We start from the raw sequence: 1,136,128 nt of genomic DNA, 5'->3' as shown, positions 1-1,136,128 counted from the left end.
GTATCTTCTCTCCCATCACTTAAAGCACCATGACACATACTCTCTGAATTTGAACTTTTACATTTTATATATAAGTTATATCATACAATATTTGTCTTTCTATGCTTAGCTTATTTCACTTAATGTCTTTCAGTTCATCTAGGTTGTTGCAAATGACAGTAATTCCTTCTTGTTAAAGGCTAAATAGTGTGTTGAGTTATATATACAGACAGATTGGTCAATCACACTTGTGCTTTTTATTTTTTAGTACTGGGGATTGAATCCAGGGTCAGTCTTCCACTCAGCTATATCACACCAGCCACTTTTATTTATTCATCTTTATCCTTTTATTGGTATATTGTAATTACTTATCATAGAGAGATTCTAAGTGATACAAACATATATGTAAATATTATTTGGTGTATTTCCCTCCTTTTTATTTTTCATTTGTTTACTTAATTATTTTTTGTGGTACTGGGGGTGGAACCCAGGAGCTTTTTTACCTCCAGGCTATACTCCCAGACCTATTTTCACGTTATTTGGAAACAGGGTCTCACTGAGTTGCTGAGAGTCTATGTAGCTGAGGCTGGCCTCAAATCTGTGTGATCCTTCTGTCTCAGCCTCCCAAGCACTAGGATTACAAGCGTGCACCACCACGCCTGGCTTTATTTTTCATTATGAGACATGGTCTCTTCAAGTTGCCCAAGCTGGACTCAAACTTGCAATTCTCCCAGCTGAGACTTTTACCAGTATGTCTGGCTATATATCACATTTCTTTATCCATGTATCTATCAATGAATATTTGGGTTTCTATATGTTGAGTATTGTTAATAATGCTTCTGTGTAAATGGAAGTAAATAGTATCTTTTTTAAACAAATTTTTTATTGAACATAAATGGTATACATTTAAACTATATTTGGTGCCCTCCCCCCACCCCCATTTTCCCTTTCCCCCTCCCACCAATGGTTGTCCAGGTTAACCATGTCATATTCATAATTTTACACATATTCAGATGTAGAACCTCATTGATCAAGATCAGCCTTCCTCCTCTCCTATCTTTCCATTCAAACTTAGCTAGTATTTCCCCTCTATTATCTGGAGTCCCACTGGTATCCTCTGTGTTTCCTAGTTTGGGCATATTAGAGGAAACATATGTACCTTCTCCTTCTGTGCTTGGCTGATCTCACTTAACATAACGTTCTCCAGGGCTTTCCATCTTCTTGAAAATGATATAATTTTGTTCTTCTTTATGGCTGAATAGAATTCCATTGTGTGTATTTCCCACAGTTTTGCTATCCATTCATCTTTTGATGGTGGTCTGTCTGGGTTGGTTCCATATTTTGGCTATTACGAATTGTGCTGCTATGAACATAGGTATGCATATGTTGCTGTATTTCTCTGAATTCGACCCCTTTGGAAAGATACCCAGGAGTGGTAGAGCTGGATCATATGGTGGATCTTTTCCCACCTTTCTTAGGAATCGCCACACAGATCTCCATAGTGGCTGAACTAGTTTGCATTCCCACCAACAGTGTAAAAGAGTTCCTCTTTCCCCACATCCTTGCCAGCATTTGTTGTTATTTGATTTCTTTTTTTTTTTTTTTTTTTTTTTGCGGGTCTGGGGATGGAACTCAGGGCATTCTACCTCCGAGCTACACCCCCAGCCCTATTTTTTATTCTTTTATTTTGAAACCAGGTCTCACTGAGTTGCAGAGGGCCTCACTAAGTAGCTGAGGCTGTCCACGAACCGCGATCCTCCGGTCTCAGCCTCCCGAATGCTGGGATTACAAGCGTGCACCACCATGCCCGGCTACTAGATTCATCTTTTTACAAATGGTTAGCCAGTTCTCCCAGCACCATTTGTTGAAAAGGCTGTCTTTTCTCCAGCGTATGAGTTTGGCCCCTTTGTCAAAGATTAATTGACTAAAGATGTGTGGGTTTGTTTCTGTATCTTCTATTCTAATCCACTGGTCAGTATATCTGTTATTGTGCCAGTACCATGCTGTTTTTACTACTATTGCTCTATAGTATAGTTTGAAGTCTGGGATTGTACTGCCTCCTGCATGTTTCTTATTGGTGAGAATTGCTTTGGCTATTCTGGGTCTTTTCTTTCTCCATATAAAGTTTATGATTGATTTTTCTAGGTCTCCGAAGAATGTTGCTGGTATTTTAATGGGAATTGCATTGAATCTATAGATCAGTTTTGGCAGAATGGTAAATAGTATCTTTTGAACATGCTGATTTCCTGTCCTTTGGACATGAAACTGTTGAATCTAAAGGTAATTTTATTTTAATTCAATTGAGAAATTTCTTTTTTTTTTTTTTTTTTTGGTGGTACTGGGGTGGAACCCGAGGCTTTCTACCTCCGGGCTCTACTCCCAGACCTATTTTATATTTTATTTGGAAACAGGGTCTCACTAAGTTGCTGAGAGCCTCACTAAGTAGCTGAGGCTGGCTTCGAACCTGCGTGATCCTCCTGTCTCAGCCTCCCAAGCGCGGGGATTACAAGCGTGCGCCACCACGCCCGGCAATTGAGAAATTTCTATGCTGTTTTTCTTAATAACTATGTTTCTACCAATGGCTTACAGTTTTTTTTCTCCATGTTTTTTGCCAATTCTTATTACCTTATTTCACTTGGTATTATTCATTCTAACAGGTGTAAGGGTATATTGTGGTATTAATTTATACTTTTCTCAGTAATATTAAGCCTTTTAAAAATATTTGATGGCCATTTTATGTCTTTTGAAATGTCCATCAATATTTTGAACAGGTTGTTTTCTGACTGCTGAGTTCCTAATAGATGTTGGACTTCAACTTCTTATGAGAAATAAGATTTTTAGGTATTTCTACTATTCTGTAAGTCACTTTACTAAGTTAATTATTTTTACTTATTGTGCAGAGGCTTTTTATTTTTTTATTCAGTCCTAATTGTCTAGGTTTGCTTTTGTTGTCTGTGCTTTTTGAGGTCCTATTTTTTAAAAAATCATTTCCCAGAGTAATCTAAAGATTTATTTTCTCTTCTTTTATATTTAAGTAGTTAATCCATTTTGAGTTGATTTTTGTACGTGTATATCAGATATAGGTCTGATTTCATTCTCCAGCATGTGGACATCCAGTTTTCTAAAAACCATTTTTGGAAGAATTGCCCTTTATCTATTACATATTTGTGGCACATTTGTCAGGTCACTTAATTGCTAAGTAAATATCTGGGTTTATTTCTAGGTTCTGTGCTATCTTTCATTGTTGTATTTATTTTCATGCCAATATGATCCTATCTTTATTATAACTTTGTGGTATATATATATATATATTTTTTTTTTTGGTACTGGGGTTCCTGGAAGCCCTTCTACCTCTGGGCTACACTCCCAGACCTATTTTTGTACATTTTATTTGGAAAGAGGTTCTCTTAAGCCAGTACGGCTGGTTTCGAACCTGCGCGATCCTCCTGTCTCCGCCTTTTTGTTTGTTTGTTTGTTTGTTTGTTTGTTTGTTTGTTTGTTTTGGTGGTACTGGGGGTGGAACCCAGAGATTTTCTACCTCCGGACTATACTCCCAGACCTTTTTAATATTTTATTTGGAAACAGGGTTTCACTAAGTTGCTGGAAGCCTCACTGAATAGATAATGCTGGCTTCGAACTGTGCGATCCTGTCTCAGCATCCCAAGTGCAGGGATTACAAGTGTGCGCCACACGCCCGGCTTTTTGTGGTATTTTTTGAAGTCAGGGAGTGTGATGCCTCCAGCTTTGTTCTTGGTTAAGATTATTTTTGTATTTAGAATTTTCTGTGGTTATATGTACATATTAAGATTTTTTTTCTATACTTCATTTTGAGAGATCATTTCATAGGGTATGCTAGTCTAAATTGGTGGATTAATTTTATCTGTCAGTAATTTTAATATCTTATTCAACTCTTTTTGCATGGTTTCTGAGAAATTAGATGTAAATATTACAATTATACCATATTAAGGTACTTTTTCTTGGACTTTATTTTTGTGTAGTTGAAAACTAGCAAGTGGTGTTTTTTTGTTTGCTTGATGTTTATAGTTTTTTACAGTTATCTTGCTGGTATTTTCTGTGCTTCCTGGATCTGTGGTTTAGTGTCTGACAAGTGTGGGAATTCTTGATATTTAGTGTTTCTACTTTTTTTTCTGTTCCTTTTTTGCTTTCTTCCTTTTTTGTGTTTTAGTTACATATGTATTGAACCTTCTGCGCTTGTCTCATAATTCTTGGATTTCTGTCTATTTTGTTTTTGCTTCAGTCTTTTAATGCCTTCAGTTTTAAAGGTTTCTGTTGATGCGTCCTCAAGTTCAGATTTTTTCCTCAGGTATATCTAGTTTACTATTAATCCTATCAAAAACATTATTTTTGTTGTGCTGTTTTTAATCTCTGTCAAAAATTGTTTTTGTCCATTTTTAGTTCTCTTCATCTGTTTCTATTACCTTTCTGTTCATTTTATATTCTTGTATTATTTATTAGTGCCTCAGTATATAATTATTTTTTAAATTTCTTATTTGATAATGCCACATTACTTTCATGTTAGGTTCCTTTTTTTTTATCTTTAAGGATTTTATTTTGGCTAACTTTGATCTTAAAGTTGCAAGAAGCAGTCAGGCATGGTGGTATATGCCTATAACCCCAGTAGTTGGGAGGAAGGCTGAGACAAGAGGATCATAAGTTCGAGACTGTTCTCAACAACTTAGGCCGTCCACAACAAAAAGATAACCTAAGTTATCCTAAGTTGCAAGAAAATTTAAAGGATTCCCATATATACCCTTCACCCAGATTCTCAAAAACATAAAGACTGAAAGTTGCAGACATGGTAACACCCCTAAATTCTTCAAATGTATATCCTACAATCAAAGACCTTGTTTAATATGACCAAACCCACTGATTAATTACATTTCTATATAACTATTATCTAATACATAGACATATTTTTCAAGGTGGCCCAATAATTTTACAGAAACAAAAATTAACCACAACAATGAGCTTTCAGATCACACATTACATTCAGTTTAGCCTCCTTTAACCTGGAACTGGTCCTTAATATTCCTCTGTATTTCCTGATGCTGACAACTCGTATGTGGCCAACTGTACTGTAGAATGTTTCCTCATGATTAGATTTGGATTTTACATTTTGGTGGGAATTGGGCAGGAGGGGGATGTGCCCTTCTCAGCATATCCTGCAGAAGGAAGAACATGTCAGCAAGTGCCATCCCTGATGTTGAACTGTTTGGTTAGGTGGTGTGTGCCAGGTTTCTCCACTGAGAAGTTACTAGGTTTTTTTTGTAAGTGGTAAATATGTTGTAGGCAGAACTCTGAGAATATGCTTATCAAGATTGTATTTCTCGTTTAGTGTCCACTAATGATTCCTTTCTGAATCAGTTATTTCTATGGTTAAATATGGCTACATGATGATTTTTAAGTCCATTATTCTTTTTTATGTTTATTTATGGTCTTTGTATTGTAAGCTTTCTCTTCTTTTGTAAGTACCTGTTTGTTTGTTTTTTATTTTCGAACATAGTTATGGACCTGAGGATTCTTATTTTAATCAGTGGATAAAAATAAGTTGCTTGTGGCAGGCTGGCTCAATCGGGAATAATAAATCCAGCACTGAATATGGCCACTGAGTCCACTCGAGATCAAGTTTCTCAGAAAGATGTGCAAAGGATTCGGGTGCAGTTCTGCAGCCACTTATCTGCAGCGATTTTTTCCCTTTTATGAAATAAATTCCTTTAAGTTCCTGTTCACGGCGCTTAATGTGGAGATTCCTCTCTGGGAAAAAAATCTGAATTGATTGACATGGACAAAAGCCTCTTGTGTGACACCAGTGAGATTAATAGTTAAAAAAAAAAAAAGAAGAGAAGTGTAATCACCACAAATCAATAGTGAAGGACATGTAAACAAAGTAAAAAAAAACTAGTCCAGGCATTCAAGATTAGCTCCAATTAGCTCTGGATCCTGTGACCAAATCCAGCCCCCTGCCCTTGAGCCCCCTGCCCTTGCAGACAGGTGGCTCCAGAGGGCAAATTCCAGAAGACACAGGCACGCCCAGGGCTTGGAGAATATGGCCTCTCATGGAATCTCCTTTAACTTTTCAGAACTTTCCATTCCTAGGGTTTAGTCCATATGGCAGGCATGGGGAGATATGGCGATCCAGGGGGATGCAATAGAGGTCTCCCAGGTTTCGTCTGTATTGCCATCTAAAGTCTGAAAGCTTAAACAAGCTCACAACACAGTTGAGCAGATAAACACCAAAAAATAACATGAAGTTTTTAGATTTAGTTGTCAGATGTACTTCTCTAGCTGCTGAGCACTTTCCCTCAAACGATAGGCTTATTAGAAGCCTATTCCTCTTTTAATAATCCATTTTCCTATCACAAACCCTTTGCAACATCCTTTTCTTTTCTGATTACCCCGATTCTCTCTTTCCCACTTGGGACAATCTTAGGATAAGCTCTTCTTCATACAAAAATGCTTTCTTATTCTCACCATATTTCCTTTCTTTTACACTTACACATTTATTATATCTGCCCTTTGTTCTGACATATCCATTTCTTAGCCACGTGGCACCTCCCTGTCTTGGGCAGCGCACATACTGGGTGTAAAGGTCAAGAATCTTCCTAGCCTTCAGCTCTATTGTATTGGGCAGTATTAGCTGCTCATCAACTAGGCTGCTTTGATGTCACACACAAAGTTTATCTTCTCTGTATCTAGGCAGGATCACAAAGAGAGGGGGTAAACAGGCACCGGTTGCCTCCCTTACAAGTTTTTTAGGGCTAATGATTTCAGCTGACTCTTAGTTAATGTGTAGAATGAAGGTCAGAGATAGAGGGGAAATCTGAGTTTGTAATTACTGTGACTTGAATGCTACCACAGCATCTGAATTCTGACTAGATTTTATTACCTTTTGAGCAAAACTGAGGGCGTTTAGAGGCTTAGACACATTACTAGAAAATTTATCTTTCACGGACTCAGTTTCTCTCACAGTCCTGATCTTTTTTTTTTTTTTTTTTGGTGGTACTGGGGTTCCTGGAAGCTCTTCTACCTCCGGGCTACACTCCCAGACCTATTTTTTATACTTTTTTATTTGGAAACAGGGTCTCCTAAGCCAGTGCGCGTGGCTGGCTTCGAACCTGCGCGATCCTCCTGTCTCTGCCTCCCAAGCGCGGGGATTACAAGCGTGCGCCACGACACCCGGCGATCACAGTCCTGATCTTACATCACTGGAGCAATTCGTGTGGAAAGTTAAAAGATTCATTACCAAAAGAATAATAGTTATGAAAGAATATCTAAGAGTGGGGGAGTACTTTGACCAGAGACAACACTTCACCTCGGGGCTCCGCTTCCTTGAAGCTTTAGCCTATTTCCTGCGTGGGAATCACACGCAGATGCCAAGGAAAAGGAAGTAATCTCGGCAGTTGCTATCATTTTATTTGTGCTCAAATTTCCAAGTCTTGACTAGTGGGAAGCTGGCTTCTTTGCTCTTTTGATATGTCCTAGTCATTCTCTAAACACATTCTGACTTTCTGGCACCAAAAGATAAAACAGATACAAGTTGTACATACTCTGTTTTGGACTGGTGGTGTTTCTTAAGTGGAGGATAGAGGTCATTGCTCCTAGGACTTCCTCAGCAGAGAGTTGGGAAACAGAATTGTACATCTGCTTGCGTGTGTACACTAAAAGTATAACATTGAGTTCATATTGATATCTCCAAATTTTACTCAGAGCTTCAAAATCCAAGACCTTCTCCATTTCCATTTTTGTCACTCTCATTTTCATTGGTAGGTGTTAGTCATTTTTTGCTCCTGGGATAAAATATCTGGGAAAATTAACTTAAACGAAGAAAGGTTTATCTTGGCTGCATGTCTCAGAGGTCTGAATCTGTAATCTTTGGTACCATCCTATGGGTCTGTGGTGAGCCAGTGTCATGGCAGAGAGAGCTGAGCTGCTCATGTTGTAGCAGCCAGAAAGCAGAAAAAGAGGAAGCAGCTGGATATAAGGTATAGTCTCTAAGGGCACATTCCCAAGTAGCCCTTCCTTTTAACCTGGTTTCACCTACTACAGTTTTCACCACTTCCTGGTAATCCATTCAGCTACAAACCTCATGGATGAGGTTAGAGCTCTCAAGATCCAATCACTTCCTATGTGGTCCATCTCAGATCATGTTAGGTTCTGATGCTTTCTCTGCATCCTCAAATTGTGTTTCTTGCCTTTAATACACCTTGTACATTTTGCTGGTAAATACAGAGGAAGAAAAGTTTTTATAGTCTTATGATTAGGTCTCAGTGTTTTAGTGAGTCTGCTTCTGGTCTGTGAACTCCACATGTGATCCTTTTGTTAAATCTCTATCCTTAGATGAGACAGGATGAGAAGAAAGGGCTAGATTTTATTATTTCTTCTAGGACAGATAGATAGGCTTCAATAAAACCCCAGGAAGTTAGTCTTGGTCAACTAATTTCTCCTTGTTAAGAAGAGAATTCTCTATATGTATTTCATAATGGTTTCTATTCTGCTCCCACTGCTAGAAAAGGAAGGGATTTTTTTTTTTCTCTGAGCTTTACTGTGAGAACCTATTTGAACTCCTGGAAGTAAAGCTAAAGCATGTAACCTTCTACCCCAGAACCGAGTCCTCTTACAAGTTTTTTTTTTTTTTTTTTTTTTTTTTTTTGCAGGTTTGGGGATGGAATCCAGGGGCATTCCACCTCTGAGCCACACCCCCTGCCCCCCTGCTCTATTTTATTTTTATTTTCTTTTTTTATTTTTATTTTTTTGGCAGGTCTGGGGAAGGAACCCAGGGCCATTTGACCTCTGAGCTACACCCCCTACCCTATTTTTTATTATTTATTTTGAAACCGGTTCTCACTTGAGTTGCAAAGGGCCTCACTAAGGAGCTGAGGCTATCTGTGAACCGCGATCCTCCATCGAAGCCTCCCAAATGCTGGGATTACAAGTGTGCACCACCACAACCAGCTTCCTATTTTTTATTCTTTATTTTGAACTGGGTCTCACTGAGTTGCAGAGGGCCTCACTAAATAGCTTAGGCTGTTTGCGAACTGCGATTCTCTGATCTCAGTCTCCCTATTGCTGGGATTACAAGTGTGTGCCACCACGCCCAGCTTGTTTTATCTTTTCTGTTTGTTGTTCTGCAGTTGAGTTCTGTGTTGCCCAGGCTGGTCTCAAATTTCTGGGCTCAAAAGATCTCCTTGCCCTAGCCTTCCCAAGTAGCTGGACTATAGACAGGTGCCTTTGTGCCTGGCTTCCCACTTTTATATTTTAGTCTATGCTAGGATTCCAGCATTTCACCAATTATAGTTTCAGTTTTCTCTACCTGGCACTGATTCTCAAAGAAATTTCTGCTGTAGGAAATTTTGATTGTCTTTGTCAGCCTGTTTCTCTCTTCAATTTGGGAATGGTGGTTTACCTGTTATATGATTTCTCTTACACATCAGAGTTTGTTTAGCTTCTTACTTGTTAGGATATAATGTTAACTTCTTCTTTTTTTTTTTTTTTTGGTACTGGGGGTGGAACCCAGGGACCTTCTACCTCCAGGCTATACTCCCAGACCTATTTTATATTTTATTTGGAAAACAGAGTCTCACTAAGTTGTTGAGAACCTCACTAAGTGACTGAGGCTGGCTTCAAATTGTGCGATCTCAGCCTCCCAAGTACTCAGACTAGAAGTGTGAGCCACCACATTCAGCTTATAATGTGTTAATTTCTAAGCAGACAACACATTAAATATATTATTAATATGACTGCAATACAGATTATTAGGTCCTACTGTATATCTGCTAAATTAATCAGAAACTCTGGGACAGTAGGTCAGTAATCTTTTTCTTAACAGCCTTTAGTTTACTTTGATTTAGAGATTTTGTTGAAAAACAGATTACAGTGTCCCATTTTTAGGGTTTCTGAGTTAATAAACTAGAGTTGGAATTGTAATATTTTCATCATGTGTTGAACTTACTTATCTAAGGAATGGGGTAAAATGTCAGCCAAGCCTTTCTTACAGACTTGTGGGAGATTTAATGAGATGTCTTGTGAAAGCACTTTTGAAATTATATTGTGATATATTAATGTAAGGTTATATTATTTTATTATCTCTCAAATTAGCATATAGGGATGAGTCCTAAGATAAAAGGGAAGGGGAGATTAACACATTTTTGCAGATATAAACCTTGTTATTTAAATTCAAAATAACATTATTTGCCTTATAACATATAATTGAAGGAACAATGATGCAAGAATTATAGTGATGCTTAGATAACCTGGAATGGTACCAGTTTTGTTTCACTCCATCTGTCTTCCAAAGAGCACAAAATGTATTAATCTAATGGTTGAGCCCTACTACATCCATCAAATTGGAAGAGGTAAACTTTGGGATACATTTAGGAACCTCTTTTCCTTCTGTATAGGGTAATATGAAGGTGAGATTGTTATCCAATATTTATTTTTTTTAGAACAATGTAACTAGTGTTTAGCAGATGTTGAAGATGATTTGGATCCTGGGTAACATTTCAGAATTGTTGATTTAGACTTCTTATTCTCATTAGAAGGTAACCACCACTAACCACTGTTATATGTGGACTACTAATCTGCATACCCAATTGCTAATTGTGTGATTTTAAAAATATTTTATTGGTACATTATATTCATACATCATATTGGGGTAAAAAAAAAAACTTGTGTGTACATACATGCACACATCACTGATTTAACCCCTACCCAATTCCAACCCCATTTCCTCCTCATCCCTCCTTCCCTTGCTTTGCTTAGTGATTGACTTTGATATGTTTAAGTACATTGTGTGTTTTAGAAATTTTCCTCTTCCCCCTCCTTTCTCCTCCTTTAGGTTGTCTTGTTTGCTCCTCTATAGGATTTCCTTTTTCATGTAGAATTCCTCCTATGACCCATTTCTCCCTAGCTCTCACATATGAGGGAAAGCATCTGCTTTCTTATTTTTTGTGACTGACTAATCTCACTTAGCATAATGTCCTCCAGTTCCATTTCCCTGAAAATGATGTAATTGAGTTTCTTTTTTTAATGGCTGAGTAAAATTCCATTGTGTACATATCCCACAGTTTTGTAATCCATTCATCTGTTGATGGACATCTTGGCTGGTTCCATAGTTTGGCTATGGTGAATTGTGCAGCTAGGAACATAAATACACATGCATTACTTTGGTAGTTTAGTTTCATTTTATTTGGGTAGATACCCAGAATTAGTATTGCTGGATCAAATGGTAGATTTGTTCCCATTCTTCTGAGGATTCTCCATACTGTTTTCCAAAGTGGTTGCACTAATATGAAATCCCACCAACAATGTTTTAGAGTTCCCACTTCCCCACATCCTTGTCAGCATCTGTTGTTGATTGATTTTTTTAATGATTGCCATTCTAGTTGGAGTTAGGTGAAATCTCAGGGTAATTTGGATTTGCATTTCTCTGATTGCCAATGATGTTGAGCATTTTTTCATGCATTTATTGGCCATTTGAATTTCTTCCTTTGTGAAGTGTCTATTTAGTTTGCTTGCCCTTTTGTTAGAGAATTGAAATAGAAGGAACATATCTCAACATTATTAAGGCAATCTACAATAAGCCTACTGCCAACATCATATTAAATGGGGAAAAACTTCAAGACTTTCCCCTAAAAACAGGAATGAAACAAGGTTGTCCATTATCACCACTTCTCTTCAATATAGTATTAGAGAATCTAGCCAGAGCAATAAGGCAAGAAAAGGAAATCAAAGGAGTACAAATAGGAAAAGAAGAACTCAAACTTTCACTATTTTCAGATGACATGATACTATATTTAGAAAACCCAAAAAACTCAACCAAAAGCCTTATAGAACTGATCAACAAATTCAGCAAAGTATCTGGACACAAAATCAATCTTAAAAAATCAGAAGCTTTCCTGTTCACCAATCATAAATCCACTGAAAAAGAAATTTAGAAAACACTTCCACTGGCCAGGCATGGTGGCGCACGCTTGTAATCCCCGCGCTTGGGAGGCAGAGACAGGAGGATTGCGCAGATTCGAAGCCAGCTGCGTGCGCTGGCTTAGGAGATCCTGTTTCCAAATAAAAATATAAAAATGGGTCTGGGAGTGTAGCCCGGAGGTAGAAGGGCTTCCAGGAACCCCAGTACCACCAAAAAACAAACAAACAAAAAACAAACAAACAAAAAAAAAAAACACTTCCATTCAGGATCCCCCCCACACACAAAAAAAATACTTAGGAATAAACTTAACCAAGGAGGTAAAAGATCTCTACAAAGAAAATTATAAAACATTGAAAAAGAAATTGAAGAAGATCTTAGAAGGTGGAAGAATCTTCCATGTTCATGGATTGGCAGAATAAATATCATCAAAATGGCCATCCTTCCAAAAGTGTCTACAGATTTAACACAATGCCCATTAAACTACCAAGATCATTCCTCACAGACATAGAAAAATCAGTCCTTAAATTTGTCTGGAATAACATAAAGCCCAGAATAGCCAAAGTAGTTCTCAGCAACAAAAACCATGCAGGAGGAATCACAATACCTGACTTCAAACTATACTACAAACCCATTCTAATAAAAACAGCATGGTACTGGCACAAACACAGATACATAGACCAATGGAGCAGAATAGAAAACCCAGAAAAAAGTCCACACACTTTCAGCCAATTGATTTTTTACAAAGGGGCCAAAAACATACACTGGAGAAAAGATAGCCTCTTCAACAAATGGTGTTGGCAAAACTGGTTAACCATATGCAGAAAATTGGAAATTAATCCCACTTTCTCACTCTGCACAAAAGTCAATTTAAGATGAATCAAAGACTTGGAAATCAAACTAGAGACCTTGAAGCTCCTTGAAGATGGCATAGGTCCAACACTGCAACACATAGGCACAGATAAACACTTTCTCGCTGGGCGTGGTGTTGGACACTTTTAATCCCCGCGCTTGGGAGGCTGAGACAGGAGGATTGCACAGGTTCAAAGCCAGACTTAGCTACTGAGTGAGGCTCTCAGCAATTTAGTGAGACCCTGTTCCCAAATAAAATATAAAATAGGTCTGGGAGTATAGCCTGGAGGTAGAAATCTCTGGGTTCCACCCCCAGTACCACCAAACCAAACAAAACAAACAACAAAAAGAACACTTTCTCAACAAGTCCCCAAAGGCACAACAAATTAAAAGGTGAATCAATACATGGGATTGCATGAAACTGAAGAGCTTCTGTTCAGCAAAGGAAACTGTCAAGAACCTCAATTGAGAGACAACAGAATGGGAGAAGATTTTTGCCACCTACACCACTGATAGAGGACTAAAATCTAGAATATACATAGAACTCAAGAAACTCAACACTAAGAAAACAAAGCATCTAATTGTGTTTTTAATACCACCTCTAGAATGACAGACGTATATTCTTTCATATCTACTTAGAACCCAAATTCTGGTCAGATTACTGTGAGTCCTTTATGCCAAAGTTAAGTACTACCCCCATAAAAGCACAGCAAGTTAAAGCCAGATGTGGTTTTGGATGCTTGTTATTCCAGGACTTTGGAGGCTGAGACAGGAGATCACAGGTTCATGGCCAGTCTCAGCTACTTCCACAACCTAATGACACCTTGTTTCAAAATAAAGAATAAAAAACAAAAATAGGTCTGGGATGCAGTTCAGAGATAGAATGCTCCTGGGTTCAATCCCCAGTACTGCCACAAAACAAAACAAAACAAAACAAAACAAAACCTCAGCAAGTTTGTTTTCTTTTACTGATGCAGAATAAACAGATACTCCTTTTCTTTTCCTTCCTGTTAAATCTTCACAAACTTATAGAATGAAGATATACTCTCATGACATTATTTTGCTACAACTTAATTATCAGTGACATATTGTATAATGGTATAAGTCACACCTGACACACACATGTAAGACTAAATGTACAAATGGATTCTGGCCAAGCTGTATAAGATATATACTTGAGACCTATCATCTTTTTAGCAAACAGTTCAGGAATCTTAGAAGCTCTCAATCCAGAATGGATGTGGTTATGCTTGAAGCCATGCCCACAGCTCAGTTGCACCAGAGCATTAGAGTAAATTTTCAAAGAAAGTGCCCACAGGCATCAGGGGGGACATGGTTTGTTGGGGAAAGTTTACAACAGATTAGTTACTTTTCCAAGAAGAGTTCAGACATGACAACCGAAACAGATAGTATATCTGTCTCTCATGGTATATCAAGATAAAAATATGAAAAAGAGAAACAAAATAGAAATTCCCAAAGTAACCTCTTCCATATGCAATAAAATCATTTCTGGTAGGGTTGCCAAGACCATTTAATTTGAAAATTAAGTTTGTGCTATGGATTGTGTTGTAAAACTAAATATTTATATGAAAAATATAAAATTGGACCTTTATCTTACATCATGCGTAAAAATCAATTCAAAATGGATTAAAAACAAATATTACATCTATAGAAACTCTTAGAAGAAAACAGGGAGAAAACTTTATGACACTGGATTTGGGTATGTGTATTTGAATATCCTAACCAACATCTATAATTATACATTTACACCTTAAAACTGTACCTAGGAAACTCTTAGAAGAAAACGGAGAAAACTGGATTTGGGTATAAGTATTTGAATATGGTAACAAAGGAAGAAACAAACAAAAAATGGCAAATTGGACCTCAATAAAACTAACTTGTACATTGAAGGGCACTTTCAAAGGAGTGAAAAGGCAACTGACAGAATGGGAGAAAATATTTAGAATTCATGATATACCTTCCAATAAAATATTCTTAGATATTTTTAGTAAAAAATGAGCAAGCAGGGCATGGTAGCTTATACCTGTTAACCTAGTACTTGGGACACTGAGACAGGAGTTTCAAAAGTTCAGGGGCAGTCTCTACAAAGAAAATGATAAAATATTGAAAAAAGAAATCAAAGAAGATCTTAGAAGGTGGAAGGGTCTTCCACCTTCTAAGAAGTTCATGGATTGGCAGAATAAATATCATTAAAATGGCCAACTTAGACCCTCAGGAACATACAGAGATCCCTTTTCAAACTAAAAAATAAAAAGGTCTGGGGCTGTGGCTTAGAAGTAGAATGCCCTCCTAAGTTTAATCTCCAGTACGACATACACAAAAGAGAAAAAGAATTGAATAAACATTTAATGTATTCAGTTTGCTAGAGGCACAAATGGCCAAAAATTGCATATAAAGATAGTATCATTCATATTGTAGGAAATACACTAATCTAAATTTTAGTGAAACAACACCTTGTGTCCATCAAAACTGCTACTATAATTTAAAAATAAAACACAAGTGTTGGTAAAAATGCGAGGAAACCAGAAACTCTTGTGCACTATGAATAGGAATGTAAAAAAGAAAAATAATTTTGTTCCTCAAAAAGTAAAAATAAAATCAATGTAAAATTTAGCAAAACTTTTTTTCATTTATATATACTCAAAGAAGAAAAAGAATGATCTTAAAGAGTTATTTGTATGGTCAATAAGTGTAAGGAACTTCTTGATCATTAGTGTAAGGAACATAGGTCCAGTAATAATGGATAAATGAAAGATAATGTACATAATATGGAATATTAATTAGAATTAAGATGGGAGAACATTTTAATAAACACATGATATGTACTAAAGCATGAATGAACCTTGAGGACATTATGTTTGTTTTTTTTAATTAGTGCACTATTGTCTCACATCATAATATGGATCATGTTAACAATGGCATATAATCACACAGTACTTTGTCTCCTCCCTCTTCCCCTTTTTCTTTCCTCCCAATAATAAGTGTCCAGGTTAAGAATGTTATATTCACATGTATATATATACGTGTGTGTGTATGTATGTATGTGTGTGTGTATATATATACATATATTTATATATACATACATACACACACATATATATACATATACATACATATACATATGTATGTATATGCATATGTATGTGTATGTATATTTGCATGTAGTTTTTCCATTAATTAACCTCAGCCTTCTTCCTCTACCATTCTTTTCTGGTTTTGCTGAGATTTCTCCTTCATTATCTGGAGTCCCTCTTGTAACCACAATACTCTCTAGTGTGAGTATAGTAGAGAAAACATATGTCCCTTTTCTTTGGTTGGCTGATCTCACTTAACATCATGTTCTTCAGGTCTAAACCAATTTCTTACAAATGACATGATCTTTATTGTTGAGTAGATTCAATTGTGTGCATTTCCCATAATTTTGTAATCTTTTCATCAGTTGATGGAGACTTGGGTTGGTTCTAGATTTTGGCTATTACAAATTGTGCTGCTATAAATGTGGATATGCATATATTACTTTAGTTCTCTATTTCAACCTCTTTGGAATGATACTCAGTAGTTATATAGTCAGATTGTATGGTGGATCCATTCCCAGTAGTCTAGGGAATCTCCACACTGATCTCTATAGCTGTGAACTAGTTTGTCCTCCTGCTAAGAGTGTAAGAGAGTTTCTATGTTCCCACATCCTTGCCAGCATTTGTTATTTGACTTCTTTATGCTTGCCGCCCTGATAAGGGTTAGATGGAATCTGAGTAGTTTTAATTTAGTTTTAATTTTACCTATTTAGAAATAGGTAAAAGACTGAAATAACTAATGAATCTCCAAAGGTAACCAATCTTAGTTGTCTGTTGGATGGAAAATAATGTTTCTCTGGTTCTGGCATGTATTACCTTTACCTTTTTCTTCTTTATAGCTAATCTCTGAGTATTTTCTCTAGCGCTGGTTTTGAAGACATAAATTCCTTCAGTTCCTGTTTGTCATGGAAGCTTCTTATTTCCCCATCTAATTTGATAGATAGTTTTGCTGGGTAGGAAATTTTTGTTTGCAAGTTGTTTTCTTTCAGAGTTTGGAATATGTTATTCCAAGCCCTTCTGGCTTTCATGACTTGGTTTGGGAAGTCTGGAGTGACTCTAATTGGTTTGCCTCTGAATGTCACTTGGCCTTTTGTTTTTGTTGCCTTTAAGATTCTCTGCTTGGCTTCCACATTGGTCATTTTGACAATTATGTTATGTGGGAACCTCTTCTCTGATCCTGTCTAAAGGGAGTTCTATTAAGTTTCCTGGACATGTGTATTGACCTCTTGCTCTGTGTTTGGAAAATTTTCTATTATTTCTTTAAAGAGATTGTTGATCCCTTTGGTTTCACCTTCTTTTCCCTCCTCTATTCTGATTATTTTTAGGTTAGCTCTCTTAAAATGGGCCCATATTTCTTCAATGTCAGATTCCTGCTGTCTGATTTTTTTCTAAGTTATAAATTATGTGTTCATTTTTGGAGTGATCATCTTGTAGGACAAGATTCTATTCTCCATGTGGTCTAATTGATCATTTATACTTTGAATTGAGGCCTTTACCTCAATGATTGCACCCTTTATTTCTTTTAGACTCTCTCAAATGTCCTCTATTATTTCTACAGTTATATTCCTGATTTGATCTTCTGGAGATCTCTGAATTTCTGTGTTATCAAGTTCTGATAATATGGGGTTAGGGCCCATTTAATGTCTGTTCACTGTAGTAGATTTGGGGGCATGTTTCAATATATCTCATTTGCTTTTTAAGCTATTGTCATTTTTGGACCCACTTTTTGAGTGTTTACACTCCTCTTTTGCCTCTCACTGCTTTATGCTCAGGTGTTAGAGCTGTGGGTATCACTGTAAATGAGTTCCATGTAACGCATTTATGTGTTTTCCAGCCCTGTGCCTGCACCTCCCACCCTGTATTGCTAAAGAGTGTCCAATGTAATCTTGGAGTGACCCCCTGTCACCCTGTGCATGTACTGCACGTGGGCACTATGGGCCTTTCCTGTGTCTCTGTAGATTATAACCTAACCATTTCAGGGGTCGACTGCCAAATCTTATCCCACCATGGTTGCTGTGGCTGCTCTAGTCCATCTGCTGAGAAACACTATGACAGACTTTTGAATCTTTTTCTCCATCACTGAAGCATGGTGCTGGTGGCTTAAGATGTTGGAGTTCTGCTGAGAAACACTATGACAGACTTTTGAATCTTTTTCTCCATCACTGAAGCATGGTGCTGGTGGCTTAAGATGTTGGAGTTCTGCCACTGTTTACTTCACCTTAAGTTTTTTTATATATATATATATATATATATATATATATATATATATATATATATATATATATATATATATATATATATATATATATATATATATATACAGCCTCCCAGGTGCAGGGATTACAAGCGTGTGCCACCACGCCTGGCTCACCTTAAGTTTTAATACTTGATTCTACTTATATGAGATCCAAAAAGCAGACAGAGAATGATGATTTCTAGGACTAGTGGGAGTCCTAGGTGAAGGGAAAGTAACAATGATGAAAGAAATAATTCTGATTTTCTGAAACCTTTCAAAAATGTGAGAAAAAGACATATCACTTCAAGAATCTTGATCTTCAACTATAGTTCCCACTCCAAGATATAATCATTCTGTCAGAACTCAAGGCATGAAGAAAAGAAAATTATAACCTACAGTGAATCCCCCAAAAGATTTTCAGCCAATTTTTCTTAGAAGCCTAATGTCTATTGAGTAACATATTTTAAAAAACTGCAGCAAAATAACTGCTAACCAACCATACTATGTCTGGCAAAACTGTCCAAAAATGAAGGGAAATTGAGACATTTATAGATAAATGGAAGCTAGTGGAATCTATTACCATTACCATCTTCTCTGCCAGAAAGCCTAACAGGCATCCTTCAGGTTAAAATTAAAGGACACTAGAGAGCAAATCCATTTGAGAATATAAAACTGTTTGGTAAGGTAAATATATGAACATTTAGAAAACATATCATTCTAACTTTGGTTTGTAACTTTTGTTTTCAACATATTTTAAGAGACTAATTCATAAAATATTTAAGAAATAATTTACAAAGAAAATTTTGTGATAGCTAGATAAAAGAATTTTATAATCTACTAAGGTTAAGTTGGTATAAATGCAAAATCAAAATCAAAGTGTTAAAAATTAGTATATTAGACATAATTGTTGTGATATCCACAAAAATAATATTAGAATAAATGCACCAAAAAAAGGTTTGGGTTTTTGTTATTTTCTTTGCTGAAATCAAACTCCAACCTTGCATATCCTTGGCAGGGCCACTGATTATATTTCCAGCTCAATACTTCAGGAGAGAGAGAAAAAGAGAGAGTGCGGGTGGATGGGTGTAAATTTAAGTGTTTCACTGAAAGTAACTATGATTTAAACACAAAATATATTAATAAGGGAATTAGTGATAGATAAATAAATAAATGAAAAAGGGATAAAATGTAGAAAATATTCAGAAAAAATAGTAAATTATAAATTGACAGAAATAAGTCTCTCCTCAGTAATTTGACTTAAAACTTTCTAATCAAAAGTAGTTATTGGCAGCATAGATAAAATATGACCTAACCATATATTGTCTACAAAAGGCTTATACTTATTTACTAATATTTATTTATTTATTTATTGGTATTGGGGATTGTACCCAGGAATGTCCTAACTCTGAACTAGATCTCCAACCATATTTTTTTGTTTTTATTTTTGAAACAGGGTCTCTAGGATGCTGAGGGTCTTGCTAAATTACTGAGGCTGGTCTTGAACCTGCCATCCTTCTAATTTCAGGACCTCTCAAATACTGGGATTACAGATAAGTGCCACCTTGCTTGGCCTGAAACTCATTTTAGAATCTAAGAACCATTAATTAATTAATTAATTAATTAATTAATTAATTAATTAGTTTTGCAATACTAGGATTTAACTCAGGCCTATTTTTTATTCTTTATTTTGAAACAGGACTTTACTATATTTCTCCTCCTGACTCAGCTTCTCAAATACTGGGATTACAAGCCTGTACCTACACCAGGCAAGAAGGATTATGAACATGATGTGTCAGTTAAACATTAAAATAATATGGGCTAAATTTTAGATATAGTTTTTTTTTTTTGTGGTACTGGGTTCCTGGAAGCCCATCTGTCTCTGAGCTACACTCCCAGACCTATTTTTTATATTTTTGAAACAGGGTCTCCTAAGCCAGCACGGCTGGCTTCGAACCTGTGCGATCCTCCTGTCTCTGCCTCCCAAGCACGGGGATTACAAGCATGCGCCACCACGCCCTGCTAGATATAGTTTTTAATGAATAAAAAGACCGCAGTTTCTTAGAAGGCAGACTCATATAGTTAATCATGTCTTAATGATGTGTTGTTTCCACTAAATTTCTTAGGTGTGTTAAAATTGAATAAACAATGCCTAATTATAAATTTACAGATTTAAAATTTTTTTATTAGTGCATTATATTCATACATCATATTGGGGTAAAAGACTTGTGTGTACATACTTGTACACATCAATGATTTAACCCCTACCTAATTCCAACCCATTGCCTCCCCATCCCTCCTTCCTTTGCTTGGCTTAGTGGTTGAAATCAATTGTTTAAGTACATTGTGTGCTTTAGAAATGTTCCTCTTCCCCCCTTTTTTCTCCTCCTTTAGGTTGTCTTGTTTGCTCCTCTATAGGATTTCCAATTTCAACTAGAGTTCCTCCTGTGATCCATTTCTCCCTAGCTCTCACATATTAGGGAAAGCATCTGCTTTCTTATTTTTTTGTGACTGACTAATGTCACTTAGCATAATGTCCTCCAGTTCCATCCATTTTCCTGAAAATGATGTTTTTTTCAATGGCTGAGTAAAATTCCATTGTGTACATATCCCACAGTTTTGTAATCCATTCATCTGTTGATGGACATCTTGGCTGGTTCCATAGTTTGGCTATGGTGAATTGTGCAGCTATGAACATAAATACACATGCATTACTTTGGTAGTTTGGTTTCCTATCTGTTGGATAGATACCCAGAAGTGGTATTGCTGGATCAAATGGTAGATTTGTTCCCATTCTTCTGAGGATTCTCCATACTGTTTTCCAAAGTGGTTGCACTAATTTGCAATCCCACTAACAATGTCTTAGAGTTCCCACTTCTTCACATCCTCGCCAGCATTTGTTGTTGTTTGTGTTTTGAATGATTGCCATTCTAGTTGGAGTTAGGTAAAATCTCAGGGTAGTTTTGATTTGCATCTCTCTGATTGCTAGTGATGATGAGCATTTTTTCATGCATTTATTGGCCATTTGAATTTCTTCTTCTGTGAAGTGTATATTTAGTTCGTTTACCCATTTTGTTATTGGATGCTTTGTTTTCTTAGTGTTGCGTGTCTTCAATTCTCTGTATATTCTATATATTAGTCCTCTATTGGTGGTGTAGGTGGCAAAAATCTTTTCCCATTTTGTTGGCTCTTGGTTGAGGTTCTTGATAGTTTCCTTTGCTGAACAGAAGCTCTTCAGTTTCATGCAATCTTATGTATTCATTCTCCTTTTAATTTGTTGTGTCTTTGGGGTCTTGTTGAGGAAATGTTTGTCTGTGCCTATGTGTTGCAGTGTTGGACCTATGCCATCTTCAAGGAGCTTCAAGGTCTCTGGTTTGATTTCCAAGTCTTTGATTCATCTTAAATTGACTTTTGTGCAGGGTGAGAAAGTGGGATTAATTTCCAATTTTCTGCATATGGTTAACCAGTTTTGCCAACACCATTTGTTGAAGAGGCTATCTTTTCTCCAGTGTATGTTTTTGGCCCCTTTGTAAAAAATCAATTGGCTGAAAGTGTGTGGACTTTTTTCTGGGTTTTCTATTCTGCTCCATTGGTCTATGTATCTGTGTTTGTGCCAGTGCCATGCTGTTTTTATTAGAATGGGTTTGTAGTATAGTTTGAAGTCAGGTATTGTGATTCCTCCTGCATGGTTTTTGTTGCTGAGAACTACTTTGGCTATTCTGGGCTTTATGTTATTCCAGACAAATTTAAGGACTGATTTTTCTATGTCTGTGAGGAATGATCTTGGTAGTTTAATGGGCATTGCGTTAAATCTGTAGACACTTTTGGAAGGATGGCCATTTTGATGATATTTATTCTGCCAATCCATGAACATGGAAGATTATTCCATCTTCGAAGATCTTTGATTTCTATTTTCAGTGTTTTATAATTTTCTTTGTAGAGATCTTTTATCTCCTTGGTCAAGTTTATTCCTAAGTATTATTTTTTTATTGTGTGTGGGAGATCCTGAGCGGAAGTGTTTTCTAAATTTCTTTTTCAGTGGATTTATGGTTGGTGTACAGGAAAGCTTCTGATTTTTAAAGATTGATTTTGTGTTCAGACACTTTGCTGAATTTGTTGATCAGTTCAATAAGTCTTTTGGTTGAGTTTGTTGGGTTTTCTCAATATACTATCATGTCATCTGCAAATAATAAAAGTTTGAGTTCTTCTTTTCCTATTTGTACTCCTTTGATTACCTTTTCTTGCCTTATTGCCTTGGCTAGAGTCTCTAGTACTAAAATTTACAGATTAAAGTGGTAAAAATTGAAATAACTTTAAATATAATCAGATATTATTGCCATTCTCCATATTATAACATGTTTTACCATTGACCATAGGAATATCACTTAGAAAATCTCTTTAACATACAATGAGTAAACTATGAATGTTATAATGTAATTATATGTCCTAAAGTTATTTATAATAAATAATACTATACTTCTATAAAATTAACTTGATTTTCTACCATCAGTATTTTTTACCTGAGTTTATTTTTAATCTGAATTTTATTAGAGTAATTTAGTAGTTTGTTTTACATTTTGTGCCAATTCTAGGCCTTCATATGTTTGACCTACTCATTTCCAGTGAGCTTACTAATTTCTACTTTTTTTCTTTCTTAAATCTCTAAAGCACTTAAGAATAAGCCAATTATTAATTCAGCAATTCTCTGAATAAACCATGTGCAATGTCAGTTTTTAGAGAATTTAAATTTTTATGTGCTCCTTCTTTGATCTAGTATACTTATTTATGTCTCACAGTTGAAAAATATGTGAAGAAAACATTCTATTATTTGTGCTTTATCAAATATCTCTTGCAGATACCAGCAAAAGCCACGCTCTCTCGGCATCTGCATTTTCGCAGTTAATAGGCAATATCTCAAAGTGAGAAATAAGCCCCGAGAGAAGGTGTGCTCGCTGGTCAAAAGCATCTTTCCACTTCTAGATATTCTTGCATAACTATTATTCTTCTAGTATTCTTTTAACTCCCTATATGAATTGCTCCAGTGATGTAAAATTAGAACTATGAATGAAATTGAGTCCGTAAAAATGAATTCTCTAATAATTTGTCTAAACGTCCTTGGCTTTGCTCAATAGTAATGAAAAGACTGGCCAGAATTCAGGTACTGTGATAAGCACCCCAGCTGCAGCAATCACAAATGGCCTCCGACCTTCATCACTATCCATTAACTCTGACAAAGTAGCTCAGTTCAAAGTAACTGTTTACCCTTGAAATCCTGCCTAGAGACAGAGAAAAACCTTGTGTGTGACCTTAGAGCAATTTAATTGATAAACAACTTAGCTGCCCAAATACAATAGACCCAAAGAAAAAGACTGTTGACTGACCACATAGTTAGAAATGAATATGACTAAATAAAGGACAGATGTTCTAAATATATATGTATGAAGGAAAGGAAATACCGTAAGAGTAAGAATAGCATTTTTGCATGAAGAAGAGCTTATCATAAGAAAGTCCCAACTGGGAAAGGAAGGAATTAGAAAGTTAGAAGCAGGTTGCAGAGGGTTTGTGACAGAGAAATGGATTATTAAAGATGAGTAGGCTTTTAATAGGCTTGTTGTCTAAAGAAGAGTGCTTAGCAGTTAAGGAAATACATCTGACAATTAGAACTAAGAACCTTGTGGTGTTGTTTGTGGTATTTTGTCTGCCAAACTGTGTTGTGAGTATGCTTAAGCTTTCAGATTTAGAAGATAAGGTACCAACACCTGAAAAAACTCCATCACATCCACTTGAATCACCACATTTCCCCACACTTGCTATATGAACTGAGCCCAAAAAGATGGAAAAGTTACAGGAAAAGTTAAAGAAGATTCCCCGAGAAGCTCCCAAGCCTTGACTATTCTGGGAGGCTGCCACCTGGAACTGCTTATCTGCAAGACCTTGGAGAGGAACAGGAGTTAATTCTTCGAGGGCCAACAGCCAGTTGAAAGACACCCACCCTCCTTGTTCTCTTAACTTTACTGGTGAAGGGTATAAATTTCTTGGGGTTTTTGTAATAAAGTGTCATTGGCTCAAGAAGCCTTTGTCCATGTCAGATTCTTTCTAGGGAGCGCCGTCATTTAGGGACCTAAAGAAATTTAGTCCCTAAAGGGAAAGAATCGCTGCAGATAAGATTCTGCAGTACTTCACCTGCCTTTTGCCCCATCTTTCTGAGGATTTGACCAGGAGCGGACAATTAACGACCCGACTGAGCTTAGTCCGTGACAATCCCTTTTAATGTTAAAATATCCTTTTTAACATTAAAAATGTTCTTTTTCTTGAGCTTCACAAAGTGTACTAAATAAATCTGCTCTTGACAAATGTGATTATATTTTGCTTTGTTTTTAATTGAAAAGTTTTGTTGTGATAACATGTCACAGAAGAGAAGCTCTGATGGCTAACAAGTGCATAAAAAGTTGTTTAACATCAGTAGTCATAAAGGAAATGGGAGTTAAAACTATAATTTTAGTTTTATGCTCAACATTGAAATGCACGATTTATTTATCCATTAATTTTTGTGTGTGTGGTACCAGAAATTGAATCCAGGCTCAGTCTATCCCTGAGATCTATCCCAGCCCTATTTTTAATCATTTATTTTGAAACACAGTCTCACTAAATTGCAGAGGGATTCACTAGGTAGCTGAGGCTGACCACAAACCTGTGTTCCTCCTGTTCCTGCCTCCCTAGTATTAGGATTATAAGTCTGTGCCACCATGCCCAGCATATTTATTAATTTTGAGTTAGCATTTGTATGCAGTGAGTAGTATGTTAAGAAAATTTGTGTGTGTGTTTTGTTTTTTTGCTTATAGAAATTGAATTGTTTCAGCATCATCTGTTGTGGTGATAAGAAGTATACAGGCATCTGGTTGCACTGGCAATCTACACATATGATCACACCACTGGTCTCAGATCTTGGTTTTTTTAATTTATTTTTTATTGGTGCACTGTATTCATACATCATAGTGGGATACAAACTTTTGTAGACATAAATGCACACATCGCCCAGTCAGCCCCCACCCGATCCCCACCCCTTTCTCTCCCCATCCCTCCTTCCCATGCTTGGCTTAGTGGTTGACATCTAGTATTATAGCAATTTATCCAAAATTAAAAATGATAATCTCACATAACAGTTTCATTTGTCTGATACCAAGCTTTTGATGACTTAAAGATCACATTTTAATATTTCTTTTTGCTTTCTTTCTTACCAGAAAATATTTTTTCTATTTTTTTAAGTGAAACTATCATATATTTATATATTTATTTTTCAGAAAAAAATCTATCCTAATATGGAATATGCACTCTAGATACCCAAAATGATCTTGAAAAAGAACAAAGCTAGAAGATATATATTTTCTGATTTCAAACCATATAAAGCTACAATAATTGAAACAGTGTAGTACTGCTCTAAAGGCAGATATATAAACCATTGGAGTTAAATAAAAGCCTAGAGATAAATTCTTCCCTACATTGTCAAGTTATTTTTGACAAGGTTTCCGCGAACATTTGGTGGTAGAAATAATAATCTTTTAACTAAATATTGTTGAAAAATAATAATTACATGGAAAAGAATAAAATTGGACCCTTACCTAATCCCATATACAAATATTAACTCAAAATAGATAAAAGACCTAAATATAAATCTTAAGACTATAAACTTTTAGGAGAAAATCTGGGTCATAAAACCTCACAACATTGAAATTGGCAGTGATTTCTTGGATATGATTTCAATGGCACAGGCAACAGAAGAGTATACAAACTCCCTAAAAAATATAGCAGAAAATTTTCCAAACATAGAGCAAGAGGTTGATACACAGGTCCAGGAAACTTATAGAACTCCCTTTAGACAGGATCGGAGAAGAGGATCCCCATGCCACATCATTGTCAAAATGACCAATGTGGAAGCCAAGCAGAGAATCTTAAAGGCAACAAAAACAAAGGACCAAGTGATATTCAGAGGCAAACCAATTAGAATCACTCCAGACTTCCCAAACAAAGTCATGAGAGCCAGAAGGGCTTGGAGTAACATATTCCAAACTCTGAAAGAAAACAACTTCCAGCCAAAAATTTCCTACCCAGCAAAACTTTCTATCAAATTAGATGGAAAAATAAGAAGCTTCCATGACAAACAGAAACTGAAGGAATTTATGTCTTCAAAACCAGCGCTAGAGAAAATACTCAAAGAGATTAACTACAAAGAAGAAATAGGTAACACACACCAGAACCAGGGAAACAAGATTTTCCATCCAACAGACAACTAAGATTGGTTATCTGTGGAGATTCATTATTTATGTTAGTCTTTTACCTATCTCTAAATTGTATTGTTTGCCTTTATTGTTGTTAATTTTTAGGATTTCTAGTTGGAATATTAATATACCTTCAGATATAGTATTTGGAAATATTTTATCCTATTCTATTAGTAACTTTTAACTCTGTTTACATTGTCTTTGGATATACAATATTTTTTTATTTTTTAGATCTTGGTTTTTACATGGTTCTTGAGGACTTTATTTTCCCTCCATGAAGCAAATTTCACACATTTGCCACCTCTGTGTGCTATAAGATATTGTTTTAAGCATCATATAGGTTAAACATCTAATGTTTTTTGTTCAGCAAGATTTGATTATTTGTGAGTTTTTTATTTTTATCCTTTTCATCCTATTGAGTCATGTATCTTATTAAAACATGAATTATTTTAATTAGGACATAAAGCATGTGGTATCTACAAATTTAAGGAGAGCTTAAGAAAAGTACCATTTACCAAAGTATGTGCAAATTCTGGGGAAAGTAATAGGGCTAGTGTAGAACCCAAGGCTGAAACATTGATGAGTGCTCATCATTGTGGGGAAATGCACAATTACTTATGTGAAAAGTGAAATATTTGGAGACCACTTTTTCTTCATTTCTGGTGTTCTCACAAATATGGGCATATTGAGCTTCATTTCAGACCAACTGGGAAGCCATGGAAACTAGAGATAGTGGGCCTCATAATGAGAAAATATCTGCCTCCAAAGGCATTCTAAGATCCTCAAACTACCTCTCTTCCCTCCATGGAGCCTTTTCCAGTATTAATTTTTTAATCTTTTCATTTAGATCATCTTTTTTTAAAAATTTTTTATTGGTGCATTATATTCACACATCATAATGGGGTAAAAAAAACTTGGCCCATTTAGCCCCTACCCAATTCCCACCCCATTCCCTCCTCATCTCTCCTTTCCATGCTTGTCTCAGTGGTTTTGTGCTCCATTCTGAATCCCTGGAGGGCATGATAAACTTGGCCACTGAATATTTTAGACATTCTTTGTGCTGAAAGAACTGCTGAATTACATCCAAATGTTCCACAGCTTCTCACTTCAGCTCCTTCTTTACCTTTCCTCTCTGGAGCCTGATGCTGTGAGGCAAGATGGCACCTGCACAGCGTTTGCTGCCACAATACAGGCTGGTTTCTTTTCTGGTCTCTGGTTGTTCTTCTAGTCTTTTTCTTTGTCTCTTGTATTACAGTTTTTATTTCTTTGTTGATAGTGTTTTCTAGCTATGTAAAGTGCTGATTTTGTGGCAATAGAGATCGGGTGTTAGTAGGACTAGTAAATGCTGATTTTCTTGGTTTCCATCTTCTTGGAAGTCCTTTTCCATTATTAAAATAGAGCCTATTTTCTCTACCCTCAAGGTAGCTAATAGCATTTTAGGGCTATCAGCCCTTATAAAGTCTGTTTCTAAGCCAGGTGTAGTGAAACACTGTTGGGAGGGAAAGACAGGAGGATTGTGGTTTGTGGAAAGCCTCAGCTACTTAGTGAGGCCCTCCACAACTTAGTGAGACCCTGTTTCAATATAAATAATAAAAATAGGTGCTGAAAGAATATATAAAGAATAAAAATAGCTTGGGGGTAGAATGCCTCTGGGTTTCATCGCCAGTACCATAAAAAGCAAACAGCCTTTTTTTTTTTTTTAACTAGGATTTTTGAAAGTGAAAGAAGTCCAGCGCAGAAAACACCCAAGGCCAGCTGTCAGAGATAAGCAAGCAGGCAGACAAGCAAGCAAGAGCTTTATTAAGACAGCCCAGCTCCCTTTTCTATCAGGCAGCTGGAGATTTTTTGAAAATAGGAGGGGACTTCCGCTCACAGTGGAAGATCGCTTGAAGTACGGAGTGTTTATTGATTGGATGGCTCATACCCCATTGAGTGTGTTATCAGGGGACTGGTTGTTGGGCATCCTGTGGCCTCCTTTGATGGGCTATGAGGTAGCCAGCACAATTTGGGAGAGAAGCCGGAGAGGTGCCATCTTTGGTGTGACTGGGCTGCTTATTCTAACTTTCCTCCCTTTTTGGGTTTTTAGGGGCAGGGCATCAGATAATTGTTCTGACTACTTCCTGCTGAGAAGGGTCATCAATGGGAAGGGGCCAGAAGGAGTAGGGAAAGCAGCCCTCAAGTCCAGGCCATAAAAAGTAAATTTCATCAGGGCAAAAGTTGATGAATGTTCCCTGAAGATGCAGATCCCACAAAGACATGAGCCAGTCATCAGGATGGTAGATAGGAGGTATCATCCAGCTATCTCCAGGATGGCTTGTATCGTAAGTCTCCATCACAAAGGGATTCATCTCTGTATGCCGTCAGTCGTTCCTGGGAATTGGTATCTTCTGGGTTTAGAAGCTGGTAATTTCTAAGGAGAAGCTGGTTAAAAGTCTGATTAAATATTTTATTTACCTGGTTTTGTATGAGCTTAGTTATGCAGGGTAAGAACATGCAGGCAACAAATAGAATGTGGGCCCAGGATGGGCCATATTTAAGTAAGTATCAGGGACTGAAACCATGTGGAAAGGGGTGTTTTTTGAGATTCTTTTAATTTTAAGTTCATTAAGCCTGAGTATATTTTGTTCTACTATGCCTGATTCATTAACATAATAGCAACATTCTTCCCATAAGAAAATGCAGGTTCCACCTTTTTCAGCTGTCAAGAGATCAAGGGCCCTGTGGTTTTGAAGCATTACTTGGGCCAGGGATGTAACCTGTTTCTGTAATGCCAATAGTGATTTGGCAGTTGCTGTGAGGGCACTTTCAAGTCTATTGCCTAAATCATCAGTTGCCCATAAGGCATAGTGTAGAGTCCCTCCTGCTAGTCTGGTTCCAATGAGGGAGGAGGTTAAGGATACTCCAACCAGAATAGGGAGAAAAGCAGCCCTTTTTGTAAGCTTGGGTGGGGTAATCAGATATTGCAGTTTGGCTTAGCTGTAGAGAGTCAGTTGTGGGACTACCATGACCAGGAAACAGGGAGTTTTGGAGTTGGGATATATGACATTGCTGAGAGTCCCATTGCACCAGAAGAAATGGCCCGGTTGGGTATAACTGGGTCTGGCAAGAGTGATATTGTACTGACAAGTGGGATCTTGAGAGGAAGGTAATGTCACAAAAATGCAAACTCTATTTGGCTGGGTGATATTGTCTTCTTTGCATTTCCATAAGGGAATATTTTTGAGAAAAAGAAATAAATTAGTTTGAGAGGCAAAGGCAAACTGAGAGGTACTGCATTTATAGGTACTGCTGCCAACAAAGGCCAGTCTAGCAATGCACAAAGGAAACAGTTTGAGGGGCTCAGGGCAGGAGAGGTGAGATTTAGAACTGACAGTTTTGGTAATTAACTGAAACCACATATATGTAGAGGAAGACAGAGCAGAGTTAGAGACTTTTCAGAGAGAGAGTTAAGTATCACCAGAGCTGAATGTTGGATATCTGTGGAAACTTGTGAGATTTGGGTGCCAACCGATATATATTCAAGGAAAAAATAAAGTGAACCACAATGGGTAGAGGCATATCTGTTACAGTAAACCTTGGCTGTGACTCCAGAAGCCCATCTTGGATCCCATGGGTCAGGAATAGTATAGAGGTAGGTTTTAGTTTGGGGACTGAATTTAAAATTTCCCGATCCTAGTTGTCCTAGATAGGCATTATGGATTTTGCATGACCAGTATGGGAATCCACCATATACATTATCCCAATTTGGGTTGTGGTAAAAACTTTCAGTTTGGTCAAAAAGAAAACAAAGATAAGGGTGGGTAGCTTGATGGAATAGCTTAATGGTAGGAGAGAAAGCTAATTGCATACTATGAGAACATTCCATTAGGGGGCAATCAGCCTTTGTGGCTAGTTCAGTGACCATTGTATTGTTTTGGTATAGGTTTGCTGAACCTTGAATCTCCAAAGGGGAGGAAAAGGTTATGGGAAAGCATATGAAACTAGTAAATACAAAAAGGTAGTTATTCATTTTTGGGTATGGGAGCATCCAAACACAGTCGAGATATTTGGAGTTTTAGAGGATTATGGAGGGAGATAGTGGACATATAAGTTGGTTTATTATCCTGAGGTGTTTGGTGCTTTTTGTGATGCTGCTGAAGCAGGCAGTTAGATATGCTCTGGAGCCAGTGTGAGCCTAGAAATATGAATCCAGGCAGTATATTGACGATTATTTAATTTAAGTTTTTCAGCAGTTGAAGTACATAGAACTTCTTAAGCCAGGCCATCCCATTTAGGTTGTAAGGTAGGTTTATCTCCTGTTGTCCTATGGCTAAGGAGGAGATGGTGGGTGCCTGCTTGGGATCAGGGAGTAGCCAGTCTTGATATTTCCAAAGTTCTGATCTGAGATGGGATAAGAGAGGAAAGGCTATTTGTGAAGGAAGGACATTGGAATGGGGAGAAATTCCTGGGGGAAGTAAGGGATGGCTGAACATGATTTTAAAGTGTGATAAAAGGAAGGGTTTTTTTTTTTTTTTTGGTAGGGCCCAAATGCATAAAAATGCTAGGGGAAGTAATTTTATCCAATTTAAATGTGTTTCCTGAGACAGCTTTGTGAGGACTTCTTTGAGGGTGTGATTTGAATGTTCTACCTTTGCTGACACTTGAGGATGGTATGGGTAATGAAAATGCCAAGGCAGAGATAGAACTTGGGCTACAGATTGAGTTATTTGGGAAGTAAACTCAGGGCCATTATCAGATTGTAAAGAGGAAGGCATGCCAAAGCAGGGGATAATTTGAGAAGTTAGGAGATCAGAGACTGTAGAGGCCCTTTTATTGGAGGTTGGGAAGGCCTTGATCCTTCCTGAGAAGGTGTTGACAAAGACAAGAAGGTATTTGAATCTCTCAGCTCTGGGCATATTGGTAAAATCTACTTGCCAGTCAGCAGCTGGAGTATGTCCCCTTTCCTGGTGGGCCAGAAAGGCCTGAGGTTTAAGGGGAGTGGTTGGGTTTGTTTTTTGGCAGATAATACAATTGGATGTAACCTGATGAATTCTTTATCTTTAGGTGTGAGAAGGAAGAACGACTGCAGGAATAACTCAAGGCTTTGTGGGTTTGAATGAAATAAGGAATGTAGATATTATAAAAGATCAGAATGGGAATGGTTGGAATCAGAAAGGGAGTTCAAATTATTATGGGTTGGTGAGGGAATGTTATCAGCATTGTGTAATCACAGTATGAAGGGAAAAGGTTGATAAGTTTTTTGGGCTGCCTCCCACACTGCCTGGTCAGCCCTTGAATTTCCCTGGGTTACTGGAGATGAGTCAGTGTGATGAGACTTGCAGTGAACAGTACCTAACTGCTGTGGGAGAATAGAAGCTTGGAGGAGTTTGGCTATCAGTTTAGGATTAATAATGGCTGATCCCTTGGAATTGAGAAGACCATGTTCCTTCGAAATTGCAGCATGTGAAACTAAGATATGGTAAACATATTTGGAGTCTGTGTACAGGGTGAGAGTTTTCTGTGCCGCTAATGTACAGGCTCTGATAGCCGCCATTAGCTTGGCCTGTTGATTGGTGGTATTAACAGGAAGAGGATGGGCCTCAATTGTCTCAGTGGATGAGATTATGGCCTAACCTGCCTGCTGTATCCAATCCAGAAGGAATGAGCTCCCATCAATGAATGAAGTAAAATCAGGATCCGTTAATGCCTCACCCAAGATGGTTGAGGGGCAAGAGAGAAAGGGTTCTAAAACTTCACAGCAATTATGTGTGGGAGAAGGATGGTTAGTTGTGGCTTCCAGTAGCAAGGAGGCAGGATTTAGAGGTGGGCAGGCCTCAAAAGAAAGGGAGGGATTTTGAAGGAAGGAAACTAAGAAATAAGATTCTAGAGGGAGGTAGAGTCTGTAGGACTCTATAGGTGAGCAAGTCTCAAAGATGATGTGGAGATAAAATGGTTAAGGATATCCAAAAGTAAGTTTGTGAGCTTCCTTTTGTAGAAGGTGGCCTGCTGCCAGGGCATGAAGGCAAGGCACCCAACCCTTGACTGTGGAATCTAGTTGTTTGAATAGATATGGGACCAGGACAAAGGTGGGCCCATACTGTTGACCAAGAACTCTGAGACCCTGTCCTCCCCTTTCATTTATATAGAATAAACACTTTTGTTAGGCCTAGCAGGTGTAAAGCAGGAGCTAAAAGTAATGCTTTTTTGTAGGAGACAAAAAGCATGTAATGGGGAGGAGGCCAAGGGTTCATGAAGGGGGCCCTTGGCCAGATCGTATAAGTTTAAGACATTACAAATTTATTTGGCCCTGGGGTACTGTCCACTCCAGGTACAAAATAGGTCTCCATAGAAGAGAACTCTAGGAGACACAAAGAAAGCAGAGAACTAAGCCCTGTATAAAAAAAAAATCAATATTCTGCATGTCACCTCAAGAGCCACTCGGGCTTTCTCTTGCTGGTTAGAGGGCTGATGAAAGGGGCCTTGCTGAGCCTCGGGCATCTTCAGTCTTCTGTTTGAGGGCAGCCACAATGGGAACAGATGACCTCACTTCCTTTCAGTATTTTTCTCTTTACAGAGATGGCACAGCCCAGATGTAGATGGACTCCACTCAAGGCAGTCCTTGACACAATACTCAGGCACCTTTGTAATACTGGCAGGTACCAGGCCATTAGCCCCTTTCCCTCTCTGTACAAGAAGCCTTTGGTATCTCTGAAGGGGCAAAGACTTATTACCCAGTGCAGGGCTATTAAATGGGCTTGTCCCTGTGTCTGCATTTGTCTCCTCTGATGCTTAATAACCAGGCAATAGATTAAACCATCATTTTAACAAAATAAATCTTCAGAATGACATTACAATTTAAACATCTATTACAAGGAAGCCAATGGTAGTTATCTTAGCCTGAGGAAAATATAGTGTATTAATCTTTAGTGACAAGGAAGCCAATGGTAGTTGTTTTAGCCTGAAGAAAAAAAAGTGTGTTAATCTTTAGTGACAATTTTGAAAAATGTAACAAACTTAAAACTTTAAAAAATTTAAGCCACATGAACTAATATGTAATAAGAGTAAACTTTTATACATAGACAAAACAACAAAATCTTTTTCTGCATTTAAGCTGATAGCCAAGAGCTACAGCCAGTGTTGACCTTGGTCAGCAAAAAGTTGGCATTATCCCAGGTGAACTCCAAATGTTAAAAGACAAATACTGGAACTTCTAAAGTTTATGCCAAGTGAGGCTGTAGGCTTGGATTACATAACAGAATTTTCTGATATAGATATCAGGGTTGGAGGTGTAGGAGCCTAACTTGGTGTGAGTCTGGGACAGATCTGCCATGGAGAAGGGGATGTGAACTCTGATTATGCCCTCTGGCCCAGCGACCTCATGGGGAGGAGCCATGACTGAAGACCCGGGGGTGGCCAAGGGCTGAGAGTGAGATTAAGCATGAGATCTTGTTAATAGAGGACTAAAGCCTGGTTGGGGAGAGAGTTGAGGAAGAGGAGGGTAGAGACAAGGACGTGAAATTTGCCAGGGAGAGGTTTAAATTTGTGAAGGAGGAGGTGGAGTTTGAGAGAGCAGTTGGCTGAGAAAGAGATACTTGTGCTGAAGGCACATGCCTATAAGGGGTGGGGGGGTTATTCACTGGATCAAAGGCAGTAATGTCTGACTCAGGGAGAATATCAGAGGAAGGTTTTTTTAAAAAGGGAATTGCAGCAGATTTGCAGGCTAAAAGAACCTGCTGGGGAGTGCAGGAAGAACACAGATCCGGGTAAGAATGTAGATTTCCTTCCACCCTTTTGCACTCTCACAGTAATTAAATCATGGAGGAGAAGATGGTCAAGGGATCCCTCTGGTGGCCAATGTTTGTCATTGTCCAGAGAGTAATGAGGTCAATCCTGAGTGGAATATTTAATGAGAAGATTAGATTTATTGTCTGGAGTAAGAGACAGATGGCTTAAATTATTAAGTAGACACCTTAAATGGGCAGTATCCAAGATGGAAGAAGAGGCCCCCATGGTGAAAGGTTATGGAATGAAGGAGAGAGATGGTAAGAGAGAGGGAGCAGAGAGTTCTGGTGTTTGAGGGGGAGAGAGGGAGGGAGAATGGAAAGTCCCAGACTGGTAAAGGAATAAAGGACTAAAATGGGCATCCCCAGATGGCCGATTATTCTTGGAGCCCAGTAGGGTCAGAGTGGCTGGAGATGTTGTCAGGTTGTCACCCGAGAACACTGCCTAGGCCAGAGCTGGAAGTCATGGGACACCTAGCACCAGGATTTTCACATGGATGGTGTCTCAGAACGGTGTCAGAATGGACAGAATTTTTGGATGGGTGGCATCAGAATGGTGTGAGAATGGACAGTGTTAGGAAGGGGGAAAGAACCAAGAATGGAGAGAATAACAGGGCCAATTCTTCCTTCCTGTTATCCCATCATTAAAGGAAACAGTAGAGTATCATGGGCGTCCACCGTAGCCCTAAAGGCTGTGGTGGGGTGCAGTCTTCCCCCAAGTCTGGCATCAGGGTAGAGCCTGATACACTGCTATAGCCAGACTCAGGCAGATAGCCTAAGAGGGACTTACCCACATGGAGTGGAGTGACAGAGGTAGTCGAAATGGCCAGTGGTGGTGGATGCGGAAAGCAAGCACCCAAAAAGGAGGATGAGGATGGCCGGCCAGGGGAGAGCCAGGAGGAGGGAGTCCTCTAGCTAGAGGGGCCTCCCTCCCGGGTTTCAGCACCAATGAAAGTGAAAGTCCAGCACAGAAAAAACCCAAGGCCAGCCATTAGATAAGCAAGCAAGCAAGCAAGCAGGCAAGCAAGCAAGCAAGCAAGCAAGCAAGCAAGCAAGCAAGCAAGCGTTTTATTAAGACAGCCCAGCTCCCTTTTCTATCAGGCAACTGGGGATTTTTTGAAAATAGGAGGGGGCTTTTGCTCACAGTGGAAGATCACATGAAGTATGGGGTGTTTACTGATTGGGTGGTTCATACCCCTGTGAGTATGTTATCAGGGGACTGGTTGTTGGGCATCCCATGGCCCCCTTTGATGGGCTATGAGGTAGCTAGCACAATCTGGAAGAGAAGCCGGAGAGGTGACATCTTTGGTGTGAATGGGCTGCTTATCCTAACAATTTTAACTCGGGGACTCTCTACCTTTGAGCTACACTCCCATCTTCTTAATTTTTACGTTGAAATAGGGTATTGCTATCTAGCTGAGGGTCTCACTAAATTCATAAGCCTGGTCTTGAACCTGTCATTCTCCTATCTTGGCCTCCCAAATGCTGGGATTACATGTGTGCACCACCATATCTGGCCTAAAATCTGTTTCCTAATTCTGAGTGGAGCTTTTAGGAAGGTGCAGATGAATACCTGCCTCTCTTAGTGTGGCCTGTGGGGATTGGGAGTGCCATAAAATGATCTGTTTCAACTCCAGCCTAAAACCTTGATGGCTATTAGTCCCAGAGTTGACCACATTCAGGTGAGGTCTTCTATATGATGGCAAAAAGGTCTCCCACACACTCAGTAGATTGATTTCCACACTGGAAAAGGCCTCTAAGACACAGATGGAAGGAGACAAAAGCCTCGGTCCCATCTTCAGGACTTGACTGACTCACCCAAATGTTACAGGAGGCGGTGGTCCATAGGTAACAGAGGCCCAGAGACCAGATCAGGATGCAATAGGGTTATTATTCTTCAGTGAGGCTCATAGAGCAAGGTTCCAGGGATGAGTCCCAAGTTCAGGGCCTATCACTTTAACTTTATAGCCCTTTCAGTCTGACTGTTTATGAAAGAATTCTGATAAAAATAAGAAAGAGCCTGGGTATCTAACAGCTGATGATGGTCCCCTTCCTTGTCTGCTATTTGAGATTCCTAAAGAGATAGTTAAATGGGTATAAAGATATCAATCCATCACATTTGGAGGAGGTATTTATTTATTTATTTATTTATTTATTTATTTATTTATTTATTTATTTTGGTGGTACTGGAGAAGCCCTTCTACCTCCAGGCTACACTCCCAGACCTATTTTATATTTTATTTGGAAACAGTTTCTTAAGCCAGCCTGGGTGGCTTTGAACCTGTGCAATTCTTCTGTCTCCACCTCCCAAGTGCGGGGATTATAAGTGTGCACCACCATGCCCAGGTGGAGGAGGTTTTAGAGGAAAGGGTATTACCACAGCTATATCACTGCCTTCCAGATTTTAAAGAACAGATTGAGAAAAAGGAGAAACAGGCTGATTTAAATAAATTAATCAATTAACTACCCTGTTGCATTATATCACTTCTGTTCAGGGTGCAACAGCTCCTAAAGTCACTTTTTCTATTCAAGTTCCTTCATCCACTTCTCCTACAGAGGCTGCAAAAGGCCAAGGAAATTACTTTCAGTTTCCAATAGACACAGATTTGCACAAAACTTTGCTTGAGGAGGAGAAACAACTGAATGAATCTCAGGAAAATCCTTTTCACTTCCCTATTGTTCATCAGCAAGGAGCTCCTATTGTTCATCAGCAAGGATATGTTCAGGTTCAGCATGACAATATTTCTTAAAACTTATGGAAAGAAGCAGTTTGCTAATGACAACCTTTTGGTACCAGTGGTCTTAGAAACTTTGGCAAAACCTTTTAGGATCAGGACAGTATTTACAGTTTAAATCATGAAGTGAGAGGCTGAAAAAACTGTTCACTTAAAAGCTGGCTGGCAGATATTTGGTGCCACATTTGAACAGCTCACTGGTACTGGACCTTATGCTGGGCTGCAAGACCAGGCTGCTTATGGTGATGATGTTTTAGCACAAATAAGAATGGCTTGTTTATGGGCCTGGAAAATACTGGATGATTCTGGGAAAGTTACTAAGGCTTTTACTGAGATAATTTAGGGAACTAAAGAGCTCTTTGCTCAATTTATGTCATGCTTACATGAGGGAATTAAGAAACAAGTTACCATTGAGGAAGTGCAAGGAACTTTTCTTACCACTCTGGTTTATAAAAATGATAATGGGTATTATATTTGTGTGTGTCAAGACATAGACTATGGTGTGCACCAGGCTAGTCTTTAGCTATAGCTATCAAAGAAAGACTATCCCAATCAAAACTCAAATGTTACAATTGTGAAAAAGATGGTCATATGAAAGGAAATGCCTTAAAAATAAGACTGTTGCAGACCATTCTATCCAAAGTAAAAATAAAAAGTCCCTTACCTCAGGCTTTTGTAAGAGACATGGAAAAGGTCAACATTGGACTAATGAGTGCTACTCTGTAAGAGATAAGAAGGGGAAGTTTTTGCCTCTTCTAGGGGTGTTGGAAAACTGCTAAATAGGCTTAGCTTGGGGCCCTTAGAAAATGGGAGCCAGTAAGCAGTGGTGTTGCCCACCAACACAGTCAACCTTCCTCAGAATAACTGACCTTATGCATGTTACTAGTGGTAGTGCAGCTTTAGATATTTCTGCAGCCACTCTTTTGTTAACAAGTGGAATGGCATCAAACTAAAAAGTTTCTTCTCATCAAAGAAAATCATCAAGAGGAAGCCTATAGAATGGGAGAGCTTTGCCAGTCACCACTCTGATACAGGACTAATATCCAGAATATACAAAGAGCTCAAAAGACTCTACACTAGCAAAACAAATAATCCAATCAAGAAATGGGCAACTGAACTGAATAGACATTTTACAGAAGAAGAGATACAAATGGCCAATAGATACCTGAAAAAAAAGTTCAACATCTTTAGTTATCAGGGAGATGCAAATCAAAACTACACTGAGATTTCATCTAACCCCAATCAGAATGTCAAGCATAAAGAAATCAAATAACAATAAATGCTAGTGAGGATGTGGGCAAAGAGTAACTCTTTTACACTGTTGGTGTGAGTGCAAAGTAGTTCAGCCACGATGGATATCAGTGTAAAGATTCATTAGAAAACTGGGAATAGATCCCCATTTGATCTGGCTATACCACTCCTGGGTATCTTTCCAAGAAATTGAAATCAGTAAACTACAGCAACATATGCATACCCATGTTCATAGCAGCACAATTATATGGAACCAACCTAGGTCTCCATCAGCAGATGAATGGATTGCAAAATTATGGTAAGTATACATGATGGAATTCTACTCAACTATAAATAAGAACAAAATCATGTCATTCATAAGAAGATGGAAAGACCTGGAGAGCATTATGTTAAGTGAGATCAGACAAGCACAGAAAAAGAAGGGTCATATGTTTTCTCTAGAGGGATTCCAGATAATGGAGGGGAAACCTCAGCAAAGCTATAATGGAAGGGTAGGAGAGGTGTTACCGGCGGGGTTCAGTCCTGTGGGGGGCAAGTCCACTAGCGGTCGGGGGCCTCAGAAAGATGGGTCAAAAGGCAGGCGGCGTTCTGCAGATCCTTATCTGCAGCGGTTCCTTTCCCTCTATGAATTCCTCAAGTTTTTTAGTTACGACGTTTTGGAAAAGAAACCTGAAGTGGACAAAGGCTTCTTGAGCCAATGACACTTTATTATGAAAAACCCAAGAAATTTATACACTTCACCAGTAAAGTTAAGAGAAAGGGGGGCGGGTGTCTCTCAGCTGGCTGTTGGCCTTTGAAGAATTAACTTCTGTTTCTCTCCAAGGTCTTGCAGATAAGCAGCTCCAGGTGGCAGCCTCCCAGGATAGTCGAGGCTTGGGAGCTTCTCAGGGGAATCTTCTTTTAACCCTTCCTGGAACTTTTCATCTTTTGGGCTCAGTTCATATAACAAGTGTGGGGAGATTTGGTAATTCAGGTATTGGCATCTTATCTTCTGAATCTGAAAGCTTAAACATACTCACAACACAGTTTGGCAGACAAAATATCACAAACAACACCACAAGGTTCCCAGTTCCAATTGTCAGATGCATTTCCTTAACTGCTGAGCACTCTTTTTTAAACAACAAGCCTATTAAAAGAATACACTTATCTTTAATAATCCACTTCCCTGTCACAAACTCTCTGCAACCTGCTTCTAACTTTCTAATTCCTTTCTTTCCCAGTTGGGACTTTCTTATGATAAGCTCTTCCTCATGCAAAAATGCTCCTCCCACTCTTATGGTATTTCTTTTCCTTCATACATACATATATTTAGAATGTCTGTCCTTTATTCTGTCATATTCATTTCTAACTATGTGGCCATTTTTTCTGTCTCCTGGAGTGCTCACACTGAGGTAAAAGTTAACAGTCTTTTTCTTTGGGTCTATTGTATTTGGGCAGCTAAGTTGTTTCTTTAAGGTCACACACAAGGTTTTTCTCTGTCTCTTGGCAGGATTTGCCAGAGTTAACGATGAAGGTCGGAGGCCATTTGTGATTGCTGCAGCTGGGGTGCTTATCACAGTACCTGAATTCTGGCCAGTCTCTCATTATTGTTGAGCAGAGCCAAGGAAGTTTAAACAAATTATTAGAAAGTTTATCTCCACGGACTCAGTTTCTTTTTATAGTCCTAATTTCACATCACTGGAGCAATTCGTGTAGAAAGTTAAAAGAAATAATAGTGAAGGGTATCTAAAAGTGGGGGGTACTTTAGCCAGAGATGATACCTCCTTCTCGGGGCATCCTTGCCGATTAACTATGTGGAGTGGGGTCTCAACACATAGATGCCGAGGCAGCAGGATGTCTTGGCAGAGAGGTAGAAGGCTGAGGTTGATTAAGGGAGGAGCTACATTTGAATATGTGTAAAATATGAATGTAGTATGGTCAAGCTGGACACTCATTGTTGGGAGGAGGAAAGGAGACATGGGAGAGGGAGGGCACAAAGCATTGTCTGAATGTATGCCCTTTTCACTATATCTACATAAAAATAAAAAATAATAAATTCAGAAGATGGTATACAATGCATTAACTGACCAATGTATGTTACTAGTCGTAGTGTAGCTTTGGATATTCCTGCGAGCCACCCTTTTGTTTTAAATTCAGAAGATGGTATACTATGTATTGAGACAGGAATTAAAGGACCTTTACCCAGAGGGACAGTAGGGTTATTATTGGAATGAAGTAGTCTAACTTCAAAAGGAAATCTAGTGCATACTGGAGTGATTGAGAAGATTATGAGGGAGAAATATCAGTAATGAGGTCTACTCAGACTAGAGTTGAATTTTCACAAATGCAATGAATAGCTCAACTGTTGATATTACCATATATAAAGGGAAAAGCTGCACTTTTTAAGAGAGAGGGAGGATTTGGAAACACCGAAAACCAAGTGTTCTGACATGCTTTGATAAATGATCAGTGCCCTCAGATAAATGTAGAGTTCCAAGATGGCACAGTTATTAGAGGCTTAATTGATACAGGAGCAGATGTGTCAATAATAGCTCAGGATCAATGACCCTTGCACTGGCCATATCAAAAGGTTGAAGTCATTTTGTAGGCCTTGGTACTATGAATGGATTGTATTAGATTTCTCAGGAATTAAAATGTCAAGGACCAGAAGGGCAGCAAGCAAATTTAAAACCCTATTTAGAGCCAGGCATGGTGGCACACGCTTGTAATCCCAGTATTTGGGAGACTGAGACCATAGGATCATGGTTTGCAGACAGCCTCAGCTACTTAGTGAGGCCCTCTGCAACAGTGAGACCCTGTTTCAAAATGAAGAATAAATAAATAGGGCAGGGGATGTAGCTTGGAGGTCAAATGCCCCTGGGTTCCATCCCCAGACCTGCAAAAACAAAAAACAAAAACAAAAACAAACCTATTTATTTTCTGTTGCTATTACCCTATGGGGAAGAGATTTACTTCAGCAGTGGGGTGCTACATTATCTATATCATTTGTTTCAAAAGAAGCAAAACAACTAATGTTGAACATGGGATATAGTCCATTACAGCAGAAATCAAAACATGCACAAAATCTTTTAAGACTTGCAGGGGATTGAAGTGGTTTAGGATTTCTTAAAATAGAATCAAAAGTATCCTGGTGGCTGCTTTGTGCTTTGCCTTTCCTTTATTTTATTTATCATTATTATTATTATTTTATTGGTGCATTGTATTCATATATCATAGTGGGATTAAAAAAAAACTTGTGTAGACATACATGCACATATCCATCCAGTCATATTAGGGAGAGCTTCAAATTTCTTATTTTTTTTATGAATGACTAATCTCCTTTAGCATAATGTTCTTCAGTTCCATCTATTTCACTGTAAATGTGTAACTGTACTTTTCTCAATGGCTGTGTAAAATTCCATTGTGTACATATCCCATAGTTTGTAATTCATTCATCTGTTGATGAACACCTTGGCTGGTTCCATAGTTCGACAATTGCGAATTGTGTAGCTATGAACATAGATAAGCATGCATTCATTTGGTAGTTTGGTTTCCATTCTTTAAAGAAGATACCCAGAAGTGGTATTGCTGGGTCATATGGTAGGTTTGGTCTCATTCTTATGAGTATTATCCATGCAGTTATCTAAGTTTTAGCTTAAAGTCTGCTTTGTCAGGTATGAGAGTTGTTACCTTGCTTGCTTTTGTTCTTCATCAGTATGGAACACCTTTTTGGATTAATCCACATGACCAGTCTTTTCCTTTTTCTTGGAGAGTTTAGATCTTTGTTAATCATTTTTATTATTGGAAGATAATTTTTGTCTTCTGTTATTTTGTTTGACATTATGTTATTTGTCTTTCACTTAATTGCTTATCTGATAGAAATCATACGATCTTTTTATCTGATAATTTTTATTTTTTCCGTGTTTTATTTAAGTATTTTCTCTATTGATTGCATTTAATTTTTCTTATCTCAGAAAGTTTTTATTTGTCCATCAATTTTCAAAGACAAATTTGCAGCTGGGCATAGTGGTATATGCTTGTAGTTCCAGTACTTGGGAGGCTTAGCCAGAAAGGTCACATGTTTTTGACCAGCATCAGTTACTTATCAAGGTCTCTGCACTTATTGAGACTTACTCACATACATACATACATACATACATACATACATACATACATACATACATACATACATACTTACTTACATTTATTTATTTATTTATTTATTTATTTATTTATTTATTTATTTATTTATTTATGGTACTGGTGATGGAACACAGGGAATTTCTACCTTTGGGCTATACTCCCAGGCTTATTTTAGATTTTATTTGGTAACAGGATCACACTAAGTTGCTGAGAGGCTCACTAAGTAGTTGAGACTAGCTTCAAACCAGTGTGATCCTCCTACCTCAGCTTCCCAAGTACTGGGATTACAAGCATGAGCCATGATGCCTAGCTTGAGATCCTGTTTTAAAATAAAGAGTATACATAGGGTTGGTGTTGTAGCTCAGAGGTAGAATGCCCCTGAACTCAATCCCCAGTACCACACACACAAAAAGTCTCATATTTCTTAAATATTCTTATGTTGTTTTAATGTCTTCTCTGTATTGTTGACTGTGTTTTGGTTTTTAATGAACTGCCTTCTAAGAGTAAGACTATTTTCTATGTCATCTTGTCTGCCAGAGGTGGTTTCTATTGAGGTTTTTATTTTATTTATTGTCTCCTTCATTTAACTCAGGGTATCTTATTAATTCTGTAGGAGCACTATATTTATTTATTTATTTATATACTTATTTATTTATTTTGCTTTATCATAGGTCCTATGATGGAAATATGGATTTGCCTCAATTACTCTTTCTCACAGAATCAGGATTTTAGTTAGTGCCCCAGAGCCTCTTTAACAAAATATAGTTCTTAGTGCATCCAAGTAGTAGTCACTGGTTTGTTATAGACCTCCATGCTCTCCAGGACCAAATTAATCAGGGCCAGAAACTGGTCTTCAGAATCTGGGATCAGATGGATGACTTTCAGTGCCCCAGAGACATTAAATACTTTATTGTGCTTACTTCTTTTTTTATTGTTGTATTTTAGTCATGTATCTTACTGGGGTGCAAGTTGGGAGAGGCTCTGACCAGTTTTCATCTCTTACAAAGAATCAATCTTCCTGATGGTTGAGTTTCAAGTGTTGGAGCAAATAAAAAAAATGCTGCCTTACTCTATTCTGCCATCTTGGACCTCCCACATACCCAGGATTTAGCTTATTATGACTTTTTCTGTTACAGGTTTAAAATCTGAATTTAGAATTGTTTTCCAGCTTTTTAAAAAATGTTCTGGTCTTTTAATAAAGATTTTATTGAATTTGTACATTCTATTGGTTATTATAGAGATTTAAAAAATGTTAATCATCTTATCTCTGAATGTGGAGTGAGTTTACATTTTATTTTTAAAATTTCTCTATAAGTGGTTTGTAATTTTTCTGATGGAAGTATTTTTCTATTTGATTAAATTTATTCCTAGGCATTTTGGTGTAGCTAATGTAAATGTTATTCTGTACTGAGAGATGTCAATGGTAATAATTTTGAGTGTTGAATATATTTTATAATATTGCTGATTTTAATATTTACAGTAAGTTTGGGTTGTTTTTTGTCTTTTCTATGTAGATCATCTTCTATTCAAACATTGCCATTTAACTTTTGTGTTCTCATTTCAATTTCCTTTATTGCTTTTCCTTGGCTCCAATCCAGCTAAAAATTCCATTACCATATTGAACACAATGATAAAAATGAGCATTCTTGACTTGTTTAGATATTAGAATTTTTCTTCACTACTAAGTTAGCATTGACTCATTAAAATGAACGTTATTTTTTGTTTTGTGTTCCATCTACATTTTTGGTCACTTTTTTTTTTTTGTGGTACTGGGGCCTTCTACCTGGGGGCCTTCTACCTCCAGGCTATACTCCCAGACCTATATATTTTTATTTTTGGAAACAGGGTCTCTTAAGCCAGCATGACTGGCTTCAAACTTGCATGATCCTCCTGTCTTTGCCTCCCAAGCACGGGGATTACAAGTGTGCGCCACCACGCCTGGCTATACAATAATATTTTTATACACTCATCTGTGGGCAGAAACCTAGCTTGGTTGTTGTAAATTGCACTGCTATAAGCATCAAAATGCACATATCAATGTAATATAAATATTTATATCAATATAATAAAAAAGATTTTAACCATTTGGGGGAAGGTACCCAGGATTGGCGTAGCTGGATGATATAATGGCTTTATTGCTAGGTTTCTGAGGAGTCTCCATACAGATCTTCATAGTAGATGCAGTAATTCGCAATTCCACCAACAGTGTATAAATTTCCTATTTTGCAACATCCTTATCAGCATTTGTTGTATGACTTCCTGATGATTCCCATTCTATTTGGGACTGGATGAAATCTCAGTGTATTTTTTATTTTCATCTCTTTGAGTGCTAATTATGTTAAACATTTCTTTATATATTTGTTGGCCATTTGTATTTCATGCTTTGTAAAGTATCTATTTAGTTGATGTGCCCAGTTTTTGACTGAGTTATTGTTTTAGCATAAGCTTTATACATTCTGTATATATTTTAGATACTTAATCTCTATCAGACGAGTAGCTGACAAAGACTTTCCCATGTTTTGTTCATATTCTATTTAGTTCATTTCATATCATTCCATATATCTTGATTGTTCTGATCATAAGTTCTTCTCTATACTATTGACTGTGTAGTAAGTTTTAAATAATATGTCTTCTAAGAGTGTGACTCTATTTTTTATGTCATTGTGCCAACTTGATATGGTTTCTGTTGATGTCTTTATTTTATTTATTGTCTTCTTTTTTGTGTGTGGTACTGGGGGTAGAACCCAGAGGCTTTTCTACATCCAGGCTATATTTCCAGACCTATTTTATACTTTATTTGGAAACAGGGTCTCACTAAGTTGCTGAGAGCCTTACTTAGTAGCTAAGGCTGGCTTTGAACCTATGTGATTCTTCTGTCTCAGCTTCCCAAGTACTAGGATTACAAGTGTGCATCACCACACCTGGCTTATTGTCTTCTTAGTTTCACTTAATGCCCCTTTCTTTTCTTTTTTGTTCTTATTTTGTGTTTCAAATTCTGTAACATATACATATATAATATGATATGATACGATACGATATAATATAATATATATGTATATATATATGTTATTTTATATTATGTATACTTTCTCTGATTTAATATTTAAGATATTTGGTCATATTAAAATTAAAAATTTTGAATTCTTGTCATGGCATATTCTACAGCTGTATTGGTGATTTTCATCATTGTGAAGTTGTGGGAGTTTATAGTTTTTTCATTTTTTATTTTCATGTTTTCAGAATTATTAGGTTTATTCCTTTGTTGATTTTGCATTCTCTTCTTTTTTATGTGAGAGTCCTATATTCTTTTACTCTTTCTTAATAATAAGTTTATTCTAGAGTTATATATTTGCTTTAGTAAATCTGGTTTATGTAATCTGAATTTTAAGTTAATCCTCTAAAATATTTTCACATGAGCTGGCTCTGGTGGTGCACGCTTGTAATCCCAGCATTTGGGAGGCTGAGACCGGAGGATTGCAGTTTGCAGACAGCCTCAGCTACTACCTAGTGAGGCCCTCTGCAATTCAGTGAGACTCTGTTTCCAAATAAAGAATAAAACATAGGGTAGGGGGTGTAGCTTGGAGGTTGAATGCCACTGGGTTCCATCCCCAGACCTGCAATAAATAAATAAATAAATAAATAAATAAATAAATAAATAATCTTTTCACATGTTATAGTTTACAGTCACACCAGGCAAGCAGCCATCTCTAATTGGCTACAGGTTTCCATTCTCTCTGTTCCAATCTCAGGTGGAAGAGAAACTAATTTTTCAAGTCTGTGACCTGGCTGGTTGATGTTTAATGCACCAGCAACATCACCTCTGCTCTGTTGCTTACAATCAGATTAAATCTTGTGCCCTGCTTGCCTCCATCTTCTGTTGTTCATGGCCCAAGCTCAGTATGGCCACAGAGAACACATTCTGATCTTGCATTTATGCCGCTGAGGTCTCATGCTCCATAGATGCCACAGCTGTTCTTCTGGTTTTATACTTGTAAAACTCTGAAAGCCACTGGAACCTGTGCTCATGAGGAACAAACTCAGCCAGCTGAGAGATCCCAGACTTCAGCATGTTGTCTGAATCAATTTATCCTAAAAATATCATGGCTTTTAAGCTATCTAGAATCACTGAAAATTCTTCCAGACCTAGTCTTCTTACTATGGGGCCCAAATTTATCCAGGCAAGAAATTGTAATTTCTTTTTATTTTTTATTTTTTTTGTGGTGGTACTGGGGGTGGAACCCAGGGGCTTCCTACCTCTGAGCTATACTCCCAGACTTATTTTATACTTTATTTGGAAACTGGGTCTCACTAAGTGGCTGAGAGCCTCACTAAGTACCTGAGGCTGGCTTTGAACCTGTGTGTTCCTCCTGTATTAGCCTCTTGGGGATTACAAGCATGCACCACCATGTCCCACAATGTTGTAATATTATGAGTTTGGCGAATGGGTGGCAAAATAATTTATCTCCTGGGACACCACTGCTGCTTTGCAATTGCAATTAAATGAGACTTTTCTGACCAAGGTACTCATGTAGCTGAACACTGATTAACTATATTCTAGTCTTCTGAGCCTGTGGCATAGTTGTCTGAGTTATTTACCCCATCGACATCACTACTAACACGTCTTCAGTGATATGTGGAGACCCTGTCTTGTTTGGGCTTCAGACTGTAGGTACCACCATGTTTCTCCAAAAATTTCTTGTTAATTTCCATTTCTGCTGTGTCCAATTGAACCCAATTCATCTAGGGGTATTTTTTGTAAAGTCAGAAACTTATGTGACTTGCTGTTATCACAGAGTTTCTGATTTGATGCAGGCTTTCTCTTGGATATTTTGGAAATAGGGTCTTAATCAGCTCCATTGTGGCTACTCAGTTTTCTACAGAAAGGGTCTGGAATTTCTCAGTCCTCAGCAGTTCTACTGCCACCCCTTAAGTTCACTGAATGGTTTGGTGGCAGTAGAACTGCTGGGGACTGTATTCACTCATAAAATTCTGTAGGTTTTTGCTCCTGTGAAGTTAATCTGCAGCCATAGGAGTTTGCTATGTTTTTTGGCTGGGTGGTCTGAAGATTCAAGGTCTTGAGATATTTTAGCATGGAGAGAGTAATAGAATTGCTTTTTTGTGTTGGTTCTTTGCTGGCTCTAGAGTTCATTTCAGAGATGCTAGATTTGTGTACCTGCCAATTATGACTTTGTTATTTATTTACTGCTGAATCTCTACTCCATTTTATTTAAAATTGCTATAATTTATGGATAATAATTTGTCTTGTTTTTTTTTATTTTTTACCTCACATTTTAGTTTTAAAGCTGAGTATAATTTTTTAATGTGTAGTAACCTAATTAAGCCTTTGGTACATAGTAAGCATTTTTATTTTTATTTTTATTTTTAATTTTTTTTAATTTATTTTTTATTGGTGCAATGTATTCATACATCATAGTGGTATAAAGAAAATACTTTTGTAGACATACATGCACATATCGCCCAGTTAGCCCCTACCCAATCCCCACCCCATTCCCTCCCCATCCCTCCTTCCCATGCTTGGCTTAGTAGTTGACATCTAGTATTATAGCAATTTATACAATATTAACATTGATAATCTCACATAACAGTTTCATTTGTCTGGTACCAAACTCTTGATGACTTAAAGATAACATTTCAATATTTCTTTTTGCTTTCTTTCTTACCAGAGAATATTTTTTTCTTTTTTTTTTAGGTAAAACTATCATACATTTATTAATTTATTTTTCAGAAAAAATCTATCCTGATATGGAATATGGACTCTAGATACCCAAAACAATCTCAAAGAAGAACAAAGCTAGAAGATGTATATTTTCTGATTTCAAACCATATAAAGCTACAATAATTGAAACAGTGTAGTACTGTTCTAAAGGCAGATATATAAACCATTGGAGCTAAATAAAAGCCTAGAGATAAATTCTTCCAAACATTGACAAGTTATTTTTGACAAGGTTTCCATGAAGTTTTGGTGGAGGAAATACTAGTCTTTTAACCAAATATTGTTGAAAAATAATAATAAATGAAAAAGAATAAAATTGGACCGTTACCTAACACATATACAAATATTAACTCAAAATAGATAAAAGACCTAAATATAAATCTTAATACTATAAGCTTTTAGAAGAAAATCTGGGTTATAAAACCTCACAACATTGAAATTGGAAGTGATTTCTTGGATATGATTTCAATTGCACAGGCAACAAAAGGGTAAATAAACTCCCTAAAAAATAAAAAAAATATTGTATATCCAAAGACAATGTAAACAGAGTTAAAAGTATGACCCATTTCTCCCTAACTCTCACATATTAGGGAAAGCATCTGATTTCTTATTTTTTGTGCCTGACTAATCTCACTTAGCATAATGTCCTCCAGTTCCATCCATTTCCCTGAAAATGATGTAATTGAGTTTTTTTTGATGGCTGAGTAAAATTCCATTGTGTACATATCCCACAGTTTTGTAATCCATTCGTCTGTTGATGGACATCTTGGCTGGTTCCATAGTTTGGCTATGGTGAATTGTGCAGCTATGAACATAGATACACATGGATTAGTTTGGTAGTTTGGTTTCTTTTCTTTTGGGTAGATACCCAACAGTGGTATTGCTGGATCAAATGGTAGATTTGTTCCCATTCTTCTGAGGATTCTCCATACTGTTTTCCAAAGTGGTTGCACTAATTTGCAATCCCACCAACAATGTCTTAGAGTTCCCACTTCTCCACATCCTCGCCAGCATCTGTTGTTGTTCGTGTTTTGAATGATGGCCATTCTAGTTGGAGTTAGGTGAAATCTCAGGGTAGTTTTGATTTGCATCTCTCTGATTGCCAGTGATGTTGAGCATTTTTTCATGCATTTATTGGCCATTTGAATTTCTTCTTTTGTGAAGTGTCTATTTAGTTCATTTGCCCATTTTGTTATTGGATGTTTTGTTTTCTTAGTGTTGAGTTTCTTGAGTTCTCTGTATATTCTAGATATTAGTCCTCTATCAGTGGTGTAGGTGGCAAAAATCTTCTCCCATTCTGTTGGCTCTCGATTGAGATTCTTGATAGTTTCCTTTGCTGAACAGAAGCTCTTCAGTTTCATGCAATCCCATGTATTGATTCTCCTTTTAATTTGCTGTGCCTTTGGGGTCTTGTTGAGGAAATGTTTGTCTGTGCCTATGTGTTGTAGTGTTGGACCTATGCCCTCTTCAAGGAGCTTCAAAGTCTCTGGTTTAATTTCCAAGTCTTTGATCCATCGTGAGTTGACTTTTGTACAGGGTGAAAAAGTGGGATTAACATCCAATTTTCTGCATATGGTTAACCAGTTTTGCCAACACCATTTGTTGAAGAGGCTATCTTTTTTCCAGTGTATGTTTTTGGCCTCTTTGTCAAAAATCAATTGGCTGAAAGTGTGTGGACTTGTTTCTGGGTCTTCTATTCTGCTCCACTGGTCTATATATCTGTTCTTTTGCCAGTACCATGCTGTTTTTATTACAATGGCTTTGTAGTATAGTTTAAAGTCAGGTATTGTGATTCCTCCTGCATGGTTTTTGTTGCTGAGAACTACCTTGGCTATTCTGGGCTTTTTGTTATTCCAGATAAATTTAAGGACTGATTTTTCTATGTCTGTGAGGAATGATCTTGGTAGTTTAATGGGCATTGCATTAAATCTGTAGATCACTTTTGGGAGGATGGCCATTTTAATGATATTTATTCTGCCAATCCATGAACATGGAAGGTCTTTCCATCTTCTAAGATCTTCTTCGATTTCTTTTTTCAGTGTTTTATAATTTTCTTTGTAGAGATCTTTTACCTCCTTGGTCAAGTTTATTCCTAGGTATTTTATTTTTTTGTGGGAGATCCTGAGTGGAAGTGTTTTCTGAATTTCTTTTTCAGTGGATTTATGGTTGGTGTACAGGAAAGCTTCTGATTTTTTAAGATTGATTTTGTATCCAGATACTTTGCTGAATTTCTTGATCAGTTCTATAAGCCTTTTGGTTGAGTTTGTTGGGTTTTCTAAATATAGTATCATGTCATCTGCAAATAGTGAAAGCTTAAGTTCTTCTTTTCCTATTTGTACTCCTTTGATTTCCTTTTCTTGCCTTATTGCTCTGGCTAGAGTCTCTAGTACTATATTGAAGAGAAGTGGTGATAGTGGACATCCTTGTCTCGTTCCAGTTTTTAGGGGGAATTCTTGAAGTTTTTCCCCATTTAATATGATGTTGGCAGTGGGCTTATTGTAGATTGCCTTAATAATGTTGAGATATGTTCCTTCTATTCCAATTCTCTGCAGTGTTTTTATCATAAATGGATGTTGAATTTTATCAAATGCTTTTTCAGCATCTATTGAGATGATCATGTGGTTTTTGTCTTTGATTCTGTTTATATGATGAATTACATGGATTGATTTTCGTATATTGAACCAGCCTTGCATCCCTGGGATGAACCCTACCTGGTCATGGTGAATAATTTTCTTGATGTGGTTTTGAATGCGTGTTGCTAGTATTTTGTTTAATAGTTTTGCATCCAAGTTCATCAGAGATATAGGCCTGTAGTTTTCCTTCCTTGAACTGTCTTTATTCGGTTTGGGTATTAGTGTGATGTTGGCTTCATAGAATGTATTTGGGAGAGTCCCGGTTTTTTCTATTTCCCGAAATAGTTTGAGTAGTATTGGGATTAGTTCTCCTATAAAGGTTTTATAGAATTCACTTGGGAAACCATCTGGTCCTGGGCTTTTCTTTGATGGTAAGCTCTTTATTGCTATTTCAATCTCTTTGATTGTTATTGGTTGGTTTAAGTGTTCTATATCTTCTTGACTCAGTTTAGGAAGGTTGTATTTATCTAGGAAGTTGTCGATTTCCTCCAGATTTTCCATTTTGTTGGAGTATAGTTTTTCAAAGTAGTTTCTGATAATCCTCTGGATTTCTACGCTGTCAGTAGTAATGTCTCCTTTTTCATCCCTTATCTTCATAATTTGGGTTGATTCTCTCTTTTTCTTAGTTAGGTTGGCTAGTGGTTTATCAATCTTGTTAATTTTTTCAAGAAACCAGCTTTTGGTTTTGTTGATTTTCTGTATTGTTTTTTTATTCTCTATTTCGTTAATTTCTGCTCTAATTTTAATAATTTCCCGACTTCTGCTGGCTTTGGGGTTCAATTGTTCCTGCTTTTCAAGGGCTTTGAGGTGTGTCATAAGGCTATTTATTTGAGAATTTTCTGTTTTTCTTATGTGAGCACTCAGTGCTATAAATTTTCCTCTTAATACTGCCTTCAAAGTGTCCCAGAGGTTTTGATATGTTGTTTCTTTATTTTCATTTGTTTCTAGAAATTTCTTGATTTCACCTCTTACATCTTCTATGACCCATTCTTCATTCAGAAGTGTGGTGTTCAGTCTCCACATGTTTATGTTGTTTCTCTGGGTCTTCTTATAGTTGATTTCTAGTTTCATTCCATTATGGTCTGAAATGACACAGGGAAGTATGTAACATTTTTTAAATTTGCTATTGCTCATTTTGTGTCCCAGGATGTGATCTATTTTGGAGAAGGTTCCATGAGCAGCTGAGAAAAATGTAAACTCTGCTGTAGTTGGGTGAAATATTCTATATGTGTCCAACAGGTCCATTTGGTTAATGGTGTTCTTTAGTTCTGAGACATCTTTACTGACCCTTTGTCTGGACGATCGGTCTAGTATTGTGAGAGGTGTGTTGAAGTCTCCCAGTATTATTGTGTTGGGATTTATGTGTGACTTCATATCACAGAGAGTTTGATTTATGAAAGTAGCTGCCCCTATGTTTGGGGCATAGATGTTGATTATTGTTATTTCCTCTTGCTGGACTATTCCTTTTACCAGTAAGATGTGACCTTCTTTGTCTCTTCTAATAAGTTTGGGTTTGAAGTCTAACTTGTCTGATATCATAGTTGCTAATCCTGCTTGTCTTCGAGTGCCATTAGCATGGATTACCTTGCTCCAGCCCTTTACCTTGAGTTTGTTCCTATCTTTACTTGTAAGGTGTGTTTCTTGTAAGCAGCAGATGGATGGATTCTGGCTTTTAATCCATTTTGCCACTTTATGTCTTTTTATTGGGGAGTTGAGGCCGTTTACATTCAGTGTGATTATAGAGAGATAATTTTTAATTCCCAACATGTTAAGATCTTATTTCTGTTTAAGATACTGTTTATTCTTCTTTGCTTAGTTGTCAGCTGGATGGGAATTCTTGTTTCTTTGGTTCTGGCGTGTATTACCCATTTCCTCTTTGCAATTAATCTCCTTGAGTATTTTCTCTAGCGCTGGTTTTGAAGACATAAATTCCTTCAGTTGCTGTTTGTCATGGAAGCTTCTTATTTCCCCATCTAATTTGATGGATAGTTTTGCTGGGTAGGAAATTTTTGGCTGGAAGTTGTTTTCTTTCAGAGTTTGGAATATGTTACTCCAAGCCCTTCTGGCTCTCATAACTTGGTTTGGGAAGTCTGGAGTGATTCTAATTGGTTTGCCTCTGAATGTCACGTGGCCTTTTGTTTTTGTTGCCTTTAAGATTCTCTCCTTGGCTTCCACATTAGTCATTTTGACAATTATGTGGCGTGGGGATCCTCTTCTCTGATCCTGTCTAAAGGGAGTTCTATAAGTTTCCTGGACCTGTGTATCGACCTCTTGCTCTATGTTTGGAAAATTTTCTGCTATTACTTCCTTGAAGAGATTGTTGATCCCTTTGGTTTCACCTTCTTTTCCCTCCTCTATTCCAATTATTCTTAGGTTAGCTCTCTTGAAATGGGCCCATATTTCTTCAATGTCAGATTCCTGCTGTCGGGTTTTTTTTTCTAAATTAGAAACTATGCTTTCATTTTTAGAATGATCATCTTCAAGAAGCGAGATTCTATTCTCCATGTGGTCTAATCTGTTGTTTATACTTTGAATTGAGGCCTTTACTTCATTAATTGCATCCTTTATCTCTTTTTGACTCTCTCTAAATTCTTTTCGAAAGTCCTCTATTATTTCTAAAGTTATTTTCCTAATTTGATCTTCTAGAGATCTTTGGGTTTCTGTGTTATCGGATTCTGATGTTGTGGGGTTGTTGGCATTCACTGCTCCATTGTTATTTCTCTTTCCCATGATTTTGGAAATTTGTGCCTTCTCTGGGTTCTTCCCTGAGTCACTACGAGTTCACTTAAGATGCTCTGGATCTCGTGTCTGTGGTATCTCTGTCACCACTACTCCTTAACTGGGTTGTATCACAAAGTCTCAGACCCAGGGAGTCAATTAAGGCTGCTTAGACCGTGGGGAGTGCCAAGTTGGGCGTTCTCCAGTGGGGAGTTGTGACTATGGTATGATATCTCTGCCACTGCCACTCCCCCACTGGGCTGCACTGCTAAAATCTCCGACCCAGGGAGACTATCTGCGCGAGTCCCTGGGAGTGCAGAACTGGGATTTCTCCCCTAGGGGCCGCAATTTGACTCACGGTTATTGAGTGCACTGATGGAGCTGTAGTGAACTCGATGGATTTGCTGCTGCCGCCACTGGCAATTTGGCACCACTGCCACGCCCTCGGCCGTGATATGGCGTATTTCTTCTCTGGTTTTGAACTCCGCTCTGAGTCCTTGCCAGTTGTGCTGTGCCCGGCCCTTGGGAGTTTTAGATGTTCCCTGCACCAACAAAACTGCTGACTGCCGCCCGGCTGTTCAGCACCTGCTCACCTCGGCTCGCTGTCCACCCCTCCTCTCAGGCGCCTGGTGGCTGGTTGAGTGGATTGGTCTAGGGTCGTCAGGTGAACTCACCGCTGCCGCCAGCAGTAAGACACTGCTTCTGCGTCCTAGGCCGCGAGGCCAAAGTACCTCCTCTCTGGATTTGAGCTCTGTTTTGAGTCTCCCTCCTCTCTGGATTCTGGTGCTGCTAGGGGAGATGTAGGCCGCGCCGCTCCGGCCGCTCTGCGCCGCGGCTCTGGCTGCTCTGCACCGCGGGTCTGGCCACTCCGGCCGCTCCGGCCGTTCCGCGACGCGACTCTGGCTGCTCCGGCTGTTCTGGCCACTCCGCTCCGGCTGTTCTGGCCGCTCTGCTCGGCTGCTCTGGCCGCTCAGCTCAGCTGTTCTGGCCGCTCCGCTCCGACTGCTCCAGCCGCTCTACTCCGCGGCTCCGGCCACTCCGCGCCGCCGCTCCAGCCAATCCGGGCTGCGGCTCTGGCTGCTCCGGCTGTTCTGGCCACTCCGCTTGGCTGTTCTGGCCGCTCCGCTTGGCTGTTCTGGCCGCTCTGCTCGGCTGCTCTGAACCGTGGCTTCGGCTGCTCTGCACCGCGGGTCTGGTCACTCCAGCCGCTCTGGCGGTTCCACTACGCGGCAGGCCGCTCCACTCTGCGGCTCCCCCCAATCCGCGCTGCGGCTCTGGCCGCTCCGCGCCGCGCGGGCGCGGCACTTCGGGCTGGTTTTTCTCTGGTGTCTTGTTTTTCCAGCCCTTTTTCTCTGTCCCTTGTAGTTACCGTTTTTATTTTTTTGCTGGTGGTGTTTTCTGGCTCTGAAAGGCGCTGGTTTTGTGGTAGTAGAGTTGGATTGTTAGCAGGACTTGTAAGTGCCGCTTTCCTCCGTCGCCATCTTCCCGGAAGTCAGCCTAGTAAGCATTTTTAATTTGTGGATAATTTTTGGTGAAAAGAACTGTAAATATCTAAAAATAAAATCCTCTGGGACATCGTCTGTCAATGGGATAGCAATAGACACTATTAGTTCAGTGCCATTTCACCCCCCACTTTTTTGTTACAGGAGGTTGAATACAGAGGCATTATAACTCTGATTTACACCTGCATATGTTTTTTTTTTTTTTTTGAAACAGGGAGTTACCAATTTGCTGAACTTGGCTTGTAATGTTCTTGTTTAAGCCTCACAAGAGCTGGCATCATAGGCATGTACCATGATACCTGATTGAATTTGACTGTTTTATAGACTTTCTATAAGTGTTAATTTCAGTATTTGTACTTTTGTCTTTCAGATTCAACAGTGTTGTCATAAATGCCAGGATTTCCACCAGATGTAGTTTTGTAAACCTGTAATCTCAGTACTTTGGAGATTGAGTCAGGAGGAGAATAGACTTAAGGCAATCTCCAGAAACTTAGTGAGAATCTAAGCTCAATATTTGGGAGACTGAGATAGGAGAATCAATGATTTAAAGCCAAACTCAGAATTTTTGGGGATCATCACTATCCTAGTGAGAATCTGTTTTAAATTAAAATAAAAGCAATGGCTGGGGGTGTAGCTCATACTTTAAATTTTATTAGGTTCAATCCACAATATGAGGAGGAGGAGAAGGAGGAGGAGGAGGAGGAGAAGAAGAAGGAGGAGGAGGAGGAGGAAGAGGAGGAGGAGGAGGAGAATAACAACAACAACAAAAGAACAACAGCAACAACAACAACAACAACAACAACAACAACAACAACAGGAGAATCATATTCCTATAATATTGCTTACAATATCTATATTCATAAGATATATGCAATTAAAAGTATTTTACTTGAATAGCCTTAGAAAACTTACAAATGTTAGAAACTCATTTCAAAAAGACTTACTCTCAGTCAGACTTCAATTACCAATCATTGTCAGAACTACATTACATTTATTTTACTCCATCACAGGAATGCAAGATTTGATTGGTAAATGAAACCAAATTTAAAATTGGCTTAATGTTTTCTGAGAGTTAAGAGAAGAGTCTACCAATCCACCTTGCAAGTGTCTTCTATGGGAGTTCACACATTTAAGTCATTGACAAGCAAGTAAAAATATTTCTGTAGAATTTTGGGTGCCAAGTATAAATACATACTAGAGAATGTTAGGTGTATATTGTACAAATAAAATGTTTTAAAATAGTTTTATTAGTGCATTTATTTTTTATTTTTTATTTTTTGGTGGTACTGGGGTTTCTGGAAGCCCTTCTACCTCCAGGCTACACTCCCAGACCTATTTTTATATTTTTTTATTTGGAAACAGGGTCTCCTAAGCCAGCGCATGCGGCTGGCTTTGAACCTGCACAATCCTCCTGTCTCTGCCTCCCAAGTGCGGGGATTACAAGCATGTGCCACCATGCCCGGCTTATTAGTGCATTTAAATTGTACATTATAATTAGGTTCAGTGTGGTGCAAACAGACACACAGAGTAGTGGGTGAATTTCTCCCCACCTCCTACGCCACTAATTCTTCTGCATCCCATGAAACTGATAGCAAAACCAGTAATAATGCCTTTTTAGCATTCTACTGCTAAGCTACACACTCAGCCCTATTTTATTATTTTTTAAAAATTTGAAACAGTCTTGCTAAATTTTAGAGAGCCTCACTCAGTTTGTAAGGCTGACATTGGACCTGCAATTCTCTTGTCTCAGCCTCACAAGAAAAATACCTTTATGTAGAATATTTCCTAGGCCATTAAACTTTTTGCCTTAACTCAAGCTTTTATAAAGCTATAATGGGATTGATATGATAGAGTTTATTCAGACATATATTCCCATAGATTTTTCTCTTTAAAAACAAAAACATAAAAATAAAATTTTCACAGCCACATAAAACATCTTTTCTACATTTTTATATTGAAAATTAAAGTCAGCTGCATTATACCTCTGAGCTACACACCAGTACTTTTGTATTTCTTATTCTGAAACACAATCTCACTAAGTTCCTCCAGTCCTCCTGTTAGCCTTTCTAATAGTGAGACTAAAGATGTACAGCACTGTACCTGTCAGTTGTATGTTTTTTTAAGAAAAATCTATAATATTTAGCCACCATAAACATGGATAAAACTGATAATTCAGGGATATTGTAAACTTTGTATTAAACATGGAAAAATAGCCAGGCATGGTGGCACATGCTTGTAATCCCCATGCTTGGGAGGCAAAGACAGGAGGATTGTGCTGGTTCGAAGCCAGACCCGCTGGCTTAAAAGATCCTGTTTCAAAAAATAAAAGTATAAAATAGGTCTGGGAGTGTAGCACAGAGGTAGAAAGGCTTCTAGGAACTGCAGTACCACAAAAAACATAGAAAAATATTGATATTAATGTGGAAACATCACCATTAAGCAAATGGACCTGTTAGAAACATATAGAATATTTCATCCAACTATAGCAGAGTTCACATCTTTTTCAGCTGCTCATGGAACATTCTTCAAAATCGATCACATCCTGGGCCACATAGTGAGCAGTAGCAAATTTAAAAAATGTCTTTTCAGATCATAATGAAATGAAATTAGAAATCAACTATAAGAAGACCCAGAGAACCACATAAACATGTGTAGACTATACACAACACTTCTAAATGAGGAATGGGTCAGAAAAAGTAAGGGGTAAAATAAAGAAATTCCTAGAAACACAAACAAAAATAGAAATACAACATGTCAAAACCTCTGGGACAATTTAAAGGCAATTTTAAGTGAAAAATTCAGAGCATTGAGTGCTCACATAAGAAAAACAGAAAATTATCAAATAATGACCTAATGACACCCCTCAAAGCCCTTGAAAAACAGGGAACAATCTAAGCCCAAATCCAGTGGATGATAGAAAATTATTAAAATCAAAGTGAAATCAATGAAGTAGAGAATAAAAAAATACAGAAAATCAATATAACCAAATCTTATTCCTCAAAATATTAACAAGCTAGATAAACCCCTAGCCAACTTAACTAAAAAAAGAGAAAATCAACTCTAGTGATAAAGATAAAAAATGAAAAAGAAGATATCACTACTGACAGTATAGAAATTCAGAGTATTACCTGAAACTACTCTGAAAAACTATAGTCCAGCAAAATGAAAAATTTGGTTGAAATTGACAACTTTCTATATAAATACAACCTTCCTAAATTGAGGCAAGAAGATATAGAAAATTAAAAACAACCATTAGCAATCAAAGAAATTGAAACAGAAAAAAATAACTTACCATAAAAAAACCCAGGAGCAGATGGTTTCCTAAGAGAATTTTATAAGACCTTAATAGAATAATACCAAAACCAAATAAAGACAGCTTAAGGGAGGAAAAATACAGGCCTATATTTTTTATGAACTTGGATGCAACACTGCTAAACAAAATACTAGCAATATGCATTCAAAACCATATCAAGAAAATCATACACCATGACCAGGCAGGGTTCATTCCAGGGGTGCAAGGCTGGTTCAACATATGAAAATCAATCCATGTAATGTGTTGTATTAACAGAACCAAAGACAAAATCTCATGATCATTGCAATAGATGTTGAAAAATCATTTGATAAAATCCAATATCCATTTATGCTAAAAGCACTGTAGACAATTGGAATAGAAAGAACATACCTCAACATCATAAAGGAAATCTACAATAAGCCCACAGCCAACATCATATTAAATGTGAAAAAACTTTGAGAATCTCTCCTAAAAACAGGAACCATAAAAGAATGTCCATAATCACCAGTTCTCTTCAATATAGTACTTGAGACTTTAGCCAGAGCAATAAAGCAAGAAAGTGAAATCAAAGGAGCATAAATAGGAAAAAACTCAAACTTTCACTATTTGCAGATGACATGATACTATACTTAAAAGACCCAACAAACTTAATCAAAAGGTTTATAGAACTGATCAACAATTCAGCAAAGTGTCTCAATACAAAATCAATCTTTAAGAATCCCTTAAATTCATTTCAAACAACAAAATCCCAGAATAGCCAAAGTAGTTCTCATCAACAAAAACCATGCAAGAGGAATCAAATTATTTAACTTTATTACAAAGCCATTGTAATAAAAACAGTATGGTATTGGCACAAAACATATATAGACCAATGGAGCAGAATAGAAGACTCAGAAAAAAAAATCCACACACTTACAGCCAATTGATTTTTGACAAAATATCCAAAAATACACAATGGAAGAAAGATAGTTTGTTCAACAAATGTTGTTGGCAAAACTGGTAAACCATATGCAGAAAAATATAAATAAATCCCATTCTCTCACCCTGCATAAGAGTCATTTCAAGATGGATCAAAGACTTGGAAATTAGACCAGAGACCTTAATGCTCTTTGAAGAGGGCATAGTTTCAACATGGCAACACATAAGCACAGACAAAAACATTTTAAACAGGACCCCAAAGGCACAAGAAACTAAAAAGTGAATTAATATGTGGGATTGCAAGAAACTGAAGAGGTTCTGAACAGCAAAAGAAACTGTAAAGAACCTCAATCAAGAGCCAACAGAATGGAAAAATATTTTTGCTACCTACTCCTCCAATAGAGAACTAATATCTAAAATATACAGAGAAATCAAGAAACTCAGCACTAAGAAAACAACCCAATCAAAATAAGCAAGTGAGCCGGGCATGGTGGTGCATGTTTGTAATCCCTGCGCTCAGGAAGTGAAGACAGGAGGATTGTGCAGGTTCAAAGCCAGCCATGCTGGGGTTTTCAAAATGGCGACTGAGGGACACAGTACTCCTCAGTAGCTGAAGCAAATAAAACTTCAGATACTTAGAAAGCTGTGTCTTAATCAACAAAATAAATACATACCAGGAACCAAAACAAATCCTGGTACCTCGGGGGAACTCTGAACTTGAAGAAGAAGAAGAACATAGACCCGACACCGGACCAGCTGCAAATGCTGATCGGCGGCCGCGGGCTGCTTTCGCGGGCCCGCGGAGCTGCCTGCCGGATAGTCCCGCAGCAAGATAATCCGGGACTGAAAACAGCGAGCAGCTCCCACGTCAGAATTCTGTGTGCTCACCAGCGACTGGATCACAACAGCATAGAGACCCCCACGAATCCTGAACCAAGGAAGACAGGTACCTGCGGGCGCCCAGGGAAGCGCGGACCCTAGCGTGCGCTGCACTCCAACCCCTCAGCACGCCCAAGCCTCAGACCCGAGCACTCCCCTCTGCGCACCTTGTCTGCCCCCCGGTTCCCTGCTAGCAGTCATTGCCTGTCCCACTCTCTCCACTAAATTGGAGCCTACCTGGGTGTCTAGCCCCCCCGCCACCTTGCCAGAGACTGCCTTCAAGGCTGCAAAAGCCCTATGTAAACCGGAAATCTCCTTGGGGCACCCCCAGTTTCTACATCCCGTGGGAGGCAGAGACCATTACTGGGCACCACGCACTGGATCCTTGAGCACCTATCCTGCACTCCTGGCCCACCGCTGGGTGTTCCCACCCTCTTGCTAGCCAGAGGCTTAGTTCTAAGCGAGAACTCAGCTCAATACACCTTGGAAGAGCATACCAGCAGCAACAGACAGCTGCATCCACTCACTCCTGGGTCCAGTAAAAGCAGCACACCCAGCCTGCACCCTTGGAATAGGCAGAGCTCTGGCAGCAAGCGTGGGCACCCAGGAACCAGCACCCATTTGCCCAGGGTACATCTTGGGACCACACCGGCTAACCCAGCTGGAATTTCCAGAGACACAGGAAAATCCATCGGGCCACAATATCTACACAGGACCTCAGGGGGAGGTTCTAATTATACCTTGGTCATGCTCCACCCATGTTGTAGGGAAGCACAGGCTGGAGTCTAGGGTGGTGAGTGCAGAGGTGCTGACCACAGGTTAGAATTTCGCAGAACCTGTGAATTGTACAGAATCAAATAAAAGTGAAACCAGACATCCGGACACATAAACCTAAAGCAGCTAAAGGAGAGAAGGTGTCCAAACACCCAGAGTGACCTAAGAAGATAAAAAATAGAGTACAAAGAAAACTAAGAGACATTGGATGATATTCTGAAAGTTACCAAAGCAATCAGATACGCACATATTATATAGACCTGACCCCATATGCGTAAATAAGGAGGACTGTTTATTTTACTTTTAATGTGGATGTCTTGTTTTAAATTGCTTTTACAGTGCTTTTGTTTTGGTATGGTTATTGCTGTGTTATTTTTTTTTCTTTCAACCCACACTTCTCTTACTTTCACATGTTGTTTTTTATATATATATATTGGATAGTTTGCCGTATTTTTTTTATTTCACACAGCTGCTAGCTCCTTTTATTTTCTTCCTGTTCTTTTGTCCTCTTTCTTCCTCTTTCCTTCCTTTATTTTCATTCTCCTCCTTTGATTGGTCTTCCTCCCTTTTTCTAGGATTACATAATAGTCTTGGTATCTTGTGTGGATTTTTTTTCTATTCTTTTTTTATGTCTGTCTGCTCCTTCCATCACCCCTATTTACAAACCTTCCCACACTAACCCTACATACTTTTCTCCCCCAAAACTTTTCCACATAATATACCTCCTGGTCTAATACTCTAAGTATTTCTTACATTCATAATTACTCCATGAACGACAAGAGTCCTAGTAGTTAACTCTCTCTCATTCCTAGCAAGATTTCACCTTACCATACTTAAAGTCTTTCTCAACCTAAACATATACTCTACCTAATACGACTCCTTTACTAATCACCCCAGCTCCTCCCACATCACCCACCACCAACACTGGAAAGGCTCTGCTGACTAGCTGATACCCCAACTCCTAATATTAAGATTTGACTAAGCATAATACTCACGAACGATGGGTAGAAACCAGAGAAACAGGACAGAGAACGCTACAAATATGAGAACCAGGAATTATGAAGAGACAGCAGAAATCACGAATACTGACCTACTAGAAATGCAAGAAGGGGAGTTCAGAATCTTGTTGTTCAATATGATGAAAGGATTCAAAACAAGTATAGATGAGGTTAAAGGTGAATTAGAAACACTAAAAAAGAATCAGAAAGAGGTCTGGAATGAAATGAAAGAGGCAATAAGTGAAATGAAGACAGCAATTGAAAGAAACTCTGGAAGATTAGATGAAATGGAAAACAGAATATCAACATTAGAAGACAGTACATCCCAAACCGAAAACACAGTCAGCGATATACAGAAATCTTTACAGCAACAAAACCTAAACATCCAGCAATTATGGGATAATATGAAGCGCCCTAATCTACGGATAATAGGCATTGAGGAAGGGATAGAGGTACAGACCAAGGGCATCTGTAATATCTTCAAGGAAATAATCTCAGACAATTTTCCAAATATGGAAAGAGACTTCGATCTTCAAGTCCAGGAGGCATACAGAACTCCACTGAGACAAAACCAAAGAAAGACCACTCCACGCCACATAATAACCAAAATGACCAATATAGAGGCTAAGGAAGGAATCTTAAAAGCAGCGAGAACAAAAGGACGGGTGACATATAGAGGCAAAACAATAAGAATCACCCCAGACTATACAACCCAGGTTAGGAATGCTAGGAGAGACTGGTACGACGTGATTCAGACCCTGGAAGAAAATAACTTCCAGCCCAAACTAATCTATCCAGCAAAACTACTATTCAAGATCAATGGTGAATCCAAAATCTTTCACGATAAACAGAATCTCAAAAAATTCATGAATTCAAAGCCAACACTAGAGAAAATTCTTAAAGAAATAAACCATAAGGAAGAAAAAAGAAGCAGACTTCAGAATCAGAGAAGAGAGGAAGTTAATAAGTGGGCCACTTAAGTAAAGAAGAAAGATCACACCACCCAAGAGTAGACAGAACACAAAATGGCAGAAAACAAAAATCATATTTCAATAATATCTCTTAATGTCAAAGGACTTAACTCACCAATCAAAAGACATAGATTGGCAATGTGGATTAGGAAACATAATCCAAATATATGCTGTCTGCAAGAAACACACCTCACAGCCAAAGAAATCCACAGGCTGAAGGTGAAAGGATGGAAAAAGATATACCATGCCACCAGTGACCAAAAAAGAGCAGGGGTAGCAACCCTAATATCCAACAAAACAGACTTTAAACTAAAACACATCAAAAGAGACAAATCAGGGCACCTCCTTTTACTAAAAGGAACACTATACCAAGAAGATATAATGATAGTAAATATTTATGCCCCAAATATGGGTGCAACCACATTTGTAAAACAAACCCTTCTGGACATAAGATCCCAAGTAGACCCAAATACAATAATTCTGGGAGACTTTAATACGCCTCTCACACCACTGGATCGATCTTCAAGGCAAAAGATGAGTAAAGACGTTTTAAAACTAAAGGAAACCATAAACCAAATGGACCTAATAGACATTTTCAGAGTATTTCAACCAGGAACTACAGAATACACTTTCTTCTCAGCAGCCCATGGAACCTTCTCCAAAATTGATCACAACCTGGGACACAAAGAAAATACCAGCAAATTCAAAAAATGTAATATAATTCCTTGCATCTTTTCAGACCACAACGGAATAAAAGTAGAAATCAACAACAGGAAACTCGAAAGAAAGTATTCAAATTCATGGAGAATGAATGATACACTATTGAATGACGAATGGGTAAGAGCAGAAATTAGGGAAGAAATAAAGAAATTTATGGAAACAAATGAAAACAGAGACACAACCTACCAAAACCTATGGGACACCATGAAGGCAGTACTGAGAGGAAAGTTTATTGCATTGAGTGCCCACATAAAAAGGACGGAGAACCACCAAGTAAAGAACCTAATGACACAACTCAAGGATCTAGAAATTCTGCAACAGTCTATTCCCAAAGCCAGCAGAAGGCAAGAAATCATCAAAATTAGAGCAGAAATAAATGAAATAGAGAACAAAAAAACAATTCAGAGAATCAATAAAACAAAAAGTTGGTTCTTTGAAAAGATTAATAGAATTGATAAACCCCTGGCCAACCTCACCAAAAGAAAAAGAGAATCAACTCAAATTATCAAAATTAGAAATGAAAAAGGAGATATCACCACAGATAGTGAAGAAATTCAAAATATTATCAGAAACTACTTTAAAAATTTATACTCCAATAGACTTGAAAACCTGGAAGAAATTGATAGATTTCTAAGCACAGTTAACCTTCCTACACTTAGCCAAGAGGACATAGCAAGCCTAAACCAACCAATAACAACCAAAGAAATAGAAATGGCAATAAAAATTCTTCCACCAAAGAAAAGCCCAGGCCCAGATGGGTTCCCAGCTGAATTCTACAAAACCTTCAGTGAACAACTAATACCAATACTGCATAACATGTTCCGGGAAATTGAAAGAGATGGAACTCTTCCAAATTCCTTCTATGAGGCCAGTATCACATTAATCCCCAAACCAAATAAAGATACCTCAAGAAAGGAAAACTACAGACCAATATCCTTAATGAACATAGATGCAAAAATTCTAAACAAAATAATAGCTATACGCATTCAAAACTCTATCAAGAGAATAATACATCATGACCAAGTCGGTTTCATCCCAGAAAAACAAGGCTGGTTCAACATACGCAAATCAATACATGTTATTCACCACATAAATAGAACCAAGAACAAAAACCACATCATCATAGCAATAGATGCTGAAAAAGCATTCGACAAAATCCAACACCCATTTATGTTAAAAACACTGCAAAAAATTGGGATAGAAGGAAAGTACTTCAACATCATTAAGGCAATATACTGCAAACCCAAAGCCAACATTATATTGAATGGGGAAAAACTGCAAGAATTTCCGCTACAGTCAGGAACAAGACAAGGATGCCCACTTTCACCACTCCTTTTCAATATAGTCCTTGAGACTCTTGCAGCAGCAATCAGACAAGAGAAGGAAATCAAAGGAATTCGCATAGGAAGAGAGGAATTAAAATTATCCTTATTCGCAGATGACATGATCCTTTATCTGGAAGACCCAAAGAACTCAACCAAAAGACTTCTGGAGCTGATTGACAAATTCAGCAAAGTCGCAGGTTACAAAATCAACCTAAAGAAATCAGTGGCTTTTCTTTATGCCAACAACGAATCCACAATGAAAGAAATAAAAACAACAATTCCATTCACTATAACCTCAAAACCAATAAAATACCTAGGAATAAACCTAACCCAAGATGTAAAAGACCTCTACAACAAAAACTATAAAACATTAAAGAAAGAAATAGAAGAAGACCTTGGAAGATGGAAAGATCTCCCGTGCTCATGGATAGGCAGAATAAATATCATCAAAATGGCCATTCTGCCAAAACTGATCTATAGGTTCAATGCAATTCCCATTAAAATACCAGTGTCATTCTTCAGAGACCTAGAAAAATCAATCATGAATTTCATATGGAGAAAGAAAAGACCTAGAATAGCCAAAGCAATTCTCAATAACAAGAAACACGCAGGAGGCATTACAATCCCAGACTTCAAACTATACTATAGAGCAATAGTAGTAAAAACAGCATGGTACTGGCACAAAAACAGATATACTGACCAGTGGATTACAATAGAAGATACAGAAACAAACCCACACATCTTTAGTCAATTAATCTTTGACAAAGGGGCCAAACATATACGCTGGAGAAAAGACAGCCTTTTCAACAAGTGGTGCTGGGAGAACTGGCTAACCATTTGTAAAAAGATGAATCTAAACCCCTATATCTCACCAAACACAGGAATCAACTCAAGATGGATCAAAGACTTAGAAATTAGACCTGAGACTGTGAAGCTAGTAGAGGAAAGCATAGGTTCAACACTACAACATATTGGCACAGGCAGTAACTTTCTCAACAAAACCTCCAAAGCTCAGGAAATTAAAGCAAGAATAAACAAGTGGGATAACATCAAACTAAAAAGTTTCTTTAGGAAACTATCAATTACCTAAAGAGGAAGCCTACAGAATGGGAAAGGATCTTTACCAGCCACCATTCTGATAGGGGGCTAGTATCCAGAGTATACAAAGAGCTCAAAAGACTCTACACTAGCAAAACAAACAACCCAATCAAGAAATGGGCAAATGAACTAAATAGACACTTCACAAAAGAAGAGATACAAAGGGCTAATAGATACATGAAAAGATGTTCTTCATCACTGGCCATCAGGGAGATGCAAATCAAAACTACACTGAGATTCCATCTAACCCCAGTCAGAGTAGCAAGCATAAAGAAATCAAATAACAACAAATGCTGGCGAGGATGTGGGGAAAGAGGAACTCTTTTACACTGTTGGTGGGAATGCAAACTAGTTCAACCACAATGGAGATCTGTGTGGAGATTCCTAAGAAAGGTGGGAATAGATCCACCATATGATCCAGCTATACCACTCCTGGGTATCTTTCCAAAGGAGTTGAATTCAGAGAACTACAGCAACATATGCATACCTATGTTCATAGCAGCACAATTTGTAATAGCCAAAATATGGAACCAACCCAGATCATCATCAACAGATGAATGGATAGCAAAACTATGGGAAATACACACAATGGAATTCTATTCAGCCATAAAGAAGAACAAATTTATATCATTTGAAAGAAGATGGAAAGCCCTGGAGAACATTATGTTAAGTGAGATCAGCCAAGCACAGAAGAAGAAGATACATATGTTTCCTCTAATATGCCCAAACTAGGAAACACAAAGAATACCAGAGGGACTCCAGATATTGAAGGGGAAATACTAGCTAAGTTTGGATGGTAAGATAGGAGAGGAGGAAGGCCGGTCTTGATTAATAAGGGTCTACACTTGAACATGTGTAAAATTTTGAATAAGATATGGTTAACCTGGACAACCATTGGTGGGGGGGGGAGGGAAAATGGGGGCGGGGGGGAGGGCACCAAATATAGTGTAAATGTATACAATTTATGTTCAATAAAAAATTGTTATTAAAAAAAATGGGTTGTCGGGCGTGGTGGCACACACTTGTAATCCCCGCACTTGGGAGGCGGAGACAGGAGAATCGCGCAGGTTCCAAGCCAGGTTCGCACGCTGGCTTAAGAGACCCTGTTTCCAAAAATAAAAAAGTATATAATAGGTCTGGGAGTGTAGCCCGGAGGTAGAAGGGATTTCAGGAACCCCAGTACCACCAAAAAAAAAAAAAAAAAGGGTTGTGAATGAATCATCTTGTCATAGTTACTCACCCTCTGGCTTTCAGGATTTAAGCAAGTGGAATCAGTGTGGCAACTAAAAGAAGGACTTCCAAGGAAGAAATAAACTGTAATTGATCAGATGTGGAGAAATAGAAGCTCTAACACATTGTTGGTGGGATTGCAAGTTGATGCAACCACTTTGGAGAACAATATAGAAGATCCTCAGAAGAAGGAAAAGGAACTTACCTTATTATCCAGCAATACCACCTCTGGGTATCTACCAAAAAGAATTAAAACCAAAATACCAAACTAATGCATGAACAACCATGTTCATAGCTGCACAGTTCATCACTGCCAAACTGTGGAGCCAGCCAAGATGTCCTTCAAAGAATGAGTGGATTTCAAAACTATGGGATGTGTACACAATGGAATTTTGCCCAGCCATATAGGAGAACAAAATTATGGCATTTACAGTGAAGTGTCACACAAAATAAGAAATTAGATGCTTTTCCTAATGTGTGAAAACTAGGGAGAAATGGGTAACAGGAGGAATTCTAGATGAAGAAGGGACCCAATAGAGGAGCAATGAAGGTGACATATCTGAGGGGGTAAGAGGGAGAATAAGGGAAACTCTTTAAAGCACATGATGTACTTAAACATATCAAAGTCAATCAGGAAACCAAGTATGGGAAGAAGGGAGGGGGAGGGAGGGGTTAGAGATTGGGTAGGGGCTGATTGGGTGATTTGTGCATGTAAATCTCCGTAAGTTTTTTAACCCATTATGATGTATGACTACAATGCACCAATAGAAATTTATTAAAAAATAAAATTGAACTTAAAAAAAAAAGCCAGCCATGCTGGCTTAAGAGACCCTGTTTTCAAATAAAAAAGCATAAAAAATAGGTCTGGGAGTGTAGCCCAGAGGTAGAAGGGTTTCCAGAAACCCCAGTACCACAAAAAATAAAAATAAAAAAATAGGCAAGTGAATTAAATATACGCTTCAAAAAAGAAGAAATTCAAATGGCTAATAAATTCATAAAATATGCTTGACATCATTGGCAATCAGAGAGATGCAAATCAAAACTACCCTGAGATTTCTCCTAACTCCAACTAGAATGGCAATCATTCAAAACACAAACAACAACAAATGCTGACAAGGATGTGAGAAATGGAAACTCTAAAACATTGTTGATGGGATTGCAAGTTAGTGTAACTACTTTGGAAAACAGTATAGAGGATCCTCAGAAGAATGGGAACAAATCTACCATTTGATCCAGCAATACCACTTCTGGGTATCTACCCAAAAGATAGAAACCCAAACTACCAAACTAATGCATGTGTATCTATGTTCATAGCTACACAATTCACCATAGCCAAACTATGGAACCATCCAAGATGCCCATAAACAGATGAATGGATTACAAAACTGTAGGATATGTACACAATGGAATTTTACTCAGCTATAAAGAAAACACAATATCATTTACAGGGAAATAGACAGAAATGGAGGATATTATGCTAAGTGAGATTAGTCAATTACAAAAAAGAAGAAATTGAATGCTTTCCCTAATATGTGAAAACTAAGGAGAAATGGGTAACAGGAGAAACTCTAAATGAAAGAGGAGATTCTTTAGAGGGGCAAATAAGGTGACCTAACTGAGGGGATGATAGAAGGAAAGAGGGAAACTGTCTAAAGCTCACTATGTACTTAAACATACATATCAAATTCATTCACTAAGCCAAGCATGGGAAGAAGGGATGGGTAGTGAATGGGGAGGGGATTGTGTAAGGGGTAATTGGGTGATATGTGCATTTATGTCTACACAAGTCTTTCATTCCATTAAGTTTTATGACTACAATGCACAAATAAAAATGTTATTTTTAAAAAAATACTGATCAAATAATTTTTTTTCTATTCACATTAAGAAAATTAAGGTTTGTGTCCATGGCATATTGAGAAAAAACAAATCTCTAAGTCTTTTTGAACTGTTTCTGAAGTTTTTGTGTAGTAAGCTATAAAATACATAGCCCTAAATAATTTTTTTATTTTACATATGAATGGAATACCTATTTTCACTTCAAATACTTAAGATTTACTTAAAACATTTAAAATAATATTCAAGAAAAATTATATGACTTGGATATGGTGTAAATGCCTGTAACCCAAATACTAGAGGCTTAAAAAGGAAAGACATAATAAGTTCAAGGAAATCCTCAGAAAATTAATGATGCCATTAGCAACTTATAGAGATTTTATCTTATTTGAATTTTATTTTAATGGATAAGATAGTGAATGAGGGACACAGCTCAAGTCACGTGTGCTGACACTCAATATATATAGCCATGTGAACAGTGTCTGGACAAGAAAAACAGCAAAAAATTTAGGGCAACTAAAACAAAGCCAGAGAAAAAAAGAGGGGACAGAAAGAAACTTCCCTTATTCTTCTGGGGAGTGGATGCAGCTGTGGTGGCTGCAGTAGCACCATCTTGCCTAATCTCACTGAGACTGCAAGCACTGCAACCTCCAGAGATACACATCAAAAAGCTAATGACTCGATACAAAGTGGCTGTAGCTCATCAGAGTTATAAGCAGTCATCTCCTTACTGCCTGGTCTACAGAGATTCTACTGCTTAAACACCTACCAAGAGCCTGTGGTAGTGGTGGCAGAGTTCACCATATCCTCCAGAGACCCAGAGTGGTGCTCAACAACCAGTAAGCAAATTAACCATCCATTAAGAAGACCTCCCAGCTTGGCCACAAAGACTCCTGCAGCAAGTGAACAATTCACAAGGTCTAAGAATTTTCAGTTTACCCTGGTGAAGGTGTGGTTGAAGTCTTCTGACAGACAAAAAAGAGGAAAGGATTAGCTGACAGCCCCCAGGGCAAATTAGGCAAAAGGTCTTCAGTCTCCAGGGCATAATCCCCTATTTGCACCTTGGGGAATCACCAGAGACCATCCAATCATGGTAACCAGAGAGAAATCAGATGAACCCATTTTGAGGAAAATGTGGACCCCTACATATGTACTGAGTTTGAACCCAGCAGCATCCTCCCACCTAAATAGGGGCAAAATAATTCAGGCTGAGGGTCTGTGGAATGAAAGACCCTTATAATGGATCAGGTACCAGTGATATCAGATATCTGGAGAGAAAGAGAGAGAGAGAAGAGAGAGAGAGAAAGCAAGAGAGAGAGAGAGTGAGAGCAAGAGCGAGTGAATGAGAGAGAGAGAGACAGAGATACAGAGAGAGAGACAGAGAGACTGAGGGATGGGCTTTGTGGGAAGCTCAGAGACCCAGACTTGAAGTGAGAGATGAACCAGTAGCACTTGGCAAGTGAAACACTTGGCTGGTTCCTGGATGCCCACACTTACTGCCAGAGCTCTGCCTATTCCGAGAGTGCAGGCTGGGTGCGCTGCTAATACTGGACCCAAGTGTGAGTGGATGCAGCTGTCTATTGCTGCTGGTATGCTCTTCCAAGGTATATTGAGCTGTTTTCTCACTTAGAATTAAGCATCTGGCTACCAGGAGGGTGGGAACACCCAGCGGTGAGCCAGGGGTGCAGGGTAGGTGCTCAAGGGTCCAGTGTGCGGTGTCCAGCAATGGTCTCTGCCTCCCGTGGGACATAGAAGCTGGGGGTGCCTCAAGGAGATTTCCGGGTCACACAGGGCTTTCGCAGCCTGGAAGGCAGGCTCTGGCAAGGTGGCAGGGGCTAGACACACAAGCAGGCTCCAGTTTAGGGGTGGCAGTGGCACAGGCACTGACTACTAGCCGGGGACCGTGGTGCAGACAAGGTGCGCGAGGAGAGTGCTCGGTTCGGAGGCTTGGGCCCATGCTGGGGGGATGGGGCTGCACACACGCTAGGACCCCTACTTCCCTGGGCGCCCTCAGGTACCTGACTTGGTTCAGGATTCCGTGGGAGTCTCTATGCAGTTGTGATCCGGTCGCTGGTGAGCACACAGAATTCTGACGTGGGTGTTGCTCACTGCTTAAGATGAGGTCCTAAGTCCGTATTTAGTCCACAGTAATATTGGGCAGGCAGCTCCTCGGGCAGCTGCAAAAACAGCCTGTCTATCGGCGTTCCGATCAGCGTTCTAATTGTATCTGCAGCAGGTCCCGTGTCCGATCTTTGTTCTTCTTCTTCAAGTTCAGGGTTCCGCCAAGGTACCTGGATGTGTTTTGGTTCCTTAGATAAGAGACCCTCTCTCAATTGACCTTCTTCAGGAACATCTGTGTGCTTTGTGTAGCTGCTTTCTCCATGGACAAGCACCCTGCTCGGCACCCCCACAGTCTCATGCAGCCATGACTAAATTCCTGGGTCTGAGACTTTGTCATACAACCCAGTAAAGGAGAAGTGGTGACTGAGATTATCACAAACTCCAAATCCAGAGCACTCTAAGTGAAGTTGTGGTGACCTGGGGAAGAACCCAGAGAAGGCACAAACTTCTGAAATAATGGGAAAGATGAACAAAAATAGAGCAATGAATGCCCATAACCCCATAATATCAGAACCTGATAACAGAAATTCAGAGATCTCCAGAAGATCAAATTAGGAATATAACTGTAGAAATAATACAGAACTTTCTAAAAGAATTGAGAGAGTCTAAAAGAAATAAAGGACACAATCATTGAAGTAAAGGCATCAATTCAAACTATAAACAATTGATTATACAACATGAACAATAGAATCTCGCTCCTACAAGATGATCACTCCAAAAATGAACCCATAATTTATAACTTAGAAAAAAAAATCAGACAGCAGGAATCTGACATTGAGAAATATGGGCCTATTTTAAGGGAGCTAACCTAAGAATAATCGAAATAGAGGAGGGAAAAGAAGGTGAAACCAAAGGAATCAATAATCTCTTCAAAGAAATAATACCAGAAAAATTTCTAAACATAGAGCAAGAGGTTGATACAAAGGTCAGGAAACTTATAGAACTCCCTTTAGACAGGATCAGAGAAGTGGTTCCCCCCACCACATAATTTCAAAATGACTAATGTGGAAGCCAAGCAGAGAATCTTAAAGGCAACAAAAACAAAAGGCCACATGACATTCAGAGGCAAACCAAATATGTCACTCCAGACTTCCCAAACCAAGTCATGAAAGCCAAAAGGGTGTGGAGTAACATATTCCAAACTCTGAAAGAAAACAACTCCCAGACAAAAATTTTCTACCAACAAAACTATCCATCAAATTAGATGGGGAAATAAGAAGCTTCCATGACAAACAGAAACAGAAGGAATTTATGTCTTCAAAACCAGTGCTACAGAAAACACTCAAAGAGATTAGCTACAAAGAAGAAATAGGTAACACCAGAACCAGAGAAACAAGATTTTTCAGCCAGCAGACAACTAAGCAAAGAAAAATAAATAGTATTTCAAACAGAAATAAAATCTTAACATGTTAGGAATTAAAAGTTATCTCTCAATAATCACACTGAATGTAAATGGCCTCAATTCCCCAATAAAAAGACATAAAGTGGCAAAATGGATTAAAAACCAGAATCTATCCATCTGCTGCTTACAAGAAACACACCTTAAAAGTAAGAGAGTAACAAACTCAAGGTAAAAGGCTGGAGCAAGGTAATTCATTTTAAGCAGCCATCCAAACAAATGTGAAGTAGTATTTCACTATAGTTTTTATTTGTATTTTCTTAATGATTAGTTATATTATAATGATGAGTGATATTCATGTGTTTATTGGTCATATAAAAATCTTCAAAAATATATGATCCCATTCTATCAGTAACTTGTAATTCTGTTTATATTGTCTTTGGATGTACAATATTTTTCTATTTTTTATGAAGTTTGTTTATTCTTTTGTTGCCTGTGCTTTTGGAATCATATCCAATAAATCACTGCCTATTTTAATGTTGTATAGTATTATGACCCTGGTTTTCTTCTAAAAGTTTATAGCCTTATGATTTACATTTAGATCTTTTATCTATTTTGAGTTAATATTGTGATGTTAGGTATGGTGTTAATATGGTGTTAATATGGTATTAGGTAAGGACCCAATTTTATTCTTTTTCATGTAGTTATTATTTTCAACAATGTTTAGTGAAAAGATTATTATTTCCTTCACCAAATGTTTTTGGAAACCTCGTCAAAAATGACTTGACCATATATGGAAGGCAAAAAAAAAAAAAAAACATATCAAAGTTAATCAGGAAACCAAGCATGGAAAGGAGGGAGGGGGAGGAAATGATTGGAGATGGGTAGGGGCTGATTGGGTGATGTGTGCATGTATATCTCCACAAGTTTTTAATCCCATTAAGATGTATGACTACAATGCACCAATAAAAATTTATTAAAAACTAAAAACTAAAAAAAAAAAAGAAATACAAAAACACACTCACAACATTTCACAAAAAATAAAATATATAAATAAACTTAACAAAGAAAGTAAAAGACTTCTACAAAAGTTGTAAAACATTAAAAACATAAATTATAAGCCATAAAAGATGGAAAGATCTATGTTCTTGGATTGGCAAAACAAATATCATTAAAATGGCCATTCTTTTGTGAGTTATCTACAGTTTCAACATAATATCCAATAAATTACCAAATTCATTCCTCACAAACAGAAAAATTAGTCCTTAAATTCATTTGGAACAACAACAACAAAAAATTTAAAAATACAGAAATTCCAAAGTAGTTCTCACCAACAAGAACCATGTAGAATGTATCACAATACCTGGCTTCAAACAATACTACAAAGCCATAGCAGTAAAAATAGCAAGGTATTGTCATTGAACAGACACATAGACCAATGGAGCAGAATAGAAGTCTCAGAAACAAATCCACACACTTACAGCCAATTAAGTTTTGAGAAAGCCAATTGAGTTTTAACAAAGGGACCAAAAACATACACTGGAAAAAAATATAGCCTCTTCAAAAAATGGTGTTGGAAAAATTGGTCTGGTTAACCATATGCAGATAAATGTAAATAAACTCCACTTTTTCACCCTATGGGAAACAATTCAAAATGGATTAAAGACTTGAAAATTAAACCAGAAACCTTGCATCTTCTTAAAGAGGGCATAGTTCCAATACTTCAATACATAGGCACATGTAAAAACTTTCTCAAGCTGGGCATGGTGGCCCATGCTTGTAATTCTAGCATTCAGGAGGCTGAGACTGAAGGATTGTGGTTCACAGACAGCCTCAGCTACTTAGTGAGGCCCTCTGCAACTCAGTGAGATCCATTTTCAAAATAAATAATAAAAAAAATAGGGCAGAGGGTGTAGCTTGGAGGTCAAATGCCCCTGGGTTCCACCTCCAGATCCCCCCCCCAAAAAAACTTTCTCAAAATGACCCAAAGCCACAAAAAATTAAAAGGTGAATCAATATTTGGATTGCATTAAACTGCAAAACTTCTGTAAAGCAAAGGAAATTATCAAGAACCTCAACAGAGCCAATAGAATGAAAAAAAATTTTGGCCAACTACTATCCAAGTAGAGGATTAATATCTAGAATATACATAGAACTCAAGAAACTCAGCACTAAGAAAACAAATAATCCAATCAAAAAAGGGCAAGTAAACCAAATATACAATTTACAAAAGAGAAAATTTATATGGCCAGTAAATGTATAAAAAAGTTCAACATTATTTGTGATCAGAGAGATGCAAATCAAAACTACCCTGAGATTTTTCCAAACTCTAATTAGAATGGCAATCATCAAAAACACAAACAACTGCTAAGCAATTGAGGCTGTGGAGAGGAGAAAACTCTAAAACATTTTTGGTGGGATTTCAAATTAGTGCAACCACTTTGGAAAACATTATGGAGGATTCTTGGATGAATGGAAATAAACCTACATATTACCCAGAAATACCACTTCTATGTATCTACCTAAAAGAATAAAAATTAACAAACTAATGCTTGCATATTTATGTTCACATCTGTACAATTCACAGTTGCCTAACTATGGAGTCAGCCAAGATGTTTATCAACAGATAAGTGGATTACAAAGCTATGGAATATGTACACAATGAAATTTTACTCAGCCACAAAGAACAAAAAATTTTTTGCAGGAAAATGAGTAGAAATGGAAAGCATTATTCTAAGTGAGATTAGCCAGTCACAAGAAAAGAAAAGTTGGAAGTTCTTCCTAATACATGAAAGTTAGAAAGACAATAGGATATAGGAGGAACTCTAAAGAAAAAAAAAAAAAAAACCTTAGATGAGTAAAGAAGTCAACATGAGAGAAATAAAAGGGGAAAGAGGAATCACCCTAAAGCTCATCAGGTATATTTATAAACATATCAAAGTCAGTCACTAAGCCAAATTCAAAAAGAAAGGATGGGGGAGGGAATAGGGTAGGAATTGAGAAAGCGTTAAATGTTTGATGTGTGCTTGTATGTTTCTACTATTCTGTACCTTACAATGATGCAAATTACAATGTATATGGTTAACCAGGTTTGCCAACACCATTTGTTGAAGAGGCTCTTTTTTCCTGCGTGTTTTTTGTTTTCTTTGTCAAAAATCAATTGGCTTTAAATGTTGGATTTGCTTCTGAGTCTTCTATTCTGCTCTATTGGTCTATGTGTCTGTTTTTGTGCCAATAACATGCTGTTTTTATTACTATGGTTATAAAGTATAGTATAAAGTCATGTATTGTGATTTTTCCTGCATGGTTTTTGTTGCTGAGAACTATTTTGGCTATTATGGTTTATTGTTGTTCCAAATTATTTTAAGAAAAGACTTTTTATGTTTGTGAGAAATTACTTTGGAAATTTAATGGATATTAAATTCAATATTAGGTTATTTTGGAACAATGGCCATATTTATTCTGCCCATCTAAGAACAGGGAAGATATTTTCCTCTCCTAAGATCTTCTAGTTATTTTTTTTGTGTGTGTATGTGGTATTCTGGAAGCCCTTCTATCTCTGGGCTACACTCCCAGACCTATTTTATATTTTTGAAACAGGGTCTCTTAAGCCAGTGTGGCTGGCTTTGAACCTGCGCGATCCTCCTGTCTCTGCCTCCCAAGTGCAGGGATTACAAGCATGTGCCACCACACTCGGCTTCTAGTTGTTTTAAAAATGTTTTATAGTATTAGCTGTAGAGGCCTTTTGCTTTTTTGGTTAAGTTTATTCCCAAGTATTTTATTTTTTTGTGAGATATTGTGAGTGTGTTTTATATATATATTTTTAGTGGATTTATGATTGGCATATGGAAGAATTTCTAATTTTTTTTAAGTGGTACTTAGGTTCCTGGAAGCCCTTTACCTCCAGGCTACACTCCCAGACCTATTTTTTTATATTTTGAAACAGGGTCTCGTAAGCCAGTGTGACTGGCTTTGAGCCTGCGTGATCCTCCTGTCTCTGCCTCCCAAGTGCGGGGATTACAAGCGTGCGCCACCATGCCCATCCCGAGTTTCTAATTTTTTAAAGATTTATTTGTATCAGATACTTTGCTGAATTTGCTAATCAGTTTCATAAGGCTTTGACTGAGTTTGTTGGGTCTTCTAATTATAGTGTCATGTCATCTGTAAATAAGAATATTTTTAGTTCTTTTTCTGTTTGTACTCCTTTGATTTTATTCTCTTGCCTTATAGTTCTAGCTACAGTATCAAGTACTATATTTAAAAAGTGGTGATAATAAAAAAATTTCCATCTTCCCTCCGCTTATTCCCTGAGTTAGTTGCCTTATTTGCTCATCTATAGCACCTCCTTTATCTAGTATTCCTCCTATGCCTCATTTTCTCCCTAGCTTCCACATTTTAGATAAAACATTTGATTTATTATTTTTTGTGACTGACTAATCTCACTTAGAATAATGTTTCCAGCTCCACCCATTTCCCTGTAAATGATGTAATTGTATTTTTCTTTATGGCTAAGTAAAATTCCATGTGTAAATATCCTCTAGTTGTTTTATCCATTCATCTGTTGATGGACATCTCTGCTAGTTCCAAAGTTTGGCAATTGTGAATTGTGCAGCTATGAACATAGACACACATGCATTAGTTTAGTAATTTAGTTTCTTTTCTTTTGGGTAGATACACAGAAGTGGTATTGCTGGATCACATGGGAAGTTTATTCCTATTTTTCTGAGGAACCTTCATACTGTTTTCCAAAGTTGTTGCACTTATTTGCAATCTTCCCAACAAAGTTTTATAGTTCCCACATCTTCACTTCTTTGCCAGCATTTGTTTTTGTTTGGTTTTTTAATGATTGCAGTCTAGTTGGAGTTAGGTGAAATCTCAAAATAGTTTTGATTTGCATCTCTCTGATTGCTGGTGCTGTTGAGCATTTTTATGCATTTATTGACAACTTGAATTTCTCCGTTTGTGAAGTGTCTATTTAATTCACTTGCTAATTTTTTAATTTGTTTATTTGTATTCTTAGTTATGAGTTTCCTTCTTCTCAGTATATTCTAGCTATTAGTTCTCTATCCTAGGAGTAGTTGGCATAAATCTCCCATTCTATTGACTCACGGTTGAGATTCTAGATAGTTTACTTTGCTCTACAAAAGCTCTTGTTTAATGCAGTCCCATGTATTGATTCACCTTTTAGTTTTTTTGCTTTTGGGGTCTTGTTGAGAAATTTTTTATCTGTACCTATGTCTTTCAGTGTTGAATCTATGCCCTCTCAAAGAGCTTCAAGGTCTCTGGTCTAATTTCCAAGCCTTTGAGTAATCTTGAATTGACTCTTGTGCAGGTTGAGAAAATGAGATTATTTTCTGCATATGGTTAACCAGTTTTGCCAACACCATTTGTTTAAGAAGCTATCTTTTTTCAGTGTATGTTTTTTTTTCCCCTTTGTAAAAAATCAATTGGCTGTAAGTGTGTTGATTTATTTCTGAGCCTTCTTTTCTGCTCCAGTGGTCTATGCATCTGTTTTTGTGCCAGCACCAAACTGTTTCATTACTATGGCTTTGTAGTATAGTTTAAAGTCAGGTATTGTGATTCTTCCTGCATGGTTTTGTGGATGAGAATTACTTTGGCTATTCATGGTTTTTGTTTTCCAAATAAATTTAAGGACTCATTTTTCTATGTATGTGAGAGATGATATTGGAAATTTAATGGGTATTGCATTGAATCTGTAGATAATTTTTAGAAGGATAGCATGTTTGATGATATATATTCTGCATACCCATGAACATAGAAGATCTTTTCATCTTCTAAGGTCTACTTCAATTAATTTTTTCAATGTTTTTTTTTATTTTTTAAATTGGTGAACTGTAATCATATATCACACTGGAATACAAGACTTGAGAGGATATACAAGCACACATCATCCAATTAGCCCTCATCCACTCCCCATCCCATTCCCTCCCCCTCCCTCGATCCCTTGCTTGTTTGGTGATTAACTTTGATACATTTGTTTATGTACCTCCTGCATTTTAAAGAGGCTCCATCCTCCCCTATTCCATACCCTCTGATTGGTCATCTTAGTTGCTTCACTATAGGGCGTTTTCTATAGCTCAACCTCTTCCTGTTGCCCCTTTCCTCCTAGTTTTTGCTGATTAGGGGAAGCATCTGATTTTTATTTTCTGTGATATTTCTCTGTGCATGCCACATTGCAAGTATCGATTCCACTCTTGATGGCCCCAATAGTGGCCTGGCTACCTGGTGGACTGATCCAGACCTTGCTGGCTCAAGCAGCGGCCTTTCCTCATGGGAGGCTCTGATTCTGGTCTCGCTGGCCCCGACACCGCCTAACCCCTCAGCTGGCTCTGATCCCAGCCTCGGAGGCCCCAGTAGTGGCCTTGACTCACAGCAGGCTCCGATGTCAGCCATTGCCCCCAGCACCGGCCTAACCCCTTGGCAGGCTCCGATCCCAGTCTCAGAGGCCCCAGCACTGGCCTAGACTCACAGCAGGCTCCGATCCCGGCCTTGATGGCCCCAGCACTGGCCTAACCCCTTGGCAGGCTCTGATCCCAGCCTTGGAGGCCCCAGTAGCGACCTTGCCCCCTGTCAGGCTCCAATGCTGGCCGTTGGCCCCGGCATCAGCCTAACCTTTTGGCAGGCTCTTATCCTGGCCTCGGAGGCCCCAGAACTGGCCTTACCTCGTGGCAGGCTTCGATGACAGCCTCGCTGGCCCCAGCACTGGTCTAACCCCTCGGCAGGCTCCAATCTGGCCTCGGAGGCCTCAGTTGTGGCCTTCCCTAATGGAAGGCTCCAATGCCAGCTGCTGGTCCTGGCACTGGCCTAACCCCTCAGCAGGCTCCAATCCCAGCCTCAGAGGCCTCAGCACCAGCCTTGCCTCACGGTAGGCTCGATGCCAGCCATTGGCCCCAGCACTGGCCTAACACCTTGTCAGGCTCTTATCCTGGCCTCGGAGGCCGCAGCACCAGCCTTGCCTCACGCAGGCTCTGATGCTGGCTGCTGGCCCCAGCATTCACCAAGGGGTTACCCTTGGCAGGTTCCGATCCCAGCCTTGGAGGCCCCAGTAGCAGCCTTACCTCATGGCAGGCTTCAATGCTGGTCATTGGCCCCAGCACTGGCCTAAACCATTGGCAGCCTCTTATCCTGGCCTCGGAGGCCCCAGCACCAGCCTTGCCTCATGGCAGGCTCCGATGCCAGCCTCGCTGGCCCCAGCACCGGTCTAACCCCTTGGCAGGCTCCGATCCCAGCCTCAGAGGCCTCAGTAGTGGCCTTGCCTCACGGAAGGCTCCAATGCTGGCTGCTGGCCCCAGCATTGGCCTAACCCCTTGGCAGTCTCTGGTCCTGGCCTCGGAGGCCTAAGTAGCGGTCTTGCCTCATGGAAGGCTCTGATGCTGGCCTCGCTGACCCCAGCACTGGTCTAACCCCTCAGCAGGATCCAATCCTGGCCTCGGAGGCCTCAGTAGTGACCTTGCCTCACGGCATGCTCTGATGCCAGCCATTGGCCCCGGCACCAGCCTAACCCCTTGGCAGGCTCTTATCCTGGCCTCAGAGGCCCCAGAACCGGCCTTGCCTCATGTCAGACTTCGATGCTGGCCTCGCTGGCCCCTGCACAGGCCTAACCCCTTGGCAGGCTCTGATCCTGGCCTCGGAGGCCTCAGTAGCAGCCTTGCCTCACGGAAGGCTCCGATGCTGGCCGCTGGCCCCGGCACTGGCCTAACCCCTTGGCAGGCTCCAATCCAGGCCTCAGAGGCCCCAGGACTGGCCTTTCCTCATGGTGAGCTCCAATCCCGGCCATACTGGCCCTGCACCGGCCTAACCCCGCAGCAGGCTCCGATTCCGGCCTTGAAGACCCCAGCACCAGCCTTGCCTCATGGCAGGCTCCGATCCCAGCCTCACTGACCTCAGCATCGGCCTAATCCCTCGATAGGCTCTGTTCTCAGCCTCTCAGGCCCCAGTAGTGGCCTTGCCTCATGGCCTCAGCACCAGCCTAACCCCTTGGCAAGCTCCGATCCTGGCGTTGGAGGCTCCAGAACCAGCCTTGCCTCATGGCAGGCTCCAATCCAGCTTTGCTGTCTCCGTCACAGGCCTCACACCCCGGCAGGCTCCAATCTGAGCACCCTTTTCACCCAACCAATTGTCCCACATTCTTGAGGGTGCGTGGTGGTAGCATTCTGCCTCTGGGGTTATTATTTCAAAGGTTCCAGGTGTAATGCGTCAGATCTCTGCCTCCCCTGAGTACTGGCCACTGCCATTGCCACCTCCTCCACCATTTCAAATCTTTCCCAAGCTCTTTTTCCACTCTGAATGTTGTCCAGTGTTCCAAGGCATGCGTGACAGTAGCATTCATCATTTGGTGTAATTTCTGCTTCTCCTGAATACAAGTCTCCACCGCCATCGTGGAGACCGCTTTCAATACTGCCTTTCTCCTTGGTCTCTGATAAACTCTCTCCTTATAGGTGATGTCCAAGATTCTTAACAATATAGAGAAACAGCAGTCCTCCTTCATGGGGAATTTTTCCATAAGTTCCAGTGCATTTGGATAAGTTTTGTCTGCATCTCCAGTATCCTGGTATCCGCAACGGCCTTCTTAACCCCTCTCTGATATTATTCATTTTTCTTTTTCTTTTCCTTTTTTTTTTCTCAATAAGAGAAGACAGTATGTGTGATTTGAGGAGGTAGTGGGATCAGGCACTCAGTAGCACTGTGACCCAGCCCGGTTTCCCCATGGGTCCAGCGTGCTCCGCACTACTCCGTGTGGGGCCCAGAGTCCAGAGACCTGGGCCCCAGCTGGCGTGCCCCGTGCGGCCCCTGCCCGGGACCCAGGGTACTGGCCCGGTTTCTCCAGGGGTGTGGTGTGCTACGTGTGGTCTGGCCCAGGGCCCAGAGTCCCACAACCCAGGCCCCAGCTGGCATGCCCTTCAATGTTTAATAATTTTCCTTGTAGAGATCTTTTACTTTCTTAGTTAAGTTTATTCCTAAGTATTTTTTTGTGAAAAATCCTGAGTTGAAGTGTTTTTTGGACTTATTTTTCAATCAATTTGTGGTTGGATCTTCTGGTCACCCCCTCCCAAATGCTGGGATTACAATTGCTAGCCATCACTTCTGGCCTGGATTGTTTTTTTTTTAACAAGTAAAAATGATCTTTTTGTCTCTTTTAATAAGCCTTTGATTTTTAAGATGGATTTTGTATCCAGAAAATTTGTTAAATTTGTTGATTAGTTCTATAAGCCTTTTGGTTGAGTTTTTGGGGTCTTGTAAGTATAGTATCATGCCATCTGCAAATAGTAAAAATTTGAGTTTATTTCCAAATTGTACTCCTTTGATTTTTTTTTTTTTTGCCTTAATTCTCTGACTAGAGTCTCAAGTACTACATTGAAGAGAAGTGGTGATAATGAACATTCCTGTCTTGTTCCTGTTTTTAGGGAAAATTCTCAAAAATTTTCCCAATTTAATATGATATCAACTGTGAGCCTATTGTAGTTTGCCTTTATGATGTTGAGGTATGGTCTTTCTATTTCGATTCTCTGTAGTGCTTTAAGCATAAATGAATGTTTAATATTATCAAATGCTTTTTCAGCATCTATTGAAATGATCATGTAATTTTTGTCTTTGGTTCTGTTTATATGATGAATTACATGAATTGCCTTTTGTATGTTGAACCAGCCTTGCATCCCTGGATGAACCCTTACCTGTTCATGGTTTATGAATTTCTTGATGTGGTTTTGAATGCGTGTTGCTAGTATTTTGTTTAGTAGTTTTGCATCCACGTTTATCAAAGATATAGGCTTGTAGTTCTCCTCCTCCTCCTCCTCCTCCTCCTCCTCCTCCTCCTCCTCCTCCTCCTCCTCCTCCTCCTTCTTCTTCTTCTTCTTCTTCTTCTTCTTCTTCTTCTTCTTCTTCTTCTTCTTCTTCTTCTTCTTCTTCTTTCTTCTTTCTTCTTTGTGGTACTGGGATTCCTGGAAACCTTCTACCTCCAGGCTATACTCCCAGACCTATTTTTATACTTTTAAAATTTGGAAACAGGGTCTCTTAAGCCAGCATGGCTGGCTTCAAACCTGTGCGATCCTCCCAAGCTCGGGGATTACAAGCGTGCACTGCCATGTCTGGCATAGTTTTCCTTCTTGAGGTGTCTTTATTTGGTTTTGGTATTAATGTGATGATGGCTTCATAGAATCATAGAATGTTTTGGGAGAGTCCTTTTTTTTTTTTTTTTTTTACTATTTGTTTATTTCTGCCCTGATTTGAATAGTTTTCTGTCTTCTACTGGCGTTGGATTAGATTGTTTCTGTTTTTCAAGGGCTTTGAGGTATGCCATTAGGTTTTTTTTTTTTAATTTTATTTTATTGGTGCACTGTATTCATACATCATAGTGGGATACAAACTTTTGTATACATACATGCACACATCGCCCAGTCAGCCCCCACCGGATCCCCACCCCATTCTCTCCCCATCCCTCCTTCCCATGCTTGGCTTAGTGGTTGACATCTAGTATTATAGCAATTTATCCAAAATTAAAAATGATAATCTCACATAACAGTTTCATTTGTCTGATACCAAGCTTTTGATGATTTAAAGATAACATTTCAATATTTCTTTTTGCTTTCTTTCTTACCAGAGCATATTTTTTTCTGTTTTTTTTAGGTGAAACTATCATATATTTATATATTTATTTTTCAGAAAAAAAATCTATCCTAATATGGAATATGAATTTAGATTCCCAAAACGATCTTGAAAAAGAACAAAGCTAGAAGATATATATTTTCTGATTTCAAACCATATAAAGCTACAATAATTGAAACAGTGTAGTACTGTTCTAAAGGCAGATATATAAACCATTGGAGTTAAATAAAAGCCTAGAGCTAAATTTTTCCCTATATTGTCAAGTTATTTTTGACAAGGTTTCCACAAACATTTGGTGGTGGAAATAATAATCTTTTAACTAAATATTGTTGAAACATAATAATTACATGGAAAAGAATAAAATTGGACCCTTACCTAATCCCACATACAAGTATTAACTCAAAATAGATAAAAGACCTAAATATAAATCTTAAGACTATAAACTTTTAGAAGAAAATCTGGGTCATAAAACCTCACAACATTGAAATTGGCAGTGATTTCTTGGATATGATTTCAATGGCACAGGCAACAGAAGAATATACAAACTCCCTAAAAAATAAAAAAAAATATTGTATATCCAAAGACAATGTAAACAGAGTTAAAAGTTACTAACAGAATTGGATAAAATATTTCCAAATGCTATATCTGAAGGTATATTAATATTCCAACTAGAAATCCTAAAAATTAACAACAATAAAGGCAAACAATACAATTTAGAGATAGGTAAAAGACTAACATAAATAATGAATCTCCACAGATAACCAATCTTAGTTGTCTGTTGGATGGAAAATCTTGTTTCTCTGGTTCTGGTGTGTGTTACCTATTTCTTCTTTGTAGTTAATCTCTTTGAGTATTTTCTCTAGCGCTGGTTTTGAAGACATAAATTCCTTCAGTTTCTGTTTGTCATGGAAGCTTCTTATTTCTCCATCTAATTTGATAGAAAGTTTTGCTGGATAGGAAATTTTTGGCTGGAAGTTGTTTTCTTTCAGAGTTTGGAATATGTTACTCCAAGCCCTTCTGGCTCTCATGACTTGATTTGGGAAGTCTGGAGTGATTCTAATTGGTTTGCCTCTGAATGTCACTTGGCCCTTTGCTTTTGTTGCCTTTAATATTCTCTGCTTGGCTTCCACATTGGTCATTTTGACAATTATGTGGCGTGGGGATCCTCTTCTCCGATCCTGTCTAAAGGGAGTTCTATAAGTTTCCTGGATCTGTGTATCAATCTCTTGCTCTATATTTGGAAAATTTTCTGCTATTACTTCCTTGAAGAGATTGTTAATCCCTTTGGTTTCACTTTCTTTTCCCTCCTCTATTCCAATTATTCTTAGGTTAGCTCTCTTAAGAAGGGCCCATATTTCTTCAATGTCAGATTCCTGCTGTCGGATATTTTTTCCTAGATTACAAACTATGCATTCATTTTTGGAATGATCATCTTCTAAGAGCGAGATTCTGTTCTCCATGTGGTCTAATCAGTTGTTTGTGCTTTGAATTGAGGCCTTTACTTCATTAATTGCATCCTTTATCTCTTTTTGGCTCTCTCTGAGTTCTTTTCGAAGCACCTCTATTATTTCTACAGTTATTTTCCTGATTTGATCTTCTAGAAATCTCTGATTTTCAGTTTTATCGGGTTCTGATGTTGTGGGGTTGTGGGCATTTATTGCTCCAGTATTATTCCTCTTTCCCATGATTTCGGATGTTTGTGCCTTCTTTGGGTTCTTCCCTTGGGTCACTATGACTTCACTTAAGGTGTTCTGGATCTCGAATCAGTAGTATCTCAGACCCCACCACTCCTTTACTGGGTTTTATCACAGAGTCTCTGACCCAGAGAGTCGATAGAGGCTGTTTTAGACTGTGGGGGGGTGCCAGGTTGCAAGTTCTCCTATGGTGTGATATCTCTGCCACCGCCCCTCCCCCACTGGGTAAAGTCCCAGGGAGTACAGTACGGGGATTTCTCCTCTGTGGTCCGCAATTTGACTCACTGTTCTTGAGTACGCAGATGTAGCTGTACTGGCCTCGCTGAATTTGGTGCTGCTGCCACCGGTGGCAATATGGCGCTGCTGCTGCGGCTGTGGGGCTGGTGTTTTTCTTCTTGGTTTTGATTTCCACTCTGAAACCCTGCAGCGTGTGCTGAGCTCAGCAACTGGGAGCTTTAGATGCTCTCAGCGCGGAGAAATCCCGCCTGGCTGTTCCGCAGTGGCTCACCTCGGCTTGCTGTAGCTGTCCTGTGAATTCGCCAGTGCCGCCGGAAGTATGGCGCTGCTGCCGCGTCTGCCACATCCTCGGGTGTGAGGCCGGTTATCTTCTCTGTGGCTCTGTTCTCAGTCCGCTTTCTCTCTGGAGCCTGGTTATTTTTTGCTTCACTGGTGATGGTGTTTTCTGGCTATGAAAGGTGCTGATTTTGTGGTAATGGAGATTGGTTTTTAGCAGGGCTCTTAAGCCCCGCTTTTCTCAGTCACCATCTTCCAGGAAGTCCCTAAACATTTGTTTTAAATAGTGTTTGTTGTTCTTTGTTTAGTTATTTGCTGTAAGAAAATTATTCCTTTGTTCTGGCGTGTATTACTTATTTCTTCTTTGCAGTTAATCTCTTTGAGTATTTTCTGTAGTGCTTGTTTTAAAGATATAAATTCCCTCAGCTTCTGTTTGTTGTGGAAGCTTCTGTTTGTTGATTTCCCTGTCTAATTTGTGATAGTTTTTCTGGGTAGGAACTTTTGGCTGCAAGTTGTTTCTTTCAAAGTTTGGAATATGCTACCCCATGCCTATATTCAGTAGATAGGGCCTCTGTAGTCTCTTTCTGTACAGATACCATGTGCCACTGGAACCTTACCTACTGTAAGCTTCATTATTTTAGTCTTTCTGAGTCTATGCAGATGGTCAGTATCATTGGGGCTGGATCTAGTGTTAAGTACATCACCATCACTTTCTACTTCCTACAATTTGGAGTTTTGGTCTCTCCCAATCTCCATAGCTGGCAGATGCCTCTGAGATCAAACTCAATGTAAAAATCCTGCTGGTGTTTGAGCAGGAGGAACTGATGACTTACAATTCTGATGATATGCAGCTGCTTACTTCAGGTCCTTGGATGTTTTTCTGATTGTCCCTGGAGTCAGGTACAGTGGGGCAAGAGGGCAGCATCCTTGGCCATGGTGCAGGCAGGTTTGTTTACTGGTGTTGAGCTCTGCCCTGTATCCCTGGAGGGTGTGATATGCTCAGCCACTACTGCTGGAAGCTTTAGCCAGTCATTGTGCAGAAACAACTGATAGCTTACAATCCCAATGGTCTGCCAATGTTCACTTCAGCTCCTTGCTTGTTTTCCTTTTCATCTCTGGAGTCAGGTGCTGTGAGGCAAAATGGTGCTGCCTCAGTGAATGCCCCCACAAGGTGGGTGGGTTTCTTTATTTTTTCTGATTGGTCTTCTAAACCACTTTTTAAAAAGAGGCTGTTTTCATGGGATAAATATGGAGTGTCAGCAGTACTGAGGTGTGCTGCTTTCCTCAGTAGGCATCTTCCCAGAAGTCCTCAAATTATTTTTTATTATATATTATTTTTAGAGAGGTCATCTTCTAAGAATAAAATTTTATTCTCCATGTGGTCTAGTCTACTGTTAATAGTATGTGTTGATGCCTTCATTGCACCCTTCACTTCCTTCAAGGTTTCTTTATTTTTCCTGTTCAAGGTGTCAGATCCTTTTGCTTATTTGTTACTTTATATCTTTCTGGCTCTCTCTAAATTACTTTTGAAAGTCCTGTATTATTTCTTTTAATAGAGTTCTGATTTTTTCTTTTGGCTATCTCTGCAATTCTGTTTTGGTGGGTTTTATTATTGTGTAGTTGTGGGAGCTTCTTGCTTCTTGCTTCTTGCTCTTTGTTCTCATGATTTCAGTTTTCTTAATTTTGTATGAGTGTTGCTTTCTCACAAAGGCAATTTATGTCATAATCTGTGTTTGAGATTGAGTGATGAGGAAGGTGCTGAAGTTGTAAATGTAAAAATAGGGCAAAATAGCACATAGGATCAACTAAAATAGAAATAGCACATAAGGTCAACTAAAATAGAAATTTGAGTTCAGTAGGGTAATATATAAAAGATTTCCAGTCACCGGGGTAGAGTAGACAAGAGAATAAAACCCATAATTGGCCAGTAGAGATATCCACTGATAGAGTTATATTATTTCATCCTCACTCCTCTCTTCAGAACCTGTACTTTTTCTGGCTGGCTCCGGCAGTCAACCATGCTATATTTATACTTTACACAAACTCAATATGGCTCCTTCATAAAACAACCTCAGTCTTCTTCCTCTCCTACCCTTCCATTCTAGTTTTGATAAGATTTCCCCTCTACTGTATGGAGTCCCTCTGATATCCCTACTACTTCCTAGTTTGGGCATAATAGAGAAACATGTGTCCCTTCTCTTTCTGTGCTTGGCTGACCTCAATTAACATAATGTTCTCCAGGACTTTCCATCTTCTTGTGAATGACATGATTTTGTTCTTCTTTATAGCTGAGTAGAATTCCATTGTTTGTATTTTCCATAATTTTGCATTCCATTAATCTGTTGATGGAGACCTAGGTTGGTTCCATATTTTGGCTATTACAATTTGTGCTGCTATGAATATGGGAATGCATATGTTACTGTAGTTCTTGATTTCAAACAATTTGGACAAATACCCAGAAAAAGTAAAACTGGATCATCGTATCATCTCCATAACAGCTGAACTAGTTTGCACTCCCACTAAATGTGTAAAAGCGTTCCTCTTTACCCATTTTCTCACCAGTATTTGTTGTTATTTGATTTCTTTATGCTTGTCACTCTGATTGTGGTTAGATGGAATTTCAGCATAGTTTTTATTTACATATCCCTAATGGCTAATAATGTTGAACATCTTTTACTGTATCTATGACCATTTGTATCTCTTCTTTTGTGAAGTGTCTATTCAGTTAAGTTGCCCATTTCTTCACTGGGTTATTTGTTTTGCTAGTGTGGAGTCTTTTGAGCTCTTTGTATAGTCTGGATATTAGTCCTCTATCAAAGTGGTGGCTGGTAAAGATCTCCCATTCTGTAGGCTTTTTCTTTAGGTTCTTGGTGGTTTCCGTGTGTGTGTGTGTGTGTGTGTGTGTGTGTGTGTGTGTGTGTGTGTGTGTGTGTGTTACTGGGCATGGAACCCAGGGGCCTTCTATTTCCAGGCTACACTTCCAGACATATTTTATAATTTGTTTAGAAACAATCTCACTAAGTTGCTGAGAGCCTCACTAAGTAGCTGAGGCTGCCTTTGAACCTGTGAGATCGAGATCCTCCTGTCTCAGCCTCCCAAGCACTGGGATTACAAGCATGTGCTACCATGCCTGTCTGATGGTTTCCTTTGATGAGAAGAAACTTTTTAGTTTGATGCCATCCCACCTGTTTATTCTTGCTTTAATTTCCTGTGCTTTGAAGGTCTTGTTGAGAAAGTAACTGCCTGTGCCTATATATTAGAGTGTTGAGCCTATGCCCTCCTCTAATTTCTGGTCTAATTTCTGGTCTAATTTCTAAGTCTTTGATCAATCTCAAGTTGATTCCTGTGCATGGTGAGAGGTAAGGATATAGATGCATCTTTTAACAAATGGATAGCCAGTTCTCCCAGCAACATTTGCTGAAAAGGCTCTTTTCTCCAGCATATGAGTTTTGCCCCTTTGTCAAAGATCAATTGACTATAGGTGTGTGGGTTTGTTTCTGTATCTTCTATTCTGTTCCACTGATCAGTATGCCTGTTGTGCCAATACCATGCAGTTTTTACTACTATTGCACTATAGTTTGAAGTCTGGGATCATGATGCCTCCTGCCTGGTTTATATTGCTGAGGTTTGCTTTGGCTATTCTGGGTCTTTTCTTTCTCCATATGAAATTCATGGCTGTTTTTTCTAGGTCTATGAATAATGTTGTTGGTATTTTAATAGAAATTTTATTGAATTGATAGATCAGTTTTGGCAGAATGGCCATTTTGAAGATATTTATTCTGCCTATCCATGAGTAAGGGAGATCTTTCCATCTTTCTTTTTTTTTTTTTTAATTAATTTATTTTTTAAATTGGTGCATTGTAGTCATATATCAATCACATTGGAGTACAAGACTTGAGAGGATATACAAGCACACATCATCCAATTAGCCCTCCTCCAGCCCCCGTCCCATTCCCTCCCCCTCCCTCCATCCCACACTTCTTTGGTGATTTACTTTGATACATTTGTTTATGTACCTCCTGCATTTTAAAGAGGCTCCGTCCTCCAGTATTACATACCCTCTGATTGATCACATTAGTTGCTTCACTATAGGGCCCTTTCTATAGCTCAACCTCTTCCTGTTGCCCTTTTCCTCCTAGTTATTGCTGATTAAGAGAAGCGTCTGATTTATATTTTCTGTGATATTTCTCTGTGCATGCTGCGTTGCAAGTACCAATCCCACTCTTGATGGTCCCAGTAGTGGCCTGGCTACTCAGTGGACTGATCCAGACCTCGCTGGCTCACGCAGCGGCCTTGCCTCATGGGAGGACCCAGTTCTGGTCTCGCTGGCCCCTGAACCGGTCAAACCCCTAAGCTGGCTTTGGTCCCGACCTTGGAGGCCGCAGGAGTGAACTTGCCTAACGCCAGGCTCCGATGCTGGCCATTGGCCCCTGCACCGGTCTAACCCCTTGGCAGGATTCCAATCCCGGCCTCGGAGGCCCCAACACTGGTAATGCCTCACGACAGGCTCCGATGCCGGCCTCACTGGCCCCAGCACCGGCCTAACCTCTCGGCAGGCTCTTATCCTGGCCTCGGAGGCCCCAGTACCGGCCTTGCCTCAAGGCAGGCTCCGATGCCGGCCTCGCTGGCCCCAGCACCGGCCTAACCCCTCGGCATGCTCCGATCCTGGCCTCGGAGGCCCCAGGACTGGTCATGCCTCACAGCAGGCTCCGCTGCCGGCCTCGTTGGCCCCAGCACCGGCCTAACCTCTCGGCAAGCTCTTATCCTGGCCTCGGAGGCCCCAGTACCGGCCTAGCCTCAAGGCAGGCTCTGATGCCGGCCTCGCTGGCCCCAGCACCGGCCTAACCCCTCAGCAGGCTCTTATCCTGGCCTCGGAGGCCCCAGTACCGGCCTTGCCTCACGGCAGGCTCCGATGCCGGCCTCACTGGCCCCAGCAGCGGCCTAACCCCTCGGCAGGCTCCGATCCCGGCCTCAGAGGCCCCAGTACCGGCCTTGCCTCAAGGCAGGCTCCGATGCCGGCCTCGCTGGCCCCAGCACCGGCCTAACCCCTCGGCAGGCTCCGATCCCGGCCTCGGAGGCCCCAGCACTGGTCATGCCTCAAGGCAGGCTCCGATGCCGGCCTCGCTGGCCCCAGCACCGGCCTAACCCCTTGGCAGGCTCTTATCCTGGCCTCGGAGGCCCCAGTACTGGCCTTGCCTCACGGCAGGCTCCGATGCCGGCCTCGCTGGCCCCAGCACCGGCCTAACCCCTCGGCATGCTCCGATCCCGGCCTCGGAGGCCCCAGCACTGGTCATGCCTCACGGGAGGCTCCGCTGCCGGCCTCGTTGGCTCCAGCACCGGCCTAACCCCTCGGCAAGCTCTTATCCTGGCCTCGGAGGCCCCAGTACCGGCCTTGCCTCACGGCAGGCTCCGATGCCGGCCTCGCTGGCCCCAGCACCGGCCTAACCCCTCGGCAGGCTCTTGTCCTGGCCTCGGAGGCCCCAGTACCGGCCTTGCCTCACGGCAGGCTCCGATGCCGGCCTCGCTGGCCCCAGCAGCAGCCTAACCCCTCGGCAGGCTCCGATCCCAGCCTCGGAGGCCCCAGCACTGGTCATGCCTCAAGGCAGGCTCCGATGCCGGCCTCGCTGGCCCCAGCACCGGCCTAGCCCCTTGGCAGGCTCTTATCCTGGCCTCGGAGGCCCCAGTACTGGCCTTGCCTCACGGCAGGCTCCGATGCCAGCCTCACTGGCCCCAGCAGCGCCCTAACCCCTCGGCAGGCTCCGATCCCGGCCTCAGAGGCCCCAGTACCGGCCTTGCCTCAAGGCAGGCTCCGATGCCGGCCTCGCTGGCCCCAGCAGCGGCCTAACCCCTCGGCAGGCTCCGATCCCGGCCTCGGAGGCCCCAGCACTGGTCATGCCTCAAGGCAGGCTCCGATGCCGGCCTCGCTGGCCCCAGCACCGGCCTAACCCCTCGGCAGGCTCTTGTCCTGGCCTCGGAGGCCCCAGTACCAGCCTTGCCTCAAGGCAGGCTCCGATGCCAGCCTCGCTGGCCCCAGCACTGGCCTAACCCCTCAGCAGGCTCTTATCCTGGCCTCGGAGGCCCCAGCACTGGCCTAACCCCTCGGCAGGCTCTTATCCTGGCCTCGGAGGCCCAAGTACCGGCCTTGCCTCATGGCAGGCTCTGATGCCAGCCTCGCTGGCCCCAGCACCGGCCTAACCCCTCAGCAGGCTCCGGTCCCATCCTCGGGGGCCCCAACACTGGCCTTGCCTCACGGCAGGCTCCGATGCCGGCCTCGCTGGCCCCAGCACCGGCCTAACCCCTCAGCAGGCTCTTATCCTGGCCTCGGAGGCCCCAGTACCGGCCTTGCCTCACGGCAGGCTCCGATGCCAGCCTCACTGGCCCCAGCAGTGCCCTAACCCCTCGGCAGGCTCCGATCCCGGCCTCAGAGGCCCCAGTACCGGCCTTGCCTCAAGGCAGGCTCCGATGCCGGCCTCGCTGGCCCCAGCAGCGGCCTAACCCCTCAGCAGGCTCCGATCCCGGCCTCGGAGGCCCCAGCACTGGTCATGCCTCAAGGCAGGCTCCGATGCCGGCCTCGCTGGCCCCAGCACCGGCCTAACCCCTCGGCAGGCTCTTGTCCTGGCCTCGGAGGCCCCAGTACCGGCCTTGCCTCAAGGCAGGCTCCGATGCCGGCCTCGCTGGCCCCAGCACTGGCCTAACCCCTCAGCAGGCTCTTATCCTGGCCTCGGAGGCCCCAGCACTGGCCTAACCCCTCGGCAGGCTCTTATCCTGGCCTCGGAGGCCCAAGTACCGGCCTTGCCTCATGGCAGGCTCTGATGCCAGCCTCGCTGGCCCCAGCACCGGCCTAACCCCTCAGCAGGCTCCGGTCCCATCCTCGGGGGCCCCAACACTGGCCTTGCCTCACGGCAGGCTCCGATGCCGGCCTCGCTGACCCCAGCACCGGCCTAACCCCTCAGCGAGTTCCGGACCCGACCTCGGAGGCCCTAGCACAAGCCTTGCATCATGGCAGGCTCCAATGCCGGCCTCGCTGGCCCCAGCATCGGTCTAACCCCTCTGCAGGTTCCAATCCCAGCCACGGAGGCCTCAGTAGTGGCCCTGCCTCACAGCAAGCTCCGATGTCGGCCACTGGCCCCGGCGCCCGCCTAACCCCTCAGCAGGTTCCGATCACTGTCTCTGTGGTTAGTATTTCAAAGGTTCCAGTTGTAATGTATCAGATCTCTGCCTCCCCCGAATATTGGCCACTGGCATTGCCACTGCCTCCACCTTTTCAAATCCTTCCCAGGCTCTTTTTCCACTCTGAATGTTGTCCAGTGTTCCTAAGCATGCGTGATGGTAGCATTCGACATTTGGTGTAATTTCTCCAAAAAAATAAAGTTGGTAAGATCCGGTTTCTGCTTCTCCTGAATACAAGTCTCTACCACCATCGCGAAGAACTCTTTCAACACCGCATTTCTCCTTGGTCTCCGCTAAACTCTCTCCTTATATGTGATGTCTGAGATTCTTAACAATATAGAGAAATAGCAGTCCTCTTTCACGGCGAATTTTTCCATAAGTTCCAGTGCATTTAGATAAGTTTTGTCTGCATCTCCAGTGTCCTGGCATCCATAACGGCTTTCTTACCACCTCTCCGATATTTTTCTTTATCTTTTTCTGTTCTGGGCCCGGTTTCTCCAGGGGTCTGGCGTGCTACTCGCAGTTCGGCCGGGACCCAGAGTCCCGCGATCCAGGCCCCAGCTGGCGTGCCCTGTGCTTGACCCCCGCCCAGAACCCAGCGTCTTACTGGGCCTTGTTTCTCCAGGGGTCTGGCGTGCTACTCGCAGTTCGGCCTGGGGCCCAGAGTCCCGGGACCCGGGCCCCATCTGGCGTGCCCAGCCCGCGACCCCTGCCCAGAACCCAGTGTCTTACTGGGTCTGGTTTCTCCAGGGGTCTGGCGTGCTACGCGGAGTTCGGCAGGGGCCCAGAGTCCCGCGACCCGGGCCCCATCTGGCGTGCCCAGCCCGCGACCCCCACCCAGAACCCAGCGTCTTACTGGGTCCGGTTTCTCCAGGGGTCTGGCGTGCTACGCGCAGTTCGGCAGGGGCCCAGAGTCCCTCGACCCGGGCCCCATTAGGCGTGCCCCGCCCGCGACCCCCGCCCAGAACCCAGCGTCTTACTGGGCCTGGTTTCTCCAGGGGTCTGGCGTGCTACGCGCAGTTCGGCCTGGGGCCCAGGGTCCCGCGACCCAGGCCCCGGCTTTTGTGCGCCGCGCGCGACCCCTGCCCAGAACCCAGCGTCTTACTGGGCCTGGTTTCTCCAGGGATCTGGCGTGCTACTCGCAGTTCTGCCTGGGGCCCAGAGTCCCGCGACCCGGGCCCCATCTGGCGTGCCCAGCCCGCGACCCCAGCCCAGAACCCAGCGTCTTACTTGGCCTGGTTTCTCCAGGGGTCTGGCATGCTATGCACAGTTCGGTCTGGGGCCCAGAGTCCCGCGACCCGGGCCCCATCTGGCGTGCCCAGCCCGCGACCCCCGCCCAGAACCCAGCGTCTTACTGGGTCCGGTTTCTCCAGGGGTCTGGCGTGCTACGCGCAGTTCGGCAGGGGCCCAGAGTCCCTCGACCCGGGCCCCATTAGGCGTGCCCCGCCCGCGACCCCCGCCCAGAACCCAGCGTCTTACTGGGCCTGGTTTCTCCAGGGGTCTGGCGTGCTACGCGCAGTTCGGCCTGGGGCCCAGGGTCCCGCGACCCAGGCCCCGGCTTTTGTGCGCCGCGCGGACCCCTGCCCAGAACCCAGCGTCTTACTGGGCCTGGTTTCTCCAGGGATCTGGCGTGCTACTCGCAGTTCTGCCTGGGGCCCAGAGTCCCGCGACCCGGGCCCCATCTGGCGTGCCCAGCCCGCGACCCCAGCCCAGAACCCAGCGTCTTACTTGGCCTGGTTTCTCCAGGGGTCTGGCATGCTATGCGCAGTTCGGTCTGGGGCCCAGAGTCCCGCGACCCGGGCCCCATCTGGCGTGCCCAGCCCGCGACCCCCGCCCAGAACCCAGCGTCTTACTGGGTCTGGTTTCTCCAGGGGTCTGGCGTGCTACGCGCAGTTCGGCCGGGGCCAGATCTTTCCATCTTTCAAGGTCTTCTTCAATTACTTTCTTTAATGTTTTATAGTTTTCATTGTAAAGGTCTTTTCATCTTTGGTTTGGTTTATTCCTAGGTTTTTATTGGTTTTGAGGATATAGTGAATGAAATTGTTTTCTTTATTTCTTTCATTGTGGATTCACTGTTGGAATAAAGAAAAGTAACTGATTTCTTTAGATTGATTTTGTATCCTGCAACTTTGCTGAATTGGTTAATCAGCTTCAGTAGTCTTTTGGTTGAGTTCACTGGGTCTTATAAATAAAGGATTATGTCATCTGCAAATAAGAATGGTTTTCATTCTTCTCTTCCCATTTGAATTTCTTTGATTTACTTCTCTTGTATTATTGCTGAGGCAAGAGTCTCCAGTACTATATTGAAAAAGAGTTGTGATAATGGGCATCCTTGTCTTGTTCCTAATTTTAGAAAAAATTATTTCAGGTTTTCCCATTCAAAATGATGTTGATTTGGGGTTTATTGTATATTGCCTTAATTATGTTGTAATATGTTCCTTCTATTCCAATTTTCTGCAGTGTTTTTAACATGAATGTGAGTTGAATTCTGTCAAATGCTTTTTCATCATCTATTTTTATTATCATATGTTTTGTTCTCAGTTCTATTTATGTGGTGAATAACATGTATTGATTTGCATATGTTGAACGAGCTTTGCTTTTCTGGATGAAACTGAGTGGTTGTGCTTCACAATTCTCTTGTTATGGTTTTGAATGTGTTTACCTAGTATTTTGTTTAGAATTATTGCATCTATGTTCATCAAGGATATTAGTCTGTAATTTTCCTTTCTTGAGGTATCTTTATTTGGTATTAATGTGATACTGGCTTTGTAGAAGAAATTTGAGAGAATTTTATCTCTTTCAATTTCACATAACAATTTGTGAGTATTGATATAATTTCTTCACTGAGGGTTTTGTAAAATTCAGCTGGAAACCCATCAGGGCCTGAGTTTTTCTGTTATTGTTGTTGTTGGTACTGGGGTTTCTGGAAACCTTTCTACCTCTGGGTTACACTTCCAGACCTATTTTATATATATTTTTGGAAACAGAGTCTCTTAAGCTAGCGAGGCTGGCTTTGAACCTGCACAATCCTCCTGTCCCCGCCTCCCAAGTGTGGGGATTACAAGCATGTGCCACCATGCCTGGTGGACCTGGGCTTTTTTAATGGCAGAAATTTTATTGCTGTTTCTATTTATTTGCTTGCTATTGGTTATTTTAGGTTTTCTATGTCCTCTTGGTTCAGTTTAGGTAAGTTATATGTGCTTAGAAATATATCAATTTCTTCTGTTTTTCAGTCTATTGGAGTATAAATTTTGAAAGTAGCTTTTGAAAATCTTTTGAATTTCCTCATTGTCTGTGGTGATGTCTCCTTTTTCATTTCTGATTTTAATAATTTGAATTGATTCTCTCTTTCTTTTGCTTTGGTTGGCCAGGAGGTTTGTTAATCTTATTAATCTTTTCAAAGAACTAGCTTTTTGTTTTGTTGATTCTTTGAATTGATTTTTTTCTCTATCTTATTTATTTTTACTCTGATTTTAATAATTCTCTGCCTCCTGCTGGCTTTGTGATTAGACTGTTGCAGTCTTTCTAGGTTGTTGAGATGTGTTCTTAGATTTTTTACTTGGTGACTTTCTGTTCTTCTTATGTGAGCACTAAATGCTAAAAACTTTCCTCTTAACACTGCCTTTAAGTTTCCCATAAATTTTGATAAATTGTGTTGCTATTTTCATTTATTTCCAGGAATTTCTTTATTTCTCCCCTAATTACTAATCTTACCCACTTGTCATTCAATAGTGCATCATTTAATCTCCATATATTTAAATAGTTTCTTTTGGTCTTCCTGTTGTTGGTTTCTACTTTCATTCCTTTATAGTCTAAAAATATACAGGGAATTATATTTCATCTTTTGAATTACTAGTGTTTGTTTTGTGGCCCAGAATATGATCTATTTTGGAAAAGGTTTTGTGGGCTACTGAGAAGAATGTGTATTCTGCTGTTCCTGGTTGAAATATTTTGTATATGCCTATTATGTCCATCTTGTTTATAGTTTTCTTTAATTTTGAAGAGTCTTTACACTCATCTTTTGCCTTGTAGATGAATCTAGTGCTGAGAGAGGTGTGTTGAAGTCTCCCAATATTATTGTATTTGGGTCTATTTGAGATCTGATGTTCTGAAGGGTTTTTTTTTTTTTTTTTTTTTACAAATGTGGCTGCACCCATATTTGGGGCATAATCACTTATTATCATTATGTCTTTTTGGTGGATTTTTCCTTTTAGTAAAAGGAAGTGCCCTGCTTTGTATTTTCTGATGTGTTTTAGCTTAAAGTCTGATTGCTGTTGTTGGATATCAGCGCTGCTTCCCCTGCCCATTTTTGGTTTCAATAAGCATGATATATCTCTTTCCATTCTTTCACTTTCATTCTATGAATGTCTTTGGCTGTAGGTGAGTTTCTTGCAAACAGCATATATTTGGCTTATATTTTTTAATCCTCATTGCCAATCTAAGTCTTTTGATTGGTGAGTTAAGTTTTTTGACGTTCAGAGTTATTATTGAAATATGATTTTTTTCCCGACATTCTTGTGTTCTGTCTTCTGTTTAGTATCCTGTTATTTCTTCTTTGATGCTCAGCTGATCAGCTTCTTGTATTCTCTGGTTCTGTAAATTGCCTTTTTTTCTTCTTTATGGTTGATTTATTTAATTATTTTCTCTAGTGTTGGCTTTGAATTCATTAATTTTTTGAGATTCTGTTCATCTTGAACACTTTGTTTCTCTATCAATTTTGAATAATAATTTACTGTATATTGCAGTTTTGTTTGGAAGTTGTTTTCTTTCAGGGTCTGGATCACATCATACCAGTCTCTCCTGGCATTCGTGACTTGGGTTGTATAGTCTGGGGTGATTTTTATTGTTTTGCCCCTTATATATTCCCTGTCTTTTTGTTGTCACTGCTTTTAAGATTATTTCCTTGACCTCTATGTTGACCATTTTAATTATTACATGGTGTGGGGAGCTCCTTCTTTGATCTTGTCTTAATGGTTTTCTTTTTATTTATTTATTTATTTTTTTTTATAACAATTTTTTTATTGAACATAAATAGTATACATTTACACTATATTTGGTGCCCTCCCCCCCGCCCACATTTCCCCCACCACCACCAATGGTTGTCCAGGTTAAACATGTCTTATTCATAATTTTACACATGTTCAAGTGTAGACCCTTATTAATCGAGACCGGCCTTCCTCCTCTCCTATCTTACCATCCAAACTTAGCTAGTATTTCCCCTTCAATATCTGGAGTCCCTCTGGTATTCTTTGTGTTTCCTAGTTTGGGCATATTAGAGGAAACATATGTATCTTCTTCTTCTGTGCTTGGCTGATCTCACTTAACATAATGTTCTCCAGGGCTTTCCATCTTCTTTCAAATGATATAATTTTGTTCTTCTTTATGGCTGAATAGAATTCCATTGTGTGTATTTCCCATAGTTTTGCTATCCATTCATCTGTTGATGGTGATCTGGGTTGGTTCCATATTTTGGCTATTACAAATTGTGCTGCTATGAACATAGGTATGCATATGTTGCTGTAGTTCTCTGAATTCAACTCCTTTGGAAAGATACCCAGGAGTGGTATAGCTGGATCATATGGTGGATCTATTCCCACCTTTCTTAGGAATCTCCACACAGATCTCCATAGTGGTTGAACTAGTTTGCATTCCCAACAACAGTGTAAAAGAGTTCCTCTTTCCCCGCATCCTCGCCAGCATTTGTTGTTATTTGATTTCTTTATACTTGCTACTCTGACTGGGGTTAGATGGAATCTCAGTGTAGTTTTGATTTGCATCTCCCTGATGGCCAGTGATGAAGAACATCTTTTCATGTATCTATTAGCCCTTTGTATCTCTTCTTTTGTGAAGTGTCTATTTAGTTCATTTGCCCATTTCTTGATTGGGTTGTTTGTTTTGCTAGTGTAGAGTCTTTTGAGCTCTTTGTATACTCTGGATATTAGCCCCCTATCAGAATGGTGGCTGGTAAAGATCCTTTCCCATTCTGTAGGCTTCCTCTTTAGGTTATTGATAGTTTCCTTTGATGAGAAGAAACTTTTTAGTTTGATGTTATCCCACTTGTTTATTCTTGCTTTAATTTCCTGAGCTTTGGAGGTTTTGTTGAGAAAGTTACTGCCTGTGCCAATATGTTGTAGTGTTGAACCTATGCTTTCCTCTACTAGCTTCACAGTCTCAGGTCTAATTTCTAAGTCTTTGATCCATCTTGAGTTGATTCCTGTGTTTGGTGAGGTATAGGGGTTTAGATTCATCTTTTTACAAATGGTTAGCCAGTTCTCCCAGCACCACTTGTTGAAAAGGCTGTCTTTTCTCCAGCGTATGTTTGGCCCCTTTGTCAAAGATTAATTGACTAAAGATGTGTGGTTTTGTTTCTGTATCTTCTATTCTAATCCACTGGTCAGTATATCTGTTTTTGTGCCAGTACCATGCTGTTTTTACTACTATTGCTCTATAGTATAGTTTGAAGTCTGGGATTGTAATGCCTCCTGCGTGTTTCTTGTTATTGAGAATTGCTTTGGCTATTCTAGGTCTTTTCTTTCTCCATATGAAATTCATGATTGATTTTTCTAGGTCTCTGAAAAATGTCACTGGTATTTTAATGGGAATTGCATTGAACCTATAGATCAGTTTTGGCAGAATGGCCATTTTGATGATATTTATTCTGCCTATCCATGAGCACGGGAGATCTTTCCATCTTCCAAGGTCTTCTTCAATTTCTTTCTTTAATGTTTTATAGTTTTTGTTGTAGAGGTCTTTTACATCTTGGGTTAGGTTTATTCCTAGGTATTTTATTGGTTTTGAGGTTATAGTGAATGGAATTGTTGTTTTTATTTCTTTCATTGTGGATTCGTTGTTGGCATAAAGAAAAGCCACTGATTTCTTTAGGTTGATTTTGTAACCTGCGACTTTGCTGAATTTGTCAATCAGCTCCAGAAGTCTTTTGGTTGAGTTCTTTGGGTCTTCCAGATAAAGGATCATGTCATCTGCGAATAAGGATAATTTTAATTCCTCTCTTCCTATGTGAATTCCTTTGATTTCCTTCTCTTGTCTGATTGCTGCAGTAAGAGTCTCAAGGACTATATTGAAAAGGAGTGGTGAAAGTGGGCATCCTTGTCTTGTTCCTGACTGTAGCGGAAATTCTTGCAGTTTTTCCCCATTCAATATAATGTTGGCTTTGGGTTTGCAGTATATTGCCTTAATGATGTTGAAGTACTTTCCTTCTATCCCAATTTTTTGCAGTGTTTTTAACATAAATGGGTGTTGGATTTTGTCGAATGCTTTTTCAGCATCTATTGCTATGATGATGTGGTTTTTGTTCTTGGTTCTATTTATGTGGTGAATAACATGTATTGATTTGCGTATGTTGAACCAGCCTTGTTTTTCTGGGATGAAACCGACTTGGTCATGATGTATTATTCTCTTGATAGAGTTTTGAATGCGTATAGCTATTATTTTGTTTAGAATTTTTGCATCTATGTTCATTAAGGATATTGGTCTGTAGTTTTCCTTTCTTGAGGTATCTTTATTTGGTTTGGGGATTAATGTGATACTGGCCTCATAGAAGGAATTTGGAAGAGTTCCATCTCTTTCAATTTCCCGGAACATGTTATGCAGTATTGGTATTAGTTGTTCACTGAAGGTTTTGTAGAATTCAGCTGGGAACCCATCTGGGCCTGGGCTTTTCTTTGGTGGAAGAATTTTTATTGCCATTTCTATTTCTTTGGTTGTTATTGGTTGGTTTAGGCTTGCTATGTCCTCTTGGCTAAGTGTAGGAAGGTTAACTGTGCTTAGAAATCTATCAATTTCTTCCAGGTTTTCAAGTCTATTGGAGTATAAATTTTTAAAGTAGTTTCTGATAATATTTTGAATTTCTTCACTATCTGTGGTGATATCTCCTTTTTCATTTCTAATTTTGATAATTTGAGTTGATTCTCTTTTTCTTTTGGTTAGGTTGGCCAGGGGTTTATCAATTCTATTAATCTTTTCAAAGAACCAACTTTTTGTTTTATTGATTCTCTGAATTGTTTTTTTGTTCTCTATTTCATTTATTTCTGCTCTAATTTTGATGATTTCTTGCCTTTTGCTGGCTTTGGGAATAGACTGTTGCAGAATTTCTAGATCCTTGAGCTGTGTCATTATGTTCTTTACTTGGTGGTTCTCCGTCCTTTTTATGTGGGCACTCAATGCAATAAACTTTCGTCTTAGTACTGCCTTCATGGTGTCCCATAGGTTTTGGTAGGTTGTGTCTCTGTTTTCGTTTGTTTCCATAAATTTCTTTATTTCTTCCCTAATTTCTGCTCTTACCCATTCGTCATTCAATAGTGTATCATTCATTCTCCATGAATTTGAATACTTTCTTTCGAGTTTCCTGTTGTTGATTTCTACTTTTATTCCGTTGTGGTCTGAAAAGATGCAAGGAATTATATTACATTTTTTGAATTTGCTGGTATTTTCTTTGTGTCCCAGGTTGTGATCAATTTTGGAGAAGGTTCCATGGGCTGCTGAGAAGAAAGTGTATTCTGTAGTTCCTGGTTGAAATACTCTGAAAATGTCTATTAGGTCCATTTGGTTTATGGTTTCCCTTAGTTCTAAAACGTCTTTACTCATCTTTTGCCTTGAAGATCGATCCAGTGGTGTGAGAGGCGTATTAAAGTCTCCCAGAATTATTGTATTTGGGTCTACTTGGGATCTTATGTCCAGAAGGGTTTGTTTTACAAATGTGGTTGCACCCATATTTGGGGCATAAATATTTACTATCATTATATCTTCTTGGTATAGTGTTCCTTTTAGTAAAAGGAGGTGCCCTGATTTGTCTCTTTTGATGTGTTTTAGTTTAAAGTCTGTTTTGTTGGATATTAGGGTTGCTACCCCTGCTCTTTTTTGGTCACTGGTGGCATGGTATATCTTTTTCCATCCTTTCACCTTCAGCCTGTGGATTTCTTTGGCTGTGAGGTGTGTTTCTTGCAGACAGCATATATTTGGATTATGTTTCCTAATCCACATTGCCAATCTATGTCTTTTGATTGGTGAGTTAAGTCCTTTGACATTAAGAGATATTATTGAAATATGATTTTTGTTTTCTGCCATTTTGTGTTCTGTCTACTCTTGGGTGGTGTGATCTTTCTTCTTTACTTAAGTGGCCCACTTATTAACTTCCTCTCTTCTCTGATTCTGAAGTCTGCTTCTTTTTTCTTCCTTATGGTTTATTTCTTTAAGAATTTTCTCTAGTGTTGGCTTTGAATTCATGAATTTTTTGAGATTCTGTTTATCGTGAAAGATTTTGGATTCACCATTGATCTTGTATAGTAGTTTTGCTGGATAGATGAGCCTTGGTTGGAAGTTATTTTCTTCCAGGGTCTGAATCACGTCGTACCAGTCTCTCCTAGCATTCCTGACCTGGGTTGTATAGTCTGGGGTGATTCTTATTGTTTTGCCTCTATATGTCACCCGTCCTTTTGTTCTCGCTGCTTTTAAGATTCCTTCCTTAGCCTCTATATTGGTCATTTTGGTTATTATGTGGCGTGGAGTGGTCTTTCTTTGGTTTTGTCTCAGTGGAGTTCTGTATGCCTCCTGGACTTGAAGATCGAAGTCTCTTTCCATATTTGGAAAATTGTCTGAGATTATTTCCTTGAAGATATTACAGATGCCCTTGGTCTGTACCTCTATCCCTTCCTCAATGCCTATTATCCGTAGATTAGGGCGCTTCATATTATCCCATAATTGCTGGATGTTTAGGTTTTGTTGCTGTAAAGATTTCTGTATATCGCTGACTGTGTTTTCGGTTTGGGATGTACTGTCTTCTAATGTTGATATTCTGTTTTCCATTTCATCTAATCTTCCAGAGTTTCTTTCAATTGCTGTCTTCATTTCACTTATTGCCTCTTTCATTTCATTCCAGACCTCTTTCTGATTCTTTTTTAGTGTTTCTAATTCACCTTTAACCTCATCTATACTTGTTTTGAATCCTTTCATCATATTGAACAACAAGATTCTGAACTCCCCTTCTTGCATTTCTAGTAGGTCAGTATTCATGATTTCTGCTGTCTCTTCATAATTCCTGGTTCTCATATTTGTAGCGTTCTCTGTCCTGTTTCTCTGGTTTCTACCCATCGTTCGTGAGTATTATGCTTAGTCAAATCTTAATATTAGGAGTTGGGGTATCGGCTAGTCAGCAGAGCCTTTCCATTGTTGAGGGTGGGTGATGTGGGAGGAGCTGGGGTGATTAGTAAAGGAGTCGGATTAGGTAGAGGATATGTTTAGGTTGAGAAATACTTTGAGTATCGTAAGGTGAAATCTTGCTAGGAATGAGAGAGAGTTAACTACTAGGACTCTTGTCGTTCGTGGAGTAATTATGAATGTAAGAAATACTTAGAGTATTAGACCAGGAGGTATATTATGTGGAAAAGTTTTGGGGGAGAAAAGTATGTAGGGTTAGTGTGGGAAGGTTTGTAAATAGGGGTGATGGAAGGAGCAGACAGACACAAAAAAAGAATAGAAAAAAAAATCCACACAAGATACCAAGACTATTATGTAATCCTAGAAAAAGGGAGGAAGACCAATCAAAGGAGGAGAATGAAAATAAAGGAAGGAAAGAGGAAGAAAGAGGACAAAAGAACAAGAATAAAATAAAAGGAGCTAGCAGCTGTGTGAAATAAAAAAATAAGGCAAACTATCCAATATATATATAAAAAAAACAACATGTGAAAGTAAGAGAAGTATGGGTTGAAAGAAAAAAAAATAACACAGCAATAACCATATCAAAACAAAAGCACTGTAAAAGCAATATAAAACAAAACATCCACATTAAGAGTAAAATAAACAGTCCTCCTTATTTACGCATATGGGGTCAGGCCTATATAATATGTGCGTATGTGATTGCTTTAGTAATTTTCAGAATACCATCCAATGTCTCTTAGTTTTCTTTGTACTCTATTTTTTTTTATCTTCTTAGGTCACTCTGGGTGTTTGGATACCTTCTCTCCTTTAGCTGCTTTAGGTTATGTGTCCGGATGTCTGGTTTCACTTTTATTTGATTCTGTACAATTCACAGGTTCTGCGAAATTCTAACCTGTGGTCAGTACTTCTGCACTCACCACCCTAGACTCCAGCCTGTGCTTCCCTATGACACGGGTGGAGCATGACCAAGGTATAATTAGAACCTCCCCCTGAGGTCCTGTGCAGATATTGTGGCCCGATGGATTTTCCTGTGTCTCTGGAAATTCCAGCTGGGTTAGCCGGTGTGGTCCCAAGATGTACCCTGGGCAAATGGGTGCTGGTTCCTGGGTGCCCACGCTTGCTGCCAGAGCTCTGCCTATTCCAAGGGTGCAGGCTGGGTGAGCTGCTTTTACTGGACCCAGGAGTGAGTGGATGCAGCTGTCTGTTGCTGCTGGTATGCTCTTCCAAGGTGTATTGAGCTGAGTTCTTGCTTAGAATTAAGCCTCTGGCTAGCAGGAGGGTGGGAACACCCAGCGGTGGGCCAGGAGTGCAGGATAGGTGCTCAAGGATCCAGTGCGTGGTGCCCAGTAAAGGCCTCTGCCTCCCGCGGGACGTAGAAACTGGGGGTGCCCCAAGGAGATTTCCGGTTTACACAGGGCTTTCGCAGCCTTGAAAGCAGTCTCTGGCAAGGTGGCGGGGGGGCTAGACACCCAGGTAGGCTCCAATTTAGTGGAGAGAGTGGGACAGGCAATGACTGCTAGCAGGGAACCGGGGCGCAGACAAGGTGCACAGAGGGGAGTGCTCGGGTCTGAGGCTTGGGCGTGCTGGGGGGTTGGAGTGCAGCGCACACTAGGGTCCGCACTTCCCGTTGCCCGCAGGTACCTGTCTTCCTTGGTTCAGGATTCGTGGGAGTCTCTATGCTGTTGTGATCCAGTCGCTGGTGGGCACACAGAATTCTGATGTGGGAGCTGCTCGCTGTTTTCAGTCCCGGATTATCTTGCTGCGGGACTATCGGGGCTATCGGGCAGGCAGCTCCGCGGGCCTGCGAAGGCAGCCCGCGGCCACCGATCAGCGTTTGCAGCTGGTCCGGTGTCCGGGTCTATGTTCTTCTTCTTCTTCAAGTTCAGAGTTCCCCCGAGGTACCAGGATTTGTTTTGGTTCCTGGTATGTATTTATTTTGTTGATTAAGACACAGCTTTCTAAGTATCTGAAGTTTTATTTGCTTCAGCTACTGAGGAGTACTGTGTCCCTCAGTCGCCATTTTGAAAAGAAAGTCTTAATGGTTTTCTATATGTCTTCTGGACATGTAGGTCCAAGTCTCTTTCCATGTTTGAAAAATTCTCTGAAATTATTTCCCTGAAGAAATTATGAATGCCCTTTGTTTGTTCCTCTGTCCCCTCTTCAATGCCTTTTATCTGTAAATTATCTGTAATGTTTTATATTGCCCCATAGTTGATGGATGTTTAGGGTTGTTGCTGTAATGACTTCTGTATGCTGTTGACTGTGTTTTGGGTTTTGAACAACCTGTCTTCTAACAGTGGTATTCTACTGTCCATTTCATCAAATCTTCCAGAATTTCCTTCTATTGATGCCTTCATTTCATTTATTGACTTTTTTTTCTGATTCTCCTTTAGTGACTCCATTTCCTTTTTTATTTTCTGTACATTTGTTTTGAGGACTTTCATCATATTGTAGATGAGGATTCATAATTCCCCTTCTTGCATTTCTTGTAGGCCAATATTCATCATTTCCATTGTCTTTTCACTATTCCTAGTTCTCATATTTTCAAGGCTCTTAAGCTTGTTTTTCTGATGTCTTTGCATCTTTTGTGGATATTGTGTCTAATCCAATCTTAGTAATATGTTTTTGGAGGTATCAGCAGGTAAATAGTGCCTTTTCCATTGGTGAGGGTTGGGTAGTGGGGGAGGAGCTGTGGTAATGGGTACAGGATTTGAGTAAGGCAAAAGATATGATTAGGTAAATTAAAATTTTAAGTATATTAAGGTAGTATCTGGTTGTGAATGAGAGAATGTTAGATAGTAGGACTCTTGTAGTTAGTAGAGTAAGTATGAAGATATGAAATACCTTGAATATTAAACAGGGAGATGCAGTAAGGGGAAATGAAGTTTTGAGAGAAGGGAGTAGATAGGTCAGTGTGAATAATTTTGTAAAAGAATGAATGGAAGGAGCAAACAAACACGAATAAAAACAAGATACAAAGCTAACAATTACACATCAAAAACAAAAAAATAAATAAGAAAGAGAAGAGAAAAAATAAGTTAAAACTTAAAAAATAAAGGACAAAAATAAAAGAACTAGCAACAGTGTGAGACAACACAGCAAAAAAAGCCAAACCAAATATATATATATATATATATATATATATATATATATATATATATATATATATATATATATACATACATATCTCCAAATAAAAGAAAGAAAAATAAAACTGAACAAAAAAAGTTCTACTAATTTAGAAATATGGGACTGGGTTCATATAATATCTGTATGTCTGATCACTGTAGTAGATTCTGGAGTATATTCCAATGTCTCTTATTTGCTTTGTAACCTATTGTCAGCTTTTGAACTCAGTTTCAGCTTAAACCCCTCTCTTGCCTCTGACAGCTTTGTGTGGAGGGCATCTGATATAGAGTTGGCCTGATTCCTGTTACTCTGTGCAGGTACTGTGCCTTCAGCACCCTTTCCTGTGTCACAAGAGGTTCTACTGGGCTAGTGCACCTGGTCCCATGGCAGGTCCTGTGGCTTCTGTGTGTGCACATGTTTACCTGGCTTAGTCTCTAGAGGGCTCGCTGTGCCACTGGATCTGGTGGCTTCACTGGGCACACAAGATTTTCTGGTCCTGCTCTGGGTCTTCAGATGGCTCACTGAGCTTCTGGGTCCTGTGGTTTTTCAGGGCACACACAATTACCTAGTCCTGCTCCAGCTCTCTGGAGGGTTTGCTGTGCCACTGTGGGTGCTGCCTTTGGTAAGCACATGGGCTTTTGGTTCCGGTGCCACTCACCACTTAAGATGTTGCAGCTCTGTTGCTGATTTTAAGCACTTGGATTACTTTTCTGGAGTTCTTGGGGCTGCTGCATTGGTGTTGGTCAGAGCCTGGATTCATGGTGGTGCTGGAAGCCAGTCTGTAGCAGGTCTGTTGCATATTTGGGCTTTTTGCAGTGGTTCTTGCAGTTCAGAGTTATTGGATTTGTTCTGCTGTGGTTCCTGTTTCTGTTTTGGTTCATAAACTGTATGTATTTTGCTTGCCTAGATGCTGTCTTCTTGGCAGTTGAACTTTATTTGTTTCAGCTACTGAGATGTGCTGTGTTTTGCAGTCACCATTTGAATCTCTTGTGTTATATTTTTTATATTATTTATTGGTACACTGTATTCATACATCATAATGGGATAAAAAAAAGAAAAAAAGAAAAAACCTTTGTAGCCGGGCGTGGTGGCGCACGCTTGTAATCCCCGCGCTTGGGAGGCGAGACAGGAGGATCGCGCTGGTTCGGAGCCAGCCTCGCTGGCTTAAGAGACTCTGTTTTCACATAAAATGTTAAAAAATAAGAATTGGAGTGTAGCCCATGGGAGTGTATCTCGGAGGTAGAAGGGCTTCCAGGAACCCCAGTACCACCAAAAAACAAAACAAAACAAAACAAAAAAAAAAAAAACCTTTGTAGACATACATGCACACATCACCCAATTAGCCCCTACCCAATCCCCAACCCGTTCCCTCCCCATCCCTCCTTCCCATGCTTGGCTTAGTGGTTGACATCTAGTATTATAGCAATTTAGCCAAAATTAACAATGATAATCTCACATAACAGTTTCATTTGTCTGATACCAAGCTTTTGATGACTTAAAGATAACATTCCAATAGTTCTTTTTGCTTTCTTTCTTACCAGAGCATTTTTTTTCTTTTTTTAGGTGAAACTATCATACATTTATTTATTTATTTTTCAGAAACAAAACTATCCTAATGTGGAATATGGACTCTAGCTACCCAAAACAGATCTCGAAAAAGAACAAAGCTAGAAGATGTATATTTTCTGATTTCAAACCATATAAAGCTACAATAATTGAAACAGTGTAGTACTGCTATGAAGGCAGATATATAAACCATTAGAGTTAAATAAAAACCTAGAGATAAATTCTTCCCTATATTGTCAAGTTATTTTTGACAAGATTTCCATGAACATTTGGTGGAGGAAATAATAATCTTTTAACTAAATATTGTTGAAAAATAATAATTACATGAAAAAGAATAAAATTGGTCCCTTACCTAACACCATATACAAATATTAACTCAAAATAGATAAAAGACCTAAATATAAATCTTAATACTATAAACTTTTAGAACTTTTAGAAGAAAATATGGGTCATAAAACCTCACAACATTGAAATTGGCGGTGATTTCTTGGATATGATTTCAATGGTACAGGCAACAAAAGGGTAAACAAACTCCCTAAAAATTAAAAATATTGTATATCCAAAGACAATGTAAACAGAGTTAAAAGTTACTGATAGAATAGGATAAAATATTTCCAAATGCTATATCTGAAGGTATATTAATATTCCAACTAGAAGTCCTAAAATTAGCAACAATAAAAGCAAACAATACCCTTTAGAGATAGGTAAAAGACTAACATAAATAATGAATCTCCACAGATAACCAATCTTAGTTGTCTGTTGGATGGAAAATCTTGTTTCTCTGGTTCTGGTGTGTGTTACCTATTTCTTCTTTGTAGTTAATCTCTTTGAGTATTTTCTCTAGTGCTGGTTTTGAAGACATAAATTCCTTCAGTTTCTGTTTGTCATGGAAGCTTCTTATTTTTCCATCTAATTTGATAGAAAGGTTTGCTGGGTAGGAAATTTTTGGCTGGAAGTTGTTTTCTTTCAGAGTTTGGAATATGTTACTCCAAGCCCTTCTGGCTCTCATGACTTGGTTTGGGAAGTCTGGAGCGATTCTAATTGGTTTGCCTCTGAATGTCACTTGGTCCTTTGTTTTTGTTGCCTTTAATATTCTCTGCTTGGCTTCCACATTGGTCATTTTGACAATTATGTGGCATGGGGATCCTCTTCTTCGATCCTGTCTAAAGGAAGTTCTATAAGTTTCCTGGACCTGTGTATTGACCTCTTGCTCTATGTTGGAACATATTCTGCTATTACTTCCTTGAAGAGATTGTTGATCCCTTTGGTTTCACCATCTCTTCCATTCTCTATTCCAATTATTCTTAGGTTAGCTCTCTTAAAATGGGCCCATATTTCTTCAATGTCAGATTCCTGCTGTCAGATATTTTTTTTAGATTAGAAACTATGCATTCATTTTTGGAGTGATCATCTTCTAAGAGCGAGATTCTATTCTCCATGTGGTCTAATCGGTTGTTTGTACTTTGAATTGAGGACTTTACTTCATTAATTGCATCCTTTATCTCTTTTTGACTCTCTCTGAATTCTTTTTGAACCACCTCTATTATTTCTACAGTTATTTTCCTGATTTGATCTTCTAGAAATCTCTGGTTTTCTGTTTTATCGGGTTCTGATGTTGTGGGGTTATGGGCATTCATTGCTCCACTGTTATTCCTCTTTCCCATGATTTAAGAAGTTTGTGCCTTCTCTGGGGTCTTCCCTTGGGTCACTAAGATGTCACTTAAGGTGCTCTGGATCTCAAGTCTGTGGTATCTCAGTCCCCACTACTCCTTTACTAGGTTGTATCACAGAGTTTCAGACCCAGGGAGTCAATCTAGGCTACTTTAGACCCTGGGGGCTGCCTGGTTGGGTATTCTCTGATGGTGTGATATCTCTGCCACCGCCACTCCCCTACTAGGTCAAGTCCCTGGGAGTGCAGGACTGGGATTTCTTCTCTAGGGGCTGCAATTTGACTCACTGTTGTTAAGTGTGCTGATTGAGCTGTAGCGGACTCAGTGAATTCGCTGCTGCTTGTGCCACTGGTAATATGGCGCTGCTGCCATGCCCTCGGCCATTAGGCTGGCATATTTCTTCTCTGGTTTTGCACTCTGCTCTGAGTCCCTGCAGGGTCTGCTGAGTCCAGCCACTTGGAGCTTTAGACGCTCCCTGTGCTGAAGAATCTGCCGAATCCTGCCCAGCTGTTCCACAGCAGCTCACCTCGGCTTGCTGTCCGCCGCTCCTCTCTTGAGCCTGGTGGGCTGTTGATTGTGTTGGTCTGGAGCCATCCGGTGAACTTGCTGCTACCGTCAGCAGTAAGGCACTGCTGCTGCATCCTTGGCCGTGAGGCCGGCGTATCTCCTCTGTGGCTCTGAGCTCCGTTATGAGTTCCCCTCCTCTCTGGGGCCTGGTGCTGCAAGGGAGATGGTGCCCGCTGCCGTGTTATCCTTTTTTGAGTTATAGTTATTTTGAGTTATGTTGTAGCCTGATCATATCACATAGATTTGTGAGTGTGAGAGATAATTCTGAACAATTATTTGTTAAATTAAACCATTGATCCTGGAAGAGTTCTGTTTCTGCCTAGAAATGCTTTGTATCAGAGAAAACTTTGAAGAATATAATGGTTAGTTTTCTCCTCTGTATCTCATCTACCATCATAATTGGCTAATTTATCCTTGTTATTCACTTTGGGAGAGAAGACAAAAATTATCTCAACAAGATTTAAACATCTAGAAACCTTTATTGAGTGTCAGTTAAAAGCAAATGTAGGCAATATGGAGAAGCAATTCAGAAGACCTCATAATTTTGGAGTTACCTTCTAGGGCTGAATAAAAGGCAAAACCCAATCAAACTATGCAAGAGAATAGTGAGCACTATGAAGACCATAAAAAGAAGGCCAACTTCTAGACTGTGTTGGTTGCCATTTAGAAAGAGTGTTTGGAAAAGCTTTTTCAGAGGAGATGATCTTCAAAGTGAAGGTGAAAGAGAACCCAGAAGAAAGAGACAGTTGTGTGAAGTACTTTGGTGAAACAGCAGATGTCAGAGAGCAAGGAGAAAATGATAAAATGATAAGTAGAAAATTAGGTCAGAGATTCAGCAAAGGTGTAATACCACTGGCATTCAAGAAAAAAAAAGTTGATTATTTTCACTTCTCTGTGATTCTTGGGATTGAGCCCAGTGGATTTTTGCCTCTGAGCTCCACCCCAGTATATTTTATTTTTTTTGTTTTGAAAGAAGGTCTTGTTAAGGTGTCATTCATTACCTCAGACTTATGATTCACTTTTGTGAGTCTCTTAAATTTGGGATTATGTGCATGTGCTACTGTGCCAGTTATGACTTTAAAATTTAATTCCAGTGGTATGAGAGATTATTTTATTCTTAATTTTTTATCCAGTTTTTAGCTTTTTAAGTTAAGCAAGAAATGAAGAACACCTAATTTTCACCCTAGCCTTGGTTTTCTTGCTTATTCTTTCTGGTTTTTAGAAACACAAATGTGAGTTGGGCATGGTGATAAATATTTGTAACTCCAGTAGTTTTGAGGCTAGGACACAAGAATCACAGGTTTGTGGACAGTCTCAGCAATTTAGTAAGACTACCAGTAACTTATTTAAACTGTTCTTCAAATTAAATATAGTGGTGGTGGTTTAGCTCAGAGATAAAAAGCCTCTGAGTTCAACACACACACACACACACACACACACACACACACACACACACACACACACACTGTGCTTACTCTTGCCTAACATTAAAAAAAAAAAAACCTGTGTTTTCAAAGAAACTTTACTTTCATTAGGACAGATTTCTTTGTGGAATAAATAGTTTTCAAGAAGAAACTGGGACTTCCAGGAAGATGGCGACCGAGAAAAGTGGGGCTTAAGAGCCCCACTAACAACCAATCTCCATTACCACAAAATCAGCGCCTTTCATAGCCAGAAAACACCATCACCAGAGAAACAAAAAAATCACCAGGCTCCAGAGAGAAAGCGGACGGAGAACAGAGCTCAGAGCCACAGAGGAAATACACTGACCTCACGCCCGAGGATGCGGCAGCAGCACCATGCAGCTGGCGGCAGCGGGGAATTCACCAGACGGCCACAGCAAGCCGAGGTGAGCCGCTGCGGAACAGCCAGGCAGGATTTCTCGGCACACAGAGCATCTAAAGCTCCCAGTGGCAAGCCGGGCGTGGTGGCGCATGCTTGTAATCCCCGCGCTTGGGAGGCAGAGACAGGAGGATCGCGCAGGTTTGAAGCCAGCCGTGCTGGCGTAAGAGACCCTGTTTCAAAAATATAAAATAGGACTGGGAGTGTAGCCTGGAGGAAGAAGGGCTTCCAGGAACCCCAGTACCACCAAAATAAAAATAAAGCTCCCAGTGGCTGAGCTCAGCACACGCTGCAGGGACTCAGAGTGGAACTCAAAACCAGAGAAGAAAAAATACGCCAGCCTCATGGCTGAGGGCATAGCAGCGGCGCCATATTGCCACCGGTGGCAGCAGCAGTGAATTCACCAAGTCCAGTACAGCTACATCTGTGTACTCAAGAACAGTGAGTCAAATTGCAGGCCCCAGAGGAGAAATTCCAGTACTGTACTCCCTGGGACTTGATCTAGTGGGGGAGGGGCAGTGGCAGAGATATCACACCATAGGAGAATGTGCAACCTGGCACCCCCCATTGTCTAAAGCAGCCTCTATCGACTCCCAAGGTCGGAGACTCTGTGATACAACCCAGTAAAGGAGTAGTGGGGTCAGAGATACTACAGACTTGAGATCCAGAGCACCTTAAGTGAAGTCATAGTGACCCAAGGGAAGACCCCAGAGAAGACACAAACTTCCGAAATCATGGGAAAGAGGAATAACAGTGGAGCAATGAATGCCCATAACCCCACAACATTAGAACCCAATAAAACAGAAAATCAGAGATTTCTAGAAGATCAAATCAGGAAAATAACCGTAGAAATAATAGAGGTGCTTTGAAAAGAATTCAGAGAGAGCCAAAAAGAGATAAAGAATGCAATTAATGAAGTAAAGGCCTCAATTCAAAGCATGAATGACCGATTAGACCACATGGAGAACAGAATCTCACTCTTAGAAGATGATCATTCCAAAAATGGACGCATAGTTTCTAATCTAGAAAAAAATATCCGACAGCAGGAATCTGACATTGAAGAAATATGGGCCCATCTTAAGAGAGCTAACCTAAGAATAATTGGAATAGAGGAGGGAAAAGAAAGTGAAACCAAAGGGATCAACAATCTTTTCTAGGAAGTAATAGCAGAAAATTTTCCAAACATAGAGCAAGAGGTTGATACACAGGTCCAGGAAACTTATAGAACTCCCTTTAGACAGGATCAGAGAAGAGGATCCCCACGCCACATAATTGTCAAAATGACCAATGTGGAAGCCAAGCAGAGAATATTAAAGGCAACAAAAACAAAGGACCAAGTGACATTCAGAGGCAAACCAATTAGAATCACTCCAGACTTCCCAAACCAAGTTATGAGAGCCAGAAGGGCTTGGAGTAACATATTCCAAACTCTGAAAGAAAACAACTTCCAGCCAAAAATTTCCTACCCAGCAAACCTTTCTATCAAATTAGATGGAAAAATAAGAAGCTTCCATGACAAACAGAAACTGAAGGAATTTATGTCTTCAAAACCAGCACTAGAGAAAATACTCAAAGAGATTAACTACAAAGAAGAAATAGGTAACACACACCAGAACCAGAGAAACAAGATTTTCCATCCAACAGACAACTAAGATTGGTTATCTGTGGAGATTCATTATTTATGTTAGTCTTTTACCTATCTCTAAATTGTATTGTTTGCCTGTATTGTTGTTAATTTTTAGGATGTCTAGTTGGAATATTAATATACCTTCAGATATAGCATTTGGAAATATTTTATCCCATTTTATTAGTAACTTTTAACTCTGTTTTTATTGTCTTTGGATATACAATATTTTTTTTATTTTTTAGGGAGTTTGTATACTCTTCTGTTGCCTGTGGCATTGAAATCATATCCAAGAAATCACTGCCAATTTTAATGTTGTGAGGTTTTATGACCCAGATTTTCTTCTAAAAGTTTATAGTCCTAAGATTTATATTTAGGTCTTTTATCTATTTTGAGTTAATATTTGTATATGGTGTTAGGTAAGGGACCAATTTTATTCTTTTTCATGTAATTATTATTTTTCAACAATATTTAGTTAAAAGATTATTATTTCCACCACCAAATGTTCATGGGAACCTTGTCAAAATAACTTGACAATATAGGGAAGAATTTATCTCTAGGCTTTTATTTAACTCCAATTGTTTATATATCTGCCTTTAGAACAGTACTACACTGTTTCAATTATTGTAGCTTTATATGGTTTGAAATCAGAAAATATATATCTTCTAGCTTTGTTCTTTTTCAAGATCGTTTTGGGTATCTAGAGTGCATATTCCATATTAGGATAGATTTTTTTCTGAAAAATAAATATATAAATATATGATAGTTTCACCTAAAAAAATAGAAAAAAATTCTATGGTAAGAAAGAAAGCAAAAAGAAATATTGAAATGTTATCTTTAAGTCATCAAAAGCTTGGTATCAGACAAATGAAACTGTTATGTGAGATTATCATTTTTTATTTTGGATAAATTGCTATAATACTAGATGTCAACCACTAAGCCAAGCATGGGAAGGAGGGATGGGGAGAGAATGGGGTGGGGATCGGGTGGGGGCTGACTGGGCGAGGTGTGCATGTATGTCTACAAAAGTTTGTATCCCACTATGATGTATGAATACAGTGCACCAATAAAAAATAAAATAAAATAAATAAAAAAAGAAACTGCTTCTTCGCAATATATTTTTCCTAAAAAGAGTAAATGCTAATAATTATCAATGGTTTTTATTCCTAAGGACCAAAATAAAGACCTTCATAAGAATAAAATGTTAAACATGACATTTCTAATTCTACATTTAAATAAAACAATTGATAAATTATTTGAGGTTTTATTACTTAAAAATTGTTTCAGAGCCGGGCATGGTGGCGCACGCTTGTAATCCCCGCGCTTGGGAGACGGAGACAGGAGAATCGTGCATGTTCGAAGCCAGCCATGCACGCTGGCTTAGGAGACCCTGTTTCCAAATAAAAATGTAAAAATGGGTCTGGGAGTGTAGCCTGGAGGTAGAAGGACTTCCAGGAATTCCAGTACCACACACACACACAAAAAAAAAAATTGTTTCAGGCTTAGGGTGTAGCTTAGCATGTTGAAATATCTGAATTCAATTCCCAGTGCCAATAAACACCAAGAATATTTTGGGAGGGATAAAGATATATCTCAGTCGTAGAGTGCATGCTTAGCATATGCAAGGTCCTTGATTTTATTCCCAGCACCATACATTTTTTTTGTATAGCTACATTTTAGTGTTGATTTTATTTTAAGAAATTTAGGAATGACATATTTCTGAATATTGAAGATAATAGCCCCAGTCTTATCGTCTCCTAAGACTCCGACCCGCAGGGGCTTAGAGAACGACACAGACACCTCTTCAGCTGAAACATAAGTTCTTCTTTAATGGATCCTTAATATGTCTCAATATGTCTGACAATGTGTACAGCAAGCACAATATATATCAGCATTATAATCCCTCCCTCTATTCCCTACCAACCCCAAGCTTCCCACGGCTAGGGCATGCATATTTCTGACTCTCTCATAGACAGGCTGGTGGTAGCATGAGGTGCTGCGTCACTGATCATTCTGCAGGCACGTAGCATAGCACACTGCGCATGCTCAAGGAGACGTCCATCTTGTGAGTCTCATGACTTGGCTGCAAGCCTAGGCGCCATCTTGAGTCCACGCTGGCAACAAGCCTGGGTGCCATCTCGGTCCAGCCAAGTGGGCCCTGACATCTCCCCCTTTTTGTTTTATTAAAATAAGGCTCGGGATTGTGCCTGTCTTAGGTTGTCAACCCTCAAGGATCATTCTTACCTGTCATTGGGAGAACAATAGCATGATTGTTTTCCTGTCTTAGGTTGATATGATCCTGGGGACGATTTTACCCGTCACTGACTACCGATCCAGCATACTGAGCCAAACCTGAGGAGATGAGCCAACATCAAGGGCTGCCATAGCTTGCACCAATATGCACTGTTGTTGCAGTGTTTGTTGTCGAGTTTGCCTGATATATCCAATCAGGAAACAGCATGCTACCACCAGCAAGAATGCCCAGAATGCCATGCCACCCCAATCTTTTAAAAAACCCAATGTTCCATGTATAAAGTCCATCCATTGTTGTACTGTGGCGACTTCTACATGGGTAGAATTAATTGCAACGATGGACGCTCGAAGCTCAATCATGGTGTGTTCAAATTCACGGCTCCAAGTCCCTAGAAGCATCTTGCTTAATTGACGAGACAAATTGCCTGCATGGGAGAAATTTTGATACTGCACATACGTTATACATAATCCAGATAATTTATGAATACATGGTACCATGGCCATTTGCCCTAAAATGTCAACCTGTTCTTGTAACAGGTATACTCTTTGATTTACCATTAATATGCCAGCTTTAAGTTGTCCATTTATTTGAGCTTGCTGAGCCATGGCAGTAGCCACATGTGAAGATAAGGCATTCATAGTGGCTGCAGTATTTATAGATGTCACCAAAGCGGCAGCAGCTGTAACTGCCGCGGCCACAGAGGCCACAATTACAGCAATAAGGGCAGAAATTCCAAAATCTCTCTTTTTGCGTATCAGCAAAACTGGAAGGGAATTCACATCCACTCTTACTGGCCAAGGGACTGTTATAGGCAGTCACATTACTACTGCCCAAGGGTGCATAGAAGCATTCCAGCAGAAAGTTAGAAAACAGGTATCAATAAAACATCATAGACTATCATTAACCAAGGAACTATTAGAAACAAGCCAAAAAAATGGAGTAGTTACACAAACAGGAGTGGGTCCAAATGGGAATCGTGGTCCCATTGAACAATTTACTTTGACGCTATCCTCCAAAGTATCAGAAAAAATTTTTAGAATAGCTGCAATTTTTTACAGTTCCCCCTAAAATCATAGACATAGCTGTTATATCAGTACAGCCTCCTGCTATCCCACAGAGAAGCCAAATATTAAAGGGATTGGGCGGCTTATACTGTATAGGATTTTGATATGTATAATTATATCCTGCCCAAGTATGATTGTGCATAGTAGATATGCCTGGAGAAAAACTTAAATCATAGCCTGAAGAGGCCCAGACTACCTTGGAGTCTTGGCAATCAGTCCATTTAAATGGCCAGCTACGTGGGCAATAACATTTTGGAGCCCACCGCGGCTGCAAAGGAGCTGTTTTATTTTCAGGATGTCCATATCTAGAAAATGCTAAAGGAGCATATCCTTCTAAAACAGTAACATTTCCTATGGGACTGGAATCATTAAATGGCTGAAATTTTCCCATAGTCTGATTATATAACTGCACACATGGATTAGGACTATCATAGGTATCATTTAAAATTTCATTAGCATAAAAACATAAACTGCCACTTAAAGTTATATTGAAGAATGCATAAGGCCTAATTTCTTCATCAAAGGGAATCCAGGGCAAATTTAAGGAACTATTGGTCATAAAGAACTGAGGAAAAATGGTGGCAGTGGTGGATACAGGTAAAGGAAGAGGGAAGGCAGAAATAATTCCCCAAAGATCTTTTTAACCCATTCCAATGTGAAACATTACCAACAGAGTTAGCAATATTCATTTGTCGCTTGGCATCTTCCATTGGTTCCTGTACATGGCGCACCAATCTTTCAGGAACCCAAATTGGCGAGTCTTTGTCCTGTGGGAAAACACACACCGACCCTCGAGCCCACGTTAGCACTGGATCCGGACCATTCCATGCTCCTGTAAGGATATCTTTCCACATTGCTTGCCCTGCACAGCGCTCATGAGGCCTGTAATGTCTTTCTGCTGCCGTTCATCCATTGGCATCCAGCGTTAAAAAATTTAGAATAAATAATATAAGATTTAGTTTATCTTTTGGTGTGCTCCATTGAGCCCCTATTCCCCCTTTTTGTTTTATTAAAGCAGATTTAATAGTGGCATGGGCTCTTTCTACTATGCCTTGGCCCTGTGGCTTATATGGTAATCCATGATTTAATTGTATAGCCATTTGGGCACAAAAATGAGAAAATCTTTGAGAAACATAAGCAGGTCCATTATCAGTTTTAATTTGGTGAGGGATGCCCCAGGCAGCAAAAGCCTGCAGACAATGGGAAATTACATGTTGGGCCTTTTCTCCAGTATGAGCAGAGGCAAAGATGACTCCGGAACATGTATCCACAGAAACATGTACATATTTAAGAGAGCCAAACTCAAGAACATGCGTGACATCCATTTGCCATAGGTGAAGAGGTCGCAAACGTCAAGGATTTACTCCTGTAGTAGGCTGTGGCAGTAATGTCAAACAATTTTTGCATTGCAGTACAATGCGTCAAGCTTGTTCTTTACTGATTTTAAATTTTAGTCTCAGCGTTTGGGAATTTACATGAAATTTATTGTAAAATTCTTGAGCCTGTAACACTTTGTCTTCATTTGAAAAAATAACTACAGTTCGGGTATGAAAATCTGCAATAGCATTGCCTTCAGCAAGCAGTCCGGGAAGTCCTGAATGAGCTCGTATGTGGGTTGCATAGAAGGAACATTTTCGGTTCCAAATATATTGTTTTAACTTAGCCAATAATAAAAGAACAGTAGATTGTCCCTTAATATGTCCTACACATTCAAGGCTATTAAGTGCCTGTACCACATATAAGCTATCTGAAATTAAATTGAATGGAGTGAAATCATAGAGCATAAATACTTGAATCACTATCAAAATCTCTACTGCCTGTACTGATGAATGGGGAAAAAGAAAAGTTTGTGGATCTGAGCCTTCTTTGAATATCACTTCCATACCTCCTTTGGATCCATCTGTTAAAATATTTGATGCTCCAGCAATCGGTGCAGATTGAGTGATTTTAGGAAAAATAATAGGATGAGCCAAAACAAACCTGAGCCATGGATGTTGTGGATAATGATTATCGAATTGTCCTGTGGCCATTATATGGACAATGGCCCAGTCGGAATTGGTGGCAGCTAGAGTGGCAAGCTGTTCTTTAGTATATGGAGTGATGATAAGATCAGGCTGCATCCCAAATGCAGTCAGAGTTGCCTTTAGTGCCTTAATAATTATTTGTGCAACACAGGCTGGATACCATGGCAACACTTTTTTGGGAGAATGAGGGAGGTGTACCCACATTATGGGACCCTCTTGCCACAACACTCCAGTGGGTGTGAGATCTGTGGTAAGAATACATAAGAGCAGTTTTTTTCTGATAATCTATACGATCTACTTGTGCTTCAGATAATCTTTCCTCTAGAAGTTGAATACATGTTTGCGCCTCAGGTGTTAAAGATCGCGAAGAAAGTAAATCTGAATCCCCTTTTAGCAAATCAAACAAAGGTTTTAGGTCAGCATTACTAAGTCTGCAATATGGTCGAATCCAATTTATATCCCCTAAAAGTTTTTGGAAATCATTTAAAGTTTGTAAATTGTCCACCCTCAAGCTAACCTTAAGAGGACAAATAATGGTATCTTCTAATTTGGTGCCAAGGTATTGTTTAACATTTCCCTGTTGTATTTTTTTCTGGAGCTATAATTAAGTTCCATTGTTTAAGACATTGTATAGTTTTTATAAGCATTTCATCTAAAATTTCTGGGGTTTTAGCACATAATAAAATATCATTCATGTAATGACAAATCATGGAAGAGGCAAATTCTCTCCTAATAGATTGTAGGGCTTTATCTACATATATTTGGCACAACATGGGACTATTAGCCACACCCTGTGGTAGCACTGTCCATTCATATCTTTGATCCACCTGCATTAATGGACGGTATTGTAAAAGCAAATCGAGGGGTATCTGCAGGATGCAGTGGGATAGAGAAGAAACAGTCTTGGATGTCCAACACAACAGTGGGCCAATTGGCAGGGAGGGCTGATATGACTGGTAGCCCCAATTGCACTGGTCCCATGATCTCCATACTATTATTTACTGCTCAGAGATCATGTAACAATCTCCATTTACCTGATTTCTTTTTAATAACAAAAATAGGTGTATTCCATGGAGATGTGGAGGACTGTAAATGTCCTGCCAATAACTGCTCCTGTACCAGCTCGTGGGCTGCTGTAACTTTTTCTTTAGGAAGGGGCCACTGAGAGACCCACACTGGCACATCTGTTTTCCATTTAATCTTTAATTGTTCAGTGGCCCCATAGAAAAACCCAGTCCTCTTTTATCTTTGGGATTGTTTCTTCCCATCATGGGAACAGGGGACTTTCGACCTTGTTCAAATCGGCCAAGCCCAACTGTTCCTGAATAGCCTGCATTATGCATAAGTTGTTGACTTTGAGGGCTATACACAGATTCAGTAGTCAATTTTACTCCCATTTGTTGCAGTACATCTTGTCTCAACAAGGATACAGGAAGCTCCAGAACAAAAGGTTGGAATGTCCCTGAATGACCTTCTTGATCTGTCCAATTAAGGTGAACAGCACTGCAACTTGGACTATTTGCATATCCTAACCCCTTAAGTAATTGATCTGTCTGTTGTAATCCCCAATCTTTTGGCCATTCAGATAATCTAATGATACTACGGTCTGCACCTGAGTCCAAGAGACCCCAAAAAGAGACTCCCTGTATGGTGAGTTGACACATGGGACATGACCCCATATCCATAGTGAGCCATGCTCCAGGAGGACCTGTAGAACCAAAGCCCTTATCTTTTCTTGCCTGTCTTTGACTAGAAAAAAGAGAATGTTTACTAGGCAACAGAATTATCTGAGCAATGCGGTCCCCATCATTTATAACAGAAATCCCACGAGGGGAAGAAACTAATATTTTCACATTGCCCGTATAGTCCTGGTCAATAACTCCTGGATGCACCACTAGACCTGATAAGGTAGTGGAACTTTGGCCTAGAAGCAGTCCTACAGTATTAGAAGGAAGGGGTCCATGAAAATCTGAATCTACTTTTTGAACTCCCATTTCAGGGGTTAATATGAGCCGGGCGGTGGCACAGACGTCCAATCCTGCACTCCCTGGGGTTGCTCTCCGTATGGTAGGAGAGGCTGCTGAAATCGAGGCACCTGCCTCATCTGTGGTCCTGCATTCCCTATCTCCTGTTGAATTGCCCCATACATTTGAGGGCCCTGAGACACAGGGCCCCTCTGCCTGTTTTTTGGCCTAGCACTTGATTGCGGTGGGGGAAGAGGCTTTCCATCTACATCCCATCGAGATCTGTACTCTACAGCCCAATGATTGCCTTTTCTACATCGAGGACACAGATTGGGAATCCTCTGGGCTGGTCTAGAAGATGCTCCAGAATTAGTCTGTATACAATCTTTTTTAAAGTGTCCTGGTTGACCACATCGGAAACAATTCCCTGAACTGCCTCTCTGCTTTTGATTATAAGGCTTGCCCTGCAACCCAGCAACAATGGCAGCAGCTATGGCTTGTCCTTGTATGACAGAGTCAGTTATGTCTCTGCATACCTTGAGCCATATTTCTAGGCCCTTATTTTTATAGGAACGTATTGCATCCCGACAAGGCTTATTGGCTTGCTCATAGCTAGCTGTTTAATCAATGGCATGGCAGCGTCCACATCAGGGAAATCCCGAGAAGCTGTTTCCACAAGCCGTGATAAAAAATCAGCAAAAGGCTCATTGGGTCCTTGAGTAACTTTTGATAAACTGGCTCCTAAATTACCTGTTCCTGATAACATCTTCCATGCCCTTAATGCTGCTTGATTAATTTGCCCATACACTTGTTGTGGGTACCCATTTTGATTATTAGCAAATGGTCCCTGTCCCATTAACATATCCAAATTCCAAGCAGGTTGCCCTGTCTGAGCATTAACACAAAGATATTCATTGGCTAAAGGGAGAGACTGGAGAAAGTTAGCACATGCAAATGGACAGTTAAAGAAAAAAAAAAAAGAAAGAAAGAGATTCAAAATGGCGACTGCATGATGCAGCACATCTCAGTTGCTAAAACAAAGTTCAACTACTGAGAAGGCAGCATCTTAAAAAACAAAATAAATACACCACACAAACCAAAACAGAACCAGGAAGAAATTCAGTACTCTGAACTGCGAGATTCACTATAAAAATCCTAAGTGCATGAAAAACCTGCTGCAGATGCTGCCTGGCCACCTGCATCATCATGGCTGCCTGCACAACCATGAGTCCTGGCTCTGGCTGACACTGGTGCAGCAGCCAACCCCCAATTTAGAAAAATAATCTAAGAGCTTGAAAGAGGCCACAGAACTCCAACATTTTAAGCAGCAAGTGGCACCAGGCACCACGCTTCAGGGACACAGAAGATCCAAAAGCTGTGTGCTCACAAGAGATGACACCAGTCTTCAATGGCTCAGTGAGCCCTTCAGAGACCCAGAGCAGGGCAGCCAGGTAACCACTGGTGTTACTCAGTACTTGGCAAAACATTGCTGAAAGAAGCCAAGGGACACGGCGAGCTAGTCCAGTTAGAACTTTCAGAGACACAGGAAAGGTGCTCAAGTCACGGCATCTGCTATCTGCACAGGGTCACAGAAGGTCATTCCAAGACTACACTAGACACTCTGCCCCTTGCATGTAGGGAAGCACAGGTGCAGTGTGGGTAGGGAAGCTCAGGCCTGAGCCCAGGGTGGAGAGTGCAGAGGCCTAGGGCTGAGACAACAAGCTGGAAAATTACAGAATCCAGGACTTATTAAAAAACTCATTAACATGACACCTGATACTCTGACACCTAAACACAAAGCTGTCAGAGGTGAGAGAGGGGTGCAAACACCCATAGAGTGGGTTCAATAGAGTTTAGAGCAAATAAGAGACATATGGACATATTCCAGAATCTACCACAGTGATCAGACATACAGATATTATGCAGGCTGAGCCCTAAACTCATAAATTAGCATGACTGTTGCTTTTCCTTTTTTATTTGGGTGTTTTGTTTGTTTGTTTTGCTTTTTTATCTCACACTATTGCTAATTTTTTATTTTAATTTATTTTTTCTTTATTTTTTCTCTCTTTCTTATTTCTTTTTTCCTTTTGTCCTTAATATATAATGTTAGCATTTGTATCTTAATTTTTTATTTGTGTTTATTTGTTCCTTCCCCCATTTCTTTACAAAATTCCTCATTCCAGTCTATCTACTCTCTTCTCTCAAAACTTTTTCTCCCTTACTATATCTCCTTGAGTAATATTCAAGGTACTTCATATCTTCATACTTACTCTACTAACTACTATTTAACCTTCTCTCATTCTCAATCAGATACTACATTATTATATTTAAATTCTTACTCAACCTAATCATACCCTCTACCTTACCTGTTTCCTGTACCCATTAATACTGCTCTTCTCCCTTTACCCAAACTTCACCATTGAAAAAAGTGTGGCTTACATGCTCACACCTCTAAATTTCTACTACTAAGATTGAATTAGATATAATATACACAAAAGATTCCAAGACATCAGAAAAACAAGACTGAGAACCTTGAAAATATGAGAATTAGAAACAGTGAAAAAATAACAAAAACCACAAATACTGACCTATGAGAAATGCAAAAAGGAGAATTCTGAATCCTGATCTACAATATGATGAAAGACCTCAAAGCAAGTATACAAGAAAATGAAATAGGAAATGAAGACACTAAGAAACTATTGAAAGACCCCCACAGAGGGGAGACCTTCAATCAAGCCTTGGGATAAGCAACGTCCAAGTACACATGAGAGACTTTTCCTTGATGCAAAACGCAAAAGGTTTTTTAAGGAGCCAGTGCACTGGGGCCAACTCATATCTCACTCAAGAGCAGAGGAATTCAGCCCTGAGTGACTGGAACTGAGGGTATTTATAGGGAAAAGACCACTAGTTAGGAGGGGATTGGGCCAGATTGCATGCATTTACAGAAAATTACAGAATCATTTGAAAAGTACATTCTGTAGTCAAATGTTAGGTAAGATATTAGGTGTAGTCAGCAGGTTCCCGGCACAAGGCGCGCTGACCTGGTCAGTATAGATAAGATGCTAGGTGGGTTCCTGGGACAGGGTGGGCTTATTGCATATTTCTCATTCTCAAGCCTATACTTCTTTAGCTGCAGTAAAAAATATTTGTTAACTATTAGCTGATTGCTAGGGGCTTATAATTTTTCTCTAAAATGGAACCTTTCACTATCAGAAAGATGTCTGGAATGAAATGAAAGAATTAATAAATAAAATAAAGACAGCAATAGAAAGAAATTCTGGAAGATTAGAAGAAATGTAAAATAGAATATTAATATTAGAAGACAGTTTATTCAAAACCTAAAGCACAGTCAATAACATACAGAAGTCATTACAGCATCAAATCCTAAACAATCAACAACTATGGGACAATATAAAATGTCCTAAGTTTTATCCATAAGGATAAAAGGCATTGATTAAGGGATAGAGGTACAGACCAAGGGCATTTGTAATCTTTTCTGAGAAATAACTTCAGATAATTTTCCAAACATAAAAAGAGATTTGGACATACAGAACACCATAAGTCAAGTTCAAAGAAGGACTTCCCCATGCCATGAAATAATCAAAATGACCAACATACAGGCCAAGGAAAGAATATTTTTTTTGTTTTGATGGTACTGGGGGTGGAAGCCAGGGTTTTCTACCTCCAGGCTATCCTCCCAGACCTATTTAAGCCAACACTAAAAAAAATACTTAAAAATTAACCATAAAAAAGAAAAAGGAAGCAATTTTTAAAATCAGAGAAGAAATGAAGTTGATCAGTGAGGCATCTAAATAAAAAAGAAATAACAGGATACCAAACAGAAGTTAGAACACAAAATAACAGGAAACAAAAAACATACTTTAATAATGACTCTGAAGTCAAAAGACTTAACTCACCAATCAAAAGACATTGAAATGTTTTTGTCATTTTGTCTTTCCTTTTTCTATATCTTTCCATTATTTACCCTATATCACTCCACTACAATTTCTCCTCCTTTGTCTTGAGTTTCTCTTGTATTCCTATTTCTCTATAGTCTCCACATATGTGAAAAAAATTTGATCTTTTACTTTTTTGTGACTCACTAATGTCACCTAGAACAATTTTCTCTATTTTCTTCCAGATGGCATAATTTAGTTTTTTATGGCTGAGTGGAAGTACATTGTGTGAATATCTTATAATTTTATAATCTACTTATCTTTTTATGAACATTTTTGGCTAAGACCATAGTTTGGCAGTTAAGAATTGTGCATCTATATGCTTGTGATCCCAGCATTTGGGAGGCTGAGACAGGAGGATCGCAGTTCGAACCAGCCTCAGCTACTTAGTGAGGCCCTTTGCAACTCAGTGAGACCTGTTTCAAAATAAAGAATAAAATATAGGGCTGGAGTGTAGCTCAGAGGTAGAATGCCCCTTGGTTTCAACTCCAGTACTGCAAAAAAAATTGTGCAACTATAAACATATATATGCACGCATTACTATGGTTGTGTGATTTAAGTTCTATTGGTTTGATATCCAGGAGTTGTATAAATGGGTCTTATGATAGGTTTATTCCTGTTCTTATGAGCATCCTCCAAACTGTTTTCCAAAGTGCTTGAACTAAATTGCGATCCCACCAAAAATGTATCAGAGTTTCTATTTCTCCACATGCTCACCAGTATTTATTATTATTTGTGTTTTTATTGAGTGCCATTCTTATTGGGGTTAGGTAATCTTGATTTGTATATCTCTGATTGCTAATAATTTTGAACATTTTTATTTAGTGGCCATTTGTATTTCAGTTTTCTAAAATATTGTTGTATAGCGAGTGAGAATAACTGTCCATAGCCAATTGTTTGTCAGAAAAGCCACACTTTATTAACAGGTTCGAACCTGGACACAAGCATCTCTGCTCAGCAGATAATGACAAGGGCCCCGTCTTTTGTTAACCCTCTCCTTATATAACATCTTGTTACAAGGTCATTAGTCATTCTATCAGCCTGGACATTCTTGATATTTACAACTTGAAAAGCAACCATAAAGCACACAACTGACCTGGGAACAGGGTCCCTCTTCTTATGGTATGTTTGCCCAGATGTTGAGGAGTGAGATAACGGGGATGTGTGAGTCATGTTGTTGCTATCATTTTACCTTCCCCCAAGAACAGCCAGGGTTCCTTGCCCCATTTGTCTTTTTTTTTTTAATTGGTGCACTGTATTCATACATCATAGTGGGATACATACTTTTGTAGACATACATGCACACCTTGCCCAGTCAGCCCCCACCCGATCCCCACCCCATTCTCTCCCTATCCCTCCCTCCCATGCTTGGCTTAGTGATTGACATCTAGTATTATAGCAATTTATCAAAAATTAAAAATGATAATCTCACATAACAGTTTCATTTGTCTGATACCAAGCTTTTGATGACTTAAAGATAACATTTCAATATTTCTTTTTGCTTTCTTTCTTACCAGAGAATCTATTTTTTCTATTTTTTAGGTGAAACTATCATATATTTATATATTTATTTTTTCAGAAAAAAAATCTATCCTAATATGGAATATGGACTCTAGGTACCCACAACAATCTTGAAAAAGAACAAAGCTAGAAGATGTATATTTTCTGATTTCAAACCATATAAAGCTACAATAATTGAAACAGTGTAGTACTATTCTAAAGGCAGATATATAAACCATTGGAGTTAAATAAAAGCCTAGAGCTAAATTTTTCCTATATTGTCAAGTTATTTTTGACAAGGATTCCACGAACATTTGGTGGTGGGAATAATAATCTTTTAACTAAATATTGTTGAAAATAATAATTACATGGAAAAGAATAAAATTGGACCCTTACCTAATCCCATATACAAATATTAACTCAAAATAGATAATAGACCTAAATATAAATCTTAAGACTATAAACTTTTAGGAGAAAATCTGGGTCATTAAACCTCACATCATTGAAATTGGCAGTGATTTCTTGGTTATGATTTCAATGGCACAGGCAACAGAAGAGTATACAAACTCCCTAAAAAATAAAAAACATATTGTATATCCAAAGACAATGTAAACAGAGTTAACAGTTACTAATAGAATGGGATAAAATATTTCCAAATGCTATATCTGAAGGTATATTAATAGTCCAACTAGACATCCTAAAAATTAACAACAATAAAGGCAAACAATACCCTTTAGAGATAGGTAAAAGACTAACATAAATAATGAATCTCCACAGATAACCAATCTTAGTTGTCTGTTGGATGGAAAATCTTGTTTCTCTAGTTCTGATGTGTGTTACCTATTTCTTCCTTGTAGTTAATCTCTTTGAGTATTTTCTCTAGTGCTGGTTTTGAAGACATAAATTCCTTCAGTTTCTGTTTGTCATGGAAGCTTCTTATTTCTCCATCTAATTTGATAGAAAGTTTTGCTGGGTAGGAAATTTTTGGCTGGAAGTTGTTTTCTTTCAAAATTGGGAATATGTTACTCCAAGCCCTTCTGGCTCTCATAACTTGGTTTGGGAAGTCTGGAGTGATTCTAATTGGTTTGCCTCTGAATGTCACTTGGCCCTTTGTTTTTGTTGCCTTTAAGATTCTCTGCTTGGCTTCCACACTGGTCATTTTGACAATTATGTGGCATGGGGATCCTCTTCTCCGATCTGTCTAAAGGGAGTTCTATATGTTTCCTGGACCTGTGTATCAACCTCTTGCTCTATGTTGGAAAATTTTCTGCTATTACTTCCTTGAAGAGATTGTTGATCCCTTTGGTTTCACCATCTTTTCCATTCTCTATTCCAATTATTCTTAGGTTAGCTCTCTTAAAATGGGCCCATATTTCTTCAATATCAGATTCCTGCTGTCGGATATTTTTTCCTAGATTAGAAACTATGCGTTCATTTTTGGAATGATCATCTTCTAAGAGTGAGATTCTGTTCTCCATGTGTTCTAATCTGTTGTTTGTGCTTTGAATTGAGGCCTTTACTTCATTAATTGCATCCTTTATCTCTTTTTGGCTCTCTCTGAGTTCTTTTCGAAGCAACTCTATTATTTCTACAGTTATATTCCTGATTTGATCTTCTAGAAATCTCTGATTTTCTGTTTTATCGGGTTCTGATGTTGTGGGGTTGTGAGCATTCATTGCTCCAGTATTATTCCTCTTTCCCATGATTTCGGAAGTTTGTGCCTTCTCTGGGTTCTTCCTTTGGGTCACTATGACTTCACTTAAGGTGTTCTGGATCTCGAGTCAGTAGTATCTCAGACCCCATTACTCCTTTACTGGGTTGTATCACAGAGTCTTCAACCCAGAGAGTCGATAGAGGCTGCTTTAGACTGTGGGGGGTGCCAGGTTGCACTTTCTCCTATGGTGTGATATCACTGCCACTGCCCCTCTCCCACTGGGTCAAGTCCCAGTGAGTACAGTACTGGGATTTCTCCGCTGTGGTCCGCAATTTGACTCACTGTTCTTGAGTATGCAGATGTAGCTGTACTGAATTCGGTGAATTCGGTGCTGTTGCCGCCGGTGGCAATATGGCGCCGCTGCTATGCCCTCGGCTATGGGACTGGCATTTTTTTTTCTTGGTTTTGATTTCCACTCTGAATCCCTGCAGCGTGTGCTGAGCTCAGACACTGGGAGCTTTAGATGCCCTCTGTGCCGAGAACTCCCGCCTGGCTGTTCCGCAGCGGCTCCCCTTGGCTTGCTGTGGCCGTCCTGTAAATTCGCCGGTGCTGCTGGCAGTATGGTGCTGCTGCCGTGTCCTCGGGCATGAAGCCGCGTCCTCAGGCATGAGGATCTCCTCTGTGGCTCTGTTCTCAGTCCGCTTTCTCTCTGGAGCCTGGTGATTTTTTTTGTTTCTCTGGTGATGTTGTTTTCTGGCTTTGAAAGGCGCTGATTTTGTGGTAATGGAGATTTGTTGTTAGCAGGGCTCTTAAGCCCCACTTTTCTTGGTCGCCATCTTCCCGGAAGTCCCCATTTGTCTTTTTATCTGCCAATTAGATAGAGGAGATGAGGGAGAGCAGGCTTGGGAAGGTATACACTTTTTAAATTTATAACTCTTATGTTTAAATTGCCTGAGAAGCATAGATGTTCAGGGGTAGCAGGGGCTCACGGAAGAGGGTCTCTTATCTATGGAATGTTTGTTCAGACACAAGGGCAGTTGAGCTGGCTTTGGCTGGTGCTTGTTCTTTAACTGCCTTGGGAATTTTTCTAAAAGTTATTTCCCACCCTGTGCCTGGATTTAAATCTCAAAAGGAAGTCAAGCTAAAAATTTAAATTTAAGACTAAAATAAAACTTATAGAATCAAACTCTATTACAATATAATTTCTAAAAACACACTAAATTATTGATCTTACTAATGATTATAACAAATTTTGTATTAGCAAAACTTAAACTGAGCCTTAATATCTAACTTAAACAAAACATTTAAAACAAGGCACAACAATATCTATTTTATTTTCCCATTTTATGATTGGTTTATTTGCTTCTTTTTTTGGTGGTAAGTTTGTTGAAAAAGTGTTTATCTGTGCCTCTGTGTTGCAGTGTTGGACCTATGCCCTCTTCAGGGAGTTTCAAGGTCTCTGGTTTGATTTCCAAGTCTTTGATCCATCCTGAGTTGACTTTTGTGCAGGGAGAGAAAGTGGGATTAATTTCCAGTTTTCTGCAGATGGTTAACCAGTTTTGACAACACCATTTGTTGAACAGGTTATCTTTTTTTAAGTGTATGTTTTTGGCCCCTTTGTAAAAAACCAATTGGCCAAAAGTGTGTGGACTTGTTTCTGGGTCTTCTACTCTGCTCCATTGGTCTATGTATCTGTTTTTGTGCCAGTACCATGCTGTTTTTATTACAATGGCTTTGTAGTATAGTTTAAAGCCAGGTATTGTGATTTTTGTTGCCGAGAACTACTTTGGCTATTCTGGGCATTTTTTTATTCCAAATAAATTTAAGGACTAATTTTTCTATTACTGTGAGGAATGATCTTGGTAGTTTAATGGGCATTGTGATTCCTCCTGCATGTTTTTTGTTGCTGAGTACTACTTTGGTTATTCTGGGCTTTTTGTTATTCCAAATAAATTTAAGGACTGATTTGTCTATGTCTGTGAGGAATGATCTTGGTAATTTAATGGGCATTGCAATGAATCTGTAGATCACTTTTGGGAGGATGGCCATTTTAATATTTATTCTGCCAATCCATGAACATGAATGATCTCTTTCCATCTTTTAAGATCTTCTTTGATTTCTTTTTTCAATGTTTTATAATTTTCTTTGTAGAGACCTTTTACCTCCTTGGTTAAGTTTATTCCTAAGTATTTTACTTTTCTGTGGGAGATCCTGAGTGGAAGTGTTTTCTGAATTTCTTTTTCAGTGGATTTATGGTTGGTATACAAGGAAAGCTTCTAATATTTTAAAGTTGAGTTTTGTATCGAGACACTTTGCTGAATTTGTTGATCAGTTCTATAAGCCTTTTGGTTGAGTTTGTTGGGTTTTCTAAATATATTTTCATGTTATCTGCAAATATTGAAAGTTTGAGTTCTTCTTTTCCTATTTGTACTTCTTTGATTTCCTTTTTTTTGCCTTATAGCTCTGGCTAGAGTCTTTAGTACTATATTGAAGAGAAGTAGTGAAAATGGACATCCTTGTCTCATTCCTGTTTTTAGGGGGAATTCTTGAAGTTTTTCCCCATTTAATATGATGTTGGCGGTGGGCTTATTGTAGATTGCCTTTATGATGTTGAAATATGTTCCTTCTATTCCAATTCTGTGCAATGTTGTTTTTTTTTAATCATAAATGGATGTTGGATTTTATCAAATGCCTTTTCAATGTCTATTGAAATGATCATGTGATTTTTTATTTTGATTCTGTTTATATGGTGAATTACATGGATTGATTTTCATATGTTGAACCAGCCTTGCATCCCTGGAATGAACCCTACCTGGTCATGGTGTATGATTTTTTTGATATGATTTTAAATGCATGTTGCTAGTATTTTATTGAATAGTTTTGCATCCAAGTTCATCAGAGATATAGGCCTGTAGTTTTCCTTCCTTGAACTGTCTTCATTTGGTTTGGGTATTAGTGTGATGTTGGCTTCATAAAATGTATATGGGAGAGTTCTGGTTTTTTTCTATTTCATGAAATAGTTTGAGGAGTATTGGTATTAACTCTTTTATAAAGGTTTTATAGAATTCACTTGGGAAACCATCTGGTCCTGGGCTTTTCTTTGATGGTAAGCTCTTTATTGCTGTTTCAATCTCTTTGATTCTTATTGGTTGGTTTAAGAGTTCTATATCTTCTTGACTCAGTTTAGGAAGGTTGTATTTATCTAGGAAGTTGTCAATTTCTTCTGGATTTTCCATTTTGTTGGAGTATAGTTTTTCAAAGTAGATTCTGATAATACTCTGGATTTCTACACTGTCAGTAGTAATGTCTCCTTTTTCATCTCTATCTTTATAATTTAGGTTGATTCTCTCTCTCTTTTTTTTAGTTAGGTTGGCTAGTGGTTTATCTATTTTGTTAATTTTTTCAAGACACCAGCTTTTGGTTTTGTTGATTTTCTGTATTGTTTATTCTCTATATCATTAATTTCTGTTCAAATATTAATAATTTCATGTCTTCTACTGGCTTTGGGGTAAATTGTTCCTGTTTTTCAAGGGCTTAGGGGTGTGTCATTAGGTTATTTATTTGAAGATTTTCTGTTTTTCTTATGTGAGCACTTAGTGCTATAATTTTTCCTCTTAATACTGCCTTCAAAGTGTCCCAGAGGTTTTGATATGTTGTATCTTTAACTTCATTTGTTTCTAGAAATTTCTTTATTTCACCTCTTACAATTTCTATGAGCCATTCTTCATTCAGAAGTGTGGTATTCAGTCTCCACATGTTTATGTTGTTTCTCTGGGTCTTCTTATAGTTGATTTTTTTTTTTTTTGGTGGTATTGGGGTTTCTGGAAGCCCTTTTACCTCTGGGATACACTCCCAGACTTATTTTTTAAATATTATTATTTGGAAACAGGGTCTCTTAAGCCAGCGCTGCTGGCTTCGAACCTGCGTGATCCTCCTTTCTCCGCCTCCCACATGCGGGGATTACAAGCATGTGCCACCATGCCCAGCATCTTATAGTTGATTTCTAGTTTCATTACATTATGGTCTGAAATTACACAGGGAAGTATGTAACATTTTAAAAAATTTCTACTGTTCATTTTCTGTCCCAGGATGTGATATATTTTGGAGAAGTTTCCATGAGCAGCTGAGAAAAATGTAAACTCTACTGTTGTTGGGTGAAATATTCTATATGTGTCAAACAGGTCCATTTGATTAATGGTGTTCTTTAGTTCTGAGGCATCTTTACTGACCTTTTGTCTAGAAGATCAGTCTAATATTGTGAGAGGTGTGTTGAGGTCTCCCAGTATTATTGTTTTGGGATTTATGTGTGACATCATGTCACAAAGAGTTTATGAATATAGCTGCACCAATGTTTGGGGCATAGATGTTGATTATTGTTATTTCCTCTAGCTGAATTATTCTCTTTACCAGTAAAAATGACTTTCTTTGTCTCTTCTTGTAAGTTTGGGCTTGAAGTCTAACTTGTCTGATATCACAATTGCTACTCCTGCTTGTCTTTGAGTTCCGTTAGCATGGATTACCTTGCTCCCACCATTTACTTTGAGTTTGTTTCTATCTTGTAAGGTGTGTTTCTTGTAAGCAGCAGATAGATGGGTTCTGTTTTTTAATCCATTTTGCCACTTTATGTCTTTTTATTAGGGAGTTGAGGCCATTTACATTCAGTGTGATTATTGAGAGATAATTTTTAATTCCTTACTGTTTATTCTTCTTCGCTTAGTTGTCTGCTGGATGGAAAATCTTGTTTCTTTGTTTCTGCCATGTATTACATATTTCTTCTTTGTAGCTAATCTCCTTGAGTATTTTCTCTAGTGCTGGTTTTGAAGACATAAATTCCTTTCATTTCTGTTTGCCACGGAAGCTTCTTACTTCCCCATCTAATTTGTTAGATAGTTTTGCTGTGTAGAAAATTTTTGTCTGCAAGTTGTTTTCTTTCAGAGTTTGGAATATGTTACTCCATGCCCTTCTGGCTCTCATGACTTGGTTTGGGAAGTCTGGAGTGATTCTAATTGGTTTGCCTCTGAATGTCACTTGGCCTTTTTTTGGTTGTTGTTGCCTTTAAGATCCTTCCTTGGCTTCCACATTAGTTATTTTGACAGTTATGTGGCATGGGGATCCTCTTCTCTAATCCTGTCTAAAGGGAGTTCCATAAGTTTCCTGGATCTGTGTTTCAACCACTTGCTCTATATTTTGAAATTTTTCTGCTATTACTCTTTTGAAGAGATTATCGATCCCTTTAGTTTCACCTTCTTTTCCCTCCTCTATTCCAATTATTTTTAGTTTAGCTCTCTTAAAATGGGCCCATATTTCTTCAATGTCAAATTCCTACTGTCAGATTTTTTGTCTAAATTATAAACTATGGGGCTGCAGGGCCCTGGGCCCCCGGATGGGGGTCAAGCAGGGCATGCCTGCCCTCCGGAAAGGTTCAGGCTGGGTTGCAGGGCCCTGGGCCCCCGTGTGGAGGTTAAGGGGCATGCCTGGTCCCCGCAAAGACTGGACCAGACCCCAGGGCCCTAGGCCCCCGGGTGGGGATCAAGTGGGCATGCCTGCCCCCAGGAATGTTTGGGCCGGGTTGGGCTGCAAGGCTCTGGGCCCCCAGGTGGGGGTTGAGGGGGCACACCTGGCCCCCAGAAGAACCAGGCCAGGCCGCAGGGCCCTGGGCCACCTGGGCAGGGATTGAGCAGGGCATGCTTGGTCCCCAGAAGGACTGGGCCAGGCCTCAGTTTTCTGGGCCCCCTGGTGGGTTTCAAGCGGGGCACACCTGCCCCCTGGAAGGCCAAGGTGGGCCAGAAGGCCCTGGGCCCATGGGTGATGGTTGAGCAGGGCACACCTGCCCCCCAGGAGGTCTGGAGGTCCTGGCTGCAAGGCTCTGGGCCCCCGGGCCGGGGTCAAGGAGGGCACACCTGTCCCCCACCCCCCGGAAGGACAGGGGCCAGGCTGCAGGGCCCTGGGCCCCCAAGTGGGTGTCGAGTGGGGCACACCTATTCCTCCAAAAGGACCAGGGTGGGCCAGATGGCCCTGGGCTCATGGGTGGGGGTTGAGCAGGCCATGCCTGCCCCCTTCTGGTAGGTCTGTAGGTCCTGGCTGCAAGGCCCTGGGCCCTGGATGGGGATCGAGTGGGGCATGCCTGGCTCCCGGAAGGACTGGCCCAGGCCACAGGTCCCTGGGCCCCCAGGTGGGGATTAAGCGGGCACACCTGCCCCCAGGAAGGTTCAGCCAGGCCAGGCTGAAGGGTCCTGGGCCCCCGGGGCAGGAGTCGAGTGTGTTATGGATTGGGAGAATATGCTTTGAGGAAACTGTTCCCCGGGAACCCCTGAGAGTGTCCTGGACACACTTTCCCCAACCCATAACAAAAGCCAAAATGAACAAAAACAGAAAATTACCGTAGGTTCTTGTCCTAAGTTAAGAATAAATATGCATAGCTTGGACAGTTGCTGAAGATTTAAAGAAGTTTATTAGAAAGATAGAAATACAAAGGATAGGACAGTTCCATACCAGACTGGCTTGGATGGGTGACTCGAATGAATACACCAAAGGGATCACACATGGACCGGACTTTTTTATACGCATGACCTCCATCTTGTTTATGTAATTCTGATGTAGTGAATGTCCCTGTAAGGTACTTCCCCTTAACCCTGTAAGGTACCTCCCCCAGAAAGGTGTGGCAAGGTGTCTCCTTTCATGAAGGGCAAGGTCAAACCCTGCTCCATCCTCCCTAGATCATCATGTAGATCTGTCTTTAGATAAAGGCCTAGTTCTCCTCTCTTAAAATCTGTCTTTTGATAGATAAAGGCCTAGCTCTCCTCTATTGACTTGTTAATTACATTGAGCTAGGTTAATGTACATTGGAATAGCTGCCTGTCTTAGGCAGAAATCAAGTCCTTTCTTTACCCATGTCTGCTATCATTTTGACACAACTATTTTGAAATATGTCAATTATTTTCTTTTGAAATATATTAATAATCAGAGCTTTCCCAAATCTTCCTAGGCCGTTCCTAATACTGGTACATTTCCCCCTTTGTCTAGTAGCTTCCTGACACCTGTCAGGGCAAAGGTAGATACAGAAAATACATTTTGATATTTACAATTGTATAAACATTGTAACTGCATGAATGTACCCCTTAGCAAAGGAATAAAGACGTCAAATCAGTCATAAACTCCTTTGAGCTGTACATGGGCAAAGTTGGGGGGCCCCAGCTTTAGGGTAACATTCATGCATATAGTTGGATGGGGGAATCAGATGGGTCCATGCCATGTGAATTTATGATGATCCAAAGGGCCTCTATAAATGTTGATAGATGTCTGTCAGGTTCTGTCTGTTGGAAAGCTTAACCCTAGGAGACAACACTTATAATACAGATTAACCATGAAACCCAAAAGATAGCACTTAAATGAGAAATTAAAACTGTTTTGTTGACTTAAGCTGAAACACACAAAAGTGGGATGTATTAAGTTTATTTTGCACCATGTGAATCCAGAAATTAGTGCTGTGGAAACCTGAAATAGGCTTTGGAATAAAGATTTTAGATGATTTGATGAGTACTAGGTCACCTGGACAAAACAAAATTTTTTCTTTTCCTCTGACACTGTTTGAAGTTTACTTAAAACTTGCTGGTATGCTGACAATAGAATAACATTGTTATCTAGGACTATGTTCCAGTCAGATGCCAGTTTCCCTTGGCATGAGTGAAACCAAGCTACCAATCTTCACCTGTACATGTGTCTCTAGATTGCTTGCCTGGTGGACTTAACAAGCTTTTGGAATTAATTTCAAATTTCAAATCCCTGTATGATATGATTTAGTCTCCTGTAATATTTTTTTTTCAGTAAACAATCTTGAAGCCAGTTTTAAAGAACAGACTTTGGGGTCTCCTGATTTCATTGCGAAAAGTAATCCTCTATAGACTCTCTACATCTATCTTTTGTTGTTACATACAAGCAAATCCCAAAAAAAGCATACCATTTAATAATGTTGTTCATATACCAGCAATTAAAAAAAACCCATTTAAAAGACTTAACTGTTACTTTAAACCTTATGTAGTTAAGAACATTTTAAAGTATTGCATTTGGCATTTTCCTAACTCAATAAATGAACTCTAAATTACATGAAAAATTAAGACATTAGATAAATACCACTAGTACCTTAAAACCTTAATTTTGTAAAAGTAATAATATTAAAGACAATGTATATCTTATTTGACCACACACCTTAAAAACTGTATTGTAAATTACCACAGAAATCCACGACATCATAAAAGCATCCCTAGTGTCTTAAAACATTGATTTTTGTCAATAGAAGATAACCTTATTTAATCACCTCTCACAGGAGTCTAATTGGACAATTTTTCTGAAGTAACTATTTTAGGTAAGACTGATTGAGATTAATAAAAAACTTTGAGCAATAACTTTAGTGCAGCCAGCAAAAGAAAAAAAAATACTTTTGTTAGCAGAGGAACTGAATTCTCTGGTGTGGCTAAGAATGGGAGAACAGGGAAGGTCATTATGGATGCTGCAGGCTAAATCTTGAGTAAAGAGATGGCTCAGGGCTGGCCTGTTAAGCCCCCCCCCCCCCACCTTGGCTAAGCTTTTGGATCTTGGGCTGGGAAAGAAGGGCAACACCTTAGAACTGGCCTCTGAGATCTCACTGTGTGATTGCCTAAGGCTCTTTTAGTCAGCTCAGGTGGTGGTAATTTACTGGGAACCTAGGTCTGGGACCCCATTTCCCTTCAGAACTGGGGGTGCTCAGCCATTTAATGGTCCCCCTTTGCACCGTGAGCCAGGCCTCGGAGGGCCTATTTGGCCTTCTGGTTGAGAGCATTACTCCAGTGATGCCCTTGCTTTCCATCCTTAAGCATACTTGAGCCTAGGCTTCTGTGCTTAGCCAGAGTTCTTAAATGGCTTTTGTCCATCTCTCTTTCTTTTTTCAAGTCCCTACTAAACCAAATTGGCAGCCTGCAGTCTGAGGATGGCCTCCTGCTCTACCAGGTAAAGATTTAAGAATGCCAACACCTATTGCTTGAGTTGGTGATATCACTCTAAACTCAGCCCATAAAAGGAGAAAAACTACCGCATATGGACAGATTGTATTTTAAACTCTCCCACCTCACACTACCTTAGCCAAGGCTGCCACAATTGTCTCAACCCTGCAATCATTAAAGAAATCTGGTGGTCTCTGAAGTTAAAGAATAGCTGAAGATAAGCTACTTCAAACCTTCCTGGCTGGGCCACGTGTCTTTGTTCCCCAGTTCATACTGTAGCCATGCTTGGGTGCAGAAAAAAAACAAGAGCGTTCTTTAGCATTTGGGATCCAGCTTTTTCCTCCACTTTGGAGAACACATGTGAGTGGAGATATGACACTTCTGGATCCCTTGAGAGAGAAAGGGTGAGGTTTTAGTGGCCTGTCTGGGCAGGTCCCTCCACCTCCCCAGAGCTTACCACTCAAAAACCAATGGATTTGCCTAGCATTTAGGATATTACTCCCAAAGCCAGTGGTCCAGCTGGGAGTGTCTAGCATGGACCACATGGAGCAGTTTAGTGACAGCATTGTCCACCAGAAAGCCAGTGCAAGCTTGGAGTTAAAAGCCACCTCTCTCCTGCCTTGCAGCTGCTTTCACTATGCCTGTCCTTTCTCTCAATGAGGTTTTCTAGCTAAAAAGATTGCCATTTTCAACAAAATCTTATTAACTTGCTTCCCTGTAACTATTTCAATTTCTGAAAGGCCTAAGAATCCCAACCTGCCAGTGGCCAGGTGTGGCCTCCTACTCAGCTGCCTCCTCCCTGAGGGCTTTTCTTATGTAAATGGGGCTGTAGCTGCCTACTGAATGCCAGACAAGGACTCCTGGGTGGGCCATTCACCCAGCAGACCTTCCTGGTTGAAATTTTACTAGGTTTTTTTTTTCTTTTTAAGCTTTTGAAAAAGCTTACCCATTATGGCTTCCACTAGTTGCTTGTGACTATGACCTGCCATAGCGACCGATAGGGTGCATGTTGGCTGCAGTTGCTAATGGCCATGCTTCCTAGACCCTGCCACTAAAAACAAACTAGCTTATCTTCCAAGAACCTGTTTCTAACCACAAAAAAAAAACCCACTTACTAGCATTTGCTGGCTTGTGCCTCCTATTTGGGGAGCTTTCTCTGTCCATTTGTCCTCCTTTAGCGTATCTCCCTAGAACTTGTTTCCCATTGCTGGGGAAAAACTCACTGCTATTTAGAAATGGTTGCTGGCTAGCATCTCCTGTCCTGTTTGGGAATTTTTCTGGAGGTGGGCCATGGGCATTTCTCTTAGATTTAACCTTGTATAGGGCTTTTAAAAGTGTCCTATCTGTGATGTGGGCAGAATGGATGGGCACTCATTGGGCCTATCAAGCCCTATTTAAAGGGATTTCTTCCTGGAGGGGGTTTGACTACGGGCTAATTTCTTGGTTGGGAGTTCCCCACGAAGCAGAATTGCCTCCCAGATGCTGGACAATCACGGTCATTCCGGGGGAACTCCTTATCACTACAGAAAGGTACTACATACCTTTTGGGGTGCAGTGGTACTAGGACCACCAACGAGATGCCCTGGAACTAACTTTCAGAGATGCCATGATGTAAAGGCTGTTCTATGGTTGTTTTAAAGCTCACCAGCTCACCAGCTGGAGATAAAACTGCTGCTGTTCCCCACTGGCCTACTGGACAAAAAGTCCCGTGAAAATTACTGAGGCATGTGCTCCATGTTGCTCAGAGCAAAGCACCACACCACATGAAGGGTCTGAGAATCATCCACCACCCAAATAATGAAGGACTCACAAAGAGATGTAAAATGCAAGCAAGGTTTATTGTGCTGCAGCTCTGCCCTGGCCGAGCCGCAGTCCCTTAAGCAGGAGAGGGGGTGTGGTCGAGGTTCGACCCAGAGCTCACTCCAAGATCTAAATTTATAGCCCCAGGAGGGAGTGGTTACACATGTCAGAGCCTGCCAACCTTAGAATACAACCAATCAGATACAAGGACAAACAAGTACAACCAATAATTTTAAAACATGCATCCACATATATCAGAGCCTGCTAAAGACTGCTTATCTCCTTTATGGTATGTGCTCATTCCCTAGGGCTGCCTTCCCCACCCACCTTGGCTGGGTCAGGCTTATCTCTGCGCTGAGGAATCTGCCTGGAGAGCAGATTAGCATGGCCTTGTTCCCCAGGCCAGAGAGGGAGTGCTGATCGGCTCAGAGATATAGGGATAGGGCCCATGTTGTTTGCAGCTGTGGGGGAAGCTGTGGGGAGGACAAAGACCTTGGTTGGCAAGCTGGAGATTAGAGGCTTTGACCTGGTGTGTCCCCTACCCTTGTCCTTGAATCCTGCAACCTGGGCAGCTGGGCTAACGAATCTTCATTCTGTTTCCAATCCTACCTTACTTCTATATATTAACTCTATATTCTAATATCTTATTTCTAATCCTAATATGGGAGAAGACTTCTCTAGTTAACTTCTCATGCTGGGTGGGGAAAACACTTCTTCCAGCCTGCTTTCCAGCACCCCTACACACAGAGTGACATAGTGGGATGACCCAAAACAAAGTTAGCCTCGCATGGGCACCAATTATGTTACAGTTTGGGAAACTGTCCCCAGGGATCTTTGTTAGACTTCTGGGAATAATCTCCCCAAAACTGCCCAAAGAAACAAAAAAACAGAAAAACAGAAAAAGAGGAAAATATAGAAATATAGGAGATAGAAATACAGCCTCATGCCAAAATGGCATAGGGGGTGACTCAAAATGAATACACAAAAGGAATTACATGTGGACCGGGCTTTTTATGCCCATGACCTCCATCTTGTTTATGTAATTCTGATATAGTGAACATCCCTGTAAGGTATCTCCCCCAGCAAGGTGTGGCAAGGTGTCTTTCATGAAGGGCAAGGTCAAACCCTGCTCCATCCTCCCTAGATCATCATGTAGATCTGTCTTTAGATAAAGGCCTAGTTCTCCTCTCTTTTTTTATTGAAAGTAAATGCTATACATTTAATCTGTATTTGGTGCCCCCCCCTGCTCATTTACCTTCCCCCCTCCCAAAACTTAATACCCAGGCTAACCTTGCTATATTTGTACTTTTACACTTATTTGGAAATAGCCACTCATCAATGAAGTTCAGCCTCCTTCCTCTCTTAGTTTTACATTCAAACTTTGCTGAGATTTCCCTTCCATTATCTGGAATCCCTCTGGTATCCCCAATGCTCACTCATTTGGACATATTAGAGGAAACATATGTCCCTTCTCTTTCTGTGTTTGGCTGATCTCACTTAACATAATGCTTTCCAGCCCTTTCCATCTTCTTATGAAGACGTGATTTTGTTCTTCTTTTGAAGGGTCCAAGAATTTCCAACCAACCCAAATATCGAAGGACTCACAAGAGATGTAAGAATGCAAGCGAGGTTTATTGTCCCGGCTAGCCAGGGGTCGAGACCAAGACACTATGGCCGAGGTTCGACCCCTCCCCACTCCACGCTCTGAATTTTATAACCCTAGGAGGGAGTGGTTACACATGAGGGAGTGGTTACACAAGTCAGAGCCCGCCAACCTTAGAATACAACCAATCAGATACAAGGACAAACAAGTACAACCAATAATTTTAAAACATGCATCCACACACGTCAGAGCCTGCTCTGCCTTTCCCACCCACCTTGGCTGGGCCAGGCTTATCTCTGCACTGAAGAACAGATTATCTCTGCACTGGAGAGCAGATTAGCCTGGCCTTGTTTGCTGATCTAGCTCAGAGATATGGGGATGGGGTCCCATTTACAAAGACCTTGGCCGGCAAGCTGAAGATTAGAGGCTTTGACCTTGTGGGTCCCCTACCCTTGTCCTTGGATGGATCTTGATTTTATTTCCAATCCTACCCTACTTCTATCTTAACTATATTTTAATACCTTATTTCTAATCCTAATATGGGAGAAGACTTCTCTAGTTAACTTCTCATATAGGGGAGGAAAGCACTTCTTCCAGCCTGCTTTCCAGCACCCCTACATTTTCCCCCTTTTTCTCTTCAAACTGAGGAATCTTCCTCAGACTTACTGTTAGGCCCATCTAAGAGATCATAAAGATGTCTGAGGACCAAGAGTTGTACAGAGTTGATACGGTCCTTCACAAAAGCTATCAGTTTCAGAAAATACAATTTGACTATTACAAGTGTACAGACATTTAACATGAGCTAATTTCCCATCAATGTCACCCCATTATTATTACATACATACATGTAGCCATAGCAAAGGAATCAGGGTGACGACTCATCGAGTTGCTTTGAGCTGAACAGGGGCGATGTAAGGGGGCCCCCAACTTAGGGTACATATGTATGTAATTGACATGGGGAGATCAGATGGGTCCATGCGGTGTGTGTCTATGACCATCCAGAGGACTCCGATAGATGATCTTGTCAGGGTCTGTCTGTAACACCATCTGAAGTCTAAAAACTTCCAAGATATGAGAAATGAAATTTAAAATCATCCTAAGGGGAGATGTAAGTTTGATGTTGGAACCATGAAAATTTAGAAATTACGTCACATAACATTGTTATCTAGGACTATGTTCCAATCGGAAAAGATCTAAAGGCTTCCCTTGGCATGAGTGAAACCAAGCTGCCAATCTTCACCTGGACATGTGTCTCTAGATTGCTTGCTTGGTGGACTCAACAAGCTTTTGGAATTAGTTTCTAATTATTACAGACTTTGGGGTCTCCCAGTTTCATCACCAAAAGCAATCCTCTAGCCTTTCTATCCATAGTACATCCCTGCTGAACTCTAGCGCTTTTCTCTTGGGAATACACAAATGGTAGGCTTATTAGAAACCTACACCCTTTTAATAATCAATCTTCATCACATATGCAAACAAACATACCACAGACCCTCTGCAACTTAACACAAACCTTCTGCCAACTTGCTTTAACCCTCTTAATTTCCTGGTCCTTTCCCATTTGGGACAATCTTAGGATAAAACTTACAAACAAATTCCACCAATGCTTTACAACTTACTTTAACCTTCTGATCTTTCTATCCTGTTCCTTTCCCATTTTGGACAATCAGGATAAATCTTACAACATGCTTTCTTAGTCTCACAACATTTCCTTTCTCTGTATTTACCAACATAAAGAAATACATCTATAGTCTCTCTAGATATGTCTTTTGTTGTTACATACAAGCAAACCTAAAAAAAAATACCATTTAATAATGTTGTTCATATACCAGCAGTTAAAGAAACCCATTTACAAGACTTAAGTGTTACTTTCAACCTTATGAAGTTAAGAGCATTTTTCTTTCTAGTTAGGTGTAACTTCAGTGGATTGGAGAGATGTCGGACAGTCCACTCGTCGGTTGTTCTTCTTGCCTCACTGGGTTGTGCTTTCCTCACGTGGGAAAAGTGCACCCAAGGTCCAATACTGTCAACCTTCAAAGCAGTAGGGGTAGTGAACAAGACAACATAAGGTCCTTTCCACCGAGGTTCTAAAGTCTTTGACTGGTGTCTCTTGACCCAGACCATATCCCCTGGGACGATACCATGTTTTGGGTTCGGTTCTGTATTCTTTTCATAATAGGCCTGAATTAAGGGCCAAATTGTTTGCTGGACCCTGGACAGGGCCTGCAACATAGTTAGGTAATTTGAGGCCAGATTTTTCTCCCCTGGTGGTTGATGGGGGGAGGTGCTCCATACAAAATTTCGAAAGGAGTTAGGCCATGAATGTATGGAGAGTTCCGAACCCGAAAAATGGCTAGAGGGAGGAGTGTCACCCAGTCACCGCCAGTCTCTGTTACCAATTTAGTTAAGGTCTTCTTTAGAGTCTGATTCATCCTTTCTACCTGCCCAGAGCTTTGGGGGTTATACTCACAATGCAATTTCCAATCCAACCCCATTGCTTGGGCCAGTCCTTGGAGGACTTTACTAATGAAAGCCGGACTGTTATCAGATCCTATTGTCTCTGGGACCCCGTATCGGGGAATTATTTCTTCTAGTAAGGCTTTGGCTACCACCTGACTTGTTTCCCTTTTTGTAGGAAAAGCTTCTGCCCACCCAGAGAAAGTATCTACTAACACTAATAAATACCGATATCCAAACTTGCCAGGCTTTACCTCAGTGAAGTCCACCTCCCAACTCCGTCCTGGAGACCTTCCCGATACCCGAGTACCTGTATGCAGATTTTTCTGTAAAGCTGGCCTATCATGGTACAGCTCACACACTGTTTTACTACCTGCCGTGCGATGCTGTTTTGGTGGGGAAACCAGATCTGTGCTGCAGAAAACAAAGTCAATAATTTCTTCCAGCCCAAGTGGGAAGTTTGATGAAGATTGGTGAGAAGAAAGAGTCCTAATTCTTATGGCAAAATTAGCCTTTTTCACAGTCTCTTTGCCATTCGTTGGAATTTATAGGTCCATGAACTCGTAGGTGAGTTTTTATCCAATTCAAATCCTCTGAGGAGTAGTTTGGCTGTGGCGGCGATGTGGGCATTTCTGGTAGGGGCAGACTCATAGCGGCCACAGTGATGATGTTTCCTGGCTTTCTGCTGCCACTCTTCTGGCCTCTGCATCTGCTCGATTACTGATTGCTTCTGAGGTGTTGGCAGATTGATGTCCTGCAACGTGCAAGTTCTCTGCCTTCTGATGTGCAAAACCCCCATTCCCGGTAGATGGTGCCTTGCACATGTACAGTTCCAAACGCGTATCTGCTGTCAGTATACACGTTGACGCGTTTTCCCTCAGCCCGTTCAAAAGCCTTGGCTAGTGCTACCAGCTCAGCCTCTGGGGCTGACGTTCTGGGCGGTAAGGCACTGCTCCAGACCACCTCTTCTTGATTCACCACTGCTGCCCCCGCTCGCCGTTGTCCATTCTGTACGAAGCTGCTGCCATCCGTGTACCAGTTCAATGCAGTTAGGCAGTGGAACATCCTGCAGATCAGCTCGCACCTGAGAGACTTCAGACAGGATTTCTGCATAGTCATGAAGAGGCTGTTGCAGGTCCGATGCTGGCAGCAGGGTGGTTGGATTCAGAACCACTGAATCTGTGAAGGTAATCCTAGGCGAGTCTAATAACAGTCCCTGGTAATGAGTTAATCTGGCATTTGTCATCCATTTGCCTGGCGGCTGTCTTAGGACTCCCTCCATCGTATGGGGAGCTGTAATTTGCAGATTTTGCTCAAAAGTCAATTTATCTGCATCTTTGACAAGCACAGCTATGGCTGCAATGATGTGGAGGCACGGGGGCCATCCTGCCGCTACTGCATCCAGTCTTTTTGACAAATAGGCTACTGGCCTTTTCCACGTTCCTAGCCACTGGGTTAACACCCCTTTAGCTACCCCTTCTCTCTCGTCCACAAACAGAGTGTGGGGTTTCAGGGGATCAGGCAGGGCTAGAGCAGGCGCCTGCAACAGGGCTCTCTTAAGATGATCAAAGGCCTGTTGATGTTCCTCAGTCCATTGCCACCTTTTAGTCTGTTTGGTGGCCTCATAGAGGGGCCTAGCCACCTCTGCAAAATTTGTTATCCATAGTTGGCAAAACCCTGCAGAACCCAAGAATTCTCTCACCTTTCGAGCGGTGGTAGGCCTTGGAATATGAAGAATGGTCTTCATTTCATCAGTTAGCCATTGTACTCCATCCCTTAATTTGTACCCCAGGTTGGTGACAGTATGTTGGCAAATCTGTGCCTTTTTAGCACTGGCACAATACCCCAGGGTCCCCAACTCCTCAAGCAGCTGGCCTGTCGCTTCCAAGCATTCCTGTCTAGTGGCTGCCGCTAGCAGCAAATCATCAACATACTGTAGTAAAGTCACGTGAGGATGAGTCTGTCGGAAGTGCTCCAGATCCCGGCTAAGGGCCTCATTAAAAAGAGTTGGGGAATTCTTGAATCCCTGGGGAAGCCTGGTCCATGTTAATTGGCCTATCTTTCCCCCTTTTTCTTCTTGCCACTCAAAAGCAAACAATGGTTGGCTAACTTCAGCCAATCTTAAACTAAAATACGCATCCTTTAAATCGAGAGTTGTGTACCAAATTAGTGTTGGGGAAAGATGGCTTAAAATTGTGTAGGGATTAGGCACTGTTGGGTGTATGTCTTCAGTTCTTTCATTGATCTTTCTAAGATCCTGCACTGGCCGATAATCTGTTCCTCCTGGCTTTTTGACTGGGAGGAGAGGGGTGTTCCATGCCGAATGGCAGGGCCTGAGGACTCCAGCTCTCAACAGTCTATGGATATGAGGCGCTATCCCCCGTCGTGCTTCCTCAGGCATTGGATATTGTTTAACCCATATAGGTTGGGCAGTAGCTTTTAGCTCTACGACTACTGGAGCCACATGTTTGGCCAGTCCTATGCCTGTTATTTCAGCCCAGGCATTGGGGTAACGTTCTAGCCAAACAGTCATTTCCTCCTGGTCTTTTAATTCTTTTCTTTGCTCTTTAAATAAACGATGTTCATCATTCAGTGATACAGTCAATACATGTAATGGCTGTCCTTCTCCATCAGTAACTTTAATTCCTTCTGGTTCAAAGTGGATACGAGCATTTACTTTAGTAAGTAAATCTCTTTCCAATAATGGAGCTGGGCTTTCCGGAACCACCAGGAAAGAATGAGTGACCTGGTGTTTTCCTAAATTCTCTTGTTTGCTTAATTTCTTCCTGATATCGGGGGCTGCCTGGCTAATAAAAGAAAGTATAACAGCTGACCGGTGTGCCTCTGCCTTTGGGTCTATTGGGGTATACTGCCTATAAGCATCATACAAGCATTCTAAAAATGTGGCTGGGCTTTCTGTTTCCCCTTGAACAACAGCCTTTACCTTAGAGAAATTTGTAGGCTGTCTAGCAGCCGCCTGGAGACCGGTCATTAGAGTCTGGCGGTACACTCGGAGATGCTCCCTACCTCGTGCATCCCTGAAATCCCAATCTGGACGTGTGAGCGGAAAGGCATCATTGATTTCATTCTGAAGTGTGGTGGGTCTCCCATTTTCTCCGAGGACATTCTTTCTGGCCTCGTTGAGGATACGCTCCCTTTCTTCCATGGTGAAGAGCGTCTTTAGCAGCTGCTGGCAGTCATCCCAGGTTGGGCAATGGGTATGCATGATGGACTCTAATAATCCTATAAGATACTTAGGATCTTCAGAGAAAGGAGGATTTTGGGTTCTCACAGTTATAGAGATCACTGGAGGAGAAAGGCCAATATTGGTAATGTTGCTCCCCTTCTGGTCCCCCCGTCCTATAACACGAACTGGGAAGATTGGGACGTCTTTCTCTGGAGTTGAGGTAGGTTCCTGTTCTTCCTGTCTCTGAAGCCCTCTAGTCCTTGGTCTACGTCCTCTTTCTAGATTTTGCCCCCCAGTCGTCGAAGACACTGGCTTAACTGCAGCACTAGGTGCTTGGTCTGCCTGGATGGCTGCCCCAGCTACTTGGCCTGCTTGGGCATATGGAGGTGGCCTAACTGTCTCAAAATCTAGTAGAGGATATAGAGATGAACTTTCTGGAAGCAACAGGGCAGAAGACTTTTCTCCATAAGTATTAAAGACACCTGGGGGTCCCTTTTTCTCTTGGACTACCAATGCCGGAGTGCCGCCAGCTTGTACCAAAGGCCTAAGCCAGGAAGGGGGCTTCTGGACTTAATCCTCCCAAACTAAAATGTATGGAAACTGATCAGGATGGCCCTGGTCACCAGAACGAGTAATGACGGCCTTGTCCTTAGAAATTAGGTCTGGGAAAACGTTCCCTGTAGTTGCCACCCAATTCTCTGGTGTGGCTAAGAATGGTAGAATAGGGACGGTCATTCTGGACACTGCAGGCTAAATCTTGAGTAAAGAGATGGCTCAGGGCTGGCCTGTTAAGCCCTCCCCACCCTGGCTAAGCTTTTGGATCTAGGGTCGGGAAAGAAGGGCAACGCCTTAGAACTGGCCTCTGAGATCTCACTGCATGATCGCCTAAGGCTCTTTTAGTCAACTCAGGTGGTAGTAATTTACTGGGAACCTAGGTCTGGGGACCCTATTTCCCTTCGGAACTGGGGGCGTTCAGCCATTTAATGGTCCCCCTTTGCACTGTGATCCAGGCCTCGGAGGGCCTCTCTGGTCTCCTGGTTGAGAGCATTACTCCAGTGATGCCCTTGCTTTCCATCCTTAAGCAGACTTGAGCCTAGGCTTCTGTGCTCAGCCAGAGTTCTTACATGGCTTTTGTCCCTCTCTTTCCCCTTTCAAGTCCTTACTAAACCAAATTGGCAGCCTGCAGTCTGAGGATGGCCTCCCGCTCTACCAGGTAAGATTTAAGAATGCCAACACCTATCCAAACTATGGACACTTGGCCAAACAGAGAGTCAAACTTACCCTTCTTGATAGCCAGGCCCATTTCCCGAGCCTCCTTCTGTACCTCAGGAAAGTGGGAGAGGACGAGACCTTTGGGAGTTACGTGTGCTTGTCCCATTGTTAAAATTAAACAACTTATTCTATATTTTTCTCTTAAAACCACTTAATACTGTATTTACAAAGCTTTATAACCACAATCCTTCTTATTCTCAGCCGAGTGGGATGGGGGAGTTATAAGTCTAGGGGTATGATTTTAGAACTCTGGAGGCTAGTCCTTCATCCCGAATTGCTCCCCCCAATCCTTAAGGGCCACAGGTGGTGGGAAAACCACCTGGGCAATCGGTAGAAGTCCTTCACCTAGACCAGAGTCTGGGATGGGCTCTACAGATGTCGTTGCTCACCCCACCCAAAATCGGCTGTTTCCCTGGCCAGATACCTTAGAATAGCAATTAATGAATATTAAATGGATACCATGAAAACTTAAGCATGCAAATTACCACTATCATTAACAGAGCAATTTCTAAATTGAGAAGGATTATAATTAACCACTAATTATAATACATTTACTGGTACCAATACTCCAAAATATCATACAACAAAAACGACAAAATTGCAAATCCAATCACATATCCCAATTGTTTCCATTCACTCCACTTTCTTCAATCATATGGACCGGTCCTTTTCACACTCTCACACTCACCCAGTTAGGATCCTTGATGAGGCCGAATGGAGTCCACTTCACTGGTGGCAGATCAACTTCTTCGTTGGGCGCCAGGATTCCTTCTTTGCTCGAGCACAGAGGACACTGTTCCTCTCTCAAAACCTTCTTTGCTTGAGCATGGAGGACACTGTTCCTCTCTCAAAAAAAATTCTAAAACAGCTCTAACTCCCTTCTCATGAAGAAACTCAAGAATGGAGCTCCCCCTCTCACAGAGAGACTTCCACCGAGCGCTTCCTATTGGAGGTCACTGGTCTTACGTGCCATCGCACTGCCCCTGGGGTCTTCCTCCAACTTCCGACCCGGCGTCCCCGGCATCGGGGCCTGGGTGGTGCCTTCGGGCTAGGGGCCCTGGTCAGCACCACCACTGGAGGTCACAAGGGACTTTATACCCAAGCCTGGTCCTCCAGCCCAGGGGGTCACAAGGGCCTTACCACAGCATCCTGCCACCCGAGCCTTTTCCCCCGCCTGAGGCCGTCGCCTCCAGACTCGATCAAGGGTCACAAGGGCCTAACACAGCGTCCTGATGCCCAAGCCTTTTCCCTTGTCTCATCCCAGGACTTACAACGACGTCTCGTGGCCTGAGGGCCCCAAAATGAAACCTCTGCCCCTTGGTGCCGTTCGCTAAATGGGGAGGGGCTTATCCCGGACACACCCCCATATGAAGGGTCCAAGAATTTCCAACCAACCCAAATATCGAGGGACTCACAAGAGATGTAAGAATGCAAGCGAGGTTTATTGTCCCGGCTAGCCAGGGGTCGAGACCAAGACACTATGGCCGAGGTTCGACCCCTCCCCACTCCACGCTCTGAATTTTATATCCCTAGGAGGGAGTGGTTACACATGAGGGAGTGGTTACACAAGTCAGAGCCCGCCAACCTTAGAATACAACCAATCAGATACAAGGACAAGTACAACCAATAATTTTAAAACATGCATCCACACACGTCAGAGCCTGCTCTGCCTTTCCCACCCACCTTGGCTGGGCCAGGCTTATCTCTGCACTGAAGAACAGATTATCTCTGCACTGGAGAGCAGATTAGCCTGGCCTTGTTTGCTGATCTAGCTCAGAGATATGGGGATGGGGTCCCATTTACAAAGACCTTGGCCGGCAAGCTGAAGATTAGAGGCTTTGACCTTGTGGGTCCCCTACCCTTGTCCTTGGATGGATCTTGATTTTATTTCCAATCCTACCCTACTTCTATCTTAACTATATTTTAATACCTTATTTCTAATCCTAATATGGGAGAAGACTTCTCTAGTTAACTTCTCATATAGGGGAGGAAAGTACTTCTTCCAGCCTGCTTTCCAGCACCCCTACACTTTATAGCTAAATAGAATTTCATTGTGTGTATTTTCTATAACTTTGTAAACCATTCATCTGTTGATGGGGGCCTAGGTTGTTTCCAAATTTTGGCTATTACAAATTGTGCTGCTATGAACATAGGTATGCATATGTTGCTATAGTTCTCTGTTTTCAACCCATTTGGAAAAATATCCAGGAGTGGTAAAGCTGGATCGTAAGGCGGATCTATTCCCAGTTTTCTAAGGAATCTCCACACATATCTCCATAGTGGCTGAACTAGTTTGCACTCCCACCAACAATGTAAAAGAGTTCCTCTTTCCCCACATCCTCACCAGCATTTATTATTGTTTGATTTCTTTATGCTTGCCAATCTGATTGGGGTGAGATGGAATCTCAGTGTAGTTTTGATTTTCATCTCCCTGATGGCTAATGATGAAGAACATCTTTTCATGAATCTATTGGCCATTTGTATCTCTTCTTTTGTAAAGTGTCTATTCATTTCAGTTGCCCATTTCTTGATTGGATTGTTTGTTTTGCTAGTGCAGAGTCTTTTGGGCTCTTTGTATATTCTGGATATTAGCCCCCTATTGGAGTGGTGACTAGTAAAGATCTTCTCCCATTCTGTAGGCTTCCTCTTTAGGTTCTTGATGGTTTCCTTTGATGAGAAGAAACTTCTTACTTTGATGCTATCCCACTTGTTAATTCTTGCTTTAACTTCCTGAGCTTTGGAGGTTTTTTTTAGAAAGTTACTGCCTGTGCCTATATGTTGTAGTGATGAGCCTATGTTCTCCTCTAATAACTTCACAGTCTCTGGTCTGATTTCTAAGTCTGTGATCCATCTCAAGTTTATTCCTGTGCATGGTGAGATATAGGGGTTTAGTTCCATCTTTCTACAAATGGATCTGGTTCTCCCAGCACCATTTGTTGAAAAGGCTGTCTTTTCTTCAGCATATGAGTTTGACCCTTTGTCAAAGATTAATTGACTGTAGGTGTGTGGATTTGTTTCTGTATCTTCTATTCTGTTCCACTGTTCAGTTTACCTGTTATTGTGCCAGTACCATGCTGTTTTTACTACTATTGATCTATAGTATAGTTTGACGTCTGGGATTGTGATGCCTCCTGTGTGATTCTTGTTGCTGAGAATTGCTCTGGCTATTCTGGGACTTTTCTTTCTCCATATAAAGTTCATGATTGCTTTTTCTAGGTCTGTGAAGAATGTAGTTGATATTTTGATGGGAATTGCATTGAATCTATAAATAATTTTTGGCAGAAGGCCATTTTAATGATATTTATTCTGCCTATCCACGAGCATGGGAGGTCTTTCCATCTTCCAAGATCTTCTTCAATTTTTTTCTTTAATGTTTTATAGTTTGTGTTGTAGAGGTCTTTTACATCTTTGGTTAGGTTTATTCCTAGGTATTTTATTAAAGGTTTTGAGGTTATAGTGAATGGAATTGATTGTTTTATTTCTTTCATTGTGAATTTAAGTTGGTATAAAGAAAAGCCTCTGATTTCTTTAGGTTGATTTTGTATCCTGAAACTTTGCTGAATTTGTTAATTAACTCCAGAAGTCTTTTGCTTGAGTTCTTAGGGTCTTCTAGGTAAAGAATCATGTCATCTGCAAATAAGGATAATTTTAATTCCTCTCTTCTTATTTGAATTCCTTTGATTTCCTTCTCTTATTGCTGTGTCAAGAGTTTCAAGGACTATATTGAAGAGGAGTGGTGATAGTGGACATCCTTGTCTTGTTCCTTATTTTAGGGGAAATTCTTGCAGTTTTACCCCATTCAGTATAATGTTGGCTTTGGGTTTGTTGTATATTGCCTTAATGATGTTGAGGTATGTTCCTTTTATTCCAATTTTCTGTAGTGGTTTTATCATAAATGGGTGTTGGATTTTGTCGAAGGTTTTTTCAGCATCTATTGCTATGATGATGTGGTTTTTATTCTTGATCCTATTATGTGGTGGATTACATGTATGATTTGCATATGTTGAACCAACCTTGTTTTTCTGGGATGAAACCAACTTGGTCATGGTGTATTATTCTCTTGATATGGTTTTGAATGCATACGGCTAGTATTTTGTTTAAGATTTTTGCATCTATGTTCATTAAAGATATTGGTCTGTAGTTTTTCTTTCTTGAGGTATCTTTATTTGGCTTGGGGATTAATGTGATACTTGCCTCATAGAAGGAATTTGGGAGAGTTCCATTTCTTTCAATTTCCTGGAATAAGTTATGAAGTATTGGTATTAGTTCTTTACTGAAGGCTTTGTAGAATTCAGCTGGAAACCCATCTGGGCCTGGGCTTTTCTTTGATGGAAGAATTTTTATTGCCATTTCTATTTCATTGTTTGCTATTGGTTGGTTTAGGCTTGCTATGTCCTCTTGGTTCACTTTAGGTAGGTTAACTGTGTTTAGGAATCTATCAATTTCTTCCATGTTTTCTTGTCTCTTGGAGTATAAATTTTTAAAGTAGTTTCTGATAATCCTTTTAATTTCTTCACTATCTGTGGTGATGTCTCATTTTTCATTTCTGATTTTAGTAATTTGCATTGATTCTCTTTTTCTTTTGGTTAGGTTGGCCAAAGGTTTATCAATTCTATTAACCTTTTCAAAGAACCAACTTTTTGTTTTGTTGATTCTTTGAATTGTTTTTTGTTCTCTATTTCATTTATTTCTGCTCAAATTTTAATAATTTCCTGTCTTCTGCTGGCTTTGGGGTTGGACTGTTGCAGTCTTTTTAGGTCCTTGAGTTGTTCCAATAGTGTCTGAACTTGGTGATTCTGAGTCCTTCTTATGTGGGCACTCAATGCAATAAACTTTCCTCTTAATACTGCCTTCATAGTGTCCCAGAGATTTTGGTAAGTTGTGTCTCTGTTTTCATTTATTTCCAAAAATTTCTGTACTTCTTTTCTAATTTCTGCTCTTACCCATTCATCATTCAATAGTGTATCATTCAGTCTCCACGTATATGCATAGTTTCTTTTGAGTTTCCTGTTGTTGATTTCTGCTTTAATTCCATTATGGTCTGAAAAGATGCAAGGAATTATATTACATTTTTTTAAATTTGCTGGTGCTTTCTTTATGTATCAGGATGTGATCTATTTTGGAGAAGGTTCCATGGGCTGATGAGAAGAATGTGTATTCTGTAGTTTCTGGATGAAATGTCCTGTATATGTCTATTAGGTCCATTTGTTTTATAGTTTTCTTGAGTTCTAAAGAGTCTTTACTCAACTTTTGCCTTGAAGATCGATCCAGTGGTGTGAGAGGTGTATTGAAGTCTCCCAGAATTATTGTATTTGGGTCTATTTGAGATCTGATGTCCTGAAGGGTTTGTTTTACATATGTGGTAGCATTCGCATTTGGAGCATAAACGTTTACTATCATGATATCATCTTGGTGTATTGTTCCTTTTAATAAAAGGAAGTGCCCTGATTTGTCTCTTCTGATGTGTCTTAGTTTAAAGTCTGTTTTGTTGGATATCAGGATTGCTACCCCTGCCTTTTTTTGTTCTCCAGTAGCATGGCATATCTTTTTCCATCCTTTCACTTTCAGTCTGTGAGTGTCTTTGGCTGTTAGGTGAGTTTCTTGCAAACAGTATATATTTGGGTTGTTTTTTTTTTTTTTTTGATCCACATTACCAATCTATGTCTTTTGATTGTTGAGTTAAGTCCTCTGACGTTAGAGTTATTATTGAAATATGATTTTTGTTTTCTGTCATTTTGTGTTCTGTCATCTGTTTGGTAGCTTTTTTCTATCTTTCTTACTTAGAAGCTCCTCTGATCACTTTCCTTTCTTCTCTGGTTCTGAAGTCTGCTTCTTTTTTCTTCTTTATGATTTATTTCTTTAAGTATTTTCTCTAGTGTTGGCTTTGAATTCATAAATTTTTTGAGATTTTGTTTATCTTGAAACACTTTTATTTTGCCATCAATTTTGAATAGTAGTTTTGCTGGATAGAGTAGTTTTGGTTAGAAGTTATTTTCTTCCAAGGTCTGGATCACATCATACCAGTCTCTCCTGGCATTCATGACCTGGGTTGTATAGTCTGGGGTGATTCTTATTGTTTTGCCTCTGTATGTCACCCGACCTTTTGTTCTCACTGATTTTAAGATCTTTTCCTTGGCCTCTATGTTAGTCATTTTGACTATTATGTTGCGTGGAGAGGTTCTTCTTTGATCTTGTCTTAATGGTGTTCTGTATGTTTCTTGAACATGAAGATCTATCTCTTGTTCCATATTTGGGAAATTCTCCAAAATTATTTCTGTGAAGAGATTATGGATGCCCCTGGCCTCTCCCTTCTTCAGTGGCTTTTATCCATAACTTAGGGCATTTCATGTTGTCCCAAATTTGCTGTATGTTTAGGTTTTGATGCTGTAATGACTTCTGCATACTATTGACTGTGTTTCTGGTGTTGGATGAACTGTCTTCTAACAGTGATATTCTACTTTCCATTTTCTCTAATCTTCCAGAATTTCTTTTTATTGCTGAATTCATTTCATTTATTGACTCTTTCATTTCATTCCAAGCCTCTTTCTGAGACTTTTTTTTAGTATTTCTAACTCATCTCTCATCTCCTCTAAACTTGTTTTAAATCCTTTCATCATACTGTAGATCAAGATTCAGAACTCCCCTTCTTGCATTTCTTATAGGTCAGTATTAGGGATTTCTGTCATTTCTCTATTATTCCTAGTTCTCAAATTTTCAGAGTTCTCACGTCTGCTTTTCTGCTGTCTTCCCATCTTTAGTGGGTATTATTTTTAGCCCAGTCTTTTTATTAGGATTATAGAAAAGACTTATCCCCCCAGAAAAAAACAAAACAAAAAACTTATCTCCCCAGAAAACCAAAAACCAAAGCAAACCCAAAGACCCAAAAAGTAACACAAATAATACCAAACCACAATAGTAAAAAATAAAATATAAAAGGATAGAAAAATAGTAAAAAGAGAGAGAGAGAGAGAGAGAGAGAGAGAGAGAGAGAGAGAGAGAGAGAGAGATAGCAGTCCTACTATGTTGCCAATATATGGTGAATCTTGTATTTGCTTGGAGTGTCCCCTTGTTGCCCCATGCAGGTATTGCACCTTAAGCACTCTTCTTTGGACCCGGAGTTAAATTGGCCCACTTTGCACACACTGGCACTCACATATATCATACTTACTGTGTGCTCGCCGGGTCCATGGCTCCTCTAAATTCACGCTGGCAGTCCAATCTGTGGCTCTGAAGCTCTGGCAGCTCTCCCATATCCTGCTGACTTTTCGCTCCCGTGGTGAGCAGGTCCACTTCCTGGTCCTGGCGGATCTCCGGGCCTGTCTGCAGGGCCGCCTTTGTTGGGTGAACAGAGCCGCTCAGGAGCTCCAGATAGCTAGCAACTTCAGGAATTGGAACTCTCTGGTCACTTTCAGACTTTAGAGCTTCTCTGGAAATGTTAAAGACCCAAAAGTCTCGTTTGGGCCAGTGGCACTGAGCAGCGCTGAGGCCGATTGCGCCTGCGCCTGCCTTCCACCAGCAGCCGAGTCTTCAGCTCACTATTTGCTTTTTTAGTGTGTTGTGGTGAATCTTGCAGTTCAGTTGCTAGATTTTTTCTGCTGTACTCCCCAAGTCTGTTTTGGATCATATGTTTAATTTTTTTTTAATAAGACACTTCTGTCTCAGTAGTTTAATTTAATTTTCTTCCACTACTGAGGGACGCTGCGTCTCTCCATCGCCATCTTGGAAGGCCCCCCCTACAAACTAGTTCTCCTCTCTTAAGATCTGTCTTTTTAGATAGATAAAAGCTTAGCTCTCCTATATTGACTTGTTAATTACTTTGAGCTAGGTTAATTTACATTGGAATAGCTGCCTATTTTAGGTAGAAATCAAGTCCTTTCTTTACCCATGTCTGCCACCATTTTGACACAACTATTTTGTTTTTTTGTTTTGTTTTATTTTGTTTTCCACCTTTTCTTTTTTATTTTATTTATTTATATTGGTGCATTGTAATCATATATCACATTAGAATACAAGACTTGAGAGGATATACAAGCACACATCCAATTAGCACTCATCTACTCCCCATCCCATTCCCTCCCCCTCCCTCGATCCCATGCTTGTTTGGTGATTAACTTTGATACATTTGTTTACGTACCTCCTGAGTTTTAAAGAGGCTCCATCCTCCCCTATTTCATACCCTCTGATTGGTCACCTTAGTTGCTTCATTATAGGGCCCTTTTTATAACTCGACCTCTTCCTGTTGCCCCTTTCCTCCTAGTTATTGCTGATTAGGGGAAGCATCTGGTTTTATTTTCTGTGATATTTGTCTGTGCATGCCACGTTGCAATTACTGATCCCACTCTTGACGGCCCCAGTAGTGGCATGGCTACCCAGTGGACTTATCCAGACCTCGCTGGCTCAAGCAGCGGCCTTGCGTCACAGGAGGCCCCAATTCTTGCCTCACTGGCCCTCACACCATCCTAACCCCTTGGCTGACTCCAATCCCAGCCTCAGAGGCCGCAGCACTGGCCTTGCCTCATGGCAGGCTTCGATGCTGGTTGCTGGCCCTGTTAATCTGCATAATCCCTCAGCACGCTCCAATCCTGGCCTCGGAGGCCCCAGCACCGGCCTTGCCTCATGGCAGGCTCCAATCCCAGTTTCACTGGCCCTGGCACCAGCCTAACTCTTCAGCAGGCTCTGATCCTGACCTCAGAGGCCCCAGCACCAACCTTGCCGCACAGCAGGCTCCGATGCCGGCCGTTGCCCTGGCACCAGCCTAACCCCTTGGCAGACTCCGATCCTAGCCTTGGAGGCCCCAGTACCAGCCTTGCCTCATGGTAGGCTCCGATCCTGGCCTCGCTGGCCACAGCACCAGCCTTTCCTCAAAGCAGGCTCTGATCCTGGCCATTGGCCCCAGCACTGGCCTAACCTCTCAGCAGGCTCCGATCCTAGCCTCTGAGGCCCCAGCACCAGCCTTGCCTCAAGGCAGGCTCTGATTCTGGACTTGCTGGTCCTGGAACCGGCCTAACCCCTCGGCAAGCTCAGATTCCAGACTCAAAGGCCCTAGCATTGTCCTTGCCTCATGGCAGGCTCCGATCCCGGCCTCGCTGGCCCTAGCACTGGCCTAACCCCTCGGCAGCCTCTGATCCTGGCCTTGGAGGCTCCAGCACCAGCCTTGCTTCAATCCAAGCACCCTCTTCACCCAGCCATTTGTCCCACATTCTTGGGGGTGGGTGGTGGTAGCATTCTGCCACTGGGGTTATTACTTCAAAAGTTCCAGGTGTAATGTATCAGATCTCTGCCTCCCCTGAGTACTCAACACTGCCATTGCCACTGCCTCTACCATTTCAAATGTTTCCCAAGCTCTTTTTCCACTCTGAATGTTGTCCAGTGTTCCTAAGCATGCGCAATGGTAGCATTCAACGTTTGGTGTAATTTCTCCAAAAATAAGGTTGGTAGGATCAGGTTTCTGCCTCTCCTGAATACAAGTCTCCACCGCCATCGCAGAGACTGCTTCCAACACCACCTTTCTCCTAGGTCTTCGCTAAACTCTCTCCTTACAGGTGATGTCCAAGATTCTTAAGAATGTAGAGAAGAAGCAGTCCTCCTTCACAGGGAATTTTTCCAAAAGTTCTAGTTCATTTGGATAAATTTTGTCTGCATCCCCAGTAACCTGGCATCCGCCATGGCCTTCTTGACCCCTCTCCAATATATGTTTTTTCCTTTTCTTTTCCTTTTTTTTTTTTTAAAAAAAAAGAGAAGGCAGTGTGTGTGGTTTGAGGAGGTTGTGGGATCAGGCACTCAGTAGCACTGTGAACAGGTCCTGGTTTCTCCAGGGACCCAGTGTGTTCCGCACGACTCTGCCTGGGGCCCACCTGGGCCCTGGCTCTTCCAGGGGTCCAGCATGTCTCACCTAACCCCCACCCAGGGCCCCAGGGCCTTGCCTTCAGGCCCCGGTTTCTCCAGGGGTCTGGCGTGCTCCACGCGATCCAGCCCGGGGAGGATCCTGCGACCTGCCCCGGTTTCTCAGGGGATCCAGCGTGCCCTGCCTGACCCTCGCCCGGAACCCAGGGACTTGTGACCAGGCCCCAGTTTCTCTGGGTGTCTGGTGTGTTCCACGTGATCCCGCCCGGGGCCCAGAGTCCTGCATCCTGGGCCCCGGCTTTTCCACGGTACAGCATGCCCTGCCTGACCCCCGCCCATGGCCCAGGGCCTTGTGACCGAGCCCCGGTTTCTCCAGGGGTCTGGCATGCTCTGAACGATCCCTCCCAGGGCCCAGAGTCCTGCGACTTGGGCCCAGGCTCTTCTTGGCTTTGGTGTGCCACGCCTGACCCCCGCCCGGGGCCCCTTGACACAACTATTTTGAAATATATCCATTATTTTCTTTTGAAATACATTAATAATCAGAGCTTTCCCAAATCTTCCTAGGCTGTTCCCAATACTGGTACAGAGCGGGGCATGCCTTCTCCCAGGGAAGGTTTGGGCCGGGTCACAGGGCCTTGGGCTCCTGGGCGGGGGTTGAGTGGGGCATGCCTGGCCCCTGGAAGGATGGGGCGGGCCAGAAGGCTTTGAGCCCATGTGCTGGAGTCAAGCAGGGCACGTCTGCCCCCCAGTAGGTCTGGAGGTCCTGGCTGCAAGGCCCTGGGCCCCCGGGCATGGGTCGAGGAGGGTGCACCTGCCCCCCAAAGGACAGGGGCTGGGCTGCATTGCCCTGGGCCCCTGGGCGGGGGTCAAGCATGGCATGCCTGCTCCCCTGGAAGGACCAGGGAGGGCCGGAAGGCCCTGGGCCCATGGGCGGGGGTTGAGCATGGCATGCCTACCCCTGGAAGGGCCAGGTAGTCTGCAAGGCCCTGGGCCCACAGGCAGGGGTCGGGCAGGGCATGCCTGCCCCACCAGAAGGTCCTGAAGTCAGATGCAAGGCCCTGAGCCCTGGGTGGGGGTTGAGCGGGGCACACCTGCCCCCCTCCCCAAGGACCAGGGTTGGGCTGCAAGGCCATGGGCCCCTGGAGGGGTCCAGCGGGGCATGCCTGCCCCTGGAAGTTTCAGAGGTCCAGACCACAAGGCCCTGGGCCCTGGGTGGAGGTGGAGCGGGACACACCTGCCCCCCAGAAGGTCTGGAGGTCCAGGCCGCAAGGCTCTGGGCCCTGGGCGGGGGGTGGGTGGCCCGGACTTCCCCCGGGAAGGCATGGTGTCAGGCAGGAGGCCGAGCCCTAGTTCCGGGAAGCCCAGTACCAAACAGGAGACCTAACCACGGGGACAGAGGAACCCAGCTCTGCTGTGCTATACCAGGCCATGGTGTGCTTAGAACAGCAGAATCTGCTCTGCACGGTGAGACTGTTGAACTCTGGTTTTGGAAGAGAGGAAAGAAAAAAAATTCATTGCTACTGAGTGCCTGATATCCAGAACTTCCTCAAGCCACACACACTGTCTTCTCTTATTTAAAAAAAAAAGGAAAAGAAAAGAAAAATATTGGAGAGGAGTCAAGATGGCCGTGGCAGCAGCCAGTATACTGGAGATGCAGACAAAACATGTCCAACTGAACTAGAACTTTTGGAAAAAATACCCACGAAAGAGGACTGCTTCTTCTCTACATCCTTAAGAATCCTGGACATCACCTGTTAGGAGAGAGTTTAGCAGAGACCTAGGAGGAAGGCGGTGTGGGCAGCAGTGGCCACGATGGTGGTGGAGGCTTGTATTTGGGAGAGGCAGAGATTGGATCCAACCCACCTTGATCTTCTGAAGAAATTACCCCAAATGTGGAATGCTACTGCTGCACATGCTTAGGAATACTGGACAACATGCAGTGTGGGAAAATAGGTTGGGAAAGATTTGAAATGGTGGAGGCAGCACCAATGGCAGTGGCCAGTACTCAGGGGAGACAGAGTTCTGATGCAATTCACCTGGAACTTTTGAAGAAATAACCCCAGAGGCAGAATGCCACCATCATGCACCCTCAGGAAAGTGGGACAACCTGCTGAGTGAAGAGGGTGCTCAAATTGGAGCCTGCCGAGGGGTGAGGCTGGTGCTGGGGTGTCCAAGGCAGGGACCGGACCTGCCAAGGGGTTAGGCTGTTGCTGGGGCCTAGCCTACCGAGGCCAGGATTGGAGCCTGGCATGAGGCAAGGACAGTTTTGGAGCCTCCTAGGCTGGAATTGGAGCCTGCTGAGGGGAAATGCCAGTGCTGGGGCCAGCAAGGCTGAGATCGGAATCTGCTGTGAGGCAAGGCCAGTACTGGGGCCTCCAAGACCAGGATAGAAGCTGGCCGAGGGGTTAGGTAAGTGCCAGGGTCAGCAAGGCCAGGATCAGATCCTACCATGAGGCAAGGCCAGTGCTGGGGACTCCGAGGCTGGGATCGGAGCCTGCCAAGGGGTTAGGCTGGTGCTGAGACTAGCGAGGCCAGGATTGGAACCTGCCATGAGGAAAGGCCGGTGCTGGGGCCTTCAAGGTCTGGATTGGAGCCTACTGTTGGGTTAGGTCAGTTCCAGGGCCAACAAGGCTGGGATTGGAGCCTGCCACAAGACATGGCCAGTGCTGGGGCCTCCGACACTGGGATCGGAGCCTACTGAGGGGAAAGGCCAGTGCCAGGACCAACAAAGCTGGGATTGGAGCCTGCTGTGAGGCAAGGCCACTACTGAGGCCTCAAGGCCAGAATCAAAGCCTGCCCAGGGGTTGGGCTGGTGCCGGGGCCAGCAAGGCTGGGATCAGAGCCTGCCGTGAGGCAAGGCCAGTGCTGGGGCCTTCAGGTCTGAATTGGAGGCTGATGGGTTAGCCCAGTTCTGGGGCCAGCAAGGCTGGGATTGGAGCCTGCCATGAGGTAAGGCTGTTGCTGGGACCTCCGAGGCCAGGATCAGAGCCTGCCAAGAGGTAAGGCAAGTGCCAGGGCCAGCAAGGCTGGGATCGGAGCCTGCCATGAGACAAGGCCAGTGCTGGGGCCTTTGAGGTCTGGATTGGAGCCTGATGATGGGTTAGGCTGGTTCCAGGGCCAATGAGGCTGGGATTGGAGCCTGTCATTAGGCAAGGCCACTACTGGGGCCTCTGAGGTCGGGATTGGAGCCTGCCAAGGGGTAAGGCTGGTGCTGGGGCCAGCAAGGCCAGGATCAGAGACTGCCATGAGGAAAGGCTGGTGCTGGGGCCTTCAAGGTCGGGATTGGAGCCTGCTGATGGGTTAGGCTGGTGCCAGGGCCAGCGAGGCCAGGATTGGAGCCTGCCACAAGGCAAGGCCGGTGCTGGGGCCTCTGAGGCAGGATCAGAGCCCGCCGAGGAGTAAGGTCGGTTCTGGGGCCAGCAAGGCTGGGATCAGAGCCTACCATGAGGCAAGGCCAGTGCTGGGGCGTCAGAGGCTGGGATCGAAGACTGCCAAGGGGTTAGGCTGGTGCTGGGGCCAGTGGCTGACATTGGAGCCTGCTTTGAGCCAAGGCCACTACTGAGGCCTCCGAGGCCAGGATTATAGCCTGCCGAGGGTTTAGGCCAGTGCCAGGGCCAGCGAGTTCAGGAGCGGAGCCTGCCATGAAGCAAGGCCAGTATTGGGACCTCTGAGACCTGGATTGGAGCCTTCCCAGGAGTAAAGCTGGTGCCGGGGCCAGTGAGGCCAGGATCGGAGGCTGCAATGAGGCACAGCCACCACTAAGGCCTCTGAGGCCAGGATTTGAGCCTGCTGTGAGGCAAGGCTGGTGCTAGGGTCTTCGAGGTCTGGATTGGAGCCTGCCAATTGGTTAGGCTGGTTCTGGGGCTAGTGAGGCCAGGATTGGAGCCTTCCACAAGGCAAGGCCGGTGCTGGAGGCTCTGAGGCCAGGATGGAGCCTGCCGAGGGGTAAGGCCAGTGCCGGGGCCAGCGAGGCCAGGATCAGAGCCTTCCATGAGGCAAGGCCACTACTGAGGCCTCCAAGGCCAGGATTGGAACCTGCCATGAGGCAAGGCCAGTGCTGGGGCCTCCGAGGCCAGGATCAGAGCCTGCCAAGGGGTTAGGCCAGTGCCGGGGTCAACGAGGCTGGGATCGGAGCCAGCTGTGAGGAAAGGCCAGTGCTGGGTTCTCCAAGGCCGGGATCAGAGCCTGCTGAGGTGTTAGGCTGGTGCCAGGCCAGCAAGACCAGGATTGTAGCGTGCCATGCTGCAAGGCCAGTGCTGGGGCCTCCAAGGCTAGAATAGGAGCCTGTCAAGAGTTTAGGCCAGTGTTGGGGTCTCTGAGGCCAGGATAGGAGCCTGCCGAGGGGTTAGGCTGGTGCAAGGGTCAGCAAGGCTGAAATTGGAGCCTGCTGTGAGGCAAGGCCAGTGTTGGGGCTTCTGAGGCTGGGATCAGAGCCAGCTGAGGGGTTAAGCTGGTGCAGCGGCCAGCGAGACCAGGATCGGGACCTCCCATGAGGCAAGGCCAGTACTGGAGCCAGCGAGGCTGGGATCAGAGTCCTCCAGGTGGCCAGGCCTCTACTGGGGTTGTCAAGAGTGGGATCAGAACTTGCAATGTGGCATTCACAGAGAAATATCACAGAAAGTAAAAACCAGATGCTTCCCCTAGCTAGCAAAATCTACGAGGAAAGGGGTAACAGGAGGAGGTTGAGTTGCAGAAAAGGCCCTATAGAGAAGCAATTAAGGTGACCAGTCAGAGGGGATGGAATGGGGGAGGATGGAACCTCTTTAAAACTCAGGAGGTATGTAAACAAATGTTTCAAAGATAACCACCAATCAAACATGGTATTGAGGGAGGGGGAGGGAATAGGATGGGAATTGGATGAGGGCCAATTGGATGATGTGTGCTTGTATATCCTCTCAAATCTTGTATTCCAATGTCATGAATGATTACAACGTACCAATAAAAAATTTAAAAAAATGTTTCTTGTAAAATCAAAAAAATAAAATAAAATAAATAAATTATAAACTACATGTTCATTTTTGGAGTGATCATCTTCTAGGAGCAAGATTCTATTCTCCATATGGTGTAATTGATTATTTAAACTTTGAATTGAGGCCTTTACTTCAATGACTGCATCCTTTATTTCTTTTAGACTCTCTAAATTCTTTACGAAGGTTCTGTATTATTTCTACAGTTATATTCCTGATTTGATCTTCTGGAGATCTCTGAATTTCTGTGTTATCAGGTTCTGATGTTGTGGGGTTGTGGGCATTCATTGCTCCATTGTTATTCTTCTTTCCTATGATTTCAGAAGTTTGTGTCTTCTCTGGGTTCTTCCCTGGGTCACTATGATTTCACTTAGGGTGCTCTGGATCTCAGTCTGTGGTAATCCCAGTCACCACTACTCCTTTACTGGGTTGTATCGCAAAGTCTCAGACCCAGGGAGTTAATCAAGGCTGCACAAGACCATGGGGTGCCAGGCTGGGGGTTTTTCCCATGGGGAGCTGCAACTAGGGTGTGGTATATCTGCCACCACTACTCCTTTACTGGGTTGGCTGAAAAATCTCAGATCCAGGGAGATTATCAAAGCTGCCAAGTCCTGGAGGTGCAGCACTGGGATTTCTCCCTTAGGGGCTGCAATTTCACTCATGGTTGTTGAGGGTGCTGATCTGGAGCTATCGTCGACCCAGTGGACTTGCTGCCACCATTTGCAATATGGCGCTGCTGCCATGCCCTTGGCCATGATCCTAGCTTATTTCTTTTCTGATTTTGAGCTCTATTCTGAGTTCTGGAGGGCTTGCTGAATTTGGCCACTGGGAGTTTTAGACATTCTTTGTGCTGAAAAAAACTGCTGAATTACACCTGGATGATCTGTACCTGCTCACTTTAGCTCCTTGTTTACCTTTCCTCTCTGGAGCCTCGTGGGTTGTTGAGTGAGCCAATCTGGAGCTGTTGCAGGCGCACCACCACTGCTGGCTATACGGTGCTGCTGCTTTGCTTTTGGCTGTGAGGCTGGCATATTTCTTTTCTAGTTTTGAACTCTGTTCTGAGTCCCTTTCTTCTTTGGAGGTTGGTGCTGTGAGGGAAGATGGTGCCCGCATGTCTCTGCCGCCACAGCGTGGACTAGTTTCTTTTCTGGTTTCTGTTCTTGAGCCTTCTTTTTTTCTGTCCCTTGTATTTACAGTTTTTATTTCTCTGCTAATGGTGTTTTTGGGCTATGCAAAGCACTGATTTTGTGGCAATAGAGATTGTTAGTGGGACTTGTAAACACTGCTTTTTTCGGTTGCCATCTTCCCGGAATTCTCCCCCAATTAATTTGTTCTCCATATCTCTGTCATTCTTTTCTTTTCAGGTAGGCCAGCCATCCCAATTGTATATAATGTCAATGGAAGTGTTTTTTTCATTATTTCTCCCTCTCCACAACCTCCATGAGATCATATCATTTGCTGCAAAGGATAATACTGCACTAATCTGCAATCCCACCAATTGTGTATGTGAGTTTCTATTTCCCCACACTTTTGCCAGTATTTTTATTGGTTCACTTCTTGATTATTGCCATTCTAATTGGGATTAGATGAAATCTCAGTGTAGTTTTTTTTTTTTTTGCATCTCTCTGATTGTTAATGTTGACCATTTGTATTTATTCTTATAAATTTAGTTCGATAGTTCATTTCTTGATTTGGTTTCTTAGTGTTAAGTCTTTTAAGAACTTTGTATATTCTAGATATGAATCCTCTTATTAGAGAAGTATCTGGTAGAAATTTTCTTCCATTATTCTGTAGGCTGTCTCTTTAGACTCTTAATTGTTTCCTTGTTTATATGGTCCTCAGGATTGAAACCAGGTGCATTCTATTTCCAAGACTAATTTTTATTTTTTACTTGGAAACAGGGCCTCATTAAATTGCTGAGGTTAGCCTTCTCAAACCTAAAATTCTCCTATTTCAGCCTTCCACATACTGGGATTATAGATTTGCACCAACAAATGGAACACTTTGATAAACAAAATTTTTAGTTTAATGCCAATCCATTTATTAATTCTTGTTTTAACTTCCTGAGGTTTGAGGTCTTCTTAAGAAAGTTTCTGACTGTTTCTATATGTTTAAGAGCTGGACATATGCCCTCTCTAGTAATTTTTAAAACTCTAGGAAAATTTCAAGTCTTGAATTTTTGAGTTGACTCGTGTAAAGTGAGAAGCAGGGATTAATTTCACTTCTCTACAAATGAATAACCAGTTTTACCAATACTATTTGTTAAAGATACTTACATTTGTAACTCTGTTGTCTTGCATCCTCTTCTTCTATGTTTAAACATTTTTTGTTTACTTGTTATCTCTTTATAATAAGTTTTATGTTGTGTGTACATATTTGCCTCAACAAATCTGTCTCATATAATCAAACTTCTTGAGCAACTTTAATATATTTCCAAGACTGTCCACAAACAGTCTCTGATTGGCTGCAGGCCACTATACTCTCTGATTCCAAATTCATCAGGGCCAGAGGCTATGATATTATGTTCAGAGCCTGGGGTCTGTTGGTTGAGATTTAATGTGCCACAGACATCACTGAAGCTCTGCTGGCTGCCAAAATGTGAAACTCTGATGAGGAATGACCTCTCACACCTGTCGTCACTAGGCTTCCAAACTCAGCAGGGCCAGAGATTACTATGTTCTGAGCTAGTGGTCCAGTTGGTTAAGATTTTATGAACCAGAATATCACCAATGATTTGCTGGTTGCTATTATGTTGTGTACTTCAGTCATTGGCATTCATGATCACCAGGTGCAAACTCTGCTGGAAGTGAATATGTTGTGTTTCCAGCCTGTTAAGCTGAAATCACATGAGTCCCAGCTGGTCCCTGGAATACTTGCTTTCTGAGTCCAAACTTTAGAAGGAAGAAATTGTACTATTTTGATCCAATGGCCTGGGACACTGAGTTATTTAGCCTCAAAGATACCATTGCTCCTCTGGGTGTATTTAATCATGTAAGACCTTGTTGGTCTTGCCAATGATCTTGGCACCCAAAAATCATCTGGTGTATGTCTGTCACACCTTCCAAGCCTGTAGCATGGTTGGCAGAGTTATTTCACCCTGCAGAAATCAGTGATTGCTGGAGACCGTAGGGGTGTTCTAAACTTTGAACTCTAGGTCCTATTTTTCTAAGGGTCCTAAGTGACTTTGCTAATTAACATTTCTGATGTGTCTAACTTTAGTTCTCACCTTTACCAATATAAAAGTGATTTGAAAATGAACAGTCTCCATGTGTTTGTTCATTGCCATGAAAGTTCCTGTAACCATGAAGGCTCCCACTGGGATTGTTTATATACCCACAGTCTTGATAGGTGCTGCTCAGTTTTCTGCAGGAAGGGTCTATAGTTTCTCAGTATCTAGGCATTCAGCTGCAGCCACAGAAGTATATTTAGCAGTTTGGTTGGTTGGTCTGGAGATTCCAAGTGGTCTTTATGGAGTAGGCTGTAGCCACTAGAGTTTATGAAGAAAGGACCTGTTTATTTTAGTGCAGAGAGGTACAGCTGCAGCCCAAGAGCACACTGGGTGGTTTGGTTGGTGATCTGCAGAGTTGCCGTCTTGAGGCATGCAAACATTGAAAGAAGAAGGCAAGTGCTCTTGATGTTAGTTTTCTGCAACCACTGGCTTGACAAGATTTAGCTGAATCACCAAAATTATGCCTATCTTCATTCTTTTCTCACTAGATGAGGCATGTGGAGCTTTTTTTCCTGTCCTCTGCTCTCTGTGCTTCCTCCAATTCAACAATATCTATTCTGTCTTCTTTTGTGTTCTGGATGATTTTATTCAGTCTCCAAGAATCAATATTTTCACTGATTGAATTCTGAGTCTCACAGTAACTAAAATGTACTGTTTTTTCTATTATGCCACTTTAAATCTCCCTGAGTTTTTTTTTCTCAGAATTTCTTTGGATAATCTAGGTTTTCTGTTTTCCATATTAAATTAAAATTTTAAATTTAAAAACATCCTGTACAATGGTATTTTGATAGAAATTTCATTAAATATGTAGTTTGCTTAGTATGGAAATTATGAAAATATTTATTTTGCCTACACCAAACATGGGAAGTCTTTTATCATCTCCTTCCTTCTTCAATTTTGTCTTCAGTGCTCAATAATTTTGAATTTAGAGGATTTTTTTTTTACTTTCTTGATTATAAGCAGTTATAAACAGGTAGGCAGCAAAAGTTTCAGGACCCCATAAATCACAAAGTTAATGAAAATGAAATGAAAGGACAAGAGTCAGAGGGGTCTTTAATGACAAATCTGAGTGCCATTTCTTAGACTGCTATGTAATATAGGTTAGAATTATGGTTCCTGAGCCTGACCTTAGACTGGCCTTAAACAATGAGCCTATGTGCTGACCACAGACATTGTGCTCACATGTTTGTCCAAAACTACTGATTAAACCAACAATTTCAGGGATGTCTGACTAGTTCATAACTCACAGTGAACAGAAAATAAAAATAATCATACAGGACTGGATGCATGTAAGCAAAAAGGAGAGTAGGGAGAATGATGAAAAGAGACAAAAAGAATACAGAAACTCCTAGACCATTAGGTAGCTTTGGTGAACATCTCTTGGTTCTTCACCTCATGTATAAAGGCTTTCTTGCCTCTATATTTTTTTTAACTTAAGATAAAATTTTCATATTTTTACATGGGCCTTTCTATGGTTGAGACTGTTTATTCTTTGACTGCATGAGCCCAAGAATCCAGTAAAAAAAAGTCTACCATCAGAATAATTTTAGAGGCCGGGCTCGGGGAGAGCCCGCAGCGCCGCGAGCCGCGCAGCCATCATGAGGCCGGGCCCGCCATAGCGCCCCAGCCGGCGGGGCGGCCTGCCCCGCGCCGGCCCACCCGGCCCACCTGGCCTACCCGGCCGCGAGCGGCAGGCGCGGGCGGCCTTGCGGCCTGCAGGGTTGCGAGGGCTGCCTTGAAGTTGGGTTCAGAAGTGTAGAATTGGCAAAGTTACTGCCTGCGTCCGGCATCAGCAACAGCAGTTCGTGACTGGTGGCACCGGATAGAGTTGTGAATCCCCACATCAATGCACTGCCAATGATGAGGAAACTGAGGTCTTAGACTAGAACAGATGTCTTCTGATCAGTCCAGGACTCTTTTTGTCACATCATGCTGCTTGATGCTTGTCTTTATGGAACTCAGCAACATCATATACGAGGGTTATATCATGTGTTGTGACCTCATGGTTTAAGTGAGAATAAAGATGAGTATAAGCAGTGATGAGGTCAACTTCTTGGTATATAGATACTTGCAAGAGTCAGGATTTTCTCATTCAGCATTTACCTTTGGTATAGAAAGCCATATAAGTCAAAGTAATATAAAAGGTGCACTTGTCCCACCTGCTGCATTGATTTCTATCATCCAGAAAGGTCTACAGTATGTAGAGGCAGAAGTTAGTATTAATGAGGATGGTACCTTGTTTGATGGTCGACCCATAGAGTCTCTGTCCCTGATAGATGCCGTAATGCCTGATGTAGTACAAACAAGACAACAAGCTTATAGAGATAAGCTTGCTCAGCAGCAGGCAGCAGCTGCTGCAGCTGCTGCAGCTGCTGCTAACCAACAAGGATCTGCAAAAAATGGAGAAAACACAGCAAATGGAGAGGAGAATGGAGCACATACCATAGCAAATAATCATACTGATATGATGGAAGTGGATGGGGATGTTGAAATCCCTCCTAATAAAGCAGTCGTGTTACGGGGCCATGAATCTGAGGTTTTCATCTGTGCCTGGAACCCCGTTAGTGATCTTCTGGCATCAGGGTCTGGAGACTCAACAGCAAGAATATGGAATCTTAGTGAAAATAGCACTAGCGGCTCCACACAGTTAGTACTTAGACATTGTATACGAGAAGGAGGGCAAGATGTTCCAAGCAACAAGGATGTAACATCTCTAGATTGGAATAGTGAAGGTACACTTCTAGCAACTGGCTCATATGATAGATTTGCCAGAATATGGACTAAAGATGGTAATCTCGCTAGCACCTTAGGACAGCATAAAGGTCCTATATTTGCATTAAAATGGAATAAGAAAGGAAATTTCATCTTAAGTGCTGGAGTAGATAAGACTACAATTATTTGGGATGCACATACTAGTGAAGCCAAGCAACAGTTTCCTTTCATTCAGCACCAGCATTGGATGTTGAATGGCAGAGCAACAACACCTTTGCTTCTTGTAGTACAGATATGTGCATTCATGTCTGCAAATTAGGACAAGACAGACCTATTAAAATATTCCAGGGACATACGAATGAAGTAAATCTCAAAAAAGACCGGATTGCCAAGGAAGAAGGAGCCTGATACCAGGAAGACATTGTGCAGCTGGTAGGATCTCAATAAAACTTTTTCCAGTGGAAAAAAAAAAAAGAATAATTTTAGATATTTTGTTTTGTAATTTTATGGTTAGTTTTGTTTATTAGATTAATTATAATTACTGATTTAAAGATTTTGATATATACTATTTATATTTTTATTTTATTCTAGAAATTTTTGGATTTCTCTCATTTCTTTTCATGATTCAGCCCTTCTGCTAAAGGTTATTGCTCAATCTTTATATTTTTATGCAATTTCTATGTCTTTTATCTGGTTGAAAATGTCTAATATTATGCTGGGCATGGTGGCACATGCTTGTAATCCCTGCACTTGGGAGGTGGAGACAGGAGGATTGCGCAGGTTCGAAGTCAGCCACGCTGGCTTAAGAGACCCTGTTTCCAAAAATAAAATAGGTCTGGGAGTGTAGCCCAGAGGTAGAAGGGCTTCCAGGAACCCCAGTACCACAAAAAAAGTCTAATATTTTATTATGATCTGAAAAGATGTGAGGTCCTATAATTTTTTGGCATTTGTGAAAACTTACATTGTTATATAAAAATTGTTTATACTGTAAAAGATCTCATGAGAAGCCGAGGAAAATATAAACTGGGTTGTGGCTGGGTAAAATATTTTATAAATGCTGTTGCATCTATTTGACTTATAGTATTTTTAAGTCTGAGGAGTCTTTGCTGGGTTTTACTTGGATAATCTTTGTATTGATGAGAGGTATATCCAAGAATTATGGTATCATAGTCTATCTGAGTTCAAATGTCAAGGAGTATCTGTTTTATAAAATTGGGACAATGACATATATATATATGTGTATATATATATATATATATATATATATATATATATATATATATATATATACATTTTTACTATCATTACTCTTTCTTGTTGAATCACTCTCTTTACCAACATAAGGTTACTCTGTCTCTTCTAATAAGCTTTGACTTAAAAACTGCTTTATAGGATATGAGAATAATAGGTACTTCTGTTTGGCTTTCCTCTCCCTTTGTATAATATTTAATATTTTATCATTTATTTTTTAAATATTCTTGCTAATAGGTGAATTTCTTCTAAAATATATAGTTGTATATTGTTTTGAAATAACATATTGTATGATTGTATGTTTTGCATCTGTATCTTTTATAATTGGAGAGGTAAACCATATAAATTTAGTATTACTTTAGAAAGATGTCTATTATTTCTCTTTATTTTGATTTATTTTTTTTATTTAAATGTTTTACTAAAGATTAGTCTATGCAGGTGGTTAGTACCACTGGAGCTGAATTTAGTGTTAAATGCAGGTCTCCATGCTAAAGCTGCATCTCTTTCTGCCTGTTTAGGCAGCAAGTGCCAGTAGGCTCAGAACCAGTGTATATGAAGGAATTTGCATTCTTTACAGATAGGGCTGTATTGGTATGATTTTTCCCAGGTTGTCGCGACCCTAAGGCTCTGACCAGCAGAGCCTAGGGAAGAAACACACGAATGCCAACTTGCTGATGAAGCTACTTCCTCTTTATTCCCCGCAGCAGTTTCCTTATATACCATACCAAGCCTGTTCCCAAAATATCCATGAATCCCATTCCGCCCATGTCCATTCCATGCTCCCTAGAAGGTACCTCATAGGTGTACTGGCCTAACCACGAGGCATTACATCACAGTCCATGCATGAGGCGCATGATACTGACAACAGTGCATGTGCCAGCCAAGACCAACAGCGCATGCGCCAGCCAAGACCACCATCCTTGGCAGTCAGCCCGGGCGCCATCTTGGGATGACATGCCACACCCTGGCTTCCCACACCAGGTCAATATGATGGGTTGTCTGTGGTGATCTCTAGAAATCCTATGCCTTTTATTCTGGTTGGTTCTGGGGGCTATCTTCTAATCCATACCCCTGTTGTGAACAGTAGCAGATTCCACCCTCACCTTCACCAAGGTGAACTAAAAAGTCTCAGATTTGGCAAATATATTGCTTGCTGTTGAATCTCTGTGGCTGTGCTGGGCAGTCTCCTGCAGAGACAGCTGAGTGCCTCTCTGGATCTCAGAAGGACATGGAGAGTTCTGCCACCATTACTGCAGGTTGTAGCTGGGGTTCAAGCAACAGGAGGGGACCACTTACAATTCTAGTGAGCTGCATCCACTTACTTCACTTAAAGTCATTGGCTATTTTCCTGGATGTTTCTGGAGATTTCAGTGCCAGCAGTCATGTCACAGTTAGACAAGATGGCACTGCTGTTGGGGGCTAGAAGGGTACTTTCCTATCTTCTGTTTTGCCTTTAGCTTTGTGTCCATTGCCAATTATTATTATTATTATTATTATTATTATTATTATTATTATTATTACTTATTTTTTATAGTTTTACTTTTAGTTTTTAAAATTTCTTTTATTTTTATGTGGATCACATTGAAAATGGCATACATCCACACAGTACTTGGTACCCTTCCCCTCAGTCTTTTTCTTTTCTCCTCCCAACAATGACTGTTCATGTTGACTGTGCTACATTCACAGTTATACATATATTTGAATGTAGCTCCTCCATTTAATCAACTTCAGCCTTTTCCTATTCTATACTTCCTTTCTAGCTTTACTGAGGTTTCCCCTCAATTATCTGGTGTCCCTAATACTTCCTAGTTTGGACATGTTAGAAAAAACACATATTTCTTCTCTTTCTGTGCTTGGCTGATCTCACTTATCATAATATTCCCCAAGTCTTTCCATCTTCTTGAAAATGACATGATTTTTTTATTGCTGAGTAGAATTACATTGTGTGTAGTTACCATAATTTTGCAATCTATTGATCTGTTGATGAAGACCTACGTTGGTTCCATTATTGGCTATTACAAATTGCGCTATGAACATGGGTATGCATGTGTTACTGAAGTTCTCTGATTTCAACCCATTTGGACAAATGCCCAGGAGTAGTATAGCTGGATCATATGGTGGATCCATTCCCAGTTTTCTAAGGAATCTCCACACTGACCTTCATAGTTGCTGAACTAGTTTGCACTCCCACTAACAATGTAAAAGAGTTCCTCTTTCCTCACATCCTCAATAGCATTTGACTTTGTTATGCTTGCCACTCTGATTGGGGTTAGATAAAATCTCAGCATAGTTTTGATTCACATCTTCCTGATGGCTAATGATGTTGAACATTTTTTCAGGTTTCTGTTGGGCATTTGTATGTCTTTTTTGTGAAGTATTTATTCAATTCAGATTTTCATTTCTTGATTGGGTTGTCTGTTTTGCTAGTGTAGAGTCTTTAGAGCTTTTTGTATATTCTGGATATTAGCCCTCTATCAGAGTAATGGTTAGTAAAGACCTTCTCCCATTCTGTAGGACTTCTTAGGTTCTTGATGGTTTCCTCTGATGAGCAGAAACTTTTTAGTTTGATGCCATCCCAATTGCTTTAATTTCCTGTGCCTTGTTTAATTTCCTGTGTCTTATTGAGAAAGTTACTGCCTGTGCCTATATGTTGGAGTCTTGAGCCTATACCCTTCTCTAATAGTTTCACAGTCTCTGGTCTAATTTCTAAGTCTTTGATCCAGCTTGAGTTGATTCCTGTGCATGGTGAGAAGCAAGGATTTAGTTCAACAAATGAATAGTCAGTTCTTGTAGCAACATTTGCTGAAAAAGCTGTCTTTTCTCTCACATATGAGTTTGGCCCCTTTGCCAAAGATCATTTGACTATAAGTCTGTGGGTTTGTTTCTGTATCTTCTTTTCTGTTCCATTGGTCTGTATGCCTGTTGTTGTCCCAATACTATGCTTTTTTTTTTTTTTTACAACTATTGCCCTGTAGTATAATTTGAAGTCAGGAATTGTGGTGTGTCCTGCATGGTTCTCATTGTTTAGAATTGCATGGGTTATTTGGGGATTTTTCTTTCTCCATATAAAATTCATGACTAAATTTTCTAGGTCTATGAAAAATGTCTTTTAATAGAAATTGCATTGAATATGTAGGTCACTTTTGGCACAATGACAATTTTGATGATATTTATTCTCCCTATTCACAAGCAAGGGAGATCTTTCCATCTTCCAAGGTCTTCTTCAATTTTTAAAAATGTTTTATAGTTTTTACTGTAGAGGTCTTTTATGTCTTTGGTTAGGTTATTTCCTAGGTATTTTATTGTTTTGAGGTTATAGTGAATGGAATTGTTTTCTTTATTTCTTCATTGTGGGTTCATTGTTAGTATAAAGAAAAGCAAATAATTTCTTTAGATTGACTTTTTGTATCCTGCAACTTTGCTGATTTGCTTTATCTGCACCAGTAGTCTTTTGGTTGAGTTCTTTGGTTCCTCTAGATAGGGAATCATGTCCTCTGCAAACAAAAAAAATTTTTTGTGCTACTGGGGTTCCTGGAAACCCTTCTACCTTCAGGCTACACTCCCAGACCTATTTTATATTTTTATTTGGAAGCAGGGTCTCTTAAGCCAGTGAGCCTGGCTTCAAACCTGTGCAATCCTCCTGTCTCCACTTCCCAAGCATGGGGATTACACTGTGTGCCACCACACCTGGCAAACAAGGATAATTTTAATTTCTATTTTCCTCTTTGAATTCCTTTGATATCCTTCTCTTGTCTTATTGCTTTGGCAAGAGCCTTGAGGACTATCTTTGTCTTGTTCCTGAATTTAGAGAAAATTTTTGCTGTTTTTCCTCATTCAATATGATGTTGGCTTAATGATGTTAAAAGACATTTATTGTATTCCATTTTTCTGTATTTTTAACATGAATAGGTGTTGGATTCTATTAAATGCCTTTTAGCATCTATTTCTTTTGATTTACTAGATCAAGCTGTGAAGTATTGGCATTAGTTCTTCACTGAAGCTTTTTTAGAATTCAGCTGGAAACCCATCAGGGCCTGGGCTTTTCTTTGATGGCAGAATTTATATTGCTGTTTTTATTTCTTTGCTTGCTACTGGTTGGTCCTCTTGTTTCAAGTTAGGTAAGTTATACATTTGGGGCATAAACATTTATTATCATTATATCTTTGTGGTGAATTGTTTTTTTAATAAAAGGAAGTGCCTTTGTTTTTTCTGATGGGTTTTAGCTTAAAGTCTTACTTTGTTTTATATGAGTGTTGCTATTTCTGCCATTTTTGGTCTTCATTAGCATGATATTTCTTTTTCCATCATTTTGCTTTCAGCCTATGAATGTTTTGACTGTAAGGTGAGTTTCCTGCAGGCAACATATGTTTGAATTGTTTTTAAATCCACATTTTCAGTTCATGTCTTCTAATTGGTGAGTAAGTTCTTTGACATTCAGGGTTATTATTGAAATATGATTTTGTTTCCTGCCATTTTGTGTCTTATCTTATGTTTGATTTAATTTTACTTATACTTTGTTTAGTTGCCCTCCTGATCAACTTCATCTTTTCTCTGGTTCTAAATTTTTTCCCTTCTTTATGGTTTATTTTTTAAAACATTTTATCTAGCATTTGCTTTGTATTTGTGTTTTTATGATTCTGCTTATCTTTAAACACTTTTGTTTCTCCATCAAGTTTGAATAATAACCATGCTGAATATAGCAGTTTTGGTTGGAAGTTGTGTTTTTCTAGGCCCTAAATTACATTGCATCAGTCTCTCCTGGCATTCATGACTTTCATTGTAGACTCTGTGGTGTTTTTATTTTCCACTGTATGTCATCCATTCTTTTGTTTGCATGCTTTTACGATTTTTTCCTTAGATTCTTTGTTGGTCATCTTACATGGTGTGGGGAGGCCCTTCTTTCATCTTGTCTTAATGGTGTTCTGTATGTCTCCTGTACATGTATGTCTAAGTCTCTTTCCATTTTTGAAAAGTTCTCTGTTATTTCTCTAAAGAGATTATGAAGACCCTTGGTTTGTAACTCTATCCCTTCTTCAATGCTTTTTATCTATAAGTTAGGATGTTTCATATTGTTCCAAAATATTGGATTTGGGGTTTTGATGCTGTAGTGCCTTCTGTATGTTGTTGACTATGGTTTAGGTTTTGAATAACTGTCTTCTAACAGTAGTATTCTACTTTCCATTTCATTTAATCTTCCAGAATTTCTTTCTATTGCTGTCTTCATTTCATTTATTGACTATTTCATTTCAATCCAGACCTCTTTCAGATAATTTCTTAATGTCTCCATGTCCTCTTTCATTTTCTGTACACTTGCTGTGAGGCCTTTCATCATATTGAAGATCTGCATTCAGAATTCTCCTTCTTGCATTTCTTGTAGGACATTATTCTGTATTTCCTTTATTTCCTCACTCTTCCTAGTTCCCATTATTTAAGGATTCTTAGGTTTGTTTTTCTGATGTCTTGAAATCTTCTCTTTTGTGTGTAATTCTGTGGGGTAATCTGACTGATTCAACCTTAGCAGTAGGAATTGAGCAGTTTCAGCAGCTTCATGCATGGGTAAGCAGTCCTTTTTTCAATTGTAAGGGTTGGATAAGGGGGGAGGAGCTGGGGTGATGGGTACAGGAGTTGGATAAAGTAGAGGATATGATTAAGTTGAGTAAGGAATTAAGTATAATAAGATAGTATCTGTTTGAGAATGAGAGGTTAGATAGCAGGATTTTTGTAGTTAGTATTTAGGTATGGATATATGGAATAGCTTGGATACAAAACAAGGAGATAACAGTAAGGGAAAAAACAGTTTTGAGAGAAGAGTGTAGATAAGTTAGAACAAGAAAGTTTGTAAAAAATGGGAGCAAAGAAACATGCAGAAAGTAACGTAACAAATTACAAAGTTAACAATTATAAATCAAAGACAAAATACCAATCAAAAGAAAAAAGGTGCATAAGAAAAAAGAACAAAAAGAACTAACAACAATGTGAGACAAATAAAAATACATAAAAAACAGCAGTCCTGCTAATTTGCATATGTGGGTCCCAGGCTCATATAATGTCTGTATGTCTTTTCACTGTTGTAGATTCTGAAGTATATTTCAATGTCACTCATTTGCTTGGTAACCTATTGTCAGATTTTGTTCAATTTTATGTGTTTGTGCTCTGCACTCACTGGCTCTGGCTCTGTGCTCCCAGGCTAGGCTCTATAATCTGAGGCCTTGTGCTCTGTGCCTTCCTTCCCTGGGCCTGTGCCTCCCTACCAGCACCAGCATAAATCATCCTGTGTTGTCTTGGAGTGACCCCCTCTGCCCGGCACCAGCAGAGTGCATCCAGTGTAAATCTTGGAGTCTTGTGACCCTGTGTCTGCAAAACACATTGAGCACTATGCCTTTCCTGTATCTCTGGTTGTTCTAACTGGACTACCTCTGGGATGGGCTACCAGGTCTTAGCCTGCCATGGTCCCATGGCTGCTCTGGGTGATCTTCAATCTCTGTCAAGTAACAAGTAATGCAAGTGATTACCTTGCTGTCCTGTGGGCTGGGTTTCTGTAGGGCACAGTGCACCACTGTGGCAGAGGGCATTCAGTATAGTCTTGGAGTGACCCCCTCTGACCCTGTGAAGATACCATTCCTTGAGCACTATGCCTTTCCTGTGTCTCTGGATTATTTAAGTGGATTATGTCTGGGATGGGCTGTCAGGTTTTAGACCATCAGTTTCTCGCAGCTGCTCTGGGTGGTCTTCCCCCTTCACCAAGTAACAAGTAATGCAAGTAGTTACTGTGTTGTCCTGAAGGCTGGTCTCTTGAGGGCACAGTGTGCTGCTGTGGGTGCTGCCTCTAGTGAATGCACAGGCTTTTGGATCTTTTTCTGCATTCTTGAAGCATGGTACTGGTTGTTTACAATGTTTCAGCTCTGCAGCTGCTTTCTGCACTTCCAGTCCTTGGATGATATGTTGGGATTTCCTCAGATGGCAGTTCCAAGGCTGGAAATCAGCTTTTTTGTTTTGTTTGTTTGTTTGTTTTGAAGTACAATTTTTTAAATTATTTTTATGTACAGAAAACGATTGTGTACATTTAGCCCAGTTTGGTGGCAAGCTCTTTTGCCTTTGCCTTTTCCAGCTTGGCAATGCGAGCCACAGGACGTTGCCTCCCTAGTGATGGTGGATCTCATCTTATCTGTCATTGTAGTTGGTCCAGATAGCTTCCACCAGCTTGGCCAGGGCTCCTTTATCTTCCAACCGTGTGTGAAGACAACTGTGGTGCAAGTCTTCCTGTGTATGAGGCGCCCCAGCCTTGCCTTCCCCTTGATGATGCAGTAGGGGACCCCCATCTTGTGGCACAAGGCAGGCAGGAAGACAACCAGCTCGATGGAGTCCACGTCATGTGCGATCACCACCAGCTGGGCCTTCTTGTTCTCCACCAATGTGGTGACAGTGTTGATGCCTGCTGGAAGGACTGGTGGCCTCTTTGTGGGGACATCCCCTTTGCTGGCAGCTTTCTTCTCAGCCTGGGCCAACAGCCTCTGCTTCTTCTCCAGCTTCTTCTCGGGTCTGTACTTTTGGGCAAGCTTGAGCAGCTGGGTAGCTGGCAGTCCAAGGCCTGGGTGAACTGGTTAATTGCCGGAGGCACCTGAGCCACTTGTAGAGTATAGCCCTCTGTCGCTGCAGCCGGATGTAGTGGGGCCATTAGACAAAGCGGTGAGGTCCCTCTTGGGCTGGATGTCCTGTCCAATGCTGAAGTTCTTGGGCCTTTTCTCAAACAGCGGATTCACCACCTTCTTTGTCTCCTGCTTCTTCACAACTACAGGGGCCGGGGCCACCTTCTTCCCCTTGGCCTTCTTTCCTTTCAGCATCTTGGGAGGCTGGAGGAAAGAGTGGAAATCACAGTTTGAACCAGTGGATCACAATGGCACTGGCTGCCACACCAGGTCAGTTGTGTGCTCAGGATTTTTGCAGTGGATCTTAAATTCAGAGTACTGGATTTCCTTCTGCTGTGGTTTCCATCTGTGTTTTGCTTCATGGGTATCTTCTGGTGATTTTTTTTGTCAAGACACTGCCTTCTTGGTAGTTGAACTTTATTTGTTCCAGGTATTGAGATGTGCTGCATCCAGCAGTCACCATTTTGAATCTCTTCGTGTCCATTGTCTTCCAAGCTTCATTTTTGTTCAAATTTATGCTGGTTCTTTTTTTTTTTATGCTGGTTCTTTCTCTTGTCAAGACTTGTTTTCATTACTGTAAAGATCAAGTGTCAGCATGACTGAGATGTGCTGCTTCTCTTGGTTGCCATATTCCTGGAATGTAACTTAAGTTTTTAAAAAATAAGTTAAATTTGTTGGTGAAATCAAACACATCATTAAAATTACTAACATGATTCTTTTCTAAAATTCTTGCCAAGAAAAGATTGTATTGTTAGATGTTTTAAAGTATAATGATCATTTTAGTTTTTTCTTTACTTACACAAAAGATTAAAATGCTAACTATGCTTAACATCCTGGTCTTTATAGATAACCTAAAACAACCATTAAAATCAGTGACTTGTGAAACTGGGCATGGTGGCGCACGCTTGTAATCCCCGCACTTGGGAGGCAGAGACAGGGGGATCACGCAGGTTCGAAGCCAGCTGTGCTGGCTTACGAGACCCTGTTTCAAAATATAAAAAAATAGGTCTGGGAGTGTAGCCCGGAGGTACAAGGGCTTCTAGGAACCCCAGTACCACCAAAAAAATAAAAAAAATAAAAATAAAATAAAATCAGTGACTTGTGAAAATACCAATTATATAAGCTTTTATACAAAGTTTATAGTCTTAAAAACATAAACTGTAGTATGGATATGGTGGCATACACTTTTAACTCAGCTTTTGGAAGACTGAAGCAGGACTATTCTGGTTTATAGACAGCCTCAGATACCTAGTGAGGCCCTTTTCAAGTCAATGAGACCCTGTTTAAAAAACACGTAATAAAATTAGAAATAGAGGTGTAGCCTAATACTAATTATGTTTGTTAAAATTATAAACTTCAACTGCTAAATATAAAATATTCATGGTCTTTTTAACATCAGCAAAACAATATATTTGAGTCCATTAAAAGTGTCTTCATATATGTAAGAAACATTTTATAGTTGCATTCTTAGATGTGAATTAAACCTAAGTTACTAAACAAAAGTTAATAAAAGTTAAAATTCTGATTAATATGTGATTCTATATTTATGAGTAAAAACGTTTTAAGCCAAGTTTAAAAAACTACTATAAACACATTGTTTTATCTTGCCTAAATTATGTTATCTAAATTAAAAGATTTTAATTGTTTAAAACATCTAATTTTTTTAAGATATTAACATGTTCTGGTTTTTTTTATACTAGTTCAAAAACCAGCCCCAAAACCTAATTTTTTATTTTATATAAGACATCTTTTTATTTTCTTCATATTTAAAACTGTATGGTTTTTTGCTGTTAACTTTTAATAAAATTTAGCTTTATCAATATAAACCTTTTGTATTCGCTGCCTTCAAAACCTGTTCTACTGATTATTAACCTTCTCTAACTTAAGAAAAAACATTCCTCTGCTCAAAAATCACAATTGGCTACAGCCTTTCTTTGCCTCCAGCAATTTTGTAATCAGTCATTGAATATAGTGGCTAACTTAAAATATATAGTATGTACCTTACTAAAAATTAGAACAGCCTAAATTAAACAAAATTCTGACTTCCAATTTTAAAACTGTTGTTGCTTTACAAACTTTACTTGCATTAGGATATATTCTATCAGTATTAAGAATAATAAAAAAGAAGGGAGTCAAGAGTTGTATTTCAAAGCATAAATAGAATGCCATATACTCTTAATTTTTTTGGTTTGTGAAATCTATTAATTTTTTTAAAGCATTCATTGCAAGACCCTTTTCTAAAGTCCCTTACAAAGAGCCACATGATTTTCTTTACTTCTTTCATTGTGGATTCATTGTTGGGATATAGAAAAGCAACTGATTTCTTCATATTGATTTTGTATCCTGCAACTTTGCTGAATCAGTCAGCTTCAGTATTTTGGTTGAGTTCTTTGGGTCTTCTAGTTAAGGGACTATGTCATCTGCAAACAAAGATAATTTTAATTTCTCTTTTCCTTTTTGAATTCCTTTGATAGCCTTCTCTTGTCTTATTGCTGTGGCAAGAGTCTCAAGGACTATATTGGAAAGGAGTGGTGATAGGAATCCTTGTCTTGTTTCTGAATTTAGAGGAAATTCTTGCAGTTTTACCCCCATTCAATATGATGTTGGCATTAGGTTTGTTGTATATTGCCTTAATGATGTTAAAATATGTTTCTTCTATCCCAATTTTCTGCAGTGTTTTTATAATGAATGGGTGTTAGATTTTGTCAAATGCTTTTTCAGCATCTATTGATATGATCATGTGGTTTTTGTTTGCAGCTCTATTTCTGTGGTGAATAACATGTATTGATTTGCATATGTTCAACCAGCCTTGCTTAACTGGGATGAAACCAACTTGGTTCTGGTATACAATTCTCTTGATATGGTTTTGAATGTGTTTTGGCTTGTGTGTGTTGAACCAGCCTTGCTTTTCTGGGATGAAACCAACTTGGTCATGGTGTACAATTTTCTTGATATGGGTTTGAATTTGTATAGCTAGTAATTCGTTTAGAATTTTTGCATTTTTATCAAGGATTTTGGTCTGTAATTTTTCTTTCCTGAGGTATCTTTATTTGGTTTTGGGATTAATGTGATACTGGCCTCATAGAAGAAATTTGGGAGAATTCTATCTCTTTCAATTTCCCAAAACAAGTTGTAGAGTACTGAGATTAGTTCTTTACTGAGGGTTTTGTAGAGTTTGTAGGTGTGGGCTTTTCTTTGATGGCAGAATTTTTATTGCTATTTTTGTTTTTTTGCTTGCTATTAGTTGGTTTAGGCTTGCTGTGTCCTCTTAGTTCAATTTCTTCCTTGCTAATCTTGGAAAGAGTTTGTGCTAGTGTTCCTATATAACTGGACCACTTGTGCTGCTTGCCAAAGGAGCTGGAGCAATCAAACAACAAACCTGATTCCACAAATGAAGTATCTATTTAGTAGAAATTATGCTGATTCCCCAGACATCAGGTGTATCTTTATTCAACTTACATGTTATCATGCTGAGAAGTCAAATGGTAACCTAAGGAAGAATAAAACAGATTACCTAGTTTGTTCAGAACACTCTAACCAACAAAAGGATCTCCCTGCATGATAGAAAATCTGTTCACAAACTCACTGTTATCTCATTTATTTCCAAGGAACACAGCAAATTTTAAAAAAAATTGCATTTAATTTGGCCCAGAAACATGTCAATATGCATATTGGGTCCAGTAATCAATTTTCTTCTTTTTAAGACTATGACATGATGGGATGTTGACCTTTCTATTTTACTAATAATTTCTCATGAACTGAAGGAGCAGTGTTAACTCCTCAAAATGCCCTAGAGGACAAAAGAGTGGTTACTACTTAATGAGACTCTAGAGTTATTTTCTGAATTATTACCTCTTTTTCTATCTTACTACCTTCCACCCATTGTGTTCAGAATACATCTCAGAAATATTTATATTACCAGAGGTTGTCCTTTGACTCCACTAATCTAACCTTTATTTTGAAAGTCTTTGTAAATACTTCAACTTGCCTTCCCTATAATCCACCTAATGTTCTACCATAAAAAATGTATACTTTGGGGAAGGCTGACAAACTAGTCATTATTTTTGTCCACCCTGTCATAATTCTCACTCTAGGTATAAATTTATTGGTCTAAGTCTTAAACATAATTGAGGACCTTATGAACATTTAACCAGTAATCATCATCAGCTTAGCTTTTCTACCCCTAGCAATAATGCCATTTCATTGAGTAAAGGAGAATTTTCAGGCCTGTACAGCAAATTAATAAAACTGAATATATAGGACCCTGGCATTTTAAGGTTTGAATGCTTGTATTTCCATGATTTCCTAGAAGTGTCTCACATGGAAATTTTTCTCATTTTGCCAATTATCCCAGGACCTTTATGCATAAGATTAATAACTATTATGGAATGGTGTTCTTCATACTTATGTATTAGTCTTCAACTCTAACTATACCTTAAATGATACTAATGATACTTGGACTTTAAATATACTCATGAAATATATTCTTTTGCTTTACGCACCCCAGCATCACATAGACTAACATTACTACTTTAAGATATTTAAGAAAACAAATTCATCCAGGCATGGTGGTGCACGCTTGTAATCCCTGTGCTTGGGAGGCAGAGACAGGAGGATCACGCTGGTTCAAAGCCAGTCCTGCTGGCTTAAGAGACCCTGTTCCCCAAAATAAAAAAGTATAAAATAGGTCTGGGAGTGTAGCCCAGAGGTAGCAGGGCTTCCAGGAGCCCCAGTACCACCACCAAAAAAAAAGAAAAGAAAAAGAAAAAGAAAGAAAGAAAGAAAGAAAGAAAGAAAGAAAGAAAGAAAGAAAGAAAGAAAACAAATTCAAGGACAGTTTTCTGTAAACATCATACACCCTTGGCAAAGAAACTCAGGATTAAAAATTCTCAAAGACAAACTAAGCAAACTAAGACCTAAGTTATTCTGTGCCATTTTAATTGGCTGTTTGGTATCTGCCATAATGGTTGCATCACAGAACATGTTTCTGGAGCTTCTCTTGTTGAATCTATCCATACTTCTTATATAGTCAACCAAATTATGACCATTTTCACCAAGGATATGAATCATCAGAGACAGATTCAAGTACAGATTTTCTTTTCCCTTCAAGAAATGAAACATATTATGGTTGATCTAGGAAAATCTCCAGGTGATCCAGATAAATATATTGAGATGTTTCAGAAACTTACTCATGTCTTTGATCCTTCCTGGATAGATGTAAGATTAAAATGGTTCAAAAATCTTATAGCCAATGAAAGAAGGGCAGTCTTAGATGCTCCTGAAGAATTTGAAGATAAACCTTTTCAATTGATAAAAAAGAAAAACTTTCTCAGGAATAATTATAAATATACCAGACTGTGCTCCAAGCTGTCCCTACTGAATACCCAAGGCAGGATGCAGATAATCCTTTAGATGAGTGGAGACTAAAACATTTTCATATCTGTATATTGGAGGGCCTTAGAAGAAGCTGTTCTAAACCTATCAATTATAGTAAACTATTCTTACTCAGGGTAAAGATAAAAACTCTACAGCTCTTTGGAGAGGTTCAAATAGGCACTAATTAAACATACTCCTTTATCTCCAGATATCTTTGAAAAGTAATTTAGGAGGAGGCTCAAAAGCAAGGAGAGAGTAAGAAAGAAAGATACAGAGAAAGACAGAGACAGAGACAGAGAGACAGAGACAGAGACAGGCTGATGCCCTAGTATCTGTTCTTCAAGAAACTAATTTTTGTGCTATAGGCTCCAGGGGCTATAAGCTTCTAGCCTGCTCTAAGGGTAAGAAATATGGCCACTGCTCAAAGGATTGCCTTTGTAAACCAAGCCAACCAAGCAAGCTGCCCAGACTTTGTGTGAATTGCAAAGGAGAAGACTGAAAGGCAGGCTTTCCCAAGGGGTGAAGGCCCCAAGAAAAAGAGACAACCTGTCATTTGGTTCAAGAAATGGACTGACTGTTCCTGGGGCATCCTTCAAAGGATCCCACTAGAATAATCATGTCCACATAGAAGCTCTGGTTGACCCTAGCAATTGAAGGAAGATCTATTAATTTCTTTCTAGACATAGGAGCCACCTTTTCTGTCCTATTTAACATAGGCCTCTTGTTATCTCATAGTGTGACTGTTAATGGTGCTCAAAAAACTTGTCTCTAGGCATTTTCCCAGCTCCTAAGTTGCAATTGGGAACATATTTTTCATGCCTTTATAAATCATGCCTGGATGTCCTAGTCATTTGCTGGGCAGGGACATGCAAACCAGGAAGGGTACCACTATTAATATGATGCCAAAACAGATAATTTGTCTTCCCCTAGTGGTAACTGTAATTAATGCTAAAGTCTGAACATAACAGTGTTTCTCTTATTCAGATATGCCTTAAAGACTCTGCCTCCTTTTCGCACCAGAAACACTATCCTCTAAAACCAGAAGCAAGAAGGGATTTAAGGATCACAGATAATTTCCTTTCCTTTTGTATCTCTCTAATTTTATTCTCTTGCCTTCTTGCTCCAGCTAGACTTTTATATACTATGTTGAATAACAGTGGTGATTGTGCCCTTCCTTGTCTTGTTCCTGATTTTAACAGAAATTGCTTCAGGGTTTTTTTTTTTTTGGTTAGTATAAAATAGGTTTTGCTTTATCACAAATTGTCTTTATGATGTTGAGATAATTTTCTTCTGTGTCTTATTTCTTCAGTGTTTTTAGCATAGTATGATTTTGAATTTTGTTGAACACTTTTTTCTGCATATATTGAGATGATTATGTAGTTTTGTCTTTTGTTCTGTTTCTGTGACAAATTTTGCGTATTGACTTGTGTAGGCTGAACCATTCTTAAATCCCTGGTTTGAAACTTAATTAGTCAAGGTGAGAAACCTTTTTTATGTGTTCTTGAAATGAGTTGCTAGCATTTAATTAATAATTTTTATCTATATTTATTAATAAAATTGATCAAAAGTTTTATTTCAGGTATCATTATCTGCAGTAAGCATTAGAGCAATATGGACTTTGTATGGTGAATTAGATAATATTCCACTTCTACTTAATAAAATAATTTGAGAAGCATAAAATATAGCTCTTCCTTGATGCTGCTTAATTTGGCTGAGAATTAATTATAACTGGATTTTTTATTTCAAAGGATTTTTATTGGTGCATCAATGTCTGCATAATATTAGTATGATAAGGTTTTCCATATCCTCTTGGTTCAATTTAGGAATGTTGTAGTAATCTAGAAATTGGTCCATTTCTTCTATATTTTCTAATTTGTTGTATAAGTTTTCTTTTTTAAATTTATTTTTATTGATGCATTGTAAACATATATCACATTGGAATACAAAACTTGAGAGGATATACAAGCACACATCATCCAATTGGCCCTCATCCACTCCCCATCCCATTCCCTCCCCCTCCCTCAATCCCATGCTTGTTTGGTGATTAACTTTGATACATTTGTTTATGTACCTCCTGAGTTTTAAAGAGGCTCCATCCTCCCCTATTCCATACCCTCTGATTGGTCACCTTAATTGCTTCACTATAGGGCCCTTTCTATAACTCGACCTCTTCCTCTTGCCCCTTTCCTCCTAGTTATTGCTGATTAGGGGAAGGATCTGGTTTTTGTTTTCTGTGATATTTCTCTGTGCATGCCACATTGCAATTACTGATCCCACTCTTGACGGCCCCAGTAGTGGCCTGGCTACCTGGTGGACTGATCCAGACCTCGCTGGCTCAAGCAGCAGACTTATGGGAGGCCCTGATTCTGGCCTCGCTGGCCTCCACACCAGCCTAACCCCTCAGCTGGCTCCAAACCTGGCCTTGGTGGTCCCAGCACCAGCCTAGCCTCAAGGCAGGCTCCATCACAGCCTTGCTGACCCTGGAACTGGCCTAACCCCTTGACAGACTCCTATCCTGGCCTCAGAGACTCCAGCATGAGCCTTGCCTCAGAGCAAGTTCTGATCCCAGCCTTGCTGGCCCCGGTACTGGCCTAACCACTCAGAAGGCTCCAATCCCATCCATGGAGGGCCCAGTAGCGGCCTTGCCTCAAGGTAGGCTCCAATGCTGGCTGCTGGCCCCATCACCAGCCTACCCCATGGCAGGCTCTGGTCCCGGCCTCAGAGGCCCTAGCACCGGCCTTGCCTCATGGCAGGCTCCAATACCAGCCTCACTGGCCCCGGTAATGGCCTACCCTCTCAGCAGGCTCTGATCCCAGCCTGGGAGGCCATAGTAGAGGCCGTGCCTCATGGTAGGCTCTGATCCCAGCCTTGCTGGCCTCAGCATCAGCCTTACCCCTCAGCAGGCTCCAATCCAGGCATCGAGAGCCCCAGCACTGGCCTTGATTCACAGAAGACTCTGATCCTGGCCTAACTGGCCCTGGAATCAGCCAAACCCCTTGGCAGGCTCAGATCCTAGCCTCGGATGCTTCACTAATGGCCCTGCCTCAAGGCAGGCTCCAATGCTGGCCGCTGGCCCTGGCACCAGCCTAACCCCTTGGCAGGCTCCGATCCCGACTTCAGAGGCCCCAGTAGCAGCCTTGCTTCACAGCAAGCTCTGATCCTATCCTCTGAGGCCCCTTAACTGGCCTTGCCTCATGACAGGCTTCGATCCTGGCCTCGCTGGCCCCAACACCAGCCTAACCCTTCAGCAGGCTCTGATCCCGGCCTCACTGGCCCCAGCAGCAGCCTTGCCTCACAGCAGGCTCTAATCCCAGCCTCCCTGGCCCCAGCACCGGCCTTCCCCATGGCAGGCTCTGATCCCGGCCTCTGAGGCCCCAGCACTGGCCTTGCCTCAAGGCAGGCTCTGATCCTGGCCTTGCTGGCCCTGGAACCGGCCTAACCTCTCAGCAAGCTCAGATCCAGGACTTGAAGGCCCCAGCACCGGCCTTGACTCATGGCAGGTTCCGATCCCAACCTCTGAGGCCCCAGCACCGGCCTTGCCTCATGGCAGACTCGGATCCTGGCCTCGCTGGCCCCAGCACCAGCCTAACCCCTCGGCAGGCTCCAATCCCGGCCTTGGAGGCTCCAGCACTGGCCTTGCCTCACAGCAGACTCCAATCCCAGCTTTGATGTCTCCGTCGCAGGCCTCACCCCTCAGCAGGCTCCAATCCGAGCACCCTCTTCACCCAGCCATTTGTCCCACATTCTTGGGGGTGGGGGGCGGTAGCATTCTGCCACTGGAGTTATTACTTCAAAAGTTCCAGGTGTAATGTATCAGATCTCTTCCTCTCCTGCGTACTGGACACTGCCATTGCCACTGCCTCCACCATTTCATTTTTTTTAAATTTTTTATTGGTTCACTGTATTCATACATCATAGTGGGATACAAACTTTTGTAGACATACATGCACACATCGCCCAGTCAGCCCCCACCCGATCCCCACCCCATTCTCTCCCCATCCCTCCCTCCCATGCTTGGCTTAGTGGTTGACATCTAGTATTATAGCAATTTATCCAAAATTAAAAATGATAATCTCACATAACAGTTTAATTTGTCTGATACCAAGCTTTTGATGACTTAAAGATAACATTTCAATATTTCTTTTTACTTTCTTACCAGAGAATATTTTTTTCTATTTTTTTAGGTGAAACTATCATATATTTATATATTTATTTTTCAGGAAAAAAAATCTATCCTAATATAGAACATGGACTCTAGATACCCAAAACGATCTTGAAAAAGAACAAAGCTAGAAAATATATATTTTCTGATTTCAAACCATATAAAGCTACAATAATTGAAACAGTGTAGTACTATTCTAAAGGCAGATATATAAACCATTGGAGTTAAATAAAAGCCTAGAGATAAATTCTTCCCTATATTGTCAAGTTATTTTTGACAAGGTTTCCATGAACATTTGGTGGTGGAAATAATAATCTTTTAACTAAATATTGTTGAAAAATAATAATTACATGGAAAAGAATAAAATGGGAACCTTACCTAATCCCATATACAAATATTAACTCAAAATAGATAAAAGACCTAAATATAAATCTTAAGTTTATAAACTTTTAGGAGAAAATCTGGGTCATAAAACCTCACAACATTGAAATTGGCAGTGATTTCTTGGTTATGATTTCAATGGCACAGGCAACAGAAGAATATACAAACTCCCTAAAAAATAAAAAACATATTGTATATCCAAAGGCAATGTAAACAGAGTTAACAGTTACTAATAGAATGGGATAAAATATTTCCAAATGCTATATCTGAAGGTATATTAATAGTCCAACTAGACATCCTAAAAATTAACAACAATAAAGGCAAACAATACCCTTTAGAGATAGGTAAAAGACTAACATAAATAATGAATCTCCACAGATAACCAATCTTAGTTGTCTGTTGGATGGAAAATCTTGTTTCTCTAGTTCTGATGTGTGTTACCTATTTCTTCTTTGTAGTTAATCTCTTTGAGTATTTTCTCTAGTGCTTGTTTTGAAGACATAAATTCCTTCAGTTTCTGTTTGTCATGGAAGCTTCTTATTTCTCCATCTAATTTGATAGAAAGTTTTGCTGGATAGGAAATTTTTGGCTGGAAGTTGTTTTCTTTCAAAATTGGGAATATGTTACTCCAAGCCCTTCTGGCTCTCATAACTTGGTTTGGGAAGTCTGGAGTGATTCTAATTAGTTTGCCTCTGAATGTCACTTGGCCGTTTGCTTTTGTTGCCTTTAATATTCTCTGCTTGGCTTCCACATTGGTCATTTTGACAATGATGTGGCGTGGGGATCCTCTTCTCCGATCCTGTCTAAAGGGAGTTCTATAAGTTTCCTGGACCTGCGTATCAACCTCTTGCTCTATGTCTGGAAAATTTTCTGCTATTACTTCCTTGAAGAGATTGTTGATCCCTTTGGTTTCACTTTCTTTTCCCTCCTCTATTCCGATTATTCTTAGGTTAGCTCTCTTAAAATGGGCCCATATTTCTTCAATATCAGATTCCTGCTGTCGGATATTTTTTTCTAGATTAGAAACTATGCGTTCATTTTTGGAATGATCATCTTCTAAGAGCGAGATTCTGTTCTCCATGTGTTCTAATCGGTTGTTTGTGCTTTGAATTGAGGCCTTTACTTCATTAATTGCATCCCTTATCTCTTTTTGGCTCTCTCTGAGTTCTTTTCGAAGCACCTCTATTATTTCTACAGTTATTTTCCTGATTTAATCTTCTAGAAATCTCTGATTTTCAGTTTTATCGGGTTCTGATGTTGTGGGGTTGTGAGCATTCATTGCTCCAGTATTATTCCTCTTTCCCATGATTTCGGAAGTTTGTGCCTTCTCTGGGTTCTTCCCTTGGGTCACTATGACTTCACTTAAGGTGCTCTGGATCTTGAGTCAGTGGTATCTCAGACCCCACTACTCCTTTACTGGGTTGTATCACAGAGTCTCCGACCCAGAGAGTCGATAGAGGCTGCTTTAGACTGTGGGGGGTGCCAGGTTGCACGTTCTCTTATGGTGTGATATCACTGCCACCACCCCTCTCCCACTGGGTCAAGTCCCAGTGAGTACAGTACTGGGATTTCTCCTCTGTGGCCCACAATTTGACTCACTGTTCTTGAGTATGCAGATGTAGCTGTACTGAATTCGGTGAATTCGGTGCTGTTGCCGCCGGTGGCAATATGGCGCCGCTGCTACGCCCTCGGCTGTGGGGCTGGCGTTTTTTTTCTTGGTTTTGATTTCCACTCTGAATCCCTGCAGTGTGTGCTGAGCTCAGCCACTGGGAGCTTTAGGTGCTCTCTGCGCGGAGAAATCCCGCCTGGCTGTTCTGCAGCGGCTCCCCTCGGCTTGCTGTCTGCCTCCACCATTTCAAATGTTTCTCAAGCTCTTTTTCCACTCTGAATGTTGTCCAGTGTTCCTAAGCATGCACAACGGTAGCATTCAACGTTTGGTGTAATTTCTCCAAAAAATAAGGTTGGTAGGATAATATTTCTGCCTCTCCTGAATACAAGTCTCCACCACCATCGCAGATACTGCTTCCAACACCGCCTTTCTCCTAGGTCTCCGCTAAACTCTCTCCTTACAGGTGATGTCCAAGATTCTTAAGAAGGTAAAGAAGCAGTCCTCCTTCGTGGGGAATTTTTCCAAAAGTTCCAGTTCATTTGGATAAGTTTTGTCTGCATCCCCAGTAACCTGGCATCCGCCACGGCCTTCTTGACCCCTCTCCGATATTTTTTTTTCTTTTCCTTTTTTTTTTTTTAAAAAGGGAAGGCAGTGTGTGTGGTTTGAGGAGGTTGTGAGATCAGGCACTCAGTAGCACACTGTGACCCGGGCCCAGTTTCCCCGTGGGGTCCAGCGTGCCCCACACGACTCCACCTGGGGCCCAGGGCCTTGCGACTAGGCCCTGGTTTTTCCAGGGGTCTAGAGTATAAGTTTTCAAATTTGCTTTTGATTGTCATTTAGTTTTTTGCAGTATCTGTGGTAATAGCTCCCTTTGTATCTCCTATTTAATTAATTTGGGTTGTTTCTTTTCATTAAGTTAGCTACGGGTTTGTCATTATTGGGTTTTTTCCCCTCAAAAACCAACTTTTCATTTGACTGATTTCTTGTATTTTTTAAATTTATTTTTGCTTTTTAAATTATACTTGCCTTGTATTGAACATGGAGTTGATTTCTTCCTCTTTTTCAGGGTCTTAAAATGCATTATTAAGTTTTATGAATGGAGCCTTCCACTTTTTAAAAATGTGGGCACTGAATGCCATAATTTAAAAAAAAAAACTGCATTCAGAGTATCCCTTAGATTTTGGTATGCTGTATCTCTAGTTCAACTTGAATCAATAAAATCTTTATTTCTTTTCTTATTTTCTTTGTGATCCATTCCTCATTCAAAAGTCTGTTATTTAATCTTTATATGTGGATATTGCTCTTTCATATTTTCTTGCTATTGCTGTCTTCTCACTTTCTTGTTGTTATATTTTTGCGTTCTCCCCATTGTGGCCTGAGAAGATGCATGATACTGTGCCCGTGTTTGCAATTTACTCTTATTTTGTGGCATAGAATATAATCTGTTTTGTAGAAAGTTTTGAAAACGGCAAATAAGAATGTTTACTTGATTGTTGTTACTTGATTGTTGAACTATTCTGTAGATGACTGTTAGATTTATTTGGTTTACCATCTTAGATTTTTACAAATCTTCTGTCATGCTGATCTGTTTGATATGAAAACTTTTGTTTTAAAGTGCTTCAGTAGTATCATATTTGCTTTTATCTGTGCTTTAATAATAGGTTTAATTAGAGATTCCAATATTTGTTATATAAGTGCTTGCTATTACACTCTGGTCTTGTTATATTATTTCATATACCAATAGAAAGTGGCCTTCTTTGTCTCTGATAATATATGGCTTGAATTCTGCTTTATCAATTATATAAGCAGCACACATGCTTTTTTCTTGTTTCCATTGACATAGAATAATTTAACATACATTTACCTTTAATTAATGTGTATCTTTGCCTGTAAGGTGAGTTTCTTCAAACAACATATAGATTTTAATCCATTTTGCCAGTCTATGTCTTTTTTATATTTGTTTTTTGATTGAAGAGTTGAGATTATACTGCCAGTTCTACTTATTTATTCTTAGTTTGAAACAGGGTGTCATTGAATTGAAAAGGGCCTCACTATGTAGCTGAGGCTTGGCAAACCATGCTCCTCCTGTCTCAAATGCTGGGACTACAAGTGTGTGCCACCATGCCTGGCTCTAATGTAGAATTATGTTGTCTACAAATAGAGATAATTTGATATTCCCTATTTTTATCTCATTAATTTTCTTCACTTGCCCAATTTCTTTTACTAAAATCTTAAGTACTATATTGATAGCGGTCATCATAGTGAAAATTCTTGCTTGTTTCTTAATTTTAAATAGTTTTAGTTTGCCCTCATGTAGTTTAATATTGACTTTGAGTATATTACAATTTTCTTTTATGGTACTTTTGTAAGTTTTTTCTATCTCACATAAATGAGTATTGTTAGATTTTGTCAAATGCTTTTTCTGCATCAACTGAGATAAAAATTTGGGGTTATTTGTTCTGTATATGTTATAAATTTTTTTTCTTGGTCGCCATCTTCCCAGAAGTCCAGGTAACTTCTAAGTAATAAAAAATCCAACAAAAATATATAATCATAATAAGCATGTATGCCCCAAATGTGAGAACATCCACTTTCATAAAGCAAGTTTTTTAAAACATTAGGTCTCTAATAGACCCCATTACAATAATATTGGGAGGACTCTGGCAAACCGTTCACATTACTAGATTGGTTTTTCACATATAAGAGTAGTAAAAACTTTTAAAATCAAAGTGCACTATAAACCAGATGGGTATAATAAACATATAGAATATGTAAAAAAAATTCAGCTTATTGCACAATTTTATAATAAAGATGACTAGACCTAGGACTCTTACATAATGAAAGAAAATTGACTTAAACTATAGAGATAGAAATTTGAAACTTCTACAAACAATAAGAAATATTATGAATAAGTAAACAATGAGTGGTTACAACTTCACAATGGAAATCATCAATACAGTGGTTCATGGAATACCAAAAAGAGAATTTATAATTTTCATTACAGATGGGATCTAAGACCTTAGAAATGAAATCAGATAAAAAAAAATGAGTATCCAAAAAAAAATAAATGCTTTAAATAAGAATGAAAAAGATGTTTTCAAAAAAAAACACACAAAGAACATAAGAAATTAAGTAAAATGTTCAATAGAAACCATTGCGGGTGAATTAGACAACATGGAAACAGAGTCTCACTATAGGAAGACAGTTAATCAAATAGTAAACATACAGTGAACAATGTAGATGGGACAATTTATCAATGTGTCCAGAACATTAAAGGCCTCTTGCATAATATTAGTTTAAAAACTTAAAAATAATGGGCATAGAAAAGGGTATAGAGGCAAAAAGTGAATTAAAAAACCTATTCAGAGAAATTATAGAATTTACCAATCTCAAAAAATGACTTAGAAAACAATTCAGAAGCTTCATAGACAAGATCTAAGACCGTCTCTACATCATATAGTAATCAAAGTAATTGAGATAAAGAATCATAAATATGTTAAGAGCAAAGGCTGGGTGACATTCAGAGACAAAACAATAAGAATTACTTTAAACTTTTAAGGAAAGTTATGAAAACCAGAAGGGCTTGAAATGATGTACTCCAAACTCTGAAAGAAATCAACTTTTACTCAAAACTGCTTTGTGAGAACTTCCAGGAAGATGGCGACTGGGAAAAGCAGCATTTATGAGTCCTGCTAACACTCGATCTCTATTGCCACAAAATCAGCACTTTACATAGCCAGGAAACACTATCAATAGAGAAAAAAAACTATAAATATAATGGACAGATAAAAGGAAGACTAGAAAAACAACCAGAGAAGTGAAAAGAAACTGGCCCACCTTGCAGCAGTGGGAGCTGCACCAGCTCCATCGTGACTCACAGCACCAGGCTCCAGAGAAGAAAAGGTAAACCAGGAGCTGAAGGGAGCAGCTGCGGATCAGTCCGTTGTAATTCAGCAGTTCTTTCAGCGAAAGACCGTCTAAAACTTCCAGTGGACAAGCTCATCATGCCTTCCAGGGATTCAGAGCAAAGCTCAAAACCAGAAAGGAAATACACCAGCCTCATGGCTGAGGGCATGGCAGTGGCACCATATTGCCAGCAGATGTGGTGAGTTCACCATGACCATGAGAGCTCCAAACCAGTGCACAACAGAAACATAAATAAAATTGTGGCTCCTACAGGAGAAATCCCAGGGCTGCACACCCAGGGACTCCTGCAGCTTTGACAAACTCCCTCACTCTGAGATATTGCAGTTAAATCCAGTGAAGTTGTAGTGGTGGCAGAGTTACCACACCCTAGTCACAGCTTCCCATGGGAAAACACCCATCCCAGTGCCCCCAGGATCTCACGCAGCCTTGACTAACTCCCTGGGTCTGAGACTCTGCAATACAACCCAGTAAAGGAGTAGTGGCAGCTGAGATTGCTACAAACTCCAGAGATCCAGAGCACCATAAGTGAAGTCCTGGTGACCTGAAGAAGAACCCAGAGAAGCAACAAACTTCAGAAATCATGGGAAAGAGGAACAACAATGGAGCAATGAGCTCCCACAACCCCACAATATCAGAACCTGATAACAGAAATGCAGAGATCTCTAGAAGAGCAGATCAGGAATGTAACTGTAGAAATAAATACAGGACTTTAAAAAATAATTTTGAGAGAGTCTGAAAGAAATATAGGATGCATCATTGAAGTAAAGGCATCAATTCAAACTAATAAACAATTGATTAGACCACATGGAGAATAAAATCTCGCTCCTAGAAGATGATCACTCCAAAAACAAATGCATAGTTTGTAACAGAAAAACAATTCGACAGCACAAATTGGACACTGAAGAACTATGGGCCCATTTTAAGAGAGCTAAGCTAAGAATAATTTGCATAGAGGAGGGAAAAGAAGATGAAACCAAAGGGATCAACAATCTCTTCAAAGAAGCAATACCAGAATTTTTCCCAAACATAGAGCAGGAGGTTGTTACACAGGTTCAGGAAACTTATAGAACTCCTTTAGACAAAATCAGAGAAAAGGTTCCCCACACCACACGATAGTCAAAATGACCAATGGAGAAGCCAAGGAGAAAATTTTAAAGGCAAAAAAATCAAAAGACCAAGTGACATTCAGAGGCAAACCAATTAGAGTCACTCCAGACTTCCCAAACCAAGTCATGAAAGCCAGAAGGGCCTGGAGTAACATTTTCCAAACACTGAAAGAAAACAACTTCCAGCCAAAAATTTCCTACACAGCAGAAATATCTTTCAAATTAGATGGGGAAATAAGAAGTTTCCATGACAAACAGAAACTCAAGGAATTTATGTCTTCAAAACTAGCACTAGAGAAAATACTCAAAGAGATTAATTACAAATAAGACATAGTTAATACAAGCCAGAACCAGAGAAACAGGAATTTCCATCCAGCAGACAACTAAGCAAAGAAGAATAAACAGTATTGTAAACTCAAATAAAATCTTAGCATGTTAGGAATTAAAAATCTTATCTCAATAATCATACTGAATATAAATGGCCTCAGTGCAACAATAAAAAGACATAAAGTGGCAACATGGATTAAAAACAGAATCCATCTATCTGCTGCTTGCAAAAACACACCTTACAAGTAAAGATAGTAACAAACTCAAGGTAAAGGGCTGGAGCAAGGCAATCCATGCTAACAGATCTCGGAGGCAAGCAGGAGTAGCAACGATGATATCAGACAAGTTAGACTTCAAGCCCAAACTTATTAGAAGAGACAAAGAAGGTCATATTTTACTGGTAAGAGGAATAATCCAGCAAGAAGAAATAACAGTAATCAACATCTATGCCCCAAACATAGGTGCAGCTACTTTCATAAAACAAACTCTTTGTGACATTAAGTCACACATAAATCCCAATACAATAATAATGGGAGATTTCAGCAGCCCTCTCACACCATTAGACAGAACTTCTACACAAAAGGTCAGTAAAGATGCCTCAGACCTAAAAAACACCATTAATCAAATGGACCTTTTGGAGACATATAGAATATTTGACCCAACAACAACAGAGTTTCCATTTTTCTCAGCTGCTCATGGAACCTTCTCCAAAATGGATCACATCCGGAGACACAAAATGAGCACTAGAAAATTTTAAAAAATGTTACATACATAATGGAATGAAACTAGAAGTCAACTATAAGAAGACCCAGAGAAACAACACAAACATGTGGAGACTAAACACCGCACTTCTGAATGATAAATGGGTCATAAAAGATGTAAAAGGTGAAATCAAGAAATATCTAGAAACAAACAAAAATAGAGATGCAACATATCAAAACCTCTGGGACACTTTAAAGGCAGCATTAAGAGGAAAATTTATAGCGCTGAGTGCTCACATAAAAATCAGAAAATCTTCAAATAAGTGACCTAACAACACACCTCAAACCCCTTGAAAAACAGGAAGTCTAACCCCAAAGCCAGTAGAAGACAGAAATTTATTAAAATCAGAGCAGAAGTTAACCAAGTAGAGAATAAAAAATCAATACAGAAAATCAACAAAACCAATAGCCAACATAACGAGAGAGAGAGAGAGAGAGAGAGAGAGAGAGAGAGAGAGAGAGAGAGAGAGAGAGAGAGAGAATCAATCAACCCACATTATGAAGATAAGAGAAGGAAAAGGAGATATTACTACTGACAGTGTAGAAATCCAGAGGATTATTAGAAACTACTTTGAGAAAGGAAAATCTGGAGGGAATTGACAATTTTCTAGATAAATACAACCTTTTTACACTGAGTCAAGAAGATATTGAACACTTAAACCTACCAATAGCATTCAAAAAATTGAAACAGCAATAAAGAGCTTACCATCAAAGAAAAGTCCAGGACCAGAAAATTTGCCTAGTAAATTCTATAAAACTTTTATAAAAGAACCAACCCCAATACTCCTCAAACTATTTCATAAAATAGAAAAACGTGTGACTCTCCCAAATACATTCAATGAAACCGACGTCATAGAGGTAAAATACCTCTAAAATAAATGATAAAACTTAAAAAGTAATTGAAATTGAAGAAGACCTTAGGAGATGGAAAGATCTTCCATGATCATAGATAGGCAGAACAAATATTATCAAAATGGCCATACTTCCAAATGTGATCTACAGATTCAACACAATGCCTATTAAACTACCAAGATCATTCCTCACAATCAGAAAAATCGGTCCTTAAAACACGTGGAACAACAAAAGGCCCAGAATAGCCAAAGTAATTGTCAGAAAGAAACAGCATGCAGGAGGAATAAAAAAAAAAAAAACCCCTGACTTTATACTATAAAGCAATTGTAGCAAAAATACAGCATGGTACTGGCACAAAAACAGTTACATAGACCAATGGAGCAGAATAGAAGACCCAGAAACAAATTCACACACTTTCAGCCAATTGATTTTTGAGAAGGGGCCAAAAACATACACTGGAAAAAAGATAGCCTCTTTAACAAATGGTGTTGGCCAAACTGGTTAAATCGTATGCAGAAAAATGGAAATTAATCCCCCTTTATCACCCTGCACAAGAGTCCATTCAAGATGAATCAAAGACTTGGAAATTAGACCAGAGACCTTGAGGCTCCTTGAAGAGGGCATAGGTCCAACACTGCAACACATAGGCACAGATAAACACTTTCTCAACAAGACCCCAAAGGCACAACAAATTAAAAGGAGAATCAATTAATGAGATTGCATGAAACTGAAGAGCTTCTGTTCAGCAAAGGAAACTGTCAAGAACCTCTATCGAGAGCCAACAGAATGGGAAAAGATTTTTGCCACCTACTCCTCTGATAGAGGACTAATATCTAGAATATACAGAGAATTCAAGAAACTCAACACTAAGTAAACAAAGCATCCAATAACAAAATGGGCAAGTGAACTAAATAGACACTTCACAAAAGAAGAAATTCAAATGGCCAATAAATGCATGAAAAAATGCTCAACATCATTGGCAATCAGAGAGATGCAAATCAAAACGACCCTGAGATTTTACCTTACCCCAACTAGAATGCCAATCATTCAGAATACAAACAACAACAAATGCTGGCAAGGATGTGGAGTTGTGGGAACTCTAAAACATTGTTGGTGGGATTGAAAATTAGTGCAATCACTTTGGAAAACAGTACAGAGGATCCTCAGAAGAATGGGAACAAATCTACCATTCGATCCAGCAATACCACTTCTGGGTATCTACCCAAAAGAAAGCAAACCAAACTGCCAAACTAATTCATGTGTATCTATGTTCATAGCTGCACAATTCACCATAGCCAAACTATGGAACCAGCCGAGATGTCCATCAACAGTTGAATGGATTACAAAACTGTAGGATATGTATTTTACTCAGCCATTAAAAAAAAACTCAGTTACATAATTTTCAGAGAAATGAATGGAACTGGAGGACATTATGCTAAGGACATTATGCTAAGATTAGTCAGTCAGAAAAAAATAAGAAATTGGATGCTTTCCCTAATATGTGAAAGGTAAGGAGAAATGGGTCATAGAAGGAACTCTAGATGAAAAATTAAATCCTATAGAGGAGCAAACAAGATGACATAAATGAGGGGATGAGAGTGGGGAAGAAGGAAATTCTCTATAGCACACAATGTACTTAAACATATTGTAGTCAACCACTAAGCCAAGCATGGAGATGAGGGATGGGGGGGAGTGGGGTGGGAATTGGGTAGGGGCTAAATGGGCAATATGTACATATATGTCCACACATTTTTTTTACCCCAATATGATGTATGAATACAATGCACCAATAAAATAAAATTTAAAAAATAGACTGCTTTATAAATCAAAGTTTTCTTTCAAAATTAATAAAGAAATAAAAATCTTTCAAAACAAGTAGAAACTTAATGAATTTATAATTACCAAAGCAGTACTAAAGAAAAGACTTAAAATAGAACACAACATAAATAAAAAATAAACACCAAAAACAGAAAAAGGGTATATTGTACCAGAGGAACAAATAAAAAGCCCCATCAAACAGAAAATATAACAATACAACTCAAAATAGAAAATAAAAATATTTCTCAATAATGCCATTGAATACCAATGGTATTATTACTGAGGTAGTGACAACTACTTCAAGTAGAAGACTGGCAAAACAGATTAAAGAATGTAATTTAACTACTTACAGGCTAAATGTGAAAGTATGAAAAGATATTCTTTGCAAATACGGGGTAGCAATTTTTATATCTCAAAAAGTATAATTTAAGCCAAAATTTATAAGAACAAAGCAAGTCATTACATACTGATTAAAAAAAAAACACATAGCAAGAGGGTGAAATGATAGTAAACATTCTATGTCTGCCCACTTTACTTTTTAATTTTTTCAGGTGCATTTTAGTCATATGTCTTAGTGGAGTACAGTACATGCACACATCACCAAATTAGCCCCTACCCAATTTCTGCCCCATTTTCTCCCCCCTCACTGCTCATGTTTGATTGACTTTGATATGTTTGTTAATGTACATCATGTACATTAGAAAAATTTGCTTCCCCCCCACCAGCCCCTCTCAGATACATTGCCTTATTGTTGCCTTATTTGCTAATCTATACTATCTCCCTTTTTGTCTAGAATTACTCCTATGACCCATTTTCTTGTTAGCTTTCACATATTAGTGAAAGCATCTAATTTCTTATTTTTTGTGACTGAAGAAATCTCAGCATAATATTTACCAGCTCTATCTATTTCCCTGTAAATTATGTAAATTTTGTGGCTGAGCACAATTTTACTGTGTACATATTTTATATTTTTGTAATCTATTCATTTGTTGATGGACATCTTGGCTGGTTTCATAGTTTGGCAATTGTGAATTGTGCAGCTATGAACATAAATACACATGCATTGGTTTGGTAGTTTGGTTTCCATTATTTTGGGTAGATACCCAGAAGTGATATTGCTGGATCATCTGATAAGTTCATTCCCTTTTATTCTGAGAATTCTCATTACTCTTTTCCAAAATTGTTGCACTAATTTGCAATCCCACCAACAATGTTTTAAAGTTCTCCACATCTTTGCCAGCATTTGTTGTTGCTTGTGTTTCAAATGACTGCCATTCTAGTTGTAGTTAGGTAAAATCTTAGGGTAGTTTTGACTGCCTCTCTCTAATTGATAATAAAGTTGAGCATTGAATATTCATTGGTCATTTGAATTTCTTTTGTGAAGTGCCTATTTAATTCACTTATCCATTTTTGATTAGGTTATTTGTTTTCTTGATGCTGAGTTTCTTGAGTTCTCTGCATATTATAAATGTTAGTCCTCTATCAGAGGAATAGGTGGCAAAAATTTTCTATTCTGTTGGCTCTCAATTTGGGTTCTTGTGCTGTTTCTTGTGCTGTATAAAATCTTCAGTTTAATGCATTCCCATGTATTGCTTCATATTTTAGTTTCTTGTGCCTTTTGAATCTTATTGAGAAAGGCTTTATCTGTGCCTACGTGTTGCACTGTTGGACCTATGCCCTGTTCAAGAAGCTGCAATGTCTTTGGTCTAATTTCCAAGTCTTTGATTTATCTTGGATTGACTCTTGTGCAGGGTAAGAAAGTGGTGTTTATTTTTGTCCTCCATATGGTTAATCAGTTTTGCCAACACTATTTGTTCAGGCTGTCTTTTTTCCAGTGTGTTTTTGGCTCTTTGTCAAAAATAAAATGGCTCTAAGTGTGTGGGTTTGTTTCTAAGTCTTCCGTTCTGCTCCATTGGTCTATATATCGGTTTTTGTGCCAGTACCATGCTGTTTTTATTAGTATGGTTTGTAGTATAGTTTGAAGTCAGGAATTGTAATTCCTCTTGTATGATTTTATTGCTGAGAACTACTTTGGCTATTCTGAAATTTTGTTGTTTTAAATAAACTTAAGAACAGATTTTTTCTGTCTGTAAGAAATAACCTTGATAATTTAATGAGTACTGCATTGAATCTGTTGATCACTTTTGGAAGTATGGGTATTTATTTTTTATTCTGCCTATCCATGAACATGGAAAATCTTTCCATCTTCTAAGATCTTCTTCAATTTTTTTCAGTGTTTTGTAACTTAATTTGTAGAGGTCATTTACCTCCTTGGTTAAGTGTATTTAAGTATTTTTTTGTGGGATATCATGAATGTAAGTGTTTTCTGGATTTCTTTTTCAGTGGATTTATGGTTGGTGTACAGAAAAGCTTCTGATTTTTTAAGATTAATTTTTCTATCCATACACTTTGCTGATTTTTTTTTTATCAGTTCTATAAGCCTTTGGTTGAGTTTGTTGGGTCTTCTTAGTATCATGTCCTCTGCAAATAGTGAAAGTTTGATTTCTTCTTTTCCTATTTGTACTCCTTTGATTTTGTTTTCTTGCCTTATTGCTCTATCTAGAATCTAAAGTAGTATATTAAAAGAAGTGGTGATATGAACATTCTTGTCTTGTTTCTCTTGTTCAGGAAAATTCTTGTAGTCTTTTTCTTATTTAATATAATGCTGGCTGTGGGCTTATTGTAGATTGTTTTTATGGTTTTGAGGTATGTTTCTTCTATTCTAATTCTTGGCAGTGCTTTTTAGCATTAATGGATGTTGCATTTTTTTCAAATGCTTTTTTAGCATCCGTTGACATGATCGTGCAACTTTTTTGTTCTGTTGACATGACGAATTACATGAATTAATGCTCATGTTTTACCAGCCTTGCAGTTTTCTCCAGGAAGCCTGGTTCTCTGAGTTTTTCTCATTCTGTGTAGATGGCTTGTATCAATGGTCTGGATCTTTTGCTAAGCATAGGTCACCCTCCATGCTTTCCATTGATAGGGAGCCTGAATATTATTCTGCCTCTGTAGGTGGCAGATGCCTCTGGGAAAAAAGAGTCTCTGTTTTTCAAAGCTAGGGTGAGCTGGTATTACTTCTCTCTGTTCACCACAATTTGGTGGCCTGTGATGATCCTGGAGATTCTACTAGTTGAATCTAGTGTGACGTATAGGTCCTTCTTCACAAATTTTTACTGATGCAGAGTCTGAGTCTGTCTGAGCCTCTGCTATATCTAACAGCAGACTCTGCCCTTACCTTCACCAGGTTGAACCACAAAATCCCATACCCAGAGAGGTTTTTTTGGTAGTGGGAGACCCTGGGGGTGCTGAGCTGAACATTCTTTGGTGTGGATGGCAAATCCACTTATGGAGTTGTTGAGAACCACTCTGGATCTCTGGAGGGTGTGGTGAGCTCAGCCACACTGATTCAAGTTGTAGATAGTGTTTGGGCAGAAGGAACTCATGGCTTACAATTCTGATTGTCTGCAGCTACTTACTTTATTTCAAGTCACTGTTTTCCTGTGAGTCTTTGGAGTCAAGGAAGTGAGACAGGATGACATCACTGTGCCCCCCACAACTGCAGCTGTTGATGGCAGGTGGGGTTCTATTTTGCTCACTCACTCATTAGTCCTGTAGCTTTTTTTTTTTTTACTGCTGCTTTTTACTTATCATGTTCTATTTAAAGTTATGGTTTGGCCGGGCGTGGTGGCGCACACTTGTAATCCCAGCATTTGGGAGGCTGAAACCGGAGGATCGCGGTTCGCGGACAGCCTCAGCTACTTAGTGAGGCCCTCTGCAACTTAGTGAGACCCTGTTTCAAAATAAAGAATAAAAAAAATAGGGCAGGGGGTGTGGCTTAGAGGTCAAATGCCCCTGGGTTTCATCCCCAGACCCGCAAAAAAATAAATTAAATAAATAAAGTTATGGTGTGTTCTTGTTTTTGTAAAAATGCTGTTTTTAAAGCAATGGAGATCAGAGATATTTTCTGCTTTCCTTAGTCGCAATCTTTCTAGAAGTCTTGTCTGCACACTTTATCAAACAAACTCTTTATAGCCTTAAGAATGAGATATATGCCACTACATTAATACAGGAAAATGTCAACACAGTTTTCATAGCATTAATCTTACAAATAGAATATCAGTTAAGACTTCTCAGACCTAAAGAACAGTATAAGCCAATGAATCAATTAGACATACACAGAGTATTAAAATGACAATAATAGCATACTCATTTTTCTTGGATGTTTATTGAATCTTCATTAAAAAAAAACTCAATCTAGGCCACAAAACAAATGATAGCCAATTAAAAAATAATGAAGTTTCTTTCATATTTATAGACATTAATGGGATGAAAGTAAAAATAAACAATAAGATGACCAAGAGGAATTACAAATTTATAAAGATCAATGCTACTTTTCTACATTAAAGACTGGATCAAAAAAGGAATAAGATAAGGAAAAATGTATAATTAAAGCAGAGACAAAATATTTTGGGAGTCTTCGGGACATTTGTAAGCCATTTTAGGATGGATATTTCTAGCATTGAGTTTCCACCTTAGAAAAATAGAACAACAAATGCTGGAAAAGCTGTGGAGAAGTGGAAAGTCTAATACATTGTTGGTGAGATTGCAAATTAGTTCAACTACTTTGAAAAATGGAATGAAGGATTCTTAAAATGGGAATGAGCTGGACCTGGTGGTGCATGCTTGTAATCCCAGCATTTGGGAGACTGAGACAAGAGAATTGTGGTTTACTGAGCACCTCAGATGAAGCTTAGTGAAGCCCTTTTCAACTCAGTGAGACCCTGTTTCAAAATAAAGAATAAAAAATTGGACTGGGGGGTATCTCAGAAGTAAAATGCCCCTGGGTTCCATCCACAGTCTTGCAAAAAAAAAAAAGGAAAATGGAGGAGATGGAGGAGGAGGAGGAGTAGGAGGAGGAGGAGGAGGAGCAGGAGGAGGTGGAAGAGGAGGAGGAGGAGGAGATGATGAAGCAGAATTTGAACAAATCGGTGATCCATGTTTCATGTTCCTGGTATTTTTTTAAATTTCTGAGGTCTCTATTTTAATGATAGTAAAACTAACATGCTTTATGCATTTTCCTTCAGGAGTTTTCTAGAGATTACAATAATGACACATGTGGTTTGGAATCACAAACCTTATATTGAAATCCTGGTGGAAGCCTCCATGACCCCAAAATTATGGTACTTTGCATTCCTACACAAGTTGTGCCACATAGGTGATACTAGGGTCTGCCATCAAATTGAGAACTAACTATCCCTCTTGGTCCATGTCTATAGCAGCCTCTGAGTGACTGAAAAACTAAGCACAACAAAACAAGTTCTGGGAAAACTTAGAAACCTCTGTGGGAACAGAACAAGAAAGATCTCAAGGCCTCTTCAAAATGACTTTTTTCCAAAAAATTTTCACTTTTATATTCTTGTGCCTGAAATATTGTTATACAACATTTCAGTATTGTTGATTCCTGAAATGTTATCACAGAATTATTCCATGTTGTTTGTACAAATTACTAAACACCTTTTTAGTGATAATAATATCTTCAGCAATCACAAGTTTCCAGGTACAATTTTATATGGACTTTTCTGGCAAACTGAATGTAATAAATATCCTTTTTCTACTTTATTCTACAAATAATCACAGTAAACCTGGTTAAAGCTGCTAGAAATACCATGCCACCACCTAATTACTAGGTTTTCTTAATCTTTTGGCTACTAATTATTCCATTACCTTTAAGTTTAGCCTCACAGAAAGACTCAGGACATAGAAAATATGTAAATAAACTCTTTTATAAGGTCACATGAACAGCTTCTAGTCATTTCCAATAGAAACCTAATTTCTATCTAAAACTTAATGAACACAGACTTTACTATATATGTTTCTGTTAGCATTCTGATCTTCTGAGATTTCATCCATTGACCTTTATTTATAACATTTTAAGGCTTCAAGCCTGCATCTCAAAACCTTTCTAAACTCGTTCTGAAAACCAGTTCTAAAGGCTTCTAAACAATATATACTGGTATAGTCATAACACTGACTCCACTTCTGGTATCAATTTCTGTGTTAGTCAGCTTTTTGCTGCTATGACAAAAATACGTGATATGGACAACTAGAAGTGGAAAGATTTATTTAGATTTATTTTGGCTCACAGCTTCAGAGACCATATTCAGATGGTCCCAATACATATTGGCAAAAGAACATGACAGAAGAAAGCTGCTCAGCTTATGAAGATGAAAAGCAAAGATAGACAGAGGTCATAGTGTTACTTTGACAATTAAGATTATGATTGCTTTAACCTAGAATCATTTTCAGATTGGGTCCAATAAAATTAGCTTCCTTCCCTGCTTTGGGCACTAAAGTAGGGATGGAGAAGTATCCAGAGAGAACAAAAGACTTATCTTCAAGAATAACAGGCAAATAAATGATGATAGGTAGATAGATGATAGATCGATTTAGATAAAGTCAGTTATTTCAAAATATATAGTCATCATAGTGCTTCCAAAATCTTAATCCTTAGAGGCATAAATATAGCAGTTTCTCAAAAGTATGTTTGAATGTATCTGCATGTGCAATCAACTAATTTGCTGACTTAAATATAGTCCAGTGAAGCTGCTGTTTGCCTGTTAAACATATTATTATCCATAATGAAAGACTATAAGGTAATCACAATATACTGTCTTAAATATAAACATGGTTGTTAAAATTTCATGATAAAGATTTTTTTTGGCATACTCAACACATTTTTTTCTTTAAACATCTGATTGGTTGTTTCTAGAAGTCATGAATTATATAAATTGAGTTCAGACAAGTAAGAAATATAGGAGATTCAAAGCCCTTGAATTTCAGACAGAAACAAGTACATTCAAAGGTATGTGTTTTATTTGTAACGGTATCATTTTCTTACATTTATTTGTTTTTTATATTTAACAATTTGATGCTTAACAGGAAAATTTATTTATATTTATAACAATTTGTGCTGTAAACATTTACTTTTTTTTCTTGGTGGTACTGGGGTTCCTGGTAACCCTTGGACCTCCAGGCTACACTCCCAGACCTATTTTATACTTTTAAAATTTGGAAACAGGGTCTCTTAAGCAAGCGTGGCTGGCTTTGAACCTGCACAATCCTCTTGTCTCTGCCTCCCAAGCTGGGGGATTACAAGCATGCACCACCACACCGGGCTACTTTTTTTTTTTTTTTTTGTGGGTCTGGGGATGGAACCCAGGGACATTTCACCTCAAAACTACACCCCCTGCACTATTTTTTATTCTTTATTTTGAAACTGGGTCTCACTGAGTTGCAGAGGGCCTCACTATGTAGCTGAGGCTGTCCGCAAATGGCGATCCTCTGGTCTCAGCCTCCCAAATATTGGGATGACAAACGTGCACCACCACGCCCAGCTTAACATTTATGTTTTTGTCAGACAACAAATTAATCTTTTTCAACTTTTTACCTTATAATAAGTCAAAGTAGCCTGTAATTTTTATTTTTTCTGAAATTCAAAGGACTTCTTAGAACTAAAACACAACAAATATTTATCTTAATTATTAATTAAGTCAAAATAATAGTTTCAGGTAATGATCTGCTCCCTTAAAAAGCATTTGTTGCCTACATAAAATACTGACCAACTTTATACTAAAAGTATAAACTATATTTTTTCTCTTAAAAAAAATTCAACATTAAGTTAGGCATAGTGGCTCATGCTTGTAATCCATGCTCAGTACTTTGGAGGCTGAGAAAGGAGACTGTCAAGTTTGAGGTCAGCCCCAGCAACTTAGTATGACTTTGTTTTAAAAAAAATAAAGAATAAAAAATAAGACTAGGGGTGTAGCTTGAAAGTAGAATTCCCCTGGGTTAAATCCCCAGTATCTAAAAAAATTCAACATTAAAAATCAAATTTGGAATAAAAAAATATGTGTGTTTTTATATCAGCATTAATAAGTGCTATATTCATAATGCATAAAAACTTTGTTTTTTCTACTTAAAATTTTAATTATCAAAACATGCTTATAATAGGTTGGCTATGTTTTGCTTCACACATAAAATTTAACATCTAACAAAAGAAAGACTCCATTAAAAAAAGAGAAACATTTTTGGGGAGATTCATTTAAAATTCATTGAAAACTATGGAATATGAACTATATAGCTTACATACATTACTTGAGGGTATGCTAAAAATTCTACAATTTAGAGCATCTAGAAATAAATCTTAGATGGATATTAAAAAAATTTATACTCCTAATTCTAAAATTATAAAATACTTTTGTAGTATTAAATAAATACAGTGATAATATCCTGAGCTTTGGGGTTAACTCTATTTTTTTAATTATTATTTATAAATTATACATACCTTCTGTGGTTCTCAGTGACCATATAGTTTGGCCCAGGACAGAAAAAAATGTTAAACCTTACAATGAGAGACTATCCATTTCCTTTCATTTTTAAGTTTCTAACCTAAGTTTTTAAAAAAATTAATGCTACAATGATTCAAAGATAATAAAATGGACAAAAATCTTAAAATCACCTATAAATGAAGTCTTCTCACAAATGATGATTAGATCCTTTTGCAGAATAATCTTGATTATGTGTGTTTTATAGAGTACTAATTATGTTTATTTTTTAAAAGAGGTAAGAAAATTGGTTGTTAACTTACGTTTTAGACCATCAAGAAATGAGAACCTGGATTTTGTTTGCCTGCCTCCTGGGGGCAGCCTTCACTATGCCTGTGAGTAAAACAACTTTATATAAATATATATACTATTTAACAATTACAAATAAATAAATTTTTCTCATGCTTCCATCAATAATTTTGATTTAGTACAGCAGGAATGCAAGTTTCAACATTTAACAGTCTTCCCAACATTCTGTTGGAACAATTATCTTATAAATAACTGGTAGTAATATTACCAGATTAAAAATTCCTTTCCTGAACATTTTTCTGTTCTTAGAGGCTCCACTGGTGAAGCACACTGTTTAGTTTTAGTGTTATTTTCAGGTGTCCTGTCTTTATAAACATAAATGTGTTTTACATTCAAATATATAGAAAATGCAAAAGTCTGACCCCCTCTCTCTTGGTAAACTAGAAGTCAGTAATTTTTTAATGTCCTTTTCTCTTTTTTTATCCATAAGGCCAAGATTTTGTGCTCTGTCTTCCTAACATACATCATTGTGACAAGCCTTACTGTACTAAGGGATCTATGGATTGTAAATTCAGGGTTTTTTCACTCCACAACTCAACACCTGAACATTCATAGGGCTTAGATCAAGAGTATTGAAAATTCAGTTACCATACTAAAATAATTCAAGAGGAAAATGAATAAATCCTCACATAAAAATTAACATTTTTTATGTTTGGTACTAGAGACTGAACCCAGAGATATTCTACCTCTTAGCTACACCACCCAGCCCTATTTTATTTTTATTTTGAAAGTGTTTTGTTAAGTATTTGAGAGCCTCAATTTTCTGAGCTGATCTCAACCTGAAATTCTTCTGTCTCAACCTCCCAATTATTGAGATTACAGTCATGTGCTATTATTATTGGCAAAATGAACATCTTTAAAGAAAATAGAATAAAGATAAAAGGCCTATTTTTAAAGATTTTTTGCATGATGCTATCTCTCCAGGATTGCAGTGCTCTCCAGAATTCCAAAAGGCAGTCATCAGTTACTTTTCCTCCACTTTAGAAAAGACAAACAGTTCCACTTTAGATAAATTTTTGAGCCTTAAAATTTCTTTCAAAAATACATTGACAGGTGCTGGGCATGGTAGTGCATTTGTAATCCCAGCATTTGGGAGGCTAAGACTAAAGGATCGCTGTTTTTGGACAGCCTCAGCTACATAGCAAGACCCTTTGCAACTCAGTTAAACCCTGTTTCAAAATATAAAAAGACTAAGAACATAGGGCTGGGGATGTAAGTCAGAGGTAGAATGATGCTGGGTTCCACCCCCAGTACCACAAAAAATACATTGACAGGGTAATAAAGATTGGCCTAGCTCCATAGGTTAATTTCTTCATTGTCCAGAAGATTAAAAATTTTCTGTTGTACTACATCCATCTTGTCCTTATATGTATCAATAATTCCATCTAGTAATTCATTTCTGTCCACATGTTATTTACTTTGCTTTTCAGTTATAAGGAATATTTTCATCTTAGTCACCATTCTTGCCATTATAATCCAAAGGCTAATCATGCAATTTAGAGAAAGATTTGTTTGCTCATATTTAAAGATTTTGAAATTAGCCTATATGAGGCTGGGGACCATGGATCTCAATGCATGATAGCAAAAATCAGAGAGGAGAGTGAAAGGATTTTCTCTCATATTATAAAAGCCAAATTCAGTAATCAGAAAAGGAAGAATCAATATATAATCACCAAGGTTACAGCCCTTAAAGATCCAGCTTTTCCAGTAATATTCTACCAGACCATCATCCAAATAGATCCATTAAAAGAAATTTATTACAACCAAGCCTCACTTTCAGCATGGCCACCCATTTCTATGAGGGCTGGGGACATTTTGTTTTCAAACCATTACCATCTTTGATAGTAAAAATTTAATCATCATGTCTAAAAGGAACCAATTGCAAGCATTTTTTCTTTTTCTACTTTAAAATTGTGTAATAAGAGCGTATCACTCTTCCCAATATAAAATAAATTTTAACAAGTAAACTGGTGAGTAGTATATGGTAGAATTTCTAGGCAATATGAGTAGATGTAACTGTCTGAATATAACTGGTAAATTAATGTATATTGTTTTTTGCTTCTAGGTCTTTCACCACAGCCTTTACCCCAGGAAAATTGATAAACAGTTTCTATAACTCTTTTAAATAAGAAAGTTTCTCATAAACAGATAACATGTTTGGAGACACTAAAATTAGTCCTCAAATATATTCTGTGCTATTTAAATTTTTTAAAGTAACTTTAGTTTCTCTTAATGTGAACAATTGCATATTAAATTAATCTCTCTCTCTCTCTCTCTCTCTCTCTCTCTCTCTCTCTCTCTCTCTCTCTCTCTCTCTCTCTCTCTCTCTCTCTCCTTTCTCACATTATATAAAAGCTTCCACCTCATCCTGGGCACCCTGGTTATATAAACTTCAGCTATGAGGTAATTTTTCTATTTACTAATTTTGACCATTGGTTGAGTTAGCAAGGCCCTGATTTCTACAAATATTAGTATATTGATTCTTCAAGATGTTTTTTACATGGTCCTCACTTTTCCAATTTCAAACATCAGCTTTTCAGTTTAAGGCCCAACAAATTACTTCAAGACTACATTGTCCAAGTACCTTCTAACTCATACACTCTGACATAGTCTCTCCTCATAAATATAAGTATAAATTTATTCACCTTCCATTCAGGAAGGCTCCTGGTAGAACAGAAAGTGCTTGAACAGTTATGCTCTACTTTGACCCATAAAATATCTGGTTAGATATTATTTACGTTAGATGTCATTTAAGATCCTTTCTATATTAAAATTTTATAAACACAAGTTATTCACACTATGTGTGTCTCACATTAATTTTTCTGAAAAAATAGTGATTGAGAGATATATGAGAGACTACAAGAGTGATGGAAGGAATGAGTTCTGAAAATCAGATTTGAGATTATTGTAGCCCCATATTAACTATGTGTACTCAGATAAATTATTTTCTCTACATAATTTTGGTTTTCTTGTTAGAAAAGAAGAGATAATAATGACATTAAAAATATTGTTTGGAGCTAGGCGTGGTGGCTCATGCTTGTAATCCCCATGCTTGGGAGGCTAAGACCAGAGAATCAGGCAGGTTCAAAGCCAGCCGCAGCTACTTAGTAAGGCTCTCAGAAACTTAGCAAGAAAGATGCTGTTTCCAAATAAAATATAAAAGAGGGCTGAGAGTGTAGCCAGAAGTAGAAGGCCTCTGGGTTCCATTCAGTACCTCAAAAAAAAAAAAAACCAAAAACCCAAAACAAACAAATAAAATAATTTGGGGAGTAAAATAGTAGAAAAGTATTGTGTCATATAACAAGCAATGTTAATAATTTCTGTATTATTGTAGTATAGTTATACACTATGCTATTAAGTGAGATTAATCAAGTATATATAGTTTAGAAAGGGATAATTTTTTTTACTTTTCTTACAGGTTCATGTAACAACCATTGTGTCTGTTTACATGAGCTGAAGAAGAATATTAAAATTTGAGGCAAGATTTTTGTCAAACATTAAAAGATTGACCAATTAAACCCTCATTACTAGATGGTTCTAACTTCTTTTGTAATAATGTAAGAAAGTTTAAAGTAAATATTAGATTACATAATTTTGTGATTATTCATTTAATAAAGAGTATGCCCTCTAGAATTAAGTGAAATTATAACTTTTATAATCTGAGCCAGGTTTATGAACTCTTCAATGATTCATGATCTTATCTATAAGAGTGAGTATGATAATTCTTGCCTCAGAAAGCAAGAAAACATGAAAAATGTGTGCAATGGATTTAACACAGTGCCTGAAAAATAGGAAGTACCTAGTGAATGTTTTCCTTCATTTTTTATTGAATTGTCATTACCAATATAGTGACAAACTGGATTAGTGAGTTTATTTTTCATACTGTATTAGTTACTTTTATATGTTGGATAAAACTAGATATCAAATACATTCTAATATTTCTTTTCCTTAAGGTTCTTACTCCTTTGAAATGGTACCAGAGCATAAGGCAGCCGGTATGTAGATATTTTGTTTTTTATTTTCTTAAAATATTAAACAAATTTAAATTGTTTTACTAAGATATTATGTCTACTCAACATATGAGCACTAATTAAAATTTTTAGATTTCAAAAAGTTCATATCTATGTACACATAAATTCATGCAAAGCAAAGAATTATATTTATATGGTCATAATAACAAAGCAAACACTACTACTTCTTCAATTGGAAGTCAACTAAGCCAATGGTAAACCTGACTCTTTGTTTCTTACCAGTATCCCTCCTATGGTTACGAACCCATGGGTGGATGGCTGCACCACCAAATCATCCCCATGCTGTCTCAACAGCATACCCCGAGTCACACCCTTCAGCCTCATCACCACATCCCAGTGGTGTCAGCTCAACAGCCTGTGGTCCCCCAGCAACCAATGATGCCAGTTCCTGGCCACCACTCCATGACTCCAACCCAACACCACCAGCAGCACCACCAGCCAAAACTCCCTCCACCTGCCCAGCAGCCCTTCCAACAGCCCTTCCAGCCCCAGCCCATTCATCCACAGGTTCACCAGCCCATCCAGTCCCAGCCACCTCTGCACACCCTGCAGCCCCTGCCACCACAGCGACCTCTGCCTCCGCTGTTCCCCATACAGCCCATACACCCCATTTTTCCTGATTTGCCTCTGGAAGCTTGGCCAGCAACAGACAAGAACAAGCGGGAAGAAGTGGTGAGTATACTGTGAAACCACTAAAGAAAAATTTGGTAACCAGTTTGGCCCCACTTTCTAAGTTCTAACAACTCAGAGCCTAGAGTTGGAGAACTTATGAAATTGTGACTCTATTAGGATAAGTTGTGCATTATAATTTTAATTATAAAATTCATAAACTGGTACATATATCACATTTTTATTAAGGCACAGAGCCAACAATAAATTTTTTGAAATAAATTCTTTTTAAATTTCAAAGGTTTTAGTGACAACAAGCATGAATTACACTGAGACAAAAAGTATAATTTTCTGAGTAAGGAGATGTATATATCTGAAATGTATAAAAAATACATCAGAGATATAAAGTAATATTACTTATCTAAAGTATTATAGAATGGAAGAAGCTAAAATAACTCAATTTTTTTAGCTAAAATTTATTAATTGTTTTTTAAAGTTTTTTTTATATATATCAGCTCAAAACCTTGCATCGCAAGAACTTTTTCTTAGTGGGAAAGTTAACATGGCAGACCTTATGCCTGTGACCTCTCAGCTCTAAATATACAATTTTAATTAACTTTGCAATTTATAATTACAATTAATAAATTTTTACTGAGAAGCAGGTAGAGGTGATATAAAAATTACCTGGATAGAAAGCCACAAATCCCATATCTTATTTTTTACTTTGTCCTCTTAAAAAAAAATATATTATAGTGATTTATTCCAATTTATGGGAATTTGATTTTGTATGTTTAAAATGAAAAAAATTAACTGAAACAGATCATTTTAAGATTCTATATAAATATATGTGCTGTTATGATGTGAGACTATAGTGCACCAATAATAAAAATAGAGTAAAAGCCAGGACTGGTGGCTTAGTTTTGTAATCCCCGCGCTTTGGAGGCAGAGACAGGAGGATCACGCAAGTTCAAAGCCAGCCTAGGTGGCTTAAGAGACCCTGTTTCCAAATTAATATATATTATATATATAATATATATTATATATATTATATATATAATAGGTCTGGGAGTGTATCTCAGAGGTAGAAGGGTTTCCAGGAACCTCAGTACCACCAAAAGAATATATATAGAGAAAAAAACTAAATAATCATAGTACTATGCTATCAATAAAAATTTAATGTATAAAAAGTTATAATTATAAATATATAGGACAAGATATAAATACAGAAAAAATTAAAAAACATATCCTAGATTTCTCCATTTATTTTATTGCTCTAATATATACTTATACTCATTACATAAAAATATTTCTTTATTAATAATTAAAGCTCTAAACTTAATGCTATTTTAATATCCTTTCAGAGGATAAAATTGTGTAAAGATGACTTTGAATAGGTAGTTTGATTGCTTTAAGACAATATATAAATAAAAATAGAATATAAAAAATATATTTATATAGATACTTGTTTGTTTAAAATAAAGTAATTAGCTCATAGACTGGCATGTAATGACTATTTACTGAAAGTTATATTGTTAAGTAATAAATTTTTAATGTTTTGAGGTTGAGATTTTAATGGTTATTTAATATCTAATTAGAATGAGGTTATCAAAGAAACTTTAGAGATAATTGATTTCAACTTAAACTATAAGTTACTAAACGGTAGTAATTATTTTTGCAAAATTAAATCTAAATATATTATTTTACTTATCATTTTGTGGAAGTATTTATAAATTATTTTAATTATTCCTTTTCTTTTTTCAGGATTAAGGGATCAGAAATCATAAGAGATAGATATTTTATGTGCTTTCATGAATGAGACAGGAACAAAATTATTGTGTCTACAGTTTAGTAGTAAATTCTGTAACTAATAACACATGTCATTAAGAATCAATAAAATGATTTTAAAAGTATTCATGTAAATTTGTTTAATTAAACATTTCACATCCCTTGAGATAGCAATTTATAAGCTAGCAACATATAACATAGGCAAAACTGCATATGATGCATTCAAATAAAATATATAAATAAATCACTGCATGTTAATAAACCAAACTCAAAATGAAGTCTTAAATTAAGATTAATACTGATGACAAACATATTTATAAATCTGAACTGATATCTACATGACCTTTACATTAAAATTACATAACATTTCTTGGTGTACAAGTATATTATTTGGAAATATTATAGATATTAATTGAAAGGAACTGAAAAATATGCACAACAGTGTTTACTATTGTAAACTGTGGACCAGGCATGGTGGTGTACACTTGTAATTCCAGCTCTTGGGAGGTTGAGACAGGAGGATCACATAGGTTCGAAGCCAGCCTTAGCTACTGAGTGAGGCTCTCAGCAACTTACACCATTTCTAGATAAAAGTATAAAATAGGTCTGAGGTATAGCCCAGGGTAGAATAGCCCAGGGTAGAATATAGCCCAGGGTAGAATATAGCCCTTTTCAGGTAGAAAAGGTCCTGAGTTCCACCCCCAATACTACACACACAAAAAAAAATTATTGTTAACTATGAGACACCAGATATTTAATTTTTGCTTATTCTAATGTTAAAATGTTCTAGAAAATATTATAATTTTAAAAATTTATTAGTAAAAATGTAATAATTGTCAAGTATATGACAGACTAAATTTAAGAGACTGTATGCTCACAACATTCAAAAAATCATATATATGCAATACATATATGCACAAAAAATAAAGCTATAAAGAAAATATAAAAAGCCAAGTCTTTCATGGCTTTTAATTTTGTTTTATCAATAAATATTGCCTTTCTCAGTTACATTTGCTGATATCTTTTATTCTTGGTGGGTCAACTTCCAATAAATTCAATTAAAAAGCAGTTAATTTATGTCTGAATTTTAGAGGATTTTGACCAAAGATAAATAAAAGGAAAAGATTAATAGCCTTTCAGCAGAAACAAAAATCAACAGTACAACCCAAACAAAAAGAGAGGAGAGAAAAATTCTTTAAATTGAAAGAAAAGAAATTAGAAATACTGAAAAGTAAAATAGAGAAAATAGACAAATTCTCATCAAGATAGACTCACAAAAAATTTTTTAAGAAATTAACTAAGGAAAATTTACCAAGTGCTATATGTACTATATGTATGTAGGTCTCTATAATTCTAAACTTTACCATAATGTATGATTAACCATGTGCCAAGAAAAAATAATAAAATATATATCCTTTATATTATACTAATTTAAAATAAACATATTGCCAGGCATGGTGGTTCATGCTTGTAATCCCAGTGCTTGGGAATCTGAGACAGGAGGATCACACAGGTTTGAAGCCAGTCTCAACTACTTAGTGAGGCTCTCAGCAACTTAGTGAGACCCTGTTTTCAAATAAAATATAAGATGGGTCTAGGAATATAGCCCAGAGGTAGAAAAGCCCCTGGGTTCCACACCCCAGTACCACAAACTAAAAATATAAATAAATAAATAAATAAATAAGTATATTTACATACTAAAATTATTACTATCATTAAATGTTTTTAAACCATGTAAAAATAAAATTCATATTCCTATACAAAGAAATAAAAAAGAAAATAAATTATGCTGAAGGAGAACCAGATTCAGGTAAAACAGATAATTTTAGGTTAGATGCAAGAAAAAAAAAAGAGTAACTTTAATCAGTTACAACTTCAATTAACCAAATATATAATAAAACTAATTTTTATTTTTTGAATAAAGACACTAATAGTTTGCACACTTTTTTTTTTTTTGGTGGTACTCTGGTTCCTGGAAACCCTTCTACCTCCAGGTTACACTCCCAGACCTATTTTATACTTTTTTATTTGAAAACAGGGTCTCTGAAGCCAGCAAGGCTGGCTTTGAACCTGTGCAATCCTCCTGTCTCTGCCTCCCAAGCATGGGGATTAAAAGCCTGCGCCACCACGCCCAGCATTTGCACACATTTTTAAAACCAAAATTTTTATGTAGAATGGCAATAGAGCATGATATGTGAAAACAGAGAATTATACAAACTGATAATTATATTTTATATATGTATTATCAAACAATTAATCCCTAGTCGAACAATTAATCCCTAGCCTTTAGTAGCCTCATAGGGTAACAAGGGGTGGTATTGTAAGGTTTAAATAAGTTAAAGTTAAATAAATTGTAACACTTAAAATCATATTTTATCTGAGCATGGTGGTGCATGCTTGTAAACCCCTCGCTTGGGAAGCAAAGACAGGAGGATTGCGCAAATTCAAAGCCAGCCAAGGTGGCTTAAGAGACCCTGTTTCCAAATAAAATATAAAATAGGTCTGGTAGTGTAGCCTGGAGGTAGAAAGGTTTCCAGGAACCCCAGTATCACCAAAACAAAAAACAAAAAAATCATATTTTAAATACTAAATATTCCCAAACTTTGCTTAATATATTGAATGCCATGAATATAGGTAATTCCTAATATAGATAAAATATAGATAAAATATAGATAAAATATAGATTAAAAAGTATCTCTATATACTTTTTGGAAAAGACAATTTCTATCAATTAAGATTATAAAAACTATTTTTTATTTTGGGGCTGGGAATTGAACCAAAGAGCATTTTCCCTCTTAGCTATACCTGCAGACCTATTTTATTTTAAAACAGGATATTTTTAGGGTGATGAGAGTCACACTACTTTCTCAGGCTATGCTCAAACCTGTGATCCTTCAGTCTCAGTGAGTCTGCAGTAATTCTAATTAGTTTTCCTCTGGATGTCACGTTGTCTTTTTTTTTTTTTTTTGAAGATTTAAAGGATTTTATTAAAAAGATAGAAATAGCCGGGCGTGGTGGCGCACGCTTGTAATCCCCGCGCTTGGGAAGTGGAGACAGGAGGATCGCGCAGGTTCGAAGCCAGCCGCATGCGCTGGCTTAAGAGACCCTGTTTCCAAATAAAAATGTAAAAATAGGTCTGGGAGTGTAGCCCGGAGGTAGAAGGTCTTCCAGAAACCCCAGGACCACCAAAAAAAAAAAAAAGATAGAAATACAGAAGACAGTCACAGCACCATGCCTTTCAGGAGTGGTATGGGGGGGTGGGGGTTTGAACAAATTCATCGAAGTACAATACATGGAACAGACTTTTTATACACATGACATCCTCCATCTTGTTTCACATAATTCTGATTCTGACATAGTAAAAGGTCCTTGTAAAGCTCCTCCCCATACTTTTCCCACCAAGGTGTCTCCTTTCACAATGGTCGACCCCTTCCTCCCATCCTAGCTAGATTATCCAATTATGTAAACCTGTCTTTAGAATGAGGATGAGGAAGTCCTAGTTCCCCTCTCCTATTGACTTGCTAATTATCTTTAGCTAGGTTAATTTACATTAGATAGTTGCCTGCTTCTTGGCAGAAACTATGTCCTTTCACAGATCTGCCTCTCACCCAATTTTTGAAATATATTTTTTAATAATCAGAGCTTTCTCAAATCTTCCTAGCCATTCCCAATACTGGTACATTCCCCCCTCTGTCTAGTAACTTCCTGACACCTCTCAGGCCAAAGGTAAATAAAGAAAATACATTTTGACTTTTAGAATTCTTATTAACAGTTTAACATGAGCTCAGTCCCCATCTATTTTTCCCATTATCACTACATGCATGTACCCTTTAGCAAAGGAATAAGGATGCCAACTCAGTCATTAACTGTTTCTAGCTAAACAGGGACAAAGTGGAGGCCCCAGCTTTAGGGTAACATGCATGTAGGGTGCTGGTAAGGGAGTCAGATGGGTGAGTATGTATCTATGGCCATCCAAAAGGCTGTTTTTCTTTGGGTCTGCTCATACTACCATCTGACATCTGAAAGCTTCAAGCCTATGAGACAATACTTACAATACAGGTTAATCAAGACAACCTAAAAATAGCACTTAAATGAGAAGTTAAAACCTGTTTTGCTGAGTTAGGTTGAAACACACAAAAGTGGAAAGTATTTAGTTTATTTTGTGCCAAGTGAATCCAGAAATTACTACCTTGGAGACCTGAAATAGGCTTTTGGGGTAATTTGAATAAAGATTTTAGATGATTTCTTATATATTATATCATTAGGGTACTGTTTTTGAAGTTTAATGCACCTACAGATGCCTGTATCTAATCGAGTGGCTTGAGGCTAAATAATAGAAAAATTGGTATTAGAAGGCATCGACTGATCCATTAAATTTTTATTAAATCTTTTACCCGTATTACCAATCCTATGGGAGACCTATGATTTGTACAGCACTGTAATATTAAGGAATTTTCTATTGACCCTGTGTCACTGCTGTAGCTAAGAGGCTGAAAGATAAAATCCTTTAGGAATTGAACACATAACAATTGGAAAAAAGACCAAAAATGAACCATCTCATGGTTTAGTTAATCCAGTAAAAAGAGTATAATTAGGAAAAGTGAAAAAACACAAGTTTGAGCGCCTGTATAATTCTGTAACCTAATGGTTTTAACTCCATTGAAGACAAACTTAACCACATAATTTAGAAACTATGGGCCAAACATAAGTTTAAATAAAATGGCCTCCAGAGGTATAAATAAAGGTAGGCTTACTAAAAACCTACTTTCTTTTAATAACCCATCTTTATATGTAAACAAACATACCACAAACACTCTACAATTTGCTTTAACCCTCTGATTTCCCTAACTTGATCTTTTCTTTCATATTTGGGACAATCTTAGGATAAACTTTACAAAATGCTTTCTTAATCTCACAAAATTTCCTTTCTTTATGAAAAACTTTACACTGGCACTCTTTATATCTGTCTATTTTTCTTACATACAAGCTAATAAATAAATTTACCATTTTATAATGTTGCTTATATACCAGAAATTTTAAAACCCATTTAAAAGACTTAAGTGTTACTTTAAACCTTATGAAGTTAAGAGCATTCTAAAGCATTGCATTTTGCATTTCACCAATTTAATAATTGAATTATAGATTACCATGGAAAGTTTAAGACATTAGGTAAATATCACTATCATCTTAAAACCTTAATTTTGTTAGATTAACACAGAAATCCATGACATAAAATAAACTTCACTAGTGTCTTAAAACATTAATTCTACCAAAGAAGAAAATAACCTTATTTAATCACATCCCACAGGGGTCTAATTGGACAGCTTTTTTCAAAAGTTACCATTTTAGCTAAGACTGGTTGAAATAAGAAAAAACTTGAGCAATAACTTTAGTGATGCCAGCAAAAAGAAAAAAAAGTTAGTTTTCTGAGAGGAGCTGAAATAGCTAGTTTAACTGAGAATGGGAGAATTGGAGGTCACCCTGGAAACCACAGGCTATAGGCTAGATATGGGGGGAAAATTGTTTTGGGGCAGGCTTGATATGCCCCTCAATGTAGCTAAGCTTTTGGACATTGGGCCAGGAAAGGAGGGTAATGCCTTAAATCTGGCCTTCTGTCTGAGATCTCACTGTGATCACCTAAGGCTCTTAAGTCTTAACTCAGGTGATGGGAGTTGGGAGGAATCACTGGGAATCTAGGTCTGGGACCCCAGTTCCCTCCAGAAGTGGGGTTACCCAACCTGTTTAATGGTCCCCTTGCCCTGTGAGCCAGGCCTCAGAAGGGCCTTTTTGGCCTTGTGGTTGAGGGAATTTACACCAGAGATGCCCTTGCTCTCTCCATCCTTAAAACAGACTTGAGCCCAGGCATTTGTGGAATTTGTGTTCAGCCAGAATTCTTTTCTAGCATTTGCCCTCTGTCTTTCCCTTTTCAACTCCCTATTATTATAAACTGAATTGGCAGCCTGCAGTAGTGGAATTTGTCTAAGTTTTGCCTCCTCTGCTACTGGGTAAAGAATGAACTAAGAATGCCAGCACCTATTGTTTGAGTTAGTGATGTAGCTTTAAACTCAGCCCAGAAAAGAAAACTGCATATGGACAGACACTATTGTAGCCAAGGGTGCCACAAGTGTCTCAACCCTGAAATCCTTAAAGAAATATGGGTGGTCTCTGAGGTTAAAGAACACCTGAAGATAAGCTACTTCTATCCATCTTTCCTCTTTTTTACAAAATAGATCTAATTGCCAAATGGAATTATAATTTAGACTTCCCTGAGGGGGCCATGCGCCTCTGTCCCCCAGCACATACTGTGGCCATACTTGGGTGCAGAAAAAAAAATGAGATCTCTTTTCTTTAGCATTTTGGGATCAAGTTTTTCCAGTTTTGGAGAATAATGCAAGTGGAGATCCAGCTTCCACTTTGGATTGCTGGGACCCCATCTAAGAAAGAGAAAGGGTGTGATTGTAGAGTGCACAGAAGTTCACCCTCCTCCCTTGCACTACTACAAAACTGAGTAGCCCAGCCCAGGGCACCCAGCTGGGGTGCCTGTGTGCATGGAGCAGTGAGAGTGGCCTCACAGTCCACCAGAAAGACATTGCAGGCTCGAAGTTTAGCCACTCTCCCTCCTGCCCTGCCTGTCCCTTCTCCCCTGCCTGTCCCTTTTCTATCTCAATGAGGTTTTCTAGCTGAAAATATTGCCATTTTCAGAAAACCTTATTATTAATTTGCTTCCCTGAAAATAATCTCTAATTTTGGTGTGCCTAAGAATCCCAAGCTGCCAGGAGGTCAGGCTTGGCCTCCTTCTGAGCTTCCTTTCCTGAGGGCTTTCTTATGCAAATGGAGCTGTATCTGCCTGTTGAATCCCCACTTCATGTGGCATGCCTGACTGTTATCTGGCTGAAACTATTGACTAGGCTTTTTCTTGAGCTCCCCAAGAAGCTTACCCATTTAGGCTTCTAAATAGCTGCTGGGAGTTTGGGGCTGCTAGGGCCTGCAAACTGCCATAGTTTATAGACCCACAGGGTGCACATGGCTGTAGTTGCTAATGACAATACTTCCCAGACACTGCCACTAAAAAAAAGCTAGCTTATCTCCCTAGAACCTGTTTCCAACTACCGGGAAAAAAACTCACTACCATTTTAGCAATGGGTGCTGGCTGACATCTCCTGTTTGGGGAGCTTTCTGAAAAAGGCCATGAGCCTTTATAGATTTAACATTTTATAGGGCTGTTAAAAGAGTGTCCTATCTTTGATGTGGGCAGAATGGACAGGCACTCATTGGGCCTATCAAGCCTACACTACTTAAAGGGGAATTTTCCCCTCCCCTGGAGATTCTGCCATAGCTAGTCCATGGCAGGGGTGTCTCCATAGATCCAGAGAGCCCATTGGCACTGGCAATCCAGTCATCTGCCAGGATCTGGTCATGTTTTGGGGAAGGTTACTGACCTTCAAGATGCAGTGAATTCCAGGCCACCATCAGCAGGAGTTGCCTTTGGCTTGAAAGATAGTCCTGCATGGATGCCAAACTGTTACAGTTTTGATGCCTTTAAAAAGAGGGAAAGCTAGAGTTTGAGGAAATCACCACACCACAGAGTGACAATATGGAAAGACCCTAAACAAAGACAGCCCCACGTGGGTGCCAAACTGTTACAGTTTGAACTGTGACTGTTATCATCTGGGGGAACTGTTCCCAGGCACCTTTGTTATACCCCTGGGAGTAATTCCCCCCAAAATACAAAAACCACTGATTCTTGTCCTGAGCTATTAATAGATATACAATAGCCCAGAATCTTAATGAAGATTTAAAATAATTTATTTAAAAGGTAGAAATACAGAGGACAGTCATAGCCCCATGCCATTCAGGAGTGGCATGGGGGTGGGTTTGAATGAATTCACCTAAGTACAAAATATGGAACAGACTTTTTATACACATGACATCCTCCATATTGTTTCACATCTGTCTTTGGTTTTGTTGCCTTTAAGATTTCTCCTTGGCTTCTACATTGGTCATTTTGACTATTATGTGGCATGGAGAATCTTTTCTCTGATCTTGTCTAAAGGGGATTCTATTAGTTGCATGTACCTGTGTCAATCTCTTACTCAATGTTTGGAAATTTTTCTGCTATTACTTCTTTGAAAAGATTGTTGAACCCCTTAGTTTAATCTTCTTTTCCCTCCAATATGGCAAAAAAGCATAATATGCCAATAATTCTTAGGTTAGCTCTTTTAAAATGGCCCATATTTCTTCAATATCTAATACCTGCTGTTGAATTGTTTTTTCTATGTTATAAACTATTTATTCATTTTGTTTTTTTCTTTTAAAATGGATTTTATTTATTTATTTAATTATTTATTTTGATATGTCTCTTTTTGTCTTTTCTGGGGTTGTTTTGTTTTGTTTTGTTTTGTTTGTTTTTTTGGTGGTGGTACTGGGGTTCCTGGAAGCCCTTCTCCCTCTGGGCTACACTCCCAGACCTATTTTTATTTTTGGAAACAGGGTCTCTTAAGCCAGCAGGGCTGGCTTTGAACTTGTGATCCTCCGTCTCTACCTCCCAAGTGCGGGGATTACAAGCATGCGCCACCACGCCCGGCTCTGGGTCTTCTCCTTTTTTAAATTTTTTATTTATTTTTTATTGGTGCACTGTATTCTTACATCATAATGGGATAAAATACTTGTGTATACATACATGCACACATCACCCAGTCAGCCCCTACCCGATCCCCACCCCATTCCCTCCCCATCCCTCCTTCCCATGCTTGGCTTAGTGGTTGACATCTAATATTATAGCAATTTATCCAAAATTAACAATGGTAATCTCACATAACAGATTCATTTGTCTAATATCGAGCTTTTGATGACTTAGAGATAACATTTCAATATTTCTTTTTGTTTTCTTTCTTACCAGAGGATATTTGTTTCTTCTTTTTTAAGGTGAAACTACCATACATTTATTTATTTATTTTTCAGAAAAAAAAATCTATCCTAACATGCAATATGAACTCTAAATACCCAAAACAATCTCAAGAAGGAACAAAGCTAGAGGATGTACATTTTCTGATTTCAAACCTTATAAAGCTACAATAATTGAAACAGTGTAGTAGTGCTATAAAGGCAGATATATAAACCAGTGGAGTAACATAAAAAGCCTAGAAATAAATTCTTCCATATATGGTCAAGTTATTTTTGACAAGGTTTTCAAGAACATTTGGTGAAGAAAATCTTTTCACTAAATATTGTTGAAAAATAATAATTACATGAAAAAGAATAAAATTGGACACCATATACAAATATGGTTAGGTAATATATGGTTACCTAACACCATATACAAATATTAACTCAAAACAGATAAAATACCTAAATCTAAATCTTAAGACTATAATCTTTTAGAAGAAAACCTCGGTTGTAAAACTTCACAACATTGAAATTGGCAGTGATTTATTGGATATGATTTCAAAAGCACAGGCAACAAAAGAATAAACAAACTTCCTAATAATAAAAAAAACTGTACATCCAAAGACAATGTAAAAAGAGTTAAAAGTTACTGAAAGAATGGGATAAAATATTTCCAAATTAATATCTGAAGGTATATTAATATTCCAAATAGAAATCCTAAAAATTAGCAACACTAAAAGCAAACAATACAATTTAGAAATAGGTAAAAGACTAAAATAAATAATGAATCTTCAAAGATAACAAATCTTGTCTACTAAATGGAAAATCTTGTTTCTTTGGTTCTGGTGTGTATTACCTATTTCTTTGTAGTTAATATTTTTGAGTATTTTCTCTAGTACTGGTTTTGAAGACAAATTCCTTGAGTGTCTGTTTGTCATGGAAGCTTCTTATTTCCCCATCTAATTTGATAGATAGTTTTGCTGGGTAGGAAATTTTTGGCTGCAAGTTGTTTTCTTTCAGAGTTTGGAATATGTTATTCCATGCCCTCCTGGCTTTCATGACTTGGTTTGGGAAGTCTGGAGTGATTCTAATTGGTTGGCCTCTGAATGTCACTTGGCCTTTTGTTTTTGTTGCCTTCAAGATTCTCTTCTTGGCTTCCACATTGGTCATTTTAACAATTACGTGGCAGGGGGAACCTCTTCTCTGATCCTGTCTAAAGGGAGTTCTGTAAGTTTCCTGGATGTGTGTATTGACCTCTTGCTCTATGTTTGGAAAATTTTGTGCTATTATTTCTTTGATTCTATTCTCCATGTGATCTAATTGATTGTTTATACTTTGAATTGAGGCCTTTACCTCAATGATTGCATCCTTTATCTCTTTTAGACTCTCTCTAAATTCTTTTTGAAAGTCCTGTATTATTTCTACAGTTATGTTCCTGATTTGATCTTCTGGAGATCTCTGAGTTTCTGTGTTACCAGGTTCTGACAATATGGGGTTGTGGGCATTCATTGCTCTATTGTTGTTCCTCTTTCCTATGATTTCAGAATTTTGTGCCTTCCCTGGGTCACTACGACTTAAATTACGATGCTCTGGATCTTGTGTCTGGTAATCTCAGCTTCCACTATGCCTTTACTGGGTTGTATTGCAAAGTCTCAGACCCAGGGAGTAAATCGAGGCTGTGTGAGACCATGGGGGTGCAGGGCTGGGTGTTTTTCTATGGTGAGCTGCAACTAGGGTGTAGTGTCTCTGCCACCACTACTCCTTCCCTGGGTTGGATTGCAAAATCTCAGACCCAAGGAGATTATCAAAGCTGCACAAGTCTCTGGGAGTGCAGTACAGGGATTTCTCCTTTAGGGTCTGCAATTCCACTCATGGTTATTGTGCGTGCTGATCAAAAGCTATCGCGGGGCACAGTGAACTTGCTGTCACTGCTGGCAAAATGGTGCCACTGCCATGCCCTCAGCCGTGAGGCTGGCACTGCTGACAATATGGCACCACTGCCACGCCCTCACCCATGAGGCTAGCATATTTCTTTTCTGGTTTTGTGCTCCATTCTGAGTCCCTGGTAGGCATGATGAGCTCAGCCTCTGGGAGTTTTAGATGTTCTTTGCGCTGAACGAGCTGCTGAATTACACCCGAATGATCTGCAGCTGCTCACTTCAGCTCCTTGTTTACCTTTCCTTTCTGGAGCCTGGTCCTGTGAGGGAAGATGGTGCTGGCACGGCTCTGCAACCACATTGCGGGCTTGATTTCTGGTCTCTGGATGTTCTTTTTTTCCTCTGTCCCTTAGTTCTTACATTTTTTTATTTCTCTGTTGCTAGTGTTTTCTGGCTATTAAAAGTGCTGATTTTGAAGCAACAGAGATCGAGTTTTAGCAGGACTTGTAAATGCTGCTTTTCTCAGTTGCCATCTTCCTGGATGTCTCATTCATTTTTGGAGTGATCATCTTCTAGAATTGAGATTCCACTCTCCATGTGGTCTAATTTATTGTTTATTGTTTGAATAGATGCTTTTACTTCAATGATTGCATCCTTTATTTCTTTCTGGCTTTCTCTAAATTCTTTTTGGAATTCCTGTATTAATCCTATAGTTATATTCCTGATTTGACCCTCTGGAAATCTCTGCAGTTCTGTCTTATCAGGTTCTGTAAATGTGGAGTTGTGAGAGCTCATTGCTCCTTTGTTGTTCCTCCTTATCATGATTTCAGATGTTTGTCTCTGTTGATTTTGGTAAACTTTTCTCAGTGTTTAGGTGTCAGCTGGTATATCTGAGTGGAATTTGTATTGTAATCAATAGTGAAGTTTGAGGAATGAGGGGAGTGCAGGAGTAAATGGGAGAAAAAGGTAAAATCTCAGATAAAGTTGAATAGAATGAAAGTATAGAGCACTATATACTAGGGATTAGAGATAAAATAAATTAGTATTCTGGTAACTGATATAGAGTTTGTGGTGTAATGATATGGAATGGGTTTGATACAAGACAAGGAAGGGAGAGATAAAAAGCAGAAGCAAGATAGGAAAGGGATAGTGAGAAAAGAATTGGTAGGTACAAAGGAAGAATCTTGGGAGAAGGTTTGAAAATAGGTTAAAAATAAAAACAAAACAAAATCAAACAACAATAAAACCAACTAGGTATACACACTCATATACAAAAAAGCAAACAACAACAACAAACAAACAAAAAACAAAACAACCTCAACTACAAATTAATATAAGTCTACAACTAAATGTCTATTTAGCAGATAGGTCTGCTGCAGTCTCTCTCTGTGCAGATACCATGTCCCACCTGCCCCTTTCCTACTGTGGGTTTGGTTCTCTGAAATTTTCTCCATCTATGTAGATGGCTGATACCTTTTGGGCTGTGTTAAGTGTTAAGCACAGGTCACCTTCATACTTTCCACTGGTTTAGAGACTAGATTTCTCCCTGCCACCACTGGTGATGTATGCCTCTGAGACCTAACTCAATGTAGGAGTCTCTGTTCTCCACAGCTGGGGCTGCTCTGGTCCACATTCACCCCAGTTGGGAAGTCTGTGGTGATCCCTGAGCTCTTATTAGTTGGGTCTATCTAGAATTTTCTGCTGATCAAAGCCTGAATCAGAGCTTCTGTTATATCCAACAGCAGCCCCCTCCCACTTTCTCTGAGATGTATTGGGAAGTCAATGACCTAGGGTGTTTATTGGAGCTGTGCGAGTCCCTAGGGGCAAAGTGCTGAACAATCTCTTTTAGGATGCATATCACTTACACTATAGGTGATCACTGGGCTGGGACTCTGGGGTGTGTGGTGGGCTGGGCATCATGTCAGCATACCACAAGAGTGGCAGATTTCTATTTTGGTGCTGAGCTCTGTTCTGGTTGTCTGGGTGGCAATTTTAGCTCTGTGGAAGTTGTTGGAGGTCTTTGCCCAAGCTGACTTACAATCATGGGTCTGTCATTTCTCCCTTTAGATCCTTGTCTCTGGTGTGCAGTGCTGTGTGAGAAGGCTGTGCTTCCTGTGGTAACTGCTGCCCATGGAGCAGCCGGGGCTTATTTTCTTTGTTCTTCTTTTTTCTTTCTCTCTAGTCAATTTTTTTTCAGTCTCTTGTGTTTATTATTCTTATTCCTCTGCTAAAAGTAACATCTGGTTTTGTGGCACTGTTTTGGGGACAATGGCAGCGAAGTGTTAACAGGATTCATACATGCTACTGCCATCTTCCCTCTATCTATATAGCTACTATTTTGTTTATAATTTTTTTCAACTATGTTTGTCAAAGTTACTGGTCTGTAATTTTTTTGCAATATCTTTATCTGATTTTTGTATTAATGTGATACTGGCCTTATAAAAGGTGTTTAGAAGAATTTATCTCTTTATTTTCCAAAAAAAGTTGTAAAGTATTGAGATTAGTTCTCTGAATTTTTTGTAAAATTCAGCTGGAAATGCATCTGAGTCTTTGCTTTTCTTTGGTGACAGCATTTTTATTGTTGTTTCTATTTCTTTGCTTGCTATAGCTGTTGTTGAGTGAAACATTCTATATGTGTCCAACAGGCACATTTGATTAATGGTGTTCTTTAGGTCTGATGCATTTTTACTGATCTTTTGTCTGGAAGATCTGTCTAATGGTGTGAGAGAGGTATTGAAGTCTCCCAGTATTATTGTATTGGGATTTATGTGTGACTTAATGTCACAAAGAGTTTGTTTTATGAAAGTAGCTGCACCTATGTTTGGGACATAGATGTTGATTATAGTTATTTCCTCTTGCTCAATTGTTCCTTTTACCAGTAAAATATAACCTTCTTTGTCTCTTCTAATAAGTTTGGGCTTGAAGTCTAACTTGTCTAATATTGTTACTACTCCTGCTTGCCTTTGACTTCTGTTAGCATAGATTATCTTACTCAATCCCTTTACCTTAAGTTTGTTACTATCTTTACTTGTAAGGTGTGTTTCTTGCAAGTAGCAGATGTATGAATTCTGGTTTTTAATCCATTTTTCCACTTTATGTCTTTTTATTGGGGAGTTAAGGCCATTTACATTCAGTATGATTAGTGAGAGATAGTTTTTAATTCCCAACATGTTAAGATTTTATTTCAGTTTGAAATACTTTTTATTCTTCTTTACTTAGTTGTCTTCTTGATGGAAATTCTTGTTTCTCTGGTTCTGGTATGTGTTACCTATTTCTTTTTTGTAGTTTATCTCTTTGAGTATTTTCCCTAGCACTGGTTTTGAAGACATAAATTCCTTGAGTTTCTGTTTGTCATGGAAACTTCTTATTTCCCCATCTAATTTGAAAGATACTTTTGCTGGGTAGGAAATTTTTGGCTGCAAGTTGTTTTCTTTCAGAGTTTGGAATATGTTACTCCAAACCCCTCTGGCTTTCATGACTTGGTTTGGGAAGTCTGGAGTGATTCTAATTGGTTTGCCTCTGAATGTCACTTGGCCTTTTGTTTCATTGTCATTAAGATTCTCTCCTTGGCTTCTACATTGGTCATTTTGACTATTATGTGGCATGGGAAACCTTTTCTCTGATCTTGTCTAAGGGGGTTCTATAAGTTTCCTGAACCTGTGTATTGACCTCTTGCTCTATGCTTGGAAATTTTTCTGCTATTACTTCTTTGAAGAGATTATTGATCCTTTTGATTTCACCTTCTTTTCCCTCCTCTATTTTGATTATTCCTAGGTTATCTCTCTTAAAATGGGCCCATATTTCTTCAATGTCTAATTCCTGCTGTTGAATAGTTTTTTTCTAACTTAAAAGCTATGTATTCATTTGTAGATTTGAATAGATGCAGGTAATACTATTAATTTGCAGGTTTTTACTTTGTGGCCTCATATGATCTGTTTTGTAAAATGTACCATGGGCAGTTGAGAACAATGTGCACCCTGCTGTTTCTAGTTAAAATAATATGTAAATGTCTATTGAATCTGTTTGGTTTATAGTTTCCTTATTCCTGAGAATGTTTTACTCATCTTTCACCTTGAAGATCAATATAGTGGTATGAGTGGTGTGTTGAAATCTCACAATATCATTGCATTTGGGTCAATTTAAGACCTGATGTTCTGAAAAGCTTGATTTACAAATGTGGTGGTGTGTAAACATTTACCATCTTTATATCTTCTTGAATGATTGTTCCTTTTAATAATAAGTGCCTTACTTTGTCTTCTTTAATGCGTTTTAGTTTAATTTCTATTTTATTAGATATCAATGTTGCTACCCCTGCTTGTTTTCAGTCTCTATTGGTGTGACCTATCTTCTTCTGTACTTTCACTTTTATTCTATAAATATCTATGGTTTTGAGTATCTTTCAAGCAGCATATATTTGGTTTGTTTTTTAATCCACATTGACAGGCTATGTCTTTCATTGGTGAGTTAAGTCCTTTGGCATTCAGTGTTATTATTGAGGTATGATTTTTGTTTTCTGTCATTTTTGTTGTATATTCTATTTTATATGATGTTATTTCTTCTTAGTTGCCCCACTGATCAAATTAATCTCTTCTCTGGTTCTGAAATTTTCTTCTTTTCTCTTCTTTTTGGTTTATTTCTTTGAGTATTTTCTCTAGTGCTGGATATCAACACTGAAGACTGTGTCTACTATTATCCTACTATTGTTCTACCTGTAAATCATCAATGCTGAGTGGCCTTAAGATTCCTTCTGCCTGCTGCTATGGTGGTGTTGATGGGATTCAGGTGTTAAGTTCAGGTATTCTGTCTGTCCATACACTTATAAAGAGTCAGCTCAACAGTTTGGGCAGAATAGTTTTTGACTTATGCATTTTCAAAACCTCAGCTCTTTGCTAACTGAGAATCATTGAGGTCTTCAGCATTCATGGCATCTGCACCAACTTCAGAGTCCCCTTTTCTATTTCTGGACTTGGTTTGTTATATCTTCTTTCCCCTGCTTATGTGTACCTTATTATTTGCTAATTATTTAAAGTGCTCAAATGACATAATTTGTTGCTTATTATACTTCTTTGACTTAAGTTATTATAATTATCATTTTGTGTTCACTTTGGGAAGGACTTCCAATGCCCCTTGGAGATTTTCTCACTGACATATGCCTAAAATGCCAAAAATAGAGCTGCATAATTAAACGTTTGTTCTACTAAACTTTTTAATTGTTTGGTTCATTTTTTTTTTCTTCTATAGGCCTTTTTCTGCTCTTTTAAATGCAAATGTTCACATTTACTCTTTACAATTATACATTGGATGCATGTAATTTGCTTTTTATTTTTATTTTTATTTTTACATTCTTTTACAGGAGTTCACAGCAAAGAGTTGAGCCTCAGAGGAGATTAAAATTTTGAGTGATGCTGAAACTGTTATACTTGGAAAGCTTTTGGTTATTAAATGAATACATTTTGCATTGTGAAGTGACTATAAGATATATGGGGCCAGTGACAGATTGTACTAATTTGTAAACAAAATGCTCCATCCAGGGAAGGGGCTTGGTAGTAATCTCAGAAGTGAATAAATTTATCAATAAATGAATTTTGGTGATGGTCCAGACTTAGAGTGTGTGGATAGAATAAATTGGTCCCTGGGGCTGCAATCTTGGGGGTTATAGTCTCTTAACTGTGAGCAAATAAATTTTCTTTCCTATAAGATGTGGAGTCAATTATTTTGAATACAGCCATGAGAATACCAAAGAAGTTTTGTGTTTTATAATTTTCATTGTAGCCATCTTTTGCCTTCTTTGTTAAATTTGTCTCTAGATATTTTTATTTTTATTAAAATTCATTTCTAAACATTTTAGTGGACTTGTTATTGTTATATAGAAACTATATTAAACTTTACAAGTTAACTTTATATTCTTCCACTTTGCTAATTTTTTTAATCACATATTATAGTTCTTTTGAGGAAGGACACAGTAAAAGCCTTAGAAATATTGTCAGGAGTTTAGACTTAAGATTGGAAAGAGTAAGTGTTTCCCAGTTCCTCCCCTTAGTTGCCCACAAGCAAGCAAGCAGACACTTCCAAGAGATAAGAGAGCTATTCCTTAGGCAATCCAGAATCATGATTCAGGATAAATATTGTTTACATCTCTCTAATATAAACAGTTAAAAGACTGGAGAGATACTTAAGCTCCTTTCTAGGTATAATAAATTTTAAACTTACCCCTCCATTATCCAAAGTGAGAGACTAAAGGTATAAGAATCATGTGAGCCCTTTATTCAAGGCTCAGTTCTATGAGTTTGTCAATTGAGCCATTTGCAGTAAAAAAAAAAAAAAATCTGTCTCTGCCTTTGGCCTCTGGAAATCCTGTCTCAAGAATCTGGGAGAAAATGAAAAGGTGGAGATTGAGTCTTCTGTAACATTTTGGTTGAATTTTTTTAGTATTCTAAGTAAAGTACCACATCATTTTCAATGATACTATTATGTCTTTTCTATTATGTATCCCTTTAATTTTATTCTTTTCCCTTCTTACTCTGGCAAAACTTCAAGTACTATATTAAATAAAAATGGTCCTAGCATGCACCTTTATGTTGTTCTTGAGTTTTGTAAAAATACTTTTAATTTTTCTCTATCCAGTATGATGGTACATATCCCATTTTATGTTGAATTAAGTTTAATTATAAAATTTTTAGTGTTTTTAACATCAATTGGTGTAAGTTTTGTCTACTGCCTTCTCTGCATTGCTCTCAATAGATAAGGTAAAGATAAGAGCTAATGAAATGTATGAATATAATGCACCAATAAAAAATTAAAACAAAACAAAACTAATTTTGGTGGTGATGGCTAAATCAAAATATGAAGACAAAGAGGCCTCATAAAATCAGGATGACAGCCCTATAAGAGCCATGACACAAACAATGGTCCCCTTAATGTGTGGTATTGAAAGTTGCTCTGTTACTAACTTCAAATAAAAATAAAAGTCGGTCAGAGTCTGGGTGTTTTAAGGCACCCAAGCAGAAAGAAAAATACTTGGCATGTTACATTCCAGAACTCCCCTTTTACTCTATCTTTTTCTTGATGATTAACCTTTAGTAAAAATATAGAGATATTCTTTAGCTCTACAAATATATAAAAACAAATAAAGCCCTAAGACCTAGTGATAGCAAGGGCCTTATGCCTTGCTCTTAGATATTATACACAAGCTACACTGGTTGTAATAAGTGCCTTTGTTTTTTTTCTTATTTGAGGGGACCTGGTTTTGGCATAGAAAATGTAAAATCTGGGGGTGGGGGTGTTGTGTGTGGTACTGGGGTTTTGAACTACAGGGCTTTTCTACCTCCAGGCTATACTCCCAGATCTATTTTATACTTTATTTAAAAACAGGGTCTCACTAAGTTTCTGAGAGCCTCACTAAGTAGCTGAGGCTGACTTCAAACCTGTCTCAGCCTCTCAAGCACTAGGATTACAAGTGTGTGCAACCACACCTAGCTCCCAGCCCTATTTTTAATTCTTTATTTTAAAATAGTGTCTCATGGAGTTGAAAGGGGCCTCACTAAGTTTATCAGAGATATAGGCCTGTAGTTTTCCTTCCTTGAACTATCTTTATTTGTTTTGGGTGTTAGTGTGATGTTGACTTCATAGAATGTATTTGGAAGAGTCCCAATTTTTTCTATTTCACGAAATAGTTTCAGGAGTCTTGGGGTTAGCTCTTCTATAAAAGTTTTATAGAACTCACTAGGAAAACCTTGTAGTCCTGGGCTTTTCTTTGATGGTACGCTCTTTATTGCTGTTTCAGTCTCTCTATTATTGGTTGGTTTAAGTGTTTTATACCCTCTTGACTCAGTTTAGGAAGGTGTATTTATCTAGAAAATTGTCAATTTCCTACAGATTTTCCATTTTGTTGGAGTATAGTTTTTCAAAGTAGTTTCTGATAATCCTCTGGATTTCTACACTGTCAATAGTAATGTCTGCTTTTTCACCTCTTATCTTCATAATTAGGGTTCTCTCTTTTTTTTTTTTTTAGTTAGATTGGCTAGTAGTTTATCTATCTTGTTAGTTTTTATTTTTTAGAAACCAGCTTTTGGTTTTGTTGATTTTGTCTTTTTTTATTCTCTACTTTGTTAATTTCTGCTATAATTTTAATAATTTTCCATCTTCTACTAGCTTTGGGGTTCAATTGTTCCTGTTTTTCAAGGGCTTTAAGATGTGTCATTGGGTTATTTATTTGAAGATTTTCTGTTTTTCTTATGTGAGCACTCAGTGCTATAAATTATGCTATTAATATTGACTTCATAGTGTCCCAGAGGTTGTATCATTATTTTTGTTTATTTGTAGAAATTCTTTAATTTCACCTCTTAGTTCTTCTATGACCTATTCTTCATTCAGAAGTGTGGTGTTCAGTCTCCTATGTTTATGTGGTTTCTCTGAGTCTTTATATAGTTGATTTCTAGTTTTATTCCATATAGGTCTGAAAAGAAACAGGAAAGTATATAACATTTTTAAATTTCCTAGTACTCATTTTGTGTCCCGGGATGTGATCTATTTTGGAGAAGGTCTCGTGAGCAGCTGAGAAAAATGTAAACACTGCTGTAGTTGGGTAAAATATTCTACATGTGTCCTACAGTCCATTTGATGAATGGTGTTCTTTAGGTCTGAGGCATTTTTACTGACTTTTTGTCTGGAAGATCGATCTAATGTTGTGAGAAGTGTGTTGAGGTCTCCCAGTATTATTGAATTGGGATTTATGTGTGACTTAATGTAAAAAAGAGTTTCTTTTATTTTTTTATTTTTTTAACTTCCACTAGGACATTTTAAATTTTTTTTTATTGGTGCATTATATTCATACATCATATTGGGGTAAAAAAAAAGTTTTGTGTACATACATGTACACATCACTGATTTAACCCCTACCCAATTCCCACCCCATTCCCTCCCATATCTCCCTCCCTTGCTTGGCTTAGTGATTGACTTCGATATGTTTAAGTACATTGTGAGTTTTAAAGAATTTCCTCCCCCCCCCCTTTCTCTTCCTTTAGGTTGTCTTGTTTGCTCCTCTGCAGAATTTCCTTTTTCTTTTTTTTTTATTATAATTTTATTATTTTCTGGGGGTTAGTTTCTTGTTTCCTTCTCAAGATGGCTCCTGGATGGAGCATCCCAACACTTTGCTTAGAGATCATGTGGATTCTATTTCTTTTTTTTTCTTTTTTATTTATTTATTTTTTTAATTAATTTATTTTTTAAATTGGTGCATTGTAGTCATATATCAATCACATTGGAGTACAAGACTTGAGAGGATATACAAGCACACATCATCCAATTAGCCCTCCTCCAGTCCCCATCCCATTCCCTCCCCCTCCCTCCATCCCACACTTCTTTGGTGATTTACTTTGATACATTTGTTTATGTAACTCCTGCGTTTTAAAGAGGCTCCGTCCTCCAGTATTACATACCCTCTGATTGGTCACATTAGTTGCTTCACTATAGGGCCCTTTCTATAGCTCAACCTCTTCCTGTTGCCCTTTTCCTCCTAGTTATTGCTGATTAAGAGAAGCATCTGATTTATATTTTCTGCGATATTTCTCTGTGCATGCTGCATTGCAAGTACCAATCCCACTCTTGATGGTCCCAGTAGTGGCCTGGCTACTCAGTGGACTGATCCAGACCTCGCTGGCTCAAGCAGCGGCCTTGCCTCATGGGAGGCCCCAGTTCTGGTCTCGCTGGCCCCTGCACCGGTCTAACCCCTAAGCTGGCTTTGGTCCCGACCTTGGAGGCCGCAGGAGTGCACTTGCCTCACGCCAGGCTCCGATGCTGGCCATTGGCCCCTGCACCGGTCTAACCCCTTGGCAGGATTCCAGTCCCGGCCTCGGAGGCCCCAGCACCAGCCTAACCCCTCGGCAGGCTCCGATCCCGGCCTCGGAGGCCCCAGCACTGGTCATGCCTCAAGCAGGCTCTGATGCCGGCCTCGCTGGCCCCAGCACCGGCCTACCCCTCGGCAGGCTCTTATCCTGGCCTCAGAGGCCCCAGTACCGGCCTTGCCTCAAGGCAGGCTCCGATGCTGGCCTCGCTGGGCCCAGCACCGGCCTAACCCCTTGACAGGCTCCGATCACAGAATTAGAGGCCCCAGTACCGGCCTTGCCTCAAGGCATTCTCCGATGCCGGCCTAACTGGCCCCAGCACCGGCCTAACCCCTCGACAGGCTCTGATCCTGGCCTCGAAGGCCCCAACACTGGTAATGCCTCACGGCAGGCTCCAATGCCGGCCTCACTGGCCCCAGCACCGGCCTAACCCCTCGACAGGCTCTTATCCTGGCCTCAGAGGCCCCAGTACCGGCCTTGCCTCAAGGCAGGCTCCGATGCCGGCCTCACTGGCCCCAGCACTGGCATAACCGCTCGGCAGGCTCTTATCCTGGCCTCGGAGGCCCAAGTACCGGCCTTGCCTCAAGGCAGGCTCTGATGCCGGCCTCGCTGGCCCCAGCACCGGCCTAACCCCTTGGCAGGCTCCGATCCCGGATTTGGAGGCCCCAGCACTGGTCATGCATCAAGGCAGGCTCCGATGCCAGCCTCGCTGACCCCAGCACCGGCCTAACCCCTCGGCAGGCTCTTGTCCTGGCCTCGGAGGCCCCAGTACCGGCCTTGCCTCATGGCAGGCTCCGATGCCGGCCTCACTGGCCCCAGCACCGGCCTAACCCTTCGGCAGGCTCCGATCCCGGCCTCAAAGGCCCCAGTCCAGGCCTTGCCTCAAGGCAGGCTCCGATGCTGGCCTCGCTGGCCCCAGCACTGGCCTAAACCCTTGGTGGGCTCCGATCCTGGATTTGGAGGCCCCAGCACTGGTCATGCATCAAGGCAGGCTCCGATGCCGGCCTCGCTGGCCCCAGCACCGGCCTAACCCCTCGGCAGGCTCTTGTCCTGGCCTCGGAGGCCCCAGTACCAGCCTTGCCTCACGGCAGGCTCCGATGCCGGCCTCGCTGGCCCCAGCACCGCCTAACCCCTCGGCAGGCTCCGATCCCGGCCTCGGAGGCCCCAGCACTGGTCATGCCTCAAGGCAGGCTCCGATGCCGGCCTCGCTGGCCCCAGCACCGGCCTAACCCCTCGGCCGGCTCCAATCCCAGCCTTGGAGGCCCCAGCACTGGTCATGGCTCAAGGCAGGCTCCGATGCCAGCCTCACTGGCCCCAGCACCGGCCTAACCCCTCGGCAGGCTCTTATCCTGGCCTCGAGGCCCCAGTACCGGCCTTGCCTCAAGGCAGGCTCCGATGCCAGCCTCGCTGGCCCCAGCACCAGCCTAACCCCTCGGCAGGCTCCAATCCCGGCCTCGGAGGCCCCAGCACTGGTCATGCCTCACGGCAGGCTCCGATGCTGGCCTCGCTGGCCCCAGCACCGGCCTAACCCCTCGACAGGCTCTTATCCTGGCCTCGGAGGCCCCAGTACCGGCCTTGCCTCAAGGCAGGCTCCGATGCCGGCCTCGCTGGCCCCAGCACCGGCCTAAGCCCTCGGCAGGCCTCGATCCCGGCCTCGGAGGCCCCAGCACTGGTCATGACTCAAGGCAGACTCAGATGCCGGCCTCACCGGGCCCAGCACTGGCCTAACCCCTCGGCAGGCTCTTATCCTGGCCTCGGAGGCCCAAGAACCGGCCTTGCCTCATGGCAGGCTCTGATGCCAGCCTCGCTGGCCCCAGCATCGGCCTAACCCCTCAGCAGGCTCCGGTCCCATCCTCGGGGGCCCCAACACTGGCCTTGCCTCACGGCAGGCTCCAATGCCGGCCTCGCTGACCCCAGCACCGGCCTAACCCCTCAGCAAGTTCCGGACCCGACCTCGGAGGCCCTAGCACAAGCCTTGCATCATGGCAGGCTCCAATGCCGGCCTCGCTGGCCCCAGCATTGGTCTAACCCCTCTGCAGGTTCCAATCCCGGCCACGGAGGCCTCAGTAGTGGCCTTGCCTCACAGCAAGCTCCGATGTCGGCCACTGGCCCCGGCGCCTGCCTAACCCCTCAGCAGGTTCCGATCACTGTCTCTGTGGTTATTATTTCAAAGGTTCCAGTTGTAATGTATCAGATCTCTGCCTCCCCCGAATATTGGCCACTGGCATTGCCACTGCCTCCACCGTTTCAAATCCTTCCCAGGCTCTTTTTCCACTCTGAATGTTGTCCAGTGTTCCTAAGCATGCGTGATGGTAGCATTCGACATTTGGTGTAATTTCTCCAAAAAAATAAAGTTGGTAAGATCCGGTTTCTGCTTCTCCTAAATACAAGTCTCCACCATCATCGCGGAGAACTCTTTCAACACGGCATTTCTCCTTGGTCTCCGCTAAACTCTCTCCTTATATGTGATGTCTGAGATTCTTAACAATATAGAGAAATAGCAGTCCTCTTTCACGGCGAATTTTTCCATAAGTTCCAGTGCATTTAGATAAGTTTTGTCTGCATCTCCAGTGTCCTGGCATCGATAACGGCTTTCTTACCACCTCTCTGATATTTTTCTTTATCTTTTTCTGTTCTGGGCCCGGTTTCTCCAGGGGTCTGGCGTGCTACTCGCAGTTCGGCCTGGGGCCCAGAGTCCTGAGACCCGGGCCCCATCTGGCGTGCCCCGCCCGCGACCCCCGCCCAGAACCCAGCGTCTTACTGGGCCTGGTTTCTCCAGGGGTCTGGCGTGCTACGTGCAGTTCGGCCCAGGGCCCAGGGTCCCGCGACCCGGGCCCTGGCTTTTGTGCGCCGTGCGCGACCCCTGCCCAGAACCCAGCGTCTTACTGGGTCTGGTTTCTCCAGGGGTCTGGCATGCTACTCACAGTTCTGCCTGGGGCCCAGAGTCCCACGACCCGGGCCCCATCTGGCGTGCCCAGCCCGCGACCAACGCCCAGCCAGAATTTCCTTTTTCATCTAGAGTTCCTCCTATGACCCATTTCTCCTTAGATTTCACATATTAGGGAAAGCATCTGATTTCTTATTTTTTGTGACTGCCTAATATCACTTAGCATAATGTCCTTCAGTTCCATCCATTTCCCTGAAAATAATGTAATTGAGTTTTTTTTAATGGCTGAGTAAAATTCCATTGTGTACATATCCCACAGTTTTGTAATCCATTCATCTGTTGATGGACTTCTTGGCAGGTTCCATAGTTTGGCTATGGTGAATTGTGCAGCTATGAACATAGGTATACATGCATTAGTTTGGTAATTTGGTTTGCTTTCTTTTGGGTAGATACCCAGAAGTGGTATTGCTGGATCAAATGGTAGATTTGTTCCCATTCTTCTGAGGATTCTCCATACTGTTTTCCAAAGTGGTTGCACTAATTTGCAATCCCACCAACAATGTTTTAGAGTTCCTGCTTCTCCACATCCTCTCCAACATATGTTGTTGTTTGTGTTTTGAATGATTGCCATTTTAGTTGGAGTTAGGTAAAATCTCAGGGTCGTTTTGATTTGCATCTCTCTGATTGCCAATGATGTTGAGCATTTTTTCATGCATGTATTGGCCATCTGAATTTCTTCTTTTGTGAAGTATCTATTTAGTTCACTTCCCCATTTTGTTATTGGATGTTTCATTTTCTTAGTGTTGAATATCTTTAGTTCTCTGTATATTCTAGATATTAGTCCTCTATTGGTGGTGTAGGTGGCAAAAATCTTCTTCCAATTTGTTGGCTCTCAATTGAGGTTCTTGACAGTTTCTTTTGCTGAACAGAAGCTCTTCAGTTTCCTGCAATCCCACATATTGATTCACCTTTCACAAGTGTTTATCTGTGCCTATGTGTTGCAGTGTTGGACCTATGCCCTCTTCAAGAAGCTTCAAGATCTCTGGTTGGATTGCCAAGTCTTTGATCCATCTTGAATTGAATCTTATTCAGGGTGAGATAGTGGGATTAATTTCCAATTTTCTGCATATGGTTAACCTGTTTTGCCAACACCATTTGTTGAACAGGCTATATTTTTTCCAGTGTATGTTTTTGGCCCCTTTGTCAAAAATCAATTGGCTTGTTTCTGGGCCTTCTATTCTGCTCCATTGGTCTATGTATCTGTTTTTGTGCCAGTACCATGCTTTTTTTTTATTACAATGGCTTTGTAGTATAATTTAAAGTCAGGTGTTGTGATTCCTCCTGCATGGTTTTTGGTGCTAAGAACTACATTGGCTATTCTGGGCTTTTTGTTATGCCAAATAAATTTAAGGACTGATTTGTCTATGTCTGTGAGGAATGATACTGGTAGTTTAATGGGCATTGAGTTAAATCTGTAGATCACTTTTGGAAGGATGGCCATTTTAAGTGTGTGTGTGTGTGTGTGTGTGTGTGTGTGTGTGTGTGTGTGTGTGTTAGGTACTGGGGTTCCTGGAAGCCCTTCTTCCTCTGGGCTACACTCCCAGACCTATTTTATATTTTTGAAACAGGGTCTCTTAATCCAGCCTGGCTGGCTACGAACCTTCTGTCTCCACCTCCTGTCTCCACCTTCCAAGCATGGGGATTACAAGCATGTGCAACCATGCCCATTCAATTTAATATTTATTCTGCCAGTCAATGAACATGGAAGGTCTTTCCATCTTCTAAGATCTTCTATTTCTTTTTTCAATGTTTTATAGTTTTCTTTGTAGAGATCTTCTACCTTCTTGGTTAAGTTTATTCCTAAATATTTTTTGTGTGTGTGTGAGAAATCCTAAGTGGAAGTGTTTTTTGAATTTCCTTTTCAGTGGATTTATGCTTGGTGTATAAAAAAGCTTCTGATTTTTTAAGATTGATTTTGTATCCAGACACTTTGCTGAATTTGTTGATCAGTTCAATAAGCCTTTTGGTTGAGTTTGCTGGGTTTTCTAAATATAGTATCATGTCATCTAAAAATAGTGAAAGTTTGAGTTCTTCTTTTCCTATTTGTACTCCTTTGATTTCCTTTTCTTTTCTTATTGTTCTTGCCAGAGTTCTAGTACTATATTGAAGAGAAGTGGTGGTAATGACATCCTTGTCTCTTTCCAGTTTTTAGGGGAAATTCTTGAAGTTTTTCCTCATTTAATATGATGTTGGTAGTGGGCTTATTGTAGACTGCCTTTATGATGTTGAGATACATTTCTTCTATTCCAATTCTCTACAGTGTTTTTTATCATAAATGAAAGTTGGATTTTATCAAATGCTTTTTCAGCATTATTGAAATTATCATGTGATTTTTGTCTTTGATTCTGTTTATATGGTGAATTACATGGATATATTTTCATATGTTGTACCAGCCTTGCATCCCTGGGATGAACCCCACCTTGTCATAATATATGATTTTCTTTATGTGATTTTGAATGCCTGTTGCTAGTATTTTGTTTAATAGTTTTGCATCCAAGTTCATCAGAGGTATAGGCCTATAGTTTTCCTTTCTTGAACTGCCTTTATTGGGTTTGGGTATTAGTGTGTAGTTGGCTTCATAAATGTATTTGGGAGAGTCCCACCTTCTTCTATTTCATAAAATATTTTGAGGAGTTTGGGGTTATATCTTCTATAAAGGTTTTAAAGAATTCACTTGTAAACCACATGATTCTGTGCTTTTTTATGGTAGCTCTTTATTGCTGTTTCATACTCTTTGTTATTGGTTGGTTTAAATGTTTTATACCTTCTTGACTCAGTTTAGGAAGGTTGTATTTTTCTAGTAAGTTGTCAATTTCCTCCATATTTTCCATTTTGTTGGAGTACAGTTTTTCAAAGTAGTTTCTCATAATCCTCTGGATTTCTACACTGTCAGTTGTAATGTCTCCTTTTTCATCTCTTATCTTCATAATTTGGGTTGATTCTCTCTTTTTTTTAGTTAGGTTGGCTAGTGGTTTATCTATCTTGTTAATTTTTTCAAGAAACCAGCTTTTGGTTGTTGATTTTCTGTATTGTTTTTTATTCTCTATTTCATTAATTTCTGCTCTAATTTTAATAATTTTGTGTCTTCTACTGGATTTGAGGTTCTATTGTTCCTGCTTTTCAAGGGCTTTGAGATGTGTCATTAGGTTATTTATTTGAAGATTTTCTGTTTTTCTTATGTGAGCACTCAGTGCTATAAATTTTCCTCTTAACAATGCCTTCAAAGTGTCCCAGAGGTTTTGATATGTTGTATCTTTATTTTCATTTGTTTCTAGAAATTTCTTGATTTCACCTCTTACATCTTCTATGAGCCATTCTTCATTCAGAAGTGTGGTGTTCAGTCTCCACATGTTTATGTTGTTTCTCTGGGTCTTCTTACAGTTCATTTCTAGTTTCATTCCATTATGGTCTGAAATGACACAGGGAAGTATGTAACATTTTAAAAATTTGCTAGTGCTCATTTTGTGTCCCAGGATGTGATCTATTTTGGAGGTCTGATGAGCAGCTGAGAAAAATGTAAACTCTGCTGCTGTTGGGTGAAATATTCTATATGTGTCCAATAGGTCCATTTGATTAATGGTGTTCTTTAGTTCTGAGGCATCTTTACTGACCTTTTGCCCAGAAGATCATTCTAATGTTGTGAGAGGTGTTTTGAAGTCTCCCAATATTATTGTATTGGAGTTTATGTGTGACTTCATGTCACAAAGAGTTTGATTTATGAAAGTATCTGCCCCTATGTTTAGGGCATAGATGTTGATTATTGTTATTTCCTCTTGCTGTATTATTCCTTTTACCAGTAAAATATGACCTTCTTTGTCTCTTTTAATAAGTTTGGGTTTGAAGTCTAACTTGTCTGATATCATCGCTGCTACTCTTTTTGCCTTCGAGTTCCATTAGCATGGATTATCTTGCTCCAGCCCTTTACCTTGAGTTTATTCCTATCTTTACTTGTAAGGTGTGTTTCTTGTATGCAGCAGATAGATGGATTCTGGTTTTTAATTCATTTTACCACTTTATGTATTTTTATTGGGGAGTTGATGCCATTTACATTCAGTGTGATTATTGAGAGATAATTTTTAATTCCTAACATGTTAAGGTTTTATTTGTTAGAGATACTGTTTATTCTTCTTTGTTTAGTTGTCTGATGGATGATGATGGTTTGTTTAGTTGGTTCTGGTGTGTATTACCTATTTCTTCTTTGTAGTAATCTCCTTGAGCATTTTCTCTAGCGCTGGTTTTGAAGACAAATTCTTTGAGTGTCTGTTTGTCATAGAAGCTTCTTATTTCCCCATCTAATTTGATAGATAGTTTTGCTGGGTAAAAATTTTTGGCTGCAAGTTTTTTTCTTTCAGAGTTTGGAATATGTTACTCAAGCCCTTCTGGCTTTCATGACTTGGTTTGGGAAGTCTGGAGTGATTCTAATTGGTTTGCCTCTGAATGTCACGTGGCCTTTTGTTTTTGTTGCCTTTAAGATTCTCTGCTTGGCTTCCACATTGGTCATTTTGACAATTTTGTTATGTGGGGAACCTCTTCTCTGATCTCTGTCTAAAGAGAGTTCTATAAGTTTCCTGAACATGTGTATTGATCTCTTGTTCTATGTTTGGAAATTTTTCTGCTATTACTTTCTTGAATGATTATTGATCCTTTTGGTTTAACCTTCTTTTCCTTCCTCTATTCCAATTATTGCTAGGTTTGCTCTCTTATAATGGGCTGATATTTCTTCAATGTCAAATTCCTGCTGTTGGATTTTTTTTCCCTAAATTATAAACTATGCTCTAATTTATGGAGTGATCGTCCTCTAGGAGCGATATTCTATTCTCCATGTAATCTAATTATTGTTTATACTTTATATTAATGCCTTTACTTCAATGACTGAATCCTTTATCTCTTTTAGACTCTATCTGAATTATTTTGAAGGTCCTGTATATTTCTACAGTTATTTTTCTGATTTGATCTTCTAGAGATCTCTGAATTTCTGTGTTATCAGGTTCTGATTTGTGGGGTTGTGTGCATTCAATGCTCCATTGTTATTCCTCTTTCCCATGATTTCAGAAGTTTCTTCCTTCTCTCGGTCACTACAGAGTTTGTTTTATGAAAGTAGCTGCACCTATGTTTGGGGCATAAATGTTAATTATTGTTATTTCCTCTTGCTGGATTGTTCCTTTTACCAGTAAAATATAACCTTCTTTGTCTCTTCTAACAAGTTTGAGTTTGAAGTCTAACTTGTCTGATATCATAGTTGCTATGACTGCTTGCCTTCGAGTTCTGTTAACATGAATTACCTTCCTCCAGTCCTTTACCTTAAGTTTGTTACTACCTTTATTTGTAAGGTGTATTTCTTGCAAGCAGCAGATGAATAGATTCTGGTTTTTAATCCATTTTGCCACTTTATGTCTTTTTATTGGGGAATTGAGGCCATTTACATTCAGTATGATTATGGAGAGATGATATTTAATTATTAACAGGTTAAAATTTTATTTCTGTTTGAAATACTGTTTATTCTTCTTTTAGTTGTCAGCCTAATGGAAAAATCTTGTTTTTCTGGTTTTGGTGTTTGTTACCTATTTCTTTTTTGTAGTTAATCTCTTTGAGTATTTTCTCTAGCGCTGGTTTTGAACACATAAATTCCTTCAGTTTCTGTTTGTCTTGGAACCTTTTTATTTTCCGAACTAATTTGATTGATAGTTTTGCTGGGTAGGGAATTTTTGGCTGGAAGTTGTTTTCTTTCAGAGTTTGGAGTATGTTACTCCAGGCCCTTCTGGCTATCATGACTTGGTTTGGGAAGTCTGGAGTGATTCTAATTGGTTTGCCTCTGAATGTCACTGGCCTTTTATTTTTGTTACCTTTAAGATTCTCTCCTTGGCTTCTACATTGGTCATTTTGACAATTATGTGGCATGGTGAACCTTTTCTCTGATCTTGACTAAAGGGAGTTCCATAAGTTACCTGGATGCGTGTATCAACCTCTTGCTCTATGTTTGGAAATTATTCTATTACTTCTTTTAAGAGATTATTGATCCCTTTGGTTTAACCTTCTTTTCCCTCCTCTATTCCGATTATTCTTAGGTTATCTCTCTTAAAATGGGCCCATATTTCTCCACTGTCAAATTCCTACTGTTGAATTTTTTGTTCTTTTATAAATTATGCATTCTTTTTTGGAGTATTCATCTTCTAGGAGCAAGATTCTATTTTCCATGTGGTCTAATTGATTCTTTATATTTTCTTTTCTTTCTTTTTTTTTTGTGGTACTGGGGTTCCTGGAAGCCCTCTACCCCCAGGCTACACTCCCAGACCTATTTTTACATTTTTATTTGGAAACAGGGTCTCCTAAACCAGCACGCATGGCTGACTTTGAACCTGCACGATCCTCCTGTCTCTACCTCTCAAGCGTGGGGATTACAAGTGTGCGCCACCACGCCTGGCGATTTTTTATATTTTCAATGGATGATCTTACTTCAATAATTGCATTCCTTATTTCTTTTAGACTCTTTTTTTTTTTTTCGAAGATCCTATATTATTTCTACAGTTATATTCCTGATTTGATGTTGTGGAGATCTCTGAATGTCTGTGTTATCAGGTTCTGATATTGTGGGGTTGTGAGCATTCATTGCTCCATTGTTCTTCCTCTTTTTCATGATTTCAGAAGTTCCTGCCTTCTCTGGGTTCTTCCCTGGGTCACCACGACTTTACTTAGGGTGTTCTGGATCTCGAGTTTGTGGTAATCTCAGCCTCCACTACTTCTTTACTGGGTTGTATTGCAAAGTCTCAGACCCAGGGAGTTAATCAAGGCAGCACAAGACTGTGGGGGTGACTAGCTGGGTGTTTACCCATGGGGAGCTGTGACTAGGGTGTGGTGTCTCTGCCACTGCTACTCCTTCACTGGGTTGGATTGCAAAATCTCAGATTCAGGGAGATTATCAAAGCTGCACAAGTCCCTAGTGGTGCAGTGCTAAAATTTCTCCTTTAGGGGTCTCAATTTCACTTATGGTTGTTTTGCACACTGATCTGGAGTTCTCCCAGCATGGTGAACTCACCACTACTGCTCGCAATATGGCGCTGCTGCCATGCCCTCAGCCATGAGGCTGGCATATTTCTTTTCTGGTTTTGAGCTCTGTTCTGAGTCCCTGTAGGGTGTGATGAGCTTGGCCACTGGGAGTTTTGGATGTTCTTTGCACTGAAAGAACTGCTGAATTACACCTGAATGATACACAGCTGCTCACTTCATCTCCTTGTTTACTTTTCCTCTCTGGAGCCTAGTGCTGTAAGGCAAGATCCCAAGATTAGTTTTAATAAATATGGGTTTTGGAGTATACCTCACTTTGTTCCACTTGCTTTCCCTTCTACAAAATGTTGGAGAATGCATTTGAGGAAAGTTTGAGCTTTCAGCTTAAATTCCTGGGATCCTACCTAAAGGATAATGGTCGTGCTTAATGGATTTTCCTGGGGAGGTTTAACCCTCCTCAGCACACCCCAGCCTGAATTCTATAAAAATGAAGCTTACCCAAGAGCAAGTCTGGCCAAGCACCTCACTGTGGATCCTGAGCCCACTAAGTAAAAACCTCTTAAATGCATGAGGCTGAGCCTCCCAAACCTCTGCCTTTATTCATTCATCCATGCCTTTCTCTAGGTGGGGTCATTGTCTCCTATATCCCAGATATTTTTTTGTTACAAACACTGTAATTTTTAACCTTTACCAGTAGATGGTGAAAAGGGTCTAAGACTATACTCTTTTTCCTGAATGCTACACAGGGGCCATTGACAACCTATGCTCTAAGTAATAGAGGAATCCAGGACACAGAGTACAATGATCTCTGATGCTAGAAATTAAGGGAAAAGAGAACAGAAAAATAATCTGGTGACAGTAAGACCCTGTGTACCCCAGGATTACTCGAGCTGTGCATGGAGTAGGCAAGGTTACATGGCTACCATTGTCATAGCTTAGGATCTGAGCCTGAATATAACTGGACTATAGGAACTTGGGTATTTCCACAGCTACTGCCCCTCCCCAATTCCCAGAAGAGTTCAAGGTGCACACGCACAGGGCACAGTATGAAAGCACAGAAGTCGTTGCTTCCCCCATGTCCTAGAAGATGTAAAGATGCCCATAGGGCTCTATTTGCTTGCCAGTTTGAATGCTATGGACACTGTAATTGTTAATGGCAATGCTTGCAAGGCACAGCCATGAGCAGGAAGATATCACCTATTCTGAGCTGCCAGTGAGAAAGAAACATGCTGATATTTAACAAAAATCTCATGGATGGCATCCAATCTATTGCAGATCCCTATAGATGGACTATGGGGTTTTTTTTCCAGATTTAACTTTTTACAGAGCTTTGAAAATTACTGTCCCATCTTTGATGAGGCAGAATAGACAGGGACTCATTTGGGGGCCTCACAAGACAATAATGAAGCCTCAATAAGAACCAAGCACTGAAGCTATCGCATGGTGGCACATGCTTGTAATCTCCATGCTTGGGAGGCAGAGAAAGGAGAATCACACAGGATCTAAGCCAGCCATTCTGGCTTAAGAGACCCTGTTTCCAAATTTTTTTAAGTATAAAAATAGGTCTGGGAGCCCAGAGGTAGAAGGCTTTCCAGGAACCCCAGTACAACCAAAAAAAAAGAAGAAGAAGAACCAAGCACTGGTTTGGCTTCACTTTCATAGGCAATAGGCATAGGCAGCAAACATTGTAATTTTATGGGTCTACATGCCAGATTGTGACTGACCACAACTAAGTTGTTAGTAAGCATGAAGCAGGTTCAAAGCCCCATCTTGTCTAACCTGCACTATTGAAAAGGAAATTTCTTTCTGTATGGGATCTCATTGTAGAGTAGTTCCATTATTGGGGGAAGCCCACAAATCAGAATTGCCCATTAGGCACCAGACACTCAGTGGTTATCCAAGGAGGATTTTCCATTGTTTATAGGAAGATACTAACATTAAAGACGGTGCTAAACCACCATCAGATGTCACTGTTGATCTGTATTTGTCCTAAAGCTCCAAACACTATTATTAAGTTGATGCTCTTTTTTTGTGTGTGTGTGGTACTGGGGTTCGTGGAAACTCTTCTACCTCTGGGCTACACTCCAAGACCTATTTTATACTTTTTATTTGAAGACAGGGTCTCTTAAGCCAGCACGGCTGAGTTTGAACCTGCGCGATCCTCCTGTCTCTGCCTCCCAAGTGTGGGAATTACAAGTGTGTGCCACCATGCCCAGTGGAAGTTGATGCTCTTTTTGAACCACAAATCTAATAAAAACTGTTCCCAAGCCATAGGTTTATCTGGATATATAAGAGTGCTATGGTGGTAACAGCACAGTGGGCACTTTTTCTTGATTCAAATAGATATTTTTAATTAGTCTTTATTGCAAAGTAAGAAATAGAAGGAAAAAATAGCAGCATGCCATGTAGACACTCTGGAAAGCCTGAAAATGAAACTCCCTCCTCTTACATTGCAGCCCTTAAATACAGTTTTTACTGTTATTCTTTTTATTATCATTAACAACCCAACACAATAGCAACTCATTTTCTCAGGCAGGTGGTATTATCTTCTCCGTGGTCAGTGAACTCACTCACTAAATACAGACACCGATAACTATTTCTACCACTGCCATATTATTGCCTATCAATTATTAGTGCTTTCAAGTAACATATAGTGTTTATAGCCATCATTCCAGGACCATATTACAGAGAAAAAGGGGAGACAGAGGCATTAATTGCAGCCAATTGCAGTTGCAATTGCAATTGCAGCATGGCCCCCCAAAAAAAATGACAAGGAGAATAAGAAGGGGAGTTACAAATGGCATGTAATCTCTAAAAGCAAGATATAAGGCTTTTTCTATCTTTATGGCTTTAAGATGTACCAGGCAGAACTACTTGTGATCACAGAGTTTTGCATTGCATATGAATATATTAGAGTAATATATATGTTATGGTTTGAACTGTTGTGTTTTGGGGAACTGTTCCTGGGGATCTCTGTTGGGCTCCCAGTAACTATTCCTGTAAACTGTGGGTTCTTGTCCAGACTGAGAATAGATATGCACTAGTCCATACTCTTGTTGAAGATGTGTTTATTATTACAGAGATAAAAATACAGATTGTTGCTATGACTAGCTCAGTACTGGGCACAATAAATCTGGCACTGAGTCCGTTCGAGACCGAGTTTCTCAGAAAGGTGGGCAAAGGCTTCGGTTGTAGTTCTGCAGGGGTTAACTTCTGCAGCTATTCCCCTCCCTTAGCAAGTAACAGGTTCTTCAAGTCCCCGTAAGCATGGGGTCTCGTTCCCGGGGGCTTGGGAGAGAGGAATCTGAAGAAATGACGTGGACAACTGCCTCGTGTGCAGCTGACAAAGTTTTAATTCTCATAACTAGTATTATACCCTTATTCCCAGTATAATCACCAAAGAACAATAGTGCGGCATTAAGTGTAAACATGATAAACAGGATAAAAGAAGATCCATGGCATCACAGTTTAAGATTCATCTGAGACCTGGTAATTACAGTCAGCCCCCTTGGCCTTTTGTGATTTAATTCAGGTTTCTGGCCTCACAAGTGAACCCTAGGGGGCAAGGTCTGGAGTCCAGAAAGGAGTCCGCAAAGGCGGGGATCACACCCAAAGTCTGTTTTGGAGAAATTCAGTCTTCTAGGATCTCCTTTAATCTTTTCAGAGTCTTTTGTCCCTAGGGCTTAGTCCATGCCCTCCTCTGCCTGGCAAAATCCAGAGGGCTATGGTGAACATTTGTCTGGTCCTGTCTGCTCTGCCATCCCCTATAAGGCAATACTTATATTACAGTTAGTAGACAGGGTCAAAACATTATAACACAGGTGATTGGATTTCTATATCTTGAAGCCAGTTTTACTATCCTGCTGCTGAGTCACAAATGGTAGGTTTTTGTTAAGTCAAGGCTTTTGCATCTCTAAGATAGCAGATGGCCCAGATTCCAGAGACAATTTTACATCTCTTTGGAGAGTGGGGCAGAAGGTAGTTGCAACTTCCTCTGCTGGCAGAGAGGTGTTGGGAGCTAATCTTTAGATCAAAGGACCTGCTGCGGAAAGGCCAAGAGGAATTTTGCAGCCCCTGAATTCTGACTGCCCTTTATTACAGCTGGAACAATACAGAGAAAGTCTGAGGGCTTGGACATTTTACTAGAAAATTTATCTTTCATGGACTCAACTTCTTCCACAGTCCTAATTCTGGGGATCCTGTTTTACATCATTGGAGCTTATTAGTATAGAAATCTAAGAGCAAGGAGTAATTTTGCCAGAGATTATGCTTCCTTCTCGGGGCTTGCTTTCTTAAGCATTTTGCTGAGCATATGAGCATTTGTCATGCATGTATATGCCAAGAAAGGGCGGTGGCAGATTGTAACTGTTATGGCACCATTAGAAATAGGGGAAGATAGAGCTTAGAGTAAAGCACTATGCCACAAAGTGACATAGTGGAATGACCAGGGAAAAGTAACCAAAGATTCCTGAACACAGAGTATTCTTATAACCAGTCTTATGCCCCAACTAGATACACCCCCTCTGGGGCAGTGGGAGCAGCTCTGTCTTGGCACAAATCCCCATGCCTTTTGTTACACTCCAAAATGTGTTAAGTTACTTATCTGGAGTCTGGGACTTCACTACATCCTTTGAGGAAGTTTGCTTCTCTTAGAAATGTAAGAAGGCCATAGGCTTCTTGTTGCAGGTGAAATGTGCTTGGTGTTTGTGTGGGGAGAAGTAATTCCCCCACCACCACCACACAAACAGACAAACAAAAACCATGGATTATTGTCCTAAGCTAAGAATAAATATTCATCACTTGACAGCTGCTGAAGATTTAAAGAAGTTTATTAAAAAGATAGAAATATAGAGATAGTTACAGCCCTGTGCCAGAGCGGGGCACAGGGAGGCAATTTGAATGAAAATGCCATAGAACTACAGTTTACTAAGTTTTTTATCTCAACCAAGTCCATGGCAGGTCCTTTGGTCTGGAGATAATGCTACCCCTTATCTCCAGCCTCAGCTTTGCTTCTGCTATCTCAGCAGCCAGATTTGGGGCAGGAGGGGGGAGCATTCCTGTCTCCAAACACAGGCTTCTACCTTTTGTCTTATCCCCCAAGATGTGTGAAATTGTTTTAGAAATGTAAAGAAACCTTCTTTCCTGGCTCCAGCCTTCCTCTTTTACAAATGGAAATTACAAGTCTCTGCTAGCTAGCCCTGGCTTTCTTTAGTATAAAAGATATATTTTTAAAATTGGGCTTCTTTCCCACTACTGACACATTAATACATTTTGAAACCTCTTCCCAATACTAGTACAATTCTATTCTCTCACTCATTACACTTGGTGCCTGGAGATCTGCAGTCCTTTTCTTGAAGCTCCTGGCTTTGTTTTTTGTTTGTTTGTTTGTTTTGTTTTGTTTTGTTTTGTTTTTTGTTTTTTTTGTTTTTTGTTTTTTACTACCAAAGATATATTTTGAAAATTGAAAATGTTTCCCAATACTGGTACATTAATATATTTTGAAGCCTTTTCCCAATACTGGTACAGTCCCCCCTCTATCTAGTAACTTTCTGACACCTGTCAGGTCAAAGTTAAATGAAGAAAATACATTTTTATTTTTACAGTTTCTTATTAACAATTAACATGAGCTCAATCCCCATCAATTTTTTCCCTAATTTTACTACATGCATGTACCCATAGCAAAGGAATAAGGATGCTGACTCAGTCTACCTTCTTCAAGCTGAACAGGGATGATGTAGTGGGGCTCCAGCTTTAGCATACATGCATGCAGCTTTGTGTTGAGAGAGTCAGATGGGTGAGTGTCTCTATTGCTGTCCAAAGGGTTTCAATAAATGTTCATCTTTGGCTCCATTTGTAGCACTATCTGAAGTCTAAAAGCTTCAAGCCTATAAGAAACAAAACTTAAAATACAGTTTAGCAGGCATGGCCCCAAAAGCAAAATGACAAGGAGAATAAGAAGGGGAGTTACAAATGGCATGGGCCATGTTATCCATGATGAACTATATCCAAAAAAACACTTGTAATCCCGCACTTGGGTGGCAGAGACAGGAGGATTGCACAGGTTCAAAGCCAGCCTTGTGGGCTTAAGAGACCCTGCTTCAAAATAAAAATATAAAATTAGTCTGGAAGCATAATCTGGAGGTAGAAGGGTTCCAGGAACCCTAGTACCACCAAAAAAAAAAAACTTTATATTGTTGAATATGTGTTCATTGTTCCTTTGTGTATGATATTAAACTGGTTATCTTTTTTGAATTATCAGTGATGTTAAAACAACACATTCCAGGGAACTCTTGACACCCTATATGATGAAGCAAGAGCAAATAATTAATAGTTTCTCTGTTGTTTTGGGTTTTTTGTTTGTTTGTTTTGTTTTGTTAGAGTGTCTTGGCATACTTTGCCAAGTCCAGTATTGATAGCTGCTAAAGCCAAGGCTGAGTCAGTAACTGTCTTAGCGAATAAAAAGTTGAGTTGATTAATTCACATATAGGCATCTAACATTAATCCAGAGATGGCTACTAAAGTGAGAAATAACCCTGCAACAAGGCCTGGGGACCAAAGATGTAAATTATCATTACAATCAGATGATAAAGAAGAAAAAAAATGACTTGTAAATGAAGGGCCACTGGGGGAGTAGGTAAAATCATCCCGAGTTTGCCAACATAACAGCAGCCTTAGAAGCCTTTAGGGATGATGGAATAAGAAAAATTAAACAGAAAACTGATCAGCCTAAGGGTAGATGTAAGTCTGACACTGGGACCAGACTGTCTGTAGTATAATTACATTCTAGATTACATAGCATGGGTCCCACACACAGTCTCTCGGGACAATTACCAAGGTTGGAATGGTGTCTTCCATTGTTTGAACATTTCTATGAGAATTATAACCATAAAAAATCTAAAAAGAACTTTAAGTCAATATTTGTTTGTCTTTTGATATCCTATTCTGTTAGGCCTAAACCAATTAAATAAGAAGTTAAAACCTGTTTTGTTGACTTAAGATTTAAACATACAAAAGTGAAATGTAGCTAGTATATTTTGAGCCATGTAAATCCAGAAATTAGTACTGTGAAGACCTGAAATAGATTTGGGGGTGATTTGAATAAATATTTTAGATGATGTCATTAGTACCAGGTCACCTGGACAAAATAAAGGTTTTCCCTTTCCCTCTGGCACTGTTTGAAGTTTACTTAAACCTGCTGATAGTCTGTAAATACTTGAGATTCTGTATCTAGAAGCACTTTCCTCTTGGGAATATATAAGAGTTAGGCTTACTAAAAACCTACTGTCTTTTAACTAATAAAACCATCTTTATCACATATGCACACAAATATCTCACAAATACTTTATGATTTCCTTTAACCCTCTGATCTTCATTCTGGTCTTTCTTTCCCATGTTGGACAATCTTATGAAAAACCTTAATTTATACAAAATGTTTTCTTAATCTTACAAAATTTTCTTTCTTTTTATTTACCAACATTACACCCACAAACCTTTTACATTTGTCTCTTGGTTTTACATATGAGCCAAACCAAAAAAAAAAAAAAAAAAAAAACCAAAAATCATTTCACAATGCTGTTCATATACCACCAATTTAAAAACCATTTAAAAGACTTAAGTGTTACTTTAAGCCTTATGAAGTTAAAAACATTTTAAAGTATAACATTTTACATTTTTCCAACTTAATAATTTAATTATAGATTACCATAAAAAGTTAAGACATCAAGTAAACATCACCAGCACCTTAAAACATTAATTTTGAAAAAAGGAATAAAAACATAGACAATGCATACCATATGTAATCACATAATTCTATAACTGTATTATAGATTACCACAGAAAACCAGGACATCACATAAGTCTCACGAGTGTCTTAAAACATTAATTTTGTCAAAGAAAAAATAACTTTAAAAGCAATGCATATTGTATTTAATCACATCTCACAGAGCTCTAATTTCTATGACAATCTGGACAGCTTTTTGGGAGTTTACATTTTAGCTAAGACTGGTTGAGATTAAATTAAAAAAAAAAAAAAAGGACTTCCGGGAAGATGGCGACTGAGAAAAGCGGGGCTTAAGAGCCCCGCGAACAACCAATCTCCATTACCACAAAATCAGCGCCTTTCATAGCCAGAAAACACCATCACCAGAGAAACAAAAAATCACCAAGCTCCAGAGAGAAAGCAAACTGAGAACAGAGCTCAGAGCCACAAAGGAGATACATCGGCCTCATGCCTGATGACGCAGCAGCAGCGCTTTACTGCCAGCGGCAGCGGCGACTTCACCAGATGGCTACAGCAAGCCGAGGTGAGCTGCTGCAGAACAGCCAGGTGGGATTTCTCAGTGCAGGGAGCAACTAAAGCTCCCAGTAGCTGAGCTCAGCACACACTGCAAGGATTCAGAGTGGAAATCAAAACCAAGAAAAAAAACGCCAGCCCCACAGCCGAGGACGTAGCAGTGGCACTATATTGCCACCGGCGGCAGCAGCAGAGAATTCACCAAGTCCAGTACAGCTACATCTGTGTACTCAAGAACAGTGAGTCAAATTGCGGGCCACAAAGGAGAAATCCCAGTACTGTACTCACTGGGTCTTGACCCAGTGGGGGAGTGGCGGTGGCAGAGATATCACACCATAGGAGAACGTGCAACCTGGCACCCCCCACAGTCTAAAGCAGCCTCTATCGACTCTCTGGGTTGGAGACTCTGTGATACAACCCAGTAAAGGAGTAGTGGGGTCTGAGATACTAGAGACTCAAGATCCAGAACACCTTAAGTGAAGTCATAGTGACCCAAGGGAAGAACCCAGAGAAGGCACAAACTTCCGAAATCATGGGAAAGAGGAATAATACTGGAGCAATGAATGCCCACAACCCCACAACATCAGAACACGATAAAACTGAAAATCAGAGATTTCTAGAAGATCAAATCAGGAAAATAACTGCAGAAATAATAGAGGTGCTTCAAAAAGAACTCAGAGAGAGCCAAAAAGAGATAAAGGATGCAATTAATGAGGTAAAGGCCTCAATTCAAAGCACAAACAACTGATTAGACCACATGGAGAACAGAATCTCGCTCTTAGAAGATGATCATTCCAAAAATGGATGCATAGTTTCTAATCTAGAAAAAAATATCCGACAGCAGGAATCTGATATTGAAGAAATATGGGCCCATTTTAAGAGAGCTAACCTAAGAATAATTGGAATAGAGGAGGGAAAAGAAAGTGAAACCAAAGGGATCAACAATCTCTTCAAGGAAGTAATAGCAGAAAATTTTCCAAACATAGAGCAAGAGGTTGATACACAGGTCCAGGAAACTTATAGAACTCCCTTTAGACAGGATCAGAGAAGAGGATCCCCACGCCACATAATTGTCAAAATGACCAATGTGGAAGCCAAGCAGAGAATCTTAAAGGCAACAAAAACAAAGGGCCAAGTGACATTCAGAGGCAAACCAATTTGAATCACTCCAGACTTCCCAAACCAAGTTATGAGAGCCAGAAGGGCTTGGAGTAACATATTCCAAACTCTGAAAGAAAACAACTTCCAGCCAAAAATTTCCTACCCAGCAAAACTTTCTATCAAATTAGATGGAGAAATAAGAAGCTTCCATGACAAACAGAAACTGAAGGAATTTATGTCTTCAAAAAGAGCACTAGAGAAAATACTCAAAGAGATTAACTACAAAGAAGAAATAGGTAACACACCAGAACCAGAGAAACAAGATTTTCCATGCAACAGACAACTAAGATTGATTATCTGTGGAGATTCATTATTTATGTTAGTCTTTTACCTATCACTAAATTGTATTGTTTGCCATTATTGTTGTTAATTTTTAGGATTTCTAGTTGGAATATTAATATACCTTCAGATATAGCATTTGGAAATATTTTATCCAACTCTATTAGTAACTTTTAACTCTGTTTACATTGTCTTTGGATATACAATTTTTTTTTTAGGGAGTTTGTATACTCTTCTGTTGCCTGTGCCATTGAAATCATATCCAAGAAATCACTGCCAATTTCAATGTTGTGAGGTTTTATGACCCAGATTTTCTCCTAAAAGTTTATAGTCTTAAGATTTATATTTAGGTCTTTTATCTATTTTGAGTTAATATTTGTATATGGGATTAGGTAAGGGTCCAATTTTAGTCTTTTCCATGTAATTATTATTTTTCAACAATATTTAGTTAAAAGATTATTATTTCCACCACCAAATGTTCGTGGAAACCTTTTCAAAAATAATTTGACAATATAGGGAAGAATTTATCTCTAGGCTTTTATTTAACTCCAATGGTTTATATATCTGCCTTTAGAATAGTACTACACTGTTTCAATTATTGTAGCTTTATATGGTTTGATATCAGAAAATATATATCTTCTAGCTTTGTTCTTTTTCAAGATTGTTTTGGGTATCTAGAGTCCATATTCCATATTAGGATAGATTTTTTTTCTGAAAAATAAATAAATAAATGTATGATAGTTTCACCTAAAAAAAATAGAAAAAAATATTCTCTGGTAAGAAAGAAAGTAAAAAGAAATATTGAAATGTTATCTTTAAGTCATCAAAAGCTTGGTATCAGACAAATGAAACTGTTATGTGAGATTATCATTTTTTATTTTGGATAAATTGCTATAATACTAGATGTCAACCACTAAGCCAAGCATGGGAAAAAGGGATGGGGAGAGAATGGGGTGGGGATCGGGTGGGGGCTGACTGGGCGATGTGTGCATGTATGTCTACAAAAGTTTGTATCCCACTATGATGTATGAATACAGTGCACCAATAAAAAATAAATTTAAAAAAAAAAACTTTGCGCAATAATTTTACTACAGCCAGCAAAAGAGGGAAAAAAACAAACAGGTGGTTCCCTGACATTATATCTCCTTTTTAACAGAGGATCTGGAATCTCTAGTATAACTAAGAATGGTGGAATTGGAGGTCAACCCAGAAGAAGGCAGAATACTGAGTACAGAAATGTTGTATTGGCTGGCCATTTCTGCAGGCTCCCTTTATTAGGGAGCCTGCAGAAATGGCCCTTGAACTTATCACTGCGAACTTGGATCTGAGGACCCCAGGTCCCTCTGGACCTTCAGGAACCCAGACTTTTAATGGTTTCCCTTGCACTGTGAGCAGGGCCTTGGAGACCCTTTTTGTCCTGGTTGAGGGCATTTACACCAGAGATACCCTTTATCTCCACACTTAAAACAGACTTGAGCTCAGGCTTTTATGGGATTAGTGCTCAGCCAGAATTTTTTCATAACTTTTGCCTTCTGTTGACAGAGGACAGGGATGAAGCCTGAGGAACAAAAGGTTCTGAAAGAGTCAAAGAAGATTCTACAAAAGGCCAAATCCTCCAAAAACTCTGGGTGTGACTCCTGTCCTCTCTGGAATTTACCCTCTAAGGCCCACCAGTGAGAGCAGGAGGCTGATCTTAATCACAAGACCTATAATGTCTCATGAGGTCTTTTTGTCTTGCTTATGATTGTAAATTAGCAATTTACCCCCCCCATTGTGTTTTGGTATTTACTCTTTCCCATGAGGATTTTATAATTAACCTAACTGGAGGAGGGTATAAAAACCTAGCTTTAGAGAATAAATTTTGTCAGTTGCATGAAAAGAGGCAATTGTCCAGGTCCATCATTTCAGGTCTCTCGCTCCCAAGTCCCAGAGAGGAATCTCCACAAATGGTACTGCAAAACAGGGACTTAAAGGAGTTAATGTGAGAAGAGGGAGAGATCACTGCAGAAAGAGGTGAGCAGCCATTGGACACAAAGTAAAAATCCTTTTGTAAAGATAGTATATCATCTTTTAAAGCAATATAAGATGAAAATAACACAAGAGGAATTACCAAATTGCTATGAACTAGCAATCAAATATAATCATTGGCTTCTGGATAAAGGAACTCTAGATGAAGAAATATGGAATAGAATTTGAGAAAATATAATGAAGGCCTATAGGCAAGGGGAGAAAATTTCCCATCAGTGGTGGGTCACTTAGTCTTTAATTAGAATGCTTATCCAACAAATTGATGGCATGGTTTTTTATATGGAAAGTGAAACTGAAAATTTTCTTCATGTATATAAATTGTCAGAGGAAGATCTAGATCGTGCTAAAAAAATAGGAGATAATGTTTGCCTCAGAAATCCCAGGAAATGAAGTCAGAATGAGTGTCATGGCACCAGTCCTCGCTCCCCCTTTGGCCCCTGTGGCAAAAAACCATATACCTTTTAGAACAAAGAGCGGATCAGTTCTGCAGACTTATGTCTTTTAAATCTTGGGACTATCCTGCACACCTAGCTTTCACTTTTCCTGTCACTTTTAAACTGATCGGAGGGGTCTGAATAAAACATGCACACTCTATGGGCCTGTTTCTAATTACTGCATTGAATTCTTGCACTTTTGAGCTGAGAACTGGATCCCTTATGATTTCTGTACAGTAGCAAAGATGGTCCTTACAGGACAACAATATTTGCAATGGCAGATATGGCTTAATGAGGAGGCAAAACAAACTATGCATGATCAAATGGCTCGGGGAAATCCAGCCCTGTTGTCCTATGAGTTAACTCACTGGAGCTGGAGCTTGGTCAGATGTAAGAACTCAGGTCCAAAATGTACAACCACAGCAGCTGTATTGGATTCGAGAAGCCACTGTTATAGCTTGGCAAAAGAATTGAAACAGGAATGGGAGAGCCATTTACAAAAATCTTACAGGGACCCGCTGAAGAATATAGTTCTTTTAATTAGAAACTGCAGGATTCTATTTAAAAAACTAAAAAGAATGCAAATTTGTCAGAAATGTTGATTAGACAACTAGTTTTTAACATTAATGAAGATTGCCAAATGGCTATTTGGCCCATTAATGAAAGCAGGAATGATTTTGATTATATCAAAGCATGTCAACACATAGAAACAGTAAGACGTAATGCCCAGATAGAGACAATTGAAACAGAAAAGGATACAGAATATAAGTAAACAAAAGTGTTTTAATTATGGGAAGCCAGGATATATAAAAAAAATGTAGAGCTCCCCTACAAGTAAAGAAAGATGGACAGAAGAGAGGAAAACAGCCACACCCTAGAATATGTCCTAGGTATAAGAAAGGGAAATATTTAAATAAATAAATAAATAAATAAATAAATAAATAAATAAATAAATAATAAAGTAGATCTAAATTTGATAAAGACAAAAGCAAATTACAAAAAAAATCAGAAAAACTAATAGGGGGGGGGTGGGTGTTCTCTCAGCCCTGAGCAAAATGAGAGACAATTTTCTGAACAGGAGCTTAAAATAATAAAATCTTTTAAAAAATATGGCGATCAAAAAAAGACCACTCCTGTAACTTTGTCAAATATAATGACACTTACTGCAGCCAGGCAAGGAAGTGCTGCTATAGACTTACCAGCTCCTCATTCTCAACAATTATTTGTTATTAATAATTCTTATAAAATAAATCTTGAATAAGTGGACCTGATTCCAAAAAATGCTGTAGGGTTAATTCTTGGCTGCAGCAGCAATACCTTAAAGGGCCTCCTTGTCCATACTGGTGTGATTGATGAGGATTATACAGAAGTGATTTCTGTCATGATACCTGTTTCCAATAATATAGAGATAAAGGAGAATATCACTCAATTGCTAATTCTTTCCTATATCAAACCCAGTACCAAAAATAACAAAACACCACAAAATATAGTAAAATATAAAAACAAATTAATGTTTTATAGACCCTGGGAAAAAGAATTTTCAGCAAAGTACAAAAATTTGAAGCATTCCTTTCTTTAATTTTGTAATTCTTTACTGTGGAATAGCTCAAAATATCAGTTTTGTTCTAAGTAATAAAATTAATAATTGAACAAGGAAACATAATTTGGATTATAAAATTATTGCTTTAATAAAAATTCCTTGTTTGTGTTTTGAATGATTGACATTCTAGTTGGAGTTAGGTGAAATCTCAGGGTAGTTTTGATTTGCATCTCTCTGATTGCCAGTGATGTTGAGCATTTTTTCATGCATTTATTGGCCATTTGAATTTCTTCTTTTGTGAAGTATCTATTTAGTTCGCTTGCCCATTTTGTTATTGGATGCTTTGTTTTCTTAGAGTTGAGTTCTCTGTATATTCTAGATATTAGTCTTCTATTGGTGGTGTAGGTGGCAAAAATCTTCTCCCATTCTGTTGGCTCTTGATTGAGGTTCTTAATAGTTTCCTTTGCTGAACAGAATCTCTTCAGTTTCATGCAATCCCATGTATTGATTCTCCTTTTTTTTTTTCTTTCTTTCTTTTTTTTTTTTTTTTTTTTTTTTTTTTTGGTGGTACTGGGGTTCCTGGAAGCCCTTCTATCTCCGGGCTACACTCCCAGACCTATTTTTACTTTTTTTTTTTAAATTTGGAAACAGGGTCTCCTAAGCCAGTGCGCGTGGCTAGCTTCGAACCTGCGCGATCCTCCTGTCTCTGCCTCCCAAGTGCGGGGATTACAAGCATGCGCCACCACGCCCGGCTTGATTCTCCTTTTAATTTGTTGTGCCTTTGGGGTCTTGTTGAGGAAATGTTTATCTGTGCCTATGTGTTGCAGTGTTGAACCTATGCCCTCTATGCTAAGTGAGATTAGTCAGTCACAAAAAATAAGAAATCAGATGCTTTCCCTAATATGTGAGAGTTGGGGAGAAATGGGTCATAGGAGGAACTCTTGAAAAAGGAAATCCTATAGAGGAGCAAACAAGACAATCTAAAGAAGGAGAAAGAAGGGGGAAGAGGAAAATCGCTAAAACACACAATGTACTTAAACATATCAAAGTCAATCACTAAGCCAAGCAAGGGAAGGAGGGACGGGGAGGGAATGGGGTGGGAATTGGGTAGGGGTTAAATCAGTAATGTGTACATGTTTGTACACACAGGTTTTTTACCCCAATATGATGTTTGAATATAATGCACCAATAAAAAAAATTTAAAGGAAAAAAAAGAATGGAAAAAAATCCTTAAACTGTGAAAAAATAAGTAAAAAATAAATAATAAATAATAGAGAATGTTAATTAATCTAAAAAATATTATTAAGACTCTTCAACCCATGGGTGCATTGCAGCCAGGCATGCCTGCCCTACCCATGATACCAAAGATTCATAGATCATTATAATTGATTTAAAAGATTGCATCTTCTCAAAGATGGTCAAAGATTTGTTTCTATTCTTCCCTCTCTTGATAATGTTCAGCCTGTAAAATGACTTCAGTGGAGAGTACTACCTCTCTCCAACTATGTATCAATATTTTGCTGACACAGCCTCACAGCCTATCAGAAAGTTGTGCCCAAAGGCATACATGCTCCATTATATGGATGATGTTTTACTTGTTCACCCTAAAAAGGAAACCCTACTTAATCTTCTTTTTTTTTTTTTTTTTTTTTTTTTTTTTGGTGGTACTGGGGTTCCTGGAAGCCTGGAAGCCCTTCTTCCTCCGGGATACACTCCCAGACCTATTTTTATATTTTTGAAACAGGGTCTCTTACGCCAGCACGGCTGGCTTCGAACCTGCGCGATCCTCCTGTCTCTGCCTCCCAAGCGCGGGGATTACAAGCGTGCGCCACCGCGCCCGGCCCACTTAATCTTCTTAAAGAAACAGTTCAAGCCTTACAGGCTCAAGGTTTGAAAATCGCCCCAAAGAAAATTCAAACTATGCTTCCTCATGATTATCTAGGTTATATAGTGCAGAGGCAGACAGTGAAACCAAAGATTGCCCAAATAGACATCCCAGCTAATTGTACTCTAAATGACAGGCAAAAATTGTTAGGAGCTATTAATTGGATTCAACCCACTAGAATTCGAAATTGTACCCTACAACATCTTTTTCCACTTTAGAAGGAGACTCTTCCTTGGACAGCCTGCAAGTGCTCACCACACAAACAAAACAAGAGTTAAAATGAGAAAAGTAAATAATCTCCGAGGCGTGCATTCAACCATAAAAACCTAACAAAAAATAGGATTATTGATTATGGGCACTTCCAATAAACCTACAGAAATTATATTTCAGGAGAAGAAGCCATTAAAATGGGTGTGTACCCATCATAAGGGGTCAAAAACAATTATCCCTTACACTGACCATTTGTATGCAATAATTGTCTAAGATAGAAAAAGGATTATTTCTCCCTTTAAATATGATACCAAATATATTACTATATGATTTAAAAAGAAAACTGTCCATAATCTTCTGAAACTTTATACTTCCTTACAAATTGCTTTAGTTAATGTTTTTGATGATCCTCAGGGAAAATTGTAAAATTTCCGACTAGATGTAATGGGATTATAAATTCTATTGTTCTTTAACAACCTATTCCTAAAGCTCATTTTTTGTTTGTTTCTTTGTTTGTTTGTGTGGTAGTGGGGCTGCTGGAAGCCCTCCTACCTACCTCCGGGCTACACTCCCAGACCTATTTTATACTTTCTATTTGAAAACAGCGTCTCTTAAGACAGCGCAGCTGACTTTGAACCTGTGCAATCCTCCTGTCTCTGCCTCCCAAGCATGGGTATTACAAGTGTGTGCCACCACACCTGGCCGCACTTGTTAATTCTTGCTTTAATTTCCTGAGCTTTGGAGGTTTTGTTGAGAAAGTTCCTGCCTGTGCCAATATGTTGTAGTGTTGAGCCTATGCTCTCCTCTAATAACTTCACAGTCTCTGGTCTAATTTCTAAGTCTTCGATCCATCTCGAGTTGATTCCTGTGCATGGTGAGAGGTAAGGATTTAGTATCCTTTCTACAAATGGATAGCCAGTTCTCCCAGCCCCATTTGTTGAAAAGGCTATCTTTTCTCCAGCATATGAATTTGGCCCCTTTGTCAAAGATTAATTTACTAAAGCTGTGTGGATTTGTTTCTGTATCTTCTATTAAAATCCACTGGTCAGTATACCTGTTATTGTGCCAGTACCATGCTATTTTTACTGCTATTGCACTATAGTATAATTTGAAGTCTGGGATTGTGATGCCTCCTGCATGGTTCTTATTGCTGAGAATTGCTTTGGCTATTCTGGGTCTTTTCTTTCTCCATATACAGTTCATGATTGATTTTTCTAGGTCTATGAAGAATGTCGCTGGTATTTTAATGGGAATTGCTAAATTATCATTGTTTTAATATAAAATTTGTACAAATAGATTTTACAATATCAGATGATGATGAATAATATTCAAAATTACTACCAGAAAAAGATTTACTTGTTCCAATTTGATATTAAATTACTAAAATTTTATTGTTGATTTTATAATTTAACTAATAAAATGTACTTAGTAATAAAGGTGACATAAATTCTCACATGATACTCTCAACTGTAAATCCAGCTTTTATAAACTAAAAGTAGAATTTCCCTTTCTTTTTCTCAGTAGACCAGATTGTTATTTTTTTCATTGGTGCATTGTAGTCATACATCTTAAATGGGGTACCACCCACACATTACTCATTTAACCCTTACCCAATTCCCATTTCATATTCTCCACCCTTTCTCCTTCTCATGTTTGGCTTAGAGATTGCCTTTGATATGTTTGTGAATGTTCATCATGTACATTATAAAATTTCCCTCTTCTCCCTTTCCACCACTCAGTTTGGTAGCCTTATTTACCCATCTATGATTTATCTTTCCTCATCTAGAGCTCCTCCTATGACCCCTTTTCTTTCTAGCTTCCACATATTATGGAGAACATCGAATTGCTTACTTTTTGTGACTATTCTCACTTGTATAATTTTGGCCAATTTAATCTAGTTCCTTTTAAATAATGTAATTTTGTTCCTCTTTACAAAAAATTTTTGTGTACATATTCCATAGTTTTGTAATACATTTCACCTGTTGATGAAGATCTTGGCTGGTTTTATAGTTTGGCTATTGTGAATTGTGCAGCTGTGAACACAGATTTCATTGCATTACTATGGCACTTTGATAACCTTTTTTTTTTTGGTAGATCACCGATTTGTTCCAATTCTCCTTCATCTCCTCCTCCTCCTCCTCCTCCTCCTCCTCCTCCTACTCCTCCTCCTCCTCCATCTCCTCCATCTCCTCCATTTTCCTTTTTTTTGCAAGACTGTGGATGGAACCCAGGGGCATTTTACTTCTGAGATACCCCCCAGTCCAATTTTTTATTCTTTATTTTGAAACAGGGTCTCACTGAGTTGAAAAGGGCTTCACTAAGCTTCATCTGAGGTGCTCAGTAAACCACAATTCTCTTGTCTCAGTCTCCCAAATGCTGGGATTACAAGCATGCACCAACAGGTCCAGCTCATTCCCATTTTAAGAATCCTTCATTCTATTTTTCAAAGTAGTTGAACTAATTTGCAATCTCACCAACAATGTATTAGACTTTCCACTTCTCCACAGCTTTTCCAGCATTTGTTGTTCTATTTTTCTAAGGTGGAAACTCAATGCTAGAAATATCCATCCTAAAATGGCTTACAAATGTCCCAAAGACTCCCAAAATATTTTGTCTCTGCTTTAATTATACATTTTTCCTTATCTTATTCCTTTTTTGATCCAGTCTTTAATGTAGAAAAGTAGCATTGATCTTTATAAATTTGTAATTCCTCTTGGTCATCTTATTGTTTATTTTTACTTTCATCCCATTAATGTCTATAAATATGAAAGAAACTTCATTATTTTTTAATTGGCTATCATTTGTTTTGTGGCCTAGATTGAGTTTTTTTTTAATGAAGATTCAATAAACATCCAAGAAAAATGAGTATGCTATTATTGTCATTTTAATACTCTGTGTATGTCTAATTGATTCATTGGCTTATACTGTTCTTTAGGTCTGAGAAGTCTTAACTGATATTCTATTTGTAAGATTAATGCTATGAAAACTGTGTTGACATTTTCCTGTATTAATGTAGTGGCATATATCTCATTCTTAAGGCTATAAAGAGTTTGTTTGATAAAGTGTGCAGACAAGACTTCTAGAAAGATTGCGACTAAGGAAAGCAGAAAATATCTCTGATCTCCATTGCTTTAAAAACAGCATTTTTACAAAAACAAGAACACACCATAACTTTATTTATTTAATTTATTTTTTTGCGGGTCTGGGGATGAAACCCAGGGGCATTTGACCTCTAAGCCACACCCCCTGCCCTATTTTTTTTATTCTTTATTTTGAAACAGGGTCTCACTAAGTTGCAGAGGGCCTCACTAAGTAGCTGAGGCTGTCCGCGAACCGCGATCCTCCGGTTTCAGCCTCCCAAATGCTGGGATTACAAGTGTGCGCCACCACGCCCGGCCAAACCATAACTTTAAATAGAACATGATAAGTAAAAAGCAGCAGTAAAAAAAAAAAAAAGCTACAGGACTAATGAGTGAGTGAGCAAAATAGAACCCCACCTGCCATCAACAGCTGCAGTTGTGGGGGGCACAGTGATGTCATCCTGTCTCACTTCCTTGACTCCAAAGACTCACAGGAAAACAGTGACTTGAAATAAAGTAAGTAGCTGCAGACAATCAGAATTGTAAGCCATGAGTTCCTTCTGCCCAAACACTATCTACAACTTGAATCAGTGTGGCTGAGCTCACCACACCCTCCAGAGATCCAGAGTGGTTCTCAACAACTCCATAAGTGGATTTGCCATCCACACCAAAGAATGTTCAGCTCAGCACCCCCAGGGTCTCCCACTACCAAAAAAACCTCTCTGGGTATGGGATTTTGTGGTTCAACCTGGTGAAGGTAAGGGCAGAGTCTGCTGTTAGATATAGCAGAGGCTCAGACAGACTCAGACTCTGCATCAGTAAAAATTTGTGAAGAAGGACCTATACGTCACACTAGATTCAACTAGTAGAATCTCCAGGATCATCACAGGCCACCAAATTGTGGTGAACAGAGAGAAGTAATACCAGCTCACCCTAGCTTTGAAAAACAGAGACTCTTTTTTCCCAGAGGCATCTGCCACCTACAGAGGCAGAATAATATTCAGGCTCCCTATCAATGGAAAGCATGGAGGGTGACCTATGCTTAGCAAAAGATCCAGACCATTGATACAAGCCATCTACACAGAATGAGAAAAACTCAGAGAACCAGGCTTCCTGGAGAAAACTGCAAGGCTGGTAAAACATGAGCATTAATTCATGTAATTCGTCATGTCAACAGAACAAAAAAGTTGCACGATCATGTCAACGGATGCTAAAAAAGCATTTGAAAAAAATGCAACATCCATTAATGCTAAAAAGCACTGCCAAGAATTAGAATAGAAGAAACATACCTCAAAACCATAAAAACAATCTACAATAAGCCCACAGCCAGCATTATATTAAATAAGAAAAAGACTACAAGAATTTTCCTGAACAAGAGAAACAAGACAAGAATGTTCATATCACCACTTCTTTTAATATACTACTTTAGATTCTAGATAGAGCAATAAGGCAAGAAAACAAAATCAAAGGAGTACAAATAGGAAAAGAAGAAATCAAACTTTCACTATTTGCAGAGGACATGATACTAAGAAGACCCAACAAACTCAACCAAAGGCTTATAGAACTGATAAAAAAAAATCAGCAAAGTGTATGGATAGAAAAATTAATCTTAAAAAATCAGAAGCTTTTCTGTACACCAACCATAAATCCACTGAAAAAGAAATCCAGAAAACACTTACATTCATGATATCCCACAAAAAAATACTTAAATACACTTAACCAAGGAGGTAAATGACCTCTACAAATTAAGTTACAAAACACTGAAAAAAATTGAAGAAGATCTTAGAAGATGGAAAGATTTTCCATGTTCATGGATAGGCAGAATAAAAAATAAATACCCATACTTCCAAAAGTGATCAACAGATTCAATGCAGTACTCATTAAATTATCAAGGTTATTTCTTACAGACAGAAAAAATCTGTTCTTAAGTTTATTTAAAACAACAAAATTTCAGAATAGCCAAAGTAGTTCTCAGCAATAAAATCATACAAGAGGAATTACAATTCCTGACTTCAAACTATACTACAAACCATACTAATAAAAACAGCATGGTACTGGCACAAAAACCGATATATAGACCAATGGAGCAGAACGGAAGACTTAGAAACAAACCCACACACTTAGAGCCATTTTATTTTTGACAAAGAGCCAAAAACACACTGGAAAAAAGACAGCCTGAACAAATAGTGTTGGCAAAACTGATTAACCATATGGAGGACAAAAATAAACACCACTTTCTTACCCTGCACAAGAGTCAATCCAAGATAAATCAAAGACTTGGAAATTAGACCAAAGACATTGCAGCTTCTTGAACAGGGCATAGGTCCAACAGTGCAACACGTAGGCACAGATAAAGCCTTTCTCAATAAGATTCAAAAGGCACAAGAAACTAAAATATGAAGCAATACATGGGAATGCATTAAACTGAAGATTTTATACAGCACAAGAAACAGCACAAGAACCCAAATTGAGAGCCAACAGAATAGAAAATTTTTGCCACCTATTCCTCTGATAGAGGACTAACATTTATAATATGCAGAGAACTCAAGAAACTCAGCATCAAGAAAACAAATAACCTAATCAAAAATGGATAAGTGAATTAAATAGGCACTTCACAAAAGAAATTCAAATGACCAATGAATATTCAATGCTCAACTTTATTATCAATTAGAGAGAGGCAGTCAAAACTACCCTAAGATTTTACCTAACTACAACTAGAATGGCAGTCATTTGAAACACAAGCAACAACAAATGCTGGCAAAGATGTGGAGAACTTTAAAACATTGTTGGTGGGATTGCAAATTAGTGCAACAATTTTGGAAAAGAGTAATGAGAATTCTCAGAATAAAAGGGAATGAACTTATCAGATGATCCAGCAATATCACTTCTGGGTATCTACCCAAAATAATGGAAACCAAACTACCAAACCAATGCATGTGTATTTATGTTCATAGCTGCACAATTCACAATTGCCAAACTATGAAACCAGCCAAGATGTCCATCAACAAATGAATAGATTACAAAAATATAAAATATGTACACAGTAAAATTGTGCTCAGCCACAAAATTTACATAATTTACAGGGAAATAGATAGAGCTGGTAAATATTATGCTGAGATTTCTTCAGTCACAAAAAATAAGAAATTAGATGCTTTCACTAATATGTGAAAGCTAACAAGAAAATGGGTCATAGGAGTAATTCTAGACAAAAAGGGAGATAGTATAGATTAGCAAATAAGGCAACAATAAGGCAATGTATCTGAGAGGGGCTGGTGGGGGGGAAGCAAATTTTTCTAATGTACATGATGTACATTAACAAACATATCAAAGTCAATCAAACATGAGCAGTGAGGGGGGAGAAAATGGGGCAGAAATTGGGTAGGGGCTAATTTGGTGATGTGTGCATGTACTGTACTCCACTAAGACATATGACTAAAATGCACCTGAAAAAATTAAAAAGTAAAGTGGGCAGACATAGAATGTTTACTATCATTTCACCCTCTTGCTATGTGTTTTTTTTTTAATCAGTATGTAATGACTTGCTTTGTTCTTATAAATTTTGGCTTAAATTATACTTTTTGAGATATAAAAATTGCTACCCCGTATTTGCAAAGAATATCTTTTCATACTTTCACATTTAGCCTGTAAGTAGTTAAATTACATTCTTTAATCTGTTTTGCCAGTCTTCTACTTGAAGTAGTTGTCACTACCTCAGTAATAATACCATTGGTATTCAATGGCATTATTGAGAAATATTTTTATTTTCTATTTTGAGTTGTATTGTTATATTTTCTGTTTGATGGGGCTTTTTATTTGTTCCTCTGGTACAATATACCCTTTTTCTGTTTTTGGTGTTTATTTTTTATTTATGTTGTGTTCTATTTTAAGTCTTTTCTTTAGTACTGCTTTGGTAATTATAAATTCATTAAGTTTCTACTTGTTTTGAAAGATTTTTATTTCTTTATTAATTTTGAAAGAAAACTTTGATTTATAAAGCAGTCTATTTTTTAAATTTTATTTTATTGGTGCATTGTATTCATACATCATATTGGGGTAAAAAAAATGTGTGGACATATATGTACATATTGCCCATTTAGCCCCTACCCAATTCCCACCCCACTCCCCCCCATCCCTCATCTCCATGCTTGGCTTAGTGGTTGACTACAATATGTTTAAGTACATTGTGTGCTATAGAGAATTTCCTTCTTCCCCACTCTCATCCCCTCATTTATGTCATCTTGTTTGCTCCTCTATAGGATTTAATTTTTCATCTAGAGTTCCTTCTATGACCCATTTCTCCTTACCTTTCACATATTAGGGAAAGCATCCAATTTCTTATTTTTTTCTGACTGACTAATCTTAGCATAATGTCCTTAGCATAATGTCCTCCAGTTCCATTCATTTCTCTGAAAATTATGTAACTGAGTTTTTTTTTAATGGCTGAGTAAAATACATATCCTACAGTTTTGTAATCCATTCAACTGTTGATGGACATCTCGGCTGGTTCCATAGTTTGGCTATGGTGAATTGTGCAGCTATGAACATAGATACACATGAATTAGTTTGGCAGTTTGGTTTGCTTTCTTTTGGGTAGATACCCAGAAGTGGTATTGCTGGATCGAATGGTAGATTTGTTCCCATTCTTCTGAGGATCCTCTGTACTGTTTTCCAAAGTGATTGCACTAATTTTCAATCCCACCAACAATGTTTTAGAGTTCCCACAACTCCACATCCTTGCCAGCATTTGTTGTTGTTTGTATTCTGAATGATTGGCATTCTAGTTGGGGTAAGGTAAAATCTCAGGGTCGTTTTGATTTGCATCTCTCTGATTGCCAATGATGTTGAGCATTTTTTCATGCATTTATTGGCCATTTGAATTTCTTCTTTTGTGAAGTGTCTATTTAGTTCACTTGCCCATTTTGTTATTGGATGCTTTGTTTACTTAGTGTTGAGTTTCTTGAATTCTCTGTATATTCTAGATATTAGTCCTCTATCAGAGGAGTAGGTGGCAAAAATCTTTTCCCATTCTGTTGGCTCTCGATAGAGGTTCTTGACAGTTTCCTTTGCTGAACAGAAGCTCTTCAGTTTCATGCAATCTCATTAATTGATTCTCCTTTTAATTTGTTGTGCCTTTGGGGTCTTGTTGAGAAAGTGTTTATCTGTGCCTATGTGTTGCAGTGTTGGACCTATGCCCTCTTCAAGGAGCCTCAAGGTCTCTGGTCTAATTTCCAAGTCTTTGATTCATCTTGAATGGACTCTTGTGCAGGGTGATAAAGGGGGATTAATTTCCATTTTTCTGCATACGATTTAACCAGTTTGGCCAACACCATTTGTTAAAGAGGCTATCTTTTTTCCAGTGTATGTTTTTGGCCCCTTCTCAAAAATCAATTGGCTGAAAGTGTGTGAATTTGTTTCTGGGTCTTCTATTCTGCTCCATTGGTCTATGTAACTGTTTTTGTGCCAGTACCATGCTGTATTTTTGCTACAATTGCTTTATAGTATAAAGTCAGGGGTTTTTTTTTTTTTTATTCCTCCTGCATGCTGTTTCTTTCTGACAATTACTTTGGCTATTCTGGGCCTTTTGTTGTTCCACGTGTTTTAAGGACCGATTTTTCTGATTGTGAGGAATGATCTTGGTAGTTTAATAGGCATTGTGTTGAATCTGTAGATCACATTTGGAAGTATGGCCATTTTGATAATATTTGTTCTGCCTATCTATGATCATGGAAGATCTTTCCATCTCCTAAGGTCTTCTTCAATTTCAATTACTTTTTAAGTTTTATCATTTATTTTAGAGGTATTTTACCTCTATGACGTCGGTTTCATTGAATGTATTTGGGAGAGTCACACGTTTTTCTATTTTATGAAATAGTTTGAGGAGTATTGGGGTTGGTTCTTTTATAAAAGTTTTATAGAATTTACTAGGCAAATTTTCTGGTCCTGGACTTTTCTTTGATGGTAAGCTCTTTATTGCTGTTTCAATTTTTTGAATGCTATTGGTAGGTTTAAGTGTTCAATATCTTCTTGACTCAGTGTAAAAAGGTTGTATTTATCTAGAAAATTGTCAATTCCCTCCAGATTTTCCTTTCTCAAAGTAGTTTCTAATAATCCTCTGGATTTCTACACTGTCAGTAGTAATATCTCCTTTTCCTTCTCTTATCTTCATAATGTGGGTTGATTGATTCTCTCTCTCTCTCTCTCTCTCTCTCTCTCTCTCTCTCTCTCTCTCTCTCTCTCTCGTTATGTTGGCTATTGGTTTTGTTGATTTTCTGTATTGATTTTTTATTCTCTACTTGGTTAACTTCTGCTCTGATTTTAATAAATTTCTGTCTTCTACTGGCTTTGGGGTTAGACTTCCTGTTTTTCAAGGGGTTTGAGGTGTGTTGTTAGGTCACTTATTTGAAGATTTTCTGATTTTTATGTGAGCACTCAGCGCTATAAATTTTCCTCTTAATGCTGCCTTTAAAGTGTCCCAGAGGTTTTGATATGTTGCATCTCTATTTTTGTTTGTTTCTAGATATTTCTTGATTTCACCTTTTACATCTTTTATGACCCATTTATCATTCAGAAGTGCGGTGTTTAGTCTCCACATGTTTGTGTTGTTTCTCTGGGTCTTCTTATAGTTGACTTCTAGTTTCATTCCATTATGTATGTAACATTTTTTAAAATTTTCTAGTGCTCATTTTGTGTCTCCGGATGTGATCCATTTTGGAGAAGGTTCCATGAGCAGCTGAGAAAAATGGAAACTCTGTTGTTGTTGGGTCAAATATTCTATATGTCTCCAAAAGGTCCATTTGATTAATGGTGTTTTTTAGGTCTGAGGCATCTTTACTGACCTTTTGTGTAGAAGTTCTGTCTAATGGTGTGAGAGGGCTGCTGAAATCTCCCATTATTATTGTATTGGGATTTATGTGTGACTTAATGTCACAAAGAGTTTGTTTTATGAAAGTAGCTGCACCTATGTTTGGGGCATAGATGTTGATTACTGTTATTTCTTCTTGCTGGATTATTCCTCTTACCAGTAAAATATGACCTTCTTTGTCTCTTCTAATAAGTTTGGGCTTGAAGTCTAACTTGTCTGATATCATCGTTGCTACTCCTGCTTGCCTCCGAGATCTGTTAGCATGGATTGCCTTGCTCCAGCCCTTTACCTTGAGTTTGTTACTATCTTTACTTGTAAGGTGTGTTTTTGCAAGCAGCAGATAGATGGATTCTGTTTTTAATCCATGTTGCCACTTTATGTCTTTTTATTGTTGCACTGAGGCCATTTATATTCAGTATGATTATTGAGATAAGATTTTTAATTCCTAACATGCTAAGATTTTATTTGAGTTTACAATACTGTTTATTCTTCTTTGCTTAGTTGTCTGCTGGATGGAAATTCCTGTTTCTCTGGTTCTGGCTTGTATTAACTATGTCTTATTTGTAATTAATCTCTTTGAGTATTTTCTCTAGTGCTAGTTTTGAAGACATAAATTCCTTGAGTTTCTGTTTGTCATGGAAACTTCTTATTTCCCCATCTAATTTGAAAGATATTTCTGCTGTGTAGGAAATTTTTGGCTGGAAGTTGTTTTCTTTCAGTGTTTGGAAAATGTTACTCCAGGCCCTTCTGGCTTTCATGACTTGGTTTGGGAAGTCTGGAGTGACTCTAATTGGTTTGCCTCTGAATGTCACTTGGTCTTTTGATTTTTTTGCCTTTAAAATTTTCTCCTTGGCTTCTCCATTGGTCATTTTGACTATCGTGTGGTGTGGGGAACCTTTTCTCTGATTTTGTCTAAAGGAGTTCTATAAGTTTCCTGAACCTGTGTAACAACCTCCTGCTCTATGTTTGGGAAAAATTCTGGTATTGCTTCTTTGAAGAGATTGTTGATCCCTTTGGTTTCATCTTCTTTTCCCTCCTCTATGCAAATTATTCTTAGCTTAGCTCTCTTAAAATGGGCCCATAGTTCTTCAGTGTCCAATTTGTGCTGTCGAATTGTTTTTCTGTTACAAACTATGCATTTGTTTTTGGAGTGATCATCTTCTAGGAGCGAGATTTTATTCTCCATGTGGTCTAATCAATTGTTTATTAGTTTGAATTGATGCCTTTACTTCAATGATGCATCCTATATTTCTTTCAGACTCTCTCAAAATTATTTTTTAAAGTCCTGTATTTATTTCTACAGTTACATTCCTGATCTGCTCTTCTAGAGATCTCTGCATTTCTGTTATCAGGTTCTGATATTGTGGGGTTGTGGGAGCTCATTGCTCCATTGTTGTTCCTCTTTCCCATGATTTCTGAAGTTTGTTGCTTCTCTGGGTTCTTCTTCAGGTCACCAGGACTTCACTTATGGTGCTCTGGATCTCTGGAGTTTGTAGCAATCTCAGCTGCCACTACTCCTTTACTGGGTTGTATTGCAGAGTCTCAGACCCAGGGAGTTAGTCAAGGCTGCGTGAGATCCTGGGGGCACTGGGATGGGTGTTTTCCCATGGGAAGCTGTGACTAGGGTGTGGTAACTCTGCCACCACTACAACTTCACTGGATTTAACTGCAATATCTCAGAGTGAGGGAGTTTGTCAAAGCTGCAGGAGTCCCTGGGTTTGCAGCCCTGGGATTTCTCCTGTAGGAGCCACAATTTTATTTATGTTTCTGTTGTGCACTGGTTTGGAGCTCTCATGGTCATGGTGAACTCACCACATCTGCTGGCAATATGGTGCCACTGCCATGCCCTCAGCCATGAGGCTGGTGTATTTCCTTTCTGGTTTTGAGCTTTGCTCTGAATCCCTGGAAGGCATGATGAGCTTGTCCACTGGAAGTTTTAGACGGTCTTTCGCTGAAAGAACTGCTGAATTACAACGGACTGATCTGCAGCTGCTCCCTTCAGCTCCTGGTTTACCTTTTCTTCTCTGGAGCCTGGTGCTGTGAGTCACGATGGAGCTGGTGCAGCTCCCACTGCTGCAAGGTGGGCCAGTTTCTTTTCACTTCTCTGGTTGTTTTTCTAGTCTTCCTTTTATCTGTCCATTATATTTATAGTTTTTTTTTCTCTATTGATAGTGTTTCCTGGCTATGTAAAGTGCTGATTTTGTGGCAATAGAGATCGAGTGTTAGCAGGACTCATAAATGCTGCTTTTCCCAGTCGCCATCTTCCTGGAAGTTCTCACAAAGCAGTTTTGAGTAAAAGTTGATTTCTTTCAGAGTTTGGAGTACATCATTTCAAGCCCTTCTGGTTTTCATAACTTTCCTTAAAAGTTTAAAGTAATTCTTATTGTTTTGTCTCTGAATGTCACCCAGCCTTTGCTCTTAACATATTTATGATTCTTTATCTCAATTACTTTGATTACTATATGATGTAGAGACGGTCTTAGATCTTGTCTATGAAGCTTCTGAATTGTTTTCTAAGTCATTTTTTGAGACTGGTAAATTCTATAATTTCTCTGAATAGGTTTTTTAATTCACTTTTTGCCTCTATACCCTTTTCTATGCCCATTATTTTTAAGTTTTTAAACTAATATTATGCAAGAGGCCTTTAATGTTCTGGTCACATTGATAAATTGTCCCATCTACATTGTTCACTGTATGTTTACTATTTGATTAACTGTCTTCCTATAGTGAGACTCTGTTTCCATGTTGTCTAATTCACCCGCAATGGTTTCTATTGAACATTTTACTTAATTTCTTATGTTCTTTGTGTGATTTTTTTTTTGAAAACATCTTTTTCATTCTTATTTAAAGCATTGATTTTTTTTTGGATACTCATTTTTTTTATCTGATTTCATTTCTAAGGTCTTAGATCCCATCTGTAATGAAAATTATAAATTCTCTTTTTGGTATTCCCTGAACCACTGTATTGATGATTTCCATTGTGAAGTTGTAACCACTCATTGTTTACTTATTCATAATATTTCTTATTGTTTGTAGAAGTTTCAAATTTCTATCTCTATAGTTTAAGTCAATTTTCTTTCATTATGTAAGAGTCCTAGGTCTAGTCATCTTTATTATAAAATTGTGCAATAAGCTGAATTTTTTTTTACATATTCTATATGTTTATTATACCCATCTGGTTTATAGTGCACTTTGATTTTAAAAGTTTTTACTACTCTTATATGTGAAAAACCAATCTAGTAATGCGAACGGTTTGCCAGAGTCCTCCCAATATTATTGTAATGGGGTCTATTAGAGACCTAATGTTTTAAAAAACTTGCTTTATGAAAGTGGATGTTCTCACATTTGGGGCATACATGCTTATTATGATTATATATTTTTGTTGGATTTTTTATTACTTAGAAGTTACCTGGACTTCTGGGAAGATGGCGACCAAGAAAAGCAGCATTTACAAGTCCTGCTAAAACTCGATCTCTGTTGCCACAAAATCAGCACTTTTTGTAGCCGTAAAACACCATCAGCAGAGAAATAAAAAATGTAAACACAAGGGAACAAGAAAAAAAAGACTAGAAGAACAACCAGAGACCAGAAATCAAGGCAGCAATGTGGCAGCGGAGCCACACCGGCGCCATCTTCCCTCACAGCACCAGGCTCCAGAGAGGAAAGGTAAACAAGGAGCAGAAGTGAGCAGCTGCGGATCATTCAGGTGTAATTCAGCAGTTCTTTCAGCACAAAGAACGGCTAAAACTCCCAGTGGCCAATCTCATTGCACCTTCTAGGGACTCAGAATGGAGCTCAAAACCAGAAAAGAAATAACACTAGCCTCACGGCCGAGGGCGTGGCAGCAGCGCCATGTTGTCAGCAGTGACAGCGAGTTCACTGTGCCCTGCCACAGCTCCAGATCTGCACACACAATAACCGTGAGTGAAATTGCAACCCCTAAAGGAGAAATCTCTGTGCTGAACTCCCAGTGACATGCGCAGCTTTGATAATCTCCTTGGGTCGGATATTTTGCAGTCCAACCCAGTGAAGAAGTAGCAGTGGCAGAGATCCCACTCCCTAGTCACAGCTCCCCATTGGAAAATGCCCAGCCTTGTACCCCCATGGTCTTCCACAGCCTTGGTTAACTCCCTGGGTCTGAGACTTTGTGATACAACCCCGTAAAGGCGTAGTGGCAGCTGAGATTACCACAAACTTGAGACACAGATCACCCTAAGTGAAGTGGTAGTGACCCAGGGAAAGCACAAAAGTCTGAAATCATGTGAAAGAGGAACAACAATAGAGCAATGAATGCCCACAACCCCATAATATCAGAACCTGATAACACAGAAATTCAGAGATCTCCAGAAGATCAAATCGGGAATATAACTGTAGAAATAATACAGGACTTTCAAAAAGAATTTAGAGTCTAAAAGAAATAAAGGAAGCAATCATTGAGGTAAAGGCCCCAATTCAAAGTATAAACACTCGATTAGACCACATGGAGAATAGAATCTCGCTCCTAAAAGATGATCACTTAAAAAATGAATGCATAATTTATAACAGAAAAAAAAATCTGATATCGGGATCTGACATTGAAGAAATATGGGCCCATTTTAAGAGAGCTAACATAAGAATAATCAAAATAGAGGAGGGAAAAGAAGGTGAAACCCAAGGGATCCATAATCTCTTCAAAGAAATAATAGCAGAAAATTTTCCAATCATAGAGCAAGAGGTCGATACACATGTCCAGGAAACTTACAGAACTCCCTTTCGACAGCATCAGAGAAGAGGTTCCCCCGCCACATAATTGTCAAAATGACCACTGTGGAAGCCAAGCAGAGAATCTTAAAGGCAACAAAAACAAAGGGCCAAGTGACATTCAGAGGCAAACCAGTTAGAATCACTCCAGACTTCCCAAACCAAGTGATGAAAGCCAGAAGGGCTTGGAGTAACATATTCCAAACTCTGAAAGAAAACAGCTTTCAGCCAAAAATTTCCTACCCAGCAAAACTTCCTATCAAATTAGATGGGGAAATAAGAAGCTTCCATGACAAACAGACACTCAAGGAACTTATGTCTTCAAACCCAGTGCTAGGGAAAATACTCAAGGAGATTAACTACAAAGAAGAAATAGGTAATACCTATTCAGAACCAGAGAACAAGATTTTCCATCCAGCAGACAACTAAGCAAAGAAGAATATATTCATGTGTTTATAGGTTAAAAATTTTGGAGATTCATTAGTTATTTCAGTCTTTTACCTACTTTTAAATTGTATTTCTAAATTGTATTGTTTCCTTTATAGTTGCTAATTTTTAGGATTCCTCTTTGAAATATTAATATACATTCAGATATAACATTTGGAAATATTTTATCCCATTCTTTCAGTAACTTTTAACTCTGTTTACATTGTCTTAGGATGTACTGTACTTTTTTATTTTTTAGGAAGTTTGTTTATATTTTGTTACCTGTGCCTTTGAAATCAAAGCCAAGAAATCACAGCCAATTTCAATGTTGTGAAGTGTTATGACCCAGGTTTTTTTCCAAAAGTTTATAGTCTTAAGATTTACATTTAGGTCTTTTATCTATTTTGAGTTAATATTTGTATATGGTGTTAGGTAAGGGTCCAATTTTACTCTTTTTTGTGTAATTATTATTTTTCAACAATATTTAGTGAAAAGATTATTATTTCCTTCACCAAATGTTCTTGGAAACTTTGTCAAAAATAACTTGACCATATATGGAAGAGTTTATTTCTAGGCTTTTTATGTTACTCCACTGGTTTATATATCTGCCTTTATAGCGCTACTACACTGTTTCAATTATTGTAGCTTTATAAGGTTTGAAATCAGAAAATGTACATCCTCTAGCTTTGTTCTTTCTCGAGATTGTTTTGGGTATTTAGAGTTCATATTGCATGTTAGGATAGATTTTTTCTGGAAAAAAAATAAATGTACGATAGTTTTACCTTTAAAAAAAAAAGAAAAATATATCCTCTGGTAAGAAAGAAAGCAAAAGGAAATACTGAAATGTTATCTCTAAGTGATCAAAAGTTTGATATCAGACAATTGAATCTGTTATGTGAGATTATCATTGTTAATTTTGGATAAATTGCTATAATATTAGATGTCAACCACTAAGCCAAGCATGGGAAGGAGGGATGGGGAGGGAATGAGGTGGGGATTGGGTAGGGGCTAACTGGGCAATGTGTGCATGTATGTCTATACAAGTTTTTATCCCATTATGATGTATGAATACAGTGCACCGATAAAAATTTTAAAAAAGAAGTTACCTGCTTTGACTTTTCTAATAAGTTTTAGCTTAAAGTCCACTATCCTTGCTTTTGTGTCTCCATTTGAATAGTATATATTTTTATATTATTTGACCTTCAGCCTATAAATGTCTTTATCTGTAAGGTAAGTTTCTTGTAAGCAGATTATAGTTGGATTATGTTCTTTGGTATACACTGCCATATTATGCCTTTTAGTTGAAGAGTTTAGACCTTTGCCACTTAGTATTGTTATGGAGAATAATTTTTGCTTTCTGTAATATATAATTATAGTTTCTGTTTGATATAGTCTTATTTTTTCTTCACTAATTTGGCATAAAATGGAATTAACTTCTGTTTTTAGTATTTATTTTTCTTTTCTCCTTTGTGTTTTTATTACTTTATGTATTTTCTCCAGTGCTGACTTGGTAGTCACAAAGTCTTCTAGATTTAAAACATATCTTTGCTGCATATAGCAGACTTTACTCAGGATGTGGATTTTCTAATTAGGGGTAAAAATTTAGTACTTTTTTGATCTTGTCTTATTGACATTCTGGAATTTTTGTATGTAAATGTCCAACTTGTTTTCCAATATTATTTTTTCTTAAGAGATTTTTAATTCCCTTGGTTTACACTATAAAACTTCTTCCATTGTCTGTGGTAGCTCCACGAAGTTATTCTATAAATTACACTACAGAATTCTGGATACAGGTGTTTGTAAAACCCCCCTATCTGCTAGCCATCGGCACTTTGATAGATCAACAAAATAATGTGACATACTATGATTGTAGATTATATACCTGTGTTAATACATCTGTCAGCTTCAATAGATCTAAAGAAAGTCTTATGATTCTCAGAGAGAGATCATATATTTGGATACCTGTCACCTTAAGCTACCCCTGGGAGGAATTGTCTTTTGTTTTATGCTTTACATCAATATGTCCTCTGTAGGGGAAATGTTTTATAAAATGGATCATTTTAAGAATAGTAGGACTTATAGCTGTTGCCTCCATGGGAGCTGTTACAGACATGGTATTGCATAATTCTATCAAAAATGAAAAATGTGTAACTAATTGGCATAGTCAATCTCATACCTTGTGGAAACAACAAGCTACAGTAGATCAACAATTGTTAGATAAAGTAAATGAGTTTAGAGAAGCTCTTCAATGGATAGGGAATCAATTAGTAGAAACACAGTATCAACTATCTCTAAGATGTCATTGGAACATTAGTCAATTTTGTGTTACTAATTTAGAATACAATCAGACAAAATATACGTGGGACTCTTCATCAGCCTTTGGCCAGCATTTCTGGTAATAATTCCTTGGATATTACTGCATTGAAAAGAGGTATCAGAGAAACATTTGCTCATGTATTCTCTTCAGAATATGATAAATTTTTCAATGCTTTAAATAATATTATGACCAATAACCCTTTGTCAAATTTAGTAAAGACACCAGCTGGAATATTCCAATTGATAGTTATTAGGCTATGTCTTATGCTTGTACTTTCAGGACTCTGGTGGGTCTGGAGAGCCTTATCTGGATCAAAGTCCTCTAACCTCTCACTGCAACCACCTTTCAACTTAACAAAAGAGGGGGAAATGATGGAGGACATGGATGAAGCCTGAGGAACGAAAGATTCTGAAAGAGTTAAAGGAGATTCCACGAAAGGTTGAATCCTCCAAAAACTCTGGGTGTGACTCCTGTCCTCTCTGGAATTTGCCCTCTAAGGCCCACCAGTGAGAGCAGGGGGCTGATCTTAACTACAAGACCTATAATGTCTCACGAGGTCTTTTTGTCTTGCTTATGATTGTACCTTAGCAATTTACCCCCCATTGTGTTTTGGTATTTACTCTTTCCCATGAGGATTTTATAATTAACCTAACTGGAGGAGGGTATAAAAACCTAGCTTTAGAGAATAAATTTTGTCAGTTGCATGAAAAGAGGCAATTGTCCGGGTCCGTCATTTCAGGTCTTTCCCTCCCAAGCCCCAGAGAGGAATCTCCACACTCTGTCTCTCCCATTTCAAGTCACTATTATTATAAACTGAATTGGCAGCCTGCAGTAGTGATTTTAGATTACATTTATTTGACTCTGACATCAGAGTCAAATAAATGGGGAGTTTTTATTTATATCTGGTGTGAACTAAAAATTTGTCTGAGGATGGCCTCCCCTTCTACCAGGCAAAGAATTGAGCAACTTGCATGCCAGTACCTATAGTTTGAGTTAGTGAAAGAGCTTTAAGCTCAACTCATAAAAACTGCACATGGACAGATTGAACTTTGAACTCCCCTTCCCCACTTAGTATGGGGGACCAGTAGGCAGAGCCAGTTGGGGGCTAATCTGGTGGCACTAAGACCCTGAGGACCCCAGGCCACAGAAGCTGTACCTAGGATGATCCGGCTTTACTGTGGCTGGGCTTGAGTGCAGAAAAATATGAGAGCTTTTTCTTTAGTGTTTTGAGATCTAATTTTTCTCAATTTTGGAGAATGCATGTGAGTGGAGATCCAGCTTCCACTTTGGATTGCTGGGACCACATCCAAGAGAGAGGAGTGTGTGATTGAAGAGTGCACAGAAGCTCACCCTTCTTCCTTGCACTCCTATGAAACTGAGTGGCCCAGCCTGTGTGCATGGACACAGTGAGAGTGGCCTCACAGTCCACCAAAAGGGCATTGCAGGGGTGGAATTTTGCCACTCTTATCCCTCCCCCACCTCTAACCCTTTCCCCTGTGGGTCCCCCTCTCTATCTAAATGAGGTTCTCCCAAAGACAATATTGCCATTCTCAAAAATCTTATTAATTTGTCTCCCTGAAAATGTTCCACAACTTTGGTGAGACTAGGAATCCCAGGCTGACAAGAGGTTGAGAGTGGTTCCCTACTGAGCTTTTTCTTCCCTGAGGGCTTTCTTATACAAATGAAGCTATGTCTGCCTGCTGAATGCAATCCTGACAATGCCTAAAGGATGCAGTATCTTTCACCTAGCAGATGTGCCTTGCTGTTATCTAGTAGAGACTACTGGCTGGCTGGCTAGCTGGCTTTTTCCTAAAACAAATTCATTTTTACTTTATCTGGTAATCATTCAGAAGTTTATTGTCCAATCTACATGTATTCATGTAATTATTCTGGTTCTTGCTCTTGGTTTCTAGTTTTATTCTATTGAGACCTAAAAAAAAATCAGTCTTAATATTGTGTACTTGCTAATACATTCTATGTGGCCTGAATTATGGTTTATTTTTTAGAAAGTTTCATAAGTGGCTGAGTGTAAATTTGTCTATTGCTAAATAAATATTTTGTAGATATCTGGTAGGTCTATTTAGTTTAAAGTATGCTTAATTGCTAAAGAGTCTCTATTAAATTTCTTTTTGGAGATTACCTATCTATTGTTGAGGGAGATGTGTTAAATCCTCCCTGAATTTTGGGTTCCATCTGGGTCTTGATGCCAAGTAGTTTTATTATATAAGTAGATGCACTGACACTTGGAGCATAGATTACATACTTACTATCATATCTCTTATTTAATTATTCTACTTCTCAGTATTCAGTAACTGTCTTTGTGCTTTCTGAGAAGTTTTAAAATCCATTTTGTTAAAACTGAAAGTAGAGGACTTCCAGGAAGATGGCGATGGAGAAAAGCGGCACTTATGAGTCCCGCTAACAATCGATCTTTATTACCACAAAACCAGTGCCTTTCAGAGCCAGAAAACACCATCAGCAAAGAAATAAAAACTGTAAATACAAGGGACAGAGAAAAAGAGGGCTGGAAAAATGAGACATCAGAAAGAAACCAGCCTGCAGTGCCACGGCTGGAGCTGTGGCACGGAGCAGCCGGGGCCGCGGTGCGGAGTGGCACTAGCTACATTTACCCTCGCAGCACCAGGCTCCAGGGAAGAGGGAGACTCAGAACAGAGCTCAAATCCAGAGAGGAGGTATGCCAGCCTCACGGCCTAGGACACAGCAGCAGCGCCTTACCGCTGGCGGCAGTGGCGAGTTCACTGGATGGCTTCAGACCTATACACTCAACCAGCCATCAGGCTCCAGAGAGGAGGGGTGGACAGCGAGCCAAGGTTAGCAGTTGCTGAATGGCCAGGCAGCCGTCAGCAGTTTTTTCGGTGCAAGGAGCATCTAAAGCTCCCAGGGGCCAGGCTCAGCACACCCTGAAAGGACTCAGAGGGGAGCTCAAAACCAGAGTAGAATTACACCACCTTCATGGCCGAGGGTGCGGGAGCAGTGAGTTCATTGGACGGCCCCCAGACCAACGCACTCAACCAGCCACCAGGCTCTAGAGAGGAGGGGTGGATAGTGAGCTGAGGTGAACAGTTGCTGAGCAGCTGGGTGGCAGTAAGCAGATTTTTCAGCTCAAGGAACATCTAAAGCTCCCAAGGGCCAGGCTCAGCATACTCGGCAGGGACTCAGAGCGGAGCCCAAAACCAGAGAAGAAATACACCAGCCTCATGGCCGAGGGCGTGTCAACAGTGCCATATTGCCAGCGGCAGCAGCAGCGAATTCACCGAGTCCACTACAGCTCCATCAGCACACTCAAAAACCATGAGTCAAATTGCGGCCCCTAGAGGAGAAATCCCAGTACTGCATTCCCAGAGACTTGCGCAGATAATCTCCCTGGGTCGGAGATTTTAGCAGTCCAACCCAGTGGGGGAGTGGCGGGGGCAGAGATATCACACCATAATCACAACTCCCTGCTGGAGAACGCCCAACCTGGCATCCCCCAGGGTCCAAAGCAGCCTTGATTGACTCCCTGGGTCTGAGACTTTGCAATACAACCCAGTAAAGGAGTGATGGTGACTGAGATACCACAGAATCGAGATCTAGAGCACCTTAAGTGAACTTGTAGTGGCCCAGGGAAGAACCCAGAGAAGGCACAAACTTGCAAAATCATGGGGAAGAGAAATAACAATGGAGCAGTGAATGCCCACAACCCCACAACATCAGAACCTGATAACATAGAAGTCCAGAGATCTCTAGAAGATCAAATCAGAAAAATAACTCTAGAAATAATAGAGGACTTTCTAAAAGAATTCAGAGAGAGTCAAAAAGAGATAAAGGATGCAATCAATGAAATAAAGGCCACAATTCAAAGTATAAAAAACAGATTAGACCACGTGGAGAACAGAATCTCACTTCTTGAAGATGATCACTCCAAAAATGAACGCATATTTCTAATTTAGAAAAAAAAAATCCGACAGTAGGAATCTGACATTGAAGAAATATGGGCCCATTTTAAGAGAGCTAACATAAGAATAATCAAAATAGAGGAGGGAAAAGAAGGTGAAACCAAAGGGATCAATAATCTCTTCAAAGAAATAATAGCAGAAAAATTTCCAATCATAGAGCAAGAGGTCAATACACAGGTCCAGGAAACTTATAGAACTCCCTTTAGACAGGATCACAGAAAAGGATCCCCATGCCACATAATTGTCAAAATGACTAATGTGGAAGCCAAGCAGAGAATCTTAAAGGCAACAAAAACAAAAGGCCACGTGACATTCAGAGGCAAACCAATTATGTCACTCCAGACTTCCCAAACCAAGTCATGAAAGCCAAAAGGGTGTGGAGTAACATATTCCAAACTCTGAAAGAAAACAACTCCCAGCCAAAAATTTTCTACCAACAAAACTATCCATCAAATTAGATGGGGAAATAAGACGCTTCCATGACAAACAGAAACTGAAGGAATTTATGTCTTCAAAACCAGCACTAGAGAAAATACTCAAGGAGATTAACTGCAAAGAGGAAATGGGTAATACATGCCAGAAGCAAAGAAACAAGAGTTCCCATCCAGCAGACAACTAAGCAAAGAAGAATAAACAGCATCTCAAACAGAAATAAGATCTTAACATGTTGGGAATTAAAAATTATCTCTCTATAATCACACTGAATGTAAATGACCTCAACTCCCCAATAAAAAGACATAAAGTGGAAAAATGGATTAAAAGCCAGAATCCATCCATCTGCTGCTTACAAGAAACACACCTTACAAGTAAAGATAGGAACAAACTCAAGGTAAAGGGATGGAGCAAGGTAATCCATGCTAATGGTACTCGAAGACAAGCAGGATTAGCAACTATGATATCAGACAAGTTAGACTTCAAACCCAAAATTATTAGAAGAGACAAAGAAGGTCACATTTTACTGGTAAAAGGAATAGTCCAGCAAGAGGAAATAACAATAATCAACATCTATGCCCCAAACATAGTGGCAGCTACTTTCATAAATAAAACTCTTTGTGACATGAAGTCACACATAAATCCCAACACAATAATACTGGGAGACTTCAACACACCTCTCACAATACTAGACCGATCTTCCAGACAAAGGGTCAGTAAAGATGCCACAGAACTAAAGAACACCATTAGCCAAATGGACCTGTTGGACACATATAGAATATTTCACCCAACTACAGCGGAGTTTACATTTTTCTCAGCTGCTCACGGAACCTTCTCCAAAATAGATCACATCCTGGGACACAAAATGAGCACTAGCAAATTTTAAAAATGTTACATACTTCCCTGTGTCATTTCAGACCATATGGAATGAAACTAGAAATGAACTATAAGAAGACCCAGAGAAACAACATAAACATGTGGAGACTGAACACCACACTTCTGAATGAAGAATGGCTCATAGAAGATGTAAGAGGTGAAATCAAGAAATTTCTAGAAACAAATGAAAATAAAGATACAATATATCAAAACCTCTGGGACACTTTGAAGGCAGTATTAAGAGGAAACTTTATAACACTGAGCACTCACATAAGAAAAACAGAAAATCTTCAAATAAATAGCCTAACGACACACCTCAAAGCCCTTGAAAAGCAGGAACAATTGAACTCCAAAGCCAGCAGAAGATGGGAAATTATTAAAATTAGAGCAGAAATTAATGAAATAGAGCCGGGCGTGGTGGCGCACGCTTGTAATCCCCGCGCTTGGGAGGCGGAGACAGGAGGATCGCGCAGGTTGGAAGCCAGCCGTGCTGGCGTAAGAGACCCTGTTACAAAAATATAAAATAGGTCTGGGAGTGTAGCCTGGAGGAAGGAGGGCATCCAGGAACCCCAGTACCACCAAAAAAAAAAAGAAAGAAATTAATGAAATAGAGAATAAAAAATACAGAAAATCAACAAAACCAAAAGCTGGTTTCTTGAAAAAAAATTAACAAGATTGATAAACCACTAGCCAACCTAACGAAAAAAAAGAGACAGTCAACCCAAATTATGAAGATAAGAGATGAAAAAGGAGCCATTACTACTGACAGTGTAGAAATCCAGAGGATTATGAGAAACTACTTTGAAAAACTATACTCCAACAAAATGGAAAATATGGAGGAAATTGACAACTTCCTAGATAAATACAACCTTCCTAAACTGATTCAAGAATATATAGAACACTTAAACCAACCAATAACAATCAAAGATATTGAAACAGCAATAAAGTGCTTACCATCAAAGAAAATCCCAGGACCAGTTGGTTTCCCAAGTGAATTCTATAAAACATTTATAGAAGAGCTAATCCCAATACTACTCAAACTACATTACACTGAATGGGGGAAAACTGCAAAAATTCCCCCTACAATCAGGAACAAGACAAGGATGTCCACTATCACCACTCCTCTTCAATATAGTCCTTGAGACTCTTGCCACAGCAATAAGACAAGAGAAGGAAATAAAAGGAATTCTAATAGGAAGAGAGGAATTAAAATTATTCTTATTTGCAGATGACATGATCCTTTACCTAGAAGACCCTAAGAACTCAACCCAAAGACTTCTAGAGTTAATTAACAAATTCAGCAAAGTTGCAGGATACAAAATCAACCTAAATAAATCAGAGGCTTTTCTCTATGCCAACAATGAATCCACAATGAAAGAAATATAACAATCAATTCCATTCACTATAACCTCAAAACCAATAAAATACCTAGGAATAAACCTAACCAAAGATGTAAAAAACCTCTACAACAAAAACTATAAAATATTAAAGAAAAAAATTGAAGAAGACCTTGGAAGATGGAAAGACCTCCCATGCTCATGGAGAGGGAGAATAAATATCATCAAAATGGCCATTCTGCCAAAAATTATTTATAGATTCAATGCAATTTCCATCAAAATACCAGCTACATTCTTCACAGACCTAGAAAAAGCAATCATGAACTTTATATGGAGAAAAAAAGACCCAGAATAGCCAAAGCAATACTCAGCAATAAGAAACATGCAGGAGGCATCACAATCCCAGACTTCAAATAGTAGTAAAAACAGCATGGTACTGGCACAAAAACAGGTATACTGACCGGTGGATTAGAATAGAAGATACAGAAACAAACCCACACATCTTTAGTCAATTAATCTTTGACAAAGGGCCAAACACATATGCTGGAGAAAAGACAGCCTTTTCAACAAATGGTGCTGGGAGAACTGGCTATCCATTTGTAGAAAGATGGAACTAAACCCCTATATCTCACCATGCACAGGAATCAACTCGAGATGGGTCAAAGACTTAGAAATCAGACCAAATACTGTGAAGTTATTACAGGAGAACATAGGCTCATCACTACAACATATAGGCACAGGCAGTAGCTTTTTCAACAAAACCTCCAAAGCTCAGGAAATTAAAGCAAGAATCAACGAGTGGGATAGCATCAAAGTAAAAAGTTTCTTCTCATCAAAGGAAACCATCAAAAACTTAAAGAGAAAGCCTACAGAATGAGTGAAGATCTTTACCAGTCACCACTCCAATAGGGGGCTAATATCCAGAATATACAAAGAGCTCAAAAGACTGCACTAGCAAAACAAACAACCCAATCAAGAAATGGGCAACTGAAATGAATAGACACTTTACAAAAGAGGAGATACAAATGGCCAATAGATTCATGAAAAGATGTTCTTCATCATTAGCCATCAGGGAGATGCAAATCAAAACTACACTGAGATTCCATCTAACCCCAGTCAGATTGGCAAGCATAAAGAAATCAAACAATAATAAATGCTGGCGAGGATGTGGGGAAAGAGGAACTCTTTTACATTGTTGGTGGGAGTGCAAACTAGTTCAGCCACTATGGAGATATGTGTGGAGATTCCTTAGAAAACTGGGAATAGATCTGCCATATGATCCAGCTTTACCACTCCTGGGTATTTTTCCAAAGGGGTTGAAAACAGAGAACTACAGCCACATATGCATACCTATGTTCATAGCAGCACAATTTGTAATAGCCAAAATATGGAAACAACCTAGGCCCACATCAACAGATGAATGGTTTGCAAAGTTATGGGAAATACACACAATGGAATTATATTCAGCTATAAATAAGAACAAAATCACATCATTTGTAAGAAGATGGAAAGGGCTGGAAAGCATTGTGTTAAGTGAGATGAGACAAACACAGAAAGAGAAGGGAAATATGTTTCCTCTAATATGCCCAAACGAGTGAGCATTGGGGATACCAGAGGGACTCCAAATAATGGAAGGAAAATCTCAGCAAAGTTTGAATGGAAAACTAAGAGAGGAAGGAGGCTGAACTTGACTGATGAGCGGCTTTTTCCAAATAGGTGTAAAAGTATGAATATAGCAATGTTAGCCTGGGTATTAGTATTGGGAGGTGGGGAGGGAAACAAGGGAGGGATAGGGCACCAAATACAGATTAAATGTACAACATTTACTTTCAATAAAATAAATTTTTAAAAAATGTAAACACAAGGGACAGAGAAAAAGAAGACTAGAAGAACAACCAGAAACCAGAAAAGAAACCAGGCCACATTGAGGAGCCACACCAGAATCATCATGCCTCACAGCACCAGGCTCCAGAGAGGAAAGGTAAACAAGGAGCTGAAGTGAGCAGCTGTGGATCACTCAGATGTAATTCAGCAGTTCTTTCAGCACAAAGAATGTCTAAAACTCCCAGTGGCCAAGATTGTCATGCCTTCCAGGGACTCAGAATGGAGCTCAAAACCAGAAAAGAAACATGCCAGCCTCACAGCTGAGGGCATGGAAGTGGTGCCATATTGCCAGCAGTGGTGGCGAGTTCACCAAACCCACAACAGCTCCAGATCAGCACACAATAACTGTAAGTGAAATTGTGGCCCGCTACAGGAGAAATCCCAGCACTGCACCTCCACGGACTTGTGCACCTTTGATAATCTCCTTGGGTCTGAGATTTTACAGTCCAACCCAGTGAAAGAGTAGTGGTGACAAAGATACCACACCCTAGTGGCAGCTCCCCATGGGAAAATGCCAGTTTGGAACCCCCACAGTCTCCTGCAGCCTCAATTAATTCCCTGGCTCTGAGACTTTGTGATACAACCCAGTAAAGGAGTAGTGGCGACTGAGATTACCACAAACTCCAGATCCAGAGGACCCTAAGTAAAGTTGGGGTGACCTGGGGAAGAACCCAGAGAAGGAACAACCTTCGGAAATCATGGGAAAGAGGAACAACAACGGAGCAACGAATGCCCACAACCCCATAATATCAGAACCTGATAACACAGACATTCAGAGATCTCCAGAAGATCAAATCAGGAAAATAACTGTAGAAATCATACAGACTTTTGAAGAGAATTTAGAGAGAGTCTAAAAGAACTAAAGGAAGCAATTATTGAAGTAAAGGCATCAATTTAAACTATAAACAATCGATTAGATGACATGAAGAATAGAATCTCGCTCCTAGAAGATGATCACTTCAAAACCGAATGCCTAATTTATAACTTAGAAAAAAATTCAGACAGCAGGAATCTGACACTGAAGAAATATAGGCCCATTTTAAGAGAGCTAACATAAGAATAATTGGAATACAGGATGGAAAAGGAAGTGAAACCAAAGGGATCAATAATATCTTCAAAGAAATAATAGCAGAAAATTTTCCAAACATAGAGCAAGAAGTTGATACACAGGTCCAGGAAACTTATAGAACTCTCTTTAGACAGGATCAGAGAAAAGGATCCTCACATAACATAATTGTCAAAATGACCAATGTGGAAGCCAAGCAGAGAAAAACAAAGGGCCAAGTGACATTCAGATGGAAACCAATTAGAATCACTCCAGATTTCCCAAACCAAGTCATGAAAGCCAGAAGGGCTTGGAGTAACATATTCCAAACTCTAAAAGGAAACAACTTCCAACCAAAAATTTCCTACCCAGCAGAACTATCAAATTAGATGGGGAAATAAGAAGCTTCCATGACAAACAGGAACTGAAGAAATTTAGCCTTCAAAACCAGCGCTAGAGAATATACTCAAAGAGATTAACTACAAAGAAGAGATAGGTAATACACAACATCAAAACCAGAGAAACAAGATTTTCCATCCAGCAGACAACTAAGCAAAGAAGAGTAAACAGTATTTCAAACAGAAATAAAATCTTAACATATTAGGAATTTAAAGTTTTCTCTCAATAATCACACTGAATGTAATTGGCCTCAACTCCCCAATAAAAAGACATAAAGTGGCAAAATGGATTAAAAACCAGAACCCATCCATTTACTGCTTACAAGAAAAACACTTTACAAGTAAAGACAGTAAAAAACTCAAGGTAAAAGGCTGGAGCAAGGTAATTCATGCTAAGTAGCCATTCTAACAAATGTGAAGTAGTATTTTGCCATGACCTTGCCTCCTGTGGAGTCTGTGTGACCCTGCACACATGACGTGGCACAAGCTTCAAGGAAGCAGCCCTGAGGAAGAATGGTTCCTGGTCAGCGTAATCCCTGTTCTTGGATGTTCTTTCATAGCTATTGTCTTTTTGGTAATGATTCTATTAACTTTTCACAAACATGACTCTGGTAATGCAGGACGAGGTCCCAGAATCAAGACTGTAGGAACATGTGAAACTGATTCCGTGATAAGATAAAATTTCTGATATGTCTGAGCTCTCAGACACCCCCTGCCTTGGTCCAAGCTATAATAAAATTGGCTAGAGAAGAAAAAGGGGGGCTCCAGCACATTAGTGGATGCATTGCAACAGCAAGATATACTTCAGGAAAGCCCCAAAGAGAACTTAGTCATACAAAAAGCTTAAGCAGTTAGAAGAAAGAAGGAGGCTAAGGAGAAAAGGCCCACGCCTCCCACTATTATGACTAAGTTTGGTCCTGCTTACATTATGGGGAATTGGCTGTGGAAACCCCCTAGGGAGAAAGAAGCTAATTGGTACCATTTACTGGAGTTTACAAAGATAGGGGATAGATGGGTTAATATTGATGGTAAAAAGGTATCCTATTGTAAATTACTAGAGCAAGACCGGTTTGGTGTTTATTAACAAATGCCCAGAAGAAAAGCATAACAAAGCAATTAGAAGAGGAGGTGTTTACTTACTAGAAAAGGAGGCCATACAAAGCTCCCTGGTTACATTGGACTTGGTTTTTTACAATGTTTGAAAATAGAATGGAAAAAGATATTCGGATATATATAATGGAAAGGAGCTTATTACAATATATAAAAATATATAAAAAGAATTTTTAATAATAACTTCTAGTTATAGCTTTGACCTCTTCATACAGGAAAAATGTTGTCTAGCAGTTGATCAGCATGTGCTCCCAAGTTGAGACGTGTCAGACTATGTATAGAAATCATTGATCTAAAAAACAATAACTTGTATGTAAGCCAAAGTTATCCAATGATGTAATAAATTTCTTTATACTGGATATATTCCTTGCCCACTACCTTGCAAATTACACTCAGATATAACATCCTTGAGTTGTCTGTGTCTGTTTGTCACCCTCAGCCAAATCCTTGCCCACTTTCCAAGACCCCTGTCCCAATGGTCCCAGGGCTCCAGCTGAGCTGGTTCATTGCAGTATTTCACTACAGTTTTTACTTGTATTTCCTTAATCATTAGTTATATTATGATAATGAGTGATATACATGTGTTTATTCATCATATAAAAATCTTTGGAGAGTCATTATCTATTTTAGTCTTTTACTATTTCTACATTGTATTGTTTGCTTTTAGTGTTGCTAATTTTTAGGATTCCTATTTGGAATATTAATATACCTTCAGATACAGCATTTGGAAATATTTTATCCCATTCTATCAGTAACTTTTAATTCTGTTTACATTGTCTTTGGATGTACAATATTTTTCTATTTTTTATGAAGTTTGTTTACTCTTTTGTTGCCTGTGCCTTTGGAATCATATCCAAGAAATCACTGCCAATTTCGATTTGTGAAGTTTTATAACCCTGGTTTTCTTCTAAAAGTTTATAGTCTTAATATTTACCTTTAGGTCTTTTATCCATTTTGAGTTCATATTTATATATGGTGTTAGGTAAGGGGCCAATCTTATTCTTTTTCATGTAGTTATTATTTTTCAACAATATTTAGTAAAAAGATTATTTTTCCTTCACCAAAATGTTCTTAGAAACTTTGTCAAAAATAACTTGACCATATATGGAAGAAAAATAAACAAACATATCAAAGTTAATCAGGAAACCAAGAATGGGAAGGAAGGAGGGGGAGGGAAGAGTGAGGGGGTGGGGTAGGAGGTGATTGGGTGATGTATGCATGTATATCTCCACAAGTTTTTTATCCCAAGAAGATGTATGACTACAATGCACCAATAAAATTTATTTAACAATAAAAACCACATTAAGAAAAGTATATACCATGACCAAGTATAGTGTGGCATCCCCACAAAATCCAGAAAAATAATCCAAGTGACAGAGGACATGTACAAAGCCTGAGGAATAAAAGATTCCGAAGGAGTTAAAAGGGGGGCTGGCAAAAGATCAGACTCTCCCAAGACTCCAGATGGAACTCCAGTTCCCTCCAGAATTTATGCCCAAAGGTCCCCCAGTGAGAGCAGGAACTTATCTTAATTACATTTTTAGTAGTTCTTTACTAGGTCACTCAGCCTTCCCCCATGTTTGCTGGTTTTCTTTGTTGATTGTATCTTAGTGATTTATTGCCAAGACATCCTGCTGCCTCGGCATCTATGTGTTGAAGACCCCACTCCACATAGTAAAAATCGGCAAAAAGCCCCGAGAAAGAGGTATCGTCTCTGGCAAAAAATATCCCCCACTTTAGATATCCTTCATAACTATTATTCTCTTGGTATTCTTTTAACTCTCTACACGAATTGCTCTGATGATGTGAGATCAGAAATTGAGTCCGTGGAAATAAACGTCCTTGGCTTTGCTCAATAGTAAGGAAAAAACTGGCCAGAATTCAGATGCTGTGATAAGCACTCCAGCTGCAGCAATCACAAAGGGTCTCCAATCCTCACTCCTATCACTAGGTTAAGCTATTAACTCCGGTAACCGATAGCTCAGTTTAAGGAAACTTTGTTTACCCTTGAGATCCTGCCTAGAGACAGAGAAGATAAAATTTTGTGTGTGACTTCGAAGCAATTTAGTTGATGAACAACTTAGTTGCCAAAATACAATAGAGCCAAGGAGAAAGATTGTTGACCTTCACGCCCAGTGTGAGCGTTCCCCGAAACAGGGAGAATGCCGCATGGCTAGAAATGAAAATGACAAAATAAAGGACAGATATTCTAAATATATATGTATGAAGGAAAGGAAATACCGTAAGAGTAAGAAAGCACTTTTTCATGAAGAAGAGCTTATCATAAGAATGTCCCGACTGGGAAAGAAAGGAATTAGAAAGTTAGAAGCAGGTTGCAGAGAGTTTGTGATAAGGAAATGGATTATTAGAGACCAATAGGCCTTTAATAGGCTTTTTGTCTAAAAAAGAGTGTTCAGCAGTCAAGGAAATACATCTGACAACTAAATCCAAGAACTTCACAGTGTTATTTGTGGTGTCTTATTTGCCAAGCTGTGTTGTGAGTTTTTGTAAGCTTTCAGACTTCAGAAGGCAAAGCGGATGAGATCTGAGAGACTCCCATCGCATCTCCCTGGACCGCCACAGCTCCCCATGCTTGTCATATGGATATAGATGGAAACTTCAAAAAAGAAAGAAAAAGAAGATTCCATTAGAAGGCGTATTCTCCAAGCCCTGGGCCTTGGGCGTGCCTGTATTGCCTTTGGAATTTACCTTTGGACCTGCTGCTGCAATATCGGAAGAAAGATCCGGAGCTTATCTCCTAAATGCTGGACTAGTCATTTACTTTGTTTATATGTAATCCACTATTGTTTTGCTGTGATTGCCCCCCTTCCCTTTCTTTTTTCTCCTATTATTAATCTCACTGGTGAAGGGTATAAATTTCTCTGGGTTCCTGTAATAAATTGTCATTGGCTCAAGAAGCCTTTGTCCACCTCAGATTTCTTTCCCAAGCGTCGTACCCAAAAACTTAGGGAATTCATAGAGGGAAAGGAATCGCTGCAGATAAGTTTCTGCAGGACACCACCTGCCTTTTGCCCCATCTTTCTGAGGCTCCCGGTCGCGAGTGGACTTGCCCCCACAGGACTGAGCCAGTCGGTAACAATTTATAACACCTTCCCTTTCCCTAACATTCCCCATGGTATTTCAGTGTTTGCTTTTTCCAATGAGAACGTGATACTTAGCTGAAAAAGGAGTATAAAATATCTAGTTTTAAAGAATAAATTTGTCAGTTGCAGGAGAGGCAATTGACAATGTCCATCATTTCAAGTCTCTCCCTCCCATGTCCCAGAGAGGAATCTCCACATCAAGAGCTTGAAAGAGGGCACAGAGCTCCAATATCTTAAGCAATGAATGGCATCACGCTTCAGAAATGCATAAAAATATCCAAAAGTCCCTGAATTCACCAAAGCTGGCACCTATAGTGATGCAGAAAGCCCTACAGAGACCCAGAGCAGTGAAACCAGGAAACCACTTTCATTATTGGTATTCAGCAGAAGATCACCCAAAGAAGCCATAGGATCTAGCTAGCTAGTTTTGTTAAAACCTCCAGAGACACAGGAAATGTGCTCAAGGCATGGTACCTGCAGAAAATCACAGGGACTTGCTTCAAGGCTATACTGGCTGCCCTTTGCCCCTGTGGATAGGGAAGCACAGATGCAGAGCAGAGAGCCTGAGCCCAGAACTGAGAGCACAGAGTCCCAAAGGTGCAGACCACAGGCTGGAGAAACAGAGAACTCTTCACTTACACAGAACTCATTAACAGTGACACCCAACACCCTGACACATAACACAAAGCTAGCAGAGGTGAGAGAGGGGCACTAACACTCAGAGAGTGGGTTCAAAAGCTGATAACAGGATACAGAGCAAATAAGAGACATTGGAATATACTCCAGTGAATAGACATACAGATATTACACAGCCCTGGCCCTATATTTTTAAATTAATAGGTCTGTTATTATTGTCTTTTCTTTCTTTCCTTCTTTCTTCCTCTCTTTCTTTCTTTCCTTCTTTTCCTTGGTTTTTCTGTTTGTTGGTTGGTTGGTTGGTTGGTTTTGCTTTCTTTTTCTCTCACACTGTAGCTACTTCTTTTTATTCTGTTTTATTTTTGTCATTTATATTTTTTCTCTTTTTTATTTCTTTTTTTCTTTTGGTTGCTTTGTTTTGTTTGTTTTTAATATATAATTTTTAGCTTTTGTATCTTGTTTTGTTACTTTATTCATGTTTGTTTCCTTCTTTTCCCATTCCTTTTACAAACTTTATTACTCTAGCCTATCTACTCTCTTCTCTCAAAACTTTTCTTTTTCTCTTACTGCGTCTTCTTGTTAAATATGCAAGGTATTTCATATCTCCATATTTATATACTCTACTAGCTACAAGAGTCATACCATCTAACCTTGTCTCATTCTCAAGCAGCTATTACCTTATTATACTTAAACTCTTACTCAACCTAATCATATCCTCTACCTTATGTGACTCCTGTACCCATCACCCCAGCTTCTCCCCCATTACCCAACCCTCACCACTTTTTTTTAAAAAAGCACTGCTTACCTGTTGACACCTCTAATTTTTCTACTACTAAGATTGGATGAGACATAATACCCACAAAGGATGCCAACACGTCAGTAAAAACAAGCCTGAGAACCTTGAAATTATGAGAACTAGGAATGATGAAGAAATAACAGAAATCACAAATACTGACCTACAAGAAATACAAAAAAGAGAATTCCAAATCCTGATCTTCAATATGATGAAAGGCCTCAAAGCAAGTGTACAAGAAATGAAAGAGGAAATGGAGACATTAAGAAAGGATCAGAAAAAAGTCTGGAATGAAATGAAAGAGTCAGTGAAATAAAGAAAGCAATAGAATAAAATTCTGGAAGATTAGATGAAATGGAAAATAGAATGTCAATGTTACAAGACAGTTCATTATAACCCAAAAACACAGTCAACAGCATACAGAAGTCATTACAGCAACAAAACTTAAATATCCAACAATTATGAGACAATATGAAATTTCCTAACGTAGATAAAAGGCATTGAAGAAGAAATAGAGGTATGAACCAAGAGTATTCATAATCTCTTCAGAGAAATAAGTACAGAGAATTTTCCAAACATGGAAAGAGACTTGAACTTAGGCATTCAGAAGACATACAGAACACCATTAAGCCAGATCAAAGAAGGACCTCTGAATGTCATGTAATAATCAAAATGACCAATATATAGGCCAAAGAAAGCATTTTTAAAGCAAAAAAAAGGGTGACATATAGAGGCAAAACAATAAAAATAACCCCAGACTATACAAACCAGGTCATGCATGTACCAGTATTGGGAAGAGGCATCAAAATGTATTAATGTAGTGGTGTTGGGAAATATTTTCAATTTTCAAAATGTATCTCCAGTAGAAAAAAAAAATGCCAGAAGCTTCAGAAAAAGAACTGCAGAATTCCAAACACCAAAGTTGATTAGCAAGACAACAGAGATAGTCTCAGGGCCTTTTTCATTATAAAGATAGATAAGATTTCCCAAGGATGTAGAAGGATACCATAAACCTTTAGGAGATCTCAGACTTCTATAATCATTGGAGGATGCCAGAAGCCTTCCCAAAATACCACAATCTGATGATCAATTAACACATTTTGGGGTATAACAAAAGGCTTGTGGTCTATACCAGATACATACAAGAAGAAATCCCCATATCAAAAGACTGGACCCAGAGGGGGTAGATCTAGTTGGGTCAGAAGCTTATCTTTGAACACTTTTGTTTCAAAAACAAAAACAATTTTATTTTTGTTATAAAATACTCTGTATCTTGCCAGGCGTGGTGGTGCATGCTTGTACTCCCCGCGCTTGGGAGGCGGAGACAGGAGGATTGCACAGGTTCAAAGTCAGCCGTACTGGCTTAAGAGACCATGTTTCCAAATAAAAAGTATAAAATAGGTCTGGGAGTGTAGCCCAGAGGTAGAAGGGCTTCCAGGAACCCCAGTACCACCAAAAAAAAAAAATTCTGTATCCAGAAATTGTCAGTTACTTTGTTTTGGGCCACCCCCCTACACTAACCCAGGATATAGTATAGGTCTATAAACTATCTCCTATATGTCTATCTTTGTAATAATAAACTCATTTAAGTTTTCAGCAAGAGTTCAGAGTAGTGTTATATCTACTCCTAATTGTGGACAAGAACTCTCAGCTAAGGGAATAGTTTCCAGGAGCCTAAAAAAATCCCCAGAAACAGGTTCACCAAACAGTAACAATGAATGCCATGAGAGATAAGTAGGATGTGATCCAGACCCTGGAAGAAAACAACTTCAAACCAAAACTACAATATCCAGAAAAATTATTATTCAAAATTGATGGAGAAACAAAAGTGTTCAAAGATAAGCTGAATGTCAAAAAATTCAGGAATTCAAAGCCAACACTAGAGAAAATATTTAAGTAAATAAACCATAAAGGAGAAAAAAGAAGCAACTTTCAGAACCAGAGAAGAGGTGAAGCTATCAGCGAGGCATGTTGGTACAGGAGAAATAACAATATACCAAACACAAGATAGAACACAAAATGACAGGAAACATATTTCAATACTTAACTTACCAATCAAAAGACATGGACTAGCAATGGGGATTTAAGAACATAATCCAAATAAATGTTGTTTGCAAGAAACTCACCTTACAGCCAAAGACATTCATAGACTGAAAGTGAAAGGATGGAAAAAGATATATCATGCTAATGGAGACCAAAAATAGACAGGGGTAGAACACGGATATCCAACAAAACATATTTTAACCTAAAACTCATCAGAAGAGACAAAGCAAGGCACTTCCTTTTATTAAAAAGAACAGTCCTGCCGAGCGGTGGCACATGCTTGTAATTGTTACACTTGGGAGGTGGAAACAGGAGGATTGCGCAGGTTTGAAGCCAGCTGCACTGGCTAAAGAGAGGCTGTTTACAAATAAAAGTCTAAAATAGGTCTGATATCATAGCCCAGAGGTAAAAGGGTTTCCAGGAACCCCAGTACCACCAAAATAGATAGATGATAGATAGATAGATAGATAGATAGATAGATAGATAGATAGATAGATTTTATATATATATACATATATATACATATACATATACATATACATATACATATACATATACATATACATATACATATACATATACATATACATATACATATACATATACATATACATATACATATACATATATATATATATATATATATATATATATTACCACCAAAAAGATATAATAGTAAATGTTTATGCCCCAAATGTGGGTGCAGCAACATTTGTAAAACAAACCCTCCAGGCCATCAGATCTCAAATAGACCCAAATACAATAATATTGGGAGATTTCAACACATCTCTCACACCACTAGAATAATCTTCAAGACAAAAGATGAATAAAGACTCTTCAGAACTAAAGAAAACTATAAACCAAATAGACCTAATAGACATATAGCAGAATATTTCAACCAGGAACAACATAATACACATTCTTCTCAGCAGTCCATGGAACTTTCTCCAAAATATATCACATCCTGGGCCACAAAGCAAACATCAGCAAATTCAAAAGATGTAATATAATTCCCTGCATCTTTTCAGACCACAATGAAATGAAAGTAGAAATCAACAACTGGAAGACCAATATAAATCATTTAAATACATGGAGATTGAATGATACACTATTGAACAATGAGTGAGTAAGATCAGAAATAAGATGTAAATAAAAAATTTCTGGAATTAAATGAAAATAGAGACAAAACTTACCAAAATCTATGGGACACTTTGAAGATGGTGTTAAGAGGAGAGTTTATAAGCATTGAGTGCCTACATAAGAAGAACAGTTGCCAAGTAAACAACCTAATGACACAGCTCAAGGACTTAGAAAGACTACAACAGTCTAATCCCAAAGCCAGCAGAAGGCAGGAAATTATTAAAATCACAGCAGAAATAAAATAGAGAAAAAACATTTAAAAGAATCAACAAAACAAAAAGCTTGTTTTTTTGAAAAAACTAATAAGATTGAAAAACCCCTGGCCAACCTAACCAAAAAAGAGAATTAACTCAAATTATTAAAATTTATAAATAAAAAGGAGACATCACCACAGACAGCGGGGAAACTCAAAGGATTATCAGAAACTATTTTGAAAATTTATACTCCAATAGACTGGAAAACATGGAAGAAATAGACACATTTCTATGCATATATAGCCTATTTAAATTGAACCAAGAGGACATAGCAAGCCTAAACCAACCAATAGCAAGCAAAGAAATGGAAAGAGCACTAAACATTCAGCCATCAAAGAAAAGCCTGGGCCTTGATGTGTTTCCAGCTGAATTTTACAAAATCTTCAGTGAAGAACTAACCCCAATACTTTACAACTTCTTCTGGGAAATTGAAAGAAATGGAATTCTCCCAAGTTCCTTCTACAAGGCCAATATCACATTAATCTCAAAACCAAATAAAGATGTTTTAAGAAAGGAAAATTACAGACCAATATCTTTGATGAACATAGATGCAGAAATTCTAAACAAAATACTAGCTATATGCATTTAAAACCATATCAAGAGAATTGTGCATCCCCAACCAAATTGGTTTCATCCTAGAAAAGCAAGGCTGGTTCAACATAGGCAAATCAATACACGTTATTCACCACATAAGTAGAACTGAGAACAAAAACCAAATGATCATATCAATAGATACTGAAATAGCATTTGTCAAAATCCAACACCCATTTCTGTTAAAAAAAAAAAACACTGCAGAAAATTGGAATAGAAGAAATGCATTACAACATCATTAAGGCAATATACAATAAACCCAAAGCCAATATCATATTGAATGGTGAGAAATTGCAAGGGTTTCCTCTAAAATCAGAAACAGAACAAGTATGCCCACTATCACTGCTCCTTTTCAGTATAGTCCTCAAGACTCTTGCAACAGCAATAATACAACAGAAGGAAATCAAGTGAATTCAAATAGGAAGAGAGGATTTAAAACTATCCTTATTTGTAGATGACATGATCCTTTATCTAGAAGACCCAAAGAACTCAACCAAAAGACTACTGGATCTGATTACTCAATTCAGCAAAATTGCAGAATACATAATCAATCTGAATAAATCAGTTGCTTTTCTACATTCCAACAATGATTCCACAATGAAAGCAGTAAAGAAATAAAGAATTTCATTCACAATAACCTCAAAACCAATAAAATACCTAGAAATAAACCTAACCAAAAATGTAAAAATCCTCTACAATGAAAACTATAAGACATTTTCAAAGAAGAAATTGAAGAAGACCTTGGAAGATGGAAAGATCTCACTTGCTAATGTATAGGCAAAATAAGTATCAAAATGGCCATTATTGCCAAAAGTGATCTACAGATGCAATGCAATGTATATCAAAATACTAAAGACATTCTTCATAGACTTAAAAAAAAGCAGTCATAAATTTTATATGGAGAAAGGAAAGACCCAGAATAGCCAAAGCAATCCTCAACAATAAGAACCATGCAGGAGGCATCACAATCCCTGACTTCAAATTGTACTATAGATCAATAGTAGTAAAAACAGCATGATTTTGGCACAACAACAGGCATACTGACCAGTAGAACATAATAGAAGATACAGAAACAAACCCACACACCTTTACTCAATTAATCTTTGACAAAGGGGCCAAATTCATATACTGGTGAAAAGACATCCTTTTCAACAAATTGTGCTGGGAGAGCTGGCTTTTGTAGAAAGATGGAACTAAATTTTTACCTCTTACTGTGCACAGAAATCAACTTAGGATGAATCAAAGACTTAGAAATTACATCAGAAACTGTGAAGTTATTAAAAGAGGGCATAGGACCAACACTCCAACATATAGGCACAGGCAGTAACTTTCTCAACAAGATCTCCAAAGCACAGAAAATTAAAGCAAGAATTAACAATTGGAATGGTATCAAACTAAAAAGATTTTCCTCATCAAAGGAAACCATCAAGCGCTGGGTGTGGTGGTGCACGCTTGTAATCCCAGTGCTTGAGAGGCAGAGACAGGAGGATTTTGCAGGTTCGAAGACAGCCGCACTGTCTTAGGAGACCCTGTTTCCAAATAAAAATATAAAAAATAGGTCTGGGAGCATAGCCCGGAGGTAGAAGGGCTTCCAGGAACCCCAGTACCAAAAAAAAAAAAAAAGAAAGAAAGAAAAGAAAAGAAAACCATCAAGATCCTAGAGAGGAACCCTACAGAATGGGAGATCTTTACCAGTCACCACTCTGATAGAGGGCTAATATCTAGAATATACAAAGAGCTCAAAAGACTCTACACTAGCAAAATAAATAACCCAATCAAGAAATAAGTAACTAAACTGAATGGACACTTCACAAAAGAAGAGAAACAAATGGCCAAGAGATACATAAAAAGATGTTCAACATCATTACCCATCAGGGAGACACAAATCAAAACTATGCTGTGATTCCATCTAACCCCAGAGTGTCAAGCATAAAGAAATCAAATAACAAATGCTGGCAAGGATGTGGGGAAAGAGGAACTCTTACATTTTTTGGTGGAAGTGCAAACTAGTTCAGCTGGTATGGAGATCATGTGGAGATTCCTTAGAAAATTGGCATGCTGGGTGTGGTGGCACACACTTGTAATCCCAGCATTAGGGAGGCTGAGACTGGAGGATTGGGGTTTACAGACAGCCTCAGCTACGTAGTGAGGCCCTCTGCAACTCAGTGAGACCCAGTTTCAAAATAAAGAATAAAAAAATAGGGCAGGGGGTGTAGCTTGGAGGTTGAATGCCCCTAGGTTTCATCCCCAGACCTGAAAAAAAAATTGGCAATGGATTCACCATATGATTTAGCTCTACCACTCCTGATTATCTTTTCAAAGGGGTTGAAATCAGAAACACATGTATACCCATGTTTATGTCAGCACAATTCATAATAGCCAAAATATGAAACTAACCTAGGTCTCCATCAACAGATGAATGGATTGAAAAATTATGGGAAATACACACAATGGAATTCTACTCAGCTATAAGGAAAAACAAAATTATATCATTCATAGCTGGCCATGGTGGCGTGTGCTTATAATCCCCACACTTCGGAGGTGGAGACAGGAGGATTGCACAGGTTCAAAGCCAGCCTCGCTGGCTTAAGAGACCCTGTTTCCAAATAAAAATATAAAATAGGTCTGGGAGTGTAGTCCAGAAGTAGAAGGGTTTCCAGGAACCCCAGTACCACCAAAAAAAAAAAAAATTATGTAATTCACAAGAACATAAAGAGACCTGTAGACCATTATGTCAAGTGAGATTAGCCAAGCATGGAATGAGAAGGGACATATGTTTTGTTTTCTCTAATATGCCCAAATTATAGAGTATTAGGAATACCAGAGGGACTCCAGATAATAGAGTGAAAACCTCAGCAAAGCTAGAATGGAAGAATAGGAGACAAAGAAGGCTGAGGTTGATTAATAAAAAAAAAGCTACATCCAAATATATGTAAAAGTATGAATATAGCATGGTTAACCTGAACACTTATTGTTGGGAGAAGAGAAAGGCAAAACAGGGGGAGAGGTAAACAAGCACAGCCTGAATGTATGCCATTCCAATATGTTCTACATAAAAATATATAAAAAAAAGAAACCTCAAATTCTCACCCTGCACAAGATTCAATTCAATATGAATCAAATACTTGGAAATTAGACCAGGAAACTTGAGGCTCTTTTAACAGGTCACAGGTCTAACACTGCAACACATAGGCAGAGGTAATTTTTTTTTATTTCTACTCCCAAAGGCACAAAAAACTAAAAGGCAGATTAATATGTGGGGTTGCACTGAACTGAAGAGTTTCTGTACAGCAAATAAAACCATCAAGAATCTCAACTGAGAGCCAATAGAATGGGAGATTTTTACCACCTTCTCTTCCAATAGAGGACTAATAACTATAATATACAAAAAACTCAAGAAACTCAGCACTAAAAAAAACAAATAACCTAATCCAAAAATGGGCAAAGAAACTAAATATTTTTCAAAAGAAGAAATCCAAATGGCCAATAAATGCATGAAAAATGCTCAATGTCCTTAGCAATCAGAGATGCAAATAAAAAATACCCTGAAATTTTACCTAACTCCAACTAGAATGGCAATCATTCAAAACACAAACAGCAACAAATGCTGGCAAAAATGTGGGGAAGTGGAAATTCTAATACATTGTTTGTGGCATTGCAAATTAATGCAACCACTTTGGAAAACAGTATTGAAGATCCTCAGAAAAATGAGAATGAACTTACCATATGATCCAGAAATACCACTTCTGGGTATCTACCCAAAAGAATTAAAACAAAACTACCAAATGCATATCTATGTTCATAGCTGCACAATTCACAATTGCCAAACTATGGAACCAGCCAAGATGTCCATCAACAGATGAACTACAAACATTATTGAATATATACACAATGGAATTATACTAAGCCATAAAAAAACAAACTTACAACATTTACAAGGAAATTGATGTAACTGGAGGAAATTATGCTAAGTGAGATTAGTCAGGAACAAAAAATAAGAAACTGAATGTTCTCCCTAAGATATGAAAGCTAGGAAAGAAATGGGTCATAGGAGAAACTCTAGATGAAAAACAAGATACTAAATATGAGCACATAAGGTGACCTAACTCAGGGGCATGTTAAGGGAAAGAGGGAAATTTCCTAATGTACATGATGTACATTAACAAACACTCCAAAGTTAATCTCTAAACTAAACATGAGAAGAAGGGAGGAGAAAAAAATAAGGCAGGAATTGGGTAAGGGCTAATTGGGTGATGTATGCATGTATGTCTCCTTCTTCTTGTACTTTATTAAGATGTATAATTACAATGCACCAATAAATTTTAAAGGGGGGCTGAAATATATCTTGAAGGTGAAAGTTTCTGCATTCCATCTTCAATACCAAAAATAATAAAATAAATTAAAATAAAATAAAGCACATGTTTGTTATTTTTGCTAAGTTTTTAATTTAATTGAAATCATAATTTGGTTCTGACATTTAGTTCTTATTTTTTGTAATTATTTTTTGGGAATTTTTTCTAGTGCTTTTCTATAATAATATGGGAATGGTTATATAACTATTATATTCCCTGTTCTAAAGTAGAGCAAGCATTTTAAGGGTTAAACAAAAAATTTGCTTCCTGTCAACACGAGATAATACAATGTTACTGTGTTCTGTAACTGCCTTCTGGTGAATAGCCTTAAGGCTAGTTTTTAAGAAATTATCTCTCCCCAGGTGGTACATCTGATGAAGGGGTTTAAGTATATTTCACTGTAAGTTTTAGGGCAGCAATGTTCTAGTATCAGATGTAACCTACCATCCTTGATTGTCCATAATACCCCCAGCTGGTCAGCTTTAACACTCTTTTCTGAGTAATACTTAGACCTCACATTAGGTAATAATGACCCTTCCCGCAATATGAGACAAAGCATTGCTTAGCACAGGCAGGCCTTTTGGTCTGCCTTATCAGCCAAATTATTATCAGTCAAATTATTGGGTATCAGTCAAATTATTGGGTAGGGGCTGATTTGGTGATGTGTGCATATAGCTCCACAAGTTTTTTATCCCATTGAGATGTATAACTACAATGCATGAATAAAAATTTATTAAAAGAAAAAAACATGGTTTTTTACTACAAAAACCATGAAATTTTTTTATTTATTTATTTTAATTTTATCTGTATGTGGAACATATTGAAAATGTATACATTCAGACTGTTCTTGGTGCTCTCCACCCCCCCCCCAGGTTTCCTTTTCCCCCATCCCAACAATGAGTGTCCAAGTTAACCATGGAATATTCATACTTTTACATATATTCCAATGTAGTTACTCCATTAATCAACCTGTCTTTTTCCTCTCCTGTCTTTCCATTTGGGCTTTGCTGAGATTTCCTCTTGATTATCTGTAGTTCCCTAGTTTGGACATATTAGAGAAAACATATGTCCTTTCTCTTTCTGTGCCTAGCTGATCTCACTTAACAGATCTTTCCATCTTACAAATGACATAATTTTGTTCTTTATAGCTGAATATGATTCCATTATGTATATTTCCCATAATATTGCAATCCATTCATCTGTTGATGGAGACCTAAATTGGTTCCACATTCTGGCTATAATGAATTGTACTGCTATGAACATAGGTATGTATATGTTACTGTAGTTCTCTGATTTCAACCCCTTTGGAAAAATACTCAGGAGTGGTAGAGCTGGATCATATGGTGGATCTATTCCCTATTTTCTAAGGAATCTCCACACTGATCTCCATTGCAGCTGGACTAGTTTGTACTCCCACCAACAGTGTAAAAGAGTTTCTTTCCCCACATTCTCACCAGCATTTGTTGTTATTTGATTTCTTTATGCTTGCCACTCTGAATGAAGCTAATGGAATCTCAGTGTAGTTTTGATTTGCATCTCCCTGATGGCTAATGATGTTGAACATCTTTTCACATTCTATTTGTATCTCTTCTTTTGTGTAGTGTCTATTCAGCTCAGTTGCCCATTTCTTAATTGGGTTATTTGTTTTGCTATATAGAGTCTTTTAAGGTCTTTGTTTATTCTGAATATTAGCTCTCTGTCAGAGTGCTGTCTGGGAAATATCTTCTCACATTTTGTAGGCCTCCTCTTTAGGTTCTTGGTGGTTTCCTTTAATGAGAACAAACTTTTTAGTTCAATGCCATTCCACTTGTTAATTCTTGCTTTAATTTTCTGCACTCTGGAAGTCTTGTTGAGAAAGTTATTGTCTGTGCCTATATGTTGGAGTGTTGAGCATGTGCCCTCTTCTAATAACTTCACAGTCTCTGGCCTAATTTTTAAGTCTTTGATCCATCTTGAGTTTATCCTAAGTAAAGTTTATCCTAAGAAGGTCCAAAATAAAAAAGGGCAGAATATGATAATATCAGAAGACTAAAATCAAGTCACAGAAGGTTTTGGGTTTTTTTTTTCTTGTTGTTTTGTTTTGTTTGTGGTACTGGGGATGAAACCCAGGGGCATTCTACCTTTGAGCTACACCCCAGCCCTCTTTTTTATTCTTTATTTTTAAAACAGGGTCTCCCTGAGTTGCAAACATCCTCACTAAGTAGTTGAGGCTGGCTGTGAACCATGATCTTCCTGTCTCAGCCTCCCAAATGCTGGGATTACAAGTGTATGCCACCTGACAAGTCACGGAAGGTTTGAGCATGTCAAATAATGGATGTGTGAGGAAAAGCTTATGAAAGCAATATTGCACGTTATAAAAAAAGATGGTTACATTTAAAATTATTCAAAAAGTTTACACTGAGGTTATATTAAGATAATTTCTCATATTTTCTAAATTTTGTTTTTTATGATTAAATTTTTTTCTAAAATGAAAGTTAATGTCTTTGTAACTGTAATGCTTTATTTGTGCTTTTCAAATGTTAAAAATGTATAAATATTAGGCAAAACACCAATGAGTTTAGCTGTCTCAGTCCATCACAGCCACCTGAAGTCATCAGCCCTTGAGCCAATTTCTCCAGAGACAATACTAGACTGCTCACAAAAAATCTGAAAAGTTAAGCAAGCTGATTCTAAGGAGGACAATTTGTCCTGCTCCAGTCACATCCAGAAGCTGATATTATGTGTGCTGACAGAAGACTAAAGAATGCCTATCTCAAGATAAAAAAATTAAACTCTAAATTTTGTCATAAGTATTTTAAGCTTAACTCTTTTTAGCAATATTAACTTCAACACTTATGTGCTACCCAATTTTACTTTGAATTATTAATATGAAAGAAACACTTGGCAATCCCTATTAATGTATCTGAAATTATAAAACTTATTATTGTCAAATAGGATGCATGTCATATTATATCTTGCTGGAAAACCAGGAACAGTTCTCCCAGGCCAACAAATACTACTGACCTTGTCCCAAAGAAAAAAAGGGGGGAACTGTTGGGAGCATTGTTAGTCAAAAACTTTGAGGCCACCTCAATCTAGTTTGGAAGGGGCATAAACTGTTCACCCAAGTGGGAATTGCAGACAAGTTTCCAAGGACAAAATGGGACGAATAACCAAGAACCCTAACTGAAAAGCAAAGACCCTGATAATTTCCTTGTTTATTCATTTTTTCCATGATTCATCTGTGACTACATTGATGTTATTCCCTGACTCACCCCATGATTGCCTTGTTATTTCCTGTAATAAATAATTTTATAATGTTTTTGTTATAATCTTCAAAAAAAGCAAGATGTTATTAGAAGGACAGAGGAGGAAAAACATCTCTCTTCTTCCTGGCCTTCCCAGCTGCCATGTTGATGTTATTGTTATTCATATGAGAGCCTACTTTTCATCAATCAATATTAACACTGTCTGCTACATACCCCTTCTGTACAATCCTTGAAGGCCAAAAGAAGCTGGTCATCTTGATGGAGAGAAATGCAAAAAAGTTTATTTTTTAAGTTCAGAATTGAGTAACACTGAGTTTCAGCAGAAATCTATGTAATTAAGGTGTAAGGATTTGGTATCACAGGATGAAGAAGGACCACTGTCTCATTAATAAGCCTAAGATTGTGGACCAGACACCACTTATCTCTTTTTCTCATGACTATAATGGATATTTTAGAAGGACTGACATATTCTACTAATAAGCCTAAATTCAGCAATCAGTTTACAATAGGAAACAGTTCTTCTTTTACCTCAAACCTAAATGGATCTTGCTTTTGTTGGTGGGAAGGTGTACAGGTTCTTTAGCTTAATAAAACAGGTTTGGCAATTAGGACCCATCCCACTGTTTTACTGTCTGTCCACACTACAAATTGATGTTTATTTCCACTAAAAGGAAAGCACTCATGTGTCTCTGAAGTGATAATTAATTCCATTTTGGCTTTTGACAATACATCTCTTTCCAACAGAAAAGCTGGATACTCAAAAAAAAAAAACCCAGAAAAGTGAAAGTTACCCTAGAAGCAGGTTAGATCTTATGTTAAAAAAAGTTGAAGAGACTGGCCTGATATGCTTAAAACAGTTACTTTATAAAAGAAATTTTTACCATAAGAAAAGGGAAAACCAGAGAATATGGCATCTTTGTCCACAAGGAACAAGACCATTTGTGACCCCCATCATTAGGGCCACTCAATGGTCTTTCATCTTGATTTACATGGTGAGTGCTTAGAGAGGTGGCCCTAGGCTTCTCCCCTTGAGGGTTTGTATTTGAGAGCCCTTGTTAACTCCAGATCTGGGGGCTCTCAGACTTCCAGTGATCCTGTTTTTACTGTGGGCAGAGCATCTGAAGGCATTTGTGGCCTTGGGAACAATTCACATTTGAAATTTTCCAGCTTTCCACACATAAAACAGACTTGATCCTGGGTTCCCATTGAGTTGTTGATAGCATATATGGCAGCCAGTGCTGGAGCCAGCTGGCAAAAGTACGGGTTCTGAAGAGAGGAGTGAGAATTGAAGAAATCAAGCATGGGAGGGCTACTAGTCACTACTAGTACCAAGTTTATTCTCTCATGGCCCTTTTATAGTTTCTAGCTTTGGATTACACAGTAATACAAGAAAGACAAGTCCAATGTACATACATCACAGGCAAGTCAAACAATACCCTGTTACAACACAAACCTAATCTTATCTAGCAGACAGAAAAAGAGCATCAATTGTTCTGAGTGATCTGAATTGCATGACAACATACCTTGTTGACTCTGGGCTAAGGATAGTCAGAAGGACTCTTTTAAGTAAAGATGAGGGGAAAACCTTAATGGCTCCCCACAATGGCCAAGGACCTAGGGAAGACCTTAATGGCTCCCCAAAATGTCCAAGGACCTGGGGAAGACCTTAATGGCTCTCCACAATGGCCAAGGACCTGGGGAAGACCTTATTGGCTCTCCACAATGGCCAAGGACCTGGGGAAGACCTTAATGGCTCCCCACAATGGCCAAGGACATCAGAAGTACTCTTTTAAGTAAAGATAAGGGGAAGACCTTAATGGCTTCTCACAATGGCCAAGGACCTGGGGAAGACCTTAATGGCTCCCCACAATGGCCAAGGACTTGGGGAAGACCTTAATGGTTCCCCACAATGGCCAAGGACCTGGGGAAGACCTTAATGGCTTCTCACAATGGCCAAGGACCTGGGGAAGACCTTAATGGCTCCCCACAATGGCCCAGGACCTGGGGAAGACCTTAATGGCTCCCCACAATGGCCACGGACCTGGGGAAGACCTTAATGGCTCCCCACAATGGCCACGGACCTGGGGAAGACCTTAATGGCTCCCCACAATGGCCAAGGACCTGGGGAAGACCTTAATGGCTCCCCACAAGCCAGTCTTTCTTTGTTTCATTTTTCTTTATGTCTTTCCTTTTCCAACTCTTAATTATAATAGACATAGGGGATTATACCAGTAAATTTACAGTAAACTTTGCCAGATCTGACATAAGTTTCTAAAGTTTTCTCCTCATATTCAATGCAAATTGGGTGATAAATTGTGTCTGAGAGTTGCCTTCCTTTCCTTTTACCAATTCTGAAGTCAAATTGTAAAATTTATTATCTTAGTCTATCTAAGAAGTCCATTGAGGATTCATTTGGATTTTGAAGTATGACTGACAATAAGCCATAATTGGGAGGTTTGACTTTTGCCCCTCTCAGTCCCTCTTGAATACAACATATAAAGTGAGTCCTTTCCCAGTTTTATCTTTCCTCTTCAGGGTCCCATTTGGGTTTTTTAAATGGAATGGCCTATTAAACCATTAGAACCTGTCGATCTGTCCTCACTAAAAACTTGGGCATAACAGTAACTATCAACGACTTCCCTGGCTTTTTCATATACTCATATTTTTCCAATGAGGTCACGATCTGATATTGAAAATGTTTAACATTTCTCTTTGTGAGGTATATAAAAAGTTAAGTAACTCAAATCCCTTCACATATTGATGAGAATTAGTGGTGTAACTGCCAAGATTCTTTTTCATTTAAGCGCAACCAGTTTAAATGCCTATGAACAGATCCCTGGAGAAACCGGGCCCAGTAAGACGCTGGATTCTGGGCGGGGTCGCGCGCGGGGCACGTCAGATGGGGCCCGGGTCGCCGGACTCTGGGCCCCAGGCTGAACTGCGAGTAGCACGCCAGACCCCTGGAGAAACAAGGCCCAGTAAGACGCTGGGTTCTGGGCGGGGGTCGCGCGCAGGGCATGCCAGCTGGGGCCTGGGTCGCGGGACTCTGGGCCCCGGCTGAACTGCGCGTAGCATGCCAGACCCCTGGAGAAACCAGGCCCAGTAAGATGCTGGGTTCTGGGCGGGGGTCGCGCGTGGGGCACGCCAGCTGGGGCCCGGGTCGCGGGACTCTGGGCCCCAGGCCGAACTGCAAGTAGCACGCTAGACCCCTGGAGAAACTGGGCCCAGAACAGAAAAAGATAAAGAAAAATATCGGAGAGGAGGTAAGAAAGCCGTTATCGATGCAAGGACACTGGAGATGCAGACAAAACTTATCTAAATGCACTGGAACTTATGGAAAAATTCGCCGTGAAAGAGGACTGCTATTTCTCTATATTGTTAAGAATCTCAGACATCACCTGTAAGGAGAGAGTTTAGCGGAGACCAAGGAGAAATGCAGTGTTGAAAGAGTTCTCCGCAATGATGGTGGAGACTTGTATTCAGGAGAAGCAGAAACCGGATCTTATCAACTTTATTTTTTTGGAGAAATTACACCAAATGTCGAATGCTACCATCACGCATGCTTAGGAACACTGGACAACATTCAGAGTGGAAAAAGAGCCTGGGAAGGATTTGAAACGGTGGAGGCAGTGGCAATGCCAGTGGCCAATACTCAGGGGAGGCAGAGATCTGATACATTACAACTGGAACCTTTGAAATAATAACCACAGAGACAGTGATCGGAACCTGCTGAGGGGTTAGGCAGGTGCCGGGGCCAGTGGCTGACATCGGAGCTTGCTGTGAGGCAAGACCACTACTGAGGCCTCCGTGGCCAGGATTGGAACCTGCAGAGGGGTTAGACCGATGCTGGGGCCAGCGAGGCTGGCATTGGAGCCTGCCGTGAAGCAAGGCTTGTGCTAGGGTCTCCGAGGCCAGGATAAGAGCCTGCCGAGGGGTTAGGCCAGTGCTGGGGCCAGTGAGGCCGGCATCGGAGCCTGCCGTGAGGCATGACCAGTGCTGGGGTCTCCGAGGCCAGGATCGGAGCCTGCCGAGGGGTTAGGCCGGTGCTGGGGCCAGTGAGGCCGGCATCGGAGCCTGCCGTGAGGCAAGGCCGGTACTGGGGCCTCCGAGGCCAGGATAAGAGCCTGCTGAGGGGTTAGGCCGGTGCTGGGGCCAGCGAGGCCGGCATCGGAGTCTTCCATGAGGCATGACCAGTGCTGGGGCCTCCGAGGCCGGGATCGGAGCCTGCCGAGGGGTTAGGCCGGTGCTGGAGCCAGGGAGGCCGGCATCGGAGCCTGCCTTGAGGCAAGGCTGGTACTGGGGCCTCTGAGGCCAGGATAAGAGCCTGCCGAGGGGTTAGGCGGTGCTGGGGCCAGCGAGGCCAGCATCGGAGCCTGCCTTGAGGCAAGGCCAGTACTGGGGCCTCTGAGGCCAGGATAAGAGCCTGCCGAGGGGTTAGGCGGTGCTGGGGCCAGCGAGGCCAGCATCGGAGCCTGCCTTGAGGCATGACCAGTGCTGGGGCCTCCGAGGCCGGAATCGGAGCCTGCCGAGGGGTTAGGCCGGTGCTGGGGCCAGCGAGGCTGGCATCAGAGCCTGCCGTGAGGCAAGGCCGGTACTGGGGCCTCCGAGGCCAGGATAAGAGCCTGCTGAGGGGTTAGGCAGTGCTGGGGCCAGCGAGGCTGGCATCGGAGCCTGCCTTGAGGCATGACCAGTGCTAGGGCCTCCAAGGCCGGGATCGGAGCCTGCCGAGGGGTTAGGCCAGTGCCGGGGCCAGCGAGGCTGGCATCGGAGCCTGCCGTGAGGCAAGGCCGGTACTGGGGCCTCCGAGGCCAGGATAAGAGCCTGCCGAGGGGTTAGGCCGGTGCTGGGGCCAGCGAGGCCGGCATCGTAGCCTGCCATGAGGCATGACTAGTGCTGGGGTTTCCAAGGCCGGGATTGGAGCCTGCTGCGGGGTTAGGCCGGTGCTGGGGCCAGCGAGGCCGGCATCGGAGCCTGCCTTGAGGCAAGGCTGGTACTGGGGCCTCCGAGGCCAGGATAAGAGCCTGCCGAGGGGTTAGGAAGGTGCTGGGGCCAGCGAGGCCAGCATCGGAGCCTGCCGTGAAGTAAGGCCGATACTGTGGCCTCCTAGGCCAGGATAAGACCCTGCTGAGGGGTTAGGTCGGTGCTGGAGCCAGTGAGGCCGGCATTGCAGCCATGCCGTGAGGCATGGCCAGTGCTGGGACCTCCGAGGCCAGTATCGAAGCCGGCCGAGGGGTTAAGCCGGTGCTGGGGCCAGCGAGGCCAGCACCGGAGCCTGCCGTGAGGCAAGGCCGATACTGGGGCCTCCGAGCCCGGGATTGGAGCCTGCCAAGGGGTGAGGCCGATGCTTGGGCCAGCGAGGCCGGCATTGGAGCCTGCCATGAGACAAGGCCAGTGCTGAGGCCTCCGAGGCCGGGATTGGAGCCTGCCTTGAGGCAAGGCCGGTACTGGGGCCTCCTAGGTCAGGATAAGAGCCTGCTGAGGGGTTAGGCCAGTGCTGGAGCCAGTGAGGCTGGCATCGGAGCCTGCCGTGAGGCAAGGCCGGTACTGGGACATCCGAGGCCGGGATAAGAGCCTGTCGAGGGGTTAGGCCGGTGCTGGGGCCAGCGAGGCCGGCATCGGAGCCTGCCATGAGGCAAGGCCGGTACTGGGGCTTCCGAGGCCAGGATAACAACCTGCCGAAGGGCTAGACCGGTGCTGGGGCCAGCAAGGCCAGCATCGGAGCCTGCCGTGAGGCGAGGCCAGCATCGGAGCCTGCCATGAGACATGGCCAGTGCTGGGGCCCCCTAACCTGGGAACAGAACCTGCCGAGGGGTTAGGCCAGTGCTGGGGCCAATGAGGTCGGCATTGGAGCCTGCCGTGAGGCTAGGCTGGTGCTGGGGCCTCCGAGGCCGGGATTGGAATCCTGCCAAGGGGTTAGACCGGTGCAGGGGCCAATGGCCAGCATTGGAGCCTGGCGTGAGGCAAGTTCACTCCTGCGGCCTCCAAGGCCAGGACCAAAGCCAGCTTAGGGGTTAGACCGGTGCAGGGGCCAGCGAGACCAGAACTGGGGCCTCCCATGAGGCAAGGCCACTGCTTGAGCCAGCGAGGTCAGGATCAGTCCACTGAGTAGCCAGGCCACTACTGGGACCATCAAGAGTGGGATCGGTACTTGCAACGCAGCATGCACAGAGATATATCACAGAAAATATAAATCAGACGCTTCTCTTAATCAGCAATAACTAGGAGGAAAAGGGCAACAGGAAGAGGTTGAGCTATAGAAAGGGCCCTATAGTGAAGCAACTAATGTGACCAATCAGAGGGTATGTGATACTGGAGGACGGAGCCTCTTTAAAACGCAGGAGGTACATAAACAAATGTATCAAAGTAAATCACCAAAGAAGCGTGAGATGGAGGGAGGGGGAGGGAATGGGATGGGGGCTAGAGGAGGGCTAATTGGAAGATGTGTGCTTGTATATCCTCTCAAGTCTTGTACTCCAATGTGATTGATATATGACTACAATGCACCAATTTAAAAAATAAATTAATAAAAAAAGAAAAAAAGTACCTTAATAACAAAACAAAGCTAAGACAACACAAAAAACTAAAATTATAGTTTTTCTTATATAAACATATGAAAAAATTATCCATATAATATAAACAAGTCTTTATATGCTAGTCATTGTTGATACATATTTGTAAAAACTACAACCCTTATATATTTCTTTTAAGAAAATAAAATTTTGTAGCTTAAAAAAATGCCTATGAACAATTCTGAATCCAAAATTTTCTCCTCCCATTGCCACAAAAAAATATTTCTCTCTGTTCCCCTCGTACCAACACTTGACCTTTAGATTCTGCCTTAGCTATTGCAACCAGAATTGTCTCAACTTTTTCATTTTTTTAGTAAGTCTGAGTGGTCCTGAAGATAAAATGTATTGGATATATCTACTACATCAATCCTTTCACCCTACTTCCTACAAATCTAACGTGTTATAAAATAAAATAAACTGGTGTTATAAAATAAATCTAACTGGTGTTATATTTTATGCTTCCCTGGGATGACCAGATCTCTTTATTCCCCAGTGAATAATGTGGCCATGCTTGAGAGCAGAAGAAAATGAAAGCATTTTTTTAAGCCTGGGGGTTAAACTCATCCTAATGCTGAAGAATACATGCAATGAAGGCTTGGGCTTTTACTTCTGTTGTTTTTATTGCTGGGATCCCATCTAAAAGAAAGGAGAATTATGCTTAAAATATCACCCTCCTTCCTTGCCTATGATGAACTAGAGACTCAGCCAGAATCAAATCTGATTAAAGTCTTTTTTTATGGAAGAATGAAAAAAGCCTCACTGGCCATCCACCAGGTGGGATCCCATAAGCATAAAATTTTGTACCCTATACTTGCCCTAGTTTGTTCTCCCCTACTTGTTATCTCTTCTCTCTTTAGGTGGGATCCTACATGATGTTTTCTGTAACCCAAATATTATTGATATTTTCAATTAACAAAGCATTGTAATTTTAAAAATATTCTCATTAGCCATGGACAGATGGTGGCCATTAACACTAGGATCTCAAGTGTAGAAAGATCTTGTCTTTCATCTAATGCATGACTTGGGAAAATGTTGCATAAGTTAGATAAGAATAAAGGCCTAAGGCTAATAAAATAACATAAATAACCTTTCATGGGTACTCTTTCATTCTAATTTCTGCAGAGAGGAGTATTGATTGTTTGTGGAGATTATATTTTGCCATATGGTGAAGTGAAAGGGGCCCAGGGCCCAGAAAGCAGCAGTCTTAGTAATTACCATTGCTGAGTCTGCCTACAGAAAATACAGAAATTTCAGAGGGGGTGTGAAAAGTACAAATTGAAAAAATGAGTGTTTTCTTCAAGTTTGAGTTTCTACAGGGTTTTAAAAGAGAGTCTCATCTTTGACAAAGGCAGAATAAACAGACACTCATTTAGGCCTCATGAGACAATAATAGGTTGCCTCAGAACCTCAATTTTTAAAAAATTTAAAATTGTGATTCTAGTTTTTTCCCCCACTGACATAGCAATAGACTGCAAAGGCCTGAAAACCCCTGAAAGGCTTAAGTCCCAGATATTGTGGTCTGGCAGCAATAAAGCCTTCATAAACCTGGCAAAGGTCTAAAATCCCTTCTTGTCTTACACACTACTTAAAATGGCTAATTTCTTTCTATGGGTCTGACCATAGACTTTGATCATAAAAGCAACATAATATTGGTATATAAATACACATATTCATTTACAAACTATTTTTGTAGTGTGTTTGGTTTCCAGAATATAAAAGGAATTCCACAGCAAAATAGTAATAATCTGTTTTTAAAATAGATAAATTACCTATATAGACATTTTCCAAAAGAAACAAAAATGACATAAATGTATGGCAAAAATATTAAAATATCACTAATAAAAAATTCAAGTTAAAACCAAAATGCATTGCAAGAATATGTATAAGGGGTTATCTCATATATTGTTGGGGGCAATATAAGCTACTACAATTATTATGAGAAATGATATGAAGTTTCCTTAAATAAAAACTAGAAATAAAGCTATCATATATTTAAACAAAATTAAAAATCAATGTGGAAGAGCCACCTGCACTCACATGGTTATTGTGGCACTATTCACAATAACCAGGATAATGATCTCTCATGAGACTTAATTATGAATAAATGGACAAAGGAAATGTGATTTTTATTTTTGTGATTTTATTTGGAAACAGGGTCTCCTAAGCCAGCGCGCACGGCTGGCTTTGAACCTGCGCGATCCTCCTGTCTCTGCCTCCCAACTGCAGGAATTACAAGCGTGCACCACCATGCCCAGCGGAATGTGATATTTAGACTACATGTATATAATACATACACATGCCTCATTTATAAAATGGGATATTATTTGACTTCCATCAAAAAGTAAAAATCTGACAGTTTTAGAAATGTAGGTGAAACTGTAGGATATTACATTAAGTGAAATAAGCTACACACAGAAATATATAGTGAACATATTCACACTTATTGTGAAAATTAAAGTATTAATCTCAAAGTAAATGATCCAAGAGTAGTTAACAGATTATTAGAATGATGTGAAATGAAATGAAAAGAATATTACTAATAGATGGATATAAATGTTCAGATGAATAACATGAATAATTGCTAAAGTGCAATAGCACAAAAGAACAACTATAGTTGCCAATAACTATTATTCAAAATAGCTAATAATGAGAATTTTTAATGTTTACAACAAAAAGTATAATAAGTATTTGAGGTAATAATTCTGCTGACCTGATCATTATACTTTGTATATATTGCATATATTGAGTTATCAAGCTTCCCCCAAAATGTGCATACCTATTGTGCCAATTCTGATAAAAGAACATAAAAATGTAGAGCAACTTTTACTAAAAGTAAAGTGTAGGACCCACTGCAGCCAACTGCACCATCCTGTACCCCATTAAGATGCATAACTATAATGCACCAATAAATAAATAAAAATAAATAAATAAAATAAAAGTCAAATGTAATGGTTGTATGAGTCTTCCTTTAGATTTTGGGAGATATGGTAGAAAATTCTATAGTAAAGAATAAAATATAAGCCATTTCTCACTGAGTTTTTGAAAAGTTTGGTAACACCATTTTTTTTTTTTTGGTGGTACTGGGGTTCCTGGAAGCCCTTCTACCTCCGGGCTACACTCCCAGACCTATTTTTACATTTTTATCTGGAAACAGGGTCTCCTAATCCAGCGCGAGCGGCTGGCTTCGAACCTGCTCGATCCTCCTGTCTCCGCCTCCCAAGCACGGGGATTACAAGCGTGCACCACCACGCCCGGCGGTAACACCATTTTTTAATATTTTTTTCTTTCTTACTTTCATTCTCTTTTCTGTACTTAATAAAATTATATATAGTATGACTTCAAAATTGCTGGTTACTGAAAAGAAGAACATAACAAAGTTGAAATTTTTTCTGTCTGCTTTCTAGAAACATATATTGTCTCATTGCTTTTTTATTTTATTGGTGCATTGTAATCATACATACTCTTAGTGGAGTACAAGTAGAAAGAGACATACATGCACAAATCACTCATTTATTTTTTCCCCAATTCCCTCCCCATTCTGTCCCCCTTTTTTTCTTCTCATGTTTGGCTTAGTGATTGATTTTGATATGTTTGATATTATGTGCATTAGGGAATTTTTCTCCCCCCCCCCCACCATCTTAAGTTAGGTCACCTTATTTGCTCATCTGTAGTTTCCCCTTCTTCATCTAGAGTTCCATCTATGACCCACTTTTTCCATACCTTCCACATATTAGGGAGAGAATCCAGTTTCTTATTTTTTGTGACTGAATGTCTCCTTAATTCTTTAATTAAATTTTTAATTTCATCCATTTCTCTGTAAATGATGTCATTTTTCTTGTGCAGGATGAGAAAGTGGGACTTATTTCCATTTTTGGCACATGGTTAACCAGTTTTGCCAACACTATTGGTTGAATGAACTATCTTTTTTCCTGTGTATGTTTTTTCTCCTTTTTCAAAAATTAATTGGCTGTATATATGTGAATTTGTTTCTGAGCCTTCTATTCTGTTCCATTGGTCTATGTGTCTATTTTTCTGCCACTATCATTTGCTGTTTTATTCCTATGGCTTTGTAGAATAGTTTGAAGTCAGGTTTTGTGATTCCTCCTAAATGGTTCTTGTTGGTGAGAACTACTTTAGCTATTCTGCAGTTTTTGTTGTTTCAAATTAATTTAAGTACTGATTTTTTTATGTCAGTGAGAAATTACCTTGGTAACATAATGGGTATCACATTGAATAGTGATAAACTATAAAAAAGGTTTTGTTGTAGTGGATGAAACATAGCTGCCAATACCAAATTGTTTGAATAAAAGGCAGAAAGTTGAATCTCCTTGCAGTTTAAAACTAAGCTTTAATTACTAATACTAAGTTGTGGAGCATCAGCCTATAGTAGGTCATCAAATATTTCAGTCCATTTGAGACCAAAACTTTTAACAACCTAGATTACTTTAGAGCAATGTCAAAAAATGAGCTGAGTTTAAACTCTAAAGACAAATTCAAAAATGATTTAAAAATCAAGAGCCAATGCCAGGCATGGTGGCGCACACTTGTAATCCCCATGCTTGGGAGGCTGAGACAGAAGTATCGCACAGGTTCGAAGCCAGCCTCAGCTACTTAATGAGGCTCTCAGCAACTTAGTGAAACCCTGTTTCCAAATAAAATAGGTCTGGGAGTATAGCCCAGAGGTAGAAAGCCTCTGGGTTCCACACCCAGTACCACCAAAAAAAAAAAAAAAAAATCAAGAGCCAAGCATGGTGGTGTATGCTTGTAATCCCAGCATTTGGGAGGCTGAGACCAAAGAATCATGGTTCACAAACAGCCTCATCTACTTAGCACAGCCCTTCACAACTCAGTGAGACCATGTTTCAAAAAATAAAAGACTAAAAAACAGGGCTGAGAGTGCAGCTTAAAGGTACAATGCCCCTGTGTTCCAACACCAGTACCGCCAAAAAAAGAAAAGAAAGGAAAAGAAAAGCAAAGAAGATATGTGGAAGAAAACCAAAGTTTATGGATTTTTTTTCTTTTTTTTTTTTCTTTTCTTTTTTTTTTTTTTTTTTTTTTTTTTTTGCAGTTCTGGGGATGGAACCATTCGACCTTCAAGCTACATGTCCTATTTTTTATTCTTTATTTTGAAACCAGGTCTTGCTGAGTTGCAGAGGGCCTCAATAAGTACCTGATTCTGTCTGCAAACCGCAATCCTCCAGTCTCAGCTTCCCAAATGCTAAGATTACAAGCATGCAACACCATGCCTGGCTTGGCATTACATTTTTTAATAAATTTTTATTGGTGCATTGTAGTCATACATCTTAATGGGATGAAAAACTTGTGGAGATAAACATGAACACATCCCCTGATCAGCCCTTATGAAATCCCTAACCACTTTTCTCTCCCTCCCTCCTTCCCATTCTTGGTTTCCTGATTGACTTTCATATGTTTAAGTACATCATGTGCTTTAAAGAGTTTCCCTCTTCTCTTCTTCATCCAATCAGATAAGTCACCTTAACTGCTCCTCTATAGGATCCCTTCTTTATCTAGAGTTCCTCCTGTTACCTATTTTTCCCTAGCTTTCAAATATTAGGGAAAACATCTGATTTCTTTTTTTGTGTGAAATTTTATTGTAAATGCCATAATTTTTTTCTTCTTTATGGCTGGGCAAAATTTCATTGTGTAAATATCCTATAGTTTTGTAATCAACTCATCCATAGAAGGACATCTTGGCTGGTTCCATAGTTTGGCAATGGTGAATTGTGCAGCTATAAACATGGTTACTCATGAATTAGTTTTGGTTTTCATTCTTTTTGGTAGATACTCAGAGGTGGTATTGCTGGATCATATGGTAACTTAATATTCCTTCTTCTGAGGATCTTCCATATTGTTTTACAAAGTGGTTGCATTATTTTACAATCACACCAATAATGTATTGTAGCTTCTATTTCTTCACATAGTATCAATTAGTTTCTTTCTTCCTTGGAAGTCCTTCTTTTAATTTGCACACTGATACCCACTTACTGATATCCTGAAAGCCAGAAGGTGAATAACTTTGACAAGATGATCCACTCAAAACCAATTTTTTTAATAGAGGTCACTTGGATCTAAGAATCTGCTTGAGAAATGAGGTGAGAAGGCAGCAGCTTCTAGTGCTTTCTGGCCACATGGTTGCAGGGACCCACTGGCCCTTTGCTATGGACAGCCCCCAGTCCCAGCACCATATGCCATTGTATTTTTGAAGTGTTTGTGTAGTTATTAATTAATTTAAAATATTAACATATGGAGAAAGGGAAGATGGGAACTGAGTAAAACAGTGTCTATGAATATGGTTGACATTCGATTGCCATAGCTTCAAAAATATTGCCTTACATAGCCATAAAACACCATCAATAGAGAAATAAAAGCTTTAAATACAAAAGACAGAGAAAAAGAAGACTACAAGAACAACCAGAGAGCAGAAAAGAAACCTGCCTGCCTTGCGGTGGTGGGTGCTGCATCAATGACATCTTGCCTCACAGAACCAGAATACAGGGATGAAAATAAGAAGCTAAAGTGACAAGTTGCAGTCCAGTCAGTTGTAATTCAGCAGTTCTGTCAGCACAAAGACCAGCTAGAATTTCCAGTAGCCAGGCCATCATGCCCTCTAGAGACTCAGAGCAGAGCTCAAAACCAGAAAAGAAATACACCAGCCTCATGGCAGAGGGTGTGGCAGAGGAGCCAAACTGCCAGCAGCAGTGTTGAGTTCACCACACCCAGGAGAGCTCCAGCCCAGTGTGCATCACAGTCATAAGTGAAATTGTGGCCCCTAAAAGAGAAATCCCAGTGCTACACCCCCAGGAACTCACGGCTTTGATAATCTCCCTTGGTCTGAGATCCTGCAGTTCAACCCAGTGAAGTAGAGGTGGCAGAAATTACCACACCCTCGTCTCAGTTTCCCAAGGGAAAATTTCCTGCCCAGCACTCTCTGGATCTTGTGCAGCTGCGACCAACTTTCTGGTTTGCAATACAATCAAGAAAAGGGGGGAGTGGCAGCTGAGATTACCACACCCTCCAGAGATCCAGAGCACAATAAGTGAAGTCGTGGTGATCTACAGAAGAACCCAGAGAAGATAGGAGTGGGATCTGCTGTTGATCATATCAGAACCTCAGACAACTCGGGCTTTAATCCATGGAAAGTGTGGGGGGGAGTCTTATGCTTAACACTAAACCCAATGAGCAGGATCGCTGGGAACACCACAGACATCCCAATTATGAAGAGGGAGAGTCAGACTAGCCCAGCTCTAGCTGTGGAGAACAGAGACTCCTACTTGAGTTTGGTCTCAGAGGCATACACTACCAATAGAGGCATGGAGAGACCTACACTCCAAATCTGTGAAAAGTGTGACTGGTGACCTTCACTCAATATTAAATCCAGCCCCATTGATATCGACCATCTGCATAGACAGAGAAGACTCAGGGAACAGACTCACAGAGGAAAAGGTCCTGGTGGCACTCAGAATCTACACAGAGACTGCTAAAGAGTAATTTATTTGTAGAATCACATTAATTCATTACTGGAATTGTTTGGGTTGTTTCATTCTTTTTGTGTGTGTGACAGTGTATTCCTGATTTTTTTTTCTTTTTTGGGGGTTTGTGGGGGTTTTGTGTTTTTTATGTTTTGATTTTTGTTTTGTTTTTGTTTTTTTTTATCCCTCTTCCCAAATCCTCTCCCAAGCTTCTTCCCGTGTACATACCTACTCTCTCCTCTCTATCCCTTTTCTAACTTTTCTCTTTTTTATCACTCCCTTGTCTTATAGTAAATCCACTTCCTATCACTATACAAAAAACTCTACAATGGTTACTAGAATACTACTAAATTTGTACTATCTATAATCTCTAGTTCATACTACCTTACCAAACTCATATACTCATACTATTCGACCCTATCTGAGACTTTACCCTATTATTCCACTTAACTTTCACTTATCTCCTTAGTCAACCTTCACTGTTGAATACAATACAACTTGCCCTTAAATATACCAGCTGACACCTAGAGACTGAGATAAATCTGAGATAAAACAACAGGGACAAACTTCAGAAATAAAGAACACCATTAATCAAATGTACCTGTTGGAAAAATATAGAATATTTCACCAAACTACAGCAGAGCTCTTATTTTTCTCAGCTGCTCATGAAACTTTCTCCAAAATAGAAAATTCAGCAAAGTCTCTGAATACAAAATCAATATTAAAAAATCAGAAGCTTTTCTGTACACCAACCATAAATCCACTGAAAAAAATTCAGAAAACACTTTCAATCAGGATCTCCCACAAAAAAATAAAATAAAATACTTATTAATAAACTTAACCAAGGAAGTAAAAGATGTCTTCAAAGAAAACTATTAAAAATTTTTGAAAAAAGAAATTGAAGAACTTAGAAAATGGAAAGATCTGCCATGTTCATGGATAAGCAGAATAAATATCAAGATGGCCATTTTACCAAAAGTGATCTACAGATTCAACATAATGCCCATTAAACTACCAAAATCATTTCTCTCAGACATAGTAAAATCAGTCAGTCCTTAAATTCATTTGGAACAACAAAAATCCCAGAATAGCCAAAGTAGTTCTCAGCAACAAAAAACGTAGAGGAGAGCCGGGTGTGGAGGCGCACGCTTGTAATCCCCGCGCTTGGGAGGCAGAGACAGGAGGATCGCGCAGGTTCGAAGCCAGCCGCGCTGGCGTAATAGACCCTGTTTCAAAAATATAAAATAGGTCTGGGAGTGTATCCCGGAGGAAGAAGGGCTTCCAGGAACCCCAGTACCACCAAAAACAAAAAAAATAGAGGAGGAGAAATCACAATACCTGACTTTAACCAAATTACAAAGCCATTGTAATAAAAACAGCATAGTACTGGCACAAAAACAGATCTATAAACCAATGGAACATAGAAGACCCAGAAACAAGTCCACACACTTTCAGCCAATTGATTTTTTATAAAGGGGCCAAAAACATACACTGGAAAAAAGATAGCATGTTCAACAAATGATGTTGGTAAAACTGGTTAACCACATGCAGAAAAATGGAAAATAATCCCACTTTCTCACCATGCACAAGAGTCCATTCAAGATAAATCAGACTTAGGAAATTAGACCAGAGATCTAGAAGCTCCTTGAAGAAGGCATAGGTCCAACACTGCAACACACAGGCACAGATAAAAACTTTTTCAACAAGACTCCAAAGTCATAACAAACTAAAAGGTGATTAAATATGTGGAATTGCATGAAACTGAAGAACTTCTGTTCAGCAAAAAAACTGTCAAGAACCTCACTTGAGAGTCAACAGAATGGGAGGTTTTTGCCACCTACTTCTCCAATAGAGGACGAATATCTATCTAGTATACTGAGAATTCAAGAAACTCAACACTAAAAAAAAAAAAACCAATTCAATCAAAAAATGGGCAAGGGAACTAAATAGACACTTCACAAAAGAAGAAATTCAAATGGCAATAAATGCATGAAAAAAAAAAAAAGCTCAACATCATTGGCAATCAGAGAAATGCAAATCAAAACTACCCTGAGATTTCACCTTACCCCAGCTAGAATGGCAACCATTCAAATCACAAACAACAACAAATGCTGGCAAGGATTCAAAATCGGGAACTCTAAAACATTGTTGGTGGGATTGCAAATTAGTGCAACCACTTTGGAAAACAGTATGGAAACTAATCTACCATTTTATCCAGCAATACCACTTCTGGGTATCTACCCAAAAGAAAGGAAATAAAACTACCAAACTAATGATGTTTATCGATGTTCATAGCTGCACAATTCACCATAGCCAAACTATGGAACCAACCAAGATGTCCATCAAGAGATGAATGGATTATGCCAGGCATGGTGGCACATGCTTGTAATAACCGCGCTTGGGAGGCGGAGACAGGAGGATCACGTAGGTTCGAATCCAGCTGCGCTGGCTTAAGAGACCCTATTTCCAAATAAAAAAAAATATAAATAATAAGTCTGGGAGTGTATCCCCCCAGGTAGAAGGGTTTCCAGGAACTCCAGTACCACCAAAAAGAAAAAAAAAAAAATGAATGGATCACAAAACCATGGGATATGTACACAATGGAATTTTACTCAACCATTTAAAAAAAAACCCACAATTGCAGTATTTACAGGGAAATGGATGGAACTGGAGGACATTATGCTAAGAGAGATTATTCACGTACATAAAGTAAGAAATTGAATGCTTTCTCTAATAGGTGAAACCTAAAGTGAAATATAAGGAATTCTAGGTGAAAAAGGAGATCCTAATAGAGGAGCAAATAAAACAATCTAACTGTAGGGATTGGAGAGAGGAAAAAGGAAACTCTTTAAAGCACAAGATGTACTTAATCATATCATAGTCAACCACTAACCCGAGCATGAGAAGGAGAGATGGGGAGGAAGTGGGGACTTGGTGGGGGCTGGTTGGGTGCTGTGTGCATTATATCTACACTAGATTTTTTACCCCATTATGATGTATAAATACAATGCACCAATAAAAAATTTAAAAATAAAGTAAAATTAAAATGTAGTAAGATTATTTTATTGGTGCATTAAAATTACATATTATAGTGAAGTTTAATGTGATACAAAGATACATACATACGGCTCTTGGTGTACTCTCAATGCATGCTACCAAAATCAGTAGTATATTTATATATTGCCAAAGCATTGTTTGAATTTTTTCCTTCATTGATCTTTCTTTTTCTATACCCTTTACTTTCTAACCCTTTCCAGTATTCTTATTGTCTCTACATTTACCCAGTCTTTTGTTTTCTCTTTTTTCTATAGCTTCCACTTTTGAGAGAAAACATAAAACTCTTGACTTTTCAAGACTGATTGATCTCACTTTGCATAATATTCTCTAGTTTTATCCATTTTATTGCAAATAAAATAATTTTTTTCTTATAGCTAATTATAATGTTTTGTTTATACAGTCATCTGTTGACAAACACCTGGATTTTCATAATTTATATATTGTCAATTATGCTGCTATAAGCATGGATGCATATGTATTATAATAGTGTTGTTGATGCTGTGCTTTTATTGATGCATTATAGTCTTATATTGTTATATAAATTATGTTGACAGTAACATAAATGCACTCAGCACTGGTGCTCCCCTGCATCCCCATTTTCTCCCTTTTCAACACAAAATACTAAGATTGACATTGGCATATTTATATTTGCACACACATTCAATGGTAGTATTTTTCTTAATACAATTCAGTACTCTCCCTCCCATTTGCTTATACCACCTCCCTGACTCCACTGAGGTTTCTTCTCCATTATCTGGTATCCAAATTACTCCCTAAAATGTGCATATTAGAGAAAATATATGACCCTTCACTCTATAACAGTCTAATTTGACTTAATATATGTTCTCTAGTTCTCCCCATTCTTTTGCAAATTATATGACTTTGTTCTTCACTGCTGAGCAGAATTCCATTGTGTGTATTTCCCATAATTTTTAATTTAACTGATGGACATCTAGGGGAATTTCATAATTTGGTAACTGTGAATTGTAAGGCTATAAACATAATTATGCCTATATTACTCTAGTTCTCTGACTTCAGCCCCTTTAGAAAGATACCCAGAAGTGGTAACGCTGGTTCAAATGGTGAATTAATTCTCAGCTTTCAGAGAAATTTCCACACTAATCTTCATAACAGCTGAACTAGTTGCTGTTTTTCCACATCCTCACCAACATTTTTGTTATTTGACTTCTTAATGATTGCCATTCTGATTGGGGTTAGATAAAAATTTCAGTGTAGATTATATTTGCACCTTAATGATTGCTAATAATGTTGAACAATTTTTCATGTATCTAATAGCCATTTGTGTCTCTTCTTTTGTGAAGTGTTTATTTAATTCAGTTGCTAATTTGATTGGTTTTTTTTAGTGTGAAGTCTTTTAAGTTCTTTGAATATTCTAGACATTTTTCCTCTATCTGAATGATAGCTGACAAAAATATTCAATTTAATAGGTTTTCTCTTTAGAATCTTGATGGCTTCCTTTGATGATCAGAAGCTTTTAAGTTTAATGCTATTCCACTTATTAACTCTTGTTTTAGTTACCTGTGCTTTGGGTGCCTTGTTGAAAAAGATTCTATTTGTTCCTAGAATATTCCCTCCTCTATTAGCTTCACAGGTTCTGGTCTACCTTCAAAATTTTTTATCCATCTTAAGTTGAATTGAGTGCTGGGTGAGAGGATGGAATTTAATTCTACTTTTGAAAATTTTTTTCTTTTTGCGGGTCTGGGGATGGATCACAGAGCCATTTGACCTCCAAGCTACATTCCCTGCCCTATTTTTATTTTTTATTTTGAAATAGAGTCTCACTAAGTTGCAGAAGGCCTCACTAAGTAGCTGAGGCTGTCTGAGAACTGTGATCATTTGTTCTCAGCCTCCCAAATGCTGGGATTACAAGCATGCGCCACAACATCCAGATTTTTCTACAATTTGATAACCATTTTTTCCAACATTTGTTAAAAAGATTCTTTTCAAGCCGAGCATGGTGGCGCACCCTTGTAATCCCAGCATTCAGGAGGCTGAGACAGGAAGGATCACTGTTCGTGGATAGCCTCAGATAAAACTTAGTGAGGACCTGTGCAACTTAGTGAGACTCTGTTTCAAAATAAAGAATAAAAAATTAGGACTGGGAGTGTCACTGGGAGGTAGAATGCTCCTGGGTTCCATCCCTAGAACCACAAAAAAAAAAATTACCACAAAATCAGCACCTTTCATAGCCAGAAAACACCATCAGCAGAGAAACAAAAAATGTAAATACAAGGGACAGAGAAAAAGAGGGCTGAAAAAACGAGACACCAGGAAAAAACCAGACCGCAGTGCTGCAGCCAGAGCCATAGCACGGATGCTATCTTCCCTTGCAGCACCAGGCTCCAGAGAGGAGGGGGACTCAGAATGGAGCTCAGAGCCACAGAGGACATGGCAGCAGTGCCTTACTGCTGGCGGCAGTGGCGAGTTTACCAGATGGCACCAGACCAATGCACTCAACAGCCCACCAGGCTCCAGACAGGAGCGGTGGACAGCAAGCCGAGGTGAGCTGCTGCGGATCAGCTGAGAGGAATTCAGCAGATTTTTTTGTGCAGGGAGCGTCTAAAGCTCCCAGGGGCTGGGCTCAGCACACCCTGCAGGGAATCAGAGCAGAGCTCAAAACCAGAGAAGAAATACACCAGCCTCATGACCAAGGGCATGGCAGTGGTGCCATATTGCCACCGGCAGCAGCAGTAGCGAAATCACCGAGTCCACTACAGCTCCATCAGCGCACTCAACAACTGTGAGTCAAATTGTGGCCACTAGAGGAGAAATCCCAGTACTGCACTCCCAGGGACTTGACCCAGTGGGGGAGTGGCAGTGGCAGAGAAATCACACTATAGTCACAACTCCCCACAGAAAATGCCCAACCTGGCACCCCCCATGGTCTAAAGCAGCCTCAATTGACTCCCTGGGTCTGAGACTGCGATACAACCCAGTAAAGGAGTAGTGATGACTGAGATACCACAGACTCGAGATCCAGAGCACCTTAAGTGAAGTTGTAGTGACCCAAGGAAGAACCCAGAGAAGGCACAAACTTCTGAAATCATAGGAAAGAATAACAATGGAGAATAACAATGGAATAACAATGGAAAGCATGGGAAAGAATAACAATGGAATAACAACGGAGCAATGAATGCCCACAACTTCAGAACCTGATAAAACAGAAATTCAGAGATTTCTAGAAGATCATATCAGGAAAATAACTGTAGAAATAATAGAGGTGTTTCGAAAAGAATTCCAAGAGAGCCAAAAAGAGATAAAGGATGCAATTAATGAAGTAAAGGCCTCAATTCAAAGCACAAACAACCGATTAGACCACATGGAGAATAGAATCTTGCTCCTAGAAGATGATCACTCCAAAAATGAATGCATAGTTTCTAATTTAGAAAAAAAATTGACAGTAGGAATCTGACATTGAAGAAATATGGGCCCGTTTTAAGAGAACTAACCTAAGAATAATTGGACTAGAGGAAGGAAAAGAAGGTGAAACTAAAGGGATCAACAATCTCTTCAAGGAAGTAATAGCAGAACATTTTCCAAACATAGAGCAAGAAGTCGATACACAGGTCCAGGAAACTTATACAACTCCCTTTAGACAGTATCAGAGAAAAGGATCCCCACACCACATAATTGTCAAAATGACTAATGTGGAAGCCAAGCAGAGAATCTTAAAGGCAACAAAAACAAAGGGCCAAGTGACATTCAGAGGCAAACCAATTAGAATCACTCCAGACTTCCCAAACCAAGTCATGATAGCCAGAAGGGCCTGTGTCGGGGCCTGCTCAGCTAGACTGGGATGGGGCGGTGGCTCAAGATGGCGCCTAGGCATGTTGCCAAGTCACAAGGCTCACGAGGCTGGCGGTGCCCTGAGCCTGTGCAGTGTGCTCTATCAGGTGCCCTACGGATGATCAGTGACACAGTGCCTCGTGCTACCACCAGCCCACCTATGAGAGGGTTAGAAATGTGCATACCCTAGCTGTGGGAAGCTTGGGATTGGTGGGGTGATGAGGGAGGGGTTATGATACTGATATATATTTGCTAGCTGTGTGCATTAAAGGAAGGAAGCATCATCAACTGACTCGGCATTTGTATGTTCTTTCCCAGGGCTCTGCAGGATGGAGCCTTAGGGATGCGACAAGTGGTGCTGAACCCCGGGAACGCCGTGGGGTAAGTTCACAGGTAAGCGACGAAGGGACAGCGCTGTGTAGGTTCGCAGGATTTAGCGATGAAGTAGAAAGCTCACGGATTGTGACAAAGCAAGACTTATCATGGGGTCTAAGGTTACTACTGTGAAAGTCAAAGAGGCTCTCTATAAGAATCTTTTTAAGGGAGGAGTGAAAGTGAAAGCAGCCACCATCGAAATTTTTCTTAACACTGTTAAAACTGTAGCTCTGTGGTTTCTAGAGAAAGGATATGTTAACATTCCTCAGTGGGAGCATCTAGGCCATGATCTCCATAAGGCCGATGCCAAAGAGCCTCTGCCCCCAAGGATGCTGGCCATCTGGAATTCAGTTAAATCCTGCCTGGCTGATAAAACAGGGAGGTATCACCAAGTGCTGACCGAAGGCTCTAATGCATTAGAGGAAGTAAAAGAGGATATTTCAGGGCATGGCCAACAGGCAGGCCCTCAGAGGGACAAGGAGTACTCTGAAAGCAAGTCCTCTGAGGAGGAATGAGGGATATGGCCCATCCCACCAGAAAGAGACAAGGAGGAAGAAGCCCTGATAGAACAGTGACGCAGGCTCCAAGTGTCACATAACAGAAAAGAGGAACCCCCGGGCCTTCCGCTCTTACCCCTCCCTTGCCAGTTCCGCTGCCATATCATGCTGAAAAGGGGAAGTGTGGTAGATGGAAGAGGCCCAAGACCACCCCGTGGGCAGAAATCTTACCCACCCCAGGGGCATTTCCTGTGTTCCTTGACCAGAATCAGAAAAGGTATCATGAGCCTTTAGATGGGAAGATTGTACAAAGATTAAAAGAAGCTGTATCCATGTATGGAATGCAGGACTCATTTACCTTGTCACTGGTAGAATCCTTTGAAAGATACTCCATGACTCCAAATGATTGGATGAATTTGTGCAGGGCTGTACTGTCTGGTGGAATCTATCTTAATTGGAAGTCAGCCTATATAGAATATTGCTCTGATCAATCCCGTGTTAATGCTCAGGCAGGGCAACCAGCTTGGAATTTAGATATGCTAATGGGACAGGGACCATTTGCAAATAATCAAAATGGGTACCCACAGCAAGTGTATGGGCATATTAATCAAGCAGCATTAATGGTATGAAAGATGTTATCAGGGACAGGTAATTTAGGGGCCAGTTTGTCAAAAGTTACTCAAGGACGCAATGAGCCTTTTGCTGATTTTTTATCCCGGCTTGTGGAAACAGCTTCTTGGATTTTCCCTGATGTGGATGCTGCCATGCCATTGATTAAACAGCTAGCTTATGAGCAAGCCAATAAGCTCTGTCGGGATGCAATACGTCCCTATAAAAATAAGGGCCTAGAAATATGGCTCAATGTATGCAGAGACATTATTGACACTCAAGAATGGATGAACCTGATACAGGGGACAGTGGGCTTCTTAAGAGATTGGGGTGGCGTGGCATTCTGGGAATTTTTTGCTGGTGGTAGTATGCTGTGTCCTGGTTGGATATATCAGGCGTATTCGACAACAAACTGTGCAACAATAGCACATGCTGGTGCAAGCTCTGGCTGCCCTTGAAGCTGGCTCATCTCCTCACGTATGGCTAAATATGCTGGATCGGTAATCAAAGATGGGTATGATCATCCGCAGGATCATATCAACCAAAGACAGGGGAGTAATCATGCTATTGTTTTCCCGATGACAGGTAAGAATGATCCTTGAGGTTCGATAACCTAAGACAGGCACGGTCCTGAGTCTTAATTTTAATAAAACAAAAAGGGGGAGATGCTGGAACCCACTCGGCTAGACCGGGATAGGGCGGTGGCTAAAGATGGCACCTAGGCATGTTGCCAAGTCACAAGGCTCACGAGGCTGGCAGTGCCCTGAGCCTGTGCAGTGTGCTCTATCAGGTGCCCTACGGATGATCAGTGACACAGCGCCTCGTGCTACCACCAGCCCACCTATGAGAGGGTTAGAAATGTGCATGCCCTAGCTGTGGGAAGCTTGGGGTTGGTGGGGTGATGAGGGAGGGGTTATGATACTGATATATATTTGCTTGCTTGCTTGCTTGCTGTGCGCATTAAAGGAAGGAAGCATCATCAACAGACTCGGCGTTTGTATGTTCTTTCCCAAGGCTCTGCAGGATGAAGCCTTAGGGACGTGACAGGCCTGGAGTAACATATTCCAAACTCTGAAAGAAAACAACTTCCAGCCAAAAATTTCCTACCCAGCAAAACTTTCTATCAAATTAGATGGGGAAATAAGAAGCTTCCATGACAAACAGAAACTGAAGGAATTTGTCTTCAAAACCAGAGCTAGAGAAAGTACTCAAAGAGATTAACTGCAAAGAAGAAATAGGTAACACACACCAAAACCAGAGAAACAAGATTTTCCATCCAACAGACAACTAAGATTGGTTATCTTTGGAGATTCATTATATGTTAGTCTTTTACCTATTTCTAAATCGTATTTTTTGCCTTTATTGTTGCTAGTTTTTAGGATTTCTAGTTGGAATATTAATATACCTTCAGATATAGCATTTGGAAACATTTTATTCCATTCTATCAGTAACTTTTAACTCTGTTTACATTGTCTTTGGATATACAATTTTTTTTTAGGGAGTTTGTTTACCCTTCTGTTGCATGTGCCATTGAAATCATATCCAAGAAACCACTGCCAATTTCAGTGTTGTGAGGTTTTATGACCCAGATTTTCTTCTAAAATTTTATAGTATTAAGATTTATATTTAGGTCTTTTATCTATTTTGAGTTAATGTTTGTATATGGTGTTAGGTAAGGGTCCATTTTTATTCTTTTTCATGTAATTATTATTTTTCAACAATATTTAGTTAAAAGATTATTATTTCCTCCAACAAATGTTCGTGGAAACCTTGTCAAAAATAACTTGACAATATATGAAAGAATTTATCTCTAGGCTTTTATTTAACACCAATGGTTTATATATCTGCCTTTATAACAGTACTACAATGTTTCAATTATTATAGCTTCATAAGCTTTGAAATATACATCTTCTAGATTAGTTCTTTTTTGAGATTGTTTTGGGTATCTAGAGTCCATATTCCATATTAGGATAGATTTTTTTCTGAAAAATGAATAAATAAATGCATGATAGTTTCATCTAAAAAAAGAAAAAATATTCTCTGGTAAGAAAGAAAGCAAAAAGAAAAATTGAAATGTTATCTTTAAGCCATCAAAAGCTTGGTATCAGACAAATTAAACTGTTATGTGAGATTATCATTGTTAATTTTGGATAAATTGCTATAATACTAGATGTCAACCACTAAGCCAAGCATGGGAAGGAGGGATGAGGAGGGAACGGGGTGGGGATCCAGTAGAGGCTAACTGGGCTTTGTGTGCATATATGTCTACAAAAGTTTTTTTTTTTATCTCATTATGATGTATGTATACAGTGCACCAATAAAAAGAAATTTTTTTAAATGTTATTTTCTTTAACATATGTCTCAGGAACCTTTGTGAAAATCAGTTGGATATAATTGTGAACTTGTTTCTGTACTATATATTTTGTTCCATTAATATATGTGTCTGTTTTGTGCTAGTATTATGCTGTTTTTTATTACTATAGCTATGTATTGACATTTAAAGTCAGGAATTATGATGTCTCTTGTCTTCTTATTACTGAGAATTGTTTTGGCTATTCTGGCTCTTTTGTTTCTTTATATAAGATGTATGACTTTCTTTTCTGTATGAAAAATTACAATGGTATTTTGATAGAATGGTTATTTTATATTTTTTATTTTTATATTTTTATATTTTTTCATCATTTAAAAATCTTCAAATTCTTTGTTTATTTTTTTTATTGTAGAGGTATTTTCTCTCCTTGGTTAGGTTTAGTCTTGGATATTTTACTGTGAATAGAATTGTTTTCTGGAATTTCCTGAGGTTGATTTTGTATCCTACTGATGTGCTGAATTTGTTAATAAGTTCTAATAGTCTTTTGGTTGTTGGTGGTGGTTTTTTGTTTTGTTATGTTTTTCTAGATATGGGGTCTTGTCATTTGCAAATAAAAATAATTTTATTCTTTTTCTATTTGAATTTTTTTGATATCCTTCTTTTGTCTGCTTGCTCTGGCAAGAGTAGAAGCCAGGCATTGTGGTGCACATTTGTAATCCCAGTACTTGGAAGGCTGGTACAGAAAGATTACAAGTTTGAGGCCAGCCCTCAGCAAATTGGTGAGGAAAACCTCTGCAACTTAGTAAAACCCTGTTTCAAAATAAATAATAAAAAATAGGGATGAGGGTGTAACTTAGAGGTAGAATTCCCCTGGATTTAAAATACCACACACACACACACACACACACACACACACACACACACACAAAAGAGTCTCACGAACTATATTTTTTAGCCAAACATGGTGGCACATGCTTGTAATCCCAGCATTCAGAAGGCTAAGACTGGAAGATCACAGTTCACGGACAGCATCAGCTACTTAGTGAGGCCCTTCACAACTTAGCGAACCCCAGTTTCATAAATTAAAGATTTAAAAAAATAGGGCAGAGGGTGTAGCTCAAAGGTTGAATGCCCCTGACTTCCATCCCAAGACCTTCTAAAGCAAAATAAATAAATAAATAAATAAATAAATAAATAAATAAATAAATAAATAAATAAATAAATAAATAAATAAATGGTGATAGTGGACATTTTTGTCTTGTTTCTGATTTTAAAGAAAATTACTGAAGTTTTTTCTATTCAATATGATGTTGCCTTTGGGTTTATTGCATATTGCCTTAATAATGTTGAAATATGTTTTCTCTGTTCTGATTTCCTGTGGTGTTTTAACATGAATAAGTACTGAATTGTGTCAAATGCTTTTTCCGCCTTTATTGGGGCGATCATGAGATTTTTGTTCTTAGTTCTATTTATCTGATAAATAATACTTAGTGAGTAATACATGCTCTTTCCATGGGCAAAAGTATATTGATTTGCATATCAGCCTCACTTTTCTAGGATAAAATCAACTTGGTAAACATGTGCAACTTTCTTGACATGGTTTTAAATGTCCATGGCTCTTAATTTTTTAGAATTTTGCATCTATTTATCAATAAGACTTATCTATAATTTTATGGAGTTATCTTTATTTGGTTCATGTATTAATGCAATACCGGCCTCATAGGAGTTTGAAAAATTCCATCTCTTTCAATATCTTCAATTTTATAGAATAACTTGTGAAGAATTAGGTTTAGTTTTTTGTAAATATTTTTTATAGTTCAGCTGAAAATCCTCTGGACATGAGCTTTTCTGTGATGGTAGATATTTTATTGCTGTCTCTATCTTTTTTCTTACTGAAAGTCAGTTTAAGTTTTCTATGTTCTCCTTGGTTTTATTAGGTTAGTTGTATGTGTCTTGAAATCTGTTGCTTTCTTTCATATTTTATTGAAATATAAATTTTTAAATATTTTATGATGATCCTCTGAATTTCTTCACTGTCTGTGGTGGTGTCTTTTTTTATTTCTTATTTTAATAATTTGGTTTGAGTCTCTCTTTTTTTGGTTAGGTTGGCTATGAATTTGTCACTCATGTTAATCTTTCCAAAGAACAGCTGTTTAATTGTTTTGGGGTTTTTGTTGTTGTTATTGTTCTCAATTTCACTTATTTCTGCTCAGATTTTAATTATCATCTGCTTTGTACTAGCTTTGGGATTTAACAGTTTCTATTTTTCTAGGTCTTTGAAATGTGTCATTATGTTGTTTATTTGATGACTTCTTGTTTTTCTTATGTGGACACCCAGTGCTACAAATAGAGTGTTGCTGGCTTTCAGTCTCCACTTGAATAATTTTTCATACTTTCACCTTTAGTAAATGAATATTTTTGACTGTGAGTTTCTTGCAAGCAGAATATAGTTAGGTCATGTTTTTAGACTACATTGCCAGGCCATATATTTATTGGAAAGATAAAATCATTGACATTCACTTTTATTGTTGAGACACAATTTTTGTTTTCTGTCATTATGAGGTCTACTTTTTGTTTGATATGGTGAAATTTCACCTTTGCTTAGTTACCCACCTGGTGGTGTTTGCCTCTTCTCTCATTCTGGAATTTGCTTCTCTTTTTTCTTCTTTATGTTTTATTTCTTTAAGCATTTTATCTAGTTCTGGTTTGTTATTCATGAATTATTATTTAAGTTTCTGCTCATATTGAAATATTTTATTATGTTTCTATTCAGTTTTAGTAATATCTTTGTTGGATATAGAAGTCTATGTTGGGAGTTTTTTTCTTCTAGGTTTAGAAGTTTATCATAGTAGTCTTTCCTGGAATTTGTGACTTGTGTAAAAAGTTTAGAGTGATGTTATTGTATCACCACTAATTATTACACATTCTTTTGATTTTGTTGTTTTTAAAATTCTTTCCTTGGCCTTTTAGTTAGTCAATTTGATTACTACATAAATGAAGAGTTCTATCTTTGATCTAGTCTTAACAGTGTTCTGTATGTATTTTTCTATATTTTGGAAATTCTTTAAAATTATTTCTCTAAAGAGATTTCTGATAGCCTTGTTTTTTGCTTCTATACCTTCTTCAATGATGTTTATCCATAAGTTGGAACATTTCATTTTGTCCCATATTTCTTGGATGATTTGGTTGCATAGTTGTAATGTCTTCTGTATATTTTTTACCATGTTTTCAGTTTTTTTCTTGTAATTTTTTAATTAATTAATTTATTTTTTAAATTGGTGCATTGTAGTCATATATAAATCACATTGGAGTACAAGACTTGAGAGGATATACAAGCACACATCATTCAATTAGCCCTCCTCCAGCCCCCATCCCATTTCCTCCCCCTCCCTCCATCCCATGCTTCTTTGGTGATTAACTTTGATACATTTATGTACCTCCTGCGTTTTAAAGAGGCTCCGTCCTCCACTATTACATACGCTCTGATTGGTCACATTAGTTGCTTCACTATAGGGCCCTTTCTATAGCTCGACCTCTTCCTGTTGCCCCTTTCCTCCTAGTTATTGCTGATTAGGAGAAGCGTCTGATTTATATTTTCTGCAATATTTCTCTGTGCATGCTGCGTTGCAAGTACTGATCCCACTCTTGACGGCCCCAGTAGTGGCCTGGCTACTCAGTGGACTGATCCAGACCTCACTGGCTCAAGCAGCAGCCTTACCTCATGGGAGGCACCAGTTCTGGTCTCGCTGGCCCCCACACCAGCATAACCCCTCAGCTAGCTTTGATCCCAGCCTTGGAGGCCACAGGAGTGGCCTTACCTCATGGCAGGCTCCGAAGCTGGCCATTGGCCCCTGCACCAGCCTAAACCCTTGGCAGGATTCCGATCCCGGCCTCAGAGGGCCCAGCACCGGCCTAGCCTCACAGCAGGTTCCAATGCTGGCCACGCTGACCCCAGCACCGGCCTAACCCCTCAGCAGGCTCTTATCCTGGCCTCGGAGGCCCCAGCACCAGCCTTGCCTCATGGCAGGCTCCGATGCCAGCCTCGCTGGCCCCAGCATCGGTCTAACCCCTCGGCAGGCTCCAATCCCAGCCATGGAGACCTCAGTAGTGGCTTTGCCTCACGGCAAGCTCCGATGTTGGCCACTGACCCCAGCACCCACCTAACCCCTCAGCAGGCTCCGATCACTGTCTCTGGGGTTATTATTTCAAAGGTTCCAGGTGTAATGTATCAGATCTCTGCCTCCCCTGAGTACTGGCCACTGCCATTGCCACTGCCTCCACCATTTCAAATCCTTCCCAGGCTCTTTTTCCACTCTGAATGTTTTCCAGTGTTCCTAAGCATGTGTGATGGTAGCATTCGATATTTGGTGTAATTTCTCCAAAAAAAATAAGGTTGGTAGGATTTGGTTTCTGCTTCTCCTGAATACAAGTCTCCACCACCATCGCAGAGACCTCTTTCAACACCGCCTTTCTCCTTGGTCTCCGCTAAACTCTCTCCTTACAGGTGATGTCCAAGATTCTTAACAATATAGAGAAACAGCAGGCCTCCTTCACGGGGAATTTTTCCATAAGTTCCAGTGCATTTAGATAAGTTTTGTCTGCATCTCCAGTGTCCTGGCATCCATAATGGCTTTCTTACCTCCTCTCCAATATTTTTCTTTTTCTTTTTCGTTTCCTTTTTTTTTTTTTTAATAAGAGAAGACAGTATATGTGGTTTGAGGAGGTAGTGGGATCAGGCACTCAGTAGCACTATAATCCGGTCAGTTTCCCCATGGGTCCAGAGTGCTCCGCACTACTCCACCTGGGGCCCAGGGTCCCATGACCCAGGCACTGGCTGGAGTATCCTGTGCGACGCCCGCCCGGAACCCAGGGTACTATGCCTGGTTTCTCCAGGGGTCTGGCGTGCTATGTTCAGTCCAGGGCCCAGAGTCCCGCGACCCGGGCCCCAGCTGGCATGCCCCGCGGGACCCCCGCCCGGAACCCAGCATCTTACTGGGCCCGGTTTCTCCAGGGGTCTGGCGTGCTACGCAGTTCGGCCCAGGGCCCAGAGTCACGCGACCAGCCGGGCTGGCGTGCCCGGAACCCAGCATCTTACTGGGCCCGATTTCTCCAGCGGTCTCGCCATGTTTTCAGTTTTGAATGAATTTCTTCCAAATACCTTGTTTTTCATGTGGCCTAGCCTGCTAGAGTTTGTTTCTGTTTTGGTCTTTAATTCATTTATTATATACATGTTATGTAAATATATAACAAATATTTACACAATATATTTGGTGCATTGTAGTCACACATTTTAATGGGTTACAAGATAGTAGAGCCATACATGCACACATCACTCACTTAGCCCTTCCACAATTCTAACCCATTTCCTCCCCCTTCCTCCTTCTCATATTCAGTTTTGTGATTAAATTTGATATGTTCATAAATGTACATCATGTACATTAGGAAATTTTTCTCTTTTCCCTCCCACCCCTCTCAGTTAGGTTGCCTTATTTGTTCATCTTAGTTTCTCCTTCTTCATCTATAGTTCTTTCTTTGAGCCATTTTTTCCCTAGTTTTGGCATATTCAGGAGAGCATTGATTTCATTACTTTTTGTGATTTATCTCAGTTAGTGTAATGTTCTTCAGTTTCATTTATTTCACAGCAAATGACAAAATTTTGTTTTTCTTTATAGCTGAGTAAAATTCTATTGTATACATATCTCATAGTTAAGCCTCATTTTCCTCCCTCATTTTCTGTACATCTTTTTTTTGGGGGGGTTGTTTTTATTTTTGTTGGTTTTTTTTTGTTTTGGGGGGGTTTTTCTGGGAGGCAATACTGGGAATAGAACCCAGGGGAATTCTACCTCTTAGCTACACCTCCAGCCCTATTTTTTATTCTCTTTTATTTTGAAATGGAGTCTAAGTTATATAAGGTCTCATTAAGTAGCTGAGGTTGGCCTCCTGTCTCAGCCTCTCAAGTTCTGGTATTACAAGCATGCACCACCATAGCTGGCTTCTTGAGATCTTTCATCATATTGAAGATCAAAATTGGAAAATCTACTTGCATTTTTTGAAGATTAGTATTGGTGATCCTTCTTGTTGAGTTGTGGGAGTTTATTGTCTTTTTGGTGTTCCTCATTCTCATATTTTCAGAATTCTCAGACTTGTATTTCTGTTGTCTTGGTATCTTATTTCTCTTTGTATGTGAGCCCTGTGTTTATTTATTATCCCTTTATTATAAGGTCTATGCTGGGAGTATCTCTATCAAACTGACTCATAAAATCAAACTTTTAACCTTGCTTCCAGCACCTCTTTGACTAGATACAGTTTTTAGTGCAGGCAGACAGGAGTCTCTTATTGGCAGCAGGCTGCTGTGAACAAGGCCCAAACGTTGCAGGGCCAGATACTATGATGTTCTGTTCAGAGCCTGAAGCCTGCTATTGGGATGTAAGAGGTCCACAGACCCTACTGCTACTCTGCTGATTGTAAGCCAATGACACTGCAGAGTGCTGTCCTCTGACCTCTGGTAGCCAATGAGCTTAGGCTCAGCAAAGCAGCAATTTTTATGTTCTGAGTTTTTGGCCTGGCTTGTTGAGCTTGATAGCTACTGAGGCACTGCCCCTGATCTGCTTGTTATAATCACATGATGTACAAACTCTACTGGTGGACAGTATTGATTTCCCAGCCTGTAGCTGTGACCAAATAAAATTTGCCAGGCTCCTGGCCTCCTGGCCTCCAGAAATAGCCTAGCCAAGATGCTACATCTGCCACTCTTAAGACAAAAGCTCTGGCAAAGAGAGATTTTATAATTCTAAACCCAAGGATTGAGTGGTTTAGATTTTTGCCCCAGTGACACTAGTTCTGCTCCTGGTGGTTGCAATCATGTGAGACCTTGTTGGGTCTGGCATTAGTACTTGTAGCACACAAGCATGCCCATGTGCAAATTTATTGCTTTTCAATACTGCAATTAAGTGGACTGAGTTGTTTTCCCCAAGACCGCATAGTTGAGTGTTCTGTGATGATATTTGGAGACCCTACAATGGCTTGGCAAACTGTGGAGCATAGGTTCCTTGTGCCTAAATGCCTCTAGGGGCTGTCTCCTGATTCATGTTTCTGCTATGTCTGACAATAGCCCCACTCTCCTCTTCAGGGAAAATTTCCAATGTCTCAGACCCCCATAAGTCTATTTTCTGGCCATGCAAGTCCCTGTGGCCATGAAGAGCAGCTTCCCACTGGGACAGCTTGTTAACATAGGCTTATTAGCACTGCTCCAGGACCCTGCAGGAAGAAAAATTTCAGCCTCAGCCACAAGATTTGGTAGGTTGTCTGGGTATTGAGGGTTTTTTTTTTTTTAAGAAAGAAGCAAAATGCTGACTGCTTTTGATAATGATCTGTAAACACTGGCTTCATCTACTGTTTCTTTGCTTGAGGTCTTTGGGCATCTCAGTGCTGGTAGCTGCCAGCCCCAATGCAACCTGGTCAAATTAAAGTTGCCACCATCAGTCTCAGTTCACCAGGTGAGACATGTGTAGCTCTTTACAATCCTCTGTTTTCTCTTCTGGTTCTAATTTCATCATGTTTCAACTTTCATATTTTGTTGAGTGTTTTGCTGCTTTCCTTCCTTTGTCAAGAAACAACTTTCCCTGTAGTTGAGTTCTGAGTCTTAGAGCAACTAAAACACACTGTCTTTCTCTGTGTAGCACTCTTGTTAATAGTATTATAACTTTAATTATTTTGATAAAATACCAAGAAGTGGTAGTGCAAATTTTGGCATGTGGTATTTCCTGTCATCTTAGTAGTTGTGAGGCTGAGACAAGAGAATTACTGGTTTAAGGACAACCTCAGCAAGTAGTGAGATTCTCAGAAACCTACCAAGATCCTGTTTTAAAATAAAAATAAAATTGAACAAGGGCTATAGCTCAAAGGTAGAATTCCCCTAGATTCAATCCCCAGTAACACACACATGTTCACACACACACACACACACACACACACACACACACACAAACACACACACACACACACACACACACACACACACACACGTGGTATAGTTGGATAATAAGGCAGTTCCATTCCTAGTCTTCTGAGGAACCTCAATATTAATCTCCATAGTGAGTGTACTAATTTACAATCCAACTAAAACTGCCTGGTTTTTCTTTTCCCACATCTTCACCAGCATTTACTATTATGTTGTTGTTGTTGTTATTGTTGTTGTTGTTGTTGTTCTTGCTGCTGCTGCTGCTTGAAAAATCTATCTGAAGTTAGTTAAATCTGTGTCATTTTAATTTGCATTTCTCTGACTGCTAATGATATTGAACATTTTTACTCAAATTTTGGTGACCATTAATATTTCTTTTTCAAGAAATGTTTATTCAGTTTTGTTTTTGTTTTGTTTTGTGGAGATAGAACCCAAGGGCATTCTACTTCTGACCTATATGACTAGTCCTACATTTTCTTATTTTTTGCAGAACTAAGGATTGAATCCAGGGGCATTTACCTCCAAGCTACACCTCAACCCTATTTTTTATCCTTTATCTTAATATAGAGTCTCACTAAGTTGTGGAGGGCCTCACTAAGTAAGTGAACCTGGCTGCAAACCCAAAATTCTTTTATCTAAGCCTCTCAGCTACTTAGATTACAAGCATGCACTACCACACCCAGCTTTATTTTTATTTTGAAACTGGGTCTTGCTATGTTGATGAAAATCTTACTACTTGCTGAGGTTGTTCTCAAACCTAGACCTCCTATCTCAACCTCCCAACTATTGAAATTACATGTGTCATCACAGCCAGTATGTTTGTTCAGTTTAATTGACCATTTTCAATTGGAACTTTTGTTTTTAGTGTTAAATTTGAATTTTTAGATATTAGTTCTCTATCAGAAGATTAGCTGCCAAAGATTTTCTTCCATTCTCCAGACTTTTTTCTTCCATTCTATAGACTCTTGATGGTTTCTATCACTATACAAAAGTTTTTTAGTTTAATTTTGATTTATTTATTTGTTTTATTTTTATCTCTAGAGGTCTTATGAAAGTTTTTTTCTCATTACTATAAGAGAAACTCTGCAAATTCCTCTATGTTGAAAAATTGATCTTATGTTTTCTTTTAGTAATTTAAAAGTGTATGTTCTAATTTCTAAGTCTTTAATGCATCTTGAGTTGACTTTTGTGCAGGATGAGAAGAATCTATTTTTATTCTACACACATAAATAACCAGTTTTCCCAACACCATTAGTTAGAAAAACTTTCTTTTTGCTAGCATTTTTTGTTACAAATGTGCTAAAAATTTACTAACTTTAAATGTAAGGCTTTGTGTCTTTATCTTCTATTATGTTCCATTAGTCTGTGCATTTAATTTTATGACAATAGCATACTGTTTCTGTCAGTATAGCTCTCTCTTATAATTTGATACTGTAGTGCCCATTGTTTCTTATTGCACAAAACTGCTTTGGGTATTTTGCTTTCATATAAATTTGAAGATAATTTTTTTCTAGTTTTTTGAAAAACAAAACTGGGATTTTTTTTTTTTTTTTTTTTTTTTTTTTTTTGGTGGTACTGGGGTTTCTGGAAGCCCTTATACCTCTGAGCTATACTCCCACACCTATTCTTATATTTTTATTTGGAAACAGGGTCTCTTAAACAGTGAGGCTGGCTTCAAACCTGCGTGATCCTCCTGTCTCTGCCTCCCAATTGTGGAGATTAGAAGCATGTGCCACCACGCCTGGCTTCTTTAGTATAATTTTAATTGTAGTGGTATTTTACATCCTATTACTAGGTATTTGTGGTTATTATTGTTTTGTTTAATTTGTTTTATTTGTGGTTATTATTGTTTTGTTTAATTTGTTTTATTTTCCTCATGGATATGATAAATTTTTCTGAATTCTTCAGAGGTTGTAAAAATTTTGATTTTTATAAGTTTATTTTATATTATGCTACTTTGCTGGATTTATTATCCTTAGAAATATGATTGAGGTTTTTAAATTTTTAAGTGTAAAATCATATCATCAGCTAACACATAGGCACTGATAGAGAATTATTCAATAAAACTCTCGTGTCATAAAATATATCAGAAAACAAATAAATTGGATGGCATATAATTTTAAAGCTTCTACATAGCAAAGAAAACAGACTGAAAAGAGAGCCCACAAGATGGGGAAAATCTTTTCAGCTGCTCTAATAGAAGACTGATATCTAAAATATTTTTTAAAAGGTTAATTTTATTTACACCAATTAACAAACCAAGAAAAATAAATAATAAAACTAAATAGAAACTTTTTAAATGAAAAAATACAAATGGGCAGAAATATATGAAAAATATTTAACATCATTTGCAATCAGGAAAATGCAAAAAAAAACTATTCAGCTTCCTTTAAACTAAACTATAATTAGAATGACAATCATCAAAATTACAATCAATAGTAAGTAAACACTAAGAAAATATGGGAAAATAGAAACAAATATTTTTTGTGGAATTGAAAATTGTAGAACTATTATGGAGACTAGTATCAATATTGCTCAAGATGAGATATAAAGCCACCATATGCCTCTCACTGGTATCTTTCCAAAAGTATTAAAGTTAGAGTACTATAGTATAACTTGCACACCCATGTCTATAGCAGCACAATTGATAATCTAAATATAAAACCAACCTAGGTTTTCATAAACAGATAATGGATAAAGAAATGTAATACATTGACACAATGGAGTTTTCTCATCTGTAAAAGAAAAACTAAATAATGTAATTTGCAGAAAAAATTATAAAACTTGAGAAAATTAGGCTAAGTGAGAGAGCCAATCTCAACTTTCAGAGTTTTTTTTAATTTTTATTGGTGCATTATATTCATACATCATATTGGGGTAAAAAAAAAACTTGTATGTACATACATGTACACATCACTGATTTAACCCCTACCCAATTCCCACCCCATTTCCTCCCCATCCCTCCCTCCCTTGCTCCGTTTAGTGGTTGGCTTCGATATGTTTAAGTACATTGTGTGTTTTAGAGATTTTCCTCTTCCCCCTCCTTTCTCCTCCTTTAGGTTGTCTTGTTTGCTCCTCCATAGGATTTCCTTTTTCATCTAGAGTTCCTCCTATGACCCATTTCTCCCTAACTCTCACATATTAGGGAAAGCATCTGCTTTCTTATTTTTTGTGACTGACTAATCTCACTTAGCATAATGTCCTCCAGTTCCATCCATTTCACTGTAAATAATGTAATTGAGGGGTTTTTTTTGTTTTTTGTTTTGTTTTGTTTTGTTTTTGATGGCTGAGTAAAATTCCATTGTGTACATATCCCACAGTTTTGTAATCCATTCAACTGTTGATGGACATCTTGGCTGGTTCCATAGTTTGGCTATGGTGAATTTTGCAGCTATGAACATAGATACACATGCATTAGTTTGGTAGTTTGGTTTGTTTTCTTTTGGGTAGATACCCAACAGTGGTATTGCTGGATCAAATGGTAGATTTGTTCCCATTCTTCTGAGGATTCTCCATACTGTTTTCCAAAGTGGTTTCACTAATTTGCAATCCCACCAACAATGTCTTAGAGTTCCCACTTCTCCACATCCTCACCAGCATCTATTGTTGTTTGTGTTTTGAATGATTGCCATTCTAGTTGGAGTTAGGTGAAATCTCAGGGTAGTTTTGATTTGCATCTCTCTGATTGCCGGTGATATTGAGCATTTTTCATGCATTTATTGGCCATTTGAATTTCTTCTTTTGTGAGAGTTTTATGATTTCTCTCATATGTGAAAGCTAGAGAGAAAAAAGGGAAAAGGGGGAGTCTTTGGATAAAAGCAGAAAGAAAACAGTATAAGAGTAGAAGGAGATGCTGGAAGAAAATAGAAAGTAGGAGGTTTGAGAAAAGAAACATTAAATAATGGTATTTTTATATATAAAGATATTGCTGCCACTCATACATGTAAAGGAAGGAAGGGAAAAAATCACACAGTGGAATCTGAAGGGAAACACAAAAATGATGTATATGTAAATATGTCATTTTGAAACTCACTATATTGTATATTTACAAAGCACCTATAAAATTATCTTAATGGCTATTTCACAATTTTCTTTTCAGGCTTATGAGAATTTAGCTTTCACAATAAAATTTTTAAAAATTATTTTGCAGATTAAAACCATATATTCTATTGTATAAAACAGAAATTTTATGATGAGATATAGATTTATTATTATATAACTGAATAAACTGTTTACCAAAAGTTGTTTATATCAATACCTTAACACAAATGGTTTAATCTGCTTGCATAAAGTGAAGTTGAAAGTTTCACTAAAGATATTAAAAGACAAAAAGCATAATTTTGTTCTTTAATGCTATAAAAAATCTATTGTGTGTAGAATTCATTATTTTGTAATTTATCTGTTTAGATACCTAGTTTGATTCCATGTTTCAGTTACTGTGAGGTGTGCTGATATGTATATGTATATTACTGTAATTTTAAAAGGATATGGGTATATTACTATAATATTCTAATTTCAGTTTCTTTGAAAAGATACCTAGAAATGTTATAGCACAATCATAAGGTGGATCCATTCCAAATTTTCTGAAAAATATCTACATTAATCTCTATCATGGCTTTATTAATTTGCAATCCCACCAACATTATAAATAAGTTTCTATTTCCTTATATTCTTACCAGCATATTGTCATTTGAACTGTTTATTATTGCCATTCTAATTGGGGTTAGGTGGAATCTCAGTGTAGTTTTGGTTTGCATATCTCTGATTGCTAAGAATGCTAAATGTTTGAAATATTAATATTTCTTCTTTTGTGGAGTATATATACAGTTCAAGTGCCCATTTTTTGTTTTTAGTTTTTTTAGGTTTTTTATATATTATAGATATTGATATTGATCTCTCAGAAGAGTAGCTGAAAATATATTTTTTCTATTTTTAGGCTCTCTGGACAATTGATTTTTTTATGAACAGAAATTTCTTAGTTTAATGAAATCCCACTTTTTAATAATCATTTTAATTTCTTATGCCTTGGGAAGTCTCATTGAGAAGGTATCTACCTAGCCTATATTTTGGAGTATTGTACCTATACCCTTGAGGAGGGCATACATACAATAAATTCTCTATTCTAAATTTCATGTCTTTGATCCATCTTAAGTTGACTTTTGTGCCATGTAAAAGCAGTGATTTAATTTCATTTTTATACAATTGAAAATCAGTTTTCCCAACACCAATTGATGAAAGGGTTGTCAATGTATGTATTTGGCACCATTGTTGAGAATTAATTTTCTATGTATGTGGATTTGTTTCTGTTATCTTCTGTTCTATTGGTTTGTTTCTGTGTTATGCCAATACCACACTACTTTTATTACTATGGCTTCATAGTATAATTTTAAGTAAATTATTTTTATGTCGTCTGCATGGGTCATTTTGCTGAGAATTGCTTTTGCTATTCTCCATCTTTTGCTTTTCTATATGAAATTTATGATGGATTCTTGTACCTCTGTAAAGAATGACACTGACATTTTAATATAAATTGCATTTACTCTATAGATCACTTTTGGTATAATGACAATTTTATATTTATTCTGCCAATCCAATAGTATATGAGATTTTTTATTGTCTAAAACCTACAATTTCTTTTTTAGTGTTTTATAATTTTTATTGTAGAGGACTTTTACCTTCTTGGTCAAATTTATTTCTAGATATTTTGTTGTTTTCTATGTTATTATAAATGGAATTGTTTTCCAGATTATTTTTTCAGTAGATTCATAGTTGGCATATAGAAAAGCTTTTAGTTTAAGTAGATTGATTTTGTATTCTGCTACTTTGCTGAATTTGTTAACTCTAGGAGGCTTTGGTTAAATTGGGGGATATTCTAAGTACAGGGTTATGTCATCTACAAATAGAGATAATTCTGGATGTTCAGTTCAGTTGTTTTCTTTTAGGGTTTGGAGTACATCATATCAGCCTCTGCTAGCTTTTATAATTTAGGTTAAGAATTGTTTATTGATTTTTACTCTTTTGCCCCTAAATGTCACCAGTTCTTTTGCTTGCAGTGCATTTAAAATTCTTTCCTTGAAGTTAGTATTTTTTGGTTTTTGGTTTTTGGTTTTGGTAGTACTGGGGTAGAACCCACAGCCTTTCTACCTCCAGGCTATATTTCCAGACCTATTTTTATATTTTATTTGGAAATAGGGTCTCACTAAGTTTCTAAGAGCCTCACTAAGTAGCTGAGGCAGGCTTCGAACCTCCGTGATCCTCCTGTCTCAGCCTCCCAAGTGCTAGGATTACAAGCATATGCCACCACACCAGCAGAAGTTAGTAATTTTGATTATGTGACATGCAGAAATTCTTTTTTGATCTTGTCTTATTTGGATTTTTAATGTCTCACATATGTGGTATCCATCTCATTTTCCATATTTTGAAAATTCTCTATTATTTTTCTTAGTAGATTTTTGTGCTTCTATGCCTACTTCTATGCCTACCTTCTTCAATGCCTGCTATCTGTAAGTGAAGTCATTTATATTTCTTGAATATTCTTGTTGTTAGCATATTGTCTTCTCTATGTTGTTGACAGTGTTGTCAATTTTGAATGGTCAACCTTAAAAAAAAGTGAGACTGTATTTTTCATGTAGACTAATTTGCCTGTAGTGATTTCTACTAAGATATTTCTTTTGTTTATTGTCTTTTTTACTGCAGTCTGACTTTCTATTTGATTATTACATAAAGCATCAATCTTGCTATTGGTATAATATTTCATACCACTACTTTTTCTGATTTATTTCTAAGGTGTTTCTTTATATTTTCTGGCATTTTCTGCAACTCTGCATTGATAATCTTCATTGTTATTAAGTTGTGGGAATGTATTGATTCCTTATTAGTCTTTGTTCTAATGTTTTCAGAATTCTTAGGTTTGTATACCTGTTTTCTTGGAATTATCTTTATTTTTTGTGTAGGAGTCCTGTGTCTGTTTTTTGTTCCTTTATAAGTTCTATGCTGATGGAATATATTTCCCTAAAATAGTCTGACTCATATAATTAGACTTTTTAGTTAGTCCCTGGGTACTTCAACAGGATACAGTTCTGAGTGCAGGCAAGCAGCAGTTTCTGATTGGCTGAATGCCTCCATGTTCTCTGGTCTCAAGTTTAGTAGCACCAAAGCCTATGTCATTCCAAGACACAAGTCCAGCTGAGATTTAATGCCCCCAGTAATACCACTTTTGCTCTGCCAGTTGTGATTAATAAAAACAATTAGATTGTTGGCATTCAGTATCTGTGGTTGCTGGGTCCAAATTCAACAGGGGGAGATTATAAGGTGCTAAAGCCAGCATCCTAATTGATTAATATTTGATGCCCCAAATATACCACTGCTGTTCTGTTGGTGGCAATATTATAGAACCCTGTCAATTACTGCCACCTGTGAGCACCAGCAGAAAGTCTGTAGGCCAAGAGAATGTAGTATCTACATTCTGTAGCATGGATATATTTGGCTAATTGCCCTAGATTCACAAATGCTAGTCTACCAGCTAAGATCACCTGAAATCCTTCTGACCCCTTTTCCATGCTTGTGGGACCCAAACTCACCCAGGAAATAGACTTTACCACTCAGAGATTGGGGCATGAGTGTCTAGATTATTTAGTCCCAGTGCCATCACTATTCCTCTGGGCAGATGCAATTATCTAAAACCCTTTTTGCCACCTTTTTTTAGCACTCTGGCACCAAACATTGCTATGTAAGAGTTTGAGCATTCTGAATCTATGGAAAGTTTTGCTGAGTTGTTCACTCCATAATAACAACTTCTGACAATCCTGATCCTAAAGTGATTACTGGAGTCCCTGTAGGGGTGAAGAAAACTTTAGACCTTAAGTCCCTACTTGAGTGTCACTAGGAGATGCCTGTTAATTTATTTTTCTGCTGTGTTTAGCTGTAACTCCTACCCCCATCTCTATTGTAGAGGTTTGTTTATTCCTTGATAGTTTTAAGTTACATTTGTTGAAAAGGCATGACAAACATAATTAAGTAACATTTGGTTTTACTCTGCAGCCAACAAATCTGTAATTCTACCTTTAAGGTACATCCCCATCCAATTTATCTTTTATCTTGAAACAAAATCTAAGTTAAAAAGGGCCTAAGTTGCTGAGGCTGGCCATGAACTTTTAATCCTCCTATCTCAGCCTACCAAATACTAGGATCACAAGCATACACCATGTCTAGCTTAAATAACTTTTTTTTCCTTTTTTTGTGGGTTTGGGTATGGGACCAAGGGGCATTTGACCTCTGAGCTACATCACCTGCCCTATTTTTTATTCTTTATTTTGAAACTGGGTCTCACTGAGTTGCAGAGGGCCTCATAAGTAGCTGAGGCTGTCCACGAACCAAGATCCTCCGGTCTCAGCCTCCCTAATGCTGGGATTACAAGCATGCACCACCACACCCAGCTTAAATAACTTTTTTTCTAATTTATTTTTATTGGTGCATTGTAATCATATATCACATTGGAATACAAGACTTGAGAGGATATACAAGCACACATCATCCAATTAGCCCTCATCCACTCCCCATCCCATTAGCTCCCCCTCCGTCAATCACATGCTTGATTGGTGATTATCTTTGATACATTTGTTTATGTACCTCCTGAGTTTTAAAGAGGTTCCATCCCCCCCTATTCCATACCCTCTGATTGGTCACCTTAATTGCTTCACTATAGGTCCCTTTCTATAACTCGATCTCTTCCTGTTGCCCCTTTCCTCCTAGTTATTGCTGATTAGGGGAAGCATCTGGTTTTTATTTTCTGTGATATTTCTCTGTGCATTCCACGTTGCAAGTACCGATCCCATGCTTGTTGGCCCCAGTAGTGGCCAGGCTACCCAGTGGACTGATCAAGACCTCGCTGGCTCAAGCAGCGGCCTTGCCTCAGGGGAGGCCCTTATTCTGGCCTCACTGACCCCCACACAGGCCTAACCATTTGGCTGGCTCTGATCCCAGCCTCGGTGGCCCGAGCACCAGCCTAGCTTCAAGGCAGGCTCTGTCCCAGCCCTGCTGACCCTGGCACTGGACTAACTCCTCAACAGACTCCTCTCCTGGCCTCAGAGGCCCCAGCACTGGCCTTGCCTCATGGCAGGTTCTGATCCCAGCCTCCCTGGCCCCAGCACCGGCCTAACCCCTCGGCAGGCTCCGATCACAGCCTCAGAGACCCCAGCTCTGACCTTGCCTCACAGCAGACTTCGATCCTGCCTCGCTGGCCACGGCACTGGTCTAACCCCTTGGCAGGCTCCAATCCTGGCCTCGGAGGCCCCAGCACCGGTCTTGCCTCATAGCAGGCTCCGATCCTGGCCTCAGAGGCCCCAGCACCAGCCTTGCCTCACAGCAGGCTCTGATCTTGTACTTACTGGCCCCAGCAATGGCATAACCCCTTGGCAGGTTCTGATTCCGGCCTCAGAGGCCCCAATAGTGGCCTTGCTTCACGGCAGGCTCTGATGCCAGCCATTGGTACCGGCACCGGCCTAACCCCTTGGCAGGATCTGATCCTGGCCTCAAAGGCCCCAGCACCAGCCCTGCCTCACAGCAGGCTCCATATGCTGGCCGCTGGCCCTGTCATCAGCCTAACCCCTTGGCACGCTCCGATCCCAGCCTCGGAGGCCCCAGTAGTGGCCTTGCCTCATGGCAGGCTCCAATACCAGCTGTTGGCCCCAGCACCAGCCTAACCCCTCAGCAGGCTCCAATCCCGGCCTTGGTGGCCCCAGCACTGGCTTTGCCTCATGGCAGGCTCTGATCTTGTACTCACTGGCCCCAGAACCAGCCTAACCCCTCCGCAGGCTCCTATCCCAACCTCAGAGACCCCAGCACTGGCCTTGCCTCACAGCAGGCTCTGATCCTGGCCTCGCTGGCCCCCCTTGCTGGCCCAAGCACCAGCCTAATTCCTCAGCAGGCTCCAATCCCAGCCTCAGAGGCCTCAGTAGCAGCCTTGCCTCACAGAAGCCTCCGATGCAGGACTCGCTGGCCCCAGCACCGGCCTAACCCCTCGGCAGGCTCCAATCACGGCCTTGGAGGCCCCAGCACTGGCCTTACCTCACAGCAGGCTCCAATCCCACCCTCGCTGGCCTTAGCACCAGCCTAACCCCTTGGCAGGCTCCGATCCCAGCATCGGAGGCCCCAGCACTGGCCTTGCCTCATGGCGGGCTCTGATCCCATACTCACTGGCCCCAGCACTGGCCTAACCTCTTGGCAGGCTCCGATCCTGGCCTCAGAGGCCCCAGTAGTGGCCTTGCCTCACGGCAGGCTCCAATGCCAGCCATTGGCACCGGCACTGGCCTAACCCCTCAGCAGGCTTCAATCCTAGCCTTGGAGGCCCAAGCACAGGCTTTGCCTCATGGCAGGCTCCGATCCCAGCCTTGCTGGCCCCAGCACCAGCCTAACCCCTCAGCAGGCTCCGATCATGGCCTTGGAGGTCCCAGCACCAGCCTTGCCTCAAGGCAGGCTTCAATCCTGGCCTCACTGGCCCCAGCACCAGCCTAATCCCTCAGCAGGCTCCAATCCCAGCCTCGAAGGCCCCAGCACTGGCCTTGCCTCAAGGCAGGCTCTGATCCCAGCTTTGCTGTCTCTGTCGCCGGCCTCATCCCTTGGCAGGCTCCAATCCGAGCACCCTCTTTGCCCAGCCATTTGTTCCACTTTCTCGAGGGTGTGTGGTGGTAGCATTCTGCCTCTGGGGTTATTACTTCAAAGGTTCCAGGAGTAATGCATCAGATCTCTGCCTCCCCTGAGTACTGGCCACTGCCATTGCCACTGCCTCCACCAATTTAAATCTTTCCCAACCTCTTTTTCCACTCTGAATGTTGTCCAGTGTTCCTAAGCATGCGGAATGGTAGCATCCAATGTTTGGTGTAATTTCTCCAAAAAATAAGGTTGGTAAGATCCGATTTCTGCTTTTCCTGAATACAAGTCTCCACTGCCATCGTGGAGACCACTTCCAACACCACCTTTCTCCTAGGTCTCCACTAAACTCTCTCCTTAAGGTGATGTCCAAGATTCTTAAGAATATAGAGAAGCAGATCTCCTTCGCGGGGAATTTTTCCAAAAGTTCCAGTTCATTTGGATACGTTTTGTCTGCATCTCCAGTATCCTGGCATCCACCATGGCCTTCTTGACCCCTCTCCAATATTTTTCTTTTTTTCTTTTTCTTTTCCTTTTTTTTTTTTTAATAAAAGAAGACAGTATGTATGGTTTGAGGAGGTTGTGGGAACAGACACTCAGTAGCACTGTGACCCAGGCCCAGTTTCCTCTGTAGTCCAGCATGCTCTGCATGACTCTGCCTGGGGCCCAGAGTCCTTTGACCTGGGCCCCAACTCTTCCAGGGGTCTGGCATGCCCTGCCTAATCCCTGCCCAGGACCCAGGGCCTTACACCGGGCCCCAGTTTCTCCAGGGGTCTGGCATGCTCTGCTCACTCCCACCCGGCACCCAGAATTCTCTAAGTAACTTTTTTATACTTCATGTTCTTCATTTATAAAGTTATGTGTTCTCAAGCATCTCTTCCAAAACTACATTCCACAAGAAATACAGATATAATTTCAAGAATAAAAGAAAGTAAATTTGATATTCCTTAGAATCACCCACGTCTCTAAATTTATATTATCACCTCACTGGGGATTTGATTTCTTTTAAGTCTATTATTGCTTCATAATTTTTAAGGATATAAATTGATGATCTCTCTATGAGTTGTCAATCTGCATTTATTGCTTGAATATTTAATACAAAATGACTGTTGTTATTATTGATATTTATATATTTCTCTGTCATAGAACATGCTGCAATCTGAAAGGAGAAACTTTTTTTTTTTGAGGTACTGAGGATGGAACCTGGCAGCATTCTACCCTCAAGGTACACCCTTCCAGCCCTGTATTTTTATTCTTTATTTTGAAACAAATCCTCACTAAATTGAAGAGGCCTTCACTAAGTAGCTAAGGCTGGTTGCAAACCTGTGATCCTTCCTGTCTCAGCCTCCCAAGTACTGGGATTACAAACATGCCCCACCATGCCCATCTAAAGCCAGAATAAAACCTAAATAAGATATGAGACACAAGACATCAACATGAAGAGAAAAGAAAAAAGGAAAAAGAAGAAAATAAATTGAATAAAAGATGAAAGAGAATCTAAATATAGACTTAAAATCTTCACAAAACTTAACATAAATTTGATAATAGACTTAAATGTAATATACAAAATTATAACATTGGGAAAAACTCAAAATGTCCTCAGCTTTGGTGATAATAACAGCACTAAAAACATAATAAATAAAAGAAAAAATTTTAAGTTGAAGTTTCATCAACATTAAAAACTGGATAAGATAGTAGAATTTAACATACACATTAGAATGAGAAGATAAGCCACAAACTGAATAAATAATTTACAAAACAAGCCAGGCATGGTGGTGTACACTTTTAATCACAGCATTTGGGAAGCTGAGACAGGAGCATTGTGGTTCACAGACAGCCTCAGCTACTTAGTGATGCCCTCTGTAAATTAGTGAGAGCCTGTTTAAAAATAAAGAATAAAAAAAGGGCAGGGGGTGTAGCTCAGAGGTCAAATGCCCCTGGGTTCCATCCCTACACATGCAAAAAAATAATAATAATAATTTGCAAAACACATATGATATATACACAATTGTCCAAGATGAAAAAAGAAGACATAAAGACATAAACTTCAACAATAAGAAATAGAAAAATCTGATTAAAAGGTTTGAACAGACATCTCACCAAAGATATAATGGAAAAAAGCATATGAGAACCACATATTGAGATTAACATTTTGGACCAGCTTGGCTGTGCACACAGTACCAACTTAGGTGAAATTTGTCCACAAGTGAACAGACTTCCAAGGGACCTGATAAAATTGATGAGTGTGGGCTTTGATGTCTTCTCCATCTACCAGTAATCTTTAACCCTTTCTTCCTCTAGTTTGTCATATTGACAAGTTTTCTGTCCTCATTTATCTTGACCATTTGTCATTGATTAACAAATTGTCATTTGTTAGACCTTGTTTTTTAAGCATTTTTAATGATATCTTGTCTAAGCCTTCTATAAAGCTGAGCATAGTGTTACATGCTTTTAATCCCAGAAGTCAGGAAGCTGAGACAGAAGAAATGCAGATCATGGCTTGCAGCAGACTGACTCAATCGGAATGGCCATTGAAGTCTGCTTGAGATTGATTTATCTCAGAAAAATGGGCAAGGATTCGGGTGCCGTTCTGCAGCCACCTATTGCAGCGATTCTTTCCTTTCTATGAAATAAATTCTTTTAAGTTCCATTCAGGGCGCTTCAGGAAAGAATCTGACATGGACAAAAGCTTCTTGAGCAATTGACACTTTATTACAAGAACCCAGAAAATTTATATCCTTCACCAGTGAGATTAATAGTAGAAAAAAGAGAGGAGTTCAATCACTGCAAAACAATATTGAATGACATGTAAACAAAGTAGAAAAAACTAGTCCAGTATTCAAGAGATTAGCTCCGGATCTTCTCTGGATCTTGCAGCAGATCCAGCTGCCCTTGCAGACAGGCAGCTCCAAAGGGCAAATTCCAGAAGACAGAGGCATGCCCAGGGCTTGGAGAATATGGCCCTCTTATGGAATCTTCTTTAACTTCTCGTAACTTTCCATTCCTAGGGCTGAGTCCATATGGCAGGCATGGGGAGATATGGCGATCCAGGGGGATGTGATGGAGGTCTCCCCAGTTTCATCTGCATTACCTTCTAAAGTATGAAAGCTTAAGCAATCTCACAACACAATTTAGCAGGTAAACACCAAAAAATAACATGAAGTTTTTAGATTTAGTTGTCAAATGTACTTCCCTAGCTGCAGAGCACTTTTCCTCAAATGATAGGCTTATTAGAAGCCTATTTCTCTTTTAATAATCCATTTCCACACCACAATCCTTCTGCAACCTGCTTTTAATCTTTCTAATTCCTTTCTTTCCCATTTGGGACAATCTTAGGATAAGCTCTTTTTCATACAAAAATTCTTTCTTATTCTCACCATTTTCCCCTTCTTTCACACTTACACATTTAGTATATCTGTCCTTTGTTCTGACATATCCATTTCTTAGCCATGTGGTGCCTCCCTGTTTGGGAAGCGCACATACTAGGTGTAAAGGTCAAGAATCTTCCTAGCCTTCAGCTCTATTGTATTGGGCAGTATTAGCTGCTCATAAACTAGGCTGCTTTGATGTCACACACAAAGTTTATCTTCTCTGTATCTAGGCAGGATCACAAGGAGAGGGGTAAACAGAGGCACCAGGTTGCCTCCCTTTTAGGGCTTTTATTGTAAGTTAATGATTAGAATGAAGGCCAGAGATAGAGGGGAAATCTGTGTTTGTAATTACTGTGACTGAAATGCTTCCACTGCATCTGAATTCTAACTAGATTTTATTACCATTTGAGCAAAGATGAGGACGTTTAGAGGCTTAGACAAATTACCAGAAAGTTTATTTTCCACGGACTCAGTTTCTCTCACAGTCCTGATCTTACATCATGGGAGCAATTCGTGTGGAAAGTTAAAAGAATCATTACAAAAAAATAATAGTTATGAAAGAATATCTAAGAGTGGGAGAGTACTTTGGCCAGAGACAACACCTCCCCTCAGGGCTTTTGCTCATGTTGAGGCTCAGCCAATTAACTGCAAGGGAGACCATCACACAGGTGCCGAGGAGGAGGAGGTAATCCCGGCAATGGCTAGCTATTCAACAAAGCCATCTGCAACTTAGTGAGAACTTGTTTACAAATAAGAAAAAAAAAAACAAGGCTGGGGTGTGTGGCTTGGAGGTAGAATGCCCCTGGGTTAAATTTCAATACTGCACACAAAAAACACTTCTATAAAAGAAAAGCACTGGCTACAGGGAAATGGGAGATTCATACTATCTCCTCCTCCTGTCATCCCAAATATTAGATATAGTAATTCTCTCTAAATTATTATTTATGACTGAATTATTTTCATGCAAGAGACTTCTAGTCAGTAGCAGCTTTCTGAAACAGTTTAACATGACAATGATACAGAACAAGTAGTATCCACTACATGAAAATATGTGTAAAATATAAAGCATGAGATATTCTGATCACCTATTAAAATGGCTAAAATTTAAAACACATTTATAGCCGGGCGTGGTGGCACACGCTTGTAATTCCTGCACTTGGGAGGCAGACACAGGAGGATTATGCAGGTTCAAAGCCAGCCATGCTGGTTTAATAGACCCTGTTTCCAAATAAAAGAATATAAAGTAGATCTGGGAGTGCAGCCCTAAGGTAGAAGGGCTTCCAGCAACCCCAGTATCACCAAAAAAATAAAATAAAATAAAACACTGTTGGAACCAAGTCCTGGTTAGTTTATGGAACATCAAAACCTCTCATTCTTCACTAGAATGAACACAAAGTGGTATTTTGTAAAAGAATTTTGCAGCATTTTTGTAAAATACTGCAAAATTTTGTACAACATAATCTAGCAATTTCATTTCTTGGATTTTACCCAAATAAGTTAAAATTTTTCCTATACACAAAAAACAAAAATACAAATTTTCATAGAAGCATCATACAGAATTTCATAAAAGTGAAAGCAACCAAGAGTTATCCAGTGGATAAGTAAAACAAATAAGCTAGGAGGAGGGGAGAAAATGGTGACTATGGGACATAGCATATCTCAATAGCTATAACAAACAAAAACAAACTACTGAGAAGGCAACTTCTTGTCAGTATAAACAAAGCAGCAAAGATACTTAAGAAAAAAACACAAAAATGAAACCATGACAGAATAAAATTCAATAGTCAAAAGAGGAGAAACTGAAGACCCTGCACATGCAACTGACCTGGTTAACACTACTACTGCAAAGGGCCATGCCATCTTGGCTCACCCACCTGTGCCAGTTCTGTGGCCCCAAGAAATCTTCAGCAAGCCAAGAACTTGAGGTAAAGTAAGTGGTAGCAGCAGAACTTCAACATCTTAAGCAATCAGCACTATTACAGTTGGGGGGGACTGTTCCCGGGAACCCTTTTAGGCTCCCAGAAATTGTTCTCTGTAGACACAGGTTCTTGTTTAGAACTAGGATAGATATAACACTAGTTTGAACTCTTGCTGAAAATTTAAATGAGTTTCTTATTACAAAGATAGAAATATAGGAGATAGTTTACAGCCCTATACTATCCTGGGATACTATGGGGGGTGGCCAAAATGAAGTCACTGATGATTCCTGGACACAGAAAAAAAATTTTTTTTGCCATTTTTAAAATAACATTTATTGCTTAGATGGTTTGCTACAGAACAGCTTTCTTTTCATTTTGAATTTGGAAGTTCTATATAACTGAGTACAAAGAGGAACAAAAAGTACCAAAACCAAACTTGTGATTCTCTGTTCATGTGGCATAAACCATTTTTGTACATAACATGTAGCAACAGTTTTTAAGTTCCCTTTAGAAAAATATGAAATCTACATATTTATTATTGTTTCCTGTTTAATGCATGGGCTGAAATCACTAGGATCAACTTCCCTCTTGAAGAAAGAGAGGAGAGGAAACAGACGAACATACGATGAATCTGTCTGACGCCGGCTCGCCGCAGCTCCCTGAGGCTGTTGCTAACAGCCCCTTGGGCTTTGTGTCTGTTTTGTTCTCACAGCCAGATGTTTCATGTAGTGATTGAATCTCAGCATTGTGTCCAACACAATATTTTTAAAACCAATCTTCTGACCCAACTAGATCTCCAGTGCAGGTCCTTTGATGTGTAGGTGACCTGCTCTGTCTCCAGCACAGATCTCCACCCCTCTTGTTACACTCCAAAATGTGTTAAGTTGCTTATTTGAGAGTCTGGGATTCCCCCACATTCTTGAGGAAGTTCAACTCTCTTAGAAATGTAAAAAGGTCCTAGGCTTTTGGGCTCATATTCTCTTGCTAATTACCCTTCGTGCCTGGAAATCTGCAGCCCTTTCCTTGAAGCTCCTGGCTTTTTTTTTTCCTACCGAAGATATATTTTGAAAATTGAAAATGTTTCCCAATACACATACATTAATACATTTTGAAGCCTCTTCCCAATACTGATACAAGCACCTCACTTTAGAAACAAAAGAACAATCCAATAGTTTGTGTACTCACCAGAAACCCACACCTACAGCAACACACTGTGCCCTCCAGAGACCTGGAGCCCCCAGGACAGTAAGTTCATGGTTCCTCTCAGCAGTTTATTAAAAAGATAGAGCTTGGCATGGTGGCGCATGCTTGTAATCCCCGCACTTAGATAGTGCAGGTTTGAAGCCAGCCTCGCTGGCTTAAGAGACCCTGTTTCAAAAAAAAAAAAAGTATATATATGTATACATATATACACATACATACATACATACATACATACATACATACATACATACATACATATATATACAGTGTGTGTATGTATGTATATGTTATGTATATGTATATATGTATACATGTATATATGTATACATGTATATGTGTGTGTGTGTGTGTGTGTGTGTGTGTGTGTGTGTGTGTGTGTGTGTGTATTAGGTCTGGGAGTGTAGCCTGGAGGTAGAAGGATTTCTAGGAACTGCAGTACCAAAAAAAAAAAAATAGAAATATGGAAGACAGTTGCAGCCCCATGCCATTCAGGAATAGAATGAGGGGGTGGTTTGAACAAATTCACTGACAACTCCTGGACACAGAGTATTCTTATAGCCAGTCTTCTAACCCAACCATATCTGTCCCCTCTAGGGCCAGCCCTTTTGATGTGAAGGACTCCTTTCTGTCAGTCTGTCCTGTTTCTGGTACCGACCCCAAGCCTCTTGTTACACCCCAAAATGTGTTATTTGATAATTGAATTCTGGTATCTCTTGAAGGCTTATGGCATACTACAATGATTGTCAAAGTATGGAATCTCCTGAAGGTTTATGGCATCCTTCCACCGCCTTGGAAAATCTTATGATAAATGCCCTGGGACTATCTGTTGTCTTGCTCATCACCCTTGGTGCCTAGAATTCTGCAGCCCTTTCTTTGAAGCTCCTGGCTTCATTTACTACCACAGATATTTTAAAAATTGAAAATCATTCCCAATACTGGTACACCAAACATTGCAGGAAACACGAAAGTGGGGCTGCAAACTGACATTACTACTATAGGTTATTGCGCAAATGGTAAATCTTGAAACATGCTCAAAACCACTATAATGAGTAGAATTAAAACAACTGAAAGTATCCACACAGACCCAGGAGGTCTATAAAGGTCAAGTGAACTCTGTATGTGAATATTTGTAGGATTGTTATTGTTGTTGTTGTTGTTTATTTTGTTTTTGTTTTGTTTTGCTTTTGATTTGCTGTTATTTGATTCTATTCTCATTTACTGTCTAGTTTATTTCCCATTTATTTTACAAGCTTCATCCCTTTTTTTATTTTTGTTTTGGTACTGGATTTTAAACCCAGAAGCATTCTACCTCTGAGCTATAACACATGCCCTATTTTCTTTTTATTTTAAAAATGGATATCATATAAGTTTTGAAGTTGTTGGTAAGTTACTAAGGCTGGTCTCAAACCTGTGATTCTCCTGTCTCAGACTCCCATGTACTAGAATTACAGGGGTGCAGCACCACACTCAGCTGTAGAGATGTTTATTTTCATTTTTAAATTTTTTATTGGTCCATTGTAGTCATACATCTTAATGGATTACAAAATAATGAGCCATACATGCACAAATCACTTATTTAGCCCTTCTTCATTCCTACCTCATTCACTCCCCTTCCCTTTTCCTCATGTTTGGCTTGGTAATTGACTTTGATATGTTTCTGAAAGTACATCATGTATATTAGAAAATTTCTAAACTTCTAGAAGATGGCAACTGAGAAAAGTATTGTTTACAAGTCCTGCTAACACTAAATCTCTATTGCCACAAAATCAGCACTTTAAACAGCCAGAAAACACTATCAATAGAGAAATAAAAACTATAAATACAAGGGTCAGAGAAAAAGAAGACTAGAAAAACAACCAAACAGGAGAAAAGTAACCAGACCACCTTGTGGTGATGGGAGCTGCACCAGTGCCATCTTGCCTCACAGCACCAGGCTCCAGAGAGGAAAGGTAAATATGGAGCTGAGGTGAGCAGGTGCAGATCAATCAGTGGTAATCAGCAGTTCTTTCAACACAAAGACCATCTAAAACTTTCAGCAGACAAGCTCATTATGCTCTCCAGGGATTCTGAGCAGAGCTCAAAACCAGAAAGGAAATACACCAGTCACCAGCCTTATGGCCAAGGGCATAGCAGCAGCACCATATCACCAGCAGAGGCAGTGATTTACCATGCCCTTGAGAGCTTCAGACCAGTACACACCAAAAATGTAAGTGAAATTCCGGCTCCTAAAGGAGAAATCTCAGTGTTGACCCCCAAAGACTTCAGGACCTTGATAAACTCCCTAGGACTGAGATTTTGCAGTTAAACCTACTGAAGTTGTAGTGGTGGCAAGATACTACACCCTAGTCATAGCTTTCCTTAGGAAAACACCAAGCCTGATGCCCCCAGGGTCTCACACAGCCTCAACTAACTCCCTGGGTCTGAGACTTTGAGATACAACCCAGCAAAAAAGTAGAGGTACATCAGAGATCCAGAGGACCATAAGTGAATTTGTGATGACCCATAGAAGGCACAAACTTCAGGAATCATGGGAAAGAGGAAGAACAATGGAGCAATGAGCTCCCACAACACCACAATATCAGAACCTGATAACACAGAAATGAAGAGATATCCAGAAAATCAAATCAGGAATGTAACTCAAGAAATAATACAGGACATTTGGGGGGGGGGCAGAGAGAGTCTGAAAGCAATAAAGAATGTGATCATTGAAATAAAGGCATCAACTCAAACTCTAAACAATTGATTGGGCAATATTAAATAATAGAATCTCACTCATAGAAGATGATCACTTCAAAAACGAATGCATAGTTTATAATATAGAAAAAACAAATCAACAGCAGGAATTAGACACTGAAGAAATATGGGCCCATTTTAAGAGACTTAACCTAAGAATAATTGGCAAAGATGAGAGAAAAAAATGTGAAATCAAAGGGATAAACAATCTCTTCAAAGAAGTAATAGCAGAAAATTTTCCAAACATAGAGCAAGAGGTCAATACGCAGGTTCAGAAAACTTATAGAAGTTCTTCTAGACAAGATCACAGAAAATGTTCCCCATGCCACATAATAGTCAAAATGACTTTTGTAGAAGCCAAAAAGAAAAACTTAAAGGCAACAAAATCAAAAAGGCCAAGTGTCATTCAGAGGCAAACAAATTAGAATCACTCCAGACTTCCCAAACCAAGTCATGAAAGGGCCTGGAGTAACATATTCCAAATTCTGAAAGAAAACAACTTCCAGCAAAAAATTTCCTGCCCAGCAAAACTATCTATCAAATTAGATGGGAAAATAAAAAGCTTCCATGACAAAAAGAAACTGAAGAAATTTTATCTTCAAAAATAGCACTAGAAAAAAATCCTAAAAAGATATTAACTACAAAGAAGAAATAGATAATACACACCAGAACCAGAAAAATAAGATTTTCCATCCAGCAAACAACTAAGCAAAGAAGAATAAACAGTATTTCAAACAGAAATAAAACCTTAACATTTTAGGAATTAAAAATCATATCTCAATAACCACACTGAATGTAAATGGCCTCAACTCCCCAATAAAACCACATAAGGTGGCAACATGGATTAAAAACAGAATTCATCAGACTTCCAGGAAGATGGCGACTGAGAAAAGTGGGGCTTAAGAGCCCCGCTAACAACCAATCTCCATTACCACAAAATCAGTGCCTTTCATAGCCAGAAAACACCATCGCCAGAGAAACAAAAAAATCACCAGGCTCCAGAGAGAAAGCGGACTGAGAACAGAGCTCTGAGCCACAGAGGAGATACACCGGCCTCACTCTTAAGACCGCGGAGGCAGCGCCATACTGCCAGCGGCAGCGGCAAATTCACCGGATGGTTACAGCAAGCCAAGGTGAGCCGCTGCGGAACAGCCAGGCGGGATTTCTCGCCACAGGTAAAATCTAAAATCCCAGTGGCTGAGCTCAGCACACGCTGCAGGGATTCAGAGTGGAAATCAAAACCAAGAAGAAATACGCCAGCCTCATGGCCGAGGGCGTAGCAGCAGCGCCTTATTGCCACCAGCGGCAGCAGCAGAGAATTCACCAAGTCCAGTACAGCTACATCTGCGTACTCAAGAACAGTGAGTCAAATTGCAGGCCACAGAGGAGAAATCCCAGTACTGTACTCCCTGGGACTTGACCCAGTGGGGAAGTGGCGGTGGCAGAGATATCACACCATAGGAGAACGTGCAACCTGGCACCCCCACAGTCTAAAGCAGCCTCTATCGACTCTCTGGGTCGGAGACTCTGTGATACAACCCAGTAAAGGAGTAGTGGGGTCTGAGATACTACAGACTCGAGATCCAGAGCACCTTAAGTGAAGTCATAGTGACCCAAGGGAAGAACCCAGAGAAGGCACAAACTTCAGAAAGCATGGGAAAGAGGAATAATACTGGAGCAATGAATGCCCACAACCCCACAACATCAGAACACGATAAAACTGAAAATGAGAGATTTCTAGAAGATCAAATCAAAAAATAACTGTAGAAATAATAGAGGTTCTTCAAAAAGAACTCAGAGAGAGCCAAAAAGAGATAAAGGATGCAATTAATGAAGTAAAGGCCTCAATTCAAAGCACAAACAATTGATTAGACCACATGGAGAACAGAATCTCGCTCTTAGAAGATGATCATTCCAAAAATGGACGCATAGTTTCTAATCTAGAAAAAAATATCCGACAGCAGGAATCTGATATTGAAGAAATATGGGCCCTTCTTAAGAGAGCTAACCTAAGAATAGTTGGAATAGAGGAGGGAAAAGAAAGTGAAACCAAAGGGATCAACAATCTCTTCAAGGAAGTAATAGCAGAAAATTTTCCAAACATAGAGCAAGAGGTTGATACACAGGTCCAGGAAACATATAGAACTCCCTTTAGACAGGATCGGAGAAGAGGATCCCCACGCCACATAATTGTCAAAATGACCAATGTGGAAGCCAAGGAAGGATCTTAAAGGCAACAACAACAAAAAAAAGGCCAAGTGACATTCAGAGGCAAACCAATTAGAATCACTCCAGACTTCCCAAACCAAGTCATGAGAGCCAGAAGGGCTTGGAGTAACATATTCCAAACTCTGAAAGAAAACAACTTCCAGCCAAAAATTTCCTACCCAGCAAAACTTTCTATCAAATTAGATGGAGAAATAAGAAGCTTCCATGACAAACAGAAACTGAAGGAATTTATGTCTTCAAAAAGAGCACTAGAGAAAATACTCAAAGAGATTAACTACAAAGAAGAAATAGGTAACACACCAGAACCAGAGAAACAAGATTTTCCATCCAACAGACAACTAAGATTGGTTATCTGTGGAGATTCATTATTTATGTTAGTCTTTTACCTATCACTAAATTGTATTGTTTGCCATTATTGTTGTTAATTTTTAGGATTTCTAGTTGGAATATTAATATACCTTCAGATATAGCATTTGGAAATATTTTATCCCATTCTATCAGTAACTTTTAACTCTGTTTACATTGTCTTTGGATATACAATTTTTTTTTATTTTTTAGGGAGTTTGTATACTCTTCTGTTGCCTGTGCCATTGAAATCATATCCAAGAAATCACTGCCAATTTCAATGTTGTGAGGTTTTATGACCCAGATTTTCTCCTAAAAGTTTATAGTCTTAAGATTTATATTTAGGTCTTTTATCTATTTTGAGTTAATATTTGTATATGGGATTAGGTAAGGGTCCAATTTTATTCTTTTCCATGTAATTATTATTTTTCAACAATATTTAGTTAAAAGATTATTATTTCCACCACCAAATGTTCGTGGAAACCTTGTCAAAAATAACTTGACAATATAGGGAAGAATTTATCTCTAGGCTTTTATTTAACTCCAATGGTTTATATATCTGCCTTTAGAATAGTACTACACTGTTTCAATTATTGTAGCTTTATATGGTTTGAAATCAGAAAATATGTATCTTCTAGCTTTGTTCTTTTTCAAGATCGTTTTGGGTATCTAGAGTCCATTTTCCATATTAGGATAGATTTTTTTCCTGAAAAATAAATATGTAAATATATGATAGTTTCACCTAAAAAAATAGAAAAAAAATATTCTCTGGTAAGAAAGAAAGTAAAAAGAAATATTGAAATGTTATCTTTAAGTCATCAAAAGCTTGGTATCAGACAAATGAAACTGTTATGTGAGATTATCATTTTTAATTTGGATAAATTGCTATAATACTAGATGTCAACCACTAAGCCAAGCATGGGAGGGAGGGATGGGGAGAGAATGGGGTGGGGTTCGGGTGGGGGCTGACTGGGCGATGTGTGCATGTATGTCTACAAAAGTTTGTATCCCACTATGATGTATGATTACAGTGCACCAATAAAAAAAATAAAAAAATATTAAAAAAAAAAAACAGAATTCATCCATCTGCTGCTTGCAATAAACACAGCTTACAAGTAAAGATAGTAACACACTTAAGGTAAAGGGCTGCAGCATGGTAATTCATGCTAACAGAACTAAAAAAAAAAAAATCAGGAATAGCAACTATGATATTAGACAAGTTAGACTATAAGCACAAACTTATTACAAGAGACAAAGAAGGTCTTTTTTTACTGGTAAAGGGAACAATCTAGCAAGAGGAAATAACAATAATCAACATCTATGCCCCAAACATAGATGCAGCTACTTTCATAAAACAAACTCTTTGGACATTAAGTCACACATAAATCACAATACAATAATACAGGAAGATTTCAACAACCCTCTCACACCATTAGACAGATCTTCCAGAAAAAAGGTCAGTAAAGATGCCTCAGGCCTAAAAAACACCATTAATCAAATGTACCTGTTGGAAACATATAGAATATGTAGCCCAACTACAGCAGAGTTTATAGTTTTCTCAGCTGCTCACGGAACCTTCTCCAAAATAGATCACAACCTGGGCCACAAAATGAGCACAAGCAAATTAAAAAACTGTGACATACTGGAGCCAGGCATGGTGGCACACGCTTGTATTCCCCACTCTTGGGAGGTGGAGACAGGAGGATCATGCAGGCTCGAAGCCAGCCTTGTTGGCTTAAGGGACCCTGTTTTCAAATTTAAAAAAGGTATAAATGGAATGAAACTAGAAATCAATGATAAGAAGACCCAGGGCCAGGCGTGCTGGTGCATGCTTGTAATCCCTGCTCTTGGGAGGCAGAGACAGGAGGATCGCGCAGGTTCGAAGCCATCCATGTGTGCTGGCTTAGGAGACCTTATTTCCAAATAAAAATGTAAAAATAGGTCTGGGAGTGTAGCCCAGAGGTGGAAGGGCTTCCAGAAACCCCAGTACCACCAAAAAAAAAAAAAAGAAGACCCAGGAGGATCACACAGGTTTGAAGCTAGCCACACTGGCTTAAGAGACCCTGTTTCCAAATTTTAAAAAGGTATAAAAATAGTACCACCAAAAAAAAAAAAGAAAGAAAGAAAGAAAAGAAAAGAAAAACTATATTCCAACAAAATGGCATATCTGAAGGAAATTGACAACTTTCTAGATAAATACAACCTTCCTAAACTGAGTCAAGAAGATATAGAAAATTTAAACCAACCAGTGGCAATGAAAGAGCTTGAAACAGCAATAAAGAGCTTACCATCAAAGAAAAGCCCAGGACCAGATAGTTTTCCAAGTGAATTCTACAAAACCTTTATAGAAGAGTTAACCCCAATACTCCTCAAACTATTTCATGAAATAGAAAAAAATGGGACTCTCCCTAATACATTCTATGAATCTAACATCGCACTAATACCCAAACCAAATAAAGACAGTTCAATGAAGGAAAATTACAGGCCTATATCTCTGATGAACTTGGATGCAAAACTATTAAACAAAATACTAGCAACACACATTCAAAACTACATAAAGAAAATCATACACCATGACCAGGAGGGTTCATCCCAGGGATGCAAGCCTGGTTCAACCTACAAAAATCATTCCATATAATTCATCATATAAACAGAATCAAAGACAAAAATTACATGATTATTTCAATAGATGCTTAAAATCATTTGATAAAATTCAACACCCATTTATGATAAAAGCACTGCAGAGAATTAGAATAGAAAAAACATACCTCAATGTCATAAAGGCGATCTACAATAAGCCTACAGACAACATCATATTAAATGGGGAAAACTTCAAGAATTCCCCCTAAAAACAAGAACAAGACAATGATGTCCATTATCACCACTTCTCTTCAATATAGTATTGAAGACTCTAGCCAGAGCAATAAGGCAAGAAAAGGAAATCAAAGGAGTACAAAGAGGAAAATAAGAACTCAAACTTTTACTATTTGCAGATGACATAATACTATATTTAGAAAACCAACAAACTCAACAAAAAGATTCATAGAGCCGGGCGTGGTGGTGCATGCTTGTAATCCCCATGCTTGGAAGGCAGAGACAGGAGGATTGCACAGGTTTGAGGCCAGCCACGCTGGCTTAAGAGACTCTGTTTCCAAATTTAAAAAAATTAAAAAAATAAAAAAAGAAGGTAAAACGACCTCTACAAAGAAAATTATAAAACATTGAAAAAATAAATTGAAGATCATAGAATTGGAAAGATCTACCATGTTCATGGATAGGGAGAATAAATATCATTAAAATGGCCATATTTCCAAAGGTGATCTACAGATTTAATGCAATGCCCATTAAATTACCAAGATTGTTCCTCACAGATATAGAAAAATCAGTCCTTGAATTTATTTGGAAAAAAAAAAAAACCAGAATAGCCAAAGTAGTTCTCAACAATGAAAACCATGCAGGAAGAATCACAATACCTGACTTTAACCAAATTACAAAAGCTATTGTAATAAAAACAGCATGGTGCTGGCACAAAAACAGATACATAGGCCAATGGAGCAGAATAGAAGACTGCTGTAAGTGTATAGAAAAAAATCTACACACTTACAGCCAATTGGTATTTGACAAAAACATAGTGGAAAAAAGATAGCATGTTCAACAAATGATGTTGGCAAAACTGGTTAACCATATGCAGAAAAATGGAAATTAATCTCACTTTCTCACCCTGCACAAGAGTCAATTCAAGATGGATCAAAGACTTGGAAATCCAACCAGAGACCTTGAAGCTCTTTGAAGAGGGCATAGGTCCAACACTGCAACACATAGGCACAGATAAACACTTTCTCAACAAGACCCCAAAGGCACAACAAACTAAAAGGTGAATCAATACGTGAAATTGCATGAATTGAAGAACTTCTGTTCAACAAAGAAAACTGTCAAGAACCTCAACCAAGAGCCAACAGAATGGGAGAAAATTTTTGACACCTACTCCTTCGATAGAGGACTAATATCTAGAATATACAGAGAACTCAAGAAACTCAACACTAAAAAAAAAAAACATAATAAAAAAATGGGTAAGTGAATTAAAAAGTAGACACTTCACAAAAGAAGAAATTCAAATGTCCAATAAATAGATGAAAAAATGCTCAACATCATTGGCAATCAGAGTGATGCAAATCAAAACTACCCTGAGATTTCACCTTACCCCAACAGCAATCATTCAAAACACAATAACACATGCTGGCAAGGATGCAAAAAATTGGGAACTCTCAGACATTGTTGGTCAGACTGCAAATTAGTGCAACCACTTTGGAAAACAGTATGGAGGATCCTCAGAAGAATGATAACAAATCTACCATTACATCATTTTCAGGGAAATGGATGGAACTGGAGGACATTATGCTAAGCGACATTAGTCAGGTGCATAAAGTAAGAAACTGGATGCTTTCTCTAATAAGTGAAATGGGTCATAGAATGAACTCTAGATGAAAAAGGAAATCCTACAGATGAGCAAACAAGACCACCTAAATTAAGGGATGGAAGGGGAGAAGAAGTAAATTCTCTAAAGCACACAATGTACTTAAAAATATTGAAGTCAACCACTAAGCCAAGCATGGGAATGAGGGGTGGGGAGGGAATGAGGTGTGAATTAGGTAGGGGCTAAATGGATTAGGTGTACATATATGTCCACACAAGTTTTTTTTTTTTACCCCAATATGATGAATGAATACAATGCACCAATTAAAAATTTTTTTAAAAAGAAAAAAAAGAAAACTTCTCTCTTCTACCCTTCTATCCACTGAAATAGGTCACCTTAAATACTCACCTATAGTTTCTCCTTCATCTAGAGTTCTTCTTATGACCCACTTTCTCTCTAGCTTCTGCATATTATAAAGAGCATCTGATTTTTTACTTTTCCTGACTCCCTAATCTCACTTAGCATAATCTTTTCCAATTTCAAATTTTATTTGTGTATATATCCCATAGTTTTGTAATGCATTCGTGTGTGTGTGTGTGTGTGTGTGTGTGTGTGTGTGTGTGTGTGTGTGTGTGTGGTGGTACTGGGGTTTCTGGAAACCCTTCAGCCTCTGGGCTACACTCCCAGACACCTATTTTTTATATTTTTATTTGGAAGCAGGGTCTCTTAATCAGTGAGGCTGTCCTCGAACTTGCACGATCCTCCTGTCTCTGCCTCCAAAGCACGGGGATTACAAGTATGTACCACCACACCTGGCTGCATTAATCTTTTTATGGATATTTTGGCTTGTTTTATAGTTTAGCGATTGTGAATTGCATGGCTATGAACACATGTGCATGCATTAGTTTGGTAGTTTTGTTTCTATTTTGGGGATAGATATTCAGAAATGGTAGTGGTATAGAATAGAGATCGTAAGTAGATAGAAAGGAGACAGATAGGAAGAAAAAGTAAAATATAACTTTAATATAAGAACCTGGAGCTGAAGTGCTTTAGCCCCTAGATCACAAACCAGTTCTCTTTCCCAGGCCTGACTCTCCTAAGTTTCTGGAAAACCTAGATTCTAAAGTTAACTAAAAAAAAACTATAATTGCTCTGATATGATATCTTGAGAAACTTATAATTTATGACACTCCAGTTGCTCTGTCAATCAGCTAACCAGGACCCCAATCAACCTGAGGACCCTTAGGCTAATTAGACCATCAGACCAGGAAACACCTTGAATCTACTGGACTGAGATTATTTATCCTAAAACCTACCAGACTGAGCTTATCCTCACATACCTCTTCTAGCTCACCCCTCACAAAAGTCCCTCATAAAAAGAGAACCCAGAATTTCCCAATATGCCTTCCTTATCTTGAGGTGGCCTGCATTCTCTCATGAATGTATATTTCCTCCCTTTCCCCAAATAAATCTCTGTCCATGTCTGGCACATGCTGAAATTCTTTTTCATCACATTAGCCAAGAACCTGCAGATCCTGAGTTCCCAAGCTGAGGGCTCAAACTGACATCTTTGGGACCACAACAAGACAATAGGTCATTGGTAGACTGACAGAAAGGACAGACATAAAAATCTGACCCTAACCAAGATGATATCCAAGTTTTGTTTTGTTTTTCTTCAGAATAGTATAAATAAACACAATATATCAGCTTGATTTATTCTGAGGCAAGAGGAAAATGGAATGATATTTCTTATTTTGAAAGTTTCATGGCCTTATAAATGAACCCCAAATTATGGAGGTCTTGTAAAATTCTTTATGCACATGATCCCTATGAACAAAGTAAACATGAGCAAGATCAAATGGAGGATTCATTTTTAAGTGTTCCAAATAGGTCTCTTCCAGCCTCCACAGCTCCAACTGCAGAACCAGTAACATCCCCTGCAGCTTCTACTGAAGCTTCTGAGCAAAACTCTGCAGATTCTTCTGCTTCCTCTTCTCTAACAGCTTTCACCTCTACACCATCTTTATATCAGCCTATCTATCCTTCTCTACCAAAGGAACCCAGCCCTGCAGGTAATACAAGAAGCGGCACCTTTTAAAATCCAACTAAGACTAAGCCTTCTAATACTTGTCTGCTTCATGAAGTGGCAGATAAGGAGTGAAATATATTGAGTTACATGTTCCTTTTTCTATGGATGACTTGTCACAGTGTAAACAAAACTTAAGTCAATTTTCAGAAAACCATGATAGATTTATAGAAGAATTTCAGGCATTTGGCTATTGTATTTGATCTCACATAAACTTACCTCCAAGTAATTTTTTTATTTGCTGCAGTACTGAGGGAAAAGGTTATATACAGGAAGCAGAAATGCATATGGCAACAAGTTTATGCTTGAGATCATGAACACCTGATAAGGGAAGATGCAGTCCTTGATTAGAATTCGACTTGAGATTATCAAAGCCTTAACAAGGGCTTTTAATCTGGCAGTGGGAAAGAGGGCAAATATTCATACCGATTCAAAATATGCCTTCCTGGTTATCCATGCTCATGCAGCCATCTGGAAGGAAAAGGGGACTGCTTATATCATCGGGATCCCCCATTAAACATAAGTCCCAAATTCTAGACTTATGCGGGGCAGTCCAAAAACCCAAGCAAGTGGCTATCTTACATTGTCAGGCTCATCAGAAGGAAACAGATCTTGTTTCTCAGGGTAATAACTTAGCTGATGGAGCAGTACAAGAGGCTGCCAGCCAGCCATGTCAGACACTCTCTCCTGTCCTGTGGGAAGGGTCCCTGCTGCCTGATGTGAGACCAGTGTATTCCCAAGAGGAAAGCGCTAAAGCCCAGCAGCAAGGATGTAAGATGGATAGTAGGGGATGGTGGATTATGTCTGATAATAAACTCTGGGTACCCCAGAGCATGCAATGGAAGATACTTAAAACTCTCCATCAGATGCACCATTTGAGAAGGGATAATTCCTTAAAACAGGTTTTACAATTGTTTACCAGAGAAAAGTTACAAAAAACTATGAGTCGCATTGTATAGGAATGTGAAATTTGTCTTAGCGTTAACCCTAAAAATAACTTGTTAAGCCCACTGGGAAAACAATCGAGGGGCACATATATCCAGTTGAGGATTGGCAGCTTGATTTCACTCACATGCCTGGGAGTAAAAGGCATCGGGTGATGTTGGATTTAGTTGATACCTTTACAGGATGGATAGAAGGTTTTGCTTGTAAATCAGAAAAGGTTCAGGAAGTTGTAAGGGTATTACTCCAAGAAATTATTCCCCATTTTGGAGTTCCCCGCTCATTACAGAGTGATAATGGACCTGCATTCATATCGGAAGTCACCCAAGGTATCACGCAAGCTTTGGGAATAGATTTTAATTTGCACTGTGCCTGGCATCCCCTGTCCTCAGGAAAGGTAGAAAGGGCAAATGGGATTTTAAAGCAGCATCTTCTCAAACTAACCCAGGAGGTACAGACCCCTGGTGGCAATTACTTTCAATGGCCCTAATATGGATTCAGATTAAGCCTGGCCAATTAAGTCTCACCCCCTTTGAAAAGCTATATGGAAGCTTTCCTAACTCAAGATATAGTCTTAGATACAGAGTCTCAAATATTGACAGACTATGTTACCCTATTGGCAACATATCAACAAGTCTTAAGTAAACTCCAAACAGCACTGGAGGGAAAAGGGGACCCTTTGTTTTGTCCAGGAGACCTAGTACTAATCAAATCCATAGAAAGGAAAGACAGCCCCTGGATGGGCCCATATCCTGTGATCATTTCTACTCCCACTGCTATTAAGGTACCTGGCATTGATTCATGGATACATCATACCAGGGTTAAGAAGTGGACAGGAGAGTGCCCGCTGCCAGCCTCAGCTGTGACCTCTGAAGTTCCAGAGACCACTTGAGACTATTCCTGTGAGCCACTGGAGGGACTCAGACTTCTGTTCAAGAAGACTCTCCTGATAAGTAGTCTCAATTAAGAGGGACAATTTAGTATGTTCTTTCTCCCCAAGAATTCCATAGGTTTCTCCTGGACTTTACCCAAGAGCTCACTTTGTTTCCTCATGGTCCCTTAGATACTCCAGAACAACTCTTGCAGGTGCTCCATGAGGAGTGGCTCCAGGGTACTTTTCAGGAATATACAGATACTCAAATCTGTGTCTTTGCACTTTTCCTAATTATACTTGGTTTTTTTTTTTTTTTTGACTAATTGAACAATGAGGCAATTCATTTTTGGTATTTTTTCAATTGTTATGTGTTCACTCATGGAAGGATGCCATCTGATAGCCTCTACCTACAGCAGTGACACAGTAGCGATAAGAAATTCCATGATATTACACTGCAGGACGAATTGCACTTCTCCCATAGGACCAGTAATAGGGGTAAAAGATTCAAAAAAGATATTTTCTCATACAAATCAACAGTCCAGATTTTAAAATTTAATGGATCAATCAAAGCCTTCTAACACCAATTCTATTATTTTACCTCAAGCCACTATGCTAGATACTGGCACTTATAAGTGCATTAAAATCCAAAAACAGAGCCGGGCATGGTGGCACACGCTTGTAATCCCCGCGCTTGGGAGGCAGAGACAGGAGGATCACGCAGGTTTGAAGCCAGCCGGGTGCGCTGGCTTAGGAGACCCTGTTTCCAAATAAAAATGTAAAAATAGGTCTGGGAGTATAGCCCGGAAGTAGAATGGCTTCTAGAAACCCCAGTACCACCAAAATAAATAAATAAAATAAACTAAAATCCAAAAACAGTACCCTAATGATATACCATATAAGGAATCTTCTAAAATCTTTATCCAAATTACCCCAAAGCTGCTTGCAGGTCTCCACAGTATGAATTTCTGGGTTCAAATGGCACAAAATATACTAAACACATCCCACTTTGTATGTTTAAGCCAAAGTCAGCAAAGCAGGTTTTAACATCTCATTTAATTGGCTTAGGGCTGAGAAGGATATTAAAAGACAAACAAATCTTTTTTTTTTTTTTTTTTTTTTTGGTGGTACTGGGGTTCCTGGAAGCCCTTCTACCTCCGGGCTACACTCCCAGACCTATTTTTACATTTTTATTTGGAAACAGGGTCTCCTAAGCCAGCGCGCACAGCTGGCTTCGAACCTGCGCGATCCTCCTGTCTCTGCCTCCCAAGCGGGGGGATTACAAGCATGCGCCACCACGCCCGGCGACAAACAAATCTTAATGTTACATCATTTCTAAATTTTCATGGTTATAAGTCTAATAAGAATGTTCAGACAGTGGAAGATCCTATTCCAACCTCAGTAGTTGTCCCGGGAGATTGTTTGCATGTGGGACCTGTGCCATGTAATCTCGAATGTAATCATATGATAACCAGTCCTACTCCAAAATCAAACTTGCATCTCCCCTTTGGCTGGTCAGTGTTCTGCTTTAATTTTTCTTATTCTGTCATCCCTCAAGGCTTTCAAGGCTGTTGTTATATAGGCAAACTTGAGATGATTTTACCCACTCCACCAGTGCCCTCCCATGGACAAGTCACTTGGTCACTTCCTTCTTTACCCCCAGATTGTGATGACAAGCTCCATCTTTGGTCCACAGGCCTTGTTGCAAGGTTGTCAGTCACCTTATTAGCCATCCCTGGGTTAGTGTTAGGGGCATATATGCAATCAATAAACACACATGTTTATTCACTAAAACAATGATTCATCATTGGCTTTGGCAGCTATCAATACAGAACTGGGTGAAGTACGCCAAGCCACTCTAGAGAACAGAGCCACCATAGATTATTTGCTTTTACTTCAACATATAGGGTGTCAAGAATTCCCTGGAATGTGTTGTTTTAACATTATGGATAATTCAAAAAAGATAACCAGTCTAATAACAGACATGCAGAAAGAATTAACATGTATTCAACAACATAAAGGTTTGTTTGGATATGGTTCCTCATGGATGGCATGGCTCATGCCATTTATAACTCCCCTTCTCATCATCCTTGTCATTTTACTTTTTGGGCCATGTATACTAAATTGTATGGTAAATTTCATTTCTCATAGGCTGGAAGCTTTCAGACTTCAGATGGTACTACAGACAGACCCTGGCAAGATCATCTATTGAAGCCCTCTTCACACGCATGACATGAACCCATCTGATCTCCCCATGCCAATTACATACATATGTACCCTAAGCCATGGTCCCCTTACGTTGCCCCTGTTCAGCTCGAAGCAGCTTGATGAGTCATCGCCCTGATTCCTTTGCTATGGGTACATGTATGTATGTAATAATAATGGGTGACATTGATGGGAAATTAGCTCATGTTAAATGTATGTACACTTGTAAAAGTCAAATTGTATTTTCTGTACTTACCTTTGGCCTGACAGGTGTCAGGAAGTTACTAAACAGAGGAGGGAATGTACCAGTATTGGGAACAGCCTAGGAAGATTTGGGAAAGCTCTGATTATTAATATACTTCAAAAGAAAATAATTGATATATTTCAAAAATAGTTGTGTCAAAATGGCAGCAGACATGGGTAAAGAAAGGACTTGATTTCTGTCTAAAAGCAGGCAGCTATTCCAATGTAAATTAACCTAAATAATTAACAAGTCAATAGAGGAGAGCTAGGGCTTCCTCTTTCTAAAGACAGATCTACATGATGATCAAGGGAGGATGGGGCAGGGTTTGACCTTGCCCTTCAGGAAAGGAGATGCCTTGCCACACCTGGCTGGGGGTGGTACCTTTCAGGGTTAAGGGGAGGTAACTTACAGGTACATTCACTACATCAGAATTACGTGAACAAGATGAAGATCATGGGTATAAAAAGTCCAGTCCACGTGTGATCCCTTTGGTGTATTCATTCGAGTCACCCCTCCATGCCACTCTGGCATGCGGCTGTATTTTTATTTTCTGTATTTCTATCTTTTTAATAAACTTCTTTAAATCTTCAGCAACTGTCCAAGCTATGCATATTTATTCTTAGCTTAGGACAAGAACCTGCGGTTTTTCTGTTTGTGTGGTTGTGGTGGGGGAATTTCTTCTCCCCTCGCACACCAAACACATTTCACCGCAACAACAATACTGGCTAAAGGATAGTTATTTATCATTTATAATATTTATTTCAAAATATTCTCTGAGGCTAAAGACTGATCTAATACTTATTACCCCCAGAAACCATTAGTTGAATCTTAACATAATTAAACCTACCTTGTAGCCTGGCATGTTGGCACATGCTTGTAATCCCAATATTTGGAGTGTTACGATAGATTGCAGATTTAAAACCAGCCTTCGCAACATACTGAGGCTCACAGCAACTTAGTGAGATCCTGTTTAGAAAAAAAAAATAAAAATAGGTCTGGGGCATCAATTGAAGGTAGATGGCCCCAAGTTCCATCCCCATTAACACACACACACACACACACACACACACACACACACACACACACACACACACACTACTTTGTTTATGATTTTGTCAAATTCTAATTTTAGTGATTATATGTTAGAGCAAAAAAGTTACAGTAATAGAAAAATTAAAGCTATATTTTTTTTTCTATCTGGAAGTAACAGTGGCTATTTGAAATAAAATAGCAATTACTAATCACTCAGATTCAAAGCTATATTTAGCCTATCAATTTCAAGATTTTTAAAATTGTTTTAAGCCAGGTGTGGTGGTGCATGCTTATAATCCCAGCTTTTTGGAGGGTGAAACAGAAAGATCATAGTTCAAGGCCATCCTCAGCTACTTAGTGAGGCCCTTTTCAACTCCATGAGGCACTATTTCAAAATAAAGAATAAAAAATAGGGCTGGGAGCTGGGTGTGGTGGTGCACACTTGTAATCCCAGTGCTTGGGAGGCTGAGACCGGAGGATCGCGCAGGTTCAAAGCCAGCCTCAGCTACTCAGTGAGGCACTCAGCAACTTGGTGAGACCTTGTTTCCAAACAAAGTATAAAATAGCTCTGGGAGTATAGCCCAGAGGTAGAAAAGCCTCTGGGTTCCACACCCAGTAACACACACACACACACACACACACACACACACACACACACACACACACACACACACACACAACATAGGGCTGGGGTTGTAGCTCAGGGGTAGAATGCCCCTGGGTTCCATACCAAGTACCAAAAAAAATTGTTTTATAGTTTTTTCTTTTCTCCTTTTTTTCTTCTGCTATGTCTATCATCCTATCTTAACACTGCCACTTAGCTCAAATAATATGAACTACCCTATAAATATCTTGTAACACCAGAAACAATATTACTGGCAGAGGAGATTGTGGTTTGACTATCTCTGTGGTTTGATACTCTTAAATATATCTAACTGTTTTGCCTTTCCTCATACATTGGATGGCATATATATGAACTGATATAAAACTAATTAGCATTTACTATAGTCTTAGGCATGTTTAAAACACTTCATATTCACACCGGGTGTGGTGGCGCATGCTTGTAATCCTCACACTTGGGAAGCGAAAACAGGAGGATCACGCAGGTTCGAAGCCAGCTGTGCTGGCTTAAGAGACCCTGTTTCCAAATAAAATATAAAAAATATGTCTGGGAGTGTAGCACAGAGGTAGAAGGGCTTCCAGGAACCCCAGTACCACCAAAAAATAAAAAATAAATAAAACACTTCATATTTAATTAAAAATTAATATGGTCAATGCAGATAATTGGGGCCTGCAGTTCTGCTATATCCTTGGCTAGTGTGACTTAACATGAAAGGTATGTGATATTGCTTTCTTGGAATATTTATTGATAACTACCACTGGGAATGTTAGCCTGGACAAAGTTCACTTAATAATGGGATAATTTTTTCTTAATTTTTATCATTGTTTCTTAGGTTAGCTGCAATTTGGAACCTCATCTGAGGGGTAATGTGAATGTTCAGTATCAATTGTAAGTATGATTAGCATAAATTTATGCTTCGTTACAGTATGTATTATCTATTATTTTGACGTCTAGGGTTTTTAATAAATATGAATCTTTAAAAATATTTTTCAGCCAGGCATGGTGGTGGTGCATGCTTGTAATCTCAGCATTTGGGAGGCTGAGACGAGGGATTATATCGTTTGCAGACAGCCTCAGCTGTCGGGGCCCACTCGGCTAGACCGGGATAGGGCGGTGGCTCAAGATGGCGCGTAGGCATGTTGCCAAGTCACAAGGCTCACGAGGCTGGCAGTGCCCTGAGCCTGTGCAGTGTGCCCTATCAGGCACCCTACAGATGATCAGTGACTAGCGCCTCGTGCTATCACCAGCCCGCCTATGAGAGGGTTAGAAATGTGCATGCCCTAGCAATGGGAAGCTTGGGGTTGGTGGGGTGATGAGGGAGGGGTTATGAGACTGATATATATTTGCTTGCTTGCTTGCTGTGTGCATGAAAGGAAGGAAGCATCATCAACAGACTCGGCATTGTGTGTTCTTTCCCAGGGCTCTGCAGGACGGAGCCTTAAGGACGCGACACTCAGCTACATAGTGAGGCCCTCTGCAACTCATGAGACCCTCAAAATAAAGATTAAAAAATAAGACTGGGGATATAGTCCAGAGGTAGAATGCCTCTGGGTTCCATCCCCAGTACCACAAAAAAAAACAAAAAGGAAAAATATTTTTCAGATCCGGGCATGGTTGGCACAAGCTTGTAATCACAACACTTAGGAGACTGAGACAGGAGGATCAAGGTTCACGGACAGCCTCAGCTAATTAGTGAGGCCTTCTGCAAATTAGTGAGGCTCTGTTTCAAAATAAAAAATAAAAAATAGGGCTGATTGTGTAGCTCAGATGTAGAATGCCCCTGAGTTCCATCCCCAGTATCCTAGTATAGATAAAATATATATTTTTTCAAATGTAAGTATCAAGAGTTGATAAAATATCTAATTTTTATATATTTATATAGCTTTGAATATTTTTCAATTGTCATATTATTTGTATGACTTTAACAACTAAAATGTAAAGCTCACAAAGGGTACTTAGAATGGAGAATATAGAAGTAATCTTTTTTTTTTTTTTGTGGGTCTGGGGATGGAACCCAGGGGCATTTGACCTCTGAGCTACAGCCCCTGCCCTGTTCCTTTTATTCTTTATTTTGAAACCAGGTCTCACTGAGTTGCAGAGGGCCTCACTAAGTAGCTGAGGCTGTCCTCGAACCACGATCCTAGGGTCTCAGCCTCCGAATGCTGGGATTATAAGCTTGGGCCAACATGCCCGGCTTAGAAGTAAATCTTTAATCAATTACTGCTTTTAGTCTTTATTTTTGCCTGGATCATTCCATAGCAGATACATTAAATTAGCTATTACAATAAAAAATAGCAATTATAGCTTAGAAAGAACAAATTCTAACAATGAAAAACACTTTAATGGTCAACTGTTTGTTTGTTTGTTTGTTTGTTTGTTTGTTTGTTTGTTTGTTGGTTGGTTGGTTGGTTGGTTGGTTGGTACTGGGGATGGAACCCAGAGGCATTCTACCTCCGGACTATATCCCCATTCTTATTTTTTAATCTTTATTTTGAGAGTCTCATGAGTTGCAGAGGGCCTATGTAGCTGAGTGTCGCGTCCCTAAGGCTCCGTTCTGCAGAGCCCTGGAAAAATAGAGCTACACCCCCAGCCCTATTTTTTATTCTTTATTATGAAACAGGGTCTCACTGAGTTGCAAAGTGCCTCACTAAGTAGTTGAGGCTGCCCGCAGACCCTGATCCTCCTGTCTCAGCCTCCCAAATGCTGGGGTTACAAGCATGCACCAACACACCCAGCTTGATTCCCAACTATTTTTATTAAGATATCAGTTTTCATATACGAACTTGATTCATGCAAGAATTCATGCAAAACCTTTCAGAGAGTAAAAAGGAACTCCTGATTAAGTTTTGAATATAAGGAGCTTTCATACTCTAAGAGAACTCCCTAGATTAGCAAAACAGTTGGTGGTCCTAAAATAAATTAATAAAATGATTAACAATAGAGGGGTTTATATGCTTGAACATTACAGAAAGAGCATCCTTTGGTGTTTTTTTTTTTTTAATTTTCACTCATAGAGAAGAAGAATGCCAAGCAGCCCTTTCTCTTTTCAATGGACAATGGTATGCAGGAAGACAACTTCAATGAGAATTCTGCCCAGTGACACAGTGGAAAATGGCAATTTGTGGTAAAATATAATTTTTTCCTAGTTGGTTCCAATGTTACATAAAGGACATTTTTAGGGAAAAAATTGGAAAGGAGTGTATTCAACTCTGTTACTAGACATCACTTTTGCTTCACATATATCTGTATTGACCTTGTGCATGAAATGACTGATGTCACTGTGTACTGCTAATGGCCCTAGAGCTAGAATTCTAATTCTGAGACTTTAGAACTTTTTATAAAGTCTTACAACCTTATCAGTTTTAGTTTCTTACTACCTTATCATTAATCATCTTTCTGTCATCGGTGTTCCCACAAATATGTCTAACATCTCCTGTGTTACTTGAAATACATAATACTTTTTCATTAGATATTGTACTATAGGGTTAGTAGAGACAGCATGTCATAAAATGAGGAATCATTTTACTGATAATAGTCTGCAACTTTGACTTCCTAGCTAGTTTTTAATTTTCATCAGATAGTCTTAACTAAACTAATAAGCACTCTTGATGAGAAGAAACAAAGTTCTTAACATCATAGAGAAGCACTTTTCTTATTTTTACTTCTTTGGTTAATGTTCAATTGCTTAACATCTCTTCTTGAAAATATATTTAGTTTATAAACTCTGAATTAATTTAGCAACTTTGTTTTAATGGGTGCTGCCATTCTAAAAATATGTATTAGCCAGGAGTGGTGGCTCACACCTGTAATCCCCGCGCTTGGGAGACAGGAGGATGGCACAGGTTCGAAGCCAGCCTCGCTGGCTTAAGAGACCCCTGTTTCCAAATAAAAATATATAAAATAGGTCTGGGAGTGTAGCCCGGAGGTAGAAGGGCTTCCAGGAACCCCAATACCACTAAAAAAAAAAAAAAAAAAAAAAAAAAAAAAACCAACAAAAAAAATAAAACATTTATTAAATAAGAAGGAAAAGATTTTGGGAGAAAAACAAAAGATATTATTTTAACTAAAGTTTAGGGGCTTGTGGGATAAAAGGGACAAAATAGTTTTCTCCCTTGTCAGTTCCATGTGATTTTATCAAGGGACTTCTGATTGTAACATTGATTTCCTCAAAACAAGAGACTAATTCATTTTTTTATTTCTAAACTGCTTTGCCAAAGCAGTTTAAAATTTATACACAAAATTTATCTTTTATTTTTTAATTTAATTAACTTTTTTTTTTTGCGGGTCTGGGGATGGAACCCAGGGGCATTCAACCTCGGAGCTACACTCTCTGCCCTATTTTTTATTCTTTATTTTGAAACAGAATCTAACACTAACTTGCGGAGGGCCTCACTAAGTAGCTGAGGCTGTCCACGAACCATGATCCTCTGGGCTCAGCCTCCCGAATGCTAGGATGACAAGCGTGTGCCACCACACCCAGCTCAAATTTTATCTTTTTAAAATGTATACTTTATCAGGGAAAACCCAACAACTGCTGTGTGCATGTGTGTCACTATCACTATGAATTACTTTATGATATGAGATTAAAATGAACCAATAAGAGTATATATGTATATGTGGCATGGTGACACACACTTATAATCCCAGTTCTTGGGAGACTGAGACAAGCTAGCCTCAGCTACTTAGTGATGCCTTTTGTAACTTATTGAAATCCTATTTCAAAATAAAGAATAAAAAAAAAAATCAGGTCTGGAGGTGTATCTTGAAGAATGCCCCTGGGTTCAATCTCCAGCACCACCAAAAAAATTTATTTTATTATGTCATTTGAAACCTCCTTAAAGAAATAAACAACAGGAGATTATTCAAAAATATTTGAACTCTGGTCATGCAGAGTGGAAATGGATAAAGTACTATTTTCAGAATATAGAGTAGTAATTGTTCTTTCATTACTATGCAGGTTTATTTGAAAGACAAAAATGTTGTCTTTCAAATAAAGAAAAAAATATTGCAACTTTCTTCATGTGTTCAAAAATCCCAACAATGAATTTTGGGAAGCTAACAGAGATAACTACGTGTTTCCAGATCATATTGGTTCTTCCTTTGATAAGAACTCAGAGAGGAGGAAAAGGATCACATACTATGACAAATATTATGATAGGCTAAGGAGAAGCTGCTCTAGTCCAGACCATTTCTACAAAGAAATAGGGAGTCTGAGAGGAAGAGAAATAGTCACTAGAAGAAGAAATATCACAAACACATGACAAGGATTGTGAGAGGCACAGTTCACAATGAAGAAAGAAAAGGGGACTTAGTTGGAGCTACAGGAGCCACCAGAGAAGAAACCAGAGCTGGTCTAGATCCAAGAGTATTGTGTAGTAAACTATTAGAGGCTTAAATCCAACTGAATTTGTCCTTAAATGAGCTTATTGCTCAGAAGGGTTTGCAAGTCTGAACCCTACCTAGATGAATCCTATTTAAAATGACATTTTTCTCTGATATTTACAAATTGCTGTGTTTAGTATAGAAACATAATATGTATAAGACACAAAATGAAAATTCTATATATCCCTACTTCTTATTATAATTAATTATAATCAACATTGGAACATTTTGTTCTTTTTTTTTTCATTTTAGGGGAATATGAACATATTTTCTTCTACAAAGAAAAGACCACAGATATCTAGAGTTGAATTTGCTCCTTTTTTAATATGTTCTTTCATTAAGCCCCTATTTATTTCATAGTGCAGGTTTATCGATTTATTTATTTATTATTTATTTATTTATTTTTGGTGGTACTGGGGTAGAACCCAGAGGCTTTTTGCTCCAGACTACACTCCCAGACCTATTTTTATACTTTATTTGGAAACAGGGTCTCACTAAGTTGCTGAGAGCCTCACTAAGTAGCTGAGGCTGGCTTTGAACCTGTGCGATCCTCCTGTCTCAGCCTCCCAAGCGCAGGGATTACAAGCATGCGCCACCACTCCTGGCTATTTATCGATTTAATTAACATATGTCAACTGTTATGTTTTAAACATATCTAATTTTGCATTATTAATTCTGTGCTGAACAAGCAATCTTTTTTGGGTTGTGCCTCATGCTGATCAACCTCAATGGGGTCTGGGTAGGAAACTCTATAACCAGCAAGGAGGTCAGACTTGTGTCATGGGGCTGGACACTGCTTTAGCCTTGAAGCCCAGACTCCTCAGTCAGTTGCACTACTTTTGAGCTACTGACCTCCTTACATGAACTCACTTGGAGGGACATACAGCTGCCCCTAGACCAAACCCTAATTCCTTGGAAAGGGGGTAAGTTTATTAGGAAGCCAAGGAGACAGATGATTATTATTTATACTTTATGCTAGAAGGACCGAGAAAGGCTAAAATTAAACCCCTTAGTTATGGTGACACCCATACATGATGGCATAATCAACCCCCAATGATTTTTTCCTCTTTTTTCTTTTTTCTTTTTTCTTTTTTCTTTTGGTGGTACTGGGGTTCCTGGAAACCCTTCTATCTCTGGGCTATACTCTCAGACACCTATTTTTTATATTTTTATTTGGAAACATGGTCTCTTAACCCAGAGAGGCTGGCTTTGAACCTGCGCAATCCACCTATCTCCGCCTCCCAAGTACGGGGATTACAAGCATGTGCCCCCATTCCCAGCTCCCCCAATGAGTTTTTGGGAAAGACTTAAGGAAGCCATGGTTACATTTACAAACCTGACCCCAGAATCGATAAAAGGTGAGGTGATCCTTAGAAATAAATTTTTTACTCAGGAAAAAACTTCAAAAGATAGACTCTAAAAAATCACGTTGGATCAACTAATGCAGGCTGCCAATTCAATTTATTATAACAGAGATTTGGAAAGAGAAAAAGCATAGTAAATTGACATTATTTTGGGGTCTCTACTAAACCAAACAAAAAAGGTTGCTGAAACTCAGGGTTCTGATCAATGTATAATTTTGTATGCATTGCTTTGATAAAAAAATAACTATTTTTTTTACCTGAATACTCTGAAAATTTAGAGGTAATAATTAGACTGATAAAACACTCCTTAACAATCTTTAGGAAATTTCAAACCTTCTAAAAAAAGAGGACAAATTTTATTGGTCCAGATGTTGAGTATCCCATTATAGGAAATCATTAGGTCATATTTATATAGGAAATCATATAGGTCATCATTGTAGGAAAAACTAAATACAGCTATATTATGGCAACAAAAGGAAGTCAATAAGCAGCAATGCTGCAATTACCATAGCACAATTAACCCTGTAGTCATCAACAAGGGGAAGTCATAGAACGTGATCAGGGCGCTGGTCTCACATCACTGCTTGTTGTGACACTTAATGATGCTGGTGGGCATGGACTATTCCAGTAAATGCATCCCTGTTTATGGCCATGAATTGAAATGGGCAACAGGTAGCCCAAGGGGGTGCTCTGGGAGCAATAGCACAAGAGAGAACTAAAAGGATGTTTTTATTTCTCCTCAGTCTTTCAGATGACCAAGTCATCTAGCACTCCATTAAACCTAGTCTTTTCTATACCTGAGTTTGGTAGTATAGATTAAAAACAGGATAACCACCAAAAAGAAAACAGTTTAAACAGTGACACTATCTTGCAGCCAAATCTGTTTGTTTGTTTGTTTGTTTGTTTGTTTGTTTGTTTGTTTTCTTTGGTACTGGGGTTCCTGGAAGTTCTACCTCCAGGCTACACTCCCAGACCTATTTTTATATTTTTATTTGGAAACAGGGTCGCTTAAGCCAACGCGGCTGGCTTCAAACTTGCACGATCCTCCTGTCTCTGCCTCCCAAGCACAGGGATTACAAGCATGCGCCACCATGCCCGGCTGCCAAATCTGTTTTGCAAGAGGAAAAGTAAGGGATCAAAAGTTTGTATTAAAGCCAGGCATGGTGGCACATGCTTGCAATCCCAGCATTTGGAAGGCTGAGACAGGAGAATCACGGATAGTCTCAGCTACTACTTAGTGAGGCCCTTTACAACTCAGTGAGACCCTGTTTCAAATAAAGCATTAAAAATAGGGCTGGGTGTATACTTAGAGGTAGAATGCCCCTGGGTTTCATCCCCAGTACTGCAATAAATAAATAAATAAATAAATAAATAAATAAATAAATAAATAAATAAATGTATGTTTGTATTAAAGAGCAATCCAAACCTATACCAGCAATGGAAATCAGATATGGCCCTTCAGTTATTAACAGATTAATAACTGTCATACTACCTGAGACACTGAACACTGAAACTTAGCATAGAATGTAGGGCAGCATGAGAAAGTCATTAGACTCAGCAGACCACCCCTGCATTCTGTGCTGTTACAGCAAAGATAAAAGACTAAAAAGAGAGTTAAAGAAACAGCATAACTGGGCATGGTGGCACATGCCTGTAATCTCAATACTTGGGAGGCTGAGACAGGAGGCTGACAGGTTTGACAGCCTCAGCAAGTAGTGAGGCTGTCATCAACCTAGCAAGACCCTGTTTCCAAATAAGAAATAAAGTAGGCTTAGGGATGTGACTTGATGGTAGAGTGCTCCTGGTTTCAATCCCTAATACAGGAAAGAGAAAGGAAGAGAGAGAAAGTAAGGAAGAATGTAAGAATGCAATGCCTCAAGGCCCTTACTTGGTTGCGAATTAAGATGTTAAGAATAGGCTCTGTTGTAGAATGAAGACATTAGAACATAGAATTAGGAATATAGATATAAAACTAGTTTGCTCATCTCCTAATTGTTACGCGTTCTGCTATTAAGAATTGTTTTAACCATTGCAAGTTTTTGCTTCTCACTTCCCAGCTTGCTCACTCCTTACTTGTTGCTTATCTTACTATTAAGGATTATCCTCAAGAACTGTTTTAAATTGTTAAGAATTGTCTCTTCCTGTCTGGGAGAACAAAGAAAGTGCTTCCCGGAGGTTGAAAATGCCTGCATAACCCGATAAGCTAACATCTGGTTTTCACATTCAAACCTATACCTTAAGGTCAGCCATCTGGCTTTTTCATCCATACCTTGAGGTCAGCCCTGAGGTCAGCTATCTGGAGGTCAGCCCTGAGGTTAACCTATTATTTCTGCCACATACTTGTCCATTAGTAGACAGGCTGTGACAGCAAAACATCTGTTTTTCCCAGCCATGCTTAAAGGTTAATTTGGGGGCACATACACTGCACAAAGGAAATAACGGCTCTTTGACAGGGTATGATGCATATGCCCTAACGATGAACCTTAGTACCTGACAGGTCATGATATATGTACATGCCCTTTTGGGGCTATAAATGCAGGGATTGAAGGGGACTTGTGGTCGAAGCTCCAACCACTTGCTGGCTAAAGCCAAGCTCATGAAGGAGTTTCGACCCTGGTATACCATCTTTCAATAAAACTCTGCGTGTGCTTTACATCCTTTGGTAAGTTCTCCATTATTTGGGGAAGGGGTGACTCTCACACTCTAACAAGAAAAAAAGGTAAGTAGATAGATCATGCATCCCCTCACAGAAATCCTGTTAAAAAGCAGGCATATGAACCAGGCATGGTAATGCATGCTTGTAATCCCAGCATTTGAGAGGCTGAGACAGGGGGATCGCAATTCGCAGACAGCCTCAATTACTTAGGTTCTTTGAAACTCAGTGAGATCATATTTCAAAAAATAAAGAATAAAAAATAGGGCTGGGGTGTAAATCGGAGATAGAATGCCCCTGGGTTCCATCCTCAGTACTGCAAAAAAATTAAAAAAGAAGCAGGCATACAAAATAGGGACATCAGAACCTGCATTTACTTGGTGAGCAGAACAAGAGATGAAGGGTTCGAGAATCGCCCACCGACCCAAATATCGAAGGACTCACAAGAGATGTAAAATGCAAGCGAGGTTTATTGTGCTGCAGCACTGTCCCGGCTAGCCAGGGGTCGAGATTTGACCCAGGGCTCACTCCACAGTCTGGATTTATAGCCCCAGGAGGGATTGGTTACAACATCAGAGCCCGCCAAAAGTCTGAGCCCACCAACCTTAGAATACAACCAATCAGATACAAGGACAAACAAGTACAACCAATAATTTTAAAACATGCATCCACACACGTCAGAGCCTGCTAAAGACTGCTTATCTCCCTTATGGTATGTGTTCATTCCCTAGGGCTGCCTTTCCCACCCACCTTGGCTGGGCCAGGCTTATCTCTGCACTGAAGAATCAGCCTGGAAAGCAGATTAGCATGGCCTTGTTTACTGATCTGGCTCAGAGATATGGGGATGGGGCCCATGTTCAAAGACCTTGACCGGCAAGCTAGAGATTAGAGGCTTTGACCTGGTGGGTCCCCTGCCCTGGTTTTTGAATCCTGCAACCTGGGCAGCTGGGCTTACGGATCTTCATTCTGTTTCTAATTCTACCTTACTTCTATATCTTAACTCTATATTCTAATATCTTATTTCTAATCCTAATATGGGAGAAGACTTCTCTAGTTAACTTCTCATGTTGGGGGGGTGGGGAGCGCTTCTTCCAGCCTGCTTTCCAGCACCCCTACAGAGAGTGGGTAAAGACCTGTACACATGACAGGAATCAGAAACATAAGACAAGGAACTAAACACACATACATAGGACAGGAGATTTAAGGGAAAGGCTGTGTTCTGAGACAACATTCTATCACGTCTTCTCCCCCCTCCCTCTCTGCTTATATAAAAAATCTGCTTAAGCATTACAATTGAAGTTCCCCAGCTTTTATTTTTATACTGGTCAAGTAAAAGTACCCAGGGAATATACACCAATACCATAACACCATGATATAATTCTTTATTTATAAATAATTTCACACCATTTTCTAGAATGTAAATATCAAAGGAGATATATATATATATATAGATAGATATATATAGATATATATATAGATAGATAGATATAGATATATATAGATATATATAGATATATATAGATATATATAGATATATATATGTATATATATGAGCCACTTGTCCTTTTTTGTAGCTAATTTTAGAAAAGAATAACCAGAAATATTCTGCAAGCTTAAGCAATTTTTATTATTACTATAAGGGTAGAAAGAAGACAGAAATTATAAAGCACTACATCAGAGAAAGTGACATAGTGGAGTGCCCTGAATGTAAGACACTTAAGTTTTTGAATACCAAACAGTTTTTATAAAGATTATTATCTCCCATCTTTGTAAACCAGTAATCTTCCTGATGACAAGGTGTAGATCTGCCCATTAACTCCAGGGAAAGCCTTTTGATATGATTATGAAGCCTTTTTTTGTAGGCTTAGACCCACCCTGTGTCCAGTGCAGGCTCAAGCCTTTGTTACAGACCAAACTGTGTTACTTGATTATCAAAGTCACAGATCACATGGTCTCTACCTTCTTTGAGGAAGACCTGTACCATCCTCAGGCATCCTTGGGTAATTTTAGCCTGCCTGCTAAAATTTATTTATTATGTAAACTTGTCTTTAAAATACAAAGTTCCACTGGGCATGGTGGTGCACGTTTGTAATCCCTGAGCTTGGGCGGCTGAGACAGGAGGATGGCACAGGTTTGAAGTCAGCCTCAGCTACTTAGTGAGGCTCTCAGCAACTTAGTGAGATCCTGTTTCCAAATAAAATATAAAATAGGTCTGGGGGTATAGCCCAGAGGTAGAAAGTCCCTGGGTTCCACCCTCAGTAGCAATTAATTAATTAATTAATTAGTTAATTAATTAATTAATTACAAAGTTCCTGGGCTACAACTCTTTTGTGTTCTTGCTGTACTAGTCTTGGGAATGGCCTAGGAAGATTTGAGAAGGCTATGATTATTAATATATTTCAAAAATTGGTTGAGAGGCAAATCTGTGCAAGGACCTGGTTTCTGCCTAAAAAGCAGGCAAGTATTCCAATGTAAATTAACATAGCTAAAAGTAATTAACAAGTCAATAGGAGAGGAGAACTAGGCCTTTCTTTATCTAAAGACAGATCTACATGATAAGCTAGCTAAGATGGTAGGAGGGGTTGACCTTCATGAAAGGAGATACTTTGCCACACCTTGCTAGGAGAGGTACCTTACAGGGTAAGGGGAGGTACTTTACAGGGACGTTCATTATGTTAGAATTACGTAAACAAGATGGAGGTCATGGGTATAAAAATTCTAGTCCACGTGCTGTATCTTGGGAGTGGTGAGTTGGCGTGGGCCACCCTCCCCCCTCATGCCATTTTGGCATGGGGCTATAACTATTTTCTGTATTTCTATTTTTTGTATTTCCATCTTTTTAATAAACTTCTTTAAATCTTCAGCAACTGTCCAAGCTATGCATATTTATTCTTAGCTTAGGACAAGAACCTGCAGTTTTTCTGGTTTTGGCCATTTTGGGTTTTGTTATGGGTTGAAGGAAAGTGTGTCCTGGACCCTCGCAGAGGTTCCTGGGGAACAGTTTCCCCACAACCACATTCTCCCAAACTGTAACACTTGCTAATCACTTTTGGTGTCCAGAACTCTGCAGGATAACAGCTGCCTCCTCCTTTCTGCCTGAGTGTCTGCACCAAACCAAAGCTGTGAAAGGCCTCACTAAGTAGCTGAGGCTTCCATGAACCCCTGATCCTTCTATCTCAGACTCCCAAATGCTGGGATTACTAACATGCACCATCACACCCAACTTCAAAGGATATTTATGTTAGAGTATTCTCAAATGTTTTACCAAACAACTACAAAATATAAAGATCTATTATCAAGGCATAGATTTTGGCTGATTCTTACAAAATCAAATTATTTTAAACATTTCCAAATTAGGAAATTGTATGTTTTTTTGTAGATTTCCATTTATTATTGACTGTTTTTCTATATTTAATAGGTGTTGAGCCTTTTAAGAATATTTTTTGTACTCCCAGTATTTGGGAGGCTGAGACAGGAGGATCACGGTTTACGGACAGCCTCAGCTACTTAGTGAGGCCCTCTGCAACTCAGTAAGACCCTGTTTCAAAATAAAGAATAAAAAATTGGGCAGGGTGTTATGGTTTGGGAAACTGTCCCCAGGGATCTTTGTTAGACCCCTGGGAATAATTTCCCAAAAACTCCCCAAAGAAACAAAAAAATAAATAAAAAGATAAAAAGATAGAAATACAGAAGATACAGCCCCATGCCAGAATGGCATGGTGGGGGGTGGTCTGAGCTAATTCACCACCCCAAAGATACAGCACATGAACTGGACTTTTTATACCCATGACCTCCATCTTCTTTACGTAATTCTGACTAGTAAACATCCCTGTAAGGTACCTCCCCCAGCAAGGTGTGGCAAGGTGTCTCCTTTCACAAAGGTTGATCCCTCCTCCCATCTTAGCTAGCTTATCTAATAATGTAGATCTGTCTTTAGACAGAGAAAGTTCTAGTTCCCCTCTCCTATTGACTTGCTAATTACATTTAGCTGAGTCAATCTAAGTTTCAATAGCTGTTTGCTTCCTGACCATAGCTAAGCCTTTCTCTCTTTAGGTCTGCCATTCTGACACAATTATTTCTGAAATATATCTATTAGTAATCAGAGCTTTCTCAAATCTTCCTAAGCCATTCCCAATACTGTTATACAGGGGGTATAGCTCAAAGGTTAAGTGCCTCTGGGTTTCATCCTCAGACCCGCAAAAAAAAAAAAAAAATCTTTTTGCCTCTTTTTCACAATAAAATTAACTTTCTCAATTTAAAAATACTCATGTGTATAAAAAAAAAGTTTATCCTCTTCTAGATTACCTGTCTAATTTTAATTTGGAATTTTCTACTTTATTTGTTTGTTTGGTTGTTTTTGTTTTTGTTTTGTTATCCAAAGAACAGTTTACTTAAAGCTGACAAGATATAGGAAAAAAGAAAAAGGAAGAGCAACAAATAAAATAAAATTAAACAAAATAAAAATAAAACCAAAGAGGGCTGTGGAGAAAGATATTTCTTATACATTTTGTAATGGTTTGGGGATGAGGGTTACTGTCTGGGGGAACCGTCCCCAGGAATCTTTGTTAGACCCATGGAAATAATACCCCCAATATACCACAAAAAGATAAAATCACAGGTTCTTGTCCAGAGCAAAGGATAGATATGCAATAGCCCAGACTCTTGCTGAAGATTTAAAAGGAGTTTATTAAAAGATAGAAATACAGAAGACTGTAAAGTTACAGCCCCATGGCATTCAGGAGTGGCATGGGTAAGGGGGGTTTGAAGGAATTCACTGAAATACAAAACACAGAACAGACTTTTTATACACAACACCCTCCATCTTGTTTACATAATTCTGACATAGTAAAAGTCTCTGTAAGGTACCTCCCCTTACTTTCCCTGCCAAGGTGTCTCATTTCAGGAAGGTCATGGTCGAAGGACCCGCTCCTCCCATCCTAGCTAGATTATCCAATTATGTATACCTGTCTTTAGATTGAGGATGAGGAAGTCCTAGTTCCCCTCTCCTATTGACTTGCTAATTACCTTTAGCTAGGATAATTTACATTGAAATAGTTCCCTGCTTTTTTGGCAGGAACCAAGTCTTTTCACAGATTTACCCCTCACCCATATTTTTTTTCTTTTTGCAGGTCTGGGGATGGAACCCAGGGCATTCTACCTCTGAGCTACACCCTCTGCCCTATTTTTTATTCTTTATTTTGAAACTGGGTCTCACTGAGTTGCAAAGGGCCTCACTAAGTAGCTGAGGCTGTCTGTGAACCACGATCCTCGGGTCTCAGCCTCCCAAATGCTGGGATTACAAGTGTGCACCACCACATCCGGCTCCAATTTTTTAAATATATTAATAATCAGAGCTTTCTCAAATATTCCTAGGCCATTCCCAATACTGGTACACATTTCTCCTTGACCTCAATTGATTATTACATCCAAACCTTACAAAATAACATTTAAAGTTAGCACTTAGCCAGTGTTACTAGTTTTATTGTAAAAATGTAAGCTAAAAATTTAACATTTTAAAATTGTATATTAGCAGTGTGGTATTTAAGCTTTTTTCCCCAAGTTAGTACAAGTACAAACTGGTGGAAGAAATTTTATTTCCCCAAATAGGAATATGGATTCTATCAAAAATAATATAATCTTGACAAAAACATAAACATGGTGCTTAAAAAAGGATGGGGTGTGCCGGGTGTGGTGGGACACGCTTGTAATCCCAGTGCTTGGGAAGCAGAGACAGTAGGATCATGCAGGTTCAAAGCCAGCCTCAGCTGCTTAAGGAAGCTCTCAGCAACTCAGTGAGAACCTGTTTCCAAATAAAATATATATATATATAAAAAATAGGTCTGGGAGTCTACCTTAGAGGTAGAAAAGTATCAGTACCACCCCTAGTAAGATGAAAGGAAGAAGGAAAGAAAGAAAGAAAGAAAGAAAGAAAGAAAGAAAGAAAGAAAGAAAGAAAGAAAGAAAGAGAAAGGAAGGAAGGAAGAATGGATGGGTTGAGGTGAGATGTATGGAGTAGGCCAGAACAGTTTCCCTGTAAACAAGCTGTTGATCTCTTTGTTGTTGTCTTTGTTACAGTGGCACAGCAAAACAGTACCAGTTTGAGATGTAGCCACAGTTTCTCATACTTAGCTATTTTAGAAAAGAATAACCCAAACTCTTCTGCTATAAGCTTAAGCAATTTTATTATTATAAAGACAGAAAGGACAGAAATTAAAGCACTGCATGAAAGGAATAAATGCAGCGGAGTAACTTGAAAAGTTACTGAAATTTTAGATACAGAACAGTTTTTATGAAGAAACACACTTCATCTTGCTCAACCAATAATCTTCTGACCTAGGTGTGAGCCCACTTGTTAACTCCATGCAGGCCCTTTTTTATGATTATGGGGATTATGATTATGGGGATTGCTTGCTTGGCCAAAAGTTTTTCTGCCTTGATGCAGGTGTAGGCCTAGGTCTTTGTTAAGACCCAGCAATTAACAAAGTCAGGGGTCATGTGGTATCTGCCTCCTCTAGAAAGAGGCCTGTACCCTCCTCCTATATTCTTGAGGAATTCTAGCCTATCTTCTAGAAGTTATTTATTATGTAAATCTGTCTTTAAAATATTAAGGCCTTAGGTCCCAACTCTCGGTGTACATGCTAATTACTTTTAGTGAAGGAACTCTGCATTATAACAGCTGCCTGAGAGCCTGGCAGCAACCAGGCCCTGACTACTCTTTACATTTTGAAACTAATTTCCAATACACTAATATCAAAGTCATTTTCCAATACATTAATACCAAAGTCATTTTCCAATACTGGCACATCAATACTAAAGCTATTTTAAAAATACATTTTGAAGCCATTTCCCAATACTGATTCATTAATACCAAAGCTATTTTCAAATATATTTTGAAGCCATTTCACAGTTTTGGTGTTTGTTTTTGCTTTGTGTCACTGGGGATTGAACCCAGGGGCATTTGCCTCCAAGCTTCACCCCCTAGCAATATTGTTTATTCTTTATTTTGAAACAGGGTCTCACTAAGTGGTGGAGGGCTTCACCAAGAAGCTGAGGCAAGCCATGAACCTGTAATCTTCCTTTCTCAGCCTCCCAAGTGCTGGAATCACAATTATGCACCACCACAATTAGCTGGAGTAACAATCTTGAGAGGCAACATGGCATGTTAGAAAAAATAAGGGAGTAAGAACCAGGAGACCTGGATTTGAATCCTGGCCCTGCCTCTATTGTTTGTGCTAATCACTTTGGTGCTGGGAACTCTACAGGATTCCTTCTCTGCCTGAGTGCCTGTGCAACACCCAAACTCTGACTACTTTCGTATTCAAAGCACTTGAAGTCAATACATACTGAAATTAGTACCAAAGACATTTCCCAACACTGGCACAAGACTACTAGTTCTATCTGTCTATCTGTCCATTCATTCATTCCTTCACCCTTTCTCACACTCTCCCAGTCAATTACTTGGTTGTCAGGCTTGAGTATCAGGTAAGCTGTTTTCAAACCTGAAAATACCACTTAGATATAATCTGAAAGAAAAAAGTCATTATGTTGGGGTGAGTTTTTAGCTCAGGAACTCAGGGTCTTCAGGGTCCTTGGCTAACATGGTGGAAAAGAATTTTAGCACGTGCCAGTTAGAGACATAGAAGTTTACTGGGGAAAAGAGTCTACATATTCAAGAGAGAATACGGGCCCCTCAAGATGAGGAAGACATTTTGGGGAGTTCAGGGTTCTCTCCTTATAGGGGATTTTTTGTGAGGGGTGAGCTAGAGATGGTATGTGAGGATGACCTCAGTCCAGTGGTCCCAAGGCAGTTTATGGTGGGCAGGTGGTCTGGTCAGCCTTAGGGTGGATGAACTTAGTCCAGTAGTCCCGGGTGCTTCCTGATGGTCTGTGGTCTGGTCAGCCTTAGCGTGGATGATCTTGAGTTGATTGGGGTCCTCATTAGATGATTGATGGATAACCTGGGATATCCTAAATTATAGGTTTTCTCAGAGATATTGTTAACTCTAGGATCTATAGGTTTCCCAAGAATTTATGGTAGAGTCAGGCCTGGGAAAGAGAACTGGTTTGTGGACTAGAGGCTGAAGCACTTCAGCTCCAGGTTCTTATATCAGAGTTATATGTTTTTACTTTTCCTTCCTGTCTCCTTTCTACCTACTTATTATCTTTTAACCTATATCATTTCCACCACCACCACCTGAGACTTCGATCCCTTAATTTTAAGGTGTGCAGAAGGTCAAAGTTCTGACTACTATAGCTGCTTCGAGCTTATAAGGGTTGTTGTCCCTGCCTAGCCAGGGATCAAAAGTCTCTTCCCAACTGATCTAAAGGAGACATAGGAAGGTCAGGGTCTGCTGGTTGTAGAACCATTGCTCTTTGATATCCTGAAAGAGAAGGCAAGCACGTGCGAGATATTACCCCACAACAACAGTACATCGAATAACAGAGAAGTATTCCTATGCAAAGTATACTGGCTAAGGAAATGAGGACTTTTTTCCACCAAGATATTCCAGAAAACTCGGAGATTAGTAGGTCATTGAAACTTGAATCAGAATCAGACATATTGTTGATTTGGGAAAGGAGAACTTATAATGCAGAAGATATATTTTTAGAATTATCAGGAATATAGCCGGGCATGGTCGCGCACGCTTGTAATCCCCGCACTTGGGAGGCAGAGACAGGAGGATCACGCAGGTTCGAAGCCAGCTGTGTGTGCTGGCTTAGGAGACCCTGCTTCCAAATAAAAATGTAAAAATAGGTCTGGGAGTGTAGCCCGGAGATAGAAGGGCTTCCAGTAACCCCAGCACCACCAAAAAAAAAAAAAAAAAAATTATCAGGAATATAAACACAGCATTCTGCGATGGCCCAGCTCGGTCGGAGCACTTAGGGACCGTTGGGACAGGATTCTTGGAAGATGGGCAAGGATTCAGTTGTTTTCTGCAGCAGCTTTTTCTACAGTGATTTCTCCCCCTTATCAAATAAACTTCTTCAAGTCCCTGTTCATGGCGCTAAAATTGGAGATTCCTCTCTGGGACTTGGGAGGAAAAACCTGAAATGATGGACTTGGACAATTGCCTCTCTCATGCAACTGACAAAGTTTATTTCCAAAAACCAAGATTTGTACCCTTCTCCAGTGAAATTCCCAGTAGAAAAGTGTAAACACCAAAGAACAGTAGTGAGGCATAGAGTGAAAGACATGTAAATCATCAACCATAAACAAAACAAAAGTAGGGCCTGTGATGTCACAGGTCTTGTGATTAAGGTCAGCCCCTTGGTCTTGTGATTAAGATCAGCCCCCTGACCTTGCAGGTGGGTCTTAGGGGGCAAATTTCAGAAAGACAGGAGTTACACCCAGAGTTTTTGGAGAATTTGGCCTTTAGAATCTCCTTTAACCCTTTCAGAACCTTCTGTTCTTAGGTTTCAGAACCTTCTGTTCTTCTGTTCCTTAGGCTTTGCCCATGTCCTCCTCTGTCTAGTAACTTCTTTGAGCTGGACAGGAACAAAGTTGGGGGGGTCCCAGCTTTAGGGTAACATTCATGCATGTAGACACAGGTAAGTTGATTCCTGTAACTGTTCTCTGATAAATAACCTTGAAGCCAGTTTTAAAGAATTATCTCTCCCCAATGTATCTGATGGAGAGTTTTAAGCATCTTTCATTGCAGATTTTGGGGTCTCTAGATTCAATTGTCAGAAGTACCCCTCTAGCTTCTACTATCCATAGTGCACTCCTGATGTTGAGCATTTTAAAGCATTGCATTCTACATTTCCCTGATGGAGAACATGGAAGAAACCTGAGGAACGAAAGGTTCCGAAAGAGTTAAGACAGTTTGGCGAAAGGTCAAGCTTTCCGAGACTCTGGGTAACTTCTGGTCTTTCCGGAATTTCTCACCCCCAACCCACCGGTGAGAGCGGGAACTGGCTGCAATCATGCTCTTAATAATCTTTAACCAGGCCTCTTTGTTTCTTCTTGTTTTTTAATTTTCCCTCCATGATTGTATTCTGCAAGCATATGACGTATGTTCTATATCAATCATTCTGTATTGTGTTTGAGATTGTACCTTGATGTTTTTCTTTCTGTTGAAGTTGTGGTTTTGGTGCAGGGGAAAAAAGTATAAAAACTTAGTTCTAGAGAATAAAGTTGTCAGTGGTCTAAGAGACTACTGTCCATGTCTTCATTTCAGGTCTCTCCCTCCCAAGTCCCGGGGAAGAATCCCCACACGTGGCGCCCGCAATCAGGGACTTGAAGGAGCCCCCAAAGAGAAGAGGGAGGAGGCCGCTGCAGAAAGAGGTAAGCAGCTATGGGAAATCAAGTAAGTAAGAATACTTTTACAAAATTAGTACATTATCTTTTAAAGCAATATAAGATAAAGGTATCACAAGAAGAGTTGCAAAATTGTTATGATTTAGCCGCAGAATATAATCCTTGGCTTCCTGATGAAGGAACTTTAGATAAAGAAATATGGGACAGAGTTTGAAAAAAAATATTATGACAGCCTATTGGCAAGGGGAGAAAATCCTCCCTCAGTGTTGGGTCACTTAGTCTTTAATTAAAATGATCATTCAACAAATTGACGGCAAGGCGTTAGACATAGAGAGTGAAACTGAAAAATCACTTCAAGTATATGAATTGTCGAAGGAAGATTTAGATCGAGCCAAAAAACAAAAGGACATAATGTTTGCCTCCAAAAGGCCAGGAAAAGAAGTCGGAGTGAGTGTCTTGGCGCCCACGCCCGCCCCCCCTTCGGCCCCTGTGGCAGAAAGCATAAATCTTTTAGAGCACAGAACGAATCCAGTCTCTCCTAAACCTATCCTGCTCATTTAGCTTTTACCTTCCCTGTCACTTTTAACCCTCGTCCGCCGCAGCAAATTGAATGGAGAGGGCTTAAATTTGATACTATTTCTTCTTTCAAAAAGGCATGCATGCTTTATGGGCCTGTTTCTAATTACTGCATTGAATTCTTGTGCTCTTGGGCAGAGAACTGGATCCCTTATGATTTCTGTACAGTAGCAAAGATGGTCCTTATGGGACAGCAATATTCACAATGGCAAATGTGGCTCAGTGAGGAGGCAAAACAAATTATGCATGATCAATTGGCTCGGGGGAATCAGGCTCAGTTGTCTTATGAGTTACTCACTGGAACTGGGGCTTGGTCAGACCAAGCAACTCAGATCCAAAATGTACAACCGCAGCATATATATTGGATTTGAGAAGCTGCTATTTTGGCTTAGAAAAAAAATGATATAAGAACAGGAGAACCATTTACAAAAATTTTACAAGGACCCACCGAAGAGTATAGTTCCTTCATTGGGAGACTGCAGGATTCTATTCAGAAAACCATAAATAACGCGGAAATGTCAGAAATATTAACCAAGCAACTAGCTTTTGATAATGCTAATGAAGATTGTCAGGCCGCTATCCGGCCCATTAGAGAGGCCGGGAATGTTTTAGAGTATATGAAGACATGTCAAAATATAGGAACAGTGAAACATAAGGCACCAATAGCGGCAATCGAAACCAAGAGAATACAAGATATAGATAAGCGAAAGTGTTTTAATTGTGGAAGACCCGGACATATAAAGAAAGAATATAGAATCCCCTTACAAACAAATAACTACAGACAAAAGGGGGAGAAATCAACACTCCCTGGGATATGTCCTAGATGCAAGAAGGGGAGACATTGAAAAAGTGAATGTAAATCTAAATTTGATAAGAATGGAAATGAGTTACAAAAAAATCAAGGAAACTAATAAGGGGGTGTTCTCTCAGCCCCAAACAAAATGAGGGACAATTTTCTGAACAAAAACTCAAAAAATTAAAAGGACTTATGGAAAATATGACAAGTAAGAACAAGACCATTCCTATAACTTTACAAAATGTAATGACTCCTGCTACAGTCACTCAAGGAAGTGCTGCTATGTATTTACCAGCCCCTCATTCTCAATGATTCTTGGTTGTTAATAATCCTCATAAAATAGATTTTGAATATGTGGGCCCTATTCCAAAGAATACTGTGGGATTACTTCTTGGTCTCAGTGATAATATTTTGAAGGGCCTTCTGGTACATACTGGTGTAATTAATAAGGATTATACAGGGGTAATTTCCATCTTGATCCATGTCTCTGATAATGTGGAGATAAAAAAAAGGAGAATATCTTAATTGTTAATCCTTCCCTATTTTAAGTGTAACACTAAAAATAAGGGACAGATGAAAAAGTCAAAAAATATTGATATCATAGGGTTAACTGCTTTTTTACAAAAAAATAATAAACCTATTCTTACTATTACTATTAAGGGGTGGCCTTTCACAGGCATGCTAGATACTGGAGCAGACATATCTATTATAAAAACAGTTGAATGGCCAAAAGGATGGCCTAAACAAAAACCCCTACTACTTTAGTAGGTTTGGGAGCACAAGAGAGTGTATATCAAAGTAAGAAAATTTTATCTATTGAGACTGCTGACGGAATTAACATTTTGCTCCAGCCTTGTATTGTGGATTTAAATTCAAACAATGCCTCCTTATGACTATTTAGGTTATGTGGTGCAAAGACAAACAGTAAAACCCAAAGTTGCCCGCAGAAACAATCTGGCCAATTGTACTTTAAATAATATGCAAAAACTGTTAGGAGACATTAATTGGGTTCGACCCACTCTTGGAATTCCAAATTATGCCTTGCAACATCTTTTTGCCACCTTAGAAGGGGATCCTTCCTTAAATAGTCCACGGGTGCTTACTGCCCAGGCAAAACAAGAGCTAAAATTGGTAAAACAAAAAATTTCAGAGGCATTTGTTCAACAATATCAACCTGGCAAAAAAACAGGATTATTAATCATGAAAACTCCTAATACACCTACAAAAATTGTAGTCCAAAAAAACAAACCATTAAAATGGGTGTATACCCACCATAAGGAGTCAAAAACAATCACCCCTTATATTGAACATGTGTCTACGTTAATTGTTTTAGGTAGAAAAAGGATTATTTCTCTTTCTGGATATGATGCTGAATTTATTACTATGCCGTTTAACAAAGAAACCTTTCATAGTCTTCTTAATCTTTATACTTCATTACAAATTGCTTTGGCTGATGTTGTTGGTGATATTACTTTTCATTATCCTCAAGGAAAGTTATGGAATTTCATCACTAGATGTGATTGGGTTATTAATTCTGTTGTTGTCTCACAACCCATTTCTAAAGTTCCCACTTATTATATCAATGCTACTAAACAACATAAGGCTGCCATTTATGGTCCTAATTTAAAATTACAACTCCCAACCCCTTATCAATCTACACAAAAAAATGAATTGTTTGCTCTGATTGCATTGTTAGAAAGATGTTCTTGTGCTTTAAATGTGGTATCTGATTCAGCTTATGTACTTAATTTATTTCCTGGTATTGAAAACGCATATATCCCTGATGGCCCTGCACCTATTACACAACTTTTTCTCAGGCTCCAATGTTTAATCAGACGCCAATCTGAGCCTTTTTATGTTACCCATATTAGATCACACTCCAATCTCCCTGGCCCGTTAACACAAGGAAATGCTGGTGCTGATGCTCTTTTGGCAGCAGTTTTTTCCTCACCTCAGGAGGAACATACGTTTTTTCATTCAAATGCCAACAGGTTACATGTAGCATATAAAATTCCTTTTTCTCAAACAAAACAAATTACACGAAATTACCCTATATGCCGGCCTTTTCATTTAACTAAACAACCTACAGGTGTTAACCCTAGGGGCCTAAAACCTAATGATCTCTGACAGGTAAACTTTACTCATATTTCCTTACCTCTTTATTCCTTAGCCTTGATAATTATACTTATTCTTCTTTTATATGGGCAGTACCTACTAAAAATAAAACTTCCAAGACAACAAGACTGGCATTAGTAAACACTTTTGTGGTTATGGGAGTGCCTCTACAAATAAAAACAGATAATGGACCTGCTTTTACCTCTAAAGCATTTAAACAGTTTCTTACTAAATAAAATATTTCCCATGTTACTGGCGTCCCCTATAACCCCCAAGGTCAAGCCTTGGTTGAATGTGCTAATGCTATTATTAAGCTTCTTTCTAAACAAAAGAGGGGGAGTATGGACCCCAGAGAAGTTTTATATACAACTCTTTATACTTTAAACTATTTAAATTTTTAAAATTCTTCTGATATTACCAGAGCAGAGAAGCATTTCCATACAAAGAAGAAGCCATTATTACATCAGGCAGTTTGGGTTAAGGACCATAATAATGAATGGAAGCCAGGAAAATTATATTTCCTAGGCAGAGGTTATGCTCTTGTCTCCACAGAAAATGGCGAGCAATTCTGGATCCCCGAATAATAACTCCGGTGGAGAAAAAAAGATGAAAAACTTATGGTTCCAGCTTCACCAGACGCAGATATTGGAAAAGAAACCCTACCTGACATGGGTACAAATCAAGAACCTGAGTAAAAAGGTGAAGACTATAGTTAAAGAAGCTGGAGGACCGGTAACACCAGACAAGATGTTTTTTAGCAATAATTGCCATATTGTCCTGTGCTTCAGGGGTGAGAGATGACAACTACACATATTGGACTTAAAGCTTGTTGACTGGACGGACAGATAATGCACCACTAGTGCTCACCAACCATTCAGGAATAATGCCACCCCTTGGCCCTGGAAGAAAATGCCACTAAGCCATCCAGATGAAGAAGAAGAATTGATAAACTTCACATTGGGATATGAGACTTTACCTATTTGTTTTGGGGGAATTGACCTATGTCTTCCAATATTTCCCCAATGGTGGGGATACAATGTTAACAACGAGACTGGATTACACCTTAAATTTTTGCTGCTTTTTCTTTTTACTTAATGCTACTGATTTGATGGCTCCTCATCATATGAGTAATTACACCATTACTTCCTTAGCCCCCTTAGATTTGCCATGTAAAACAGTTTCTTAAAAAAAATTAATTAAAATTATGCTGTTACATTAAAATACATGTAAAGCAAAATTGGCCCAGATTGCTACTCATAAAAATTTCGCTTTTGTAGATTGGGGGCCATACGGGTATTTTACTGTTTGTGATGAAGAGCATAATGATAATGTTTATTATAATAAGAATACTGTATACTAAAATATTACTAAATCTAAATATCAAAGTAATGTTTCTTTCTGGCAACAAACCATATAATTTTTTAAAACAATGAAGATTTGGCTCCACCTAGACCTCGCATTGTGGCTGCTGGCCTTTTAGGGCCAGAACAATAACAACAACAACAAAAAAAAATTATTAAATAGATCATTTTATAAATAGTAGAATTTATAACCATTGTCTCTGTGGATGCTGTTACAGGTACGGCGTTACATAATTCTATCTAAAATACAAAATGTATAACTAATTAACATAATCATTCTCATATTTGTAAAAATAACAAGCTAAGATAGATAAACATTTTTTGGATAAGATAAATAAATTCAGAAAAGCTCTACAGTGGATAAAAAGTCAATTAGTAAAAACAGTATCGATTATCCTTGAGATGTCATTGGAACATTAGTCAATTTTGTGTCACTAATTTAAAATACAACCATACAAAATATAAGTAAAAACTCTATTCGTCAGCATTTAGCCAGCATCTCAAGTAACAACTCTTTGGATATTGATGCCTTAAAAAGAAAAATTAAGGAGACATTTGCTCATACACTTTCCTCTGAATATGATGATAAATTTTTAATGCTTTGGACAATATTATAAATAATAATTCTTTATCAAACTTGATAAAAACACCAGCTGGAATATTGCAATTGTTGCTTATAGGATTATGTTTCATGCTTAAAATTTTAGGATTCGGATGGGTCTGAAGAGCCTTGTCTGAATCATAGGCCTCTAACCTTGCTCTCACTGCAGCTGCCGTTCAACTTAATAAAAAGGGGGGAAATGATGGAGGACATGGAAGAAACCTGAGGAACGAAAGGTTCCAAAAGAGTTAAGACAGTTTGGCGAAAGGTCAAGCTTTCCGAGACTCTGGGTAACTTCTGGTCTTTCCGGAATTTCTCACCCCCAACCCACCGGTGAGAGCGGGAACTGGCTGCAATCATGCTCTTAATAATCTTTAACCAGGCCTCTTTATTTCTTCTTGTTTTTTAATTTTCCCTCCATGATTGTATTCTGCAAGCATATGACGTATGTTCTATATCAATCATTCTGTATTGTGTTTGAGATTGTACCTTGATGTTTTTCTTTCTGTTGAAGTTGTGGTTTTGGTGCAGGGGAAAAAAGTATAAAAACTTAGTTCTAGAGAATAAAGTTGTCAGTGGTCTAAGAGACTACTGTCCATGTCTTCATTTCAGGTCTCTCCCTCCCAAGTCCCGGGGAAGAATCCCCACATTTCCCCAATTTAATAACTGAATTATAAGACATTAGGTAAATATCATTAGCACCTTAAAATCTTAGTTCTGAAAAGGAATAAAATTCAAAAAACAATGTATATCACATATGATCACACATATGTAAATTAAAAATTTTATTATAAATTACCACAGAAAACCAAGACATCAGAGAAACATCACTAGTGTCTAAAACATTAATTTTGTCAAAGGAAAAAGAACTTTAAAAAGCAATGTATATTGTATTTAATCACATCTCATATAGGTCTAATAAAGAAATCTGGGTGGTCTCTGAAGTTAAAGAACTGCTGAAGATAAGCTATTTTAAACCTCCCTGATCTTGCTAACCAAGTACAATATTCTCCTAAAACAAGAAGCAAAAATGAGTGGTGGGTTTGCCTGCCATAGTAATTGGGAAAAGAAAAACTATTTGCCAATCAGGATGGGAAGGGGAAGTTAACTAAGAATAAAAATCCACATTGTGTTTTTACCAATTGACTTCCTATCTCCAGTAAATGGTACTGATTAGCTTTATTTTTTTTCTCCCTAGGGGGTTACCACAGCCTTTCCCAAATAATGTTCTTAAGCAGGCCTTCTAACTGCTTAAGCCTTTTGTATGACTAAGTTCTCTTTGGGGCTTTCCTAAAGTATATCTTGGTGTTGTAATATATCCACTAATATGCTGAAATCCCCTCTTTCTTCTCTAGCCAATTTTATTATAGCTTAGAGCAAGGCAAGGGGCATCTGAGAGCTCAAACATTTTTCCAGAAAATTTATCTTCCATGACTCAGTTTCTCCCACAGTCCTGATTTTACATCACCGGAGCAAGTTATGTGGAAAGTTAATAGAATCATTACCAAAAGAGCAATAGCTTATGAAAGAACATCTAAGAGCAAGGAGTAGTTTGACCAGGGACAACGCTCTCTCAGGGCTTTTCCTCCTTGAGGTTGTGCACATCATGCATGCAGGGTCACGCACACAGACTCCAAGGGAAGCAAAGCCGTGGCAGTTTTCTGCTTTAATAATTGCACAGGTTCCCCCCTGTACTGCAGTTAATATATCAAGGGCCATCCAATTTTGTAAGATGGCCTTTTTCATCATTTTTATTTCATCATTTATTAGTGAAAAGCTGTGTCATTTAGAGCCTTTTGTGTACTTACTAAAGGACTCTATATGCCAGATTACATCTTCAAGTCCAGCTGAGAGAAATAGAATAGAAGCTAAGTGATCATGCCAGTGGAAGACTGATTGTGTCCACCAACGTTGCCAGGCCTTGAGCTTTCCCTGTGTCTAAAGGGAGCCTTTGGGTATCTCTAAGGATGCAGGGGTCTATCGACCAATGCAAGATCAATTAATCGAGCTTGTTCTCCTGCCTGCATAAGCTTCTTCCTGTCCTTAATAGTTTCATTTACCTTCTCTCTGTTGTTGAAAACTCTGAAGGCCAAATTTAAAAGCTGATCAATGGGAGTTTGAGGTCCCATTTCCTGCTTTTGGAGTTTCTTTTTAATATCTAGTGCTGACTAACTGATAAAATGAGTTCCTAAAAATATCTGTCCCTCTTGTGAGTCTGGGTTAATTCGAGTATACCTTTGGAGGGCTTCAGTTAAACGTCCCAGAAACAAAGCAGAATTTTTATCCTTATGTTATTTCTCTGACTTATTCATACACCTCCTCATTCCTTCAGTTAGGCAGGTGATCATATGATTTCACCATTTACAATCATTGCTCTGGCTTTGATAATTCCAGTTAGGATTCTGATCAGGAACTGCGTCTTCCCCACAGGATGTTCATGATCTCGAGCATGAACCTCATTGCCATATGCCTTTGCTGCTGCCTGTATACAACTCTTTTCCTCAGGACTGCAGCAGGTAGAAAGAATTACTTGGAGGTCAGTCCATGTGAGATCAAATGAAAGAGCCAAGGCCTGAAATTATTCTATAGATCTATCAGGGTCTTCTGAAAATCGACCTAATTTCTGTTTACATTGTGATAGGTCATTCATAGAAAAAGGAACATGTACTCTTAATATATTTCTATTCCCATCTGCCACCTCCCAAAGCAGACAAATATTAGAAGGCTTAGGCTTAGTTGGATGGTAAAAGGTGCTGCTTCTTCTTATGCCTGAAGGGCTAGGTTCCTCTGGTAAAGGAGGGTAGATAGGTTGAAAAGGAAGTGGAGTGGAAGGAGAAGCTGTTGGTGAAGAAGGGGCAGAAGAACCCTCAGAGCTTTGACCGGAGGCTTCATCAGAAGCTGCTGGAGAAGTTGCTGATTCTGCAGCTGGCACTATGGAGGCTAGAGGAGATCTATTTGGAACACTTAAGAATGAATCCTCCAGTCTATCTTCCTCATCTTTACTCTGTTCAAAGGGGACATGAGCATAAAGAACTTTACAAGACCCCCATAATTTGGGGTTCATATATATAAGACCATGAACCCTTCAACATATGGAATATCATTCCACTTTTCCTCTTGCCTACAGAATAAATCAAGCTGATATATTGTGTTAAAATTCAGAGTCCCGTTTTTAGGCCATACTTCTCCTCCTGCTAATTTATACTGAGGCCAAGTTATATCATGAAGAAAAATTAGCCTCTTTGTTCTTAAGTCCATTCCTTTAAAATATTTCCAATTATGCAATATGTACCCAAGGGGTGAGTCCTCAGGGATAGAAACAGAATTACCCAAAATGTTGTAAGTTTGTGTGCTTCAAGGGTTTCCATGTACTATTCTGAAAGAAAAACAGAACAAAAACTTGGATATCATCTCAGTCAGGATCAGACCTTTTTTATGTCTGTCCTTGCCATCAATCTACCAATGACTAGGCATCCCTGCCATGGAGATACAGCCCAATTTTATCTACAATTTAGGAAATCAAGCATCCTTGAATTCTTAATATGCAGTTTTCAGGGTGCTTTTATCAGCCCCTACCAGGACCCTCCAAGCTTTCTTGGGGTCCTCAGAAACTATTCAACAACAACAAAAAAAAAACTTTCATGAAAATAATATTCCTGAGATCTCAAGCAACTTAAGTGCTCTTTAAAACTTATAAATTCACTTATAATCTCAGCATTTGGAAGGATGACACTGGAGGACCGCAGTTTGCAGACAGCCTCAGCTACTTAGTGAGGCCCTTTGCAACTCAGTGAGACCCGGTTTCAAAATAAATAATAAAAAATAGGGCAGGAGGTGTAGCTTGGAGGTCAAATGCCCCTGGGTTTTCATCCCCAGACTCGCAAAAAAAAAACTTATAAATTTATAACAATAATGACACATAGATACATATACATGCACACACACACTCATACATTTTCATAAAGACAGACCAAAAAAAATTTTTGCAGATCTTAAAAGGACTTAAGGACCTTCCTGGAAGGAACAAAATTAGGTAGATGGCAGTAAAAGATCACATCTAGTTCTTGAACAGGAGGGAAGAACACCTTTATCGTGAGGTCTGCTGTAACACAAAACACAAATTAAGCAGAACAGCTATAAAGCTATTATTACTTATTCAATGAGATAATATTAACAAAGGGTTAAGTCTCTAACAAAGACTTATTTTTTCAGTTGACTATATCTATCTTAAAGTGTACTGACTTATTTCCCATATATTAAGTACCAAACAGAATAATAATTATGTAAGTCAACATATTTAGTTAAGGCAAAATTCTCATAAGGTTACAAAGAGACATATTATACTTACAACAAAGGTTTGAGAGAGTCAAAGTTGGCCCTTAATGTGTATCTGATCAAGGTATGTGGTGTTTTGTGAAGGCAGCTCCCTTGACTTTCACATCAAGATCTGTAACCTTCCATGGTGTCTCAGACCGACCCCACAGAAGTGGGGGTGCTCAAAATGCTGGGAGACCAGACCCTTATATGCATTTTTCCAGATGAACAATTCCATGTTCCATCTGACCCAGGAACGAAGTATGTTTCCTAAAGGGGTTAGCCCTGTCTTTGGTGCTTTTCTAAATAAGCGCTCATTTCTAAGGGGAAGCAGGTTTGGCCAGAAAAAAAGAGAGAGAGAGAAGATCTTTACCCAAATCCCATAACTCCCTAACTTAAGCAAAGTTTACACATTAAACAGCAAAAGACAACAACAACAAAATAGGAGAATTCTACATATCCTACATAAGGACAGGCAAAAGAAAAAAGGGACCATTGAACTGCTCGGCTTTTGGGTTCAAAGACCCTTGCCAGGCCTCTAAGGACAGCGTCAGCTGCCACCCTTAATCTGCATGGTCCCATGCAAAAAGAGCAGGCTGAGTTTATGTTCTACTGGTCCGTGAAACTGAAGACAAAGGTTCTGCACATACACATACATACACAAACATACATACATACATACATACATACATACATACATACATACATACATACATACATACATACAAGAAATATTTAAAGAGGGGGTGCAAAACAACATTTTAGCAAACACACCAAAATCGTCTCTAAACTGTTGTCCCATCTGGGGTGCCAAAGATGTTGGGGTGAGTTCTTGGCTCAGGAACTCAGGGTCTGCAGGGTCCTTGGCTAACATGGTAGAAAAGAATTTCAGCATGCGCCAGTTAGAGACATAGAGGTTTTTGGGGGAAAAGGGGAGGAAATACACAGTCAAAAGAGAATGCGGGCCACCTCAAGATGAGGAAGGCATTTTGGGGAGTTCAGGATTCTCTTCTTATAGGCGACTTTCATAAGGGGTGGGCTAGAGAAGGTATGTGAGGATGAGCTCAGTCCAGTGGTCCCAAGGCGGTTTATAGTGGGTGACAGGTTGGGTCCCCTGTGCCGGGACCTTAGAAAAGGAGAGACTGCTGGACAATATCACTAGACAGGTAATATTGCAAGAGGGGTGGAGTTTCCACACATAATTCCGCCGGCAAGACGTAAACTTAAAAGGAAGGGCATTTCCCTTCCAGGTCGGAGGAGCTCGGAGGTCTTCAGAAGCAGTCCAGCTCTGATCCCCAGGAGAGACCACATTAAAATTCTTTTTCTTTTGGCGCACCGGTCTCTCTCGCCTTTTTTATTTGTGCCTAAAAACCTAACATCTGGTGCAAAAACCCGGGACATTTTATTTTAATTCAATTAAAAAAATATTTTTTTTTTTAAATTTCTTGCCGCTGCTGCTACGGCGTGCTCTGGGCGGGCTTGACAGAAACCTCCACCTGAATCCGCTGGTGTGCTTGAACCGCTCCCACCCCGCCCGCTGCTCCAGGACCGCCATCGCCTCCAGGACCACCGCTGCTGCATGCCTGCCCGGACCGTAAGCCTTCTTCCCCAGCCCCCAGCGCCGCGCTCTCCAGGAGAGCCAGCGGCCTTCTTCTGGGCCCCACACTCTGCTGAGAGCCAGCGGCCACCTTCTCCTGCCGCCCACGGGCTCTCCTCTGGAGAGTCAGCAGCCATCTTCTCCCGCCGTCCATGGGCTCTGTTTCTGAGAGGCGGCGGCCATCTTCTCCCACTGTCCATGGGTTCTCTTTCTGAGAGTCGGCGGCCACCTTCTCACACTGCCCACGGGCTCTCCTCTGGAGAGTTGGCAGCCATCTTTTCCCACCGTCCATGGGCTTTCTTTCTGAGAGTCGGCAGCCATCTTTTCCCGCTGTCCACGGGCTCTCTTTCTGAGAGTCAGTGGCCATCTTTTCCTGCCATTCACAAGCTCTCTTTCTGAGAGTCGGTGGCCATCTTCTCCTGCCGCCCACAGGCTCTCATCCAGAGAGTCTGCAGCCATCTTTTCCCGCCATCCATGGGCTCTCTTTCTGAGAGTTGGTTGGCCATCTTCTCCCACCGTCCACAGGCTCTCTTTCTGAGAGTCAACGGCCTTCTTCTCCCGCCACCAACGGACTCTCCTCTGGAGAGTCTGTCCCCCGCCACCCACGGGAGAATCAGTGGCCATCTTCTCCCACCCTCCGGCTCTGCTGAGAGCCTACAACCACCTTCCCAGCCCCACGCTCTGCTGAGAGCCAGTGGCCATCTTTCCGGCCTGGACACTGCTGAGAGCCAGTGGCCAGTTTTCCTGACACACACTCAGAGCCGGTGACCATCTCACCATCCTGCCAAGCCCAGAAGGCCATCTTAAACCTCATCCAGCCCTGATTCCACCCAACAGCTTCACAGCATGCCCTCCCGGCTCTGCAGCCTCTCAGCACTTCGGTTTCACTGGCTGATAGCACTACACTGTGGTAAGCTTCCCCTTCCTTGGACAAGCGGGTTCTGGCTCTTAGCCTTTTCCAGTCTTGGGCTCACAGCTGTTACAAAACCCAAATATTTGGGGCCCAAGTTCTCCGAGGGTAGCCAGGCTGCCCTTTGGTTGTGTAAAGGGAACAGAGACGTTTTTCTCTAACACAACCACACTGTTTCCAGATGTTAGGCAGGATCTTGGGACACCAAATTCCTGTTTTTGTCCTCACCCACTAACCAGTCATAGGGGGAAGCCAGTCATCTAAAATAGACTCCCAATCCGCACTAGGCCGTGTTCTTGTTAATCTCCAGACTCTAGGTTTATCCGGGGAACTGTGCCCCGAGTGGCTCATATTTTTCTGCACAAAAGTCTGGCTCACTTATGAATTGGGTAATGGTTCTCAGTGGCCTGAGATGGGTACGTTAGATCTGAAAATGTTAACTGATCTCAGTAACTTTTGCAAACAGGCAGGTAAATGGTCAGAAGTTCTGTACATACAGACTTTTCTATGCATGCGTTCTTGGCTTTCCCGTTCCACCCCTCCTGACTCTAATGCTCGAATTATGCTGGCTGGGGCTTCCCACCAGCCACAACTGCCATCTTGGTCACCATGTGGCAACTCACAGGCATCATGTGGTGGCCTTTCTGGGTCACAGGCCTGCTATTCTAACTCAATGTCCCCATTCTGTGATCACACATGGATGCCGGAATCTAACCCGGCCAAGTTTCAGGCCCCATTTCCTGATGACTCTGATCCACAAGACCTCTCCTTACCACCGCAGTCATCATCTTATTCTGGGGCAGCCTCCCATTCTAACCCACTCCTTTCTCCCCCACCTTTCTCCCTTAAGGGACCAACCCTTACCTTCCCATTGCATACCCCATAGGTCACCCTACCCATTCCAGAGACTTCCCACCTTCTCTCTTGGCCCCGCTTCATGAGGTGGCTGGTGCAGAGGGTGTGGCTGGTACAGAAGATGTGGTCTGGGTCCATGTTCCTTTTTCCCTTCCTGACCTTGCTCAATTTCAACAGAGACTAGGTTCTTTTTCTGCCAATCCCTCTGGTTTTATTAAGGAATTCCAACATATTGTACAAACATATGATTTAACTTGGCGGGATCTTCACATCATTTTAACCTCTTTAACTGCAGACAAATGAGATTATATTCTTAAGGCTACCAGGGAATGGGCCAATCAGGCTCACCTTACCAATCCACAGCTCCCTACCAGAACAGCTGCAGTTCCTTCTGAGGATCCCCACTGGGATTATGATGACAGGGGTGAGAGAATAAAAAAGAAATATCACATGAGGCTATGCCTTCAAGCAGAGCCCAGGGTAACTCTCCAGGTAGCAGGTAAGCCAATCTCCTCTTTAATGGATACAGAAGCTACCCACTCTGTCCTCCCTTCCTTCTCAGGATCTAGTTTCCCTTCACAAATTGAGGTTCAGGGGATTGATGGCATGTTCTCTTGCCCATGTACTACAGGCCCCCTTTTATGCCATTTAGAGACATTTATGGCTAACCATTCCTGATTATCCCTTCTTGTTGTACCCCCCGTTTAGGTAGAGACTTTTTAGCCAAAATTGGGGCTGAACTCTCATTTAATTTCCCCATGGCTTCCTGTAGTAAAAGTTTAATGGCTGCAGCTACACTTGATGACCAGAAAGCCAAACCTCCCCTTCCAATGTTTGGTTGACCTGCTTAATCATGCTTTCCCTTCAGATCTCCCTCTTTTGGCTTCCTATCCTCCTTACTTGTCGTTTCTCAGACACCTTCTTAAGGAACATGCTGAACAGTATCTTCCCTAACCCAGGACTGAAAAAGCAGCTCCACACCCAGCAATCAGGGCCATTCTTAAGCCAGGGGATCAAGTCCTCAAATCAATTCAACCAAAATATCTTCACCTATGGTGGACTAAGCCCTTCACAGTGATCCTCACTGTCAGGGCCAGCCCGACAGTGGCAGAGCTGAGCCAGAAGATAAGCACCAATGGCCCGATCACCACACGGAGCCGGGAGATTTGTCAAGCAAGATTTCATTTATTCTCTTTTAGGCAACCCAATTTAAAGCAAAAGGAAAGGGGGGATTTTCCAGTCAGGAAACTATTCTAATCTGTCAAACTAAAGGTAGCGGGGGCAAGGAGATGCCCCCTTGCATCTGTTTGGCAAGGTCTCATTGTTGCAGGTCTCATTGGAAGTTCCGGCCTTCGCTACATGTAGCCCATTCATTGACAGCGCGTTTCCCACTACATGTAGCCCATTCATTGACAGTGCGCTCGCAACATGTAGCCCATTCGTTGGAAGTTTTGTTTTGTTTGGTTTGGTTTGGTTTGGTTTGGTTTGGTTTGGTTTTTTTGTTTTTTTGTTTTTTTTAATTAATTTATTTTTTAAATTGGTGCATTGTAGTCATATATCAATCACATTGGAGTACAAGACTTGAGAGGATATATAAGCACACATCATCTAATTAGCCCTCCTCCAGCCCCCATCCCATTCCCTCCCCCTCCCTCCATCCCACACTTCTTTGGTGATTTATTTGATACATTTGTTTATGTACCTCCTGCGTTTTAAAGAGGCTCCGTCCTCCAGTATTACATACCCTCTGATTGGTCACATTAGTTGCTTCACTATAGGGCCCTTTCTATAGCTCAACCTCTTCCTGTTGCCCTTTTCCTCCTAGTTATTGCTGATTAAGAGAAGCGTCTGATTTATATTTTCTGTGATATTTCTCTGTGCATGCTGCGTTGCAAGTACCAATCCCACTCTTAATGGTCCCAGTAGTGGCCTGGCTACTCAGTGGACTGATCCAGACCTCGCTGGCTCAAGCAGCGGCCTTGCCTCATGGGAGGCCCCAGTTCTGGTCTCGCTGGCCCCTGAACCGGTCTAACCCCTAAGCTGGCTTTGGTCCCGACCTTGGAGGCCGCAGAGGTGAACTTGCCTCACGCCAGGCTCCGATGCTGGCCATTGGCCCCTGCACCGGCCTAACCCCTTGGCAGGATTCCAATCCCGGCCTCGGAGGCCCCAGCACCAGCCTAGCCTCATGGCAGGCTCCAATGCCGGCCTCATTGGCCCCAGAACCAGCCTAACCCCTCGGCAGGCTCCGATCCCGGCCTCGGAGGCCCCAGCACTGGTCATGCCTCAAGGCAGGCTCCGATGCCGGCCTCGCTGGCCCCAGCACCGGCCTAACCCCTCGGCAGGCTCTTATCCTGGCCTCAGAGGCCCCAGTACTGGCCTTGCCTCAAGGCAGGCTCCGATGCCAGCCTCGCTGGCCCCAGCACCGGCCTAACCACTTGGCAGGCACCGATCACGGATATGGAGGCCCCAGTACCGGCCTTGCCTCAAGGCAGGCTCCGATGCCGGCCTCACTGGCCCCAGCACCAGCCTAACCCCTCGGCAGGCTCCGATCCCGGCCTCGGAGGCCCCAACACTGGTAATGCCTCACGGCAGGCTCCGATGCCAGCCTCGCTGGCCCAGGCACCGGCCTAACCCCTCGGCAGGCTCTTATCCTGGCCTCAGAGGCACCAGTACCAGCGTTACCTCAAGGCAGGCTCCGATGCCGGCCTCACTGGCCCCAGCACTGGCCTAACCCCTCGGCAGGCTCCGATCCCGGCCTCGGAGGACCCAGCACTGGTCATGCCTCACGGCAGGCTCCGCTGTCAGCCTCGTTGGCCCCAGCACCGGCCTAACCCCTCGGCAGGCTCTTATCCTGGCCTCGGAGGCCCAAGTACCGGCCTTGCCTCACGGCAGGCTCCGATGCCCACCTCGCTGACCTCAGCACCGGCCTAACCCCTCGGCAGGTTCTTATCCTGGCCTCGAGGCCCCAGTACCGGCCTTGCCTAAAGGCAGGATCCGATGCCGGCCTCGCTGGCCCCAGCACCAGCCTAACCCCTCGGCAGGCTCTTATCCTGGCCTCGGAGGCCCCAGTACCGGCCTTGCCTCACGGCAGGCTCCGATGCCGGCCTCACTGGCCCCAGCAGCGGCCTAACCCCTCGGCAGGCTCCGATCCCGGCCTCAGAGGCCCCAGTACCGGCCTTGACTCAAGGCAGGCTTCGATGCCGGCCTCGCTGGCCCCAGCACCGGCCTAACCCCTTGGCAGGCTCCGATCCCGGATTTGGAGGCCCTAGCACTGGTCATGCATCAAGGCAGGCTCCGATGCCGGCCTCGCTGGCCCCAGCACCGGCCTAACCCCTTGGCAGGCTCCGATCCCGGATTTGGAGGCCCTAGCACTGGTCATGCATCAAGGCAGGCTCCGATGCCGGCCTCGCTGGCCCCAGCACCGGCCTAACCCCTCAGCAGGCTCTTGTCCTGGCCTTGGAGGCCCCAGTACCGGCCTTGCCTCACGGCAGGCTCCGATGCCGGCCTCGCTGGCCCCAGCACCGGCCTAACCCCTCGGCAGGCTCTTATCCTGGCCTCGAGGCCCCAGTACCGGCCTTGCCTCATGACAGGCTCCGATGCCGGCCTCGCTGGCCCCAGCACCGGCCTAACCCCTCGACAGGATCTTATCCTGGCCTCGGAGGCCCCAGTACTAGCCTTGTCTCACAGCAGACTCCGATACCGGCCTCACTGGCCCCAGCACCGGCCTAACCCCTCGGGAGGGTCCGATCCCGGCCTCAGAGGCCCCAGTACCGGCCTTGCCTCAAGGCAGGCTCCGATGCCGGCCTCGCTGGCCCCAGCACCAGCCTAACCCCTCGGCAGGCTCTTATCCTGGCCTCGGAGGCCCCAGTACCGGCCTTGCCTCACGGCAGGCTCCGATGCCCGCCTCGCTGACCTCAGCACCGGCCTAACCCCTCGGCAGGCTCTTGTCCTGGCCTCAGAGGCCCCAGTACCGGCCTTGCCTCACGGCAGGCTCCGATGCCCGCCTCGCTGACCTCAGCACCGGCCTAACCCCTCGGCAGGCTCTTATCCTGGCCTCAGAGGCCCCAGTACCAGCCTTGCCTCAAAGCAGGCTACGATGCCGGCCTCGCTGGCCCCAGCACCGGCCTAACCCCTCAGCAGGCTCTTATCCTGTCCTCGAGGCCCCAGTACTGGCCTTGCCTCAAGGCAGTCTCCGATGCCGGCCTCACTGGCCCCAGCACCGGCCTAACCCCTCGGCAGGCTCTTATCCTGGCCTCAGAGGCCCCAGTACCAGCCTTGCCTCAAGGCAGGCTACGATGCCGGCCTCGCTGGCCCCAGCACCGGACTAACCCCTGAGCAGGCTCTTATCCTGTCCTCGAGGCCCCAGTACTGACCTTGCCTCAAGGCAGGCTCCGATGCCGGCCTCGCTGGCCCCAGCACCGGCCTAACCCCTCGGCAGACTCTTATCCTGGCCTCGGAGGCCCCAGTACCGGCCTTGCCTCAGACAGGCTCCGATGCCGGCCTCACTGGCCCCAGCACCGGCCTAACCCCTTGGCAGGCTCCGATCCTGGCCTCGGAGGCCCCAGCACTGGTCATGCCTCAAGGAAGGCTCCGATGCCGGCCTCGCTGGCCCCAGCACCGGCCTAACCCCTCGGCAGTCTCTTATCCTGGCCTCGAGGCCCCAGTACCGGCCTTGCCTCAAGGCAGGCTCCGATGCCGGCCTCACTGGCCCCAGCAGCAGCCTAACCCCTCGGCAGGCTCCGATCCCGGCCTCGGAGGCCCCAGCACTGGTCATGCCTCACGGCAGGCTCCGATGCCGGCCTCGCTGGCCCCAGCACCAGCCTAACACCTCGACAGGCTCTTATCCTGGCCTCGGAGGCCCCAGTACCGGCCTTGCCTCAAGGCAGGCTCCGATGCCGGCCTCACTGGCCCCAGCACTGGCCTAAGCCCTTGGCAGGCTCCGATCCTGGCCTCGGAGGCCCCAGCACTGGTCATCACTCAAGGCAGGCTCCGATGCCGGCCTCACCGGCCCCAGCACCGGCCTAACCCCTCGGCAGGCTCTTATCCTGGCCTCGGAGGCCCAAGTACCGGCCTTGCCTCATGGCAGGCTCTGATGCCAGCCTCGCTGGCCCCATCACCGGCCTAACCCCTCAGCAGGCTCCGGTCCCGTCCTCGGGGGCCCCAACACTGGCCTTGCCTCACGGCAGGCTCCGATGCCGGCCTTGCTGGCCCCAGCACCGGCCTAACCCCTCAGCAAGTTCCGGACCCGACCTCGGAGGCCCTAGCACAAGCCTTGCATCATGGCAGGCTCCAATGCCGGCCTCGCTGGCCCCAGCATTGGTCTAACCCCTCTGCAGGTTCCAATCCCGGCCACGGAGGCCTCAGTAGTGGCCTTGCCTCACAGCAAGCTCCGATGTCGGCCACTGGCCCCGGCGCCTGCCTAACCCCTCAGCAGGCTCCGATCACTGTCTCTGTGGTTATTATTTCAAAGGTTCCAGTTGTAATGTATCAGATCTCTGCCTCCCCCGAATATTGGCCACTGGCATTGCCACTGCCTCCACCGTTTCAAATCCTTCCCAGGCTCTTTTTCCACTCTGAATGTTGTCCAGTGTTCCTAAGCATGCGTGATGGTAGCATTCGACATTTGGTGTAATTTCTCCAAAAAAGTAAAGTTGGTAAGATCCGGTTTCTGCTTCTCCTGAATACAAGTCTCCACCACCATCGCAGAGAACTCTTTCAACACCGCATTTCTCCTTGGTCTCCGCTAAACTCTCTCCTTATATGTGATGTCTGAGATTCTTAACAATATAGAGAAATAGCAGTCCTCTTTCACGGCGAATTTTTCCATAAGTTCCAGTGCATTTAGGTAAGTTTTGTCTGCATCTCCAGTGTCCTGGCATCGATAACGGCTTTCTTACCACCTCTCCGATATTTTTATTTATCTTTTTCTGTTCTGGGCCCGGTTTCTCCAGGGGTCTGGCGTGCTACTAGCAGTTCGGCCCGGGGCCCAGAGTCCCGCGACCCAGGCCCCAGCTGGCGTGCCCCGCCCGCGACCCCCGCCCAGAACCCAGCGTCTTACTGGGCCTGGTTTCTCCAGGGGTCTGGCGTGCTACGCGCAGTTCGGCCCAGGGCCCAGGGTCCCGCGACCCGGGCCCCGGCTTTTGTGCGCCGTGCGCGACCCCTGCCCAGAACCCAGCGTCTTACTGGGTCTGGTTTCTCCAGGGGTCTGGCGTGCTACTCGCAGTTCTGCCTGGGGCCCAGAGTCCCACGACCCAGGCCCCATCTGGCGTTCCCAGCCCGCGACCCCCGCCCAGAACCCAGCGTCTTACTGGGCCTGGTTTCTCCAGGGGTCTGGCGTGCTATGCGCAGTTCGGCCGGGACCCAGAGTCCTGCGACCCGGGCCCCAGCTGGCGTGTCCTGTGCTAGACCCCGGCCCAGAACCCAGCGTCTTACTGGGCCTGGTTTCTCCAGGGGTCTGGCGTGCTACTCGCAGTTCTGCCTGGGGCCCAGAGTCCCGCGACCCGGGCCCCATCTGGCGTGCCCCGCCAGAGACCCCCGCCCAGAACCCAGCGTCTTACTGGGCCTGGTTTCTCCAGGGGTCTGGCGTGCTACTCGCAGTTCTGCCTGGGGCCCAGAGTCCCGCGACCCGGGCCCCATCTGGCGTGCCCCGCCAGAGACCCCCGCCCAGAACCCAGCGTCTTACTGGGCCTGGTTTCTCCAGGGGTCTGGCGTGCTACTCGCAGTTCTGCCTGGGGCCCCTCGTTGGAAGTTTTGACAGGTGGCCAGCACACTTGGCGCTACCTGTCATCTGGTGGTTTGGCGCTACATGTAGCTAATTTATAGGAAGTTTTGTCAGGCAGTTCGAGCAGACCCCAACACCTCACCACACCTACTGCAGCCAAACTGCTGGGGGACCCCAACTGGCATCATCTTACCTGGCTAAAAAGGGTTCCATTACAACTGTCCCATGACAAATTCTTGCACGGTCTTGGGGCCTACTAAGCTTCATTTTTCTCAGCATAATTCCTTTTGATTTATTTTAACAGATCCACTTGTTCACATACTATGGTGTTCTCCCTCTTCGGATGCCATATGTCATAACTCCTCATCTGCTAAAGTCTCCCCGAGCACACATCACCAAGCTGTCCAGGGAAACCTCCGACTCACACCACAGCCATACTCCCACCTGCCCAGTTCTGAAGGACCCAACTTCTCCCAGCCGAGGGGCCCCCTTATGATGCCCCTTGACAGCAGGAAGTAGTTTAAGATCCGAATCTCTGCCCATTATCACCAAAAGGCCGGGATGACAGGTTGGGTCCCGCGTGGCGGGACCTTAGAAAAGGAGGAGACTGCTGGACAATATTGCAAGATGGGCGATATCGTGAGAGGGGCAGAGTTTCCATGCGTAACTCTGCCTGCAAGACATAAACTTAAAAGGAAGGGCATTTCCCTTCCAGCGTCGGCATAGCTCGGAGGTCTTCAGGAGTGGTCCAGCTCTGATCCCCAGGAGAGACCGCAATAAAATTCTTTTTCTTTTGGTGCACTGGTCTCTCTTGCCTTTTTTATTTGCACCTAAAAACCTAACATTGGGCAGGTGGTCTGGCAGTCTTAGGGTGGATGAACTCAGTCCAGTAGTCCCGAGGTGCTTCCTGATGGTCTGTGGTCTGGTCAGCCTTAGCATGGATGATCTTGGGTTGGTTGGGGTCCTCATTAGATGATTGATGGATAACCTGGGATATCCTAAATTATAGGTTTTCTCAGAGATATTGTTAACTCTAGGATCTATAGGTTTCCCAAGAATTTATGGTAGAGTCAGGCCTGGGAAAGAGAACTGGTTTGTGGACTAGAGGCAGAAGCAGTTCAGCTCCAGGTTCTTATATCAAAGTTGTATTTTTTTTTACTTTTCCTTCCTGTCTGTCTCCTCTCTACCTACTTATTTCTTCTATTCTACATCAATTACAGTTTATACAGACTCATAACTTCCCTTTCCTCAAACACAGTAGTCCCATTGCATTCTGCTATGAATCCTGATTCTACCAGATACTAGCTGACTGCCATAAGAAGGAATTTTCCCCTCCAAACCCACTTCATCTATACAATGGAAATAAAGTGTTTAACCCACAGAATTATTACTGCTTAGCTCAGCACTGGGCATGTAATAGGTGGTTCATAAATGTTGCTCTAGCAAGAGCCACAAAAGTTGTCCTCCATTTTCTATCTCTGACATATATCTACTTAACTGACCAAGTCCTAAAGACTGACTGCCTCTTGCATGGAACCTGTTATGGTTTTGAAGAAGATGTAATGGTTAGGAAAACTGTCCCCAGGGACCTTTTTTGACCCCTGGAAATAATTTCCCCCCAAAAAAAACACAAAAGCCACAAAAATCGTGGGTTCTTGTCCTGAGCTAAGGATAGATATGCAATAGCCTATACTTTTGCTGAAGATTTAAAGGAGTTTATTAAAAAGATAGAAATACAGAAAACAGTTACAGCCCCATGCTATTCATGAGTGGCATGAGGGGAGGGGGCTCGAACAAAATCACCAAAAAATCCCTGTATGCAGAATATTCTTATGGGCAGCCAAACCAGGTCTGCAGCAGGTCCTTTGATATGTAGATAGCTGTCCCACCCATCTCTATCCTAGGTGTCCTGCTCTGTCTCTGACCCAACAGATCTGCCCCCTCTGGGGCAGGGGGGCAGCTCTATCTCAGGCACAGACCCCCACACCTTTTGTTACACTCCAAAATGTGTTAAGTTGCTTATCCAGAATCTGGGATTTCCTCACATCCTGGAGGGAGTTTGCCTCTCTTCAGAAATGTAAAAAGACGCTAGGCTTCTTCTATTCCTTTGCTAATTTATGTCCATGGTGACATCAGCTGTCCTCTCCCCACAGCTCCTGGCTATCTTCACTACCAAAGATATATTTTAAAATTGGAAATTTTTCCAATACTGGTATATTAATACATTTTGAAACCTCTTCCCAATACTGGTACAGAACCCAGGGGCATTCTACCTACGAGGTACACCCCTAGCCCTATTTTTGCTTGTTTATTTTGAAACAAATTCTAAGTTGCTGAGATCCTCACTAAGCAAATGAGGCTGGCCAAGAACTCATATTTTCCTGTCTCAGCCTCCCAAGTACTGGGATTACAAGCATGTGCCACCACGCTCAGCAACTCTTGAATATTTTATTTATTATTATTATTATTATTATTATTATTATTATTATTATTATTATTAGTGGTACTGGGGTTCCTGGAAACCCTTCTACCTCTGGGCTACACTCCCAGACCTATTTTTTTACTTTCTATTTGGAAACAGGGTCTCTTGAGCCAGGCGAGGCTGGCTTTGAACCTGCACAATCCTCCTGTTTCTTCCTCCCAAGCTCAGGGATTACAAGCCTATGCCACCATGCCCAACTTTGAATTTTTAAAAACTTTTTTTTAGGGGAGGGGGGGTACTGGGGTTCCTAGAAACCCTTCTACCTCTGGGCTACACTCCCAGACCTATTTTTATATTTTTATTTGGAAACAAGGTCTCTTAAACCAGCGCAGCCTGCTTTGAACCTGCGCGATCCTCCTGTCTCCACCTCCCAAGCACAAGGATTACAAGCATGTGCCACTATGCCACCGGCTAAAACCTATTTTAATTGCAAAGAACAGTCTGATCAGACTAGAGAATAAAAATATTCTCTGCCCTTCCATCAATTCTCAGACTTAGGAAACAAAAGCAATTATACAGTCAAATTAAAATATTCTTAAAGTGCAACCCAGTCAATACATTTGTTTTTTACAATATGTTTTAGTGGGAGTTTTTTGTTGTTGTTGTTGTTGTTGTTGTTGTTGTTGTTGTTGTTGTTGTTGTTGTTGTTTGCAGTAAAATTAAAGTGAACACTATGAATATGTCTAATATTAAATCAATTGAAAAAATATAATGATTTGAGATGGAGCCATGGGTTCTTGTTCTAGTAACCTTAGAAAAGAATAGTTAAAACTCCATTGCTGTAAGCTTAAGCAATTTTTATTATTACAAAGGCAGAAAAAAGGGACAGAACAAAGCACTGTATTATAGAGGTGCAGTGGAGTGCCTTGTAGGTAAGACACTGAGGTTTTGAATATAGAACAGTTTTTATAAAGACTCATTATTCTCCATCTTGCCTAACCAATAGTCTTCTGACCCAACTAGGTGTGAGCCCACCCATTAACTCCGTACAAGCCCATTTTTTTTAATGATTATGGAGATCCTATCTCTGAGCCTTACAGACCCTAACAGCATTCCCACCAAGCAGTGGCATAGTACAGCACAACCAAATCTTGCCTGGCATCCAAAAGAAGTCACTACATGCTCCCAAACAGCTGGTTTGGATCAAGCAGTTCCAGTCGACCTCCTTGAGCCCTGCTGGCTAATTACCCTTGGTTCCTGGAATTCTTCAGGGTCTCTTCCCTGTCTGGTCTATCTCTAAGCTCTGCCTTTCTAATACCAAAGTAATCTTCAACCAGGTGTGGTGGCACATGCTTGTAATCCCCGTGCTTGGGAGGCAGAGACAGGAGGATCGTGCTGGTTCGGAGCCAGCCTCTCTGGCTTAAGAGACCCTGTTTCCAAATAAAAATATAAAAAATAGGTCTAGGAGTGTAGCCTGGAGGTAGAAGGCCTTCCAGGAACCCCAGTACCACCAAACAAACAAACAAACAAAGTAATCTTCAAATACATTTTGAAACCATTTCTTAATACCGGCTCATTAATACCAAAGCTATTTTCAAAAACATTTTGAAGCCATTTCCCAATAGCTGCACAGTCATGGTGAGATACATTGCTACAATTGTAGGAAATCATGAAAGTCTCACTGGTCTACTGAAGGCAGATATTCTTGGATACCCTTAAATTAACATAACATTGTTGGGTGTAAAATTTGGATAGTGAAGCAGGAATGGGGATGCATGCTAGTAATCCCAGTACTTGGGAGGCTGAGACAGGATGATTATAGTATTGTGGCCAGCCTCACAACATAGTGAGGGCCTACTCCTCCTGACTCAAAAATAAGAAATACATTGGGCCTTGTACATATGCTTGTAATCCCAGCATTCAAGAGGCAGAGACCAGAGGATATCAGTGTGCAGACAGCCTCAGCCACTTGCCCTTTGCAACTCAGTGAGAGCCTGTTTCAAAAAATAAAAAATAATAGATAGGGCTGGGGGTGTAGGTTGGAGGTAGAATGCCCCTGAGTTCCATCACCAGCACTGCAAAAAAGAAAGAAGAAAGAAAGTGCCGGAGTCAGCTGGCAAAAATACAGGTTCTGAAGAGAGAAGTGAGGATGAAAGAATAGAACTCTAAGAATTTAATTCAAATAATATTTAATTCTAAGATGGAAGGATCACCAGTCCACTCCAGGGTTGATATCTCTACTGGCCAATCATGGGGTTAATTCTCTTGTGGTATTTATAGTTTTTAGCTTCAGGTTATCCCAGAATATGAGAAAGACAAGTCCAAATTTTGGGCAGATCAAACAAAACCCTGGAGAAACACAAACAACACAAACCTAGTCTTAGCTCAGACAGAACAATAGCATCATTAGTCCTGAGAGAGTCTTAATTACTTTGAAACCTCCATGACCCCAAATCTTGTTGATTCTGGGTAGAAGGATACTCAGAGTATTCTTTTAGTAAAGACAAGGAGAAGACCTTAATGGCTCCCCACAAGAAAGAAAGAAGGAAAGAAAAAAAGAAAGAGAAAGAGAGGGGGGGGAGATATGCTTGGCTTGGTAGTACACACTTATAATTCCAGCATCTGGGAGACTGAGACAGGAGGATGGGGGTTCTCTGACAGCCTCAGTTACTTAAGCCCTTTGCAACTCAGTGAGAGCCTGTCTCAAAATAAAGAATAAAAAATAGGGCTGGGGGTATAGTTTGGAAGTAGAATGCCCCTGGGTTCCATCCCCAGTACCACAAAAATAAATAAATAAAAAACAAAAGAATGAAAACAGTAGGGCTTGGGTGTAGCTTGTAATCCCAGCATTCAAGAGGCAGAGACCAGAGAACAGCAGTGTGTGGATGTAGAATGTACCTGGTTTCAATCCCCAGTACTGCAAATGAAATGAAGTGAAGTGAAATGAAATGAAATGAATGAAATGAAATGAAATGAAAAAAATGAAATGAAAATAGGGCCTGGAGTGTAACTTGCCCCTGGGTAGAATGCCCCTGGGTTCAATTCTCAGTACAAAAAAAAAATTGGATGTGTAAGTTACAGAGGCACTGATCTGTGTCATAATTATTAACCATTTCAACATTTTTTATTGATACATAGAGGTGCTTGATGGCATACGTAGTGTCTGTAGTAATCAGACCCAGGATAGAGTCTTCCTATGAGTTGTATTTGGAGATGTTATCTGTGTCTGAACTGAAGGCAATGGGCTAGTAGCTTATTCCTTAGACAGGTGGTGCCTCTTTGTCTCTGGACAGTGCGCTTACTAAGTGCAGGGTCAGTAATCTGCCTGCCTTTGCCTCTATTGTACTGGGCAGTATTGGTTGCTCATCAACTAGGTGCTTTGAAGCTGCACACAAAGTTTACCTTTACTACACCCAGGCCAGGTCACAGAGGAGAGGAGGTAAAGAGAGGCACTGATTGCCTCTATATAGTTTTAGGGCTAAAGGCTTTGTAAGGTTTTTACTATAGGTTATTTATTAGAACCAAGAGCAAAGAGAGAGGGGGAACTCTGCAGTATAACAGCTGCCACTCCTCCCTGCCTGAGTGCCTGTGCAGCACCTAGGCTCTGACTACTTTTTACATTTTGGAAATTAATACCAAAGCAATTTCCAATACCAGAACATACATCATGTTCACTGAAATGTTTTCTTCATGAGACCTCTTTTTTCCTATCTCCCTTCCTCTATTAAACCCCCCTCTATTACTGCACTAGGGTTTCTCCTTGTCTAGAGTTTCTTTTGTATCTCAATTTTTCCCTAGCTTCCACACATAAAGAAAAACATATGACCAGTCTCCCCCCACGTGTGTGTGTGTGTGTGTGTGTGTGTGTGTGTGTGTGTGTGTGTGTGTGTGTGTGTTTTACTGGGAATTGAACCCAGAGGTATTCCTCTGAATTATACCCCCAACCTAATTTTATTTCTTATTTGGAAACAGGATCCCACTAGGTTGATGAGTGATGGGTTATGGGGCAAAGGTGTGATTTTTTCCACAGAACTTTCTTCCCAGGAAATTGAGGCTCTTACAAAAGTTAAACATTTTCTGGCGCTAATTGACTCCAAAATTTTAGATATGAAGCTAGGTCATTATAATGACATCTGATTATACTCATACCAATAGCTGGCATTTCAAGTATCTCCTGCCATTTGTAGATAATATTTTCAGGATGAATTTGAGGTAGAATAAAAGAAATAAAATGTTAGGTAGGAAGGAGCAAATTGGAAAGGAAAGGAAAATATAGTTTATAAGTCTAAAAAAAAAAAAACTTCATATCTTTAGTTTTAACAGAACTTGTTTACTCTTAGAAAAGAGGCCCAAACTTTTAATCACAGAATTAAAGTCAACCTCAACAATTTAGTGAGACTGTTTCAAAAAAAATAAAATAGGGCTCGGGGTGTAGCTCAGAGGCAAAATCCCCAGAAATTAAATCCCCAGTAACACACACACACACAAACACACACACACACACACACACACACACACACACACACACACACACAGATTTTAATCTTTCCAAGTAGGCTGAGAGATATGTTATGTTCTTATCAGTGTATAGGATGGAAGGTTTAGACAGATATGGAAGGGCTAGTGCAGAAGTGAGCATCACTATCTTTCCTTTTTTAGGTATCAAAGACAATCTTTATAACCTTTCAATTACTAGAAGAAAACATAGGGGTTTTTACCTTTTTAAAAAATTTTTAGAAAGGTTGCTTCCTACATGAACATGAAGTTACATCTCTGTTGCTTTTTATTTTTATTTTGTCATTTATGATTTTTCAATTTTGCACATTTATAGTACCTCAAAAAATTAATTTCTCAATTTTAATAGTTTGAGGGCTTTTTTTTTTTTTTGGTGGTACTGGGGTTCCTAGAAACCCTTCTACCCCTTGGCCACACTCCCAGACCTATTTTATATTTTTATTTGGAAACAGGGTCTCTTAAACAAGTGAGGCTGGCTTTGAACCAGCATGATCCTCCTGTCTCCCCCTCCCAAGTGCTGGGATTACGAGCCTGCGCCACCACGCCCGGCTTGAGGGTCGTACTAGGGATACAACCAAAAAACATTCTACCTCTGAGCTACATCCCAGCCCTGTTTTTATGTCTAATCTTTTTTTTTCTTTTTTTTCTTTTTTTTTTTGCGGTACTTGGGACAGAATCTAGGGGCATTCTACCTCCAAACAACACCCCCAGCCCTATTTTTTAATCTTTATTTTCAAACAGGGTCTAACTGAATTGCAAAGGGCCTAAGTAGCTGAGGCTGTTCATAAACCACAATCCTCCTGTCTCCAAAATGCTAGGATTATGAGCATGCACCATCACACCTGCTGAATCTTTTCTTCATGAAACCTCTTTTCTCCTACCTCCCTTCTTCTCTTTAACCTCCCTCAATTACTCCAATAAGGTTTCTACTCCTTGTCTAGAGTATCTTTTGTATCCTTATTTCTCCTTAGCTTCTACATATAAACAAAAACATATGACTATTCTGTGTGTGTGGGGGGGTATTAGTTACTGGATATTGAACACAGAGGTGTTCTACATCTGAGTTACACCTCCAGTCTAATTTATTTCTTATTTGGAGATAGGGTCCCACTAGGTTGAATAAAGTCTCACTAATTGCTGAGGCTATCCTCAAACCTGAGATCTTCCTGTCTTAGCCTCCCAAATACTAGGATTACAAGCATGCACTACAGTGCCTGGCCAACCCCAGCTCTGTATCTCCTCAATATGCAACTACAATTTTATTGCTTTTTGTTGATATTTTGTTTTTCATGAAACCCAGGGGCATTCTACCTCTGAGCTACACCCTCAGCCCTATTTCTTATTTTTTATTTTGAAACAGGGCCTCACTGAGTTACAAAGGGCATTTGTAGCTGAGGTTGGCCTCAAACCTGAGATCCTCCTGTCTCAGCCTCCCAAGAACTGGAATCACAAGGATGTGCCATCATGCCTGGCTCACTCTTATTGTTTTGATACTAACTTATAAAAAAAAACTGAGTACTGATCCCTCTATTCTACAATCTTGAGTTTCTATATGTTTGTGTGTATGTGTGTGTGTGTGTATATATACACACACACATATGTATATATGTAGAATATAATATATATGTAATATATATTCTCCTCATACATTATATACTAGGAATATTTATATTTATAATATATAAGAGAGTACCTGAACCGGTAACATTTATTGTCATTATCAAGTATTAATCAATATAAATAGTTATATGTGCTATACTTATACACAACTAGCAGTAAATTTCATTTGTTTATACCAGAATTATCAGCAACATATTTGTAATGCATTGTGCTATAATGATAAGACATTACTACAGGAATTGTTCAGCTTCATAATCTAATAGAACCTCTGTCACAAAATAAAATGTTGTTACATAATCATGACTGTGTGTGTGTGTGTGTGTGTGTGTGTGTGTGTGTGTCCCCTTACCATTTCTAGAAAACTAAAAGAAACTTATTATAGTAACTTCTTTTATACTACTCTTATACAACTTCTTTTGTTTTAGTATAAAACTGTTTTACGTCATGTAGTTCAATGGCCCCAATTGATAGCTAATGCTTCAAAAGGAAATTTGATTAAATAACAGCCCTAGTGACAAGTAAGATGCAGAACCAGAACTAGAACCAAAGTTTTTTTTAACATTGTCTGCCTATCTAAATAGACTTTCCTAGGATCCTATGCTAAGATAATGATTTATTGAAAGTACTCTCTTAGAGAGGTGAAAGTAGCAGGTTTGGTGAAATTTTAAAAGGTCGTAAAAAAAAGCCATAATAAAAGAATGTAGTGCTATAGAAAGCTGACCTTAAATCTTCCTGGTAAATTGTTTTTCTATATAAAATTTGTTTCTCAGAATTATTTTACAGGTGTGGAGTAGTTGGACAAAGTGTAGCTTTACCAGTTACTAAGATTTTATCCCTCTGCTACAAATACATTTTTTTTTATTTTACTCAGTGGCACTGGATCTAGATCTTTCCAAACCACATTTTTAATTTTCTTGTTGCCTTTGTTAGGCTTTTCCATGAACCATCTCTAGAAGGAGACTATAATACTAGAGCAGAAGGAAGAAAGTTGGCCATTATTTTTCCATATGAACTTTGTTTTTGTGTGTGCATTACTGGAAATGGAACCCAGGAGCATTCATTCTACCTCAAAGCTACACCTCCAGCCCTATTTTGTATTATTTATTTTGAAATAGGGTCTCACTGAGTTGCAAAGTAGTAGCTGAGGCTGTCCTTGAACCAAGATCCTCCTGTCTCAGCCTCCAAATGCTGGGATTACAATTTCCTTATGAATTTTGACCAACTTCCTATTTCTGTGGGAACAACATTTTTTTCACTCTAGCAATGACAATTCCTTCCCTAGACAATAGCTGAATCTATTTTGCAGTTTTTTTAGTACTCACAGAATCAGCATGATCACATTCTCATTCTCAAAAACATAAAACAACCAAGCAATGCACCTGCTCAGTAATCAAAATTTTCACTCACTATGGCCTATCTTTTGAGCATCAAACACTAATAGTTTCTTTTTTGGGGGGGAGGGGGGTAGTACTGGGGGTGGAACCCAGAGGCTTTCCACCTCCAGGCTATACTCCCAAACCTTTATTATATTTTATTTGGAAACAGGGTCACACTGAAAGGCTCTATTTAGAAAAAAAATCATAAGCCCCTAGCAGCTAGCTAATAGTTAAAACAGCCAGCTAATAGTTAAAAAGAAAAAGTATATTTTACTGCAGCTCACAGCTTAGGAATGTAAAATGTGCGATAAGCCCACCCCATCTTATCTATACTGTCTGGGCCAGAGCGCATTGACCCGGGAGCTTACTGACTGCACCTGGTATTATCTAACTCTTGACTACAGAATGTAATTTTCAAATGATTCTGTAATTTTCTGTAAACACATGCAATTTGGCCCAAAACCCCCTAATGGTCTTTTTCCTATAAATACCCTCAGTTTCAGCGGCTCGGGGCCGAACTCCTATTCGGGTCGGCCCCAGTGCACTGGCTCTTTAATAAACCCTCTTGCTTTTGCATCAAGGAGATTAAAAGTTTCTCGTGTGTTCTTGCTGTCGTCGCTTATCCCGAGGTTGATTGAGGGTCTCCCCTCGGCAGGGGTCTTACAACACTAAGTTGCTGAGAGCCTCACTAAGTAACTGAGGCTGGCTTCAAACCTGCACAATCCTCCTGTCTCAGCCTCCCAAGCGCGGGGATTACAAGCTTGTGCCACCACACCCAGCCAAACCCTAATAGTTTCAGCCACTTTTCTTTCTTTATTCAGTCTTATAAAAGCACCTTTAGTAGTTACTTCTTAAGTCTATTACCTATATGAAAACTTAAGAAATCAGTTTTTATCTTTTCAGGTCCTAGTTAAATTTTTTGTATGTAGTAAACTTGTATACAGAGTTTGTGAGAAATGAGAGACTCAAGAGCCCATGGGAAATGTGCCAACTGAAGCCTTTATTAGTTGGCCAGTGGCGGAGCCCTCAGTCTAAAATCAGACCAGAGGGGCACCCTGACTGGCCAGGGTAGGGGGCTTATAAGGGGTAGGCAAGCAGGTCACAGAAGCAGAATTCGCGGTTAGTATTACAGATTGGGGAGAATATGGTTTTAGGAAACTGTTCCCCAGGAACCCCTGTGAGGGTCCCGGACACACTTTCCCCCAACCCATAACAAAAGCCAAAAATGACCAAAAAACAGAAAATTACCATGGATTCTTGTCCTAAGCTAAGAATAAATATGCATAGCTTGGACAGTTGCTGAAGATTTAAAGAAGTTTATTAGAAAGATAGAAAATAGAAATACAGCCCCATGCCAAAATAGCATAGGGGGGTGACTCGAAATGAATACACCAAAGGGATCACACGTGAACCGGACTTTTATACCCATGACCTCCATCTTGTTCACGTAATCCTGACATAGTGAATGTCCCTGTAAGGTACCTCCCCTTAACCCTGAAAGGTACCTCCCCCAGCAAAGTGTGGCAAGGTGTCTCCTTTCATGAAGGGCAAGGTCAAACCCTGCTCCATCCTCCCTAGATCATCATGTAGATCTGTCTTTAGAGAAAGGCCTAGTTCTCCTCTCCTAAGGTCTGTCTTTACATAGAGACAGGCCTAGTTCTCCTCTCCTATTGACTGGTTAATTACTTTTAGCTATGTTAATTTACATTGGAATAGTTGCCTGCTTTTAGGCAGAAACCAAGTCCTTGCACAGATTTGCCCCTTACCCAATTTTTTAAATATATTAATAATCATAGCTTTCTCAAATCTTCCTAGGCCATTCCCAATACTGGTACAGTTAGGAGGTGTTGGGGGAAGGGTTATCACATAGGAATTTTAGGTAAAGATAAACCATGTTGGGGGAAGGAATTTAGGGTAGAGATAAATCATGTTGGGGGAAGGGGTGTCACACAGGAATTTTGTGTGTGTGTGTGTGGTACTGGGGGTGGAACCCAGAGCTTTCTACCTCCGGGCTACACTCCCAGACCTATTTTGTATTTTATTTGAAACAGGCTCTCACTAAGTTGCTGAGAGCCTCACTAAGTTGCTGAGGCTGGCTTCAGACCTGTGTGATCCTCCTGTCTCAGCCTCCCAAGTGCGGGGATTACAAGTGTGCGCCACCATGCCCGGCTAGGAATTTAAGGTAGAGATAAACCATGCTGGGGGTCCGGAGTAGTCTCCTCCCTGCTGGGAGTAGCATAGGCATTCCTAGAGGAGCGAGATTGAATTTTAGATAGTGCTGGCAACAGGAAGAGGGAGGGGAATTCAGTTACAAGAAAGTGTCTGGTGAGATCAACCCGAGTCTTCTCTGCTTCCACAAACTAATTTACTTCTTTTTTTTTTTTTTTTTTTTTTGGCGAGTCTGGGGATGAAACCCAGGGGCATTCAACCTCCAAGCTACACCCCTACCCTATTTATTATTCCTTATTTTGAAACCTGGTCTCACTGAGTTGTAGAGGACCTCACTAATTTGCTGAGGCTGTCCACAAACTGCGATCCTCTGGTTTCAGCCTCCCAAATACTGGGATTACAACTGTGCACCACCATGCCCAGCTTCTAATTTACTTTAAACTGTTTCTGTTCAAAGACAGGGGAAATTATTTCCTTGCTATTTTTGGCTTTCAAATAGATTGTAAAGCAGAATCCAGCCAATAGACTTGGAAAGAAGGTCTGGGTTGAAAGACCCTGTTAGATTTATTAGCTTTGTTAGGGTCTGTGGGGGTAAAGAAAACACAGCCTCACAGCAAGGAATAGGAAGAAAGCACAACCTGACAGCAGGGAATAGGCTTCATTTAGAAATAAAACCTGGATGGAGACATCTGACTGAAGAGAGACCCCACAAGAGTCAGAAAGCCCACCTTATAGGCTTTGTACCAGTATTGAGAATGGCCTAGGAAGATTTGAGAAAGCTATGATTATTAATATATTTCAAAAATTGGGTGAGGGGCAAATCTGTGCAAGGACTTGGTTTCTGCCTAAAAGCAGGCAACTTTTCCAATGTAAATTAACCTAGCTAAAGGTGATTAACAAGTCCATAGGAGAGGAGAACTAGGCCTTTCTCTATCTAAAGACAGATCTACATGTTGATCCAGGGAGGATGGAGCAGGGTTTGACCTTGCCCTTCATGAAAGGAGATACCTTGCCACACCTGGCTGGGGGAGGTACCTTACAGGGTTAAGGGGAGGTACCTTACAGGGACATTCACTACATCAGAATTACATAAACAAGATGGAGGTCATGGGTATAAAAAGTCTGGTCCATGTGTAATCCCTTTGGTGTATTCATTTGAGTCACCCTTACATGCCAGTCTGGTATGGAGCTGTACCTATCCGCTGTATTTCTATCTTTCTAATAAACTTCTTTAAATCTTCAGCAACTGTCCAAGCTATGCATATTTATTCTTAGCTTAGGACAAGAACCCACAGTTTTATTTCTGTTTTTGGTTGTTTTGGGTTTGGTTGTGGTTTGAGGGAAAGTGCGTTCGGGACTCTAACAGGAGTCCCTGGGAACAGTTTCCCCACAACCATACTCTCCCCCAGACCATAACAGGCTTGGGGGTTTTATGGGACAAGGAAGGGGTATAAAGGGTAATTGTGTAAGACAGCCTTTGGTGTGCTAGTGGCCAGGTCATCTTGGGGCAAAGCAATGGTTAGGGGGAGTTTCTCTTTCTTCCTTTGTTTTTGGCCCTCCTCTAGTATGATCTTATCTTGTTTGTTTGTTTGGTGTTTTCTTTTTCAGTACTGGAGATGGAACCTAGGAGCATTCTACTTCCCAGCTATACCCCCAGCCCTGTTTTGTATTTTTTTTTGGGGGGGGTGGTACTGGGGTTCCTGGAAACCCTTCTACTTCCAGGCTATACTCCCAGACCTATTTTATATTTTTATTTGGAAACAGGGTCTCTTAAGTCAGCGTGGCTGGCTCTGAACCTGCGGGAGTCTCCTGTCTTCGCCTCCCAAGCACAGGGATTACAAGCCTGTGCCACCACACCAGGCTGTATTCTTTATTTTGAAACAGGGTCTCACTGAGTTACAGAGGGCCTCACAAAGTAGCTGAGGCTATCTGTGAACCATGATCCTCCTGTCTCAGCCTCCCAAATACTGAGGTTACAAGCATGCACCACCATACTTGGCTTTCATATGATGCGGGGATTCTGGCTTTCTCATAATGCCCAGAACCTTCACAATAAAGTTGGCTCTAAAGAATAATTTCAGCCTAGTCAGCATAGTGGCACATGCTTATAACCCCAGTACTTGGAAGGCTAAGACAGGAGGATCTCAGGTTCTCTGCCAGTCTCAGGTAGTGAGGCCCTCTGCAACTTAGTGAGACTCTGTATACTCTGTTATACTCCAAGTATTGCTTGGAGGCAGAATGCCACTGGGTTTAATCTTCAGTATGGCAAAAAAAAAAACTGTTTGGTAGTGAGCTGGGTATAGTGATACATGCCTATAATTCCAGTATTGGGAGGTGGAGACAGGAGTCTCAGAGGTTCAAAGCTAGCCTCAGTAACTTAGTGAGGCTCTCAACAACTTAGACCCTGTTTCCAAATAAAAAATAAATAAGTCTGGGAAATAAAGCTTGGAGACAATGTTTCTGAGTTCAATTCCAGAACCAATAAAATAAAATAAAAAGTTCTCAAACATGTTGAGGAAAGAAGGGAGAAATAAATTTACATGCTATATTACTTACTTATATAAATCAAATCAGGTACAAATAATCTGTGATGACAAAGGTCAGAATAGTTGCTACCTCAGGTAGGGAGACAGTAATTAGAAAAGTAACTTTTTGAGTGCATAGCAGCTTTGTTTAGAAGACAAAAGTATTCTATTAGTCTTGCATTCCTTATATGAAGCCTTCTTAGTATGCCAGCAATAAAATAACCTAACAACTTTTTTTTTTTTTGGTGGTACTGGGGTTTCTGGAAGCCCTTCTACCTCTGGGCTACACTCCCAGACCTATTTTATATTTTTGAAAAAGGGTCTCTTAAGCCAGCATGGTTGGCTTCGAACCTGCCTGATCCTCCTGTCTCCACCTCCCAAGCACAGGGATTACAAGCGTGCTCATTACAAGCGTGTGCCACCACGCCGACGCAGCCAAACAACTCTTTATCTATGTTATCAGTGAGTAAATCTTTAAAGAAATATACCTGTCTCCCAACATACAAACTTGATTATGCCGTAACATTCAAGTAGCGGAATTCTTAAGCTCATTTTTCTTTAGCTATGAGCAAATTCTGCATGTGGACTATCTATGTTCTCCTTGATATCTATATGTTTCCCAAATTTTGACACCTATGTTTCATTCAGAAAATAGAGGGGATACTTACCTGGCAGGGTAAGGAAGGTGGTTTTCCCAGGGTGAGGCTTATCTATTGTACTCTGATGTGCTGACCCCTGCAATGTCCCCAAATGTGGGAAACTTGACTGCATAATTTGTAGTGGTGGGAAAAGGTGTTCACGCTTTCCTCTGTTAAAAAAAAAAAAAAAAAAAAAAGGCCAGGCGTGGTGGCGCACACTTGTAATCCCCGTGCTTGGGAGGCTGAGACGGGAAGATTATGCAGGTTGGAAGCCAGCCTCCACTGGCTTAAGAGACCCTGTTTCTAAATAAAATATAAAATAGGTCTGGGAGTGTAGCCGGGAGGTAGAAGGCCCCTGGATTCCATCCAGAGTACCACCAAAAATAAACAAACAAACAAACAAACAAATAAATAAATAAATAAATAAATAAAATGAAAGAAAATAGAGAGACCCTGAAAACAATACTCAATTTGCTTGTTCTGCCCTGAATATTGTTTAAGTACTTACTCTTTGTCCCAAAATATATTATGTTCTATTAAGATCCACTAAATTAGTAACAGGCTTAGCAACTTTTAAGAACAATAAAATCCCTTGCCCAACAGTGTTGTAAATTGAATTGGAGGTGATAATGTATATAGTAAAAACTGAAGTTTGATGTTTATAGAAGTATATTATATTTCAATAAAATATTTACCAAATATAAAGAAAAATAATTGGCTTATATCTAATCTCTCTAAAAAAGAATAGAAATAGGAGGCAGAAAAAGAGAATAATTTAGTTGACTGGGGGAAGTGTTACAGTGTGGGATAATATGATTTTGGGGAAACTGTCCCCGGGGACCCCTGTTAGGGTTCCAGACACAGTTTCCCTCAAAATACAAAAAACCCCAAAACAAAACTGTGGGTTCTTGTCCTGCGCTAAGGGTCAATATACATTAGCCCAGACTCTTGTTGAAGACTTAAAGAAGTTTGTTTAAAAGATAGAAATACAGGGCAGCAGCGCCTTACTACTGGCGGCAGCGGCGAGCTCACTGGACGGCTACGGCTACAGACCAACGCACTCAACAGCCCACCAGACTCCAGAGAGGAGCGGCGGACAGAAAGCCGAGGTGAGCCGCTGCAGAAGAGACTGGACACGAGCCGAGGTGAGCCGCTGCAGAAGAGCCCGGCGGGATTCGGCAGATTTTTTGGCACAGGGAGCATCTAAAGCTCCCAGTGGCTGGGCTCAGCACACGCTGCAGGGACTCAGAGCGGAGCTCAAAAACAGAAAAGAAATACGCCAGTCTCACAGCTGAGGGCGTAGCAGCGGCACCATATTGCCACCAGCGGCAGCGGCAGCAGCAGCGAATTCACCGTGTCCACTACAGCACCATCTGCATATTCAACAAAAGTGAGTCAAATTGCGGGTCCCAGAGGAAAAATCCCAGTACTGACTCCCAGGGACTTGACCCAGTGGGGGAGTGGTGGTGGCAGAGATATCACACCATAGGAGAACATGCAACCTGGCACCCCCCATAGTCTAAAGCAGTCTCTATTGACTCCCTGGGTCTGAGACTTTGCGATACAACCCAGTAAAGGAGTAGTGGTGACTGAGATACCACAGACTCGAGATCCAGAGCACTTTAAGTGAAATTGTAGTGACCCAAGGGAAGAACCCAGAGAAGGAACAAATTCCCGAAATCATGGGAAAGAGGAATAACAATGTAGCAATGAATGCCCACAATCCCACAACATCAGAACCCGGTAAAACAGAAATTCAGAGATTTCTAGAAGATCAAATCAGGAAAATGACTGTAGAAATAATAGAGGTGTTTAGAAAAGAATTCAGAGAGAGCCAAAAAGAGATAAAGGATGCAATTAATGAAGTAAAGGCCTCAATTCAAAGCACAAACAACCAATTAGACCACATAGAGAATAGAATCTCGCTCTTAGAAGATGAGCAATCCAAAAATGGATGCATAGTTTCTAATCTAGGAAAAAATATCCGACAGCAGGAATCTGATATTGAAGAAATATGGGCCCATTTTAAGAGAGCTAACCTAAGAATAATTGGAATAGAGGAGGGAAAAGAAAGTGAAACCAAAGGGATCAACAATCTCTTCAAGGAAGTAATAGCAGAACATTTTCCAAACATAGAGCAAGAGGTTGATACACAGGTCCAGGAAACTTATAGAACTCCCTTCAGACAGGATCGGAGAAGAGGATCCCCACGCCACATAATTGTCAAAATGACCAATGTGGAAGCCAAGCAGAGAATCTTAAAGGCAACAAAAACAAAGGGCCAAGTGACATTCAGAGGCAAACCAATTAGAATCACTCCAGACTTCCCAAACCAAGTCATGAGAGCCAGAAGGGCTTGGAGTAACATATTCTAAACTCTGAAAGAAAACAACTTCCAGCCAAAAATTTCCTACCCAGCAAAACTTTCTATCAAATTAGATGGGGAAATAAGAAGCTTCCATGACAAACAGAAACTGAAGGAATTTATGTCTTCAAAACCAGCACTAGAGAAAATACTCAAAGGGATTAACTACAAAGAAGAAATAGGTAACACACACCAGAACCAGAGAAACAAGATTTTCCATCCAACAGACAAACAAGATTAGTTATCTGTGGAGATTCATTATTTATGTTAGTCTTATACCTATCTCTAAATTGTATTGTTTGCTTTTATTGTTAATTTTTAGGATTTCTAGTTGGAATATTAATATACCTTCAGATATAGCATTTGGAAATATTTTATCCCATTCTATCAGTAACTTTTAACTCTGTTTACATTGTCTTTGGATATACAATATTTTATTTTTTAGGGAGTTTGTATACCCTTTTGTTGCCTGTGCCATTGAAATCATATCCAAGAAATCACTGCCAATTTCATTGTTGTGAGGTTTTATGACCCAGATTTTCTTCTAAAATTTTATAGTATTAAGATTTATATTTAGGTCTTTTATCTATTTTGAGTTAATATTTGTATATGGGATTAGGTAAGGGTCCAATTTTATTCTTTTTCATGTAGTTATTATTTTTCAACAATATTTAGTTAAAAGATTATTTCCTCCAACAAATGTTTGTGGAAACCTTGTCAAAAATAACTTGACAATATATGGAAGAATGTATCTCTAGGCTTTTATTTAACTCCAATGGTTTATATATCTGCCTTTAGAACAGTACTACACTATTTCAATTATTGTAGCTTTTTATGGTCTGAAATTAGAAAATATATATCTTATAGCTTTGTTCTTTTTTGAGATTGTTTTGGGTATCTAGAGTCCATATTACTAATTAGGATAGATTTTTTCCTGAAAAATAAATATATAAATATATGATAGTTTCACCTAAAAAAAAAAAAAGAAAAAATATTCTCTGGTAAGAAAGAAAGCAAAAAGCAATATTAAAATGTTATCTTTAAGTTATCAAAAGCTTGGTATCAGACAAATGAAACTGTTGTGTGAGATTATCATTTTTAATTTTGGATAAATTGCTATAATACTAGATGTCAACCACTAAGCCAAGCATGGGAAGGAGGAATGGAGAGGGAATGGGGTGGGGATCGGGTGGGGGCTGACTGGGCGATGTGTGCATGTATGTCTGCAAAAGTTTTTTGTATCCCACTATGATGTATGAATACAGTGCCCCAATAAAAAATTAAAAAAAAAAGATAGAAATACAGAAGACAGTTAAAGCCCCACACCATTCAGAAATGGCACAGGTGGGCCATTCGAGCGGATTCACCAACAATCCCTGTGTGCTGAGTGTTCTCATCCCAACCTAGTCCTTTGATATGTAGATATGCTGCCCTATCTCTAGCCCAGGTATCCCATCTGACCCCTCTGAGGCAGGGAGGGGCAGCTTTGTTTCCAGGCACAGACCCGCACAACTTTTGTTACACTCCCAAGATGTGTTAAGTTGCTTATCCAGAATCTGGGATATCGTCAGGGAACCTAGCCTCTCTTTAGAAATGTAAAAATGCCCTTTTTCCTGAGGAACTTTACCTCCCTTTAGAAATATAAAAAGGCCCTCTTGCCTGAAGCCCCTGGGTTTCTTTACTACCAAAGATATATTTTTTTTAATTGGAAATCTTTCTCAATACTGGTATATTAATACATTTTGAAACCTCTTCCCAATACTGGTACAGGAAAGTATAAAAAACACAAAATGTACTTTGATAGGAATTAGAAGACTATTTTTTTCACATATCATTTCTGAGATCTTGGGGAATTAATATTCTTTATAAATATTTTCTTTGTGGAAACTCCCAAAACATACTGATGAAAATATATGCCTTAAGGATTTTATAGGTTAATGACATTTAAACAACCCAACTGTACTAAACCTGTGTTAAACAATGTTATGAGAGTCCACAGTTTTGCTTTGAGCTCCTGCACTAGACTCAGTAGACCAGAATGGATCACTCATTTATTCAAATTGAAACTTTGATCTCAAAACAGACTTTTTTCCTGAAGAGATTCCAATGTACCTGAGTCAGAATATATAACAAGAAGCCCTCTCTGCTTTGTTAACAACAGCAAGGACAACAACACAGCTGATGTTAACCATCAGTTTTTTTCCTGTTTGTATTCTTACAAAAGCCTCCAGTTTTGCTAGTCCGTCATTTTATTGGGCCCAAACAGGGCCTCAGGAGGTTGATACAAAATTTCTTAAAGTAAAATCTCACATTTTATTTTATTTTATTTTTTTATTGTTTTGTGCTACTTGGGTTCCTGAAAACCCTTCTACCTCGGGGCTACACGCCCAGACCTATTTTTATGTTTTATGTGGAAACAGGGTCTGTTAAGCCATGACGGCTGGCTTCAAACCTGCGCGATCCTCCTGTCTCTGCCTCCCAAGCGTGGGGATTACAAGCATGTGCCACCACGCCCAGCAAAACCTCACAATTTAAAAGAGCCTGCCTAATTGATATGGTTTAACACTCCAAACTAACCTGACTAGTCTGTTGTGCCCAGGCCAATGTCGCAGGAACAGAGAAAGAAAGCAATCTGAAGTTGGAAGATCAGTTTAACTGTGGAAAAATCAGACTAGCCAGGCTAGGGACACAGACTAGCCAGGCTAGGGAGGAAGCCCAACACTCAGTCCAGAACTGCCACCAAGAGCTGAACTAACAAGGGTTTTTTTTTTAAAGGCCAAAGTCCTGCACAGGTGGCTGAGGGTAGGGGGGAGGCCCATTGTTATTGTCTGACAAGACTGCAACTTTGTCTGGAGTGGGGCTGGATATTCTAGGATGTAAGCAGGTTATTGGTCTATGCTTGTTACATCTAATACCCTCTATTGATGTTAGAGGGGCTCAGTGTTCCAGGATATTAACTAGGGTAAGCAGGATGTAATTTAACTCCCTGAAAAACTCAGGGGAAGCATTAAGCAATTTGGGCTTGGCTTTTGTTAGGGCATTACAATTCTCTCCACTTTGTGCACCTGCAGAAAGTATGTTTAGTCAGATGTTACTAGGTGGACACACAAATAAGGTACAATAAATACTAACAAACTAAATCTAGCAGCATATAAAAAAATTCTACATCATGAACAAGTAGGATTTATCCCAGGAATATAGATTTTAACATATGAAAATAAGTTAAGGAAAAAATAGGTAAAGGAACGAACCCCAAGGATGCACTTCCTACATCTTGCAGGAGATAACAGGCTTTCTTCTCATTGTTCAGGTAGGTTGATTGGACCATAGTAACATAAGCAATGACCTAAGGATGAGGTCTGGTTTAGTACAAGAATGGGTTGTGCCTAAACACTTGCATCATGGAATATCTCCAGGACCTGCAGATCAGTCAAGATCAGAAGTTTTGTGGGTTTTTTTTTTTTTTTGGTGGTACTAGGGGTGGAACCCAGGTGCTTTTCTATCTCAGGCCTATACTCCCAGACCTATTTTATTTGGCAACAGTGTCTCACTAAATTGCTGAGAGCCTCACTAAGTAGCTGAGGTTGGCTTCGAACCTGTGCGACCCTCCTGTCTAAGCCTCCCAAACCCAGGGATTACAAGATGCTCCCCACACCTGGCTTAAAGTCTTAAGATCTTTTGACTCTCCTCCACCTTTACTCTGTACCCTCCATTCTGGGAGAACATGAAGTCTGGTTATGTTTACTGAGTCCTAACAAAATGCAGTCTCTGGAAGAACCAGTCTTCTGTATTTATTGCGTTGTTATCAGCCCCTAAAATAGTTCTTTGGGACTGCAGTGTTTCAGTGACAGCACAGCTTCTAGCAGAGAATTCTTAGCTCTTCTAATTTCCCTGCTAAATTGGGTCTAAAGTACATGGGGAGTGGGGGAGGGGAGAGAGAACGGAAGGATTAGAACATGGGCTGGAGGCGGAGCCAAGACGAGCTAGGGAACAGAGAAAGGGGCGTGGCTTTTGCGGGTCCAGGTTTCTCAACTCGCTGAGTGGCGCTGGGGCTGATGGGAGTCCGAGCTAAGGTTGCTTCTGGTTGGACGGTTGTTTGTTATTTTGTATTTGTTTGTTTGGTTGGTTGATTTGAGGATCCGCCATATTGGAGAGGACAGGCACTGTCGGTTGCCGGAGGAGTCATCCCCTCTCCCGTACACCGCCCGTTCAGGGCTCTCTCAGGCTGAGCCCCTCCCAGGCTCACGCAGATATGAACGTTTAGAAAAGTTCGCGTGGCTTTTGCCTTCATCTGAGGCGGCCTTCTGAGCCTCCTTTGCTGGGAGGTAGGAGTGAATCCCAGAGAAGACATTAGGCCCAGAACAATTACTAAAGTAAAGCCATAGTTGAGGGAGGAGTCAGAGAAAGTGGCGCAGAAGAAACGCGCCACTCGGATCGGTTCGAGTTCATCTAGATCCCCGAAACCGGCGAGAGGAGAAAAGAGTTTTTTGTAAAGAGTGTTTCTGCCTGTTACCGAAGAAGTGGAGGTAGTGGCCACAGTCACCTTTGTGACGAAGTACACGGGGCCCAAAAACCGGTAACCAAGTTTGTTAATTGTCGCTCATCATGGTGTTGGGAGGCCTGGTGGTTCCGGGCTTTGCTCCCGTCACTTACTCCGCCGTTTTGGGGTTGTTTGCGTTTCTTCGCCAGTCAAGTCGAGGTTTCTCGGCTGAGAGGGCGTAAGAGACGCTGATGTTGGTTGATTTTGGATTGTAGGGGAAAATGGCGGTCCCTTGTCCTGGGGTTCTATTTCCTGTAGTGTCTGAAGTAGATTGAGTCTCCCAGCTAGGCAAGAAGCACTGTCTAGGTCTAAGGAATTGAGACAGTGCTAGGGACATACCGCCCCGGGATACCAGACTTGTACCACGGTCCTAGACACTAAACGCCAGTACTGAGGTGTAGTAATTCAAAGTACTAGCTAGTCCTCAAGCTACATATGGCTCTCAGATGGGACTTTTTGTGCACCTTCTGCAATAATGCGCAACTTCTCTGGCTCTTGGCGTAAGAGTATGAATCATATGCCTCTCCTTGTATCTTAGTGGTAGTGGTAAAACTTAATTTTTGGGGGTGAGGCATTAAATTTCATATAGAAGTATTTTCGTTATAACATGTTAATATAAAGGTAAGAAGCAGATGTATAATTTGAAGTTTGTGGAAACTAGAATTTATGTCCTTTTAAAATAGCATTTATATTAAGGATGTTACAGGATTCTATTATTTCACTGTGTAGTTTTTTTTTTTCTTAGTATTTGCTTAGAACATTTTGAAGTTTTATAGATGACATGCTGTAATTTCTAATTCTTTTTTGGGGGGAGGGTACTCGGGATGGAAACCAGGGGTCTTATACCCTCGACCTATTTTTGTATTTTTTATTTGGAAACAGTCTCTTAAACCAAGCTGAGGCTGGCTTCCAACGTGCGCGATCCTCCTGTCTCAGCCTCCCAAGTGCAGGGATTACAAGCCTGCGCCACCACGACTAGCTTGTCATTTCTAATTTTTTGTCAGAGAAGTCATTTTTTAAAACGATTTTTATTTCATTCATCGTCTAATCAATGTTTTTATCTTTTGAAAGGGCATAGCATGTATTTTCTCAAGTCAAAGCTTATTTAACTTGAGTTTTTTAAATTTTATTGTTCCAGTGTGTGAGAAGAATGAAAGCCTAAAGTATTTGCAGTTGGTGTTTCAAGGGTAAGCTCAAAATGTTTTTTTTATTTCACTGGCATTAAAATAGGATTGCTACATTTAATGTTTTTACTGCTTTTTTATGGAGTATTTACATGAATCTGTCATTTAATAGTTAAATATTGATAATTTCCTTTTTGTTGGTAGACCTTAATTGATATTCTAAACTTAGAAAACTTCATTAGGTGGTAATTAATAGCAAGAACATTATATTTGAGGGTACAGGTTCTAAAAGAAGTAAATTTTAAGAGACTATCAGATATTGAAACCTATTGGTTTTTGAAGTTCCTCATCTTGTCAATGAAATTGATAAAGATTTATCAGCTCTTTTTTCTTTTAGTATCTTGAAATGTATTTTCTTTTCCCTGTTAGTGGAGATTGAATCCAGAACATTCTACCTCTGAGCTATTCCCCCAACCCAATATTTTATTCATTATTTTGAAACTGGGCCTCACAGAGTTACAGAGGGCCAACTGAGGCTGGTGAATTATTTTTTTTTTTTCTTTTTTGCTGGTCTGGGAATGGAACCCAGAGGCAAATGACCTCCGATATACACCCCCTGCCCAATTTTTTTATTCTTTATTTTGAAACGGTCTTACTGAGTTGCAGAGAGCCTCACTAAGTAGCTGAGGCTGTCTCTGAACTGAGATCCTCAGGTCTCAGCCTCCCAAATGCTGGGATTACAAGCATGCGCCACCACGCCCAGCTTGAAATGCATTTTTCAATATCTTAAGACTTTGCTAGGCATGGTGGTTCACGCTTGTAATCCCCATGGTTGGGAGGCGGAGACAGGAGGATCACGCAGGTGCCAAGCCAGCCTTGCTGACTTAAGAGACCCTGTTTCCATAGGTCTGGGAGTGTAGCCCGAGGTAGAAGGGTTTCTAGGAACCCCAGTACCACCAAAAAAAAAAAAAAAAAAAAAAAGACTTTAAAAGAGTATCTCCTAATATTTCTTTTTTCCTATGGGGTACAGGGGATGAAACCCAGGAGCATTCTACCTCCAAGCACCACTTTCAGCCCTGTTTTTTGTTCTTTATTTTGAAACAGGGTCTCACTGAGTTACAAAGGGCCTAAGTAGCTAAACTGTAATCCTCCTGTCTTGGCCTCCCAAATGCAAGCATGGGCCACCAATCCTGTCAATAATTTCAATAATTCTTTGATAAGTTAATTAGAATGCATCTTACAGTTCTGAAAAGGGATCTATGTCATTAAATTTCCACCATTACTTTTTGATTAATTGCACAGATAAAAATTTTTGTTATTTATAAGATTAGTTTTTAAACTACTCTAGAAGATTTTTACATTTTAGCACTTTAATGTGGAAAACAGTCTTTTTTTAATCTTAAAGATAATTATTTTAAGCTGGGGATGGTAGTATATGATTGTATATGTCTACTTGGGAGGGTAAGACAGGAGGATCTCAGGTTTGAGGCCAGCCTCAGCAACTTAGGCTCAGCAGAAAGACCTATTTTCAAGTTTTAAAAGATAAATTAGGGCTGGGCATGGTGGCTCATATTTGTAATCCCAATACTTGGGAGGCCAAGCCTGGAGGATCACAGGTTCATGGTTAGCCTCAGCTTCCTGAGGCCCTTTACAACTTAGTGAGACCCTGTTACAAAATTTTAAAAAAGTAGAGGTTTCTGGGTTCAATACTCAGTATACAAAAAAAGAAATAAAAAATAATAAATAAATTGGACATGAGCTCAGAGATATGATACTCTTGGGCCTTTGGAGGGAACTGGGTATGGAACTAGATTCAAGCATAGTAAGCATACACTATTACTAAGCTATACTTTCAGAACTTTTATTTATTTTATTAATTTTTATGTGTGTGCTTTAAAGACTTAGTACTGTAAGATTTTTAGGTAATTAACTATGCAAATTACATATTTTGGTTACTGGATGAGTTCATATAAAGCCTTTTTGAGGTATAGCTTACATATAAGATAGTAAGTTTACAGAGTTCTGAAACTATCACCCAAACCAGTTATAGAATATATCCATCATTTGCAGTAATATCTTGTCTACTACCTTTTTCTTCATAAGTTTGCCATTTTGGTACCTAAATGGAAACACATATAGTCTGTTTCTAGCTTTTTCTACTTAGGTAATGCTTTTAAGACTCATTCGTGATACAGTTGTGGATCAATAGTGCATCTTTTTATGTAAAAATATTTTATTGTATAGATAACCATATATATATGTATATATGTAATATATTTATGTATGTACATATATTTTTTTGGTGGTACTGGGGTGGAAACCAGGGGCTTTTCTACCTCTGGGCTACACTCCCAGACCTATTTTATATTTTTTTTTTATTTGGAAACAGGGTCTCTTAAGCAAGCCAGCTGGCTCCGAACCAGCGCCATCCTCCTGTCTCCGCCTCCCAAGCGCGGGGATGACAAGCGTGCCCCACCACGCCCGGCTTTTTCTTTCTAATTTGAAAATAACAATTTGATTAAAAGAGGTGCAGATGATTTCAAATAAGACTTCATATTGCTTTATTTTTCAGTCAACAGTAAGAATTAGCAAAAGGGGCTACTGTTTTTGTAGATTATTAGTTCTCAAGCTTTTTCATTTAGAGATCTCTATCCACTGTGCAATTTTAAGGATCTCATTGAGCTTTAGTTTTCATGTATCAGGATTTAAAGGCCTTCCCATTTCCTTTTTTAAAAATGCAAAATCAGGCCAGCATTCAGAAGGCTGGGACAAGAGGATAGTGTTTCAGCTACTTAGGCCCTCTACAACTCAGGGAGACCTTGTTTCAAAATAAAGATTTAAAAAAAAAAGAACTCTGGGGATGTAGCTTGGAGGTAGAATGCCTCGCGTTCCATCAACAGTACTGGGGGGGAAAAAAAAGCAAAAATAATTGCATATTAACATTTGTGAAAAATAGCTTTTTTTTTTTTTTTTTTTGTAGGACTGGCATTAAAACCCAGGGGTCTGGCAATAAAACCCAGGGGTCTTTCACCATTGAGGACACCCCAGCTCTATTTATGTATCCTAGAATTTGAATCCAGGAACATTCTACTTCTGAGCCACATCTCAGCCCTGTTTTTTATTATTATTATTATTATTTTAATAGGGGTTTCCTGAGTAAGGCTGGCCTAAAACTTGCTGTCTCTTGTCTTAGCCTCTCATGTACTGAGATTACAGGTGTGAGCCTGGCTATTTTTAAACTTTTGAAACAGGGTCTTGCTAATTTGCTGAGGCTGGCCTTGAACTTTTATTTATCTTTCTAAGTACTGAGATTGTAGGTGTGTATCACCATAGCCTAATAATAACTATTTTTAAAGTAAAATATTGTTTTATGTTCTTTAGTAGCTAGTAGTTTTTAGAGCAATTGTAGATTTATAGAAATCCAGGTCTTTATCTCCTTCTCTCCCCAAAGTTTCTCCTGACTTATTTTTTGTATTTGTTTGGTATACTAGTTAATAAACTGTAGTGATATATAATTGATTTTTTTTTTGTTTGGTGGTGGTGGTACTGGGGTTCCTGGAAGCCCTTCTATCTCCAGACTACACTCTCAGACATATTTTATATTCTTATTTGGAAACAGGGGTCTCTTAAGCCAGCGCAGCTGGCTTCCAACCAGCGTGATTCTCTTGTCTCCGCCTCCCAAGCACGGGAAGCATGGGCCACCACCACGCTCGCATTAATTATCTTGATATTATGCTGATACATAATTGTTAACTAAAATTCAGGGTTTATACTAAGCTTCTTGCTTAGTGTTACACACATCATTGTATTGATAATGTTTTGTAAAAATTGGTATAGTATCCTACAAAATGGTTTCCTGGCTCTAAAATGTTCCATGTTCACCATATTCATCTTTCCTCCTGTAGCAATCAGTGACTTTTTTAAGTGTGTACACATGCACATGTGGTACTAGGGGTTGATCTCGGGCAGTCTACATTCCCAGCCCTCTTCTATTTTTATTTGAAAAAGGGTCTCACTGCTGGGTGTGGTGGCACATGCTTGTAATCCCAGTACTTGGGAGGCTGAGACTGGAAGATCAAGGTTCACTGCCAGCCTCAGCAACTTGTGAGGCCCACTGCAACTTAGTGAGACTCTGTTTCAAAATAAAGAATAAAGCTGGGCATGGTGGTGCATGCTTGTAATCCCAGCATTTAGGAGGCTGAGACCGGAGGATCGCGGTTCACGGACAGCCTCAGCTACTTAGGCTCTTTGCAACTCAATGAGACCCGGTTTCAAAATAAAGAATAAAAAATAGGGCAGGGGGTGTGTAGCTCGGAAGTTGAATGCGCCTAGGTTCCATCCCCAGACCTGCAAAAAAAAAAAAAAAAAAAAAAAGATAAAGAATTAAAAGAAAAACGAGGACTGGAATATCGTGAGATAGGATGCCCCTAAGTTCCATCCCCAGGTGGGAGACACTCCAGCAGGTCTATTATTTACCAACAATGCTCACTTTAGCTGTCACTGCAACCTAGACCAGGACCCTTCCATGCCTTCTGCCTTTGTAGGTGGTAGGGATTGAACCCGAGGGCATTCTACCCCCAGCCTTTTTTATATTTATTTTTTTTTATTTTTTTACAGTACTGGGGATGGAACCCAAGGACATTAATACCTCTGAGCTCCACCTTCAGCCCTACTTTTAGTCTTTGTACTTTTGAAACAGGGTCTTCATCGCAAAGGACCTTGCTAAGAAGCTGAGGCAGTCCAGAGGACACGATCCTCTGGTCTCAGCCATCCAAGTACTGGAATTACATACAGGTGTGTGCTTTTCCAGGACAGAGATATCTGGACAGACTCCAACAAGAAGCATTAAAAGAAAGAATGCTGGGTTAATAAATTGCCTCATTTGTAAAAACGTAAATGTACTGGGATTATAGACTTGTACTATATGCTTAGCTAATCACTAATTTTTTATTGTTTATGTTGTGACTGTTTTTATTGTTTATGTTGTGACTGTTTCCTTACTTTGCAATATGGCATTTAAAGTTTCTTTATGTCTTTTATGATCCAAGACATATGACCTGTTTTGTTGTTCTTTCAATTTGTTTGTTTGGTGCTGGGAACTAAACCTAGAGCCTCCTGCATGTTAGGTATGTGGACTGAAAGTCTTTTCCTTCTTCCCTCTCTCTCTGGCTTCATTTCTTTCCTTGTACTAGGGATTGATACTAGGGACATTCTACCTCTCTATACACCCCAGGTCACTTATGTATTTATTTATTTATTTACTGTGGCACTGGTGATAGAACATTCTACCCCTTAGCTATACCCCAGCCCTATTTTTATTTTTTATTTTGAAACAGGGTCTCACAAGGTTGATGAGAGGCTTACTACTTGCTGAGGTTCTCCTGCAACCTAAAATCCTCCTGCCTCAGTTTACCAAATACTGGATTATATGTAGGTGGGTGCCAACCAGCCTGGCCGCATTTTATTTTATTTATTTATTTTTTTTTTGGTAACAGTGTTTCACTAGGTTGCTTAAATCCTGGCTAAATTGCTGAGGCTGTCTTTGAACCTGTGATCCTCTTGTCAGCCTCTCAAATACTGGGATTGCAGGTGTGCACTATCATGTCTGGTTCTTTCATTTATCACTGAATAATATTTCATTCTTTGGATGACTTAGTTTACTTACTTATTGAAAGGACATGTTTCTTATTTGGGGCAGTTAGACATAAAGATGCTATCTATGTGCAAGATTTATGTGTACATAAGATTTGAACTCATTTTGGCAAATATCTAGACATATAATTGCTGGATTACACACTAATACTATGTAAGAAACCGCCAAGTTTTCTTCTAATGCAGTAGACTGCCATTTTGTATTTCTAGTATGTGAAGATTTTCCCACCAGAGGGAAAAGGCTAATTATTTGATATTCTGGATTTGGAGATTGATAGAACTTCTTTAAGGGAATTAAGATGTGAATAAAAAGAATTTGGAAGTTATCATTACCTCATTTTTAGATATGGAGGGAAGAGATAAGTCAAAGTTATTGAAGATTGTTTTGATCCATATAAGGGATTAAGTTCCTGGCTGCCAGAAACTACATTTTATCTATTTCATCAATTGATGGATAGTTAGCTTTTTAAAATACATTTTGGCTATTGTGAATAGTGAAATAACAATGGGAATACAGATATTTCTTTGAAATACTCTTTGATATATTTCTGCAGCAGCTTTTATTTAAAATCCATATTGTGGCCGGGCGTGGTGGCGCACGCTTGTAATCCCCGCGCTTGGGAGGCGGAGACAGGAGGATCATGCAGCTTCAAAGCCAGCCTCGCTGGCTTAAGAGACCCTTTTTCCAAATAAAAATATAAAAATTGGTCTGGGAGTTTAGCCCGGAAGTAGAAGGGTTTCCAGGAACCCTAGTACCACACACACACACACACACACACAAAAAAAAAAAAAAAAAAAAATCCATATTGTGTGATTAGGGTATATTAAGGCCTCCTTTTGTGGTTACTTTTTATGTGAAATTTGTTTTTCCATCTTTTTATTAATTTTTTTTTTTAGGGGGTCTGGGAATGGAACCCAGGGGCATTTGACCTCTGAGCCACATCCTCTGCCCTATTTTTATTCTTTATTTTGAAACACTAAGTTTCGGAGGGCCTCAATAAGTAGCTGAGGCTGTCCGTGAAGTGTGATCCTCTGGTTTCAGCCTCTCTAATGCTGGGATTACAAGCGTGTGCCACCACACCTGGCTTATATTTTTAAATTTAAAAGTGTATGGGTCCTTATTTATAATCTCTTGGCATAAGGCTCTTTTGTAGTTGTGGGCTAGTATTAGATCCTACTGTTAGAAATGATTTTCGGGAAGTTCCAAGTAAAAGCTCATGAAATTAAAAGTAATTCAGCAAGGCCATTTACTTCTGTGCAGAAGGATGCAAGCACACTGATTGAGCAAGTCTGCTCAGCCTTTTATCTCCTATATAGTCTGGTTAGCTAGTTTTTACTGGGCAGATTTTACCAGTACATCCAGATTGGAACACATAAGTACAAAACTTAGAAAATAGATACCTAAGCATAAAAATGGAAGTGTGCCAGTTCCTATGTGATCTTCTAATTTTAGTAGATTGTTTTTCTTTCTTACACTACTTTTTTATCCTATGGGTCATCTGTGTGTTTTGACAAGGGATTTTAATTCATTTATGTTTAAAGACTTTAGTGTATAGAGGAGCAATTAAGGTAACCTCTCTAAGCTGATGAGAGGGGGGAAGATGGAAACTCTTAAGCACATGATGTACTTGAACAAACATCAAAGTCAATCACCAAATCAAGCATGGGAACAAGGGAGGGGGAGGGAATAGGATGGGTATTGGATAGAGGATAATTGGGTGATGTGTACATGTATATCTCCACAATTTTTTTATTCCATTAAGATGTTTGACTACTGTGCACCAATACAAATATATTTTAAAAAAAGACTTTAGTGGCTATAAGAATATATTGTCATTTTGTTGCTTGCTTTCTGTATTAGTTGTGGTTTTGTTTCTTTTATTGCCTTAATATTCTTTCATTGCCTTCCTAATACTTTGATTTGTTTTTGTAGCAGTATGCATTGATTTCCTTTCCTGGGTGTGTGTGTGTATGTGTGTGTGTGTCTGTGTGTGTGTTTGTATGTTTTCTGTACTTTATGTATAAATTGCAACAAAATAGCTAGGCATGGTGGCACACACTTGTAATCCCAGTACTTGGGAGACTGAGACAAGAGGATTGTGAGTTCTAGGACAGCCTCGGTAAGTAGTGAGACTCTCACTAACCTAGCAAGACCCTGGTTAAAAATAAAATAATAAAATAGGGCTGCGAGTATAGCTTAGGTAAAATGCCCCTAGAGTATATGACACATGCAAAAATAATTTTAACAAAATATGTGTGAACTGAAAAGAATATGCTTCATTTCTATCCTTTCTCAAAACACATTTATGTGAAAAACTTTGCATGTATTTTCATAGAAATTGATTTCCAAAGCTGTTCATGACCATCCTGGGTTTTTTTGTTTGTTTGTTTGTTTTGCAGGTCTGAGGATGGAACCCAAGGACATATGACCTCCGAGCTATACCTGCTGTCCTATTTTTTAAATTTATTTTGAAACAGGGTCTCACTGAGTTGCAGAGCGCCTTACTAAGTAACTAAGGATGTCCGCGAACCATGATTCTCCCGTCTCAGCTTAATCCCCGCACTTGGGAGGCAGAGACAGGAGGATCGCGCAGGTTTGAAGCCAGCCGTGTGCACTGCCTTAGGAGACCCTGTTTTCCAAATAAAAATGTAAGAATAGGTCTGGGAGTGTAGCCCGGAGGTAGAAGGGCTTCCAGGAACCGCAGTACCACCAAAAAAAAAAAGAAAGAAAGAAAACAAAAGTGAATGGGGGCTCAGGTGATGTTACTGTATATGCTAAATTAGAATAATACTTTATTTTCAAAATCTAAAAGAGTTGTACCTTTCTTTTTTTCCTGCTTATAGGTTGTGAAATGTTCTCTGCAGGATGGTTTTTCCTTCAATTGGAGATTTTTAGGGCTGGTATATGCTGGCACTTTGTCTCCAATAAGTAGACTATAATTTCTTCTTTTAGGACAACTACATAAGCAGACAAAATATCAAAGATCTATTATTTGATGAGCATGACAGCCACAACTTGTGGCTCTCCAGTAGGAGGGAATGACAACCAGGGCCAGGCTCCTAATGGACAGTCTCAGCCTTCCTTCCAACAGAATCCGGTATGATTAATGTTTGTCTTGTTTTAGTTACTAAGAAATGTAAAACAAGCATGTTCTGAATAATTTGTTGTCATAAATATTATTTTAAGTTACACTTATAAAAATTAGCTATGGTTTTCAGTAACAGTTTTATGTTTGGAAATAGAGCTCTATTATAACTGGGTAAAAGCATAACACTTAACCTTAATATCTGGCTAAGTATTACTAAGCTTCTTAAATATTTGTAAAATTAACATAGATTTTAGTATCAAGAGTTTTTGTTAGCCTAGTTGGCAAAATTTATTTTTTCCTCTTCTCTGAAATAGAAATTTAAGAATGTGTGTAGTCAATGAAATACTGTTAAAGGTCTTAATAGAATTTCTTCCTTCGTTTTGGGGATTAAACAAGAATTCTACTTCCAAGCTATACTTATCTTTTGTTTTGAAACAGGGTCTCACTAAGTTGCAGAGGGCCTCATTTAAGTAGCTGAGGCTCGCTTTGAACCTGTAGTCTTCTTGTCTCAGGCTCCCAGGTACTGGGATTACAAGCTTGCACTGCTGTATCGGTTTTCCTTTTTTATTTCTGTTATGTGTGACTTACCTTTGCTTTTTAATGCCTAGGTTTTCTAATCAATTATGTTGACTTCTAAAAATAAAGGTTTTTAAACTTTTGGCTTTGATTTTTTTATTATGTATATATTTTATTTCTGTCTTTATCTTTTTTGGATTTGGTTTGCTGCTCTCTTTCTTTTTTTTTTTTTTTTTTTTTTTTGAGTACTGAGGATGGTACCCAGGGGTACCCTCCAAGCTACACCCTCAGCCTAATTTTTTTTATTCTTTATTTTGAAATAAGGTCTCACTGAGTTGCAAAGGGCCTAGCTGAGGATCTCTGCAAACTGAGATCCTCCTGTCTCAGCCTCCCAAATGTAGGGATTACAAACATGGACCACCATACCTGGCAGCTTTCAGCTTTTTTTATTCAAAACATGCATTTTTAAGTCTATAGCTTTTTTCAAACCATATCCTTTAATTTTATATGTCTATGTATTTGTCACTCATACTAATAAACCATATTTTCTAATTTAGGATTGGATTTCTAGTGTAAAAATATTTTAAGAAAGAAGTGGTTTCATTCAAGCAGTTAACCGTTTTTTAATTTATCTTTTTCATTGATTTGTAGCTTCTTATACTGTTGATAGAGAATATACTTTTATCACTACTCTTTCTACTGTGAATTTATTGAGGCTTGCTGTATGGTCTAGCATATATAATTAATTTCAGTTTCACGAGTCTGAAAATATATTACACTCTACACTCTTTTTTTTTTTTTTTCAGAACAGGGTATGAAACTCGGGCATTCTACTTTTGAGTTATACCCCCAGCCCTATTTTTTATTCTTTATTTGGAAACAGAGGCTCACAAAGTTGCAGAGGACTTCACAAGTTGCTGAGGGTGGCTAAGAACCTGCAATCCTCCTGTCTCAGCCCCCCAAATACTGGGATTACAAGCATGCCACCATATCCAGCTTTATTACACTCTATTATACATGGAGCTAACATTGCATTTATTGTATTTGTCACTTATTTCAAGTTTGCTGCTTATGCTTTTCAGAGAGAGACTGTGTGTGTGTCTCTGTGTGTCTGTGTGTGTTACTAGGGATGGAACCCAGGAACATTATACCTCTGAGCTATACCACCAGCTCTATTTTATTCTTTTTATTTTGAAACAGGGTCTCACTAAATTGCAGGGGGCCTACCTAAGTTGTTCAGGCTGGCTGCAAACCTGTGATCCTCCTGTCTCAGCCTCCCAAGTATTATAGGGATGGGACACCTATAATATATATGCCAAGCTTCATATATTTTTTAAAGTTTTGTTTTAACTCTTCTTGTTTGTTTTATTTTTAATTAATTCAAAGGTATATTAATCTCCACAGGTAAATGTGGACTTGCCCATTTCTCTATTTTATTGTCAAATGGGTATTATTTTGAACATAAAAAATGGATAGTTGAAAATAAAGCTGTTTTCTTGGCAATTAACTCATTAATATTTATGCAGATTATATTTTCTTGTGTTAAAAACAACTACATCACCTCTTTTTTTTTTTGGTGGGACTTAGAATGGAACCATGGGGCATTGTATCTCCGAGCTACACTCAGGGTCTCACTTAGTGGCCAGGGCTCACTAGTAGCTGAGGCTGTCAGCAAACCACGAACTTCTGGTCTCAGCCTACAGAATGATGGGATTACAAGTGTGTGCCACCACACCTGGCTTCCATTACCTTTTGGGGAGTAGAAATATTGTGTTAAATGTCTCCTCTCCCTTTTTTTTATGCATTCTTTACTTTTATTATTGCCTTTTTGTATGTTTGTCATTGTGAGGATTAAACCCAGGGGCATTCTACCTCTGAGCTATACTCCCAGCCTTATTTTTTATTCTTTATCTGAAACAGGGTCTCAATAAGTTGTGGAAGGCTTTATTATTAAGTAGCTGAGGCTGCAGTCCTTTTTTCTCCGCCTCCCATGGACTGCAATTATAAGCAGTAATCATACTTAGCTGTTATCTTTTTTTAATACTTCTGAATCCAAGTTATTTTAATTTTGATATTATAATTTCTTAACAGTTTTGATTTAAGAAAATTTAAGCCCCAAATACAAACATTTCCTTTATACCTGTGCTATAACACAATTTCCTTCATCAAAATGGAACATTGGTTAAGGGACAAACCGAAACATCATTATCCTCCTAACTATAGTTTGATCATAGTTCATTTTTGTTTATTATATATTTCTGTGGATTTTGTCAACTATATAATTGCATGTATACATAATTCTGTCCTTTTAAAATTCCTTTTAATCTCCTAGTTTCTGTCATAATCTTTTTACAGTTTTATAGTGTGCCTTTTTTTTTTTTTTTTTTTTTTTGGTGGTACTGGGGTTCCTGGAAGCTCTTGAACCTCTGGGCTACACTCCCAGACCTATTTTTACATTTTTATTTGGAAACAGGTCTCCTAAACCAGTGCGGCTGGCTTCGAACCTACGCGATCCTCCTATCTCTGCCTCCCAAGCGTGGGGATGACAAGCGTGCGCCACCACGCCCGGCTTAGTGTGGCTTTTTTCAGAACATAAAATGGCAGTCCTATGGGATATAGCCTTTATTTATTTCTTTATTTATTTATTTATCTATCTATCTATCTATCTATTTATTTATTTATTTATTTATTTATTTATTTATTTATTTATTTATTTTTGCAGGTCTGGAGATGAAACCCAGGGGCAGTTGACCTCCAAGCTACCCCCTGCCCTATATATATATTTTTTATTCTTTATTTTCAAACTCAGTCTGAGTTGCAGATGGCCTCACTAAGTAGCTGAGGCTGTCTGCGAACCATGATCCTCCAGTCTCAGCCTCCTGAATGCTGGGATTACAAGTGTGTGCCACCATGCCCGGTGGCATATAGCCTTTTAGATCAGCTTTTTTTTTTTTTTTTACTTAGGAATAAGCATTTGAGGTTCTTTTCATGGCTCATTGTTTAATAATGTTTTATAGTAGTACCACAGTTTATCCATTCACCCACTAAGTAACATTTTGGTAGCTTCCATATTATGCCAATTATGAATAATATTGTTAAAAAGATTTGTGTGTGAACATACGTTTTCAATTCATCTGAGCTATTGCTAAAGGGAATGATTGCTAGATCATATGCTAAAAGCACTAAATTATCAACTCTCTTGTCTGTGATATTAGCTATCCTAATATATGCAGTGATAACTTTATTGTTATTATTTGTGCTTCTCTAATAAAATGTTAAGCATATGCTAATGTAGTTATTTGTCATAGTTTTCTATCTCCTTTTGTGAGGTATTTCTTCTATTTTTGCTCTTTTCTTTCCCTCCCCCCATCCCTGTGTTTCTAGGGACTGAGCTATACTCTCAGCCCTATTTTTTATTCTTTATTTTGAAACAGGGTCTCACGAAGTTGTGAAGGGCCTCACAAAAAGCTGAGGCTGGCTCTCAAACTCTGAACCATGTGTCTCAGCCTCTCTATCAAGTACTGGGATTACAAATGTGTGTCATCTTGCCTGGATATTTTTTTTTTTTTTTTTTTTTTTTTTTTTTTTTGTACTGGGGCTGGAACCCTTTTACCTCCAGGCTACACTCCCAGACCTAATTTATATTTTTATTTGGAAACAGGGTCTCTTAAGCCAGCAAGGCTGGCTTTGAACCTGAGTGATCCTCCTGTCTCTACCTCTCAAGCTCGGGAGATTACAAGCATGCGCCACCACGCCCAGCTGGATCTGAATTTTAATCTTTCATCTTACTGTCTTAAGAGTTCTCTGTTAGCCAAGAAGATGTTGCATGTCTGTAATTCCAGCTACTTAGAGTTTCTGTAGGAGATTTATCATTTTATGTTTTACATTTAGGTTTATGGTACATTTCAGGTTACTTTTGTGATAATTAGGTCTCCTTTCTAGAATCATTTTATTTTATTTGGATGTCCTGTAATTTTAATACTTTCTTGAGAAGACAGTCTTCTCCATTGTATTACCTTATTCCTTTGTCAGTTGTCTTTTTTTGGTGTATGTATGTTTTGAATTTGCTTTTCTGTTCCTCAGCTCTTAATTATCTGTTTTTGTTGTTTTTTTTTTGTTAACCCCACAGTGTCTTGAACTTTGTTCTTTCCTATTAGTATTGTATGAGTTACTCTGGATCTCTATATAAATGTTATAGTCAGTTTGTGATATCCGCAAAATAATTTCCTGAAGTTTTGATTGGGACTATATTGAAATCAGATTTTTTTGTGTGTGTGTGTGGTACTGGGAATGGAACCAGGGGCATTCTACTTCCGAGCTGCACCCCCAGCCCTATTTTTTATTCTTTATTTTGAAACAGGGTCTCACTGAGTTAGAAAGGTCCTCACTAAGTAGCTGAGGCTGGCTGTGAACCATTATCCTTCTCTCTCAAAATACTAAGTCTTTCTATTCATGAACATGAAAATTTTTTACATTTTATTCAGCTCTTATTTGAATCCGTAATTAACAATTTTCCTAAACAAGTGCACATATGAACTCACTGGAATGTTCTAGGTTCCCTCATGTAGATCTTGTGCATATTTTGTTAAATACTTCAGTTTTTAGGTGGCAGTATAAACGACAATGTGTTTTAAGTTCCAATAGCTGCTTATGTAGAAACAGATTGGATTTTGTGTTTTAACCAAATATCCTATGTCCCATAATCATCTCTTTCTCCTCCTCTTGATAGGTTTGAGATTTGTTAAACAGTTTTTGTGCATCTATTGGTATGTTTATGTTTTTCTTTTTTAGTGTGTCTGTGTGATAAATTGACTTTTGACTGTTTAATCATTCCTACGCGCCTGAAATCAGTCCTACTTTGTTATATTTCATTGGAAATTTTTTTTGGAATTTGCACTTATGTATATGAGATATATAAAGCTAGTTTTTTAAATAGTATACTTGTTTTTTAGTGTTAAGATAATGCTGACTTCCTGAAGAACTATTCTACGAAGTATTCTTTTTGCTTCTATTTTCTGAAAGGTATTATGGAGAACTGAAATGGTTTCATCCTTAAATGTTAGGAAGAATTCACTAGTAAGTCCATATTGGCATTGCACATTCTGTTTTAGAAAATAACTATTCATTCACTTTATTTTATATTGGCTAATTCTTTAAATTATCTCTTTCTTTTGTGGATTTTGGCACATTTCTTTCAAAGACTTGCTTAAAGTCATAGTTTGCCGGGCGTGGTGGCGCACGCTTGTAATCCCCGCGCTTGGGAGGCAGAGACAGGAGGATCGCACAGGTTCGAAGCCAGCCACGTGTGCTGGCTTAGGAGACCCTGTTTCCAAATAAAAATGTAAAAATAGGTCTGGGAGTGTAGCCCGGAGGTAGAAGGGCTTCCAGGAACCTCAGTACCACCAAAAAAAAAAAAAGTCCATAGTGTTCTTTTATCATGCTTTACTGCCAATGGCATTTCTATTTGTTTGTTTGTTTGTGGCACTGGGGGTAGAACCTAGGGGCCTTCTACCTCCGGGCTACACTCCCAGACCTATTGATTGATTGATTGATTGATTGATTGATTGATTGGTACTGGGGTGGAACCCAGGGGTTTTCTACCTCTGGGCTATACTCCCAGACCTATTTTCTATTTTACTTGGAAACAAGGTCTCACTAAGTTGCTTTGAACCTGTGTGATCCTCCTGCCTCAGCCTCCCAAGCGCAGGGATTACAAGCATGCGCCACCACGCCCAGCACCCAGACCTATTTTTGATATTTTTTTAAGTTTGGAAACAGGGTCTCTTAAGCCAGCTGAGGCTGGCTTTAAACCTGCGCGATCCTCCTGTCTCAGCCTCCGAAGCACGGGGATGACAAGTGTGCACCACCATGCCTGCTAGCAATGTGTAATTCTGTGGTTAAGTCTTTTTTTTTTTTTTTTTTTTTTTTTGGTGGTACTGGGAGTAGAACCCAGAGGCTTTCTACCTCTGGACTATACTCCCAGACCTATTTTCTTCTTCTTTTTTTTTTTTTTTTTTTTTTTGGAAACAGGGTCTCAGTAAATTTCTGAGAGCCTCACTAAGTAGCTGAGCCTGGCTTCGAACCTGTGCGATCCTCCTGTCTCAGCCTCCCAATTGCTGGGATTACAAGCATGCACCATCACACCCGGCTAAGTATCAGTATTTTAGTAGCCTTTGTATTCATGAATTTCTAAAATTTCCCTCCCTGGGCTTTATACAATGTGTGTCATTGATGGCTCTAGGAAGATAGAATTAAGGATTTACCCCTTATGAAAGGCTGAATTTGGTTATTTCTCTTCATTCCAGGTCAGTTAGGTTCTGATCAGGCTTTAGTAGGTTAGGTCTCTTGAGAGCAGTTCTTATTTAAAAAAAAAAAAAGCTCTGGCATGTTTCTTTTTGTGTGTGGGGATGGGGTGGGGGGTACTGGGGTTCCTGGAAGCCCTTCTACCTCTGGGCTACACTCCCAGACCTATTTTATATTTTTGTTTGAAAACGGTCTCTTAAGCCAGCGCGGCTGGCTTTGAACTTGCGCAATCCTTCTGTCTTCGCCTCCCAAGTGCGAGGATTACAAGAGTACGTCACCATGCCCGGCTCTTCCCTTTTTTTTTTTTAATATGCTTTGAGAGTTATTAAGGAAGTTTCTACCTGGGCCTGTTTGTTGGAATGTTGGACCTTTTCCCTCTCTCTATTAGCTTCACAGTCTAACTTACATATCTTTAATCCATCTCAAGTTGACTCCTGTGCAGAGTGAGATGCAAGGATTTTGTTCCATTTCTCTACAGTACAACTGGATAACCAGTTTTCCCACCACCATTTGTTGAAAAGGTTTTTTTTTTCTTCTCTCTAATGTAGGTGTCTGGTACTTTATTAAAAATCACTTGGCTGTAAGTGTGTGGAATTCTGTATCTCTGCTTCCATTGTGTGTGTTGTGTGTGTGTCTATTTTTGTGCTGATATCATGCTGTTTTTATTAATATAGCTTTGAAGTATAATTTGAGGTCAAGAATTTGTGATGGATGCCTCCTCTTTTTTGGCATGCTCCTAATGGCTGCTTTTTATATCTCTCCTGGAAGCCCAAGAGAATTTTTGTCTTACCTTCGGTGTGAATAATGGTGGGACTTATGTAGTTAAAACTAACAAAATTATGTATATCCCTTTCTTGGGCACTCTCCTGAGGCATTTTTGTTTTTCTTTCTCAGAATTGGGGGTTGGACTCAGGGTCTTGTGCTTGCTAGGCAAGTGCTTTACCCTGAACTATTATCACCCATGGAAGTTTTAGATCTATTCAGTTTGTGATTTTTTTTTTCTTCATGACTCAATGTTGATGCAGTGTAGGTATTCATAAAAGTTTATTTTTTTCATGGAAGTTTTAGATCTATTCAGTTTGTGATTTTTTTTTTCTTCATGACTCAATGTTGATGCAGTGTAGGTATTCATAAAAGTTTATTTTTTTCATATAATTATTTAGTTGTCCAGCTTTTTAGGATATATATATATTTATTTATTTTATAACAATAAAGTACCATGAAATCTATCTAATATTATCCTTTTCTGATATTGAGGCTTATCTTTCTTGGTGAATCTAACCAAAAGCTTGACATACTCATTTTCAGGAACCAGATTTTGTCTTTGCTATTTTGCTCTGTTACTTTTCCAGTTCTCTGCACTTATCTAATTTCCCCTTTGGGAAAATTATTTGTTTGTTTTTTTTTTTTTTTACTTAATTTTTTATTTAAGTTTGAAAGTTAGGCAATATGTTAATAACTCTTACCCAATTCCTCTTCACACTGCCTTTGCTGCATTTATAGGTTTAGATAGGCTATTTTTGTTTTTAATCTTCCTATTGTCCTAATTTTGTGTAATTTTCTTCTGGTGTGTATATTAAAATTTGTCATTTAATTTTCACTAGTTTGAAGATTATCCTTTTTTTTCTGTTTATTTCTGCTTTCCTTACCTTGTGTTCTGAATAGATTGTGACTTCAGTGTAAGACCTCTCTCTCTCTCTCTCTTTTTTTTTTTTAATCTTTTTATCTTCTGTCTGGCTGTTCTACCAATGTTGAAAGTAGGGTATTGCCGGGTGTGGTACTGCACGCTTGTAATCTCAGCATTCAGGAGGCTGAGACAGGAGGATTTCAGTTTCATGACAGCCTCAGCTACTTAGTGAGGCCCTTTGCAATTCAGGGAGACCCTGTTTCAAAATAAAGAATAAAAATAAGACTTGGGGGTGTAGTTGGGAGGTAGATTGTCCCAGTTTCACCCCCGGTACCACACACACAAAAGAAATATGAAAGTAGGGTATTGAAAGCTTTTCACCAGTAATATAGAACACTTTCTCCTCAATGTGTCATTGTTTTCTACATATTTTTAGCAACTCTAAAATTTGGCGCATCTCTATTTATTTAATTATTTACCGGTCTGGGGATGGAACTCGGGGGCATTCGACTTCCAAGCTATACCCCCAGCCCTGTTTTTATTCTTTATTTTGAAACTGGGTCTCACTGAGTTGCAAAGGGCCTCACTAAGTAGCTGAGGCTGTCCACAAACCGCAATCCTCCTGTCTCAGCCTCCCAAATGCTGGGATTACAAGCCTGCACCACCACGTCGGATCTATTTATAATTAATATATTTTTGGTAAAAATTTCTCTACTTAAAACCCTTTTTTCTCCTCTGAGTTTTTATATTTGAGCTAATTGTCATTAACATTAACATGTTATATGTTATATGTTGTCAATCTTTTATTTGTTAATTTCTTGAGTTTTATTAGGTATTTTTATTGTTTGTTTATAAGTATTTATCTGATTTACTGTAATGCTTTCCCACTAAGTTACATTCAATTCAGAAAATTTTATATTTCTGAGTCTCCTTTTGGGGAATACAGTTGTACTCCCAGTTGGCAGGTGGCTTTACTTCACAAAGACTATTGAATCAGAGCTAGATAAGAGTTATTTTCTTTTTTGTCTTTCCTAATTTGGTATTCAGTAGATTGTCTTGTATGTTCTGTGTCCGTCTCCTTCCTGTGACTTCCAAATTCTGATTTTTTTGTGAGAGTGCTGAAGAACTTGGCACTCCTTTTAGATATTCTTATTTAGCTTTTGTCATTCCCCAACTGTAGCACTTGAACATTTAGAATGCTTGTTAATAAACTTTGCAGGATAACTTATTAAAGTTTTGCTGAATACTTACACCTCCTGTGACTTTCCACCTGGCTTTGACATGGATTTTGAGCTATTTCTAGGCCTGCTGTTCATATCTACTCTGGATATGTTTTACTAGAATTAAATCACTTTACCACAGCCATCTTATTTGTGTTTCTGGGGTATTTTTTCCTTATTCAGATAGCTCATTGCTATTTTTAAACAAGTGGTTCATTTTATTTACTTTTCTGTTCTAAGCAGGTTCAGTAGTTTGTTCCCAATTGTTTCATCTCACTTGGAGAAATCCAGATGCATACCTTTTTTTCTTAGTTTGCTTCTTAAATTTCTATTTGTTTGCCATGTGTGGTGGCACACACTTGTAAACCAAGCGCTTGGGAGGCTGAGACAGGAGGATGGCACAGGTTCAAAGCCAGCCTCGGCTACTTAGTGAGGCTCTCAGCAACTTAGTGAGACCCTGTTTCCAAAGAAAGTATAAAATAGGTATGGGAGTATAGCCCGGAGGTAGAAAAGCCCCTGGATTCCACCCCTAGTAACACACACACACACACACACACACACACACACACACACACACACACACACACTGTGTTTGATTGCACACAGTAAAAGTCACTTAAGTAATATTCAGTTATTAAAGTTAACAGATGCACAGAGAATTGTAACCTCCAATACAGTTATAATGTAGACTACAGAAGTTTCTGGTTTTTTATTATTACGGGGACTGAACCCAGTGGCATTCTATCTCTGAGCTCCAACCCCATTTCTTTTTTTCGGCGATACTGGGATGAAACCCAGGGGCTTTGTATCTCCTAACTATACCTCCAACCCCTATTTTTTAGTCTTTTTATTTCTTTGAAACAGAATCTCACTTTGTTGTAAAGGGTCTCACTAAATAGCTGAGGCTGTCCGCAAATCCCAGTTCTCTGGTCCTACCCTCCTGAATGCTGGGATTACACACACCTGGCTGTGTGTGTGTGTGTGTGTGTGTGTGTGTGTGTGTGTGTGTGTGTGTGTGTGTGTGTGTGTGTGGTGTTGCTGGGGATGGCTGTGTGTGTGTGTGTGTGTGTGTGTGTGTGTGGTGTTGCTGGGGATGGAACCCAGGGGCATTCTACCTCTGAACTACCCAACCCTAGTTTTTACTCTTAACTTTGAAACAGTCTCACTGAGTTGCAAAGGGACTCACTAAATAGCTGAGGCTGTCCTTGAACCGAGGTCCTCCTGTCTCAGCCTCCCAAATAATGGAATTATAAGCATGCACCACCATGCCTGCTCTGTATTTTTTATTTTGAAATAGGATCACAGTAAGTTTCGGAGCCTCATTAAGTACCTAAGGCTGGCCTCAAACCTGTGATCCTCCTGTCTCAAGACTCCCAAGTACTTGGATTACAAGCATGCACCACTATGCTTGGCTCCAAAATTTTGTTCTATTGACCATTTGTATTCAACTCATCTGTCCTCTGTTCCTGATATTTCTGATCTGTTTGTTTGGTTATCTATGTTACCTGTTGAAGTTTATTTGGGTGATTAAAAGAGTCAAGCCAGCTGGGTATTGTGTGGCACTCTTGTAATTGAGACCAGAGGATCAATGTTCACAGACAACCTCAACTACTTAGCAAGTCCCTTCACAACTCAGTGAAACCCTATTTTAAAAAAATTAAAAAGACTAAAACATCGGGCTGAGGGTGTAGGTATAATGCGCCTGGGTTCCATCTCTGGTACTGAAAAAAATATATAAATAAAAGACCCTATCAAAAAGCTCACTGAAAGAATAGCTTAAGTATAATTTAAATGCCTTTCAATTAAAATAAAACTTAAACCCAGATACTTTTACTGACTTTTTTTTTTTTTTTTTTTTTTGGTGTACCAGGGGTTGAACCTAGTGGCATTCTAATTCTTTGGAGAATACCCCAACCCTATTTTTAAAAATTCATTATTTTGAAACAGGTCTCACTAAGTTGTGGACAGCCTCACTAAGTTGCTCAGCTGGCCAAGAACCTACACTCCTCTCTGAGGTTCCCAAATACTGGTATTGCAGGTGTGCCTGGCTGTCACAAACTCTTTTCAAAATAAAAATAAAATAGGGCTGGGGTAAAATAGGACTCAGAGGTAGAATGCCCCTGCATTCAATTCCCCTCCCCCCCAAAAAATGACGTTTCTCAGGGTTTTTTTTTTTTTTTTTTGTGGTACTGGGGTTTCTGGAAGCCCTTCTACCTCCGGGCTACACTCCCAGACCTATTTTTACATTTTTTATATTTGGAAACAGGGTCTCCTAAGCCAACGCGCGCGGCTGGCTTCAAACCTGCGCGATCCTCCTGTCTCTGCCTCCCAAGCGCGGGGATTACAAGCGTGCGCCACCACGCCCGGTGTTTCTCAATTTTTTATTTATTTTTTTGGAGGGGTGGTACTGGGGTGGAACCCAGGGGCTTTCTACCTCCAGGCTATACTCCCAGTCCTTTTTTCTATTTTATTTGGAAACAGGGTCTCACCAAGTTGCTGAGAGCTTCACTAAGTAGCTGAGGCTGGCTTCGAACCCGTGCCATCCTCCTGTCTCAGCCTCCCATGCGCTGGGATTACAACCGTGCGCCACCACGCCCGGTTCTCAAAATAATTTTTAAAAGATTTGTTCAGCCCGGAATGGTGACGCACGCCTGTAATCCCCGCTCTTTGGAGGCAGAGACAGGAGGATCGCGCAGGTTCGAAACCAGCTGCACTGGCTTAAGAGACCCCGTTTCCAAATAAATAAATAAATAAATAAAAGTTATTTTTAAAAAGTTATAAAAGAAACCCGATTTGTTCAGTTGGGTGTTGTGGCACGCACCTACAATTCCAGACAGGATTGTAAGTTTGAGGCCAGCCTCAGCAATTTATAGTTAGGCCCTCTGCAATTTAGTGAAAAGTTTTTTTTTCTTTTTCCTGTGACTGGGTATGAACTCAGGGGCATTCTACCTCCAAGGTACACCATCAGTCTCATTTTTTAGTCTTTTTTATTTTTGAAACTGGGACTAACTGAGATGCGAAGGGCTTCACTAAGTACCTGAGGCTTCCTGAGAACTGCAATCCTCTGGTCTCTGCCTCCCGAATGCTGGGATTACAAGCATGCGCCACCACGCCTGGCTGAAGACTTTTTTTTTTGTGGGAGGGGGGTGGTACTGGGGTTCCTGAAAGCCCTTCTACCTCCGGGCTACACTCCCAGACCTATTTTATATATTTTTTAAAATTTGGAAACAGAGTCTCTTAAGCCAGTAAGGCTGGCTCGGAACCAGAGTCTCTTAAGCCAGCAAGGCTGGCTCCGATACTCCTGTCTCCGCCTCCCGAGCACAAGGATTACAAACGTGCGCCACCACGCCCAGCTCTAGCTGAAGACTTTTTAAAAATAAAACATGGCTGTGAACCCAGGCGTGGTGGCGCACACTTATAACCCCAGCATTCGGGAGGCTGAGACTGTAGGATCGGTTCACAGACAGCCTCACCTACTTAGTAAAGCCCTTCGCAACTCAGTGAGACCCTTTCAAAATAAAGAAAAAAAAATAGGGCTGGGGGTGTAGCTTGGAGGTCAAATGCTCCTGGGTTCCATCCCCAGACCCGCAAAAAAAAAAAAAAAAAAAGGCTGTGGATGTAGGTCAGAGGTAAAATTCTAGCTCTTGGGTTCAATCCCCAGTACTGCAGAGAAGAAAGATATGTTGCTTAAAATTGAGTATTTGGGCTGGTTGTGGTGGTGCAAGCATGTTAACTCCAGGGTTTGGGAGGCTGAGACAGGAGGATCGCACAGGTTCGAAGCCAGCCTCGGCTACTTAGTAAGGCTCTCAGCAACTACTGAGACCCTGTTTCCATATAAAGTATAAAATAGGTCTGGAAGTATAGCTCAGAGGTAGAATGCCCCTGGGTTCCATCCCCAGTACCGCCAAAAAAGAAAAAGAAAAAAAACTGAGTATTTTGCTTTCTATATATAACAAGGAAGTGTTAATTCTTGTAGCTATTGCTTTTTCTTTTGTGTTTCTGAAGGGGAACACAGAATGAACAAAATTGGGTCATAAAGAAATTTATAATCTATAAATACAATTTTTTTTTATGATACTGGGAATGAAACCCAGGGGCATTCTACCTTCAAGCTATGCCCCCAGCCATATTTTTATTCTTTATTTTGAAACAGGGTCATGCTGAGTTCTTTCTCAGCTTCCCAAATGCTGGGGTTGCCAGTGTGCACCACCACACCCGTCTAGTTAGGAAATTTTGTATAAAAATTTCTGTTTTTTATTAAGAAATATAGAATTTCATGAGGAAATTGTAATAAATCTATGAAAGCAGAAAATATATGACAATAGAATAGCCTTAACAAATATATAGTAAAACTTAGTGATAAGTAAACATAACTTGACTAACATAGTGGGAAACTGTAAAATAATTTTTTTATTTTAAAACTGGGAACCACCAGCCGGGTGTGGTGGCTCATGCTTGTAATCCCCACGCTTGGGAGGCTGAGACAGGAGGATTGCACAGGTTTGAAGCCAGCCTCAGCTACTTAGTGAGGCTCTCAGCAACTTAATGAGACCCTGTTTCCAAATAAAATATAAAATAGGTCTGGGAGTATAGCCTGGAAGTAGAAAGCCTCCAAAAAAAAAAAAAACTGGGAACCACCTTAGAGCCTCACACTTGATAGAATTGTTTATCCTATAAATTTAATCACCTTACTTTTAGGATATCTTTAGGGAGATATTTGAAGTTTATCTAAAATTTGTAACTAAGAATGCTAATCACAGCAGGGCGTGGTGGCCTGTGCTTGTAATCCCTGCGCTTGGGAGGGGGAGCCAGGAGGATCACACAGGTTTGAAGCCAGCTGCACTGACTTAAGAGACTCTGTTTCCAAATAAAAATATAAAAATAGGTCTGGGAGTGTAGCCCAGAGGTAGAAAGGCTTCCAGGAACCCCAGTACCACCAAAATAAATAAATAAATGAATAAATAAATAAATAGTATCTTCTATTTTTAATTTGGTTAAGTTATGCAGTATTGTATGGCCATGAATCTTCTTAATCAGGTGAGAAAATACTTCCATGACGATGAAAAGAGGTGGGGAAGAAGGCAGCACTGATACCCCAGTTTTATTATATATTTATAGAGAGATACTGGATGATTAAAAATAAATATTTATACTTAATCTGTGCTTATTTGAATTACTAGACATTATTATATATATTATAGAAATTAAATCTAGACTATTTAACTTTTAAGATTTCATCAACTGATTCTTCCAATGAGAATTCCCCAGCAGCTCCTCCAGATGAACAAGGTCAGGGTGATGCTCCACCACAACATGATGATGAGGAACCTGCATTTCCACATACTGACCTGGCAAAGTTGGATGACATGATCAACAGGTGCATTTATTTTTATTTGTTTTACATTCATTGTTAATGGAGGTACTGGAAAAACAATTATTATTAAATATGTATGGCGGCTAGTATTAAATAAGAAATAGTGGACAGCATTATCAAAGAGACTTAGCTGTCTTAAATAGTAAATGTTTGTTTGTTTGTTTGTTTGTTTGTTTGTTTGTTTGTTTGTTTTGGTGGTACTGGAGTTTCTACCCTCCTACCTCCGTGCTACACTCCCAGACCTATTTTTTATATTTTTATTTGGAAACAGGATCTCTTAAGCCAGCAAGACTGGCTTCAAACTTGCCTGATTACAAGTGTGGGGCCTGGGGATTACAAGTGTGGCAAGTGTGTGCCACCAGCCTGGCAATAGTTAATGTTTTAATTGTAGCCAGATATTTTGTAAAGTGTGTGTGTGGGGGGGTGAGAAATATTGGGATTGAACTCAGAAACATTTTACCTCTGAGCTACACAGTTGCCCCTCCCCCCAGTGATACTGGAGTTCCTGGAAACTCTTCTACCTCCAGGCTACACTCCCAGGCTTATTTTATATTTTTTTAATTTGGAAACGGGGTCTCTTAAGCCAGCACGGCTGGTTCGACCTGCTTGATCCTCTTGTCTCTGCTTCCCAAGCGTGGGGATTACAAGTGTGCACCACCAGCCTGGCCCTTTTTTTTTGAAACTATGTCTCACTAGGTTGGTGAAAGTCTCACTATTTGAGTCTGTCCTCAAACCTGCTATTCTCCTTTCTCAGCCTCCCAAATACTGAGATTACAAGCATGTACCACTACTACATGCAGACATTCCTATGAATTTGAAAATTTCAAAGCTAATAACAGTATGAATAAGATTTCAAACTAATTATGCTATATGATTCTTTACTGTATTTCTGGTGGGGGATGGTGGCATTTTTATCAGATTTATTATTGAAATATACTTAAATAAGTTTTCTGCATTACTTTCAGACATAAAGTATTCTTATAACAATAGGCTTAGAAATCTGTGGCTGAAAAATCTTAGAGTGGTAAATGTTTTGTGACAAATATTAAAACAAGCTTGTCACTTTTTTTTTTTTTTTTTTTTTTTTTTTTTTTTTGTGGTACTGGGGTTCCTAAAAACCCTTCTACTTCCGGGCTACACTTCCAGACCTATTTTTTATATATTTTTTTTATTTGGAAACAGGGTCTCTTAAGCCAGCAACACTGGCTTCAAACTTAAGCGATCTCTGCCGCAAGTTCGGGGATTACAAGCGTGCGCCACCACGCCTGGCTGTCACTCTGCTTCTTATTAGCAAAAGGACACTTACCCTCTACCAATACTCTTGCATTTCAGTGACAAGTGAATATTTTAGTTTTTTTCTTTATGACAGCTATTGTAGTGAACTTTGTCATTTCCATCTCTCATCTGACAGTGCCTTAAAAATACTATATGGAAGTAAAATGGAGTCTCTTAATTCCACAAAGCTTTTAAAAAAAAAAAAGTTTATGATAATGTAATATAATTAAATATTTTATAGTAACTTATTCATAGTGTTTGATTAATGTAAAACCAACAAACCATCTTAATATATTATAATAATTCATAGGGCTCGTTGGGTGGTTCCTGTTTTGCCAAAAGGGGAATTAGAAGTGCTTTTAGAAGCTGCTATTGATCTTAGTAAAAAAGGTACGTTATAGATGTTGTTTTCATAACAGTACTATTGTGTGCGCTTTGCTTTCCTATTAATGAAGTTATTTATTTCTAATCTGCAGTATGTCAATCTTCCTAGTAAGGTTTATTTAAATATATATACATACATGTACTGAGAGCAAGCTCTCAGAGAAACCTTTTAGAAATCTGAATTTAAATTTTATGCAGGGTTTTTTTGTTTGTTTGTTTTTTGTTTTTGTTTTTGTGGTACTGGGGTTCCTGGAAACCCTTCTACCTCCGGCTACACTCCCAGACCTATTTTATGTTTTTTAATTTGGAAGCAGGGTCTCTTAAGCCACCAAGGCTGGCTTCGAACCAGCGGGATCCTTCTGTCTTCGCCTCCCAAGTGCAGGGATTACAAGTGTGCACCACCGCAACTGGCTTTTACATAGATTTTAAACCTACCTACCTTCTCTCCTTCTTTCCCTTCCCTTTTCTCTTTCTTTCCTTCTTTCTTTTTTCCCTTCCTTCCCTTCTTTTCTCCTCTTTCCTTTTCTTTCTTGGTACCAGGATTGGAACTTAGGGACATTATACCTCTGAGCTATATACCCCAGCCCTCTTTTATAAGTTTTTTTATTTTTTGAAATAGGGTCTCATTGACTTGCAAAGGGCTCACTAAATACCTGAGGCTGTCCGCGAACTAGGATCCTCTGGTATCCACCTCCCAAATGCTGGGATTACAAGTGTGCCACCACGCCTGGCCCTTTATATTTTAAAAGGAGGATTTTTTGTTTGATCAGATTTTCAAAGTTACTGTTTGGCAATATTCAGAGTGTAAATTTGTTATGTGAATTAATATGCATTAAAGATATCTTAAAATATAAAGTGTGCTACATTGGGGGCTGTTGGGCTTTATATATAACTGGTGGGTTTTGTTTTTAAGGCATTTTAAAAATAATTTTCAAATACACCGGGCATGGTGGCGCATACTTGTAATCCCCGCACTTGGGAGGCAGAGACAGGAGGATTGCACAGGTTTGATGCCAGCCGCGCGCTGGCTTAGGAGACTCTGTTTCCAAATAAAAATGTAAAAATAGGTCTAGGAGTGTAGCCCGGAGGTAGAAGGGCTTCCAGGAACCCCAGTACCACCAAAAAAAAATTTTTTTTCAAATAATTAATCAAGAATTTTTTGAGCTAACCATTTGACTTCTGTAGGGTGCCAGTTAATCAAAGTACATGTGCTCATAGAGACATTTACTAGTATTACATGTGTATGTTTATAAATTATGTTTTGTTTCCTTTTTTAAACACAAAGATAGAGGTGGTAGTGCTTTGGTTTGTTTTCCAAATTTTTTTATTTTTTATATCTTTGGTGGTATTGTGGTTGGAAGCCAGGGGCTTTTCTACCTCTGTCTGGACTATACCACCAAAGTTATTTTATATTTTATTTGGAAACAGGGTCTCACTAAGTTGCTGAGAGCCTAACTAAGTAGCTGAGGCTGGCTTTGAACCTGTGCGATCCTCCTGTCTCAGCCTCCCAAGTGCTGGGATTACAAGTGTGCGCCACCACACTTTTTTTTTATTTTTAAAAGGTAACCAAAGAAAAAGATATAAAGAGAATGTGACATTTTACATATATTTATTCATTCATTCTCGTACTGTGGATTGATGCCAAGGGCATTCTACTTCTGAGCTGCACCCTCAGTCCTAATTTATTCTTTTTTTGAAACGGTCTCACTAAGTAACAGAGAGCCTCACAAAGAGCTAAGGCTGGCTGTGAACCTGTTATCCTCCTGTCTCAGCCTCACAAGTACTTGAGATTACAAGTATATGCCACCATGCTGGCTCAGGAATGTGACATTTTGCTATTGGTCAGAAGTAAAAGCTGTGTACTGAAATGTATTGTTAACAATTTTTATAATATTCTCTACTTATTAAAGAATCAAAGGCTAAAAGAAAGCCCAGTAGCATCTTTTATGTCTTTTAATAAGGACTTGAAATGGGTTGTCATGGGTATATTAACTAGCAGTGTCATTAGACAGATTTTTAATATCTTAGGTAATTTATAAAATCTGGATGTTGCCAAGTATTTTAACTTGCCTAATTATCACTCTTACAAAAATTGTGGCATATGATATTTTGCCAACTAGAAGTACTTTTTATACTCAGATTTCTATAGTTAGTTTGTATATGTATTCTCTAATTAAGCAAATGTGAAAGGCTTATGCTCTGTGCCCTAAATAGTACAAGATGAAAAAAAAACCTGTAAATGATTTCTGATTTAATAGTACTGAATTCAGTAGATGTATATAGTGTTTTCAGGACTTTTCTACTTTTGTGTGTGTGTGTTTGGTATCATGGTTATTGTTAAGGAGAATTTTTATTTGTTGAAGGAAAGTTTGGGGCATAAATAACTTAAAATATGTAGTAAAAATTAAAAAAAATTATTTTACCAATTTAATGTCTTTTTTTTAAGAGTAACAATTATTTTTAAATAAATGTACAAGTCTTGGATTTCTTTTTATGAACTTTTAATTGATGCATTAGTCTTACATCATAATTGAGTTTCTTAACTCAGGTAAAATTATAAAGAAAGAAATGCGTAAAAATTAAAATTATTTACTTAAATTTAAAATTAAAAATAGAGTCATTTTTTTTTTCTCTCTTTGGTACTAGGAATTGATAGGGGCATTCTGCCTCTAAACTACAGATTTTTTCATTTTTTATTTGAGACAGGGCCTTTGTAAGTTGCTAAGGGTCTTGCTAAATTGCTATGGCTATCCTGGAACCTGTGGTTTTTCTGTCTTACTCTCTTCAAGAACCACCATGCCCACCTAAGAGTCATCTCTTCCCCCAACCCCCCACCTTGTGGTACTGGGATAGAACCCAGGGGCATTCTATATTCTTTATTTTGAAACAGGGTCTCACTGAATTGCAAAGGGTGAGCCATGAGCCGCGATCCTCCAATCTCAGCCTCCCAAAGTGCTGGGATAACAAGCGTGTGCCTCCACACTCGGCTGAGTCATCTTTTAAACCTGTTGATTAATGAGTAATTTACTACTAAGGTGAGATTTTAATAATTGTAACTTATTGTTTATATAAAAATTGTTTATTTTGTTGTAAAACAATTGTAATAATTATCTTTTTGTGTGTGTATGTGGTACTGAGGATCAAACCTAAGAATGCTGTAACCTGAAATGTGTCCCAGCCCTGTTTGTTTGTTTATTTATTTATTTATTTATTTATTTATTTATTTATTTATTTATTTATTTATTTAGCGGGTCTGGGGATGGAATCCAGGAGCATTCAACCTCCAGGTTACACCCCCTGCACTATTTTTTATTCTTTATTTTGAAACTGGGTCTCACTGAGTTGCAGAGGCCTCGCTAAGTAGCTGAGGCTGTCCACGAACTGCAATCCTCTGGTCTCAGCCTCCCAAATGCTGGGATTACAAGCATACGCCACCACACCTGGCTTGTCCCAGCCCTTTAAATTTTTTATTTAATTTAATTATTTTAATTTCTTTTTATGGGAATTGAACTCGGGATTCTACCTCCAACCACACCCCCAGCCCTGTTTTATTTTGAAACAGTCTGGCGAAGTTACTGAGGATTTTACCAACTTGCTGAGGCCTGCCTCAAGCCTTTGATCCTCCTATCTTAGCCTACCAGGTATTGGGTTTATGTATGTACACCACCATGCCTGGCCATAATTTTAAAATTTGAAGCCAGGTCTCACTGAGTTGCCCAAGATTGGCCTTAAATTTATAATCCTCCTCCTTTATCTTCTGAGTTAGTGAGATCACAGGCATGTACCACTGAACCCATCTAAAATTTGTAACTCTTAAAAAAGTTTTGAGCTGGGCGTGGTGGCATACGCTTGTAATTCCCGCACTTGGGAGGCAGAGACAGGAGGATTGTGCAGGTTGGAAGCCAGCTGCACTGGTTTAAGAGACCCTGTTTCCAAATAAAAATATAAAATAGGCCTGGGAGTGTAGCTCGGAGGAAGAAGGGCTTCCAGGAACCCCAGGACCGCCAAAAAAAAAAAAAGTTTTGAACTATAGTTTACTGATTGAAAGGCTTTAAAACAGTTTCATTATCTGCAAGTAACTATTTGTATTGTTTTAAGCTCATTATTTTGATGCATTTTCTGTTATTCATGTTCTTTCATTTGAAGTGATTTTATACATTTCACTATTTCTGAAATTTAGTGAATGTATTCCATTTGGGTTCCTTCCACCCAGCTGGGGATAGAACCCAGGGGTAATCGACCTCCAAGCTATGCCCCTTGTCATTTATTTATTTATTTATTTAGTTAGTTAGTTATTTAGTTATTTAGTTATTTATTTATGTGGGTCTGGGGATGGAACCAAGGGGCATTTGACCTCTGAGCTACACTCCCAGCCCTATTTTTTTTTTTTTTAATTCTTTATTTTGAAACAGGGTCTCACTAAGTTACAGAGTGCCTCGCCAAGTAGCTAAGGCTGTTCGCAAACCGCGATCCTCTGGTCTCAGCCTTCTGAATGCTGGGATTATAAGTGTGTGCCACCATGCCTGGCTTTATTTTGATTCTATATTTAGAAACAGGGTTTCACTAAGTTGAGAGGGCCTCTCTGCCAACTGCGATCTGCAGGTCTCAGCCTCCCAAATGCTGGGATTACAAGTGTGTGCCACCATGCCCGACTCTGTGTGTGTGTGTGTGTTACTGAGGGTGGAAGCCAGGGGCTTTTCTACCCCTGGGCTATACTCCCAGACCTATTTTATACTTTATTTGGAAACAAAGTCTCACTAAGTTGCCGAGAGCCTCACTCAGTAGCTGAGGCTGGCTTTAAACTTGTGGGATCTCCTGTCTCAGCCTCCCAAGGGCGGGGATTACAAGTGTGCACCACCATGCCCTGCTCCATTTGTTTTTTTGAATCTTAACATGTTTTATGTTTTTAACCTCATATTTATTTCTAAAGTTACAATAATATTTTTGAATTGGAAACCATAACAGTTTCTAGCAATTTATTTTGTTTAGTTATATAATCGGCCAGGTAAGTGTTTTCTTACATTAGTTTCAATTTTTTTAATTTTCTTAGGCCTGGATGTTAAGAGTGAAGCATGTCAACGTTTTTTTCGAGATGGGCTAACAGTATCTTTCACTAAAATACTTATGGATGAGGCAGTGAGTGACTGGAAGTTTGAAATTCATGTAAGTCTTATATATGATTTTTGGCCCTGGGATTTCTCTGGTGATTCCTGTAGATTTGTCTTTGAGAAATATTTTTAATTTTTTTTTTTTTTTTTTTTTTTTTTTTTTTTTTTTGGTGGTACTGGGGTTCCTGGAAGCCCTTCTACCTCTGGGCTACACTACCAGACCCATTTTTATATTTTTATTTAAAAACAGGGTCTCCTAAGCCAGCGCGCACGACTGGCTTCGAACCTGTGCGATCCTCCTGTCTCCGCCTCCCAAGAGCGGGGATTACAAGCGTGCGCCACCACGCCCGGCTTTAAATTTTTTAAACCAATGAAATGTCTGTAGGAGAAAAATATATTTTATGAACATATAATAATTATAGAAAATCTATGGAACCCAGTTTCATTTGTAACCTTTTTTCAAGTAGCTTCTGAAATTAAGTATAAAAATTATGAAATAAAGCAAATATTCATTTATTTTCATTAGCATATTAGTTTGATCATAGTGTTAGAGATTTTTTTTTTTTCAGTACTAAAGATGGAACCTAGGGGAATTCTATCTCTAAGCTATACCCACAGCCTTATTTTTATTTTTTATTTTGATACAAGGTCTCACTGATTTGCAAAGGGTCTAACTAGCTGAAGTTGTCCGCGAACTGTGATCCTCCAGTCCCAGCCTCCCAAATGCTAGGATTACAAGTATGTGCCTCCATGCCTGGCTTTGTTAGTGAATTTTAAACGAATTCAGATTAATAGAAAGAAAAAGCCAGGTGTGGTGGCACATGCTTGTAATCTCAGGACTTGGGAGGGTGAGACAGGAGGATTGTGGGTTCGTGAGGGTTTCTCAGAGGTACCTCTCACAGTATATCTGAGTATAACTCAGAGGTAGAATGCCCCTGAGTTCAATTCTTAGTACAGAAAACAAAAAGGAAGAAACAGAAGAAAAGGAAAGATGAATAATATGAATAACTTTTTATGTTTGAAATTACAATGTTATCTTACAAATCATATCTTTTTCCCTTCCTACCACATAATAGAGGTGTATTTTTAACAATACTCATCGCTTAATGGAGCTTTGTGTGGCCAAGTTGTCCCAAGACTGGTTTCCACTTCTAGAACTTCTCGCCATGGCCTTAAATCCTAATTGCAAATTTCATATCTACAATGGTACACGGCTTTGTGAATCAGTTCCCTCAAGTGTTCAGCTGCCTGAAGATGAATTCTTTGCTCATTCTCCAGATCCACGATCCCCAAAAGTGTGTTGGTTTGTTCTTTTCAAAAATAAGTATTTTTTAAAACTTTTGCTATTTCCACTGACCATTAGTGATGCAAATTTCTCTTTTACATAAAAACAAATTAGTAAACATGGAACTTATTTTTATGTTTCTTTCTATTTAAGAACATTTAATACATACCGTTGATTCATTAACATTCATGGCCAATAACTATAACTCATACCTCTGGAAACCTAATTATGTATTATTAAAGCTTATTATGTTTTGTATTGAATATGCTTACTGGTTCCTAACCTTTTATTTCCAGTAGGAGCATTAATTCAGTATTTGCTAATTCATTGTCTACACTAACTTTAGAGACAATAACTACTACCTATAACAAACATTGTCTGTACTTATTACTCACTGTATTTCAGTATATGTTTGTGTGTATGCATGAACACATGCATGAACATTTTTAAACAGCAAAAAACATTTATTTACATACTGGTTTTAGTTGGTAAGACAAAAATTTTACTGTTTCCCTTTTATGATATACCATTAAGCAGTTCTTAAAATTTACTTGATAGCTGGGTGTGGTGACGCATGCTTGTAATCTCCACCCCTGGGAGGCAGAGACAGGAGGATCGCACAGGTTCGAAGCCAGCCTTGCTAGCTTAAGAGACCCTGTTTCCAAATTAAAAAACAAACAAACAATATATATATATATATATATATATATATATTTTTTTTTCCCCCCCCAGGAGTATAGCCCAAAGGTAGAAGGGTTTCAGGAACCCCAGTACCACCAAAAAAAAAAAAAAGATTACTTACCTGACTCAACATTTAGAAGTTGATCAACACTAAAATTCCCTTCTAAGAAGTCAAGTACTTTTTTTTTTTTTTTTTTTTTGTGGTACTTGGGGTGGAACCCAGAGGCTTTCTACCTCTGGGCTATACATCCAGACCTTTTTTATATTTTATTTGGAAACAGGGTCTCATTAAGTTGCTGAGAGCCTCACTAAGTAGCTGAGGCTGGCTTCGAACCCGTGCGATCCTCCTGTCTCAGCCTCCCAAGCACGGGATTACAAGCGTGTGCCACCATGCCCAGCAGGTAAGTAATCTTTTATTCTATCCTTACTTCAAATAAAAGTCTGCTTTATACTAGCAAAAATTGTATGTTCATTTTAAGGAAGCAGAGTAGAAAAACATAGAAACTATACATAAAAATAACTAAGAAAAACAGCTGTCAAGACCACTGAACTATTAGCAAGCAAGGTTTCCTGTTTTGCATATGTTCCTTTTACTGTCTGATTTGTAGTGTGTGTGTGTGTGTGTGTGTGTGTGTGTGTGTGTGTGTGTGTGTGTGTGTGTGTGTGTGTTTTACTAGGGGTGGAACCCAGAGATTTTCTATTCCAGCTATACTCCCAGGCCTCTTTTAAATCTTATGTGGAAACTGGGTCTCACTAAGTTGCTGAGAGCCTCACTAAGTAGCTGGTGCTGGCTTCAAACCTTGTGCAATCCTCCTGTCTCAGCCTCCCAAGCACGGGGAATACAAGCGTGTGCCACCATGCCCGGCTGTCTGAGTGACTTAATGTCACTTTTGTGGCTTTTTAATATCTTAGCCAATTTGAATATATTAAATTTTACTAACATACAAAAATTCAATAGAGAATGCCTCGCGTGGTGGCGCACGCTTGTAATCCCCATGCTTGGGAGGCAGAGACAGGAGGATTGCACAGGTTTGAAGCCAGCCTTGCTGGCTTAAGAGACCCTGTTTCCAAATAAAAAATATAAATATACTCCGGGAGTGTAGCCCGGAGGTAGAAGGGTTTCCAGGAACCCCAGTACCACCAAAAAAAAAAAAAAAAAAAATGGAGAAAGCAGAATATAGTTTACACATGCACATACACATCTAAATATAAGGATAAAGTAATACAGAATCCCTAAAAAAAAATCACAGAAAATTTCTAGGAACGAATTTTTTTCTTTCTAATCTGTATACCTCTCTCTTTGTTTTGGAACTTTATGACTTGCAGTGTCCAATTATATTGAATATACTTAGTGAAAAGCAGACATCCTTACTTATTCCTAATCTTAGAGAAAATACTTTTATTTTTACACTATTGAATATAGTGTTAATCTTTTCTTCCCCCTTAACTCCCCCCTGCCTGCCCACCTTTTATTCCTCCATCCATCTCTTTCTCCTTTCTCGATTGAACCGAGGGGCATTCTACCTCTGAGCTGTACTTCATTCCTTTTTATTTTGAAACGGTCTCATTAATTTGCTGAGGCTGACCTCAAACTTGCAATCCTCTACCAAGGTGCCGGATTACAGGTGTGCCACCATTCCCAGCCATTTTTTGTATGTCATTTTTTTTTTTTAACTTAGAATTGAATCAGAGACATTCTACCTCTGAGCTACATTCCCAGTTATCTTTTATTCTTTATTATGAAATAAGGCCTCACTAAGTTGTAGAGGGCCTCACTAGTAGCTGTGATCCTCCTGGCTCAGCCTCACAAGTACTGAGATTACAGGGCCAGCTATATGTCAATATTATGTTGAGGTTGTTTTCTGTTCTTATCTGTTGTATCTGAATGTTATCATTTGCTTACTGTCAGTTGAGATGATTATGTGGTTTTCTCCCCCTCATTTTTTTGGTGTGATATCACACTTATTGATAATTGTATATTAAAGTATGATTGTTTTCAGGAAAAAAATCCCCATTTAGGTGTATAAGCCTCGTAATATGCCTTTAATTTTGTTATAAGTATATTGCTAGAAATTGTATGTCAGTGTACATAAGAGATCACATTAGGGCCTAATCTGTATTTTTTTTATCATGTCTTCTGTAGCTTTGCTAGAGTAGAATAGAGCTTTGTAGTACATCAGGTTAGTAAACATTCAATTTTTTGAACATTCAGTTTTGGGGAAGAGAATGAGAAGAACTGTTGTTAATACTTTAAATGTATGGTAGAATTTAACAGTGAAGACTTCTGGTTCTGAAGTTTTCTTTCCTGAAAGGTTTTTAATTATGGATCAATCTCATATCTGGTTATGGGTCTTTTCAGACATGTTTCTACTCAGTCTAGATCTACTTTCAGAAGTTGCTCCTTTTATCTGGATTATCCAATTTTTTAGGATAACCATAAACCAATACAGTGGTTTATGGTCCTCTGTAATCATCCTTTTATTTCTGTAAAGTCTCTAGTCATCCCTCCATCTCTCCCTCCTTCTCTCCCTTACTTAGTTTTTGGTTCCTACCTCTGAACTTTATTTAATTATTTATTTAATTTTATTTACTTTATTTAATTAATTTATTTTATTTTGAAACAGAGTCTACCCGAGTTTTTAAGGCAGACCTTGAACCTTCTGTCTTTCCTTCCAATTACTGAGATTTTTAAGCATGAACCAAGTATGGGTTCATTTCAGGTATTACTGTGTAATTCATCTCTTTTTCTTGGTGAATCTAGTGAAGAGTTTAACAATTTTTTTTTCCCCAAAATCAAGTTTTGGCTGGGCATGATGGTGCATGCTTGTAATTCCTGCATTTGTAAGATCACAGTTCAAGGATAGCCTCAGCTGCTGCTTAGTGAGGCCCTTTGCAACACAGTTAGACCCTGTTTCAAAAAAAGGAATAAAATACAGGGTTAAGGGTATAGCTCAGAGATAGAATGAATGCCCCTGGGTTTCATCCCCACTACTGCGAAAAAAAAAAAAAATTATTGTACCGTCTTTACATTGCTTTTCTAGTCTTTACTCTCTTGCTTACCTCTTTCCTTTTTCTACCAGATTTGGGTTTTATTCTTCATGATATATTATTGATTTGAGATCTTTCTAAAAAAATGAGTGTTTTATAAGCTACATACTGCGGCCCAGGCCTTTAATCCTGATATTTGGGAGGTTGAGACACAAGGGTCACAGGTTAGAGGGCATGGTAACTTAGCAAAACCCTGTTTCAAAATAAGAAGTAAAATAGTGCTGGGGTCTGTAGGCGGGGGTGTAGGTTAGAAGTAGAATGTCCCTATATTCACTTTCCAGTTTCACAAAAAAAGAATAAGAAATAGAAGAAAGTGTGTGAAACACAGAACATTCCTTTTTGCTGAATTCTGTAAATTTTCTTCTTTCTAGGGACTAACACTGGTCTTTCTACCTCTGATCTACACATTCAGCCCAATTGTATTTTTATTTTTAAATAGGGTCTCTAGGTTGATGAGAGTCTTCAGTACTTATTAAAGCTATTCTCAAACTTGGTATTCCCTCCTGTTTCAGTCTCTTGCATGGCTGCATCCCATAAGTCTTGAATACTGTTCTTATTTTCTCTCAGATATCCTCATTTCTATGTGATGTCCTTTTGGTCCATGTATTAAAATGTAATGTTTAACTGGGTAAGGTAGCACATGCTAATAATCTCAGTACTTGGGAGGCAGAGACAGGAGGATCTCAAGTTCAAAGAAAGCCATAGCAACTTATGAGGTCCTCTACAACATAATGAGGCTGTTTCAAAATAAAGAATAAAAAATAGGGCTGGTGGTGTAGCTGAGAGGTGAAATGCCCCTAGGTTCAATTTCTAGTACCACCCCACACCCCTCCAAAAAGATGTGATGTTTGATTTCAGTTTACCTTATACATTTGCCAGTTTCCTTTTGTTGATTTCTGATTTTCTTAATTTCTATTCTGAAAAAACATACTCAATAACTAATTACTATTTCTGTAGTATGTTTTCTGTTCTTATAGGGAGAATGTATAGTCTACCTCTTATTTTTAGATAAAATGTTCTGTATATGATTTTTAGATTTTTAGATTCTGTAGTTCTAGTATTGTGTAAAGCCTGGAACCTGTGCGATCTTCCTGTCTCTGCCTCCCAAGCGCAGGATTATAAGCATGTACCACCATGCCTGGCTTATTTTGGATCTTTTGACTGGTATATTCTGTAATTGAAAGTAGGATATTAAGGGCTATATTTACTATTATAAAACTATTTCTCCCCTTAGTCTGCCATTGTTCTTAATAGTTAACTGCATTTTGTTGTGTGTCTTTATCTGTTTTCTACATAACAGAATACCTCAGACTGGGTGATTTATTAGGAAAAGAGATTATTTTGGCTTAGGGTTCTAGAAACTCAGTGCAGAAGCTGTAGTGGTTACATCTGCTAAGGGCAGCATGCTACTTGACTTCAGGTCTCAGATCCTTGTCTGATAGGTGTTCCTCCCAACCCCTGCCCCAGCATTTAAAATATATCATTCTGCTGGGTGTGGTGGCACACACTTGTCATCCCAGCATTCGGGAGGCTGAGACTGGAGGATCACAGTTTGTGGACAGCCTTAGCTACTTAGTGAGGCCTTCTGCAACTCAAACCCTGTTTCAAAATAAAGAATAAAAAATAGGGCAAGAGGTATAGCTCGGAGGTTGAATCCCCCTGAGTTCGATCCCCAGAACTTTAAAAATAAATGAATAAATAAATAAATAAATAAATAAATAAATAAATCATTCTTCTGCTGTGCAAGGTTCCTGCCAGAAATCAGCCATTATTTTACCCAAGATTATGTTCTTTGAAAGAGTTGCTTCTTTCTTACTGTCTTCAAGATTCTTATTCTTTAGATGATACAATTATTATGTGTCTTGGTATAGGTCTCTGGGTATGACCTTCCTGAAGTTTATAGCTTCTTGTATTTGTTTGTAAATCCATGTCTTGTCTCAAAATTTGCAAACATGTGGCTATTGTTTGTTCATATAACCAATCTGATACTTTATATTTTACCTCTTCAAGCAATTTCATAAATGACTTGAGTAATTCTTTTTTATTATCTAATTCAGTGATTTCAAATGATATATTAATTCTCATGTCTACAAGGTTTCTGTTGAAAACAATGGTCAAATTTTCATTTGGTTACTCTATTTCATCTACAGATTTTCTTTTATAATTTCTCTCTGTTAATATATTTATTTTGTTTGTATGTTATTTCCCTGGTTACTTTTAATTTCTGTTTTCATGTAACTTATACCTATCGAACATTTAGAGTATAAATCACACAGATTTGGCTGCTGGTTTTCAGAGATTTATTTTGTTCCTTTAAATGGGCCATCTTTTTTTCTCTTTTTATCTTTTGTTGAAAACTGATCATTAAAAAAAAAAAAAACTTCTCTTAGTCAGATAGACTAGTTCAGTTTAATATTCATTAACCATCCTAGCATAAAAGCTTAAGGTTTTCTGTAGCTTTTCCTAGACATGTATCTTTTTGAGTTTTGCAGTATTCTATTTTATTCAGTGTTACCCGTGTTACTTTTTTTTTTCTTTCACATTCATGGCTACTTTAAAATTCCTTGAATAGACCCACCTCTACTTATTCTTGGTGCCTTGTCTTTTTTTGTCGACCAGTAATTTGTCCCTGTAGTGCCTTTGTTTTTCATGAATTATTTTCCAATGGCTTCTAGCCTGACTTAAAAGCTGCTTTTGGCCACCTGTCCTTCAAGGTAGGTGATACGAAGATGATTCCTTTATGCAGCCTACAGACAGGTGAGAACGTTAGAGATTCAATATGTCTTACAAATTCAGTCCCCTTTGCTTTCTCCAGTTCATATAAGGAAACTAGAATCAGGCCACTAATTTTTCCAACTGCTTATTAATTGTGGGTTTTGTGTTGTTGGTGGGGGATTCCATTCCTTTTCCTTTTGTCTTCAGAACTGAAGATTAAACACAGGGTACTCTTAACACTAAGCTTTATCCACTATCTTTTTATTTGTATGTTGAGACAGAATTTCACTCAGTTGCCAAGGGTGTACTGAACATAGGATCCTCCTGTTTTAGCCTCTGGAATTATTGAGATTATAGGCATGAGATTATAGGCATACCCAGCATTACTGTGTCTTGTCCTCCTGTTCCCTTCCATTCTACCAGTAAGTAAAGTTCCTAGAAACATGTTTTTTTTTTGTTTGTTTGTTTGGTTTTTTTTTGTTGTTGTTGTTGTTTTTTGTTTTTTTTTTTTGGTGGTACTGGGGGTGGAACCCAGAGGCTTTCTACCTCCAGGCTATACTTCCAGACCTTTTTTATATTTTATTTGGAAACAGGGTCTCACTAAGTTGCTGAGAGCCTCACTAAGTAGCTGAGGCTGGCTTCGAACCTGTGCGATCCTCCTATCTCAGCCTCCCAAGCACGGCGATTACAAGCATGTGCCACTACGCCCGGCTCCTAGAAACATTTTTAGCAGTGTCAGGCATGAGAGGTCTATATCTTGCTGTAATACTAGGAATTAAACCCAGATATATTCTAACACTAAGCTTTACACATCATACTTTTTTTTCCCTTTGAAATAGTGCCTTGCTAAGTTGCTGAGGCTATTGACTTTAAAACTAAATAAAGCTGGCATGGTGGCGCTTGTAATCCTCACTCTTGGGAGGTGGAGACAGGAGCCAGCCGTGCTGGCTTAAGAGACCCTGTTTCCAAGTTAAAAAGTATAAAAATAGGTCTGGGAGTGTAGCCTGGAGAAGGGTTTCCAGGAACCCCAGTACTACCAAAATAAATAAATAAAAGTTCAGGGAAGCTGAGACAGGAGGATCACAAATTTGAGGCCAGCCCTGGCAAATTAATGAGACTTTTTCTCAAAATTAAATACAAAAGGGGCTGAGGACGTGATTCTGGTAGAGCACTCTTAGGTTCAATCCCCACAGATAGATGATAGGTAGATCTTCAGTGCTGCTAAATAAATAAATGTGTGGGTATAGCTCAGAGGTAGAGTGCCTCTGGGTTTACATTCCTAGGAGCGCACACAACAGAAAACTAAGTAAGAACAGCTATTTAAAAAAAGATCTTAAGAGTATGCAAGTGGCTGGGCATGGTGGCACAGGCTTGTAATCCCCACGGTTCGGAAGCGGAGACAAGAGGATCACTCAGGTTCAAAGCCAGCCACACTAGTTTAAGAGACCTTGTTTCCAAAAAAATATGTATGTATGTATGTATGTATGTATGTATGTATGTATGTATGTATGTATGTATGTATGTATGTGTGTGTATGTGTGTGTGTTTGGGAGTGTAGCCCAGAGGTAGAAGGGTTCCAATCCCAGTACAAAAAAAAAGTATGCAAGTGGATTTATTCAGAATAAGATAATTGATTTTCTAGACAATTTAAACCCTATGTAGATTTCCATCATATTAAACTTACCTTTGGGTTATACCATTGTAAAGGGTTACCATTTATTTTGCATGTTATATATGTCCTAACATTTTTTGTTGTTGTGTTGTTGTTTTGTTGTTGTTGTTGGTGGTGGTGGTGGTGGTGGTGGTGGTGGTGGTGGTGGTGGTACTGGGGTTCCTGGAATCCCTTCTACCTCCTGGCTACACTCCCAGGCTTATTTTATACTTTTTTATTTTTGGAAACGGGGTCTCTTAAGCCAGCGTGGGTGGCTTTGAACCTGAGTGATCCTCCTGTCTCTGCCTCCCAAGTGCGGGGATTACAAGTGTGCACCACCACACCCGGCTGTTTTTGTGTTTTAAATATAGAAATTGTCTCTGCTTAAGCTTTGTAGTAGCCTCTGTTTCTTCCCCACTAATATCTTTGTTGATTCTTTCCTAAAATTTGTCTGTGTGTGTGTAGGGAGGGGTTTTTGGGGATTGAATTCAGGGACATTACACCTCTGTGCTATACCCCTAGCCCTCGTTTATTATTTTGAAACAGAGTCTCAGTAGGTTGATGAGTCTCACTACTTGCTGAGGCTGTCCTTGAACCTGCAGTTGTGTTGTCTCAGTCTCCCAGGTAGAGATAATAAGCATGTACCATCACATCCAGCTAAAATATGGCCTTTTAGAAAATAAAATTTAACCCAGCCTGTCAGCATACACTTGTAATGGTTTGGCCAGCCTCAAGTATTTAATGAGCCCTTTGTTACTTAATGAGATTTTTTAAAAACAAAGATTAAAAAATGGGTCTGGGAGATGGATACATGCTTGTAATCCCAGTACTTGGGAGACTGAGACATGAGAATTGTGTAGACTTAAATACAGCCTCAGCAACTAAGTAAGGCTCTCAGTAACTTAGTGAGATCCTGTTTCCAAATAAAATATAAAATAGGTCGGGGGGTGTAACCCAGAGGTAGAAGGACCTTGGGTTCATCCTGGTACCACAAATAAAAATAAATAAAATTAGGGCTAGGGTGTGTAGCTTAAGGGTAGAATGTCCCTGGGTTCAACCCCCAGTATTGCAAAAATAAAAACACAAAAAATAAGATTTTAAAGTCTTTTATAATTTTATTCTTCTTTTTTCAGCTTTGTGGATGGAACCCAGGGGCAATTGACCTCCAAGCTACACCCCCTGCCCTATTTTTTATTCTTTATTTTGAAACAGGGTCTCACTACGTTGCAGAGGACCTCACTAAGTAGCTGAGGCTGTCCGGGAACAGTGATCCTCCAGTCTCAGCCTCCCAAATGCTAGGATTAGAAGCGTGTGCCACCATGCCCGGCATTATACTTAATTCTTGATTCATTCTATTTTTAAAATTTTTTAATTTTTAAACTCATTTTCCATCATACATGTAGAAATGTTTTTAGCCTAATATAATATGAACAAATGCTAGTCATGCCTCTATGATCTATACATTAATTGCTTTCAGTGCTGCTCCTGAATCAAAAGATAAAAAAGACAAAATAATAAGGTTTAGTCTTCACAGTATGTATATGACCATATTACACAAGTTTTAGGTATTTATTCAAGATAATTCTATGTAATTGTTATATTAAGTTGTTTATTTCTGGTTTGTTTCAAACATAGATTTCATGTAGTAACTTTAAAGAATGAAATTAACCTAATATTCACTGTGTTACAGGGTTGGCTAGTCGATCTCATTAATAGATTTGGCACATTAAATGGGTTCCAAATTTTACATGATCGTTTTATTAATGGACCAGCACTAAATGTTCAAATAATTGCAGCTCTTATTAAGTAAGTTAAATTTTAAAACAAAAATTTAGCACACTACACTAATTGTTCTAATTTCATTAAGTTTGTTTTCTTGTTTTTTGAATAATATTTTTTAAGTATTTTGAAATTACTTTGAGTTTAGTTCTCATTTAAACACATTGAAAATTGCAGAGGCTTATATTTCTTATTTCAGACCTTTTGGACAGTGTTATGAGTTTCTCTGTGTACATACATTGAAAAAATACTTCATTCCAGTTATAGAAATTGTACCCCATTTATTAGAAAATATAACTGCTGAAGAACTGAAAAAAGAAGCAAAGAATGAAGCTAAAAATGATGCCTTTTCAATGATAATTAAATATCTGAAAAGTTTAGCTTCAAGGATTCCAGGAAAAGAAGAAACTGTAAAAAATCTAGAAATTTTTAGGTTAAAAATGATACTCAGGTAAGATATTTTTTCTTTCTTATTTTATTACTTATGTGAATTCATACAATGATATTTAGCTGGGCATGGTAGTGCACACTTCGTAATCCCAGTACTTAGGAGGCTGAAACTGGAGGATCGCAGGTTCTTGGCTAGCCTCGGCTACTTAGTGAGGGCCCCCTGCAACTTAGTGAGACCCTGCTTCTAAATAAAGAATAAAAAATAGGGCTGGGGATATAACTTGCAGGTAAAATGCCCTTGGGCTCAATCACTAGTAATGAGGAGGAAAAATCATTTATACAAAATCTTTCTCTCATAGATTGCTGCAGATTTCTTCTTTTAATGGAAAGATGAATGCACTGAATGAAATTAATAGAGTGATATTTAGTGTATCGTATTATACTCATCGACATGGTAATTCTGAGGAACAGGAGTGGCTGACAGCTGAGCGAATGGCAGTAAGCTTCTTTCATGAATTCTTTTGTGAATAAGAATTTGCTTATAGATAACTATAAGCTTTGTACAAACCAACAAAGCAAAACTTGAATGATTTGTAGCTTTTTTTATTTTGTATTTATTTATAGATTTTGTGTTTTGTATTTTATTAGGGATTGAATCCAGGAATGTTCTACCTCAGAGCTGTATCCCTAGTCCTTTTTGTGTTACTTCGAGTCTTGCTACATTGCTGATACTGGCCTTAAACCAACATTTCTCCTTTTTTACCCTCCAAGTACTGGGATTACAAGCCACTATAACTGCCTCTGCTTTATGGCTGTTTAATTCTAAAACTAGTGTATGGTTGTAGCAAATGATTAGTTATTTGAAAGTAGTAGAGGTAGTTTATTATGTATTTGGTAAACTTGATTATTACTAAATACAGGTGCTTATGTTCGTTTGGTTGAATTGAAATAGATAGGAGTGATCTTTTTTCATGTGATACTGACATTGAATTCAGGGGCATTCTACCTCTGAGTTTCACCCACAGCGTACTTTTTTATTTTTTACTTTGAAGCAGGGTCTCACTAAGTTTCTGAGCCTGGCCTTGAACCTGGCATTCTCCTGTCTTCCATACTGGAATTAAAGGTGTGCACAACCACACCCAGCTTGAAGGTGGTTGAGTAAAATTGGAATCTAGTGAGTAAATTCTTCTGAAAATAATCTTTCAATTCAATTTTTAGTACTAGAGCTGGGGTTATAATTAATGGACCTAAGTATTCAGAAAAATTTTAGTACATATTATGTGCCAGTACCATAGATATATTTGTGAAGAATTATCTCTACCTTAATGTTTCTTTAGTTTAATAGTGAAAATCATTAAAATGTGATAGGAGGTTTGCCAAAGTCAATTGGATCGTGTTAAACATATCTAAGATAGGTTCAGGATCTGACTCAGTGTTTAGGGTAAGGTTTTATGTATGGATACAATTATTTTTGTTGTTTTGCTTTTACCAAACATCCGACAGAAATAAAACATTTTCTAGTTCTTAAATTGTTATCCTTCTTAACAGAGTATTCAAAAATTCTGAAGCAATTTGACATTGCTGTGGTATTTTTATTGTATTTTACAAAGCTACTGAAGATTGAAAATATAAAACCAATTGTCTTCAATAGATAGCTTGAAGGTGTTTTTATGTAGTACATATATGAGAGCATTCTATATATGGAGAATCAAATTTTATGAAATTACTAATTGCATATCAAATTAGCAGGTTTTCTTGTATTAGTTAATATTTGTGAATTTTGCGTATTTCTGGAAGCATTTTTCCCAAATACTGATTTCTCTTTCTTGGGGTGTTTAAAGTTTTTGCACTTAAATAATATTTAGGCATATTATATTAACAGATTTTAATTTGTGAACACATGTATATTTGAAGTGTTAAATTCTCATATTACAGAAAAATCTGAGCCTTGTTTTTATGTACTTATTTTTTTTGCAGTACTGGGAATTGAACCCATTGTGATCTTACACTGAGCATCACCCTCATTAATGTTTATTTTTATTTTGAATGGTTCTCAAGTTGTCCTCAAACTTGAAGATCTGTTTCAGCCTCCCACATAACTAGGATTACAGTCATGTGTCAGAATGCCCAGCTCTCTGTTTCTATTTTGCTTTTAAAAAGTTATTTTAGTTTCTATATTGACAGAACTGTTTATCTTACACTTAGGAATGGATACAACAAAACAATATCTTATCCATAGTCTTACAAGATAGTCTTCATCAACCACAGTATGTAGAAAAGCTAGAGAAGATTCTTCGTTTTGTGATTAAAGAAAAAACTCTTACTTTACAGGACCTTGATAATATCTGGGCAGCACAGGTAAATAATTTTTTTATTTAAAAAAAATTTTTTTAAATGATGGTAATCATTATATAAGACATGTAAGTTTATATTGATTGACTGAGTAATTCACTTGGTATATGTATACAGACATCCTGCTAAGGTTTTTTTTTTTTTTTTTTGCAGTCTGGTGATGGAACCCAGGGCATTCTACTCCCAAGCTACACCCCAGCCCTATTTTTTTAAACCATTTTTTTTTTCAAAGCTGGGAATGGAACTAGGGGGCATTCGGCCTCTTGAGCTACACCCCCTGCCCTATTTTTTATTCTTTATATGGAAACAGGGTCTCACTTAGTTGCAGAGGACCTTACTAAGTAGCGGAGGCCGTCTGCGAATCACAGTCCTCTAGTTTTAGCCTTCTGAATGCTGGGAATACAAGCTTGCGCCAACCACGCCTGGCTATTTTTTACCCTTTTTTTTTTTTTTTTTTTTGGTGGTGGTACTGGGGTTCCTGGAAGCCCTTCTGCCTCTGGGCTACACTCCCAGACCTACTTTTACATTTTTATTTGGAAACAGGGTCTCCTAAGCCAGTGCACGCGGCTGGCTTCAAACCTGCGCAATCCTCCTGTCTCTGCCTCCCACGCGCGGGGATTACAAGCATGCGCCACCACACCTGGCTTACCCTTTGTTTTGAAACAGGGTCTCACTGAGTTGCAGATGGCCTCACTAGGTATTAGCTGAGGCTGCCCATGAACTGTGATACTCCTGTCTCAGCCTATCAAATGCTAGGATTACAGGTGTGCACCACCACTCCTGGCTCTAAGAATTTTAAAAAATAAATTTAAAACAAATTTGCCCAAATTTATTGAGGTTTATAGGTAATTTTAAAAAGTGGCCCTAGGCCGGGCGTGGTGGCGCACGCTTGTAATCCCTGTGCTTGGGAGGCAGAGACAGGAGGATCGCGCAGGTTTGAAGCCAGCCTCACGCGCTGGCCTAGGAGACCCTGTTTCTAAATAAAAATGTAAAAATAGGTCTGGGAGTGTAGCCCGGAGATAGAAGGGCTTCCAGGAACCCCAGTACCACCACCAAAAAAAAAAAAAAGTGGCCCTATAGTAAAATAATTATCATTACAGATAGGGTTTCTGAAAGAATAAAAGACAGTTATAATTGGAGGACTTGTTTATGAAATATCTGAAAAATCTAATGTTACAAGAAGAGTTACATTACTATATTACTTACTTTTAATGTATAATTTCTTTTATTAATGACAAGCTTCTACTAATAATTCATTTGGGAAATGTTATTAAGCACTAGACCATAAAGGTTTTTTTGTGTGTATGTGGCAGGGTAGATACGAGGGACTGAACTCTGAAGAACTTCTACCTCTGAACTACACCTTACCCCTTTTTAATTTTGAATCAGTGTCTTGATAAGTTGTGGAGTTTGGCCTTAAACTGGTTTAAAGCCTGTGTGTGAGGTGGGGGGGGGGGAAGAAGGAGAAGTACAGGGAGAGGGAGGCAGGCAGGTGTGCTGGGGATTGAGCCTAGGGGTATTCTACTTATGAGTGTGAGTGAGTGAGTGAGTGTGTCTGGGGATTAAACCCAGATGTATTCTACTTCTGAGCTATATCTCCAGCCCTATTTTATGTTTTTATTTTAAAACAAGGTCTTTCTAGGTTGATTAGTCTTACTACTCTTTTAAGGCTTTTGTCAAACCTGTAATCCTCCTGTCTCAGCCTCCTATATTATGGATTGGGTCACCATGCTTGGCTCTTTTTTTTTTTTTTTTTTTTATCAAAGCAAAGCAACAAAATACTCAATTTTCTCTATATTTTTTAAGTTTTGAAACAATTCATTATTTTAACTTATTTTTCACTTAATTATATTAGCTATTATAAATATTCTTATAAGTTCCTTGACCAAAAAACTGAGTTTCCAAGTTTAAAATGGTAGTTTCAAAGCATTGGGAATTTAGTTAGAAACCCAAATGAAGAAGTAGTAAATAATATTTAGTAAATATAAATTGTGATTTGAATTTGCTTTTTTATTTTTTCTACAGGCAGGGAAACATGAGGCCATTGTGAAGAATGTACATGATCTACTAGCAAAGTTGGCTTGGGATTTTTCTCCTGAACAACTTGATCATCTTTTTGATTGCTTTAAGGTAATAGTTCAAATAGTGAACTATTGCCATTTCACTCTAAGTTGTATGAATTAGATCTTGTTTTTAAGCAGTACACTTCTTGCCATATCACTGAAGGCTCTGGTAAAGCATTTGGTCACTGTTGTCTTTTAAATCATATCTTAATATAGTAGTTTATGTTAAAGTTTTTTACACAGTTGGAGTTTTTACTTATTATTTCTTTGAATTTGTTTCCTTCTAATTTCATTTTGATATAGGGTAAAATAAACTAAAATGCAGGAAAGATTTGTTAATAAGAAAAAAGACTTAAAATATTGTAGACACATAAAAATGAAATTTAGAAATTAGTCTGAGTCTCAAATATATCTGCATTGGTGTTGCTTAGGACTTAAGACATAGTGGCACAGTAGTCTCCTTTTAGTTATGATTGGTTGAATAACGTGAATCAGAAACAAAACCATATGTAAATTTTCATGGGCATTAGAATCATAAACTTTCTAATTCAAAATTAAAGTTACATTTTTGGTGAGATATTTGGTTAGTTGGTTCTGACCATATTAGAAAATAGTTTGATATTCTTTAAAGTTTAGGTTCTTAGATTTTAAATACAACTTTTGTGTTCCTGAATATACACTACATAGGGGTTAAATCAGTGATGTGTACATGTATGTACACATAAGTTTTTTATTGTTTTTTTTTTTTGTGTGTGTGTGTGGTACTGGAGGTGGAACCCTTCTACCTCCATGCTACACTCCCAGATCTATTTTTTTATATTTTATTTGGAAACAGGGTCTCTTAAGCCAGCGAAGCTGGCTTCAAACCAGCGCGATCCTCCTGTCTCTGCCTCCCAAGCGTGGGGATTACAAGCATGCGCCACCACGCTCGGCATGCCCATGAATTATTTTTTAAAAATGGAACTCAGATGCCCATGAGTTAGTTTTTAAAAATGAAACTCAGATGCCGGGCGTGGTGGCACACGCTTGTAATCCACTCACTAAGTAGTTGAGGCTATCCAAGAGCCGCGATCCTTCTGTCTCAGCTTCTGAAATCCTGGAATTACAAGCATGCACCACCACACTGGGCTTGGTGAAATATTATTTTAACTTTAATAAAAGTTAAAAATAACATGTTAAAACAACATTACACATTATTCATTCTTCCTGATATGAAGAATTTACAGAAAGTACCTAAGTATTACTGTTAATACCCTTTTTTTGGGGGGGGGGAATACTGAAGATTGAAGCCAGAGGCATTCTCCATCTGAGTTATACCCCCAGCCTGATTTTCTTATTTGGAAACAGAGTCTAAGGCTACTAAGTACCTTATTAAGTTATAAGACTGGCTTTAAACCTGTGATCTTCCTATTTCAGCCTCCTGACTGTATTTCTTGATATACATGATAGTTTTCTTTTGAATTCTGATTTCTCCAGACATATTAAATAAAAATTAACCAAGTAGAGGGGCTAGGATTTATATTGTTAACCAGCCATATTGAGATAAAAATCTTTAAGTATACCCTCAGGCCTTTTTATTTTGAAATAGTTCTCAATAAGTTGCCAAGAGCCTCATGAAAGTGCTGAGGCTGGCCTCAAATCTGCAATCCTCCTGTGTCAGCCTTTCATATACTAGGATTATAGGTACTACCACACCCCACTAAACTTAGTTTTTAGTTACCTTTAATCCTAAAACAATTTCTGAAATGATGGCAGCTCAGCATTATACCCATATGATAGAAAGAAAGACTATCAGTTTCTTTTCTCTTAAAATTTACAATAAAGCTGGGTGAGGCTGAGATAGGATCATTACAAGTTCAAGGCAAATCTCAGCAATTTAGCAAGACTCACAGCAACCTGGCAAGACCATGTTTCCAAATGAAAAATAATTTTAAAAGGCTAGGGATGTAGCTTGGAGGAAGAATCTGAGGTTTCAACCCCAAAACCACACACACTCACACACAAAAGCACAGTGCTTTGAATAATCATAATTAAATTTTCCCTGCCGGGTGTGGTGGTGCATGCTTGTAATCCCAGTATTCAGAGGCTGAGGCTGGAGGATCACAGTTTGTGGACAGCCTTAGCTACTTAGTGAGGCTCTCTGCAACTTAGTGAGACCCTATTTCAAAATAAAGAATAAAAAATAGGGCAGGGGATGTAGCTCGAAGGTCAAATGCCTTTGGGTTCCATCCCCAAACAGACCTGAAAAAATAAATAAATAAACAAATAAATTTATTTTCCTATTTGTACGTTTCCCCTTTGGCTTAGGAGTTCACTAAACATTGTTTTTCAATAATACTAATTTTTTCAGGTGTCAGTTAATACAGTAGTTCTTACAGAATTATGCCAGCATGTCTTGAAAGTTTTGGGGGTTTTTTTAGGATACTTTTAAAGAATTTAGGAGGCTGTGATAGGAGGATAGCAGTTCTTGGACAGACTTAGCTCCTTAGTGAGACCCTTCCCAGCTCAATGAGACCCTGTTTCCAAAAAAAAGAAAAACTAACAAATAGTGTTGGGGGTGTTGCCCCTGGCTTCCATCCCCACCCCCCCCCAGTACTACAAAAAAAATAAAAATAGATACTTTAAAGATTGCATGAAGTAGCCAGACATCCTGGTGCCAGTATTCCTAGTACTAAGGAAGCTGAGACAGGATCACAAAGTTAGAGACAGCCTCGTCAATTTAGTAAGATTTTTTTCAAAATAAAACCTAACAGTGGCTGGGTACATAGTTTTGAGGTACAATAACCTTAGGTTCAATCTCTGTGTCTAAAAGGTAAAAAGAAAAAAATTAAATGGTAGCAGTACTTTCTAGGCTGCAAATGAATCATCCCAAATTTAATGTATTTCTTTCTGGACTTCAGATTGGTCTGTCTTAAATACTATAGAGTTTTTTGTTTGTTTTAATTTGTTTTGTTTCAAAATGAACTGACATTTATTTTGATAATTTTATGTTCAGGTATGCGTGGGTATGTTTGTGTTAAAGTAAATGTAGTTTATCCAAAAGTGTTATACTTTGGGATGTCACTGTGGGTTCTTGTTTTAGCTAGTTTAGAAAAAGAAGCCAGAACTGCTAAAGCTAAAACAAAGTTTTATTATTATACAAGGGGAGGGGGCCAGAGTAATGAAAGCATCATCTCAGAGAATGATGTAATGGTAAAAATGACCCACTGATGGCCTTGAGAATGCAATAGTTTAATGGGAATTTTGTCTTTGTTCCTCCCTCATAGCCTGCTAGCTAGTAGGCTGCTTTTCCCAATAAAAGTAGATGCTGGCCCATTAGTTAATTCTGGTGTGTACCCTTCTCTCTCTCTCTCTCTCTCTCTCTCTCTCTCTCTCTCTCTCTCTCTCTCTCTCTCTCTCTCTTTTGCTAAACTTCTTTGTTCATCCTCACAAGGACAAGGATGTCACAAGGATGTCAGGTCTGACATCACTGACCAAAAATTGTCACTTAATTCGCAAGGTCAAGGGGCTGCATGGAAGAAGCCTGCTTTGTTTTTTTGTTTAAATTCTCAGCAACCTCGGCTGGGTGTGGTGGGCACGCTTGTAATCCCCGCGCTTGGGAGGCAGAGACAGGAGGATCGCGCAGGTTCGAAGCCAGCCGCGCGTGCTGGCTTAGGAGACCCTGTTTCCAAATAAAAATGTAAAAATAGGTCTGGGAGTGTAGCCCCGGGGTAGAAGGGCTTCCAGGAACCCCAGTACCACCCAAAAAAAAAAAAAAAATTCTCAGCAACCTCTTAGCTCTTTCTTTAGAAATTACTATGTTGAAAGCCTGTTTTGTAATAAAGAAGACGCAGGAATATAGCCTTTTTTAAGTATAAAGATTTTTAGGGTCTTAACTAGTTATTTTGTGTTATTAGTAATTAATATTAATATGGCTTGCTTTTTCAATATCATTTAGTCTAAACTTTTGTGCAAATGTGATTATTCTTTTCTAAGTGCAAGTTAACAGCTAACTTTAGCTGACCAAGGTCAACCTTGGCTGGAGCTCTTGTCTAACAGCTTAGAGAAAGAAAAAGAAAGAATTATATTGCATGAAAACATGTTCTTGTTAGCAATTAATACTGCCCTTACTAGCAGTCAGTACAGGTTCAACCTCTTTCAAAGCCATTCCAAAGCACTGATGACCTAATACGAATGAATGTAAGTTTTATGTTATTTATGTCATTTAAATATCTTTTACTAGGCAAGTTGGACAAATGCAAGTAAAAAGCAACGTGAAAAGCTACTTGAACTAATACGACGTCTTGCAGAAGATGACAAAGATGGAGTAATGGCACACAAAGTGTTGAACCTTCTTTGGAATCTGGCTCATAGTGATGATGTTCCTGTAGACATCATGGACCTAGCTCTCAGTGCCCATATAAAAATACTAGATTATAGCTGTTCCCAGGTATGAGATTGCTTCTTTACTCAGTTTTGATTTTTTTTTTCTCCTTCATAATTAGGTTTTCATATTTGCAGTAATTTTATTCTAGGACCTTGTATTTAATCTTGAGGAATTGGTTTATTTTTGTCTTTTTAAGGATGACTTCCTTCCCTAATCTTGTGTCGTGTGTGTGTGTGTGTGTGTGTGTGTGTGTGTGTGTGTGTGTGTGTGTGTGTGTGGTATTGGGGGTGGAACCCAGAGGCTTTCTACCTCCGAGCTATACTCCCAGACCTTTTTTTAAATATTTTTTTATTTGGAAACAAGGTCTCACTAAGTTGCTGAGAGCCTCACTAAGTTGCTGAGGCTGGTTTCGAACCCGTGTGATCCTCCTGTCTCAGCCTCCAAAGCACGGGGATTACAACATGCGCCACCACGCCCGGCATCTTGTGTCTTTCAGCAGGTTTTTATGTATCACTCTCTAAGAATTTTAAGTATTTCAGAGAAGGATCTTTTTAGATAAAATAATTTACTATGAAGGAACTAGCAAAATATGTGCCACTAAGATAGAGCATAAATAGTTATACTTAGCCAGACGTGGTGGTACACACTTGTAATGCCAGCATTTGGGAGGCTGAGACTTGAGGATCATGGTTCACAGACAGCCTCAGCTACTTATGAGGCCCTTTGCAACTCATTGAGACCCTGTTTCAAAAATAAAAAAGACTAAAATAGGGCTGGGGGTATAGCTCAAATGTACAGTGCCCCTGGGATCCATCCTCAGTACTGGAAAAATAATAGTTATACTTAATAGTGACTTTGGGTATAGACCGTATTTACTCATAAAAAGTTAATAGAATTAATAATTTAGATAGTAGCTTTACAACAGCTTTCCTGAATTTAACTTGTATCATTTAACTTTGTCTTAAGTATTTATTTTTACATTAATTTTACCTGTAATCTTGGGCTTGCTTCTGGATTTTTGTCAGGAATCGTCTGCCATTCTAATAAAGGGCAGTTGAAGAATCAATGATGATATTTTCTTTAAAAATGCCTCTAAAAGAACTGGGAACCAGGTGGTGGCATATACCTATAATCCTAGTACTTGAGATTTCAAGGCCAGTCTCGGCATCTTTATTTTTTGTTTTTTGGGGGGTGCTGGAAATTGAACCCAGGGCATTCTACCTCTGAGCTACACCTCCAGCCCAATTTTTTTTCTTTATTTTTAAACAGGGTCTTGCTAAGTTGTAGAGTTACCTTACTATAAAACTGAGGCTGGCTGTGAACCCCGATCCTCTGTCTTCAGCCTCCCAAATACTAGGATTACAAGCCTGCAGCTCAGCCTCAGCATCTTAAAGAGACTATGTTTCAAATAAGTATTTGTTATAGCTCAGCAATAGTGAACCCCCTGGATTCAACTCCCTAGTAAAAACAAGGAGGAAAAAAAGCAATAGTATTCTCAGTGTCTAGAAGGTAGGCCTTCTAATTGGGGATGAGTTTAATCAGGTCAAATAAGGTCAAGATTACACTTTTAGGTAATTATATAATTGAAAAATGGTATACTTGTTAAGGTTTAAAAGTATTCACTAGCCGGGTGTGCTGGCGCACGCTTGTAATCCCTGCACATGGGAGGCAGAAACAGGAGGATCGCGCATGTTCGAAGCCAGCCCCACTTGGCTTAAGAGACCCTGTTTCCAAATAAAAATAGGTCTGGGAGTGTCGCCCGGAGGTAGAAGGGCTTCCAGGAACCCCAGTACCACCAAATTTTATGTTTTTCCTAAGTTTTTAAAAATAAAAGAACCTATCAAAACTCTGAATGAAACACAGTGCCCACATTCATCCTCCCTGTGAATGTACCTATACTTAAAAAAACATATCTTGATAGAGATATATCTGGAGCCTCAAACATTGCCTATGCTTTTATATATATATATTTTTTTTGCAGTACTGTGAATTAAACAGAGGGAGATTGTACCTCCAAGCCAAATGTGAGGCCTATTTTATTTTTTATTTTGAAAGACATTCTCAATAGCTGGGCATGTTGGTGCACACATGTGATCCCAGCATTTGGTAGGCTGAGACAGGAGGATCGCACAGGTTCGAAGCCAGCCTCAGCTACTTAGTGAGGCTCTCAGCAACTTAGTGAGACCCTGTTTCCAAATAAATTATAAAATAGGACTGAATGTGTAACCTGGAGGTAGAAAGCCTCTGGGTTCCACCCTCTAGTGCCACGAAGGAAGGGAGGGAGGGAGGAAGGAAGGAAAGAAGGAAGGAAGGAAGGAAGAAGGAAGGTCTCACTAAGTTGCAGAAGGCCTCAGTAATTAGCTGAGACTGACCTTGAACCTGCAATTCTCCTGTGTCAGCCTCACAAGTGTTGGGATTACAAGCTTTGTGCCACCACGCTTAGCTGTACATTGAGTTTATAATAGTGCTTTATATTTCAGAGTCTTAGTGATAATTTCAAAACAAGAATATATGCATTTTTTAAATTAAGCTCTACTACAGTTACATCCTAACATTTATGCTGAATTTAAGTGTTTATTTTGTAATTCTCAAAAGAATTTAAAGATAGACATGAAATTTTTTCATGTATGTTTTAAGGATCGAGACTCGCAAAAGATCCAGTGGATAGATCGCTTTATAGAAGAACTTCGCACAAATGACAAATGGGTTATACCTGCACTGAAACAAATAAGAGAAATTTGTAGTTTGTTCAGTGAAGCACCTCACAATTTGAAGTAAGTATTTTAATAGAGATTTTCTTGTTTTTATTTAAAAATATTTTTTTATTTCTGGCCGGGCATGGTGGCGCATGCTTGTAATCCCTATGCTTAGGAGGCAGAGACAGGAGGATCGCTCTAGTTCGAAGCCAGCCTCGCTGGCTTAAGAGAGACCCTGTTTCCAAATAAAAATATAAAATAGGTCTGGGAGTGTAGCCCAGAGGAAGAAGGGTTTCCAGGAACCCCAGAACCACCAAATATGTATGTATGTATGTATGCATGCATGTATGTATGTATGTATGTATGTATGTATGTATGTATTTTTTTAAATTTTTATTTGAAAATAGCATCTCAGCAAAAGCATTTTGTTGTTGTTGTTGTTGGGCTGGGAATGGAACCCAGGGACATTCGACCTCTGAAGCTATAACCCCTGCCCTATTTTTTATTCTTTATTTTGAAACCAGGTCTCACTGAGTTACAGAGGACCTCACTAAGTAGCTGAGGCTGTGAACTGCCATCCTCTTGTCTCAGCCTCCCAATGCTGGGATTACAGGCGTGTGCCACCATGCCTGGCTTAAAAGCAAATTTAAAAAAAGAGAACTAGAGTTAAAAAAAAGATAGCCAGGCATGGTGGCGCACGCTTGTAATCCCATCATTCAGGAGGCTGAGACCAAAGGATCATGGTTTGGGGACAGCCTCAGCTACTTAGGTCTGCTGCAACTCAGTGAGACCAGGTTTCAAGATAAAGAATAAAAAATAGGGCCAGGAGGTATAGCTCGGAGGTTGAATGCCCCTGGGTTCTATTCCTAGACCCACACACAAAAAAAAAGACAGAAAGCTTTGAGAAGGGTTTGGAACAAAATAAGGATCCTTGATTGTATTTTGCTTCTTTATGTTTTATGAACCAAGATCATTGCTTTCAGACATAGTTTATCGCTGTACTTGGGAGGCTGAAACAGGATGATTGCAGTGTTCATGGCCAGCCTCTGCAATTTCATGAGGCCCCTGCAACTTAGTAAGAGTTTCTTTCAAAATAAAATACCACACTAGGGTTGTAGATCAGAGATAAAATGCCTCTTGGTACTTCTTAGTACCACAGGAAAAGCAGAGGGGGAATATATTTTTCAACACTTACACCAGACTTAAAATTGCTTGTGATTTTAGCCGGGCGTGGGGGCGCACAATTGTAATCCCCGCGCTTGGGAGGCAGAGACAGGAGGATCGCGCAGGTTCGAAGCCAGCCCTGCGCGCTGGCTTAGAAGACCCTGTTTCCAAATAAAAATGTAAAAATAGGTCTGGGAGTGTAGCCTGGAGATAGAAGGGCTTCCAGGAACCCCAGTACCACCAAAAAAAAAAAAAAAAGTAAAAATAAAAAATTGCTTGTGATTTTATCTCACTTCTTATTTAACTCTTTCTTCTGTTTTTCTACCTTTAGCTTAATGTTCATAACAGTCATTGTTATTTCCCTAGTTGATGTATCAAATATAACAATTTAATTTTATATGTCATACTTAAGAATACTTATTCAATCTTTTTAAATCATTTCACATTTAATATAATTAAATATATAATTGTCAAGGTTCTTCAGAGTTCTAGGTTAATATGGTTATGCCTTAAAATAGAATTCCTGTTCAAATAGAAATTTAAAGTACATTTTAAATGTTTTAATTTTCCTTTATTATTATTTTTTTCTCTTTCTGTTTTGCATTACTGGGGATTGAGCTCAGGGTTACTTTACAACTCTCAGTCACAATCCAACCCTACTTTTTATCCTTTATTTTGAAACAGTGTCTGAACCAGTGGTTCTCCTGTCTCTGCTTCCCAAGTACCAGGATTGCAAAGTGTGTGGCTATGCCTGCTTTTGACTATTTAAGTTGAAATTATATTTTTCTAATGCTGAAAAAGTATATAAAATTAATGATTTTTATGGAAATAAACACTGGAGAAAATAGTGTTTGTTAAAGATACTAATGCATTTACTTTTCCAAAGCCAATGACTTCATTATTAGTAGATTAATACTAATGGGGAAGTGTTAATTGGTTTCATTGAAAATGACAAATTAGAAGCCGGGTGTGGTGGCGCATGCTTGTAATCCCAGCATTCAGGAGGCTGAGACAAGAAGATCGTGGTTTGAGGACAGCCTCAGCTACTTAGTGAGGTCATCTGCAACTCAGTGAGACCTGGTTTGAAAAAGTAAAGAATAAAATATAGGGCAGGGGCTGTAGCTCGGAGGTCAAATGCCCCTGGTTTCCATTTCCAGACCAGAAAAAAAAAAAAAGACAAATTAGGAAATAGTGATCAATATTTGAAGTGTGTGTGTGTGTGTAGCTAGGGATGGAACCAGAACTTTATGCATGCTAAATAGCTATTGAGCTGCATCCTCAGGTCCTGAATAATTCATGTGCTTTGACACTAGTAATAATAACATCTTAAAGAAAAATATTGAAGTAAATATGTATTATTCTACTTAAATTACTTTATATTTTATTATTAATGGAATAATTATGACCACATCTTGTTATAAATGTAAACCATTTTAAACACATTTAAAATAATACCTAGAATTTTTCTCTCTAAGCTGATTGTATCAGTTTATATTTGCCTAATTATCTTAAGTTCTTCTCATTTCAGTCAAACTCAGCGAAATCCCCATGTATTTTACCGTCAAGATTTAATTAACCAGCTTCAGCAGAATCATGCCTTAATTACTTTGGTAGCAGAAAATCTTGCAATTTACATGAATAGCATGAGATCATGTTCTAGAGGTATGTGTGATAAGCCAAAATTAAGTTTTAATATAGACTTAACCTGATTTTTGCTTTGCTCAAATGATAATCTCAGAAGTAATTATATGTGTATATATGTATTTTGAAAAGAAAAGAGTAGAAATGAATTAGTTTTATAAATTGTTAGTCATCCTGATATCTGAGGATAATTGGCCCAAGTACTTCCCACAGATACCAAATTCTTTATACTCAGTTTCTTTATGTAAAATCATATTTAGATAAATCATTTAAATCATATTTAATTTACATAAAATACCTAATGCAACATAAGTGCTATGCAAATAAATATTATACTATAATACTTATTAGGAATGATTACATGAAAATAAATCATTTTTCACTCAAATATTTATTTAATCTAAACTTGCAGGATCCTGGAATATTTGAGACTGACTATATTTTCTGCAGATTTATGTATACTTGGCATATTAAACATTATACAACCTAAACTCTAGGATAACTTCATAAAGTTCTTTATTGTGTTTATCTTTCTTTTATCTTCCTTATTGATTTCTTTTCCTCTGTCACTGAAAATTCAGCTTACTTGCATTTACAAATACTTTAATTACTATCCTGGCTTATTTTAAACCTTTGCTCTTTTTTTTTTTTTCTATTTGGTACTGGGAGTTGAACCCAGGGGCATTCTACATCCCAATACACCTCCAACTGTTTATTTTTTGTTTTGAAAACATGGACTTCCTAGGTTGCTAAGGCTAGCCTTGAACCTGTGATCCTCAAGTCTAGCTGCCCAAGTACTGTGATTACTGGCATTGTACCGCCATACCTGGCTCAAATCTGCTTTCTTTTGTCACCACTTCTAATTAACGTCAGTAAAACTTGACTTATAATTTACCTGTTGTTAATTTTGCCTGATGTTATTTCTGTACTTGTTAGAAACAAATATCCATGGTGTCAAAGAAAAGGCACATATTGACTTGGTGTGGTGGTACATGCTTATAATCCCAGCATTAAGGAGGTGGATCCCAGTTTGCAGACAGCCTCAGCTACTTAGTGAGGCCCTTTTGCAACTCAGACTCTGTTTCAAAAATAAAAGGACTAGCCTGTCGTTGTGGCACACACTTGAAATCCCTGCACTTGGGAGGCTAAGACAGGAGGATAGCACAGGTTCAAAGCCAGCCTCTGCTGACTTAAGTGACCCTGTTTCCAAATAAAAAATATAGGTCTGGGAGTGTAGCCCAGAGGTAGAAGGCTCCTGGGTTCCATCCCCAGTACCACCAAAAATGAATGAATGAATGAATGAATGAATGAATGAATGAATGAATGAATGAATGAACGAACTTAAAAATAGGACTGGGGCCGGGTGTGGTGGCCCACGCTTGTAATCTCCACACTAGGGAGGCGGAGACAGGAGGATCACGCAGGTTTGAAGCCAGCTTCACTGGCTTAAGAGACTCTGTTTCCAAATAAAAATATAAAATAGGTCTGGAAGTGTAGCCTGAAGGTAGACGGGCTTCAGGGAACCCCAGTACCACCAAAATAAATAAATAGATAGATAGAAAGATAGATAGATAGGTAGGTAGGACTGGGGTGTAGCTTGGATGTACAATACTAAAAAAAAAAAAAAAAAAAATCAAAAGTGACTCAGCAAGGCAGGCAAATTTTGGTATTTTAAAACAGAGATCTTGGCCGGGCGTGGTGGCGCACACTTGTAATCCCCGCACTTGGGAGGCAGAGACAGGAGGATCGCGCAGGTTCAAAGCCAGCCGCGCTGGCGTAAGAGACCCTGTTTCAGATATATAAAATAGGTCTGGGAGTGTAGCCTGGAGGTAGAAGGGCTTCCAGGAACCCCAGTACCACCAAAAACATAAAGAAAGAAAGAAAGAAAGAAAGAGAGAGAGAGAGAGAGAGAGAGAGAGAGAGAGAGAGAGAGAAGAGAAGAGAAGAGAAGAGAAGAGAAGAGAAGAGAAGAGAAGAGAAGAGAAAAGAAAAGAGAGATCTTAACACCAGTAAAGTTAGGTAGGCAAGAATAACATGATGGAAAACTGCTGCATGTTTTATTTTCAACATGGGGCTTTAGTGCTGTGCAAACAAAGCCCCACAATCTTTATGCCATTGTTGATGGGGAAGCAGGGGAAAGGAATTGGCACTCAAAATTTCCAGGAAATCCTATCTTTCCAAAAATTATAAGCACAAACGGGGTTACAAAATGGTGATCTTACAAAATGCAGCTTATGCAAGTTATTCCATTGATTAAAAGATCTAATTATATTCTCACACATACAGTTGTTTGTGACAATAATGGGTTAATGATTTCCACTGTTTGAAAAAGTTCTTAAAACTTTCCTTGATTCGCAATTATATTCTCAGAATATACATTTTTTTTCTTTTCTTTTGGTATTTGGAGGATGGAATCCAGGGACATTCTACCTCTTGAGCTATGCCCACAGCCCTATTTTTTATTCTTTATTTTGAAACAGGTTCTCACTAAGTTGCAGAGGGCCTCATTAAGTAGCTGAGGCTAGCTCAAACCTGTGATCCTCCTGTCTCAGCCTTCCAAGTACTGGGATGACAAGCCTGGGCCAGTATGGCCAGCTTAGAATATATTTTTAAAACATGTTGGTTACCTAGAACTTATTAGTAATTATCTTAAGTGGATCTCTCCACTTTAAAATGAATGTCAGTGTTATTTGTCTTTTGACAGTTTTATCAGAATGTGTATGTTTTACAGTCTTTTGTATATTTCTTTTTTTTTTCTTTTTTTTCTTTCTTTTTTTTTTTTTTTTTTTTTTTTTTGGTGGTACTGGGGTTCCTGGAAGCCCATCTACCTCCGGGCTACACTCCCAGACCTATTTTATTTTTTGGAAACAGGGTCTCTTAAGCCAGCTCGGCTGGCTTTGAACCTGCGCGATCCTCCTGTCTCCTCCTCCAAGCACAGGGATTACAAGTGTGCACCACCACACCCGGCTCAGTCTTTTGTATATTTCTACTTTCAACAAACTGGTCACCTTGTAGGCCCTACTTTGTACTTGGCTAACTTATATAAATATTATGAAAAAGTTAAGGAGCTCTTTTTATACCTCCAATTATTGCACTGACTTCTTTTCCTCTCAAATTTTATCTACTCATTCCTCCTTGAAAGATGGTAAAGCAATTGAAGCATCTATTTAAATCCTGTCAATCAAATTTGAAGGTTCTTTCTAAGCCAAATGCTAAGACGGGAAAGACATTATAGGAACATAACCGTGTGGTTTGGTTTGTTTGTTTGACCAAGATCAGCTGAAATTAGTGAGAGAAACATTAAATCTGTATGTGCTCGCTCTCTCAAGTTCTTTATAAACTAAAACCTTGAAGGCCTAGAGCTCTCATCATGCCAGTAAAACCTTTTCCCAAAAGTGAAGCCAGCTAGATATATAAATCAAATGATAATTTTTATTTCCTTCAGTATTGTCTGCACTTTTAATGTCATTGTTAACTGTTGAAGATCCAATTGTTAAATCAGTCCAAAGAAAAAGCATATGTTCATTTCAGCCTAAGCAGGATCCTCTGCTGTATTTAATTGAATTTTACTTTCCTGGGTTATCTCTCATGACTGCAAGAATGCCACATTCATTTTTCCCATCTTTATATTATTTCTTTATAAAATGGGAGATAAAAATGCAGAGTAACTTAGGATTTCTCCCAGTTTCTGTTCACAGTAAAAATGAGTTTATGTGTCTCGTTTAGTATGTTGTAAGTACAGCCTTTGCACAAACTTTTATTTTAATGAGTTTTATGTGACCTTATTATCTGACTTCTGGATAGAATTTGAGAAGTTTAAACTAATTATCATGCATATTGCTATTCACTAAAAGTGGTGTCGCCCCCCCATCCCCAGTACTGGGGATGGAACCAGGGACAGTCTACCTCCAAGCTACACCCCCAGCCCTATTTTTTATTCTTTATTTTGAAACAGGGTCTCATTGAGTCAAAAAGGGCCTCACTAAGTAGTAGCAGAGGCTGTCCTCAAACTGCGATCTTCCCGTCTCAACCTCCCGAATTCTAGGATTACAAGTGTGCACCACCATGCCTGGCTAAAACCGGTGTTTTCTAAGAATTGCTTGCTTGCTTGCTTGCTTGCTTGCTTGCTTGCTTGCTTCCTTCCTTCCTTCCTTCCTTCCTTCCTTCCTTCCTTCCTTCCTTTCTTTCTTTCTTTCTTTCTTTCTTTCTTTCTTTCTTTCTTTCTTTCTTTGTGGTACTGGGGCTCCTGGAAACCCTCCTACCTCCGGGCTATACTCCCCAACATATTTTATATTTTTATTTGGAAACAGGGTCTCCTAAGCCAGCAAGGCTGGCTTCGAACCTGCGCGATCCTCCTGTCTCCGCCTCCCTAGCACAGGGATTACAAGCCTGTGCCGCCACGCCCGGCAGAATTGCTATTTTCTATTTCTTCATTCTCTGCATTTACTGCAATAGTTGACTATTTCTAAGATCATTTACTATAAAAAAGGTGCTCTTTACAAATGTCATTTGGGAGGTTTGGGGTTTATTTAAATATTTATTTGAGCTCTACACAAACACCCAAAATAAGTATTAAATAAACAAGTTTAGTGTTTGAGGTAATTGTATAATAAATTCATAAAATTCAGTAACACTTTCTGTCACCATAATTTTTCTGAGTGATTAAAGCATTTCTTTTATGCTAACAAATTTTAGTAATTGAATGCATGTAGATTCCTCTGTTACCACCTAGTAATGAAGATAACTACTGACATTTTTCTTTTGGCTAAAGTTAGCATGATGGATATATACATATGTAATTTATATTTTTGGTTAATTTCTAGGGCATGAAAACTGTGACCCACAAACTGTAAGACTTGGAAGTAGATACAGTCATGTGCAAGAAGTCCAAGAACGGCTTAATTTCCTTAGGTATGTTATAAACAATTCTGTTCTTGTTAAAGCACAAATAAGGAATGCAGTTGACTTAAGTGTTGGTTAGGTGGCCACTCCACCCTTTTGGGAAATGTTTGCCTACAAAAGAAGCATTGCCAAAAGATTACATAATAATTTTTTTGTGTGTTTATCTTTAAATATATGTTAGCTGAAATTTAAGTTTTTGAAATTGTGAAAAAGTGCATTTTAAATGTCACAGTATAGACTATATTTAATTATGTGGAAATGTGTATTCTTAAAGAGTTTATTATTATATCTTGAACTAAAGAAAACAGTCAGCTAAGGAACCACATTTTTGTTAATGCTATTATAGATCATTAATGTATCAAGGTTGTTTATGTACCATAGCACACAATTTGAAAGCTATATACACTAACAGGACTTCACAGAAGATAAGAAATACAACCCTCAGGGAAAATTAGGTATATTTCAAGCTGAAATTTTCCAGTGTTATTTACATTACAATTGCATGTATTTGCATATGTATGTCCAGCTTGAATAATAAAAGTTTCTTAGGAATATAAATAAGCAAAAAGGATATTTAAACTATATATATGATATGTAAATGCCCAGATTTTCAGTGTTCTATCAAATCTGTTGCACCTACTTTTAAACATATCAATTATATGAGTGTTTCTAGGGGAAGTAATTTTTTTACATATAGTCTATTTTAATTTTAGGGAGAGATACTTGGGATTGAACCCAGAGGCATTCTCCTCCAAGCTGTACCCCCAGCCTGATTTTATTTACAGGTTCTCTGTAGTTTGTTGAGAGCCTTGCTAAATTGGTGAGGTTGGCTTTGAACCTGTGGTTGTCATTTCTAATTTTTAAGATTTTAAAATGTGATTAGTGAGCCAGGAATGGTGGGACATGTTTGTAATGTCAGTACTTGGGAGGCTGAGACAGGAGGATTGCGCTGAAGCCAGCCTCAGCTACCTAGTGAGGCTCTCAGCAACTTAGTGAGACAGTTTCCAAAGAAAGTATAAAATAGGTGTGGGAATATAGCCCGGAGGTAGAAATACCTTTGGATTTCTTTTTTTTTTTTTTTTTTTTTTTTGGAAACGGGGTCTCTTAAGCCAGTGAGGCTGGCTTCGAATCTGCACGATCCTCCTGTCTCCGCCTCCCAAGCGCGGGGATTACAAGGGTGCGCCACCACGTCTGGCACATCCCCTTGGATTTCATCCGCAGCACCACCAAAAAAAAAGTGTTAGTGTATTATTGTGTATATCAAAACAACTTGCTTTTGAGGATAGAATTATATGGATTCTAATTACTGGTTTATGTTTTTCTAAGATTCTTACTGAAGGATGGCCAGCTGTGGTTGTGTGCTCCCCAGGCAAAACAAATATGGAAGTGCTTAGCAGAGAATGCAGTTTATCTTAGTGATCGTGAAGCCTGTTTTAAGTGGTATTCCAAGTTAATGGGAGATGAACCAGATTTAGATCCTGATATAAATAAGGACTTTTTTGAAAGTAATGTGCTTCAGCTTGACCCTTCCCTGTTAACTGAAAATGGAATTAAGTGTTTTGAAAGATTCTTCAAAGCTGTAAATTGTCGAGAAGGGAAACTAGTAGCAAAAAGAAGAGCCTATATGATGGATGATTTGGAATTAATAGGATTAGACTACCTTTGGAGGGTAAGTAAAAAGTAGGAACTTTTATTTACAAACGTTGTATCTGATTTCTTTAGAAAATCACAGAATTAGATGGGCGTGGTGGTGCATGCTTGTAATCCCCGTGCTTGGGAGGCAGAGACAGGAGGTGTGCACAGGTTAGAAGCCAGCCGCACTGGGTTAAAAGACCCTGTTTCCAAATTAAAATATATAAAAATAGGTCTGGGAGTGTAGCCCGGAGGTAGAAGGGCTTCCAGGAACCCCAGTACCACCAAAAAAAAAAAAAAAAAAAAAATCACAGAATTATACATTTCTTCTCTATACCTAGTTTTAGTCTTTTTAGTTTTTGGAACAGTCTCAATGAATTGCGAAAGTCCTAAGTAGCTGAGACTGCAAACTGCCATCCTCCGGTCTCTCCCTCCCAAATGCTAGGATTACAAGCATGCACCACCAAGCCCTACCTTACCTACATTTTCTTTTATTTCTTTTTTCTTTTTCTTTTTATTTTTCGGTACTGGGAATGGAACACAGGGGCATTCTTCCTGTGAGCTACATCCCCAGCCCTATTTTTTATTATTTATTTGAAACAGGGTCTTACTGAGTTGCAAAGGGCCTCACTAAATAGCTGAGGCTGTCCTCAAAGTGTGATCCTCCTGTCTCAGCCTCCAAAATCCTGGGATTACAAGCATGGGATGCGCCACCACACCTGGTTCTACCTACTTTTTTTTTTTTTTTTTAAATTTTGGTGGTGCTGGGGGTGGAACCCAGAGGCTTTCTACCTCTGGGCTCCACTCTCAGACCTATTTTTAATATTTTATTTCCAGGGTCTCACTAAGTTACTGAGAGCCTCACTCAGTAACTGAGGCTGGCTTTGAACCTGTGCGATCCTCCTGTCTCAGCCTCCCAAGTGCTGGGATTACAAACGTGCGCCATCACACCCAGCTTTCTACCTACATATTTTTAATCCTTTCTTTCTCCCTGTCCCAAGTAAGTTTCTTACTTTTATATAAGATATATATTGGATTTTATTTTATACTTAATGCCAAAATAAGTGACCAAATAGTAAAATAACACTTAAGAAATGTTTCTGAAATACTTTTATTTGAAACTGATTAACTTTATATATATACATATACATATATATATTTTATATATATATATATGTATATATATACATATATATATACATATACATATATATATATATATTTTTTTTTTTTTCCCAGTGGTACTGGGGTTCCTGGAAGCCTTTCTACCTCTGGGCTACACTCCCAGACCTATTTTTATATATGTTTATTTGGAAACAGGTTCTGTTAAGCAAGTATGGCTGGCTTTGAACCTGCGCATCCTGTCTCTGCCTCCCAAGCACAGGGATTACAAGCATGCACCACCACACCCAACTAACTTTTGATATATTTAAATAGCTAGCTATAAACTACATATAAATAACTTTTAAATATCTTATTGCCTTTATTTTATGGGTTTTTATTTTGTTTGTTTGTTTGCAGTAATAAGGATGAATTCAGGGGCATTCTACATCCAAGCTACACCCCCAGCCCTATTTTTAATTTTGTGAAACAGGGTCTCACTGAGTTACAAAGGGCCTCACTAAGTAGCTGAGGTTGGCCATGAACCTGGATCCTCCTGTTTCAGGCCTCCTAAATGATAGGATTACAAGTGTGCGCCACCATGCCCAGCATATTGCCATCTTTAAAACCATAACTTTGTTTATTGGCAGCTTACATGATTCTTATTTACTTACTTATTTATTTATTTATTTATTTATTTTTTTTTTTTTTTTTTTTTTTTTTTTTTTTTTTGGTGGTACTGGGGTTCCTGGAAGCCCTTCTGCCTTCGAGCTACACTCCCAGACCTATTTTAGTTTTGGAAACAGGGTCTCCTAAACCAACGTGGCTGGCTTCAAACCTGCGCAGTCCTCTGGTCTCCCCCTCCCAAGCGCAGGGATTACAAGCGTGTGCCACCACGCCCGTCTACATGATATTTTTTTATCTTTTATTTATTTTAAGAAGATATTTTAGCTAATCTAAGAAAATATTTCTTATGGTGTTTTATTGAAATTAATGTTTTCCTTAAAGTCCTTTAACTGGCATAACCACTTTAAATAAAAAAAAACTGGTCAGAGTGAGAAACAAAATATTGCTTCTCTTTTCTCAGTTTCCCATTTGATTCCTTTCTGATTTCTTAATAAACTTCTTAGACGGACATCCCTGAAAAACTTGAAGTTGAGGATTCTAAATTAGTTTAATAAAACTCACTGATTTATTACAGAATAAACATTACAGAAGTTGCTGAAGGTGGTGAGAGACTACATTGTGTTAAATAAAATTTCTAAGGATTATTGTTTCTTTCATTGGGGTTTTTTGTTTTGTTTGCTGTTGTTTGGTATTAGGGATTGAACCCTGAGAATTCTGCCTCCATGTTACACCCCCAGACTTTTTTTTTTTTTTTTTAACCTTGAGAGACATGTACTTGCTAACTTGCTAAAGATGGTCTTGAACTTACGATGTCTGAGCTTCCCAAATGCTGGGATTACAGACACCATGTTGGGCTCACATATGTATGTATTATGTATTACGTATGTATGTGATACTGGGAATGAACCCCAGGGACCTTCTACTTCTGGGCTATACTCCCAGACCTATTTTTTATTTTATTTGGAAACAGGGTCTCACTAAATTGCTGAGAGTCTCACTAAGCTGAAGCTGGTTTTGAACCTACGAGATCCTCCTTTCTCAGGCTCCTGAGTACTGGGATTACAATCATGGGTCACCACACCAGATTTATTTTGTATTTTGAAACATGGTCTTGCTAGGTTTCTGAGGATCTCTTAGGCTAGCTTTCAACCTTCAATCTTCTTGTCTCAGGCTCTTAAGTACTGAGATTATGGCCTTGTGAGCCACGTTCAGCTGAATTTCTTGATTTTTCTTTTTCTTTTTTCTTTTTAATTGTTTACACTATCCCATCAAAACTTCCCAGTTTGGCAAACAAATTGCCAAATTGAGAAATATTTTTCAAAATGTTTTGTGTTCTTAAACAGTTGCTTTATCCTAATTTTTATTTAATCATTTATTGCCTAATTTTGTTTGAGTCTTAAAATTAGTTTATATCCATGGGTGGTGTCGTATGCTTGTAATCCCAGTACTTGGGAGGCTGAGACTGGAGGATCGCAGATTCATGGCTGGCCTCAGCTACTTAGACACTGTTTCAAAATAAAAAATAAAATAGGGCTGGATATATAGCTCAGGGGTAGAATGCTCCTGGGTTCAATCTCCAGTATTACAAAAATAAATAAACAAAATTAGCTTATCCTTATATTACTGAAGATTATATTCAGATAATTGAAAATATTTTAAATTTGTGTCAAAAATGCATCCTCGGTGGTGTTAATACTATAATCTTTTTGGAATTAGGTTGTGATTCAGAGTAATGATGACATTGCTAACAGAGCTATTGATCTTCTTAAGGAAATATACACAAATCTTGGCCCAAGATTACAGGTCAATCAGGTGAGGATTGAAGAGCATAAAAACTTGTACTGCTACTGGGTTAAAATAACTTTATACTTAGCATGATAACTTAAAATTAATTAGAAATTAGTTTTAATTCTTATAAAATATTTTAATATACTTTTATTGATATCTTGTAATTCAACATTGTAATTTAAGTTCAAAATGATAAGAACAAACATGAATACTTCATTTAAAGGAGATAACGCTCTTTCCCACTGTACTCCTTACTATTCCCTGTATCTGATATTGAGATTGGGTTTGATAATTTTGTGTATGTACCTAGCATCAATAAAAGTGTTCCTTTCATCAGGTTTTTCCCCATGCCCCACTTTCCCAGTCTTCCTCTCCTAAACTCTCAGGTTTTTCTTTTTGGGTTTTTTTTTGTTTTGTTTTTTGGGGTTTTTTTTTTTTTTTTTGGTACTGGGAATGGAACCCAGGGGCATTCTACCTCCAAGCTACACCCTCAGCCCTATTTTTTATTCTTTATTTTGAAACAGGGTCTGAATTGCAAAGGGCCTCACTAAGTGGCTGAGGCTATCCATGAACTTCAGTCCTCCTGTCTCAGCCTCCCAGATACTGGGATTACACCATGCCCAGCTTTCAATATCTCCTAAGCATTGAATCCATATTTGTCTCTTACGGAGTACCAACTAAAAGAACATTTATTTGAAACATAATTTATATTCTTGCCATGATAATTATTTCTAGATGATTGAAAACATTTTAATCATTAATTGTGGGATGAAATGGCCAAAACTTTCATTCTTCACTTTCCTCTTAACCTGCATATTTACTGCTTTCCTAGAATCTGCAGTCTTTCAGTCTCAGCCTTCCAAGTAGTAGGATTACAAGCATGCACCACCATTTTAAAAAATGTATTTGGTTTAATTCTTGTTCATTTGTAGAAGATTAGCTTTGTTGTAGAAACTTATATTTTATTACTGGTTAATTATGATTATAGTTGAGAGGTTACCTTTAAATTAATTGGGATTTGATGTCACAAGTATTAAATTATAAACAATTTGGTTCATTTTTTGTAGGTGGTTATACATGAAGACTTCATTCAATCCTGCTTTGATCGTTTGAAAGCCTCATATGATACATTATGTATTTTGAATGGTGAACAAGACTGTACAGATTGTGTTAAACAGGAAGCCATCCGAATGGTTCGAGTATTAACTGTTTTAAGGGAGTACATAAATGAATGTGACAATGATTATCATGAGGAAAGAATGATTTTACCTATGGCAAGGTTTGTGAGAAACAGATTTAGTGTTAATTTACAATTATCTAATAATTCTTTATATTATTAGGAAAGCAGTAAGTGGATTAAGAGGAAAATGAAGAAAGTTCTTATTTCTGGATTTTAATGTATTTTATTTTATTTTTATTTATTTTGTGTGTGTGTGGTACTGGGAGTCAAACCCAGAGGCTTTCTACCTCTGGGCTACACTCCCAGACCGATTTTTATACTTTATTTGGAAACAGGGTCTCACTAAGTTGCTGAGAGCCTCACTCAGTAGTTGAGGCTGGCTTCAAACCTTTGTGATCCTACTGTCTCAGCCTCCCAAGCGGTGGAATTACAAGCGTGTGCCACCACTCCCGGCTTAATGTGTTTTGAAACATTTGAGCCAGGCATGGTAGAACACACTTGTAATTCCAGTGTCTGGAAGACTGAGACAAGAAGATCACTGGTTTGCAGCCAGCCTCAGCTGCTTAGTGAGGGCCTCAGTAACTTAGTGGGACCTGTTTCCAAATAAAAAATTAAAATAGCCTGGTTTGATTAAAATAGCACAGAGGTAGAAGACCTGTGGATTCCATTCTCAGTACCACACACAAAAAGAAAAAAAAATATTTGAAATAAAATTTTATATCTTGCATGTGCTTTTTTAAGTATGCACTTTCTCTCTCTTTCTAATTTTGTTTCTGGGAATTGAACCAGGAAATTATACTTGATACTGTAGCACTGAGCTATAACTCAAGCCCTTAAGTATGCCCTTTCTAATAGCATATTTTTATTATTATATTTTAGTAAGTCATTCTTATTCATATATTTCTAGTTTTTACTTTTTTTTTTTTTTTTTTTTTGGTGGTACTGGGGTTCCTGGAAGCCCTTCTACCTCGGGGCTACATTCCCAGACCTACTTTTTATATTTTTATTTGGAAACAGGGTCTCCTAAGCCAGCGCGCGGCTGGCTTCGAACCTGCGCGATCCTCCTGTCTCCGCCTCCCAAGCGCGGGGATTACAAGCGTGCGCCACCACGCCCGGCTTAGTTTTTACTTTTTTAAATTGTTAATACTAATCAAGTATGGCACTAGTTTTTCAGCCTTTTTTTTATGTTATACATTTACATCATGAAAAGTGAAATACTTGCTGGACATGGTGGTGTTCACCAGTAATTTCCAGCTATTCAGGAGGTAGAAGGTTTATAAGTTCAAATTCAGCCTGGGCAATTTAGCCATACACTGTCTCAAAGATTTACAAAGGTCAGCAGGGCATGGTACATGCTTGTAATCCTAATACTTGAGAGGCTGAGACAGGAGGATTGCACAGGTTTGAAGCCAGTGTCACCTACTTAGTGAGGCTCTTAGCATCTTAGTGAGGCCCTGTTTCCAAATAAAATATAAAAGTAGGTCTGGGAGTGTAGCCATGAGGCAGAAAGCCCCTGGGTTTTATTCCTAGTACTACAAAAAAAAAAAAAAAAAAGAAGAAGAAGAAGAAGATTAAAAAGTGCTGGGTATGTAGCGTAGAGGTAGAATGCCTAGGATCAAATTTTAAAAATTTTTAAGAGCCACTAATTCAGGTGGTATTATAAAATTAGTTTTGGTCTTTGCAGGAACTTCTTTAAATTTGAGACTTACTATAAAATAATTTGATAAATAATAGCCAGTTTAGCATAATCATAAATTGTATGTGGTTTATATTTTATATGAATTGTTATATAATATTTTAATGTAAATTTAAATGACATTCTAATTTTGGAAAATTTTAATAGGATAAGCACATTTAAATGTGAAATTTAATATCCCTTTTTGAATGTTGTTTGTTCTTCATCTTATTTTTAAGTAGAGAATAATATTTTTGATGATACAGATAGAATTCCCAAATCTAAAGTCTGAAATTCTACAAAATCTAAAACTTTGAGCATCATTTAATTGCCACCAGAGGAAAATCGTATACATGATTCCATGTAACAGGTCAAAATATAGGTGCACTAAAATAATAATGTTGACATAAAACAAAATTACTACATTAGCCGGGTGTGGTGGCGCATGATTGTAATCCCTGCACTTGGGAGGTTGAGACAGGAGGATCGCACAGGTTCCAAGCCAGCCTCAGCTACTTAGTGAGGCTCTCAGCAACTTAGCAAGACCCTGTTTCCAAATTAATATGTGTGTGTGTGTGTGTGTGTGTGTGTGTGTGTGTGTGTGTGTGTGTGTGTATGTCTGGGAGTATAGCCCAGAGGTAGAAAGCCTCTGGGTTCCACCCCTAGGACCACTCAAAAAAAAAAAAAATACTACATTATACTACATAAAATTACCTTCAGACTATGTACACACATGGGTATATGCAAAACCTAAAAGATTTTGATTAGACTTGGGTTTTATCTCCAAAATACCTTATTATGTATATGCAAATATTTGAAAATATAAAAATTTAAGATAGGCTTGTTAGCACACATCTGTATTCTTAGTACTTGGGAGGCTGAAACAAGAAGATCAGAGGTTTGAGACTAGTTTCCGCAACTTGGTGAAACCCATCGACCTAGTATGACCATTTCAAAACAAAAAATTAAAAAGGGTTGGAAATGTAGCTTGGAGGTAGATGCCATTGGGTGTGGTAGTGCACACTTATAATCTCAGTACTGATGAGGCTGAACCAGAAAGATCACAGGTTCACAGCCAGCTCAGCTATTCAGGCCCTCTACAACTTAGTGAGACCCTTAATTCAAATTAAAGAAAAGCCGGGTGTGGTGGCACAGGCTTGTAATTCCCACACTTGGGAGGCGGTGACAGGAGGACCCCGCAGGTTCTAAGCCAGCCTCGCTGGTTTAAGAGACCCTGTTTCAAATATATATATGTAAAATAGGTCTGGGAGTGTAGCCCGGAGAAAGAAGGAAAGAAGGAAGGGAGGGAGGGAGGGAGGGGAAGGGGGGAGGAGGGAAGGGAGGAAAGAAAGAAAAGAAAAGGAAGGAAGGAAGGAAGGAAGGAAGGAAGGAAAAAAGAAAGAAAGAAAGAAAGAAAGAAAGAAAGAAAGAAAGAAAGAAAGAAAGAGAGAAAGAAAGAAAAGGGCTGGGGGTGTAGCTCAGATGTAGTTCAATCCTTAGTACCACACACACAAAGATAATTAAAAAGCTCCAACCTGGCCGGGCGTGGTGGCGCACCCTTGTAATCCCTGCGCTTGGGAGGCAGAGACAGGAGGATCGTGCAGGTTCGAAGCCAGCCTCGCGCTGGCTTAGGAGACCCTGTTTCCAAATAAAAATGTAAAATAGGTCTGGGAATGTAGCCTGGAGGTTGAAGGGTTTCCAGGAGTCCCAGTACCACAAAAAAAAAAAAAAAAAAAAAAAAAAAAAGCTCCAACCTGAAACATTTCTGGAGTTAATATTTTGGATATGTATAGAATACTCAACACGTACTTTAAATTTGAAATTTATTTTTTAAGTACTGTTGTGAAGCACCGTGGTGTGCACTTGTTATCCCAACATTTGGGAAGCTGAGACAGGAGGATCCCAGTTGGAGGACAGCCTCTCAGGTACTTACTGAGGCCCTTTGCAACTCATTAGGACCTTGTTTCAAAATAAAGAATAAAATACAGGGCTGAGAGTGTAGCTCTGAGGTAGAATGCCCCTGGGTTTAATCCCCATCCAACACCGCAAAAAAAGTACTCTTAATAAAATGCACTTATTTAGTTCAAAACTAACAAACATTTTTCATGTCTATAATTTATCATAAGAAGAAACATTCTTATCTATAATGTGAAGATTAACAAAATGGAATGATTGTTAACATTTCTAGGACTAAGTGATTTTGTAGCTTTAAAGAGGCATAATGTTCATGAACTGGAAGCAAAATAAGTTATTTAACTATTTTGCTTACTTAGAAAATACTAAATTCTTATCTTCATTTTATTTATTTATTTTTGGACAGCTGAATGAGAATGTGCGTCAGTAAATACACTAAATTTTTATTGAACATTTAAATATTATGTGCATGCTTTTGTATTGGCATTTGGGTTATAATTTCAGATATGATAGGTGTCACAACTTTCTTTTTCTTTTTTTTGTTTGTTTGTTTGCTTTCTTCTCAGAGCATTTCATGGCAAACACCTGTCACTTACAGTTCGATTTCCAAACCAGGGCAGACAAGTTGATGACTTGGACATATTATCTCATACAAATGATACAGTTGGTTCAGTACGACGATGTATTCTTAACCGTATTAAAGCCAATGTAGCCCATACAAAAATTGAACTGTTTATAGGTGGTGAGCTGATAGATTCTGAAGATGACAGAAAGCTAATTGGACAGTTAAATTTAAAAGATAAATCAGTAAGTGCATACACTTTTCAAATATCCCTTCAAAATGGTTAGATATTTTATTCAATAAATTTGTATTGAACATCTAAGTATTATGTGCATGCTTCTGTATTGGTATTTTGTTGTAACTTCAGATAGGTGTCACAACTTTGCTTTATGTATCAGAAGGTTGCATATGCATGAATTCAGCCAACCCTGTTTGAAAGTATTTTTTGAAATTGCATCTGTACTGAACTGAATATGGACCTACTGAACTGAATATGTACAGAATATTTCCTAAACAAAACAGCAACTATTACATAGCAGTTAATTTGCCTTAGTTATTACAATTAATCTAGAAATGATGTAAAGTGTAGATTATATGCAAATATTATTCCAGTTGATATAAGGACCCTGTGCTTCCATGCAATTTTAGTTTTTATATGTAGTCCTAAAACTAATAAATCCCCCAGGGATAAAAATGAAAGATTGTACTTCAGTAGATATTCCTGAAAGCATATTTTAAGTATATTTCTAAAAGAACACCATTAGAAAATGGCCTTTTAATATTTCTTGTTTTTTTTTTTTTTTCTTTGTCATATTGGGAATTGAAGCCACAGGCATTTTGCCTTACTTTTTCATGGCAAACACCTGTCTCATATAAGATTGTTGAGGGCTTTGCTAAATAAATTGCTAAAGCTGACTATGAACCTGCAATTCTTCTGTCTCAACCTTCTAAGTACTAGAATTACAGTTATGTACCAACTTCCCAGATACTTTTATATTTCTCGTTTCTTTATGTTAATATGTTAAGTATTTTCTCAGCTGGGCATGGTAGCGCAAGCTTGTAATCCCAGCATTTGGGAGGCTGAGACAGGAGGATCGCGGTTTGCAGACAGCCTCAGCTACTTAGTGAGGCCATCCACAACTTAGTGAGACCCTGACTCAAAATAAAGAATAAAATATAGGGCAGTCAGTGTAGCTCGGAGGTCGAATGTCCCTAGGTACCATCCCCAGACCCACAAAAAAAAAAAAAAAGGTATTTTCTCTTGTCTTTACCTCTAAATATGTACCATTTTCAGCTAATAACAGCCAAACTTACCCAAATAAACTCCAATATGCCTTCAAGTCCTGATAGCTCTTCTGATTCTTCAACTGGGTCTCCTGGAAACCATTGTAATCACTACAGTAATGATCCCAATCCAGAAGTGGAAAGTTGTCTACCTGGGGTGGTAAGTAATTATGTATAAAATGAATCACATTGCACATTAGGAATATGAAAAAATGTGTGGGATGTTTCTTGGGAGCTTATAGTTTCACAGATGGGTCAGAATGTAAAAAAAATTGAAGCTAACTATTAGTTCTACATAGATTCCTTATTTTATTGAAATTTATAATGTTATATCAAATTAACATGTTCTTAAATATATAATTCTAGAAAATATTCCTATGCTTTTAAGACTTTTTAGGAAAATATGATCTGCTACCTTTCTCATATCTAAAGAACCAACACCTCCTACCTTTCTTAGATTTTCTCTTCATCCTCTCAAGAATTGTTATGTCTACTGATGTGTCCAGATAGATTTGCATTCCTGGAATAATTAAATTAGCAATTGAACGCCTGAGATGCAAGATGCATTATATAAACAGCATCTGAGTACCATCTGAAATTATAGCCTATAAAACAATAGGGAAAAAAATTGTACAGTGGCTTAGAAAACTTAATGACTAGCCGGGTGTGGTGGCGCACGCTTGTAATCTCCGCACTTAGGAGGCGGAGACAGGAGGATCATGCAGCTTCAAAGCCAGCCTCACTGGCTTAAGAGACCCTTTTTCCAAATAAAAATATAAAAATTGGTCTGGGAGTTTAGCCCGGAAGTAGAAGGGTTTCCAGGAACCCTAGTACCACACACAAAAAAAAAAAGAAAGAAGAAAAGAAAAGAAAATTTAATGACTAAGTTTATTATGAAGAATGAGTAGATTTATGAAAGTGAAAAGACAAGATATTTTCAGGAAGTGGTCAAGTTGATTGACCTCTAGAAAAAGTATACTTGGGGACAGTGACCAGATCAATTTTTCATTAATAAAAACCTTTCATGGATATTTGCAGATGAATGTTTTATGCATTCTATATTTTAGATAATGTCACTGCATCCCAGATACATCTCTTTCCTTTGGCAAGTTGCAGACCTAGGTTGCAGCCTGAATATGGCACCTCTTAGAGATGGAGCAAGAATACTTATGAAACTTATGCCACCAGGTAAGAAAATGGTCTACTCAAACTCCTTACAAAGAATAGCCTGCTAAATATTTGATTGGACAAAAGGGAATTATAACAAGTTGTTTCCAAGTCACATATACTTTGTGGAATTGTCTGTAATATTGATCATCTGTCTTTTACATCATTGCTGGTGAAAAATTTTTCACAGATAGGAAAAATATTTAGGCACATAAGATTTTAAAAAATACTGTAGCAGCTGGGCAAGTTGGTACATAATAGTAATCCCTGTTCTAGAGAGGCAGAGACTGGAGAATCACAAGTTCTTGGCCAGCCTTAGCAACTTAGGTTTGACATAGTTTAATAAGACCCTTTTTCAAATGAAAGAATACATTATTGCTAGACATTGCTCAGAGGTTGAATGCCCCTGTATTCAATCCCTAGTACCACCAAAAAAAAATTAGCAAAAGACTTTTTTAATACTATTATACAGTTCAGAAGTTGAGTTTTTTCCTTAGTCATTTTTATCCTCCATTACTGTCAGTGTCTAGTGCACTGGAGACCCGAGGATAAAGCCACTTAATCAGGACACAGGGGATGCAGGTTTTCATGTACAACTGCATGTTTTATTGAGAGAGCATTCAGACTTTATAGAGAACGCTTCTATGGATTACATTAATTAATTTAGCTATTTCAGACATTACAAGGTTATCTTATAGCAACAGTGGATGTGTATAAGTAAAACCAAAGGACTAATCTCAAACTTAAAACAACTCTTTGTTTTACAAATAGAAGCAAAGAACACCTGTGACCACTCATAACATCTCAAGCTGTATATCATACTAATAAGTTTTCTGAGATGTCTAGATCAGGAAGGACATACAAAGAGGCCTGGAGCTGCTTCCTGACCTTCAAGGGAACTTGGCAGAACATGTAGTTCACCGATTAGATGAAGTATACTTGCCTCCCAGCCTGGCATTCCAAGCTGCTTCTCAGGAGCCAGAGTTGCTTAACCCTTTAAGTTGTTAACCCTTTAAGCAGGAGCCTGCATCTCAGTACTCTCACACATTACTCTCTCAAATAAACATTTTGTTTTTTATCCCCGTGATGTCAAAATGGTATTCTAGTGTAATTTTGATTTGTATTTCTTTAATAGCGAATGATACTAAGTTTTTCATATGCTTTTCATTATTCCCATACTTTCTTTGGAGTAATATCTGATTTTTAAGTTGAGTTATTTCCTAATAAGTCCTAAGAGAAGACCTTTTGTGTTTTAAGAAAAACTTTTTTTCCAGCATATTTTATGTGTGCTTTGTTTGTATCAGTCTCAAGTGGATAGAAGGAGTACATGTTAAGGTTTCTGAATAAGATACTATTTCTTCGTAATTTGTGTTGATAACTAAAGAGCCCTGGTTGATCATTAGCTAGTTCATGTCTGTTTATGCCATAACATTTGCTCTAATAGCTCACCTTAATCAATATTTACTGATATTTTATACTTTAGGTAATACTTTTCAAAATATCAAATGTGAAGTTACAATTGCCTATGGATTATGATTTACTGTATTTCTTTTCTTTGCAGATAGCACAACTGTTGAAAGATTAAGAGCTATTTGTCTGGACAGTGCAAATCTTGGAGAAAGCAACATTGGTCCATCTCTTGACTCACTTTTCTTTGGTTCTTCTGCCTCCCAAGTTCTCTACCTAACAGAGGTTTGTTTATTCTTTGCAAAAATGATTTTTTTTGTAAAATAAAACAAAACTATAAGATTGTAAAGAAATACTTTTTTCTTAGGCCAGGCATGGTGGTATATGTTTGTAATTCCAGCATTTGGGGGCTGAGACAGGAGGATGGCCATTTGCAGGCAGCCTCAGCTACTTAACTGAGGCTTTTGCAACTCAGTGAGACTCTGTTTCAAAAGAAGGAATAAAAAAATATGCTGGGGATGTAGCTCGGAGGTAGAATGCACCTGGGTTCCATCCCTTGTACCACCAAAAAAAAAAATTATTTAAAAGTTTTTTTAGAATTAGTGAAAGGTGTAGTGGTTACTGAATTGTTTTCTCACAACTTTTAATTATCATCTTTTTTTTTTTTCTTCTAGGTAGTTTATGCTTTGCTAATGCCTGCTGGTGTACCTCTGGCTGATATTTCCTCTGACTTTCAGTTTCACTTCTTGAAAAGTGGTGGCTTACCCCTTGTACTGAGTATGCTAATAAGAAATAACTTCTTGCCAAATACAGATACAGAAACTCGTAGGGGTGCCTACTTTAATGCACTTAAAATAGCCAAACTATTATTAACTGCCGTTGGCTATGGCCATGTTCGAGCTATAGCTGAAGCCTGTCAGCCAGTTTTAGATGGTACAGATCCTACAACACCGGTAATAAATTTTAAGAATTCTTTTGAAATTTATTCTAAATGTTTTTTAGAAAACTCAGTAACTGAATATGTAGCAGATTTGTTCTGTCAAGTGATACTGTATTAAATTTTTAATTATATTTATTTGAAAGACATCTCAGCCTTTTCACTTTCTTTTTAATATTCAATTATATAAAGTTTTGTAAATACCTTACCTAAATCTTTCTTTAAACCATAGCTGAAAAGAGATTTAGCCAGGCATGGTGGTATAGGGAGAAGGATATCTTCAGTAGCATGTGAGACCATGTTTTAAAAACAAAACAAAAATAGCCGGGCGTGGTGGTGCACGCTTATAATCCCCGCCTTTGGGAGGCCAGGACAGGAGGATCGCGCAGCTTCGAAGCCAGACTCGCTGGCTTAAGAGACCCTGTTTCCAAATAAAAATATAAAATAGGTCTGGGAGTGTAGCCCAGAGGTAGATGGGTTCCATCCACAGCACCACAAAAAAATTAAAAAAAAAAAAAGAAGATTGGGGATGGGTTGTGGTTCAGAGATAGCAGTGCCCTGGGATTCAATTCACAGTACCATGCCAGGCATGATGGCGCATGCTTGTAATCCCAGCGCTTGGGAAGCTGTCACAGGTGAATCACACACGTTCGAAGCCAGCCTCAGCTACTGAGTGAGGCTCTTAGCAACTTAGTGAGACCCTGTTTCCAATACAATATAAATAGGTTGGAGGCATACCCCAGAGGTAGAGCCCCTGAGTTCCATCCCCATCGCCACAAAAAATTCATAGTACCACAAGAAGGGGAAAGAAAAAAAAAGATTATAAAGATTTAAATGCATGATATGTATTTTTAGCTTGAATTGAACCAAAAGGGGATCTACCTCTGAAGAACATCCCTAGCACTGTTTTATATCTTTTTCTTTTTACTTTTTTATTTTGGCACTGGGGAGGATTCAAACTAGGGTCATTCTACCTATGAGCTACATCTCATAGGTACTGGGGTTCCTGGAAGCCCTCCTACCTCTGGGCTACACTCCCAGACCCATTTTATATTTTTTGGAAACAGGGTGTCTTAAGCCAGGGTGGCTGATCCTCCTGTCTCTGCCTCCCAATCTCGGGGATTACAAGCCTGTGCCACCACGCCTGGCTACACCCAGCTTTTTAAAGACATCTCTAGAAATATCTTCAGCCATATATAACTAAGGTGTTAATCAGGGAAATTTGGAGTGTGTATGTGTCTCTCTCTCTCTCTCTCTGTGTGTGTGTGTGTGTGTGTGTGTGTGTGTGTGTGTGTGTGTGTGTGTGTGTGTGTGTAAAAAACAACTACCTCCAAGCTACACCTCTACTCTCATTTTTGCTCTTTGTTTTGTTTTTTTGGTTTTGTTTTTTTGGTTTTTTTTTTTTCTTTTTGGTTTTTGATGTGTTTGTTTTCCAGTACTGGAGATGGAACCCAGGGACATTCTACCTCCAAGCTACACCCCTTGTTCTGTATTTTAGTCTTTATATTTTTGAAACAGGTTCCTACTAAGTTGTGAATGGCCTTGCTAAGTAGCTGAGGCTGTCCTTGAACTTCAATCCTTCAGTCTCCACCTTCTGAATACTGGGATTACAAGCATATTTTTATTGGTGCCTTGTAATCATACATCACATTGGAATACAAGACTTGAGAGGATATACAAGCACACATCATCCAATTAGCCCTCATCCAATCCCTATCCCATTCCCTCCCCTCCCTCGATCCCATGATTGAATTATTTTTGATTCATTTGTTTACATACCTCCTGAGTTTTAAAGAGGTTCCATCCTCCCCCATCCCATCCCCTCTGATTGGTCACCTTAGTTGCTTCACTATAGGACCCTTTCTATAACTCGACCTCCTCCTGTTACACCTTTCCTCCTAGTTATTGCTGATTAGGGGAAGCATCTGGTTTTTATTTTTTATGATATTTCTCTGTGCATGCCGCATTGCAAGTTCCGATCCCACTCTTGACGGCCCCAGTAATGGCCTGGCCACTCAGAGGACTCTGATCTCGACCTCGCTGGCTCCAGCAAGTTGCACAGGGTCTCACTAAGTAGTTGAGGCTATGATCCTCCTGTCTCAGCCTCCCAAATATTGGGATTACAAGCATATGCTACCACATCCAGCTTGAATGAGATTATTTAATATTGTGATGTTATTAATTTTATCAACATGTAAAAATAGTGTGTGCTTTTGTCTAAGAGAAAAGTTTGCCTGGCGTGGTTTTGTTTAAAAGAGTCAAGCTGGGTGTGCTGGCGCATGCTTGTAATCCCAGCATTCTGGAGGCTGAGACTGGAGGATCGCTGTTCGCAGACAGCCTCAGCTATTTAGCGAGGCCCTCTGCAACTCAGTGAGACCCTATTTCAAAGAATAAAAACTAGGACGGGGGTGTAGCCTGGAGATCGAATGCTCCTGGGTTCCATTCCCAGACCAGCAAAAAAAACAAAAACAAAAATGCGTCTGCATGCCTGGTAACTCTCAGTACTAGGGAAGCTTGAGACCAGGAGGATTATAGGTTCCAGGCCAGTCTCAGCAATTTACCCCAAACCCTGTTTTAGAAAATAAAAAGGGATAAGTGTTAATTTTAAGGTAGAATTGTCCCTGTGCTGAATTCTCATTTGCTTCAAAATGATTTTGAATGATATGGGAAGAGTTGATAGGGAAGTCAGTGAAACAAATTTAGTCTTTTGGTTATTGAAGGTAGATAATAAGCATGTATTTAATATTCTTAATATTTTTAGGTTGATTTTTTTTGTGTGTGTGTGTGGTACTGGGGATTGAACCCAGGGGCCTTCTACCTCCAGGCTATACTCCCAAACCTTTTTTATATTTTATTTGGAAACAGGGTCTCTTAAGCCATCTGAGGCTGCCTTCAAACCTGCGTGATCTTCCTGTCTCAGCCTCCCAAGCGCGGGGATTGCAAGCATGCGCCACCATGCCCAGCTTAGGTTGAATTTTTGATGTTGTAGATTTTACTTTTTTAAATTTTGTAGTGGTATTGGAGTTTGAACCTAGGAGCATTCTGCTTTTGAGCTGCACCCTTACTCCTTTTTATTGTTTATTTTGAAACAGGGTCTTACTCTATTGCTGAGAGTCTTAACTGAATTGCTGAGTCTGGTCTCAAATTTGAGATCCTCCTGATTCAGTTTCCTGAGTATGGGATTACAGGTGTGCAACATGCTGAGTTACAATGTTGCTTTTTTTTTTTTTTTAGGTGTGAACATGGAACCCAAGGCATTCTATCTCTGAGCTAAACCACAGCCCTATTTTTTTTTTTTATTCTTTATTTTTAAATAGGGTTTCACTAAGTAGCTGAGGCTGCCCTCAAACTGCAATCCTTCTGTCTCATCCTCCCAAATGATGGGATTACAAGCATGAGCCACCATGCCTGGCTCTTGAAATTTCTCAAAACAGAGAAGTAGTGGTTTTGTACATGTAAATTTAGAAGAGAAGTTTACAAAGACTTTCCCCATTAGAAATTTGGTTGCTTTGTATTGTAAATGTCATACATATTTACATGTAGGATTTGATCATGCTTTGGCCATAAGAGCTAAACGCTGTATCAAAATTAAAAAAAAAAAAAAAAAAAAAAATGGCCGGGCATGGTGTTGCATGCTTGTTATCCCAGCATTCAGGAGGCTAACAGTTTGCAGACAGCCCCAGCTACTTAGTTGAGGCCCTTTTCAACTCAGTGAGACTCTGTCTTAAAATATAGAATATTTACTTGGGCGTGGTGGCACATGCTTGTGATCCCCGTGCTTGGGAGGCGGAGAAAGGAGGATGGTCCATCCATTTTCCTGCACATGACTTAATTTTGTTGTTCTTTATAGTAGAGTAGATTTTCATTATTTGTGTATCTCATAACTTTGTAATCCATTCATCTTTTGATTGACACCTAGGTTTGTTCCATAATTTGACTATTGTTAATTGTGCTACTATAAACATAAATATGCATATACCTCTATAGAATTCCACTTTCAGATTCTTTGGAAAGATGCTCAAGAGTAGTATAACTGGATCATGTAGTGGATCCATTCTAAATTTTCTGAAGACTCTCGACACTGACCTCCATGGTGGCTGTCCACTAATTTGAATTCCCACCTATAGTGTATAAGAGTGCATATTTCCCTGCACCCTAGCCATTATTTATTGTTGTCTGTATTCTTGGTGATTGACTTTCCAGTTGGGTTTAGATGGAATCTTATTGTAGGCTTGATTTGCATCTTCCTTAATGGCTGATGATAATGAACATTTTTTCATGTACTTACTGGCCATTTACATTTCTTCTGTAAAGTGTTAATAGTTTAAGTTCCTTTTTACTTTACATATATATTTTAATGATGTCTTTTAAATGCTTTGTGTATTGTAGATATCAGTCCTTTAGCAGAGAAATAGCTGGCAAAGGTCTTCTCCCATCTTGTAGACTCTTTCTTTAGTCTCTTGATGGTTTCCTATGCTCTACAGAAACATTTTTTTGTCATATGTATGTATGTATGTATGTATGTATGTATGTATTTGTTGTTGTTTCCACCCGTACCTATATTCCAACATATAGGTTTATGTCCTGCTGGTTTATGTCCCTTTTTAGTAATTTCAAAGTCTGATCTAATTTCTAAGTCTTTGATTATTACTTGTTTTTGGTGATTAATTGATTAGGATTCGTTGTTTGGGTACCTAAGATTGAACCGAAGGTCATTCTACCACCAAGTACACCTCAGGTTTTTTTTTTGTTTTTTTTTTTTTAAATAAGGACTTGCTAAGTTACTGAGCCTGGCCTTGAATCTGTGGTTTTCTGTTTTAGCCTCCCAAGTACAGAATTATAGGTGTGTGCTACTACACCCAACTATATATTACTTCTTTTTTTTTTTTTTTTTTTTTGGTGGTACTGGGGTTCCTGGAAGCCCTTCTACCTCTGGGCTACACTCCCAGACCTATTTTCTGTATTTTTGAATTTTTGAAACAGGGTCTCTTAAGCCAGCGCGGCTGGCCTCTATCCTCCTGCCTCTGCCTCCCAAGCGCAGGGATTACAAGTGTGCGCCACCACGCCCAGCCTTATATATTACTTCTTACATAACATAATTCCTTTTTATGTTTAGAAGAGTTTTTGAGTAGAAAATATCCAATCTACTACTAGGAAAAAAACAGTTGTTTTTACCCTTTTAGAACATTTTTGTTTCTTAATTTCAGATGATTGAATTGAATTAAAGAATTATATATTATGATAACCTTAACAAGAATAAGATAATTACACAAGATTTCATGAAGTAAAATATTAACCTTATTAGGATTAGGAAAAATGAGTTAGTAATATTAAAACATTATATATAACCTTATATTCATTTAGCAGACAACTGTTATGCATCTCCTATAACATGTATTGACAACTCAAACTTAGATAGTTCTTATCTACATGCATGTTAACTTATAGGAAAATAAGGCTCATAATTTATATTGTGTGCTAGTCATGATGCTTTATCTATTTTAAACATTGAAATAGCCATATTTGTTTGGTTATTTCTATTTTGTCAGAAAAAATGAAGACCTAAACTGCTTAAGTAACTTGGCTCAATTCTGCCACTATACTTCAGACCACTGCTACCTCAGCTATATGAAATCCTATGTGATAGCATCTGGAAAATAGATCTTCAAATATCTGTTGGAGGATTAAATAACATGTACAAAACATACAGATTTTAGAACTTCTATAGTTGAAGAGAGTATCTAGAAATACTGGATTTGTTCAAAGTTTTGCTTTTTCAACCTGAAAGTTGCTGTTAATATCTCTCCAAACCTGATTTTCTTAAGAATTTTTTACCCCCAGTGGTACTAGGGGTGGAACCCAGGGGCTTTCAGCTTCCAGGGCAGACTCCCAGACCTATTTTATACTTTATTTGGAAACAGGGTCTCACTAAGTTGTTGAAAGCCTCACTAAATAACTGAGGCTGGCATTGAACCTGCTTGATCCTCTTGTCTCAGCCTCCCAAGTGCAGGGATTATAAATGTGCACCACCACATCCAGCTTTTTTTTTTTTTTTTTCCCAGTACTGGGGACAGAACCCAGGGGCATTCTACCTCCAAGCTATACCCCCACCCTATTTTTTTATTCTTTATTTTTGAAACAGGATCTCACTAAGTCGCTGAGGGCCTCACTGAGGAGCCGAAGCTGTCCACGAACCATGATTCTGTGGTCTCTGAGATTACAAGTTTATGCCCCCACACCCAGCTTTTTTTTTTTTGGTGGTGGTGGTGGTGGTGGTGGGGATGGAAACCTTCTACCTCCAGGCTACACTCCCAGACCTATTTTATACTTTTTATTTGGAAACAGGATCTCTTAGGCCAGGGAGGCTGGCTTCGAACATGTGCTATCATTCTGTCTCCACCTCCCAACCACGGGGATTACAAGTGTGTGCCACAACACCCAGCCTTCTTAAGATATTTTTAAAGAAGGCTTTCTTAAAACTTTACAGGGAACCAGGTGTGCTTGTAATCCCAGCATTTGGGAGGCTGAGATTGGAGGATCACGGTTCGTGGACAACTTCAGCTACTTAGTGAAGCCCTCTGCAACTTAGTGAGACCCTGTTTCAAATAAAGAATATAAAATAGGGCAGGTGGTGTAGCTCGGAGGTTGAATACCCCTGGGTTCCATCACCAGACCCGCAAAAAAAAAAAAAAGAAAAAAGAATAAAAATTAGGGCAGGGGATGTAGCTCAGAGGTTGAATGTCCCCAAGTTCTATCCCCAGACCTGCCAAAAAAAAAAAAATAGCTTTACAGGGAAAAAAATATACATAGAGTAAATAGGCAGGTTATACTATACAAAACTTCAGCATGTTTATGGGATACACATTGGAAAGCAAGATGCAAAATTGCCTTGAACAAAATAAAGTACTTTTTTTTTTTTTTTTTTTTTTGGCCATCCCTGGAATGGAACAGACCAATTTTATATTTTATTTGGAAACAGGATCTCAATAAGTTGCTAGTTGCTGTGAGCCTCACTAAGTAGCTCAGGCTGGCTTCGAACCGTTGTGATCCTCCTGCCTCCCAAGTACTGGAATTATAAGTATGCACCACCATGCCCAGCTAATAAAGTACATCTTAAAAGAGTAAAAGGAACATGTTTTCTCTGTTATTTTATGGTAGACATAGTCTTTTTCTGTTTTTTTGAACTAGGGTCTCAGTAAATCCAGAAGGCCTCACTAAGTAGCTAGAGCTGGCCTCAAACCTGTGATCCTGCTGCCTCAGCCTTCCAAGTACTGAGATAACAGGCATGTGTGCCACCACATCTGGGAAAAAGATGTACTTGCTCACTACCTCCTGCAAGGGAAAGTAAACTGAAGTCCAGAAACAAATTTATTTAATATTTAACTATGTGGAGAGTATTATGACTCTGAAAGACAACTAAAAAGAAGTCTTTGGTGTTGCAATCTGAAATGGTTTTAGGAAAAATACTGTAAATTTTACAGAGAATGTAAGGAAAGTGATGGTTTTAGGAACTTGAGTTTCATGTACATAGTTTTGGGATTTAGTTTTAAGTTTTTTCTTCAAGTAAAATCATAAATTTATTTCAGATTAACCAAGTGACTCATGATCAAGCTGTGGTGCTACAAAATGCTCTTCAGATTATTCCTAACCCTTCATCTGAATGCATGCTTAGAAATGTATCGATACGTCTAGCTCAGCAAATATCTGATGAGGTTAGTATCAGACTTTGAAAGTTCTGTGATTCTTTGAGTAATTAAGATTACTCAAAAATAAAACATCACAAATTGAGACTATTATCTACAAATAAGTTGTTGCAAATATTAGTCCTTATATAGTACTTGTAAAAATTTTAATCCAGCCTTTTGAGATAATTTACACTGCATTAATTAGAGCATGTAAAAAATTTTTTTTTATTCTGGTGGTGGTACTGGGGGGTGGAACTCAAGGGCATTCTACCTCTGAGCTACACCCCAAGCCCTGTTTTTTATTCTTTATTTTTGAAACGGTCTCACTAAGTTGTAGAGGACCTCACTAAGTAGCTGAGGCTGGCCGGGAACTGTGATTCTCATGTCTCAACCTCCCAGAAGCTCGGATTACAAAGGTGAGCCACCATGCCTGGCTCTAGCTAAAAACCCACGGGCTTTCTACCTTCGGCTATACTCCCAGACCTATTTTATATTTTATTTGGAAATAGGGTTTCACTAAGTTGCTGAAAGCCTTACTATATAACTGAGTCTGGCTTTGAACCTGTGGGATTCTCTTGTCTTAGCCTTCTAAGTATGGGGATGACAAGCGTACACCACCATGCCCAGCATTAAAAAATTTTTAATCCAGTTTCTTTTTTTGGGGGGGGTGATGGTGGTAATCCAGAGGTATCTCAAGTCCTATTTCATTTTTATTTGAAATAGGGTCTTGTTGCGGGCGTGATGGGGCACGCTTGTAATCTCTGTGCTTGAGAGGCAGAGACAGGAGGATTGCACAGTTTCGAAGCCAACCTCATTGGCTTAAGAGACCCCGTTTTTAAATAAAATATAAAATAGACCTAGTAGTATAGCCCAGAGGTTGAAGGGTTCCATCCTCAGTACCACACACACAAAAAAGAAGGTCTTATTAGGTTTATGGATCTTACTACTTACTGAAACTGTCCTTGAACCTACTATCCTCCTGTCTCAGCCTCCCCAAGTACTGGGATTACAGGACACCACCATGCCTGTCTTAATAGTGTCTTTTGAGATACAATTTTTATTGCATAAACTGGATCATGTTAAGTTTTGATAAATGTTTAAACTTAAATATACTCACGGGACGGCACATTTGTTAGCCTAAAAGGCTTTATTCTGCTCCTGTGCAGTTTATACTATCATCTACCTCTCTCTCTGGGCAACTACTGATCTTGTCATCAAAATAAAAGTTTCTAAATTCTCAAAATTTACATAAAATTAAATATTCTGTACCCTTTTGTCTAGATCATATAAAGCACCATGATTTTGATTATATATGATTTATGTGCTTGTACTTACATACTTGTACTTTTTTGATGATTTTATATTTGTAATCTGTCTGTGAATGGATATTTGGGTTATTCCTAGTTTCTTTATTAGGAATAAAGCTATTATGAAATCTGTCAAGTCAGAATGCTTCTGTGGGTATATCTGTAGCTTTAGAGGAAAGAGTCAAGTTTGGAATGGTGGGTAATCTGCTTTTTTTTGTAATATAAATATTGTTATGAAAAATAGTATAGACCTGATTCGATCTTAACTTCAAACATTCTTTGTGGATGTGCCTATTAAATCTATCTTTCTTAATATTGATCATCATAATAGTTGACTTGATATTGAGAAACCCAAAAATCTACATCTTTTAATTGTATTTTGTCAGTAGTTTTGCCCTTGTTTTTTTTTTGTTTGTTTGTTTTGTTTTTTGCAGACCTCAAGATATATGCCTAGTATTTGTGTAATTAGAGCTATCCAAAAAATTGTCTGGGCATCTGGATGTGGAGCATTGGAGCTAGTATTTGGCCCAGATGAAGAAATTATCAAAATTTATGCTATGGTAAGAAGTATTATAGTTTGTTTGTTTTGTTTTGATTTGTTTTGTTTTTGTGGTGCTGGCAGTTGAACCCAGGAGCATTCTACCACTGAGTTACATCCCCAGCCCTATTTTTTATTCTTTATTTTGAAACAGGATCTCACTAAGTTAGTGAGGCCAGCCACAAATGTGAGATCCTTCTGTCTCAGCTTCTCAATACTGGGATTATGTATGAGCATGCACTACCAAGCCCAACTTTTTTTTTTTTTAAAGGTTGTGTATTACTTAGATGTTATCTCTACACTTTTGACCAGCAGGTTAACTTCTTTACTCTGTGTATTTTGCCTCTGGTTATCAAACCCAGGTTTGTGAGTGTGCTAGGCAAAAAGGCTCTACTACTATTTCCCACATTCCAGATCTGTACATTAACTGCCCCCCCCCACACACACACATGCACAATGCAAACATGTATCATAACAGAGTTCAGTGTGATAGAGAAACATAAGCACAGTTTTTGGTAAGTTTCACTCCAGCTTCTTCACTCCCCTTCCTTACCCTGTACCAGATATTAAGAATGGCATTGGTAATTTTGTATTATGTCAGTTAAAGCATTTCCTGTATCCAGTCTCTCTCCTCCCTTTTAGAGACCCCCCTCTATCATTCCACTGGAAGTTCTTCTCCTTTGTCTGGAGTCCCGTTTGTGTCTTTTCTCTCTAGTTCCCATATATGAGGGAAAACATACAACACACGTGTGTGTGAGTGATGAGATGCCAGGGCCCAGGAGCATTGTACTTCCAAGCTATACTCACCCCAGCCCTATTTTTTAGTTTTTATTTTTGAAACAGGGTCTCACTGAGTTGCAAAGGGCCCACTAAGTAGATAAGGCTTCCACAAACCATGATCCTCCAGTCTCAGCCTCCTGAATACTGGTATTAGAAGCATATGCGACCACACCCTGCTCAACCTTTCTTTCTAGTGACTGGTTGATCTTACTTACATTCTCTAGTTACTGTAGGAATTGGACTATTTTATGTCTTGATTTCATATCATGTTTACCTACTTCTGGTAGCAAATTCTAGTTTTATTTATTTATTTTTTTAGGTCCTGGACCCAGCCTCATAAAAATCTAGCACTACATTCACAATCTTCTGTACATTTTAAAGGGAAAAATAAATAATGTCATTCAATGGCTTTTCGTTTTACAATATTTGAGTGGTATTCTGTTCCTGACAAAAATGTATTAATACATTTTAATGGATAGAAGCATATTAAAAACTTACCTGTTTGAATATTTTAGGATATTTTAGTTGTAGATGTCTTCTTGTGTCTTCCTGAATATCAATTCCTTTTTAAATAAAATGGCATTCTAGTTAGGGTATACAATAGAAATAATCAAAGACTGAAATTGAAATCCAAGTAATTCTCTAGAAGGAATTATGATTGGAGCAAAAATATACCACTCATACAAGAACAAAAAAGGACATTAATTGACTTTCACTTAGTATTCCCTTTTAATCCCTTCAGAATGTGTTTCAGAGAGCTTCAGTAGCTTAAGTGAAGAGTGAAGTTAAATGGTTTTAATGGAGAAGATAATATTAAATGTTACTATGTTTGCAATTTTTTTTAAGTGTACATCTAGGTAATTTGTTCCTGATTAATTTTACAGACTACTAATTTAAATGAGCCAGAGATGGAAGATGAACAACTTTGCTGTGAAGCCTTAGAAGTGATGACATTATGTTTTGCTTTAATTCCAACAGCCTTAGATACTCTTAGTAAAGAAAAATCCTGGCAGACATTCATCATTGATTTATTATTGCACTGTTCCAGCAAGTAAGTGGTTTTTTTAAACTAATGAAGAAAAGGCTGACTTTTATTTAAACAGGAAATAACATTTTCTAGATAAGAAAATTTTTGTTTATTTTGCACAGGGGAATGAACTTCTAAGCTGCACCCACAATCCCACCCCACCGTGTGTGTGTGTGTGTGTGTGTGTGTGTGTGTGTGTGTGTGTGTGTGTGTGTGTGTGTGTGTGTGTGTTACTGATGATGGTAGGTACCCTGGGCCTTTTACTTCCAAGCTATACCTCCAGACCTATTTTATATTTTATTTGGAAACAGGGTCTCACTAAATTGCTGAGGCTGGTTTCAAATCTGTGATCCGACTGTATCCGCCTCCCAAGTGCTGGGATTACAAATGTGTGCCACCACACCCAGCTTCCACCCCCGCCCCCTTATATTGAAATAGTGTCTCACTAAATTACTGAGACTCTGACTAAATTACTGAGGCTGAGCTGGAACCCTTAATTCTTCTGTCTCAGCCTCCCAAGTACAGGTGTGCTCCTCTGTGCCCTCCTGGTGATTTCTTAATAGCTTCTTTCAGCACATACATCTTGCCACTGCTTTCTGACTTCCATGATTTCTGATTAGCAGTCAGCTATCAATCTTATAAAGGATATCTTCTGTATGGTAGATTACTTCTTCCTTTCTCTTTTCACAAATGTCTTTTATTTTTCCCTTTTCTTTTTCTCTCTTGACAGTCTGACCATCTTTTAGATGGACTGTTTTGTGATTAAGAGTTTGTTGTGCGCCGAGCGTGGTGGGCAGGCTTGTAATCCCCGCGCTTGGGAGGCAGAGACAGGAGGATCGCGCAGGTTCGAAGCCAGCCGCGCGCGCTGGCTTAGGAGACCCTGTTTCCAAATAAAAATGTAAAAATAGGTCTGGGAGTGTAGCCCGGAGGTAGAAGGGCTTCCAGGTACCACAGTACCACAAAAAAAATAAAAAAAAAAGTTTGTTGTGCTAATGTAAATAATAAAAATTTATCCATTTGTCTGATTAGTGTTGAGCTAGTAATGTTTTTAAATATTCTCTGCCCCTTCTGCTCCAGTATTGCCTGTATAGTTCTGTTATGGTAGTCCATATGCCTCTTAAGCTTTTTTCACTTTTATTTCTTTCTGTTCTCCTGGTGTATTATTTCAGATGTCACTTCTTCAGATATGCTGAGTCTGTACCTACTCAAATCTGCTTCTCTGCTAATTTGTTTCCTTATATAGTTTATATAGTTATATAGTTTAATTTCTTGATTTTTTTAATTTTCTGTCTATCACTTTGTTTGTATGTCATTTTTTCCTTCCTTTCATTCTCTCTATATATTTAAGGCTCGTTGGTTCTATGTCTTTGTCTATGAAGTTTAGTGTCTGGATTTTTTAGAGATGTTGTCACTTAATATTTTTTCCTTGAATAATTTTTCATGATTCTGGAATTAAGATTTTATGTTAAAATGTGCTACCTTAGAAATCAGATTTTTTCCGATCTCCAGAGTTCTTGGTTGCAATCTATCAGATTTAACTGCATATTTTTAAAATTACTGTTATTCTACCTTAACATTTATATGCTACTTATAAGTATAAGGTGAATATACTTATTCATTATAAACCATTATATACTTATAATGGTTTGCTTATGCATTTTTTCATAAAGTATCCTATCATGAAGATGCCTTTAGTTTTTATACAATCTTAAATATTTGGCGATGTATGTAGATATATAAGTATATAGTAGGGATTGAACTCAGAGGTATGGTACCTCTGAATTATATTTACAGACCTTTTTCACTTTTGTATTTTGCTAATGGTATCATTAAGTTGTTTCTGAAGCTTGGGTTACAGATCTGTGCCACCATACCCTGGTACTTCTTCATTTCCCAACATTTTCAGTCATTGAGTGAGTTCTGTATTATGCAAAACAAAATGAATGTGTTTTTGTTTCTTTAATCCCTAAACAAGATAAGAACAAACATAATAATTTGCAAATAAAGTCTCATTTCTTCTAGAGTCAGCAATCAAATCTCACATTCAGTCCATAGGCTTTCATCTTTTAAAACTTCTGATAAGCCAGGTGTGGTTGCACAACCTAAAAATCTCTCTTTTGGGGAGGCTGAAACTGTTTTAAGTCAAGTCTCAACAACTTAGACCCTGTCTCAAAATAAAAAAGAAAAAGGCCTGGAGGTGTAGCTCAAAGGTAGAATGTCCCTAAGTTCTCAGTAGCAAAAAAAAAAAAAGCAAAAGTTCAGCTGTACTAGAAAGGTGGTGCCAGGCATGGTGGCGCACGCTTGTAATCCCAGCATTTGGGAGGCTGAGACTGGAGGATTGTGGTTCAAAGACAGCCTCAGCTACTTAATGAGGCGCTTTGCAACTCAGTGGGAGGGACCCTGTTTAAAAAAAAGAATAAAAAATAGGGCTGGAGGTGTAGCTTGGAGACAAAATGTTCCTAGGTTCCATCCCAGGTACCTCAAAAAAAAAAAAAAAAAAAAAAAAGGAAAGGAATGGTGGTAAGATAGCACCACAAAATGTTACTGTCTGTTTACTTTTCTGATACTGGAGATTGACTCTAAGTGTATTCTACCTTTGAGCTATACTTGGTCCTATTTTATTGTCTATTTTTTAATTTTTATTTTATTTTTTTATTTATGTGTGCATGTAGTACTGGGGGTGAAACTTGGGGCCTTCTACCTCCGGGCTATACTCCCAGACCTATTTTATATTTTATTTGGAAATAGGGTCTCACTAAATTGCTGAGAGCCTCACTAAGTAGCTGAGGCTTGCTTGGAACCTGTGTGATCCTCCTGTCTCAGCCTCCCAAGTGCTGGGATTACAAGGGTGCACCACCATGTCAGGCCTTTACTGTTTATTTTGAAAACAGTTCTCAATAAATTGTGTGTTGCTATGGCTGGCTATGAACCTCTGATCCTCTTGTCTCAGCATCCCAAGCACTGAAATTATAAGTGTGCAACACCACAGCCAGATTACAAATTTTTTTATTTTAAAGTAATCTTTCTTGATTCATTGTTTTCTTGGTTAATGAAAATCACTGAATTCCAAGTTTCTGTCTTGTTTGTTTAATTTCTATGTAGGGGTTGGAGTTTGGAACTGCCTTCTCTAATTTTGCTGAGTGGTTTTGAAACACCAACTTGTTGTTTTTTTTTTTTTTAATATTTTCATATTTTCTATAATAGCTCATTTTCCAATTTTTAATAAAACTTTTTTTTTTCAATACTGGTGATGGAACCCAGGGTAATTCTACCTCCCAGCCCTATTTTTTATTCTTCATTTTTATTTTATTTATTTATTTTTTTTTATTATTATTTTTTTAGTGGTATTGGGGTTCCTGGAAACCCTTCTACCTCCAGGCTACACTACCAGACCTATTTTTTATACTTTGTTATTTGGAAACAGGGTCTCTTAAACCAGCGCAGCTGGCTTCGAACCTGCATGATCCTCCTGTCTCAGCCTCCCTCACCACGACGCCTGACTATTCTTCATTTTTAAGCAGCATCTCACTAAGTTGCAAAGGACCTCACTAAGTAGCTGAGGTTGTTCATGAACCACAATCCTCATGTGTTAGCCTCGTGAATGCTGGGATTACAAGTGTGTGCCCACCATGCCCAGCTTAATAAATCCTTTAAATAGAAAGCTTAGTCATCTAATTTGTGTTCTCATATGTTTGAGTTTTGTTGTGGGTGGTTATTGTGTGAAAGTTTTTGTTATCAATCCCATAAAATTTTATAAGACATGATTATTTATTGTGAATCACATCTTTTTAAGCCATTTAGGAAATGTTTCACTTACAAGATAAGTAACTGGAAGACAAAACGAGAGAAAAGTCATGTAGGTATACAGCAGAAATAAAGTGTAGGACCCTTGGCCAAACCTGTTCGACATGTTAAAATACTAGCAGAGTCAATATGACTGGACTAAAGGAGCAACTATAGTAGATGTAACATGCATTCTCGCCCTCTTGTGTAGAATTTAATAACTTTTGTAAAGACTTTAAATTGAAATTGAATTTTGATTTAAATATGACTCATAACTGAATGGATATCAAATTGCTATTGGCATATAGTAGACTCCAGGAATGCTACCAAATTTATTATTCATTCTTACAACCCTTGACAATTCTCACACCATATCTCTTGAAAATTGCAAAGTATTAATCACCTGACAAGAAGTCTTTTGAGGAAGACTTTATGTGTGCTATGGTTTCTAAAGATCATAGCAGCAGGATATGGTAGAGGAAAGCTGTTCTGCCCATGGTAGGTAGGATTCAGGGGTGGGGGGATGAGTCAGAGATGCTGAGAAGTGGGATTGGGGAGAGAGAGAGACAGAGTATGTGTGTGTCATAGAGAGAAGGGGAGGGAAGAAAGGGAGAGGGATTATGTTAGAGTACTTGGGAGGCTGAGACAGAAGGATTGCAGGTTTTAGGACAGCCTTAATCAGCAACTTAGCAAGACTCTAGAACCTAGTGAGACTCTGTTTCAAAATAAAAAATAAAATAAGGTTGAGGTTGTAGCTGGAACATAGATTATCCCTGAATTCAGTTCCCACTAACACACACACACACGCGCGCGCGCGCATGCACACGCACACACACACACACACACACTCACTCTTAGATATGATGGTTAATATTATTTCTGAGTTCCATCTGTGCTTCATAAATTAGACTTGTAGGACCTTTTGAAAGTTCTTTGGGTTTAATTTGGGTAAAATTAAGTGAAGAGAAAGCCAGGTATTTAACCTATAATGTAATGAAACTGAACCTTATAGTTCTCTTTTTATTTTTTATTTTTATTGTTTTTCTGTTTCCTTTCTCCTTTGCTCCTTTTCCTCTTTGCTTACTTTTTCCCTCCCTTTGTTCTTTTACATTTTTAATGCTTATATAAAACACTAATAGAGGAAAGGGAAATTTTGTAAAACTTTTATTTCTGAAAATACTGACATAATTGATTAGTGACATTTGGCAAAAAGACAATCTGGACTGCTTTGGAAGACATACATAATACATATGCATTAATATCCACTTATGTACCACATCACTTATTTTTTTTTTTTTCACTGCACTGGGGATGGAACTCAGGGGCATTCAGCCTCTGAGCTACACCCCCTGCCCCATTTTTTATTCTTTATTTTGAAACCAGGTCTCACTGAGTTACAGAGGGCCTCACTAAGTAGCTGAGGCTGGCCATGAACCATGACCCTTCTGTCTCAGCCTCCTGAATGCTGGGATTACAGGCAAGTGTGTGCCGCCATGCCTGGCTTTTAATCTGCTTTTATCTGTGCATTGTAATTATTTGTCATAATGAGATTCAGAGTAAGAGAAAGATACCAGCACACAGCACTTGGTGTGTTTCTCTCAGGATCCTACCCACTTTTTGAACCATGATCCTCAGGTCTCAGCCTCCCAAATGGTGGGATTACAAGTGTGAGCCACCATGCCTGGCTCTCATTTACACTCTTAACTTTAGTTTTCCTGGTATTAAAATTGTCTTACAGCCAGACTTGGTGGCACACACTTGTAATTCCTGCTTTTGCGAGACTGAGACGAGTATCACACAGTTTTGAAGCCAGCCTCAGCTACTTAGTGAGGCTCTCAGCAACTTAGTGAGACCCTGTTTCCAAATAAAGTAAAAAATGGGGCAGCGAGTGTAGCCTGGCAGGAGAAAAGCCTCTGAGTTCTACCCCCAGTACCACAAAAAAAAATTGCTTAAAATATGAAGTTTTTCATGATTTTTCAGCAAGCCAAAGGAAAATTTTTCAAGGATTAGGGTTTCAGTTAGCTGTTTTGCCTTTTCTTACTTGAGGAAAATATGTGGAAGAAGTGTGTAAGTAGTCGTTTTGAATTAGTTTTATTTATACTCTTTCTTGTTCCAAAAGGATCAGAAACAAATAGATCTAGTCAGGAATGGTGACACACACCTGTAGTGTGTATACTTAGGAGGCTGAGACAGGAAGATTGAAGATTCATTTTAGTGAGGCCCTCACCAACTTAGTAAGACCCTGTTTCAAAATTAGAAATAAAACGGGTGGTGGCATAGCTCAGGAATAGGATACTCCTATGTATTAATCCACCAGAAAAATGCTGGCACCCACTTGTAATCCCAGCATTTGGGAGGCTGAGACAGGAGGATTGCAGGTATACAGACAGACCCAGCTACTTATTGCGGCCCACCACAATTTAGAGAGACCCTGTTTCAAAAGAAAGAATAAAATAATAAGAGCTGGGATTGTTATTCAGAGTTAGAATACCCCTGGATTCAATTTCCTGTACCACACACATTAAAAAAAGAAATGCATACACATATACAAATGCATGTAAGACAGGAAGAGAAAGTGAAAATAAATGAATAAGGAAATTGGAATAGAAAAATTAAATAAACAGTTAAAACCAAGAGGGAGGCTGGGCGTGGTGGCGCACACTTGTAATCCCTGCACTTGGGAGGCAGAGACAGGAGAATCGCACAGTTTCGAAGCCAGTCGCACATGCTGGCTTAGGAGACCCTATTTCCAAATAAAAATGTAAAGATAGGTCTGGGAGTGTAGCCCGGAGATAGAAGGGCTTCCAGGAACCCCAGTACCACCAAAAAAAAAAAAAAAAAAAAACCAAGAGGGAGGTTATATATAAAACAACTGGGGGGAAAAAGTGTCCTTTCCATTTGGATCCAAGTTTGTCTCAGGTTTGTGGTCAGCTTCAACAGTATAGTGAGACATGGTAACCTAGCAGGACCCTGTTTCAAAACAAAAAAGGCTGGCAGAATACCTTATTAGTATAATACCCATGGAACATCCCCAGTACCTAAAGAGGAAGGAAGCAGACTAGTGGGCTGGCTAATAGTACTTTACTAATATTTCTAATTTGTTGGGTGACACTTTAACTTCCCTGACGGGCATGGTGGTACACTTATAATCCCAGCATTCAGAGGCTGAGACAAGAGGATTGTGGTTCCTGGACAGCCTCAGCTCTTTAATGAGTCCCAGTGCTACTTACTGAGACCCTGTTTCAAAATAAAAAATAATAATTTTTAAAAAATTGGGCTGGGGATGTAGCTCTGAGGTAGAATGCTCCTGGGTTCCATCCTCAGTACCACCAAAAAAAAAAAAAAATTCCTGACAAATACCTTAAGTTCATCTATTTTTGCTAGTCAAATTTTAATATGTGCTTAGAAGGTATTACTTTTTATTTTTACTATTAATTTATATCCACTGTTAAGGATAGACCAATGTGAAAGTTATTTTGTTATTTGTGAAAATAACACATTTAATACAAAATTTTTTATTTCAGAACTATTCGTCAGTTGGCACAGGAGCAATTCTTTTTAATGTGTACCAGATGTTGCATGGGACACAGGCCTCTGCTTTTCTTCATTACTCTACTCTTTACCATTTTGGGGGTGAGATGTTTTAAATGAATTTATTAGTGTAATTCATTCTTAAATTTGGGAAACAAAAACATATAACCATGGCTTTTATTAAATTTAGCAATCATGATAAATAAAATGGTAGAACTTTTTATATTTATATGATTTTTTTTTACTTATTGCCAGTTACTTACATTTCTCTGTGGATTTAGAAAATTATGTGGCTGATAATGGTGGCCCATGTCTGTAATCCCAGTATAAGAGAGACTGAGACAGGAGGATTACAGGTTTACATTCCAGCTTCAGCAATTTACTGCGGCCTTCTATAATTTAGTGAGGCCATGTTTTCAAAAATAAAATAAAATAGGGTGTAGAGCAGAGGTAGAATGTTTCTGGGTTCAATCCAGAGTAACACACACAAACACACACACACACACACGTGAATTAAGAGCATAAACTTGTGATTTCATGTTGTTTTAATTTAATATTTCAGAGCACAGCAAAAGAGAGAGGTAAACACTCAGGAGACTATTTCATACTTTTAAGGCATCTTCTCAGTTATGCTTACAACAGCAGGATTAATGTACCCAATGTTGAATTTCTTCTTAACAATGAAATTGATTGGCTCAAAAGGATTAGAGTAAGTTATGATTTATTTAATTGTTTGTTTGTTTGTTTTATTTTGGTGGTATGGGGGGTGGAACCCAGAGGCTTTCTACCTCCAGACTACACTCCCAGACCTATTTTATATTTTATTTGGAAACAGGGTCTAAGTTGCTAAGAGCCTAAGTAGCTGAGGCTGGCCTCGAACCTATGCGATCCTCCTGTCTCAGCCTCCCAGGCATGGGGATTACAAGCGTGAGCCACCACGCCCAGCTAGCTATCTTATTTTTAAAAGTTTATGAATGTGAGTACTTGTTAAACAGGAATATCCTAGAATAATTTTTTAAAAAGTGTACTATGAGACATGGAATTGCATAGCTAGTTTCGCTTAAGTGCCTTGGAATTTGAATTACGGATACTTTTCCTTTTCATTTTAGTATCTTACATCCCTTTTTTCCCCAAAATTATACTAATGTCTTTAAAAAAAAAAAAAAAAAAAAAGACTAGAGCCAGGCGTGGTGGTGCACGCTTGTAATCCCAGCATTTGGGAGACTGAGACCAAAGGATCGCAGTTCACGGACAGCCTCAGCTACTTAGTGAGGCCCTCTGCAACTCATTGAGACCCAGTTTTGAAATAAAGAATAAAAAATAGGGCAGGGGGTGTAGCTCGGAGGTTGAATGCCCCTGGGTTCCAACCCCGGCCCTATTTTTTTATTCTTTACTTTGAAACAGGGTCTCAACTGAAGTTGCAAAGGGCCTCACCAAGTAGCTGAGGCTGAGAAACAAGATCCTCCCATCTCTGTCTCCCAAATGCTGGGATTATGGGGGTGTGCCACCACAACCACTCACTTACTGGCATTATTTGACATTTTGCACCAAGTAACTTGTTTTTGTGTGGTGCTATTCTTTGCATTCTAGGATTTTAAATAGCAACCTTGGCCAAAACTACTAGATGCCATAATTCCCTTTTGCCAGATTTGTTAATTCTAAAAGACCAACAAACTGAATGGAAAGAATTGGGAAGATTATATATGCAGTTTTACTAGCTGGGTGTAGTGGTACATGCTAATAATCCCAGGATTACAATTTTAGGGTGGATTACTCTTTAAAAAAATATACATACTTTTTTTGAAGGCTAAGACAGGATGCGGCTCAGTGACAGCCTCAGGTTTTTTGTGTGTGTGTGTCTGGAGGTGGAAGCCAGGGGCATTTGACCTTTGAGCCATACCCCCTTCCCTGTTTTTTTTTTAATTATTATTCTTTATTTTGAAACAGGGTCTCACTAAGTAGCTGAGGCTGTCCGTGAACTACAATCCTCCAGTTTCAGCCTCCTGATTGATGGGATTACAAGCGTGCACCACCACACCCGGCTCAGCCTCAGCAATTTAGTGAGACCCTTTGCAACTCAGTGAGACCGTGTTTCAAAATAAAGAATAAAAAATAGGGCTAGGAGCCAGGCGTGGTGGCGCACGCTTGTAATCCCTGCACTTGGGAGGCGGAGACAGGAGAATCACACAGGTTCGAAGCCAGCCGCACTGGCTTAAGAGACCCTGTTTCCAAATAAAAATATAAAAAATAGGTGTCTGGGAGTGTAGCCCGGAGGCAGAACAGTTTCCAGGAACCCCTGTACCACCCCCCCCAAAAAAGAAAGAAATACACACACACACACACACACACACACACACACACACACACACACACACACACACAGTCTGGGAGTGTAAAAAAAAAAAATAGGGCTAGGGTATAACTTGGAGATAGAATGCCCCTGGGTTCAATACCACAAATTAAAAAAGCGCAATCTTACTTTCCTCCATTCCTCTTTTTTTCTGATTCCCTTTTCCTTCTATACCCATCTTATATATTAGGTCTGTAATATTTTTACTTTGGCAGGATAATGTTAAAAACACAGGTGAAACAGGTGTTGAGGAGTCTATCTTGGAAGGACACCTTGGAGTAACAAAAGAGTTGCTGGCCTTTCAATCTCCTGAAAAGAAGTATCACATTGGATGTGAAAAAGGAGGTGCTAATCTTATTAAAGTAAGTGTGTGTGTGTGTGTGTGTGTGTGTGTGTGTGTGTGTGTGTGTGTGTGTGTGTGTGTGTTTTACATGGAATTGAATCTCAGGAGTTGTATCTCTGAACTACACCTCCTGGCCTATTTTATTTTTTATTTTAAAACAGGGTCTCCCTAGGTTCCTCAAACCTTCAATCCTCCAGTCTTAGCCTCCCAAGTACTAGGATTACAGACCTGTGTCACCACACCTGGATTTGTTAAAGTAAGTTCTAATTTTGGCATTTAATACTATGACCTTTGAGATATTAGCCAGTCTATTTGATTACCTTTTTTTTTTCTTTTTTTTTCTTGGTGCTAGGGATTGAATTCACAGCATTCTACTTCTGAGCTATACAAACCCCCCCCCCATATTTTATTTTTTATTTGGAAAAGGGGTCTTGCCAAATTGATGTGAGCCTCACTGAGTTGGTGAGGCAGGCTTCCCACCTGCAATCTTCCTATCTCATCCTCGTTAGTACTGGAACTACAGGCATGGGTCACCATGCCCAAGTTAATACTGTCTTTTAAGACATTATTTTAACCTTTTTCTTAAAACTTATCTTAGAAAAACTTGTTTCCATAGAAGTAACAATAATTTTGAAGTGTCTGCCTCACTTTAAAGAAATTATTTGAATAATTTTGTAAATAAAAGGTTAGTTAAAATACTAGGCATAATCAATAAGCAACCTTACTTTCTTTTGCTGTTTGATAGATCTGAATGTTAGGGGGTGGATTAATTTTTTAAAAATATACATACATATTTTCCTTTTGTTTTTTTTTTTTTGGTATTGGGTATTGAACTCAGAGGCATTCTGCCTTGAGTCTATACTAGCATCTCTTTTTACTTTATTATATTTTTTATTTTAAAAGAGCATTGCATTAAGTTGCTGATGGCCTTAATTTTTCAGCTGGTTTTAAACCTGCAATTCTTCTGTCTCAGCCTTCCAAATACTGAGATTACAGGTGTGTAACACTATGCTTAGAAAAATTTTTTTCATTTTCTTTTTTTTGTTTGTTTTTTGTTTTGCTTTTGGTGGTACTGGGGATGGAACCCTTCTACCTCCAGGCTACACTCCCAGACCTATTTTATATTTTATTTGGAAACAGGGTCTCTTAAGCCAGCAAGACAGGTTTCAAATCTGTGCGATCCTCCTGTCTCCGCCTCCCAAGCACAGGGATTACAAGCGTGCGCCACCACACCCGGCTCATGTTATATTTCTTATAATGAGGTTTTTTTTTTATCATATTACTCAAGGAAGAGTATAATTTTAATGCATTTTGTTTTTATTTAAAATTAATTTGCCGAGCATGGTGGTACACACTTGTAATCCCAGCATTTGGGAGGAGGATCATGGTTTGCAGGCAGCCTCAGCTACTTGGTGAAGCCCTTTGCAACTCAGTGAGACCCTGTTTCAAAATAAAAAATAAAAAAATAAGGCTGGGGCTGTAGCTCAGAGGTTGTATTCCCTGGGTTCCATCTGCAGTTTGGCAAATAAATAATAAATAAAATAAATTTAAGCCCAGTTTAGTGGGGCACTTTTGTAATTCCAGTACTTCTAAGGCCAAGACAGGTAGATCACAGGTTCAACGAGTCTCAACTGTCTTTAGCAAGATTCTTTTTCAAAACAACACAAAAAATTTAAAAAGCCTGCCGACAGTGTAGTTCAAAGGTAGAATGCCTCTGGATTAACTATCCAGTACCACACACATAAAATTTAATTTCTGTCTGATAAAAGATTACTTAGGCTCTTATTTTCAGTACAATTCTCAATTTTATATTTAAAAATATCTAACCTGGAAAATTATTTTATTAATTATCTTAAATAGTTTTATTAGAATATTTATAGAAAATCCAAAATTATTTGAGATGTAATGTTCATTCATGTAATGTTCATTCATAAGAATATTTTCTTCCACAAGACATTTTTCTAAAATATGTATTTATGTGATATCTTTTTTAATTCCCTAGGAGTTAATTGATGATTTCATCTTTCCTGCATCCAAAACTTACCTGCACTATATGAGAAGTGGAGAACTGCCCGCTGAGCAGACATTTCCAGTTTGTAGTTCACCAGTGACTATCAATGCTGGTTTTGAACTACTCGTAGCATTATCTGTTGGCTGTGTAAGGAATCTCAAACAGATAGTAGACTATTTAACCGAAATGTATTATGTAGGCACAGCAATAACTAGTAAGTAAATTGTAAAATATTTTTAGTTGTTGATATTTTAGTGTTTAAAATTAATGAAATTTCTTGCAGAGAACATTAATAAAGAAAATATTTCAAGTTATATATTAATGTCTTGTTCTAGGTGGTTTAGATATGCATAATAAAATTTAATGATTTATTTAGCTTATTTTATTAAACTTATTTAATAAACACTTAACAATGTTCTTTGATTTTGTGTAAACTTATTAATACATCTATCAGTATATGTAGGTCTAATTGTGTTATCTATATAAGTTGCATTGTTTTGGGGCTTTTTGTTCTTGTTGTTTTGGGAGGTTAATACTAAGGTTTAAACCCAGAGGCATTCTACCTCTAAAGCTACAACCCCTAGCCTGGTTTATATCTTATTTGTAAACAAGGTCTCCATAAACCATGAGAAAATCCATAGCCTCGCTAAATTGCCAAGGCTTTTTTTTTTAATCTGTGATCCTCATGTCTCAGTCTCCCAAGTAGAGAGAGATTACAAGCATATGCCTGACTTATAATCAAATTATATCTCCAAGGTAGTGTTTGAAGGTTAAGGTGCTTTTTGTTTTATACTAAATAGAGAGGAAATACACTGGTGTGTGTGTGTGTGTGTGTGTGTGTGTGTGTGTGTGTGTGTGTGTGTGTGTGTGTGTGTGTGTGTGTGTGTGTTACTGGGGATAGAGCCTAGAGCCCAGGGGCATTGTACCTCCCAAGTGACACCCCTGCCCTATTTCTTCTTCCTCCTCCCCTCCTCTCCCCCTCCCCCCTTTCCTCTTTCTTTCTTTCGCATGTGTCGGGATGGAACCCAGGGGCATGCTACCTCCTAGCTACACCCCCTGCCCTATTTTTTATTCTTTATTTTGAAACCAGGTCTCACTGAGTTGCAGAGGGCCTCACTAAGTAGCTGAGGCTGTTTGCGAATCACGATCCTCTGGTCTCAGCCTCCCCAGTGCTGGGATTACAAGTCTGCGCCACCAAGCCTGGCTGATTCATAATTTTTAAAACTTTCAAATAACCTGGTGTGGTAGCGCATTCTTGTAATTCCCATGCTTGGGAGTCAGAGACAGGAGGATTGCGCAGGTTTGAAGCCAGCCTCGCTGGCTTAAGAGACCCTATTTCCAAATAAAAATATAAAAATGGGTCTGGGAGTGAGGCCCAGAGGTAGAAGGGTTTCCAGGAACCCCAGTATCAAAGGGAAAAAAAAAACTTTGAAATATACTTTGTTGGCCTCACATACATTTGCAGATAGTGATTGTTATTTTCTTCTTACCATTTAATAAAGAAGAAGCCAGATGTTAGTGGGAAGAATACAATTTTTTAGTCCAAACTATTGATCTTACATAGAATTAAAACTAAAGATGCTATAATGTTCTGTGTGTGTGTGTGTGTGTGTGTGTGTGTGTGCGCGCGGGTGCCTGGGGTGAAACACAAGGGTGTTCGACCTCCGAGCTACACTCCCTGCCCTATCTTTTATTCTTTATTTTGAAACAGGGTCTCAGTAAATTTTTATTTAAAGTTCTTACCACAGTCCACAGTGATGAACTGAAGATGCTTCCTCCCCTCCCCTGATACTGGGGATTGAATGGACTCTGGGTAATCCTGGGGTATTCTACCTCTTGAGTTATATCCTCAGCCCTATTTTTTTTTTTTTTTTTTTTTTTTGAGATGGTCTCAGTTGAGGGCCTCACTAAGTAGCTGAGACTGGTTGTGGTGGTACATGCTTGTAATCCCAGCATTTGGGAGCTGTGACAGGAGGATAACAGTTCCCAGGCAATCTCAGCTACTTAGGACCTTTACAATTCTGTGAGACCCTGTTTGAAAATAAACAATAAAAAATAAGGCTGGGCATATAGCTCGGAGGTAGAATGCCCCTGGGTCCATTCCAGTACTGCAAATAATAAAAATTAAAAATAAAAATATCGCAGTAGGGCTGGGATATAGCACTAGTTTTGCAATGACAATGTCCTGGATTCAATTCCTAATACCAAAAATGATAAAGGGAAAAAAAATGTCAAGCTTAAATAAATTCCTAAGTGTTGTAATGATTAAGTTTAATCACTGTTTTAATGATTAAGATTGTAGTGATTAAATAGGCTAACCTGATGAATAACATGTAGAAATTTAATATTCTATGTTCTATCATCTGTACTAATATTTCTATGAAGACTATTATAGAAGTAATGTCAAGCAGGGTGTGAGGACACACCTATAATCCCATTACTTGAGGCTGAGGCAGCAGGAAGATCACAAGTTTGAAGTCAGCCTCAACAACTTATCAAGACCCTCTTTCCAAATAAAAATTGAAAATACAGCTGAGAATTTAGCTCAGCAGAATGCCCTAAGTTCCACTCCCAATGCCACCAAAAAAAGGAACAAAATCAATAAAATATGAACACAAGAGGTCTATATTAAGAATCTGTGGACCTGGGTGTGGTGGCACACACTTGTAATCCTGGTACTTGGGAGGCTGAGACTGGAGGATCACAGGTTCTCAGTCAACCTCAGCTACCTAGTAAGGCCAAGGCCCTCTGCAACTTACTGAGTTCCTGGATTGATTGATTGATTGATTGATTGATTGATTGATTGATTGATTGATTGTACTGGGGATAGAACCCTTCTACCTCTGGGCTACACTCCCAGACCTATTTTATATTTTTATTTAGAAACAGTCTCTTAAGCCAGAGAGGCCGGCTTCGAACCTACAGGATCCTCCTGTCTCCGCCTCCCAAGCACAGGTGTTACAAGCATGTGCCACTATGCCCGGCTGAGATCCTGTTTTAAAATAAAGAATAAGCTGGGCATGGTGGCTCACGCTTGTAATCCCCGCATTTGGGAGGCTGAGACAGGAGGATCGCACATGTTTGAAGCCAACCTCAGCTACTTAGGCTTTCAGCAACCTAGTGAGACCCTGTTTCCAAATAAAAAAATATTTTAAAAAAAGGTCTGGGAGTATAACCCGGAGGTAGAAAGCATCTGGGTTCCACCCCTAGTACCACCAAAAAAAGTAAAATAAAGAATAAAAAATTGGGCTGTGAATGTAGCTCAGAGGTTCAATCCCTAGTTCAGGGAAAAAAAAAAGAGAGAGAATCTGTTGGTAATGACTTGTGTTCAAATAAAAACAAGAGGACTCTAAAACTGATTCTAGAGGTAAACTGATTGTTGCTAATATTAATGTATTAGGCTACTGGAGTTACAAATATAATCATTATTTTTATGATTTAGGCATTTTCTTTTCTTCTCTCAGCTTGTGAAACACTTACTGAGTGGGAATATCTGCCACCAGTTGGACCCCGGCCACCAAAAGGATTTGTGGGACTCAAAAATGCTGGTGCTACTTGTTATATGAATTCTGTAATCCAGCAGCTATACATGATTCCTTCCATCAGGAATGGTATTCTTGGAATTGAAGGCACAGGTAGTGATATAGATGATGTTCTGTTTGGAGATGAGAAGCAGGACAGTGAGGTAAATTTTAATCCTTTTTGTGTGTGTGTTTAAAGATTCTGATAAGATAGTATGTGTGTCTCTCAGAATATTATAGTTTCATAGGATTTTTTTTAATTACATTTGAAGATAATGTTAGACTCCCTGATCTACTATCTATTTTATATTATACTGCCTAGTATGTAATCGATTTAAGTTCCAATTGACAGTTTTTATCAGGTTTTTTGTTTGTCCCCAAGGAAGCACTATTAATCATGTTTTGGGTATTTGTAAGTGACAACTATTTTATTAATTAAAAGTTGTACTTTTGCCGGCGTGGTGGTATATGCTTGTAATCCCCATGCTTGGGAGGCTGAAACAGTAGGATCACACAGATTCAAACCCAGCCTCAGCTACTAAGTGAGGCTCTCAGCAACTTAGTTCCTGTTTCCAAATAAAATATAAAATAGGTCTGGTAGTATAGCTCAAATGTAGAAAGCCTCTGGGTTCCACCCCCTAAAAAAAAAACTATACTTTTATTTTGTGTGTGTATATACTGTGTGTGTGTGTGTGTGTGTGTGTGTGTGTGTGTGTGTGTGTGTGTGTGTGTATTTTTTTCTCCCTTGTAGCACTGGGGATTGAACCCACAGGAATCTACCTCTGAACTACATCCCTAGCTCTATTTTATTCTATATTTTGAAGCTGAGTCTCACTGAGTTGCTGAGGCTGGCTGTGAAGCTGTAGTCCACATGTTTCAGCCTCCCAAGTACTAGATTATAAGCATGCACCACCACACCCAGCTGTGTGTGTGTGTGTGTGTGTGTGTGTGTGTGTGTGTATGTATATGTGGGTCTGGGATGGAATCCAGGGGCATTCAGCCTCTGAGCTAAACCCCTTGCCCTATTTTTTATTCTCTATTTTGAAACAGGGTCTCACTAAGTTGCAGAGGGCCCACTAAGTAGCTGAGACTGTCCAGGAACCATGATCCTCCAGTCTCAGCCTCCCAAATGCTGGGATTACAAGCATTCACCACCACACCCGGCTCCAGCTTTATAATTTTTAATTATATTTTATTTTTTGTGGTACTGGGGATGGAACCTAGGAGATTTCTACTTCCGGACTATACTCCCAGAACTATTTTGTGTATTTTATTTGGAAACAGGGTCTCACTAACTTGCTGAGAGCCACACTAAGTAGCTGAGGCTGACTTCAAACCTATGCGATCCTCCTGTCTCAGTCTCCCAAGTACTGGGGATTACAGGTGTGTACCACCATGCCTTAAACTTTATCTTATTTTATTTTTTATTCCTTTTTTATTATCTCAATATCATAGTCTACTTATTCTTTGGAAGTTCAAATTCTGACTCTTGTAAGGAAAGAGACTTATTTTTTCAGTAACATAGTATGGTATGTTGACAGTACTAGTTAACAATAAAATCATTTAATACATAATACAGCAGAAGAAAAAGCTAATTTTGGACAGATCAGAGTATTGTATGCTATGTTACAGCTATTAAACATACAAATTATAAGCCAGGCATAGTGGCACATACTTGTAATCACAGTATTTGGGAGGCTAAGACAGGAGGACAGCCTCACCTACTACTTAGTGAGGCCCTTTGGAACTCAGTGAGGCCCTGTTTCAAAATAAAGACTAAAAAATAGGGCTGATGGTGTAGCTCAGAGGTAGAATGCACCTAGGTTCCATCCCCAGTACTGCAACAATAAATGAATATATATGTATTGAACTGAAAGATCCCCACAGAGGGGAGACACTCAATCAAGGCTTGGGATAAGCGACGCCAAGTACGCACAAGAGACTTATCCTTGATGCAAAAAGCAAAAGGTTTATTAAAGAGCCAGTTCACTGGGGCTGACTCGTATCTCACTTAAGAGCAGAGGAGTTCGGCCTCGAGCGACTGAAACTGAGGGTATTTATAGGGAAAAGATCACTAGTTAGGGGGGATTGGGCCACATTGCATGCGTTTACAGAAAATTACAGAATCATTTAAAAAGTACATTTTTTAGATAAGATACTAGGTGTAGTCAGCAGGTTCCTGGCACAGGGCGCACTGACCCGGTCAGTATAGATAAGATGCTAGGTAGGTTCCTGGAACAGGGTGGGCTTATTGCATATTTCTCATTCTTGAGCCTATACTTCTTAAGCTGCAGTAAAATATATTTTTCTTTTTAACTATTAGCTGGCTGCTAGGGGCTTACAATTTTTCTTTTAAAATGGAGCCTTTCATTCCCCACTCCTTTTAGGAAATAGTTCTAATCATAGAACTAAGTTTCTGAATCTACATACTTAAGGACTTCGGGTTTAACTTTTTGGTACTGCTGATGTAGCATTAAAATCTGAACGGCATTAACTCGTTCCTTCACAAAGGCAATGAATCTATTTATTATACAAGGTCCTATGGTAAGCAAAAGCAGTAATAATAAAAGTGTCCCCATAAGGGCAGATATTAATGTGGTCATCCAGGGAGATTTGTTGAACCATCCTTCAAACCATCCCAATGAAGCCTCTCTGGTGTGTTTACGCTCTTCTAGCCATTTTCTAAGCTTAGCCATAGAGTCTTTTATAGCTCCAGAGTGGTCTACATAGAAACAACATTCCTCTTTTAGGGGAGCACAAAGCCCTCCTTCTTTTAAAAACAGCAAATCCAATCCTCTTCTGTTCTGTAACACTACCTCTGATAAAGATGTAAGGGATTCTTCTAACTGGCTGATTGAATTTTCTAAAGCCTTTAAGTCTGTTTCCATAGCGATTTGCAGATGGTTTAAACCCTGGTGCCTGGTAATCAATGCTGCAGTTCCTGTCCCGACCCCTGATGCTACTCCTAATCCCAACATCACTGCTAAGGTGAGGGATACAGGCTCTCTTTTAAATCTAGTTGGTTTAAAATCATAAGCTTCTATAACAGTCTCATCAGGATGGTAGTAAACAGGAGGAACCAACCTAATCATGATACAAACATCTCTGGATTGATTAATAACCGCAGTAGAGACACAGGGAGTGAGGCCGGTACTGCAGGCCCACCAACCATTATTATTGGGTAGTAGACATTGATGTTTTCGGGATTTGGGAACTGTTATAGAAATATCAAGTGAGCTACAAAGATGTTGATGGGTTGGAGGCACTTTCCCTATGCACGTTCCAATTCCAGATATTACAGTAAGAGTAAATTTACTATAAGATCCCCAGGGGCAAAGTTCCAGTTTGTTAGTAACTAAAAAAGTTCCATTTATGTCAGTTTCTTCATAATAAGGAGGACTGGCAGCCAAACAGAGCCAACATGAAGCGGTGGCATTGGGATTAGTAGCATTTAAAGCTTGAAATGCCCCCTGGATTAAGCTAAAAAAATCTATCTTCTGTGGTTGGGGGCTGGCTGAGGAGTCGGCGGCCACTTTCCTCTTTTTGTAAAGAGGAAAGTTCTATGGTAGTATTAACAAATATCGGCCTAGGGGTAATCTCTACTAAAGGTGGAGCAGGGGTAATCGGAGGAAGGGTAGTAGGAGAAGAGGTAGTAGGAGGAGGGGTAATGGGAAGAAGGTGTGGAGTGGAAGGGAGCCTAGGAGGAGCTGGTTTTGATAAGATTATATTTTCTACTCTAAGCCTTATTAGGAATGTAAGTCCTTTATCTGGTCGCCCAGGTAGATGGAACTGGAGGCCCCACATGCGTCCCCTTAGCCAGGATTCATGATGTTTTTGTTCCACAGGGGTGAATGTAATATTAAGGGGATCGTTCCCTTTGTTTCTTCGGGTAACAGTGATTAGCTCTTTTGTAGAGGTTGGGCTCCAAGAGATAGTACCCATAGTTTTGCACCCCCAATTTTTATAGAAAAAGTGTTCTATTCCCCCACAGTTATGGACCTCAGATCGAGTTCTACCGTCCTGGGGGCAAACATAAAAAGGAGTCTGTCATAATTTTCTCTGGGCAGGAGCGTCTTTACATCCTGGCTTATCAGCTATGTACTGGCTTCCAAATGAAGGGAATGTCTCATTATTGGGTGATTTTCCTGGGGAGCCTCTTCCAATGTTGGGATGTCCCAGGCAGGTGATCCCGCTACCAAGTCGCAAATTTCAGGATATAAGGAGGGCCACCAAGTACCCGGGGGCGCATTCTGAGAGATAGCCCAGACTACATCTCCTGTTTGGGATAACACTTGCCAAGTTAATTTCTTAGGGGAATGGGGATTTAGATCTGTCCAGGCGACAAAGGCGCAACTTAAGAGGATTATCAGTCTTTTCCAGTTTCCAGGTGTCATCTGACTGCTGAGTTGAAGCTCTCTTCACGTGTGAAGCGTGGACCCAGGCTGGGATGCCCTCAACCTTGACTGCAGTTGGGCTGGTCAGGAGGACGGTGTAGGGTCCCTTCCACCGGGGTTCTAAATTGCCAGACCGATGCCGCCAAACCAAGACCAAGTCTCCTACTTGGTACTGGTGAGGAATAGCCATTGTCCCTGGCTTGTAGAACCCTTCGAGGTATTTCCAGGCTTTGTTTCTGACCAACTCAAGAGCTTTTAATCGCACTAATAAAGATTGAGAAAGAGAAGCATCAGGGTCAATAACTCCTCCTGCCCTGGTCAATGGGGGAGGCCCCCCATACAGGATTTCAAAAGGTGTAAGATTGAGTTCCCGGGAGTGTTCCGTACTCGGAACAGGGTGAAAGGTAGGAGAGCTGTCCAGTCTTTCTCGCCGGTCTCTAAGGCTAATTTACTTAAGGTCTCTTTTAGAGTTCTATTCATCCTGTCTACCTGTCCTGAACTCTGGGGTCTGTATGCACAATATAATTTCCAATTAATCCCCAGCTGGGTGGCCAATCCCTGACTTACCTGGGCAACAAAAGCTGGGCCGATATCTGACCCAATTACCTTTGGAATTACGAATCTCGGAAAGATTTCTTCCCGTATCTTCTTGGCTACAACATTGGCAGTTTCATTTTTAGTTAGGTATGCTTCTCCCCATCCTGAAAAAGTGTCTATGAAAACTAAGAGATATTTATTTTTATACTTTGCAGGTTTTACCTCAGTAAAGTCAATTTCCCAGTACGCACCTGGGCAGTCTCCTCTGAGCCATTTTCCTTGGTCTCCAACATAGTGCCCAGCATTTGTCAGGGCACAGGCTTTACATTTTTGAGAGGTTTCTTGTGCTAATTCAGACAGATTCATAATGTAATAGATTGTCTAACAATCTCCTTAAGCTTTTTTGTTCCCAGATGCATAAGGTGATGTAAATTAGATACATACTGTTGTCCTTCCCTTAGGGGCAGTATTGATTTACCATCCATAGTTTTTGACTACCCCATGAGGGGAATACCTGGTTATTAACTTTAATTTTTTCATCAGTTGGTAATCCTCAGGAGTATATTTGAAGCTAATGTCCTTAATTGTTTCTGGTTGTCTTGTTGTGAGGATCATGGCCACTTGAGCTGTCTGCTTGGCCATTAAATCTGCCATTTGATTGCCTTTAGATATATCATCCTGGCCTTTTTGATGTCCTGGACAGTGTATTATGGCCAGTTTTTTTGGCAGATGTATGGCCTCAAGGAGGCTTAAGATTTCTTTTTTGTTTTTAATGTCCCTTCCTGCTGAAGTGAGTAGCCCCCGTTGTTTATAGATAGCCCCATGGATATGTGCAGTAGCAAAAGCATACCTGCTGTCTGTGTAGAGGTTGATAGATTTTCCTTCAGCTTGTCGCAAGGCCTGGATCAACGCAATTAATTCCGCCTTCTGGGCAGACATTCCTTCTGGCAGACTGCTAGCCCAGATGACTTGTTTTCCATCCACTACCACTGCCCCGGCCTTTTGTTTACCCTCTACCACGAAGCTGCTACCATCCGTGTACCAGTTTGGTCTTCCTGGCCAAGGCTGATCAGTGAGATCCTTGCGGGTTCCCATTTCTTCGGCCAGAATATCAACACAGCTATGAACTGGCAGGGAATCATCTGCCTCTGGTAGCAAAGTGGCAGGATTGAGAATAGTCGGGGGGGCAAAAGTCACTCAATCAGTTAATAACAAGCTCTGATAGTGAGTCATCCATGCATTTGTCATCCAACGATCGGGGGATTGTCTTATAATGCTTTCTAGTGCATGGGGGGCTACTACAAAGGTATGATGTCCCAGAGTCAATTTATCTGCATCTTTAACAAGGAGTGCTACGGCCACAATGGCTTTTAGGCAGGAAGGCCATCCCCTGGCTACCTGGTCTAGTTGTTTTGACAGGTAGGCAACTGGTCTTTTCCATGGACCCAGGGCTTGGGTTAGCACCCCTCTTGCAATTCCTTTCTTCTCGTCTACGTAGAGAGTGAAAGGCTTATTTAAGTCTGGCAGGGCTAATGCTGGCGCCATCAGCAAGGCTTTTTTTATTTCATCAAAGGCCTGTTGATGATCTGGGGTCCAGAAGAATGATACCCCCTCTTTAGTGAGTGGATATAAAGGGGCTGCTAGTGTTGCAAAGCCTGGTATCCATAGTCTGCAAAATCCTGCTGTGCCCAGGAACTCTCTAACCTGCTTGGGAGTAGTTGGGGTAGGAATCTGAAGCACAGTTCTTTTTCTGGCTTCTGTAAGCCATCGTGTTCCTGCCTTGAGGGTGTAGCCAAGATAGGTGACCTCAGTCTTACATATTTGGGCCTTTTTGGCTGATGCTCGGTACCCCAACTTACCCAATTCCGTCAATAGGGCCTCTGTTCCCTTCAAGCAAGTGTGTTCATCTCCTGCAGCCAGAAGTAAATCATCTACATATTGAAGCAAAGTAAGTTGAGGGTTTTCTGACCTGAAAGGTGCCAAGTCTCGGTGCAAGGCCTCATCAAATATCATCGGTGAGTTTTTGAATCCTTGAGGCAGCCTTGTCCAAGTTAATTGTCCAGTTTGTCCAGTATCAAGATCTCTCCACTCAAAGGCGAATATCAGCTGGCTGGAGGGGTGGAGTTCCAGACAGAAAAATGCATTCTTGAGATTGAGGACAGTCATCCAAATTCTGTCAGGAGGTAGTGAACTAAGCAGGTTATAAGGATTAGGAACTGTTGGGTGTATATCCTGCACCCTCTTATTTACTTCTCTAAGATCCTGTACTGGCTGATAGTCATTGGTTCCTGGCTTCCTAACGGGTAGCAAAGGAGTATTCCATGGGGACTGGCAGGGTACCAAGATGCCCAGTTGGAGTAGTCTTTGAATATGGGGCCTGATGCCTTCCCTTGCCTGGGGTATTGCCTGACCCCAATAGGCTTAGCGTTTGCCTTTAACTCTATGATGAGCGGGGGCACTTGTAGAGCTTTTCGTATACCCCCAGTCTCTGCCCAGACTTCAAGAAAATTTTTTATCCATCTGTTTTCTAAACTAATAGTATCCTGAGAGGGGGCCTCATTAAGTCTGTATTCTTCTTCTAATTTTAGAGCCAGAATCATGGAAGTAGGAGGTTGCCAATTAACTGTTGCCCCTTCTGGAGTGAAACTGATTTGAGCTTTAAGTTTTGTTAACAAGTCCCTTCCCAGGAGGGGCATGGGGCATTCAGGAATTACTAGAAAAGAATGAGTGACTTGTCCCCGCCCTAAATCCACTTTCCTGTTGGTAGTCCATGAATGAAGTTTTTGACCAGTGGCACCCATCACAACAGTTTTCTTATTTTTCATTTTACCTAAAGGTTGCTTGAGTACTGAGAATTCAGCTCCAGTGTCTACAAGAAAGTCCATAGGGGTCCCCTCCACCATTAGGGTTACCCTAGGCTCGGAGAGGATCCGAGCCCCGTCCTCCCTATTTGTCTTTTTCCAAAATAAGAACCTTTGGGCCAGTCTTTGCTCTCCTTCGTGGACAATCTCGGGCCCAGTGGCCTTTTTCTTTACAATAAGCACATTGATCTTTTCCCAAGGGGGAACGGCCAGTTTCCCCAACTTTTTGGGATCTTCCTGGCCCATTGTTGCCCAGGTTCCTCTTCTGCCTAGGTCCTTCACCTCTTTTCTGATTTTCTCCTATTACAGTGGCTAGAATTCTAGTTAAGTTTCTTTCCTGTCTCCGGTCTCACTTATTTTCCCTTTGTTCTATTTTCTTTTTTTCCCTTTCTTTTCTTCCTCTGTCTCCCTCTTATGATACACTTTCTCAGCCTCTGTAACCATCTCCTGGAGGGACAAGGTCTGGAGCCCCTCAAGTCTCTAACTTTCTCTTAATATCTGGAGCTGCCTGTCCTATGAAAGCCATGGCAATTGCAGCCTGATGGCCCTGGGACATAGGGTCAAAAGGAGTATAACGCCGATAAGCTTCCATAAGCCGTTCTAAAAACACAGAGGGGGGTTCTGTTGGTCCCTGAAGGACTTCTCTTACCTTAGCCAAATTAGTGGGGCGCCTAGCAGCCCCTTTGAAACCCACCACTAGAGTCCGGCAGTAGACCTCCAGCCGTCCCCTACCTCCTGGATCATTGTAGTCCCAATCAGGGCAAGTTAGAGGAAACCCAACATTGATTTCATTCTGCAGTTGGGTAGGCTGTCCGTTAATCCCAGGCACATTTTTTCGTGCTTCTAGGAGAATTCTTTCTCTTTCCTCAGTAGTAAAAAGAACCTGTAACAATTGCTGACAATCATCCCAAGTGGGTTGGTGGGAGAACATGAGAGACTCCACCAATCCAGTAAGAGCAGAGGGATTTTCTGAAAAGGAAGCATGATTAGTTTTCCAATTATAGAGATCTGCTGAAGAAAAAGGCCAATATTGGAGGGGTTGCAACTGATCAGGGTTATTGGGTGGGAGGCCATAGGCGCGCAAAGGCATGGTAACAGTCGAATCTGCTTCCTCAGGGCTTCGTGCCCGCCGACTCCTGGTCCCAGCAGCTGGTCCTACAGCAGCAACTGCTGCTCCACCAGCGGCAGTCAGTAGAGCTGCAGGAATGGGATAAGGGGGGGTGGGGAGTGGTTAGGCCACTCAGGTGGCTCCTCTATTTCTGGATAGATCTTTGGTGGAGCCGATGGCTGGAGTGGACCTGTTGGTTTAATTTTAGGTTTTCGATTTGCATCCCGGAGGGTTAAGACCTGGGAATTTATTTGATTTCTTTGTGTCCAAGGTTTAAGCCATATTGGGGAATTCCGGGCCAGGCTCTCCCAGACCAAAATATATGCAATCTGATCTGGATGGGAGCCGGGACCCTTCTGGAAGACAATATCTTTAACACATGATATAATAGATTAAGAGTGCCCTCCAGTGGCCAACCAACAAAAGTTGGCCATTCGGACGAACAAAATGTTCTCCAGGATCCCTTTTTGACTTCCAAAGACAAATTGCGAGCTTGAGTCTTAATTTCAGACCAATGTTTAAGAGTCAGACTTAAGCGGGTGCTAATAGTATGCCCCATTGCCAATAATAAACACATGAAAACAAGAAAGAAAACAAACAAATCCACATACACATCAACCTTTTAACATTAAAGCTTTATAACTAAAACCCTTTACTATTTTCAGCCATGTTGGATGGGGGAGTTATGAGTCTAGGGAGATGGTAGTGGACTCCAGTCGGTCTGGAACGAAGGGGGGTGGTACAAGCCCCCACCCAGTCTCCTTACCGTTGGAAGTTCCCCAAATCCTTATGTGTTACAGGTGGTAGGAGGGCCACCCGAGCAGCTAGTAGCGAGGTTCCCCTTTTCTTGCCGGCCACTTCCCCTGATCCTTAAGGGTTACAGGTGGATGGAAACCCACCCAAGCAGCTGGCAAGAAGTCCTTATACCTTAACTGGAGTCCGGGGTGGAGTTTCTAGTGTTTTGGGTCAGAGTGTGTGCTGTATTAAGGAGGGGACTTCATCCTCATGCCGTTTGCCTCCTACAAGGTCTCAGGTAAACCTGCCCTCTCTAACAGAGGTAGGCTAGTTTGGAGTGCTGGGCAACCACCCCTTATTTGCACTCCCCTGGCGGACTGTTAATTTAATTTTAACAGATGTCGTTGCTCAACCCCACCCAAGATCGGCTGTTTTCCTAAGTTAACAAAAATAAACTGTAATCTAATCTACTAAATTTAAGCTATTTACACAACAGATATCCAGCAAACTATTAATTACCCCTATTAAAAAGAATTATTTACAACCCAGCTGGTACATGCATCCTGATAAGAAACACAAAAAATAACACTCTAACGAACTAGACAAAGAGACACAACTGGCCCTCAAACAAACTCTGAATGAAGCCTCATCTCTTACCAAGAGACTCCCAAAACCAAAGAAACAAAATTAGCACACGAAGTGGAGCCTGTCCTCTCTCTGAGAGACTCCTAAGACCAGACACAATTGGCCACCTCTGGCAAGCAGCTCTTCCAAAACCTAGCACTCGAATCCACAATCGCTCGGCACTTAGATGGGATGTTTCTGAGCGTCCTCAGAGGTCCCCCAGACTTCCCGGGACGTCTCCCAGGGTGGCAGTCAGTTATCACGGACACATCTGTCGTAACCCTCCTTCCGAATGGGGCTCAGACCCACAATCGATAGGACAAGGAGGTCTGCACCAGCAGGCACCACTGGCGCAGACGACTGCAAATACCAGAAACCAAAACCAAAGCCAGCAACAGGAGACAAACAAGACAAACAGAGACAAACAGGTAAAAGTCTTACCTCCAAGGGGTGTCTCGCGGAAATTGGGTGGTCACTGTTCCCGGCCAATGCACCAAATGAAAGACCCCCGCAGAGGGGAGACCCTCAATCAAGCCTTGGGATAAGCGACGCCAAGTACGCACGAGAGACTTATCCTTGATGCAAAAAGCAAAAGGTTTATCAAAGAGCCAGTGCACTGGGGCCGACTCGTTTCTCACTTAAGAGCAGAAGAGTTCGGCCTCGAGCGACTGAAACAGGGTATTTATAGGGAAAAGACCACTAGTTAGGGGGGATTGGGCCACATTGCATGCGTTTACAGAAAATTACAGAATCATTTAAAAAGTACATTTTTTAGATAAGATACTAGGTGTAGTCAGCAGGTTCCCGGCACAGGGTGCGCTGACCCGGTCAGTATAGATAAGATGCTAGGTAGATTCCTGGAACAGGGTGGGCTTATTGCATATTTCTCATTCTTGAGCCTATACTTCTTAAGCTACAGTAAATATATATATATATATATATATATATATATATATATATATTTTTTTTTAACTATTAGCTGGCTGCTAGGGGCTTACCATTTTTCTTTTAAAATGGAGCCTTTCAGAACCTCCAGTACTCCACACAAAAAAAAGAAAAATGTTATAGAAGTCTTAAATATAAGGCATTTTAATACCTAAGCTATTTGTCTTTTATCTTTCTTTACATTTTTGCACATTTGTTAATGGGAGCTAAATAATTGTTCTTCCCTCATTTCTTTATTTCTTGTCTTTAGTGGTCAAAAACAGTTTGACTCTCAAGTAATGAATAATTCATCAGCTAGAGAGTTTCTGAAACATAGCACTGCTGCATTCTTTCTTATGAGATTTAATCATATGTCCAAGCATTAGAGTTTCATACTAATACCTGGCAAAGAACCACATTGTTGGAATTTCAGACCTTAGTTCCATAGCCCATGATACTGATACTGTGTTGAGTTAAATATATTTAAAAATGGCTAATTATACTAACAAGAACTCAATGAGGCAAAGTACAACAGAATTTCAAATTAGGCATTCCCTCCTTTAGTTTCACATTAGACAACCTGTGCTTTTATTTTCTGTTCTTTATATTATTTGTATCCCATTGTAATGTGTTCTTTTTTTATTTACTATTTTGTGTTCCCAGACTGATTTAAAGGGAAGTATTTATTTCTGTTATTATAAATTTACAAAAAGCAGCCGGGCGTGGTGGCACATGCTTGTAATCCCTGCACTTAGGAGGCTGAGACAGGAGGATTGCATGGGTTCGAAGCCAGCCTCAGCTACTTAGTGAGGCTCTTAGCAACTTAGTGAAACCCTGTTTCCAAATAAAATATAAAATAGGTCTGGGAGTATAGCCCAGAGGTAGAAAGCCACTCCTAGTATCACAAAAAAAAAAAAAAAAATTTTACAAAAAGCAATATGTAAAGAAAAAAAATCAAACATCTATTAAAAAAAACTTTTACTCTGAAGCTAAAATGAGATTTTGGCCTTTAGAAGTTCTCTTCTCTCCTACAGCTTCTCTTAATAGCTATATTGTGTAAATAATTCTAATGCCATATAATTTATTTCATAAACTATGAAGAATGTATTATCCTGACAAGAAGATACTGAATCCAGGAAAGACTAATTTGAGCTGGGCACGGTGGCGTATGCTTGTAATCCCAGCATTTGGGAGGACAATGAACCCGAGATCCTCAGCAACTTAGACCCTGTTTCAAAAACATAGGGCAGGGTATGTAGCTTGGAAGTCTAAATAATAATAATAATAATAATTATTATTATTATTATTATTATTATTATTATTATTATTATTATTTGAGTTTCTACTGAAACTCAAAGTGTATTCATTTGTCCCCATCCCAGAAAAGAGTGAGTGAGTGAGTTGGGATTGACCCAGGGGCATTCTGTGTTGGAGCTAAAAGCCCAACTCTATTTTATTTTACTCTTTTGAAACACTCTCTCACTAAATTGCTGCGAGCCTTGCCATATTGCCTTGAACCTGCAATATTATTCTTTTACCTTTCCATGTACTGGGATTACAAATGTGTCCCACTGCACAAGGCACCCAATCCAGGCTTTTTGTGTGTTGTGGGGAGCACTTGGGACAGAACTCAGGAGCATTCTATCTCCAAGCTGAACTCCCAACCCTATTTTTTTTAAACATTATTTTATGTTTAAATAGGGCATCACTAAGTGAGGATAGCCTCATTAAGTTGCTGAGCCTGGCCATAAACCTGCAATCCTCTTGTCTCAGCCTTCCTAGTACTGAGCTTAGAAGCATGCACCACCATTCCTACCCCAATCCAGGCTTTGGCTAGACTTTATTATACTATGAATGTTCAGTAGTTCGTTTTGTTTTGCTTTGAGGTACTGGTGGTGGAACCCAGGGGCTTCTCTACCTCATGGCTATAGTCCCAACCCTATTTTATATTTTATTTGGAAACAGTCTCACTAAGTTGCTGAGAGCCTAAGTTAGCTGAGGCTGGCTTTGAACTTGTGCAATCCTCCTGTATCAGCCTCCTAAGCGCAGAGATTACGAATTTGTGCCACCACACCCAGCATTCAGTAGTAGTATTTTGCTCTGTTTTTTTGTTTGTTTTTTGTTTTTTCTTTCTTTCTTTCTTGTGGTACTGGGGTTTGAATTTAGGGTATTTTATCTCCTAACTGCACCTAACACAGCCCTGTTTTTGTTTTGAAACAGTATCTCACTAGCTCTCTTGAGAGTGTCACTAAATTGCTGAAGCTGGTCTCTAGCCTGCAGTTCTCCTGTCTCATCTTTCAGATACTGGGATTAGCCATGCACTACCACACCATACACTTGCTTTTTTTATTCAGAGGCCTTCAACCTCCAGGCTATACCCTCAACTTAATTTTATTTTTTATTTTGAGGCAGTGTCTCATTAAGTTGCTATGAGCCTCACTATGTTGCTGATTTGGCTTTTAAACTATGATCCTCTGCTCTCAGTCTCCTAAGTACTCAGATTACAGGCATGCACTACCTTGTTCGGCTTACTCTTCTCTTAGTAGTTTATCTATAGAATCTTTTATGACTGTCCATCTATTGAGTAACATTAATATTCTAAATTAAAAGTTAAGTGCTTTAGAAATAAATAATGCAAGTGTTTTATTTAGTATTTGTTCACAATTTGTTTTTTATACTTTAAAAGTTAGATTATTTCACCAATTATGTTATTTTTTCCTCTAGAATAATGTTGATCCCCGAGATGATGTATTTGGATATTCTCATCAATTTGAAGACAAACCACCAATAAGTAAGACAGAAGATAGAAAAGAGTACAATATTGGTGTCTTAAGACACCTACAAATCATCTTTGGTCATTTAGCTGCTTCTCGACTACAATACTATGTGCCCAGAGGATTTTGGAAACAATTCAGGTAAATTATGGGTGGATAATCATTAAGTTTTAATAAAATCTCAGTGTATCAAGTTTAAACTTCTAAAATATATATTAGGATCTATATTCAGGATTTAAATAATGGTAGTACTCTATTTGTCTTTTGTCAGCTATTTCATTATTTTGTCTCAGTAGGAAGATATAAAAATTTTCCAAAGAAAGGCAGTATTATTTATTTTCTTAAAATAGAACTAGTTTTGCCAGGCATGGTGGCACAGGCTTGTAATCCCTGCGCTTGGGAGGCGGAGACAGGAGGATCGTGTAAGTTCCAAGCCAGCCTCGCTGGCTTAAGAGACCCTGTTTCCAAATTTTAAAAATATAAAAATAGGTCTAGGAGTGTAGCCCAGAGGTAGAAGGGTTTCCAGGAACCCCAGTACCACCAAAAAAAAAAAAAAAAAAGAGCTAGTTTTTTATTTTGAAAAACTTTAAAAAAGTAAAATACTAAAAGTTATCTACTTGATTTCATAATTCTAAACTGCAGTAAATGTCAAATATATTTTTATATAAATTTTTGTTTTGTGTCTGAGATGTTGTTTGGTTGGTTTGGTTGTGTGGTAGTGGGGAAGGAACCCAGGGACTTTGTACTTCCTGCTACACTCCCAGACTGTGGAGGCGGGAGGGGGGTTCTGGGGTTCCTGGAAATGTTTCTACTTCGGGCTACACTCCCAGACCCATTTTTATATTTTTATTTGGAAACAGGGTCTCTTAAACCAGAGAGCCTGGCTTCAAACCTGCATGATCCTCCTGTCTCTGCCTTCCAAGCGTAGGGATTACAAGCATGGGCCACCACGCTGGGCTTTGAGAGGTTTATTTTTTATTTTTTTTGTGTGTGTATGGTGGTACTGGGGTTCCTGGAAGCCCTTCTACCTTCAGGCTATACTCACAGACCCATTTTACACTTTTTTATTTTTTGGAAACAGGGTCTCCTAAGCCAGTGCAGCTGGCTTCGAACCTGTGCAATCCTCCTGTCTCTGCCTCCCACGCATGGAGATTACAAGCGTGCGCCACCACGCTTGGCTATATCTGAGGTTTTTTATAATAATAATAATAATAATTTTTTTAACAGTCTTTGTTTTCCAGATTACATTCCTATAGTGTTTGGCAGTATTTTGTGTATTCATATCTTTCAGGCTGTGTGATCTGGTACAACTACTTAACTCTGTTCTTTTAACAAAACAGACTCATTATAACAAAAATGAATGGATATGACTTTTAATAATTCCTTGGTGATCACTGAAATTTGATGTTATTTAATTTTCATGTATTGTGAAATATTATCTTAATTTGTTTTTCAGTCACTTCAAGATATGTAAAACCATTCTAATGTCACAATTGTTTTGGTAGTAGGCCCCCATAGGATGTAGATTGCTAATTAATGATCAAGAGGCTTGATCATATTTGTGTATGATTTTATTCCCCTTTTTAATTCTATTTTTGTTTAAGGCTACCTAATAGGTGGTGATCTTACTTCCACTGTAAGATAGAAAATGTCTTTTTTTTTTTTTCCACGCAAAGAAGTCATTATAGACCAAATCTACTGTCATCATTTAGCTTGTAACTTTTTTTTTTTTTTTTGTAGTGGTACTGGGGTTCCTGGAAGCCCTTCTACCTCAGGGCTACACTCCCAGAACTATTTTATATTTTTATTTGGAAACAGGGTCTCTTAAGCCAGTATGGCTGGCTTCAAACCTGCTCGATCCTCCTGTCTCCACCTCCCAAACACAGGGATTACAAACGTGCACCACCAGGTCCGGCCCAGCTTATAACATTTTGATATTATACTTTATCAATTAGATAGAGGAGTTTCTATAAGTAAGCTTGCCCTCAGTAATTAATTACTCTAGCATACAGGTCTATAATAAAACTCAGGTAAATGCTATGTTCTTTTTCCTCATATTTTACTTTTTTTTTTTTTTTTTTTGCAGGTCTGGGGATGGAATCCAGAGGGCATTCAACCTCCAAGCTATACCCCCTGCCCAATTTTTTTTTATTCTTTATTTTGAAACAGGGTCTCACTGAGTTGCAGAGGGCCTCACTAAGTAGCTGAGGCTGTCCACGAACTGTGATCCTCCTGTCTCAGCCTCCAAAATGCTGGGATTACAAGTGAGTGCCACCATGCCTGGCTACATATTTTTAAAGTAATTCTTTTTTAATTTGTTTTTCTGTTGTACTGGGGATGGAGCCCAGGAGCATTCTACCTTTGTCTTGTTTGAAGTGCAAAAAATAGCACTAATAAGTTGAAAATGCATAATTAATTCCTAAAATTAATATGTAGCATTGAATGCTTGTAATCCCAGCATTCATGGAGGATCACAGTTCAGCTACTTAGGCTCCTTGCAAGTTAGTGATACCCTGTTTCAAAAAGAAAGAAGAAAAAATAAAGGCTGGGGTGTCACTCACAGGTAGAATGCTTCTGGATTCCATCCCCAGTACCACAAAAAAAAAAAAGTTATCAGACATGCATGGTGGCACTTGGTTTTAATCCCCGCATTTGAGAGGCTGAGGGGGAGGATCACGGTTCTGGAACAGTCTAAGTTAACTACTTAGTGAGGCCCTTTGCAACTCAGTGAGACCCTGTTTCAAAATAAAGAATAAAAAATTGGGCAGGCAGTGTACCTCGGAGGTCAAATGCCTCTGGGTTCTATCCCCAGACCCGTAAGTAAGTAAATAGAATTTAAAATTTTAAAAATAGGGCTAGAGTAAGTAAGTAAGTAAGTAAATAGAATTTTTAAAAAATAGGGCTAGTTAGGTAAGTAAGTAAGTAAGTAAATAGAATTAAAAAAAAAAAAATCGGGCTAGGGTATAGCTCAGAGATAGAATGCCCCTAAGTTCAATCCCCAGTACCACACACACAAAAAAAATTACTATTCAGATGATTCCAAAGTATAGTAGAAAATATGGATTTAAGTACTATAGCCATTTTCTCTAACAAAGATGGCAACAAGGAGATGGGGTAACAAGGAATAGTTTTAAGAGAAAGTATTTGACAAATAGTACGTCTAGAAAATATGAAGAATTTTCAGAGTTAAGTATTAAATACTAACAATCTAGCTTTTTATGGTGATATACTCCTGTAATCCCAGCTGCTCAGGAGGCTGAGGCTAGGAGGATCACAATTTTGAGGCCAACTTGGGCAATTAAGTGAGATTTTAGAATCAAATTGTAGAAAGGGCTAGGGGTGTAGCTCAGTGGTAGAGTGATTAATATTGTGTGTGAGATCCTAAGTTCAGTCTGCAATACTGCAAATAAAAATGTATTAAGAAAATTAGTTGGGCATGGTGCAATACTGCTTGTATTCTCAGTACTTGGCTAAGACAGGAAGATCATAGGTTAGCAGCCAGCCTCAGCACTTAGCAAGCCCCTCTGCAATTTAGGGAGAACCTGTTTCAAAATTAAAATAGGGGCTGGGGTGTAGCTCAGAGGTAGAATACCCCTGGGTTCAGTCCTCAGTACTGAAAAGAAAGGAAAAAGAAAAATAATTGGTTCTCTATAGTGTAAAGACAGGTTAGTAGCCTGATCCATGGTGTAAAAAATAACCTTCAGATCTGTCAGAGGAAAAAAGTTTTCTTTAGATCAAAACAACTAATAAACAGATATTGCCAACAAACAGGTTTTTTAACCCAGTGGCATTCTACCTCTGAACTACACCCCTAGCTCTTAATTTTTTTGTGTGTGTGGTGATAAAAATTGAAACCAGAGGCATTCTATCTCTGACATAAAACCCTTTTTCATTGTTATTTTTTATTTTGAAGCAAGGCCTTAAGTAGCTGAGAGCCTTGGTAAATTGCTGAGGCCGGGCTTTGCACCTTCAGTCCTCTTGTCTCAAGCTCCCAAGTAATGAGATTAAGAGATGAAGTGTGCACCACATCCATCCTTTTTTTTTTTTTTTTTTTTTTTAACCCACGGACATTCTTCCTTTGAGCTATACTCCTAGCCCTACTTTATTATTTATTTTTATTTATTTATTCATTCACTTGCTTATTGCAGTACTAGGGATTGAACCCAGGATGTTCTGCCTAATTTTTTTTTCTTTCTTTTTTTTTTTCTTCTTGGTGGTACTGGGGATAGAACCCAGGGGTATCCCACCTCCAAACTATACCCAGACCTATTTTTTTTTAAAATAGGGTCTCACTAAGTTGTGGGAGGCCTTAAGAATTTGCTGGGACTAGCCTTGAAACTGTGATCCTCTTATCTTAGCCTCCCAAGTACTGGAATTACAAGCTTGCACCACCACACCCTGCTGGAACAGGTCATTTAACAATGGAAAAGACAATTTATCTCTCTTTGCCTGAGAGACACATCATTCATTCATTCATAAGGAAGTATTTTCTACCTTTATAAGAAATTTAAGCCAGACTTGGTGGCACACACTTGTAATCCCAGCGTTCTTGAGGCTGAGACCAGAGGATCGATCACCTTTTGGCAACAGCCACAGCTACTTGGTGAAGCCCTCCACAACTTAGTGAGACCCTATGGATTTTTTGGAGGCAGGGTTGTCCTGGTTTGTTTTTGTGTATTGTATGTGGTACTGGGAGTGGAACTCAGGGGCTTTTCTACCTCCAGGCAGATCTGTTTTATACTTAATTTTGAAACAACGTCTCACTAAGTTGCTGAGAGCCTCACTAAGTAGCTGAGGCTGGGTTCAAACCTGTGCAATCCTCCTGTCTCAGCCTCCCAAGCACTGGGATTACAAGGGTGCACCACCACGCCCGGCTTGACTCTGTTTGAAAAATAAAGAATAAAAAAATAAGGCAGGAGTTGTAGCTTGGAGGTCGAATGCCCCTGGGTTCCATCCCCAGACCTGCCCAAAAAAAATTTAATAAATTTTATATTAGGGATGTGTTTACCTCTAAAGGTTAGCAATTAAAAAACATATGAGTGCCGGGCGTGGTGGCGCACGCTTGTAATCCCCGCGCTTGGGAGGCAGAAACAGGAGGATGGCGCAGGTTCGAAGCCAGCCCCGCGCGCTGGCTTAGGAGACCCGGTTTCCAAATAAAAATGTAAAAATAGGTCTGGGAGTGTAGCCCGGAGGTACAAGGGCTTCCAGGAACCCCATTACCACCAAAAAAAAAAAAAAAAACCATGAGTGGACACAGTATACTTTGTCCATGTGTTACCTAAGGTACAACCTTAAAGTAGACTAAATACTTTACATGGGACTCTAGACACCATAAATTTCTACTCATATTAATGACACCCAAATGCCTTATTAACATTCTTTTCTTTCATCAGTTGCATAGCATTTTTTCCCTTATTTTCACATTGTACTATTGAACTATGTTGACTCAGATTCCACTAAAATAGCCTACCTATTTTGTAAAAAATTCTTATACATTTTTATTTGCTGCGTGTGTATGCGTGTGTGTGTGTGTGTGTGTGTGTGTGTGTGTGTGTGTGTGTGTGTGTGTGTGTTACCAGGGATGAAACCCAGGGGCATGCTACCACTGAGTGACACCCCCAGCCCTATTTTAGTTTTATTTTGAAACAGGGTCTCACTGAGTTGCAAAGGACCTTACTAAGTAGTAGCTGAGGCTGTGCACACACTGCAGTCCTCCTGTCTCAGCTTCCCAAATGCTGGGATTACAAGTATGCACCACCACGCCCGGCTACAGTCATCTTTTTAAAATGCCATATTTGGCTAGGCAAGGTGGAGCATGCTTGTAATCCCCTCGCTTGAGAGGCTGAGACAGGAGAATCACTCAAGTTCGAAGCCAGCCTCAGCTACTAAGTGAGGCTCTTTAGCAGTGAGGCTCTTTAGCAACTTAGTGAAAACCTGTTTCCAAATAAAGTATAAAATAGATCTGAGAATATAGCCCGGAGGTAGAAAAGCCCCTGAGTTCCACACCCCAGTATCACTACACACACACACACACACACACACACACACACACACACACACTTGCCGTTTTTGTTATCATATTTAATCTCTTTCCCAAAAGGGAAAAAAACAGTTTTTTTAAAAAGAGAAAAACTAATTCTGCATGATTTCCTGTAAATGACATTTAAAAAAAAAAAAAGCTATTCTAGACTGTTAGAAACCAGGAATTAATGGTAGAATTTATTTATTTATTTATTTATTTATTTATTTATTTATTTATTTATTTATTTTGGTGGTACTTGGGTTCCTGGAAGCCCTTCTACCTCCGGGCTACACTCCCAGACCTATTTTTTATATTTTTTTATTGGGAAACAGGGTCTCTGAAGCCAGCGAGGCTGGCTCTGAACCAACGCGATCCTCCTATCTCTGCCTCCCAAGCGCGGGGATTACAAGCATGCGCCACCACGCCCAGTGATTTCATTTTCATTTAACTACAAAATGCTAGCACTGGAAATTTTGAAGGGTAATGATGGATAGTTTAGTATCTTGATTGTTTTGGTGGTTCCACAACCTCCAGCCATTGTACAAATCACATCACATCCTGTATCCCAAAAGAGTAATTTTTATTCTATGGTTGGTTGCTTGGTTGCTTGGTTGGTTGGTTGGTTGGTTTTTGCGGTACTGGAGATTGAACCCAGGGTATTCTACCTCTGAGCTTCACCCCCAGCCCTATTTATTTAATTTTATTGTGTGTGTGTGTATCTGTCTGTCTGTCCGTCTGGGTTCTGGGGGTGGGGTGGTTAGGAGATAACATTCACCTGGAAAAATCACTTTAGATAGGAACAGTGTGGTATAGTTTTTTCACTATATCATTCCAATTTTTTTTTTTTTAAACTTGGGATGGAACCCAGGGGCATTTGACCTCCAATCTAAATCCTCTGCCCTGTTTTTTATTCTTTATTTTGAAACACTCTCACTAAGTTGCAGAGGGCTTCACTAAGTAGCTGAGGCTGTCCACTAACCAAATGCTGGGATTACTAGCATGCACCAACACGCCCAGCTGTATAATTCCAAATTTAAATAAGATTAAATATGAGAATAACTTTTTTTTCGGTACTGGGGATGGAACCCAGGGGCATTCTACCTCTAAGCTATACCCCTAGCCCTATTTTTTATTCTTTATTTGCAAGAGGCCTCAATAAGTAGTAGCTGAGGCTGTCTTCGAACTATGATACTCCTGTCTCAGCCTCCCAAATGCCACCACACCAGCTTGAAACTTATAGCATCCACATAGTTTTTCTGTTAAATAAATGGCAATACAGTGTCATTTTCAATAGAAGCTTCACTTCTGCCATTACCATGCTATATAATGTGCATTTGTTGATTTTATTTACTGTCCTGTGTAAAGGGATTAAAAACTGTTTATATATCTGTCATTGTTATTTTTGTTATAAAAATTAAATATTCAAGGGATGTCTTATATTACTTGTTTCACTTTGTTTATTAGACTTTGGGGTGAGCCAGTTAATCTTCGTGAACAACATGATGCCTTAGAATTTTTTAATTCCTTGGTGGATAGTTTAGATGAAGCTTTAAAAGCTTTAGGACATCCACCTATGTTAAGTCAAGTTCTAGGAGGCTCCTTTGCTGATCAGAAGATTTGCCAGGGCTGCCCTCATAGGTAAGTGATAACATGTTTTTAATGGATACTTCTTATTGTTCTTTTTTTTAATATACTATAGGCATAATTTAACTAATATTTCAGAAAACAAAATTTACTAATGTTAAATTTCTGATTTCAATTATATTTGTTTGCAAACTCCCACTATTTAGTTGCTCTTTACTTCCACCAGTAATACTTGTTTCTTTCTGGTCTACTTAATATTTTATTACCTCCTCATGTTTTGTTTTGTTTTTGTAGAGTTGGGGATGAAACCCAGGTCATCCTACCACCAAATAACATAGCCCTCTTATTTTTTGTTTAGAAACAAGATTTCATTAGGTCGCTGAATCTGCTGTTTTCATAAGGCTGGCCAAACCTGAGATCCTCTTTACTTAGCCTCCCAAGTACTGGAATTACAGGCATGTGCCAGCATGCCCAGCTTCCACATGTACTTTTTATTTTCTTTGTCATACTGCTTTGAGACATAAAAAGGCATTTGCTAAAAGCTACAATTATTACACAAAGATAATTTTTATGAATAGACTCCCTGTTTTTTTTCTTTTTTAATGGTACTGGGGATTGAATCAGCTTAGGGACATTTTACTTCCCATGCTTTTTATTCAACCCCAACCCTTTTTATTTTTGGTTTAGAACCAGCTATAGATTACTGAGAGTCCCACTTATTCTTCTGAGGTCCACAAACTTGAGGTCCTCCTGTCTCAGTTTTCCAAATACAGGATATTAGGTGTGCACCACTACATCTGCCTTTGAAGAGGTCCTTTTGAAGACAAGAAATGATTTGACAAAATATTGCATCATATAAGAGAAATTTGCACTGTACTATAGTACATTCATTCATAATGTGGAAAGAGAATTCATTTAGTTAACTTTTGGTCCTTTTGAAAACATTTTTTGTTAAGGAGACAATAGAAATGTTCAACCTTTTTTTTTCTTTCTGTGGTGCTAGGGATTAAACCCAGGGGCACTTATTTATTTTGAAGCAAGGTCTCAGTAGTTGAGGTAGGCCAAGAACCTATAATCCTACCGTCTGAACTCTAATATCTTAATCACCTGCCTAGCATGGTGGCACACACTTGTAATCCCTGCATTCGGAAAGTGGAGACTGGAAAATCCAGTTCACCAACAGCTCAGCTACTTAGCAAGGCCCTTCACAACTCAGTGAGACCCTGTTTCAAAATAAAGAGTGAAAAATAGGAATGGGGATGTAGCTCGTAGATATTCGTCCCTAGGTTGCATCCCCAGTACCCCAAAAAAGCTTTTTTTTTTTTTTTAAGTAGCTGCCAATCACACTTTTTTTTTTTTTATCTGTATTGAGAATGGAATTCAAGGGCATTCTACCTCTGAGCTACACCCCCCAGACCTATTTTATTTTATTTATTTTTTGAAACAGGGTCTTACTAACTTGCAGCAGGCCTTACTAAGTACCTGAGGCTGGCACAAACACTGGATTCTTCTGTTTCTAAGATTACAAGTGTAAACCACCAAGCCCAGCTTCCAATCACACATTGTAAATGGCTTTCTTTTTCTTATGAAGACTGGTTTCTAATCTCATAGTAACTTTTATAACAAGTTTATAGGTCATTTTATTTTGCTAGATGTGGTGAGGCATACCTTTAATCCTAGTTCTCAGGAGACAAAAACAGGAGATCTCAGCAGACTGGTCAAAGGCCAGCCTCAGCAACTTAACAAGACCCCATTTCAAAAAGGTAAACCTAAGCTGGGCATGTTGGTACATGCTTGTAATTCCAGCATTCGGGAGGCTTGAGACAAAAGAATTACAGTTCACAGACAGCCTCAGCTACTTAGTGAGGCTCATTGCAACTCAGTGAGACCCTGTTTCAAAATAAAGAGTAAAGCCAGGCATGGTGATGCACGTTTGTAATCCCAGTATTTGGGAGGCTGAGACTGGAAGATCACGCAGGTTTGAAGCCAGCTTCAGCTACTTACTGAGGCTCTCAGCAGCTTAGTGAGACCCTGTTTCCAAATAAAATCTAAAATAGTTCTGAAGTATAGCCTAGAAGAAGAAAGCCCCTGGGTTCCATTCCCAATACTATTACTACTACTACTACTACTACTACTACTACTAATAATAATAATAATAATAATAATAATAATAATAGTAGTAGTAATAATGTATTAAAAAAAAGTCGGGCGTGTTAGTGCATGCTTGTAATCTCAGCATTCAAGAGGCTGAGACAGGAGGACAGCAGTTCACAGACAGCCTCAGCTACTTAGTGAGGCCCTCCGCAACTCAGTGAGACCCTGTCTCAAACTAAAGAATAAAAAATCGGGCAGGGGGTGTAGGTTGGAGGTAGAATACACCTGGGTTCCATCCCCACAAAAAAAGTTTTAAAAATAGGGCTGGGGCAGTAGCTTGGAGGTTGAGTGCCCCTGGGTTCCATCCCTAGTACCACCAAAAAAAAAAAAAAAAAAAGATGATGATGATACCAGTGCTTTAATAAAAGTAATTTTAAAATCAAACATTAATATTTATACTAAAATAAATGATTGAAATGGGAAAAAAAAACAAGAGTGGATGGGTTAGAGGTATATCTTAAAGGAAGAATGCCCCTGGGTTCAATCACCAGTCCCACCCCCCTCCAAATTCTATGCATATCATGTTTCTGGCAGATTACAAGACATCTTTTTGTGCCTTATATATAGTATGTACACCTTATTGTTTAGTGACTTAAGGGTTAAGGATATATTTTTGTTATCAGTATGTGTCAACAGGGATTCTGTTCTTACTGGTGATATTTAAAAGACAAGTATGAAACATTGCTTTTATACTCTTAAATTACCCTTCCAGTCCAGGAAGTTGGCTAATTTTGAAAAAGGCCACTTTGAAAGTATTGCCACAACTTGGGGTCTGCTTCATTCCCACATTATTTAGTTTGCGCTCCTTTTTATGACTTACACAGAGCAGAACACTAGAAGCATTGAAGATAATTGATGTTTGAACTTCTGTAATAAGGAACCTTCTATTACAAAATTGAAGAATGCTTAATACAACTTAATTAAAATACTTATGAATGTATGTAAAGATTATGATATAGTTCTGTGTACAAAGCAATGATCAATAAAAGATAGTTGAGTAATAATAATTTACTAATGCAGTTGACAGAATGCAGTAGATATTGCAAATTTTTTTAATCAACTTTACAACCAAAAGTAACACTTAGAAACCAAAGCATAAGTTCTTTTGATCATTTTTTAATGTACCATTAGGTATGAGTGTGAAGAATCTTTTACAACATTGAACATAGACATAAGAAATCATCAAAATCTTCTTGATTCTTTGGAACAGTATATCAAAGGAGATTTATTGGAAGGTGCAAATGCATATCGTTGTGAAAAATGTGATAAAAAGGTATGTATTATACAGTTTTCAAAATAACAATTGTGAGCCGGGCATGGTGGCACATGCTTATAATCCCAGCATTTGGGAGGCTGAGACAGGAGGATCGGGGTTTGCAGACAGCCTCAACTACCTAGTGAGACCCTTTGAAACTCAGTGAGGCTCTGTTTCAAAATAAAGAATTTAAAAAAATAGTGCTGGAGGTGTGACATGGAGGTAGAATACCCCTGGGTTCCAATCTCAGTACAGCAAAAAAATAAATAACAATTATGTTTAAAAGAGTTGGCACACTTCTTCAAAATAGACCTTTGCTATATCTGTACTTAATTTTAACAGCAGAGTTTATCATGATACTTTTTTTCTGTACGATTTCTTTTGGGGGGAGGCTGAGACAGGAAGATTGCAGTTTGCAACCACTCTCAGCTACTTAGTGAGGCCCTTTGCAACTTAGTGAGACGCTGTTCCAAAAATAAAGAATAAAAAATATGGCTGGGGGGTGTAGCTTGGAGATAGAATGCCCCTGGGTTCCATCCCCAGTACTACAAAAATAAATAAATAAAAATATAAAAAGAGCTGGAAATATGCCTTGTAGTTAAATGCCGCTGTGTTCATTCCCCTGTACCAGAAAGTTTTAAAGTTGTTCACAAAAGAATTTTGAGAATAAATTGTACGGTTACTAGATGAAAAGCATATATATATATATTTAGTGTTTGTGTAGTACTAGAGGCTTTCTACCTCCGGGCTATACTCCCAGACCTATTTTTTTTATATATATTTTATTTGGAAACAGGGTCTCACTAAGTTGCTGAGAGCCTCACTAAGTAGCTGAGGCTGGCTTCGAACCCATGTGATCCTCCTGTCTCAGCCTCCCAAGCACGGGGATTACAAGCATGCGCCACCCCGCCCAACGAAAAGCATTAATATTAAATGAATAAATTTTAGGAGTCACAGTGGATTAGAACTATAGTTTTATGTAGTTTAGGGTTTGTGATTGCCAGGCGTAGTGACACATGCTTTTAATCCCAGTATTTGGGAAGTTGAGAGAGGAGGATTGCAAGTTCAAGGTCAGCCTCAGCAATTTAGGCAATGTTTCAATGTAAAAAATGAAAATGGGTAGGGTTGTAAGTAGAGGTAGAATGGCCCTGGTTCAATCCCTAGTACATTAAAAAAAAAAAAAAAAAACTTGTCATTTTTCATCTGTGCTCTGAAATAGATTGCTATTGCACTTAAACCTGAAAAGTTGATAGTGGAAACATTTCTTCAAGCTATATTTTGAGAAGTAGCTTTATATTAAAATACACATAAGAAAAAAGAAAAGGTTCAATCTCTCTTCTACCCACTTGAAACCAGTTTCTGAACAGAAACATGCTTGTCTGTCTTGCTCTGCTAGCATGTAATTTCCATGAAGTAAAGACTTTGCCTTATATACTTTGAATAACTGGCTTCTAAGCACCATGTGGTGTATAATAGGCATTCAATAAGTGTTTTCTGTCTTTTTGATAACTTTCCTGGTCCAGGAAGTTGGCTATTTTATATGGTTACAATACATAGTTTTCAATGCCTTCATAATTTGAAATTTTTATATCACATATTAGATGTGATATTTAGACCCAACCAACTAATTTTATCTTTGACCACATAGTCTATGGTATGAAAAGATAACATGGATAACTGTGAAAGTAGCATATATTTTCACCAGTGGTCATGCTTCCTCATCTGAAATATGTCCTTAAACCTTAAATTCTAACTGGTTATTGTCTGTAAGTTTACACTGTCTGCTACTGAGAACCCTGACATGTCTGAAAGTGTCTGTGTATGTGTGTTTAAACCAAAAGCACTGAGCTCCCAAATACTGGGAATATAAACATGTGCCAGTTCACCCAGCCTCCTCTTATTTTTTTGTCACCATTAAGGCACATTTTATAAAGCCGGACACGGAGCTGGGCATGATGGCACAAGTTTGTAATCCCAGTACTTGAGATACTGAAACAGGAGGATCACACAGTTTCAAAGCCAGCCTCAGCTGCTTATTGAGGCTCTCAGCAACTTAGTGAGACCTTGATTCCAAATAAAATGTAAACTAGGTCTGGGAGTGTAGCCCAAAGTTAGAAAGCCCCTGGGTTCCACCCCTAGTACCACAAAAATAAATAAATGAACAAATAAATAAAACCAGGCTTGGTGGCATACATTTGTAATCCCAGTACTTGGGAGGCTGAGACAGGAGGATTGTAGGTTCACGGATAGCCTCAGCTATTTAATGAGGCCTTTGCAACTTAGTGAGACCTGTTTCAAAATAAAAAACAGGGCTGGAGATGTAGCTTTGAGGTACAATGCCCCTAGGTTCAATCCCTAGTCTGAAATCCATGGGTTCTATCTCTATTATAAAAATAAAATACATCTTTAAATAAAAGGATATAAAAGTACTGTCAAGATTAAATTCACTAATAGTTTGTAGCATGTATTATATGCCATGGCATATGGCCCCATTAATAAACTAATTTTTCAGGCTAGCTTCAAACCTGTGCATTCCTTCTGTCTCAGCCTCCCAAATGCTGGGATTACAAGTGTGTGTCACCGTGCCCAGCGAACCTGTGCAATCCTCCTGTCTCCACCTCCCAAGCGCGGTTATTACAAGTGTGCACCACCACACCCGGCAAGTCATAATCTTTTAGTACTATATTTTGTTACTTTGGTAATAAAATGATGTACAATTAAACTGTCTGTTTGTTGTAGGTTGACACAGTAAAGCGTTTGCTAATTAAAAAACTGCCTCCTATTCTTGCTATTCAACTGAAACGATTTGACTATGACTGGGAAAGAGAATGTGCAATCAAATTTAATGATTATTTTGAATTTCCACGAGAACTGGACATGGAACCTTACACAGTAGCAGGTGTCGCAAACCTAGAAGGAGATAATGTAAATTCAGAGAGTCAGGTGATTCAACAGAAGGAGCATTCTGAAAATGGCATAGCTAGAAGCACAAAATACAGACTTGTCGGTGTGCTTGTACACAGTGGTCAAGCAAGTGGTGGACATTATTATTCTTATATCATTCAAAGGAATAGTAATGATGGTGAGAGAAATCGCTGGTATAAGTTTGATGATGGAGATGTAACAGAATGTAAAATGGATGATGATGAAGAAATGAAAAATCAGTGTTTTGGTGGAGAGTACATGGGAGAAGTATTTGATCATATGATGAAGCGCATGTCATACAGGCGACAGAAAAGGTGGTGGAATGCTTATATACTTTTTTATGAACGAATGGACACAATTAATGAAGATGATGCAATGATAAGATATATGTCAGAGATAACTATCACAAGATCTCATCAGATTCTTATGTCACCAGCCATTGAGAAAAGTGTACAGAAACAGAATGTACAATTCATGCATAATCAAATGCAGTATAGTTTAGAATATTTTCAGTTTGTGAAAAAACTGCTTACATGCAATGCTATTTACCTAAATCCCGCTCCAGGTTTGTTTGTTTGTTTGTTTGTTTGTTTGTTTGTTTGTTTTGGTGGTACTGGGGTTCCTGAAAACCTTCTGCCTCCAGGCTATACTCCCAGACATCTATTGTTTTTAAAATATTTTTATTTGGAAACGGTCTCTTAAGCCAGCAAGGCTGGCTTCCAGCCTGTGCAATCTTCCACCTCCCAAGCACAGGGATTACAAGCGTGCACCACCATGCCTGGCGGAAATTTGCTTTTTATTAGCAAAATTTAATAATTCACTGTGTGTGTGTGTGTGTTGTGTGTGTGTGTGTGTGTGTGTGTGTGTGTGTGTGTGTGTTTGTTGTTTTACTAGGGATTGGACCCAGAGGCATTCTACCTCCAACCTACAGCTTGAGCTCCATCTTTTATTTTGCAACATTAAGTTGCTGAGGCTGGCCTCAAACCTGCAGTCTTGTCTCAGCTTCCCAAATACTGGGATTATAGATGTTTACCACCACAATATCATGTTCACTTGTAGGATTTTTTTTTTCTGGGCATCAACATTTTTCTAAATTTGCTCTTGAGTTCTTTCTCTCTCTCTCTTTTTTTTCTCATATACTCATCCTTAGTTCATTTGAACTGGCAGCATTTTCAGTTCTAGTTATTTTAAAATAAATACCAGCCGGTTGTGGTGGCGTATGCTTGTAATCCTTGCATTTGGGAGGCTGAGACCGGAGGATCGCAGTTCGCAGACAGCCTCAGCTACTTAGTGAGGCCCTTTGCAACTCAGTGAGACCCGGTTTCAAAATAAGTATAAAAAAAAAATAGGGCAGGGAGTGTAGCTCAGAGGTCGAATGCCTCTGGATTCCATCCCCAGACCCGAAAAAATAAAATAAAATAAAATAAATACCATATCTGTGCCTTGGAATGGTGGCACTTTGGGGAAAGTAAAATATCTTTATAAAAAATTTATCTTGTAAATTTATTTATAAATTGTTACTTATTGTAACAATTATTTATTTATTTATTTATTTATTTATTTATTTATTTATTTTGGTGGTACTGGGGATGGAACCCTTCTACCTCCAGGCTACACTCCCAGACATATGTTATATTTTATTTGGAAACAGGGTCTCTTAAGCCAGCAAGGCTGGCTTCAAACCTGCATGATTGATCCTCCTGTCTCTGCCTCCCAAACGTGTGGATTATAAGCAAGAGCCACCATACCTGGCTATTTTAACAATTTTTGACTCAAGCAATCATTTTAAACATGGTTTAGTGAGGTAGTAAGATAATGATTTTGGGGCATGATTCTACTAATTCTAGTACTTGGCAGGCCAATACCTCCACAACTTCTTTTTCAAAATAAAAAGGAGAGTGTCCATGAGTTCAGTCCCCATTTCCAAAAAAATAGTACTACTTTTAGCTAAAATTTTTTATGTGAAACTTTAAATGTGATTGATTATGTGCGTTTTCTCCAAAGGACAAGATCACTTATTACCTGAAGGAGAAGAAATCACAATGATTAGCATTCAACTTGCTGCTAAATTTCTCTTTACCACTGGATTTCATACCAAGAAAATAGTCCGTGGACCTGCCAGTGATTGGTACATGGGTTTGGATATTATTCATATCATACATAGAGTTAGCTTGGTTCTTTATTACACTAATTTTTTTCTAGTCATGAGAAAATTAGTTTAAATTTTAAACACAGAAAAAAGTCTTAGTAGTAATTCTGAGAAAAATCTTACTAAAACTGTACAACCTAGCTGGACATGGTAGTACCCACTTGTCATCCCAGTACATGAAGGGCTAAGACAAGAGGATTGCGGGTTTAAGATCAGTCTCAGCAACTTAATGAGGCTCTCAGTGACCTAAAGAGACCCTCTTTCAAATAAAAAATAAAATGGGTATAATGGCCCTGGGTTTAGTCCCCAGTATGAAGAAAAAATAGATGCTTTTTACATCTGTGCTATAACCCTAGCCCCATTTTTTTAAAAAACAAAAGTCTTGCTAGAATGATGAGAGTCTCACTACTTGCAGAGGCTGTCCTCAAATTTATGATCCTCCTGTCTGAGCCTCCCAAGATCATGTACCACCATGTATGGCATTAAAAGTGTATAAGTGTGACTAAGATTATTCATAAATTGGCTTCTATTTCAGTTAACTGTGTCACGTCTTTAGTACCTTTCATTTGAAACTAAGTTTTATCATTACTATGTGAAATTCTCAATAACTATAGTCTTGCTTATATGTTTAAAAGGTACACAGATAATTGTAATACCTTGATTTAACATCATTTACATTAAGAAATTTGTAAAGACCTACATATATTTTATTGGGTTATTTTTATTTTATTTTATTATTTTGTGGACCCCAGACATTCTAGCTCCAAGGTATACCCAGCCCAATTTTATTTCTTATTTGTAAACAAGGTCTCACTAAGTTGCTAAAGCTGGCTTCTAACCTGTGATCCTCTTATCTCAGCCTTCCAAGTATTGGAATTAGAAGCATGCACCACCATTCCCAGCTTGAGTTCATTTTATGATTCTAAGACTTGACTAGTAACAGGGCTTTATCAGTCTTGTATTTGTAGAGAATCAACTAACCAGTGATGGTAGATAACATTTTTATTGTTTTTTTGGTTTATAGAACTCTTTGTTTTTCTATAGCAAAACAAAATAAATATATTAACAAATATTGCTATTCATAGATATTTCTGTTTTAGGTATGATGCATTATGCATTCTCCTCCGTTACAGCAAGAATGTACGTTTTTGGTTTGCTCATAATGTTCTTTTTAATGTGTCAAATTGTTTCTCTGAGTACCTTCTGGAGTGCCCTATTGCAGAAGTGAGGGGTGTATTTGCAAAACTTATAGTATTTATGGCACATTTTTCCATGCAAGATGGTTCTTGTCCTTCGCCTTTTGCTTCTCCAGGACCACATTGTAGTCAGGTAATTGCACTGCTTCTCTCTAGAAATTAAATATTTAAAGTAAATTCTATTTCTAAAATTCAAAGCAGCAAGTATATGTGCCTTTTTCATTTTTATTATCCTAAAATGCACCTAAATATGAATGCATTATGATATTTTGGTTCTTAAAATTATTTCATGATAACGATCATTAAGCACTTTAATAAGTAAGATAAATTCCTGTTCATTTACTTAGTAAATCTTAAGATTTTATATGTTTAAGATTTATAATCAAACTGAGCATGGCACTTGCTTGTAATTCCAGTACTTGGGAGGCTGAGACAGGAGGATCGTACAGGTTCGAAACCAGCCTCAGCTATTTACTGAGACTCCCAGCAACTTAGTGAGACCCTGTTTCCAAATAAGTATAAAATAGGTCGGGAAGTATAGCCCAGAGGTAGAAAAGCTCCTGGATTCCACCCTCAGTACCACACACACCAAAAAAAAAAAAAAAAAAAAAAGAATTAAAAAATAGGGCTGGGTAGTGTGCCCTGGGTTCCATCACCGGTGCCACAAAAAAAAATTTTTTTTAATATAAAGAAAGTCAAGCTAAAGCTTGGATGATATGATTTAGATCATTAGGAATTTATAAGACTTAACATAGCTGGGTGTGGTGGCGCACACTTGTAATCCCAGCATTTGGGAGGCTGAGACCAGAGGATCGCAGTTTGCAGACAGCCTCAGCTACTTAGTGAGGCCCTTTGCAACTCAGTGAGACCCGGTTTCAAAATAAAGAATAAAGAAAAAAAAGTGATGAAAATCCCAGCTAGGAGCTGTGGTACCTTGCTTAGTAGGCCCAAGCCCTGAGTTTCACCCATAGGAATTGTAGGAGAATCAGTCATACAGTCTACCATAAAAATTATGGTAGACTTCTTGGTTGAGAAAACAAGGTTTTTTTGTTTGTTTTTTGTTTGTTTGTTTTTTATTTTTGCGGGTCTGGGGATAGAACCCAGGGATATTAGACCTCCTCGCTACACCCTCAGCCTATTTTTTATTCTTTATTTTGAAACAGGGTCTCACTAAGTTGCTGAGGACCTCACTAAATATCTGAGGCTGGCCACGAACCACAATCCTTCAATCTCAGCCTCCCAAATGCTGAGATTACAAGTGTGTGCCTACACATCTGGCTAAAAATAAGAATTATAGTAGCTTAATCAAACCTTTTAAGTAGCTCTCTTTCTCTTTTCTTTTTTCTTTCATCTCTCTTCCTCTTTCCTTTTCTCTTTTGGTACTAGTAATTAAAATCCAGAACATTTTCCTTCAAACTACATTCCATTTATTTATTTATTTATTTATTTATTTATTTATTTATTTATTTATTTATTGGTGTGTCGGTCGCAGTGACGACTCTTACACGATCTTCCTCAAGCAGTTTTATTACCCCAGCTTCTTGTACAGTTCCCGTAGATCTTCTCTCCCTCTCCCCAGAAATCCTTCCCTTATATAGAGCCCAACAGCCAATCAGCAGACCGTTCACGTGTACAACTCATGGGCACAGCCAGTCCATTGGCTGTTGCCCTATGGCATGCGGTGTTCCCGTGTATCTCATGCTCTTGACGTCATACTTCCTGAAAGTTGTTTACCACCTAAGCGCTTTGGGGAACTTCCGCTCAACGCCATCTTAGCTCTCGGACTTACTGGCTGATGGGCGGGGCCCGTCACATTGGTGGTACAGGGGATGGAACCCAGGGGCATTCTACCTCCAAGCTACACCCCCAGCCCTATTTTTTATTCTTAAGCACAAAAAGTAACATGTACATTATATTTATAGTTTTAACAATACTGAAGAATCTATCTTGAGTTTTCTACAACTTTTTCCCTCTGTGAAAGAACAATTAAATATAATAATTTTCTTTCTAACACTTTCTGTATGTGTGAACACGGCTCTTTTTACGTAAATAAAAGTATTTTGTTACTACATACTGTTGCCGATAAAACAATATTTTATCTTTCACAGATGGTTGATAACTTGAGCTTGAGTGATCACTTACTAAGTGCAGTATTAAATCTCCTGAGAAGGGAAGTTTCAGAACATGGACGTCATTTACAGCAATATTTCAATTTGTTTGTAATGTATGCCAATTTAGGTAAGAATTTCGTTATATATGTATTTCAGTAAGTATATAATATTTACATATTAAATGATGAAACTAAGAATCATAGTGAAAGATACAAGAGGATTACACACAGAAAATAAAAAAAAACAATGCCAACTCTTTTTTTCTTTTTTTCTTTTTTTTTCTTTTTTAAATGAGTCTGGGGCTGGAACCCAGGGGCATTCAACCTCTGAGCTACCCTGTCCTATTATTTTATTCTTTATTTTTATTTTATTTATTTTATTTTAATTTTTATTTACTTATTTATTTTGTGTGTGTGTTGCTGGGGTTCCTTAGAAGCCCTTCTACCTCCGGGCTACACTCCCAGACCTATTTTATATTTTTATTTGGAAATAGGGTCTCTTAAGCCAGCAAGGCTGGCTTCGAATCTGTGCGATCCTTCTGTCTCTGCCTCCCAAACACAGGGGATTACAAGTGTGGGCCACCACACCAGGCTTTATTCTTTATTTTGAAACAGGGTCTCACTAAGTTGCAGAGGGCATCATTTAAGTAGTTGAGGCTCTTTGCGAACTGCGATTCTCTGGTCTCAGCCTCCCGAATGCTGGGATTATAAGCAAATGCTGGGATTACAAGCATGAGCCACCATGCCTGGCAAAACTCATACTTTATACTGTCCCCCCCCCTTTTACTGGGGATGGAAACCAGGGATTCTGCCTTTGAATGACACTCCAACTCCTTTTTTTTATTCTTTATTTTGAAACAAAGTCTCACTGAGTTGCAAAGGGCCTCACTAAGTAGCTTGGGGTTGTCAGCAACCCACAATCCTCCTTTCTCAGCCTCTCAAATGCTGGGATTACAAACCTGCACCACAATGCCCGGCTTGTTCTTTCTTTTTATTTTATTTTATTTTATTTTATTTTATTTTATTTTGGTGGTACTGGGGTTCCTGGAAGCCCTTCTACCTCCGGGCTACATTCCCAGGCCTATTTTTACATTTTTATTTGGAAACAGGGTCTCCTAAGCCAGCGCGCGCAGCTGGCTTCGAACCTGCGCGATCCTCCTGTCTCTGCCTCCCAAGTGCGGGGATTACAAGCGTGCGCCACCACGCCCGGCTTGTTCTTTCTTTTTAATAGTCTACATTTTGCACTGTTGAGTGTTAAACCCGGAGCCTTATGCTTGCAAGCACTCTATGACTGAGCTCTATTCCCAGCCCTGTTCCCATTTTCAATAGTGCAGGTTATTAAATCATATATCATTGGTTCATTATATAACATCCTTTTTTTTTTCTTTGCGGTACTGGGGGTGGAACTAAGAGAGGCATTCTAGCTCCAAGATACACCCACAGCCCAATTTTGTTTGTTTGTTTGTTTGTTTGTTGTAAAACAAGGTCTCACTGAGTTGCAAAAGGGCATCACAAAATAGCTGAACAGCCTCCCAAATGCTAGAATTACAAGCCTGCGCCACCATAGCTGGCATAATTTAACATCTTAATTTTCACTGCCCCCATTACTTATGTCTTAATAGTAAATCCATAGAACTAGACATGTTTTAAGGTTCAGAGTTTGACAAAGATGAACAGTGCATTTACAGCACATTGTGTAACATTCTCCATAATGCCTCAGGCAATAGTGCGTGTGTGTGTGTGTGTGTGTGTGTGTGTGTGTGTGTGTGTGTGTGTGTTTTCTTACTGGGTATTGAACCCAGGGGTATTCTGTTTCTAAGCTATACCCCCAGCCCTATTTTAACCTTATTTTCAAACAAGGTCTAAGTTGTGGAGAGCCTCACAAGTTGCTGAGTTGGCTATGTACCTGCCATCCTACTGTCTCAGCCTTCCAAGTACTGAGATTTCAAGTCTAAGCCACTAGCCTCTGAAGCCTAGTATTCCCAGGTAGTCTCCCATCTAAGAACTAAACAGGCTTGACCCTGCTTAGCTTCCTAGGTCGGACTAGACTGGGTGTGTTCAGGGTAGTATGGTTGTAGACTTATAAAAACTTTTGAGAAAACTAATTCATAGGTTGATAAGCCATGGATGTTCTTAAAAAAATTAACAAAAGGTGGCACATGCTTGTAAGCCCAGTACTTGGGAGGCTGAGACAGGTGGATTGCAGATTTGAAGCCAGCCTCAAATATTTAGCAAGGCCTCTGCAATTTAGTGAGACCCTATTACCAAATAAGAAATAAAATTGGGGTAGGGGTTTATCTCAGAGGTAGAATGCCTCTGGGTTCAAATCCCCAGTGACACCCAAAAGAAGTGAAATAAATACTGTGACCCTACTACCTATTGATCCAGTTACTATGAATTGGCTAGCTACTACCTATGATCTAGTAATACCACTATCCAGTGCCCACCATTCTTAACAATGGATAAGATATGGAAGCCACTCAAATATCCACGTCTATCAGTAAATGAATGGATCAATAGTAAAGTATTGTTCAGCCTTAGTAAAGAATAAAATCAAGCTGGGCGTGGTGGCTTATGCTTGTAATCCCAGCATTTGGGAGGCTGAGACAGGAGGATTGTGGTTTGCAGCCAGCCTCAGCTACTTAGTGAGGCCCTTTTCAACTCAGCGAGACCCTGTTTCAAAATAAAGAATAAAAAGTAGAGCTAAGTAGAGCTCAGAGGTAAAATGCCCCTAGGTTCCATATCTAGTAACACACACACACACACACACACACACACACACACACACACACACACACACACACACAGGAATATCAGTTCAACTAAAATTTGTTGAATTAGAAAGTCAAAATTAGCCGGGCGCGGTGGCGCACGCTTGTAATCCCCGCGCTTGGGAGGCAGAGACAGGAGGATCGCGCAGGTTCAAAGCTAGCCACTCGCGCTGGCTTAGGAGACCCTGTTTCCAAATAAAAATGTAAAAATAGGTCTGGGAGTGTAGCCCGGAGGTAGAAGGGCTTCCAGGAACCCCAGTACCACCAAAAAAAAAAAAAAAGAAAGAAAGTCAAAATTAATAAGCAAGCTGGGTATAGTGGCACACCCTTGTAATTTTAGCATTTAGGAGGCTGAGACAGAGGATTGCAGGTTCAAGGCCAGCCTCAGCTACTTGTGGAGGCCCTTTGCAATTCAATGAGACCCTTTTTCAAAATAAGGAATAGAAAACAGGTGGCTACATATGCCTATAACCAGTATTTGCCTAAAATGGGAGGATCGCAAATTCAAGGCTAGACTGAGCAACTTAGTGAGATGCATTTTAAAAAGCACACTTGTAATCCCAGCATTTAGGAGACTGAGGCAAGGAGTCTCAGCTTCTTAGTGACGCAGTGCCCTTTGCAACTCAGTAAGAAGTTGTGTCAAAAATAAAGAATAAAAAATAGAGTTGGGATGTAACTCAGAGGTAGATGTCCCTGGAATAATCCCCAGTACCACAACAGCAAAAATAAATAAATAAAAGGAGGCTGAGATAGGAGGATAATGTTCGTAGACAGTCTCAGCTACTTAGTGAGGCCCTCTGCAATTTAGTGAGACCTTGTTTCAAAATAAAGAATAAAATCTAGGGTTGGGAGTGTACCTTGGAGGTAGTTATGTCCCTGAGTTCCACCCTCGGTGCTACAAAAAATAAAATTAAAAAAAATGTCTGGGGGTTTAGCTCAGAGGTAGAATTGGTGTACAATCCTCAGCACTGAAAAGGAAAAAGAAAAATTTTGTGATTTATGACAATGTGTATGAAATTGGAGAATATTACATTAAATGCAATTAACCAAACCTCATGTGATAACACTCTATGTATAAACTAACAATTTTGAAAAGAAGTTGAACATGATAATGCACTTCTTATAATTCTAGTACTTGGCAGTCTGAGACAAAAGGATTGCAGGTTTGAGGACAGTTTCAGAAATTTACTGAGATCCTGATTCAGAATAATATAGGTCTGGGGTATAGCTCGGAGGTAGAATAATGTTTGATTTGATTCCCAGTACCAACAAAATTAAAGTGTAATTAAAACAATGTATTTTCTGTTCTATCTGCATTTTGCTTATATTGTCTGCATTTTCAAACAACAAAAGAATGAATTTCAATCATAAAAGTCATAGCAGCTGTGATAATTTTTAATTACTTCATACTATGCATTCTAATGTTTTTCTTATTTTTTATTTTGTCCCCATTTTATAGGGTTGGCAGAAAAGACTCAACTTCTGAAATTGAATGTTCCTGCTACCTTTATGCTTGTGTCTTTGGATGAAGGACCAGGTCCTCCAATCAAATACCAATATGCTGAATTAGGCAAGTTATATTCAGTAGTGTCTCAGCTGATTCGTTGTTGCAGTGTTTCATCAAGAACACAATCTTCAATCAATGGTAAAGTAGATTTTTTTTTCTTTTTAAAATAATGCTCTCTTGCTGGGCGTGGTGGTGCACATTTGTAATCCCCCCACTTGGGAGGCAGAGACAGGAGGATTGTGCAGGTTCGAAGCCAGCCTTGCTGACTTTAGAGACCCTATTTCCAAATAAAATATAAAATAAGTCTGGGAGTATAGCCAGAGTTAGAAGCATTCCATCCTCAGTACCACCAAAAAAAAATACTCTCTTGAATAGTACTTGATTGAAAGTAATTCTTAAGGCTTGTAAAATGAGTTTGAAAGCTGAGTGTGGTAGTGCATACTTATAATCCCAGTATTTGGGAGGCTGAGACAAGAGGATTGTGGCTTGCGGCTAGCCTCAGCTACTTAGAAAGGCCATTTGCAACTCATTGAGACCCTGTTTAAAAATAGAGAATAAGCCAGGTGTGGTGGCTCAAGTTTGTAATCCCAGCATTCAAGAGGCTGAGACCAGAGTATCATGATTTGTGGACAGCTTCAGCTACTAGTTAGTGAGGCCCTTTGCAACTCAATGAGACCCACTTTCAAAATAAAGAATTAAAAAATAGGGCAAAGAGCCAGGCGTGGTGGCACATGCTGGTAATCCCCGTGCTTGGGAGGCAGAGACAGGAGGATCGCACTGGTTCAGAGCCAGCCATACCAGCTTAAGAGACCCTGTTTCCAAATAAAAATATATAAAATAGTCTGGGAGTGTAGCCCGGAGGTAGAAGGGCTTACAGGAACCCCAGTACCACCAAAAAAAAAAAAAAAAAGGGCAAAGGATGCAGCTCTCAAGTAAAATGTCCCTGGATTCCATCCCTGGTACCACAAAAAAGATAATAATAAAAAAAATAGGGCTGGGAGTATAGCTCAGAGATAGAATGCCCCTGGGTTCCATCCCCAGTACTGGTGGTGGTGGGGGGAATCCTGATATTGTGATAGTTTATATAAGAAATAGTTAACAAAATTTTGGTGTTTTTTTTTTCTTTAGCTCATCATTATATTCATTTTATCTTATCATTTTGTAATATGTGATTGCCTTAGTGAATAATACTGTTCTTAGGAAATCTAAGATCATTTTTTGTTTGGTTGGTTTTGGTTTTGCTATTTTTTTTTTCTTTTCCTTTTATTTTGCAATAGTAGGGATAGAACCCAGGAGCATTCTACTTGGTAGCTAAACCTCCTGCCCTATTTTTTATTTTTTTATTTTGAAACAGGGTCTCACTGAGTTGCAAAGGGCCTCACTAAGTAGCTAAGTTTGTCTGCGAACCGCGATTCTCCTGTTTCAGCCTCCTGAATGCTGGGATTACAAGCATGCACCACCACACCTGGCTCATTTTATATTTTGAAATAATAAATTTGTTTTTTAATCTTATTGGCAAGTCTGATGGCTTTTCATTGATGACACATCTTTTCTAGGTAATCCTCCTCTTCCCAATCCTTTTGGTGACCCTAATTTATCACAGCCCATAATGCCAATTCAACAGAATGTGGCAGATATTTTATTTGTGAAAATAAGTTATGTGAAGAAAATTATTGAAGATTGTAGTAACTCAGAGGAGACCATCAAGTTACTTCAGTTCTGCTCTTGGGAGAATCCTCAATTCTCATCTACTGTCCTCAGTGAACTTCTTTGGCAGGTTAAAGAAAATTAAACATTTATCTGTCTGTAATTATAATTGTATGCCTTTAAGTGAGTAATTCACTAATTTTTACCTGTTTTTAGGTTGCATATTCATACACTTATGAACTTCGACCATATTTGGACCTACTTTTGCAAGTTTTACTAATTGAGGACTCCTGGCAGACTCACAGGTAGATACTTTTTTGGTATTATCATAATTACAATTTCCTAATTTGCAATAACAACCTCATCTGCCAGTAACTAAATATATTTGTACTTTTTGGAGCTCTAATTAATGTCATATATGTATATGACATATTATACATGTAAAATATATAAAAACATATATATACATGTATATATATATATATATACACACACATATATACATATATATACATATACGTGTGTGTGTGTGTGTGTGTGTGTGTGTGTGTGTGTGTGTGTGTGTGTGTTGCTAGGGATTGAACCCAGGGGCATTCTACCTGCGAGTTATACCCCAGCCTTAATTTTTATTCTTTATTTTGAAACAGTGTCTCACTTAAGTTGCAGAGGATCTCACTACATACTTGAGCCTGTCTGTGAACCTGTGATCCTCCTGTCTCAGCCTTCCAAGTACTAGGATTACAAGAGTGAACCACTACACCCAGTTTATGTTTATACTTTTATAATTTTGTTTGTTTACTTGTTTTGCTTTGGTACTGGGGATTGAATCCAGAAGCATTTTACCTCTGAGTTATACCCCAGCCCTATTTTATTTTTTAATTTATAAACAAGGTCTCATAGGTTTGATGAGAGTCTCACTACATGCTGAGGCTGTCCTTGAATCTGCAATCATTTTGTCTCAACCTCCCAAGTACTCAGATTACATGCACGTACCATCACGTCCAGCTCCATGTTGTATACTTTTTTTTTTTTTTTTTTTTTTTTTTGGTGGTACTGGGGGTGGAACCCAGGGACTTTCTACCTCCAGGCTATACTACAGACCTATTTTATATTTTATTTGGAAACAGGGTTTCACTAAGTTGCTGAGAGCCTCACTAAGTAGCTAAGGCTGGCTTCGAACCCATGCGATCCTCCTGTCTCAGCCTCCCAGGCACGGGGATTACAAGCGTGCGCCACCACGCCTGGCTCTGTTGTATACTTTAAAAAATAAGTGGAGCCACGCATGATGGTGCATGCTTGTAATCCCAGCATTCAGGAGGCTGACATAGGAGAATCAAGGTTCGAGGACAGCCTCAGCTACTTAGTAAGACCCTGAGGCCCTTTGCAACTCAGTGAGACCCTGTTTCAAAATAAAGAATAAAAAAATAGGGCTGTGGGTGTAACTAGGAGGAAGAAAGTCCCTGGGTTTCATCCTTAGTATCACCAAAAAAAGGTGAAAAATGCCACATTTGTTAAAATTTTCTTTTATTTCTGGTGTGTGTGTGTGTGTGTGTGTGTGTGTGTGTGTGTGTGTGTGTGTTTTAATATAGAGCCCAGAGACACTTTATCATGGATCTACATCCTCAGCCCTGTTTATTTTTTTACTTTTGTACAAAGTCTCATAAATTTGTCAGGCTGGCTTTGACTTTCAATCTTTTTGCCTTAGCCTCCTAAGTTGCTAGAAGTAGGGGCATGACCATCAATCCTGGCTGTATTGTTTTGTTGTATTGTTTTGTTGTTGTTTCATACTTAATATTTCTGCTTAATGCTTTCTTCCATATACTATTTTTCTCTTATTTTTAATGAAAGTAGAATAGAATCTTGTTAGATATTTTTATTTATAATATTTTAAGAATATGTATATTAAAGCCGGGCATGAGCCGGGCGTGGTGGCGCACGCTTGTCATCCCCGCGCTTAGGAGGCAGAGACAGGAGGATCGCGCAGGTTCGAAGCTAGCCACGCGCGCTGGCTTAGGAGACCCTGTTTCCAATTAAAAATGTAAAAATAGGCCTGGGAGTGTAGCCCGGAGGTAGAAGGGCTTCCAGGAACCCCAGTACCACCAAAAAAAAAAAAAAAAAAAAGCCGGGCATGGTGGCACACACTTGTAATTCCAACACTTACAAGGCTGAGACAGGAGAATCCGGGTTCACGGACAGCCTCAGCTACTTAGTGAGGCCCTCGGCAACTTAGTGAGATCCTGTTTCAAAAATCAAAAGACTTAAAAAATGGGCTGGGGGTATAGCTCACAGGTACAATGCCCCAGGGTTCCATCCCCAGTGCTGGAAAAGAAAAATATACATAAACATACACACATTACATATATACATGTGTCTGTGTTATAAATGGTAACTTGTATCATCTATGTTGGCACACACGTACTCAGTACTTGGGAGGCTGAGACAGGAGAACTGCTGGTTTGAGGCAAGAATCGGCAACATAGTGAGACGTTTCAAAAGAAAAAATTAAAAATAGGTCTGGAGTGTAGCTCAGAGGCCAAATATTCTGTCCCTGGGTTCCTTTTCTGGTAACACTAACACACACACACACACACACACACACACACACACACACACACACACACACACACACACACAAAAAAAAAAAAAAAAAAAAACAGTAACTTTGAAAGATTACAATTTCCAAACAAGTTTTTTGTTTGTTTGTTGTTTTTGTGGTTTTTTGGTGGTACTGGGGGTGGATCCCAGAGGCTTTCTACCTCTCAGCTATACTTCCAGGCCTATTTTTGTATATTTTATTTGGAAACAGGGTCTCACTAAGTTATTGAGAGCCTCACTAAATAGCTGAGGCTGGCTTTGAACCTGTATGATTCTCCTCTCTCAGCCTCCAAAGTGTGGGGATTACAGACATGAGTCACCATGCCCAGCTTCAAACAAGATATTAATAATATCTTGGGGGAAAAATTAAGTTTTTGACTGGACTATGAGTCATGAGGTAAACAATAATTGTTTTTACTTGCTTTCTGACCAATAATGATGCAAAAAAGAAAAAACATGTCTTATCTATTAGTATGTATGTATGTATGTATGTATGTATGTATGTATGTATGTATGTATGTATGTATGTATGTATGTATTTGGTGGTACTGGGGTTCCTGGAAACCCTTCTACTTCCGGGCTACACTCCCAGACACCTATTTTTTTTTCTTTTTTTTTTTTTTGTGGGTCTGGGGGTGGAACCCAGGGGCATTTGACCTCCGAGCTACACCCCCTGCCCTATTTTTTATTCTTTATTTTGAAACCGGGTCTCACTGAGTTGCGGAGGGCCTCACTAAGTAGCTGAGGCTGTCCCCGAACCGCGATCCTCTGGTCTCAGCCTCCCGAATGCTGGGATTACAAGCGTGCGCCACCACGCCCGGCTTCTATTTTTTTATATATATATTTTTTATTTGGAAACAGAGTCTCTCAAGTCAGCAAGGCTAGCTTCGAACCTGTGTGATCCTCCTGTCTCCGCCTCCCAAGCGCAGGATTACAAGCATGAGCCACCATGCCTGGCTCTATTAGTAAATTTTAATATTGACCATTGTGAAGAATGAACAATTAGCTACATAATACATTAAAATTTAGCTAAAGCTAAATGAAGTGAAATAATAATAATTATTAGTAATATAGCCAAATTCTGTCCCTCTGTCTCAGTCTCCTAAGTACTGGAACTACAAGCATGCACCTCCACACTCAGCTGGAATTTAATTTTGTACTTGAATTTAATTTTAATTTCATTATTACACCTGTTTTAGTTACTAGATTCTAACTTTACATTCTTTTTTGTTGTTATTATTGTTTGTTTGTTTGTGTTTGTTTTTGTTTTTGTGGTACTGGGGTTCCTGGAAACCCTTCTACCTCCGGGCTATACGCCCAGACATATTTTTATACTTTTTTATTTGGAAACAGGATCTCTTAACCCAGTGTGGCTGGCTTCGAACCTATGTGATCCTCCTGTCTCCGCCTCCCATGCGCATGGATTACAAATGTGCGCCACCACGCCCGGCTAACTTTACATTCTAAATGCAGTCTTACAGAAATAAACCAACTGAAAGTAAAAAATATGCCAGGCATGATGGCATACACTGTAAAATATGGTAAAGCATTATCAAAACATGGTTGAGGAGCCAGGCACACACTTGTAATCTTAGTACTTGGGAGGCTGAGACAGGAGGATCCCGGTTCTCAGATAGCCTCAGCTACTTAGTATGGCTGGCTGCAACAGTGAGACCCTGTTTCAAAATAAAGAATAAAACTGGGCTGGGGGCTCAGCTACTTAGTGAGGCTCTAAGCAACTTAGTGAGACCCTGTTTCCAAATAAAATATAAAATGGGTCTGGGAGTGTAGCCCGGAGGGAGAAAGCCTCTGGGTTCCACCCCCAATACCACCAAAAAAAATAATAATTGGGCTGGGGGTGTAGCCCAGAGGTAATATGCCTCTGGATTCCATTTTCAGTACTGAAAAAAAAAAAAAACTTGGATAAGTTTAATAAAAATATGCCAAGCATCAGCCTGGGGTGGTGGCGCAAGCTTGTAATCCACACGCTTGGGAGGTGGAGACAGGAGAATCGCTCAGGTTCGAAGCCAGTCGCGCTGGCTTAAGAGACCCTGTTTCCAAATAAAATGTAAAATAGGTCTGGGAGTGTAGCCCGAAAGGGTTTCCAGGAAGCCCAGTACCACAAAAAAAAAAAACCATATATATATATATGCCAAGCATAGCCCGGTATGGTGGGGCACACTCTTATCCTAGTATTTGGGAGGCTGACATAAGAGTATCGCACAGGTTTGAAACCAGCCTCGGGTACTTAGGAAAGCTCTCAGCAATGTAGTGATACCCTGTTTTTAAATAAAATGTAAAATAGGTCTAGGAGTGTAGCCAGAAGCAAAAGCCCCTGGTTTCCATCCCCAGTACCATAAAAGAGTATAAAAGAAAAAATATGCCAGGCATGATGGCATACACCATAAAATATGGTAAAGTATGCCTGTAATCCCAGTTGTGAGAGGCTGAAACAGGAGAATTTCAGGTTTGATGCCAGCTAGGCATTTCAAAATTTAAAAGTCTAGATGTGTAGCTCAGTGACAAAAGAAAACACATAGTGACAGGTTCTTAGGATCCACTCAAATATTTATTTCTTTAGGTATTGTAAATTTTGTAGCCAGGCGTGGTGGTGCACGCTTGTAATCCCCGTGATTGGGAGGCGGAGGCAGGAGGATTGTGCTGATTTAAGAGACCCTGTTTCCAAATAAAAAAATATAAAATAGATCTGGGAGTGTAGCCCAGAGGTAGAAAGGTTTCTAGGAACCTCAATACCACCAAAAAAAAAAAAAAATTGTAAGCCAGTCGTGGTGCACACTTGTAAACCCAGTACTTGGGGTAGGAAGACAGGAATTTCACAGGTTCTCACAACTTATTGAGACTTTTCAAACTAAATAATAAAAATAGGGCTGAGGGTGTAGTTCAGAGGTAGTTTCCCTGGGTTCAGTCTCCAGTACTGCAAATAAAATAAGTGAATGAATGAATGAATAAATGATGAATGAATCTTGTATCTGATTCTTTTTTAGAATTCATAACACACTTAAAGGAATTCCAGATGACCGTGATGGACTGTTTGATACAATCCAGCATTCCAAGAATCACTATCAAAAAAGAGCATATCAATGTATAAAATGTATGGTAGCTCTCTTTAATAATTGCCCTATTGCTTACCAAATCTTGCAGGTGAGAGTTTCTTATAATTTTATAGTCAAATTTTTTGTTTTTCTTTTTGTGTCATGTGTAGGTATCTATATTGTGGTGCTGGGAGTTAAAGTAGAGGGATTTCTACCTCAGAGCTACATCCTCAACCCTATTTTGTTTTTTGTTTTTTAAATAGAGTCTCACTGAGGTGCTGAGTGTCTTGCTAAATTGCTAATGCTGGCCTTGAACCTGCAATCCTTCTGTCTCAGCCACCTAAGTACTGGGATTATCAACATGTGCTACCACACCTGGTTCTGAGTCAAAAATTTTTTGTTTTGGAGTGTGTGTGTGAATACGTGTGCAGATATTCTTCCTCTAAGCTTTACCTTTAGTAATATTTTCTTTCTTTCTTTCTTTCTTTCTTCCTTTCTTTCTTCCTTTCTTTTTTTTTTTTTTTTTTTTTTTTTTTTTTTTTTTTTTTGCAGTTCTGAGAAGGGAACCAAGGAGGGGCATTCTACCTCCAACGTACACCCCCAGCCCAATTTTTTATTCTTTATTTGGAAACAGGGTCTCACTAACTTGCAAAGGGTCTCACTAAATAGCTGAGGCTGTCTGTGAACCGTGATCCTCCTGTCTCAGGCTCCTGAATGCTGGGATTACAAGCGTGCACCACCACACCCAGCCTCTTTTATATTTTGACAGACAGGTCTCACTACTTGCTTCAGGTGTCCTCGAATCTTCACTCCTTCTATCTCTACCATTCCTGGCAAGTCTTTTTGGTTTTGTTTTGTTTTGTTTTGTTTTGTTCTGGGAATAGAACCCAGGGGCCTTCGACTCCAGGCCATCCTCGCAGTCCTATTTTATACTTCATTTGGAAACAGGGTCTTACTAAATTGCTGAGAGCCTCACTAAGTAGCTGAGGCTGGCTTCAAACCTGTGCAATCCTCCTATGTCATGCTCCCAAGTGCCTGGGATTACAAACGTGCATCACCATGCCCGGCCCAAATCAGAACTTTTACAGAAAATAAACTTGGATGTTACTATTTTAATTTGACCCTTTTTTTTTTTTTTTTTTTTTTTTGGTGATACAGGGGTTCCCGGAAACCCTTCTAACTCCGGGCTACACTCCCAGACCTATTTTATATTTTTATTTGGAAACAGGGTTTCTTAAGCCAGCGCGGCTGGCTTTGAACCTGCACAATCTTCCTGTTTCCGCCTCCCAAGTGTGGGGATGACAAGCATGTGCCACCGTGCCCGGTGCTCAACATTATTATTTCTTTTTTTTTTTTTTTTTTTTTTGGTGGTGGTACTGAGGTTCCTGGAAGCCCTTCTACCTCCGGGCTACACTCCCAGACCTATTTTTACATTTTTATTTGGAAACAGGGTCTCCTAAGCCAGCGCACGTGGCTGGCTTTGAACCTGTGCGATCCTCCTGTCTCTGCCTCCCAAGCGCGGGGATTACAAGCATGCGCCACCATGCCCGGCCAACATTATTATTTCTTAAAAATGTTTTAATAAATCAGTGTGGTAGCACATGCTTGTAATCCTAGAATTTAGGAGGCTGAGACAGGAGGATTGCAGTTCGCAGACAGCCTCAGCTACTTAGTGAGACCCTTCACAACTCAGTGAGACCCTATTGAATAAAAATGGATTGGGGTGTAGCTTGGAGGTAGAATGCCCTTGAGTTCCATCCTCAGTACTAAAAAAAAAATTATATATATATTAATAAATGTAGTTCTATTTTCTTTTGAAGGATAATGGAGATCTTAAAAGAAAATGGATCTGGGCAGTGGAGTGGCTTGGCGATGAACTTGAAAGAAGACCATATACTGGCAATCCTCAGTATACTTACAACAATTGGTCCCCTCCTATACAAAGCAATGAAACATCAAACGGTTATTTCTTAGAAAGGTCACATAGTGCTAGGATGACTCTTACAAAAGCATGTGAACTCTGCCCAGAAGAGGTAAAAAAAAAAGGAATAAAGCTATCATTTGGCAACAGATAGAAATGGATTAAAGTAATTTATTTTTATAGGCTAGTGTTTAATTTATTTTTATAGGCTAGTGTTTATGTATTAATGATATTATAGTTTTGTTTGCTTTAATAGTTAGCATTGATAAATTTGTTCTGAACAACAGCATTCTTCTGGAGAAACTAACATGCAATTGTCTAAAATATATATCTGGAAGAATTCAAATTTTTTTCTCTTATGAATTATTTATAGACTAAATGAAAGGATGTTAAAGCTCATCTGTGTATTTTTTAAAGACATTAAGTGAAGGAGATGAGAAATAATTTTTTATTATTACCATAATTATGTTTTGATCTCTTTTAAATATTTAACATTAGGAGCCAGATGACCAAGATGCCCCAGATGAGCATGAGTCCTCCCTACCAGAAGATGCAGCATTGTATCCTCAGTCACCTATTTCCCAATATCAACTGGTAAAAAGGAGTTTTCTTCATTTTTATCCCCCAAATCTTTGTGTGCAGGGTTGAGGGTTAGAGGATGGTACTAGGGATTGAACCCAGGGGGCATTCTACCTCCAAGCTATATCCCCACCTCTCTGTTTGTGACCAGGTCTTGCTAAATTATTGAGAATCTTGCTAGGTTGATGAGGCTGTTCTCCAACCCTCAATCCTCCTGTCTCAGCCTTCTAAATACTGAGATTACAGGTGTCTCTCAGTAAGCCCAGCTCTCTAAGCTATTTATGTCTTATAGAAAAGATATTCTCTCTTATTTTTTCTAAGTAGTTAGACCCTTTTTTTTTCCACAATGGTTATCTAAGACAGCTTTAACTATAATAGACTATCTAAGACATCTTATTTTGGGGGAGCTTTCTATCTTCAAGATACTCCCAACCCTATCTTATTTTTTATTCTTTATTTTGAAGCATGGTCTCACTAAGTTGCAGAGGGCCTTACTAAGTACCTGAGGCTGGCTGTGAACCTGCAACCCTTCTCTATCAGCCTCCCAAGAACTGGGATTACAAACATGCACCACTACTCCTGGCTCTATCTAGGATATCTTTGCCTAGAAGGTCAGAAGAATAGTTGAAACGGTACTATGTTAGCCAGATGTGGTGACACACACTTGTAATCCCAGCATTTGGGAGGCTGAGACCAGAGAATCACTGTTCCATCCCCAGGACTACAACAATAAAAAACAAAGCAAATTGAAAGCCAGGTGTAGTGGTTTATGCATGTAATCCCGGTTTGGGGAGGCTGAAACAAGAGGATCGCGGTTTACAGACAGACTCAGCCACTACTTAGTGAAGCCCTTTGCAACTCATTGAGACCCTGTTTCAAAAGAATAAAATAAGCCAGGAGTGGTGGCACACGCTTGTAATCCCTGCACTTGGGAGGTAGAAACAGGAGGATCATGCAGGTTCGAAGCCAGCTGTGCACGCTGGCTTAGGAGACCCTGTTTCCAAATTTTTATTTAAAATTTATGTAAAAATAGGTCTGGGAGTGTAGCCCAGAGGTAGAAGGGCTTCCTGGAACCCCAGTACCACCAAAAAAAAAAAAAAAAAAAAAAAAAAAAAAACCAGAAAAAACAGAAGAAGAATAAAATAGGGCTGGGGGTGTGGCTCAGATGTATTCTGTACCTGGATTTCATCCCAGGTACCAGAAAAAGAAAGAAAGAAAGAAAGAAGGAAAGAAATGGTATCATGTTGTAACATGTTTCATCTAATCCCTATAATATTTAATCAACTAGGCATCCTTCCTGCCTTGTACTTAATAATACTGTGTAAACCAGGTGTGGTGGTACATGCTTGTAATCCCAGCATTCAAGAGGCTGAAACCAGATTGCAGTTCACAGATAGCCTCAGTTAACTTAGTGAGTCCCTCTGCAACTTGGTGAGACCCTCTTGCAAAATAAAAATACAAAATAAGGCCGGGCATGGTGGCGCACGCTTGTAATCCCCGCACTTGGGAGGCGGAGAAAGGAGGATCGCGCAGGTTCGAAGCCAGCCATGCTGGCGTAAGAGACCCTGTTTCAAAAATATAAAATAGGTCTGGGAGTGTAGCCCGAAGGAAGAAGGGCTTCCAGGAACCCCAGTACCACCAAAAAAAAAAAAAAAAAATAGGGCAGGGGATGTAGCTTGGAGGTCAAATGCCCCAAGCCAGGCATGGTGGCGCATGCTTGTAATCCCAGCACTTAGGAATCTGAGACAGGAGGAAAGCACAGGTTCGAAGCCAGCCTCAGCTACTTAGTGAGGCTCTCAGCAATTTAGACCCTATTTCCAAATAAAGTATAAAAATTGGGCTGGGAGTAGTAGTAGTCCAGAGGTAGAAGGCTCCTGGGTTCCATCCCCATCCCATACCACCAAAATAAAATAATAAAATAAAATTAATGACTGCTATATGACATTTTGGTGCACATCTATAATCCTAGACTTTGGGAGGCTGAGATAGAAAAATCAAAAGTTCAAGGCCAGCCTCATCAATTTAGCAAAACCCTGTTTATTTAATTTTAAAAAAAAGTGCTTTAGGGGTGTAGCTCACTGATAGCGTGCCCTTCAGCTCAATCTCCAGTACCACATACACTCATTAGATGGAGAAACTTTATGAGGATTTTTTTTATTGAAAAAAATAAATTTTGCCAGGCATGGTATTGAAAGTTTATAATCCCAGCATTTGGGAGGCAGAGACAGGAGGATCGTAGTTCTCGGTCAGTCTCAGCTACTTAATGAGGCCCTTTGCCAGCTCAGTGAGACCCTTTCAAAATAAAGACTAAAAAATAGAGCTGTGGTGTAGCTCAGAAGTATGATACCCCTGGGTTCCATCCTCACTACCGGGGGGAAAAAAAAAGGAAATTTTGAGGAAATGTTCTGAGAAGATTGTACTACTGTTAAGCAAAAGTTTGCATTTCTGTCATGTTTCCAAACAATGCAGCTGATCAGGGATCATAGTTATAAGTGATTACTTTTTTTTGCTGGGTATGGTGACACACACTTGTAATCCCAGAAATTGTGAGGCTGAGACAGGAGGATCTGAGTTTGTGGACAGCCTTAGCTACTAAGTGAGCCCCTCTCCCCCCATTCCCTACCCCCACAGTTTAGTGAGGTCCTGTTTGAAAATAAAGAAAATTGGGTAGGGGTATGAGTTAGAGGTAGAATGCCCCTGAGTTCAATCCCCAGCACCACAGAAAGAAGAAAAAAAAAAAAAAAGATTACCTTTAGCATAACAGGTGAAAATAGAAAACCCTTAAGAACTTTTCTCAGCATGATGGCACACATTTGTAATCCCAGCATTCAGGAGGGGGAGACCAGAGAATCAAGATTCTCACACAGCCTCAGCTAGTGAGTCCCTTCACATTCAGTGAGACCCTGTTTATAAAGTAAAGAGAACTGGGTGTAGTGGTACACGCTTGTAATTCCAACACTTGGTAGATTGAGACAAGAGGATCACACAGGTTCGAAGCTACATAGAGGCCCAACTTAGTGAGACCCTGTTTCAAAATAAAGAATAAAAAATAGGACAGGGCTGTCCCCAGTCCCACCAAAAAAAAAAAAGTAGGAAGCTGGGCATAGTGGCCCATACTTGTAATCCTGGCATTTGGGAGGAGGCTGAGACAGGAGGATGGCAGTTGCAGTCAGCCTTAGCTACTTAGGCCCTTTACAACTCAGTGAGGCCCTGTTTCAAAATTAAAAAACAAAAAATAGGTATGGGTGTGTGGCTTGGAGGTAGAATACCCCTGGGTTCCATCCCCAATATTGTAAATACACACACACACACACACACATACACACACACACACACACACACACAGATTAAAAAATGGTACTTATTTACTGTATAATATATGGATCAATTTCTACATTTGTTTATGACTAGTCATGAAAATGAAAAACCAGGCCCTGTGGCCCAGACATCTATCATCTCAGTATTTTGGAGGCTGAAACAGTAGGATTGAAGGTTCAAAGCCAATCTTGACAACTTAGTGAGACAGTTTCAGAATAAAAAAATAAGAACTGGTGGTATGATCCCAGTTCATTGGAGCCTTATATACAATGGGTCACAGGTTTAAAGCCAACTTGAAGATCTCACATTTTAGTGAGACCATGTTTTCAATAGGGCTGATAGTATGGTTTGAAGGTAAAAGGCCCCAGGGTTCCATCCATAGTACCACAATAAGGAGAGAGGTAGGGAGGATGAACAAGTATACTCCAAGCAAGCTGGGAGTATAGCTCAAAGGTAGAATGTCCCTGGATTTAAATCCCAACACCAAATAAGTATATCCTAAAAATAAAAGAAATATCTGCTTTAAACAAACTTTAGTCCATGATTTAACATTTTAGTTGAAATATGTGAAATTTTTTTTTATTTTCTATTTTTTATTTTTTATTTTTTGGTGGTGGTACTGGGGTTCCTGGAAGCCCTTCTACCTCCGGGCTACACTCCCAGACCTATTTTTACATTTTTATTTGGAAACAGGGTCTCCTAAGCCAGCACGCGTGGCTGGCTTCGAACCTGCACAATCCTCCTGTCTCTGCCTCCCAAGCATGGGGATTACAAGCGTGTGCCACCACGCCCGGTGAAATATGTGAAATATTTAACAATAAGGTATCTTTTGCTTCTTAGAACAATGTACATGGACAGCCGTATACAGGTCCGGCAACACAACATTTGAACAGCCCTCTGAAAAATGGCCAAGTTCAAGAAAATTATGGAGGCAATGAAGAGTTATCGTCACCTCAAACAAAGGATCAATGAAATTCACTTGGGCCTTAAAGTCCAAACTTTTTTTTGTGCCTGGTCAATACTTAAAACTAGGAAAACTGTTCCAAAGCAACATGGAGTAGAGTCTATTCACTATCTTATTTGTAGAGATTTGTTGTCAGTATATAAGCATCTGCAACAGAAAGTGTATAGTGTTTTGTAATAAATGGCTGATACTAATATGTAAATGGCAAAAGTATATATAGTATATCATTAACTTTAATTCTTTAAAAAAATTTTTTTCCAGAAATGTATAAAAACATAGAAGTTAATTTTTTACAGCCAGTATTTCCTGCTTCCTGGGAGTCAGATCAGCTCTACCAAAACAGGGAGAAGGATGGAGGAACATAAAAAGAGCCCATTCATGTCAATCACATCAATAGTTTCCTATTAGTTCCTTATTATTGGATAAATAAGGCTGGATAAAAATAAGGCTTATGATGATGGTTGATGTGGAATGTAGGTAATGTAACATTGTTTCCAGACATTTTCAGTTCCTTTTTATTCTGGGATTAGAATAATCACTTCAAAGCTGTGTTCATGCTATAATATTTACCAAGGCTTCACACTATATTCATATGCTAATGGGAACAAGAATTACCTAAGGTCAATACTATCCCAAAAATGACAATAAATATATGCTTACAGTTTTTTTTTTATACCTAGAATAAGCATAAAATTGGGAAATAGGAAACGCAGTTCTTATTTAACATTTGAGTTTCATATCCTGACAATATAAAGAGTTTCAGAGTATTTTAGGAATTTAAAAATATTAAAACAAATATGTAAGTTTTTGTTATTCCAGAATGTGTAAGGCATAAGAGGAAGATTATTTTGGTTTGACTTTTGGTAGAATTTATTTACTGATGCTTCAGAAACCTTGTTTCTACTGAATCTCTTTTAAGTGGACATCATTAAAATCCATATTATTTTGAAATACCATCATACCAGTATGCCTGACTTAGTCCCTAATTTTACTTGAATAATTATCAGTTAGTTTTTCATTATTTTAAAAGTCTTATTGTTAAATATGGGGTTTAAGACATAAACTCCTGACTTAAAATAATTGTAAGGTAGTATTTTAAACATTTGTTTAAATATTCAAGCTCTTAATACCATATTTCAAGGAGAATGGGTAACTTTTGAATGTGTGTAGTATTTTTAAAGCTGTCTAGTAACCAAATATTTATGCAGACATATACAGCTCATCCTATACTATTTAAATATTTTTCTGTTTTATTTTATGGAAATTATTTTGCTGAACTTCCAAATAAAATTTAAGAAGAATTTTGTCCTGTGGTATGTTTTTGATTCTTATGTTGAATTCTTATATTCTACATATTAAAATAAGTGTTTGCATTGCATATGTTGGCACTATATTGAATTCAATATTTAAAACCCTGAGTTTTTTCACAAATAAAGATTTGGCCCTTTAATTCCTTAGTAAGAATTTAAAGCTGGGTATGGTGGTACATGCTTGTAATCATTGTGCTTGGGAGGCTGAGACAGGAGCATTGCACAGGTTTGAAACCAGCCTCAGGTCGCGTAAGAGACCCTGTTTCCAAATAAAATATAAAATAGGTCTGGGAGTGTAGGCCGGAGGTAGAAGGCTCCTGGGTTCCATCCTCAATACCACCAAAAAAGAAAAAAGGAAAAAAAAAAGAATTAAGAAGCTGGGCGTGATGGCGCACACTTGTAATCCCAGCATTCAGGAGGCTGAGACATTTGGATTGTGGTTCGCAGGCAGCCTTAGTGAGGTCATCTGCAACTCAGTGAGACCCTGTTTCAAAGTAAAGAATAAAAAAATAGAGGATGCAACTTGAAGGTAGAATGCCCCTTGGGTTTCATCTCCAGTACTACACACACACACACACACACACACACACACACACACACACACACACACAGAATTTAGAAAAAGAAAAACTGACTTGGCAGTATGAAAACTTACTAATGTGCTTTTGATACATTTTTATGTAGTTTGTTCTTCCAATTCATAGTAATGCTTTATAATGTCACTATAAACACCAAATTAGTAAATAATGAGTCATTTTATACAGTTCTTCAAGTGTCCATTCTCAGTCTATAACACTGTTACTTTGTAACCCTGTAACATGACAATATTAACTGTGTGTGTGTGTGTGTGTGTGTGTGTGTGTGTGTGTGTGTGTGTGTGTGCGCGCGCGCTACTGTGTGCGCATGTGCCATTACTAGAGACTGAAACCCACTGGGGGTTCAATCTACTTCCAAGTTATACACAGAGTTTTTATTCTTTGAGACAGGGTTTCATGAAAAAGCTACTGACATTGTTCCATTGTAGTCATTACATTATTATACTTTTCCTTTTCCCACAGTCATCTGCAGTCTTTCTCTCCTGTCCTATAGATCCTTCTTGATATCTAGTTTTGTGCCTCAGAGTGTACCAGTATTGGGAATGGCTTAGGAAGATTTGAGAAAGCTGAAGGCCAGGCCTAGGTGGAGCGGCGCCATTGGATGCGGGTCTGGAAATGGTTTCTCCGTGGCCCGGCGGTGGCAGGGGTTCTTTTGGGGGCCACGCGTAGCGTTTTTCTGGGCTGGGCTGTGGCAGTGGTTACTCTGGGGACCGCAGTCTGTGGCGGCAGGCGACGGTTACTTCAGGAACCACAGTACACAGGTGCGGTTGCGAATTTTAACTGCGCAGATCAAAGGATAAGAGTCCAACCCTGTTTCAGCACCATTATGTAAGATAGAGTGAGTCCTGCGCAGTGTAAAACACGAGAGAGGTCCAGTACACATGGTATCAGCTTTAATGGTACGGTTCTCCTGGGGATGTGTGCTGAGCAGTCCTGGAGACCTGCAGGCCCATCCGAGGCTAGAAGGGAGGGACCTCCCTTTTTTTTTTTGGTGGTACTGGGGTTCCTGGAAACCCTTCTACCTCTACCTCTGGGCTACACTCCCAGACCTATTTTTATATTTTTATTTGGAAACAGGGTCTACTAAGCCAGCACGGCTGGCTTCAAACCTGCCCAATCCTCCTGTCTCCACTTTCAAGCATGGGGATTACAAGTGTGTGCCACCACGCCCGGCAAGGGTGACCTCCCCTTTTTTTATTTATTTTTTTATTTTTTTATTTTTTTGCAGGTCTGGGGATAGAACCCAGAAGTATTCGACCTCCAAGCTACACCACCTGCCCAAATTTTTATTCTTTATTTTGAAACTGGGTCTCACTGATTTGCAGAGGGGCTCACTAGGTAGCTGAGGCTGTCCACCAACTGCAATCCTCTGGTCTCAGCCTCCCAAATGCTGGAATTACAAGCATGCGCCACCACGCCTGGCAGGACCTCCCCTTTTAAGGTATGCATCTCCAGGGATGGGACTTACTTGTGGGAACTCACTTTTCTCATGAGGGTTCTGCCCCCTCCACCATGCACAGGTCAAATGAGTGTGGGACCCCCGACTTATCATCTCAGCCTTTTGGGGATAATAGGCAAAGATTCGGATCTCAAGCTACTTCCAGCTGTCAAGGGGCATCATAATGGGGCCCCTTGGCCAGGAGAGATTGGATCCTCCAAAAGTAGGCAGGTGGGAATGTGGCTGCAGCAAAAGTCTGAGGTTACCCTGGACAGCTTGGTGATGTGTGTTCGAGGGGACTTTAACCGGCAAAGGGCTATTTAAAAAAAATTGTGAGAGTAGATCCCAGGTTGTGCAGGAGCCCTTTTAGAGATAGGGTAGATTGTCACTAGATTTATTAATACAATAGCAGCATTTTCCCTAAGGAAGACATACACCATCCCTTTAGCAGTTTGTCATTAGACCAGAGTCATTAATAGCATCATTTTCCTGAGAGAAACACAGGCCACTCTTTTTAGCAGTGAGTGGGTTTGGGTCCATCTTCTGGTCAAATGAAAACATGCTATTGGGTTAGAAGTATCAGTAACGGATTTCAGAGGTTTAATACTTATGGCAGTTTGGCATCTGAAGAGGGAGAGAACCGTAGTATGTAAACAGGTGGACCTGCTAAAATAATAACATCAAAGAGAATTATGCTGAGAACAAACGAAGCTTAGTAGGCCTCAACACTGTGCAAGAGAATTTGTCATGGGACTGTTGTAACAGAGCCCATTTTAGATATGGCCTAAGCTTCAGGCAGAGCAATTTTGTCCTGTAAAGGAGGGCCTATAGTGCATGGGCAGGAGAACTTGCCGTCAATCCCCTGGACCGAAATTTGGGAAGGGAAAATAGGGACTGAAAGGATGAAAAGATTGAGCAGGCTACCAAAAAGGAGACTGGCTTACCCTGTGCATGTAGAGTTACCCTGGGCCAGCAAGGAGGATGAAGGAAGGAGGATGAGGGATCCAGGAGTTGTCAGTCCTTGGCCAGGTCAAGCAGGGCCAGCAACAGGTCCTGGTCTGGAAGGGTGATCCCCCTGTGTTGAGGCACCTGGGGCTCACCGCTTTTCCAAGGGCACTCGCCTTTCCAGTGGCCATTCAAACCACACCTGAAATAGGCTCCTGGAGGTGGTTGTCTTTGCTGTTGTCCTCCCCTAGGTGGCACTCATTGCCCTGAGGGCTGCCCTCCCTCTACTGGCCTTAGGGTTGCTACCAGGGCTTGGGACTGTAGATCCATCATCTGGCGAAGTTGGAGTGTACGCTCCACTCCCACCTGTTCTCTGGAATTAAAACATTAAATGCCATGTTCACCAAATCTCGGATGGGGTGTGAGGACCATCCTCAGCCTTTCTTAATTTTATCCGAATATCAGGGGCTGATTGCCCAATAAAATGGGTGGCCAATACAACCCTGCCTCAGAAGATGGATCTAGGCATGTACAGAGGTAAAAGCCTCTTGCAGCTGATTAAGGAAAAACCCTGGGTTTTCATTTGGGCCCTGGGTGATTTCCTTAAGCTTGTTATAATTAACCGTCTTATGGGAGGCATCTCTCATACCATCAAGAAGGTATAGTTAAGTACCTTTGAATGCACATCACCAAGCTGTCCGGGGTAACCTCAGACTCTGGCTGCAGCCATACTCCCACCTTTCCATTTCCGGAGGACCCGACCTTTCCCAGCCAAAGGGCCCCCCCTACAACGCCCCTTTACAGCAGGAAGTAGTTTAAGATTTGAATCGCTGCCCATTAACACCAAAAGGTCAGGATGATAAATTGGGTCCCTCCCCGACGTGAGGTCAACGGGAACAGGAAGCGGAATCCCAGAAGCCAAAAGTGGAGATAATGGCGAGATTCCAAGTACCTCGAGACTCCAAACATGACGAGACTACAGCTGTCGTGAGAGAATTGGCATGCTTATAAAACCTCTGTGCTTCAGATCCAACACATGACTCAGCTGGCCAATCAGGACTATGCACAACTCTCCAGACGCGTGGCCCATTGGTCCCTTCCTCCACGGCCAGCTGACTCTCCGGCAGAGCTGGGTCCAAATCAGCGGTCTCTGATAACCCAGTTGGTGTTTTTACCTCCCTCCTAAACTCCCTAACTGCATTTTCAACCTAACAAGGGGCTTTATTTTTTCAGTACAGAGTATTGAACCCAGGAGCATTCTACCTCTAAACTACACCCCCCTCCCTATTTTTTATTCTTCATTTTGAAGCAGAGTCTCACTAAGTGGCTGTGGGCCTCATTAAGTAGCTGGGGCTGGCTAACAACCTGTGATCCTCTTGTCTTTGCCTCTCAAGTACTGGGATTCCAGCCAAAAGAGGCTTATTTTAAATAGTTGTTTGTTTTATCATTAAGAAAATAACATGCAATTCTAATATTGAGCTGATTTATACTTTAATCATTACTGGTCTTTGAGGCAGCTTGCTAAACAGGACATTTTCTGTCTCTCTTCTCTCTTGTTGTTCAGTACATAGTTTGCAGAGACAATGGGATCCAACACTATCAAGTTCTTCGAAAAATTAGTTATAAGGCAGTAGAGGCCTCTACTTTTCTTTAATGTGATGAGTATCTGTTTCAACTTTCTCATTTTCTGACATTGCCCAGGATACTAATGGTTATTTCTTTTTTTTTTTAAGATTGTTTTATGCCGGGCATGGTGGCGCACACTTGTAATACCAGCATTTGGGAGCCTGAGACTGGAGGCTCATGGTTTGTGGACAGCCTCAGGTACTTAGTGAGGCCCTCTGAAACTTAGTGAGACTCTGTTTCAAAAAATAAAAAATAAAAATAGGGCAGGGGCTGTAGGTCAGAGGTTAAATGCCCCTGGGTTCCATCCTTAGACCCGCAAGAAAAAGAAAAAGAAAAAAAAAGATTATTTTATGTCCTGAAAGGACGTTATTGTTTGTTTGTTTGTTTTGTGGTACAGGGGATGGAACCCAGTAGCATTCTACTTCAGAGAGACACCCCAGCCCTATTTTTCCTTTTTTTTTTTTTGTGTGTGTGTGTATGTGTGTGTGGTACTTGGAGTGGAACCCAGAGGCTTTTCTACCTCCAGGCTATACTCCCAGACCTATTTTTTATATTTTATTTGGAAACAGGGTCTCATTGAGTTGCTGAGTTTCACTCAGTAGCCTACGCTGGCTTCAAACTTGTGTGATTCTCTTGTCTCAGCTTCCCAAGCCCTGAGATTACAAGCGTGTGCCACCACACTTGCTTTATTCTTTATTTTGAAACAAGGTTTTACTGAGTTGCAAAGGGCCTCACTATGTAGGTAGCTGAGTCTGGACACAAACCCAGATCCTCCTGTCTCAGCCTCCCAAATGCTGGGATAACAAATGCATGCCACCACCAAATGCATGCATTCTCACCTGGGTGAGAAACCACTTTTGTAATTCAGATGTGCCCTGCCTTTGCCTAGTTCCCTATATGCATTCTTTTAGGTATTGTAATGGAAATTTGTCACTGATCCTAGATGTGGTATATGAATCTTCCAAAATTCAAAGCAGCCTAACAAGTTAATCCAGCAATTTACTTGTAGCCACCAATGGTATCACAGTGCCTCCTGCCAGAATTTGTAAACATTTGACAATTCAGGTAGATCAACATATATTTAAGTATAGGTTTCTCCTCTTTTCAATCTGTTTTGTTGTTGTTTTGGTTTGGTTTGGTTGTGGTTGTTTGTTTTGTTTGTTTTGCAGTACTGAGGATGGAACATTCTACCTCCAAGCTACAACCCCAGCCCTATTTTTAATTCTTTATTTTGAAACAGGATCTCACTGAGTTGCAAAGAGCCTCACTAAGTCACTAAGTAGTAGCTGAGGCTGTCCGCAAACTTCAATCCTTGTCTTAGCCCAAATGCTGAGATTACAAGCATAAGCCACCATGCCTGGTTTTCAATCTGCTTTTTTATTGTTGTTATAGTTCTGGGGATGGAACCCAGAGACATTCTACTTCCAAACAACACCCTTAGGCCTTTATTCTTTATTTTGAAACAAGGTCTTAATTTTCAGAGTCCTCACTAAGTAACTAAGGCTGGCTGTGAACCTGTGATGCTCCTGTCGCAGCCTCCCAAATACTGAGATTACAAGTGTGCCTCACCATACTCAGCTTACTTTTTTAAAATTAATTTTATTAAAAATATTGTTATACTGGCAGTTAAATCCAGGGTTATTCTGCCTCTTAAGATATACCCCCCAGCCCTATTTTATTTTGATTTGGAAACAGGGTCTTAATGATGAGAGTTTCTGTTAGGATAAGCAGCCCAGTCATGCCAAAGATGGCACCTCTCTGGCTTCTCTTCTGGATTGTGCTGGTTACCTCATAGTCAGCCAAAGGGGGCACGGGATGCCCAACAACCAGTCCCCTGATAATACACTCACTGGGGTATGAGCCACCCAATCAGTAAGTGCCCCTTACTTCGTGTGATCTTCCACTGTGAGCAGAAGCCCCCTCCTATTTTAAAAAAATCCCCAGCTGCCTGATATAAAAGGGAGCTGGGCTGTTTTAATAAAGCTTTTGCTTGCTTGCTTATCTCTGATGCTGGCCTTGGTTTTTTTCTGCACTGGACTTTCACTTTCATTGCAGTATTGTGAATGGAATCTAGAGGCATTCTTCCTCTGAGCTACACCTCTAGCCCTATTTCGTGTGTGTGTGTGTGTGTGTGTGTGTGTGTGTGTGTGTGTGTGTGTGTGTGTGTAAGGAATTGAGGGGCTTTTCTACTTCTGGGCTATACTTCTAGGCTTTTTGGTTTTTTTTTTTTTTTTTTTTTTTTTTTTGCGGGTCTAGGGATGGAACCTGGGGCATTTGACCTCCAAGCTACATCCCCTGCCCAATTTTTTTTATTCTTTATTTTGAAACAGGATCTCACTAAGTTGCAGAGGGTATCACTAAGTAGCTGAGGCTGTCCATGAACTGCAATCCTCTGGTCTCATCCTCCCAAATATTGAGATTACAAGTGTGCACCACCACACCCAGCTTCCAGGTCTATTTTATATTTTATTTGGAAACAGGGTCTCACTAAGTTGCTGAGAGCCTCACTAAGTAGCTGAGGCTGGCTTCAAACCTGCGCCATCCTCCTGTTTCAACCTTCTAAATGATGGGATTACAATTGTGCACCACTATGCCTGGCTTTTAGTCCTTTTTTTTTTTTTTTCCTTCTTTAGCCAGTTTGGGAATGGAACCCAGGGGCATTCGACCTCCGAGCTACACCTTCTGCCCTGTCGCGTCCCTCGACCAGCGATTAAGACACGACACGAAGCTCTTCTTGCAAGCCGTTTATTCAGGATACTAGTAATGGCGGAATGGCCAAGATCTGCCTCGCGCAGGGCATTATAAACATTAACTCTCCCAATCACTTCTTGCCACATCTCACTCACTCACTGGCTCACGCTCGTCAGGTCACCACCACGTCATGTGTTACGCAACCCTAGCCTCCAAATATGGAGTTGCTTCCTGCACAGCCATGTGCCTAATCAAGCTCAGAGGCAGGAAGCCGGCGCCATCTTTCAATGGCGGCTCACCACAATTCCCCCTTTTTGTTTTTATAGGCAACAGGTAAGAGCAGAGGTTCAACCCCTATTAATCACTGGCACCTTTTTCTAGGGACGGGTACTTGGGTGCCTAACCCGTGTGCAGTCAAGCGTACTCTTCCTGAGGACCAAACTTGTGCCCTCAGCTGCAGTGCTTTGCCTTGCAACCTGAGCCACTATGCCTTAGCTGCTGCGAGCCAGGCTTGGGGTGATTGTCCTGCCTCGATAGCCACACAGGCCTGTATAAACATGGCTGTATTATGATTAACACTTTGGCGAAGACGAGCAATGCACCAGACACAAAACAACACAGCCACAACCAATAATCCCATCAAGGCCCCCAATCCAGCCCATTTCTTTAGATGATTCATGGCATGAGTTATCCAAGATGACAGTCCTTTGGCCAAACTGATGTCCACACGAGTCGAGTTGACGGTGACCACGGCAGTGCGTAATCTCTCTAGTTGGGTTTCAAATTCTCCTGTCCAGTTGCCTAAAAGATAAATTGACAACTCCTGAGACAGGTTAGCGGCTTTTGTAGAGTTTTCATATTGAACGCTGGTAACACAGAGACCAGGGTATCTCCATTCACATCCAAGCTGAGCAAGCTGCCATAATATCTCAACTTGTTCTTGTACTAAATCAATGCGCTGATTGACTACCATAAGGCCGCCTTTAAGTTGACTATTCAGCGTTGTTTGAGTATCTAAGGCCTGCGCCACAGTGGAGGACATATTAATTAAAGTCTCCGCTGTCTGTACTGTCTGAGTTAAGGCAATTGCAGCTGCAGTGCCCGCAGCAGCAGCGGCAGCAATTGCGGCTACAATGGCAGCCATGATGCCAAAATATCGTTTAGACCTAAATAAAACCATGGGATTGGGAGCATCCACTGGGACTGGAACCCAGCGAGGAATTCAAGCAATCATAGCACGAGAAAAACTTCTATTATTTCAGCACAAACTATAAAAATAGCTATAATTATTACAAAAGGAAAAGCTATTATTACTCAATATAAAAATAAAAGGAGGATGAACACACACGCTAGCAGGGGAATAATGCTTAGTTTGTATAATTTTTGGTGTTAATTGACTGCAAGAATAAGTGGAGGAGGAACTATATTCCTCATCACAATCTTTTATGACATAATCGAGGAAAGACTTGAGCGCTATGTCTCACTGGCATGGGTACCGGAAATGTCGATAGAATTCCCCATCTCCATTTCATCTGAACCGAGGTTATTGGGTGAAGCAGCATCCACAGCCGTAGGGGGTTTCTCATTTTCATGATTATTGCAGCGCCTAGTCAAGCGTTCTGGGAGCCACACCGGGTCCTGCTGATTCTGTGGGAAAACACAGACAGATCCTCTCGTCCAGGCCAACACTGGGTCTGGACCATGCCAGAGTCCTGTAATTACATCCTTCCATTTAACATATCCTTGACATATAGGCTTATGTGTCATATGACGATCAGCCGCAGATAATCCATTTAGACCCAGGTTTAAAAAATTTAGAGTAAAAAGAGCCAATGCCAATCGCTGTTTAGGGGGCCTGCCGTGGCCGATTCCCCCTTTTTGTTTATGAGGACATTCTTTTAATGTTTTATGTGCACGCTCAACGATGCCCTGAGCTTGTGGATTATAGGGAAGGCCATGATTTACAGAAACTGAAAGGGTTTTGCAAAAAGCTATAAACTTATGTGAAGTATAAGCAGGGCCATTATCAGTTTTTAATTGATGAGGTTTACCCCAGGCTGCCCAGACTTCGAGACAATGAGCTGTTCTTTGAGTAATTTAAGGGCGGTTTGCCCTTCCTTAATAGCATCATGATATTTTTGATCTTTTAAACAACCTCTGACCAATTTCCAAATAGGTAGAATACAGGGATTAAGGCTTCCCTGTTGCTTGGCATATTCAAGATCTTGACCAAGCTTTTCCCAACTAGGAACTGTCAGGTTACCTGAGACAGCAAACCATGGAGCGGCGCTGTCACAACCATTTAAAAATTTCTTTCAAGTAGACTCTCTAAATTCTAAACTTTTAGAATAAAGTAGCTCCTGGAGAGCCAAAAAAATTGGATGAGACTGCGAAGCCCCCATCCCAAAACTAAGCTCAAAATGAAATTTTAAAATGGTCCGCTTTGATCGGGGCTCTATCTTCGCGTTTCCGCGTCTGCTTTGACCGCAACTCCACTTTTACTTTCCCGCATCTGCTTTGACCGCAACTTTATTTTCACTTTTTCACGTTTGCTTTACCGCGGCTCTACTTCCACTTTTCCGCATCTGCTTTGACCGCAGCTCTACTTTTATTTTCCCGCGTCTGCTTTGATTGCAGCTCTACTTTTATTTTCCCGTGTCTGCTTTGATCGCAGCTCTACTTCTACTTTTCTGTGTTTGCTTTGATCGCAGCTCTACTTGATTTGCTCTCCCCTTATCCACGGGTGAGAGCGGTTACCCGCATTTTTCGCGGACCCCCTAATCTACCAGGGGACTTACCGGTGCACCTTCCCTGACGACAGCAAGTTCTGAGCTTCACGCACGGGAGCTGATTTTCCCTGTACGGGACACCAGTTGTCGCGTCCCTCGACCAGTAATTAAGACACGACACGAAGCTCTTCTTGCAAGCCATTTATTCAGGATACTAGTAATGGCGGAATGGCCAAGATCTGCCTCGCGCAGGGCATTATAAACATTAACTCTCCCAATCACTTCTTGCCACATCTCACTCACTCACTGGCTCACACTCGTCAGGTCACCACCACGTCATGTGTTACGCAACCCTAGCCTCCAAATATGGAGTTGCTTCCTGCACAGCCATGTGCCAATCAAGCTCAGAGGCAGGAAGCCGGCGCCATCTTTCAATGGCGGCTCACCACACTGCCCTACTTTTTATTCTTTATTTTGAAACAGGGTCTTCTTGAGTTGCACAGGGCCTCACTAAGTAGCTGAGGCTGTCGGCGAACCACGATCCTCCAGGTCTCAGCCTCCCAAATGCTGGGATTACAAGCGTGCATCACCACACCCGGCTCTATTTCTTATTCTTTATTTTGAAACAGGGTCTTCTTGAGTTGCAAAGGGCTTCACTAAGTAGCTTAGGCTGACTGCAAACTGTGATCCTCCTGTCTCAGCCTCACAAATGGTGGGATAACAAGCATGTGCCACTAAGCCAGGATGGGCTATTATATTTCTGACAATTTAGTAAGATCTTATTTCAAAGTAAAGAATAAAAAAATAGGGCTGAGATTATAGCTTGGATGTAGAATGTCCCTGTGTTCAATCCCCAGTACTACAAAAAAAAAAAAAAAGCCTAATTGTAGTACTGTGAAGTATATATTTGATCTTCATCTTGTGGATTTTGTGAGACCTGGTTGGAGGAAGTTAAGAGCAAAAGAACTCCCAGCAGTGGTGAAGAAACAGCCCTAACCATCCCTCATAAATCACCTGTCCTGGACTAACTATTCTTCCTTCCTACTGCCCCATAAAAAGCTCCTAGTCTGTAAGTTGGGGACCCCTGACTCTTGTGAACTCTGTCCCACTAGGTGAGGGTGCCACTTCTTTTTTTTTTTTTTGATCAGGTGCTGGTGATTGAACCTGTGTCCTACACACCCCCAATCCAATTTTGTTTTTCTTTAGTTTGTAAAAGGGCCTCACTTAGAATCTAAGGCTGACTGGGACCTGAGATCCTCCCATCTCAGCCTACCAGGTATAGAAGTAAGGTAGGATTGGAAATAGAATGAAGATCCGTAAGCCCAGCTGCCCAGGTTGCAGGATTCAAGGACGAGGGTAGGGGACCCACCAGGTCAAAGCCTCTAATCTCCAGCTTGCCGGCCAAGGTCTTTGTAAATGGGACCCCATCCCCATATCTCTGAGCTAGATCAGCAAACAAGGCCAGGCTAATCTCTCCAGTGCAGAGATAATCTGTTCTTCAGTGCAGAGATAAGCCTGGCCCAGCCAAGGTGGGTGGGAAAGGCAGAGCAGGCTCTGACGTGTGTGGATGCATGTTTTAAAATTATTGGTTGTACTTATTTGTCCTTGTATCTGATTGGTTGTATTCTAAGGTTGGCGGGCTCAAACTTTTGGTGGGCTCTGACGTGTGTAACCACTCCCTCGTGTGTAACCACTCCCTCCTAGGGTTATAAAATTCAGAGCGTGGCCGGGCGTGGTGGCGCATGCTTGTAATCCCCACGCTTGGGAGGCAGAAACAGGAGGATCGCGCAGGTTCGAAGCCAGCCATGCGCACTGGCTTAGGAGACCCTGTTTCCAAATAAAAGTGTAAAAATAGGTCTGGGAGTGTAGCCCGAAGATAGAAGGGCTTCCAGGAACCCCAGGACCACAAAAAAAAAAAAAAATTCAGAGCGTGGAGTGGGGAGGGGGTCGAACCTCGGCCATAGTGTCTTGGTCTCGACCCCTGGCTAGCCGGGACAGAGCTGCAGCACAATAACCTCGCTTGCATTTTACATCTCTTGTGAGTCCTTCGATATTTGGGTTGGTGGGCAATTCTCAGATCCTTCAAAACAAAAAACACACAGCCCGGTATGTTGGTCTATGCTTGTAATCCCCAAGCTTGAGTAGCTGAGACAAGGATTGCCAGGTTCAAAGCCAGCCTCAGCTGGTTTAAGAGATCCTGTTTCCAATAAAAATATAAAATAGGTCTGGGAGTATAGCCCCGAGGTAGAAGGCCCCTGGGTTCTATCCCCAGTACCACAAAAAATTAAATTAAATTAAATTAAAAAACCAGCCAGGCATGGTGGTGCACTCTTGTAATCCCAGCATTTGGGAGGCTGAGACAGGAGGATCGTGGTTTGCAGCCAGCTTCAGCTACTTAGTGAGGCCCTTTGCGACTCAGTGAGACCCTGTTTCAAAATAAAGAATAAAGCCGGGAGTGTTGACTATGCTCTTAATCCCAGCTTGGGAGGCCAAGACAGGAGCATCACTCGGGTTCGAAGCCAGCCATGCTGGCTTAAGAGACCCTGTTCTCAAATAGAAATATATATATATATTAGGTGTCTGGGAGTGTAGCCAGGAGGTAGAAGGGTTTCCAAGAACTCTAGTGCCACACACACATAATAATTAATAATAATAATAATAATAATAATAATAATAATAATAGTAGTAGTAGTAGTAGTAGTAGTAGTAGTAGTAGTAGTAGTAGTACCAGTATTGGGAATGGCCTAGGAAGATTTGAGAAAGCTATGATTATTAATATATTTCAAAAATTGAGTGAGGGACAAATCTGTGGAAGGACTTGGTTTCTGCCTAAAAGCAGGCAATTATTCCAATGGAAATTAAGCTAGCTTAAAGTAATTAACAAGTCAATAGGAGAGGAGAACTAGGCCTTTATCTAAAGACAGATCTACATGATTGGATAAGCCAGCTAAGATGGTAGGAGGGGTTGACCTTCATGAAAGGAGACACCTTGCCACACCTGGCTGGGGGAGGTACCTTACAGGTACATTTACTAAGTCAGGATTACATGAACAAGATGGAGGTTATGGGTATAAAAAGGTCGAGTCCACATGTGATCCATTTGGTGTATTCATTCAAGTCGCCCCTCCATGCCACTCTGGCATGGGGGTGTATTTCTATTTTCTTTATTTCTATCTTTCTAATAAACTTCTTTAAATCATCAGCAATTGTCCAAGCTATGCATATTTATTCTTAGCTTAGGACAAGATCCTACAGTTTTTTTCTGTTTTTCTGTTTGTGTGGTGGTGGGAGGGGAATTACTTCTCCCCTCACACACCGAACATATTTCGCCGCAACAACAACAAACAACAACAACAATAATAATAATAATAAATAAATAAAAACCAGGGCTGGTGGTGTAGCTCGGAGGTAGGATGCCCCTGGGTTTCATCCTCAGTACTGGGAAAAAAAAAAAAACAACGACACCCAAGTGTAGTGGTAAGTGGTTTGAAGCCAGCCTCAGGTATTTAGTTAGGCTCACAGCAACTTAGTGAGATCCTTTTTCCAAATGATATATAAAATAGGTCTGGGAGTGTAGCCCAGAGGTAGAAAGCCACTGGGTTCCATCCCCAGTACCACAAAAAAATAAAAATAGGCTGGGGTTTAGCTCCAAGGTAGAATGCTGAGTTCAATCCTCAGTACAGGGGCTGGGGGGTAGACATGTATTTGAAATCAGCTTGGCAAGGGGAATTTTACTTTTTGCAAAAAGTTATCCTGCCACCAGTAAAGTCAGGTATGCAAGAACAACATGTAGGAAACTTGCTGTGCTTTATTTTTATCATGGGTCTTCTCTGCCACACTTCCATTGGTGGAAACATAAGTCTCATGATCTAGGACCTTAATACAGAGAATCATACCACATCTGACTAAGGTCATTATTCCAAATACTATAAGAAATACTGTATTTCTCCTTGTTTTCCAAACCATTGTTTCATTAGGCTGGGAAAGGATCATCTGTCCTTGAACTTTTTGCTAACTCAGCTGCTAAGATAGACAAACTTTGGGATACAGGTGGAACAGTAGTACCTTTCTGTGGTATATAACACCCCCACCCCTTTTTTTCCCTAAGATCATAGCTAAGGCTAGTCTTTTCTTTTTTATTTTAGGGTCTGGGGATGGAACCCAGGGGCATTCAACCTCTGAGCTACACCCCTTGCCCTATTTTTTTTTATATTTTTTATTTTGAAATCAGGTCTCACTGAGTTGCAGAGGGCCTAAGTAGCTGAGCCTGTCCTCGAACTGTGATCCTCCAGTCTCAGCCTCCTGAATGCTGGGATTACAAGCGTGCAAAACCACATCTGGCTAAGGCTAGTCTATTTTCCCAGATTATTTTGTTAGAAGTATCTAACTTTACTTTCTGTATGGCATCTAGGGTGTGGTTGACAACCCTCTCTTGATTTTAATATATATCATTTATCTATCTATCTTTTTACTAATAGTGACCACCAAAATAATATTGGTGTAAGCCATGTGCTTTCCTGATTTTTAATCCTTAAATTTATCAGGACCATCCTCTGAGATTCTAATCAAATCAACATATACGCCACATAAGTCAATGACTCATCAGAAGGTAATTCACTTGGGGTCTGAAATATCAAGATGAAAGGGATCGCCAATTGTATTAGAGGGTAAATTCCACTCCAGCCAACTAATAAAGTTTCAAGTAACAGTCCTCCAAAATACTACCAGACATTTGTTGGGGTAACTGTTGATGTACACTGATCATCTAGATCCTCAAAGTTAATTAGGAAGAGCTACTGACATTTAATTTAATTTAATTTATTTATTTATTTATTTATTTTTGGTGGTACTGGGGGTGGAACCCAGAGGCCTTCTACCTCTGGGCTATACTCCCAGACCTATTTTCTACTTTTATTTGGGAACAGGGTCTCACAAAGTTGCTGAAAGCCTCACTAAGTAGCTGAGGCTGGCTTCGAACCTGTGCAATCCTCCTGTCTCAGCCTCCCAAGCGCGGGGATTACAAGCATGCGCCACCACGCCCAGCTGCTACTGACATTTTATTAGACAAGGTCAGGTATATATGTCCTGTAAAGCAGGGGGACATTTATGTAGGTAAAAATCCTTTTGTCAAGATGTAAACATTGGACTTTTTTTAAACACAAAAGTTATTTTAATAGTTTCAACATACAGGATTTCTCAGGAGTATAACTATTTAAAACAAAAGTTAGCCAAGTGTGGTGGCACACACTTGTAATCCCAGCATTTGGGAGGCTAAAACAGGAGGATCACAGTTTGTGGACAGCTTCAGCTACTTAGGCCCTTTGCAACTCAATGAGACCCTGCTTCAAAATAAAGAGTAAAATATAAGGCTGGAGATGTAGCTCAGAGGTAGAATGTCCTTGCTTTCAACCCCTAACCCCCAGTACCACACAAAAAAAAGTTAAATTGTATTGTTGTCATCATTTTGGAAAATAATAAAACAATTGCAACAATGCTCTTTGTAATTATGTTTGAACAGGACAAATGCTGTTCTCTGTGGCAGTGCAAACACTTAACATTTTACTAGCCAGGTATTAATGTGGACCAGGTCTACACTGTATTCTCAGTATTTTGGAGGCTGAGATAGGAGGATCACAGGTTTGAGGTCAACTCCAGCAACTTGGCAAAACCATATTTCAAATAAAAAATAAGTTGGGCATGAAGGTGCACACTTTATCTCCATTTGGGAGGCTGAAACAGGAGTATCACAGGTTGCATCAGCAACTTAGTCCCTCCACAACTTAGTGTGACCCTATTTCAAAATAAAATAGAGCTGGGTATAGAATGTATCTGTTTTCAATCCCCAGAACCACAATGAATAAATAAGTAAATAAATATTAAAATAAAAATAAAAAGGGCTAGCAACCAGATCAGAAAGACTAGCCTGAGTTCAACCCCCAGTACATATATACACACATACATATATATGAAACTTTTATTAGCTTTTTACTCTTTAAAAAAACAGTAAATTTGTTACCTACTAAACTTCAGAATGTTAAGGAGTAAGAAATATTTGTTATGAAAAGGGTTGAATTAATATGTGCAATCAAGCCGGGCGTGGTGGTGCACGCTTGTAAAACCCAGGGCCCTCAACACCCCACCCCCTGGAGTATAGCCCAGAGGTAGAAGGGTTTCGAGGAACCCCAGTATCACACACACACACACACACACACACACACACACACACACACACACAAAATAATAATATATACTCAATTATGTTTGACTATTATTTTTTCTGTATTGAACCCATTCTACCTCTGAGCTACACCCCCAATATTTTGTATTTATTTTGGAACACATGCTAAATTGAGGCTGGTGTGGAAACTAAGATCCTTCTGTCTCAAGGTGCCAAGTATTAGGATTACAAGCTGATAGGTCGGATTCCTATCCCCATTGGACTCTGCACCAGGGACAGGAGGTGAAACTCATACAGCTAGTCCCCACTCCCAAGACTCAGGCTACATATATATTCTCACTTCCTCTTAGCCAGGGACTCTGCAGACTGATGCCCCCCCTTCCCAACCCTCTTCCCAATATTGGTCTCCAGACATCAACCAGAGCAACATCCCTTTAATAAGAGGCTTGGTCCTACACTCCTTTGCTGGATTTATCTGCTTTGCGACCCCCGACTCAATTTCAACGTTACACATTACACAAACTGCAGCATCACACCAGCCTATTTCAATTTCAAAACTGGAAGCTCAGAAAAGAGAAATAAAGTGTCTGAATTGGAGGAGATCCTTTGAAGAATAATGCAGAACTTCCGACATTAATCTCATTGTTTGTTGTTGTTGTTTGGTACTGGAGATTAAACCCAGGGGGATTCTACTACCTAGTTTTACACCCTGTCCTATTTTTTATTCTTTGCTTTGAAACAAGGTCTAAATTGTGGAGGCCCTCACTAAGTAGCTGAAGCGGGCTGAGAGCCTGTGATCCTCCTCTGGCTCAGCCTCCAAAGTACTGGGATTACAAGTGTGCGCCACTGCACTCAGCAATTTGTAATCTCTAGTTTCGTTGGGAGGGGAGACAATGTTTACAAGAACTATGCACAAGATATTGGTAATTTAAACCCCGCATGGTGGCACATGCTTGTAATCTCAGCATTCTGGAGGCTGAAACCAGAGGATTGTGGTTCAGGGACAGCGAACTTAACGAGGCCCTCCCTAACTTAGTGAGACCCTGTTTAAAAATAAAGAATAAAAAAATAGGGCAGGGGATGTGGCTTGGAGGTCAAATGCCCCTGGGTTCTATCCCAAGACATTTTTTTCCCCGCGGGGGGGGGGGAATAACTTAAAGCCAGGACCCACTGATAAATAAATTGTTCACATTTAAGTGTCCTGTGGTGCTACAGAGAAGTAGAGATGTGAGCTACAAGATGAGAAGCAATGCCTATATGCCCAGAAAACTCACTTTATCCTTTTCAACCTACCATGCTTTTCTGGGGTTCATTCTTAACACTAATTTGACCACTCTGTTTCAGTTCCTTAAGCTTGGGGATTCCCTCAATCACGAACAGCCAAATTCTCTTGCTAGGCTGGTCGTTCAGAATTTCTGGTTTTATGGGCTTTGGGGACTTTTCAGCAGGGGAGCTAGGAAAAGAAAGGTGCTCAAAGTGACCACCGCAAGGACCGGGCTGAAGTCACCGGGAAGTGGGCTATCACCTACGTCATTCACAATATAATTGTCCCATTGTTTCCTCACTACGGGAGGTGGAGGCCTTGGCCGGGAGGTGGAGGCCTTGGCCGCTAGCAGCTCACTCACACACCACTAGGAAACTACCTAAATCCCGGCAGCCTAAACCACTCAAGCCGGGTAGCATCCAGCCACTTGCTAGTGCTGAGGACTCCCCTCCGCTTTCTCCGATCCAGGTCTTCAACCACCCTCTACAATCTTGCTGCCCAACTCTTTTTGCCTACTCAGCCAGAAGATTCAAACCACGGTCGACTGCTCTACGAAATGGACACTACGCACGACACTTGTGGTCACTTTACCTTAAACCCTTTCAGCTTCTGAATATTTTTTTTTCACTAGTTCCAACTCTGGTGAAGCTTCCAAAACGTAGGGGAGGATAGTCAGTGCAGGGAATTTTTACGAGAAACTTTTGACCCACCGAAGTGAAAGGGAAGAGAAAAATCACCTTTTTTTTTTTTTTAAAGAGGAAATCAAGGGGGTGGGAGGCGAGAGTAAATGTCGATGCATTATCGCTATGTTTAAAATCCCAAAACTGGAAAAAGGATAGAACCAGAATTTTTTCTAGATCCTAGAACAGCAAGACTTTGGAAAGGAGGGAGGGGCAGCAAAGTTCTCGCGATCTTCAACAGCGTTTAAGACGGGACTAGAAGATCCCGCGAGGTTATGACTAAGCGAACGCGAGTTAGCGAGGCAGAAAGTAACGGTAGCTATAAAGGGGCTGGCAGTGGTGGTGTGGAAAGAGTTGGACGCATAGCTTCCGTGCTGCCATAAAGTCATCTGAGTGGTATTTTACTGGTGTCTGCAAGCTGTGTACTTCAGATCTGTAGTTCCCTGTGCGAAGTTCGGTATTTGGACTTTTTACAACTGCAGCGGGAGAATCCGGTTTCCCGGCTTCCTTCAGGGATGAGTCATGTGGCGGTTGAAAATACGCTCGGGCTGGACCAGCAGGTGAGTTAAAATGATTCGAGGCTCTTTTCGAAGGCCTTGTTTAATTTTCTTAATGTTTTTTTTTTGTGTGTGTGTGCGTTCTGGTATAAGGGTAGTGGAACTAAAAACGGGGAAGGAAGCTGGATTAAGTTTTGCGGAGGTGGCGGGGAAGTAACGGGCTGCTAACGGTAACATTGTGACGGTTTGGTCCTGAGTTTTTTTTTGTATCCGGTCGCGTTTAATGGCTTCTGTGTAGGCGAGTGCTAATTTGCGGAAATGCGTATGTGAGAGTTCGGCATGATTTGCGATGGGGTGTTGGGGTGTGGTGTGCGAAAATAGGCTTTTTTGTCTTGAAGAATTTGCTTGTCCTTGGTCCTGATTTATTGCAGTTTATCGTTGGTGTGTAAACGTGAACTAAAGCCACTGAGTATGGGTATAGGAGAAAAACTGTCGAAATGGCGCAGGCTTTTATTGTGTATTGCACAATGGGAAGTTCCCCGGCTCTTAGTAGATGGGACCCTACAGGAACTACATGAGGCGAATGGATAAACAGATATCTTAAGATTTTGTATTCTTCCGCGGGTCCTGGGAATTTAATATAGTCCTAAAGTAGAGAATGAGGCCTTATTTCCGGAATGGGAAGTTTTGAGACTTCCCGCGAGAACCGGAATGGAATGGGGGTTGGCCGCTGCAGTTCATTTGATCGGTGTCTGGTTATAAGAGGTTAGAGGACCGCTGGTAGACGTGTGAAATGTTAGTGACTCCACAGTTTTACACTTTTTTTTTTTAAGTTTGTCCAGTTAGTGGAGATTAATAGTTTTTAGGTAAAAGGGTCGTCCACAGGAAAAATACCTACTGATTAGTAGGAACAGTCTTTTATTGTGCCTGTGGAGAAAAACTGAAATAGTTGAAAGCCAGAGCTTGCTCAGTTTAGTAGAATACTATTTCTTTCGAAATGCTAGAATTACAAGCTTGTTTTCAATGCATAGTGTCTGTTGCTTTTGGAGTTTTGTTGTCATAGGAGCCTTTCAATTAATCAGCTCAACATAACCCACTTTTGGCCCCCCACGTCTTGACACTAATAGGTCACAAGTCTTTTTGGTTTTTGGTGGTACTGGGAGTGGAATCCAGAGGCTTTATACCTCCAGGCTATAGTCCCAGACCTATTTTTTATATTTTATTTGAAAACAGGGTCTCACTAAGTTGCTGAGAGTAGCTGACTTTAAACCTGTATGATCCTCCTTTCTCAGCCTCCCAAGTACTGGATTACAAGCTTGTGCCACCATGCTCAGCTACAAATTTTAATATTATATGTGATATGCGGGATTGAATTTAGGGGCATTTGCCCCCAAGTTATACCACCCACCCTGTTTTGTTTTTATTTTGAAACCGGATCTCACTAGATTGAGTCTCACCATTTCCTGAGGTTATTCAGTACACCATTTCCTGAGGTTATTCAGTACCTGTAGTTAACCTATTTTGGCCTTCATATTATTAAGATTGCACATTGAATATGTTCCACTAACTAAATGAGTATGGGGTGGGTGTGCTGGTGATTTTGAGGTGTTCTGCCCCATTGTACTCCTGGACTCCCCCCCCGGGGGGGGGGATTAAACCCTGAGATGTTTTTTCTGCCCCCCCCCACCCCCTTGGTACTCCCAGGTTGTCATTGGGTGTGTGTGGTGTGATACTAGTGATTGAACCTAGAGGCATTGAACCTTTGGGCAACCCCTTCAGCCCGATTATATTTGTTTTTTGGGAAACAGGATCTTGCTTGATGGTGTCGCGTCCCTAAGGCTCCGTCCTGCAGAGCCCTGGGAAAGAACACACAAACACCGAGTCTGCTGCTGATGCTTCCTCTTTAATGCTTCCCCTTCAATGCGCACAGCAGGCAAATATATATCAGTCTCATAACCCCTCCCTCATCACCCCACCAACCCCAAGCTTCCCACAGCTAGGGCATGCACATTTCTAACCCTCTCATAGGCAGGCTGGTGGTAGCACGAGGCGCTGCATCACTGATCATCCGTAGGGTGCCTGATAGGGCTCACTGCGCAGACTCAGGGCACAGCAAGCCTCGTGAGCCTCGTGACTTGGCAACATGCCTAGGCGTCATCTTGAGCCACTGCCCATCCCGGTCTAGCCAAGTGGGCCCCGACATCTCCCCCTTTTTGTTTTATTAAAATTAAGGCTCGGGACCATGCCTGTCTTAGGTTGTTGAACCTCAAGGATCATTCTTACCCGTCATTGGGAAAGCAATAGCATGATTACTCCCATCTTAGGTTGATATGATACCAGGGACGATCGTACCCGTCTTTGACTACCGATCCAGTATATTGAGCCATACGTGAGGAGATGAGCCAGCTTCAAGGGCAGCCAGAGCTTGCACCAGCATGTGCTGTTGTTGCACAGTTTGTTGTCAAATATGCCTGATATATCCAACCAGGACACAGCATACTACCACCAGCAAAAAATGCCCAGAATGCCACACCACCCCAATTTCTTAAGAAGCTCACTGTCCCCTGTATCAGGTCCATCCATTGTTGTACTGAGGCAATCTCACGTGGGTAGATTTGATTATGACAATGGACGCTCCAGGTTCTGTCATAGTCTGTTCAAATTTATGGCTCCAATTTCCCAGAAGCATTCTGCCTATCTGTCAGGATAGATTGCCTGCACGGGAAAAATTCTGATACTGCACAGAGGTCATGCATAATCCAGACAATTTTTGAATACATGGTACCATGGCCATCTGTCCCAAGATGTCCACCTGTTCTTGTAATAGGTCCACTCTTTGATTTACCATCATTATGCCTGCTTTAAGCTGCCCATTTATTCGAGCTCCTTATGCTATGGCAGTAGCTGTACTTGGGATATCGTATTTACAGCAGCAGCCGTATTAATTGATGTTGCTAAGGCTGCAGCAACAGTTGCTGCTGCAGCCACGGAGGCCATAATTATTAACAGTGTTAAGAAAATTTTCGATGGTGGCTGCTTTCACTTGCACTTCTCCCTTAAAAAGAATCTTACAGAGAGCCTCTTTGACTTTCATAGTAGTAACCTTATACCCCACGATAAGTCTTGCTTTGTTGCAGTCCACGAGCTTTCTACTTCGTCTCTAAATCCTGCGAACCTACACAGCGCTGTCCCTTCGTCGCTTACCTGTGAACTTACCCCACAGCGTTCCCGGGTTTTTTGGCTCCACTTTTCCCGTCCCTAAGGCTCCATCCTGCAGAGCCCTGGGAAAGAACACACAAACGCCGAGTCTGCTGATGATGCTTCCTCTTTAATGCTTTCCCTTCAATGCGCACAGCAGGCAAATATATATCAGTCTCATAACCCCTCCCTCATCACCCCACCAACCCCAAGCTTCCCACAGCTAGGGCATGCACATTTCTAACCCTCTCATAGGCGGGCTGGTGGTAGCACAAGGTGCTGCGTCACTGATCATCCATAGGGCGCCTGATAGGGCTCACTGCGCAGGCTCAGGGCACCGCCAGCCTCGTGAGCCTCGTGACTTGGCAATATGCCTAGGCGCCATCTTGAGCCACCGCCCCATCCCTGTCTAGCCGAGTGGGCCCCGACAGATGGAAGAGAGTCTCTCTACTTGTTGAGGCTGTTCTTGAACCTTTGATTCTTCTATCTCTTGCCTTCCAGTCTGACTTGGGGGCTCTTGTTTTGAAGCTGGGTCTCTCTAGGCATGGTAAGACTATCTGGAACTCATGTTCTTCTTAGACTCAAATACAGAGATTAAAGGCCTGAGTAACCACACCCAGTTGAAACAGGTTTATTTTTTTAGGAAAGTGTGAGAACAGCTGGGAAAAGCCCCTGGGTTCTACCCTCCTCCACACACACAAAAAAATTCTCTGGGTTCCACCCTCTACACACACACTCACACACAAAGTGTGAGCACCCTCTACACACACACTCACACACAAAGTGTGAGAGCATGCAGTTTGCATTTGTAAGTTTTCTTGTAGATTGAATCCATATAACTCTTGATAAACTATATTCTCTGATAGTTGCAGTGACACAATACCTGGGAAGCTTCACAGACTAGAGGCCAGTTTTAAGGACACTCTCAGCCATTTAGGGAGACCCTACTTCCAAATAAACAAACTGGACTGGGAGTGCAGTTAATAGGTGGGATGCCCTGCTCTTAAGTTCAGTTTTAATGGCCCAAGAACATAGTTGTTATTATTGCTTTAGTACTTTACTATTTAAATACTACTATTTAGCATTTTACTACTAAAATCATAGTAATATATTCTTGGGCTCATTAAAATTAATTGGCAAATTCAATCTGGAAATTTTTTGATGACTGGAGAGTACTCAGCCAGATGTAAGTGGTATGCCTCAGTTTTGCTTGGCTGAGACAGGAGAAGCTCAGGTTCAAGAAAAGCCTCAGCAATTTAGTGTCCCTTCAAAATAAATTTTAAAAAAAAGGTTAGGACTCAGGTTAGAATGCTAGTGGGTTCAATCCCCATAAATATTGGGCTTGGATCTTACTTTTTTTTATTGGAGGGGCTGAGAATTGAACCCAAGGAGAAGGAATGTTACTACTGCTGAGCTACATCTCCAGCTCTATTGTATTTTTATTTTGAAATATCTGGCAAAACTGCCCTGTAATTTGCCATCCTCCTGTAACAGCCTCCCAAGTACTGCGATTATAGATGTGTGCCCTGTTTAGGTTTTGGGTGGTGCTGCTGCTGCTTGCTAATTGAACTCAAGGACATTCTATCTAAGAGCTACACCTCCAGCCAGTTTTATTTTTTGGTTTGGAAATGGTCTCGCTAGGTTCCTTAGAGTCTCAATACTTGCTGAGGCTGTCCTCAACCTGTTTTCCTCCTATTTTAGCCTCCCAAGTCCTGGGATTACAGGTGTATCCCACAATGCCCACTAATCCTCAAATTCGAAATCCAGTGTTTACATGTAATACTATGTGAAATGCCTTGTGCAATGGTCAGTGTTTTTTCTTTGTTCTTACAAGTTTATTTTGTACGGGTGATTTTTCTTTTGCTTCTAATATATTATAGGTAAGGCATTACAAAATGTAGTAAAACAATTTGCTATTTACAGTTTTGAAATTTGTCAGTGTAAAGAGAACAGGAGTTGAGATTAAAGATGGTTTTTTTTTTTTTTTTTTTTTTTTTTTTTTTTTTTTTTTTTCCTGCTGTGCAGGAGGTTGAACCCAATAGCATTTTACTTCTGAGCTACACTTCCAACCTTGGTTTTTGTTTTTGTTTTTGTTTTTTCCAAAATGGGCTCACTAAGTAGCTGAGGCCTGTGGTGAACCTACAATCCTTATGTCTCAGCCTCCCAAGTACTGGGATTTTTATAAAAATTTGAGCCACCACACACAGCTTTATTACCTTTTTCTTTCTTTTTTTTTTTTTTTTTTTTTTGGTATACTGGGGATTGAATCCAGGGGCATTCTATCTCTGAGATACATCCCCAGCTCTATTCTTTTATTCTTTAGTTTGAAACAGTGTCTCACTAAGTAGCTAAGTCTGGCTATGAGCATACTATCTTCCTTGTCTCAGCCTCCCCAGTACTGGGATTTAAAGCATGTGATCACTGTCTTTTTTTTTTTTTTTTTTTTTTTTTTTTGGTAGTACTGGGGCTCCTGGAAGCCCTTCTACCTCCAGGCTACACTCCCAGACCTATTTTATATTTTTATTTGGAAACAGGGTCTCTTAAGCCAGCAAGGCTGGCTCTGAACCAGCGCAATCCTCCTGTTTCCGCCTTCCAAGCACGGGGATTACAAACCAGCACCACCACGCCCGGATGCCTGTCTTATTTTAAAAGCATTGACTGTCGCTTGTGCTTCTTAATATTTTTGTGATCAAAGACCTCTCTGAAGTTATCTTATTGTCTAAGGTGGTAGGAATAAACACTGCCATACTGTTAAGCATTAATTGATGCAGTGGTATATAAAGCTGCAAGTACTTGCCACCTGATGAAACCTATTAAATCTTTATACTTAGAAATTCAAACTAAAAATAATTCATGTTTCATAGATTTCAGAGCATTCTTCAAATTTGGGGGGACCTAGTAAATTGCAGAGTATAAGGCCTTTCTAGGTAGGCTTCTGATTTGTGATTTTGATGCTATATGCTTGCTTTTTGCCTTAGTTCTTACTGTGTCACCCTGTTTCATTTACAGTTTGCTGGTCTAGACCTGAACTCCTCTGATAACCAGAGTGGAGGAGGAGGGAATACAGCAAGCAGTAAGTAATTTTTTAAAACATACAATATTTGTATCGTAGGTTACTGTTAATTTTATTGATTGGGCTTATCTTTTTTCTGTTCAGTTTTGCCACATAAAAATGTAGTGGTATGGTTCTGCTAGATAATATTTTTTTTCTTAGATGTTAATTTTAAACAACTTCAAGCACAAACAGAATTCCACAGATTCTTAAGTTTTGGGTTGGCCATTTTTTTAAAATTAAAAGCAAAATAAGTTTTTTGCTTGTTTCTGAAGGGGGTGTTGGGGTTAGATTGATATGAGAGATAAGTTGATGATTTTTTTAAGGGACACTAAGCAGTTTCTACACTTTGGAAAAAATGTTTGGTTAATTAGCTAAAGAATATAATTAGCTGGGCGTGGTGGCACACTCTTAAACCAAGCGCATGGGAGGCTAAGACAGGAGGATGGTACAGGTTTGAAGCCAACCTCAGTTACTTAGTGAGGCTCTCAGCAACTTAGTGAGACCCTGTTTCCAAATAAAGAATATAATTAGGTAAGTAGAGAAATTTGGATATTAAGGTAATAGTTGATTTCGATATTGGTTAATTGCTTCTTGATTATAGGTTATGAGTAAAAAAGAAATTTGGATATTTCAGGTAAAATAGCTGGCTTCCTTCTACATTTGTTAGTTTTCAGTCTTAGTTGTTGACTTTTATTTTTATTTTTTTATTTTATTTTTTTTTAATTTTGGGGGGTCTGGGGATGTTGGGCATTCTATCTCCGAGCTACACCCCCTGCCCTATTTTTATTCTTTATTTTGAAACAGGGTCTCACTCAGCCTCTGAGTTGCAGAGGGAGGGCCTTGCTAAGTAGCTGAGGCTGTCTGTGAACCGCGATCATTCAGTCTCAGCCTCCCGAATACTGAGATTACAAGCATGCACCGCCATGCTGGGCAGGTATTAACTTCGTTTTAAAAACACAAAACAATTCCTCCAATTTATTTTCCACTTCTAGATTTCTTTGTTTTGTTTGTTTTTATATTGTATAATCATCTTACCAGTAGTAAAAGAAAAGCAGTTGCTGACATTTGGGTAAAAGTTGTATCTTGGAGAATATGAAAGGCTTTCAATTTTACATTTTTTTTCTTTTAGAAGGGCGCTATATACCTCCTCATTTAAGGAACAGAGAAGCTTCTAAAGGTATGTCACCATGGCATTTGTGTAGATTTGTGTTTTTAGAAGATAGACCATAAATGCCAAGGCCTGTAATAAAGTACTTGAGAGACTGAAACTGGAAGATCCCATTCTCAGCAACTCAGAGACATCCTCAACAATTTACACCGTGTTTCAAACTAAAAAGTAAAATAGGGGTGGGAGTGTACCTCAGAAGTAAACCTCTCCTGTGTTCAATCCCCACTCCTGGGAGGGAAAAGAGTAGAACATAGGAGAAAAAATTAACTTTAGGGATTCTGAAGTTTTTTTGTTTTTGTTTTTGTTTTTTTGGTGGTACTGGGGTTCCTGGAAGCCCTTCTACTTCCAGGCTACACTCCCAGACCTATTTTTACATTTTCATTTGGAAACAGGGTCTCCTAAGCTAGCGCGCGCGCGCGGCTGGCTTCGAACCTGCGCGATCCTCCTGTCTCTGCCTCCCAAGCGCGGGGATTACAAGCGTGCGCCACCATGCCCGGCTTTTTTTTTTTTTTTTAATCTAACTACCTTTGGAAACAGTGTAATGCTGAATCATGAATAGTTTCTTTTGTCTTTTGGCAAACTTTAAGCCCAACACATAGAAATTACATAGAGTTAAAATTATTCTTTATTTATTTTTTGGTGGTACTGGGGTTCCTGGAAACTCTTCTACCTCCAGGCTACACTCCCAGACCTATTTTATACTTTTTTATTTGGAAACAGGGTCTCTTAAGCCAGCACGGCTGGCTCCGAACCTTTGCGATCCTCCTGTCTCCGCCTCCCAAGCGCAGGGATTACAAGTGTGTGCCACCACACCTGGCTTAAAATTATTCTTAATCTGTAAACATGAGAACACAAATTCTGTTGGAAAGGAGTGTTTTGAGAAAGGCTTGTAGTCCCAGTATTTGGAAGCCTGTGACAGGAGGGGTACAGATTAGTGGCCCTTCACTATTTAATGAGACCCTGTTTCAAAATAAAGAATAAAAAACAGGGATGAAACCCAGGGGCATTCTACCTCTGAGCTACACCCACAGCCCCATATTTTATTCTTTATTTTGAAACAGGGTCTCACTGAATTGCAGAGGGCTTCACTAGGTATTGAGGCTGACCTCAAACTGCGTCCTCCTGTCTCAGCCTCCCAAATGCTGGGATTATAAGTGTGCATCACCATGCCTGGCTTCCTTTTTATTGATACTATAAAATATCTGAATTTATGTTAAGCTTTTAATTTAAAGGCGCAAGTTCACTTGTAACTGTTCTTTCATCTGTAGATAGATAGCAATAAGATTGGTTTGTGTTTTACTGAGGTTTGAACCTCAGTCTTTTCTCTGAACTACACCCCAGCCCTTTGTAAAATTACCCTGGCTGACCTTGAACCTGATCAGGCTCTGCCTAACTATTTTTTTCCTTCCTAAAGAACACCTACGCCGGGCATGGTGGCGCATGCTTCTAATCCCAGAGCTTGGTAGGCTGAGACAGGAGGATCGCACAGGTTTGAAGCCAGCCTCAGCTACTTAGTGAGGCTCTCAGCAAGTTAATGAGACCCTGTTTCCAAAGAAATATTAAAAAAATAAATAAGTCTGGGAGTATAGCCCAGAGGTAGAAAGCCTCTGCATTTCACCCACAGTATAGGAAGGAGGGAGGGAGGGAGCTTCTGACCAAGCTTATTGAGATGACAGGATTTTTGTACTCTTAGAAATTGACAGGGTGAATAGCCAGGCGTGGTGGCACATGCTTGTAATCCCCGAACTTGAAAGGCTGAGACGGGGGATTGCACAGGTTCAAAGTCAGCCTCAGCCAGCTTAAGAGACCCTGTTTCCAAATAAAAAATATAGAATAGGTCTGGGAGTATAGCCTGGAGGTAGGAGGGGCCCCTGGGTTCCATCCCCAGTACCACCAAAAAAAGAAAAAAATTGACAGGGTGATGGTGCACACTTGTAATTCCAGCATTTGAAAGGCTGAGACAGGAGAATCAGCTACTTAGGCCAGTTGCAACTCAGTGAGACCCAGTTTCAAAATAATAAAAAATAGGGCAGGGGTGTAGCTCAGAGGTCAAATGCCCCTGAGTTCCATCCTCATACCCACAAAAAGAGAGAGAGAGAGAGAGAGAGAGAGAGAGAGAGAGAGAGAGAGAGAGAGAGAGAGAGAGAGAGAGAGAGGGGTTGCCCTATGTCCTAAATTGTCAGAGTGATTTAAAAAGAATACAAGCCCAAGATGGGTGTGGTGGCTCACACTTGGAATCCCAGAATTCCAGAGGCTGAGATAGGAGGATCTCGGTTGTGGACAGCCCAGCAACTTAGGCCCTTTGCAACTCAGTGAGACCTTGTTTCAAAATAAAGAATTAAAAATAGGGCTGGGGGGTGTAGCTCTGACAAAGAACCCCTGTGGGTTCCACCCCACCAGTACTACAAAAACAAAACAAAAAAAAAAACGCAAGCCCAATGTGGTAGCTCACACATATAATACCAGTACTTGGAAGGCTGAGATGGAAGGATCGAAAATTAGAGGGCAACCTCAGTAAGCACTGAGATGCTTGGCAACTTAGCAAGACCCTTTTTGAAAATAAAACTAAAATAGGCAGGGGGGTGTAAGTTGGTGATGGAATTGAACCCCTAGGTTCAATCCCCAGTACTCCTCCCTTCAAAAAATTCACTGATCGATTGGGCTTCCTAAAAGCCCAGTAGAATTAAGTTCACAACATTGAAATTTTTTATTCTATATTGACTACCATTTATTTGATCTTTTTTTTTTTAGATATTACTATACAAAACCAGATTTTTTTTAATATGCTGAAGATGCTCAACTGACTAATCTTATTTAAATTGCTGTTAATAGGTAACAAATTACTTTCTTCAGGTTCCTTCAATTGAATGAATTCCTGATGTTTTTCATGACACTTGTTTACATAGTTTACTATATGCAATTATGATCATCTAATAAATTTCTTATTGGTTATTTAGATTTCATTTGCCTTAGTTTATTCTTTTCTTCAGGTAATTGACTCTGGAGTAACTTTCAGCGAGGCTACCCAAAGTGTGTTGTGGATACCATATGCTATATGTTTAACTTAATATTTGTTTGTATACAGTATTTGTAAGCTTTTTGTTTAGGAGTTGGACATAATATGTTAACTAGCTTTAGCCTACCTACTTTTAGCTTGAAAATTTATCAAAGGCATTTGGGATCACTCTTTTGTGGTAAGTCATAGCTCTAAAACAGGCATGGAGGCAGGCGTGGTGGCGCACGCTTGTGATCCCAGCATTCGGTAGGCTGAGACTGGAGGATCGTGGTTCGCGGACAGCCTCAGCTACTTAGGCCCTCTGCAACTTAGTGAGAACCTGTTTCAAAAATAAAGAATAATGCTGGGTGTGGTGGCGCACTTGTAATCCCCACACTTGGGAGACTGAGACAGGAGGATCACGCAGGTTTGAAGCCAGCCTCAGCTGGCTTAAGAGACCCTGTTTCCAAATAAAAAACAAAATAGGTCTGGGAGTGTAGCCCGTAAGTAGAAGGCCTCTGGGTTTTGTCCCCAGTACCACCAAAAAATTAATAATAATAATTTTTAAAAATAAAGAATAAAAAATAGGACTGGGGGTGTAACTCGAGGTACAATGCCTGTGGGTTCTATCCCCAGTACTACCCCCCCCGCAAAAAAAAAAACAAGCTTGCCAAAGTCTAAAATAATTGAAATAGGCTTGTGATTTTGGTACATGAAAAGAGCTCAGCTGTGCATGGTAGCACATGCCTATAATAAGCAGTACCAGTTTGGAGCCAGCCTCTGCAACTAAGCAAGGCTTTTGGCAATTTAGCAAATCCTTTTTCCAAATAAAAAATTAAATAGGGAGCCAAGTGTGGTGGGGCACTCTTGTATCCCAGCATTTGGGAGGCTAAGACAGGAGTATCAAGGTTTGTGGACAGCCTCAGCTACTTAGTGAGGCCCTTTGCAACTCAGTGAGACCCTGTTTCAAAATAAAGAATAAAATAGAACTGAGGGTGTAGCTCAGAGATAGAAAGTCCATGGGTTCCATTCCCAGTACCAAAAAAAAAAAAAAAAGGAATGGGATGATCTTTTAGAGGTAGTAGTTACTCTTAACATCGGGAGATTACTGCTTAATGTAGTGATGGAAAAAAGATTGTAAAAATTCTGTTTGTGGAACCCATTGACCTGAATCCACCAGGATCAGATTAAGGAAGGCTATGTTCAAGGAGAACTTCATATGTGGAAAGATAAAAAATCGAACAAAATATTTTCAGCTTCTAATTTTTAAATTTTTCTTTAAGGATTATATGATAAGGACAGTTCAGGGTGGAGTAGTAGTAAAGATAAAGATGCTTACAGCAGTTTTGGGTCTCGTGATTCAAGAGGAAAGCCCAGTTATTTCAGTGATCGTGGAAGTGGATCCAGGGGAAGGTAAATTCTTTGCTTATATGTGTATACAGTAGTAATTTAGTAATCTTTATATGTCATATCTCATTTATATATTTCTTGATCCTTGTGCATGATGCTTTGAAATTAAAAGATAATCTGCTAATGGAATTTAAGGAAAATGTTGATGTATTTTTTATTTGAGTATTTAGTATTAGATTTTGAACCCAGAGACATTCTATCTCTGAATTACACCCCCAACCCTATTATTTCTTGTTTTGAAACTAGATTATAACTAAGCTGCTGAGGCTGGTCTCCAACCTGTGCTTCTCTTTTGTCAGCCTTCTAAGTACTGGGTTCATAGGCATACTCTACCACACCTGGCTTTATTTATTTTATCCTGTGTGTGTGTGTGTGTGTGTATGTGTGTGTGTGTGTGTGTCCTAAAAGAAGTTAATCTGTTAAATTAGATGAATTGCAGCTAGGCGTGGTGGCTCATGCTTGTAATCCCAGCATTGGGGAGGCTGAGACAGGAGGATCGCGGTTTGCGGACAGCCTCGGCTACTTAGTGAGGTCCTCTGCAACTCAGTGAGACCCTGTTTCAAAATAAAGAATAAAAAATAGGGCAGGAGGTGTAGCTCACAGGTAGAATACCCCTGGGTTCTATCCCTAGTACTACCAAAAAAAAAATGACCTGTTAGGAAATAGGCATTAAATAAGAATGTTGAAATCAGACATAAGGATATAAACATTCAAAATGAAAAGTTTTAAGATATTTATTGCTTTTTGTGACCGTTTTTCAACATTTTATCATTTATTTATTTGTGGTGCTAGGAATTCAATGTAGGACATTCTTTTTTTTTTTTTTTTTTTTGGGTGGTACTGGGGGTGGAACCCAGAGGCTTTCTACCTCCAGGCTATACTCCCAGACCTTTTTTATATTTTATTTGGAAACAGGGTCTCACTAAGTTGCTGAGAGCTTCACTAAGTAGCTGAGGCTGGCCTCGAACCCGTGCGATCCTCCTGTCAGCCTCCCAAGCGCGGGGATTACAAGCGTGCGCCACCACGCCCAGCTCAATGTAAGACATTCTGCTTGTAAGGTGCATATGTAGCCCTATCTGAGAGCCCACACTTACTTGCTTAGGCTGCCTCCAAACCTTTGGCCTCTCAAATACTGGGATTACAAATGTGTACCACTACATACTATTCAACACTACATTTTTAATTGCAGTATAAGTGAATTGATTTTTTCTTAAGAATTTAGTACCTGTCGGGTGTGGTAGCACATGCTTGTAATCCCTGCATTTGGGAGGCTGAGACAGGAGGATCACACAGGTTTGAAGCCAGCCTCAGTTACTTAGGCCTTTGCAATTCAGTGAGACCTTGTTTCAGAAATAAAGAATAAAAATAATCTGGGCGTGGTGACACATGCTTGTCATCCCAGCATTCAGGAGGCTGAGACCAGAGGATCACAGTTCACAGGCAGCCTCAGCTTAGTGAGGCCTTCTACAACTCAGTGAGACCCAGTTGCAAAATAAAGAATAAAAAGTAGGGCAGGGGCTGTATCTCAGAGGTCGAATGTTCCTGGGTCCACCCCCAGACCTTCAAAAAAAAAAAAAAGAAAGAATAAAAATAGAGCTGGAGGTGTAGCTTGGAGGTATAATGCTTCTGGGTTTCAATCCCAGTACCAAAAAACAAAAAAGATGGTAGTTTTCTATTCTAAGTGACATGTACTGATTTATGTGCTGTTTAGATTTGATGATCGTGGACGAAGCGACTATGATGGTATTGGCAGTCGTGGTGACAGAACTGGCTTTGGTAAATTTGAACGAAGTGGACATAGTCGTTGGTGTGATAAATCTGATGAAGATGATTGGTCAAAACCACTTCCACCAAGTGAACGCTTGGAGCAGTAAGTTTTTAAAATATGTATTGATTATTGTGAAAATTGCTATTCTCTATAACATGTAATAATAATTTGATTTCAGGGAACTCTTTTCTGGAGGTAATACTGGGATTAATTTTGAGAAATATGATGATATACCAGTAGAGGCAACCGGCAATAACTGCCCTCCACATATTGAAAGTGTAAGTTTTTTTATTTTATTTTTTTAAACCATTTGGCTATAAACAAAAACAGGTTATGACTGTTATTATTAATAATCCTGAAATAGAAAAATGTTTCTAATATAAATATTTTTCTAATGTAGATTAGATGAGGAATCCCTTTTCTTAAAAAATGTCTTGACATTTTCTTTATCTTTGTGGCACTGGGGATGGAGCTCAAGGCCATTCTACCTCCAAGCTGCACAGCCCTATTTTTTATTCTTTATTTTGAAACAGGGTCTCACTGAGTTGCAAAGCTTACTAAGTAGCTGAGGCTGGCTGCAAACCACAACCCTCCTCTCTCAGCCTCCCAAGTGCTGGGATTACAAATGTGTGCCACCACGCTCAGCTATGTCATGACATTTTTACCCGCAAAAGTAGCTTTAGACTACATCATGAGAAATTTAAGTGATTACTTTCATTTTGATTATGTTAGTATAAAGCAAATTATAGGAGTTATAGTGTTTCTATTTTTACTTGCATTTGATCTTGTTGCTTAACAGTTCAGCGATGTTGAGATGGGAGAAATTATTATGGGAAACATTGAGCTTACTCGTTATACTCGTCCTACTCCAGTGCAAAAACATGCTATTCCTATTATCAAAGAAAAAAGGGATTTAATGGCTTGTGCTCAAACAGGTAAGCACATGTAAAAAAGAATAAAATATTCTAACTGGACTTGTATTACAAGTAATATTTTATGTAGGAAGGCCTGAGTCCTATGTTTAGCATGATTTTAAGATAAGTAGAACAAGGATATCTTTTTGTCTTTTTTTTTTTTTTTTTTTTTTTGGAGTATGGGGGTGGAACCCAGGTCCCTTTCTACCTCCAGGCTATACTCCCAGACCTATTTTATACTTTGGCTCGCTAAGTTGCTGAGAGCCTCACTAAGTAGCTGAGGCTGGCTTCCAACCCGTGCAATCCTCCTGTTTCAGCCTGCCAAGTGCGGGGATTACAAGTGTGCACCACCACGCCTGGCTTGTCTTACATTTTTCAGTCCTTGGGATCAGAAGCTAATAATTAATTAGGAGATATTTAGGAATTCTGTTGAAAACTGTTAGTCTGATGAGTGTACTACAAAAGGTAAAATTTGGCATGTGGTGGGGACAGATTAGGGATATGAATAGAAAATGTTAAACCGTAAACATCCAGAACATAAGAAGTAAGCAAGTGCCTCCCAGTTTATTGCTTATCTTTTCTTTACATAAAAGTTGTTTTTAAGTATTTTCTTTAAGAAATAGAATTATACCCAGGTTTGGTGGCCTACACTTGTAATCCCTGCATTTGGTAGACTGAGACAGGAGGATTGTGCAGGTTCGAAGCCAGCCTCAGCTACTTAGCAAGGCCCTTTGCAAATCGTTGAGACCCTGTTTCAAAATGAAGAATAAAATTAGCCGGGCGTGGTGGCGCACGCTTGTAATCCCCGCGCTTGGGAGGCGGAGACAGGAGGATCGCACAGGTTCAAAGCCAGCTGCGCTGGCTTAAGAGACCCTGTTTCCAAAAATAAAATAGCTCTGGGAGTATAGCCCGGAGGTAGAGGGGCTTCCAGGAACCCCAGTACCACCAAAAAAAAAAAAAGTATAAATAGGTCTGGGAGTGTAGCCCAGAAGTAGAAGGGCTTCCAAGAACCCCAGTTATCACCAAAAAAAAAAAAAAAGAGGAGGAGGAGGAGGAGGAAGATTATAAGACTGGCGGGTGTCACTTGGAGGTAGAATGTCCCTGTGTTCCACCTCCAGTACTGCAGTTACATATTTTATTTTGTTAGGGGTTGGATGCTAAGAATTGAATCTAGAAGCAGTCTACCTCCCAGCAACACCCAGCCCTATTTTTTTATTCTTTCTAATTTAGAAACAGGGTCTCATTCAGTTGTGAAAGGGCCTCAGTACCTGAGGCTGTCCACAAACCGAGATTTTCCAGTCTCAGCCTCCTGAATGCTGAGATTAAAAGCATGCACCACCACACCCAGCTTCCTCAACCCTATTTTTGTTTTGTTTTGTTTTTACCTCTGAGCTACATCTTCAGCTTTATTTTTTGTTGTTGTTTAATTTGAAAACAAGATCTCAGCCTCTCAAACACTGAGATAAGTAATTCCTACCACAGCCAGCCAGTTGCATTATTTTTAATATTATTATAGTTATTGCCAGGCGTGGTGGCGCACGCTTGTAATCCCCGCGCTTGGGAGGCGGAGACAGGAGGATCGCGCAGGTTCGAAGCCAGCCGCGCGCGCTGGCTTAGGAGACCCTGTTTCTAAATAAAAATATAAAAATAGGTCTGGGAGTGTAGCCCAGAAGTAGAAGGGCTTCCAGGAACCCCAGTACCACCAAAAAAAAAAAAAAAAAAAAAAAAATTATAGTTATTACTATAGCCTTCAGGCAAAATTCAGCCTTTGTTTATTTAAGGTTTTTTTTTTTTTTTTTTGCAGGTCTGGGGATGGAACCTAGGGGCATTTGACCTCTGAGCTACACCCCCCTGCCCTATTTTTTATTCTTTATTTTGAAACCGGGTCTCACTGAGTTGCAGAGGGGCCTCACTAAATAGCTGAGGCTGTCACACCCAGCTTACTTAAGAATTTCTATGAGTTAGCCGGGCATGATGGTGCACACTTGTAATCCCAGCATTCAGGAGGCTGAGACCTGGCAGATCACGGTTCACGGACAGCCTCAGCTACTTAATGTGGCCCTCTGCAACTTTAGTGAGACCCTATTTCAAAATAAAGAATAAAAAATTGGGCAGGAGGAGTAGCTCAGAGGTCAAATGCCTCTGGGTTCCATTCCCAGACCCTCAAAAAAAAAAAAAAAAGAATTTTTATGAGCCAAGCTCAAGCCTTAAATCTCCATATAATTGGGCAGCTTATCTATATAGTGGGATCACAGACTCTAAGTCTAGTACTTGAGCAGCTAGGACAAGCGAATTGCAGGTTTGAGGACAGCCTCATCAAATAGTGAGACTGTTATCAACCTAGTGAGACCTTGTTTAAAAAAAAAATGTGTGTATACACACACACACACACACACACATATATATTTTATATATATATAATAATTATATATATATATTATATATATATATGGCTGGGAGTATAACCCGGAGGTAGAAAGCTCCTGGGTTCCATCTCTAGTACCACATGGAAGGATGGATGGGGATGGGCGGGCATGGTTATAGTGCTTGGGAGGCTGAGATAGGATGATCCCAGGTTTTCAGCCTTCCTTAGCAACTTAAGCCCTGTTTTACCCTGGGAGTGTAGCTCAGTGGTAGAGTACCCCTGGGTTTAGTTCCCAGTGCAACACATACACACGTGCACTCTTGCAAATTGGTATGTATCTCAGAGGTAGAATAGCCCTGGTTTCATTTAGTAAAACAAAAAAAGAAACACTTTTCTGTAAAAATACCCATTTGCATGTTTATAGTCTGGTCTATAAAATCTTACAGCTTATTAGACTTTGTGTGTGTATGGTGAGGGTGGAACCTAGGGGCTTTTTTATCTCCAGGATATACTCCCAGACCTATTTTATACTTTATTTGGAAACAGGGTCTCACTAAGTTGCTGAGAGCCTCAATAAGTTGCTGAGAGCCTCAGTAAGTAGCTAAGGCTGCCTTCGAACCTGTGCGATCCCTGCGCTGGTATTACAGCATGTGCCTCCATGCCCGGTGCTTATAAGACATTTATGAAACACCTGATCCTTGTTTTACATTTCAAAAGGTATGATTCAGTATAAGTAAAAGTTGAAATGGAAGAGGGTGCCACTTTTTGAGACAGTGGTGTTTTTGCACAAATATAGATCATAAAAAGCATTTTATACTTGGTTGTGTAAATTTACTATTTTACCCCAAAACCCATCATAGGAAAAGTTTGTTGTTGTTGCTTGGTTGTATGGGAACTTTCTCAAGTCTTAAATTTAAAAGGTCTAAAACCAGTATTTTTCTTAACAGGGTCTGGGAAAACTGCAGCATTTCTTCTACCCATCCTTAGTCAGATATACACAGATGGTCCAGGAGAGGCTTTGAAAGCTATGAAGGTAAAAGTTTTTTTGTCAAATAATAAAATTATGGTAAGAAAAAGTTTTGTAGCTGGGTGTGGTGGCACATGTTTGTAATCCCAGCATGGGGGAGGCTGAGACTGGAGGATGGCAGTTCGCAGCCAGCCTCCGCTACTTAGTGAGGCCCACCACAACTTAGTGAGACCCTGTTTAAAAATAAATAATTAGGGCAAGGGTGTAGCTCAGCGGTCTAATGCCCTAGGGTTCCATCCCAGACCCGCAAAAAAGAAAGACAGAAAGACAGAGAAAGCAAACAAGCAAGCATAAAAAAGGGCTGAGGGTGTAGCTTAGTGGCAGAATGCCCCCTGGGTTCCATTCCCAGTACTGCAAGAAAAAAAAAATTTTCTATAAATTTTTGTGGATATTGTAGTTTTCTCTTCAACCTATTAACCCAGTGAAAATGGCTTTTATCTGTAATCCTTAAATGACACAGGGAATTTTGTTCAGATGAATGGGGGTCTTATATGTGCCAGTATTGGGAAATGACTTTAAAGTGTATTTGAAATTAGCTCTGGTATTAGAAAGACAGAGCTTGGAGCAGGGCGTGATGGTGCACACTCGTAATCCCTGTTCTTGGGAGACGGAGACAGGAGGATTGTGGAGGTTCAAAGCCAGCTTCACTGGCTTAGGAGACCCTGTTTCCAAATAAAAATATAAAAATGGGTCTGGGGGATAGCCCAGAGGTAGAAGGATTTCCAGGAAGCCCAGTACCACCAAAAAAAAAAAAAAAAAAAAAAAAAAAAGCCTTGGGTTCAGGCAGGCACTCAAAGAAGAGCCCTATAGAGTTCCCAGCACCAAGGGGAACAACAGAGATAGCTCCAGGGCCTTTTTTCATTGTAAAGACAAGCCAAAATTTCCTAAGGATATAGGAGGATGCCATATGCCTTCAAGAGATACCAGATTCCGATAATCAATTAACACATTTGGGGTATAACAAAAGGATTAGGGTCTGTACCATAGACAAGGCAGGCCTACAGAAAGGAATCATCACATCAAAAGACCTGCCCCAGAAGAGGCAGATCCAGTTGGGTCAGAAGATTATTGATATAAAACTTCAGTAACTTAATTTTCAAGTTATTCCTCTACACATACCCACCCACTCCCCTTTTTGGGTATAGGGCTTTAATATCTGTTCCTATCTTTTCATCTTTATAATACAATTGCCTAAGGTTACAGCAAAAAGGAGTTCTGTCTATTGTTTTCTACAAATAGCTAAGAACAAGAACCTGTGGCTATATCTCACATTGGTACCCTAACATTACAGGTTAAAATTGTACTTGTTTCTTAGGAAAATGGAAGATATGGTCGCCGCAAGCAATACCCGATCTCCTTGGTGTTAGCCCCAACAAGAGAACTGGCTGTTCAGATTTATGAGGAAGCCAGGAAAGTATGTATTCTCATGATTGGTTGTTTTTTTTTTAATCAGTTCTAATGATGTTTTTGTGACTAATAAATTTTGCTTCTAGTTCTCATACCGTTCTAGAGTCCGTCCTTGTGTAGTTTATGGTGGTGCAGATATTGGTCAGCAGATTCGTGATTTAGAACGTGGATGCCACTTGTTAGTTGCCACTCCAGGACGTCTTGTAGATATGATGGAAAGAGGAAAAATTGGCTTAGACTTCTGCAAGTATGTTAATTTTGTATTAGAACTCTATATAAGGTCATTGCTTTTGTAGTAATTCATAATTACTCTTACTAATTTAATTTACATAAGTATACACATATACACTTTTATGGGTGCATGTAATTTAATTTCTACTTTAATCCAAGCCTCTTTCCCAACCTCCAACTCACACCATCGCCTTGGTAAATGAGGATTGAGTCCTCTTTCTAGCACTAAGCTAGACCTTTTTTTTTTTTTTTTGAGACAGGGTCTTTAACTTAGCATACCCTGGCCTTCAATCTTCAATCTTTCTGTCGCAAGCTCCCAAATACTAGGATTATTGGTTAGTACTACTGTGCCCCATTGAATGTAACCACCTTAGTAGTAATGGCTGATTGAAATTCCAGTTCAGGCTGTATGGTTTATTGGTAACAGTTAAACAAAAAGTGTTTAAAATTTAGAGGATAGAAGCCGGGCATGGTGGCACACACTTGTAATCCTCAGGCTTGGAAGGCTGAGACAGAAGGATCGCACAAGTTTGAAGCCAGCCTTAGCTACTTAGAGAGGCTCTCAGGAACTTAGTGAGCCCCTGTTTCCAAATACAGTTTAAAATAGGTCTGGGAGAGCTGGGCGTGGTGGCACATGCTTGTAATCCCTGCACTTGGGAGGCAGAGACAGGAGGATCACACAGGTTCGAAGCGCAGCTGGCTTAAGAGACCCTGTTTCCAAATAAAAATATCAAAAATAGGTCTGGGAGTGTAGCCCAGAGATAGAAGGGCTTCCAAGAACCCCCCTACCACCAAAAACAACAACAAAAAGACAGGTCTGGGAGTATAGCCCAGAGGAGAAAACCCCTGGGTTCCACCCTCAGTACCACCCAAAAAATAAATAAAATTTAGAGGATAGAATGTTCACTACTTGTAGCTGGGCATGGTGGCACATGCTTGTAATCCCCTCATTCGGGAGGCTGAGACTGGAGTATCGCAGTTTGTGTACAGCCTTAGCTACTTAGTGAGGCCCTCTGCAACTTAGTGAGACTCTATTTCAAAATAAAGAATAAAAAATAGGGCAGGGACTATAGCTTGGGAGTCAAATGCCTCTGGGTTCCATCCCTAGACCTGAAAAAAAAAAAAAAAAAAAAAAGGATGTTTAGTGCTTGAATGCAAAGCCAGGCACGGTGGTGCATGTGTTTTATCCTAGTAATTGGGAGGTTGAGACAGAAGGATCACAAATTCGAGGACAGCGTCAGCAACTTTTAAGACTCATCAGCTGGGCATAGTGGTGCACACTTGTAATCCTAGCATTGGAGTGGTTGAGACTGGAGTATTGTGGTTTGCAGACACCCTCAGCTGCTTAGTGAGGGCCTCTGCAACTTAGTGAGACCCTATTTCAAAATAAAGAATTAAAAAATAGGGCAGAGGGTGTAGCTCAGTGGTCGAATGCCCCTGGGTTCTATCCCCAGACATGCAAAAAAAAAAAAAAAATCTCTCATCAACCTAGCAAGATCCTGTTTCCAATAAGAAATAAAATTGGGCTGAGGGTGTAGCTCAAAGGTGGAATGCTGCTGCTGGGCATGATGGCACACGCTTGTAATCCCAGTGCTTGGGAGGCTGAGACAAGGAGGATCTCATAGGTTGGAAGTGTGCCTCCACTACTTAGTGAGACTTTCAGCAACTAGTGACACTCTGTTTCCAAATACAGTGTAAAAAATTAGGTGTGGGAGTATAGCCCAGAGGTGGAAAAGCCCCTGTGTTCCACCCTCAGAACCACAAAACGAAAAAGGTGGAATGCCTCTGGTTTCAGTTCCCAACACCTCCCACCCCTGTATGTACAGTTAATTTTATGTACAACTATAGTTTCTCAGCATAGATTCAATGATCTATTTAACATCAGCTGAGTATTTTCCACTAACAGATACTTAGTGTTAGATGAAGCTGATAGAATGCTGGATATGGGATTTGAACCTCAGATACGTCGCATAGTCGAACAAGATACTATGCCACCTAAAGGTGTCCGCCACACCATGATGTTTAGTGCTACTTTTCCTAAGGAGATACAGGTATTTTTTGTTGTTTCCTTTTCCTTTAAAAACATTACTATCTGTTGGTAACTATGAAGATAATTTATGTGTTGGAATAGATAATTTAGAGTTTTTTGTTTTTGCTTTTTCAGATGCTTGCTCGTGATTTCTTGGATGAATACATTTTTCTGGCTGTAGGTAGAGTAGGCTCTACCTCTGAGAACATCACACAGAAAGTGGTTTGGGTAGAAGAATTAGACAAGCGATCTTTTCTCCTTGACCTCTTAAATGCAACAGGTAAAATTTTATAATAGGTATAAATACTCTTTGGCTCATCTCTGTTCTTATACTTCCCACCATTGCTCCATTTTATTTTTATTTTATTTTCCCCCTGTGGTGCTGGGAAATAAACCCAGGCACATTCTACCTCTGAGATATATGTATCTCCATCCTTATTTTATTGTTTAACTACAATCAAGATCAAGTTGCTAGCCGGGTGTGGTGGTACACACTTGTAACTCCAGCATTCGGGAGGCTGAGACTGGAAGATTGCGGTTCGCGGACAGCCTCAGCTACTTAATGAGGCCCTCTGCAACTTAGATCCTGTTTCAAAATAAATAAAGAATAAAAAATAGGGCAGGGGGTATAGGTCAGAGGTCAAATGCCCCTCAGTTCCATCCCTAAACCCATCAAAAAAAGATCAAGTTGCTGAAGCTGGCTTTGTGTTTTTTGCTTTATTTGTTTTTTGTTTTTGTGGTATTGGCAGTGGAATCCAGGGGCTTTCTACCTCCGGGCTATACTCCCAGACCTATTTCATGTTTTATTTGGAAACAGGGTCTCACTGAGTTGCTGAGATCCTCACTTAAGTAGCTGAGGCTGGCTTCAAACCTGTGCGATCCTCCTGTCTCAGCCTCCCAAGCGCAGGGATTACAAGCGTGCACCACTGCACCTGGCTTTGAGGCTGTTTTTGAACAGGCACGTACTACCATGCCTGACTTTGTGTCATTCCTGTGTGTGTGTGTGTGTGTGTGTGTGTGTGTGTGTGTGTGTGTAGTACTGAGGACTGAACCCAGGGGTTATCTTTTGTGTGTGTGTGTGGTAACTAGGGATTGAACTCCGGAATTCTGCCTCTGAATTACATCCCCAGGCCAAATTTTATTTATTTACTTTTATAGTACTGGGGGTTGAACCCAGGGGCATTCTACCTCCAAGTTACACCCCCAGCCCTATTTATTATTCTTTATTTTGAAACAGGGTCTCACTAAATTTTAGTGCGCATCACTAAATAGCTGAGGCTGATCACAAACTTGTGATACTCTTGTCTCAGCCTCCCAAGTGCTGGAATTACAAGCATTTGTCACCATGCCCAGCTATATTTTTTATTTTGAAACAAGGCCTCACTAAGTTGCTGAGACTTGACTCTGAACCTGCAATCCTCCTTTGTGAGCCTCCAAAGTACTGGGATTACACATGTGCTCCCACCACCCTGGATTGAATCTATTTTATTTTATTTATTTTTTTTTTTTTATGGGTCTGGGGATGGAACCCAGGGGCATTCGACCTCTGAGCTGCATCTCCTGTTCTATTTTTTATTTATTTTGAAACCAGGTCTCACTGAGTTGCAAAGGGCCTCACTAAGTAGCTGAGGCTGTCTGCTAACCATGATCCTCCAGTCTCAGACTCCAAAATGCTGGGATTACAAGTGTACACCACCACACCCGGCAATTATTCTTTATTTTGAAACAGGGTCTAAGCTGAGGCTGTCCACAAACCACAATCCTCCCATCTCAGCCTCCCAAATGTTGGGATTACAAGCATAGGCCAGCACACCCAGCTAATTTTTTTTTTTTTTTTTTTGAGAGTCTTGCTCTATTCTGAAAGTCTTGCTACTTGTTGAGACTGTCCTTGAATCTTAGATACTCCTCGCTTAACCTCCCAACTACTAGGATAATGGGCATGGCTCACCATGCCTGACCACTCCACTTTTAAAATGAAGTACCAAGAAAATTAAGCTAATTCAGTATTTGAAATTGACAGTGATATCAAGATCTTATTAATGTTTTAATTTTTCAGGGAAGGATTCACTGACTTTAGTGTTTGTGGAAACCAAAAAGGGTGCAGATTCTCTGGAGGATTTCTTATACCATGAAGGATATGCATGTACCAGTATTCATGGAGACAGATCACAGAGAGATCGAGAGGAGGCCCTTCACCAGTTCCGCTCGGGGAAAAGTCCAATTTTAGTGGCTACAGCTGTGAGTACAGTTTTTCTCTTTTTAATTAATGTTGAAATATTGCTCTCTCTAAATTAATGTTATTTTTCAGGTGGCAGCAAGAGGTTTAGACATTTCAAATGTGAAACATGTTATCAATTTTGATTTGCCAAGTGATATTGAAGAATATGTACACCGCATAGGCCGTACAGGACGCGTGGGAAACCTTGGTAAGATGTTTGTCATTTTCTCTTATTTAGTTGTGATTATGTAGTAAAGAATTTTACACACAATCTTAAGATAGACCCTGTAAGGAGAAACTTTATATCAGAGTAATGAACTAAGTAAAAGTTTTTGTTCAGTGTCTTTGGTTATATTGCAAATTTATAATGTCATTTTACAGTTATAATTAAATTATATAGGAGAGTAAAAACACTAGATTTTAGGTACTTTTTTTTTTTAGGCCTTGCCACCTCATTCTTCAATAAAAGGAATATAAATATCACAAAAGATTTATTGGATCTTCTTATTGAAGCTAAACAAGAAGTGCCATCTTGGTTGGAAAATATGGCTTATGAGCACCACCACAAGGGTAGCAGTCGTGGGCGTTCTAAGAGGTATACAATTGTTTTGAGTCTTCATTGTTTTGTAGTGGGGTAATGTTTTGTTGAGAGAAACTTGACACATTGTATCTCATATATAGGATGTGGGGCATAATGGTTTAATGTTTATCTTAATTCTTCAAAGTATTTTGGACAAGGAATAATTACAAAAGGTGACATGGAGCTAAATACCAACTCTTAAATGATGAGACTTTGAAAATACCACTAGAGTAAACCAACCCAGAGTAAATTGAATTAAATAAATTGAGATTTGAGAAGTTTAATCAGGAATTGGCATTTTAATGGAACTTTATACTTAGAGGTCACCATATAATATTTTTTTTTAACAGATTCAGTGGAGGCTTTGGTGCCAGAGATTACCGACAAAGCAGTGGATCCAGCAGTTCTGGGTTTAGTAGTAGTCGTGCAAGCAGCAGCCACAGTGGTGGAGGCAGTCATAGCAGTAACAGAGGATTTGGTGGAGGTAATGATAATTTTGGGGGGGAGAAGGATCTATTTTTCTGCTTACTTACCTTCTTCCAAGCACTAGAGAAAACTGATTTCTGGAGAAGACAAAATTCACTAGATTTCACTTAGATTTACATTAAAATATTTGTTAAAAGGCTTGGTACAATGGCACAGGCCTATAATTTGTTAGTTGGGAGCCTTTGGCAGGAGGATTCCAAGCTCAGAGGTAACATGGGCAACTGTTGAGATCCTGTCTCAAAAAATAAAGGGTTGGGGGTGCAGCTTAGTAGTAGAGCACTCATGGTTTCATACACACACACACAGACAGACACACACACACACACACACACACACACACACACACTTGAGAAAAGAGAAAATAACAATGAATGACTTAATTTATCTTTTTAAACATTTTTTTAATAGGTGGCTATGGAGGCTTCTACAATAGTGACGGATATGGAGGAAATTATAACTCCCAGGGAGTTGACTGGTGGGGCAACTGAATGTGCTTTTCAGCAAAGTCACCCTTTCATACAAGCTAATATGGAAACCACATGTAACACTTTAAGCCAGACTATATAGTGTAGCTTCAAGAACTTGCAGTACATTACCAGCTGTGATTCTCCTGAAAAATCCCAGGGACCTCAAAGTCACAAGAAGAAGTGAACAACCAGCAGCCGAATTCAGAAGTTGGCTTGAAGATCTAGTTGCTGTAGTTTGGATTAACTCCCTGCTTAGTCTCACCCCAAACTGCATTTATAATTTTGTGACTGAGGATCATTTGTTTGTTAATGCACTGTGAATTTAACTTTAGACAACTTATTACTTTGATGTCCTGTTGGCTCAGTAATGCTCAAGATATCGATGTTTTGGCAAAATAAAGTTACTGAACTTGGGCTACATCAAACCTTGGCACACAGGTGTGATACAGCTTAACTGGGAATCATCAGTTTGTTCATACATATGATTAAAAAAAAACTTTAAAAATAGTGCCTGTTATGATATTTAGATTGAAAGGAGAAACATCTTAAAACATAAATTGTTTCTAATGTGACAGACTGTACCAAGTTAAAAGTTCTAATTTGCTCACTCTATCCTTGATATAGGCATTTGGAACCTTTTTAAATGCTTTTAAGAAGCCATTCCAGCCATGATAAAGGTGTGTGTTTTTTAACATGCCATGCCATTTTTGAAAGCACATGTTAAAGTTAAAGCAAGTAAACATACCAGTTTTCCATTTAATATTTAAAGTGGTTTATTAATCCTAAATTAGGGAGCTGTGGGCACAGTATGACAGGAAACATTTAAAGTCTGATAACTTAAAAGTTTTTGGGAGGGTTCATTTAATTATATTATTTAATGCCTGCCATAAAATTGAAATATTGGAATGGCTGACCATGGCAGTGACCAATCCTTATTACAGGCCTTGTTTGATTCTGGTCTTTAATGCATGCTAGTGTTAATGTTTTTTGGTCAAGGGAATATGAACAGGAAGGATTATACAGCAGGCTTTATTTTAATCCAGATTCACATTGCTCTGTTATAGCTGCATTGAAATGTTAAAATGGCTTACACTTGTAGACTTTGTAAATCTAAGAAGAATTATACATCGAAGCCCTTGAGATCTCACAGGATGGAAATATGAACCAAGCTGCACAAGTTGTCAGTTCTTAATATAAGTGCAATTTTAGTGTATTTTAGTTGCATAGGTTTCCATTGTATTTATAGTCACTTTATGCTAAATTTCGCCAAAGATTATTGTCCACCAGTAAAAGTGTGTCTCCCACCTGGGATTTTGTGGCCAGAATACAGTGGCTGTTAAAAATAAATTGAGTGGCATAAGAAGTTGGCAAGAATTTCTTAAAGTGCAATAGTTATTCAAGTGTATTGTGCCTTGTTCTAAAACTTTCTTAAAGTAGGTGTACTTAATAGTATTAAGGACATTTGTTACGGTGCTATTTCACTTAGTAGGTTTAGACTCCTCTACATTTTGCCCATAACTTTTTACAAAGCACTTATTTTATTGCACATTCAGAGAATTTTATATGTATGTCTTGTGTGCAAGTCCTTAAACTTCAGTCTTATTTTGTCTCTTGAAGACTGTTTGAACGCAGCTTGTCAAGAACTAGATTTTAAATTTTTATTTGGGACCATGAAATGATAGTTAAGAAGAAAACTATTTGCACATGACTGAGTTTAGATAACTTTTTGCTGCTACTTTGTGTAATATTTATGGAACATTTTGACAAATATTTATTTTTGTAAGCCTAAAAATGATTCTTGGAAAGTTTAAAGAAACTTGACCAAAAGACAATACAAAAACACTGGCACTTGAATGTTGAATGTCACCATATGTGAAATAATATATTTCGGGGTAGTGTGAGCTTTTACTGTTAAGTCCTATTAAACTTGAGTCAAATTAACCAGACTCGGCAGTGGCAGTATAGTTGTGTAATTTTGACAAAATAAAAGACAAAATTGGCAACTAAAATTGAAACATGCCAAGGTTTTGATACATTTGTCTTTAACATATTAATGAAAACACTTCTAACCACTAAAATGAAGTGTCCTCATTCTCAATGGTTCTCTTTAAGTTAAGTGATTTGTTTGATTTTGGTTTTCAGTGACTGTCTGGCATATTTGTAATCCTCAAACATGTGGTTATCTTTGTGTATTGTCATAACCAGTGACTTAATAAACATTCAGTTTTATCGGCCAGCTATATTTTCAGTAACTAAGAATAGATTTAACTTGCTGAATGTGAACATTGAACCTCAAGTCACTGTAAGTTTAGTAAAGGCTTATTGTATTTGTTTTAGATGCTAGCACTGCATGTGCTATGTTTATTCTGATTTTACTAAAATAAAAGTTGAATATAATTTCTGCTGTCAGTTGTGGCTTTATGTTTCAGAGAGGTAAAAGTGAAATGGTAGACACGGTGGCACAGGTTTGTAATCCCCGTACTTAGGATGCAGAGACAGGAGGATTCCAGGTTCATGACCAGCGCCAGCTACTTAGGCCCTCCACAATTCAGTGAGACCCTATTTCAAAATAAAGAATAAAAAATAGGGCTGGGATTTTAAGTGTGTGCCACCACACCTGGCTCCTTTTTTTTGTTTTGTTTTATTTTGAAATGAGATCTTGGGTTGGTGAGTCTTATTAAATTCCTGAGGCAGGTCTTTAACCTGTGATCATTTTGGGTCAGCCTCCCAAATATTAAAATTACAGATATGCAGGATCATGCCAAATTTCATGTGTGTGTGTGTGTGTGTGTGTGTGTGTGTGTGTGTGTGTGTGTGTGTTGAACCCAGAGGCATCCCACCTTCAAGCAACACCCTTCAAACCAATTTTACCAATTTTATTTCTTATTTGGAAATGGAATCACTAGGTTGCTGAGAGTCTCACTAATTTACTGTGGCTGGCTTCAAAACTGCTCTCCTTTCTCAGCCTCCCAAGTACTGGGATTGTGGTAAGCACCATCACACCTGGCTTAACTTTTTTTTTTTTTATTTTTACATAACTTCATGAGGCTACTCTCCTGCCTTAAATATTTTACTAAGGTAAGCCGGGCGTGGTGGCGCACGCTTGTAATCCCCGCGCTTGGGAGGCAGAGACAGGAGGATCGCGCAGGTTTGAAGCCAGCTGCGTGCGCGCTGGCTTAGGAGACCCTGTTTCCAAATAAAAATGTAAAAATAGGTTTGGAAGTGTAGCCCAGAGGTAGAAGGGCTTCCAGGACCCCAGTACCACCAAAAAAAAAAAAAAAAAAAAAAAAAAAAATTTTTTTTTTTACTAAGGTATACAAGTTGGAGTACACGGTAAAACAGGATGGAGATGTAAAAGCCCTAAATCAGATGGTAGATGTGAGTGATGATTCTTGCTGAAGTATTTTGATATGAAGGATAGGTGAATTTATAACGAATTGAGTAAATTTTAGAGGTGTTTATTCTAAATAGGATCAGTAATTGAAATAGGCCAGTAATAGTGGAGAAAGAAATAGATACCATCTAACTTCAGTTATTTGGTGAAAATTCATTTACCACACAATGCGGCCAGCCAGTACCATTAGACATGATACACAAAAAGGTATTTTATCTTTTTTTTTTTTTTTTTCGGGTCTGGGGATGGAGCCCAGAGGCATTTGACCTCCGAGCTACACCCCCTGCCCAATTTTCTATTCCTTATTTTGAAACAGGGTCTCACTGAGTTGCTGAGAGCCTCACTAAGTAGCTGAGGCTGTCCTTGAACTGTGATCATCCTGTCTCAGCCTCCCAAATGCTGGGATTACAAGCATGCATCATCACCCCACCTGGCTTTTTATCTAATGTAAATAAAAATATTTTAACTGAAGTTCCCTAGGGTCCCTCTTCTCAAATTCCTACACCTAGCTTCTTACCAATGCAATGGTAGGCAGAGCCAATTCTGGTGGGACATGCTTATAATTCCAGTACATAGGATGATGAGACAGAAGGAAGAGTGGCCTGGCCAGTCCACTCTCAGAATGCAAGAACCTCTCAAAATGAGGAATAAAAAAGACCTTCGATATAGCTCAGTAGTAGAGCAACCCTGAATTCAATCCCCAGCACCCACCTTTTTTTTAAAGCAGGATCTTTTAAAAAGTTTCTGACAGCCTCATTAAACCTATACATGAACCTGTAATCTTCCTTTCTCAGCCTCCCACGTATGGGATTACAAATGTATGCCACCACATCCAGCTCCCCAGTACTTCTTTTTTCCTGTGTACTGGAAATTAAACCCAAGGATATTCTACCTCCGAGCTATACATACCCCCAGTCCAATTTTTTATTCTTTATTTTGAAACAGGGTCTCACTAAGTTGAAGAAGACCTCACTTCAGTAATTGAGGCTGGTGGCAAACCTGTGATCCTCCTGTCTCACAAGTGCTGGGATTACAAACATGAGCCACCATGCCCAGTACCATCCCCAGTAGCATTTTTGGAAAAGATAGGTTGGCTCTTCTCTGTTGGTAAACTATCCCCCCCCCCCACCCAATACTGGAGAATGGAACCCAGGGGCATTCAACTTCCAAGCTACACCCCCAGCCCTATTTTTTATTTTTATTTTTTTATTTTGAAACAAGGTCTGAGTTGCAAAGGGCCTCACTAACTAGCTGAGCCTGTTCTAAGAACCACAATCCTCTGGTCTCAGCCTCCCGAATGCTGGGATTACAAATGTGTGCCATCATACCTGCCCTGCTAAACTTTTGGTAAAGGAAGTTATACAGCTTATTTAAGTCTGGTTTCTTTCACTAAGGTTAGCTATGAGGTTAAAACACACACACACACACACACACACACACACACACACACACACAGTACTTTGGACACAGAATTACAGGTTCAGAGCCAGCCTGGGCACTTAGTAGGGCTCTCAGCAACCTAGTGAGACTCTGTTTCCAAAATTCAAATAGAAAAAAATCAGGCTAGGGTGTAGATTGGAGGCAGAATGCCACTGCTTTCAATCCCCTGTACCAAGAAAAAGCCAGATACGAGTTGTTTGTCACAGTGTACACTTTTAATCCTAGTACTTGGGAAGCCAAAACAGGTTTACAGGTGTGAGAGCAGCTTCAGAAACCTAGTGAGACACTAAACAAGTCTACCCCAGGCGTGGTGGCGCATGCTTGTAATCCCAGCATTTGGGAGGCTGAGACCAGAGGATCAAGGTTCGTGGACAACCTCAGTTACTTAAGACCCTCCGCAATTTAGTGAGACCCGGTTTCAAAATAAGAAAATATAGGACAGGAGGTGTAGCTTGGAGGTCAAATTCCCCTGGGTTCCATCCCCAGACCCGCCAAAAAAGTCTGAGCCAGGTAATCCTAGTACTTGGGACCTTAAGACTGAAGATTGCAGGTTCAAGGATAGCCACAGGTACTTAGTGAGGTGTTGGTTCAAAATAAAACATGTGGAAGACGCTGGGTTCTGGGCCGGGGTCACGCGCGGGGCACGCCAGCCAGGGCCCACTGGGCCCTGGGCCAAAATGCCCGAACTGCGCGTAGCACGCCAGACCCCTGGAGAAACCGGGCCCAGTAAGACGCTGGGTTCTGGGCGGGCGCGCGGTGCACACCAGCCGGGCCCGGGTCACGGGACTCTGGGCCCCAGGCCAAAATGCATGTAGCACGCCAGACCCCTGGAGAAACCGGGCCCAGAACAGAAAAAGATAAAGAAAAATATCGGAGAGGAGGTAAGAAAGCCATTATGGATGCCAGGACACTGGAGATGCAGACAAAACTTATCTAAATGCACTGGAACTTATGGAAAAATTCGCCATGAAAGAGGACTTCTATTTCTCTATATTGTTAAGAATCTCAGACATCACCTGTAAGGAGAGAGTTTAGCGGAGACCAAGGAGAAATGCGGTGTTGAAAGAGTTCTTCGTGATGGTGGTGGAGACTTGTATTCAGGAGAAGCAGAAACCGGATCCTACCAACTTTATTTTTTTGGAGAAAGTACACCAAATGTCGAATGCTACCATCACGCATGCTTAGGAACACTGGACAACATTCAGAGTGGAAAAAGAGCCTGGGAAGGATTTGAAACGGTGGAGGTAGTGGCAATGCCAGTGGCCAATACTCAGGGGAGGCAGAGATCTGATACATTACACCTGGAACCTTTGAAATAATAATCACAGAGACAGTGATCGGAACCTGCTGAGGGGTTAGGCGGTGCCGGGGCCAGTAGCTGATATCGAAGCTGCTGTGAGGCAAGGCCACTACTGAGGCCTCCGTGGCCGGGATTGGAACCTGCTGAGGGGTTTGACCGATGCTGGAGCCAGCGAGGCTGGCATTGGAGCCTGCCATGAGGCAAGACTTGTGCTGGGGCCTCCAAGGGCGGGTCCGGAACCTGCTGAGGGGTTAGGCCGGTGCTGGGGCCAGCGAGGCCTGCATCGGAGCCTGCTGTGAGGCAGGGCCAATACTGGGGCCTACGAGGCCAGGATAAGGGCCTGCCGAGGGGTTAGGCCGGTGCTGGGGCCAGCGAGGCCGGCATCGGAGCCTGCCGTGAGGCAAGGCCGGTACTGGGGCTTCCTAGGCCGGCATCAGAGCCTGCCTTGAGGCAAGGCCAGTACTGGGACCTCCGAGGCCAGGATAAGAGCCTGCCGAGGGGTTAGGCCGGTGCTGGGGCCAGCGAGGCCAGCATCGGAGCCTGCCGTGAGGCAAAGCTGGTACTGGGGCCTCCGAGGCCAGGATAACAACCTGCTGAAGGGCTAGACCGGAGCTGGGGCCAGCGAGGCTGGCATCGGAGCCTGCCATGAGGCGAGGCCAGCATCTGAGCCTGCCGTGAGACATGGCCAGTGCTGGGGCCTCCTAGGCCGGGAACGGAACCTGCCGAGGGGTTAGGCCGGTGCTGGGGCAACAAGGCTGGCATTGGAGCCTGCCATGAAGGTAGGCCGGTGCTGGGGCCTCTGAGGCCGGGATTGAAATCCTGCCAAGGGGTTAGGCCGGTGCAGGGGCCAATGGTCAGCATCGGAGCCTGCCGTGAGGCAAGTTCACTCCTGCGGCCTCCAAGGCCGGGACCAAAGCCAGCTTAGGGGTTAGACCGGTGCAGGGGCCAGCGAGACCAGAACTGGGGCCTCCCATGAGGCAAGGCTGCTGCTTGAGCCAGCGAGGTCTAGATCAGTCCACTGAGTAGCCAGGCCACTACTGGGACCATCAAGAGTGGGATCGGTATTTGCAACGCAGCATGCACAGAGAAATATCACAGAAAATATAAATCAGACGCTTCTCTTAATCAGCAATAACTAGGAGGAAAAGGGCAACAGGAAGAGGTTGAGCTATAGAAAAGGCCCTATAGTGAAGCAACTAATGTGACCAATCAGAGGGTATGTGATACTGGAGGACGGAGCCTCTTTAAAACGCAGGAGGTACATAAACAAATGTATCAAATAAATCACCAAAGAAGCCTGGGATGGAGGGAGGGGGAGGGAATGGGATGGGGGCTGGAGGAGGGCTAATTGGATGATGTGTGCTTGTATATCCTCTCAAGTCTTGTACTCCAATGTGATTGATATATGACTACAATGCAGCAATTTAAAAAATAAATTAATAAAAATAAATAAATAAATAAATAAATAAATAAATAAATAAAACATGTGGCTGGGGGGAACTGGGTATGGTGGTGCACACTTGTAATCCCAGTACTTGGGAGGCTGAGACAGGAGGATCACGGTTCAAGAACAGCCTCAACTACCACTTAGGCCCTTTGCAACTCAGTGAAATGCAGTTTCAAAATAAATAAAAAATAGGGCTGGGGGTGTAGTTCGGAGGTAGAACGCCCTTTGATTCAATCCCTCATGACACACACACACACACAAAAAAGGCAGCTCTAGGAGTTATAGCTAGGATGAAGACAACCTAGTACCTAACTGTATTTACTCAGTACTTGAAAGATAACTAGATAAATTAGTATGGTAAATATGGTAGAGGCAGGTAACTAGAGTAGGGCCTTTATACAAGTTATAAGCAGTGATGTGGTATAGTCACATAAGTTTATTATTTTAAATTGAGAATGTTCTTTCTGTAAAAATAGTACTTTGTAGTTCATGTTTTTCTAATATGTGGAATGTATACAGAGTGCTTTGAAAACACTGAAAAAATAACCCAATAAAATGGGCAGTTTCCAAAAAGACACTTTCCAAAAAGATACAAATAGCCAACAAATAATTTTTTTTTTTTTGGTGGTACTAGGAGTACCACCAAAATATACCTCTAGGCTATACTCCCAGACCTATTTTATATTTTTTTATTTGGAAACAGGGTCTCACTAAGTTGCTCAGAGCCTCACTAAGTAGCTGAGGCTGGCTTCGGACCTGCGCGATCCTCCTGTCTCAGCCTCCCAAGCACGGGGATTACCAGCGTGCGCCGCCACGCCCAACAACAACAAATAAATTTTTTTAATTGCAAAATAATTTCAATCCCCTGTACCAGGGAAACACAAAACTATACATTTTTCTCAACAACAGTACTTTATTGACAAATGTATACTCATTATAAATCCATACATAAATCAAGATACTGAATCCCCAGTGCTGAAAAAATAAAAAAAAGGCAAAGGACTATTACTATGAAGCAAAAGATCAAGAGCAAAAATCAGGTAGGCCGTGGTGGCGCATTCTTGTAATCTCTGTGCTTGGGAGGCTGAGACAGGAGGACTGCGCAGGTTTAAAGCCAGCCTCAGCTGCTGAGGGAGGCTCTCAGCAACTTAGTGAGACCCTATTTCCAAATAAAGTATAAAACAGGTCTCCACCCTCAGTACCACAAAAAACAAAAACAAAAACAAAAACAGGCCAGGCACATCACACATCACACATACCTTTAATTCCAGTATGAGGCAGACAGAGTAGGATCATAGGTTGGAGGCCAGAATGCTATAAATTTAATGGAGACCATGTTTAAAAAAAATAAACTGTGATCCTCCTGTCTCAGCATCCCATGTACTGGGATTACAAGCATGTGCCACCAGTTACAAGAATAGCATTCTAAGATTATGAATTAAGACTTCTCCATTAGCCAGGTGTGGTGGCGCACACTTGTAATCCCAGCATTTGGGAGGCTGAGACAGGAGGATCGCAGTTCGTGGACAGCCTCAGCTACTTAGGCCCTCTGCAACTCAGTGAGACCCTGTTTCAAAATAAAGAATAAAAAATAGGGCAGGGGTTGTAGCTCAAAGGTCAAATGTCCCTCAGTTCCATCCATCACCAGACCGGCAAAAAAAAAAAAAAAAAAAAAAAAGACCTCCATTACCATGCATACCTTTTTTCCTCATTCACCAATTTCCTACTATTCTAACCCTTTCCTTTTTACATAGGAAAATCCATTAGATAATAATTGTGGGTGACTTACGTAAAAGGATATGCTCAGTCAAAAGAACTGACTTTTAGGTCAATAGGCTAATACCAAGAGAACACACAAGAAGTCAATTCATCAATGTAAATATCTTTGTGTTTCCCAAAAGAATAATCCTGAAACACCAAGATAAAATAGTTAAATCGGGTGTGGTGGTGCACACTTGTAATCCCAGCATTCAGGAGGCAGAGACAGGAGAATCAGGGTTTGCAGACAGCCTCAGCTACTTAGTGAGGCCTCCGCAACTCAGTAAGACCCTGTTTCAAAATAAAGAATACAAAATAAGACTGGGGGTATAGCTTGGAGATAGAATGAATCTGAGTTTCATCCCCAGTACCACACACAAAAAAAAAAGAAAAATAGTTATTGCCAGGGATAGTGATACACCTATGTAATCCCAGCATTTAGGCAGCTAAGACAGGAAGATTACAGGTTCAAAGTCAGCCTAAGCAATACTCTCAGCTATTTAGAAAGACTCTATTTTGAATTAAAAAAAAAAAAAGAGGCTGGACATGTGGGACACAGAGATATAATCCCCCTGCGTTCATTCTTTAGACAACACACACACACACACACACACACACACACACACACACACACACACACACACACACACGATCCCATTTTTAAAATATTTTATTTGTGGTCCTGGGGATTGAACCCAGGGGCATTCTACCTCTGAGCTACACCCAACCTTGTTTGTTTGTTTTGTTTTGTTTTGTTTGTTTGAATATGGTTTCACAAGCTTGATGAGAGTCTTGCTATGTTGCTGAAGCTGTCCTCCAACTTGGGACTTCCTATCAACCTTCCAAGAATTGGAATTATAAGTGTGCACCACTACACCTGGCTTACTCTTGGTTTGTTTTTTTTTTTTTTTTTGGTGGTACTGGGTTCCTGGATGCCCTTCTACCTCTGGGCTACACTCCCAGACCTATTTTTACATTTTTATTTGGAAACAGGGTCTCCTAAGCCAATGCACGTGGCTGGCTTCAAACCTGCGCAATCCTCCTGTATCTGCCTCCCAAACACGGGGATGACAAGCGTGCGCCACCACACATGGCGATTACTCTTGGTATTTTAAGCCACACATTTAGCTTCCTCATACTCAGTACAGTTAGTAACTGTTTTGTTATTGAAATTGATACCCTGTTTGCAACAAGTTATAGAAAACCTATCCAGGCAGTGCTTGTGGATGGTATATTGTGTTTCTAGATGGATACTTATTTGAGATCTAGGAGTTGTCCATCAACTCTTCCTATTTTTTTCAACAACTTTTTTTATCCAATACTTTTTTTTTTTTTTTTGCAGTACTGAGGATGAAACACAGGGACATTCTACTTCTGAGCTATATTTTATTCTTTATTAGAAACAGGGTCTCACTAAGTTGCCTAGGGCCTCACTAAGTAACTGAGGCTGGCTGTGAACTGCAATCCTCCTGTCTCCAGCTCCCAAGTACTGGGATTACAGTGTGCGCCACCACACCTGTCTTTTAACAACTTATTTCTGGACTAGAACAATAGGTATTGCTTGTTGGTAAATGTAGTTATGTGTCCTTAGAACATCCAGAACATTTAGTAGGATCAAGTCAGGCATGGTAGTGCACACTTGTAATCCCATTACTTGGGAGGCCGAGAGGAGGACTGCAGGTTCATGACAACCTCAGCAAGTAGCGAGACTCTCATCAACTTAGTGAGACCCTGTTTCCAATTAAAAAATAAAATCAAACTATCCCTGGGTTCCATCCTCAGTAACACACACACACACACACACACACACACACACACACACACACACACACACACTAGCAAAATAGGCCAGGTGTGGTGGTGCACACTTGTAATCCCCGCGCTTGGGAGGCTGAGATAGGAGGATTGCACAGGTTTGAAGCCAGCCTCAGCTACTTAGTGAGGCTCTCAGCAGTTTAGTGAGACCTGTTTCCAAATAAAATATTAAAAAATAGGTCTGGGAGTATAGCCCAGAGGTAGAAAAGCCCCTGGGTTCCACCCCCAGTACTACAAAAAATAAATAAATGAATAAATACATATATATATAATATATATAATATATATATAATATATATATTATATATATATATGTATATATTGCTGGAGTGGAGGGGCATAGCAGAGATAAAATGCTCCTGGGTTCAAAATCCAGTATCATCAAATAAAAAAAAAATTACCAGAGAACAGTACCATGTTTGAGACCTCTTCAGACTTAAAGGTAAGTGGAATTCATCACTGCTCAAATGCAAGCAGGTGACTAGTCTTCCAACTCCTAAGGATCTATATTGAGTCTTTGGAGAATTCACTTATTCTGTTCAGTCTCTTAACTAGTTGAGGTCTTGCTACTTGGCATGCTTTCCTGTCTTCCTATAGGACTTTCATAAAGGTTCCCAGAATATGTCTTTTACACAGAGGTCAAATCAGTCAGTAACTGGCTGGAGTTCATAGTATTTTTTTTTTTTTTTTTCAGGTCTGGGGATGGAACCCAGGAGCATTCAACCTCTGAGCTGCACCCCCACCCTATTGGTGTAGCTCGGAGGTTGAATGCCCCTGGGTTCCAACCCCAGTAAAACACACACACACACACACACACACACACACACACACACACACACACACACACACACACACACACAATTAGCTCCTGAGCCAGGTGTGGTGGTGTACACTTATAACCCCAGTACTTGGGAAGACAGGAGAATCGTGTGGGTTCAGACTCAACAACTCATTGAGACTCTGTTTCCAAATAAATATAGAATATAAAATAGGTCTGGGAGTGCAGCTGGAGGTAGAAAGCCCCTGGGTTCCATCCCAAGCACCATAAATAAATACATAAATGAATGAATGAATGAATGAATGAATGAGTAAATGAATGACTAATAAGACTTATCTCTTCAGGGTCACGTGGGCTGGTCAGAAGAGACACAATTCTTGTCTAAGTCATCCTTGAGTTCTTTCTCAGATTCACAAATGCCAGTAAACTGATACGACCCTGTTACTTGTTAAGAGGAGAACATGCTGGATGTGGTGGCTCACGCTTGTAATCCCAGCATTCAGGAGGCAGAGACCAGAGGATCACAGTTTGTGGACAGCCTCAGCTATTTAACGACAATCTTCACAACTCAGTGAGACCCTGTTTCAAATAATAGAACCGGGTGTGGTGGCGCATGCTTGTAATCCTGGCATTCTGGAGGCTGAGACAAGAGGATCTGGGTTCGCAGACAGCCTCAGCTACTTAGTGAGGCCCTCTGCAACTCAGTGAGACCCGGTTTCAAAACAAAGAATAAAAAATAGGGCTGGGGGTGCAGCTCAGAGGTAGAATACCCCTGGGTTTCATCCCTAGTACTAATAAATAAGTAAATAATAAATAAATAAATAAATAAATAAATAAATAAATAAATAAATAAATAAATAAATAGGCTCCCACTAGCCCAGCATGGTGGCACAGGCTTGTAATCCCTGCATTTAGGAGACTGATATAGGATTGTGGTTCAAGGACAGCCTCAGCTACTTAGCAAGGCCCTCTGCAACTCAGTGAGACCCTGTTTCAAAATAAAGAATAAAAAATAGGGCTGGGGTGCAGCTCAGAGGTAGAATGCCCCTGGGTTCCATTCCCAGTACGTAAAATGAATAAATAAAATAATAAAATAGAGCTGGGGGTGTAGCTTGGAGGTAAAATGCCCCTGGGTTCCATCCCTAGTACCCACCCCCAAAAGAAAACAGGATAAGAACAGGGAGAAGAGGAAAAACAGCTTTGAAATATTCATCTGAATGTCCACACAAGTTTTTAACCCAATATGATGTATGAATATAATGCATTTAAAAAAAGAATATTCATGTGAGCCACATGTGGTGGTACACACTAATAATCCCAGTCCTTGAGAGGGGAGACAGGAGGGTTGAAGGTTCAAGGCCAGTCTTTCTAATATAGGGATACTCACCAACCTAGTAAGAGCCTACTTCAATGTAAAAATAAAAAAGGGCTAGGGATGTGGCTCAGATGATCCATCTTTTCTGTATTATGAGTAGATTTTGGTTTCAAGGATGCATTCAACCTCTGTTACCCATCCATTGCTTTGCTCACAGTTGAGTCACTTCTGCAATGAAGGACAAGTCTTTTACTCTGCTTTGAGCCGGAAAACCTGTCTCTCAAAATAGTTTCCTACAGGAGCTGGGTGTGGTGGCTCACGCTTATAATCCCCGCGCTTGGGAGGCCAAGACAGGAGGATCAAACAGGTTCAAAGCCAGCCTCAGTGACTTAGAGAGGCTCTCAGCAACTTAGTGAGACCCTGTTTCCAAATAAAATATAAAATAGGTCTGGGAGTGTAGCCTGGAGGTAGAAAAGCCCCTGGGTTCCACCCCAGTACCCCCAAAAAAATATAGTTTCCTGCAAGAGAAATTTATTCGTGTGTGTGTGTGTGTGTGTGTGTGTGTGTGTGTGTGTGTGTGTGTGTGTGTGTGTGTGTGTGGTACTGGGGCTCCTGGAAGCCCTTCTACCTCCAGGCTACACTCCCAGACCTATTTTTTTTAAATATTTTTATTTGGAAACAGGGTCTTGTAAACCAGCACAGCTGGCTTCAAACCTGCACGATCCTCCTGTCTCCGCCTCCCAAGCATGGAGATTACAAGCATGTCACCACGCCCAGCTCAAGAAATTTATTCTTGAAGACTTTTACTGATTTGGTGAGATAGGCCTCAACCCACCCTGAAGAGACTGTTTACGAATTCAAGCAGGTCTATGAGTTTACTTGCAGCATAGGATGTCTGGGTAACTACTTGCTAATCAATCAAGTGACTATGCTTCCATACACTGTGCTTCTTTTAGTCTTGATATTGTTTGTACTCACACTATGTAATTCTAAGTTGCCTGGTGTTAGTTTGCTGGAGACATAGCACTCACAAGTGGGGCTTAATGAAATTCACCAGAATGTCCCTACTATAATGAGAACTTTCATGTAGGTATTCCACCTATGGCTAGATCAGTGCTTCAGGCAGGAAGATAAGCCCATGGCCAATCTGTCTCTACTTGACAGTGCTATCCCAAGAGTAAAAACCTAGCTTTTGGGCCCAGCTGGCATCTTTCTCAGCATAAAGAGGTTCGCATTAAGCTAATTCAAGGCAACATATCAGTACTCCAATAAATGAGTTTTCCATTGTAGCTTCTTTTATGTCTCTATTTGAGGACTGATTTCTCTGGGTACAAAAGTATCACTCCTTTAAGTGGCTATAACAGCACATGATTACCACCTTTTGACTCAGTCTCAGCCTGTATTAAAGCCAGGATCTCAAGAATATGTTTGATATCCTTATTTTTAGGGGTGAGGAGTATCCTCTCACCAAATAGATTCATGTGCATGTAGTACAATGAAAGCATATTTTCAATCAGTGTTAAGGTTGATCTCCTTTCCTTTGGACACCTGAGTTAGCTTTGGCCTTTTCAGTTGATATTCTAGGTGGCAAGCCTCAGCTTCCAGCACCTGCTGTCCGGTAACCATGGTGACCAGATATCTGCTGGTAACTGTCCATGAAGCTGTTCCCATTGGTGAAAAGGTCCCAGTCTGGATCTGCTATAGGCTGATCAGACAAGTTCAACCTGCCAGAAATCATGTACTCATCCATCATCACTTAGTGGCAATAGAGCCACTGGCTTTAGGATGAATACAATGTTAAGGCTCATGTTTGAGCACTTAACCAGTAATCATCCTTCAGTTCTAATAGGACTAGTCTTTGGTGAGGAACAAACACAATCACAGCTTGCCCTAGAGTAAATCTTTCAGCCTCCAATAATAAGTCACAAGTGGCAGCTAGTGTTCAACAGCAGAGAAGTTATCCTTCTCCTGAGGGGCCCAGCTGCTTTGACAAGTAGGCTATTGACAGTACTGTGTCTTCTAATGTCTATAAAAATGCCCATAGGGTCATACCTTATTTTTCATGTACAATTTTTTTTCAGTACTGGCAATTGAACCCAGGTGCATTATACCTCTGAGCTACATCCCCAGCCTTATTTTGAAATGGGGTCTGGCTAAGTTGCAGAGACCTCATTAAGTAGTTGAGGCTGGCTGTGAACCTGCAATCCTCATGGAACCCAGGGGCTTTCTACCTCTGGGCTATATACCCCAAACCCTATTTTATAATTTATTTTGAAACAGGGTCTCACTAAGTTGCTGAGAGCCTAAGTAGCTGAGGCTGGCTTCAAACCTGTACAATCCTCCTGTCTCAGTCTCCCAAGCGCTGGGATTACAAGCATGAGCCACCATGCCTGGCTCCAGCCCTATTTTTTATTCTTTATTTTGAAACAACATCTCACAGCAAAGGGCCTTGCTTAGTATCTGAGGCAGTCTGTGAACCACAATATTCCTTTCTCAGCCTCCCAAATCTGTATGTTTTAATCAAACAGCCCTAGAAATGTGAATATTTGTTGTTTTGTTGTGATCAGACAAACTTTTTTTTTTTTTTTTGCCATATTGGGGATGGAACCCAGGGGCATTCTACCTCTGAACTATATTCCCAGCCCTATTTTTTTCCTTTATTTTGAAACAGTGTTTCATTAAGTTGTCAAGGGCCTCACTCAGTAGCTGAGGCTGGCAGCAAACCAGGATATTCCTGTCTCAGCCTCCCAAATGCTGAGATTACAAGTGTGGGCCACCACACCCATTTGTCTTTGCCTTTTCAACCAGTAGGCCTGCAGCAGGGAGAATTTGGGTGAAAGGAAGCAGGGCTAAAGTATCTTCTTCCTCCCCTAGCCACACATATAGCTGCTAGTTCAGAAAGTCAGGCAGTTTTTATTTCCTCTCATATACATAATACCCTCTAAGTTGGCATGGATGGGAGAAAAAAGGACTAGAAGATGACTGCACCTGGGGAAAGACACCCAGGTTCTGGTGTCAGGGTGACATCATCAAGGCTGTTACCACTGAAGGCCAGGAAACCACAGCTTTTGTGGTATATGCCATTGGCTGAAAAGATGCAGTAATGTAACAAAGAGGACAATTTTATCTCAAACATATCAAATCTTTCTCAACTTTCTTCTGTCTGAGACCTGGAGATTCTGTGGTTCTGTGCACCATTAGTTTAGAGCCAAGCTGTTCAAACATTTTATCTCACAACTGCATAGACATTCACAAAATAAAAAATAAAAAATTGGACTTTATTTTCATTCAGCCAAATAATTAAGCTGTGAGATGGCACCACACTCAGAATACTTCATCTACTTATCTTTTCCTTCCTTCCTTCCTTCCTTCCTTCCTTCCTTCCTTTCCTTCCTTTCTTTCTTCCTTCCTTTTTATTTTTTTATTTTTTGCAGTATTGGGGATGGAACCTAAGGGCATTCTACCTCTGAGCTACCCCTAGCCCTACTTTTTATTTTTATTTTTTGCAGTGCTGGGGACTGAACCCAGGGGCATTCTACTTCTGAGCAACACCCCCACCCCATTTATTTATTTATTTATTTTATGGCACTGGGGTGGAACCCAAGGGCTTTCTACCTCCAGGCTACACTCCCAGACCATTTCATACTTAATTTGGAAACAGGATCTCACTAAGTTGCTGAGAGCCTCACTCAGTAGCTGAGGCTGGCTTCGAACCTGCACAATCCTCCTGTCTCAGCCTCCTGAGCACTGGGATTACAAGCATGTACCACCACACCTGGCTATTTTTTTGTTTGTTTGTTTGTTTTTTATTTTTTTGCTGATCCGAGGATGGAACCCAGGGGCATTCTACCTCTGAGCAACACCCCAACCCTATTTTTTATTCTTTATTCTAAACAGGGACTCACTGAGTTGCAAAGGGCCTCACTAAGTAGCTGAGGCTGTTGGCAAATCACAATCCTCCTGTCTCATCCTCCTGAGCACTGGGATTACAAGCATGTACCACCACACCTGGCTATTTTTTTGTTTGTTTGTTTGTTTTTTATTTTTTTGCTGATCCGAGGATGGAACCCAGGGGCATTCTACCTCTGAGCAACACCCCAACCCTATTTTTTATTCTTTATTCTAAACAGGGACTCACTGAGTTGGAAAGGGCCTCACTAAGTAGCTGAGGCTGTCTGCAAATCACAATCCTCCTGTCTCAGCCTCCTGAATGCTGGGATTACAAGCGTGCACCACCTGACTTAGAATACTTTATATTTCATCAGTCACAGTTTTTACATACATCAGCCAGATTATGTCACTGTAAAATCATATCTTTTTTTTTTTTTTTTTTTTTTTTTTTTACTCTCACCCCTACAGTCATAATTGACTGATTTAGCTGAAACCCTCAAAGATCCCTTGGGAGCTGGGAGTGACACAGCACTGGCATTTTGCAAAAGGAAAACATATAAATGAAGACATGCAGACAATCAGATGGGCCCACAGGCAAATGGATGGAAACCTTCAGACAATAAAACCTGAGTTCACAGTTGGTATCTAGATGATGTTTCTTGGTTCCCACTTAATAGTGACATCCATGCTGGGTGTGGTGGCACATGCTTGTAATCCCCGTGCTTGGGAGGCTGAGACAGGAGGATCGCTCAGGTTCGAGGCCAGCCTCAGCTACTGAGTGAGGCTCTCAGCTACTTAGTGAGACCCTGTTTCCAAATAAAGTATAAAATAGGTCTGGGAGTGTAGCCCGGAGGTAGAAAGCCTCTGGGTTCACCCCAGTACCACCACCAAATAAAAAAAGAAAAGTGACTTCTGAATGATAGGCGCCACAGAAGGTCCCTTGAGGGAACCAGAGACAGCTTCTACAAGGGGGACCAGAACATGCCCAGATAGACAAATGTGTTACAGCTAACTGCATTCAGCTGCTCTCCTCCCAAGTCAATGAAAATAGCAAAGGAAACTGCCCAGTTAGGAAGAGAAAAAAACAGATTTTCCAAGGTGAAAGAAAACCTTGGCAACTGCTGGGAAGTCTTCACACTTATTTCCTCCTAGCAGGAGAGCACCTCCATCATAACATTGTTAGCCAAGGCTAGCCATTTCATCTCCCAATTCCTGAGCAGCAAGTACTCTGTGCCTGACCTGCATGGGCTATAGGCAGTGGGAGTGAGGGACTCTTGGGTCCCATCTGGGTCATCACAAAGTATAACCAAATACCAATACCTGCCCCAATTTGACAAATCAATAATTGAGACAAGCTTTGGAAAGGAAAAAGAAATGTATTGATAAACTAGCAAATCAGAGAAGCCAGTAATCTTAAGAGTTTAGAACCAAACTGTTGATTATCCCTGAACAAAAGAATCAAGTCCCCCTTCTCTCTTTCTCTCTTTTTATTATTTATTTATTTATTTATTTATTTATTTATTTATTTACTTTTACTTATTTTTTTGCTGTTCTAGGGATGGAACCCAGGGGCATTTGACCTCTGAGCTACACCTGCAGCCCTATTTTTAATTTTTTTTTTTTTCTTTTGGTGGTACCAGGGGTGGAACTCAGAGGCTTTCTAACCTCCGGGCTATACTCCCAGACCTATTTTATATTTTATTTGGAAACAGGGTCTCACTAAGTTGCTGAGAGCCTCACTAAGTAGCTGAGGCTGGCTTCGAACCTGCGCGATCCTCCTGTCTCAGCCTCCCAAGCTTGGGGATTGCAAGTGTGCGCCAACATGCCCAGCTCCTTATCTATCTATCTATCTATCATCTATCTATCTATCTATCTATCTATCTATCTATCTATCATCTATCTATCTATCATCTATCTATCTATGGGTGTAGCTCGGAGGTCGAATGCTCTTGGGTTCCATCCCCAGACCCGCAAAATAAAAAAAAAAAAAAAAAGAAAAGAAAAAAAATGGCATTACAGAGTCACAGATTTTTGGACATAAAGTTATGGGAAGTGAAGCAGACCCCATGGGGGCGACTCTTTATTTTCTAGGACGTAGCACAGAATAAGGCAATCGGTCTTTATGCTTGTTGCTTTGTTGTGGATGATTAACAAGGCAGTGAGCGAAGGCAAATAAATGATGGTCATAGGGCTACCAGATCTGCAGTTAAGCCTTGTCAAAATTCTAATTCTTCAGGGTCTTAAGTCTTAGTCGTTTTTGCAGGGTCTTGCATCTATTTCTGAAACGGCGGGAATCGTACTACGTTGTGGCCTCACGCAGTTAAAATAACTCCTTAAGATTTTTGCTTCTTATTTGTGTTCACCCCGAGATATAGCTGATCTGGCTTTTCTTACCGCTTTTTCTAACTTGTTAGGCCACCTCGGCCACCAGACCATAGTCTGGATCTTCTATTCTTCGCTGTAATTAATTCAACTAGTAAAACCTTAACGTTTCATCCTGGTGACTACCGTTTTCTGGACGGATATGTCCATCAGCCAACCATATACCAGAGTTTGCTGATATCCTGTTCCCTGGAACTTGCTGTTTCAAATGGGCGGAGCTCGAGTTGCTAGCAAGTTTAGTGGAGCCAACGTTTACGTCAGTCAACAAAGGTCACGTGAGGTGAGTTAATCCCATCTATTGGTGAGCTTGGCTGGCTGCTGGAAAAGGTCGTGGCAGTTGCGTGGGGTTTACCCTGTGACACTATTTAACAACTTTCTGAGATTCCCAGTTAAGTTTGTAATTCTAAGAAATTCTACCGAGCTGTACAGCATCAAGAGCTTCCGTCTTCCTCCACTCATCGCTTTCTTCATGATGTGACTTCGGAGCTGATCTCTCCAGAAGGCAAAGCTTTCGTCTTTGCCTTGGAGATTTGATATCTACAGACCGCGGAGGCGGTAAAGTTGCAGCCTTAACCTTCAAGCTCTAGACTGGGACTGTGAGGGTCGACGTGGGAACTGTATATTTGTTACGTTTCCATGAAATCCTGTGGATTGTCGCTCACTGCTGCCGCTGCTGGTTTCGGTGATGAGGAAAAGAAAATGGCGGCGGAAAAAGCGAACTGCGAGAACGAACAGAGGAGCCCTAGCCTGACAGCAGAGGAGAAAGAGGCCCTTGGTGGATGGGACAGGTACTGACCATGTTCACCCTCAGATTGCTCCTGATGGGTTGGCGCCACTCTCCTGGAAGATCAGTGTTTGTTTCTGGTGGGGACCGAAGATTACCTAGGTCTCTGGCTTTCACAAGCCTTCGCTACAGCTCTGGCCTTGGCCTCGGGCTCGGAAAGGACGGGTCAGTAGTTTTTCATGAGTGTTTACAAGCTGCGTGTGTTTTTCTCTACAGCCGCCTATTCGGATTTCTGCACCTTGGCGAAGATGGCGCCAGGACGAAGACCCTACTGGGCAAGGTAAGGAAAGCGTACGGACCAAACTCCCTATGTCTTTCTGCCCCGCACCTTATTGGTCCTGCCCTTGCAATTTCATCTGCGCTGATATTGCTCTCTGCGGACCACAGTAATGGCTAAAGGGCATTCAGAAAACTATCCCTTAACTTTTCTGTCCTCTTGTCCCTGCATACCTTGCTTGCCTCTTTGCCACCAAGCTCCTCTTTGTAGCATGAGGCAGAGCTTGAGGCCTGACCCAATAGAGTCGATAGCCCTACCTAATTTTCTTTTTGATTAGGTTTAAGGTCCCTGAATTTTATATTCACAGATTGTGCATGTATACAAAGTTTCGAAAATTTACAACTTAACCTTTCCCGTGTCCCCTTACCCCCTCCTTGATCTTGGCAGCTTTCGCGTGATAAATTTTAACCACTCCTTTTAGGCTTTCTGATGTCTCATGTCTCAGAAAGGCAGAGTTGGAGACGCTTTACTGCACCGAATATTCATTGGGAATTTGATTTATGTGTTGATTATTACATGTTTGACCCGAAGTTAAGTTTACTTTTTAAGACTTAGTAACTACAAAAATAGTTTCGCTAATGTCTTAAATATGCTTATGAATGTGTGGATTTTTTCCTTTTAGGAAACTTGTTTCTCGAGTGTTAAGACAGGGTACAGTACCTTATTTGAAAAGTTGGCACTGTCATTTAGTTAATGGCTGCCCCCATCAGCCAAGATGGCGGGGAAATAGTGGGAGGAGAAATGAACGGGGGTGCGGAGAAAGGAGATATAAACAGGGAAATCTCTTCCATTAGTAGATCTTAAAATTTGGCCTTGCTTCTTGGTACTTAGTAAAAATTATTTTCAGTGCCAGGCTCTGTGTCACAATGTCTGTAAACTCAGTACTTGAGAGGCTGATCTAGAGTATCGCAGGTTTGAGGCTAATTTCATCAGTTTAGCAAGATCCCTAGCCCAGAGTGAGAATGCCCTTATGTTCCTAGTTCCAAAAAAACAAAGAAAAAGAAAAAGAGAAAGGAAGAAAAAGAAAAGGAAAAAACCAAATCCTTATTATTTGATATAATTCTTGTGCTAATTTAAAGCAGGGACCTTAAATGTATTATATTTATCAGTTGTAGCACATTTGATTACTCCTTGAAAAATGTTATATCCAAGATACAGAACCTAGCCGGGTATGGCGGCACATGCTTGTAATCCTTGCATTTGGGAGGTTGAGACAGGAGGTTTGGGGTTGGAGGCCAGCCTCAGCTACTTAGTAAGGACCTCTGCAACTCAGTGAGACCCTGTTTCAAAAAAATAAAAAGACGCCGGGTGTGGTGTCGCACGCTTGTAATCCCAGCATTTGGGAGGCTGAGACCGGATGGTCGTGGTTCGCGGACAGCCTCAGCTACTTAGGCCCTCTGCAACTCAGTGAGACGCGGTTTCAAAATAAATAATAAAAAATAGGGCAGGGGTGTAGCTCGGAGGTCGAATGCCTCTGGGTTCCACCCCCAGACCTGCAAAAAAAAAAAAAAAAAAAAAGACTGAAAAATAGGACTGGGGGTGTAGCTAGGACGTAGAGTGCCCCCACCTGCCCGTTTTCCTCCCCAGTACTGCAAAAAAGAAAAAAAGGAAAAATATGTAGAACCTTAGTTCCTATGTCTTTTATCACATGACCAAAATCAGGTTAAAGTAATTTCTATATTCTGGCACTAAGCAAGACCCTGTTTCTAAAAATAAATAAAATAAAAGGGTTAGGGGTGAAGCTCAGAAGAAGAATCCTCCTGGGTTTAATCCCCAGGACCACAAACAAAAGAAAAAAAAATTTAAACAGGTTATTGCTAGTTGCTGAGAGTTTTGCTAAATTGCTGAGTCTGAATTTTTTCTTTTTTTTTTTTTCTTTTTGGGTACTGGGGTTCCTGGAAGCCCTTCTACCTCCGGGCTACACTCCCAGACCTATTTTTACATTTTTATTTGGAAACAGGGTCTCCTAAGCCAGCACACAGTGATCCTCCTGTCTCTGCCTCTGAAGCACGGATTACAAGCGTGTGCCACCATGCCTGGCAGCTGAGTCTGATTTTGAACCTGCATTCCCCCACCCTTTTTTTTTTTTTTTTGAGGTCTTGGATGGAACCCAGGGACATTCTACCCCTAAACTACACTCCCAACCCTATTTTTTTTCTTTATTTTGAAACAGAGTCTCACTGAGTTGCAAAGGGCCTCACTAAGTAGTAGCTGAGACTGTCCATAAACTGCGATCCTCTTGTCTCAGTTTCCTGTCTAACTACTATTTTTTTTTTTTTTTCTGGTACTGAAGATGGAACCCAGAGGCCTTCTATCTCGGGGCTACACTCCCAGACCTATTTTATATTTTATTTGGAAACAGGGTCTCTTAAGTCAGCCGAAGCTGGCTTTGAACCTTTGCGATCCTCCCGTCTCAGCCTCAGAAATGTGGGGATTACAAGTGTGTGCCACCACACCTGGCCTGTCTCTACTTTTTTTTTTTTTTTTTTTTGGTGGTACTGGGGATGAAACTTCTCTGGGCTACACTCCCTGACTGACTGACTGACTGACTGACTGACTGACTGACTGTCTGTCTGTCTGTCTGTCTGTCTGTCTGTCTGTCTGTCTATCTATCTATCTATCTATCTATCTATCTATCTATCTATCTAATCTATTTTGGTGGTACTGGGGTTCCTGGAAGCCTTTCTACCTCCGGGCTACACTTCCAGACACCTATTTTTTATATTTTTCTTTGGAAACAGAGTCTGTTAAGCCAGTGAGGCTGGCTTCAAACCTGTGCTATCCTCCTGTCTCTGCCTCCTAAGTCCAGGGATTACAAGTGTGTGCCACCACGCCCAGCGTGTCTCACTTCTTAAGGCAGTTCTTGAACCATGATCCTTCTGTCTCAGCTTCTCAAGTACTAGTTTTACAAGCATGTGCTACCATGCCCTTCCATTTATCATTTTTTAGTGCTGAAGAGTCAAAATATTTATTTTAGCTTTTTTTGGGGGGTACTAAGGATGGAACCCAGGGGCATTCTACCTCTGAATTACACCCCCCAGCCCTATTTTTTATTCTTTATTTTGAAACAGGGTCTCTCTCACTGAGTTGCAAAGGGCCTCACTAAGTAGCTGAGACTGTAGACCAGCCTCCAGAATGCTGGGATTAGGCTACTATTTTTTTTTTTTTTTTTTTTTTTTTTTTTTGTGGTACTGGGGTTCCTGGAAGCCCTTCTACTTCTGGGCTACACTCCCAGACCTAATATATATATATATATATATATATATATATATATATATATATATATATATATATATATATATATATATATATATATATATATATATTTTTTAAATTTGGAAACAGGGTCTCTTAAGCCAGCCAGGCTGGCTCAGAACCAGTGCCATCCTCTTGTCCCATTGTGTCATGTAATTCTATCTAATAGCGTTTCCTAATAAAGAACTGTAACTTAGTATCTATTGATCAATGTTTCTGCAGTTTTCCTGGATCTTTTCCTCCTAGGGGATTGAACCCAGGGGCATTTTACCTGTGAGCTACAATCTGGAGATAAAACCTCAGCTGTATTTTATTTCCTTTTGAAACAGGGTGTCAGAATTTACAGAGGGGGGCTAGGCATGACCACTTGTAATCCCAGCATTTGGGAAGCTGAGACACAAAGATAATGGTTTGCAGATAGATTCAGCTGCTTATTGAGACCTTTTGCAATTCATTGAGACCAGAAGCTGGGTGTGGTGGCACATGCTTATAATCCCAGTATTCTGGAGGCTGAAGACCAGAGGATTGCAGTTCACAGCCAGCCTCAGCTACTTAGTGTCGCCCTCTGCAACTTAGTGAGACCCTGTTTCAAAATAAAGAATAAAAAGTAGGGCAGGGGCCTGGCATGGTGGTGGTGGTGGTGCATGCTTGTGATCCCCGTGCTTGGCTTGTGATTTCTGTGCTTGGGAGGCAGACAGGATTGCACAGGTTCAAAGTCAGCCTTGCTGGTTTAGGAGACCCTGTTTCCAAATAAAAATATAAAATAGGGCCGGGTGTGGTGGTGCACGCTTGTAATCCCCGCGCTTGGGAGGCAGAGACAGGAGGATCACGCAGGTTCGAAGCCAGCCCTGCGCACTGGCTTAGGAGACCCTGTTTCCAAATAAAAATGTAAAAATAGGTCTGGGAGTGTAGCCCGGAGATAGAAGGGCTTCCAGGAACCCCAGTACCACCAAAAAAAAAAAAAAAAAAAAAAAAAAAATATATATATATATATATATATATATAATAGGTCTGGGAGTGTAGCCTGGAGGTAGAAGGGTTTCCAGGAACCCCAGTACCACCAAAAAAAAAAAAAAAAAAAACCCAAACAAACAAACAAACAAAAAAAAATAGGATAGGGGGTGTAGCTCAGAGGTTGAATGCCCCTGGGTTCCATCCCCAGACCCGCACACACACAAAAAAATAGGGCTGAGGGTGTAGTTTGGAGGTAGAATGCCCTTGGGTTCTATCCCCAGTACTGAAAAAAAAAAAAAAAAAAAAAAAATTAGCAGAGGGCCTTGCTAAATTGAAGGAGGGTGTCCATGAATCTGAGATCCTCCTATCTTAGCTACCCAATGTACTGGATTGCTCTTTTCCATATACATTTACCTTTTATAAGAAGTCAGTTTTTTGTGGATTCTACATAAATGAAATCATGCAGTACTTATCTTTCTGTGCCTGTCTTATTTCACTTAGCATAATCACTAGTATCATGCTGCTGCAGATATCAGGACTTCATTTTTTAAAAAAATAGTTCAATAGTATACCACTGGCTTACTCTTTGCTGTATTTGAAAAAAATTAATTAGTGCATTGTTATCATACATCATAGTGAGGTTTAATGTGATAAAACATAGATGCACACAGTTCTTTTCTTCCCTCTCCACTAGTGTTAGTGAAATTGGTAGTAGTATTTCACATATTGTCATAGTATTACTTGAACATTCCTTCTTCAATCCTTCTTCTCCTCCCTGATGCCTCCACTAGTTTACAGGTCTCTGCATTATTTAAAGTTCTTTGTGTTCCCTATTTTCTCTCTAGTTTCCACAATTAAGAGAAATCATTTAATGCTTAACTTGCTGAGTCTGCCTGATCTCAAATACATAAATATTCTCCAGTTCCATTCATTTTTCTGCAAATAAGATAATTTTGTGCTTTATGGCTGAGTAGAATTTTATTGTGTGAGTATATAGCATGGTGGGATTTTTTGGTAGTGGGGACTGAACCCAGGGGCATTCTACCTGTGAGCTATAACCTCAGCCGTATTTCCTTTCTCTTTTCTTTTTCTTTTCTTTTCTTTTTCTTTTCTTTTCTTTTCTTTTCTTTTCTTTTCTTTTCTTTTCTTTTCTTTTCTTTCTTTTTTTGCAGGTCTGGGCATGGAACCCAGGGGCATTTGACTTCTGAGCTACACCCTTGCCCTATATTTTATTCTTTATTTTGAATTAGAGTCTCACTGAGTTGCAAAAGGCCTCACTAAATAGCTGAGGCTGTCTGTGAACTGCAAGCATCTGGTCTCAGCCTCCCGAATGCTGGGATTACAAGCTTGTACCACCACACCTGGCTCCTATTTTATTTCTTTTTGAAATAAAGGATTTAAAAATTTGCAGAGGATTCTAGGCATGGTGGCCCATGCTTGTAATCCCAGCATTTGGGAGGCTGAGACAGGAGGATAATGAAAAAGAAAGCATATCTCTATATTTCTTTGGATATAGTAATGAAGAAATAAATCTGATGTTTTATGTAGATAACTGGGTAAAATGCTGCTTGAGAACTCTGTGTGTGTGTGTGTGTGTGTGTGTGTGTGTGTGTGTGTGTGTGTATGTGTGTGTGTGTGTGTGTTTTAGTGGGGATTGAAGCTAGGGGCATTTTACATCTGAGCTATTCACTGAGCTACTCATAGACCTCTTCTATTTTTATTTTTTTAAATGGGATCATCCCAGATTGATGAGTCTCACTACTTGCTGAAGCTTTCCTTGAACCTATAATCCTCCTGTTAAGCCTCCTAAGTGCTGGAATTATAAACATGTACCACTACGCCTGCCTTTTTCTTTTATTTTCTTTTCCTTTTTTCTTTTCTTTTCCCTCCATTCCTCTTTCTTTCTTTCTTTCTCTCTCTCCCTCCCTCTCTCCCTTCATCCCTTCCTTCCTTCCTTCCTTCCTTCCTTCCTTTCTTCCATGTGGTACTGGGAATTAAACTCAGCAAAAAATTTCTCTCTGAGCTTCACCCTCAGCCCTATTTTATTTTACTCTTATTTTAAAACCTGGTCTAAATTACTTAGGGCTTTGTAAAGTGGAGTGCATCACTGTGCCCTACTAAGAACTTTAAATTTCAAAACATTGAAGCTGGATGTAGTACCCCGTGATTGTAATGTCAGTACTTGGGAGGCTGAGACAGGAGAATCTCAAATTTGTGGCCAGTCTCAGCTACTTAATGAGACCCTGTTTCAAAGATAAGGAATAGATAAGCTGGGTGTGGTGGTGCACTCTTGTAATACCAGCATTTGGGAGGCTGAGACCAGAGAAACGCAGACAACCTCAGCTACTTAGTGAGGTTCTCTGCAACTCAGTGAGACCCTTTTTCCAAAAAAAAAAAAAAAAAAAAAAAAAGAATAAAAAACATGGCAGGGGTGTAGCTCAGAGGTCAAATGCCCCTGGGTTCCAGCCCCAGATCCACACACAAAAAAAGCGGGTGTGGTGGCGCACGCTTGTAATCCCTGCACTTGGGAGGCAGAGACCAGAGGATCGTGCTAGTTCGAAGCCAGCCGCGCTGGCTTAAGAGACCCTGTTTCTAAATAAAATAGAAAATAGGTCTGGGAGTGTAACCCAGAGATAGAAGGGTTTCCAGGAACCCCAGTACCACAAAAAAGAAAAGAAAATAAAAAAGAAGATATACTAGAGCTAGAAGTATAGCTTGAAGGTAGAATGCCCCTGGGTTCAATCCCCATACTGAAAAATAAAAGCATTTCAAAATTTAGAGTTTAGATTATTTTCCAGTGAATTGTGCTTAATATTTATGTTTGACACCAGGTGTAGTGGTACATAATTGTAATCTCAGTACTTGGGAGGCTGAGACAGGAGGATCACAAGGTTTGCAACCAGCCTCAGTAATTTAGTGAGGCCATCTGCAATTTAGTTAGACCTTGTTTTATTTATTCATTTATTTATTTTTATACAATTTTTTTTGTGTGTGTGGTGGTACTGGGGTTCCTGGAAGCCCTTCTACCTCCGGGCTACACTCCCAGACCTATTTTTATATTTTTATTTGGAAACAGGGTCTCCTAAGCCAGCGCGTGGATGGCTTTGAACCTGCGCGATCCTCCTGTCTGCCTCCCAAATGCGGGGATTACAAGCGTGCGCCACCATGCCCGGTTTATACAAATTTTTTTATTGAAAATAAATGGTATACATTTAAACTGTACTTGGTGCCTTCCCCCACCCTCCCACCCCTGTTTTCCCTTCCCCCCTTCCAACCAATGATTGTCCAGGGTAACCATGCCATATTCATACTTTTACACATATTCGGATATAGACCCTCATTAATAAAGTTCAGCCTTCCTCCTTTCCTATATTTCCATTCAAACTTTGCTGAGATTTCCTAGACCTTGTTTTAAAATAAGAGAATAAAATAACCTGGAGGTAGAATGCCCTTTCTTATTAAAGGTCATCATGGTCTTTTTTGGTAGGGGGTACTGGGGATGGAACTCAGGGGCATTCTACCTCCGAGCTGCAACCCCAGCCCTATTTTTTTACACCCTGCTTGTGGTCTTAATGACAATTTAAAAATATCTACATAGCCGGGTATGGTGACGTATGCTTCTAATCTCAGCATTTGGGAGGCTGAGACCAAAAGATTGCTGATTGCTGTTTCAGAACAGCCTCAGCTACTTAGTGAGGCCCTCTGCAACTCAGTGAGACCTTGTTTCAAAATAAATAAAAAATAGAGCTGGGGGTGTAGCTCAGAGGTAGAATGCCCCTGAGTACTAAAAATCTGATAGAAGTTGCTTAATATTTTTTTTTTTTTTTTGGCTGGTCTGGGGATGGAACCCAGGGACATTCGACCTTCGAGCTCATCCCCAGTCCTATTTTCTTTTTTTGTGTGTGTGTGTGTCGTACTGGGGATGGAACTCAGGGGCATTTTACCTCTGAATTGCACCCCCAGCCCTAAGTTTTATTCTTTATTTGGAAACAGGGTCTCACTGAGTTGCAAAGGGCCTCACTAAGTAGTAGCTCAGGCTCTCCTTGAACTGTGATTTTTCTGTTTAAGCCTCCCAAATGCTGGATTATAAGTGTGCACCGCTGCCCCGGGAAAACCCTATTTTTTATTCTTTATTTTGAAATAGGGTCTGATTGAATTGTAAAGGGCCTCACTAAATAGCTGAGGCTGTCTGTAAACTGTGACCCACCTGTCTCAGCCTCCCAAATGCTGGGATTACAAGTGTGTGCCATCATGTTCATCTTATTCTTTATTTTGAAACAGGGCATTACCAAGTTTGCAGAGAGCCTCAGTACATTGTGGAGAGCCTCACTAAGTAGCTGAGCCTGGCAGAGAACCTATCTATATCTAGCTCAACCTTTTTTTTTTTTTTTTTTTTTTGCGGTACTGGGAATAGAACCTAGGAGCATTCTACCTCCGAGCTACACTCCAGCCCTAATTTTTATTTTTTATTTTTGAAACAGGGTCTCACTGAGTTGCAAAGGGCCTCATTAAGTAGTAGCTGAGGCTGTCTGCAAATCTGTATTCTTCCTGTCTCAGGCTCCCAAATGCTGGGATTCTAACTTATATCAATTTAAGTCTTTTTTTTTTTGGTGCTGGAGATTAAACCCAGGAGCATTTTGTCTCTGAATTATACCCTAGTTTTATTTTATTTTATTTATTTTTTTGGTGGTCCTGGGGTTCCTCGAAACCTTCCTACCTCTGGGCTACACTCCCAGACCTATTTTTATATTTTGATTTGGAAACAGGGTCTCCTAAGCCAGCAAGGCTGGCTTCAAACCTGCGCAATCCTCCTGTCTCCGCCTCCTAAGCACGGGGATTACAGATGTGCACCACCATGCTTTAAAACATGGTCTCACTAAATTGTGGAGGTTGGCTGTAATCTGGGATCCTTCTCTCTTAGCCTTCCAAGTACACTGGTATTATAAGTGTGCATCACCATGCCTGGCTTAATTTAAATCTTATTTTTAAATATTAGTAAAAGCTGGTATAGTAGCACATGCCTATAATTCCAATAATTGGTAGGCTGAGACAGGAGGATTGCAGGTTCCATACCAGGCTTAGTAATTTGGCAAGGCTGTTAGAAACTTAGTGAGACCCTATAAAAAATAAAATAGAGTTAGGGATATAGCTCAGAAATAGAATGCCTCTGAGTTTAATTACCAGCAAAAAAAAAAAAAAAAAATTACACACACACACACACACACACACACACACACACACACACACACACACACCCCCTTCATTAACTTGGGCATATTGGCTCAATTACACACACACACACACACACACACACACACACACACCTTCATTATCTGGGCTTGTTGGCTCAAGCCTGACTAAACTGGAATTCAGGTCTTCTAGAAGAAATAGGGTGGTGTCCTGTGGAATGCTGAACTTTGTTGGTTTCATTGTTCTTATCTTGTGAAAGTTTTATAAAAATAACTTGGCTTAGCCCGGCGTGGTGGCTCATGTTTGTAATCCTAGTGTTTGGGAGGCTGAGATAGGAGGATTGTGGTTTGCAGACAGCCTCAGCTACTTAGTGAGACCCTGTTTCAAAATAAAGAATGCAAAATAGGGCTGGGGGTGTATCCTGGACATAGAATGACCTTTGGTTCCATCCCCAGAACAGGAAAAAGAAAAACAAAAACCAAACAAACAAAAAAACCTTGTTTTCTCAACCAAGATTGAGTTAGGTAATTTTTATGGTAGACTGTATGACTGATTCTCCTACAATTCCTTTGGGTGAAACTCAGGGCTTGGGCCTACTAAGCAAGGTACCACAGCTCCTAGCTGGGATTTTCATCACTTATCCTCCCTAAGACAAATTTACTTTGTAATGTATGTGATGAAACTTTTTTTTTTTTTTTTACAGAAACTTGCCTGTTACCACTGTAAAATTTTCTTATTTATATTACTGACCTTTCAATTTTATTCATATTTTCTGTGTGTTTGACTGAAGTTTTAAAAATGTTAAGTCTTACAAATCCTAATGATCTAAATCATATTATCCAAGCTTTAGCTTGACTTTATTTATTTTTATTAAAAATTTTTTTTTTGCAGGGGTGGGCATGGTGGTGCACGCTTGTGATCCCTGCGCTTGGGAGGAAGCCAGCTTCTGCTGGCTTAAGAGACCCTGTTTCCAAATAAAAAATATAAAGTAGGTCTGGGAGTGTAACCTGGAGGTTGAAGGGCCTGGGTTTCATCCCCAGTACCATCACCAAAAAAAAAATTTTTTTTTTCTTTGCATTACCGGGGATGGAACCCAGGGACACTCTACCCAGCCCTATTTTTTAATTCCTCCTCCTCCTCCTCCTCCTCCTCCTCCTCCTCCTCCTCCTCCTCCTCCTCCTCCTCCTCCTCCTCCTCCTCCTCCTCCTCCTTCTTTTTTGTGGTACTTGGGGTGGAATCCATGGGCTTTTCTAACTCTGGGCTATTCTCCCCTACCTATTTTATACTTTATTTGGAAACAGGTTCTCACTAAGTTGCTGAGAGCCTCACTCTTGTTTCGAACCTGTGTGATCCTCCTGTCTCAGCCTCCTAAGCACTGGGATTACAAGCGTGTACCACCACCCCTGGCTTTATTCTTTATTTTTTGAAACAGGATCTCACTGAGTTGCAAAGAGCCTCACTAAGTAGTTGAGGCTGTCGGTGAATCAGGATTCTCCTGTCTTAGTCTCCTGAATGCTGGGATTACAAGCGTGGACCATCACTACTGGCTTTATTTATTTATTCTTATTTATTAATTTTTTATTGTAATGAGGATTGAACTCGGGCATGCTACCTTCAAAATATATCCTCAGCCTGATTTTATTTATTTATTTATTTATTTATTTATTTATTTATTTATTTATTTATTTATTTATTTATTTATTTACTTTTGGTGGTACTGAGGGTGGAACCCAGGGGCTTTCTACCTCCGGGCTATACTCCCAGACCTATTTTATACCTTATTTGGAAACAGGGTCTCACTCAATTGCTGAGAGCCTCACTAAGTAGCTGAGGCTGGCCTCGAACCTGTGTGATCCTCCTGTCTCAGCCTCCCAAGCCTGATTTTATTTTTTATTTTGAAAACGTGTTCACTAAGATGCAGAGGGCCTCACTAAGTACCTGAGGCTGGCCTCAGTCTCCCAAGTACTGGCATTACAAGTGTGTACCACACCAGCCTATTTTTTCCTGGGCATAGAATTTATGTGATACCATATTTACCTTTTTATCTTATTAGTGTCGTAGAGGCCTTCTATTAGTACACAGAGACTACCCTTTTTTTAAATTATTCTTAAAGGTTATATAGTATTTCACTTTATGTAATTTTATTTAGTTTTTATGCACCCTTGTATTTGTAGGTTTTCCCCTTCATTCCACTTTTCCTCCTTTCTTCCCTCTCTCCTCCCTTCCTTCTTATGGTACTTGAGATTGAACCCAGGGGCATTTACCTTCAACCTTCATCCACAGTTCCTTTTTTCTTTTTTTGGTATTAGGGATGGAACACAGGAGCATTCTACCTCTGAGCTACACCCCCAGTTATTCTTTATTTTGAAACAGGCCTAAGTAGCTGAGGCTGTCCTCGAACAAAGATCCTCTTGCCACAGCCTCTCAAATGCTTGGATTACAAGTGTGCACCACCATGCCCAGCTTTCTTTTTATTTTGAAATTGAGTCTTGCTAAATTGCTAGGCTGGCTTGTAACCTGTGATTCTCCTGTCTCAGCCTCCCGAGTATTGTGACAAAAATTGCTGAGGCTGACCTTGGACATGCAGTCCTCCTATTTTAGCCTCCCACCTATTGGGATTATAACCTATGCTATATGTGTATGGTGCTGGGGATTGAATCTGGGGCATTCTACCTCTGAGATGCACCCCCAGCCTTTTTAATTTTGAAGCAGGATCTCATTAGGTTTTTAAATTCCTGAACCTGGGATCCTCCTATCATTAGCCTCCCAAACAACAGGATTATACATTTTTAATCCCCTCATCTTGCTGTGCTATGCTTGTTTGATTGTATTTTTTTTTTTTTTTTTTTTTTTTTTTTTTTTGGTGGTACTGGGTTTCCTGGAAGCTCTTCTACCTCTGGGCTATGCTTCCAGACCTATTTTATTTTTGGAAATGGTCCCTTAAGCCAGCACAATCTTCCTGTCTCCACCTCCCAAGCACGGGGATTACAAGCGTGCGCCACCATGCCCAGCTGAAATTTATTTATATAAAAGTTCTCTTACAACTCATCTCAGTTTGGATTCACCACATTTCAAATATTCAAATATTATAACTAGTATATGGTTATTGAATTTAATAGAGTTTTTGCTATGTCATTTTGGAGTTTTGTTCTAAGAATAAGGACCAATTAACACTTAGATTTGTAAATTTTATATAAAGTTATTAAGGCACTCCTAGACTGTGTGTGTGTGTGTGTGTGTGTGTGTGTGTATTTGATAGTACTGGGGGTTGTACCCAGGGTCACTCTACCACAGAGCTACACTGCCAGACCTTTTTATTTTTATTTCCATATCAGGTGTCACTAAATTGCCCACACTGACCTTGAACTTCTCTTTATCCTATCTCAGCCTCTCAAACACTGAGATTACAGGTTTGTGATACTGTGACCCCTGGTATTTCTAGATTTTGTAGGGTAGTTTTTATTCCCTCCCCCTTTTTTTTTTTTTTTTCTGGTACTGGGGTTCTTTCTAGCTCCGGGCTATACTCCCAGACCTATTTTTATACTTTTTTAAAAAATTTGGAAACAGGGTCTCTTAAGCAAGTGCAGCTGGCTTCGAACCTATGTGATCCTCCTGTCTCAGCCTCCCAAGTGCAGGGATTACAATCATGCGCCACCACGCCCGGCTTATTCTTTTTTTGTAATATGTGAAAGCCCTCAGATATTGTATTAATGTTGGCTCCATTAATACTTAGAGCACATGCCTACAATTCTGGTATTTAAGAGAATGACACAGGAGGATTGCAGTTTGGAGGACAGCCTCAGTATAGTGAGATCCTCAGTAAGTTAGTGAAACTTAATTTCAAAATAAAAAGGGTTAAGGTATACCTTGGTGGTAAACTTCCTCTGGGTTTAATCCTCTGTACCAAAAAAGGAAAAACAAAACAAACAACAAAAACAAAAACTTAGGATGTTTATTCTCAGGAATACTCTATTGAATACTGTGTCTTTGATAGAAAGTGATATTAAATGATTGTGTTCATCTATTTTGTAATTACAGTATGTACATTCTTTCGGGAAGAAAATAATTTACAATTTTATTTTTTAAAATTTTTATATTTTTTACTTCTAGGCTGTTCACTGCTATGAATCTTTAATATTAAAAGCTGAAGGAAAAGTGGAATCTGATTTCTTTTGTCAATTAGGTCACTTCAACCTCTTGTTGGAAGATTATTCAAAAGGTAATGGTTTTTTCTTTTTTCTTTTGTTATTGTAAAAGTTTATAGTTTATCAGGGCCATTTGTTGCAAAGAGAAAGAAAGATTAGATAGAAATGCAAAACTTTTATGTAACTTCATGTTAGTATTCAATAAATTTGATGATTCATTATAACACACTATTGTGCATACATATTTTTGTTTCCCCTTTTAAAAATCTATGTTTTAGCCAGGCATATTGGTGCACACTTGTAATCCCAATACTTGTAGGCTGTGACAGGAGGATCAAAGATTTGCAGACAGCCTCAGCTACTTAGTGAGGTCCTCTGCAACTCAGTGAGACCCTGTTTCAAAATAAAGAATGAAAGCTAGGCATGGTGGCACACGCTTGTAATCCCCACACTTGGGAGGCTGAGACAGGAGGATCGCATGGGTTTGAAGACAGCTTCAGTTACTTAGTGAGGCTCTCAGAAATTTAGTGAGACCGTTTCCAAATAAAATATAAAATAGGTTTGGGAGTATAGCCCAGAGGCAGAAAGCCTCTGGGTTCCACCCCCAGTACCACCACCCCCCCCAAAAAAAAAAAAAAAACCAAAATAAAGAATGAATAATAGGGTAGGGGGGGTGTAGCTTGGAGGTCAAATCCCTCTGGGTTCTATCCCTGGACCCCCCCTCACCCCCAGCCACACAAAAGGACAAGAGAATGTATGTTTAACCTCTTTTAATCATATGTGTGTGTGTGTGGGGGGGGTACTGGGGATGCTGAGATAGAAGGATTGAAGGCTTGAGGCCAGCCACAGCAATTTAGCAAGGCCTTAGTAACTTAAGTAGTAACTTAAGAAGTTACTTAGTAACTTAAGTAAGTAACTTAATAAGACCCTGTTTTAAAACAGAGGGAGATCTGGTATGACCCAGACAGTGTTGACGTTTTTTTGTATTGTGGGTTTTGATTTTTTTCCCCCTTCCAAAAATTGATTTTATTTGATATACCCAAGTACCTGGGTTTGAACCCAGGGAAATTCTTTTACCTTCAAGCTACACCTCAGCTTGCTTGCTTGCTTGCTTGCTTGCTTGCTTGCTTGCTTGCTTGCTTGCTTTATTTATTTATTTATTTATTTATTTATTTATTTATTTATTTATTTATTTATTTATTGTGGGTCCGGGGATGGAACCCAGGAGCAGGAGCATTCGACCTCCGAGTTACATCCCCTGCTCTATTTTTTATTCTTTATTTTGAAACTGGGTCTCATTGAGTTGCAAAGGGCCTCACTAAGTAGCTGAGGCTGGCCACAGACTGATCCTCTGGTCTCAGCCTCCGAAATGCTGCGATTACAAGCGTGCACCACCACACCCGGCTTTTTTTGTTGTTGTTGTGGTATTGGGGTTCCTGGAAGCCCTTCTACCTCCGGGCTACACTCCCGGACCTATTTTATATTTTTGAAACAGGGTCGCTTAAGCCAGCACGGCTGGCTTCGAGCCTGTGCGATCCTCCTGTCTCTGCCTCCCAAGCGCGGGGATTACAAGGTGCGCCACAACGCCCGGCCTTTTATTCTTTTTTTTGAAACAGAGTCTTACAAAGTTTTAGAGGGCCCCACCAAGTAGCTGAGGGTGGTTGCTAACCTGTAATTCCCCTGCCTCAGCCTCCCAAGTATTGGGATTACAAGTGTGCACCACTATGTTCAGCTTATTTATCTTTTTAGTTAAATATTAATGTCAATGTGGATTCATGAATAGCCATATTTTAATTATAATCCTATATTATAATATTTGGATTTGGTGGCGCACACCTATAATACCTACTTGGGAGACTGAGACAGGAGGATCACAGGTTGGCTGTTTGCCTCAGTAACTTATCAGGCTCTCTGCAACTTAGTGAGATTCTATTTTAAAATAAAGAAATTAAAAATAGGGATAGGGCCGGGCGTGGTAGCGCATGCTTGTAATTTCTGCGCTTGGGAGGCAGAGACAGGAGGATTGCGAAGGTTAGAAGCCAGCCATGCGCGCTGGCTTGGGAGATCCTGTTTCCAAATAAAAATGTAAAAATAGGTCTAGGAGTGTAGCCCAGAGGTAGAAGGGCTTTCAGGAACCCCAGTACCACCAAAAAAATAAAATAAAAAAATAAAAATAGGGATAGGAGTACAGTTCATAGATATAGAATGTCCCTGGGTTCAATACTGCAAACAAAACAAAACCAAAATCCCTATATTATTTCATTAATGTTCTTGTTCAATCTCTGGTCAGTAGGATTTGTTTTAGTTGAATTCTATGTCCATGTTTTCATTGTAGAAGTTTTCACTTGTTTTCAGTGTTGAATGATGTGTTGGATGATTCTTGCCTAGAATTAGAATCAGCTAATCTCTAAGGAGCTCTTATTAAGATAATTCTGTTAAATATTAAGTTTTATATGATGATAGGCATGTTTATTACTAGGTGTCATTTTGCTTGTAGGCTTTTTGACAGAAAAAGGAAACACTTCTCTATATAACAATCCATATATATATATATATATAGTGTGTGTGTGTGTGTGTGTGTGTGTGTGTGTGTGTGTGTGTGTGTGTGTGTGTGTGTGTGGTACTGGGGTTCCTGGAAGCCCTTCTACCTCTGGGCTCCACTCCCAGACCTATATTATATTTTTTTGAAACAGGGTCTCCTAAGCCAGTGCGGCTGGCTTCGAACCTGCGCGATCCTCCTGTCTCTGCCTCCTAAGCGCGGGGATTACAAGCGTGCGCCACCACGCCTGGCTCCATATACTATATATTAAGCTAAACATGAGTTTACATTGTCTGTAGTTTATTAGTTACATATGTTAGCCTTCTCCATTGCTTGCTCATTCATTCATTTGCTGTGGTACTGGGGATTGAACCTATGGGCCTTCTACCTCTGAGCTACATCCCCAGACTTATTTTATTTTTTATTTTGAAACAAGGTCTCACTAAATTACTGAGAGACTCAAAATTACTGAGGCTGTCCTTGAAATTGTGATTCTCTTCTCTCAGCTCCCATGTACTGGGATTACAGCATGCACTACCATATCTGGCTTCTTTGCTTATTTATAAGCTTCCACTTCAATATCAAGAAAATTGAAGCCGATGTGTAGATACCAGTTGTAATCTTAGTACTTGGGAGGCTGAGACAGTAGGATCCCAGGTTTGCAGCCAGCCTCAGTTACTTAGACCCTTTACAATTTAGTGAGACTCTGTTTCAAAATAAAGCATAAAAAATTGGGCTAGGGGTGTATCTCCAAGGTAGAATGTCCCTGGGTTCCATCCCCAGTGCTGGAAAAAAGAAAGCAAGAAAGCAAGAGAAAACATTTCTGCTATGGTGTGCACGCACATGCGTGCATGTGTGTGTGTGTGTGTGTGTGTGTGTGTGTGTGTGTGTGTGTGTGTGTGTTTTAAGGGATTGAATCCAGAGATCCAGAGGTATTCTACTTCTGAACTAAACCTCCAATCCTTTAAAAAAAATTTTTTCCCCTTGTACTACTGGGGATTTAACTCGGACATTGTACCTCTGAGCTACACCCCCCACTCCTATTTTTAATAATAAGGGCTGGGTGTAGCTTGGAGATGGAATTCTCCTGGGTCAAATCACCAGAATCAAAAAATTTTCAATTCAGACTACATATATAACACTGACTGAATGGTAGCATGTAGTTTTGTGGAAAACAACATCAGCTAGTCACTTGCTCATTACAGTCCCTTTTGCCTTTAGTCTTAAAAATAAAAAATTGGAGCCCGGGCATGGTGGTGCACATTTGTAATCCCAGCATTTGGGAGACTGAGATTGGAGGACATGGAATGGACAGCCTCACCTACTTAGGGAGGCCCTTTATAAATCAGTGAGACCTTGTTTCAAAATAAAGAATAAAATTAGAGGACTAGGGTGTTGTTAGTGGTAGAATGGCCCTGGGTTCCATCTCCAATACCTCAAAAAAGAAAAAAAAAATGAGCTGGTATGTGGTGGTGCACACTTTTAATCCCAGCATTTGGGAGGCTAAGACAGGAGGGTCATGGACAGCCTCAGCTACTTAGGCCCTTTGGAACTCGGTGAGATTATTTCAAAATAAAGAATAAAAAAATAGGACTGGAGGTGTAGCTTAAAGGTAGAATGCCCCTGGGTTCCATCCTCAGTACCACAACAAAACAAAACAAAACACAAAAACACAAAAACTCACAAAGTTTCTATTACATGAATACTTTTCCAATATCTCTTTCAGAGAATTTGTGTGCCTGTGCATGTGCATACGTGATATGAAGTACTGGGGGTTGAACCTAGGGGTGCTCTGCTAATCCCCACAGCCCTTTTATTTTTTCAACCCACTTACTTTAGCTTCCCAAGTTGCTGTTACAGGCTACTCCACCACACAAGGGCTCAGAGAACCTGTGTGTGTGTGTGTGTGTGTGTGTGTGTGTGTGTGTGTGTGTGTGTGTGTGTGTGTGTGTGTGTGTGTGTGTGTGTATGGATGCGTGTGTGTGTGTGTGAAGTAATCCAGGGGCTTTCTACCTCTGGTCTATCTTGTTTTCTATGGAAATAGGGTTTCAGTAAGTTGCTGAAAGCCTCACTAAATTGTTGAAGCTGTCTGAGAACCTGCTTGATCCTCTTGTCTCAGCCTTCCAAGTCCTGGGATTACAAGCATGTACCACCAAACCTGGCTTCTCAGAAAAGTTTTTATTATATTTGTAAAACAATCAGTGTGAGTGTTATCTTATGCTTTGTGGCAAAAGTCTGTAAATTTTGGTAAATGCATACTGCTAGGTATATATCATTATTCTCTTAGAATAATATCACCACTCTAAACAGTCATCTGTGTACTTCATCCATTGAGCTGTTTTCCCTTTTTTACAAGCGATTTTTTTTTTTTTTTTTTTTTTTGGTGGTACTGGGGTTCCTGAAAACCCTTCTACCTCTGGGCTACACTCCCAGACCTATTTTTATACTTTTATTTGGAAACAGGGTCTCCTAAGCCAGCGCGCGCGGCTGGCTTCGAACCTGTGCGATCCTCCTGTCTCTGCCTCCCAAGCACGGGGATGACAAGCGTGTGCCACCACTGTTTTCACTTTTTTAACCTTTAAAAGACATCTATCCCTTTGTCTTTTGTCTTTTCCACAATGTGATATTAATGAAATACAGTATATACACTTCTCAGAGAAGTGTCATTATAGTGACTTTTTTTTTGTGTGTGTGTGGTACTGGGGTTCCTGGAAACCCTTCTACCTCCGGGTTAAACTCCCAGACCTATTTTTATATTTTTTTATTTGGAAATAGGGTCTCTTAAGCCAGCAAGGCTGGCTTTGATCCTGCGCGATCCTCCTGTCTTCACCTCCCAAGCGTGGGAATTACAAGCTTATAGTAACTTTTCTATGATTTGATAGCTCATTCATTTTAAATGACTAGGATATCATTGTATGGATGTAGCAATATGCTTTCCCATGGTTTATCATTTAAAATAAATTTTTTTTTGGAACTGGGGGTGGAACCCAGAGGCTTTCTTTTTTTTTTTTTTTTGGTGGTACTGGGGTTCCTGGAAGCCCTTCTACCTCCGGGCTACACTCCCAGACCTATTTTTACATTTCATTTTTATTTGGAAACAGGGTCTCCTAAGCCAGCGCGCGCGGCTGGCTTCGAACCTGCGCGATCCTCCTGTTTCTGCCTCCCAAGCGTGGGGATTACAAGCGTGCGCCACCACGCCCGGCCTGGAACCCAGAGGCTTTCTACCTCTGGGCTATACTCCCAGACTTCAGAGGTCTAAGTTGCTGAGAGCCTCACTAAGTAGCTGAGGCTGGCTTTGAACCTGTGAGATCCTCCTGTCTCTGTCTTCCAAGTGCTGGAATTACTTCCAAGTGTGCGCCACCACGCCCAGCTAAGATAAATTTTAAATATTTGCTATTAAAAATTTATTTTGCCGGGCATGGTTCAAAGCCACGCTGGTTTGAAGCCGCGCTGGCTTAAGAGACCCTGTTTCCAAGTAAAAATATAAAATAGGTCTGGGAGTGTAGCCCAGAGAAGGGTTTCCAGGAACCCCAGTACCACAAAAAAAAAAAAAAAATTTTTTGCTTGGTACTGGGATTGGAACCCAGGGGCGTTCTGCCTCTTAGCTATACCTCAAGCCCTATTTTATTTTGTTTTTAAAATTTTTTCATTTTGAAATAGGGTCTTACTAAGTTGTAGATGGCCTTACTAAGTTGCAGAGCTGGCTGCTGCAAACCTGTGATCCTCCTGTCTCAGCAAGTACTGGGATTACAAGTGTGTGCCACAATGCCCTGCTTGCTATTAAACTTAAATAGCAGTTTTATCCATAATTGGTAGTAGATGTTGTAGGGCACTTAAATATAGACTACTATTTAAAAAAAATAATACCTGAAGAAATGTAAGAGACATAATATATATATAATATATATATAATTTTTTTTTTTTTTTTTTTTGTGGGTCTGGGTATGGAACCCAGGGGCATTCTACCTCCGGGCTACACCCTTTGCCCTATTGTTTATTCTTTATTTTAAAACTGAGTCTTACTGAGTTTCAGAGGGCCTCACTAAGTAGCTGAGGCTGTCTGCGAACCACAATCCTCCAGGTCTCAGCCTCCTGAATGCTGGGATTATAAGCGTGGGCCACCATGCCCGGCCAAATAATAATATTTTCAGTGTTAGAGGAAAAATATTACTAAATTTATGTATCCAGAAAAACTAAATGAAAATGACATTTCATATTGGGCTTAAGAGATTAAATGTGATTTTCACAACCTGAAATGTAAAAATGAATATGAATTCAGATCTGGTAAAAAAAAAAGGTTGTTATTTTGAGATATATCTTGGGTGTATTTTGGAAAGCTAAGACAATAGTGTATCAGTTAAATAGAGTAGATAGTAATAAACTATGAAAGCTATAGCTCATTTGCACTGTAATGATGGATTTTAGCTAGGAAGGCAAATAATTACTAAGAATGGGTAATGTGTGTGAGGGGTTGATTATGAAGAATTTATTTATTTTTTCACATACTGGGGATGGAACCCAGGAGCATTCTACCTTCGAGCGACACCCTCAGCCGTATTTTTATTCTTTCTTTCCTTATTTATTTACTTATTATTATTTTGTTTATTAATTTTGTGGTTCTGGGGATGGAACCTAGGGGCTTTTCTGTCTTTGGGCTATATTTCTTTTTTTTAAATTTATTTTAATTTTTTTATTAGTGCATTGTATTCATATATTATAATGGGATACAAAATGTGTAGACGTATGTGCACACATCGCCCAGTTAGCCCCTACCCCACACCATTCCCTCTCCCTCCCTCCTTCCCATGCTTAGTGGTTGACATCTAATATTATAGGAGTTTATTCAAAATTAACAATGATAGTCTCACATAACAGATTCATTTGTTTGATATCAAACTTTTGATCACTTAAAGATAACATTCCAATATTTCTTTTTACTTTCTTTTTTACCAGAGGATTTTTTTCTTTTTTTTTTTAAGGTGAAACTATCATACATTATTTTTCCAGAAAAAAATCTATCTTAACATGAAATATGAACTCTAAATACCCAAAATAATCTATAAAAAGAACAAAGCTAGAAGATGTACATTTTCTGATTTCAAACCTTATAAAGCTACATTAATTGAAACAGTGTAGTACTGCTATAAAGGCAGATATATAAACTAGTGGAGTAAAATAAAAAGCCTAGAAATAAATTCTTCCATATATGGTCAAGTTATTTTTGACAAGGTTTCCAAGAACATTTGGTGAAGGAGATAATGATCCTTTCACTAAATATTGTTGAAAATTAATAATTACACGAAAAAGAATAAAGTTGGACCCTTACCTAATACCATATACAAATATTAACTCAACTTAGATAAAAGACCTAGATGTAAATCTTAAGACTATAAAGTTTTAGAAGAAAACCTGGGTCATAACACTTCACAACATTGAAATTGGCAGTGATTTCTTGGATATGATTTCAAAGGTACAGACAACAACAGAATAAACAAACTTCCTAAAAAAAAAAAATTCAACATTTGAAGACAACATAAACAGAGTTAAAAGTTACTGATAGAATGGGGTAAAATATTTCCAAATGCTATATCAGAAGGTATATTAATATTCCAAATAGAAATGCTAAAAATTAGCAACAATAAAAGCAAACAATACAATTTAGAAATAAGTAAAAGACTAAAATAAATAATGAATTTCCAAAGATTTTAACCAATAAAGACATGAATATATTCTTCTTTGCTTAGTTGTCTGCTGGATGGGAAATCTTGTTTCTCTGGTTCTGGCGTGTATTACCTATTTCTTCTTTGTAGTTAATCTCTTTGAGTATTTTCTCTAGTGCTGGTTTTGAAGACACAAATTCCTTCAGTTTCTGTTTGTCATGGAAGCTTCTTATTTCTCCATCTAATTTGATAGAAAGTTTTGCTGAGTAGGAAATTTTTGGCTGGAAGTTGTTTTCTTTCAGAGTTTGGAATATGTTACTCCAAGCCCTTCTGGCTCTCATGACTTGGTTTGGGAAGTCTGGAGTGATTCTAATTGGTTTGCCTCTGAATGTCACTTGGCCCTTTGCTTTTGTTGCCTTTAAGATTCTCTGCTTGGCTTCCACATTGGTCATTTTGACAATTATGTGGCGTGGGGATCCTCTTCTCTGATCCTGTCTAAAGGGAGTTCTATACATTTCCTGGACCTGTGTATCGATCTCTTGCTCTGTGTTTGGAAAATTTTCTGCTATTATTTCTTTGAAGATATTATTGAGTTTTGTATTGGTATGTTCTTATCAGTGTTACTAAAAGCAGGTGGTCAAATAACAGTAAGTGTTTAAAATAACACTTATCAGTGCTATTTTTAGGCAGGTGGGGCCTCTTGTCTTCTGACAGTACACTTACTAAGTGAGGGGATCAATAATCTACCTGGCTTTTTACCTCTGTTGTATTGGGTTGTATTGGTTGCCCATCAACTATGGGTACTTTGAAGCAGCACATGAAGTTTACCTTTCTGGGTCCTCCACAATAGGAGGGAAAAAGAGGTAAAAATTACAGCCAGTGTAGCTATGTGTAATCTCTTATGAGCAAAGCAGCCAGGTTTGGTGGTACATGATTGTAATCCTAGCATTCAGGAGGCTGAGACAGGCAGATCCTGTTTGTGGCTAGCTTCAGCTACTTAGTGAGGTCCTTTGCACCTCAGTGAGAAACTGTTTGAAAATAAACTAAAATAATAGGCCTGGGAGTGTAGCTCAGAGAGGTAGAATGCCCTTGAGTTCCAGTCCTAGTACTGGGAAAAAAAAAATGGAGAGAAAGAAAGAGAGAGAGAGGGAGGGAGGGAGGGAGGGAGACAGTGTGTGCGCATGCACGAGCAATCTGGTAAGCTCTCTCAAAGAGTAGAATTACCCGGTAGGTAAGGATGTGAGCATGTATTTTTATTGGTGGTCAAAATGGAATTCATAGCACAAGGCTACAGGGCACACAGGACACCTGTGTCAAGACCAGCCATGTAGCCGGGCGTGGTGGCGCACGCTTGTAATCCCCGCGCTTGGGAGGCAGAGACAGGAGGATCGCGCAGGTTTGAAGCCAGCCACGTGTGCTGGCTTAGGAGACCCTGTTTCCAAATAAAAAAACATAAAAATAGGTCTGGGAGTGTAGCCCGGAGGTAGAAGGGCTTCCAGGAACCCCAGTACCACCAAAAAAAAAAAAAAAAAAGAAAAAAAAAGACTAGCCATGTCACACCAGTATATCTAGTATTTGGGTTAGGATGCTTACAGGGTAGGAGGATGTTTGAAGCCTCAGGAAAAAATAAAGTTATTTATTTATTTATTTATTTTATTGGTGCACTGTATTTATACATCATAGTGGGATACATACTTTTGTAGACATACATGCACACATCGCCCAGTCAGCCCCCACCCGATCCCCACCCCATTCTCTCACCATCCCTCCCTCCCATGCTTGGCTTAGTGGTTGACATCTAGTATTATAGCAATTTATTTAAAATTAAAAATGATAATCTCACATAACAGTTTCATTTGTCTGATACCAAGCTTTTGATGACTTAAAGATAACATTTCAATATTTCTTTTTGCTTTCTTTCTTACGAGATAATATTTTTTTCCTATTTTTTTTTAGGTGAAACTATCATATATTTATATATTTATTTTTCAGAAAAAACTCTATCCTAATATGGAATATGGACTCTAGATACCCAAAACGATCTTGAAAAAGAACAAAGCTAGAAGATATATATTTTCTGATTTCAAACCATATAAAGCTACAATAATTGAAACAGTGTAGTACTGTTCTAAAGGCAGATATATAAACCATTGGAGTTAAATAAAAGCCTAGAGCTAAATTCTTCCATATATTGTCAAGTAATTTTTGACAAGGTTTCCACGAATATTTGGTGGTAGAAATAATAATATTTTAACTAAGTATTGTTGGAACATAATAATTACATGAAAAAGAATAAAATTGGACCCTTACCTAATCCCATATACAAATATTAACTCAACTTAGATAAAATATCTAGATGTAAATCTTAAGACTATAAACTTTTAGAAGAAAATCTGGGTCATAAAACCACACACCACTGAAATTGGCAGTGATTTCTTGGATATGATTTCAATGGCACAGGCAACAGAAGAGTATACAAACTCCCTAAAAAAAAAAAAAAATTGTATATCCAAAAACAATGTAAACAGAGTTGACAGTTACTAATAGAATGGGATAAAATATTTCCAAATGCTATATCTGAAGGTATATTAATATTCCAACTAGAAATCCTAAAAGTTAACAACAATAAAGGCAAACAATACAATTTAGAGATAGGTAAAAAACTAACATAAGTAATGAATCTCCACAGATAACCAATTTTAGTTGACTGTTGGATGGAAACTCTTGTTTCTCTGGTTCTGGTGTGTATTAACTATTTCTTCTTTGTAGTTAATCTCTTTGAGTATTTTCTCTAGTGCTGGTTTTGAAGACACAAATTCCTTCAGTTTCTGTTTGTCATGGAAGCTTCTTATTTCTCCATCTAATTTGATAGAAAGTTTTGCTGGGTAGGAAATTTTTGGCTGGAAGTTGTTTTCTTTCAGAGTTTGGAATATGTTACTCCAAGCCCTTCTGGCTCTCATGACTTGGTTTGGGAAGTCTGGAGTGATTCTAATTGGTTTGCCTCTGAATGTCACTTGGCCCTTTGCTTTTGTTGCCTTTAAGATTCTCTGCTTGGCTTCCACATTGGTCATTTTGACAATTATGTGGCGTGGGGATCCTCTTCTCTGATCCTGTCTAAAGGGATTTCTATAAGTTTCCTGGACCTGTGTATCAATCTGTTGCTCTGTGTTTGGAAAATTTTCTGCTATTACTTCCTTGAAGAGATTGTTGATCCCTTTGGTTTCACCTTCTTTTCCCTCCTCTATTTTAATTATTCTTAGGTTAGCTCTCTTAAAATGGGCCCATATTTTTTCAATATCAGATTCCTGCTGTCGGATATTTTTTTCTAGATTAGAAACTATGCGTTCATTTTTGGAATGATCATCTTCTAAGAGCGAGATTCTGTTCTCCATGTGGTCTAATCAGTTGTTTGTGCTTTGAATTGAGGCCTTTACTTCATTAATTGCATCCTTTATCTCTTTTTGGCTCTCTCTGAGTTCTTTTCGAAGCACCTCTATTATTTCTGCAGTTATTTTCCTGATTTGATCTAGAAATCTTTGATTTTCTGTTTTATCAGGTTCTGATGTTATGGGGTTGTGGGCATTCATTGCTCCATTGTTATTCCTCTTTCCCATGATTTCTGAAGTTTGTGCCTTCTTTGGATTCTTCCCTTGGGTCACTATGACTTCACTTAAGGTGTTCTGGTTCTCGAGTGTGTAGTATCTCAGACCCCACTACTCCTTTACTGGGTTGTATCACAGAGTCTACGACCCAGAGAGTCGATAGAGGCTGCTTTAGACTGTGGGGGGTACCAGGTTGCACGTTCTCCTATGGTGTGATATCTCTGCCACCGTCCCTCCCCCAATGGGTCAAGTCCCAGGGAGTACAGTACTGGGATTTCTCCTCTGTGGCCCGCAATTTGACTCACTCTTCTTGAGTACGCAGATGTAGCTGTACTGGACTTGGTGAATTCTCTGCTGCTGCCGCCGGTGGCAATATGGCGCCGCTGCTACGCCCTCGTTTGTGAGGCTGGCGTATTTCTTCTTGGTTTTGATTTCCACTCTGAATCCCTGCGGCGTGTGCTGAGCTCAGCCACTAGGAGCTTTAGATTTTACCTGCTGCGAGTAATCCCGCCTGGCTGTTCCGCAGCGGCTTACCTTGGCTTGCTGTAGCCATCCGGTGAATTTGCCGCTGCCGCCGGCAGTATGGCGCTGCTGCCGCGTCCTCGGGCGTGAGGCCGGTGTATCTCCTCTGTGGCTCTGAGCTCTGTTCTCAGTCCGCTTTCTCTCTGGAGCCTGGTGATTTTTATTTGTTTCTCTGGTGATGGTGTTTTCTGGCTATGAAAGGCGCTGATTTTGTGGTAATGAAGATTGGATGTTAGCGGGGCTCTTAAGCCCCGCTTTTCTCGGTCGCCATCTTCCCAGAAGTCCCAATAAAGTTTTTTTTTAAGCATTTATTTTTTATTTTTTTGTTATAGTCCATTTTTTTTATTTTTTATTTTATTATTCTTTCAATTGGTGCTTTGTAATTACACTGGAGTACAAGACTTGAGAGGATATACAAGCACACATCATCCAATTAGCCCTCATTCAGCCCCCATCCCATTTCCTCCCCTCCCTCGATCCCATGCTTGTTTGGTGATTAACTTTGATACATTTGTTTACGTACCGCCTGAGTTTTAAAGAGGCTCCATCCACCCCAATCCATACCCTCTGATTGGTCACCTTAATTGCTTTGTTATAGGGCCTTTTCTTTTCCTCGACCTGTCATGAGCAACACAATAACTTCTATGGGTTCTTGGCTTCTGTGGCAAAAATAATTTCAACATGCTCCAATCAGAGAAAAAGGCAAAGGTTTTAATTTAAGCAAAGTAAGGATACATGTTCAGGGAAAACACAGCCCATTCAAGAAAGCTCGAGAACCGCTGTGGGGAGAGACCAAGAGCTCAAAATGAGCTGCCCAGAATGTCTTAGAATGGCTCAGAGTGGCCCAGAGCTCCTCAGAGTTTTAAATTTTTATAGGGCTTACTAGAGCAGGTATAGCCATGTAACATGGGATGGCAGGCTCCTTCTTTGAAGCTTTCTGGTTCACAATACATCATAATTCATTTAGGCCAGGACTGAGAAAGCAAGTTGGGAGCAGAGAGAGAGAGCTGTGGGGTGCGGGGCTCTGTTACAAAACTGACTTTTTTGGCATCCTCCTGGAGGGGACCTGAACTTGGACAAAGGGTGAAGCTCTTTGTATTTAACTGCCTCAGGAATTTCTGAGCCATCCTTTTTAATTTAAAAATGTGGTCCTGCCTTCTTAAGAATAACCAAGCTCTGTTACGATTTCAGATTTTAAAATCTTATCTTCCTTCCCTTCCCAACAAGTCTCTTTTCTACCTAAAATTTCATTTCTTCTATTTTACCATATCAGTAGCATTGTTTGAAATTTCATGTTGATCTTAATAGTAGACATATTTTGTTCTATTATATATTTATGCAAATGTCTCATATCCTTCATGAAAGAAGTACTTGATTATAGCTTAGAGGATCTTTGTTATTCTTACTTCTATTTTGTAACTTCCTTTTCTGTAATAACACCTGGCTAGTCTTTTTAAATTTATTAAAAAATTTCTAGCTGGGTGTAGTGGCACATTCTTGTAATTCCAGTACTTGTGAGACTAAGTCGGGGAGTGCATGTTCAAGGACAGCCTCAGCAAATATTGAAATTCTCAATAACCTAGTGAGACCCAGTGTTCGGTTTGTGCATGGGAAGTAAAGGCAGGAGAGAGACTAGGAAGCTCAATACCAGCTTTAATGGTGGAATGCGGTTTTCTCAGGAATAGGGGCTGGGGAGTACCGAAGACCAGCGGGCCATATGAGGCTAGAAGGGAAAGACTCTCTTTTTAAGGTATACATCATAGATGTGGGATTATGTGTGGGAATGCCGCTTCTCTCACGATATCCCCTCCCTGCTTAGCAGAGTCTCCTCCTACTTCTCTAGGGTTCTGCCTCTTGTGGGGAAGGGGGAGGGACCCGACTTGTCATTCCTGTCTTTTGGTGACAATGGGTGGAGATTAGAATCTCTACTTCCTGCTGTCAAGGGTGTCGTGAGGGCATCCCTTGAATGGGAGAGGCTGAGCCCTGAAGTGGGCAGGTGGGAGTATGGCTGTGGCGTGAGTCAGAGGATACCCTGGACAGCTAGGATGTGCGTTCGAGGAGACTGTAGCAGATGCGATAGACTGGCTCAGTCGGGAATAATAAATCCAGCACTGAATATGGCCACTGAGTCCAGTCCGTTCGAGATCGGGTTTTCTCAGAAAGGTGTGCAAAGGCTTCGGGTGCAGTTCTGCAGCCACTTATCTGCAGCAATTTTTTCCCTTTTTATGAAATAAACTCCTTTAAGTTACTATATACGGCGCTAAAAGTGGAGATTCCTCTCCCTGAAAGAAACTGACATGGACAAATGCCTCTAGTGCAATTGACATTTTATTACAAGAACCCAGAAAATTTATATCCTTCACCAGTGAGATTAATAGTAAAAAAAAAGAAAAAGAAGGAGTGTAATCACCACAAAACAATAGTGAAGGACATGTAAACAAAGTAAAAAGACACTAGTCCGGCATTCAAGAGATTAGCTCCAGATCTTGTGACCAGATCCAGCCCCCTGTCCTTGAGCCCCTGCCCTTGCAGACAGGCTGCTCCAAAGGGCAAATTCCAGAAGGCACAGGCACGCCCAGGGCTTGGAGAATACGGCTTCTCATGGAATCTCCTTTAACTTTTTTCGGAACTTTCTGTTTCTAGGACTTAGTCCATATGGCAGGCATAGGGAGATATGGCGATCCAGGGGGATGCGATGAAGGTCTCCCAGGTTTCGTCCGCATTGCCATCCAACGTCTGAAAGCTTAAACAAGCTCACAACACAGTTGAGCAGATAAACACCAAAAATAACATGAAGTTTTTAGATTTAGTTGTCAGATGTACTTCTCTAGCTGCTGAGCACTTTTCCTCAAACAATAGGCTTATTAGAAGCCTATTCCTCTTTTAATAATCCATTTTCCTATCACAAACCCTCTGCAACTTCCTTTTCTTTTCTGATTACCCTGATTCTCTCTTTCCCATTTGGGATAATCTTAGGATAAGCTCTTCTTCATACAAAAATGCTTTCTTATTCTCACCATATTTCCTTTCTTTCACACTTACACATTTATTATATCTGTCCTTTGTTCTGACATATTCATTTCTTAACCACATGGGACCTCCCTGTCTCGGGCAGTGCACATACTGGGTGTAAAGGTCAAGAATCTTCCTGGCCTTTGGCTCTATTGTATTGGGCAGTATTGGCTGCTCATCAACTAGGCTGCTTTCAAGTCACACACAAAGTTTATCTTCTCTGTATCTATGCAGGATCACAAGGAGAGGGGGTAAACAGAGGCACCAGTTGCCTCCCTTACAAGTTTTTAGGGCTAATGGTTTCAGCTGACTCTTAAGGCTTTTACTGTACGTTTAATGATTAGAATGAAGGTCAGAGATAGAGGGGAAGTCTGCATTTGTAATTGCTGTAGCTGGAATGCTTCCAAAGCATCTGAATTCTGACTAGATTTTATTACCATTTGAGCAAATCCAAGGGCGTTTAGAGGCTTAGACAAATTACTAGAAAATTTATTTTCCACAGACTCAGTTTCTCTCACAGTCCTGATCTTACATCACCGGAGCAATTCGTACGGAAAGTTAAAAGAATCATTACCAAAAGAATAATAGTTATGAAAGAATATCTAAGAGTGGGGGAGTACTTTGACCAGAGACAACACTTCCCTTTGGGGCTCCGCTTACTTTAAGCTTTAGCCTATTTCCTGCGTGGGAAATCTTCATGCAGATGCCGAGGAAAAGGAAGTAATGTTGGCAAGCAGACAAGTTTTTTTTTTAATTTAATTTAATTTTATTGGTGCATTATAATCATACATCACATTGGAATACAAGACTTGAGAGGATATTCAAGCACACATCATCCAATTAGCCCTCATCCACTCCCCATCCCATCCTGAGTTTTAAAGAGGTTCCATCCTCCCCCATCCCATACCCTCTGATTGGTCACCTTAGTTGCTTCAACCTCCTCTTGTTACCTCTTTCCTCCTACTTTTTGCTAATTAGGGGAAGCATCTGGTTTTTATTTTCTACAATATTTCTCTGTGCATGCCGCATTGCAAGTTCCAATCCCACTCTTGACAGACCTTGTAGTGGCCTGGCCAGCTGGTGGACTCTGATCCCAATCTCGCTGGCTCCAGCACCGGCCTTGCCTCACGGGAGGCCCCAATTCTGGCCTTGCTGGCTCTCACACTGGCCTACGCTCTCAGCTGGCTCGGATCCTGGCCTCAGAGGCCCCAGCACTGGCCTTGCCTCACAGCAGGCTCTGATCCCGGCCTCGCTGGCCCTGGCACCGGTCTAACTTTCAGCAGGCTCTGATCCCGGTCTCGGAGGCCCCAGCACCGGCCTAACCCCTAGATGAGGAGTTATTAAAGAAAAGGGAAATCATGAGAGCGGGTCCCAGGTTGGGCAGGAGCCCTTTTAAGAGATGAGGTAGATTGTCACTAGATTTATTAATACGATAGCAACATTTTCCCTGAGGAAGACATACACCGTCCTTTTAGCAGTTTTTTCACTAGACCAGAATCATTAATAGCAGCATTTTCCTGAGAGAGACATATGTCACTCTTTTCAGCAGTGAGTAGGTTTGGGTCTATCTGGTCAAATGAAAACATGCTGCTGGGTCAGGAGTATCAGTAACCGATTTCAGTGGTTTACTATTTACGGCAATTTGGCATCCGAAGAGGGAGAACACCATAGTATGTAAACAAGTGGACCTGCTAAAATAAAAACATCAAAGAGAATTATGTCGAGAAAAATGAAGCTTAGTAGGCCCCAACACTGTGCAAGAGAATTTGTCATGAGACTGTTGTAACGGAGCCCTTTTTAGCCAGGTAAGATGATGCCGGTTGGGGTCCCCCAGCAGTTTGCCTGTGGTAGGTGTGGCAAGGATCACTGTGAAGGGCCCCGTCCACCGTGGTTGGAGATGTTTTGGTTGAAGTGACTTGAGGAGGACTTGATCCCCTGGCTTAAGGGCCTTGACTGCAGGGTGTGGAGCTGCTTTTTCAGTCCCGGGTTGGGGAAGATACCGGTCAGCATGCTCCCTAAGAAGGTGCCTGAGAAAGACAGGTAAGGAAGATAGGAAGACAAAGGAGGGGGATTGCAAGGGAGAGCATGATTAAGCAGGAAAGGGCAACCATATAACAATTCAAAGGGGCTCATAAAGGTGGGGCTTCGAGGGGTGGCCCTCACACGGGCCAGAGCTAGTGGCAGGAGTTCAGGCCATGATACTCGCTGCCCTAGAGAGAGTTTTGTTAAGTAATTCTTAAGGATCCCATTAATTTTTTCTACCTTTCCTGATGACTGCGGTCAGTATGGGATGTGGAGCTTCCATGAAATACCAAGGGCTTGTGCCACTTGTTGGGTAACCTTAGAAATAAAAGCTGGTCCATTATCAGACTGTAAGGAATTAGGGAGTCCAAATTGAGGAATGATGTCCGAGCATAGAACATCGTGCTAGCTGTCTCATCCTTTGAGGGAAAAGCCTCCACAAGCGGGCCTGTGGTATGTGGGCAAGAGGGCATGCCGTCAATCCCCTGAACCGAGATTTGGGAAGGGAAACTAGGTCCTGAGAAGGAAGGGAGGATAGAGTAGGTAGTGTCCATAGCAATCAAGAAGGAGATTGGCTTATCTGCTACCTGGAGAGTTATCCTGGGCTCAGCTTGAGTAATACAGGTGGCCAAGGCTGGGGAGTATCACTTCAGTCAGGCCAAGAGGGCCAATGGCAGGGCCTGGTCTGGAAGGGTGGTTCCCCTGTTTTGAGGCACTTGAGACTCACCTCTTCTCCAAGGGCACTCACTTTTCCAGTGTCCCTCTTAGCCACACACCAGGCACATTCTGGTCAGTGGACATGGCTGGGGGCAAGTGCGTGCCCAGTGACCAGTGCCCCCACACTTGAAACTGGCTCCTGGATGTGGCTGCCATTGCTGTCATCCTCCCCTAGGTGGCACTCGTCACCCCGAGGGCTGACCGTCCTCAGCTGGCTGCAGGGCTATTATCAGAGTTTGGGCCTGTAAATCTGCCACCTGGCGAAATTGGAGTGTTTGCTCCACTTCCACCTGTTGCTCTCTGGAATTAAAAACTTTAAATGCCATGTTCACCAAATCTTGGATAGGAGTTTGAGGAGCGTCCTCAGCCTTTCTTAATTTTCTCCGAATATTAGGGGCTGATTGCCCAATAAAATGGTTTGACAATACTACTGATCCCGCCTCAGAGGATAGATCTAAGCGGGTATAGCAGGTAAAAACCTCTTGCAACCAATTAAGGAAAACAGCTGGGTTTTCTTCTGGACCCTGGGTGATTTCCTTAATCTTTCCATAATTAACCACTTTGTTGGAGGCATCTTGCATGCCATCAAGAAGGCATAGTATCATGTGATTTCTGTTTTTTATTCCTTCACCCCTATCATTATAATCTCAGTAGGGATCCTCAGAAGGAACTTCAGCTGTTCCGGTAGGGAGCTGTGGATTGGTTAGGTGAGCCTGGTTGGCCCATTCCCTGGCATCCTTAAGAATATGATTTGGTTCATCTGGATTTAATGAAGAGAATAAAATGACATGAAGATCCCACCAAGTTGAGTTATATGCTTGTACAATATATTGGAATTCCTTAATAAAATCAGAGGGATTGGCAGAAAAAGAACCCAGTCTCTTTTCAAGTTGAGTAAGGTCAGGAAGGGATAAAGGAACATGGACATGGACCACGCCTTCTTCATCAGCCACCTCACGAAGCAGGGCCAAGAGAGAAGGCGGGGAGTCTTTGGAATGGGTAGGGTGACCTACTGGAGTAGGCAAGGGGGAGGTAAGGGTTCGTCCCTTAAGGGAGGAAGGCAGGGGTTAAAGGAGTGGGTTGGAATGGGAGGCTGCCCGGAATAAGATGGCGACCACATTGGTAAGGACAGTTCTTGTGGGTCAGGGTCGTCAGGAAATGGTGTCTGTAACTTGCCGTGTCAGACTCTGGTATCCACGTGTCATCACAAAATGGCGACTGTGAGTCAGCAAAATTGCAGGCAGAAGACCCAGAAAGACCACTGGTTGGCACCTGTGAGTTTCCATATGGTGACCAAGATGGTGGCTGCAGCTGGTGGGAATCCCCAGCCTGCATGACCTAGGATGTAGAGTCGGGAGGGGTGGAAAGGGAAAGCCAGGAACGCATGCACAGAAAAGCCTGTACTTTCAGAACCTCTGACCATTTACCTGCCTGTTTGCAACAGTTACTGAGAGCAGTCAACATTCTAAGGTCCAATGGAACCCATCTCAGGCCACGATGAACCATCACCCAAGTCATAAGTGGGCCAGACTTTTGTGCAGAAAATATGAGCTGCTTGGGGCACAGTTCCCCGTATAAACCCAGAGTCTGGAGATTAACCAGAATACGGCCTAGTGCAGACTGGGAGTCCATCTTTAATGGCTGGCTTTACCCCATGACTGGTTAGTGGATGAGGATGAAAGCAGAGACTCAAACCCTGCCTAACGTCCCAAACCCTGCCTAACACCTGGAAACAACGTGGCTGTTTGAGAAAGGATGTCTCTATTTCTTTTACACAACCATAGGGTGGCCTGTCTTCCTGCAGAGAACCTGGGCACCAAATATTTGGATTTATTTAACAGCCGTGAGCCCAAGTCCAGAAGAGGCTAAAAGCTGGAACCCGCTTGCTCAAGGAAGGGGAAGCTTACCAATGAGAGGCTGCAGAGCCAAGGGCACGCTGTGGAGGTGTCAGGTGGAATCAGGGCTGGATGAGATTTAAGATGGCCGCTGGGGCGTGGCCGGGTGTTATCCAAGATGCGGCTGGCTCTTGGTGCTGAATGGAAGTCTCTGGGCCAGATTGAAGTCAAGATGGCCGCTGGGTCGTATCTAACATGGCGGCTGTTCTCTGGGCCAAATGGAAGTCAAGATGGCCACGGGCTGATCCTGCTTCCAGGCCGCCTGTTGAATGGTGTGGTTATTGGGTCTGTGTTACTGAAACAAAATGGCTGCCAGTTGCCCGCTAGATGCTGAGGCTGGGCCATGTGGCGTGCACCCACATGGGTTTGACTCTGGTGGGCGGGTGGGCCTGAGTCCGGGCTGGTCTGAAGCTGAGGTGGACGGGAGCTATTGGGGAATACAAAGACGCTGCAGTCGCGGGAGAGTGGTGGTTTTTTGGCAGCTCTTGGGTGGCAGAGGTGTGACTGGGAAAGGCAGGATACTGGGGTGGGGAGCTGAAGTGCAGGTAGGCAGAGAAAGTGCTAAACAGCAGGATTTAGATTCTGGGCATGAACGTACCGGCCAGCTGAAACCCAGTTGAAAGAAACTGCAGTTGCGGGAGAGGGTCCTCAGTCCGGGCTGAAGCAGAGGCAGGAAGTTCTGAGTCTGGGCTGGAGTCCCTGTAGTGCGCAGAGTCCGATATGGGCACACAGTGTCCGTGGGGAGCTGAGGTGCAGGGAGCTGGGAACGGAACCCGGGTGCTTGCCCAGGTCAGCTGAAGGTCAGGCCGAGTCAGAGTGTTATGGAGCTGCAGCCTCGGGATGCAGGAAAAGGGTGGCTCCCAGTCACCAATCAGGGCAGGTGAATTCAGCCGTGCAGGTCAAAGAATAAAGATCCGACACGGGTTTGGTACCATAATGTTAAGTTTGCTCATGGGAAGTAAAGGCAGGAGAGAGACCAGGAAGCGCAGTACCAGCTTTAATGGTGGAATGCGGTCGTCTCAGGGATGGGTGCTGGGCAGTCCTGAAGACCAGTGGGTCCATCCGAGGCTAGAAGAGAAAGACTCTCTTTTAAGGTATACATCTTGGGGGTGGAATTATGCTTGGGAACATCACTTCTCTCACGATATTGCCTGCCTGCCTAGCAGAGTCTCCTCCTCCAGAGTTCTGCCTACTGGCAGGGAAGGGGAGAGGGACCCGAGTTGTCACCCAGTTCCAAAATAAGAATAAAATAGGGCTGGGGAGGTGTATATCAGTGGTAGAATGACCTGGGTTGCTGGGGTACAGCCCTAGCAGGAGTTGCGGGTTGTGTGTTGGTGAGAGAAGAGTTGAGGTCGCAAGAGAGAAGACTCTGACACATGAGACCAGATGCAAGCTTCTCTAACTTTATTTAGGACTTGTTATAATCTTTATTTTTTTTGGCAGTATAGACAAAACCACAGTCATGCAAGCAGAAATCTTTAAGGACAGAAAAACTCTTTAACAGACTTCAGGGCAGGGTGCCAGACATTTAATAAATCATAGAAAGTATGCTTTGTTTTGTATTACAAAGTCAGCCTGAATTTAATCTTATATGTTGGCCCAAACTTTATTCTTGGGGAAATTTAAAAGATTTTTGTTGACTGAGTCTGTCACATGTCGCTGCCCATCTATTTTAGTTGTAATGCTTATACATAAAATTCTAATTATATATATTAATTTAAATAATCTTAAAATAATTTTTATGAAGCAGGAGATGCTGATCATACTCATGGGGGACTTAGGCTTTTGTGAGTCCCCTGGCCGAGCTTTTGCCTGCACGAGATGCTATAGCACTGGGTCTAATCGCTACAGTCACCAAAAATACTAAAAATTTTTTCTGCTTTTTAAAAAATTCATCACACGTGTGTGTGTGTGTAAACAATTCAAGCTGGGTGTGATGGTACACACTTGTAATCACAGAACTTGGGAGGCTAAGACAGGAGGATTGCAGGTTCATGGCCAGCCTCAACAACTTGTAAGACCCTTTGCAAAGAATAAAACAGGGCTGGAGGTGTAGGTTGGTGGTAGGATGCCCCTGAGTTCAATCCCCAGTACCTCCCTCCCCTAAAACCCATTGACTCTTTTTTAAAATATCTCTATTTACATTTTTTTGTGTGTTTGTGTGGTACTGGGGGTGGAACCCAGGGCTTTCTACCTCCAGGCTATACTCCCAGACCTATTTTATACTTTATTTGGAAACAGGGTCTTACTAAGTTGCTGGGACCCTCACTAAGTAGCTGAGGCTGGCTTTGAACCTGTGTGATCCTCTTGTCTCAACCTCCCAAGCACTGGGATTACAAGCGTGCGCCACCATGCCCAGCTCCTCTATTTACATTAAAACATTGTTTTTATTGGTGCATTGTAATCATGCATCTTAATGGGGTACAAGATGGTGGAGGCATACATGCACACATCACCCAATTAGCCCTTACCCAATTCCCAACTCATTTTCTTCCTCCCATTCTCCTTCTCAAGTTTGGCTTAGTGATTGTCTTTGTTTGTTAATGTACATTATGTACATTAGGGAATTTTTCCTCTTCTCCCCTCAGGTCACCTTATTTGCTTTTCTACAGTTTCTTCTTTGTCTAGAGTTCCTCCTATGACTCATTTTCTCCCTAGCCTCAGTATATTAAGGAAAGCATCCATTTAAAAAAATTTTTTTTGACTGACTAATCTTGCTTAGCATAATGTTCTCTAGTTCCATCTATTTCCCTGTAAATGATATAATTGTGTTTTTCTTTATGGCTGAGTAGAATTCCATTGTGTACATATCCCATAGTTTTGTAATTCATTCTTGACTGGTTCCATAGTCTAGCAATGGTGAATTGTGCAGCTATGAGGATAGATATGCATGCATTAGTTTGATAATTTGGTTTTCTTTCTTTTGGGTAGATAGCCAGAAGTGGTATTGCTGGATTAAATGGTAGATTTGTTCTTATTCTTTTGAGTATTCTCCATACTGTTTTCCAAAGTGGTTGCACTAATTTGCAATCCCACCAACAATGTTTTAGAGTTCCCATTTCTCTGCATCCTCACCAGCATTTGTTGTTTGTGTTTTGAATGATTGCCACTCTAGTTGGAGTTAGGTGAAATCTCAAGATAGCTTTGATTTGCAGCTCTCTGATTGCTAATGATGAGCATTTTTTCATGCATTTATTGGCCATTTGAATTTCTTCCTTTGTGTGGTGTCTTTTTAATTCACTTACCCATTTTTTATTGGGTTATATGCTTTTTTTATTGCTGAGTTTCTTGAGTTCTCTGTTATTCTAGATATTAGTCATTTATCAGAGGAGTATTTGGCAAAATTTTTCTCCCATCCTATTGGCTCTCAGTTGAGGTTTTTTTTTTTTTTTTTTTTTTTTTTTTTTTTTTTTTTTTTTTTTTTTTTTCCGGTACTGGGGATGGAACCCAGGGGCTTGCTACCTCTGAGCTACACCCCCAGCCCTATTTTTTATTCTTCATTTTGAAACAGGGTCTCAATGAGATGCAAAGGGCTTCACTAAGTAGCTGAGGCTGTCCTCGAATGGCGATCCTCCTGTCTAAACCTCCCAAATGCTGGGATGAGCCATGAGCCAAGCATGAGCCACCATGCCTGGCTCTGTTGAGGTTCTTGACAGTTTCCTTTGCTGACCAGAAGCTCTTCAGTTTCATGCAATCCCACACATTGATTCGCCTTTTAGTTTCTTGTGCCTTTGGGGTCTTGTTGAGAAAGTGTTTATCTGTGCCAATGTGTTGCAGTGTTGGACCTATGCCCTCTTGAAGGAGCCTCAAGGCCCCTGGTCTAATATCCAAGTCTTTGATCCATCTTGAATTGACTCTTGTGCAGGGTGAGAAAGTGGGATTAGTTTCCACTTGTTTCTGAGTCTTCTGTTCTGCTCATTGGTCTATGTACCTGTTTCTGTGCCAGTACCATGCTGTTTTTATTACAATGGCTTTGTAGTATAGTTTAAAGTCAGGTATTGTGATTCTTGTGGTATGGTTTTTGTTGCTGATAACTGTTTTGTCAATTCTGGGTTTATGTTGTTCCAAATGAATTTAAGGTCGGATTTTTCTGCCTGTAAGGTATGATTTGGTAACAATGGGTATAATATTGTCTAGCTCCAGCCATTTTCCTAGAATATAAAAATTTTATTTATTTACTTATTTACATTTATTTATTTATTTATTTATTTATTTATTTATTTATTTATTTATTTGGGTACTGGGGTACCTGGAAACCCTTCTACCTCTAGGCTACACTCCCAGACCTATTTTATAGTTTTTATTTGGAAACAGTGTCTCTTAAGTCAGCATGGCTGGCTTCGAACCTTTACGATTCTTCTGTCTGCCTCCCAAGCGCGGGGATTACAAGCGTGCGCCACCACGCCCGGCTTATTCTTTATTTTGAAATAGGGTCTCACAAAGTTGCTAAGTAGTTGAGGCTTCATTAAGTAGTTGAGAACTGTGCTTCTCCTGTCTCAGCCTCTCAAATGCTGGGATTGCAAGCATGTGCCACAATGCCTGGCTAGCCATACTGTTTTTATTACTATGGCTTTGTAGTAGAGTTTAAAGTCAGGTATTGTGATTGCTGAGAACTACTTTGACTCATCTGGGTTTTTTGTTGTTCCACATGGATTTTTTTTTTTTTTTTTTTTTTTTTTTTTTTTTGGTGGTACTGGGGGTGGAACCCAGAGGCTTTCTACCTCCGGGCTATACTCCCAGACCTTCTTTATATTTTATTTGGAAACAGGGTCTCACTAAGTTGCTGAGAGCTTTACACAGTAGCTGAGGCTGGCTTTGAACCTGTGTGATCCTCCTGTCTTTACCTCCCAAACACTGGGATTACAAGCATGTGCTACCACGTCTGATCCGTTCCAGATGAATTTAAGGACTGAATATTCTATGTCTGTGAGGAATGACCTTGGTAATTTAATCGGTATTGCATTGAATATGTAGATCACTTGTGGAAGAATGGCCATTTTGATGATATTTATTCTGCCTATCCATGAACATGGAAGATCTTTCAATCTTCTAAGGTCTTCCTTGATTTTTTTTTTCAATGTTTTATAATTATTTGTAGAAGTCTTTTACCTCCTTGGTTAAGTTTATTCCTAAGTATTTCATTATTTTGTGGGAAATCCTTAATGGAAGTGTTCTGGATTTCTTTTTCAGTGGATTTATGGTTGGTGTCCAGAAAATCTTCTGGTCTTTTAAGATTGATTTTTGTATCCAGGCACCATGCTGAATTTGTTGATCAGTTTATAAGCCTTTTGGTTGAGTTAATTGGGTCTTCTAAGTATAGTATCATGTCATGTGCAAGTAGTGTAAGTTTGAGTTCTTCTTTTCCTATTTGTATTCCTTTGATTTTCTCTTCATGCCTTATTGCTCTGGCTAGAGTCTCAAGTACTATATTGTAAATAAGTGGGATAATGGATATCTTTGTCTTGTTCCTGTTATTTGGGAAAAGTCTCAGAGTTTTTCCCCATTTATTATAATTTTTCTGTGGGCCTATTGTAGATTGCCTTTATGACATTAAAGTATAGTTCTTTCTATTCCAGTTCTCTGCAGTGCTTTTTAGCATAAATGAATTTTGGATTTTGTCAAATGCTTTTTCAGCATTTTTTCAATTTATCAATCTTATCTTGTGATTTTTGTCTTTGGTTCTGTTTATGTGATGAATTACATGGATTGATTTTCATATGTTGAATCACCCTTGCCTCTTGGGATAAACCCCACTTAGTCATGGTATATAATTTTCTTGATGTGGTTTTGAATGTGTGTTGCTAGTATTTTATTTAGCAGTTTTGCATAATTCAACAATAGTATAGGCCTGTAGTTTTCTTTCCTTGAGATGTCTTTATTTGGTTCTGGTATTGTGATGTTGGCTTCATAGAATGTATTTGGAGTCTTCTCTTTCTATTTCAAAATTAGATTGAGGAATATTGCGATTAGCTCTTCCATAAGAGTTTTATAAAATTCACTTGGGAATCCATTTGGTCCTGGATGTTTGTTTGATGGTAGGCTCTTTATTTCTGCTTCAATCTCTTTGATTGCTCTTGGTTGGTTTAAACTTTATCTTTTTTTTTCCTTTTTTTTTTTTTTTCAGTACTAGGGATGGAACCCAGGGGCATTATACCTCCGAGCTACTCCCCCATCCATATTTTTTAGTTAGTTAGTTTATTTATTTATTTTGCAGGTCTGGAATGGAACCCAGAGGTATTCGACCTCTGAGCTACACCCCTACCCAATTTTTTATTCTTTATTTTGAAATAGGGTCTCACTGAGTTGTGGATGGCCTCACTTAGTAGCTCAGACTGTCTGCAAACTGCAATTCTCTTGTCTCAGCCTCCCAAATGCTGGGATTACAAGCGTGTGCCACCATGCCTGGCTCTACTAGTTCTTTTATTTTTGAAATAGGGTCTCACTGAGTTGCAAAGAGCCTACCTGAGTCTGCTGTGAACCATGATCCTCTGGTCTCCACCTTCCAATAGCTGGAATTACATGTATGCACCACCATGCCAGCTAAACTTCCTAAATCTTAAAAAAAAAATAGATCACAGGTTGGAGGACAGTCTGAGCAATTTAGTGAGACCCTCAGCAACTCTACAAAAAAAAAAAAAAAAAAAAAAAAGTCTGACATCTTTTATTTTTTTTTTTGGTCTGGGGATCAAACCCAGGGGCATTTGACCTCTGAACTACACCCACTGCCCTAATTTTTTATTCTTTATTTTGAAACAGGATCTCACTAATCTGTGGAGGGCCTAAGTAGCTGAGGCTGTCTGCGAACTGATCCTTTGGTCTCAGCCTCACAAAGACTGGGATTACAAGGGTGCACCACCACGCTCAGTTTGTCTGACATCTTTTTCCTGGCAGTTAAATGTTTTTTGTTTTTTCCACCTCTTTTGAGTCTTTGTTTTTCTTTTCATATATCTTATAATTTTATTAATATATAGACTATATATAATCATAAAACATAAATGAATATTTAATTATGTATACAAATAACTATATAAATAAATATATATGTTCATATATAGATATATTTTGGTGGTACTGGGGTTCCTGGAAACCCTTCTACCTCCAGGCTACACTCCCAGACAACAATTTTTTATTTGGAAACAGGGTCTTTTAAGCCAGCAAGGCTGACTTCAAACTTCTGCGACCCTTCTGTCTGCCTCCCAAGTGCAGGGATTGCAAGCATGCGCCACATGCCCAGTGCTATTTTTATATTTTTTATACCAGCACTCGATATGTTGCTTCTCAGTAAATAGCCTCTGATATGCATATGGTCTTCCTGGTTTATCATGGGACTGTGTCTGTCTGCCTATCTTTCTGTATCTCTTTTTGGTGGTACTGGGGATTTAACCCAGGGCAGTCTACCTCTGAGCTATGCTCTCACTGTTTGCTAGTTTGCTGAAAGTCAAGGTAGGTATTCAAGGCTAGTCTTGAACATTTGATCTCCTGCCTCAGCCTTTCAAGTACTGAGATTACATGCATTTGTCAACTGTCAGGGCTCTCTTAACTGTAATTTATTTTATTTTTTTTAACTGATATTTTTGTTAAGTTTCTCACTGTTCTGCCTGTGTTGTATTGATCCTATGTGCTTGTATGCATGTGTGTATGTGTGTATATGAGGGAGGATTGGGGAGAAATAGTGTCTGTGAGAGAGTGGAGTACACAAACACATATGTGGCCCTTTTATTTAGTATTTGTTTATTTATTTTTGGTAGTACTGGGGGTGGAACCCAGAGGCTTTCTACCTCCAGGCTATACTCCCAGATCAATTTTATACTTTATTTGGAAACAGAGTCTTACTGAGTTGCTGAGAGCCTCACTAAATAGCCGAGGCTGGCTTTGAACCTGTGCGATTCTCCTGTCTCAGCCTCCCAAGCGCTGGGATTACAAAGGTGCACCACCAGGCCTGGCTGGCTGTTTTTATTTTGAAACAGGGTCTTATTAAGTTGCCCAGGGTGGCCTAGAACATGTGATCCTCCTGTCTCAGCCTCTGAGTATGGGATGATAGTACAGGTACAAGCCACAATGCCCTACTCTTTATTTATTTATTTTTTAAGGTACTGGAGATTGAACCAAGGGACATCCTACCTCTTAGCTACACCCACAGCAGTATTTTTTATTCTTTTATTTTATTTTATTTTTTGCAGAACTGGGGATGGAACCCAGGGGCCTTCTACCTCCAAGCTACACCCTAGCCCTATTTTTTATTCTTTTTTTTTTTTTTGGTGGTACTGGGAATGGAACCCAGAGGCTTTCTACCCCCAGGCTAGCCTCGAACCCACACAATCCTTTCCCAGCCTGCTGAGTACTCAGATCACAGTGTGTATCACCATGCCTTCCTAATTTTTTATTTTTGATAATGGCTTTGTGAGTAAATTAAGTATGACAAAATTAAGTTCAGACCCCTTCTGTATGTATTTTTTGAGTTTCATCACTATTGTTCTAGCCTCAGAAAATCTTTTCATGGATTTCTCTTTCTTTCCTTTTCTCTCTTAAACTTGTCAATGTACAGTTTAGTTACATGTTATCATGAATCTTCTAGATTCTCTTAATTAATTTACTATAAAAATCTCCAGGTTTTCAATGATACTCTTAGGCTTGAGATATATAAGCTCTTTTCCATATAAATTTAGTAACTTCTGAGAACTGTTAAGTTCTCTGTTCTTACCTTCCTTTCTTTTCTTTCTTTCTTTCTTTCTTTCTTTCTTTCTTTCTTTCTTTCTTTCTTTTTTTTTTTTTTTTTTTTTGGTACTGGGGGTGCAACCCAGAGGCTTTCTACCTCTGGGCTATACTTCCAGACCTATTTTATACTTTATTTGGAAACAGGATCTCACTAAGTTGCTGAGAGCCTCACTAAGTAGCTGAGGCTGGCTTCGAACCTGTGCGATCCTCCTGTCTCAGACTCCCAAGCGCGGGGATTACAAGCGTGTGCCACCACACCCGGCCTAATTTTTTGTTTTAAAATAGAGTCTTGCTAGGTTTCTGAGAGTCAGTTCTTGAGGCTGGTCTCCAATCTGCAATCTTATCTCAGCTTTCAAGTACGAGGATTACAAGCATACACTGACTGTCTTACTTTATGTAATTTAAGAAACATGATTTAAGAAATATTTATGCCTTTTGATGGGATGGTTAAGGAGGCTGGGGATAACCATGTTTGAATTAAATTGAAAATAGTAGCCTGAGATAATGTTGATTGTGTGAAGGGAAGCATTGCAAGTGAGCATTACATTGCTTTTTTTTTTTTTTTTTGGTGGTACTGGGGGTGGAACCCAGGGGCTTTCTAACTCTAGGCTATACTCCCAGACCTTTTTTCTATTTTATTTGGAAACAGGGTCTCACTAAGTTGCTGAGAGCCTCACTAAGTAGCTGAGGCTGGCTTTGAATTTGTACAATCCTCCTGTCTCAGTCTTCCAAATGCAGGGATTACAAGTGTGTGCCACCATGCCTGGTTTGGTTGGACTTTTTATATTTTTATTTGACCTAACTTTTTTTTTTTTTTTTTTTTTTGGGTGGTACTGGGGGTGGAACCCAGGGCTTTTCTACCTCCGGGCTATACTCCCAGACCTATTTTGTACTTTATTTGGAAACAGAGTCTCACTAAGTTGCTGAGAGCCTCACTAAGTAGCTGAGGCTGGCTTCAAACATGTACAGCCTGTCTCAGCCTCCCAAGTGCTGGGATTATAAGCGTGCGCCACCACATCCGGCCTTACATTGCTTTTAAGAAGGTCAAGTTTTCATCTTTCTGATAAGTGAAAATCTTTCTGATAAGTTCTGATAAGTTTCATCTTTCTGATATGAGGAAGAAATGAAAGATTCATTATAATATTTAGTAACCTTTTTAGCAGTTTCAGTTTCTAAGAGAAGTCAAACTGACTTAAGAAACATGGTTCTATGTGCCTAAATTGTCAGATCACAAAATTTCCATTACTTGGTATTGAAATTATGAGCAATTTTGGCATCTTATGTTAATATATTCTAATATCTTATTATGGTTTTTAAAATAAAACATAATTTTATGAACATAATTTTGACTAATTATTATTTTTTTCTTCCAGCGTTATCTGCCTATCAGAGATACTACACTTTACAGGCTGACTACTGGAAGGTTAGTAATAATATTTCAGGTTTTTGTTTTGGTGGTACTGGGGATGGAACCCAGGTGCCTTCTACTTCTGGGCTACACTCCCAGACCTATTTTATATTTTATTTTGGAAACAGGGTCTCTTAAGCCAGCTGAGGCTGGGTTCGAACCTGCACGATCCTCCTGCCTCCCAAGAGTGGGGATTACAAATGTGTGCCACCACGCCTGGCCCTTTTTTTTTTTTTGTGGTACTGGGGTGGAACCCATTGGCTTTTCTACCTCTGAGCTACACCCCCAGCCCTATTTTTTATTCTTTATTTTTTGAAACAGGTTCTCACTGTGTTGTGAAGGACCTCACTAAGTAGCTAAGGCTGTCCACGAATTATGATCCTCCAGTCTCCACCTCCTGAATAATTTTTTATACTTTATTTTTAAATATGTTCTCATTAAGTTGGGGAGAGCCTCACTAAATAGCTGAGTCTGGCTGCGAACCTCTGATCTTCCTGTCTTAGCCTCCCAAGTACTGGGATTAAAAGCATGTGCCACCATGCCTGGCTTGTATTGTACAATTAATTAATTAAAGGTTTTTTTTTTTTTTTTTTTTTTTTGCGGGTCTGGGATTGGAACCCAGGGGTAGTCGATCTCCGAGCTACACACCCTGCCCTATTTTTTATTCTTTATTTTGAAACCGGGTCTCACTGAGTTGCAGAGGGCCTCACTAAGTAGCTGAGGCTGTCCGCAAACTGTGATCCTCCTGTCTCAGCCTCCCAAATGCTGGGATTACAAGCATGCACCAACACCCCGGCTGTATTATACAATTTATTGTATTGTATAATTTATTATACATATATTGTTCAGGAACAATATATGATTAATTCAAGTTCTTCATTATCATCTAGTAGCACTTTTTTTGGTGGTGCTGGAGATTGAACCCAGAGTCCTGAGCATGCTAGTTAGGTAGGTGGTTTACCACCAACCCACCGTTTTTTTTTAAGCTGTAGTCACAGTTAAATAGTAATATTACATTTTCTTGCAGTTAATGATGTTGAACATCTTTTCATTACTATGAAAGCCACATGTGCTGAAGGCTTAGTCCTCAGTATAGGAGTGTTCAGAGTCGGGCTTTTGAAAAATGATTGAATTATTAAAAGTGTGACCTCATCAGTATATTAGTCCATTTAGCTGAATGGACTACTAAAAGATGGTGAAAACTCTAACTATTGGTGCTAATGCATGGTTGGAGGAAGTAGGTCACTGGAGGTGAGCCTGGAAGGGTATTTCTTGTCCAGAAGGTTCTTCTCTAGTTTATATCTCTTTCTCTCTTTGCTTCCTGGCTGCCATGAGCTTAGCAGCTTTCTTCCAGTACAGTCTTTATTCCATGATGTTCTGTCTCACCACAAGCTCAAAGTAATGGAGTCGGCCCACCATGGACTGTCCTCTGAAACTGAGCCAAAATAATTATTTTCTCCTGTAAGTTGTTTTTCTCAGTTATTCATCACAGTGACAACAAACTAACTTAACACAACAGTCCTTTGTAAGATATGTGGTTTGAAAATCGTTCTTCCAGGTTAGTCTTTATATTTTTATTCCCTCCCCTCTTTTTGTAGTGGGAATTCAACCAGGAGCTTTACAAGACTTAGTTTCTTATTTTAGGAATTATGCTTTTAGCTTTGATCTTTAGAACATATTTAACATTTTTTCTTAATAGGCTTTCTAAAATGTAGGGTTAGGTGAGTGTATAATAGTCAAGATTTCAGTAGGCTTTGTTGGTATTTTTTTTGTTGTTGGGAATTTAGCACTCTTATATACCTCTTTTCACCTTTCTTGTGAAAGCTAAACAGTACTTGCCTTGCCTTGTTGAATGTAAGAGAATGCGTGAGGTCAATAATTTCTTGAGCTCTGCTGAAATAGGTGAAGTCTGACATATTAAAGCCAACTATGCTGCACTTTTTTTTGCCTGAATGGTGATGGTACAAGTGTGGAAGTACATCTCTAGATTAGGTTTTACTAAGAAGGATAAAGAATTGGGTTTGCAAAATTTCCAATAACTTTTAATTCTTTTCTGTTGTAGAGAAAGCTCTTGACAGTTGATTATATGGCATATTTCTACCAGGTATAAATAGAAAATGAGCTCCCATTTTATTGCTTCTGATGGTACACATACAGCCAATAGTATTGCGTGTTGCTACCTGGAAAATTGTACTTCCACTATCTAAGTATGAGTGATGGCTGGGATTGAATATTAGTTCTTGATTTGCTGAATTGCATTCCTGGTGTGTCCTTGGGGGGGGGGGATTGTTAGAAAGTGTTACTTTTTTATTTTTATTTTATTATTTTTTGTGGTACTGGAATGGAGCCCAGGGGCTTTCTACCTCCGGGCTATACTTCCAACCTATTTTATATTTTTTTGGAAACAGGGTCTCACTAAGTTGCTGAGAGCCTCACTAAGTAGCTGAGGCTGGCTTCGAACCTGTGCGATCCTCCTGTCTCAGCCTTCCAAGCGCAGGGATTACAAGTGTGTGCCACTACACCTGGCTACTCTTATTTTATTTGTTTGTTAGTTTATTTATTCATTTAATTATTTGTTTTAAACTTAACCTTGTTTTTGGCTAGGAAAGTGAAAGTATTTAGTTATGTCACTTTTTACATAGACCTTTGGTTAGGGATAACAAACTTTTTTTTTGGTGTTGTTGGTAGTGGTGGTGGTATAACTTTGAAAACCTTCTATGTAATCTTATTGCTAAAGTCAGGGAACTCACTTTTTTGTATTTTTTTGAGTTTCAAGATCCCTAGGCAGTTTTACTTAGGTGGTACCTATTGAATGTCAGAAAATATCCCAATAAGTGTTTGGTCATGTATTAGTTATTCCCAGTTAGTTTGGTGAATTTTATTGAATTTACTGTTCTTTGATTTGTAAACTTGTCTAGTTAGGTTGTTATAAATCTTTGTTGTTTGGATGTTGATTTTGCTGTTGTTTAAAAATTTGTTCTTTTCTTGGCCTTGCTAGTTTCCTTTACAAGCATTGAAACTCTTGCTGGTCTCGAGTTTGTGGTGAAGTTTGCTGCTTTACAGTGTTTTGTCTCAAGATCTTTAGCTCTTTGACTCTTAGATTTGGTTTTTATTAGTTCTCTCTTGTGTTATTAAAAAAGCTCAAGGCAAATGGAAGTAGGACTATCTATCATAGAGTTGTTTCCATCTCTTAGTGTTTGTTTATTGTCCTTGTTCATTGAACTACAGGAACAACCTACTGTTTCATAATTTTTTCATCCTCTTAGTTCTTTTGAGGGTATCAATACTGTTTCAATTCTTGTCTTAACATCTATATTTACAGAACCCTTGCTTTCTTCTCCCTCCTCTTATTCCCTCTCCTCCTTTCCTTCCTTTCCTCTTTTCTTTCCTCCCTCCTCCCACCCCCCCAAATTGGGAATTGAACTCAGGGGCACTCTACCACAGATCCACATCTCTAGCCATACCCTATCATCTCATTTTAGATTGAACGTGTATGAGAATAAGCATCCTACCACTGAACTACACTCCAACCCTTTTTATTTTTTAAATATAGAAATAGGGTCTCATTAACTTGCTGAGGCTTGCATTAAAAGTCTGATCCTCCTGTCTCAGCTTCCAAGTACTGGGATTACAGGTATGCTCCACCAAGTACAGCACCAGTCCTTTTTATTTTTTATTTTAAGATACAGTCTCTGAAATGACCAGATTGGCTTTGAACTTGTGATCATCTTGCCTCAGCCTTTCAAGTAGCTGGATTATATGCACACACCACCATACCTGGCTTGAACTTTCTTAGTATGAGGTCCTAATTGTGTTAGTTTATTACTTATTTTTATGGCATTGGGGATTGAAACCAGGGCTGTTCATACCCTATCTAACTTTGAATCAGAGTCTCTTTTATATTACTGCATACTAGCTTCAAACCTGTAATCCTCCTGTATCAGCCCCTAAGTACCAAGAATATAGTTGTGCACCACTGTGTCCATTAAGATCTTAAATTTGTTTGTAGACAAAGGATGTTAGTTAGGCTTTGGTATGTTTATGTTCATTTATTTTTATATTGCTTTCTACATTATAATGTGAGACTAGAGTGCACCAATACAAGTATGTATATGTATGCTGCCTATTTTTTTTTTTTGGATGGGCTATTCTCTCAGACCTGTTTTATACTTTATTTGGACACAGGGTCTCACTAAGTTGCTGAGAGCCTCACTAAGTAGCTGAGGCTGGCCTCGAACCTGCACGATCCTCCTGTCTCAGCCTCCCAAGTGCTGGGAATACAAGCCTGCACCACCACACCCGGCTGAATGCTACCTTTTTTTTTTTTTTTTTTTTTTGGTGGTACTGGGGTTCCTGGAAGCCCTTTTTCCTCCGGGCTACACTCCCAGACCTATTTTATATTTTTGAAACAGGGTCTCTTACGTCAGCGTGGCTGGCTTCGAACCTGCGCGATTCTCCTGTCTCCGCCTCCCAAGCGCGGGGATTACAAGCGTGCATCAACACGCCCGGCCGTGAATACTACCTTTTTATATGGTCTTGGTTTGGTCTACTTCTACTTCTACTAAATATTTATATGTACATATAAATTTTACATATAAAATTATTTGTACATATAAATAGTTATATTTATAAAGATCCCCAGTAGAATTTAATATTTGCTGCCTTTAATAGTATCTAGTTCAGTGTTATACCATTTAAGGGCTTTTGTTCCTTCACTGTCCAGTGGCTGTTTACATTGTTCCTTTTACTGGGATACTTCTTTATCTTGCTGGACAGTTTATTACTTACTCATTTGGCTGTGACTGTATGTTCCAAACACAGTAAGCTTACTTGTATTAACTTTTGTCTGACCTCTATTCAGTTCATACCTATAAATATAGTTATTCTCTAGGAGACTCCTGACCAGGAGAGAGCTAGGTTTGGGTATATTGGTTCTGGGAGACAGCACTACAAAACACATTAAATAATAGAAGGAGCCTAATGCTTCCTGATCCTAGCAATAAGAGATTAGCTTGCTTTGCAGGGCTCACAAGATAGAGGGAGCCATGCAGGACACATGTACTCAACCACCATATTGGATACAAGAGAGGGGACAAGAGCAAGAGAACTATGGGTCAAAGTCTTTATTGGGTTCCAGAGCTTACCCTGGTAGGTTTCCAGAAGAGAAGTCTTATTTAATGGTTTTATACCAAGTAGGAACAAGTTGCAGAAGATTATACTATAACTAAATGTTAAATATATATCTATTAATGTGGGGTGTTGCTGGGGTCCAGCCCTAGCAAGAGCCGAGGTTCGCGTGTTGGTGGGAGGAAGCCAAGGTCAATGAGAGAAGAGCTCCCACACGAGATCAGATTCAAGCTTCTCCATTTTATTCAGGATTTGTTACAATTTTTATACTTTCTTTTTTGGCAGAAAAGCAAGGGCATAGCCATGCAGGCAGGAACTCCAAGGATGGGAAAAGTTTTATTTTTTATAGAGTTTAGCGCAAGGGTGTCAGACATTTAAATAATCATAGTGTGCTTTGTCTCACGTCACAGGCTGACCTAAACTTAATCTTATACAGTGGCCCAATCTAAGGTCAGTTTGAACATAACGTTTGGCCCAAACTTTATCCTTGGGAAAAAATCTTTGCTGCCTGAGTCTCTCACAAGCAGCTGCCCATCAGTTTTAGTTAAAATGCTTATACATAAAATTCTAATTATACATATTAATCCAAATAATCTAAAATAATTTTTTGAAGAAAGGAATGCTAGACATACTTAATGGGGGATCTACACCTTTTTGGGTCCCCTGATCAAGCTTTCTCAAGATCTGTATGAGATGCTGTAGCAGGGTGTAGAGGAAAGTTTTGATGTATCAAATAGATTTCTAGCTGTTCCACAGGGAGATGATCACTAGAAGGAGATTACTTTTTTTTTTTTTTTTTTGGATAGTACTGGGGTTCCTGGAAGATCTTCAACCTCTGGGCTACACTCCCAGACCTATTTTATATTTTTGAAACAGGGTCTCTTAAGCGAGCCCGGCTGGCTTGGAACCTGAGTGATCCTCCTGTCTCTGCCTCCCAAGCGCAGGGGCCCGGCAGGAGATTACTTATTATTGAAAGGTGCCAGGGTCAGGGGAGCTGATAGGGGATATCTCAATGGCAGTACAGATTTTATTGGGAAAATTTTTTATAGACAGAAGCTTATATAAGTTGTTTAAGGGGAGATTCTATGTGGCAAAGGAGAGTGTTGATTAACCATTGCTTGGGGAATGGGTAAGGGGAGTTAGTTGTTAGGACTGTGTTAAGCGGGGCAATAGAAATTTTCCATAAGAAGAGAGAGACACAGTAAGCAAGGGGCTTGTCAGGCAAGACAAGGGGGACATTTAGATAAGAAGGGGGATTTGAATGTATTTGAGTAAGTAAATTTGGGAATTTTCTGCTTAGCAAAGCAGCTTTCACAAGATGGGGTCATTTTGTTTGTGACCCTAAAAATTATAACCTATTTCCAGAAATATTTTCTTATTCTTGGAAAATGAAAGTGTCACAGGTCCTTAGCCCTACTTTAATTTATAATCAAAATGGATGTTGAGGCAAGATAAACAGTACTTTACTATAGTAAATCTATGTACACCTCCTTGTTTAGTGCTATAAAAATTTTTGTGACATTACAAACATTAAATTTTAGAGACTTGATGTTATTGAGGTTAAGTTAAGGACTTTATTTTTAATTTCAAAATACATTTCAAGGTAAATTTCTATGTTTCTTCTTAAGTGTAACCACTTTAATTTAATATAATATTGAGCATGACATTGATTCCAGTTTAAAAATAAAGTGAACCAGAGAGCCGGGCGTGGTGGCACACACTTGTAATCCCCGCACTTGGGAGGCAGAGACAGGAGGATTGTGCAGGTTCAAAGCCAGCCGCGTGTGCTGGTTTAGAAGACCCTGTTTCCAAAATAAAAATGTAAAAATAGGTCTGGGAGTGTAGCCCAGAGGTAGAAGGGCTTCCAGGAACCCCAGTACCACCAAAAAAAAAATAATAATAAAATAAAAAATAAAGTGAACCAGAAAAAAGTAGGGCAAAATAGAGCATAACCTGAAGATATTCTTATTCTTAAATAAAATTTTCTTCTAAGAGTTCTTCTGGTATTCTGGTAGACTTGGTTTTTTTCTTTTTTTTTAGTCTGTTTGTGGTCTCTCTCTCTCTCTCAACTTCAAAGTGGGCTGGTTTAAAAGAACCTAAAATGTTTCAAGTTCTTTGGTTTCTGTGTTACTGGTCTGACTTATTGCTGCTTTTATGCATATTGTAATATGTGATAGACATTTAGAACTTAAATCATCTTATATATTTTATTTCTTAATAAGAAATACAGAGTAGATAAAAAAACTTTGACCAAAAGTTCCCTTGCCTTACAGAATGCTGCCTTTTTATATGGTCTTGGTTTGGTCTACTTCTACTACAATGCATTTCATTGGTAAGTTAACTTGTTCGAGATTTTTTTTTTTCTAGTAAGTGTGGTTTGTATAATAGACATAAAATATTGAAGTGTTCCTAAACATAATTTTAGTAGAATCAAGTTTACCTTTCTCTGCTTCTAGTGAAGTTTGGTTAATCTTACCTCCAACTGTTTTTAAAGAAGAGCTGGCCAATAACTAGTAACTTAACTATAAACTTATAACTTCCTAGTAATGACCTGTAACCATTAACCTGTTGATAAATTTCTATCATCCAACTAATTAATAACAACTAAGTATTTGAGATTTACTATGATCCTAATAGGCAAGCAGAGGAAACTTTCTTGACCTTGCCACACACCTTACCCATATTGAGTGCTGTAAGAATCCAAAGGAACATTAACAGTATATGGCCAACATTTCCAAACTTTGTTAAATTACTCAGAATAAAATTTATAACATAGTTTGTTAATATGCATTCTTATATATTTGAAATGGCTTTCTAAAGGTGAATATTTAACTTTAATTCTACTATTTATTTGTTTTCTTTTGCTTTTGGCCATTTTATGATGCCAAATCTGGAAGTACTAAGTTATTTGGTAGCAAACCTGTGGATTATAGATGTTTATGATTTCTTTCATGAGTTATAGTTGCTATAAGTGACCTTTAACTTAATCCACCTATTTTCTTATATAGCCAGGATATTTAAAATCTTTTTTATAAAGGTTTAAAGGTTTTTGTACACTTCCTAAAGATCCTATATGTAGAATTTACTATTCTGATTTTTTTGTTTGTGTGTGTGTGGAACTGGGGATGGAACCCAGGGACATTCTACCTCCGAATGACACCCCTAGCCCTATTTTTTATTCTTTATTTTGAAACAGGTGTCACTGAGTTGCAAAGGGCCTCACTAAGTAGCTTGAGACTGTACGCTGTACGCCAAACCAAATCCTCCTGTCTCAGCCTCACAAATGCTGGGATTACAAGCATGTTTTATAATTTCTAGCTTTATTCTGATCTCTTAAAATGAGAAATTTTAGTTCAGTTACTTAATATTGTTGATGGGGAAAATAGGATGCATTAATTTTACACTGTGTTGTTTAAATCAGTTATGTAGGGGTGTTTGGTAGGGGTTATGTAGTGTAATTATTTAAAGTATGACCTTTATGGAAACAACTTATGGTGATACTTTAATATTTAGAATTTTTAATTTTTACTGTGTTTATTTAGTAATGGTCCAACATTTGTTTGTGTGTTTGTAGTGTTTAGGATTGAACTCAGGGCCCTGCACATTACCAATGAGCTGCATGGCTACATTCCTCTGTTCTTTCCTTCCTTTCTCCTTCCTTCTTTCTGTCCGTCCTTCCTTCCTTCTATTTATTTATTTATTTATTTATTTATTTATTTATTTATTTATTTATTTATTTCTGGAGATTGAACTCTGGGCCTTGAAATCCTAAGTTCTTTCTGATCACTTATAATTGGAAAGAGTATCATACAAAAGTCAGTGTGCATAACTATAATACCTGTACTTGGGAAGTACAGGTATTAAATAGATAGAAGTATCACAGGTTCCAGGCCAGCCATAGCAACTTTGTGAGAGGTTTGGCAACCTTGTGAGTGGTGGCACATGCTTTGTAATGCCAGTACTTGGGAGGCTGACTCAAGAGCATTGTAGGTTCATGGTCAGACCCTGTTTCAAAATAAAGAAAAAAAAAAAACAACAGGGCAGGGAGTATAGCTCGGAGGTAAAATGCCCCTGGGTTCAATCCCCAGTACTGCAAAAAACAAAACAAACAACAACAACAAAATTAAAGGGTTATAACTTGTAGAATGCCACTGGTTTCAATCTCTAAGATACTCTTCCCCCCAAAAACCCAAAATCAATGATAGAACTAATGAAGATTGTAGGGGGATATATTTAGAAGTAAGGCAAATTGTACTAAATGTGAACATTTGTTATATTTTGTACTATATAAAGATGAAGTGATGATTTTATTTGTCTGTGTTTATTGATGTTGGGGATTGAACTCAGGGATATTCTACCTTAATTCTATCTACTTATTTTGAAACACTGTCTCACTGAGTTACTAAAGATCTTGCTGGATGGTTTCAAAACTATGATCCTATGCCAGGCGTGGTGGGGCACGCTTGTAATCCCCACGCTTTGTGCAGGTTCAAAGCCAGCCTTGCTGGCTCAAGAGACCCTGTTTCCAAATAAAAATATAAAAATAGGTGTCTGGGAGTGTAGCCTAAGGTAGAAGGCCCCTGGGTTCCACCCCCAGTACCACCAAAAAAATAAACCCAAACAAACCATGATCTTTCTGTCTAAGCCTCCCAACTACTGGTATTATTGTTGTATGCCACCATACCCAGCAACCAGATTTTTTTTTAATGGTCTTGAGGATAGAACCCAGGTGCATGCTACCTCTGAACTACACTCAGCCCTATTTTATTTTATTTTTGAAACAGGGTCTCACTAGATTGATGAGAGTCTCAGTACTTGCCAAGACTATTCTCAAATATGTCATCCTCCTATCTCAGCCTTCCATGTACGATGCATCATGCCTAGCAAGATGATTATTTTTAAGTCATTATTTTATTCATTCCTTTGAGCTTATGTCATTTTAGCCATTAAGTCATTTTAGCCAGCCAGAACTGATGTAGGTGAAATCTAAGACTGAGGACAAAACCACGGTTTAGATAGGAAGAAATGTACTTCTGTTGATCAGTTATAACTCGTAGTTCCTTCTAGATTGAAGGTAAGAATATAAACTTAGTAAAGATAAAGCCAACATAAATTCAAGTATTAATTGCTTAGTTAGTACTATTAATAATTTTAAAATATGACTGTACTTTTTTTTGGGTGCTGGGGATGGATCCCAGAGGCATTTGACTGCCAAGTTGTACCCCAGCCCTATTTTTTATTCTTTATTTTGAACAGGGTTTCACTGAGTTGCAGATGGCCTCACTAAGTAGCTAAGGCTGTCCACGAACTGTGATTCTCAGGTCTCAGACTCCCGAATGCTGGGATGACAAGTGTGCGCCACCACACCTTGCATGACTGTACTTTTGATATATCATCTTTTAAGACAATCATGTATGTTTGCCTCTATATCTCTAAAATGATTAATTTCACAATAAATGTAAATTTAATCTCAAATTTAGAAGTAGAAATGAACTCTCAGGTTTACCAACTACATGTAGATTATTGCTTGTCATATTTGGTGATATGACAACATCTTTTTTGGCACTAAAAAGAAAGTTGACTTTTAGCCGGGCGTGGTGGCACATGCTTGTAATCCCAGCAATCGGGAGGCTGAGACCTGGAGGATCGTGGTTCGCAGACAGCCTCAGCTACTTAGTGAGGCCCTCTGGAACTCAGTGAGACCCGGTTTCAAAATAAAGAATAAAAAAAAAAAAGCAGGGAAGAGGGTGTAGCTCAGAGGTCAAATGCCCCTGGGTTCCATCCCCAGACCCGCAAAAAAAAAAAAAAAAGAAAGTTGACTTTTGTTTTGGAAACAGTTAAGATTCTAAACAATTATATTGCAGGTGCTTGAAGAATAGAGTAATATAAAAAATAGACATTTTTTCTGTTTATTTCTCATAGCACCCTTCTTTTTTTTCTTTTTCTTTTTTTTTTTTTTTGGTTCTGGGAATTAACCCAGGGGCATTTGAACTCTTGAGCTACATCCCAGCCTTTTAAAAATTTTTATTTACAAACATGGTCTCATCAAGTTGCTGAAACTGGCCTTGAACCTGTGATCCCCCTGTGTTTATATCCTAAGTACTGGGATTACAGGCATTCATTTCCTTGTCCAGCTATAATACTTATTTTTTTTTTGGGGGGGGAAGTTATATCTTAGGTAATTTAAATATTTAATGATAATCAAAATATATATAGTACAATATGGCTCTATCTCTGAATTTCTTCCTTTGGTAATCAAGATCTGTTAAAAAAAATACAATAATTAAGACAGTATAGAATGACAGAAGTAGGTTGCTAAACCATTGAAGATTTACTTAGATTAGGAAACCATGAGAGCAATAGTTCTTGATTTGTGATAAAAGTGGCACATTTGTTATAATTTCCACAAATTATGCTAGATCTACACTTCTATTTATGACACATACTTAAAATATTCTCCAAGTGTAAACCAGAATATAGGCAAAAATAAAGCTTCTAAAACTTAACTTACACAATATTATGGAATACCTTCACCCTCTAAATTTTCAAGAACTTTTCTACTGCCCCTTCCTAAAATTAGGTATTTATACTGAAATTTTTATTGAAGTGTAAACATTGTCAAATAATTGGGAAAATTGAGAATAAATCATTTTGAGTCTTTCCCATTTTTGAAAATTTTTTGTACTATTCAATTTGTTTATATAAAACTGGCATGTCTATTAATATTGGGCAGCCAGAATGTTTTCTGTATTATGGAGCAAAACAACTTAGTTTCTTATGTCTACATATTTGCAGGGCAATTAAAGCATTCCAAGATGTGCTTTATGTTGACCCCAGCTTCTGTCGAGCCAAGGAAATTCATTTACGACTCGGGCTTATGTTCAAAGTGAACACAGACTATGAATCTAGTTTAAAGGTAGGTAATGTGGAGTTTTCCCTAGATACAGTATTTATGTGTTTATATGATATTCATTGTTACTAAAAATGTTGGAATTATGGCAGCACTAAAAAAAATTGAAAAATTTAGGATTTGATCTAAAAAGTGAAAAGATTTGGGTTGGGCCTTAGCATATAATACAGGTAATAAAACGTAAAAGGTAATTTTTTAGTACATTAAGATTATTAAACCTAAGCCGGACGTGGTGGTGCATGCTTGTAATCCCAGCATTTGGAAGGCAGAAACTAGAGGATCACATTTTGCAGACAGCCTCAGCTAATTAACGATACTCTTTGTGACTCATTGAGACCCTGTTTAAAAAATAAAGAGACTAAAAAATAGGGCTGGGGATGTAGCTTGGAGGTCCAGTGCCCCTGGGTTCCATCCACAGTACCGCCCAAAAAAAAAAAAAAAAAAAAAAAGATTATTAAGTCTAAGAATCCTTTACCTTTCTTTTTTTTAAATTGGTACTAGAGATTGAGCCCAGGACCCCACATAGTATTTATACATCATGGTTACAGTGTACTACAACGAGAGAAAACATATTAAATATTTTCAAGAGAAATTCAGGCATAGAGAGGTCAGATATAAAACTCCAGATGTAGCTGGGTGTGGTGGCACACACTTGTAATCCCCGCTCTTGGGAGGCAGAGACAGGAGGATTGCGCAGGTTCGAAGTCAGCCTCACTGGCTTAAGAGAACCTGTTTCCAAATTAAAAAATATAAAATAGGCCTGGGAGTGTAGCCCAGAGATAGAAGGGTTTCCAGGAACCCCAGTACCACACACACACACACACACACACACACACACATACACACGAAAAAAAAAAAAAACAAAAAAACTCCAGATGTTATCCAAAAATTGTGGCACATACGTACAATTCTAAATCCTAGGTTAGAGACTCAGCAACCTAGCAATATCTTGTTTCAAATACAAAACAAAAAGGCTGGGGTTATAGCTCAGAAATAAAATGCTCCTGGCTCAATCTCTAGTACCAAAAAGGTAAAAAAAAATCTTACCTGTTCTCCCATATTGCTGTTAAATGAGTAGCACTTGATTTTTCTCCATAATATATGTGACAACATGAATGGATTTCTGCTTACTAAGAAAGGTCACTGAACTTCACTTAGGTTTTTATTTGGAATCAGTAATGTAGACATGCCATTGTGACTATAACCCCCCCATCCCATAAATTATTGTTAGGATGGACTAGCAATGATAGGCAGGCTATTTCAAGGGTTTAGAGATTATCTCCTAGTAGCCTGTCAAAACCAGACATTTATTTTTTATTTTTATTTTTTTTACTATGGTAGGTTTGGTTAATACTTACTTAATTTTTTTTTTTTTTTGTGGTACCGGGGTTCCTGGAAACCCTCTACCTCTGGGCTACACTCCCAGACACCCATATATACATATATATATTTCTTTAAACTTGGAAACGGTCTCTTAAGCCAGTGAGGCTGTCTTCAAACCTGTGGGATCCTCCTGTCTCTGCCTCCCAAGCGTGGGGATTACAAGCGTGCGCCACCACACAGCAGTACATAATTTAATCCCTCGTTATGTGCTGAAAGTATTAGATGACTTATTCCTTCCCTTTCATAAAATTTTAAAAGAATGATATTGAGCCAGGCATGGTGGTGCACGCTTGTAATCTCAGCACTTGGGAGGCTGAGACAGTCCTGATCATGCATGTTTGAAGCCAGCCTTGGCTACTTAATGAGGCTCTCAGCACCTAGTGAGACCCTGTTTCAAAATAAAGAATAAAAAAATAGGGCTGGTAGTGTAGCTTGGAGGTAGAATGTCCCTGGATCCCAAATCCAGTACTGCAAAAAAAAAAAAAAACCCAAAAACCCAGAATTATATTGATGGCGTATGATCAGTCAAATATAAAAGTCATGGCAACTAGACTTTGAAGATTCTGTGGCCAGAGTGAAGTGCTGCTAAGGCATAAATCTAAAGTACAAGTGGTGTGTAAATGAGACAGGATTTTCCAGCCCCCCCCCCCCCCCCAGATTTACAGTTGCATTTATAAATAGTATATTGTATGACAGGCGTGGTGGCACACCCTTGTAATCCCAGCATTCAGGAGACTGAGACAGGAGGATCACAGTTCACAGGCAGCCTCGGCTACTTTGTGAGGCCCTCTGCGACTCAGTGAGACCCTGTTTCAAAATAAAGAATAAAAATAGGGCTGGGGCTGGGCGTGGTGGCACACGCTTGTAATCCCCGTGCGTGGGAGGCAGAGACAGGAGGATCGCGCAGGTTCGGAGTCAGCCTGCTCACATGCTGCCTTAAGAGACCCTGTCTCCACATAAAAAAAAGTATAAAAATTGGTCTGGGAGTGTAGCCGGAGGTAGAAGGGCTTCCAGGAACCCCAGTACCACCAAAAAAAAAAAAAAAAAAAAAAATAGGGCTGGGGGTGTAGCTCAGAAATAGAATGCTCCTGGGTTCCAACCCCAGTGTGGCAAAATAGATAGATAGATGATAGATAGATAGATAGATAGATAGATAGATAGATAGATAGATAGATAGAATATAGTGAGATACAGTGAATTTGAAAATAATTACATGTATGCCATGTGATGCAATATTTGCCCTCTCCTGGATATTTAGTATATATAGTAACCAATGAAGTGATTTTTTTTTTTTTTTTTTTTTTTTTTTTCCTCTGTGGGTCTGGGGATGGAGCCCAGGGGCCCTTGATTTCCAAGCTATACCCCCTGCTCTATTTTTTATTCTTTATTTATTCTTTCTTTCTTTTTTTTTTGGTGGTACTGGGGTTCCTGGTAACCCTTCTCTGGGCTACACTCCCAGATATATACATATATACATATATACATATATACATACACACACACACACACACACACACACACACACACACACACACACACACATATTGGAAACAGGGTCTCCTAAGCCAGGGATGCTGGCTTTAAACCTGTCTCTGCCTCCGAAGCACAGGGATTACAAGCGTGCATTGTTTTTTTTTTTTGTTTTGTTTTGTTTTTTGTGCAGGTCTGGGGATGGAACCCAGAGGCATTTGACCTCCGAGCTACACCCCCTGCCCTATTTTTTATTTTATTTTATTTTTTTATGGTGGTACTAGGGTGGCTGGCTGGCTCTCTTTCTTTCTTTCTTTCTGTCTTTCTTCCTCCCTCGCTCGCTCCCTCGCTTCCCCCCCCCCCCCTGTATTCCTCTCTCTTTCTTTTTATTTATGGGTCTGGGGATGGAACACAGAGGCATTCGACCTCCGAGCTATACTCTCAGTCCTATTTTTTTTTTTTCTTTTTTTATTCTTTATTTTGAAACGGGGTCTCACTGAGTTGCAAAGGGCCTCACTGAGTAGCTGAGGTTGTCTGTGAACCGCTATCCTCCAGTCTCAGCCTCCCAAATGCTGGGATTACAAACTAGCGCCACCACGCCTGGGTTTATATTTTATTTTATTTTTAATTTTTAATTTTATTTTTTTGGTGGTACTGGGGATGGAACCCAGGGGCCTTCTACCTCCGGGCTACACTCCCAGGCCTATTTTATATTTTTTAAACAGGGTCTCTTAAGCCAGTGTGGTTGGCTTTGAACCTGCATGATCCTCCTGTCTCCGTATCACAAGCATGGGGATTACAAGTGTATGAGACCACGTGCGGCTTATTTTTTATTTTGAAACAGGGTTTCACTGAGTTTTGGAGAGCCTCAGTAAGTAGCTAAGGCTGGCTGTGAACTTGTGATCCTCTTGTTTCAGCCTCTCAAGCACTGGGATTACAAAGCTGAGTTACCACACCTGGCTGTTTTTTCATTTTTCTTATTTTGAAATAGGTCTCACTAGGTTGATGGGAGTCTACTGCTTGTTGAGGCTGCCCTCAAACCTGCAATCTTCCTGTCTCAGCCTCTATAGTAGTGGGATTACAATCATGGTCCATTGTGCCTGACTATGAAATGTTTTTTTTTTTTTTTTTTTTTTTTTTGGTACTGAGGTTCCTGGAAGCCCTCTACCTCTGGGCTACACTCCCAGACCTATTTTTACATTTTTATTTGGAAACAGGGTCTCCTAAGCCAGCACGCGTGGCTGGCTTCGAACCTGCGCGATCCTCCTGTCTCTCCCTCCCAATCGCGAGGATTACAAGCGTGCGCCACCACGCCCGGCTGAAATGTAGTTTTTAATAACCAATTCCAACATGTTTATTCTATACATCTGTAATTAAATTTATCCAAATTATCTTTGGATTATTTATACCTATTACAATTAGAACTCACTAGTCTTAGGTGCTGCATTTGCAGATTGAACCAATGGCAGAATTTGGTAAAAATTGCTTCTGGGGAGCCCGAAAGAGCTGGGGCCCGGGTTGCAGGACTCTGGGCCCCGGGCCGGACCGCACGGAGTATGCCAGACCCCTGGAGAAAACCGGGGCCCAGTCACAAAACCCTGAGCCCTGGGCCCCGGGCGAGGGTCAGGCGGGGCACACTGGACCCCTGGAAGAGCCGGGGCCCAGCGACCTGTGCCCCAGGCAGAGTCGTGTGAAGCACGCTGGACCTTTGGGGAAACTGGGCCCGGGTCACAGTGCTACTGAGTGCCTGATCCCACAGCCTGCTCAAACCACACATACTGTCTTCTCTTATTAAAAAAAAAAAAAAAGGAAAAGAAAAAAGAAAAATATCGGAGAGGGGTCAAGAAGGCCGTGGCGGATGCCAGGATACTGGAGATGCAGACAAAACTTATCCACATAAACTGGAACTTTTGGAAAAATTCCCCGTGAAGGAGGACTGCTTCTTTACATTCTTAAGAATCTTGGACATCACCTGTAAGGAGAGAGTTTAGTGGAGACCTAGGAGAAAGGCCGTGTTGGAAGAGGACTCCATGATGGCGGTGGAGACGTGTATTCAGGAGAAGCAGAAATCGGATCCTACCAACCCTATTTTTTGGAGAAATTACACCAAATGTCAAATGCTAACGTTGCGCATGCTTAGGAAGACTGGACAACATTCAGAGTGGAAAAAGAGCTTGGGAAAGATTTGAAATGGTGGAGGCAGTGGCAGTGGCAGTGGCCAGTACTCAGGGAAGGCAGAGATCTGATGCATTACACCGAAAACCTTTGAAGTAATAATCCCAGAGGTAGAATGCTACCACCACGCACCCTCAAGAATGTGGGACAAATGGCTGGGCGAAGAGGGTGCTCAGATTGGAGCCTGCTGAGGGGTGAGGCCGGCCACAGACACAGCAAAGCTGGGATTGGAGCGTGCCGTGAGGCAAGGCCGGTGCTGGAGCCTCCGAGGCTGAGATCTGAGCATGCTGAGGGGTTAGGCTGGTACTGGGGTCAGTGAGGCCGGGATCGGAGCCTGCTGTGAGTAAAGGCTGGTGCTGGGGCCTTCGAGTTCGGGATTGGAGCCTGCTGAGGGGTTAGGCCGGTGATGGGGCCAGTGAGGCCGGGATCGGAGCCTGTCACGCGGCAAGGCCGGTACTGGGACTTTTTTTTTTTATTGGTGCACTGTATTCATACATCATAGTGGGATACATACTTTTGTAGACATACATGCACACATCGCCCAGTCAGCCCCCACCCGATCCCCACCCCATTCCCTCCTTATCCCTCCTTCCCATGCTTGGCTTAGTGGTTGACATCTAGTATTATAGCAATTTATCCAAAATTAAAAATGATAATCTCACATAACAGTTTCATTTGTCTGATACCAAGCTTTTGATAACCTAAAGATAACATTTCAATATTTCTTTTTGCTTTCTTTCTTACCAGAGAATATTTTTTTCTTTTTCTTTTTTAGGTGAAACTATCATATATTTATATATTTATTTTTCAGGAAAAAATCTATCCTAATATGGAATATGGACTCTAGGTACCCAAAACAATCTTGAAAAAGAACAAAGCTAGAAGATATATATTTACTGATTTCAAACCATATAAAGCTACAATAATTGAAACAGTGTAGTACTGTTCTAAAGGCAGATATATAAACCATTGGAGTTAAATAAAAGCCTAGAGCTAAATTCTTCCATATATAGTCAAGTTATTTTTGACAAGGTTTCCATGAACATTTGGTGAAGGAAATAATAATCTTTTAACTAAATATTGTTGAAAAATAATAATTACATGAAGAAGAATAAAATTGGACCCTTACCTAACACCATATACAAATATTAACTCACAATAGATAAAAGACCTAAATATAAATCTTAAGAGTATAAACTTTTAGAAGAAAATCTGGGTCATAAAACCTCACAACATTGAAATTGGCAGTGATTTCTTGAATATGATTTCAATGCCACAGGCAACAGAAGAGTATACAATCTCCCTAAAAAATAAATATTGTATATCCAAAGACAATGTAGACAGAGTTAAAAGTTACTGATAGAATGGGATAAAATATTTCCAAATGCTATATCTGAAGGTATATTAATATTCCAACTAGAAATCCTAAAAATTAACCACAATCAAAGCAAACAATACAATTTAGAGATAGGTAAAAGACTAACATAAATAATGAATCTCCACAGATAATCAATCTTAGTTGTCTTTTGGATGGAAAATCTTGTTTCTCTGGTTCTGGTGTGCGTTACCTAATTCTTCTTTGTAGTTAATCTCTTTGAGTATTTTCTCTAGCGCTGGTTTTGAAGACATAAATTCCTTCAGTTTCTGTTTGTCATGGAAGCTTCTTATTTCTCCATCTAATTTGATAGAAAGTTTTGCTGGGTAGGAAATTTTTGGCTGGAAGTTGTTTTCTTTCAGAGTTTGGAATATGTTACTCCAAGCCCTTCTGGCTCTCATGACTTGGTTTGGGAAGTCTGGAGTGATTCTAATTGGTTTGCCTCTGAATGTCACTTGGCCCTTTGTTTTTGTTGCCCTTAAGATTCTCTGCTTGGCTTCCACATTGGTCATTTTGACAATTATGTGGCGTGGGGATCCTCTTCTCGGATCCTATCTAAAGGGAGTTCTATAAGTTTCCTGGACCTGTGTATCAATCTGTTGCTCTATGTTTGGAAAATTTTCTGCTATTACTTCCTTGAAGAGATTGTTGATCCCTTTGGTTTCACTTTCTTTTCCCTCCTCTATTTTAATTATTCTTAGGTTAGCTCTCTTAAAATGGGCCCATATTTTTTCAATATCAGATTCCTGCTGTCGGATATTTTTTCCTAGATTAGAAACTATGCGTTCATTTTTGGAATGATCATCTTCTAAGAGCGAGATTCTGTTCTCCATGTGGTCTAATCGGTTGTTTGTGCTTTGAATTGAGGCCTTTGCTTCATTAATTGCATCCTTTATCTCTTTTTGGCTCTCTCTGAGTTCTTTTCGAAGCACCTCTATTATTTCTGCAGTTATTTTCCTGATTTGATCTTCTAGAAATCTCTGATTTTCTGTTTTATCGGGTTCTGATGTTGTGGGGTTGTGGGCATTCATTGCTCCAGTGTTATTCCTCTTTCCCATGATTTCGGAAGTTTGTGCCTTCTCTGGGTTCTTCCCTTGGGTCACTATGACTTCACTTAAGGTGCTCTGGATCTCGAGTCTGTGGTATCTCAGATCCCACTACTCCTTTACTGGGTTATATCACAGAGTCTCAGACCCAGGGAGTCGATAGAGGCTGCTTTAGACTATGGGGGGTGCCAGGTTGGTCATTCTCCTATGGTGTAATATCTCTGCCACCGCCACTCCCCCACTGGGTCAAGTCCTAGGGAGTACAGTACTGGGATTTCTCCTCTGGGGCCCGCAATTTGACTCACTGTTGTTGAGTACGCAGATGGAGCTGTAGTGGACTCGGTGAATTCGCTGCTGCCGCCGCTGCCGCTGGTGGCAATATGGTGCCGCTGCCATGCCCTCGGCCGTGAGGCTGGCGTATTTCTTCTCTGGTTTCGAGCTCTGCACTGAGTCCCTCGGCTCGCTGTCCACCGCTTCTCTCTGGAGCCTGGTGGGCTGTTGAGTGATTGGTCTGTAGCCCTAGCCATCTGGTGAAGGCACTGCTGTCGCATCCTCGGGCGTGAGGCTGGCGTATCTTCTCTGTGGCTCTGAGCTCCGTTCTGAGTCCCCCTCCTCTCTGGAGCCTGGTGATTTTTTTGTTTCTCTGGTGATGGTGTTTTCTGGCTATGAAAGGCGCTGATTTTGTGGTAATGGAGATTGGTTGTTAGCGGGGCTCTTAAGCCCTGCTTTTCTCGGTTGCCATCTTCCCGGAAGTCCGGTGCTGGGACTTTTGAGGCCGGGATCGGAGCCTGCCGAGGGGTTAGGCCCTTTGCAACTTAGTGAGACCCTGTTTCAAAAAAAAAAAAGAAGCCAGGCATGGTGATACATGTTTGTAATCTTAGCATTTGGGAGGCTGAGACTGTAGGATTGTGGTTCGCAGACAGCCTCAGCTATTTAGTGAGGCCTCTGCAAATTAGTGAGACCCTATTTCAAAATAGTAAAAAAAAAAAAAGTAAAAAAGAGTAAAAAGTAGAGCAGAGGGTGTATCTCAGAAGTCGAATGCCCTGGGTTCCATCTCTAGACCCACAAAAAATAAATAGATAAATAAATAAATAAGTAAACAAAAGAAGAAAAAGAATCGCTGGGCCTGGTGGTGGACGCTTGTATCCCTGTGCTTGGGAGGTGGAGACAGGAGGATCACGCAGGTTCGAAGCCAGCCTTCCTGGCTTAAGAGACCCTGTTTCCCAATAAAAATATTAAAAGAAAAATAGGTCTGGGAGTTAGCCCAGAGGTAGAAGGGTTTCAAGGAACCCCAGTACCACCAAAAATAAATAAATAAGTAAATAAATAAATACAATTAAAAAAAGAATAAAAACAGGTGATTCATTCAGTTTTTCTAATAGGGCTGGAATGTTGCTTAGTGGAGGGCCTTCCTAAAGTGTGAAGTTTGAGTTCAATCCCTAGCAACACACACACACACACACACACACACACACACACACACACACACACACACACAGACACACTAAGAAAGCTATTCTAGATCCCTCCTTCACCAAAAAGGGCGGGGAAAGATAAAATAATTCTATTTGTAATGACACTAGTAAAGAACTGCTCACTGTTGTCCTTTATTAATATTTGCATCTAAACCAAATAAGTCCATCTGATGAAATATCTACACAAAACAGAAAGTTTATCTTCAACATCTACAGTAGTCTATAACATGATTTTGTACCAATTTAGCAGAATTTTTTACTGGAGAAAACTGTTATGATGAGGAGCAAGAGCCTTGTCTCTATCACTTGTCTGCTTCACAAATACTCAAGAGTCAAATTAGGAGGAAAATGAGTTTTATTCAAAGCTAGGTGTTAAGGAACAGAAAACTTTGTTTCTAATCTTCACCTTTGAGAATTCAGAGGACAAGAGAAGCTTTTATAAGAGGTGGCAAGCCAAAAACAGAGATAACTCAGCCAACCAAGCATGGTGACTTGCACTTGTAATTCCAGTACTTGGGAGACTAAGAGAGGAGACCCGAAGGTTTGAGTATAACCTCAGCAATTTAGTGGGGCTCTCAGGAACTGAAGCCCTGCATTTTCCTGGCATGGTGGTGCACATTTGTAATCCGAGTACTTGGGAAAATCACAGGTTCAAGTTCAGCCTCAGCTACTTAGTGATGCCCTCCACAATTTAATGAGACCCTATTTCCAAATAAAGAATAAAAGCCGGGCGTGGTGGCGCACGCTTCTAATCCCAGCATTTGGGAGGCTGAGACCAGAGGATCTCGGTTTGCAGACAGCCTCAGCTACTTAGTGAGGCCCTTTGCAACTCAATAAGACCTGGTTTAAAATGAAAGAATATAAAAATAGGGCACTGGGTGTAGCGCAGAGGTTGAATGCCCCTGGGTTCCAACCCCATACCTACAAAAAATAAATGAATGAATGAATGAATGAATTAAAAAAGAATGAAAAAAAGAAAGAAGATAGGGTTGGGGGAAGAGCTCAAAGGTAGAATGTTCCTGAGTTCAATCCTCAGTAATGGAAAAAAAAAAAGATATAAGATAGCAAAAGATTTATAGAGCCAGAGAATCTGCCAATCTCATCTTACTTGGCAATTATCAGGCCAGGGAACTGAATCAGACTTTACTCCTGAATTTAGAAATATGGGATGCAGAAAAACAAGTTTTATCAGTCAAACCTGTGAACTATAAAATGGTTAATGGGTTAAATGCAGGATTATTATGCAGTATAGTCATCACTCACATCCAGATTCAACAAACTAAAAATAAAAATATTCTAAAAAAAAGTACATCTAATTTAATAATGTACATTTTCCTTATTACTATTCCTTAAACTATTTACATATAGCATTTACACTGTTCATTCCTCATATTTATGTGAAATTGGTTCTAAATAGTCCATATATATCAAAAACAATTTGTGAGGTTAAAAATATTCATATATATGTTCAATATAGAAGCAACTTTTTATTTTAATTAATTTATTTATTTTTATTGGTGCATTGTAATCATATATCACATTGGAATACAAGACTTGAGAGGATATACAAGCACACATCATCCAATTAGTCCTCATCCACTCCCTATCCCATTCCCTCCCTGATTAGGGGAAGCATCTGGTTTTTATTTTCTGCGATATTTCTCTGTGCATGCCGAGTTACAAGTACCGATCACACTGTTGACGGACCCAGAAGTGGCCTGGCTACCTGGTGGACTGATCCAGACCTCGCTGGCTCAAGCAGCAGCCTTGCCTCATGGGAGGCCTCGATTCTGGCCTTGCTGGCCCACACAATGGCCTAACCCCCTCGGCTGGCTCCGATCCCGGCCTCGGTGGCCCCAGCACCAGCCTGGCCTCAAGGCAGGCTCTGTCCTAGCCTCGCTGACCCTGACACCGGCCTAACCACTCGGCAGGCTCCAATCCCGGACTTGGAGGTCCCAGCACTGGCCTTGCCTCATGGCAGGCTCTGATCCCGGCCTCGGAGGCCTCAGCACCAGCCTAGCTTCAAGGCAGGCTCTGTCCCAGCCTCGCTGACCCTGGCACTGGCCTAACCCCTTGACAGACTCCTCTCCTGGCCTCAGAGGCCCCAGCACTGGCCTTGCCTCATGGCAGGCTCTGATCCCGGCCTCGCTGGCCCCAGCACCGGCCTAACCTTTCGGCAGGCTCCAATCTTTTTTATTCTTTATTTTGAAACAAGGTTTCGCAAAGTTTATGAGGGCTTCACTAAGTAGTTTAGGTTGTTCATAAGCCTGGGATCCTCCTATCTCAGCCTTTTAAGTACTGAGATTACACATGTGGCATCATGTCTGGTCTTACTTTACTTTTAATTTAAAAAAATTTATTTTTTATATTTTTGGTACTGGGGATGGAACCCAGGGGCATTCAACCTCCAAGCTACACCCCCCAGACCCTATTTTTTATTCTTTATTTTGAATCAGGGTCTCACTTAATTGCAGAGGGCCTCACTCAGTAGCTGAGGCTGTCCTTAAACCGTGTTCCTCCTGTCTCAGCCTCCTGAATGCTGGATTACAAGCATGCACCACCTTTTTTTCTCTCTCTCTTTTTTTTTTCCCTTGGTACTAGAGATGGAACCCAGGGGCATTCTACCTCCAAGCTGTACCCTCAGCCCTATTTTTTATTCTTTATTTTGAAACAGGGTCTCACTGAGTTCCAAATGGCCTCACTAAGTGGTACCTGAGGCTGTCCTCGGACCGAGATCCTCCTATCTCAGCCTCCCAAATGCTGGGATTACAAGCTTATGCCACCGTGCCCAGCAACTTAGCTTTTTATAATTAAAGTTTTTTTTATGTGACTATTCCCTTTTTTTTTTTTCTTTTTCTTTCTTTTTTAAAATTTTTGTTGTTACAAGGGATTGAACCCAGAGGTATTCTATCTCTGAGATACAATCCCAGCTCTGTTTTATTTTTTATTTGAAACAGGGGTTTTGTTGTGGAGGGCTTTTTATGTTTGGCCTCAAACCTGCAATCCTGTTTCAGCCTACCAATACTGGGATTACAAGTAAATACTATCATGTCTGGCAAAGAAGAGCTATTATTTACTTAGAAGTTATTTGCTTTTCAGGTCTGTTTTGACTCTTTGACTCTTTTTAGCATAGGTCAGTGTTTTCACGTCATATGGCTTAAAGATAGTAGACTTGAAAATGTAGTATTACATAAAATATGGCTGCTGAGTTGACTTCTTTATATGGAAAAATAAGGCAAGCTTTTTTTTTATAATGTGTGTGTGAGTGTGTATAAGTGTGTATGTGTGTGTGTGTGTGTCTGTCTGAATCCTTTACTGGTGATTGATCCCAAAGATGTTCTGTATCTGAGCTAAACCCTCAACTCTATGTTATTTAAATTTAGATTTTTTTTTGTGTGTATGGTACTGGGGATGGAGCCCAGGAGCATTCTACCTCTGAGCTACATCCCCAACCCTATTTTTTAGTCTCTATTTTGAAACAGGGTCTCAATGAGTTGCAAAGGGCACCACTAAGTAGCTGAGTCTCTGCGAACCATGATCCTCCTGTCTCAGCCTCCTGAATGCCAGGATTACAAGTGTGGGACATAATGCCCAGTTTATATTTTCATTTTGAAATAGGGTTAAGTTGCAAGGGCATCCTTGAATCTGCAGTCCTTTTGTCTGAATCTCTTAAGCAATGAGATAATAGTCTTTGTCAGAATTCTTAAGTAAGCTTTGCTTTTACCCAATTTTAAAATAAGTTGTTCTGCCTTCTAGTGTAGCATATGGAAGATATACATGTGGCTTTCCAGACAGGAATATTCTGTACTCAATAACAGGAGTGTTCTGTACTCATTTTTTTTAGTAAGTAGTTTTTTTCCTTCTAGTATTGCTTTTATTAACTGGGCATTGAATCTCTGAGTTACACCTTCAGTCCTGTTTTATATTGAAACAGGTTCTTAGTAAGTTGCTGCTTGCCTTGGTAAATTGTTCAGACTGGTGATGAACCTACAATCCTCCTGTCTTAGCCTCCCAGCTATTAGGATTATAGGTGTGTGGCACTATGCCCAATTTATTATTAACTATATTTTTCAAAATATAGTAAATGTGTATGCCATTGTAGGAAACCATACAAGGAGATCCCATATACCTATCAAAAGGTTTCAACTCCATCTTAACAATCTTGGTAACATGGACATTCATAATTTGTGTGTCTGTGTGTATCTGTGCTGGGGATCAAACCTTATGCATAAGGCATCTCTAGAAACAGCTCTAGAGATTTGATTAACTATATAACCTTAAAATAGTCATGTTTCACTGATTTTCCTCATAGACTATCTTCCTACAATATGCCATCCCTAGAAGCTCATTTGCCTTATGCATACCAGGCAAATGCTGTTCATCTGAGCTACACCTTGAATCTCTGTTTTGCGAATGTATGAAGAACACTTTTCTTTCTACCTTATCTTAGGTCTGTGGCTGGAACCCTGAAAGTTAGGCTGGAAAAAGACAAATTAACAAGCTGGTGCAATATTTGTAATCCCAGCATTTGGCAGGCTGAGACAGGAAGATTGCAGTTCATGGACAGCCTCAGTGAGGCCCTCTGCAACTTACTTAGTGAGACCCTCTTTCAAAATAAAGAATAAAAAAATGAAGCAGGAGGTGTAGCTCAGAAGTTGATCCCCAGATCTGCAAAAAAAAAAAAAAAAAGACAAATTAACAAGAGAAAAACAAATTTATAAATATGTGTGTTGCACATTGGACACCACTTTGTAATGATAACTCAAGATGGTTGATTAGAACATGGGCTTTCCCAGGTGTGGTGGTGCATGCTTGTAATCCCAGCATTTAAGAGGCTGAGACGGGAGGATTGTAGATCAAGGACAGCCTCAGCTACTTAGTGAGGCCCTCTGCAACTTATTGAGACCCTGTTTTAAAATAAAGAATAGTTGGGTGTGGTGGCACACACTTATAATCCCAGCCCTTGGGAGGCAGAGACAGGAGGACCATGCAAGTTCAAAGCCAGCTGAGCTGGCTTAAGACACCCTGTTTCCAAATAAAAAAGAGGTAGAATGACCATGGATTTCATTCCTAGTACTGGGGGGGATGGGCTTTGGTAGTGTCTTATTAAAAAAATGTAGTGGAAGTGAAAAGACAAAGAACGGGAAGAAACTTTGAGCTTCTAGGGATGGCATATTGTAGAAAGTTAGTCTATGAGGAAAATCAGTGAAACATGAGTATTTTAAGGTTATATAGTTAATCAAATCTCTAGAACTGTTTCTAGAGATCAACTATCATCTTTTCCTCTCTAGTGAAAATTTTTTTGTGTGTTTGTCCTCACAGCTTAAAATGATCCTTATGTCAGAGCATTATAATTTGGGTTTACATACATATTTTGAACCCTCCTCTTCATAATTTATTCACCTCTTTTCCAATACTTTTATTTTCTGTTGCTTTTTTTTATCATTTGTTTGCTTTGAATAATATCCATCTTACTGGGAGTGAATAAGTATTACATTGTGATTTAGTTTGTTTTTCCCAATGGCTAATAATTTTGAGCATCTACTTTGAAGAACCATGTATTCAAATGCTGTGACTATATTTGAATTGTATTGTTTGATTTTGATTGTTAAGCTATCAGTGTATATATTCTAAAAAATTTTCTATTTTATAATTATTTACACATGCTTATTGCACAAATTAGCAGGATTATTGTGACATTATCAAACATGTATACTATGTACTTTGATTGTATCCATTTTCTCTAATACTTTTATACTTCTTCCCCCTTATTTATTCCCTCATCCTTCCCAAAGTGTACCCATATTGTCTTTTTTTTTTTTTTTCCTGATACTAAGGATTGATCTTAGGGACATTCTACAAGGGTGTGCTACCACACCTGGCTATTTTCAGTCTTTTTAATGTGGATATCTAGTTTTCCCAGAACCATTTGTTGAAAGGGCTGTTTTTTGTTTTGTTTCGTTTTTGTTTTTGTGGTACTGGGGGTGGAACCAAGGGGCTTTTCTACCTCTGGACTATACTCCCAGACCTATTTTATACTTTAACTGGGAACAGGGTCTCACTGAGTTGCTGAGAGGTTCACTAAGTAGCTGAGGCTGGCTTCAAATCTACAAGATCCTCCTGTCTCAGCCTCCCAAATGCTGGGATTACAAGGGTGCACTGCCAGGCCGGGGGGAAAGGGCTGTTTTTTAAACGGGGCATGGTGGCACACCCTTGTAATCCCAGCCTTTGGGAGGCTGAGACCAGAGGATCCCAGTTGAGGCCAGCTTCAGCTACTGACCCTCTGCAACTTAGTGAGATCTATTTCAAACTAAAGAATAAAAAATAGGGCAGGGGGTGTAGCTCCGAGGTCAAATGCCCCCTCTGGGTTCCATCCCCAGACTTGCACCTACACAAACAAATAGAAAGGGCTGTTTTTTATTTCATGTATGATTTTTGTTCCTTTTAAGAACCAGTTGTTAAGCTGGGTGTGGCAACCCAAGTTTGTAATCCCAGTACTTGGGAGTCTGAGACAGGAGGATCAAAGGTTTATAGCCATCCTCAGCTACTTAGGCTATCTGCAGTTTAGGGAGACCCTGTTTCAAAAAAAAAATAAAATAAAATAAAATAGGGCTGTAGGTGTAGCTCAGAGGTAGAATGCCTCTGGTTACCATCCCCAGTAACACACACACACACACACACACACCAAAAATAAATAAATAAATAAATAAATAAATAAACAAATAAATAAATAAATAAATAAATTAAATTAAATTAAATTAAAGAAAGAAAGAAAAAAGAAAGATTGGAATATTCTGAATATAACCTCTTAATCAAATCTGATACCAAGCAAGGTTTTGCTGCTCAATATGCTGAGAAGTTAAACTATGACATCATTTGATTCCAAGGTGGATTAACAAAGAGGTCATGATCTGATGACTCAAATCATGATAAAAAATGATCTAATGATGCTGGACGTGGTGGCACACACTTATAATCCCTGCGCTTGGGAGGCGGAGACAGGAGGATCACACTAGTTCGAAGCCAGCTGTGCTGGCTTAAGAGATCCTGTTTCCAAATAAAAATATAAAATAGGTTTGGGAGTGTAGTCCAGAGGTAGAAGGGCTTCCAGGAACCCCAGTACCACCCCCCCCCCAAAAGAAAAATGATCTAATGACTCAGATCTATCTCTGAGTCATTTTGTAACATGAAGATTCATAAATGGTGATTGGATGGTGAGAGGGAAAGATTCAGTGTTCCTTTAAGGAATGGACAGTTGTACTTCTTTTATAAGTTATGTGAAAAACAATTATTTTAAAAATTGGCGTGGGTGTGTCTAGGTTTTAGCTAATTTCAGACCCTGTTTCAAAATAAAGAATAAAAAATAGGCTGGAGGTGTAGCTTATAGATAGAATGTCCCTGGGTTTCATCCCTAGGACCACAAAAAATAAAAAATAAAAAAAGAGGGCTGGGGGTGTAGTGAACCTGTGATTCTCCTGTCTCAGCCTCCCAAGGGTTACAAGTGTGCCCTACCACACTGGGATGATTTATATTAATTTTTGAAAATTAGCAGGATTTCTGAAAATAGAACATTGGTGAAAATAGTTGTACAACATTTCAGAGACACTTTATTTTTATTTAAAAGAGCTAGTTCTTCTAAGTAGTTTATAAAATATAGATGTGAAATGTTACCCTATATTTTTAATTATAGTTAATATATTTAGAACTCATCACAACTATATTTCTAAAAAAAATGTATTTCTCTTGAATTTGAATGTCTTAAAAGTATAAAGAAATTGAACTAGTGAAGCAGGTATGTTTTATTCATCTTAATTTTTTTTTTTTTAAGTACTGGGTTTGGAACCTTAGGGGCATTCTATCTCCAGCCGCTACTCCCAGACTTGCTTTTTATTCTTTATTTTGAAATAGGGTCTCATTGAGTTACAAAGGTCCTCACCTAAGTAGCTGAGGCTGTCCATAAACCTCAATCCTCGTGCCTCAGTCTCCTAAATGCTGCAAATACAAGCCTGCACCACCATGCCCATCTTATCTTATTAGTGCCTTTTATCTAATTTGCTTTATAAAGTAACTTCACCTCTCATTTTAAGGTAAGCTTTGATGTTCTAAAAAATGCAATTTACGTTCTTGATTTTTATATGATGAAGTACATCTTTATTCAAACATTTTTGTAACATATTAAAGATTCAGGTTTCCAGATTTTTTATGCAATTAAAATAAACATTTAGTTGAAGTTTTTTCTTTTATTTTCTGTTTTAAACTCTTTCATGAAAGTTGATGACCCTTCAGTTTTCAACAACTTTTGAATGATAACAATATTTGAGTAGTACATTTTAGTCGTGTAGTATATTTTATTATTTTATTGTAGACCAATGATATCTGAGATAGAAATCATTTATTTAATTAAAAAAATTAATGCCCTAATATTTTTATTTCCCTCTTTCAGCATTTTCAGTTAGCTTTGATTGACTGTAATCCCTGTACTTTGTCCAGAGTTGAAAGTAAGTAGAATGTTACTGTCTTTTGTGCTAAATATAGTATTATTACAAGTATTACTTAAAGTATTACTTAGTATACTTGTTTTTGTCTTTCTGCTAAATATATTATTGGTATACCTAAATATAGTTTTTTTGTTTGTTTGTTTTTGGTGGTACTGGGGATGGAATCCTGGCTACACTTGCAGACCTATTTTATATTTTATTTGGAAACAGGGTCTCTTAAACCAGCGAACCTGTGCGATCCTCCTGTTTCCGCCTCTCAAGTGCGGGGATTACAAGCGGATACCTGTTAAATATAATATTTTATAGTAAAAAGACTATAAACAAATATAGTATTTTTGTCTTTTAAGTAAGGGTGTTTTAAACTGTGACCACAAATACATTCTGTGATTACCGTATCTTTGTTTGAGAATGTGAGAACATGTCTACTTGTCAAGAACATTAAGATATCTTTATTCATGTGATATAGGTCGTGTGTGTGTGTGTGTGAGGGGGTACTGGGGATGAAACCCAGGGACAGGGGGTACTGGGGATGAAACCCAGGGACATTCTTCTATTGCTGAGCTGCATTCCCAGCCCTATTTTTGATTATTTTATTTTATTTTATTTTATTTTTATTTTTTTGTGGTACTGGGGGCATGAAACCTAAGGGCTTTCTACCTCTGGGCTACACTCCCAGCCCTCTTTTATAATTTATTTGGAAGCAGGTTCTTACTAAGTTGTCTTCAAACCTGAGCAATTTGAGCGATCATCCTGTCCCAGCCTCCTAAATGCTGAGATTACAAGTGTGGGCCACCACCTCCGGCTTATTCTTTATTTGGAAACAGGATCTCACTAAGTTGCAGGGCACCTTGCTAAGTAGCTGAAGCTGTCCTTGAACCAGTGATCCTTCTGTCTCAGCCTCCCAAATGCTGGGATTACAAGTGTGCACTACCACACCCTGCTCTTTTTTTTTTTTTAAATGTAAGAAAATTAAGCTGAGTGTGGTGGTGCATGCTTGTTATCCCAGTACTTGGGAGGCTTAGACAGGAGGATTGCAGGTTTGTGGCCAGAGTGAGGCCCTCTGCAATTTAGTGAGAACCTATTTCAAAATAAAGAATAACAGCCAGGTATGGTGGCCCATGCTTGTAATCCCCGCGCTTGGGAGGCGGAGATGGGAGGATTTTGCAGGTTTGAAGCCAGCCACGCTGGCTTAAGAGACCCTATTTCCAAATAAAAATATAAAAACAGGTCTGGGAGAGTAGCCCAGAGGTAGAAGGGTTCTAGGAACCCCAGTACCACCATAAGTAAGTAAGTAAGTAAGTAAGTAAGTAAGTAAGTAAGTAAGTAAGTAAATAAATGAAAAATTAAAATAAATTTCTGAGGCTGGCCTTGAACCTGTGATCCTCTTGTGTCAGCCTCTTAAGTACTGGGATTATTGGCTTGCACCATCACAAACAAAAAAAAGAATAACAAATATGGCTGAAGATGTATCTTGGAGGTGGAATGCACTTGGGTTCAATCCCTGGTACTGTATAATACAAACAACAACCGAAGAATTATTATGATTATTTGGAAACTATAGTAATGTCTAGATTCTCATTGACACTTAATAAATAGTGATTGCAAACTTTGGATCAGATATTTTCAGAGGATATTTTCATGTTGTAACTTTTTTTTTTTTGGCGGGTTTGGGGATGGAACCCAGTGGCATTTGACCTTCAAGCTACACCCCCTGCCCTATTTTTTTATGCTTTGTTTTGAAACCGGGCCTCACTGAGTTGCAAAGGGCCTCACTAAGTAGCTGAGGCTGTCTGTGAATCAGGATCGTCTGCGGTCTCAGCCTCCCAAATGCTGGAATTACAAAAAGCGTGTGCCACCATGACCTACTATGTTTTTTTTTTTTTTTTAAATGGGTCTGGGGATGGAACCCAGAGGCATTATTTGACCTCCAAGTTCTACCCCCTGCCTAATTTTTTCATTCTTTATTTTGAAACAGAGTCTCACTGAGTTGCAGAGGGCCTCACTAAGAAGTAGCTGAGGCTGTCGGTGAACCGCAGGATCCTTCTGTCTCAGCCTCCCAAATGCTGGAATTACAAGCGTGAGCCACCATGCCCGGCTTATGTTGTAACTTTTTAAAAGAGAAATAATTACTCCCTTTTGAATGTCATAAGATTGGCACATTCTATTTACCGTGACTGTCTTTGAAACTCTTTCATGTACTAGTGTTGCAGAAATTTTGATTTTCAAAGCAAAATGAAATTATGTGAAAATATGTAGGTTTTATAATAAGAGATGACTTTTGGAGCTATTTACGTTATATGACTATAATTAAACTTTTGGGGTTTTTGTGGTGATGCATTACTGTAATTCCAGTATTTGGTTAGGCTGAGGCAAGATAATTGCAGGTTCAAGGCCAACCTCAGCTACTTGCAACTTCTGAGACCTTGTTTCAAAATAAAGGATAAAAATAGGGCTGGATGTCTAGTTCGAGGTAGAATGCCCCTAAATTCAATCCCAAGTGCAAAAAAACCAAAAAACAAAACAAAAAAAATTTAAAAGCAGCTTTTGGGAGGGTGACTAAGGAGCATTCCTCCCCAAACCATACCCCAAAGTCCATTTTATTTTTATTTATTTATTTTTTTTACAGGTCTGGGAATGGAACCCAGGGGCATTCAACCTCCGAGCTACAGTCCCTGCCCTATGTTTTTTATTCTTTATTTTGAAACAGGGTCTCACTGAGTTGCAGAGGGCCTCACTAAGTAGCTGAGACTGTTGGTGAACCGGGATCCTCCGGTCTCACCGAATACTGAGATTACAAGCATGTGCCACCACACCAGGCTCATTTTATTTTTAAGTAAATGTTGTTTCGTTGGTGAGGGTTTCACTACATTGCTGGGTCTGGGCTTGTACAGGCGGTCCTTCTATTTCAGTCTCCCCAAATACTGGGATTACAGGTAAGGTACCTGTAATAGAAAGTACCAGTACCTAGCTTTAATAATTACTTCTATTTCTTTTCTTTTTGGTACTGGTAATTGAACCCAGGTGCATTCTACCTTCCAACTATACCAGCAGCCTTTTTTTTTTTTTTTATTATTGAAACAGTCTGGGATTATAGGTGTGCAACACAATTCCCAGTTTAATAATGACTTCTAATGAATGTTTTTTCTTAGTATGCTCATGATTTTTGTTATATTATTTAGTGTATATATTGTACATTTTATATGTATATATAGTGTATATATACATATTGTATATTATATAGATTTAAATATATATTGTTTTACTAATAATCAAATTTACATACAATAATCAATTGTCTGTTCATAATTTTAGCATTTGCTTGTGTTTTATATCATGGTATTTCTGCTTTGTTTCACTGTAACACCTTAATCTTAGCTGTATTGAAATTAATCTTTTTCCATTATTCATTACAGTTCAGTTTCATATTGCCCACTTGTATGAAACCCAGGTAAGTGTTTTAATTTACCTTTTCTAAAAACAATAACAAGAAATAAAAAAATTCTGACCTTTGTTTTAAGTGAAATAAAATGTACAAATTTCATGCTTTCAATGAAATAAACGTTATATGATTTTATTGATTTCTGGATATAAACACTTGTGCATTTTATGGTTTATTGTCTTTGAATATGTTTGAAATTTTGTTTAATAATAAAATTGCTTAAGATAAAGGAAAGCATTTTTTTTTTTTTTTTTTTTGGTGGTACTGGGGTTCCTGGAAGCCCTTCTACCTCCGGGCTACACTCCCAGACCTATTTTTTACATTTTTTTATTTGGAAACAGGGTCTCCTAAGCCAGCGCGGGTGGCTGGCTTCGAACCTGCGCGATCCTCCTGTCTCTGCCTCCCAAGCGCGGGGATTACAAGTGTGCGCCACCACGCCCGGCAAAGGAAAGCATTTAAGATTTTTATTCATTGTATGAATAGTACTTTTGGTTAGTAACTCTCTTAAACTCTGTTTGAACTAATATCCTAAAGAGAATACTTGCTGTATAGTTAAGTGCTGTCATTTTACAAAATGTCTCTTTGACCATAGTTAAGAAGCTTTCCTTCTATCTTTATGTGTTATTTCTAATTTTATTTTTGAGATTTTGTGCATTGTTGTAATAAGGTTGTACAACATTTTTCTGTTTACTCTAAAACTGAAATATTTTCCAATTATCTTAGAATTTGAAATGACCATATAGTTATACTATTTTATTTTGAAAACTTTGATTTTTATTTTCAGGTAGATTTCAGTACTATAGAATACAAATTTATAATCTAGAGTGAAAATAAGGTATACAATTGAAAGATAAAATAATTGTTTATTCATAATATCAGTATGTGGCCATTTTGAATTTTATTTATGGAATACATAATAGTAACATTTTATCTTTTTTTTTTTGAGGGTCTGGAGATGGAACCCAGTGGTATTTGACCTCTGAGCTAACCCATCTGACCTATTTTTTTAATTTTTCAGGTCTGAGGATGGAAACCAGGGGCATTCGACCTCCAAGCTCCACTCCCTGCCTTATTTTTTTTTCTTTATTTTGAAACAGGGTCTCACTGAAGTTGCAAAGGGCCTCACTAAGTAGCTAAGGCTGTCCACAAACTGTGATTCTCCTGTCTCAGCCTCCCAAATGCTAAGATTATAAGCGTGTGCCATCATACTTTGCTTAATAACTACATTTTAGGCAAAAATACTTTATTGTGTGTGTATATGTATGTGTGTGTTTGTGTATTTCCCCCTCTCTTCTGGGAGAATTATTTCTAGTACTCCAGATGTGGAAACAAATGATTTGTCAATTGATCAGTGACTGAGTAGACTATATGTATACACATACAAACAATGGAATATTACTTAGCCTTCAGTATAATGCATGTAGTAAAGGTTGGGTTTTTTTTGCAGGTCTGGATATGGAACCTAGGGGCATTTGACTTCCAAGCCACACATCCTGCCCTATTTTTTATTTTTTATTTTGAAACTGGGTCTCACTGAGTTGCAGAGGACCTCACTAAGTAGCTGAGGCTGTCCACGAACCGCGATCCTCTGGTCTCAGCCTCTGGAATGCTGATATTACAAGTGTGCACCACCACACCCAGCTCCTTTATAATATTTAAATTGGCCTTTTCACCAAAGTTGAAGACTCAGGTTCTTAGGTCTTAGTTACAAAGACATAAGTACATGGGAAGCTGAGAAAGAAGGATCTTGGGTTTATGGCAAACTGCAGCTACTTAGTGAGGCCCTCCACAACTTAGTGAGACCCTGTTTCAAAATAAAAGAATAAAATATAGGGGGTGTAGCTCAGAGGTAGAATGCCTCTGGGGTTCATCCCCAGTACTTCAAAAAAAAAAAAAAAGTTATTTTTGTTGGACATTAAAATTCAAAACCATTCTTTTTGCCTCATTTAAATAAAAGAGTTATTTCCTATATGATATTAATGCTTTCAGAGTACATTACATAGTTAATGGTTCTTATGTCACATAGAGTTTTCATTAATCCAGCCTGTTTAAGCTCCATGAATAAAAAACACTTAAAAGTTTAAGTACGTATATTTTACAAATCTGTTCTTAAACCATTAGAAACAGTAAGATAGCAAAAAGATTTACGAACAGTCATTAATTCAGCAGCATAATTCTATAGCATGAGGTGCTATTAAAAAGAAGTGACACTTGTCATCCCAGCATTTGGGAGGCTGAGACAGGAGGATCGTGGTTCGCGGACAGCCTCAGCTACTTAGCGAGGCCCTTTGCAACTCAGTGAGACCCTGTTTCAAAATAAAGAATAAAAAATAGGGCAGGGGCTGTAGCTTGGAGGTCAAATGCCCCTGGGTTCCATCCTAGACCCGCAAAAAAAAAAAAAGTGATAGCCAGGCATGGTAGTGCATGCTTGTAATCCCCTCACTTGGGAGGCAGAAACAGGAGGATCACACTGATTCGAAGCCAAACTTGGTGGCTTAAGAGATCCTGTTTCTAAATAAAATATAAAATAGGTCTGGGAGTGTAGCCCAGAGGAAGAAGGGTTTCATTCCCAGTACCACCAAAATAAAGAAAAGGAAAAAAAGAAGTGATAATAGTTTTTAATATAAAAGTTCAGCCAGGCGTGGTGGCGCATGTTTGTAATCCCAGCATTAGGGAGACTGAGACCAAGGAATAAATATTAAAATCTTTAGTTAATATATACTTAATCATGAAAATCATGAAAATCTCAGATTGAGAATGGTGAAAGGAAATCTCTTTTTACAAACTCTCTGGTTAAATTCATCTGTTAGAGCTGGGTATAGTGACACAGTCCTGAAATCCCAGAATTTGGGAAGCTGAGACAAAGTGGAGCCTTCCCATATTCAATACTAGTCTCAACAACTTGGTGAGACTCTGAAAATCTAAATTAGGCCTGTGTGTGGTGGTGCATGCCTATAATTTCTGCGCTTGAGAGGCTGAGACTGGTGGATGGTACAGGTTCGAAGTCAGTCTCAGATATTTAGTGAGGCTCTCAGCAACTGAGTGAGACCCTGTTTCCAAATAAAGTATAAAAAATAGGGCTGGGAGTATAGCCAGGAGGTAGAAATGTCCCTGGGTTTCACCCCCAGTTCCAACAAAAAGAAAAAAAATATTCTAAAATAGGGTCAGGAGAGTGTAGCTCAAAGGTAGAATGCCACTGAGTTAAATCCCTAGTATCTTTCTGCACCACAAATCATCAATTAGAAAAGACTAGAAACCCTGGGATGTTCAATAAGTTAAGAGAAAGCAAAATAAAAAAATGTGGAGATTGGCATGGAAACAGTAAAGCAATATCTATTCTCAGTCAAAGTAACTGTCTATGTAATAATGCTCAAGAAGCTACAAAAATAAAGGAACACATTTTAAAACTAGTGAAAATTAGCAGTTACAAGGTGAGTTACAATTAGCAGGACACAAAAATGGGTTCAGAAATAAGCCAAATACTTTCCTTTAGATGAGTAATACAACTTAGAATTACTTGACTACAGAAAGTGTGTGTGTGTGTGTGTGTGTGTGTGTGTGTGTGTGTGTGTGTGCGCGCGCGTGTGTGTGTGTGAGAGAGAGAGAGAGACAGACAGACAGACAGACAGACAGACAGACAGACAGACAGACAGACAGACAGACAGACACAGACAGGCAGGCAGGCAGGCAGGCAGGCAGACAGGCAGGCAGGCAGGCAGGCAGACAGGCAGACAGACAGACAGACAGACACGGGGGATGAGCCCAGAGGCATTATACCTCTGAGCTATACCGCCAAGGCTTATTATATTTTTCATTTGGAAATAGAGTCTTACTAGGTTGCTAAGAGCCTCACTAAGTTGCTGAGGCTGGCTGGGAGCCTGTGATCCTTCTATCCTAGCCTCACAATTTTCAGGTTATAGGTGTGTACCATCCCACATGATTGAGAAAGGCTTTTGTATATAACATTTGTCTAAGAAACACTCAACATTAAAAACAAAACTCCACTAACCTGAAAAGCAAGTATCTACTTAGAAATAAGTGTGTGTGTAGGGGGGAAAGCAAATGTATATATAAATGAAAACCATTTTGTTGGTTGGAATACTCAATAATAGCATGTAAGTTAATATTTTAATTCAAGGAGTCAATATAGAATCATAGAATTTTGGTTTTTAGTTATTAGCAAGGGAGTTATACAATGTATAGGAGGAAGCATGTGAGTATTCAGTTATTCCAGCATGATTTTTGAAAAAAAATATTTTTTCTTCCATCATACAGTTTTGGTACTTTTTTTTTTTTTTTTAAGTATCAAATAAACCAGGTGTGGTGGCACATGTTTGTAATCCCAGCATTTGGGAGGCTGAGACAGGAGAATACAAGTTTGAGCACAGCCTCAGCTACTCAGTTGAGGCCCTTTGCAACTCAGACCCTGTTTCCAAAATAAAAAAAATAGAAAATAGGGAGCTGTACATGGTGGCGCACACTTGTAATCCCCGTGCTTGGGAGGCGGAGACAGGAGGACTGCACTGATTCGAAGCCAGCCTCCCAGACTTTTTGGAGACCCTGTTTCCCAATAAAAAATAAATATAGCCGGGTGTGGTGGCGCACGCTTTTAATCCCGCTCTTGGGAGGCAGAGACAGGAGGATCACGCAGGTTCGATGCCAGCTGTATGTGCTGGCTCAGGAGACCCTGTTTCCAAATAAAAATGTAAATATATATATATACATTTATATATTTGTCTGGGAGTGTAGCCCTCAGGTAGAAGGGTTTCCAGGAACCCCAGTACCACCCAGTACCACCCGGGGGGGGGGGGAAACAGGGCTGGGAGTGTTGCTTGGAGGTAGAATGCCTCTGGGTTCCATCCCCAGTAAAAAACACACACACACACACACACACACACACACACACACACACACACACACACGTATCATATAATACATTGGTTGGCAAAAGATAACTACAAATTTATTAATTAACAGATTTAAGCCGGACATAGTGTACATATTTGTAATCCCCACACTTGGGAGGCTGAGACAGAAGGATTGCACAGGTTCAAAGCCAGCCTCAGCTACTTAGTGAGGCTCTCAGCAACTTAGTGAGACCCTGTTTCCAAATAAAATATAAAATAGGTCTGGGAGTATAGCCCAGAGGTGGAAAGCCTCTGGGTTCCACCCCCAGTAGTCCTCCTCCCACAGATTAAATCTACAGGTCTATTCTATATATGTGTGTGTGTGTATGTATGTGTGTGTGTGTGTGTGTGTGTGTGTATGTGTGTGTGTAAGTGTGTGTGTGTAAGTGTAAGAGAGAGAAATACTGGGGGTGGGGTGAAACCCTTGAGCTTTGTGCTACACCAGACCTATTTTTTGGTACTGAGAGTGGAATCCAGGGGGGTTTTCTTGTTTGTTTTTAATACCTCTGAGCTATATTCCCATACCTATTTTATATTTTATGGACAGTTTTACTTTTTTCAGATATATTTTACTTATTTTGTTTTCTCTTTCTTCCCCCTTTCTTCCTTCTTCCCTCCCTCCCTCCCTTTCTCTCTCTTTCTCTCTCTCTTTCTTTCTTCTTTCTTTCTTTCTTTGGAACCCAGAGGCATTTGACCTCCGAGCTACACCCCCATCCCTATTTTTTATTCTTTATTTTGAAACAGGGTCTCACCAACTTACAGAGAGCCTCACTCAGTAGCTGAGGCTGTCCATGAACCGCGATCCTCCTGTCTCAGCCTCCCAAGCGCGGGGATTACAAGCGTGCGCCACCACGCCCGGCCTTTTGTCTTCTTTAATTGGTCTGACTGGAACTTAACAGAAAATACTTGTGAAAATAGAAATTATCTTCAGATTTTGATCTTGGAAGGAAATCTTTAAATCTTTCAGTATAAATTATGCTATTTATTTTTTAAAAATGGCCTTTATGTGAGAATTTTTAATTGATTAAAAGACTGAAGTTGTTTTTTAAAATATACTATTGTTGGTTCATTGTTGTCTCACATCATAATGAAGTTCAGAGTGATAGGGACATATAAGCAGATAACACTTGGTGAGCTTCCCTCCAGCATCCTTTCCACACTCTCCTGTTCCCTATGGATGATACTGAGATTGGTGCTGATACTTTTACATAGGTACATAATGTCAGTGGATGTGTTTCCTTCATTAAATCTATGCTCCCCTCCCATCCCTAGACACCCTCAGTCACTTTCCTGGGGATTCTCCTCAAATCCTTCTTATATCTCAGTGTTTCCCTAGCTTCAACATATGAGAGAAAATACACAAAATATATGACTCTCATTTTCTGTAGCTAGCTAATCATTTAACATCATGTTCCCCAGGACCATTTATTTTCCTGCAGATGACATAATTTTGTTCTTTTTAATTGTTGAGTAGAATTCCATTGTGTATATATTTCTTACTTTTGTAACCCATTCATCTGTTGATGGACTCCTAGGTGGGTTCTATGATTTTAGTATTATGAGTAATACTGCTGTAAACATGAATATGCATATGTTACTTTAATATCTGACTTCAGTCCACTTAGAAAGATACTCAGGAGTGGTATAGCCAGATCATACGATGGATCCGTTTCTAGTTTTCTGAAGGAATCTCCACATTGATCTCAATTGTGACTGCATTAATTTGCAATCTCACCACGATGTAGAGGAATTCCTAATTTTGTTGGTACTGGGGTTCCTGGAAACCCTTCTACCTCTGGGCTACACTCCCAGACAGACAGACAGACAGACAGACAGACAGACAGACAGACACACACACACACACACACACACACACACACACACACACACACACACACACACATTTTTAATCAGGGTCTCTTAAGCCAGCGAGGCTGGCTTTGAACCTGCATGATCCTCCTGTCACCACCTCCCAAGTGCGGGGATTACAAGCGTGTGCCGCCACGCCCGGAGGACTTACTTTTTCTAATGGTACTTGGGATGGAACCCAGGAGCATTCTACCTCAGGACTATACTCCCAGATTTGTTTTATATTTTATTTAGAAACAGGGTCTCACTCAGTTTCCAAGAGCCTCACTAAGTGGCTGAGCCTGGCTGTGATCCTTTGCGATCCTCCTGTCTCAGTCTCCCAAGTACTGAAATTACATGCATGCACCACCATGTCCAGCTCGTGGAAGGACTTTGTACTTCTAGTATCATCTTTGATTCAGTTCTTATACCTTAGCTAGGTTTATTATAGGTTTATTATAGTGTTTTTTGTTTTTAAATTTGTTTTTTTGCCTGTTGACCAGTTAGCAGTGTAATACTGGCTGGAGAATACTAGAAAGAATTTGGATGGGTTCTCTTTTGTGTAGTAGTTTGACAAGCATTAATGGTAGTTTTGTGAAAGTCTGTTAAGATTCAGAAGTGAAGCCAGGTGTCATGTGTGTAATCCCAGGACCTGATAGGCTGAGACAGGAGAACCACAGGTTTGAGGCCAGCCTCAGAAAATAATGAGACTCTCATCCACCTTACAAGATCCTGTTTCAAAAAAAAAAAAAAAAAAAAAAGTAGGGATGGGGTAGTAGCTCAGAGTTAAATTTAAATGCCTCTGATTTTGACCCTCACCATCATAAAGGAGGCGGGGAGCCAGACATAGTAGTACAGGTATGTAATACTAGTCCTTGGGAGGCTGAGACCGGAGGATCACAGGTTTGCAATCAGCCTTAGCTACTTAATAAGACCCTCCACAAGATAGTGAGACCCTGTTTCAAAATAAAGAATAAATAATAGGGCTCTGAGTGTAGCTTCATCCCTAGTACTGCCCCCCTAAAAAAAAAAAAAAAAGGTAAATCCATGTGATCCTGGGTTTGTTATTGTTGGAAAGTTTATTATTATTTTAGTTTCTCTTCTCATTGATCTTTTTATGTTTTTTTTCTGTCCTCATAGTTCAATTTGGTACCTTATATTAAATTTCTAGAAATTTGCCAATACTTTGTATATTTTCCAAATTACTAGAATATAGTCTTAAAATGTTTTCTAATGATTATTTGAATTTCTTTGGTATCAGGTATAATATTCCCTTTTATCTCTTATTTTATTAACCCGGGTCTTCTCTCTCAATTTTGTTATCTTTTATTTTTATTTTTATTATTTATTTTTTGCTGCACTAGGATTGGAACCCAGGGGCATTCTACCTCCAAGCTACACCACCAGCCCTATATTTTCAGTCCTTTATTTTGAAACAGGGTCTCACTGAGTTACAAAGGGTCTTGCTAAGTAGCTGAGGCTGTCCACAAACCACAATCCTCTAGTCTCTGCCTCCCAAATGCTGAGATTATAAGGATGTGCCACCATGCCCGGCCAGTTTTGTTATCTTTTAAAAAATCAAATTTACTCAGTACTTCTCTTTCTTTCTTCCCTTCTTTTTTTCTTCCTTCTTCATACTGAGTATTGAACCTAGGGACATTCCACCTCTGTGCTACACCCTAAGCTTCTTTTCAGTTTTTGTGTGCGTGTGCGTGTGTGTACGTGTTCGTGTGTGTGCGTGTGTGTGTGCGTGTGCGTGTGCGTGTGCGTGTGTGTGTGTGTGTGTGTGTGTGTGTGTGTGTTTACTGGGGATTGAATCCAGGAACATTTACCTCCAAGCCTGATAATAACAAGTGACTTTATTCATGAATTACTTATGTATTTTATTTTTATGATATTGGAGATTGAACCCAGCAGCATTCTCCCTCTGAGCTATACCCCCCTTTTATTGTTACCAGCCCTTTTTATTATTTATTTTGAAATGGGGTCTAAGTTGCTAAGTGTCTTGCTAAATTGCTGAGGCATGCTGGGCATGGTGGTGCACACTTATAATCCCTGCAGGCTGAGACAGGAGGATTGTGCAGGTTGGAAGCCAACCTCACTGGCTTGAAAAACCTTGTTTCCAAATAAAATAAAAAAATAGTCTGGGAGTGTAGCCCGGAGGTAGAAGGGCTTTCAGGAACTCCAGTACCACAAAAATAAGTAAATAATTAATTAAAAAAATAAATTGCTGAGGCTGGCCTTGAACCTGTGATCCTTGTGTCAGCCTCCTAATTACTGGGATTATTGGTTTGTACCATCACTCCTGGCTTAATTTTTTATTTTCTCTTAATTTTTTCTTTGCTTGAGTATTCTGGCTTTGTAGTTAATGTTTTTTATATTTTTCTTTAGTATGTTATTAACAAGGATAGGTAATTTAGTGTATGATCATTTTTTTGAGGGAGAAGGGTACTAGGGATTGAGCCCAAAAGCATTCTATCTCTGAGCTACCCCTCTTCCTTGTATTTATTTTTGCAATGACACAGGGTTTTGTATTGAAATAGGGTCTCACTTAGTTGCTGAGGCTGTCCTCAAACTGGTGATCCTCCTATCTCAGCCTCCCCAAGTACAGGGATTACAGGTATGCACTGGGCTTCATTCTTTGTTTTAATTTTTAAATTTTTCTTGTAGTCAGACACAGGTAGAAAGTTTTCTCTGAGGGTACTCTTGCTACGTGTGTTAATATTTAGTTGAGCTGGGAGTGGTGGTGCTTGCTTGTAATTCAAGTACTCCGGAAGGTGAGGCAGGTTCTTGGTTCCTGCTCAGCCTCAGTTACTTAGTGAGGAACTCAGCAAGATAGAGAGACCCTGTTTCAAAATAAAGAATAAAAAATTGGGTGGGGTGTAGCTTGGAAGTAGAATGCTCCTGGATTCAACATCCAAAACACACACACACACACACACACACACACACACACACACACACACACACACACACACACACACACATATCCTCAGAAAAAATGAAAGTGCAACATAACCAAAACATAACCCAAACAAACAAACAAATTCTATCCTTTTTTTTTTTTCCCCCCTGCCTGGCTTATCATTTAAAAAAATTTTTTTGGGGGGTGGCATTGGGGTTCCTGGAAGCCCTTCTACCTCTGGGCTACACTCCCAGACGTATTTTTTTTTATATTTTTATTTGGAAACAGGGTCTCTGAAGCCAGCAAACCTGCCCGATCCTCTTGTCTCCACCTCCCAAGCTCGGGGATTACAAGCGTGCACCACCACGCCCGGCTCATTTAAATTTTTAATGTTTGAACTGGTAAAAATCAGCCTTAAGTAAAATTTTCCTTAGCATATGTTTATTTACGTTATCATTATTGTCACAAATTATCCTCATCTATTGTTTGCTTCATAACACATTTATAGTTGCTAGCATATTTCTTTTCAATTATATAGAAGGAAAAAACCAAGTTATAACCCAAATTAAATAATACTGGCTTTAAAAAAAAATGTTCCTATGTAGTTATCTTGACAGATTACATTTCTTCATAGAGATTTGAATTTTTTTGTAGTATCCTTTCATTTCAGCCTGAAGGACTCTCATGCCAATTTTTTTGTAGACTCAGTTGTACTCCATCTTGAAATTTAAAAATTTCTCTGTATTCTTGAAGAATCCTTTTACTATATAGAGCAGTCTTTTTTTCAAAATACTTTTATTGGTGCATTTAATTAAACATCATAGTGAGATTCATTTATACAAACAAACAGTCTTGCACACTATTCTTGTGTTTGTCTGCAGGTCCCTTCTCACTACTCTCCCTTTCTCCGAAATATAGTAGCGTGACATGGGTATGACATAATTTTAGCTATTTTTTTCCATAGTTTTTCTTTTCCTGTCCTCACCTCTCTTCCCCTTTTCTTATTCTTCTGCTGGTCACTCTCCCCAATTATCTACAATCCCTGTTTCTCTTAAGCTCCAACATATGAGAGAAAATATTGTCTAATAGTATTTATTTTTTGCTTTCACCCTTAAAAATGTGACATTCCACTGTTTTTCAGTTTTCATTTTTTTCTGACAAATTTATTCTGTTAAAATTCTCTTGCCCTGCCGGACATGGTAGCACATGCTTGTCATCCCCATGCTTGGGAGGCTGAGACAGGAGGATTGCATAGGTCCAAAGCCAGCCTCGCTGGCTTAAGAGACCCTGTTTCCAAATAAAAATATAAAACAGGTCTGGGAGTGTACCAGTGGTATAACAGTACCATCCCCAGTACCACCACCAAAAAAAAAAAAAAAAAAAAAATTCTTTTGCCCTTCAGTATTTGTTTTGATGTTGGTATCTGCTTGTTTTTCTTGGATTTCATTGAGTTTTCTGAATATAGAGATTCATATCTTTTGCCATATTTTTGTCTTTTATTAAAAAGCACATTTTTATTAGCAAAATGTGAAAACAGCCTACAAACCCACCATGCAAAGTGGAAAGATAAATTAACATATGGTTATATTTATTTAATTATTATTATTATTTTTTGGTGTTGTCCTGGGGGGTGGAACACAGGGGCTTTTCTACCTCTGTGCTATACTCCCAAACCTATTTTATTTAGAAACAGGGTCCTACTAAGTAGCTGAGGCTAGCTTTGAACCTGTGTGATCCTCCTGTCTTAGCCTCCTAAGCACGGGGATTACAAGTGTATGCCACCATGCCCGGCCACTATTTCTTTAAATTTAATTGACTTATTTGCTGCTGAAGTCTGTAATGAATCTAGTTCATTAACTAAGTTAATGAACTAGCAAAATGAATTAACTAGGTTAAATGAATTAACAAAATTCATTTAGTTTCATATTTTAAGCTATGTTTATTTCCTTTTTGTTTTTATTTGTTCTTATTTGTTCATAGGTCATTTCTAACTTCCTTTTGTTGTCTTTCCATGGTTAATAATTTCAAAAAAAATTTTTTTGGTATTGGGATAGAACCCAGGGCCATTCTACCTCCAAGCTATACCTATTTTTTATTCTTTACTTTGAAACCGGGTCTCACTGAGTTGCAAAGGGCCTCACTAAGTAGTAGCTGAACCTTGCTGCGAACCATGATCCTCCTGTCTCAGCCTCCCAAGCATGGGATGACAAGTGTGTCAGCTGGGATGACAAGTGTTTGTCAGTTATAGAAAAATTTTTATCTTGAAGCATGCCCATGCTTCCATTGAGATCATTAGTGTTTACTTTATTAATTTAAATAAATCTTATTATAAGAAATTTTAGGCTTATATTATATTTGAAGTAGGTACAAAGATTTTCAGCTTACCTACTTTCCTTGCATATACATTTGTAGTTTACTCATTACTGACATCTCTCTCCAAAGTGACATTTATTGCAGTTTATGAGACCACGTTCACTGGTAAAATTACATTGACATGTCATTATCATTTACAGTCCATAATTTAAAGTTGGGCTCACTCTTGATTTTGTACATTCTCTAAATTTGGGCATGAATATATACCAAGTAGTTTAAATTTGTATAATAGTTTTTTTTTTTGGTTTGGTCTTTTTCAGAATATCATAGATCTAGAATCAGAATATGTAGCCTCTTTAGATTAACTGTTTCATTTAGTAATATGCATATTAAATTGATTATTTTTCTTTTCATGACTTTTTAACTCATTAGTTTTGTGGTACTTAAATGAACCCAAACACTCCATCTCTGAGCTATATATCCCTGGCCTTTTTTCTTTCTTTCTTTCTTTCCTCTCTTTTTTATTGCTAGGGATTGAACTCAGGATCCTTCTACCTCTAAGCTAGACCTCCAGCCCTATATTATTTTTATTTTCAAACAAGGTCTCAATTAGTTGCTGAGAACCTCATTAAGATGCTAAGACTGTCCACAAACCTGTGGTCCTTCTGTCTCAGCCTCCCAAGCAAGTAAGATTACAAGCCTGTATCACTGACACCTGCTTTTATTTTCTATTTTGAAAACAGTCTTGCTAAGTTGGTGAGGCTGACCTGGAATCTTTGATCCTCTTGTCTCAGCCTACTATATACTGTTAGTACAGATGTGGGCTACATTAATGGGAGAGGAAAATCAGGGTATTACAAGTGTGTGCCAACACACCTGGCTAATGGTAGGCCTTTTTTATTGCTGATTAAATCTCTTTGATTGCTATTGATTTATATTTTTATATCTTCTTGGTATAAAACATTTTTATATCTTCTTGACTCAGTTTAGGAAAGTTGGAATTATCTTTAGAAAGTTGTCAATTTCCTCCAGATTTTTCATTTTGTTGGATTATAGTTTTTCAAAGTTGTTTCTAATAATCCTCTGGATTTCTATACTATCAAGTAGTAATATCTCCTTTTTCTTCTTATGTTTGCAATCTGGGTTGATTTTTTCTCTCTCTCTCTTCTCTCCTCTGCTCTTCTCTCTGCTCTTTTCTTCTTCTTCTTCTTCTTCTTCTTCTTCTTCTTCTTCTTCTTCTTCTTCTTCTTCTTCTTCTTCTTCTTCTCCTTCTCCTTCTCCTTCTCCTCCTTCTCCTCCTTCTCCTCCTCCTCCTCCTCCTCCTCCTCCTCCTCCTCCTCCTCCTCCTCCTCCTCCTCCTCCTCCTCCTCCTCCTCCTCCTCCTCCTCCTCCTCCTTCTTCTTCTTCTTCTTCTTCCCCCCCCCCTCTCTCTCTCTCGTTAAACTAGCTAGTCCTTTATCTATATTGTTGATATTTTTTGAGAAACCAACTTTTGGTTTTGTTGATTTCTGTATTTTTAAATTCTCTACTTCATTGATTTTTGCTCTGATTTTAATAATTTCCTGTCTTCTACTGGCTTTGAGGTTAGATTGTTCCTGATTTTCAAGGGCTCTAAGGTGTGTCATGAGGTTATTATTTGTTTGGCGATTTCTTTTTTTTGTTGTTGTTCTTTTTTTTTTTTTGGTGGTACTGGGGTTTCTGGAAACCCTTCTACCTCCTGGTTACACTCCCAGACCTATTTTATATTTTTATTTTTGGAAACAGGGTCTCTTAAGCCAGGGAAGCTGGCTTCAAACCTGTGTGATCCTCCTGTCTCCGCCTCCCAAGTGCGGGGATTACAAGCGTGCACCACCACCCCCGGCATTTTTGTTCTTTTATGAGCATTCAGTGCTATGACTTTTCCTCTTAATACTGCCTTCTAAATTTCCCAGAATTTTTGATATGTTGTATCTCTATTTTTGTTTGTTTTTAGAAGTTGTTTTATTTCACCACTTATTTTTTCTATGATGCATTCTTCATTCAGCAGTGTGGTATTCAGTCTCCACATATTTATGTGATTTCTGAGTCTTCTTATAGTTGATTTCTAGTTTCATTCCATTACAGTCTGAAAGACCCAGGGAAGTACATCACAGTTTTTGAATTTGCTAGTGCTCACTTTGTGTCCCAGTATGTGATCTGTTTTTGGGGGGAAGGTTCTGCGAGCAGCTGAGAAAATGCGAACTCTGTTGCAGTTGGGTTGTTTGCTGGATGGAAATTCTTGTTTCTCTGGTTCTGGTGTGTATTACTCATTTCTTATTTGCAGTTAATCCCTTTGAGTATTTTCTCTAGTGGTGGTTTTGAAGTCATAAATTCCATTGGCTTCTATTTGTAGTGGAAGATTTTTATTTCCCCCTAATTTGGGAGATAGATATACTGGGTAGAAAATTTTTGGCTATGGGTTGCTTTCTTTCAGAGTTTAAAATATGCTACTCCAGGTCCTACTAGCTTTTATTATTTGTTTTGGGATGTCTGGAGTGATTCTAATTGGTTTGGTTCTGAATGTCATTTGGTCTTTTGTTTTTGTTGCCTCTAACATTCTCTCTGAGGCTTCTACATTGGTTATTTATTATGTGACATGATAAACCTTTTCTCTGATCTGTCTAAAGGGGCTTATGTAAGATTCTTGTACCTGTGTATCGAACTTTTGCTCTATGTTTGGAAATTTTTCTGATATTACTTCTTTGAGAAGATTGTTGATCCTTTGGTTTCACCTTCTCTTTCCTCTTCTGTGCCAATTATTCTTAGGTTAGCTCTTTTAAAATGGGCTTACATTTCTTCAATGTCCAATTCATGCTGTCAGTTTTTTTTTTTTTTCTAAGTAATATACTTTATGTGTGTTTTTGGTGCGATCATCTTCTAGGAGTGAGACTAAATACTCCTTGTGGTCTAATTGATTGTTAATTTTCTGAATTGATGCCTTCACTTCAATGATTGCATCCTTTATTTTTTTTAGACTGTTTTTAAATTCTTTTTGGAATTCCTGTATTACTTCTACAGTTATATTATTCCTCATTTGACCTTCTGGAGATCCCTGCAATTCTGTGTTGTCAGGTTCTGTTACTGTAGTGGTATGGAAGCTAATTGCTTCCATGTTATTCTTGCTTCTCATAATTTTAGAAATTTGTATCTATTGCTTTTGACAGATTTCTCTCAGTCTCTAGATTTCAGCTGGTATATTCAAGGGCAAGTAGTAGTGCATTCAACAGTGAAGGTTGAATGAGGAGGAAAGTGAAGTCTTAAATGCAAGAATAGGGCAAAGCCTTAGGTAGAATCAAATATAATGAGAGAATGAGTTTGGTAAGTTAGTATATAGTAGAGATTAGAGATAGTGAATACATAGTAAGTAGTATTCTAGTAACTCAAATGTAGAGTTTTTGGTATAGTGTTTAGAAACTCCAACATAGAGTTTCTGGTATAGTGATATGAGATAGATTTAATACAAGAGAAAGAAAAGAGAAGAGGAGAGAAAAGAAGAGAGAATAAAAGAAAAGGGATGGAGAGATGAGAGTAGGTATGTACAAGGGAAGAAGCTTGGGAGGGGCACTGGGAAGAAAATAAACAAACAGCATATACACACACACTCAAAAAAATGAAAACTCAAAAAACCAAAACAACACCAATAACAAATTAACGTGACTCTACAAATATATGAATATTTTACTAACTGGACCTCTGCAGTCTTTCTTTGTGTAGACACCAAGTGCCACTGGCACCTTTCCTGATGCAACCCTTGTTCTCTTGAGTCTTTCTACTATGCAGATGACTGGTATCAATGGGGCTGGATCTAATATGAAGCGCAAGTCACTCTCCGTACTTTCCACAGAGGTGGAGTCTCAGTGTCTCCCTGCCTCTGTAGGTGGTGGATGCCTCTGAGACCAAACTCAATGTAAGAGTTTCAGTTCTCTACAGCTAGGGCTGGTCTGGTCTGATTTCTCCCCATTCTCTGAGTCTTTTTTAGTCTATGCAGATGGTTGGTATCAGCGGGGTTGGATCTAGTGTTAAGTACAGGTCACCCTCCATGCTTACCACAGACTTGGAGGTTTGGTCTTTCGTTATCTTGTAGGTGGCGATGCCTCTGAGACCAAAATCAGTGTAAGAGTCTAAGTTCTGCACAGCTAGGGCTGGTGTGGTCTGACTTCTCCCTTTTCACCAAGATTGGGTGGTCAATGATATCCCAGAAATCCTACTAGTTGGATCTAGTGTTAAGCGTAGGTCTTTTCTTACGCTTTCTATTGATTTCATCCCCACCTTTTTAGGGTTGAACCCCCAAATCTCAGACCCAGGGAGTTTTTTCACTACTGCTTGAGTCTCTGGGGATGCAGCACTGGCGTTCTCCTGTGGGGACAGAGGCTTCACTTATCATGTTGTTTAGTGCCACTCCGGATGTCTGGAGGATGTGGTGAGCTAGGCTACCACTGCTGCAAGTTGTAGCCAGTGTTTTTGTAGGAGGAATTGATGACTTACAGTTCTGATGATCTACAGCTGCTTATTTCAGGTCCCTGATTGTTTCCTGCTTGTCCCTGGAGTTGGGTCAGTGAGGCAACATGGTGTTACTGAGGTGCCTATGGCCACAAGGCAGTGGATTTCTTTTCTAGTGTTGCTGAATGCCTCTCTGGGTCTCCGGAGGGCCTGGTGAGCTTGGCTGTCTCTGTTGGAAGCTGTATCTGGTGTTTGCTCAGAAGGAAATTCCAGTGATTTGTAGCTCTTTACTTCAGGTCCTTGGTTGTTTTCCTGTACATTTTTGGAGTCAGGTGCAGTGAGGCAAGATGACACTACTGTGGCACCTGTAGCCACAAGTGGGCAGGTTTCTTTTCTGCTCTCTGATCTCCTTGTACTTATCGTATTATTTTTCTAGTTACAATATTTTTCTGGCTTTTGTAGAAAGCTGATTTTTAAGGCAATGGAGATTGTCAGCAGGAATGGTATGTGCTTCCCTCAGTTGCCAACTTCCCATAAGGTATTCCTTTTTATTAATTTATTTTGTATTTATTTATTTGTTTTTGGCACTGAGGGTGGAAGGCAGGGGTTTTCTTCCTCCGGGCTATACCCCCAGACCTATTTTATACTTTATTTGGAAACAGGGTTTCACTAAGTTGCTGAGAGCCTCACTAAGTAGCTGAGGCTGGCTTTGAATCTGTGACAGGAGAATGGCAAGTTCATGGCCAGCCTCAACTATTTAGTGAGGCCATCGACAAATTAGTGAATCCCTGTTCAAAAAAATAAAAAATAAAATATAGGGGTAATGGTGTAGCTTGGAAGTAGAAAGTCCATCAATTCAATCCCTAGTACAACAACAACAAAAATGTGTTTAATTTTCTTTTGTTAATTTTTTTTATAGTTTTTAACCATATCTAAATAAAAATAGATTATGCTTTTGTTAATTTTTTGAGGGAGAACTTTAGACAAGTGGATTCACTTTGAAATATCTTAATATAACCTTAATATTATAATCGTTATAACAGTGGAAAATATAATGATATAAAGTCTATTTATTTATTTATTTATTTATTTATTTATTTATTTATTTAGAACTGGGGTTTGAATCCAAAGTCATTTTTACCTCTGAGTTAAACCCAGCCCTTTTTTATTTTTTATTTTGAAACAAGGTCTTGCTAAGTTGTTTAGGCTCTTACTTGTGGATTTTCATGCCTAGCTATATATTGTTTTAAAATCACACATATTAGCCGGGCATGTAGATTGAAGGTAGAATTCCCCAGAGTTTGATGCCCAGTACCGCAACACACACATACACACACACACACACACACACACACACACACACACACACACAGACATTTGCAAATATATATATATATATATGTATATATATTTCTCTGTGTGTGGGGGGGGACAAAATAAGATCTCACTTAAGTTGCTGAGACAGTAAGCTGCTGAGACTGGGTTTGAACCTGTGATCCTTCTGTTGCAGCCTCCCAAGTACTGGGGTTATAGCTGTGCACCAACATGCCTGGTTGGAAATATTTTCTAGAACTGTGTATTTTAAATTTTGAATCAGCCAAGCCTTGTGGCCCACATTTATAATCCCAGCATTTGGGAGGCTGAGACAGGAGGATCATGGTTCGTGGACAGCTTCAGCTACTTAGCGAGTCCCTTTGCAACTTAGTGAGACCCTGTTTCAAAATAAAGAATAAAAAATAGGGCTAGGTATGTAGCTCAGAGGTAGATGTCCCTGGGTTCCATCCCCAGTATCAGACACACAAAAATTGAATTAAATTCAAATTATTGTTTCTTGTGTTAAACTTTGTAAAGAATTGGGACACTGGCTTTTGCTTACTAAACTCTTTTCTTTCAAATAGAGGTTTTAAGTGTTCTAGGCATTTTCAATTAATATAATCTATAGATGACTTTAAAGTATTTGGGAGGATACAAAAAGGTTATATGGAAATACTATACCATTTTATGTAAATAGTTTGAGTACTTATCAATTTTTTTGTCCATGCAGTTATTGATCAGTTCCTCATAGATACCAAGACATAGTTGTATGTTACTTTAGGTTTTACACTACTTTCTTGTTTGAAATGTTAAGAGTATGGCCATTTAGCCAGATGTGGTGGCACACGCTTATAATCCCAGCATTTGGAAAGCTGAGACAGGAGAATCATGGTTTGCATATAGCCTCAGCTACTTAGTGAGGTCCTTTGCAACTCAGTGAGACCCTGTTTCAAAATAAAGAATCAAAAATAGGGCTGGGGGTGTAGCTTGGAGGAAGAATGTTCCTGGGTTCTATCCCTAATACCATAGGGGGGAAAAAAAAGTTATGGCCATTTATGTTTTTAAAAGGTAAGAATATTTGTACTTAAACATTTATCATTTTGTTTTTCTCTAAATATATTTTTTCTCTCTATTTTTTAGAGGAAGTATCATTCTGCAAAAGAAGCCTATGAACAAATTTTACAGACTGAAAACCTTCCTGCACAAGTAAAAGCTACTGTATTGCAGCAGTTAGGTACATAAAAACTTACTTTTTTATTATTAATCATTACAATAATTTGAAGAGGCTTTCATCTTAGGAAGCAGTTTTGCTCTTCTTAAAGTTGCTTTTAGTAATCTATGTTTTGGGATTAAATGTGATACGTTATTTTGGAATTAAGTTTAATATGAATGCTTTAATTATGTTTACTTTATAAATATATTTTCTTTTATACACACTGTCAAGCATACTACATCTCACTATTTGTCTAAACATAGTATTTCTGTGAAACAAGTTCTAATAGATTTTTTATTTAATACTGTACCGTGGAAGGAGGGAACTTGAGTATTTCCATATGCTAGGCTGTCTATGAAGTTAATTGAATTTAGACAATTGATAAGTATAGAGCTTGCATTCATAGTTTTGCTGATAATATAATTAATAGAAATGCTTTCCCTAAAGATTTTGGAGAATGTCTCAATCTATATTTTCTTCAAGAAGTCTATTTTCATAATGAAGAGGAAGAATCCAATGTTTGGAAATAATATGAAATACACTATCTCTAGAAGAAAGTGAGAATTCTCCCCAGTAAATTAGATAAAGCTTATCTGTCTTATTTATATTTGATATTCAGAATGTGGTTTATTTGTTTGGTTTTTTCATTTAGTGTTCATATTTCTGTATGAAAAAATAAATCTTAAGTTTCAGTCAAATTTGTAGAAATAGGAATATTTTCCTAATGTCACTGCTTTCTATAATTTTAACATCAACACAGGTGTGTGTGTGTGTGTGTGTGTGTGTGTGTGTGTGTGTGTGTGTGTGTGTGTGTGTGTTTACTGGGGGCTGAATCAAGGGGCATTCTACTTCTGAGCTATACCCTAACCCTACTTTATTTTTTAAATCGCAAATATCTCACTAAGTTTGTGGGCCATGAACCTACAATCCTCCTGTTTCAGCCTTCCAAGTACTGGGATTATAGGTGTATGTCACCATGCCTGGCTCAAACTATAGTTTTGCTTAGGTAAATTTATTGTAGTTTTGTTGTTGTTTTGTTTTTTGGTGGAGAATGGTACCAGGCATTGAACCTAGGGGCATTCCATGTCTCTCTCAGCTACACTCTTAGCCTTCTTTTCTTTTTTTTCTTTTTCTTTTCTTTTTTTCCTTTTCCTTTCTTTCTTTCTTTCTTTCTTTCTTTCTTTCTTTCTTTCTTTTTCTTTTTTTTTTTTTTTTTTGAACAAGGGTCTCACTAAGTTGCAGAGGTCTTAAGTAAGTTGCTGAGGTTGTTTTTAACCTGTGATCCACCTGTCTCAGCTTCCCAAGTATTGGGAGTATAGGTATATGCTGGAATTGAGTCATAACTGAAACACTTCTGTTTGATTTAAATATTTAGTGTAGCTTATAATACCTGTGATCTATTCTTACAATTTGCAGTATACCTATATTTTGATATGTTATTATGCAAAAATTATTTCCTTGTGCCATTCTTGTGTTTCTTTGAACCTACTTTTTACCTTAACTTTTACATATAGCCTTGTTCTACTTAGGATGTTTCTATATGTAATCAATGTCAGTAAGGAACTAGTCCGTTAGTAACTTTTTAAAGTTTAAATGAATTAACTTTGATTATAGAAGCTACACTTACAGCTACTAATTCTTTGGAAATAAAGGATTAATACACTGTTGAAGATTCCGTATGTGGTACTATTTAAAGGAAAAGTCTATTCATCATCTTTTATGTATCATTGGGTTTTCTTTTTCAAAATTAAATTTAGAAAAGGAAAATTTGTGGTTTGTGATATTTTGCTGTCTATATGATACTCAACACTAGAATAGCAGTAGAATGATGGGCAAATACTTGTAATTTTTTATTATTATTATTATAGGTTGGATGCATCATAATATGGACCAAGTAGGAGACAAAGCAACCAAGGAAAGTTATGCTATTCAGTATCTTCAGAAGTCACTGGAGGCAGATCCTAATTCTGGCCAATCTTGGTATTTTCTTGGAAGGTGAGACCAGATACTTGGACTTCCTAGAGTTAATATAATAGTAAGGTGTTAATTGATATAGTATGATTAGAGATACTTTTCTTCTTAAATGTAACATTCCTAGGAAGTGAAGATGGCTTGTGTTGCACTTGGTTTCTCTCATTGTGGTATTTATTTTGTTCATTAGATTTTGTTTTCACATTGTCTTAAACTGTCTTGAAATATTGTTATTTTTTAGACCATTTAAAACAGTTTTAAAGAGCTGTCAGATAATAGTTATCCTATTTCCAACTTACTGTTCATTTTGTTTTATGCATTTTTCATATATTTACAATTCATGCTATTTATAATCTTGATGAAGCTAAGCTCAGTGGTGCATGCCTTTATACTCACTACTTGGGAGGCTGAGACAGGAGAGCTGCAAGCTTAAGACTGCATAGGCAATTTAACCAGGCTTTTTCTTTCTTTTTTTTTTTTTTTTTATCATTTTGGTGGTACTGGGGGTAGAACCCAGGGGCTTTCTACCTCCAAGCTATACTACCAGACCTATTTTTTTTTATATTTTATTTGAGAACAAGGTCTTACTAAGTTGCTGAAAGCCTTACTGAGTATCTGAGGCTGGCTTCAAACCTGTGTGATCCTCCTGTTTCAGCCTCCCAAGCGTGGGGATTACAAGCCTGCACCACCATGTCCGGCTTTAAACAGGCTGTTTTAAAATAAAAATAAAATAGGGCTTGGAGTGTAGTTTAGAAGTGTAGAATGCCTCTGGGTTCAATCTCCAGTAACAAAAGAATTTTACAAATAAAAAAAATGAAAAAAGATGGGACGTGTAGCTTAGAGGTAGAATGCCCCTGGTTTTAATCTGTAGGAATGAACAAGTACACATACATAGTAACATTATCAACATCAACAACAATAATCTTGTTTGGTGATTTTGTAGGAAACATGTATATTAATTGTACCTCTCAAAGTATAGTTCTACTTGGTATTTTTATTTGAGAAAAAATAGATAAATTACTACTGGTTCTTTGGATATGGCAAAATAGAGAATAGTTAAAATTAGTTGTTTTTTTTTTTTTAGGTTATTAGGGATTCAACTCCGGGCCATTCTACTTTCCAAGCTACACCCGAGCCAAATTTTTTTTTAGTTTTGAAACAGGGTCTAAGTAGCTGAGGCTGGACATGAACCTGCAGTTCTGTCTGAGCCTCCCAAGTATACACATTACAAGCATGAGCTACCATGGCTTGCTTTTTTTTTTTTTTTTTTTTTCAAAATATACCTACTGAAAAGAGAAAAGAGTTTTATAGATTTTATGTTTGTGTGAATATGTGTTGTACTTAATTTATTTTAGTGTTGTAGAAATATCAATGGACTGAAAACAAACCTGGCTTTTGCCAGTGACATTTGTGGAATCATTGACAGGCTTACTTAATAATTAATTAATTAATTAATTAATTAATTAATTAATGCATTTATTCATGGTATTGGGCATTCAATCCAGGGCCATTCTACCTCAGAGCTGTACCCCCAGCCCTTTCTTTATTTTGAAACAGTGTCTTGCTAATTTGCTGAGGATCTCACTTTGTTCTGGAAGCTAGACTCAAAGCTGTGTCTAAGTCTCCCATGTATTGGGATTACAGGGCAGGTCACATTGTCCCAGGCTGTGATAGATCATTTAAACTGTTTGAGCTCTTTATTTTTGTTTCACTGATTAAATAAAGAGGGTTTGATTAGATCTATTATGTACCTTTATACAGGATATATTCTTCATTTAATTTTTCCAATTTATTTTACTTATATATTGTATCTCATTTAGTTTTAGAATAGTCCATTTTGATTACATTTTCTCATGTAATCATATTCAGAATGGGAAGCAATCATATTCAAGTTTAGTTCTATAAAATTTATTTATTTTTTTTATTCAATTATTATTTTTTCTAAAGCTGGGTTTATATGAGAAACCATTAGATGTTTTCTTTTTTTAAAGAATACTTAAGCCAGGTGTGGTGGAGCACGCTAGTATTCCCAGCATTTGGGAGGCTGAGACAAGAGGATCCAGGTTTGCAGCCAGCCTCTGCTACTTAGGGAGGCCCTTTGCAACTCAGTGAGACCCTGTTTCAAAATAAAGAATAAAATATAGGGCAGGAGATGTAGCTCAGAGGTCAAATGCCCCTGGGTTCCATTTGCAGACTCGCGGAAAAAAAAAAAAGAAAAAAAAAGAAGGGTGAATATATACATATCAAAAGTAGAATGTCTCTAGATTCAATTCCCAGTACCCTGCTCCCCCCCAAAAAAATCTGTAAATGATATAATAAAGATTAATAGGAAACTTAATTATTTATATATATTTTTTGTAGTGTGTTCCTAGGTTTATAATGTAGTCTATTTAGCTTTGTTTATTATTTATACTTGAGAGTTCACATTTTAAGTTTCTCTTTCACTGAATGTTTCTAGAGAAAATGAATCTTTTCCTTGGCTATTCATTGTATAGCAAAGTGTTTTAAGTAAATTGGCTCTGTTAACTACATAGAATAAGTGAAGTTATGAAACTAACTTTATAAATAGAGCTAGCATTATTATTAGTATGTCATAATACAGTCAGTCTAAAAAAATCTTATTACCTGAAAGGGTGATTTGTAGACATTGGCCTCTGGTATTATGTTTTATATATGAGAAATCCTTTTTATTTAACAAGATTTATTTTAAGCCAAGAATAAGACATCACATATTAGTGCTAATGGTGATTGTTGTTACTATTATAATAAGATATAGTGAACTATGTTTAAAATTAACAAGTCAATAATGCCATACTGTTTCAAGTTGTATATTTACAGTGATCTTCTTTGCATTTAAAATAATGTAGTGATTTTTATTTTTAACCTTTTGGATAAAATATTTCAAATGAGCCAGAACACTTTTTCATTTTCCCAGACAGAAAATGTTAAACTGTTTGTGAAGTTTAGGGTTATCATTTTAGATATCATTGTTTTTATTCTTTAAAAATTTTTTGATTACTCTTTTATTCTCCTTCATTGAATAGCTTCTTAACTGCTTTATTGCTGGAAAAATTTAAGTTTGTAAAAATTATATTTTAAGAATAATTAAAATTCATCATAAGGATTTGAGATACACTGGGATTTAGCTAGGTGTGGTGGCACATGCTTATAATCTCAGTTCTGGGGGGCTAAGACAGGAGGATTGCAACTTCAGTGTGAGACTTTCATCAACTAGTTAGACCTTGTTTCAAAGTAAAATAAAACAGGGCTGAGGGTATAGCTTGTAGGTAGAATCTCTTGGATTCAATCCCCAGTGCTACCAAAAAGTGTGTGAGAGAGAAGAAACATTGGGATTTGTAGTGTTTCTGAGACTTTTATGTATTGTCTTTCTGTTCACTACTAACAGGAGCATTGAGTTAGTTTATCAACTGAGATAAATATATCAACGTGAAAAAGGGCTAAACTATTACATTTATACTAACACAGGTAATTAATTCTGTTAATGCCCTCACAGAGTTTCAGAACTACATAGTGTTAGATTTGGGTGGAAACAGGGAGCATCTTAGTTTTCACCTTTTTATTTTAAAAAATATGGGAATTATTTGGGTGGGAGCAGGGAGCAGGTTAGTTTCACCTTTTTATTTTTAAAAATATGGGAGTTAAGTCCAAAAGAATATTATGTTTTCCCTAAGGTTATGTAGTAATTGTCAGAGAAAGAACTAGAACTCAGTTTTATTTAGACTCCCAATTCCAAATCTAATGTTTTAAAGATAAATTTTGTCAATGTACATCTGTACTTTAGCTTGTCAGAGTCAAATGCTAATTTAGAGATAAAGCACCAATAGAGGAACTTTCATTTGGGGATGAAAAATGAGTGATACACCTATATGTACAGGAAAACCAAGGAAAGTTATTGGTTTATTAGGATAAAAGAATTTACCAAGTAATTATGAACATAGCTCATTTTCATTTCCAAAGAGTGACTGGCAAGCTTTGATTACCAAGTGGCAGCAATAACTTTTTGAAACTGGTCTTAAGGTTAAAGTTGGACGTACATCATAGCAGTTCTGTCATAAGTTGCTAAGTAAAAACTCTTTTAGCATAGGGCAGGCTGTTTGTTGGGTTTGTTCTGTGAAATGGTTTCTGGTGCAGAGTTCTGTGACCTCTTTTTATTGACTCCTTGACTCCATTTTAGAAAAAGAATGACTTCATTTGCCTAATACATTTCAAGAAATGCATTCACTTTCTATTTCACTTTTTAGGAATAAAATGTGAAAATGTTTGTCTGCATGATATTCCTTATTGTCCCAGCATTTAGGGAGATGTGTTAACTAAAAAATTATCATTTTGTTATCTCTTCTCTCACTTCTCCTGTTTCTCCTTCTCTCCTACTTCATAACTGCCTCTTTCTCACCTCTCCTACACACACACACACACACACACACACACACACACACACACACACACACACACACACACCTTTTTTTTCTGCCTCTCTCTTATATATAGTCTATCATTTTGGTGAATACATTAAGAAAAAGAAAAAGCTTCCTATCTCAACCCTTATATTCTCTAATTCCTGAGCCTATTAACATTTTTGCTGTCGTCTGAAATTTCTTCTCCCTTCTACAAACAGGTTGCATGCACTTTCTGAAATAGCATTCTTTTTCTGATTTACTTGTAATTGTTACATTTCACAAAATCCACAGATCAGCCATTCTTTCAATTTATTCCTACCCCTCCTTTGTATACATCCTGTGGTCTTTAGCCTCATGTGGATGAATTCTAAATTAAGGCTTCTAATCTTAAAGCTATTTTAACTTCAAAGTTATATCTAGATCTTTTAGGGGGAAAAGGAGTATGTCCTTTTTAAAATTCTTTATTTTAAAACAGCATCTTGCTAAGTTGCTGATACTGATTACAGACCTGTAATCTTCCTGTTTCAGCCTCCCATAGACTAGGATTATTATGGCATGAGCTACAAGGCCTGGTTTAGTTTTTTTTGTTGTTGTTTTTTTTTTTTTTTTTTTTTTTTTTTTTTTTTGGTATGGTACTAAGGATTGCATTCTACCTCTGAGCTACATGCCTCTTTTTATTTTTGTTTTACTTATTTATGACACCAAGAATTGAACACAGGGGCATTCTATTTCTGATTTACACCCTCAGCCTGATTTTATTTTTATTTGAAAACAGAGTCTCATTAACTTATAGAGGGCCTTCCTAAGTTGCTGAGGCTGACTTCAAACCTGTGATCCTCCTGCCTCAGCTTTGCAGTTACTGGGATTAAAAGTGTGCACCACCACACCCAGCTTAATTATTTTTTTGAAATAGAGGCTCTTGCAAGGCTAAGAGTCTTGCTAAATTGAGGAGGTTGTCCTTGAACTCTGGTCCTCCTGTCTTAGCCTCTCAGTTACTAGGATTTTAGGCATGTACCACTGTGCTTGGCTTTAGTTTTTTTCCCCCCAGTACTGTGGGTGAAACCCAGGGGCATTTTACCACTGAGCGTACACCCCAAGCCCTATTTATTTTATTATTTATTTTGAAACAAGATCTCACTAAGTAGCTGAGGCTGCGAACTGCAGTCCTCCTGTCTCAGCCTCCTACATACTGGGATTATAAGCATGAGCCACCATTGAACATAACTCAAGTCTGCCTGTCACATTCTTTGGAATTTTTAAAAGCCTTTTCATGGTGTTTTTCATCAAAGTAGCCACTTTGTTTTTTTTGACAATGGTTCTACCATTGTTTTTTGTTGTAATTATTTGTTTATTGTTGTTTTAGCTAAACTAAGCTTTGGAAGAGAATTATTCCCGCACCTTACCAAACACCCTTTAAAAAAATTATTATTACTCATTAGGCTTATTTCTTTGTCCCACCTTTTTCTTTCTTGTCATTTCCATTACTTTATCTATAATTCTGGGCCAGTGTGTGTATGCATATATCTACCCAAATTTAGCCTACTAATCTTTCTACAAAATGTGGTAATGACACTTGCCTTAAAAAAATCAGAAGCAAGCCGGGCGTGGTGGCGTACGCTTGTAATCCCCGCGCTTGGGAGGCAGAGACAGGAGGATCGCGCAAGTTCGAAGCCGGCCGAGCGCTGGCTTAGGAGACCCTGTTTCCAAATAAAAATGTAAAAATAGGTCTGGGAGTGTAGCCCGGAGGTAGAAGGGCTTCCAGGAACCGCAGTACCACCAAAAAAAAAAAAAAAAAAAAAAAAACCAGAAGCTGATCTCAGGCTAGATTAAAATGTTTTGTTTATAAGCTAATTATGCCATATATGTGAGATACTTGACAAGTAAGGCTAATCAGCATAGTGTTCCTTGTCACTAAAGATAAACACTTTTGTTGTTTTGTATTCTGTTATCTAATATAATATAATATGATAATATGTGAAATCATACAAGATGTGGGTATACACACACTAATATCAAAATAATATAGAATTAGTGACAGAGAGCACAATTTGATAGTGATAAATTAATTTTCCTTTCCAAACCAGTAAACAAATGACAAAGAATGATTGTTCTGTATTATTGATTGGAAAGGAAAATTAAATTCCTTATACAAGTCACTACCAGTAGGCAGTTTTTTTGTGTCTTTAGCTCTTTACTTTTAAGAGAGTGTTCTGTCTCTCTCAATCATATACACTAGCATGTTTACTTCCTGACTTCCCCTAAAATATACAGTCTGTCATTTTGTCAAATACATTGATTTTAGTATTAACAGAATTTTATTTATGTGTACATTTTTCCCTTATAGGTGTTATTCAAGTGTTGGGAAAGTCCAGGATGCCTTTATATCTTACCGGCAATCTATTGATAAGTCAGAAGCAAGTGCAGATACATGGTGTTCAATAGGGTAAGGAGATATAATTTACATATATAAAAATTAGAGTATTTTGCCGGGCATGGCGCACGCTTGTAATCCCCACACTTGGGAGGCTGAGACAGGAGTATTACACAGGTTTGAAGCCAGCCCCAGTTACTTAGTGAAGCTCTCAGTAACTTAATGAGACCCTGATTCCAAATAAAATATTTAAAAAATATAGTTCTGGGAATATGGCCTGGAGGTAGAAAAGGCTCTGGGTTCCACCCCCATTACCCCCCCCCCCAAACACACACACACACACACAAAAAAAAAAGTATTTTAAGCTGAGCATGTTGTTGCATGTTTGTAATCCCAGCACTGGAAGACTAAGACAGGAAGATCTTCCCAGCCAGCTTCAGCTACTTAGTGAGGTCCTCTCAACTTAGTGAGACCTTGTTTCAAAATAAAAATAGAATATGACTGGGGGTATAGATCAGAGGTAGAATGTCCCTCGGTTCAATTCCCAGTACAACAACTGCAAAAACAAATCTTACGTACAATCCCGGGCATGGTGGCTCACCTTTGTTTTTTTGTTTTTTGTTTTTTGTTTTTAAGAAGTTTATTAGAAAGATAGAAATACAGCTCCATACCAGACTGGCATGAAGGGGTGACTCAAAATGAATACACCTCGTGGCTCACCTTTGTAATCCCAGCGTTTGGGAGGCTGAGACAGGAGGATCGCACAGGTTAGAAGCCAGCCTCGGCTACTTAGTGAGGCTCTCTGCAACTTAGTGAGACCCTGTTTAAAAAAAAAAAAAGGTCTGGGAGTACAGCCTGAAAGTAGAAAGCCTCTGGGTTCCACCCCCAGTACCTCAAAAAAAAAAAAGAGTATTTTAAGCCGAGCATGTTGTTGCATGCTTGTAATCCCAGTACTGGGAGACTAAGACAGAAAGATCTTCCCAGCTGGCTTCAGCTACTTAGGGAGGGCCTCTAAGACCCTGTTTCAAAATAAAGAATTAAAAATGGGCTAGGAGTATAGCATGGATGGATGTAGAGTGTCCTAGGTTTAAATTCCCAATACTGAAAAAAAAAAAAAAAAAAAAGGAAAGAAAGATGTAGTAATCTTATAAAGTAAGCAGTCAGTTTTTGACAGTTGATTCTCTATTTCTTTTTCTAGTGTGCTGTATCAACAGCAAAATCAACCTATGGATGCTTTGCAGGCCTATATTTGTGCAGTGCAATTGGACCATGGGCATGCAGCTGCCTGGATGGACCTAGGCACATTGTATGAATCCTGCAACCAACCTCAGGATGCCATTAAATGCTACTTAAATGCAACTAGAAGCAAAAGTTGTAGTAGTACCTCTACACTTGCAGCAAGAATTAAGTTTTTACAGGTACAGTTTTAAATAGCGTATTTTAAAAGGCACAAATTTCCCAATAATAAGTGGCAGTAAAAGAGTGGCTAGAAAGTTTGTCTCTTGATGTTTTGATGTTAACTTGTTTTCATACTTTGTGATATTGTTTTATTTTTAATTTTCAGCACAATGCATGTTATTTGCACATAAATTTTGTTAATGCATATTAATTTACGTTTTATATTTAATATGCATGCACATTTTTCAATGTGCTATTTACATTTTAAGTTGTCATAACATTTAAAGAAAAGAACACAAACACTACCTTTTACTTTTCCTTGAAATTTCATGAGAAGTACCTCAAAAGGTAAGAAGTTTTCCTAAGAGCTCTAAAAATCAGAGCATAGCTTGTTCTGATTCTCTAAAGTATATTCTAGTTGCCTTCTTTATATTTAACATCTATTTAAAATCCAAATTCAGAGTTATACTTCAATTAAAAATACATCTAACATTAAGAAAGATTTAGTAGACTTGGGCTTCCTCAAATAGGCATGTGTTAAATTTGCTTTTTACATAATTTTTCCTAGGCTCAGTTGTGTAACCTTCCACAAGGTAGTCTACAGAATAAAACTAAATTACTTCCTAGTATTGAGGAGGCATGGAGCCTACCAATCCCCGCAGAGCTTACCTCCAGGCAGGGTGCCATGAACACAGCACAGCAGGTGAGAAGTTGGGTTATCTTCTATAGGTGCCCAGCTTGAAGGGTTCTTTCCAATCTATAGTATATAATCAAACCTATTTTACTAAATGTGAAATTGGCTTTTTTTTAATGTAAAATTTCTTTTAAATGCCAAGAGATTTCAGGACAAATAAAATTCCCTCAGATAAGGGAAGGAATTTGGGGGTGTCAGTTTAACCTGGGTATGTTCTCATCATTGGAAAGGGATTTTTTTAAGTGACTGCTCTGCAGTGGTTTATTGAATTTAAAACATTTTTCTTAAAAAACTACACATTTCTCAATTGATAATTCATTTTATTTTTATTTTCAATTAGTGATGTCTATATAACTCTAACAATTAAACAGCATATATTTATATCTTAAAGGAATGAATTAAGAATGTGTAGAGCCATATTTTTATCTTACTTCTGTGATCCTTAGGCTTATAGAGCTCATGATTCAAATACTGAACCTGTGTTAGACCTCACTCAAACATCAGTTTCACAGCACTACTTGTCACTACACATGATTACTTCTAGCCAAGTAGAAGTCCTGCCCTCTCCAGCCAAGAGGAAAAGAACACCTCCTCCAGCAAAGGTATAGCAAATACTCACATACACATGCACACATACCATATGGAAAAGACTCCCTGAAAATAAAACTCTCATTCTTCTGAAATTGTGACTGTCCTGTACTTTAAGCTTGTGGACATCAGAGAATGAAGTAATATTCCTATCCCATAATCTTTGAATCATATAGAAGGTAGATATGGGTTTATGTTCATTAGTCATTTCATTCATTTTGCTGCTTGTATAATTTTAGCAGAGATTTACCATCTCTTCCTACCAGCATTGGATAATAGTGCATAAAACTTTACTAGCTCTTTGAGCCATGATTTAGATATTGGCCTTTTTCCTTTTTGTTAATGGATTTACACATTGATTATGCATTTTAGATTATATTTAAAAAGACCTATATGTGTGTGAATATTCTAACTCCTAGTTGTATGATATCTCACTAGTTATAGCTATTAGCATATGAATTTAACCAAATAATACTAATTTTTAAAATATATTTTTCTCAGAATGGTTCTGATAACTGGAATAATAGTCAGACTGTTTCACATCATCCAGTACAACAGGTTCATTCATGGTATTTGACACCACAGAAATTACAGGTAGGAAATATTTTTTTACATACTTTCCTCAGTTTTAAAACATTACATGTAATAAGGATTGTTTTACACAGTAACTCTTAAAAGTGTTTTTGTTATCAATTAAATTAGTATGTACACAGGTAAGATGAGCCTACATTTTTTAGAATAATAGCAGTCATAAATGGTTTAAGTGGTTAAGGAAGAAAGTTTGAAAATAAAAGCTCCTTTTCTTTCTTCCAGCCAACTATCCTTTACTAAGGACATTGTTAATATTTCTTTTAGAGATAAAAATTTTGCATGCACAATATGCCTTTGTCATAGATTTCTTTTTGTATATTATTATTATTATTATTATTATTATTATTTTTTTTTTTTTGGTGGTACTGGGGTTCCTGGAAGCCCTTCTACCTCCGGGCTACACTCCCAGACCTATTTTTTACATTTTCATTTTTGGAAACAGGGTCTCCTAAGCCAGCGCACGCAGCTGGCTTCGAACCTGCGCGATCCTCCTGTCTCCGCCTCCCAAGCGCGGGGATTACAAGCGTGCGCCACCACGCCCGGCTCTTTTTGTATATTAAAAATAAAAACATAGGCAGATTTATATGTATGCATATTTATTTGTGTGTGTGTGTGTGTGTGTGTGTGTGTGTGTGTGTGTGTGTGTGGTACTGGGGTGGAACCCAGAGGCTGTCTACCTCCGGGCTATTCTTCCAGACCTATTTTTATATTTTTATTTGGAAACAGGGTCTCACTAAATTGCTGAGAGCCTCACTCAGTAGCTGAGGCTGGCTTCGAACCTGTGCGATCCTCCTGTCTCAGCCTCCCAAGTGCTGGGATTACAAGTGTGCGCCATCACGCCCGGCTATATATATATTTAAAGTCATGCATATATAAAATGTGTGCACACATATTTGATATATACACATAATATATACATACTCATATTTGCATATTTTAAGACCTGGGTTCTTTTTTGTTTGGATGTTGGGGATTGAACCCAGGGTAGTCTCCTTCTGAGATACACCCAGCTCTATTTTGTTTTATTTTTTATCTTGAAACAGGTTGCTGAAACTAGCCTCAAACCTGTGATCCTCCTATGTCAGCCTCCCAAATACTGTGATTACAAGTATGCACCACCATGCCCAGTCCTGTTCTTTTATTTTTTAAAACCTTGGAAATTTTTCTGGGTGTTTCTGTGTTGCTTCTTTGTTATTTTTGGCTGTATTATGTTCAATTTTTTCTCCATGGTTAATACCTTATTTAACCAAATACCCTGTTGTGTATTTAGGTCAGTTACTGTTAAGCATACAAAAGTGTCAAATTAAAAAAAAAAGTTTTGCCGGGCGTAGTGGCTCACACTTGTAATCCCCGCACTTGGGAGGCAGACACAGGAGGATCACGCAGGTTCGAAGCCAGCTGTGCGCGCTGGCTTAGGAGACCCTGTTTCCAAATGAAAATGTAAAAATAGTTTTGGGAGTGTAGCCCGGAGGTGGGCTTCCAGGAACCCCAGTACCACAAAAAAAAAAAGTTTTGTTCTGAAATTTTAGTTTCCTCAATTCAGTTCATGTAAAACACACAAAATAACTTTTCTTCACATGAATGTTTGCCATTACTACCTTTTTCATACTCCTGAGATATTTCATTTTAAGATTCTTATTCTTGCTGGGCGTGGTGGCTCACGCTTGTCATCCCAGCACTTGGGAAGCTGAGACAGGAGGATTGCGCAGGTTCAAAGTCAGCCTCAGCTACTTAGTGAGGCTCTCAGCAACTTAGTGAGACCCTGTTTCCAAGTAAAATATGAAATAGATCTGGTAGTATAGCCTGGAGGTAGAAAGCCTCTGGGTTCCACTGGAACCCTATCTTCTCTTAAATGCTATTTTTGAGTTTAAAGTCTTTTTATTAAGAGATTGCCATATATTTTATTGCCATCTTTATTTTTATTTATTTTATTTTTTTGATGGTACTGGGGGTGGAACCCAGGGGCTTTTTACCTCTGGGCTATACTCCCAGACCTATTTTATATTTTATTTGGAAACAGGGTCTCACTAAGTTGCTGAGAGCCTCACTAAGTATCTGAGGCTGGCTTCAAACCTGTGCGAGTCTCCTGTCTCAGCCTCTCAAGCGTGTGCGACCACACCTGGGCTGCCATCTTTATTTTTAAATTTTGATTGTATTGTTGTTTCCTTCTAGCACTTGGAACAGCTGCGTGCAAATAAAGATAATTTAAATTCAGCTCAGCGACTGATGCTAGAACAGTTGGAAAATCAATTTGTCTTAATGCAACAAGTATGAACAATATTTTATTCTTTCTAAAAAGTGCCAGTACATTTACATTTTAAAAAATATATTATTTTGGAGGATATTAATGCTATCTTGTAGTTTGTGTTTATTCAATTGAATGTATATCTATGCTTTTAATACTTAGAAAGTTTTTTTTTTTTTGGGGGGGGGGCGGCATGGTAGCGCAGGCTTGTAATCCCCGCACTTGGGAGGCGGAGACAGGAGGATCACACAGGTTTGAAGCCAGCCGCGCTGGCTTAGGAGACCCTGTTTCCAAATAAAAAAGTATAAAAATAGGTCTGGAGTGTAGTCCGGAGGTAGAAGGGCTTCCAGAACCCCAGTACCACCAAAAAAAAAAAAAAAGTTGGTTTTTTTTTTTCTTTTTTCTTTTGGTGATAGTGGGTATGGAACCCTTCTACCTCTGAGCTACACTCCCAAACTTATTTTTTATTTATTATTTGGAAACAGGGTCTCTTAAGCCAGTGAGACTGGATTCGAACCTTCATGATTCTCCTGTCTCTGCCTCCCAAGTGTGGGGATTACAAGTGTGTGCCAAAGAAAGTTTTTTTTTTTTTTAAGGGAAAATATCTTAAGATTAATTTGGAATAAAACTTTTGCATTTTATTATTTATCTAGTATTTTATTTGTTTTCTAAGTGCTTGTTTGTATTATTTAGTAATTAACAAATTATCTCAAGTTGAGGTGAGATATTTTAATGATTATTTGACTGAAAGGATTTGGCATAAATGTGATAATCTGAAAGCCAGAAGTTCTCTGTTTCATGGTGAAATAAAGGCATATAAATAATGATTTGTAATCCATAGTTTTTAGCTGCTTTTGTTGACTACAGAAGGAAACATTTTTTTATGCATGAATCACATCTACAAATGCACATAGTTTTTCATATTTTAAAGTGTATTTTCTTAACCAAGAAAGAAGTAATGTTGTAATATAATTATAAATGTATCAATTATATATTTTCAGAATCACACAAGCAGGTTTTCTTTTTTGTTTTTGAAGATGAGACAGACAGGAGTTGCTCAGGTACAAACTACTGGAATTCCTAATGGTCCAATATCTGACTCATCACTGCCTACCAACTCTGTCTCTAGCCAACAACCACATGCAGCCCTGACCAGAGTACCTAGCATCTCTCATCCTGAAGTTCGCCCTGCTTGTCTTGAAAAGCCTTTGTCCAGCAGATCTTTTTCTGCTGGCTGTGTTCCTTTTGGCACATCAAAAACTCTAGGGCATAAAGACACTATTTTGGTAGGCAATAATTATATAACAGGAAGTGGAAGTAATGGAAATGTGCCTTACCTGCAGCAAAATACACTCACTCTACCTCATAACTGCACAAACCTGACCAGCATCACAGGAGAGCCATGGAGAAAACAGCTGTCTAACTCTGCTCAGGTAAAAGTCTGTTTTGTCAGCTTTTAAATGATACAGGATTATTGTATTGTAACTCAGTCTGTGAACATAAATATGTTTAACTCATAATTATATGACTGGTATACATAAAACTTGTGGTACTGTACAAATTAAAGGATAAGAGGGAAAAAAATCATAGCCTTGCAGTTCCCCAGGAACCACACAGCCTTGCCTTGCCTTTCATTTCTTTCCTTTCTTTTTCTGTACTAGGAATTGAGCCCAGAGACATTCTACCTTAGACATACCTCCCAACCTTCCAACTTTTTTTGTTTGTTTGCATTACTGGGGTTAGGGGCTTTCTACCTCTGAGCTATACCTCTAGCCCAATTTTTTTATTCTTATTTTGAAAGAGGGTCTCCTTGAGTTGCAGATAGTATGCATTCTTTTACTTACACACACACACACACACACACACACACACACACACACACACACTTAATTAGTTAATTAGTTAATTAATTAATTATTTTTGTGGTACTGGGGATTGAATCCAGAAACACCTCTTACCTCTGAGTTACACCCCTATCCTTATTTTTTATTATTCGTTTTGAAACAGGGTCTCACTAAGTTGCTGACAACCTCACTAAGTAGTTGAGGCTGGCCACAAACTTGCAATCCTCTTTTCTCAGCATTTCTGGTACTGAAATTATAGGCGTGATTGGCAGTAGGTAGAAAAATGTACTTTTATTTTTATCTATTTCTGCATTGGGGAATATGCTGTACTAGACTCTCTTGTGATACTGGACAGAGGCAGCAGTTTGTAGTTTCAAGACAGCAACATGACTTGGGGATGAAACCCAGGGACATTCTACCTCCAACCTATACCGCCAGCTCTATTTTTTATCCCTTATTTTGAATCAGGGTCTCACCAAGTTACAGAGTCTCACTAAGTAGCTGAGGTTGTCAGTGAACCACATACCCCTGTCTCAGACTCCCATGTACAGGGATGGCAAGCAAGAGTGCTCACCATGCCCTATTTTGTGTTTTTGTATCCCAACATGGTTACAAAATATTCTCTTGTATCCATGCAACCATTCTGGTTTTCACTTTCAATACAGTATAGTCAGTATAAGCTATTCCACATTTTATTGTAATATATTTTTGTTAGGTGATTTTGCCCATGTTTAGGTTAATATAGGTGGTATGAACACGATAAAAAAGAATAGACTACGTAAAGCTATAATGTTTTGTAAGTGAGGTATATTAAATACATTTCAACTTAGAGTTATTTTTTTTACTTATGTTCAGTTTAGCAGGGTATAACCTGATCATAAATGGACAGCTATATTTGCAGATAGTATCTTGTATATGTTACTTGTATATGATCATTATGATCATTATAATACCTCATATTAGTGTTCCATATAGTAGGAGAAAAAGAATAGTAAAGTTTTAATTACCATGAAGTGCAATAGAGTGTGACATGAATTATGGGCAGCACATGTCTCAAGATCCATCTGAGAGAATCACAGAAAATTGAGAGTATTTACAGAGAGAAAGAAGAGTTTAAGGTCTTAAGTATAGGGACTGATTTATCTGAATGCAAAGTAGAGGCATCATCAAGATTTTGATGTAGAGATGAGGTTTTGTTTTGTTTTGTTTTGTTTTTTGTCCTGAGGATTGAACCTAGAGGCATCCTGCCTCTGAGCTACACCACTAGACCTATTTTTGTGTTTTATTTTTGAAACAGGATCTCCCTAAGTTGTTGGAACTATCTGCGAACCTGAGATCCTTTGTTTCAGTCTCCCTAGTACTAGGATTACCAGTGTGTGCTACCATGCCCTGCCAGAGATGAGAATTTTTAAAATCTCTTTTTAAGTTGTTATTGAAAAGAGTGATGTTATGCTTTTGTCTTAATAATATCATAAAAAAGTTCCACTCTGTTGTACTTATGCTGTCCTCCATTTCTATATCTATCTCTGCCTCCACTCATCCTGTGGCAACCACTGACCTTTTTTATTTTCACTGCAGTGTTGCCTTTTGAAAAATATTATATAGATGTAATCTTATATTGCATAGCTTTTTCAGATGGACTTCTTTCACTTAGAAATAGTATTACTTCATGTCTTTTCATGACAGAATGGATTGTTTATATTTTTAATTCCAGTTCTCTTGTGTGGGTATATAAGTTTGTTTATTCATATAGCTTTTGAAGCACTTCTTGGTAGCCAGTCATAGTGGCACATACATGTACTGCCAGTACTTGGGAGGCCAAGTCAGGAGGATTTCAGGTTCAAGGATAGCCTCAGCCACTTAGTGAGGAATTTTAAATAGTATCTTAGGTACTCTATGATCTATTTCACTTTCTCTGAACTGCATTTTTTTATCCAGTTTAATTTGCTTATTGTCCCCTGTAGTATGTGTTCTCTTTTTTCTTTTTTTTTTAAACTCTCAGTTAATTCTTAGCTTGATGACTTAAAATTCTTTTTGCACATAATAGTTCAGTGGTCTCCTAGTTATTAAGGCTCATTTTGTGTCCATAGAACATTAGTTTTCATCATATGACTGTTGAGCTTATATGAGTTGAAAAATACATTTAAAGTTGTTAGTCAGTTTTTTCTTTTTCCTTTTTCGTGTGTGTGTGTGGGGGGGTACTGGGGATGGAACCCAGGGGCATTCTACTTCTGTACACCCCCAGCCTTAATTTTTATTCTTTATTTAGAAACAGGGTTGCAAAGGCTTAGCCTGAGTTGCAAAGGGTCTCACTGAGTAGCTGAGGCTGTCCTGGAACCACGATCCTCCTGTCTCAGCCTCCAGAATGCTGGGATTACAAGTGTGTGTCACTATGCCAGGTCTTTTAGTCAGTTTTTAAAGCTTTCCCTTCACCATAGATTTCAACTAAAAATTTTTATAATTCAGAATGCTTTTATCTGTAACTAGAGAAATAGTATTGTTAGTTTTCTACTTGTCTGCTTATTTTTTAGTTTTGAATAAACCTTGATGATGTGAGTAAATTTTTTATTCACTTTCTCTTATTCCCTCCCTCCCTCCCTCCCTCCCTCCTTCCCTCCCTCCCTTTCTCTCTCTTTTTCTTTCTTTCATGGTACTGGGGTTCCTGGAAGCCCTTCTATCTCCAGGCTACACTCCCAGACCTATTTTCTATTTTATTTGGAAACAGGGTCTCTTAAGCCATCGCGGCTAGCTTCAAACCTGTGCAATCCTCCTGTCTCCGCCTCCCAAGTGCAGGCATTACAAGCATATGCCACCATGCCTGGCTCTTTCTCTTATTCTTTAAAAAGTACTTTTATTGCCAGGTGTGGAGACACACGCTTGTAATCCCCGCGCTTGGGAGGCAGAGACAGGAGGATCGCGCAGGTTCGAAGCCAGCCGCGCGCGCTGGCTTAGGAGACCCTGTTTCCAAATAAAAATGTAAAAATAGGTCTGGGAGTGTAGCCCGGAGGTAGAAGGGCTTCCAGGAACCCCAGTACCACCAAAAAAAAAAAAAAAAAAAAAAGTACTTTTATAAGAAAATTTGACCATATTATTGCTATGACTGTTCTTTTACTTCCTTAAGCATTTAACAATAATTTTTATCCTTGACTGTGTGTGTGTGTATTCCCTTCTGGTACTGAGAATTAAATCCAGGGACATTCTGCCTCTGACCTACACCCCTAGTTCTGTTTTAATTTTTATTCTGAAACAGTCTAATAAACTCCACCATGCCTAGCATATGCCTATTTAATGTGACTAATTTAAAAGGCTCCATATACTGTATTCTGATTTAAATGTCTTGTAAGTTCAGAGTTTAAAATATTAGAACTTGAGAGCCAGGCGTGGTGGTGCACACTTGTAATCCCCGGGAGACAGGAGGAATGCGCAGGTTCGAAGCCAGCCGCACTGGCTTAAGAGACCCTGTTTCAAAAAGATAAAATAGGTCTGGGAGTGTAGCCCAGAGATAGAAGGGCTTCCAGGAACCCCAGTACCACCCCCCCCCAAATATATTAGAACCTGATTTCAGAGACATACCAGCTGATTTTAGAGGATAAAAAGTCACTTCAGTATACAACTAATTTGTGAGCTTAATTTTTTTTATCACATTAATGACTGTTACTGACAAATACTAATGTATATAAAGCCAAGCCTTTGCCTTACTACTGAATAATTCCCATTCAGAAAGCAATAACTCTATTTTCTAGCCTTTCTGAGGTTCTCCTGAAAATTGATGTTGAAAATTAAGGATAAGTTAATGTGTAGTTTAACTTAAATTGGAATTTTAAAGCTGCAGAGAAAATTGTTTTGATACTTCCAAAGTAGGATAGTTTGGAAACTAGTTAATTACTATTTGGGCATTTCTTTTTCTCTCTCTATCTATCTGTATCTCTCTATCTCTGAAGTACTGGGGATGGACCTCATGGGCATTCTACATCCAAGCTACACCCCTAGCCCTGTTATTTTGAAACAAGGTCTCACTGAATTGTGGAGGGCCTCATTAAATAGCTGAGGCTGGTCTTGATCCACAATCCTCCTATCTCAGCCTCCCAAATGCTGGGATTACAAGCGTGTGCCACCATGCCTGGCTAAACATTCTCTTATTTAAGCATTGTTTCTGAAAAAAAAAAATTAGTTAATTTGTAATTAAAATCAAAGTCTTCTTAGGTCAGTTTGCAACACTGGGCACAAACAAGTGTGTGCCACCATACCCGGCTCAATTTTTTTGTTTTTGTTTTGGTGGCACTGGAATGAAACTCAGGGGTATTCTACCTCTGAGCAATATCCCCAGCTCTACTTTTTATTCTTCATTTTTATTTGGAAACAGGGTCTCTTAAGCCACTGAGGCTGGCTTTGAACCTGCACAATCCTCCTGTCTCCGCCTCCCAAGTGTGGGGATTACAAGTGTGTGCCTGGCTTTATTCTTTATTTTGAAACAGGGTCTCACTGCATAAGTAGCTGAGGCTGACTCCAAACTGCAATTCTCTAAGTAATATCAGTATATTCTCCTAATTATGTGTTTGGGAAAAGTGCTGTCATATCATTAGTTAGGGTTGGTCTTGCCATAGTGGATAATATGAGGTCAGAAATTCAGATAGGCTATAAAACTTGTTTTTGGTCATATCAGTACTTTTCCTTTGACTTTTGTTTTTAGATCAACTTTTAACGCTTACTGATAACTTAAAAAATTTAATGAGTACACTTTATGTAAAAACTTACTATAAACAATAGTGACGGGTTTGTGTATATATAATTAGGACTCTAGTTAATTAATATATGTAAAATTTTCCATTTAAATTAAATTTAGAGACTTACTTTTCTTAAGATGAAGATGCATGTCAGAACTGACATGTGTGTTTGGACTGGGGATCGAACACAGGGGCATTCTACCTCTGAGCTATACCTCAAACCTTTCTATGTTTTGTTTTGAAACAGGATCGGAATGGGTTACTGATAGTTGCCCTAAGTTGCTGAGGTTGGCCTTGAACCTTTAAACTTTCTGTCTCAGTCTTGCAAGTACTGGGATTATAGGCATGCATCATCAGACTTTGCTCATTTTAACATTCTTAAGTATTATATGTGTAGATTTTTTTGTTGCACTAATATAATTAAATTTAGCAGCCAGGTTATTCCATTTACTTTAACAATACCAATTATTTTAAATTGTTGATTATGGAAACTTAAAATAAAGGATATAGTTAATGGTCTATATATAGTGGTACCTTTTTATTTATTTAACAGTTTTATTCCTCAGTGTTGTTCTGTAAATGCATTCTGAGTTTTCATGGTATAATAATTCAACCAATTATTTTTATTTTTTTTCTTTCTTTTCTTTCTTTTTTTCAGGGGCTTCATAAAGGTCAGAGTTCACATTTGGGAGGACCCAATGATGAACAACCTCAGTTCCCTACTAGGTCTAACCAGTATCTCCAGACATCTTGTACTGATATTCAGAATCAGAATGGACATCACATTCTGCCTAGAAATTCAGTAGCACAAGGGGATGCTCTCAATAACCTCTCCTTTCACATTGCTACCTCAGGTGGACAAAAAGATATTGTTACCAAAGAGAGCAAGCCTTCAAGAAATATATCCTTGGGGTCTGAAATAAGCAGGCATGCTGGAGACACCTCTAATAGCTGTGCTGGTATGAAGGGATTTTCAAACCATGTTCATCAGGTGACAGCAGTTGCTATTTCCAGTCCTAACCATGGAGATTCTGTGTCACCAAATTTAATCATTGCAGACAATCCTCAGCTCTCTGCCTTGTTGATTGGAAGAGCCAGTGACAGTATGAGTACTGGAACCTGTGATAAAGTCAATAATAGTAATATAAAGACTGATAATTCTGTTGCCTCTTCACCTTCTTCAGCCATTTCCATAGCAACGCCTTCTCCAAAGTCCACAGAGCAGATAAGCACACACAGTGTTACCAGCCTTAGTCCTACTGGTGGGTTAACAATTAATGGAGAAGGGATGGATAATTCACAGAGCTCTACAAAAGTAGTCCTGCCTGTAGTTAGCCACAAATCTAGTCCTAAGACTATACCATCGATGTCTGTGTCCATATACTCCAATTCAACAGAAGTTCTGAAGGCATGCAGGTTAGTATGGGAAAGTTCACCAGAAAGTGAAAACAGCTGTTATTGCCCAGATCAGAAGACATAAAACCAAGATTTTTTTAAAGTAGAAATGCAATTTTGTTTTTTTTAATATATAGCCAAAGATAGTAAAGTTAAATATCTAAAATAAGTTTCATAAGAAACTTTGTGTTTAAAAGTTGTAGTTACTTGGGCTTTATCTGAGAGATAATGTCTATGTCTAGTATTTTATTGGTTATAAGAGCTGTTATCTATGTGATTGACTTTATTCTGGGCTTTAAAATGAGAATGGGAGCCAGGCTTGGTGGCACACCTGCCGTTTTATTTTCTTGTTGCTCAGAGTTGTTGGATATTAAAGTAAGAGTGGATCCCTCTGACTATTAAGACTAGTATTTACTTACATTTGAAAAGACATTTTGATAAGAGACTTTGATAAGAAGAGATGATAAAGCATGGCATGGTGGTGTACTCTTGTAATCCATATACTTGGGAGGCTGAGACAGGAGGATCGTGAAGCCAGCCTCAGCTACTTAGTGAGGCTCTCAGTAATGTAGTGAGACCCTGTTTCCAAATAAAGTATAAAATGGGTCTGGGAGTGTAGCCTGGAGGTAGAAAGCCCCTGGGTTTCATCTCAACCAGTACCACCAAAAAAAAAAAAAAAAAAAAAAAAAAAAAGAAGAGATTATAAAATGAAGAAGAGAGCCAGGAAAATTTGAGGTGCATATTATTCTGATTTCAATACTGAAATATATATATATATATATATATATCAGGCACCCTTTTCTTTCTATTGGTTATAAATGTTAGCAGAACTTTTTCTACTTCCACCTTCAGCCTTAGTTTATTCTTTTTTTTAAGTAATTAAAAAGTAAAATTACATTTATTTATTTATTTATTTAGTGGTAATGGGGTTCCTAGAAGCCCTTCTACCTCCGGGCTACACTCCCAGACCTATTTTATACTTTTTTATTTTTTGAAACAAGGGTCTCTTAAGCCAGTGCACGATCCTCCTGTCTCCGCCTCCCAAACATGGGGATTACAAGCATGCACCATCACACCCAGCCTTATTCTTTATTTTGAAACATCTCACTAAGTTGCGGAAGGACTCACAAGTAGTTGAGGCTGGCCATTACCTGCGATCCTCTCGTCTCAGCCTCCCAAATACTGGGGTTACAAGTGTGTATCATCATGTCCAGTTTAGGAGGACTTTTTGCTGTGCCAGAGATACATAATTTTTTCTTTGTTCCTCCTCCTCCCCCTCCCCTCCCCTCCCTCCCTCCCTCCCCCCCCCCATATATCTTCTTTTGGTGGTACTGGGGTTCCTGGAAACCCTTCTTCCTCCGGGCTACACTCCCAGACCTATTTTTATATTTTTATTTGGAAACAAGGTCTCTTAAGCCAACGAGGCTGGCTTCGAACCTGTGCGATCCTCCTGTCTCCACCTCCCAAGCGCGGGGATTACAAGCGTGCGCCACCACGCCCGGCTATCACGATTATTTATATACAAAACCAATATTAAAATGAGTAATGGAGATTCATCTCATGGATATTCTATCTTCAAGCTACACACTCAGCCCTTTTCTTTCTTTCTTTTTCTTTTTCTTTTTCTTTTTTTCTTTTTTTTGTGGGTCTGGGGATGGAACTCAGTGGCATTCTACCTCTGAGAGGCAACCCAGCCCTCTTTTTTATTCATTTTGAAAGAGGGTCTCACTGAGTTGCAAAGGTCCTCACTAAGTAGCTGAGGTTGTCCTAGAACCGAGATCCTCCAGTCTCAGCCTCCTGAATGCTGGGATTACAAGCGTGTGCCACCACACCTGGCTTAGCCCTTTTATATTTTGAAACATTCTAAATTGTTAAGACTCTTGGAAAGGTATTGAGACTGAGCTCAAACCTGTTATTCTCCTGTGTCAGCTTGCCAAGTACTGGTTATTACAGGCATGTACTGCCATACCAGGCATGCTTTTACTTTTGAAAGTTGAAAGTACCATAAGATACCTTTGGGTGCAAGTATTATTTCTCCAATTTACTAATGAAAAAGCACTCCTCACTTCCTCCAAAAGGAAAAGGAAGCTGAAAAGAGGGGAAGGAGAGAGAATGATTGAAAATGAATGAATGAATGAATGAATGAGAGAGAATGTAAAGATTGGATTCTTTTTTTTTTTTCCCTAGGTGTGGGAATGGAACCCAGGGACCTTTGACCTTCATGCTATACCCCCTGCCATATTTTTTATTCCTTATTTTGAAACAGGGTCTCACTAAGTTGTGGGGGGCCTAAGTAGCTGAGGCTGTCCGCCAATCTCAATTCTCCAGTCTCAGCCTCCCAACTCACCACGCCTGGCTTAAAGATTGGATTCTGCCGGGCGTGGTGGCGCACACTTGTAATCTCTGCGCTTGGGAGGCTGAGACAGGGGATCGCACAGGTTTTAAGCCAGTCTTGGCTACTTAGACTCTGTTTCCAAATAAAATATAAAATAGGTCTGGGAGGATAGCCTGGAGGTAGAAAGCCTCTGGGTTCCACTCCTAGTACCACCCAAAAAAAAAAAAAAAAAAAGATTGGATTCTAAAAGCTAGGTATAGAAGTATTCTGAATCTGCCGGGCCTAGTGTCACATGCCTGTAACCTTGTACTTGGAAAGCTAAGACAGGAGGTTCAGAAGTTTAGGGATCACTTCAGCAAGTTGGGAGATTCTCATCACTCTTAACAAGACCCTGTTTCAAAATAAGAAATAAAACCAGACTGGGGTAGCTCAAAGGTAGGATGCCTCTTAATTTAATCCCCAGTACCACACACAGAAAAAAAAAATATTTTTAATCTTAATGAGCTAGGCAGAAATGATAGTTACTATGTATAAACAGACTATCAGTTGATAGTGGTCTATTCTGAGCAGAAGTCTTAAAAATTCAGAGAAATAGAAAAGAACATTGATTTTAAGTGAGGTATGATGGTGGATTCCTGTAATCCCAGTACTTGGGAAATTGAGACAGGAGGATCACAGGTCCAAAGCCAGCATTAGCAATTTAGTGAGAGCCTGTCTCCAAATAAAAAATGAAATACGGCTGTGTATAGCCCAGAGCTATGCCCTTGGGTTCAATCCCCAGTGCAAGAAATAAATAAATAATGAAAATAAATATAATTTCCCTAGTTTAGGAAATTTATGAGGATTGATAATATTAATTAACTATTGCTAAGATACTTTGAAGAACATCTTACAGGCCAGGTGCGGTGGTACATCCTTGTAATCTTAGTACTTGGGAGGCTGAGGCAGGAGGATCGCGGTTCACAGACAGCTTCAGCAATTTAGGCCCTCAACAATTTAGTGAGAATTTGTTTCAAACTTAAGAACAAAATATAGGACTAGGTGTAGTGCAGAGGTCAAATGTACTTGAGTTCAATCCCCAGTACTCTACATACACAAAAAAGTATCTTACACTTTTATACTAAACAATTTTGGTTTTTGCCCTGTGAAAGCACATATATCTGACTTGATCATAATATGTAGGAAACATTACATAGTTATTTTTGATCTACACATCTCTGCAATAGTTTTTAGCATTGTACTTAAGATTTATTTTATTTTATTTTATTTTTCTTGTGTGTGTGTGTGGTGCTGGGAATGGAATCCAGAGGCTTTCTTCCTTCAGGCTACACTCCCAGACCTATTTTCTATTTTATTTGGAAACAGGGTCTCACTAAGTTACTGAGAGCTTTGAACCCACGCGATCCTCCTGTCTCAGCCTCTCAAGTACTAGAATTAAAAGGGTGAGCCACCATGCCCGGCATTGTACTTAAGATTTGTTTTTGTAGTTGTTGTTGTACTGGGGATTGAACTAAGGGACATTCTACCTCTGAGCTACACCCCCAGACATATTTCATTTTTATTTTGAAATAGGGTCTTACTAGGTTGATGAGTAAGTGTCTCATTACTTGCTTAGGCTATCCTCAAATCTGCGATCCTCCTATCTCAGCCTCCCTAGTACAGGAGTACTGGGATTACAGGTATGTGCCAGTACACCTAGCTAAATAAATCTGTTTTTAAAAAGCTGTTATAAAACTGTAGAAATTACTGTCAGTTCTTATTTTCTCATTTCTGTATGTTAGTATAAACTTATAGCACCACCATAAATAAGCAAAAGAAACTTTTCCAAAGTTAAACACTTGATCAATATCTTGTATTTTAAATTTTATTTATTTATTTATTTTTTGATGGTATGGGGGTAGAACCCAGAAGCTTTCTACTTCTGGGCCATTTTATATTTTATTTGGAAACAGGGTCTCACTAAATTGCTGAGAGCCTCACTAAGTAACTGAGGCTGGCTTCGAACCTGTGCAATCTTCCTGTCTCAGCCTCCCAAGCGCAGGGATTACAAGCGTGCGCCACCACACCCAGCGTATTTTAAATTTTAATACAATCATGTGTTGACATATCAATGGGTGATTTTTATCATTTTTACCGAAGTAGAAGTATACAACGATGTTCATAATTTTACTCGACAATGTAATCTAGTATGTTATTGACTGAAATGTGTGACTATATATATCACATTACTTTTCCCTCTAGCAAATGAGCTTTATTGAAACTGAATCCTGTCTTATTTAAAATGTAAAGCTAGCCATGACATTTTAAATAACTGTCATCTAGTACTTAGGAGGCTGAAATAGGAATATCACAGGTTCAAGGTCAGTCTCAGCAATTTAGTTAGACTCAGCAACCTAGGAAGACCTATTTTCAACCTAAAAAGGGCTGAAACATAGCTTGGAGGTAGAATGCTCCTGGGTTCCATCCCCTTTACCCTCACCCCCAAAAAAGTAAACAGGAATATGACTTAGCATTGAAAACAGTATTTTATTATGTAGAGATGATGACTGACTCTTTATTATACTGTCCTTATGAGGATACTTGGATTGTCCAATTAGCCAAGTGTTTTTTTTTGTTGTTGTTGTTACCTACAATTTGTACGTTAGGATCCATCCAACATTTAAAATTTATAAAGCTTAAGCTGAATCAGGTCAAATTAAAAATATATATATAGTTTTACTGGTACATTGTAATCTGACAAAATAATGTAATTCAGAGTGATAGGGACATACATGTACACACCACTTGGTGGACTTCCTTCCAGCTCCCTCCTCATAGATCCAACTCCTTTTTTTTTTTTTTTTATTGTGGGTCTGGGGATGGAACCCAGGGGCATTGGACCTCCAAGCTACACCCCCAGGCCTATTTTTTATTCTTTATTTTGAAACTGGGTCTCACTGAGTTGCAAAGGGCCCCAGTAAGTAGTTGAGGCTGTCTGTGAACCACAATCCTCCAGGCTCAGCCTCACAAATGCTGGGTTTACAAATGTGAGCCACAATGCCCGGCTTCCAACTCTAACATATCTTTCTTAATGCTTTGTGGAGGGATTCTAAATAGTAGTTTAAAATTTTACTACTAGACAGTAATTTAAATTTTATCTTTAATAAATAGTTCTTACAAATTTGATTTATAATGTAAATCTTGGCACTTATTTTTGTGGTACTGGGGATGGATCCCATGGGCTTTCTACCCCTGGGCTACACTCTCAGATCTATTTTACATTTTATTTGGAAACAGGGTCTCACCATATGTGTGTGTGTGTGTGTGTGTGTGTGTGTGTGTGTGTGTGTGTGTGTGTGTGTGTGAAGCCTTAGTTATTAGTAGTACAATTATAATGATCCTCATAAGAAATTGTCTTTGTAAAGAAAGAAAGAAAGAAAGAAAGAAAGCAAAGCAATGATAATTTTAGTTTCAGCTATATTGTTCTATAATTTGAAATGAGACAATAGTTTCTTTTTAAGTATATACAGGTACTATATAGGTTTTATTTTTCAAAGTAGAAGTTTATATTTTTATTTGAATCTTAGTATTTAATGTATATTTTCTTTGATATTTTAATACATTGTTTAATGAATTTTAAAAATTATGTAAGAGAGCTTGAGTCTTTTGAAAGGCTCAACAGTTTTCTGAATATTTTTAAATGTTAAGGATTTAGAAATACTATTCTTAAATTCTTAGACCAGAAGAATTTGAGTTTTGAAAGTAATCATTACCACATTTTGAGATTTATATTTTTACAAATGTGATATTTTTTCCTATATGAAAAAATGAATCTGGATACTATTAATTAATAATTATGTACAATTGAGAATACATCACAAGTGTATACATCACTTCAAAAATTATTGTAAATTATAAATTCTGCAGTCTTATTGTGAATATTAGCCAATAATTACATAGAATATAAGTTTTGAAGTGATTTTTTTTTTTTTTGTGGTACTAGAGGTGGAACCCAGAGGCTTTTCTACCTCCGGGCTATACTCCCAGACCTATTTTCTATTTTATTTGGAAACAGGGTCTCACTAAGTTGCTGAGAGCCTCACTAAGTAGCTGAGGCTGGCTTCGAACCTGCGCGATCCTCCTGTCTCAGCCTCCCAAGTACTGGGATTACAAGCGTGTTCCCCCACGCCTGGCTGAAGTGATTTTTTGAAACAGATGGAGTTTCTGGTTTGGGAAGTTTTCACCAAGATATTTTAGAAATAGTTATTAAGATGTTATGTACGAGCCAGGCGTGGTGGCGCACGCTTGTAATCCCAGCATTTAGGAGGCTGAGACTGGAGGATTGCGGTTCTCAGACAGCTACTTAGTGAGGTCCTCTGTAACTCATTGAGACCCTGTTTCAGAATAAAAGAAAAAATTGGGCAGGGAGGGTAGCTCGGAGGTCAGATGCCTCTGGGTTCCATTCCCAGACCCCCCCAAAAAAAACAATGTATGAAAAAAGATGTATAGGGCTGGGATGACGCTTAGTGGCAAAGTGCAATGCCCTGTATTCAATCTCTAATACCAAATAGAAAAGATTAAAAAAAAAAAAAAGGAGAGACTGAGTAAAGAGATATATTATGATACTGTTAATAGTATCAAAACCCTTTTGACTATTTTAATAGTTAATGTAGAAAATTTAAGGGTAAAATGTGGTACAGAGAAAATTAGAGTTCATACCTAATCTTGAAGTAAGAAAATAATTTGGAAAGTTATAAACAATAACAAAAGTAATTTGATCTGGGCCTATGGTGCATGCCTATAATCCCAGCATTTGGGAGGCTGCGACAGAAGGATCTGGGTTTGTAGCCAGCCTCAGCTACTTAGTGAGGCCCTGTGCAACTCAGTGTGAGCCTGTTTCGAAATAAATAATAAATAATAGGGCTGGGGGCAAAGCTCAGAGGTAGAATGCCTTGGGTTCTTTCTATCCCTGTAACACACACACACACACACACACACACACACACACACACACACACACTAATTTGTGCCATATATAGTATATTTAATTTAATTAAATAATTTTGCTTGACTATGTGTTTAGTTAAAAAATTAGAGACTTTCTACTGAAATTAATATCTATTCTGTTTTTTAAAATTAATCTGAATATTCTAGAATCATTGTATTTTTATAAATGCTTTATTCCTAACAATTCAGATTTTTTGATTTTTGAAATACCTGTACTATTGATATATTTCTACTTCTTTTTTTTAAAGGAATCTATGTAAAAATGGCTTGTCTGATAGTCACATTCTGTTGGATAAATGTCCGCCTCCAAGACCACCAGCTTCACCATACCCTCCCTTGCCAAAGGAAAAGTTGAATCCACCCACACCTAGTATTTATGTGAGTCTCAGTTGATTAATCAAAAGTAAATGAAGTCTTTGAACTGACTTGTCTTTTCAAGATATAATTTTTTTTCTGTTTTCTTTTCTTTTCTTTCTTTTTTTTTTTTTTTTTTTTTTTGTCGCTCTGGGGATGGAACCCAGAGTCATTCTACCTCCGAGCTACACCCCTGTGCTATTTTTTTTAATACTTCATTTGAACCGGGTCTCACTGAGTTGCAAAGGACCTCACTAAGTAGCTGAGGCTGTCTGCGAACTGTGAACCTCCAGTCTCAGCCTCCTGAATGCTGGGATTACAAGCGTGCGCCACCACACCCAGTGATATAAATATTTTTAATTCAGTTCAGATGTCCTTTAGGAAATATTAAGTTTCTTCACAGAGTAAATATTTCAGAAATATCTCTATATATCAGCTATAATGAATCAGTGTTCTTAGTCTAGATGTGGCCCACCATCTTCTTTTTATAAAGAAAGTTTTGTTGGAACGGAGCTCTACTCAATTATTTATATTTTTCTGATTGCATTTTTAGAGTTAAGTAATTGAAAATTTTTAAAAAATGTAGTTCTATAAAGTAAAAACTTTATGTCTAGTCTCTGACAGAAAAGTTTGTTAATCACTGGAATATTGACTCAGCCTTCCCAAGTTAGAGGATGACAGGTATATGCCACCACACCTAGAATTTTTATGAGGAAATTGGAGATTTTCCCCCCTCCCCGCTGTGATATTAATCCTTTACCAAATTAAATGTTGTAGCTCTATTTAGTGGAAGTTGAAATGTAGATGAAAATAAAGCTTTCAAATAAATGTTGAGGGGATAAATACAAACTTAAAATTTTTCCTTTGCAGGTCTCATTAAACATTAAAAAATTCATAGTTGTTTTAAAAATATTTTGATTTTATATTTTACGTTTCACTTTCAACCTCTTTAAGAAATCATGGGAAATATACTTGAAAAGTACACTTGGAAATACTTGTGTAGCTAAAATATTTAAATAATTTTTTGGATCAATAATGGGGAAGTACACTTGGAAATACTTGGGTAGCTAAAAATATAAATTTTTTTTGTATCTTGTGTGATAAAAGAGATAAAACAACTTTTTGTGTGTGTGTGTGGTACTGGGGGTGTAACTCAGAGGCTTTTCTACCTCCCATCTATACTCCCAGACCCATTTTATATATTTTTTGGAAACAGGGTCTCACTGAGTTGCTGAGAGCCTCACAAAGTAGCTGAGGCTGGCCTCAAACCTTCGCCATCCTCCTGTCTCAGCCTCCCAAGTGTGGCGATTACAAGAGTGCGCCACCACGCCAGCTAAAACATCTTTTAATAAATGAATCTGTTTGGGCCTGGTGGAGCATACACCTATGGCTGAGACAGGAGAATTGTGAATCCAGACCAGTAACTTAGAGAAATGGTTTATGAAAGAGGAAGGAAGGAAGGAAGGGAGGGAGGGAGGGAGGGAGGGAGGGAGGGAGGGAGGGAGGGAGGGAGGGGTGGGCTGTGAGTTCTGGGCATAGTAATCCCAGTAGTTGAAAGGCTGAGACAGGAGGATCACAGATTTATGGCCAACTTGGTGAGGCCCTCCACAATTTAGTAAGGTCCTGTTTCTAAATAAAGAATAAAATTGGGCTGAGGGTATAGCTCAAATGTGAAATACCTATGAATTCAATCCCCAGTACGACAAAAATGAAAAGAAAAAAACAACAACAAATTTAACATTTGTTTGTTCGTTTTCACTGTGAATTGAACCTAGAAATCACTCTGCTTCTTTAGATAAACCCCTCAGCCCTGTTTTATTTATTTATTTGAAAACTAGGGTCTCACCAGGTTGCTGAGAGTCTCACTGGTAGATTGCTGAGCCTTTCCTTCAACCTGTGATCTTTCTGTCTTAGTTTCCTGGGATTAGCTGTGTTGTGCCTATGTTCCCAGCTTACATGTACTTTTTTAAATGAGAAATTTATATAACTGTTGTCGCTCCAATTTTTTTAAACAAGATTAATAGTAAATAACCATAGTATGTAACAATGCAATATTAACTGTTACAGATTCATTGTACATTTTAAACTTGCCAGATGGATGTAAAAATGAGTTTGCAATATATTTAGTCACTTTTCTGAGGCCTAACAAAACATTTTTACTTTTCAGTTGGAAAATAAACGTGATGCTTTCTTTCCTCCATTACATCAATTTTGTACAAATCCAAAAAACCCTGTAACAGTAATACGTGGCCTTGCTGGAGCTCTCAAGTTAGGTAAGCTTAAAAAAACACAGCATTACTTTTACTATTTTTAAACCTAGAACACCAATTAATACTCTTTTATTTTCAGTTTCTTCCTTCCCTCCCTCCCTTCCTCTTTCTCTCCTTTTCTTCTTTCCTTATTGAATCTAGGGTCATTGGGCCTCTGAGTTGAACCCCCCTCCCCATTACTTTTAATTTAGAAACAGGGTCTTGCTAAATTGTCATGCGCTGACCTTGAACCTGGGATCCTCTTTACTGATCCTCCCACGTACTGGGATCATAAGCACCACCATGCCTGGCTATTTTCAGCATTTTGAAATTTAATTCTGTTTGTAGATTATCTTTCTTGCTATCACTGTCTTTATTTCTTCCTCCATCTCTGTTTCTGTTTCTGCCTTTCTCTTCCTCATCTCTATCTCTGTATCTTTCCCCCATCTGTCTCTTATAAATGATTAAAAAATTTTGATCGTAATATTTAAAGCACTTTGGTTTTTTTTAATTTTATTTTTTAAATTTTTATATTTTTGTGGGTCTGGGATGGAACCCAGAGGCATTTGACCTCCGAGCTACACCCCTAGCCCAATGTTTTATTCTTTATTTTGAAACAGGGTCTCACTGAGTTGCTGGGGCCCTTACTAAGTAGCTGAGGCTGTCCGTGAAACACGATTCTCCTGAATCAGCCTCCCAAATGCTGGGATTACAAGCGTGCGCCACATGCCTGGCAAGCACTTTGTTTTAAAAGAATCTATGTCCAATTATATTGAATTTGAACAAGCATGTTTTCAACATCTAATATAATTGATGTGCATTTTTGGCAATTTAAATAGGATTTTTATTTAAAAATTATAAAATATGAACATTTTAGGTTACATAAATGAAGATATTTTAAATATGAAACATAAAGAGTATTTATTGATATTGCTTATAAACACCACAGATGGCTTATTACACCAATTCTGTTAGTTACATCCAGGGACTAATCCTCAAATCTGTGGTACCAAATAATTTACAACTTAATCTTAAGGGAAACTGATGGAACTTTATAAAACAAAATAATTCACCGGGCATGGTGGTACAGGCTTGTAATCCCCGTGCTTTGGAGGCGAAGACAGGAGGATTGCGCAGGTTCAAAGCCAACTGCGATGGCTTAAGAGACCCTGTTTCCAAATACAAAAAAGTATAAAATAGCCGGGCATGGTGTTGTATGCTTTAATTGCTTTAATCCCTGTGCTTGGGAGGCGGAGACAGGAGGATCGCACAGGTTCGAAGCCAGCTGTGCTGGCTTAACAGATCCTGTTTCCAAATAAAAATATAAAATAGGTCTGGGAGGGTAGCCTGGAGGTAGAAGGGCTTCCAGGAACCCCAGGGCCACCAAAAAAAAAAAAAAAAAAAGAGAGAGAAGAAGAAGAAATAAGCACAATCAAATTTTCATTGTACCGAATACTATTTTAATTACTAACAAAACTTATTTATTTATGAAGATCTTGGACTCTTCTCTACCAAAACTTTGGTGGAAGCCAACAATGAACATATAGTAGAAGTGAGGACACAGTATTTGCAACCATCTGATGAAAACTGGGATCCCACTGGAACAAAGAAAATCTGGCGTTATGAAAGTAATAGATCACATACCACAATTGCTAAATATGCACAGTACCAGGCTTCCTCCTTTCAGGAATCATTGAGAGTAAGTTTGTTTTTCTTTCTTCTCTACATTCCTCTCCAGTTTCAGTAGATCATATTTCTTTTATCCATCTGTTTGATGTATACTATTTAATGTCATATAAGTATAAGATATTACTAAAATTTCAAAATTTTACCAAGACCCTAGTGAATTAAACTTTGTTAACAGAGAAGTAAAGTTACTGTGTTAATTTGCCTTTGGGAGGGCTGGGTTGCCTTTCAGAGGTAGAATGACACTGGGTTCCATCCCCAGTAATGCAATTACATAAACAAACAAAACTGAAAGACCATTCATGTATCTTATAAAAATATTTGTCAGATTAAACAGTTCCTCAGTGGCTGAGTGAACATTTGAGCCACATAATTTTCTTCACATTGTTATCCATCTCCAGCTATATATTAGACTTGGCTTATCTTTTTTTTTTTTTTTTTAAAGTGTGAAGTACCATTGGGCATGGTGGCTCACACTTGGTTTTTGTTGTTTGTTTGTTTTGGGTTTTGGGGGGTTATTTGGTGGTGGTATTGGGGTGGAACTCAGGGGCTTTCTACCTCTGGGCTATACCTCCAGACCTATTTTATATGTTTTATTTTGAAAAAGGGTCTCACTGAGTTGCAGATGGCCTCACTAAGTAGCTGAGGCTGTCCTCAAACCTTGATCCTTCTGTCTCAGCCTCCCAAATGCTGGGATTACCAGCATGCACTACTACACCCGGCAATGGTCTTTCAGTATTCATTGTAGTCTGTAAAAAATTTGCAAAAGTAGAAATAGATAGAAATGTCTCAAAACATAGGGAGAATTGAAAACCAAAAAAAATCTTAAGCCAGATGATAGTCATTGAAATTTCTAATAAGAAGCAGAATCAGAACTTCTTAGCACATAATAAAATAAGATGTTTTAAATTCTTTTATAGAATAATCAAATAGCCAATAAAATTATTAAATATATTCCTTAAAATATATGTATAGTATATGTAAACAGTATGCAATGTAATATTTAACACCTAATATAGTTTCTGTTAGAATTGTTTGTTATTTTCATGGCTCTTTTAATTTCTATATGGCATTAGAAATTTATTTTTTTGTGTGGGGCATTGGTTGATATATTTTGATGCATTTTAAATTGATTTTTTATAGAGTATTATTTGATATTGCTTATAAACACCACAAGCCACTTGTTACACATGTGAATTTCATGAACAATTTTCCTATATCATAATCTCACCTTTATCACATTTTTCTCATTGTTCATAACTTATAACATGAACATGAAGAGAGACACTAATACATTATTGGAAGAGAATTGAGGGGGAGGGAACAGATCAAATGATACTTTATATATATGAATATATCGTTATGAATCTCACTGTGGTGCACAATTACCATAAACCAATAACATATTAATTTTTCAAAAGAGAAAAAGTTTTAAGCCGGGCGTGGTGGCGCACACTTGTAATCCCCGCACTTGGGAGGCGAAGACAGGAGGATTGGGCAGGTTCAAAGCCAGCCACGCTGGTTTAAGAGACCCTAATATAAAATAGGTCTGGGAGTGTAGCCCGGAGGTAGAAGGGCTTCCAAGAACCCCAGTACCACCAAAAAAAAAAAAAAAAAAAAAAAGAGAGAGCGAGAGATAAAAAGTTTTAAAGGGCCAAGAAATTACTGTTTTTTGTTTTTGTTTTGTGTGTGTGTGTTTGGTTCTGAGGATTGAACCCAGGGGCATTCTACCTCCAAGGTACTCTTTCAGCACAATTTTTTATTATTTAATTTTGAAACAGGGTCTCACTGAGTTTAAAGGGCATTACTAAGTAGCTGAGGCTGTCCTTAAACTGCAACCTTCCTGACTCAGCCTTCCAAGTACTGATATTACAAGCTTATGCCACAACTGCTGGTTTGTTTGTTTGTTTATTTATTTATTATTTATTTTTCCCTTGAAATGGTCTTGCTTAGGTGGGCCTTAAACCTGTAATTCTCCTTTCTCAGTCTCTCAAGTACTGGAATTACAAGGGTGCATGACCTAGCCCAGATTGTGCTTTTTTTGTTTTGTTTCTAAATAAATTTGTGTAATTCCCAAGTTTCATCATAATTTTATAAAAATTGGCGAGGTTAAATACCATATTAATGGACTTTTGACTTCTTTAGTCACTTTATTTAATGTAATAATTTGGAGATATCTTTTAAAAATATACCTGTAGCCGGGCATGGTGGCAAATGCTTGTAATCCCTGCGCTTGGGAGGTGGAGACAGGAGGATCGTGCAGGTTCAAAGCCAGCTGTACTGGCTTAAGAGACCCTGTTTCAAAAATATAAAATAGGTCTGGGAGTGTAGCCCGGAGGTAGAAGGGCTTCCAGGAACCCCAGTACCACCAATATATATATATACAATCTGTAAAGTGTGTGTGTGTGTGTGTGTGTGTGTGTGTGTGTGTGTGTGTGTGTGTGTGTGTGTGTGTGTGTGTGTGTGTTACTGGGGTTCCTGGAAACCCTTCTACCTCTGGGCTACCTCCCAGATCCATTCAGACCCATTTTATACTTTTTTGTTTTTGGAAACAGGGTCTCTTAAGCCAGTGAGGCTGGCTTCGAACCTATGTGATCCTCCTGTCTCCGCCTCCCAATCGTGGGGATTACAAGCCTGTGCAACCACACCCGGCAAATCTACCTACCTTCCTTTCTTTCTTTCTTTCTTTCTTTCTTTCTTTCTTTCTTTCTTTCTTTCTTTCTTTCTTTCTTTCTTTCTTTCTTTTGTGTGTGTGTGTCTGGGGATGGAACCCAGGGGCATTCGACCTCTGAGCTACACCCCCTGCCCTGTTTTTTATTCTTTATTTTTTTTGTTTTTTTTAAATAATTTTTATTTATTTATTTATTTTTTATTTTTTTATTTTTATTGATGCATTGTAATCATATATCACACTGGAATACAAGACTTGAGAGGATATACAAGCACACATCATCCAATTAGCCCTCATCCAGTCCCCATCCCATTCCCTCCCCCTCCCTCGATCCCATGCTTGTTTGGTGATTAACTTTGATACATATGTTTATGTACCTCCTGCTTTTTAAAGAGGCTCCATCCTCCCCTATTCCATACCCTCTGATTGGTCACCTTAATTACTTCATTGTAGGGCACTTTCTATAGTTTGACCACTTCCTGTTGTCCCTTTCCTCCTAGTTATTGCTGATTAGGGAAAGCATCTGGTTTTAATTTTCTGCGATATTTCTCTGTGCATGCCGCGTTGCAAATACCGATCCCACTCTTGACGGCCCCAATTGTGGCTTGGCTACCCGGTGGACTGATCCAGATCTCGCTGGCTCAAGCAGCAGCCTTGCCTCATCAGAGGCCCCAGTTCTGGCCTCGCTGGCCCCGACACTGGCCTAACCCCTCAGCTGGCTCCGATCCCGACCTCAGAGGGCCCAGCACCGGCCTTTCTCATGGCAGGCTCCTATGTTAGCCGATGGCCCTGGCATCGGCCTAACCCCTTGGCAGGCTCTGATCCAGGCCTCGGAGGCCTCAGTAGCGGCCTTGCCTCACGGAAGGCTCTGATGCCGGCCAGTGGCCCCAGCACCATCCTAACCTCTCAGCAGGCTCTGATCCTGGCCTTGGAGGCCCCAGCACCAGCCTTGCCTCATGGCAGGATCTGATCCTGGCCTCGCTGGCCTCAGCACCGGCCTAACCCCTCAGCAGGTTCCGATCCCGGCCTCGGAGGCCCCAGCACCGGCCTTGCCTCACAGCAGGCTCCAATCCCGGCCTCGGAGGCCCCAGCACCGGCCTAACCCCTTGGCAGGCTCCTGATCCCGGCCTCAGAGGCCTCAATAGTGGCCTTGCTCACGAAAGGCTCCGATGCCAGCCAGTGGCCCCAGCACCATCCTAACCCCTCAGCAGGCTCTGATCCCGGCCTCGGAGGCCCCAGCACCGGCCTTGTCTCGCGGCAGACTTCGATCCCAGCCTCACTGGCTCCAGCACCGGCCTAACCCCTCGGCAGGATCTGATCCCAGCCTCAGAGGCCTCAATAACGGCCTTGCCTTATGGAAGGCTCCAATGCTGGCCATTGGACCCAGTACCGGTCTAACCCCTTGGCAGGCTCTGATCCTGGCCTCGGAGGCCCCAGCACCGGCCTTGCCTTACTGCAGGCTCTGATCAGCCACGCTGGCCCTGGCACCGGCCTGACCCTTCAGCAGGCTCCGATCCCGGCCTCGCTGTCCCCGGCACCGGCCTAACCCCTCAGCAGGCTCCGATCCCGGCCTCATGCAGGCTCCGATCCCAGCCTCGCTGGCCCCAGCACTGGCCTAACCCCTCGGCAGGCTCCAATCCCAGCCTCAGAGGCCTCAATAGCGGCCTTGCCTCATGGAAGACTCCGATGCTGGCTAGTGTTCCCGGCACTGGCCGAACCCCTCAGCAGGCTCTGATCCCGGCTTCGGAGGCCCCAGCACTGGCCTTGCCTTGCGGCAGGCTCCAATCCTGGCCTCGCTGGCCCCAGCACCGGCCTAACCCCTTGGCAGGCTCCGATCCCTGCCTCAGAGGCCCCAGCACTGGCCTTGCCTCATGGCAGGCTCCGATCCCAGCCTCGCTGGCCTCAGTACCAGCCTAACCCCTCGGCAGGCTCTGATCCCGGCCTCAGAGGCCTCAATAGCGGCCTTGCCTCACGGAAGGCTCCGATGCCGGCCGTTGGCCCCAGCACCAGCCTAACCCCTTGGCAGGCTCTGATCCTGGCCTCAGAGGCCCCAGCACCGACCTTGCCTCGCGGCAGGCTTTGATCCCGGCCTCGCTGGCCCCAGCACCGGCCTAACCCCTCGGCAGGCTCTGATCCCGACCTCAGAGGACTCAATAATGGCCTTGCCTCACAGCTTTGCTGTGTCTGTCGCCAGCCTCAACCCTCGGCAAGCTCTAATCTGAGCACCCTCTTCACCCAGCTATTTTTCCCACGTTCTCGAGGGTGCGTGGTGGTGGTAGCATTCTGCCTCTGGGGTCATTACTTCAAAGGTTCCAGGTGTAATGCATCAGATCTCTGTTTCCCGAGTACTGGCCACTGCCATTGCCACTGTCTACACCATTTCAAATATTTCCCAAGCTCTTTTTCCACTCTGAATGTTGTCCAGTCTTCCTAAGCATGTGCGACGGTAGCATTCCACCTTTGGTGTAATTTCTCCAAAAATAATAATAATAATAATAAGGTTGTTAGGCTCCGATTTCTGCTTCTCCTGAATACAAGTCTCCACCGCCAACGCGGAGACCACTTTCAGCACCGCCTTTCCCCTTGGTCTCCGCTAAAGTCTCTCTCCTTACAGGTGATGTCCAAGATTTTTAACAATGTAGAGAAAAAACAGTCCTCCTTAGCGGGGAATTTTTCCAATAATTCCAGTTCATTTGGATAAGTTTTGTCTGCATCTCCAGTGTCCTGGCATCCACCACCTCCTTGACCCCTCTCCGATATTTTCCTTTTTTTTTTTTCTTTTCCTTTTTTACAGGGTCTTTCAGGGTGGAGAGGGGTTCACCTAGGGGTGCCCCGCCAGTGTCTGCCCACCTGCCCAGGGTCGGGGCCGGACCACAGGGTCCTTCTGGGTGGAGAGGGGGGTCGCCTAGGGGTGCCCCGCCAGTGCCTGCCCACCCGCCCAGGGTCAGGGCCAGGGGGCCCGGACCACGGGGTTCTTCCGGGTGGAGGTGGGGGTCGTCTAGGGGCGCCCCGCCAGTGCCAGCCCACCTGCCCCGGGTCGGGGCCAGGGCGCCTGGACCACCCCAGCAAATTTTTAGTTTTAAAAACACAGACATTATTGCCGGGTGTGGTGGCGCACACTTGTAATCCCAGCATTAGGGAGGCTGAGACCTGGAGGATCACGGTTCGCGGACAGCCTCAGCTACTTAGTGAGGCCCTCTGCAACTCAGTGAGACCTGGTTTCAAAATAAAGAATAAAAAATAGGGCAGGGGGTGTAGCTCGGAGGTCAAATGCCCCTGGGTTCCATCCCCAGACCCACACACACACACAAAAAAAATACAGACATTCTTAGTTATGTAAAGGAGTGTTTTATTCATTTGTATTTTGAAAATAGTAGCTTTTTACCAGATACTGAGTGTGAACATTTTGTTTAATCTATAGGAAGAAAATGAGAGAAAAACACAACTTAAAGACTATTCAGACAATGAGTCCACATCTTTAGATGAGTAAGTAACTTTTAGAGTCCACTTAGCATTTGTATGTAACAGGCTGGATTTAATAATTTCTCTTTTTTTTTTTTTTTTAAGTTCTGGGAGGAGAAGGAAAGGACCTTTTAAAACCATTAAATTTGGGACCAACATTGATCTCTCCGATAACAAAAAGTAAGTCTATGAACTGAAGAAAAGGGGAATTTGGAATTATCTAGATTCTTATTATTTTCCATCTTTAGTTATTATTACTACTTGTATATTGATAAGCTAGTCTTGACTGTATCCTTAGCAATCTGAAATTATAAGATGAAGAAAATTAAGTGCTAACTATAAATTTAAAAACAAAATGATTTGGTTATTAAAATTTTGAGGTTTTTTTTTTTAGTGAATTAAGACTTTTATATCTTTGGAAAAAGTTAAACATTTTAGTACTACTGTCTTAAAAGGTAAAATATTTGTGGATACCACTTTTCCTAATTAAATCACAAGAATTTTGAGGACCTGACTAATTCATACCAATATTTTTTGTGGGTTTCATTCTCAATTTGTTATTTTATTGCAGGTGGAAGTTGCAGTTACATGAGCTGACTAAACTTCCTGCTTTTGTGCGTGTTGTATCAGCAGGAAATCTTCTGAGCCATGTTGGTCATACTATATTGGGAATGAATACTGTGCAACTCTATATGAAAGTTCCAGGGAGTAGAACACCAGGTGATTTTTATAATCTAACATATTTTGTATAGTTGGAAGTATGTCGTTTTACTCAAATATTTAAGGTAGGGCCGGGATGTAGCTTAGTGGCAAAGTACTTGCCTGGCAAGTGCACTGTCTTGGTCTATCCCCCCCCCCCCCCCAAAGACGTATATGTAAGGTACATGCAGAATCAGTTTCTTCCCATTTTTAATAATGCTAAGTAATTTTTTAAATGTTTTTTTTATTGGTAAAAGTGTTCATAACTGTGCTCAGTTACTGTTTTAGTACTTTTTATAGAGAAAAATTTGAAAAATTAAATCAGAAAAAGTATTAAGCCACTTAATGAGTGTAGGAACCTATATCAGTAAATTCTTACCCCATTGACAACAGGTGACAACAGGTGACAAGTTTTTCTAAATATTTACATCATAAATAGAGTTAGAAGAAACCGGGCGGTTTACAGACAGCATCAGCTACTTAGTGAGGCTTACTTAGTTAGGTCCTTTGTAATTCATTGAGATTCTGTTTCAAAATAAAGAATAAAAATAGGACTGGGGATGTAGCTATGAGGTAGAATGTCCCTGGGTTCCACCCCCAGTACTGCAAAAAAAAAAAAAAAAAAAAAAAAAATGAGGAAAATGCTTACTGTTTAGCTCTGTAAAGAAAAGTTAGCTGACTCCCATATTTAAAGAATTTGAAGTCGGGTATGGTGGCGCATGCTTTTATTCCCAGCATTCAGGAGGCTGAGACCAAAGGATTGCAGTTTACGGACAGCCTCAACTACTTAGTGAGGCCCTCTGCAACTCAGTGAGACCCGGTTTCAAAATAAAGAATTAAAAAAAAAAAAAAGGGCAGGAGGTGTAGCTCGGAGGTTGAATGCCCCTAGTTTCCACTCCCAGACCCACAAAAGAAAAGAAAAAAGAAAAAAATTTGAATATATTGTAAAATATAAGATGGATTTGTAATCCCCACAACAATGCATATTTTAAGCATTAGCTGTGAAACTTTTACTGTACATGGTTAAAAATTACTTCATAACATAAATGGCTCTTACTACTGTGTTTTGTTTTGTTTTTGTGGTACTGGGGATGGAACCCAGGAACATTCTACATCCGAGCCCTATTTTTTATTCATTTTATTTTTGAAACAGGGTCTCACTAAATACCTGAGTCAGTCCTTGAACCGTGATCCTCCTGTCTCAGCCTCCCAAATGCTGGGATTACAAGCATGCATCACCACACTCCTCCCCCAGCCCTATTTTATTTTTTATTTTGAAATAGGCCTCACTAAATTGCTGAGATGGACCTTGAACCTATAATCCTTCTGTCTCCTCCTCCAAGGGACTGGGATTACAAGCATGTGCACTATGCCTGGATTAAAACCCTCCACCCCCTTTGGTGGTACTGTGGTTTGAACCCAATAAATTGCAGAGGGCCTCAAGGTAGCTGAGGTTGATCATGAACCTGCAATCCTTTTAGCCAGATTGTGGGATTACAAATGTGCACTATCATGCCCAGTTAAATTCCCTTTTAATATATAATTATGAGAATTATTGTACAGGGAAGAATACAAAACAGACACATGATAAATATATTACAATCATCATTGTTTTATTGTTGTTTGTTGTTGTTGTTGTTGTTGTTATTATTATTATTATTATTATTATTATTATTATTATTATTATTATTATTATTGGTGGTGGTGGTGGTGGTGGTGGTGGTGGTGGTGGTGGTCCTGGGGTTCCTGGAAGCCCTTTTACCTCCGGGCTACACTCCCAGACCTATTTTTTTTTTTGGTGGGGGTACTGCGGGTGGAACCCAGAGGCTTTCTACCTCTGGGCTATACTCCCAGAACCTATTTTATATTTTATTTGGAAACAGGGTCTCATAAATTGCTGAGAGCCTTACTGAGTAGCTGAGGCTGGCTTTGAACCCGTGCGTTCCTCCTGTCTCAGCCTCCCATGCGTGGGGATTACAAGCATGCGCCACCATGCCCGGCTAATATTTTTATTTAGAAACAGGGTCTCATATGCCGGGAAGGCTGGCTTTGAACCTGAACCATCCTCCTGCCTCCCAAACGTGGGGATTACAAACGCGCCACCACACCCAGCACAATCATCATTGTTATTGAAATTAACCAGTGAACACCAGTGATGTCCAGCAGAGGCCTTCAGGTCACTACTTGAGAGTCGCCCGAGCCACGTGCCTTCAGATGCACTCTGCCTTCTCTCAGGGCCAACATGACCTGAGAGAGAGAGAGAGAGAGAGAGAGAGAGAGAGAGAGAGAGAGAGGGAGGGAGGGAGGGAGGGAGGGAGGGAGGGAGGGAGGGAGGGAGGGAGGGAGGGAGGGAGGGAGGGAGGGAGGGAGGGAGGGAGGAGGGGGGGAGGGGGAGAGGGAGAGAGAGAGGGAGAGAGAGAGAGAGAGAGAGAGAGAAAGGGAGAGAGAGAAGCTCCCCAAAGGGGGAGGGGGTCCTGAGAGGGAAGTCCCCACTTTTGCCATCTGACTGGCCGATGCCTGACCACTTGCAAGTCCGTTTGTGGTTAGGGTGACTTTGAGATTTCAAGGAGAATTTGCATAGGACATTTGCAAGTCCTTGAAGGGTCTCCTTTTCAGACTTGCTGGGTGGGTTTGTTGATTAGGAAACTCAGGATGGCCTTGTGAAGCTTTGACCTTCTTTGAACCTTTAGAGTTTCAGGTATCTGTTGTCTCTCTGGAAACTCAGGATTGCTTTCTGAAGCTCTGGCCTTCTTATCTCCTGAGCCTTTGGAGTTTCAGGCATTTGTCGCCCCTCAGGGAACTCAGGAAATTAGCTTTTTTCTACCAAGGTCTTTTCCCTATCTGCCTATTTCCTTTCTATCTCCTCACTAGGTCTGAGAGGGTAACCCGGAGAAGGGTTCCATCCCCAGCACCACCAAAAAAATAAAAAAATAAAAATAAATAAAAAGATTAAAGAATTGGGCTGGGGGTGTAGCGTGGAGGTAGAATGTCCCTGGGTTCCATCCCCAATAACCCCCCCCCACACACACACACACATTAACCAGTGAAAATAAAAGTACTAATAATATGAAATGAAAAATATCTTTTCATTACAATATGAGTTGGAAATCAAACTTAATATATTATCTCTTTTTTGCCAGTTGTTTCTAAAATATGGAGATTTTGTTTTGATTTTATAGCATTATACAATATTTCAGTTAAGCTTCCTGTGGAACTTTAAGGAATTCCATAAAAGAAATGTAGTATGTTTTCGTTTGTTCAGTATTTTTTAAAGAAACATTGTTTGGGGGTTGCCATCTATGTGTGTTCTCTTCCTGCTATTACATTTATAAAAATGGTACCTTTTTATTTATGAATAAAAGTGGTGAAGTAAATTAATTATAAAAAATTCAGATTGCTCATAGAATTTAAACCAAAATAGGAATATATATACATATATATCCATAGACATTTAGAGTATTTATTTTGTGCAATGTTTTATTCTTTATTTTAGATGCCTTTTATATTCAATCTTCACAACAGCATTGACTTAAAGGAACATTTTCCTATTAAATTTATTATGTAATTATGACTTTTTTTCAGGTCATCAAGAAAATAACAACTTCTGTTCTGTAAACATAAATATTGGTCCAGGTGATTGTGAATGGTTTGTTGTACCTGAAGTTTATTGGGGTGTTCTGAATGAATTCTGTGAAAGGTAAGTTTCAAAAATTAAGCTCCTTTTAAGATATAATTCTGAGAACATAGTTATAAAGGACAAAATAGAAATCTGAGTTTCTTAATGCAACTGCCACTTTTTATTTATAGCTCTACATAAAGTTTCTTTTAAATAATTTGATTTCAAATATTTTATGACATATTAAATGCCTAGTGAAAATTTTCATAAACTAGTTTTCACATTAGTAGTAAATATTAATTAAGAGGATTGAAAGTGAATTGTTTTTATGTTAATGTAAACAAACTGATATGAATACATGCATTTTGAATAAATATACTTTAAAAGTAAATAATGCTTTCATCTGAGAAAAAGAAAAGATTTTCACTCATGATTTTTGTGAGATTTATATACATTTATATGTATATACATACATATATATATGTATGTATTTATATGTATATACATACATACATACATATATATATATGTATGTATATATGTATATATGTATGTATGTATATACATATATCTTACAAAGTGTATTTATTTGCGCTAGCACATGCGTGCATGTGCATTCTTTACCAAGGATCAAATCCAGGGTCCTCTACTACTGAGTTATATCCCAAGCTTAATACTTTCTTAAGAAAATAAATAACAAAAAATTATTTTTGTTTTTGATTGATACAAAAATGGAATGCATATTTATGGGCATTATATATGATCTTCTAATACACATGTTGCATATAATGTACGAATGAAGTTAAACATATCTCCTCAAACATTATTTCTTTTTGTAAAGATATTCAAAATCCTTTTTCTAGTCTTTTTATTATTTACAGTATAAAATTATCATCTATAGTCTCATTGAGTAACGTGTAATTTAAGCTCTTAGAGGTGCTTTTATAAATTATTTTATTAGGCAAAAAGTACATTGCAGTTAATTTTTGTGTGTGTGTGGTACTAGGGATGGAACCTAGGGACATTCTACCTCTGAGCTACACCCCAAGCCATATATATATATTCATTATTTTTGAAATAGGGTTTCACTGAGTTGCAAAGGGCCTTTCTAAGTAGGAGATAGGGCTGTCATTCAGCCTTCCAAATGCTGACATTAAAGGCATGTGCCACCACTTCCGGTTTATAGTTACTTTTTTAAAAGAATACCCAGGCAAGGCATGATGGCACACGCTTGGGAGGCTGAGACAGGAGGATTGCGCAGGTTCGAAGCCAACCTCAGCTACTTAGTGAGGTTCTCAGCAACTTAGTGAGATCCTGTATCCAAATAAAATATAAAATAGGTCTGGGAGTATAGCTGGAGGTAGAAAGCCCCTGGGTTCCACCCCCAGTACCATCAGAAAAGAAAAAAGAAAAGAAAAAAAAAAAGGAATACCCAGAATTTTCTTTAGCAAAAAGAATCTGCTTTTGTTTTCTTTGGTGTAATATAATCTTTTCTCAACACAACAAAAGTAAAATTTCTAAGGTTTAAAATTTTGGGGTTAACAATTTAATCTGAATTTTTTTGTAGCAGGAAACTAATAGCTTATTAAAGGAAAGAAATGTCATGTAGTAAAAGTCCATTGAACTAAAAATTTCTTCAAGTTTGTTGTATTGTTACAATTAGTGATTTTGCTCATTATTTCTGAGTATGAACTTGCTTTCAGATTTTTTCCTTGCTTTCTTCTTTAAACACAGAGAGGAATCCTCAAGGATAATTTAAAAACATGAGTAATATCCAAAAAGTTTGAACTTGGAAGTTTAAAAATGGTTCATTTATCTTAACTTGCAGATACGTTAAGGACCCGCTTCTCACTTTTAATGTAACTTCTTTGTGTGTGTGTGGGTCTGGGGATGGAACCCAGGGGCATTCTACCTCTGATCTATATTCACTGCCCTGCTTTTTATTCTTTATTTTGAGACAGGGTCTCACTAAGTTGCGAAGGGCCTCACTAAGTAGCTGAGTCTGGCTTCGAACCACGATCCTCTGGTCTCAGCTTCCCCAATCCTGGGATTACAAGCGTGCACCACCATGCCCGGCTCAATGTAACTTTATTTTACATATAGATAATGGCTCCTGAAATTAATATGTACTTAATTTGTGACTCTACATATAAAATACCATTTTGAACTTTGGAAGAAATACTGGATTTATTTGCTTTAATTGGTATTGCTTAATTTTTTTTTCTTTTTATTTTTTTCTTGTTTAAAAATTTTTCAGTCTTTAAATTTGTAGTGTTGGTTGTAATCCCCGCGCTTGGGAGGCAGAGACGGGACGATCAAGCAGGTTCGAAGCCAGTCGCTCTGGCTTAAGAGACCCTGTTTCCAAATAAAAATATAAAATAGGTCTGGGAGTGTAGCCTGGAAGTAGAAGGGCTTCCAGGAACCCCAGTACCACACACACACACACATACAAAATTTGTAGTGTATGGGTAAACTAAGGCTAAGGTTTATGTGGTACTTACATTTTTCTCTCTCTCTCTTTTTTTTTTTTTTTTTTTTGCTGTTTGTTGGGCAGTTCTTTGGAAGTTTATTAAAAATTTTCCATTTTTAATTCTTGATTTGTCAGTCAGCATTTAATTTTTAGGAGAAAAAAGTGAAAGAAAATAAGATTTAATATTGGCAGTTTTAAAATATTCTTATTTATTTATTTATTTATTGGTGGTACTGGGGTTCTTGGAAACCCTTCTACCTCTGGACTACACTTCCAGACCTATTTTACATTGATTGATTGATTGATTGATTGATTGATTGATTGATTGATTGAAACAGGGTCTCTGAACCTGCATGATCTTCCTGTGATCCTCCTGTCTCTGCCTCCCCAGTGGGGGGATTACAAGCATGTGCCACCACACCCGGTAAAAAGTATTCTTATTTTTAAGGAAAAATTTAGAAAACAGACCTTAATTTTAAGCATTTCTATTATATGAATTGCCTTTTTGTGAGAAACTTTAAGAAGTACTGATTTGTCATGAAGAGTAATAAAAAGATAGACTTTAAAATGAAATTTCAGAAACTTAAGCTGTGCCAATTATAGTTCTTGTTCATATCTATACATATAAATATGTTCTGTTTATAAAAGTTCTTTTGATAGTTTTTCTCAAAAACTTTACTTGCTTGTTTGTTTGTTTATTTATTTATTTATTTATTATTTGAGATTGAACCCAGGGACATTTTACTGAACTACACCCACAGCCCTATTATATTTCTGTTTTTGAAACAGGGTTGCACTACTTGCTGAGGCTATTCTGAAAACTGCAATCCTCCTGTTTCAGCCTCTCAAGTATGTCACCACACCCTACTCAACCACTTTTGAAAAATTTAGTTCTCATTGCAAAACTTTTGCCGTTCACTTTTTTTTTTTTATGGTACTGGGGGTTGAACCCCAAGTACATTTGCCCTCTGAGCTATACCCCCAGCCCTATTTTATTATTATTATCATTATTTTATTTTGTAATAGGGTCTTACTAAATTGCTGAGAAATTTGGAAAATTGCAGGATTATAGACATTTGCCAGTATTATCTAGTTCAATATTTTGTTGAAATAAATACTGTCATTACTTTTTTTAACTTTTGAAATTAATTCTCATTTTTGACATTAAATAACTCAGTCTTTTGTGTTGTTTATTATTTTTTTTATCCCAGAAATAATTTGAATTTTCTAATGAGTTCTTGGTGGCCGAACCTTGAGGATCTTTATGAAGCAAATGTTCCTGTGTATAGGTTTATTCAGCGTCCTGGAGATTTGGTCTGGATAAATGCAGGCACTGTGCATTGGGTTCAGGCTATTGGGTGGTGCAACAACATTGCCTGGAATGTTGGTCCACTAACAGGTATTTCATATTATATCCTAACAGATTTCTATTTTAAAGAATTATTTTTAATTATTTAAAGAATTATTTCTAATAATTTCTAATAATTTTCTATTTTAAAGAATTTTTTCTAATTTCTCTTTTAAAAAATTGTTTCTAATTGTTTTGTTAGAAAATAACTCACCAAAAGTGGAAAAAATTGTAATTGTTAGCATAGATATTAAATTCAAGGGATTTTTTGTTGTTGATAATGTTTATTTTGTTTTGTTTTTGTGATATTGGGGATTGAACATAGGAGCATTCTATCTCCTAGCTATACCCTCAGCCCAGTATAAATTTAATTTAATTTAATTTAATTTAATTTTATTTTTGCAGGTCTGGGGAAGGAACACAGGGGCATTCAACCTCAAAGCTACAGCCCCTGCCCTATTTTTATTCTTTATTTTTTGAAACAGGGTCTCACTAAGTTACGGAGGGCCTCACTAAGTAGCTGAGGCTGTCCATGAACTGCGATCCTCTGGTCTCAGCCTCTGAAATGCTGGGATTACAAACATGCGCCACTATGCCCCACCTTAATTTTTATTTTGAAATATGGTTTTTCTAGGTTGATGAGAGTCTCACTATTTGCTTAGGCTTGCTTCAAACCTGCAGTCCTCCTATCTCAGCCTTCTAAAAGTACTGTGATTATAGTCATGTGCCACCATGCCCAGCTAAATTCAAGTTTAAAAATGTAAATTTAATAGGAGAAATTTCAACAAATAAAAAATGTGTTTCTCTGTAGACATATAAGATAGATTATTAGCTGAGTGTGGTGGGGCACACCTGTAATCCCAGTATATAGCTGGCTAAGAAAGGAAGATTGCAGATTTGGTTCAGCCTTAGCAATTTATTTTATTTTATTTTATTTTATTTTATTTTATTTTATTTTATTTTATTTTATTTTTTATTTGGTGGTACTTGGGGTAGAACCCAGAGGCTTTCTACCTCCGGGCTGTACTCCCAGACCTTTTTTATATTTTATTTGGAAACAGGGTCTCACTAAGTTGCTGAGAGCCTCACTAAGTAGCTGTGGCTCACTTCGAACCCGTGCGATCCTCCTATCTCAGCCTCCCAAGCACTGGGATTACAAGCGTGCGCCACCACGTCCAGCTCAGCCTTAGCAATTTAGCAATACTCTCAGCAACCTAGCAAGACCCTGTTTTAAAACAAAAAATAAAAAGGCTGGCTAGGGATGTAGCTTGGAGGTAGAATGCCCTTAAGTTAAATTCCCAGTGACATCAAAGGGAAAACAATCTGCTTTTGGTGTTTTAGAGTGCTGTGTTTTGTTTTCATAAAGGAAGTGACTAAATTATAGCAGTTATTATTTAGTTCTTATTTAGAACAGGGGTGTGTGTGTGTGTGTGTGTGTGTGTGTGTGTGTGTGTGTGTGTGTGTGTGTAAGTAATTTTGCGGTACTAGGAATGGAACCCAAGGGCATTCTACCTTCGAGCAACACCCCAGCCCTATTTTTTATTCATTATTTTGAAACAGTCTCACTGAGTTACAAAGGGCCTCACTAAGTAGCTGAAGCTGTCCATGAACCACAATCCTCCTGTGTGAGCCTCCTGAATCCTGAGATTATAAGTGTGTACCACCATGCCCAGCCTAGAACTTATATTTTATATGATGCATCATATAGATAGTACTAATATATCAAACTACTTAATGTACTTACTGTAAGGAGTCTGGCCCTTTTAACAAAAACCCTGAATTTGACCTAGAGTCTACATTGTTAACTTTGTGATTTGGGGTAAAATTTTAAAGAATTCTGAGTCTCATTTATCATCTATAAAATGTGGACTGGAAAGCTTTGAAAAAATGAAGTAAGCCCAGCATTGATAGTGCACACTTGTAATCCCAGTACTTGGCAGGCTACGACAGGAGGATTGGGGTTTGTAACCAGCCACAGCTACTAAGGTCCTCTCCAACTTTGAGAGTACTTCAGAATAAAGCTGGGAGTGTAGCTGGTACAATCCCCAGTACCAGAGAGAGGGGAGAGGAAGGGAAGGAAGGGAGGGAGGGAGAGGGAAAATACAACAAATAAACAACAATCTAGCATAATGCTTTATGTATTGCCTTTTCCAAGTCTTTTTTTTGCAAGTACTGGTGTTTCAACACAGGGGTATTCTACCTCCAAGCTAAATCCTAGCCCTATTTTTTATTATTTCTTTTTGTAAAAGGGTCTCACTAAGTAGCTGAGATCAGCTGCAAACCTATGGACCTCCTGTCTCAACCTCCCAAGTGCTGGGATGACAAGTGTACACCACAGCGCCTGGCTTCAAGGCATCCTTATTATAAAACAAAATATTATTTAAAATACTAAGATGTTCAGAATTGGCTTTTCAGTTTTAACTTGAGATATAATAGTTACTTGTATATTGATTTACTTTATGAGTATTTTTTCTCCTTAGCCTCCCAGTATAAATTGGCAGTGGAGCGGTACGAATGGAACAGATGGCAAAATGTGAAATCAGTAGTACCAATGGTTCATCTTTCCTGGAATATGGCACGAAATATCAAAGTCTCTGAACCAAAGCTTTTTGAAATGATTAAGTAAGTGCCTTTTTTGTGGTACCAGATATTTAACTATGGGCATTCTACCTCTGAACTATACCCCAGCCCTATTTTATGTTTTATTTTGAAACAAGGGTCTCACTAGGTTGCTGAGTTTGGCCTTTAACCTGTGATCCTCCTGTCTCAGCCTCCCAAGTATTGGGATTACAGGTGTGTGCCACCATGCCTGGCATTAAGTAAGTGCTTTCTAAAACTTCTATAATTCCTCTTTTTGAGGAATAGTGTTATTTCTTTATTTTCCACAAGAATTCGAACATTAAATGACAAAATGGTTCAGAGATTGTCAAAAATGTCTTAGTAGAATAGTAAATCTTAAAAGTATTTCTTGAGATGGGAATATGGTTCAGTTGTAGATTGCTTTCCTGGATTGTGTTGAGGCCCTATGTCTGATTCCCTAGCATTATAGAAGAAAATTTTTTCCTTCGTTTCCTTATCTTGCAGACATTTTAATGTATAATGAGGAACAAAACAAAATAAAGAAGTAGATGATTTTATGAGTAAATTCACAAATTCATTTTTACCTTTGTGCTCTAGAAAATTGATGTTCCAGAATAACTTTTTTATTATTGTTACTAATTGTTTAATCTTGTTATTTTTATTTTTCTAACTATTGAGATTCAGTCAGCAATGAAAGGTTAATTAGGAATATAACTTTATAATTTGATATAACTATGCATTAAGATCACAGCCAGACTCAGTGATTTAGATCTGTAATCCTGTTTCTTGGGATGCTGAGACAGGAGGATGGTGGGTTGGAGGCCAGCCTCACTGAGGTATCAAAATTTTCAGTAACATACTGATACCAATAAATGACTAGGGTAAAAGAATGGAGGGGAAAAAAAGAGGAGGAGGAAGACGCAGATGATGCAATTAAGGTAATTAATGGATTCATGCTTCAAATAATTAACCATTTATGTATTGGAGAGCATTTACCTCCTGGCAAATTTTAAGTATAGGATATTATTAACTGTTGTCATCATTGTATACGTTATATCCCTGGAACCTATTTATTTTGTATAATTTAAACTTTATATCTCTTTACCAATATCTTTTCAAATCACACTCATCCCATTTCTGAAAACTAATATTCTACTTTGTGCTCTGTTTAATATATTTTCATTTTATCTATATGTGATATTATTTGGTAAGTATCTTTCTAAAGCTGGCTTGTTCCACTTTACATAAAAGTCTTCTAGAGTCCAGATTAATTCATGATGCTACCAACATGAGAATTTCTCTTTCAAGGCTGACTATAACTTATTTGTATATTTATATATTTGTATATTTATACCACTTTTTTTGTCAGAGGACACGTAGAATATTGCCATTTCTTAGCTGTTATGAAAAATGAAAATGATAGTGCACATGTCTCTATAAATCTACTGATTTAATTTCCCTTTGATTTATAACCAAAAGTGGGATTGCTAAATCACGTGATAATTATAAGTTAATTTTTAGGAAGCTCAGTGCTATTTTGATATTGGTTATACGAACTTAAATTCTCCCAACAGTGAATAAAAGTTCTCTTTTCTCACATACTGGCCAATGCAAGCAGCATCTCCCATGTCTTTGCTTTACATTTTCCTGATAGTTATATAGAGCTCTTTTTCATTTTATACTCATCTTTTTTTTTTTTTTAAAGAAATATTTAAGTTCTGCTGGGCGTGGTGGCACACGCTTGTAATCCCCACACTTCCAGGAGGATCGCGCAGGTTCGAAGCCAGCTGCGCTGGCCTAAGAGACCCTGTTTCCAAATAAAAATATAAAAAGAAATAGGTCTGGGAGTGTAGCTCGGAGGTAGAAGGGTTTCCAGGAACCCCAGTACCACCAAAAAATAAATAAGCTCTTTTCACATATTCATTCATTCATTCATTCATTCATTCATTCATTCATTCATTCGTTCGTTTTATATTTTTGGTGGTACTGGGGTTCCTGGAAACTCTTCTACCTCTGGGCTACACTCCCAGACCTATTTTATATATTTTTATTTGGAAACAGGGTCTCTTAAGCCAGCAAGGCTGGCTTCGAACCTGCACAATCCTCCTGTCTTCGCCTCCCAAGCGCAGGGATTACAGGTGTGAGCCACCATGCCTGGCTTATTTTTTAATTTAATTTATTATGATACTGGCAATTAAACCCAGGGGCATTCTGCCTCTTGAGCTATACCTTCAGCTTTTTTATTTTTACTTGTAAATAGTGTCTCACAAAGATGCTGAGGCTGGTCTTAAACCTGTGATCTACTAGTTCTCCCCATTTCTCTGTGACATAATCTCATTAGTTTGGATTTTTCTCATGGCTAATGAAATTGAGCGCATTTTTTTTTTTTTCCTCTCTTTTACTTTTTCCTGATGGTGCTTGGGATCAAATACAAAGGCATTCCTTCTTTGAACTACACCCCCTCACACACATATACACACAACTATGTTTTTTTGTAAAGTTTTTATTTCAAAATAGGGTCTGGCTAGGTTACTGCATCATGTTCTGGATATTAAACCCTTATCCAATGAATAGATGGCAAAGATTTATTTCCTTTCTTAAGTTGTTCTTTTGCTACGGTACAAGCTTTTTAGTTTAATCTTGTCATTTTTGTTAATTTCCTATGCTTTTGTATTTGTATATAAAAAATAAATTTCTGTACCAGTATCTTGAGTGACTTTGGTTTCTTTCAATGTTTTCAGGGTTTCAGGTCTTACACTAAGGTCTTTGATTTATTTTGCCTTTGTTTCTGTACAATGTGAGAAATTGGGGTCAACTTTCAATTTTCTGCTTGTGGGTCTGCAGTTTTATAGCACTTTTTGTTGAGAGGCTATTTTTCTCCAACGTTCATTTTTGGAAGTTTTGTCTAGAATCAGTTGACTTAATAAAACAAAATGATCAGAAAGAATCACTTGGCTTTACAAGCCCAGTGAGTTTATTTCTGGTTTCTCTGTTTTGTTTATTTTCTAGTCTGTTTTCATGCCAGTACCATGCTGTGTGTTACTGTGGCTTTGTAATATGTCTTGAAGTCATAGATTGTGATGCCTCTAATTGCTTGTGTGTATGTGTGTGTGTGTGTGTGTGTGTGTGTGTGTGTGTGTGTTGCTGTGGTTTAAACCCAGAGGATGTCTATCCCCACACACCACCCGAGCCGTATTTTTTATTCTTTATTTTGAAATAGGGTTTTACTAAGTTGCAGGGGGCTTCACTAAGTAGCTGAGGCCCAAAACTGTGATTCTCTTATCTCAGCCTCTTAAGTACTCTGATTACAAGTGTGTGTCATCATGCCTGGCCTGAAATTGCTTTTTTTGAAAGGATTGGTTTGGCCATTTGATATCTGTTGTGTTTACCTTTGAATTTTGCGATAAAAGAACATCATTATTATTTTTGGTAGATTTTGCATAGAATCGGTAGATTGCTTTTGATAGTGTAGACATTTTAATAATATCCTCCTAATCTATGAACATGGAAGGTCTTTTTATCCTTTAGTGTTTTTTTTTCAGTTTCTTCAGTTTATTTATTTATTATTAATTAATTTATTATTTCTGCAAGTCTGGGGGTGGAACCCAGGGGAATTCAACCTCTGAACTACACCCCCTACCCTATTTTTTATTCTTTATTTTTTATTCTTTATTTTTGGTGGTACTGGGGTTCCTGGAAGTCCTTCTACCTCTGTGCTACATTCCTCTGTCTCTGTCTCTGTCTCTGTCTCTCTCTCTCTGTCTCTCTGTCTCTCTGTCTCTCTCTGTGTGTGTGTGTCTGTGTGTGTGTATATATATATAATTTTATATATATGCCAGTTTTATATATAATATATTATATATAAATATATAAAATATATAAATATATTATAAATGAATATATATTTATATGTAGTATATAAATATTTATATAAGTATTATATTTATATATAAATATATATAAAATATAAAATATATTATATATAAACCAGTTTTATATAATATATTATATATAAATATAAATATATATAATATATATTTTATATATAAAATATAAAAATTTTATATTTTATTTGGAAACAGGGTCTCCTAAGGCTTCGAACCTGCGTGATCCTCCTTTCTCCGAATCCCAAGCATGGGGATTATAAGTATGTGAAACCACAGGCGGCTTATTTTTTATTTTGAAACAGGGTTTCACTGAGTTTTGGAGAGCCTCAGTAAGTAGCTAAGGCTGGCTGTGAACTTGTGATCCTCTTGTTTCAGCCTCTCAAGCACTGGGATTACAAAGCTGAGTTACCACACCTGGCTGTTTTTTCATTTTTCTTATTTTGAAATAGGTCTCACTAGGTTGATGGGAGTCTACTGCTTGTTGAGGCTGCCCTCAAACCTGCAATCTTCCTGTCTCAGCCTCTATAGTAGTGGGTCTCATAACATTTTGGAGGGCCTCACTAAGTAGCTGAGGCTGGCCGTGAATTGTGATCCTCCATACTCAGCCTCCTGAATGCTGGGAGTACAAGCATGCGCCACCACACCTGGCAGTGTAATTTTCATTATGTAGGTCTTTCATTTCCTTAGTTTATTCTTATGTATTTTGGTGAGGGATATTGTGAATAGAATTACTTTGCTGCTCTTTTTTCTCAGCAGGGTTATTATTTTTTAAGCTGATTTTGTATCCTGCTACTTTTCTGAATTTTTTTTTATCAGTTCTAATAGTTTTTTTTAATGATGTTAAGGATTTCTAATATAAAATCCTATCTTTTTTTTTTGTATGTGTGTTACTGGGAGTGGAACCCAGAAAATTTCTACCTCCGGGCTACACTCCCAGACCTATTTTATATATTTTTGGAAACGGTCTCACTAAGTTGCTGAGAGCCTCACTAAGTAGTTGAAGCTGGCTTTGAACCTGTGTGATCCTCCTGTCTCAGCCTCCCAAGTGCTAGGATTACAAGCGTATGCCACCCCATCCAGCTAGAATTCTATCTTCAAACAAATAATTTGACTATTACTTTTCTATTTGTATGCATTTTATTACTTTCTAATTGCTTTATTAAATGAGAGTGGATGTAGTGTGTGTGTGTGTGTGTGTGTGTGTGTGTGTGTGTGTGTGTGTGTGTGTTGCTCGAGATTAAACCCAGGGGCACTCTACCTCTGAGCTGGGTGTTGTGGTGCGTACTTGTAATCTTAGCATTTGGGAGGCTCGGACAAGAAGATCCAGGTTTGCAGTTGGTCGTTTGCAACTCAGTAAACCCTATTTCAAAATAAAGAAGAAAAATAGGGCTGGGGGATGTAGCTCGAGGGTAGAATGCCCTGGGGCTCTACCCCCAGTTTTGCCCCCCCCAAAAAGAGAGGGGTTTGGTAACATTCAAAATTAAGCCATCTATTTTCTCCTGCGCTTTTAATGCTCTGTTCTTGTTCTTTTTAAATGTATGCTGTAATTGCTGTAAACCATTTAATACTATTTTGGTTACTATACCATACCTCCAGGTTTTGGCATATTATATTTCTATTAGCATTCGTGGGAAAGAATTTATTTAAATTCCCCCTAACTTTCTCTGTGATACCACTATTAATTCAAAAGTGTGTTTCTGTCCTTATCTATTTGCATAATATCTAAAGTTTTCTTACTACTGATTATTAGTTTAATTCTATAGTGACCAGAAAATGTACAAGACATAATTTCAGTGTTTTTGAAAACTTTTCAACTTACTTTGTAGCCTAAGAGATAATCTGGACTACAGAACATTAAAAAATTTTGGAATTACACCAATTCCAAAATTGGTGAAAAAAAGTTAGTGTATTCTGCCATGTTTGGATAGAATGTTCTATAAATGTTCGTGGAGTCTGTTTGATATGTAGTATAGTTTCACTCTGTTTTTTGTTGATTTTTAGTCTAGATGACCTGTCCTTTGGTGAAGTTGAAGTATTTGAAATCTTCTACACTTGTAATCCTAGCATTTGGGAGGCTGAGATAGAGGATTGTGGTTCTAGAAGAGCCTCAGCTACTACTTAGTTAGGCCCTTTGCAACTCAGTGAGACACTGTTTCAAAATAAAGAATAAAAAGTAAGGCTGGAGGTCTAGCTCAGAGGTAGGATGCCCCTGGGTTCCATCCCCAGTACCAAGAGGAAGAAGAAGAAGGAGAAGGAGAAGTTCTTTATTTATGTATTGGTGTCTGTTTTCTCCTTTTAGTTCTAATAATTTTGGTTGAAAATTGGAATTTTTATTCATAAGGATTTGCATTTGTTATATCTTCTTGAATACATTCTTAATCATGTAGTGTTTTTGGGGGGTGTGTGTGTGTTTTGAATACTTTTGTTTTTGGTACTGGGGATTGAATGCCTGCACTGGGACATTCTTCTTTTGAACTGTATCCTCAAACCCCTTTCATTTTATGCTTTGAAATCTGCTCTTACTAAGTTGCTGAATCTGGCTTCAAATCCATGATCCCTCTGTCTTGGCCTCCCAAGTACTTGGACTCCAGGCATATACTACTGCACCTGACTCTATCTACCTTTTTTTATTCTTCTTTGTAATTTCATCATTTACTATATAATAATGTTTGGTTGTTTTCTGTTTCTCATTTGTGTTATTAAGTGAGATTTATATTTTCACTGCTGTTCTGTTAGTTACCATTCTTTGTCTTCTGTATGTGGGACTCCTTTAACTATCTTCTACTAGTAATAATAATTATTATTATTGATGTTTTGGGGATTAAACACAGTGCCTCCCACCCACTATCACTCTATACTATACTATATTCCTAATCTCCTTTAGCATCTTTCTTTCCTTTTTTTTCTTTCTTTCTTTTTTTTTTTTTTTTTTTTTTTTTTGGTGGTACTGTGGTTCCTGGAAGCCCTTCTACCTCCGGGCTACACTCCCAGACCTATTTTTATATTTTTATTTGGAAACAGGGTCTCTTAAACCAGCACGGCTGGCTTTGAACCTGCAAGATCCTCCTGTCTCTGCCTTCCAAGCACGGGGATTACAAGCCTGTGCCACCCTTTAGCATCTTTTTAAAGACTCTTCTGACAGTCATTGATTCCTATTGGTTTTTCTTATTTTAGAGAATTTAAGGCATTCCTTAAATTTAGTGTGTGTGTGGGGGGGGTGGACAGGGAATTGAATCCAGGTGCATTCTACCCCTAACCTACACCCTCAGCCCAATTTTTTATTCTTTATTTTGAAACAGTGTCTCACTAGGTTGCAGAGGGCTCGCTAAGTAGCTGAGACTTGCCACAAACCTGTGATCCTCCTGTCTCAGCTCCCTAAGTGCTGAGATTAAAAGAATGTGCCACCATACCTGGTCTATCCTTAATTTTGGAGGATAGCTTTGCTATGTATAATAATCTTGGTTGGCATTTTTTTTTCTCTGAGCTTTATAAATACATCATACCACTGACTTCTGGGCTTACATAGAGATTTTGCTTAGAAATCTGCTGTTAATCTAGTGATATTGCCTTTGAGTGTAATGTGCTTCATGCAGATTTTTAGAAATAATTCTTTCTTAAGTGTTTTGCTAGTATGATATATTGCTCTGAGAATCTTTTGTGATCAAGTCTGTTTGGAATTCTCTAGGTCCCTTGTTTTATATTTGAGTAAGTTTTCTAGGGTCTTTATTTCTTCCCTTCAGGTATGCTTTTGATTTGCAAATTTCATCTTTTAGTGCTATCTCACTTGATTTTTAAAAATCATTTATTTTTCTTTTACTTCATCTGAATGTGGTATTTCAAAAGACTGGTCTTTTTTTCTTCCATTTGATCTATTCTTTTGCAGAAGCTTTCTACTTAACTTTATCAGATTTATAGATCTTTTTTTGTGTGTGTGGTACTAGGGATAAACCCAGGGGCATTCTACCTTCAAGGTACACCCCAGCCCTATTTTTTATTCTTCATTTTGAAAACAGGGTCTCACTGAATTACAAAGGGCATTTCTAAGTAGCTGAGGCTGGCCTCAAACCACAATCCTCCTGTCTCAGCCTCCTTGGCGGAGATTACAAGTGCTGGGATTACAAGTGCGCCACCACGCCTGGCTTGACTTATAGATCTTTTCATATCTAACATTTCTGATTGTTTCTTTTTCAAAATATCTCTTTGCTGAATTTCTCATTCACATTCCGCATTGTTTACTTAATTTTATTTAATTTTGTCTCTTGTTTTTGTTCTCACCAAACTTTTGAAAAATCATCTTTTGAATTCTTTACCAGATATTTATCTACTGATATCTTTGGACATTGTTATCCGAGAATTATAAACTTTAAAATGTTTCATATTATCCTGTATTTTCATATTTCTTATGTTCCTAAGGTTTGGCCATCTGGTGACATGAATAACTTTGTGACAGGAAGACCTTCTTAGTTTATTTCTCTTACAGATATGTCTTAAGGTAATTGTTATGCAGTGTTGAATTTATTCTGCTTGGATATCATAGTATAATGTCCTGAAGCTTCTTTGGCTTTGATTACTAAGTTTGTGCACAGTGTGAACTTATTGAACAGACTTTCAGGCTAATGGGGCATGTTTTGACAGTGTATGTTTTAGATAGCAAAGTGTGTAGATTATTCATTGGTTACTGCTACAATAAGTGGTGTGGATCTTATTTGATTTGAGGATTTCCTTATGCACTATTTTTGTTGGCTCTTTTATTTGAATAGTTCTCTATTTTTTTGCAACTCCAGTAGTAATTAGGGACCTTAAGCTCTTGTGCTCTGATGAAACCTTAGGATTATGTCAGTTGCTTCACCTAAGCATGTCAGGTTTGGAATCATAGTACCTTCTCTAATATTCACTTTCAGTTTTTTCAATATGTGGGAGCTATCTAAGGGCAAAGGCAGGAAAATATGCTATTTCTCTCTGCTGCTACTGTGGGGTACACCTACTCAGGAGGTAGACATCATTCTCACCACATGCCTAGTTCTGCACATCAATGAAAAATATAATGCTTGGGGGAACTTTTTTTTTTTAACCTCTCTTTCTTATAGTGCCCTCCATGGATCAGGCAGGAGTGAGTTTGTGCCTGCTGCTGGGGAAAAAAAATCATTTAGAGAGCAAGAATAAGATGTAGCCAATAGGGTACTACTTAACTATAATATTCCTTTGTTTTCTGTCTGGATAAACAGTCCATTTGCTTTCTAGTTATCATAGACTAAAGAAAGGCTTCTTTTTTTATACCAACATACATTTATTTATTTATTCATTCATTTATTTATTTTTTGTCGTACTGGGGTTCCTGGAAATCCTTCTACCTCTGGGCTACACTCCCAGACCTATTTTTATATTTTTATTTGGAAACAGGGGCTATTAAGCCAGTGTGGCTGGCTTTGAACCTGCGCGATCCTCCTGTCTCCGCCTCCCAAGCACCAGGATTACAAATGTGCACTGGGTATACTACTCTTGATTGGTGGATTTGTTTTCAGTACTCTGACAGTATGATATTACTTTTTCCTGGCCTTTAGGTTTCTGATTAGATTGTAGGCAAAGTACAGTAGTATTTCCGTGTGATTTCTTTTTTTCTTTTTCAATTTTGAGAATCTTCATTTTTCACCTTTGAGAATTTTTGTGTCTTGTAGTAGACTTTACTGTATTAAATTTAAGTGGTGACTTTTTTTTTATCGTGTGTGTGTGTGTGTGTGTGTGTGTGTGTGTGTGTGTGTGTGTGTGTGTGTGTGTTGGGGATTGAACCCAGGGACATTTTATCTCCAAGCTACACCCCTAGCTTGATTTCTTATTTTTTATTTTGAAACAGGGTCTCTCTAAGTTATGAGGGCCTCACTATGTAGCTGAGGGTGGCCAAAAACCCGGGTGCTTCTGTCCTCATCCTCTCAAGTACTGGGATTACAAGCATGTGCCACTACACCCAGCTTTTTGATCATCTTAAATTAGCTATTTTTATGTCTTTGAATCCCTTTGTTATCCTTTTGCCATTCTCAATCCTTATGGAATTACAACAACCCAAGTATTTTATTTTTAATAGGTCTTCTCACTGTTTTAGTACTAGACAGTAATCTAAGCCCTGGTTTGTCTTAAGTACACTGTGTATCATTCAGAAAGAAATAGGAGCATTATCTATCCCCACAAGTCTTTCTCTAGTGTCAGGGTAGGTGTAGATACCTTGTCCTCATTTACTTGTCTGTGGCTCAGACCACTGCAGAATTTTCCCCAGCTTTGGGAATTCACTGTGGGTTAACCAGTCCTAAACTTCTGTGTCATACTCAGGTTCACTATCCTGACTAAGCTATGTCAAATCCTGATCCTACAACCATCCAAGATCAGTATAACACTGAGAGAATACCAAGGCCTACACTGTTTTGAGTAATCTAGTGCTGAGGTTGTCTTATGATTCAAGACCACTGTAGCAGATACCTGGAATAGAAGACTAATAGACTGATTCACAGGTCGTCCTCTAGCACTGAAGCAGTTTTATAGGCCCATCTACAGGCATGCTTGGGAGAAGGCTGTTAAATCTGCCCACTGTTTGGTTTCACAAGCCCAACTGTAAGGTATAGGAACAGAGTCTTATGCTTACTACCTTGTCTTACCTCCAGTAAATGGGGCCTTTTAGCTATGCTGTCCAAGGTTAATGAAGTGTTAGTTAAGTCAGTCCATTGGCCATATAGACGTACAACAAGCTGTTTGACTTTGTTGTCCCTTCCATGGGGGTTTGGGTTTTCCCTGGTTCTAGGGTAAGTTCTACTTGAATACCCTCTTTCAGCGCTGGCTTGGTAATATTTGTGCTGCCTAATCACAGTAGTGGCATGGTGGGTAGAGACAGTCTCTTGACAGTCCAGAGTGATTATTTCAGTCAACATTTTCAGTGCTCTGACCCAAACACCTAACACAACTGTAGAGAAAGGAAAATTTATTTGCTTATAGATATGGAAAGGCAATAGTCAATTCGGGGGCTAGCTTCTGCCATAACTACATTTCTTCAAGGGGTGTGTGTGTGTGTGTGTGTGTGTGTGTGTGTGTGTGTGTGTGTGTGTGTGTTCCCATTAACCTTCCTCTAGCCATCCCTTACCTTCAGAGCATGAGATTCAGAAAATATTTTACCTTGAAATCATAACAATGATACTAAACTGGCTCATATCTGAATCTTATGGCCTCAGGGGCCTCCCAATCTTAGGAATAGGGCAGGTGTGTTCCAGGGCCATTCCAAGACTAAACCTGGGGCCAGCCAAACTCAAGTGTGCTCCACTAGTGCTTAGATGTCTATCTAATGCTGAGATTCATCTAAAGTCTCTGAATGTGACAACTGGCCTGAGTATGTGACTTCATTTTCTACCAAGTGCAAGGTCTCACTGCAGTTGGCCTGGCATTGGGCTCCATTATTAGGTCCTGTATTAGTTTTTGTGACATATTGGTACCAATCTTCTCTGCTTTGCTACTCAATGTTGGAGAAACAGTTTAGGAGGTCTACACTAATACAGTAGCTCAGATTGTTGGGTGTAGGGTTTTTTAATGTGTGTAGTACTGGGGACGGAATCCAGGGGCATTCTACCTCTGAGTAACACCCCTAGCCCTATTTGTTAGTCTTTTTAGTTTTTGAAACAGGGTCTCACCGAGTTGTGAAGGGCCTCACTAAGTAGCTGAGGTTATCCACTAGCCACAATCCTCTGGTCTCCGCATCACGAATGCTGGGGTTACCAGCATGTGACACCACACCCGGCTGGTTGTTTACTTTTGGCAGAAGTTGTAAGCCATGTACTTTGCTCAGCTCAGCTTTTCCCTGGTACTATGTTTCAAGTCTAGGGCCTGGACTTAATTCTCTTTTTGTTCCCCAAACAAAAGGTTTCTTTTTCCATGCTAAGCTGCTTAGAATTGCAGAACAGGTGGGAGAACTTTTTTCTTCCTGCTTTCTTTTCATTTTGTGAAATAAAGTAAAATGAAATGAAATTTTTATTTCATTTCTTTCCCATGCTTTTCATTTTGCTATGATAAAAGCAGGTACTATGTTTTCTCCTCTGATTTCCTGTTCTATAGGGGGAGAGAGAGTAGGAAGATCTTAACCTCCATCTTACTCTGCCTTCAGTTTACTTATGTTATTCATCCTTGTAACAGTTTTTGAACCTTTAAATGTTGTGTTAGAGAGCAAGGCATGGTGGCTCACATTTATAATCCCAGCATTCAGGAGGCTGAGACAGGAGGATCATGGTTCTAGGATACCCTCAGCTACTACTTCGTGAGGCCCTCCACAACTCAGTGAGACCCTGTTTCTAAATAAAGACCAAAAAATTGGCCTGGGAGGTATAGTTTACCTGAGTTCCATCCCCAGTAAAACACACACTCTGTTGTGTTAGAGCTAAAAAAAAAAAAAAAAAACCCTCTTGTATTCCATATGGAGACTTGCCTAGCCGGGTGTGTTGGCGCATGCTTGTAATCCCTGAGCTTGGGAGGCGGAGACAGGAGGATCGCGCTGGTTCAGAGCCAGCCTTGCTGGCTTAAGAGACCCTGTTTCCATATATATATATATATATGGTCTGGGGGTGTAGCCCAGAGGTAGAAGGGCTTCCAGGAACCCCAGTACCACCAAAACAAAAGAAAAAAAGAGAGACTTGCCTAAATGTATGTATATCCATTTTTTCTAATCTACTTATATACTCAGATCCTTGTACTTTCATGTGTTTTTGCTTTGTTGTTTAGCTTTTTTTTTTTACCTTCAATTTGAAGCACTTATTTCTTCTAGGGTAGATCTAGTAGTGATGAATTATCTTTATTTTTGCTAGCAGTGATGCATTGTCCTTATTTTTTTTTCCTGAGAAATATTCTATTTCTCTTTTGCTTTAAAAAGGACAATTGTCCTGCATATAGTATTCTTTGAAAGCAGTTATTTTCATTTATTACTTTGAATAAATCATCTTACTCTATAGTTTGCAAGTTTCTTCTGGGAAATCCACTGGTAGTCTAATGTTGAGGTTTCCTCAGAAAGGATGAATTGCTTTACAAAGTTATTGTCTAGTTTTTCACTTAATTTTAAGTAAACTGATTTTAATGTTTGTGTGTTTTTTTTTTTTTTTTTTCACTAAGACCTTGTTTTACCCCTGCAGTACTGGGGATGGAACACATGGGATATTCCACCTCCAAGCTACAACCCCAACCATATTTTTTATTCTATTTATTTATTTATTTATTTATTTATTTATTTATTTATTTATTTATTTATTTATGGCGGTACTGAGGTTCCTGGAAGCCTTTCTATCCCTGGGCTACACTCCCAGACCTATCTTATATTTTTTATTTGGAAACAGGGTCTCTTAAGCCAGCAAAGCTGGCTCCAAACCAGTGTGATCCTCCTGTCTCCGCATCCCAAGCACGGGGATTACAAGTGTGCACCACCATGCCCGGCTTTAAAACAGAGTCTCACTGAGTTGCCGAGGGTTTCACTAAGTAGCTGAGGTTGGCCTTGAACCGCAATCAAATGCTGGGATTATGAACTGCACCACCACATCTGGCTTGATTTTAATGTGGTTAGCTGAGGATTTGACATTTAACCCTTTTGGAATTCTTTGGGCATCACAAATCTAGATGTTTACTTTACCCTCCAATTTGAGGACACATGCCCTCCTTACTCACTCTCTTCCTCCCTTCCTTTTTTTTAATCTTTCTTTCCTTCCTTTCTCTGTGATTTGGAATCTTGTTATGTGCCCAGACTGGTCTCAGAATTTTTCTGTTTCAGCCTCTTGAGGACCTGAGACTATACCTTGCCTGGGTGATAGTTCTTTTTTCTAAGGTTTATGTCCCATAAATTGATGGTGTTGTGTACATACTTTTTTATGCTTTACTCTTCCCCCCTCCCCTAGATAACTCAAATTGATCTTTTATTATTATTATTATTATTATTATTATTATTATTATTATTACTATTACTATTACTATTACTATTACTATTACTACTATTACTATTATTACTGTTATTACTGTTACTATTAATTTTGTTGATAGGGATCAAACTCAAGGGCATTCTGCTTGCTAGGTAAGTGGTCTATATGAGCTGCACCTTTAGCCCAATCTAATTGTCATTTCCTTGGTCAGATATGCTATTGAAGTTCTTTATTGAGTTAATTTCATTTATTATGTTTTTCTGCTCTAAAATTTTTTGAGCTATTTTTATGTTTTTTCTTTGTTGAAATTATCATGTGTTGTTTTTCTGATATCATAATTTTCATTTAGATACCTAAACTTGAAGATGAATATTTTGAATTTTTTCAGGTAATTCACAGATCCTCATTTTGTGGAGCTAGTTACTAAAAAAAATGAATATTTGTCAGTGTCATGTTCCTTTGATTCTTAACATTTCTTGTAGCCTTGTCAATATCTGTACATTTGAAGGAATAATCAAAACTTTTATTATTTATGAACTGGGAAAACATCTTCATCTATCGGTCTTTGCATTGGTGTCTACTTGGTGTAGTTCATTGATTCTGATAATGGTGTCATCTCTCTGTTGTTTTCTCAGCTATGGTCACTGTTGTTAAAGATTCAAGGTGTGGTTTCTATCTTTGTTGGTGATAGTGGTGGTAATTAAAGCTTCTGAGGTTCTTTTATTTCTTTTCCCCTACAGGAGAAGTCATCCAAGGGATCCCTCTTGATGCTGGCTGTAGTATGCAGCCATATTCATGGTGGCAAAGGTGCTGGTATCTGACACACCCAGGTGCATGTGGAAGGTGTGAGGACTCCTCCCTGTGTTCCACAGCAACTGGGTTTACTATTGAGGTCATAGTGGCAAAGGCTCTGGCCCTCTGTACTGAGGACTATTGTGGATAGTGGTTACTCCTGCTGCATAGCTAATAATAAGCCTCTGTTTTTTTTTTCTTTTTTCCTATATGACTCCAGATATATAAGCTATACCTGTTTTACCAATAATCTGGGTTGCTTGGAACAAAAGCAAGGTTTTCAGATATTTGCCCCTGGGCAAGCTGATTGCTCACTCTGCTCTCCTTTTCTCTTGTGAGGAAAACTCCAATTGTAGAGTTTCCTCTCAACTGAACTGTATAAGGTTTGAAAGATGAGATGGTAGAGCAAAAATCAAGCTTTTTCTCTGTTCTTCCCTCCACTGTGTTGCTTTAATTTTGTAACTATAACCCTAATCTTTCACAGAGCATTTTTCATTCATTACTAATTGTCTTATGTGTTTTTTTGTGGAAGATCTGCACTCTATAATCTTGCTATATAATTTCTTAATTATTTTAATAGGTTTGTTTGGTTGGTTGGTTGGCTTTGATAGTCCTGGGGATTGAATCAGGGTCATTCTACCTCTGAGATACAGTCCCAGCTATTTATGATTTTAATATTGAGACAGCATCTTATTAAGTTGCCCACACAAACAACAAACTTGCAATTCATCTGTCTCACCCTCTCAAGTTCTGGGATTACAGGTGTGTGGATCCAGTGATTATTTTACTTTTAATATTGAAAGTATATCTGCCTCAGAGTGAACTGATACATGCTAATACAGTAAGTAACTGTATAAAGTAACTTTGTTTTGTTTTGTTTTTGTTTTTTGGTGGTACTGGGGTTCCTGGAAGCCCTTCTACCTCTGGGATATAGTCCCAGGGGCTACACTCCCAGACCTATTTTTTTTACCTTTTTATGTGGAAACAGGTTCTCTTAAACCAGCAAGGCTGCCTTCGAACCTGCGATCCTGCTGTCTCCACCTCCCAAGCGCGGGGATTACAAGTGTGCGCCACCACGCCCAGCTAAAGTAACATTTTTAAAAGTGACAAAGTGGTGAAATTGTTCTAATTTACAGTATGTAATAATTTTTAACATTTTAGCATGAACTGCTAATATTATTATTGTTTATTGCTAATAAATGGTTAGGTAATTTTTCACTTCCTAACATAGTTTTTTTCCTGACTATCTTATAACTATTTAAAATATTTTTTTCAAGCAAGTCTATGTAGTAATGTTTCTCCAAATTGTGTTTTACATTCTTTTTTCCCCCATCTCTGATCTACCACCACCAGAATAAAAAACAATTCTGGTCACAGAAATTAATATATTTTTATTGTACTTTAAATCCTTTCAAGATCTATGTCTTTTCATATATTTTCTGAATGGAAGAGGAATATTTGCAATGTTTTCTAAACTTCTTAGACCAGTATTGTTGAAAAAGTAATGCTAGCTATGAGATTCAAACAGAATTAAAAAGCTTCCTAAGAAAACTGAATACTCAGATCTATTCTACCAGACCTTTAGAGAGAAAATAATGCCATTGTTCTTCAAATTATCTCATGAAAAAGAAAGTTATGGAATTCTTCTAAATGAAGCCAATGTAACTCTGACTCTGAAATCTGATGAGGACACATTTAAAAAAAAAAAAACATTACAGATCAATATACTTGAGGAACATAAATGCAGAAATTTACAATAAAATATTAGCAACTTGTTAATATTTTAAAATTTATCAAGAATATTGTTCATCAAAAACAAGTTGCTTTTATTACAGTGATGCAAGGATGGTTTAACATACAAAAACTTAAACATAAGTTATTAGTAAACAGAACTGTGAACAAAAATTACATAATCATTCTAGTAGATTCAGAAAAAGAATTTGACAAATCCAGCACCCACTCATCACTGAAGAAATTAGGGATAGAAATAATATACCTTAACAACAAAAAGGCTATTTTTTACCAACTGAAAGTAAATGTCCTAGTGAACAGGGGAAAAGTGAAAGCAATTTTTGCCAAAATCAGGAATAAGACAAGGAGTTCCACCCTTGCCACTCCTATTCAGTATAGTACCTCTACAACAGAAGTTGCAAAACACCAAAGAATTTGAAGAAGAACTTAGAATATAGAATAATTTCACATGTTTATGGATATGGTAGAATAAATATTGTCAAAATCACCATACCACTAAAAGCAGACTATACATTTAGTTCAATTCCTATAAAAAAAAATATCATTGTCATTCTTCACAGAGCTAGAAAAATAGTGCTAAATTCATATGGAGGACAAGAGGCCCAGAGTAGCTAAATCAATAAGAACAGTGCTAAAGGCATCACGTTGTCTGATAATGCCAGAGAGCTATAGTAACAAAAACAGTATGGTATTGACATTAATTAAAAAAAAAAAAAAACACAAGCCAGGCATGGTGGCGCACACTTGTAATCCCAGCATTTGAGAGGCTGAGACAGGAGAATCCTGGTTCACTGCCAGCCTCAGCTCCTTAGTGAGGCCCTCTGCAACTCAGTGAGACCCTGTTTCAAAATAAAGAATAAAAAATAGGGCTGGAGGTATAGCTTGGAGGTAGAATTCCTCTGGGTTTCATCCCCAGTACTAAAAACAAAAAAAAGCACATAGATCAATAAAATAAAATAGAAAATATAGTCATACATTCTCACACTTATAACCAGTTATTTTTTTTGACAAAGGAGCCAGAAACCTACAGTGGAAAAAAGGCAACCTTTTCAACAAATGATGCTGCTGAATAACAAGCCATATGGAGGTAGAATGCCTCTGGGTTCCACCCCCAGTACCGCAAAAAATACAAAACAACAACAACAAAAAAATCCACCAAAAAATCTGAAAAACAAAGGTAGATGAATTTATATCTTTCACCTTGTGCAAAAATCAACTCAATATCTATTAAAGACTCCAAAATTAGGGCAGAAATGTTGCAATTACTGGTAGAAAGCATAGGACTCACTTTCCAATATATAGACACTAGTAAATAATAAGAAAGATCCAAATGCTCAGGCAATCAAAGTGAGAATAAGTGGAATGACAAAGCCTCTGTACAATAAGGAAGCAAGAGTCTAAAGAGAGAGCCTATAGAATGGGAGCAAATCATTTTTATCTACTTCTCTGGTAGAGGAGTAATATTTAAAATATACAAAGCTTAAACAACTTCAACACAAAAAAATTGGGTAATTGAACTAAATAGACACCTTTTGGAAGATGAAATACAAATGACCAGCAAATATATGTAAAAATGTTCAGCATCACTAGCAATCAGAGAAATGCAAATCAAAACTACATTCAGATGGCATCTCACCCTTATGAATGGCATTCATCTGGAATACAAATAATAAATGCTGGTGAGGATGTGGGAAAATAGAAGCACATATGTGCTATTGGTGGGATTGTAAATAAGTGCATGCACTATGGAGATAAGTGTAGAAGTTCCTGAAAAGACTAGGAATGAAACCACCATATGGTTCCACCATAACACTCTTTAATATCTTTCCAAAGTCTGAATGCTCCAGTGATACATGCATACCCATGTTGATAGCAGCACAATTCACAATAGCTAAACTATGGTACCAGCCTAGCTGTCCAGCAACAGATGAATGGATTAAGTGTGGTATGTATATAATAGAATTTTACTCAGTTATAAAGAACAAAATTATATTATTTGTGGAAAATGCATGGAACTAGAGAATATTATATATGTAAGAGTAGCCAGACTCAGAAAGTCAAGGGCCGCATGTAAAAACTAGAAAGGAAAAAAAGATAGCATCTTTTTTTGTGCCAGTACTGTGCTGTTTTTATTACTATGGCTTTGAAGTACAGTTGAAAGTCAGGTATTGTGATTCCTCCTGCATGGTGTTTGCAGAGAACTACTTTGGCTATTCTGGGTTTTTTGTTGTTCCAAATAAATTTAAGGACTGATTTTTCTGTCTTTGGAATGACCCTGATAATTTAATGGTATTGCATTGAATCTGTAGATCACTTTTGGAAGAATGGCCATTTTGATGATATTTATTCTGCACCAAGGAGGTCCTTGCCTACCCAACCTCTCCATGAAGGTCTATTCTTGTGCCAAAACCCATTTTCTTTAATCCTTACTATCCATACTTTATCCTATATTATTTATATAAGGGGTGGGGCTATGTATTGATTAGCTCTGGTTCCCTGAAGTGGCAGCTATAGACACTCTTTGATCATATAAACTGATCCAATTAATTTTGCAGGTATCATGTCAGACTTTTCTCCAAAAGACTCAGCATCTATAAACAACTTTCCACTAGTCCATTTCTTATTATTTGGTACTTTATGAGTTCTGAGCAATTCCCAGGTTTCTTAATACCCTTTTTCCTGTAACATCTTCTTATGCAAAGAACATCATGTCTCATTGAGACCACCAAGAACACAGAACACAAAACACAAAACAGGGTCAATGTGAGGGTAGTCATCATCCTCCTGCCTTGTAGGAGCCCTCCTCTCACTGGGACCTTGTCAAATTGCTCGAAAGACCAGGCCTTACCAGTGATCCTCCTTTCTCAGCCTCCCAAGTACTGAAATTACAAGTGTGCATCACCATGCCTGGCTTAAATTTTTTTTAACACATATATCCAAACAAAAAATGTGTTTAGTTCTTTTTTAAATTGTAAAAAATTTTAATGGTGCATTGCAGTCATAAATCTTAATGGTAGAGGCATACATGCACATATCACTCATTTAGCCCTTACCTAGTTCCCATTTTCTCTCCCCATCTTCCTTTTCATGTTTGGCTTACTGATTCATTTTTATGTTTGTGAATGTACATATTGTACATTAGGAGATTTCCCTCTTTCCATCCCTGTCAGTTAGGTCTCTATTTGCTCATATATGGTTTCTCCTTCCTTGTCCTATGAGTTCCTCCTGTATCTTTTTTTCTCCCTAGCTTCCATAATATACAGAAGAGCATCTGATTTTTTTTACTTTTTGTGTCTGACTAATCTCACTTAGCATAATGTTTTGCAGTTCCATTCATTTTCCTTTAAGTGATGTAATTTTGTTCTTCTTTGTGGCTGAATAAAATTCCATTGTGTACATATCCCATAGTTTTGTATTCCATGCTTCTGTTGATGGACATTATGGCTGTTTTTATAGTTTGGCAATTGTGAATTGTGTAGCTATGAACAGAGATACATATGCATTAGTTTGGTTTTCATTCTTTTGGGTAGATACCCAGAAATGGTATTGCTGGATCATACAGTAGGTTTGTTCCCATTCTTTTGAGGATCCTCTATACTGTTTTCCAAAGTGGCTACACTGATTTGCAAACCCACCAATAATGTATTAGAGTCCCCACTTCTTTACATTCTTGGCAGCATTTGATTGTGTTATTCAGAAGTGAGGTGTTTAGGTTCACATCTTTATGTGGTTAGTCTCGGTCTTTTTATAGTTGATTTGTAGTTTTATTCCATTGTCTGGAAAGATGTAGAGGAATATGTCATATTTTTTGGATTTGCTAGTGCTCACATTGTGGCCCAGGATATGGTCAATTTTGGGGGAAAGTTTAATAGGGCAGCTGAGAAAAATGTAAACTCTGCTGTAGTTTGATAGAATATTCTGTATGTGTCTAATAGGTTTTATGATGTTATTTAGGTAGAAGCATTTTTACTGACCTTTTGTCTAGAAGATTGGTCTAGTGTTATAAGAGGAGTATTGAAGTCTCCCAGTATTTATTGTATTGGGATCTATGTATGACTTAATGTCACAAAGAGTTTGTTTTAAGAAAGTGGGTGCAACCTATGTTTGGGGCATAAATGTTGACTAAGGTTATTTCCTCTTGCTATATTGTTTGGAAGTCTGGAGTGATTCTAATTGGTTTTCCTCCGATAGTCACTTGGTCTTTTGCTTTTGTTGCCTTTAAGATTCTCTCCTTGGCCTCTACATTAGCCAGTTTTGACTATTATGTGCTGTGGTGAGCTTTTTTCTGATCTTGTCTAAAGAGGGTTCTCTAAGTGTTCCATACCTGTGTATCAACCTCTTTTTCTGTTTTGAAATTTTTCTGATATTATTTCTTTGAAAAGATTGTTAGTTCCTTTGGTTTCCCCTATTCCCTCTTTTATGTCTATTATTTTTAGGTTAGCTCTTTTAAAATTGGCCCATATCTCTTCAATGTTCAATTTTGCTGCAAATTATCTTTTTAAAAAAATTAAATACTATACATTCGTTTTTGGAGATACACTCTTCTAAGAGTGAGATTCTGTTTTCCATGTGGTTTAGTCTACTGTTCATAGTTTGTATTGATGCCTTCACTTCAGTGTTTGCATCCTTCACTTCCTTTAGAACTTTCTGATTTCTGTTTAGGGTGAGGCTTTTAAAATGATTTTTGAATCTGCCTTCCTTGCTTTTCATTTCCAAGGTTTGATTCCTTTTCAAAACTCTTAATTCTATTTAATTATTTTCAAAAATCTAGATTTGTTTATTCATATCCTGCATTATCTTTTCTAATGCTCAGCTGTTCATTTTGAATCTTTATCTAGCATTTCATACACTGTGATAACTGCAGAATCTATTACTAGAGAGTAAGTTTGAAGGAGATATTACCCTAGTTTTTCATGTTTCTTGTGATTCTATGTTGAGATTTTTACATCTTTTGTAATGTAACCTTCCACTTTTATGTGAGGACTTATTTAGTAAGCAGTCTTTTGTTTTGCTTTGTTTTGTTTTTCAGTCCTGGGATTCAACCCAGGGCACTCTACTTCTAAGCTACACACTCAGCCCTAGTTTTTTTTTTAATTATTTTTTAATTGGTGCATTGTCATATATCAATCACATTGGAGTACAAGATTTGAGACGATATACAAGCACACATCATCCAATTAGCCCTCATCCAGCCCCCATCCCATTCCCTTCCCCTCCCTTGATCCCATGCTTGTTTGGTGATTAACTTTGATACATTTGTTTATGTACCTCCTGCTTTTTAAAGAGGCTCCATCCTCCCCTATTCCATACCCTCTGATTGGTCACCTTAGTTGCTTCACTATAGGGCCCTTTCTATAGTTCGACCTCCTCCTGTTGCCCCTTTCCTCCTAGTTATTGCTGATTAGGGGAAGTGTCTGATTTATATTTTCTGTGATATTTCTCTGTGCATGCCGTGTTGCAAGTACCGATCCCACTCTTGACGGCCCCAGTAGTGGCCTGGCTACCCGGTGGACTGATCCAAACCTCGCTGGCTCAAGCAGCGGCCTTGCCTCATGGGAGGCCCCGATTCTGGTCTTGCTGGCTGTGATACCAGCCTAACCTCTCAGCTGGCTCCGATGCCGGCCATTGGCCCCGGCACGGGCCTAACCCCTCAACAGGCTCCGATCCCGGCCTTGGAGGCCCCAGCACCAGCCTAACCCCTTGGCAGGCTTTGATCCCAGCCTTGGAGGCCCCAGCACCAGCCTTGCCTCACGGCAGGCTCCGATCCCGGCCTCACCACCAACCCTATTTTTTATTCTTTAATGGAGTCTCACTAAGTTGTGGAAGGCCTCACTAAGTAACTGAGGCCAGCTGCAAACCTGTGACCTTCCAACTCAGCCTTTGAAGTACTGGGATTATAAGCATATGCCACCATGCCCGGCTAGCAGCTTTTTCTTGATGTGCCAGTGTTGTATAGTGTTGAGTTTACTTAAATATGAACTTACTGTATTATTTTCCTTTGACTTTCATAGACACAGTTTTCACACAGTGCTCTTACTATGTCCTATTCTTTTAAAAGCTGCTTTCTTTGCAGCTCCACGAGGATGTGTTTTAATGTACTGAACTTTTAAATCTGCAGACTTTGAGGAAAGTGAGAACTTTTTTTTATAATGTGAGTCCACCTCATCTAATATGTTTAAGGTCTTAAAAAGATTGAGGTTCTCTGGAAAGGAATTCTGCTTTCAGATTTTGTTTAGCAGAGCTGCAGCATTACCTCTAACCCTAACCCTAACCCTAAGCTTAATCTTGGAGCTCCAGACTACTTTACTGTCCTATGGGTTTCTTATCTGCTAGCTTACACAATTAGTGTGGGGCTAATCTCTTCTAATATATGTCTTTCTATGTACATGTATGATTGAATTGATTATATTCATAGTGTCATTTGTCATATTTCTGTGATAAACTATGATCAATACACTAATAAACTACTTTTAGAAATTTAAAAATAAATAAATAAATAAATAAAAGAATAGGACCGGGTGTGCTGATGCACACTTGTAATCCCAGTACTTGGGAGGCTGAGATTTAGGAAGATTGCAGTTTAAGGGTAGCCTTTTCAACTTAGTTAGACTATCAGCAAATTAGTAAAACCCTGTTTTCAAATTTAAAAAGAAGTAGGGCATCTCTCTCAGAGCTAGAACATCTGTGTAGTACCACACACCGAAAAAGGGTCTTATGCCAGCGTGGTGGTAGACACTTGTAATCCCCGCACTTGGGGGGCGGAGACAGGAGGATTACACAGGTTCCAAGCCAGCCTCACTGGGTTAAGAGACCCTGTTTCCAAATAAAAGTATAAAAATAGGTTTGGGAGTGAGCCCGGAAGTAGAGGGTTTCCAGGAACCCCAGTACCACAAAAAGGGGTGGGGGGTTGGTTAGTGATTGCCTCCAGGGTTAAAAATCACAAAGTTCATTAAAAGAATCAAAATGTTTGTATCTAAAATCTTTGATTGATGCTGTTTTTAAAAAAATAATTATAAATTAATATTTGAGATTCTTTCAGTATCTATTTTTATACTCTTTTGTTCTTAAGTCTAGAAAACATCTGGGGTTGAAAATACCTAGCCTAACTGGGCATGGTGGTGCATACTTGTATTCCCAGTACTTAGGAGGCTGAGACAGGAGGATGCACAGAAGCTAGCCCCACCTATTTAGTGAGACTCTCAGCAACTTAGTGAGACCCTGTTTCCAAATAAAATAGAAAATAGTTCTGGGAGTGTAGCCTGGGAGTAAAAAATCCCCTGGGTTCTATCTTCAGTACCACCAAAAAAAAAAAAAAAAGTGAAAATATCTAGCCTTTCTTCTTCCCTTCCAGTTAAAATTTTTCTATCAACATAATTGAAAATCTAAATATATTGAGAACATATAATATAAAATATAATGAGATAATATAAAATAAATGAGAAAATCTAAATATGTCTGAATAATATTGAAAATTTAAACAAATGACTGTCATTTCTAAAGGCAAAATATTCATTTTAATACTGTCCCTTTTGTTGTTTCTGTATGTAAAGAATCCAAAGTCCACTTCATTTTAAAACATATATTGTGAGAAAGTCAAGTATCAATAACTGCTGGCATGCTCTAAAATGATAATTACTAAGATTATTATTCATGATTTTCTGAGATGGGGTATAAGTGAAAACACAAATAGCTAAAGTCATAAAATATCTTTAGCATATTGAATTATGAAGACAGAGGTAGTTGTAAGTTTTTTATTTGGCTGGCAACTGTAAACTGATGCTATGCCCTTTAAGAAATAAATTTACAGATTCAGGTCAGTTAGCTACTAACTTTGACATGGTATGAAAGTTAGAATGGTATACTGTAGTTTTTAAGCTTGGTATCCAAATACAAGAAGAGAAAATATTTTAATATTACTACCAGTTAGGGTGTAGAACACACTTTTTCATTTTTAGAGTCTAAGATATAATTGAATTTTACATGTTGGTATGTATTCTGAAGTTTACATATGTAACAGTTGTTTTTAGTCTCTTTGGATTTTTAAAAATAATATTTATGAATAAAGTTATTTTAAATCCCTTTCTAATTTAGTTGCTTGTTTGTTTCTTTACCTGTTCTGAAAATTAAGTGGTAATTAGTGATAGTTTTAGTTTGCTCCTAATCTTTAAAGCTAAAGGTTTTAGTATTTCAGCATTCTGATGTTAGCTGTGGGTGTTTATAAATGTGCCGGTTTTTTTTTTTTTTTTTTTTTTTTTTTGCGGGTCTGGGAATGGAACCCAGGGGCGTTCGACCTCCGAGCTACACCCTCTGTGCTATTTTTTATTCTTTATTTTGAAACCGGGTCTCACTGAGTTGCAGAGGGCCTCACTAAGTAGCTGAGGCTGGCCTTGAACCACCATCCTCTGGTCTCAGCCTCCTGAATGCAGGTATTACAAGCGTGTGCCACCACGCTCAGCTGCCTTATTTTTTTAGAAGCTTCTTTGCTAGTTATAGTTTTCTGCATGATTTATTGTGAGTAGGATGTTAAATACTCAGAACTGGTTTAGATGATTTTTATTTTTTTCTTCATTCTTTTAGAGTAATTACATTGATGTTTGTTTTCATATTTTGAATGGCCTTTGAATTCTTGGGATAATTTAACTTGATAAAGGGGTGTGTGTGTGTGTGTGTGTGTGTGTGTGTGTGTGTCTTCAAATATGAAAATATTTTGCTGGAGTAAGACTGTTTTGAAGATTTTTGTACCTTTATTCATTAAGAATAGTGGTCTGCACTTTTCTTAGGATGTCTTTGATTGCTTTGATATTATGATAATACAAACTTCATAGGTTGAATTAACAAATAGCCTATATTTTAAAGATTCCTTTCTTTTTATTTGCTTGTTAGTATGTATCAGTGAATTAATTTGATTTTGGAGTTGGAGAAATCATATAGTGAATTTGAAGGAAAGCTGACACAGGAGGATTTTAGGTTCAAGGATAGCCTCAGCAAGTAGCAAGACTCAGCAACATAGCAAAACCCTTAAAGAAAAGAAAAGAAAAAAAGAAACAAAATATTAGGAGGCTGAGATAGAAGGATTGCAGGTTCTTGGCCAGCCTTATCAACTTAGAAAGGTCCTCTGCAATTTAATGAGACTCTGTTTAAAAATAAAAAAATAGAGCTAAATCTAATGCCAGCTAGAAAACCCCTGGATTCAACCCAAGTGCCATAAAATATAAAATAAAAAGTGTCGAGTATAGAGCTTGTAAGAACAGTGCCCCAGAATTCAGTCCCCAATACCACATACATATACCTATTTTTTGGTACTCATTCATATGTTCCCTTTCATAATGTTAATTGCCTGCCTGCCTGCCTGCCTGTCTGCCTGCCTCCCTCCCTCCCTCCCTCTCTTTCTTTCTTTCTTCCTTTTTTTCTTTGTCTCTCCTTTTCTTTTTGTTTCTCTTCTTTTCTTTCTTTCTTTCGGTGGAACCCAGACCTATTCTATATTTATTTGGAAACAAGGTCTCACTAAGTTGCTGAGAGCCTCACTAAGTAGCTGAGGCTGGCTTCAAACCTGTGCATCCTCCTGTCTCAGCCTCCCAAGTACGGGGACTACATATGTGTTCTACCACACCCAGCTGCCCTTATCTCTTTGTTAATGCTTGTTAGAGGAAAGTTAACCATTACTGATTGAATATTTTCTGATATCTGTGTACTTAGAAACATAGTCCTTTTTAGGTCAGTTTTACTTGTTTGCATATTGCTAAAACTGCTTCTTTCAGGTTATCTCATTTATAGCTGTATTATTATTTATAACATATTCTAAACGTACCTCTATTTTTTATTTTTAAACAGGTTCTCGCTAAATTGCAGAGGGCCTAAGTTGATGAGGCTGGCCAAGAACCTGCAATCCTTATTGTTTATTTCTAGAATGTTACATTGTAGCTTATAGACCAATTCCCTCTAGAGTCTTCCTTGCCCTCTGAAACCTCATGAGCATAGTCCTTACTTCAGCATTCCTATTGGCTTGCTAGCTTTATCTCTTTTGAAAACCAATTTCAAAGTTTTCTGAACAGAATGGCCCCTCCACTCTTTCTTCTTTAGCCCGTAGCCCACAAGCATAACTTAGAAGAATGATTTGTTTAGGGCTCATAATTTCAGAGATCAATCCATGAATCAGCAGGCTCCTAGGCAAGAAGAGCTGGACAGCAGGGCCTCAGGACAAAGGAGGAAAAACCTTCCCTTAGCTCAATAATGGGAGAAGCAGAGAGAGAGACAGGAGAGTCAGGAACAGACATAGTCTTTATGGTTATGCCCATCTCCTCCAGCCATTCCCCAGCTTGGAACCTGGCTGGATTGTCTATAAGATGAGGTTCTTTGGAGGACATTTTGAATTCAGCCATAAATTTTAGCATGATGAGTTAGAAGACTCTTAACAGTTTACTTAGTTGATTCTCTGAAACATGTAGTAAAGTATGACCCACGGTAAACTACCTGAAATTCTAGATATACAGTAGTTGTATAGTAAATGGAAAAGATTCAATACTTAGAGAGTAGACTGCTACATGGATTTGTCATCAACTATCTGCTCACCCACCCTTCAGTGGTTCAGAAGACATGCTTATCACCACAATGATGAAAAATAAAATTGAGAAGTAATCTCGGAGAGTCCTATGATTATTTTTCTTCTCATGTCAGAAATTACAAAGAGAACTGCCACTGAGTTGGGAAACTAGAATGAAATAAATGTGATAAAGTAATGGGGCCATGTGGAGGCACTTAATTATCAAATGTAAATGGACTCAAAAAATAGTCATGGTTGCAATTGATTTTTTTTTTTTTTTTTGCAATTGTTAATTTGACTTGAGCCAGTTCTAGATCAAAATGAGGAAGGATCCTCTCTACATTGATAAATATTTTTACTGTTAATTTTTCCTCAGTCTTTTCCAGTAGGGCTGATAGCCTTGTAGCAGTATAACTGCATTAGTGTAAAGGAAATAATCCAACTTTAGGGATTATTAGACATTTTCTCTAAGTAACAGTAATTTCAGGGATAGTGTATGGTCTACTAATCAGAAAGGGGCTTGCAGAGGTTGTGAGACAATATAGTTTTAGCTACTTTTTATCTCAGGGTAGTCCTGGAGAGTCACTAAATTTATCCTGTATTGTTTCTTCTGTTCTAGATACATAATTAAAATAGAAATATTCAGCAACTGACAGAAGTTCCGCATTTGTTCTTGACCTGTAGCAGGAGGGTAATTTTGGTTGTCAAAGCAGAGTGTAAACCATTAGCACTTCCTCCACTTAGAAATCTAAAGCAATATTGCATTCCTAGAGGGATTACAAAGATAAATGCCACTCCATCCAAGACTTGAAGGATGAAGTGGTGGTGATTCCCATACTCTGTTCAAAAGATACAGAGACTTTGAAGAATGACCATGGATGAACTAAATAGTGACTCCAGTGGAAATTGCTGTATCAGATGTGACATTATTGGGCAAGCAAATTAACATGTCATTTGGTACTTATTACACAGATGGTAATCTTGAAAATCCTTTTCTTAAAAAATATACTTTTGCTTTGAGCAGGAAAGCAAGCTTTGTATCCTTATTCATCTGTTCATAGATACATTAGTATGTGAGCACTATTTCCGCTTAGCTTTAGCTTAATTCTCAGGCATCTTACTGGTTTCATACCACAAGACAACACATTGGTTTGTTATATTGATGACAGACTTATGATTGAGTCTAATGAGCATGAAAAAGCAATTACTCCTGACTTTTTAAATATTTTTTACAGTAAATTTAATTTGCATACTATGGATTGCACCCAGGGGCATTCAGCTTCTGAGCTATACCATCCAGGCCTATTTTTTTATTTTTAATTTGAAACAGAATCTCATTAGGTTGTTGAGTGTCTTACTACTTGGCTGAGGCTGTCCTCGAACCTTGATCCTCCTGTCTCAGCCTCCTAAGTACTAGAATTACAGGAATGAACTACCACACCTAGTGAATTTAATTTTAAATTAACATATAACAACAAAAATGAACATATTGAAAGAGTACCATGTGATCTATCAATACATGTATACATTATGTAATGTTATTTATTTACTTATTTTTGAGATACCTGGAATGGAACCCAGAGGCTTTCTACCTCCGGGCTACACTCCCAGACCTATTTTATACTTTATTTGGAAACAGGGTCTCACTAAGTTGCAGAGAGCCTCCCTCAGCAGCCGAGGTTGGCTTTGAACCTGTGTGATCCTCCGGTCTCAGCCTCCCAAGCGCAGGGATTACAAGTGTGCACCACCACGCCCAGCTTTACATTATGTAATGTTAAATCAATCTAAAACTATGTATTTCCTCAAGCATTTACTATTTCTTAATAAAAGTACATTATTATCATCTGTACAACAGCACCCCAGAACTTCTTGCTACTAACTATAACTTAGTATCCATTGATCTTTTCTACTATGTTCCTTCTATTCTCTGCAACCTCTCATAAACATTTTTCTACTATGAAATTTTATAAGAACAGCTCTTTAGATTATACACAAGGTCATATGGAACTTGTCTTTCTGTCCTTGACTCATTTCACTTAACATAATGATATCCGGTTCTATCCATGTTGTTCTATTTTATTCCTTTTCATGGCTGAATAAAAGTAGTCTCTTTGAGTAAATACCTCATTTTTTAAAATTTAGCCATTAGATGATAGAATTTATTTCCATTTCTTGGCTGATGTGAATAGTGCTGCAAGAAATTTTGGAAAGGAAATGTCTCCTTGACAGATTGATTTTATTTCCTTTGGTTATATACACAGTAGTGGGACTTCAGGGTTCTAGATACTTTCTAATTAATATTAGAGGAATCTACATACTGTTTTCCACGATTGCTATAGTCAGTTACATTCTATATACAGTTTTTTGGCTGGGAATACTATACAGTGGTAGAGTATTACTTAATACAAGTTCATGGATTCAATCTTCAACATAAAAAAAGTTACAATATAAAACAAAACAAGCCAGGCATGTGGCACACACTTATACTCCCAGTACTTAGATGGGTGAGACAAGGAGGATCACAGGTCCAGATCCAGCCTTGGTAACTTCCCTAGGCCCTTAGCAATCTAGTAAGACCCTGTTTCTAAAATAAGAAATAAAATCAGCCTTGTATAACTTGGTGATAGAATGCCTCTGTGTTCAATCCCCAGTATCAAACTAACAATCAACAAAAACCCATATATTAGACATTTCTCATTCTAGTGGTTGGTTTAAATGGAATTATTATACATATAACTAATATACAGAAAATTGTTACCCTGAGTGACCACAATTCTGGATTTTCAGGTAGTAAAGGAGTTATTGTACTCAAAAATATTATACCACAGTTACTTTTTCTGCATGACCATGTCAGCAAGATAGCTTGGAGAGGGTTGAGGTTGTGGCTCAGAGGTATACTTAGCATGTGCAAGGCCCTTGGTTCAACCTCAGAACAACATAAATAAAGTTTAGCTGGATATGGTGGTATATACCTGCACTCCCAGTATTTGGGAGGCTAGGATGGGAGGATCACAGATTCAAGGCCAGCCTTAGCAATTTAGCAAAATCTTCAAAAACTTGTTTTAAAATAAAAAATAAAAGTTGATGTGTGGGTCAGACATAGAGTGTCCCCAGAACCAAAAAAGAAGGGAAATAAAGGGGAAAGAATGGAGAGATTAAGGAAAGCGAGTACTTCTTTGTTTTTTGTTTTTTTTTTTTTTTTGTGGTACTGGGGTTCCTGGAAGCCCTTCTACCTCCGGGCTACACTCCCAGACCTATTTTTACATTTTTATTTGGAAACAGGGTCTCCTAAGCCAGCACGCGTGGCTGGCTTCGAACCTGCGCGATCCTCCTGTCTCTGCCTCCCAAGCGCAGGGATTACAAGCGTGCGCCACCACACCCAGCTATTTCTTTGTATTTTTATTTTGCAAACCATCTACTAAGATTGTTAAGACAAACTAAAACTGCTTTCATAAAGACTCAGGGTTGAGTTTGTTGTATCCAACCCAGTATCTGTTGCCAAATTTACTTTTAAATACTCAACTTTGCCAAGTGTGGTGGCGCACGCTTGTAATCCCCATGCTTGGGAGGCGGAGACAGGAGGAGCATGCAGGTTCGAAGTCAGCCGTGCTGGCTTAAGAGACCCTGTTTCCAAATATAAAAAAAAAAAAGTATAAAATAGGTCTGGGAGTGTAGCCTAGAGGTAGAAGTGCTTCCAGGAACCCCAGTACCACCAAAAAAAAAAAAAAAAAAAAGAAAAGAAAAAAAATTTTTTTTTCTTTAAATACTTAACTTTGGGAACCAGGCATGGTGGCACATGCTGAGACAGAAGGATCACGGTTCGCGGACAGCCTCAGCTACTTAGGCCCCTCTGCAACTTGGTGAGACCCAGTTTCAAAATAACGAATAAAAAATTGGGCCAAGGGTGTGGCTCAGAGGTCGAATACCTCTGGGTTCCATCCCCAATCGCAAAAACAAAACAAAACAAGTCTTAACTTTGGGAATTAGGTTGTTCCCAGAATGTCAAAAGAAAAAAACACCTTAACTTCCACTTAATCGTTATTTTATGAAGGCTTTAGTCCTCTTGTTGGCCTATCTCAAGGTTGCTATTGGCTGTCATTAATCACATTTCACTACCTTTAGAGTCAAACATAAGAATTTGCTTGATTCCTAAATAATATACTTATTTTCTTTATATTTGTTTATGTTGTTCTCTTTGAGTAAAATATTATTCCTCAATTCTCATTCTTCCCAACATCTAATGGGCAACATTTTTGTGTGTATGAAATATTCTATACTTTCCACCTCTTTTTTAGAAGATGATGCCTTTCTTTTAATGAGTATACCATGATTTGTTTTATTATTTTCATCTGCCCACATATTCACTAATCTGTATTGTATACTAATTGTTCAGGAATGTTAAGCTCTCATTTTTCCTCATATGTTTTCTTAGTATTCTTATTCTAATAATACAAGTATATTTATCCCATCATATATAACATTCTATATATTCTGAATGAAATCATAGTACAAAACTTCCTTCTAAAAGCCTTTATCTTCTTTCCAATGTTATTTGCCTCTCAATTGACTATGTGCAAGTGAGCTATTGTTTAGGATTTACTGTGTGATCTGAGATTTTTAAAAATCCTCAGACTGTTCTTTGTTTTTTTCTCAGTTCAGAAGCCATCTTTATCCTCTTCCTTTTCATGTATTCTTTTATGTAAAGTATTGGTAAACCAATCTCCAGTAGAAAAGAACATTGACTCTTAAAACTCAAGGAATTTTTCTCTCTTATGGTTTCAAATGTCGTTTTTTATTGAGTTCCTAAAATACTTTGTGCAATACATCATTTTTTTCTTAATTTTTTTTTCTTTTTCAGAGTAGAGTATTGCAAAATAACCTTAATTTTTTAACTTATGTTAAAAATTTTTTTAACATTTGTTGTCTTTAGTTTGCAGTATCTAGTCTTACACCTTAAGAGTCACATTATTCTTATCATTTTTCAATTTTTTCTTGTTATTTTTTAAATTGAAATCTTAATTGTGATAAGGTAAACTTTTAAAACCCACAAAACTAAAAACTTTGAGGAAATAGCAGTCTCTTATTGTTCAAACAAGTCTTAATCATTTTTTTTTACTCTTTCCTAGGATTCTTTCCCAAAATATCTGCGCTTTAATTGAATCATCTATTTGATTTCACTTATTTTTAATTGTTATGCTAATTATTTAATTGGTGTGTTTTTAGTATTCAGAATTTAATTCCTATTATGATTTTTCTGAACAATAGGTATTGTCTTCTGAAAATTCTAAAGCAATGTCAGACATTGAGAGAAGCTCTTGTTGCAGCAGGAAAAGAAATTATATGGCATGGTCGGACAAATGATGAGCCAGCTCATTACTGTAGCGTCTGTGAGGTAAGTATTTTTGTGATTGTTGTTTTGGCTTGGTTTTCTAAGTTCTCTTTCTTTGTCTTTTCCTTTTTTCCTTTTTTCCTCTCCCTCTTTATCTCATATAAATCTGCCTATACATACCTTATGCACTCTTTATTTTACTGAAATCAGCTGTTATATTTCAATTATTATTTATAATCATTATTTTTACTAAAATCTGCTAATATGGCTATTACATTTAATTTTCATCTGGTGGCAATACATGTATTAAACTAGCAGTATCTTCTACAAAAATATTTCCATTTAGCATATATTTATAAGATGATAGTCATTTCAGATTTTAAAGTAGAAACAACCCAGTATGAGAACATAGATAAAAACAAACAGTATTGAAGCCAGTTAAAACAGTATAAATATCTTTGGTGGTTCATTTCATAGTATGTTAGGTGGACACTCCTAATTCCAAATCTGAAATATACCAAAATATTTTGATTGCTTATATGATACCACCCCTGATTTTATATGATAGGTGTTAGTCAAAACATAAATACATGTTGGCTATGATGGTGTATGCTTTAATCCCAGTATCTAGAAGCCTGAGACAGGAGGATCAAGGATTCAAAGCTAGCCTCAATTACTTAGTGAGGCCCTTCACAACTCAGTGAGACCCTGTTTTAAAATAAAAAATAGGGCAGGGGGTGTAGTTCAGAGGTAGAATGCCTCTGGGTCCAGTTCCCAGTACTGCAAAACAGAACAAAACAAAACAAAAATCTCAGTACTGCAGAACAAAAAACCCCATAGATACACTAAGAATAGCATATGAAATTGATTTTAAATCATATATATAATAAGTAAATATTTGAAAATAAAAGAACCTTGTATTCAGACTTGAGTTCCATCCTCAAGATATCTCATTATGGATATGCAGAAAATAAAAATTTGAAACACCTCTATTTTAGGTAAGAGATATTTACTTTGTATTTGTCGATTTTTCTTTTGTAATTATAGGTTGGAGAAGGTGGAAAAATAAAGATGTGTAGTGTCTACTTTGGAAAATGTTTCATTCTAATCAAGAAGATAAATTGTAAACAACTACTTGTGATGCCCATTTGACTTTGATGAATATGAATCTTGACCTACATATGCTACTAAACATGGGGGAAATTATTTTTCTTGTAACATAATCATAAAAAGCACATGGATTTATTAAAATTTGTATTGTTTCTTGGAGATTTTTTTGTGTGTGTGGTACCAGGGATGGAACCCAGGGCCATTCCACTATTCTACTAGCTACATCCCTAGTCTTATTTTTTATCCTTTATTTTGAAACAGGGTCTCACTAAGTTGTGGGAGGCCTCACTAAGTAGCTGAGGCTATCCAAGAACCTGCGATCCTTCTATCTCAGCCTCCCAAGAACTGGGATTATAAGTGTCCATCACCACTTATAAAATTGGAGGCTTATAGACTATCAGTAGCCTTTTGAAACACATTAGAGATAGGGAAAAGAATAGTGTTTTCATAAAGGCAAGCAGTGCACTATGGCCAGAAAAAAGACTACAGATTCTTAAAAGTCTGTCATGGTTAAGGCAGTTGTTTAGCTTTTAAATTATCTTAAATTATTATTTAAAATCCCTTGATTTTTCTTTTTTTTTTCCCCTCCTTTCTTTCTTTCTATCTTTCTTTCTTTCTTTCTTTCTTTCTTTCTTTTCTTTCTTCCTTCTTTCTTTTTCTTTCTTGTGGTACTGAGGATGGAACCCAGGAGCCTTCTACCCCTGAACTACACCTCCAGATCTATTTTATATTTTATTTGGAAGCATGATTTTACTAATTTGCCAACATCCTCACTAAGTTGTTGAGGCTGGCTTTGAACCTGTGATCCTCCTGTCTTAGCCTCCCAAGTACTGGGATTACAAACATGTGGCACCATGTCTGGCTGATTTTTTTTTTTCCCAGTACTTCAGATTGAACACAGAGCATTCTACCTCCAAGCTATACCTCTGTTCCTATTTTTAATTATTTATTTTAAAACAAGTTCTCACTAAGTTGCAGAGAGCCTAAGAAGCTGAGGCTGGCCTTGAACCTGTAATCATCCTTAGTCTCCCAAGTACTGAGATTACAAGCATGTGCTGCCATGCCCAGCAATATTCTTTATTATTATTATTATTATTATTATTATTATTATTATTATTATTATTATATTATTATTATTATTATTATTATTATTATTATTATTATTAATTTTGGTGGTACTAGGGTTCCTGGAAGCCCTTCTACCTCCGGGCTACACTCCCAGACCTGTATTTTTACATATATTTTTGGAAACGGGCTCCTAAGCCAGCAAGGCTGGCTGTGAACCTGCGCGATCCTCTTGGCTCTGCCTCCCAAGCACAGGGATTACAAGCGTCTGCCACCACATCCAGCGATAGACTTTATTTTTTTAAACAGGGATCAGGATATAGTTTGAAGGTAGCATGCCCCTGGGTTCAGTCCCCAATAGTGCCTCCAAAAAGCACTTGATATTTATTCTGAAATTATTTAAACCATTGAAAGTTTTTGAACAGGAGATTAATTTTAAGATAAATGTTTTAGAAAGAGAGAAAGAGAAAGGTGGTTGATAATTGGAAAGGGCATAGATTAAAATTCCATTGGGGAGCTTTTGGAGTGGTCTTAGAGATGTTTTGTTAATAGAGAGTCTAGATTAAAAGCTGGTCCTAAGAATGCAAATGCAAAGAGTTGAAACATGTGTAACAATAAGACAATTATTCAGTGGGGATATTGTTCCAGCCTAGTGATCATGTGAAATCTTATAAACTCTTGAATTTTAACAGCTGTTCAAAAATAAACTATTGATATATTGAAGAAATCAATCAGGAGTCAGAGGACCACTTGATTGAAGGCCCACTTCTAACCTTGAAATTATTTAATTCTAAGATAAGTTGATTAAATCCACTGGCAATTTACCTACCACACATGGCTGCTATTATTATTATTATTATTATTATTATTATTATTATTATTATTATTATTATTATTATTTCTACCAAGTAGATTCTGGATAGTATTTTGCTTTAGGAAAGTCAATAAAATTCCTTTCAGTACTTAACAAACAGCTCTTATACCCATAATATTAACATTATGCTGGTGCTTTACAACCCATCAGTCCTTTTTGTTGTTGTTTTGGCTCTGGTTAAACAACCCTATGACATATTTTAAGGAATTAAAAGTAAATAAGATTCAGTCAATATTTCCACTGTGAAATATTTTAGAGGAATAAAAATACAGTGACTACCTTTGTAGATAGTGTTCAGACTATGGGGAAAAACAAATATTCAAGCACAATATGTTTTGAAGTCATCTTTGATCATACACTAGCATCTGAGATAAAAAGTAGGCTGAACTTTATTATATTTTGTAAAATAGCTAATGGTTATGATGAATACTGACTTCTCTTAAAGTGAGTCTCTAAATATGTATATTTGCCCAGCATTGATAGTGCACACTGAAATCCCAGTCCTTGGGAGGCTGAGACAGGAGGAACACAGGTTCATGGCTAGCCTCAGCTACTTAGTGAGACCCTGTTTCAAAATAAAAAATAGGGCTGTGGGTGTAGCTTGGAGGTAGAATGTCCCTGGGTTCCATCCCCAGTACTGCAAAATAAATAGATAAATATGTTACATTACTCTTAACTTTGAGTGTGCCACAAAATAAACAATATATTTCACACATACAATCATACAACATAGAAGTACCTTCATTTACTATACATTAAAGTAGATCTATGTTCATGATTTCATGTAAAATAGGATTTTATGGTTATACTAAAATATAAAATTTGATACTGAAATTTAATTATCTCTAGTCATTGCTTTTTTTTCCCTTTTGCATAAAATAGGTGGAGGTTTTTAACCTGCTTTTCATCACTAATGAGAGCAATTTGCAAAAGACCTTTATAGTACATTGCCAACATTGTGCACAAAAAACAAGTGGAAATTTGGAAAATTTTGTGGTGCTAGAACAGTACAAAATGGAGGACCTGATGCAAGTCTATGACCAGTTTACACTAGTAAGTAAATTCAACATAGTTAGCTGTGTTGTGAAGCAACAGTGTTTGTTTTTTGCTAATTAGTAAATAGAACTTGATAATATATTTAAATTTTCCATCAGTTCAAGTAGATACTGCTTAAGGAAAAAATGTCCATATTCTCCCATATGCTTCAATATGGTTTGTAAATTTGAAGTTGATAAATTACCTCTTTTTTCCTTAATGAGAATGTCTTAAATAGTAGTTATATAATTACAAAAGTTTTTATTTGTTATTAAAATATTACCATAGTCTTTATGTTGTTTGCCTTGGATGACAAAAGTTTTGTTAATAGTATTACTATTAACAAATAATACTAATACTCAGATAATGTATGTATTAAATGTAAGTGTTAAAGTATATTTTGTGTTCCCTAAGTTAATTGTATTTATCTAAAATGTATTCTTCCTACACATATTAACTTCATGAAAATATTTGACGGAGCTTGACTAAATGGTATATAAGAATATCCACAGTCTTGTAAAATGGAGTTTTTAGTTTCAAAGACCAGTTGTTTCAGATTGCATTTACCTCTGGCTTTCAATAGCTTTATAAATAAAAACACAGAATAATTTATGAGTTGCTAATACTATTCCAGAGTCTTTTATTCTAACTATGAAATTTAGTTTCTGGTAGTTTTTATGACTGAGCTCTCTTGCTTAATTCAGAAGAACAACAAAAAGCTTTCATGACTATTACTATGTAGTTCAAACATAGTAATAAATCAGAGGATTTCAACTGAATTTTCAATTATTTTGAAATTGGTTTTAGTGTTTAAAAGACTAAACTTCCCTTTTAATATTTAAAATATATTAACAATAATATTCCAAATATTATTTTACCGCTGGGCATGGTGGCATACACTTGTAATTCCAGCATTTGGGAGGCTGTGAAAGGAGGATCTGAGTTTGCAAATAGCCTCAGCAACTTAGTGAGGCCCTTTGCAACTCAGTGAGATCCAGTTTCAAAATAAAGAATAAAAAACAGGGTTGGAGGTATAGCTTGTAGGTAGATACCCCTGGGCTCCATCCCCAGTCCTACAAAACAAAACAGTACACACACACGCACACACGTGCACATTTATTTATATTTATAAAGTACTTATAAATATATATTTATTGCTTGAAAATATTTGTGATTGGAATGTTATTTTTTCAGACATAATTGCCATTAAATATTAAGGGGTTTTTATAACTTTAAACACCATTCCTGTTAACATATGTATATATCTTTACTGATTAAGTACAACAAAATGGTAGTGACATAGAGTTCTAAGCAGACTGCTCAAAAAAAAATTTTTTTTTTTTTTTTTGGTGGTACTGGGGGTGGAACCCAGAGGCTTTCTTCCTCCGGGCTATACCTCCAGACCTATTTTATACTTTATTTGGAAACAAGAGTCTAAGTTGCTGAGAGCCTCACTAAGTAGCTGAGGCTGGCTTCCAACCTGTGCAATCCTCCTGTCTCAGCCTCCCAAGCGCGGGGATTACAAGCGTGCGCCACCACGCCTGGCTTGACTGCTCAAATTTGAAGTTTCTTTTTAAGTTCCCTTTATAGCCGGGCATGGTGGCGCACGCTTGTAATCCTCGCGCTTGGGAGGCAGAGACAGGAGGATTGCGCTGGTTTGAAGCCAGCCTCGCTGGCTTAAGAGACCCTGTTTCCAAATAAAAAATATAAAAAATAGGTCTGGGAGTGTAGCCCGTGGGAGTGTATCCCGGAACCCCAGTACCACCAAAAAAAAAAAAAAAAAAAAAAAAAGTTCCCTTTATAAACAGATTGTATTTTGTTTATAGCCATGAGCTACAGAACATGAGTATGCCCAGCCACATGAGTGGAAATAAAGTTGAAAATGCAAGAATAGAGTAAAACCTCAGATAGAATAAAATAGAATGAGAGTATGAGTTTGGTAAGGTAGTATCTACTAGAGATTAGAGATAGTGAAAATGTAGTCTCAATAAATGACATAACAAAACAATTTACTTATTTTTGTTTTAGGCTTCTTCATTATCATCCTCATCATCCTAATATTGTTCCATGAACATGAGACTTTTCTGCTCTTCAGGAAATATATGTACCACTGGTTTTGTAGCTATTTCATGAAACTGCTGACTCAAAGCTATGTCTATGCAACGTTCCAAGAATAGAGAAAGGGTCAGGCAGTTGGACAAGGTAAACACTGCCTGTACTCCAAGACTCTGAAAGCAGACCCAGTGGTATTTCAGAAAAAAAGTAAAATCATCAATGTTTTGTGGGTATTTGACAAAACTTGTCAGTATTACACAGACTCTTTACTTAATGATGACCATTTTTTATGTTGGCATTTTTTGGCTGATGAGTACATTTTCATCTGTATTTTATCTTTTCAGAATTTTCTTGGGGGAAGGAATACTGTCCTACCTGGTCATTTATTTTTAAGATAGTTAATTTTTTTTTACCTTTTTTCTTATGTGAAAAATTAGGTGAGAAGCCTTTTTACTGTTCTATGTTATTCTGCATTGTTTTGAGACCAAAATGATTACAGTTGTTCTGAAATAAAACAAAAAATTAATAGCCAAGATGCAAAGATAATTGATTAGATATAGACTAAAAAAATTTGTGATTTTTTTGTTTCTAATCTTGATAACAGATTTAAACTATTTATAAATACATATTTATTGCTTGAAAATATTTGTGAATGGAATGTTGTTATTTTTTTCAGACATACTTGCCACTAAATATTAAGGAGTTTATCATTTTAAACACTACTCCTGTTAACATTTTTTATGTGTAAATAAAATTGCTTAAAATTGTACAGAAACTTTTATTAAAGTTGTTTAATGTTAAAAGGATTTTCCACTGTTTGAGTTTTTAAAAGTTTCTGTAAAGACCCAGTTTTTGTTAATTTTGAAATTAATGAATACATATGTATTTTATATGTGTTTCTGTGTATACACATATGTGTATAATGTATACAGATAGCTCAATATATAATTGTATAAAGAAAACAATTTTTAAGCTTTTACATCTATGATAGTTTTTGAGGTGCCTAATATAAAGTATTGCTTATGAAAAGTATGCTTATTTTTAAAGTAAATGTCTTTGAATTCTGATTTATTAAGTTGCAATAAATAACTTCTGGCAAGGTATATTTTATTATGGTAAAAATTGAATAATGAGGTTAAGAGTTTTAAAAGAACATGTTGATTTTCACTGAGGCTGTCTGGGAACCACGATCTTCCTGTCTCTGCCTCCCAAATGCTGGGATTACAAGTGTACACCATCATGCCCCGCTTGGGCTTGAATTATTTTTAAATCACTCTGACAATCTAGGGCATAAGGCAATATATCATTTTAAGCAAATAAGATTTTATCTTATTTTTGTTTTTCCCAATAATAAAAACACTGCACTAGATTTTCCCAATAATAGAACACTGCCCTAGAAAACTCATTATCCTAGTTCTTTTCTTCTTTTTTGTGGCACTAGAAATTGAACCCAAGGGCATTCTACCTCCAAGCAACACTCCTATACCTATTTTAATTTTATTTGAAAACATGGTCTCACTAGGTTGATGAGAGTCTCATTACTTGTTGAGACTGTCCTTGAATCTTCAATTCTCCCGACTCAGCCTCACATGTACTAGGACTATGAGCAATTGACTTTATGCCTGGCCACATGAGTGGAAGTGAAGTTGAAAATGCAAGAATAGGGTAAAGCCTCAGATAGGATTGAATAGAATGAGAGTATGAGTTTGGTAAGGCAGCATACAGTAGAGATTAAAGATAGTGAAAATGTAGTAGTAATCTAGCAACCATTGTAGAGTTTCTAGTATTGTGATATGAAGTAGATTTAATACAATACAAGGAAGAGAGAAGAAAAGAGAAAAAAGAAAAAAGAAAGAAGGGATAAAGAGAAGAGAGTAGGTATTTACAAGGGAAGAAGCTTGAGAGAGGGTTTGGGAAGAGCGTTAAAAAAAGATACACACAGAACAACAAACTAAAACAACCCCAACAACAAATTAATGCAACTCTGCAAATAAATGAATATTCAGCAGACTGGGCCTCTGCAGTCTCTGCAGATACCGAGTGCCACCAACACCTTTTCTGCTGCAAGCCTAGTTCTCTGAGTATTTCTCAGTCTATGAAGATGGTTGGTATCTGTGTTAAGTGCAGGTCACCCTCCACGCTTTCCACAGAATTTAAGTCATGGTCTCTCCTTGCCTTGTAGGTGGCAGATGCCTCTGAGACAAAACTCAATGTGAGTCTTAGTTTTCCACAGCGAGGTCTGACTTCTCCCCATTCACCATGATTGGGTGGTCTCTGGTGATCCCAGAGATCCTACTTGTTGGGTCTAGTGTTAAGCGTAGGTCTCCCCCAATACTTTCTACTAATGAAGAGCCTGAGTCTGTCTGAAACTCTGCTTTGTCTAAGAGTCCCACCTTTTCTGGGTTGAACATCAAAGTCTCAGACCTAGGGAGATTATCTCAGCTTCCTGAGACCCTGAGGGTGTTGGGCTGGTTATTTTCCTGAAGGGACCACAGCTTCACTTACAGTGTTGTTGAGGGCCGCTCTAGATCTCTGAATGGCGTGGTAAGGTTAGCTGCCACTGCTACAAGTTGTAGACTCCAGTCCCTTCTTCGCTGTGTTGAACTGCAAAGTCTCAGGCTCAGGGAGTTTATCACGGCTACACGGTCCATGGGGGCACTGCACAGGGTTTTCTCCCGGAAGGACCACAGCTTCACTTATGGTGTTTCACACGCTCATCTGGATCTCTTGAGAATGTGGTGAGGTTGGCTGCCCCTGCTGCAAGTTGTAGCTGGTGTTTTCACAGGAGGAACTAATGACTTATAATTCCAATGATCTGCAGCTGTTTACTTCAAATTCTTGATTGTTTTCCTGATTGTTCCTGAAGTCTGGCACAGTGAGGCAAGATGGTGCTGCTGTGGTGCCTGTGGTCACAAGGCAGGCAGGTTTCTTTCTTTTCTAGTGTTGAGCTCTGCTCTGGATCCCTGAAGGGCAGGTAAGTTTCTTTTGTACTCTGATTGGCCTTCTAACTTTTTTTTTTTTTTTTTTTTTTTTTTTTTTGGTGGTACTGGGGATGGAACCCAGACCTATTTTGTATTTTTATTTGGAAACAGTGTCTCTTAAGCCAGCGAGGCTGACTTCGAACCTGGGTGATCCTCCTGTCTCCACCTCCCAAGTGCAGGGATTATAAGTGTGTGCCACCACGCCCTGCTGGTCTTCTAACTTTTTTCCCCCTGTCGCCATTTTATTCCTCTATAGATAGTATTTTCTGGCTTTGTAAAATGCTATTTTTGAGGCAATGGAGATCAGGTGTCAGCAGGACTGGTATGCTGCTTCCCTTGGTTGCCATCTTCCCAGAAGTCTCAAAGGTTTACATTCTGACCCTGACAAGAGGCAAGAGGGTGTGTGTGTGTGTGTGTGTGTGTGTGTGTGTGTGTGTGTGTGTGTGTGTGTGTGTGTGTGTGTGTGTGTTTACTGAATATTGAACCCAGGTAAGTTCTACTTTGAACCACACCCCTAGCCCTATTTTATTTTTACATTGAAATAGGCTCTCACTAGGCTGGTGAGAGTCTCCCTATATGCCTTGAACCTTCAACTCTTCTGTCTCACCCTCTCAAGTACTGGGATTATTAGTGGGCACCACCACACCTGGCTCAGATGGCTTTTTCAAACATGTTTCTTCTGGGGGTGGGGAGTACCAGGAATGGAACCCAAGAGCATTGTACCTCTGAGCTACATCCCCAGCCCTATTTCTTAGTCTTTATTTTTTAAGTTTTATTTATTTTTTATTTAATTTTTATGTGGAACATATTGAAAATGGCATACATTCACACACACAGTTCTTGGTGGTCTCTCTGTGCACCTTTTCTTCCCCTTTCCTAATAGTGTCCAGGTTGACCATGCTACATTCACATTTATTCAAATATTTTAATGTAGCTCCTCCATTAATCAACCTCAGCCTTCTTCCTCACCTATCCTTCCTTTCTAGCTTTGCTGAGGTTTCCCCTTCATTATCTGGAGTCTCTCTGGTATCCCTAATACTCCCTAGTTTGGGCTGTTTCAGTTGTAAGCAACACCTAGTATGGGCCTTCCCAAGTTGGCGCAAACTTGTTTACTTTTCAAGTCTTTATTAGAACAGTCTCCAGGTTCATGGTGGTGAGATAGAAACTCAAGGGAAGGGGTTGGGCCAAAACTCCTTTTACTCCAAGAGTGGAAGAGATATCCAATATATAGTTATAAAGAAACTAAATTTTGATCTTCATAGTGGAAAGTTCAGTAGATCCCCCCATGTATGGAAACCCATATAGCATCTCATAAGGAGATCATTCTATGTCTATTCTAAGGCCTGTCCTAATCTGTTGGAGGGCAATTGGAAGGTATTTTGTCCAGGAGAGTTTGGTTTCTAACATTAGCTTGGTTTTTGTCTTTTTCAAGTCTGATTCATTCTTTGTACTTTTCCTGAAGATGGCACCTGTATAAGCTGAGAATAGCATTACACAAGGCTTGGGTCCACGATGACTACTCCAGTGGAGATGAGTCATAATTCTCTCAGAATAAATTTGGTAACCATTTCTCTCTCATCTGGTAGTTCCACTTCCTTCCTCATTCTTAATAGCCCCTCGTTTAATTAACTGTTGTTTTTCCTGTTGTTTAAATTTTGCAGCTAGTATTATAGGGAGCAAAGCTGCTGGGGTCCGGTGGAAAATAGACACCTCAGAATGTTGTGTGGCTTCCTTAGCACCTCATTAGCCATCTTATTTCCTTCAGCCTCTAAACTTCCTCATCTTTGAAGGCCCAGGATATTTAGCAACAATGTTTTTTAAAACATGGAGAACCAATTCCTTACAAACTGTCCTTTTCCTTGCGTATTAGCTCTCTTTCCACCCAAATCTTTCCAAAAGTCTTTATCATTGTTCTTTCCCATTCCTTCACCATGATGTTTCTGCCTTGGAGCCAATTGACCACTAAAACCTCTAAAAATGTAAACCAAAATAAATCATTCCTCAAAATCATTCCTGATTTTGTCAGGTTTTGTCATATAGATGAAAGCTAACAAGAAAAATATTGGATTATGTCAAAAGGATACAACTCAGTTGAAAGAGCCCTGCATCACCAAGGCTAAAATAATCTAAGAAAAAGAACTCAATAGCAATAGGTTATATCAGAGTACAACATATCAATGAACTCATAAATAAATAAATAAATAAATAAATAAATAAATAAATAAATAAGGCAAAATAGATAATTTGAGATAACTTGTGTAGATATGCCACCTTTGTTAAAAGAGCTCATTCCAAATTCATTTTGAAATACAAAGAGCCTTTTTACTTAAACTGCACAATGTTGACTCATGAGAAGCATTTCTGGTATCCTATTTGAGTGTAACACAAGATGGTAAAGAGACTCTTCTGCCTTGTATTGATTTTGAATTTGTGTATTTTTTCATTGCTGAGCTCTAAGTGTTCTTTATATGTTTGGGTACATGAAATATGTTTTGCAAATATTTTCTTCTGTTCGTGGTTTTTCTTTCAAAAACACCTGCATTATAAGAAATTTTATGAACTTGAAATACTCTAAAAGAGGCTTGTTTTATCCTTCAATCATTCTGTATATTCTAATCTGAAATCTACATACATTCAAGAGGTAATGAATAGGTAAGAACTTGCCACTATAATTTTGTTACTTGGTAGAAGAATTCCTTTCTTAGAAGTAAAACTTCATATGAAAAGAGAAAACATGTGGTCCAGAAAAACGTGATTATGAAAGAAGCAGCACAAATTTTTACTAGGGATCACTAGTAATGGTGGCAGTGAGCCAATCCACAAATCCTGACTTTGTGTAAATAAGAACCATATACTGAATTCTGACTTAAAAGAATTCCCTAAATGAGAACCTTGCCCTATGTCGGAGATTCCTCTCCAGGACTTGGGAGGGAGAGACCTGAAATGATGGACATGGACAATTGCCTCTTGTGCAACTGACAATTTTATTCTCTAAAACTAGGTTTTTTATACCTTTTTTTCAGCTAAATATCATGTCCTCATGGGGAAAATCAAATACTGAAATACTATGGGGAATGGTAGCGATAGGGAAGGTGTCATAAATCACTAAGATACAATCAACAAAACTACCAAACATGGGGGAGGGCAGAACGACCTAGTAAAGGACTACTAAAAATGTGATTAAGATAAGTTCCTGCTCTCACTGGGGGGCCTTGGGACACAAATTCCGGAGGGGACTGGAGTTCCACCTGGAGTCTTGGGGGGTCTGACTGTTCACCAGCCCCCTTTTTAACTCCTTCAGAATCTTTCATTCCTCAGGCTTCACCCATGTCCTCCATCATATCCCCCTCTTTTGTTAAGTTGAAGAGCGGCCACAGTGAGAGCAAGGCTATAGGATTTTGAGCTGGATAAGGCTCTCTGCGTCCACCTGAATCCTGAAAGTATAAGTACAAAACATGGTCCAATAAGTTACAATTGTAATATTCCAACTGGTGTTTTCACTAAATTTGACAAAGGGTTATTGGTTATAATTTTGTTTAAGGCTTTGAAAAATTTATCATCATATTCTGAGGAGAGTATATGAGCAAATGTTTCTTTGATATCTTTTTAAGGTGGTGATATCCAAGGAATTTTTACCAGAAATGCTGGTCAAATGTTGACAAATAGAATCCCATTTATATTTTGTTTGATTGTATTCTAAATTAGTAAAACAAAATTGACTAATGTTCTAATGATATAGGTAATCGATACTGTGTTTTTAATCAATTGATTTCCTATTGGAGAGCTTTTCCAAACTCATTTATTTCCTCTAATAATTGTTAATCTACTCTAGCTTGTTGTTCCCACAAGGTCTGAGATTGATTATGCCAATTAGTTACAAAATTTTCATTTTGGATAGAATTAGGCAACACCATGTCTGCAACAGCTCCCACAGAGGCAATAACTATAAATCCTACTATTTATTATTATCTTTTTGTTGTTGTTGTTGTTTTTGGTGGTACTGGGGTTCATGGAAGCCCTTCTATCTCCAGGCTACACTCCCAGACCTATTTTTACATTTTTATTTGGAAACAGGGTCTCCTATGCCAGCGCACATGGCTGGCTTCGAACCTGCGCCATCCTCCTGTCTCTGCCTCCCAAGCGCGGGGATTACAAACATGCGCCACCACACCCAGCTATTATTATCTTTTTTTTTTTTTTTTTTTTGTGTGTGTGTGTGTGGTACTGGGGATGGAACCCTTCTACCTCCGGGCTACACTCCCACACTTATTTCTTTAATATATATATTTTATTTGGAAACAAGGTCTCTTAAGCCAGCAAGGCTGGCTTTGAACCTGCGCAATCCTCCTGTCTCCACCTCCCAAGTACGGGGATTATAAGCGTGCACCACCATGCCTGGTGTCCTACTATTTTTTAAATGATCCATTCTATAAAATGTTTTCCCCTATAGATGACATATTGATGAAAAGCATGAACAAAAGATGATTCCTCCCAGGGGTAGTTTAAAGTGACAGGCATCCAAATATGTGATCTCCCTCTGAGAATCATAAGACTTCCTTTAGACCTACTAAAGTTGACAGATGTATTAACACAGGTATATAATCTACAATCATAGTATGTCACATTATTTGTTGATCTCTCAAAGTGTCTATGGCTAGCAGGTAAGGGGGTTTTACACACACCTGTATCCAGAATTCTGTAGTGTAATTTATAGAGTACCTTCATGAAGCATATGCCCCAGCCAATTTTAATGAATGTAAGGCAGCCACAAATTTCCAAATATGTCACTGTTCTGGCCCTAAAAGGCCAGCAGCCACAATGCAAGGACTAGGTGGAGCCAAACCCCCATTGTGAATTACACCTTCTACTTGCCGCCAAAGAGAAACATTCCCTTGGTGTTTGGAACCAGTAATATTTCAGTGTACAGTGTTATTAAAATAAACATTGTCATCACGTTCTTCATCACAACTAGTAAAATACCATATGGCCCCCAATCTACAAAAGTGAAATTTTTATGAGTAACAACCCTGGACCAGTTTTGCTTTACAAATACTCCATTGTAATGGAGCATAATTTCTTTTCCTCCAGGAGGCTGCTTCACATGGCAAATCTGAGGGGACTAAAAAATTAGTGGTTTATTTACTCATATAATGAGGAGCCATCAAATCAGTAGCATCAAGCAAGAAAGAAAAAACAGCAAAAAAAAATCCAATATGTAATCCAATCCTATTATTAGCATTATACCCCCACCATTAAGGAAATATTGGAAGGTATATGTCAATTCCCCCAAAACAAATAAGTAGAGTCTTATATCCCAATATGAAGTTTATCAATTTTTCTTCCTCATCAGGATGACTTGATGGTGTCTGCTTCCAGGGAGGTGGCATCATTCCTGAATGGTTGGTGAACATTAGTGGTGCATTATCTCTTCAGTCAACAAATTTTAAGTTCAATATGTGTAGTCATCACCATCCACCACTGAGGTACAGAACAATATAGCAATCATTGCTATACATGCACACATCGTCCAGTTAGCCCCTACCCAACCCCCACCCCATTCCCTCCTTATTTCTCCTTCCCATGCTTGGCTTAGTGGTTGACATCTAATATAGCAATTTATCCAAAATTAGCAATGATCATCTCCCATAACAGATTCATTTGTCTGATATCAAACTTTTGATCACTTAGAGATAACATTTCAATATTTCTTTTTGCTTTCTTTCTTACCACAGGATGTTTTTTCATTTTTTTTAAAGGTGAAACTATCATACTTTTTTTTTCCAGAAAAAATCTATTCTAACATGAAATATGAACTCTAAATACCCAAAACAATCTTGAAAAAGAACAAAACTAGAAGATGTACATTTTCTGATTTCAAACCTTATAAAGGCAGATATATAAACCAGTGGAGTAAAATAAAAAGCCTAGAAATAAATTCTTCCATATATGATCAAGTTATTTTTGACAAGGTTTCCAAGAACATTTGGTGAAGGAGATAATGATCCTTTCACTAAATATTGTTGAAAAATAATAATTACATGAAAAAAAATAAAGTTGGACCCTTACCTAACACCATATACAAATATTAACTCAAAATAGATAAAAGACCTAGATGTAAATCTTAAGACTATAAAGTTTTAGAAGAAAACCTGGGTCATAACACTTCACAACATTGAAATTGGCAGTGATTTCTTGGATATGATTTCAAAGGTACAGGCAACAACAGAATAAACTTCCTAAAAAAAATTTTTTTAAAAATTTAACACTTGAAGACAATGTAAACAGAGTTAAACATTACTGATAGAATGGGGTAAAATATTTCCAAATGCTATATCAGAAGGTATATTAATATTCCAAATAGAAATCCTAAAAATTATCAACAGTAAAAGCAAATAATACAATTTAGAAATAGGTAAAAGATTAAATAATGAATCGCCAAAGATTTTTAAATAACCAATATACACATTAATATCACCTATCATTATCACAATATAAATAATCATTAAGGGAATACAAATAAACACTATAGTGAAATACTACTTCACATTTGTTAGGATGACTGCTTAGCATGAATTACCTTGCTCCAGCCCTTTACCTTAAGTTTGTTACTCTCTTTACTTGTAAAGTGTGTTTCTTGTAAGCAGCAGATGGATGGATTCTGGTTTTTAATCCATTTTGCCACTTTATGTCTTTTTATTGGGGAGTTGAGGCCATTTACATTCAGTGTGATTATTGAGAGATAACTTTTAATTCCTAACAAGTTAAGATTTTATTCTCTTTGAAATACTGCTTATTCTTCTTTGCTTAGTTGTCTGATGGACAGAAAATCTTGTTTCTCTAGTTCTGGTGTATATTACCTATTTCTTCTTTGTAGTTAATCTCTTTGAGTATTTTCTCTAATGCTGGTTTTGAAGACAAAAATTCCTTCAGTTTCTGTTTGTCATGGAAGCTTCTTATTTCTCCATCTAATTTGATAGAAAGTTTTGCTGGGTAGGAAATTTTTGGCTGGAAGTTGTTTTCTTTCAGAGTTTGGAATATGTTACTCCATGCCCTTCTGGCTCTCATAACTTGTTTTGGGAAGTCTGGAGTGATTCTAATTGGTTTGCCTCTGAATGTCACTTGGCCTTTTGTTTTTGTTGCCTTTAAGATTCTCTGCTTGGCTTCCACATTAGTCATTTAGACAATTATGTGGTGTGGGGAACCTTTTCTCTGATCATGTCTAAAGGGAGTTCCATAAGTTTCCTGGACCTGTGTATCGACCTCTTGCTCTATGTTTGGAAATTTTTCTGCTATTATTTCCTTGAAGAGATTATTGATCCCTTTGGTTTCACCTTCTTTTCCTTCCTCTATTCCAATTATTCTTAGGTTAGCTCTCTTAAAGTGGGCCTGTATTTCTTCAATGTCAGATTCCTGCTGTCTGATTTTCTTTTCTAAATTATAAATTATAAACCTTTCTTTCATCTAACAAATTTATGTATTATTTCTACAGTTATATTTCTGATTTGATCTTCTGGATATCTCTGAATTTCTGTGTTATCAGGTTCTGATATTATGGGGTTGTGGGTATTCATTGCTCTATTGTTGTTCCTCTTTCCCATGATTTCAGAAGTTTGTGCCTTCTCTGGGTCACTACAACTTCACTTAGGGTGCTCTGTATCTCGAGTCTGTGGTAATCTCAGCCGCCACTACTCCTTTACTGGGTTGTATCACAAAGTCTCAGACCCAGGGAATTAATCAAGGCTGCGCAAGACCATGGGGGTGCCAGGCTGGGTGTTTTCCCACAGGTTGCTGCAACTAGGGTGTGGTAACTTTGCCACCGCTACTCCTTCACTGGGTTGGACTGCAAAATCTCAGACCCAAGGAGATTATCAAAGCTGCACAAGTCCCTGGGGGTGCATTACAGGGATTTCTCTTTTAGGGGCCGCAATTTCACTTATAGTTATTGTGTGCACTGATCAGGAGCTGTCGCAGGGTGTGATGAACTCGCTGTCGCTGCTGGCAATATGGCGCTGCTGCCACACTCTCAGCCGTGAGCCCTACGTATTTCTTTTCTGGTTTTGAGTTCTCTTCTGAGTCCCTGGAAGGCATGATGAGCTCAGCCTCTGGGAGTTTTAGACATTCTTTGTGCTGAAAGAGCTGCTGAATAACACCCAAATGATCTGCAGCTGCTCACTTCAGCTCCTTGTTTACCTTTCCTCTCTGGAGCCTGGTGCTGTAAGGGAAGATGGTGCCAGTGCGGCTCTGCCACGCATTGCGGGTTTGATTTCTGGTTTCCTTCCAGTCTTTTTTTCTCTGCCCTTTGTGTTTACATTTTTTATTTCTCTGCTGATAGTGTTTTTTGGCTATGAAAAGTGCTGATTTTGTGGCAATAGAGATGGAGTTTTAGCAGGACTCATAAACACTGCTTTTCTCCATCGCCATCTTCAGCTTCTTTCACTTCACTATTGTCTCCACTTTCTTACTTAGATTCTTTATTTGTGCCCGCATCAGGTAGGGTTTCTTTTTCAATATCTGCATCCAGCAAAGCTGGAACTGTATATTTTTCATCTTTTTTTCTCCACCAGAGTTTTGTTTGGGTATCCCTAATTGCTTGCCATTATCTACAGAAACAAGAGCATCACCTCTGCCTAGAAAATGTAGTTTGCCTGGCTTCCATTCATTAGTATAATCTTTAACCCAAATAGCTTGATGTTATAATGCCATGTTTTTTGTATGGAAATATTTTTCTGCTCTGATGATATCAGAGAAATTTTTTAAATTTAGATAACTTAAAGTATAAAGAATTGTATATAAGGCTTCTCTAGGGTCCATACTCCCCCTCTTTTGTTGAGAAAGAAGAAGCTTAATAGTAGCATTAGCACATTTAACTAAAGTTTGACCTTGGGGGTTGTATGGGATCTCAATAACATGAGAAATATTTTACTCAATACGGAATTATTTAAATGATTTGGAAGTAAAAGCAGGTCCATTGCCTGTTTTTATTTGGAGAGGCACTCCCATAACTGCAGAAATATTTATTAATGCTAATTTTGCTTCTTTAGAAGTTTTACTTTTAGTAGGTACTGCCCATATGAAAGAAGAATAAGTATCTATAATTGCCAGAGCTAGAAAGTAAAGGGGTAAAGAAATATGAGTAAAGTCTACTTGCCAGAGATCATTAGGTTTTAGACCCCTAGGGTTAACACTTGCAGATTGTTTGGTAAATGAAATGACTGGCAATTTCATGTGATTTGTTTGACCTGAGAAAAGGGGATTTTATATGTTACATGTAACCTATTGGCATTAGACTGATAAAACATATGTTCCTTTTTTTGGTGGTACTGAAAACCTTTCTACCTCTGGGCTACACTCCCAGACCTATTTTATATTTTTATTTGGAAACAGGGTCTCTTAAGCCACCAAAGCTGGCTTCCAACCTGCATAATCCTCCTGTTTCCCCTGCCAAGCTCAGGGATTACAAGCATGTGCCACCACACCCAGCCATTTTTTTCTCTTTTTGAGAAAATTTTCATAAGGATAGAAGCAAGTTACAAAGAAATCAGGAAAACTAATAGGGAGTTGTTCTCTCAGCCCTGAACAAAATGAGAGGCAATTTTCTGAACAGCAGCTTAAAAAATTAGAAAATCTTTTAAAAGGTATGACCATCAAAAATAAGACTGCTCCTTTAACTTTGTCAAATACACTTCTGCAGCAAGGCAAGGGAGACTGCTATAGACTTACCAGTTCCTCATTCTCAACAATTATTAGTTAATAATAATCCTCATAAAATTGATCTTGAATTTTCAACTGGCATCGATTCCAAAAAAAAAAAAAGACCACCCTCAGCAATTTATACATATTCTCAGCAACCTAGTAAGATCCTGTTTCAAAGGAAAAAAAAGTGTGTAAAAGTATATGTATATAAATGGCTGGGGGTATAGCTTGGAGGTAGAATCCCTCTGCATTTATCCTAGTACCAGAGAAGTGGAGGAGGGAGAGGGAAGGAGGGAGGAAGGAAGGGAGAGAGGGAGGGAGGGAGGGAGGGAGGGAGGGAGGGAGGGAGGGAGGGAGAGGGAGAGAGGGGGGGGCAATTGTTTTATTATTCAGTTTCAACTCTCTGTAGAACTAAAAGTTTTTTAAGGAAAGGAATTTGGGTTACTGTCTTTTTTTTTTTTTCAAAGTCAAATGTCAAAAATTTTATTTGAAGATGTTTTGTAGGTGAAATAGGAATTGAGATTAGTTTTTATTTTAAAGTGCTTTGAAAATTATGTTCCTTAAGAACTGAATAAATTTCTAAAAGAAAATTACTAATAAGTTATTTTATTAGTAATTACTTTTGTATCAGGTTCATTAATAGAATAAATATTATTGATTAGTAAAGTGACTTCATCTAACAAATTAAATCATGGCTTTTTCCTTTCACCATAGTTTTGTTAGGTAAATAAATATAATACATATTTTATATAGCATCAACATTTCATAGAATTTTAATAGATAATTCTGAATAATAATTGTTTTTTTAAATTTTTTTTTATTGGTGCACTGTATTCATACATCATAGTGGGATACAAACTTTTGTAGACATACATGCACGCATCGCTCAGTCAGCCCCCACCCGATCTCCACCCCATTCTCTCCCCATCCCTCCTTCCCATGCTTGGCTTAGTGGTTGACATCTAGTATTATAGCAATTTATCCAAAATTAAAAATGATAATCTCACATAACACTTTCATTTGTCTGATACCAAGCTTTTGATGACTTAAAGATAACATTTCAATATTTCTTTTTGCTTTCTTTCTTACCAGAGAATATTTTTTTTCTATTTTTTTAGGTGAACTATCATATATTTATATATTTATTTTTCAGAAAAAAAGATCTATCCTAATATGGAATATGGACTCTAGATACCCAAAACGATCTTGAAAAAGAACAAAGCTAGAAGATACATATTTTCTGATTTCAAACCATATAAAGCTACAATTATTGAAACAGTGTAGTACTGTTCTAAAGGCAGATATATAAACCATTGGAGTTAAATAAAAGCCTAGAGCTAAATTCTTCCCTATATTATCAAGTTATTTTTGACAAGGTTTCCATGAACATTTGGTGGTGGAAATAATCTTTTAACTAAATATTGTTGAAACATAATAATTACATGGAAAAGAATAAAGTTGGACCCTTACCTAATCCCATATACAAATATTAACTCAAAATAGATAAAAGACCTAAATATAAATCTTAAGACTATAAACTTTTAGGAGAAAATCTGGGTCATAAAACCTCACAACATTGAAATTGGCAGTGATTTCTTGGATATGATTTCAATGGCACAGGCAACAGAAGAGTATACAAACTCCCTAAAAAATAAAAAAAAATATTGTATATCCAAAGACAATGTAAACAGAGTTAACAGTTACTAATAGAATGGGATAAAATATTTCCAAATGCTATATCTGAAGGTATATTAATATTCCAACTAGAAATCCTAAAAATTAACAATAAAGGCAAACAATACAATTTATAGATAGGTAAAAGACTAACATAAATAATGAATCTCCACAGATAACCAGTCTTAGTTGTCTGTTGGATGGAAACTCTTGTTTCTCTGGTTCTGGTGAGTGTTACCTATTTCTTCTTTGTAGTTAATCTCTGAGTATTTTCTCTAGTGCTGGTTTTGAAGACATAAATTCCTTCCGTTTCTGTTTGTCATGGAAGCTTCTTATTTCTCCATCTAATTTGATAGAAAGTTTTGCTGGGTAGGAAATTTTTGGCTGGAAGTTGTTTTCTTTTAGAGTTTGGAATATGTTACTCCAAGCCCTTCTGGCTCTCATGACTTGGTTTGGGAAGTCTGGAGTGATTCTAATTGGTTTGCCTCTGAATGTCACTTGGCCCTTTGTTTTTGTTGCCTTTAAGATTCTCTGCTTGGCTTCCACATTGGTCATTTTGACAATTATGTGGCGTGGGGATCCTCTTCTCCGATCCTGTCTGAAGGGAGTTCTATAAGTTTCCTGGACCTGTGTATCAATCTGTTGCTCTATGTTTGGAAAATTTTCTGCTATTACTTCCTTGAAGAGATTGTTGATCCCTTTGGTTTCACTTTCTTTTCCCTCCTCTATTCCAATTATTCTTAGGTTAGCTCTCTTAAAATGGGCCCATATTTCTTCAATATCAGATTCCTGTTGTCGGATATTTTTTCCTAGATTAGAAACTATGCGTTCATTTTTGGATTGCTCATCTTCTAAGAGCGAGATTCTGTTCTCCATGTGGTCTAATCGGTTGTTTGTGCTTTGAATTGAGGCCTTTACTTCATTAATTGCATCCTTTATCTCTTTTTGGCTCTCTCTGAGTTCTTTTCGAAGCACCTCTATTATTTCTATAGTTATTTTCCTGATTTGATCTTCTAGAAATCTCTGATTTTCTGTTTTATCGGGTTCTGATGTTGTGGGGTTGTGGGCATTCATTGCTCCAGTGTTATTCCTCTTTCCCATGATTTTGGAAGTTTGTGCCTTCTCTGGGTTCTTCCCTTGGGTCACTATGACTTCACTTAAGGTGCTCTGGATCTCGAGTCTGTCGTATCTCAGACCCCACTACTCCTTTACTGAGTTGTGTCATAGAGTCTCCAACCCAAGGAGTCGATAGAGGCTGCTTTAAACTATGGGGTGGGGGGGGTGCCAGGTTGCACATTCTCCTATGGTGTGATATCTCTGCCACCACCACTCCCCCACTGGGTCAAGTCCCAGGGAGTACAGTACTGGGATTTCTCCTCTGTGGCCCGCAATTTGACTCACTGTTCTTGAGTATGCAGATGTAGCTGTACTGGACTCGGTGGATTTGCTGCTGGTGCTGCTGGTGGCAATATGGCGCCGCTGCTATGCCCTAGTCCGTGACGCTGGCGTATTTCTTCTTGGTTTTGAGTTCCACTTTGAGTCCCTGCAGCGTGTGCTGAGCTCAGCCACTGGGAGCTTTAGATGCTCCCTGAGCCAAAAATTCCTGCCTGGCTGTTCCGCAGCGGCTCACCTCGGCTTGCTGTAGCCGTCCGGTGAGTTCGCCGCTGCCGCCGGCAGTAAGACGCTGCTGCTGCGTCCTTGGGCGTGAGGCCGGTGTATCTCCTCTGTGGCTCTGAGCTCTGTTCTCAGTCCGCTTTCTCTCTGGGGCTGGTGATTTTTTTTTGTTTCTCTGGTGATGGTGATTTCTGGCTATGAAAGGCGCTGATTTTGTGGTAATGGAGATTGGATGTTAGCAGGGCTCTTAAGCCCCGCTTTTTTCGGTCGCCATCTTCCCAGAAGTCTCCGGGTTACTGTCTTAATGTAGAGACTGGTACATAATAAGAAACAGAAATGTAAAATGTAGTACCACCAAAATATTAGAAAACCATTGCATTTCTAACAGAAAACTAAGGTGAACTTTATGATTGAAAATATGTTAAATTATTTGTCACATTTTTTATTGTTAAAATTTATTAAATACAGTATATAAAATGCTTACAAAAATGGAGAACTACTAACATTTTTAATAAATTTGTACTGGCTGGGCATGGTGGCACACGCTTGTAATCCCCGCACTTGGGAGGTGGAGACAGGAGGATCGCGCAGGTTCGAAGCCAGCCGTGCCAGCTTAAGGGACCCTGTTTCCAAATAAAAATATAAAATATGTCTGGGAGTGTAGCCTGGAGGTAGAAGGGCTTCCAGGAACCCCAGTACCACCAAAAAAAATAAACAAACAAACAATCTTGTACTGGTGCATTGTAATTATACATCATATTTAGGTTTAGTATGATAAAAATAGAATGCATTACCTATTTTTTTCTTCTGCAATCTTCTTTTCTCCTTCCCTATATATGTTAATGAGATTGGTAGTGATATCTACCTTCATACAGGAAATAACACTAATTGAATTGTTTCCTTCATCAGTCCTCCTTCAGTACCATTTTTCTTGAATAAACAATTGCTCCATAAATTCTTGAAAGTTATTGGTTTATTTCCATAATAATGAAAATACATATTTTAACAATTTTTGTCATTTTTTCCCATTGTTATAGAGAAAAAGTAGAGTTTTGGAATTCTCAACAATTATTAGTTATTAATAATTCTCATAAAATTGATCTTGAATTTTCACTCTCACTAATGTCCATATTATCTATTTTATTTTTTGTGGCACTGGGAATTGAATCTGAGGCATTCTACACCTGAGTTACACTATGGCCCATTTTAAAGTTTTTTGTTTTTGAAACAGGGTCTCACTAGGTGTGCTGAGAGTTCCCTATTTGTTGAGGCTGGCCTCAAACCTATGATCCTCTTGTCCCTGCCTCCCAAGTACTAATATAACAAGTATGAACCACATGCCTGGCTGCATTTATTTTTCATGTATAAATTTGTAAGTAGTCTGAGGAAGTTCTGTTTGGTACAAAACTAAACCCAAAGCAGGTCTTCCATGAGTAATGTTTCCCCATTAACTGAGGTATAAAATAGGAGTAAGTGATTTCTTTTCACCATGTCTTGATCACTACATTTGAGCTACTCTCCTTCAGAGTGTAAGTCAAGTTTACTTTTTTTCCACATGTTTTATTTTCATTCCAGGTTAGGAAAGATAAATAGTTCCCAGAGAAAGAGCAGTATATTTTTCTAATATTAGAAGCTAAACTTAATAAAGCATTTCCTATAACTTTTTCCTGAGGTTTTCACTTCCCCTCAGAAACATTAGCATCACCCAGATGCTGCTCTTTGTTGAAGGATATGGATTTTAGCTTCACCACTGTCTTGCCTAAAAATGTCTAAATTATAATAATCTCAACCTCTTTTCTTCCAGAGCTATTTGAGTTGGTTCTTCTTTCATGATATAGTTTTTTTTTCTTTTTCAGTTAACTAATCATCAATTATTTATGTGAAATTCTTTCAGTTAATATAATGGATGGGTCTTTCTCCTGACTAAATCCTCACTGATTCAATAGATTAATTTACATGTCTCTGTGATTCTTTTCAGAATCTTCAGTAAATTTTGTGACAGCTTTTACTATATATGTCTCTCTTTCCTGTACTCACTTCTTTCATTAAACTTAACTGCAATGTGTAGTGACCATGGCACAATGAAGAGCTACATATAAAATTTTTATTAAGAATTTCAAGAGTGTAACAGTAAAGCAATTAGGCCAAGTGTGGAGTCCTTGTAGCTCTGGGCTTGTGCCACTGCATAGGACTTTACACCAATACTTGATGTCAGTACTAATTTTTATATCCTTAATTGCTAGTGCTTACAAATTTTTAAATATGATTGATAAAATGAATGAACATGCAAGGAAAAGAAGAGATTGGCATGGGGGGGGAGGGAAGGAAGTCTCTTGACAAATAATGTGTCTTAACAAGAATTTGCCACTGAAACTGGCAAATACTTTTTGCTGGCAGCACAATTAAAATTAGGAAATAATTGGCTAAGTCTAAGGATTTATCTTAGTGAACTGGCTCAAATAGGCAGGTTCATTCAACTACAATTCACTTATTCTACCCTGTCTCCTTTGAGCAGTTGGAGTAACTTTTCCTGAAACTACTACTGGCAAAGAGGAAGTTTTGCCTTAAAGTCAATTTTATCCTACTTTATCATAAGTACTCTGTACCCTGGTCCTATGATTCTTGTGAAGAATCCTTGCAATATTGTTTGACAGCTCTCTTCAGCATTACCTTTGTGCCAGACCTTTGCCCTCAATCCTATGGTTTGACAAGCTCTCCTGGAGAATGGATCCAGGAAATATGATTCAGGCTTTGGTGGTAGATAACAAAAACACTGGTGCAATTTCTTCCCCCATTATGGGCAGTTAGAGTGTAAGATCAGCATATTGTCCCTCTGCGCACATACGTGAAACCGTCAGTACAGATGTCATAAGTCTTTATTAGTTCAGCCCACTTTTCCCCGGCAGCTCCCTCCTCCACCCGCGTGTCAAGGGTGCGAGGGAGGGGGTGTGAGAGAGAGAGAGCCTTCCACAAGTGTAGAAGTCTGGGCCCCCTCAGATAGCCAGGTCTCCTTTTTTTATCAAGGGGAGTGGTCTCTGTGGGAATCAAGGAGCTCCGTGGAGGTAAGGAGGAGGGTCTTCCTGCCTCCTGGCTTCCAGCCCCGCCCCCTGCCCCCGTGGGGACTTAAACCTAACAAGGGGTACCTAGGAATACTGACCATGACTCAATACTGGGAATGTGAGAGTGTGCCTGCAGGACTCTGTTTGGAGGGTGGAGGGAACTCAGCTCAGTCTGAATTCCTAGAGATGTTAAAAACTGTAGTTGCTGAATATATGCACTAGGCCTAGCATATCCACACATGTTCAATGTGGAGATTCCTCTCCGGGACTTGGGAGGGAGAGACCTGAAATGAAGGACCCCGGACAATTGCCTCTCATGCAACTGACAATTTTATTCTCTGAAACTAGGTTTTTTATACCCTTTTTGCAACTAAGTATCATATTCTCATGTGTTGCAAAGGGCCTCACTAAGTAGCTGAGGCTGTCCCGGAACTGTGATCCTCCGGTCTCAGCCTCCCAAGTGTTGGGATTACAAGCATGCACCACGATGCCCAGCTTTTTTATTACATCTTTTTGACAAACACAAGGTGTTCCTTCAGAACAGACAACATATTTTACTCAGATGCTATCTTGTGGTTAAGACAGCTTCCTCATACTAGATTACAAAAGCAGTTAAGCAATTAAAATTCCTTTCCATGTCCTGGCTTAGTTACAGGATGCCCCATTGACCCTTAGTTAAGGGGACTGATAGTGCTTGCCTAAGACTTTTGCCTGAAAGGGACACACTGCCTCATTCACCACTGGATTTTATCATCAAGTCAAATCATGGACTCTTCATATGCAGGCAAGAGGTTATATTTTCTCTTATAACTAGTAACTTGATTGCATTTGCTCTTTCCCTGACATAAGGCAAAAGGTGACTTATCATGGTGGAACCCACAGTTATAGCCAATAATAGAAGCAGTAAAGGGCCTGCAAAAACAGTGACTGATATCAATTTCAGATTCTACACAGTGCTTTTCTGTTTTTATACAGTTGTTTTTAACCAAAGCTGCTAAGCTTTCTCTAATAACTCCTCACTTACTAGTATAAAAGCAGCATTTTCTCCTCAAAGCCATACATAATCCCTCTTGCTTCATGAACAGCAGATCTAGTCTTCTATTTTGTAGGACTATTTCAGCCAGGGAATCTACCTGTTCTTCTAAACAGGAGATTGAGTTTTCTAAGTGCCTTGGTCAGCACTGATCTAGGCACTTAGTTTTTTAAGCTTTTTATCTTTTTTAATTTTTTTTATTTTTTATTGGTGCACTGTATTCATACATCATAATGGGATAAAAAAACTTGTGTAGACATACATGCACACAGGTTTTTATCTTCTATTACTAAAGCAGAAGTTCCAATGGCTGCTGACCTCACTATAACTGCCCCCATTAATAGGGGAATCAATCCTGGAGCTGCTCTCTAGACTCTGGGTCCAGTCTCCATTTCAAGGTATTCTCATGCTTCATCTCCCTGATAAACTTGAGGGAGAACACGACCCAGTATACAAGGGGTGGGTGTTTGTTGTAATAGGTCTGATGGGAGACACTTTGTGTTATTATTTCATTCCCCATTTTTTAAGTTTCTATACACACTTTTTTGGAGGTTTGTAGCCCTCTACAATACATGTAGCATACAGTAATATCAAAATTAGACTTTGTTTTTAAATTCTTTCTTTAATGGGTCCTAAGTTTGAACTATTCTCCGTCTGCTTTCATCTCCTGGAACCTTTTTCAGCCTGGTGTGGTGGAACCAAGAAAGATTCTTATCTAAAGGAATTCCCACCTTCTGTGAACCAGGAAGCTTCAAAGAAGAGGCTGTCAGACCATGTGACGTGGTCACCTCCTTTTTTGTAAGCCACATAAAAATGTAGAGTTCTGAGCAATTCATAGCCTTTTTTTTTTTTTTTGCCACTTAGCCATTTTCTTTTGGCTCTTTTGGAGCAGATTTTGTAGCTCTTGCCCCTCTCCCTGTGGCCACTTTCATGCTTTTTGAGATGGTCAACAGTTTCCCTGAACTTCACTTGAATGAAAACCTCTTTTTTTCTGACTGGTGCACATTGAAATTCTTTTTGCCATGGAAACCAAGACCCCATAGCAGTTATTGTGTTTTCCCATGACAGACATTTCAACCTTGGACTCATTGTGTAATTTTAGGGAGGACAGATTGGAGTCTACCAAACATTATTTCAAAGGGTGGAAACCTTCCTGTTATGGGTAAACCTTACACTCAGGAGGGTAATAGGGAGAAGAACAGCCCAACTTTCATGAGTTTTGAAGAACCAGTTTAGTCAAGGTCTCTTTTAGAGTTTTATTTATTCTTTCTACCTGTAATGAACTCTGAGGTCTGTATGCACAATGTAATTTCCAACTGACATTTAAACCTTTGTCAATTTTTTTTTCTTTTTTTTTTTGTTAGTGGTACTGGGGTTCCTGGAAACCCTTCTACCTCTGGGCTACACTCCCAGACCTATTTTATATATTTTTTATTTAGAAACAGGGTTTCTTAAGCCAGTGTGCCTGGCTTTGAACCTGCACAATCCTCCTGTCTCCACCTCCCAAGCATGGGGATGACAAGCATGTGCCACACACTCAGCTCTTTGTCAAATTTTGAGAGACTTTATTGTGAAGGCTGGGCCATTGTCAGACCCCAATGAGAAAGGCAACACAAACCAGGAACTAATTACTGCAGTAGTTTCTTGGTGACAATTGAAGCAGTCTCAGTCTAGGTAGGGTAAGCTTCAACTCATTCAGAAAATGTGACACAAGAAACTATCTGTATTTCAAAGCAGTTGTTTCAACCTCTGTAAAGTCTAGTTCCCAGTGCTCTTCTGGCATGCTGCCCTGAACTTGTATTCCTTCCAGGGGTTTCTTTTCTCCTTTTGGATTCACCTGTGTCCATGCTTGGTATCTGGACACTAGGACTTTCACAATTTGATCTGGCTTTGGATGTAGCACTTGGGTCTGAGGAGTTCACTGAATTTTTTGCCCCTTAGTGAGTGTTTTGTTGGAATAGGGATATTAATTTTCTTCCAAGGCCCCAAGGAAAATGGGTGTTTCATCCAGTAGTATCCACCACCCTGTTTCATCTAGTATCGTATGTTTCTGTTTTGTTGCATATGTTGACTTTTGTGGTAATTCTACCTTAGGATAAATGACCAAGATGGACAGGGCCCCCACTAGTTCTAGGGCCACTTTCTGAGCCTTTTGGTTGGCTACCCTATTACCTCTGGCTTTAGGGAAATCTCCGTTTTGTTTTGGTAGCCAGATGGTCTCTAGTGATGGGGAATGTGCCGGTATTGGAAAATTGCTTTGGTATTAATTTCAAAATAAAAAAAGTACTCAGGGCTTGGGTGCTGTGCAGGCACTCAGGCAGCTTGTTAAAATGTAGAGTTCCCTCACCAAAAATGATTAGCAAGTACACAGAAGAGTGGTAGCCCAGGGCCTTCATATTTTATTTTATTTTTATTATTTTATTTATTTATTTGTGGGTCTGGGGATGGAACCCAGGGACATTTGACCTCTGAGCCACACCCCCTGCCTTATTTTTTTTTTTTTTGAAACAGGGTCTCACTAAGTTTCGAGAGCCTCACTAAGTAACAGAGTCTGTCCACAAACCGCGATCTTCCGGTTTCAGCCTCCCGAATGCTGGAATTACAAGCGCGTGTGCCACCATGCCCGGCTCCATTCATATTTTAAAGACAAATTTACATAATAAATAACTTATAGCAGATAGGGTAAAACTCCCCAAGAACTATGGCCTCCTTCAAAGAAGGAGGTATAACCATGTGACCCTAACTTTGTTGACCAAGTAACGCATCTTGGTAATAAAGACTTGCTTCGGAAATAATGGGCACGCCCACACCTGCATTAGGGCAGGAAAAAGGCTTTTGGTCAAGCAGGATTTAAGTCAGTGAATCCTCATAATCATACCAAAAGGCTCACACTGGAGATAATGGGTAGGCCCATACCTAAGCTGTCAGAGCAGATAGAAAGACTAATGATAAAGCAAGATGGGAGATAATGAATCTTTATAAAAACTGTTCTATGTTCAAGAACTTTAGTGTCTTATTTTCAAGGCACTCCACTATGTCCCTCTGAGGTAGTAATATATATACATATATATTTTATTTGTATAAATAGCTATTATCCCCAAAGATCCAGGGGCTGAGGTTGGCTCCATGGTAGAACACTTGTCTACCACCCACCAAAATGAATAAATAAATAAGACCCAGAATCCCCCTACTTCAAACAGAATCTTGTGTCCAAAAAATAACAATGGGGGCCTTGCCTGGCTGGCGGGAGCAGGAAGGCCAACAATGGAAATGTCCAGAGTATTCCCAGCACTCCCTGGAAAGGTCCATAAAACATTTTGCTGGCTCCTCCAAACACAATGCCTTGGTCATTAGTTTAGTCTTACTCAAACAAGCATCAGTAATAGAAGGCTCTTTGGCAAATAATGATTACTAACAAGCGTTGCTTGGTCAGCTTGATGTTTAACTTTATTTTTTATTTGGATGGCAGCTATGAAGTAAGCTTACACCTCCATTTCTGCCCATCTGAGTCACTCCCCATTGTCTGACACCATGGCCTTTTAACACCTTTATGCAGCTGCCAGGGCCCAAATGAAGCTTGATTTATGACTCTGTGATCTACATGTCCATTGCCATTGAGGAGCCATTGACCTTTATTTTGTATTGTTTTATTTGGTTTGCTGGCTTTAAGGATATATTTTTTTTGGAATTTTTACTGTTGCATTTTATTTATACACCATATTGGGGTAAAAATTTGTGTGTACATATATGCACACATCACTGATTTAACCCCTACCCAATTCCCACCCCATTCCCTCCCCATTCCTCCTTCCCTTGCTTGGCTTAGTGGTTGACTTTGATATGTTTAAGTATACTGGATGTTTTAGAGATTTTCCTCTTCCCCCCTGCTTTCTCCTCCTTTAGGTTGCCTTGTTTGCTCCTCTATAGGATTTCCTTTTTCATCTAGAGTTCCTCCTATGACCCATTTCTCCTTAGCTCTCACATATTAAGGAAAGCATCGAATTTCTTATTTTTTGTGACTGACTAATCTCACTTAGCATAATGTCCTCCAGTTCCATCCATTTCCCTGAAAATGATTTAATTGAGTTTTTTAAATGGCTGAATAAGATACAAATAAATTGTATCTTGAGTAAAATTCCATTGTGTATATATACAAATAAATATTCCATTGTGTATATATTGATTTTATAATCCATTCATCTGTTGATGGACATATTCTCTGGTTCCACAGTTTGGCTATGGTGAATTGTGCAGCTAGTGTAAGCTATGGATACACATGCATTAGTTTGGTGGTTTGGTTTCCTATCATTTGAGTAGATACCCAGAAGTGGTATTGCTAGATCAAATGGTAGATTTGTTCCCATTCTTCTGAGGATTCTCCATACTGTTTTCCAAAGTGGTTGCACTAATTTGCAATCCCACCAACAGTGTCTTAGAGTTCCCACTTCTCCACATCCTCGCCAGCATCTGTTGTTGTTTGTGTTTTGAATGATTGCCATTCTAGTTGGAGTTAGGTGAAATCTCAGGGTAGTTTTGATTTGCATCTCTCTGATTGCCAGTGATGTTGAACATTTTTTCATGCATTTATTGGCCATTTGAATTTCTTCTTTTGTGAAGTGTCTATTTAGTTCATTTGCCCATTTTGTTATTGGATGCTTTGTTTTCTTAATGTTGAGTTTCTTGAGTTCTCTGTATATTCTAGATATTAGTCCTCTATCAGAGGAGTAGGTGACAAAAATCTTCTCCCATTCTGTTGGCTCTCGACTGAGATTCTTGACAGTTTCCTTTGCTGAACAGAAACTCTTCAGTTTCATGCAGTCCCACATATTGATTCTCCTTTTAATTTGTTGTGTCTTTGGGGTCTTGATGAGAAAGTGTTTATCTATGCCTATGTGTTGCAATGTTGGACCTATGCCCTCTTCAAGGAGCTTCAAGGTCTCTGGTTTAATTTCCAAGTCTTTGATTCATCTTGAATTGTCTCCTGCGCAGGGGGAAAAGTGGGATTAATTTCCAATTTTCTGCATATGGTTAACCAGTTTTGCCAACACCATTTGTTGAAGAGGCTATCTTTTTTCCATTGTTTATTTTTGGCCCCTTTGTCAAAAATCAATTGGCTGTAAATGTGTGGATTTGTTTCTGGATCTTCTATTCTGCTCCATATCTATCTATGTATCTGTTTTTGTACCAGTACCATGCTGATTTTATTATGATGGCTTTGTAGTATAGTTTAAAGCCAGGTATTGTGATTCCTCCTGGATGGTTTTTGTTGTTGAGAACTACTTTAGCTATTCTGGGCTTTTTGTTATTTCAAATAAATTTAAGAACTGATTTTTTATGTCTCTGAGAAATGATTTTGGTAGTTTAATGGGCATTGTGTTGAATCTGTAGATCGCTTTTGGAAGGATGGCTATTTTAATAATATTTATTCTACCTATCCATGAACATGGAAGATCTTTCCATCTTCTAAGATCTTCTTCAATTTCTTTTTTCAATGTTTTATAATATTCTTTGTAGAGATCTTTTACCTTCTTGGTTAAGTTTATTTTCTAAATATTTTACTTTTTTTGTGAAAGATCCTGAGTGGAAGTGTTTTCTGAATTTCTTTTTCAGTGGATTTATGGTTGGTGTACAGGAAAGCTGATTTTTTTAAGATTGATTTTGTATCCAGATACTGCTAAATTTGTTGATCAGTTTTATAAGCCTTTTAGTTGAGTTTGTTGGGTTTTCTAAATATAGTATCATGTCATCTGCAAATAGTGAAAGTTTGAGTTAGTTTTTTTTTCCTATTTGCACTCCTTTGATTTCCTTTTCTTGCCTTATTGCTCTGGCTAGAGTCTCTAGTACTATATTGAAAATAAGTGGTATTAATGGACATCCTTGTCTTGTTCTGGTTTTTAGGGGGAATTCTTGAAGTTTTCCCCCATTTAATATGATGTTGGTGGTGGGCTTATTGTAGATTGCCTTAATGATGTTGAATGTTTCTTCTATTCCAAATCTCTGCAGTGTTTTTTTTTATCATAAATAAATGTTGTTTTTTTTTAATTAATTAATTTATTTTTTAACTTGGTGCATTGTAGTCATATATCAATCACATTGGAGTACAAGACTTGAGAGGATATACAAGCACACATCATCCAATTAGCCCTCATCCAGCCCCCATCCCATTCCCTCCCCGCCCTCGATCCCATGCTTGTTTGGTGATTAACTTTGATACATTTGTTTATGTACCTCCTGAGCTTTAAAGAGGCTCCATCCTCCCCTATTCCATACCCTCTGATTGGTCACCTTAGTTGCTTCACTATAGGGCCCTTTCTATAGTTCGACCTCCTCCTGTTGCCCCTTTCCTCCTAGTTATTGCTGATTAGGGGAAGCATCTGGTTTTTATTTTCTGCAATATTTCTCTGTGCATGCTGCGTTGCAAGTACTGATCCCACTCTTGATGGCCCCAGTAGTGGCCTGGCTACTCATTGGACTGATCCAGACCTCGCTGGCTCAAGCAGCAGCCTTGCCTCATGGGAGGCCCTGGTTCTGGTCTTGCTAGCCCCTACACTGGCCTAACCCCTCAGCTGGCTTTGGTCCCGGCCTTGGAGGCCTCAGGAGTGGCCTTGCCTCATGGCAGGCTCTGATGCTGGCCATTGGCCCCTGCACCGGCCTAACCTCTTGGCAGGATTCCAATCCCAGCCTCGGAGGCCCCAGCACCGGCCTAGCCTCCCAGCAGGCTCCAATTCTGGCCTCGTTGGCCCCAGCACCGGCCTAACCCCTCGGCAGGTTCCGCTCCTGGCCTAAGAGGCCCCAGCACTGGCCATACCTCATGGCAGGCTCCGATGCTGTCCTTGCCTCACGGCAGGCTCCGATGCTGGCCTCGCTGGCCCCAGCACCGGTCTAACCCTTTGGCAGGCTGTTATCCTGGCCTCGGAGGCCCCAGTACCGGCCTTGCCTCACGGCAGGCTCCGATGCCGGCCTCGCTGGCCCCAGTACCAGCCTAACCCCTCGGCAGGCTCTTATCCTGGCCTCGGAGGTCCCAGTACCAGCCTTACCTCATGGCAGGCTCTGATGCCGGCCTTGCTGGCCCCAGCACCAGCCTAACACCTCGGCAGGCTCTTATCCTGGTCTCGAAGGCCCCAGTACCGGTCTTGCCTCAAGGTAGGCTCCAATCCCGGCCTCAGAGGCCTCAGCACCGGCCTTGCCTCATGGCAGGCTCCAATGCCGGCCTCGCTGGCCCCAGCTCTGGCCTAACCCCTCGGCAGGCTCCAATCCCGGCCTCGGAGGCCCCAGTACTGGCCTTGCCTCATGGCAGGCTCCGGTGCTGGCCTCGCTGGCCCCAGCACCAGCCTAACCCCTCGGCAGGCTCTGATCCTGGCCTCGGAGGCCCCAGCACCGGCCATGCCTCATGGCAGCCTCCGATGCTGGCCTCGCTGGCCCCAGCACTGGCCTAACCCCTCGGCAGACTCCGATCCTGGCCTCGGAGGCCCCAGTACTGGCCTTGCCTCACAGCAAGCTCCGATGCTGGCCTTGCTGGCCCCAGTACCGGCCTAACCCCTCGGCAGACTCCGATCCTGGCCTCGGAGGCCCCAGCACCAGCCATGCCTCACAGCAGGCTCCAATGCTGGCCTCGCTGGCCCCAGCACCGACCTAACCCCTCGGCAGGCTTTTATCCTGGCCTTGGAGGCCCCAGTATCAGCCTTGCCTCACGGCAGGCTCCAATGCTGGCCTCGCTGGCCCCAGCACCAGCCTAAACCCTCAGCAGGCTCTTATCCTGGCCTCGGAGGCCCCAGTACCGACCTTGCCTCACGGCAGGCTCCGATGCTGGCCTCGCTGACCCCAGCACCAGCCTAATCCCTCGGCAGGCTCTTATCCCGGCCTCGGAGGCCCCAGTACCAGACTTGCCTCAAGGCAGACTCCTATCCTGGCCTCGGAGGCCCCAGCACCAGCCTTGCCTCATGGCAGGCTCCGATGCCAGCCTCGCTTGCCCCAGCACTGGCCTAACCCTTCGGCAGGCTCTTATCCTGGCCTCGGAGGCCCCAGTACTGGCCTTGCCTCAAGGCAGGCTCTGATCCCAGCCTCGGAGACCCCAGAACCAGCCTTGCCTCACGGCAGGCTCCAATGCTGGCCTTGCTGGCCCCAGCACTGGCCTAACCCCTCGGCAGACTCTTATCCTGGCCTCGCTGGCTCCAGCACCGGTCTAACCCCTCAGCAGGCTCTTATCCTGGCTTCGGAGGCCCCAGTACTGGCCTTGCCTTATGGCAGGCTCCGATGCCAGCCTCGCTGGCCCCAGCACCGGCCTAACCCCTCGGCAGGTTCTTATCCTGACCTCGGAGGCCCCGGTACTGGCCTTGCCTTATGGCAGTCTCTGATGCCGGCCTCGCTGGCCTCAGCACCGGCCTAACCCCTCAGCAGGCTCCAGTCCCGTCCTCAGAGGCCCCAGCACCAGCCTTGCCTCACGGCAGGCTCCGATGCCGGCCTCGCTGACCCCAGCACCGACCTAACCCCTTGGCAGGCTCTTATCCTGGCCTCGGAGGCCCCAGTACCGGCCTTGCCTCATGGCAGGCTCCAATGCTGGCCTCGCTGGCCCCAGCACTGGCCTAACCCCTCAGCAGGCTCTGGACCCGATCTTGGAGGCCCCAGCACCAGCCTTGCCTCATGGCAGGCTCCAGTGCAGGCCTTGCTGGCCCCAGCATCGATCTAACCCCTCGGCAGGCTCCAATCCCAGCCACAGAGACCTCAGTAGTGGCCTTGCCTCACAGCAAGCTCCGATGTCGGCCACTGGCCCCGGCACCGCCTAACCCCTCAGCAGGCTCCAATCACTGTCTCTGTGGTTATTATTTCAAAGGTTCCATGTGTAATGTATCAGATGTCTGCCTCCCCTGAGTACTGGCCACTGCCATTGCCACTGCCTCCACCATTTCAAATCCTTCCCAGGCTCTTTTTCCACTCTGAATGTTGTCCAGTGTTTCTAAGCATGCGTGATGGTAGCAATCAACATTTGGTGTAATTTCTCCAAAAAAATAAGGTTGGTAGGATCCAGTTTCTGCTTCTCCTGAATACAAGTCTCCACCACCATCGCAGAGACCTCTTTCAACACTGCCTTTCTCCTTGGTCTCCACTAAACTCTCTCCTTACAGGTGATGTCCAAGATTCTTAACAATATAGAGAAATAGCAGTCCTCCTTCACGGGGAATTTTTCCATAAGTTCCAGTGCATTTAGATAAGTTTTTTCTGCATCTCCAGTGTCCTGGCATCCGTAACGGCTTTCTTACCTCCTCTCCGATATTTTTCTTTTTCTTTTTCTGTTCCTTTTTTTTTTTTTTTAAATAAGAGAAGACAGTATATGTGGTTTGAGGAGGTAGTGGGATCAGGCACTCACTCAGTAGCACTGTAACCCGGTCAGTTTCCCCATGGGTCCAGACTGATCCGCACTACTCCGCCTGTGGCCCAGGGTCCCGCGACCTGGGCCCTGGCTGGCATGCTCCGCGCGACCCCTGCCTGGAACCCAGGGTACTGAGCCCGGTTTCTCCAGGGGTCTGGCGTGTTACGCGCAGTTCGGCCCGGGGGCCCAGAGTCTTGCGACCCGGGCCCTGGCTGGTGTGCCCCGCCTGACCCCTGCCTGGGTCCCAGGGTACTGGGCCCGGTTTCTCCAGGGGTCTGGCGTGCTATGCGTGTTCTGGCCTGGGGCCTGGAGTCCCGCGACCCAGGCCCCAGCTGGCGTGCCCCGCACGTGACCCCCGCCCAGAACCCAGCGTCTTACTGGGCCCGGTTTCTCCAGGGGTCTGGTGTGCTATGCGCAGTTTAGCCCAGGGCCCAGAGTCCCGCGACCCGGGCCCCAGCTGGATGTTGGGTTTTATCAAATGCTTTTTCAGCATCTGTTGAAATGCTCATGTGATTTTTGTCTTTGATTCTGTTTATATGATTTATTACATGGATTGGTTTTTTGCATGTTGAACCACCTTGCATCCCTGGGATGAACCCTACCTAGGTGGTCATGGTGTATGATTTTCTTTATATGATTTTGAATGTGTGTTGCCAGTATTTTGTTTAGTATTTTTGCATCCAAGTTCATCAAAGATACAGTCCTGTAGTTTTTTTTTTCCCCTTGAACTATCTTTTTTCGGTTTTGGTATTCTATTCCAATTATTCTTATGTTAGCTGAAAATTCCTACTGTCAGATTTTTCCTGAGTTATAAACTATGCATTTGTTTTGGAATGATCATCTTCTAGGAGTGAGATTCTATTCTCCATGTGGTCTAATTGATTGTTTATAGTTTGAATTGATGCCTTTACTTCACCAATTGCATGCTTTATTTCTTTTAGACTCTAAATTCTTTTTGAAGGTCCTGTATTATTTCTATAGTTACATTCCTGATTGATCTTCTGGAGGTCCCTGAATTTCAATGTTATCAGGTTCTGATATTATGGGGTTGTGTGTCGCAACCCTAAGGATCTAGGGAAGAAACACACGAACGCCAACTTGCTGATGAAGCTACTTCCTCTTTATTCCCAGCAGCAGTTTCCTTATATACTATACCAAGCCTGTTCCCAAAATATCCACCAATTCCATTCCGCCCATGTCCATCCCATGCTCCCTAGAAGGTATCTCATAGGTGTAATGGCCTAACCACGAGGCATTATGTCACAGTCCATGCATGAGGCGCGTGATACTGACAACAATGCATGGGCCAGCCAAGACCACCATTCTTGGCAGTCAGCCGGGGTGCCATCTTGGGCTGACGTGCCACACCCTGGCTTCCCACAGCTCCCCCTTTTTATTTATTTAAGAACACAAGGCTTGGGATTGTGCCTGTCTTAGGTTGCCGCTTCCAACTCACTCATTCTTACCCATCATCAGCTCAGCAACATCATGGTTGCCTGCCTGTCTTAGGTTGATATGAGGATGGAGCAGTCTTACCCATCCTTGGCTACCAATCCAGCATGCTAAGCCAGACATTGGGGGAGCTACCAGCCTCCAAGGTGGCCATAGCTTGGACCAACATGTGCTGCTGTGTTGCCATGTTCCTCTTCATGCACCACATACAGATAAATAGCGTCCCACATGCTGTCAGTAGAAGAAATGCCCAAAATGCCATTCCTCCTCAGTCTTTTAATAACCCCACTGTCCCATGAATCATGTCCATCCATTGTTGATCTGTGGCCACCTCCACTCTGGTATTTTTTACAGCAACAATTGACAAACCTAAGTCTTGTATGGTCTTTTTGAAGTCTCAGCTCCAGTTTCCGCATCACAACAGCTTAAGGAAAACAAAGATTCATTCCAACACCAGGAGAAGTCTCAGTATTCGCTTCAACTCTAGGCTCTTTGGCGGAGGCATTTCCTTTTCCTCCAGCTGGTTGTGTCAAGCGTTCTGGGACCCACACCGGGTGTTCTTGGTCCTGTGGGAAAACACAAACCACTCCTCGTGTCCATGTTAATACAGGGTCTGGCCCTCGCCATGCTCCTGTAAGCACATCCTTCCAGAGGACGGAAACTTGGCCTAAGGCCTGTAGTCCGCTATGCCGTTCAGCCGCAGAATGGCCCTCAGAATCCAATTGTAAAAAAATTTAAAATAAAAAAAATGAGATTAAGTTTGTCCTTGGGAGACTTCCAGTGGGTCCCAATTCCCCCTTTTTGTTTAATTAGAGCACATTTAATGTTGTGATTGGCCCTTTCTACTATTCCTTGTCCCTGCGGATTATAGGGTAGGCCATGGGAAAGCTTAATGCCCATCTGTTTACAAAAATTTGTAAAGTGTTGAGATGTATATGCTGGACCATTATCTGTTTTAAATTGGCTAGGAATGCCCCAAGCAGTGAAAGCCTGTAAACAATGAGAAATAACATGTTGGGCTTTCTCACCAGTATGAGCAGAGGCAAAAACAATGCCTAAACAGGTATCTACAGAGATATGAACATATTTAAGTGTTCCAAACGCACTAACACGGGTAATATCCATCTGCCAAATCTGTAGAGGCTTCAAGCCTCGGGGGTTTACTCCCACCCCACGCTGGGGCAATAGGGGCAGGCATTGAGCGCACTTCAGGACTATGTCTCTTGCCTGTTCCTGAGTGATCTTACATTTCAATCTGAGGGTAGTAGCGTTAACATGAAACCTCTTATGAAAGTCGGCAGCTAACTGAATAGGCTTTGAAGCTAGAAAGGCAAAAATCGTTCGGGTATGCAAATCGGCCAGAGCATTCCCCTCAGCTATGGGCCCGGGGAGGCCTGAGTGGGCACGAAGATGAACAATGCTAAAAGGTTGTTTTCGCTTCCAAATCAAGTGCTGCACTAATTGGAGCATTTGAACAACTGAGGAGGAGGCTTTAATTTGACCTAGTCTCCAACAGTTGTACAGATTGCACCACGTAATGACTATCAGAAATTAAATTAAAAGGCATCAGTGCAAATTCCTTAAATACTTGCAGTACAGCACACAACTCAACTGCCTGGGCAGACGTAAAGGGAAACAAATAGCTTCGTGGCTCCTGGCCTTCAACATAAATGACTCCCGTCCCGCCTTTGGATCCATCTGTAAATACATTCATAGCTCCTGCTATAGGCTGAGAACAAGTGCAGCATGGAAATAACAAAGGCTGTTTTAACACGAATTGCAACCAGGGGTGTGAGGGGTAATGATTATCAAACTGTCCTATTGTTGCAGTGCACAGAATGGCCCAATCATCACTAACCCCAGCTAGGGTTTTAATTTGTTCAGATGTGTAAGGAGTAATAATGCTATCAGGTTGTCGCCTGAGTGACGCAACACTAAGTTTAATGCCTTTCAAAATTACTTGTGCCACCGCAGCGGGGTACCTAGGCAACACTTTACTTGGGGAGTGAGATAAATATACCCACATCAACGACCATTTTGCCAAAGTACCCCTGAGGGTGACAAGTCAGATGTGATGACACACAAAAGCAAGGGCTTATTTAGATCCAGACAGTCCAATTGTGCCTCAGCCAACCGTTCTTCCACCAGTCTAAGACATGATCGGGCTTCCGGGGTAAGTTTTCGTGGGGACTGTTAATCAGAGTCACCTTTAAGCAAGTCAAATAGAGGTTGTAGCTCTGCATTAGTTAGTCTACAATACGGACGAATCCAATTTATGTCCCCCTGCAACTTTTGAAAATCATTAAGAGTATTGAGTGAATCAACCCTAAGGGTGACCTTTAAAGGGTGTACAATGGTATCGGTTAATTTTGTTCCTAAGTAAGTTTTCACCGAATTCATTTGTATCTTCTCTGGGGCTATGTTCAAATTCCATTTTTTAAGTTCTTGAGTCACAATTACCAGCATATGTTCCACTTCTTTGGTAGTTTTTGCGCACAGCAGAATATCATCCATATAATGATATATGATGGCTGACCTAAAATTGTCTCTAATGGGCTGCAGGGCTTTGCCCACATATAGTTGACATAATGTGGGACTGTTTGCCATACCCTGAGGTAACACTGTCCATTCAAAACGGGCATCCGGATAAGCATGATTAATAGCTGGCAGGGTAAAAGCAAACTTATCTGTATCATTAACATGCAAAGGAATTGAAAAGAAACAATCTTTTAAATCAATCACTACAGATGGCCAATCTTTAGGGAGGGCAGAAATCATCGGAAGGCCAAGCTGCACCGGGCCCATAGGTTCCATAACTGCATTGACAGCCCTCAAATCATGCAGCAGTCTCCATTTACCAGATTTTTTCTTAATAACTAAAATGGGCATACTCCAGGGGAGGTGGATGATTTGAGGTGACCAGCTTCCAATTGTTCATTTACCAGCTGGTGGGCAGCATTAAGCTTTTTCTTGGTAAGGGGCCACTGAGATACCCACACAGGCTGATCGGTCTTCCATTTGATTGGAATTTGCTCAGTGGCTTCTAGGAAAAACCCAACCCCTGGCGACCTGGATTTTCCTTAGCTGGTACCAGGGATTGCCTGCCCTGCCCTCTAGGCCCAAGTCCCCTTCTGCCATTATATCCCACTTTCATCATTATATTTTTGCTCTGAGGACTATAGTTCCCTTCAGTGGTAAGCCTAACTCCAATCTGTGTCATGATGTCACGTCCCCAAAGTGATACAGGGATATCCAGGACGAATGGTTGAAAAATCCCAAAATGCCCTTCCTCATCCTTCCAATGCAGCAGTGCAGCACTGCAATGAGGGTCCTGTGAATAACCAAGACCTCTCCGCAGCTGGGTGGTTTCCTGAATAGGCCATCCTTTTGGCCAGTCAGTTTTGTTTATTATGCTGCAATCTGCTCCAGAATCTAAAAGGCCCCACAATACTACCCCCTGTACTATCAGTTTATGCATGGGCCTTTGACTCATATCCATGGTGAGCCAAGCGCCCGGGCTTCCCGAGGAACCATACCCCCGTTCTCCTCGGGACAACGCTCTGCAAGGAAATCTTGCATGGTGACTGGGAAGGAGCAAAATTTGGGTTATTCTATCTCCGGGACTTATGGCAGAAATGCCTCTAGGGGAGGACACCATAATCTTTACTTCTCCCTCATATTCTTGGTCAATAACCCCTGGGTGTACTATCAAGCCTGATATCACAGTGGAACTGCGGCCTAGCAAAAGGCCTACTGTATCTTTAGGGAGTGGTCCTCTGAAATCAGAGGCCACTCTCTGGGGTCAGTATGAGTCTGGAGGTGGCACAGATGTCCAGTCCTGTGCTGCCGGCTGTGGCTCTCCTTAGAGCTCCAGTGGTTTGTGCACCCGGGGAATCTGATGCAGGATGGGCAATGGGGTCGGGGATTGCTAAATCACCCCATATATTTGCGGGCCCTGAGGCAAGGGGCCCCAACGACCGTTTGTTGGCCGAGCTCCCGTCTGGCTAGGTGACAAGGGATTGCCATCAACATCCCATTTGGAATGACAGTATCCTGCCCAATGATTGCCTTTCTGGCAGTGGGGGCACAGCTGTGGTTGCTGGGCTGCTACTTGGGGTGGCCCTAATGCCTTCCCCTGACCTTGATGGCGAGGGCAGTCCTTCTTGAAATGCCCAAGCTGGCCACATGCATAACATCCCCCTCGTACTCCCCTTTGACCTACTAGATATGATTTCCCTTTCAACCCTGACACAATGGCTGGCTGCAGCAATAGCCTGGCCCTGTATAACACCTTCATTAATATCTCAGCAGACCTTGAGCCAAATGTCTAAATTTTTCTGTTTATATGGTCTGATGGCATCTCGGCATGGTTTGTTAGCCTGCTCATATGCCAATTGCTTTATGAGAGGCATTGCTGAATCTACATCAGGGAATACTCGGCTAGCTGTCTCCACCAACCTGGCCAAAAAATGTGCGAAAGGCTCATTGGGTCCCTGCATGACTTTAGATCGGCTTGCTCCAATATCACCAGATCCTGACAACATCTTCCAGGCCTTCAAGGCACAACGATTGATTTGATCATACACTTGTTGTGGATAACCTATCTGATTATTTACGAAAGCCCCCTGTCCCATAAGCATGTCTACATTCCAGGCAGGCTGTCCCGCCTGAGCATTGGCAGCTGCCTGCTCAATGGCATATTCCAAGTAAGCGGCTTTCCAATTAAGACATGCTCCCCCCAAGAGTACAGCCCTGCATAAATTAGACCAATCAAATGGGGTCATGCAATGCTGTTCCAGTCCCTCCACCTGCGTTAGCGTGAAGGTGGCTTGCATGCCATAAGTAGACACTGATTCTTTAATCCTTTGAATTACTTTCCAATCTAGCAGCTGATGATATCTCTGTTGATTTTCATCTAAAAGGACAGGGAAAGCACCTGGGACTGTAGGGACCCTAGCCCACACAGCAGCACTCCTGCTCCTACCATGTGATCACTCCTTATAAGGAGGCGGTGTAAACAAGGGTGGGTTGGCAATGGGCCGGGCGGCTCCTCCTGATAAGATGGCGGGCGCAGGCGCACCCTAGCTAGGGAGCCGACAAGCTCTGTTACTTCCTCATCAGAATTAAAGCTCTCCTCCTTGGCTTCAAGGGAACTTTCTCAACTTTGTTGAGACATTTGCTCTTTTACTTCCCTCCCTCTGTTAAGACTTGTTGGTAATGAACCGAAGTATCCAACATACATGACCTTACTAAACTCCAGATAGCCAATGTGCCCAGGAGCAATGGGCATCTTTCATCTGCTAACTGTAGGTCACAACTCAGCTGTTCACACTGAGGAATATTGACATACCCTTCCTCTAAACACCATGGAGCCTCCTCTGCCACCGTACTCAAAAATTTTTCTATCGTACGTTCTTTCACTTTCACTCCTCCCTTAGCTAGGATTTTTTCTACCGCAGTCCTAACTCTTGATGTGTCACTTGTGACCCCATTCCTTCTTCGTCGCTTACTGCAATCCTTAACTTCGTCACTATGCCATGAACCTTATAGCGCTATCCCTTCGCTGCTTACTTTGTAGACCTTACCTTTTCTTTGTCCCGGGTCTCACTGTGTTGCAGAGGGCCTAAGTAGCTGAGGCTGTTCGCGAACTGCGATCCTCCGGGTCTCAGCCTCCCGAATGCTGGGATTACAAGCATGGGCCACCACACCCGGCACCACTATGTCGTGACCCTAAGGCTCTGACCAGCAGAGCCTAGGGAAGAAACAGACGAACGCCGACTTGCTGATGAAGCTACTTCCTCTTTATTCCCCACAGCAGTTTCCTTATATACCATACCAAGCCTGTTCCCAAAATATCCACCAATCCCATTCCGTCCATGTCCATCCCATGCTCCCTAGAAGGTACCTCATAGGCGTACTGGCCTAACCACGAGGCATTACGTCACAGTCCATGCATGAGGCGCATGATACTGACAACAGCGCATGTGCCAGTCAAGACCAACAGCGCATGCGCCAGCCAAGACCACCATTCTTGGCAGTCAGCCCGGGCGCCATCTTGGGCTGATGTGCCACACCCTGGCTTCCCACAGTGGGAATTCATTGTGGGCATTCATTGCTCTATTGTTGTTCCTCTTTCCCATGATTTCAGAAGTTTGTGCCTTCCCTGGTTCTTCCCCAGGTCACCACGACTCTCTTAGGGTGTTCTTTTTTTTTTTTGTGGTACTGGGGATCCTGGAAACCCTTCTACCTCTGGGCTACACTCCCAGACCTATCTATCTATCTATTTATTTATTTATTTATTTATTTATTTATTTATTTATTTATTTATTTATTTGGAAACAGGGTCTCTTAAGCCAGCACAGCTGGCTCCGAACCAGCATGATCCTCCTGTCTCCGCCTCCCAAGCGCGGGGATTACAAGTGTGCACCACCATGCCCAGCTTTCTTAGGGTGTTCTGGATCTCCAGTTTGTAGTAATCTCAGCTGCCACTACTCCTTTGCTGGGTTGTGTCACAAAGTCTTAGACCCAGGGAGTCAATTGAGGATGTGTGAAACTCTGGGGGTTCTGGGCTGTGCGTTTTCCTATGGGAAGCTGCAACTAGGGTGTGGTATCTCTGCCACTGCTACTCCTTCACTGGGTTGAATTGCAAAATCTCAGACCTAGGGAGATTATCAAAGCTGTGCAAGTCCCTGGGGGTGCAGTGCTGGGATTTCTCCTCTGGAGGCTGCAATTTCACTGACGGTTGTTGTGCACACTGATCTGGAGCTGTCACAGGCATGGTGAACTTGGTGCAGCTGCTGGCAATATGGTGCTTCTGTTATGCCCTCGGCTGTGAGGCTGGTGTATTTCTTTTCTGGTTTTGATCTCTGTTCTGAGTCCCTGGAGGGTGTGATGAGCTTGGCCACTGGGAGTTTTAGACATTCCATGCACTGAAATAACTGCTGAATTACACCCAAATGATCTGCAGCTGTTCACTTCAGCTCCTTGTTTACCTTTCTTCTCTGGAGCCTGGTGCTGTGAGCCAAGATGACACTGATACAGTGTCTGCTACCACAATATGGGTTTCTTTTCTGGTCTCTGGTGTTTTTCTAGTCTTCTTTTTCTCTGTCCCTTGTATTTACAGTTTTTATTTTTCTACTGTTAGTGTTTTCTGGCTATGAAAAGCACTGATTTTGTGGCAATAGAGATAGAGTGTTAGCAGGACTCGTAAATGCTGCTTTTCTTGGTCACTATCTTCCTGGAAGTGTGATGTAGTTATTCTGTCTTTTCTTTCTATCTTTGTAATAATAGAAATTGCTTAAGCTTACAGCAATATAGCTCTGGCTATTTTTTTTAATAAATTAGCTAAGAACAGGAACCCATGGCTCTATCTCACACCGTTACAGTTTTGGCACCCAATGGTAGGACACCATTACATCTAGTAGTGCTAGGATTCTTTTGTTTTTTATCTCGTTGCCTACATAGTGAAGAGTCCTCTTTCCTGGTACAGTGTCCCATGCACATGAACAATGTCACTTGTTCATTAGACATTCACCACTCTGGGGTCCTCTCAGGAAGGTCTCAACCAAATTAGGGATGGTCAGTAGCAATCTAGGCCAAGTGTCAGCTTGACAGTCTCCTTTACCAACATTGTGGTAGTAGCCACAGTTCACAGACAAGCTGGCCATGCTGCTTCCACAGAATCTAAGCTACTGATCTCTTCCAAAGGTCTGAACAAGAACTCCTTTAGCAATGCCCTGGACTTTATCTACCAACAGATGGAATGGCTTAGTAATATTAGGGAGCACCAGGGCAGGGACAAAAACTAAAACTTTTTTAAAGTCTCAAAAGCTTTGAGAGGGTCACCTTCCCCATAGACTATTGTAATAGAAATTTGGCAATTTCTGCAAAGCCCAGGATTGCTGACTGTGGAGTCAGCAATACCCTACTACTGCCCCAAACTCCCACACTTGCCTCTTATTCTATGGTGTTGGAATCTGGAGGACTGCAGCAATGCCATTCTAAGATAACATCCTTTTTCCTCCTTCCAGGCTATAACCCAAGTAGGTCACATGGGTCCCACAGAGTTAAACTTTCTTGGCAGAGACACACAGTATTCCAAATCCTGGAGCATTTTCAGGAGTTCCCTCAGTGACTGTCTTGTATACCTCCTCTGTTTTTGAGGCTACAAGGAGATTATCTACATACTGGATCAGGGTGCTTTTGCCAGAACTCTAGAAGATTTGCACTCAGCTTCATCAAACAGGGTTGTGGAGTTCTTAAACTCTTGGAGATGCCAACTCCAAGTTAATTGCCCTGTGAATCCTCTGAAAGGTATGTCCACTCAAGTAAAAAAAAAAAAAAAAAAAAAAAAAAAACCAAGTTGGCTGATGGGGGCTAGTGGCAAGGAAAATAATAATACATTTTTTAAATCTAATACAGTATAAATCTGTCTTTGGGGGCAGCAAGCTCAATAGGGTATACAGGTTGGAGACTGTTGGGTGAATAGTCTCAACCCATTTGTTGACTCTTGGATGTCTTGGACAGGCTGATACTCCTGAGTTTATGGTTTTAAAACTGGGACCAGTGGTGTGTTTCAAGGAGAATGGCCAGGGATTAGGATTCCAGCTTCTCTGAGTCCATTTATGTTTGGCAACTTCCTTTTTGGCTTACTTGTGCTGGAGTTGCTGGACTTAAAAAGATGAACCATGATTGGAGACCAATGGGCAGCCATCCCAGGAGGATTATTTTCTCCCTACACCCGGAGAAACTTTTCTTTAAATTGAATAGTTCTTCTCTTCAGGGTGTAAGAGATATTATTCTTTGACAGAGATCATGTTACAAGGACAGTTGGCGATATCCCATTATGCTTACAGATGGTGGTGGATTTTTCAGGGTTTATATTAAAGGAGATAGTTGCTTCCAGTTTTTGGAAGAGGTCCCAGCCAATCATGGGATCTGGGCAGTTGAGTATGACAAGAAAAGAATGAGTCACAGTACCTTTTCTGAGATTTACTGTTCATGATATTGTTTGAGGGTAGGAGGTTGATGGGTTCTAGAAGATATTTGAGAACAGGATAGGTAGCCCCTGTTTCTAGAAATAAATTCATGGGGGTCCCTCCAATTCTCATCTTTACCATGGGCTTTTGGAGGTATAACTGCATAGACCCCTGGCTCCATCAGTCCTTTTTCAGATGATTAAAGCCTCCCTTCTTCATTCTTCCTCTGAGGACACTCATTTTTTTAGTGCTATTTTTGGTTATAATGGGCACATTGGTCCTTTTCTAAACTTTTTCTCCTGATTGTCCTTGGTTCCTTGAGTTATATTTCTGTCACCTCTCATATTTTCCCTTCTCACTGCTGCTACTACTATCTTGGCCAGCTTTTTGTTCTATTTTCAGACATGTCACAGTTATTGAAGACCTGGACAATCTCCAAAAGCTGTGACCTACTTATGCCTTCAAGTCCCTCTAACTTCTGAAACTTTCTCCTAATATCTGGGTCTAACTGGGTGATAAAGAAAATGTTAATAACCTGCTGGTGTTCTGTGGTATCTGAATCTTTTAGGGTATAAACCCTATAGGCCTCCTGGAGCCATTCCAGAAATCCTGCAGGAGAATCCTGAGGCTTCTGAATTATTTCTCTGACCTTAGATAAGTTAGTGGGCTTATGTGCCACCCACCTAATCCCACCCAATAGAATCTGGCTGATCAGCTGTCCAAACTTCTCCTGCCTCTTCCTGTATTGGAGTTACAATCAGGCCTGGTAGAGGGAAGGCATATCTAATATATTCCTCATACTCTGGGATGTGGGGGTCTGCTAAGACCTTTCTGGTCCCCATCTGAATACTCTCTCTCTTCACCTATAAAGAGAGTGGCTAAGCCGGGCATGGTGGCGCATGCTTGTAATCCCCGCACTTGGGAGGCAGAGACAGGATGATCGCGCAGGTTCGAAGCCAACCGCGTGCGCTGGCTTAGGAGACCCTGTTTCCAAATTTTAAAAAATGTAAAAATAGGTCTGGGAGTGTAGCCTGGAGGTAGAAGGGCTTCCAGGAACCCCAGTACCACCAAAAAAAGAAAAAGAAAAAGAAAAAAGAGAGAGTGGCCAATAACTGTTTGCAGTCATCTCAGGTAGGCTGGTGTGTGTGGAAGACAGTCTCAAGCAGTCCAATTAGAGCCTGGGCTTTTTCAGAGAACAGGGGATTCTGGGTTTTCCAATTATACAAATCATTGGTAGTAAATGGGACATAATCTATAAAGGTGTGATCCTTTATGCCAGACCTCTATGGGGGTGCTTTCTGAAGGAGGAGAACAGGCATTTCCTCAAGCACCCATCTTGCTTAATGTGTGAAGGAGACAAATAACCTGTTGATGGTGAAACTGTTTTACTCTGGGGGTCCTATCACAGAGTCTGGTGGAAGATTTTTCAGGAACATAGGGAGAAGGGATCTTAAGTTTCTCTAGAGGAGATAGCAGGACAGGCAGGCTTCATTAAGAGAATCCTGGTTCCCATAGAAAAGGAACAGCCCATTAACCATGGTCAACAAAAACTAGGTGGGATGTCCAAGTCTTCACATAATTATAGTCCAGACAGCCTTAGCCACTTGAACATATAGAGAGCCCTCCGCTTAGCCACTCCGCTGGTGGGCCACCGAAGTTCACAAAATAGTTCAAAGTTTTCCCAGGGAGAAATGAATCCCATAATTGGTTTCTCCCCAAAATCCATCTTTGAAATTACCTAACATACACCAAGGGAAATTTCAGTGCTACTCACCGCCACCATCACTGGAACCATAAGAAATACCAAGAAAGACAAAACAATGAAGATATAGCAAATTGAAAGTAGAAGGTGTTCTGCCCACGACCAGTCCCACAGACTGGCAAAATTAAGCCATAGGGGGGAAAAAAATCAAGGAGGTAGAGACCTAAGATACAAAAGTTAGAAAACCATCTAGGAAAAGAAAATGAAGTAAAGTCTATGGACTTCTAAATCAAATAACAACAAATAGGAATATGTTACTCAGACTCAGCTGATACAGGGTTATATATAGTGGACCAACATTGTGGCTTGTGACTTACTTCCTATGTTTCAGTACAACCCTAGATCATATGCCTCTGGGGAGTGACAGCTTTTGCTAGTCTTATTAGAGGTTGCCCAATCAGATTCTGTAGCCTTTTAGAGATCTTAAGGACCTTAGCTGTGGAATCAGATACTCTTTTGTGATAGGAGGACCCAAGATAGTCACTCTTACACACAATTTTTGCCACAGTCACTCATACACCAATATCCACTTGGGTTGGAACTGTGTCTTCTGAACCCAGGGACTACAGACAGAGGACCATGTCCAGTTTTACTTACTTAGTTTCACCCAAGGGGACCCTTACCTGTTCTCTGGAGGACCTGATTTGATTGACCTCACAATCCCAATTTTGGTGTGCCTATTTTATATTTTATTTGGAAACAGGGCCTCACAAAGTAGCTGAGGCTGGCTTCAAACCTGAACAGTCCTTCTATCTCAGTCTTTCTAGTACAGTGCATGCCTTTCTAGTACTGGGATTACAAGCATGCACTACCATGCCCAGTTTGTCTGTTTTTTTTTTCTTTTTTTTTTTTAACATCCAGTGTTCAGCTGGATTAACAAGCCAACTTTTAGCTAACCAAGGTCAACCTTGACTGAAGCTCTTGACTGACACCTTAGAGAGAGAAAAAAAATTTTATTGTTCTGTATAAATATAAAGGGTTGTTCTTATCAGCAATAAATACTGTCCTTAGCAATAATAATCAATACAAGTTCTATTCTTAACACTTTGGACTTTTAATTTCATAGGTTGAAGAATTTGTTTTTCATTAATAATTATTTTTATTATTTTTTCCAACAGACTTATAGAAACACTTGCAAAAAGAAAGTAACATTTTGCCAGGTGTGGTGGCACACCCTTGTAATCCCCGCACTTGGGAGGCAGAGACAGGAGGATGGCACAGGTTCGAAGCCAGCTGCACTGGCTTAAGAGACCCTTGTTTCCAAATAAAAAAGTATAAAAAAGGTCTGGGAGTGTAGCCTGAAGGTAAAAGGGTTTCCAGAAACCCCAGTACCACCAGAAGAAGAAGAAGAAGAAGAAGGAGAAGGAGAAGGAGAAGGAGAAGGAGGAGAAGGAGAAGGAGAAGGAGAAGGAGAAGGAGAAGAAAGAAAGAAAGAAATTAAGTCCTGACTTTGTGAGGAAAGTTAAATTTTCAAAATTTCACCAGTTTTGTGTCTTTTTTAAGGCCAGTGGAATAGTACACCCATTTGCACATACATAACTTTAAATTATTATATGTTATGAAGTATTTCAACTTATAGATTTGCTTAAAATGATGGCTCATTCATGGGAAGGTTTCAACTAAGTGAGGGTAGATATTAAAAACATGATTTTATCCTTGTATTTATTTATTTTTCTAGTAGTAAAAATTTATCCCAGGAACAACTACCCCAACACTATTTTTTATTTTTTATTTTAAAACAGTCTTACTAAATTGTTAAGGTACTCACTAAGTAGCTGAGACTGGCTTTAAATCTGTGATCTTCCTGACTTGGCCTCCCAACTACTGGGATTACAGGTGTATGATACTACACCTGGTTGGTTTTACTCTTAAGAAATATGTTCACCATATACATACATTCATCCAAAAAATATGTGCTAGATAGTCTTAATAGTAGTATTATTCATAATATTTTTGCATATTGTTAAAATCATGTTTAAAGTTCTTCCTAAGTGTAAATACCAAGGGTATAAGTCTCTAGTATTTTTAGGAATTAATATTTTAGAATAGAGGAGAGAATCTTAAAGGTAACAAAAGCAAAAGACCAAGTGATATTCAGAGACAAAACTAAATAATGGGAGCCAGGAGAGACTGAAGCAGCATATACCAAACTCTGAAAGAAAGCAACTTGCAACCGAAATTTTCTACCCAGCAAAAATATGTCTCAGATTTGATGGAGAAATAAAAATATTTAACAACAAACATAAGCTGAAAGAATTTATGTCTTCCAAACCAACACTAGAGAAAATACTCAAAGAGATTAACTGCAAAGAATAAATAAGTAATAAATGCCAGGACCAGAGAAACAATAATTTACATCAAACAAATAACTAAGCAAAGAAGAACATTATCTTAAATAGAAGTTAAAACACTAGATGAGGAGGAAAAAAAATCATAGTTGAGCAAATAAGGTAACCTTCCTGAGGGGGACAGGTGGGGAAAAGAGGGAAATTTCCTAATGTACATGATGTACATTCACAAACACATCAAAGTCAATCACTAAGCCAAAGATGAAAAAGAGTGAGTGGGTAGTAATGGGGAGGGAATTGGGGAAGGGCTAAATAAGTGATGTGTGCAGGTAGAACTCTACCACCTTTGACTCCACACCCAGCCATTTTTTCTCTTTTTGACCACTAGACTCTCTGTGGTTCTGCGCTAGCACTCAGCTTGCAAGCATGGCTCCACCTGCCACTACCACTGCTACGTTTCTGTTCCTGCTGCCACTTGCAGGCTCCGCACAGGCACTGCCAAAACCTCTGCCTACCTGGCCACCACCAGCACCAGTGTCGCTGGCCACTTGGGCCCTGCTGTGTGTCCAGCAGCCATGCTCCTGCCACCCCCATTCTGGCTCAGCACTCCTGTCGCTGTCCAAACCCCACCGGGGGCCACAGCCACCAAAGTTGGTCGGCACTGCCTCACTCCACCCTTTGGCACTGGGTAAGCTCCGTCTTCCCTTGGTCAGTGGGTTCCAGCTTTCTGCCTCCAGACTTGGGTTTAATACCAGTCCACTGGGACCCCAAAACAAGTGCTTGGGGATCCTTTTCTTTCCATCCATTGAGACCTCGTTTTCAAGACTCTGGCAACAATTGGGTCATCAGTTCGAGAACCCCTTTACCGGATGTTTAACAGGATTATTGGGGATGCCTGTGTCTTATTGTTTGCTCTTGTCCATGGATCAATTACGGGGAGCCAGACCTCCAAAATAGATTCCCAGTCCCCACTGGGTTGTCTTCTTGTAATCTCCAAGCTCTAGGTTTGGCAGGGGAATTATGTCTAGAAAGGTTAATTTTTTTCTGTACAAAGGTCTGGCCTAATTATGAGTTAGATAATGGGTCATGGTGGTCTCAGGGTGGCAGTTTAGATTTTAAAATCTTGCCGGGCGTGGTGGCACACGCTTGTAATCCCTGGGCTTGGGAGGCGGAGACAGGAGGATCGCGCAGGTTTGAAGCCAGCCGCGTGTGCTGGCTTAGGAGACCCTGTTTCCAAATAAAAAAATATATAAAATAGGTCTGGGAGTGTAGCCCAGAGGAAGAAGGGCTTCCAGGAACCCCAGTACCACCAAAAAATAAATAAAAAATAAAAAAACTTTACTTATCTCAACAACTTTTGTAAGCAGTCTGGTAAATGGTTGGAAGTCCTTTATGTTCAAACTTTTGTGTGTGTGTGTTCCCAACTTTCCCTTCCCACCTCCCTCCTCCCCAAACCCCTCCTCTACTTCCCAAGTCATGCTGGCTGGGGATTCCTGCCAGTTTCAGTCACCATCTTGGTTGCCATGTGGCAGCATACAGATGCCACTTGGTGGTCTTTCTGTGTTACAGGCTAACCCGTGGTTTCCCACACCAGCCTACAATTTTCTGAGTCACAGGCACAGTCACCATTTTGTAGTGACACATGGGTGCCAGCGTTTGACCCAACTGGGTTACAGGTACCACTTTCTGAGGACCCTGATCCACCAGGATCTCTCCTCAATACCCCAACCACCAGGAGAGCCTCCCATTCTAACCCACTTCTTTCCCCCCTACCATCCTCCCTTAAAGAACCAACTCAGGAGTCTTTCCCTCTATACCCTCTTAGATCCATCTACTGAGGCAGGATCTGTGGTACTGGCAACTCATTTTATTGGGCCCCTGATATTTGGAAAAAATTAAGAAAGGCTAAGGATGGTCCTCAAATTCCTGTTTAAAATTTGCTGAACATGGCATTTAAAGTTTTTAATTCCAAACCAGATGTGGTGGTGCACGTTTGTAATCCCCACACTTGGGAGGCAGACAGGAGGATTGTGCAGATTCAAAGCCAGCCTCGCTGGTTTAAGAGACCCTGTTTCCAAAAATTAAATAAATAAATAAATAAATAAATAAATAAATAAATAGGTCTGGGAGCATAACCCAGAGGTAGAAGAGTTCCATCCCCAGTACCACCAAAATAAATAAATAAATAAATAAATAAATAAATAAATAAATAAATAAATAAATAAGTTTTTAATTCCAGAGAGGAACACATGGAGGTAGAGTATACACTCTGATTTGCCAGAAGGCAGATTTGCAGGCCTGAGCTCTGGTAGCTGCCCTGCAGCCAGTGGAGGAGGCTCAGCCCTTGGGACAATGAGCACCACCCAGAGGTGGAAGACAGCAACAACTACCTCCAGGAGCCTGTTTTAAATGTCAACTTAATGGTCACTGGGTTCATAGTTGCTCTCAGCCACATCCTCCAATCAGACCATGCCCAGTGTGTGGCCAGGAAAAGTGAGTACCCTTGGAAAAGTGGTGAGCTTCAGGTGCCTCAACACAAGGGGACCACCCTTCCAGACTAGGCACTGCTGCTGGCCCTATTTGGCCTGGCTGAAGACTGATGGCTCCTGGACTCCTCAAACTCAATCCTCCTTGCCAGCTTAGGATAACTCTCAAGATACTGTGTAAGCCAATCTCCTATTTGGTTGCCTACTCAGTCCTTCCATCCTTTTCAGGTTCTAGTTTTCCTTTTCCGATCTCAGTACAGGGGATTGACAGCAAGCCCTCTTGCCCGTGTACTACAGGCCTTCTTTTGCACGACAAAATTGTTCTGCCTGAGGCTCAGGCCAAAAAGGTCATTAGCCTAATGCACAATTTCCTTCATGTGGGACCTATGGTGCTGAAGCATCCTGTAAGCCCCTTGTTTTGTTCTCCTCTCCTGCAGCAGCTGATTAGTAAAGTCAGTGCCTCCTGTTCTACTTGCACTGCTGTGTCTCCCCAAGGAGGCCTTTGACCTCCTTTCCTACCCACCAAATGAGGGGACACTTGCCAGGACAGAACTGGTAAATCAACTTCACCCATATGCTGCCTCACAAAAAAACTTAAATATCTTCTTACCATGGTCGATACCCTAACAGGTTGGGTTTTTCCCTCAAAGGATGAGATAGCTAGCATGGTGGCCGATGTTCTATGCTCGGACATCATTCCTTGATTTGGACTCCCTAATTCCTTACAGTCTGATAATGGACCAGCTTTTATTTCTAAGGTTACCCAACAGGTGGCACAAGCCCTTGGTATTTCATGGAAGCTCCACATCCCATACTGACCGCAGTCATCAGGAAAGGTAGAGAAAAGTGAATGGGATTCTTAGAAACCATCTAACAAAACTCTCTCTGGGCTGTGGATATTGTGGCCTAAACTACTTGCCACTGCCTCTGGCCCATGTGAGGGCCACCCCTCAAAGCTCCACCTTCATAAGCCCCTTTGAATTGCTGTACAGTCTCCCTTTTTTACTTAATCATGCTTTCCCTTCAGACCCCCCCCTCCTTTGTCTTCCTATCTTCCTTACCTGTCTTTCTCAGGCACCTTCTTAGGGAGCATGCTGACCGGTATCTTCCCCAACCCGGGACTGAAAAAGCAGCTCCACACCCTGCAGTCAAGGCCCTTAAGCCAGGGGATCAAGTCCTCCTCAAGTCACTTCAACCAAAACATCTCCAACCACGGTGGACGGGGCCCTTCACAGTGATCCTTGCCACACCTACCGCAGGCAAACTGCTGGGGGACCCCAACCGGCATCATCTTACCTGGCTAAAAAGGGCTCCGTTACAACAGTCCCGTGACAGATTCTTTTGCACAGTGTTGGGGCCCCAACACTGTTTATGCTGTTATGCTGTTTTTCTCAGCATAATTCTCTTTAATGCTTTTATTTTAGCAGGGCTACTTGTTTACATAGTATGGTGCTCTCCCTCTCTGGATGCCAGACAGCTATAAGTATTAAATGCTCTAAAATCTGTTACTGATGCTCCTGACCCAATAGCATGTTTTCATTTGACCAGGCTGACCCAAACCCACTGCTGAAAAGAGTGGTGTGTGTGTCTCTCTCAGGGAAAATGCTATTACACTAATGATTTTGGTTTAATGAAGAACACTGCTAAAAAGGGTAGTGTATGTCTCTTTCTCAGGAAAAATGCTGCTATTAATAAATCTAGTGACAATCTACTTCATATCTGGAAGGGCTCCAAGGGCCAGCAGCTGCTGGGCTCCTTCCCTCCTGGCAAAGGCCAATAATTGATGGGCTCCTGCCTTTCCCAGGACCTGCTCTCATGATTTGCCTTTTCCTTTAATAGCTCCTCATCTGTTAAAGTCTATTTGAATGTGCATTATCAAGCTGTCCAGGGTAACCTCTGACTCTCATGCAGCCATATTCTCACCTGCCCACTTCCAAAGGACTTGACCTCTTCTGGCCAAGGAGTCTCCTATGATGTCCTCTGACAGCAGGAAGTAGCTTGGACTTGGTCTCCACCCATTATCACAAAAACCTGACCTTTCTTTTCCCCCACATGACCCCAATCTGCCACATGGCTCAGCCGGCAAATTGGAATTACGTGCAACTCTCCAAACGTGTGGCTCCTTGGTCCCTTCCCCCATGGCCTGCTGATTCCCCAAGGGTGGTCGGGTCTGAATAAAGCAGCAGCTTTTGATAACCTGGCTGGTTTTTACCACCTTCATGACTCCCTAGCTCCATTTTCATTGTTTCAGTACCACTGTCCTGGCTTAGCTATTTAATTTTGATTAAGCATTTGATACTTATTAAAGGTTGGACAATAAAATTGTTATTGATGATAAGGTAAATAATTTAGAGACATATTCACCTACATTAAAAAAGTAATTTCCAGCTGGGTGTTGTGGCGCACACTTGTAATCCCTGCGCTTGGGAGGCAGAGACAGGAGGATGGCACATGTTTGAAGCCAGCCATGCTGGCTTAAGGGAACCTATTTCCAAATTTTAAAAAGTATAAAAATGGGACTTGGAGTGTAGCTCAGAGGTAGAAGGGTTTCCAGGAACCCCAGTACCACTCAAAAAAAAAAAAAGTAATTTCCATTTTTTTCTATAAAAATAAAGCATGAAAAGACCCAAAATACTTATTTTAAATAAATGGAAGATGCAGATAGGAGAAATATGTATTTTCAAAAGTACAGAGTACAGAGAGGGGGAAAATTCTCTTAGAGAGAGACCTAATGTTTATCAAGGTGAAAGAATTTAAGCATTTTATTTATTTATTTGTGTTTTTATTTATTTACTTTTTGTGGTACTGGGTATTGAATCCAGAGGCATTCTACCTTTTATCTATACCCTCAGCTTTATTTTTTATTCTTTATTTTGAAACAAAGTCTCACTAAGTTGCAGAGGGCCTCACTAAGTAGCTGAGCCTGGCCACAAAACTGCAATCCTTTTGTCTCAGCCTCCCAAATACTGAGATTGCAAGCATGTGTTACTATACCTGGTTCAAGGAGACCCTGTTCTAAAATAACAAATAAAATAAAACTAGCAGTGTAGCTCAGAGGAAGAATGCTCTTGAGTTCAATCCCACTACCCCTGCCTGAAGAAATTACTTGCTGTATGAAGATTTTTACTAAATGAAACTATATTGCATTTTCTTGGCAGTAAAAAACTATTTAATGTGCTTCAAAGTTGCAAAAAACAGAATTTTATATTAGTGATTTTATTAATGAAATTTCTTAGCTAGGAGTAATAGCACATGCTTGCATCTCAGTACTTGCAAAAAGAAACAAAAATGTTATAAATATTTATACATGGGGTAGTAATTTAATTTCATCTGAATTTTACATAATAAAGTTAACTTTTTGTGGTTCTAGGTATTTATATCTGTAATTTATATTTAACTCTTTATTGAGTTTTAAAGGTGCACTAAATAGGTAGAATAATATAATCAGCTCTTATGTAGCAACCAGCCACCTTCAGAACTTTTAATTCAGGGATAATAATATTTGGAAGATAAGAGATTTGAATTCTTGATTTCCATTGCAGATATAAAGTATTGAGTTATTTTTTGTTTGTCTGTTTGATACTGAGGATTGAGCCCAGGAGTATTCTGCTTCTTCTCTTACTAGTTTTTATTTTGAAACAGGGTATCTTTAAATTTCTTAACCGTAATCCTTTGGTCTCAGCCTCTGAATGCTGATATTATTACAAACATGCACCACCATACCCAGCCAAAACTTATTTTTAATTTTTGAACATTCATAATACCAAAGGTATATATTTTATGTGAAAACTAATCAACTGAATAAGTATTTAGTGAGAATTCCCATTTTGTTCATAAATGCTTTGAAATGTCATAATTAATATATGGAAAGAATGTTCATATAGGTATGAAAATATATTTTGTATACACTGACTATATTCAAATTTTCTGTACTTGGTTTTCCCTGTCTTGAAAGGGGTATTACAACTAATATGTTATAATATTATTTTCAAGAAAAATGATAATATATGTAAAATATTTGGCATAAAATAGTTTCTTAGTAAATACTTGGTGTCCTTAACTCTGTGTGGCAATATATAATAAAGAATTTACTTTTGCTTCTAAACATGTGCCAATTTCAGGTTTTCAAACATTACATTCTCAATAAGTATTATTTTTAAAACTTGGCTAGAGGTGGGCGTGGGGGCACACGCTTGTAATCCCCGCGCTTGGGAGGCTGAAACAGGAGGATCGCGCAGGTTCGAAGCCAGCCTTAGCTACTTAGTGAGGCTTTCAGCAACTTAGTGAGACCCTGTTTCCAAATAAAGTATAAAATAGGTCTGGGAGTATAGCCTGAAGGTAGAAAACCCTGGGCTCCACCCCCAGTACCACACAAACAAACAAACAAACAAACAAACAAACAAACAAACAAACAAACTTGGCTTGAAGCTAGGTGTGGTGATTTACACCTGTAATTCTAGTACTTGGAAGGCCGAGACAAAATCACAGAATTGAGTCCAGTTTTAGCAAGTAGCAAGATTCTCAGAAATCTAGTGAAATCCAGTTTCAAAATGAGAAATAAAAAGGGCTGGGGAGTATATAGGAAGAAGGATTGGCCCTGGGTTTAACCTCCAGTATCATACACATGCATACAGATACATGCATGGCTGTGTATATTTCAAATAACTTTATCTGATCTCTAAATTGTTTGATATTAGTAGAACTATTTCTCAAGTATTTCAAGCTCATTACATTTTTTGTGTGAAAAATTTTAAGTTTGGAGAAAAATTGAGTGAAAACTATATACTATATAAGAACTATAAAACATTCAGGAGGTAACAGTAAAGAATATTTTTGTAATTTAGGGTAGACAAACTTTTTATGCAAAAAACCCCTGCAGAATATAATGTCAAATCAATTTCATTAAATAAAAACTGCTCGCCAAGATTCTTGTAAGAGAGTAAAAAGTCATTCCACAAATGGAAGGAACTTATTACAAATATATCTGACAAAAGAGTAATATTCAGGACATATAAGGAACTTCTACAACTAAAACATAGGAAATAAAAAGATAATAACAATAATAAATGGCAAGCTAAGAGCCAAGTATAGTGTCACCCACCTGTAATTCCAGTTCTTGGGAGACTAAGACAGGAAGATTGCAAATTCATTGCCAGCCTCAGCAACTTAGGCCTGTTTTAAAAAATAAAAATAAGGCCATGCGTGGTGGTGCACGCTTGTAATCCCAACATTCTGGAGGCTGAGACTGGAGGATCATGGTTCACGGACAGCCTCAGCCACTTAGTGAGGCCCCCCGCAACTTAGTGAGACCTGGTTTCAAATTAAAGAATAAAAAAACTAGGGTGGGGGTGTAGCTCGGAGGTCAAATGGTCCTGGGTTCCATCCCCAGACCCACAAAAAAAAAAAAAAAAAAAAGCTCGATATGTGGCACAAGCTTGTAATACCAGTACTTGGTAGGCTATGACAGGAGAATTGCTGGTTCATGATCAGCCTCGTAACTTAGTGAAGCCCTAAGTGCAATTCCTAGTACCACATGCACAAAAATATAATTCAATGAAATTATGCAATAAAAACCAGGCAAAACATTTGTACAAATATTTCACAGATGAATACTTGTAAATGTTCAATATGCACATGAAAATGGCCAATGATTAGGTCAATGCAGATTAAAATCCCAGTTAGCTATGTCTCATTCACAAAAATGTCCAAAGCTTAAAAATTGGTAATATCAAATGTCGACAGTGTGGAACAACAGAATTAATTATTATAGGTAAGACTATAAATGGTACTACCACTGTGAAGTAACCTGACAATTTCTTATGAAATTAAAGGAGTTAGGCATAATTCAAGTAGTTGGGAAGCTGAAACAGAAGAACCACAATTAAGGCCAGCATCAGCAACTCAGTGAGGCCCTGTTTCAAAATTAAAAGGGCTGGCGGGGTGGGGAGGGGTAGTTCAGAGGTGGAATCCACTAGGTTCAATATCTTATACCAAAGCAACAGAAATGACTGTGTATAATCCAATAGAACACTACTCAACAACATATAAGGAATAAAATACCAAAACATAGTAAGACGACAAATCTCAGAAACACTGCACTTAAGCCGGGCGTGGTGGCGCACGCTTGTAATCCCTGCACTTGGGAGGCTGAGACAGGAGGATCATGCAGGTTCGAAGCCAGCCTCAGCTACTTAGTGAGGCTCTCAGCAACTTAGTGATACCCTGTTTCCAAATAAAGTATAAAATAGGTCTGGAAGTATAGCCCAGAGGTAGAAAGCCTCTGGGTTCCACCCCCAATACCAAAAAAACCAAAAACCAAACCAAACAAACAAACAAAAAAACCACACTGTACTTAGTAAAAGAAACTCAACATAGCTGAGTAAGTAATACTCAATTATTATTATTTTTAATTTTTTTTATTTTTTATTTTTGGTACTGGGGATGTAACCCTTCTACCTTCGGGCTATACCCCTAGACCTATTTTATATTTTATTTGGAAACAGGTCTCTTAAGCCAGCGTGGCTGGCTTCAAACCTGCGCAATCCTCCTGTCTCTGCCTCCCAAGCACAGGGATTACAAGTGTGAGCCAACACGCCTGACAGTAATACTCAATTATTAAGTTACTATTAAGCAATTACTCAAAAAAGTAAATGCTTTTTAATTCTATTTATATGCAGTTTTAAAATAATCAAAATAATTTCTGATTAAAAATATCAGGCATTGGTAAACTCTAAGAGGAGAAAATGAATTTTTTTTTTTTTTTTTTTTTTTTTTTTTTTTTTTTTTTTGGTGGCACTGGGGTTCCTGGAAGCCCTTCCACCTCTGGGCTATTTTATACTTTTTTATTTTTGGAAACAGTGTCTCTTAAGCCAGTGAGGCTGGCTTTGAACCAGCGCGATCCTCCTGTCTCCACCTCCCAAGCTTTTTTGTTTGTTTGTTTAGTCCAGAGAGATTTTTTTGGACATATTCCTTCTTAAAGGAGCCTCAAGGTCTCAGTTCTGATTTTCAACTTTTTGATCCATTGAACTGACTTTTATGCAGGGTAAGAAAGTGGAATTTATTTCCATTTTGTTTTTGCATATGGTTAGCTAGTTTTGCCAATATTATTTGTGGAAGAGGCTATCTTTTTTTCCAGTGTATGTTTTTGGCTTCTTTGTCAAAAATCAATTGGCTATAAGTGTGTGAATTTGATTCTGAGACTTCTATTATATTCTATTGATGTATGTGTTTTTGTGCCAATACCATGCTGTTTTATAACTATGGCTTTGTAGTATAGTTAAAATACATGTATTATGATGCTTCCTTTATGGTTCTTGTTGCTGAGGACTACATTGGCTACTCTGGGTATTTTATTGTTTCAAATAAATTTGAGAACTGATTTTTCTATGTCTTTGAGGAATGACATTGGTAATTTAATAAATATTGCATTGAATTTATAGCTCAATTTAGAAAGAAATGACCATTTTGATAATATGTATTCTCCCTATTCTAAGTTTTCCATCTTCTAAGGTCTTATTTGATTTTTTTATTCAATGTTTTATAATTTTCTTTGTAGAGGTCTTTTACCCCCTTTGAATATTGTATATTGCCTTTATGAGGTTAAATTATGTTCCTTCTATTCCTATTCTGTGCAGTGTTTTTTCCATAAATGGATGTTGGATTTTGTCAAATGCTTTTTCAACATCTATTAAAATGATCATGTAATTTTTGTCTTTGTTTTTGTTTATGTGATGAATTATATGGATTGTTTTTCCTATGTTGAACCAGCCTTGCATTCCTGGGATGTGCCCTACTTGGTCACGGTGTATAATTTTCTTGATGTGTTTTTGAATGCATGTTGCTAATATTTTGTTTAACAGTTTTGCATTCAAGTTCATCAATGATATAGGCCTGTAGTTTTCTTTCCTTGTGCTGTCTTTATCTGGTTTTGGTGTTAATGTGATGTAGGTTTCATAGACTGTATTTGGGAAAGTCTTGTTTTTTTCTATTTCGCGAAATAGATTGAAGAGTATTGGGATTAGCTCTTCTATAAGGATTTTATAAAAATCACTTGGAAAACCATCTGGTCCTGGGCTTTTGTTTGATGTAAGTTTTTTATTGCTGCTTCAGTCTCTTTGATTGGTTTGTTTAAAGTTTTTATATCTTCTTGATTCAGTTTAGAAAGGTTGTATTTAGCCAGGCATGGTGGCGCACGCTTGTAATCCCCACGCTTGGGAGGCAGAAACAGGAGGATCATGCAGGTTCAAAGCCAGCTGCGTGTGTGCTGGCTTAGGAGACCCTGTTTCAAAATAAAAATGTAAAAATAGGTCTGGGAGTGTATCCCAGGGTAGAAGGGCTTCCAGGAGCCCCAGTACCACCAAAAAAAAAAAAAAAAAAGAAAGGTTGTATTTATCTAGAAATTTGTCAATTTCTTCCAGATTATCTGTTTTGTTAAAGTATAGTTTTCAGAGTAGTTTCTGATAATTCTTTCGGTTTTTATATTGTTGGTAATATCTCTTTTATCATCTCTTATTTTGAATTTATATTGATTATCTTTTTTGGTTATGTTGGCTAGTGGTTTGTCTATCTTGTTAATTTCTTTAAGAAACCAGCTTTTGGGAGATTCAAAATGCCACTTGCAGTATGCAGCACATCTCAGTAGCTGAAACAAAGTTCAACTACTGAGAATGCAGTGTCTTGACAAACAAAATAAATAAAGCTCATGAACAAAAACAGAACCAGTAACCACAGTGGATGGAATCCAGTACCCTGAACTGCAAGATACACTGCAAAAAAGAAAAGACCCAGAATATCCAAAGCAATCTTCAGCAATAAGAACCATGCAGGAGGCATCAGAATCCCAGACTTCAAATTATACTATAGAGCAATAGTAGTAAAAACAGCATGGTATTCACACAACAACAGGCATACAGACCAGTGGAACAGAATAGAAGATACAGAAACAAATCTACACACCTATAGTCAATTGATCTTTGATAAAGGGGCCAAAATCATATGCTGGATAAAAGGCAGGCTTTTCAATAAATGGTGCTGAAAGAAGTTGGTATTCATTTGTAGAAAGATGGAACTAAATCTTTACCTCTCAAGGTGCACAGGAATCAACTTGAGATGAATCAAAGACTTAGAAATTAGACCAGAGACTGTGAAGTTATTATAGGAAGGCATAGATGCAACACTCCAACATATAGGCACAGGCAGTAACTTTCTCAACAAGACCTCCAAAGCACAGGAAATTAAAGCAAGAATTAACAAGTGGGATGGAATAAAACCAAAAAGTTTCTTCTCACAAAAGGAAACCATCAAGAATCTAAAAAGAAAGTGTACAGAATGGAAGAAGATCTTTACCAGCCACCAATCTTGTAAAGAGCTAATATCTAGAATATACAAAGAGCTCAAAAGACTCTACACTAGCAAAACAAATAACCAAATCAAGAAATGGGGAACTGAACTGAATAGACACTTCACAAAAGAAGAGATGCAAATGGCCAATAGATACATGCTTTAGGTGTGGGAAACAGGAGCATTTCAAATGCAGAAGACCCCTACAGGGAGGGTATACACATCCTCAAGAACCCTTCCCATGGTATAAAGGGAATCAGTGGAAATCTGAGTGTCCCCAGACTCCCAGTGATGGGAGCCACCTTACCAGGCTCCCACTATTTAGGTAAAAATTGAGGAGCCTTTGGCATCCCTAAAGCAGGGATACAGCTTCTCTGTGTCATCATGGACATGAGTGTCAGATTCCCTGTACTGCTTTTCTCCCCTGGTCCAAGTTTCTTTTGTAAAGTGACTAGGGCATGTTGGGTCAGCCCTTAAATGCTTATTTAATCAAGAGAGCTCTGCTCCAGGGATAATCTCCATTTTTCTCATTCCTTCTTAGTCATACTAAAGACCCAAGCTCTTTTGTTAGAAAGAGATATAATGTCAGAAAATCAAGAAAGGCCCCCAAAAGAAAAAAGAAATAAAAAACCCTAAGCAGCTCTTTTTCACTCTTTTGCTGTCCTTCTTGTATTAAGATAAGGATTTGCATTCAAGGACAGCCTCAGCTGTCCTTGAATGTGGACAGGCCCTCCACAACTTAGTGAGACCGTTTCAAAATAAGAAATAACAAATTAGGGCAAGGGGTGTAACTCTGAGGTCAAATGCCCCTGGGTTCCATCCCCAGACCTGAAAAAAAAAAAAAAATGTGATAAGGATTTGCTTCAAGATTACTTGAAGACTTGTTTAGTCAGTCCTAGCTAAAATGTAAACATCTAAAAGTTCAGGCCACTATAAAACTTGGATAGATGATTTCTCATTTTGTTAGAAATGTATAGAATTGTTTCAAAATGTAAAGTAAAAAAATATAGGCAAAAAGATCTCGTATGTAAAAGTGAGAATGATGTAAAAATGTACATGATATAAAGTGTTTTGAAAAGCAAGGATAAAATAAAAAGAGAATATTTTAGGTAAAGGGAAGAAATTTATATAATAAAGTAATAAACTGTTTCCCAAGTGGGAAACAGCTAAAAGCAAGTCACAGAAGTGACTTGAGTACATTGCAGAATATGTGTGGAAGATAAATCTTAAGAAAGAAATATTTCATGTGTGATAAAAATGATTATATTTAAATTTAATAAAAGGTTTACAGTGAGGTTCTATACTTGGGAGCACTGGTTGCCATTCTGCTTATATTTTTTGACCATACCTATCAAAACTTGCAGATTTGTTTCTAACAGGATTAAACCCATCACATTCCAGATGTTGCTTCAGATAAAACCACAGATGAACATCTGCTGGAGCCCCCTGGACAGTTGTGGTGACTTGGAATATCTGCTGATCTAACTTCCCTAGGACAAGTTGTTTATATGCACTCCTAAGGCTGGGTCCCCACTTCATTCCCTTTCTACATGGAAGCAGTTAGATTGTTTTTAGTGCCCAAAATTCTTTTGCTTATGGGTGTGTGCAAGTTAATAAAAGAGGGGGGTATGATCCAGTTATTAGTAGATGATTCAAATTCGTCTTACTTTGTTCTAAAGAGCAGGTAAGCAGAAGCTACTTGTTTCAGAAGTTGTCTCATAGGCTGTTAGCATTAGAAACAAGATAAGATGAATGAACAATAAAATAGTTACAAACCCCACAGAGGATAAGAACTAAAAAAACATCATGCATCCCCTCAGATGCAAGTGATATCAGGAAAAAGAACAAGATTGGCCTACTAAATAATTTGGAAACAAAAATTAAAAGTTAAACTTAGAAGGTCACAGGCTTGGAAAGGCTGAAAGAAATATTATGCTTTCACATACTAGGCTGTTGGCCCTGTTAATTTAATAACCAGGCTGGGAAAGACCAGATAAGATGATAATATATGTATGTATGTATATATGTATATATGTATATATGTATGTGGGGGGGCTTTGCATTTTCAAGGAAAGAAAGAATGTTAGTTCCAAACGCTCATTCACATCTCTCTGAGGCCAAGTACTGTTACTTTCATTTTGCATTAAATTTCAACTGAGAGACTTTCGGGAAGAAGGCGACCGAGAAAAGCGGGGCTTAAGAGCCCCGCTAACAACTAATCTTCATTACCACAAAATCAGCGCCTTTCATAGCCAGAAAACACCATCACCAGAGAAACAAAAAAATCACCAGGCTCCAGAGAGAAAGCGGACTGAGAACAGAGCTCAGAGCCACAAAGGAGATACACTGGCCTCATGCCCGAGGATGCGGCAGCAGCGCCATACTGCCGGCGGCAGCGGCGAAGTCACTGGACGGCTACAGCAAGCCGAGGTGAGCCGCTATGGAACAGCCAGGCGGGATTTCTTGCCGCAGGTAAAATCTAAAGCTCCCAGTGGCTGAGCTCAGCACACGCTGCAGGGATTCAGAGTGGAAATCAAAACCAAGAAGAAATACGCCAGCGTCACGGAGAGGGCATAGCAGCGGCGCCATATTGCCACCGGCGGCAGCAGCAGAGAATTCACCGAATCCAGTACAGCTACATCTGCGTACTCAAGAACAGTGAGTCAAATTGCGGGCCACAGAGGAGAAATCCCAGTACTGTACTCCCTGGGACTTGACCCAGTGGGGGAGTGGCGGTGGCAGAGTTATCACACCGTAGGAGAATGTGCAACCTGGCACCCCCCACAGTCTAAAGCAGCCTCTATTGACTCCCTGGGTCGGAGACTCTGTGATACAACCCAGTAAAGGAGTAGTGGGGTCTGAGATACTACAGACTCGAGATCCAGAACACCTTAAGTGAAGTCATAGTGACCCAAGGGAAAAACCCAGAGAAGGCACAAACTTCCAAAATCATGGGAAAGAGGAATAATACTGGAGCAATGAATGCCCACAACCCCACAACATCAGAACCCGATAAAACTGAAAATCAGAGATTTCTAGAAGATCAAATCAGGAAAATAACTGCAGAAATAATAGAGGTGCTTCGAAAAGAACTCAGAGAGAGCCAAAAAGAGATAAAGGATGCAATTAATGAAGTAAAGGCCTCAATTCAAAGCACAAACAACCGATTAGACCACATGGAGAACAGAATCTTGCTCTTAGAAGATGATCATTCCAAAAATGAACGCATAGTTTCTAATCTAGGAAAAAATATCCGACAGCAGGAATCTGATATTGAAGAAATATGGGCCCATTTTAAGAGAGCTAACCTAAGAATAATTGGAATAGAGGAGGGAAAAGAAAGTGAAACCAAAGGGATCAACAATCTCTTCAAGGAAGTAATAGCAGAAAATTTTCCAAACATAGAGCAAGAGGTTGATACACAGGTCCAGAAAACTTATAGAACTCCCTTTAAACAGGATCGGAGAAGAGGATCCCCACGCCACATAATTGTCAAAATGACCAATGTGGAAGCCAAGCAAAGAATCATAAGGGCAACAAAAACAAAGGGCCAAGTGACATTCAGAGGCAAACCAATTAGAATCACTCCAGATTCCCAAACCAAGTCATGAGAGCCAGAAGGGCTTGGAGTAACATATTCCAAACTCTGAAAGAAAACAACTCCCAACCAAAAATTTCCTACCCAGCAAAACTTTCTATTAAAATTAGATGGAGAAATAAGAAGCTTCCATGACAAACAGAAACTGAAGGAATTTATGTCTTCAAAACCAGCACTAGAGAAAATACTCAAAGAGATTAACTACAAAGAAGAAATGGGTAACACACACCAGAACCAGAGAAACAAGAGTTTCCATCCAACAGACAACTAAGACTGGTTATCTGTGGAGATTCATTATTTATGTTAGTCTTTTACCTATCTATAAATTGTATTGTTTGCCTTTATTGTTAATTTTTAGGATTTCTAGTTGGAATATTAATATACCTTCAGATATAGCATTTGGAAATATTTTATCCCATTCTATTAGTAACTGTTAACTCTGTTTACATTGTCTTTGGATATACAATATTTTTTTTTTATTTTTTAGGGAGTTTGTATACTCTTCTGTTGCCTGTGCCATTGAAATCATATCCAAGAAATCACTGCCAATTTCAATGTTGTGAGGTTTTATGACCCAGATTTTCTCCTAAAAGTTTATAGTCTTAAGATTTATATTTAGGTCTTTTATCTATTTTGAGTTAATATTTGTATATGGGATTAGGTAAGGGTCCAACTTTATTCTTTTCCATGTAATTATTATGTTTCAACAATATTTAGTTAAAAGATTATTATTTCTACCACCAAATGTTCATGGAAACCTTGTCAAAAATAACTTGACAATATAGGGAAGAATTTAGCTCTAGGCTTTTATTTAACTCCAATGGTTTATATATCTGCCTTTAGAATAGTACTACACTGTTTCAATTATTGTAGCTTTATATGGTTTGAAATCAGAAAATATGTATCTTCTAGCTTTGTTCTTTTTCAAGATCATTTTGGGTACCTAGAATCCATATTCCATATTAGGATAGATTTTTTTTTCTGAAAAATAAATATATAAATATATGATAGTTTCACCTAAAAAAATAGGAAAAAAATATTCTCTGGTAAGAAAGTAAAAAGAAATATTGAAATGTTATCTTTAAGTCATCAAAAGCTTGGTATCAGACAAATGAAACTGTTATGTGAGATTATCATCTTTAATTTTGGATAAATTGCTATAATACTAGATGTCAACCACTAAGCCAAGCATGGGAGGGAGGGATGGAGAGGGAATGGGGTGGTGATCGGGTGGGGGCTGACTGGGCGATGCGTGCATGTATGTCTACAAAAGTTTGTATCCCACTATGATGTATGAATACAGTGCACCAATAAAAAATTAAAAATAAATAAATAAATAAATTTCAACTGAGTCTCCAATTAGACTTTTAACTGAGTTTCAACTGTTGAGAACCATTACATCACACCCAAAACATAAGAGATTAAATTTCTATTACCATACACAAAAAATTAATATATAATATTCATGTATTCAATACATGTAAAAATGTTTTAATATGTATATGTGGTTCTATAACACTGGAGCTGGGCATGGTGGTGTGTGCACACCTGTAATCCCAGTCTTTGGGAGGCTAAGACAATCTTGTTCAAAATAAAAAGGGTTGGGGGAAGGTTTGAAGGTAGCCTCAGCAATTTAGGGAGAACTTTAGCATCTTAATGAAACCATGTTTCCAAATAAAAATTTTAAATAGGAGCTGGGCACACTTGCAGTCCCAGCATTTGGAAAGCTAAGACCAGAGGATCATGGTTTGTGGACAGCCTCAACTACTTAGTGAGGCCCTTTGCAATTCAATGAGACCCTGATTCAAAACAAAGAATAAAAAATAGGGCTGGGAGAGCATAGCTTGAATGTATAATGCCCCTGGGTTCCATTCCCACCCCCCCAAAATAGGGCTAGGGCTGTTTCCAAATAAAATTAAAAATAGGTCTGGTTTCAATCTTCAGCACATTTAAAACAAATACTGAGAAATTTTTGTCTAATCTATATCTCAAATCAATATAGTTCCTCAAATACTATTTTGAGTAAAACTGTATAAGAACTAGAACTGTCTCCACCTATGGCCTGTAACCACCTCTCCCAAATAGTTCAATGGGGTTGATTGGAGGCAAACCCCACATGAGCTCATCATCCCCCAGACTTCATGGAAGGGTCAAGGTGGTCTCAGAGATTCAAATAATTCTGCCTTCTTTCTCTTTTCTTTTCTCCTTTTATCCTTTTTTTTCTCCTTTACTTTTTTCTTTCTAGAGATTGTACCCATGGGCACTGAGCTCTACCCCCACCCCTTTTTGAGACAAGGTCTCCTTCAGTTACGTTGACTGGCCTTAAAATTGTCATCTTCCTCTTTCAGTCTCCCAAGTACTAGGATTACAAGAGTGCACCACTGTGCCTGACAGTTTCCCTCTTCTAAGTTAGGTTTTCTGAACAAATTTACTTCAAAAGGAACTTCCTGCTTCCCATTCCATTCCTGCCAAGCCAACATCCCAAATGTGGTAATAATTCTTTGCATCCTTCATTTTGGTCTTCCTGGCCCTTACCTGCTTGTGCACCCTTTAGTAGCAATCCTTCCACACTGCCTGGTGCAGAGAAGGCACAGGTGAATGAGTGAATGGATGACCAGAAGGGTGGTCTCCAGATTCCCTCTAATGCAAGCTGCTCAGCCACAATATGCTTTGCCTCCCTCCTTGTGATGCCCAGTTGTTGCCCTTTCCCTGCCTGCTTCCTTAATAACCATGAGCCACTCCAATGTGGCATGAATTACTTTGCATTGCCCTCTGTTATGATTTGGATTTACACTGTTCCCCCAGACCTCATGGTAGAGGAGGCAGCCATGTTGGAGATGGAACTTGGTTGCTAGGGAGGGAAGGGTCTCTGGGGATGTGGCTAGTGACAGTGCTTTTGGGGCAAGTTGCAGCATCTTCCTTCTCTACTCTCTTGCCTGCCACCATAAGCTCATAAGTTATCTCCCTTCTTCTCCATTTTCTACCATCATGTCCTGAGCTCCTCAGACATAACCCTGGGCTAATATGGACTGAGATCTCTAGACCTATAAGTCCCCATAAACCTTTATTTTTCTAAGTGTGGTCATCAGGTATTTTGGGCCATGACAGTAAGATGCTGACCCGAATACCCTCTTTCCTGCCTGAATTTCTAATGAGATCATCATTAAAGGTTAAATTGGGTTCCCCCTCAAACTTTTTCAATGCAAAAAACCCAAGACCTTTAGAAAGTAATTTTTACAGATGCAATCCAGTTGAAATGTGGTCAGTAGAGTGGACCACTAAAATGCAGCTGGTGTCTGTATAAGAAGAAGAGCAGAGTATAGATGGGAGACATTTACAAAGCATGTATTATAGCACATACTTCCTTGGGTGCTGTTAAACATAGAGGAGTAACTCACATGTCCCACCTCAAGGCAGATTTAATCTGGAAAGAGATGAAGACTTTTTTTTTTTAAATGAAGACTTCTGAGGGACAAATGAAGAAAATGAAACAAGCATGTGAGCCAAGTACAAACACAGAAAGGTAAAAGATAGAGAGATGAAATCCACAGTGGGCAAGTTCTTTAAAAGGAAATCATCCTTGCCGGGCGTGGTGGCGCACGCTTGTAATCCCCGCGCTTGGGAGGCAGAGACAGGAGGATCGCGCAGGTTCAAAGCCAGCCACGCACGCTGGCTTAAGAGACCCTGTTTCCAAATAAAAAAGTATAAAAAATAGGTCTGGGAGTGTAGCCCGGAGGTAGAAGGGCCTCCAGGAACCCCAGTACCACCAAAAAAAAAAAAAAAGGAAATCATCCTAATCAACCCAAAAAGAGCAGTCCAAAAAGTGTTTGAGGTGCCAGGCATGGTGGTGCACGCTTGTCATCCCCGAGCTTGGGAGGTGGAGACAGGAGGATCGCACAGGTTCGAAGCCAGCCGCGCTGGCTTTAGAGACCCTGTTTCCAAATAAAATATAAAAAATAGGTGTCTGGGAGTGTAGCCCAGAGGTAGAAGGGTTCCAGGAACACCAGTACCACCAAAAAAAAAAAAAAAGTGTTTGAGGTGGGAGCGGAATGCACTCTGCTGTGGACCTCCTGAATAGTCAAAATCCAGTCTAACCAGAAGGCAGGTCAGACAGTTGTGGGGTTAATACAAAGTGAGAACATTGAGGGGCTGCAGTTTAACATGGTGATACAATGGAGGGAAGCAGAGCCAGGTGTGTGTGTGTGTGTGTGTGTGTGTGTGTGTGTGTGTGTGTGTGTGTGTGTAACTAAATGATCGAACCCAGAGGCACTCTACCTCTGAGGTATACCTTCAAGCCCCCCCTTTTTTTTGTGCTACTGGGCTTCCTGGAAGCCCTTCTACCTCCGGACTACACTCCCAGACCTATTTTATATTTTTTTATTTGGAAACAGGGTCTCTTAAACCAGCAAGGCTGGCCCTGAACCAGTGCGATCCTCCTGTCTCTGCCTCCCAAACGTGGGGATTGCAAGCGTGCGTCACCACACCCGGCTAAGCCCCTTTTTTATTTTGAAACAGTCTCATTAGGTTAATGAGAGTCTCACTAAATTGCTGAGGTTGATCTTGACCCTGTAGTCCTCTTGTCTTGGCTTCCCGAATACTGAGATTATAGGCATGCTCTACCATGCTAGGATCTCACCAGTCTTTATTTTATTTTTTCATTTTTTGCAGTACTGGGGATAGAACCCAGGGGCATCCTACCTCTTAGTTACACCACAACATTATTTTTATTTTTTTATTTTGAAATAGGGTCTTACTAAACTGTGGGGGAACCTTACAAGTAGCTTCAGCTGGCTGCAAACCTGCAATCCTGCTGTCTCAGCCTCCTAAATACTGGGATCCCACCAGTATTTTAAAATGATGCATTTGAGACAGGCGTGGTGGCACACACTTGTAGTCCCTGCGCTTGGGAGGCTGAGACAGGAGGATCGCACAGGTTCAAAGCCAGCCTCAGCTACTTAGTGAGGCTCTCAGCAACTTAGTGAAACCCTGTTTTCAAATAAAGTATAAAATAGGTCTGGGAGTATAGCCCAGAGATAGAAAGCCCCGGAGATAGAAAGCCCCTGGGTTCCACCCCCAGTATCACCAAATAATAATAAAATGATGATGATGATGGTGATGATGATGATGATGATGATGATGATGATGCATTTGTTGAGAAACATTAAATCATAAATCAAAGGCGTGGGCTTTCTCTGAAGTACTAGGGCTGGGCCCAGTGGGGAGACTCTGCCTCTAGGGTAAGGGCTCCATTGGTATTTTCTAAGCCCCATTAGAGAGGTTCCCCATTCAAATCAGCAGAGACTACAAGCCAGTGCTGCATCAAAGCCCCAGCCCAAAGGGAAAAATGTTCCTGGAACCCATGTGCTCAGTCAAGTGTCTGTCTCCCTAATAGCAGGGAGAGATGGTGGGGGCCTAGGTTAAAGTGGTTCACAAGGCAACCCTGGAATTGACTCCATAGCATGTGAGAGATTCAGAAGAACCAGGAGAGGCTACAGAGAAAGGGTGGTAGGTACCATAAATGGTGATACTGATACTTCTTTGTGTTGTGCTGGGGGTTGGACCCATGGCCATTCTTTGAGCTTCATCTGTAGCCCTTTATTACTTTTTATTTTGAAATAGGATCTCATTAAATTGCTGATTCTGGCCACAAACTTGTGCCCCTCCTGTCTCAGCTTCCCAGGTACTCGGATTAGAAGTGGGTATAACCACACTGAACTGATATTACAAGTTTATTAAAAAATATAGCCTGGCAGTGATGCACACCTGTCATTGACTTGGGAGGCCGGGGCAGGAATGTCTAATGTTCAAGGCAAGTATGGGCAATTTAGTGAAACCCTGTATTAAAATAACATAAAAAGGCCGGGCATGGTGGCACATGCCTGTAATCCCTGTGCTTGGGAGGCAGAGACAGGAGGATTGCATAAATTCGAAGCCAGCCATGCTGGCTTAAGAGACCCTGTTTCCAAATTAAAAAGTATAAAAAAATAGGTCTGGGAGTGTAGCCCAGAAGTAGAAGGGTTTCCAAGAACCCCAGTACCACCAAATAATAAAAATAATAATCAACAATAATAACAATAATAACAGTAACAACAACAACAACAACAACAACAACAACATAAAAAGGACTGGAGGTATAGCTCAGTGGTAGCATGTGCAAAGTCGTGAGTTTCATCCTCAATATTGCAACAACAACAAAACAACCAACCAAACAAACAAAAACTCCAATTATAATCATATTTCAAAACAAGTGAAATACTGAGCATAGTTTTATGCACTTAAGGAGCAAGAATGGGATAGAAAGGGCACTATGCCTAGGATTCTACTTATTTTGTTTGAAATACAGTTATAATTGTCTGCAATCCTGCTGTCTCAGTCTACTAAATACTGGGATCCCACCAGTCTTTAAAAATGATGCATTTGTTGAGAATAATGTTTTGAAGAAGAGAACGTTAAGTCATACATCAAAGACATGGGCTCCCTCTGAAGTCCTATGGCTGGGCCCAGTGGGAAGACTCTGCTGCTAGGGGTAAGGGCTCCATTGTCATTTTCTAAGCCCCATTAGAGAAATTCCCCATTCAAATCAGCAGATTTGTTTTGTTTTATTGCAGTAATAAAGATGTTTACAGTTAGAAAGTGAAATCCATTGCTTGGGGTAAAAGTTACAAAATAACTATTTTATAGCCCTCTTTATGTAACTCTAAAAGGATTTTCATGCCTTTTTCCATGACTGGAAATATGCATGGAAAAATCTGGAAGGGGGGCATCTGAAACCTGGAAAGTAGTCTCTGTCAGGGGAAGTGGAATCTGGGAGGAGAGGACAATGCCCTGCTTACTGTGCATCTTTAAGCAGTTTGCTTGTTTATTTATTGGTACTGGGGATTGAACCTAGTTGTGTTCTACCTCTGAGCCACATCCCTAACCCTATTTTATTATTCTGAAACAGTCTTGTTAAGATTTTTGAGTCTTGAAAAGTTCTGAGGCTGGCCTTGAACCTAGGATCCTCTTGTCTAGTCTCCCAAGTAGTAAGTACACAAGTGTGTACCACCACAACCAGCTTCACATGTGTGATTCCCAGTGAAGAAGAAGACAGAGACAGACAGGTATGGAGAATGGTATACACAGACAGAGAGAATGAAATACAGAGACAGAGACAAAAAGGGAAAGAGAAACAGAGACATATGGAAAATGACATATAGATACACACAGAGAGGTAGGTAGATAAGAAGAGAGAGACACACAGAGAAAGAGAAGCTGAGTGGCGGCACATGCCTGTAATCTTGGTACTTGGGAAGCTGAGACAGGATTGCAGGTTCAAGGCCAGCCTTAGCAATTTAGTAAAATCCTGAGCAATTTAGTGAGACCTGTTCAAAATTAAAAAGGTCTCAGATCAGATGTAGCTCAGATGTAGAATGCCCTTGGCTTTAATTCTTAGAACCAAAAGATAAAATAGGTTGTACTGCATATTGCTGCTCTGGGCAAAGCCCCAAATCTAAAGTATGGTTTCTGCTGAATGGATCACTTTCACAACATTGTGAAGTTAAAAAACCATAAGCTGAACTATTATAAATTAAATCAATGAGCTGGACAGTGTGATGCAGGCCAGTAATCTAGTACTTGGGAGGCTGAGACAGGAGGGTTGCAGATTTCAGCAATTTAGTGAAAATTACAAAAATAAACTGAACCATCATAAAGTGGAGACTATCTGTACACAATAGAATATTATTACTGCTTATAGTCTTAAAAAGGAAGGACAGTCTATTTTATTGGTGGTACTGGGAATTGAACCCAGGGTCATTCTACCTCTGAGATATATCCCCAGCCCCATTTTATTTTTCTATTCTGAAATAGGGTTTCGCTAGGTTGATTAGAACATCACTATTTGCTGTGGCTATACTCAAACCTGAAATCCTCCTCTCCTATCCTCCCACTGGGATTAGAGGTATGTACCACTGCACCTGACTAGGAAGGACATTTTGACCCAGAGTGCAACAAAGATGAACTACTAGGTCAAACAAGCCAGTCACACAGCATCAAATACTGGACAATGCAACTTATACAACTTACACAAGTTAAATCTATAGAGAATTTTTGGTTGTTAGGGACTGGGAGGAATGGGGAAATGGCATTGATAGGAACAGAGTTTCAGTTGGGGAAGAGGACAAGGTTCTAGAGATGGATACGGGAACATGTGTCCAACATTGTGAAAATACTTAGTTATATGGGACTGTACTTTCAGATGGTTAAAATGTGTTAGGTGAAGTATATTTTACTATGATAAAAATATATGAGAATCAAATTGTGGTAGCTCATGCTTATCATCTCAGACTTGGGAGTCTGAGATACGATGATCACAGGTTCAGGGTCAGCCTCTGAAACTTAGTGAGAGTCTAAAGAACCTATTGAGACTCTGTTTCAAAACAAAAATTAAAAGGACAGAGGCTCCACTAATCAGCAATACAGTTTTTGAGTGAACTAGCAATGCGGCAGGAGGATCAGCTTGTCAGGCAGGCCTGCCTGCCACAGTCTCTTCAAGCCTGGCTTTCTATTGAGGCAGCCATGAGTGTCCATCTGCCACAGGCCTGGCTTTCAATGCCACCACCTATTGTCCTCACCTTTTACATTCTCTACAGACTGCTCACAGATGCTAGAGGACCAACTGGCCTCTGATGACCACAGTACAGTCTCTGTTTTTTTTGTCTTCATTATATATCCTGTTAGCCGTGGGAGGTAGAGATGTTTATTAATGGATCAACAGTCAACTTTTAAGATCCAGCTGATAGTTACACTTGTCTACAATCCCCTTTTTTATGGTACTAATATTGAACCAAGGGGCATTCTCCCTCTGAGATACACATTTAGCCCTGTTTTATTTTTTATTTTGAAGCAAGGTCTTACTAAGTTATGGAAGGCCTTGCTAAATTGCTGAGTCTGGCCTTGAACCTGTGATCATCCTACCCTAGTGTCCCATGTACAAGGATTATAGGCATGTGCCACCACACCCAGCTAACACTAAAGTTTTAAAGAATCAGACACTAGGTAAAAACTTTTTTTTTGGTCTGAGGAAGGTGCTGGGAATTGAATGCAGGGCCTTGAGTGCACTATACTCTATTGACAGGTCCAGCCCATCAGCGGTGGGGCCGAGTAGGAAGGTTGAGTGCCGACGACCTCGAACAACAGCAGCACACGGAGCTGGGAGTCGAGTGAAGCAGGATCTCGTTAATTTTTCTCAGGCAACCCAATTTAAAGCAAATAACCACAAGGGGGATTTCCAACAGGAAACTATTCTAACCTATCAAGCTAAAGGTCACTCTTGCACGTGCAAAGCACATAACTTGCAGCTAATCATTATCCAGTGCACGAGGGGTTCACGAGCACGGAAGCATTATATGAGCCAATAAGGCTCAACATTACCAAACTGGGCTAGTGGAGGCAAGGAGAGTAGTTATGCCCTCCCTATATCCACTCAGTGCTACATGTTGCAGATTCATTCATCAGGAGTTCAGGTGATTGTGCAGATCCACGCCCAACGCTACATGTAGCTGATTCACCGGAAGTTCTGTCAGGCGGTTAAGCAGACCCCAACACTCTATTACTGAGCCACACCCCTAGACCTGAGATATACATATTTTGAACCTAGTGGTATTCTGTCTCTAAGCTATACCCCAGCCCTGTTTTATTTTCTTTATTTTTTTATGGTACTGGGGATTGAATCCAGGGACATTCTACCTCCAAGCTACACCCTACAGCTCTGTTTATTACTTATTATTTATTTTTATATTTTGGTGGTACTGGGGATGGAACCCAGGGGTCTTCTACCTCCGGGCTACACTCCCAGACCTATTTAATATTTTATTTGGAAACAGGGTCTCTTAAGCAGCTGAGGCTGGTTTCAAACCTGCTCGATCCTCCTGTCTCTGCCTCCCAAGCATGGGGATTACAAGAGTGTGCCACCACGCCCAGCCCTACTTTTATTTTGAAGCAAGGTCTCACCAAATTTTGGAGGGCCTCAGTAGCTGAGTATGGCTGCAAACCAAAGATCCTCCTGTCTTAGCCTGCCAAGTACTGGTTTACAAGCCAAATTGACTCCTGTTTTATTTTTGAAGCAGGATCTTGCTAAGTTGCAGAGGGCCTTGCTAAGTTGCTGAAACTGACCTCCAACATGTGATCCTCTTGTCTCAGCCTCCTAAGTACTAGGATTATAGGTTTGTGCCAACATGCCTAACTCTGATGTTTTGATTCTTTAAATAAAAAACCAGTTTAAAAAAAAACAGTTGAGTATGGTGGCACACACTTGTAATCCCAACATTTGAGAGGCTGAGACAGGAGGATTGCAGGTTGAGGCCAGCTTCAGCTACTTAGTGAGGCCCTTTGCAACTCATGAGATCCTGTTTCAAAATAAATAATAAAAAATGGGGCTGGGGGTATAGCTAGGAGGTAGAGTGCCCCTGGGTTCCATCCCTGGTACTGCAAAAAAGCAAACAAACAAAATAAACAAAGTACAATATAGAGAAAACAAAGGCATGCCCATTCACTTGAAGAGACATTTTTTATTTTGTCAAGGTCAAGCAGGATGATCTGTTGATGAGCAAATGGTAAGGGTCTGGTGTGAAATCTGTATACAGCAACAGCAGCCTGCAGGGTACAAACCATAGGCAACATCCCTGTCTTAAAGAAGGCTTGCTATACAAAACATTCCACAGCTGTACTGTGCCAGTGGAGTCAGCCACCACCCACAAATGCCAAGGGCCAATTATTAGCACCAGATTGTTTTATATGTACATGGACTCACTAGAATCCTGATAACCAGACACTTAAGGGGCAACTGAGTATGGATGGATAAACAGATGAGAATGTTATGATTATGTGTGCTTTGCTAACAGGATACTAGAGTGATTTTATATTGCTATGTATAATATAGAGAAAGTTCTGAAAAGGTTAGTGCAGACACTCAAATCTGATTATTAACATTTTATATACATATTAAAAAAATGGTCACAATACTGCACATGAGGTAAATCACAGGTGAAATCTTCATCTAAATTAAAAAACAAATCCTCAGAAGTTTTTGGAGAGATCTATGGAGAGTCAGCTTCACATTTTCTGCTGTGACTGACATTCACAGCAAGTGGCTCCCAGATGGGATGCAGAAAGATGCTATGGTGGCAGAGAGGGGCCTTTTCAAGCTAGAAACAGCTGACTTAAACAGAAACACACACTTTTGAAAAGACATTTATCCTGTTGGCACTGAAATTTGCCAAAAAGGCCAGGTTTATTGCCTGTACTCTTGAAGCTTGCCAGTGTGAACTGGGCTGGACAGATGCCCCAATATCACACAGAGCCTCTGTGGTCCTGGCTCAGGAAGTGTGGATTCTGGCCTTTTAAGACGCGCGCGCGCGCGCGCGTGTGTGTGTGCACACACGCGTGCACACATGTGCATACGTGAGCACGCGCATGCCCTGCACACGCACATGACCACACACATATGCATATGTGTGTAAAGGCCACGGTCACTGGGCTCTCCCCACCTGCCATTAACTTCTTTTATGGGACCAAGGGGAAAATAAGGATTCAAATGGCCCCTTAGAACGAATGCCCTTAATATTCCCCACACAGCAAGGCATCAGAGGAATTGGCTCACCATTAACCATGCATTTAGTTAGACATACATTTTTAAATAAATACACCAGATCTACCACTATGAGATAAAAATAAGTTATAACAAACCATTGGTTGTTGTACACCATTTCATGTGTTTCTTTGCCATGCATATATCCTCTTTGGTGAAGTGTCTCTTCAAATCTTTTCCCCACTCTTTAACTGGGCTATTGGTTTTTCTGAGGTTGGGTTTTGAAAGTTCTTTATAACATCCAGACACAAGCTGTTGATCAGAAATAATTTGCAAATATTTTCCTCCCAGTCTGTGATCTGTCAGTTGAAAATCAATAGCACAATGTTGTTTTTAACAAATAAGACTCTTTAGAATCCTGCCATTACAATCAATAAAAAGGGCACAGAATCTTTAAGCTCTGCAGCAGAAAAAGATAAAGTTGAAGAGTCAGAGAGTCCTGGGACCTCTGAGAAATCAGAGGAAGGTCTTTTAAGGGGAATGTGGTCCTTGTGATACAGTAATAGGCATGGAGGCAAAAAGAAAAGGAGCCAGTTATCATTAATGGCCTTACACTCACAAAATTAAGCTTCTGAGGGGAAGTTACTTAACATTCCACAGGTTTGGGGAAACAAATAGCCAACAAACACATCATTACTGAACAAACTTTGAACCAACTAATTTTACTTGGCTGGAAAACATGGAACTCTGATGATAGTTGAGAACTACAGGTGTGTGTGTGTGTGTGTGTGTGTGTGTGTGTGTGTGTGTGTGTGTGTGTGTATTAAAGCGTTAAAGCATGCACACTATTTCTTATATGGCAATTTTTTTTTTTTTTTGTGGAACTGGAAATGAAACCTAGGGGCCTGATACCTCCAAGCTACAACCCCAGCCCTATTTTTTTTTTTTTTTTTGGTAGTATTGGGGTAGAACCCAGGGGCTTTTCTACCTCTGGGCTATACTCCTAGACCCATTTTATATTCCTAGACCCATTTTATATTTTATTTGGAAACGGTCTAAGTTGCTGAGAGCCTCACTAAGTAGCTGAGGCTGGCTTTGAACCTGCAAGATCCTCCCTCCCAAGCTCTGGGATTACAAGTGTGCACCACCATGCCCGGCTTTATGTGGTGATTTTAATGTTACAATAAATACTTGTGACACAAAGGTTGTTCATTTCACAGTTTTTTTTTTTTTTTTTTGGTGGTATTGGGGTTCCTGGAAGCCCTTCTACCTCCGGGCTACACTCCCAGACCTATTTTTACATTTTCATTTTGGAAACAGGGTCTCCTAAGCCAGCGCGCGCGGCTGGTTTCGAACCTGCGCGATCCTCCTGTCTCTGCCTCCCAAGCGCGGGGATTACAAGCGTGCGCCACCACGCCCGGCCATTTCACAGTTGGTTTTTAACCCTTATGAAATCATTTGCCTTTCCTGCATGTTAATACATTATCATCAATGACTTCTGCCAGTCCAGAGAACATCACTGTGTTACAGAGACAATAAACTCTCACAGTGTCAAGCAGGGACAAAACCCAGCAGCCTGCGCCGGGGTGGATAACCAGAGAAGACATGCGCCGGGGCCTCGCCTCCAAGGCACCTTCTGGATGTTCTCAGCATCTGCCCGAGCGGCTGGGCTGGCATCTGAGGACGGAAGGAAGAGCGGCCCTGCTGTGGCCACCCGCTGCATGGGCAGCAGGCCCAGCCCAGGCCCCACAGGGGACCTCGGCCAGTCAGCGACGTGACGGAAAACTCCGCTCTCAGCGCTCCAAGGGAAGTCGACCGATTAAAAAATAATTCATCCCACACAAACACAGAAGTTATTGCTTTTCTACTAGCCACTCTGCTACCACAGGAGTCTCTCAGGACATAAATACAGGCTGGGGTGTTCGCTGGCGTCCTGGGGGATGGAGCCGGAAGGCCTCGTGTCCACCCCGCGCCGGGGCCGGCTCTCTTACTTGCCTCTTTCGGGCTGCAGGCTGTTGAACAAGCACTGCAGCTGCTCTTCGCCGAGGTGGATTTTGTCTTCCAGCTCCCGCTGCTCAATGATGAGGGCAGACTTCATCTTGACGAAGTGCTCGTAGTCGGCCAGGCTCTCCTCGCTGAGGTAGGCGGCCAGGATGTCGAACACGATGCGCTCGCGGCGGTCCAGGTTCTCCTTCAGCTCCTTGGCGTCCTCGTGTTGCTGGATGAGCACTCTCTGCTTCTCCAGCAGGGACTGCTGTTGAGAAGGGAAAGAGGGGGAGAAAGCAGCCTGTTGAGGGTCAGGACAAAGGTGGGGTCCACACATTAACATCACAGCAGTGCTGGGGTGCCGGCCCCATGGGCGTCCATCACTTGGCCGATGGGTCACGGATGCTGTTCAAAAATCTGGTGGGATCTACACAGCAATGCTTGAGATGGAGGTATTTCCCCCTGCATTTTCTACCGCCATCTGCCTCACTCCCCTTATCCCCTTTATGCCTTTATGAAGGCATAAAGCCTTCGAGGTGAAATTGTGGTGAGCCAAAATGTAATCAGGGAACCCAAAAACACAGCATTCTGAGATGTGGTCTAAGGAGCAAAGGACTTGGGGATCCCAAAATTTAACACTAAAGAAATCTAATAAAAAAAAAAAGGGCAACTGAACTAAAGAGACACTCGACAAAAGGAGAAACACACATGGCCAATAATTATATTATAAAATGTTCAACATCATCAGCAATTAGGAAGGGACAAGTCAAAACAACACTGAGCCGGGTGTGGTGGCGCACGCTTGTAATCCCTGCGCTTGGGAGGCAGAGACAGGAGGTTCGGGCAGGTTCGAAGCTAGCCCCGCGCGCTGGCTTAGGAGACCCTGTTTCCAATTTAAAAAATGTAAAAATAGGTCTGGGAGTGTAGCCCGGAGGTAGAAGGGCTTCCAGGAACCCCAGTACCACCAAAAACAAAAACAAAAACAAAAACAAAAAAAAACCAACACTGAGATTCCAGCTAACCCCAGTCAGAATGACAATCAAGAATACAAACAATAATAAATGCTGGCAAAAATGTGGGGAAACAGGAACTATACTATTGGTGGGACTGCAAATTAGTGCAGCTGCTTTGAAGATCAGTGTGGAGATTCCTCAAAAGACTGGGATGGAACCACAATAGGTGGTTCCCTATAGCCACCTATACCACTCCTGGGGATCTTTCCAAAGGGACTGAAATCAGAAAAGCATAATGATACCTGTATATCCATGTTTACAGCAGCACAATTCACAATAGCCAAATTATGGAACCAACCTATGGGTCTATCAAAAGAGGAATGGACTACATTTTTATGGGATGTACACACAATGGAATTCTTTCTACTTATCAATCAAGAAAATGATGTCATTTTCAGGAAAATGGACAGGCCTGGAGAACATCATGTTAAGCGAGATCAGCCAGTCAGAAAAAGTGAAGGCGCCTATGTTCTCTCTCATATATGGAAGCTAGGGGGGAACGGATACGAGAGGGACTCCAGATACAGGGGGAGAAATCCCGGTGGAGTGGGGGAGGGGCCTGGGGAGACTTGATGATGTAAACACGTCAGCTGACAGTTTGTACATAGGTGAAATGTTCAATGCTGCTCTCAATATCCCGTACAGGGAAGGGAAGGAGCGGGGAGGGAACAGAGGGCCGCTCACCAAGTACTGTGTGTATGTATCACTCCAAACTTCATTTCAATGTATGATTATACAATGCAACAATAAAAGTATATTTTTGAAAAAGACCTTTCAATGACATTTTGGGAATGTTGGCAAAAGGGAAACAGCCTAAAGAAATTCCAGGGCAGGATTTTTAAACCTCTCTGGCAGAAGGCACCTGTGAATATATTTGTGGACAAGGACACAAAAGGGACAGAGGAGGACAGAGGGGTACAGGGGTGCAGGGATTTACAGATGGATTCCTTCACTCATTGAAAGGGACCTGCTCCGGGGTACACACGCAACTCTCTGCCCAATATACAACATTTATAATCAGTCTCTTGCAACAGAAGATGCATCTAGTTTCCCTACCAACTCCAAGTTGAAAGCATTTGTTTTCACATGTTGGCTAGCAGGTGCTTGGCATTCATTCACCAGGCTCAAGAGTTTTTTCCTTTCTTCTTTCCTTCTTTCCTTCCTTCCTTTCCTCCCTCTCTTTCCTTTCTTTTTGTATTGGAGATTGAACTCCGGATTGTGCACATGCTAAGTATAAGCACAGTCTCTACCACGGGGATAAAACCCCAGCCAGGGTTTCTGGCTTTTTTTGAGTGTGTGTGCTGGGGATTGAACCCAAGGGCATTCTACCTTCAAGCTACATCCCCAGCCCTATTTCACTGTTTTATTTGAAACAGGGTCTCTTTGCTAAGTTCCTGAGTCTGGCCTTGAACCTGCAATCCTCTGGTCTCTGCTTCCTGAGCAATTGGATGACAGTTTCTGCCACATGCTCAGCTAAGGTTTCTGATTTCCAGCTGTTCTGTCACACTGTTCCTGTGCTTGTTGCAGTAGGAGCATAGCAGCAGCCAGAGGACAGGCAAGGGTGAAGCAGCCCTTTGAAAGAGGCCAGATTCAGAAAGAGGTGGGTAAAGAGGAGTTCGCATCATTGGTGTTAAACAGGGGCAGAGACACTGTCCTTGGCATGCTGCCCTGTGGCATGTGACCAAACAGTGTCCTGTGACCAGTGAGCTTTCAGAGGATCCCATCTTCCTCATTCTCCTCCTTCTCTTTTCCTTCTCCTCTTCTTCCTACTCCTCCTTTTGGTACTGGAGATTGAACCCAGGGACATTCTATCTCTGGGGTACACCCCTAGCTTGATTTTATTTAATTTTGGTACTGGAGATGGAACCCAGGGACATTCTACTTTTGAGCTTCCCCAGCCCTGTTTTTTATTCTTTATTTTGAAACAGGGCCTCACTGAATAGCTGAGGCTGTCCACAAATTGCAATTCTCAGCTGGGATTACAAGCTTGTGCCACAATGCCCAGCTTTTATTTTATTTTGAAGCAGGGTCTCGGTACATTGCTGAAAGTCTCACTGAGTTGCCAAGGCTGTCCTTGAACCTGTAATCCTCCTGTCACAGCCTCCCAAGTACTAGAATTACAGGCATGTGCTACATGCTCAGATCATCCTGCCCAGTTCTGAGCAACACTTTGGTCCTCAGGTGCTAGTGAAACAAAAATAATATATTTTTACCGAAAGACACCAGGTCAGGACAACTTATTTTGATCAAAAGAGGAACAAGCATTAACTTGTTCAGAATAATAGTTCAGATGGGTGTAATCCAGTTTGTTTGTTTGTTTTGGTGGTACTGGGAATGGAACCCAGGGGCCTTCTACCTCCGGATGACACTCCCAGATCTATTTTTTTATATTTTATTTGGAAACAGGGTCTCTTAAACCAGCTGAGGCTGGCTTCGAAACTGCGTGATCCTCCTGTCTCAGCCTCCCAAGTGCTGGGATTACAAGCATGCGCCACCACGCCCGGCTGTAATCCAGTTTGTAATCCCAGCATTTGGAAAGCTAAGACTAGAGGATTGTGGTTCATGGACAGCGTCAACTACTTAGTGAGGCCCTTTGCAATTCAGTGAGACCCTGTTTCAAAATAAAGAATAAAAAAATATAGTTGGAGGTGTAGCTCTGAAGCAGAATGTCCTGGGTTCTATTCTCAGTATCAAAAAAAGAAAAAAAGAAAAAAGAAGAAATGTAGTTTAGGATGTTTAAATCAGCTGGACTCATTGGTACTTGAAAGCTGCTGCTAAGATGGACAGGAGTGCCAGGTGTGGTGTTGCACGCTTGTAATCCCCATGCTTGGGAGGTGGAGACAGGAGGATTGTGCAGGTTCGAAGCCAGCTGTGCTGGCTTAAGAGACCCTGTTTCCAAGTAAAAAAAATATAAAATAGGTCTGGAAATGAAGCCCGGAGGTAGAAGGGTTTCCAGGAACCCCAATAAAACCAAAACAAAGAAAAAAAGAAAAAAAAGAAAATAAAGGACAGGAGGATGTGGAGTGGCAGCTGTTTTAGTAATAATAAAGACAATCTTTTTGATGACCTATTACAGGCAAAGAACAAAACTTGATGTTTTACTGATATTTGATTTATATGTTATAGATAAGCTAGATAATTTATTTCCTTCCTTCCTCCCTTGCTTGCTTCCTTGCTTGCTTTCTTCCTTCCTTTTTTTGGTACTGGAAGTTCACTTCAAGGAGCATTTAACTCTGAGCTACAATTCCAGCTCTATTTTATTTTTCATTTTGAAGTAGCGTCATGCTAAGTTACTGAGGCTGGCCCTGAACTTGCGATTCTCCTGTCTCAGCCTTCCAAGTACTGGGATCACAAGCAAGCACGAACCACCATGCACAAATATTTCCCTTAGTTTGTTTATAAAAAATAGAAAAAGTTTGTAATCCTTGTACTTGGGAGGTGGAGATGAGAGGATTGTGGGTTCTCAGCCAGCCTCAGCAACTAAATGAGATTCTCTGCAATTTCGTGAGACCCTGTTTCAAAATGAAAAAAAAAAAACCAAAACAAAACAAAACAAAAAACTGCTGTTGTATCTTGGAGGTAGAATGACCCCAGATTCAATTCCCAGTACTGCAAAAATAAATACATAAGTAAAATATAAATACATGAATAAATAAGTAAACAAATAAATAAATAAATGGAAGTAAGGCCAAGGTGGTGGTACACACTTGTAATCCCAGCATTTGAAAGAGCCTGTAATCCTAGAAAAAAGGGGACGCGAGGGTGTGAACACTGGACATCTCAATAGCATCCTGCACTAGGAGGTGGACAGGTCACCTACAAACAGTGCTGGCCTCCGAAGAGTCAACTTTTCCGGCAACCCAAGGCAAGCCTCCCCCCAGCCAGGCCCCTCCCGTCTCCCAGCCAGATGCCTCTGTAGATACCTGATCGCCAGGAGAAGGACTGTCGTCTGGATTATTGAGAGCATTCTCCACCCGGGCCAGGCGGCCTGAGAGTGACAGTAGGAGGTTGACCACTTTGTCCAGGTCCCCAATGAACATCCGGAACTTGTCGAACTCATTGGGCTTGCAGACATCTTTCACGATGGCCTCCACCTCATCACCCAGGGCGTTGTTGGCCTGGATATCCTCCAGCAGGCTCTCCCGGGCTTCCCGCAGCAACTGCAGCTTGCGACTGATGCTGTCGATAAGCTCCTGCTGTTGGGAAGACAGGACCTGTTAGAACAAGACCTGTTAAAACAAGCCCTAAACCACATGCCCCTAGTCACCATGGCCTCAGCACATACTACCTGAGCAGAATTCAGCAGAACTGGTGAATGCTCATTTTTACATCATCAAATAATGGAGGATTTGTGAGGTCAGAAGAAGGAGAAGAACTTCAGGTATAATGGGATGGATGTAGAATGTCCTCTGGATATTTTCTAGGAGGGATTCAAAATGGCAACTGTGGGATACAGCAGATGTCAGTAGCTGAAACAAATAAAGTTCAACTACCGAGAAAGCAGTGTCTTGACAAACAAAATAAACAAAGCTCACAAACCAAAACAGAAACAGAAACTATGGTGGAAGGAATTTAGTACTCTGGACTGCAAGATCCACTGCAAAAAGCCCAACTGTGTGACTGAGCTGGCGTGGACACCAACCCAGCTACCGCAGCTACTTCAAGCGCAAGCAGTGGCTCTGGTAGACTCCAGGACTGCAGCCCCAAATTCCAAAAAATAATCCAAGAACTCGGAAGTCCAGAAAGTGGCCAAAGAGCTCCAACATGTTAAGCAACCAGCACCACACTTCAAGGACACAGAAAAAGATAAAAAAAAAAAACCTGTGTGCTCACCAGACCTGGCACTCACAGGGGCACAGCGTGCCCTCCAGAAACCCAGCAGCAGGATAGCCAGGTAACCGCTTGTGTCACTTAGTACTCAGTGGAAGATCACCCAGAGTAGCCACAGGACCCCAATGGGCTAAGACTAGGTGGACCATCCTGGAGGTAGTCCAATTAGGATCTCCAGAGACACAGGAAAGATGCCCAAGGCATGGTACCTGCACAGAATCAAAACGGGTTGCTTCAGACTATACTAGATGCCCTCTGCTGGTGCGACACCCTAACACCTAAACACAAAGCTGTCAGAAGTGAGAGAGGGGTTGCTAACACTCATAGAGTGGGTTCAAAAGCTAACAATACTTATGGAACAAATGAGAGACATTGGAATATACTCCAGAATCTACCACATTGAACAGATATACAGATATTATATGGGCCCTGGACCTATATACGTAAGTTAGTAGGACTGTTGTGTATTTTGTTGTTGTTTGTTTCATTTTGTTTTTTTCTCACATTGGCATTAGTTTTTTTCTATTTTTTGTCCTTTTTTTTTTTTTTTTTTGGTGGTACTGGGGTTCCTGGAAGCCCTTCTACCTCTGGGCTACACTCCCAGAACTATTTTGTATACTTTTTTATTTGGAAACAGGGTCTCTTAAGCCAGCATGGCTGGCTTCGAACCTGCGCGATCCTCCTGTCTCTGCCTCCCAAGCATGTGCCATCATGCCCGGCCTTTATTTTTCTTTCTTATTCCTTTTTTTTGTTTTTTGTCTTCCATTTATGATTGTTAGTTTTTGTAACTTGTTTTGCTACTTTGTGTATTTTTATTCCTTTCCCCCATTCCTTTATAAACATCCTCACTCTAGCTTATCTACTCTCATCTCTCAAAATTTTTTCCTTACTGTTTTATATTCAAGCTACTACATATCTCCATACTTAAATACTTAAGTACTCTACTAACTATACTTAATACAAGCTACTACATATCCTCATACTTAAATACTAATTATAAGAGTTCTACTATCTAACCTTCTCTCATTCTCAACCAGTGTGGAGATTTCTTAGAAAACTGGGAATGTAGCCAGGCATGGTGGCGCACACTTGTAATCCCCACGCTTGGGAGGCAGAGACAGGAGGATCACGCAGGTGCAAAGCCAGCCGTGCACACGGCTTAAGAGACCCTGTTTCCAAATTTTAAAAAATGTAAAAATAGGTCTGGGAGTGTAGCCCGGAGGTAGAAGGGCTTTCCAGGGACCCCAGTACCACCAAAAAAAAAAAAAAAAAAAAAGAAAAAAGAAAACTGGGAATGGATCCACCATATGATCTGGCTATACCACTCCTGAGTATTTGTTCAAAGGGGTTGAAATCAGAGAACTATGGTAACATATGCATACCCATGTTCATAGCAGCACAACTCACAAGAGCCAAAATGTGGAACCAACCTAGATCTCCATCAACAGATGAATGGATCGCAAAATTATGGGAAATACACACAATGGAATTCTACTCAGTGATAAAGAAGAACAAAATCATGGCATTTGCAAGATGAAAAGACCTGGAGAATATTATGTTAAGTGAGATCAGTAAAGCACAGAAAGAGAAGGGACATAATGTTTTCTTTAATATGCTCAAACAAGGGAGTATTTAAGATACCAGAGGGACTCCAGATAATGGAGGGGATATCTCAGCAAAGCTAGAATGGAAGGGTGGAGAGGAAGGCTGAGGTTGATTAATGAAGGAGCTACATTCAAATATGTGTAAAAGTTTGAATATAGCATGGTTAACCTGGACACTCATTGTTGGGAGAGGGAAAAGGAAATCAGTGGGGGGGGGCAAGCAATGTCTGAATGTATGCCATTTTCAATATGACCCACATAAGATAAAAAAATAAATAAAAGAAGCATTTTAAGTTAAAAATTATATTTTCTGCTAAAAAAAAAAAAACCAAAGAATGTCCTCCTGGCAAGCATGAAAATCAGGCAGCCATGTTGGAGGGGGCTTGGTTGCTGAGGAGCTGTTCCTGGGGTCATGGCCTTGGAGATTACATAGGTTCCTTCCTCCCCTGCTCTCTCTCTCTTGCTTCCAGCCATAGTGATGTGAGAGCAGAGCTCTTAATCCCCCCCCCCCCGCAACGGCTTCCTGCTGCTGCAGTGCCCTGAGCTCTGCAGATTTGACCTGACATGAACTGAACCTCTGAAGTCTCAAAAAACAAAACAAAACAAAACAAAACACCGTGAGCAATGAATCTTCCTTCCTCTAAATTGTATGGTCAGTTGTTTTGGATGATGGCAGTCAGAATGTTCACTGAGACCCCTGGTTATATGGTTGGCATTAAATAAAATGAGAATGTTTATACATATATAGAAAAGAAGAGATATTCTCATTTTGTCACTGTCCTATTAGACAATATGGAGGTGCCTCAAAGCTACTCATAGCAGATGTCATTTCAACCTGTGTGTGTCAAAGATTTATAGAAATTAAATGACACTTCACACTTTGTTCTTTGGATGGTTCTTTCCTTCTTTTTTTTTTTTTTTTTTCCTCTGGTGGTACTGGGGTGGAACCCAGGGTCTTTCTACCTCCAGGCTATACTCCCAGACCTATTTTATATTTTATTTGGAAACAGGGTCTCACTAAGTTGCTGAGAGCCTCACTAAGTAGCTGAGGCTGGCTTCGAACCTGCGCAATCCTCCTGTCTCAGCCTCCCAAGCGCGGGGATTACAAGCGTGGCCACCACGCCCAACTGGATGATTCTTAACTGAACTCCATGATTGAAAAATCACCTGTTATGCATAATTTACAATTAAAATTAAGAAAAAAGAGCTGGGCATGGTGGTACATGCCTATAATCCCAATTTATGAAAGGCTGAGACAGGAAGATGGCAGGTTCATTCAAGACCAAGTGCATGCAGTAACAATGTTGAGACCCTGTTTCAAAATAAAAAATAAAATAGGAATGAAATTGTAGTTCAGAGTTAGAATGTCCCTGGGTTCAATTCCCACTATACCACATGCAAAAAAATAAAAATAAAAAAATAAGAAAAAGGGATGTTGGCATGCTATAGGTATGCAGCACATGCCTGTCACCTCAGTACTTAGGAGGCTTAGACAGATGGAGTGCAGATTCAAGAACAGATTCAGTGTTTTGAATCAGTGAGACCCTGTTTCAAAGAGTAAAAGCCAGGTGATGGACAGGAGGATCACAGGTTCATGGCCAGCCTCAGCTACTTAGTGAGATCCTGTTTCAAAATAAAGAATAAAAAAATAGGGTTGGGGTGTAGCTCAGATGTAGAATGCCTCTGGGTTCCCAGTACCAAAAAAATAAAAAATAAGTAAAAAATACAACTGGGGGAGTGGCTTGGAGATAGAATGCTGGTGGGTTTGATCCCTAGCACAAAAAAAGAAAGGAAAAAAAAAAAAAAGGATCAATGAACTCAAAGACAAAAAAAAAAAAAAGTTTAATTTAAACTACTGACTTCAACTTGGCCCAAATGCAAATAAGTGCCTATTTTGTATGTTTGCAACATGTAGATAATATAAAAATTTCCATTTACGCTCCCATTCCTTTTATTTTCAGTGCTAGAATCCAACTCAGGGCCTCACACATGCTAGACAAACATTCTACCACATAATTTAATGGGAGGTTCTGTGATTTTTAAAGTACATTCAAACTACTATGTAACCTTCATCAGGAATTGTTTCCAGAACTTCTTTATCTTCCCCGGTCAAAGCTGTGTAAACCAGGCATGGTTTCACACATGCCTGTAATTATAGTATAAAAACTGAGACAGAAGGAGCCTAGGTTAGAAGTCAGTTTCCAGCAATTTAGCATGACTCTTTCAAAATTAAAAAAAGAAACAACTAAATAAACCCAAAAGGTTTATTTAACTAAATAAACCCAAACAATTTAGCTAGGAGGAAGAATGCCCCTGGATTCAATCCCAGTACCAAAAAACAAAACAAAACCCACCCAATACTGTAAGTAATAAACACTAATTTCAGACCCAGTACCAGTCTTTTATTTATATATCAAAGAAAAAGCTCACAAATGTGAAAGGTCTGAGCAGGGATTGTGCCCTCTCAGTCCAATTCTTAAGTGTATCTACACATCTAAGGAAGACCACATGGAATTTATAAATTGCTTTGGCTGTGGCTTTTGTAGGTAAGGCTCCAATTGTACAGGATGTCAAGGCATTTTCTTTCCTTACAATTAACAAAAAGTATGTGTCCTGATTTTTTTTTTTTGAAGTGCTACGGATAGAACCCAGAAACTTACTCATGCTAGGCAAGTGACCACTGAGCCTCACTCCTATCCCTTCTTTTAGTTTTCTTAAAATTTTTATTGGTGCATTATATTCATACATCATATTAGGGTAAAAAACTTGTGTGTACATATATGTACACATCACTGATTTAACCCCTACCCAATTCCCACCCCATTCCCTCCACATCCCTCCTTCCCTTGCTTGGCCTAGTGGTGGACTTTGATATGTTTAAGTACATTGTGTGTTTTAGAGATTTTTTCCTCCTTTAGGTTGTCTTGTTTGCTCCTCTATAGAATTTCCTTTTTCATGTAGAGTTCCTTCTATGACCCATTTCTCCCTAACTCTCACATATTAGAGAAAGTATCTGATTTCTTATTTTTTGTGATTGACTAATCTCACTTAGCATGATGTCCTCCAATTCCATCCATTTCCCTGAAAATGATGTAATTGAGTTTTTTTTTAATGGCTGAGTAAAATTCCATTGTATATATATTCTACAGTTTTGTAATCCATTCATCTGTCAATGGACATCTTGGCTGGTTCCATAGTTTGGCTGTGGTGAATTGTGCAGCTATGAACATAGATACACATGCATTAGTTTGGCAGTTTGGTTTCCTATCTTTTGGGTAGATACCCAGAAGTGGTATTGCTGAATCAATGATAGATTTGTTCCCATTCTTCTGAGGATTCTCTGTACTGTTTTCCAAAATGGTTGTACTAATTTGCAATCCCACCAACAATGTCTTAGAGTTCTCACTTCTCCACATCCTCGCCAGCATCTATTGTTGTTTGTATTTTGAATGATTGCCATTCTAGTTGGAGTTAGGTGAAATCTCATGGTAGTTTTGATTTGCATCTCTCTGATTGCCAATGATGTTGAGCATTTTTTCATGCATTTATTGGCCATTTCAATTTCTTCTTTCATGAAGTGTCTATTTAGTTCACTTGCCCATTTTGTTATTGGATGCTTTGTTTTCTTAGTGTTGAGTTTCTTGAGTTCTCTGTATATTCTAGGTATTAGTCCTCTATCAGAGGGGTAGGTGGCAAAAATCTTCTCCCATTCTGTTGGCTTTCAATTGAGGTTCTTGACAGTTTCCTTTGCTGAACAGAAGCTCTTCAGTTTCATGCAATTTCATGTATTGATTCACCTTTTAATTTGTTGTGTCTTTGGGGTCTTGTTGAGAAAGTGTTTATCTGTGCCTATGTGTTGCAGTGTTGGACCTATGCCCTCTTCAAGGAGCCTCAAGGTCTCTGGTTTGATTTTCAAGTCTTTGATCCATCTTGAGTTGACTTTTTTGCAGGGTGAGAAACTGGGATTAATTTCCAATTTTCTGCATATGGTTAATTAGTTTTGCCAACACACCATTTGTTGAAGAGACTGTCTTTTTTCCAGTGTATGTTTTTGGCCCCTTTGCCAAAAATCAATTGGCTGAAAGTGTATGTACTTGTTTCTGGGTCTTCTCTTCTACTCCATTGGTCTATGTATCTGTTTTTTTTTTTTTTTTTTTTTTTTTTTTGCCAGTACCATGCTGTTTTTATTACAATGGCTTTGTAATATAGTTTAAAGTCAGGTATTGTGATTCCTCCTGCATGGTTTTTGTTGCTGAGAACTACTTTGACTATTCATGGATTTTTGTTATTCCAGATAAATTTAAGAACTGATTTTTCTATGTCTGTGAGAAATGATCTTGGTAGTTTAATGGGCATGGCATTAAATCTGTAGATCACTTTTGGAAGGATGGCCATTTTAATGATATTTATTCTGCCAATCAATGAACATGGAAGATCCTTCCATATTCTAAGATCTTTGATTTCTTTTTTCAGTGTTTTATAATTTTCTTTATAGAGATCTTTTACCTCCTTGGTCAAATTTATTCCTAAGGATTTTATTTTTTTGTGAGAGATCCTGAGTGGAAGCATTATCTGAATTTCTTTTTCAGTGGATTTATGGTTGGTATACAGGGAAAGCTTCTGATTTTTTGATTTTGTATCCAGATACTTTGCTGGATTTGTTGATCAGTTCTATAAGCCTCTTGGTTGAGTTTGTTGGGTTTTCTAAATATAGTATCATGTCATCTGCAAAAAGTGAAAGTTTGAGTTATTTTTTTCCCAATATACGTAATATTGGTAGTTTGGTTTCCTATCTTTTGGGTAGATACCCAGAAGTGGTATTGCTAAATCAAATGGTAGATTTGTTCCCATTCTTCTGAGGATTCTCAGATCCTGAGAATTTTTTGTGGGAGATCCTGAGTGGAAGCATTTTCCACTCAGAAGAGTGGAAGATCCTGAGTGGAAGCATTTTCTGAATTTCTTTTTCAGTGGATTTATGTTTGGTATACAGGGAAAGCTTCTGATTTTTTGATTTTGTATCCAGATACTTTGCTGAATTTGTTGATCAGTATATAAGACTTTTGGTTGAGTTTGTTGGGTTTTCTAAATATAGTATCATGTCATCTGCAAAAAGTGAAAGTTTGAGTTAGTTCCCCCCCCCCCCATTTGTACTCCTTTGATTTCCTTTTCTTGCCTTATTGCTCTGGCTAGAGTCTCTAGTACTATATTGAAGAGAAGTGGTGATAATGGACATCCTTGTTTCGTTCTGGTTTTTAGGGGGAATTTTGAAGTTTTTCCCCATTTAATATGATGTTGGTGGTGGGCTTATTGTAGATTGCCTTAATAATGTTGAGATAAGTTCCTTCTATTCCTTCTATAAGTTCCTTCTATTCTATTGTTTTTATCATAAATGGATGTTGAATTTTATCAAATGCTTTTCCAGTGTCTATTGAAATGATCATGTGATTTTTGTCTTTGATTCTGCTTATATTATTTATTACATGGATTAATTTTCGTATATTGAACCACCTTGCATCCCTGGGATGAACCCTACCTGGTCATGGTGTATGATTTTCTTGATGTGGTTTTGAATGCATGTTGTTAGCATTTTGTTTAATAGTTTTGCATCCAAGTTCATCAGAGATATAAGCCTGTGGTTTTCCTTCCTTGAACGGTCTTTATTCAGTTTGGGTATTAGTGTGATATTGGCTTTATAGAATGTATTTGGGAGAGTCCCGGTTTTTTCTATTTCGCAAAATAGTTTGAGTAGTATTGGGGTTAGCTCTTTTATAAAGGTTTTATAGAATTCACTTGGGAAGCCATCTGGTCCTGGGCTTTTCTTTGATGGTAAGCTCTTTATTGCTGTTTCAATCTCTTTGATTGTTATTGGTTGGTTTAAGTGTTCTATATCTTCTTGACTCCGTTTAGAAAGGTTGTATTTATCTAGGAAGTTGTTGATTTCCTCCAGATTTTCCATTTTGTTGGAGTATAGTTTTTCAAAGTAGTCTCTACTAATCCTCTGAATTTCTACACTGTCAGTAGCAATTTCTCCTTTTTCATCTCTTATCTTCATAATTTGGGTTGGTTGTCTCTTTTTTTTTTTTTAGTTACGTTGGCTAATGGTTTATCTATCTTGTTAATTTTTTCAAGAAACCAGCTTTTGGTTTTGTTTATTTTCTGTATTGTTCTTTTATTCTCTATTTTGTTAATTTCTGTTCTAATTTTAATAATTTCCTGTCTTCTGCTGGCTTTGGGATTCAATTGTTTCTGCTTTTCAAGGGCGTTGAGGTGTGTCATTAGGTTATTTATTTGAATATTTTCTGTTTTTCTTATGCGAGCACTCAGTGCTATAAATTTTCCTCATAATTCTGCCTTCAAAGTGTCCCAGAGGTTTTGATATGTTGTATCTTTATTTTCATTTGTTTCTAGAAATTTCTTGATTTCACCTCTTACATCTATGATCCATTCTTCATTCAGAAGTGTGGTGTTCAGTCTCCACATGTTTATGTTGTTTCTCTGGGTCTTTTAGTAGTTGATTCTAGTTTCATTCCATTATGGTCTGAAATGACATGGAAATATATAACATTTTTTGAATTTGCTAGTGCTCATTTTGTGTCCCAGAATGTGATCTATTTTGGAGAAGATTCTATGAACAGCTGAGAAAAATGTAAACTCCGCTTTAGTTGGGTGAAATATTCTATATGTGTCCAACAGGTCCATTTGGTTAATGGTGTTCTTTAGTTCTGAGGCATCTTTACTGAGCCTTTGTCTGAAAGATTGGTCTAGTGTGAGAGGTGTGTTGAATTCTCCCAATATTATTATATTGGGATTTATGTGTGACTTCATGTCACAAAGTTTGATTTATGAAAGTAGCTGCCCCTATGTTTGGGGCATAGATGTTGATTATTGTTATTTCCTCTTGATGGATTATTCCTTTTACCAGTAAAATATGACCTTCTTTGTCTCTTCTAATAAGTTTGGGTTTGAAGTCTACCTTGTCTGATATCATAGTTGCTATTCCTGCTTGCCTTCAAGTTCCATTATATGTATTACCTTGCTCCAGCCCTTTACCTTGAGTTTGTTCCTATCTTTACTTGTAAGGTGTGTGGTGTAATTGATTATTTATAATTTGAATTGAGGCCTTTACTTCAATGATTGCATCCTTTATTTCTTTTAGAACCTCTCTCTGAATTCTTTTAGAAGGTCCTGTATTATTTCTACAGTTATTTTCCTGATTTGATCTTCTAGAGATCTCTGAATTTCTATGTTATCAGGTTCTGATGTTGTGGGGTTGTGGGCATTCATTGCTCCATTGTTATTCCTCTTTCCCATGATTTCAGAAGTTTGTGCCTTCTCTGGGTTCTTGCCTGGGTCACTATGACTTCACTTAAGGTGCTCTGGATCTTGAGTCTGTGGTAATCTCAGTCACCATTACTCCTTTATTGGGTTCTATCACAAAGTCTCAGACCCAGGGCATCAAATGAGGCTGCTTGACACCATAGGGGTGCCAGGCTGGGTGTTCTCCCACAGGTACCTGCAACTAGGGTGTGATATCTCTACCACTGCCACTCCCCCACTAGGTTGAACTGCAAAAATCTCAGACCTAGGGAGAGTATCAAAGCTGTGCAAGTCCCTGGGGGCGCAGTACTGGGATTTCTCCTCTAGGGGCTGCAATTTGACTCAGTTGTTGATTGTGCTGATTTGTAGCTGTTGTGAACTTGGTGAACTCACTGCTGCCGCCAATGGCAATATGGCACCACTGCCATGCCCCTGGCCGTGAGGCTGGTGTATATCTTCTCTGGTTTTGAGCTCCACTCTGAGTCCCTGCAGGGTGTGCTGAGCTTGGCCCCTGGGAGCTTTAGATACCCCTTATGCTGGAAAAAACTGCTGAATTACAGCCAGCTGTTCCACAGCTGCTTACCTCAGCTCACTGTTCACCCCTCCTCTGTGGAGCCTGGTGGGTGTTGAGTGCGCTGATCTGGAGCTGTCCGGTGAACTCCCATTGCTGTCAGCAGTATGGCACTGCTGCTGCTGCACCCTCAGCCATGAGGCCAGTGTATCTCCTCTCTGGTTTGGAGCTCCATTTTGAGTTCTCCTCCTTCTGGAACTTGGTTCTGTGAGGGAAGATGGTGCCGGCGTGGCTCTGCCATGGCAACACGGGCTGGTTCTTTTCTGGTGTCTGGTTGTTCTTCTAGCCTTCTTTTTATCTGTCCCTTGTAGTTACAGTTTTTATTTCTCTGCTGATGGTGTTTTCTGGATATGAAAGGCCCTGATTTTGTGGTAATAGAGATCAATTGTTATCGGGACTTGTAAACACTGCTTTTCTCTGTCACCATTTTCCCAGAAGTCATTCTTTTAGGTTTTATATGTGTCTATTTGTGTGCCTGTCTATCTACCTATCTGGAAAGATTGTTAAATCAGCTTCAAATATCATAGTATAAAACCCATCCCAAGCCAGCCGTGGTGGCTTACGCTTGTAATCCCCACACTTGAGAGGGTGAGACAGAAGGATCACACAGGTTCAAAGCCAGCTTCAGCTACTTAGTGAGGCTCTCAGCAACTTAGTGAGATCGTGTTTCCAAATAGAGTATAAAAATAGGTCTAGGAGTAGAGGCTAGAGGTAGAAAAGCCTCTGGGTTCCACCCCCATTACCATACACAAAACAAAACAAAACCCACCCCAAGGCAGGCACAGTGGTCCATGCCTATAATCTCAGTTTCCCAGAGGGTTAGATAGGAGTGCAGATTTGAGGTGAGGCAGGAAGATTTCAGGTTTGAGGCTAGCTTCAGAAACTTAGCAAGATGTTGTTTCAAAATAAAAAACAAAATAAGATTGAGGTATAGCACAGAGGTAGAACCCTAGAGTTTAATTCACAGTAATAAAAACAAACAGACCCAATCCACTGGATTACTCTGAAATTGGGTCTTATGAAAAATATATATATTTTGCAGTACAGGAATGGATCCCAGAAGCATTCTACCTCCAAGTGACACCCCAGCCCTATTTTTTAGTCTTTTTATTTTTGAAACAGAATCTCGCTGAGTTGTGAAGGGCCTTACTTAGTACCTGAGGCTGTACTTAGTACTTAGTACTTAGTACCTGCAAGCCATGATTCTCTGGTCTCCCCCTCCCAAATGCTGGAATTCTAGTGTGTGCCACCATGCTGGTCCTAAAATATTTTACGAAAAATACTTTTCCAGCTTGGTGTGGTGGTGAATGCATGTAATTCCAGCATTCAGGAAGCTGAGCCAGGAAGATTTTGGTTCATGGATAGCTTCAGATATTGAGTGAGGCCATCTGCAACTTAGTGAGACCCTGTTTCAAAATAAAAAATAAAATAAAAAAAGACCCTGTTTAAAAAACAAAAAATAGGGTTGGGGATGTAGAATATGTTAGGTTTTTCAGTGGGGTGCTGTGTAAACACAAGAGGAGTCCAGTATGTGTAGTACCAGCATTTAATGCAGTCCTCTCTGGGGCTGGGCAGTCCCGAAGACCTACGGGCCCATCTGAGGCTAGAAGGGGAAAGCTTCTCTTTTTAAGGTATGCATTTTGGGGGTGGGATTTATGTGTGGGAATGCTGCTTCTCTCACAATATCCCCTGCCTGCCTGCCTAGTAGAGTCTCCTCCTCCTTCTCCAGAGTTCCACCACTTGTGGGGAAGGGGGAGGGACCCGACTTGTCATCCCGGCCTTTTGGTGACAATGGGCAGAGATTCGAATCTCAAACTACTTCCTGCTGTCAAGGGGTGTCGTAAGGGGGTCCCTTGGCCAGGAGAGGCTGAGTCCTCCTGAAGTGGGCAGGTGGGAGTATGGCTGTGGCATGAGTCAGAGTTTACCCTGAAAAGCTTGGTGATGTGCGTTTGAGGACTTTAGCAGATGAGGAGTTATTAAAGAAAAGGGAAATCATGAGAGCGGGTCCCAGGTTGGGCAGGAGCCCTTTTAAGAGATGAGGTAGATTGTCACTAGATTTATTAATACGATAGCAACATTTTCCCTGAGGAAGACATACACCGTCCTTTTAGCAGTTTTTTCACTAGACCAGAATCATTAATAGCAGCATTTTCCTGAGAGAGACATATGTCACTCTTTTCAGCAGTGAGTAGGTTTGGGTCTATCTGGTCAAATGAAAACATGCTGCTGGGTCAGGAGTATCAGTAACCGATTTCAGTGGTTTACTATTTACGGCAATTTGGCATCCGAAGAGGGAGAACACCATAGTATGTAAACAAGTGGACCTGCTAAAATAAAAACATCGAAGAGAATTATGTCGAGAAAAATGAAGCTTAGTAGGCCCCAACACTGTGCAAGAGAATTTGTCATGAGACTGTTGTAACGGAGCCCTTTTTAGCCAGGTAAGATGATGCCGGTTGGGGTCCCCCAGCAGTTTGCCTGCGGTAGGTGTGGCAAGGATCACTGTGAAGGGCCCCGTCCACCGTGGTTGGAGATGTTTTGGTTGAAGTGACTTGAGGAGGACTTGATCCCCTGGCTTAAGGGCCTTGACTGCAGGGTGTGGAGCTGCTTTTTCAGTCCCGGGTTGGGGAAGATACCGGTCAGCATGCTCCCTAAGAAGGTGCCTGAGAAAGACAGGTAAGGAAGATAGGAAGACAAAGGAGGGGGATTGCAAGGGAGAGCATGATTAAGCAGGAAAGGGCAACCATATAACAATTCAAAGGGGCTCATAAAGGTGGGGCTTCGAGGGGTGGCCCTCACACGGGCCAGAGCTAGTGGCAGGAGTTCAGGCCATGATACTCGCCGCTCTAGAGAGAGTTTTGTTAAGTAATTCTTAAGGATCCCATTAATTTTTTCTACCTTTCCTGATGACTGCCGTCAGTATGGGATGTGGAGCTTCCATGAAATACCAAGGGCTTGTGCCACCTGTTGGGTAACCTTAGAAATAAAAGCTGGTCCATTATCAGACTGTAAGGAATTAGGGAGTCCAAATCGAGGAATGATGTCCGAGCATAGAACATTGGCCACCGTGCTAGCTGTCTCGTCCTTTGAGGGAAAAGCCTCCACCCAACCTGTTAGGGTATCGACCATGGTAAGAAGATATTTAAGTTTTTTGTGAGGTGGCATATGGGTGAAGTTGACTTGCCAGTTCTGTCCTGTCAAGTGTCCCCTCATTTGGTGGGTAGGAAAGGAGGTCAAAGTCCTCCTTGGGGAGACACAGCAGTGCAAGTAGAACAGGAGGCACTGACTTTACTAATCAGCTGCTGCAGGAGAGGAGAACAAAACAAGGACCTTATGGGATGCTTCAGCACCATAGGTCCCTCATGAAGGAAATTGTGCATTAGGCTAATGACCTTTTCGGCCTGAGCCTCAGGCAGAGCAATCTCATCCTGTATCATGAGCCAACCATCTCCTGTGCTGGATGCCCCAAGTTTGATCAGGTGTTTTTGTTCAGCCAGGCTGTAATTAGGTGCCATTGAGGGGAGGGTTAAAAATAGTACAGAGCTGGTAGGCTTAGTTGAGCTTGTTGTGTCAGCTGTCTTTCTGTATAATCAGCTTTACTGTTTCCTTTGGCCACTAAGAAAGATTCTGTCTGGTGGCCCCAACAGTGGATGATGGCCAGCTCATATTGTAAAGAAGGGGAATCTAGCTGTTTCTTAATCAAGGTGGCATTAACAATGGGTGAATGCTTGGTGGAGAGAAATCCCCTCTCTCTCCAAATTGAGGCATGGCAATGTGCTATTAAAAAGGAATATTTAGAATTGGTATATATGTTTACCCGCTTGTTTTTTGCCAGGTGTAGGGCTGAGTTAGGGCAATCAGTTCAGGCTTTTGAGAGGTAGTACCATCTGGTAACCTGGCAGCCTCAATGACTTGAGTTAGGGTGACCACTGTGTAGGCTGCTCTTTTCTTACCTTTGGCATCAGGAACAGAGCTGCCATCAACAAAATAAGTAACATCTGGATTAAGAAGTGGGGGTGTCCTGGAGGTCCACCCAAGGTTTAGCTAAAGCTTCAATCATATCAACACAAGAGTGAACATCGTTAAGTGAACATGAATCCGGGCCTGAACCCTGGCTCACTGGTAAAAGAGTGGCCGGGTTAAGGGCCAGGGAATGAGACAGTTTAATATCTGGATTTTTCATGAACAACAAAGTTCTTGAATGTGAGAAGGTGACAGAAGAGGGAGTGCTCAAGGAGAGAGCAAATCCTGGCGCCTGTGTGGGGAAAAACCCTACAGGGGCATCTGGAGAAAAAAAAAATTTTTTTTTTTGGTAGTACTGGGGTTCCTGGAAGCCCTTCTGCCTCTGGGCTACACTCCCAGACCTATTTTATACTCTTTTATATGGAAACGGGCTCTTAAGCCAACGCGTCTGGGTTCAAACTTGCACGATCCTCCTATCTCTGCATCCCAAGTGCGGGGATTACAAGCATGCGCCACCATGCCCAGTGGAGACAAATTTTAAGAGCCTCTTTTGTGAGTGTGGCTGCTGCCGCCAGAGCCCTGAGGCAGGGTGGCCATGCACGAGTGGTAGGGTCAAGCTGTTTAGATAAATAGGCCACTTTCTTGCACTGTGAGATTAGTTTGACTCTGATGTGGTTGAAAATATCCTTAGGGAAAAAATGGAGTGTACTGATTTGATACTCATGAATGGATATTAAGCTTTATTTATTTATTTTTTTTTTTGGCATTGCAGTGCTGGGGATCAAACTCAGGGTCTTATATATACTAGCCAAATGTACCACTGAGCTACACCCCAGCTTTTTTTAGAGTTAAGAAAATGTTAAACTTTCTTAAAGTTAAGGAGAAGGTATTCCATTTAGATTACAGATTTGAGGTGCATGGGAAATTAGTGTCATCTTATTTTTATTTTTTTTAATTTTTTTGTTGGTACTGGGGTTCCTGGAAACCCTTCTACCTCTGGGCTACACTCCCAGACCTATTTTTTGTATTTTTTATTTGGAAACAGGGTGTCTTAAGCCAGTGAGGCTGGCTTCAAACCTGTGCAATCCTCCTGTGTCTGTCTCTCAAGTGCGGGGATTACAAGCATGTGCCACCACACCCGGCCTTAGTGTCATCTTATTTTGATCTGTGTAGGTCATGGCCTGAAACTTAAGGGGAGGCGAAGAAGTTCAAAATTTCTATTACAAAAGCTTATTTCACCAAAATGAGTCTCATACCATTATACAACTTATATTTCACTGAGGAAAGAGAGTAGAGAAACTGCTTTTTATTACTTGTCATTCTGTACATGTTACTTGTCTCAAAACACATTTTTTTTTTTTGGGTAGTAGTGTGTTTACATATGAAGCTGATCTGCTCATAGAGAAGTCCTCAAATATAAAATTTCAAAACAACTAATTTATTTGTCTTCTGTTATGATCTATTGTTTTGATAATAAAATTCCTGATCACTATAAAAAAATTAAAAAATAAACAAAAAAGACTGGGCCTGTAGATAAGAGATAAAATTCTCCTGGGCTCAATCCTCAGTACCAGCCAATCAACCAACCAACAAACAACTTTATGTACAAAAGCAACATGTATATATGTGTTCTAGTGTTTGTTGTGCCTGCATAGTCTGTCTTCCTTGATAATGTTCTCTTCCCTGAGAACATAATTTCCCTATACAGATGTTACTTTGTATTCTACCTACTGCTGGATTCTTAGGGCCAAAGTGAGTTCCTGGAAGCTGAACATAGGTACTTTCTGATTCACTGTTTGACTTAGAAAAATCTAGTAGTAGATACTTGAACTTGATATTTAAAGAAGACAAGAAACTCCTTGAAAGCCTTGTGTAGTGGCGCACGTTTGTAATCCCAGCATTTGGGAGGCTGAGACAAGAGGATTACAGTTCACGGTGAGCCTCAGCTACTTAGTGAGGCCTTTTGCAACTCAGTAAGACCCTGTTTCAAAATAAAAACAAAAAATAAGGATGGGGGTGTAGCTAGGAGGTAAAATACCCCTGGGTTCCATCCCCAGAATGCCAAAAAACAAAAAACAAAAAACCCAAAACTCCTTGAAGATCACAAAATTAAGTCTTCTGGGTGTTAGAATTGAATGGACCTACCAATTGAACTCAAAACTACACAGAATGGTAGTCACTTAAACTAATTTGACATTGGCCCTTATGAGGAAAAGATGGTATAGAGATCCTTGTAGAACAGTTAGAATACAGCATAAACTGTGAAGGGCTTATTAATGTTGATCCATATTTTCTTGCCATGCACTGTCAGAGATAATCTGTACTAGGATGGAAATACGTCCACCGGCCTGCCGCCAACGTGCAGTTCCTTTGGTTCTGTTTTGAGACAGCCTTGCTCTGTTGCCCAGGCTAGCATTGAGCTCCTGGACGCAAGCATCCTGGAGTGCCAGGGCTGTGGAGATGCACACCCTACGCCCGGCTCTAACACACAGCTCTGTTTTGGAATTCCACTCTCCTACCTTTTTCACTGACAGGTCGTGGTCCAGGTCGCCCCCCGAATACTCCTCAGGCTCCCGCTGTTCCCGCAGGTCCTTCATCTTAATCAGCAGCTCCGCCTTGGGGGCCGAAGTGCTATAGTAGGTGGAATTGGTGGCCAGGGACACGGCTGCTGCCACACTCGGCTCCTCTTTCCTGGGTAAGGAGGTCAGAATGTCAGTTAGCTACAACCATATGCTCAGACGTGCCCCTTGGACCTGCTGCTGGGTTGGGACCAATGAAAGCTGGCACCGACGGAAGGACACTAGCCAGAGAGAGGAGGCAGCCAAAGAGGGGAAAGGGCAGGTGACAGCCAGGCATGGTGGCACACGCCTGTAGTCCCAGTTCATTGACAACAAGACGTCAATGAACCCGGAGAGGCTGAGACAGAAGGATGGCAGGTTTGAGGCCAGCCGCAGCAACTTAATGAGGCCCTCAGAAACTTAGTGACACCCTGTTTTAAAAAAAAAAGTAAAATAGAGCTCGGCGTGGTGGCTTATGCTTGTGATCCCAGCATTCGGGAGGCTGAGACAGGAGGATCGCGGTTTGAGGACAGCCTCAGCTACTTAGTGAGGCTCTCTGCAACTCAGTGAGACCCGGTTTCAAAATAAAGAATAAGAAATAGGGCAGGGGGTGTAGCTTGGAGGTCAATTGCCCCTGGGTTCCATCCCCAGACCCATAAATAAATAAATAAATAAATAAATAAATAAATAAATAAATAAATAAATAAATAAATAAAATAGAGCTGGGGGTGTATCTCAGAGGTAGAATGCCCCTGAGTTCTATTTCTAGTACCACAGTGAAAAAAAAAATCTCTTAAGGAATCAAAGAGCTGTTCATATACATCCCATTCTCATGATCAGAGTGACAGAGACATATACAGACAGATTAAATAGAAAGATTAGATAATAACCTGGCTGTGGTGCACACCTATAATCCCAATACTTGGGAGGCTAAGACAGGAGGATTGCAGGTTCAAGGCCAGACTCAGCAATTGTGTGAGATCCTGTTTCAAAATAAAAAAAATAAAACAGAGGTGAGAGGTGAGCTGAACACCTCTAGGTTCAATCCCCAGTACAAAAAAAAAAAAAAAAAGACCAAGAGAATATGGGAAGACAAATGTATGGACAGATCATCTCCCATGCTTCAGCAGGGCTTCTCAGCCTTAACAATAAGGTATTTGGGCTGGATGGTTCCCTGTGGTGGGGCTATCCTGGGCACTATATCAGAGCAGCAGCCTGGTCTCTTTTCACTAAATGACACTGGCATACCACTTTGCAGACATTGTCACTGCTTCTGAAGTATAGATGCCCCAGTGAGAATAAGCCTTCCAAGACAGGAGAGCTTAGTTCATCTTCACTCTCATGCTGACCCCAAGCCCAGGAGCTTGCTGCTTTGCCAGGGCCCAAAGTCATCATATCCAGAAATGAGTTTTTTTGACTCTCATCTTCTCTTTGGGGATGCTCAAAAAAGAAAAAGAAAAAAAAGCTAACCATGGGGGCCCCTATGAACATCTGTTCTCTGCAGACAATGACCATGAAAACTGATGAAGACACATGCCCATCCTATTCCTCCCAAACACCATTTTTTTGTGTGTGTGGTACTGGGGCTTGACCCCAGGAGCATTCTACCTCTGAGGTATTTCCTCAGCTCTTTTCTACATCTTTTTTTGAAATGGGGTCTTGCTAGGTTACTGAGGCTGGCTTCAAATCTGTAATCCTCCTAGTAATGGAATTAGGCATCTGCCACTATGCTGGGCTTCTCCTCCATTCTCTTTTGTTGGTATTGGTGATTGAACCTAGGGGCATTTTACCTCCAAGCTACACCCCCAGCCCTTTTCATGTTTGTTTGGAAATGGTCTTGCTATGTTGCTTAGGCTGTCCATAAACCTGTGATCCTCCTGTCTCAGCCTCTCAAATATTGGGATTACAGGCATGCACCACCACACCAGGCTCCTCTTCTTTTTAAGCCTAAGCAATGCCAGGCAGACTCACACAGCCCCAGAAAGTCACAGGTCTACTCACTTCTCCTCCCCGGTTCTGAGAGAGGGGATTTTGGGGAGCATCTTCCTCCGCTGCTGGGCCTCCTCCAGGAGGCGCCGGTGTTTGGGGAAGGTGCCTTCCATCAGATCCATGGTGGTTTTGATTTTCACGCTAGGGTCCAGGATGTCAGCCAGGGACTTGTCCTTGCCCACGATCTCCCTGACCAGCTCCTCGGATTTGAGGTCTTCCACGGTCTTGTCTTTGGTCTTCACGTAGCTTTGGCCGGCCGGGGAGGCACAGCCGTCCTTGTCCTTCGCGGGGGACCCGGGGGCTCTGTGCGGGGCCTCAGGCTCCACGCTCTGCCGCGTGTACAAGCAGAAGCGTGAGTAGCACTCCTCCGACGTGCTCAGCGTCTTGATCTGGTCTCGCTCCAGCCCGCTGGGCAGCACGGGCAGCTCAGCCGGGCGCGCCAGCCTCTGGCGGCTCTCCTTCTCCGGCTGGCTCTCGGAATGCACAATCTTGATGGGCACCATCTTCACTGTGGTGTTGTGGCCCACCACCCGCTCGATCCTGCCAAGAGAACGGCCGCCTGCTGACATCCTGCCGTGCACAGGACTCAGACTGGAGGGAGGTCTCCTCCCCACGGGGCCCAGTGCCATGGTGTGCCTGTCATCCCAGTACTTGGGAGGCTGAGACAGGAGAATCACAGGTTCAGGACCAGCCTCAGCTACTTAGTGAGGCTCTGCTTAAAAAGAAAAAGAAGGGAGGGTGGATTGGGGATGAAACTTAGACACAATGCTCTTGGGTTCAATCTCCAGTACCACAAAATAAATAAATATCCCTGGCCAACCACCTAACTAAAGGTTCTGTCATATTCAGAAGTATAGATCAGGTAGAGATGGGTGATAGGGTAGCTCTAGGGGTCTGATTCCACATGTGGGTCCCAGACCCTCAGCAGTGCAGTTCACACTGCCAGCCCCACACCTACAGGCATCTGGTATCACAGGTGTGCACCACTGCCACTGGGCATTTACACAGATTTTTATGCTAGAGTGATGGGCATCCTGATAGCAAATGGGGAGCACACTTGGTCTACCATAACCCACTCATGCCACATTTATTTCCTAAAAAAATAGTTTCTCAGTGAAAGAACCAGGGAGGCTCCTAAAAATAAATCACCCACAGGGAAAAGAAAGAATGAGCTAATCCTACAATACCTCACCTGGAACTGAATGCTTGTCACTGTGGTGGACCATGCATGCGGGGACTGCCTCCCGGGGATGTCAAAGCTAAAGCCAACTTTTTTTTTTTTTTTTTTTGGTGGTTCTAGGGATTGAACTAAGGGACATTCTACCTCTAAGCTACATCTATTTTATTTTTTATGTTGAATAGAGTCTTGTTAAGTTGCAGTGAGTCTTGTTAAGTTGCCGAAGCTAGCCTTGAACCTGCAATCCTCCTGTCTCAGCCTCCCAAGTACTGGGATTACATGTATACCAAAGCCAATTAAGGACATATTGGAAAGAGAAAAAAAAATTTTTTTCCTTCCTGGAACCAGAAGGAACATACAAACTGCCAACACTCAAATTCAAGACATATTTCTTCCTGAAGATGGAACCCAGGGCCTCCCACAGGTAGGCAAGTACTCTACTACTGAGCTATATCCCCAGCTCTTTTCATTTTTTATCCATTCATTCAGCACTACTATGGATTGAACCAAGGGGCACTCTACCACTGCGCCACATCCCAGTCCTTTAAATTTCATTCATTCATTCATTCATTCATTCATTCATTCATTCATTTATTCATTCATCAGTACTAGGAATTAAACCCTGGGGCACTCTATCTCTGAGTTATACCTCCAGCCCTTTTTATTTTGAGACAGGGTCTCATTAAATTGCTGAGACTGGCCTCAAGCTTGTGATCTACCTGCTCTAGCCTCCTGAGCTATAATTACAGATGTGTGGCACTATGCCTGCTCAGACTATGTTTTTACCAATGCTATCTGGATGGGCTCAGTTTTTTGTAGTCTGGGAGAGGCTCTTGTCCTGTAAAGAAATGTTGGTTTTCATTTTGCCTGGTGACTAGGAACATGAGATGTCTCTGCCCTATTTCATAAGGGCATGGTTTGCCAGCTAGAATGAAACAATTTTGTAATTTCTTCCCTCTCTTCTCTAAAACCATTAAGAGCTGGTGTTTTTTACTTAGGCATTCATATATAGTCTCCATAACTCCATCTTCGTAAATATGTGTGTGTGTGTGTGTGTGTGTGTGTGTGTGTGTGTGTGTGTGTGTGTGTTACTGAGGATTGAACCCAGAGGCATTTGGCCTCTAAGATAAACTCCTAGCCCTATTTATTTTTATTTTGAAGCAAGTTCTCTTTAGGTTGAAAAGAGTCTCACTAAATTACTGAGGCTATCCTTGAACCTGCAATACTTCTATCTCAGCCTCCCAACTATTGGGATTATAGGCATGTGCCACTGTGTCTGGCTTATAAATAATCTTTAATATTTAACTCTAGGAATCCTGTTCAGGTATGTGGACTTAAAAAGGAAAACCCTGTGCCAGGCGTGGTGGCGCACGCTTGTAATCCCCATGCTTGGGAGGCTGAGACAGGGGGATCGTGCAGGTCTGAAGCCAGCCTCAGCTACTTAGTGAGGCTCTCAGCAACTTAGTGAGACCTGTTTCCAAATAAAATATTTTAAAAAAGGTCTGGGAAGCCAGGCGTGGTGGCGCACGCTTGTAATCCCTGCGCTTGGGAGGCGGAGACAGGAGGATCGCGCAGGTTCGAAGCCAGCCGTGCTGGTATAAGAGTCCCTGTTTCAAAAATATAAAATAGGTCTGGGAGTGTAGCCCGGAGGAAGAAGGGCTTCCAGGAACCCCAGTACCACCATAAAAAAAAAAAAAAGGTCTGGGAGTATAGCCCAAAGGTAGAAAGCCCCTGGGCTCCACCCCCAGTACCACAAAAAAAAAAAAAAAGAAAGAAAAAAGGAAAACCCTGTCTGCCGTCATTACTTCCTTTTCCTCGGCATCTGCGTGAAGATTTCCCACGCAGGAAATTGGCTAAGCTTAAAGTAAGCGGAGCCCTGAGGGGAAGTGTTGTCTCTGGCCAAAGTACTCCCCTACTCTTAAATATTCTTTCATAACTATTATTATTTTGGTAATGATTCTTTTAACTTTCCACATGAATTGCTCTGGTGATGTAAGATCAGGACTGTGAGAGAAACTGAGTCTGTGGAAAATAAATTTTCTAGTAATTTGTCTAAGCCTCTAAACGCCCTTGGATTTGCTCAAATGGTAATAAAATCTAGTCAGAATACAGATGCTGTGGAAGCATTCCAGCTACAGCAATTACAAACGCAGACTTCCCCTCTATCTCTGACCTTCATTCTAATAATTAAACCTATAGTAAAAGCCTTAAGAGTCAGCTGAAACCATTAGCCCTAAAAACTTGTAAGCGAGGCAACTGGTGCCTCTGTTTACCCCCTCTCCTTGTGATCCTGCATAGATACAGAGAAGATAAACTTTGTGTGTGACATCAAAGCGGCCTAGTTGATGAGCAGCCAATACTGCCCAATACAATAGAGCCAAAGGCCAGGAAGATTCTTGACCTTTACACCCAGTATGTGCACTGCCCGAGACAGGGAGGTGCCACGTGGTTAAGAAATGAATATGTCAGAACAAAGGACAGATATAATAAATGTGTAAGTGTGAAAGAAAGGAAATATGGTGAGAATAAGAAAGCATTTTTGTATGAAGAAGAGCTTATCCTAAGATTGTCCCAAATGGGAAAGAGAGAATCAGGGTAATCAGAAAAGAAAAGGAAGTTGCAGAGGGTTTGTGATAGGAAAATGGATTATTAAAAGAGGAATAAGCTTCTAATAAGCCTATTGTTTGAGGAAAAGTGCTCAGCAGCTAGAGAAGTACATCTGACAACTAAATCTAAAAACTTCATGTTATTTTTTGGTGTTTATCTGCTCAACTGTGTTGTGAGCTTGTTTAAGCTTTCAGACTTTAGATGGCAATGCAGATGAAACCTCGGAGACCTCTATCGCATCCCCCTGGATCGCCATATCTCCCCATGCCTGCCATATGGACTAAGCCCTAGAAACAGAAAGTTCCGAAAAAAGTTAAAGGAGATTCCAAGAGAGGCCGTATTCTCCAAGCCCTGGGCGTGCCTGTGCCTTCTGGAATTTGCCCTTTGGAGCTGCCTGTCTGCAAGAGCAGGGGGCTCAAGGACAGGGGGCTGGATCTGGTCACAAGATCTGGAGCTAATCTCTTGAATGCCGGACTAGTGTCTTTTTACTTTGTTTACATGTCCTTCACTATTGTTTTGTGGTGATTACACTCCTTTTTTTTTTTTTTTTTTTTACTATTAATCTCACTGGTGAAGGATATAAATTTTCCTGGGTTCTTGTAATAAAGTGTCAATTGCACTAAAGGCATTTGTCCATGTCAGAATCTTTCCCAGAGAGGAATCTCCACTTTTAGTGCCATGGATAATAACTTAAAGGAGTTTATTTCATAAAAAGGGAAAAAAATCGCTGCAGATAAATGGCTGCAGAACTGCACCCGAAGCCTTTGCACACCTTTCTGAGAAAACCCGATCTCGAACGGACTGGACTCAGTGGCCATATTCAGTGCTGGATTTATTATTCCCGACTGAGCCAGTCTGTCGCTCCTGTCCTCTTCTGAAAACTAAACCAAACCAAAACAAAACAAAAATCCAAAAAATCCTTTGCATTTACTTCATACCAAACTTAGTACTCTTGACTAACCTAGGCATAGTACCTGGGAGGCTGAGACAGGATTGAAGCTTCAAAACTAGCTTCAGAAATTTAGCAAGACCCTGTTTCCAAATAAAAATAAAAATAAAAAAGGGTTGGGAGTATAGTTTGGAGGTATAATGCCCCTGAGTTCAATCCCTAGCTCCACAAAAAATAAAAACAGCAACATTAACAACAAACCCCCCTAAACCCTGACCATGTTACCCTTTTAATTCATCCTATTCGTCCTGCATTTATATCTTCCTTTACCTGTGTATAAATTTGATTTCCAAAGAAAGAATGCACAACGGAAATAAGTCTTGCACTGTGGTGCATGTGTGTAATGGCAGTTCTTGGGAGGCTGAGATGGAAGATCACAGGTTGAAGGCCAGCCTCAGCAACTGATCTGTTTCAAATAAAAGGGCTGGGGGTAGCTCAGAGCTAGAATGCCCCTGGGTTCAATCCCCAGTAATAACTCAATTCTCTTCTCTCTCTCCTCTCTCCTCTCTCCTCTCTCCTCTCTCCTCTCTTCTCTCTCTCTCTCTCTCTCTCTCTCTCTCTCTCTCTCTCTCTCTCTCACTCACACACACACACACACACACACACACACACACACACACACACACACACAAATTCCAGAAGGCTGGGGATGTAGGTTGGTGGTAAAATGTAAAATGGACCTGGGTTCAATCTGCAGTACCATACACATGCACAAAAAGGAATAATAGAATGTTGACATCATAAAGCCAGGTATGGTAGTGCACACTTGTAATCACAGTCCTTGGGAGGCTAAGACAGAAGGATCACAGGTTCCAGCCTCAGCTACTTTGAGGCCCTCCACAACTTAGTGAGACCCTGTTTCAAAATAAAAAATAAAATAGGGCTGGGAATGTAACGAGGAGGCAGAATGACCCTGGGTTCAATCCCCAGAACCACCAAGCAAAAACAAAAACACAAAAAAACATGCAAAAAATCTAATCATATTTAGATTAAACCTGAGTCTGTTCTTAAATATTACATCTTAGGAAAACATACCCATGGTCTATAGATACCTGTAGGTATTATAGCTATAAATGCATTCTGCTTAGGTGAGGAGGAGGGAGGGTGATTCTCTGTAGGAAAGAGCAGACCTCCAGTGAGTTAAATTCCAGATGATCACTCCACCCAGTAGCAATTTTTTGTTTGTATGGTACTGAGGATTGAATACAGGAACATTCTACCTCCAAGCTATACTCCCAGCCCTATTTATTTTTTTTATTTTAAAATAAGATCTGGGGCTGGAATGTAGCTCAGTGGCAAAGCACCTGTTTTGCAAGTGTGGCACTCTGGGTTCAATCTCTGGTTCCAAAAAAGACCAAAAAAAAAAAAAAAAAAACCCTTCAAAATAAGATCTAAATTGCAAGCTGGGCATGGTGGCACACACTTGTAATCCCCATGCTTGGGAGGCTGAGACAGGAGGATTGTGTAGGTTCAAAGCCAGCCTCAGCTGGCCTAAGAGACCTTGTTTCCAAATAAAATAGAAAATAGTTCTGGGAGTGTAGCCCAGAGGTAGAAGGTCCCTGTGTTTCATACCCAGTACCACCAAACAAACAAACAAACAAAAAAATCTAAGTTGCTGAGAATCTTATTAAGTTACTGAGCTTGAACCTGTGATACTCCTATCTCAGCTTCCCAAGTGCTAGGATTACAGCTGTGCATCACCACACCCGGCTCCCCAGGACCAACTTCAAACCCAGTGTTTTAAACTGAAGCAGGCACCATCTGCAAATCACCCAGGAAGGGTGCATTGAAGCAGCACCTGGGGAAAGGGGTGAAGGTCAAGTACCTTGTGGAGTTCTCATCCTGGATGAGCAGGGGAGGTTTGTCTGTCAGCTTCTGGGGGGCGAACTGAGGCGAGGGGGAGCGCGAGGATTCCATGGCGGGCGGCCGCAGGTGCTGGGACGTGGAAGGGAGCGCTGCTTCTAGCCCGGGACAGGACGTGTCCTCACTCACATGCTGGCTATCACACTCAAGCGCAGGGACCTTAGCAGTGTCCTGGGGCTGTGCACCGCTCAACACCGACGGGCTTGGCGAGAGTGGCAGCTGTGTTACACCTGCATCCAGGGACGCAGGGGGCAGCGATGGGAAGGGCTTGCTAGGGACAGCCAGGTGCGTGTCTGCGGCTGTGCTGTCGGGGGCCCTCAGCTTCCTGGGCTCGCGCTTGGGTGGTGGCGGCCTCTGTGGGCCTGGCCTCTTGGGGAGCACAGGGGCCGTGCTCACTGGCTGTGAGTCCTGTCCCTGAGCTTGTGGGGGAGAAGGGGCGTCCTGGCCTTGCGTTCCCGCGTCTGCCTGCTCGTTCTCCTCTGAGTACCTATAATCACAAGGTAGAGTCTCTGCTCGGCCCGGCCCTCTAGGAACGGTGCTGGGGTTTCCTGAGTGTGGGGTGACTCAGACGATGTGGACGGGATCCATGGGTCCTGATTGGGTGGGTCCTGCGGTCTTACTGGATGGACTTCCGGGAACTGCACATCTGCTTGTCTGGAGGAAGGACGAAAAAAAAATTAATGAAGGATTGCCATTGACGCCTTCTCTCTACAAGCACCGACACCCGTATCTTGAGAATCCCCTTAAACCATGCCAAGGACTTGCTGTGGGTTGGATTTGGAAGCCCCCCCCCCCAAAAAAAAAAGCCCAAGTGTTATGGAATGCAACAGATGCCCAGTGACTGAATCACTCGATGAGGGATTACTAATTTGAGTGAATTTACAGGCAGGTGGGGCATGCTCCTAAGGAAGTAGGTGAGGCAGGCCATGGCCTTGAAGACATTTCTGTTCCTGGGTCCCTTTGTTTTACTCCCTACTTCGTGGCTGGCTGCAGTAGCTTTCTTCTGCCACTGCCTACCATTACAATGATTGGTGGCTGCTGACCATGGACTGACCCTCTGAAACTGAGTCAAAATAAACTTTTCCTTCCCTAAATTGCTCTGGTCAGGTATTTTGGTTGAAGCAGCAAAATGCTGCTGATAGATGCCAAAGTTAAATCTATAAACATTTTCTCACACCTTGTCTCCACCAGTCTATATACTGTAGGGTGATGACCCCTGATTCAGAGCAGACAACATAAGGCACTGTTAGTAGATTATACGATGGAACATGAGGCATTAAAGACACATGCACACAGGCCAGTTACACATCTCTTAAAGATAACGTTATAAACATTTTAGAAAGCCATGTTTGTAGTCAAGCATTATGGGAACTGAACCTAGAGACATTCTACCCCTGAGCTAACCCCCCCTCCAGCCCTATTTTTAATTTTTTTCTATCTTTTCTTTCTTGTTTGTTTGTTTTCAGTACTAGGGATGAAACCCAGGGGCATTCTACCTCTGAGCTATATCCCCAGCCCTATTTTTTAATCTTTATTTGAAACAGGGTCTCAGCTGAGTTTCAAAGGGCCTCACTAAGTAGCTGAGGCTGTCCGCGAACCTCAATCCTTCTGTCTTAGCCTCCCAAATGCTGGGATTACAAGTGTGCACTACCCCGCCTGGCTTATTTTATCTTAAAAAAAATTTACTGGTGCATTGTAGTCGTACAACTTAATGGAGTACAAAATGGTAGAGGCATACATGCAGGTGTTGCTAAGTTTCCCAGGTTGGCCTCAGACCTGCAATCCTCCTGTCTCAGCCTCCCAAGAAAAGGGTTTACGGGCATGAGCCACTGTGCCTAGCAAACAACATATTCTGAGTAATGACTTTGAACAAAATAGTCACTAAAAACCATGCTTTGGACTGGTTCTTAGCTTCTTTCCTGGCCAAAGGACTCCAGGGACTCAGTTCTACCTTATTAAAGAAGTATTCTCTACAGGATTTGAGGGCTATGTCCTCTAGGGGAGTAGTATGTCCTGCATCATAGCTTCTGTCCTAGAAGGCTAGTACAGGCTCTTCACCTCAATATTTTTATTTAGACTTATATTTGTACAGTAATCTCTGGAACAAGTTTGTCCTCCACCTTGCTTGCTTTTTTTTTTTTTTTTTTTTTTTACTCCCTACCCCACACTTGCAAAGTCAATGCTGTAAAATTACTAACTGGTTTTAACTGTCCCAGATGATAAGAATCTAGAATTCCTGGGTCACATATAACACATTCAAAATAAAGGACCAAAAACTGGGAGGCTCAGACAGGAGAATCACAGATTCAAAGCCAATCTCAGCAACTTAGTGAGACCCAAAGAATCTTAGAGAAACCTAGTTTCAAAATAAAAAAGTAAATAAAATAAGGTGGGGCTGATCAGAAAGGAGAGATCCCAAGGAAAGGAGATGGAGACTGAGCAGGAAAAAAGGATCTCAAAGCAGAAAGAAAAAAACCTCAAAGTTGGTTGGCAAGAAAGAGAAGGGTCTCAAGAGGAAAGAGGAGAGGACTCAAGGTTGACTGAGCAGAAAGGGGAGGGTTTCAAAGCAGAAGGAAAGGAGAAATCAAGGTAGGGTGAGCAGGAAGAGGAAGCTCCCAAGATGTAAAGAGGAGGGACTAAAGTTTAGCTGAGTTAGAAGAGGGTAGATCTCAGAAATTCAAAATGGGTTGAGCATGAAGGAGTAGGGTCACAAGATGAAAAACTAGGGAACTCAAGATTAAACAGGAAGAGGAGAGTCTGAAGATAGAAGGAAGAAAAATCAATATAGGTTGAGCAGAAAAGGGAAGGATAGGGAACTGTTGGGTAATAGAGCAGAAGGCTAGAATCTCAAGGGAGAACATTTGGGAATTCAACTAGGTTGGCTAAGCAAGAAGGGGAGGGTGTAAAGCAAAGGGAAGGAGTAACTGAAAGTTGAATGAGCAGGAAGAGGAGGGAATTTACTGACAAAAAGAAGGGAAGTCAGGATGGGGAAAAGGAAAGACAAACATTTTATATTTTTGCTTCTGAAATTATTGAATATTAAGTCAATTTACAATTAGCTATATATATTTTTTCTTTTGCAGCACTGGGGATAGAATCCAGGGCATTCTACCTCTGAGTTATACCCCCAGCCCAATTTTTTTTTTTTTTTTAGTCTTTGTGTGTGTGTGTGTGTGTGTGTGGTACTGGGGTTCCTGTAAGCCCTTCTACCTCTGGGCTACACTCCCAGACCTATCTTATACTTTTTTAAAAATTTGGAAACAGGGTCTCTTAAGCCAGCGCAGTTGGCTTCGAACCTGCACGATCCTCCTGTCTCTGCCTCCCAAGTGTGGGGATTACAAGCGTGCACCACCATGCCCAGCTTTTTTAGTCTTTTTATTTTTTTTATTATTATTTTTTGATACTGGGGATGGAACCCAGGGGCATTCTAACTGAGCTATACCCCCAGTCCTGTTTTTCATTCTTTATTTTGAAACAGGGTCTGACTGAGTTGCAAAAGGCCTCACTAAGTAGCGGAGGCTGTCTGCAAACCATGATCCTCCTGTCTCAGCCTCCCGAATATAATGGTGTGAGATGTACCCGTGGGTTCTTGTTCTTAGCTATTTGTAGAAAAGAATAGCCAGAACTCTATTTCTGTAAGCTTAAGCAATTTTATTATTACAAAGGCAAAAAGAAGGGACAGACTTTACAAAGCATTGCATTAAAGAAATAAATGCAGTAGAGTAACCTGAAAATAAGTTACTGAAGTTTTTGGATACAGAACAGTTTTAATAAAGACACATTATCCTTCATCTTGCCTAACCAATAATCAATCTTCTGACCTAGGGGTGTGCCTGCCCACTAACTCTGTGCAGGCCCCTTTATTATGATTATGGGGATTATAATTATGGGGATTGCTTGCTAGACCAAAAGCCTTCTTCCTGCCTTGATGCAGTTGTAGGCACAAGTCTTTGTTAAGCAGGGGTTATGTGGTTTCTGCTCCCTTTTGGTATCTATCTGCCCCTTTAAATTTCAGCCTATCTGCTAGAAGTTATTTATTATGTAAACCTGTCCTTTAAAATAAGAAGGCTCTGAGCTCCCACTCTTTGGTGTTCTTGCTAATTACTTTTGGTTCTGGGTGGGGGCGTGAGGGGGGACTCTGCAGGGTTCCTTCCCTGCCTGAGTGCCTGTGTTGCATCCAAGCTCTGACTACTCTCTGTATTTTAAATTTAATGCCAAAGCAATTGAAATCAATTTTGAAATTGAAGGGCCAACATGACTCCATCTTAAATAGACTACATTTTGTTACAACTCAATGGTGTTACTCTGAAATTATGTATGTGCCAAACCCTGTTTAACCTTTGCACTGTTTTCCTAAAATTGTAACCTTTTAATGTATGTTTTCCTGAAATTGTAACTACCCCTTAAATGTAATCACCACTCTTCCTCCTTTCTTTGTTCTCCAATAAACCAGATAAACTGCAGATAAACTGCTCAGTACAAAGTGGATAAACAAGATAACCCCCATCTGCACTTACAGGTAAACTGCTTAGTACAAAGTTCAATCCCTCCCTTGGGGAAACCTAAAGAAGACAAACTGATTTCCAGATATGGAGATAAGAGGTGGCTAGCCAACCCAAAACTGACACTTGTCTCAGTTAAGGGGGCTTAGTCAATTAAAAAAAAAAGGTCAAATATAGTTAAGGGTTTTATAGTTTTCCTCCATAAAAAGGGGTCTGGCTGACTGGAGGGGCATGCAGCTCTAACAATTAACTTGAGAGTCTGCAGCCCCAGCTAGCTGGTAATTTTCCTTTTATGTTAAATTCTTTTAAATTCTTTTTATTTTTATTTTTTTGGTGCTACTGGGGTTCCTAGAAGCCCTTCTACCTCCGGGCTACACCCACCCAGAGACCAATTTTATATTTTTTTATTTGAAAACAGGGTCTCCTAAGCCAGCGAGGCTGTCTCCAAACAGCAGGATCCTCCTGTCTCCTCCTCTCAAGGACAGGGATTAAAGTGTGCGCCACCATGCCCAGCTTTTAAATTCTTTTTAAAAAAATTTTTTTTTATTGGTGCATTATATTGAAGGGTACGAGAATCGCCCACCAACCCAAATATCGAAGGACTCACAAGAGATGTAAAATGCAAGCGAGGTTATTGTGCTGCAGCTCTGTCCCGGCTAGCCAGGGGTCGAGACCAAGACACTATGGCCGAGGTTCGACCCCTCCCCACTCCACGCTCTGAATTTTATATCCCTAGGAGGGAGTGGTTACACATGAGGGAGTGGTTACACAAGTCAGAGCCCGCCAACCTTAGAATACAACCAATCAGATACAAGGACAAGTACAACCAATAATTTTAAAACATGCATCCACACACGTCAGAGCCTGCTCTGCCTTTCCTACCCACCTTGGCTGGGCCAGGCTTATCTCTGCACTGAAGAACAGATTATCTCTGCACTGGAGAGCAGATTAGCCTGGCCTTGTTTGCTGATCTAGCTCAGAGATATGGGGATGGGGTCCCATTTACAAAGACCTTGGCCGGCAAGCTGGAGATTAGAGGCTTTGACCTTGTGGGTCCCCTACCCTCGTCCTTGAATCCTGCAACCTGGGCAGCTGGGCTTATGGATCTTCATTCTATTTCCAATCCTACCTTACTTCTATATCTTAACTCTATATTTTAATACCTTATTTCTAATCCTAATATGGAAGAAAACTTCTCTAGTTAACCTCTCATACTGGGGGGGGGGCGCTTCTTCCAGCCTACAGCATAGAGGACATGTAGGGGTGCTGGAAAGCACCCCTACAATCCCAAAGGTCAAACTTAAAAGCTGATTAATGGAAGCCTTCATTTCAGAGACACAATAGGATATATATCTCATTTTTGTTAGATCAAACATAGTAGCCAGGTCTTAAATTTCTTTATATATCTCTAAGGGTTTTCTGTACATTGACCCATGTTTATGCTGGCCTTACTCTGGTAGTCCATTGACCCAATTTTGTATTGGACTATGCTGGTAACTATAAGTCTATGTGAGCTAACAGTATTGATAAAAATTAGATAGTTTTATCTTTTAGATAACAATATTAGCAATTTTATAATTTTAGAGAACATTAACAATAAAAATAAATGTGTTACCTGACCATCAGCTGTATTTTCTTATACAATAAGAAATTTATTCAGTCAGGAGAAACAGATTTGCAAACCAGGTCTTAAGGCTAAATCTCTGAGTTAAAAGACAAAAATCTTATTGGTCAGTTCACATACAAATATAAAACTCATACACCTTTAACCTTGACTTTTGATTCTAAAATCTTTTAGCACATTTAGATGACTCTAGATACATAACACATTTAGTTTTTAGATATAGACATATTTAGTCACAGGTATAGATACAATTTGTTTACATCTTTTACCCACTAATTTATCCCTTCTAATAACCAGCCAGTGGATTAAACAATTATTTTAACAAAACAAATCTTTAGAATGACATTACAACTTAAACATCTATTACCAGGAAGACAATATGACGGTAGTTGTCTTACCTGAAGAAACCAAAGTATGTTCATCTTTTAGTGACAATTTTGAAATTTTTAGCAAACTAAAACCTTTAGCAATTTAAGCCACATGAACTAAGATGTTTTCTTACTTTTGTTTATTTTAATAAAGTTTTTCTCCAAGAACAACAACAAAAAAAACTGCTAGAGATTGAGCCTCCAGGATTGAGCCAGTATCAAGAATAAGCCTATATATGTAGGCCAAACAATAAAATCTTTTTATTTCTGAGCCATCAGGCTAGAGTTATATTATTTTAAACATTGACCTTGGTCAGACAAAGCTAACCCTTAGTCTAGTTAACACCAAGTGTTAAAACACAAACACCTGTACTTAGAAAAACTATCACATAAATTTTTATAACAGTTTAGGCTAAAGATAAAAACAAGCTGTATTAGTCCAATTTTTTTTTTTTTTTTTTTTTTGTGGTACTGGGGTTCCTGGAAGCCCTTCTACCTCCGGGCTACACTCCCAGACCTATTTTTACATTTTTATTTGGAAACAGGGTCTCCTAAGCCAGCGCGCGTGGCTGGCTTCGAACCTGCGCAATCCTCCTGTCTCTGCCTCCCAAGCGTGGGGATTACAAGCGTGCGCCACCACGCCCAGCGAGTCTAATATTTAATACCAATTATACAAAGGAATTTTAGTCTACAGCTATGTACCAGGTAAAGAATTAACTAATAATGTCAGCACTGATTGCTTTGAGTTGGTGATATAGTTTTAAACTCAGCCCTTAAAAGAAAACTGGATATGGACAGATTGTATGGACAGATGGAATTCTAAACTCTCCTCTCCAGTTGGTCTAAGGAGGCCTGCAGGTAAAACCAATTGGAAACTAATCTGGCAGCACTAAGACCCTGAGGATTTCAGGCTGCTGCAGCTGTACCTGGAATGCTCTGGCTTCATAGTGGCCAGGCTTTTTGCATTTTGGGAATTGTCTCCACCCTGCAATCATTAAAAGACTCTAGGTGGTCTCTGAAGTTAAAGAACAGCTGAAGATAAGGTACTTTTATCTATTTTTCCTCCTTTCCAAATAGATCTAGTTGCCCAATAATGTTATTGAGGAGATAGAAAGAAAATAGGCAGATAGGGAAAAGGCCTTGGTAGAAAAAAGTTAATTTCCTGAGTTCCCTGAGGGGCGACAAATGTCTGAAACTCCAAAGGCTCAGAGATAAGAAGACCAGAGCTTCAGAAAGCAATCCTGAGTTTCCAGAGAGACAACAGATACCTGAAACTCTAAAGGTTCAGAGATAAGAAGGTCAAAGCTTCACAAGGCCATCCTGAGTTTCCTAATCAACAAACCCACCCAGCAAGTCTGGCATTCCTGAAAGGAGACCCTTCAAAGAACTTGCAAATGTCCTATGCAAATTCTCCTTGGAGTCACCCTAACCACAAATGGACTTGCAAGCAGCCAGGCATCAGCCAGTCAGATGGCAAAAGCAGGGACTTCCCTCTCAGGACCCCCTCCCCTTTTGGGGAGCTGTTCTCTCTCGCAGGTCCTGTTGGCCCTGAGAGAAGGCAGAGTGCATCTGAAGGCACGTGGCTCGGGTGACTCTCGAGTAGTGACCTGAAGTCCTCTGCTGGACATCATGGCTGACCAGGCCCCTAGGGGTGACCTGCAGCTCTTTTCTGGCAGATCACGTGGACTCTGGGAGAAAGTAGTTTGCAACTGATGGGCACTTGGCTCGGGCGACACTCGAGTAGTGACCTGAAGGCAGCTACTGGACCCCGAGTTCCGACCCCCCTATGGGGTGTTCGGCCACTTTTCTCTATTCCCTTCTGGCAGATTGCGTGGACTCTGGAAGAAAGCAGCCTGTACCTGAAGGCAGTTCAGCTTGGGCTACTCTCAAGTATTGTCCTGAAGGCAGCTGCTGGACCCAGAGTTCCAGCCCCTTTGGGGTGTTCAGCCACCCTCCCCCCATTCCCTGCTGCTTCCAATAAACCTTTTACTCCCCTTCCTGAGGTCTGCAGGTGTCATTCTTCCCTCACCGTAGACAAGAACTCGCAGGGGTTTTCTCGCAAGAAACCCCCGTTTCATTTTGGAGGTCCCACCGAGACATCATTTTCCACCGAGATTTCATCTACAGAGGGTGAGTAATCGCGTGGATCTCTCGGTTTCCTAGTTTTTCTGTAGGATGTTTTCTGTAGCTGCTGAAAATTTCAGTAATACTCCATCTGAGCGGAGATTAACTAGTTGTGCCTTTACTCGATCCTAGTGAAGATGCTTTGTACCTTTGGAAGAAAATGTAGCTCACAGATAATATCAGAAATCCCTCTCCAGAGAAATAGACAAAGGGAAAGATTGGTAACTTAAAATGTGCTCTAACATCGGGCTTATTTTATTTTATTTTATTTTTTTATTTATTTTTATTGGTGCACTGTATTCATACATCATAGTAGGATACATACTTTTGTAGACATACATGCACACTTTTCCCAGTCAGCCCCCACCCAATCCCCACCCCATTCTCTCCCCATCCCTCCCTCCCATGCTTGGCTTAGTAGTTGACATCTAGTATTATGGCAATTTATCTAAAATTAAAAATGATAATCTCACATAACAGTTTCATTTGTCTGATACCAAGCTTTTGATGACTTAAAGATAACATTTCAATATTTCTTTTTGCTTTCTTTCTTAGCAGAGAATATTTTTTTCTATTTTTTAGGTGAAACTATCACATATTTATATATTTACTTTTCAGAAAAAAATCTATCCTACTATAGAATATGGACTCTAGGTACCCAAAACGATCATGAAAAAGAACAAAGCTAGAAGATATATATTTTCTGATTTCAAACCATATAAAGCTACAATAATTGAAACAGTGTAGTACTATTCTAAAGGCAGATATATAAACCATTGGAGTTAAATAAAAGCCTAGAGCTAAATTCTTCCCTATATTGTCAAGTTATTTTTGACAAGGTTTCCATGAACATTTGGTGGTGGAAATATTAATCTTTTAACTAAATATTGTTAAAAAATAAAAATTACATGGAAAAGATTAAAATTGGACCCTTACCTAATCCCATATACAAATATTAACTCAATATAGATAATAGACCTAAATATAAATCTTAAGACTATAAACTTTTAGGAGAAAATCTGGGTCATTAAACCTCACAACATTGAAATTGGCAGTGATTTCTTGGTTATGATTTCAATGGCACAGGCAACAGAGGAGTATACAAACTCCCTAAAAAAAAAATATTGTATATCCAAAGACAATGTAAACAGAGTTAACAGTTACTAATAGAATGGGATAAAATATTTCCAAATGCTATATCTGAAAGTATATTAATATTCCAACTAGAAATCCTAGAAATTAACAACAATAAAGGCAAACAATACCATTTAGAGATAGGTAAAAGACTAACATAAATAATGAATCTCCACAGATAACCAATCTTAATTGTCTGTTGGATGGAAACTCTTGTTTCTCTGGTTCTGGTGTGTGTTACCTATTTCTTCTTTGTAGTTAATCTCTGAGTATTTTCTCTAGTGCTGGTTTTGAAGACATAAATTCCTTCCGTTTCTGTTTGTCATGGAAGCTTCTTATTTCTCCATCTAATTTGATAGAAAGTTTTGCTGGGTAGGAAATTTTTGGCTGGAAGTTGTTTTCTTTCAGAGTTTGGAATATGTTACTCCAAGCCCTTCTGGCTCTCATAACTTGGTTTGGGAAGTCTGGAGTGATTCTAATTGGTTTGCCTCTGAATGTCACTTGGCCCTTTGCTTTTGTTGCCTTTAAGATTCTCTGCTTGGCTTCCACATTGGTCATTTTGACGATTATGTGGTGTGGGGATCCTCTTCTCCGATCCTGTCTAAAGGGAGTTCTATAAGTTTCCTGGACCTGTGTATCGACCTCTTGCTCTACTTACTACTTAAAACTGAGGAATTACCTAGCATTTAGGATACTGCTAAGACAGAGAGAGGTTTGTGTGGCCTTTCTCTGTTCGCATGAAGTTCCCTATACTCCTAAAGCCAGTGGTCCAGCTGGGGGCATCCAGCATGGACCACATTGAGCAGTTTTAGTGGTTTCACTGTCCACCAGAAAACTGGGGCACATGTGGAGTTAAGCCACCTCCCCCCTGCTATGCCTGGAATTCACAGTGCTTATCCCGTCTCTCAATGAGGTTTTCTGGCTGAAAAGATTGCCATTTCCCAAAAAAAAAAGGTCTTATTAATTTGTTTCCTTTTATCTATTTCACTTCTGAGGGGCCTCTGAGCTTCCAGCAGCTGAGCGTGGCCTTCTCCTTGAGCTGCCTCTTCCCCAAGGGCTTTTCTTATGCAAATGGAGCTGTAGCTGCCTGCAGAATGCCAGACAATGTCCCCCCAGGTGTGGCCATCATCCAGCAAGATCTACCTGGCTAAACTTTTACTAGGTTTATTTTTCTCTTTTTGAGCTTTTGGAAAAGCTTACCCATTATGGCTTCCACTACTTGTTGGTGACCATGACCTGCCATAGTGACCAACAGGGTGCACGTGGCCACAGTTGCTAATGGCCACGCTTCCTAGACCCTGTCACTAAAAACAAACTAGCCTATCTTCTAAGAATCTGTTTTTAACCACAGAAAGAAAAAAAAAATTACTTCCATTTGCTGGCTTGCATCTCCTGTTTGGGGAGCTTTCTCTGTCCATCTACTCTCCTTTAGCTTATTTCCTTAGAATCTGTTTTCCATGGCTGGGGGAAAAAACTCACTGCTATTTAGAAATGGGTGCTGGCTAGAGTCTCCTGTTTGGGAATTTTTCTGGAGGTAGGCCATGCGCATTTCTCTTAGATTTAACCTTGTATAGGGCTTTTAAAAGTGTGCCATCTGTGATGTGGGCAGAATGGCTGGGCATTTATTGGGCCTATCAAGCCTACACTATTTAAAGGGGTTTCTTCCTGGAGGGGATTTGACCACAGGCTACATTCTTGGTCAGGGGTTCCCCGTGAACCAGAATTGCCTCCCAGGTGCCAGACAATCACGGTCATTCTGGGGGAACTCCTTATCGCTCCAGGAAGGTACATACCTTTTGGGGTGCAGTGGTACTAGGACCACTGGTGAGATGCTCTGAAAGTCACGTTCAGAGCTGCCGTGATGCAAAGGCTGCTCTATAGCTGTTTTAAAGCTCACCAGCTCACCAGCTGGAACTAAAACTGCTGCTGTTCCCCACTGGCCCACTGAACAGAAAGTCCTGTGAAAATTACTGAGCCACGTGCTCCACATTGCCCCACAATGTTGGGCGCCAAAAATGTTACGGATTGGGAGAATATGGTTTGGAGAAGCCATTCCCCGGGAACCCCTACTAGGGCCCCAGACATACTTACCCCCAACCTATAACAAAACCCCAAACGACCCCAAACAGAAGAAAAACTGTGGATTCTTGTCCTAAGCTAAGAATAAATATACATAGTTTGGACAGGAATCGTTGGTGACTTCATTTCAGGTCTCCCCCATATACTATCCCGAAAATAGTATAGGCTGTGAACTTTTTCCCGTATTTCTATCTTTGTAATAATGAACTCATTTAAGTTTTTGGCAAAAGTTCAGGCTAGTTTATATAGATCCTGGTCCAGAACAAGAACTTGCAGCTATGGGAAGTTTCCAGGAGCCTAACAGAGTTCCCCAGAAACAGTCACCCCAAAACTGTAACACTTTGATAGAAAAGACAACCATATTCTCATACTAGTAAGTAGAATATCACTGGAATCAGCCTCCAGTATTAAAACAAGCAAAATCTGTGTCCCTAACCAATGCAAAACTACTGGACTTTAGCCCGCCTTCCCTAGATTTGGAGAGCACCTTGGTGCCTGTAAGAAAAATAAATGAGGACTTCCAGGAAGATGGCAACCAAGAAAAGCAGCGTTTACGAGTCCTGCTAACACTTGATCTCTATTGCCACAAAATCAGTGCTTTACATAGCCAGAAAACACTATTAATAAAGAAATAAAAACTATAAATACAAGGAACAGAGAAAAAGAAAAACCAGAGAGGAGAAAAGAAACTGACCCATCTTGCGGCAGCAGGAGCTGTGCCAGCACCATCTTCCCTCAAAGCACCAGGCACCAGAGAGGAAAAGGTAAAAAAGGAGCTGAAGTGAGTAGCTGCAGAACAATCGGCTGTAATTCAGCAGTTCTTTCAGTGCAAAGACTATCTAAAACTTCCAGTGGAGAAGCTCAACATGCCCTCCAGGGATTCAAAGCAGAGCTCAAAACAAGAAAGGAAATATGCCAGCCTCATGGCTGAGGGCATGGCAGCAGCACCTTATTGCCAGCAGAGGTGGAGAGCTAACCATGCCCTTGAGAGCTCCAGACCAGCGCACACCAAAAACGTGGGTGAAATTGCGGCTCCTACAAGAGAAATCCCAGGATTGCACCCACAGGGACTCCCACAGCTTTGATAAACTCCTTGATCTGACACTGCAGTTCAACCCAGGTAAGTTGTAGTGGTGGCAGAGATACCATCCATCAACAGATGAATGGATTGCAAAACTGTGGGATATGTACACAATAGAATTTTACTTAGTCATAAAAAATACAATTACACCATTTTCAGGGAAATGGATGGAAGTGGAGGACATTCTGCTAAGTGAGATTAGTCAGTCAAAAAAAATAAGAAATTGGATGCTCTCCCTAATATGTGAAAGCTAGGGAGAAATGGGTCATAGGAGGAACTCTAGATGAATAAAGGAAATCCTATAGAGGAGCAAACAAGGCAACCTAAAGGAGGAGAAAGGAGGGGGGAAGAGGAAAATCTCTAAAACACACAACGTATTTATAGGGGCTCAATGGGTGATGTGTACATATATGTTCACATAAGTTTTTTACCCCAATATGATGTATAAATACAATGCACCAATAAAAAATTTATTTTAAATAAAAAATAAAAACACATCAAAGCCAAAAAAAAGAAAAATAAATGATCTTTTATATCTAGATTATAAGGTCAAATAAAAACTAACCCAATTTCATTTTGTAACTACCTTAGGAATTCATTTTGCAACTTTCTGTTATACATGTCTGTATGATCTACTATTGGAAGTATAGATTTTCCATTTCTCCTTTGTTCTAAAGAAAAAAACTTGCTCAGTGAGAAATAAGCCAAATGGATTAGACTGTTAAGTCTCACTCCAGCCAATGAGGGATGACACAGCAGGATATGCATCAGAGGATAAAAAGGAGCCTGGACTGCACGAGTGGTATGGTTGCTCCAATTTAAGGTGTGTGTGCATGCATTCTTCTGCACAGAAGTAAATTAACTTGATAAATTAGTTTTGAGTTCATGAGTTTTTTTTTTTTTTTTTTTTTTTTTTTCTGGGTTTGGGGATGGAACCCAGAGGCATTTGACCTCCGAGCTACTTCCCTTGCCCAATTTTTTATTCTTTATTTTGAAACAGGGACTCATTGAGTTGCAGAGAGCCTCACTAAGTAGCTGAGGCTGTGTGTGAACCACGATCCTCCAGGTCTCAGGCTTCTGAATGCCGGGATGCCCGGCTAGTTCATGAGCATTTAAAATGTGTTTCTAACATCCCTCTCTTCTTCAATGCTGTATCACTTCATCTGAATACCTAATTAAAACCTTGCCTTATGTGTATTTATACTCCACTTGGCTTTTTTCTACCCTCACCAAATAAGAAGTATCCACCTTAGTTATCAAAAATACTGGATATGCTGGGTGTGGTGGTCCACAATGATGGGGATTGGGCCTATATTGATTGATAATAAGAGCTGTATTAATTGCTAATAAGACTAAGCTTTCATACTTAGCCAAAACAATAAAATCCTTTTTTCTGCCTTTAAGCTGTCAGCCAAGAGTTACAGCCAAGATTGACCTTGGTCAGATAAAAGCTAGCTGTTAGCCCAGCTAAACATGGAATGCTAAAACAAACACTAAATTCTCACAGTAGTTAAAAGTTAAGAGAACGCTATATTGATTACCAAGTACATAAAAGAGTTGTAGCCCAAAGCCTCCATGTACCATCCACCCGTGTCCTTATAGGTTTGTTTGTATTTTTTTTTTTTTTTAGCCTTTTTCTATCTCTATCTGCTAGAAGTTATTTATTGTTGAAAACTTGTCTTATAATGATAAGAAGAAAAATACAGGAATATAGTCTTTTAAAGTGTGGAGGCTCTAAGGACATGGGTGGATGGTACATTCCTCAAATTCCAAAGCAGGCATATACCATGTAACCTTTGACCTCACTAACCAAATAACACTTTTTTTTTTTTTTGTGGTACTGGGGTTTCTGGAAGCCCTTCTACCTCTGGGCTACACTCCCAGACCTATTTTTACATTTTTATTTTGAAACAGGGTCTCCTAAGCCTGCACACGTGGCTGGCTTCGAACCTGCGCAATCCTCCTGTCTCTGTCTCCCAAGCACGGGGATTACAAGCATGCACTGCCACACCTGGCCAAATAACACATTTTGATCATAAATCTAACAAAAAAGGCTTGCACCACAGAGATGACTGGTGGGTCTGCACCTGCATTGTGTCGGGAGGAGGTAAAGACTATTGGTAAAAAGACAATTGGCTAGGCAGAACGGGAAGAAGGAGATTAATAAATCCTTATAAAAACTGTTCTGTGTTTAAAAACTTCAGTGTCTTACTTTCCAGGCACTTCATTGAGTTCCTCTGACCCTATTCTGTACTTTCTTTCTACCTTTGTAATAATAAAATTTGCTTAAGCTTGCAGCTGTATAGTTCTGGCTATTTTTTTCTAAACTGGCGAAGAACAAGAACCTATGTCAACATCTCAACCTATTACACACACACCTGTGATCCCAGTACTTGAAAGCCTAAGGTAGGAAGATCACAGGTTCAAGGTTAGCCTCAGCAACTTAGCAAGACACTGGTGTAGTTCCCAGGCATAATGCTGTAGTTTCAATCTTGAGTACCAAAAATAAAAAAAAAACAAAACACTAGGCCATTTCTGTGGGCCTCTATTTCTGTGGGCCTCCATTTCTATGGGCCTCCATTTCTGTGGTTCTTCATTTCTGCTGTCTGTAACCACATCTTATGCACATCTCCTTCCTAACTTCAAAAGCCCTCAGCTATGCCCCACCTTGAGAGTATGCCCTGGCATCAGACTCTAATTATCTTATTGGTCATCTGTCTTCTCTGTGCCTGGCCAATAAAAAGTTACCACACCTTAAAACCCACCTTAGAGCTGGGCATGGTGGTGCACAATTGTAATCCCCGCGCTTGGGAGGCTGAGACAGGAGGATCGCACATGTTTGAAGCCAGCCTCAGCTGTGAGGCTTTCAGCAACTTAGACCCTGTTTCCAAATAAAGTATAAAATAGGTCTGGGAGTACAGCCCGGAGGTAGAAAGCCTCTGGGTTCCATCTCTAGTACAATACATACATACATACATACATACATACATACATACATACATACATACATACATACATACAATGCCATACAATAGAGTCCACCCTTCCCAACTACTTTTAGTCTCAGTGGTGGGATAGGAAATGCAGGTGCCATTTTTATTTGAGCTTATGTGTTGACAGCAAAGGCTCAGGGTAGGGCACTGAGGTCATGGCCTTGAGCACTATACCTGTCTCTGATGTCTATCTCTCCTCTCTCTCTTCTTTTTCCTCCCTTTCCTCCCCAACTTCCCAGATAAAAAGAGCTGAGCAGCTTTCTTACACCCTATCCTGCTGCCATCATATTTCAGCCTTGGAGATGACTATTAACTGAAAACTTTGCAACCATGAACCAAAAAATCTTTCCTCCTTTAAATTGTCTCTATTAGAAATTTCAGTCACAGAGACAAAAGAACTGACTCACATTTTTCTTTCCTTATCCATGCATGATCCTCAAATTCCATATCATATGGGGTAGTGTGGGAGTTAGAGACATTAAAAGCTGATGGTATGAAAGAAGGTTTTGTGTGGGTTCCTATGAGCCAGGCACCAAAAACTACTAGTCTGAGCAGAGCTGATACAAATATGGATGTCCATTACACCAATACCATACACAACTGCTTTGTAAAACACAACACAACAATGTGACATGACACTGCCCAGGCCTCTGAGATGGAAAGGGTATCCCCAAAATGGGCCAAGCCAGCCAGTTAGGGGTGACTGTGGGTACCAAAAAAATTCTGACTAAAGAGAATGAACAATGCCTTTTGTTTAAGTATAAGCAAAATGCTAACTTACACAATATATCATGGATTATGCACTGGCATACTGTCAACAAGAGTAATGAAAAGGGGCATTTCTGTATGTAGTGAGATCTTGTTTCAAAATAAAAATTAAAAGAGGGCTGGGGAAGTAACTCAGAGGAGGATTTAGCCTGATGGGATGTCTCAGACATATCCAGTAAAGTTGTTTGGTGCTGAAAAACAATAAAGCCATCAGGTTTTTGGATGGGAGCTGGGTGGCTATGGAGACAGACTCCAACATCATTCCATGTACAAGTCCCCTCTGTCCTTTCCATATCCCAGGATGTGCTTACTTTAAACTATATTCTATATTTCCATCTTTGTAATAATAAACTCATTTAAGCTTTCAGCAAGAGTTCAGACTAGTGTTTTATCTATACCTAGTTCAAAACAATAACCTGCAGCTACTGGAAGAGTTTCAGGAGCATAACAGGGTCCTGGGACAGTTCCCTCAACCATATCAGTATTTACAGAGACTGAAGATAATTTTATATACTCATTTTTAGTGTGCTTGCAAATTTAGGTTTTTGTTTTTTGTTCTTTTTTTTTTTTTTTTTTTTTTGAGTGGTACTAGGGATTGAACCCAGGGCATTCTATTTCTGAGCTATACCCCCAGCTTTATTTACTTATTTATTTTTTGTTTTGAAACAGAGTCTGTAGTTTGTGAAGGGTCTTGATATGTTGTTCAGGCTTGTCTTGAACCTCCTGTCTGAGCTTTTCAAGTACTGGGGTTAAATGATAAAGAAAGATTGGAAATTAAAGCACAAAGGATGTCTGTCACAAAGAGAAACACATTTGAGGAGCTGGAAAAAAATAGCAGAGGAAACATGAGTGGGTCATTTTGACCTGGAACACATCACATCATCCTTGCTAATAGAAACAGGCTTCCCATGGGAAATGAGAAGCAATCCTTAATTTGTGAAACCCATGCAACATAAAAACTAGGTATCTTTTGTTTTTTATACTGAGGAATGAACTCAGGGGCATTCTACTTCTTAGGTACATCCTCATCCCTAGTATATTATTTTTAATTTTGGAACAGGTCTCACGAAGTTGCTGAATTGGTAAGGTTGGCCTCAATCCTGTGAACCTCCTATTTCAACCTCCCAAGTAGAATGCCACTGGGTTCAATCCCCAGTACCACCAAAAAATAAAATTCAGACACATTTTTAAATGTTCTTAAGAGAGCACCCTCTGTGAACAGCCATCTGAGAAACGTTTATATTTTCTCCCGTTTGATGTCAGGTAGGAAAGTAGACAGGTGGGAGGCTCCTCTACCCAGAGCTGAGTGTCTCAGCACCTGGGGAGGCATCCCCGAGCCCCCATCATCTGTCCAGAGGGAATGCCTCCATCCCCTGCATCTGCGGCCTCCCCTGCCCCTGCGGTGATGCCCTGGTGTCTGGGGCACACGCCTGGCCTGCAGGACCCCAAGGACAGAGGGACGTCCCGAGCGCCCCACACGCTCTGCTCAGCGTTTGTGATGGGAACGGTCACCCCACTTTCTCTCTCTCTCTCTCTCTCTTTTTTTGAAGATTTAAAGAAGTTTATTAAAAAGATAGAAATACAGAAGACAGTTACAGCCTCATGTTACCCTGGAGTAAAATGAGGGGGTGCTTTGAATGAAATCACAGAAATACAAAACATGGAAAAGACTTTTTTTACCCATGTCCTCCATCTTGTTCACGTAATTCTGACGTAGTAAAAGTCCCCACCAAGGTGTCTCATTTCCCACCAAGGTGTCTCCTTTCACTGACTCCCTCCTCCCATCCTAGCTAGATTATCCAATTACATATACCTGTCTTTAGAATGAGGATGAGGAAGTCCTAGTTCCCCTCTCTTATTGACTTGCTAATTACCTTTAGCTATGTTAATTTACATTGGAATAGTTGCCTGCTTTTAGGCAGAAACCAAGTCCTTCACAGATCTACCCCTCACCCAATTTTTGAAATACATTAATAATCAGAACTTCCTCAAATCTTCCTAGGCCATTCCCAATACTCGTACATCCCCCCCCCCCCTCAGTCTAGTAACTTCCTGACACCTGTCAGGCCAAAGGTAAATACAGAAAATACATTTTTACTTTTACAAGTCTTATTAACAGTTAACATGAGCTTAATTTCCATTACTTTCTCCCTATTTTTACCACATGAATGTACCCCTTAGCAAAGGAATAAGGACGCTGAGTCGGTCATAAACTGCTTCTAGTTAAACAGGGACGAAGTTGGGGGCCCCAGCTTTAGGATAACATTCATGCAGGGTGTTGGTGAGGGAGTCAGATTGGTGAGTATGTCTCTATGGCTGTCCAAAGGGCTTCGATAGATGTTTCTCTTTGGGTCTGGTCATACCACCATCTGACATTGAAAGGCTCCATTTAGAAGAAAAATCGCAAGCCCTAGCAGCCAGCTAATAGTTAAAACAGCCAGCTAATAGTTAAAAAGAAAAGTATATATTACTGCAGCTTGCAGCTTAAGAAGCATAGTTTAAGAACGAAAAATATGTAATAAGCCCACCCTGTTCCAGGAATGTACCTAGCATCTTATCTGACCGGGTCAGCGTGCCCTGTGCCAGGAACCTGCTGACTACACCTGGTATCTAACACTTGACTACAGAATGTACTTTTTCAAATGATTCTGTAATATTTTGTAAACGCATGTAACTTGGCCCAAACCCCCCTAACTGGTGGTCTTTTTCCTATAAATATCCACACTTTCAGTTGCTCGGGGCTGAACTCCTATATGAGTTGGCCCCAGTGCACTGGCTCCTTAATAAATCATTACCTTTTGCTTTTGCATCAAGGAAAATAAAGTCTCTCATGGTACTTGACGTCGCTTATCCCGAGGTGGATTGAGGGTCTCCCCTTGGCGGGGGTCTTACAACATCTGAAAGCTTCAAGCCTATGAGACAACACTCACACAGCCGTTCATCGGGAACCAGAGCCCACTGCAAGCCATCATCTCTGGGGAGGGCACCCGCCGCCATGGACATCTCACTGAGCAGGTGCCTGCCGAGGTACCTGGGCAAGGCCGGGCATGGTGGCACACACTTGTAATCCCCACGCTTGGGAGGCGGAGACAGGAGGATCGCCCAGGTTCGAAGCCAGCCTTGCTGGCTTAAGAGACCCTGTTTCCAAATAAAAAGCATAAAAATAAAATAGATCTGGGAGTGTAACCCGGAGGTAGAAGAGTTTCCAGGAACCTGCATCATATATACAAGATTTTTTAAAATGGGAATTTACATGCACTATTGAGGCGCTGTGTCTCTTTTAGGCAGAAGCATTAGGCAAGTGTATCTCGTACCTAAACCTAGATGTGGAAAGAAATTTTAACTGCTATTATCTGCTTCTGTAATTTGGTATGAGGAGGCTGTCTTGGCCACAATACAGTATCTGAGTAAAATATGTTGTGTGTTCTAAATGAATACCTGGTGACTGTCAAATGCTATAATGATTTTTTATGATTATAAAAACATGACTTTTCCATATTCCCAAATCTGTAACCAAGGGGTATAAAAGGCAGCTGAAACTAATGCTCAAGGCTGCAATTTAGATGGTACTGCTTGCTCCGGCTGGCTGGTAATAAAGCAGCCTCTATGGCATTCTGAAGTCTGGCATGTCTCTATGGGTTACCTAACAATAATATGACTGCATATGTACAAATATATATTTGAATTGCAAAAGGATTTGATAGCAGAGACCATGTTCTATGGTGGGGTATTGAGGTGAGAGTCCTCTTTCTGCTTCCCAGAACTTCCATATAGTTTTAATAAAAAGGTTCTAATGAGTAAAATAGTTTCTTAAAAAAGGAAATATTACAAAGTTTATATACTACAACTGAGGAAGCTGTAACCCCAGGTTAGCACATATTCATGCCAAAATAAATACATTAAGGCTGGGCATGTTGGCATACGTCTGTCATCCTAGTACTTGGGAGGCTGAGACAGAGGACCACAGGTTTGAGGACAGTCCTACCAACATAGTAAATCTGCCAGCAGCCTAGTGAGACCTCATTTCAAAATAAATAAATAAAAAAGGCTGGAGATTTAGCTCAAATATAGAATGAGTTCATCTTCAGCAACACACACACACACACACACACACACACACACACACACACACACACACACACTATATTACACTTAAAAATGAGAACCTGTTTCAAAATAAAGAATAAAAAAATAGGAACAGGGGTTTGTAGCTCAGAAGTAGAATGCCCCAAGGTTCCATCCTCACTACCCCTCCCCAAAAAAAGGCAATTGTAAACTTGGTAAAAAATATATTAAACTCTAGAAAAGTCTGCTATCACTAGGTGTGATGGCGGATGCTTGTAATCCCAGCATTTGGGAACCTGAGACAGGAGGATTGCAGTTCGCGGACAGCCTCAGCTTCTTAGTGAGGCCCTTCCCAACTCAGTGAGCCCATTTCAATATAAAGAATAAAAAATAGGGCTGGGGGTGGAACTCAGAGGTAGAATGGCCCTGGGTTCCAACCCCAGTATCGCAAAAAGAGAGGAAGGAAGGAAGGAAGGAAGGAAGGAAGGAAGGAAGGAAGGAAGGGAGGAAGGGGAGAGGGAAGGAGGGAGGGAAGGAGGGAGGCAGGCAGGCAGGCAGGCAGGCAGGCATGCTGGCTGGCTATTTCCCTTAATTAGTAGAAAATAATTTGCTTCAAATGCCTTCCTTTTATCAGTATAATGTGTGACCCAAAATTCTGAAAATCTCACATCTCAGATTACTGCTTGATTATTATTCAGGTGATTTCTATTTGGAAATGAATTATTTACTCAAAAAAATTCAGTTATTTGTTGTACATGAGAATTTACAAACTTATCACTATATAAAATCTCTATGTGTAATATATATATGCATACAGATATATATGCATGTATATATACATTATGTGTAATACATATACTTACACATAGTATGTATGTACATACATCTACATAAACACAGTATGTATGTGTTATATGCATATATATTAAATATACAAATGTGTGTCAATATTAAATGACTTCCTAGAATTTCTAGCTATTCTTCCTTTAATAGTCTCCAACTACATTCCAGACCTGTTGGCCAGATTTCCTAGCAAAAGAATTAAATAACAAATTTCACACAAGTCTTACCTGGGAGAAGCTTATCTATGAGGGGCCCTTATGAGTTTTTTGTTGTTGTTGTTGTTGCTTTGGTGGTACTGGGGTTCCTGGAAGCCCTTTTACCTCCAGGCTACATTCTCAGAACTAATTTATACTTTTTTTTTTTTTTAATTTGGAAACAGGGTCTCTTAAGCCAGTGCAGCTGGCTTCCAACCTGCATGATCCTACTGTCTCTGTCTCCTAAGCGCGGGGATTACAAACGTGCGCCATCATACCCTGCCCCTTATGAGTTTTTAACATGTAACACCCAAATGGCTTTAACTGCTTCTGTCCAAGCCCTACTGGAAGAAAATGAAGCCTGCTGACCACTACTCATTTCACTTGTCCTCAAGAAGCCAATGGCATTATGCTTGTGTGTGTCATGTGTGTACTTATATTTTCCACATATGTAAATGAGAATAGTGATGAGCAAGTCAATAGAATTACAAGTCAGTCCATGGGGCTAGAGATATAATTTTGCATGTGTGGTGTGTACTGGGGATTGAACTTGGGGTATTCTACCTCTAAGCAACACTTCAGCTTTGTTTTACTTTTTATTTTGAAACAGCATCTTGCTAAATTATTGCCCATTGGTCTTGAACCTGTGATCCTCCATTTCAGTCTCCCAAGTATATGGATTACAGATATGAGTCACTATGCCCAGCTTGACTGTATCTTTTTTTTTTTTTTTTTTGCAGTCTGGGTATGTAACCCAGAGGCATTCTCCCTCTGAGCTCCACCCTCAGCCCTATTTTTTATTTTTTATTCTTTATTTGGAAATGGTCTCACTGAGTTGCAGAGGGCCTCACTAAGTAGCTGAGGCTGTTTGCAAACAGCATTTTCCAATCTCAGCTTCTCAAATGCTGGGATTACAAGCGTGTGTCACCACGCCCAGTTTAACTATATAATTTTAATTATAGAATTGAATTTACATACTTTATCTTAAACATATAATCTACATAATTAAATCTTAATTATATAGTTGAATAAGTATATTTGAATAATATAATTCGGATTCTTGGCTTCTCTTCCCAAGAATAAAAACTATTATGGCTGAAAAGTATTAGGTTTGCAAGTTCCACAGACACGTGAGATCATCCATGCAGGTACCATAAGTCTTTTATTAGTCCAGCCCACTTGTCCCGCGTAGCTCCCTCCCCCCCCCCACCCCCCCACCCCCCCCCCCCGGTGTCGCGGGTGCGGGGTGGGGGCGGAGGTGTGTGGAAGAGAGCCTTCCACGAGTGTAGGAATCCCTCTGTCTCGCAAGCTTCTTCTTCTTCTGGATCGCTCCGTCCCCCTTTTATCAAAGGGGAGTGGCTTTCCGTGGGAAAATCCTGGACCTTGCAGGGTAAGAAGGCGGGTCTCCCTGCCTCCTGGCTTCCAGCCCCGCCCCTGCCCCGTATTGGGGGGCGGGGGGGTCCAGAACCTAACAAAAAGGACCTAAGAAATACTTGAATCCATTCACATGTGGTGGTGCATAACTGGATTCCTAGTATTTGGGAAGGCTGAGACAGAAGTATTTCAGGTTCCAGGCCAACATTAGCAACCTGATAAGACACTGTTTCAACATAAAGAATAAAAGCTAGGTATGATGGTACATGTTGTAACTCAGGATCGCAGGTTTGTGGCCCAGTCTCAGCAACTTGTAAGGCCCTTCACAACTTAGTGAGATCCTGTTTAAAAAATAAAACATAGCTGGGTGTGGTGGCACATGAGACAGGAGGATCGCACAGGTTCGAAGCCAGCCTCAGCTACTTAGTGAGGCTCTCAGCAACTTTGTGAGACCCTGTTTCCAAATAAAATATAAAAGAGGTCTGGGAGTATAGCCCAGAGATAGAGAACTTCTGGGTTCTACCCCCAGCACCACAAAAAAAAAAAAAAGGAAAAAAAAAAAACAGGTTGGGGTAAAGCTCAGAGGCAGAATGCTTCTGGGTTCAATACTCAGTACCATATACATGAACACACTGAATAAAAAGGGCAGAGTGTGTAGTTCAGGGGTAGAATGCCTAGGCTCAATCATTGGTAAAAAAGAAAAGAAAAGAAAAACTTTAATCCAAGTTCCTTATATTTCACAGATGAAGAAACCAAGCGTCAGAAGGTCAGGAGTTTGCACATCCCTCCAAGGCAGGTCAATTAGCCTATAGGCCCTGGTTCCAACCCAGTTGGTGTCTCTGTATCTCAACTGCCTGGAATCCCCAGAAATTCCCTCTCAATGCACTGAGAGCAGGCTGGATAAGGCATGTGAAAGTTACCAGGGTTACCTGTGAGACCTTTCTTCATGAGCTTGCAGAAACCCACCAGCTCATTGAAAATGAGACATATCACATCTACAACTTTCCATTAAGCCAGGTATGGTGGCGCATGCTTGTAATCCCAGCATTGGGGAGGCTGAGACAGGAGAACCATGGTTTGCGGCCAGCCTCAGCTACTTAGTGAGGCCCTTTGCAACTCAGTGAGACCCTGTTTCAAAATAAAAAATAAAAAAATAGGGCTGGGGGTGTAGCTTGGAGGTAGAATTCAAGCCTCAATTGGCTTCCCTTTAAAGTGAATGCAGAACCCACCTTGTGAAACCCAAGATGTGTATGTGAAAAGGCACTGTGAACTCTCAAAAAATTTTAAAAGAGGCTCTGCAAAGATATTTTAAAATAGTGAATAATTAAATAACTTACCTGGCTGCTAACCTACTCTAGAAAAAGCCAGTTAGAAAACCCTAATGTCCAAGAACAGGGAAAGGACACCAGAATCAAGGTGGACACAAAATGTAAGCTTCCTGCCAGGGATGGTGGCGCACTTTTGTAATCCCCATGCTTGGGAGGCAGAGACAGAAGGATTGCGCAGGTTCAAAGCCAGCCTGAATGGCTTAAGAGACACTGTTTACATATAAAATATAAAAAATAGGTCTGAGAGTGTAGCCCGGAGGTAAAAGGGTTCCATCGCCAGTACCACAAAACACAAACAAACAAACAAACAAACAAGTCAGCTTGTTCCTACTAATTCTCAGTGGAGTTCTTACACTTTAATATTATATACTGAAGAGGCAAAGAATGAAAGGTAGTGAAGAGAGCCAGGCGTGGTGGCGTACGCTTGTAATCCCAGCATTTGGGAGGCTGAGACTGGAGGATCGCAGTTCACAGCCAGCCTCAGCTACTTAGTGAGGCTCAGTGAGACCCTGTTTCAAAATAAAGAATAAAAAATAGGGCTGGGGTATAGCTTGGAGGTCAAATGTCCCTGGGTTCCATCCCCAGTACTGCAAAAAAAAATAATATAAAATAAAATAAAATAAAATGTAGTGAAGAGACATGTAAATGCATTCCAAAGGCCACATAAAATATCTTCCTCAATGTTCAAAATTCAAAGGCAGGTTTTGGTGGAATAGCCAGTCCATACAAAAACAGATGCCAGTTAGCCTACATTGGCTAGGGTCATTTGTCACTTGAAGTAGGCAACTGAAGATTTTGGTAACATAGACAGTTAACATACACATGTATGACTATTTCTAGTACTTTTTGTAAAAAATATGCATACATATATATATATATATATATATATATATATATATATATATATATATATATATATATATATATATATATATATATTGCTTTTGTATATGCCTCTATGAGTAAGAATTCTTTTGCAAAGCTTTTTCTTAAGGGGTGTGTGTGTGTGTGTGTGTGTGTGTGTGTGTGTGTGAGGAGAGATATCAAAATGTTTTTCCACTATGCATTAAGAAAAAGAAAGTAGAGACATGATCATTTTTCTACCACCTATTCAGTACTTCTCTTCCACAAAAACATCAAGAATATTTGTACCATATGCTCTCAAAGGTTCTGTTTTACACAGAAAAATATTCCAACTATATTTAAAATCTGTACCAAACCTTCAGATTTTTATGACATGCTAAAATATTATTACTCACTCATTTATTTTATAAATCTTAGTCTATAGTATATAGGCAGCAAGCTTTTCAGTTATAAATGCTGCCAGATAGATTTCTGCAAACCTTTCTTTAAGCTCCCTTTTTTTTTTTTGCTACCTCTCTGCTCACACAATTACTAAACATGTATTTCAAAATGTCACCTCCTTCCATGAGTCTGGAATTGCAGAACCAGCGAGGATGTGTGCATGCAAGTATATATAATTTTCTGCAGCTACTTCCCTGAGAAAATGGCATCCCCTCCACATGCACAATAGCTCCCATTAAAGCAGCAAAAGGGATCCAATCATTTAGTGACACAGACAAACAAAAATTAAACCCAGAAAAGGCAAAAAACATAAAACATATAATGAAAAATCCCAAGCACATATATAATAACTGCCTCAAAGAAATAGCATGCTTCTTCACCATCACCATCACACCAAAGAGCACAATGTCAGAACCAGAAAATGCTAAGAACCATAGTGATTCCATTTGAGCCAGGTAAAAAGCTGCACTGTAGACAGCAGGCTTCTTGTGAACGGCTCTGTGGGGCATTTGTCTTGGCCACGCGCACACACACCTGATTTTGCCGCTCCCCTCTCCCATTTGTTTGTGGCTTACTCACCATTTTCTCCCGACCACTTACTCAGCGCCTCAAGGTGAGAGTGCCTGTTTGTGACTGCTAGTGCAAAAGAAAAGGCAGGCAGACAGCTGTTCTTGTGATACAGGCGCCCTCCAGCCCGCCCCCCGGGGTGACCCATCTGCAGAATGCACAGAGCAATGGCCCCGCGCGTCACATCCCCAGGGCTACCAGCCCCACCAGCAGGGGCCGGGGAGCCCTGGCTGCCAGTTCCGAGGTGGCTTTAGCCAGCTGTTAAAACTAAAGCTGCAAAGATTGAATGTACACACAAAGCACAAGCAGGCATACCCACAGACACATGCACAACCACAGAGCTCCAGCTGGAATGTGCACCCTCATTTGCATTATTTTTTCTCTTCCGGGGGAACAATGCAGTGAGAATATTTCCAGACCTTAACAGATCTAACCCACAGCATTGTGAGTGCAGGAACAACTTGCCCTTCAAGACAGCAAAACAAAAGACGCAGTTACTACAAACAACAACCCTCTAACAAACAGCACAGGCATTTTGAAGCAGGTCCCATGTGAATGACATGTCCCTTATCTCTGCCTACTGTAGTGGACTGAAGTTTGCTCTCACAACTTGCAAAGGCAGCAAGCAACACACTTAGGGACTGGCAGATCCAGCAGCTCCCATGGACAGCCCCCAGGAGCCACAAAACCAGGCTAGAAATAGCTATTGTGTCACAACCTGCTGCCTTATGATGAACAAGTTCATGTAGCTCTGTTAACTTACATAGCCCAGCAACTTCTGCTTCAGAGCAAATGTTCCAGATATTCCACTGTGTAAGCCACCTAAGGTTTCCCTTTCTCCCTCCCTCCCTCTCTCCCTCCCTCCCTTTTTCCCCCCTCCTTCCCTCTCTCCCTCCCCTTCCCCATCCCTTTCAGTCTCTCTCCTCTCTCTCTCTCTCTCTCTCTCTCTCTCTCTCTCTCTCTCTCTCTCTCTCTCTCTCTCTCTCTCTCTCTCTCTCTCTCTTCTCTCTCTCTCTCTCTCTCTCTCTTCTCTCTCTCTCTGCCTTTTACTTTTTTGTGGCACTGAGATTGAACCCAGAGAGATTCTACCTTGAGCTAGATCCCAACCCCTTTATAATTTTTTAAAATTTTGAAACATGGTTTTATTGAATTGTTGAGGATCTCATTGGCCTTGAATCTGTGATCTCCCTGTCTTGGCTGCCCAAGTATTGAAATGACAGGAATGTACCACCATGCCTGACTAGGTTTCTCCTTTTAAACCCCAAAAGACTTGAAGGGAGCATATGTCTGTCTGTCTTTCTGTCTGTTTCTCATGTGTGTGTGGGATATTGAGATTGAGCCATTGTGTGTACACTGGCAATCTGTAGCAGAATTTCCTTCCTTCCTTCCAATCTTTTTGTTGTTGTTGTTGTTGTTGTTGTTGTTGTTGTTGTTGTTGTACTGTGGATTGAGCCCAGGGAATTCTACCACTGACCTATACCCCAAAGTCCCCATTTTTTATTTTATATTTTGAGACAGGGTTTTTTTTTTGTGTGTATGTGTGGTACTGAGGATGGAACCCAGGACACTTTTACCTCTGAGCTCCACCCCCAGCCCTATTTTTTAGTCTTTATATTTTCAAACCGGGTCTCACTGAGTTGCAAAGGGCCTCACTAAGTAGCTGAGACTGTCCTCGAACCACGATCCTCATGTCTCAGCCTCCCAAATGCTGGGATTATAAACACCATGCCCAGTTTGAGATATGGTTTTAGTAAGTTGCCCAAGCTGTCCTCAAACCTGTGTGATCTTCCTATTTCAGCCTCTCAAGTACTGGAATAACAGGCATGTACATACCACCACACCTACCTAAGAGCAGGGTTTTCTTTTCTTTTCTTTTCTTTTTTTTTCTGGGGGTAGAAGGAGGTAGGCAGTACTAGGAATTAAATCTAGAGGCATTCTACCATTGAGCTATAGCCCAACCTCCTTTTTCCTTTATAGTACCAGGGCTGGAACTCAGGAGTGTTGGACCTCCAAGCTAAATCCTCAGTTCTATTTTTTTTTTTTAATTTTGAAGTAGGATCTCATTATGTTACTGAGGCTAGCCTCAAACCTGTGATCTTCTTGTCATAGCCTTCCAAGTAGTGGGGTTATAGATGTACACCACCACCCCCAAGCTTCTATTTTGAAAATGGGAGAAAGAAAAGCCTGTTATGCTGATGTATGACTTCATCATTTTAAGTACTCTTAATCTCAATGATCATACAATATGTACAATAAGGAGTTCAGCTCCATAGCTATAATCAGGGTTAAAAAAAGATGCTCAATAGCCTATTTTAGGTCTTTTTTTTTTGTGTCTTGGTACTGGAGATTGAATCCAGGGGCATTCTTCCTTTGATATGCATCCTCAGTGCTTTTATTTATTTTAAAACAGGGTCTTGCTATGTTGTTGAGGCTGTCCTTGAATCTGTAGTCCTCCTGTCTCAGCCTCCCAAGCCCTAAGATTATAGGTATGCACCACCATCCCCAGCTTATTGATATTTTTGAGTTGACTGCATATTCATTAGGAATAGAATCCATCAACCAACCAACCAAGCATGCCAAGTGTGACTGTGTGTGAGGCTCTCCAGGAAGAACAAAACAGCCTCAGCCTGCCCCTGACTCTTCAACATAATCTGTATTTAAAGTCCCTCCACTCCTAGCACAGTGCAAGACCTCAGTGCCCCCAGCCTAGAGAGGAGGCAGCTGCCCCACTGACATTCCTAGCAGCCCTTCCCCACCAGGAGGGGGAGAGCCCAGCCTCCAAGTCCTGGGCCTAGCCATCACCACAGACTTTCTCTTCCTGATCTGATTCCATCAAACTCTCTCAATGCCCAATGATTATGTCAGACTCCTGCTCATTTCACCAAATCTGAAAGCACTGACTTGATCTGATCATGTCCTACCCATTAAACATTGAACTAAGTCTGCCAGAAAGGCAGTTATGAATTTCCTACATCCAAGGATGTGAGGTTAGCTAGCTTGGGTGACCTGAGCATAAGAAGGATTTGAGACCTTGGGAGACTGAGACAAGAGCATCACAATTCAAGCCCAGCCTCAACAACTAAATGAGGCTCCTCAGTAACCTAGAGAGACCCTGTTTCAAATTAAAAATAGGAACAGGGGTGTAGCTTTGTAATAAAATGCCCCTGGGTTTAATCTCTAGTACAAAAAAAAAATTAGAATTTGAACCTGTTTCTCCAATGTAAGAGTCTACAGCCTTTCCAGTATTTTTCATCTCCACAAATTATTATTATTATTCCCAGCATTTTTTTTAACTCTCTCTAGGTTACCGAGAGTCTCACTAAGTTGCTGAGGCTGGTCTTGAATCTGTGATACTTCTGACTCAGCCTCCCAAGTGCCGGATTACAAGAATACACCACCACATGCCCAGCTCATCTTCATATATTATTTTACCAAATACATTCCTGTCACCAAGATAAATGCCATCTAAGAATGACTAAATTGTCTCCATATCCCAAATGCTTAATGTATACTTCAGGGCCATACACATAATAGGAATCCAGTTAAGTAACTGATGGCTAATTAAACATTTTGTTACACTTATGCACTTATTAAGTGTCCTTAATACTGATGTTTCGTAATTGAGAATAAGATTATGTCTCAACAAATCCACTATCAATGAAAATATCATAAGTCAAAACAACATGTAATAAATTGAGCCTGATGGTACACATCTGTCATTCCAGTACATGAAAGGTTGCAAGAGAAGGGTCATTAATTCAAGACCAGCCTCAGCAACTTAGTGAGACTTAGGGAGTCCCTGTTTTTACACACACAAAAATAAAATAAATAAAAAAAGTTCAGAGATGGAATACTCCTGGGTTCAATCCCCAGCAAAACACACACACACACACACACACACACACACACACACACACACACACACACACGTTGCATTTAATATACCAAATCTACCACATGTTGTAGCTATAGGGTATTAGTTATTTCCTCTTATGATTGCAGGGTTGACAGTGCTGTGGCCACCTGCTCACCATCTCAAGGGCTTATTGCTAGCCTGAAAAGAGACTAGCAATAGAAATTCAAACTGAGTGTAGTGGCGTACACTTGTAATCTTAGCATGTGGAAGGCTGAGACAGAAGAATTGTGGTTTGCGGATAGTATCAGCTACTACTTAGTAAGGCCCATTGGAACTCAGTGATACCCTGTTTCAAAATAAAGAATAAAGCCAGGCGTGGTGGTGCACGCTTGTAATCCCCGCACTTGGGAGGCAGAGACAGGAGGATCACGCAGGTTCAAAGCCAGCTGCGCTGGCTTAAGAGACCCTGTTTCCAAATAAAAATATAAACAATATATAATTTATATACTTTATATAAATATAAAAATATAAGATATTTTTAAAATATAGAAATGAAAAATATAAAAAAATAGGTCCGGGAGTGTAGCCCGAAGGTAGGAGGGTTTCCAGGAACCCCAGTATCACCAAAACAAAAAAAAAAAAAAAGAGAGAAAAAAAAGGCTGAGAACTGGGTCTTGGAGGTAGAACTGGGTTCCATCCTCAGTACCACAATAAACAGACAGACAGACAGACAGAGAGACAGATAGAAAGAAAGAAATTCAAAACTCCAAGCTGGGTTTCTACTGAACAAATATTGTTATTACATTGAGCCATTATAACTCAAAGACTGCCTGTATTTACAAACTGATTAACTCAAAATGCTCAATAGAAACAACAGTTTTAAGCCAGGTGGTGGCACATGCCTTGTAATCCCAGTAATTTGGGAGGCTGAGATAAGGAGGATCTCAGCAGGTTCAAGGTTTAGCATGTAGTAACTGAGCAAGAGCGTTTCAAAACAAGCCAAAAAACTAAATTAAAAGTAAGCTATATTAACCCAATATTGATTACTAATTACACAAAATAGTTTTTATTATAGCCTCAAACCTCCATGTCTTTTTTTTCTTTATTATAAAGCAAAAAATAGGGCTGGAGGTGTAGCTCAGCAGCATAATGCCCCTTGGTTCATTCCCTAGTACCGAGGTGAATTGTGCAGCTATGAACATAGATACACATGCATTAGTTTGGTAGTTTGGTTTCCTTTCTTTTGAGTAGATACCCAGAAGTGGTATTGCTGGATCTAAATAATAATAATAATAATAATAATAATAATAATAATAATAATAATAATAATAATGATAACAACAACAACAACAACAACAATAACAATAATTCTTTTCTTTTTCCTGTTTCTAAGCTGTCAGTAATTTCTAGTAGACAGAGATAGGGAAAAGCTAAGAACTCACTAAGGATACAGGTGGACAGTACATGTTTCAAACTTAATAAAAATAAGCTGGGAGTGGTGGCGCATGCTTGTAAACCCCATGCTTGGGAGGCGGAGAGAGGAGGATTGCGCAGGTTCAAAGCCAGCCGCGCTGGCTTAAGAGACCCGGTTTCCAAATAAAAATATAAAAAATAGGTCTGGGAGTGTAGCCAGGAGGTAGAAGGGCTTCCAGGAACCCCAGTACCAGCAAAAAAAAAAAAAAAGAGAGAGAAGAGAGTAAAAATAAAACCAAAGACAAAGCAGGCATATACCATGTAGCCCCTGACCTTGCTAACCAAGTAACACATTTTAATCAGTGATCTAACAGAAAAGGCCTACACAGCAGAGATAACTGGTGGGCCGCCACCTGCTTTGGGTGGGGAAAAAAAGGTCTATTGGCTAAGCAGGATGGGAGGAAGGAGAAAAGAATTCTTATAAAAAATGTATGTGTTCATAGACTTACTTTAAAGCAGTCCACTGAATCCTTAATTGTTCTGTTCCTTCTTTCTGCCTTTGTAATATATTTAATTTTGCTTAAGCTTGTAGTAGTGTAGTTCTGGTTATTTTTTCTAAACTAGCTAACAAACAAAAACTCACAGCAACATCTCAAACCATTATTGGGGGAGAATAGATAATAGATGATAGATGATAGATGATAGATAGATATTGGAAGAAATAGAGAAAGAAAGAAAGAAAGAAAGAAAGAAAGAAAGAAAGAAAGAAAGAAAGAAGGAAAGAAAGTAAGTAAGTTCACCATTTTGGAGGTCTAGCCCATGTCTGCTTGGTCCCACTGCTTTGAGGCCTGCTGTGAAGCAGCACAGTATAGTGTTAGTGTGTGGACCAAGCAGACAAAACTACCTACCTCGTGGCTACTAATAAAAAGAAAAAGAGAAATAGGCCAAGGCCCCACACTCCCTTTAAGAACACATTCCCAGTGACCTAAAGACCTTCCACTAGGCTCCACATCTTAAAAGTTCCATCTCCCAAAAGCCTCACCCTGGGGACCAAGAGTTTAACATATGAGCCTCTGGTGGCATGCAACATTCAAATAATAGCACAACATACTATACTGGTGTCAGTTTTGATAATAAGAAATATTGGATATAAGTTAAATGTGGAAACTCTCTTTTGTAGTTTTGTATAAATCTGTAACCATATGAAAATGTTTATTTAAAATGCGTGCGTGCGTGCGTGCGTGCGTGCGTGCGTGTGTGTGTGTATCTGATTTGGAAGACTGAAACCAGGAACCTCTAACCTACACCCCCAGGCATTTTGATTTTTTATTTTGAAACAGGGTCTCACTAGGTTGTTGAACAGTCTTGCTAAGTTGCTTGCGAATCTGTGATCCTTCAGTGTCAGATTCCCAAGCACTGGGATTCCGGTGTGTGCCACCATGCTTAGTGCCCCTGGTCATTTATTTGAGAGAAAAATAATCGAGCCCCAAATCTGGGTGTTGGCTGCTCTTAAATGTACACTTAAAGGAGACCCTTTTTCTTTTTATATTTAGTGCATGTGTGTAGAACTAGGGATTGAACCTGGGGCATTCTACCCCAGAACTACACTCCAGCCCTACTTTATCTCTTACTTTGAAAAACAAGGTCTTTCTAAATTATGGCATGTGGGCTTCAAATCTTAGATCCACCTGTCTCAGCCACCCAAGTGCTGGGATTACAGGCACATACCACCCTGCCTGGCTTCCATAAATTACTTCTAAAGAGAAAGCACTCTTATAATATCCACAGTAATAATTCAGATTTGTTATATCCATATTTCTTAGTGTAAGGCATAATTACCAGGGTTTACATGATGATCAAGTCTTTTCATATACTGTGCAAAATTAATTCTATTAAGAACTTTAGTAGGCACATTGGCACATACCTGTAATCCCAGCTATTAAGGAGCCTGAGATGGAAGATTGAAACTTTCAATCCTGAACAACTTAAATAAGTCTCAAAAAAAAAAAATTAAGCCAGGTGTGGTAGAACACACCTTTAATCTCAGTACTTGGGAGGCTGAGACAGAAGCATTAGAGGTTTGAGGATGGCCTCAGCAACACAGCAAGGCTCTCAGCACCCTGTTCAAAAAATAAAACAAATAAAAAGGGCTGGGAGTATAGCTCAGAGGCAGAACATCCCAGAATTCAATCCCCAGTACCACACACACAAAAAAAAAAAATTTTTTTTAAGGTCTGGGGATATAACTCAGTGATACAATGCTTTGCTAGCAAATGTATGATGAAACCCTGGGTTCAATACTCATTACAGAAGACCCTCCAGAAGAAGACTTCAAAATAATAAATCATATGAGGAAGAAAACAGACCAGATATTATATGCATATATGAGTATATCATATATGAATGTATCACTATAAATTTATCATGTACTATTACAATGAACCACGATTTTTAAAAAATTATAAATCAAGGCTGAGACATGAGGATCTCACAGGTTCGTGGGCAGCCTCAGCTTCTTAGTGAGGTTCTCAGAAACTTAATGAGACCCTGTTACAAGTAAAGAATGAAAAAAGAGGTCAGATGTAGAATGCCCCTGGGTTTGATCCCTAGTATCACACACAAAAGAAATTTTTTGTGTGTATGGTACTGGGGTTCCTGGAAACCCTTCTACCTCCGGGCTACACTCCCAGACACCTATTTTTTATATTTTTATTTGGAAACAGGGTCTCTTAAGCCAGAGAGGCTGGCTTTGAACCTGCGCGATCCTCCTGTCTCTGCCTCCCAAGGGAATTACAAGTGTGCACTACCATGCCTGGCAGTCACACACAAAATTTTATTAATCATGATAAATTGGCTACAAATCTGTTTATCTCCCCTCCCCCAGGTAACTGGATTTGAACCCGGGGTCTCACATATTGAGCTATATTGTGTCCCCATTAGTTTTCATTTTTATTTTGAGACAAGGTCTTGCTAAGTTGACTAGGCTGGCCTGAAACCCAGGTAGTTGGGGTTACAGAGTACACCATCATACCCAGTCCAAATCTCCTTTTATTTGACATAAAATCTATGAAATCTTGCAAACTGCCACACACAAAAAAGGGAACAGAACAAGCTTAAATTTCCAATACCACCACCAAAAAACAAAAAACAAATCAAAACAAAAAAACAAGAAGTTACTACCTAGCACCTTCTTGTTTCCAAATACTTCTTCTTCCTTACCTGTCGGACAGTCCTGTCAATGCATTGTACCTTTTGAGTCACTTTGCATGAAGTAAGTGGCATGTGTGGCCCATGCCTGCCTAGGGACAACCTTTCCTTACCGCCCCCCATCACTAACGTGTTGGAGGATTCCAAATTTAATGTTCATATGTTGTGAAGGAGCCACAACTTCTACTTGGGTAAGTGAGAGACATCAAAACCAGAAAAAGTGCATGGCAGAAAAATGGGCAGCACGTTGCAAGACCACTATAAAATGCTACCAAGACACCTCTTTGAAAACATCCAAGATTGTATCCAAGTTCATCAAAGCTATAGGCCTGTAGTTTTCCTTCCTTGAGCTCTCTTTATTTGGTTCAAGAATATCCCCCTAAAACAGAAACAAGACAATGATGTCCATTATCACCACTTCTTTTCAATATAGTACTTGAGACTCTAGCCAGAGCAATAAGGCAAGAAAAGGAAATCAAAGTAGTAAAATAGGAAAAGAAGAACTCAAACTATTTGTAGATGACATAAAACTATAGTTAGAAGACCCAACAAACTCAGCCAAAAGGCTTAAAGAACTGATCAACAAATTCAGCAAAGTGGATACAAAATCAATCTTAAAAAATCAGAAGCTTTTCTGTATACTCACCAAAAATCCACTAAAAAAGAAATCCAAAAAACACTTCCACGCAGGATCTCCCACAAATATATAAAATACTTAGGAATAAACTTAAACAAGAAAGTAAAAGACCTCTACAAAGAAAATGATAAAACACTGAAAAAAAATCGAGGAAAACCTTAGAAGATAAAACAATCTTTTACATTCATGGATAAATAAATATCATCAAAATGGTCATACTTCCAAAAGTGATCTACAGATTCAACACAATGCCCATTAAGTTACTATGTTACATAGAAAATTAGTCCTTAAATTCATTGGGAACAACAAAAAATTCAAAATAGCCAAAGTAGTTCTCAGCAACAAAAACCATGCAGGAGGAATCACAATACCTGACTTTAAACTATACTAAAAAGCCATAGTAATAAAAACACTGTGGTACTGGCACAAAAACAGACACATAGATCAATGGCACAGAATGGAAGACCCAGAAACAAGTCCATACACTTACAGACAATTGGTTTTTGACAAAGGGGTCAAAAACATACACTGGAAAAAAGATAGCCTCTTTAAAAAATGGTGTTGGCAAAACTGGTTAACCTTATGCAGAAAAATGAAAATAAATCCCACTTTCTCACCCTGCACAAGAGTCAACTCAAGATGGTTCAAAGACTTGGAAATTAAACCAGAGACCTTGAGGCTCCTTGAAGAGGGCATAGGTCCAACACTGCAACACATAGGCACAGACAAACACTTTCTCATCAAGATCCCAAAGGCACAACAAATTAAAAGGAGAATCAATACATGAAATTGCATGAAACTGAAGAGCTTCTGTTCAGCAAAGGAAACTATCAAGAACCTCAATCAAGAGCCAACAGAATGGGAGAAGATTTTTGCCACCTACTCCTTCGATAGAGGACTAATACCTAGAATATACAGAGAACTCAAGAAACTCAACACTAAGAAAACAAAGCATCCAATAACAAAATGGGAAAATGAACTAAATAGACACTTCACAAAAGAAGAAATTGAAATGGCCAATAAATGCATGAAAAAATGCTCAACATCATTGGCAATCAGAGAGATGCAAATCAAAACTACCCTGAGATTTCACCAAACTCCATCTAGAATGTCAATCATTCAAAACACAAACAACAACAGATGCTGGCGAGGATGTGGAGAAGTGGGAACTCTAAGACATTGTTGGTGGGATTGCAAATTAGTGCAACCACTTTGGAAAACAGTATGGAGAATCCTCAGAAGAATGGGAACAAACCTACCATTTGACCCAGCAATACCACTGTTGGGTATCTACCCAAAAGATAGGAAACCAAACTACCAAACTAATGCATGTGTATCTATATTCATAGCTGCACAATTCACCATAGCCAAACTATGGAACCAGCCAAGATGTCCATTGACAGATGAATGGATTACAAAACTGTGGGATATGTACACAATGGAATTTTACTCAGCCATAAAGGGGTCATTATGCTAAGTGAGATTAGTCAAACACAAAAAATAAGAAATCAGATGCTTTCCCTAATATGTGAGAGTTAGGGGGAAATGGGTTGTAGAAGAAACTCTAGACAAAGAAGGAGATACTATACATAGATGAGCAAGTAAGGTGACCTAACTGACGGAATGGGAGAGGGTTTAGGGTTAGAGGCACATCCTCAGCCCATTTTATTTTATTTTTTGAAAAAGGGTCTTGCTAAGTTGCTGAGAGCCTCCTTATCTTGCCAAGGCTAGACTCAAACCTGTGATCCTCCTGTCTTAGTCTCTTTAGGATTGGGATTACAAGCTGTGCCACCATGCCCTGCTCCCTTCCTTTCTCTTGGCTAGTATGATTACAGCCCTTTATGAACATACACAATATGCACAATATAATTGTTCACAGTGACATTCTTTATACACACCAGTGAACCCATGCTCCGAACACCATATGTACCTCTGCACAACTGACACACTTGAGGCAATGGGGCAGTGTGCAGAACTAGAGCAAAAGCCCATACAAGCAGAGCTAGCCAACATGCTGCCCTGCTGTGCAGTGCACAACTGGCCCAATGAATGCAGAGGCACTTGCAAGTTGCCTCTGCAAACAGACCACAGCTGGCACACAGCATGTGACTGACTAGGAACCCACAGCAATAAAGCTGTCATTGTGCTTTTCAGTGGTTATGTTCTGCAGGTGTATGGTACATCAGCCTTCCTTACTCCTGAGTCTCATTTTAGCCATGCAGACAGCTTAGTACTTTCAGGGACTAAGTTAATACTGAGGCACACACTCAGTATTAACTGTGGCTCTTCAGAGCCACATTGATATTTGATACTTTTGGTGATAGCTAACTGTGTGCAATTTAAAGCCAAATGCAATAAAGCCGCATTACAGAGGCCCTGGAGGCTAAACATCTAAATTGGCTCTTAGTGCTTTGAGGTCAGCACTTAATTTGAATAAGACAACCAATCACACAAGATTCCCATTGCAATACAAAAATCCTCACTCAGAACTCTCTGGTGTAATTTCCATGTGTCCATCAGCCCTTGGCAAGAAAGGTTGCATCACATCACCTGCAAAGAAAGACACCCTCCTGCCCTCTTACAGGAAGCCCAAGCTCACACTATGTATTTCATCTAAATCCTATCCTCAGCCAAGCATGGTGGCATATGTTTTCAATCCCAATACTTGGAAGGTTGAGACAAAAGGATTGCAGGTTGGAGGCCAACCTCAGCAACTGAACTGGACCCTCCAAGACTTAGTCAGACATTGTTTCAAAATAAAGAATAAACAGGACTAGGACTGGAGCTTAACTGCTACAGTGCAATATCTCGGAATTACACAGTTGCCTGCCTCTCTGGCAGCTGACTTGACTTCTATTTTAAAGCTCAACATAAACTCATTAGCCAGATGTGGTGGCACATGCCTGTCATCCCAGTACTTGGGAGGCTGAGACAAGAAGATTGTGGCTCCTGGACAGTCTCAGCAACTCAGCAAAACTTTAAGTAGCCTAGCAAGAACTGGTTTCAAAACAAAACAAAAAGAGGGGGCAGGCTAGAGGTGTAGCTCAGAGGTTCAATTCCCAGTAATAACAACAACAATAAGAACAAAAATTAATTCACATCTGTCAGACTGGAATTTTCACATTACTATCTCCCTAAAGCATCTTGCTGCACAGAAAACACAGCAGCCATTTTTTTTTTTTTTTTTTTTTGGTGGTACTGGGGTTCCTGGAAGCCCTTCTACCTCTGGGTTACACTCCCAGACCTATTTTTTATTTTTGAAAACAGGGTCTCTTAAGCCAGTGTGGCTGGCTTCGAACCTGTGCGATCCTCCTGTCTCCGCCTCCCAAGTGCCTGGATTACAAGCGTGCACCACCACGCCCGGCCACGGCAGCCATTTTAAGAACTGAAATCACCACAAGCACTAAGCACTGTGATGCCTCTCTGGGAGAGGTTATAGGAGGAGAGCACAGCTCTGTTCAGGGTATGGGAAAGCTGCAAATCATGTCCAGTGAGCAGCCACTTTTGGCAAAACCCAGACAGTTGGCCGTCTATGCCCAGCTTCCACTCTCCACAATTATACATTTTCAGCAACTCTACATCCAAATTTCACTTACCGCAGAGTAGGAGATATCTCTTGTGCATAGACTGTGGTATGATGTTCCACTCTGCCTTCCAGGGCCCTCTGACTGCCTTTGCCGTTTGACAAACACTTCCTGAAAAGGTCAGTATCAGAAGATACCAAGTCATCATGCTGCCCAGACTGAGACAGCTGTTATTATGAAAGCCCTCATTTGTGGGTTCACCTAACATGCCTATCCCACTATGCCAGCGATGCTGCCTGTTGCCTGCTATGGTATTCCTCACTTCTGACCAAGCACAGAATTCTCAGGATTCACACAGGGCAGCCTGCAAGCTGGGCCAAACCAGGGCAGAAATGCATTCTCTCAGAGTCTACACGGGTTTCCCGAACCAGGATGCCAAAAGCAAATGGGAAGCTTTCTTTTCATGCACATTTTGATCATCTATGTTAAGGCTGTTACTGGTCCTTTTACAAGAGAATAAGTCTAGCTGAGTATAGTAATCTGTGACTGTGATCTCAGCTACTCAGGAGGCTGAGAAAGGAAGATGATCAACCTGATACAGCAAAACCCTGTATTCAAATCAAATAAAAATGAACTGAATATGTAGCTAAGTGGTAAAACATGCTTAAGTCCAGTCCCCAAAAACGTGAAGGAGAGAAGGGGAAAGAAAGAGAGGGGAGGGAAGAGAGGAAAGAAGGAATGAAGGGAGTGAGAGAAACTGTTACTAGAGCAATTTATTTTTTTGTGGTACTGGGGGTGGAACCCAGGGGCTTTCTACCTCCGGGCTATACTCCCAGACCTATTTTCTATTTTATTTGGAAACAGGGTCTCACTAAGTTGCTGAGAGCCTCACTAAGTAGCTGAGGCTGGCTTTGAACCTGTGTGATCCTCCTGTCTCAGCCTCTCAAGCGTGGGGATTGCAAGCGTGCGCCACCACGCCCAGCTAGAGCAATTTTTTTTTAAATACACAAATGAAGATGAAATGCTCAGAAAAGGCAGAGATGGGCCAGGGAGAGACAGAAAAGACTGTGGACTTTTAAGTACTACTGAAATATTGAAGTACTATATATTGAAATATAGTTATCTAGAAAGCTTGACACTTTCACCATCAAAACTGTCACCTTAAAATTAAATAATGCAGGCCAGGCGTGGTGGCGCACGCTTGTAATCCCCGCGCTTGGGAGGTGGAGACGGGAGGATCATGCAGGTTTGAAGCCAGCCGAGCTGGCTTAAGAGACCCTGTTTCCAAATAAAAAAAAGTATACAAAATAGGTCTGGGAGTGTAGTCTGGAGGTATAAGGGCTTCCAGGAACCCCAGTACCACACACACACACACACACACACACAAATTAAATAATGCGGCCAGGCGTGGTGGTGCACGCTTGTAATTCCCGCACCTAGGAGGTGGAGACAGGAGGATCACACAAGTTCGAAGTCAGCCACACTGGCTTAAGAGACCCTGTTTCCAAAAATAAAATAGGTCTGGGAGTGTAGCCCGGAGGTAGAAGGGCTTCCAGAAACCCCAGTACCACCAAGAAAAAGGAAAAATTAAATTAACAGTTTACTGAATCTTTTTTTTTTTTTTTTTGTGGTACTGGGGTTCCTGGAAACCCTTCTAACCTCCAGGCTACACTCCCAGACCTACTATATATATAAATATATATATTTATTTATATATATAATATATATATATGAATATGTATGAATATATATATGAATATATATGAATATATATGAATATATATTCATATATATTCATATATATATTCATATATATATATTCATATATATTCATATATATATATATATTTTTTTTTAATTTAGAAACAAGGTCTTTTAAGCCAGCGCGACTGGCTTCGAACCTGTGCGATCCTCCTGTCTCCGCCTCCCAAGCGCCGCGGGGATGACAAGCGTGCGCCACCATGCCCGGCTACTGAATCTTAAAGTACACTTCTTCCCAGAATCATCCTTGAACATGCTTGCAGGTTAAAAAAGAAAGAAAAAAAGAAAGAAAGAAAGAAAGAAAGAAAGAAAGAAAGAAAGAAAGAAAGAAAGACAAATACCATAAAATTAAATGGCATTGATATTTTAAAAGTGGCTATTATATATTAAGTCTTTAGCTAAAACATCAATTTCCTTTCAGAGAGATCAGTTACCATTTTATTTTATTTTTATTTTTGGCTATACTTGGAATTGAACCCAGGGGCATTCTACTTCTGAGCTACATCCAGAGCCCTATTTTATTTTTATTTTGAGGCACTAACTACTGTGGACTGGTCTTAAATTTGTGATCCTCCTGTATCAGTTTCCTAAATACTGAGATTACAGGTATGTACCACCATGCCTGGTGTTAGTTACCATTTTCTATAGCATTCCCCTGGCTGTCCCCAGACTGCTATGCTTTGTATGAAGGTATGCAAACTAATTAAAGGGAAAGGCAATTTAAAAAAAAATAGGACAAGCCAAGGTGGTAGAACACACTTGTAATCCCAGTACTTGGGACACTGAGACAGGAGGATCACAGGTTTGAATACATCCTCAGAAACTTATTGATGCCTATTTCAAAATAAAAGAATAACATAGGGTTGAGGTGTAGCTCAGGGGTAGAATGCCCTGGGGTTCCATGTCCAGTACCATTAAAAAAGAGAAAAGCAAAAGAAGGAAGGTAAGAAAGAAGGAAGGAATTAAGACAAGGAGTTTAGGGAAAAAAAGATGAGGATTTGTGGAAATATGGCACTTAAAATTGCCATGCAGGAGCTAGGTGTAGTAGTAGACACCTGGAATCCCAGAACTTGGGAGGCTGAGACAGGATTACAGGTATAAGGCCAGTCTCAGATACTTATTGAAGATTTCAGCAACCAGCAACTTAGTGAATCTGTTTCAAATAAAAAATAAAAACAGCTAGGGGTATAGTTTACAAATAAAAATGACCCAGGGATCAATCCCCAGTACCCAAAACAAACAAGATTTACCCATGCAGGTACCAACTTTGTTCCCAAGTACCGTTCACACTAGAAACTCTGGGGAGCACGGCTGCTCCGTGGGCAGAGGCGGCACCGCAAGGCCAGCATGTTCCGGGAGTGTCCCGCACAGGCCTCGAGGTGGCGGCCAGGCCCCGCCAGTGGCACGACGCCTACCTGCGCGTAGTGGTCCGTGGATGGCGACGACCGGGACTTTTCATGAATATACTGCTGCCTCTGGTGCCGATCCAGACCCACGTCCAGAATGTCGTCGGCAGAGTGGTACCGCCCCGAGCTCCTGCCTTCCAGAGGCTTCCCCTGTTCCTTCCAAGAGGCTTGGTACTCTGCGAAGGTTCCCAGCCGCCGCGGCGGGTCCGGTTTCCCTGCCTTGTGCGCATCTCTGTGGCCACCGTGGAATTCGCCAAAGGAGGTGGCCCGAGACCTCTTCTGGAAGCCAGCCTCCGTGCCCTCGCCCCCGGGGCCCGCTGTCCGCGGCCTCTCCGCCTTCTCTCTGGGGAGTCCGTACAGGGCTTGCCTCGGGCCCGGCTGCAGGACAGCCGGTTTGCTTGTCTCTTCAAAAAACTTCCACCTGTCGGCAAAGGTGCCCACGGTGTCCTCGGGTGTTCTGGGGTGCGGGAGAGGCTCGCAGTCCCCCGAGAGCCCCACCTGGTTCATTTTCTCCGGTTCCGAGTATGACTTCAGTTTCTGCTCCGCCGTGAACCGTTTCCGGCCCCCGATCCGAGACACGTGGGACATGCCCCCTCCGGATGTGGGTGGTCTGGCCAGGCCCGCCTCCCAGAAGCGGGCCACAGAGTCTGGCTCCTGGGGGAAAGATGACCCTGGATACTGGTCCGCTGGGTTGGGGTCCAAATCGCGGCGCTTGAAGGAGGTGGCCCTCAGGACCCGCGCCTGGGCCTCCTTCAGGTGGTCTTTATAGGTGCTGGAGAAGGAGCCGTCCCGGGCGCCCTGCCCCTCGGGCTGCCAGCCACTGGCGGCGTCCTCCGCCTCGCCGTCCCCGGCCAGCATCACGGTACTCCTGCTCTTCTGCAACTTGGCTCTGCGCATCTGGACCTCATTCCGCAGCGTGGTGGCAAACCGGTCGCTTCTCCGCATGGGTTTGCCCACCTGGGCGTCGAACGGTGGCAGCTTGTCGTCCTGGGCATCCTGGGACTGCGACATGCCCTCCCGGGTCAGGGAGTGCAGCAGGGGTGTCCTCTGGCGAGAGATTCTGCCGCCCTCCGCCTCGGCCCACTTGAAGCCCTCGGGGGCCGCCTGTGTACCAGCTTTCCTGGCACAGCTGGCTCTGGGAGGCTCCTGGGTTCCTGACAAGCAGCCCTGGGGCCCCGTGTCCAGAGGTCGACACCTCTCTCTCTCCTCCAGAGCCACCCCCTGCTGAGCCAGGTAGCATCGCGGGCCGTGGCCCCTCGAGTGTGAGGGAGGGTAAGTCGTGGGCTCCCGAGGCCACATCCGGATGCCAATACTCCCCTCGGAGTTTTGCTGCCTGGGTACTCCCCTGCAGGGGCGGCCGGGCGGGCACGCAGTAATAGTGGCTCTGCCCAGCACTGTCCGCTGTCTGGTGGGCAGCAGCAGGCCATCTCACCTGAGCAGACCTGTCGTCATGGCAGCGTGCAGCAGAAGGCTCCCGCCAGCCTCCAGGGAGGACCGCGCACTGCTGCAGCTCCCTCGGTGACACGGGGGCCCCCGGGATTCTCATCTCTGCCCTGGCACAAGTGCTGGTCCCGTTGTACGGCTGCAGGGAACGCACATCTGTGCTGGAGGCCTGGGGCCAGTCCGGGGCCCCTGAGGAGCTGCCTGCCCTGTCCTCAGAGCCCCGCCAAGCACAGTCCAGGTGGTCCTCCAGTACATAGCCGGAGGCTCCGGCCTCATTCCCGCTGCTCGGGCACACGGGCCTTCGCTGCTAATCCGCCCGTTCTGGTCTCCATTCACTCTGAGGTTGAGGCCCGGGCAAGCCTGTGGAGTGCTGCGTGGTGGCCGGCTCTGGGAAGGGAGGGCCCTGTGCCTTCTCGTGGCTCTTGGTGGCGGCAAAGCTGTCACTGCGCAGAGGCGGCAGCGGAGGGGGCGGCGAGGAAGAAGCTTTTTTCTTGTCGGGGACATACCACACTGGCCCGAAACTGGATCTCCCAGAAGTGGCCAGCTTGGGCTCAGCGCTGTCCTCTGGCCGCAGGCTGTTACTGTTGTCGCCGGCGAGCCGGGGAGGGAAGCTCAGAGCTGGGTCCTCCAGGCCCTGAGGGTCACCCCCGGCCAGGCCCTGCCGACTGCTGGCTGGCCTGGAGGTCTCCCAGAGGCTCACTTGGTAGAGGATATTCTCCGTGGACGACGAGTCGGCCTTGGGCAGCGTGTGATCGGGGGTGCTGGAGCTGGTGGAAAAGGAGCCATAAGCCGAGTCCCGCTTGCCCTGGCCGCCCAGGTGGTCGATGCTGCTGTTGGACTTGGCAGCGGACAGACGACCGGAGGGGCAGGGCTGCGAGGGCTGGTCCAGGCTGTCCACGCTGCCCAGGGAGCTGAAGTGGCCAGAAGAACGATGCAGGTTCGTCTGCTCCCAGGAGCCAGACAGATCATGCGAGGAAGAACTAGGAAAACAAGGAGGTGGTTGGCTTTAGCACCCAGAGACATCAGAGGGAATACCGGAGGACACGCCAGCACGAACACAGCTGGTCCTCAGGACACCGGTCGGAGCTGGGTGTGCTGGCATCCACCTGTAATCTCAGTACTTGGGAGGCTGAGACGGAAGGATTGCAGGTTCCAGGCCAGCCTCAGCTACCTAGTGAGGCCCTATTTCAGAATAAACAGTAAAAAGAGCTGGGGATATAGCTTGGAGGTAGAGTACTCCCAGGTTCAATCACCAGTACCTTTAAAAAAATTTTTTTTAATTATTGGGTCTGGGATTTTACCCGACACATCTTAATTGTGACATAAAAGAGATGCTTTATGGAAAGAGGCTGAATCCTATTTTTTTTTTTTTTTTTTTTTTTTTTTTTTTTTTTTTAGTAGGGCTTGAACTCCTCTTTTTTTCCTGTGATACTGTGGATAGACATTAGGGGCATTTTACCTCTTAGCTAGATTCCTTACTCTCTCTTTTTTTTTTTACGTGTGTGGTTGTGGTGTGTGTGTGTGTGTGTGTGTGTGTGTGTGTGTGTGTGTGTGTGTGTGTGTGTGTGTGTTTATGTTACTGAATACTGAATCCAGGGCACTCTACCTCTGTGCTACATCCCCAGCCCCATTTTATTCAGCCCCATTTTATTCTATATATATTTTTAAATTCTGAAACAGGATCTCATTAGGTTGCTTGACAGTGTTGTTAAGTTGCCAAGGCTGGTCTTGAACCAACAATCCCCTGTCTCCGTTTCCCAAATACCGAGATTGCAGGTATACATAAGTATGCCTGGTTATCCCTAGCCCTTTTATTTTGGAACAGTGCCTGGCTAAATTGCTGAGGATGGACTAGGACTTATTGTACTAGTATTGGGAAAGATTTCCAATTTTAAAAATATATCTTTTATACTAAGAAAGCCAGGGCTAGCAGAAAAGAGGGACTTGTAATTTACATTTCTAAAGAGAAGGAAAGAAAGCTGGAGCCAGAGATGGGAGGAAATCCCAGATTCTGGAGAAACAATTTCACACATCTTGGGGGATGGAACTAAAGGTGTTCAGAGATGGGGCTGCCCCGTCCCTTCTGGGGCAAATCTGCCTGGAGACAGCAGAGCCAGGGCTAGAGATAGGGGGCTAGCATATCTACAGATCAAAGGACCTGCCATGAACTTGGGCGGGATGAAAACACTCAGTAAACTGGAGTTCTTTGGTATTTTTCATTTGAATTGCCCCCGTGTCCCTCTCCAGCATAGGGCTGTGACTGTCTCTGTATTTCTATCTTTTAATAAACTTCTTTAAATCTTCAGCAACTGTCCAAGGTATGCATATTTATTCTTAGCTTAGGACAAGAATCCACAGTCTTTTTCTGTTCTTGGTTGTTTTGGGTTTTGTTATGGGTTGGGGGTAAGTGTGTCTGAGACCCTAGCAGGGGTTCCCGGGAAACAGTTTCCCCAAACCATATTCTCCCAATCCATAATACTTATGATCCTCCTATCTTAGCTTCCTGAGTACTGGAATTATGGGCCCCATCACACTCAGCTCTGAATGCTTCTTTAAAAAGATAGCTGCTGAATGTTTTTTTTTTTTAATTTTTTGGTGGTACTGGGGGTGGAACCCAGAGGCTTTCTACCTCCAGACTATACTCCCAGACCTATTTTATATCTTATTTGGAAACAGGGTCTCACGAAGTTGCTGAGAGCCTCACTAAGTAGCAGAGGCTGGCTTTGAACCTGTGCGATCCTCCTGTCTCAGCCTCCCAAGTACTGGAATTATAGGCAAATGCCCCCACACTCTGCTTATGATGCCTTTTCACACTGTACCTGGCATTGTACTGAGATTTCTGAGCATCTGCAGAATGTCACACAGATTTTGCAAAGAACAGTGCCTACCTCACATAGTATTGGATCTGCCAGGAAGTGCAACCACCTGTGGAGGGGATCTGCAAGACAGTGGGCCTCAACTGGTTATTGGAGAACTTGGTGTACCAAGAATGAGGCCTCCAGCTCAGCTTACTCCTTCTGGAAAAGAAAACAGGCATGTGAGGGGCTCTGCACACCTACTACCTGTCTTAGCCTCCCATGAACTGAAATAACAGGTGTGTACCACCAGGTCCACCTTAGACTGTGTATCTTTATCTATTCAGTTAACTAAAAAAACATGGCTATCTTATAGTCCAGTAAGACTAGCTGATGGATCTTCCTCTGAATCTCTAAGTATGTATTATAAATATGTAATATAAGCCCATCAAGGGTAGGCCACAATGTCATACATCAACAGGCATCAGATCCAAGCTAGGGCTTTTCAATGTGGTAGGAAACTTCTTGGCTCTCAAGCCCTAGACTCCTAATCCCAGGTGTGCCTTTGTATGTTTGACTCCACCTATTTAGGTGTGATACATTGTGTCCAGTTAAAAATCCCCAATCAGGCATGGTAGTGCACATCAGTAGTCCTAGTACTTAGGGGGCTGAGTAGAAGGATGGTTCAAGGACAGCCTCAGCAAGTAGTGAGACTCTCAACAACCTAGTGAAATCCTGTTTCTCAATTTAAAAAGGTCTCAGGGTATAGCTTGGAGGTAGAATGTCCGTGGGTTCAATCCCCAATAACAAAAAAAGTAAACAAAAAAATATCCACAGGGATGCTGGTAACCTCATGGTGATATCACGGAAATGTTCTCAGGCCTGCACACAAACCCAAGTTCTCTTCTGCAAAGTTCTGGTGTGAAGCCACTTGACCTTCCACTTTTCTAATTTAGGACAGAAATGACCACATGTGGACAATTTATTGGACCAATCAAGAATGAAGAAAGAACTCAATAGAGCATCCTTAATTTTTAGGTACTTTACAGAGATCAGACATTTCTTCCAGCAGGCAAGGGCAATAAAGAATATTATGCAATAAAGGCTAATTTCCAAAATAAAAACAAAATCATCTATAAGCCTTTTGATGAGTCAGATAATTTTAATGAGAAAAACTAATATATACAAACACACATGTGCAGTAAAATGTGTAGCTGACTTTATTAAGTTTCCCATGGACTAAAGGGACTGTGGTGAAACAGATTCATCACACCACAGAAGAAATTAGAAAACCAAGGCTGTGCTTCATAAACTTCATCAGAATGATTTGGGTTTAGAATACCCCCCACCCCCACCAAGAACTCATGTGTTGAAAGCATGGTTCTCAATTTCAGGAAGTTCAGAAGTTGGGGTGGCTAGAAGAGGTAAGTCACGGGGGACATGGTCTTACGGAAGGAGATAGCCCTCCTCTTGCACTATTTCTTACCATGTCCTACCATGACCGTTTCTTGGATCCAGATGACCAAGTCTAAACCTTTTTTCCTGTAAATTGCACATGTCAGCCAGGCATGGTGGCGCACGCTTGTAATCCCCATGCTTGGGAGGCGGAGATAGGAGGATCGCGCAGATTCAGAGCCAGCTGCGCTGGCTTAAGAGACCCTGTTTCCAAATAAAAAAATATATAAAATAGTTCTGGGAGTGTAGCCCTAAGGTAAAAGGGCTTTCAAGAACCCCAGTACCAAAATAAATAAATAAATAAATAAATAAATAAATAAATAAATAAATAAATAGCACATGTCAGGTATTTGGTCACAGCAACCAACAGAAGAGCTGACTTCAAGTCAATTCTTTTGTGTTTACTCAATATTACATTTGAAGTTCTACTTCATAATACCAATTTCAGGGTGACTTCTGGTGCAGCAAAATGGGTCAGAATGGATGATAGCAATTGTAAATCTGCTTCTGAAAATATTCAGGTAGCACCTTCTTGCCCAAGAACTCAGAGCTTCAGTTTGTAGAACTGTTTCAAGGAACATAATAAATCACCCCCAGAGTCCAAATCTTCAAATACAATTGTGAAATACAGTTAGATTTTAAGCTCAGTTACTATCAGAGCAGAGAACAGTATGGTGGGAACATTAACTGATGCTAGCAGAATTACCCAAACAAATCTTATGATAAAATTAAGACTTCCTCATCATTGGACATGAGTCAGTGACCACAGGGGCAACTTAACAGATGACAGGACCAAACACTTCCAATTCTAGACCAAAATGGCACTGTGTGAAAAATGTTTTTTTAAAAAGTTGTAATAACAGTTACTAATGTTTCACAGTGAAACAAATGTAAAGGTAGAGAACAAAATGCAGGCCATAGAAAGAAGAGGTAAAGATCAGGAAGTCGTCTGTTAGAAATGGGGTGTCAGGACTGGGTGTGGTGGCACACACCTGTAAACCAGTACATAGGAGGATAAGGGAGGAAGATCACAGGTTCAAAAACAGCCTCATCGATTTAGCAAGGCCTTCAGCAATTCAGTGAGACCCTGTTTCAAAATAAAAAATGAAGCCAGGCATAATGGCAAATGCTTGTCATCACAGTACCTGGAAGGCTCAAGGACAGTTTCAGCAACTTTGTGAGACTTTCAGCAATCTGAGAGAAAATTAAAATAGGTCTGGGGTGTATCTTAGAGGTAGAATGCCCCTGAGTTCAGTCCTCAGTGCCACAGACACACAAAAAGAATAGGGGTGAGAACTAGAGCCTGACAGTGGGGCCTGGCAGCGCACACCTGTAGTTCCCGTAGGAGGGTTACGTCTTCTATGCTGTCCCTGCCGATACCATCACACTGGGGCAGTGACATTTTCCCAAAGCACAGGTGCTCTTTATCACGTCCCCTGAATTTCCTGGTGTATCAGGCGCACGCTGCGGATTCGAGCAGGATCCAGGCTGGTTTCTGTTTGTGCGCACTCTGACACCCAGAAATGGCTGGGTTGGAAGAAAAGCCTGGGTACGCTGAGCACGCCACGCCTGAGGAGTCGGCGACGGAGCGCTCTGGCGCCACCTAGAGCCCACTCACCTCACTGTCCCCTTGGCTCTGCACCCACTTAAAGCTTTGTCTAAGCTGCAAGTCTCCCTCTTCTCTTCCTTTCTTTTTTTTTTTTTTTTTTTTTCTTTTTTCTTTTTGTACTGGGGACTTATCCCAGGGGACTTTCTTTCTCCAAGCTACCTCCCTTCCACATTCTTTTTATTATTTTGTTTTGAAACAAGGTCTCACTAAGTTGCTGAGTCTCCCTACATTGCTGAGACTGACCTGGAACCTGTGATCCTGTTTGGCCACCCAAGCTCTGGGATTATAGGCTTGCATCATTATGTGTGACTTCACTTGAACTTTCAAAAATAATTTCCTATGCTAGATATTTTTAGAAAGACAATATTAAAAAAGATACAAAATAATACTAAGATGACATTAAAAATTAAAAGCTGCTTCAAATAAAATCACTTCTATTGTTTTGGGTAATGGTACTAGTGATTGAACCCAGGGGTTCTCTACCACTTACTCATCCCTAATCCTATTTATTTATTTATTTACTTATTTTTCTTCTTCATATTGGAAATTGAACTCAGGGACATTCTACGTCTGAACAACACCCCAAACTTTTTTATTCTTCACTTTGAAATAGGATCTTGCTAAGTTACTGAGGCTGCTCTCGAACTGCAATCCTCCTGTCTCAGTCTCCCAAGTATTGGAATTATAGGCCAGAGCCACTGTACCAGGCCCATTTATTTTTTACTCTGCTAAGTTGCCAAGGCTGGTTTCAAGCCTGCTATCCTCTTGTCTCACCCTTCCAAGTACCAGAATTACAGGTGTATGTCATCATACCTAGCTATAAAATCTCAGTAATTCACACAGAGAGAATTCCTTCCCCCTCCTAAAACAGCAACAACAAAATCACATTAGTGTTGGGTTATTTTCATAACCTTTTAGAGGAAAGTAAAGATGTACCCCCTCAAAAGAGAAATACAATCTGTCTTTTGTCCCTCCACATGTTAGTTGAGAATCTCAGGATCTGTAGACTGGAGGCCAGCCAAGTCAGCTGGGGGATAGACTTTGTTATGGTGGAAATGTCATGGTGCCCCACATTGGCACCAAACTGTGAAAGAACTGTTCTGGGGGCCCTGCTGGGCTTCTGAAACAGTAACAGTGAGATACAGCCATGGGTTCTTGTTCTAAGCTATGTATAGAAAACTGTATCTCAGCCGAGCATGGTGGTGCACGCTTGTAATCCCCGGGCTTGGGAGGTGGAGACAGGAGGATCACGCTGGTTCGAAGCCAGACTTGCTGGCTTAAGAGACTCTGTTTCCACATAAAAATGTTAAAAAATAGGTCTGGGAGTGTAGCCCGTGGGAGTGTATACCGGAGGTAGAAGGGCTTCCAGGAACCCCAGTACCACCCCCCAAAAAAACTGTATCCCAAATTCTTGCTATAAGCTTAAACAATTTTATTATTACAAAGATGTAAAGATAGGACAGAGTTAATAAAGCCCTATACCAAAGGTAGTATAGGAGGGTGACTTGAAAAGAAGTTACCTGAAGTCTTCTGGATACAGAATCTCTTTATACCAAGTGTTCTGACCCAACTAGGTCTGCTCCATCTCAGGGCAGGTCTTTTGATGTGGTGATTCCTTCCTGTAGACCTGCCCTATCTTTAACACAAACCCCACGCCTTTTGTTATGCGCACAAATGTTAATTGATTATAGAAGTCTGGGATCTCTTGAAGGCTCATGGCATCCCCTGACATTCTTGGGGAAGTTTGCTTCTGTTAGAAATGTATCCTCTTGTTAATCACCCTTGGAATTCTACATGGTCATTTCCCTGAAGCTTCTGGCTTTCTAATACCAAAGTTATTTTAAAAACATTTTGAAGCCGGGCGTGGTGGCGCACGCTTGTAATCCCCGCGCTTGGGAGGCAGAGACAGGAGGATCGCACAGGTTCGAAGCCAGCCACGCGTGCTGGCTTAGGAGACCCTGTTTCCAAATAAAAATGTAAAAATAGGTCTGGGAGTGTAGCCCGGAGGTACAAGGGCTTCCAGGAACCCCAGTACCACCAAAAAAAAAAAAAAAAAAAAACATTTTGAAGCCCTTTTCCAATACTGGTACAGACTTTGTGATAGAGGTTAGTCTAGAGCAGGCTGTTGGCCTACAAGTGAAGTTAGGAAAGACTCCGTGGCATCTTGGGGGAATCTTAGAAATGAAGATGAGTCAGAAATTGGAAAGGCCTTGTTATAAAGGGGAAGGTAGGTAAGTTCTAGAAATACTCCAGGGTCCTCGATGTCTGTCACAAGCTCCCATGTGACCCCCTGGACTTGTAAATGTTGAAGGGAGTACAAAAGCAGTACGCTTTGGGAAGCCTGAATTAGGAAAGAGGGAATATTGCTAGCCCCTAGCAAATATACACATATCTCTAGTTTTTGTTTGTTTGGGGGGGGGGGGTTGTGTGTAGGGTACTGAGAATTGAACCCAGGGTTCAATTCTACCTTTGAGATGTACCCCCCCAGACCTGTGTATTTTTATTTTGAAATTTTATTTTGAACATAGCAAGGTCTTCCTAAGTTTCTGAGGGCCTAACTTGCTGAGGCTAACCTTGAACCAAGTACTAGGCTTACAGGACTGGGCACCATACCCAGCTCCTCTAATTTTATTAAATAAAATTTTATTGCCTAAAATAAAAACACCATGCTCCTGGGCCAGCGGTATCAACTGGACAAAGTTTCTACCAGTCCAAACCTGGCCCAGAATCATAATTTCAGGGCTTTGGTGGGCCAGGTGTGTTTGCTCTAGTCCCAAATTACCTGTTTCCCTTCCTCTCTCAAGCTTCATTTTTCATTGCCTCCCCTCTGCTATACTCTTTGAGATCTCCACTTTTGCTTCAGTTTTGGCATACTGTACAACTGACATAGGTTTGTATCATCATCTCCAGCAGATTCAGATACTGAAGGACAGCTCCAATGAAAGTACTGTCTTCACAAAAGCTGTTCTGGGTCTCCATCGACCTTCAGTGATTGTCCCCAATTGTTGGACTTGTTTCTGGTCCTTGTGGGCTTGCTTAGCTGTGAGCTTCCTGTGAGGCAGGACTACACTAAAAAGGATTCTAACTTCCTGACTGTAATGCTTTCCCTCTATGTTAAATGAATATGCAAAACATATATGTAAGAATGCTATATAAATATGTGTGGTAACTATAAGAAAAGAAAAATGGCCAGGCATGGTAGTGTATGACTATAATTCCCAAATTTGAGAGGCTAAAACAGGAGGATTAGAGGTTCAAAATCAGTCTCAGCAACTTAGCAAGACTCTTAGCACCTAGCAAAATCTTGTTTCAAAACAACAAATAAAAAAGGGTTGAGGTGCTTTGTTTATAGGTAGAATAACACTGAGTTCAATCCCCAGTAACACACACACACACACACACACACACACACACACACACACACACACACACACAGAGCTGAGTGTTGTAGCACACACCTAAAATCCCAGTACTTGAGAGGCTAAGTCAGGAGGATCGCAGATTTGAGAATAGCCTTAGAAACTTAGTGAGACCCTGTTTCAAAACAAAAATAATAAGGGCTAGGGGTATGGGCCCAAGGTACAATGTTCCTGGGTTCAATCCACAACACCAAAAATGATAGATAGATAGATAGATAGATAGATAGATAGATAGATAGATAGATAAAAGAAAAGAGAAAGAAAAAGGCAAATGCCTAATGGCATTGTAGAGATACTTATACAGCTTGCATTCTTTTTCTGGACAGCAGTATAGACAAGTGCCTTGCTGAGAATGGTGACATCATGTCAGATAAAATCTACACTATAGTGCTCTGGATAAAAGTCAAGTAACTCCTGCCTTAATGAACACACACACACACACACACACACACACACACACACACACACACACACACACAGAGTTAAAAAATCTTAAATGGCCTCAGGAGCTGAAACTCAGAGAAGACAACAAAGCAGTGGTGAAAACAGCAGCATTCACACAGATTGAAAGCTTTGGAGTCCTCTACACCCAGCAGGGTTTCCCTTCTATTCTTTCCCTAGTAGGAGGGCTTATGTTGCTGGTTGGAACTGCTTTAAACTCTGGAAAAATAAAAATAGACTGTCAGAGGAATATCATGAAATGAACTCATGCAGGATCTAGAGTTGAAACAGACCCAATGAAGTTCATTTATTTTCCTTTTGTTTTCCATCCTTCCATTTTCTTCTTTATTCTACCTTTAAGCAACACTCCCAGTCCCATTAAAAAAAAAAATCTGAGAGTCTCATTGAGTTACTGAGGCTGGTTTTGAACCTCTGCCTCTTTTCTCAGCCTCCCAAGAACTCAGATGACAGGTGTGCACCACCATTTCCAGCTTATGAAGTTCATTTTTATACATGTATTAATGTCAAAAAGTAAAGAAAAAGAAAGGCCCACTCCTCAGAATCCAAATAACCCATGATCTACCCAAAGCATCTAACTGGCTAAAAAAGGTCCTAATACAACTTCTCAGCTACCTTTCCACAGTACAAATTTGTTAGCAAAAAAACTCAAGACATTTAAACGTGCAACCATTTGTCTAATTATAAATAGCCCTGACAATTAACAACTGATAAAATTGGTCTAACCCTTAAGAATAAAGACATACTTAGCAGGGTAACACATGTCTGTAATCCCAGTACTTGGAAGGCTGAGACAGGAGTATCTCAGGCTAGAAGCCAGCCTCAGCAACTTAGCAAGACACTATTTCAAAATTTAAAAATTTAAATAAAAAAATAAAAATAACCACTGGAAAAGTGGCTCAGTAGTACTTGTCCAGTATGCACAAGGCCAAGACACTGAAAAAATAACAATCATCACCTAGAGCTGGGTATGATAGTATACACTTGTAATCCTAGTACTTAGGAGGTTGAAATAGGATCACAGGTACACTGCCAGTCTCAGCCTTGGCCTCACCAACTTAGTCTTTCAGCAACCTAGTAAGACCCTGCTTCAAAGTAAAATAATGATAATAATAATAATAATAATAATAATAATAATAATAATAACAACAACAACAACAACAACAATAACAACATTAAAAAGGTCTGAAGGCATATCTTGGAGGTAGAAAGCCCCCAAGGTCCCATCCCTAGTAACACATACACACACACACACACACACACACACACACACACAGATTTACTCTCTACTTGATTTAGAATTACATGATTTAGAGTCATCTGATTAAATTATTTAAGTCATGCACTAAGTCTAAACCCAACCAGAAGCAACCCCAAAATAAATTTGATCTATGTAATTTTTCTTTTTCTCCTGATTTTATTTAATAAAAACAATATTGGGGACTTCCGGGAAGATGGCAACTGAGAAAAGCAGCATTTACGAGCCCTGCTAAAACTTGATCTCTATTGCCACAAAATCAGAACTTTTCATAACCAGAAAACACTAGCAACAGAGAAATAAAAAATGTAAACACAAGAGACAGAGAATAAAATACTAGAAGAACAGCCAGAGACCAGAAAAGAAATCAAGCCCAGAATGCGGTAGCAGAGCCACACCAGCACCATTTCCCTCACAGCACCAGGCTCCAGAGAGGAAAGGTAAACAAGGAGCTGAAGTGAGCAGCTATGGATCATTGGGGTGTAATTCAGCAGTTCTTGCAGTGCAAAGAATGCCTAAAACTCCCTGTGGTCAAGCTTATCACACCTTCCAGGGACTCAAAACGGAGCTCAAAACTAGAAAAGAAATACACCAGCCTCACAGCCAAGGGTGTGGTAGCAGCGCCATATTGCCAGCAGTGCCAGCCTCACAGCTGAGGGTGTGGCAGCGGTGCCGTATTGCCAGCAGCGACAGAGAGTTCACCACGCCCTGCGACAGCTCCTGATCAGCGTGTACAATAACCGTGAGTAAAAGTGTGGCCCCTAAAGAAGAAATCCCTGTACTGCACTCCCAGGGACTTGCACAGCTTTGATAATCTCCCTGGTCTGAGATTTTGCAGTCCAACCTGGTGAAGGAGTAGTGGTGGCAGAAATACCACACCCTAGTAGCAGCTCCCAATGAGAAAATGCCCACCCCAGCACCCCCACAGTCTCATGCGGCCATGAATAACTCCCTGGGTCTGAGACTTTGCCATACAACCCAGTAAAAGAGTAGTGGCAGATGAGATTACCACAGACTCAAGATACAGAGCACCCTAAGTGAAGTCGTAGTGACCCAGGGAAAGCACAAAATTCTGAAATCATGGGGAGGAGGAAAAACAATAGAGCAATGAATGCCCACAACTCCAGCGCCTTTCATAGCCAAAAATATCATCAGCAGAGAAATAAAAACTATAAATACAAGGGACAGAGATAAAGAGGGCTAGAAGAACAACCAGATACAAGAAAAGAAACCAGCCCGCAGTGCCGTGGCTGGAGCCACAGCACAGAGCTGCACCGGCACCATCTTCCCTCGCAGCACCAGGCTCCAGAGATGAGGGAGACTCAGAACAGAGCTCAAAATCAGAGAGGAGATACACCGGCCTCATGACCGAGAACGTAACAGCAATGCCATACTGCCAAGGGCAGCGGCGAATCTATGGGATGGCTCCAGTTCAATGCACTCAACAACCCACCAGGCTCCAGAGAGGAGGAGTGGATAGCAAGCTGAGGTGAGCAGCTCCGGAACAGCCGGGTATAATTCAGGAGTTTTTTCGGGGCAAGTAGTGTCTAAAGCTCCCAGGGGATGGGCTTAGCACATCCTTCAGGGACTCAGAGCTGAGCCCCAAACCAGAAATACACCAGCCTCATGATCAAGGGCATGACAGTGGTGCCATATTGCCAGTGGTGGCAGCAGCGAGTTCACCGAGTCCACAACAGCTACAGGTCATTGAACTCAACAAACGTGAGTCATATTGTGACCCCTAGAGGAGAAATCCCAATACTGCACCGCAAGGGACTTGCACAGCTTTGATAGTCTCCCTAGGTCTGAAATTTTGAAGTTCAAGCCAGTGGGGGAGTGGCGGTGGCAGAGATATCACACCCTAGTCGCAGCTCCCCATGGGAGAACATCCAGCCTGTCAACCCCATGGTCTTAAGCAGCCTCAATTGACTCCCTGGGTCTGAGACTTTGTGATACAACCCAGTAAAGAAGTAGTGGTGACTGAGATACCACAGACTCAAGATCCAGAGCACCTTAAGTGAAGTCGTAGTGACTCAGGGAAGAACCCAGAGAAGGCATAAACTTCCGAAATCATGGGAAAGAGGAATAACAATAGAGCAATGAATGCCCATAACCCCATAATATCAGAACCTAATAACAGAGAAATTCAGATATCTCTAGAAGATCAAATCAGGAAAATAACTGTAGAAATAATACAGGACCTTGAAGGAGAATTAGAGACCGTCTAAAAGAAATGAAAGATGCAATCATTGAAGTAAAGGCCTCATTTCAAACTATAAACAATTGACTAGACCACATGGAGAATAGAATCTCGCTCCTAGAAGATGATCACTCCAAAAATGAACACACAGTTTCTAATTTAGAAAAAAAAATCCAACAGCAGGAATTTGACATTGAAGAAATATGGGTCCATTTTAAGAGAGCTAACCTAAGAATAATCGGAATACAGGATTGAAAAGAAGGTGAAACCAAAGGGATCAATAATCTCTTCAAGGAAGTAACAGCAGAAAATTTTCCAAACATAGAGCAAGAGATTGATACACAGGTCCAGGAAACTTATAGAACTCCCTTTAGACATGATCAGAGAAGAAGTTCCCCACGCCACATAATTGTCAAAATGACCAATGTGGAAGCCAAGCAGAGAATCTTAAAGGCAACAAAAACAAAGGGCCAAATGACATTCAGAGGCAAACCAATTTGAATCACTCCACACTTCCCAAACCAAGTCATGAAATCCAGAAGGGCTTGAAGTAACATATTCCAAACTCTGAAAGAAAACAACTTCCAACCAAAAATTTCCTACCCAGCAAAACTATCATTCAATTAGATGGGGAAATAAGAAGCTTCCATGACAAACAGAAACTGAAGGAATTTATGTCTTCAAAACCAGCGCTAGAGAAAATACTCAAGGAGATTAACTACAAAGATGAAATAGGTAAAACACACCAGAAATAAAGAAACAAGATTTCCCATCCAGCAGACAACTAAGCAAAGAAGAATAAACAGTATCTCAAATGGAAATAAAATCTTAACATGTTAGGAATTAAAAATTATCTATCAATAATCACACTGAATGTAAATGGCCTCAAATCCCCAATAAAAAGACATAAAGTGGCAAAATGGATTAAAAACCAGAATCCATCATCTGCTGCTTATAAGACACACACCTTACAAGTAAAGATAGGAACAAACTCAAGGTAAAGGGCTGGAGCAAGGTAATACATACTAACGGAACTTGAAGGCAAGCAGGAGTAGCAACTATGATATCAGACAAGGTAGACTTCAAACCCAAACTTATTAGAAGAGACAAAGAAGGTCATATTTTACTGGTAAAAGGAATAATCCAGCAAGAGGAAATAACAATAATCAACATCTATGCCCCAAACATAGGGGCAGCTACTTTCATAAATCAAACTCTTTGTGACATGAAGTCACACATAAATCCCAATATAAAAATACTGGGAGACTTCAACACACCTCTCACAACATTCGACCAATCTTCCAGACAAAAGGTCAGCAAAGATGCCTCAGAAATAAAGAACACCATTAACCAAATGGACCTGTTGGACACATATAGAATATCTCACCCAACTACAGCAGAGTTTACATTTTTCTCAGCTGTTCATAGAACCTTCTCCAAAATAGATCACATTCTGGGACACAAAATGAGCACTAGCAAATTTAAAAAATGTTACATATTTCCCTGTGTCATTTCAGACCATAATGGAATGAAACTAGAAATCAACTATAAGAAGATCGAGAAAAACAACATAAACATGTGGAGACTGAATAACACACTTCTGAATAAAGAATGAATGTTAGAAGATGTAAGAGGTGAAATCAAGAAATTTCTAGAAACAAATGAATATAAAGATACAACATATCAAAACCTCTGGGACACTTTGAAGGCAGTATTCAGAGGAAAATTTATAGCACTGAGTGCTCACATAAGAAAAACAGAAAATCTTCAAATAAATAACCTAACAAAACACATCAGAGCCCTTGAAAAGCAGAAACAATTGACCCCAAAGCCAATAGAAGACAGGAGATTATTAAAATTAGAGCAGAAATTAACAAAATAGAGAATAAAAGAACAATACAGAAAATAAACAAAACCAAAAGCTGGTTTCTTGAAAAAATTAACAAGATAGATAAATCACTAGCCAACCTAACTAAAAAAAAGAGAGAATCAACCCAAACTATGAAGATAAGGGATGAAAAAGGAGACATTACTACTGACAGTGTAGAAATCCAGAGGATGATCAGAAACTACTTTGAAAAACTATACTCCAACAAAATGGAAAATCTGGAGGAAATTGACAACTTCCTATATAAATACAACATTCCTAAACTGAGTCAAGAAGATATAGAACACTTAAACCAACCAATAACAATCAAAGAGATTGAAAAAGCAATAAAGAGCTTACCATCAAAGAAAAGCCCAGGACCAGATGGTTTCCCAAGTGAATGCTATAAAACCTTTATAGAAGAGCTAACCCCAATACTCCTCAAACTATTTTGGGAAATAGAAAAAACTGAGGCTCTGCCAAATACATTCTATGAAGCCAACATCACACTACTACCCAAACAGAATAAAGATAGTTCAAGGTAGGAAAACCACAGGCCAATATCTCTGATGAACTTGGATGCAAAACTATTAAACAAAATACTAGCAACACGCATTCAAAACCACATCAAGAAAATCATTCACCATGACCAGGTAGGGTTCATCCCAGGGATGCAAGGTGGTTCAATATATGAAAATCAATCCATGTAATGCATCATATAAACAGAATCAAAGACAAAAATCACATGATCATTTCAATAGATGCTAAAAAACATTTAATAAAATTCAACATCCATTTATGATAAAAACACTGCACAAAACTTGAATAGAAGGAACATATTTCAACATTATTAAGGCAATCTACAATAAGCCCACCACCAACTTCATATTAAATGGGGAAAAACTTCAAGAATTCTCCCTACAAACAGGAATGAGACAAGGATGTCCATTATCACCACTTCTCTTTAATATAGTTCTAGAGATGCTAGCCAGAGCAATAAAGCAAGAAAAGGATATCAAAAAAGTACAAATAAGAAAAGAACTCAAACTTTCACTATTTGCAGATGACATGATACTATATTTAGAAAATCCAACAATCTCAACCAAAAGATTTATAGATTTGATTAACAAATTCAACAAAGTATCTGGATACAAAATCAATCTTAAATCAGAAGCTTTCCTGTACACCAACCATAAATCCACTGAAAAGAAATTCAGAAAACACTTCCACTCAGGTTCTCACACAAAAAAAATAAAATACTTAGGAATAAATTTAATCAAGGAGGTAAAAGACCTCTACAAAAAAAATTATAATACACTGAAAAAAGAAATCGAAGATCTTAGAAGATGGAAGGATCTTCCATGTTCATGGATTGGCAGAATTAATATCATTAAAATGGCCATCCTTCCAAAAGTGATCTACAGATTTAATGCCATGCCCATTAAACTACCAAGATCATTCTCAACACACATAGAAAAATCAGTTCTTACATTTATCTGGAATAACAAAAAGCCCAGAATAGCCAAGGAAGTTCTCAGCAACAAAAACCACGCAGGAGGAATCACAATATCTGACTTTAAAGTATACTACAAAGCCATCATAATAAAAACAGCATGGCACTGGCACAAAAACAGATACATATACCAATGGAGCAGAATAGAAGACCCAGAAACAAATCCACACGCTTTCAGCCAATTGATTTTTGACAAAGGGGCCAAAAACATACACTGGAAAAAAGATAGCCTCTTTAACAAATGGTGTTGGCAAAACTGGTTAAACATGTGCCGAAAATTGGAAATTAATCCCAATTTCTCACCCTGTACAAGAGTCAATTCGAGATGGATCAAAGACTTGGAAATCAAACCAGAGACCTTGAAGCTCCTTGAAAAGGGCATAGGTCCAACACTGCAACACATAGGCACAGACAAACACTTTCTCAACAAGACCCCAAAGGCACAACAAATTAAAAGGTGAATCAATACATGAAATTGCATGAAACTGAAGAGCTTCTGTTCAGCAAAGGAAACTGTCAGGATCCTCAACCAAGAGCCAACAGAATGGGAGAAGATTTTTGCCACCTACTTCTTTGATAGAGGACTAATACCTAGAATATACAGAGAACTCAAGAAACTTAACATTAAGAAAACAAAGCATCCAATAACAAAATGGGAAAATGAACTAAATAGACACTTCACAAAAGAAGAAATTGAAATGGCCAATAAATGCATGAAAAAATGCTCAACATCACTGGCAATCAGAGAGATGCAAATCAAAACTACCCTGAGATTCCACCTAACTCCAACTAGAATGGCAATCATTCAAAATACAAACAACAATAGATGCTGGCGAGGATGTGGAGAAGTGGGAACTCTAAGACATTGTTGGTGGGATTGCAAATTAGTGCAACCACTTTGGAAAACAGTGTGGAGAATCCTCAGAAGAATGGGAACAAACCTACCATTTGATCCTGCAATACCATGTTGGGTATCTACCCAAAAGATAGGAAACCAAACTACCAAACTAATGCATCTGTATCCATGTTCATAGCTGCACAATTCACCATAGCCAAACTATGGAACCAGCCAAGATGTCCATCAACAGATGAATGGATTACAAAATTGTGCGATATGTACACAATGGAATTTTACTCAGCCATCAAAAAAAAAAAAAAAAACAACTCAATTACATCATTTTCAGGGAAATGGATGGAACTGAAGGACATTATGCTAAGTGAGATTAGTCAAACACAAAAAATAAGAAATCAGATGCTTTCCCTAATATGTAAGAGCTAAGGAGAAATGGGTCATAGGAGGAACTCTAGATGAAAAAGGAAATCCTATAGAGGAGCAAACAAGACAACCTAAAGGAGGAGAAAGGAGGAGAGAAGAGGAAATCTCTAAAACGCACAATGTACTTAAACATATTGAAGTCAACCACTAAGCCAAGCAAAGGAAGGAGGGATGTGGAGGGAATGGGGTGGGAATTGGGTAGGGGTTAAATCAGTGATGTGTACATGTATGTACACACAAGTTTTTTTTACCCCAATATGATGTATGAATATAATGGACCAATAAAAAATTAAAAAAAGAAATATTGAAATGTTATTTCTAAATGATCAAAAGCTTGATATGAGACAAATGAATCTATTATGTAAGATTATCATTGTTAATTTTGGATAAATTGCTATAATCTTAGATGTCAACCACTAAGCCAAGCATGGGAAGGAGAGATGGGGAGGGAATGGAGTAGGGGTTCGGTAGGGGCTAACTGGGTGATGTGTGCATGTATGTCTACAGCAGTTGTTTTTTTTTACCCCATTATGATGTATGAATACAGTGCACCAATAAAAAAATAAAAACAATATTGGAAGAGAACGCAGAAAGGTCAGGATGTTGGTCCTGTGTAAAACTTGCTGTATCCTCAGTTTTCACACACACACACACACACACACACACACACAACAACAACAACAACAGTACTAAAATGGCAATGAGCTTTTCAAGTGCTTAGAGAATTTAGAAATACTTACCATAACCACCAACCTACAGTATAAAATTGTTTAATATGCTTGTTCTACCAAATTGTTAGATTTGCTAGCATGAAGTGATTTGTTTGATGCTAACTCATTGCCAATTGACTTTGGCAAAACATCCATGCAGCATCTGAACTTAAAACTTGTCTTAATTTCACTTAGAGAGTTCCCTCATAAGTTCCTACATGTATAACCCTTGAGTGTTGAACAAACTTGTGGCATTGTGGAAAGGCATAAATTATGTGTGATATGACTCATTGGTGTTAAGGCCTTGCAGCCCTGTTGCACATTACATTTGTGCTCCAGGAAACAGGAGATCACCTGCTTTTTGGACTGGCCTGCTACTATCCTATCCCAGTCACCTAGACCCCATGTCTGTGCACACCAAGAGAGAATGAACCTAGTGAATAAAAGATGGGAGCAGCTGCTGCCAGGTAGAGAGAAGTCTGTGGCTACACTACCATTTAAATGTTTACAAGACCTGGCTGTGCATGGTTTAAATAGAGGAGTATGTACCCCACATCGCCAACACTTCTTAGGCAACTGGAGTAGGCAGGTCATTGCAATTGGTCAACCCAATAGCTGAGTTACCCAATCTATCACTGGTCATGCTTCAAAGTGGTCCAATCTATGATATTTATGTGTTTGTGGATAAGGATATGAATTACTTATGAAGGGCCCTTTTATTAACTAGATTTGTCTGTGTGTGTGTGCTGGGAATTGAATCTAGGGGCAGTCTATCTCCAACTACACCTCCAATCTTATTTTTTATTTGAAAACAGTGTCTCCTTAAGTTGCTGAGATTCTCACTAAGTGCTAAGGCTGGTTTCAAACCTGAAATTCTCCTAGACAAGGCTCCCAAGTACTGGGATTATAGGCATTTGCCACCACACCTCACTAAATGACTGAGGCTAGCTTCCAACTTTCAAACTTCCTGTCTCAGCCTCCTGAATACTGGGATGACAGGTGTCAACCCCAATTTGATGTTCTGATCACTTGTATCTGTCTTGGTGAATGTGGAGGAGGCACAGATCTCACCTTTTGACCACCAGCTTCAGGGCCTTGTGGGACCCTTTCACCAGGAAAATGGCTTCCTCTCTAAAGCCTGACAGGCTGATGTCATTGATGGCAATGATCTCATCTCCGACCAGTAGCTTGTCTACAGCTGCAGCTTTACCCCGTTCTTCAATCTGCAACAGAGAAGCACATTCCTTCAGCCTCTACAATGAGCAAGCTGTTCCTAGCAAAGTCCCAAGGTGATAAGCTCAGGGCACCCATAGCTCAAGGTTCATTCAAACTGTAGCGTGTGTGTGTGTGTGTGTGTGTGTGTGTGTGTGTGTGTGTGTGTGTGTATGTTTACTAGAATTGAACCTAAGGGCTTCAACCTCAGAACTACATGCCAGCCCTATTGTATTTTTTTTTTCCAGTTGAGGCCTTTTTTTTATTATTATTTTTTTAATTTATTTTTTATTGGTGCAATGTATTCATACATCATAGTGGTATAAAGAAAATACTTTTGTAGACATACATGCACATCTCGCCCAGTTAGCCCCTACCACGATCCCCACCCCATTCCCTCCCCATCCCTCCTTCCCATGCTTGGCTTACTGGTTGACATCTAGTATTATAGCAATTTATACAATATTAACATTGATAATCTCACATAACAGTTTCATTTGTCTGGTACCAAACTTTTGATGACTTAAAGATAATGTTTCAATATTTCTTTTTGCTTTCTTTCTTACCGGAGAATATTTTTTTCTTTTTTTTTTTTTAGGTGAAACTATCATACATTTATTTATTTATTTTTCAGAAAAAATCTATCCTGATATGGAATATGGACTCTAGATACCCAAAACAGTCTCAAAGAAGAACAAAGCTAGAAGATGTATGTTTTCTGATTTCAAACCATATAAAGCTACAATAATTGAAACAGTGTAGTACTGTTCTAAAGGCAGATATATAAACCATTGGAGCTAAATAAAAGCCTAGAGATAAATTCTTCCATACATTGTCAAGTTATTTTTGACAAGGTTTCCATGAACTTTTGGTGGAGGAAATACTAGTCTTTTAACTAAATATTGTTGAAAAATAATAATAAATGAAAAAGAATAAAATTGGACCCTTACCTAACACATATACAAATATTAACTCAAAATAGATAAAAGACCTAAATATAAATCTTAATACTATAAGCTTTTAGAAGAAAATCTGGGTCATAAAACCTCACAACATTGAAATTGGAAGTGATTTCTTGGATATGATTTCAATGGCACAGGCAACAAAAGAGTAAATAAACTCCCTAAAAAATAAAAAAATATTGTATATCCAAAGACAATGTAAACAGAGTTAAAAGTTACTGATCCTCTTCCAAGAGTTCCTCCTATGACCCATTTCTCCCTAACTCTCACATATTAGGGAAAGCATCTGATTTCTTATTTTTTGTGCCTGACTAATCTCACTTAGCATAATGTCCTCCAGTTCCATCCATTTCCCTGAAAATGATGTAATTGAGTTTTTTTTGATGGCTGAGTAAAATTCCATGGTGTACATATCCCACAATTTTGTAATCCATTCATCTGTTGATGGACATCTTGGCTGGTTCCATAGTTTGGCTATGGTGAATTGTGCAGCTATGAACATAGATACACATGCATTAGTTTGGTAGTTTGGTTTCTTTTCTTTTGGGTAGATACCCAACACTGGTATTGCTGGATCAAATGGAAGATTTGTTCCCATTCTTCTGAGGATTCTCCATACTGTTTTCCAAAGTGGTTGCACTAATTTGCAATCCCACCAACAATGTCTTAGAGTTCCCACTTCTCCACATCCTCGCCAGCATCTGTTGTTGTTTGTGTTTTGAATGATGGCCATTCTAGTTGGAGTTAGGTGGAATCTCAGGGTAGTTTTGATTTGCATCTCTCTGATTGCCAGTGATGTTGAGCATTTTTTCATGCATTTATTGGCCATTTGAATTTCTTCTTTTGTGAAGTGTCTATTTAGTTCATTTTCCCATTTTGTTATTGGATGCTTTGTTTTCTTAGTGTTGAGTTTCTTGAGTTCTCTGTATATTCTAGATATTAGTCCTCTATCAGTGGTGTAGGTGGCAAAAATCTTCTCCCATTCTGTTGGCTCTTGATTGAGGTTCTTGATAGTTTCCTTTGCTGAACAGAAGCTCTTCAGTTTCATGCAATCCCATGTATTGATTCTCCTTTTAATTTGTTGTGCCTTTGGGGTCTTGTTGAGGAAATGTTTGTCTGTGCCTATGTGTTGTAGTGTTGGACCTATGCCCTCTTCAAGGAGCTTCAAGGTCTCTGGTTTAATTTCCAAGTCTTTGATCCATCGTGAGTTGACTTTTGTACAGGGTGAAAAAGTGGGATTAACATCCAATTTTCTGCATATGGTTAACCAGTTTTGCCAACACCATTTGTTGATGAGGCTATCTTTTTTCCAGTGTATGTTTTTGGCCCCTTTGTCAAAAATCAATTGGCTGAAAGTGTGTGGACTTGTTTCTGGGTCTTCTATTCTGCTCCATTGGTCTATATATCTGTTCTTTTGCCAGTACCATGCTGTTTTTATTACAATGGCTTTGTAGTATAGTTTAAAGTCAGGTATTGTGATTCCTCCTGCGTGGTTTTTGTTGCTGAGAACTATCTTGGCTATTCTGGGCTTTTTGTTATTCCAGATAAATTTAAGGACTGATTTTTCTATGTGTGTTGAGAATGATCTTGGTAGTTTAATGGGCATTGCATTAAATCTGTAGATCACTTTTGGGAGGATGGCCATTTTAATGATATTAATTCTGCCAATCCATGAACATGGAAGGTCTTTCCATCTTCTAAGATCTTCTTCGATTTCTTTTTTCAGTGTTTTATAATTTTCTTTGTAGAGATCTTTTACTTCCTTGGTCAAGTTTATTCCTAGGTATTTTATTTTTTTGTGGGAGATCCTGAGTGGAAGTGTTTTCTGAATTTCTTTTTCAGTGGATTTATGGTTGGTGTACAGGAAAGCTTCTGACTTTTTAAGGTTGATTTTGTATCCAGATACCTTGCTGAATTTGTTGATCAGTTCTATAAGCCTTTTGGTTGAGTTTGTTGGGTTTTCTAAATATAGTATCATGTCATCTGCAAATAGTGAAAGCTTAAGTTCTTCTTTTCCTATTTGTACTCCTTTGATTTCCTTTTCTTGCCTTATTGCTCTGGCTAGAGTCTCTAGTACTATATTGAAGAGAAGTGGTGATAGTGGACATCCTTGTCTCATTCCAGTTTTTAGGGGAAATTCTTGAAGTTTTTCCCCATTTAATATGATGTTGGCAGTGGGCTTATTGTAGATTGCCTTAATAATGTTGAGATAGGTTCCTTCTATTCCAATTCTCTGCAGTGTTTTTATCATAAATGGATGTTGAATTTTATCAAATGCTTTTTCAGCATCTATTGAGATGATCATGTGGTTTTTGTCTTTGATTCTGTTTATATGATGAATTACATGGATTGTTTTTCGTATATTGAACCAGCCTTGCATCCCTGGGATGAACCCTACCTGGTCATGGTGAATGATTTTCTTGATGTGGTTTTGAATGCGTGTTGCTAGTATTTTGTTTAATAGTTTTGCATCCAAGTTCATCAGAGATATAGGCCTGTAGTTTTCCTTCCTTGAACTGTCTTTATTCGGTTTGGGTATTAGTGTGATGTTGGCTTCATAGAATGTATTTGGGAGAGTCCCGGTTTTTTCTATTTCCCGAAATAGTTTGAGTAGTATTGGGATTAGTTCTCCTATAAAGGTTTTATAGAATTCACTTGGGAAACCATCTGGTCCTGGGCTTTTCTTTGATGGTAAGTTCTTTATTGCTATTTCAATCTCTTTGATTGTTATTGGTTGGTTTAAGTGTTCTATATCTTCTTGACTCAGTTTAGGAAGGTTGTATTTATCTAGGAAGTTGTCGATTTCCTCCAGATTTTCCATTTTGTTGGAGTATAGTTTTTCAAAGTAGTTTCTGATCATCCTCTGGATTTCTACACTGTCAGTAGTAATGTCTCCTTTTTCATCCCTTATCTTCATAATTTGGGTTGATTCTCTCTTTTTTTTAGTTAGGTTGGCTAGTGGTTTATCAATCTTGTTAATTTTTTCAAGAAACCAGCTTTTGGTTTTGTTGATTTCTGTATTGTTTTTTTATTCTCTATTTCGTTAATTTCTGCTCTAATTTTAATAATTACCCGTCTTCTGATGGCTTTGGGGTTCAATTGTTCCTGCTTTTCAAGGGCTTTGAGGTGTGTCATAAGGCTATTTATTTGAAGATTTTCTGTTTTTCTTATGTGAGCACTCATTGCTATAAATTTTCCTCTTAATACTGCCTTCAAAGTGTCCCAGAGGTTTTGATATGTTGTTTCTTTATTTTCATTTGTTTCTAAAAATTTCTTGATTTCACCTCTTACATCTTCTATGACCCATTCTTCATTCAGAAGTGTGGTGTTCAGTCTCCACATGTTTATGTGGTTTCTCTGGGTCTTCTTATAGTTGATTTCTAGTTTCATTCCATTATGGTCTGAAATGACACAGGGAAGTATGTAACATTTTTTAAATTTGCTAGTGCTCATTTAGTGTCCCAGGATGTGATCTATTTTGGAGAAGGTTCCATGAGCAGCTGAGAAAAAAGTAAACTCTGCTGTAGTTCGGTGAAATATTCTATATGTGTCCAAAAGGTCCATTTGGTTAATGGTGTTCTTTAGTTCTGAGACATCTTTACTGACCCTTTGTCTAGAAGATCGGTCTAGTATTGTGAGTGGTGTGTTGAAGTCTCCCAGTATTATTGTGTTGGGATTTATGTGTGGCTTCATGTCACAAAGAGTTTGATTTATGAAAGTAGCTGCCCCTATGTTAGGGGCATAGATGTTGATTATTGTTATTTCCTCTTGCTGGACTATTCCTTTTACCAGTAAAATGTGACCTTCTTTGTCTCTTCTAATAAGTTTGGGTTTGAAGTCTAACTTGTCTGATATCATAGTTGCTACTCCTGCTTGTCTTCGAGTACCATTAGCATGGATTACCTTGCTCCAGCCCTTTACCTTGAGTTTGTTCCTATCTTTACTTGTGAGGTGTGTTTCTTGTAAGCAGCAGATGGATGGATTCTGGCTTTTAATCCATTTTGCCACTTTATGTCTTTTTATTGGGGAGTTGAGGCCGTTTACATTCAGTGTGATTATAGAGAGATAATTTTTAATTCCCAACATGTTAAGATCTTATTTCTGTTTGAGATACTGTTTATTCTTCTTTGCTTAGTTGTCTGCTGGATGGGAATTCTTGTTTCTTTGGTTCTGGCGTGAATTACCCATTCCCTCTTTGCAGTTAATCTCCTTGAGTATTTTTACTAGCGCTGGTTTTGAAGACATAAATTCCTTCAGTTGCTGTTTGTCATGGGAGCTTCTTATTTTCCCATCTAATTTGATGGATAGTTTTGCTGGGTAGGAAATTTTTGGCTGGAAGTTGTTTTCTTTCAGAGTTTGGAATATGTTACTCCAAGCCCTTCTGGCTTTCATAACTTGGTTTGGGAAGTCTAGAGTGATTCTAATTGGTTTGCCTCTGTATGTCACATGGCCTTTTGTTTTTGTTGCCTTTAAGATTCTCTGCTTGGCTTCCACATTAGTCATTTTGACAATTATGTGGCGTGGGGATCCTCTTCTCTGATCCTGTCTAAAGGGAGTTCTGTAAGTTTCCTGGACCTGTGTATCGACCTCTTGCTCTATGTTTGGAAAATGTTCTGCTATTACTTCCTTGAAGAGATTGTTGATCCCTTTGGTTTCACCTTCTTTTCCCTCCTCTATTCCAATTATTCTTAGGTTAGCTCTCTTGAAATGGGCCCATATTTCTTTAATGTCAGATTCCTGCTGTCAGGTTTTTTTTTTTCTAAATTAGAAACTATGCGTTCATTTTTAGAATGATCATCTTCAAGAAGCGAGATTCTATTCTCCATGTGGTCTAATCTGTTGTTTATACTTTGAATTGAGGCCTTTACTTCATTAATTGCATCCTTTATCTCTTTCTGACTCTCTCTAAATTCTTTTCGAAAGTCCTCTATTATTTCTAAAGTTATTTTCCTAATTTGATCTTCTAGAGATCTTTGGGTTTCTGTGTTATCAGATTCTGATGTTGTGGTGTTGTTGGCATTCACTGCTCCATTGTTATTTCTCTTTCCCATGATTTTGGAAGTTTGTTCCTTCTCTGGGTTCTTCCCTGATTCACTACGAGTTCACTTAAGATGCTCTGGATCTCTAGTCTATGGTATCTCAGTCACCACTACTCCTTTACTGTGTTGTATCACAAAGTCTCAGACCCAGGGAGTCAATCAAGGCTGCTTAGACCATGGGGGGTGCCAAGTTAGGCGTTCTCCAGTGGGGAGTTGTGACTATGGTATGATATCTCTGCCACTGCCACTCCCCCACTGGGCTGCACTGCTAAAATCTCTGACCCAGGGAGACTATCTGCGCAAGTCCCTGGGAGTGCAGTACTGGGATTTCTCCCCTAGGGGCCGCAATTTGACCCACGGTTGTTGAGTGCGCTGATGGAGCTGTAGTGAACTCGGTGGATTCGCTGCTGCCGCCACTGGCAATATGGCACCACTGCCACACCCTCGGCCGTGATGCGGCGTATTTCTTCTCTGGTTTTGATCTCTGCTCTGAGTCCTTGCCAGTTGTGCTGCGCCCAGCCCTTGAGAGCTTTAGATGTTCCCTGCACCAACAAAACTGCTGACTGCCGCCCGGCTGTTCAGCACCTGCTCACCTCGGCTCGCTGTCCACCCCTCCTCTCAGGCGCCTGGTGGCTGGTTGAGTGGGTTGGTCTAGGGCTGTCCGGTGAACTCGCCGCTGCCGCCAGCAGTAAGATGCTGCTTCTGCATCCTAGGCCGCGAGGCCAGAGTACCTCCTCTCTGGATTTGAGGTCTGTTTTGAGTCGAGTCTCCCTCCTCTCTGGAGCCTGGTGTTGCTAGGGGAGATGTAGGCCGCGCCGCTCCGGCCGCTCTGTGCCCCGGCTCTGGCTGCTCCGCACCATGGTTCTGGCCGCTCTGGCTGCTCCGGCCGCTCTGCACCGTGGCTCTGGCTGCTCTGCACCGTGGGTCTGGCCACTCCGGCCGCTCTGGCCATTCCACGATGCGACTCTGGCTGCTCCGGCTGCTCTGGCCGCTCCGCTCAGCTGTTCTGGCCACTCTGCTCTGGCTGCTCCAGCCGCTCCACTCCGCGGCTCCGGCCACTCCGCGCCGCCGCTCCAGCCAATCCGCGCTGCAGCTCTGACTACTCCGGCTGTTCTGGCCGCTCCGCTCGGCTGCTCTGGCTGCTCTGCTCAGCTGCTCGGAGCTGCGACTCCAGCTGCTCTGTACCGCGGGTCTGGCCACTCTGGCCGCTCCGGCCGTTCCGCGCCGCGGCTCTGGCTGCTCCAGCTGCTCAGGCCGCTCCGCCCCGCGGCTCCCCCCAATCCGCGCTGCGGCTCTGGCCGCTCCGGCTGCTCCGGCTGCTCCGCACCGCGCGGGCGCGGCACTTTGGGCTGGTTTTTTTCCGGTGACTTGTTTTTCCAGCCCTTTTTCTCTGTCCCTTGTATTTACCGTTTTTATTTCTTTGCTGTGGTGTTTTCTGGCTCTGAAAGGCGCTGGTTTTGAGGTAGTAGAGTTGGATTGTTAGCGGGACTTGTAAGTGCCGCTTTCCTCCGTCGCCATCTTCGTATTTTTTTTTTTTTTTTGAAATTGGTTCTCCCTAGGTTGCTAACAGTCTTGCTAAATTACTGAGAATGACCTTAAACTTACATCACACTGTCTCAGCTTCTCAAGTACTGGAATTACGTGTGTGCCACTATGCCCAACTACTCATTCCTTTTCATGGGTAAAAAATATTCTATGATATAAAGTGGGCCACATTTTTTCTATCATTTCATCAATTAGTGAACTTTTGAGTTGTTTCTATTTTCAGTTTTTATGCACAATGCTGGTATGCACATTGGTTCACAAGTTTTTGTGTGGAAACATTTTTGTCTTTATCTTCATTCCTGTCTAGTATATACCTACAAATAGAATTGCTGGCCCCTGTGGTCACCAGTGTTTCAAAGCAATTGTTATACCAACTGAACATGAAGGTCCCAAGTTCTCCACATCCTTGCTAACAAGTATGTTTTTTCTAAAAGTCCTTAAACACATTATTATACCATGCAGTTTATATTACAGTATTTACTACTCAAGAGTCAGGCACAGTGGTACATGCCTGTAAACTCAGTAATTGGGAGGCTGAGATAAGAAGATCACAGTTCCAAGACTGGCCTCAGTAACTTAGCAAGACTCTCAGCAATCTAGCAAGACCTCATTTCAAAACAAAAAGTAAAAAGGATTGGGGATCTAAATCACACGTAGAATGTCCCTGGATTCAATCCAAGTACCACAAGAATAAAAAAAGCAAAGGAAACTTAGTACTCAGTACTAAATGTAGTCTGCTTTGAATATGTCTTAAAGAACTCCTTAAAAACTTGAAAGTGGAGCTGGGCGTGGTGGTGCACACTTGTAATTCCCGTGCTTGGGAGGCGGAGACAGGAGGATCACGCAGGTTCGATGCTGCCTCACTGGCTTAAGAGACCCTGTTTTCAAATAAAAAAGTATAAAAATAGGTGCTGGGAGTGTAGCCTGGAGGTAGAAGGGTTTCCAGGAACCCCAGTATCACCAAAAAAGAACAAAAAACAAACAAAAAAACTTGAAAGTGGGATAGAGGTCAGTTGTAGAGCACTCGCCTAGTGTGTGCAAGACACTGGGTTCTATCACTAACAGTATCACAAAAGAAAAAAGAAACAACTTTTACTCTGAGAAAGCCTGATCTTTAAATCTCCAACCATATTCTTTTACACATTGGTACTAGAACTCCATAGCAATGAACCCAGCTGGCACGCCTATTCTCTACACAAGATATTGACAAACTATGGCCAGAGATCCAAATTCAGTCTGTTGTGCATTATTGGAAATACAGTTTCACTGGCATGAGGCCACAGCCACTCATTTACATATTGCTACAGGGCAGTCTTTTGTCTCATAAAGCCAAAAATATTTACTTCTTGGCTTGTTCCACGGAAGTCTGCCAACTCCTATTTTACCCTTAAAAGTTTTACAAACTGCAAAGAAACCCAGTGGTGGGAAAACGGCTAGTTTCAGTCCAATGATATAGTTTGAAAGTTCATACCTCTCAGACTGTATGCCATAGTCAATCTGAGGAAAACTTCTTTAACCTCAAAGTCTCAATTGCAAAGCTACGTATCAATTTTATGTTATGTGTATCTTACCACAATAAAAGAATCTAAAAACAAGAAAACTATTTTGTCCCAGTTTAGGAGTGATGTCAGTCTTAAGCTTTACAACTGGGTCCTTACACCTTTGAATTCAAGAATTTAAAGAAAAGCTTGAGGTAAAAAGATATTGGCCAGGCATGGTGGCACATGTCTGTAATCCTTGTACTTGGGAGGCTGAGACAGGAGGACTGTAGGTTCATAAAACTCTCAGCAATTTAAAAAGACACTGTTTCAATATAAAATATAAACCAGGTGTAATGATGCATGCATGTAATCCCAGTACTTGGGAGGCTGAGAAAGGATAATCACAAATTGGCTGAGCTGAGGGAGGCAGGGGCAGCCTCAGCAACTTAGTGGAAGCTTGTTTCAAAAAAAAAAAAAAAAAAAAGCAGGGCTTCGGAATGTGGCTCAGAAGTAGAATGTAATCCCTAGTATTGAAACAAACAAAACAAAACAACCACCACCATGATGCCTGGTGAGTTGCAGGGTCTTGGGACAATTTTTGCAGTAGCCACATTCCTTGTGTGTTACTTAGCATAACAGGTGGGTTTCTCAGTTTCAGTTCCACACACACCTTTATAATAAGTCCTGGGAGACTTTCACAAAGTGCTGCCTTCTAAGTGCTCTTCCACCTTTACTAGGAAAAGATGTTATCATAGTAGTTTTCATCTACAGAGATCCTACCAGGTCCTCTCCTAATAACCAAAGCACCCACCTGCTACCTCAACAACATTCCACCCACACTTCCTAGCAAATGTATATTTTGGTTTACAAGACAAGGTAGTCCCTCTCCCTGGTCCCAACCACCACCACTGGATGCCTAGCCAAGAGAAAGTATCTCTAGGATATGTTTTGTATTGTGGGGAGAGTAGGAAAGAAAACATTTTGAAAATAATCTTTTTAAAATTTGTGGTCCTAGGCTCAAACCCAGGAAATTCTACATCTGAAAACATCCCCAGTCTGACCGTCCTTCCCTCACCCCTCCTGCCAAATTCAGTCTGCTGTTTTCCCTTCTTCCTTCCTTTATTCCTTTCTTTACTGGGGATTAAACCCAGGGACATTCTACCTCTAAGCAATAACCCCAGCCCTTCTTATTTCTTATTAATTAATTAATTCATTCGTTCATTTATAGTGGTCCTGGGGGTGGAACACAGGGGCTTTCTATCCCCAGACTATACTCCAAAACCTATTTTATACTTTATTTGGAAACAGGGTCTCACTAAGTTGCTGAGAGCCTCACTAAATAGCTGAGGCTGGCTTCGAACCTGCGCGATCCTCCTGTCTCAGCCTCCCAAGCGCAGGATTACAATTGTGCACCATCACACCCAGCATTATTTCTTATTTTGAAATAGGGTTTTGCCAAATTACTGAGGCTGGCCTCAAACCTGTGATCCTCTTGTCTGCCTCTCCAAAACTGTGATGACAGGCATGCATCACACCTGATTCTCATTGTTCTTATGAAAATGTTTTCTTTGGAAAGAGTGGTGGGTATGGGGAGGACACAAGAACAAAAACAGATAATGGAAGTTTTTTCTGGAACAAAGTTTTTCATATTTCCTGAAAATAGAATACAGACAATTAAGGATAAAGTCACACTAAAACAAAAGAGCCCCTCAGGAACCAGCCACACACTGAAAAGAATCATGACACAGTGGAAAAGTAGGGAGCATGGCCACTTACACCTTGCAGTAGAGATTAAAAGACTTTGCAAACAGAAAGTGCAATGAATGACCACTTGAAAATGAAGATCAGGGAGGATACTGCACAGAACTGCAGAGGATAAGGCACCAGGCAAGAAGCTCAAGTGTGACTGAGCACTGAGTCCTGTGCACACCCTTTTGTGTGAGGAGGAGCATGGGAAGATAATCACTGTGATTGGACCCAGCACAGGTGGCTAATCTTTTTTTATTTGTATGTGTGTGGTGCTGGGGATTGCACCCAGGAGCATTCTACCTTATATCCCCATCCCTATATTTTTATTATCTATTTATTTATTTGACCCTGGAGATGAAACCCAGGGGCATTCTACCTCCCAGCTACACCCACAGCCCATTCTTTATTTTTTATTTTGAAACAGGGTCTCACTGAGTTGCAAAGGGCCTAAGTAGTTGAGGCTATCCTCGAATTACAATCCTGTCTTAGCCTCTCAAATACTGTGATTACAAGCGTGAGCCACTATGCCTGGCTAGTCTTTATTTTGAAACAGGGTCTTGCTAAGCTGCGGAGGGTCAAGGTGACTAATCTCATCATTACTCTACATGAAGTTTTTCCACAGTAAAGACAAAATTGGCAGAGCTGGGCATTGTGGTACATACCTGTGATCCCAGTACTTGAGAGACTGAGATAAGAAGACCACAGGCTTGAGACCAGCCTCAGCAACTTAGCAAGGCCATTAGTAGTTTAGTGAGACTAGTCTTTCTTTTTCATTTGGGACAATCTTTATGCAAAATTCTTAATGAAAATTTTCTTCCTTTTTATCCTTTTTCTACCAAAAATTTTTTACACTCATACACTTTCCACATGTATCTCTTGTTCCTACATACAATGTAACCAAAGTAATACTATTTTATAATGTTGTAATTTATTTTATAATGTTTATAATGTTGTTCTTATAGCAACAATTTAGGAACCGACTTAATAGACTCAAGTGTTACTTTAGACCTTATAAAGTTAAGAGTATTTCAAAGTATTACTCACATTTTACATTCATCCAACTTAATAACTGAATTACAGATTTCCATAGAAAGTTAAGACATTAGGTAAACATCACTAGTGCCTTAAAACACTTTTCCTGACAAAGAAATAAAACTAACGGCAATGCATATTGTATTCAATCACATCTCATAGTGGCCTAAGTTTTATGATGGTCTGGAAAGCTTTTTGAGAGGTTTACATTTTATCTAGGGATTAGATAAAATTAGATCACAGGTTAGTTCCTTGGGAGTCCCCCAAAACCAGAATAATCATGGTCATTCTGGGAGAACTCCTTATTGCTCCAGGAAGGTACATATCTTTTGGGGTGCAGTGGTACTAGGACCACTGGTAAGATGCCCTGGAAGTTACTTTCAGAGATGCAGTGGTGCAAAGGCTGCTCTATAGTTGTTTTTAAGCTCAACAGCTCTACAGCCAGAGCTGAAGCTGCTGCTGCCACTGAACCACTGGACTAAAAAGTCCCATAAAAATTATTGAGACACATGTCCCTTTGTGGTCACCATTAATGTTACTAAATGGTGGAGGTTCTTTTTCTTATTCAACTCAAGTTTTTTTAATAGAAAATTTAAAATAATCGGCAGCTTGATGCAGCTTTAACACATCTTTATTATAAAATTACTGGCCACAACTGAGCCCTTTAGTAAGCCAGGAGGAGGTTCAAAGTCCCTTTTTGTCCCCTACACTATTTAGGAAATAGAGAAGAGAAAGAAAAAGTAGCATGTTGACCTACATGCTGGAGAGCCGAAAATGGAACTCTCCCCCTCCTGGGACCCTAGCCCTTAAGTAGACTTAGTATTGGTATTTTTCTTATCAGCATTACCAAGGCAATGGGTTAGTAACTTATTTCTTAGCCAGATGGTGCCTGTTTGTCTACAGACAGTGCACTTACTAAGTGCAGGGTCAGTAATCTGCCTGCCTTTGCCTCTATTGTACTGGGCAGTATTGGTTGCTCATCAACTAGGTGCTTTGAAGCTGTACACACAGTTTACCTTTCCTACACCCAGGCCGGGTCACAGAGGGGAGGAGGTAAACAGAGGCACTGATTGCCTCTATATAGTTTTAGGGCCAAAGGCTTCCATGGACTCTGAGGCTTTTACTATAGGTTAATCATTAAAATGAAGAGCAAAGACAGAGGAGAACTCTGCATTTTATACTGAGGGTTCCATCCTCAGTACAAAAAAATATATATAAATATCTGGGCATGGTGGCACACGCTTATAATCCCTGCGCTTGGGAGGCGAAGACAGGAAGATCGCACAGGTTCAAAGTCAGCCTCGCTGGCTTAGGAGACCCTGTTTCCAAATAAAAATAATATAAAATAGGTCTGGGAGTTAGCCTGGAGTTAGAAGGGTTTCCAGGAACCCCAGTACCACAAAAAAAAAGTTATAAATATATACAGCATGTGTTGCTGGGAGGCGGCTTGGAGTTTGTCCAGCCTACCTCAACCTTTTCATGGGCACCAAGCTGCTCCAAATCATCCTAGCTGCTCAGCCAGCTACTTATATTCTTATACATCTGATCAACTTCACAAGAGATGGCTTTTTAATGAGGGTGCCCTTTCCACTGTGCCATAGCTATGTGTATGTTGGGGAGTAGGTGCTGGGGATAGAATGGGGACCTCACATTTGTTATGCACTTACTCTGCCACAAAGCTATGCTCCATACCCTGGGCCTTGGACCATAATTCTTAAATGGAACAGAATCAGCTTTTCTCCCAGTATAGTCAACCTCTGTTAATTCAAAACAAGGATTTTAAGGAATAAAACAGGCTTCAGTCTCTCTGAGAACATCCTATGCTCTAATAAGTTAAATGTACATTTAAACTATTGATCACCAATTAACCGACTTTTACTGCATAATAAGACTTGCAACTTGTTATCCATACAAAAGCAAGGCAGAAGACATGTCACAAGGAAGAAGCTAACACACACACACACACACACACACACACACACACACACACACACACACACACACACTCTGTAACCAAAGAGGGAAAACAGCAGATGTACTGCTGGTATACCAGATGTATACACCTGGTAAGGCATGAGCTATACTTTCCTATCCTTCATAGGAAAATACATCTACTGAGTAACTCAAATATCTACTTGGCCAGACCACAGGGTTCTCTAGCTACCCATGTGCCTAACTGGCAAAGGTGATAAAGTCTTGATAAAAAAAGCTCTGATGGAGAGCAATGTTGTTTTTTCTTATTTGTTGTTTTGTTTCTGTTTTGCTGTTTGTTTTATGTGTGGTTTTGTTTTCTAAGTGTTTTTGTTTTTTGTTTTTGTTTTTTGGTGTGTGTTACTGGGGATTGAAAACAGGAGCATTCTACCTCTGAGGTACACCTCCAGCCCTTTTTGTTTTATATTTTGAAATAGCTTCACAATAAGTTGCTTCTGGATTGGCCTCCCAAGTACTGGAATTACAGGTTGGTACCACCACACCATTTTCTTGTTTTAGCCTCCTAATTACTGAGCTTACAGGCATGCACCACCACTTTGTTTTAAAGATTAAAGAAACAACTAACCCAAGCTCAAGTGATATAGCTTTTCATTTGTTTTGTCCCTACATCCAGAAGCCCTTACCAACTTAGTAAAAATTCACAGAAAGTCACTTAAACTTACAGCATAAGAATTCAGGTTATTTTCTACACATATCTCAGAACAAGAACATGTGGCTAGATCTCACTGTAACAGTTCGGGAGCACAACAGAGCCACCATAACAGTCTCCCACCATTATAGGACTTATCACTTAGATCAGAATCTCTGGTTAATCAATGATGCAGTGGTCCCAATCCACATAGTTGTCCCTAATCCCTATACTCACTTCTCCATTATTGATCCAAGGATGTATTTGATACTATCCCTCTACATCCTGAGTCATATCCCCTTTTTGCTTTTATGTGGGAGGACCCTGACACACAGGTCGCTCAACAATTAACTTGGACCATTCTTCCCAAGGCTTTTGAGATAGCCCACAACTCTTTGGCCAGGCCCTTTTACAATATGTAGATGATCTACTTTGTAGGCCCTCCCTTGAAATGTCCAAATAGCACACCACCCTTCTCCTTAATTTTCTCAGAATCAGGAGTTACAGGATGGCCCTACATAAATATCAGTGCCAGAGGTGCAGTATCTAGGCCTAATGGCACCCTAAACACCCAAGGACTAACTGTTGACTGGCTGCGAGTCTCATAAGGCCTTATGAGATTGATCAAATCCAATCTTTCTTGGGTTTTTTGGGATTTTTCTGGCACTGGATCACCAACTTTTGCCATTTTAGCTAAGCCACTATATGAGGCAACCAAGAAAACCCTGATTGGCCCTCTCACCTCATCCTTTTGTTTGCTGAGCCTTCCTGGCTCTCCTTAAACCTCTCCCCAATCCCACTAAGGCCTCCCTGCTATATACTGATGAGGGGCAAGGAATAGCCACAGAACTGTTTACTCAACTCCTAGGACCAACTCAGGCACCAGTGGTTCATTTATTCAAACAGCTTGATCCCACCACTCGTGGGTGGCCACCCTGCCTTAGGGCTCTGGTGGGAGCTGCCATGCTCACAAAAGAGGCTCTCAAATTTTGTCTACACACTGGAGCCGGGGAGGCCAGGACTGGAGCCTGCTGCTTGGCAAGGCCAGGACAGGAGCCTGCCACACAGCGGGACTGGCACTGGAGCCAGAGAGGCCAGGACTGGAGCCTGCCACTCAGTGAGGCCAGGACTGGGGCCTGCTCCACAGCAAAGAGTCAGCAGGTCCCTGCAACTGCAGTTAGGAAGCACTTGAAGTTGCCACTGCCTCACCTCATCTCTTAACAAGGTTCCCAGATCCAAATGACCTCTATTTTAAAAATTGGTTGTAAGTGGATCATCTCATCAAAGTTACTCACCTTCTGGCTTTCAGGACTTCAGTAAGTGGGAATCAGTGTGGAAATTAAAAAGACTTCCAAGGAAGAAAGAAACTAATTGATCAGATGTGGAGAAATAGAAGCTCTAATACATTATTGGCAGGATTGCAAAATGATGCAACCACTTTGGAAAACAGTATGGAAGATCCTCAGAAGAATGATTATGAACTTGCCATATGATCCAGCAATACCACTTCTGGGTATCTACCCAAAAGAATGAAAACCAAACTACCAAACTAATGCATGAGTAACTATGTTCATAGCTGCACAATTGGCCATTGCCAAACTATGGAAACAGCTAAGATGTCCTTCAACAGATGAATGGATTACAAACTATGGGATATTTACACAATGGAGTTTTACCCAGCCATAATGTAGAACAAAATTATGGCATTTACAGGGAAATATCATTAAAAAAAAAAAGAAATCAGATGCTTTCCCTAATCTGCAAAAACTAGGGAGAAATGGGTAACAGGACAAACTCTAGATGAATAAGGGATCTTATAGAGGAGCAATTAAGGTGACCTATCTGAAGGGATGGGAGGGGGGAAGAGGGAAACTCTGTAAAGCACATGACGTACTTAAACAAACATATTAAAGTCAATAATAAAACCAAGCATGGGAAGAAGGGAGGGAGAGGAAGGGAAGGGGATAGGGATTGAGTAAGGGCTGAATGGGTGATGTGTGCATGTATATCTCTACAAATTTCTTACCCCATTAAGATATATGACTACAATACACCAATAAATATTTATTTAAAAAATTTGTCTACAGTTGCCCCTGCAGGTCTTTTCCCCACATAGGCTCCAGGATTTACTCTCTTCTCAAGCACTCTTTCTTCTAGCCCATTTCTGCATCCAGGAACTTTACTTGCTCATGGAAAATCCTGACATTAGACTGTCCCACTCCCCAGCCCTCAACCTGGCCACTCTTCTACCACTAGGCCAGGGTCTAGGTCCTAATTCTCACTACTTATTGAGGCCCTAGCTAAACCCCAGGGAGACCTTCAGGACACCCCCTTCTTAATCCAGATGTTACCTATTTTGTTGATGGCATCTCTATCCATGATGCCAGGGGCAAAAGAAGAGCAGCCTATACAGTGGTCACCTTAATCATTAAACCTGTCAGATTACTGGATGGTACTACCTCTCAAAAGGCTGCACTGATCACCCTAACTCGAGCACTACACCTAACAAATAACAAGCAGGTAAACATATATACAGACTCCAAATATTTCTTTTTAATAGCACACTGCCATGTCTCAATTTGGAGCAAGTAGGGATTTCTCTCCACTGAGGGCTCACCCCTTGCTAATGACACCTTAATTAAGAAGCTCCTACACTCCCTCTCTTCACCATCTGAGAGGGCCATCATCCACTGTTGGGGCCACCAGCCAGACTCCTCCTTAGTGGCTAAAAGAAACAATTAAGCTAATTATACAGCAAGACAGCTGACACAACAACCCCAACCAAGCCCACCAGTCCCTGTATTATTTTTAACTCTTCCTTCAATGATGCCTAATTATAGCCTGGCTGAACAGAAATACCTGACCAAACTTGGGGCACCCAGAACAAGGGATGAATGGCTCATGATACAGGATAAGATTGCTCTGCCTGAGGCTCAGGTTGAAGCTGTCATTAACCTAATACATAATTTTCTACACGTGGGGCCTATGGCACTTAAACATTTCCTAAATCCCTTGCTTTATTCTCTTGCAACAACTGATTAGTTAAGTCAGTACCTCCTATTCTACTTGTGCCACTATTTCTCCCCAAGGAGGCCTACATCCTTCTTTTACTACCACATCAGAGGCCATTTGCCAGGATAGGACTAGCAAATTGATTTCACTCATATGCCCTCTCACAACAAACTATCTTCTGGCCAAGGTCAGCATCCTAACAGGTTGGGCAGAGGCTTTCCCCTCAAAGGATGAGACAGCTAGGATGGCAGCCAATACTCTATGCTCAGACATCATCTCTTGGTTTGGACTCCCTAGTTCCTTACAGCCTGATAATGGACCAGCTTTTATTTCTAAAGTTACCCAACAGGTGGCACAAACCTTTGGCATTTCTTGGAAGCTCCACATCCCATATCAACCGCAGTCATCAGGAAAGGTAGAAAAAATGAATGGGATTCTTAAAAAACATCTAACAAAATTCTCCCTGGAGATGTAGATGTCATGACCTGAACTCCTACCATTGGCTCTGGCCTGTGTAAGGGCCATCCCTTGAAACCCCACTTTTATGAGCCCCTTTGAATTGTTGTATGGTCACCTTTTTTTGCTTAATCACACTCTCCCTTTGGACCCTTCTCCTTTGGCTTCCTATCTCCCTTACTTGTCTTTTTTCAGGCACCTCCTTTACAAACATGCTGACTAATGTCTTCCCCAACCTGGGACTGGAGAAGCAGCTTCACAACTGTCGAAGCCTGCTTGGCTGGTCCGAAGTGGGTCAACAGCTCTAAGATGGCGCCGTGGCAAGGTGCCAGATCATGTGCCTCTCTGTTTGCTGGCGATAGCCGCATGCACAGTGCGACTGATCATGTGTCAGGTGAGTGATCAGTGCCTGCGTTCATCATGTCCATCAATGGAGTAGCCAATGGGAAACTGTATTGTAAGGTCAGGGGGGAGGGCCTTTGGAGTTGTATATATGCAGGTGGTTGCGTGAATAAAGGAGGATTCTTGTTCCAGCAGAAGATGTGTCTGTGTCATTCTCTGAGTACCTGCGGGTCGAAGTCTTGGGGAACGATAAGTGGTGCCAAAACCTGGGAACGACAGATTCGTTTGGTAAGTTCGCAGGTAAGCGACGAAGAGCAGCGCTGATAAGGTTTGCCAGGCAGGGTGATGAATATTAAGGATTGCGGAAAGCGACATAGCAATGGGGTCAAAAGTCTCTTCTTTGAGAGTAAAGAAAGCCTTGAATAAAATTCTGTGTAAAGGAGGAATAGAAGTGAAAGCAGCTACTATTGAAAATTTCCTTCACACTGTAAAGGATATAGCACCATGGTTTTTGGAAGAGGTCTTTGTTAACATCCCTCAGTGGGAGCATTTAGGGAGGGATTTACAAAGAGCAGATGCTGAGGAGCCCTGCCCTCTGGTACATTAGCCATTTGGATGCTAGTTAAATCTTGCCTTGCAGATAAAACTGGGAGATATCGGCAGGTCTTAGCAGAGGGGGCAGACATTTTGGAGGAGGTTAAGGAAGAAATGTCTAAAGGTAGTCAGAAAGAATGTCAGGATCAAGAGAGGTGAAAAGAAATGTCTGATAGTGTGACATCTGATGAGGAAATAGGAGGGTGGTCTAGGAAAAAGGAGGATGAGGGAAAAAAAGCCCTGATCGCAGAATGGCGGCGTTTCCGAGTCATGCATCACTGCAAAGAGAAACCTCCTGAGCCTTTGGCTCCTAGTCCTCCTCCAATAGTGCTGCCACCATATAACCCTGCTGAAGAAAAAACTTATAAGCAACATATGACTAAGCAAGAGAGCGATCCATGGGCTGAAGTTTTGCCCTCTCCGGGGGCTTTCCCAGTCTTTTTAAAAAAGACCAAAACCAGCAAAGATATCATGAGCCATTAGATTGGAAGATTGTACAAAGATTAAAAGAAGCTGTATCCACATATGGAGTGCAGGCCTCGTTTACCTTGTCGCTGGTAGAATCCTTTGAAAGGTACTCCATGACTCCAAATGATTGGATGAATTTGTGCAGGGCTGTACTGTCTGGTGGAGCCTATCTTAATTGGAAGTCAGCCTATATAGAATATTGCTCTGATCAAGCCCGTGTTAATGCTCAGGCAGGGCAACCAGCTTGGAATTTAGATATGCTAATGGGACAGGGACCATTTGCAAATAATCAAAATGGGTACCCACAGCAAGTGTATGGGCAGATTAATCAAGCAGCATTAAGGGCATGGAAGATGTTATCAGGGACAGGTAATTTAGGGGCCAGTCTGTCAAAAGTTACTCAAGGACCCAATGAGCCTTTTGCTGATTTTTTATCCCGGCTTGTGGAAACAGCTTCTCAGATTTTCCCTGATGTGGATGCTGCTTATGAATAAGCAAATAAAACTTGCCGGGATGCCATTCATCCCTACAAAAAGAAAGGGCTCGAAATCTGGCTTAAGGTATGCCGGGACATAACTGATTCAGTCATACAAGTCATAGCCGCTGCCATTATTGCTGGGTTACAGGGCAGGCCTTACAATCAAAAACAGAAAGGTATCTCAGGAAATTGTTTCCGATGTGGTCAGCCGGGACATTTTAAAAGAGATTGCACACAGATTAATCCTGGAGCACTCTCTAGACAGGCCCAGAGGACTCGCAAATTGTGTCCTCGATGTAGAAAAGGCAATCATTCGACCGGAGAGTGCAGATCTCAATGGGATGTGGATGGAAAACCTCTCCCCCCACTGCAATGGGTGCTAGGCCAAAAAACGGGCAGAGGGGCCCTGTGCCTCAGGGCCCTCAAATGTATGGGGCAATTCAACAGGAGACAGAGAATGTAGGGCCACAGATGAGGCAGGTGCCTTGATATCAGCAGCCTCTCCCACCATACAGAGAGCAACCCCAGGGAGTGCAGGATTGGACATCTGTGCCACTGCCTGACTCGTATTAACCCCTGAAATGGGAGTTCAGAAATTAGACTCCGATTTTAATGGACCTCTCCCCCCAATACAGTGGGACTGCTTTTGGGAAGAAGTTCAACCACTCTGTCTGGGTTGGTTGTGCATCCTGGAGTGATAGATGAAGATTATAAAGGCAATGTAAAAACATTAGTATCCTCCCCTCGAGGGATATCAGTCATTAATGCAGGAGGTCATGTGGCTCTAATTCTTATATTACCCAGTACACATGCCAATTTTCCCAGTAGAAAGGGTCCAAGAGGAAATCAAGGGTTTGGCTCCTCAGGAGCCCCAGGTGCATGGCTTACCATGGGTATGGGGTCCCAGCCTATGTATAAGCTTCAAATCCAAGGAATTTCATTCTGGGGGTTGTTGGACTCTGGAGCTGATAGGAGTATTATTAAGGCCTCGGATTGGCCTCAAAGCTGGGGCATACAAAAAACAGATCAATTATTAAAAGGATTGGGGTATGCTCAAAGTCCAGATTGCAGTGCCACTCATCTGGAATGGAAGGATGAAGAAGGGCATTCGGGAACATTCCAGCCTTTTGTCTTGGAACTCCCAGTGTCCCTGTGGGGGTGGGATGTCTTACAATAAATGGTTGTTAGGTTAACCACTGATTTGGCATATAGTGTACAGAGCCATCAACTCATGACTAAGGCTGGTTATTCAGGTAGAGGGGGACTTGGCCATTATGAGCAAGGCCAGTCCTCCTCTATTCCACTGAAAGGAAGGGCTAATCCCAAGGATCGGAGGGGATTGGGTTTTCCCATGGGGCCACTGAGCAATTGAAAATCAAGTGGAAGGCTGATGCGCCGGTGTGGGTGCCTCAGTGGCCCCTTCCTAAAGAAAAGATTGTAGCCGCCCACCAACTTGTACAAGAGCAATTAGATGCTGGTCATTTACAGTCTTCTGTATTACCCTGGAACACTCCTATTTTTGTGATAAAGAAAAAATCTGGGAAATGGAGGCTGCTGTATGATTTGAGAGCTGTAAATGACAGCATGGAGGTTATGGGGCCTGTGCATTTGGGACTGCCAGTAATTTCAGCCTTTCCTCGGGATTGGCCTACTATGGTGTTAGATATTAAGGATTGCGTTTTTTCCATTCCGTTACATCCATTGGATACCCCCCGGTTTGCCTTTACTTTGTCTTCTATTAATCATCAACAAGTGGATTAGAGATATGAGTGGATGGTGTTACCCCAGGGTATGGCTAATAGACCCACTCTATGTCAGCTTTATGTTAAAGCCTGTTAGAAATTCTTTTCCCTCCTCTATTATTTGTCACTATATGGATGATATCCTATTGTGTGCAGAACATCAGCAAATGTTAGATGAGATGTTTGCACAAAGTGTTAGCTATCTAAGAAAATGGAATTTAGAAATTGCTCCTGAGAAGGTTCAACAGCAGGATGTGAAACATTATCTTGGGGCCAGGCTAGAAGGAACTATAGTATGCCCTTTGCAGGTTAACCTTTGTGTAGATAAATTAAAAACGTTAAATGATTTTCAGAAACCTCTTGGGGATATTAATTGGAGACATCCCTATTGCAGACTTAACAATGCCGATTTGAAACCCTTGTCTGATTTGTTGAAGGGGGATTCTAATTTGCTCTCCCCTCGGGAATTAACCCCTGAGGCTCGGAAATGCCTTCAGTTAGTGGAGTTCAGATTATCTGAGGCTCAAGTGGACCGAATTGATTATAATAAAGAACTGTTATTGTGTGCTTTAACTACCAATTTTACTCCTACAGGTGTGATATGGCAAGAGGGTCCCATAATGTGGGTTCATCTTCCTCATTCCCCTCATAAAGTATTGCCCTGTTATCCAGCCAGTATAGCTCAAATAATATTGAAAGCAATAAAAGCCACCATAACAGCTTTTGGTAAATAGCCGGATGTTATTATCACTCCATATTTAACTGATCAGCTTTCGATGTTGGCAGCTGTGGACACGGATTGGGCAGTGGTTCATACGACTATAACAGGGAAATTTGATAATCATTATCCTGCTCATCCTTGGCTTAAATTTATATTGGTGCATCCAGTGGTTTTTCCACGACTTACTAAAAATGTTCCAATTCCAGGAGCACCCAATATATTCACAGATGGCTCTAAAGGGGGAGTGGGGACTTTGACTGTGGAAGGTCATAAGCCTCAAACTTTTCTTTTCCCATATGTTTCTGCCCAAGTAGTGAAAATTTTGATTGTTGTTCAAGCATTTGTATTATACAAGTCTCTCCCTTTTAATTTGATTTCTGATAGTAAATATGTAATACTAGCTGTTAATTCTCTTCAGTGTGTAGATCAGATTAAAGGACAGTCCACAATATTATCTTTGTTAGCTATGCTTCAGCAATGCATTTGGGATCGAAAATGTCCATTTTATGCCATGCATATAAGGGCTCATTCTGGACTTCCTGGTCCCCTAGCCGCTGGGAATTCCGAAGCTGATCTATATACCCGATCGGTATTTATCTTCATGGGACAAGATAATTTGCAACAAGCTCGAGATTTTCACACTAAATTTCATGTGAATGCTCAGACATTACGATGGAAGTTTAAAATTACTAAGGAACAGGCCAGAAACATCATTTTGCAATGTAAAAATTGTGTTACTTTATTACCACAGCCCTCACGAGGAATCAATCCTCGTGGATTGCAACCCCTTCACCTATGGCAAATGGATGTTACTCATATCCCTGAATTTGGTTCTCTGAAATATATGCATGTTTCTGTGGATACATGTTCTAGTGTTATTTTTGCATCAGCTCATACTGGTGAGAAAGCTCAGCATGTTATTTCCCACTGTCTGCAAGCTTTCACAGCTTGGGGAAAACCTAAGCAATTTAAAACTGATAATGGCCCTGCTTACACATCTCAAAGATTTTCCCATTTTTGTACTCAATTGCAAATCCAGTTATGTCATGGGTTGCCATATAACCCTCAAGGAAAAGGTCTATTGTGGAACGAGCCCGTTCTACTCTCAAACGTACCTTGATGAAACAAAAAAGGGGAATAGAAGTACAATGGAAAGCACCTAAAGATCAACTCAATCTCGCTTTATTTATTTTAAAATTTTTAACATTGGATGTGGATGGATGTTCTGCGGCGGAACGGCACTGTTCACCTTGCTTGCAAAGGGCAGGCCGAGCCATGTGGAAGGATGTGTTGACAGGGAGATGGAATGGTCCAGATCCAGTACTAACATGGGCTCGAGGCTCTGTGTGTGTTTTTCCGCAGGACAAGGAAACGCCTATTTGGGTCCCAGAAAGATTGATTCGCCATGTTTGAGATCGGGAGGAGGAGCCAAAGCATCAGGTTGTTGATCCTGCAATTACTGGTGATGATGCATCTGGGGAAGGGTGAGAGAGAATTGTGGGGGATTGTTCCGACATTCCCACTTCCTCTGCCCATCACCACAGGGATAATGGTAGTTGTACAGATATAACATCTATGTCTATGTTGTTAGGGGAAGCTGTAAGAAATTGTAGTTATATTCAAAATTTTTCACTTTCTTTTGAGGATAGTGTACAGGTAAATTGCTCTAGTTGACAGTCCTTAGTATTTAAGCCAACCCCTGTCTGTATGGCTCCACCGTTCTGTTGGATTGTTTTTAGTGGGTCCGAAATTAATGTTTATCTTGTTTTAATGATACCTGTTTTTTGACCCCCTGCTGGAATGCTAGTGAGTTCCTGTGGGCTGTGGTGTCCAGAATGCCAGTTTCTATTCCGTGGCCTGTTAAGGTAGATGAAAATTCCTGCCTGTATTGCTGAAACGAGATAAAAGAGATTTTGGAGTGAGTGCCCTTATAGCTGTAATTGTTGCCTCTGTTGCTGCAGCAGCTACCGCTGCTGCTGCACTAGCCACCTCCCTTTCCATGGCATCAGTGGTGAATGAGTTGTCTTCTGGAACAGCTAATGCTTTATCCCAACAAGCTCGCATTAATGGACAGTTGAAAGCTGGGATTATGTTGGTTAATCAAAGAGTGGATCTTTTGCAAGAACAAGTTGATATTTTTAGCCAAATGGCTACCGTACCCTGTTTACAAAGATCAATGGGTTTATGCATCACATCTGTTCAGTATCATAATCTAACACGTGTAGCTAATTTGTCCTGCAGAATGAGCAATATGCTTTTAGGAAATTGGAATCAGGAATTTGAACGAACCATGGCCGATCTGTGTGCATCGATTGTGAATGCTTCTCGCGTAGAAATCGCCTCGATTCAGCAATGGATGGATATGATCCATGGAACTGTGGGATTTCTTAAGGATTGGGGGGAGTCACTTTTTGGGCGTTCTTGCTGGTGGTTATGGGTGGTATGATTGTTGAGTACATATGTCGAATTAAGCGGCAAGCAGCAAAACAATAATGTGTCCTTGTCCAAGCCATGGCTGCCTTAGAGGCTGGGATGTCTCCTCAAATATGGCTCAATATGCTGGACTGGTAGTCAATGATGGGTAAGATCTAGTGCAGAGATATACCAACCTAAGACAGGAAAAAAACCATGATGTTGTTTATCCCATGACGGGTGAGAATATTTGCTGCATTCGACAACCTAAGCCAGGCACAGTCCCTGAGCGCACCCTGAGTGCATTTTGTTTCTTTGATAAAACAAAAAGGGGGAGATGTCGGAGCCCGCTCGGCTGGTGTGAGGTGGGTCAGCAGCTCTAAGATGGCAAGACGCCAGATCACACGCCTCTCTGTTTGCTGGCAATAGCCGCATGTGCAGTGCGACTGATCATGTGTCAGGTGCATGATCAATGCCTGTGTTCATCATGCCATTAGTATAGTAGCCAATGGGAAACTGTATTGTAAGGTCAGGGGGAGGGCCTTCGGAGTTGTAATATATGTAGGTGGTTGCGTGAATAAAGGAGGATTCTTGTTCCAGCTGAAGAGGTGTCCGTGTCGTTCTCTGAGTCCCTGCGGGTCGGAGTCTTGGAGAATGATACACACCCAGCAGCCAAGGCCCTTAAGCCCAGGAGACTCCAAGTCCTCCTCAAGTTGCTTCAACCAAAACACCTCCAACCATGATGGACTGGGCCCTATACAGTGATAGTCATCACACCTATTGTGGCCAAAATGCTTGGTGACCCCAACTGGCATCATCTTACTCAGATAAAAAGGGCTCCATTACAACAGACTTATGAAAAACTCTTCTGTACAATGCCGGAGCCCACTAAGCTCCATTTTTCTAGGCATAATTCTCTTTAACGCTTTCGTTTCAGCAGGTCCATCTGTTCATGTGTGGAAATTCACCAAGCAGGACACCTATTTGCCCCCCTCCACAAAACAAAACCATAAGCCCCTGTCTGATAAAAGTTAATTCAAATGTGCATTACCAAGCTGTCCAGGGTAAACCTTCAATCAACTCCCACTGCAGCCATACTCCCACCTGCCCACTTCTGAATGACACAACCTCTTCTGGCCAAGGGGCCCCTATAATGATGTCCTCTCCAACAGCAGGAAGTAGTTATTAACTTGGTCATCACCCAATATCACCAAGAGGCCAGAATGATAGGTCAGGTTTCTCTCCTTACATATGGAGATAGGCCAGACCTATCTCCCTACCCAAAATTCCTGAGGCAATTAGACCCTAGAAAAAGTCTCACCTTTTGTCAAAGCCTCAATTTCCTTGGAAGAAAGTACCAGAGAAAAATCATACCTTTTCCCCACACCTTATACACTAGTATTCCAGGCCAGGATCCAAAAGGAAGTCTCATGGATCCCAGCTCCCTGAGATTCTATCACAAAGAATTTCACCTTCTGTCAGCCTGAAAATTCAAAGAAAAAAGACCACCATCTCATGTTGTCCCCCATTTCCTGCCATGTGTTCCTAGCCACCCCTTCTCTAGGTATCCTATAAAAAAAGATCCCAGGCCCACTCTCACATTCTTAAGGTGCCATGTTTCCCCTTGAACACCTATCTTTATTTTTTTTAATTAAACCTCTGCCTTTTTCTCTGACTGGCTCATGTTGAAATCTTTTTGACACAGAATCCAAGGACTCTGAGGGCCCTGGGGTGAGTTTCCCTTTTCCAAACTGGGGGACTTCTCAGGACTTTCTATGAAAGTATTATGTTCTTCTGTGACAGTACCACACAGAACAAACAAAAACAACAAAAAAACTTTACCCTAATAATTCCTTTAGCCACCGTTTTTAATTACTCCCCCACCCCATTTTGTATGTGTGTGTGGTGCTGGAGATTGAGCCCAGGGACATTCTATCTCCAAGTCGCATTCCCAGCCCTATTTTATTCGCAAACAGGGTCTCACTAAGTTGATGAAACTGTTCTTAAGCCTATGATCCTCCTGTATTAGCCTCCCACATACTTGGATGACAGACCCCATACTACTGTCTTTATCTGTAGAGAATACTTTGGAAGTACATTGATATATTTCTTGGTTATTTCTATTTTTATTTGGAAACAGGTTCTCTTAAGCCAGAGAGGCTGGCTTCAAACCTGCGCAATCCTCCCGTCTCTGCCTCCCAAGCGCAGGGATTATAAGCGTGCCACCATACCGGCACCTAAAGTATTTTTTTATTCAATATTTAGTCTGCTTTTGGAGTGACCTCCAATTCTCCCATTCTTAGTTATACTAGACTCCAGCTCCTGTATTAAAAAGGAGATATAATGTCAGAAAACAAAGTAACTAGGGTACAAGCCTCTTCCTCAGTCTTATTTAAAATTATAACATATTTTGTCTTATCTTTCCAGAAAAGCCCCCAAAAGAAAAAAACTTGCACTGTTTTTTTTTTTCTCTTTTTGCTAGCTGTTCTAAGATAAGTTACTGTTCAAGGTTTTTTTTTTTTTTTTTAATCTCAAAAAAGTCTTAGCTAAAATGTAAACTTCTAAAAAGCTGTCTAGACCATTGCAAAAAATTAAACCTCTGTGAGATGATATTAAATACAATATGCATTGCCGGGCGTGGTGGCGCACGCTTGTAATCCCCGCACTTGGGAGGCAGAGACAGGAGGATCGCGCAGGTTTGAAGCCAGCCGCGCGCTGGCTTAGGAGACCCTGTTTCCAAATAAAAATGCAAAAATAGGTCTGGGAGTGTAGCCCGGAGGTAGCAGGGCTTCCAGGAACCCCAGGACCACCAAAAAATAAAAAAATAAAAAAAAATAAATACAATATGCATTGCCTTTAAAGTTATTTTTACTTTGGTAGAATTAATGTTTTAAGACACTAGTGATGCTTATTTGATGTCTTAATATTCTATGGTCATCTGTAATTCATTTATTAAGTTAGGTAAATGTAAAAATGTAATGCTTTAAAATGCTCTTAATTTATAAGGTTTAAAGTAACACTTAAGTCTTTTAAATAGGTTTCTAAATTGTTGGTATAAGAAAAATTATAAAATGATATTGTTTTTAGGTTAGCTGGTATATAGAAAGGTATTTATGGGATGTTTGTTTGCATACATATATGATAAAGATGGTGTTATTAGTTAAAAGACAGTAGACTTCTAAGTAGACTTCTAGTAAGCCTACCTCTTTTTCTTTTTCTTTCTTTTTCTCTTCTCTTTCTCTTTCTTTTTCTTTTTTCTTTTCTTTCTTTCTTTTTTTTTGTGGTACTGGGGTTCCTGGAAACTCTTATATCTCTGGGCTGCACTCCCAGACCTATTTTATATATATTTTTTTGGAAACAAGGTCTTTTAAACCAGCGTGGCTGGCTTCAAACCTGTGCGATCCTCCTGTCTCCACCTCCCAAGTGCGGGGATTACAAATGTGTGCCACCACGCTGGGCATTAGCCTACCTCTTTTAAGACCTCTCAGACAGGCCCCTTCTCAACACTGATGAGGAGTTATTCACTGATGGCAGCTCATTTATAAAAGAAGGAGTATGGTATGCAGGCTCTGTGGTCACCACACTCTTTGAGATAAAGGACACAGGACATTAGTCCCCCTCCACCAGCGCTCAATTGGCAGAACTGATAACACTGACCAGAGCCCTTACTCTGGCTGAGTGAGGGAAAGGCCAAAAATACACACAGATTCTAAATATGCCTTCCTAGTTATTCATGCACATGCAGCAATTGGGAAAGAGAGGGGACTGCTTACATCATCTAGATCCCCCATTCGACATAAATCCCAAATTCTAGACTTGTTAGTAGCGGTCCTAAAACCTAAGCAAGTGGCTATTTTACATTGTAAAGGTCATCGGGGGGAACAGACCTTGTCACTCAGGGCAACAACCTGGCTGATAAAGCAGCTCAGGAGGCTGCCAGCCGCCAAGTCTGACACTCTCCCCTGTCCTGTGCGAAGGATCCCTATTGCCTGATGTAAGACTTCTGCATTCCCCAGAGGAAAGTGCTAAAGCTCAGCAGCAGAGGTGTTCTATGGACAGTAGGGACTAGTGGGGTAATTCTGACCATAAAATCTGGATGTCCCAAAGTCTCCAATGGAAAATACTTAAAACTCTCCATCAGATGCATTACTTGGGAAGAGATAATTCTTTAAACTGGCTTCAAGGCCGGGCATGGTGGCGCACGCTTATAATCCCCGTGCTTGGGAGGCAGAGACAGGAGGATTGTGCAGGTTCGAAGCCACCCTCGCTGGTTTAAGAGACCCTGTTTCCAAAATATGCATAAATGTATATGTGTCTGGGAGTGTAGCCCGGAAGTAGAAGGGTTTCCAGGATCCCCAGTACCACCAAAACTAAAAAAAAATAAAATAAAACTGATTTCAAGGCCAGTTTTACAGGAGTTTTACAAGGCCCTGTTTTCAGGAGAACAGTTACAAGAAACAATGAGTCTTATTGTGCAGGGATGTGAAATTTGCCTCAAAATTAATCCCAAAAATGGCTTGTTAGGTCCACTAGGCAAGCAATCCGGAGGCACACATCCAGGTGAAGATTGGCAGCTTGATTTCACTCACATGCCAGGGGAAAAGAGGCATCAGGTAATGTTAGTGTTGGTTGATAATTTAACAGGATGGGTAGAAGCTTTTGCTTACAGATCAGAAAAGGCCCAGGAGATAGTAATATTGCTACTCCAAAAAAATACCCGCTGCTTTGGAGTGCCTCGCTCATTAGAGTGACAATGGACCAGCATTCAGATGGGAAGTCACCCAAGGTATCACCCAGATTCTGGGCATAGGTTTCAACTTACACTGTGCCTGGCATCCCCAGTCCTTGGGAAAAGTAGAAAGGGCTAATGGACTCTTAAAGATACATTTCCTTATGTTAACTCAGGTGGTGCAAGCCCCCAGGTAGCAATTACTCTCAATGGCCCTGATAAGGATTTGGAATTCACCTAGTCAATTAAATTTCATTCCCTTTGAAAGTTGTATGGGTGATCTTTTCTTACTCAGGACATAGTCCTAGATACACAATCTCAAGCATTAACAGACTGTGTCACCCAATTGGCAGCTTATCAACAAGTTTTAAGTAAACTCCAAACAGTGCTAGAGGGGAAGGGGTAGGCTTTGTTTTGTCCAGGTGACCTGGTACTAATCAAATCCATAGAAAAAACAAAGAAAACTCCTTGGATGGGTCCCTGCCCTGTTATTCTCTCTGCTCTCACTGCTGTTAAGGTACCTGGCATCAACTCATGGATACATCATACCAGGATTAAAACATGGACGGCAGAAGACCCATCACCAGCTCCTGCCTTAACCTCTGAAGCTCCAGAGACCACCCCAAAATATTCCTGCAAGACATTAAAGGGACTAAGACTTCTATACAGGAAGATATCTCTTGATAAGTAGTCACAATTGATTGGAGCTATTTAGTATGTCCCTTTCCCCACAAGAATTCCATAGGTTTATCCTGGACTTTACCCAAAAGTTTACTTTGTTCCCTTGTGGCCCCCTAGATACTCCTGAACAACTCTTACAGGTAGTCCATGAGGAGTGGCTCCAGGACACTTTCCAGGATTAAAAAGTCATTCAAACTTGTGTCTTTTTATTCTTCCTAATTACATTCATTTTTAATTGATTAAATAATGAGGCTGTTCATTTTAGGCCTTTTCCTAATTCTTATGTACTCAATTCTTAAAGGATGCTATCTCACAGCCTCCAGCTACAGCAGTGACTCAATGGTGATAGGTGATTCTTTAATATTATATTGTTGGACTAGATGTAGCTTCCCCATAGGACAAGTATTATGGGTAAAAGATTCAAAATCAATATTTTCTTATACTGATCACCAGTCTAGGTTTAAAAACAGATCGGTCAAAGCCTTCTAATACTAATTACTAATTTCCCTATTATTCTAAGTCACTCTACTAGATATTGGCACCTATTGGTGCATTAAAATTCAAAAGTAGTACCCTAATGATATAACATATAAAGAATCATCCTGCCAGGCGTGGTGGCGCACGCTTGTAATCCCTGCACTTGGGGAAAGGTGACAGGAGGATCGCAGAGGTTCCAAGCCAGCCTCGCTGGCTTAAGAGACCCTGTTTCCAAATAAAAATATAAAATAGGTCTGGGAGGGTAGTCCAGAGGAAGAAGGGTTTCCAGGAACCCCAGGACAACCAAATAAAAAAAAAAATCATCCAAAAGCTTTATTTAAATTACCCCAAAGCCTATTTCAGGTCTCCACAGTACTAATTTCTGGATTCACACAGCACAAAATATACTAAATACGCCGGGCGTGGTGGCGCACGCTTGTAATCCCCGCACTTGGGAGGCAGAGACAGGAGGATCGCGCAGGTTCGAAGCCAGCCGCGCGCGCTGGTTTAGGAGACCCTGTTTCCAAAATGAAAAATGTAAAAAATAGGTCTGGGAGTGTAGCCCGGAGGTAAAAGGGCTTCCAGGAACCCCAGTACCACCAAAAAAAAAAAAAAAAAAAAAAAAAATACTAAATACATCTTACTTTTGTATCTTAAAGCCTAAATGAGCAAAACAGGTTTTAATTTCTCATTTAATTGGTTTAGGCCTAACAGAACAAAATTTAAAAAAATAAATCTTAACCTAACATCCTTCTTGGGTTTTAATAGGTAGAGTTCTCATTAAAAAAGTTGAAACATTAGGAGACTCCATTACAACTTGAATAATTGTTCCAGAGACTGTCTGTGGGTGGGACCAGTGCTTTGTAATCGCAAATGCAATCACACTATGGACAGTCTGGTCCCAGCATCAGACTTATATCTCCCTTTAGGTTGGTCAGTCTTCTGTTTTAATTTTTCTTATTCAATCTTCCATAAAGGTTTCCAAGGTTGCTGTTATGTTGGCAAACTCGGGATTATTTTACGTACTCCACTATTATCCCCCCATTTACAAATCACTCATTCTCTTCCTTCTTTATCTCTTGATTGTAATAATAATTTACATCTTTGGTCTTGGGCCTTGTTAAGGGGTTATTTCTCACTTTAGTAGCCATCCCTAGATTAATGATAGGTGCCTATATATGAATTAATCAACTAGCCTGTTTGTCACTATCAATATTGAACAATCAATAGAGCAACAATTGATTATTTGCTTTTGCTCTATCATCTAGAATTTCAAGAATTCTCTGAAATGTGTTGTTTTAACACTACAGATAATAAAAAAGTAACTAGTTTAATATCAAACATGCAGGAATAGCTAATACATATCCAGCAATAAAAAGGGTTTTTTGGATATGGTTCCTCATGGATGGCTTGGCTCCTGCCCTTTGTAACTTCCTTATTCTCTGTTTCATTTGGCTTTTGGGGCAGTGCCTGCTACACTGTATTATGAGTTTTGTTTCTTAGGCTTGAAACTTTCAAACTTCAGATGGTGCTACAAATGGAATCTAAGATGAACATTTACTGAAGCCCTTTGGACAGCCATAGAGATTCAAGACATGCACCCATCTGACTCCCTCAACCCAAACTGCTTGCATGCACCCTAAAGCCAGGCTGTACTTCATCCCTTCTCAGTGCAAAGAAGACCTGTCAGCAACCTTATTCCTTTGCTATGGGTGCATCCAAGTATTAAAAATAGGGGTGGGGGGATTGATGGGAATTGAGTTTATATTGACTGTTAATAAAAGCTGTAGCCAGGTGTGGTGGTGCATGCTTCTAATCCCAGCATTTGAAAGAATGAGACCAGAGGTTCGCGGTTCGCGGACAGCCTCAGCTACTTAGTGAGGTCCTCTGCAACTCAGTGAGACCCGGTTTCAAAATAAAGAATAAAAAATAGGGCAGGGGGTGTAGCTCAGAGGTCAAATGTCCTTGGATTCCATTCCCACACCTGCAAAAAAAAAAAAAAAAGAGCTGTAAAAATAATTTAAAAACCTATGTTTACCTTTGGCCTGACAGGTGTCAGGAAGTTAATAGAAAGAGGAAGGAATGTAGTAGTATTGGCGCTTTAAAATTTATGAATGCAGCTGGGAGTGGTGGCACATGCTTGTAATCCCCGCACTTGGGAGGTGGAGACAGGAGGATTGTATAGGTTCGGAAACCAGCCACTCTGGCTTTAAGACACCCTGTTTCCAAAAAAAAAAAAGTATAAAACAGGTCTGGGAGTGTAGCCCAGTGGCAGAAGGACTTCCAGAAACCCCATACCACCAAAAAGTAAAAAAATAATAAAATTTATGAATGCACCAGTATTGGGAAATGGTTTCTAAATGCATTAATAATGTTGGTATTAGAAAGCCAGAATCTTAGGCAGGCAAAGGGCTGCAGAATTCCAGGTGCCAAGGGGGATTAGCAAGAGAATAGAGGAAAACCTAGGGTCTTTTACTTTGCTAAGAGAAGCAAACTTCCCCAAGGATGGGGGAGGATGGCTAATGAGGAAGCCCAGGGTCTTTTTACATTTTAAAAATAAACTTCCCAAGGATGTGGGAGGATGCCTTGAGCCTCCAAGAGATCCCAGACCCTGATAATCAACTATCATATTTTGGAGTGTAATAAATGACTTGCCTTGTCTCAACAAAAGGACACAAGTGATTTTGTTGAGACAGGGCACATCAAAAGACTGCCCTGGAGAAAGGGCAGATCTAGTGGGTCAGAAGACTTGGTATAAATGTCCTGGGTCCAGAAGTCTCCGGTGACCTCTTTTCAAGTCACCTCCCCACATACTACCTCTGGTATAGGGCTTTATTAAACTCTGTCCTATCTTTCCATCTTTGTAATAATAAACTCATTTACGCTTCTTCTTTTTTTTTTTTTTTGGTGGTACTGGGGTTCCTGGAAGCCCTTCTACCTCCGGGCTACACTCCCAGACCTATTTTTACATTTTTATTTAAAAACAGGGTCTCCTAAGCCAGCGCTGCGTGGCCGGCTTTGAACCTGTGCAATCCTCCTGTCTCTGCCTCCCAAGCGCGGGGATTACAAGCGTGCGCCACCATACCCGGCTCATTTATGCTTCTAGCAAGAGTTTAGGCTAGTGTTTTCAGAACAAGAATCCAAGCCTCTATACATCTCACAAAAACAGTTCCAAAAGGGCCCCCAGAACAGTTTCTCACCATTTTAAGTCAGCCCCAGATATTAAAAAGAAACCCCAAAAGCAGAAAGGGACCTCAAACTCCCATTGATCCACTTTTAAATTTGGCCTTCAGGGTTTTCAACAACAGGGAGAAGATAAATGAAATTAAGGAGAGGAAGAGGCTTATGCAGGCATGAGAACAAGCTCAATTATTTGGTCTTGTATTGGTGAGTAGGCCCCTAACCCCTCAGAAAAACCCAAAACCTCCCTCTAGACAGAGGGAAGGCTTGAGGCCTGGTGTCTGTCATTACTGCAAAAAGCCTGGGCATTGGGTCAAGGACTGCCTGAAGTGAAGTCCATCTACACCTGGGATATGCCCTCTCTGCAAAGAAGAAAAACATTGGAAGCATGATTGTCCTTGCCTCCAAAGGGAGGTGAGGCCATTTGCTCCCATCATGGCTATCCCTGAAGCCTGATAATGTCTGAGGCTCAACCATCTAATTATCACACACAAGGTAGGAGCCTCAGGTGACTCTTGACATGGCAGGTAAAGATGTCAAATTTATTATGGATACAGGAGCTTATTTTAATGCTTTGTCTCTCCTTGACCACTTTTAAGCAAACTTATATTGTAAATGGGGTTGATGACACTCCCCAAGGCCAAACACAGCAATGCCTTTGACTTGTAAATTTGGAAAACTAATTACTGTTTTTTTTTTTTTTTTGGTGCACTGTATTCATACATCATAGTGGGATACAAACTTTTGTAGACATACATGCACACATCGCCCAGTCAGCCCCAGCCCGATCCCCACCCCATTCCCTCCCCATCCCTCCTTCCCATGCTTGGCTTAGTGGTTGACATCTAGTGTTATAGCAATTTATCCAAAATTAAAAATGATAATCTCACATAACAGTTTCATTTGTCTGATACCAAGCTTTTGATGACTTAAAGATAACATTTCAATATTTCTTTTTGCTTTCTTTCTTACCAGAGAATATTTTTTTTCTATTTTTTTGGTGAAACTATCATATATTTATATATTTATTTTTCAGAAAAAAAAATCTATCCTAATATGGAATATGGAAACTAGATACCCAAAACGATCTTGAAAAAGAACAAAGCTAGAAGATACATATTTTCTAATTTCAGACCATAAAAAGCTACAATAATTGAAACAGTGTAGTACTGTTCTAAAGGCAGATATATAAACCATTGGAGTTAAATAAAAGCCTAGAGATACATTCTTCCATATATTGTCAAGTTATTTTTGACAAGGTTTCCACAAACATTTGTTGGAGGAAATAATCTTTTAACTAAATATTGTTGAAAAATAATAATTACATGGAAAAGAATAAAACTGGACCATTGCCTAATCCCATATACAAATATTAACTCAAAATAGATAAAAGACCTAAATATAAATCTTAATACTATAAACTTTTAGAAGAAAATCTGGGTCATAAAACCTCACAACAATGAAATTGGCAGTGATTTCTTGGATATGATTTCAATGGCACAGGCAACAAAAGGGTATACAAACTCCCTAAAAAATAAAATATTGTATATCCAAAGATAATGTAAACAGAGTTAAAAGTTACTGATAGAATGGGATAAAATATTTCCAAATGCTATATCTGAAGGTATATTAATATTCCAACTAGAAATCCTAAAAATTAACAATAAAAGCAAACAATACAATTTAGAGATAGGTATAAGACTAACATAAATAATGAATCTCCACAGATAACTAATCTTGTTTGTCTGTTGGATGGAAAATCTTGTTTCTCTGGTTCTGGTGTGTGTTACCTATTTCTTCTTTGTAGTTAATCCCTTTGAGTATTTTCTCTAGTGCTGGTTTTGAAGACATAAATTCCTTCAGTTTCTGTTTGTCATGGAAGCTTCTTATTTTTGCTGGGTAGGAAATTTTTGGCTGGAAGTTGTTTTCTTTCAGAGTTTGGAATATGTTACTCCAAGCCCTTCTGGCTCTCATGACTTGGTTTGGGAAGTCTGGAGTGATTCTAATTGGTTTGCCTCTGAATGTCACTTGGCCCTTTGTTTTTGTTGCCTTTAAGATTCTCTGCTTGGCTTCCACATTGGTCATTTTGACAATTATGTGGCGTGGGGATCCTCTTCTCCGATCCTGTCTAAAGGGAGTTCTATAAGTTTCCTGGACCTGTGTATCAACCTCTTGCTCTATGTTTGGAAAATGTTCTGCTATTACTTCCTTGAAGAGATTGTTGATCCCTTTGGTTTCACCTTCTTTTCAATCCTGTATTCTGATTATTCTTAGGTTAGCTCTCTTAAAATGGGCCCATATTTCTTCAATATCAGATTCCTGCTGTCGGATATTTTTTCCTAGATTAGAAACTATGCGTCCATTTTTGGAATGATCATCTTCTAAGAGCGAGATTCTGTTCTCCATGTGGTCTAATCGGTTGTTTGTGCTTTGAATTGAGGCCTTTACTTCATTAATTGCATCCTTTATACTCTTTTTGGCTCTCTCTGAGTTCTTTTCGAAGCACCTCTATTATTTCTGCAGTTATTTTCCTGATTTGATCTTCTAGAAATTTCTGATTTTCAGTTTTATCGGGTTCTGATGTTGTGGGGTTGTGGGCATTCATTGCTCCATTGGTATTCCTCTTTCCCATGATTTCGGAAGTTTGTGCTTTCTCTGGGTTCTTCCCTTAGGTCACTATGACTTCGCTTAAGGTGCTCTGGATCTCGAGTCTGTAGTATCTCAGACCCCACTACTCCTTTACTGGGTTGTATCACAGAGTCTCTGACCCAGAGAGTCGATAGAGGCTGCTTTAGACTGTGGGGGGTGCCAGGTTGCACATTCTCCTATGGTGTGATATCTCTGCCACCGCCACTCCCCCACTGGGTCAAGTCCCAGGGAGTACGGTACTGAGATTTCTCCTCTGTGGCCCGCAATTTGACTCACTGTTCTTGAGTACACAGATGTAGCTGTACTGGACTCGGTGAATTCTCTGCTGCTGCTGCCAGTGGCAATATGGCGCCGCTGTTAAGCCCTCGGCCGTGAGGCTGGCGTATTTCTTCTTGGTTTTGATTTCCACTCTGAATCCCTGCAGCGTGTGCTGAGCTCAGCCACTGGGAGCTTTAGATGCTCCCTGCGCCGATAAATCCCGCCTGGCTGTTCCGCAACGGCTCACCTCGGCTTGCTGTAGCCGCCTGGTGAACTTGCCGCTGCCGCCGGCAGTAAAGCGCTGCTGCCGCATCCTCGGGCATGAGACCGGTTTATCTCCTCTGTGGCTCTGAGCTCTGTTCTCAGTCTGCTTTCTCTCTGGAGCCTGATGATTTTTTTGTTTCTCTGGCGATGGTGTTTTCTGGCTATGAAAGGTGCTGATTTTGTGGTAATGGAGATTGGTTGTTAGCGGGGCTCTTAAGCCCCGCTTTCCTCGGTCGCCATCTTCCCGGATGTCCTGGAAAACTAATTTCTATCCATGCCTTCTTGGTTTTCCTGGGGTACCCCATTCCCTTGCCAGGTAGAGACTTCTTAGCTTCCCAAGGAGCAACCTTTCATTTAGCACCAAGACATCTTCCTCTATTCTTAGGTGCATTAGTAACAGGGCCAAGAAAAAATGGAAACATATCTGAGGACATTCTGTCTTGGGTAGATCCTCAAGTCTGGGGATTTTGTTGGAGATTCCAGGAAAAAAAATTAATGCTCAGCCTGTCTTCATATTAAAAAGACCAGAAGTCTATCCCCATAAGCAGCAGTATCCCATCAAATTCAAGGCCTGCTGAGGACTTCAGCCTCTTACTTCTGAGTTTCTTAAGTATGGTCTTTTAGTTTGTTGCTCCTCTCCATGTAACACTCCCATTCTTTTGGTGTTAAAACCAAATGGGGAATATATATTAGTTCAAGATCTAAGAGCAGTTAATGCAGCTATAGTCCCATTACATCCTATAGTTGCTATTACATATACTATTTTGACTCAGATACCAAGTGGATCTAGATATTTCACTGTTCTTGACCTGAAGAAGGAATTATTTTGCATTTCATTACATCCAGATTCACAGTATCTGTTTGCTTTCAGTGTACTCAAAATGGGACTCTTCTTTAATATGTAGATGATCTCCTTATCTGCATCTCTCTAAAAAGGACTCTGATGACAATATTGTAAGAGTTCTTAATTATCTGGCAGTTGCAGGATATCAAGTGTCTTAAATCTCCCAGAAAGAGTAAAATATTTGGGCCATATTCCAACTTCAGGATAACAAACTCTCACCCCTGAGAGAAATGAAGCCCTTTTAAAAATAAGCTACCCTGCCAGGCACGGTGGCTCACGCTTGTAATCCCCATGCTTGGGAGGCAGAGACAGGGAATCGTGCAGGTTCAAAGCCACCCTCTCTGATTTAAGAGACCCTGTTTCCAAATTAAAAAAAAAAAAGCATAAAAATAGGTCTGGGAGTGTAGCCCAGAGGTAGAAGGGCTTCCAGTAACCCCAGCACCACCAAAAATAAATAAATAAATAAATAAATAAATAAATAAATAAATAAATAAATAAATCCAACAACTTTATTTCCCACTCCAAAAGAAGGAGAAAACTTGCTCCATTCCTATACAGAGATTATAAAAGAAGTTTACTCTAGCAGGCCTGATCTGCCCCTAACTACCCCTGATGTAGAATGGTTTACAGACTGAAACAGCTACATGAGTAAAGGAATTAGAAAAACAGGTTATACAGTAGTTAGCTTTACTGGAAGTAAAAGTGGAAAGGCCACTTCCTCCAAACACCTCAGCACAAAAGGCTAAAATAATTTATCTTATTCAAGCTTTGAAATTAAGAAAAGTTAAGCATCTCAATATGTATACAGATTCAAAATATGCTTTTTTCATCCTACATGTGCATGCTGCTATATGGAAAGAAGGGGGCTCTTAAGAGACAAAAAATCCCTTTTTTCTGTATGGTCCTGAGGTTCTCTTTCTCTTGGATACAGTTTAGATATCTGCCCAGATAGCTATGACACACTGCACAGCACACCAATAGGAAAATTTCTCCATATCCCGGGGAAATGAACTAGCAGAACGAGGTACTGAACAAGTGGCATTACAAAATAATTTGAATTGAAGATGGCTGTGTGTGTGTGTGTGTGTGTGTGTGTGTGTGTGTGTGTGTGTGTGTTACTCGGGGTGGAACCCAGGGCTTTCTACCTCCGGGCTATACTCCCAGACCTTCTTTATATTTTATTTGGAAACAGGGTCTCACTAAGTTGCTGAGGCTGGCTTCGAACCTGTGCAATCCTCCTGTCTAAGCCTCCCAAGCAGGGAGATTACAAGTGTGCGCCACCATGCTTGGCTGAAGATGGCTCTTATTCCTCTTATTCTTGAAAGGGAATGGGCAAATCCACAGGGATATGCACTAGCAGAAAATGGCTAGTGGACTAGAGATAAAGAACATAAAGTTTTATTACCCCAGGCTGACCAGTGGAAAATTATTAAGGGAATCCACAACTTATGTCACCTGGGAAAAAAGGCACTAAACACTTTGGTTAGCCATGCTTTTGGAGAAAAGGGTCTTGACACTACCATACAAGAGGTCACAAGGGCTTGTCCCTGGGGAAGACTAGCAACTAGATTTTACCCAAATGCCCCTATGTCAAAGATATAAATAACTTTGGTTTTAGCTGACAACTTTTCAGGATGGACAGACACTTATTCTGCCTGAACTGAAAAGGCTCTAGAGGTTGTTAAAGCCCTATTAAAGAAAACTGTTCCTAGGTTTGGACTTCATAGGTCACTTCACTTTCCTTTGTCTCAAAGAGAACACAAGAGGTCTGACGAGCTCTGAGTATAACTTACTAGTATACTTACCGAGTATACTTACTGAGTATAACTTACTATCTTCATGCCTTCTGCCTGAATCATCCATATAAGTTAAAGGGCTAACTTACTCACCAAGACCACTTTGGCAAAGCTGTGCCAGGAGACCTCAGAGCCCAGGTTATGCTTTATTGCCTATTGCTTTACTGAAAATCAAAATTGCTCCTAAAACTTCACTGCAGTTGAGCCATTATGAAATACTTTATGAAAGACCTTTCCTAACCTCAGATCCTGTCACTGATCCTAAAGTACAGTGTGGTGGCACACGCTTGTCATCCCTGTGCTTGTGAGGCTGAGACAGGAGGATCGCACGGATTTGAAGCCAACCTAAGCTACTGAGTGAGGCTCTCAGCAACTTAGTGAGACCCTGTTTCCAAATTAAAAGTATAAAAAAGGTCTGGGAGTATAGCCCGGAGGTAGAAAGCCTCTGGGTTCCACCCCAGTACCACCAAGAAAAAGAGAAAAAAAAAAGAAAATGACAAAATATGTAACTAATTTGGGCCAAATACAAAAAACCATATTGGAATATGGGCCTTCCAACTCCTGATGATATCATTTGTATTTCAAAAATACAACCAGGTGCCAGGCATGGTGGCACAAGCTTGTAATCCCAGGATTTTGGAGGCTGAGACCAGAGGGTTAAGGTTCAAGAAAAGCCTCAGCTACTTAGTGAGGCCCTCCGCAACTCAGTGCAACTTGTTTCAAAGTAAAGAATTTAAAAAATAGAGCTGAGCCGGGCGTGGTGGCGCATGCTTGTAATCCCCGCGCCTGGGAGGCGGAGACAGGAGGATCACGCAGGTTCAAAGCCAGCTGAGCTGGCGTAAGAGACTCTGTTTCCACATAAAAATGTTAAAAAATAGTGTAGCCCATGGGAGTGTATCCCAGAGGTAGAAGGGCTTCCAGGAACCCCAATACCACCAAAAGAAAAAAAAAAATAGAGCTGAGGTGTTGCTCAGAGGTAAAATGTCCCTGGGAGAGAGACACACACACACACACACACACACACACACACACACACACACACACACACACACACACACACACACACACACACACACACACACACACACACACACACACACACACACACACACACACACACACACACACACACCCCAACTGGATAACTATGATTTCCTTAAGACATGGAAAAATAATTCACCTTTAGATCAACTCCTCCCCAAATGGAAGAGTCTTTTCCAAGTTCTTCTTAGTACCCCTACAGCTGTTAAACTACAAGGACACAATTCCTGAACTTATATATCTAGGATTAAATCTGTCCCTTCTGATAATATGTAGAATCAAGACTCTGATGAACCCAAGGACCAGCCTCAAGATGCTAAGCCTGCAATCACATTCTTGTGAGCCAATAGAAGATCTAAGAGTATTATTCAAGAAAACCAAAAGGATTAAGTCATGATAAATCTGCCTTCATTGTTTCCCTGTGCTTATAATTATAGTCACAGTATGCCTACTCAGGTTAATAGCCATCAACCTTCTGCCTCTTAATTTTTATATTATTCTACCAGGGAGAAACTAACAGTTTTCTTGACTGGTCACAACAATATGCCAAAAATATTAATAGAGATGCCTGTTAGCTTTGTAGGCAACATGTTATCCATAGGAACTGCCTTGGTAGGTACCTTCACTACAAGAAAATGATTCAGAAACTTATTAATAAACAAAAAGATAAAAGTATCATCTTAAAGCCTGCTATAAGGGCTAATGTTTCCCAGTGGATTATAAATGAAACCAGGCGTGGTGGCGCATGTTTGTAATCCCTGCGCTGGGAGGTGGAGACAGGAGAATTGCACAAGTTCGAAGCCAGCCTCGCTGGCTTAAGAGACCCTGTTTCCAAATTTAATAAAATATAAAAATAGGTCTGGGAGTGTAGGCCAGAGGTAGAAGGGTTCCATCCCCAGCACCACCACAAAAAAATAAGTAATAAATAAATAAATAAAACCTTGTAAGAAAAGGGTGATAATTTATCTGTAAACGAAACAAAAGTTCATGTATGGCATTTTACCAAATTTTATCCATCCCAAACTCAAAAGACATCTAAAATAAAATAAAAAATAATCAAGGTTACTTAAGAGGATACTCTCTGATACGAGATGAACATGTTTGGATAACATCCACTATGGGAAGGCTCAGTCAAAAGGCAGCCCTCTGTTGGGAGCAAATAAATCATTCTCTTGATTTTTGGAGTAATTCCATCAATAACTTGGGATGAACTCCTATAGACAGCTGCAATTATATCATTATATTAAAAGATACAGATTGGTTTGCCACCACTTAGGGGTGGAAGGCAGAAATAAGATGACCAGCACAAAATGGCACCCAGTGGCTGTGTGGTGCCAACTTTTGGCCACGGCTACTCCTAGGATGAGTAGGAAGATGCATGTTAGGATACCCAACTTCGTCCCTGTTCAGCTCGACACACTTTATGAATGAGTCTGCGTCCTTATTCCTTTGCTAAGGGGTACAGGTATGTGGTAAAAATAAGAAAAATTTAATAAAAATTGGGCTCATGATTGTCAGCAAGAATTATAAAAATCAAAATGTATTTTCTGTGTTTACCTTTGTCCTGACAGTGTCAGGAAATGAATAGACAGAGAGGGAAAATGCACCAGTATTGGAAAGAGACATCAAAATGTATTAATGTGGCAGTATTGAAAAATTGCTTTGATAATTTCCAAAAAATAACATATGGTCAGAGCCTAGGTGCTGTGGATACCAATACAATAACACAGGGTACATGCCTACTTTAGAATTTGGGGCATGTACTGTCCACATTTGTCCTTAAAGAGTTTTGGACCATTTTTCTATCTGTCTGCTAAAAATTGTTTATGTTTGACTTAAATGAAAATTTCAAGATACAGAGATATATAGTCCTACAAGATATAGAGGCTTTGGACAAAAATTCCTTTGTATAATTGGTAATTAATACTGGATTAATACAGCTTGCTTTTTATCTTTAGCCTAAACTGTTATAACGTTTTGTATGATAGTTTTTCTAAGTACAGGTGTTTATGTTTTAACACTTGGTGTTTAGCTGGACTAAGGGTTAGCTTTGGTTGACCAAGGTCAATGTTGATTATAACTACTCTAGCCTGATGGCTCAGAGACAAAGAAAAAGATTTATTTGTCTGCCCTACATATGAAGGCTTATTCTTGCTACTGGCTCAATCCCCAGCAGCTTTTTGTTCTTAAAGAAAAACTTTGTTAAATGTTTGCTAAATGAGTAAAGCAAACAATAGTAAGATATTGTATATCTAGAGTCATCTAAATGTGCTAAGAAGATTTCAGAAATCAAAAGTTAAAGGTTAAAGATATATAAGTTTTATATTTATATGTGAACTGACCAATAGGATTTTTGTCTTTTTAATTCAGGGACTTAGCCTTAAAACCTGGTTTACATCTGTTTGTCCTGATTGAATAAATGTCTTATTGTTTAAGAAAATATAGCCAATGGTCAGGTACCACATTTATTTTCATTGTTAATGATGTTCTCTAAAATTATAAAATTGTTAATGTTGTTATCTAAAAGATGGAACTATATGATTTTTGTCAATACTGTTGGTTCACATAGACTTATAGTTACCAGTATAGCCCAGTATAAAATTAGGTCAATGGACTACTAGAGTGAGGCCAGTGTAAATTTAAAATCTGGCTATTATGTTTGATCTAACAAAAATGAGATGCATATCCTACTGTGTCTCTGGAATGAAGGCTCCCATTAATCAGCTTTTAAGTTTGACCTTTGGGATGTCTCAACAACAGAAATAGGGTAAACAAATATCAGAGTAGACAGATGCAGACACAGGGATGAGCCCGTCTAATAGCCCTACATTGGGTAATAATTCTTTTCCCCCTCAGAGATACCAAAGGCTTCTTATAGAGAGAGGAAAGGAGCTGAAGGCCTTATACCTGCCAGCATGGCAAAGGTGCCTGGGTGTCTATGTCGAGGACTGCCAAGTAGAGTCCTTCTGCATCTAAGATGTGCCACCTCTCAAAAGCATGCTGCTGCCCTCACTTCCGAAGGGAAGTGAGGTCAGTCTGCTCCCTCATGGCTACCCTCAAAAACTGAGGACTAAAGAGGCCCACGGCTCAGCAAGGCCCCTCTGATCAGCCCTCTGACCAGCTGGAGGAAGCCTGGGTAGCTCTTGAGGTGACAGGCAAAATATTGAATTTCTTTAGATACTGGGCTTAGTTCTCTGCTCACTCTGTCTCTCCTAGAGTTCTCTTCAATAGAGACTTATTTTGTATCTGGGGTTGACAACACTCCAGGGCCAAAGGAATTTATAATATCTTAAGATTATAAAAGATAATTTAGCCTAGCCTTGTATGCTAGCTGGCCTGATCCTGATGATTCGCCTCTAACCCTAATATAAAATGAGTTGCCGAGAAGAACAACCTCATGATTAAAAAAAACTCAGTAATCAGGTTATAGTGAGCCCTCCAAAAAACATTTCTGAATGTTAAAAATCTGACCCATTTGGATTCCAAATTTCACTATTCAAGGTTGTTCAAAACATTGCTATTCTAGCCAGTTCTGATTGAAATGTAAGCCTCTAAAAGAAAAACTAACTCTTTGGGGTACAGGCTACTGTAAAACTTAGATTGATGCTGTTAATTTAGTTCTTATTTTGTTAAAAATGTACAAAAATGATTTCAAAATGTAGGAAGGCAGTACATTGTCTGAACCCTTAAAAAAAATACTACATTCCAGAACTATACAGAGTCTGACTGAGAAATGCCAGCCTTGTGCCTAGGTCCTTACAGGCTTTCCAAACGGTGAGAGAGCAGACCCACTACCTGGTGTGAGCCACGCAACGGGAGACAAGTGCAGATCAACCCAACACCCCAGTTGCACAGCCAGGTGACCTGGTCTGAGTAGCACCCTGGCCACAGTGAAGATGAAAGAAAAACACCACTGGATTCACCGCTCTCGAGTCAAGCAGCAACTGGAGCAGGCAAAGAGGATATTTAAACCATAGACAGAACTGTTAATGGGATTGGACCTTGAAAGTACTTTTCCCACATGCGAAAAGCACAGACCAAGAAGCCAGAGGAGATTAAGGAGTGAAACTTAGATGACATCTTACCAACCCATTAAAGCTGCACCTCATTAGAAAGTCCTGTGATGGCAACAATGACCGCTTACCTACACCTTCTCCTACTAGGAGAAATGCCGGGTCTTCAATATTGGCCTTTCTCTTCTTCAGACTTTTATAAATGGAAAAATAATAATCCTCCCTTCTCTGAGGATCCTACCCGCTTGATTAATCTAATTGATTCTCTCATGTATTCCCACCAACCTACCTGGGATGACTGCCAGCAACTACTGGGCACCCTCCTCACTACTGAGGAGCAAAATTATGTGTTAATGGAGGCTAGAAAACATGTGCTTGGGCTTGACGGATGCCCATCGCCACTTCTGAATATTACTGACGACTGATAACCCTCTCAAGCTCCGTGTTCGCCGTGTGGGTAGAACTCTGGATCAACCTTCCCCTGTTTAACTGTGACTCTAACCCTCATGCCCCCCAACAGCTTACCTGGGAGATATTAAACCCCACTGGACAGATAGTCTGGTCAGTAAAAGGTACCCATGCTCCTGGGACATGGTGGCCCAGCCTATTTCCAGATATATGTCAGTTAGCCATTGGACTGGATACCTGGGATGTCCCGGAGATAGAATCTCCATCCAACATCCCTTTAACTGTCTCCAACTCAGGGGATTATCCAAGATCCTATCTGGGGGACTTCACTGGCTGCCGTGACCACCAAAAAAAAAAAAAAAAAAAAAAAAAGATGCTTCCTAAGACAACAGAATTTCTATGTCTGCCCCAAGGACGGTCGAAACCGTGAGCAGATAAGACAGTGTGGGGGTCCTGAATCATTATACTGTAATGCTGGGGGTTGTGAAACCACTGGGAGTGCCTGGTGGAAGCCCACCTCTAAATGGGATTGGATTACGGTATATAAGAATTTTACTCCTAAAGGGAGGGACAAATGTTATGCCTCCAAACTACATTCCTCCGCCTGCCACGCCATTTCTTTCTGTAATCCACTGAATATTACCTTTACTGCTCTTGGGCGTTCACCTAACAACCTTGCTAGTTGGATTAGAGGAAGAACATGGGGAATCCAGTTTTATGTCCCCAATTATGATTTTGGGCTATGGTTTACTATTCGACTCAAACAGAAGCCAGTTACTAGGACAATTGGTCCGAACTTTGCAGTTCACCCCCAGGAAATAGCCCTACCCAGGCCTGTCCCACCAGACCCTACACCGGTTCCCAGCCATTCCATCTTTGTCTTGAGTCTATCCTCTGTGACGCCTATACTCTCTACCAGACCACCTAAAAACAATCCACTATCCCTCCTTAACTTGATAACTGGAGCCTATGCAGCCTTAAACGCTACTCACAGTAACCTGACCCAATCCTGCTGGCTATCAGCCTCCCCTCCTTACTATGAAGGTATTGCTATAATGGGAACCTATAATAAAACCACCAGTAATAATTGTAATTGGGATGCTAAACCCAAACTGACCCTCCCTGAAGTTACTGGGCAAGGGCTATGTATAGGGAGCCCTCCCGCTGATGTTCAACCCCTCTGTGCAAAGACCACCCTAATTAATAGCTCTCAAGACAATTATTTGATTCCCCACTCTAGAATGTGGTGGGCATGTAACACTGGCCTAACCCCATGCGTGTCAGCCTCTGTTTTTAACAATACCAGCCACTTCTGTATTATGGTTCGACTGTACCCCAGGGTCCTGTTTCACAAGGCCACTGACTTTGAAGATCAGTTTGAAGGGCGGATCACTCATTTCCACAGGGAACCTGTACCCTCCCCCCAGCCTCCCCCCTGCGGTCTTTGCTTTATAAGTTAAAATGTTAATGTAATAAACAAGTTCCTGCTTTGACTTAACTCCCAGTCTAGTCTGATTGTCTCTGGGTCGGAGGCTGGGGAATGGGCGGACAGTGCGCTTACCTTTCTCTAGACCCCCGACCTTAACCTTAGGGTGGTGGGCACTACAACTAAGTTGCCTAAAACCTGTGATTTTCCTGTTTCAGTCTCCTAAGTACTGAGATAACAGATCTGTGACACCATGCCCAGATCATCTATAGGTTTGTTTGTTTTTTGTTTTTTGCTTTTTTTTTGTAGATGGATGGCATTTATTGAATTAAAGGAGTTCTATTATTAGTTTCCTGAGTATAATTACATTAACAAATACTGAATTTTGATTAGTTATTCTTTAGTTTGCTAATGTTAAATTTATATTTATTGCCAAATGGTATATTAATCTTGTATTAATCTTGAAATAACCTTATCTTTACTGATAAAATACATACATATACATATATTCATATATATACATGTGTGCATATACATGTATATATGCACACACATATGCATACATATTCACACACATTACACAACACATACACACAACAACAACACACACACACACACACACACACACATTTTAAGAAATTCCAGAAGCAAGCAAGCAGATGGCATCAACTGGGGAGGAAGGAGGTTAGAAGTGATGGCCTTTAAGACCAGGATAATCTCCAGGATCCTTCCTAGGATGCCTCCTCCCTTGGACACAGCTGTTTCATCTCCAATGAAACATCTCCATCTAATGATCAAGTAGCCTTGTTCATGACATTTCTTCTAGTTTGTTGTTTTCTGAGGCACTGGGATCAAACCCAGAGACTAGCACAGGCCAGGCAGATACCCCCCAAACCCTACACTAAGCAGCTGTTTCTTCCAGCTCTAAAATGTGACCTCCTATGAGAATTCCAATTGATACTCCCAACACCATAAAAAGAACATATGTAGCATGCCAGAGACTGGCAGGTTCAATCCCCAACACGGCAAAGGAGAGAGAGAAAGAATAGAGATGTTTGGCATCTCATTTACAGTTGAAACAAGAGTTACCCCATTTTCCAAATTCATTACCAGAGATGGGTTAGTAGTGAGAGAGCAGAGAAACCATTAAGTCACTTTCAAATGCTTCTAGTAGTCCAGAATATTTTTATCATGAGGTACTCTGTCCCTCAGACTGGCCACCCTCAAGACTTCCCAGAGAAACTACCCACTAGATTCTTTCAAGAAGAGAACAAGATTGCTTTGCAAGTTTCAAGACTATTTTTAGACAAGAGAAGCCCAAGTACTAAGCAACCCTCCCCAACATACACACAACTTCCAATTGAGAATTTCTTTCATTATTAGGTATTTCTTTTTTATTATTGGAACTTGAGTTCTGCTCCCCACCCCTCCCTCCCATCCAGCACGATCTCTCTCTCCCTCTCCCTCCCTCTCTGCGATATTGGGGATGGAACCCAGGAGCATTCTACCTCCTAGACACTCTCAGTCCTATTTTTAATTTTTTTTTTCGGTACTGTGGATGGAACCCAGGGACAATCTAACTCCGAGCTACACCCCAGCCCTATTTTTTAGTCTTTTTATTTATTTATTTATTTATTTTTTGATGGTGGTGGTACTGGGGTTCCTGGAAGCCCTTCTACCTCCGGGCTACACTCCCAGACCTATTTTTACATTTTATATTTGGAAACAGGGTCTCCTAAGCCAGCGCGCGCGGCCGGCTTCGAACCTGCGCGATCCTCCTGTCTCTGCCTCCCAAGCGCGCGCCACCACGCCCGGCTAGTCTTTTTATTTCTAAAACAAATTTCATTTCTAAAACAGGGTCTCGCTGAGTCTCGCTACGTAGCTGAGGTTGTCCACAAACCGCGATCCTACAGAGTTTCTGCCTCCCTAATGCTGGGACTACAAGTGTGCGGCACCACTTTTAATTGAGCACATTGAAAAGTGCCGGGAAGCCGTAAGCAGGTGAGCGTGGACGCGGGCCTGCAAGGCGAAAGTCGGTAAATATTGATGAGCTGATGGAAACTGAGAAGCTGCGCGGGCGGCAGCTGCCAGCCGGGTTTCGTGGCGATAACGGGTGCAGGCCCAAGGGATGATGCCGGACCGGCGACCCTAGGGGGCCGGCACGGCTGGGGCTGCTCGCGGGCCGAGGCACCTCCGGGCAGCTCGGCAGGTGCAGGTGGCCCGCTGGAGAGTCCCAGGGGACTCCGCCAGGCCCTCTCCCGGAGGGGGAGGGGCGGGGCACCCAGAACGGGAGCCATTTAAACCACTCCGGGCGGCTCGAGCCGTGCAGGCGCCGGCTCCCCGCGCCTCTGCCGCCCCGGTGCCCGGCTCCCTGCAGGTGGCTGGGGCCGGGGACCTCGGGCACGCGGGTCCCCCTAGGCCCCGCACGGTCAGCGCGGGCGCGGGCCGCCTTACCTTGGTGATGACCAGCGGCTCGCCGTGCTCGCGGCCGCCCTTCAGGGTGAAGCCCCAGGGCGCGCCGCCGCTCAGCTGCACCTCCACCAGGCGCCCGCCGTCCGCCCGCGCCGCCGCCTCCGCGCGGGGCTCGGCGCCCTCCATGCCGCGGGGCGCCCGGCCCCCGGCCCATGCACGCTGGGGCCGCGGGCCGATGGGGCGGGCAAACTTTTGTGCTGCAACTTGGAAGGAAAGTGCCGGCCGCCGGCCGAGGAGGGAGCAGGAGCAGGGCGGCGCGGGGTGGGGGGTGGGGGGGGGCTCCGCAGCGCGGCCGGGGGCGGGGCCGGGTGGGCGGGGCGCCGGGTGGGCGGGGCGCCTTGGGAGGTGCGTGTGAGCGGGGCGCCGGGTGGGTGGGCGGGCGGGGGCGTCAGTGGGAGGTGCCCAGGGGGGGCTGGTGCCTGGCAGGAGGTGCCCAAGTGGGCGTGGCGCCGGGTGGATGGGCGTGGTGCCGGGTGGGAGGTGCCCGGGTGGGCGTGGCTCCGGGTGGATGGGCGGGGCGCCGGGCGGGAAGTGCCCAGGTGGGTGGGCGGGGCTCCTGGCGGGTGGCGCCGGGCGGGAGGTGCCCCAGGGGGGCGGGGTACCTGGCAGAAGGTGCCCATATGCGTGTGGCGTTAGTTGGGAGGTGTCCAGGTGGGCGTGGCGCCAGGGAGTTGCAGGTGGGCGTGGCTCCGGGTGGATGGGCGTGGTGCCGGGTGGGAGGTGTCCAGGTGGGCGTGGCGCCGGGTGGATGGGCGGGGCGCCGGGTGGGAAGTGCCCAGGTGAGTGGGCGGGGCTCCTGGCGGGTGGCGCGGGGCGGGAGGTGCCCAGGTGAGCGCGCCCAGGGCGCCTCCTGCAGATCGGGAGCCGCGCGGGACGGGGGGCGTGGGCCTTGCCCTCCGGGTTGGGCGGGAGCCTTGGGAAGGGGCGCGCTCAGGAGCTCGGCAGGTCTAGGGGCTCAGGCCCTGCTCCGGCCGGCACGGGGCCGGATCTGGGTGCGGGAGCGCGCTGGGGTCCCGGGCTCCCAGCGCCCGGTCGGGTGGGGGCCCAGGGCGGGGCGCGCTGAGTTGCTGAGGGGGCGAGGGGGCACCCGGGACCCGCGGGGACAGGGGGCGCCGACGGCCGCCTTCCCTCGCGCCCGTGTCTGGCGACGCCTGCCCGGCGCACAGGTGAGGCGGGAAGCCGCGCGGGTCGGGGCTCGCTGTCCGGTCCCTGCGCCTTCCATCCTGGTGACCCGCCTGGGTGCGGGAGGGAGCGCCCTGCGCGCCCAGCCCCAGCCCGGGACTCCGGGAGCCCTCCGCGCGCACCAGCGCTGCCCCCCGAGAAGGGCAAGGGCCGACGGGAGCCTGGGCAGGGCCCAGCCTCCTAAACCAGCCCGGCTTTCAAGACACCGTCCAGCGCCAGGGCTTTGTGGTTGGGCACAAGTCCCCTCCTGTGGCACCTGGCCGCGCTATGGCTGGCATCTTGTTACCGCTTCCTGTTGTCTTCATTCTGGGAATCCGTTTTTATCTTTTTTTTTTTTTTAACGGTATTGGGAATGAAACCCAGGGGCATTCTACCTCCGAGCTACACCCCCAGCCCAATTTGTGTGTGTGTGTGTGTGTGTGTGTGTGTGTGTGTGTGTGTGTGTGTGTGTGTGTGTGTGTGTGTGTGTGTGTTACGGGTCTGGGGATAAAGCCCAGGAACATTTGATCTCTGACCTACACCCACTGCCCAATCTTTTATTCTTTCTTTTGAAACAGGGACACACTAAATTGCTGAGGGCCTCACTAAATAGCTGAGGCTGTCTGTGAACCTTGATCCTCTGGTCTCAGCCTCCGGAATATGTTTGCCCCCACGCCAGGCTCTCGGCCCTATTTTTAATTCTTTACTTGAAACAAGGTCTCTTTAAGTTGTGGAGTTGTGAGGCTGGCCCGGAACCTGACATTCTCCTGTCTCAGACTCCCAAGTACTGGGATTACAAGAGTGCGCCACCACCCCTGGGCAGGCATGGTTTGTTTTGATTTTTTTTTTTTTTTTTTTTTTTTTTTTGTGGGTCTGGGAATGGAACCCAGGGGTATTCTACCTCTGAGCTACACCTCCAGACCTATTTTTTTAATTCTTTATTTTGAAACAGGATCTCGCTGATTGCAAAGGACCTCACTAAGTAGCAGAGGCTGTCTGCGAACCTGTGATCCTCCTGTCGGAGCCTCCAAGTAGTGGGATGACCAGCGTGTGCCACCACGCCCAGGCAGGCAGGGCTTTTTAGGAAGAGGAAAAGCAGGGGTGTGGAAGGGCAAGTAGAAACCAGGAGGACCCTTTCCCTACCCGCTGCTGCAGCCAGCCTGGCAGGATGGGAAGAGAAAGGAGCCAGGTCCTGGCTGACAGGGAGGGAGAGACCAGGCAAAACCGGTCATCCGCCCATGCCAGCTGGATCCGGGATGGTTGGGAGAGGAGATTGCAAGCAGACGGTTTTGCCAATGCTTGAGGGTTTCAGAGCGGAGGAGGAGATTGAGATGTGCCTATGCAGGGACACAAGGGACGAGGGAAGCACCTAGGAGATTTGGCAGCGCATTTGCTCAGCATGCCAGTGTCTCTGCTTTGAGCCCCAGCGCTGCAGAAGTCAACATTTTTAAAAGGTAGAAGCTGAGCCGGGCATGGTGGCACACACCTGGAATCCCAGTACTTGGGGGGCTGAGACGGGATTGCAGGTTGGAGGCCAGCCTCAGCAATGTATTGAGAGCCTCAGCGACTTCGCAAAACCGTTTCAAAATAAAAAACGAAATAGGGCTGAGGGTATAGTTCAGAGGTAGAATGTTCCTGGGATCAATCCCAGGTACAAAAAAAAAAAAAAAAAGAAAAGAAAAAAAAAGAAAAAAGAAAAGAAACAAAGAAAGAAAACATCAGAAGGCTAAACCCCTGCAGGTTTCACTTCGACCTCCTTGGGAAAGTCTCCAACACGGTGAAAACAGTGCAGATGCTGTAAAGTGTGGCACACAAAGGACGAGGCACCGCCCTAAAATGAATATATGAATATGCGTGAGGAAGGATGCACCCAGGGAGGAGCCCTTGCCATCTTCCACTCTGGAGTGATCTGCTCCAGACCCCTTTTCTCTGCAACCTAATCCCCTTTATCACAACCTTCTTTTACACTGTGCCCCCACTTCCCTAAACAAACCTCTGGTATTCCTGTATTCCTGCGTTTTGTTTGAATTCTCTTTTTTCAAAGAAGCAAGAATCAAAGAAAGGATTACCACCCAGTAATAGTCCCTGCTTTATTCAGATTCCCTTAATGTTTCAATCGGCATTCTTACTGCTGTGGTCCAAAGTACCTGACCACCACAACTGAGAAGTAGAAAGATTGATTTGCTCGCAGTTCTGGAGGTTTCAGCTGATGCAGTCCACGTTAGGCCGTGGAGGCCAGAAGCAGAGAGGTCAAGAAGGGGGGTCCATGGGTGGGCCCGAAGGCCATGTGCTCAGTGGCCCACCTGCCTAGGCTACCACTCAATACATCTACTACAATGGATTTAACCACTGATGAGGCTACAACCCTCAGAACTCAATCATTTCACCTCTGAACATCTGTCCTTCAGAGAACATCTGATAGCCAAGTCCTAACACTTCGTTTTCCCCAATGTCCTTTTCTCAGTCTTGGAATCCCATCCAGGATACCCCATTGTACATGGTCACTTGTTTTCTTGGGTGCCCCGAAGAGGTTCCTTGAAGAGGCTGATATTAATTTGTTCAAAGATAATCTTTCCATGGTGCTGAAGAGGGTAGGTACCAGTCCACAGAAGCTGAGCCATCACGGAATCTGAGGACACCCTGCATTGAGCTCAAAGGGGCTTTCTACCTCCAAGCTGCACCCCTAGCCCTATTTTAATTTGGAAACAGGGTCCCGCTAGGTTGATGAGGGTCTCACTGAGTGGCTGAGGCTGGCCTGGAAACTGCGATCCTCCCGTCTCAGCCTCTCAAGTACTAGGATGACAGATGTCCGCTATGACGCCTGGTTTCAAGCTCTTGGCTGTCTGAGGCGCTCACCTTGAATGTGGCGTGGAACCTTGGTTTGACCTACCAGGAGGCTTCGCCTGGGTGGCCAGCCCCCTCTCCTACCTGAAGCCACTTGCCGTGGCCAGAAGTGTCACCGCACAGAGGAAATCCCTCACTCCATCCCCCTGCCCCACCCCACAACAGCACCACAAACACACGTCCAGCTACACTTACAGGCAATGTTTGCATTCTTAGCCCTGAAATCACGCGGCGCGGCGGGCAGGAGGAGCCACCGCTTCTTTGCTTTTGGAGGACTGCTGAGTGGGACTCAGGAAATTCCTGCCCTGGCTGGGCCAAAATACTTGTTTCAATTGAATCTATTTTACTAAACTTCAAGGAATGTGGAAATATTTGACTAGGGGTAGAACTAACAGGAAGTAAGTCAGGAAGGACAATAGATTGAGAGTTGGCAGACTTTGTCCTCACACGGACAGATTTCTTCCAAAGAAGACAGAAAGTTTTTAAATTTTTCTGATGTGATAATCCCCCCCCCCCAAGAGCTGAGCCTGGGATTTCTTGTTGCATGCCAGATGACCAATCTGCCTTCCCCAGCCTGTGAAAGTTCTTTACATTTGCATAATTATGAATGTGGAAACTCCATTTACAGCCAGGCGTGGTGGCGCACCCTTGTAATCCCCGCGCTTGGGAGGCTGAGACATGAGGATTGCACAGGTTCAAAGCCAGCCTCAGCTACTTAGTGAGGCTCTCAGCAACTTAGTGAGACCCTGTTTCCAAATAAAATAGAAAATAGGTCTGGGAGTGTAGCCCAGAGGTAGAAGGCCCTTGGGTTCCATCTCCAGTATCATAAAAAAAAGAAAAGAGAAAAAAAGAAAGGAAGGAAGGAAGGAAGAATGAATTTACATTTTATTAAAAGTAAATTTTTAGCACTGGGCTTAGTGGTGCACACTTGTAATCCCCACGCTTGGGAGGCGGAGACAGGAGGATCACGCAGGTTCGAAGCCAGCTGCTCTGGCTTAAGAGACCCTGTTTCAAAAATATAGGTCTGGGAGTGTAGCCCAGAGGTAGAAGGGGTTCCAGGAACCCCAGTACCACCAAAAAAAAAAAAGTAAAGTTTAAACCGGGCATGGTGGCACATGCTTATAAGCCCAGCATTTGGGAGGCTGAGACCAGGGGATCACGGTTCATGGATAGCCTCAGCTACTTAGGGTGAGGCCCTCTGCAACTCCGTGAGACCCTGTTTAAAAAAGAAAAAATAAAAAATAGGGCTGGGGTTGCAGCCTGAAGATAGAATGCCCCTAGGTTCCATCCCCAGTACCGCAAAATAAATAAATAAATAAATAAATAAATAAATAAATAAATAAATGTAAATTTTTTTGAGACAGGAGGATTGCAGGTTTGTGGCCAGCCTCAGCAATTTGTGAGGCCCTTCACAACTTAGTGAGATCCACTTTTTTTTTTTTGGTGGTACTAGGGTTCACTCCCAGACCTATTGTGTGTGTGTGTGTGTGTGTGTGTGTGTATGTATGTATGTATATGTATGTATGTGTGTATACACACACACACACACACACACACACACACACATATATATATATATATATATATATATATATATATATTTTTTTTTTTTTTTTTTTTTTAAATTTGGAAACAGGGTCTCTTAAGCCAGCAAGGATGGCTTTGAACCTGCGGGATCCTCCTGTCTCTGCCTCCCACGTGCAGGGATTTCAAGTGTGCCCCACCACACCCAGCGTGAGATCCACTTTCAAAATAAAAAATAAAATAGGGCTGGGGCTGCAGCTTGAAGGTAGAATACCCTTGGGTTCAATCACCAGTAAGAAGAAAAAAATAAAGTCAATTTTTGCTAGGCACTGTGATACATACCTGTAATCCGAGTACTTGGGAGGCTGAGACAGGAGGATCAGGGGTTCAAAGTCAGTCTCAGCAACTTAGTGAGCCCCTCAGCAACTTAGCAAGAACCTGTTTCAGAATAAAAATAAAATAGGGCTGGGGTATGGCTCAGAGGTGAAATGTCCCTGGATTCAATCCCAATAAGAAAAAAGGAAAAATCCGGACGTGGTGCTGCACGCTTGTAATCCCAGCATTGGGGAGGGTGAGACAGGAGGATCGCAGATTCACAGACAGCCTCAGCTCCTTAGCGAGGCCCTCTGCAACTCAGTGAGTCCCTGTTTCAAAATAAAGAATAAAAAATAGGGCTGGGGTGTAGCTCGAAGGTAGAATGCCCCTGGGTTCCATCCCCAGACACAGCACAGTTGCTAAGTTGCTGAGGTTGTCCATGAACCTGCACAGCTCCTGTCTCAGGGTAGCAAGCACTGGGATTGCAGGCACGCGCCAGCATGTCGGGCATGTTTGCCCGTTTGCTTTACAGTGCTGGGGACTGAATGGCTTGCTTGTCTGCATGCAGTGGGCAAAGGCTCACCTGCTGAGCCCAGCCCAGCCCAGCCCAGTTGGCTTTTCTTTCCTTTTTTTTTTTTTTTTTTTTTTTTTGCGGTACTGGGGATGGAACCCAGGGGCATTCTACCTCTGAGCGACACCCCAGACCTATTTTTTATTCTTTATTTGGATACAGAGTCTCACTAGGTTGCAAAGGGCCTCTTTAAGCAGCTGAGCCTGTCCGAGAACTGCGATCCTCCTGTCTCAGCCTCCCCAGCGCTGGGATTCCAAGCGTGGGCCACCACGCGGGTTTCCAGTTTGCCTTTCTACCCATGTTCGTGCACCCTCGCTGTGAGGGGCATCTTTAGCAGCCATCTGCATTGTCGGGACCTGGGAATCTGAGTCTGTGGCCAAGTGTCCACACTGGCTAGGCAGGAGGCCTCGTGCTCTCCCCGTCGTGGGGAACCGGTCTAGGATGCGCTCCGCTGTGCTCCGGGCCGCAGAGCGCGGTAAAGGGTTTGGAGAACACCAGAGGTTTCAGCTTCTAGCAAGGCAGCTGCGGCACGGGCCCTGTGTGTTTATAGACGTGCCAGATCTCGGTTCTTTTGATTCTTTGAAGTGTGGCGTTCGCAGGCCATTGTTCAGCGAGGCTCCGCTTCCCGTCTGGCAGAGCCGCCTCCTGTCTGTCTTCCTTGGGAACCCAACAGGAAGCCCAGGCCTGTGGGCCCCAGAGGAAGCAGGCAGGGAACCGAGCCAACCCGCCGCAGATGAGCCCCCTGGAGGGGGACTACTATACGCATCATCTAAATGTTTAATCAGAGAAGAGCCCCTGACAACACAGGGGACACCTGAGCTTTGGCTGAAAACAGGTGGAGCCAGGCACAGAGGTGCACGCCTGTAAACCCCAACTGTGCCCAAGGGAGGCTGAGGCAGGAGGATGGCAGCTTTGAAGCCAGTCTGAGCAGTGTGTGTGTGTGTGTGTGTGTGTGTGTGTGTGTGTGTGTGTGGTACTGGGGATGGAACCCAGGGGCATTCGACCTCCAAGTGACACCCCCAGCTCTACTTTTTATTCTTTATTTTGAAACAGGGTCTCACTAAGTTGTGGAGGCCCTTACTAAGTAGCTGAGGCTGGCTTCGAATCTGCACGATCCTCCTGTCTCAGCCTCCCAAATACTGGGATTATAAGCGTGTGCCACCAAGACCTGCAAAATAAATAAATAAATAAATAAATAAATAAATAAATAAATAAATAAATAAATGAAATAAAGTGTGGAGCTGGCTATGGTGGCGCATACTAGTAATCCCAGCATTTGGGAGGCTGAGACAGGAGGATCAAGGATCTTGGTTCAAGGACAGCCTCAGCTACTTAGTGAGGATTTTGCAACTCAGTGAGACCTTGTTTCTAAGTAATTAAATAACAAAGCTGGGGTGTAGCTTGGAGGTAGAATGCCCCTAGGTTCCATCCCCTGTACCACAAAATAAATAAATAAATAAATAAATGAAGGAAGGAAGGAAGGAAGGAATGTAGCTCAGCGGTCCAGGGCTTTTTCTAAGACACACACACACACACACACACACACACACACACACACACACACACACACACAGAGAGAGAGAGAGAGAGAAAAGAAAAGAAACAGGATCTCTCACCTAAACTGCTGAGGCTGTCCTCGAACCTGCGATCCCCCTGTCTCAGCCTTCCGATTATGTGTGTGTGACACCATGCCCGGCTATTTATTTATTTATTGTGATTCTGGGGGTGGAACCCAGGGGCATTATACCTTTGAGCTATACCCATAGCCCTATATTTATTCTTTCTTTAGAAACAGGTTCTCACTGAGTTGCAAAGGGCCTAAGTAACTGAGGCTAGCCATGAACCACGATCCTCCTGTCTCAGCCTCCCAAATGCTGGGATTACAAGCATATGCCACCACACCTGGCTTATGTATTTCTTCATGGTGAAAACTTTTAAATTCCTTTCTTTCCTTCTTTTTTTTTTTTTTTTTTCGGTATCAGAGATGGGACCCAGGGACATTCTACCTCTGAGCTACACCCCCTGCCCTATTTTTTTAATCTTTCTTTGGAAACAGGGCCTCACTGAGTTGCATAGGGCCTCACTAAACTGAGGCTGGCTTTGAATCTGCGCGATCCTCCTGCTCAGCCTCCCAAATGCTGGGATGACAAGCGTGTGCTGCCACACCCGGCTCTCTTTCTGCTTTTGGAAATGCACAGTTCCTAAGTGTTATCTGTGGTTGTCCTACTGTGCGTTACACCCCATGATCTTTCTCTAACTCCACTATCACTGAACACCTATCTGTCTGGCTCTTCCAACCTGTTTGCTGCTCTCTCCAGGCCTCTGGCAATCACCATTTTATTCTCTTTCCCCTTTTTATCTTTTTATTTTTATTTTTTTGCGGTACTGGGGATGGAACCCAGAGGCATTCTACCTTCGAGCTACACCCCCAACCCTATATAGCTGAGGCTGTCCGTGAACCTCCCAAATGGTGAGATTACAAGCCTGCACCACCATGCCCAGCCTCTTTCCCCTTTTTAAAAAGAATTATCTTTTTGGAGGGAGGGAGATGATAGAGATTGAACCCAGGGACATTCTACTTCCAAGCCACACCGCCACACCCCAGCCCTATTTTATATCTCATTTTGAAATGGGGTCTGTCTAAATTGCTGGGGCTCTCCCTAAGTTCCTGAGTCTGGCCTCGAATCTGCATTTCTCCTGTCTTAGCCTCCCAAGTACTCAAATAACAGACAAGCTTCCTTTCTTAATTAATTAATTAATTAATTAGAGTACTGGGCTTTCTACCTCCCAGCTGTACCCCCAGACCTTTTTTTTTTTTTTTTTTTGGTACTGAGAATTGAACCCAGGACATCCTACCTCCAAGTTATACCCCAGCCTGACTTTATTTGGAAACATGGTCTTACTCAGTTGTGGAGGACCTCACTCAGTCGCCCAGGCCAGCTTTGAACCCTGACCCTCATGTCTATGGCCTCAAGTACTGGGATCCCAAGTGTGTGCCACCATGCCCAGCCTCATTTCCTAATTTTAGTCAAAATCCCACTTCTGTGGGGTTGTTTCCCTTTGCAACTCAGTGAGACCCTGTTTCAAATAAAGAATAAAAAAATAGGGTAGGGAGTGTAGCTCAGGGGTTGAATGCTCCTGGGTTTCATCCCCAGACCCACACACATACACACAAAAAAGAATAACAAATAGGGCTGGGGGTGTCGTTCTGAGGTAGAATGCCCCTGGGTTCCATCCCCATTAAGATAAATAAATAAATAATAAACTAAAAGATAGGGCTGAGGGGTGTTGCTTGGAAGTAGAATGCCCCTGAGTTCCATCCCCAGAACTGAAAAAAAAAAAAAAAAATAGGGCTGGGATTGTAGCTGGCAGTAGAATGGCCCTGGGTTCAATCCCAGTAAACACACACACACACACACACACACACACACACACACACACACACACACACACACACACACACTTAGATATATAAATAAAATAGGGCTGGGAGTGTAGCTAGGAAGTAGAGCACCCTTGGGTTCAACATCCAGTCCCTCAAACCAACCAACCAAAACACCCAGGGCATAGGAGACACCCAGTTGCAGGCGATGAGAAGCTGACCTTCCACCTCCTGGGCCCCGCCCCTCCTGCTCCCCGGATCCAGCCTCTCCCGTGCATCCTCGTGGGGTCTGCAGAGGCCGCAGGGCCCCGGCAGCCCGCCCGCTCAGAGGCCGAGAGCCCCAGAGCACGTGATGCCCCCCTCCCCAGCCCGCGCAGCACATGACCCGGGCCCAAGCCCGCCAGCGGGTCCGCGGGACTCTGGCACACAGGCAGGCGAGCCGGTGGGCGTGCAGCGCACCCCAGCTGCCCATGGCCTCCCCGCGCCTGGGGACCTTCTGCTGCCCCACGCGGGACGCGGCCACGCAGCTCGTGATGAGCTTCCAGCCGCGGGCTTTCCACGCGCTGCTTCTGGGCAGCGGGTCGCTGCGCCTGGCCCTCGGCCTGCTGCAGCTGCGGCCGGGGCGCCGGCCCCCGGGCCCCCCGGACCCCCCGGGCCCCGCAGCCTGCCCGCCCGCCTCCGCCCGCATCCTGCGCGCCGCCGCCGCCTGCGAGCTGCTCGGATGCCTGGGTAAGCGCCAGGCCGGGGGAGCCCAGCGCACAGCGCACAGCGCTGCCCTGGCCGCCCCCTTGCAGGCTCCCCGGACAGCTAGGAGGGAATTCTGCACAGCCAGGTGCCTGGGCTAGGGGACCGGGGGGTTTGGCACTGGGGATGGAGCCCAGGGGCAGCCTACCTCGGAGCTACACCCCTGTCCCTTCCTTCCTTTTTTTTCTTATTAATTTATTTGGGGTACTGGGGATGGAACCCAGGGGCATTCTACCTCCGAGCGATACCCCGAACCGCATCATCATCATCATCATCATCATCATCATCATCATCATCATCATCATCATCATTTTATAGTCTGAGGATGGAATCCAAGGGCATTCGACCTCCGAGCTACACCCCCTGCCCTATTTTTTATTCTTTAGTTTGAAAAAGGGTCTCATTAAGTTGCGGAGGGCCTCGCTAAGTAGCTGAGGCTGGCCGGGAACTGCGATCCTCTGGTCTCAGCCTCCAGAATTACAAGGGTGTGCCACCACGCCCGGCTTCCTTATTAATTAATTAATTTGTGGTACTAGGGATGGAACCCAGGGGCATTCTATCTCTGAGCAACACCCCCAGCCCTATTTTTTTTTTTTTTTTTTTTTTTTTGCGGTACCAGGGATGGAACCCAGGGGTATTGTACCTCTGAGCTACACCCCCAGCCCCTAATTTTCAGTCTTTTTTTTTTTTTAAGTTTACTGAAAACTTTTATTGTATTTAAAAAGTGACATAATGGGGGTTGTAATGAAGTCAGCAAATCATTCAGCTGATATTTTAGAACTTATATCAGTCAGTCTTTTTATTTTCGAAACAGGGTCTCACTGAGTTTCAAAGGGCCTCACCAAGTAGCTGAGGCTGTCTGCAAACCATGATCCTCCTGTCTCAGCCTCCAAAATGCTGGGATTACAAGCGTGCACCACCAAGCCTGGCTAGTTCTATCATTATCATCATCATCATCATCACCATCACCATCACCACCACCACCACCACCATCATCATCATCATCATCATTATTACTATTATTATTTTGTGGTACTAGAGATGGAACTCAGGGGCATTTTACCTCTGAGCTATACCTCCAGCCCTATTTTTTATTCTTGTTTTGAAACAGGGTCTCACTGAGTTGTAAAGGGCCTCACTAAATAGGAGGATTGCAGGTTCAAGGACAGCCTGAGCCACTAAGTGAGACTTGTAGCAATGTATGGAGATACTGTTTCAAAGCCAAGAATAAAAAAGGCTGAGGGGTGAAGCTCCGAAGTAGAATGCCCCTGGACTCAATTCCCAGGAACACTACCACCAAAAATAAATAAATAAAATGAAGTCCCATTGGAATGGGGATGTAGTAGCTGGGCATGGTCAGCACTGGGGAGGCTGAGACCGGAGGATCACAGTTCAAGGACAGCCTCAACTACTTAGGTGGCCCTCTGCAACTCAGTGAGACCCAGCTTCAAAATAAAGAATAAACCAGTCATGGTGGTGCAGGTTTTAACCCCACCATTTGGGAGCCTGAGACAGGAGGATCTTGGTTTGCTGACAGCCTTAGCTACTACTTAATGAGGCCCTTTGCAACTCAGTGAGATACTGTTTCAAAATAAAGAATAAGCCAGGTGTGGTAGTGCAGGTTTATAAAACCAGCATCTGGGAGGCTGAGACAGGTGTGTGCTAGTATTAAGAATGGCCTAGGAAGATTTGAGAAGGCTATGATTATTAATATATTTCAAAAATTGGGTGAGGGGCAAATCTGTGCAAGGACTTGGTTTCTGCCTAAAAGCAGGCAACTATTCCGATGTAAATTAACATAGCTAAAAGTAATTAACAAGTCAATAGGAGAGGAGAACTAGGCCTGTCTCTATGTAAAGACAGACCTTAGGAGAGGAGAACTAGGCCTTTACCTAAAGACAGATCTACATGATTGGATAAGCCAGCTAAGATGGTAGGAGAGGTTGACCTTCATGAAAGGAGACACCTTGCCACACCTTGCTGGGGGAGGTACCTAACAGGGAGGTTCACTACGTCAGAATTACGTAAACAAGATGGAGGTCATGGGTATAAAAATTCTAGTCCACGTGCTGTATCTTGGGAGTGGTGAGTTGGCCCAGGCCACCCTCCCCCCTCATGCCATTTTGGCATGGGGCTGTAACTATTTTCTGTACTTCTATTTTCTGTATTTCTGTCTTTTTAATACACTTCTGTAAATCTTCAGCAACTGTCCAAGCTATGCATATTTATTCTTGGCTTGGGACAAGAACCCGCGGTTTTTCTGTTTTTGGTCATTTTGGGTTTTGTTATAGGTTGGGGGAAAGTGTGTCCTGGACCCTCGCAGAGGTTCCCGGGGAACAGTTTCCCCACAACCATATTCTACCAAACTGTAACAAGGTGGATCTCAGGCTCAAGGCCAGCCTCAGCAATTTAGCAAGACCTTGCTTTGAAACAAAAAGTAATAGCCTGGCAGTGTGGTGGCACACTCTTGTAATCCCAGCATTTGGGAGGCTGAGACCAGAGGATTGTGGTTTGCAGCCAGCCTCAGCTACTTAGTGAGGCCCTTTGCAACTCAGTGAGACCCAGTTTCAAAACAAAGAATAAAAAATAGGGCTGGGGTGGAGCTCGGAGGTAGAATGTCTCTGGGTTCCATCCCCAGTTCTGCAGAATGAATGAATGAATGAATGGTAATAAAGGTCTAGAGTGTAGCTCAGAGGTAGAATGTCCCTGAGTTCAAACCCCAGGACTAAGCCGGGCGTGGTGGCACATGCAGAGGCAGAGACAGGAGGATCATGCAGGTTCGAAGCCAGACATGCAGGCTTAAGAGACCCTGTTTCCAAATAAAAATTTTTTTAAAAGTATTAAAATAGGTCTGGGAGTGTAGCCCAGAGGTAGAAGGGTTTCCAGAAACCCCAGTACCACCAAAAAAAAAAAAAAAAAAAAAAAACAGGACTAAAAATAAATAAAAAGGAGGGGAGATGGAGGGTGCCATTGGCAGGCCTCTGGTAGAGGATGGGCCTGCCCTCCCCATCACAACTGGCAACAGAGAGAAGATGCAACCCAAAGGCTTCAGGGAGCACTCAGACGCCTTCCCCACAACATCTGCAAGGAAGGTGTGAGGTGTGGTTTCTTTTGGATGCCCCAGGGAACAGGGCTGGGTGTGTGTAAATCCAAACAGGGCTGATAGACTTTGTCCAAGAATGCCAGCATGCAGGGAATCGGAAGCTCAGAGGTAGGACCAGGGAGGGAGCCCGGCTTGTGGGATGACCTGGTCACCACGGGTTCTGGGAGACACAGCCTTCCTTCGGTGTCAGGCCGTTCCCTTGGGTGTTAGGAACAGAGGTGACTTGGGAGGAGAGAAGGGCTGGGAGCCCCTTGTTCTCTGGGGTGCCTTGCCAAGGAGATACGAGGCCCGCCCAGCAGAGCGGAGCCAAGACACTCAGATGCAGGTCAGGGCTAGGGTTGCTCCAGCCCGCTGGGCTTGTTTCAGGGAATCGGAAAAGACAAACCAGTCACAACCAAGAATCTGTCTTTTGTCACTTCTCCCCTATTTTTTCTTTTCTTTTTGTGGTACTGGGGATTGAGCCCAGGGAGATTCTACCTCCCAGCCTGCAACCACAGCCCAATTTATTTTATTTTATTTTTTGCGGGTCTGGGGATGGAAACCGGGGCATTCGACCTCCGAGCTATACCCCTGCCCTATTTTTTATTCTTTATTTTGGAACAGGGTCTCACTGAGTTGCAAAGGGCTGCACTAAGTAGCTGAGGCTGTCTGCGAATCACGCTCCTCCGGTCTCAGCCTCCCAAATGCTGGGATTACAAGCGGGCTCCTGTTTTTTTTTTTTTTTTTCCTTTGTTTTTTTCTTAAAAGAGGGTCTCACCAGAGACTGTGAAGTTATTAGAGAAAGGCATAGGATCTACACTCCAACATATAGCCACAGGGAGTAACTTTCTCAATCAGACTTCCAAAGCGCAGGAAATTAAAGCAAGAATCAATACATGGGATCTCTTCAAACGAAAAAGTTTCTTCTCATCAAAGGAAAACATCAAGAACCTAAAGAGGAAGCCTACAGAATGGGAAAGGATCTTTACCAGCCACCACTCTGGGGGCTAATATCCAAAATATACAAAGAGCTCAAAAGACTCTACACTAGCAAAACAAACGACCCAATCAAGAAATGGGCAACTGAAATGAATAGACACTTCACAAAAGAAGAGACACAAATGGCCAATAGACACATGAGAAGATGTTCTTCATCATTAGCCATCAGGGAGATGCAAATCAAAACTACGCTGAGATTCCATCTAACCCCAATCAGAGTGGCAAGCATAAAGAAATCAAACAATTGCTGGCGAGTGTACCAGTATTGGAAAGAAGCATCAAAATGTATTAAGGTGCTGGTATTGGAAAATTGCTTTGATAATTTCCAAAGTGTAAAATCTAGTCAGAGCCTAGGTGCTGTGCAAGCACTCAGGCAGGGAGGGGCTGCAGCGATTACTGTCACAGACTAATCTCAGTCGGTTTGTAATTGTCCGTTCCCGGTCAAATCCTCAGAAAGATGGGGCAAAAGGCAGGTGGAGTTCTGCAGCCTCTTGTCTGCAGCGATTCTTTCTCCTTTAGGGACTGAATTTTCTTTAGGTCCCTAAATGACGACGCTTTGGAAAGAATCTGAGGTGGACAAAGGCTTCTTGAGCCAATGACACTTTATTATGAAAACCCCAAGAAATTTATACCCTTCCCCAGTAAAGTTAAGAGAAAAGGGGGGATGGGTATCTCTCAGCTGGCTGTTGGCCTCGAAAGACCAACTTTTGTTTCTCTCCAAGGTCTTGCAGATAAGCAGTTCCAGGTGGCAGCCTCCCAGAATAGTCAAGGCTTGGGAGCTTCTCGGGGAATCTTCTTTAACTTTTTCTGGAACTTTTCCATCTTTTGGGCTCAGTTCATATAGCAAGTGTGGGGAGATGTGGTGATTCAGGTGGATGTGATGGAGTTTCTTCAGGTGTTGGCATCTTATCTTCTAAATCTGAAAGCTTAAGCATACTCACAACACAGTTTGGCAGACAAAATATCACAAACAACACCACAAGGTTCTTAGTTTTAATTGTCAGATGTATTTCCTTAACTGCTAAGCACTCTTCTTTAGACAACAAGCCTATTAAAAACCTACTCATCTTTAATAATCCACTTCCCTGTCACAAACTCTCTGCAACCTGCTTCTAACTTTCTAATTCCTTCCTTTCCCAGTTGGGACTTTCTTATGATAAGCTCTTCTTCATGCAAAAATGCTTTTCTTAACTATGTGGCAGGTTTTTTTTTTTTCTATCTCTAGGAATGCTCACACTGAGGTAAAAGTTAACAGTCTTTTTCTTTGGGTCTATTGTATTTGGGCAGCTAAGTTGTTTCTTTAAGGTTACACACAAGGTTTCTCTCTGTCTCTAGGCAGGATTTCAAGGGTAAATAATTACTTTGAACTGAGCTACTTTGCCGGAGTTACTAGATAGTGATGAAGGTCGGAGGCCATTTGTGATTGCTGCAGCTGGGGTGCTTATCACAGTACCTGAATTCTGGCCAGTTTCTCATTATTGTTGAGCAGAGCCAAGGATGTTTAAACAAATTATTAGAGAGTTTATTTTCATGGACTCAATTTCTTTTTATAGTCCTAATTTCACATCACTGGAGCAATTCGTGTAGAAAGTTAAAAGGAATAATAGTGAAGGGTATCTAAAAGTGGGGGGTACTTTGGCCAGAGACGATACCTCCTTCTCGGGGTGTTTTTGCCGATTTAACTATGTGGAGTGGGGTCTCAACACATAGATGCCGAGGCAGCAGGATGTCTTGGCAGATTACAATGCAGAGTTCCTCTCTGTCTTTGCCCTTCATTCTAATCATTAACCTCTAGTAAAGACCTTAGCGTCAACGGAAGCCCTTAGCCCTAAAATTATAATTGAGGCAGCCGGTGCCTCTGTTTCCCTCCTCTCCTCTGGGATCTGGCCTGGGCATAGGGAAGGTAAACTTTGTGTGCGGCTTCAAAGCACCCTAGTTGATGAGCAACCAATACTGCCCAGTACAATAGAGCCGAGGGCCAGGTAAATTCTTGACCCTCGCACTTAGTAAATGCACTGTCCGGAGACAAAGAGGCACCACCTGGCTAAGGAATAAGTAACTAGCCCGTTGCCTTGGTAACATGGATGAGGAAGATACCAATGCAAAATCTATTTAAGGGTTGGGGTCCCCAAAAGGGGCCGGAGTTCCATTTTCAGGCTCCCCAGCATGCGGGTCAGCAGGCTGCTTTTTCTCTTCCCTATTTCCTACTGATCTATTTCCTACTAATTTTGTAATAAAGATTTGCTAAAGCTGCACTGAGTTGCTTGTTAATTTTTCTATTCAACCCACCTTAGTTGAATAAGGAAAAGAACCCCACCATTTCAAACTGTGATAGTGAGGATGTGGGGAAAGAGGAACTCTTACACTGTTGGTGGGAGTGCAAAGTAGTTCAGCCACTATGGAGATCAGTATGGAGATTCCTTAGAAAACTGGGAATAGATCCACCATTTTATCCAGCTACACCACTACTGGGTGTCTTTCCAAAGGGCTTGAAATCAGAGAACTACATTAACATATGCATACCCATGTTCATAGCAGCACAGTTTGTAACAGCCAAAATATGGACCCAACCTAGATCTCCATCAAAGATGAATGGTTGCAAAATTATGGGAAATACACACAATGGAATTCTATTCAGCTATAAAGAAGAATGAAATAATAGCTTTTGCAAAAAGATGGAAGGAACTGGAGAACATTATGTTAAGTGAGATTAGTCAAGTACAGAAAGAAGGAACATATGTTTTCTCTAATATGCCCAAGCTAGGGAGCAGTGGTAATACCAGAAGGACTCCAGATAATGGAGGGGAAATCTCAGCAAAGCTTGAATAGAAGGATAGGAGAGGAAGAAAGCTGAGGTTGTTCAATGGAGAAGCTACATAGGAATATGTGTAATAGTATAAATATAACATGGTTAACCTGGACACTCTCTATTGAGTATCCTCTCTATTGGGAGAGGGGAAGGGAAATGGAGGGGGAGAGGGAACGAAGCACAATCTAAATGTACACCATTTTCAAAATGTTGCAATTATATAAAATAAAAGTGTAGGGGTGCTGGAAAGCAGGCTGGAAGAAGCGCTTTCCTCCCAGTAGGAGAGGTTAACTAGAGAAGTCTTCTTCCATATTAGGATTAGAAATAAGGTATTAAAATATAGAGTTAAGATATAGAAGTAAGGTAGGATTGGAAATAGAATGAAGATCCATAAGCCCAGCTGCCCAGGTTGCAGGATTCAAGGACGAGGGTAGGGGACCCACAAGGTCAAAGCCTCTAATCTCCAGCTTGCCGGCCAAGGTCTTTGTAAATGGGACCCCATCCCCATATCTCTGAGCTAGATCAGCAAACAAGGCCAGGCTAATCTCTCCAGTGCAGAGATAATCTGTTCTTCAGTGCAGAGATAAGCCTGGCCCAGCCAAGGTGGGTGGGAAAGGCAGAGCAGGCTCTGACGTGTGTGGATGCATGTTTTAAAATTATTGGTTGTACTTGTCCTTGTATCTGATTGGTTGTATTCTAAGGTTGGCGGGCTCTGACTTGTGTAACCACTCCCTCATGTGTAACCACTCCCTCCTAGGGATATAAAATTCAGAGCGTGGAGTGGGGAGGGGTCGAACCTCGGCCATAGTGTCTTGGTCTCGACCCCTGGCTAGCCGGGACAGAGCTGCAGCACAATAACCTCGCTTGCATTTTACATCTCTTGTGAGTCCTTCGATATTTGGGTTGGTGGGCAATTCTCGGACCCTTCAAAAAGAATCACCAGACTGAGGTGTGGTGGTACACACACACACACACACACACACACACACACACACACACACACACACGAGGGTCTCACTATCCAGGCGTGGCCCGCACTTGGGAGGCTGAGACAGGAAGATCGCGCAGGTTCAAAGCCAGCCTCAGCTGACTTAAGAGACCCTGTTTCCAAATAAAAAATATAAAATAGGTCTGGGAGTTAGCCTGCAGGTAGAACGCCCCTGGGTACCACCCAATCCCCAGTACCACCAAAAAAAAAAAAAAAAAAAAAAAAAGCCAACAACAACAAAAAAGAGGGTGTTACTATGTTGCAGAAGACGCTTAGGTAACCAAGGTAAGCAAGGTTGCCCAAATTGCTGAACTGTGATCCTCCGGTCTCAGCCTCTCAAGTACTGGGATTATGGGCCTGTGCCACCACGCCCAGCAAACTCCCCCAAATTTTGGGAGAAACAGCTATTGGCTGATTTCTTCCCAAAGATACCCTCTGACCTTTTCTTAAAAAAAATTTTTTTGTGGTACTGGGAATTGAACCCAAGGACATCTACCTCCAAGCTATACCCTAGCGTGTGTGTGTGTGTGTGTGTGTGTGTGTGTGTGTGTGTGTGTGTGTTAGTTACTGGGGATTGAACCCAGGAGCATTCTACCTCCAAGCTATACCTCCAACCCTCTTAGTTTTTATTTTGAAACAGGGTCTCACTGAATTGCTGAGGCTGGCCTCATGCATGTGATTTTCCTGTCTCAGCCTCCCAAGTACTGGGGTTAAAGGTGTATACCACCATGCCCAGCTCAAATACTTTTAATTTTTTAATTTTTTGGTGGTACTGGGGTGGAACCCAGGGGCTTTTCTACCACCGGGCTATACTCCCAGACCTATTTTATGTTTTATTTGAAAACAGGGTGTCACTAAGTTGCTGAGAGCCTCACTAAGTAGCCGAACCGAGGCTGGCTTCGAACCTGTGCAATCCTCCTGTCTCAACCTCCCAAGCGTGCACCACCATGCCCGGCTTTCAAATACTTTATATGCATGCTGATATTAGCACTATTCATAGTAGGCAAAAGGTAAAATCAATGTCAATGCCCATTCACAGATGAATGTATCCAAAAACTGCATCCTCTGCATACAAGTCAGCCATAAAAGGCAGGATCACAGATTCATTCACGCTGCCCCAGGGGTGGACCTCAGAAACAGACTGCGAGACAGAAGCCAGAACAAAGGCTACAGAGAGTGTGTTTCCATTCCTATGAGACGTCCAGAGAGGGTAAGTCTGTGACAACAGAGAGCGGACGGTGAACAACCTTGTGACTGGGAATTATTCACTTTAAAATAAAATTCTTCACTTTATTTTTTTTTCTAGTTCAATTTTTTTTAATTATTATAACAATTTTTTTATTGAACATAAATAGTATACATTTACACTATGTTTGGTGCCCTCTCCCCCCCGCCCCCATTCCCCCCCCCCCACCAATGGTTGTCCAGGTTAACCATGTCTTATTCATAATTTTACACATGTTCAGGTGTAGACCCTCATTAATCAAGACCGGCCTTCCTCCTCTCCTATCTTACCATCCAAACTTAGCTAGTATTTCCCCTTCAATATCTGGAGTCCCACTGGTATTCTTTGTGTTTCCTAGTTTGGGCATATTAGAGGAAACATATGTATCTTCTTCTTCTGTGCTTGGCTGATCTCACTTAACATAATGTTCTCCAGGGCTTTCCATCTTCTTTCAAATGATATAATTTTGTTCTTCTTTATGGCTGAATAGAATTCCATTGTGTGTATTTCCCATAGTTTTGCTATCCATTCATCTGTTGATGATGATCTGGGTTGGTTCCATATTTTGGCTATTACAGATTGTGCTGCTATGAACATAGGTATGCATATGTTGCTGTAGTTCTCTGAATTCAACTCCTTTGGAAAGATACCGAGGAGTGGTATAGCTGGATCATATGGTGGATCTATTCCCACCTTTCTTAGGAATCTCCACACAGATCTCCATAGTGGCTGAACTAGTTTGCATTCCCACCAACAGTGTAAAAGAGTTCCTCTCTCCCCACATCCTCGCCAGCATTTGTTGTTATTTGATTTCTTTATGCTTGCTACTCTGACTGGGGTTAGATGGAATCTCAGTGTAGTTTTGATTTGCATCTCCCTGATGGCCAGTGATGAAGAACATCTTTTCATGTATCTATTAGCCCTTTGTATCTCTTCTTTTGTGAAGTGTCTATTTAGTTCATTTGCCCATTTCTTGATTGGGTTGTTTGTTTTGCTAGTGTAGAGTCTTTTGAGCTCTTTGTATACTCTGGATATTAGCCCCCTATCAGAATGGTGGCTGGTAAAGATCCTTTCCCATTCTGTAGGCTTCCTCTTTAGGTTATTGATAGTTTCCTTTGATGAGAAGAAACTTTTTAGTTTGATGTTATCCCACTTGTTTATTCTTGCTTTAATTTCCTGAGCTTTGGAGGTTTTGTTGAGAAAGTTACTGCCTGTGCCAATATGTTGTAGTGTTGAACCTATGCTTTCCTCTACTAGCTTCACAGTCTCAGGTCTAATTTCTAAGTCTTTGATCCATCTTGAGTTGATTCCTGTGTTTGGTGAGATATAGGGGTTTAGATTCATCTTTCTACAAATGGTTAGCCAGTTCTCCCAGCACCACTTGTTGAAAAGGCTGTCTTTTCTCCAGCGTATGTGTTTGGCCCCTTTGTCAAAGATTAATTGACTAAAGATGTGTGGGTTTGTTTCTGTATCTTCTATTCTAATCCACTGGTCAGTATATCTGTTTTTGTGCCAGTACCATGCTGTTTTTACTACTATTGCTCTATAGTATAGTTTAAAGTCTGGGATTGTAATGCCTCCTGCGTGTTTCTTGTTATTGAGAATTGCTTTGGCTATTCTGGGTCTTTTATTTCTCCATATGAAATTCATGATTGATTTTTCTAGGACTCTGAAGAATGTCACTGGTATTTTAATGGGAATTGCATTGAACCTATAGATCAGTTTTGGCAGAATGGCCATTTTGATGATATTTATTCTGCCTATCCATGAGCATGGGAGATCTTTCCATCTTCCAAGGTCTTCTTCAATTTCTTTCTTTAATGTTTTATAGTTTTTGTTGTAGAGGTCTTTTACATCTTGGGTTAGGTTTATTCCTAGGTATTTTATTGGTTTTGAGGTTATAGTGAATGGAATTGTTGTTTTTATTTCTTTCATTGTGGATTCGTTGTTGGCATAAAGGAAAGCCACTGATTTCTTTAGGTTGATTTTGTAACCTGCGACTTTGCTGAATTTGTCAATCAGCTCCAGAAGTCTTTTGGTTGAGTTCTTTGGGTCTTCCAGATAAAGGATCATGTCATCTGCAAATAAGGATAATTTCAATTCCTCTCTTCCTATGTGAATTCCTTTGATTTCCTTCTCTTGTCTGATTGCTGCAGCAAGAGTCTCAAGGACTATATTGAAAAGGAGTGGTGATAGTGGGCATCCTTGTCTTGTTCCTGACTGTAGCGGAAATTCTTGCAGTTTTTCCCCATTCAATATAATGTTGGCTTTGGGTTTGCAGTATATTGCCTTAATGATGTTGAAGTACTTTCCTTCTATCCCAATTTTTTGCAGTGTTTTTAACATAAATGGGTGTTGGATTTTGTCAAATGCTTTTTCAGCATCTATTGCTATGATGATGTGGTTTTTGTTCTTGGTTCTATTTATGTGGTGAATAACATGTATTGATTTGCGTATGTTGAACCAGCCTTGTTTTTCTGGGATGAAACCGACTTGGTCATGATGTATTATTCTCTTGATATAGTTTTGAATGCGTAAAGCTAGTATTTTGTTTAGAATTTTTGCATCTATGTTCATTAAGGATATTGGTCTGTAGTTTTCCTTTCTTGAGGTATCTTTATTTGGTTTGGGGATTAATGTGATACTGGCCTCATAGAAGGAATTTGGAAGAGTTCCATCTCTTTCAATTTCCCGGAACATGTTATGCAGTATTGGTATTAGTTGTTCACTGAAGGTTTTGTAGAATTCAGCTGGGAACCCATCTGGGCCTGGGCTTTTCTTTGGTAGAAGAATTTTTATTGCCATTTCTATTTCTTTGGTTGTTATTGGTTGGTTTAGGCTTGCTATTTCCTCTTGGCTAAGTGTAGGAAGGTTAACTGTGCTTAGAAATCTATCAATTTCTTCCAGGTTTTCAAGTCTATTGGAGTATAAATTTTTAAAGTAGTTTCTAATAATATTTTGAATTTCTTCACTGTCTGTGGTGATATCGCCTTTTTCAGTTCTAATTTTGATAATTTGAGTTGATTCTCTTTTTCTTTTGGTTAGGTTGGCCAGGGATTTATCAATTCTATTAATCTTTTCAAAGAACCAACTTTTTGTTTTATTGATTCTCTGAATTTTTTTTTTTGTTCTCTATTTCATTTATTTCTGCTCTAATTTTGATGATTTCTTTCCTTCTGCTGGCTTTGGGGATAGACTGTTGCAGAATTTCTAGATCCTTGAGTTGTGTCATTAGGTTCTTTACTTGGTGGTTCTCCGTCCTTTTTATGTGGGCACTCAATGCAATAAACTTTCCTCTTAGTACTGCCTTCATGGTGTCCCATAGGTTTTGTTAGGTTGTGTCTCTGTTTTCGTTTGTTTCCATAAATTTCTTTATTTCTTCCCTAATTTCTGCTCTTACCCATTCGTCATTCAATAGTGTATCATTCATTCTCCATGAATTTGAATACTTTCTTTCGAGTTTCCTGTTGTTGATTTCTACTTTTATTCCGTTGTGGTCTGAAAAGATGCAAGGAATTATATTACATTTTTTGAATTTGCTGGTATTTTCTTTGTGTCCCAGGATGTGATCTATTTTGGAGAAGATTCCATGGGCTGCTGAGAAGAAAGTGTATTCTGTAGTTCCTGGTTGAAATACTCTGAAAATGTCTATTAGGTCCATTTGGTTTATGGTTTCCTTTAATTCTAAAACGTCTTTACTCATCTTTTGCCTTGAAGATCGATCCAGTGGTGTGAGAGGCATATTAAAGTCTCCCAGAATTATTGTATTTGGGTCTACTTGGGATCTTATGTCCAGAAGGGTTTGTTTTACAAATGTGGTTGCACCCATATTTGGGGCATAAATATTTACTATCATTATATCTTCTTGGTATAGTGTTCCTTTTAGTAAAAGGAGGTGCCCTGATTTGTCTCTTTTGATGTGTTTTAGTTTAAAGTCTGTTTTGTTGGATATTAGGGTTGCTACCCCTGCTCTTTTTTGGTCACTGGTGGCATGGTATATCTTTTTCCATCCTTTCACCTTCAGCCTGTGGATGTCTTTGGCTGTGAGGTGTGTTTCTTGCAGACAGCATATATTTGGATTATGTTTCCTAATCCACATTGCCAATCTATGCCTTTTTATTGGTGAGTTAAGTCCTTTGACATTAAGAGATATTATTGAAATATGATTTTTGTTTTCTGCCATTTTGTGTTCTGTCTACTCTTGGGTGGTGTGATCTTTCTTCTTTACTTAGGTGGCCCACTTATTAACTTCCTCTCTTCTCTGATTCTGAAGTCTGCTTCTTTTTTCTTCCTTATGGTTTATTTCTTTAAGAATTTTCTCTAGTGTTGGCTTTGAATTCATGAATTTTTTGAGATTCTGTTTATCGTGAAAGATAAATCAATTCACCATTGATCTTGAATAGTAGTTTTGCTGGATAGATGAGCCTTGGCTGGAAGTTATTTTCTTCCAGGGTCTGAATCACGTCGTACCAGTCTCTCCTAGCATTCCTAACCTGGGTTGTATAGTCTGGGGTGATTCTTATTGTTTTGCCTCTATATGTCACCCGTCCTTTTGTTCTCGCTGCTTTTAAGATTCCTTCCTTAGCCTCTATATTGGTCATTTGGGTTATTATGTGGCGTGGAGTGGTCTTTCTTTGGTTTTGTCTCAGTGGAGTTCTGTATGCCTCCTGGACTTGAAGATCGAAGTCTCTTTCCATATTTGGAAAATTCTCTGAGATTATTTCCTTGAAGATATTACAGATGCCCTTGGTCTGTACCTCTATCCCTTCCTCAATGCCTATTATCCGTAAATTAGGGCACTTCATATTATCCCATAATTGCTGGATGTTTAGGTTTTGTTGCTGTAAAGATTTCTGTATATCACTGACTGTGTTTTCGGTTTGGGATGTACTGTCTTCTAATATTGATATTCTGTTTTCCATTTCATCTAATCTTCCAGAGTTTCTTTCAATTGCTGTCTTCATTTCACTTATTGCCTCTTTCATTTCATTCCAGACCTCTTTCTGATTCTTTTTTAGTGTTTCTATTTCACCTTTAACATCCTCTATACTTGTTTTGAATCCTTTCATCATATTGAACAACAAGATTCTGAACTCCCCTTCTTGCATTTCTAGTAGGTCAGTATTCGTGATTTCTGCTGTCTCTTCATAATTCCTGGTTCTCATATTTGTAGCGTTCTCTGTCCTGTTTTTCTGGTTTCTACCCATCGTTTGTGAGTATTATGCTTAGTCAAATCTTAATATTAGGAGTTGGGGTATCGGCTAGTCAGCAGAGCCTTTCCAGTGTTGAGGGTGGGTGATGTGGGAGGAGCTGGGGTGATTAGTAAAGGAGTCGGATTAGGTAGAGGATATGTTTATGTTGAGAAAGACTTTAAGTATGGTAAGGTGAAATCTTGCTAGGAATGAGAGAGAGTTAACTACTAGGACTCTTGTCATTCGTGGAGTAATTATGGATGTAAGAAATACTTAGAGTATTAGACCAGGAGGTATATTATGTGGAAAAGTTTTGGGGGAGAAAAGTATGTAGGGTTAGTGTGGGAAGGTTTGTAAATAGGGGTGATGGAAGGAGCAGACAGACATAGAAAAAGAACAGAAAAAGAAATCCACACAAGATACCAACACTATTATGTAATCCAAGAAAAAGGGAGGAAGACCAATCAAAGGAGGAGAATGAAAATAAAGGAAGGAAAGAGGAAGAAAGAGGACAAAAGAACAAGAATAAAATAAAAGGAGCTAGCATCTGTGTGAAATAAAAAAATAAGGCAAACTATCCAATATATATAAAAAGAAAAACATGTGAAAGTAAGAGAAGTGTGGGTTGAAAGAAAAAAAATAACACAGCAATAACCATACCAAAACAAAAGCACTGTAAAAGCAATATAAAACAAAACATCCACATTAAAAGTAAAATAAACGGTCCTCCTTATTTATGCATATGGGGTCAGGTCTATATAATATGTGCGTATCTGATTGCTTTGGTAACTTTCAGAATACCATCCAATGTCTCTTAGTTTTCTTTGTACTCTATTTTTTATCTTCTTAGGTCACTCTGGGTGTTTGGACACCTTCTCTCCTTTAGCTGCTTTAGGTTTATGTGTCAGGATATCTGGTTTCACTTTTATTTGATTCTGTACAATTCACAGGTTTTGTGAAATTCTAACCTGTGGTCAGCACCTCTGCACTCACCACCCTAGACTCCAGCCTGTGCTTCCCTACAGCAGGGGTGGAGAATGACCAAAGTTAATTGGAACCTCCCCCTGAGGTCCTGTGCAGATATTGTGGCCCGATGGATTTTCCTGTGTCTCTGGAAATTCCAGCTGGGTTAGCCGGTGTGGTCCCAAGATGTACCCTGGGCAAATGGGTGCTGGTTCCTGGGTGCCCACACTTGCTGCCAGAGCTCTGCCTATTCCAAGGGTGCAGGCTGGGTGTGCTGCTTTTACTGGACCCAGGAGTGAGTGGATGCAGCTGTCTGTTGCTGCTGGTATGCTCTTCCAAGGTGTATTGAGCTGAGTTCTCGCTTAGCACTAAGCCTCTGGCTAGCAGGAGGGTGGGAACACCCAGTGGTGGGCCAGGAGTGCAGGATAGGTGCTCAAGGATCCAGTGCGTGGTGCCCAGTAATGGTCTCTGCCTCCCGCGGGATGTAGAAACTGGGGGTGCCCCAAGGAGATTTCCAGTTTATACAGGGCTTTCACAGCCTTGAATGCAGTCTCTGGCAAGGTGGCGGGGGGGGGGGGGGCTAGACACCCAGGTAGGCTCCAATTTAGTGGAGAGATTGGGACAGGCAATGACTGCTAGCAGGGAACCGGGGCGCAGACCAGGTGCGCAGAGGAGAGTGCTCGGGTCTGAGGCTTGGGTGTGCTGGGGGGTTGGAGTGCAGCGCACGGTAGGGTCCGCGCTTCCCTGGGCGCCCACAGGTACCTGTCTTCCTTGGTTCAGGATTCGTGGGAGTCTCTATGCTGTTGTGATCCAGTCGCTGGTGAGCACACAGAATTCTGACGTGGGAGCTGCTCGCTGTTTTCAGTCCCGGATTATCTTGCTGTGGGACTATCGGGCAGGCAGCTCTGCAGGCCCGCGAAAGCAGCCCGCGGCCACCGATCAGCGTTTGCAGCTGGTCTGGTGTCGGGTCTATGTTCTTCTTCTTCTTCAAGTTCAGAGTTCCCCCGAGGTACCAGGATTTGTTTTGGTTCCTGGTATGTATTTATTTTGTTGATTAAGACACAGCTTTCTAAGTATCTGAAGTTTTATTTGCTTCAGCTACTGAGGAGTACTGTGTCCCTCAGTCGCCATTTTGAAAAAAAAAACAAACAATTATTCACTTTAAAATAGCGCACTGTAAGCTGGGCATGGTGACGCACTCCTGTAATCCCCGTGCTTGGGAGGCTGAGACAGGAGGATCCTGGTTCACAGCCAGCGTCAGCTACTTGGGCCCTCTGCAACTCAGTGAGACCCTGTTTCAAAATAAAGAATAAAGCCAGGCGTGGTGGCGCATGCTTGTAATCCCAGCTTTCAGGAGGCTGAGACAGGAGGATCGTGGTTCGCGGACAGCCTCAGTTACTTAGTGAGGCCCTCTGCAACTCAGTGAGACCTGGTTTCAAAGTAAAGTATAAAAAATAGGTCTTGGGGGTCAACCTCAGAGGTAGAATGCCCCTGGGTTCAATCCCTAGTAGTGCAAAAAAAAAAAAAAATTGGGCATGGTGGCATGCTTGTAATCCCAGCATTTGGGAGGCTGAGACCTGAGGATTGCAGTTCACAGACAGCCTCAGCTACTTAGTGAGGCCCTCTGTAACTTAATGAGATGCTGTTTCAAAATAAAGAATAAAAAAAAAATAGGAAAGAGGGTATAGCTTGGAGGTTGAATGCCCCTGGGTTCCATTCCCAGTACCGCCAAATAAATAAATAAATAAATAAATAAATAAATAAATAAATAAATAAATAAGAAAAAGAAAAAAAATAGGGATGGGGGTGTAGCTTGAAGGTAGAATGTTCCTAGGCTCCACCCCAAGTACCACAAAAAATTTTGCAAATAAATTAAATAGTTCATTTTGAAGCCAGGTTTAGGGGTGCATGCCTGTTATCCCAGTGCTTGGGAGGCTGAGACAGGAAGATCACAGGTTCAAAATCAGCCTCAGCAATTTAGCAAGATCCTATTTCAGAATAAAACAGGCTTTGGATATAGTTCCATGATGGGGCCTCCCTGAGTTTAATGCCCAGTAAGTAACACACATGCACACTCTATTTTTTTTTTTTTTTTTGTGGTACTGGGGATGGAACCCAGGAGAATTCTACCTCCGAGCTACACCCCTAGTCCTATTTTTATTTATTTATTTATGTTTGGTGGTACTGGGGGTGGAACCCAGAGGCTTCCTACCTCTGGGCTATTCTCACAGACCTATTTTATATTTTATTTGGAAACAGGGTCTAAGTTGCTAAAAGCCTCACTTAGTAGGTGAAGCTGGCTTCGAAGCTGTGTGATCCTCCTGTCTCAGCCTCCAAACACTGGGATTACAAGCGTGTGCTACCACGCCCGGCCCCAGTCCTATTTTTTATTTTTTATTTTGACACAGGGTCTCACTGAGTTGGAAAGGGCTTCACTAAGTAGCTGAGGCTGACCTCGAACCTTGATCCTCCTGTCTCAAGCCTCCAGAATGCTGGGATTACAAGCATGTGCCACTGCGCCCGGCTGCTGATTTTACATGACATGGATTTCATGTTAACTCAAAAGCAGCATTTGGGAGGCTGAGACAGGAGGATCGTGGTTCACAGCCAGCGTCAGCTACTTAGTGGGGCCCTTTGGAACTCAGTGAGACCCTGTTTTAAAAATAAAAAGAGCCAGGCGTGGTGGCGCACGCTTGTAATCCCAGCATTCGGGAGGCTGGGACCGGAGGATCGCGGTTCACAGCCAGCCTCAGCTACTTAGTGAGGCTCTCAGCAACTTAGTGAGACCCTGTTTCCAAATAAAATAGAAAATAGGTCTGGAGTATAGCCCGGAGGTAGAAAGCCACTGGGTTCCCCAGTACCACAAATAAATAAATAAATAAATAAATAAATAAATAAATAAATAAATAAACAAACAAATAAACAAATAAACAAGCAAATAAATAAACAAGCAAATAAATAAACAAGCAAATAAATAAACAAGCAAATAAATAAATAAATAAATAAATAAATAAATAAATAAATAAATAAAAGACTTGCCAGGAGTGGTGGCACACACTTGTAATCCCAGCATTCAGGAGGCTGAGACAGGAGGATTGTGGTTCACAGCCAGCCTCTGCTACTTAGTGAGGCCCTTTGCAACTCAGTAAGACCCCATTTCAAAATAAAGAATAAAAGCCAGGTGTGGTGGCACACGCTTGTAATCCCCGCACTTGGGAGGCTGAGAGAGGAGGATGGCACAGGTTCAAAGCCAGCCTCAGGTACTTAGTGAGGCTCTCAGCAACTTAGTGAGACCCTGTTTCCAAATAAAATATAAAATAGGTCAGAAGTATAGCCCGGAGGTAGAAAGCCCCTGGGTTCCACCCCCAGTAGCAAACACACACACACACACACACACACACACACACACACACACACACACACACACACACACACGGGATATAGCTCAGAGGTAGAATGCCCCTGGGTTTCATTCTTGGTACAAAAACAAAACAAAAACCAACCTCAGCAACAACCTAAGGGTGAGCGCAGAGTGGATCTGCGCCCTGGCCCTGACCTTTCGGGCAGCGAGCTGGTCTGGCCTGGTGGTTTCCTCCCGCACCCGGTGCCCCTCCCCTAAGCCTGTGCTTTGCTCCCCAGCACCATCCTGCTGTACCACATCATGGCCTGGGGGCTGGCGGTCCTGCTCTGCGCGGAGGGCGCGGCCATGCTCTACCACCCGTCCGTGTCCAGGTGAGCCAGCCTTAGAAGTCCGTTTCCCTGGCGTCCGGAGAGTGGCTCTGCCAGGCGGTTTACTTTCTGCCCAAAGGGATCCTGCCTGGTGAAGTCAGGCACACGTGAACCACAGTGCCGGGACACTGCGGGCTCCTTACATCCCACGCCCGGCTCCTGTGCTGCTCCTATCTGTCGGAGTGGGGCTGCAGACTCTTTACCATTGGCTGGAAGGGATGCTGGGAAGGGGCTGGCACTAGAAATTTCTAGGAAAAGGCTGACTTTACCAAAGAATAGAAGTAGTGGAGGATCAGCACCCTTGTGATCCCAGTACTTGGGAGGCTGAGACAGGAGGTTGGCGCAGGTTCTAAGCCAGCCTCGGCTACTTAGTGAGGCCCTCAGCAACTTAGACCCTGTTTCCAACTAAAATATAAAGCTGGTCATGCGCCAAGCTTGTAATCCCAGCATTCTGGAGGCTAAGACAAGAGGATCACGGTTCGAGGTCGTACACAATTTAGTGAGACCCTGTTTAAAAATAAAGAATAAGTTGGGCGTGGTGGCACATGCTTGTAATCCCAGCATTTAGGGGGCTAAGACCAGAGGATCACGGTTTGAGGTCCTATACAATTTAGTGAGACCCTGTTTAAAAATAAAGAATAAGTTGGGCGTGCATGGTGGCACATGCTTGTAATCCCAGCATTTAGGGGGCTAAGACCAGAGGATCACGATTAGCAGACAGCCTCAGCTACTTGGTGAGGCCCTCTGTAACTCAGTGAAACCCTGTTTCAAAATAAAGAATAAAAAATTGGAAAGGGGGTGTAGCTCAGAGGTCAAATGCCTCTGGGTTCCATCCCCAGACCCACAAAAAGAAAGAATGAAGGGAAGGAAGGAAGGAAGGAAGGAAGGAAGGAAGGAAGGAAGGAAGGAAGGAAGGAAAAAAGAATTGCTACAGCATCTCATGCAGATCTTGAGAAAGCTCCATCAGGGAACCCGCAAAGGCATAGATACCCCATGATGTATGTCTAGCATTTCCTTCTTCAAAAAATTATTTTAGGATTATTTGGATCAATATATATAATTGGAATTTTATGTACAAGCATTATAACTAAAACTGATGGGCAGTGGCTTGTGAGAGACTCAGGCAGCAAAGATTTTTTTCCAAGGATAAAGTTTGGGCCAAAGATCAAGTTCAAACTGACCTTAGTTTGGGCCAATATATAAGATTAAGTTCATATTAGCCTTGTGATGAGACAAAGCATACTTTTCTGTAAAAAATAAAACTTTTCCTGTCCTTGGAGTTCCTGCTCACATGGCTATGCCCTTGCTTTTCTGCCAAAAAAGAAAATATAAAAATTGTAACAAATCCTGAATAAAGTGGAGAAATTTGTTTGTTTGTTTGTTTGTTTGTTTTTTGGTGGTACTGGGGTTCCTGGAAGCCCTTTTACCTCCGGGCTACACTCCCAGACCTATTTTTACATTTTCATTTGGAAACAGGGTCTCCTAAGCCAGTGCGCGTGGCTGGCTTCAAACAAGCGCGATCCTCCTGTCTCTGGCTCCCAAGTGCGGGGATTACAATAGTGTGCCATCACGCCCGGCTACAGTGGAGAAATTTGAATCTGATCTCGTGTGACAGCTCTTCTCTCATTCGACCTTGGTTCTCCTCTCACCAACACACAAACCTCGACTCTTGATAGGGCTGGACCCCAGCAAAGAATAGGGCAGGGGTTGTAGCTCGGAGATCGAATGCCCCCGAGATCCAACCCCAGACCCACACACACACACACAAAAAGGATTAAAAAATACATACATATGCCAGGCGTGGTGGCGCATGTTTGTAATCCCCGCTCTTGGAAGGCAGAGACAGGAGGATCACTCTGGTTCAGAGCCAGCCTCACTAGCTTAAAAGACCCTGTTTCCAAATAAAAAATATAAAAAAGGTCTGGGAGTGTAGCCCAGAGGTAGAAGGGCTTCCAGGAACCCCAGTACAAAAAAAAAAAAAAAAAAAAACATACATAATAGGTCTGGGAGTGTAGACCAGAGGTAGAAAGCCCCTGGGTTCCACCCACAGTACCACAAAAAAAAAAAAAATGAAGAAGAAGAAGGAGAAGGAGAAGGAGAAGGAGAAGAAAAAGAAAAACAGAGGTGGACAGCATCTTTTGGTGATTTTATATTTGCAGGGAATCAGCAAACTGCAGCCCTCAGAACAAATCTGATCTTCTGCCTGTGTTTTTAAAAATTTATTTATTTACTTACTTATTTGTGGTACTAGGGATGGAACCCAGGGCATTCCACCTCCAAGCTACACCAGACCTATATTTTATTCTTTATTTTGAAGCCAGGTCTCACTAATTTTTAAAGGTCCTTACTAAGCTGAGGCTGTCTAGGAACTGTGATCTTCCTGCCTCAGCCTCCCAAATGCTGGGATTACAAGCGTGCGCCACCACGCCCGGCTGCATGTGTTTTTATTTTTATTTTTATTTATTTTTTTTTGGTGGTACTGGGGGTGGAACCCAGAGGCTTTCTACCTCCAGGCTACACTCCCAGATCTATTTTCTATTTATTTGGAAACAGGGTCTCACTAAGTTGCTGAGAGCCTCACTAAGTAGCTGAGGCTGGCTTTGAACTTGCGTGATCCTCCTGTCTCAGCCTCCCAAGCGCTGGGATTACAAGCATGCGCCACCACGCCCGGCTATGTGTTTTTAAATAAAGTTTTATAAACCGGATAGTGGCACATGCTTGTAATACCAGTACTTGAGAGACTGACACAAGAGGATCACAAGTTCAAAGCCAGCCTCAGCAACTTAGCGAGGCTCTCAGCAACTCATGAGACCCTGTTTCCAAATAGAAATTAAAAAAAATTGGGCTGGAGGTGTAGCTTGGATGTAGAATGCCTCTGAGTTTAATGCCCAGTACCATAAAAATTGATAAATAAATAAAGCTTTATTGGAATGCAGACACACACACACACACACACACACACACACACACACACACACACACACCGTTTTGTTCATATGCTATCTGTGATTGCTTTGTGTGTGTGTGTGTAGAATTAGGGAGTCAGTTCACAAGGGCTCTACCTCTGAGCTCCACTCACAGCACTTTTTAATTAATTATTTATTTGTTTATTTATTTTTGTATTGGGGATGGCACCCAGGGGCATTCTACCTCCGAGCTACACCCGCAGCCCTGTTTTTTGTTCTACTATGCCTGATTCATTAACATAATAGCAACATTCTTCCCATAAGAAAACATAGGTTCCACCCCTTTCAGCTGTCAAGAGATCAAGGGCCCAGGCATTGCTTGCCCAGCCCTTGTTGGCAGCAGTACCTATAAATGCCTCTCAGTCTGTCTTCGCCTCTCAAACTAATTCATTTCATATTCTCCAAAATATTCCCTTATAGGAACCAAAAAAAAAAAGACAATATCACCCAGCCAAATAGAGTTTGCATTTTTGTGATATTACCTTTTTCTCGAGATCCCAGTTATACCCAACCGGGCCATTTCTTCTGGTGCAATGGGACTCTCAGCAACGTCATATATCCCAACTCCATCACTCCCTGTTTCCTAGTCATGGTGGTCCCACAACTGACTCTCTACAGCTATGCCAAACTACAATATCTGATTACCCCACCCAAGCTTACAAAAAGGACTGCTTTTCTCCCTATTCTGGTTGGGGTATCCTTAACCTCCTCCCTTGTCAGAAACAGTCTTGTAGAAGGGGCCCTGGGCTATGCCTTATGGGCCACTGATGATTTAGGCAATAAATTTGAAAGTGCCCTCACGTCGACTGCCAAATCACTCTCAGCATTACGGAAACAGGCTACATCCCTGGCCCAAGTAACACTTCAAAACCATAGGGCCTGCCGGATGTGCTGGCGCACACTTGTAATCCCCGCGCTTGGGAGGCAGAGACAGGAGGATCGCGCAGGTTCAAAGTCAGCCACGCTGGTGTAAGAGACCCTGTTTCAAAAATATAAAATAGGTCTGGAGTGTAGCCCGGAGGTAGAAGGGCTTCCAGGAACCCAGTACTACCAAACAACAACAACAACAACAAAAAACCCATAGGGCCCTTGATCTATTGACAGCTGAAAAGTGTGGAACCTATGTTTTCTTATGGGAAGAATGTTGCTATTATGTTAATGAATCAGGCATAGTAGAACAATACTCAGGCTTAATGAACTTACAATAAAATTAAAAGGATCTCAAAAACATCCCTTTCCACATGATTTCAGTCTCTGATACTTACATGGATTATGGCCCATCCTGGGTCCACTTTTTATTATATTTGTTGCCTGCATGTTCTTACTCTGCGTAACTAAGCTCATACAAAACCAGGTAAATAAAATATCTAATCAGACTTTTAACCAGCTTCTCCTTAGAAACTACCAGCTTCTAAACCCAGAAGATACCTATTCCTAGGAATAACTGACGGCATACAGAGATGGATCCCTTTGCGATGGAGACTTACGATACAAGCCCTCCTGGAAGACAGCTGGATGATACCTCCTATCCATCATCCTGACGACTGGCTCATGTCTTTGTGGGATCTGCATCTTCAGGGAACATTCGTCAACTTTCACCCCGATGAAATTTACTTTTTATGGCCTGGACTTGAGGGCTGCTTTCCCTACTCCTCCCGGCCCCTTTCCATCACCACCCCCTCTCAGCAGGAAGTAGTCAGAACAATTATCCGAAGCCCCCTGCCCCTAAAAAACCAAAAAGGGAGGAATGTTAGGATAAGCAGCCCAGTCATGCCAAAGATGGCGCCTCTCTGGCTTCTCTTCCAGATTGTGCTCGCTACCTCATAGTCAGCCAAAGGGGGCACGGGATGCCCAACAACCAGTCCCCTGATAACACACTCACTGGGGTATGAGCCACCCAATCAGTAAACGCCCCGTACTTCATGCGATCTTCCGCTGTGAGCGGAAGCCCCCTCCTATTTTCAAAAAATCCCCAGCTGCCAGACATAACACAGAGCTGGGCTGTCTTAATAAAGCTTTTGCTTGCTTGCTTATCTCTGATGCTGGCCTTGGGTTTTTTTCTGCACTGGACTTTCACTTTCATTATGAGTGGTGGATATAAGGGCTGTAAGTATAGAATGAAACAAGTTGACAACAATTAGGAATCTGACACATTATTAATTGGCTCACGGTGCTTCTATAATAATTAAAATAGCCAATTCAACTTCCTGTGCAGATTAATGAGTTAAGATTTCTTTATGCACATCAGGACCATGAATCTCTCTCTCATACTCTTTAATATTCTCTGTGAATGCTTTGATTGTGCCTATTCCACCTGAGAACTTTTCCCCTTGGTCTAAAGCCAGCATTACTAATCTGGGAAAAGAAACTATCACCTATTCATTTCTGGTTATGCCGGAGTGCCCTTAAACCCTGTTAGAGCATGATTTACTACAAAAGAAAGCAGAAACTCTTAGGTGATATTAATGTAAGAACCAAAATAACCTAATTTTTTTTTTCTGTCAGTCATTCTACACTGTTTTACTTACTGCTCCTCCCTCCCTTTCCCACTGCACAAAGTAAATTTTGCTTGGACACTAAGCTCTTGCCAAATAAGATATAGATAACTACCAGTTCTGCTTCTTCAAGATGGCTTGTGACGGAGGACATGCCTGAAGCCTGAGGAACAAAAGGTTCCAGAAGAGTTACAGGAGATTCTACAGAAGGTCAAATCCTCCACAACTCTGGGTGTGACTCCTGTCCTTTCTGGAATTTGCCCTCTAAGGCCCACCAGTGAGGGCAGGGGGCTGATCTTAATCATTAAACCTGTAAACATGGGGCTGATCTTAATCACAAGCCCTGTGATGTCACAGGTCTTCTTTTTGTCTTGTTTATGATTGTATCTTAGTGATTTACATGTCCTTCAGTTAATACCCCACTATTGTACTTTGGTGTTTATCTTTTCTACTAGGATCTGATGATCTACCTAACTGGAAAAGGGTATAAAGATCTTAGTTTTAGAGAATAAATTTTGTCAGTCGCACGAGAAGAGGCAATTGTCCAGGTTCATCATTTCAGGTCTCTCCCTCCCAAGTCCTGGAGAGGAATCTCCACAAATGGCGCTGCCAAACAGGGACTTGCTGGAGCTAATTTGAGAAGAGGGAGAAATCACTGCAGAAAGAGGTGAGCAGCAATTGAACACAAAGTAAGTAAAAATCCTTTTGTAAAGATAGTATATCATCTTTTAAAGCAATATAACATGAAAATAACAGAGGAATTACAAAATTGCTATGAACTAGCAATAAGATATAATCATTGGTTTCTGGATAAAGAAATATGGGATAGAATTTGAGAAAATATAATGAAGGCCTATCGTCAAGGGGAGAAAATTTTCCCCGGGAAGTCCTTCTACTTCTGGGCTACACTCCCACGGGCTACACTCCCAGACCTATTTTTTAACTTTATGTGGAAACAGGGTCTCTTAAGCCAGCGAGCCTGGCTCTGAACCAGCGCGATCCTCCTGTCTCTGCCTCCCAAGTGCAGGGATTACAAGCGTGTGCCACCACGCCCGGCGATCACTTAGTCTTTAATTAGAATGCTTATCCAACAAATTGATGGCATGGTTTTTTATATGGAAAGTGAAACTGAAAAATTTCTTCATGTATATAAATTGTCAGAGGAAGATCTAGATCATTGTAAAAAATAGAAGGAGATAATGTTTGCCTCAGAAAGCCCAGAAAAAGTAGTTGGAATGAGTTCTCTGGCACCAGCCCTCGCTCCCCCATCGGCCACTGTGACAAAAAACCATATACCTTTAGAACAAAGAGTGGATCCAGTTCTGCAGACTTATGTCTTTTAAATCTTGGGACTATCCTGCACACCTAGCCTTTGCCTTTCCTGTCACTTTTAAACTGATTGGAGGGGGCCTGAATAAAGCATGCACACTCTATGGGCCTGTTTCTAATTACTGCATTGAATTCTTGCACTCTTGGGCTGAGAACTGGATCCCTTATGATTTCTGTACAGTAGCAAAGATGGTCCTTATAGGACAACAGTATTTGCAATGGCAGATATGGCTTAATGAGGAGGCAAAACAAACTATGCATGATCAAATGGCTCGGGGAAATCCAGCCCTGTTGTCCTATGAGTTAACTCACTGGAGCTGGAGCTTGGTCAGACGGAAGAACTCAGGTCCAAAATGTACAACCACAGCAGCTGTATTGGATTCGAGAAGCCACTGTTATAGCTTGGTAAAAAAATTGAAACAGGAACAGGAGAGCCATTTACAAAAATCTTACAGGGACCCACCGAAGAATATAGTTATTTTAATTAGAAACTGCAGGATTCTATTAAAAAAATAAAAAGAATGCAAAACTGTCAGAAATGTTGATTGGACAACTAGTTTTCAACAACATTAATGAAGATTGTCAAGTGGCTATTTGGCCCATTAAGGAAAGCAGGAATGATTTTGATTATATCAAAGCATGTCAAAACATAGAAACAGTAAGACATAATGCCCAGATAGAGGCAATTGAAACAGAAAAGGATTCAGAATATGAGTAAACAAAAGTGTTTTAATTATGGGAAGCCAGGATATATAAAAAAATGTAGAGCTCCCCTACAAGTAAAGAAAGATGGACAGAAGAGAGGAAAATAGCCACTCCCTAGAATATACCCTAGGTGTAAGAAAGGGAAATATTAAAATAAATAAATAAGTAATGAATAATAAATATAGATCTAAATTTGATAAAGACAAAAGCAAATTTTAAAAAAGTCAGGAAAACTAATAGGGGGGTGTTCTCTCAGCCCTGAGCAAAATGAGAGACAATTTTCTGAACAGGAGCTTAAAATAAGAAAATCTTTTAAAAAATATGACCATCAAAAAAAGACCATTCCTGTAACTTTGTCAAATATAATGACACTTACTGCAGCCAGGCAAGGAAGTGCTGCTATAGACTTACCAGCTCCTCATTCTCAACAATTATTTGTTATTAATAATTCTTATAAAATAAATCTTGAATAAGTGGGCCTGATTCCAAAATACTGTAGGGTTAATTCTTGGCTGCAGCAGCAATACCTTAAGGGGCCTTGTCCATACTGGTGTGATTGATGAGGATTATACAGAAGTGATTTCTGTCATGATACCTGTTTCCAATAATATAGAGATAAAGGAGAGTATCACTCAATTGCTAATTCTTTCCTATATCAAACCCAGTACCAAAAATAACAAAACACCACAAAATATAGTAGAATATAAAAACAAATTAATGTTTTATGGACCCTGGGAAAAAGAATTTTCAGCAAAGTACAAAAATTTGAAGCATTCCTTTCTTTAATTTTGTAATTCTTTACTGTGGAATAGCTCAAAATAAAATTAACAACTGAACAAGGAAACATAATTTGGATGATAAAATTATTGCTTTAATAAAAATTCCTTAAACAGTGAAAAAATAAATAAGTAGAAAATAATAAATAAATAATAGAGAATGTTAATTAATTCTAAAAAATATTAATAAGACTCTTCAACCCATGGGTGCATTGCAGTCAGGCATACCTCCCCCTCCTATGATACCCCAAGATTGGGAGATCATTATAATTGATTTAAAAGATTGCATCTTCTCAAAGATGGTCAAAGATTTGTTTCTATTCTTCCCTCTCTTGATAATGTTCAGCCTGTAAAATGACTTCAATGGAGAGTACTACCTCTCTCCAACTATGTATCAATATTTTGCTGACACAGCCTCACAGCCTATCAGAAAGTTGTGCCCAAAGGCATACATGCTCCATTATATGGATGATGTTTTGCTCACCCTGAAAAGGAAACCGTACTTAATCTTCTTAAAGAAACAGTTCAGGTCAGGCGTGGTGGCTCATGTTTGTAATCCCTGTGTTTAGAAGGCGGAGACAGGAGGATCGCGCAGGTTCGTAGCCAGCCGTGCTGGCTTAAGAGACCATGTTTCAAAAATATAAAATAGGTCTGGGAGTGTAGCCCGGAGGTAGAAGGGCTTTTTAATTTTTTTTATTTATTTTAATTTATTTTATTTTTTTTATTCTAATGCCAATAGGCTACATGTAGCATATAAAAATCCCCTTTTTTCAAGCCAAACAAATCACCAGGGGTTGCTCGTTATGCAGGCCATTTCATCTAACAGAATAATCTGTAGGTGTTAACCCTCAGGGGTCTAAAACCTAATGATCTCTGGCAGGTAGACTTCACTCATATTTCTTTACCCCTTTACTCTCTAGCTCTGATAATTATAGATACGTATTCTTCTTTCATATGGACATTACCTACTAAAAGTAAAACTTCTAAGGCAGCAGAACTAGCATTATTAAATACTTTTGCAGTTATGGAAGTGTCTCTCCAAATAAAAACAGACAATGGACCTGCTTTTACTTCTAAATCCAATACAAACCCCAAGGTCAAATTTTAGTTAAATGTGCTAATGCTTCCATTAGTCTTCTTTCTAAACAAAAGAGGGGAGTATGGACCCTAGAGAAGCCTTATATACAATTCTTTATACTTTAAATTATCTAAATTTAAAAAATTCCTCTGATATTATCAGAGCAGAAAAACATTTCCATAAAAAAAAGATGGCATTACAACATCAAGCTATTTGGGTTAAAGATTATACTAATGAATGGAAGCCAGGAAAACTACATTTCCTGGGCAGAGGTGATGCTCTTGTTTCTGTAGATAATGGCAAGCTATTCTGGATGCCTGACCAAAAACTCCGGTGGAGAAAGAAAGATGAAAAACATATGGTTCCAGCTTCACTGGATGCAGATTTCAGAAAAGAAACCCTACCTGATGTGGGCACAAAGAATCTAAGTAGGAAGGCAGAGACAATAGTAAAAGAAGCTGGAGGACCGTTAACACCAGACAAGATGTTTTTAGCAATGATTGCTATATTGTTCTGTACCTCAGGGGGGAATGGTGACGAATACACCTATTGGACTTAGAATTTGTTGACTGAACAGATAATGCACCACTAGTGTTCACCAACCATTCAGGAATGATGACACCTCCCTGGAAGAAGACACCACTGAGCCATCCTGATGAGGAAGGAAAACTGATAAACCTCATATTGGGATATAAGATTCTACTTATTTGTTTTGGAGGACTTGACATATGTCTTCCGATATTTCCCCAATGGTGGAGGTACAATGCAATAATGGGAATGGATTACATATTGGATTTTTTGCTGCTTTTTCTTTTTTGCTGGATGCTACTGATTTCAGGGCTCCTAATTGTATAAGTAATTATACTACTACTTTCTTAATCCCCCCAGAGCTACCTTGCGAAACAGTCTCCTGGAGAAAGAAAAATCATGCTCCATTACAATGGAGTACATGCAGCGCAAAACTATCCCATGTTGCTACTCATAAAAATTTTACTTTTGGGCCGGGTGTGGTGGTGCACGCTTGTAATCCCCACGCTTGGGAGGCAGAGACAGGAGGATCGCGCAGGTTCGAAGCCAGCCGCGCTGGCGTAAGAGGCCCTGTTTCAAAAATATAAAATAGGTCTGGGAGTGTAGCCCGGAGGTAGAGGGCTTCCAGGAACCCCAGTACCACCAAAAAAATTTTACTTTTGTAGATTGGGGTACATATGGGTATTTTACTGATTGTGATGAAGAATGTAATGATGTTTATTGTAATAATAACACTGTTCATTGGAATATTGCTAGATCCAAGCACTGGGGAAATGTTTCCTTTTGGTGACAGGTAGATAGTGTAATCTCCTGGCACAATGGGGGTTTGGCGCCACCTAGGCCTTGCATTGTGGCTGCTGGGTTTTTAGGGCCAGAACAGTGGCATGTCTGGAAACTCATAGCTGCTCTGCATTCATTGAAATTGACTAGACTCATGCTTCTGTTGTGGCTCCACAAAGGTACTCTATAAATTACACCACAGAATTCTGGATAGAGGCGTGTGTAAAACCTCCTTATCTACTAGCCATAGGCTCTTTGATAGATCAACAAAATAATGTGACATGCTATGATTGTAGATTATATACCTGCATTAATGCATCTATCAGCTTTGATAGGTCTAAAGACAGTCTATGATTCTCAGACAGAGATCACGTATTTGGATACCTGTTGATGGGTCCAGCCCATCAGCGGTGGGGCTGACCCGGAAGGTTGAGTGCCGACGGCCCGAACAGAACCACACGAGCTGGAAGACGTGTCAAGCAGGATCTCGTTTATTTTTCTCAGGCAACTCAATTTAAAGCAAAAAACCGCAAGAGGGATTTCCAACAGGAAACTATTCTAACCTATCAAGCTAAAGGCCACTCTTGAACGTGCAAAGCACATAACTTGCAGCCAATCATTATCCAATGCACGAGGGGTTCACAAGCACGGAAGCATTATATGAGCCAATAAGGCTCAACATTACCAAATTGGGCTAGCGGGGGCAAGGGGAGTAGTTACGCCTACCATATCTGCTCGGCGCTACGTGTTGCAGATTCATTCATCGGAAGTTCTGTCAGGCGGCTGTGCAGACCTGCACTAGACGCTACATGTAGCTGATTCATTTGAAGTTCTGTCAGGTGGCTGTGCAGACGTCAACACGCTTGGCGCTACATGTAGCTAATTCATCGGAAGTTCTGTCAACCTGTCATCTTAAACTACCCCTGGGAGAAATCGTCTTTTGTTCATGCTTTTCATCAATATGTCCTCCATAGGGGAAAATGTTTTATAGAATGGATCATTGTAGGGATAATAGGACTTATGAGGGATTTATAACTAGTTGTCATAGTCAATCTCATACCTTGTGGGAACAACAAGCTAGAGTAGATCAACAATTGTTAAAGTAAATGAGTTTAGAGAAGCTCTTCAATGGATAGGGAATCAATTAGTAGAAACACAGTATCAACTATCTCTAACATGTCATTGGAACATTAGTCAATTTTGTGTTACTAATTTAGAATACAGTCTGACAAAATAAAAGTGGGACTCTGTTGTCAGCATTTGGCCAGCATTTCTGGTAATAATTCCTTGGATTTTACTGCATTGAAAAGAGATATCAAAGAAACATTTCCTCATGTACTCTCTTCAGAATATGATGATAAAATTTTCAATGCTTTAAATAATATTATGACCAATAAGCCTTTGTCAAATTTAGTGAAAACACCAGCTGGAATATCCCAATTGATACTTATTGAGCTGTTTTATTCTTGTACTTTCAGGACTCAGGTGGGTCCAGAGAGCCTTATCCAGATCCAAGTCCTCTAACCTTGCTCTCACTGCAACAGCCTTCAACATAACAAAAGAGGGGGAAATGACGTAGGACATGGACGAAGCCTGAGGAATGATAGGTTCTGAAAGAGTTAAAGGAGATTAAAATCCCCCAAAACTCTGGGTGTGACTCCTCTCCTTTCGAGAATTTGCCCTCTAAGGCCCACCAGTGAGGGCAGGGGACTGATCTTAATCACAAGACCTGTAAACAGGGGGCTGATCTTAATCACAAGACCTGTGACATCTTTTTGTCTTGCTTATGATTGTATCTTAGTGATGTACATGTCTTTCATTTAATACCCCACCAGTGTATTTTGGTATTTACTCTTTTCCATGAGGATTTTATAATTAACCTAACTGGAGAAGGGTATAAAGATCTTAGTTTTGGAGAATAAATTTTGTAAGTTGCATGAGAAGAGGCAATTGTCCGGGTCGGTCATTTCAGGTCTCTCCCTCCCAAGTCCCAGAGAGGAATTTCCACAGCTCACTTTCTCTGGCTCATCTCAAGACCACACCTTTTTTCTCTCAGGTTTTTTTTTTCTCTCTCTCTTCTTCCTCCCCTTTAAAAGCCCCTCTCCCCAGCAGATGGAGCACCCCTCCAGTTATATTTCTAGTCTGAGGGTACTGCCACTGGCCAGCTAATAAAGGCTTCAACTGGCATATTCTCTTGGACTCTCGAGCCTTTCATTTCTTGCTGAACCTGCATACAACATTTTGGTGGCCTTAGTGAGATTAGTGAGAGAATATCAGAGTTGCTAGTGGAACTCAAATTTTTCCTCCCTTTGTGGCCTTCTGCAGCTGGCTAAGAGGATAGAGGGGACCTCCTGAGAAGATGTTCCTTAGCCTCACACTCTGCTATCACTCTAAGCCCATGATTGTACACCCTGGTGAAGCCTTTTGGATTTTGGGTAGGTCGCAACCATTTGGGGAGACCAAACAGGCTGGATGCAGCCACTCACTATGCCTCCAGGGACAGGACAAGATGTCATCCAGGTCCCTTGTTAGATCTTTGGGTTTGTAAAAATGGGTAGAGTAAAGCTTCTGAAAAGATATTCCTCAGTCTCAATCTCTAATGCCGTTTCAGTCAAATACCTGTTGTCTTTTAGCTTTTGTCTTTTAGTTTTTGTCTTTGACTTGATATTGTGGCTGTTTTTTTGTCTTTGTCTTTGTCTTCATCTTGATATTGTGGCCTGTCTGTGTTTGGTGCTGTGCTTTTGCTTTGCTAGGCTATATCATGGGGAAAGGATCATCAACAGCCTGTCCTACAGTGTTTTCTTGACCATTTTCAGGATTTTCAGAATTGAGCTGCTGGATAAGGTATCAGTTGACTCACTTCTCCGAAGATTGTGTGAAACAGACTGGCCAGCTTTCAACATCAGCTGGCCATCAGAGGGTACCACCGACCTTTCCTTACAGCCCTCTGTGTCCAGTGGGTTATATTTGGTTGGCCAGGACATGCAGATCAAGCAACATATATACAAATTTGGATAGATATTCTCTTTGATGAACCTAAGTGGCTTAAAGTTTATCTTTCAGGTTGCCTGTGTGATGTCCTACCTTCAAGTGCTTCATGACCATGGACAAAGAAAGCTATTTTTGTCACCCTTCCTAAGATCTCTAATTCCTCTTCTTCTCCTTCCCTGGCCCCTAATCCTATGGAGATTCTTCAAACTCCCATCAAGTCCTCAGACCCGACCCCATCCTAAATTCTACGTACCCCTCCCGTTACCCCATCTGCCCCATCCTCCCCTGATTCTCCAGACACTCTTCCACTATCCTCTACTTTCCATACTTGCGGAGGGGGTTGGCATAGGGGCCAAAGCAGAACCAATTCTTCCCCTGTGCCAGGCTCCATCGCCCTCTGGCCCTTTCATGGTCTATGTCCCCTAAACACTAGCAATCTCTACAATTGGAAACATCAGAATCTCTCCTTTTTTGAGGCCTTCAGGGCCTCATCTCTCCTTGGGTTGGTCTTTTTTACCCACCAGCCCACTTGGGGAGCCTATCAGCAGCTGCTCCAGGTCCTTTTCGCTTCTGAAGAGAGGGAGTGTGTTTGCCATGAAGTGCTGCGGTCTGTCCTGGGTCCCAATGGACACCTTACCTCTAATTTGGACAGCCTTGAGGCCATTTTCCTAAGTGCCTGCCCAAATTGGGATCCTAATGATGAGAGAGGTAATAAGTTTCTCCAGACTCTTCTCCATGGGGTCCAAACAGCTGCTTGAAAACCCACTAATTTATGTAATGTGAGACAATTCAGGGGCCCTTAGAGACAGCAAGTGCTTTCCTTGAGTGCCTTAGCTTTATATGCCCATAAACACTGAGGCCTCTGAAAATAGAAGGGTCATTAATCTGGCTTTCATCTCCCAATCAGCTCCAGATATTAGGGGGGGGGGAAACTACAGTAATTGGAGGTTTTTGAGGGAAAAGTGCTGTCTAAATTGGTAGAAATTGCCTAGCAAGTCTTTAATAACAGAGACTCTCTGGAGAATAGACAGGCAAAGCAGCTGGCAAATATTTTATTAACTACTCCCTCTTGTGGATCCACTGGTCCAAGAAAAATGCCTGTAAGAGACAAGAAATGATGCCAAGAGCATCCTCTGCTAAATAGAAACCAATGTGCCTACTGAAGGGAGGAGGGCCATTGGAAAAATGAATGTCCTCAGAGTAAATATGCCTATACCCCAGTCCTACAATTAGTGGAGACTGAAGAGGACTGAAGGGGTCAGGGATCCTTCTTAATGAGCCCCTGGGAGCCCAGGCTAAGTTTGGATATATTTAGTAGATACTGGAGCCACCTTCTCATTATTAACCCAGCCTTCTGGACCCTTATCAAAGGATAAAGTTATCTATTCAGGGAGAACTCAAAGCTACCCCTGGTCTAAAGCCCGCATTACTAATCTGTGAAAAGAAACTATCACCCATTCATTTCTGATTATGCCAGAGTGCCCTGATCCCCTGTTATGGAGTGATTTACTACAAAAGCCTCAGGCTACCATCTCATTTCAAGGTGACAGTGCTTCACTAAGTTAACAAGCCCCCTCACACATCCTTGTAACCTATTCACTGGGTGAAGAATATTGTTACATGTAGAGATTCCTCTCCGGGACTTGGGAGGGAAAACTGAAATGAAGGACCCCGGACAATTGCCTCTCGTGCAACTGACAATTTTATTCTCTGAAACTAGGTTTTTTATACCCTTCTCCAGTTAGGTTAAGTATCACATTCTCATGGGAAAAAACAAACACTGCAATACCATGAGGAATGTTAGAGATAGGGAAGGTGCCATAAATCACTAAGATACAATCATTAAAGAAAACTAGCAAACTAACAAACCCAGGGGAGGGCAGAGTGGCTCAGTAAAGGATTAAGATAAGCTCCCACTTTCACTGGGGGCCCTTGGGGTGTGAATTTCAGAGGGGATTGGAGTTCCACCTGGAGTCTTGGGGGGTCTGACCTTTCACCAGCCCCCTTTTTAACTCCTTCGGAATCTTTCATTCCTCAGGCTTCATCCATGTCCTCCATCATATCCCCCTCTTTTGTTAAGTTGAATGGCGGCCACAGTGAGAGCAAGGCTAGAGGATTTTGAGCTGGAAAGGGCTCTCCACATCCACCTGAATCCTAAAAATATAAGTACCAAACATAGTCCAATAAGTAAAAATTATAGTATTCCAGCTGGTGTTTTCACTAAATTTGACAAAGGGTTATTAGTCATAATATTGTTTAAGACCTTAAAAAATTTATCATCATATTTTGAGGAAAGTATATGAGCAAATATTTCTTTGATATCTCTTTTTAAGGCAGTGATATCCAAGGAATTATTACCAGAAATACTGGCCAAATGTTGACGAACAGAATTCCATTTACATTTTGTTTGATTGTATTCTAAATAGTAACACAACCATGCTTGGGAGGTGGAGACAGGAGGATCGTGCATGTTCGAAGTCAGCCACGCTGGCTTAAGAGACCCTGTTTCCAAATAAAAATGTAAAAATAGGTCTGGGAGTGTAGCCCAGAGGTAGAAGGGCTTCCAGGAACCCCAGTACCACCACCAAAAAAAAAATTAGTAACACAAAATTGACTAATGTTCTAATGACATCTCATAGATAATCGATATTGTGTTTCTATCAATTGATTTACTACCTATTGGAGAACTTTTCTAAACTCATTTATTTCCTGTAACAATTGTTGATCTACTCTAGCTTATTGTTCTTACAAGGTATGAGATTGACTATGCCGATTAGTTATAAATCCCTCATTTTGGATAGAAATGCAACACCATGTCTGCAACATCTCCCACAGAGGCAACAGCTATAAGTCCTACTATTCTTAAAATGATCCACTCTACAAAATGTTTTCCCCTACAGAGGATATATTGATGAAAAGCATGAACAAAACTGATTCCTCCCAGGGGTAGTTTAAAGTGACAGGTATCCAAATATGTGATCTCCCTCTGAGAATCATAAGACTTCCTTTAGACCTATTAAAGTTGACAGATGTATTAACACAGGTATATAATCTGCAATCATAGCATGTCACATTATTTGTTGAAGGCAGCCACAAGCTTCCATATATGCCACTGTTCTGGCCCTAAAAGGCTGGCAGCCACAATGCAAGGCCTACGTGGAGCCAAACCCCCATTGTACCAGGAAATTACACTATTTACCTGTCACCAAAAAGAAACATTTCCCCAGTGCTTGGATCTAGTAATATTCCAATGAACAGTGTTATTATTACAATAAACATCATTACATTCTTCATCACAATCAGTAAAATACCCATATGGACCCCAATCTATAAAAGTGGAATTCTTATGAGTAGCAACTCTGGCCCAGTTTTGCTTTACAAATACTCCATTGTAATGAAGCATAATTTTTCTTTCTCCAGGAGGCTGCTTCACATGGTAAATCTGAGGGGACTAAAAAATTAGTGTGCCTCCCTCTCCTGTCCACTACTAGCTGAGTTCCTGCAAACTTTACTGGTATAGTTAAGTCTATTCCATATCTTCCCAAACCTATCACAATTTTTCCCAAGTTTCTTTGTGGCTTTTTCTTCATAGACCTAACGTTTCCATTCCAGTTGCCTGCACCAACTCACCTACCTTCCAGTCATCCTTATGGCATTGTGTGACATGTAAGACAGGTTCTCCCCTAGCGCCCCCACCCCCCGAATATTATTTCTGGTGCAATGGAACAGTCTCTCCAGCCCTTTTCCTTCCTTCCTTCCTTCCTTCCTTCCTTCCTTCCTTCCTTCCTTCCTTCCTTTGTTCCTTCCTTCCTCGCTCTCTCCCTCCCTCCCTTCCTTTGTGTGGTACTAGAGATGGAACTCAGGAGCATTTTACCTTTGAGCTACACCCCCAGCCCTATTTTTTAGTCTTTCTGTTTTTGAAACAAAGTCTCACTGAGTTGCAAAGAGCCTCACTAAGTAGCTGAGGCTGTCAGTAAACAACGATCCTCCCTACTCAGCCTCCCCAATGCCAGGATTGGGATTACAGGAGTGCACCGCCACGCCCGGCTTATGTTTTGATTTCTTTCTAAACCCCTTTGCTGTCTTGCAGAATGAGGTCAATGCCATCAAATGGGATCCTTCTGGAATGTTGCTGGCATCCTGCTCTGATGACATGACGTTAAAGGTAAAGCCACCCTCGGAAGGGATGGGGCATCCCTGCCTCGATGCACTCCCACACTCCCTGGGAGCCACTCCTGTAGGTGGCAGTTTTATTTTCAAACACTCTTTGTCCCTCTACAATTTCCCCCTATTGCTAATGCAATGATTGGCTTCCATCCCATGAACTCCCATGGATCAGCCAAAGGTCCCGAGGCCTTTCCAATCATACCCTTGTAGCCTTCCCCCAACCCCTGTGGGCGTAGAGCATTTGGTGAGTCGGTGACTTCAGGGACCACACATACACACACACACACACACACACACACACACACACACACACACACACACACACACACACAATGAAGGGTGCTGAGCTGTTCCCAGCAGCATATGCTCACGTGGTTGCCAACGTCTTCTCCAGATCTGGAGCATAAAGCAGGACATGTGTGCCCATGACCTTCAAGCTTACAGTACCTACCAATATGGGCAGGAAGGCTGCCCTACAGGCATGAAGGGGGGTATATAAAAGATCTGCTAAAGTTGAGCATGGTGGTGCACACTTGTAATCCCCGTGCTTGGGAGGCTGACACAGGAGGATGGCACAGGTTCGAAGCCAGCCTCAGCTACTTAATGAGGCTCTCAGAAACTTAGTGAGACCCTGTTTCCAAATAAAATATAAAATAGGTTTGGGAGTATAGACCAGAGGTAGAAAGCCTCTGGGTTCCACCCCCAGTACCACCAAAAAAAAAAAAAAAAAAAAAGAACACAACAACTCCTACTTCTTTTTGTTCTTTCTTTTCTATCTTCCCACTTTGCATTTTCATTTCTATAAATGCACACCCATATGCAATATATAATCAGCCACCGCCATCTCCCGCAGGGAGATTTGGCCCTGCAGAAAAAGGAAGTGCAGAAGGAAAGGAGGCAAGGAGAGAGAAAGAAAGAAAAACAGTTCGCAAATCAGAGTATTATGAAGCAGATTCTGACCCTCAGAGGTCCTGCTTACTGTGTGTCCCTGGAAGGTCTTGACCTGGTGGTCACAGCCTACTCTGCACACTCTCAGCCTTTTTTTTTTTTTTTGACATAAAGTCTTCAAAAAATTGATTTTTTTTTTATACTGCTAAAGCTGACCTTGAACCTGGATCTTTCTGTCTCAGCCTCCCAAGTACTGGGATGACAGGCATGCACTACCACACCCAGCTTCAATGTATATTTATTCATTTATTTATTCAGTGATACAAGGGATTTATTTAGTGATACTGGAGATTGTACCTAGGGACATTCTACCTCTGAGCCACACCTCAGCCCAATTTTTTTTATTTTCACTTTGAAACTGTTTTGCCAGGTTGCTGAGGCTGGCCTCCAACCTGCAATCCTCCTGTCTCAACCTCCTCCTGTCTCAACCTCCCAAGTACTGACAGGTGTGCACCACCACGACTGCCTTCAATGTGGTTTTAGACAGGGAGGGGATGTGGTCCTGCCAGTGCTAGCTCCCTAGATTGCAGGCATCCCATGAGCTCCCATGCCTAGCTCCATCCAGAGGTAGAAGAGAGATGGGAACAGAGAGTGATGGTTTCCACCAGCTCTTAGATCATCTTTTGTCTTCTCCCCAGTGCCACATTTCAGGACAGCCCCACTGTTCTTGGACCGTGTGTGTTCAAATTCTTGTTTGTCGCGTCCCTCGACCAGCAATTAAGACGCAACACGAAGCTCTTCTTGCAAGCTGTTTATTCAGGATACAAGTTGAAGAAAAATGGTGAAGATCTGCCTCGCACAGGGCATTATAAACATTAACTCTCCCAATCACTTCTTGCCACATCTCACTCACTCACTGGCTCACACTCGTCAGGTCACCACCACGTCATGTATTACGTAACCCTATGGAGTTGCTTCCTGCACAGCCATGTGCCAATCAAGCTCAGAGGCAGGAAGCCAGCGCCTTCTTTGAATGGCGGCTCACCACAATTCCCCCTTTTTGTTTTTATAGGCAACAGGTAAGAGCAGAGGTTTGACCCCTATTAATCACTGGCACCTTTTTCTAGGGACGGGTACTTGGGTGCCTAACCCGTGTGCAGTCAAATGTACTCTTCCTGAGGACCAAACTTGTGCCCTCAGCTGCAGTGCTTTGCCTTGCAATCTGAGCCACTATGCCTTAGCTGCCGCGAGCCAGGCTTGGGGTGATTGTCCCGCCTCGATAGCCACACAGGCCTGTATAAACATGGCTGTATTATGATTAACACTTTGGTGAAGACGAGCAATGCACCAGACACAAAACAACACAGCCACAACCAATAATCCCATCAAGGCCCCCAATCCAGCCCATTTCTTTAGATGATTCATGGCATGAGTTATCCAAGATGACAGTCCTTCGGCCAAACTGATGTCCACACGAGTCGAGTTGACGGTGACCACGGCAGTGCGTAATCTCTCTAGTTGGGTTTCAAATTCTCCTGTCCAGTTGCCTAAAAGATAAATTGACAACTCCTGAGACAGGTTAGCGGCTTTTGTAGAGTTTTCATATTGAACGCTGGTAACACAGAGACCAGGGTATCTCCATTCACATCCAAGCTGAGCAAGCTGCCATAATATCTCAACTTGTTCTTGTACTAAATCAGTGCGCTGATTGACTACCATAAGGCCGCCTTTAAGTTGACTATTCAGCGTTGTTTGAGTATCTAAGGCCTGCGCCACAGTGGAGGACATATTAATAAAAGTCTCCGCTGTCTGTACTGTCTGAGTTAAGGCAATTGCAGCTGCAGTGCCCGCAGCAGCAGCAGCAGCAATCGTGGCTACAATGGCAGCCGTGATGCCAAAATCTCGTTTAGACCTAAATAAAACCATGGAATTGGGAGCATCCACTGGGACTGGAACCCAGCGAGGAATTCGAGCAATCATAGCATGAGAAAAACTTCTATTATTCCAGCACAAACTATAAAAACAGCTATAATTATCACAAAAGGAAAAGCTATTATTACTCAATATAAAAATAAAAGGAGGATGAACACACACGCTGGCAGGGGAATAATGTTTAGTTTGTATAAATTTTGGTGTTAATTGACTGCAAGAATAAGTGGAGGAGGAACTATATTCCTCATCACAATCTTTATTGACATCATTACCTTTTGTTGTGCAATTTGAATACGTTCGTAATTCAACATGTTCACAAGAGACATTCGCTACTCCGAAACTTCCTCCCTGAAGCATAACTAACGGAGAGGCATCCAGACAACTTCCATTTATACCACAAAGCATCCATTTATGAAAGGGGTTATGGGCTAGATCTTGACTAAAGAGGCCCTGTAAACCTTCTGAAGGACCAACGGCACCAGGTGAGAAGGTAAAAAAGGAATTATTATATATATGTCTAACCACACTGGATTGGCAATCAGTCCAGGGCCATTCTTCTCCCAGATTATAGGAACCACTACAATGAGGAGCCCATTTAGGCTGTCTTAAAGTAGAATTAGGCCTTTGTGCACAAAGTGGCCAGGTGCCATTTATCCAGACAACATTATCCGAAAATGGATTCTTTAGCTGTAGATAACCCTTCAGAGCAGTAACAGTATTATTTTGTCTCTGTTTTCCCCATTTTTGTTTGAGGGAAAACCAGCCTGATATTCCCTTTTGTAAGGGGATACAAGATTCGTTCTCCTGAGGAGATGAGGTAGTGAAACAGAGGCTGCCTAACTCCCTAGAGGTTTTATTAATCTCTAAAGGTGCCTGTTCTTCATCTAACGGGAGGTAGGGTAGATTAATTTTCTTATTACTGGTAAATAGTCGAGGAAAGACTTGAGCGCTATGTCTCACTGGCATGGGTACCGGAAATGTCGATAGAATTCCCCATCTCCATTCCATCTGAACCGAGGTTATTAGGCGAAGCAGCATCCACAGCCGTAGGGGGTTTCTCATTTTCATGATTATTGCAGCGCCTAGTCAAGCGTTCTGGGAGCCACACTGGGTCCTGCTGATTCTGTGGAAAGACACAGACAGATCCTCTCGTCCAGGCCAACACTGGGTCTGGGCCATGCCAGAGTCCCGTAATTACATCCTTCCATTTAACATATCCCTGACATGTAGGCTTATGTGTCATATGATGATCAGCCGCAGATAATCCATTTAGATCCAGGTTTAAAAAATTTAGAGTAAAAAGAGCCAATGCCAATTGCTGTTTAGGGGGCCTGCCGTGGCCGATTCCCCCTTTTTGTTTAAGAAAACATTCTTTTAATGTTCTATGTGCACGCTCAACGATGCCCTGAGCTTGTGGATTATAGGGAAGGCCATGATTTAGAGAAACTGAAAGGGTTTTGCAAAAGGCTATAAACTTATGTGAAGTATAAGCAGGGCCATTATCAGTTTTTAATTGATGAGGTTTACCCCAGGCTGCCCAGGCTTCGAGACAATGAGTAATAACATGATGTGACTTTTCACCAGTCAAGGCAGAGGCAAAAATAATACCAGAACAGGTATCCACGGAGACATGAACATATTTTAAGGACCCAAACTCCTGAAAATGGGTAATGTCCATTTGCCATACCCTTAACGGTAAAAGGCCTCGAGGATTTAATGCCCAAACTCGGAGGGTGCAGAAAGGTAACACATTGCTGGCAATCCAGAACTATTTGGCGAGCATCCACTCTGGTTAATTTAAAACGATGTTGTAAAGTTTTTGCAGGTACATGAAACTGGGCATGAAAATTATGAGCTTGATCTAAAGAAGAAACTAAAAAAATAAAATTTTTGCGAGTACATATATCTACCAAATTATTACCCTCACTAAGAGGCCCGGGAAGTCCGGTATGTGCTCTAATATGTTGAACAAAAAATTTAGAAGTCCTTTGCCAGATTAAAGATTGTAATTGTCTAAATAAGGAACAGACTTTGCTGGAGGTATTAAAATGACCGGCTGCCTCCAAAATATTGACTGCATTAACCACATATAAAGAATCTGATAATAAATTAAAGGAAAAGGGACAAGTTTTAAAAACTTCAATAACAATTTTAAGCTCTATTATTTGGGGAGAATCAGGTTCAAATTGTATCAAAACAGGCTCATTTCGTTCGATTAAATAAGCTCCACATCCAGTCTTAGATCCATCAGTAAAAATATTGACAGCATTATGAATAGGGACTGAAGAGGTATTTTTAGGAAAGATCACTGGATGCCCCTGTAAAAAACTTAATATTGGATGTTTTGGATAATGATTATCAATTTTTCCCAAAAAGGAGCAATGCAGCACTGCCCAATTATCCAAAGTTCCACAGAGAACTTTAATTTGATCACTAGAATAAGGAACAATCAACAAGGATGGCTGATCACCAAAATGTTGCAAGCATTGTTGAATACCAAGCAATGCTAAGGATGCCACCTCTGACGGATAAGAAATGGATTTACTGGGAGAAGACTTAGGACGGATCCATAATAGAACTCCATCTTGCCAGAGAAGTGCTGTGGGTTGTAAATAGGTCTGTAACAGGCATAGGGAGATTGGTTTATTCTCGTCCTTTCGTTGGAGCATTGCCTTAGTTAAACCCTCTTCCACTAAGAGTAATGCCTTTCTGGCTTCCGGGGTCAAGACCCATGGTGAATCAAGGGCAGGATCACCTTTTAGGATATCATACAATGGCTGAAGGGCATGATTGGGCAACCCCAAAAAGCTTTGGATCCAATTAATATCTCCCAATAATTTTTGAAAATCATTAAGAGAATTTAGACAATCTTTACGAATTTCAATTTTTTAGGGGGAAACACAAAGGGGATTTATCTTTGTCCCCAAATAAGAAGCAGTGAAACTCATTTGAACCTTTTCAGGTGCAAGTAATAGTCCTTTATTATCTAACAATTTAACAAGAAAATCATAGGCATCTTGCAAAACCTCCATATTTCTGGCCGACAATAATATGTCATCCATATAATGAATACATCGAACTGTTGGGAACTGGTTTCTTAATGGAGTCAACACAGCTCCAATATCAAGCTGACATATAGCTGGACTATTGGCCATACCCTGTGGCAAAACTTTCCATTCATATCTCCTGTCAGGGGATTCGTGATTACAAGAAGGTATTGTAAAAGCAAATCGTTGTATATCCTGTGGATGTAGTGGAATGGAGAAAAAACAGTCCTTTATATCAACTATTATAAGAGGCCAATTTTTTGGCAAGGCAGACAACAATGCTAGGCCTCTTTGGACGGAACCCATAATTTGCATTTGATCATTAATGGCCCGTAAATCATGTAACAGCCTCCATTTACCAGATTTTTTTCTTATGACAAAAATAGGAGTATACCAAGGTGAAAGAGAAGGTTGAATATGTCCTGTAGCTAATTGTTTTTGAATTAAGGAATTTATGGCCATTAATTTTTCAGAGGATAGAGGCCACTGAGGAACCCAAACGGGCTCCTCCGTCTTCCACGTTATGGGTATACTATTCTCAGCGGCCCCTAAGAAAAACCCAGCCCCTGTTTTGGTGAAGTAGCTGAAACCTCTATGGGACTGGATTGACCTTGTAGGTACTTTCCTAAGCCTGTCCCAGGGTAATGTCCCATTTTTTTCATCATATTTTGAGAGGTAACTGAAAAATTATTAATTAATTTATATCCCATATTCTTTAACAAATCACACCCCCATAAGGAGATGGGCAACTCTAGGACATATGATTGTATTTTTCCTTGATGACCTTCTGAATCCTTCCAAATTAAAAGACGTGCACTCATCTCTGGGGCATGGGCAAACCCTAGACCTTGTAGGGTTTGAGAAGAAGTTTGAATAGGCCATCCAGAAGGCCAATCTTTTTTTGCTATTATACTTTTATCGGCTCCTGTATCTAACAAGCCCAAAACATCATGATTTTCTATTTGTAACTTTAACAGAGGGCGCTGATCCAGATTAATAGAAAGAAAAGTAAAATCAATTCCGGAGGATCCTATCTCTCTCTTGCTATATTTATTTTTTATGCCAGGAATGGAATAAAAATTTGGAAGCAACAATAATTGAGCTATTCGGTCACCAGGAGAAATAGAAACCACTCCTTGAGGTGACTCAGCTAAGACTTTTATATTATTTTTAATATTGGGATCAACAATACCAGGATGAACCACAAGACCTTTAAGCAACGATGAAGCTCAGCCAATGACTAGTCCTACAGCATTAGGATCCAGAGGACCCTGAAAATTGGTATCAAGTACTTGAACACCAGATTGTGGACTTAATAGGTATTTGGAGGAGGAACGGAGGTCCAATCCTGCGGAGCTTTGAGTGGCTCCCCCTGAGGCGGAACAATTGTTTGAAGAGTCGCCTGTGGGATATTGGAGGTGGTAAGGGCCCCATATATTTGCGGGCCCTGGGGTTGAGGGCCCTTTTGCCCGTTTTTTGGCAGAGAATTTTTTTGAAGAGGAGGCAGGGGCTGGCCATTGATGTCTTTCACGGAACGGCACTCCTTGGCCCAATGCTTCCCCTTTTTACACAACTAGGGCAAAGGCCAGGTTGTTTTATGATATTATCTGGTATAATAGACAAATTTTGTTTCTTTTGTGGACATTGTCGCTTTTGATGACCCATTTGGCCGCATTGAAAACAGGCTCCCGGATTTATCCCGGAGCGCTGAGTTAACTGCATAACGGCGGCTGCTAAACCCACGTTAGTTAGAGGGCCATTTAACTCTCGACAGATTTTCATCCAGTCCTCAATATTTTTGTCCTTGTATGGTCGGATAGCAGCTCGGCATTCCTTTGTACACTGTTCAAAAACTAACTGTTTAATCAAAGGTGTTGCCACCTCCACATTAGGACCTAAAACTCTACTTGTAGCTTTAAGGAGATGAGCTACGAAATCTGCAAACGGCTCGGCAGGATCTTGTATAATTTTGGTTAGATTACCAGCAGATTCCCCTGAGCTCCTAAGGGATTTCCATGCTCTAATAGCACAAAAATTTATTTGATTATAAACTTCCAAAGGAAGTCGGGTTTGGTTTGGGGCATGTAGCCCTTGTCCTAAAATCATATCTCGATCCCATTGAGGATTTCCAGCAAGAGCATTAGCAGCAGCCTGATCAGAGGCATATTCTATGTCAAAGGCCTTCCATTCCAAAAATTGTCCAGGGGTGAGGCACGCTCGTGTTAATCCATTCCAGTCCCCTGGCGTCATGCATTTTCTAGCCAGAGCTTCCACTTGGGCTAATGTAAAGGAAGCTGTGACCCCATACATGCGAACTGATTCTGCTAATGCCTTAATGACCTTAAAATCAAGGGGTTCATAAAAACAAGCGCCCTGTGTATCTTGAAAAATAGGAAAGGCCAACGGGAGCTCAGTTCTAACACGTGACCAAACTTGAGGGCAAAAGGAATTATGAGATCCCTGAGTGGAAGATGGTAAGGATGGCGGTGGCCCAGGAGGAGGATAACACGGGGGAGGAATTTCTTGTAAACCTGAGGGCATAGGAAAGTCTGGATCTAATTTAGGCAAATGGGATTTTTTTGAGGCTGAATGAATCGACACACATGCCATTTGTTTCTTTAACGAACCTTTTTCTTCATCAGAAGAATCAGAAGAGGAGTCTGGCCCTTTAAATTCAGATAAATTTGGATAGAGTGAGAAACGGACAGGTTCCCCTGCTTCACTAACTGCCCGTTCTGACTTATGCTCCTCAGATTTCTGTTCTTTGAGTAATTCAAGGGCGGTTTGCCCTTCCTTAATAGCATCATGATATTTTTGATCTCCTAAACAACCTCTGACCAATTTCCAAATAGGTAGAACACAGGGATTAAGGTTTCCCTGTTGCTTGGCATATTCAAGATCTCGACCAAGCTTTTCCCAACTAGGAACTGTCAGGTTACCTGAGACAGCAAACCATGGAGCGGCGCGGTCACAACCTTTTAAAAATTTTTCTAAGGTAGACTTTCTAAGTTTTAAACTTCTAGAATGAAGTAGCTCCTGGAGAGGCAAAAAAATTGGATGAAACTGTAAAGCCCCCATCCCAAAACTAAGCTCAAAATGAAACTCAAAAATGGTCCGCTTTGATCGAGGCTCTACCTTCGCGTTCCCGCGTCCGCTTTGACCGCAGCTCCACTTTCACTTTCCCGCGTCTGCTCTAACCGCAGCTCTACTTTCACTTTGCCGCGTCTGCTTTGATCGCAGCTCTACTTGATTTGCTCTCCCCTTATCCACAGGTGAGAGCGGTTACCCGCATTTTTCACGGACCCCCCAATCTACCAGGGGACTTACGGTGCACCTTCCCTGACGACAGCAAGTTCTGAGCTTCACGCACGGGAGCTGATTTTTCCCCGTATGGGCCACCAATTGTCGCGTCCCTCGACCAGCGATTAAGACACAACACAAAGCTCTTCTTGCAAGCCGTTTATTCAGGATACAAGTTGAAGAAAAATGGCGAAGATCTGCCTCACGCAGGGCATTATAAACATTAACTCTCCCAATCACTTCTTGCCACATCTCACTCACTCACTGGCTCACGCTCGTCAGGTCACCACCACGTCATGTACTACGTAACCCTAGCCTCCAAATATGGAGTTGCTTCCTGCACAGCCATGTGCCAATCAAGCTCAGAGGCAGGAAGCCAGTGCCATCTTTTAATGGCGGCTCACCACACTTGTTTACAGTGTCACAGGAACTAAGTAAGGAATTCCCAAGCCACTCTCCCTACAACAAAGCCAACCAGCTTATTTGAATAGACAGAATGGCTGTTCAGTTTCTCCTGTGTGGGCATCCCAAATTATTGTCCACAACAAAGAAAAAAGTTGTTAAGATTTCTCCAGAGAAGTGCACAGGGAGAGGAGAGAATTAGCCTGGTTTCCTTCTAAACCAGGACTGTCCGAGAGTGATGTCAGGTCAACCACATGCTCTTTGGTGGTTGAACATCCCTAATCCAAAAATCTGAAGTCCAGAACTTTTTTATTTTTTGGTACTAGGGATTGAACCCAGAAGCATGCTATCTCTGAACTATAGCCCCAGCCCTTTATTGTGTGTATGTAGCGCCACCCAGTCCCTTTTGTGTGTGTGTGTGTGTGTGTGTGTGTGTGTGTGTGTGTGTGTGTGTGTGTGTGTCTGGGAATTGAACCCAGGGGCATTCTACATCCCAACTACACCTCCAGCCCAATTTTTTATTCTTTATTTTGAAACAGAATCTCACCAAGTTGTGGAGCTAGGAGGTCTATTTTAGGCCTTGAGGGTCACGTGATCTCTCTTGCAACTGCTTAGCTCTGCTTGGTAGTATAAAAGCATCCTGTATTGATACATGCAAGCCCATGTTTCTAGCAGCACAATTCACAAGAGCCAAACAATGACACCAACCTAGCTGGACATAACAGAAGAATGGGCAAAGAAGAGGTGCTATATGCACACAGTGGCATTTTACTCAGCCATAAGCAAGAACAAAATTATGCCACTGGCGGAAGACAGCTGGAACTAGAGAATATGATGCCAAGTGGGATTGGTCAGTCTCAGAAAGCTGAGGGTCAAAGATAGGGGTGGTAGCACATGCCTGTGGTCCAATTAGTTGGAGGCTGACAGGAGGATCACAGTTTTGAGGCCAGCCTCAGCAACTTAGTGAGATGCCTCAGCTGCTTAGTGAGACCCTATTTCAAAATAAATAATAACCAGCCAGGTATGGTGGTGCACACTTGTAATCCCAGTATTTAGGAGGCTGAGACAGGAGGATCACGGTTCAGATAGCTTCAGCTACTTGTGCCCTTTACAACTCAGTAAGACCCTATTTCAAAATAAAGAATACAAAATAGGACAGGTGTGTTGCTCAAAGGTAGAATGTCCCTGGGTTCCATCCCCAGTACCACAAAAATAATACATACATACATACATACATACATACATACATACATACATACATACATACAAACAATAGCTCTACATGGTGGTGCCTACTTGTAATACCAACATTCGGGAGTCTGAGACAGGAGGATCTTGGTTTAGCCAGCCTCAGTTACTTAGTGAGGCTTTTTGCAACTCAGTGAGAACCTGTTTCAAAATAAATAAAAAGGAGGCTGAGAGTATTGCTTGGAAGTAAATGCTTCTGGGTTCCATCCCCAGCACAGAAAAAAAAAAATGTCAGGTGCAGTGGCATGTGTCTATAATTCTAGTAATTGGGAGGCTAAGATAAGAGGGTTGGCAGGTTGTCGGCCAGCTGTAGCAATTTAGTAAGGTCCTCTGCAACTTTGTGAGACCCTGTTTTGTTTTATTTATTTATTTATTTATTTATTTATTTATTTATTTATTTATTTATTTAATTTTTGGTGGTCCTGGGGTTTCTGGAAGCCCTTCTACCTCTGGGCTACACTCCCAGACCTATTTTTACATTTTTATTTGGAAACAGGGTCTCCTAAGCCAGCACGCGCGGCTGGCTTTGAACCTGTGTGATCCTCCTGTCTCTGCCTCCCAAACGCGGGGATTACAAGTATGCGCCACCATGCCTGGCTGTGAGACCCTGTTTTAAAATAAAAAAATAACATAGGGCTGGAAGTGTAGCTCAGAGGCAGAATGTCCATGCATTAAATGCCCCTGGGCTCAATCTCCAGTACCAAAAATAAATAAATGAACAAACAAACACACACACAAACAAATAAATTAAACAAACTACATACCTAGATCAGAGCAACATATGTTTGGCTGATACTCACTTTGTCTACACCCATGCTCAATATGTAATTCTCCTTTTTGTTCCACTTCAAGGCAAAAATGGGGCTTTGTGCTGACTCAATGTGCTGGCCAGGTTACCTGTTTGGAGAAAAGACAGATGCATTGACTTCAAAGTCACTACCTAAACTAGTTTGCACTCCCACCAAGTGTAAAGGAGTTCCTTTCCCCACATCCTCACCAGCATTTGTTATTTGACTTTTTTATGCTTGCCACTCTGATTGGGGTTAGATGGAATCTCAGCATAGTTTTGATTTGTATCTCTTCTTTTGTGAATCATCTATTCAGTTAAGTTGCCCATTTCTTGATTGGGTTATTTGTTTTGCTAATGTAGAGCCTTTTGAGCTCTTTGTTTTTTTTTTTTTTTTTTTTTGGTGGTGGTACTGGGGTTCCTGGAAGCCCTTCTACCTCCGGGCTACACTCCCAGACCTATTTTTTTTTATACTTTTTAAATTTGGAAACAGGGTTTCCTAAGCCAGCGGGCGCGGCTGGCTTCAAACCTGCACGATCCTCCTGTCTCTGCCTCCCAAGCGCAGGGATTACAAGCGTGCGCCACCACGCCCGGCTGAGCTCTTTGTATATTCTGAATTTTAGCCCTCTATCAGAGTGGTGGCTGGTAAAGATCTTTCATTCTGTAGCTTCCTCTTTAGGTTTTTGATGCTTTCCTAGTTCAGCCACAGTGGAGCTCAGCATGTAGATTCCTTAGAAAACTGGGACTGGATCCACCATATGATCCAGCTATACCACTCCTGGGTATGTTTCCAAAGGTGTTGAAATCAAAGAACTACAGTAACATATGCATACCCATGTTCATAGCAACACAATTCATAATAGCCAAAATATGGAACCAACCTAGGTCTCCATAAACAGATAAATGGATTGCAAAATTATGAGAAATACACATGATGGAATTCTACTCAGCTATAAAGAACAAAATCATGTCATTAAAAAAAAAGATGGAAAGACTTTGAGAATATTATGTTAAGTGAGATCAGCCAAGCACAGAAAGAGAAGGGACATATGTTTCTCTAATATTCCCAAACTAGGGAGCACTGGGGATACCAGATGGACTATAGATAATGGAGGGGAAACCTCTTCAAAGCCAGAATGGAAGGATAGGAGAGGAAGAAGGCAGTTTACTTTGTTTATGTTTAAGCACAGCTTCTAAAAATGTATTTTAATCCACACAGTGTCAGAATTGAGATCACTTAGGAAGGACATGCTAGCACTGATGGAGAATTATAAAGTAAATGTTGCAAATGGATGGAAATGACAAATATAAGCATGATTTTGTAAACATTTAAGGCTGACTCAGAATATGTTAAAAGCTATCCACAATTTTGGCTATGTATATGTATCCAGTGTTCACATTTTATATAAAAAGCTTCTAATCTGTGGTCCTTCCCATTTTCATTCTTAAAAAGTTAATGCTTGCTTAGGTGAATAATCCTGAGGAAACTCAAAGTTTACTTTTGACCCTTAGGGGAAGTTTACTTAATAGCATTTTGGTGAAGAGCAGAAGTTATGTAAACTGCTCTCTACCTCTCAGAATATACAAAAAAGCAGATTTTATTTGTACTTCTATGACAGTTCCTGAGATGGAAAGCTAGTGATAAGTATCAAGAATATAATCAGGTGCTTTAAATAATCTCTATTACATGATATTTAATATTATTAAATTATAGTGTGACTTAGAAATGGCAATGACCTAAATTAATTTTTCTATACCTTTATATTGCTGTATCTGAAATATTCATCATAAGACTCTACTCTTTTAAATTTTTTTTGAAAATTTTAAGTTTTAAAATATATTTTTCTAGGATATTTTTTTAAAGCTTTATCTTCCCTGTAGACTTCTCCTAATTTATGTCTTATGTGGTAAAAATGGATATTTTAGGAGACCAGGAACTCTCTCAGCCATACCACATGTGATCCTTTGATCGGAGTTTGTGTAATTGGGATCTGTGGCCTCTGCTTCTCTTCATTTTCCTGTTCTCACTCTCTGTGGCCTCTGCTTCTCTTCATTTTCCTGTTCTCACTCTCTGGGCCCCAACAGGGCCTCCATGTCTCAGGAGTCACACTTGGCCTTGGCCATGCAGACATGAATAGGTAGGTTCCATATTTGAGAACTTTGGAGTCTAGTAGAAGGCTGCAGAGACATAGACAGGTACTAAGATGAGAGAGGACACACAAAAAAAGTACCCACAATAAAGTACCTCATCAGAAAATTAACAAGTGCTCTATGTTTTTGGAAAACATTATTTTTTCTCTCCCCTATAGCTTCTGTAGCTGCTGATTTTAAGAGTCTATTATTTTTTCTAGAAGGAGATGAGTCTCTTAAGGTTCTCTAGCCAATCCTCTCAGTTGAAGTTTAGGCAAAATAATATCATTGATAGATAGGGGTGTGGCTGCCTTCTGTACCTTTCTTTGTAAGAGAGCAGGGGGAACAAGCCTGTTGGTGCATGGAATTGCTGATGAACAACAGTTGCAGCTCCAAAAGGTTGGTATGAATACCTGGAGATACATTTTGCCCTGGAAAGTTGATTCTTCCATCCTCTGAGTTCCGAGCTTAAGGGACTACTTTTGAGGAGCCAGTTCCGGAGGGCGAGGAAGAATGCTGTGATAAACACTCTGCTTTATGAAGGGCACAGACAGATCTTAAATGACTAATCCAGTGTTACAGACTTTGATTCTGGCTCATGTCTCCCATGTAAGCCACTCTGTAGCTACTGAACCAGACTCACTGCAGTAGTTCTGAGGGTAGCACAGGTCTTGAAGAAGCAGTGTTCCAGCATACCTTCAATTGTACCAAGGGACAAGCAGAGGCCTCCAGTGTAAAAGTTCTTATGATTTGGAGGTTAAAAGCACCCTTGCAAATGTTTTCAAAGCACTCTTAGACTCATAAAAATTCTTGTAGGATTAAACACCATTTTAAATGTACTTGAGATTCCAATCTGTGTATCTGACGGTAAATAACTGTGCTCTATCTAACAGCTGGAAAATGGGTCTGCCTCCCGTAAGAAGCTACTTTTTCCAGCCTAAGACTCAGCTGCATGTTTGCTTAACTAAGTCACCTTTGCATACCTTTAAGCTACCTTTACCTTTTGAGTAACTACCTTCATTTCCTAGTGCCAGACTGAACCAAGCCAATAAAGAGCACGTGGACAGCGGCGGGCCTGGAATGGCCAGGCAGCCAATGTTGACGGCTGTTTTCTCCCAGGGCACAAGGCTAACATCTTGTTAGCTTCTTCCCAAGTGAATTGTCTCTGATCATCCTCATAGGAGTGTGGAGAGGAGGGTCAGGCATACCGTGTATAAAGTGTGTCATCCTATTTTATAGTTGTACTGTGGGAACACCAGAAACACCAGTTCAGTGGGTCTGGTTTGCATGTTGGTTTTGCATGTAAAAACTAGCTGCTTACTCTATACCCCTCCCATAGCAGCGTGAACTGGGATGGGGGTGGCTGGGCCACTGTGGCATTCGTTCCTGTGACAGTTTTTATCTGTTAGAGGCAGATTGTTACATCTTTTTTGAAAGGCATTTGTGTTTGCCTTATTTTGCATATGTCAATCCAGGGTATATAGAAGAGCTGGGAAGGTGAGAGTTCTCATCCACTGCTGTATCCTTAGCATCTGGAACCCTGATTGACATGCCCAAGGCATCCTGTAAATACTCACTGAGGATAAATTCTAGCTCATTGGCAGCTGGTTGAATTTTAAAGGTACTCAGTCCTCCACAGTCCCTTATTTAGCCTGTAGGTAGAAGTATTTCTGCAAATGAGTAGCTAGGTAGTAACAGTCCGTAGCTTATAATTGTGGAATGAGTCATGACCACTTTCCAAGTTCAATACAAGTTCAGTGTCTTGCAGTGACTTAGGGAAATTGAAGTTTTAAAGGTCCTGGTCTCAGTAATTCCCTGGAATAAATCTCTTGAAAGGAGATGTGGACTGAAATGTGCAATTACCAGTAACTGAGGTTTTATCTGAAGGCACTGAGATGAAATGACTCCTTTTGGACAACCCATTGGCATTTGAGCCCTATTTTTCAAGAGGACAGGGAAACCTTTTTAAAAGATTGACAAAGATGCTATTGTGTCATGTGTGGAATATAATAGATGTTAATTCATGTTTGGTTTTCTTGCCCACTTTAAATTAAATGTATTGTGTTTCTGGGTCCTCTTTATTTTATTTTATTTTTTATTTTTTATTGGTGCACTGTATTCATACATCATAGTGGGATACAAACTTTTGTAGACATACATGCACACATCGCCCAGTCAGCCCCCACCCGATCCCCACCCCATTCTCTCCCCATCCCTCCTTCCCATGCTTGGCTTAGTGGTTGACATCTAGTATTATAGCAATTTATCCAAAATTAAAAATGATAATCTCACATAACAGTTTCATTTGTCTGATACCAAGCTTTTGATGACTTAAAGATAACATTTCAATATTTCTTTTTGCTTTCTTTCTTACAAGAGAATATTTTTTTCTATTTTTTTAGGTGAAACTATCATATAGTTATATATTTATTTTTCAGAAAAAAATCTATCCTAATATGGAATATGGATTCTAGATACCCAAAACGATTGGGTCCTCTTTTAGCTGTAAAAATACTTCATCACTAAAGCATGCAGTTTGATCCATAATTGTTCTTCAGGTTCCCAAAAGTTATGGAAGTTTCTTCTATCCTCAAGTGTTGTGTTTCCCACCTGTCCACTAGAGAAGGAATATCTTGGTAGGATCCTACAGTGTTTCCTGTAACATCTGAAACAATCAGTCTCTTTCACAAGTCGGCTTTTTTTTAAAACCCGATAATTGCAATTTAATGGTATTCAATAAAGTGGTACTGTACATGTAAGCTAAGTTCTTTTTAATGACAAAATTTTCTTAAAGACTTTAGAAGGAATAGTGTATATGTTTTGCTATGTCATTTGGTAAGAATGCTGCCAACAGGTTAAGAACAAGTTAGAAAATTAAGAACATCTTGGATTTTTATTCCCCAAAGATCTGAAGATGAGAACAAATGATGGTGTCAGAAGATGATTTTTTAAACAACATGAGAGTTTCAGAAGCATGGCATTTTGGTGGAGTTCCATGTACATCACATGGCCAGGCTCTGTGTGTTGATCCTGTTGGTTTGGGCTAAGAGCCAAGGCTGCTGTGTGTAGACAAAGGTGAAACAGTGTTCTAGTTCTGTATTGTGGTGTCCACCCAAATAAAACTCCTCCAAGTAAAAAAATAGATAAAAGACCTAAATATAAATCTTAAGACTATAAACTTTTAGAAGAAAATCTGGGTCATAAAACCTCACAACATTGAAATTGGCAGTGATTTCTTGGATATGATTTCAATGGCACAGGCAACAGAAGGGTAAATAAACTCCCTAAAATAATTGTATTATCCAAAGACAATGTAAACAGTTAAAAGTTACTGCTAGAATGGAATAAAATATTTCCAAATGCTATATCTGAAGGTATATTAATATTCCAACTAGAAATCCTAAAAATTAATAATAAAAGCAAACAATACAATTTAGAAATAGGTAAAAGACTAACATAATAATGAATCTCCAAAGATAACCAATCTTAGTTGTCTGTTGGATGGAAAATCTTGTTTCTCTGGTTCTGGTGTGTGTTACCTATTTCTTCTTTGTAGTTAATCTCTTTGAGTATTTTCTCTAGCGCTGGTTTTGAAGACATAAATTCCTTCAGTTTCTGTTTGTCATGGAAGCTTCTTATTTCTCCATCTAATTTGATAGAAAGTTTTGCTGGGTAGGAAATTTTTGGCTGGAAGTTGTTTTCTTTCAGAGTTTGGAATATGTTACTTCAAGCCCTTCTGGATTTCATGACTTGGTTTGGGAAGTGTGGAGTGAATCAAATTGGTTTGCCTCTGAATGTCATTTGGCCCTTTGTTTTTGTTGCCTTTAAGATTCTCTGCTTGGCCCACATTGGTCATTTTGACAATTATGTGGCGTGGAGATCCTCTTCTCCAATCCTGTCTAAAGGGAGTTCTATAAGTTTCCTGGACCTCTGTATCGACCTCTTGCTCTGTGTTTGGAAAATGTTCTGCTATTACTTCCTTGAAGAGATTGTTGATCCCTTTGGTTTCACCTTCTTTTCAATCCTGTATTCCGATTATTCTTAGGTTAGCTCTCTTAAAATGGGCCCATATTCCCTCAATGTCAGATTCCTGCTGTTGGATATTTTTTTCTAAATTAGAAACTATGTGTTCATTTTTGGAGTGATCATCTTCTAGGAGCGAGATTCTATTCTCCATGTGGTCTAATTGGTTGTTTGTACTTTGAATTGAGGCCTTTACTTCAATGATTGCATCCTTTATCTCTTTTTGACTCTCTCTCTGTGAATTCTTTTCAAAACACCTCTATTATTTCTGCAGTTATTTTCCTGATTTGATCTTCTAGAAATCTCTGAATTTCTGTTCTATCGGGTTCTGATGTTGTGGGGTTGTGGGCATTCATTGCTCCATTGTTATTCCTCTTTCCCATGATTTCAGAAGTTTGTGCCTTCTCTGGATTCTTCCCTGGGTCACTACGACTTCACTTAAGGTGCTCTGGATCTCGAGTCTGTGGTATCTTAGTCACCACTGCTCCTCTACTGGGTTGTATCGAAAAAGTCGAAGGGAGTCAATTGAGGCTGCTTTAGACCATGGGGGGTGCCAGGTTGGGCGTTCTCCTGCGGGGAGTTGTGACTATGGTGTGATATCTCTGCCACCGCCACTCCCCCACGAGGTCAAGTTCCTGGGAGTGCAGTTCTGGGATTTCTCCTCTAGGGGCCACAATTTGACTCACGGTTGTTGAGTGCGCTGATGGAGCTGTAGTGGACTCGGTGAATTTGCTGCTTTTGCCGGCAGTGGCAATATGGCACCACTGCTATGCCCTCGGCCATGAGGCTGGTATATTTCTTCTCTGGTTTTGAACTCTGCTCTGAGTCCCTGCAGGGTGTGCTGAGCCCAGCCCCTGGGAGCTTCAGACGCTCCCTGTGCTGAATAATCTGCCGAATTCCTCCCAGCTGATCCACAGCTGCTCACATTGGCTCACTGTCCGCCGCTCCTCTCTGGAGCCTAGTGGGCTGTTGAGTGCGTTGGTGTGGTGCTGTCCGGTGAATTCGCCGCTGCCGCCAGCAGTAAGGCTCTGTTGCTGCGTCCTTGGACATGAGGCTGGTGTATCTCCTCTGTGGCTCTGAGCTCCGTTCTGAGTTCCCCTCCTCTCTGAAGCCTGGTGCTGCAAGGGAAAATTGCGCCCACGACACTCTGCGCCGCGGTTCCAGCTACAGCACTGCGGTCTGGTTTCTTTCTGGTGTCTCGTTTTTCCAGCCCTCTTTTTCTCTTTCCCTTGTATTTACATTTTTTGTTTCTCTGCTGATGGTGTTTTCTGGCTATGAAAGGTACTAATTTTATGGTAATAGAGATTGGTTGTTAGCGAGGCTCGTAAACCCTGGTTTTCTCCATCGCCATCTTCCCGGAAGTCCTCATAATTTTTTTTTTCTAAAGAAAGTCAAGCTGGGCGTGGTGGCACATGCTTATAATCCCTGCGCTTGGGAGGCTGAGACGGGAGGATCGCATGGGTTCAAAGCCAGCCTCTGCTACTTAGTGAGGCTTTCAGCAACTTAGTGAGACCCTGTTTCCAAATAAAATATAAAATAGGTCTGGGAGTATAGCCCGGAGGTAGAAAGCCTCTGGGGTCTACCCCCAGTGCCACCAACAAAAAAATGTCACTATCTGCTTGCTGGACTGACATAGAAGACCCTCTTGCCTGCCCCATGTGAGCTGCAGAATGAAGGAATGGGACATGAATGAATGGAACATAGAAGACAGATGGGCTCATCTTAAAAGAGCCTAAAATTAGACATGGGAAAAAGGATAGAAGATTAAACAAAAAGAAATATCAATTTCTTCAAAATATAATACCAGGAAAATTTCCAAACACAGTAAAAAAGGTCGATACACAGGTACAGGAAACCTATAGATTTCTCTTTACACAAGATCAGAGAAAAGGTTCACCACACCACATAATGGTCAAACTCACACAAGCCAAGGACAGAGTCTTAAAGGCAACAAAAGCAAAAGACCAAATGATATTCATGGCAAACCAATGACAATCACTCCAGAATTACAATGCAAGTCATAAAAGCCAGCAGGGCCTGGAGCAACGTATTCCAAACTCTCAAAGAAAACACCTTGCAGTCAAAAATTTTCTACCCAGCAAAACTATTTCTCAAATTCGACAGGGAAATAAAAATCTTCCACGACAAACAGAAGCTGAAGAAATTTATCTTCCTTCAAAATGAATACTAGAGAAAATACTCAGAGATTAGCTAAAAAAGGAAATAATCAATAAATGTCAGAGCCAGAGAAACAATAATTTCCATCAAGCAAACCACTAAACAAAGAAGAAAACACACTAGCTCAAACACAATTTAAAACTCAATATGCTAGGTATTCAAATTCATCTCTCAATACTCTCAATGAACATAAATGGCCTCAATGCCCCAATTTAAAGGCATAACGTGACAAAATAGATTAAAAATGGAGATGTGCTAAAATAAAGGTAGTACATGCCAATGGAACTAAAGACAAACAGGAGTAGCAACTACGATATCAGACAAATTAGACTTCAAGCCCAAGCTTATCGAAGAGATAAAACAGGTAAATTTTTACTGGTAAAAGGAACAAGCCAGCAAGAGGAAATAACAATGGTCAACATCTATGCCCCAAACAGAATTGCAGCCACTTTCATAAAACATACTCTTTGTGACATTAAGTCACACATAAATACCTATACAATAATATTGGGACACTTCAACAGTACTCTCACAATGCTAGACCAATCTCATAGAAAAAAGATCAATAAAGATGCCTCAGACCTATAGAACACCATAAAACAAATAGACCTATTAGACACATAAAGATTATTCCACCCAACTATAGCAGAATTCACTTTTTTCTCAGCTGCTCATAAAACCTTCACCAAAATAGACCACATGCTGGGTCACAAAGTGAGCACTAAAATACCTAAAAATGTGGCATACTTCCCTGCATCTTTGCAGACCACAATGGAATACAATGAGAACTCAACTATAAGACCCAGCATAACCACCTAAACACGTAGAGACAAAAAAACAAACTGCTGAATGAGAAGTGGGTCATAGAAGAGGTAAGAAATGAAATGAAGAAATTCCTGGAAACAAATGAAAATAGAGACACAACATATCAACACTTCTGCGACACCAGGAAGGCACTATAAAGAGGAAAATTCATAGCACAAAGTGCCCACCTAAAAACAAAAGAAAGGCATCAAATGAGTAACCTACTGACACACTTCAAAACCCTCAAAAACAGGAACAGTCTAATACCAAAGCCAAAAAAACCCAGAAAATTATTAAAATCAGAGCTGACATCCTTGAAGTAGTGAATAAAACACAATACAGAAAATCAACAAAACCAAAAGCTGGTTTCTGGAAACATAAAAAGATAGATAAGCTACTGGCCAACCTAACTAAAAGAAGAGACAATTAATACAAATTACAAAAATAAGAGATGAAAAAGGAGATATTACCACTGATACTGACAGTATAGAAATCCAGAGGATTATCAGAAATTATTTGGAAAAAACTATACTCCAACAAAATGGAAAATCAAGAAACTGACAATTTATAAATATATATATAACCTTCCTTAACTGATTCAAGAAAACATAGAAAATTTGCTGGGATCCAGCCCTAGCAAGAGTCAGGAGTCCAGGAGCAGTGGAGTGAGGAGTCGGCAAAGTTTGGTGGAGAAACAGCACACAGATGCGATGGAGAGGGAAGCTGCTCTCTTTAGTTTACATTTTTGCTCTCCCTACTTTCGGTTTTGGCAAGCATCTTATACTTTCTTTTTTGGCTACATTCTACTTTTACAATTTTTTCTAGAATTAATCCATCAGTAAGTATACAAAGAACTAATACATCAAGGCAAGATGACAGACAGCCAGTTTCTTTTTTAAGGGAACATCTCCTCTTACAAGCAACCATGGAAAAAATTAGAAGTTTATTATTAACTACTAATATAATATCAAAATAATATCCTATGCAAAGCATTACAGTTTCTGATTAATATACATAATTGTTTTTTAATCAATAGGCACTAATAAGGAGAGGAACATTTCATACTTTCCCATGTCCCAAGGCTGTGCCTGGGTACACATCTATTCTGCTGCTGTCCACGTACCCATTGTACAACCAAAAGGGGTAGGGTTACTGGGGGGTCAGTAGCCACTCTGCCATACCTTACCTCTGAGTAAACATGCTGGCCTTTGAGAATTCATAATGGTAGGAACAATTTGTCTTGGCTCTGTTTTAGGTGTATTGTTAATATTGCTTGGGAAAAACCTGGGGAGGATCGGTTGCTTTTAAGGCTTGTTCTGCTTGTTATTGTCTGAGTCTTTATAGATTTCTTGTTAGATTGGTTATTTGGAAATTTAGGTGCAACTCATACATAAACGTTACAGTTTCAGGGAGTAAATCTTGAATTATTTTACACAACTTGAAACCATTAATAACATAAATCTCAGGTATCTTTTAGTAACAAAACCAATTCCAAAAAAAATCCCCAAATCCCAATGCCTAACACTATTCCCCAAAAAGAGATGCCGCACACACCTGTTCCGGGAAATGTCTGCCGTACAGCATTCCTGCTAAAACGAGCCTTGCTCAGTTTTAGACTGGGAACAAGGCACAGCAAAAATTGAAATTGACCAGTAGCAATCAAAGGCATTGATGCAGCAATAAAGAACCTACCATCAAATAAAAGCCCAGTACCACATGGTTTCCCAAGTGAATTTTACAAAACTTTTTATACAAAGGAAAATTTTTTGTTGTTGTACTGGGGAAAGAAAATGGGAGCATTCTACCTCCAAAAGACATCCCCAGCCCTATTTTTTATTCTTTATTTTGAAATGGTCACACTGAGTTGCAAAGGCCCTCACTAAGTAGCTGAGGCAATTTGTGAATTGCAATCCTCCTGTCTCAGGCTCCCAAATGCTGGCATTACAAGTGTGAGGCACCACACCTCACTTAATAGTGCTAATCTTAATACTCCTAAATCTATTTAATGAAATAGAAAAACAAGGACTCTTCCAAATACATTGTGAAGTCAACATCACATAATACCAAAACCTAATAGAGGCAGCTCAAAGAAAGAAAATTATAGTTCTATCTAGTTGGTGAATTTAGATGCAAAACTGCCAGACAAAAAACACACATTCAAACCTCATCAAGAAAATTATACACCAAGACCAAGTAGGGTTCATCCTAAGAATGCAAGGCTGACTCAACATAGAAACATCACTCCATGTAATTCATCACATAAACAGAACCAAATACAAAAGAATCACATGGTCTCTTCAATACATGCTGAAAAAGCACTCGACAGAATCTAACAACCATTTATGCCAAAGCACTGCAGAGAATCAGAATAGAAGGAACCTACCTCAACATCTTAAATGTGCTTGGGAGGCAGAGACAGAAGGATCATGCAGGTTCAACACCAGTCTCGCTGGCTTAAGAGACCCTATTTCCAAATAAAAGATAAAAAATAGGTCTGGGGCCGGGCGTGGTGGCAAACGCTTGTAATCTCCGTGCTTGGGAGGCAGAGACAGGAGGATCGCGCAGGTTTGAAGTCAGCTGCGGGCACTGGCTTAGGAGACCCTATTCCAAATATGTAAAAATAGGTCTGGGAGCGTAGCCCGGAGGTAGAAGGGCTTCCAGGAACCCCAGTACCAACACACACACACACACACACACACACACACACACACACACACACACACACACACACACAAGTCTGGGAGTGTAGCCCGGAAGTAGAAGGGTTCCATCCCCAGTACCAAAAAAAAAAATTATACATATAAATATTATTATACATATAAATATTATATATATATATAAAATATATATTAGAAGTTCTTCAAAAAGTGATCTACGATTCAATACAAAACCCATTAAATTGTCAAAGTCATTTCTCACAGACTTAAAAAATTCAGTCCTTTATTTGGGAGGAAAAAACACAGAAGAGCCAAAGTTGTTCTCAGCAACAAGAACCATGCAGGACCCAGCACAATACCTGACTTCAAACTATACTACAAACCCATAGTAATAAAAACAGCACCGTATTGGCACAAAAACAGACACATAAACTAATAAGCAGGAATAGAAGAGTCTGAAACAAATCCACACACTTACAGCCAATGGATTTTGGACAAAGGGACCAAAAATATCCATTGGAAAAAACGAATGCCTGGTTAACAGATGGTGTTGGCAAACTACCCACTTTCTAACCCTGCACAAGAGTCAACTCAATATATATCAAAGACTTGGAAATTAAACCGGAAACCTCACAGCTCCTTAAAGAGGGCATACACTTCAACACATAAGCACAGGTAAAAATTTTCTCAAAAAGACTCCAAAGGCACAAGAATTCTAAAAGGTGGATTCATACATGGGATTGCATTAAACTTAAGAGCTTCTGTACAACAAAGGAATCCATCAACAACCTCAAGAGAGGTTCAGACAGAATGGGAGAAAATTCTAGGCATCTAATATCTAGGATATCAGAGTACTCAAAAGACTCACTGCTTAGAAGTCAAATAACCCAATGAAAAATGGACAAGACAACTAAATAGACACTTCACAAAAGAAGAAACTCAAATGGCCAATAAATGCATGAAAAAATGCTCAACATCGTTAGCAATCACAGAGATGCAAATCAAAACTACCCTGAAATTTTACCTAACTCCAACTTTAGAGTGGCAATCATTCAAAACACAGACAACAGCTGGGCGTGGTGGCGCATGCTTTTAACCCCAGCATTTGGCAGGCTGAGACAGGAGGATTGCCGTTCTCAGACTACTACTTAGTGAGGACCTTTGTGCCGGAGACAGCCAGCAAAAGTACGGGTTCTGAAGAGAGGCGTGAGGATGAAAGGATGGGAGGGTCGCCAGCACACTCCTGGGCCGATATCTCTACTGGCCAACAGCCAGGTTTATTTCTCTTCTGGTATTTATACAATTTCTAGCTTTGGGTTGTACAGGAATGCAATAATGGCAAATCCAAAATACATATTTCACTTTGCCACTCAAACGGTACCCTGGTACAACATAAACCTAAAGTTAACTAGCACACAGAACAATTAGCATCAATCATTCCGAGAGGGTCTTACTTACTTAGACTCCATGACTCCAAACTTTGTTGACTCTGGGCAAAGGACAGTCAGAAGTGCACTTTTGAGTAAGGGTGAGAGAAGATAGGGTAAAAACCTTAATGGCTCCCCACACCTTTGTAACTCAACGATGAGACCCTGTTTCACAATAAAGAATAAAAAATACATCTGGGGGCTCAGAGGTAGAATGCCCCTGGGTTCCATTCCCAGTACCACAAACCCACCCCCACACACACACACACAACAACAAAAACAAAAACAAAGGCTGGTGACGATATGAAAGCACAAACTCTAATACATTGTTGGTGGAAATGGAAATGTGCAATCCCTTTGCAAAACAGTACGAAGGATCCTCTGAAGAATGGACAAACTTACCAGCAATACCACTTCTGGGTAGCTGCCCAAAAGAATGGAAACCAAACTGCAAAAGTAGTCCGTGCATATCTATGATCATCGCTGCAGATGCACAATTGGGAAACTCTGGAACCATCCACGATGTCCATCTATAGATGAAAAAATTACAAAGCAATGGGGTATGTACACAATGGAGTTTTACTCAGCCATAAAGAGGAACAAAACTATGTCATTTGTGGGGAAATGGATGGAACTGAAGAACATTATGCTATGTGAGATTAATCAGTCACAAAAAGTAAAAAAAAGAATGGATAAATGGATGCTCTAATACTTGGAAGGTAGGCAGAAAGAGGCTCATAGGAGGAACTCTAAAGAATAAAGAAACCGTAGATGAGCAAATAAGGCGACCTGAGGGGGACGGGAGGGAGGAAGAGGAAAATTCCCTAATGTACACAATACACATTCATAAACATTTCAGTCAATCAGTATGCCAAACAAGAGAAGGAGGGAAGTGGGAGAAAATGGAGAGTGATGAGTGATGTGTGCTTATATGCCTCTACTATCTTGTACCCCATTAAGACGTATGACTACAATCCATCAATTAAATAAATAGTCAAAAATTAAGATTATGCACCAACAAATACAAATAAGCTAAATTAAAAAGAGACTTGGTTATAGGTTGGAGAAAAAATGTTCTTGAGTGGAATCCCCAGTAGCATAACACACACAAAAAGAAATCTAGCAAATTATGTTCAAACCCACATCAACATGATTGTGCAACATACCAAGCATGTTTCATTCCAGAGATGCAAGATTGGCTCAATGTACACAAAGCAATAAATGAAACCTGTCACATAAACATAATGAAGAGCAAGAACCACATGATCATAACAACAGATGGAGAAAAACCATCTGACAAAATTAAATACCAATTCGTGCAAATAAAAATCTAAAGAAAATGGAGATAGATGGACCTTGAAGAGGTCCTTCTTGAAGAGGGTATAGGTCCAAGACAGAGGCATAAGTTAACACTTGGATTACACTATTTTGGGATAAGTACATAATGGAATTTCGCTCAGTCAAAAAGAAGAACAAAATTTAATCATTTTATGGGAGGTGGATGGAACTAGAGAACATGAAGCTAAGTGAGCTTAGCCAGTCACAAAAAGTGAAAAGTTGGATGTTCTCCCTAATATGCAGAAACTAGGGAGAAAAATGGGACATAGGAGAGACTCTAGACAAAGAAGGAGAAACCTTAAATGAGTAATGAAGGTGATGTAAATCAGGGAATAAGAAGGAGGAGAGGAAAGCTACCTAATGTGCATGATGTACAGTCACAAACATATCAAAGTCAGTCACTACGTTAAACATGAGGAAGAGGGAAAAAGGAGTAGGGTGGGAATTGGGGGAGGGCCAAATGAGTGATGTGTGCATGTATGACTATCCATTCTGTACCTCATAATGATGTTTGATTATAATGCACCAACAAATTAAAAAATCAACTTATAGAAACCAACCACTTTTCTATTCGCCAACCATGAAAGAAAACGATTGTATTCACAATAGCCTTGAAAAGTGTAAATAATTTATATGTATATATATATAAATATTATATATATACACATTATACATATTATAAATATTATAATATATAATATATTATATATTATATATTATAATGTAAATATTAAATATATTATAACTATATATTGTATATATTTATAATATATATACTATATATATTACAAATATATATAGTATATATATTATATATATTATATATAGGAAGCAAAATACCTGTACAATGAAAATTACAAAATGAGACTGGGTTCAATCTCAATAATATAGGAAGATTTCACCAACCTCTTGCAATGTTAGTTAGATTATCCAGAGTAAAGATCAATAAAGCTTCTTCAGATCTAATGAATACTCTGCAGAACAAATAAACCTAACAGATATTACAGACTATTTTTACCCAAAGCTGCTGAATTTACAGCTTCCCAAATACTGGGATTTTAGGTATATGCCACCATGACTCTCATTTTTAACTCTTTTGAAAAATTAGCTGCACCTAGAAATGTGTATCTGGTCATGAGCTGCCCACTTTTAAGTATCAGAAAACTGATATTAAATATCCTGATTAAATAGAATTCTGATTAAATGTAATTTAATTCAGGCTTAAAATGGAGGGAATGGGGAGCAAATTGGGGAAGGGCTAAATGTGTGATGTGTGCATGTATGCCTCTACATCTTGTGACCCATTAAGATGTATGGCTGCCATGCACCAATACAATAAAATATGAAATTACATATTTGCAGCCCAAGCAGAGGACATGCTTCTTTATAATCAACTGGAAAGAAATTTAGAAATGCAGGACACTGAGAAACAGCAAATGAACTAAACTGGATCCTCCTAATTCCAGTTTGCTAAAGTGTAAGGGAAACACAGATTACACCACATAGGAGTGTCTGAGCACAGAACTATCTAGAACATAAGAAGACTCTTTGCTCCAAATTTCCAAATAAGCTGCAGGATACCATCCTGAACACAGCACTGTTTTCTCTTTCTCTGTTAGTTTTCCTTTGTTATTTTCTTGTTTGTAATTTTATTGCTAGCATTGTTGTTATTAGTTCTAAATCTTTTGTTTAATTTTTCTATTTAATTTGTCTTTATTTTTTTCAGCATTGTTATTAGTTCTTGTTTAATTTTTCTGTTTCATTTGTCTTTATTCTTTCTCCTCCCCCACTTTATATAAAAAGAAAGCATTTGAGAGAATAACTGCCAAAGCATGGGGCAAACACTTTGTTTTTGGTTTTTGTATTTGCATTTCTGGGAATGGAACCCAGGGGCTTTCTACCTCCGGGCTATACTCCCAGCCCTATTTTCTATTTTATTTGGAAACAGGGTCTCACTAAGTTGCTGAGAGCCTCACTAAGTAGCTGAGGCTGGCTTCGAACCTGCACGATCCTCCTGTCTCAGCTTCCCAAGCGCGGGGACTACAAACAGCTCTGGGGCAAACACTTTGGACTCCAAGGTCAGGACCATGAGAGGGAAAAGAATTACACAATCAGGAAACCAAACACTTAATGGGCTGGAAGATAAACCAACAAATTCCACCCCACCCACCCCAGTAAGCTCTTGGCAAGAATGGAGTACAAAGTCCCAAATCTAAACAAATTGGATAAAATGGTAGACCTGAACAGTCCTCCAAAAATCAAAAACATCCTCCTCAATAACTAACAGTCCCTATCCATCTTTCACAAGAGCCCAGTGGAAGTAACTAAGAGCAGCGGAAACTAAAAATACTAAAATAAGCCAGGTGCATTGACATCATCTCCATCTTTGCAGGTGGTATTTGAAAATCTCCAGAAAAAAGTTCCTATTATCCCCGCTAAATTTTGTGCTTTTCTAGAGTTAGTGTTATTATTCATGCACAAAATAATTATATCCTCCCAACTTTTCTTCCGTGTCATTAATTTTCCCATCTCCATCCCTACTTCTACGTTACTGTTCATATGTTAACCTTTGTCACCTAACCTGCTACCACTAACTCAATCTCTAATCCCCTTTTTCTCTTTCCTCATGAGTTTTTACTTTTCATCCAACCTCTTAATCAGTAAACATATAACAAATCATAATATACTCAACAGTATCCTTGTACTTTATTTACAGTCCCTCTAAAGTGCGGTGGAAATAAAAATTGCCTTGGAAATGTATGGTTAAAACATTACATTATTATTTGTAAGTATTATTCCCATTTAAAGATAAGCTTGGGACTGAGTTTAAAATCCTAATTTCAAGAATGAAATGCTTTGAGCCTAATTTTTATGCAATCTCAGGACTCACTATAAAAATGTAACTACTGCACAGACTACACTTACAAGAAGAAAAACATAGAAAACAAAAGAGCGGTGCAAAGATAAAAACCCTGAAAACATGACAAAAAGCCAATAGGACAAAAATTCTTCACAATCTCATAACAATATCACTGATATAGAGATGCAGAAGATACTAGAAAAGTAGACTTAATAAATTTTATTTTCAATATAACTAACGGGCCTAGAAATGAAATTAGAGAATATACATAATGTGAAAGAACATATTAATAAATTGAAAATATAAACACAAGACAAACAGAAGTACAAATGAAAATAAAGTCAATAAGTGACATAAAAATAAAAAGTATCATAAACGAACTGAGGCAGATTTAAAAGAGAGCCTCAGTCTTAGAACATTTCACACAAAATACACAGTCAATCATATACAAAATACAATATGGTATCACTGCCAACGTTCAAAATTTCTTAAAAAAACATCGATTTTTCCTAATCTTCGAGAGAAATTGGCATTGTGGAAGGTCTAGAGGTACAAGCCAAGAGTATGAAAAGCCTCTTCACAGAAAAAAATTTGGGGGAAATTTTCAATCTTGTAATATGAGATGGGTATTCACATATAGGACACGTTAAGAGCATTAATTACACATGACCAAAAAACCTCCACTTACCACAGTATAATCAAAATGGCTAACAAATAGCTCAAAAAGAAAATATCGACTCTATAAAGACCAAAACTCCAGTTAACATTGAGAGATAAAACAAGAAGGATTTTACTATATTTTCAACTGAATTCGGAAAGATAGAAGGCCTTGGAGTGTACTCCAGGCAACCTCCATCGAAGATTTCTATATTCACTAAAGCTATCTTTCAAAAATAAGGAGTAATAAAACCCTTTCAAGATATGCAGTAAATAGAAGAATCTATGACTGCCAAGCCATACAAGAAAAGGCAAAATAAATAAATACAATGTAGACTTCCAGGGAGATGGCAACTGAGAGAAACAGCACATCTCAGTTCTGGTGACATAGGTTGCAAAATGGATTATAAACCAGAATCCAACTATAAGCTGCCTGCAAGAAACAAATGTTACAAGTAAAGACACTCACAAACTAAAGGTGAAGGCCTGGAGCAAAGTAGTCCATGCTGATGGAAATCAAAGACAAGCAGAAGAAGCAACTACGATATCAGACAAATTAGACTTCAAGCCCAAGTTTATCAGAAGAGACAGTGCAGGTCATTTTCTACTGGTAAAAGAAACAGTAAAGCAAGAGGAAATAACAAGAGACACACTTTACGCCACAAACATAGCTGTAGTCAATTCCATAAAACAGACTCTTTATGACATTAAGTCACACATAAATCCCAATACAATAATACTGGGAAACTTCAACACTCCTCTCACACTACTAGACCAATCTTTTAGACAAAAGGTCAGTAAAGATGCCTCAGACATAAAGAATACCATAAAACAAATGGAGATATTCAGATACATAGAGACTATTCCATCCAGCTATAGGAGAGTTCACATTTTTCTCAGCTGCTCACGGAACCTTATCCAAAACAGATCACATCCTGGGCCATAAAGTGAGCACTTGCAAATTCAAAAAATGTGACATACTAATCTGAATCTTTTCAGACCACAATGGGATGAAATTAGAAAGCAACTATAAGAAGACACAGAGCCGGGCGTGGTGGCGCACGCCTGTAATTCCCGCGCTTGGGAGGCGGAGACAGGAGAATCACGCAGGATCGAAGCCAGCCGCCGCCGCTGGCTTAAGAGACCCTGTTTCCAAAAATAAATTAGGTATGGGAATGTAGCCCAGAGGTAGAAGGGCTTCCAGGAACCCCAGTACCACCAGAAAGAAAGAAAGAAAGAAAGAAAGAGAGAGAGAGAGAGAGAGAGAGAGAGAGAGAGAGAGAGAGAGAAAGAAAGAAAGAAAGAAAGAAAGAAAGAAAGAAGGAAAGAAAGAAAGAAAGACCCAGAATAACCACATAAATACACGGAGACTTAACACCACACTGCTGAACAAGGATTGGGTAAGAAGTAGTAAGAGGTGAAAGAAGTTAGGGGTGAAATTAAGACATTCCTAGAAACAAAGGAAAATAGACACATAACACTTTGAAGGCAGCGTTGAGAGGAAAAAAACAGCACTGAGTGCCCACAGAAGAACAGAAAATAACCAAATTAGTAACCTACACCTCAAAACCCTTCCAAAACAGGAAGAGTCTAACACCAAAGCCAGTAGAAGACAGAAAATTATTAAAATAAGAGCAGAAATCAAGGAAGTAGAGAATGTAAAAAATACAGAAAATCAAGAGCCAAATGCTGGTAACCACTAGCCAACCTAATCTAAAGAAACAGACCATCAATCCAAATTACTAAAATAAGAAATGAAAAAGGAGATATTACCACCAACAGCATGGAAATCCAGAGGATTACCAGCAGCTACTTTCAAAACTATACTCAAAATGGAAAACTTGGAAGAAATTTGCTATTATTGGAAACATGCAACCTTCCTAAATTCATGTAAGAAGGTATGGAAATTTTAATTGAACCAAGAAAAAAGACTGCTAACAACCAAGAGCAATCAAAGAAACTGAGGCAGCATAAAGAGCCCGCAATCAAAGACCCATGACCAGATGGTTTCTCAAGGGGATTTTATAACAGCTTTATAGAAGAGTTCATCTTAATACTCAATATATTCCATGAAATAAGAAATGCAGAACTCTCCCAAATACATCACAAGAAGCCAACAGCTCACTAATACCAAAATCAAATAAACACAGCTCAAGGAAAGGAGAGAAACTGGATGAACTTAGATGCAAAACTGCTAAAAATATACTCGAAACACATAGATAGACAAACCACATCAAGAAAATCATACACCATGACCATGTAGGGTTCATCCCAGGGATGCAGCATATGAAATACCATCCATGTAGTTCATCACATAAACAGAACCAAAGACAAAACACACGATCATTCAATAGACACTGAAAAGGCAATGGACGATATCCAGCACAGCACCCTTTTATGGTAAAAGCACTGTAGAGGACCGAAATAGAAGAAACATGCCCCAACATCATAAAGACAATCTACAATAGGTCCACAGCCAAGATCATATTAAATAGAGAAACCAAGTGCAAACATTTCCCGTAAAAACAGGAACAAGACAAGGATGTCCCTTATCTCCACTTTTTTGTTTTTTTCTCTTGCGGGTCTGGGGATGCAACCCAGGGGCATCCGACCTGCCAAGCTACACACCCTGGGCTATTTTTTATTCTTTATTTTGAAATTCTTTATTTTTTATTCTTTATTTATTCTTTATTGCGGGTCTCACTGAGTTGCAGAGGGCCTCACTAAGTTAGCTGAGGCTGTCTGAGACCCGCAATCCTCCGCGTCTCAGTCTCCCGAATGCTGGGATTACAAGTGTGTGCCACCAGGCCCGGCTTCACCACTGCTTTGCAATACAGTACCTGAGACTCTAGCCAGAGCAATAAGCCTAAAGAAGGAAATCAAAGACGTACAAATAGAAATAAAAGAACTAAAACTACTGCAATTTGCAGATGACATGATACTACCAAGACCCAACCAAAAAGCTTATAAGACTAATCAGCAAATTTAGCAAACTGTCCTGTACAAAATAAATCTTTTTTTTTTTTTTTTTTTGGTGGTACTGGGGTTCCTGGAAGCCCTTCTACCTCCGGGCTACACTCCCAGACCTATTTTTACATTTGTATTTGGAAACAGGGTCTCCTAAGCCAGCGCGCGTTGCTGGTTTCGAACCTGCGTGATCCTCCTGTCTCTGCCTCCCAAGCGCGGGGATTACAAGCGTGCGCCACCACGCCCGGCTACAAAATCAATCTTAAAAAATCAGAAGCATTCCTTTTTTGCCAACCATAAATACACTGAAAATAAATCCAGAGCTGAACAGAGTCGTGCACACTTGTCATCCCCGCATTTGGGAGGCTGAGACAGGAGGATTATGGTTCATGAACAGCCTCAGCTACTTAGTGAGGCCCTGTTTCAAAATAAAGAATAAAAGCCGGGCGTGGTGGTGCACACTTGTAATCCCAGCATTCTGGAGGCTGAGACCAGAGGATCGCAGTTTGAGGACAGCCTCAGCTACTTAGTGAGGCCCTCTGCAACTTAGTGAGACCGTGATTCAAATAAAGAATAAAAAATAGGGCAGTGGGTGCAGCTCAGAGCTCAAACGCCCCTGGTTTCCATCCTCAGACCCACAAAACAAACAAACACACAGAACAAAAAATAGGGCTGTGGGTGTAGCTTGGAGGTAGAATGACGCTGGGTTCCATCCCCAGGGCTGAAAATAAATGAAAAAAAAGAATAAAAGAATAAATGAATAAATAAATATCCAGAAAACAGTTCCATCCACAATATCTCACAAAAATAAAATACATAATGAAAACTATAAAACATTGAAAAAAGAAATCAAAGAAGACCTTAGGAGATAGAAAGGTCTTCCATGTTCTTGGATTGGCAGAATAAATATCATCAAAATGGCCATCCTTCCAAAACTGATCAACAGATTCAATGCAATACCCATTATGCTAACAAGGTCATGCCTCAAAGACATAGAAAAAATCATTTGGAGGAACAACAACAACAACAACAACAACAACAACAACAGAATAGCCAAAGTAGTTCTCAGCAACAAGAACCATGAAGGATGCATCATAATACCTGACTTCAAATTATACTACAAAGCCAATATAATAAAAACAGCATTGCAGTGGCACAAAAGCAGACACATGGAACTATGGAGCAGAAAAGTAGGCTACGAAACAAATCTGCACAATTACAGCCAACTGATTTTTGACAACGAGGCCAAAAACATACATCGGGGGGAAAAAGATAGCCTCTTCAACAAATGGTGTTGTCAAAACTGGTTAAGCATATGCAGAAAAATGGAAATAAATCCCACCTTCTCACCCTGCACAAGAGTCAATTCAAGATAGATCTAAGACTTGGAAATTAAACCAGACCTATGCAGCTCCTTGAAGAGGGCATAAAGCCAACACTTCAACACCACAGGCACAGGTAAAATCTTTCTCAACAAGACCCCAAAGGCACAAAAATATTAAAAGGGGGAACAATATGCGGGATTGCATTAAATCGAAGAGCTTCTGTACAGCAAAGGAAAATATCAAGAACCTCAGCAGAGAGCCGACAGAATGGGAGAAGAGTTTTGCCAACTATTCCTCCGATAGAGGACTAATATCTAGAATATACAGAGAACTCAAGAAACTCCGCACTAAGAAAACAAATAGCCCAATAAAAAATGGGCAAGGGAACTAAATAGACACTTCACAAAAGAAGAAATTCAAATGTCCAGTAATAAAAAATAAGTAATAAAGTGTAAATAAGTAATTTAAAAATAATTAAAAGGATAGAAAGGGGGGGGGGCCCAAGACACAGACAGAAGAGCAAATTCAGTTCAGAGACACTGTGTCAGAATGCTCACTATTTTGACCCCATTGACCTATTGCTGTCATGGAAGTAAACTTGAAAGAAATTTTAGAGTTGGGTACCACATAATGATCACAGCCCATGTGAAAGCTGTGAAC

At 40.1% G+C, this 1,136,128-nt stretch overlaps 6 protein-coding genes and 1 pseudogene across 10 annotated transcripts; 5 read left to right on the top strand and 2 right to left on the bottom strand.

Annotated features, from left to right (window-relative positions):
- Positions 1-166,669: 166,669 nt before the first annotated feature.
- Positions 166,670-1,101,997, top strand: LOC308279535 (F-box-like/WD repeat-containing protein TBL1XR1; the record flags this gene model as incomplete). Its single annotated transcript, XM_080719661.1, is given in 4 exon segments — positions 166,670-167,582; positions 167,585-167,721; positions 1,101,428-1,101,496; positions 1,101,893-1,101,997. Coding segments are annotated over 4 exon segments (1,224 nt in total).
- On the bottom strand, positions 175,673-176,450 carry LOC308279558 (large ribosomal subunit protein eL8-like; annotated as a pseudogene). Its single transcript has one exon. The product of its transcript is annotated as a large ribosomal subunit protein eL8-like (transcript).
- Positions 205,243-324,516, top strand: LOC308279547 (amelogenin, X isoform-like; the record flags this gene model as incomplete). The annotated part of the gene is made up of 6 exons (XM_080719676.1): positions 205,243-205,296; positions 207,626-207,673; positions 209,224-209,265; positions 209,524-209,973; positions 323,945-324,019; positions 324,169-324,516. 6 exons carry the CDS (start codon positions 205,243-205,245, stop codon positions 324,514-324,516), a joined length of 1,017 nt encoding a protein of 338 aa, XP_080575802.1.
- Positions 441,687-588,184, top strand: LOC308279543 (ubiquitin carboxyl-terminal hydrolase 9X-like; the record flags this gene model as incomplete). Of its 2 annotated transcripts, none has more annotated exons than XM_080719669.1 (44): positions 441,687-441,788; positions 456,677-456,822; positions 458,405-458,484; positions 463,529-463,641; positions 464,663-464,881; positions 474,657-474,772; positions 474,945-475,196; positions 475,495-475,633; positions 477,341-477,493; positions 479,513-479,617; positions 483,773-483,979; positions 486,554-486,690; positions 489,290-489,438; positions 494,241-494,328; positions 495,646-495,988; positions 499,396-499,491; positions 500,535-500,746; positions 504,803-505,043; positions 506,093-506,242; positions 507,150-507,270; positions 508,811-508,941; positions 509,331-509,609; positions 517,180-517,305; positions 519,020-519,145; positions 520,788-520,954; positions 528,238-528,346; positions 528,807-528,953; positions 530,810-530,956; positions 532,940-533,162; positions 536,413-536,633; positions 550,377-550,567; positions 557,913-558,086; positions 561,318-561,459; positions 564,181-564,931; positions 566,371-566,494; positions 567,616-567,844; positions 569,820-569,949; positions 574,052-574,237; positions 575,656-575,876; positions 575,963-576,051; positions 581,347-581,503; positions 583,215-583,427; positions 583,814-583,909; positions 588,053-588,184. In XM_080719669.1, the coding sequence occupies 44 exons, from the start codon at positions 441,687-441,689 to the stop codon at positions 588,182-588,184; spliced, it is 7,680 nt and encodes a 2,559-aa protein (XP_080575795.1). The 2 variants fall into 2 exon arrangements, with proteins under 2 accessions (XP_080575795.1, XP_080575796.1); XM_080719670.1 differs by having other exon boundaries at positions 441,693-441,788; positions 489,305-489,438.
- LOC308279545 (ATP-dependent RNA helicase DDX3Y) lies at positions 608,149-633,469 on the top strand (the record flags this gene model as incomplete). Of its 3 annotated transcripts, none has more annotated exons than XM_080719673.1 (17): positions 608,149-608,193; positions 614,338-614,401; positions 615,513-615,560; positions 619,830-619,959; positions 621,668-621,826; positions 621,903-622,002; positions 622,524-622,659; positions 625,951-626,036; positions 627,346-627,444; positions 627,524-627,684; positions 629,575-629,719; positions 629,833-629,977; positions 631,754-631,935; positions 632,006-632,123; positions 632,357-632,510; positions 632,846-632,979; positions 633,390-633,469. In XM_080719673.1, 17 exons carry the CDS (start codon positions 608,149-608,151, stop codon positions 633,467-633,469), a joined length of 1,986 nt encoding a protein of 661 aa, XP_080575799.1. The 3 variants fall into 3 exon arrangements, with proteins under 3 accessions (XP_080575799.1, XP_080575798.1, XP_080575800.1); XM_080719672.1 differs by having other exon boundaries at positions 632,816-632,979; XM_080719674.1 differs by lacking the exon at positions 615,513-615,560 and having other exon boundaries at positions 632,816-632,979.
- LOC308279544 (histone demethylase UTY-like) lies at positions 653,605-800,262 on the top strand (the record flags this gene model as incomplete). The annotated part of the gene is made up of 25 exons (XM_080719671.1): positions 653,605-653,756; positions 653,969-654,032; positions 667,539-667,647; positions 697,631-697,680; positions 705,066-705,124; positions 709,588-709,708; positions 727,070-727,124; positions 730,538-730,572; positions 749,449-749,542; positions 751,390-751,516; positions 758,255-758,353; positions 759,480-759,699; positions 761,463-761,555; positions 763,725-763,820; positions 764,835-765,230; positions 771,024-771,781; positions 779,330-779,459; positions 781,603-781,708; positions 783,178-783,383; positions 789,463-789,527; positions 789,609-789,683; positions 790,075-790,223; positions 793,785-793,899; positions 797,500-797,687; positions 800,117-800,262. 25 exons carry the CDS (start codon positions 653,605-653,607, stop codon positions 800,260-800,262), a joined length of 3,708 nt encoding a protein of 1,235 aa, XP_080575797.1.
- Positions 911,456-1,054,281, bottom strand: LOC308279546 (protein Shroom2-like; the record flags this gene model as incomplete). Its single annotated transcript, XM_080719675.1, is given in 13 exon segments — positions 911,456-911,722; positions 916,391-916,663; positions 933,272-933,443; positions 935,312-935,839; positions 941,858-942,416; positions 942,419-942,549; positions 968,253-968,474; positions 983,933-985,323; positions 985,325-985,798; positions 985,802-986,471; positions 988,380-988,508; positions 1,005,124-1,005,275; positions 1,054,138-1,054,281. Coding segments are annotated over 13 exon segments (5,112 nt in total).
- Positions 1,101,998-1,136,128: the final 34,131 nt, after the last annotated feature.

Source organism: Muscardinus avellanarius, assembly GCF_963383645.1.
Source record: "Muscardinus avellanarius genome assembly, chromosome: Y".
Classification (NCBI taxonomy): Eukaryota; Metazoa; Chordata; class Mammalia; order Rodentia; family Gliridae; genus Muscardinus; species Muscardinus avellanarius.
Note: the sequence above shows the minus strand (reverse complement) of the source record. Positions and strands in the feature narration are given on the sequence as shown.